This window comes from Castor canadensis, chromosome 11 (genome assembly GCF_047511655.1).
Source record: "Castor canadensis chromosome 11, mCasCan1.hap1v2, whole genome shotgun sequence".
Lineage (NCBI taxonomy): Eukaryota > Metazoa > Chordata > Mammalia > Rodentia > Castoridae > Castor > Castor canadensis.
In genome coordinates this window covers 50,024,385-51,162,366 of record NC_133396.1, presented here as the reverse complement: position 1 = coordinate 51,162,366, position 1,137,982 = coordinate 50,024,385, and the positions used below count along the sequence as shown (strand labels likewise).

Here is a 1,137,982-nt window from a genome sequence, read left to right as displayed (position 1 = left end):
CCACAGATTCTGTGAACACCTTCATTTGTGATGATATTTGCACAAAGGCTTAGCGGCCCGTGAGCCAAAAGAACTGGGAAGCGATGCAGTCGAATGAAACCATAGCAAACACGTGTCAGGGAAGTAAATGACCTTAATCATGGCACTGCCCGTTGGCTCCAACTTTATATTCTACACAATCAAGTTTTTCATGTCAGTTTTTCTTCCAGTGTAGAACCTTGGCCTTGTGCAAGTTGGGCAAGCATTCCACCACTGAACTCCATCCTTAGCCTGCAAACTGTGGTTATTTACACTCTATCCCTCCATCATTTTCATTCCCCTCTTGTCTTTTTTGTGTGTGTGTCCTCCCAGTACTGAGGTTTGAACCAGGGCCTTGAACATCCTAGGCAAGAGTCCTACTATTTGAGCCATGCCCTGAGCCCTTTCGTTTTTCTTTGATTTTTTGGTGGTGCTGGGATTTGAACTCAGGGTCTTGCACTTGCTAGGCAGGCGCTCTTCCACTTGAGCCATGCACTCAGCCCCTTCTGCTTTAGGTTATTTTTTTAGAGTCCGAAGGTTTTTTGGTTGTTGTTCTTGTTTGTTAATGCCAGGGGCTGGCCTGGATCTTGATCCTCCTACCTATGCCTCCTGCACAGTGGGATAAGCATGCATCACCACACCCAGTTTATTGGTGAGACCCATCTCTTGCTAACTTTTTTGCCCGGACTGGCCTTGAACCTTGTTCCTTCCAATCTCTACCTCCTATGTAGCTGAGATTACAGGTGTTAGCAAATATGCCCAGTTTATTTTTAGTTTTAAGGTAAGTTCTCACTGACTTTCCCCTGCCTAGCCTCCAACTTGAGATCCTTCTGCCTCTGCCTCCCAAGTAGCTGAAATTACAGGCATGTAGTACCACGCCTGGCTAATCCCTTCTTGTCTTACTTGGGCTTACTTATGCTATACAAAAACATTTTTCTGTTCAGTAGCAAGACACTCTATTTGAAATTAAATTCACACTCAGTTTCTTTGGTAGTGACAGCACACCTGGGTCTGGGTTTGGGAGTTGATATGAGGAAGATAGGCCCCCCACAATATCCATGTATGCACATGCACACAGGGATGGGAAATTCGTGTTTTGAAGTTCTAGGCCATCACTGCAGTTCAAAACTGTCTCTTTCTAGGGGTGGGTTCTGGGAAGAAAAGGGAGTGGTCATCCTAACTATCACATCGTAGGAACCTGCTCAGGTCCTGAGTGGATCCTGCATGGCTAGCAGACAGGCTATCTGTGGGCCTGGTGGAGGCCAGCATCAGAAGCAGTGCTATTGGAGCCCATGAAAGAGGAACTCTTGTCTGAGTTCAGCGCAGAGGAGCAGTGAGAGGTGGCACCGCAGCTGGACCAGCAGCAAATGTCAGCATCCTGGCACATCAGGTTTTAAAAATGCCCCATGGGACAGGTGCAGCAAATCCCTAGACACCTGTTCTCTCCTCCTAAGGAGGGGCTTCAGATGAGCCCCTTCTTGGACCTCATCAGTTTCCAAGAGAATAAGACACTGGGCTGCCTGGGTCTAGGAAACAGGGGCAGGATGTGGTTTAAAATTAACCTCAATAAATCTCTCTTTCTCTCTCTATATTATATCTATATCTATATCTATATCTATCTATCTATCTATCTATCTATTTTTTTTTTTTTTTGCTGGGCACCAGTGGCTCATGCATATAATCCTAGCTACTCAGGAGGCAGAGATCAGGAGGATCGAGGTTCGAAGCCAACCTGGGCAAATAGGTTGTGGAACCCTATCTTGATAAAACCCATCACACACACACACAAAAAAAGCACTGGTGGAGTAGCTCAAAATGTAGGCCCTGAGTTCAAGCGCCAGTACCACCACCAAAAAAAAAAAAAAAAAAAAAAGGAAAGAAATAACCCAGGTATCCAACAGTGCAGCCTCAGCACCGGGGGCAGCAATTCATAGTGGTCGCTGGAATTGTGGGGAAGAGCCACTCAACATTCCAGAAGCTGAATTTGCCCTCATATCTGAGCCCTGTAGAATGAAAGAATCAGAGGTGCTCAGCAGACTGGTAGGATTTCACCTGAGGATGGAAGACCCTACCTGCCTTCCTGATGGATCTTCTTTCTCCTTCAGTCCCTCTCGGCCATGGAATGTCCTGCTGCCTGGAATGAGCCCTTACTATGGAAGGATATTCGCTGCAGGAGAGTTTCTCACTAGGGACTGGCATAACGGGGTTATCTGAGAAGGCAGCCTCTGAACACATCTGAAGATACTTAATGTCACCTATGGCATGAGAAATTGAAGTGAAAAGTAACCCCCCAAAGTTAGGAAATGCTCAAAAACGTGATTCTGGAGGGATGAAGAGAGGATGGTTCATGGGTACAGGAGTGCAGTTGGATCAGACAGTAGGGTAACTATGGTGGGCGACAGTTAGTTGCATATTTCAAAATAGCTAGTAGGATTTTGAATGCTCCCAACGCAAATAAATGGTAACTATTGAAGGTGATGGATGTGTGAGTCCCCCTATCTAATCACCACTGTATTCTGTATTGAAATGGCACATTGGACTTGATTCCATAAGTATGTTCGGTTTTTTTGTGTGTTAATTAAAACTTGCTAAATATTAGAAAAAAATGTGAGTTAAAACCCCAGACGCACGCGCACACACATACACACAAATAGTTAAGCTGGGTGTGGTGGTATATACCTGTAACCCTGGCAGTTGGGAGGCTGAGGCAGGAAGATTGAAAGTTTGAGGCCAGCTTGGGCAACTTAGCAAGACCCTGTCTCAAAATACATGTTTTTTTGGACGGGGTTTGAGACAGAATCTCACTATTTAGCTCGAGCTGGCTTCTGACTCATGATCACCCTGCTTCTGATTCCCTAGCATTGGGATTACAGGTGTGCCCCACCAAGCCTGGCTCTGAAAATAAAAAATTTTTTTTTTTGTCTTTTCTTTTTTGGTGCTGGGATCGAACCCAGGGCCTCACCGCATGCTAGGCAAGCGCTGTACCACAGAGCTACATCCCAGCCTCAAAATAAATTTTTTTAAAACGACTGGGGATATAGTTCAGTGGGAGAGCATTTGCCTAGCATGTGCGAGGCCTTGGGGTCAATACCAGCACTGCTTAAAAAAAAAAAGAAAAGAAAAGAAAAAGAAAAAATATGTAATAAATTAAAAAATACAGGATCTGACCCAGTGGTTCCAAATATTTTCTTATTTCAAGAAATCCACCATGAATTGCACATGTGCCTATGGAAACTGGCAGCAGCACCCTGGCAGCGGGTTGTTCACCTCCCACTGGAGGTGGCTGGGAGAGCAGCACGCTGCTCCCGGCAGTGCTCTCCTCACCTCCTGCTCTCCTCTCTCCCCAGTTTTTCGCCAATCTGTTGATGTTCCTGATCAGTTTCATAAGCTCTGTGTTCTGTGGCCACCTGGGCAAGCTGGAGCTGGATGCGGTCACCCTGGCGATTGCAGTACGTATGGGACTTTCCACGAGAGCTTAAAGCTGTCTGTATTGGGTTCCTCCTGCCTCTGTAATAAACACCCACAGTTCAGAGGCTTACTCCACACCAACGTCTTCTCTTACAGTGCTGGAGGTCAGAAGTCTGAAACAGGGTTCACCAAGCTAAAGTCAAGGTGCCACCTGGGCTGTAACCTTAATGAATAATTCTCCTTTGCTGGGAGATCTGGCAGAGGTTCTGGGGATGAAGATGCAGACATCTTTGGAGGACACTATTCTGCCTGCCCTATCATCTAATTTGTCATCTGTGGAGCTCTGCTTCCTGTTCTTGGTCCCAAGTGTGGGTGGAGAGGGGAACTGTAAAAGGGCGTTAAAGTCTGACGTCATCAGGAGGTATCCCCACTGACATCATAAGGAGACACCCTCCCTTACTCTTACTGAAAATCCTCATCTGAAAATAGAACAGGAAGGTGGAAGCCTAGATCCAAATCTGAAATCACAGGAATCCCAAGTCCTCTACAGTGGGTGCAAACCCCAAAGATCAGGGAGATGTACCACTGGTCTCTGTCAGAGATCGCCAACTGGCCATGCAAGACCCAAGGGCCTTCCAACTTGTTTGGTTTGACCAGTGAGGTGTTTTTAGTAAAATGAACTCTGTGGCTTTCATCAGAGTATCTGTTCCCATCCCCCCAGCCCTTCTACTGCCTGTGGTGACACACATTTGTTGCCCATCCCCCCCCACCCCGCAACAAAGTCATCTACTGAGAGCTACTCTCCAAGGGTGTACACATTATTTTGCCTTTAGGGGAAGCATGGACAACCTCAGGTTTAGTTATTCTTTTTGCTTTTAAGCACAGATGCATCTTGATTTATGGTGGGGATCTATCATTTTTTCCTTTGGGGGGAGGGGGTACTGGGTGGAACCTGGTGCCTCTTGCATGCCAGGCAAGTGCTGTGCCACTGGGCTACATCTCCCTCCCCATACTGGAAAATTTGAGGGAAGACAGACATGCAAGCCACAGGCAGACTATCTTTAGCTAAGGAATTGCAACAAAGACTTGTCAAAGCCAGTGCTTCTTGGCTGAGCTGAGTTAGGGCTGTTGTCCATTTGTATCCTCTATGGACTCAGTGAGGTAGAGGAATTTTACGTGCTATGATACCACCACCTGGCTTGGAGCTCCTGCAGCTCTAGGGATCCAGGGCTGGCCGTGGTGAAAGAGTGCCTGAAGAGCCTCTGGCAGACACTAGCCTTGACTTCATGCTTGCTTCTACCCTCCCCTTCCCCACGCCCTTCAGGGTTTTGACTCAGGTCACACAAGTGGAGCATCCCTTATCCTGAATACTTCAGAAGTGTCTTAAATTCTGGATTTTTTTGACTTTAGGAATATTTGCACAGATATTACCAGTTGAGCATCCCTAATCTGAAAATTCAAAATCCAAGATGGTCCAGAATTTGAAGCTTTTCGAGCATGATGTCTGAACTAAAGTTTCATATTTCGGATTGTGGATCTGGGGATTAGTTGCTCAGCTGGTACTTAGTCTTATCTATCACTCAAGATTGCTGTGCCATTACTCATTCCCTTAAGAAGTGTTCATGATCTCCTGATGCTGGAGAGCAAATTGTCTAGGACTTACAAACAAAAAGGTTGTGACAATCTCTGGCCTAGAACTTTTGTCTGTCTCTGAGCTCATGCATGTTCTTTAAGTTGGTCTGACTGATTCGAGCAGGGGCCCCAGACAGTTAACAAAGGTGATGAAATTGGCCTGTCCATGATAAAGGAAGAGCTTGGTTTGGCCTGATCAGCATGGACAGAGAACTAGTCTTCCACTCCCTCTAACTCTGGCTTTCCCCTTGGTTTATTTCCAGATTATCAATGTCACTGGTGTTTCAGTGGGCCATGGCTTATCTTCTGCTTGTGACACCCTCATCTCCCAGGTAAGTGGAAGTGATCACCTTCTCACAGTGACACTGGACATCTTTTCTTGAGTGTAGATGGAAGAACCACACCATGGTTCACGAGGGAGAGTCATTCCTGTAAACAGAAGATGAGATCCAGAGTAAGGCCCTGCAACACTGTGTCAGCACTGGCTGCTGCTCTCACCTGCTGTCTTTGAGATGAGGCTGGGTTTCTTTCAGCAATGTGATCCAGTTGGTCTGCATGACTACCTCCCACTAACCTTGGACTGAATAGGGGACATTTGTAAAAGTCCCTCCTGTCACTCACATGTTTGAGTTTGGTATGGTCTTGTGGCTCTGAAACCTGCCCTGCATCAGAATGGCCTCAAGGACTTATTAAAGCACAAGTTGCTGGCCCGTCCAAGGCACCCCTTTCTTTGGGGGGGGACATGTTCCAACTGTGCTTCTTCACTTATGATGTGTTATGTCTAGATAAGCCCGTCATCATGCATTGACTCCAAGTGGCCTACAGAGCCTCCTGCCTCAGCAACACAGTGCACTGTGGAGCACCAACTGGTTCCCCTGGTGATCTCCTAGCTGACAAGGAGCTGTGGTTCCCTGTGCTGCCCAGCACCAAGAGAAAGTTCAAACCAAGTACTGGGGTTTGAACTCAGGACTTGGTGCTTGTTAGGCAGGTGCTGTACCGCTTGCATTATGCTTCCAGACCCCTTTACACCTTCTTAAAGTTGAAAAATTGTTAAGTTCATCCATCCTAAGTTGAGGACCATCTGTGTTTGCCAATTCTGATGGCGTAAATGCTCCCTGTGTGACAAGTCTGAAGCTACCAGAGATGTCACCGAACATGAAGCTGCAAGAAACACATACAGTTTGGCTTTTGTAAGTTGGAATGCGAGGCTTCTCCCAGCTCTGGCTCACTCCAGAGTTCTCACTTCTAGGTCTGGAGAGCCCAGGAATTTGCATTTCTAACAAGTTTCCCAGTTCTGCAACTCTCACTGTAAGTTAAAATCAAACAGGCAACTTAAACTATTGCTATTTGAGTCCCACCCTGTACCAGTTACATCAAAATGTCTTTAGTGGGACCCTATGTGGTTCCTGTGGGCAGCCGTGTTCTAGTCCTCTTCATGACTCAACTTACAACTTTTTTACTTTAAGGTGGTGCAAAGGGAGCTGGGTATAATGGCTCACACCTGCAATCCTAGCTACTTGAAGATTTTGATTGGGAGGATCTTGGTTCAAGGCCAACCCTGGCAAAAATTAGCAGTACCCTATCCAACCAACAAGCCATGCATGGTGGTTCATTTCTGTAATCTCAACTACGTGGGAAGCATAAACAGGAGAACTGTGCTTCCAGGCCAGTCTGGGCAAAAAGTGAGACCCTATCTGAAAATAACTAAAGCCAAAAGTGCTGGTGGTGTGGCTCAAGTAGTAGACCTTCCACCTAGCAAATGCAAGGCCATGAGTTCAAACCCCAGTACTGAAAAAAAAAAAAGAGATGGTGCAAAGGGTCAAAACATGGTGATGCCCACCTTTAATCCTAGCTACTGGGGAGGTGGAGGTAGGAGGATTATGGTCTGAGACTGGTTCTGGGCAAAAGTGAGAGTCCCTATTTGAAAAGTAGCTAAAGGAGAGAGGCAAGATGGTGGAAACCAAGAGGAAACAGCACAGGAGCCTGGCAGTCAGGCAAAGCAGCCAAATCACCCAAAAAGACGAAAACAATGCTGGGAAGCCAGCTAAGCCGCCCACTGTGGTAGAAGTGGAGAAAGAAGAGACATTGGATCGCAGGCCCCCTTTGCAAAGGCCGGTGGAACAATAAGGGATGGCTTCTCATCTTTTCTTCTAGAGGAATCGGCTTCAGCACAGGATGTTGAATGCAGGACTTGACACTGTTGATGCTTTGTGCCAGACCATAGAGCCAATCCTTTCTGATTAATAAGGTCTGTGAAATGAAACACTGCAATGAGTACATGCATTCTGAAGCTAAGAAAAAAACAGGATCTCTATATGTGGCTTTCAAGTTCACCTCATGGGTCAAATCCTTGTTTAAAACATCCAAACCCTCGTGAGCTGAAGATGATGGAAACTATTTGCAAGGTTCTCAGCCCCTTTTGTCTTTTGATCTTGCTTTCTATGAATTGCCACGTTTGTTCAAAGAACTTTTTTTTTTTGGTGATACTGGGGTTTGAACTCAGGGCCTCACGCTTACTAGGCATAGGTGCTGTACCACTTGAGCCGTATCTCCAGGCTGCTAAAGAATTCTTAATTCAGATTTTCAATAAGACACTGCATCCCCAAGGCCAATCATTTATGGACTATGTGTTTACTTTCCCATTTTGGGTAATAGGACATGGTTTTGGAGCTTTCAGATCATAGAAGATGCAGCTCTTGTAGAAATAGGGCCTTGTTTTGTCTTAAACTTCATAAAGATTTTCCAGGACCAACTTTATACAGAAATCCTCACTTCCAGTCACAGAACGTGCACGGGCATGGCGTCAGATCCAGCACAGCGGCAAAACGCACAGACAGACAACGGAAGAATGCTTCGAAAGTGAAAGAAAGAGCCAAAGACTGTTCTTCTTCATCTCACTGAGGGTGTTTGTGCTGTGCCTCTGAGAAAAAAGCAATAGAAACACAGTGGGTAAAACCAGAGCCCAAAGTAGATTTGAAAGCAAGAAAGAAAAGGATTTATAAAGGATGAAGAAATGTAAAACAACACATGCAACCTGGATCAATGGATTATGAGTTTGTTCTCCGGTTATTGTATTTTTATTTTTTATTCTATGAGCAAATACTTTCATTATTCAGAGATACCTGATATTGAATTAATGTGCCATTTAAAAGAAAAGTTCAAGTCTTAAAATCAGCGATATTTTTCTAAATAAAGTATCTCCAGAACTCGGAAGGAAAGAAGGAAGGAAGGAAGGAAGGAGGGAGGGAGGAAGAGAGGGAGGGAAGAAGGAAGGAAGGAAGGAGGGAGGGAGAAAGGGAGGGAAGAAGGAGAAAGGAAGGGATGGCGCAGAGGAGGTATGCATTGAGTAGAAAAATCATGCTTTGAATATGATATTGGCTCTTTCCCAGGCTGGCAATATGGAGGTCACACTTCTCTTGTGGCTGCAGTCCCATGGGCCATGGGATCTTGCTCACCATCGATGCCTCCTCTCGGGGGACGCCTGTTTCTCATGAGGCATGCCTGAAGGCCTTGTGGGGGCAGCAGGGATGGGCTGTTTTATGCACTAACAGGTTTGTTTGACTCTGTGCATCCCAGACGTATGGGAGCCAGAACCTGAAGCATGTGGGCGTCATCCTGCAGAAGAGCGTGCTCATCCTGCTCCTCTGCTGCCTTCCCTGCTGGGCGCTCTTCATCAACACCCAGCACATCCTGTTGATCTTCAGGCAGGACCCCGACGTGTCCAGGTAAGACAGACATGGTGTCCATCCCGGCACAAAGACCGTTCAGTCTCAGCCTCTGGGAGTTACAAAGGCCAGGCCAGGAACAAGGCCGCACATCACATTGGGGACAAGCTCTTCTGGGTGGATCCCTCCCAGACCGTGGTACCTTCCACTCCTGTCTCCTAAGACCGAGACCTTCCTCTCCTGGGTGACTTGCAGAGTTTTGAGAGGAATTAGGTCCTCCATGTGGGACTGCAGTTTGTGGTTCATTCATTGCTTAGGGATTCCTGACCTGGGTTGGGGCTGTAAAACACCTCCAGGCCGCTGATCCCCAACCTCAACCCCAGCGTGAGGCATGGGTATCTGGACCTTTCAGAGCTTCCAGATGACTCCATTGAGTCACTATGTTTGAGAGTCACTGGTTTAACAATCAGTTAAAGACATTTAAAAAGCCTTTGCCCAAACCAGCGGCTCTGAACCCAGGAGCATTGGGTAAGATGTGAAGACATTTCTGAGTATCACAGCTGGCAGTGGGGGAGTTGCCACTGGTGTAAATCAGGACAAGCCTGTCACACACAGGACAGCTCCCCACAGCACAGAATTGTCTGGATAAAGGATGAGGTTGAAAATCTCTGTCCTAGAAAGGTAGGTGGGCTGTAGGATGACAGACTATGGGTAAGTTTTCCCATTTGCTCTGGCAGTGGAAGTCTAGCCTTAGTTATCTTACTCTGATTTCTTCTCTAGGAAATGTAGGCCTCTGTCACTGTTTTTTACTCTTATTTTTTTCCTTGTATAGGCTCACCCAGACCTATGTCAATGTCTTCATTCCAGCTCTTCCTGTGAGTTTTCAAGGGCTCAGAGGTTCCATTCTTGGGGTGCGTGGGTATAAAGTGGCTGTGGTGTCTGCAAGTCCCATACATTGGGACATGCACATGGTGTTGGCACCTCATGGGAGCATGGTTTTAATTATGGACAAAACCAGTGTTTGTCTCTTAAAGAAACACCAGGGTCAGGCAAGACTATTCCAGGAGGACACTGTCTTGAATTCCTTTAACTGGAGGACCCTCCAGAATCATCCAGGGAGAAGAGTCCAGATTTTTTTTTTTTTAGGGGTAAAATCTTACCCATCTCAGATCCCTGAGGGCATCACTTTGGCCTTTAGACTTTTCTGTGCAGGCTGAGTGTGGACACACAGAACCCTAAGTGCACGTTAATGTTTGATGCTCAGTTGTGTGCAGTCGATGAACTATTACACAGGGTTTATTCAATTGACAGGGAGCTAAATTAGTTTGCTGGGGCTGCTACAGCATTAATACCACAGAGTGGGCAGAGGCTGGAAGTCCAAGGTCAAGGTGTGGGCATAGTTGGTTTGTTCTGTGGTCTCTTTTCTTGGCTTGCTTCTTCCTTCCTTTTGCTCCCATGTCACACAGTCATCCCCTTGTGCATGAAGCCCCTGGCATCTCTTCTTATAAGGACACTGATCCCATTGGATGAGGGTCCCAACCAAATGCTCTCATTTCAATTCAATCACCTCTTTAAAGACCTCCAAATACAGTTACATGGGGGAAGGTTAAGGTTTCAAGGTGTGAATTTGGAGAACACAATTCAGACTATACTAGTAGCCATTTCCCTCATAATAAAAATTGCACTCTTTATTTTAATTTTTTTTATAAAAAATTTATTTTTCATTTTGCTTTCATTTTTATTTGATGTATCTATTTATTTTTGTGTGGGGATGGAACCCAGGGCCTCACGTGTTAGGCATGTAGCATTCTACCTCTGAGCCACACCCCCAGCTCTATCCCATAAAACTTTCTAAGTATGGCATTCCTTCATTTTTCCACCACATAGGATAACAGTCTGGTCTATATGGAGGAACCCATCCCAACACCCCAAGCTCTTCCATGCATCTAGGGAAACCGCATTTCCTTTGGCTTGATTGGGAGAGGAGTGTGGTGTGGATCGTGTCTCCATAAAGGAGTTGTATGAGCCTCCTTCCCCATAGCCACTCCTCTCACCCCTGTACTTAGATGGAGCCATTGTTGCTTCGTGGGTGGGGGCAGAGGGCAACCAGGCAGGCCTTGGCTATGGTGCAAGCCAGCTGAGGCTCCCAGCTCACTGATGTGTGACCAGGCCAAAGCACTAACACTCACCTTTTGCTCTCTTGTAGGCGACCTTTCTTTATACATTACAAGTTAAATACTTGCTCAACCAGGTAACGTGGACTGCTCTTTTCCTTTGGGAGGCTGATGGGATTGGGGTTCCTGAAAATACTCAGGGATGAGGGAGACCAGGGTGGAGGGAGCTTGCCCCTGAGAGCCTCTGAAAGACATTTGCAGGGTTTTGCATATAGGACTTTGATGGGAAGAGGTTTGTTAAACAATATTAAGGAAAGAAGACATTATTTTTGGCTTTGGAAAATTCATATCCAGTTCCCACTTGGGAATATTGTCATTGGCAATGTTAGCATTGGAGCTGCCGTGTTTTTTGGCTGTGTTTTAAACTGGCTCCTTGGGATGAACAGCGCAGGCCTATCTGCTCCCTGGAGAGAGCTGAGGGTCAGAGTGGCCTGTCTGGCTCCAGAGAGCCAGCCATCTCTGCTTAGTTCTGTCTGAAAGTCCCCACCTTTCCCAGTGAGGACACAAAAACTCAAATTGTAATGAGACCTCATGTCAGTCAGGTCTCTTCACATGCAGTTAACAGTAAAGGTCCCAGGATGGTCACTCTGAGTTGGTAGGTGAGGATTTGTGATGCCAGTATAGGATTTTTCCTTTAGAAAAATCCAGATAAATGGGAGACTGGGCCATGGATCTCCACCACACAGGTAGGCTTCCCAGAATGTATAACAGCGAAGGGCAAGGGAGAAGAAAGCGAGGGAATTTCCCACCTACCGTATAATCTTAAGGAATTACCCTATTAACAAAATGAGTATTTCCATAATTTTTTAGTATTAGAATTAAATGCTTGAACAAGCTGCAGATGGAGAAGGAAATCAGCATTTCTGGTTTGTCTCTGGCTGTCCCTCTTTCTAGAATCTGTGTGAACCAAGCAGAATCTTTAGCACACCACTGGAACTCCTCCCTGGGCCTGCTAGTCTTGCAGTGACTTGGTGGACTTTAGCCTCAGGTTCTAATCTGACAGTGAGGACAGTGGGTGTGAAAACTCCACTCTCCAACATCCTGAGGGCTAGGGAAGGACCAGGAAATAGGAACCTCCAGTGGAAAGTGGTCAGGAGGTGTGAACGGGGTTACAGTGGACATGTATGGTTTCTAAGGTCGGGGAGGGGAAAGGCATTCCAGACAGCGGGCCAGCAGGAGCCAATCACAGGTGTGGGACGTGCAGAGTATGGTCAGGCTGCTGCAGTGTGGGAAGACAGAGCACATGCTGGCATTGGAGGAGTGGGCTGGCCCAGGGTCTCTGCTGGGGATATGAGATCGTAGGAAACAAGCAGGGATGAGGGGGTATGAGATGGTCGGCTGATGAAGGTCCAGGAAGAAGGACTTGCCCCTGGGGTAGTAGGAAGCAGGATGGGGTGAGCTCTATAGAGGAGATGGTAGCAGGACTGGGCTGTGGAAGCAGAGGGAGGCTTTAGGGCCTTCCCTAGGCAGACAGCCTGGCCAGTATTGAGCATAGAACAGACAGAAGCAGCTGATTGGTTAGAGAAGGTTACTAACTTGGAAGCGTGTATAGGGTAGAAAGGGAACAGATGAAAGCTGAGCAGCGCTTACCCTGGACATCCAGGGGACCTTGAAGGGTAAGGTGACATCCTGTGAGGCAGCAGCCCCTTGCATGCTTCTTTTCCATCTCTGTGTGTATGGCTCCCACTCATTCTCTCTCTTTCTCTGACCTCCAGACATCTTTTCCAGCTGCCTTTGGGAAACCCATGCTTGTTGCATATGTGACCTCCGACCTCCTCATCTTGCCTTGAAAGCCTGCTCTTGGCTTTCCTGACCCCATCTCAATCAGCGCATTCTCACCCTGCAATCTGCCTCTCGAAGGCCTTGTCATCCCTGTGACTCCATCTTTCCCTTCCTCCTACATCTATTTAATCAGCCACCTGGTCCTGTGGTCCTACCTCCTTCTCATTTCTTGTCATTTGTCCTCCGTGTCATCTCAGTAGGATCTTATTGACTAGTTTCCCTGCTGCCAGCTTTTCCTGTGTCCATCCAGTACCTCACTGCTGCTTTTACCACCTGCCTATAATGGAACTCTGATCACTGACCCCCTTACTGGAAAGCAACCAGGGGCTACGGATACATGATTGGCTCACGTAAGTGGTTGCCAAGACTCTCTTCCTGTGAGTCTTGAGACAAACCTGCAGCTCCTATTGGGTTTATTCACACATGGCATTGAGAGGCCAGAGGAGCTGTGGGGTGTCTCACCAGAGACAGAGACAGGGTCAGGAGAAGAGTTTGTAAAGAGCAAGGATCAGGTGGAATTTAAATGAGGCCCTGGTTTGTAGGAACAGGGTAGGGATATGATTGAGGGGCTAGCATCAGGTCTAGACTATGACGTGGACCCAGGTCCTCTCCCGCTTGGAAACTGCAAAGCTAAGATGGATGGAGATACAAGTAGATGTGATATAGATGACCATATCCAGGACCCAGGCAAGCACTCTCTATCAGTGAGCTACACCCCTAGCCCTAAGATTTTTTTGTGTGTGTGTGTGTGGTAAAGTGACTTGCTTTTTAGGCAAGAGTGGAATGTTTTCTTTTTACTGACATAATTTCAAACAGCAAAATTTCTTATAGTCTGTGTTTTTTCTTTTTCTGTACTGAGGTTTGAACTCAGGGCCCCATGCTTGCTAGACAGGTACCCTACGACTTGAGCCACTCCAACAGCCCTTTGGAATTGGTTACTTTTGAGATCTGGTCTCACTTTATGCCTGGGCTGGCCTGGACCAGTCTCTCTATTTGTGGTTCCTCACATAGCTGGGATGACAGGTAAGTGTCACCAAGCCCAGCTCTTCTTGATTGAGATGGAGTGAACTTTTTGTCCAGGTGGCCTTGAACAATTCTCCTGATCTCTGCCTCTCAAGGAGCTAGGATTACAGGCTTAGGGCACCGTCTGTGATTTAAACTCAAGGCCTCACACTTGTGAGTCACTCCGCCAGTTCTGTTTTGTGTTGGGTATTTTTGAGATAGAATCTTGTGAACTGTTTGCCCGGGGCTGGCTTTGAACAGAGATCCTCCTGATCATTGCCTCCTGAGTAGCTAGGATTATAGAAGTGAGCCACCGGTGCCCGGCTGGTCTGTGAATTCTGAGAAAGCAGTAGACATTTAAAGAAGAGGGTATGGTGACACTTTACTGGGCAGAGAAATAGTGTTCCCTCTTACAGCTGCAGGTAACTTTGTCTGTGTCTGTTACTCTATCCTGATACCCTGCCGGACAGATTTTGACATCTGATACAATTCTATGTTCAGGCTTTAAATGTTAATGATAATTTGATTTGCTACCTTGGCCATCCTGGGGACAGAACCCAGGGCCTCTTGCTTGCTAGGCAAGTGCTTTACTCCTGAGCCATGCCTCCCCCTGCCCTTTTGTATTTTGTTTTTGCTCAGGCTGCCCTTCAACTCTCAATCCTCCTGCTTCTACCTGCCAAGTGCTGGGATTACAGGTGGTACCACACACCTGTCTCTCCCCTAAGTCTTAATGGATAATTAAGGACATTTTTCCTGTCCCTACTTCTCAGCATCAGCTATAACAGAGTCCATTCTGTACTCCAGAAGGGAACGCTAGTTCCACAAAATCTTTGGTCAATTTTTTGAATTTCAATTTTAGTGGAGAAAGTATTGCACTGACTGTCCCATGTTTAAACCTTACCTGGCCAGTCCTTGAAAGCTTGGAGCTGAGCCTTCTCTCTTCTTCCCTCTCTGCTGCCTTCTCACCTCTTCATTTCATGCATAAAAGCAGGAGGAAGAGGAGGGGAAGGGGGAGAGGGCAGATGGGAGGCTCAGGGCGTGGCGTTCCCAGTTACCTCTCTCCTGCGTGCTGTATTGTGAGTATGGCAATTGTCTCCTCCTTCCAGGGAATTGTTCTGCCTCAGATTCTGACTGGAGTCGCAGCCAACTTTGTCAATGCCTTCGCCAACTATCTCTTTCTCTATCAGCTGCATCTTGGGGTGATGTGAGTCCACACTCCTCTTGGGGGCAGGGAGGAAGAAGGACTTGCCTTTGGCTTTTCCAGGGGGAAGAGCGTGGACCCTTTGATTGGTCCACATGTGGGCTCCTTCTGTCAGAAAGGTGCTGTGGGGGATTGGAGGCGATGCTGTCCTGGGGGAAAGACTTCAGGGCCTGCAGAAAAGGGCATAGCAGGGGGCGCCTGGCTCCCCTCCTCCTGAGGGAGGCATGCAGAGGGCGGCACCCAGGCACATGCTCTCACATCTACCAGGGGTTCCGCGCTGGCCAATACGATCTCCCAGTTCACCCTGGCCCTCCTCCTCTTTCTCTACATCCTTGGGAGAAAACTGCACCAAGCCACCTGGGGAGGTAAAGACTGCCTTTTGTCTCCCAACTTTGCCATGGCTTTGGCTTCAGGCCGAATGTCAGCCTGAAAGCTAGGATGTCTTGGAAACGTGCGTGTTGTGTGTGTGGCACCTGCAGGGTGGTCCCTCGAGTGCCTGCAGGACTGGGCCTCCTTCCTGCGCCTGGCCATCCCCAGCATGCTTATGCTATGTATCGAGTGGTGGGCCTTCGAGATTGGCAGCTTCCTGTGCGGTGCGTATCCGGATCGCTGGCGATGACTGCAGGGGAGGGGCATGAGGGGCCCTGTCCCAAGCACAGTGTCAACTGTCTGTTTTTGCCAGGTGTCCTCGGCATGGTGGAGCTGGGAGCCCAGTCCATCGTTTATGAGCTGGCCGTCATCATGTACATGGTGAGTGTCTGAGAGCCTGCTGTGTGGATGTGGTCGTGTGGTGACGTGTGAGATGACTGATGGAAGCAAAGCGTCATCCTAGAGCCTGGGAGTGTTCTTATAGTAGGGTTGGGTGTTCCCTGTGAGCTGGAAGAGGGGTTGGGCAGAAGCTCAGTGATCTGCTAGTTCTTGGTCTAACGCTGGTTTTCCCACATGTTTAGATCTTTTTCTGTTGTCACAATACAAATGCCTTGAGGGGTCAGGTGACATGGAACTGTCTGGTCATGAATGCTAAGCTACTTGTATCTCCCCGTGCCAGCTCCTGTCTGGGTTTGAAGCCTTCTAATAGATGCTTCCTGCCTCCTAGGCAGGTTCCCAAAGGAATGCAAAGCCAGTCTTAAACACAGCAGCATTACTCACAGTAGCCAAAGGGTGGCAGCAACCCAGGTGTCCATCTACTGATGGATGAATGGATGAATGAAAGATGGTACACACGCACGATGGAGGGTTACTCAAACTTTTTTTTTAATTTTTATTTTATTCATATGTGCATACAATGTTTGGGTCATTTTTCCCCCCTTTCCCCGCCCCCTCCCTTTCCCCCCTACCCCCTCACTACCTAGCAGAAACTATTTTGCCCTTATCTCTAATTTTATTGAAGAGAGAGTATAAGCAATAATAGGAAGGACCAATGGTTTTTGCTAGTTGAGATAAGGTTAGCTTTACAGGGAGTTGACTCGCATTAATTTCCTGTGTGTGTGTGTTACCTTCTAGATTAATTCTTCTTGAACTAACCTTTTCTCTAGTTCCTGGTGCCCTCCTCCTATTGGCCTCAGTTGCTTTAAAGTATCTGCTTTGGTTTCTCTGCGTTGAAGGCAACAAATGCTAGCTAATTTTTTAGGTGTCTTACCTATCCTTATATCTCCCTTGTGTACACTCGCTTTTATCTTGTGATCAAAATTCAATCCCCTTGTTGTGTTTGCCCTTGATCTAATGTCCGCATATGAGGGAAAACATACGATTTTTGGTCTTTTGGGCCAGGCTAACCTCACTCAGAATGATGTTCTCCAATTCCATCCATTTACCAGCAAATGATAACATTTCGTTCTTCTTCGTGGCTGCATAAAATTCCATTGTGTATAGATACCACATTTTCTTAATCCATTCGTCAGTGGTGGGGCATCTTGGCTGTTTCCATAACTTGGCTATTGTGAATAGTGCTGCAATAAACATGGGTGTACAGGTGCCTCTGGAGGATTACTCAAACTTAAAAAGGAAGGAAATTATGTATGTGTGTGTGTATATCTTCATTTCAATGAAGAAAAAGAGGCATTTACATTTGTAATGTGAAAAGAAACTGAGCTGGATGCTGGTGGCTCATGCCTGTAATCCTAGCTGCCTGGGAGGCACAGATCAGGAGGATCACAGTTCGCGGTCAGCCCAGACTAAAAGTTCTTCAGACCCTATCTCAACCAATGGCTGGGTATGGTGGCACACACCTGTCATCCCAGGTATGCGGGGAAGCATAAACAGGAGGATTGCAGTCCAGGCCAATCTTGGCATAGACTGAGAACCTATTTGAAAAATATCTAAAGGAAAAAGGGGGCTCAAGCAGCAGGTGCAAAGCTCTGCTGGAGTTCAGAAAGGAAGGAAGGAAGGAAGGAAGGAAGAAAAAACTTGAAGGCTGCAGTAGTGCTTTTGCATTTTTGTAATATTTTTGCTTAGATTCTACTCCACATTGGTTATTGGTTTAAAATTTATATAGAGTGGTTATCTCTGTTCCCTTTGTGACTCATTCTCTTGAGGGCCTCATTTTCTTTTTATTCTTGATAAAATTTTTTAACCTATAATTTTACATATTTTATTTACATTTTATATTTCAGTAAATTCAGGAACTACATCTAAAATGCTTAACTCCATGGTGGAGTTTAATTCTAAAACCACTCTTCCAGTGTTCGGCATATTTAATTTCCAGTGTTTCAGTAGTATTAGAGTGCGAACAATTAGCAACGTGAACATCCTAGGGCAGATATCTCTGTCCCCTCGTTTGATTGTTTCTTTAAGATAAACTCCTGCAAGTGGAGTTCGTGTGCAGTTTGAAGTTTTTTGCACACGTTGGCATTTACTTCACAACAGGCCTGTCAGGATATACACTTCCATTTCTCACTCATCAGAAGGATGTGTAGTCTTTCTACACATTCACCAACTGTTTGCATTTTGCTCCATCTTCTGGCTCCAGCTGTCTCTCTGTCTGTCTGTCTACAGGGTCCATGGTCAAATACTAACAACTGTGTTGGAACAACCTTTAAAACTACTTTTTCCCTGGTATAAGGTTCCATGTCTCTTTAATGTCCTTTAATCAGAAACAGATCCTTAGGTTTTGTCTTCCTTAACCTCGCCATTTTTGAAGATCATGGGCTACTGTACATAGAATTTCCCTCAGTGTGTTGTAGCTATTTCCTCAAAAGCAGATTCAGATTCTATTTTTGCAGGAATATTGTACAAATGACATTGTGCCCTTCCTGGGGCATTGTATCAGGAGGCACCTGATGTGGATTGTCCCATCATTGGTGACATTAACTTGAGGTGATTGGTTAAGATGGTGCCTGCCAGGTTTCTCTCCGTCACTTTCCTGTCTCTTTTTTTTTATTGTTTTATTACTCATATGTGCATATAAGGCTTGGGTCATTTCTCCCCCCTGCCCCCACCCCATCCCTTACTTTCCTGTCTCTTGTTGCTGAAGAAATCAGTTGTTGGAAAATCTGTCACTGTAGTGAGCTTGCTTTTACATTTCTCAATCTGTGTATCAGATTTCTTTAACCCCGTCCTTAGCTCTCCTGACTGAAAGTCAACATCATGCTCCAATGAATGATAGATCTTTTCCTAATTAATATTCAAGTGGTAAACTTATAGATAGTAGCAATGGGAAATCTTTATGGAGATACTGTTCTAAGCAGTTGGCATATGTGGACTTAGCGTAGCCCCACAGTCACCCTGTGGGGTAGGATCTATCACTAGAAGCTTTGTGCAGATAAAACAAAGCATCAGAAGTCTCTGAAATGTCACGTAACCTGCTCAGGGTCACACACAACTGATAAAGACTGGTGTGAGGATTTGAACTTAAGTCTGGCTTCAGAATCGTAATTCCTAACCACAAGGCAATGCTGCTTCCTGATATTTCCTTTAGTAACACTCCTGTCTTCTAAACGTAATCCCTTGAGGGTCTTTTAGAACAGACACCAGCTTGGACCCGGGGTAGTCCACCACTCTCCTCTGCTCCCATACTCAGAAGAGGCTTGTGATTGTGTAGGGTCCTCCCGTGGTAGAGTTTAGAAACCCTGAACCAATCCCAGTGTGTGGCAAGCATCATAACTTGGAGATTCAGGTCCACCATTAGTGCTGGGGGTTCCTGTTCCTGGCTAGGCAAGGAAAGGCTGCAAAGTCATCTTCAGAATTTGTAGGATGGCATTTAAAATTTTTTATTTATTTATTTTTGCTGTGAGGTGTGAGACATGAGACTGTGGCTTCACAGTTTTATTGTCATAGGTTTCCCTTTCATTTTAGGTCCCCAGTGGCTTCAGTGTGGCAGCCAGTGTCCGGGTAGGAAATGCATTGGGTGCTGGGAACATCGAGCAGGCAAAGAAGTCCTCAGCGATTGTCCTGCTGGCTACAGGTGCTTAGACCCATTTGTGGGATGCTTGTGGTCCATGCGGTGTCTGTGGGGGAAACCTGGGCTCCCCACTTGCTGTAGTCCCCCTTGTTCATGGTGCCATTTCTTCTGCCCCTTTACCCCCAGTGCTTTTTGCTGTATTCTTTTGTGTCCTGATGTTAAGCTGTAAGGATCTGGTGGGCTACATTTTCACTACTGACCGGTGAGTGCTGGGATTCTTTGGATGTGAAGTCTGTGATAAAGAGATGGGTAGGCTGGGCAGATGCTATCCTGGAGGATAGGACCGGGATAGCTAGTGTCAGTTATTCTCAAGATTGGAAACTCTACTGATGTTACCTGGGAAGAACTTGATGAATTATTTGATGAGATGGAGGAACTAGTTTATAATCTAAAATGACAATTTAATGGTTCTTGGTGGTGATGGCATGCTTCCGGTGGTCAGAATACTCAGGTAGTTTTTAAAAAAATTTTTTGGTACCATTGATTACATTTTCAGACAGATTGAGCACCTCAGATCTAAAATCAGAAATCCTACAAAGGCTGAAACTTTCTGAGCATCGACATACTGCTGCAAGTGGGACATTCCTTATTTGGCTTCATGTGCACCAAAATACAGGTGCACTAAAAGTATTGCATGTAAATTGTACATTCACAATGAATTTTGTGTGTAGACAGAAGTCTCATCTCCAAGATATCTCATAATGTATATGCAAATACTCTAAAATCTGAAACTATCTGAAAGCTGAAACATTTCTGGTCCCAAGTATTTTGGATCAGGGATGATCAACCTGCATTTTGGTCTCAGTGATAAGAGCATCTTGGTACCTCCCCATCTGTGAAACTGCCACATTGAGAGAGCTTTGCATTACTTGTCAAACCAAATTGAAGTTAAAATCTCACTGATGAGCTGGCTCAGAAATCATGCTATTAGATTGATTGCTGAAGAGTTCCTGAATGTGATGAATCCCCTCTGTGCTCTGCAGATTTCCTTTTCTTTCCTCAGAGAGGCCAGTGGTACTTTATAGAAGTACCATGTGGTACTTCTGATTTGGACTCCATTTATCAGAGCTACAAAATGCAGAGTGGCTTTTCCTTCAAAGATTCAAAAAGCTGGGAGAGTGGACAGAACTGACTTTCAGGGTTGGCAGAGTGGCTCAAGTAATAGAACAAGTGTGAGGCCATGAGTTCAAACTCTAGTACCACAAAAAAAAAAAAAAGCTAAAACAAAAAACTTTACTTTTACAGTTTACCCTTCTCACACTTGCCATTTGTCTTTGGATGGTAGATTGTCATTTTCAGCTTTAGCCATTCTATTATAGACTATCTCACCTTAGGGTGGGGGTGGGGGAGGCAACTATAAATACTATTCATTTTCTCCAAGGGAATCAGAATTAATGTTACCAGGAGTCCAGGAGGTTCCAATAGAACATGGGGGAAAGTTGGGTTCTGAATCTGTCCACTTCTGGAAAAAAATGAAAAATAAGAGATCTGGAGATGTAGGAAACCCCAAATCAAATTACCATCGTGTGCAGCATACATAATGACACTTTGGTCAATGACAGTGAAGCCACAGATTATAATGGAGCTGAGAAATCCCTGTCACCTGGTGATACTGTAGCTGTCCTACACTGTAGTGCAATGCCTTACTTTGGCATTTGTTCAAGCAAAAGCCTATAAAATGTTTGTCCTATAAAACTATAGCATGTACAATTATATATAGTACATAATACTTGATAATGATAATAAATGGCTCTTATTGGTTTGTGAGGTTTGTTTTTGGCAGTACTGGGGTTTGAACTCAGGGTTTTGCATTTGTGAGGCAGGCGCTCTACCACTTGAGCCACTCCACCAGCCCTTTTTGCTTTGGTTATTTTTGAGATAGGATATCACTTTATGCCAGGGTCAGCTTAGACCTGTCTGTGCTTCCCCAAGTGGCTGAGATGACAGGTATTCTCCACCGTGCTCGGCTAAGATGGGATCTCGTGAACTTTTTGTCCACCTGCCTCCCAAGTACCTGGGATTGCAGGCTTGAACCACTGCAGCCAGCTAGTTTATGTATTTATGTGCTGTGCTTTTCATCATTATTTTAGAGCGTACTCTTTGTACATGTGAAAAACAGTTTGCTGTAAAACAGTATGCCATGTTATGCCAGTAGCAGCCCCATTTGCCATCTGAAAAATAAATAAAGCAAAAAGGTCTGGGTTAATGCAAGCAGGAGGCCCAGAGTTCAACCTCCAGTACCACCAAAAAAATTTATCCTAGAAAAGGTTGAAAGTCTAAATGAAGTGATATCTTTGCATGAAATAAGGGAAAGTATTTTAAAACGTCAGAAGGTTCCAAAAGAGAGTTTTATCAAATCTTTGAAACAGGTAATTCCAGTGATGTCTAATCTCTTCAGTGCACAGAAAGAAGGAAACTTCCACATTCAGTGTTTAAGCAAATATAACATTGGCACCAAAATCTGACAGAGCAGCTGGGCACCTGTGGCTCACGCCTGTAATCCTAGCTGAGATCAGGAGGATTTGTGGTTCAAGGCCTGCCTAGGCAAATAGTTTGCAAGATACCATCTCCAAGATAACCAGAGCAAAATGCACTGGAGGTGTGGCTCATGTGGTAGAGCACCTGCTTTGCAAGTGTGAAGCCCTGAGTTCAAACTTCAGTCCCTCCAAAAACAAAAACAAACAAAAAATACTGACAAAGTTTGCACATAGAAAAAGAAAGAAAATGACAGGCCATTCTCACTTACTAATGTTGATTTTAAAATGGAAAATAGGGTTGGGGATGGAGCTCAGTGGTAGGATGCTTGCCTAGTGAATTTGAGGGCCTGGGTTTGATCCCCAGTCCCATATGGTAAATAAGCAAATAAATAAAAATCCAAAATTAGGGTCTAGGGGTGTAGCTTGGTGATAGAATGCCTACTTGGTATGCACAAGGCCCTAGGTTCAATCCCTAGCACCAAAACCAAAACAAAAACAAAAACAAAACCGTAATTCTATGTAAACTTTATTTTTGGTGGCTGGAGGAGTACCAAATCATTTGATTGACGAAAGATACAGTATATTTTTCCTAAAAGCCATGCAATACCACGTGCAGTTGGTTTCCTCTGTGGGTTACTGTCCCTCACGGGCTGCTGACTGGTGTGTAAGCATCAGGCCAGCAGGACAAGGAAGGCCGAGCCTTGCTGAGCTGGGACAGAAGTGGAACCCTCACCTGGAATCACATCCTTCTCTTTTTCCTACTAATCACCATGTGCTGTGCTTTCCTGACAGAGACATCATCGCTCTGGTGGCTCAGGTGGTCCCCATTTATGCTGTGTCCCACCTCTTTGAAGGGCTTGCTGTGAGTAAAAGCTCTTTCTTGGTCTACGTTATGTATTTCTTCTGATGATGGAAATTTCAACTGGGAAGAGGGGCCGGGGTAGGAAGTACTGTATAGTGGTGTTATTGTGGTCACTTCTGCAGAATGTTGTCACAGAGTGACAGATGTTTAAGTCCGAGGGGGTCTTTCGAAGCTCCAGCGATGTTCACAACAATGGCTGTTACCTGCTCACAGTGTGCGAGCGGCGGCATTCTGCGGGGCACTGGAAACCAGAAGGTTGGAGCCATCTTTAATGCCATTGGGTACTACGTGATTGGCCTCCCCATCGGGATCGCGCTCATGTTTGCCACCAAGCTTGGCGTGATCGGTGAGCCCACTGAAACTCCACCCTGGAACCCTGGATGTTTACACACACACACTCACACACTCTCTCTCTCTCTCTCTCTCTCTCTCTCTCTCTCACACACACACACACACACACACACACACACACACACACACATACACACACACGGAGAGGAAGCAGTGGAGGATGCGAGGTGGCTTCCAGCTCTGTCCAGGCACCCAAAACTGCATGGTCTTGCCCCCGTTGGCCAAGCAGGCCATCTTCCAATCACTTGAACACAACAAAATACTCTTTCTACTCCTCCCTTGCCTCAAGTCACCCAGTTCTTCAAAGGACATGACAGCAGGGAGCCCTGAAGCATTTGGAAATGTCTCTTTTATAGAGCTTGTTTGGTCCTTCAGAGACAGTCCATTGTACGATGAGACGGTGAGAGTGAGACTCCAGGATGAGACCATTCTCTGCTGGCCATCCTGGAGTCTGAAGAAGCCCCAGGGAAGCACACATGGTGGCTAGACACAGAATGTTCTAGAACAGTGTCCAACACACACACACACACACACACACACACACCAGGTGTGTCACTCGAGGACAAGACTGCCTGGCCCTCTCCTTGTCCCTCTTGTCCCCTTCTTCAGCCTCCACCTCCCACGTGCAGGAATGCCATCTGTGTGACTCGTGGGTTTCCCCACAAGGGCATGGGTGGGATGAAGGTGGGGTGGGTGCCTCTTTAATCGCCCGCCTGTATTTGGAGGAAGGAACTGAATCCACAGCATCTGAAATTACCAGAGTTAATCTTTTTAAAAAGTAGGGAAATAAATGACTGCCCAGCTTTGGTTTCTAAAATAATAATTGGGAATACACTGGCAGAGAAGAAATGATTACATGAAAACCTAAACGTTGTTTTTGGGGTGAGGTAGCGGCTGACTTAGGCGTAGCTGGCGTGAGTCCATCAGTGTGGAGTGGGCTCGGAGGTGGTGAGAAGTCACCTGATATACCGACAGTCCACCGCGTTTCATTGTGTTGCTCCCTTTTCCCAAGTTCAATAATATTTTAACTAAAAATATGGGAGGTGTTCAAAGGATGGAATTTCCAGAGGGTACAGGAAAGTATTGAGCTGAATTTCTGCATCATTCATATCTTGGATTTGTCGTGACATAGCCAATGGAAATACAATAGGAATCTGTTTTTTTAGTGATGTATTTTTATTTAACACAATATATCTCAAATATTATCACTGTAATGTGCAGTCAGTATCATATACTAAGGAGATCCTTTATAGTCTTTTATATTGTATTTTTTATTAATACTTTTTTTGGGGGGGTGCTGGAGTTTGGGCCTTGTGCTTGCTAGTGTAATTCTGCCACTTGCATTACACTCCCAGCCCTGTTTTAGTTATATTTTGAATAGGTCCCACACTATGGCGGGCCTTAGACCACACTCCGGCTACCTACGGCCTCCCAAGTAGCTGGTATTACAGGTATGCACCACCACACCTGGCCTTACTAATATTGTTTTTAACTGACAAATCATAATCGTGTACATTAATGGGGCACAAGGGTTTTTCTTTTTCCTTTTTTTTTTTTGTGGGTTTTTTTGAGACAGGGTTTCATTGTGTAGCTCAGGCTGGCCTCAAACTTGCAATCCTCCTGCCTCAACCTCCCAAGTGCTGGGATTACAAGCATGTACCACCATACACAGCCAAGGTGATGTTTTGAAGTATGCATACAATGTGGAATGATTAGATCAGGGCAGTTAATATATCCATCACTTTGTTTACATTATCATGTTTGGAATTTACTCTTTTTTTTTTTTTTTGGCAGTACTGGGGTTTGAACTCAAGGCCCAATGCTTGCTAGGCAGTTACTCTACCAGCACTTTTTGGTTGGGTATTTTTTGAGATAGGATCTTGCAAACTATTTCCCTGGGCTGGCCTTGAACCTCGATCCTCCTGATCTCTGCCTCTTGAGTAAGTAGGATTACAGGTGTGAGCCACCAGCACCCAGCTTCTTCTTAATTTGGAATATACAATGCATTATTGTTGACTGTAGTCACTCTGCTGTGCAATAGGTCTCAAAACTTATTCCTCATGTCTCTGTAAAACTTTGTATCCTCTCTTTATTTCTTGTTTTTTGTTTTTTTTGCTGTGTTGGTAATTGAAGCCGGGGCCTCATGCATGCTAGGCAATCACTCTATTGCTGAGCGATACCCCCCCCCGCTCCCCAAATTTTGTACCCTTTGACCAAAACCTCCCCATTCCCTCCCTTTCCACTCCCACAGGTCACCCCAACCTCTGGTAACCACCATTCTATTCTTTATTTCTGTGGGTTCAACTTTTAGAAGAGGGATCGACTTTAAGATACAGATCCATCTACTTGATCCACTTATTCACTTAACAGATACGTACAGGGAACTGAGAATTCCCGTGAGAATATATTGGGGGCCCTGAGGAGGGGAGTGTTCTGTGAGACTCCTTCCACTTGCCTCTTAGGAAAAAAGCATAATGTCATAGGACACGCAGTGTACTGTGCGAGGTGCTCGAAGGGCATCAGAATGTGCACGTTCTCATAGGAACCCCACAAATCAAAACAGTCACCAGAACTTCCTGGGAGCCCTTCAAATGCGCACATTTCTTGGCCCTGTACAAAGACTGCTGATAATCATCCTGTTGTGGATTCCTGGGTTTGAGTCAGACAGAAATTGTTTAATAGATATTGTGAAATTATTGGAAATCAAGTTGATAACTTTCAAATTATAGCTGGTTATTTCCTGTCAACGATGATTGGTTTCTATGCACTGGGAACTCTGGATTTGAAAGAGGAAGCCAGTGGCTTGCTTTACTAATTCGTTATGAGACCAGCAGGTGGCCACTGACTTTGCTATCATAGAGCAGGCTGATCTCACCTGAAAATGTGACGTGAGGGTGAGTGGAACCAAACAGTAGAGCTGTAAGCCTCATGTAGAGTCTGCCTGCCCACGCCTGTAAACCATGACCTCAGCCCTTACATGGTCTGGACAACTGTGGCAATAAAACCGAGACTGAGCAAAGGAGAGGGCTGGTGGAATGGCTCAAGTGGTAGAGTACCTGCCTAGCAAGTTCAAATCCTAGTGCTGAGTTCAAACACTAATGCTGCCAAAAAAAAAAAAAAAAAAGAAAGAAAAAGGTAAGTTCACCAAGCAAAGGAGAAAAGCAAAGACTATGTATTCAGAGCCTGCTACACAAGGGAGTCAGCCACTTGGAAAAGTGACCACTCAGGTGTGCTCCGGCTGAAGATGGCTGAGTAGGCACGGGGCCTCCATGTGGTTGGTTAAGGGTATGTATTTGACTCTGTCATAAGTTGCAAGTGGGGACCATAAGTAGACAGAGAGACTGTCACTCATTTATTTACTTATTTATTTGTGTATTGTGGTACTGGGCTTTGAACTTAGGGCCTATACCTTGAGCCAATCCACCAGCTCTTTTTAATGAGTTGTTTTGAGATAGGGCCTCATGAACTGTTTGCCTGACTGGCTCTGAACTTTGATCCTCCTGATCTCTGCCACCTGAGTTGCTAGGATTACAGGCGTGAGCTATAGGCGTGAGCTATCATGCCTGGAGAGACTGTCAATTATTAACCAAATCCTGGCTAATTGGTAGAGAAGTTACTGTTCAGCTTCCTGGGTTGTCACTAGAGATGTCAGTCTGGCTTCCCGCAAGTCTGATTTCTAGCAGGCTGGGCTGGCTTCCTGAGCTGTCTTTTGTGCAAAAGGGACTAGTTTCCTGGTCTGCTTGCTACAGGGGTTGGTCAGGGTTCTGGTTTTATAGAGGACCTGGCCATCATCCATTTGTACACTCAGTTTCTCACAGCTGTCTTAGAGCTGTTTAATTACACCACTAGTTCACTGATGACAAAACCCTCATCATTGAGGTCTCTCTCAGGGCCTCGTGTAAATTTGTTAGGTGGAATCTGAATGGTACTTTGAGATCTACAAGGCTTTTCCATTCCCCATTTCCCCTCAGTCTCTCCTCTGTGTTCTTGAACCTTCTCTAGGGTTTAACACTGCCCTGGGAGCTTCCTTTGTGAGTTAGGCCTTTTGAAGAATCCAGCAGGAATCACTGGGAGAGGGAGCACTATTATGTTTTATGGGTGGTGATTTCTGCTTTCTAAATTTTATTTTTCATTGTAAAAATCTTTTAATATCAGTGTAAAATGGGATCAATTTTTACAAGCATAATTCTAGAACATAAATGTTGATTTCTAAAAAGCCTTCTCAGCTAGAGGCGTAGCTCCGTGAAGGAGTCCATGCTGAGAACATGTGAGGCCCTGGTTTCCATCTCCAGCCCAAGGAAAAATAAATAAATGCTGTTTTCCCTTTCAGAAATCTAACACATATAAAGCTTAGGGATTTTTTAAAGGATTTGTTTTCCATTTTAATACAGCTATCATTGACAAACATTCCAAACATTTAATTTCCAAATCAAAGGCCTCTAAAGAAACATCTAAACTAAAAATTAAGTATTTTAATTGACCTATTGGCCAGGATGATTTCTGCTTAAAAAAAAACAGAGCCCGGCACTGGTGGCTCACCTCTGTAATGCTAGCTACTTGGGAGGCAAAGATCAGGAGAACAGTGGTTTAAAGCCAGCCCAGACAAATAGTTCTCAAGACCCTATCTCAAAAATACTCAACACAAAAGAAGACTGGTGGAGTGGCTCAAGTACCTGAGTACCTGCCTAGCAAGGGTGAGGCCCTGAGTTCAAACCCCAGTACCATTAAAAAACAGCACAAAACCACTGAGGTGTGGTAGAGCACCTCTGTAATCCCAGCATTCAGGACACAGAGGCAAGAGGATCGAGAATGGAAGGCAGCCTGGGAGACCCTGTCTCAAAACAATCAAAAGCCCAATAGTCACCTCTTTTGTAGAACATACAGCAGAAATAGTTTTCATCCTAGGAAATTTTATTTCCTTATAACTGGCATTAATATCTTAATGTCCAAGCATTCGAATAAAAAAGACCAAAATAGCCTCCTAGACCTTTGCTTTGACATCCTGAATCAGAGGAAGTGGCTCCAGGAATGCCAGGCCTTCTGGAACCTTCTGGAGAGAGCTGGGTAGAGGTCTTTAGCCCACTGTAGGCTCTACCTCCGCCATGGAAGCAGGTTCTCAGGATGGTTCAGGGAGGTGAGAGGAGACACTGCCTCCTCAGGATGGCTTTGTTTCCCCTGAGCTAACAGGTTAAATGTCTCCATGTTCAGGTCTGTGGTCAGGAATGGTGATCTGCATCATCTCTCAGGCTGTGTGCTTTCTAGCTTTCATTGCTCGGCTCAACTGGAAACACGCCTGTCAACAGGTAGCTATACTCATTGCTGTCCGCCAGATGTTCCTTTTGTAGAAAACAGGCTCCAATATGGGATGGAGAGAACTTCTCCAAGTTCATGCTCATAGTTCATCCGAAATACTTCTCTAAGATAAGACGTTCCCGGGTTACTATAAGGTCTGGAAATAGAAGGTAGGAAAGGTTGCTGGTTGCAATAAAAAGGTGAAGGGCGAATTCTAAACAACCTTGGTCTATCCCCTCCCTGCATTGTACTGTTTACATCCAGCCTTCTCCTACCCCATCAGTCTTTTTGAAGGAGAATTCCATAGGGAATCCTTCAACTTGAACGTTCAGTAGGAACATGGCTTTTCCTAAATTGGTCGATCAAGAGAAATGTCTTTTCCACTGTTTAATGACTGTGGGCTGACTTTGAATTTCACTTTCTAGGCTCAAGTGAATGCTAATTTGAAGGTAAATATGGCTGTAAATGGGAATTCTGCCGTCTGTCAGGATCCTGCTCAGCCAGGTATGCGGTAACACTCCCAGCTCTGGGACAGGCCTATGTAGGCAGGACTGGAGGGACCATTTGTGGGCTCCCATTGAAAGAGAGAACTAATGTCTCAGAAACAGATGCTAAAGTCATCACACCTACTTTGAGGTAACTTAGTTTTTTTGGTTTCAATTTCACACCTTAACATATTGTTATAGATGATTAAAGGTTCCCTAATTCCTCTGCTAAGTTGTAGTACTTCTGTAAGCGTTCTACAGGTATAAATGTGTTTCACAATTTTAATTGTCATATAATAATTGTGCATATTTATGGGGTATGGTGTGACATTTCAATACATGAATACAAATGTGTAATGATCAGTTGAGATCAGGCACCCCATCTCCTCAGACATTTGTCATTTCTCTGTGTTGGGCTACAGACTCTTCTAAAACTTGACTAATCTGTGCAGGGAACATATCTCAGAAAGTGACATTTGCCTGTTTGCTTAATGGGGTCCCTGGTATTCCTCAGGCATCACCTGCTTTAAGCAGATTATTTTGTGGACCATTGTTTCTGATGAACATCATGCAAATGTGGTTATGGGTTTGTTTGGTTTTTTATAAATTTAATAATTCTGCCACATTCCCAGTTCCTTGGGAAGTTAGTCATATTAATCCTTTGTTCCTTTAGGGGAGGTAAAAATGGCTATCTTCCACCCTCTTACATTCTGTAGCTTAACTCTGTGGAATTAAATAGACATAACATAGTAACAGGAGAAAACCAGAATTTAATTACAGCCATAGGCATGGGAATCCCACAAAACAGGAGTCTTGAAAAAAGGTCAGATGGTTGAAGCCTGCATAGATAGATAGCATCCTGAGTGACAGGAAGGAAGAGGGATATGGGGCCTCTGAGGGGGGTAGCTACACAAGTTATGGGAGCATGAGAGAAGGACATGCATGGTGAATAAAATGGTCTTGTTATGCAGACAATAGAAGTTGTCAGGAACTGCCATTTCCCTGAGACAGATGCATTTGCTAATACAGATTTCTGGGCTGGCGGAGTGACTCAAGTGGCACAGTGCCTGCCAAGGCCAACCCCGGCACCACCAAAAAACAAAACAAACCAAAAAACTTAGTTCTTAAAACTTGTTTCTTAGTTTATATTGAATACTAATATAAATTTCCTTCATAGGTGTAAATGTGTTTTACAAAAAGCTTTTCAAAATTACTGTCTGCAGTTTCATAGACGAACCAGCTTGAACATGCCAAAGAAGACTACATTTGGGTGGCATATTTTGGTCTCCTATAGTCACATTTTGGGGTTATGTGTCCTTAGTCCAAGTACTCCTTTATATTGTAAACACGTTGGACTTCCTGGATGGTTGAACATTCAGCAGTGGCCAATTCTGTTTTTCCTCAGTTTTCATTCACGTAGTCTAGACTCCTGTGTGTCTGGTTATGTTTAATTATGTTCCAGACTTTATATTTGAACATTACTTTAGAAGCCATTTGAGGTCTAAAACAAAGTTGTCTATCTTCAGATAAAATGTTCTTTTGCTTTTATCTGACACTGAGGTTTCACAAGCAATCTAGGGAAATTTCAGAAATTAAGGTTTCTGGACCACCCAGCTGATCTTAAATGAGAGGAAACCAGTATAAGGCTGACTTATTTCTGGATTATCCTTAATTCTTGGATGCAGCCTTTCAGGGATCCAAGCCTAAGCACCAAGAGGTTTACCAAGGCCTGTTTTTGCTAGGTACTGCTCAGTCTCCGAGCCCCAAAGGCTGGGTTCACCTTCTGGCTTTCTGACTTTCTTGTGATCTTGCTATGATAACTCTTTATTACACTGTTAGCTCACTGACACTTTCAAAATGATCTTTTTTGTTTTATCCAGATTTTATAATTATCTTAAAGGGAAGAGTTGGCCCAATTTTTCCCTCCTTTGTAAAAGTGAGTTACTGATGGCCCTTACCTTGACCAATGGTTGTAAGGATTGAGTGTTGAGAACTACCAAACACAGACTAAGCATTTTGTAGATGTGAACTGGTATTATTATATTCAAAATTATTTTGTCAGAACTCTGAGAGCATTTTTAGCAGTCCTAATGTAGGGCGAGCATCCCCAATCTGAAATTCTCTGAAGTTCCCAAAAGTCTGAAATCTTAAATGCTCTGGTTCTGGTCCCAAGCTTTTCAGATAAGGTGTAGTCAACTTGTATCCACTTGTGCTTATTAAGAAGTCTGGTACCAATCTTATTCATGTGTTGTTGGTAATATGCCTTTCTTTTTCTTTTGGGAAGTTTTTAGTCTTTTCCTGTTGGTATTCTTTTTACTGCAAAGTGTCATGATACAGTCTAGGTGTGACACATTATCCTGTTTGGTACTTAATAGGCCCTTGGGTGTGAAGATCCCCATCTTTCTTCAGTTCTGTGAATAGCCTCCAACTGTTTCTTAGTTTATTTCCTGCTCCATTTGCTTTGGTCTCTTTCTGAAGTGCTTATTAGATGGGTGTTGGCACCTTGAAAAGTTCCCCTATGAATCTCAGACTCAGAGCTCCCTGGAACCCCAGGCTGACAAGAGTGGTTCATGAGGAGTAAGTGGAAAGGCATTCTAAGATATCATACCAAATGCAATGGATTTGCTTTTTGGCAAGCACAAATACTAACAAGCAGGACATAAAGAGTGAGGAGAGGCTCAGTGCTTGTACAAGTAAGGTGCACTGGGGAGAACTCCCAAAGCAAGAGGATTTTGTTGGGGAAACTTGCACGTCCACATATTGGAGACTTATCTCCATGTGGAGGCTGACGCATTCCTGAGCATGCCCAGTTGGAGATCATGCTTTGCATGTTCAAAAATGGACAGAAAGGCCTTTCGGATGGAGAATTTACAATTATAATGAAATTATAATGAGTAAAGTTCACTATAGGTCATCTAGAAGACTGATTCAGCCTGCCTTAGGGATTTTGGTTCTTTGTGGTTTTCCTCTGGCAGGCCTTAATCTGAAACAACAATAAAAAAAGAAACAAAAAACTTGAAGGAAAGTTAACAGTCATTTAAAGGGACAGTAGCCCCTCCCACTAGCAAGTAGAGGAACTTGACCTAAAGGTTCTTGCCTAGTAGCTAACAATCCGATTAATTTATTCAGGAAGTGCTGTCTACGGCCATACTACCCTGAACGCGCCCGATCTCGTCTGATCTCGGAAGCTAAGCAGGGTCGGGCCTGGTTAGTACTTGGATGGGAGGAAGTGGTACAACTACTTTCTACCAGCAATTAGTACATGTATCTATCACCTTTTATATACACAGTAGGAAAAAAATTCCTTTCAAGCTGCTAACCAAAGTTTATTTTTCTCCCACAGTGGGTCCTGAGAACCATGGAGAAATTTTAATGAGAGATATTGGCACAAAGGATGAGACTCATTTGGATCAACAGGTGCACCAGCAACAACCTTTGCCTATCCATCCAAAAGAGAGCAATATTTTGTCTAGGAAGCAGCTGGTGCTCCGACGAGGGCTCCTGCTTCTGGGGCTTGTTTTAGTCTTGGTGGCAGGGATTTTAGTGAGAATATATGTCAGAATTCCGTGACGTGGCAAGAGAGAGAAAGGAAGGTCAAGTGATACAGATGCTCCTTGACAAACCCATCATATGTTAAAAATATCTTAAGTCAGGCTGCGATTGTAGCTCAGTGGTAAAGGGCATGTATAATATGGTGGGGGCCATGGGTTCAATTCCTACCACAACAAGAAAAAAAGAAACAAAGAAAGGGAGGAAGGGAGAGAGGTAGGAAAGGAAATAATTGTAAGTCCACAGTTCATTTACCACAACTAACCTACCAAACATCAGCATTAACAACACAGTACCTTAAAATGTTGTTCCCCTCATGATTGCAGTGCTGATGGCAGCTGTGGCTCACTGCTGCTGCCCTGCATTTCAAGACAGGATGAGGAAGGCTCCAAATTCAAAATTCAAAGTAGTTTCTACTAAATGCATCTCACTTTTACACAATCATAAAGTTGAGCCATTGTAAGTTGAGGACCACTGTACTTTTGGACTTATAACTCATAGGACCAGCAGTGGCAGTTTATTTTCAGTTAATTCAGTGGTACCCAAGAGTTTTAAGAATTGAAAATTCAAAGATACAGTTTTATAATAGAGGAAAGGGAGTAAGGTAGACATCTGGTCCAAGACATTGTCTGAAAGATGATGCTGGAGTGGTCATTCACCTACCACTATCTCAACCAAGAACCACAAGTACTGACCACATTCATTGATGGCTTTCATGTTTCTTCTATCTACTGTGTTTTAAGACACAAACCCATATATGAAATGCTTTAGAATCTTACTATGTGAGTTATTTAAAATACATGTTACAATATATTTTTCCTGTGTCCTGGATTATTATTCAACGGGCAAACTGGCATTTGTTACTCTTCGTTCGGGGTCCAGATCTCAGGCACTTTGGGTGCACAGTTGGGGGAAGTCTTTGAAGCTATGAAAATCCAAACAAGAATGACCATTCCTGGTGGCTTCAGAGGACAATGCTTTAATACAGACAGCAGATCGAGTGGTAACTCTCCTTCTTGCAGCCCTTAGCAGGGTTAATTAAGCACACACTGCTAATTCACTAAACTGTGGTATAACTTAGTGGGTTCAGTGCTAGGATGGTTACTTGACTAGGTCTTGCTTTTGCCTGAAAGAGCAGATAATGAACAAAATCAGAAAGTTAGCTATTATGAGAAAAACACCCACCTCTTGGTTGCTGGGGATGGAACGCAGGGCTCCCCACCTGCTAGGTAAGGACTCCACTCTGAGCTGCACCCCAGCTGTGCAAGTGCTGATTTGGCTGGGGCCACCATGGGGCATCTCCACCCTCAGGGCTTCATTCTTTTTGAGTCCATAAATTGATACTCCTTCTCCAGGGACCCAGATTAAGCACTGAATGTGGCCCTCCAGGTGGGACCTGGGGGTCTGAGGCAGCCCAGAGCTCCCCTCCCTTTCCCAGTTCTTTGGAAGCCCTCCATTCTCCTGCCCGCAGGCCATCCCTAGTCCTCACACTTCCTGCCACGCCCTGGAGATGCGGGGTTCCTCCTGCGACCCTCAAACAATTGCAGAAGTGGAGGCTGCAGAACCCAGAAAGGAGTCGGGGGGGGCGGGTGTGTGTGTGCGGGGCGGGGGCGGAGGAGAGGGGAGGCTGGATTCGCGGTCAAGCGAAGCCAGTGGAGAGTGCTCTGCGGGTGTGGAGGGTGACAATGACTAAGTCTACCTGGAACATTTTGCTTTTGCAACCAACGGAGTCTCTTTGTAAAAATTCGCTCCATCCCTGAGCCGTCGGTGTCCCGCACGGGGCTCCCCCGCCACACACACCCCCAGCGCTACCCATGCCGGGACCCCAGCACCCTGCCTGGCCCCCTCCCCCGGGTTCCGCGGGCGGTGACAGTTGGACCAGGCGCCCGGCGCGGGGGGAGGCGGGGCGGGGCCGGCCGCCTTCGCCGCAGCCTCCCGCACTCTCGCCCCACCGGGCAGCTCGGAGCCCCTTCCCGCGCCGGCATGGAGCCCCCCGCCGACGCCGACGCCGAGCCCCTGGCTGTCGCCGCGGACAGCCAGGGCGCGGCAGCCTCCGACCCGCCCCCCGAGCGGCTGGACGCCCCCGGGAGGCGCGGCGGCCTGCGGGGTGCGCTGTCCCCCGACGTGCGGCAGGAGGCGGCCGCGCTGGTGGCGCTCGCGGGCCCCGTGGTGAGTGCCCCGGCTCCCCAAGATCCTTCTCCGTGCGCCCCGCTCCCTCCCCGCCATCGCGTCCTCATCGCGGGGGTTGGAGGGGTCCGTGGGGTGACCCCGCTTCCTTCACTGTTCCCGCGCAGTTCCTTGCTCAGCTGATGATCTTCCTCATTAGCATCGTCAGCTCTATATTCTGCGGACACCTGGGCAAAGTGGAGCTGGATGCTGTGACGCTTGCTGTCTCGGTAGGTGTGTTAGTCTTACCTTTTCTTTTGAGCTAATGACATGGTAAAGCCTCAGAACTTTCATTCGTTTACTTTTTATTTGGGGGCTGCGGGAGATGAGCCCAGGGCCCTGCATGTGCCAGGCAAGGGATCAACTGCTGAGCTGCAGCTCCAGCCCCAAGCCTCAGAATCTGAATTGTGTCATCATCCGTGGCTTCCGTTATAGGCTCTGGGTCCCCCGGGTACCGTTACCTGATCCTTAGATTTGAAAGGAGAGCCTGGCAACTTCTTAGACAGTGTTCTGAGCAGGGCTCTCATTATAGGGCACCAGGTCTTGTGAGGAGTGTAGATGCAGTGTGCATAGCAACTAAACTGAAAAGAACTGCATGTATTTTTCTAGTATGAAATCAAACAGACAAAGCCATGAGTTGAGTTGCACAGTTTGTTAAGGTCGGACTGTTTCACCCTTGTACAGTGTTTCCCTTCTCGGGCGGGTTGAAATTACACCTCCTTTGAAGTCTTTCTAGTCTTTATGAGTGACATAGTGGAAAGTCACTTCTCTCATGTTTGATCCAGCTTTCAATCAAGGTGAAAAAGACTCCTGGTGATGGCAGGTGTTTTTCCCCAGTCTCAGAAAATGTCCCTCTGTCCCCCTCCAAGGTGGGGATGCACCCTATGACCACAGAAGTTCCTCACTCAGCCTTATGGTAGAGGAGTCCTGGCTATGTGGAATCCTATTTTACTTATGGACCTGTTACTGTGTTACTTCCTTTGGAAGTTTAGGTTGGTCCTCTAGAAAGTCAAGAAGGAAGAGGAGCTGTCCCTGTGTCCCCTCCAGGAAAGACAAGCTTAGCCTCTGTCTGGCATGGGGCAGTGGGGCCTGGCCCATGATGCTTCCTGGTCCTTGTGGGATTGTTGTGGGAAGAATGTCGGACCAGCGAGAGCAAGACTGAAACCCATGTGGTTGGAGGAAAGGAAGATTTATTACGCTAGTAATAACAACAATCCAAAATGGCTGCAGGGTTTTTATGCCTCAGAATTGGGAAGCAAGCAAGTGGGAAGGACAAAAGCAGACATGGCAGTTAGACTCTCGCTGGGAGGTTACAACCTGTCCTACTACACAAGGTCACAACTTATCACACTACCACAAGGTTACAGCATACCACACTAGCACATCTATGAAACCGGGCCAGCTCTGGGAGGGAGCTTGCCTTCAGATCTTTCCCCTGGGTTTCTTTATCAGGATGTGAACAGACATTAACAGGGGACCATCTGAGGTCAGGGTTGAGGCCTGCTGTTTTCCTAGCCCTGCTTCCCAGCTGGTACCCCCAGGGCTCATTTCTGGGCAGCCCTTCCCTATTGATGACATCTGGTGATCAGTCACCAACCTCAGCTCTGAGGCTCTGCAGTCATCCTTGGAGTTGTGGCTCGACCTCCCTCCATCTACCTCACTGACTTCCAGGCCCCTTGTCCACTTCAGCCCCTCATCCGTACATTTTCATCCATCAGCATGGACCCACTAGAGAAATTTTCAACTTTACTTTTTTGGTTTTTTCTCAACCCTTTCTCCCTGGGATCCTGCCAGGCCCCCACAACAACCCTGTCTTTCCTTGACCTCATAGAGTCCTTGTCAGGATTCCTCCATCTTCCCTCATTCCTGTGACCCCCGCCTGTCCCCTGCCTGGCACCTTGGGCCAAACAGGCAGTTTGAACTCCCCTGTTTCCACACACCCCAGATCTTTTAATACCCCTTCCTTTCAATACCCTTCTTCCACTGGAACCTTCCTTTCTCCTCCAACTCTTTCCCTTTATGTATTCCCACTCCATAATGACAAACCTATCAAGTGCCTCTTATTCTACAAAAACCTCCCTGTCCACCCCTCACCTCCACGCGCAGCCTCCTCTCTGGCTTCCCTCGACCTTTTCTCTTTGCCAGAGTGGGCAGTGCACCCCATTTCCTTTTCTTCCATCACAGTCCTGTTTCATCTTGAAACTTCTCCACTGAACCTGCTCTGACAACAGTGATACCTCCCCACCCTGCCCCTTTACTGTGACCAGAGAACTTACCCTCACCTGTGGGCCATGTCCCCTGGCATCTGACACGACATTTCTTCTTGTCCTCCTGCACTCTCCTGTGGCAGAAGTAATAGGTGCATCTCTCTTTCTCTTCCTTCCTTCCCCCTTTCTGTTTTAAATGGACACTATTTAAGCTGGGCACTGGTGGCTCACAACTGTAATCCTCACTACTTGGAAGGCTGAGCAGGAGGATTGTGGTTCAAGGCCAGGCAGGCAAACAGCGAGACCCTATCTCAAAACTGACCAGAGCTTTTGCTTTTTTAGGGCTGGTGTCGCGGCTAGTGTCGTGGCTGGTGCTAGGTAGAGTGCCTGCCTAGCAAAGCATCAAGTTTTGAGTTCAAACCTCACTACTGCCCCTCCTAAAATGTCCACTACCTATTAGGGCCTCCCAGATCAGTGTCTGCTTTCATGATCTGGGCTTCAGGTTCAGGTGACTGCTGGCAGGATGCAGGGACTCCTTCAACCACAGAGCTTGAAGCTAGTCTCTGGAATCCTACACACGCATCTCGTTTTTTAATTTATTTTTTCTTTTATTCATATGTGCATACAATGTTTGGGTCATTTCTCTTCCCTTCCCCCACCCCCTCCCTCTCCCCCCAACCCCTCCCTACCTGGCAGAAACTATTTTGCCCTTATCTCTAATTTTGTTGAAGAGAGAGTATAAGCAATAATAGGAAGGAACAAGGGTTTTTGCTAGTTGAGATAAGGATAGCTATACAGGGAGTTGACTCACATTGCTTTCCTGTGCATCACACGCATCTTTTTTATTTGTTTGTGGTGCTGGGAGTTGAACCCAGGCCTTGCTCTTGTGCTCTACCCCTGAGCTATATTCCCAGTCCCCCTCTTTTGGTTTCTATATCCCTAATCTCCATTCATCCGAAAGCCCTGCTAACTTCATTTCCCATATTCCTTATTATCCTCCCCTTTCTCTTGTTCTTCCTCTACTTCCGGGCAGTCTTCATTCTTCCTGCCTCCTGAGGCCAGAGACTCCCCGCACACAAACCACCCCCTCCTTGATCCCCTGTGCCCAGTGGCCACTTTGTGCTGATATAACCTGTCTTTGTGTGTCTCTCTTGGTGATGCACAAATTCATATTAATTTTTGCCGAACTTGGTTCTCAGCACAGATCTGACTCAACCAAATATTTCAAAGACGCATAGCTCAGGTGTTCTGCATCCAAGCCAGCTGTTATTTGGGCATCTTGTGTTTTGTCTGCTGATGAGATCCTGGCTAGGGAGCTTTGCTGTCAGACCTTGACAAGTGGATGGTGAGACTTTGCTTTTAATCAACTGTTAAATTGTAACCAACTGCTGGGGAGACAATAGACTCAATTACATGAGAGCCAGCTACATTTCATTTTTTAAATTTTTTTGAGAAAGAATTTTGCTATGTTGCCTAGGCTGCCCTTGAACTTGTGAGCCTTCTGCCTCAGTTTCCCAAGTGCTGGACAGTGGTGTACCAAGTGGCGGTACAGATATGTACCACCTCACCTGGCCATTTGAAAGATTTTTAGCTGGAGATGTGGCTCAAGTGGTAGAGCGCCTGCCCAGCAAATTCAAGTCCCTCAGTTCAAAGTCCCTGAGTTCAAATCCCAGTACTGCCAAAAAAAAAAAAGTTTTTTTTTTGTCCAGGGTACATGTAGCTCAGTACAGTACTTGGACAGCATGGGTGAGGCTCTGGGGTCAATCGCCAGCACTGCAAAAACTAATTAATTAATATCTTGATCTTATTACAAATTCTATATAATATGAAAGGATTTAGACTTTTTTTTTTAAAGTGGAAGACTATTTGTTTATTCCACTTGGTTGCACAAAGACTTTAGGCTGATTTACATAATGTGTTCACTTACTGGTAGAATTGGGCCAAATGACCATGGATAGGGAGACACTGAAGCAGGGGTCAGGCCACCACCAGGCAGGCTGAAGTTCCACTCTATGTTCCATGCCTGGGTGATTTTCAGTGCACCCCGGGGTTGCTGAACCATCTATCCAGGGGCCAAACAATCTTTAGGCATAGAGTGATTTCTGTGGCAGATTCTCACACTGTGGACACAGGAGTGTGTGGTGGACAACTTGCTGTGAGAGACACAGTACCAGGATGTTTTGTTTATTTTGTTTTTGTTTTTTGAGACAGGGTCTCACTATTTAGCCCAGGCTGGCCTTGCACCGGTGATCCTCCTGCCTCAGCCTTCTCTCCAGGCTCACAGTAGCAATTTTTGTCTCATCTTTTATTATAAAGTTGTCCATGGTAAGAGGGAGGATCACTGGTTCGTCCCTGAATGTCAGCTCAGTTTGGTAAAAGCTTATGACAACAGAGCTGCGGAGGAAGACTAACATTCCGGACCATCCAAAGTCAGTCAGTCAGTTTTGCAAAACAAAACCAAAAACACTCTCACATGTAATTAAAAATTTTTTTTTTCAGAAATAGAAGTACTTTCCCTTTCCCTTTTCTTTGAAGGCTGAGGTGTTTCTGGGTTAACTGAGTGCATGAGGTCATTCTGGTCTTCATGGTGCCGTAAGACTTCTGGGTCTCATTAAGATCGGGCCTTGGCCTTGTGGTGTAACTGCTGGGCACTCCATGTGTAGTCCGTTACTGGTCTTCTGGGGGCTAGAGTTTCAGGTTACCAGGTGTCTTAATCCATTGTTGATGTCACAAAATACTGGAGGCTGGGTACTTCTATATTTTTTGTGGGACTGGGATTTCAGGACTTCGTACTTACAAAGCAGGTGCTCTACCACTTGAGCCACACCTCCAGTACATTTTGCTCTGGGGGAGTGTCTCTTCAACTATTTGCCTGGGCTGGCCTCAAACCACGATCCTTCAGATCTCAGCCTCCCAAGTAGCTAGGATTACAGGTGTGAGCCACCTGTGCCTGGCAGTAGTTTATTTTATTTTTTAAAAAAGGTTTATTTAGCTCACAATTCTGGAAGTTCAAGAACATGCACCAGGTTCTGCTTAGCTCTGGTGAGAGAGCCTTGTAACTACGTTACAACATGGCAGATGGCGTCATGGCCTGAGAGGGAGCAAGCAGTCCCACGGTGAAACAGGAAGCAAGAGGGATTCAGAGGCTAGGCTTGCTCTTTAGGTAAGGAACTAACTAGGGTCCTATGAGAACTGCATTAATCCATTCCAAGATTGGCACTCCCAATAACCTAATCACCTCTTAAAGGGTCCACCACCACCACCACACTGGAAACCAAACTTGCAGCACATAAACCTTTGGGATTCACACTTCAAGGATACATAAGCCATAGCACCAGGCTCAAGTCTTGGTAAGGGAAGAAGTGAACTCACCTGGGGTTGACATTGCTGCTACAAATAAGACCAGATGAAAACAAGCATCTCAGGCACTTTCCCCTTCTGCTGCTTTGCCATGCAGTAGCACCCCAACATGCTGCCACACCCTGTGGGCTACTTTGTACCTTTGGTTGTGGGGGGGTGGCCCTGGATGAGGTCTGGTTGAGGGTGACACACAGAGTCTGGCTTCTCACAGGGGGACTAAGCCTGGGGTCTACAGCCAGACCTTCCAGCTTCAGGTCACTCCATCTATGTAACCTGACTCAGGTTACCCCCAGAATGGGACTAGTGATCATAACACAGGCTGAGTGGACACTGCCTGCCCAGCTTATGTGCTCAATAAATGTTTGCTTATCACTTAAGCTTTTTAGATACTTTTTTTGTTTTGATGCTAGGATTGAACCTGAAGCCTCACACCTGCTAAACATGTGCTCTGCCACCAAACCATGCCCCTAGCCTCTTGTCGTTTTTAAATGCACACTGTACTGTCTGATCAGGAGAATTACCTTTGGACATTAGCCAAAACTTAACTTTCATTTATTGTTTTATTTGTTGAAGGCAAGGTCTTGATATGTTGTCAAGGCTGGCTTCAAACTCCTTGGGCTCAAATGATCCCCCTGCCTCAGTGTCCCTGAGTAGCTAGAACTATAGGCATGTATCATAGCACCTGTCTTTAAATTTTAAATATAGATTGTAATGCACTGTATTAAGAAAAACTAGGTCTTAGGTGTTTCCAGTTGACATGGGGTGATTATGATCCTTTGGATAAAAGGTATATTTTTGTCCAGTAATCAACAAGGATTGATGTGGACACCATTTGATCTGATACACAGAGCCTTAAGTGTACCATTGTGAGTTGCTCTGTAAAGACAAGCTTGTCCAGGTTTCTTCATGTGAAGCCACCTGATGACACTGTTTTCTGCACCTGACCTGTTGTTTCTTGCAGGTTGTGAATGTTACTGGGATTTCAGTTGGAACTGGCTTAGCCTCTGCTTGTGACACACTGATGTCTCAGGTGAGGACCCCTTCGTCCACATAGCTTCTTGGGACAATTATCTGCCTAGGGCACTATCTACTCTGCTTTTTTTATCTCTTATGAGTAAAACCAAACGCTGATAAGGAAACTTACAGATCTAACTGGGCTTTATTCATGATTCATGGCTGGGAGCAGCTCCATTCTACAAAACAGAATGAGAACTTCCACGGGCCACGGAAGAATAGTAGGTTTTGTAGGTCAGAACAAGGAAACCGTGTAATAGGCAAAAAAGAGAGAAAAACAAAACAAAACAAAAAGAACACCTGTTTAACACCAGCTAACTTCAGGTTGCTTTTTTTGAATGGGTAAAAGCAGAGGGGCCATCCATATTACATTGTTTTCAAGAACAGGTCTGTTTGGGATGTTGTTTGCTTCCTTAAAGTTTCAGATTGATGATGTGGCAGTTAGCACAAGGGACTTCATTTTGGTTTGGTTTCATTGGCCTGGTGCAGGAGCTCAGTCCAAGCCAGTGGCTTCCCTCAGCCTGGTAATAGCTTTCTGTCCTCTGGGCCTCATCTGCCCAGGGGCTGTTTTCCTTCTTCCTGTGTGAGTTCCCCATAAGCTTCTTGAAAGTGTTCTTTGCATGCTGGGTCCTGACCCCCAATCTGGACTCAACCCGTGTAATTCCTTTTCCGTTGCTGTTCATCCGCTGGGCCTGGCCTCTTTCAGGTCTCTTTTGGGACTCTCATGATTAAACATCAAATGAGCACCAGCATGGTTGTCTCAGTAACATGTACATCTTTCTTCCCCTAGCCCTCGGGGGCCCCCACACCCCGACTCTCTCTCTGAGTCTTTTAGGCTTCAGTCTCTGCTCCACTGCCCTCCACACTAACAGCCCCAGTTCCCAAGGGCAGGGGCTGATTTTCCAGGATGTGTAGATCTCCATAGTGGCAATTTGCTCACCAGCTGCCCTTGGGGGGCAGCTCCCCTGCACTATGCCACCTGGAGGGAGGTGTGGCTGCTTGGGCCACAGGAAGTGTGTGGCCCAGGCCTGGGCCTGAGGATACACCGTGATTTGTTTTCTGTTGGCCCAAGTCCTTCGGAGGCAGGAACCTGAAGCGTGTGGGGGTCATTCTTCAACGAGGAGTCCTCATCTTGCTGCTGTGCTGCTTCCCTTGTTGGGCCATCTTCATCAACACTGAGCACCTCCTCCTGCTCTTGAGACAAGACCCCGAGGTCGCCAGGTCAGCACACTCCTAGGTTAATTGTAAATGGTAGTCTGTCATCATCCCTGTGTGACAATTTCAGCTGGTTAGCTGGACCTGACCTCTTGCAAATGGAAGTGGGCCCCAGGGCTGCAGGGACCTGACCCAGAGGACCAAGATGGCACATGCTTGGCCCTGTCTCCTTTTTGTGTCATCCCTCCATATTTCTCTCCTTTCAAGAGTAAAAACACAGTTGTTTTTACTTTTTAGAATTTTTTTTCTTTTTTTAAACTTAAACTTCCAGTATAGTCTCTGATTTTGCACCTAGGGTTTGTGGTCTTTTTTAGAAGATGTGCTCACTGTGAGGTATCCTGAGGCTTTCAAAAGGTTTCTGAATTATGCTCAGGTTTGGGTTCATTTTACAGATTCACTCCACCTTTTAGACTGAGAAGGAGATAGAAATGGCAAGGGTGCCAGGCTTTCCCTTAGAAACAGGCAGGCAGACCTCACTTGCTGCTGCTGTAGGTTTTAGAAAACCAAAGTTGTGAGTCAGTTTTTCCCACATAAAATCCTTTTTTTTCTTTTTATGTCATGGGGTTTTGAACTCAGAGCCTCATGCTTGCTAGGCAGCACTCTACCACTTGAGCCATTCTGCCAGCCATGTAAAATCCTTTCAGTTTTAAGTTTTAGGGAATGCTGTGTGGGTTCAACTTGAAGACAGTATGACTGGAAATCATCTCAATACTAACTGAAGACTGTTTTGTTGTTTATTTCAGGTTGGCCCAAGTTTATGTGATGATTTTCATTCCTGCTCTTCCTGTAAGTTTTAAGGCTGTTGAACTTTTATTTTTTGAGGTTTATATTAATTATAAAAAGTAATGGTTTCCATGGAGACATTTTCATACATGGGCTTTGATCATATTTACCCCATCTGCCTCTTTTTATCCCTTCTCCCACCAATCCCTGGTTCCCTTTCTCTTTCCCAACTGTCTCCTTCTATTTTCATATCTAGCTCTATTTTCTTTTCTTTCTAGATTCCACATATGAGAGAAAACATGCAGTCATTGTCTATGTCTTTCTTATTTTGCTTAACATGATAATCCATTTTCCTGCAAATGACATGATTTCATTTCTTCTTTCTGGATGAGTCACACTCTACCGTGTATACATGACACATTTTCTTCATTCATTCCTTTGTTGATGGGCACTTAAGCTGCTTCCATAATTTGGCTATTGTGAATAGTGCTGCTGTAAACATGGCTGTGCAGGTCTCTCTACTGTATGCTGACTTTAATTCCTTTTAGTATGTACCTAGGAATGGTATGGCTAGATCATACGGTAGTTCTATTTTTAAGTTTTTGAGGAAACTCCAAACTGATTTCCAAAGTGGTTGCACTAATTTACATTACCCCCAGCAATCTCACCAGCATTTGCTGTTCTTTGTTTTCTGAGGGAAGCCATTCTGACTGGGATGAAATGGGATCTCAATGTAGTTTTGATTTGCATTTTCCTGATGGCTAAAGAGGTTGGACATTTTTTCATGGAATTAATGGCCATCTGAATGTCCTCTTTTGAAAAGTGTCTATTCACTTCTTCTGTCCATTTATAGATTGGGTTGCTCATTCTTTTGTTGTTCAGGTTTCTGAGTTAAAAAGCTGGATATTAATCCCCTCTCAGATGAATAGCTAGCAAAGGTTTTCTTCCATTCTGTAGGCTGTCTCTTCACGCTGTTGATCATTAGTTTTGCTGTTCAGGAGCTTTGTAATTTGATGTAATCCCATTTGTCAATTCTTACTATTATTTCTTGGGCCTTTGGAGTCCTACTCAGAAAATTATTACCTATGCCTGCAGCTTGAACACTTTCCCCTGGTTTCTTCTAAGAGTTTCAGAGTTTCAGATCCTACATTAAACACTTACCCATTTTGAATTGATTTTAGTACAGAGTGAGCTAGGAATCTAGTTTCAGTCTCCTTCAGGTAGATATCCAGTTCCCCAGTACCACTTGTTATAGACACTGTCTTTCCTCTAGCATTGTTTTTGGCCCCTTTGTCAATAGTCAGACGACTACCTGCTTTGGTTTATTTCTGGTTCCTCTATTCTATCCCATTGATCTACCTGTCTGTTTTTTGTTTGTTTGTTTGTTTGTTTTGTTTTTTGCCAGTGCCATGTTGTTTTTGTTATTGTGGCTCTGTAATATAATTTGAAGTCAGGTAGTGATACCTCCAGCATTTTTCAGAATTGCTTTGGCAATTACTTTTTTGGAGGCGTGTTGGATGGTTCTTTTTCTAGTTCTGGAAAAATGTCATTGGAATTTTGATGGGATTGCATTGAAGATCACTGTCAACAATGTGGCCATTTTAACAATCTGTGAACACAAGAAGTCTTTCCACCTTCTAATGTCTTCAACTTCTTTCTTCAGTGTTTTATAGTTTTCATTATGGAGGTCTTTCAGATCGTTGGTTATATTTATTCCTAAGGTTTTTGGTTTTTTTTGAGGCTATTGTGTAGGGAATTGTCTTCCTGATTTCTTTCTTTGTAAGTTTGTTGTTAGCATACAGGAAAGATAATCATTTTTGTATGTTGATTTTGTATACTGCTATTTTGCTGAAAGTGTTTATATATCTAAGAGTCTTCTAGTGCTGTCTTTTAGTACAGGATCATATCATCTGCTACTGGAGGTAACTTGACTTCCTCTTTACTTATTTTCATTCCTCTTATTTCTTTTCTTGCTTTATTGCTCTGGCTGAAGTTTCAAGCACTATGTTGAATAAATGTGTTGAGAGTGGACATTCTTTTCTTGTTCTTGATTTCAGAAAAAATGCTTTCAGTTTTTCCTCATTGAGTGTAATGTTGGCTGTAGATTTTTATATATGGCTTTATTATGTTGAGGTTTGATCCTTCTATTCATAGTTTCCTTAAGGCTTTTATCATGAAGGATGTTAAATTTTGTTAGGGCTTATTCCTCATCTATTGAGATGATCATGTGATTTTTATCTTTGATTTTATTTATGTGCTGATTCATGTATGTTGAACCAACTTTGTGTTCCTGGAATTAAATCACCTTGATTATGATGTATGATCTTTTTCATGCAATGACCAGATCTCTAAAGCTCACTGCTTTGTTTGTTTTGTTGTTGGTGGGACCAGGGTTTGAACTCAGTACTTAATGCTTGCAAGGCAGGTGCTATGCCACTTGAGCCACTCCACCAACCTGATGTATGATCTTTTTTAATGTGATGCTGAATTCAGATTGCAAGAATTTTATTGAGGATTTTTACATTTATGTTCATCAAGGAAATTAGCCTATAGTTTCCTTTTTTGTTATGCCCTTATCTGATTTAGTCATCAGGTAACGCTGGCATTGTAGATTGAGTTTGATAGCAATCCTGCCCTTTTTATTCTATGGAACAATTTAAGGAGGATTGGTGTTAGTTTTCTTCTTTAAAGGTCTGGTAGAATTCAGCAATGAATCTAGGTAGCCCTGGGCTTTTGCTGTTGCTGTTGGAAGACTTTTTATTACTGCTTCAATCTCATTGCTCAGAATTGATTTGTTTAGTTGTTTGTATCTTCTTCATTCAATTTTTATAAGTCATATGTGTCAAGAAATTTATCCATTTCTTCTAGATCTTCAAGCTAATTAGAATAAAAATTTTCAAAGTATGTTTACATGATCCTGGATTTCAAGCGTATCTGTTGTATATCTCCTTTTGGGTTTTCTTTCTCTTTTGGTTAGTTTGGCTAATTGTTTATCTTTTCAAAGAACCAACTCTTTGTTCCATTGATCCTTTATATTGATTGCTCTTTTTGTTTACATTTCATTAATTTCATCTCTGATCTTTATTATTTGTCTTTTTTTCTACTGATTTTAGGTTTTTCTAAGACCTTGACGTGGGTCTTTAGGTTATTTATTCGAGAAATTTCTGATTTTTTAATATAGGCTTTCATAGTTACAAGCTTCCCTCTTAGAACTGCCTTTGCTGTATTCCATAGATTCTGGTAAGCTGTATTTTCATTGCCATTTTTAATTTCCCCCTTGATTTCTTCAATGACTTTCAGATCATTCAATAGTGATTTCTTCAGTCCCTGTGTATTTGTATGTTTTCTGAAGTATCTTTTACTGTTTTCTAGTTTTATTCCAGTATAATGTTAAGATATGAAGAAAGAATAAAATATAGAGCAAGATACAAGCAGCAATCAAACCATCAGAATGAAAAAGTGATGAGTTCATAACACTCCCATTGAGGAGATGGAGGGTGGAGGGACTTTGCTTCTTTCCAGGATTTCCAAATTGCATTCACTAGGTATGTGGGAGGGCAGTGAGTCCTTTTTCACCAAAAAACCCAACTCATCAGACCAGACTTGACAATTGGGAGACTTGGCACCCAGTGTGCCTGTGGTCAGCTACTCAGAACTATGACCACTTTGGAGCTGAATGCATATCAGCCTAGCCCAGTGTCCCAGCAGTGCAGCCACTCCAGAGGTCAGTATCAAGCCACTTCTATAGGGTCAAGCTTCCCTGTGCAGCAGAGGCCATGGGCAGCTACCAAGTGTCTAAAGCTCTAAGAGTGTGGACTGTGTTCTCATCAAAGCAGTCTGCACTTGGCGGGAGAGGAGGGACTGAGGCACAAGTCCTTAGTGATCCTGCTTTCCCAGGCCACATGGGCCACATAAGCCTCTATCTCTGCCCTAGCTCCTCATATCCTCCCTCATTTGGTCTAGTTCAAGGCTGTTGTGTTTCTGGCATGAAGCCACTCATGCATGTCCCCTTGCCTGTGCCTCTTCCTCTTCTTTTGTCACTTATCACAGTGCTACTTGTACAGAAGCTGAGCCCTCAGGCAGAAGCCACCCCTGCCTTACTGATCCTCAGGACGTGAACTGCTCTGATACCTAACAGCGTCAATTAAATGCAGGCGTTGCAGGAAGAGAGTTCCTCCTTGAGTCCTCGCTCCATGGCTGATTTTGCATGCTCGTTAATCAGAATGTCAAGGCTGTGGTCTCTGCCTCAGCCAGTGAGAATTTGCCCGTGTCTGTTCTTTGGGGAGTAAATCTTCCATCCACTCTGGAAAATGCCAAATAGTGATTGTCCTAGCATTTATTTAGGGTGGGTCTGGTTTTGTGAATTTTGAGGTCACATAATCAGAAGGAAGTATTTTATTTAAGAGAGTCTTTTTATTAAAGTCTTATTATTAATAGTCTTGTTAAAATATCATATCAAAGAGCCCATGGGACAAGGGATGTAGCTCAGTGGTAAAGTGCCTGCCTAGCAAGCTCAAGGCCTTGGGTTTGATCCCCAGCAGCCAAAACAATAGAAAACTAGAACTGAAAAATCTCCTGACGCTTTTGTATTTAATCTCATAGGCAGCGTTCCTGTTCCAGTTGCAGACAAGATATTTACAGAGTCAGGTATTCTTTTCGTATTTGTACCCCACACTACTGAAAATGTATAGTAAATACGTTAAAGGAATTTTTTCTTTTCACTTTTTTCTCTTTCAAAGGACTTTTCTACAAGAGTAATTCATACCCTTTCCCTCCCATAATTCTTTTCTAAAACCCCTGAGTTCTTTGTGAAGCCTTGCAGCTATGTATCATACAGCCCAGGAGCAATAACCATTTTAGTCTGATTCCTCTCGCTCAGCTCATTTCTCCCTACCCTTGCTTTCTGGGGGCTGGCAGCCAGCTTTACACCTGGGATTTGGCCTGTGCTTCTGATTAGAGGGCCATGGCCCCGTGTTACTGCAGCCACACCTGGAAGTGTGTGGGAGTCCGCTGGGTTCAGTGTACAGGAGGCAGAAGGGAAAGCGAAAGAGAAGACTGAGGGCCGGAGGGGGATGGGCAGAGACAGAGCCTTGCCTTGGAGTCTCCTCCCAGTCCATCCTCAGGCAAGCAGCCTGCTGGCCTTTAAATACAAAGGTGTTGTCCACTGAAGCCAGAACAAATCCACTCTGCTCTGACAGCACTCAAGTCTGTTTAAATGTAGGAGAAAATGTTTATCTGAGTACTAGCGTAGAATGGACAGCATAAACAAAAGAAATGAGCAACTGGCACCAGAACACAAAGAGCTGAATGTTTTCTTTACACTGCCAGAAGCAGGCACCCATCGCTGGGCGCCCTTCACATGCGAACTTCACCTTGACAGCCCTATGGAGCAGTCTAGCACCCTGGCCCCGTGTCTCCCAGAGGGCCTGTCTTCATCCATCATGCCTGTTTGCCCTCTCTCTCTGCGGCTCTTAAGGCAACTGTGACTGACCAGGGTCTTCAGAAGTCATATGATTATCTGGCTGGCACAACCAAAGCTGCACCAATGGAGACATCTTGTTTCCATTCCCGCCTGTTCTAGTCCTGTGTGACTTTGCCATCCTTTAACATTGTCACCTATTCAACTCTGAATGTTCACTTAACAATCTAGCTAATACAGCTTTTGAAAATGCTAATATTTTCCTGTTTGTTTGGGGATTTTAGGGCATCATCATGCCCCAAGTTGTTACTGGGATTGCAGCAAACATCGTCAATGTGGGCATGAATGCCCTCCTGCTGTATGCCCTGGACCTTGGAGTGGTGTAAGTCGAGACTCATTCATTTCACAGTGACTGTGCTGGCTCCTGCCCGAGGGGCTGGGGATGCCAGACGTGAAGTGGTCCATAGAGGGCCTCTGGACAGGTAAGCAGGCCCCTAGGAGTTGGTGTTCAGGTGCTCTCCATGACAGATAAGAGCTGGCTGCCCTGGAGTGCAGGGGAGGAGGAAAGGCAGCTAGCACAGGCTGTTGGAAGCAGGGGGTGGAGGTTAGGTGGAGAGCTGGCAGGGAGGTGCAAAGACTTGAAGGAAGTGAGGTTTTAGCTGACATCTTGAGCTGAAGTGGAGTCAGTCTGGGGAGGTAGATGATCTGGTCTATGAAGGCTGAGGTGGAAATGGGCAGCTGTCTGGAAGGACCCTCCTTGGGTCTGGAATTATAAGCAACTGAACCAAATTCCAACTCAGCAAGCTTGAAGAGATGAGGGTCCCACAGAGAAAGAAGGAAGTTTGGGCTTCCCTCAGTAGGTGTCCTGCTGGGCCACCCCTCACAGAGGACATCTCTGGCACCTCATCCCAGAGCCAGCCCCCCACATGTGGCTAGAGAGTAGTCCTGCCAGCATGAGCAGACCGAGTCCCAACAATCTAGGGGTGCTTCCCTTTACAAACAAAGATCACTCTAGTGACCACCACTTTTGAAAAATGAGATACTCTGAACTAAATAGAAGTGAAATAAAGTAGAAAATATGTGGTGCACAATTGTTATTGGGCTCGATTTCGTGAGACTTGTTTCAGGTTCAAGGATGGATTTGCATAAACGTGTTAATGTGGGTTCTGGATGATGTTAGAAATGCACTTATCACTGTTAAAAGCCCTCATTTGAATGATGGTACAGGCTAGCTCAGTAACAATGGCCTTTTCTCTTTCAGAGGGTCGGCCTGGGCCAACACCACCTCCCAGTTCTTCCTGGCTGCCCTTCTTTTCCTGTACGTGTGGTGGAAGAAAATCCACATCAGCACCTGGGGAGGTAGGTCCCTGGCTTCCTTCCATGCCACTGCTCCATGTTCGGTAATGTCATTCTGGTTTCTGAACTTTCACCTTAGAAGTTGTTTTTATTTGTATCTTTTGGGGAATCTAAACGTTAAGAAAATCTTTTAAGTTACTGAACATGTAAAAGCTACAGGGTCCGTGCGTTTTTTTCTGCTTGTGTCCACCATAGCAGCCACCTTGTTTGTAGAAGACTGTCCCAGCTACTGGGTGTTAAGTATTTTAAATTATAATTATATTTTAAATATTTAATGAATTAAAATTTCTAATACAAAATCCTACTTTTTCCTTGAAAACCATCCTGTTCTATGAAGTAGTGTGATCAGCTCAGGTGATCAGATTGCACTCTGAGCCAATCAGTACCTCACAGCTCCACTCAATTCCCTTGAATGCTTTAATATGCATTGGTAAGTTAAATAAACTAGATTTGGTTTTGTTTCTGTTTTTGTCTTTTTTCCAGCTTTATTGATGTGAAATAACAAACACAATTTGTATACGTATGTATTTAAAGAGTACAATATGATGTTTTTTGCTGTTATGGCTGTTTTTGTTTGTTTTTCCAGTACTGGGGATTGAACTCAGGGTCTCACATATGCACACTAGGCAAGTGCTCTTCCACTGAGTGACATCCTCAGCCTTTTTATTTTTTCCTGTTTTAATTTTTATCTATTTATTTATTTTTGAGACAGGGTCTTGCTACCTAGCCCAGGCAGGACTCAAATTCATGATCCTCCTGCCTCAGTCTCCCAAGTGCAAGAATTATATAAGGCGTGTACCACCATGCATGGCAACGTTTTCCAGTTTTTAAAATTTGACACAAGGTCATACTGAGTTGCCCAAGCTGACCCCAAACTCACTATCTTCCTGCCTCAGCCTCCCCCGTAGCTTGGATTACAAGTGCATACCACCATATGCACCGTGTGTCTGGCCCAACATAGTTTGATGTGCATGTGCATTTTGAAATGATCACTGCTACAAAGCTAGTTAACATACCCATCAGCTCACATAGTTAGCCTTTTTGGTGTTTGGTCAGAATAACTCAGATCTACTCTGTCAGCGAATGGAAAGGATGGAGTAGAAAGCTGTACTCACTGTGGTGTGCATTTGGTCTCCAGCACTTGCTCATCTCATAACCTTCATCATCACCTTCGTACCCTTTAGCAACATGAACCCAACCCCATAACCACCCTTCTACCCTGTTTCTAAGAGTGCGGGCTTTTCAGATTCCACATATACGTGAGGTCACGCAGCATTTGCTTTTCTACATCTGGCTTATTTCACTTAACATAAGGTGGCCTGGGTTTATCCGTGTTATCATGAATGGTAGCATTTCCTTCTTTTAAAATAACATTCCAGTGTGTGCATGCACCACAGTTCCTTTATCCATTTATCTCTCCATGGACACTTAGCTGGTTTCCGTGGCTTGGCTTCTGTGAGCAACACTGGTGAGCATGGGCGGCCAGGAGCCTTCAAGACACTGATATCATTTCCTTTGGCTGTCTCTCCAGAGGCATGACTGCTGGATCATATTATAGTTCTATTTTTATATTTTTTTGAGGAACCTCCATACTGTTGTACTGGCTGTACAACCTACATTCCCAGCAGTGTTTAGGGGTCCTCTGTTCATATCCTTACCAGCACTTAGCATTGGTACTGGCGATTAAACTCAGGGATGATGCGCTACCAGTCCTTTTGTTTTTAGTTTGTTTTCCAGACAGGCTCTCATGCTTTTGCCCAGGCCAGGCTTAGACTGTGATCCTCCTACCTCCACCTCCCGAGTAGCCACCACGACTGGCTCTCAGTCCTTTCAGTAATAGCTACCCTAGCAGGTTTGAGGTGATGGCTCCTTGTGGTTTTCATTTGCATTTCCCTGACAATTCCCAATGTGCACCTTAGTTATCACTTCTTATGCCTGCTGGCCACTTATGTGTCATCTTTTAAGAAATATCATTCAGGTCCTTTGCCCATTTTCAAATCAAATTAGTTGGTGATAGTGGTTTTGTTTTTGTTTTGTTTGTTACTTTTCTTTTTGCCTTTTTGCCATTGAGCTGTATGAGTTCCTTATATATTTTGGATATTAATTCCTTATCAGATATAAACCCTTATCAGAGGGCTGGCGGAGTGGCTCAAACTGTAAGAGTGTTTGCTTAGGAAGCATGAGGCCCTGAGTTCAAACCCCAGTGCCGCCAAACAAACAAAAAAACCCAAATAAACCCTTATCAGATGTATAGTTTGCAAATATTTTATTCCATCTCTAGGTCGACTGTTGGTTATTTCCTTTGCTGTGCAGAAACCTTTTAGTTTTAGGTAGTTCCACTTGTTAGTTTTGCTTTTGTTGCCTATGCTTTCGGCATCATAAGCAAAATTAAAAAAAAATTTTCCCAAGACCAGTATCATGGCACGTTCCCCCTGTTTTCTTCTGGAAGTTTTACAAGTTCAGATCACATTTAGGTCTTTAATCCATTTGGAGTTAAATTTTGTGTATGGTATAATCTTTAAATTTTTAAAGTTTAATCTTCAACACTTTCAATCTAAAACTTAAAATCTTACATAAATTAAGAATCCACTTTCATCTTGTTTTTTGCATGCAATATCCAGTATTCTCAACATCATTTTTTGAAATTGTCCTTTCCTAATCACGTGTTCTTGGAGCCTCTGTTGAAGATTAGTCGATTGCATATGCTTTACTTTATTTCTGGGCTCTCTATTCAGTTCTGTTGGTCTATGTGTTTGCTTTGACTGTGATAATTGTATAATGTCATTTGAAATTGGGATGCCTCCAGCTTTATTTTTTGGCTGTTCAGGGGCTCCTGTGTTTCCATACTGATCTTAGGATTCTATTTTTGTGGAAAATCCTATTGGAATTTTAATAGGCATTGCATTGAGTCTGTAGATCACTTGGGCAGTGTAGACATTTTGACAATACCAAATCTTCTAGTCCATGAACTTGGGATATCTTTCCATTTATTTGTCCTCAATTTCTGTGATCTGTGCTTTGTAGCTTTCATTATAAAGATCTTTACCTCCTTGAAGCTGGTGCTGGTGGCTCACGTCTGTAATCCTGGCTACTCAGGAGGCAGAGATCAGGAGGATCACAGTTCTAAGCCAGCCTGGGCAAATAGTTTGTGAGACCCAATCTCAAAAATATCCAGTACAAATCAGGGCTTAGTGGAGTGGCTCAAGTGATAGAGAGCTCTGCCTAGGAAGCATAAGGCTCTGAGTTTAAACCCCAATACCACAATAAATAAATAAATAAAAGATCTTTACCTTGTGGGTAAATTTATTCCTAAGTATTTTATTCTTTTTGATGCTATTGTACGCAGGACTGCCTTCTTAATTTCTTCTTCAGATAGTTTGTTGTCACTATAGAGACACACAAATGATTTTTGTATGTTGAATTCATTTATTCTAGCAGTGTTTTTGTTTTTGTTTTGTTTTGGTGGAGTCCAGGGTTTTCTGTATACATGGTCACTCAGAGAAAATTTGTGTGATTTGGGTGCCTTTTGTTTCTTTTCCTGCCTAACTGCTCAGATGGGCACTTTCAGTACTGTATTGAACAGAAGTCAAGAAGGTGGGTGCCCTTGCCTCAGTCCAGATCTTTGAGGAAAGGGCTTCATCCACTGAGTGTGAGGTGGCTGTGGGTTTGCCCTCTCTGACCTTTTTGTGTTACGTGCATTCCTTCTGTAACTAATTTATTCACAGTCTTTATCATGAAAGACTGTTGCATTTGGAATATCTTTTTCTGGGCTTGTAGAGGTAATCAGATGGTTTTTATCCTGAATTTTGCTTATGCAGTGTACTACACTTATCACATCCAGGGATAAATCCAGCTTCATCATACAGTTCATGATGCTAACATCCTATTAATGTGCTCTCCAATTCAATTTACTCATGTTTTGTTGAGGATTTATTTTTGATGGTACTGGGGTTTGAACTCAGGGTCTTGCACTTGTTAGGTAAGCATTCTACCACTTAAGCCATATCCCCAACCCTTTTTTGCTTTAGTTTGTTTCAGATAGGATTTTATGTCACCGACCAATCTCAGACCATGATCCTTCTACCTCTGCCTCCCATGTGGCTGGGATTACAGGGATGCACAACGTTTTTGCTAGTGTGTTTGTCTGAGCTCCTTTAGTCTCTTGTGTGGTTCTGAAGACACTTTCCTTTGTGCCATTCCACCCGATGCTTGTACCTTTATGTAATTCTTTCATTGTTTCCTTCACCTTTACCACCCAGTTACAATCTGTAGTTTCTAAATAGCCTGCCAGTTTTAGCTGGGACAAAAATGTATTAATCTAATGTTTATGTTTTTAATTGGCATATCATAACTGCATCACATTTATGGTATTAGACCGTGAGGTTGAGGTGTACAGATGAAACATGAAGCAAGTAAATCAAGCTAATTAACATACCTATTGGTCCACTTGACATTTTTTTGTGATAATACATTTAAAATTTACTTTGTAAGATATTTTGTTGTTTGTTTTTGTAGTACTGAAGTTTGAACTCAGGGCCTTGTGGTTACTAGGCAGGTGCTCTACCACTTGAGCCACTCCACCAGCCCTCTTTTGTGTTGGGTATTTTCAAGATAGGTTTCTGGAACAATTTGCCCAGGCTGGCCTCAAATCTCAATCCTTCCAATATCAGCCTTCCAATTAGCTAGGATTACAGGTGTGAGCCACAGCTCCTGGCTCATAGTACATTATTTTTTTTAGCCACAGTCACCCTGCTGTGCAATAGATCTCAATACTTATTCCTCCTATCTGGCTGATACTTTGTATGCCCTGGTCAGTAGCTCCCTATTTCCTCCCTCCTTCCCTACATCCCAGCCACAGGCAGCCATTGTTCTACTCTCTACTTTTCCTTATTCAGCTGTTTTAAGATTCCATGTAAACTGAGGCAGTGTGGTATTCACTTTTCTGTGCCTGGCATAGTTCACTTATCATTACGTTCTTTACATTCATCCGAATTCTGTTCCAAATGACAGAACTTTATTTCTTGTAGAAGCTGAATAATATTCTAATATCTGTTCATTCATTGATGGACATGTAGCTTGGCCCACACCTTGGCTCTGGCAAAGGATGCTAAGCGCTGTCTGCATCAATTCTGATTTTATCCCTTTGGCCAACACTTGACACATGTGGCCATCCCACATGCAAGAAATGTACGAACAGCCTCTCAAATTTGACATCTTTTTTTCTGAGAAAGATAGGGAGATGGATTTGGGTAGACAAATAGTCCTTACCCCCTTGGGAAGGAAGGAGCCCTCAGGAAACCCTGCTGGCAATTGCTCTTAAATTGTCTCCCCTCCTCCTGGCTTCTCATTTATCTTGCTGAATTTCATGGTGCTCCTGTGTGGCAAAGAACTTCCCAGAAGAGATGATCTGCCATTTTACATGTGGAAGCAATACTTCTTGTTAAGTATTGCACAGTTAGCACCTCCCCATCCACAGTTATCAGTGATCAGCGAGATATTTTGAGAGAGTGAGAGACCACAGTCACATGACATTTATGTTGATAAAATTGTTGTATTTTATTATTAGTTATTGTTGTTAGTCTCTCACTGTGCCTAATTTATAAATTGAACTTTGTCATAGGTATGTGTATAGGAAAAAGCATAGTCCATACAGGATTCAGTACTTCTGCGGTTCTAGCACTAGATGCTGCCCGTATTCCCAGAGATAAGGAGGCTGCTGTACTCTGGAATAGCGGGGTGCTGATTTTAACCCATTTTACAAATGATATAAATGAGATCAGACTGCCTGAAACAAGAAAAGTGTCTTACACTTGTATTTTAAAACAAAGTTAATCTGCTCAAAGTGATAAACTAAGAACGAGCTTAAATCCTTTAATCTCAGCTTTTTCAGAAGATAATCCTCCTCCTTCCTTTTGCTTTCTTGTCACTTTTAAGAGCTGGCATGGATAAGTGAGCCTCAGAGAGTCTCTCGGTGTCCCGCTGCCAGCTCCGCACCCCAACACCCCTCACCTCCTCTTGTCAGCCCAGGACTCTTAATCACTTCAGGGTATTTCTGTTTCAAAGTCAAAATGAGGGGAACTAGCTCAATTATTAGCTTTAAAGAGGTGTAACTTACCTCCCGTGAAATCCACTCATTTAAAACAATTTTTCACAAGTTCATTACCACCATCCAATTTTAGAACATTCCATCATCCAGAAGAGAGTCCTCCTGAAGTGTACAGTTCAATTCTGTTCCACCCTCAGCCCCAGGCAACCACTAATCTGCTCTATTCCTCTGTAGCTCGGCCTGTCTGGACTATTTCATCTGTTTTATGATGGACGTAATCTGTCTGGTTATGAGACAAATGAATTGCTTCTTCAGAAGTGGCTAAGTACCAATAATTAATAAGTGAAGGAGGGATAGCAGAAATCTACTATGCAAAGGTTATCTTCTTCTCCTCACTCACTTTCTGTCTTGGTTTTCATCCACTTGCCCCTCTTATTTCAGTGGTAGAGGAAAAGCGCCATATTGAAATAGGTTTTTTTTATAATCTCAAATGCATACTTTGGACCCACTGCAGATGCAGTTAATTATATCAGATTTGTAGATCTTTTCATGTTTAGGGAGGCTTGGTGTGGATTTTTGTATTTCATGTGAGTTTATTAACCATTTATCATTATTTAAATACTCAACATTCTTCTGTAGTACTTATACAACTAAAAATCAACAATGTAACAATTTAGAATTCCTCAAACATTTAAAAGACTAACTGCAAATGTATCACTTTCAATTAATTAAAATCTTCAGTCTACTATATCAGTCTCATAAATGCCTTAAGATACCTTTAAAGGTTTTAAAAATACAGTATGTACCAAATGCACAATGATTATAAAACTCACCAATTTTTCTCACACTAAACTCAGTACAAAAGTGTCATCATTTAAAGTATTAACATGACAAAGTATAAATTGGCTTCTTCACTATCTTCTCTCTTTTTCTTTTTCTTTTGGGGCTGGGGGGATCAACCCAGGGCTTTGTGGAGGCTAAGCATGTACTGTACTATTGAGTGACACTCCTAGCTCCTTTTGATTTAATTTTTTTTTTAATTTTTTGAGCCAGTGTCTCACTGTGTCACCCAGGCTGGCCTTGAAGTCGTGATCCTCTCATCTCACAGCCTCCCTCGAAGCTGGGATCACACGCCAGCTCAGCATCTGTTCCCCTTATTCTTCCTCTTTCTCTTCCTCCTTCTCCAGGAATAATTTTATTCATCTAACCCAGAGACCCACTAATCTCAGATCTCTTAACTACTGGTGACAGCTGGTGATCCAGGGACAGAAACTTGGGGCCAGTGATCTCCCCAAGTCTGTTGTCTAGTTAGATGAATTCTTCTCTCTTTTATGGGAAGATTTCTCCATTACGCCAGATCTTGTCCAAAGTTCTATCGGTGAACACGCCCATGAAGTATTCGGCTGCATTTACTGTTTTCCCAAAATGCTTTTCCTCTTCATAGTGTAGCCTGATGCTTGCTTAGCTGAGCAGAGTCTGTTCTGAGCGCCTCTCCTCAGCACAGCCCAGGAAGCCTGCTTTTGCACCGCCTGCTGTGTGTGGAGCTAGAGGAGGCTGGGTCAGTGCAGATTCAAGGCCGTGGTCAGCTGCACTCACTGAATTCTTTCTTGTTGTCACAAACCAGCAGCCCAGCAACTTGTGTCACTGATTATGAAAGTACAATTTGTCCCATGTACCTACTAGCTTTTTCTAGTGCACCACCTTCCTATGCCATTTCCTTTTGGGTGTTTCTTCTGAAATAGCATTAATCCCTCTAAGAATCTCTTGGTTTTCTTTCTTTCTTTTCTTTTCTTTCTTTCTTTTTTTTTTTTTTTTTTTTTGCAGTACTGGGGCTTGAACTCAGGACTTTCATCTTGAGCCACTCCACCAGCCCTATTTTTGTGAAGGGTTTTTTGAGATAGGGTCTCATGAACTATTTGCCTGGGCTGGCTTTGAACCGTGATCCTCCTGATCTCTACCACCTGAGTAACTAGGATTACAGGTGTGAGCCGCTGGCATCTGGCAAGAATCTGTAGTTTTTAATGAGTGCTGAACTAAGGGTCTTGTGCTTGCTAGCCAAGCATGCTACCACTTGAAACACACCCTGAGCCCTTTTCTGCTTTATTTTTCAGACAGGGCCTTGCATTTTTGCCTGGCGCCAGCCTCAGACTGCCATCTTCCTACCAATGCCTCCTGCACAGCTGGAGCCACAGACATGCACTACCATGTACAGCTTTTTGGTTGATACATGCTAACTTTCTGCATGGACTGGTCTCCAACTGCCATCCTTCCAACATCTGCCTCCCAAATAGTTGGGATTACAGGCGGGAACCATCACTCTCAGCCTAGTATTTTATTTTGTTTTTTCTGGTTTCAACTTGCTACCCCTTCTTTCCCGCCTTTCCTCCTTCTCTCCCTCCCTTCCTCCCTCCAAGCCCAGAATTGCTTTTTTTTTTTTCCTCTGTTCATGATCAGTTTTCTTCCTTTTGTTTCTCTCCTGGCCTCTTCTCTTACAGTTCCTCATCATTTGGGGTTGGTAGAGCACACTGGCTGTGTAGCCAGGTTGCCCAGGGTGAGTCCTGCTACTTAGCAGTGGGGTCAGGGACAACTACTAACTTCTGAGCCTCAGTTTCCACAGTAGTAAGATGGTAATAATAATAATAACAAGACCGAGTTCCGGTGAGGATGAACTGAGTCAATACTTGCAAAGGTCCTGGAACAAAAACTGTGATATAAAGGGCATTTGACAAATATTAGCTACTATTTTTATTACCTTTAACTGTTTTAAATTGTTTTTTAGTTCCAAGTAACTTTTCATTATTCCCTGCAACTGTTTAATTTTTGAAATATTCAAGCCTGTGATCCTAGCTACTTGGGAGGCTGAGATAGAGAGGATCATAGTTTGAGGCCAGCCCAGGTGAATAGCTCAGGAAACTATATCTCCAAAGTAACCAGAGCAAAATGAACTGGAGGTGTGGCTCAAGTGGTAGAGCACCTGCTTTGCAAGCTTGAAGCCCTGAGTTCACATCCCACTGCCACACACACACACATACCTACCCGGTGTGCCTCTGTCATGTTTTACATCTCTAGTTCCTTTGTGCTGGCCTCCTGATGTCTTCCCATCCCCCAACCAGTCTACCACAGCAAATATCCTACATGTTTTTATGGAACCCCACAAACATTTCTCTGCTGTTTGTACTCAGCAGTGGCAGGTATGGGTGATTCACGTAGTTCCACATCACTGCCCATTTTTTTTTTTGCCAGTTTGGTGCCTGGTGTCTCAAGTTTGGGTCCTTCTTGACACCTTCTCACTTTGGTCTCTGGCTGAGCTGCAGAGGCAGGGCAGCTGGCATCAGGGCCACTCCACAGTACCCTGCTGTTTTCCCACCTGCTTTCCAGGTTGGACACGCGAGTGCTTCCAGGAGTGGAGCTTGTACACCCGCCTGGCCATCCCCAGTCTGTTCATGGTGTGCATCGAGTGGTGGACCTTCGAGACTGGGACCTTCCTCGCAGGTTTGTCGGCCTCCAGGGGAAACCCACGCCCACCCCGGCCAGTCCTGTCTTCTGAACTGTCCCAGAAACTTAAGTTTTGCTTCTCCATCCTGCTACTGATCAGGCTTTCTTGAAGGCTTTCTAGATAGACAGAAGCCCTGGGAGGACCATAGTCAACTCGCATGGGCTGGGGAAAGAAAGGCCACTGATAAGGAATTTGCCAAGGCCCATGGGGTGGGAGGACAAACCCCCACCCAGCCTCCTGACTCCTGGATCACTTTGCCTCAGCTGACTTTTGCTTTAGGACTTTAACATGTGCAGAGGGATTGGTTTGGCTCTGTTTCAGCTATGACCCAGGTTTCCACCAGAGTGGTGATTATTTTGGTCACAGGTATTCACTTTAGCTGTTTTATTGTTAGGAACATAATGAAGCAAGAGTGATGAAGCCAGAAGCAGGTGAGAGTAACAGAGGTGCAGTTTCTGTAGACACTGCACTCTTCACTTGTCCCATCCGCTGTATGCAGTGTTCTGCTACCAGTCACCTGTCCTCCCACAGTGTGACCCCATGTCTCCCAAGAACTGCCTGCAACTCCACGATCCTCATATTTTCTGACTTTGAACCTGGTGTTTGTCTCCTGGTTTGAGCAGGGCATGGCATATTGATCTGAGCCAATTTTAGCTGCCTGACATCTTGAAAACTCTCCAGGAAAAGATGTTTGGGCTTCTCCTCAGCAGCTGGCAAATTCTATCATCAGATTATACTTCTGGGGCATTCTTGGATTCTCTTAAATTAAAATAGGTCCTAGGGGTTGAGGATGTGGAGAGCTTGCCTAGCTAGTGTGCCTTGGTCTCTGGGTTCCATCCCCAGCACCACTGAAGAAAAAAATGTATGTGTTTTAGTTTCTTAAGGAAAATGTTGCCTTCATTCCACTTTTTGAGATGCATTCTGTGTGTGTTGATATTTCAGGACTCATTAACGTGACAGAGCTGGGAGCTCAGGCCATCATTTACGAACTGGCTTCTGCAGCCTACATGGTAAGAACCATGTGGTGGGACTTGGTCCCTTCAGAGCCATTGTCACTGCACAGAGAGAGAGAGAGGGAGTGAGAGAGAGACACTAGTGAAAAATGAGGACTGGAGGGGTCAGTCCCTCCGAGTTGTTTGGGCCAGGCCGCCCCCTGCACATGTGACATGGCTCCTCCCTTGACCTGTCTGAGCTTTAGTTTCCTCAGATACATAGTGGGGGAAATTAGCTACTTTGCAGGAAGACTGAATGTGTGACACATAGTGCAATGCCTGGCATACCCATCTAGCCAAAGTGGACGTGGCGCTGGGAATCCATGGTGAGTGGGATGGAGTCAGCTCCTATCTCCTGTGACCTGTGGCCTGGCCAGGAGTCAGAGATGAAGAGAATAGATGAGTAAGAGAATTATAGATCTTATATATGCATGATAAACACCATAAAAAAAGCAAAAAAGGGTATGAGGAGTATAAAAACAGAGGTGGACACCTTTTTTGGTGAGGGGGGGGCGGTACTTGGGTTGGAACTGCTAGGCAGGCTCTGTACTACTTGAGCCACAGGCCTAGCCTTTTGAGTTTTAGTTATTCTTCAAAGAGGGCCTGGATTATGATTTCCTACATATCCCTCTTGAGTTGCTGGGATGACAGCCTCACGCCACCATACCCAGCTTACTGGTTCAGATAGGGTCCACCTACCTTTTTGCTTGAAACCCAATCCTCCTATCTCTGTCTCCTGAGTAGCTGGGATTACAGAAGTGAGCTACTGTGCCCAGCCTGGAGGTGTACACCTTTAGACAGGACAATTGGGGAAGTTCTTCGTGCATTGCTGAGACTTGCAGGATGAAAGCAGTTGACAATGTAGCCTGGGCCGAGGTTCTGTGCTGGGACAACACCTGGCATTTCTGAGGGGTTAGCAAGGAGGTTGGAGCAGCACACGGGGCCTGTGGGCTCAGGTAATGTAATGCCTGCTCATGTTCCTGTGTGTAAGCTGGCTTGGGAGGAAGGGGTGAGGGTGAGAGTGGGGGAAGGGTGGAAGGAGGCTGCTAGAATTGTCCTGGTAAGAAATTAGGAGGCCATTAGGGGAGGGGGAGGGATGTAGATGACTTAGGAGGGGGAGGCATGACTGACTGACAGGCCAAGGGCAGAGTCTGATTGTGGAAGGCAAGGTGAGGGACTGGAGGGCTGACAAGTGAACATCTGTGTATAACATCACTACATTCTGTTGCGTTTTGAATATTCCAACCCTGTATTCCCTTTCTTTTGTTTGCTTCTTGTTTTTATAAAGATCCACAGAAGCCATCTGTGCTGAGAGATTATATGGGCCATTTTTTAATCTTAAAAATGAAAAAAAAAATTAGCGGGAATTGAACTCAGCCAAGAGAGACATAGATGGGCCAGTGTGGCAGGAGGAAGATCCAGAGGATGTTGTGGAGGAAGCCAGGAGTGAAGCTGTGTTTTCATGGGACAAAGGGCTAGGCCAAGGCTAGAGGAAGGTGGCATAAAGTAAGGTTGGAGAGCAGCCACTGGATTCAGGGCTGGTTACTGGGACCTTGTGGAGTGATGAGAGAGAGCCAGAATCAGATGACTGACTTTCAAGGAAGAGAGAGGTGGAGAGGCTGCCTGGGCAGTGCTTCTGTCTGGAGGTTTGTCTGTCATGGTGGCGTGGGAGATCAGGGAGGGCCTCAGTTTTGCTTCTGCTTTTAAGCTGTGCTAGTAGTGTTGTTTGATAAGCAACTGGAATTCAAGATCCTCCCTGCCTCCATGCCCCACAGCTGAGATCACAGGGTGTGCCACCATGCCCGGTGCCAGGGGCTTCTCTCTAGAATTTAGACTGCTGGACAAAAGGGAGGTGATGAAACACTTGCAAAAGGATTGGGGGCGGGGGTGGGGACTGAAGGCAAAAAGAAAGGGAGGGTGTGCAAGGAAGAGTTTCAAATGAACCCCATATGAGCTTACATTAAAAATTATAAAATAGAAAGAATTACCATGAGCCAGAGTTAACAGACATAACAGGAAAATTAAAGTTAAGAACTTGATGTAATAGTAACAGTAATCAGAAACAGAATAGAAAATTATCATCTTTGGGCAGGAGGTGTGGCTCAAGCTGTAGAGTGTATGCCTAGCAAGTGTGAAGCCAAAGTTCAAATCCCAGTATCACAGAAACAAAAAAACAACCAAAAAAATCTATAAAATCACTAGACATAAAAGAAGGAAGTAAAACCAAAAGAATGGTGTTTGGAAAAGAATGAAGCAGAATTTCCAGAAGTAGAAAATAAAGATATTGAAATTTAGTACTTAATAAGCTAGAGTAAAATGAAGACATGTAAAGAGATAAAACATAAATTATGTTGATAGCTACATATTTGTCTCTCCTGGACAGAAGCACAGTGATCTATATCAGGGAAGATAAGTTCAGGAGTGGACATGCAGAAAAGTTTTTGGCAGAGCAAATTTATTTAAGCAAAAGCTAGATTTTATTGAAGCAGAAGTAATTGTAAAGCCATGGTACCACCTCCAAAGGAAATTGAGGGTAGGCAGCTTGACCAAGCAGTCAAGTACCCCAAGTCCCTAGGTCTCAGGCTCTTTTATGGGTAGGGTTCAATAATTATGTTAAGGATATATACATGATTGTGGAGTTACCCAAGAAACAGGAGAGCATTTCCAAGAACTGGTGGGTGTTGAGTGGTATATCTAATAAGGTGTCCTCAGAACCAAGATGGTGATTTGAGGAGAGGGGTGTACATGGGATATATATGAGGCCTCTGTCTATCCTCTAGAGTTGGGAAAGTCCCTGTTGGAGTCATCCCCTACTGGGGCCATTTGGCCACTGTACCAAGAAGAAGCCTCAACCACGTCAACCATTACTCCAGGATAATGGTGGAGCAGGGTGTTTGGCAAAACCATATTGAGCCTGTTCCTTGGCTCCTCTGGGTTATTATTATTCCCTTTGTACCTGCCTACCATGCATCTAGTAGAAATTCCACAGGGAGAAAGTAGGAGACTGGTGGGAATTCGGTATTCAGAGCCATTTGATGAGAGAAAGAGACAGCAAGGTGTTTGGTGTTTTGGGTTTTTTTTGGTGGTACTAAGGTTTGAACTCAGAGCCTCATGCTTGCTAGGCAGGCACTCTACCACTTGAGCCACTCCACCAGCCCAAAGACATGAATCTTAATATTCAAAAATCGATGAGCATTGTATTGAAGATCTTAGCTTGTGAAATTAGGCAAGAAAAAGAAATAAAAAACATCAAGACTGGAAATGAAGAAGTAAAACTATATATCCCCATTTGCAAATGACATGATCTTTTATATAGAAAATCCTGTGGAATCTAGACACACGCACATACACACAACTTAAACTACTAGAGTGAATGAGTTCAGGAAAGTTTCAAGATAGAAGATCATACACAAAAATCAATTGTATTTCTATGCATTTGCAATGAACAATTTGAAAATGAAATTAAAGCAATCCCATCCACACCAGCATCAAAAAAGAATAAAATATTTAGGAATAAATTTAACCAAAAAAATGCAAGACTTGTCCAACAAAAACTACAAAATGTTGTTGAAAGACATGAAAAAAGACTCAAATGAAAAGACAACACTTGTTCACAGATGGGAAGACTTGATGTTGCTTAAATGGCAGTAGTCAAGGTGATCTACAGATTCAACGCAATTTCTACCAAACTTATTGGAGCCGTTTTTGCAGATTGGACAAGCTGATCCTAAACTTCGTATGGGAAATCAAAGGACCTCTGGTAGTTAAAGTGATATTGGAGCAGGAAGTTGGAGGGGTCATACCTCAACAACAGTAAAAACTAGAAGACAATGAAGTAATATTACTAAACTGCTGCTAATCCTTACTTAGCTAAGCTGCTACTCTCAAAAGAGGGCAAATTAAGACATTTTTCCGACAAAAACTGAGAGGTCCGCTCATGAACCTTCACTGAAAGAAACACTGATGTCCAAGTAATGATGAGCAAAGAAATTGGTAAATATGGATAAATCTAAAGTAGCATTGACTATAAATAATAATAATAATAATACACACTTATTTACATGGTAAAAAGAAAGCATAAAATACTGTGTAGCATAAGAAGTAAGATTGGAAGATGATTTTCTTAGGTAAAAACCACAAAGATATTATCAGGGAAGAGGGAAGGAGATGGTGATTGACTTAAGGTTTTTAACTCAGGTACGCATATGGATGTTTTAAGGACAATAACCAAAAAAGAAGAAATAGAATACATAATTTCTAAACTAGTAGCGGTGATAAAAAAGAAATTATGAAAACAGCTAATCGAACGTAAGTGAATAAAAATGAAGATAAAAAAGCATAAAGGGCTAGAGGTGTGGCCCGAGCAGAAGAGTTCCTGCCTAGCAAGTGTGAAGCTCTGAGTTCAACTCTCAGTACCACCAAAAAGAAAGCATTATAAGTAATATAAGATGACATAATGAAATCCAAATAATGTTCAATCTTTCTAAAGGAAAACATACTAAGCTGGTGGGAGGGTATCATAGCACAGTGACTAAGGCCATGAACTGGAGCCAAGGTCCTGAGTTCAAATTCTAGTCAATTACTTCCTTGAAATCAGACAAATGATATTCTCTAGGGCCCAGTTTCCTTATCTCTAAATATGTGGGAAATAACAATAAACTACTCAGATGGCATTTTAACTCATTTAATAATGAGTTCATGAGTTACTACTTGTAAATTGTTTAGATTAGGTCCTGGCTCATAGCATGTGGGCAGTAGTTAAATAGCTTGTGGAATTTGGGAGGCAAATGAGCAGAGAGATGGAAAGAAATGTAAGGACACAGTGGTCCTCATCTTACAAGTTAGGGGGTCAAGTTGCAGTATCTATAATGTTGATGGATGAAAAAACAGCCTATGTTTATTATTTAAAGTCATGAAAGTAACCACAAAAAGAACTAGAACTAAAATAACAAAAGTCACAAGGTAGAGGAAGACACTGGGAAAGGGAGCTGTACTCCATCTTTCCCCACAGTCACGAGGGTCTGGATAAGGGTACAACACATAGGTGCAGAGCTCTGGTGACAGTCATCAAAGCCACCAGCTTTGTCATTGTTTTTATTTAGTGAAGGTTGTAACCTTTGAGTTATGTTCTGTACTATCATTGCTATTTTCATGTTCTAGGGGTTATCTGAAAACAACATTAATAATACATTTTTATAAATAATGATGCTTTACAGATTCAAGTGATGATTCTCCCATTAGTGAGAAGGAAATGCAGTCCCAGTAGTCACCCAGACTCTCGCTCTGGAAAGACTAAAGTGGATTATTTTTATCTTTTTCTTACTTTCATTGGTTGGTCAAAACCATATTCTAGTTTGCTTCATATTTAGGCCAGGACTTTTCTTGTACAGCTTTTGACTCCTTTTTCTGGCATTTCTATAGCTTTTATTTCTTGTGGACCAGCAGCACTGCCCCGTCACATTACTGAGATCACTCAGTGATTAAACACACTGGATTTGTAAGTGCGAATCCACTTTTTTCACCTTAAACACCTCAGGACTCTTAGATCCCTTGTTTTAATTTATATACACTGACTTCTAGACTTTTTCTAGTGTTCTATACAGCTCTCATTCCAGAATTTCTTTCATCGTTCTCATGAAGTAAGTCTACAGTTTCTTTGATCTATTTCTTCCTTTTTCATAGGCTCCTTAAAACATTTTTTGGAGTGTTGAGTCAAATAACATGTTCGGAAGACTGTTCAGAAGGAAATCGTGAGCATGTGGAAGTTTCTATTTTTCCTTTACACGGGTTCAATAATTTGGCTGAGTATAGAATTCAAAGTTCAGAATAATTTTGTTCAGAATTTTGAAGGCATTGCCCATGTTTTTCTAGCATCTGGTGGGGCTGACTCTCTGTGGGCTCATCCCCCTCTTTAAGGATCAAACAGGGTGTTTGCTGGTACCATATTATCATGAATTTTTACTGGTGCCAAAAATGGACAAGGTTCCCATTGTTAGACTGAAAAAAGGCAGAGAAGAACAGGTGGGAGTCGGCTCAACGTCAGCACAGGTTTTATTCAGGAAAAGGCACCTGTGGGGGCGGTTTCTAGCAGACACTGGAGCCCACTGTTCTTTACAGACTGGGGGTAGTCCTCAGAGGGCAGTGGGAGAGTGCCGGAAACCAGTTAGGCCAGGCCTAGCTTGTTGCTGGGATATCTAAGGGAGATAAGTGGTGACTAGGTCAGTCAGTTGCTTAACCAATTCTTGCCCCCCTCTCCTCATTCTTTGGGGCCGGGTGTGATTTTTTTTCCAGTAAGTGGATGTTTCCAGTAATCTGCCTGTGAGGTGAGAGGGGGTAAGTCCAACATGATAGTCCTTATGTTCCCCCTAACACCCCTAATCCCAACTATGAATAGAAACCGTCCAAAAGAAGTGAGTCTCACTCAGAGTTGGCACTGTGGCAATGGTACTCAGACGTTCTGATCTGAATCTGGCTCTTGTTCCTCTGTAGACAGCGTGAATCTCCTGTTTGAAAGTTTTAGCATTTCTAACTCTCTGAGGACATTTTTTTTCTTCTGCTTTGAACCTGGGATTCTCTTTCCATCCAAAGACTTGTGATATTTCACTCCAGAAAAAAAATCTTAAACCTTCTTTCTCTGTTTTTAAAAAATAAATTTTTCCAGTTCTTCTTTTTACATTTATTTTTAGGTAGAGGCTTACTTCCTGGACTAATATTGCTTTTGACCTTCTACACATTAGAAAAAAAAAATCTCTTTGAGCTGGTGGTGGGACTCAAGCAGTAGAATACCTGCCTGGCAAGTGCAAAGCCCTGAATTCAAACCTCAGTCCCACCGAAACAAAATATCTTCATCTTTTTACTTCTATGGATTGCTGCTTTAAGTTTTCTTGAGTTTCTAGTTTCTGAGAACTTTTTTTCTTATTGTTCTTCCTTCATAGGAACCTGTTCTTGTTTTGTGCTGTATTATACTAAATTGAGCCATTAAATTTTTTGACAGTACTGGGTTTTAGTGCTTGAGCCACTCTGCCAGCCCTCCTTTCTGTTTTTTGAGTCATCTCTTTTGTTTCCTCGGAGATCAATTGGCTTTTTATTTATCTTAATGAATACTTCTGTTTTCCTCAAAGCACTGGTGATCGTAAAGCAGGTTAGAAACATGGAAAGACTGGGACTCTTAAACTTATATAACTTAACCCAGGGCATTTCAGATTACTCTCTACCACTCAAAGCAGATCCCGCACTGCCCACCCCTCCTAGGGAAGGGGAGCCTCCCAGAATTCCTCCCTGCTGAAGATGCTCAGCTATGTCTGCTGCCTTTGGCTCAGTTCCGCTCAGGGGACATCTGGTTTGGGACTGGAGTCTTCTTTAGAAAGGTGTTCTTCTCTGAGTCTCCTTTTCAATCACAAATCCTCTGCTAGCTATAGAGCTAGGCAGGAAAAAAAAAATGGAAGCTTTGACCTAAGTGAAGTTAGGGTAGCTGAGAATTAGCATAAGTGTATACCAGCCTGATCCATCACCCTAGCCCAGGGACGGCCCAAATCTTTCCCCACCCACAGATTACTGCCAATTTAAAAAGGCCTTGCAACAGAGAGCCATCCCCTCCCTTCCTTTTTCCCAGCATATAATTCCATCCCACTTGGCCCACCTGAGCCACCTGGGCCACCTAGGCCACCTGGCCAGGTGGGTCACCATTGTGTCTTGTGATGCCTTCCCTTATCTTTAATAAACAATTACTTCCCTTACTACATCTGCTGTCCTGCCTGGATGCTTCAGTGCAGGACACAGAGAATTTGGAAATCTCCTGATCAGAGACTGTATGAGTCTACAACAATCTTAATAGTCCATTTATACTTATAAATGAATAAATACATTGATTTGCATAATAAATGAATCAGGCATGATGGTACACTCCAGTAATCCCAGCAGTTGGGAGATAGAGGCAGGAGGCACGTTCCAGGCCAGGCTGGGCCTACATAGTGAGACCCTGTCTGAAAAAATAAAATAAAATAAATGGCTGGCATGGTATTCCTGTCCTCTTATTTGGAAATTTTTCTCCAACATCCTTTCCTCTGAATGAGAAGGACCAGCGAGAATCTCCATGCAACTGTGGTATCTGTCAGCCAACACCTTTGTGACGTGCTGGTGTCGAAGTGTTGCAGGCCAGTGTCGAGGGTCCTTGCCTTCACAGGCCAGAGAACTGGCTCGTGAGGCAGCTGAATGATGAGCCAAAGCCAGTATATAAAGTAGGAATTATTAGAGAGAAAGGAAAGGCTGCAACTAGAGCAGTGCAGTGGAGCCCGGAAGCCAGTAGCTCGCTGTTTAGATGAAGGCTGAGGCTTTTTAAGGATGCTTTGACTCTGGGTTAGGGTATCAGTTAGGTAGGTTTCTCCTATTGGGCATGTATTTGCATGGGCCCCCTTAGATGAGCCGGTCTGTTTGCCCCTTATTGGGAGAGAATTTTGTTTATCAATCCTGTGCCAGATTTGTGGGACCCTGTATCTCTTTTTTTTTTTTTTACTCATATGTGCATACAAGGCTTGGGTCATTTCTCCCCCCTGCCCCCACCCCCTCCCTTAACACCCACCCCGCCCCCTCCCTCTCCCCCCCACCCCCTCAATACCCAGCAGAAACTATTTTGCCCTTATTTCTAATTTTGTTGAAGAGAGAGTATAAGCAATAATAGGAAGGAACAAGGGTTTTTGCTGGTTGAGATAAGGATAGCTATACAGGGAGTTGACTCACATTAATTTCCTGTGCGTGTGTGTTACCTTCTAGGTTAATTCTTTTTGATCTCACCTTTTCTCTAGTTGCTGGTCCCCTTCTCCTATTGGCCTCAGTTGCTTTTAAGGTATCTGCTTTAGTTTCTCTGCGTTAAAGGCAACAAATGCTAGCTAATTTTTTAGGTGTCTTACCTATCCTCACCCCTCCCTTGTGTGCTTTCGCTTTTATCATGTGCTCAAAGTCCAATCCCCTTGTTGTGTTTGCCCTTGATCTAATGTCCACATATGAGGGAGAACATATGATTTTTGGTCTTTTGGGCCAGGCTAACCTCACTCAGAATGATGTTCTCCAATTCCATCCATCTACCAGCGAATGATAACATTTCGTTCTTCTTCATGGCTGCATAAAATTCCATTGTGTATAGATACCACATTTTCTTAATCAGTAGTGGGGCATCTTGGCTGTTTCCATAACTTGGCTATTGTGAATAGTGCTGCAATAAACATGGGTGTGCAGGTGCCTCTGGAGTAACAGTCTTTTGGGTATATCCTCAAGAGTGGTATTGCTGGATCAAATGGTAGATCAATGTCTAGCTTTTTAAGTAGCCTCCAAATTTTTTTCCAGAGTGGTTGTACTAGTTTACATTCCCACCAACAGTGTAAAAGGGTTCCTTTTTACCCTCATCCTTGCCAACACCTGTTGTTAGTGGTGTTGCTAAAGATGGCTATTCTAACAGGGGTAGGTGGAATCTTAGTGTGGTTTTAATTTGCATTTCCTTTATTGCTAGAGATGGTGAGCATTTTTTCATGTGTTTTTTGGCCATTTGAATTTCTTCTTTTGAGAGAGTTCTGTTTAGTTCACTTGCCCATTTCTTTATTGGGTCATTAGTTTTGGGAGAATTTAGTTTTTTAAGTTCCCTATATATTCTGGTTATCAGTCCTTTGTCTGATGTATAGTTGGCAAATATTTTCTCCCATTCTGTGAGTGTTCTCTTCAGTTTAGAGACCATTTCTTTTGATGAACAGAAGCTTTTTAGTTTTATGAGGTCCCATTTATCTATGTTATCTCTAGTTGCTGTGCTGCTGGGGTTTCGTTGAGAAAGTTCTTACCTATACCTACTAACTCCAGAGTATTTCCTACTCTTTCCTGTATCAACTTTAGAGTTTGTGGTCTGATATTAAGATCCTTGATCCATTTTGAGTTAATCTTAGTATAGGGTGATATACATGGATCTAGTTTCAGTTTTTTGCAAACTGCTAACCAGTTTTCCCAGCAGTTTTTGTTGAAGAGGCTGCTATTTCTCCATCGTATATTTTTAGCTCCTTTGTCAAAGACAAGTTGGTTATAGTTGTGTGGCTTCATATCTGGGTCCTCTATTCTGTTCCACTGGTCTTCATGTCTGTTTTTGTGCCAGTACCATGCTGTTTTTATTGTTATTGCTTTGTAATATAGTTTGAAGTCAGGTATCGTGATACCTCCTGCATTGTTCTTTTGACTGAGTATTGCCTTGGCTATTCGTGGCTTCCTGTGTTTCCATATAAATTTAACGGTAGATCTTTCAATCTCTTTAATGAGTGTCATTGGAATTTTGATGGGAATTGCATTAAACATGTAGATTACTTTTGGGAGTATAGACATTTTTACTATGTTGATTCTACCAATCCATGAGCATGGGAGATCTCTCCACTTTCTATAGTCTTCCTCAATCTCTTTCTTCAGAAGTTTATAGTTTTCCTTGTAGAGGTCATTCACATCTTTTGTTAGGTTTACACCTAGGTATTTGATTTTTTTTGAGGGACCCTGTATCTCTTCCTGGCAGATTTGTGAGACCCTGTATCTCTTCCTGGCAGATTTGTGGGACCCTGTATCTCTTCCTGGCACATTTGTGGGACCCTGTATCTCTTCCTGGCACATTTGTGGGACCCTGTATCTCTTCCTGGCACATTTGTGGGACCCTGTATCTCTTCCTGGCACATTTGTGGGACCCTGTATCTCTTCCTGGCACATTTGTGGGACCCTGTATCTCTTCCTGGCACATTTGTGGGACCCTGTATCTCTTCCTGGCACATTTGTGGGACCCTGTATCTCTTCCTCAGGGAACAGGAATGCAGGTTGATAACTCCCTCTCAGGATGCAGGAATGTAGATTTATAACTCCTCAGGGTGCAGGGATCATGGGCTCTCCATGGGGGATGGGCTACTTACTCACCTACCTTAGGTATCCAGACCCAACAAGTCCCCCCCGCCAAAACAAGTACCCAACAGCTTCTTTGTGCTGACAATGGGGCAATGGGGAGGGGGTGGGGGGTGGTAGTACTTGTCTCAGGGGTTGACCTGTGTAGTTTCTAGTGGCCCCTGATAGAACGGAGTGGAGGGCTCCTGCATAGGCAGAGGTGAGTATTCCTTGACTAAGAGCTGGAGTTTGATACACTGGACCTATTGAGATATGAGTCTGGAGAGAACATTTTTTATACAAGGCCCAAATAGGAATATTAGAAGGAGCATAAAAAGGGGCCAGCCAGAGGCAGTGCCCAAGGAGCCCAGCTCCATAAGTTGTCCCAGAAGGGCCACAAATTGGCTAGTTCTTGTCTCCTTTGTGTAACACATTCTTTTAGCTGTCGGGCCATGTCTCTGACCACCCCAGATTTATTAGCATAAAAGCAATATTCCTCGTTTAGGAAAAGGCAGGTTCCACCCTTTTTAGCAGTTAATAGGTCAAGTACACGCCTATTTTGGAGCACTACTGATGCTAGTGAATCTACCTGGTCTTGTAAAGCCTCTATGGACTGAGTGACCTGTTCCATGATATCATGAAATTCTGCTGACAGCTTTTGATAGGTATAAATTGACAAAGAAGTGCCCCTGATGGCAGTACCTACTCCAGCTGTGATCCCCATAGCTATCAACAAGGGAATGATTTGGATTGCTCTTTTTGACCAAGTGTATGCCTCTAGGGGAATAGAAATGGATTGATTGCCAGGGACAATATCAATCTGTGGGGTTAGGAGAGCCTTAGTACAGGTTCCCTTCCAGCCAGGAGGCAGGCAAGTGTAGGTGGCAGCTCCACAAACAAAATAAGTTCCAGGAGAAAATTAACACTGAGCGTTATTTGTTGACTGTGTGATATTGATGTAAAAATCTCTGGAGATTTCCCTCAGTGGAACTGACCCCTGTAAGCTTTGGAGGCACTGGGGAGCGGGATGGGTTAGTTTTATATTGGTAATATTAGGTTTTGTTAAGGGAGGGTTTAATTTATTACCTGGTGAGCCCTCAAGTGAGTCATGGGGGTTGCCAGTACTTGTGGAAGGCTTGGAGAGAGACAAAGCCAGCAATCGTCAGCCAAAGAGGGGTTTGTAGAGTTTAAAAGACTGTGGGCAGAGTTGAGTAACCTGAACAGCTGGGGATTTAGATCCATGGGTGGCTGAGGCTGTGGGAGTTGTAATTTTTTCTAGGAGCGGTAGTGGGCAGTGGGAGTCTCTGCCGCACATAGTTTACATGATCCTCCAGTGACATGTCAGTAAGTATTTCGACTTTTGTTTTTACAGTTTCTTTATTTTTTGTTCCCTCCTGTGGCCAACAGATCCATTGGCCTGCTCTTCCTAGACATTGGGAGGGACCATACATGCCAGCAAAGCCTGTGCCTAATGCCTTGCCATATAATTGTCCATCTTTTAAACAGTGAAGGTTGCTGTAGGAACAACCAGGTGCAGCATTGTAGTAACTGCAGTCATGAGGGCAGGGAGGGGGACCCGCAGCCAAGGCACAGACTATAAGAGGAAAGAGAGCACAAAGAACAGGGTACACAGGACAAGATACCCGCCACTCAGGGCTACTCATTGGGGCCATACCCACTCAGGGGGAGAAGTTGCCCACAAGCCGACCCTTAGAAGAAGGGGGATGAGAATAAAACAGCCCACAAAAAGGGAGGAAGTGAAGGCATAGGTTACGTGTTCGAGGTGTTCCTCTTGAGAAGATATTTGAGGTCTTCCACTGGCTCACAGGAGTAGGCTGGTGGAGCAGGGTGTGGCTCGGATGGGGGGCATCAGGCTCTGGTGTCCAGCGTTTGGGTCAGGAGATGTGAATCCAGGAGTCTAGCCCAGCAACCTTCATTCCTGTGGGGATAGATAACAAGACCGGGTGTGGCCCTTCCCAAGGGGGCTCAGAGAGACCCCGGGAGTTATGGGGGAGTTTGATAAGGACTAGATCTCCAGGGCAAAAGGCAGCCAGGGAGAGCCCTTGGGGCTCCTCCCTCTTTTAGAGAGGACCTGCTGCAACCTGGCTAGGTGAGTGATATGAGAGACCAGGTTTGATACTTCAGGGTCTAAAATTAAATCTTTTTGGAGAAAGGGTCTCCCATACAAGGCCTCAGAGGGAGTAAGGCCCATTTTATTTGGGGTGTTTCTGAGTCAGATTAAGGCTAGAGGTAGTAATTTTTGCCAGGGGAAGTGAGTTTCCTGAGCCAGCTTAGACAGGTGAGTAATCCATTGGCTCGCTCAACCTTGCCTGAGGATTGGGGTCTCCAGGCACAGTGGAGATGATGTTTGATTCCCAAAGCCTTAGAGACTCCCTGAGTGACTTTGGCTCAGAAGGCCAGCCCATGGTCACTTTGGAGAGTCTGAGGGGCTCCAAATCTAGGGATAATCTCATTAATTAGCACCTTAATTACTTCTCAGCCCTTTTCAGAGGAGCAGGGAAATGCTTCAACCCATCCAGTAAAGGTATCCACCAGAACCAGGAGCAATCTAGAGGTTGGGCCCCTTGGTAGGTGGGTAAAGCCAAGCTGCCAGTCCTCTCCTGGATATGTCCCCTGCCTCTGAGTTCCAGGGATAGGCAGGGCAGTGTTGCAGGGTTGTTACACTGACAGATTTCACACTCTAATAAAAAACGAGAGTATCTCCAAGTTTTACTACCTCAAATAATCACCGTGCCAAAGAGAGTGTCTTATGGACCCCCCAAGTGATAGGTCTGATGTAGGGTCTTTAGAATCTTCTGTTGGCTACTCTGTGGGAGAAATAATTTGCCCTCAGGAGTTATCCACCATCCTCTATCATGTAAGCAATAACCTCTCTCTGAAGCCTGTGACTTCTCGGTAGGTGAGTATTGGGGGCATTCAGAAGGAAGGAGGGATTGTTCTCCACAAGACAGGGGCCTGAACATAAGGTCTCCTATCCTAGCAGCCTCCTTTGCTGCCATATCAGCTCTCTGGTTTCCCTTAGCAACCTGATCCTCTGACCTTTGATATCCAGGGCAGTGAATTACTGCTATTTGTTTTGGAAGTAAAGCTTCTTTTAAGAGTTTTAAGATTTCCTTGGAATGTTTGATAGGAGATCCTTTAGCAGTTAACAATCCTCGTTCTTTCCAAAGGGCTGCATGGCATGCAGGACCAGGAAAGCATATTTAGAGTCTGTATAGATGTTGGCAGTTTTTCCCTCAGATAATTGTAATGCCTTAATGAGAGCTATCAGCTCAGCCAGTTGGGCACTAGTGGAAGGAGGCAGAGGTTCAGCCCACAGAGTCTCAGTGAGAGAGACCACAGCCACCCCTACTAGTCTAATTCCCTCCTGGACGAATGAACTTCCATCTGTGAAGAGAGTGAGGTCTGGGTCCAGAGGCGGCTGGTCAAGGAGGTCAGACCTAGCTGAATAGCATTCGGCTAGCACTTCCTCACAGGAATGCATGTGTGGCTCCCCCTCAGTGGGGAGGAGCGGTGCCAGATTTAGGACAGAGCACACCCAAAGGCTCACATCTGGACATTCTAATAATTGGGCCTGATATTTAAGTAGCCTGTTGTCTGATAACCATAGTCCTCCTTTAGCTGCTAGAAGCCCCCCCTAGATCGTGTGGAGTATATATAGTTAAGGGCTGTCCAAGAATTAATTTTTGGGCCTCTGGGATCAAGAGGCAGGTTGCTGCTAGGGCCCTTAAGCACCCAGGCCACCCTTTAGCCACATTGCTACTTCTTTGGCTGTGGAGTGGGCCCTCAGAGTTGGGTCAGTACTCCTAGGGCTGTCCCCCCTTTTTCATAGACAAATAGTTGAAAACGGTCTTGGGTTATGGAAAACAGTCTTGGGCTCAATGCCAGGGCAGTTTGGAGTGACAGTTTGAAGGCCTGAAAAGCCTTTGTATTTTTAGGGTCCTAATCTAGAAGGGATTGAGAGCCTCGCTGAGCATCTTTTAGGAGCTGGTATAGGGGCCTGGCAAGGGCTGCATATCTAGGGATCCAGAACCTGCAAAATCCTGTAACTCCCAAAAAAGCTCTAAGCTGCTTTATGGTCTGGGGAAGTGGAAAATGGAGGACTGGGTCAATTCGCTCATGACTCAGGGAGCGAGTCTGTCCCTTTAAGACCACACCTATGTAAGTGACCTGTGGGAGGCATAATTGAGCCTTTTCTTTAAAGACTTTGTATCTCTGGGAGGCCAGAAAGTTTAAAAGGGACTCAGTTGTCCTGAAGATGAGGGGCTCTGTGACTCTGCACAGAAGTAGATCATCAACATATTGAAGAAGGGTGGCCTCTGGGTTGTGCCAATCTAATAAGTCCCTGGTTAGGGCCTGTCCTAAAAGATGGGGGCTGTCCCTAAACCTTTGTGGCAAAACTGTCCAAGTCAGTTGCTGTGAAGAGTTTGTGGGATCTTCAAAAGCAAACAGAGGCTGACTGTCAGGATGTAGAGGAATGTAAAAGAAAGCATCCTTTAAATCTAGTACAGAGTAATATTGGGCTTTTGAGGGTATTTGAGCCAATAGAGTATAGGGATTGGGAACAATTGGGTGAAGGGGAATGATAGCTTCATTAATGAGCTGGAGGTCTTGAACCAATCTCCATTTGTTTGGCCCCTTGTGGACAGCAAGAATAGTATTATAGGGGCTAGAGCAACTAATTAGCAGCCCTTGTTTTTTAAAGGAATTTATAATAGGTAAAAGGCCTTGTCTTCCCTCAGACTTGAGGGAATATTGTTTCTGGTGTGGAAACTGTGAGGGATCTTTCAGTTTTATTTGAATAGGGAGGGCTGTTTTGGCTCACCCTACAGTCATCCCATCAGTCCACACTATAGGATCTATTTGTTCTTGAATGAGGAGGCAGCAGAGATAGTCCTCTGGGGGAAGTAGAATTTGAGCTTTTAGTTGAGATAGTAAATCTCATCCCAGCAGGGGCACTGGAGTTTCAGAAATTATGAGAAAAGAATGACAGAAGAGGAGGTCTCCCCAAGAGAAGGCCAGAGGCCAGGTAAAATAGTGCTCTAGGGGCTGGCCAGATACGCCTCAAATGATAACCTTGTCATTGGACCAGGGACCAGAAGAGAAAGGTGAGACAGAAACAGGCTCCACCATCTAGGAGGAAGATGACCTTTGCTTCTCTATTGTGGTTACCTGAGGCTTCTCAACATTGATGTCAAGAAGTAGAGCCAGGACAGGAGGCCCCAGAACCCATCAATCCATAGGAGGTGGCACCCCACCTTCCATCTGGAGATGGGGGCACTTAGACCTCCAGTGGTTACCCTTGCAGAGAGGGCAGGGTCTCAGAGAGAGGCAGGGCTGTTTCCCGGGCTGTCCCCCGTTTGTGCATTCCCTACAGAAGTTCCCTCCTGTCCACAATGGTAGCAAACTCAAGATGTAGACCCCAGTCGGGTGGGGCCCTCTCTGAGCGCTGCAATGAGGTCATGGTGTTTTTTTGTCTTTTTCTCTCCTTTTAGTAATATCCCAGTTATAGTATACAGACATGGCTAGCTGCATTAATTGGTCCAATGATTTTTCTCCTTTAGCCACAGACTTTTGGAGTGTTCTACAAATATCTGGGGCTGATTGTGTTAGAAATTTATCTTTGAGGATAACCTCTCCCACCTGTGATTCTGGGTCCACTGTGGTATGCTTTTGGATAGCATCCTTAAGATGCTGCAGAAAGGTAAAGGGGTTTTCTTCAGGACCTTGTTGTACTACAGTCACCTGGGAATAGTTTAGTGGTTTGACTTTGGCTCTTTTTAGCCCTTCTACTATAAGATGGATGAAGTGGCATTGACGCCATTCATCTTCCTCATCATTCTGATTCCAATGTGGATCTGCCAAAGGGACTGCTTGTGCCCCTATGGGTATAGGCATATTTGTCTCCTCATTTCCAGGCACTACAGGTATTGGGTACCATTTACCCATTGTAAATGGTAATCATTTCCAACCTGAGTGGCCTGGGCCAGAACCCATGTTGTTTTTCTAATGAGGAAAGAGTTTGGTCTAGTAGAAGCATAATATCCTTCCAGGCCAATTCAAAAGTTTGGATCACAGAGATAAAGGCTTGAATGTATTGGTCTGGGGCATCAGTATAGCTGCCCAGATCTTTTTTAATTTCCCTTAGATCTGATAGCTGGAAGGGGACATAGACTCGCCCTCTTCCTGCCATTGCCTGTTGAAGGGGGAAGCACCCAGTAGGAGGTTCTGAATATTGGCGTGGCTTAGGAGGTATGGCAGAGGGTGGAGCAGAAGGGGTGAGGGCCTTGTCATTGGTAAGGGACTTTTTGGTTCTCCTTCCCCATGTTTATTCTGTGACTTACAAAGAATGGCCAGCATTTGGGTATCTAAGCAGCAATTATGGAGCCATTCTGGGTGTTCTCGGAGATGAAGGAAAAGTTGTATGTAGGGTACCTCGATCCACTCTTTTTCCCTTTTACAGAAAAGGTCTAATTGGAGTAGGTATTGTAATTTAAGGAACCCTGTGAAGATCATTTCTCCTGGTCTTCTAAGGGATACTGAGGCCAAACCTCAGTACAAAGAAAGATGAGCGTTCTTTTTTTTTGAGGTTAGGGTCAAGATCCTTCCAATATTTCAGTAGACAGGCCAACAGAGACTGCTTGGATACTGAGGCCGGAAGACTGGAAGGGGCAGGTCCCATCTAGAAAGACAACAACAACAATGAACTGAATCAGTTCCCTTTTTATCAGCGTCCTGACTGGGAATGACCTTACTAATGAAACCAGGCATCCCTGTCTCATGACTTTCCCCACATTTGTGACCAGGATGGAAGAGAGTGAACTGGTCAGGTTAGGTCACCTGACCAACACAGTGAGGAAAGCTCTAGGATCCTGCCTTCTAGCTAACAGCAAGCAGCCTCCTTAATAAAGCCTACCCTTTTAAACAAAGGAATGTATCATCTGTAAAGTGAGAGAAGGGCATTTAGCATTTAGAGGGTGTCCCAGGGCAATAACAGTACCATAAGGGATGACTATTTGGAGGAAAAAAGTTTTTATGCTGAGGCCAAAAGTATAGAAAATTTTAAATGAGAAGCTTAGAGACCATAATAATGCCCATTTTGCTGTTTCTGAGACTATAACCTTGAGATAACAATTAGCTTACAAGGCCTGGGTCAGTCAGGCCCAAGGCATAAGGTGGGGCTGGGAACCAGGCTTGAGCAAAATGCTGCCGCTGCTGCCCCTTCTCATGCCCAGGATGAGCGATGCCATCCTGTGGCCTATAGCCCTCCCCCCACCTGTTTTTGTGTATGCGTGCCTGCACACATTTGTTTTTCTTCTCATCCCTTTTTAGGGGGAGTAGTGGCGAGTTGTAGCCACCTCCATGTGTGGCTGGTGGCCTAGGATGTGCTGGGTACTCTCTATGGATTTTTTAGCTATGGCAGGCATTCTTGCTGTGCCCAGGGGCCAGCATCGCTGTTCACAAGTGCACCCATTTGTTTTCCCTCCTCACCTTGTGGGGGCAGTTAGAACATGAGCATGGCAACCACAGTTTTTTGTAAGTGCTTTTGCCCTGCTGGTGTCTAGCAGCTGACTTAAAGTTGTCTTGGACAGAGAGGCCTGGCAAACTAGTGTGGGTATAATCTAAGAAAGTCATAAGGTACCATGTTACAAGTTTTTCCTCATGGGCAGCCAGGATCCCAGTAAACCCAGGGAGGGGAAGGCAGACAGAGATAAAGGACAAGGCAGGACCAGGAAGGGAGCAGAACGGGTGTATTTTTCAAATTTGCTGAAGGAAGCCCACTGCTGTTTAGAACAAAAGGGGGAGGCCATTTATCCTGAACTGCTTGGGAAAGAGGAAGGAAAGGCTGAGGGTGGGGGGAAAAGAGAGTTTCTAGGCTCAACACATGAGGGATTTTTGGTCATCACTGCTGTCCAGGTCGATCCTGCCCAATAGCAGTACTGGAGCACTGGAAGCAAGGGATGACCTCCACTCTTGGGCCACGGAAACCATGAAGGAAGCATGAGAGATCTGATTGTTTGCCTCAGGCATGGCTGGAGGGGTCTGAGACTTAGCTGCTTTTGGAGCCTCAGGGTGGTCAGGAAGTTGCATCTACAGCCTTTGGGTGACACTGGGGAGTGCCCTGGCCAGAACACCTTTTTTGGCTTGAAGACAAACTTTCTTTTCCACTGGCTATTTTCAGACCTCCTCTTAAGTGGGTCAGATCTTGAAAGAGAGAGAGAGTTTAAGGAGAGGAAAAAAAGGCCTCGGTGCACTGAAGTTGGGCTCCACCCACATAGCACTGGCAGAGCGGTATAAATCCCCACCTGACATCTGAGTTCCCTCAGATTGCCTGCCTTACAGCTGTAATGGGCTCGGAGCTTTTCTTCAGTTCCCCAAGGGAGAAATCCTCCTTAATAAGACAGAGAGAAAGAGAGAGAAAAAAAAGGTCAACCTGAGAGTTCCACTGTAGCTAGGCCATGGTGAGGGTGGTCTCTCCTGGAAAACAGACTCCATCGGAGTGCCAGACAAATCACAGTCATGTTCCTAGGCAGCCTTTCCCATTTTGGCACAACCTATACTGACCTTGGTTCAGAAGAGATTGGGTCCCTTCGTGGTCACCAAAATGTTATGTGCCAGTGTCAAAGTGTTGCAGGCCAGTGTCGAGGGTCCTTGCCTTCACAGGCCAGAGAACTGGCTTGTGAGGCAGCTGAATGATGAGCCAAAGCCAGTATATAAAATAGTTATTATTAGTGAGAAAGGAAAGGCTATAGCTAGAGTACTGCAGCGGAGCCTGGAAGCCGGTAACTCCCTGTTTAGGTGAAGGCTAGGGCTTTTTAAGGATGCTTTAACGCTGGGTTAGAGTATCAGTTAGGTGGGTTTCTCCTATTGGGCATGTATTTGCATGGGCCTCCTTAGATGAGCTGGTCTGTTTGCCCCTTATTGGGGGGGAAAACAACATTGGGAGAATTTTGTTTATCAGTCCTGTAGCAGATTTGTGAGACCCTGTATCTCTTCCTGGCAGATTTGTGAGACCCTGTATCTCTTCCTCAGGGTGCAGGAATGCAGGTTTATAACTCCCTCTCAGGATGCAGGAATGTAGATTTATAACTCCTTCTCAGGGTGCAGGGCTCATGGGGCTCTCCATGAGGGATGGGCTACTTACTCATCTGCCTTAGGTATCCAGACCCAACACCTTCACTTTTGGGTTTGTGGGTGGGGAATGGGCAGAGGCCATCCAGCCTTCTCACTCCAGTCCCACCCCACTTCTATGTCCACCATCCTCCAAAACAAAATAAGGACTTGACTGGGCCACAGGGAGCCCATACACTTTGATGCAGCTCTGTTGGTCCAGCTTTTCTGTGTGCTAATAGTAAGGGAGGTCCAGATAGGCCTGGGACATTTCTTCAGATACTCTGCCTCCTGCCTTGATAGAATTTCAAGACCCCAGGGCTCCTTGGGGACAAAGGAGCGAGATTCAGCCTTCTGTGGGTATTCTGGACTGTGGTTTCCCAGGTTCTACCCCAGAAGCACGGTGGTGTGGGTGTTAATGCTCTTAGTCTCAGCATTAATTAATTTCTTTCCACCTCACAGGGAGATGTATTTTCTAGTAATTATGTTTGGAGAGGAAAGAGAGTTGAGCACAAGATCTGGTCTTTCATTTTAAAGAGAACATCCAATAAGAATTTTGCAAATATTTTCTCCCACTCAGTCTAAAACTTATATTTTATTTATTCTTATTAGCATATAATGTTTGTACAAAATAATGGGTTTTCTTGAGGGTATTTTTTTTTGTAGCACTGGGGCTTGAACTCCTGGCCTGTGTTTGCTTGGCCAGCACTCTTATTGCTTGAGCCACTCCACCAGCTCAGATTTTGTTGTGAAATTTTCAAATCTGTCATTTATCTTGAACTGGACGCACACAAGTCTTACACATTCTTATACAGTCAAGTATACTGTTTTGCAAATTGTTAATCTTAACAATTTTTTGTTGTTGTTGCAGTATTGAGGTTGATCTCAGGTCCTACATCTTGAGCCACTCCACCAGACATTTTTTGTGATGGTTTTTCTCAAGATAGGGGCTTGCAAACTATTTCCCTGGGCTAACTTCCAACTGTGATCCTCCTGAGTAGCTAGGATTACAGGCATGAGCCACGGTGTCTGGCTAATCTTAACAATTTAATATGCAGTTTTAATCAGCTCAGGCTAGTTTTCAAAGCATTAACAAATTAGAAGCTATTGGGAGCATACTGATCCTAGTAGGAGTGAGAAGTTAAAACTGATGTATGGATTTTTGAAAACAGGTATAAGAACCCAAGCCTTCTGTCTCTACATCCCACTTACCCAAACAGCCCAGGTGCAGCACCATGTAGTGAGATAATGATGGAGGAACTTTCATCTCTATGATGTCTATTTAGGAAGCAAAGAAGAACAGCTTTAGAGTTCCATAAGCAATTATTAGAATCAAGTTTTAGCCCTTGAAGGGCACATACCAGATAACCGGATAATGAGATGTACAAGATCCATCTCACCATCAAAGAGAGGTTATGGAGTCAGATACCATCAACTTTTATTGAGTTCCTACAGGGTGCCAGGCTTTGAGCTAAGTGCTTTTTCACATGGTCCCTTTGATTTTTATAAATAATTTATGTATCCATATTAAGTTAAATCTTACCTTGTAAAATGTAACTAGGTTAAGTCATGATAACATGTGTATAGTCAATAAAGGAAGTGTTTCCCTCCAAATCCAGGCCCTGCTCTGATTCATGTGAAGCGGGGATAGTCAGGGAAGTGCTACACCTCTTCACTGGGCAAGAAATCAGAAATCAGGTTTCAAAGAGGTTGAGTGATATGTCTCCAGTCACATGGCTAGGACACAATAGAATTCACCTGAAGCTCAGATCGCTGAGTCTGTCTGGAGTTTCCACGTGCTTGCGCCTTACAGCAGTAACACACACATTTTGAGGGTTTTTAAATTGTGATTTATGATTGTTAATTCCCAGGTGCCTCTTGGCTTTGGTGTGGCTGCCAGTGTCCGAGTGGGTAACGCTCTGGGGGCAGGGAATGCTGAGCAGGCCTGGTGCTCCTGTACCACTGTTGTCCTGTGTGCTGGTGAGCAAAACCCTCTACTCCCTGGCATCCATGCTGAATGTAGTGTGACAAGTTAAAATTGACATGTCAAAATTTCTGTAGGAATTGGGTCACATGCTTATACTAAAAAAAAAAAAAAAAACCTTTATTCTTTATGCTCTTTCAAATTTACTGAGATAAATTAGTCATAATTTTTTTCTGTTTACCAAGTAAACAATATTGCACTTGGTACTGCTGAAATAATTTAAGGCAATTATTACCTTATTTTATGACCATAGTCAGGGTAACCAGTTCTTCATACTCTGGACCACAGTATCTGCTTGCAGTTTTAATGTCTTGGAATCTGAAAGTAACAAAAGATTCCGATGTATTCATGTCTTAGTCTGTTTGTGCTGCTGTAACAGAATACCTAAGGTGGGTAATTTATAAAAAAAAAACCCAAAATTGGTTTCTCACAGCTCTGGAGGCTGAGAAATCCAAGATCAAGGAATCAGCAGGTTTGTCTGTCTGATGAGGGCCACTCTGGGCTCCAAGATGATGGCTTAATACTGCCTCCTCCTGAAGGAAGGAGCAGTGTGTCTTCACATGGCAGAAGTGAGGGAAGAACAAAAAGGGGACCAAACTCCCTTGTCAAGCCCTTTTATAAAGGCTCCTAATCCCATACATGAGAGAAGAGCCCTCATGGTTCAACCACCTCCCAGTGCTGCTGTGCTGGAGATTAAATTCCACCTGAATTTTAGTTCAAACTATAACAATTGACATGTTATTAAGGATCTTTTCTATGAGTGTCCTTCAGAAAAAGAAGTCAGAATCACCAGATCTTAGTTGTCCTTTTCATGAACAATAAAAAGAAACACTACTTACATTACAGCCTTTCTTTTGAGATGAGGCCTCACTATGTTGCCCAGACTGGTCTCAAACTTGTGGACTCAAGTGATCCCCCTGCCTCAGCCTCCCAAGTAGCTGGGACAACAGGTTCCACATTATTCTAGGCTACATTATTACATTTCCTAAATGACTGATGCAAGTCTTTCATGAGCCAGCCGTGCGATCTGTTATGCTCTGGAAAACGGTCATTGCCTCTTGCTCCTTCTGTGTGTTCCAGGCATTTGCGTGTTAGCCGTGGGAGTTCTCCTTGCAGCTCTGAAGGATGTGGTCGCTTACATATTCACCAGTGACAAGTAGGTACTCACTAAGAAATCGGGCTTTACTTTTATGCTCTTTCTTCACTATAGTCTTCTGACTATGAGAGGAGGTGGCATTTTACATTAGAGGAAAGCCTGTAGTGCAGCCAGGAATGAGAGGCACAGTATGGAATTTGAAGGAGTTTGAATGAAGAAAGCCCATGAAAATCATTCCACCTTTCCTTTACTCATCACACCAATGTTGCCAGAGATATACAGAAATAGCACACAGAATGTCCCCATCCCCAGAGAGACACCTCACAGTCCAGGGCACGCTCACAGCATCCACACTCGGGGCAGTACTAGCAAAAATTACTGATTCAATCTTACACCAAATTTTATTGTATTTTCTATAACAACATCTTTGCATAATTATTTAGGTGTAATAAAGTATCTTTTGAATTAAAAAAATCTTCATGGACAAGGAACATAGCTTGGTGGTAGAACATTTATCTAGCATGCATGAAGTCCTGAGTTTGATCCCCACCACCACACACACAAAAAAAATTCACAAAAATGCTTTGGTAATTTGTACCAGCTGCCTCAGGTTCATAGGAAGAAACTCAGGTTTATTCTTTTCAAGTCGTGCTCCTGAGTTTCCTCTGACCTCATTGGTTTTAGACAAATGTCCAAGCATATTCTTAGAAAATCTTAGGTCTGAGAGTAACAGAGACCAGATTTACCTTCTTGCCTTAAACAACTAAAAACTAGACCAAAAAAATGGTATTTTTAAAATAGTTTTGGATAGTAGGCAAAATGGGACAGTGATCCCTGAGAGGGGTTGACAGGAAGAGTACTCATGATGCCCCAGCTTACTGGGAGAGAGTTTCCAGGCCAGAGAGAGGGAACCTTGGCAAAGCCCCGCCCCCCACCCCGTTCTCCTGGGCTGAGGAAATGGAGTTGGAGTGGCTAGAGTTCACAAAGCAGAGTGCCCTGGAGGGAGGAGAGCACACTGTCCCAATCCACAGAAGGCCTCCCTCCAATCTCTAAGCCCACGACTGAGCTGTGCATGTGTGGCTCAGAAGGGAGAAGGCAGAACAATTGCTGAAGTTTATAAAGGCCTAGAAAGAGCTTAACTATAGCCTAGAACTTAACCACATCAAAGCTTTAAAAGGTTATTTAAAATAATAAAAGAATATGCAGTACCCAACAAAGTAAAATTCACAATGTCTGACATATGATTAAAAATGATCAGGCATACAAAGTAGCAAGAAACTAAAATCCTTGCCCTGTGCAGGTGGCTCAGCCTATAATCCTGGCTACTCAGGAGACAGAGATCAGGAGGATTAAGGTTTGAAGCCAGCCTGGGCAAATAGTTCACAAGACCCTATCTCGAAAATGCCCAACACAAAAAAGGGCTGGTGGAGTGGCTCAAGTGGTAAAGTGCAAGTGTGAGGTCCTGAGTTTAAGCCCCAGTACCACAAAAAAAAAGAAACAAACTAAAATCCATAATAAAAAGAGACATCAATCAATTGAAAGTGACCCAGAAATGAAATAGAGGATAGAATTAGTACACAAGGATATCAGAGCAGTTTCTGTAATTATGATTCATATTTTCAAGGAGGTGGAGAAAACATGACTTTAGCTAGGCATCAAAGATATCAAAACAAAATTGAACTTCTAAAGATGAAAGATGTCTGAGACAAAGTTATATTGAAATGACATTAGACACCGTAGAAGAAAAGATTAGTGAATGTAAAGATTTGGCTGTAGTAGATATCCTAAATGACCTGAGGAGAGGAAAAGACTGGGGAAAAAGAAAACAGAAAAGATAGTGTATCAACAAGCTGTGCATAGCCCTAGGATTAAAGGGGTCTGAGAGGATATTTGGTATAATCGTCCACCTGACACTGGGACTCCTCCAGAAGACCTTTGCCAGGTCGAGCAGTTTATGCTTTCCCAACTAGAGAAGAACTTGCCACCTCCCAAGGCAGTGTGGAGTCCCAGGACACCTTCCTCACTTTGAGCTGAAATCTTTCCTTTCCCTCTCAAAGCTCTCACCCACTAACACCAGGCGTCATGCTGTGATCCTATAGGAGTCTGTCCTTTTCCCAAGTTACAGGGAACTCATGCCCTGCAGGGTCTTTTCTCTTCTTCTTGGTAAACATCATAATTCTTTCAGCTATTTCTTGTGGAATATGATTTTGAGTCTCGACCATCTTGGATTCACATGAACCTGAAGACTGTGCTCATAGGCCTTATCACACTATTTAGAGCAGCCCTGTGTCTCTTCACCTCACTCGACAGACTTCTAGTGGTAGCTACGCCAAACTAAGTCATTTGAGCGACACCACTATGCCACAACATCCTCACCATTCCTTTCTGCAGTTGACTAAGTACAGAATCCAACTATGGACCTGATAATCTTTGGTTCCTTGTTTTTTTACTCATCTTCACATTTTTGTTTATAAGTTCTGTCGGTGATAGCATTTGCTGCTTCTTCCAGCTTCTGCCATATGTGCATGCCTTTCCTACCAAGTTTTTGTGGTTAAAATTACTTGTCCCAATGCCACCCATTGCCGGTGAGTGTTTATAACAAACATCCCTCAGAAATCAACTTCCACAATGGACAGGCTTGAATCATGTGAAATAAAGGTAGCCTTCCAAGTAGGGTTTTCTAGGAAACCACTAGATATGTGGCCTGTCAGGGAAGTAATAACTGTTCTTTGGGAATGTGGCCTTGAGTAAACCGGTTCTTCTTACTCAAGTTCTAGAACCTGGGCTGTCATCGTCCAAGGTTACCACGGGAGAAACAAGGAAATGATATTAGGATAAGTTAAAACGCTACAAAGCTTGTTATCATCAGGATTCAGCCCCTCTTCTTGAATAAGTGGCTCCTCTGTCACTGCAAGCCCTCAGTTAATGTTCAGAGTTCTGAAAGCATCAGCTGATAGATTTGCTAATTTCTGACAATGTGCTTGTTTCCTGTGAATGTGCCATAGCTTGCTGTCTCTTTGAATGTATCTCTCTGTAATTTTTTTTTAATGAGAGCTGGACATCTGGAATATTGTAATATGGTATCAATGAAAATCTGATTCTCCTCCCTCCCGAGGCCTGTCCTTATTCTTGCTCATTGAGGGCTCCAGTCATCCATTGATTTAGTAGACTTTCCAAGCTAGTTTTTGCAAACTAGAGAGTTCCTGAAATGCTTGGATCCAATAGAAAGGTTTTCTTGGTTTGGTTTTTTCAAAGTTCTTTTTCCTTAGATTCTTTGACAGGCACTGCCTGAGAAGCCACATCAACCCCAAGGGCCTCTGTGCCAACCCCTTGGTGGAATCCTGGTAGATCAAAACACATGACTGATTTTTGGAGAACAAGGTTTTCATTGCCCAACCCAGTTCTAGTGAGCCACACAGGTTGGGCCACCAACCCTGCAGCTTCCTGCCCTTGGACTGGGAGGTAGAAAAACATAGCTGCTATGAGAAATACCAAAAATCACCACTACTCACCAGCCTTTCTTCATCAGATGCTCCCCTTATTGCACATGTTTGTGACCAACTCCAGAATTCAAGACTTGTTTGCTTCTGACATTTCTCTCCGGCTCAGTGGGTGCCTTGTGAAGAGTCTGACTTTGAGCTTCCTATTCTGCCATCTTTCATGACATCACTGGAATACTCTCTGGGAGTCTCTCAGATATTATTCTGCCCTTGTGCTTATATGTAGGTGAATCTTCCTTCTGTTATTCTGCTTGCCACTTTGTAGTCTGAACGTCTACAACAATCTGCAAGCATTGCATTTTCCTTTAGCTCTAGGCAATTTACCCCTTTAAAAAAGATTTACTTCCTCCTGTACATTTTTCGTTTCTCTCCTTTTGGATGTTTTGGGGGTTTTGGTAGTACTCAGGGCCTTACACTTCCCAGGCAAGCACTCCAGCACCTGAGCTACACCTATAGCCCTTTTTGCTTTAGTTTATTTTTCAGATAAAGTCTCATCCTTTTACCCAGGCCAGCCTCAAACTAGGATCCTCTTACCTAGGCCTCCTGCATAGCTGTTTTTTGAGTTAGATCTCCCAGGGTGGCCTTAAACCATGATGTATCTCCACCTCCCATGTAGCTGGGATTGCAGGCATGAGCCACTAAACCCAGCTGGAATTCTTTTTAGATAATAATAGAATTTACGGATTATCTTGACACATTTCTTTTCTCTCATCTCTGTATCTTTGCATTTTGAGACATGTCCTCAACTTTATCTTCCAAGTTGAAATTTCATCTTTGCCATGACCATTCATCAGCTGGTCATTCATCAAACCACTCTATTTTAATGCTCACATGTTTCATCTCCAACCACTAGTTCCCAATTGCTCCCTTAATTACTTCATGCTAGCTTATGAATGTGTCTGAGAATAGTAATTATAATTTAAAAAACTTTCCCCTATGTTCCTTGTATTATTTCTGCTTCTTTTGTGTGTCAGCGTGCTTATTTTGGTCTTTTTTTTTAGAGATAAGTACTCTCTATGTAGCCCAGGCTGGCCTCAAACTCACAATCTTCCTGCAACAGACTCCTAAGTGCTGGGATCACATATGTGGGTCACCATGCCTGGCTTTGTTTGTTTGTTTGTGTGGTTGATTTTCTTCAGTGTCTGGGGAGCCCTGGTTCCATGTTGGTTAATAGAGGTATTGTAAACCTCAAATGAGTATAGTCTCATGGGTCTGTCCCAAAGAGTCAGTCCTCTGAGTGAGAGGGCTGACTGCAGGCTCTATCTATATTGGTGGCTCTGGTGACCAGCAGGCTTCCTTTGAGGGTGCAAGGAAGGGGAGCAGGAAGTCTCCTCTCTTGGGGGAGGGGCACTGTGGCCTGTTCCATGGTTTGCATCCACACTGGGTCCACTGAGCAGATATTCAGTCACCTCTGCCCGTGCTGTGTCCCCTCAGCACCCCGCCCCACTCTGCAGGCCTCTCAGGTAAGTCTTCCATAATTGAACAGGGCTTAGGGATCTCTGAGGAGGTAAATGTGTCCTATGTGAACACTCGCTTTCAACTCCATTTTGAGGAAGACTCCCTTACAACAGACCTGGATTCCCACACATAGGCTGAGCCCTGCTTCCATTTCTTCTCAGCAGCCACATTTGTCACTTGTAATGGAGCTTTAAGAATTATCATCTAAGCCAGTCACTGGGGGCTCACGCCTGTAATCCTAGCTACTCAGGAGGCAGAGATCAGGAGGATCAAGATATGAAGCCAGCCCGGGCAAATAGTTCACGAGACCCTATCTCAAAAACCCTTCACAAAAATAGGACTGGTGGAGTGGCTCAAGATGAAGGTCCTGAGTTCAAGCCCCAGTATTGACCAAAAAAAAAAGAATTATCCTCTAAGCCAGGTGTGGTGGCACATGTCTGTGCTCCCAGCACTTGAGAGGCTGAGGCAGGAGGATTAAAAGTTCAAGCCCAGCCTGGGTTACATAGCAAGAACCTGTTACCCCACCCCACTAAATAAATTATCCTCTGTAGGTCTAGTAGTGCCAACCTAGACCATGTCCCTTTTAATTCTGTGTAGTAATAAAATTTGAATTAGTTTGGTTTATTGTGTACTTAACTTGTCGAAAAGACATGCGCTTGGACTAAATTGTCAGGTTTGTGATTTTCAGGTCACTGACTACTTTCTTTTCCTCCAACAGGGACATTATTTCTCTTGTGAGCCAAGTGATGCCTATTTTTGCTCCCTTTCATCTGTTTGATGCACTTGCAGTGAGTATTCAGAGAGATTTTATTCTGATACACATAGCAAATGTGTTTTGTGTTTCTAGTTTTTTAATTAAAAATTGAACGTGATTTCACTTTTTAGAAAAGTGAGCTCTTGCTTCAGGCAGCTTGAGCTATTTGAGGGAGAGATGAGTTACTGAAGAGTATGGCCTCTCAAGGTGGGAGAGACTGAATTCTCCACCTTCTCTGACATCCTCTGGTGCCCAAATGCCCCAAATGATGTCCTGACCAGGTGGCAAGGTGACCTGTGCTGGAATCTTCCCAGGCATGCCAGTAGTCTGACTACTAGAAGGGCTCTTGCTAGGCTGGTGTTCTGTGGATTCACTTGCACTTGAAGGTCCGTTGGTTTCGCTCCAGAATCATTCCTGCAGACTTACTCCCAGTTTGAGCAAGTATTCTTCATGACACATTTCTACGCCCATTTGTCATCTTTCTTTTCTTCCCATGGAATTTCTTCCACTTTCTTCAGACATTAGTCTGATTGAATATAGGCAGTGGTAAGAACAGTGTGGAAGAGAAGCCCACAACTGTGATAATATTTTTCAGGTATAATTTCAGACTAATTTCTACTGAGATTCCAAAAATGAAAGCCTTAATTCTTTTTTAAACATATGCTTTTGAAAAATATTTTTTAAATTGTTGAGATAGAGATTTGAGTAATGTTACCCAATGGTTTTCTGATGGAAGCTGCTCTACTTTTGTTCTTATTGTCAGTATTACTTCAGAAGCAAAATGTTTTCCTTTATCTGTTACATAATGTGCTATGTCCTCTTTGAACAGAGCTATCTGACCATACCCAGATGCATGAGCTATTAACTTGATATGATGAGAACTGCATGACTACAGCATTGGTGTTTGCTTTCCTCTCCTCAGGGCACTTGTGGTGGAGTCCTGAGAGGTACAGGGAAACAAAAGATTGGCGCCATCTTGAATGCCATTGGTTACTATGTGTTTGGTTTTCCCATTGGAGTATCTCTGATGTTTGCTGCTAAACTTGGGATAATAGGTATGTGTTTGATTCCTCAGGGACTTGCCTCAACATATAATTGTCATACTAAGAAACTGCTTAATACCAGAGAGAGACCTGAACATCCATGTTTACTGCAGCTCAATTCTCAATAGCCAAGTTATGATAGCCTTGGTGTCTGTCAACAGATGAATGGGTAAAGAAAATGTGGCATATATACACAGTGGAGTTTTATTTAGCCATAAAGATGATCAAAAGTATGTCATCTACAGGAAGATGAACGGAACTGGAAATCATCATGAGAAATGAAATAAGCCAGATTCACACAAATACCACGTTTTCTCTTATTTGTAGAATTTAGATTTTTTTTTTAAAAAAGGGGACATAAAACTAAGAGGGGAACTATTTGAGAAGAGGAAGAAGGGGACCAGTGGGGGGAGGGGAGACAAAAGAGGATGATGAGGGGTGAATGTGATCAAAGTACATTAGATGTATGTATGAAAGTGTCATGATGAAACCCATTAAGATGTACAAAAAATAAATTTAAAAATTATAAAAAGATAAATTGCTTGAGATATAAAGCGGTTGGCTACAAAGCCAATTTTTCCTGTGGAATAGGAAAAATTATTTTCTCCTGCAGTATGTATTCAGTGTCTCTGCTGGCAAACACACTGGGAATGCAGCATTGAACAAAATAAACATGGTCCTGTCCTGGGGATGAGACCAGGATTAAATAGTTAATTAGATAACTAGTCAATCTAGTCAATTACTGTTGGGTTAAGCCATACAAAAGAGGTGATCAGGGCCTATGTTGTAAGGAACATCTAAGCCCCACTGGCTTCCCAGGACAGTCCCTACATAATGTGTTAGCTCAGGCTTGAAACACAGGTAGAACTGCCTAGATGAAATATGAAGCATTTGTTGAAAAGACTGCTCTTTCTCCACTGAGTGGTCTTGGCAACCTTGTTGAAAATCAGTTAGCCACAGAAGTATGGTCTTATTTCTGGGCTGTCCCATCTATTCCATTGATCTATGTCTGTCCTTATGCCAGGACTCTGCCTTGATTATTGAAACTTTCTAGTAAGTTTTAGAATCAGGAAGTGTGAATCATCCAACTTTGTTCTTGCTGTTTGGTGCCCCTTGTAATTCCATGTAAATTTGAGGACCAGCTTTTCTGTTTCTGTAAGAAAGGCCATTGGCATTTTTATCAGAGTTGCATTGAATTTGTAGATTTGTTTACAAAGTATTGCTATCTTAACAACGTTAAGCCTTCTAATCCATGAACGTGGATTACCTTTCCATTATTTAGGTCTTTAATTTCTTACAGTAATGTTTTATAGTTTGAAATGTATAACTTTCACTTTGTTAAATTTATTCTTGGGTATTATATTCTTTACACGTTGTTCCTGGTGTATTAAGACTTAAGTTATTTTTGTGTATTGTTCTTCTACTTGAGACTTTACTAAATTCATGTATTACCACTAGCTTTTTTTTTTTTTTTTTTGGTGGAGAGTCTATCTATAAGATTGTGTCATCAGTAAACATAGTTTTACTCCTTTTCCAATTTTTGTGCCTTTTGTTTCCTTTTCTTGCTTTTTTACAATAAGATTTTAACAATTTTTGTCACTCTCCAGTATTTTTATTTTCAATGTAAAATAATATAATAACTAAAATTTACAGAGTATGAGATAACATTCATAAAGAGCTTTTGCCAAAATTATGCTAGTCTTTTTATGTGCACTATGTCATTTAAATTTATGACAACTAAATAAAGAATCCCATTAGTTCATTTTTATGCATAAAAAATCTAAAATCTGAAGAGTTAAGTAATTTGATTAAGGTTCCATAGATAGTAAGGGGTGAGGCAGGATTTGAACTAAGGTGGTTTAATTCCAGAGACATACTTATTACTGCTGTATGTTGTCTTCTTGTTTGGATTTTGCAATTTCCTTATTCACTCAACAAACCTTCACTGAGTATGCCAGGCCCTGTGCTGTGTTAGATTCTGGGAATATATCAATAATAAATAAGTGAGGTTCCTGTCTTTGCTGAGTTAATACTCTGCTCTGAGTTTTCAATCCTCTCTCATCCTTTGGCACCTTTTCCACTTTCTGCTCTTGAAATGTTGGCCTTCAGCAGGGGCCAGGAGATGGCAGTGCTTCTGCTCCCCTGTTCTTAGGTTTGACAACAAAAGGGAAGGTGTCTTCGTATGTTTTTTTCCTTGTGTTTTTGATCGATTGGTTGCCATTAATAGCTCAGTGTTATACTTGAGTCTAATCCCTGGCCACTACTTACCTAAAATTTTAGGAAAGTTCATTTAAAATCTGTGGATTATTAGGGAAGAATTTTAATGACCATGGGAACAGAACTGAAGAAAATGTAAACTCTGATTCTTATTTAACACCACAGGTCTCTGGTCTGGATTGATAGTCTGTGTCTTCTTTCAAGCCCTATTCTATTTGGTGTATATTCTGAGGACAAACTGGAATAGAGTTGCAAAGCAGGTAACAGTGTGTGTCATTTTAAAATATGGTGTGACTATATATACATATGTATATATGCATATATACATATATATCCCATATCTTACTACAAAGCAGTGTAATAAATGTCTGTGACGGGTGGGAGGTACATTAGGAGTGGAACAATGTATGGGCCAAGGGTCAGGATCTTGACTGATGTGAGTGTCTGTGGAGTGAGGTGGGAGTTCTTCTTATCATGTTGAGCTTGACACGAGATGGGTGGGTAGTTGACTCACAGGAGGGGTTCCTAACAAAGAGATACGAGCATGAGTTTAAGTGTACCAGCTGTCACTGCCCCAGCTCTGAGCACCCTTTAGGTCTCTAATGCCTTTGTACTTGCCTGTACTGATGCATTATATCTTTCTTAAGTTCAGGTTGATTTGTTGAGAAAATAGAGTAAACAGGACGTTAAGTTGGATCATAAACTAACCTTTAGATGGTGACACCATTTATCTTTAGATTTTCTTCCTTTCATCTGTGTTTAGGAACACTAAAGGGCACAAGTGCAAACAATATATAAACTCTGAACCTACTATAGTCGGGTGCCGGTGACTCCATCCTGTAATCCTAACTACTCAGGAGGCAGAGATCAAGAGGATCTCGGTTCGAAGCCAGCCCAGGCAAATAGCTCACAAGATCCTATCTCAAAAAACCCTTCACAAAAATAGGACTGGTGAAGTCTCAAGTTCAAGCCCCAGTATCACAAAAAAAATTAATAATAATCTGAGCGTACCCCCATAAGCAGCTTTTTCTCTTGTTATTTTGCGTGATCTTTTGGCCTGTGGCATTTTAAGGACCCAGAAAGGCTGTGCTAGATTTATAACTTTCAGCAATAGTTTTTTTACATTGAAGTTTTTTGGGGAACTAGGGTTTGAACTCAGTGCTCTACCTCTTGAGCCACACCTCCAGTCCATTTTGCTCTGTCCATTTTGTGATGAAGTCTTGAGAACTATTTACCCAGGCTGGCCTTGAACCATGATCCTCTCAATTTCAGGCTGTAATCGATTTCAGGATTACAGGTGTGAGTCACCAATTCCAGGCTACATTTGATGATTTAGCAAATATCTACCAGCTTAACTTGATTTATACTTCATTTACTCATGTGATTTTGTTTTTAGGCACAGGTTCGAGCTGGGCTAAAAGGCAATAGAGAGACCATACCTACTCCAGCAGGTAACCAAGGCCATTTTCTCGTATACTTGGCCAATTTCTACCTCACGAACACTGAAATTTAATGTGGCCAGAGTTGTTTAGTTTATGAGATCCTGCTCTCTTGCTCAGTAAAATTTGTCTCAGCCATAATCAGACAAATCAACTCTGAGCTGTCCTATGAAATGTTTTTTAATGTGATTTCACATATACTAACTGATGATCAATGGTCATTTTTTATAATATATTCTCCTGTAAACCTCAATACCCTCTTAACTCACTATATCAGTAAGTGCCGACTGTTCTCTGCTAACAGATCTGCCTATCCTGGAAAGAGAAGCAATTGATGGCGTGATTTTACCTGATATCATCAGACCGGAGAGCCAGACCGTGCAATTGATGGTACTAGATGAAAGCAACCAGTATGCAGTGCCCACCATTGGGGATGTCTTGACAGTGAGACAGTTGATTTTCTATCGTGGAATGGCTTTAGCTGTTGCCATTGCTGTCCTGGTAGCAGGAATTTTAGTAAGAGTTTTCAATGACCGTGGCTGAAGTAGAATTATCATCAGTCTGCAAACTATAGATGATAACGATATATTAAGCATGGAAGGTGAGCTTATTATTTGGACGGTGGTTCCACTCTCAACTATGGGTGGAAAGGTTATCAGTGACGTATCCTTGGTTATTCCAAGACACTGCACATCATATTGGAGATCAAGAAAGGAGTTATATATACTTGCCTAGCATGCATGAGGCCCTTGGTTCAATCTTCAGCACAGAAAAGGGAAGAAAGGAAGGAAAAGAGAGAGGGAGGAAGGAAGGAAGAAAAGAGTGTTAAAAAAAAAAAAACAGCCTTGTTTGGGAACTAGGGATTGAACCCAGCACCTCACCCATGCTAAGTAAGTGCTGTACCACTGAGCCACGTCCCCAGCCCCAAGCACCTATAATTTTAAGTAAACGTTTCTCTGTTAATTTTATCATGGTTTCTAAATACGTAAATTTGATTTTCCCTACTGTAAGTGTCATTTGCTTTCTTGTATTGAACATCCTTCTTTCAGGAGAGTGGTTCATTGTATAAAATATATTGCTGGTCTCATTTGTTTGCGTTGCTCTGCTAATATTCTTCATCCCGACAATGGGTAATGTATTAAGTCTTGCTCAAGTCCTTTCTCAGGTATCATACAAGCATCCATAAAATAAACACCTTAAAATTTAAAATGTATGCTGACAATGTCTGGAGCTATAATGTTAATATAAAAGTTATTTTTTGTCTTTTAATAAAATTTTATGGCAATTTTTATATTAATTAGAAAATAAATCTTTGTTCTTTGCTACTCATCTCCCACAGTGCTGACAGCTATGGTTTCACCTTCCCAGAAAAAGATTTTTAGAGTCACTTCAAAAAAATCTGACCAAACCAAAAAGAAAATCCTGGGGGAAAAAAAAACCCTAATACTGGGTATTCCCAAACATAAGGCCCTAGTGTGGAGCTCACAGTTCAAAGCCCTGCTGTCAGTCAGCTTTCCCTTGCTGTAATATATTCCTGAGAATAGCAACATAGAAAGAGGAAAGGTTTACTACAGCCAGCATTATACTTAACAGAGAAAAACTGAAACCATTCCCTCTAAAATCAGGAACCAGACAAGGATGCCCACTATCTCCACTCCTATTCAACACAGTACTGGAATTCCTAGCCAGAGCAATTAGGCAAGAAGAAGGAATAAAAGGAATACAAACAGGTAAAGAAATTGTCAAAATATCCCTTTTTGCAGATGACATGATCCTATACCTTAAAGACCCAAAAAACTCAACTCAGAAGCTTCTAGACACCATCAATAGCTACAGCAAGGTAGCAGGATATAAAATCAACATAGAAAAATCATTAGCATTTCTGTACACTACCAATGAGCAAACTTAAAAAGAATGTATGAAAACAATTCCATTTACAATAGCCTCAAAAAAAATCAAATACCTAGGTGTAAACCTAACAAAAGATGTGAATGACCTCTACAAGGAAAACTATAAAATTCTGAAGAAAGAGATTGAGGAAGACTATAGAAAGTGGAGAGATCTCCCGTGCTCATGGATTGGTAGAATCAACATAGTAAAAATGTCGATACTCCCAAAAGTAATCTACATGTTTAATGCAATTCCCATCAAAATTCCAATGACATTCATTAAAGAGATTGAAAAACCTACCGTGAAATTTATATGGAAACACAAGAGGCCACGAATAGCCAAGGCAATACTCAGTCAAAAGAACAGTGCTGGAGGAATCACGATACCTGACTTCAAACTATATTAGAAAGCAATAACAATAAAAACAGCATGGTACTGGCACAAAAACAAACATGAAGACCAGTGGAACACAATAGAGGACCCAGATATGAAGCCACACAACTATAACCAACTTGTCATTGACAAAGGAGCTAAAAATATACGATGGAGAAATAGCAGCCTCTTCAACAAAAACTGCTGGGAAAACTGGTTAGCAGTCTGCAAAAAACTGAAACTAGATCCATGTTTATCACCCTATACCAATATTAACTCAAAATGGATCAAGGATCTTAATATCAGACCCCAAACTCTAAAGTTGATACAGGAAAGAGTAGGAAATACTCTGGAGTTAGTAGGTATAGGTAAGAACTTTCTCAACGGAACCCCAGCAGCACAGCAACTAAGAGATAGCATAGATAAATGGGACTTCATAAAACTAAAAAGTTTCTGCTCAACAAAAGAAATGGTCTCTAAACTGAAGAGAACACCCACAGAGTGGCTACACATCAGACAAAGGACTGACAACCAGAATATATAGGGAACTTAAAAAACTAAATTCTCCCAAAACTAATGAACCAATAAAGAAATGGGCAAGTGAACTAAACAGAACTTTCTCAAAAGAAGAAATTCAAATGGCCAAAAAACACATGAAGAAATGCTCACATCTGTAGCAATAAAGGAAATGCAAATTAAAACCACACTAAGATTCCACCTCACCCCTGTTAGTATAGCCATCATCAACAACACCACCAACAACAGGTGTTGGCGAGGATTCGGGGGGAAAAAGGAACCCTCTTACACTGTTGGTGGGAATGTAAACTAGTACAACCACTCTGGAAAAAAATTTGGAAGCTATTTAAAAAGCTAAACACTGATCTACCATTTGATCCTGCAATACCACTCTTGGGGATATACCCAAAAGAATGTGACACAGGTTACTCCAGAGGCACCTGCACACCCACGTTTTTTGCAGCACTATTCACAATAGCCAAGTTATGGAAACAGCCAAGATGCCCCACCACTGACGAATGGATTAAGAAAATGTGGTATCTATACACAATGGAATTTTATGCAGCCATGAAGAAGAACGAAATGTTATCATTTGCTGGTAAATGGATGGAATTGGAGAACATCATTCTGAGTGAGGTTAGCCTGGCCCAAAAGACCAAAAATCGTATGTTCTCCCTCATATGTGGACATTAGATCAAGGGCAAACACAACAAGGGGATTGGACTTTGATCACATGACAAAAGCGAGAGCACACAAGAGAGGGGTGAGGATAGGTAAGACACCTAAAAAATTAGTTAGCATTTGTTGCCCTTAATGCAGAGAAACTAAAGCAGATACCTTAAAAGCAACTGAGGCCAATAGGAAAAGGGGACCAGGAACTAGAGAAAAGGTGAGATCAAAAAGAATTAACCTAGAAGGTAACACACATGCACATGAAATTAATGTGAGTCAACTCCCTGTATAGCTATCCTTATCTCAACCAGCAAAAACCCTTGTTCCTTCCTATTATTGCTTATACTCTCTCTACAACAAAATTAGAGATAAGGGCAAAATAGTTTCTGCTGGGTATTGAGGGGATGGGGAGGAGAGGGAGGGGGTGGAGTGGGTGGTAAGGGAGGGGGTGGGGGCAGGGGAGAGAAATGACCCAAGCCTTGCATGCACATATGAATAAAAAAAAAGTTAATTAGAAAAGAACTCAGGATGGAGTTTTTCCATTAAAAAAAAAAAAAAGAAAGACGAAAGGTTTACTTTGGCTCACAGTTTTGGAGGTTTCAATCCAAAGCCCATTGGTAACACATCGTGGTGGTGAGCACGCATGGAACAGAGCTATTGGCCTCATGACTTAGAAGTGGAAAGAAGAGGGAGGGGCTAGGGATCCACTACCACTTTTCAAGGCACAGCCCCGATGACTGCAAGACTCCAATTAGGCCCCGCCTCATACATGTTCCACCACCTCCCAAGAGTGCCCACTGAGGATCAAGCCTTTAACTTTAACATATGGGCCATTGGAGGGCGTTTCAGATCCAAAGTATAGCACCCAGAGTGACCAGCACTTCCTCTCCTGAAGGTGATCAAGCAACCTAGATCATCAGATACCTCTGAGAAGCCAATTATATGAGAAAGCAGCTAGAAAGAAACAGCTTTCAGGGACAAAAAGCTTATATGCTCGACAAGGTAATATAAAATATTATAACTGTCTAGTTACAAAACTTTTCATCATCCCAAAAAGAAACCCCAGATGTGTTAAAATGGCACTCCATAAACCTCTTACCCCTACTTCTGGCAACCCCTAAACTCCTTTCTGTGTTGATGGACTTACCCACATCGGGTATTTTGCATTAAAGGAATCACACAGCACGTAACCCTTTGAATCTGATTTCTTTCACTTGGCATGACATTTTTGAGATTCATCCATGTAGTAGCATGTACCTAGACCTGTATGATTTGCTTTCTTTTTCTCATGCGTTTATCAGTTGGTGGATCTTCAGGTGGTTTCCATCTTTTGGCTATTGTGAATGTACTGCTGTGAACACATGGTACAAGTTTTTGTATAAACACCTGCTTACACTCCTTTTGAATATATACCTAGGAGTGGAACTGTTGGGTCGTTCAATGATTCCATATTTAACTTCTGAGGAACTATCAAAGGTTTTCACAGCAGCCGTACCATCCTGATACTGGTTTTGAGTTCATCAGGTTCTTGTCCAGAGCTGGTTGGAAAGTGACAAGCCTGGACAACAGGTGAGTGGCAAGTGAGAAAGAAATTTATTGAAGTAAAGAAAGACAGAGCACCTGCACGGATGGGACTCAGAAAGACAGCCATGGCAACTGCATTGTCTAGGAGTTTTGATCTAGTTTTTGGCACTCTTTTGGGGCAGACTTTGTAAGTCCCTGGAAACAGCTTTTTGAAAGATCAGCCTTTGGGTGGGCCCTGGAGGCAGATTTCTGATAGGTGGGCTATTGGGTGGGCCTTTATCCCCTCCTTAACCTGAGCCCAGATTTACATTCTCAGGGCTCTTTGTGCTATGTCTGTTCTCTTACCTAACATCTGTTTCTTGCTCACTTTAACCACTCCTTTGTGACCCAAGCCTTGTATGCACATATGAATAATAAAAGAAAAAAAAAAACAAAAAACAAAAACCACTCCTTTGTGACCCTCAGCCCTAGCTGCCTAAGATCAAGCTAGCTCCTAACAATCCTACATGAGATTTCCATTTCCTCCACATTCTTACTTACAGTAAGAGTTTTTTTATGAAGCACTAAGAGGCTACAGCCAGAAGTATTCAAGACCCTTTCAAGGCAGCAGTTATAATAGAAATGTAGAATTTGGCAAAAAATGAAAATGATACCAGATACTGCTGTCTCCTGCTGAGCCCAATAAAGGATTCATTCACAGCCCAATGAAAGTTTCCTTCTTCCTTTGGAAGCTAGAGTGTCACAATGTGATCTTTTTTATTTATTTATTTATTTTTAAAGTATATGTGACAGGTTCTCAAACCTTCTGGATTCATTAGTGTTTCAATGATTTTTTTTCATGGTACTCCTAGGCCAAACAAATACTTAATAGTTCTCTTTATTAATTAGTTAGGCCTAAAAGCAACTTGGTACTTACTTATAGCTTAGTAGCAGTTATATTTTAAAGTGATATGTGTATATTGAAAGGAAGATATTTTGTGTTTTGATTCTTAAGTAACCATCATTACTTCCTAATGGAACATGTGTACCTGCACAACTTCTCAAACCCTGGGCTCAGAGTGGACACCGCCACTCCTTCAACTGCTATTTCACATGGATTTTCACACTTTTATTACAGGAACTGCTAACACCCAATTTCGCAGCATCATCCAAAGGAATATACCACGACCTAACATTGGAACTGTGAGGCACTTTCAGCCGTCAGCCTGTGCGGTGTCTGAGAGACATTAATCATCACTCTGTGTCCTCTGAAAGTTTAAAAACCCATGACACACCTGTGAACTTACATGGCACCTTGGCCCAGAGTTTGGGAACCCTGAGTTAGGAACTAGGATGTACACAAAGAGAAAGGTCTAAAAACATACAACATTAACAATGGGTCCTTCGGGCGATGGCATGGTAGTGTTTACATTCTTCCCTGTACTTTTCTGCATCGACTGAAAAATGTATAGGGAGCATGCAGTATCTTTACAATCAAAAAAAGCAAAAGAACAATTAGACAGCTACCACCTGACAAATATTCTAGTGTCTGGCAGTATCAAGCATTGTCACAGATGTGGAATAGCAGGAGCTACTATGCGACTGCTAGCGACAATGTTAACTTACACAACCACTTTGGAAAACAGTTCCATATTAGCTAGCAAAATGGAAGATAAAGCCCATGATTTATTAATCCATTACTATCGATACATGCTAGAGAAAGTTGCACACGTGTGTGCTATGGTTTGTGTCCAGAGCTACTCACGACAGCTTTGTAGTAACCGCCCCAGGTAGAAACAAGCCAAATGTTCATGAGTAGCGGATTCTAATGGAGTGTGCACTTACTTGGGTTCACTTCAAATTTAAAACCCCAAGAGAGCCTTCCTCCTGCCTATAATCACAGTCTGTTTTCCAATCCATTCCCACTCCTCTGTCTACATTGCTGATTCACAACTCATTTTTCCTCAAACCTCCTCTAACCCTCCTTCCTAATCTCACTCTCAGCTTATGACCTTCCTTCCCCCTTTCCTGAGCAACTCAGTCACTTCCACTGATTCCCACAACTATGTTACCTTGCAAAGGTGATGACCCAATCCTATCACCATTACTTCCTCTCCTTGTCTTCAAGTGATAGCAAGTGAGCTGGACCAACCCATCTCACCCTTTCTTGCCTTTGCCTTCTCTTTTTCTCCTCCTCCTCCTCCTTTGTTTTGTAATCTATGAATGTGTGTATAAACAGTCTAGTCTGTTTCACAGGATATTTCTTTCTAAATGGAGGCATTCTATGTGTATTCTTTTGATCTTTATTTCTGTTATCTCAGCCTTATATTTGTAAAATTCATGTTACTGTGTGTGGTTGTAATTCATTCATTTCCCCTTCTAAGTATTTTTATAATTTGGGTGGATGTGGAATCTCCCCCAAAGGCCCACATGTTGAAGACTTAGTCTCCAACCTGTGGCGCTACTAGGGTATGGTGGAATCTGTAGGATGTGAGGCCAGTGGAAGGAAGTAATGTCACTGGAGCATGTCCTGGGAAGGAATATTGGGACCCCAGCCTCTTCCTGTCTCTCTTTGCTTCCCTTCTGCCATGAGAAGACCAGCTTCTTCTGTCACGTTCCCACCATGATGTACAGAAACAAAATCAACATGGCCAAATGACCATAAACTGAAACCTCTGAACTGTAAGGCAAAATAAATCTTTCCTCTTAATAACTTGAAAAGTTGATCATCTCAGGAAATAAAAATATATTCATATTTGCTTATTTTGCATGCAACTCCTGGCATAAGTCAGTTTTAGCTACTGTAACAGAATTATAAATGTCACTATTGAAAATTTCATACTCTTATGAAAGGAAGTTGATCCTTCCACCCAATTTTCTCTTTTTGTCTCGGGCAATACAGTCATTAAGTAGACAGTGGGTAAGATGTACCATGGCACCCAAAATGAGGCACTTGAACTCAGAATTGGATTCAAGATACTGACTCAATCAGATCTTAGTACTGTGTCTTCACCAATTTTTTTGAGGGGGAGCAGAATTGGGGTTTGAACTCAGAGCCTCACACTTGCTAGGCAGGCACTCTACCACTTGAGACACAACACCAGCCCTTAAGTACTGTGTCTTTAAACAGATTTCTTGCTTTGCTCAGTTTGCTCAGCTGTAAAATGGGGACAAATGTTGCCTATGTCAGTATCATGGGACTTTTCATATGAGATTGTTGGAGCCAGCAGTGGGACCATGCCTGTGTGAGTTGGTATCTGGCCTTGTGAGAAAGCTACAAGGAACTGAGGCATAGGCCCAGGACCAGACATTGTCTGTGTGATTTGGCATCTGGTCTTGTGAGAAAACTCCAAGGAACTGAAGCAAAAGTCTCAGAACCAGATGTCCAGAAAAACAACAGTGCTCAAGATTCCCCAGATGGCTTCATGTCCTTCAGACATAAATAAGAAGGTTATGCTGACCGTGTGCTCCTCCTGCTTCTCTGTTCCCTTTTTAAAAGAGACATAACAGAGTTAATTTTAACTGTGCTTTCTTGTACTAAGGTAACCTTTACACGTAATATTTGACATGCTTTTTCTGACGAAATGCTCTCTTTCAAAAAGGAGTTTATAACATACAAAGGTAAACCCATCAAAATCACAGCAGACTTCTCAACAGAAACATTAAAAGCAAGAAGAGCATGGGGTGAGATCTTCCAGGCACTGAATGAAAATAACTTCAACCCCAGGATACTCTACCCAGTAAAACTATCATTCAAAATAGATGGAGCAATAAAAGTCTTCCATGATAAGCAGAAACTAAAACAATATGTGACCACAAAGCCACCACTACAAAAGATTCTTCAAAGGATTCTGCACACAGAAAGTGAAACCCAACATAACCATGAAAGGGCAGGCAGCACCAAACTACAGGAAAAGAAAAAGCAAGAAAGTAGAGAGTAACCTCAACTTAGGTACACACAATCAAACCTTCAAACAACTAAGACAACTAAATGACAGGAATCACCACATACCTATCAGTACTAACACTTAATGTTAATGGACTTAATTCACCCGTCCAAAGGCACCGTTTGACGAAATGGATTAAAAACGAAGATCCAACAATTTGTTGCTTACAGGAGACCCATCTCACTGACAGAAATAAACATAGGCTTAGGATGAAAGGCTGGAAGAAGATTTACCAAATCAATGGCCCCTGAAAACACGCAGGGGTAGCAATACTTATCTCTTACAAAAGACTTCAAACCTACATTGATCAAATGAGATAAAGAAGGACATTCCATACTAATAAAAGGGGAAATAGACCAAAAGGAAATAATAATTATCAACTTATATGCACCCAATGTCAATGCACCCAATTTCATCAAACATACCCTGAAGGACCTAAAAGCATATATTAACTCCAACACAGTGGTTGTGGGAGACTTTAACAACCCATTATCATTAATAGATAGGTCATCCAAACAAAAAAACCAATAAAGAAATCCAAGATCTAAAATATGCAATAGATCAAATGGAGCTAATTGATGTCTACAGAACATTTCATCAACTTCTACACAATATACATTCCTCTCAGCAGCCCATGGAACCTTCTCCAAAATAGATCATATCCTAGGACACAAAGCAAGCCTCAGCAAATATAAGAAAATAGAAATTATACCATGCATTCTATCTGATCATAATGCAATAAAACTAGAACTCAACAACAAAAGTAAAGACAAAAAACATGCAAACGGCTGGAAACTGAATAACTCATTACTTAATAAACAATGGGTCATTGATGAAATAAAAGAGGAAATTAAAAAGTTCCTGGAAGTCAATGAAAATGAAAACACAACCTACCAGAACCTATGGGACACAGCAAAGGCAGTCCTGAGAGGAAAGTTTATAGCCATGAGTGCATATATTAAAAAGATTAAAAGATCCTGAATCAATGACCTAATGATACATCTCAAACTCCTAGAAAAACAAGAACAAGCAAATCCCAAAACAAATAGGAGAGAAATAATAAAAATAAGAGCTGAAATCAATGAAACAGAAATGAAAAAAAACATACAAAGAATTAATGAAACAAAAAGTTGGTTCTTTGAAAAAATAAACAAGATTGACAGACCCATGGCAAACCTGACTAAAATGAGGAGAGAAAAAACCCAAATTAGTAGAATCAGGAATGCAAAAGGGGAGATAACAACAAACACCATGGAAGTCCAGGAAATCATCAGAGACTACTTCAAGAACCTATATTCAAATAAATTTGAAAATCTTAAAAGAAATGGACAGATTTCTAGATACATATGATCATCCAAAACTGAACCAAGAGGAAATTAATCACCTGAATAGATCTATAACACAAAATGAAATTGAAGCAGCAATCAAGAGTCTCCCCAAAAAGAAAAGTCCAGGACCTGATGGATTCTCTGCTGAATTCTATCAGACCTTTAAAGAAGAACTGATACCAACCCTCCTTAAACTGTTCCACAAAATAGAAAGGGAAGGAAAACTGCCTAACACACTTATCACAAAACCAGGCAAAGACACCACCAAAAAGGAGAATTATAGGCCAATCTCCTTAAAGAACATTGATGCAAAGATACTAAACAAAATAATGGCAAACCGAATTCAACAACACATCAAAAAGATTATTTACCACGACCAAGTAGGCTTCATCCCAGGGATGCAGGGGTGGTTCAACATACGAAAATCAATAAATGTAATAAACCACATTAACAGAAGCAAAGACAAAAACCACTTGATCATCTCAATAGATGCAGAAAAAGCCTTTGATAAGACCCAACACCATTTCATGATAAAAGCTCTAAGAAAACTAGGAATAGAAGGAAAGTACCTCAACATTATAAAAGCTATATATGACAAACCTGCAGCCAGCATTATACTTAACAGAGAAAAACTGAAACCATTCCCTCTAAAATCAGGAACTAGACAAGGATGCCCACTATCTCCACTCCTATTCAACATAGTACTGGAATTCCTAGCCAGAGCAACTAGGCAAGAAGAAGGAATAAAAGGAATACAAATAGGTAAAGAAACTGTCATAATATCCCTATTTGCAGACGACATGATCCTATACCTTAAAGACCAAAAAAACTCTACTCAGAAGCTCCTAGACACCATCAATAGCTACAGCAAGGTAGCAGGATATAAAATCAACATAGAAAAATCATTAGCATTTCTGTACACTAATAATGAACAAACTGAAAAAGAATGAATGAAAACAATTCCATTTACAATAGCCTCAAAAAAATCAAATACCTAGGTGTAAACCTAACAAAAGATGTGAATGACCTCTACAAGGAAAACTATAAAATTCTGAAGAAAGAGATTGAGGAAGACTATAGAAAGTGGAGAGATCTCCCATGCTCATGGATTGGTAGAATCAACATAGTAAAAATGTCGATACTCCCAAAAGTAATCTACATGTTTAATGCAATTCCCATCAAAATTCCAATGACATTCATTAAAGAGATTGAAAAACCTACCGTGAAATTTATATGGAAATACAAGAGGCCACGAATAGCCAAGGCAATACTCAGTCAAAAGAACAATGCTGGAGGTATCACGATACCCAACTTCAAACTATATTAGAAAGCAATAACAATAAAAACAGCATGGTACTGGCACAAAAACAGACATGAAGACCAGTGGAACAGAATAGAGGACCCAGATATGAAGCCACACAACTATAACCAACTTGTCTTTGACAAAGGAGCTAAAAATATATGATGGAGAAATAGCAGCCTCTTCAACAAAAACTGCTGGGAAAACTGGTTAGCAGTCTGCAAAACACTGAAACTAGATCCATGTATATCACCCTATACCAATATTAACTCAAAATGGATCAAGGATCTTAATATCAGACCCCAAACTCTAAAGTTGATACAGGAAAGAGTAGGAAATACTCTGGAGTTAGTAGGTATAGGTAAGAACTTTCTCAACGGAACCCCAGCAGCACAGCAACTAAGAGATAGCATAGATAAATGGGACTTCATAAAACTAAAAAGTTTCTGCTCAACAAAAGAAATGGTCTCTAAACTGAAGAGAACACCCACAGAGTGGCTACACATCAGACAAAGGACTGACAACCAGAATATATAGGGAACTTAAAAAACTAAATTCTCCCAAAACTAATGAACCAATAAAGAAATGGGCAAGTGAACTAAACAGAACTTTCTCAAAAGAAGAAATTCAAATGGCCAAAAAACACATGAAAAAATGCTCACCATCTCTAGCAATAAAGGAAATGCAAATTAAAACCACACTAAGATTCCACCTCACTCCTGTTAGAATAGCCATCATTAACAACACCACCAACAACAGGTGTTGGCGAGGATGCAGGGGAAAAGGAACCCTCTTACACTGTTGGTGGGAATGTAAACTAGTACAACCACTCTGGAAAAAAATTTGGAGGCTATTTAAAAAGCTAAATATTGATCTACCATTTGATCCTGCAATACCACTCTTGGGGATATACCCAAAGACTGTGACACAGGTTACTCCAGAAGCATCTGCACACCCACATTTTTTGCAGCACTATTCACAATAGTCAAGTTATGGAAACAGCCAAGATGCCCCACTACTGACGAATGGATAAAGAAAATGTGGTATCTATATACACAATGGAATTTTATGCAGCCATGAAGAAGAACGAAATGTTATCATTCACTGATATATGGATGGAATTGGAGAACATCATTCTGAGTGAGGTTAGCCTGGCCCAAAAGACCAAAAATCGTATGTTCTCCCTCATATGTGGACATTAGATCAAGGGCAAACACAACAAGGGGATTGAACTTTGATCACAAGATAAAAGTGAGTGCACACAGGGAGATATGAGGATAGGTAAGACACCTAAAAAATTAGCGAGCATTTGTTGCCCTTAATGCAGAGAAACTAAAGCAGATACCTTAAAAGCAACTGAGGTCAATAGGAGAAGGGGACCAGGAACTAGAGAAAAGGTTAGATCAAAAAGAATTAACCTAGAAGGTAACACCCACGTACAGGAAATCAATATGAGTCAACTCCCTGTATAGCTATCCTTATCTCAACTAGCAAAAACACTTGGTCCTTCCTATTATTGCTTATACTTTCTCTTCAACAAAATTAGAGATAAGGACAAAATAGTTTCTGCTGGGTATCGAGGGGGTGGGGGGGAGAGGGAGAGGGCAGAGTGGGTGGTAAGGGAGGGGGTGGGGGCATGGGGGAGAAATGACCCAAGCATTGTATGCACATATGAATAATAAAAAGATAAAAAAATTTTTAAAAAAAGAGTTTATAAAAAGCAGAAGTGATCTTCAATAAAGTGGCTATTGATCACAACTCGATAGTCCCCCCCCCATCCTTTTCAGCTCCGGTCACCCAGGTCCAGCTGATAAATGGCAACCTGAGATGATTGGTGTAAAGCTCCCAGCAAATGCTTAACAAAGAAAAAATAAATGTAATTATTGTTTTGGTCATCCTTATTCAGTAAAAATGGGTTATTTTAAATGGGCAAATGTTTGAAGTATGCAATAGCCAGCTATCTCTTCCTCTATATTCCTTAAATTTCTTTGTTTTTGGTTATTTTGAGGTTTTGTTTGATTTTTTTGTGGTGCTAGGGATGGCACTCAGGGCCTCACACATGCTAGGCAAGTGTTGTGCCCCTAAACCTCCATTTCTTTGGTTTTAAGACAGATAGCATGGCTCAAGAGGTAGAGTGTCTGCCTAGCAAATATATGAGGCCCTGAGTTCAAACCCCAGTGCTGCTGTAGCAGGGAGGAGGACCAGAAGAGAAACAGACAAGGCCTTTATTCTAATAAAGTAGCAGGGAGGTAGGGAGGGCAAGCAGAGAGATAAAACCTAAGGAATACAAACATGGAGAAGGTCATGTAGCACTGTGTTGTGGGGAAGGAGAAAGTCATGTAGCACTAGGGGGAAGTAGCCAATAGAACTGCATGTAGCCATATATGGGTTAAACCTTGCTTTTTGCTTCTGTAACCTGCTTGCAAGGGTATATAAGGTGAGACCCCTTTGTTCTCAGGGTTCAGGCTTTGGACACGAGTCCACCGGGTCTGTGCTGGCACAATAAAATGTTGCTTCCTGCTGAATTGTCTCAGTGTCCTATATCTCAGTTTGAGATTCCCATAACATTTCTTGGGGGCTCACTGCTGGGATTGCAGAGATAGTGGTTTTCACCTCCCTTGTCACCAGGGTGCATCCCATTGACCACCCAGAAAAGTGATCCCACTAGTTACCAATAGACAATTTGATCCAGAAGAAGGAATCATTCTCCCAGAGAGTTGGGGTGAGGGCCTTGGATGCACAATGGAACCCAGTGAGGTACAGAAACCAGCAAGAGGAGTGCCGCCTGTCAGACTGGTAAGAATCTGGGTTCAAATTCAGGCCTGGCTCAGGAGGCAGAAGGGAGTCTGATTAACTCCCAGTGAGACACCTAGTAACCACCTTTTGGGGTGAAACTGTGTCTCTCAGGTTCAGGGAGCCAGGTGGAAGTACTGTGCTGTGTGAGAGTGTGTGAAAGTGGGAGCTTGAGATACAAAGCAAGTGTGGAGTCCCAATCCACAGGTCCATGGTAAACTCATATGGTCAAGGGTAAACCCTAACAGTGCCTCTGAACCAGGGCTCATACAGACTCACAACACCTAAATCTCTGGGGGAGGAGTGGCCAGTGGACAAAGTGAGTGAGGGTCCTGTGTAGGTGCAGTTCTTGGCTGGGCAACTGTATTCAGGTGACCAATAAGGGGTGTGTATTGTTCTCCCTTGTGTGTCAGAGAAGATGGTCCCCCCTTTACCTCTCTTCCAAAACCCCTACCCTTCTGTGTCTGTCTTGCCATCTGGTAACAGGAGAAGATGGGTGGAAATTAGAGTAAAAACACTCCCTTGGAGTGTATGGTTAAAAACTTTAAAAGGGGATTTAATGGAGACTATGGAGTTAAGTTAACTCCTAACAAACTTAAGGCCCTTTGTGAAGTAGATTGGCCTGCTGTTGGTGTAGGGTGGTCCCTGGAAGGGTCACTGGATAAAACTGTGGTTAATGAAGTTTGTAGGGTAATTCTAGGAAAGACAGGCACCCAGAACAATTTCCCTATATTGACTGTGGCAGGATGCTCTTCTCAGCTGACCCACATGAAGGCCCCATCTGGAAGAGGTCTGCAGAATTATGTTAGGTAGGGTGGCTACAACTTCCAAGTGTAGGGAGAAAGCAAAGGAGCCTATACTGACTGAAGAACCCAAGGAGGTACCACCACCCTATGTGCTGCTCTATCCACCTCAGCTCCACACCCCCGCCTCCAGCATCAGATGGGGAAGCTCAAGGGACAGTCACACCTGTAAAATCTGGTTCGGAAGCCTCTGGGGCCTTGACTCCCCTGACCTCCCTGAATCCCATGGACTCTATACCCACTCTGAGTCTACCAGTGCTCACACCACATCCCCCACTAGATCAGGAACATCTAGTCTCTGTGAGGACCCCCTCCTCTTCTCAGACTCCCACTGCCCTGCAGATGCCCCTGAGGGAAGCCCAGACCCCCATGTATTATGACCAGGAAGGCCAAATCAAGGAAGAGGATGGGTATTTGTCTATTAACACTTCACCATCACAGACCTCCTCAACTGGAAACATCATACCTCCTTCATGAAAAGCCTCAGGCTCTGATTGACGCAGACTGTCATCCAGACTCTCAAATCTACCTGGACAGACTGTCAACAGCTTCTCCTGACTTTATTTAATACTGAAGAGCGGCACCATATGACGTTGGCAGCTCTAAGGTGGCTAAAAGGTCATGACCCTGAGAGCACTCTAAGAGCCCAAGGATACACTCAGGCCTATTTCCCTGAGGAAGACCCCATTGGGACCCCAATAATGGCCGAGATTACCAGCGACTTGAACGGTATCGGGAGGCATTATTGGGAGGCATGAAGGAAGGAGGGGGAAAGGCCATGATATGAACAAAACATCAGAAGTCCTCCAAGGGCCAGATGAGAGTCCCAGCCAGTTCTATGAGCGTTTGTGTGGGGCCTGCTGTATATACACTTCCTTTGACCTGGAGGCCACTGAAAACCAATGGGTAATTAATGTCACTTTTGTTGGCCAGGCCCAGAGAGATATAAGGTGAAAAGTGCAGAAACTGGAGGGATTCACTGGTTTGAATGCTAGCCAGTTTCTGGAGGTGACCACAAAGGTTTTTGTCAATCAAGATCAGGAGGCTAAGTGGGAGGCCAATAGGAAGATGAAAAGGAAAGTGGACCTCCTTGCAGCAGCCCTTGCTGGACAGTCAGGTGGGCCCAGTAGGCTAATCCAGGCAGAGGCAGAGGCAATCCCCAAGGATGATGACAAATGCCCCCAGGACACCCCAGCCCTAGAGAGGAACCAGGGAAAAATCAACGTGCCTACTATCGTCAGGAAGGGTACTGGAAGAATGAATGTTCCCAATAGGCCGGGGACTCCCAAAAGGCCTCCCAGACCAGAGGCAGAGGCCAGGTTGTTGAAGGAAAATTATCAGCCCACCCACATGAGAGCCAGCCCCTGAGAGGAAAGCATTGTCAGTCTGGCAGGGCTGGCAGTCTATGAGGAAGATTAGGACAGACTGGTCTCCATTCTACTGGGCCCCCAGGAACCTATGGCCCAAATGAAGATAGGGGGCCATCCTGTTGATCTCATGGTGGACATGGGTGCAGAGCATTCAGTTGTGACCCAACCAGTGAGTCCTCTTTCCAACAAGTACACAACTATTACTGGGGCTACAGGCAACTGGATCTGAGTCATGAAGTAAGACATGATTTCCTTTATCTCCCTGATTGCCCTGTGGGCCTAATGGGCAGGGACTTGTTATGCAAAGGGCACCAATAACCTTTGATTCAGATGGCACAGCAGCCTTACAGTTGAGAACACCTGAGGCAGACTCAAATCCTCACAGTTGCACAAGAAGAGGAATGGCATCTCTATGCCCCTGAAGGGAGGCCTCTTGAGATTCCTGAGCTTCCCTTCAAGATTCCAGGTGTATGGGCTGAAGACAACCTCCCAAGTCTGGCCCAAAATGTGCCCCCAGTAGTGGTGGAACTAAAGCCAGGATTTACCTCCATCAGCTAGAAATGGTACTTCATTCCTCACAAGGCCCAGGTCAGAATTCAAAAAACATGTTGAAAGACTCTTAAGGTATGGGATCCTCTGACCTTGTCAGTCATCCTGGAACATACCCTTATTACCAGTCCAGAAACCGGGGACTGAGGATTTCAGGCCAGTTCAGGAGCTCCAGGGCAGTAAATTCAGTAACTGTCACATTGCACCCCATAGTCCCAAATCCATACATGCTTTTAGGACTTGTCCCAGCTAAGGCAAAGTTTTTTATCTGCCTAGATCTTAAAGATGCATTCTTTTGCATCCACCTTGCCCCACAGGGCCAGCCTATTTTTTCCTTCCAGTGGGAAAATCCCAAAAGTGGGGAAAAGGGGGAGCTAATCTGGACTCAGGTGACACAAGGTTTCAGAACTGCCTTGGCATCTGACCTAAAAGCTGTCTTAGCTGACCAGCATGACTGCACACTCCTCCAGTACATAGATGATCTCCTGCTGTCTGAACCAACTCCAGAGGACTGTATGGAGGGGATTTGCCTTCTCCTCTCTTTTATGGGAAAGAGGATACAAAGTCTGTAGGGAAAAGGCCCAGATTTGCCAAAACACTGTCAAATACCTCTGCTTTCACCTGTCCCAGGGGCAATGCAGGCTTGGCCCTTATAGGAAACAGGCTGTATGTTCCATTCCAGCCCCTAAGACCCACCAGCAAATTAGAGAGTTTTGGGGAGCTGCAGGTTTCTGCCAAATCTGGATCCCTAACTACTCCCTCTTGGCCAAACTCCTCTATGAAGCCACAAATGGGGGAGAAAGGGAGACTTTAGTATGTGGGAGGGAGCAAGAGAAAGACTTTAAAGAAATCAAGAAGGCACTCACCAATGCCCCTGCTCTAGGCCTGCTGGATGTGATGAAGCCTTTTCCTGTATGTTCATGAATGAAAGGGGACAGCTATCAGGGTCCTAACTCAGTTACTGGGCTCCTGGCACAGTCCAGTGGCTTACTTGTCAAAACAACTTGATGCCATTTCCCGGGGCTGGCCACTTTGCCTGTGTGCCATAGCAGCCACCACTGCCCTGGTAACAGAAGCAGACAAGCTCACCCTAGGGCAAGAACTCACTGTCTGGGTTCCCCACTCTGACCTGACACTCATGGAGTACAGGGGAAATTATTGGCTGACTAATTCTTGGATGGTCAAATACCAGAGTATGCTATGTGAAAACCCACACATCCGGCTGAGGGTTATTAAGGCTCCAAATCTGACCACTCTATTGCCGATTGACTCGGGCTCCCTGGCGCATGACTGCCTAGAGGTTATGGATGAGGTTTTCTCTTGCTGGCCAGATCTAACCGATCAGCCTATCAGCAACCTGGACGTTGACTATTTCACAGGTGGCAACAGCTTTGTCTGGGACAGCACACACTTTGCGGTTATGTGGTGGTGACTTTGGACTCAGTTACTGAGGCCCCCCTCCACTGCCAGTAGGGACTTGTGCACAAAAGGCTGAACTTGTCACCCTCACGTGGGCACTCCAGCTCACTGCAGGAGTACAAGTAAACATCTACACTGACTCTAAATATGCCTTCACAACCATTCATGTCCATGGGGCCTTATATAAAGAAAGGGGACTCATTAACTAGGGAAGAAAAAGTATCAAGTATGGGTAGGAAATCCTCAATCTGCTAGAAGCTGTGTGGGCCCCTGAACAGGTTGAAGTTATACACTGCTGAGGGCACCAGAAGGGAGATGCAACAATTGCCCAGGGAAACTGGAAAGCTGACAAAGAGGCCAAGCAAGCGGCCCTCATGAGGGGACCATCCCTAGCTGTCCTGATGGCCTTGTTCCCATGCCCCTTAGCCAAATGGGACCCATGGTGCACACCACAAGAACAGGCTTGGTTTAAGACTGAGAAGGGACATTTTCTACCAGACAGATGGTGGAAGTTTGCCGATGGCCATATTGACATATCTGAGTCCCTACATTTGTCAAGCAGTTCCATGAAGGAACTCATTCAGGGTGAACAACCCTTGAGACCACCCTGGCCCAGCATTTTTATGTCTTTGCATAGTCTTTCTGTCCCTTTCTTCTCCTCTGGTACTTCTGCTGTGAATATATTGCTATGCATCTGCCTAACAGTTCTCTTAGGCACTTTTATTTTTCTTCAATCTCTTTTATTTTTCTTTTCTTCTAGTCATACTAGTTAACCTCAGTTGACTTATTGTGATTTAATAAGGAATGTATCTGGTCTTTATCCCTGGTTCCTAGCCCTGGGCATCAAAAAACTTTAGGAGCTCATGAGTAATAGGAATATCTGAGACCATGAGGTGACACATGGTGAGGCCTCTAGATTGCTACAGCGTGAGGGCTATTCCCCCAGAAAATCCAACTATGTAATGAGAGGGCTGAAAATTTCAGCTATAGTAAACATCTGGGGTCAGAAGAAGAACTAGAGACTGAGTTCGTCATGTGACCAATAGTACAACCAATCATGCCTGTATAATGAAACCTCATGTAAAAAGTCTGGACAACACAAACCAGGGAGCTTCCCATTGGTAAACACTTTGTGTTTGGGAGGGTGGCATGCCTGAATTTCAAAAGAAGAGGGTGTGGAACCTCTGGAATCACCTTGTTCCTCATACCTTGCCTGTGTATCTCTTTTATTTGGCAGTCCCTACACTATAACCTTTATGGTAAAATTGTAATCATCAATATCACATTTTTCAGTGAGTTCTGTGATTTGTTCTGGCAAATTGTAGCTGAGGAGTTGTGGGAAACTCTGTGTCTGTAGTTAGCTGGGTAGAAGTGTAGGTAGCCTGGGAATTCTACTTTGTAGCTGACATCTTAAGTAATGTAGTTTCGTTGGGAAAATTACTCTTTAGTGTGTGGGACTGGATTGTGGACTATCCAGTTGGTGTCAGATCCTTGGTAGTAGAACAGTCCTATCTTTACTGATTCTTTATTTACTCCAGCTTGCAGTTAAATCTCCCTCGGGGAGTTTTCATTTCACTTATGCTATTCAGCTCAGGTTTCTATTTGGTTTCTTATTATTTCTAATTATTCCTATTTCCTATTTGTTAAGACACCAAGCTCCTGGTTTCCTTCAGTTCTTTGTCCATGGTTTCCTCTTCTTCTTTGAGTATGTTTAGGACAGCTGATTTAAATCATTTCTCAGGGAAGTCCATTAGCTGGGCTTTTTCGAGGGCAGTTTCTGTAAATTCTTTCTTCCTGTGAATGGCCATATGATGTGGATGGTTTGCATGCCTAGTAACCTTGTATTGAAAACTGGGCATTTTGAATCGCTAGCATGTGACAACTTTGGAAATCAAATTCTCCCCACTGCCCAGGATTTGTTGTTGCTGCTTGATAAAAATTGTTGCTACTCTGGTACGTTATTCTTGTTATGACAGTAGTCTTTATCTTACCTGGCCATTGAATTCTGTGTTCCATTATTTTAGTGGTTTACCTAGTGCTCTGGCAAACATTTCCTTAAATCTTAGGAATAGCACCCCTGGTAGCATTCACATACAAGTTTCTGCATGGACGTGTGTTTTAATTTTTCTTGAGAACACACCTAGGTGTGAAATTGCTCAGTCCCATGGTAACTCTGTTACCATCAGTGTACAAGCGTTGCAGTTTCTCCACGTGTGCTGACACTGATTACTACCTATGTTGATTACAGTCACTCAGTACATGTGTAGTTGTTCCTCCTTGTGGTTTCCATTTGCGTTTATCTAATGGCTATGGTGATGAGCATCTTTTCATGTGTTAATTGGTCAATTATATACCTTCTTTGGAGAAATGCCAATTCAAATGCTTTGCCCATTTTGAAAAGGGAGTTTATTTTTTATAGCAGTTTTAGGTTCACAGAACAATGACGCAGAAATTTCACTGTTTCAATAAATGCTACCTCCGGCCAGTTTCCCCTATTACCAGCACGATGCATTAGAATAAATTTATACAATTGATGAATGAATGCATATTGACACATTATTATTAAATAAAGTCCATAGTTTACATTAGAGTTCACTCTTTGTATCACCCAGCTCTATGGTTTTTGACAAATGTATAATGCCATGAATCCATAACTGTCGCATCATACAGAGAAACTTTACTCCCCTGAGAATGTCTTTTGCTCTACCGAACTTGGAACTCCTGGCAATCACTGCTCTTTTCTAAAAGGATTTATGGTATTGCCATCTTCAAAACATCATGTACTGAGCTGGCAGAGTGGCTCAAGTGGTAGAATGCCTACCTAGCAAGCATGAGGCCCTGAGTTCAAACCCCAGTACTGCTAAAAGAAAATGTCATGCTTTTGGGATTACAGAATATGTGGCCTTTTCAGATTGAACTCTTTCACTTAGAACTCTGCATTGAAAGTCCTTCCTATCTTGATAGTTCATTTTTTTTAACTTTTGAATACCACTCCATTGTATGGATTATAGCATTTTATTTACCTACTCACTGGTTCAAGTGAAAAGATCTACTAAAATCCTTTGTGGCGGTGTTGTATGGATGTAAATTTTCAACTCATTTGAGTAAATCTCTGTAGTGTGATTATCAGACCACACAGTAAGCTTAGGCTTCCATTGTATAAAACTGTCCAGCCCTTTCATCGGTCCTGTACTATTGTGCGTTCCTACCAACACTGTGTGGGAATCCCCATTGTTCCACGCCCGTGTCAGCACTTGAGCTTATCAGTGCTCTGACTTTTAGCTATTTTAATCAATATTACACCCTATCATTATTTTAACTTGCAATTCTCTGGTGATGTGTGTTCTTAAACATGTTTTCAGATGCTCATTTGCCATCTGTATTAATTCTATGGTGAAGTGTCCAGATATTTTGCCCTTTTTTTAAATGAGTCCTTTTCATATTTTTGAGTTTTAAGAAACTTTTGAATATTCTGGATAAAGTCCTTTATCAGATAAGTATTTACAAAGATTATCTCAGAATGCTGGTCTTTTCATTCTGTGAAATTTTTCATCATTGAGCATAATGTTAGTTGTAGGTTTTGTTAAGGTGAATATAAGGACTCCCATGTTAGGACCATACCTCCTTCCCCTCGCAGGCAGTTTGCTGGAAAAAAAATCCACCTTATGCATTGTCATGGAGTGGAGGTGCGGGGGAGGGGAGGAGAGAGGTTGGGGGACACGACAGGAGGGGGAAAGAGTTGGATGAGCAACCAAATGACCTAATGTCCACTTATCTCCCTTATCTACCTTGGGCAGCAAGCCAATCATAAAAAATTTCCTGGCCTAACCAGTTTCCCAGCACTTTCCCAGTCTCTCCTATTACTACCTCTAGTCTGTAAGTGACGGAGAGTTCCACCGTCTACTAGAGACCCCTCCACAGGGTCCTTCTTCAATGTGCTGACATTGAGCCGTCTCTCCTATCCTTCTGTGCCTTTTTTCAATCTAACAGGTTTTTCATATATGGTTTTTGTCATGTTGATGAAGCAACTTTCTATTCCCATTTCTAAAATTTTTTTTAAAGAAAGGTTATTGGTTATATAGTGGGATTAATAGCTATCATTTGTATTTTTGCTTCTTGCCCTTCACTTTGTTTCTTCCACTCTCTTTCTGACTTCCATAGTTTTAATGACCATTATATGTGATTCAATTTTCTCTCCTTTCAGCATTTATACTTCTCAATTATATTTTAAAAGCTTTTCAGTGGGTTGTGATATGCATTCACAACTAATCTAATCCTACTTTTAAATAACACAGCTATGTGTCACGGGTCGTGCAAATGGCATACAATAGGTTGTTCTGGATTCCTCCCTCTATCTCTTATTACATCACCGTTATGGCTCCCATATCCAGAAGCTATGGAAACCAAACACACTGTTGCTACGCTTACGTCAACAATTTGTTATGTCAGACCAGATAAGAATAAGAAAAAGAAAACATTTTGTGTTACCTTCATTTATTCCTGCTCTAATGCTGTTTCCTTCTGTATAGTCAAGTTTATGATGTATATCAGTTTCCTTTTTGGCAATAAATTACCTCAATTTTTTTTTTCATGATAAAGTCTTTACTTCCCCTTCACTTTTGAAGGATAATTTTCCTAGATACAGATTTCTAGATTGGTAGGTTTTCTTTGAATAATTTAAATACTTCACTCCATTCTCTTCTTGCTTTCATGGTTCCTGAAGAAAATCCAATGCAATTTTTCTCCTTGTTCATCAATAGGTAAATTGTTTTTCCCTTCTCTTGTTTCTTTCAATATCTTCTCTTTATCTTTGAATTTCTACAGTTTGAATATATGCTCAGGTGTACTTTGGGGTATTTTCTTCCTCGGCATTCTGAGTGTCCTCATTCTTTGGTTTGGTGCTCATCATTAATTTTGGAAAACTTTCAATTAATATTCAAATATTTCCCTGTTTCTCTCTCTCTTCTCGCTCAGGTACTTCTATAATGTATGCTATAGCTTGAATACTTCTCTCACACTTCTTAGATACTCTGTCCCATCATTCTTTATTCTTTTTTCTCTTTACCTGTCATTTGGGAATTTTCTACTGATGTTTCTTTATGTTCACTTACTCTTTTCTCAGTTTTGTCCAGTCTACTAAAAGGCCCAAAGGCATATTCTCTTCTGTTACAATGTTTTTTAAAACATTTTTTCTAGACTTCCTTTTTGACCTTTTTTACAGTTTGTTTGTTTTTTTGTTTTGTTTTGAGACAAGATCTCACAATGTAGCCCAGGCTGGTCTCAAATTTTTGATCCTCCTGCCTTTGCTTCTCGAGTGCTGGTATTACAGGTATGCACCACCATGCCAGGCTCTTAGAGTATTCATCTGTGTTTACATTACCTATTTGTTTTTTCATGTTGTTCCCTTAGCATATTAATCACAGTTATTCTAAATTCCCAGTCTGATATTTCCAAAATCTCTGTCATATCTCACTCTGATTCTAATGTTCACAATCTCCTCAAATTGTGTTTTTGCTTTTTTAGCATGCCTTATAATTTTTTGTTGAAAGATATATGCATTGGAAAACTAGGCAAAAGAAACTGAGATAAATATGTCTTCAGTGGGAGTTTTTTGTTATTGTTGTTTATCTGCCCAGAGATAGAGTGTGGAATAAAGTTTAAAGGTTAATGGTGTTGTTGTCTAACGAGTGGTATATGTTCCAACTTAATCTCCTACAAAGTTTAATCTCTGAACAAATTAACTTGAAGATAAAACATAATTTGTTGCAATTTAGGCAAATCTGAAGGGATATGAAACATAAAAGTGGTCAAAGGTTAGGTGGTGACAGTTTACACAATAGCCTTAGTCTTGTGTCTCTTTATTTTATTTTATTAATATGCCTTCCTCTGAGACAAGCATCCATCCACCTCATCTTAAGCCTCAGTACACCAACAGAAGCTCACTATTCAATGCACAGATACTCTCATCAGTCAAGATCCTAGCCCACTATTCATAGGTGATTTTGGCTGAAATGTTTCCTACAGATCATAGATTCTGAACTTACTGCATTTTAGTAAACCAACGACAAAGAAAGAAAAAAAAGAGTGTAAAGAACAGCTAACAAGTCGGTATAAACAGGAAACCAATTACCATTATACCAAAACAGGAAAATTATGTTTTTAAGTTACACTGAGGCTGGTCTTCACATTTACTCCAACAAAATTAAACAAAAATTGGAATGAGCTCTACAGTTTAGATGTAAATGGATTGACAATTTATACAGTGACTGAGTGATTTGAATTGAAACTAAGGATGGGTTCAGGAATTTTGTTAATAATTCAAAATACCAATGGTCATCACATTGTTCTTTATAAAGAGGAGTGAGTCCAACATCCATCTTTAGGGAAGCAGTAAACAAATGACACAAGGAAACATTGAACAGTGTTTACTGAAAACCCATGTCTTTAACATATGCAGGTTGTAATTCACATTTGTGAATAACAAATGGTATCAGAACAGTCCTATCTTCACCTTTTTCACTCTGCCTACTCCAGCTTGCAGTTAAATCTCTCCAGGGAAGTTTTCATTTAACTTATGCTATTTGTTAGGAAAAACGTCTCTCTCAAAGAAAGCTCACGAGAAAACTCACGTCTATAGAGCAAAGTTTAATGGCAGGCCCAAACTGCCAGGCTGGCCAGGGAAAAGATGGTGCAGCCTCGAATCTGGGCAAGCAGTGGCTTTTATAGACGGGAGAGGGTAAGGAAGTTAGTACAAGTGCAGTAGTCTCTGGTAGGGGTGGGTCTGTCTTAGAGCACGGGAATTTGTTTAAGGGTGGGGCTGCCATTTTGGCTGATTCACAAAATGGTGACATTATTGTTCTATCACTATTCAGCTCCAGAGTTTCTATTTGGTTTCTTTTTATTATTTCTTATTGCCACTCCTATTTGTGAAGACACCAAGCTCCTGGTTTCCTTCAGTTCTTTGTCCATGGTTTCCTCTCTTTGAGCATGTTTAGGACAGCTGATTTAAATCATTTCTCAGGGAAGTCCATTAGCTGGGCTTCTTCAAGGGCAGTTTCTGTAAATTCTTTCCTTCTGGGAATGGCCATATGACCTTGATTCTTTGCCACCACCATTACCCACATTAGGTTTTGGTTTGTTTATTTGATAACTTAACATTGCGGGTTTGTTAGCAAGAACTCAAAGTACAGAGAGCCTCAGGGCAACAGCCTCCTGCTTATTTAGCAACAGAAACAACCATTTAGTTTATGTAAGGGAAGGGAAGGCCTCATCTACACCACACATGATCTTAGCCAAAAAGCCAAAAAACAATTCATATACTCAAAAAGGATAACAATGTCTAGGGATAAATTTAAGAAATGTGCAAAAGTTTTAATGAAGAAAATGATAAAAATATGCCTGACCAGAAGTTGGCATTGCATCAGAGAGGTGAACGCACAGGACGATAGTGTTAGTGAAGCGCGAGTTTTATAAGAAGCTGCCTGCAGACATGGGTCAACATACTGATCTTTGGGGGAAACCTTTCACTCTTTCAACATTTTGTAGGACGTTTGCTTTCAGTTTTCCTCATATGGAAGAACCCTCTGTTTTAACCAGTGTAAGTGTGAAATTCAGCAGCATCCACTACAATCCCTGTTGTACAACCAACACACTATCCACCTCCAGAATCTTTTCATTATCCCAGCTGGCAACTCTCTACCTATTAAATTTGTAACTCTCATTACCCCTCTCTCCCCTCTCCCTTCCTCACATCCCAGGACTTAGTAACCATTTCAATTTTTTGTCTCTCTGAATTTGACTATTTTAGGTGGAACCATCCAATATTCATCTTATATAATTTTGTTAAAACTTTTTTCTTGTCTCTTATTTACTTAATCTTTTGTTGTTTTTCATTTGATTTTCTGTTGGTTTCCACTTGTTTCCTGAGTTTTATTTACTTTTTGGCCCTCTCCTATTGTCTTAGCACCTGTACTTTAATCTTACAACCTTCCTTTGGACTTTTTTCTTTTCAAAGATCATCTTTCAATCTCTCAGAAGATTGTGAGAACTATAAATCTGGATTTTTTTTTCCTTAGAGTTACATGTGTGTACATGTGTGTAGTGTCTATGGTCCTGTGTTTGTTCCTTTCTGGCTATTACTGATCTGTGGACACAGTTATATCAAGGCATGTTGAAGGAGAGTGTGGTGATAGGAGAGGTATCCTAGGCAGTCTGTGGCTTCAATGCAGGTTTGTTGTCATAAACACCTTTCATAAAATCTGTTATTTACAGCCAGGGAAATATATGCAAGGAGTTAATAAACTTATAAAAAGGTGTCCACACTCATCAGTCTTTAGGGAAATGCAAGTCACAATCTCAATGAGATAGCAGTACACATCCATCAGAATGGGTAATTTTGAGAAACTGACATTAGCAAGTGTTGGAGAGGCTGCAGGACTACTAGACTGTGTTATACATTACTGCTGGAGAATATATCTTGGTATAATAAACATGTTGAAAATTATTTGGCTGCTAAAATTAACATTTGCTTTTACCTAGAAATTCTGCAGTATCATTGAGTGGGGTGTAAGAGTGATCTGCGTGGCAGATACACAATAGGTTAACTTTCATTGCGTGTACTATTTTGGATCCATGTGGTATCTAATAAAATGTAATTTTATTACAAAAAAATAATAGCTTATACTCAAAGTTTAGGTCTTTGATTTCTTCAGCTGTCAGAAGAGAACTTTTTTAAAGGCAAGGGTGAAGTAAACATTTTACTTCTCTCAACCCAAGGGAACTGAAGACTGTGTGTTTCCAGGACTGCTTTCTTCCTTCTGGCCCTAATTTCACTTTATAGAAAGTTGGATATGATTTACTGACTACTATGTTTCCCTGCAAAGAATATATTCCCTGCTTAGAATTGATATCACAGTTTTAAGTTGTTTAATTCCTTCTACCCACAGTAGAATTAATCTGAGGATCTGGACAACAGAACTTGGTGAAATTTGGCAAGACTTTCTAATAATCAAGTCTCTTTTGTGCTTGCTTCGGCAGCACATATACTAAAATTGGAACGATACAGAGAAGATTAGCATGGCCCCTGCGCAAGGATGACACACAAATTCGTGAAGCGTTCCACATTAAAAAAAAAAAAAGTCTCTTTTGATGGCAGGTGGCAAACAATTAAAACTTTGGGTCTCTAACATTTGGAAATGTATTGGCTCATAAAACTGTGAAGTACAGATGTACTTCTAGCTTCAAGTTTTACTGAGTGCAATCTTAGCAGGTTACTGTCTCTGGGCTCTGCTTTCTGCTGTATTGACTTTATTCTCAGGGAGTGATTTCCTCTAGGTACCAAAAATTTAATCACAGGGTACTCTAGGATTATACCACACACACAGCTAGTGATCCCATAGGGAAAAGCATGTCTCTTTCATGATAGTTCTAATAAAAGTTCCAGGGAGGGCTGATGGGTCAGGCTTGGGTCACTTGTACATTCCTAAATTAATCACTGTGCCAAGGAAGGTTTGATTCTTTGTCTAGATAGGCCTGGATCATATGGAAACCCTGAGATTGTGGTGGAGAGGGGTCAAGGAGTAGATCACCCATGGAAAAGAAACCTCTTTTTACCTGAAAGATGGGGGTTGGAATAGTATGGTGGGCAGGCATACTAAAATTACCACAGGCTACTCTCCTGGAGGAAGTAGCTTGTGGGGACTCACCCCCTATTCCTATATCCTGCAGTGGTGATATCTAATCAATGAATTAGAATGTTTCAGTTGGGGAGTAGAGTAAAAACAATTCTTTGGTCCATAATGTATCACCTCATTCCATTAAAGCATCTGGATGTGCTTTGTAAATATGCCCAGCAAAATGCCATCAATTGGGTTCTCCAACTAATAAAGAAAATGTTGGTAAAGAGTCAAAGTCTTGGTGATTGTGTCATTAGAATCACAATCTATTACTTTTAAGAAACATCATGCCTTATTTTCAGTAGGAGAAGCAGCTCTTTGCTACAGAGATTATCACGCTTTAGATAATATTCATTCCTATTCTAATTTCACACTGGAATTCTATTCATTAACTGCATTTATTTAAAAAATCATGCATCATTCATATTTCAGTGTACCTTGCATGATTTATACTTACACAACTTCATTAGATCAGTTTACAAATGGTCTCTCTCTCTGATCAAATAAAAAAGGTAAATGGACATACTCTTGTGGTGAACTTTGAACTTCTTTAAACATTGCTACACAGTTCTAGATACTGTGGTTCTAGACAGTTGGCTTGCTATGAACAGACAATCCTCAGATTCTTATGGAACTGATTTAGTGACTTGGTATCTGATGAAGGCTGCTGCTTTTCCCTGTAAAGTAAGAAGCCTGTTTACCTCCTCCCAAACCTTCTCACCTGCAGTCTCCCAACTTTAACCATGGTATCTCTACATAAAATAAGGTGTTGGCTTTGTTTTATTAGGCAAGGGGGAAGCAAAGGTGAAGAAAAGTTTGATGGTCTTGCCAACTATCTTGGTTCACCTCCAGTCTCCATAAATAAACCTCAAATTACAGGCTGTTGAGAAAGACTCAAAATTAAAAAAGTTAGTTGGACACTCCAGGCAAAGGAAACTGAATGCTAAAGCCCCAAGGGCAGGAATGTGCTTAGAGGGTTCAGGGAACAGCAGGGAAGTCACTCTGGCTAGAACTTACTAAGCAGGAGAGTCCTACAAAAAGTTGCATACCCAGAGGACAGGGCATATAGGTTTTGTAAAATAGGGTGAAAAATGACTATGGCTTGAACTAGGTGAAAGTAGTTGGATTCAATACATATTTTGAAAATAAGTCCAAAGAGAGGAATCAAGGTTGATTCCAAGGATTTTGGCCGGAATAAATGAGATAAAGAATGGCCCCATTTATTGAGACAGGGAACACTGAAGGAGATGTGCATTGGTAGGTGGAGAATAAATGAAACTCTACTTGAAGTTAACTCCAAGATGCATATTACAAATTCAAATGAAGACAAATAGGACGTAGTTAAATATATCCTTTGGATTTCAGAGGAAAGTTGGGATTAGAACCTTCTCTGACCACTATCTATGGGATTAGATGACGAAGTGACTGTGAAATGACAAGGAGGCAAAGGACTGATCCCCAGGTCAGGAAGGGGGGAGAGGGGCCGGGTAATGGGGATCACCTGTGGTCCCAGCTACACGGGCTATGCAGGAGATGGCGGAAGGAGGATCGTGGTCCCAGAATGGCCCTGGCCAAGACCCCATCTGAGAAATAAACAAAAAAACAAAAGGCCTGGGGGCATGGCTCTAGTGGGAGAGTGTCCGCCTAGCGGGAATTTAAGGTCCATCGGTGGAGCGCCGAGGTCAAGACCGCTAGTCCGTGGAGGAGGGGCCGGGCTGGGGCAGCTGGAGACAAGAAGGGGTCGCGGTGCTCCCCTCGCCCTCGTCCTCCCCCGCCCCCACGTGGCCTCAGGCTAAGAATATGCCGGGCTCCTTTGCCTACTCGCCCCACTCCGGGAGAGGAGCTGCAGAGGACGCCCAGCGTGTTCGGCAGCGCCAGGCCTCGCGACTCTGCCCAGCCCGCCACATCTGAGGAGGCCCAGAGGCGAGGAAGAAGGAAACTCCCTCCCCGAGGGCGTCTCGCGCGTGGGCCGCGTCCGTCACTGTTGGGACGCTTCCTGAGTGACGCCAGGCTCTCCTCGCCGACTGGCCTCCGCGCCTCCGCTCACTTGCTCGAGGACTACTCTTTCCCTTCCCCAAGACAGTCCGGGGCTCCTGTCCCCAAGCCCGCTAACCTTTTCCCCATATCCCCGCACCCCGACCCCCACCCCCACCCTCCGGCCAGGCGCCGCCTCCCGCGGCCGTCACACGCGACCCCGGACGCCAGAGCTCCGGGTCAGAACCCGGCCGGCGGGGAAGTGGGCGGGGCGCGTGGTCACGTGGGGGCGCCCGGGCCAATAGGAGCGCGACTCTGGGTCGAGGCCAGCCGCACCGCGCAGCTGTAGGGTAATTGTTCTTGACCAGCGCCAGGGGTGCTGCTGAGCGAGCTGGCGTGGGGACCCGTGAGCTGCGGCTTGGCATCGGCGATAGGGGTCCACCGGAAAAGAGCGGAGGGACAACGCCAGCCCGCACTTGCCTCCTTCTCTCCCGCCACGCCCCCGCGCCCCTGCGCTCCGGGACACCACTGATCTCCTCTGACCAGGCCGGCCATGGAGCGCGAGGTCCAGCGGCTTCGCCAGGCGTTTCGGTCCGGCCGTTCGCGTCCTCTGCGGTTCCGGCTGCAGCAGCTCGAGGCTATGCGAAGGATGGTGCAGGAGCACGAGAAGGACATCCTAGCCGCCATCGCCGCCGACCTGTGCAAGGTACGCCCAGGGCAGGAAGGGCTCGCACGTCCCACTGGGAACCGCATTCTGCCGGAGCTTTTCCCCCCACTCTTTTACTTCTGATCACGCAAGCATTGTGGGAGTTTGTTTTTCCCTACTGTACAAGTAAAGCAAAATTCCTGCCGACTTTCCCTTGTCCAGCCTTGCTAAGAATTAGCCCTGTGGTGTATTGTGAACACACTGAACGGGCATGCGTGTCCTAGCCTCTGTAGTCCGTCTTCTGCGAATTGTCTTTTGTATTCTTGCCCGTTTTTCTGTTGCACCTATGGGCCATTTCCTTATGATTTGCAGGAATTCTGCATGTTCTGGATGTCAGTAATTTGTCATCTTGCCACATTACAGAGATTTTTCTAAGGGCTTTTTTTTTTTACGTTTAACTTGGTTTACTTTTTTACTTTTTTTTGACAGTGGATTTTTGGGGGATTTTTTTTTTCGTACTCAGTTTTTCCTTTATGACTTTGTGTATTGTTAGGCTAGTGCTCCTTAAACTGGTGCGCTGACAATCACCTGGGGACCTTGTTAAAATGCAGATTATGGTTCAGTTGGTCTAGGATGGGGCTCAGATTGTAAATTTCTAACGAGGTCCCAGGTGATACCATGTATGTTCTGATGATACTGTTTTCATCTTTTATGTGTATTCCATGCATGGGAAGACCTTCCTTTGGGTTTATGATTCTCCCTCCCCCCTCAAAGACTTGCAAGAAGTAGTAACAGTAGTAGTTGTAACTATAAAAATTTCCTGTAGAGTGCTTTCAGTGGAGAAAGGCTATGATAGTAAATAAACAAGATGGGGTAATGGCCTGCAAATAATTTATTAATCCTACAGATACCAAATATTTGTGTAGGTGTGTGTGTTTGTATCTATGATTACAAAGAAATATAAGTTTCCTACCTTTGAAAGTTTTTAACTTGGTTGGAAAACAACCACACAGATAAAAAGTAAGTACAGTAATAAATCTGTATATTAAGGATGAAATTTTTTAAATTTTGGGTTTTTTTTTTTTTTTTTTTTTGGTGGTACTGGGGTTTGAAATCATGGCCTTGCACCTGCTAGGCAAGGCACTGTACCACTCAAGCCACACCCCCAGCCCTAATGATGAAATAGGAAGATATAGGTCAGAAGCATAATTGCTATGGTAGATAAAATGTGATCAAAGTAGGCCATTATTAATCAGGCAAGTCTTCCTGAAAGAGATAATGTCTAAGCCTAATTTTAAAGGGCTTGGATAAGTAGAGAAGGATTTAGAGGCATTGAATATATTAGGGAGATAGCAAGTCCTTAGTGAGGGAATAGAGGTTGCAAAGGAATCTGGATGCCAAACCAGGTGGTCTGATAATCTCAGTTTTTGTCACCACAGATATGACTGACCTGAGGTTTTTGACATCCTGAACCAAGCATATCATACTCATTGTGCAAGATTAACTGTGATTCTCTTATACCAGAGTGAATTCAACGCGTACAGTCATGAAGTCATCGCTGTCCTTGGGGAAATTGATCTTATGCTGGGAAGTCTTTCCGAATGGGTTACTGCTAAACCAGTTAAGAAGAACTTGCTTACCATGATGGATGAGGCCTATGTTCAGCCAGAGCCCCTGGGAGTCGTACTGATTATCGGAGCTTGGAATTACCCTTTCGTTCTCACCATCCAGCCAATGTTGGGAGCCATCGCTGCAGGTCTGGTGCCGCTTCTGTCTTTATAGCTTTTTAGAGCAACTTATCCTCTCGTACTGGCTGTAAGTTAATGATAGTGGCTAATTAAGTACATTTACTTTGGTGGTTTATCTTGGTTTACAAAAACTAGCAGCATATTGAGAATTCATAAATAAATATTATATATATATATATATTTTTTTTTTTAATGGGCTGCTGAGAAGATTTGCTGTTTTTTTAAGTACCTGGGGAATGAACCTGTGAGGGTGAAAGGCATCTGAGTCTAGGAGGCCCAAGACTTTGGAGTTTGGCATTCATATTCATAGGTGGTTTCAATTGCTGGCTCTGCCCTCAGACAAACCTTTAGATTCTGTCTGACCAGTTTCTTCATTCAGATAAGGGTTCTTGGGAGTAATGCTAGCTTAGTATGTCCCAAGAAATTAATTTCTTACTTTGGAGGATCCAGCTTGAAAGCTTGTGTTAACATAGCCCATTTGCTCAATAATTCCAGGGCAGAAAGGAAAATCCAAGGGAGACATGGGCAGAAAAGTAATATAAAGCTGGAAGAGTTGGAAAAGTTGATAGAGTCTGTTTGTACTCCCTACATGAACAGTATTTTGGTAGATATTGAAGTTATTCATCTAATATTTACTAGATGATACTGTCCTGCTTTTTATTTTGTTTAGGAAATGCTGTGGTTCTCAAGCCTTCAGAAATAAGTGAAAATACAGCCAAGATCTTGGCTAAGCTCCTCCCTCAGTATTTAGACCAGGTAAGTATCTCAACCCATCTAGTGCATGTCATTGCTGGTTGGGGATCTGTATGCAATTTCCTAAGCCAACAATCGACTCAATAAACAAAGTTTCAAAATACACTGTGGAATAACTTAGTGATTATAGTTACACAATGTATTAGGCCTATGGCTTCATAAGTATCCCTATTTACAGATCTATCATTTGGCAGTTTGGATTAATCCATGTTTGCACTAACATACGACTTTAGATGTATTAATTTAGTGAATTAGCTAATAAGGGGCTGGGATTGTACTGAATAGTAGCATTTTTTTTTGTCACTGACTATCTCTTTTGTCCTGACAGAATATCATACTGTATTTTTTTAATTTTTAAAATTTATTTGGCAGCACTGGGGCTTGAACTCAGGGCCTCATGCTTGTGAGCCAGGCACTCTTATCACTTGAGCCACTCCTCCAGTCCTTTTTTTTTTTTTTTTTTTGTAATGGATTTTTTTTGAGATAGGGTCTCAAGAACTATTTGCCCAGGGCTGGTTTTGAACTATAATCCTCCTGATCTCTGTTTCCTTAGTAGCTAGGAATTCAGGCACGAGCCACAAGTTCCCGGACATACTGTATTATTATATGAGTACTTCTGCTTTTGAAAAGGATATGTCTGTGGCATGAAAACTACAGAAAGAAAATAGCTTTCTGAACATCAGGGTCAAGGTGCTGGCATTTAAGAATATCAAAGTCTGCATAGGGGTGGTTTTATCTCTTTGAATCAGCGGTTCCTGTGCCTTCCTAGAGAGGAAGTTTGTGATTAATTTCAGACTGCTGAGTCCCACATGCAGTTCCTTCAGGCAGGAGTCTTTCGCATTCACCAAAAGGCAACTTTAAAATATCCCTCATGAATTATACACACTAATTTATAATGGCTTTTGGAATAATATTTTGCTCTGTTATCTTTCCCCTGATATGGCAGCCCACAGAACAATTTTGTTCTTAATAGCTGTGGTTATCCAATCCAGAAGGATGAAATGGAAGATAGTGAGATGTCATGGATTGAATAGGACTTAGAACCTTACCGGGGAACTGCTTGCCCCTCACCAGGGGTAAATTGTTCAATAGTTGACTCTGTCTACATAGGGAGGATAATAATGGCTCTGCTTCAGTTAGCTTGATGGTGGCCCAGTCACATAGGAGCTCTAGATTAAGCCATGGAGCTGCCATTGAAAAGTTAAAACCTAGAGTGTGTTGGGCAGTTAAACTATAAAGTAAATGAGAACAAATAAGCTTTTCCAAGAGCAGGAGGTCAAATGGGAACTTGAGGCCCACACACCAGCTTATACGTCATACAGCTTAAAATCTTTCCTACCTCTCCTTCTGTCTTCATATCTTGTCGTTTGTTCTCAGTTCCTACTTTTCCTGCTGTTATTGTTCAAAGTGTTCTTTCTTAAAATAACTGCTAACAATAGCACAGTGCATACAAGAGCTCAAGCCACAGAAGCTAACTGGCTCAGAGACGTTCAGTAGGTTGCATAGGTCACATAAGTTAGAGCCCCGATTCAATACAGGTACACTTCAAAAGCAGACTTGGCTTGTTTTCTACCTTAGGCTTAGCCCTGCTTTGCGTTGTATAAAGAGACAACCTTCTAATTAAGACATGGAGCTGGGACCTGTCCTGCTGTCATTGACAGCAGCTACTTTCTCCTCAAATCCTCCGATTCCACACAATATCCCCCATACCCCTATCTCCCGCATTTCCCTAGTCGCATCTAATCATTTGCTCTCCTGTGTGCCTTCATTGCCAAGCTCATATAAAAAAAAACTTGGACTTTCTAGGTAAGTTTCATGTAGGTTGATGGTTCCCAAACACCAGCAGACTCTGTGACTTCCACTTGTCCTTGGTCACCTCCCTGTTCCATCCCTCACAGGGAATGGTCTCGATCTCCTGGTTTTGAAGAAAGTTATGTTTATCTTGAAGAAATTGTGGATGTTAAACAACAGGAGTAAGTTGGCAAAGCAAGAATTTGTTTGTCTTTCTTTGAGGACCTGTACACAGTTATTAATGGTGGTGTTGAGGAAACCACAGAGCTTCTGAAGCAGCGATTCGACCATATTCTCTATACGGGAAGTACCACAGTTGGAAAAATTGTCATGGAAGCTGCTGCAAAGCATCTGACTCCTGTGACACTTGAATTGGGAGGGAAAAGTCCGTGTTACATTGATAAAGACTGTGACCTGGACATTGTTTGCAGGTGAGATTGCTCTGGTTTTCTGAGTATTTCTCAGCACAGTGGAAACTTTACCTAATAGGTTGATGTTATCCTTTGCATTTGAATACCATGCCTTATGACTCCAAGGTACATCATTAGTTTTGGAGTTTGATGTGCTCAAGAGCATCAGAAGTCTTTTACAAACCATCCTTTGGTGCCACTGTAAGAAATAATGAGCCATAGGTCCTGATAGCAGATGGTTGTCCTTAGGAAATTTTGGAAAAGTTCTTTCTGTTCTTGAGATTGCAGATAAATCAAGCAAGAAATTTGCCCAGAGTTGGTTTCACATACTATGGATAGCACCCAGACCATTACCACATTAGCATTTGCTCTACCACTGAGCTACAACCTCAGTCTCTGGTGAGAAATTTGAATGTTTTGCTGGCCAATAATCCAGGAAGTACATAATCCAAAGTATTGTGTGTACATAATAAAATCTTTAAATTCTCAATTGAAAGGGATTCTTTGTTGACAAAAAACAATATTACTCATCTTTTAACTTTGAATAGCATCTTGCAGCTGGGAACTCAAAAATAAAGGTATCAGGTTCTCTGCTGAATCAGGTTTACCTACCAGGAAGTGGCAAAACACAGAACTGCCTCTGTTCTCTGAGTGGTGTGGCTTTCTCTCTCCCTCAGAGATGGGGAGCCAAGGGGAGAATTGGATCAGGGTTCCAGGTTGGCTTCCAGTAGAAGCATAATTGCCAGAACAAGAGACTCTCATTGAACGTTGGGTGATGTTCATATGCAGGAAGGGTTTCTTACAGAGATAGAGGGTCCCCATGCAGAGCAGTGTTCAAGGCTACTGGCTGATGTCTGCTTTAAACCTGCACATCTTGCCAGCAGGAACTAAAGCCACACCGGGAGAAGTGGAGTCTGGACTGAGCTCTTATCACCTGGAACGGCCTTTTGACTGGAGAAGAGAAGGAAAGGGGTGTTGAAAAGGCTGTTTATTTTTCCTGCGTCAAGCAGTGACTTCATTACTTCCCAAGTACTATTTTCCAAGCTGCCTTGCGAATTTTGCTCCTACTTAGAATATTCTATCTCAGTTGGAAAATGCTTTCCAAGTTCTTTTTGGAGGTACTGGGGTTTGAACTCAGGGTCTCACACTTGCTAGGCCACTTGAGCCATGGCCCCAGCCCTTTTTTACCATAGTTATTTTTTAGGTAGGGTCTTGTATTTTTGCCCATGACCACCCTCAAACTGTGATCCTCCTAGCTACACCTCCCACCTAGGTGGGATCACAAGTGTGAGCCACCATGCCCAGCTTGGTTGAGATGGAATCTCACTGACGTTTTCCTCAGGCTGGCCTCAAACTGCTCCTGATTTCTTTATCTTTTTGGCAGTTCTGGGGGTTGAACTCAGAGCCTCACACTTGCTAGGAAAGTGCTGTATCACTTGAGCCATGCCCCCAGCTCTTTATGCAATGGTTATTTTTGAGAGAGGGTCTCACTTTATTACCTGAGCTGGCCTGGACCACAATCCTCCTATTTATGTTTCCCTAAGTAGTTGGGATCACAGACATGTGCCACTGCACCCAGCTGTAGGTTGAGATGGGGTCTCTCAAACTTTTTGCCTAGGCGGCCTCCAACTGTAATCCTGTCAGTCTCTGCCTTCTGACTAGTTAGGATTACAGGCTTGAGTCACTGTGCTGGGCAGTTTTATTTTTTTTAATGATTACCAACTAAATATATGAATCCACTTTGGTTGGAAAGCATTCAAACAATACCAAAGTATGTAACCAATGAAAATTTGACCAAATTATACAATTATTCTTGGGTTTTTTTCTCTCAGACGTATAACCTGGGGAAAATTCATGAACTGTGGTCAAACATGCATCGCTCCTGACTACATTCTCTGTGAAGCCTCCCTCCAGAATCAAATTGTGCAGAAAGTTAAGGAAACTCTGAAGGTCTGTGTTCAGCACTTCTGACTCTGCTGCTTTCAATAAGTCAAATGAACTGTTTGCAGGTGGCATCCCCATTCTCTTCTCCTTCTAGGAAAATTCTTGTAGCATATGTGACTGAATTAATTTCCCAGCTAATTGAAAATGCTCTTGCAACCTTTATAGAATGTCTAATGGGAGCAAGGTTAGGTTTATGTAAATACACTTAAACTGTCTAGTTGATTTGTTGATTAGTTGTGGTGTATACTTCTTTTTTAAAAAAAAATTAAAATAACCATGTCTGGTTTTTTGTTTTTTTTCTTCGTGGTAGTGGGATTTGAACTCAGGGCTTTGTGCTTGCTAGGAGTTCTACCACTTGAGTCACGCCTTCAGCCCCAGTGTTTGTGATTTTGAGAGAATATCACCAGTCCCTTTGGCATATTTTTCATTGCTGGTTAAGGTTATTAGTTCTCCTGTATGTATAGGCCCTGCGATGCCCAGTAGTTTGAAGGAGTAAGTTAATCAAATAGCCTTTAGAAGGTTATCAGTCTTTTAGGGTACTTAAAGATCTGCCTGAGGGAACCAAGGAAGACTAGATAGCAAGTATTGTAGGGTCTGTAGATCAGAGAGTCTCTTAAGCAGCAAAGCAATCTATTGTATGTGTGCAGAGCATCTACAATCAAAGGGTGAACAAAAAGATGATCCTGATTCAGAGTAAGACTTCATCCCTGATACCTACTCCCACATTCACCCCCCACCAAAGCCGTAGGAGCCTGTAACTATGGACAGTGATAGAGCTAGGGGGATGGGGTAGGTAGACTGCTTTATTTTCTTATCTTTGACCTACCAAAAAGCTTAAACTTACCACTGTTACACTACTATTAAATTTTGGGGGGACTAGGGTGTTGGATTCTGTGAGGGTATAAAAACAGGACAGTTTTTAAGTGTGAATAGATTTTGAATTTATTAAAGCAATTGAAATATAGGTCTTTGTGACAATTAAATACTCCTGTTTTCAATAGGAATTTTATGGAGAAAATATAAAAGAATCTCCTGATTATGAAAGGATCATCAATCTTCATCATTTTAAGAGGGTACAAAGTCTGCTTGAAGGACAAAAGATAGCACTTGGTGGGGAGACTGATGAGGCCACACGCTACATAGGTAATAGGTTCACCTTTTCCTTTGGGAAGATGGCAGCTTGGCAGTTTTTAATGACTCTGCTTATCGGCCCTACATAAACTGGATTTATGTAGTGTTTCATTATTAAATTCTTAAATACTGCTTTCCAGTATTCTGCTTTTCTTTCTTTTCTGTTTTTCATTTTGTTTTGTTTCTTTGGCAAACTGGGGTTTGAACTCAGGGCCTTGCACTTGCTAGGCAGGCATTCCACCACTTGAACCAAACCACCTGTGTTGCACTAGTTTTTCATATTTACACATATTATCTAAGTTTTTCTAAAATCCTGAGAAGCAGAATAGAACTTGATGCAATTCCCTCCCATTTGTGGATGGAAAAAGAAAGAAATAGCTTCACCACAATTCCACAACCAGACAATGCCAGAACTAATGTCTTGAGAATGGCAACCTGATCCACATTTAGATTAACCACTGGCAAGAGGATTAGGTTGGTCTAATTAGGACTTTCCCCTGAATTGGAGCTAGCCTACCTAGCTCTGCATATGACTATGCAGAGGAGGCAGAGGCCCAAATCAAATTGGTTTTGAGACCCAAAAAATATAGGGGCTGTGGACTTGGGGGAAATAACTTACATGCCCCTGGATTGGTGCTGCAAACAACTGTCCTCTACCACTGTGTCAAGATAACCTAGTAGAAACTAGAGGTGAAGAAAAAGCCCACCCTGTTACTGTCATAAGTCTTCTCTTTTAGTTGACAATCCAGCTTGTTCACAGGGTCTTTCTGAATACTACTCTTTGGTGGCTTACAGTGTGGATACTGAACATCCTGACAGCTTCTTTAGCGTCCCCTTTCCTCTCCTTCCTAATTATAGCTGAAACAGTGAACACAGGTGTAGGGAGTCTTGCTCACTTAAGTATGTTTTCTCAATCTGTAACAGAGTTGTAATAAAAGTCAATGAGATAGTGATCATGCAAGCACTTCAGTTAAAAGAAAAAGTGCTGATTTGATTCACAGAGGAGTGTCTGTGCATCCAGAAAGATCTGTCCATGGAAAAAAATGTAAATATATAAATATATATATATATGTGTGTGTGTATGTGCGTGTATATATATATATAAAACCTATGAACATGGTTAAATGTTAATAAGATATATTCAGTATATATCTTTCTCATGGTTTGCACAAAAATGTCCTGATTCATTTAATTTGGAGCTTCTTAATATTTGCACAGTTCGATCATATTCTCAGGACTTTTGTTTTGGTGCTGGGACTCAAACCCTTATTATCAAACACTTTGGTGCTAAGAAATCCCCCTTAGCACATGCTAAGAGGATTTTTTATTTTTTCAATAGATGTGACTTGAGTAGGAGAGGAAAGGGATGGGTAAGAAACCCAGTGAAATATATGTGACCGTTTTACATTTTTGTCTTCTACTTTAGCATTTTTGTTTTCATTTTGTTTCTTTTCAGCCCCAACAATACTTACTGATGTTGATCCTGAAACCAAGGTAATGCAAGAAGAAATTTTTGGACCAATTCTTCCAATCGTGCCTGTGAAAAATGCAGACGAAGCCATAAATTTCATAAATGATCGTGAGAAGCCCCTGGCTCTCTATGTATTTTCTCATAACAGCAAGGTAAGTCTTACAGAGAAAAGCAGCTCACTGTCATGAGTGTCAAAGTGATTTCTTTTTTGCTATAAAACAAATGATGGTGTATGGGTATATCAAAGTTCACCAAATGATTGTATTTACAACCTGCTATTTTATATAATGAGGCCCTGGGGTTATCAAAGTGCCCTTTCCCCTACTCCCTGGGGTTAGATATAAGTCCACAGGGATAAGTGTGACCCGTCTTTTGACTCACAAATACCTCCTGTTTAATTGGAAGACTTAAACATGCTTTCATGACATGAATCCATAGGGCATATCTGTGTAAGAGCCTGTCCCTATGACCCAAATAGGGCTGGGTAGGACAAAGACCTCTGGTAATGTCATATTAATGCTTGTGATATTTTGGATTTCAGTTTCTCAGATCACATAACTTTATGTTAGAATGGTGGGGTCATATCACTTGCTTAACCAGCTTTGCCACCTGCTGCATGGTTGCTTATTTGCACTGCAAGGTGACTGGCTGCTGCTAGTGGATGGTGGCCTCCGTGAGGGCAATTAAGTTCAGGATCCCTCTGAAAAAAGTAGAAAAATGAGAAAGAGAAGGATGGGACCAGTCAGTGTGAGGAGTTTATGAGCCGAGTGCGTTCTGGAGAGCTTTTGATGGTAAGTAGAAGCAGTTATGTGACAGTTTCTGGAGCTTGAAATTGTAATGAGGTATAGATAGCTACAGATACTTGAAGTGAGACAAATGTGCAGAGCTTAATAAAGACTGAGTTATTCACAGAAATTTAAAATGACTATAAATAATGTGGCGGGTGACCCTGAATCCTGAAATCTACTGGTCAGGGTACACCTGGTTAGGGATCTTTCTCTGGCAATGGGTCACTATAGTCCAGACTTGACATTTGCTGTGAAGGGCTTGTTGGCACCAGGTGAAATGACATTTACTAGTTCAGTGTCATTGTGCCATTTTGGGTGTTAGGTCAACCAGCCATTAATTTCTACAAAAAGATGATGCTAAATCTAAAATCTTAAATACTTTTTGCATTTCATACAAACTAATACCTATTAATCATACACTGATTTAGAGCAGAGATTGAGACTTTTAAAGACTAAAATTTTTAAAGACTGGAATAGGCCAGACTCAGTGGCTCACACCTGTTAATCTATGGGAGGTGGAAATCAGGAGGCTCATCATTCAAGACCAGCCCAGGCAAAAAACCTACAAGATCCCATCTCAACCTAATAAAAACTGGGCAGGGTAGCACATGCCTATCATCCCAGCTAAGCGGGAACTGTAAAAATGGGATGATTGTGATCTACACTGGCCTGGGCATAAATACAAGATCATATCCTAAAACAAACTAGAGCAAGAAGGACAAGAGAACAGAGTTAAAGTAGTAGAGTACTTGTCTAGCAAGTGTAAGGCTCTGAGTTGAAACCCCAATAAAAAACAAAAAATCATTGGAATATAGTCTGAACTATTTCTTATGAAACACTTTCTGCTGCTGTTTTGGGGAAGACAACTTAGGTGGCCATCAAGTGAACAAATATTTGGGGATGCCTCCCTCTGTACAAGCTAAAGTACTAAGCACAAGAAATGTTTCAGATTTTGGATTTTTTTTTGAGGCAAGATCTCAATATGTAGCCCAGACTGGCCTCAAACTCTTGATTCTTCTGTATTATTCTCCCAAATGCTGGAATTACAGATGTGTACAATCAAATCTGACCTGATTCCGGATTTTTTCAGATCTTGGAATCTTTACATATCTTCTGACTTCTTGGGGATGGGACCTAAGTCTAAGCACAAGATTCATTTACAATTCATACAGACCTTATACATAAAACCTGAAGATAACTTCATACAATATTTTTAGTACTTTTGTACATGTAAAAACTTCATGGTATAGAATTTTCTACTCATGAAATGTTAGCACCTGAAAAGTTTTGGACTTTTCGAGCATTTCAGATTTAAGGTTTTCAGCGTAGGATGTGCAACTTAGGCTAGACATTAATCTGAGAAGCTAGACTACCAATTGTGTTTGCTAAATTAACCACGGTTTAGGTGATTTTATCTGTTTAGCATGGTGTTCCCAAACTCAAGAACTCCCATTGGTACCCAAAGCCTGGATGTGTGTCCCTAGAGTGCACAGCTGTACTTGTGAGGAGCTGGGTGCACACCCTAAGATTCTGGGGTTATTGGGCCTTAGGTCTGACCTGGGCACCTTTGATCTGCTCCTTAGGTCATCAAACAGATGATTGATGAGACATCCAGTGGTGGTGTCACAGGCAATGATGTCATCATGCACTTTGCTCTTACTTCTTTGCCATTTGGAGGAGTGGGTGAGTATTACTTTCTCCTGGTTATAGTAAATATTTCACAAGGCTGAAATAGCTGGCTGCTGTTATTCTGCAGGTCCCCCTGTGATTGTCCTATGCTGAAGAAGCTCTTCCCAGCCACCCAGTTGGCTGTGGTTTTCCTGATTCCCTGCCCACTCCTCCATCTTGGGGTGAATCTAATCTGTCACCCTTTTTGTCCTCAGTAGCACTGACACAGCTGTGATTACTTTGTTCACTGCATTGGTTTATTTGTTCACTGTGCTCTTAGTTTTAGGAGGTTTGGGGGCCAAGAATTGTTCCCCAGTCCTCTGTGGGAGGGTTGCTCTTGGTCATGTCTTTGGCTGGCCCATCCTCCTCTGACCTCCTCAGTGTCAGGGTTTCTCATGGTTCTGCCCTTGGGCCTTTTTTTGAACCTGTCTTGCTTCCTGAATGACCCCCTCCCACAGCTTCAGCTACCACCCAAACACTGGTGACTCAACTTGCAGTCTGGTGCCAGTCATTTGCCTCCTGGCCTCCAGTCACCCTGTCTTCTGCTACTGTGTCATACATATGCCATTCTCCCTGCCCCCCACATGCTTCTCCTCTTGCACCTGTCAGTATGCTGTACACACATAGTGAGTAAGAGAGGTGTAAGCTGTTACAGAACATGGCTTCTTGGAGGGCAGAGATCTTCACTTACATATTTTCACCTAGCTTTAGGTTTTGGTTATGTCAAGGGGCTTAGATGGAACAAGTGGGTGAGTAGGTCCGTGGATAAATAAAGCCACGTGGGATGATGGGAAAAGAACACATGGAGCATCTAGAATCACAGTGACCCAGGTTCAATTCTGGCTTCTTTATTTATTAACCATGTGACCATCGGCAGGTTAACTGAAGGTTGCTTTTCTTTGTCTGGAAACCGGGCTGATGACATACAGCACAGAAGGATGGTGATAAGAATCACCATAGAGAATACAGTTAAGTCTGCGGCCATACCACCCTGAACGTGCCCGATCTCTTCTGGTCTCGGAAGCTAAGCAGGGTCAGGCCTGGTTAGCACTTGGATGGGAGGATAGCCTAAGGAGAGTCACACCCTAGAAGGGCCGTGAATCCTTGTCCTGCTGCTGGAGAGCATCCTGGTTGAAATGAGGTTGCTGAAGTTGATTGGGAAAGATGTCCTGAAGAAAGACACTTTTGTGTGCGGGCATCCCTGGCAGCAGGGAGAACACATGGGCTTTTTCAGTCCGTGTTAGGATGGAAAAGATGCCTTGTCACCTACAGTGAAGCCTGTTTTGTCTGTACCTTTTATTCCAGGTTCCAGTGGAATGGGGGCTTATCATGGAAAACATAGTTTCGATACTTTTTCTCATCAACGTCCCTGTTTATTAAAGTCTTTAAAGAGAGAAGGTGCTCACAAACTCAGATATCCTCCCAACAGCCAGTCAAAGGTGGATTGGGCAAAATTTTTCCTGCTGAAACAGTTCAACAAAGGAAAACTTGGGCTCCTGTTGTTCGTGTTCATGGGTGTGGTGACAGCTGTGCTTGTCAAGGTGAGTCCCCTTTTTCCTCATAAAGTTCCAGTCCTTCTGGTTCCGCCTAAGATTTACTTCTTTTCTCAGGTCTTGGGAGCTCCTCTAGTTCTATAAATTAACTCTATCAAGGCTCTATATTAACTTCTAGAATCTCAGCCAGGATTGGTGAACTACATCCTGCTGTCCAGCTACTTGTTTTTGTAAATTAAGTTCTTGGCACACAGCCACACCCTCCTGTTTACTTCCTGTCTTCAGCTGCTTTCTACTACAGTGGTAAGATAGTTGGGACAGAGGCTGAATGGCTCACCAAGCCAAATAATTACAGAAAAAAAGTTTGCTGACCACTGGTCTAAGAGTTGAAAACACTATAGAATTTGCTTTGCAGAATCCTGAGCTGTCTAACCCTCTAATGCTGTTGTATTGGTCTTTCCTAATCAGTTTCAGTTTTGTTCTTGAATGTGAATGAAATCAGCATGCTGCAGGGATGGTGGAGAGAATTCTGTGCTGGATGATGGTAGTGAAACTGCTTTGGTGAAATGATTTTTTTAGGTATGAGTGCTTTTCCTCCAAAGCTGACTACCATAAAATTTGTCTTTGGTGATTGGGCTTACAAAGAGGTCCTTGTGATAGCTGCCTTCTCTGGGTGGTTTGTGCATCTCTGGGATGAAGGAGAAAATCTGAGAATGAAAGTCAAGATCAAGTAGGCAAAGGCAGTTGTGTCCTTGGAGCTCTCAGCCATCCAGCTGAGGAGATGCACTGAGAACATCTGTAAAGAACTGGCATGGAAAAGAGGCAAGAATCAAGCATTTGATGGAAATAGCTGTGTTTATATTTTGTTTAAAATTTGAAAGGGGGTTGGCTCATCTTGCAGTATCACAGCTTTGGTGGAAATGGAGGTATCAGTTGCATTTGAAATCATTTGGGTTTTCTCAGAAATACCAAGCTGTGCTGAGGAGAAGGGCCCTGTTGATTTATCTGGTAGCTCACAGACTGCGTTGGTCCAGTAAACAGTGATGAACCGATTTCAGACCCCAGCTCTTTCTGTTAAGAGTGAGGTAGGAATTCCTTGTTTTTTTCTATATGTAAGGTGGGCCAAGTTGGGATGTGTTTTGTTTTAGTTGTTTGTCTTCTACAGCTGGAGGCTTAGGGATTATCAAAAAAAGAATGCTTAATTTGTTTGTCTCTATACATTTTGGACCTCAGCCCAGAGTATCAAAGTATTCAAATTCAACTTACCCACAGTTTTAAAAGGGAGGGATGGGTTATTCGTAATCTAAGAGAAATGTAATTACCAGACTGGGTCTAGGTGAAGGCCTACATCATTTCTAGAAAAAGGAACAGCCACATGTGGGCTTCATTGTTCCTCCCCATCCTGTCCTGGAGGGAGTGCCATCTGATTCAGATCTAGAGTCACCGTGGAGATGCTGAACTCTTTGTTTCATAATTTGAGAATAATTTTTAAATCTCTGAGTTGTTTTGTTTGACTCTGTGATTCATAGTGGCAAATATAACGAATCGAGGTATAGCATGCATAGAAGCTTCCTCCTCTTAACTTCTGCATCTTCATGAGGCTAGTGATGTGGTCAGAGGCAGTTGGGATTGCTGCCTGTTTTGCTCCTTTCCTTGGATGCTGGTCTCCTAGCAAATGTGCATCTTCTTGGTTGGTTGGGATAGAATTTCTCAGCCTTCTGGATAAAGTGGAAGACGGTGCTAAGTCTGTGTGCCACCCCCTCCCAGGCTTGCCTTATTCCCAAGAGTGCTGCTCAGGTGCACTGTGCCAGGCAGGTTTGAGTTCCCTAAAGGGTTTAGCAAATAGATTCCCCACCCTACCCCCACCTCAGGCAGAGTCTAGAAAAGCAGTAGTATATAAAAACTGTTTGCTAGGAGTAAGATTATGTCGGCTTGATTCTTGGCTCAGTTCCTGACTTACTTGAAACTTTGGGGAACATCTATTTAAAACCTTCCCTTGGGCCTTAGCTAGAGTCAGGGAGCCAGTGAGTTCCAGACCCCTTTCATCTATCTCTCCATTCTCCTGCTTAGCTGATACATTCGTTGTTCACATTTATTTAGATTCAGCTTGAGACTAGGTGAAAATTTGGTTTCCTATTGCACTTTGCTTCTTCTCTGCTCTTTTCTCTGACCTTTTAAGCTTCTTTTTACCAAGTCATCTTTTATTTTAATTAAGTGACTCAGAATCTACATTGTGTACTTACTTGAGTCTTTTTTAAAATACATTTTTTTATTTTAAATTAACACACAGTGTACATGTTTGTGGGGTACAGTGTGACATGTCAATACTTGTGAACACTGTTTAGTAATGATCAGATCAGGGTAGCTGGCATCTCTATCACCCTTCACACTTATCATTGCTTTGTGTTATAAAAATTCAAAGTGCTACACATTAGCTATTTTGAAATATACAATTTATTGTTGTCAGCCATAGTTTGAGGTGTCTTTATTATAACTATAAACATTTTTGTGAAATGGTTTTTCTGCACCACTTAATAGTTTACTAGTTTTGTTAAGATGTTTGGATTTCATTTTATTCATTTTCTTTACTGGAATCAGAATGGATTTGGAACTTACATCCACAAAGTAAAGTTCAAATAAAGCTTGTAAGCTGGATTGTAGTAGCATTGTAGTAGTCTGGATTTTAAAAGGTAGAGAAACCTCATAGCTGATAAGTGCCGTGGAGCTTTGGCAAACCCAAGTTTCACTTTGAGGTTGCAGTTGCACTTCTTCAGCATTAGTGAGATGGATTTTCTTCCTTAATACTTTTGAATCTTAGAAACAAATTTGTCAGTCTTCACATTTCGTGTGGAGACTTAGCTTCTTACTTACAGTGTCAGGATAGCAAATGAGTATTTTCTACTCTTCTCTCTCTGGATTTTGGACAGAATACAGTATAGATAAGCTATATTTCTGTCATTATTGTTGAACAAAGGCATATTCTTTTATCTTCAGGTAAAACTATATATACTTAAGACCTAGGGACACATAGGCCTTTGAGATGGGGTATTTGTTAGAGTCCTGGATGTTCCATCATGTTTCAGGGGTGGTTGTAGGTCGGGTTTTTTGTTTATTTGTTCATTTGTTGGCACTACTGGGGTTTGAACTCAAGCGCTGTACCATCTTAGGTATGCCCCCACCCCTGTGGGGTTTTCTAAACCAGTAGAGTAACATGCATCCCTTTCTCCTCTCTCCAGGCTGTGTATTACTGAAGAATGATCCTGTTCAACCTCCTAATTGTCTCTTCTGAATTACTCCTCTACCAGACGATTAATGAACCAGTAATTTTCAAATCCTGCCAAATCAGAAAATATGTAAATGTGCTATGATCAAACCTAAAAGTCATTGCCACTCACCATTAATAACTTTTCCATTTCAGGCAAACCTAACATTCTCCAATAGTGAGGGTATTCAGAAAACCTATTCTAGATTGTGCTAGGGGGTGAGAATGTATTAGGCTAAGTCCAAACTCCTTGGGGATGTAAGGGAGATCTGTTCAGTGACTTCTTTACTCCAGTTCATAGGTCATTGTCCCCTACCCCTACTGCCACCATTATTCAGTGTAGCTTTCAAGAGCTTAACGCTGCCCAGAGCTACCTGCAGTCCTCTGTAGTCCAGAGAGGTGAGATTAGATCCTCCCAGCTCCCTTTGAGGTGTGAGGCACTAAAACTGGGCAGTGGAGGGGCAGCAGGGGAGGGTGCCCCCCTTGGAACTTGAGAACTTGACCTCCAGGAGTAGCTCTCTGGTCAAACATGTCATCTGACCAGCACGCTTTCTCCTTCCTCATTCATTCTCCATTTGTGATAGCATGTGTGACTATCCACAGATGCTTTCTGAACCAGTATCTCTCGATGCATCTTACAGATCTGAGGGCTTCTTAGAAGATCTTTGCCAATTTCACGCGCATGTCACCTATCATTCTTGTGGTGGTGTCATGTCAGAATTATATATCTTATAAAACCTAACTGGCATTTTTTAAATGCTGTAATAAAATTAAGTATAAAAATACAGCCATGTGCAGTGGTACATGCCTATAATCCCACCTGCTGTGGAGGCTGAGGCCAGAGGATTGTTTGAGCCTAGGAGTTTGTGGCCAACCTGGGGAACATAGTGAGACCCTGTGTCCTCTACCAAAAAAAAATCCTGTCAGTACCCAAAGTGGCAAGTTGTTGCATCTTCAAGGGCAAATCTTATTTCTGTGGCACAATGCCATTAATTTCACTTTTTTAAACTTAAGAGAATTCCCTTCCTGAATAAATTCAGCCCGCAGGCCTTGAAGTGGGAGAATCGTTTCCTGCCACTGAAAAAGAGGCCTTGGATATTAGGACTTTGAGAGTTGAGCGCCTCGCGGGGCAGAGAGGGTGTATCATTTAGAGCAGTTTGGAGAATACCATTTAAGCCTGTAGGCCATAATAAAGAGGATAGAAGATGGTGAGAGGATCTCCAGAGCAATGAGAAATTATTTCCAATTAGTCGCAGCCAAGACTTTGAAGAGCTCCAGCCCAGTGGGAAAGTGCCAACAGAGGCCTGATTAGAACTCAGCACTCGCTCAGGGCAGTGCTCAGCTGGGCTGGACCTTGGAGCTCCTGGCTGCTGCCTCTTGGACTCAGAAGACCTGAGCCACTTAATGAAAGAATGTAACTTCCGTTGTCGAATGTATGCTGAACTTTGTTCAATAATTTGTTCCATTGGGCTGTCTGAAGTATGTTATCACTTTATCACAGTATGAGGTGTCAAGAATGAGTCATTGCCTCATTTAGCAAAAAGTTGCTTAAACTGCAGTTCTCATAGAATAATCAATCATAAAATATCCTACAAAAACTTTCAATATGGAATTTTTATTTAGTATATTAAATTACAACATAATTCCTAGCTAAGCTAAGCTATTACCTTATCTGTTGATATATTCGGCTTTGAAATAAATATATTTCATAGAATTGGCATGAATTTTAATAACTTTTTTTTTTTTTTTTAGACGAACTGGGGTTTGAACTCAGGGCTTTTGCACTTGCTACGCAGGTGCTCTACCACTTGAGCTACACCTCCAGTCCTTAATAACATTCTTAGTGTGGAACTTCAGGCATGTCCTACTGAAGACAGTCCTTTGGTCATAAGTTTTCTCTAACTATAAATCCTTCTTTTGCTTTTATCTGTCAAAGGTAGTATTTATTAACTCTCTTTGTCATACTTTCTCATTTTAAAATTCTTAGCCAAGAATTCTGTGGCATGTGTGTATGATGTGTGTGGTGGCCATGGATGGCCTTATTCACCATCAAGCCTAGAGATGTTCACCAATCCCAGGCCTTGAAGAAAAGCAACCAAGAATTTTGATCAGGGCTGACTTCCAATCTGAGGCTGTGTGGAAAATCAGCTGGGTTTGCAGCTTGTTTATCCCATACTGCTACTGTAAGAAAATATAGTAAGAGCAAATATTTCTACAAGTCTATGGTATGTAAAAATGCTGGCAAAATGAAAGAACTGGAGGAAAGAAAAGAAAGGTCTATAGTTAGCCTCCTTCCCTCGTCAGGGTCTCACAACAACTGTGTCTGCCAGGGACACACAGGGCTGCCTGGGCAGGGCCCACTACCCCTTTCTCAGAGCTCCACAGAGGCTTTATGAATAGTTGAAGACCTATGGGCTAGGGATGTAGCTCAGAGATAGAACATTTGGCTAGCATGGGAAAGGCCCTGGATTTAATCCCCAGCACCGCCAAAAAAAAAAAAATGAGCTAAGTTTTATGACTTTGAGATCTTTGGCAATCTTTGCCCTATAGTCTCTTTCTCATGCATTTCAGAGTTGGAAAGGCACAAACCATCCGTAAGGACAAGGAAGCTGAGGCTGAGGGGGAGATGTTCCCTGCCTAGGAAGCCTTAGGCACTCTTGAGTTGCTGCTGCTTCAACATATGGTTTCCCCTTCATTTCTACAGAAAGTAAGAGAAACCCCATCTTGGCCTATAGAGAAACTGAGGCAGGAAAGAGGGCCCCTGGCTCTCTCAAGCGGGAGCTTGGAACTTCCACTGGGATCTTCTTGGATGTCAAGGCAGGGAGGGGGCCTGGCCTGCTTTCCCTCCAGGAAGGACGGAAAGGAATAAATAGGCCAGCTCCTCTGCTTGGGGAGACACAGATGGCCTTGGCAGAATTACTTAGAAGCTAAGGCCAAGGTATCTCCCCTACACACAAAGGGTGATTTATTTCTCCCACTGCAATTTAGGCATCTGGTGCCCCACACCTTCAAGGTGGCCACTTTCAACTGAGGCGTAACAGCCTGCCTCCGTGTCACCTGCTCTCCCTTTCCCTCCAGAACAAGCATGTGCAACACCACCAGGCCTTGGTGCATAAGGAAGCACTTCCCAGAAATGTTTAATCCCTACAAAGTCTCAGGGAAGTGAGTAGGGGTCCATTCCCCACACACCTGGAAGCTAACCTGGGCTCGGGGTCAACCTCTTCCCTCTCCTTGCCACTACCAGGGAAACCAGGCTCTTCTCACATGTCACCACCTGTTGCCCCACTTCCTGTACTGCAGAAAGGCCCCTCCCTGCCTTGCAAACGTCTGTGTTCCATTCCCAGTGCTGGTGATGTCTGAGGGCTTTTCAGAAGGAAAGAAAGGGGACCCAAGTTTGGTTCAAAGGTAATCCAAGAAAGGCTGCCACATGGCCCTTTGATGGGGCACTGAGCCCTTTGACCCTCCATCATGCTGCCCATAGGCCTATAGAGCTGAGCTTGGGCACTGTCTCCTGGGTCCATTCAGTCTTGGTACTCACTAGTCACTGTGTGGGGAGGACCAATGTGGGATTCTGTACTGGTTGCCCTGGCCCAGCACCATGACAATTAGGCCAACCTGCTTCGAGGAGTCTGAGGCTCCTGAGAACAGACTGGCTTTGCCAAGAAGACTAAGGCTTGTCTTTGGTTGAAGTGTAACTGGGGAAGGCCTGGCAAATGAAGTAGACCAATCTGTGAAGAAAGGACAAATGCTGCTGTCCCCAGGGCCCAGCCCTCCCCACCACATTGGGCTGCAAACCCAGGCATAGAGGAGGAGGAGGCCCAAGGAAATGTACCCTAAGAACCCCCAGGGGGTTGCAGCAGGTGCCAGCCAAAGAGTTCTGGCTGAGCCTGCCAGGACGGTAAGGATGCCAGGCTCTCACAATGGCAGTGTCAAATCCTGCCACTGGCTAGGGGAAGCTAAAGTGTCTTCTCCCCATTCCACTCAGAGTCTAGTGCAGGAACCTGAAAGTACTGAGCCAGAAGGCCACAGCAGGGTGGTCTTCCACTTTATCACCGCTGTCCCAGCCACATCTTCACATGAAGTACCAAAGCTAGTGCAAGAGTGGAACTTGGAATTCTGCCTCAGAGCCTCATGCTCTTTTTTTTTCCCATCACCCTCTTGGGAAAGACCAAGGAAGAAGACAGGTGTCTGGAGTAGCACTGGAGAACCTGTCCCAGTAAAGTATAAAGACTTGTTCCTTGCCCAAGTACACCGGTGGCTCACACCTGTAGTCCTAGCTATTCAGGAGTAGAGATCAGGAAGATCATGGTTTGAAGCCAGCTGGCCAAATAGCTTGCAAGACCCTATCTTAAAAATACCAGTACAAAACAAGCTGGAGGAGTTTCTCAATGGGAGAGTACCTGCCTAGTAAGCAAAAAAAAGACTTGGCCCTCGCTTGGGACCTGCAGGGCAGGGTGAATTCACTAGTTCAAGCTTCCACTTCATATAAACAACATGGCAGTGACCCTTGCCAGGCCACCACAGTCTAGTGGAATCTAATGGTCTTGAGATGCTTTGAATCCTCCCAAATGGGATTCAGGCCCTGAGGCCAGGAGGGAGGCTGCAGGGAAAAGGCCAGTCCTGGTTGAGGTCTGAGGTACAAACTGGTGCAGGGTGGGGCCTGTGCCCTGTGCTTTCCATAGTATGGAAAAGATCATAGGTGGGCATTTACAGGTCCCATCCACCACTATCCTACAACTCAGAAAATTGCAATTGCTGGACTTAGTGGAACTAGAACTTGTTTTGCCTGAGATGTTGGCACTGGAATCCTCGTTGGGCCTCTTCCCCATCAGAAACTTCACATGAGCAAAGGATCAGTGGAAAGGGTGCTGACTGTGCTGTTGGACATCACAGGCCTCTTGTTCTTTCAGCTGAAGAACCTATTGCCAAAGTGCCTGCCCTCCCTGGCCTGGGTGGCCTCTCTTCTAGCAGTTTCTCTCTTTTGGCTAAGTGCCTCTCAGTATTTGAGCATGAGGTCTATGTGCACATGAGAGACCATCCTGCTGATCTTCTGCTCAGCTCTCCCAAGGGAATGAGCTCCACCATGAGCAACACCTGCTCCACTGTGGCCAGGACATTCAGGAAGTTTTCCAGGCGCCAGATCAGTTTGCCACTTCCGCTGCCCTCCTCCTACCCCTCTAGGTTGCCATCAACCTCCTGCTGTTGCCATGCAGCCCAGCAATCATCTCCCCTGGCAGGGGGTAGCTGCCTCCTGCCAACATGTACTTGGGTTAATAAGCTTGTGAGCCATGGTGGAATAGTTGAAGTCAAGTCTGCCTGTACTTCCTGCCTGGCCCAGCTGCCAGGAGATGGTGTACAGCTCCTGGAGTGCCACATTCTGCCCTGATGGAAGGAGAAGTTTCCTGTCCGTGTAGGAGAAGGAGATGGTTCCTATCCATGTAAGAGGAACTCCAGATGAACCTGTAAGATCCAGTGGCCACTCTGTCACCATCACCACCAGGAACCTGGATGAGAGGGTCCCCTTGCTCTTCCCATGGGCATGTAAAAGCCAATGCCTATCATAAAGTGGATACTGATGTTCTGAATGCAGACGTCAGCAAGCTTCAGGCCCTGACACGTCTCCAGGAAGGATTTCACTCCTGCCTCATTCAGGATGATGCACACTGGGACCCAGTGCTTAGAGGCAGCATCCACAATGTCTTGGAAACCATTACTATTGGCAAAGAGACTCATGACCACAGCAATGACCTGTCAAGATGTTTCCTGATGGATCGATCCTGGCAGGATAACTGGAGTTGGCAGTTTGCCTCGGAGGTTCTGAGAAGCAGCAAGGGTAACATGTGACCATTGCCAGGTGGTGCGCTCTAGGTGGGCTTCCCCAGAGAGGCAAGGTGAGAGTGCAGGGAGGGGCCTGGTTGGAAAAAGGTGGTCAGGGGACATTTGGGCACGGGGAATAGTTGTGAGTCCACGTGCCCCTAGTCCTCTAGCCTGTGCACAGCCCACTTTCCGCCTGCCCTACTCTTGCATAGCTGGCTGCTTTAGCTGTCAATTTCCAGGAAGCCCAGAATGTTCTGTGAACTACAGATAAAGCTTGCTGCTGAGATCAGATGAGGAGTGCTCCTGCCTGAACCTGTCCTTGTTGTGGCATATGACATGTCAAGTATATCTTGCATATTAAACATGTCATTAGTTTTATCATACCATCTTCTGCTCTGGCAGTCTAAGCTCCCAGAGTTTTAGTGAACTGGCTCACTACCATACTGATCCAGGGAAGAAGTCCCAAATGAGGTGAGGTGATGGAAATGGAACCTGGAAGGGCTTTGACCTATTCACATGCATGTCGGGCACTCAGCCCAGCCCTGGGGCATGCATCAAAACTGGAGTCACCTCAGCATACTGACATTGGGCATATGCTACCGAGGGGCTTGTCTGCCTGAGGGGTGGGCAGAGTTGAACAGGGAAAGTGCCTGCCACAGCCAGTTAGCCATCTAGGCTGACCTCCTTGGACCAACAGCTGGAAGCCAAGACTGGTCCTCCTGCCCTGGGTGGACTTCAGTAGGTGAGAACACAAGCTTTAGAGACTGATGGGCCAATGTAGTGAGTTATGTGATGATGGAGCTTCCTTATGTGAAAGTGGGAATACACGGGGCTGCCTCCAAAGTCCAAGGAAGCAAAGCACTTGGTGTAGGGCCTGGTATTTGCCGGTCTGGTAAAACAAAAGATGTTGTCTTGCTGGCTTGCATAGCTTCCTGACTCATGAGGCACACAGGGCAGCGAGGAGCAATGTGCCACTAACATTTGTGTGTGTGCCAAAGCAGAAGTGGCCATGACACTGTTACTTGGAGAGACAGCTGCCTTCTCAGGCTGGTTACTGCTCTCTGCTGGCTACTCCTGCAGCCCCTCATGTTTCTGAGACTAAAGGAGACGAGAGCACACCTGGGCCGGCCTGCCGCTCTTCTGGCCACCACTAGCTTGTATCCTGTTCCTTTAAAATATCACAAAGTAAAGCAGCACACATCTGTGTATTCATAGTTGTGGGTTTTTAATTGTTGGTGCTTTAAATTTGAATCTAGTGTCTTAAGTGTCGGAACGACTTCATCTGTACACAAAAGCAAAGCACTCTGTGGTAGGATTTGGATCTCTGCTTATGGACTGAGATGTGAATTCCCCGGGTGTAAAAAGCAAAGGCTGCCTGGCCCTGCTTAGAGAGGTGGTCCAAGAGGCCGGTGGTCAGGACCATTCCACTACCTCCTCCAGAATCCTGGCGCTCATCACTCATCTTGGCAGGCTAGTGTGAACCCTTTGCTTTTGTTTGGTTTTCAGCAGGTGGGACTGCTTTTGTGCTCTTTTTCTAACTGCAGAGCCTGTACTTAATGTTACAATGTTGGGAGCAGGTGCTGAGGGTGTCTTTTTTAACACCTCCCCCACTGCCCCAGCTTATGCCCCTGAAAACTGCCACCAAATCCTGATTTATGCTGGGTGCTTCTAGCTCAGCAGTCACTCTGCCTGCACAGGCCAGGTACAGCGTGTCTGGTAGCCACTGGCTGCTGACTCACTTACCTCCTCTACACCCAGCTTCCAGTTCAGCTGGTGGTATGGAAAACAATGGTGACAGCTGCCAGAGACACATGTCAGCAGATTATCCACAGGCCTGCCAGAGTGTGGCTACCCTAGGCCTCTCCTGACTTCCTCAAACCACATACTCGTGCTTCTCAATCCAGCCACAAAGGTCAGCACAGTACCCAAAGGCAGGCCAATGACATAGCACATGACAGCCTTCCCAGTGCCTGTCAGGACTCCAACATAGATACGCTGGCAGGGGAGCACTGAGGGACTGAGCTCCAGCATTTAACATGTTGCTTCACTTCTCACACTAGGCTGGGTGCCTTTTTTTCCCTGAGGAGGCTGTCACAGAGGTCAAGTCACTTGCCTGTGTTAACCAGAATGAGCTGTGTTTTGAACACAACTCCCAAGGACCCAGGCATCACCTCCACATTATTAGGTAAGACTGATGACAACTACTGGCTGGTGTTTGGTTTCGTGTGGCTACTGTAGCAATAACTGTACACTTAAAACAACACCAACTTAATATTTTACAGTTCTAGAAGTTAGAAGGTCAAAGTGGGTCTCACTGTTAAAATCAAGGACTGGTTCCTTCTAGAGATCCTCAAGTAAAATCTCTTTTCTACCTTTGCCAGCTTCTAAAAGCTACCTGCACTCCTTGGCTCGTGGCCCCATCACACTAGCATCTGCTTCTATCTTCGCATCTTCTTTGATCTTCCTTCCTCCCTCTTATAAAGATCTTTGTGATAATCCAGAATAGTCTCTCCATCTTGAGATCCTTAATTTATCACATCTGCAAAGTCTCATGGGCCATGTAATACTCATAGGTTCTGAAGATTAGGACATGGGTATCTTTGGGGGCCATTATCCTGTCCACACACATGGCAAGTGAAGGTATTATGTTATTCCATGAGACAGGCAGCCCTCATCTATGGCCATCTGAGTATGTCTCATCTCAGAGATGAAGAATTGCTCTGGCAGAAGTCCTAAGTGTGCTTCAGTAATTGATCTTTTTCTCCATCCTGATCCCAGAGCTAAGGAACTAAGGAACTGTTGGTTCTGCTGCCTATAAAGATTTGGTTGTTTTTATTTTGTTCATATGAATGACGGGGAATAGCTCCTTTTATTCTTTAGTGTATCTTAATTGTAAAAAGTAGTGGTTTTCATTGAGACATTTTTCACACTTTTATATAATGTACTCTGATTATATTTCTCCCCCAATTTTCCTTTCATTTTAATCTCCTTCCTCCTCTCCCTGGTCCCTTTTCTCTTCTTGGCTGTTCCTTTCTGCTTTTAAGTGTCTTTTTTCCCCTAGATTCCACATAGAAGAGAAAACATGCTATAAATATCTGAGTCTGACTTATTTCATTTAACACAATGATTTCTAGTTCCATACATTTTCCTACAAATGACATGATTTCATTTCTTCTTTATGGATGAATCTTACTCCATTGTGTACATACGCCACATTTTCTTTATCTGTTCATCTGTCAATGGGCACCTGGGCTGTTTCATAACTTGGCTATTGTGAATAGTGCTGCTGTAAACATGGGTGTGCAGTTCTCTCCATTGTGTGGTTGGATCACGTCACAGTTCTATTTTAAGTTTTTGAGGAACCTCCAATCTGATTTGCATAGTGACTGCACTAATTTACAGTCCCACCAACAGTGGATAAGAGTCCACCCATCCTTGCCAGAATTTGTTGTTTTTTAGCATATCCCAAGCTGACCAGAGGCTGTGCATACGTATAGCAGAGATCAGAGCAGGTGCAAGCCTCCCACACGTCCCTGGACAGTGGAGCCCAGCCATGGGCGCATGAGAAACGGGCAGACCTGAAAACAGCCACAGCTTTGAATGTGTCTCCAGCCCACACAGAAATCCATCTGCAGAGAATGGAAGCCTTGCTAGCTGTCAGAGGTGTCTGAACATCACCTTTAACTAGTATTTGACTGAACCATAAGCTCTGCAGGCAAGGAAAAAACAAAACAAAACATGGAGCAGAGATTAATAGTTATGTGTTATAAAAGAGGCAGGTGTCATGAAATTAGTCCAGGCAAGTTTCTGAACAACCAGCATGACCACAGTCCTCGGGTAAAGGTCACACTAATCATATCCCAAGATAAACCTATGCCAAACCACAAAACAAATCTCAATTTACAAAGACTGAATTCACATATAGCATGTTCTCTGGCCACACAGAAATACTTAATGGAAATAAAACCCCCAATATTTGGAAATTAAACAATATACTTTGGAACCCATGGGACAAAGAATAAATCATGACAGAGATTTTAAAATAATTTGAACATAATGCAACAAGAAACAACATATCAAAATTTTTTACACACAACTAATGCAGTGCCTAGAGGGAAATGTGTAGCTTTAAATGCCTGAATCAGAAAAGAAGAGAGGGCTTAAATCAATAACATAATAATAAGAAACTAATAAACTATACATAAATAAAAAGCTATACCTAAATAAAAAGGATGGGAATCATAAAAAAAATTAGAGTGAAAATTATTGAAATAAACAACAGAGAAAAGTCAATGAAACCACAAGTTAATTCTTTGATAAGATCCCTAAAATTGAAAAAACACTTAGCAAGGATTTGACTTTGGTAAAATAAGTTCAAGAAAATAAGAAAGTGCGATGACTCACATCTGTAATCCTACCTACATGGGAGTCAGAGATTGGGAGAATGCAGGTTCAAGGCCAGCCAGGGAGAAAAAGTTAGTGTGACCCCCATCTCAGCCAATAAGGTAGGTATGGTGGTTCACAATTGTAATTCAGCTACTTAGGAGCCATAGGTATGAGGATCACAACCTGAGGCCGGCCCTGGGTAAGAACACAAGACCCTATCAAAAAAATAAAAGAAGAAAATACAAACACAAATCACCAAACTCAGAAATGGAAAAGGGAACATCACAACTGACCATAAAGAAAAGGATTATAGGAACATCATGGCAAAGACTTAGACAATTTGATTCAAGTAATTACATTCCTAAAAAATGACCAATCACTAAAACTAAACATAAAAAAATTCTGAACAGACCTACAAGAAGAAAGTAGACTGAATTACTAAGCTTAATGACCAGGAAAATGCCAACTGAGAAAAACAAGAGGGAACATTGGCAGATCTTAACCAGTGGAGCGTCCTGGCTTAGGTCAGCGCAAGTCACCCTGGCCCACTGCACCCAGGAGCCGTAGTCACAGTGCCTGTCAGGATGCTGGGAGGGCCAGGCTTACAAAAGGACCCTGCATAGCTGGAGGCAGAGCACCAGAGAAGGGCCTCCAAAGAGCTGAGCTTTTATCCAAGGTGAGTAGTGAAAGCATCCCAGCAGCAGGGAAGGAGTGACTGGGAGGAGACAAGGCAGCCAGGCAGACAGAAGGGATGTCTGCAGCTATGGGTCAGCAGTAGATGCAGCAGGTTTGGAAGGTAAACTTGCCAGCCCCCAGTCTGGCCCTGCCTCCCATGTCTGCCCTTCCCCTGACCCAGACCTTAACTCTTGCAACAGGCCAAGGCTCACCAGGAGAGACTCCCCCGACCCTGGGCACAGTATACCCCAGAGGGCCCATTGCTTTGCATCACAGCTCCAGCACCATCGCCACTCCTACACAGACCATAAGACTAAGCCCCACAGGGATCTGGGCTCCTGGATAAGAAGGTGTTATTAGTGGGCTACTCTTCAGCGTCTGGCAGGGCTGGGTGGGCAGCCCTCCAGCCTGGGCTGAGAGGGAGGCGAGCAGAAAGGCAGGATGGATGAGAGGAAAGGGCATTTATGGCTGGTGACAGTAAACCAGTGACATCTCAGCAAGGGATACCCCTAGTTGAGCCAACCAATCTCACTGCCACCTCTCCATCAGGGACATCACAGGCCTTGCAACTGAAATCAGGGCATTGCCCAAATCAAGTAGCAGAACAACTCCCTGTAAGAAAAAATAAAAAAAGGTAGAAACCATTTGTAAAAATAAGAACCACCTTACAAATTAATATCTGTGCGTGTTGCTGGGGACGAACCCAGGGCCCCATGTCTGCTAGGCAAGTGCTCCACCACTGAGCTATATCCCCAGCTCTATAAATTGATTGTGTAGGTATGGATTTTTCTAAATAGTATGTGTTAGGCCCAGGTCACAGGTGACATTCCTCCCAGGAGATGGCTACATAAGTAACATAGACCGAGTGTAAGGAAGTTGATGGCCCATGTCTCCATGGGGACCATGGCAGAGGAGATCTCTCTGCCCCACCTGGGATGCTATCACCTTGCTCTGGCTGTCTGTAGCATGTAAGAACATGGGCCTGCTACTAAATGGAATGTCCCATTTTTTCCAAGAAAACCCAAAAATTAAGATTGTGATGTGAGGGAGATAAAGAATGATGGAGGGGGTGAATTCAACTATGATACATTGTAAGAACTTTTGTAAATGTCACAATATACTCCCAGTATGACACTAAAACAAAGATTGCGATGTAATTTTTAGGTAATGATAACTCAAAAACGTTCTAACATCTGAGAGTGAAATATCTCCCTCGGAGGACAGCCTGTAAGTCCCTGTGACAGCCCTGGCACCAGCTATACAGGACATGGGCCTGTAGGTACTGCAAGTCCAGAACAGTCCCTTGGGGGTCAGAGACAGCCTTTGAGATGACCATCTACTCCCTCCTATAACACCTCCAGGTCATCAGCTGGGGGAGCAGGGCAGACAGCTAGGTGGCTGCCTCCTCACAGACAACAGCCTGGGGCCTGAGGCCTGGGACTGGGGTGGAGGTGGGGGGACACTGGCTCACAAGGCCTCTCCCAGGCCTGCTCAGCTTGTGGGTCTCTCTATCCAGACTGTTGTCTATGAGGAGGCAGCCATCTAGCTGTCTGCCCTGCTCCCCCTCCTCCACCTCCTCCTCCTCCCCTTACCCCTCCCCCCCAGCATGGGATTCGGGTGAGAAACCCCAGGCCGGCCTCTTGGGCAGATTCAACAGGCAGATTCAGCCCCTGCTGGGCACTTTTGCTCTACTGAGTCTGGACCCTGGCCTGGTGAAATACTCATTCTGGGGAAGGGGCTTCTGAGCCAGGTGAGCTGTCCCCGGCCCAAGATTGCCTACCTGTATTCTTCCACATACTCATGAAGAAGCACCCCAGTCTCACAGGCACCACTTGTTGCATATTGTGAGCATGCCAGGGATGGCTGGGAACTAAGGGGTCCTGTTGTGCAGGCACTGGCTGCATCAGCCTAGGAACAGAGGCCCCAGAGCTGCAAGCCACCCCACATACCACCCTGCTGCCTGCCAGGAGGCCCCTGGGAGCCTTGACTCTGCTACTCCTGGGCTGATAGGCCCAGGAACATGGTGTCTTGCTCAGGGGATGCAGGCTGGACTACAGGAGGAGGCAGGGACAGAGCAGCATGCTGATCTGGCCAGCACCACAGGGTGCCCCAATCAGGAGCCCAGGGCAGGGATGTTGGTCTGCAACCACCCTCACACTTAAGGATTTTGGCAACTACCTGCCCTCCCTAGGTTGTTATCTCCTTTGAAAACAACACAAGATCAAGGACGTCAAAAGGATTCATGAAGCAGATAGGGCTGCACGCAGGGCTATACTCTATACTCGCCCCAAGGGGCCCCACGAGACTGCACAACTGTTCCTGAAGAGCTGGGCGTGGCAACCTCTCCTCCTGCAGGGTTAACTCTCCAAGGTAGAAAACACAGGCCAGGGCTCAAGTCCAGCTGTGATGTTCGGAATGAAGGACCTGACCTCTGTCTGCCTCGACCTCCTCTATGTAAAATGAGGATAATAAGGTGTTGTGTTGTTTTCAGGAGGTCAGGAATGTAGGGCACTCCACCTACTGTCCACACCTAGCATTTTACCTGTCATTTCTCTCACCTGACAGTAGCTTGGGTGGGGCCTAACAAGGAAACACGCTGGGCCAGGCTCTTCTGAGGACTCCCACAACATCTGTCCCCACAGGGCTGGGCATCAGGACATACTGGATGGGGAATCCTGGGCCTTTGGGGATGGAAGAGCAAAGGGAAAGGCCAAGGTCCTGGAGGAACATGGAGGCTGCCCAAGATGGGATTTCCTGTGCCATCTGCTTGCTGGATGTCCCTGCCCTGATGCTGGAGGCAGCACCCTAATTAATGTCCACTCAACCTCCCAGAGGAATGGCCTTCTTACCTGCTCAAGTCTCCAGGTGCAGCTTCCTGAGCATGGTGTAAACAGGAACATGGTCTGCACAAATGGAATCCGGAGTGGTGGTGTGCAAGCACAGCCACTGGAAGGGAGAGAGGCAGGCCTGGGACTGCCCCTTGCTCTGCAGGATCTTTCACCGTAGGGGACCATGGCTCCCTGCTGAGCTTGTGAAGGGCAGGAGGGAGCACAGACATGGCAGCAGCACTCCCAGCCTGGAATTCATCTTCCCACAGCCACAAGCCTCTGACCACTGCTCCTCCACCCAGGCAGCCATTACTTCAGTTCCTGGGGGCTGCCCTGCCAGGACGGCCTCTCATGGTGAGGTGGGCAGAAGTGGACAATGGTGCTCCTTCCACCCTGTTGGGCCCAAAACTGAGGTGCCATGGGGCATTCCCTATTGAGAGGTGGGGAGCTTGATGGGCAGCACCCCCAGCCAGGCACCTAGGTTTACCTGACCCCAGGCTCAGCACTGGAACTAAGGTATAGTTGGCCACACAGTTGACAGTTACTCTCCACAGCACTGGGTACTTGAAGCCAGGCTATCCCCTGAAATAAAACCGACCATGTAGCACTGAGAGAGTGTGGACAAACCTAGGCCTCACACAGGGCTTAGAAAAGGCTGGAACATGCAGCTTCTCCCTGGTCCTATCCCAAAGGCCAGGACGCGGCAGGGCAGATTGGAAGTGGTCCCTCTCGGGCTGGTTCACAGACAGCAGAGAGGGGAAAGCCTCTTAGTGTCCTTTTCCACTGGAATAGGGCAGTGTCTTGCCCCTCCAGCCAAGGACCTGTACCTAATTTTGCCAATATTTTGCCAGTGGATTGTAAAGGAAAAACCAGCAATAACCAAAACAAAACCCACCAAATATGAACAGATATTTCTTCCTAGGACATAGGTCCCTGAGTTTGGGTCAATTACTTCAAAGTTATGTCCAAGACCCCCTCCGGTGGTGCGGAGGACCATATGGCCACCTGGGCATGTCTGGCCCTGTCTGGGGGCACCCTCGTGGTACCCACTTGGTCACAAGAGAGATGAGCTTGTCCTCTGAGAGACAACATGCTTTGGCCTTCCTTCATGAGTAGGGTGCCTGGCAGGCCTTCTGGATGCTAACCCAGGCCTCCATCAGCTTACAAAGCTGACCCAGGGGCTGGCAGATTCTCAGAAGGGCCCACCAGAGCCAAAGCCCACAGGCCATGGCCACTTTTAGGTCTGACTCTGGCTTCCAGAGACCAGGATTAAGAGGGAGAGGCCTTAGACTAAGAGTGTAACACCCCAGTAGGGATGGCAAGCCCTTCTCTGTCTTCAGAGCACAAAAGGGAACCATACAGATCAATGTGTGTGTTGGGGACATCAACAGAAGTCTGGTCCATGGCCTGCACCTTTCTGTCCCATTCCTTCCCTTGTCCCTTCACTTCTTTTCAAATAGTACAGTGGTTAAGAATATAGAACTAGGACTAAACTGCCTGGGTTCAAATCCTGATTTAGTTTCTTAGGAGCCATGTGGTCTTGGGCTTCTGTTTTCTTTCTTTCTTCTTTTTTTTTTTTAATTTTTTTTTTTCTGTTTTCTTATGTAATGGGGTTATAGTGTGAATTTATATACCTAGTATTTTACATACAGATTATAAAGTTAATATTGCAAAGTGCTTTTGAAACAGCGTGGGAAGGATTTAAACATTCCGAGTGTCAGGCAAGCACTGTATAAGTATTATTTGTCATTATCATCGGCAGTTATAGTTTGCAGCTCCTTGCTTTGTTTGATAAAGGAGACACCATAGTGATCTCATTAGAGAGCAGTTCTACTGACTCAGCCCCATGGTCCTGTTTGACAAGATGCCATCAGCTTGGTCTGGAAGGTCCACATATGGTTTATAGGGTTGACTCAGGAGAAAGAACAGCCCATTGCAGTGGTTTCTGTAATGCAGAGGAAATCCAGAGCTGGCTAGGCCCCAAAGAGGTCCCGTGTTGGCCTTTTATTTGGGTGAGTGTGGCTGGCGTGCAGCCTGCCAGGTCTGGGATTGTGAGGCATTTTGTCTTCACACTCCATCCCCTTCCTGGCTTCCTGCCAAAGAACTCTGCCCCCTGGTGCCAGGGAGGCTGAAGGACAAGCAGTTAAGGCATCAGAAGATGGACTCAGCCTGCCAAGGCCTCCTGTAACACAGCACCATCAGGTGGTAACAGATGTCACTAACCCCTACAGGTCACTGGGCCAGGCTAGATATCCCAAAAACTGACCTGTGTAGACGCACCACTTATTAACTTAAATTATGATAAATTAATGGAGAAAGGAGAGAATATTAATCATTGATGTTAGGAAAAATGTAAATTAGGTACACTAAAGTCTTCAATATAAAAATAGATCCCTAAAAGGATTCAAAGGAAATATAGGTGTTCATATAATCTTGGAGTGGATTAAGTCTTTTTAATCTTACCAAAGGTAGCCATAAGGGATGGACTTCATATACATTCAAAATGTTTTAAGTCAGGTCAAGCACTGTGGCTCATGCCTGTAATCCTAGCTCTTGGGAAGTAGAGATGGGAGGAACTAATAAAAAGCTGGGTGTGCTCATACGTGCCTGTCCTCCCAGATACAGAGGAAAGCATAAGCCTTTAACATAGAGCCTTTGGGGGACCTTTCAGATCCAAACTAGCATACATTCTATGGGTTTCCACAAACATATAATGACATGTGTCCATGTTAGAATATCCTACAGAGTAGTTTTGCTGCCCTAAAAATCCTCTGTGTTAATGGAATTTTATGCAGCCACGAAGAAGAACGAAATGTTATCATTCGCTGGTAAATGGATGGAATTGGAGAACATCATTCTGAGTGAGGTTAGCCTGGCCCAAAAGACCAAAAATCGTATGTTCTCCCTCATATGTGGACATTAGATCAAGGGCAAACACAACAAGGGGATTGGACTATTAGCACATGATAAAAGCGAGAGCACACAAGGGAGGGGTGAGGATAGGTAAGACACCTAAAAAACTAGCTAGCATTTGTTGCCCTTAATGCAGAGAAACTAAAGCAGATACCTTAAAGCAACTGAGGCCAATAGGAAAAGGGGAACAGGTACTAGAGAAAAGGTTAGATCAAAAAGAATTAACCTAGAAGGTAACACACACTCACAGGAAATCAATGTGAGTCAACTCCCTGTATAGCTATCCTTATCTCAACCAGCAAAACCCCTTGTTCCTTCCTATTATTGCTTATACTCTCTCTACAACAAAATTAGAAATAAGGGCAAAATAGTTTCTGCTGGGTATTGGGGGGGGGAGCGGGAGGGGGTGGAGTGGGTGGTAAGGGAGGGGGTGGGGGCAGGGGGGAGAAATGAACCAAGCCTTGTAAGCACATATGAATAATAAAAGAAAAATGAAAAAAAAAAGTAGGAGGATATCAGCCAGGCTGGCCAGGTAATAAAGCAAAACCCTATCTCAAAAATAACAAAAGCAAAAAGTTCTGGGGGTATGGCTCAAGTGGTAAAGTACCTGCCTGGCAACCCTGAGTTCAAACCCCAGTAACTCCAAAAAAAAAAAAACCTTTAGGTCAAATGATCAAAAAATTAAGAGGGAAACAAGATGGAAAATGTTTTCAATGTATATAATAAAGTATTAACATATTATTGAACAAGAGTTATAGTAATTACAAAAAACTAACCCACTAAAATCAGCAAAGAATATGGACCATTCACAGAAGAAAAACAAATGACCAACAAACACATGAAAAAATGTACAACTTCATCAGCAATAAAAGAAATGCATGTCCAAAGAATTTATTTCTAATTGGAAAGAAATTTCAATACTCTATGCTAAGGAGGTTTTTGCTAGTGGGGTAGGAGTTGGTACAGTTTGATACTGCATAGCAAAAGCCACCAATCAAAGCACAAGGCCCCAAGCTCAAACCCCAATGTCACCCAAAACCACTGACCAAGCAACTCCACTTCCAATAATGCAGCTTGAGGAAATTATGGCAGGTGATCACAAACATTTTTCTATAAGAATGTTTATCACATATCTTGTTAGCTTTATTTATTTAGTTATTTGCAGTGCTGGAGATCTAACCTGGGGCCTCGTGCATGCTAGGCAAGCCTACTACTGAGCTACATCCCCAGGCCTCTTGTATCTTGTTCGTAATAGTGGATATTATAAATATGGGTCGTTAACAAATTTTGGCAAAAGTATGGGATAGTTGATAACCCTTGGAACTGATATTGTGAAAGACTATTTAATCATATCAAGAGGATAATGACATATTTTAAAGGGAAAGAACATTACATTATATACCAATTGACCCTGCTTCAATATGCATGAATGTGTGTGTTTTAATAGAATTAATTCTACAAAAATGCAGTATCATATGTTCTTTCTGGGTGGTAGGATGAAGGGTGATTCGGAAATGTTCTGCCCTATACTGTCCATGTTTTCTCCGATAAACGTTCTTTCAAATCAGAAAAAGCATGCTGTGCCCCTCCCTTTTGGTACTGAGGGTGGAACCCAAGGCCTGTGCATACTCAGCACACGCTCTTTCTCTGTGCTGCACCCTCAATCCTATGCCATTTTTAAAAAATTAAATTTGCGCAGAATGGAATCACAGCTTCTCTTCCCTGCCGATCAGCCATGCTTACAACCCTGCAGGAAGTCACTATGGCCTAATGGCCCTCCCCAGCAGACAGGGAGAAAAAGAAGGGAATCAGAATTAAGAGGAGTTTTAGTAAGGCCATCCTCTTCACTCTACAAACAGGAAGTCCTGGGGTAAAAATCAGAATGTAGTCCTGGACTAACCTGTCAGAGACAGGGACACTCTGGAGCTGACCAGGCTGTTCCCTCAGGGCCAGGACCTACCAGGCCACAGTCCAGGTCATCCTGGGCAACCAGGTCTGAGAGAAGCTTCCCCGGGCCTCACAGATCTCTGCTGGGACAGTGAAACCTCAGCAACAGGGTAGCTACTGCCAGATGCAGGTGCCAGGAGGCAAAGCCCAAGGACCCAACCTCCCTGGCCTTCTGACTAGGGGACTTAAATTCAGAGTAACATACACTTTGTTTAAAAAAAAAAATCTATCCATTGGTAGATGATGATTGATTGATGATGATAGATAGAGAGATGGTAGATAGATGATAGATGATAGATAGATGGATGATAGATAGATAGATAAATGGTAGAGAGATAATGTTAACAGCGCCGGTGCAGTCTGATCAGGAGACTTCCAAATGCTTTGTATCCCACCCAGAAGAATCCATGGCAGGACACATGGTGTAAAGGGAGTTTATTAAATGTTAGGGAAGAGAAATACAGAGGGGCGCATGGTGGCACAGGTGGAGTCTGCCAACAGAGAGAGTGTGCTTTTCTTTTTCAGGTGCTTTTAAACTGACACTAATCTATGGGAAGGGAGGAACCGGGTGATTTCCATCCAAGAATGAATGAGTGGGGAGGGCATGAGCAGTTCCCCACCAGGTACGGGTGGTCTGGGCCATCCCTGAGCAACGTACATGAGCCCTAAACTTTCCCTACTTCTAGCCTGCCTCAGATAGATAGATATTATGGGCTGGGGATGTGGCAGAGCCCCTGCCTAGCAAGTGTGAGGTCCTAAGTTCAAATCCCAGTACCATCAGAAAAATATATCTTATCAAGAAATAGCCAAATGAAGCATACCTAATGGAAAATGAACAATGCATCCCCGTGAGAGGGTATATCTGTAATTCATCAGAAATGAATTTTTAATCATGAGGTAGTGTACATTTCATTTTTTCAAGAGCATCTACAAAGCTCTAAGTATGAGTTTGGACACAGATGAAAATAACCCCAAGTTATTTCTCATCTTTCCTCCTAGTTAAAATTGGCCCGCTGTCTACCCCTTGCTGGTCACATCTGGAACAGCATACTATGCTGTGATGTGCCGGCGTCCCTGGTCCAGGGCTTCCAGGATTCACCCCACCGCGTACCTGTTGGTGACTTGTGTCTACTCTCCCACACTGGCAGCAGATTTGGACGTAGGGGTGATGGCGAGCCCCTTGGGGCTAGAGCTGCCTAAGGCTCTGGGCCTCTTTTACCTGGCTGTGAACTTAACTACAGTGATTCCCATTTCTCAGAGAGGGAGGTGGCCTGCCCAATGACACAAAACAGGTGATGGCAGTCTGGGTTTCATCCAGAGTCCTGCCTTGGCTGAGGGGGAGCTGCTTGCCCAGGGACAGTAGTCCTAGCTGTTTCCTGCTGGTGGGGCCTGGGACTGGAGCCAGGAGATGGCATATCAGGAATCCTACTGCCGCCATCCCATTTGGCAGCATCCCTGAGAGCAAGGCTGATCCCACTTGAGAAAACAGCTCCTCCCCTCACCCTTTCCTTCTGTTCTACCCAAGGAAGCTGGGACTTGGTGTACACCAAGTTCCTCTCCCACCTTCCCAGGCTCTGCTCTTTCATGCAGGGGTGGTCTGTGAGCTCCTGCCCCTTGCCAGGACAGGCAGGGCAGTGGTGAACCATGGGAGGCTCTCATAACTAACATAATCACCTGGCCCAGTCCTGGATGGGGTCCACCCAGGAAAAGCAGGAGTGAGTGAGAGGGGCCGGGAGGAGGAACAGGCAGGCAGCTGGCCATTGGGAGCTCTGGGCTGCAGTTACCCCATATAACCAGGTCCCGCATCCACCTCAGCAGGGAGGGGGTGGCCGGCAGGATCCCACCACAGAGCCCCTAGAGCTACTTGGAGAGGGGAGAAGCAGACCTCAGAGGACAGACTAGGACAAACACTAACACTAAGCCCATCTGTGATGGCCTTGCACAACCACACACGCACCCACCCTCCAGTCTTAATGCAGAATTCCCGAAGCTCCACTGGTCTCTGCATCAGGCTTACCCAGATGAAGTACAACCCCTGCCTTGTCTTGTTGAGTTCCCATCACAATATTCCACCACCTGCCCACTAAATAGTAAGTAAACCTACCACCACCCAGCAAGAGGGAAGGAGAGACATTTTGTTGTCTTTGTGACTATTTTCACAGGACACAAGAAGGGAAGAAATGCAGATGGGAAAATAGCTCCAGGCCACTGCTAGCATTTCCAACTTTGCTCCTTCTAATCTTTTCCATGTTCTTTTCTTTAGCTGGTTCTCCGCTGGTCAGCCACTCCTTCTGAAAGGGTGTCTGAAACTCTTCTATCACCCCTCGGGACCTGAACCTTTGTGTCTGTAATGTGTGACACTGGCTGCGTTCAGCTGGCAGGCCTGTGATCCTTGGACAATTGCCTTACTCCTTTCACAGCGAAGTCAGAAGCAATCCTAGGGGTGTGGGGACAGTGGAAAGGTGTCAATGAGCCCATGTTCTGGGTGGAGGTAGGAGAGTAAACCTGAATTCAGGGTCAGTTTTAATGAGGGCAACTCACTCACCTGCCTCCACCAAGATGGAAGTTACTCAGTGCGGAGGACTCACCACCTGCTTCAAGATGGGGTATCCTTTTGGGTCAAAGTTTATCAGGGTGCTGACACACAGGGCATTTGACAGAAGAGGACACAGGTTGGCTTATCGTCCTGATGGCAAGTCCTTGGCTGAGAATCTCCAAATCCATTCCCACAAGTATTACCCAGGATTGCTGAGCTAAAAGCTACTGCATTCCCCCATTTTCTTCAGGGTGAAACTCATCTCTCCCACGCACCTTCAGAATTTCAAAACCCAGACCCAGGTGGGTTGGAACCACAGGGCTTAGGATCAAGGGGATCATTGACTTTCTTCTACAATGCTTGGGCAAAGGTGGCACAGTGAGGCGTGCAGTTTGGGGTTCTCCAGCCCTCCAAATTCTTCCAGATAACAACTTTTGAGTGGTGTGGTTCCTCTCTTTTCCCTAAATTTATTGTGGTGGCAGGTTCGGCAGGAACAGCTGTGCAACAATCTGCACACTCTGCCTCTGGGTTTGCTTTTCTCGGATGCAGCCCCTGGAAATGAGGTGGATGCAGTCTTTGAGAAGACTGAAGACAGACCCCGCACATCTTCCTGCTGCAACTGGAGTTTTGGACCCCATGCCCAAACTCGTGGTACTCCGCATCCCAGACCCATCCACTCACCCCTGTATGCCAAATAAAGAGGCATGGTGAAGGCAGAGAAAGGAGATTTATTAAATGGTTGTGGGTAGAGACAGAATAAGCACTCAGCCCATCTTCAGCCATCTTTGAGGTATAGACGTGAGCTATTGCTTTAAATAAACAAAGAGGGAAGGGGACAAAAGGTATGCATAAACAGTCCCAGTCACATGTGTGTTCAGGTTGACCATTATCTCAGTTCCAGGGTTCCAGAGAAGGGTTCCAGTGAAGTTGTCATTGTCATCACTTGAGGGGAGCAATCGGTGCCCATTATATGATTACTCCTGTTCCAGGGTGCAGCCTCATCATGATAGGTAATTGTCCTCATTTGGAGGGGTGGTCTATCCTACAAGGAGCTATTTCTTAGGGGAAGTTTCAGTCCCTTGTCATCAAGATGTTATTGATTATTCCTGTCCTTTCTTGATTCCAAGGTGGCTGCAGGAGAGAATGGCTCAGAGCAAAGGACAACAAGTACAAAAGGGAGACAGAAATACTAAGCTTTTCTCCTGTTTTTAGTTAATTTGTGGGTCCAAGTAAGGAGTCAGTACTTTTCAACAAAAGCAGTTTAAGGACCTCTTCCGTCAGGTAGGAACTTTGAGATTTCAGCCTCTGCTCTGTCTCTAAGTTGTCCAATGCTGTTAGGACCAATCCCACCATCCTGCACCCCTGTGTGCTCTGTGGTTGCGGGTACCACACACCAGGGACTGAGCAACAACTTGGTTCTCGCTAACAGGGATCAAAGACTCCCTACAATATGAAAGCAAAGCCCTGGGATATCTGCCACCATTCCCTTCCCAGGTGATTATGTGTTCCCAAGACCCAATTTCTCTGGAGACATGTGGCCTGTGATTTCCTTCCTTATACCAACTTCGGTGTCAGTCATGGCTTTTTGACAGAAACAGTAGAAATTAACTTGGGATAATGAGAGAACATGGAAAGGGAAAGGAAAACAGTAGAAAGGAAAGGGAAGGGACTTGGACCTGCCCAGGACTCTCACAGGGAAGAAAAACCCAAAGCCACAAAATCCTGTGGCAGCAGGCACCAGGCTGGGAGTAAGGAGGTTTCCAAGCAGTCCCTCCCCAGTGTCCCCCTACAGGGAGGCACCTCGAGGTAACCTGTGTCAGGAGACTTCACACAGGAGACTGTGTGAAGCGCTTCTTCATTGAAGAGCTCATCTACCTTGGGCACGAGGAAGACAGGGCCTTCTGGAGAAGGAGCAGGTAACTGGCTTCACAGGTAACTGATTACCCAGGGTCCTGTCAGGTAGTCAGGCCAGGGCCTCTGTTAGTCTTTTCTCAGTCACACTTTACCAGGCCCTATGGCCCTCCTGAGATGTGTACCCTCAGGTCAGGGGGCCAAAGTCCTTCCCTGTGATGCCTCCTCACTGCACTGAGACTACTGAACACCAAGTTTTCCACTGAGGTGGGTGGGGACTCTGGCCTAGTGGTGGCTCGGCCCCACATAAACCTTCAGGGCAAAGGACAGCTGGAGAGAACTAAGCTGTGTGCCTTCTGTCTGTCCCCAGATCTTCTGCTGAAGGATGACCAACATCTGCTAAATCCCTGAGTCTCTACTCTCCACCACCTCTCAGATTTTGGCAGGAGCTTCCTATTCTCCCCACCTCTACCCCAATGCTACCTACCTCCACCCTTTGTCCCTTCCTGCTTTTCCTCCCTCTTTTCCCCCCGACAAGGTTTCACTGGGCACCTTCCAGGCCCAGACCTTCAATCCCCAGAAATGTCTGGGGCTCAGTCCCTGACCTAATTTCCAAGACCTGTGGTCAAGGAGAGGGACAGAGCCAGCAGTGGAGCCCTGGGCAGGGATGGTGAGGTCCCCATTCAGTATTTGCCAAGGGCCAGAGCTCCAATGGGCAGGAGACGGGGTATTTCCATGTGGGAAAGAAATAAAAATAAAAGCTATTCAGTGATGAAAAGATCATCACTAAATGCCTAAATGAATATTACTAGGTGAAAGGAGCCAATCTGAAAAGACTGAGTACTGTAGGATACCCACTGGGTGACAGTTTGGAAAAGACAAGACCATGAAGACAGCAAAAGGGTCAGCAGTTGCCCAGGGGAGGAAGGGATGAAAAGACGGAGCACAGAGGATTTGGGAGTGGGGAATGCTATACTGGGGTTTGAACTCAGGGCCTCACGCTTACTAGGCAGGTGCTCTACCACTTGAGCCTCTCCACCAGCCCAACACAGAGGATTATTTTTAAATTTTTTATTGTTTTATTATTCATATGTCCATACAATGCTTGGGTCATTTCTCCCCCCTGCCCCCACCCCCTCCCTTACCACTCACCCCACCCCCTCCCTCTCCCCTCAACCTCCTCCTTCTCCCCCCCACCCCCTCAATACCCAGCAGAAACTATTTTGCCCTTATCTCTAATTTTGTTGAAGAGAGAGTATAGGCAATAATAGGAAGGAACAAGTGTTCCTGGTTGAGATAAGGATAGCTATACAGAGAGTTGACTCACATTAATTTCCTGTGCGTGTGTGTTACCTTCTAGGTTAATTCTTTTTGATCTCACCTTTTCTCTAGTTCCTGGTCCCCTTCTCCTATTGGCCTCAGTTGCTTTTAAGTTATCTGCTTTAGTTTCTCTGCGTTGAGGGCAACAAATGCTAGCTAATTTTTTAGGTGTCTTACCTATCCTCACCCCTCCCTTGTGTGCTCTCGCTTTTATCATGTGCTCAAAGTCCAATCCCATTGTTGTGTTTGCCCTTGATCTAATGTCCACATATGAGGGAGAACATACGATTTTTGGTCTTTTGGGCCAGGCTAACCTCACTCAGGATGATGTTCTCCAATTCCATCCATTTACCAGCAAATGATAACATTTCATTCTTCTTTGTGGCTGCATAAAATTCCATTAACACAGAGGATTTTTAGGGCAGCAAAACTACTCTGTAGGATATTCTAACATGGACACATGTCATTATATGTTTGTGGAAACCCATAGAATGTATGCTAGTTTGGATCTGAAAGGTCCCCCAAAGGCTCTATGTTAAAGGCTTGGTCCCCAGCCTGTGGTGCTGAAGAGTGTGCAGTAATCAGCTTGCAATGTCTGCCATGGGAGTGGGATGGAGGAGTATAGGCATGCATGATGTGCAGTGGCCTTTCCAACCTATGTTACAGAACCTTGGGTCAAGAGCAGAAGCAGAAAGCATTTTCCCTGTCTGTCTAGCAGCTGTTGGCCTGATAAAGAACTCAATGTTGGAACAGTCAGGAAGGCCTAGATGTCCTCCTGCCAGGGCTGCTATGTGGGCTGGGTCCTCTCTGAGCTCACTCCTTTGCCTTCCTGAAGTATAGTAGGTATTGCTACAGTTTCTCCCAGTTTCCAGCACTGCAAATTCCTAGCAGGTATACAAGCATTGATGAACAAAATGGTCTTTCTTAAGCCCAGCACCAACATTCACTTCCCAGAAGGTCACATGAGGACTTGTGAGATCATGTCTGACTCTGGCTCAAGGGACTATGTTCTGTGAATGCGAGACCTTGGGACCAGGCGTGGGCAGCATTCCCAGGAGGGGCAAGGCAGTTGCTCGGGAAATTTGGCACCTGCTCACCACCCTTGTCATATGAGGGAACAGAAGTGAGTTTTTCTCCCCACCCATCCATTTAGAAGCTTGGGTCAAATCAGAGAGGAGGGAACAACTCCTCCCCACCTGCCCCGTCCTGCCTCCCCACCCAGGCTCATGTGCCTCCCACTCCTCTTGCTTTGCTAAGAGGCTGAGTCCTGTCTGGACTGTTGGGAAAGCCAAAAAAAGAACTTCCACATCATTGTGAGCCTCTCAGAGGCAGGGTCTGCTGGAGTGGAGTGCTGCCATCAGGGCAAAGAACTTCAGTGCCAGGCAGGAAAACAGAGGCAGCCAGCCCAGCCCTGTAATGAGTATGCCTAGACTGCACATCCAGAGTACATGGCTTCCCACAGGCATTGCAAATCCTGGATCTTGGAGAGGAAAGTGGCTGAGCCAGAGACTGCCAATGACTGCCTGTCCTGCCAGTCTGACTCCGGGGCTGGGCAGCTGCTTTGCATGTGGCTGACTTGCTTGCCCAGACAATTTCTGTTGCCTTTAGGAATTAAGCAGGTTAAGCCAAGCCCAGCTGGTGTTTTCAAATTTTCCCAAGCAAAGGAAAAGATGCAACTTATATAACACCCTTGGCTGCAGAGCTAGCTTGCCTGGCACAGCTGAACAGCCAGGAGGAGCCCAGAGAGTACCCTTTCTAGGGAGGCACCGGTTGATGTAACAGCTTATCTGTCCCTGGCTGTCATTGGGGCACTCTCTCAGGGCTGCTCTTTCTAAACCTTCTGCAAACTTCCCAGCAACTGAGAGACCTCTAGAGTTTATTTCAGACTAAGGTACCAAGTTCAGGAGAAATAATAACAACCAACATGAATCAGCCCTTGCAAAGGTTCTATGCCAAATGCCTTACCTGCATGATATCATTTAATCCTCACACCACCCCAGAAGGTAAGCATGGATATTCTAACCAATTTGTTGAACAAGACAGGCTCAGAGTTGCTGAGCGATCATTCACACTCACAGTATTGAATACAGCCAATTGGCTCCCAGCATCCATTTCCACTTCCTGCTCGCAGTTTTCTGTGCATCAGCAGCCAGAAAGCTCAAAGCATTCCCCAGACTCCCTTGGAACAGGGCACTAGGTAAGAATTAACTTCTGCCCTTTAGAAGTGCTTGTGTGAAACTTGGCTACTTTGATTGACAAAGGCATGGAGATATACAATGATCCTGTGTCCAGTCACCTCTTTTGTTGGGGTCAAAAGGCAGTTAAGCCAGCTTTCCAGCTCCAGTTTTCTGATCCTTGAGTCAAGACCAAGACAGTGAGTTCCTGAATTTCATAGCTCTAGGGGGAAGACTCCATTGGGCAGTGCTGATGCATCCCAGGAACTCTTCTCAGGGAACAGGCCTAGAGCCAGCTCCACCAGCCCTGCCAGTGGATTTGCAGAGATACAAATCCCTTTATTAAATCTCTTTCTGTTGAAAATGGGTAGAGTGCTTTATATTTCCCTTACTGAGCTGGTTGATACAGTCCCAGAACAAAGAAGCAAAGTTGGGACAAATACAGGATCTCCTGATTCCCAAACGCTCCCTACAGTCTCTCCCATTGGAGAGACTGGGGGATATTCAAGATCCAAACTACAGCAGTCTGCTAACCTCAGAGGGGTCTGTCCTCATGCGTACAAGATGGCTGCCCTATTCCAACTGTCGTAACCAGTCATACCAATCTCTTAGAAGAGGGATTTTTCCTTTATTATGCTTCTATTTTCATCAGATGCTGCAGTCTAAATTTTTGTATCCATCCCTCAAAACCCATATGTTCAAATGCCACCCTCCCAAGATGATGGTATTAAAAGGTGAGGTCTTTGGGAGATGATTAGTTCCCTCATAAAAAAAGACATGTATTAGGATACAGTAGGAAAGTGCTATTTATGAACACCAGAGAGTACCCACCAGACACTGAATCTGCTGGCACCTTGACCTTGAACTTGGGTTCAATCCCCAGCACTGCAAATAAATAAATAAATAAACCAAAACAAAAACTTCTAGTATTTGCCTAAGTTTGAAACTTGGAAGAGAGACTATGATTGCACAAGCAAAAACAAATTTTTTTAAATCTGAGACTCTAAACACCAGAAGCATGTGAGCAATGGGACTGAAGAATGATTTGTTAAACTCATGGCTACTCGGCTGAATCAGGATGTCACGGCATCTCATATGTGCTGTGCACAGCGTTTTATGGACTGGGATGGGCAATCCGGAACTGTCACCTGCTCTTTCTGGTACATGAGTTGTAACAATTCTTGGTCATTTATTTTGGATGAAAGCCATTGTTTGGAAGGGTTAAATCATAACTGCAATTTTTTAGCCTATTTCTTAATCTATGCAATGGAAAGAACAAGAATTAGATTGAACCAAGGTGTTGGGGCTGGACCAAGTTGGCATTTTTTTCCAAGTGTTTTGAGTTCAAATCTACTTTAGAAATAGAATTAGTCAAGAACAGTTCAGGTTGGGGAATCTATAATACAACAGGTTATATCATAAATGGTGTTATGATAAAAATAAATAAGAAAAGGAGGAGGAGAAGAGGAACAAGAGAAGAAGGAAAGAAGGAGGGGAAAGAGAGAAATTATGGCTGCCATCTATATGCTCAAAATCTCTGCTCAGATTCCTCCCCCTGGAACAGGCAGGTGACACACTTGGGATCCCCAAGCCTCCTTTTCCCTAGGCTAAGTGTTTCTGTCTCTGTCAACAGCTCTTCATGTGAAAGTGGTAAGGAGCCACTGTGGTGTCGGCATAGGGCCAATGCTCCTGACCATTGTTGCCTGTGACAACTTGGCCAAGTGGCATTACTCCCAGAATCTCTGTTTCCTTATGTATACATGGGTTCATGCCCTTACTTCATAGGGCTGCTGGGGTGAGAGTGGAGGAGAGAAGGCAGAGGGAGCCAGCCAAGGCTTCCTCCCTCTGCCTGGGTTGGGGGGGCAACTGTCATTTATCAAGGTAATGCCTATGGGACCCTCACCTTAGAGGCGCCCTGAGTGGCTCTGGTGAGGACACATGGTTTTTGATTAGAAGGTGGTTTTTGTTGTTTAAAACTTCTGAGCTGTTTCATTCCACAGTTGGCTCACATAAAGCTCGCCTTCATCTAAAATAATGTAATTTCAAATGAGATGACAATAGGAGATGGGGAGAATCAGAGCAACAAAACAACAATGATGTCATTTAAACCTAGTCACTCATGGATTTACTCAACAGACACTTCTTAAGCAACTAGTATGTGCTGATCATTGTTCTAGCCCTCAGGATACCAAAGTGCCATATTTTGGAGTGGCATTTCCTGAACTCCTAAAGTAGTATTGGGAAAATATTAAAGTCAAAATCTTCCAACCCATAAAAAGTCTCCACAAAAGAAGCAAAGAAAGAAAACAGTAGTTATTGAATAAAATAAATCTGTTAAGAGTTTGCAAAGACAAAAAGGAATCTCATCCCCCTAGAGCCATCAATACATGCATGTTTTCAAGATGAACGAGGACTAGTTCTCAAGTAAGAGAACCGGATAATGTCCTTTTGTTACCGCTTTTGTCACATACAGTCTATCCTGACCTATGTGGGTTGAATTGAGTGTCCCCCCATTCATACATTGAAGTCCTAACCCCAGGCAACTCAGAATGTGACTGTGCTTGAAGATAGAGTCGTTTAAAAGAGGTGATTAAGGTAATATGAGATCATATGGGTGGCCTTAATCCACCTGATAGGTGTTCTTAAGAAAGAGGAAATTTGGACACACAGAGACACTGGGAATGTGCTTGATCAGAGGAAAGAGGACATGTGAAGACACGTTGAGAGGTGGTCATCTGTAAGCCAAGGAGCATGCCCTCAAGAGAAACCCACTCTGCAGCCTTGATCTCAGACTTCCAGCCTCCAGAACTGAACTGTGAGAAAACAAACAGCTGTTTAAGGTACACAGCCTGTGTTGTTTTGTTATAGCAGCCCTGGCAAACTAATACTAACTTTACCTAGAAATTGGATGAACATTTGTGTTAGCTAATGGGCTTTCTAATATTTTCATGACAAGAATGGTTCTGCAGTATGGAGGGAGACACCCACTGGAAGTCAGGCTCCTATTCTCTGTCAATCTTACAGGAGGCCATTGTTTTTGACTCACTGCCTGCACCTGGCCCCAGCAGACCAGACCAAACCTGAATGGGGTCCCTCATGCTAGGTGCCACGGATTTAAACTGAACTCTGAAACAGACCACTTTTCTACTTTCGGAATGAGGTATTGCCCAATTCCAGAATTACAAATAAAAGCCAATTGAGATGCACAGATGATACGTGCAGGAATTTCCGGGTGTTGGAGTTCTTGGGTCCACTCTAAGAATGAAAGCAGAGGCGTACTCCAGCAGCAGAGGTTGGAAAGATTTTATTTGTAGAGAAGAGAAGAGAAAAGCTGCATGGGGTTCATGCAGGGGGAACTGGAAACCAGAAAGAAACCAGTGGTCCCATTGGAAATTGGGTTTTTATAGCCTTTTTTGTATTGCCCAAAGACAGAGATGTCTCTCAGATCTCCTGGGAAGGAGAAGTGTCTCCTTGACCAATTATCACCTTTTGGGACCTCCTGCAGTCTGTCCTTCAAGATCTTTAAATCTGTTGTGATTTTATCTTTGGACACCTGGGAGATGGGTTGCTAGCTCCTTTGAGTCAGGATCATGGAAAGATTTTTTTTTTTATTGTGGTGCTGGGTTTGAGACCCAGAGCTGGTCACATGCTAGGGGTAGAGCTACATCCCCAGCCCTGACGTTTGCTTTTGTTGTTGTTGTTGAGACAGGATCTCTCTAGGTAGCCCAGGCTGACCTGGAACTCAATCCTCCCACCTCAGCCTCCTGACACCATAGCCTCCTATCTCGAAGCCCTGTGAGCCAGTGTGAGTTGTGGGGAGACCTTCACAGGCTTGTCAGAATTACTAATCTTGGAGGGGCAATGAGATCAGGTTAAACAAGGCCAATGGGTACAGAGTACAGAAGAGTCACACACTGCCTTTCATTCTAAAGGTTTTATTGGTCTCTCTGAGTCTAGCAAGGAGCTTTGAGAGGTGAGGCTGAGGGTCCATCTGGGAGTCAGGGACATGCACAGGTCAGCCAAAGAGCAAGAGGCCAGGGCTGGGGGCTGCAGGAGCAAGGGGCAGGAAAGCAAGCGAGGGCATTACACCTTCCACTAGGGCACAGCATGAACCAGCCAGGTGGAGCAGCTCTTCTCAGTGCCGGGACATCTGTGAGGAAGGACAGGGAGGAGGCAGTGAGACTCAAGACCTCTCCCTTGTCCTGCACAGCCCGCTCTCCCTGATAGATGCCATTCTCTGCCTCTTACTTTGGCTGGGCTCGGGGGGTATCTGGCCTTGTAGACTTCATCATTCTGCAGAGACCTCACCAGGCAGGAGCGGCGGTGCGAGAAGGTATCAAAGCTCTTCTTGCCATGGTAGGCCCCCATGCCGCTGTGCCCTGTGGGAGGAACCTGCTCAGGGCCAGGAACCCGACCACAGCTGTGCCTACAGTCCTCCTGGGTCCCTTTTCTGAGCCTCTTGGGGGTGGCCAGTCCCTAGGGTGTCCCCCAGGGCATCCATGTTAGGTACCACAGAGAGAGTCCCCAAGAGGAGTCTAATCTCACTTATACCACTAAATGGCTGCATGACTCGTGATTTGGAACCCCGGGCTGCTCTGGGCCCTCCTGAATTCCCCAGGTTTACCCTGCCCTGGGGGATGCCTGGAAGGAGGCATGTGGGCAGTGAGCTCAGCCCCGGACTCACCCACACCCCCAAAGGGCAGAGAGTGCACAGTGATGTGGACGATGACGTCGTTGGCTGTCACTCCACCACTGGATGTCTCTGCAATCATCTTCTTAATCACCTGCATCAAGATCAAGTCGCTGGCTTTGCCCTCCTGCCCAGAGGACACCCTAGCCTCCCATTCTGTCTGACCATGTCCTGGAGCCACAAGGACACAAGCTTCTGTAGCCAAAGCCCCAGCCACTGTATCAGAACCACATGGAGAAAAAAAGCAACAGCTCCCACACAGTGTGTAAGGCACTGTGTCAATGATCAATTCATCCAAAGCTCTCAGATGAAGCTACTGTCCTGATCCTGGAGATGAGGCCAAAGAGGCTCAGAGAGGGTAAGAAACTTGCCAGAAGTCACACATGAAACAGTGCAGCTGCAATCTGAACCCAGGTTAGTGGATCCCTGAATCCTTTTTGCATGTGAGTGTTGTGCACAGGAGCCCCAGGATGCTGGGAGGAGTCCCAGGCCCACCTTGTCATTGCTGGAGAACACATAGAGAGCCAGGGGCTTCTCACGCTGGTTGATGAACTGGATGGCTTCCTCCAGGCTGTGCACACACACAATGGGCATCACTGGCCCAAAGATCTCCTCCTGCATCACCGGAGACTCAGGGTCCACGTCCGTGAGGATGGTAGGGGCTGAAACAGGAAATAATGCAGAGTTTGCTGGTGCTGAGACCCCTGCCGCCCAGTCCAAGCTCTAGCTCCTGCTTCCACTTGTCCCAGGCTCAGACAAGGATGAAGCCCTAGAGAGCTCTTCCCATGATCCCACCTACATCCTAGGCTTCCCCTTAGCAAAGAATGGGGACAACTGTAGATTAGTCTGCATGGTGGAGGAGCAAGGTGTGAACATTGGGGGCGTAGGCACTACCCCTCCTGGCCACTTGCGTCCCTCCTGGAGCTCTACTGTTTCGTTGGCAAACTGGGGGCCAAATGGGCCCTATTGGGTGACCCCCAGTCTGGTCAATGAGGCTTCTCACAGCTAGGGCTCTTGTGGTCTCTGCTGTCCCATCCTCTCCTTATGTGTGGAGATGAGGGAAATTAAGCCTCTTTCTCTGGCCATGTGGGACAGAGGCTTCTGGGGCTGGGAGGGGGCTTCTTTTTTTTAAGACAGGGTCTTGCTATGTAGCCCATGCTGACCTCAAATTCTAGATCCTTCTGCCTCAGACTCCCAAGTGCTAGGATTATAGGTGTATACCACCACACATAGCTTCAGAGGGAGCTTCTTAAAAGCCACGATCAGCCTCTACCTGCTGAGGACTCCAAGGCCCACTGGTGAAAACCCACCTGTCAAGTATCTGTGCCCACTTGCTGCAAATTTGCTGGAGCCCCCAGAAGGCCAGGCAGGTGGACAGCACTACTGAGGACAGGGCACTCACCTATGTAGCGGGAAGCTGCATCGCAGGTACCTCCATGGGCCACTTTCTGACCCTCAATAAGGCCCATCACCCTCCGGAAGTGCTGGTCATTTACAATTCTTCCATAGTCACGGGACTGCTTGGCATTTTCCCCGTAGAACTCCTGAGAAGAGATGGGGACTTCAGGGAAGGATGCAGACCCTCTTTGTGCCAAAGACTTCCCAGCCACATGTCAGGAAGGACCGTCTTTGGGTGGTGGGATTCTAGGTGGGGCTTTTTATTCTCCACTATGCTTTTTAATCTTTCCTAAGTTATCTGCAGTGCATGCATATTCCTCTTACAATCAAAAGAAAATTATCCAGTAATTCCTGAAGTCCTAAAAGTCAGTCATGGCATCAAGCCCACCTTGTGCCTTACAGCTTCTCCCCTCAAATCCCAGGGTCCTCACTTACTTTCAGCGACTTCTTGAGCTTCTCCACCATTTGGTTCTGGATAGAGGGGTCACAGAGGATGTAGTCAGGGCCCACACAGGTCTGGCCACTGTTCATGAATTTCCCCCAGGCGATCCGTCTGTGAAAATCCCCAAATGGATCACATGATGCGTGCCCCGAGAACACTGGTTTCATTCAGTGTGCTTAGGATTAAGACACCTTGGGTTTAGTGCTGAAGGAGAACCTGCCTGTGTGTGGGCACCACCAGCTGTGAGCAGCCACAAGTGAGCCCTTGTACGCAGCTCACTCATTTCTAGACACTGGACTGAGCAGACCCAGCTCACAGGGACTTCTGGTGCCAGTGTGTCCTAACCTCATGGGTGACAGATGGGAATTTCTGAGGTCATCTGGGGTGAGGCAATTTTGTGCCTCTCTGATCATGCTCTTCCCCCGTGCTCCCTGGTACTGGAAATGAACATGCTAGGCAAGTGCTCTACCACTTGAGCCCTTTTGGTTTTATTTTGTTTTTGAGACAGAGTCTTACTAATTTTCTCTGGGCTAGCCTCAGATCCTCCTATGTCTCCCTCTCATGTATGCAGCATCTAGAACATGGTGTCCCTGTGAGAAGTGAGTTAGTTTTTGAAAGGAATACTTCCTGCATATCATAGTTTTTAAGGTGGAGATAGGCTCTTTTTGCTCCAATAGGAAAATCATCTAGCTAGTGCTACAAGTTCTGACTGGATCATGCTCTTAGAACCTTGCATGGCCAGTGTCACCCCTCTATCTTAAAGGGTCATACATGTGAAGTACGAAGTTGACCAAAGTCCCAGCTGGGATCAGAAGGTCCAGACTGGAGTTTTACCTTGGACCCCAATCATGTCTTGCAGATCTCAGATCAGCCCGTGCCTCAGTCAAGCGCTAGACTTGGACTTAGTAAAGTTCCCTAAGTATCCTACACTTGCTCTTGCAGCCTTTACTTGGAGCTCCACTTCTCCCATGATGCCCATGCAGCAGTCAGAATGCCACCTGGAGCTCTCCCTAAGAAGGTTTCCCAGACTCCTTGCACCTCATGTGAATGGGGATCCCCCAATTTCCCACCACCCCTGGAACACCTGAACTGCAGGCTCCATGAAGCAGGGACCATCTCTGCTACTCAGAGCAGAACCATAGTACTTGGCACCATTCCTGTGTGTTGGAAGGCAAGACAGATGGCCACTGCAGCCCAGACAGGCCCAAGCCTCCTCACCGACAGGCCACGTCCAGATCACAGTCCTTGTCCACATAGCAGGGACTCTTTCCTCCCAGCTCCAGTGTGACTGGTGTCAGGTGCTTGGCAGCAGCCGTCATAACAATCTTCCCCACAGCCGTGCTGCCTGTGTACAAGATGTGGTCGAATCTCTCCACGAGCAACTCTGTGGTCTCAGGGATACCCCCGTTGATCACTGGATAAAGATCCTTCCATTCAAGAAGAGAGGGCAGGCTCAGCAAAGACCAAGCCCTGCAGATCAGCATCCCACCTGGGTGGGGTTCACCCCAATGAGAGAGGGCAGCTGCTAGAGACTGTACCCTCCCCCACACAACCTGTGGTTTGACCCCTTCACAAGAATTTACTATTCTTCAAGCACCAATGCCTGGCACCAACACAGTTATTCTGGAGTCCTAGAGGTCACCTCACCTTGTCCAGGTACTGGGGGATGATGGTGGCCAGCAGGTTTGCCGTGTTCTCACTCACTTCCGAGGGTTTCAGGATCACTGCATTCCCTGAAGAGCATAACGAGTCAGGGCCACACCCAGGCCACCCCCCACCCCGAAGCCTCTGCCCTACCAATGACCAAGCCAGGAGCCTCTACTCCATCATCTGTCTCCTTGGAAGAGTGGAAGGGAGAGCTAGTGACAAATGCAAGTACACACACAGGCACATACCACAGAGGCACACACAAGTACACACAGGCACACACTGAGGAGCACACACAGGAACACACTACAGAAGCATACACAAGAACACATCTGAACACTCACCACAGGTGCATACACAGGCACACGCTGACCAGAGCCTACTACCTTCCCCTCTGCAATTGCTTGGAGGTTGGGGGAGAAGAGAGGAGAAAGTGGAGAAAGATGCTCAGGACCTGGATGGAAGAGCAGCATGGGCCCCTTCTGGTCATTTTGGCTAAGAGCAGCCCTAACCCCACAAAGACAGGCAGGGAGAGGCAGGCCTGAATCCCTCCTGAAATGGAGCCCCCAATATCTACCTGCAGCAATGGCGCCCACCATGGGTTGGATGGTGAGATTAAAGGGGTAGTTCCAGGCTCCGATGACAAGGACCACACCCAGGGGCTCTGAATGGATGTAGGACTCATCCTGCTGAGTCTGGGGAGTCTTCTCCACAGGCTCGTCAGCAGCCCACTCAGGAAGCCTCTTGATCATATTCTCAATCTCCTCCGTGACGTGCACCATCTCCTCCCAGTGGGCAGTCCATTCATTCTACATAGAGGGCTCTATGTGAGCTCACAGCCCAGTGCCAAGGTCTTGCATCTGGGAATATGAGCAGGGAGCCTCCAGCATTGAGCTACCAGGGTGATGGGGGCTGTTCACTGTGGGGAGGGGGCAGGGAACCAGCCAGAGAAGGCACAGGACAGAAACAGAGCTGAAGATTGGCCATTGTGGTGGTGACTCTGTGAGGTCCCCTTCCTGCCAGATTGGGATGTGTCCCCTGTGAGGTGTCTTAAAGGAGCCCCCAGGAAAGAAGGGTAGTTTATGAATGAAGGAGCCAGACCTGGCTAAAGGATAGACTCAAGGGTCATAAGGAACCGAGCCCATGTGTTGTCTGGAAAGCATTATAGACCAAAGTGAGACCTGAACCCAGGAAGGAGCCCTGAGTTGGGAAGAAGCTGTCAAAGACTCAGGAGATAGGGAGTGGTCACAGTACCAAGGGCTGCTGGGGGCCTTAGAGCATCCTGGAGTAGTGCCCAGTTGAGAAAGGAGGCGCAGACAGAAAACATGCACCTCTTTCATGAACTTTGTGAAGTCAAAGAGTGAGTTTTCCTGTTGTTTTTGTTTTAAGGTGAGCAGCTTGGAGTGATTTAAAAAATAATAACTCCAGGAGCACAGAGGGTAGTTGGTGGGTGAGCTCTGAAACAGAGGTGGGCTCCAAAGCTGTGGTCCCAGCGGGGAGGTGGGGGGCACGCCTTTTCTCCTCCCTGGCAAGAGGGAGGTGAGTTGGGCAGCAAGGCGAAAGAGTTGTGAATTTGAAGATCTGATTTTGCTCAGGGTGAGAGATGGAGCAGCCCCATGGGGATAGAGAGGGAGGGAGATGGACAGGTGCAGCCCTGCTGTTGCCTGGTGTGGAGAACCAGGTGGTCCTAGGTGCACAGAGGGTGGAGGGATGAGGGGACCATTATTTCGGGGTGTCCTGCAGGCGGGAGATGATTGAAAAGAAGAGGGGGGCTCCTGCTGCGAGCTGGATGAAGAAACTGGGCCAGGAGAGAAAGGCTGACAAATGGCGGGAAAGAGCCCTGCCCGAAGGTGGGAGGCGCAGGAGCATCCTGCGAGGCAGTGAGGCGGGAGGAGAGAGCAGCAGACTCCATCTCTGCTGGTGGCTGAAGTGTCACACCCTCCTCCCTCTCCCCACGCCCCATCCTTTCTGAGCCTCAATTTCGACTCTATACCATGGTCATGATGCAGTGTTCTGGGAGCGGAGCACGGTGCTGTGTAAAGTGCTGGGCACGATGTCCCTATAGCTACTCGCGACTGTGCCCCTTCCCACCACCGCCCCTATCGTATTCTGCCGCCGCCCCGGGGACGCGAGCACCTTGTGCAGGTCTGAGGCCAGCGCGCCCACGATGTCCGCCTGGCGCTCCTTGATCATGCGCCGCAGCGCCTCCAGCTGCTGGATCCGGAACTGCAGCGGGCGCGTCCGGCCCGAGTTGAAGGCCCCCCAGGCTCGCTTCACCACGTCGCTGATCTTGCTCATGGTTTCTGGGGACAGAGAGCACCTTGCAGCAGGGGCAGGAGGATGGTCACGTCCTTTGCCCCAAGCCGCAGACTGGCATCGGCACCCGGGCACTTGGTCCCCTTCAAGACACCCCCCAATGGGTTAACTTTCCAGGAAGGGTAAGATCTCTCCTGCAGTCAAGGAAAATGGCGTTCCCTGGAGAGTCCCTGTCTGGATTGGGTTTGTTTGTTTTTTCTCAGACATCTGGGCCCTTCTGAGTCTGGAGACATAGAGTAGATGACACTAATCTGAGTGACGACGAGGACGCAGTGATGGGGATTCTAAACAAAAACGTTAGTAGTGAGTCCTTGGCAGTGTGCTGGGGGCACCGCCCTTCCTGGCATCTCTCCAGTCCCGCTCCTACTCCACCTACGGGCAGAGCTGGTGGCACACTCCCAGGCAAACATTCCAAGAACTCTGCAACCAGCTTTCCAGATTAAATTAGATGAATAAAGGAGCCAATTAAAGAAAAGCCAGCACCAAAATATCCACAAAACCTTTCTGGCTAAGCCATTGTTCTCAGGAGCACTGGTTGCTTGGCAGAGCTGAGTCAGGCTTAGGTTTTAGACCAGTATGTGCTACACCTATGTGACACAAGCCAATGACATAAGCCAATGCCAGCAAAGGCACTGCAGAACTTCAGGTTTCTGTGCAAAAATGTAAAGGTGATTCCTGCTACCAGTACAAGAAATGGCATTAGCAACTTGGGATGACTCTTCTAGCAATTTGTCAGTATCTAGCAAAAACCTTTCAAAAGTGTTCGTCTGTTACACAGAAGGTCTGTGCTCTGGAGTTTCTAGTAAGGACACTATTCCTAACACCATTTGAAATACTGGGAACAGGCTAAAGGCCCATCAGCAGGAGGCGGTTTCAATGAGCTGCACTGCAGCTATGTGACGGACTATCGTGCAGCATTTGCCAGTGAGACAGAGAAAGCTAGTCTGCACATCCATAAGGGCACTGTCTGCTGCAGGTATGTCCCAGGCTCTAGGGATAAGAAAGAAACAGATTACAGAACAACAGGTGTACTAGGATTGTGTGTGTGTGTGTGTGTGTGTGTGTGTGTGTGCTTACACTTGCAAGAAAAGACCAGAAGGGTAGCCCCAAACGTGGGGAGAGAAATTGATGGGAGTGAAATTGTTAGTGAACTTTGTTTTGTTTCTTGTCTCTTTCTCTCTATCTTTCCCTCCATTCCCTCCCCCTTCCTTCCTTGTTTCCTTCTTTCCTTCCTTCTCTTCTTTCTTTCTTTAGTACTGGGGGGTCAAACCAGGGATCTTTCACATGCTAAACCTTCTCTGCTACTGAGCTACAACCCAGCCCCAGTGATTTTTGTTTTTATCTTCTATAGTGTTTGACATTTTGCAATGAGCTCATATTTTCAAATGTTAGTAATATTTTTCAATAAGCAATGCATGCTCATGGTAAAAGATTTAAGAGACAAGGGGGGCACAGAGAAAATTTCCCCTCTCTTCTCCCTCAGCTATCTTCTCCATCAGCTGTGGACGTTCCTCGCCACAGAGGCAACCAATATTATTACCTTACACTCCTTCCAGAAATGGTCAACCCACTCCCAGACTGCATGACTTGACACTGGAGGGTAGGGAAAAGCTATTTCCATTTTGCAAAAATAAAAACACACAAAAAATAAAATAAAAACAAAATAGATATATAACATTTAATTATATTAGCTATAGGTATATGATCCTCCTTAAATTTTGGTTTCTGATTCTTTCTACCACCTGTCTTCCCTCTGCGGTGCTAACCCCCCAACCTCAGCCCCAGGCTTTTTGTACAGGAAGAGGAGATCCTGCTCTCATCTAGGGTACCCCAAGCCTGAATGTGCCATGATATGATAGGAAGCTGAGGAGCCCCCTTACTGGGGCCCCTTACCCCTACCAGCCTGTGGTCCAGGCTCCTCCCAATGATCACACTCTTAGGGAAGGTTCTGCTTGCTTCCCCAGCCTTATGTGATCAAACCAGGGCTATCACCTTAGCCACTGGCCACCAAATCAGGCGATCCCAGGGGAGAAGAGCTGAAGTGAGTGGGACTGGGCTGCACTCGCCCCTCCACATGACCTCTCAGAACAGTGGTCACTGGGAAGGATGGGGCCCTGGACCTCCCCTGTGAGCCAGGATTAACCACGGGATGACTGAAATATTAATGGAGACACAAAGCACCCAACATGCCACCTGGCACTTGAGCAGGAGCAGTAGTTGACACGAGCTGGGATACCTGAGCCAGAGCCAGCCCGCCCTGTGGGTAGAATTCCTTCCAGCATCCCTGAGTCCTGCTCCCCTCACCTGTGCCAACTTTGACTTTGCCCCAGGCATGCCTGTTCTCAGCTCCCCCTCGCCCTCCTTCAGTCCTCATCAGAGCTCACGGTAATGACCCTGAGGAAGGAACAGTGACGAATCTGCTCCATAGATGAGGACAGTGAGACTGAAAACCATTCAGTGCTCTCTGGTCTCAAAGTTGGTTAGTGAAAAGCCGGAGGTCACACTCTTGGCTACTTGACCCTGCTGCCTTCTCGGGGAGTGAAGGAACCTGACAGCACACCAAGACCTCTCACGCAAGGCCACTTCAGTCTCCCTGCATCATGGATCCCTGGGTCTTCCTGGTGCTGAGGGTGACAGAACTGCCAATATGTGGCTTTGGACACTGAGTGCATCCAACCAGGAGATGATGGCCCTGGGGGAGAAGGACTAGCCCCTCACAAAGAGGGCTAGAGGATTTTCGACCCTTGGGGACCCTGCTCCACACGCAGGCTCTGCCTAGGTATTCCCACCTAGGGTGAAAAAAAAGAAGGAACCTGAGGGGCAAGGATTACCTTTGACACTGCCTCTCCCAGTGGCTGGGGCTCCTGGAATGAGCAAGAGCCCAAAGAGGACATATTTAAAGACCCTCCATCCCGCCCACTTGGCCCTTGGAGTCCTGGCCCAGGAAGTTTGCGTGACAAGGAAAAAAACGATATTCAAATGTGGGGTGTAGCATAATCCGGACGTCTGCTCCCTGCAGCTGGACTTTGGGGATTAGGTCTTGGGTTGTCTGTTTTTGTTCTACTCTGAAATGCAAGCTGTGGCTTTGAGGGTTTGGTCAGGGTTCACATCCAACCTTCAAAAGGAGCCTCTGTGTTTGCCCTGGGCGTGGGGGCCGCTGATTGATTCAGCCTGGCGTGGGCCTCTTCCAGATTTCCAAGTGCATTTGCCAGATGCTCATGGAGTTTGTGTGCAGCACCCTGAACATGCACCCCAAAGATTCACATCTCCTCAAACCCTGCCATGTGCGCAGGTGCCAGGGCCCCATCGAGGCAGAGGCCCCAACCTGCAGGCTGGGCTTTCTATGGGGTTCCCACTAATACATGGGCCAGGACCAGTGAGAAGTGCAGGAATTTCCCTCTTGGTGGTCACAATCCCAGACACTCTTTCTCTGCAGTTTGCAGGCGTCCTCAGGGCTCCTCTCTGTACCATGTTGTGACATGGATTGCCACATCTGGTCATTTCTCACACCTCCACTGCCACCTCAAATTCACAGCCTTTTCCTGCCCCACTGACCTATCTGCAGTCTACTTACCAGTGTCCAGGTGACCTTGCCTCCCATTTCACTCAGAGGAAGACACAAGGTCCCCACCGTGGCCTGAGAGACCCCCACCTAGGACGGCTACAGCATATATCCACACGTGGCTTCCTCAAATATCATGTCAAACAGCACCCTGTCCTTGTCATTCTCTTTTCCTCCATCACTTCTATCCCTCTGACATGTTGTTTGTCTAGTCATATGCTGCCTAGTGACAACCAAAATGCAAAGATGGTCCCTTAAGATTGCAGTGGAGTTGAAAAATTCCTATCGTTCTGGTGACACAGCCATAGTAACACCACAGTGCCACTCATCACCTAAGTGTGTGTGGTGACGCTGGTGCAAGCAGCCTACTGCACTGCCAGTGCTACAAAAGCATAACACACAATTGTGTCTAGTTCACAATATGTGTGATGATAACAAATGACTGACTAGTTTGTGAATTTACTGTACTATTCTTTTACCATTATTTTAGAGTATACTCCTGCTTACAAAAAAAAAAAAAAAAAAGAAAGAAAATCGGCTTCCAGTAGATCAGCTTGCCATGCAAGGCAAGCTTGAGTGCTAAGGACAGAATGCAGGGCCTTGGGCACGCTTTGCCCCAACCCTTCTATTTTTATTTGGTTTTTGAGATAGGGTCTCACCATCACCTTTGCCTGGGCTGGCTCAGAACTCATGAGCCCCCCATGTAGCTGGGATTATAGATGTGCACCACCACACCCAGCTACTACATCTGTTGACTGCATCATTTTCTCTTGTGCTCCACTTAATTTTGTGTTGTTTGGTTCATCATGGCCCTGGGAGCCATAAGCTATGTCATGTGGCCTCGGGGTGCAGTGGGCTAGACCATCTAGGCTTGTGTATGCATATTATTTTGTGATGTTCATACATCATTGTAAACAATGATGAAATGATGCACCTTCTGACGCATCTCTCAAAATATAACTCTGCTGTTTAGTGACACATACCTGCTTTGTGTGCTGCCTGTCTTCCCCTCACAGCCCCCATCAGCTAGAATTTCATTTATTCTTTGCTGCAATTCCCAGCTCCTAGAAAAGAGTCCAGCACATATTAAGTACTCAATAAATATTTGTTGAATGATGAAATAAGCAAACAAATTCAAAATAATATGAAAACTGCAGTGATCAGGGTGCAGAGAATGCTGAAGGGGCGCAGAGGAGTGTCCCATGGGAGAAGCATTCAGGCAAGCACTGAGGCGGGAAACAGGGTATCATGTCCACCAAAGTTTGTCACCAAGAAGGGGTTATGTGTTCACCATGGCCAGCAGGAGGTGAGGAGAGAGATGGGGCACAGAGCCCAGGGGGTTGGGGGAGCCCAAGCCTTGTGGTACAGACATGTCTGGTAATTTGGGGTTTTGCTTTTGTCATGAGTGGCAGCAATAGCAGGGAAGGTCAGAGCAAGGAGCCTTGGAACAGTTTAAATTGGTGAGGGAAAAAATCTTTTGGGTTGCTTATTTGCTTCTTGGTTACAAGTATCAGTTCTAGGGCCAAGGGTGTGGTTCAGTGGTTGAGCACTTGCCTAACATGCAAGAGGCCCTGAGTTCAATCCCCAGCATTGAAAGAAAAAAGAGAAAAGGTTTCAGTTCTGGCCTAGTTCAGGTGGTAAGGAAGATTTGCAGATGCCTGCTCTTTAGATTTTAATCTTTGCAAACTCTGATAATCCCTCCCCAGTGCCTTATCCTAGCCTCAGCTGCCACACTTTCCCTCCTGGGCCACTCTCATTGCCACCTGACTGCCCTCCCTGAGACGACACTCACCTCCCATGACACCTTCTCCAAACTGCTGCTGGAAGGATTTTTGAGCAATAAAGGCTTAAACATGTCTGCCCCCCCCAATTAACATCCTTCGGTGCCTTCTTATTGCTCTTAAGGAAAAATTCCATGGCCTCTGAGTCCCTGTATGTCTTGATTTCTGGCTGCCTTGCCAGCTTCACTGCAGACCACTCCCTACTGTTTTCACTAATTCTACTCCACTAGCATTCTTTTAATGGGCCAGGGGACCTCCTACCTCAGGGCCTTTGCACATGCCATTCTCCCCAGGACACTTTCTCTTCTACTCTGCACCAAGGTAACTCTTACCTATGTTTAGATCTCAGCTTATCTGATCCCCCCACCCCAGAAAAAATATACCTTCCTTACTTCCTTACCAAAATTTGCAGCCAAATCTGTTTGTGTAACTATTTTGATTGTTTTTCTTCTCTCATTGCCCTTCACAGACTGGAGTTTCCACGAAGGAAGTGATCTCAGATTTGTTTGGTGCATTCTACCCAACACAAGCCCAGGCCTGACTTAACATATTTTCCTTTTACGATGAGTTTATTTGTAAGGTGAGGAGTATCTGTACACCCAAGTATCAGAGGTGAGATTTGAGTGAGTTACACAAGCCCCTGGGAATTAGTAAAAGTAGACAAGATCTGTGTTGAGATGTGAAAGTCTTCCAGACACTTGAAGGTGTGAGTCAGACAAGAAAACCCACGCACATGCCTCATATGAGCAGGAAGAGACTGTCGTGAGCATGTAAGGAGAACACTTGGAAACACCCAAACTCCAACCAACGTGGAACTGTGACAAGCACAGGTCTGGCAAGGGACCCAAGTAAGTGGAAACTTACTCCTCGTTTGGAGAAAGACCACAGAACAGAAGGGGCTGCCAGCCTGGGCGAGCTACCTTGGAGGCCAGCGTTGACTGGGCCTCTCACAGAGCCAAGGCTGAGCATGCAGCTGCCTTGGCAGGACCTTTCCCTTCCCTGCTGCAGGTGAGGGACTGATGGCTCCAGGGATTTATGGAGTGTGGTGACTTCCATCCCAAGCCCATCAAGCCTCCTTTGGATTCCCTGGCTACCCCCACCATTGGCAGACAGGGCAAGGGGCTTTGGTACCATGGACCTGGAAGCTATTCTTGTCAGAATAAAAAAGGTACAGGCAGGCACCAGTGACTCACACCTATAACTACATGGGAGACTGAGGTTCAGAGAATAGAGGTTAGAGGCCAGCCCAGACAAATAGGTTGTGAAAACCTCAACCAACAGCTGGGTGCAGTGGTGCACACTTGTCAGTTATCAGAGACTGAGATTGGGAAGGTCATGGTTCCAGGCCAGCCCATGCCAAAAAAAAAAAAAAATTCTCAAGACCCCATCTCAATGTGAAAAAACTGGGGGAGCGGCTGCATTCCTGTCATCCAGCTACGGTGAAAAGGAGGATTGTGATCCAGGCTAGCCTGGACAAAAAGTGAGACCCTAGCTCCAAAATGACCAGAGCAAAAAGGGCTGGAGATGTGATTCAAGTGCTGGAGCATCTGCCTACCAAGTTCAAAGTCCTGAGCACCACCAAAAAATAATGATGATGATAATAGTAAAATAAAAAAGGCACATTGAGAAGTGCTGGTGAACTGACGAATGGATTAAGAAAATGTGGTATCTATACACAATGGAATTCTGTGCAGCCATGAAGAAGAACGAAATGTTATCATTCGCTGGTAAATGGATGGAATTGGAGAACATCATTCTGAGTGAGGTTAGCCTGGCCCAAAAGACCAAAAATCGTATGTTCTCCCTCATATGTGGACATTAGATCAAGGGCAAACACAACAAGGGGATTGGACTATGAGCACATGATAAAAGCGAGAGCACACAAGGGAGGGGTGAGGATAGGTAAGACACCTAAAAAATTAGCTAGCATTTGTTGCCCTCAACGCAGAGAAACTAAAGCAGATACCTTAAAAGCAACTGAGGCCAATAGGAGAAGGGGACCAGGAACTAGAGAAAAGGTTAGATCAAAAAGAATTAACCTAGAAGGTAACACCCACGCACAGGAAATCAATGTGAGTCAACTCCCTGTATAGCTATCCTTATCTCAACCAGCAAAAACCCTTGTTCCTTCCTATTATTGCTTATACTCTCTCTACAACAAAATTAGAAATAAGGGCAAAATAGTTTCTGCTGGGTATTGAGGGGGGGGAGAGGGAAGGGGCGGAGTGGGTGGTAAGGGAGGGGGTGGGGGCAGGGGGGAGAAATGAACCAAGCCTTGTATGCACATATGAATAATAAAAGAAAAAGGAAAAAAAAAAAAGAGAAGTGCTGGTGACAGTTTGCAGAAAGTGAGGAGTGGCTGAAATGTGCCATCACTTTGGAAATCAGTGTGTCTGTTCCTCAAAGAGTTGTATAGAGAATCACACAACAAGTTCATTACTACGAATGTATGCCAGAGAAATAAGACAGGTTCTCAGAACACCTGTACATGGAAGTTCACAGCAGCATGACTCAACAGCCAAACATGAAAACAGCCCAAGCATCTACCGGCTGATGAATGGACAAACAGCATGTGCCACATTCACACGATGGGTGAGCCTGCACCTGCAAAAAAGAATGAAAACACGACGCCAGGTGAGAGCAGTCAGATGTACAAGTTCAAGGTGTAGAGGAAACAGCCGGAAAAGGCAAACTGATAGACAGATGAGTGGTTTCCAGGCCTGGGGGGGTACTGGAGGCAAAGAATGGGGAGTGACTGCTACCGAGCAGAGGCCTTTTTCTCCAGACAAAAGTGCTTAAAAATAGGTCTTGATGAGGGTTGCACAAAAAAATTATTATTATTAAATTGTACACTTCAAAACAATGAATTACGTAGTATGTGAATTATATCTCCATAGAGCTTTTAATTTTTTCTTTTAAGTTTTTATTATCATATATTTATCTGTTTTTCTTTTGCAGTGCTGAGGATGGAGCCTATGGCCTTGCATGTGTGAGGCAAGTGGTCTACCCCTGAGATACACCCCCAGCTGCTACTGATTCGTAATTTATGTAGTTCCTCTGCCCTCAAGCATAGTTCCCCATCCTTAAGTATGGGCTGCACACAATGACATCCTCCCAGAAAGGACAGAAGAGATGGGGGAGTGGGGAAACCTGACAAACATGACCTCATCCAGAGATCAAGGTCAACACCGACAGTGAGAAGCCACCTTGCTCATAGGTATCCTTGATATCATGGGATGAGAAGGACACTCCACCTCTGTGATGTTTTACCCCCAAACCCAATGCCTCAGTCCAGTCATGAGAACAACACCAGGTATGTTCAACTAAGAGGCATTCTACAGGACAGCTGACAGCATTCCTCAAAATTGTCAAGCTTCTCAAAACAAGGAAGGTCAGAGCCGAGAGGAGTCTAAATGTAATGTGGGATCCTGGATGGGAAGCTGAAATGTACAGGACCTCTACTGTCTTTGCAACTTTTCTACAAACCTGAAATGATTCTAAAGTAGCTTATTTATTTATTTATTTATTTAGGTGCTGGTTATTGAACTCAGGAATTTAAACATACTAAGCATGTGCTCTACCAGTGAGATATACCCGAAAATAGCTTATTTTTAAAAACTCATTTCAAAAGCTGCATGGAAGTTCATGCCTGTAATCTCAGCTACTAGGGAGGTCAAGATCAGGTTCAAGGTCAGCCCAGCAAAAAGTTAGCAAGACCCCATCTCAACCAATCTGAGTACAGTGGGTATAAGCTGCAATCCCAGCTATATGGGAGGCATAGGTAGGAGGATCAGAGCCTGAGGCCAGTTCCCAGGCAAAAACTCAATATGCTATCTGAAAAATAACCTAAGGAAAAAAAGGACTGAGGTGTGGCTCAAGTGGTAGATCTCCTGCCTAGCAAGCATGAAGCCTTGAGTTCAAACCCCCATCCCCTTCCAAAAAAAAACACCTCATTTTGAGGTAGCAGTTAGAGTGAATGAGTCAAGCTTCATGGATGTTTAGCAGAATGGCCTGGGAAGATGCACTCAACTTCCCCATCAGTTAAAAAGTCCTCAGCAGTTGTTCTGGGACCCTAATGAGGCAACACACACACCAAAGCTTTGCAACGTGAAACATCGTCCAAAATAGCTGATTTAAGAAGTGAGCTCCAGTTCAATAAATTCACCACATGAATGTCTTTTTCTCTACACATACTAGTCTTCCTAATTTAACATACAGCCTGTGCAGTTTAGCCACGTTGCTAGAGGACAATGCTGTCATCTTGAGAATGCCATAGAATGTGTTCCATAAAACTGAGGTGGTTGCACTGTCACTGAAAGATATGACCTTAGGGTGCCACCATCGTGTATGTGGCCAGTCACTGACTGCAACGTCGTTATGTAGCACACGACTGTGAAAGAGTCTTTGCCTCTGGGTAGACCTTCCAGCTTGCCAGCGTGTCTTCTTTCTCTTTCTTCCTACCTACTTCTCAGTATCCACAGGGCTCCCTCCCACCATTCTGCTCTTCCACTGCTTGGTAGGCCACTCCTCCTTCTCCCATCTCCAGTGGTCACCCCAACAAAACCCTGCAGCACCTTCCAGGGGGCTAGGGACCCTTGCATGTAGAGTTCCAGCTGTAGCACCAGCAGCAGGGCCTGCTGACCTAGCTGCTGACTGCCAGGGCAGAAGGGATGGGCTTCAGGCAACTGCACATCACTCCGACCTAAGGAGACGCCTTCCGATTCCCCTCCAATCCCTGAAGTCATCAGGCAGTACATAGTTGCTACACTGTTTGTCTAGGGAATAAGGACAGGTGCAATTTTTTTCAAATATTTTCCATCTGAGGTTGGTGGAACCTGCAGATGCAGAACCCAAGCCCACAGGAACCTGACTGGATCAATTACAGTACCCCTTCAAGGAGAGGCAAGAAGGCAGCAGAACTGGCTGTGTCTGGCCCTTACTCCACTGCAGCTGCACCTTCTGGGGAAATGCAGGAAAGAGCACCAGGGCCTCTTCCTCTCTCTTAGCTGTTGCCAGCTGCAGTGCCTTGGGCCAGAGAAGCTATGGATTCACAGCTCCAGGAGGGGAGGAGTGGGGGAGGGGCTCCTCCAAGGACGCCACAGAGGTATCCAATGCTCAACCCATCCCTCAGGCTTTCCCAGGAAGTCAGGACAAAGCCCAGCCTAATGAAGCAGAAAGTACAGCAAAAGGCTGGAGGGGAAGGTGCCAGTGTTGCCCCAGTTAAGCCAGAGTACAGCAAAGTGCAAGTCATGGTGAGTTAGGCACTGGCCACCTGGCAGCAGGAATGCCCGGCCCAGCCTGCCCAGCCCAGGCAAAGCTTGCATGAGTAACTTCCTGGTGCTGACCCAGCTGCAGAACCCCCTGCAGACTGGCCCAAGGTCCTGGAGGGAACACATCTGAGCATGCCAAGAGGGCATGCCAGGGCAGGCTTTGCTTGGTACTTCTGATCTCTCTGGGTTTGAGAAGCCCCACCTAAGATCATAACAAACAACAAATGCACTCTCATCACCTATGAAATATAACATTTATTCAAAAAATGGAAATAAGGCCAAGTGCAGTGGCTCAAGCCTGTAATCCTAGCTTGAGCAGAGGCAGAGATCAGGAGAATCATGGTTAGAGGCCTGCCCAGGCAAAAAGTTCACAAGACCTTATTTCAATTAATGACTGGGCGTGGTAGTACATGCCTGTCTTCCTAACCACTGTAGGAAGTACAAATAGGAGGATTGTGACCCAGGCTGGTGTGGGTATAAAGCAAGGCCTATCTCAAAAATAAACAATACAGAAATGCCTAGCAGTATGGCTTGGGTGGTACAGCACCTGCCTAGCAAGTGGGAAGCCCTGAGTTCAACCCCCAGTACTGCATAAAGAAAAAAAAAAAAACAAGGAAAAAACTTTAAGTTTTATTTCTACTCTAGAACCACACAACTGTAATTTCACAAACTTGCACCCTTACACAGCTCAGTGTCTCATAAATATCCTATTATGTTTTTCCTACGTTTTTCTCAATGCTTATATAATATACAGAAAATAAATAAAAACCTGCATGATACATGGGGAGTTGTCACTGTAAATGTCATTGTTTTAAAAGGGAGGGGATCTGTCATGTGGTGTGTTTTTCTACGATGATCTGCGAATGGACAGTATGATGCTATGGTTTGAACCTCTGGGGCCCATAGGCTAAAGGCTTGGGCCCCAGCCTGGTGGAAGTTTTATAAGATGGACGGAGTGGGAGGGACTTTGGGGACTGGAGGTGTGCTCTTGAGGGGGATATTGGGACCCCACCAATTCTTTTCTTTCTCTCTTGTTTCCTGGCCAGCATTATGTGGATGGTGGCCTTGGGTCTGCTTATTTCTCGATGTGTTGGCATGAGTCTCCAGAGTTGTATCCCTTGCTGTCCTCGGTGTTCATTCACTCCTGTGGCCAACGAGATAAGGAGAGGAGCATGGTGACCCAAACTGAAGCTGTAAAAGATGTTCTTGGGTTCCCTGGAATGGGGGGATATAGGGAGGAAGATAGAATAATGAGAGAGAAAGAAAGAAAATGTCATTTTAAAACTTGTGTGACTGAAAGCAGGCTGGTCAGTAAAGGGATTTAGTTATTGTGAGCATATTTAGGTATCTATTCCCATTACAGATTCTCCTGCCTTAGCTCCCAGTGCTGGGATTACAGGCATGCACCACCACACCCAGATAAGCCCATAGGTATTATAAGTGTTATCTCATGCATACCTGATGACATCCCTGGAAAGTAAATACTAAGATGCTTCATTGTTTGTGGGGCAGGGAAGGAGTCTAGGGAAGCCATGAGAAGCAAAATGACTTGTTCGGGATCACGTAACAGGTCAGGAGGAGGAACTGGATCTGTCTCCTCAGAGCTGGGACTCAAGTGGCACCCAGGCCTGTCACGTGATGTGGGGGGCAGTGTTGAGGTAACTATGTATACACAGGGATGAACTATGGGGTAGGAAGGTAAGAAGATAGTAACCCATAGGGGCACAGGTGGCCTTATCAGAGGAAGGCCCAAGACATGACCTTACTTCCTTGGCAATAGAGCAAAACAAAAGTTGGAACCGTAGTTATCAGGCACCCACATTCTAGAGTGAGACCCCTCCCAGCTCACTTCGCCACATGTTCTGCTATATCTCAATTTCCCAAGGCCACAGCCAGAAGGACAGCCCATGATGAGAACTTCCTCCAACACTCACAATGCTGGTTCACTCCAGACCCCGAGAGTTACTCACAAGTCACACCAGGGAGCCCAACGCAGACTCATCCAGTCCAGGTCACACCGTAAGTCTCCCTGCCTGGCCCACGCCCTCCCTCCTCAGCGTAGGGGAAGCGGTTCTCCTGGGCAGGAACAGGTGGTGGAAGATGATGAGTGGTGTCCTGTCAGGTTCCCACCCAGGACTAGGCTGGCACCTAGGGAAGGAGACTGCCCAATGTCAATCCTGGGCTCCCAGTGTCCTCTTCTGTCCCTTTAGGGCTAGAAGCCTGTGACTCAGGTCTGCATGTTGTCTGGAGAACAGAAGATCATGTGAGGCAGAAACAGTCCAAAGAGCAGCCCTGAGGCATCTGGTCGTGTCAATCACATCACAGTAGGTATAGCCTTTGGCACAGGGTAAGTGTGGGCACAGAGGGGACTCCCACATGGGACCTAAGAGAAAGACAGACCGGGCTCTGGGGCCATACACTACCCTCATCACCTCCCTCCAGGCTTTGGCGAATTTACAGGCCACAGCCCTGCTTCCAAGGGAATCTGGGCCCCACCTCCTCCTTCATCCCCATCCTCTCTGCCCAGCCCCCACCTTGGCCAGGGGCAAGATCACTGTCCGGATGTTGGTGGGAACATCAGAAAAGCAATACTGACACTCTTTCACTTCCTCTGATGATTCTGCATCCTGCCATTTCACTTCATTTGATCTTCTGGACCCAGCAGTCCTATGACAGTGGCCTAACACCTTCCCTGGGTTTTTCACATCATCGGAGTAGCAGGGCCGGGTTGACCCAAAACATCAGGGGCCTCCTTCTACTCTGTCTGTTTCTCTGCCACTTGCTGTTACAAGGAACAGAGCCCAGGCTGCAGGCCAGGAGCTAGGGCCTCCCTGGGCTGTACCACATTCCAGAAGGGAGGTGGCAACCACAGCCTTCACAGCTGTGGGACCTGGACCTCATTTTTTCCTGGCACCACTTCCTCAGCACCCCAGGGAGTGTTCTGGATGTCCTGGTACGTGGACCCTCCTAAGCCAGGATAAGCCTCTGTTTTTTCGGCTCTAGAGTGGGATGTTTTGTGGAACACATGGGATTACACTCGTAGTGCAGGGACTTCCTACCCCTATTTGGCTAACGAACTGGCCTGCGGGTGTGACTATCTCCTTCTGAAAGTCCACTGTAACACTGAGAATTGTTTTTCTACTGGGTTCTCCTGTCCCTCCTTGCCACAAGCCAGGGCTTTGGACTCTGTCTGAGCTCCAGGCCCTGCCCTTCCTGGGTGGTTCATAATTTGACCATTGACTCTGTCTCCTCACTACCCCACTCCAGAGTAAAGACAGGCTGGCTATGAGTCTGGAGGAGACCTGCAGTGTGGACGGACCAGGGTAGGAAACAATGAATCTCCTTGGTGCTTACCTTCAGCCACTGCTCCTATGACACCACCTTTCAGAGCCCTACCAGGCCTCGGCCTCCACCCAAAAGGTCCCGATGCTAGCAAGGTGAGGCACACTGTCCAGAGCTCAGTGTGACACAGCCACCTCCACCCTTCTCCTGGCCACAACTCCCAATTGATCCTGCAGCCTTTGCTGTTGAAGATTGGACCTTCTGACTTTTTGTATGCATTCCAGTGCTGAAGGGAACATTTGCATCTGTAAATCTCATGTTTTAAAATAGATCCCCAAAAGTAGAACTTCCGGGTCATAACATGAACTCCCTTTAAAGTCATCAGCCAGTTTCCACACCTAAGGCCTCTTCGTGAAGCTGAGGCCTTTGATGGGGGAAGGCTGGGGCTGCAGGGACCTGGGGGTGCTGAGACCTGAAGGAAAGGGAGATGAACCAGCTGGCACTGGAGGCCACCAAGGGGTTTTGGAGGGAGCAGGGACAGAGAAGGCACCTCCCCAGCCCCTCTTGCTCCATAACTCAGTCCCTCAGCAAAGCAACCCAGCCCTGCACCCTGGCCACCCTTCCTGGATGTGCTCCCTCCAGGCATGGCATCCCTTCTTCTCCTTCACAGAAATTCCTCCAAGAGCAGGACAGTGAGTTATAGAGACCACCTTGAACGAGTTGGAACAGGTGCAGTTCTCAGCTGCAACAGCAGGATTTGCTTGAGCTTGTGTGAGGAGAAGAGGCCTTTATAAAACACATCAGGTGCTTGTGGAAGCTGCTAGAAGGTCAGAGCATCAAGTATGAAATGAGAAATACAGCCCCAAAGCATCCCCAGGCTCCTCCTGTGGTGACCCCCTACTCCACTCCAAGCCTTAAAACATTACACAAACTGAAAGAAATTAATCACAAAAAAAAAAACCCTATATTGTAAGATTGTATTTATTTGAAATCTCCGGAAAATGTCAACTGAAAGATATGAGCAGGGTGTGATGGCACGTGCCTGTAATCCCAGCACTCAGGTGGCTGAAACAGGAGTGCCAAGGGTTTCAGGCCAGCCTGGGCTGTATAATAAAACCCTATCTAAAAAGAAGAAGGAAAAGGAGAAAGAAAAGAAATATACTGAAAGTAGATGAATGTTTGTTGAGGGCTGAGAATTTGAAGTTTGAGGGAAATGGGAAGTGACTCCTCACTGGAATAGGGTCTCCTCTGCAAACACCTACTAAGAATGACTCACTGAGAAACAGGGGACACAAACAGACCAACAATGAGTAAAGAAATTAAATCAATAATCAAAAACCTGCCCACAAAAAAACTTGCAGGACCAGATGTCTTCACTAGTAACTTCTCTACCAAGCATTTAAAGAAGAAGTCACACCAATTCTTCTTAAAGTTAACCAGAAAACTGAACTGGAAGAATCACTTCCAAACTTACTTTCTTTTTCCTTTGGCCATTCTGGGGTTTGAACTCAGGCCATTGTGCTTGCTAGGCAAGCGCTCTATCACTTGAGCCACGCTACCAGCCCTTTTTGCTTTGGTTATTTTTGAGACAGGGTCTTATCCTATTTATGCTTCTCATGTAGCTGGGGTGACAGGTGCACACCAACATGCCCAGCTTTTATTGGCTGAAATGGAGTCTCACTAACTTTTTGCCCAGGCTGGACTCAAGCCCAGATCCTCCTGATTTTTGCCTCTTGAGTAGCTGGGATCACAGGTGAGAGTCACTGCGCCCAGCCCAAACTCACTTTAAGGGGACAGAATTACCCTGGCATCAAAGCAGACAAACATACTTAAAAAAAAGAAAAAGAGAGAAAGAAAGAAAAGAAAAGAAAACTGGAGCTGGTGGAGTGGCTCAAGTGTACAGCGCCTGCCTAGCAAGCGTGAGGCCCTGGGTTCAAACCCCAGTACCTTAAAAGAAGAAGAAGAAAACTGCAATCCAATATCCCTGGTGAACATAGGCACAAAAATCCTCAACCAAATACTAGAGAGCCAAATTCAAAGTATCACACACCAGGTTCAAGTAAGATTTATCTCAGAGATGCAAGAATAGTTTAACATGCACAAATCATTCAATGTGGTAGACCACATTCACAGAATGAAGGTCACAAAATCATATAACCTCAATAGATAGGAAAAAACTCAACATCCTTTCATGATAAACCCCACAACAAACTATTCACAATAGGAACACACCTCAACACAGCAAAGGTTGTATAGGACAAGTCTCCAACTAACATCACACTCAGTGGGGGAGAAACAGAAAGGTATTCTTCTGTGATGAGGAACAAAACAAAGACGCCCAGTTTTGCAACTTCTCTTCCGCACAGTACTAGAGGGTCTAGCCAGAGGAATTAGTCACACCCCCTGCTGTGGGAGTGGCTCAAGTGGTAGAGCCACTTGCCTAGCAAGCTCAGGTCCCTGAACTCGAACCCCAGTGTCTCAGAGAGAGAGAGAGGAAAGGCATCCAAATCAGAAAGGAAGAAGGAAAAGTTGTCTCTGTTTCCTGGTAACACATTCTTGTAGATGGAAGACCTGAAAGACTGCACTAAAAACCATTTGAACAAATTAACAAATTCAGTAAAATTACATGACACAAAATTCATATGTAAAAATTGGTCTCATTTCTATACAGTTAAAATAAACTATTAAAAATGAAGAATAAAATTTAATTCATAATAGCATCAGAAATATAAAATACTTAGGACCAAATCTATTCAACCAAACCAAATTTATCTGTACACTGAAAATTATGAAACATTGATGAAAGAAATTAAAATCACAAATAGATGGAAAGCTAGCCTGTGATTATGGATTGGAAGAATTAGCATTATTAAAATGTCCACGATGCCTAAAACAACCTATAGATTCAATGCCATTCTTATTAAATTATCAATGAAAATTTTCCTAGAAATGAAATAAAAATTCTGAAACTCATATGGAAACATAAAAGCCATCCCATCTTGAGAAAGAAGAAAAAAAACAGATAAAGGCATCAAAGTGGCTGAATTTAAAGTATATTATAAGGCTGTAGTAATCAAAACAGTATAATCCTGGCATAAAAACAGACACACTGAGCCAAATAGAGAACACCACATGAATAGGAATAGAAGAGCCTAAGTATAAACCCATGCGTGGACAAAGTATTTTTGAAGCCAGGAGCCAGTAGCTCATGTCTGTAATTCTAGCTAATTGGAAACTGAAATCAGGATGACTGGGATTTGAGACCAACCTGGGCAAACAGTTCAAGAGACCCCATCTCAACCAATAGCTGGGCCCAGCGACACACGCCTGTCATCCCAGCTATGCAGGAGGCTATGATAGGAAGGATCATGGTCCAAGGTGGCCTAGGCAAAGAGCAAGGTCCCAGCTCCAAAGTAACCAGAGCTAAAAGGGCTGGAGGTATGGCTCAAGTGGTGAGCACCTGCCTCGTAAGCACAAACCCCTGACTTCAACTCCCAGTACTAAGGAAAAAAAAGGAGTTTTTGGAAAAAATCACCAAGAACTTACAATAGGGAAAGGACAGTGTCTTCAATGTATGGTGTTGAGAAAACTGAATCTCTACATGCAAAAGAATGAAATTACACTCTTACACTGTTCTCAAAAGTGAAGTAAAAATTAATTAAAGACTTAAGCATAAGCCCTGGAAAAGTCCTAGAAGAAAAAATAGGAGGAAAGCACCTTGATATTTATCTTAATGTGACTGTCTGAATATGCCTCAAAACCTCATGCAATAAAAGAAAAAGGAAGCACATGATATCACATTAAACTGAAAGGCCTCTTCACAGCATGGGAAAAAAATCAAAATAGTGAAAAGGCAATATACAGAATGAAAGAATATATTTGCGAAGCATATATCTGGTAATAATGAAATTTAAGGAACTCGTAGAACTCAGTAACCATATCCTAATTAAAGAATTAGCAAAGGACCTGAAAAGATGCTTTTTTCTAAAGAAGACATACAAAGGGACAGCAGGTATGTATTAATCCACTTTTGTTGTTATAATGAAATACCTGAGGCTGGGTAACTTTACAAAGAAAACAGGTACATTTAGCTCTGGAGGCTCAAGGATATGGTGCCAGCATTGACTCAGCTCTAATGAGGACCTCATGGCAGATGGTAAATGGTGTTACAATTGCAGGGGCAAGAGTGAGAGAGAAAGATCACATCACAAGACAGAGTTAAGCCTCCAACGTAACACATGAACCCTGCGGGGTGCTCTCAAACCAAAGCCCATGCAGCAAGGTGGAGGAAAACGTGCTCAACATCCCAGGTCATTAGGGAAGGGCAAGTGAAATGAAATGAAACGGCAAATGATAACAAGTGTCGACAGGGGTTGGAGAAAAGGAACCCTATGCTCTGTCAGTGGGCATATGAATTAGGACAATCATTATGGAAAACCAGAAGGTTTAAAAACAAAACAAATGCACCATTTAATCCAATGCCACTTTTGGATGTGTATCCAAAATACTGAAAACAGAATCACAAAGACTCACTCCCATGTACTGCAATATCATTTATAACCAAGATAGAGAGCCAACTTAAGGGTCCACCATGAGATGAATGGATAAAAAAAAAAACTGTGAGAGGTAGGTGGAATGTAATTCAGCCTTGAAAAAGAAGAAAATCGGGTTGGGAGCATGCCTCAGGTGGTAGAGTGTTTGTCTTGCAGGCAGAAGGCCTTGAGTTCAAGCCCCAGTACTGCAAAATTAATAAATAATGAATTAACAAGCTGATAGAGTACTTGCCTATTATGTGCAAGGCCCTGGGTGCCATCTTTAGTCCCAAAAAAGATGGAGGAGGAGGAGAAATCCAGTCATTCATGACATGAGGGTGGACCCAGAAGGCACTAGGCGAAGTGACATAAGGCAGACACAGAGTGACAAATGCTGCAGGTTCTCACTTAATATGTAGAATCTAAAGAAGTCAAACTCATAGAAACAGAGTAGGAAGGTGGGTGCCAGGGCCTGGGGAGATGTGGGTGCATCTTAGTCAAAGGGTGTAGTGTTTCTGTTCTGAGGTAAGCAAGTCTGGAAATCAAATGTACCACGTGCTAACTCCGGGTAGCAATGATGCACTGTACAGCTACCAGATCTGAAGTTTCCTCACCACACATGCAAAAGCTGTATGAGTGAGGAGTGTGTTAATCAGATTGATTACAGTAATCTTTTCACAATGTCTATGTATATCAAAACAGCTTACACATCAAACAAAATTTTGTCAAAAAATTGCAATGTGATCGTATTAGCTTTTATCTTTAATTCATGCAGCCACGTAGGACAATTTCAGTTTCCAGAATGATCACGCAATGGGTGTTCATTTCTGCTATTTGTTCTATAGTTATCTACTTTCGTTCTTCTAGAAGACCAGGCTTTTGTGTGCATCCCCAGACAAAGAGTGTAATTCCCCAAGCATGTTCATTTCTCAGAAAACATACTTACTTGAGGCCATCCTATTTTAAAATAACTTGTATGTACAAACTCTATGTTATCAACTGCTCAATGAGGGAAATTCACATACCATGTAAATAATATTCAGTGAGAGCAGCACCATTTGACTACAGCCATCTCGTGCTTTCTTTGTGTAATTATTGTTTGGTAAATCAAATTCTCATGTAGACTTTAGCTGAATGCATTCTAATAGTTTGAAAGTCCTACCTTCTAACAGCAGCAAGAAGATCATAATATCCGTACAACCATGCTGGCGTGTGGGTTGCACGGCAGAGCTGCCTGCCTGCTTTCCATTCAGCCATAAATAATATTGCACCCCCAACCAAGATGGGTTTAGGAGAGGAAGAAGACAGGAAATCAGAACCCTCACACTGTTCCTCTCTGTCAGGAAGGAGGCTGGTTCGTGTCAAAGTGCTCTGCCTCAGAAGTTTCATTTTGACACAGCTCAGCAGAACTAACAGGATCTCTACAACTAGTGGAAAGGAAATCTCAAACCCAGAGTCAACAGCTCAGGTCAATTAATTAAGAGTTCAGTTCTGCCTTATTAGATTTACTGAGTGCCTACTGTTTCCAAAATCACTGGTCTGGAATCTGGTGTTCCTCAGGAACAAGACTCTGCCCATTTTCTGGAGGCAGGCAAAGGGACTGCTGACCATGAATGACACTGGGGAACGCACCCTTCTCTGGGCTTTAGCTGCCTCCTTTGGGAAATTGCAGGATTTTACCAGTTGATTTCTAAGGCTCCTCCTGGGTTAAAAAGCATTTCTACAGCTAAACAGACAACAGAATTTTCTCATTCTAGCCATCCCTGGAAATCAATACTATCTGTTACTTACCTGTATGAAAACAGCGTAATGAAATCCACTAAAAACTTAAAAAGAGAGGCTGAGAAAGAGTAACAGAGGGTGAATTTGATTAAAGTACATTATATGCATGTATGCAAATATCACAATGAAACCCCTTTGTACAATTAATGTATGCTAGAGAAACTTTTAATAATAGTACTATCTTGACCTTCAGTTCCATGTTTTAAGTGGTAGATTTGTAAATGAAAAATCAGGCTATATACTGTCACATTGCTTAGAATATTCTTCATAATTTGTTTTGGAATTCTGCAGTTTATAGTTTTCACAGTCAAGTTTTCTTACTCCACAAAACCGTTCAAATAAATCACAATTTTCTACAAATTTGCCAGGAATGAGGAGTTATTTTCATCTAAGATGTCCCAAGGCAACCTTTATTCCCTACACATTGCTAGACATCTGAGTCCCTATCCCTGGTGGGGAGCTGGAAGAGATGCATTGGAAGGGACACCATGGGTAGCACAATGCAGGTGTCGCCTACCTGGAGTTTCAGTTGACCCTATGATCAAAGCTGGGCACAAACCAGGAGATAATAGTGGGTTGACCAGAGGAGAGAGAGCTAAGGGACTCCCAGCAGACCCTGACACTTAGAACTGAAAACCGCAAAGCAGGACATAAAAAAGGCCAAAGTCAGCAGGAGAAGTCAAAGCAGGATGGTGACTCAGGAAAATGCTGGGAACCAGGTATGCCTGGCTGGGGGACACAGTGGGAAGGGGTCAGGGTGAAAGAGCTGGCAGGCTCTCCAGCACCATGTGTATCCATGTCATCCAGGAGATCCCAGTTTCACATAGTGTTCTCCAACCTGTCAGACCTTGGGTCCCCGGTTCATTAATTCACCAATATTTGGCACCTGCTCTTGGCCAGGTGCAGGGCTTGGGCCTGGGATATAGTCAGAACCAAGGTGTGGACACTGACCACCAGATAGGAACTCAAGCATGATAATAGAACGCAGAGTGAATATCTGTTATGGGCAGAGTGCCAGGTAATGAAAATCCTAAATCTGTCTCTCTGACGATGTTGTCACAACCACTTTTCATTATTCCAACCCAATGCTCTTCCAGGGTAGAAAGGATTTTAGCCACGTGCCCCTAGGGAAAAGAAAACTCAGTGCTTTCAGAGCCAGCCCCCATGTCAACTAGACCTTGACCGCGCTAACCATGAGGTCCCCCACTCTGACAGCCTTCTGCTGAGACCTCCTGTCAATGACCTGTATTACATCCCCGCCATTTCTCACTGTTTCATTAGCAGTGTGACAAAGTACAGTGCACAGTGTACACAGATAGCGAGTTACATTCTCACTGTCCGAGGAGTCCACCACTTGCTACCAAAGATTCACATCACAAAGAAACAACATGACTGGAAAGATACCTGATAGGTCACACCTAATTGTTAAGAGACGTTTTATGTAGAAAACCTTGATCTGATCCACAGACAGACAGATGGATGGATGAGGGCAATGGATGGTTGGATGGATGGATGGATGGATGGATAGATCTAAACACATTTGGAGGTGGACATGTCTACATGTGTCATTTGCACATCTACAGTTAGTGGATAATTTCATGCTTAATTTTCACCAGCATCCAAGTTACACTGAAGAATAAAAGTAAATGTATATTTCCTAAAGAAATTCTCTAAGGTTATAAAACATATTCTGAAGAGGTAAAACTTGTAACCTTTTGAAGTGGGCAATGTCATGGTCACTGGCAGCCACACACTTCCCTCTGGTGGCCACATGAGAAACTAACATGAACCTGCAGACCTCTGATTCTGTCAGCAAAAGAAGTTAACAAGCGCTTGACATCTTCATGGGCCAGGATTCCAAGACACGGTAACAAGTCTCTGTGGCCCATGATTAGCAGAATCTGGGTTGGGAAAGTGTTGAGAATACCCGGTCTATGACATAGGCGTGTATATCTGGTTTAAAGACAATGGTATGTCATGTCAAAGTATGTCAAGTGGATCAAAGACCTTAATATAAGGCCTGAAACTTTGAAACTACTGCAGGAAAGACTAGGAAATACCCTGGAACATACAGGCATAGACAACAACTTCCGAAATAGCGCTCCAGTGACTCAGCAATTAAGAGAAAGGATTGACAAATGGGACTACATGAAGCTAAAAAGCTTCTGCACAACAAAGGAAACAGTCACAGGACTGAAGAGGCAGTCCACAGAAGGGGAGAAAATCTTCATCAGCTATACATACACACACACACACACACACACACACACACATATATCCACCATATTTTCTTAATCCATTCATCCATTGTAGAGCCTCTGGCTGTTTCCATAGCTTGGCTGTTGTGAACAGTGCTGCAATAAACATGGTGTGCAGGTGTCTTTATTGTAACCTGACTTACATTCCTTCAGGTATATATATATATATATATATATATATATATATATATATATATACATTTATTCCATTGTATATTTCCACATAATATTCCATTGTATACATATGTATATATGCAATATATATTCCATAATAATACAGTGAAATAAAATATTGTATATATAATATACATACACAATGAAATATTATTCAGTCATAAAGAAGAATGAAATTTTGTCATTTGCAGGTAAGTGGTTGGAACTGGAGAACATCATCTTACGTGAAGTAAATCAGGTTCAGAAAGAAAATGTTTGCATGTTTTCATTCATATATGGAAGATAGATACAAATACAAGCATTATCATATATACATACATACACACACACACACATATATACGCTTTCAAAATTGGGACAGTTAGAGGAGACTAAGGGAAGAGGAAAAGAAGAATAATAGAAAGTCAATAATATTGTATTACACATCACATCACGTCTGTATAAGAACAAGACACAATGAAACACTGAAAACTGTTGAACAATACAGAATATGGGGAAAGGAAAAGGAAGAGCAATAGTGGGGGGCTAGACTGACTAAAGTACAATGTATTTACAGGTAAAATACCAAGGCAAAAGCCCACTGAACCGTGAACAGACACAAGCTATGAAGGACAGAATGTAAACCAGGTCATATTAAGGGGAGGATAATGGTAGGAGGGGGAGGGGAATGAAGAGGTAAAGGAGGGTGACTGTGGTTGAGGTGCTTTCTATACACTTATGAATATGGAACATTGAAACCTGTTGAAGTCACCTTAAGAAGGGGGTGGGGAAGAAGAAAAATAATGGAAGGATGAACCAAACTGGGGTACAATAAATGTATATATGGAAATGTCATAATGAAACCCCCATGTATAACTATCATATATGAATAAAAATATTTAAAATAAAAAACAAAGTATATCAATGCAATCCTTGTTGTTATGGAAACAATAAGACATTTCTGAAAATCTGAAAACTATCATCCCACATACCTGCAGATGCTCATCTATATTTAGACGTAAAGTTCAACGAAATTGGGATCATGTGAGATTCTCAGTTACTCTGTCAATTCATTATGAGCACTTATCCATGCTGATCCATGTTTGGAACAGGATTTTACATATGTGTGGTATTCCTTGAAATGTCTTACATATAAATCACATGCATCCACAGCCCTATCACCCCTTCCTGGTTATCTATGGAAGTGGGGCTCAACTGCTACCACTCCTCCCAACCTACAATACTCCCCGTGAGTCCCAGAGCACTTGCACGTCATTCTTCCCCTCTTAGAATGGGCACACCTCATGCCTTGTCTCAGCTCCTTCTTTACACTAGGAACTGCTCCCAGGCCAAGACACTGTGTGCTGGGCTCTCTGCCCAGGGCTTGGCATTCAGTAGACACTCAATAAAGATCTGAGAAACACCACACATTCAGACAAGTTCCTCCCTATGGAAGAGAACTCTACTACGTTTCCATTGAAGTCTTCTCTCTGCTTCTGGGGATACACAGTTGAACTACACTTCCAGCCTCCTTGTGTTCACTGTGGCCAGTTCTTGCCAGTGAAAGGGAAGTGGGAACAATGTGACTCACAGCCATTCCAGGCCCATCTACTCTTTCCACATGCATTTTTCTTCCTCTCTCCCTCCAGTTGGTGGATGCTGACCAGAGGTGACACCCAGAGATGGATGAAGAACTCTGGGCTCCTGAATGACCAGGAGGAGAGAGCTGTGTCCCCAACCTGAACACCTGCCAGCAATACCTCACAGGTACAATGTCAGTTGGGCACAATGGCATGCCATTGAAATGTGTGGGTTATTTCATGATTCCAAATAATCAGTACATCTGCTTTAAATCCCGAACACAGGAACAACTTCAATGGCATCTCTCTTACCACACTTAAAATGACAAAAACAATTTGGTCTTTCAGTTTTACCTCTACTTTCACCCTGCTGTTCTGACCCCAAAAAACTCTGAGCCTTCAAAATATTTGAAATCTGTGCTAAATACATTTTGAAGTCAGAATTAAAGCAATATTTTTTTAAACCTTTGAGAGAAAGAATTTTTTGAGAACAGACTTCAATAAGATATTTAATTCTATGGTTTTTTTTTTCTTTTTGGTGATACTGGGGTTTGAACTCAGGGTTTCATGCTTACTAGGCAGGTGCTCTACCACTCTTTCTGCATTTTTTATATTTTTTATTTTGTTTTATTTATTTATTTTTATTATTGTTGTACTGGGGGTATATTGTGACATTTACAAAAGTTCTTAGTATATATATTAGTTGAATTCATTCCCTCCATCATTCTCCTTTATCCTCTCTTCCCCCATTCCTGGAATAATTTCAACAGGTCTCATTGCGTTCTACTGCTTGAGCCATTCTACAGCACTTTTTTGTGAAAGGTTTTTCAAGATAGAGTCTCACAAACTATTTGCCAGGGCTGGCTTCGAACTGCGATCCTCCTGCTCTCTGCCTCCTGAGTAGCTACAATTGCAAACATGAGCCACCAGTACCAGCTTAAATCTGTGATTTCTTTTTTAACTCAGAGCACACTAATTTAGTTTAGTCACATTTCTTTTTTAGTTCATTGAAAGAGCTTTTATCGGTTCATTGTGTTTGACATAAGCAACTTGATTTCTTGTCCACATCATGATATACTTACTCTAGAATGTGCCTTTTTAAGTCTTTTTTCTTTTTTTGTGTGTGGGGGGGGTGGACAGTACTGGGATTTGAACTCAGGGCCTTATGCTTGCTAGGCAGGCACTCTACCATTTGAGCCACTCCACCAACTCTGTTTTGTGTTGAGTATTTTCAAAATAGGGTTTCACAAACTATTTTCCCAGGCTGGCTTCAAACTGCGATCCTCCTGATCTCTGCCTCCTGAGAGGCTAGTATCACAGGCCTGAGCCACCAGTGCCTGGCTTAAGTTTCCTTTAGGGTTTGCTTTTTGCACATTTTTAAGTGTCCTGAGCCAAATAATGCATACTGAAATAGTTTTAAATTTTTTCCCACCAATTTTTTGTCAATGATCAATTTTATAATGTGTTGTATTATCAGTTTTATTCTGTGTGGAATATTTTTACCAGTAATATTAATTGCCCATAGGTGTCAAAGTGTCCTGGAGTCAAAGCATTCTGCTTTCATCACAGATTTAATTTTGACCAAGTCAAGGACACACTTCTTCCATACGAGGCTCCACCACTTCCCACACCATTTAGGGTACAGAAGGGACTCTCGGAGCCCCTCACAAGACACGGGCAGATGAAAGGCACACAGAAGCTCCCATCACCTACTGAGGATACTCCTGTGTCCTAGTGGGGACCCAAGATTTGCCCCTGTCTTTGAGAATGAATAATCACCAAGAAGAGAGGCTATGGGGAGTACAGAACCGAGGGAAACCTAAATAAACCTTCCAGCTTCACTTGCTTTAAATTACTTGCTTTTAGTAAGTAATTTAAATTATTTAAAAATCACTGATTTGGGGATTGGAGGTATGGCTCAAGCAGTAGAGTGCCTGCCTCGCAAGCACTGATGCCCTGAGTTCAAACCCCAATACCACCACAAAAAAAAAAAAAGATCACTGATTTTGGAAGTCACTCAGCTAAGCTACATATTAGTCTCCCACAACCTCTGCTGTAGATAGCACCTCTGATGTATGAATTATGATATCAGTTGCCTAGGTTGCTTTTCAAGAAATTGAAGGCCACTTTTCTGGAAACCACTGACTTCACTTGGGCCTGCACAAGTGTCGGATGAGTGACCTTTGACATCAGAGGCCAAAAACACCGCCCTCAGATCATGCTAATCCCACCAGGTTCGTGAACATGTTCCGCCCCTTGGAGAAACATGACCTACACGTGCACAGGTCACGGCATACTGCACCTCCCATCACCTTCACTTGTTTCTTCAGCCTAGGGAGACAACTGTGAAACTTGGGTCTCCCACCTTCCTACCTGGCAACATTATGAAGAAACTCTTTTGCAAACCATGCATCATTGCAACGTGGGACTGGTTTGGTAACACATAAACTAGGGCCCAATTATCCTGGGAAGAATCCATTTCCTCCTGTTCATCTTGGAGTTGGTGGTAAGAAAGAGCCTGGCTGGGTGCCAGTGGCTCATGCCTGTAATCCTAGCTACTCAGGAGGCAGAGATCAGGACAATTGCAGTTTGAAGTCAGCCTGAGCAAATAGTTCACAAGACCCAATCTCAAAAATTCCCAACACAAAACAGGACTGGCAGAGTGGCTCAAGTGGTAGAGTGCCTACCCAGCAAGTGTTCAAGCCCCAGAACCAAAGAAAGAAAAAAATGGCCTGCATATGTGCCTGTTCTTTTCTTCAATATACAGACTCAGTTTTATTGGGGAAGCAATTAAATACACTAAAATCTTGTCATTCCTCACCTCTATGCAGCTAAGGATTATCAAAGTTAAAGCAGATTAGACATGAACAGAAGGAATGAGTGGAGTTTGGAGATGAGCTTGGATGCAGCCAACATGGTGCACAGCTCTTTGTTCTTCCTTTTTTTTTTTTTTTGGCAGTATGGGATTTGAACTCAGGGCCTCACACTTACTAGAGATGCACTCTTACCACTTCGAGCTACTCTGCCAGCCCATGTGTTCCTTTCCTTAAATACTCTGAAATGCAGCCTCTGGGCTAAGTACAGCCTCAAAACAGAAATTCAGGGAGACTGGAACACAAAAACAGATGAGAGGACTGTCAGGGAGCAGTCCAGGGTCACTGTGGGCAGCCAAGTTCTTTTACAAGGAAAAGAACTGACTCTTCCCTGTCCTCTAATTATCCTAGGTGTTCTGCCATATGTGGCAAATTCAACCCCAACAGAGCCACTAGCTTTGCCTTGAATCACTGTGTGAACTTGGAGCAGATACTTTCTTCCCTAATATTGTGACTTGGTCATCCAAAAGTACCACGGGCTCACCAAATCTCTGTTGCCCCTCATGACCCACTGCACATATGTCCTTGGAAAATGCTTTCTGACCACTAGAGGTCCTTCTAGGCATAGACCTTGATGGACTCAGACTTAAGGCAGGCAGAGAATGGTGGAGGACTGGACAACTCATCCTTGGACTGGGACAAAGACCTTGCTGGAGTCTCAGTCTCACGTGGAAGTAGAACCAGAGCCCTTGCCCTGGTTGTGGTGAGGAGGCCTTGTGGGTGAATCAGACCCCAGGGCCAGTGCAGGCAATAGAGGATCCTGCATGTCCTGCTCCTCTCTCCCCTTGGGTCCTGGTAAGCTGAAGCCTTGAAGCCAGTCAAGCAAAGGCCTATTTTGAGTAGTTTTTCCTCCACGAGTGCAATATGAGCACTGACCTCCAGGGGGAGCTGTGACCCCGGTGCTTTGTTGAAGCAGCTGGAGCCAGGAAGAGCTACCCAGAGGTCATTCTTGCCATTCCCCTGCGCCTCCTATAAAGAGCATCTATTTCCACAATTGGAGCTCCAAGGTCCTCTCATTCAGCCACTAAATCTCAGCTTCTAACTTGTTCCATGGGCTGAGTTAGAGCTTGGTATCCAGTTCACTCATAAGAAGACCAATAGAGTCCTTGCCCTCCAGTAGCTCACAGTCTGCAGGAAGAAAGAAAAAAAAAAAAAAAAACTACAGAAATATAAGGGTAAGAAAAGAGAAAAGACCAAGAGCTGGGGTCACTACATGGGGACATCTGAAATGACCTCACTGAGGTTACATTGATACCTAGAGTAGGTGATGAGCAGGATCCAGCCCTGCACCAGACTGGGGAGAGTGTACTGGGGGGACAATCAACTATTTGGGAGTTCAAAGTAAAAAAGTTTGGCCAGACAGGAGGTTAGAAGAGCGGCCAATGTGTCCAGAGAGAGCCCAGGAGGAGAGGAGGGGTGGGACAAGGGGAGCGGCAGATTCTCAGGCTGATAGACTGCATTAGTCACCCACTACTGTATGAAAACATCACCAGCTTAGCAGATACAACATCTGGTGTGTCCCCACTTCTCACCACCAGAATCCAGGAGAGTTCAACCAGGAGCTTCTTCCACAAGAGGCTGGGACTGGGGCTGGGGCTGCAGTCTCAGCTAAAGCTCAATTATGGTAAGATCTCCCTTCAAGTTGAATCACATGGTTAAAAGGAATCAACTAAGAGAGAGAGCCTAATGTCTCCTCTCTCAGTCCTAAGACACACAAGTCTCTCCTTAGGGTACCTGGTACCCTCTCTCTACTCAATGATTCTGCCTCTTGAAGGGAATTATAATGAAGTAACTTTGCCTCTTGGTCACTGGCACGGGCTGCATAGGATTGCTCATGCAACATTGCTTCTGGAAAGCAACTTTAAGACTTTTAAGAAAAACAACTTTATCTTGGAGCTTGGAGTACTGAGTGGGAGAGAACATCTGCATCTTGCTTTCCTAGGCTGCTCATCTGCTAACAAATTCTCCCCTTAACATTTTACTCCTTCTTCCTGAGGGATTTGGGGACTGATGTAATTCTTCTGAAACTGCTTCCTGCTGAATGGGGACACTGTCCAGGGATCCCAATTAGAGAAGTAAAAGTCTCGAGTTGCTAGCCTAAGGCAAGCCTATTAATTCTCAGGGGCAACTACAATTGTTTTTTACCCCTGAGCAACTATCATTTGGAACTAAGCCAGGCAGTTAAGGATGCACAGCCCACAAAGATCAGCAATGCTATGACAGTAGGCAAGACCATTAATTCTAACACAACTGTACTGAATGTGGATTAAACCTCCTGGCAAGAGAAAAGAGTATAAGCTGATAGATTGAAACTATATTTAACATTGTACTGGTGGTTCCAGTCAGTGCAATTAGGCAAAAAGTAATGCTAATGATAAAAGTCATCCAGATTGGAGAGCAAGAAGTAAAATAATTTCTATTCTAGTCACAAATGACACTTTATTGTATATAGAAAATTCTAAGTCAGTCCCTAAAAATCTGCTAGAACTTAAAAACGAACTCAGCAAGACTGCGGAATACAAGATTCATATGCCAACATCAATTAGAATTCTATGTGCTTGCAATTAATAATTCCATATGAAAACAATTTAATAGCATGTATAACTGTATTTTAAAAACAATGAAATGGGGCACTAAGTACAATAAAATAAGATTGGGGTGTAACCTAGGGACAGAACACTTGCTAGGCATGTGCAAGGCCCTTTGTTCATTCCCCAGCTCCACAAAAATAAAAATAAAGAATAAGACACCTAAGAATGTAATGCTGTGTCAGCCAGGTGCTGGAGGCTCATGCCTGTAATCCTAGCTACTCAGGAGACAGAGATCTGGAAGATCACAGTTCAAAACCAGTCTGGGCAAATAGTTCATGAGACCCTATCTTGAAAATACCGAACACATAAAAGGGCTGGCCGATTGGCTCAAGTGGTAGAGCTCCTGCCCAGCAAGGCTGAGACTCTGAGTTCAAACCCCAGTGCTGCCAAAAAAAAAAAGAATTTAATGTTGTGAAATACATATTTAGTCTTCTTTATCATTCCTAGCATAGAAGTCCTAAAACGGCGTTACCAGAATGCTGGAACCTGGACCTAGACACACTGGACTCTCTAGTCTGGCATGGAGACTAAAGCAGGAGGAGGATGAGTTCCAGGCCAACCTTGTCAAGAACCTGTCTCAAAAAAACAAACCAAAACAAAAGCCCTCTAGATTCTCAAGAGACATGATTTTATGAATCTTCCCACTACCACTAAAGTTGCAAACACTAAGATTCTGACAGTTCAAGGTCACAGCACTGGGCTAACTCTAACCCTACTTAAAGTGCCTGCCTAAGAAAGCGCAAGGCAGCCAACACCTGAGGACAGGCCCCTGATCACCCTTCCTCCAGCCAGTGCTGACACAGCGCTCACAACTGTGAATCCTGCTCTGTCCCTTTGAGATGCCCACACATCTGAGATTCAGCACTATCTTTCTCAAGGACCTGAGAGCCATTCCTTGGAAGTATAGTCACCAAGGAGAACAGAGTTCTGCCCCTTTCTCTTCACCTAGTGTCTCCAGTTTTCAGCATCTTGCAAAACTAAAGGAGGACCTTACATCCGGAATACCAACACTGATACAGTCCAGGTGCAGAACTTCATGCCTAGCCCTCCCACCCACCTCCCTCCTAGGCATTCCCACATCCCGTCATTCTCCATGGTAACCACTGATGTCTTCTCCATTTTTTTTTTCTTTAATTTTCTTTTCTTTTTTCTTTTGGCTGTACTGGGGCTTGAACTTAGGGCCTCATGCCTGCTAAGCAGGCATTCTATCACCTGAGTTACTCCGCCAGGCCTGTCTTCTCCATTTCTACTCTTTGAAGAATATTTTTCTTTTTGCAGTGCTGTGAATACAGAATTTTTTCATAAATGGAATCATACAGAATGTGAATTTTTACAATTGGCACTTTTTCACCCAAAGTCCTTCAAATGTAACGGTATTTCTCCCTTTCACTGTGAATAGCGTAGATGAGCACATGGTACAGTTTATTGAAACACTCTCCCATTGAAGAACGTCTTGGTGCTTTTCAGCGTTTGGCTATCACAAATAAGCTGGTATGGATGTGTAATTGCTTGTGGAGTTATTTTTATGATAATGTTTCTGAATCCTTGTTAGAGAATTCTGACATCTGATTCATTTAGGAGTTAATATCAGGTGATTCTCACTTCTCACATTGTGACTTTCCTGGTCCTTTGCATAAGGAATGGTTTTCCATTGTGTCCTGGACATTTTGGGTATTAAGAGATCCTGAACTCAATTTGGATTTTTTAACTACTGGAATTTGAACTCAGGGCCTTGCACTTATTAGGCAAGTTCTCTATACCACTTAGGCCACACCTCCAGCCCTTTTTACTTTAGTCATTTTTCAGGTAGGGTCTCACATTTTCACCTGGATTGGTTTGGGACCTTGGTTCTCCTACCTATGCCTTCTTGTAGCTGGGATTATAGGCGTACACCATTATGCTTGGCTTTTGCATCTCTCTTTAAAGGACAAGAGTAATGCTGGAATTTGTGCTTGTTTTCACAGTGGCACCTCATATCCTGTCTTTTTCATCACTTTAGATTGCTGTTTTCCCCTGTTGCTCCACCTGTTAGCTATTTCTTTCCTCCCATCACCATTACCTCTAATCTTTTCTTGTTCAACTTTCTGTATAATCCAATTTCAAATGGACTTGCTCAGTCCATTCCTTTGGAGTCAGGGTTTATTGTATGGGAGCTATCACACAAATTTTAACTTGTCAATAAGACTTAGTCAAAAGAATTCTCTTCAATCCACTGTGGCATGAACACCACTGCTTAACATGGCACCTGGTGATACCTCTTTGGAACTAACGACCAGAACCTACAAGTCTAGAAGGCTTTGTGGGATATTAACAAGCATTCTAGACTTCCTACACAAGTCTGGTTTCTCTTCAATGATATCTCTTCACTAGGATGGGCAGTTAGGGTTAAGAGGAGAACAAGATAGATCCCTTTTCAAAATGGCTAGGGACTAGGGTTTTTGGAAACAGCCAAGTACTGTAAAACTGTGCATACACACTTATTTTCCACATTAATGATAGAAGAGATTTGATACACAGTGTGATTTCTCCACCCCCACCTCTACCCCACAGTGTGGGATCTCCTGCATGGAATATCAGGATGGGTAGAGTCCCTTGTCCAGCATCACCCTCAAAGGCTATGTCAACACCAATATATCACAACAGAAGTAGTTAAAATGCAAATTATTAATGGTTCAAACATGAGAAGGATTTGCTCTTCTAATTTTGTTTTTATATGTATAGTTTCAGGTAGGCATAAGGAAGTAAATCACATGACTTTTTAGCAAAGGCCACTCCATCCTGGGGCTATTCATGGCAACATCCATACCCACTTGGACAGGTCCACATCATTTCTGGGCCTCCCCAGCTGTCTACTGATTAAATAAGTCAGTATGTTATTGGAGGTTCCTCGAGGTTTTAATTCTTTGTGTGACTGGTCCTCCATATTCACATCAGCTGGGCTGGGACTGGTCTCAGATTGTCCTTTATCCATGACAGGACTGGTGGACTCCACCCCTGGCCTCAGGAAGACAGCACCACTGAGAACACCTGCAAAAGATGATGAAATGCACATAACTAGGTAAAGCAAGAGGCTTTTTCCTCTCTGTCACCTCCTTGTCTCACACACATACACAACCTGTGCCACCCCAGTAGTCATGAGAGGTTGCTTTGGAGCATCGTCTGATTTGCAATGCCCACCCAATCATTTCTTTCTCTCTGACACATTCATGGTTTTGTCTGGAATCCCTCTTCTATTCCCATTGACTTCTTTTCAATTCCCATTTTAGTTGCTAAATGGCGTCTTCACTGAATGGGAACGGCCTGCGTTCTTGGCCATATTCCCTTTATTCCGTTTGCTAAAGGTAGGACCTTGTCTGCATTGTCAAGAACAGAGGTAAAGAGAAGCCACTGGACTGGTGGAGTGGCTCAAGTGGTAGAGCACCTGCCTAGCACACGTGAGGCCCTGAGTTCAAGTCCCAGTAACTCAAAAAAAAAAAAAAGAGAGAGAGAGAGAAGCCACTACATGCATCTCAGGAAAGAAGGGCTCAAATGTCAGGGATTGTGTGCAGGCTAATTTGTTTAAATTCTGGGAAATAAAAGCTCAAGTTCTACAGATAGTATACATGAATCAGGGGTGGGTAGGAAGCCATGTTAAGGACAGGTGTGTGCCCAGAACTGGATACCAACAAGGAAGACACAGTCCAAAAGGGTTAAAGCCACCCCCATAAACACCCCCCATAACCTTAAGTAGTCTGCCAGCCCACTGCCACAAATAGTTGACCGTGATTCTCCCCCCAAAACTTTGAGTCAGGTCTTACTTGAATGTGACACAATGCTGAGGCCAGGGGCAGGTGCCTATGGTGTTCTCAATGTTTGGATCCCAGAAGAGATGAAAGGACTTACCCAAGGTGACACAGAGCTGGGATAGGAAATGAGAAATGCTGTAGCTACAGCCTGGGTTCCTACTCACTTCTTTACAGAGCGTCTCTCTAACAGAACACATAACTGTCCTGTTCCCTCCCAGAGTACTCAGCAGGGTTGAGACTTATCAAGCAGGTGATCTTGGTGATAGCACAAAAAACACCATATTTTCCAGTTATGTCAGGCTGTTTAACTTCTCAGACCACTGTGGTTTCTCTGGAAGAGAGTTGTTGAAGACACGACAAGAGTGAGAGGCAAAGTTCTCTGTCACCAGGTCTAACTCTGGTTTGCTGCATCCCAGAATCTGATTGGCTAATTCCCAAAGGCACCATGATGATGCACAATGGTTCCCAAAACCTTGGAACCACAATCATAGGTAGGATACAAACACTGGACACTTCTACTCCTCGCTACTCTTGGTTCAGTCCTGAATGAGGTGAGTGGAAGGTGTTATGAGTCAGAGCAGATAATACCTAGGCGTGGGACCTGTCTGTTTAGCTATTATCTGGGTAAGATGCTCCTTTCACTTGGCCTTGGAGCTTTTCCCTGGTTTGGGGCAATAGCTCCCCATTAAACCTTCTGTGTGGGGAGTTGCCAGCACCCAGAAAACTCAGCAGGCCCCTGGGCACTGCTCAGCAATTTAGACCTCCAGCTCCAATCTCTGGATCTATCCCTAGTCATGACTGTCAAGTTACTATATGTATAATACCACAATTCTTATCAATGTTGGCTGTAAATAGTCAGACTTCTCAAGCTTCCACGTTTCTTTTATTTTTTTAATTATTAAGTTTTTTATTATTTGGGTTTTTTAAACATCTTTATAAGCATCTATTAGTTTGTACAGGAGGGTTTCATTGTGATATTTCCGTATCACTCCCTCCGTTGTTCTCCTTCATTCCCTTCCCACTTCTCAAAACAATTTTAACAGGTATCCTTGTATTTTCATCAAGTATATAAAAATATATTGACCATATTCACCTTCATTTTCCCTCTCCTTTTACCCTCTTCCTCCCACTAGTATCCCCGCAAAAAGATCTGTCTTTCACTTCTTTCTAGTAGAAGTGTATTGTTAGCATGAAGGGTGACCCAGGAGAGTGTTGTCAAGAGGGAAATCAGCCGCTGTTAGCAGGCTGTCAGGTTAGTGGTTTGGAAAGGGCTTTGTAATTCTGATCTTGCTGTTCTATTAAGGAAGTAAAATGGACATTTTGGAGTGCTGCAGCTTGTCCCCATTCTGGTAGCCTTTCATTCTCAGTAACAACCCAGGAAATTGAGGCACAAATACCTGTAAGCAGGGCCCACATTACATATGCCCTCTCATGAGAGGCAGGAAAAGCCAGTTATTTGCCTTCTCCCCTACCTCACATAGAACACTATGAACATTGTATTTGGTGTCAGAAACAAATCCAAGAGGGATGACCACTTAGTGTAGGGTATTTTGTTAACAAAAGGAAGTGACAAATGCTTTTTTTTCTTCTTACAGGTTTGCTTTCTTGGAAAACCATTACAATCACCTAGAAAGTAGGCTAGGAGAGCTTGGCATAAATGAAATGCATAAAAATGCACGCCCTAGAAGGGCACAGTGGCTCACAACTATATTCCTAGCTACTTGAGAGACAGAGATCCTGGGCATTGTGGTTCAAAGCCAGCCCAGGCAAAAATGGTAGAGAGTTCCCCATCTCAACCAATAAAAGCTGGGTGTGGTGGTGTGCACCTGTCAACCCAGCTAAACGGGAAGTATAAACAGGAGGATCACAGCCCAGGCTGGTCCAGTTAGAAAGGAAGAACTTATTTGAAAAATAACTAAAGCAAAAAAGGGCTGAAGGAATAGCTCAAGTGATAGAGCACCTGCCCTGAGTTCAAACCCCAATATTGCAAAAATAAATAAATAAAATAATGAAAATACAGCTTTCTAACACCTATGGAATACAATAAAAATAAAAGTCCTGATGATATTGTTCATAAACATCATGAAGCATTTATGATTATGACTAACAAAATATAAGGAAAATACTCAAGACTGTTTTGAGCTTTCTCTTTAGACACTAAAATAGTATTTTTAAAACACCACTTTTTGGGATAAAGAGTAATTTTGACACACTATCTGCTTCCTAAATGGATCTGTCAATTCAGTGATCTCAGATATTAATCAGAACAGGATTTTGAATTCTTGGAGGATGGTTATATTATAAAATTATATTGAAGAGAAAAGGTGAAGAATTATCCAAGAGGAGTGCTTATCACACTAGATATCAAAACTCACTGTATGTGATTAGCAATTGGAACAGGAATTGATAAGTATATCACTGGAATAAAACAGAGATTCTGGAAACACTGCCATGTGTACATGAGAATCACACAGTTGGTGCAGTCAATCACTGCACCAGGCTCTTAGGACCTGGTTGCACAGGCACATCTGTTCAGGAGGGGCTTCTGGATCACTTGTTCCTCTTACAGGAAATTCTGGGTTCCAGCAACATTGACAGGCGCTCTCTGTCATGTGGGCTTCCTGCAGTCATCCTGTGGTGCCAAGCAATCGTGGATAAAGGACACTGCCTCACACATGCACACGGAGCAGCGGGAGCAAGGCAGATCGATGCCTAAACCCCTACCTGGTCTCCAGAAATGTGCTGAGAGTTTTGCTTGGGAGATGACCGGGAGGCACAGGAGTGATGTGCACTTGGCAGAGTGGCTGTGGGCACTGATACAAGCAACACCAGGGTGGAGTTGGCCTTTGCCAAAATACTGTGCAACTCACCCACCTGTGTTCCCTGGGAGTGGTGAGAAACCCAGGAAAACGGTGTGGGTTAACTAAGTCCTTCCTCTGACAGAGCCATTAAAGTGCAAGCCATGTTCACTTGCTTTGCTTTAATGTGGGTTTTGTTCACATCATCTTTATTCCTGACCCATGTGGGTGCCACCCAAGGACCACAGGCAGGTAAGCTCTGATCACTTACCTTTGAGAGAGAGGCTAGTAGTGTTTCAGAGGTGGGGATTTGGAGTCTATATGGGCTGTGTTCAGAGCAGCTGCCAGGTCCACGGGGTTATACATAGAAGTGCCTCCATGTCCAAATTACTAGGGGAGGGGCTTCAAGGAGGCCCGTGGAAGATGTCAGTTTATCTCCCTTGAAGGTTGCAGCAACAGTGGGAAGGAATCATGATCACCAATAAATTGGAAGTGGGAGTTGATGGGGGTAGAAGGAAGCTCTGTCATCTAAATGGAGACCTCATATTTTTTGTTTGTTTATTTGTTTGTGGTATTGGAGTTTGAATTCAGGACCTCTCTTGCCAGGCAGGTGCTCCAATGCTTGAGCCACACCTCTAGCCCTGAAGTCACATGTTAGGAATGGCAGTGGATGGGTACCACTGATGGCCTCTCTAAAATAGACAAAACAGTGTCCATCGCAGGGGAGCACCAAAGAGTTGTAAACAGCCACTAAACTGCATCCAGATAAGGGAGACTTTTCCTGACTCTGAACTCTTGTCCTTCCCATATTCACCAGATTCTGGAGGATAAGTGGCAACTGTGGGTAGGGACAATGCTGGCTGAGCTCAAGTAGAAGGGTGCCAGCCCACACCACTCCTCTTCCCACTTCAGGCTTCAGCCTTGCCTGAGTGGAAGGAAGTGAAAAACTGACATTGAAAGAAAAGAGTTGTGATTATCACCTTGCATATTACATAGAAATTATTGTTCACTCACTGGATGTCATCCAAGTTTATCAAAGCCATATTATTGTCTGATCATGATAAAAAGTATCACAAGACTGTCCTGGGTTTGATAATGGAGAGTGGAGAAGGAACCCAGCACAATGAACTTGGCTGAGGAGTTTGAAGGGTTATAGGAAAAAAAAATTAGTTGGTTTTGGCTTCTACTTGTTCTACAGAACTGTTACACAGACAGGCAAATGGCAAAGTCCAAACTCAGAATAACTCTTACTTCAGGGACAAATGGAGTCTTTGGTTTGAAGTTTCATTTCCTTAGCTGGGAAGTAAGTATGCAGGCAGTTGTTTTGCTTTTACTTATATATTTCTTTAATCCTGCCATGCTGTATCAATTGGGAAAAGCAAGATCACAAGCAAGCAGAAAGATGCAGGAAGAAAAAAATCAAGCAAGAAACTGTCTCTCAAGCGTGATGCCCAGTGACTTTAAGTCAGTGATTTTACTTCTTGTCTGACACACAAGCTGCTCAAGTAGGGGCTTCCTGGAATCAGACCCTGGAATACGCCTGTGAGCACAAATAGCTTACTTGAGAGCAAAGCCCAGGCAGCAGGGCGGGGGTGTGGGATGGGAGGCATAAAATGAAGGCGGTGGTTGAAGTGAGGGTGGTGTAACAAGTAACCCCTATGGACAGTTGGAGTGCATTCCCAGGGGCCCCCTCTGGGAGACTGTGTAGAAGACACACCTCAGCTTCTCTCTAGGAAGCTGGGCCTGCAGCCACCAAACACCACTGCCATCATGGATGGACTTCCTTTCGGTGCAACACAAACCTCTGTCACTTGCAGCTGGCTTTGTGTTATGCCCAGCATGCATTTGGGTTGAGGAAAATCCCCGTATGCAAGAGCAATAAGGGACCTTGTAGATGGAAGGCTGAAACCCAGCTTTGAAGGGCCGGGGTCAAAGTACAGAAGTCAGTGTCAGAATCTTTGGCATTGGTTGTTCCTTAAATGTATCGGTCCTCACCCTTTTTATACGTTTTTTTCAGCAGTACTGGGATCTGAACTCAGGGCTGCACTTGAACCACATTCCCAGTCCTCAATCTTCACTCTTTACAAAACATCTCAAGTAAACTGGAGGTGGGCAGGGGGGAGAAATGGCCCAAACAATGTATGCACATATGGATAAATTAATAAAGGGGAAAAAAACTGAACTGGAGTTTCACTTCCTCTGCACAGCCTAACATGTTTTAAGCATTTTGTCAGTCAGCATTTTTAATTGGAAACTTGTTGCAGGAAACTGGTTGCAGGAAGTGGGTCCCAGAGAACTGCAACGTTTTGCTACCTAAATAAACTTTTCACTGTGGACTTGAGAATATTTCCTATAGAATAGTGAGTATAATGCCTCTGGTCTGTTTGCCTGTGAATGATGGTCACTGGGGACTGGGCTTGGGACTGGGCCCAGGATTTCATGGAGATCTTGACTGCAAGTGTCAGTGGCTCTATTCTTGCTGTCTAGAGAGGCTCAAGATCAGAAGTCTTATGTCTCCCTAAGAATTCAGAAACCTCCCCTCCTGGTCTCTCGTTGCAGCTGGCACTGCATCTATAACCTAATATTAGCATTCCTGGTATTAAGAAGTGTGTTGCCCACAGGGCATGGGGGTAGTGCTTCTCACATGTCATTCCCACTCAGGATCATCAAGAAGGAACAAATGTATGGATGAATGAATGAATAAAGGGCAGGACGTGTGTTTTCACGAGAACAAGGAATTTGGGAATTGGGAAGTCTTGTAGGACATGGAAAATTGCTTTCATGTGTGCAGGGTTATTTGTGGGCCAGTCTGTGTATTCCTTTCTCATACTCTTTGAATTGGGGGCTAATACAGAGATGGGTTAACAAGAGAACTTATTTTTGACCCTGGACACCTTAGCACTCAGAGGTGGTAGTGGTAGTGCGATGCATGTGCACATCTGTGTACACGTGATCACCCCCAGTCTCAAGCCCCTCCACACACCTCAGGAGCCCTTCTCCTATTTTGCCTCTCCTTTTTCTTGAAAGGTGGCACCAGATTAGGGAAGAGCTATGGAAGGGTGGCAGCCAATAGGAAGGAGGGCTGCCTAAGTTTTCTGTTTGTTCTCTTTAAATGTTTGAGTAATTGGGAAGCTGGGCAGTCCTGGTGGAGTTCCACTTTCTCTATGGTTGCATGCTACCTCTCTAAATAATTTATAACAGTGGCTTATTGACAGCATTTACCTGTTCTGGGACTCCATTGGGGGTGGTGAGGCAGCCAAAGCCCAATTGAGCAGTGTTTGTAATGAGCCTCTGATGGTCATCACAATGCCAAGAAAAAAGAAAAAGAAAACCCCTTTGCCGGTACCAGTAATCCTAGTTACTCAGGAGGTACAGATCAAGAGGATTTTGGTTCGAGGCCAGCCCAGGGGCGGAGAAAGTGACCCTATTCCAAAAATACCCAACACCAAGCTGTTGGAGTGGCTTAAGTGGTACAGCACCTGCCTAGCAAGCGTGAGGCCCCAAGTTCAAACTCTAGTATCACCAAAAAAAAAAAAAGATTGCGCTTTTGGCGTCATGTATAAAAACACCAAACTCAGCCGGGCACTGGTGGCTCACATCTGTAAGCTTAGCTATTTGAGGGACTGAGTATCCTGGTTCAAGGCCAGACAGGGCATAAAGGTCAGGATATCCCGTCTCAACCAATAGCTGGGCACAGTGGTGTGCACGTGTCTTCCCACAGTATGTGGGAAGCAGAGATTGGGAGGATCGAGGTCCAGATCAGCCTGGGAAAAACAAGATCCTATCTCCAAAACAACCAGAAGAAAATGGTCTAGAGGAGTGACTTGAATAAAAGAGCACCTGCCTAGCAAAGGCAAAGCATCTGAATTCAAACCCCAGTACCACTAACCACATCTTAGGTCCTGGATATTTTCTCCTGTTTTGTTCCAAAAGGGTTTTTTTCCCCAACTTAGATCATTATTTAATGACTATGCAAAGTATAAATTGCTTTTTAAAAGAACATTTTTATTAGTATATGATTGTCATTCAGGGTTTCATTGTGGCATTTCCATATATACATATATCGTACTACTCCGGTTTGGTTCACCCCCTCCATTATTCTCCCTCTTTCCCCACTCCCCTTCTTAAAATGACTTCAGCAGGTTTCAGTGTTCCATATTCATACGTGTATAGAAAGTACCTCAACCACACTCACCCTCCTTTACCCTCTTCATTTACCCTCGTCCTCCCACCATTATCCTTCCCTTAACATGATTCCTTCTACATCCCTGTCCTCCATTGTTTAAGTAAGGTCTTACCTTGATATTTTACAGGTCTTACCTGTAAATATATTGTACTTTAGTCAGTCAACTCCCCTCTATCATTCCTCCATACCTATATTGTTCAACAGTTTTTAGTGTTTCATTATGCCTTGTTCTTACACACATGTGATGTGTATTTCAATATTATTTACTCTCTATCATCCTTTTCTTCCTCCCTTAGTCTCTTCTAACAGTCCCACTTTTGGAAACATGTTATATATAGGGAGATAGATAGATAGATACTTGGATTTGGATTTGGATCTATCTTCCACAAATGAGAGAAAACATATGACCTGTGTCTTTCTGAACCTGGCTTACTTCACTTAGCATGATGTTCTCCCATCCCTACATTTACCCGAAAATGACATGTCATTTTACCCGAAAATGACATTTCATTTTTCTTTATGATTGAAATATGCCATTGTGTGTGATACAAATGTCACATTTTCTTAATCTATTCATCACTTGTAGGACATCTAGGTGGTTTCCATAGCTCAGTTATTATAAATAACATGCAGTAAACATGGGTGTACAGCTGTCTTTATGTATCCTGACTCACATTCCTTCAGGTATATCCTTAGGAGTGGTATTGCTGGATCATATGGCAGGTCTATTTTTAATTTTTTGAGGAGCCTCCATACAGTTTTCCATAGTGGTTGTACTAATTTAGATTCCTACAAGCATTGTATGAGGATTCATTTTTTTCCCTGCATCCTCACCAACATTTGTTGTTTATGTTCTTGATGGTAGGCATTCTAATAGGAGTGAGGTGGAATCTTAATGTGTGGGAGTTTTTGTTGTTGTTTAGTTGGTTGGGATTTTTTTGGTGGCACTAGGTCTTGAACTCCGGGCCTCACACTTGCTAGACAGGTGCTCTATGGCTTGAGCCACTTCACCAGCCCTTTTCTTGTGATAGGTTTTTTTTCTACCCAGGGTCTCATGAACTATTTGCCTGGGGCTGGCTTTAAACCATGATCCTCCTGATCTCTGCCTCCTGAGTAACCATAGCTAGGCATCAGCCACCTGTGCCCAGCCTTAATGTGGTTTTGATTTGTATTTCCTTTATGGCCAGGGATATTGGGCATTTCTTCACGTGTTTTTTGGCCACTTGTACTTCTTCCATTAAAAATTTCTGTTCAGTTCATTGCCCATTTCTTCATTGTGTCATTGATTTTTTAGGAGTTTAGTTTTTTCAGCTCCCTGTAAATTCTGGTTACTAATCAAATCCCTTGTCAGATGTATAGCTGATGAAGATTTTCTCCCCTTCTGTGGACTGCCTCTTAGGTCTGGTGACTGTTTCCTTTGCTGTGCAAAGCTTTTTAGTTTCATGTAGTCCCATTTGACAATCCTTTCTCTTAATTGCTGAGTCACTGGAGCTCTATTTAGGAAGTTATTTTCTATGCCTGTATGTTCCAGGGTATTTCCTACTCTTTCCTGCAGTAGTTTCAAAGTTCTAAGATTTACTAAGGTCTTTGATCCACTTTGAGTTGATATTTGTACAGGGTAATAGGCATGAATCTAGTTTCAGTGTTCTGCATGCAGATATCCAGTTTTCCCAGAAACTTTTATTGAAGAGGCTGTCTTTTCTACATAGCATATTTTGGGCACTTTTGTCAAAGATGAGGTGAGTGTAGCTGCATGGATTTACGTCTGGGTCTTCTATTCTGTTTCATTGGTCTTTGTGTCTGTTTTTGTGACAACACCATGCTGTTTTTATTGTTATGACCATAGTATAGTTTGAAGTCAGGTATTGTGTTCCAAAAATTTTATTGTTGTATATACCTAAGTCTGTAGTTCATTTTGAGTTAATTTTCAAATGTTCTCTGAGAGATTTGAAAAGAGATTAATTTTTTTTTTGCCTGTGGACATCCAATTGTTCCAATATCGTTTGTTGAAAAGACCATCCTTCCTCCATTAATTTGCTTTTGCATTGTCGTCAAGATTCATTTTGTCATATTTGTGTATGTCTGTTTCTGTGTTCTTTATTCACTTTCATTAATCTATGCATCCATCCCTTTCCAAATACTCCTATGTGGTCTTGATTACTATAGCTATATTAAGTCATAAAATTGGATTGAGTGGTTCTTCCTTATTCTTTTTCTTCCTTTTCAATATTCTTTTGGTTATTTTAATTCCTCTGCTTTTCCATATAATTTTTAGAATAATTTTGTCCATCTCTACAAAAATATTGCTAGGAATTTTTTGTGATACTGGGATTTGAACTTAGAGCCTCCCACTCACTAGGCAGGCACACTACCATGTGAGAAACTCCACCAGCCCATTGCTAAGAATTTCTATGGAATTCTTAAATCTGTGTTTAAATTTGGGAAGAATTGATGTGTTTACAATATTGTCTTCCAGTCCATGAATATGGTATATCTTAATGTTTTATAGTTTTCTGCTGCATCAATTTGCACCAAATTTTCTTTAGTCTGTTAACATTATAGATTATAGTAACTGTTTTTCAAACATTGGACCAATCTTACATCTCTGGAACTAACTCCACTTCATCCTGATATATAATTCTGTTTACATACTGACATATTTTTATTATTTTGGTGCTGGGGATTGAACCCATGGTTTCACACATGCTAAGACCATGCTCTGCCACAGAGCTAACCCAGCCACTAGTGATGCATTCTGTATGCTAATGTTTTGTTAATAATATTTGTCTGTAGTTTTCTTTTTTGTGGTTTTTTGGTACTATCTTGTTTATTTATTTTGAAAATATAAATATGTAGGTCAAACTCACTGTGTATCCCAGGCTGGCCTCGAACTCACAATCCTGCCACCACTTCCTGAGTTATGTGAACCACACCACGGCTGGTCCTTGATACTATCTTTTTTCTGCCTTTGTTATTAGGGCAATATAGATTGCTGTCATAAAATTAGTTTGAAAAAATTCCAATTTTTCTTGAAGAGATTATGTAGACTTGATATAGAATTAGTGTTACTTCTTTACATGCTTGTTAAGTAGTCTTCATTGAAACCTTCTGGGCCTGGAGATTGCCTTTTCTGAAAGTTTTCAAATTATGACATCAATTTCTTTAATAATTATTGGGCTAGCCAAACTACCTAATTAATATTGGATGTGGTATGGTTATTTGTGTGATTTTTTTTCTGGCAGTACTGGAGTTTGAACTCAGGGCAAGGCTCTGCCCCTTGAACCATGTCCCCAGCTCTATTCTGTGTGCTTTTTGAGGAATTGTGTCATTTTGTGTAAATTGGCAAATGTATGTATAGTGTTCCTTTTGACATTTTCAGAGCCTGAAGGAATATTCTCTATTTCATCCCTGATGTTTGTAGTCTTCTCTTTTTTGTTATTTGTCAATCTTGCCAAAGTTTGTCAATTTTATTGAGTGCTGGCTTGTGGACTTATGGATTTTCCTATGTTGGTCTGTTTTCAACTTCATTGATTTTTGCTCTTGTTTTATTTTCTTTCTCCTCTCTTTGGGTTTACTTTTCTATTATTTTTCTAGGTTTTTTTTTCAAAAATAATCATTTATTTCTTACAGTTCTAAAGGCTGAAAGTCTGAGAAGAGGATGCCAGCATGATTGGGGTTTTGGTGAGGACTTTCTTTCTGGTTCACAGACACATAGACAGTAACCTTTTTTTTTTTTTTTTTTAAATGTAGCCCAAACTGGCCTTGAACTCATTATCCTCCTGCCTCAGCCTCTCAAGTGCTGAGATTACACCTTGCTTCTTCTAGTTCTTTAAGTGGGGCTTAGATTATTGATTTGAGACTTTTTCTGTTTTTTACTTCATTTAAGGCTATAAATTTCTCTCAGTGTGACCTTAGCTGTGTTCCACAAGATTTTTAAATGTACTATTTTCATATTTGCTCATTTTGGTTTATTTTCAAAATTTTCTCTTGAGAGGGCCTCTTTCAAATTTTCAAATGTTTTTTGACTTTTCAGTGTTTGGGGATTTTCTTATTTTCTTCCTGTTACTGATTTCTAATTTGATTCCGTTGTAGGCAGACAACACACTGTATGACTTCCATGCTTTAAAATTGGTTGAAGTTTGTTTGAGCTTGGGTATTTTGGTGTATCTTCCTTGTCACTTGGTAAGCATGTGTGTGCTGCTGCTGGTGGGTGCAGAGTTCTGTAAATGTAGATTAGCTTCTGCTGGTTGATGGTGGGGTTAAGCTCTTCTGTATCCTTGTTGTTTCTGTCTGAGGCTTATTTATAGTTTTGCTAAGACAGGTGAAGAGTACCTAACTCCAGGGGTAGTTTAGACTTGTTACTAAAGTGTACTTCCTCGAGGGTCTCTATTCTATGCCCTAGGCAGTACCCCAGCTGGTCAGCCTTGGAACATATTCCTGCCCTTGTGTGATCATTGGGAATGTTTAGCTTACAATTTTCAAGTTGTCTGTGCCCAACTTTCTACCTGCATAGTTGGCAAAAATGCAAAGGAGCTCCATGCAGATTTCCAGAGTTCATTATCTGTATAACTCCCTTCTTTCTGTAACAATTTCCCACAGCTTTCAGATGGGAAGTTTACCAGGCTTGATGTTTCCATCCCTCATGTTAATGAGGCCACCAGCCTCAGTGTCCGTCCCCTTCCTTTCACCTGCCCTCCATCAGTGGTCTCCAGGCATCAAGCCAGGACAGTCACAGGACTCCCGAGGTTTGCTGGCTTTCCTCAGGAGTCCTGGTCCTATCCTGCTTCTCATCTGCCCAATGTCAGCAAGCCGAGTTTATATGTTTAGTCCAGTTTTCTAGTTGCTTATGAAGAAAGGTCCAGTGGTTCCCACTATGTCATGATTGGATATAAAGCATGACTGCTTTATATTTTTACCATTCTGAGAATAATGCGTTCACATGGTAACATGGTGAAATGATAACAGTAGAGTTTTAGTTCCTTTTTTTTTTTAAGTTTTGCTGAGTAGTGAAAAGACAGCTGTGGTCTCATGTCAGGGGTGAAACAATGGACAGAGGCCAGTCATGCCTGCATGATTGCCATTTGCCCTCTCCCTGCTTGTTCACCTCCACCTCTACCCCCACCTCCCATCCTCACTCAAAGATTTGTATGTAGTTCCTGTTCAACATTTGCGACACTTCATTGAAGTGACAGTCAGCCTGGAGAGTAGATGAGCTGATCTGGGAAAGTTGGGTAGAAAGAGAAGAAGAGAAACACTAGATGGAGTCTGCAGAGTTCCAAGCCCAAGAGAAGACAGAGAATGAGAGACCAAAGTGAACTTGACAGAGGCTAAGATAGGTCAATAATTTACTCAAGGCCATAGAGCGCATTCATTGCTCTTGCCCAGATATGCTTTTATGGCAGAATCAAAGCTGATGTTAAGCTGGGCTGCTCTAGTTTGGCCTTCACCATAGTTTGGATGTTTGGTTTAAGTGTGTCCTCCTAGCATCCATGTGTTAGAAGTTTGGTGAAGAGATGTTAACAGGTGGTGGGACCTTTAAGAGATGGGGCTTAGCAGAAAGTCTTTAGGTCATTGGAGATGCTGCTCTTGGTAGGTTCCAGGGACCTTGAGTTAGTTCTGGAGAGAGCAAGTCCTTATAAAAGCAAGCCTAACCCTTGAATCATTCTCAAGCTTCCTGTTTTGAGATATGATCTCTTATTCACACCATTGGAAGCAGAGGCCAGTGTCATGCCCTTGAACCTCCACACCGTGAGCTAACCAAATCTCTTTCTCAGGAATATCATTATAGTAATGAAAAACGGACTGAATCAGCTGTCCTTCTCACTTCCAGCTGGTGTCTCCTCTTCAGGTAGCATTCACTTCATGCAGGTAACTAAGTATTCAGAATTACACCCCCTAGGCATGGTATTATTGTAGTCTGTTTACTGATGTGTGTTCCCTCCCATCTGAGGTTTGCTGTCACATCTATCCCCACCACCCTACAGCCTCAAGAAGAGATGACAGAGAAGAAGGCAGAGTGTTTGGGAAACCTCCTCCTGGAGAAAATAAGAGAAAAGGATTTTGAGTTGCAAAAGTGGAGGTCTTTGTGGTTCCAAGGGCTTTGCCTTGAGGAGACTTAGGGCAGAGAGAATATCTGGTGATTCAGAGCTCATTTCCCATCCCTACTTGGCCTCTGAAATGAGAGATCTCAAGACTGGAAGAAGTCTGGAGCAGAAAAGTTATTGTGTCAGTCAACTTTGTTACTAGACCAAATCCCTGAAACACTCAACTTATAAACAGAAAAGGCTTATTTTGGCTCACAGTTTTGGAGGCTCCAGTCCTTGATCAATTGGCCCTGTTGTTATGGGCCTGTGGTGAGGCAGCACATCATGGTGGGAGCGCATGGGAGAGCAAAGCTGCCCACCTCATGACTGGGATACAAAAGAGAGGAAGAGAAAAAGGCTGGGTCCCACACTCCCACTTGAGGACATATCCCATGACCCAAAGACCTCCCACTCAGCCTCATCTCTCAAAGATTCCCCATCTCTCAATAGTGCCACCCTGTGGGCCAAGCCTTTAATATAACAGTTTTGAGGACCATGCAACATCCAAATTACAGCAATCAGAAAGGCAGGTTTGCACTTCTGAGGAGGGGTCTGCTGCCTGCTGTTCTCAGTGGCTGACAGGTGCATAGAAACCCCAAGTGGGTTTGGACAATCTGGGAGTGGAGAGGACTTGGGTTTGGGGAAAGGGCAGATCCAGGGTTCTCTGTGTCCAGCCTGTGGTGTAGAAGCTGTCCTGTGGTCTGACATAGCACAGTAGAAATCTTCTGAATCACTACCCTGGCACTGAGTGGGTAGGCACAGAAGAATCCCCAACATCCAGGCAGAATGCAAGGAAGAGAGGGAATGTCACAAAGGAGAAGAAGGTGGGTGGTGGCAAACAGGAGTGGACAGGTGAGTGACAATTGCAAGGATCATGGGCAAGTGTACACCATGGGCGCTAATGTGTATCCACATCACCAGTTTGTGTTTTTGTGCCTCTTGGCCCTTAGAACTTAGATGAAACACCAAGAATAATGGGAGAAGACCATGACTAGACTGAGAGCAAGTTCAAGATGTCTGGCAAAATGAGGGCTTAACATAAAGATGGAGTACAGGAGAATGATGAAGCTACATTTCTTGTACACCTGAGTTTGATTTTTGAGATTCACACCCAATATACATATATGCCCATCTCAAACATGTAGACCATCTTTCTTCTGTATCTCCTACGTGTCACGCCAAGCTCCATTTGTCATCTAGCATTGTGGATATCATGTAGCTGCAGAAACTGAGAAACTTGAATTTGAATCTGGACTCCATCACACTACTACGTGACTGTGACTTGTCTGAGTCTCAAGTTCTTCATCTGTAAATAAACATAATGACACATCTTCTCTGGAAAATATAATCAAAAACAAAATCTAGAAGTCCTCTCCATTATTGAATAAGACTTAAGCTACAAAGTGATGCACCAGGGGACTGAGGGGGGAGGGGGAGAAAGTGGTGCACCTTGCAGGCAATTTCCTAAAACATTGAAAAGACAAGAGCTGGAGGCATGGCTCAAGTGGTAGAGTGCCTGCCTAGAAATCTTGAAGCCCTGAGTTCAAATCCAAGTATCACCAAAATAAAAAATTAAAAGTCAGGTGCAGTATCTCTCCTCTGTAATCCCAGCTACTCAGGAGGTAGAGATGGGGAAGAGTGAAGTTTAAGGCCAGCCTAAGCAAACATCCACAAGACCCATCTCAACCAATAGCTGAGCATAGTGGTACATGCCTATCACTCCAACTAAAAGTAGGCATAAATAGGAAGATTAAGGTCTAGACTGGCCTAGGCAAAAAAACATGAGACCCTATTCAAAAAACATAACTAAAGCAAAATGGGCTAGAGGTGTGATTCAAGTGTCAGAGTGCCTGTCAGGCAAGCTCAACTCCCACCAAAAAGAAAGAGGGAGGGGAAGAGAGGGAAGGAAAGAGTGGGGGGGGAGAGGAGAAAGAGGAGGAAGAGGAAGAAGGAAGGAAGGAAGGAGAGAGAAAGAAGGAAAGAAGCAGGCAGTGGTGGTTCACACCTGTAATCCTAGCTACTCAAGAGGCAAAGATCAGGAGGATTGTGGTTTGAAGCCAGCCAGGGAAAATAGTTCATGGGACCCTATCTTGAAAAAACCCATCACATATAAGGACTGGTAGAGTGGCTCAAGGTGTAGACGCTGTTCTAGCTCTAATACTCCAAAAAAAAAAGAGAGAGAGAGACAGGAAGAAATCTTATCTCCTTACATAATTAAACAGTTACCACCCAATACATATTGTCCAAGATAGAGAATAATTAGTACTCAAGTAAGAGGCCTCAACTGCATTATTTGTCACACATAATCCATCCTAACTTTACCCCTGGTAATTGGGGTGACCATCTGTATTAGCTATTTGCCTTTATCCAGAAGAAAAACAAGCTTATCTTTTAACCAAGGAGGTAGACTTTTTGAGATTTGTTTTTGTTTTTGTTTTTGTTTTTTTTAATGCAGGGGAGCAAACCCAGCTCTCAAAAAGACTAGGAAAGCCTACACCCCCACCACAGGAGACAGTTTTGTTGCTGAAAACAAGGTGCCCATGGAAAAAACTGGGAGTACAGGCTTTGTGGCTCCAGTTTGTAATTGTAGCTTCTTGAGAAGAGATGGGAGGTTGTTGGAGGCCAGCCTCAGCAAAAGGTTCCTGAGACCCCATCTCAACCAATGGCGACCAATAGCTGGGTATGGTGGCATGCACCTGCCATCCCAGTTTTGTGGGGAAGCACAAATAGGAGGATAGCAGTCCAGGATGGCCTGTGGATAAAGTGAGACTCTATCTCGAAAATAATGAATGCAAAAAGGGTCAGTGGTGTGGCTCAAGTGGTAAAGCACCTGTCCAGCAAGTGTGAGGTCCTGAGTTCAAACTCCTGTACCACCAAAAAAATGTTTACATTTCAGGCCCTTTGCCTTGCATCCCAGGCTGGCCTGGAATTGCAGTCCTCCTGCCTTCACCTCCCAAGTGCTGAGATTACAGGGAAGCCCTACCTGACAGAGTAGTGAGGAGTAGACAAGAAAGGAAGCAATCAAAAAACAACTCTGAAGTGCCAAGGAAGATACTGTGGCAAACACTGAAAGCAATGTAACACTTTCCTTAATGAGATTTGTTAATAGTTTCTCAAATTTAACCACATGGGATTTATACAGATGCATTAACAAGGATGATGTTTACGTTTTTTCCAAGCTTGGAACACCTCCAATTCTGAAAGTTTGCTCCATAGGCTTTGACTTTTTCAAATATCGGTATGACTTGTAAGGCAACCACATTTTTTTTAATGTAAATTGAATCTTTGTGCTCATATTAAAGTGGAAAGCACCAAGAAACTTCACTTTATTTTCTAAATTTCATTTTTTAAAAGTTTAATAATATTTGCATGATTTTAGCTGATCTAAAGTTTACTAAAATCGATTCATGCCAATACAATATAAATACCACATCTGAGTATTTGCTGAATGTCCATATAGTTAACAAGGCATAAAAATTTTCACTGCAAGTACCATGAACTACAAGATATAATGCTTAAAATATATCCAAATCACAAGTCTCCTATGGAATGTGTTATTTTACCTTTTCAGTCATAATTAAAGGTCTATTATGAACACAAAGATTAAAAACTTGTCAAATCTTACCTACAGGATTAGACAACAAAAGTTGGATTGATTAAATGATAATGAGCCTTAATAAACTGGAATTATGAAATATAAAAAAATAAATACATTTACACGTTTCGAAAAGTGCAGGAAGTGCTTTCAGTGATAAGTTCCCCAAAGTAAATGCTCAAAGAAAAAGGGGGAAGGGAAATCTATAATTTTTAAGTGGGAGAATTAAACCTTTTATCATTAATTTGTTTGTTCTTGTGTGCTACTTGATGTTCTAAATTCCAAAAAAGCACTGAGGATCAGGATGGGGTATTAAGCAAAAAGGGTGTTTAACAAAATTCCGCTGATTATTTTTGATTTGTTTTGTTTTTTGAGACAGGGTCTTTTATGTAGCTCAGGCTGCCCTCCATCTCAAGATCCTCCTGCCCCAATCTCTAGATTCAGGGATTACAGTTGTACACACCACCATGCCTGGCTTAATTCCTCTGATTGTAAGAACATCAGTGTGTGGGGCTCATGGAAATAACAGTGCTTCCTCTGTGACTTATAGATCCCTACTCTGTCTTTACCTGGACTTTTCTGGATTGGTTTCAAATCCATGTATTAACTGTCACACTAGGCACATTTACATGTTTTGAAAAATTCTGGATATCACGACAGGGATACAAAGTGCTGAGGACTGAAAGACTGGGAACCCATCTTCTAGATGAGAAGATAAGACTCAGAGTTGATTTACCTAAGGCCACGCTCCTTGTAGAGCAGGTGAGTGAACCTAGACTCCTTTCCCTATATTATGCAACTCGTTTTTAATTTTTATTGATTTATTTTTGTGTGTACTCAAGGTGCTGAGGATGGAACTCAGGTCCTTGAATGTGCTAGGCAAGCTCTTTACCACTGAGCCACATCACCAGTTAATTTAGTACTATTGTTTTTTGAGACAGGGTCTCCCTATGCAACCCTGCAACTTTCTATGTAGCCCAGGCTGGCCTCAAATTCGAAATCCTGCTGTCTCAGCCTCCCGAGTGCTGGGATTACAGTTGTGCACCACCACGCCAGGCGTTAGCTATTAACAAGAGCTAGTATTTATTGAGTCCTTGTTATGTGCTGTGTTTTAGAGATGTTTTTTAATCCTCCCCACAGTCCTGCAAGAAAAAAGAAATTAAAAAGCCAAGTGACGGATCTAGGATTCCGTTCTTTATAGTGTGTCGGTTGGAAACTACGTTTGACCTATTTATAATTGATCACCGTGCTAACCGGAAGTACGACCATGGAAAAGTTAAATATAAGTAACGCAATTCACCCCTAACCCCGTAGCCCAAGCAGCCCAGCTGTCTTCCCGAATAACCCGGCTCCCGCTCCCGCCGCTGGCTTCCAAAGCCCACAGGTCCTACGCGTCCCTGCCCGGGTGAGCATATGTAACAGGCGACCTCCCGTTCTAAGAAGAGTTAGCCCCGCCCACAGCCCCGCCACAGCCTATGGTACCGGGCCGTTTGGGGGCACGCTCTGCCTGGATACGTTCTCTGATTGGGCTCCTGCGGGGGCGGGACCAGGCCGGGGGCGGTGCGCTCAGGGCACTGTGGACAGCGAGCAGCTGCGCGCCAAGTTTGGGTTCCTGTGTGGCGGGGCAGGTCACGTGGCAGGCTTGTGGCTGGGCACAGGTCAGCGGGTGTAGGGTTCTGGTGGGACCGACGGCGGCGTGGGACCGAAGCGTCGCTAGACACGTGCGGAGCCACGTTCCGGTAGGTGGGCGGCTTGGGTCCGAGCCAGTAGGCATCCCGGGCCCGCGGGCGCTTTGGTCCCCATGCATTTCCGTGGTACACTCACGCCTCTGGGAAGCCAGAATAACGCGGGTGCTGTTGATAAGCACGTGGGCCGAAGGGGCCGGCAGCAGCAACCTGGTCCTGGGCACATCGGTGTAATGGAGGTGGTGGCCCGTGGACTTAGGGGCGGATGCGAAGGCTTACTTGTGGGCATAGGTAGCCGCTCTCTACGGAGCGCCTTTCTCATGAAGTTTCGAAATGAGGACAAACCCTCACCTCGTACAACTAAACTGCAGGTGGAGTGCTAGCAACTGCCCCTTCCCCCCTGCACACACCCTCTCTGACATAGGAGCTGGTTGAAATGGTAGCGCTCGGAACGGAGCCCTGTGCTAAAGCCCGCTCCCCTAAACCGCTGCATACATGGTGTCTGCTCTTGCCACAGAACCCTGTTGTCTGCAGTCCTCGGATCTAGGAGACAAATGTTGCACTGTAGAGTTCTTGGCTCAGTGCCAGTACTTCGAGGTCTGGGAGATAAGTGACCCTTGGTCACTGCAGGTGAGGCTAGCACAGATGCGTGCCTGCACTCGGGAAGTTGCTGGACTGGAAACACCAGTTTAGGTGCCTACAGAATCCAGTTCGAAATTTCCTATTTGAGGGAGCAGGCAAGGGAGTGGGTGATTGTTTCCTAGAGTTCTGGGAAGAACTAAAGGTAAACCAGAGTTCAGATGCTGACTCTTACTGTCATATGACCTTGGAGACAAGTACACAAAATCCCTGTGTGAGACAGATAAGGAGTTCAACAAGATAGTTGCTGGATTTGTGTGGCAAAGTCCCAAGTAAGATTCAGACACATGGGGAGGCTGGTGGCCGTGCAAGTGACTTCTCTCTCTCTTTTTTTTAAATTTTTTTTCTTTATTCATATGTGCATACATAGTTTGGGCCATTTCTCCCCCAAGTGACTTCTCTTATTCCCTTTCCCTGGAGTTGTAAGGATCATGCCACACGTGAGGGACAGTGTCTCTACAGAAGTATCAACACTGGTGGCAAGGAACTTGCAATGAGCTATGGTGAGCTGGGGTGCTCAATGGAGAACCCTCTTCTTTAACAACAACAATCACCAGTGCTTTTGTGTACTTACTCTGTGCCTTTCAGTGCTCTGTTTTATGCCTTGTGTCTCTTGTAACTCTCATCGCTAGCTTCAGAATGCTTTTATCCCTGTGTTATGTTGGTAACTGGGGTCACATGTTAGGAGGTGGCAGAGCAGAATTTGGGAGCCTATGCATGCCATCACCACCCTTGTGTGTAGCCCCTTGCTGTTGAAAGTGGGGGAATCCAAGATGTCCAGCTTGTGACATATTCACTTGCTCTTTTACATAAAGAACCTTTGACTTTCGAATCTCCTATGACACTAGTGTGTTCCCCAGGCTTCGGCCACATGAACCTTTAGCAAATCAGACTTCTTCCTATCACAGTATTTGCTCTGCCTGGATTGCTCTTACCCCAAATCTGTGCTTGGCTCCTTTCCTTTTTTTTTTTTTTTTTTTTTTTGTGGTACCAGGGCTTGAACTCGGGGCCTACACATTGAGCCACTCCACCAACACCATAAATAGCTTATTTTGAACTAAACATAGAATAACCCACAATCCAGCATTTCTACTTATGGACTTATATCCCAAAGAATTAAAAAGCAAAGACTCAAACAGGTGCTTGAACCCAAATGCTCACAGCAGCATTTACAATAGCTGATGGGGAAACAACCCAAAGGCCCATTAACAAATGAATGGATAAACAAAATGTGGCATGTACATACAGTGGAATGTTATTTCAGCCTTGAAAAGAGAAGAATTCTGACACATGCTACAACATGACTAAATCTTGGAAGACATCCTGAGCGCAGTAAGCTAGGCACAAAAGGCCAGATGCTATAGATTCTACTTCTGTGAGATACCTAGGGTAGTCAGATTCACAGACTCAGAAAGTAGAATGGGGGTTGCCAGGGGGTGGGGAGGGAGAATGGGGAGTTTAAGTTTAACGGCAGAGTTTCAGTTTGGAAAGGTGAAACAGTTCTGGATGGTGGTGATTGCTGTACAACAGTGTGACTATTTGCTGCCAGCCATAGAACTGTGTGCTTAAAAATGGTTAAAGTAGGACTGGGAGCATGGCTTGGGTGGTAGAGCGCATGCCTAGCATGTGCAAAGCCTTAGTACCACCAAAAGGGAGGGAGGGAGAGAAGGAAGGAAGGAAGGAAGGAAACAAGTTAAAGTGGTAAATTTTATGTCATATTTTATTGCAATTTAAAAGTGAAAAAGAAATAGGCATATTTTTCAGGGCTCTAGACCTTAAGAAAAAATGCTAAATTTGTCTCCTAAGTGTAGTGTTAGCTAAAAATGACTATTTTCCTCTCTGTATCCTAAAAAGTCTCTGGATCTTTCTCTTTCTTGGTATAATTAAGAATGCCCCAAGATATAATAGATGTGATTGAAATGAAAGATTCTTGAACTCAGGCTGGCAGTATGGCTCAAGTGATAGAGCACCTGCCTAGCAAGTATGAGGTCCTGAGTTCAAATCCCAGTACTGCCAAAAAAAAATTTTTGAACTCTTTGAATAAATAATTTAAACTTTTTTTTTTTTAGTTCAGGAAAGAAAAAAAAAAGCTTACTTAGGGCTCCAGGAGAGTATGAGTTTAATAAGGGTATGTACTATTACTATGTAATAGTGATAAATGTTAATTGCTCCTAGGATGGGGCAGGGGTGTTACTGATCCTATGTGGCAATAGGAACTGTGTAGAAAACTCCAGGAGTGTAGTGAGAACAGGAATGTTACAGTGAAGAGTGGAGAAATGGTGGCACTGACGGCCCCCACGCAGGGTTTAGGAGGTCACTGTGGTTCAGAATTACTGTCTTGGGTCAGAAAAGAGCTTGTGCATGGACAGAACAGCAAGTCCCCCATGCATGGAGGTGGAGGCTGGCACCTCCCCCTTGATATGAATGCCTTTGGCCAGATGATTGGAGGTCTGGCCCTTGGGAGAGGAGGAGGTTTCCAGGTGGACTTTAGTTCTTTGGTGGTTAAGAAATAGCCCCTCTGTGTTGCTGGGCACCTACAAGTCCTTTTTAACCTTCTATAGTTAATATTTAAGAGAAGTTTTCCTTTTTGGAATTAGGGCCTGGTTTGGCTCTGGTGCTGGTTTGTGATTTCCCACTAGCAGAGGGTGTGTTGGTCATAGAGGAGCTGGGGTAGCTGGCTGTGCTTGGGTGCTGAGCTTGACAGGAAGAAGCAGTGGGGCCTGAAGCCCAAAGCACTTACATTCCTCTCGCCTCTGCTGGGGTGGCTTCCACAAGGTGCTGCTGCTGCCACTGCAGCTTTAGGGCCTTCCCATGGCTTTGGGTTTTGCAGGCACGCCTCTACACCTAATGATGACAGGCTCGAGTTAAAATAATGACCGCTTTGAAAGCCTCAATTAGGAATTTCCTGGTTAAAGGTGATTGACAGTTCCTTTTACTAGCCCTGCCAGAGAGGAGGGTGGCTGTGGTCTAGGATTTATACAGCCTATTTGTTCAGTGGTTTTGTTTGTCTGGCAAATTATATCTACCATGTGTACTCTTGGAAAGTGGACTCTCTCCTCTTGATTGGCTTCTTTTCAGGCAAGGTATCCTCTCAAAGAGGCCTCCTGTCCTGGCTACCCAAAGGGAGCCCCTTCCTCAGTGCCCTCTCACTCCCAGCACCCAGTTCTTTATTTGCTTGGTCCTTATGCATTTATGCCTGTGTTTGTCACCTGTCTTTTCCTAAGGGAAGCCCAGAAAGGCAGGACTCCAGTGGGATTTGTTCACCCATGGAAGTACTTATGAATGAATGAAGTTTACAAGGATACTTAACCAGACTGATAGGAAAACTGGCATCTGCTGTTTAAGGGAGGGCGGTGCCTGAGGGGTTTAATGTCACACCGGGGAAATAGTACTGGTCATGAAACTCTTGCTCTTTGTAGAAGCACATTTTAAGACACATGTATTTTCCAGTCAGCTGTATTTTTATGGGCTGTGGTTTTCTGATAGAAATATAAACTTGTGGGGGAGGGAAGGAGGGGGGGAGGGGCACAGACAATGTATGCACATGTAAGTAAATGTAAAAAGAATAAAATAAAAGAACAAAAAATCAACCCAAAAGATAATATGAAATGCAGCTAAATATATGAAAAGATACTCCAAAAAAAGAAAGAAATATATACATGTAAATGTGACCTGTAATTTTTTTTTTCAGCGCTAAGTTCTGGTATATAGCCCAGATTGTCCTAGAACAAATAGGCTTGCCCCAGACCACAGAGATCCCAGAGTGCTGAGATTACAGTGAGCGCCTTCACGCCTGGCTGGTGACCTGTAGTTCTTATAGGAAGATTTCTATTTGAGTGAGGGCATGTTTCAATTCACGTCTTCCCAGGAACCCGTAGGCTACACAGAGCACATGCTTCCGTTCTGAGTTCCACCTCCACAAACAACTTACTGCACAGCCCTGGACTAAGATAGTTTACTTTTCTGAGCCTCATTTTCATTACTAGAGACATGAACAGATTATTTTTAATTACTGCCAGGATTACAGCGAGACAGCTGGTATTCAGTGCCTCGTTAGAGGCATTTCTTCCAGCAAAACTCCCAGGTACACTTTGCTGGGGTCTGGGAAACATATGTCTAGGTTTTACTTAAATTATAAAACACTGCTGGTGGGATCTTGGAAAGAGAATCCCAATTGCCTGTATTCTCATCTTTGTTAACTTGTGTATCTACTCAGAAAAATGTCCTGAAAAGTTGGTAAATACAGAATTTTTGCTGTTTTATGGGAGCCAGCCAGATCCCTGTCAATGGAATAAAGACTTGGGTTTAGTGAAGGAGATAGCTGTGCTAGAAGTTGAGTGGCCAGGTAGCCATGCTGGGCTCACTGTAGGCGGTCACTTGGAAAGGTGGCAGGAGAAGGCTTTGGGATGGGCAGGGGGCAGGGTTGGAAAGAGGAGGATCAGGTTCACAGTTCAGAAAGGAACCCTAAGTTGCACACAGTGATTTTGCAATAGGTTATGCTTATGTTTACCAGGCCGTTTTGAGGGAAAGGTTAAAAAAATACGTCAGTATTTTAGCAACTTGGGAGAGCTTACAGATTCCAGTGAGCTTTGCCTGAGTGTAATGTTGGAAGCCACACACAAGTTTCCTATATTTTAGGCAACTTTGAACCATTGCAATGGCCGCTCCAATCAACAAGGCCCACAAGGATGCTATTCTCTGGTCCTCCCATGATAAGATGCTGGTGCAGCCCCTTAAGGACAGCGATGCGGAGGTGAGATTTGTGGGGGTTTTTGCAGTGCTGGGAAGGGAACCCAGGGCCTCACACATGCTAGGCAGGTGCTCTAACTCTCTAGTTCTAATCCTAAATTACCTTTCTTCTGGACAGCCTTGTAGTTACTATGAGTGCTAGATTGTGGGGCACTTGTGAGTTCAGGGAGGGAGGAACTTGATGAAGTACAGGGATAAAAATAGTAAGTTGAGCCGGGTACTGGTGGCTCACATCTGTAATCCTAGCTACTCAGGAGGCAGAGATCAGAAGGTTCGAAGCCAACCTGGGCAAATAGTTCCTGAGACTCTATCTTGAAAAAACCCTTCACAAAAAAAAAAGGGCTGATGGAGTGGCTCAAGGTGTAGGCCTGAGTTCAAACCCCAATACCACAATAACAACAACAATAATAATAATTGGTTGGTATAAAATTAAAAATTGGGATCCTTAAAGATAATTTGTTCTTATATTGTTTTTCTGAGTTTATTTTCTTTCATTCTTTCCCAAGTGCTTATAGCCTTTGAGGAAGACTTGTTCTGTCCCTTAAGCATTATACTAATATTCTTAATTTGGTTACAGTTAGCTTTGAGAGCACAGTATGAATCTGTAATCATGTCTTTTCTCTTTAGGAGATTATAGTTTTGATCAGAGCAAAATGTGAAACCGAAATATCCAAATGTCTAGTGTCTGTTTTTTTCTTGAAAGGTTTATGAGATCATTAAGAAGGAAAGTAACCGGCAGAGGGTTGGATTGGAGCTGATTGCCTCAGAGAATTTTGCCAGCCGAGCAGTGTTGGAGGCCCTGGGCTCTTGCTTAAATAACAAATACTCTGAGGGGTACCCAGGGCAGAGGTAAGTGAGTATCCTCGAAGTCAGTGTGGAATGTAAGCAGAATGTAAGTTCCAGATTTCCCAATTGTGGGATCTCTCATCTGTTCCTGCTCTCTGATGTAACCCTTCTAGTTCCCAGCCTATCATGCCACTGATGTTCTTGGAGCGAGTGTGCTTAGGATCACACTTAACAGTCCCTTTGGGGGCCAGTCTATAAAGGCTATTATCCAGCATCTGTCTAGAATAAGTCAGTGTCCTTTGAGGGATGCCACTGATGGTGAATATTGCAATGAGGGTTATCTATGGGAAATGGCCCAGACGTGAAAGGGAATGTATAGGACTGGCAGAGTGGTTCAAGTAATAGAGTGCCTATCTTGCAAGTGCAGGACTCTGAGTTCAAATCCCAGTGTGGCAAAAAAAAAAAAAGAAAGTGTGTGGTTTGTGTGTGCGGGGGGGCTATTGTAGAGGTTGAGTATCCTTTATCCAAAATGCTTGAGACCAAAGGTGCTTTAGATTTCAGATTTTGACTGCTGGGAAAACTGGTTAGCAGTCTGCAAAAAACTAAAACTAGATCCATGTATATCACCCTATACCAAGATTAACTCAAAATGGATCAAGGATCTTTAATATTAGACCCCAAACTCTAAAGTTGATACAGGAAAGAGTAGGAAATACTCTGGAGTTAGTAGGTATAGGTAAGAACTTTCTCAATGAAACCCCAGCAGCACAGCAACTAAGAGATAGCATAGATAAATGGGACCTCATAAAGCTAAAAAGCTTCTGTTCATCAAAAGAAATGGTCTCTAAACTGAAGAGAACACCCACAGAGTGGGAGAAAATATTTGCCAACTATACATCAGACAAAGGACTGATAACCAGAATATATAGGGAACTTAAAAAACTAAATTCTCCCAAAACTAATGAACCAATAAAGAAATGGGCATGTGAACTAAACAGAACTTTCTCAAAAGAAGAAATTCAAATGGCCAAAAAACACATGAAAAAATGCTCACCATCTCTAGCAATAAAGGAAATGCAAATTAAAACCACACTAAGATTCCACCTCACCCCTGTTAGAATAGCTGTCATCAACAACACCACCAACAACAGGTGTTGGCGAGGATGCGGGGAAAAAGGAACCCTCTTACACTGTTGCTGGGAATGTAAACTAGTACAACCACTCTGGGAAAAAAATTTGGAGGCTACTTAAAAAGCTAGACATCGATCTACCATTTGATCCAGCAATACCACTCTTAGGGATATACCCAAAAGACTGTGACACAGGTTACTCCAGAGGCACCTGCACACCCATGTTTAATGCGGCACTAGTCACAATAGCCAAATTATGGAAACAGCCAAGATGCCCCACCACTGATGAATGGATAAAGAAAATGTGGTATCTATACACAATGGAATTTTATGCAGCCATGAAGAAGAACGAAATGTTATCATTTGCTGGTAAATGGATGGAATTGGAGAACATCATTCTGAGTGAGGTTAGCCTGGCCCAAAAGACCAAAAATCGTATGTTCTCCCTCATATGTGGACATTAGATCAAGGGCAAACACAACAATGGGATTGGACTATGAGCACATGATAAAAGCGAGAGCACACAAGGAAGGGATGAGGATAGGTAAGACACCTAAAAAATTAGCTAGCATTTGTTGCCCTTAATGCAGAGAAACTAAAGCAGATACCTTAAAAGCAACTGAGGCCAATAGGAAAAGGGGACCAAAAACTAGAGAAAAGGTGAGATCAAAAAGAATTAACCTAGAAGGTAACACACATGCACAGGAAATTAATGTGAGTCAACTCCCTGTACAGCTATCCTTATCTCAACCAGCAAAAACCCTGTTCCTTCCTATTATTGCTTATACTCTCTCTACAACAAAATTAGAGATAAGGGCAACATAGTTTCTGCTGGGTATTGAGGGGGTGGGGGGGAGAGGGAGGGGGCGGAGTGGGTGGTAAGGGAGGGGGTGGGGGCAGGGGGGAGAAATGAACCAAGCCTTGTATGCACATATGAATAGTAAAAGAAAAAATATTAAATTAAATTAAAAAAAAAAAGATTTCAGATTTTGGTCTATCTGTACAGACTCAGTAGTTATGCATTCCAAATCTGAAATCTAAAATGCTCCAGGCTTTTTTTGTTTTTTGCAGTGTTTGCTGGCATTGAACCTAGGTAAACACTCTACCACTGAGCACATGCTAGGCAAACACTCTACCACTGAGCTATGCCCCTGATGCCCTTGAAACTTTAGAGTATTTGGAATTTAAGATTTTCAGATTAGGAATCCTCAACCTGTACTAGAAACCGATTCTACATTTTAAGTACTGGGTTTACAAATTGTACAAGAAAGTACCTATTTTTGGCTAAATAAATGAGCTGTTGCCACTTTGACTATAAAATAATAATAACAAATAAATAAACCCACTGCACTTGGGTTTGCAAGTGCAGTGGGTTTTGGTCTCTTTCACCATGTGAACCAGTGTACATTGCCTTGGTAGAGCCCCATGGGTGCATCATGGGCCTGGACCTACCTGATGGGGGCCACCTGACCCATGGGTTTATGACAATTTATATTCTTACTCTTTTTTCTTTTTTGGATAGGATCTTGCTGTGTTGCCCAGGCTGACCTCAAACTCCTGGGCTTATGTGATCCTTCAGCCTCCGTCTTCCTATTGTTGGGACTATAGTCATGTACCACTGTGCCTGACGTAATTTTTGTTTTCTTATAGTTATCATCAGGCAAAGAAAATACAGAATTTGATTATGGCTTTTGAAAATTTGTACATTTGTGTTCCAACAAGAACTGAAAAAGAAGGATTACCCTTGGAAAATGAGCTGCCGTTCTTTCTGTCCTGAAATGTCCTTGAAGCTCTCTGAGGGTCACGCTGAAGGACTTGTCTTTCTTCTCTTGTAAATAAACAACCACCTTTTGCATTGTGCCTTGGAGGAGTTGCTGGTGTTTTCACAGCTAGTATGTCCTTGGATCCTCATAGCAACCATAGGGCAAGATGGGGAACTGAGACTTACTTCCCTCCATCATGCTCTGCCCACCCCTGAGCTTCGGCCTCTGCTAGGCACAGAGGTCGGGGGCTGCAGTGAATATGGGACCCTGCTTCTCTCCGTAGGTATTACGGTGGGACTGAGTTTATTGATGAGCTGGAGACACTGTGTCAGAAGCGAGCGCTGCAAGCCTATCACCTGGACCCTCAGTGCTGGGGGGTCAATGTCCAGCCCTACTCAGGTGATTGTCACATCTAGATAGGCTGGGACAGCCCCTTATGCCTGGCTCGGGGGCTGACTTCACTCAGAGGAGTTCTAAGAAAAACTTGTCCTAAATAAAAGTGAGAAATAAGTCAGGCCTACCTGGGGGTGTGCATCCTTCTCCATTGCCCTTGGACTCCTAGCTCTGTGTACTCCTCCAGTGCTCTGTCATTGGACTTCCCCTTTACTTAGTGTAGGGTCATCTTCTGGGACTCAGGGAAGACATGGTGATGGCCACGAGTGGTGTTCTCACCACTCCTAGATGCTACTTGGTGTCTCATGGGTAGAAATAATCATGGCTCTGGTCTCCCTGTTGCAGGTTCCCCTGCCAACTTCGCAGTGTACACTGCCTTGGTAGAGCCCCATGGGCGCATCATGGGCCTGGACTTACCTGATGGGGGCCACCTGACCCATGGGTTTATGACAGACAAGAAGAAGATCTCTGCTACATCCATCTTCTTTGAATCTATGCCCTATAAGGTAAGAGAGTATATCTCTCTCCAGAGCTTTCGTTTTATCAGAAAAACTTCCAGTGTCTGGCTGCACTTTTTGGGATAAATAGTTTTGTTCATGTGGCACTGCAGGCAACTCCACCTTGCACCATTTCTTACTTCCCTGCCCTGGACACAGCTCAGGCTCAGGTCCTGCCTCGAATGGCTGGGATAGAAAGGTGAAGGTGTAGGTTGAGGTTACAGGAATGTGGTGAAGGAGGCCGTGACTGAGGGGATCAGACGCTGCAGCAGGGTGGTGACCATCCCAGAACCATGGGAGCAGCGATAACTGGAGTAACAGCTCCTTGCAACCGGATCAACTACAGCTGGGCCCCCAGCAACAGCTACTGGCCCAGCTCTGCCTTCACCAAGTAATGTCCCTGCCTGGATCCCCTGTGGGTCAGCAGCTAAACAAGTTCAGGAGTGTCCCTGGCTCTAGCACCAATACCAGCATGTTTACCATCAAGGTCTCCGCAACCCATTTAAAGCCAGCCCTTGCCTATATATGGTTATAGTCCAGCCCAGCAATAGAACTAGGACTATCAGAGCCAGTCCCCAGGTCTGCCTCTGGGGTATGCTGGGCCCTGGACAAACAATTTTTTGTGGATCTCCTGTCCATATAAGCAATCAAGTCAAAAAATGCATATAAACCAGGTGTGGTAGCTCACACCTGTAATGCTAGCTACTCAGGAGGCAGAGGTAGGGGATCTTGGTTTGAGGCCAGCCTACACAGAAAGTTAGTGAGACTCCCTTCTCAAATAAAAGCTGGATGTTGTGGCACTTGCCTGCCACCCAAGCTACACAGGAAGCAGAAGTAGGAGGATCACTCTGGCATAAATACAAGACTTTGAAAAATACCTAGGGCAAAAAGGGCTGGTTACATGACTCAAGTGGTAGAGCACCTGGCAAGCAAAGGCCTTGAGTTCAAACTCCAGTGATACAAATTAAAAAAATGTATACATAATGTGAGGGCTTATATGAGAAATCATGATTTGTATATAATAAAAACGAAGGATGGACTGGTGGAGTGGCTCGAGTGGTAGAGCGCCTGAATAGCAAGCATGAGGCCCTGAGTTCAAGCCCCAGTACCACCACAAAAAAAAAAAAAAAGACTAAGGATAATGGATGGAAAAGAAGTAACATGCATATTTTTTATTGTTCTGCACGATGCGTTCTTGGTGTCCAGGAACCATCTTATCATGTTCCTTATTGTCTAGCGCACCATTCCTGGTTGTTTGCTGTTTGCTACCATGACAAAAAGTGGCAGTGGATATTCACACTTGAGTAAACGTCAAATGTGATTTTCTTCTTTTGAGAAAATGGAGCCAGTGTTCCATGTTGTTATCTCATGGTCTGTGCTGCATGCTGTTGACCTTTCTGTGTTTACTCAGCCATGTCTCAGTTCTAGTAATTACCTGTGGTTTTGTTTTTGTGCAAGGGACTTTGATTTGTTTTTTGTGGAAAGCCTGGGTGTTTCAGTGACAGATCACAGATCTTCTCACTGACCAAGGCCAGCCTTGAAGCTGTGTTTTTAAACATGTGATAGTAACAGCATACTGTGTCTTTGGACTTAAAATGCTACTGTTTCCTATTGAAAGAATTGTGGCAGAAAGTAATTACTGGCTTGTTTCTGGAGCCTTTGGTGATGCCTTCTCTTTAGTCCTGAAGAATTTATTGCAGATATCAGGAAGCCTCATCCTGTGCTCCAATTCCCGATGTTCACCATGAGTCAGGCTGCAGCCCTCCTGGCATAATGGCAGACCTCCTGCATGGTCTGGAAAGGCAGGTCTGAGACTGGGTGTTTTGGGCCCAGGAGGTACAGTTTGTCTGCTGCAGGATATGTGATGGGCAGGGAGGAGATAGGCCTATTTGGCCTCCACAAGTAGCTATCGAGGCTACAGGGGCATTCCTGGACTGCTTCCCTGCCCAGTCTTCCCTAGACCACCTGCCTCTGCCCCTTCTACTCTCCCCAGGCTCTGGGTGGCTGCCCTGTGCAGGGCCAGGTGTTTATTTCTCTATGGAGAGACATCAACACTGACCTACTGTTACTGTGTTTCAGCCCACCATGCCTGGCATGATCCATCTGATTGGAGAATCCCTTCTTCTCCCTGGTCCTAGGGGACAAAGGGGCACTTCCTACCCGCCAGCCTCTGCACTGCCCTGGCCTGATGCAGTTCATTAGAAATGCCTATGAATGCTTCCAAAAGCTGTTTTGTCTAATTTTTAAAATTAAAAAAATGAATTAAAAGCCTTTAAAACCTCACGAGTTTTTAAAAAAACAAAAACAAAATGAGCAGCCACAGATATTTTTGGTAATTATGGCTTTAAATTTTTTTTTTAGAATTTGCCCATTTTTTCCTCCTGTCTTAACCACATACCCTTTGACCAGTAGCTCTGCCTTCTTCCTTCTCCATACCCTTTAGAAGCCACCATTCTATATTCTTCTGTGAGTTCAGCTGTTTTAGATTTCATACCTATGAGAGAACTTGGAGTTTTTGTCTTTCTTATCTTACATAACATAATGTCCTACACATTTATCCATGGTGTCACAAATAACAGATCTCCCTTTTTGAGGTGGAATAGTCTTCCATTGTGAATGTACACTGCATTTTCTCTGTCTCTTCATCTGGTGGTAGGCATTTGGGTTGCTTCCACGTCTGGGCCATCATCAGTAGTGCTGCAGTGAGCATAGCAGTGCAGGTGTCTCTTTGACAGACTGACTTATATTATCCCCTTAGGAGGAATTGCTGGATCTGGAATTGGTTTGTATTGGGGCAAGGGATTATCTAAGTAACATTTTTCCACATGGATACCCAATTGATCTGGTCCTCTCCCCAGGGCACTGCAGTGTCTTGCCTCCCCTGACTTTGACCTCACATGAGGTTGTTTCTGGGCTCTTTGCCATTCTATCAGATTACCTGCTCTTCCACAAACATACACTGCCCTAATCACTATAACATTTCAAAATTTCTCAATAATGGTCTGTGTAGAAGTCTTGTACATTTTGTATTAGACATTTTATGGGTTTTGACACACATTATTAAAATTTTATAGTTGACTTCTTTTGATTTTGTGGAGGAAGGCGGGGATGGAACCCAAGGCCTTGTACATGGTAAGCACACACTCTATCATGAGCTCCAACCCTAGCCTAAGTTTTGGTTCTAGATGCTGTATTCAGAGAACTGACTAAATTCACTTACTCTCCTAGTCTGCCTCTAGAGTTTCCTGGGTTTTCTAGGTACACAGTCTCGCTGTCTGAGTAGTGTCTGGGGTTTTTTTCATTTTCTTTCTAATCCTCATGCATTTTATTTCTTTTACTTACCTCATAGAACTTGGAATAGAAGTGGTGTTAGCATGATGGGGGATGAGCATTTTTGTCTCATCCCTCAGGTAACTGTTTTGCCTCCTGTGAGGCCTGTGTCTTTTTCATCCTGCATGAGTTTCTTTTTCTTCCTTATCAAGGAGTAGGGCCCAGTGGCAGGGATTACCCTTTCCCGAGGCCCCTCAGGGTGTCCTGTACCTGTAAGACTCGGCAAAACTGTACCCCTTGTGCAGGCTGAATACACCAGTGCCCTGACTCACCTTCAGGTCCAGGTCTGGGTCATCCTTCCTGTTCTTATAGCAGGTGGGAGCAGATTCAAGTGGGAGGGCAGGAGGCATGGTGTCACCAGAGGAAGCAACTGAGCCTGTGTCTCCCTGACTCCCACAGGTGTACCCAGACACTGGCTACATCAACTATGACCAGCTGGAGGAGAACGCCCGCCTTTTCCACCCAAAACTGATCATCGCAGGTGAGGCACAGGGAAGGAGGCAGCCTTGTTCCTAGGCAGTGCCTATGCCTACAGAGGATGTAAAGATGGCCCTGCCCTCCTAGCTCACTGCTGGGTTTCCCTTGGATAGCTGAACCTGAGTCAAAATACATTCTTTTCTTTCAGGACTGGGGTCTGTTTGCCACCAGTAGTGCTCAGAGGAATAAGATCTGAGCTGAGGCTCTTCTCAAAGTAACACTTAGAAATGTTAATCCCTCCTGGCTCATGGGGTTGGTAATAATAGTTAAAGGGCATCATAACTATGATTCTTAAGCAGTTGCCTTAAGCATAGGGATGTTTTTTGAGGGAAATCTCCAGGCTTGCAGATCTGCACTGAGGTGACTCAACTGTCCATGGACATCTGACTCTGCCATGTCACCTCTCCTGTCTCAGGAACCAGCTGCTACTCTCGCAACCTGGACTACGCACGCCTGCGGAAGATCGCAGATGAGAGCGGGGCCTATCTCATGGCGGACATGGCACATATCAGTGGGCTGGTGGCAGCTGGCGTGGTGCCCTCGCCTTTTGAACACTGCCATGTGGTGACCACCACAACACACAAGACCTTGAGAGGCTGCCGTGCCGGCATGATCTTCTACAGGAAAGGTGAGCTCCCAGGAATGGGATAGATGAGTGCTGGGCTGATGTTTCCCCTGTAGGGGTTCAGGCTCAGTTGAGGAAACCAGGGGGTACTCTGACCTGGGACTTTTGAAAATACCAGGATCTAGGGCCTGATAGAGCTCCTTAGGAAGGAGCGATGATGGGCTTTACAGAAAGGAGCTAGAAGGAAACCCTGTGCCATATCTCTGGCCTTGATCCTGTGTATCCAGATGCTAGGAAAACAAGAACAGGGGATAGTTAACTGCTGTGTGGTGGAATGGAATGGTGCTGGTTATGATCTTTTGCTGAAATAATCCTCCCCACAGAGGCAGGTGCTAGAGTAGAAGGAAGGTGTGCCGGGGCAGCCACGAGGCCACAGTGCAGCCATACTTTGGTGGACTTGCTGTGCAATAGCATGTTTCAAAGAGAACTTACAGTAATCAAACTGAGAGATACTGATATGTAAGCCTTAGTACAATCTCAATCATTTTATTGAGAAATTTCTCTTTCCAATACCTTATAGTCTCCTCCCTTCCTTTATTTTGAGATTCCCAGACCTGTGGAAGCCATATAGCAGTCAGATCATCATTTAGCTTGTGAGAATTGTGTTACTTTTATCCTGTGCAGTTTCCTTGTCCTGTCCTGCCCTGCCAGGGCCAGATCTAACCAGGTCCCCACTCATCTTCCCAGTGCCGTGTGATAGCCTCTGAGCTCCTCTGAGGACCTTCTTTAGCTGGGTTGACATTTCTGAGTCAGGGAATCATTCCTACCTGCCAGGGAGCACTTGTTTTCTCCACGTTATGTGTTGATGGGATTCGTTGGAACCAGTGCTGGCTGCCTCGAGTTTGCTGGCCAGAACACATCATGGCTCTGCTGCTTGCTGTGTGGTTCTAGGCTACTTGAGCAGCTTCTCCGGGCCTCATTTCCTCACCTGCAGAGTGAGAACTAGAATGATAGCCCCTGTTCCTCTGGACTGTTGTTCGAAGGATTCATTGAGTTTATGTAAAGTGCTTAGGACAGTTCTTGGCTCACAAGAAGCTTTATGTGGATGTTATTATTGCTTACCATTAAATAGGACTTTCTCACAAAGGAACCTTCTTTCCCATAAGTAGCCATCTGAGCATTCTGGCAAGTCATCATTCTAGACACTTGTTTGAGGAAGATGCCCAAGGAATATGTTCTGTTACAGTCTCAGCAGAGGTACTTAAGGCCTCATATTATAGTCACATACTGTTAAGGAAAGATGCTATCATAGGGGATAGGGGTACAGCAAAGGTGCTGAAACCAGCACTCCAGCCAGAGCCATCCATCTACAATGTCTTCATTCCCAAAGAATGAGGATACTGCCATCAATAAGCAAGAGTCCCTCTGCTGTGGCATTATAAGCCAGCTCTCCTTGCCACCAGGAGTAGAGGCCAAACTTGTGTTATTGCCCATAGCCAGTCTAGGTGTGAGGTCAAAGAGGGAGGAAATGGGTCAGACTATAGGGTCACTTTTTGATGGCTTTTTTTCCCCAGGTGTTCGCAGTGTGGATCCCAAGACTGGCAAAGAGATTCTGTATGAACTGGAGTCACTCATTAACTCTGCTGTGTTCCCAGGCCTGCAGGGTGGTCCTCACAACCATGCCATTGCTGGTATTGTGTCACCAAGCCTATCCCACAGCCCTTTTGCATCCAGAGGTCATATGTGTCCCTAATTCCCATCTTGCCCGCTCTTTGCAGCAATGATCAGGTCTTCCACACTAGGGAAGAAACTTAGGGGACAGCCTCTGTGTAGGAGATGCTACACAGAAGGAAAGGGACGTAGCTGAGAGTGCTGCAAGGTGGGAACAGGAGGGAAGCATCTGCTCTACTCAGATGGCTATCGTTAGTCAAAACTGTTGGTCAGGCTGGGTTTTGTAAAGGATGCAGGGCCCACTTTAAGAAGCAACAGGGGAGAAATCTGACATAGAAGATACAGCAAGGGGTGAGGAAGATTAGGGTCCAAACTCTGAAGGACAAGCTGCCTCTCCTGCCTTGTAGGGAGGGGTTTGCGTACCCTAGGCCCATAGCAGTAGCTCCCAGGTCCCACTCTGTGATAGCCCCACAGGAGCTCTCCCACATATTCCTTCTATTTGGACACATGGCTTAGGACATCTGTAATGACTTCAGAATAGTCCTGCTGTCCTCTTGCAACATGTGATTGTGACACTCATTTGTGCTGAGGCACTCAGGATAAGGTGTGGCTTCTCAGTCAGGAGAAGCACTAGTGTTTCCATGGAAATCAGAAAAAGCAGCCCATAGTAGAGTCTCAGGAATAGGGCATGGGAGGTGTTGGGGTCCAGAGGGTTTCAAGTTCTCCCTCTGTGCCTACACACTCAGCACCTGCCACCTGGGAATGCTGGGGTTACCGGTGCCCAGCCACTGGGCCTTTCTAACTGTTTCCAAGCAGATAGGCAGCCCTGCTTGCTGGGACTCAGGTGCATGGATTTTGCATGAACCTCCATTTTTCTTGTTTCTTTAGTGAAGCAGCCATCAAGAGTGATGACAGGTGTCCACTGAACCTGGGTAGCTCAGAACTAAAATCCATCTTGTGGGCTGGGGAGACATGGCTCAAGTGGTAGAGTACTTGCCTAGCATACATGAGGCCCTGCGTTTGATTCCTCAGTGCCACCAAAAATAAAAACAATTAAAATCCATCTTTCCTTAGATGGCTTTCCTGTGGTGACTGGATTAACACTGAGCTTCCATGTCTGGAGAAAGGCTACCTCAGGAACAGTCCTTAGAAAGTGGGCTTTCTTAGTATGTTCTGCAGGTTTATCTAGGTAATTGTAGGGTTAAAACACTAGGGTTGAGGTGTAGCTTAGAGGTAAAGAGCATGTGCTTAGCCACAGACCCTTGGGTGACATTGTAAAGCAGGGAGGTTTCCATGGAAACAAGGGCTGTTTTTGTTCCCCATCTGTCTTTCAATTCGATCCTGTTTTCCTGACCTGTTTCCTCCCTATCCAGGGGTTGCTGTGGCCCTGAAGCAAGCAATGACTGCAGAATTCAAAGTCTACCAGCTCCAGGTTGTGGCCAACTGCAGGGCTCTGGCTGAGGCCCTCACAGAGCTGGGCTACAAGATAGTCACAGGTACAAACAATGATGGACAGGCTCATGCTCCTTGTGGGTAGTGCACTAAAGCTACCCCTCGTGGGGTAGGGGCTCTGGGCATCACCACTTTTGCTACAGTGACTCAGGCCACCTTGGGAGAAAGTCAGGAGACCATTCAGCTGAGGGCCTGCTGTGACCTCTCCCTCATGCCATACCACTGCCACTCCAGCTGCCACTTGGCAGCTGGATGCATAAGAGCTATGCATCCTCAGAACAGCTTTGTCCCAGGACACCTGAGGCTCACTTGAGGGAGGTTGGGCTGTAGCAATCACACACTTGGCAGGTGACAGAGTCAGCATCCTTCTCTACAAAGATGCCTCACACTGTGGAAATGTCTTTTCCCCTGAGGTCAGGATGTAGCAGGCTCTCCCTGCTGGGAGGGAGGCCCAATTTGACTCTATTTTCCCAGGGCTGCTAGAGTCTTGTTTGCTTTAAAACAAACCACACTGGAGCTGACTGAATGTGAGTGAGATGGACTTTCCAGAGGCGGGCCCCACTTCAGGGTGCTGCACACCTCACAGTTATTGCAGTTCCCATGAAGGACAGCGTTTTCCTGGTAGACTCAGTCACTGTGAGGCAAGTGACTTTATTATACTCACAAGGCTGCTGTGCACGCAGCATTGTGGGTCTAGGAAGGTAGGTTCTGGCAGCCAGACTCCAGGGCTTCCTCCCTGTGTCCTGCCCTTCACCCTTCACAGAGATTATAGTCCCTCCTCAGTCAGAGGAGTGGAACTCGCACCAAACTGCCTCAGAATTGGCAGGAGTGAACAAGCACCCATTTCATGTTCTACTTCACTTCCTTTCCTTTTTCTGTTATCCATCATATCTTTAAGTAATAAAGACCTGGAAATCCCAGTATGGACTGTGATCTTCAAGGTCACTGTTTCCTGGATGTGCTCACAAATCCCCTGGGGATCCTGTTAAGTCACATCTTCTGACCAGGTGGGTCTGGGGTGGGAGCTGCACTTGTAACCAAGTGTCACTGGTCTGGGAATTGCCCTTGGAATTGCAGGAGGTAGGCTCTGTTCCATTTTGCTACAGGTCAGCCATGGTGTCAAGACTCTTCAGCAGTCTCCACCTTCCTGCACCCAGCCTGCCCTTCCATGATGGCTTCCTCTTCGTTCATCCTGTCTGAGGACATGACTCAGACATTGAGGCAGATAATGTCTGAGAATATGTGCTTTGTGCCCAGCACCATGCCAAGCACTGCCCACAATACCTTGAATCTTTTGATAGCCTTTTGAGTTATCCATTGAGGTTCCATAATGTTGAGCTGCCTGATGAAACACACATAGCAAATTAGTGGGCTTGTCTGTGGGATTCCAAAGCTTACTGTTAACTTACTTTTACCTGCATGTTTGAGACCATCCTTGCACATAGCCTGTGGCTGAGGTAGGACATGGTCATCTTCCAAGGCCACACCCTGGTTTAATGAAAGTTCATAGCGGAAAGACCCAGGGGCTCTGAAGACTCCTGTATGACTTTGCACTAGATCCAGAAAAGTTGTTAGCATTGCTTTCCTTACCTGTGTGAGTCAGCCTTCTGTCACTATGGCAAATATTTGAGATAATCAGCTTATAAAAAGAAAAAGTTTATTTTGGCTCAAAGTTTTGAAGGTTCTGGTCCATGATCAATGACCCTTTGCTTTAGGGTGGTGAGGCAGCACATCATGGTGGGAGTGTGTGTTGGAAGGCAACCACAAACCTCATGGCCTGGGAGCCAAAGATGAAGAAGAGGAAGGGACCATGATCCCATAGTTCCCTTCTAGGGCATGCCCCCAATGACCTAAAGACCTTTAGGACTGGGGGTGTGACTCAGGTAGTAGAGCACCTGCTTAGCAAGCTTGAGGCCCTGAGTTCAAACCCCAATATCACCAAAAAAAAGGAAAAATTACATTCAAGCCAAGAACTGGTGATGCACTTCTGTAATCCTAATTACTTGGGAGACTGTGATCTGGGGATCACGGTTCTGGGCCAGCCTGAGTGACAGACAGTTCTTGAGACCCCATCTTATTCAATAGCTGAGCATGGTGTTTTGTTCCTGTCATCCCAGTGACAGAAGCGTAAAACATGAGGATTGAGGTCCAGGCTGGCCTTCAAAAAAGTGACACCTTATGTCCAAAATAACCAGAGCAGAAAGGGCTGGAGGCATGGTTGAAGTGGTAGCTCTGAGTTCAAACCCCAGTACCTCCAAAAAAGAAGACCTCTTACTAGGCCCCACCTCTTAAATGTTCCATTGACTCTCAGCACTACACTGGGACCAACATGAACGTTTGGGAAGGGACACTTAAGATTCAAATTGTAGCACCAACTGTATCACTTTGGTAATACAGATTGAACATTCCTAATCCAAAATATGAAACTTTCTGAGCATTGATATGATGCCTAAAAAGTTTTAGCTTTTGGGTTAGGGATGGTCATCTGGTAAAGTCTAGCAAATATTCAAAAGTATGAGAAAAGTCCAAAGCCTGAAACGCTTCGTGTCCCAAGCACTTTGGATAGGGGATACTCGTTCTGTACTATCAACTTTACAAGGCTTTGTGATCAAATAAGCAGCAGGCTAGCACTGCCTGGCACCAAAAAGTGTGCTCGATGAATGTGCCTGTTACCCTGTCTGTGCGGTACATTGAACCCTTACTTTAGTGCTGCCTTAGAGGCAGCCTTTAAGATTGGCATCAGAGGGGCTGAGGATGTGGCTTAGCGGTAGAGTGTTTGCCTAATTATACACTGAAGCCATGAGTTCCATCCCAGCACAAAAAAAGTGAAAATAAGATCAATGTCAGAGACTCTTGGGAAATTCCCAAGTCATTTGTCAGAGAAGCTGAGACATTTCAGCCCATGCTGGCACCTGCTGTGTCATGGCATGAGTAATCTGGGCTACAGAAGCTGCCAGTCGTTTAACCTAGCAGCCCCACATCCCTCTGTCCCTCTGAATGGCCAGTTATCCCTTTAACAAGGGCTCTATCTCTCCAGTTCCTAGACCTGAGGCGTCTTTGCTTCTCATGAGTGGTTAACATCTGACCACATTTCTCTGGAAGACACATTCCTTCACTTAGTATAGTCAGCCTTCTGCATTCTGCTGTGTCCAACTGTTTCCAGGTGGTTCTGACAACCATTTGATCCTTGTGGATCTCCGTTCCAAGGGCACAGATGGTGGAAGGGCTGAGAAGGTGCTAGAAGCCTGTTCTATTGCCTGCAACAAGAATACCTGCCCAGGTGAGACTCCACTGTGATTTTCCCTCCCACCTTCCTCCTGTCTGCATTTCTTCTAACATGAGTTGTAGCTGATGAAGGTATTTGGCTTGTGGGACAGGCCTCAGATGATTGGGGGTAACAGATACACCATGAAAGGGGAAGGTGACCTTGGGCTTTCTCCCCACCCTTTCCTCTGCACCTGACTTTCAACCTGCAGGAAGCAGAAAGATAAAGGCTAATGAGGAGCACAGCGGTTGATGAGAGAGGCGAGATTCTTTGAAAACAGGAAGCATTCCCCAGTGTGTTAAAAAGATGTTGGCAACACATCTCAGATGTGTTATCCTCCTTTGTAGGAGCAAGAGCCACATCACAAGACTACTTTGCATCCTGTCACCATGTGCCTTGAGTTCCACCTCTAGTTTTTAGCTAGATGGAGCCAGAATCCTCCCTCAGGCCAATTCTTTTGCCTAAGTGTACATTTTTAAATGCATGGTGGCCACAGTGGTGCGCTGGGTACAGCTTAGGGCTCTGTTTGTCTTAAAGGTGACAGGAGCGCACTGCGGCCCAGCGGACTGCGACTGGGGACCCCAGCACTGACATCTCGAGGACTTTTGGAAAAAGACTTCAAAAAAGTAGCGCACTTTATCCACAGAGGTAAGTGTAAGGTTTTAGAAGTCTGCTGGGTCTTACTGTGTGCATGGAGTTTCTGATGTGCCTACATAGCTAAGACCACCCCTGCCTGCCACCCACTGAAGGGTGTTTCTGTATCAAGGCTGAGTGCTGGGAACAGGGGACATACTGGCTGAGGATACCACACAAGAATCACTTCTGAGCAGAACACTGACACCTATAAAACTTGGTCACTCTCGGCCATGGAGGACATTGTGGCAGTATCTTGTGGGGGCAGTCCCACAGGAGACTTTGTCTTGCACACAGGGATAGAGTTGACTCTGCAGATTCAGAATGACATGAACATGAGGGCCACACTGAAGGAATTCAAGGAGAAACTGGCAGGGGATGAGAAGTACCAGATGGCTGTGCGGGCTCTCCGGGAGGAAGTAGAGAGCTTCGCTTCTGCCTTCCCGCTGCCTGGACTGCCTGACATCTGAAGGAGCCAGCCTACTCCCTGCTCCTGCTGGGTGGCCAGACTGCCCAGGAAGCCTGCTGATCTCTTGAGAGATACAATATAGCTGCCTAGCAGGGGACCTACTGAGCCCCTCTGCCCTTCTGGGGGCTTTTCTTTCAGACCTCTCATATTTTCACAAATCAAAATTTATGTAAGTTTCATAATTACTTCATGGACAGATTATTAAGGAATTTTAAATTGAACCTCACTTTCTCAACAGCTGTATATAATTATTCTTGAAAAAATACTGGGCACTCTCTTGGCCTTAGTCATACAGATAGCAATACAGGGCAGGGCTATGAGAAAAATTCCAGTACTTTCCTCCCTTTTCTGTAAATTAGCTGAGCTCTTCCCCTGACTTGCTGCAACAGATAAATGCCAGGTTCACAGCTTATAAATGCTGCCCATTCTTCCTATTTTGTTGCCCAATAGTATGACAGAGGAAGACTGAATTATGACCATTAGTCATACAGGGCAATTCTGAATCTTCTGCTCTGCGTTTTAAATTGCAATTTAGACAGGGGTACCAGACGTACCCAGTACCCAGTATGGTGGGAGGGTTTGCAGCCCAAAGTGGAAAGTCTGGGGGTATCACTTAGAAGTCCTGGGTTCCATCCCTAGCATCCTGACCATGTTTTCCACCTCCCCCCTGGAACATGCCTGGTCCCTTCCTGGTGTGAGAATCAGCAAGGGGCCAGGAGATGGTCCCACTCCACCTGCCCGAAATAAACAAAACTCTCCTGTAATGAGGAACTCAAATGTCACCTTCCCAAAAAGTCTTTATTTTTCACATAGCTGAAGTGCAAACCATAAGTTACCATTTTTAATAAGCACAATCAAATTTTTAACCACAGAGTGTCTACAAGAATTACAGCTTTAAAAAATACAACTAATTTTTGTATTTCAAAAATATCTGAACTCAAATAAATTAATTTCTTAAAAAGTATACTCATACTATTTGTTTGGCATTAACTCTGGTTAAACTCTTGTGCAGTAGCAACCATGAGACGCAGTCACACACGTTAGTCAAACTCTGGCTCCAAGCACTGACTGCAGTGCATGGGGTTGGAACGCACATTCACAGACACGGTGGGAACATGCAGTAATAAAATAGCTTTTTAGAAAATAACAAGTACGAGTTCGTCACAGCCTTTGCTTCTTACTGCAACCTTGAAGGCAGTGTATCTCAAACTGTGGCTCTAGTTATCCAGTGTTGACAGTGACTCCCTAGAGTCTGGACTGTTATTGGTGTTTCCTCTGCTGCATGTGGGGACAGCTGTGGCAGTCTCCACATCTCTGTATCCAATCTGGGAGCTGCTATGCTGCCCAAGCAGTCATATATCCAGTAGCCTGACTCCTGCTTAGCTAGACTGCCACACATCTCCAGGACCCCTGTGTATGACCTCTTGAGCTGAACAGTTCCTCCCAGGAAGCTGGGTCCCATTAGTGTGCTGTCTCATTTCCCATCCCCATACCCCATCAGCTCCTGCCACCTCCTTCCCAATGCTTTAACCAAACCTTAAAGGTTCAGGGGACTGGATTCAGGAAAACTTAAGTGTACCCAACCTTATCAGCTCAGAGTGGTTTCACTTTCCAGGCAGAAGAAAAAATCTGATGCTTTTTCCTTTTTGCAGCCTGTTAATATAATACTGTTATCTCTTTTAAAGATGCCAATTCTATCACTGTTTGGGACAAGGTCAGAAAGCTGGCTAGGATGCTTCAAGGTACAAGGAAAGGCATCTTGTGAGCTTTCTAGAGAGGCAGAAGGTAAAAGCTTGGGAGAGACCTACCTGCCTGGCTGGCTGCTGTGGCAGCTCAGTTCCTCCAGAAGACCTGGCATACCTGCTGGCGCATCCTCCACTGGTTGAGCTGATGCTGCCAGTTGTACCAACAAGGCAACATAGCAGCACACGACACCGGCCCTAATGTAGCATAGGGTTGGGGCATCGGGCACGCACTTAGCACAAGCAGCTGGGCAATGTGCATGTAGGATGTCCAGGGAGCAGAAAGCTCTCTGCCTCCAAACTGCATTGTAAAACCACAGCCCTGGCACTTGAGGCGAAATCTCCTGGCCTCCCTAGAATTTTTGAAATGGGACTTGTTATTTGGGTGGGGTTGAAATCTACTATACTCTGAATACAGCAACTGATCTGAAACAAGGAATTAAAAGGCAGATGGGAAATAACAGATTTGCTATCACAGTCCATTTCCAATCTGGGAACAATGTATATGACTTCAGCTGCTGTTGTAAATTATGAAAATCACAATTTCTAAAATCCGATGGTTCCACTAAAGCAGTGAGGTTCCTGGAGAAAGTGAGGCAGCAGTTCAGGCTGGCATGCCTTGCCTGCTACAGGAGGCCAGGGGCTGACCTCTACCTACAGTGGAGCTTCTTGGCGTCATTAGTGCATAGCTGCCAGCCTGATCCAGTGGTTCTTAACCTAGGCTCTAAAAACTGAGGGAGACAAATAATGGGTTGGAGGTCAAATTGAAACAAGCCTCAAACTACCAGTTTTACCAGGGCCCACAAAAGTGACAGGACTGAAAAAGTAATACGGAGTTCTGATACCTTTCTGGGAGGTGTTTTTCAGTGTATTAAAACTTACTAACCTATTACTAGAGGACTACCTCAGATGGAAACTCTTGAAAAGATGAGTCCCATTGCATAGGTCCCCACACCATCAAGGGATATAAATGCAAGACTTCTAGAAAGTTCTAGTCCTCCAAAGCAGAGAAGCTAGGGAGGGGCAGAGTGTCCAGTACCTGTGCCCAAGCTATAACTCAGTCCCAGTGTCACTGAGATTTCTCTGAAAGGAAGCATGCTTTGCATCAGTAATCTTTTGAAATCACCATGTAGAAGTCAGTTTTTAAGCCAAAATCTAGAGCTCTGGAGTTTAATCCCTCAGTCGGTGAAGCCATTTTTACTTAAATGAAGAATCATTTCAAGGGAGAGGCACCCCATCTGCCATTTCTATGGCTGTCACGTGGGACTGTGTTGTGTCCACTCCCATCAGTCTCTTGCCTTTGTCCTGAGCTACCCTTGAGGCTGAGTGCAAAACAAATACCCCCAAGTGGATTCCCACCTAACACCACTGCAATGCATGACTTTAGTAGAAGGCCAAGTGTGGCTGCAGTTCAGTATCTGCCCAAAACTCAGTTTCTGCCTTTATCAGTTTCCCAGGTGAGCACAGTGTTAGCTGAGTTTCACACACAATGTGACAGCGGTAGACCACTTCCCAGCTTGTCATTTTATCACAGTCTTGGAGGCCTGAGGAATAGCATGTACCCATCCAATCAGAAAGCAAAGTGGCATCTAAAATGCTAGGAGGGAGGTGGTAGATGAGTGAACCCACAAGGAAAAATGGACATCTCAGTAAGTAGCTGCCAAGGTGACTATAATGAGTCCAGTGACAGAGAACTGAACAGATACAGCCAGTGCCATCTGCCACAAAAGTTTCTCCATCACAGGCTCAGAAGCAAAATCACACTCTCTGACAGATCAGGGACCGTGACCTAAAGCCAGTGGTGGGAACCAACATGGACATACATCCTTGTGCCAAAAACCTTGGCAAGGAAGATAACCACAAGGGTGATGTGCCATAAGCCATCTTTGGTCACTTGGCTCCCTCTGTGCAAGACCTCAGTTGTGTGCACAGCTGACAGGGAGACTAAGCCGAGGCACCAGAACCCAAGTGCAGGGAATGCAGTAGCCAGTAGATGTATACACAGGGCTGACTTGGGTCCAGTTTACAATTTTCATGGAACAAATTAAAAAGAAGCAGTGATACCAGAGTTTTCTCCACTGGGGGAAGGGGGGTGGAATCCAGCTTTATAAAAAAAAAAATAAGGTCTGACATTTTCAAGGTTATGAGAAGCCCTCCATCCACATACCAGTGGCAGATGCATAACAAGCCCCAGGGAAGCAGCACTGATCTTTGTTGGGACAGGTGTGGATGACCAGAGGGCATCTCTTTCCCAGTTTCAAATGCCTTCTTTGAAGGGGACTCATAGAGACAGTTGTGAGCAGTGGGGACATAGGCGGACACAGCCTCCCAGAGGCAGGTCCATAAGGAGAGCCACATGAGCTGGTCCAGGAAGTCCCTACTCTCTGTTTTTGGTACCCACACCAGTCAGCTGAACAGAACTCTGCCTTTGCCAAGCCCACAAGACCCCATGAGAGGTAGTAAAATGGTTGCAGAGGTTTGCCGCAGGTGGCAAGTGGAGTATGACCTCTGCTGCTTCCCAGTGTGTCTGTGGATCTTTCCAGGGAAGTCAGGGCTCAGGTACTCTGGCTGGGAAGAACCAAGGGGCAGACCCAGGAGAGCTGCTGGCGGCTCATGTCTTGCACAGTGGTGATGGACTCATAGCCTGCTCCGTCTGCAGCTCCCAGGGCAGTTCCCACACTGGCTGTGGTCATCTGGGGCCTGCTTCATAATTTGGCCTAGTGATGACCATGAGTGACCTCCATGGCTGCTCACAGGCTCTTTCCCAGTGGAGGTAAGAACAGGACAAGGGGGCCACTTGTGTAATCTGGAGCTCCAAGCATGCACCTCCCATTCTCTGGCTGGACAGAGCTCCCTCCCTCATCTCTTTGCCCCCTAGCAAGAAAGGCTCCAGGCCAAGTGAGGCCCACAGTGGGATTGGATGAGGCAATGGCTGTTCTGTCCTGTTTTCCACATCACTGCTAATGGGCTGCTTCCTTGGCCGATTTTGCCACTCGTGTCCGGTGATGTTTAATGAGACCACTGCAATCCTCCCATCCAGGCACTGGCTGCCCCAGCCTTCTCCTTTTCCAGCCTCTCCGAGGTATTGGGGCCTTCTCTTCCTGCCCAGGTTGCCAGTCCTCAGAAAGCCAAAGACTCCTCCTCTCCACCAGAAAGCCAAAGGCAGCTGTTACTGTCCTTCCAGATGCCTCCAGAGCACCAGGCTCCACCTCTACTCAGCCCACCTCATAAGCTGCCCAGAGCCACATGGGAACCACGAATGCTACCTGTTTCCTTTCTGCTGATGATACCAGAAGGTTCAAGAGTCAACCATTTAGTCATGCCAACCCCTCCCTCCCTGTACCCTGAGTCACAGGTCTTAGTCACAGTGGCTGGGACCAACCTCAGATTTTGTACAAAAAGCTGGGGACATAGTCAAACCTGAGCAGGTGGTGGCTGGTCCCAGGAGACTCCTGCATGTAGTACAGCTTCAGAAGCTCAGCCAGGTACTGAACAACCCTGACATCCTCATTCACCAGGCCCAGGTTCAACTTCAGGAAGCTGGCCTGGCGGCTAGCCACCAATTCCTGTGTCTCCTTGTCATGGGCAGGCAGGTGCAGGTGGTGGCAAAAGGTGTAGAGGAAAGCCTTGGAGCAGAGCTGGGTGAGCATGCTCTGGACATGCAGATAGTAGGTGCTGCCCCGCTTGATCTGCGTGCGGTGGTCGGCCAGACGGGGCACCAGTGTGCCCCTGTACAGTGGGCAGCGCAGGGTTTTGTTGTCCAGGTCTAGGATGCTCGTGTAGCGGCTATAGCGGCTCAGGGCATGGAGGGTGCCCGCGCTGGCAGGGGAGGCCACTCTGAAACAGACAGGCCAAGGTCAGGAGAAAGGGCAGGGCTGGGATCAGGAAGATGGAGGAAGGCACTCAGGCTCACTGTCCCAGACCAGCTCCCACCCAGCTGGCATGTAGTGACTCCTTCCAGAAGGCCAATATGATCATCAGGAAGCTTCAAAGGGCTTCTCACTACCCTCATGACCAACTTCAAACGCCTTGGCTTGGCCCATAAGTCCCTGTGCAATCTGACTCTCACACTCTTATTACTTCCCCAAATAAACTCTCCAGAAAGTAGGCCAAGCTACTGGGGGGATGGGGGTCTCCAAAACCATTTATTTTCTCTCCCATGAATGCCCTTCTCTCCCTCGTGGACTTGACCCTCATCTATTTAAACTGTATTCAGCCTTCCCTGATCCACCTTTCTGTGCTCCTCTGCTTCTGTGCTATGGCACTGGTCAAGCTCTTTACCCATTCTGAGCTTCGTATGTGAGATACAGATAATAGTTTCTACTGCCTGGCCCTTAGCAGGTGCTGTTATCATCTTTACTACTACACACCAACCCATGTCGTTTCTGCTGTCCTTGTCTCCCTGGACAAAGAGCTTCTCCATTCTGGAGACCTATCTGATTTCATCTCATGTCCCCGCTGCCCAACACATCACAGGCAGAAAGGTGGTGTATGTCCATGGAGGGGAAAACTCCTCCTTAAAAACCTTCCTCCAGGGCTGGGGTGTGGTTCAGTGGTAGAGTGCTAGCCCAGCATGTACTAGGGTTCCATCCCCAGCACTGCAAGAAAACAAACAAAATTCCTCTCCTAAAGCAGTTTTCCCAGAAGAGCAGAGATTGTCCTGCTCTATCTTGCAAATGTCCTGTCTATCTGGCAAATGGCTTGCTAATAAGAGATTTTATAAACAATCCACCTCTGACATTTAGGGCTTGAAGTCAGACATGGACATTTTGTGAAAAGGACTGACAGCCACAGGAACCAAGGTCATCTCACATACTTTCCTTACTAGGTTTGTTATCTTCTTATATATTTAACAATCATTTATTAAGCATCTACTACATACTAGGCACTGATCTTGGAGCTGAAACCATAATGAAGAATGACTTGGAATCTTACTCTACACTATAGCACAACCCACTACAATAAGGTGAAGGGAAATGTGTCAGACTCCATGGGAGACTGAAGGGGTTTGTGGAAGAGCCTCAGAATTGAACTTTGGAAGGAGGGTGGGCTCTGGGAACTGTGGAAGTCCTGTCTAACATGCAAGGCAAGATCAGAGTTGGAATAGCAAGACCCACACAGACCCTGTGCCCTGAACCCTAAGGAGTAGTGGGCAGGACAGCACACCTCATGGGCAAGGGGGAAATCAGGGCCTGTGGGCAGTGAACAGTTGAGAAAGTTTAGAAGAGTAGTGAGAGGTCTGTAAGCCAGCCTCCCCAAGTGCCACTGAGGCCCCAGTGCCTCAATGCATCCACCTCCTAGAGGCCTTCCTGATTATGTACTGGCTTCTTCCTCACGCTCAGTATGCCTCTGAAGTATCCTGACTTTCCTCTGGAGGCCCAGCACATCACTCAACTCTCGCAGCTCGGTATATACCACCCCTCTTCCCCCTAGGCTCTGCCTCACTAACATACCCAGGCCTCACCTCCCACCTGCTGGGAAGTCTATCTCTGCTGGGATGTCCCACCTCAGGCTCAGTCTCCTACAGTGTAGTTCTGGCACCTTCCCTGCCCCCCTCAATGATGGCACCACTTCTTCTGGAAGATGCTGGTTGCTTCTAACTCTTCTTCCATTTCTGTATCTTTCAAAGCTCCTCCTCAAGACACATGATATAGGCCCCAGACTTCTGTGCAGTGAGCACGGCCCATTCATCTCCCAAGCTTGTCTTAGGCCACTATGGCCATCTGAAAGAGGGAGACAACCTTGTCACCCACAAAGTGACTGAGGCCCAGGAGAAGCCATTTCTTGTCTGAGGTCAAGGTCAAGTTAGCCAGGACTCCACCAAGGCCTCCTACCCCCATGAGCACTTTCTCCCACCAGAACTGAGTCCTCTTTATCCAGCAGTCTGAGGCTTGTAATTGCGGCTTTGTAAACCACACTTCTCCCTGGTGTTCACTTAATGTTTAAAATGATTAGCTAATCCAACTAACAAGTGTTTCCAGATAGAAGACCTGTACAGGGTGAAAAGAATCAAGGGCCAGTGAGGCAGATGGTTCAAGAAGAGTCTGTTCATCATCTGAGCTGGTTCCAGATGAGCCCAGCACACAGGAGCAGCCCCACTACAGCTCAACAGTTCTGTAGACAAGGTCAGGACCCCCACAAAGGCTCTTCTCCCACTCAGTTTCACTTGTAAAGCTGGGCCTCAGTCTGCCTCCCTGGGTCAAGGGCAGTCCTGCCTTCTAGGGGACTCACTGTCCGTCCATGTTTCTGAGCACTTCCAAGGCCAGGTGCTGTGTTAGAGCTTGGCATCGTAACCATTGTGGGTATTATGGGCCACTTGGGCAGACGCACAGGGGACCAACACAATTTGGAAGTGAATAAATAAGGAGGCAGCCGGTCCAAATCAACACAGCAAGTGGTGGCAGCACCGTGGCCTGACCCAGAATCCTTCTGCTCTGTCTGCAATAGCCACAGCCCATGACAGTTTTCACCTCATTATGCACCAGTACCACAGCCATTGCTTAGCTCCCCCAGGGCTTCTCTGGGTGAGCTGTAGCCAACCCATTGCCACACCACTTCTGGCCCCTCACTGACCCTCTGGGACTCATACCCTGGAGTATAGGCCTCCCAATCCCTGCCTGTGCAGGACATTGGGCTCCTGATGCCCAGTATCTATGTCCCTCTAGGTATGAAAGCAGTGTAATAAAAGAAGCTTTCAGACACTTTCCCATTCAGAAGTCTAGGCAATAGCCTCAGCTGTCACTTCTGAGGGCTGCTCCCTGAAGTCTGGCTGGCCAGGGCCATTTGGAGCCTGCTGCCCAGCCTGCCTCCCTCAAAGTCCCCTAGGGTGTTAGGGGAGTGCTCACACTTATCAGGCACAGATTCCATGGGCCCTGTGACATCTGCTATCATGAGGCAGACTCATCATCTCTGTCTGCATTGGAGGAAACAGTCTGAGAGAGGTCAAGCTGGCAGCACAGTGACAGAGTGGAGAACAGAGTTTCCATGGCTGGCCTCCACCTTGTAATTGCCACTTAGCTGCCTTCATAAATATTTGGCAAATAACCATTTAGTGATCTAACCCTCTTACTTTCTTAGAAAGGAGTGACCCTGCCCATGTACCCACCATGAATGAGCCAGAGCAGGGAGGCCTCAGAACTCAGACCAACCCAGGTCTCCTCTTCCTCTCCAGGGGCAAACACACTGCTCATAGGCACCCTCATGACATCATTACCAATCACTGACAGCCATTTCAGCTCAACCCAGCCTGGCCCTCAGAAGCCCTCAACAAGGCCCTTCAGTGGACCAGCCAAGCCTGTTTCACCATCCGGCAGTGGCTTTAGAGGAAAATTCAGGAAACCCTTTGGAAAAGGCCAGCCTGGTCCCAGATACACCATCCTATGTTGACAGAATGATGAGCTGTCCTACTCATGTCTTGAGAGTCTCTACCTTTTACAAAGTCAAAGGTCAAGGTTAGAGTAAGGGGAAAGAATTGGAGAACAGACATTGTGAGAATACTGGCCCCTTATTCCACAAGTAACTGCAGCAAAAAGCAGTCCAGGAAAGCCTTTCCTTTGGGGAACAGACCAGAAATAAGGACTGGATGGTTTCCCTGTGAGGCCTGAAAAACAGCTCATCTAGTGGCGTCCCGGCACTCTCTCCAGTGTCTGGCCCCTCACCTGGCCTTCCTGACTTAGTGGCTGGCGACCCCACTCTGCTTACCACTCAGCCAACGACCCAAGCCCTTCTCCAAGTACCACCCTCACTATGTTGTTCCCTTGTCTTAGAATAGAAGTATCCTGCTGTTAGTCTCCCTGCATGCAATGTTCTAGGCACCTGCCTGTCTCCTCTCCTGGACTCTTCCAGAGCAGTAGCCTTATTCAGGTACCTCCAGCTGGTCCCCAACAGTCTGGAATGGATTCACCACAAGTGACTCAAGTCATGATGCGGAAGTAGCACTTGAGGAGACCCCACTGCCACCACCAGGGTAAAGTCTAATGCAGTGAGGTTCGGGGTGAGTCAGCTGACTTCCACCTGAGGGGCAAACATAAAGAGCCTTGGGAAGTGGGACTTCAGTGATACCAGGGACCCAGGTAAATAAAAGAACAAATGGTTGCTGACTGCAGTACAGAAGAAGTTATCTTTGCACTTTCTAAGTGGTTAGAAGAGACTCTAGTGGTCACCTACCTTGTACTTGTTTTACATATGAACAATGCAGGTGCAAAGAAGGAAAGCGACTGGCCTAAGGTCAAAACTAAGGAAACTGAACACAGAGCAACACTGAGGGAGAGGCCCAGGGCTAGACTTGTGAAGCAGTATTTGGAAAGACAAAAGGGCCTATTAAAGCAGAAGGGAAAACGTGGTTCAAGTAGTAGGTTGCCAACCTAGCAAGCCTGAGGCCCCCCAGACCCCAATACTGCAAAAACAAACCAACAAACAAAAAGAATGAATAGCTGGGCCCTGATGGCTCAAACCTATAATCCTAACTACTCAGAAGGCAGAGATCAGAAGGATTAATGTTCGAAGCCAGCCCCGGCAAATAGTTCCACAAGACCTTCTCTCGAAAAACTCCTTCACAAAAAAGGGTTGGTGGATTGGCTCAAGGTGTTGTCCCTGAGTTCAAACCCCAGTACAGCAAAAAAAAAAAAAGAAAGTAGGGGAACAGAATAGAAATCAGAGGAGAAGGGACTGGCTCTTGCACCTCTTTATTAATACCCTCTTCTAGGCTGCGGTGTGGCTCAAGCAGTAGAGTGCCTACCTAGCAACCACAGGGCTCTGAGTTCAAACACAAGTATGGAAAAAAAAAAAACCAGCTTTTAGAGCCAACAGGGCAGCAGAAAGCCAGTGGAGCCCTTCTGTCCCTCCCACAGTGATGATCATGATTTATAACAGTGTGAATTCAAAAGCCAAAAAGAACCTGAGCTCTTCAAGTCTAGGAATTTCCAGACTCACTGTACACTAGATAAATTCCATGTCTTGCCCCAGACTAACTGAGTATGAATCTCTAGGTATAGGGCCCAGGAATCCACAAGATTTTAAAAATTCACCCAAACAATTCTGACACAACAAGGGAGACAGACCAGGGTTGGTAACAGCTTAAGAACAGCGACCCTTCCCCCCACCTCTCCCCTCTTTCTCCCCACCCCACCCCACAAAGAAACAGAAGCCGAAGTAGTGAATTGAAGAAAGTAACAAACTAACAGTGAGTTGGTGTTAGGTCTAGAAATAAGCCTCCTGATTCTGGGTCCACAACACCAACCTGCCTCATCTCTTAACTAGCAATGCCCCCTACCACCACCATCACCACCACTTGGAACCAGTTACCTCTGTAGGCCAATAAGCTTCCACTTCTGAAAATCCATAATGTGCAAAGGGGAGGAGACCCAGTGCTTCACAGGCTTGGCATAACGGCCATAGTTGGGAACAAAGATTGACAGGGCTGTCACAAGCTTCCTGACTATGGTCTCATCTTCCCCCAGGACCACAAGTGTCCTCCCACTGAGCAGGGAGTAGATGGCCGGGTGGGCAAAGGGGTACTGACGAATGAATTTTAAGGCGTTCAGGCCAGCCTTCTTTTTATGTCTCTCAGAAGACTGACCAGCAGTATGAGCAGAGGGGATCCTGTCTGAGCTGGTGGAGGCTAGACTGCTCACGTAGCTGGTGTCTGAGTAGTTGTCCAGGCTGGTCTTACTGACATCCCGACTAGCCAGCAGGCGGTTTGGGTCCAGCTCATAAGCTGGGAGCACTTCACAACTGTTGTCTCGGGAAGAAGGGTTGGCATTTTCTGCTACAAAATCCACAAGGAACTCCTGGTCCTTCTGCCTGTAGCGCTGTGGGGGAATGCTCACCACACCAACCTCATCAGAAAGAGTGTGGGCTGCAGTGGGCAGTGACACCAGTTGACCTTCGCTGTCCTTCCCAATACAGCAGGAGGAGTCTGCTTGTGATGGAGTGTTTTCCAAGCTGTCCTCCTGAGCATCACCCAGTTCTGGTGGTCTGATGCTTGCCAGAAAGCGGATGGCCTCTTCATTATCTGCATAGGATTCTTCATTAATGGCACTTGGGTAGCTGGCCTTAAAGTCATCAGGGATGAGGGCCTCAGAAGGACAGGTGCTCAGGACTTCAATACTGTCCTCACTGATGGTCCTGTGGCTGACAGCCTTGCTCCGGATCACCTGGGGGCTCAATGGCACAGTGAGACTGGCCTGGCTGTCAGAGTTAGACAGCACAGAGGTGGACTTCTCTGTGCCCAGAACCTCAATGCTTTCCCCACTGCTGATACTCCCTTTCATATCCATATCCAGGTAGTCCAGGTTTTCCTGGGGGTCAAAACTGCTTGACTCTGTCACTTCCACTTCTTTGTACTCCTCTTCTCCAACTTCCTGCTCCATCTTGATCAACACAGACTCCACACTGGACTTATAAGAACCAACACTAATTAACACTTTAGGAATGGGAAATTCTTCTAGAGACCTGGAAGGCAGCTTATCCTGACTGGGCTGAGAGGGCTCATTCTCTTGTTTCTCCACCATTCTGTCATCAACCTCCACAAAGTCTTCAAAGAGGAAGTTTGTTATGTGCTGTTGTTTTAGAAGTGCTCTGTCAATCTGACTGGTCAGTAGATAGCACAGGTCTCCTCTGAACATGTGCTCTATGTGGCTAAGCTGCGCCAGGGTCTGGGTGAAATACTCAGTGTCACAGAGCTCCTCCAGGGTCTTCAACTTCTTGTCAAAACACTTGGTAGACTTTGCTTTGATGAGTTTTGGAGTGTAAGCTGGTCTGCAGGTGTAAAGGTCTGTGTCAGCAGACTCATCAGGGTTAGAGGTAGTGAGTGCTTGGTTGGTCTCATCCTGGGTATGCTCCATCTCATCAAGAAACAAATCAGACCCCTTCACCTTCCGATGAGGGTATGAGCGGATCTGCTTAAGCAAGTCTTGATGTTCAATAATGGACTTCTCCACACTGGCCAGTTCATTAGCTTTCTCAATTGCCTGAGATGAGTAAAAGCCTTTGTCGTTGACTTTCTTCTGGATCTCTGTTTCTGTGTGCAGCACTGTCCTAGTGTAATCCAAGTCTTTTAGCTTTTTTTCAAGTTCCCCAGCAAATGCCTTCCTGTTGCCTGTCTTCAAGCACTCAGATGCTTTTGAGAATTCGGCTGAGAGCTCCTGGAATTGCTGCATAATTTTATGCTGGTCTGCTGATATATAAGCCATGCAAAAGGGTCTCACAAAGCCACGGGCCTCCAGGTCATACAGGGTAAGGTGGTGCACATATGCAAAGGCCCCTTCCTTAGAATCTCCCAGCACTACCTTGGAATCCTCCACGAAGTTCAGCTTGGGGTAGGCAGAACCAGGAGGATGGCCCACAAAGGAAGCCTGGTAATCCACAGACATGATCCGAAGGGAGAAGTAATTGAGATCAAAAGTGCCAAAAACTTTGGTGTCATTGGGGATGGTTAGCAAAGGCTGGGGTCCCACCTGCTCAGAGAACTCAGAAATAAGTATGAAGTCTCTCGAGAACTTGGCCCCGGACAGTTTAGACCAAGGGTTGGCTCCCTGGCTGGCAAAGGGGAAGAGCGGCACCGAATACTCCTCGGGCAGGGCCCGCTCATTGTAAGGTTCTTCCTCGTACTCGTCTTCTTTAGTGAAGGCCACCACATCAGGGGCGCTGATCATATTTCCTGATATATGGAGAGAACATTGAGAGGAAGTGTCAAAGAACGCAGTGTTAATCGACGCGGTGAAGCCAAGCCTCTGAAGGAGGAAGCCAAGTCCTTGCGGCCCTCCCGTGGGTTCTGGGCTGCCTCTCACATACCGGAGGACTCGAATTCCAGCAGCCCCTCAGAGGTGTAGTTCCTCCAGAGGCTTCATGAACTCCAAAGCTGTGGGCCCAGATGACAGAGGTGGCTTGTCGCTCTCCTCCTCCTCCGGCGAGCACAGGCAGCGCAAGATACCTGCAGCGAGATCACCTACACTCCTCCGAACCCACCCGGACAACAACAGCCCCCGCCCAGATCGAGTGCCTAACACGGGCTACGGGCCGCCGCAGGGGTCAGCAAGCGTTGCCGCCCCCACGGCCAGAGGGTAGAAACCGTCGCGGGTCCTCGGACGCCACAACCCGCAGCCAGCTACCGCGGAGCCGCCATCTTGGTATCACATGACTCCCGGTCATCAGCACCGCGTGACCCGGAAGCGTCCTCAAAGACTTCCGAGCAGGAGAAAAAAGGATTTTAGGCGAGCGCCTTAGACAGCATAGACCCCTTCTGGGAACAAGTACGATTAACCAACCGCTATCCTGAAGGACGGTAAAGTAGGCCAGAACTGCACGGGAAGGAGGGGAAGACGCAAGTTTGGGAGTGAGTTCCGGAGCGTGAGGCAGTCTGGGAGTCGCGCTTGGCGGAAGTGGCCGGAGAAGGCGGGCGGAAGCGGGAGTCTAAGGTGCGGCGTTGGGTGCAGTGGCGGCGGCGGCCGGAAGAAGGCGCAACTGTGAAGGCCAGCGTGCTGGCGGGAAGGTGACAGAAAGCGTGAGCAGCTCCCAGAGGCTCTCGTTTTCTCTGGTTTCCCCAACATGCGCGGGCATCCGGGGAGCGGCTGCCCGCTCCGAGCCTAGGGATGAACGTCCCGGTTGCCCGCTTCGTGTTCCCGTGGCTGCGACGATCGGGAGACCGTGCCTTGTCCCGGGCCGCCATGGAAGTGGCTCTTCGAGGCGTGCGGAAAGTCCTCTGTGTGGCGGAGAAAAATGACGCGGCCAAGGGGATCGCCGACCTGCTGTCCAACGGTCGCATGAGGCGGGTAAGAAGCGTTTCCGGTCAGCTGCGCTCTGTGAGGGAAGCCACCCAGCGGGACAGCCCGGTGGGACCCCCAAATCGAAATGAAAGCGAGAAGGTGATAGAGGGACAGAAAAATGAAAGGCATGCCTTGCCAAGAGAAGTTCTAAAACGCCTGTGGTCCAAATCTTTATTCCCATTTCCTGCTGGAATGGGGGAAGGAGGATATGTTTACCTCCCCCCCCATATCTCCCTACTTTTATCCTGTCATATTAAAAGAAATCCTTGCTAAAACTTCCACCTAGTGAGACTCCTTGTTGTGAGGCACCTTGAAATGTTTTTCACTTTGTGGATCTCAAATACCCGCTGTTTTGCATGGGAACCTCCCTCATCCCTCATCTCTCATCCAGTAACATTCCCCCCTCTAAAGCCTGACTGCCAGGGGGTGGAGGTGTGGCAGAGGCCTCCTGGCTGCCCTCCCAGACTCTCCTCCTACCCATTTCATGCATTTGCTGGAAAACTTTCGATCTTTGCCTGCAGCGGCTTTCCCAAACTTGTCTGATCCTCCCAAACACGGGAGAACATATTGGCTGTTCCTGTGGCTCTGGAGCGATTCTGGGGATATCTATATTTTAACATTCTTCCTTTGTGATTGTAAAGTTGGGTTCTGTTGGAGACCCCCTAACTAAACTCCTTTATATATATATATATATATATATATATATATATATATATATATATATATATATATATATATAAAGTGAGATTTATTAGAGAGAAAGGAAAGGCTACAGCTAGAGAAGCGCAGCGGAGCCCGGAAGCCGGTAACTCCACCAAACTCCTTTAACTTGGAATTCATGCCCTGCCTGATTCCATCTTCCCCCTACCTTGCAGAGCCCCTCCCCATCCTCTGCTACATTTCCTGCTTTCTGCAGTCCCTGTGACTTTCCAGTCCCTAATGGCACCCGATGGGGCAGTGCTGTAATGTTTGGGGCTGAGAAGTGAAGTCTGCCCTGTTCTATTCCTGTAGATTGATTATAAGAGACAAGTAAGGGCTATGGTTGTGTTCGACACATACTAGGACCACAAAGGAAAGAGAAGATATGAGGGTCCTTAAGAGCTGTTGAGCAGCCCTGGGTGTAGCCAGGAGGCAGAGACAGGAGGATCTTGAGTTGGAGGCTAGCCCAGGCAAAGTTAGCAGGCCTTATCTAAGAAACAAAATATGTTTTAAAAAAAAAAAAGAAAAGAAAGACTGGAGGCAGAACTCAAGGAATGAGCACGTGCACCAGGCCCTGGGTTCCATCACCATCACCTGCCCAAAAAAAAAAAATTTCTAGAAAATTTCATATAATAAGACTAGATCTTGAAATGGTTTTTCTGAGACTATTTCTAAGAGCATAGGGCAAAATATCTCTGTTCCTTTTTCTTTACAGATCCTAGGTTCTCTAGAACTCTTGGGTTTTTTTTTTGTTGTTGTTGTTTTGTTTTGTTTTGTCTTCGCTCTGGGGACAGTGGGAACTGGCTGAGAGCTCTGTCCTGGTGACAGCACCAAGGTTTGCCTTCCTCTAGGGCTCTGGCCTCTTGCAAATGGCCCTGCTACACCTAACTAACTTTATCTTTTAGGACTCTGTTTAAATGTCTCTCCTTCAAGGAACCTTTCCCTCACACCTCACCCTCCCACCACTAGCCAGGGACCCTTAGTGCTATGCTATTCTACTAGGAAGGCATCTCCCAGGGACAGTTACATAATGTAGTGTGCAGTTACTTACTTGATTTCTCTCACTGCTTCTCCTTGGAGGTTAAGCTCCAAAGGGCAAAGACTACATTTTGTTAATTTCTGTATCCTTATGCCCAACACATTGTCTGAAATGCAGGAGACTCTTAATATGTGTTGGTTGGATGAATGTTTGAGCTGAGTCTGGAAAGTTTTACCAAGCAGTGGAAACAGTGTAAAGAACATCCCAGTGGATGTAACTGCTTGGTATGTTCAAAACCAATGAGAAGTTAGGAGTGTGGTATTGGGGAAAGAGGTGCCAGCAAGTTAAACAAGAAGTTGTTGAAGGCAGATCATGAGGATATTAGAGAGCCATGTAAGTTGTATGTGAATGGCTGAGTGTGGTACACATAGATACACATAGATTTATCATTTTAGCCATTTTGAAGTGTACAGTTCACAGTGTTGTGCAGCTGTCACCACTGTCTTGTTCGAAAAGACTTCTTATCACCTCAGAAGGAGTCCATTAAGCAGTCACTGTCTTATCTCCTCCTCTTAGTGCCCACCATTAATCTGCTTTCTGTCCCCATGGATTTGCCTATTCTGACATATCCTACAAGTGAAACCATACAATCCATGGCCTTTTGTGCCACCTTTTTTCACGTAGCATAACATTTTTGAAATCCATCCGTGTTGTAACATATATTAGTACTTCATTCTTTTTTGTGATTGAATAATGTTTCAGTGTATGGACAGATCACATTTTATCAATTGGTGGACATCTGGGTTTCTACCATTCAGCTATTGTGAAGAGAGCTGCTATAAGCATTCATGTACAGGTTTTGTTTGAATACCTGTTTGTAATTTGGAGGGTAAATTCTTTGGAGTAGAATTGCTGGGATATATGATACCTATGTTTAAATTTTTGGGGAACCATTGAACTTTTTCAGTGACCTAAACATTTTACCTTCTTACCAACAATGTTTCAATTTCTCATTGTTAAGAACAATGGGGTTTTTTTTTAATTTATCACCATACTAGTAGTGATATCTCATTGTGTGAAGTAATATCTCATTGTGTTTTTAATTTGCATTTTCCTAATAACGTTGAATAAAAACATTGAGCATCTTTTCATGTGCTTTTTGACTGCTTGTTTATCTTTTTCAGAGAAATGTCGGTTGCACTTTTGGTGGGTTTGTTTTGTGGTGCTGGCAATCAAACCCAGGCCTTGCACTTCAAAGCAAGTGTTTTACTATTAAGCTACATCCCTGGCCACTTTTAGTAGTATATCCAATAAATCATTGTTGCTTAATCCAAGGTCAGAAAGATTTGAATGTTTTCTTCTGAGAGTTTATAGTTATAGTTCTTACATTTAGGTCTTTGATCCACTTTGAGTTAGTATTTCCATGTGGAGTCTGGGTCCAACTTCATTTTTTGGCAAGTGAAGATCCAGTTATTCTAGCAGCATTTGTTGAAAAGACTATCCTTTGTATGGACTTGGCATCCTTGTCAAAAATCAGTTATAAAGTTGTGGTGGTTCATGCTGTAATCCCAGCACTTGAGAAGCTAAGGCAGGAAGATTGTGAGTTTGAGACCAACCTAGGCTACAGAGCAAGACCCTGTCTCAGAAAAAAACAAAACAAACAACAATAGAAAAAATCAGTTGACTATAGTCACGGACAGTGGTGACACATGCCTATCTTACCAGCTACTTGGGAGACTAAGGCAAGAGGATTGCTTGAGTCTAGGATGTTTGAGGCCAGCCTAGGCAACATGAAAAGATCCCATCTCAAAAAAAAATTTCTTTTCAGTTGAGCATAGATGTTTGAGTTTATTTCTGGGCTCTCAATTTTATTCCATCATTCTGTATGTTTATCCTTAGGCCAGTACCACGCTATTTTGATTACTGTAGTTTTTGTCTTTCTGCCCTCCCCCAGTGTTGGGGACAGAATCTGGACTTCACCCCTGTTAAAGCACGATCACAACCACTGAGCTCCACCCCTTCCTCCCATGTTACTATAATTTTGTAGTAAGTTTTTGTTTATTAATTTTTTGGTGATTGGTGCTGTGATCAGTCAATCCCACGGCTTCATGTGTGCCAGTCAAACACTACCAACTAGCTACATCCCCAGCCCTAAATTTTTTTTTTTTGATACCATTATAAGTGGAGTTGATTTCTTAATTTTCCTTTCAAATTACTCATTGCTAGTGTATAGAAATAGTACTGATTTTTGTGAGTTGAATGTGTAACCTGAAACTTTGCTGGATTTCTTTATTAGCACTGACAATTGTATTTTGTGGGGTTTTTTTTTTGTGGTTTCTTTAGAATGTTCTATATATAAGATCATGTTATCAAGCTGGGCTGATGGTGCATGCCTATAATCCCAGCACTAGAAGGTTAAGGCAGGAGAACTGCAAGTTCCAGGCCAGACTGGGATACATAGTAACATAGTGAGACCTGTCTCAAAGAAAAAGGATCATGTTGTCTGTGATTAGAGATATTTTTATTTCTTCCTTTCCAATGGGATGTCTTTTTTATTTCTTTTTCTTGTCCAGATGTTTGGACTGCAACTTTTAGTACAGTGTTGAGTAGTAAGGGCAAGAGTGGACATCTTAGTGCTGTTTCTGATCTTATAGGGAAAGCTTTCACCCTTTCCCCATTGAGTATGATGTTGCTTGTAGACTTTGAACTAATGCTCTGTATTAATGTTGAAGAAGTTTCTTTCTATTCCTAGTTTGTTGAATGTTTTTAAATCAAGAAAGAATGCTGAATTTTGGTCAGATGCTTTTTCCCCATCAGTTGAAGGAGGCCAGCTAGAGGTATGACTCAAGTGATAGAGCTCATGCCTAGCAAGTGCAAGGCCCTGAGTTTAAACCCTAGGACTGCCAAAAAAATAAAATAAAATAAACGATGTTTTAAACAGTTAAGATAGGCTAGGTAAGTTTTTAAGTGGAAAAAATAATGGTGTCATTTGTGTTTTATAAAGTCACTCTGGCAGCAGAGGATTTAAAGAGTGAACAGCGGGGGACAGTTTTGGGGAAGTCAGGACTCTGAACTCTTGGTAGAAGCAGATGGATGGAGGGGAAGAGAATGATAAAAGCAATCAGTTTAAAAGGTAAAAGTTCCCCATGCTTTTGCAGATTTGGTCCTTCTTCCTGGAATAATGTTTGCTTTTCCTCCTTATGAACTCTTCATTTTTTTAGAAGAAAATTAAAGCCTAAATGGCTACTTTTTTTTTTTTTTTTTTACATTCTACTCTTTTGTAATGGGATGTAATGGGCATCCTCCCACCCATTCCCTTCTGTTTTCAGTTACCTTTTCATCTTTCTTGTCTATCACCAGGGTCTAGTTATCTAGCTGTCCATCTGTCCATAGTATGTCACCTCCCTGAGGACAGTGGCCAAGTTCTACTGATTTATCTCTAAAACAGAGCCTGCTCCATCAAAATGGCATGATCAGTATGCACTGAATCACAGAATCCCTGCTTTTTGGAACTTAAATTCTGATAGAATAGTTAAGACTTTCAGATACAACTCAGGATGAAGTGATGGTCATTGAAGCTTTATAACATACAAAAATTGGAAAAATAAGTATTTAGTAATAAATTTGTAAAATAGGTCTTCCTTTTGATAGTTTACTAGATATCTGTTATTGAAAAAGTCTTCATATGTAAAATGAGATTCACCAAAAGCTGGGGGATGGTGGCTCATTGCTATGATTCTAACTACTTTGAGAGGCTGAGATTGGAGGATTTTGCAGTTCACCAGCCTGGACAAAAAGTTTGAGAGAACCATCTCCAAAATAACCATAGAAAAGTGGACTGGAGGTGTGGTTCAAGCCATAGAGCCCTGCTTTACAAGCACAAATCCGAGTTTAAAAATCTAGTCTCACCAAAAACAAAAAAAAAAGTGATTAACAAATAGAATCTTTTTCTTCTTTTCAACAGTAGTATTTATTGCAGACAATTTAAAGAGTACTTATCTATATCAAACAAACTCCACCCCACCCCACCCCACGGTGATCACAATTAATAACTTAATAGATCCTTGAGGACTTCTGTTTGGTTGATTTTTTTTTTTTGAAACAGGGTTTGAAAAGGGTTGAGTCCACGCAGGCCTCAACCTTGCAATCCTCCTCCTGCCTCAGCTTCCTGAGGGTTGGGAGTGCTGGGATTACAGGCATAGTCCCCAGCTCCTTGAGGACTTTTCTATGCATAATGCATTTTTTTTTCAGTACTGGGAATTGAACTAGGTCCTTGTGCAAGTACACACTGATTAGCTGGAATTATGGACACATATCACCACACCTGGCTTGGTCTGGGCTGGAACCTCAATTCTTCCAATCTCAGCCTCCTGAGTAGCTAGGATTATAAGTGTGGACTATCATATCCAGTCACAAATGCAATTCTTACATTCAGAAAGAGAAATCTTTAGCATTTGGGGATAGAGTCAGTGGCAACAATATGATCAGTTTCTATAGGAACACTTAGAGGAGATGGGTTTTCTTTCTTTCTTTTTTTTTGTTTTTTTTGTTTTTGCAGTACTGGGGCTTGAACTCAGGGCCTATACCTTGAGCCACTCCACCAGCTTTTTTTTGTGAAAGGTTTTTTTGAGATGGGGGTCTTGCAAACTATTTGCCTGGGCTGACTTTGAATCTTGATCCTCCTGATCTCTGTCTCCTGATAGCTAGGATTACAGGCATGAGCCACTGGTGCCCAGCTACCTTTTTTGTTTTTTGAGACAGAGTCTCACTATGTTTTCCAGGATGGCTTTAGACTTTCAGTCCTCCTTCTGCCTTCCAAGTGCAGAACTTACAAGTGTATGCCACCACACCTGGCTCTTCTGTTTCTCAGTTTGGGTATCAAACCCAGGCCCTGGCACATGCTAGGCAAGCACTATATCACTGAGTACATTCCCAGCAGGAAAAACATTTTAAATCCTCAAGACTATCCATTGATAGAAGAGACTGTCTTGCAGGAGCCCTGGATCTGAAGTCACAGACATGCCATTAAGATAAGTCATCTACTTGGAGAGGACTAGTACAGTGGTTTTCGCCCTATGTTCCCAAGACATATTTAGGGCTATGGATGTGTACCTCATGAGCCTCTTGGGGCTGGACTGGAGATAGGATTAGTTGGGACCTAGCCTTATTGTTGCCGAAGTACCTGTCTTGTGAAATAAAGGATTCACACCAAAGTATGTTTGGGGAGTTCTGCAGTGCTTTCTTAAAAAGAAGTCAGTTCATTTGGGCGTTGGTGGCTCATGCCTGTAACCCTGGCTGCTCAGCAAAGATCAGGAGAATCATGATTCAAAGCCATCCCAGACAGTTTGTGAGACTCTATCTTGAAAATACTCAGCACCAAAAAAAAAAAAAAAAAAAAAATACCCAGTTGGTAGAGTGGCTCAAATGGTAGAGCACCTGCCTAGCAAGATAGAGGCCCTGAGTTCAAACCCCAGTGCCACCAAAAAAAAAAATACACCAGGCACTAGTGGCTCATGCCTGGAATCCTAGCTGTTCAGGAGGATCGTGGTTCAAAGCCAAAAATAGGGCTGGTGGAGTGGCTCAAGTGTAGGCCCTGAGTTCAAGCCCCAGTACCAAAAAAAAAAAAAAAAAATCCCATTATGAAAAGAAAGTAAAAAGGTACCAGCAGGAGCTACCAATTAGCAGGAGGAGCCATCGTAATGATTAAGACATTTAAGGCCAATCAAGATAATGACCTCCCAAAAGCATCAAAACTTCAGGCAGAGCTCATAAGGGAAAAGCTAGCAGGGAGCCTGAGCTGGACTGGTGAAGTCCTGGGCAAGAAGCTAAAGGAAAGGAGTTTTGACAATGCCTGTGTGGTCCTTGGCCAGTTTCTGGTGCTAAGGAAAAATGAAGGCCTCTTCCAGTAATGGCTGAAGGACACATGTGGCACCAACACCAAGCAGTCCTGGACAACTTTGGGTGCCTTCAAGGGTGGTATTACCGCCTTCTTGTGATGTTCTCTAGGGAGTCCTCAGCCCCCAGCCCCTAGGTTGAGTCTCCAGAGGTTGCAGCGGAGTGGAGGCTCCTTCCTCCTGTCATCACACTTACCACCAATGTACTCCAGGGTCTTTTGGGAGTTCTCTCCCTCACCATTTCAACCTTTTTGGAATTCTCACCCTTGCATGCATTCCTCATCCTCCTTCCCCTGCCAGTTCCATATTGACAGTTACCAGCTTCCTGAGTATGTTCCTGAGCTTCCCCCTTCTCTTGGTCTTTTTTGGCAAAGCAGTCACTGTCCTTGTAAAGTTTTTTCCAATCAGTAAGGTCAGTGGCCTTCAAAAAAGAAAGAGAAAAAAAGTTTAAAACAAAATCCCATTATGGGACTGGTAGTACAGTGCCATAGTAGCTTAGTGGTTTTGTAGTAACCAAGCATGCTCAAAGCTCTGGGTTCCATCCCCAGCACCTCAAAAAAAAAAATTATCATTTTGCCTATTCTACACACAAAAAGATTGTCTTTTTGAGGCTGAGGGAAATACTGGTCCTTCTGGGCCCTTCAACATTTTCCATTCCGCAGACAGGCTTCCTCCTGTCTTCTTTTCAGTGTTGGTATGAAACTCAGGCATGACTGCTTTGAACGACCGTGGAGGAGAAGGTGATCTCTACTGAGAGAGAGGGTCTTGCTCCTCTACGATTGCAACTGAAGAATTCTTTGTTGATTGGATTGCAGTTACTTCTAGGTCATAGTGTCACTGGATTTCAGAGCTAGAAGGAAGTCTCAGAGATGACTTTACTTGGGATAAATTGAGACTAAGAAAAGTGAATGACTTGCTCTGGTCACAGATTATTGGTGTACTTGTATGATCTTGAATTAGCAAGGTCATAGAAAAATTGCAGTATCGGATTAGAAAAGGAACAAATTGTCAAGAGACTGCCATTAATTTGTCAGGTGACCTTGGACAAGTCCATTCCTGTCTATAAAAAATGTTACACTAACTGATCTAAAGTTTACCTTCCAAAATCAAAATTCCCCAGATTCTGGGCTCGATCAGGACATGGCTCAGGTGGCAGAGTGCCTGCCTAGCAAGTGTGAGGCCCTGAGTTCAAACCCCAGTACTGCCAAAAAAATTTCCATCAATTTATCAATTATATTCTTGGTAACTGTGTTTTGTGGGACCACTTAATAAATGGTCTTAGTAATTAACCTACTTCTTATCTATAAGGAATTCTGGGGGTTTTGTTGTTTTGTTTTGTTTTTGGTGGTACTCTACCACTTTGAGCCATTTTGGCAGCCCATTTTTTGTGTTGGTTTTTTTTCGAGATAGAATCTCGCTAACTGTTTTCCTGGGCTGATCTTGAACCATGATCCTTCTAATCTCTGCCTCCTGAGTAACTAGGATTACAGGCTTGAGCCACCAGCACCCTGTTACTTATTTAAGGAGTTACTTGTTTTTTAATGTGATTGTATTTTTCCGTTGCTTTTGTTTTCCTTTATAGAGGGAAGGACTTTCTAAGTTCAACAAGATCTACGAATTTGATTATCATCTATTTGGCCAGGTGGGTGGTAAAATATTTCCATCATAAAGCTAAAATGTGCTTTCAGATCAATGTGCCATTTTGGTGTACATTCCTTGGGGTTTCAGCTGTAATTTTAAAAAAAGCAGCTGTTGGACTGGAGGTGTGGCTCAAGTAGTAGAAAACCTGTCTAGCAAATGTGAAGCCCTGAATTCAAACCCCATTCCCACCAAGAAAAGAAAAAAGAATTAGCCTGGCCATATATAAAATACATCACTACCTCAGAATAGTGATTTTTTTTTTTGTTAACATAAAGGTCTTTGGTTACAAATGATAACTTTATAAGGAAGCATCTCCTTCTCTCCCCCACTCTCCTTTCTCTGTTTTTGTGATTCTGGGGTTTGAACTGGACTTGCACTCCCAGAACCACACAAACAGAGCCATGCCGCAGCCCAGTAAAATCTCTGTGCTGGAGATGGACCACTGAGCTACACTTGCCAGCCCTGAGGAAATTTTTTAAATGACACAAATGGCATCATGGTACTAAAATTAGAATGGTGATTGTATTAATATGGCTTTTGGCTTTCAAGAGTTATATTTATGTTTATTTCTTCCCAATCAGCTATTTTTGTTTTCTTTTCTTTTCATTAATAGAAATTTCTCCCTTTCATTTGAATGATTTAGCAAAACATAACTGCAAAATAGTAACTTGTATTTTGTTATTATTCAGAATGTTACCATGGTAATGACTTCAGTCTCTGGACATTTGCTGGCTCATGATTTCCAGATGAAGTTTCGAAAGTGGTAAGTACAATTTGTAAGGGAAAGATGTTCTGATTATTGCAGTAAGTTGTGGAACTTATAAGGAACTTTGGGACATGGTGATGTTACTGTGAAATTTATAATGCTAAGAGGACCTAAGGTCATCTGATTCATGGTAAATCTTTATCATATTTTTATAAATAAAACACCCACTTTTAGGTGTTCCCCCAAAATAGACCTCATTTGTTGCATTTATCTTACTGCAATGTGTGTAAAAGGGTTCCAGAATGTCTTAGCAGTTCCTGCTAATTCTCTTGGGAAAGTGGACATTGTGCTATGTAGAAGCTCGTAGCTTTGCTTTTAATCCTCTGGGCCATTTTCTTTTTTGGGGACAGTGTCTCACTATGTAGCCCAGACTGGCCTTGAATTTATAATCCTTTGTCTGTGAAGTACTGGGACTTCAGGTGTGTGCCACCATGTGTAGCTTTTTAAAAATTTTATTTATTTATTTATTTATTTTTGAGTCAAGGTATTGCTATGTTGCCCAGGCTGGCCTCCAGTTCTTGGGCTCAAGCAATACTCCCACCTCAACCTCCCAAGTTAGGTCTGTGCTGCTGTGCCCAGTTTCTCTGGGGTGTTTCTTGAGGGAGGTCTACATGTGAGCCCACTGGAACAGTATATTCTCATTACCATAGAAGGCACTCTACCGCCTTCTGAGGTAAGGCTTTTTGTGCTTTTCTTTCCTTTCTAGGCAGAGCTGCAACCCCCTTGTCCTCTTTGAAGCAGAAATCGAAAAATACTGCCCAGACAATTTTGTAGATATCAAGGTAGGGTCTTTAAAAGATATGTGACATGAAGTTGAAACACCACAGGTCATGAACTGAGTGATTTGTGTGTTTTTAATGTATTGGAATTTGGACACAGTTATTCCCATGAATTGTACAAATGAAGGTTTTTAAACTAAGTACCCAAGGGTCTATAAAGCCTTTTTTATGAATAGTAGTAAGTAAATCCTCATCTTACCCCTAGGTAGACTATACAAAGTGTAATTTATTGGTCGATGATAAGTTGTTAGTTTGCTGCTGAGAAACTTTCTTGGGATGACAGTCAGTGAAGTTAATTTTTTTTTAAAACCAGTACATAATCAGAACCACTGAAGATATAAGTGTATTTTAGAGCTGAGTTGTGGGTTTCATAATACTAAGGAAGTAATACTAAACTCAGTCTTCTAGAAGCTTACTTACAGGTCTGGAGGATTATATTATTAATTATATCTTCATTACTGTTAGTATAAGCAGTTCTCTCTAATCTTTTCCTCACAAAGTTGGAACACTCACAAGAACAGCACTAACCCTCAGTCAGATACCTTTAGTTTAGAGGAATCAAGTAATTGCTCTTGAGTCTGCTTTTACTGCTCTTTGATCCTGTTAACTTTAGAAAACTCTGGAACGAGAGACACAGCAATGCCAGGCCCTGGTGATCTGGACTGACTGTGACAGAGAAGGCGAAAACATCGGGTTTGAAATTATCCACGTGTGCAAAGCTGGTAAGTGTGCTGCTTCTGAACGTCTTTGCTTGGGATCCTATAAATAGAACATTCTCCTATATGCCTATACAAGTGGGCTGTGACTGTGTTCCTCCACCTGTACGCTCCTTCCTGAATTGATCTGTAAGCCATACCCACCAGCTGTATTCCAAAGCAAGCCACTGAACCCTCCAGACCTCCAGAACTCCCTGTAATGCTAGGCTAATCTGACATGCTTCTTGGGGCTGCTTCTGAGGAATAAGTGTATCAGAAAGTAGTGTATTGTATTTTTAAAGATTATGTATTGAGCCAGGCGAGGTGGCTCATGCCTGTAATCCTATCTTGTTGAGAAGATAGGAGGACTGCAGCTTAAAGCGAGTGCTGCCAAAAGTTAGCAAGACCCCATTTCAATCAATAAACTGGACATAGGGGGACACACTTGTGATCCCAGCTATAAAGGAGGCCTTACATAGGAGGATCCCTGTATGACACCAGCTCTGGGCAAAAATGCCAGGCCCTACCTGAAAAACAACTAAAAGTGAAAAGGACTGAGACCATGACTTAAGTGGCAGAGCACCCGACTAGCAAGTTCAAATCCAAGAACACCAAAAAGTGTTAAAGAAAGCATCAAAAGAGAAAGAAAGCCAGACACTTGTGTCTTATGCCTATAATCCTAGCTACTTCGGAGGTTAAGTAAGATCAGGAGAATCACAGTTCAAGGCCAGCCTGGACAGGGAATTCATAAGACCCCATCTCAACCAATAGCTAGACATAGTGCCTGTCATTCCAATCTACTAGGGACACTGAGATCCAGAGGATTACTGTTCCAAGCCAGCCCGGGCAAAAAAGTTTGCAGGACCCCTGTCTCAATAGAAGAAAGCTGAGTGGTGTACGCATGTCATCCTGGCAGAAGCTTAAAATAAGAGGATTCCAGTCCAGGCTTTTGGCTTGGGCAAAAAGTGGGACCCTATTTCCAAAATAACCAGAGCCAAAAAGGGCTAGACGCATGGCTTATGCAATAGAGCCCCTGCCTCAGAAGCCCAAAGCCCTAAGCCCTGAGCAAACCCAAATACTGCCAAAAGAAAAAAAGAGTGAATAGAGGTGTAGCATGGTAGTAGAGTGCTTGCCTAGAATGCACAAGGCCCTGGGTTTGATCTCTAGCACTGCACACATAAATACAAAAATAATATGTGTTGAAGCTGGGTGTGGTGGGCCAAATCTATAATCATAGCATTCAAAAGGTTGAAGCAGCAGGACAATCACAAGTTCAAGGATAGATGAGCCACATAGCATGTTTTTCTCCAAAAAGAAAAACAAACATGGATGTGCATATATATGCAAAACAATGTATGTACTATGAGTAAATAACAAAGGAATTCTAAAATGTTCTACTTTTTTTAATGTCCCATATTCTTTGTATAGTGCTTGACTATTAATAAACAATTGTTTGAGCTGGGTATATGGCTCATGAGGTCCCAGGTTTCATACCCAGCACCACTCTGCCGTATGCAGATGGCATGTAACAACACATATATATACATAATGAAGTGAATCTGAATAGCTAACAGAATTAATGGTTTCAGGTAACTTAGAGGAAATGAATAGGCCATCCTATGGCTCAAAGAGTGGAGTTCCTATTTTCCCTAAGTGGTTTTGTGTCAGAAGCTGTTAACAGCTCCTGGGAATTTAAATGCATTAACTTTTAAGGACAAGTATAAGTCAGATATGTACATAAAAACATATACATATATGTATTTTATGTTTGTGTGTGTGAGATATCTATATAGTGTGGGGGTTTTTTAGTTTGTTTTTTTTTTAAGTGGTACTAGGGGTTGAACTCGGGGCCTCACCTTGGCTAGGCAGGCATACTACTGCTTGAGCCATTCCCACATCCCTTTTCTGCTTCCTGTTTTTCAGGTAGGCTCTCACGTTTTTGCTTGGCCAGCCTCAAATTGAGATCTTCCTACCTACAGCTTCCCTCTGGAGTAGCTGAGATCACAGGCACATACTACCACACCCAGCTTAGTGATTGAAATGGGGGTCTTACTAATTTTTTTTGCTGGGTTTAGCCTCAGACAATGATCTTCCCCATTTCCTCTCCTACATTCCTGAGATTTCAGCTCTGAACTACTGTGCCTAGCCTAGAGAATATTAGTTAATAGCTAAAATGGACTTCACTGGTATTTCTGACAACACTCAGATTAAAGGTTATAGTAATATTTCCCTCTTTGACATTATCAAATATTAATTTAATAAGTGAAGTAGACCTCTCACAGCTTCTTAAGCTGGTTTGCTTTTATGTCAGGATGGTTAGGAAAGTGATCCCTTTGTGCTGAGACTTAGTGTGATTTGAGTTTGACCTTGGTGCTCCCTGTTCTGCAGTGAAGCCTGGTCTCCAGGTGTTGAGAGCCCGTTTCTCTGAGATCACACCCCGTGCTGTCAGGATGGCCTGTGAAAACCTAGCTGAACCTGATCAGAAAGTGAGTGATGCTGTGGATGTGAGGCAGGAGCTGGACCTAAGGATTGGTAAGGAGCATGATGGGCCTCCAATGACCCACGTGGCACATTGGTATTGGGTTATGAAATCAAAATAACTTCATCAAGCATTATTTTCTCTTTGCTTCTTTCCCTCCACCTTCATTCTCTAGGAGCTGCATTTACTAGGTTCCAGACCCTGCGTCTTCAAAAGATTTTTCCCGAGGTGCTGGCAGAGCAGCTCATCAGCTATGGCAGCTGCCAGTTCCCAACACTGGGGTTTGTGGTAGAGAGGTTCAAAGCCATTCAGGCTTTTGTACCAGAAATCTTCCACAGAATTAAAGGTAATTCTGACAATAGCCTCAAACAAAATCAAATACCTAGGTGTAAACCTAACAAAAGATGTGAAAGACCTCTACAAGGAAAACTATACACTTCTGAAGAAAGAGATTGAGGAAGACTATAGAAAGTGGAGAGATCTCCCATGCTCATGGATTGGTAGAATCAACATAGTAAAAATGTCGATACTCCCCAAAGTAATCTACATGTTTAATGCAATTCCCATCAAAATTCCAATGACATTCATTAAAGAGATTGAAAAATCTACTGTGAAATTTATATGGAAACACAAGCGGCCACGAATAGCCAAGGCAATACTCAGTCAAAAGAACAATGCAGGAGGTATCACAATACCTGACTTCAAACTATATTACAAAGCAATAACAATAAAAACAGCATGGTACTGGCACAAAAACAGACATGAAGACCAGTGGAACAGAATAGAGGACCCAGATATGAAGCCACACAACTATAAGCAACTTATCTTTGACAAAGGAGCTAAAAATATACGATGGAGAAATAGCAGCCTCTTCAACAAAAACTGCTGGGAAAACTGGTTAGCAGTCTGCAAAAAACTGAAACTAGATCCATGTATATCACCCTATACCAAGATTAACTCAAAATGGATCAAGGATCTTAATATCAGACCCCAAACTCTTAAGTTGATACAGGAAAGAGTAGGAAATACTCTGGAGTTAGTAGGTATAGGTAAGAACTTTCTCAATGAAACCCCAGCAGCACAGCAACTAAGAGATAGCATAGATAAATGGGACCTCATAAAACTAAAAAGCTTCTGTTCATCAAAAGAAATGGTCTCTAAACTGAAGAGAACACCCACAGAGTGGGAGAAAATATTTGCCAACTATACATCAGACAAAGGACTGATAACCAGAATATACAGGGAACTTAAAAAGCTAAATTCTCCCAAAACTAATGAACCAATAAAGAAATGGGCATGTGAACTAAACAGAACTTTCTCAAAAGAAGAAATTCAAATGGCCAAAAAACACATGAAAAAATGCTCACCATCTCTAGCAATAAAGGAAATGCAAATTAAAACCACACTAAGATTCCACCTCACCCCTGTTAGAATAGCCATCATCAGCAACACCACCAACAACAGGTGTTGGCGAGGATGCGGGGAAAAAGGAACCCTCTTACACTATTGGTGGGAATGTAGACTAGTACAACTACTCTGGAAAAAAATTTGGAGGCTACTTAAAAAGCTGGACATCGATCTACCATTTGATCCAGCAATACCACTCTTGGGGATATACCCAAAAGACTGTTACTCCAGAGGCACCTGCACATCCATGTTTATTGCGGCACTATTCACAATAGCCAAGTTATGGAAACAGCCAAGATGCCCCACCACTGACGAATGGATTAAGAAAATGGGGTATCTATACACAATGGAATTTTATGCAGCCATGAAGAAGAACGAAATGTTATCATTTGCTGGTAAATGGGTGGAATTGGAGAACATCATTCTGAGTGAGGTTAGCCTGGCTCAAAAAACCAAAAATCGTATGTTCTCCCTCATATGTGGACATTAGATCAAGGGCAAACACAACAATGGGATTGGACTATGAGCACATGATAAAAGCGAAAGCACACAAGGGAGGGGTGAGGATAGGTAAGACACCTAAAAAACTAGCTAGCATTTGTTGCCCTTAACGCAGAGAAACTAAAGCAGATACCTTAAAGCAACTGAGGCCAATAGGAAAAGGGGAACAGGTACTAGAGAAAAGGTTAGATCAAAAAGAATTAACCTAGAAGGTAACACCCACGCACAGGAAATCAATGTGAGTCAACTCCCTGTATAGCTATCCTTATCTCAACCAGCAAAACCCCTTGTTCCTTCCTATTATTGCTTATACTCTCTCTACAACAAAATTAGAGATAAGGGCAAAATAGTTTCTGCTGGGTATTGAGGGGGTGGGGGGAGAGGGAGGGGGCGGAGTGGGTGGTAAGGGAGGAGGTGGGGGCAGGGGGGAGAAATGAACCAAGCCTTGTATGCACATATGAATAATAAAAGAAAAATGAAAAAAAAAAAAAAGAAAGAAAAAAAATAAAGGTAAGTCTGATGGGTTTTTTATGGTATGGGGCCTCCATGCCCAGGGATAACAAGGACCATGGAGCATTAATAAGACCAATTAAATGTGTTAATTTTCCTCCTTGCTGCTGTTCCCCTGCCCATTATAGTATTACTAATCTGCTTGAGTTTCCTTACTTATTCAGGGCTTTTCTGTTTCATATTCCTTTGATTTTTCACTGTAATGAACCTTTCTTCAGTCTGTCAAATGGTGGCTTCTCTGAAACAGCCTTTCTGTTTGTCTGTCCCCAATATAGTAACTCATGACCACAAAGATGGTACTGTAGAGTTCAACTGGAAAAGGCATCGTCTCTTTAATCACACAGCTTGTCTTGTCCTCTATCAGTTGTGTATGGAGGTAAGGAGTCTTTTGAGAACTTAGTGATCTAGGAACTATTCTGTATACCTCCTCATTATCCCACTGAACTATAATTGGCTTTTAAGTTTGCATCTTGGGGCATCACTTTTTGAGACTAGTAAGACTAGAACTCTATGAAAACAGCACTAAAAACGTGCAATGGAAAGATCTACAGAACTTTTAGGTAAAGTGAGAAATTTTGAGACATGTATAGCTGAGATCCCTTCCTGAGGTATGCACTGTCACCAGATGAGGAATGGTCAACTAGGCCCATCTAAATCATGGAACTCCTAGACCTGGGAGAGGCAGCATCTGTCTAGCCATCTTCCATTAGTCATATGAGGGAATCTAAAGAGATGAAAGCCACAAATGAACAAGTTAATTTCACAAAGGGATAAAATATAGCAAAGTAAAGGAATAAAGAATGGCAGGACTATTCTAGATGAAGTGGTCTCTAAAGGCCTCTCTCAGGGGTGACATTTGAACAGGTATAGTATGTGTCATAGAGCAGCACATGGAAAGGCTACAGTGGGCTTAGTCAGTGGCAGAACTGGGACCCCGCCTTCAGTCTCCTGACCCTCAAATTGTCCACTGTGTGTTGCCGCTGCATGTAGTCAGCACCTACTTGCATGATTTAACAGCAGGGTGCACACCATGATGTCTAAGTAAAATCAGAGCTCTAAGTTGATAGTTTGTGCTGTTTCTGGCTGTTTGCTCTTTTTTTTTTTTTCCCCGTAAGAAAAATAATGACTATTAAGTACTGCTATGTGCCAGTATACTTCGTTAGTTTTTTTATTTGTTTGGTGGGACTGGGTTTTGAACTCAAGGCTTCATACTTGTGAAGCAGGAGCTGTAACACTTGAGCCACACCTCCAGACTATTTTGCTCTGGTTATTTTGAGATGGGGTCTTGTGAACTGTTTGCTTAGGCTGGCCTTCAACCTTGATCCCCAATCTCAGCCTCCCAAGTAGCTAGGATTACAGGTATGAGCCACAAGCAACCTGCTTGGTTTAGTTTCTTGAGGCAGAGTCTTAATAAATAGCCCAAGTTTGCTTCAAATTTGTGATCCTCCTATCTCAGCCTTTGTAGTGCTGGAATTACAGAATTGAGCCACCATACCTGACTTCTTAAATGTTATTTTATTTAATAATTCTGTGAGAGCAATGATATCATTCCCATTCTACAGAGAAGGAAGTTAGAGAAAGTGAAAGTAACTTGTTCAGAGACACACTAGAGCCAGTAAGTATCAGAGCACTGGCTGCTAGATTAGATACCAGTATATCTGTGTTCTTTCTGCAGACTCCATCTGCATATTACTCCTTAACCCTGGACTATCTGGAGTCTCTAGGACGTGGCACTTTTTATTTATATGCTAAATTAGAAGATTCAGCCACATGTGAATTATGCCTGTAATCCCAGCTACTCAAGAGGTGGAAACGGAAGATTATGAGGCTGAGGCCAGTCCAGGAAAAGTTAGATAGACCCATTCTCAGAACAGTACAAGTGGAGTGACTCAAGTGGTAGAGCGCCTGCCTAGCAATCACAAGGCCCAGTACCTCACAGAAAAAAAAAGAAAACAGTACAAAAACACTAGGACTGGGGTCAAGAGGTAGAGAGCTTGCCTAGCATGCTAGAGGTACTGGGTTCAATCCCCGGTACCACAGCTACAGTGTGGGAATATGGAGCTAGTATAATTTGAGCAGCTCATCCCCAGTATATTGAGAAAAGAAGTTTAAATTTTGGTATGAAGGCATCCTCATTAGCAAATCACTTAAGCTGAGCTCTTTGTTCATTTACAAGTAATAAGTTGGTTTTGAGATTAGTATTCCAACTTGTATTATGTGATTTTTTTCCTATTTCTAACTATATTCTCGTGATTTTTTTTTTTTTTGTGGTTCTGGGACTGGAACCCAGGACCTTATGCATGCTAGGCAAAGCTCTGCTACACTCTCAATCCTATTACCCTGAATTTTTTAGTATATTATAGCGCACATGTAGGTAAGAAACTATACTGGGAAGATGAATAGACTGTGGTATTTGATCACCTCTGGAGCTGTCACCTTATAACTTGTGAAACTGCCCTCAACATCTTGATTTGGGGTGATGGCATCTACCACACCATTGCCTACAGTTGACATCATACAGAGGCATTCTCCTGGGGTGGGGCTGAGGCAGGAAGACTGAAGGTGATACAGTCTAAATTAATCTAGGCTTTGCTTTCCTGTCTTTCTAGGATCCCATGGCAACTGTGGTAGAGGTCAAGTCCAAGCCAAAGAGCAAGTGGAGGCCACAAGCTTTGGACACCGTGGTATGTTCCAGACACTGAAGATTACTGTCTTCCTCTTATTAGGGCTGGGGTTCTGCTGAATGAGCTGTACCCAGTGGAAGGAAAATCACTTATCAGAAGGACACATGCCAAAGCACCCAGGGAAGGCCTTGGCCTTTTTGACCTCTTGATACTTTTTCATTTTTAAAGTTAGCAAATGCAATATAACTACCTTATGTGAGGTTTGTGAAATGAGAGGAGGAACACAAGTGGCCCATAATCTTGCCATCCTTGGATAATTGCTGACATAATTTTGATTTCTTCACTTCTTATTTTTTGTCTGTATATATTTATAGCATTATAATTGAAGTAGCTTCTTTTTTTCCATGCAAGAATTTGCTACACAAGTTCTCTACTACTAAGTTAAACTCCCAGCTTAATATGAGTTTTATTCCTCACTGGTTAAATATGCTTTGGCATATAGTCGATAGAAAAGAACAGCTGGTTATGCCTAAGGGTGCCTCAAAGGATGCTTTTCATCATCCAGGGGAATTTTCTGAAACTTGAAGTGGTATATTCTCAAAGTATGGTTCTCAGTTTGCCTGCATTAACATCAGTATATTAGGCTGCTTATTAGAAATGCAGATTTTGGCTTGGCCAAAGTGGCTTATGCCTATAATCTTAGCTACTCAGGAGGTGGAAATTGGGAGGATTAAGGTTTAAGACCAGCCCTGGGCAAAACCACAAGACTCTACCTGAAAAAAATTAAAGTAAAAAAGGGCTGGGAGTATGGCTGAAATGGTTGAGTTCCCACCAAGCAAGCGTGAGTTCCTGAGTTCAAACCCTAGTACCACTGCCAAAAAAAAAACCAGATTTCAGCCTTTTTCCTGGCTCCAGTCTGCCACATTTCTCTGTGCTCAGGCTGTGAACCTGCTGACTCCCCACATGAGTCTTTCAACTGCACATCAGTGTCTAAGAGCCACTGGTTGTGGTCTGCCTGGCAGGCCCAGAAATCTTCCCTGGGCACAAACTTCAGACCTGCCTAAAGATGAGTTGAGTGGTGATGTCACGCTGTGACTCATGCACTGCACCTTAACGTGCCTCTTGAACCTCTTAACAGGAGCTGGAGAAACTAGCTTCTCGAAAATTGAGAATAAATGCTAAAGAAACCATGAGAATTGCTGAGAGGCTCTACACCCAAGGGTAAATATTCTGGATTTGGCAATAGAATTTGATACATCTTTGTAAGAATATGAAATATATTAGAAATAGAGCTTATAGAGAAACTCAAACTGTCTAGAAATCACCCCAGCTCTGACAGGAAAGGTATTTGAATATAAGAGTCTATAAAGTAAATTGAAACCTCTTTTTTTATTTAAATCTGACCAGTGCTGGGAATTAAATCCTGGGCCTTACATATGCTAGGCAGGCACTGTATGATTGAACTACATCCCCAGCCTCAAATCCTGCTCTTTAGCACTCAGCCACATTCCCTTGAGCACTGGAAAGTAGAAGACAGCAGGTAACAACTTTAGTAGTTTGCCTGAGAGTCATCTCGGCTATCTTTATATACCACTTGAGAACTTGGAGTTGTGCAAATTGGGATGTGTTATAAGTGTGAAGTATATGTTGAATTTTAGACATGTATGAATGTATGAAAATAAGATGTAAATGATGTCAGGGGTTTTTTTGTTTGTTTGTTTGTATTTGTGGTTTGGGGTTTTTGTTTTGTTTTGTTTTGCAGCACTGTGGATTAAATCCACAGCCTTGTGCATGCTAGACATGCACTGTACCACTGAGCCCCTACCTCAGTAATTTTTAAGTGGCCAGTAGATATTTAAAATTATGTAGAACCCACAGTAACAGTTTTATTGACAGCATTGTTCTTTGTATGCTTTAAGGAAAGTTACAGGAGTACACACTGTTGGAACCATTGGGGCCAGCACCACCCAAATTCTTCAGTCAGACTGACTAAGAGGATAGTAATGTGCCAGAGGCCCGAGGCTGCTGCATAGTCTTGGGCTGTTATCCTGTGCTGAGCTGCCCCTTTCCTGTCTCTGTAGCAGGAGGCCTGCTGCTTTTCACTCCAAAGGGGGTCCCCTCTCCAACCTTTTTTCAGCCTAGGTCATTTAGTGATTTACCATTGAGTTAGCCATACCAGATGGATGACTGCCGGGTTTTCAGTTGTTACAGACCAGTGAGTAAGCAGAGTGATTTCTTTTTCTTTTTTTTTTACCTTTCTTTTAGGTACATCAGCTATCCCCGAACAGAAACAAACATTTTCCCCAAAGACTTAAACCTGATGGTGTTGGTAGAACAGCAGACTCCAGATCCACACTGGGGGGCCTTTGCCCAGAGCATTCTAGAGAGGGGTGGCCCCACCCCACGCAACGGAAGCAAGTCTGACCAAGCTCACCCTCCCATTCACCCCACTAAATACACCAGTAACTTGCAGGTTGGTTTCTGTGGGTGTGAGTCCTCCTGAAACTCAGAGGCAGGTGCTGAGGGAATAGTGGTAGGATTTGAATTTGCTCTGTGGGCTCTGATTTTAGGAATAAAGTAATACTGAAATACCTTTTCCATTTCAAAAAGGAGAGGTCAGTGTTAGAATTCTATTTCACAGTATTGTGCCTGGCTTTCACAAAAGAACCTGATGGTGCACTCCGCTCTTGGACAGCAAAGCAGCTCACTTTCCCCTTGCTACCTGGAAAAGGCCTTAACCATTCCCCAAGACTGAACCCATTTGCACAGCCTTCCTAAACCTTTCTCACCAACCTGCAGTCACTTCAGGGCTCACACTCAGTTCTGCCAGACCATCTCAGTGCTTCAGCCAGTTCCTCCCTTAGGAAGCAGCTGTTTAAACTTACCTGACATCTGCAGCTAAGGACACTTTGGTCTCTTTTTTTTTTTTTTTTAGTTTGGATACATTAATAATACAAAGGGATTTCATTGTGGTAGTTCCATACATGTATACGGTGTATTTTGAACAAGTTCACCATCATTTTATTTCCATTCTCTCTTCCTCCTCCCTCCTTTTTCAAACAGTTTGGTGGATTTTGGTCTTTTAATAACACATCTCCTTTCTGTTTTGAAAAGTGCCACTTTTATTTTAGACAGTTTAGAATATACAAAAGATTATAAGGAAGAAAAATTTGCCTGTGACCACACCACCTACTGAGAATCACTTCTTTTTTTTTTTTTTTTTCTTTTTGCAGTACTAGCATTTGCACTCAGGGCTTCAGGCTTGCTAGGTAGGTGCTCTGCCACTTGAACCATCCCTCCAACTGATCTTTCTTAATTTTTTGAGTCAGAGTGTTGCTGTATAGCCTAGGCCAGCCTCAAACTCATGATCCTGTCTCAGCCTCCCTAGTGCTGAGATTACATGTGTGTACCACCATGCCTGGCCATATTTTTCAAGACATATATAATAATAATTTTTATACATTATTATAATAATTTTTATTATTCTCATAATAAAATTCTAACTTCAGCCAGGTGTGGTGGTGCACACTTGTAATCCCAGCACTTAGGAAGCTGAGACAGGAAAAGGAAGAATTCAAGGACAGCCTGAGCACCATAATGAGTTTGGGCTACACAGCAAGACCCTGTCTCAAAATTAAATATGTAATAGCTTCAGACAGCTTTGTAAAAACTGTTTGTTTAACACTATACCATAAGCATTTCCCCATATTCTGTATAGAACCGTATTTTAAAGTGTGATATACAACAATTGCATTAATCTAACATAGTTTATTTTGTCAGATCTGTTTTTGTAAGATTAAATCGTTTCTATCTTTTTTACACAATATACTGTAGTTAACATTTCTAGCCCAGTGCTGGTGGCTCATGCCTGTAATTCTAGCAGAGATTAGGAAGATCTCAGTTTGAAGCCAGCCCAGGCAAATAGTTCACAAGACCCTATCTCGAAAATACCCAACATCCACACACAAAACCCCTAGGCTGGCAAAATGGCTCAAGTGGTACAGCACCTTCCTTGCAAGTGTGAAGCCCTGAATTTAACCCCAGTACCTCCCCTCCTCAAAAAAGAACATGTCAGCACCCCCAAAAGAGATCCACCTGCACTCACATTGGTACAGGTTCAAATGCCAGTGACACTGCTGTCCTTGAAACATCCTATTCTGGAACAAGTTTTAGACTTTTCCTTTTCTTCAGGGAGATGAACGGCGACTGTATGAGTTCATCGTTCGCCATTTTCTGGCTTGCTGCTCCCAGGATGCTCAGGGGCAGGAAACCACCGTGGAAATTGACATTGCTCAGGAACGCTTTGTGGCTCATGGCCTTGTGATTCTGGCCCGAAACTATCTGGATGTGTATCCATATGATCATTGGAGTGACAAGGTGAAAAGGGCCCTAGGGCAAGGGGAATAGTCATGCTCCAGCCCTATGCTGGCTGATGAAGCAAGACTAGATGTGTAATAACAGAGTGATCTAACTCCTGAATGTGCTGCTCCCTGTAGCTCCTCCCTGTCTATGAGCAAGGCTCCTGCTTTCAGCCCAGCACCGTAGAGATGGTGGATGGTGAGACCAGCCCACCCCAGCTGCTCACTGAGGCTGACCTCATCGCCCTCATGGAGAAGCATGGCATCGGTCAGTAGCTCATTTGAAACTTGGGGCTCTTGGCACGTATTGTGTACCAGGCACTGTCTCCTCAGCCTACTCCTGCCCTTGTTTTATAGTTGAAATGAGGGGCTACGAGTGTGACTAACTGTTAGAGCACTTGCCTAGCATACATGAGGCCCTGTTTCCCATCCCCAGCACCCCAAAAAAGGTAATAATAATTTGCCATGCACCAACGGCTCATGCCTATAATCTTAGCTACTGGGAGGCAGAGATCAGGAGGATCATGGTTTGAAGCCAGCCCAGGCAAATAGATCATGAAACCCTATCTTGAAAAAACCCCTCACAAAAAAAGGACTGGTGGAGTAGCTCAGGGTGTAGGCCCTGAGTTCAAACCCCAGTACCACAAAAAATAATAATAATAATAATTTATAGTTGAAAAGAGGCCTGCCGAGGTTAAGAACCAGTGCTTCTTACATGCTAGGCAAGTGTTCTACCACTGAGTTACACCCCCAGCCCTTCAGCCAGTGCTCTTAAAACCCTGCATTGCACCATATATAACAACATAGATGTTTCCCATTTCCCAGCTCAGCTGGGAGTACCCTTTGGCCTATATTGGGATTTGTTAATCATTTTGAATAAGTACAACAAGTGAGATGCCAATAATTAAAACTTGGGAGATTCATCCTAAAAGTTTATATCTTCAGCCTTTGAAATAACAGCTCTGGCAGCCCTAAGCCTCATTTCCACATGGAACAGTGAGTACAAGTGGCAGGTACTGGGGACAAAAAGAGATGGAGCTCTATTATTTCTCTTCAAGGACACAGTCTACCAGAAAAAAACAAACCAAACCAGTACAGTGTAGTAAGTTCTTGCAGAGCAGGCAGGCCAAAGGTCTGGCATTATTGGACCAAAAGACTATATAATATGTCTTGATCATTGAAGACAAGCCCATTCTGGGGAGGGACATGGGGACAGGAAAGCCACCATGGCTGCTTTGTTGGGGGGGAACCACAGGAGGTAAAACTTAAAGATGATTTGAGCTGACTTTGCAGGGCTTTTTGTATTCAGCTAAGCGACTTGGACATTGGCACGTGGTGAGCAGGGAGCCAGCTAAGATTTTAAGGAGCCACATAGAGCTAACTTTTAGCAAGTAATTGTAAGAGGTTTGAGACATAATTCATATGCTATATAATTCACCGATTTAAAATGTACAGTTTAGGGCTGAGAGTGTAGCTCAGTGATAGAGTGCCTGCTTAACATGTACGAGGCCTTGGGTTCATTCCCCAGAACCACAAAAATAAAAAGTACAATTCAGTGTTTTTCATTATATTCACATTGTAGTGCAAACATCACTCCAGTCAGTCTTAGAACATTTCATCACCACTAAAAGAAACCCTCATATCCTTTAGCAGTCGCTCCCCATTCTCTTTTTTTTTTTTTTTTTTTTTTTTTTTTGGTGGAACTAGGGTTTGAACTCAGGCCTTTGTGCTTGCAAAGCATGTGCTGTACCATTTGAGCTACACTTCAAGTCCTCTCCCTTCCTTCTTAATGTTCCCACCAGGCCTAGACAACCACTAATCTGTCTAACTCAAATTTGCCTCTTTTAGACTTTTCACACAAATGGAATTATAGAGTCTGTGGTCTTTTGTAACAGACTTTCGTTTAGCCTAATATTTGTAGCATGTGAGAATGTCATCCTTTTTTATTACTGAGTAATATTCCATTGTGTAGCTAGAGCATATTTTATGTGTGCATTCATCAGTTTGATAAACCCTAGAGACGTTTCTACTTTTTGCCTATTAATAACAATGCTACTGGGTGGGCATTAGTGGGTTATGTCTATAATCCTAGCTACTTGGGAGGCAGAGATTAGAAGGATTGTGGTTTGAAGCCAGCCTGGGCAAATAGTTCACGAAATCCTATCTCAAAAATGCCCAATACAAAACTGGGTTGGTGGAATGGCTCAAGTGGTAGAGGGCCTGCCTAGCAAGCATGAGGCCCTGAGTTCAAACCCAGTTACTCCCCAAAAAAAATGAACAATGCTACTATAACAGTCATGTAGTCGTGTACAGGCGTTTGTATTTTCATTGCTCTTGAGTGGGATTGTACGTAGGAGTAGAATTGGGAGGCCATTTGTTTTTTGTTTTTAATTTACAGACAACACTATTAGATATTTAGAAAATCCAACTGAAAAATAAGAAAATCTAACTAAATTTATGAAAGAGCTACTGGGAATAAGTAATGAGTCTAGGAAGTTTTGTTTTGGAGAGGCTCCCCCCTTGAGTTTTTGATTGTGGGATTTTATTTATTTATTCATTTATTTTGAGTGGGACTGAGGTTTGAACTCAGGGTTTGATGTTTGCAAAGCAGGTGCTCTACTGCTTGAGCCACACCTCTAAGTCAATTTTGCTCTGGTTATTTTGGAGATGGGGTCTCATGAAGTATTTGCCTGGGCTGGCCTTAAGCCATGATCCTCCTAATCCTAGTCTCCCAAGTAGCTAGGATTATAGGTATGAGCCACCATGGTCTCTGGCTTAGGATTTTGGTTTTGTTTCCTTTTTAGATAGTCTTGCTATCTAGCCCAGGCTGGCCTTGAACCCAAGATCCTCCTCCTTCAGCCTTCTGAGTTCTAGGATTACAGGCATCTGCCACCACAGCCAGCTTGCTGGGCCACTTTTTGAGGAACCACCAAATTGTCCTCCATTTTATATTCCCTGCAGCAGTACACAAGGTTTTGATTTCTCATATGCTCACCGACACTTGTTATTATCTAGCTTTCTGGTAATACCCAAGCTAGTGGATATGAAGTATTTTTTTCATTGTGGCTTTTGGTTTGCATTTTTCTGGCAGCAGAGCTGTGTTTTAAAAGGTGCCTTTGGCCACATTGTAGAATGGGTTGGGTAGAGGGGAATGAAGAAAGCAGAACCCAGGAAATGACGGTGTTGTAGTGGCGCAGAAAGGTGCTATGGGCTCAGACTTGGTCCTGAACCGCAAACAGAAGGAGGAGTTGAAAGGCTAGAATTGCTGGCTGTGATGAGCAGTCTGGTAGGGGAGTTGATCTTGCTGCTATGGGTTTCAGTTTGAGCCAGATGTGAATGGAGATGTACTCTGTACTTAAGCTATCCAGGCTGAAGAGGTATCCTGGGCCACTGAGGTACCCACAGGCTGTGCGTGTGTCTTGCTGTCTGTGTCACCTCAGAATAACAGGGAAATGGTTTCCAGGTACTGATGCCACTCACGCAGAACATATTGAAACCATCAAGGCACGGATGTATGTGGGGCTCACCTCAGACAAGCGGTTCCTCCCCGGGCACCTGGGCATGGGACTTGTGGAAGGTAAGGGCAACAGGAGCTTGCAGGGTACAACTGAGAGGCTACATTGCCCAAGTGCCTGAGGATGTTGTATAGAACCTCACAGTACTACTCTTTCCTGCAGGTTACGATTCCATGGGCTATGAGATGTCCAAACCTGACCTCCGGGCTGAGCTGGAAGCTGATCTGAAACTGATCTGTGAGGGCAAGAAAGACAAGCTTGTGGTTCTAAGACAGCAAGTGCAGAAATATAAGCAGGTTTTCATTGAAGCAGTGGCTAAGGCGAAGAAGTGAGTGCCAGACCCTACTGTCCTGCCCAAAGGTCCTGTGAGCTCCCAGCCATCCCATCGCAGTGAGAAGTGAGAGTTCTGAGGTGGTTCAGCAGAAAGGAGGTGGTATAGCTATTCCTGAGCCATGCCCTTCAGGGTTTAACCCTACTGGGGAGGGGCTAGCCCTACAGGCATCACCTCTTTGGGACTTCCCCCTCTGAGCTCAGCTTATTCTTTCCATAGAACTTTTCCAGGATAGAATAGTAATCAGAATGACTGGCTTCAAGTGTTCTGGACTGTTGGCTTTAGACATGCCATTCCCTTGAATTAGGTGACCCAGTCTTTTAAATCCATGCTGGTGTGTCATCCATTTGTCCTCTGGAGCATTGGGAAGTAGTTGTTGAGCAAGCAGCTTGTGTTTTGTTAGGAATAACATGTTTTCTACCTGTAATACTGTGATTTATCATTTTATATATATATATATATATATATATATATGTATGTATGTATGGGGAAAATACTCCCACAAATCTGTTGTCTGTGGTAGGAAATGACAGTTTGAGATTTCATTTTTTTTATATGTCCTTCAGACCACCCCATGCCAGTTTTTAAAAGAAACACATGAGCTAGGTTGAATGCAGACACTTCTGAGTCTGCATGGACTCAGTCCAGTCTTGTGTATGTCTGTCTACAGTTGGAGTTGTTTTGGGAGTCCAAGGAGCCAGGGGCAGTGGGGGACCTCTGCCCTCTGCTCTATGCATCAACCTGTGGCTCCTTGACCAGCTGGCTCCAGGCTCACGTGTGCTGTGGACACATGAGAGCTCTATAAATGCCTTTGCAATGATGCTGGCTGGTGTGGGTCTGTACCTTTTCTTCAGATTGGATGAGGCCTTGTCCCAGTATTTTGGTGAAGGGGCAGAGATGGCCCAACAAGAAGAGATCTACCCACCCATGCCAGACCCCATCCGGAAGTGCCCACAATGCAACAAGGACATGGTCCTCAAGACCAAGAAGAGTGGCGGGTCAGTGCCCAACTTCTGTTCCTATCTCTACTCACCCAGAACTTCTGTGTTTGTCAATCAACTCTGAAAGGCCCTGTCAATTCATGTTTACCTCTTAAAGCCAGGCCTGCTGTTGGTAGTTCCTGGGAAAGTTGTTAGAGGTAGGAGGATAGCTGGGTGGTACCTGGGGTGTAAAGTGCTATGGAAATCCAGATTCTATAAAATAAGAGTAGTGTTTACCTCAGAAAGCTGCATTAAAGTGCTTGTGGAGTGGCTCAAGTTGTAGAGCACCCGCCTAGCAAGCACAGGGCTCTGAGTTCAATCTTTTAGTACCAGTAGGATTTCTTTTTTTTGGTCTTTGTTTTGAGACAAGGCGTGAACTCCTACCTCAACCTCCTAGGTACTAACAGACTCGTATCACCTTGCCATGTCTGGCTAAGGCAGGGGGAGGGGAGGGTTGTTACTATTGTTTTCTTTTTCAGTATGGGAAGTTTCAATTCAGGGCTTTGAGCTTGCTAGGCAGGTATTCTACCTCTTGAGCTATATCCCCAATCCAGGGGTGGGGATTTTTTAAAAGATCAAGACTGGAGCACATTGCACAGGGTCCTCAGTTCATGAAGCAACCTTGGCTGGTGGTTCTTTTTAAAGTAGAAAGTAGAGTCAATAATAGGTGCTTAATTTTTGTAGAAAAGTAAATGAAGGCTGGTTTTTCTAAGTCATACCATGTCAATGTTAGTGACTTCCAGAAAGATAAAGGTCCTCTTCAGTCAACTGAAGAAGGATTTTCTCGGAAAATAGATGAGCCTAAGTCCGTCTCCTGTATTCCTGTGGTCTGACCTTGGCTGCCCCCTGTTCCCCAGGTTCTACCTCAGTTGCACAGGTTTCCCAGAATGTCGATCAGCTGTATGGCTTCCTGACTCGGTGTTGGAGGCCAGCAAGGATGGGAGTGTGTGTTCAGTTTGTCAGCCACCCCCTGTACACAGGTGAGCTGGGTGCTTCTCAAGGCATGCGCTGCAAGAGCATCCAGAGAATGCTCCTCTTGGGCAGCTCAGGCTGGCTGTCACTGCACTCGCAGCAGTCCAACCAGCTGGGCTAGTCCAGTTACGCTGTGTTCCATAGAAGCCTGGTCTAGGAAGGAGCTATCCTGCATCCCAAGGAACCACAAAGGAGCCCTTTCCCTGCCCTTGCCAGACAAATCCTTGCAGCTTTGAACTCAGCAAATTGTTCACATATTAAATGTGTCCAACCTGCTCCAGAAAGCCCAGAGCCCTAGTACTGGACAGTAGTTCTCAAACCTAGTCACGGGAACCCTCACACACTCAGAAATCATTGAGAAGCCCAAAGGGATTTTCCTGTGGATAATGTTTTTCAACATATGCTATATTTGAAATTTAAATGGGGACATATTTTTAAGTATTTAATCATTTGTAGCAAATGCATACATTTATTAACATAAAATTTGGGAGTGGATACAAGGGTTTGAGTTCAGGGCTTTGTGCTTGCAAGGCAGACACTGTACCACATGATCCACACCTTCAGCTCTCTTTGCTGTGTTTATTTTGGAGATAGGGTCTCAATTTTTGACCAGTGTACCTTGGACTGCAATTCTTCTATTTTAAGCTTCCCACTATCACTGGGATGACAAGCATGCATCACTGTGCTCAGCTTTTTTCCATCAAGATGAAGTCTTGGGATGGCAGAGTGTCTCATATAGTAAGATTGCCTGCCTAGCAAGCGTGAGGCCTTGAGTTCAACTCCAATGGGAAGAAAAAGAGATGGGTCTTGCAAACGTTTCTGCCCGGGTTGCCTGGAACCTCAGTCCTCCTGATCTCAGCCTCCTGACACAAAGCACATACCACCATGCCCAGATGTTGGTTGAGATGGAGTCTTGAGAAATCCCTGTGTGTGCTGGCCTCAAACCATGATCCCCAGGATCTCAGCCTCCCAAGTAGCTGGAATTACAGGCATGAGCCATTGGCAACTGACTTTCTAACAAATTTTACAAATGACTTTTTTAGGGCTGAAGGCACAGCTCAAGTGGTAGAGTGCCTGCCTAGCAAGTGCAAGCCGTGAGTGCAAACCCCAGTACCACAAAAAAAAGAAAAAATTTTAAGACAAAATACCTATTTTCCAAAGCAAAACTATAACACTAACGAAAAAAATGACATTAGTTTGCATTTGTGCAAACCTTAGAAAAACTCCAGTGTGTTCATGTGGAAGAATAAGAGCCAGTCAGATGCAGTCTCTTAGCATTCTTACAAAGTAGTTTGACCTTAACTTGAAAGGGTTCCAGAACCCTGAGGATCCCTGAGACTACTTTGAAAGCCAAGAACATAGAGAAATGGAACCTTCCAGAGGTGTCTGTATTTGCTTAATTGGGGTCTTAGATTTCATCTGCACTGCTTCCCACTCTGCATTTCTGTGAAGACACGAAGGGAGCCTAACAAGTGCCTTGCATGGGCTCCCTGGGGCATGAGAGGTGGGGATGGGGAGGTGAGGGCTGGAGCACCCGCTGTGGATCAGGGTGAGTAATGGTGACAACACATGGTAGTTAATAAGTCTTTTATCACCTTTGGTCCCACTAGGTTGAAATTGAAGTTTAAGCGTGGCAGCCTTCCCCCAACCATGCCCCTGGAGTTTGTTGCTTGCATCGGTGGATGTGATGAAACCCTGAAGGAGATCTTGGGTCTGAGATTTTCACAGGGCCCCCCGAGAGCTATTCAGCCTTCTGGCCACCTGCAGGCTAGCCAAGCCCTGAACAGGATGGACAGTGGGCAGCACAGCCACCCCCAGCCTCCTAGAAGCAGACAGACTGGACCCTCAAAGCCTGTGGCCCAGACTCTCCTACCACCCACTGCCAATAGCGAAAGTAACTCTGTGACCTGCAACTGTGGCCAGGAGGCCGTGCTGCTCACTGTCCGCAAGGAGGGCCCCAACCAGGGCCGGCAGTTCTACAAGTGCAACAGTGGCAGCTGCAACTTTTTCCTGTGGGCTGATGGCAACCATCCTACAACAGGAAGACCCCCCACCTCTGCACCAAGGCCTCCCAGCAGCTCACTGGGACTCCCTCCAAGTTCATGCAGCTATCTGGGTGGTTTCGACAACCCTGGCAATGGTGGTGGTGGTGGTGGTGGCACATCCTGCCTGTGTAGCCAGCCTGCTGTCACACGGACTGTGCAGAAGGACGGGCCCAACAAAGGTCGCCAATTCCACACATGCTCTAAGCCACGAGAGCAACAGTGTGGCTTCTTTCAGTGGGTTGATGAGAATATAGCCCCAGGTGAGGCACTCAGGGTACACAGATCCCTGCTTAGGTTTCCATAGTGGTCTTTACCTCAGAGACCAGAGATGGTGGGAAGAAGGCAGGGCACAGTAGTGGGGGGGATCAGAGGGAGGCACCAGCTACCTTGATCCTCTGTTTCCTCATTGACCACGTTCAGTGAGGGAATGAACCACACAGTCTTCCTTCCAAATTGAAGAGTAGCTACTGCTAGTTGAGGAGCTCACTTGTGCCCAGCACTACTGTAAATATATTTTCTACAGCAGGCTCTTTCATCTTCAGCAGGTAAGTGTTATGGGCTCAGTCTTCCAAGTGAGGGAGGTGAGACCCAGACCAATGAAGAGATTTTGTTCAGTATCATAATCAGTAGGGCCCAACATAGGAATGAGGCTCTGCCCTTTCCCAGAGCCCTGTGCTCCTCAGCCTTTGTCACCCTTTCCAAGGTCATTGGCATCAACTTCATTTCTTCATATGACAGACTGATGTCTAGAAACCTGCCCAGGGTTACGCAGCTTAGGCCACGTCCCAGGAATGGTTTTAATGAGAACTGGCACCCAGGCATTGGAACACAGTGGATGGCACATGTGAGCATACTTTGAATGGTCCTTGCCATTCCAGTGCATAGCAGAAGCAGAGTTCCCAAACCCAACTGTATAACCTCAGACAACTGGAGCCTCTCAGCCTCAACAGTAAGATGGTGCCTGCTATTTTCATAGTGTTCTTATTTTATGTGGGATCTGAGTTAGTCTCAAAGTGGTGGGTTTTTTTTTTGTTTTGTTTTTTAGCAGTGCTGAGGTTTTTAGCAGTGCTTAGGGCTTCGTGCTTGCTAGGCAGGTGCTCTACAGCTTGAGCCATGCCTCCAGTCCTGGCCTCCAAATCTTGATCTTTCCATTTCAGCCTCCTGAGTGCTCAGATTATAGGTATGCACCACCATACTCACAACACACCACAACCAAACTGATTCTTAATGCTTATGTCACCAGCTCTATATGTACAGAAAGAACACTTGATAAAAAGTGTAGGACTTGAGGCCAGCAACCAGTTCTGGAAGGGCTCAGAGACAGCCATCCTGTTCTGTCAGATCTATGTTTAAAGTGGCTGCAAGCCAGGCGCCATTGGCTCATATCTGTAATCCTACCTACTCAGAGATCAGGAGGATTGCAGTTTGAGGCCAGGCCTGGCAAATAGTTCAGAAGACTATCTTGAAAATACCCAACACAAAAAAAGCAGGCAGAATGGCTTAAGTGGTAGAGCACTTGCCTGGCAAGTGGAAAGCCTGGAGTTTAAACCCCAGCACTGCAAACAAACAAAAAAAAAAGTAGCTGCAAAGCAATTGTCCTTGCACACACTTCAAAGTTGCCAGGGCCATAGGAAGCAGTGTCTGACCTCCGGTCAGCTCATGCGTTGTCCTGGGTGACCAGGCAGCCAGCACTGAGAGAATCCAGAGCTCAGGGTTCTTTGCAGGTAAGGAGGGAAGCTAGCTGCTGGCTACATACTACTCATCTTTGCCACTGTTTGCCTGGATTTCTACTCTAGAAAGGACCTGCACAAAGTGACACTATTACCCCCTTATTAAGACAGTGAACATAGATAAGAAAGTGCCTTCAAGAGCTTAGGGTCATCTAGAGAGAGGAGACAGGTAATAAGGTGGTAGGCATGGGAATCCAGTCCTTGGGATACCTCCACCCAACACTATACCTGTATTTCTTGCCACTTCAGAGTTGTCAGTTTTAAAGTCAGCTTTCCCCTAAATCTTTCCACAGGGACTTTTGTGGCCCTACCCTGGCCAGGAGGCAGAGGAAAAACCCAAGGGCCAGAGGCCAGAAGCAAAAGACCCAGGGCCAGTTCCTCAGAGGCAGGGTCCACAGCAAAGAAGTCTCGGAAATGCAGCCTTTGCCACCAGCCTGGACATACTCGGCCCTTCTGTCCTCAGAACAGATGAGGGCAGCCCAGGTGGAAAATGCTACTTTCTCAGACCAGGAAATGAACTCCAGGTCCTGGAAATCAAAAAAAAGTGTTGGGTTTTGGAGTTGGAGTTAGGCCTTTCTTTGTGTTAGGAGTACAAGGTCCAGATCACTCTGGAGAAGGTTGGCTCTGCTAGATGATGTTCATTGCTTGGGGCTAGGAATGACCCTAGTCATAGCACTGCTGAAAAGACTTAGTATGTGATGGCAAAGCTGGTAGCAGAGGTTGTAGCCATGGTGACTTTGTGCCCCAGTGGCGACCTGTTGTGCTGCCAGCCTAAATGCACCCAGAGCTTCCTCCTATGGGAAGCCCCAAAGTGAGGAGCCAGCATTCCTGGTGCAGGCTGCATACCATCCCGGGAAAGAGGATAGAATGCCTAGAAGTGGCTCTCCTGACATCATACCTGCAGAGGCTTCATCTAGAATCCAGGACATTGCATGGCTCATGTGCCTTGATAAAGAATTCACCCTCTTTTACTCTGACTGTGGCAATGCAGTGTCTGCTGATGTTTTCAAGAGTGTTGTCACCTGTTCCACTTGATGGACTGAACCTTCTGAAATGGGTTTGAAAATCCTTATCCTGGTGTCCATTGATCCACACATAATGCTGCGTGACAAGGGGTCATAAATGCTAAAACATCCTGGAGTTAACTACTGTGGCTGTAAGTCCTAGTACTCATCCTTGTTAGGGTATCATCAGCCTGAAGAGAAGAGGAAGAAGTTTCAGCCCTCCCATGGGATGTGAGCAGCACCAAGTGCAGGATACCACACGTCAGGCAGAATCTCACTAATAAACAACAGGCAGATGCAAATATTAAATATATGTGAGGGTTAAAAAAGCGACAGAGCAGACACCAGCCAAGTCAGAAATGCTTCAACCCTCAGGCTCTCACCACCCAGCCCATGCAGCCCTCCCAGCTCAGCTCTTCCTTCCTGGCACATGGAAGCACTGAGCTCAACTTCTCTTTACCCATTTACTAATGTAAGAAACAGAGTACTTAACCTTCCATCTTCCACACTTTCAAGAGATGGGCACACTCCTTGTTTGCTTTCACAAAAACCCTGGGAATAACACAGCCTATTGACTCTATTTTATAGTTGAGAAGAAAAGGAAAAATGAGGTGTGAGTTCCTGGTCATGTTGCCAATTAGCAAAGAAACTGGAGTTGTTCTCGGCTTGGGACTGCTGGGACCTACCCAGCCCAAAGGGTGTGAGCTGTGGCTGGGCAAAAGGTTTTTACGAATGTGGATTCCTGGATTGTCCTTCAGCCAGTGCAGGTTGTAGCCTGTGATTGAGGTATTCCCCTGGCTACCCACTTAGTGTTTGTCTCTGGGTTTACCTAATCTGGATGTTTCACATAAATGGAATCATATGTGACCTGTGTCTGGCTTCTTTCACTTAGCATAAGGTTTGCAAGGTTTGTCCAGATCATAGCATGGATCATTACTCCCTTTTTTTTTCAGTACCGGGGTTTGAACTCAGGGCCTACACCTTGAACCACTCCACAGCCCTTTTTTGTATTGGGTTTTTCGAGATAGGGTCTCATGGAACCATCTGCCTAGGCTGGCTTCCAACCACAATCCTCCTGATCTCTACCTCCTGAGTAGCTAGGATTACAGGCATGAGCCACCGGCACCCAGCAATACTCCCATCTTTATGGCTGAATAATTTTCCATTATATGCATTTACAGTAATCCCTTTATCCGTGGGGGATACATTCCAGGTGGACACCTGAAACCCCAGGTAGTACCAAACGCTTTTTTCAGATGATTACATGCCTATAATGTTTAATCTGTGAGACACAGTAAGATTAAAAACAACTAATACTAAAATAGAATAACTAATAAAAGTTATGTTAAGCTGGGCACCAGTAGCTCACACCTGTAATCCTAGCTACTCAGGAAGCAGAGAGTAGGAGGATCACGGTTCAAAGCCAACCCAGGCAAATTCACAAGATTCTATCTCAAAAAAAAAAAATCACAAAAAAGGACTGGTGGAGGGTGGAGTGGCCCAAAGTGTAGGCCCTGAGTTCAAACCCTAGTACCAGAAGAAAAGAAAAATAGGTCTGTCTTGGAAGAGTCAAGACAAAAAATGTTTCATTTTTACATTTTCTGGCAATTGTGAATAGTGCTGCTATGAGCATTTGTGAGTGTTTTCAGTCATTTTGGGCTTATGCCTCAGAATAAAATTGCTAAATCATTTACTAACTCAAATTTTAACTTCCTGAGAACTTTTCCACAGTGGTTGTACCATTTTACAATCTAGCAACATGCAGGGGTTGCTGTTTCTCCACATACTAATTAACACTTGCTATTTTACTTTTTAAAAATGTAATACAGCTGGGTGCTGGTAGCTCACCTCTGTAATCCTAGCTACTTTGAGGCTGAGATCTGGTGGATCATGGTTCAAGGCCAGCACAGGCAAAAAGTTGGTAGTACCCTGTTCTCCAAAACAGAGCAAAATGGACTGGTGGTGTGGCTCAAGCAGTAGAGCTCCTGCTTTGCAAATGTGAAGCCCTGAGTTTAAGCCCCAGTCCTGCCCTCACCCAAAAACTCTTACAGCCATGTTAATGGTATGAAGTAGTATCTTATTGTGCTTTTGGTTTGCATTTCTTTGATAGTGTTGACCTTTTCACCTTACTGGCCATTTGTATATTTTCTTTGGAGAAATGTTGATTTAAGTCCTGTTTTGGTAAAACCCAGTGTACAAGACTAGCCACCAAAGGTGCCAAAAGGCCAAAGAAAGAGGCAGTCAGACCCAAGATTATCCAGATTTCAGTTTATGAAATTTATGTACTGAAGCGTGTGGGGCCTCAAGACAGATGGATCAGACACCTGTTCTGTGGTGGTGCACACCTTAATCCAAAGCATCTGAGAAGCTAAGGTAGGAAGATACTGTGTTTTAGGCCAATCTGGGCTACATTCTGAGACGTCCTTGCCTGGGGAGGGATGGAGGGGCACATCGTGCCCAGCTTCCTGACTCCTGTAAGATTTGTGCTGGCAGGGTTACCTGGTAGGCAAAATGGTGGTTAGGATCAAGATGGCTATAGGCATGTCAAACTAAATCCCTGTCTTCCACCCTGTGTGTATGTGGCTAAGATCAAACTTGGCTTTGCACTTGCTAAGCAAGTGCTCTACCACTGAGCTCCCAGCCCCATTTATTTATGTATTTTTGGTGCTAGAGCTTGAACCCAGGGCCTTACATGCTAACTAAGCATGGACTCTACCACCGAGCTACACCCCCAGCCCCTGCCCTTTTGTGTGTGTGTGTGTGTGTGTGTGTGTTACTGAGTATTGAACCCAGGGCTATGCACTTACTAAGAAATCTACCACTTGAGCCATTCTGCCAGCCCTGTTTTGTGCTGGCTATTTCCAAGATAGGGTCTCACAAATATTTGCCTGGGCTGGCTTTAAACCTGAATCCTCCTGCTCTCTGTCTCCCAAGTAGCTAGGATTACAGGCATGAGCCACTGGCAGCCTGGCTCCCAGCTCAGTTTTAAAGGCTGCAAGTTCTGTACAGGGCACAAGTTCTGACTGCCACCACATCATGGTGGGAGCCCTTATATATTCCTGTGTGTGTATGGTCTCTCTATAAAGCCACTAGGTTTCAATCATGGAGATTCCACCCTGTGACCTAATTTAATCACTACTACAAAGTCCCACCTCTATGGTTTAATTAAATTTCTACTCCCACTGTTATTAGCATAAAGTTTGGGAGATTAACTCCTGCATGAGTTCAAGGGGACAAACCATAGCATTTCACTCCTAAAACGCATGTCCTTCTACCACACAACATACATGCATTCATCCCAGCCAAGTAGTCCCAAAGTCATTCACTACAGCACTAAGTCAAAAGTCCAGCAGGAGGCCTTCACCTGACCCCTGGTTACTGAGTTTGTGATGTCACAAAAAAGAATTTTAGGATACATTGAGGTGGAGACCAAGAAAGCTTATTAGTCCCTCCTAGTGCTTACCACAGGCTGTCTTCTTACCTATCCCATAGATCCTTCAACTCAGGCCCTGTGCCTGGCCTATTGTGAATGGGAAGACATGGGGTGGGAGGTAAAATAGGCTTATTAGTAAAGCAAAGAAGAAACACTACACAGCCCAGACATGGGTGTAGGGACATCTGGTAACAGGTGCAATGAATGCTCTAACATCAGGTATTTATGTGAAAAAGTGGGTTGGGGTCTTGGCTCAAATTTGCCTTAGGAAAGAGTGCTCCCCTTCGTTCTGACCCCTGGTATATTTAATCATTTTTGCTGTTACACTGTCTCATCAGCTGGGCCCTGTGACTTCAAAGGATATTCCTTTCAAGCATGTGTCCAGCCTTGCAATAAGTATTTTTCCTTGTAGACATTTTTTTTGTGCCCAGAGGAGTCATTTTCCCAGGTGTTTTCCTGAGGATAAGTGTCTTTAAGATATCCTTACTCAGTTCTCTTAAGCACGCTATTTTTGAGCAAGATCAGAAGGAGAGAGCTTCTCTGTTTTTTCCTTTTTAGTAAATGTTGCAGTCTGAGGGAGTATAAGGCTTAAAGCAAAGACAGCAGTGTCGTATGTTTTTAATCAAGCTATTAGTAAATTCCTGGCTGCTGTTTCCCATGCCTCAATCTATCCCGCCTCAGTGGGATTAGCGCAGGATAAACATTCCTATTCCAAAAGGGAGGAATAGGCTAGTAGAAAGAAGTAATTGGCCCAAAGTAACACCAATACCCAAGGACAAACATTAAATCCCAAAACACAAGTCTTGTATCCTGTCCACACTTGGATAGGGTTGGGCTCCCCAAGGCCTCCAGCAGCCTCCTCCTACAGGGCTCTCCCGGACTCAACCCCTGCTTCAGTCCTTAAGTTGGAGTCTCCTTGGTGCAGCTTTTCCAGGCTGGCACTTCACAGCGGTAGCTCTGCAGATGCGGTGTCCCTGACAGTCCTGCCTCCACAGCGTTAACCCCCATTTCTGTTCAGCATTGCCCCTGTGGGGCACAGTTCCCTGGTTGATTGAGACATCCTTTGCGATCTAGGTAGAGGTCTCCATGCCGTTACAGCTGCCTCTTCCCACGTGGCTGCTCTTACAGGCTGCAAGCTGATGTTTGCAGCTTTCCAAGGCTGGTGTGGCACACGGCTCGCAGCTTTCCACAGAGGGTGCTTCATGGTGCCGGTACTTCTGCTTTTCTGGAGTCCTCACCATGGCCTCAATTTTACAGCTCCACTAGGTATCGCTCCATCAAGCGCTTCCCACAGGGACTTCAACCACAACTGGCCTCCCACACTTTCCTTTGAAATCTTGGTGGAAGCCATCATGATGCCATTAACTCTTAGATTCTGCGTTCTTGCAAAACCAGCATTGCATGGGCTATCAAGTTCTGCCCTGGAAGATTTCTGAGGTGCCCTCAAGGCATCTATTTGGGTTTTTTTGTTTTGTTTTGTTTTTGCAATACTGGGGTTTGAACTCAGGGCCTTACCTTAAGTCAGGCACTCTACCACTTGAGCCACTCCACCAGCCCCATGGCATCTTGTTGTGATGCAACTGTCTCAGCTTTTTATCTGCTCTAAACTTTAACCAGAAGATGCACTGTGAAGTCAGCTGCACTTGTTCACATGCTTCTTTTGCTCCTTCCCTGGCCCAGCCACATATTTTCCAAATCTTTCCTCTCTGTTTCCCTTATTTATAAGTCCTATCTTCATGTCATTGCTTTGCTCTGTTTACTGCTGTAAGCAGTTAAAAGTAGTCATGTGGGCTGGGTGCCTGTGGTTTACCCCTATAGTCCTAGCTACTCAGGAGGCGGAGATCAGGAGGCGGAGATCAGGAGGATCACAGTTCGAAGCCAGCCCAGGGAAATAGTTCACAAGACCCTATCTCAAAAAATACCCACCCCCTCCCCCCAAAAGAAGGCCTGGTGAAATAGCTCAAGGAGTAGAGTGCCTGCCTAGTAAGCATGAGCCCAGGGGCAGTGGGGAATACCTGAAAAGAAAACCAATGTGAGGGGTGGAGTTTTACTTTGGCTCATAGTTTCAGAGGTTTCAGTCCATCATGGTTGGCTAACTCCATTGCTTTCAGGCCTGTGACAAGGCAGAAATGTCATAGAAGCTGCCCGCTTCATGGTAGCCAGGAATGGGGGAGTGGAGGGAGAGGATGGGGATCACCATTGATACAGCTTTCCTTTTATATCCGTAATAAGGAATAAGGTTTTTTGGTGTTTTTTTTTTTCTTTTAATGATAACTGGGGTTTGAACTCAGGGCCTGCTAGGCAGGCACTCTACCACTTGAGCCACTCCTTGCTTTTTGTGTTGGATATTTTCAAGATAGGGTCTCTAGAACTATTTGCCCAGGCTGGCTTTGAACGGCAGCCCTCCTGATATCTGTCTCCCAAGTAGCAAGGATTACAGGCGTAAGCCACCAGTGCCAGGCAAGTTCATAGACTGTTGATCCCAGATGCTTTTGTGGTTTGTAAATATTTTCTCAGGTGACTAACTCCTGTGTGTACCAAGACCATGAACTGCTGGTTTGCACTGCACCAAGGATTGGGCTGGGCATTTGAAATTGGACAGATCCAGGCTCCCTTGAACTGCTCTGTACCCCTGGAGGCTCAGTTGCCTCATCTGTAATGGAGTGATCTTGTTTGCTATGAGGCTCTTTGGTGAAGGGTCAGTCGGGCCCAGTGAAATGAAAACACCGCAATAAAGCCTTCTAGGGCATTTCCTACTCTCTTGACACACTGAGTTAGCGGTGCTCAGTGTAACAAGGAACTCTCCTCCCTCTCCCTTTCCCCCCAAGTTGACTGGAAAGATTCTTTATTTTTATTTTTTGGGAAAGGCTCTTAATCCATGTGCTGAGCCTTATTTCCAATTTCCTATACTCTGTACAAAGCAAGAAAAGGAAAAGAAACAACTCACCTGTCTGGACCTGACAGAGGTGGGGCACTCTGGGCGTTCACACACAGGGACTCAGCCCCTGGGCTTCTGGCTAGACGGTGTCTACTGTCCCTTTTGTGGAGGAAACCCAAGCTCTGATGGGTCAAGTGCTTTCCCCTACCAAGCAGCTCATCTGGCCTTGAAACCTAGTCTAAATTCAACCTCTACCTCACTTCTCAGGGCCCCTCTCCACTCCCCGTGCCACGGCTGACAGCCCACATGGCCGCCAGGGCCCCCTGCCATCTCCTGGAGAAGAGGGAGCCTGGCTGGCTTGCTGCGCACATCTCCCCATCTGTGACCTTCCCACAGACATCAGGAAGACAAGGCTGCTCACACAAGAGCTAGTGGCCACCCCACTAGCCCCAGTACCACTGGCAATGGAGCAGCTGGGATTAAAACGAGCCCCATGCCCAACTGTTGCTCACAAAGCCAGGCTTTGCTGCTTGCACTGTCAGCCATCCCTCCAAGGGGCAGATCCGTGCCCATTCCTACCTCAGACAGCAGCTTCCATGCCGGGAGGCGGTGCTCAGGTCTGCCTGAGTCTGAACATGGAGAGTTCCTTCTGAAGTCCATGCAAGCTGGTGAGCCTGTGCATCCAGCCTTCTACATGCCAAGGCCCAGCCTGTGAACTAACCAGGATCTTATCATCTCGGGAGTTTGCTAAGCAGGTCAGAGGGTCCACAGCAGCTCACCAAAGTCCTCGGTATTGTCCTCATCAGCTGCAACCTTAGCTGCCTCAGTGAATTAAGGTTGTTTTCAAAATATATTTTTGTGGCCAGGTTCTGGTGCAAGCCTAACTACTTGGGAGGATGAGATCAGGAGGATCATGGTTTGAGGACAGCCTAGGCAAATAGTTCACAAGACTCCATCTCCAAAATAACCAGAGCAAAATGAGCTAGAAGTGTGGCTCAAGCGGTAGAGTGCCTGTTTTGCAAGTATGAAGCCCTAAATTCAAACCCCAATCCCACAAAAAAATAATAAAATATATTTTTCTGATGCCAGGTGCAGTGGCTCACACCTGTAATCCTAGCTACTCAGGAGACAGAGATCAAGAGGATTATGGTACACAGGACAGAGGGGTGGGTGGGGCAGCTCACTCATAGGCCATGCCCCTCTGGCTACCCCATTGTCCCCTTCTGGCCATGCTTTCCCTGGATCTCCTATAGGTTTGCGTGTCTGCACCTAGAGCCTCTGAGACAGGTGAGAGCTCAAGGCCAGCTACATCCCCAGTTGAAGGCTGGGTTGGGCAGGGACCATCTGGCCTCAGTATCAGCCAGTGCTTTCCTTTTTGGCTGGTGCACTTGCTAAGATGCAGCTGAGCTCCAGGTAGATCCTGTAGGAACCTGAAGGCCAGTACCTGAGGACTCCTGGGGCTGAGGCCAAATGACTGCTTTTGCTCAGTGCAGATGGTGGGTGTCAGCCCCATGCACCCCTGGCAGGAGTAGGTGTGGACACTTAACGTTTCCATTTCAGAGTAAACCTTGGAAGGCAATGTGGAAAATGCAGCAATGTGGCAGCAAACTGGTGGCAGGTGTGAGGTACGCTGTGCATTTTCATGTCCCCAACCCAGGCGCTTGGACCTATCTTCTTTGCTGACTTTAGAATGCAATTTGGCAAGATCCTTGACCATCTGAGCACTGTTAGCATTCCTACTCCCAGAAATCTTCTAATGAGAAAGACATGTGCACAACTTTCTTCAGGTCTGTTTTTCTTTTTTACAATAATGGCAAAGGGCCAAGGATGCAGCTCAGTGGTAGAGGTTGCCTAGCATGCCCGAGGACCTGGGTTCCATCCCCAGCACTGTAAAAAGTAAAAAACTAAATAAATAATGGTAAAGATGCAAACTCAGGCAGTCAGCTCCAGGGGAGGGATGGTCCCACTTAACTGACTCTTCTGCAGCTATTTCTGAAAAGAAGTGCTAACAAGTGGATTTAACAGCTGGGCAAAGTGGCATATTTTTGCAATTCTTGCATTCAGGAGGTGAAGATCTGAAGATCTGGCCTGGACAAAAAGCTAGCCAGTCCCCATCTCAAACAATAGCTGGATGTGGTGCCCAATTATGCAGGAGACATAAATAGGACAATCACAGTCCAGGCCAGCCCAGACAAAAACATGAGACCCTATCCCAAAAATACCTAAAGCAAAACGGACTAGGAGTATGGCTTAAGTGGTAGAGCACCTGCCTAGCAAGCTCAAGGTTCCAAATTCAACCCCCCAGTACCACCAAATAAAAAAGATTTACAAAAATAAATACATTTTCTACTTAGTAAAAAATTTTTGGTGCTGGGGAACCCAGGGACCTGCACGCACTAAGCACACACCCTACCACAGAGCTACACCCTGGCTGAGGTCTATTCTCGACTTACGGTAGGATGGAGGACCTGCGGGTGACACTTTGTAAATCAATACATCTGTCTTCCATTTTTGCAGCACTTTTTCCTTTTCCAATCTGCCCTGGTGGTCCTTGCTTTCTGAGCAGGTGGATCCCTGCCTTGCCGCAGTCACCAGAACTCCTGTCTCTGGGTCACTTGGTGAAGGCGAAACAAGGCACTAAAGTGCCTTGGTCGAGGGGGCAGTGGGTAAAAAATAAATAAATAAAAAATAAAGTGCTTGGTTTTGCCACCACTGAAGGTTCTAGTTATGAGGAGGAACACACCCAGCTCCCTGGGTGGGCAGAGCTGAGGCATCCCTGACTTCAAGGGGAGTGAGTGAAAGTTAGCAGCTTGGCCTGCCGGGAGCCAGGACCCAGCCAGCCCAGGCCAACAATCCTGTATGCTCTCAGCAAAGTGCCTGATTGTTTCCAGAGCTCCTCTGGCTAGAACTTCAGTTCCAGACATTCACCTTGGCTAAGTGACATGACCATGAGCAATTCTCTTCCTTTAAACTCATCCAGGTTTTTTTGTTCCCGCACAAGGCTGTGAGTGGGGAAGTTCACATCAACCCACATCAGGTTCACAGAGGTTGTAGTCTGAGAAGAGGACTCGGGTTGGCTCAGTAGTAGAGCACATGCCTAGTTTGTGTGACCCCAGGATCATTCCCAGTACTGCAGAAAAAAAATCAGTAAATGGAGCTGACTTCCTGGACAGCTGCCAGTGACCTGCTCAGGTTAGCCCTTCTTTAGAGCCCAGGACAGCCTTGTGGCCCTGGTAGTTGAAAAGGCCTTGCTGTGCCAGGGCTTGGTGACACTGGTGGAGAAGGAGACAGCAAGGCCCAGGCATCTCCCTTTCCGGGCCTTTGCCTTGTGCCAGGCGCTGGGTTAGTACTGCCCACCTGTTAGTCCTCACAGCTGCCATGAAAGCCTTACACAATGCCCCATTTCACAGATGGGAGGACTGAGCCACAGGCTCTAACCCGGCTGCTCCCTTGTAACCTACCACCACCAGTAAAACTGTGTGATGCTCCCATGCATCCAGGCCCCAGTCAGTCCCCGACCAAGCAACTGGAAGGCGCCTCAGCTACACTAGTCTCCTTCCCTGGTGACACCATCCCATCTGTCTTGTAGTCACAGCTGGAGGGTGTGGGGCTCTCCGCAGGAAATGCAACACCATAGGAAGGTGACATCCACAAACCCTCACCAGGCATGGAATCTGTGGGTGCCTCAATCTTGGATTCCCAGGCTCCACAAGTGAGACATTTCTGTCATTTAGAACCCATCCAGTCTATGCATTCTGTTATAGCAACCCAAACAGATTAAGACACTCCTTTGTAAAATAAATCCTAACACCTCCAAGTTGACCTCAAGTTCTCTTGCCAAGCTGCCAAGCCAAGCAAAGCCACAGGACTCTGACTCCAAACTGTGTGAAGATGCCAAGACTGCCTTCCCCAGCAAGTCACACATGCAGAAGAATTCTCTTTTATTCCTGTTCACATTCTTCAAGGCATAGCTTTGTTTCAGCAGGAGGGAACCAACAACAGGATGGGCCCCTGGGAAGGCAGGCAGTCTCCCTCCTCCAGCCCCTGCTACCTCAGCCAGGCCACAAGGTCAGGACACCTACTGGAGAGCAGTCTGTTTGGCACTCTGTAGAAGCTGAGTCTGCGCATAGGCCTCTGGGAAAGACACATTCACTGCTTTCCAGTGGGGCCCAGGAGCAGCTGCTGTGCACAGCCCTGGGTAGGTAGAACAGAGCTCAGCACCCACAGCTAGGAAGGGGCTCTCCTAGGGGCCTCAGCCACCTGAAGTGAACACTCAGCCAGCAGGTGGGAAAAGGGCCTTCCCTTAGGTATCAAGTGGGCAGCAGGTGAGACCAAGCCCCTGCTCCAGAGCTCGAGGAGAATGCAACCAGAAAACCAATGCATGGAAACATTCAACAACTAAAAAGCTGTCCTCCAGGGTGCCGGGTGACTCTAGTCCCCAGAGCAGAACAAATACGTGATATTCAATGACCAGGATCTAGGTGCCTCCAGGATGCCCAAGGAAAGTGTTAAATTTCTCTCTTGGCAGAAAGATAGAGCAGCCTTCACCCTGCCTGGGATGGCAGAAGCTATGTTCTTGATGGATTCATTGCTGGTGATGATGGACTGAGCACAAGGTTCCAGATTGGCCCCAGAGGGCTGGGGGCACCTGAGTGACTGGCTGGCACTGCAAGCCACACAGGGTAGCCCAAGCACTCAGGTGACAGCAACCCAAACTCACCAGGCTCAGGGATCTGGGCAACCATTGCCCACACATATGCCTACACCGTGGGCTTAGGTAATGTACCCTCCCTCCTTCGTACTGGCAAAAAGCAAGCAAAACACCACTCTGCAGATCTCTGGGAGGGAGGCAGCAGCAGCTCACCGGAGTGAGAAAACGTGCGGGCCACCCAGTTATCACTCATCTACAGCAGCCCCTCGGGCGCCTTCAGGCCACTGTACAGGGCATACCCAATGTCATCGATCTCCTCCTCCCACAAGCCCCCCAAGAGGTTCACGCTGGGGTTGAAGTGGCAGGGCAGGTTGGCCTGCTCCAAGCTGCCAACAAGCAACTCCAGGGCCTGCAGAAAGCGCTCCCCTAGGACCTCCTCAGCCCAGTTCACTTCTTCCTCCCCCAGGCGCAGAACCACCTGGGTCAGGTGGCCCCGGCCCAGCCTCTCCAGGGCTGGGTGGCTATGGCAGACAACACACAGCAGCAGCAGCAGCCTCCGGCGAGTGCCAGCATCCCGTTCATCCAGGGCCCGCAACCGGGCTGCCTCCACCGGGTACAGGTCCTGAAGCCAGAGGTTCCCCGCCAGTCCCTCCAGAGGCCAGGCGAGCAGGAGATGGTCATCGGCACTGGCCCCAGGGACTGCCACAAGCACAGACACAGTGAGCTCCATGTGCTCGTGTTGCACTTCCAGCAGCAACTCCGAGGCCACACTGGGCCGGATCAGGCACCCCAGCAGGCTGCCAATAGCCGGCCAGTTGACAGAGGCAGTCAGGGCCTTGCGGAGCAGCTCTAGCAGGACCCGTGAGGAGAGGTAGCCCCCGACCAGGAAGCGGTCCCAGGGGCTGCTCCCACGGGGGCAGAACTCAAGCTGAGTCCTGCGCACAGCCCAGCAGCGAGGGTCCCTGGCCACCGTGTCCACACCAGGCACCAGGCTCCACAGGCCCGGCTCCAACACCAGGGGTACCAGGAGGCGCACGTGCTCAGCAGCCCCTGCCTGGAGCCCATCATAGAGCGGCCCACCAGGCATAAGTGCCCCAAAGGGCAGTTCTGGAAACTTGTTCCTCAGGTAGGCCTGTAGCTCCAGGGCAATGTCGCCAGCCAGTTGCTTGGCCAAAGCAACATGGGCTGCTGGGATAACCACACGGTCACGTTCAAATGCCAACAGCTTCTCCTGGAACGTCAAGCAGAGTGGTGGTGGGGAGCTGAGCTGAGGTGGTGTCTGAGCATCGGTGTCCGTGGGCTCCTCTGCAGAGTAAAGGGACCCAGGGAACATGTCAGAACAACCCATAACAAGTTAAGATCACTCTACCTAATTACCACCTGTGTGAGGGATCTGGACCTCATCCTCACCTGTAATGGTCACTGACAAAGCCCTGAGTTCAAGTGCTCAGTATAATGAGTACATGATGACAAAGTCTCACTGGCCTAGAGTCCCAACACCCTGGCCCTACAGCTAAAACAGCTTGAAGCAGAATGGGGAAGACAGATCTTGCCCCCTTCAGGCCTCAATTTCTCCATCTGAGGCTCGTCACCATCATATAGTGCTACCTTGTTCTGGCAGGAAGTAGGAAGGCAAAAAACACAATCCCAGGGCTAGAGACATAGTTCAGTGGTACAGTGCTTGGCTAGTACACGTGAGGCCTTGGGTTTGACCCCAGCACCACAAAAAAAAAAAAAAAACCCACAATCCCCATCAAACATTTGAGGATCAGAGAGGAGCACACTTTCATAGGGCTGCTCGGTAAGTCAGTAGCAGAACCTGTGCTGTGTCTCCCAGGTGTGACTATGAAATAGGAGCCCACTCACATAAGAGAGGGAAGGGATGCTGCTCACCTGGGGCAGAGGACAAAGGGGACAGGGGTGATACGGGCTGGCTGAGGGCAGCAGGGGACTGGGGCTGTCGGGGTGGTGTGACCTTCAGTAGGCTTAGCTCCTTCCAGCTGTCCCCCTTGGCATCATCCTCATCCCGAGGACTGGTGGCCCTGTCAATGAGCTGCAGGCAGAGTGACGAGTGACACAGATCAGACATCCAGAGCCTGGCAGCTGTGGCAAAGCTTGGGGGTAAAGCAAAGCAGGGTGCTGGAGTAGAGAAGCAGGTGCCCTGGGTTCCAGCCTACCCTCAGAAAGTCCCACCACCCCTCTTGGGTCTCATCCCCATCCTCCTTTGGAAGCCTCAGGCAGACTCTGCCCAGCCTTACCCGCTTCACCGCCAGGGTAGCAATGCCCAGTATAGCAGCCCCGCCCACACCCAACACCAGGCGGGCGTTGGCCAGGAGGAAGTCCACAGCACTGCCCAGCCCCTCGCCATCACGTTGCTTCCCCCGCTTCTGGGAGTGCTCTGCCATGGTCTGCCTGTAAGAGAAACAGGAGCACAGAGGAAGGGGCATCCAGGCTGGCAGGGGACCAGTATGGGCAAGTGCTCTAGAATAACTGAGGATTGAGCCCAGGAGTGGGGCTTTCTAGGATTTCTCATGAGAAAAGGACCACTCAAAGGGTTTCTAAGGCTGGATGCCCATGGCTCATGCCTATAATCCTAGTACTCAGGAGGCAGAGATCAGGAAGATCGCAGTTCAAAGCCAGCTCAGGCAAATCATTCTTGAGACCCTATCTTGAAAATCACCCATCATAAAAAAGGGCTGGTAGAGTGGCTCAGGGTGTAGGCCCTAAGTTCAAACCCCAGTACTGCAAAAAAAAAAAAAAAGAGTTTCGTGGAAGGAGATAAGGGAGCTCCCAAACCCCTCCCCTGAAGCCTGCAAACACCCATCCCTGGAAAGGGGCTCGTATGGAAAGGCCCTAGACCTGTGGCAGATAAGGAAAGAGGCCTATCTCTCCAATCCCCTTTCCTAATCCTCTGACATCCCAAAGACCAGTGTGTGGGGCCTATCATCACCACCCCTATTTCACAGAGATGCAGGGTGCCAAGCAACACCGTGAGTGGTAAGGTCTTGAATCCATGACTACAAGGCCTCCAGATTCTTGTCCTGTCCCTCCACCCACACACACCAGAGCAATTGTTCCTGTGCCACCTGCCTAGGTCCTCAGGTTCCTAACTAGGTCTCTAATAACCTGTCAGGAAAAACCCAAAGCCCAGAGAAAACCTGTGATTTGGGCCCCAAGCAGCCTGCCTGGGGGGTCTGTTGGAACTTTAGTAGGACCTCAGTGGAGCTCAGGAAGCCAGTTACCCCCCCACCAAATCTTGACAGGGTAACTATCAGAGGCAGGGCTACCAAGTCAGAGGTCAGGATGAGCAAGATGACCCATGCTGCCCAGGCTGGGAGCCACCTGTCAGTGGCTGAAGGCCCACTGTCCAGGTGGTGAGCAAGTTAATCCTAAAAACACAGACCCCAAATAAAGGGCTGCCCAGTGTCCCTGGAGGGATGGCTCTCTGGGCCCCTTGGGCTTGGAACAGTGTTGGGGGCTGGAGAGAAGGGTTCTCAGCTAATGGGAAGCCAGGTGACAGAGAAGGTGACATGAGAGCCTGAAGCCAGGTCCTTTTTGATCATCTGTAAAATGGCAGAGGCAGCAATAAGGAAGGGTGAATGAGTGAGCAGCCCTGAAGTGTGGAACTGGGTGGAGCCAGGCACCTGGGAAGTGGAGACAGAAATCTCCCAGGGCCCAGTTCACCAAGCCAGGAGTTCACAGCCTACTGGGGCACCAAGGACTTCAGCCCTTCCTGCTGGGCTTGGGTGCTTGGGGCCTACTTGCCAAATGACAAGATGCCTGGAGTAGCTGAAGCCTGAAGCTTTCTGTGACTCAGCCCAGGCACCTGCCCACTCACCCCAAACTAAAAATAAGACCCCACTCGGGGGCCTGGTGAAATCATAGGCCAGCCAGGTGGCCCACCACAGCCTCAGAGCAGGTTTCTGCTTCTTCCTCTGTGTCAAGGGGATCAAAACTAACACAGCCCCTAGCGGGACCAAGAATCCGCTTTGCAAACCAAGTACTTTAAATTCCAACACCTACCTAAAGTGAGGCTTAGGCCTGCCCCTGACGGGGTCGCTCAGGCCCCAACCCTCAGCGTTCCAACTCAGAGAAGGCGGGGAGGGCGCGGGTGGTTAAAAATAACCCGACTCTGCGCAGCCTGGCCCTGGATGCCGCCTGTCCTTACCCTCCTGAGCCAAACCCTCCTGCCCTGGACCAGGGCTGAGCAGGCCGCGCAGCAGCCCACAAATGACCCTGTTATAGCCCTGTTCACGGAAGGACACCAAAGTCCTGGAAACCAAGACGCGAAGGAAAGGGTTAGAACTCGAACTCTGGTCTTAGGTTCCAAAGTTCTACCCTCTCTCCCCGGCCGTCACCGCGGGCCACGCCCCCGGCCTGTGCTGGAACGCACACCACTCCCGGGACTGGGAGACCCCGGGGCCGCCCCGCCCCGCTCCGCCCCGCTCCAGTCGTACCAGCGTCTCGGCGTCCACGCACCGACCGGGATACGTAGCGGGTCCGCGAGGAACCGGAACCCGGACCCACCGGGGAATGGAACGTGGGAGACCCAGGAACCGAACGCCAATGCCCCGCGGGTGAACAGTGACCCCGGAGGCACGCAGACAAGCAGGCCCTTACTCCAATCCGAGCGCTCGACTCCCGCGCACACGTTCCAAAATACGGCATGACTCAGCCAATGACAGGAAAGCCACGCCCCCCCCGCCGACGTCGCACTGCCTCGAGGGCGGGACTCTACGATGCTCTTCGGATTTAAAGGAGCAGGGCTGTATTCTGAGCCCACGACCCGGGAGTGTGCGTGGCAGTCGTCCAGGGCCCTTATGACTCGTGTGCCCTTGTAATGGGATCTTCCGTGTAGAGAAAGCTGTCTGGGCCCACGTTCCTTCTGAGGGCCGGGCAGACAGACGACACCTGGCCTGAAGACCCACACTGACTACTTAGGTCACCTCTATGTGAGTGCCTGGTGGCCCCCTTATTACCTATTGGCCCACTAGGCACATAGTGTTTCAAAAGAACTAATCCCTGCCACCTGCTCCGTGCGACCTAGTGTTGGCCATTCTCCACCAGACCTCGGTTTTCTCTCCTGTAACACGAGGATGCTGGACCCTCTGCCCCTATGAAGGATGGTTGTGAATAGACCTACTCTGTGTTCGCTAAGGGCGAGACAGCTGTGAACAGTTTGGCCCTAGAGTGACACTTCTCTTCCCGAGTACGAAGCAAGCCAATAAAGAAAAGAGGGAATAGTGACACTAAGCGGGAATAATAATAAACCACCAGGTATTTTATGGTGGTAAGGGATGGAACCCAGGGCCTTGTACATGCTAGGCAAGCGCTCTACCTCTTGGCTATATCCACAGTCCTAAACTACCACTTTTTGAGCGCCTGTTGTATGCTGCGAGCTACGAATGCATTTGCTCATTTACTTCTGGCAACAACCTTAGGAAGCATTTTACAGACGAGGAAACTGAGGCCAGAAACAGGAGTGCTAGGCCCCAAGAACCCAGATGTCTCACTTCACCTTCCATCGTGTACAGAGACTGCCTGGGCCCACTGGGTCCCCGGAGTTAGGTCTAGAATCTCTTCGGGTCACGGCCAACTTCACCTGCTGCAGTAGCCTAAGTGACAGTGCCTGGACCTGCGGGGCCCTCGGCACTGCTACAGAACTCTGGGGGTCTTCAGCCCGATCCCAGGGGGCGCCCTGCAGGCTTCCGCACTCACAGAGGCGGACATTCCACCGAAGCCAGGCGGGGAGGGCGCGTCCCCGCGGAGCGAGCGGCTCAGGTGCACCGAGGCCGCGCGCGCGCGCGCGCGCGGGTTAAAGGGGCGGGGCCGGCGCTGGCCCAGCCCCGCGGATCCCGGGCCGTCCCCACCCCTGCCCGGCCGGCAGCGAGAGCGGCGCCGCCATGGAGTCTACCGGGGTGCTGCCGTTCGTGCGTGGCGTGGACCTCAGCGGCAACGACTTCAAGGTCAGCCGGGCAGGAGGCGGCCGTATCCCCGCAGGCTTTCTCGGGCGCCAGGCCGCGCGACTTTCCGCTTCCGGTCCCGCCGCTGCGGGGACCTCGGGCGGGGCGGGGTGGGGCTCCTCTGCGGGCCTCCCGGCCCGAAACCGAACCCCGGGCCTCTGCTCCGTGCCCGCACCGAGAGACAAGGCTCGGGTTCAGTGTCACCCCGGGGGACCGCTAGAGACCGACCCTGAGCCCGGGTCCTCCGCCGGGTGGGAGGGAACCCAGGGACATGGAGCCCCAGCTCCCACCCCTGATGTCACACGCCCGAGCCTGGCTCTGACTCAGGCTGGCCGCGCTGCCCCGGCTGCCCAAGAACTGATGTAAAGCCAACTCACCACTGCCCTGTCCCCGTCACCGCCACCGCCACCGCCACCACCACCCCAATCCTGTGTAGTCTTGGGCAAGTCACTTCCTCTCTCTGAGCCTGAGTTTTTGTCATACTGCAATGGGGCTTAAAATAGCCCTTGGAGGCGTGGAATGTATCGAGGTCTCTGGGTGTAGAGTGTGTCAGGCAGGTGTGCGAGAGCCTGGGTGGCCTTGTCTGAGCAGCTGCTGGACAGATAGACTTGGGGATCAGGAACCCGAGCCCAGCCCCCGCCCAAGCCAGTTGATGGGGAAGGGAGGCAGTTCTAGAAAGTCAAAAATGAGGAGGGCACCCAAGAGGGTGGGAAGGGAGGGGAGCTCCGGCTTGGAGGAGATGGGGCTCAGAGCTGGTTGGACTCTGAACTGATGGACTGCTACTGACTGGGGTCCTTTAGCTGTTAGTCTGGGGCTAGGGAGGAGGCAGGTAGTCTCTTCTGCCGTTTACCTGCATGTGTCCACACATTCGACCCCATGCACAGGCAGTCACTATTCCTTGCCTGCAACCTCATCCACCTTACCTAGGGTCTCCATGTGTCTTCTCTGGACAGGAAGAGTCTGAGTCACCAGCAGGAATGTGGCTGTAGGGGGAAGGGACATACTGCCCTGACGGGTGTCAAGAGGGAGGATGTGTGCTGAGGAGGGCATTAGAACATAGGAATGAATGAATGAATGAATGAGGTGATGCCTGTGTAGGGTGGGGAGCAGGCCCTTAGTGTAGTAGGGGCATTGGACCTTGCCAGGTTTGTATGCTAATGGTAAAGGGGGCACAGTAGGGTCTTTGCAGAGGCTCAGGGAGTTCCCTTCTCAGGCTGCCCAATCAGTGCCTGGAAAGGGATGTGAGTGGAGTGGGATACTGGATGTCACCTGACACAACCATTTCTGTCCTCGCCTTCCTGGGGCTCAGTCCAGCAGGAGAGACACATCTCAGGCCAGTGTTTTTGTCACATGGGGGTATGTTATGGTTGACAAAATTGAAGTACAGAGTAGCAAAGTGATTTGTTAAGGGTTTCACAGCTGGTGAGTTGGCTGTGTTGCCCCTCCAAGACTTCCATGAGCAGTGGGAGCCACAGCAGGTAGTGGAGCACCCATCTGCCAGACCTGCCTCACCATGACCAACTGCCCCCCCTCCCAGGGTGGCTACTTCCCTGAGAATGTCAAGGCCATGACCAGCCTTCGATGGCTGAAGTTGAACCGCACAGGCCTCTGCTACCTGCCAGAAGAGCTGGCTGCCCTGCAGAAGTTGGTAAGGGGCAGAGGGCAGGCAGGGAGGGTCCCTACACACAGGGCTGGTTCAGGTGAGCATCACCTGGAGAGAAGGCAGAGGGCCTACAGGAAGAACAGAGACAGCTATGGGCAAAGCTGGCCAGGGGAGTGAGCACTCCTTTCTGGAGAGTGTACAAGGGAGGGTAGGTGTGCCAGGGAGGGAGGCTGCAGGGTGAATGGTGCCAGTGGGCCCTCTTGGATGGTGCAGAGATGTGGAGATAGGGACTTAGCACACCACCCACACTGCTGAGCCTCTGCCCCCATCTGACCCAGGAGCACTTGTCTGTGAGTCACAACAACCTGACCACGCTGCATGGGGAGCTGTCTAGCCTGCCTTCACTGCGGGTGAGTGCTGGCCAGAGTTGGTGGGCTGCGGGCTGGGTGTCACAAGAGGGGCCCCCTTGTAGTTGCAAGAAAACAGTTATGCCCTGTGTGAAGGAATCCACAGAGAAAATTCCATAGGGGAAAGTAAAAAATGTTCCAAATCCCACCACCCATCTTAGACAGCCTTGTGCAGGCCAAGCATTGTACTAACTAGTCCACATGGATTTTCCATGTATTCCTGACTTCTACCAGTGTTATGGGTGAGGACACATGGTCACAGAGAGGCAGGTTACTTGCCAGAAGTCACACTGCTGGGGTTGGGTGTGGTTGGGTTGGGAGGGTGGCCTAACATTCCAGAATGTCAGGTCCCTGACTAGCCCCACAGGCCTCAGTTAGGGTCATCCTGTAAAGGCAGAGTCTGGATATGTTCAGAACTCAGCCTATGGACTCAGGCTCCCTCAGTTCAAATCTGAGCTCTACCACTTCCTGGTTACAAGGCCAGACAAGTCCCTCCCACTATCTGGGCCTCAGCTGCAAATACGGTGGCCACATAGACATCAGAATTGCAGAAATGTCAGGGCAGCCCCCTGTAAGTTACTCTTGTTGGCTCTCTATGTCACACCACCTTCCCTGGTCTTATCCTCTCTCACTTTCTGCACATGTCGGGTGAGGAGCTTAGCTCTAAACGGAGACAGAGCAGATTTCTTCTCAATCCACTCTGATTTCCATTTGTTTGGTTTTGTGGTACTGGGTTTTGAACTCAGGGCCTATACCTTGAGCCACTCCACTAGCCCTTTTTGTGATGGGTTTTTTTGAAATTGGGGGGGTGGGGAGTCTCACGGAACTATTTGCCAAGGCTGGCTTCAAACCACAGTCATCCTGAACTCTGCCTCCTGAGTAGCTAAGATTATAGGCATGAGACTCCAGCACCTGGCTCTGATTTCCATTTGGTCCAGCCCTCTGCTTCCGTTGTTTGTTTGAGGCAAGGTCTATGTAGGCCTAGGATAGTCCTTTTTATTTATTTATTTTTTTTGTGGTACTGGGGTTTGAACTCAGGGCCTTGTGCTTGCTAGGCAGGCACTCTACCACTTGAGCTACTTCACTAGTCTTTGTTTCTTTTTCTTTATCTGTGGTCCTAGGGATCAAACCTAGAGCCTTCCAAATGCTAGACAAGTGCTCTACCACTTGAGCTATGCCTTCTTGTTTATATTTTGTTTTTAGGTAAGTTTTAGATAACTTTGCCAGGCACTTGTGGCTCACACCTATAATCCTAGCTACTTGGGAGGCAAAGATCAGGAAGATCGAGGTTCGAAGCTAGGCCCTGACAAATAGTTCTCAAGACCCTGTCTTGAAAATACCTAACACACACACATACCAAAAGGGCTGGCGAAGTGGCTCAAATGGTAAAGCGCCTGCTTAGCAAGAGTGAAGCCCTGAGTTCAAACCTCAGTACTGCCAAAATAAACAAGCAAAAAACTTACAGACTTCCTGCTTCTGCCTCCCAAGTAGCTGGGATTACAGAAGTATACCACCACCACCACACCTGGCTCTTCTCTTTCTGTTTTAAAAACCTCGAGCCACCTATTTTGCCTTTTGGTATTAAGAAGAGCCATGCTGGTCTCTGGGGCACATCTGATTCGGGACTTAAGGATCTGATTTGGGACTTAAAGATTGTATAGGAGCTCAGCTAGATAGGAAAAGCCCACAAAGCAGAGGGACTGTGTGAGTAAAGCCCAGAGGTGGAGAGCACTTAGGCCTAGCCTCTGGTAGGCTTTCTGAGGAGGCATCCCACCCTAACCTCTGCTTCTCTCTGGGGGTGTAAACCAGAAACCATGGACTCTTTCGGTTTATCCTAGGCCATTGTAGCTCGAGCCAACAGTCTAAAGAACTCTGGAGTCCCTGATGACATCTTCAAGCTGGATGACCTTTCAGTCCTGGTCAGTAGTTACCCACCCAGCTGGCCCCTATAGTCCCTGTCCATAGTCCCTGGAACACCATTATCCTATTTTACAGATGGGCAGTGCTGTGCCCAAGGACACTCATGGACTCAGATCCCTAAACTAGACACCCTTCTTCCCAAGATCCATTTGTCTCCCTCTGGCCCTGAAACCCCTCATCTGCTCCCCACTCAGTGTCCTGCCTGATCCCTGAGCATGCATGGCAGAGGCCTGACAGTGTGCATGGGTAGGTGGGGGAGGGGGGACCCTGACCTGGCCTCGTCCCTGCTCTACAGGACTTAAGCCACAACCAGTTGACAGAGTGTCCTCGGGAGCTGGAGAATGCCAAGAACATGCTGGTCCTCAACCTCAGCCATAACAGGTGCTGCCTGACCCAGTCCCAACCTGCTGCTCATCAGCCTCACCCTAGGTGGGGGTGGAGCTTGACACTGACCCAGTAGCCCGCTTCCTCCCTGCAGCATTGACACCATCCCCAACCAGCTATTCATCAGCCTCACCGACCTGCTGTACCTGGACCTCAGTGAGAACCGCCTAGAGAGCCTACCGCCACAGATGCGCCGCCTGGCACACCTGCAGACACTGCTGCTCAGTGGGAACCCTCTGCTGCATGCACAGCTCCGGTGGGCACCTTCGCTGGCCCACGCCACACAGGACCTTCCCAGGAGCCCTGGCCCTTGCCCTGTAGGCTCTCAACGGGCCTGTGCATCATGTCCCACCCACTGGTGGTGTTCTGTCTGCCCCACCCTGCAGCTGGGCCTTTTCCCACTGGGCCCCATGCTCTTGGGCTGCCCCTCCAGGCCCCCTGGGACCCCCTGCATGAGCCTGCCCTGGTGCTGACAGCTCTTGTCGCCCTGGCAGGCAACTCCCAGCCATGACAGCCCTGCAGACCCTGCACCTGCGGAACACACAGCGCACCCAGAGCAACCTTCCCACCAGCCTGGAAAGCCTGAGCAACCTCGCAGGTCTGGAGCCCCGTAACTCCCTTTAAGTTCTCACCCCTTGGTCTCCCCACTCCCTTGTGAACAAAGAGGGCTTTACTCCGTGTCTCCAGACAGCTCCACAGTTATATTAAGATTATTCCTACCAGTATCACAGTGATGGTTAGTTACTGAGACCAGACTTGATGCCTAGACCCTCCTGACATGAGGGAGTTTGTCCAAACGGAGAAAACAAGTCTGAGAGAGGTTGTCATTTGCCTAAAGCCACAGAGCCTGCTGGTGGGTTTTTTTTTGTGTTTCTTTTGTTGTTGTTGTTGTTCCTGCTTGGGTTAGTTGCCCCTGGTGCCCACCCTATGTCCCTAGCTGATGTACCCCATCCCCACCCCAGATGTGGACCTTTCGTGCAACGACCTGACTCGGGTGCCCGAGTGCCTGTACACCCTTCCCAGCCTGCGCCGCCTCAACCTCAGCAGCAACCAAATCTCGGAGCTGTCCCTGTGCATAGACCAGTGGGTGCACGTGGAGACCTTGAACCTGTCCCGAAACCAGCTCACCTCACTGCCTGTGCGTCTAGGACCTCAAGGGAAGGAGGGTGGGGGTGGGAGGGCAATGGGCTCAACCCTGACCACTGCCCCTGCCCTCCAGTCGGCTATTTGCAAGTTAACCAAGCTGAAGAAGCTGTATCTGAACTCCAACAAGCTGGACTTTGACGGGCTTCCCTCGGGCATTGGCAAGCTGACCAGCCTAGAAGAGTTCATGGCTGCCAACAACAACCTGGAATTGATTCCTGAAAGTCTCTGCAGGTGCCAGGGCAGGGCAGGCAGGCGGGGCCAGGGGCACTCAAGGCACAGATGATCCCAGCATGAGAGCCAGTGCCCACCCTGTAGCCAGTGTGCATCATGCCAGATGCAGAGGGGCTAATTCACCTTTAGGGATGGACACCCTGCAGTCCCATGCCACCCATTTCCAATTTGGGTTCCCCAGAGCACCTTTTAGGAAGCTGTTTTTAGGGTCTAGGCCAGAAGGGCTCCATTGCCATTTGAATTTGGGCCTTGTATTGCTTCCATGCCCTTCTGGAGGTTGCTGCCCACTCCTGTGGTCCGCTCTGAGAAGGAGATAAGGTCCCAGAAGGACCACCCCAGTTGCCCTGGCCCTACCTGTCACCCCTCTCCCAGGATTGGAATTCTCCCCACCCCTTCCACCTTATTACCTCTCTGAGGACCTAACTGGCCCTATCCTTACAGGTGCCCAAAGCTGAGGAAACTCGTCCTCAACAAGAACCGCCTGGTGACACTTCCTGAAGCCATCCACTTCCTGACAGAGATCGAGGTTGGGCTGGCACTATGGGTGGGGGAGGACTCAGGAAAGACTGGCAGAGGGCTGTGCCCTACAGTGAGGGGAACCAGGCAAAACCTTCCCAGGGGCAGTGCCCAGGTATCAGTAGGGGAAATGCATCCATCTCTAGCACAACAGCATCACTGCAGTCCCCCAAGCCCCCAGCCAGCTGCAGGGAGATCCGGGGTCAGAGCTCCATCCCTGGGCTAGCTGCAAAACACAGCAAGAGACCAAATGCAGTATGGCTGGAAAATGGGAGCCAGGCTCAGTAGCAGCTCTGCTGTGCTCACCTTGGGCAGGTCCTGGATGTGCGAGAGAACCCCAGCCTGGTCATGCCACCCAAGCCTGCTGACCGCGCCGCCGAGTGGTACAACATCGACTTCTCGCTGCAGAACCAGCTACGGCTGGCAGGTGCTTCCCCTGCCACAGTGGCTGCCGCAGCAGCCGGTAAGTAAAGGAAGGTCTGGTGTGGGAGCAGGGCACCGCTCAACAGGGTCTCAACTTACCCATCTGTAAACTGGGTGGGATGCAGTTCTCTGGACATGGAGGATGGATTGGCCAGACTGGATGTCTGATGTGGCCAGCCCAGCAAGGCTCAGCTGCTGTCCTTCCCTTAGCAGGAAGTGGGCCCAAGGACCCCCTGGCGCGCAAGATGCGACTACGCAGACGCAAGGACTCAGCCCAGGATGACCAGGCCAAGCAAGTGCTGAAGGGCATGTCAGATGTGGCCCAAGAAAAGAACAAAAAACAGGAGGTAAGTCAGGCCATGGGTAGGGCAAGGCAACCAAAGCCCTGCTCAAGGCAGACTGTGTGACCCCAGCCAAGAGAAAAAGGGGACCCTGGGCAGAGAGAACCACTGGAACAAAGGCTCTGTGGTGGATACCAAGCAGAGGCTAGCCTGTGCTGGCATAGTCACGCTGTTCACTGCAACTATCTCCTCAGGAGAGTATAGACACCCGGGCTCCCGGGGGGAAGGTGCGGCGCTGGGACCAGGGCTTGGAGAAGCCACGCCTTGACTATTCAGAGTTCTTCACGGAGGATGTGGGCCAGCTGCCTGGCTTGACCATCTGGCAGATCGAGAACTTTGTGCCGGTGCTGGTAGAAGAAGCCTTCCATGGCAAGTTCTATGAGGCTGATTGCTACATTGTGCTCAAGGTGAGGGCTGGCCCCATAGTGGTACATGGCCACCAGTCCCCTGTTAGATGGCTCAGAGTCCCTACCTCTATAGTGTGGTTCAGCGAGGCCAGGTGGGAGGTGGGCAGGCAAGGTAAGGGTGGTCCAGGCATTGGTGGCAGTGTACCTGCCCTGGGGCTGGAAATCAGGAGGGACCCCAGAAAGATTCTCATGGCTGATACCTTGGACCCCAGACCTTTCTGGATGACAGCGGCTCCCTGAACTGGGAGATCTACTACTGGATCGGTGGGGAGGCCACACTGGACAAGAAGGCCTGCTCCGCTATCCACGCCGTCAACTTGCGCAACTACCTGGGGGCTGAGTGCCGCACCATCCGGGAGGAGATGGGAGATGAGAGCGAGGAGTTCCTGCAGGTGCAGCCCAGGGAGAGAGGGAAGAACAAAAGGGGGACACAAAGAGCTGTGTGCCGGGGCAGGCCAGTGGGCAGGCCCAAAGGCAGGCATTGGGCTAATGGGGCAGGGCAGGGAGCTGAGACCAAAGGTGGTAGGGTGAGGGATGGCCAGAGAGACCTAAAGCAGAAGGCAAGGCGAGGTCTGGGGAGACCCAAAGGTCTCTGACCCTAGGTCAGTGGAGTTGAAGGTAAGGGGCCAGGCTAAGATGGGAGCTAAACACCGGCAGTTGATGTAGGGGGTATGACCAGGAGATGGGGCCTGGGACCAATAGGTGTTGGAGGCAGGGCTACAGGCTGGGTACTGAAGGGAGGGCCAAGTCCAGGCTGCAATAGACTACAAAGGTGGTTGGCAAGCTGCCCTGCCCCACTGGCCCCCACTGCGCTTACCTATAGACACTCAGACTGGCAGACACGTGCGAGGTGTGCTGGATATTTTACCTCAGTCCACCAGGTTCACATACTTCCATAAACCTGCTTGCTCCTGTACCCCAACATGCACATCTCAACAAGTTGCCTGCCACTTTGTGCACATGAACACTCATAATTTTGTACAGCCCTGTATTCTGACACATTTATGTTTGTAGGCGCAGATCTTTTTTTCTTTTTTTAACATCATCATGGATTTGTCGCACCCAATTCACCTGTTTACACCTCTGTACGCAGCCTGACAGGGTTACCTGGTGGGGCAGGGAAATAGCTCAGTGAGGAAGACCCCTATCCTCACACACACAGGTGTTTGACAACGACATCTCCTACATTGAGGGTGGAACAGCCAGTGGCTTCTACACTGTGGAGGACACACACTACATCACCAGGTGAGAGCATGGTGGGGGTCACTGACCTGGACTCTGCTGGGAAGGGTTGGAAGTGAGGGTGTTAGGGGTAAATTGGCCCCTTGGTACCCACCGTGAGCCACTCTTCCCCTGGTCCCTAGGATGTACCGCGTATATGGGAAAAAGAATATTAAGTTGGAGCCTGTGCCCCTCAAGGGAGCCTCCCTGGACCCAAGGTAAGCCCATTATGTCAGTGGGTCATACTTGACCTGTGGGGGGCAAGTTTAGGCCTCTTAAAGGAGGTGGCGCACTAGCAACCCTTTTATCCCGTCCCACAGAGCTTAGCAGGATCACTAAGTGCCCCCACCCCCCAAGAAAGAAGAACTAAAACCCTATCATGGATTTTTTTTTTTTGGTGAGCCAGGGTATGGGGACAATCACACTTGCTCTAGCTTCCTTCTACCTTCCTGTCCAGGTTTGTGTTCCTGCTGGACAGAGGGCTGGACATATATGTGTGGCGAGGAGCACAGGCCACGCTGAGCAGCACCACCAAGGCCAGGTAGGAGAGTACTGTGGGTGTTCTGTGCAAAGGAAAGTGTACCCTAAGAAGGGCATGGGCCTTGCTGAGGGCTTTGCATTGGTTTTCAGGCTCTTTGCAGAGAAAATTAATAAGAATGAGCGGAAAGGGAAGGCGGAGATCACCCTGATTGTGCAGGGTCAAGAGCCCCTTGAGTTCTGGGAGGCTCTGGGCGGGGAGCCCTCTGAGATCAAGAAGCATGTGCCCGATGACTTCTTGCCCCCGCAGCCCAAGCTGTACAAGGTGAGCTAGCACAGTGTTGGGGGTACAGGGCTGGCCTGATTTCTGCTAGGGGGAGAGGAGGAGGAGCCAGGTCTGCAGTGGTGTGACCGATTTTGGTGGAGAAAGGGTGCCTTCTGGACAAGGAGTAGCCTGAGGTTGGCTCTGAGAATTAGCAAGATGGCTGGGTTCTGGAATGTGGACTGGAGGGGAGACAGGAGCGCTTGCATGCCAGGGCTGAGAACACTGGAGTTCATTTTGTGACAGAAAACTGGGGGGTAGGGGGGGTTCTTGCGAGAAGCAAGTTAGAAAATTAGAAATGACAGTAAGGACCTGGAAAGGGTAAGCAAGGAAAGTACTGATTAAAAGCCCTTCCACTGGCTGGGAACGTGTCCCAGTGGCAGAGTATTTGTGGGAGGCCCTGGGTTCCATCCCTAGCACCACAGAAAACCCTAAAAAATAAACAAGGTCTTCTGCTGATAGAATATCCTTAAAATGACCCTGAGGTTGAAGGGGGAAACAGGCCAGAGAAGATACGGCAATGGACCTGAGCCACACAAGGCAGGAGCCACACTCCAAATCAGGGCTGATGTAGGTGGGGCTCATGTTCCCTGACCCAGTATCTGCCTTGCCCATCTCCTCCTGCCAGGTGGGCCTGGGCCTGGGCTACCTAGAGCTGCCACAGATCAACTACAAGCTCTCTGTGGAACATAAGAAGCGGCCCAAGGTGGAGCTGATGCCAGGGATGCGGCTGGTGAGGTGGCAGGAGGAGGGCGCAGGGCCAGCTTCCCTCCCAGATGGTGTCTGGGTATTGACCTCCAGCCTCCTGTTCTACAGCTGCAGAGCCTGCTGGACACGCGCTGTGTGTACATCTTGGACTGTTGGTCCGACGTGTTCATCTGGCTGGGCCGCAAGTCCCCACGCCTGGTGCGTGCAGCTGCGCTCAAGCTGGGCCAGGAGCTGTGTGGGATGCTGCACCGGCCACGCCACGCTGCAGTCAGCCGCAGCCTGGAGGGCACTGAAGCGCAGGTGTGCTCCCACCTCCGGAGGACTGCCCCTCATGGAAGTGGTGCCATGCCCTGACTCCTCTGACTTCCTTACTGCTCTGCAGGGCTAGGCCGACACCCACTTGCCTTTGTGGAATTACCCCTTTGTCATCTGTCCATTCCCACTTTCTTTTGCTGGGCTCCACCTCTCCAAGTCCCCCGTCTGTGTCCCCCCACCCCGTTCCCCCCCCCCCCCATTGCTGACCTTTTTTTCCAGCCTCGCCTGAATTCTGATTCCTGGACCCTAACCATAGCCATATTGGACCCCTCTCCAGTTCATGGCCTTCCACTGCGTCCCTGCAGGTGTTCAAGGCTAAGTTCAAGAATTGGGACGACGTGTTGACGGTGGATTACACGCGCAACGCAGAGGCCGTGCTGCAGGGCCCGGGGCTCTCAGGGAAGGTGAAGCGTGATGCAGAGAAGAAAGATCAGATGAAGGCCGACCTCACTGCGCTCTTCCTGCCTCGGCAGCCGCCAATGGCACTGGCTGAGGTGGACTGGGCCTAGAGGGCAGGGTAGTTTGCGCGGAGGGTGGGCAGAGCTTCCACAGGCTGTGCTGAACCTTGGGGGCGGGACCTGCAGGCGGAGCAGCTGATGGAGGAATGGAACGAGGACCTGGATGGCATGGAAGGCTTCGTGCTGGAGGGCAAGAAGTTTGCACGGCTGCCCGAGGAGGAGTTTGGCCATTTCTACACGCAGGACTGCTACGTCTTCCTCTGCAGGTGCCCTCACAGACGGCTCCCTCTCTTGTCCTCTCCCCCCAGGACTGGGGGCACCACCCTGCTCACTGCCCTCTAAACAACAGGTACTGGGTACCCGTGGAGTACGAGGAGGAAGAGAAGAAGGAAGACGAGGAGAGGAAGGCCGGTGCGGAAGGCAAAGAAGGGGAGGAAGCAGCAGCTGAGGTGGAGGAGAAACAGCCGGAAGAGGACTTCCAGTGCATTGTGTACTTCTGGCAGGGCCGGGAAGCCTCCAACATGGGGTGGCTCACCTTCACCTTCAGTCTGCAGAAGAAGTTCGAGAGCCTCTTTCCTGGCAAGCTGGAGGTGCGCCTGTCCAGCGAGTTCCAGGCCGTGCCCACTTGGAGCGGTGTGATGGGACCCAGATCTTGGGAAAGGGTGTGATGGGACCCTCCAGGGGCAGGTATGGGCCACCAAGCTGCCCAATACTTCCTTACCCCCAGGTGGTGCGCATGACGCAGCAGCAGGAGAATCCTAAGTTCCTGTCCCATTTCAAGAGAAAGTTCATCATCCACAGGGGCAAGAGGAAGGTGGCCCAGGGTGCCCTGCAGCCGAGCCTCTACCAAATCCGCACCAATGGCAGCGCCCTTTGCACCCGGTGCCTGACTGGCAGGGAGGGACTGGGTTGAGTTTGGTGGCCCAGGGGGTCTGGCAAGCCCACTTATTCTTTGCTGACCCCCTTCTCCAGGTGCATCCAGATCAACACTGACTCCAGCCTCCTCAACTCCGAGTTCTGCTTCATCCTCAAGGTGGGACTGTGGGTGTGAGCAGGGTAGGTGGTGGATGGGAGCCAGACCTGACCCCAAACCCCCTCCCTGTACACTGCACAGGTTCCCTTTGAGAGTGAGGACAACCAAGGCATTGTGTATGCCTGGGTGGGCCGGGCATCAGACCCTGATGAAGCCAAGCTGGCAGAAGATATCCTGAACACCATGTTTGATGCCTCTTACAGCAAACAGGTACTGGAGGGTGGGGTTGGGCAGGCAGGTGAGCCAGAGCAGGCAAGGGCCCTGGGCTGAACTGATCTTTCCCCAAGGTCATCAATGAAGGTGAGGAGCCTGAGAACTTCTTCTGGGTGGGCATGGGGGCACAGAAACCCTATGACGATGATGCCGAATACATGAAGCACACACGGCTCTTCAGGTGAGTGCCAGGGCTTCTTTTAGTCCTGGTACTGCTGTTTGTGACCCTTGGCCTCACCCTGACCCTTGGCCTTCAGGTGCTCCAATGAGAAGGGCTACTTCGCAGTGACTGAGAAATGCTCAGACTTTTGCCAAGATGACCTGGCAGATGACGACATCATGTTACTAGACAATGGCCAAGAGGTGAGCCGACCACCCTCCCCAATATCCCACTAATCCTGTCAGAGAAGCCTACCCATTTGAAAATGGGAACTGTTCCCAGGTCACCCATGTGGCCACCTCCCGTCTTGTCTCCCAGGTCTACATGTGGGTGGGGACCCAGACAAGCCAGGTGGAGATCAAACTGAGTCTGAAGGCTTGCCAGGTGAGTAGGGGAGGGAACACTGAGGCCAGCCTGGCAGGTCTGGGGATTCCACCTGGGGCCCACTTTCCTCCTCCTTGTCAGGTATACATCCAGCACATGCGCTCCAAAGAACATGAGCAGCCTCGCCGTCTGCGTCTGGTCCGCAAGGGCAATGAGCAACACGCCTTCACCCGCTGTTTCCACGCCTGGAGCACTTTCCGCCAGGCCCTAGCCTAGGCAACCCTGTGGCTCTGGCCCCATTGAAGAGGAAGGGGCCTTTCGTCCACTGCCTGCTAGCCAAGAACCTGCACAGGTGACAGTGCCTGCTCTGGCCACCGACCAGTGTCCCTGTCCCCAGCAGCACAGTCCCAAGCAGCACCAATGTGGGGGGTAACCCTCTCAGGTGCCCCGGAGAGTGGTCTGGGAATCCCCTACCAATCAGTGTCCCTGTCCCCAGCAGCACAGTCCCAAACACCACCAATGGGGAAGCAACCCTCTCAGGTGCCCCTGGGGCGGGGTCTGGAAGTCAGACTTGCCCCACCATGTAAGCATATGTGTGAAGCCCCTCCCTCCCCTGCCAAGGACAAAATGATATGGTGTCCTTTAAGATATTAAATGCTTTTATTTTCAATATTAAAAATCAGTATTTTTAATATTAAAACAGCACTAATTTTTTAAAAAAATGACAGACACCCCCACCCCAGGTACAATCTATTGGGAAGCCCTTCCTGACCCCCTCCAAACACACACACACACACACACACACACACACACATCCCTAACTGGCCCCAGCTGTGGGTGCTCAGCAGAGCTTCCAGTCACACACACACACACACACTCAGGCTGGGGAGCTGGCCCAGGAGCAAGTACCAAAATAGTTTTAGAAATGACTGTCCAGCCCAGCCTAGGCATTAGAAAAATACTCTTTGCAAAGGGAAGGGAGGGGGCAGTGTGGAGTGGAAGGTGGCCTGGCTGGCCATGGGGCTGACAGCCTCAGCCAAGAGTTCTGGCCAAGCCCAACACCCTAACCCTGAGCAGAGGTGGCTCCAGAGCTCAGTGTTCGTGGGGACAGAATGGCAGGTTCCGTGGATCCCACAGATTAGCAGGTATAGTGGGTCTATGTTAAGAGGCCAAGGCAGGAGCCAGAGATCCAGGACCCCAGCCAAGCAGTGACCAGGATAGTGCTGGCCTTCCTGGTAGAGGGAGACAGGTCAGCAGAGAGTGGGGGAGGCTTGGGATGGCAGGCCTGTCCATGGCAGCCCAGCAGGTGGACCAGACCAAACAAGTGCCCCCCCTCAGGCTCCTATCCAGGCCAGACAGGGCCTTTCAGGAACAGCCTGAGATGGGCTTGCTGGGACCCTAGCAAGTGTCCAAGTGCTGGCCACACATGGCCTTCTAAGGCCAGTGGTATTCCTAGGAACAGGCAGCATTTGGGCCTGGTGCAGGGTGGCAGGCACTAGGTAGCAAGTGGGTCAAGTTCCTCAGGCTTGAGCCAGGGTGGGTCTACACTAGGAGGCAAGTGAACCTCTGGCCAGGCTCAGTGTGCTGGCTCAACCCACAGGACCCAACCAGTCTTGTGTGCCTCAGACCTCTTATGGGAAATTGGGTGGCCAAACCGGCCCTGAGCCCCTGCACCTCTACGTGGTCAAAGCTGGCCTGTTTCACACACAGCCAAGACCTCCAAGAGCTGATGGCTGCCTTTTCTAGCACTTAACTGAAAATCATGTTGCTATGAGTTCCCAAAAAGGCAGCCATGCTTCAGCAAGCAACACCACTTATGGGGTCTACCAAGGATAAGCCCAGGATAGGTGGAGGTTCTGGGGACCCAGATAGGAGGCCTAAGGGGTTGCTGCTGCTGAATAGTAAGGACCCTACTCCTGAAGCACTTCATTTGATCAGGATGGCACAGTCAAGGGCCTCGTCTTCCACAAGGTTCCTCAGATTCTTCTCAGATTCCTCAGAAGAACTGGGGGATAGTGCATGATCAGAAGGGTCATAGTGGAGGAGGTCTGGGGAGGTCTGGGGAAAGAGGGCAGTTGGCCTCACCCCAGGAAATCCTTCACGTCTTCCACCGTGACGTCCCCTGTTGTGTCCAGCGTGGTGTCGCCACTGGTGGCTGAGTCAATGGACATGGGTGAGAGTGTAGCCTCAGGTGGCTCTGGGGTGTCTATAGGGAGGAAGTGCTCAGCTCCTGCCAGAACCCCTCAGCATCTTCCACACTTGGTGGGATGTGGCACTGACAGGCATACATCTACTCCTCTCTGCCCTCTTCCAGTACTGATGCTCAGTGATGCCTCCTCAGGAGCCTTCCCCTGTGCCTGAGCTATGAGTCCCGTCCCAAGTCCTCCCCAGAAACCACTGTGCCAGAACCCCACCCCACTACATCACCCCCTACCAGCTCCCTTGCTGTGGGCAGGATCAGGGCTTCCATCACAGCTCTGTGGAGCCAGGATGATGCTTGGGGTCCCATTAGCCTGGCTCAGCTTGGGTGACTCTTGGAGCCTGTGAATGCAGAGATGGGGTTGTGGTAGGGATCAGAGCAGGTGCCTAACTGCCTCCCCCCTCTGCCGATCCTCACACCCCCTAAACCCAGGGAACAGACAGGAGTTACACCAGAGAGGGCAGAGCCCAGGGTGGTTGACAGCTGGTTCTCATTATGGGCCCATCCACACACCTGGATCGGGTGGCATCATGGGGCCAGCTAATGTCCAGAGAGCAAAGTGGCTCTGTGATGTTGCGGGCACTCAGGGAGAAGCGCTCAAATTCTGATGGGGAAATTAGGTAAAAGCCTGTGGACAGGAGAGGAGGATTGAGGAGTGTAGTGAGAACCAACCAGCCCTAAGCCTTGCTGGCCCCTCCGCAGCACTCCCCAGCAGGGCCTGTGCCCTACACGGCACACCCTCTCCACTGTTCCCAGGCATTCTCCTAGCCCTTCACAATCTTCCCTTGCATTCCTGACCACCCACCCCCACCTCACCCTGGCCATGGCGTGTGAAGACACAGGAAGCAATGCCACTAATATCCTCCTTCCGGATGCAGGAGTAGTGCACCTGAGGCCGCAGGCCAGGCACTGAGAAGACGTGGACGTCGCCAAGGTTGGTGAGGCAGGCCAGGCAGGTCTCAGCATAGTCCTCACATGCCACACTAGCAAACGTGGCCAGGGCCACTTTGCGCACACGACAGCCCTCATGGGCCGTCAGCTTGAACTTGGTCTTGGCGCTCACTTTGGGTAGTGTGAACACCTGGTGAAAGACGGCCAATGAGGAGGGGCTGGACCTTTCTTGTCCCAGGGCCCCTTATTCTCTCATAGCTGCAGGTGCCTAGTTTGTCCCACAGGCCTCAGGCCACACTGCCACCTGCAGACTCAGCCCAGGCTTCACTGTGATCCAGGAGACCCCCTGACCTTCTCCACCAGTGGTCAGATCAACCACACAGGGTCCTAAGGTTCTGTGTCTGGTATCCCTACCAAACCATGAGCCTCTTGGGAATGGTCCCTGCAGGGCACTGTGTGGGGCAGTGAGATTGGAAGGTCTTGTGGGAACTTTGTAGGCCCAGAGAGCATCAGGATCCTTCAGGAGCCTCTGCTGGCTGGGGACACACTGATAGGGCAGAAGGGACTTGAAATGTCTCGGCAGGTAGAGGTTCTAGAAAATTCAAGATAGGAGCCTGGAAGCGGGGTGGTCTCCAAGCCCACAGCAGCTCACCTTAAACTGCTCCTCAGATGCAATGAGAACGGCATGCCCACCCTGCATGTCAGGTGCCTGCGCCAGGTCCCGAGAGGCCTCATAGGGCTCAGGCAATGGGCGGCCACGCCCATCCAACACAGCGATGGCTACCACAGGTGCCCGGTGCATCAACTGCACCTCCTTGCCCAGAACAGCCTCCACTGCCTGCTCTGGCCGCTTCTCACCACTTGCCACAGCTGCTGGCACCTCCAGTGCATAGGCAAACACAGAGCCTGAGTTGGTGCCTGCCCACATGGTGGGCCCATGGTGAGCCGCTGTGGGGGATAAGTACAGTGAGGAGGTGTTCACTGTGTGCCCCCACACCTTACAGATCCTCCCCTATCTCTCTTGCATCTCCACTTTCTAACTGTGGCATTCAGAACTCAGGTGGACTCCCATGCCTCCCTAGTGACCTCAACTCACTAGCCTGAGACCAGCTCTATGCTGCTGACTACAGATACAGGCCTGGATACAGCCCTTCTGTAGAAGCACAAACCACCCCAAAGGCATCTGCACAGTATCGTCAGAGGCCTACAGATTGGACCTTGGCTCTGCCAATCATCCTCAGCCCCATCTTGGCAACCACAGCTTCCCCCTTCCTGTCACTCAGGCAGACTCCTCCTACCCACTCCTCACATCCCATCACTGGTCCCTGGCCATGATGAGAATCAGCTTTCATGGTGCATGTGCTGCAGGTCCAGCCTCTCCCTCACCTCCACCCTCTGTACCTTGTCCCCCACACTACAACATGGGACAAGATGAACCAGGCTTGCTCAGAACCCTTCACCCTACTTTGCATGTGTGAACTGAGCCTCTGATCACAATCTTTAGTAGGGCTGAGCAATGCAAGAGGGTGACAGACATGAACATTTACCATTCTGCATCCTTGATAACTCATGAACCAGAGCAAAGCCACTGGGAGCCAGCCGCCAGTGAAAAGCCAGAGTGATTCAAACATGATAGCTGTGCGGCAGAAGCCCACCACAGGGACATGGAGCAGTTAAGCCCATCCACACAGTAGGGAAATCTACCAGACAAACACCCTAGACAAGTAAATGACATCACACGAGGGGTCCATGGACCAAGCATGAGCTGGGTCTAGGGAATAGCCTCAGTTCTATGGGGTGTGATATGGGCAGTATGGCTGTCGGGACATTTCTCAGGCACTTGTGAGGTATTCATGCCTGGGTTTTTGTTTAAAATACTCCAGCAAGATATGATAGCAGAGTGTGGGGTAGACACAAAACAGCAGTAGATACCTGGGGGTGGCAAATGAGGTGCATGGGTGTTTCAAATTTACTATTATACAAGGTAAACATCAAAGAACCAGTCAATATCCTTAAGGACCCCCTTAAGGGGCTCCTAAGTCACCCAGAGTCTAAGCCAGGTCCTCAGCATGGCAGCCATCACTAGCCCTGCCTAGGCCTCTCCCTCTCCTCCCTCGCTCACTCACTCTAGCCACACTGCTGACAGTTCCTCCATCAGCCCACCAAAGGGCCTCAGACCTGGCCCTGGCCCTCACCGTGGGGTCCCTTCTTGCTCAAGTCTGCTGGGCATGACTGGCTCACTCAGTAAGTCCTCATCACATGTCCCCATGGGAGGCTGTATGAACAGCAGGGCATCCCCATCACCAGCACAGCCCAGCACACAGTAAATCCTAACACTTTCAAACCTCCTGGAAGGCACAATCCCACCACCACCCCACCACTACAGAAGACATCCTCTTCAATCCCTGCCCTGGACTCACCATCTCGAAGAAATGTGTCAGCAAAGTAGAGGCAACGCACGACACCAGAGAGGGAGTCATCAGCAGAGCGGGGCTCAATGCGGCGCTGCACAGGTGTCATCTCCACGTCATGAGGGCAGGGCTGCTCTGCCAGCTGTGCGTTGGCCTCCAGCAGCTGTAAGGGTAGGGACTGAGAGGTTCTCCTGAGCCTCACTGCAACCATTCTGTCTAGCAGCTGACATTCATCACCATTCATCCACTGTGTTCCCCAGGCCTCCCCTTGCACCCTCCTCATCCTGAGAAGCACAATAGGGCTTCTCAGGCAGCCACTCCAGCTCACCTTGCTGTTAGCATTAGCAGCCCGCTTCTTGCCTGAAACACGGCTCTTGCGAATACGCCGGAAAGACTGTCGCAGTGATTTCTTGAGGGACTTCACCCGGGATAGCGGCCCCTCCATAGCCAGAGAGTCGTTAGGGTGAAGGGTGCACCTAGGGCAGGCAAGGCCAGCATCAGCCCCTCTGGCCCCACCCTGCAGTGCTATCAGTTAGTGATGCTCAGCGTGTCCTGCAGGGAGTTGCTGTTATTCCTTACAGGGTGACAGGCTACAGGGCTTTTGCAATCAGCCTGCCTTTACACCAAACTTTAGAATGAGAAACTGAAGCACAGACCCTACTTTGCCAGGGCTCCAGCTGCCTGCCCACCTACCCTGCCCCACATACCTGGCTAGCACTGGGCTCTTGCGCTGGTAGTCAAAGAGGCCGAAGCCATGACTAGTGCCAAAGGCCACAAGGCTCCACTCAGCATGGAGTGTGACAGCTGTGACAGCAGCAGGCGGCAGGCACTGCACCAGCACCCGGGGCTGGAAGCCAGCAGGCCAAGGCAGTGGCCCCATGCGTGGGCTCAGTCGCTCGTGGCCCTTCCACGTGAAGCCCTCGCGGTCCTGGAGGAGGTCCACACTGGCCACACTGATGGCCTGCTCTGCTGGCATGTCACTGAGCTCCAGCACCAGCACCTGGTTCACAATCGGGCAGGGGAGGGTCAGCACAGAGAAAGGGTGCCCTGGGCTCCACCCCAACCGCTGCCTGGGTGCCTCTAGGACTCTCTTCAGTTCACCCACTAAATAATCCCTTTTTGAATGTCTACTATATACCAAGGAGCACAGTCATGAGCACTGGTCCTTGCCCTCCTTAAGTGAAGGACTCTTACCCAAGCTACTGTCTCCTCTTTAGCAATGAGCATACATTGAGCCTTCCTGGATATTGGGAAGTGCCAGAGGCAGGGCTGTGATTGAGAATGGCTAGTCCCTGCCCTCACAGAGCTCATTTGACGCACATGTTCCACCAGCACCTCCAAGTCTCCATGTTTCCCCACCAGAGCCCGGCTCAAGATCCCCAGAGACAGGCCCCACTTCCTATCTGGCCTAATTCCAGCCAGCCCCACCCGGACCCCCATTTCCACCTCTGGGATTCTGCCCATGTCAATCTCTCTATCCCTCCACCAGATCCTTCATTTCAGGCCCATCTCCTCCAGAAAGCCCTCCCTGACCCCTCTTATCCAAGGCACATCCAGCCATACCTGGCCTGCAGTGCCAGCCACCACCATCTGGGCTGTGTACTTGCAGAGTACAACCTTCTGCACACCGAGCCGGGGATCATCACTATAGGGGTCAAAGCAGCCCACCTGAAGGGACAGGATAGAGTGACAACACCAGGCAGAGCTGGGACTGGCTCCTCAAGGCCAGGGGAGGGAGCCCACCTTGCGGAAGGGTGGCCAGTCATCCTCAGCAGCCTGGCCCAAGCTGTCAGCATGTTCACAGTCCATTTGGAAGAGGCCAGCTGTGCTCAGCTTGTAGAGTGGCCGAAGCGCCACACCAGAGGCATCCCAGAACCGCACGGTGCCATCCTCATGGCTGCAGCAAGGGCAAACACTACAGTCACCCCTAGGAGACCTGCACACCCCTTCATCCACTCTTCCAATAGTCACTGTGAGCACCTACTGCATATGCCAAACACTAGCCAGAATCCTACTGCATGCACTAATGAGCACTTACTATATAGAACAAACAGGCAGTACCACCTACTGTGTGCCAAGCTACATCTATAACATGCACATGGGCCCTTCAAACAGGATGGAAAGGGGTAGAAATAACCACCTTGACAACCAGGAAAGGGCAGAGGGAGAAACACAAAAGACAGAAGACTGGGGGATACTTGGCAATCAGAATAAGGGCTGGGAAGCCCAAGAGGGACCAGCTGTGGTTTGAGGTGACCGGATAGGGCAGAGCAGCAGGAAGGCTGGGGAGGCAAGGGAGGAAGGAACATGGAGCTGGGGAGCCAACAGTCGAAAAATCTAGGGCACAGCCTCTGGACACAGCTGCAGAGTCCAAATGGTGCCTCCTGGACAATGGGGGAAGCCCAGAGCCAAAATGTGAAAAGGTACAAGAATGGGGCTCAGTGGGACTCATTCCAGCAGCCCTGAAAGCTACAGCAAGTTCCCAAAAGGGGAGGACACGTTGCAGTGAGAGGCCAAAGGGTCCCAGCACAGGAGGGAGGGCAGGGCAGGAAGCAGGCGTGAGTCATCAGGCACGTTAGCGCCCGCCAGGCCCAGGTCGGGCTCTCCAGCACCTGCCTTGGGCAGTTGGCGTGGGCTAGCCCAGATTTTCCGGTCCCAGGGCAGGCAAGCCAGGTGGGTGGAGCCCTTGGGTGTGCTGGAACTCAGTTCCAGGCCAAGAGACAGAGCAGGGCAGGGCTTTAACCCAGGATCTAGGGAGGCTTTATACAATCCTCCGTGGGCAAGGAGAACAACCTGGACCCACCAGGTGCCAGGCCTGAGTCACCTGACACATCAGTGCCCACAGAACCTGGGACTGGCAAGGGACACACCAGGCCTGGTTGGTGCAGGGCCTCACTCCCCCTCCTCCCCACCCCAACACCTACCCAGTCAGCAGAAGCCCTCGCTGAGATGGCTCCTGGGCCAGGTTCCGGCCCCCAGTGATGGGCCAACTCTAGGAAAGGACAGCAGTGATGTGAGCTTATATACACCCACATTCCCACCTCCAGCTTGAGCCCAGTACTGCCCTCCAGTAGGAGCACACTCCCCACAATGCCATTCACAGGATACCCACACACTCACCGAGGCACTAGAGGCAGACTGGGGGCTCTGCTTCTCACCAGCACTCACAATGCGGGCCCACAGCTTGCTGGGAACATTGGCAACATGGGCAGAGCAAGTGATGGCGGATGAGTGCAGTGGGGCCAGGTAGGGGGCAGGCATGGCCGGCCAGCCAGGGGTCTTCAGGTCCAGCACCACCAGCTCCTCTTCCAGCAGCACAGCCAAGGCCTGGGGGTCATCAAATTCTGCCGGACAGGATGGGTGAGTTCAGCCACAGGCTTCACTGGGCAGGCTAGGGGTGGGGGACAGGGCACACACCATCCTCAGGCCTCGTGCTATGCACCGTGAAGAAGTCAATGATGCGTGAGGTAAAGTCTAGAGTCACCAGAGTCTCAGCTCGAAGCACACTCACACAGTGGCGGTCACCGTAGCTGGCACGGGGCATGCCACCACTGAAGATGATAAAGTGGCCCCTGAAAGAGGGGTCATGTAAGCAGGGAGCCTTTGGAGCACACACTGCACACCCACCAAGGGCTTTACCCCTGTATGTTCAGCCACACCATTTCAGGCCCCAGCCAGGCACAACTGCTCCCTCAACCTACCCTGATTCACAGTTCCGCCACAGAATCTTGTTGATGGCTTTGCATGGAAAGGGACCTGGGGGGAAGACCGCATCAGACCTCCCATTCCTGATCTTCCTGAAAGTTGCCTCCTGCCTCTCTCCAGGGGAAGGTCCACCACCTGACCGAGGATGCTCAGGGTCTCCCTTTGCAGATTTGGTTAGGCAGCGCCCCCAGCAAGGCCAGGTGGCCCTCCAGACACCACCCACTAGCTCTGGCCTCCCCAGTACTCACCATAGGGCGTGGTAGCTACTGTGGGCTGCATTGTCAGCCGGCTGCCAGTGTCTGTAGACCAGACAGCGTAGCTGCCATCACTGTGTGAGCTGATGATGGTTTCACCACCACGCCCCCAACACAGGCTCTCCAGTTGCTGTGGATAGGGCAGGAGGATGTGAGCCAGCAGGTGCATGCAGGAGCCTCAACTGAGGGGTGTAGGCTTCATGCACTGACCTGGTTCCCCAGGAAGACATGTTCCACACACCGCGCAGCCTGGTTCCAGATGACCAGCAGGCCCCTGCTGTAGCCAATGAGGATCTTGGTGGGGTCCCGTAGGTGTCCCTGGAGTGACTCCACAGGGCCCAGGGCCTTCCCGCACCGGTAATCATCTGGCACACTGCAAGAGAGAGCCCCAATGAGTCCTGAGAACTTCTCACACATGGGAAGTTCTTCCCACCTACTGCTCACCTGCGCAGCACCTCGTCTGCACTGAGAGTCTGCCCTTCGAGCAGCGTCAAGGTGGTGACATCCAGGAAGAAGATGCTGCTGCCTTCAGTTCCCAAGGCTGCTGTGTTGCCAACAGCCACCAATAGGACCACTGTGACACGAGTGAGGCTGGCTGTGGTGCTGCAGGGGATGAGAAGGGGTGAGGTTGAACCCCTATACCTGTTGGGAAGGGTGTGAAAGGGGTTGGGCCCTACTGCCAGCTCATTCCTGCCCCTCTGCACTCATAGGGCCTACTTACAGCACAGGCTGACGCCCTGGGAGGGTGACGGTGTGGTGTAATTAGCCCGCTCAATTATTCATCAGGATGTCGGCAGGGAGAGAGATAAAAATAGGTTCCCCAGGTCTTGGAGACGGACTCCCGGCTCCTCTCACCACCAGGAGACCAGGCATTTCTCCAGTCAGAACCAGGAGCTTCACAACAGATTTGGCCTCTCTAAATCCCACCCAGGACTCCTGCCACCAGCCTGCTGGACACCTCCCAACCACAGGAGGGCCCAGACAGCCCCTGCCTGCAGAGACTGAAACTACTCAGGAAACCACTCTTGGGCAAGGACTCCTCTGTTCCAGCCATTTCTGGCAGTCCTGGGAGAAGAGGCCCCTTACTCTCACCTAAGGGTTAGGCCCACTCCATGCACCTAGAGCATCCTGCTAGCACCTCACCAAGCCCACTCTAGATGACCTTCCTTGCACCTTACCTGCCTATTCACCTGTGCATACAATGGCCCATCTTCCACCCCCAACTCAAGGGGCCAAGGGACCTTTGCTGATGTCAACTTGGCTTAGACCCTGTCCCAAGCCTCTAGAAAACCCTATCACTATAGGGACCACAGCACCAGGCTGTAAGTCCAAGGAGTTTGATATATAGCACACATTATCTCCTGAGGCTCCCAAAACTAAAGGCTCCCACAGTCAGTACCACAGATCAACCTACTCATCTTAGACTCAGCCAAAACACCTTACATTGAACCTAAGAAGTACAGAGCCACAGCAAAACAGGGGCCTAACTCAAGCCAGACTCCATGCACTCCCACCCAAATCACAGTCCTGCTGGCAGCTGCCCCTCCCTGCCACACCTTGACATGCCAGCTCCCAGCCTCCCTGGATCCCACCTGCCCAGTGGCTGGTCCCAGCCAAGTCCTCCAATACCTGACATTCTCAAAGCTGGGCCGGCTGGGCGGCTGAAAGCTGAGTGCCTCCTCCAAGTGGGCACAGCCATTATGGTGGACAATCTCCCAGAGATGCAGGCTGCTGTCATCGAGCAGGGTCAAGAGGCGGCCCTGGTAGGTAAGCAGAGACCCAAACTGGGCTAGTCAGGAAGGTTGGGAGGACATGGAAACCAAAGGATCTGGCTGGGGGCGGAGGGGAGCCAGCACTCACCTGGCCAGGCAGGAAGTGCATCTGGGTGACAGTGGCTGTGTCCCGGTGCAGGCCTGTAAATTCCACTCCAGGTGCACCGTAGCTGAGGGTGACTGGTCAAGGACAGAAACATGTACAACAGGCCAAGAAACTGCGGCACAGGAAATGCAGAGGCTCTCTCCTTCCTTGGGATTATTCCAATGGGTCCTGCTCCAGACCTGCCTGTCCAGGGGCCCCTTCTCTGAAAAAAGCTTTAGCCCTCCACGCCCAAAGTACTCTCAGGCTCATAGTGTAGGCTCCATGCAGCCCCTGCAAGTCAGGTACTGCTGTAGGACCTTTATGTCCTCATCTGTAAAATGGGCTAATGATTTCTGTGGAAGACCAAGTGAGAATAAAAACCTGTCCAGCATACATGGCCCCAACCTGGTGCATAGCTTGGGCTCTGTTCCATCTCAGCATCCTGTGTGTCTTTATCTGGCTATGTGGGCTGAGGGCCTGGTAGCTGGAATCAGGCAGGCTAGGCCTGAACAGAGAAGTCCAAAGGGCAAAGAAGAGTCCAGGCTGCCTTTTACCACAGATGCTGGGTCCACTCCAGCTATGGGCAAGGACCCCAACCTCTCTTCAGGGCATAGAGCCAACAGCCTCCACTGCCCACTTTCCAGATGAACACACAGAGACTGGGAGAGGGTGCTAACCTGCTTGAAGTCCCCACTGCTAGCACCTAGAGTCCTAGCAACTCTAGGGATGATAGTGGCCAGCAGGGCCTGAGGGGCCCAGAAGAGAGCTGAAGGAGGGATCAGCGACGTTGCCCCAGTGACAAGGCAGGAACCGTTGCCTGGAGCTTGAGCTGGGCTCCCCACAGGAGCCTGGCAGGGACAGTGAAAGAGACAAAAGAGGGGGCAGGAACAGCTGGGAGGGAAGCAGGGTCGCCAAGGAGATAGGGCTGCCTTGCAGGAGGAGGGGTAGCTTCTAAGACCAGGGTTGACCTTCTCCAGCCTCAGTTTCTCAACCCCAGAGACTCCAGGCTCTGGAATTTTAGTAAAAAGAGGGAAGTGGGGGAGGCCCCCAGCTCTAGCATCCCCTCTGAGACTGTGTCCCTCTCTGCACTCCAGGTCCTCTGTGAGCATGGGGAACCAGTGCACAGGGACCCTCTACAGGAGGGATATCTCGGAGCGCCTGACAGCAAAGCCAGTGCAGGCAGACACAGAGCCTTGTGAGATGGAGAAAGTCTGTAGCATCACACTTATGGAGGCACCACAGCATTCATGAAGGTTGGGGGTGGGCCCCCCACCAATGCCTCAAGGGCCCCTGTAAGAGGAGGAGACGTTCCAGCCCTGCCACACTCCCTAGAGCAGGCAAAAAACTCAGAAGCCACAGGCTCAGACACCCACCCTGTCCTGGCCAGTGCCCCCAGTCCTGGAATGAGAAGACCCTATCTCATGCCCTTTCTTCTCAGGCACCGACTTATTTCCTGACCATCAGTATCTGGGTTACCAGGGTACTGACACAGAGAGCACCATATAGGGAGGAGGAGGGCACCAACCAGACTATGCACCTCAGTCTCCCCAAGAGCAATTGGGGTGGGAGTCCCAGAGTAGGCAAGAAGACATTCAGCAGCCTGCTGGCCCCAGCCCCCACCTCCACCCTGGACTGTAGGAAAATGCCCGCTTTGTACAGCTCACATGGCCCATTGTGTGGCACCAGGATCCAGGTGGGGGCTGTGCTGTGCTCATCATGCTGAGCCTGGCACTGCCTGGCATCCTGTCCTAAATCATACACATCTTCACATTTGCACATGTGTGTACACCCACTCACCAGGGTCCCCAACCCACCCACCATCCTCACTGGGTAACTCAGCCCAGCCACTTGGCCAGGTCTCCCCAATCACAGTTGCTAGGACCTTGGTAGCGTTGCCTAGGAAACTAGCTGACTGAAACACAGGGAGGGAAATGCAGTGAAGAACAGCTGTGGCCCCTGCAAGCTGACCCCCCATCACCCATCTCCCAGCAAAAGGACCGTATCATCTCCAAGAGGAGTCATTCAGGCACACAGGCAGGGCCAACTTCCTTTGACACCCCAGCATGAACTGCAGTCTCCACAAAGTACCTGCCAAGGCTGGGACCCTAACACAAAGGATCTTGAATGATCTGAATGACACAGTTGCAAAGGATACATCTTGACAGCCCCAGACCTGGTGCCAATGGCCATGATGCGAAGTTCAGGGTCGAAGGCCAGGGCGCTGGGCTGGTTAGGGAAGCCATGCTCCACAGTCTGCAGGGGAGGGGACTGCTGTGGGTGCACACACCAAACACTGCTGCTCTGGCCCACTATGGCCCCCATGGCAGCCTTTAGGCTCTGCCACTGAGGCACTAGGGGTAGAAGCCAAGTCCACCTGCTCACTGTACCTCAGTGTCCTCAACTGTGAAACGCATGGCTGTACCCCCAGTTCATCGAGAGGTGGGCTGAGTCCTGAGCTGCTTCTGAGTGTATGGCCCAGAGGCCCTCCTCTTGCCAAGCACGGGTTCTACTCAATGCCCACCTCACCCCACTGTGCATGAGGCTCAAAGAGGAGCAGGCACTGAAGATAAGGACGCCACCTGCCCCCTGGGAGTCCTGCACCCCATACCTAGAGGCACAGACTAAAGTGTAGTAAAGAGCTGTGCTGCCCAGAGTGCCATGTGAAGTCCATGGCACTCACCACAGGCCCCACATGGAGGTCAAATGTCAAGGTCAACACCCACAATCAGCTAGGCAGAGCACACTGACTTCCTGCAGACACAAGAAAACCAAGACCCAGAGACAGATAGCTTTCTGCCCAGCCCCTGAAGGTATCACCCCTCCTCCTACCTAGAAACAGCCAGGCAACAAGAGTTGCAACCCATCAGCCCTACTTAGTCCTCTGCTCCTTGTAGGGCTAGTCCTGCTTGGTATGGCCCCTTCCTTACCCACCAGACTCCTGTACTTTCTCCTTCGACTTGGTTGAGTTTCCCTTCATTTACCCACCTTCCAAAGAGCTTCCACTCATGTCTAAGAGGGTCTCCCTGGGGAGCCCCGTCTTGAACACCAGCATGGTACACCCATCACCTATCTCCAAACCAGGCATGAACATGCCTGTAATCCCAGCACTTGGGAAGCTAAGACAAGAAGATCTTGAGTTTAAGGCCAGCCTGGGCTACACAGCAAGACTCTGAAAACAAAACAAAAGCCTATCCCCAGCTATCACCCACCCTTAGCCCATCCAGGAGGGGACTGAGCTATCTGGGCAGCTGGTTTGGGAGGGCCTATGTGGCCTTGGGCTGATCACAGTACTCTCCAGCCTGCTTCCACGGGGCCCTCACATGGAGCAGCCTGATGGTAGAGCAGAGCTCTTTTGACTGGGGAGTTGGGGAGACCTTCCTATTTCCACCATCACTGCCATGCCCTTGCTGGAACTGACCGCATCTAGCCAGTCCCAGGCTATGCCCTAGTGTCCAGCAGAGAGGGCAAATATGACGTCCCAAATCCCCACAGCCTTGAGTGGGCCCCACCCAGTTCCTGATTTACAGAGAGGAGGCTAGGTCATTGGTCTAGCATCTTCACACCCTAAGTCCAATCCACTCCTGGGTCCTATCCCCTCAGTTTCAAGACACACACAGACATCCTTCTGACATCCTACAGCCTTCACCACCTGCCTGGACTAGTACTCACTACAGTCTGCTCCCCAAAGAGGCCAGAGGAAGCCTGTGAAAACCAGTCAGCTCCCTACCCCTCATCTGCCTAGAGCTCTCCAAGGGTCCCAGTTCACCCACAGTCAGAGCCAAGTCCTCACCATGTGGCCCCTCTCTGTCAGCATCTCCCACTTCTCCTAGCTCACCTGACTCAGCTCCAAGGCACTTTGCTCTCTTCCAATACATTAGTCAGGCTCCTGCCTCAGAGCCTTTGCATATATAGTCCCTCTGCCCCTAAACCTGCTTCACCATGCATACCTCATGGCAGGGTCCTTCCCAACACTCAGGAAGCTGACAACTTCTCTGGAAGGTCTCCCTACACTATCCTAGCTACAGCAAGCAGCATCCCTGTCCACATTTCCCACATCCTCACCCTGCTTCCTTTTTATTCACAGTACCAGTGATCATGTCAACTACAGAACTTTACTTTTTTGTTTTGGCTTTTCACCATCTTCCCAGTGAGTACATCAGTCCCCTAAGTGAAGAGATATTGGTCTCTTTTGGTCCCCACTGTGTCCCTAGCACCAAGGAGTAGGAGCTCCATATTAAACGGACATGAAGTACACATTACACAAGCAATGCGTGGGCTGGGCTGGGCTGGGATCTCAACCCAGAGTCATAGTCTGTCTTTACCCCTGACAAACACCCCCAAACTTAGGACTCTGAGGCCTATTCCCTAGGAATCACCCATCCATTCCCTTTGGCAACCAAGCTCCTTCCCCAAGAACACTTCTCTCCCATTATTGCTGCCTACTCCAATAGGGTCTCCCCATCCCCACCTCATGCTACAGCCAACCAGAATGAGCCAAACCTCAGATCTTCACTCCCAAAGGTACAAGTCCTTACTGCACAGCTCAATCCAAGGACTGAGGAAATGACATAGTCCAGGACCTGTTCTGTCTTTCTGGAAGGGCCATTCTTCTTTCACCTCAGGGGGACTCACCCTCACAGCTGCCCCAGCATAAGAAGAGGCAGTATCTGGAGGCCCCTGAACACCAGCCTCCCCTCTTAGGCAGCTTCTCAGTCACCAAGTGTGAGGGACCTCCTGGCAGCCCCAGGATTGTGAGCTGGGACCTCAGCAGGAAAAACTGCCTGCCTGAGACATCCCAGAGCCTTTCCAGGGACCATCTGCTCACAGAATGCCAGTAACCCCTCCAAAACTCCCTGCTCCTCCAGGCTAAGATCCAATCCCACCTCGGAGCAACTCAAGGAAGACAAAGTGGCCCAGCTCACTCTGTGACTTTGGACAAGTCCTCACTCCCTCTCTGCACCCCAATTTTCTCATGTGTGTAATGGAGATAAATCCATTCCCAAATAGCAAGCCAAAGGCAAAACTGAGGGGCCCAAACTGAGCCCCACCACTAGGGAGGAGTTAGCAATGGGCAGGCTGGAGCCCCACTCTACCTGGCCATCAGTGCAGGGAGAGATGGAAGCCCTCTCCTCCCATGGAAAGAAGGACCTACCAATCCTCTAGCCCCAGTCCAAGTTGGTGCAAAGTGTCAGGTCAGCTGGCCCATGCGACACAGGGAGCCAGAACCCACAGCAAAAAGAAAAGTGTCTTCCGTTTCATGGCTGGGGATACTGAGGCACCACAACTTCAAGTGTATCTGGGTACACAAAGGGGCATGTCCACTGGACTAGAAGCCACTGGCTGGACCAGGGAAGGGCAGGGCCTAGGGCCGTGGGGGAGGGAGAGGCTTCGCCGAGGGATTTCCCAGCACCACCCCCCACTTCTCCTCCATCCCTCACCTCTCCCGCCGACCTGGGTGCGAAAGCAAAACAAAACCCGCCTCTGGGCTGTCCCAAGGGCCAGGCAGGGGCCACAAAGAAAAAGGATAAAGAGACCGGGAATAAGACCCTACAAAGACGTAGAGGCGAGTAAGGGAAAACAAGCAAAGACTCAGAGATACAGAGACACAAAAAGAAAAATGAGAGGCAAAGAGATAAAGGGAGACAAGAGAGGCAGAGAAGAGATACGCAGCGACAGAGGCAAGAGGACCCCTCCACCCCCCGCAACACATACAGGCACAAACTGAGAAGGCGACCGTCACAGGGGCAGGAGAGGGAGGGGCAGGGACGCAGAGAGATGCAAATAGTGGCAATGAGAGAGACCCGGACGGCTAGAGACGTGCAGGGCCGGGACCAGGGAGGCCCACGAGAGCCGGAGAGGCAAGCACAAAAGTCAGCAAGACCCAGCACCACCCAGAGTCCGAGAGCCAAGGAGCGGAGTACGCGAGGCGCGGGGCCGCCGAGGGGCGCTAGCCTGGCGTCCGCCCCGCGCCGCTCCAGTCAGGCGCCCCCTCCCCCCGGCCCGACGTGGCTCCGACCCCGGCCCCCGGCCCGCCCCCTCCGCCCAAGCCCGGGCCGCCGCCGCACCTTGTTGAAGGCGAAGAGCTCCTGTTTGAGCTTCTCTCGCTGCGGGTCGGCGCCTTGCCGCCGGAACCGAAACTTCATCATCTTGCGCCCGGGTGCCGGCGCCGCGCCCGCCGCCGCCGCCGCCCGCAGGATGCGCCGCGCGGCCCCGCCGGTCCTGAAGCGCGGGCGGGGCGCCAGGCGGCCCGGGCGCGGGCACGCGGGGCGGAGCCTGCCTGGGGGTGGGAGCGGGGCGCGACGGATGCGCCGCCCGACCAATGAAATTAGGGCGCCGCCATGCTTTCCGCTCCTCCCCTGCCCGCCAGACAATGGGGGCGTACAGGGCCCCCGGGCTCGGCCAGGCTCGCGAAGAGACGCCCGGTGCGCATGCGCTGCAGCGTGGGACCTGCCGGGACTTGTAGTCTGTGAGCCGGAACTCCAACGTGGGTCTCTGGGAAACTGTAGCGAAGAGTCTAGCGCATGTTTCCCGGGTTGGAGGACCTTTTTCCTATTCCCACCCATAAGGCGACATGAACATTCATGTAATAAGATAGCCTTGTCCTGAAAGCCAGGAGAGTTCTGACTGGAACAATTCTCTCCCTTCCTCCTCCCCACTGTGAACCTCAATTTTTCCATCTTTGATGTAGGCCCTAGGTTGCCAAGTATACATATTACTAGTTTCATGGGACATCACTTCGTCTTTTTTTTTTTTTCTTTAGGTACTGGGGTTTGAACTCAGTGCTTAACACCTTTTTTTTTTCACTTTTTATTTTTTTATTATTCATATGTGCATACATTTCTCCCCCCTGCCCCCACTCCCTCCCTTACCACCCACTCCACTCCCTCCCTCTCCCCCCCCACCTCCTCAATACCCAGCAGAAACTATTTTGCCCTTATCTCTAATTTTGTTGGAGAGAGAGTATAAGCAATAATAGGAAGGAACAAGGGTTTTTGCTGGTTGAGATAAGGATAGCTATACAGGGAATTGACTCACATTAATTTCCTGTGCATGTGTGTTACCTTCTAGGTTAATTCTTTTTGACCTAACCTTTTCTCTAGCTCCTGGTCCCTTTCTCCTATTGCCCTCGGTTGCTTTTAAGGTATCTGCTTTAGTTTCTCTGCGTTGAGAGCAACAAATGCTAGCTAATTTTTTAGGTGTCTTACCTATCCTCATATCTCTCGTGTGCACTCGCTTTTATCTTATGATCAAAGTTCAATACCCTTGTTGTGTTTGCCCTTGATCTAATGTCCACATATGAGGGAGAACATACGATTTTTGGTTTTTTGGGGCAGGCTGACCTCACTCAGAATGATGTTCTCCAATTCCATCCATTTACCAGCGAATAACATTTCGTTCTTCTTCATGGCTGCATAAAATTCCATTGTGTATAGATATCACGTTTTCTTAATCCATTCATCAGTAGTGGGGCATCTTGGCTGTTTCCATAACTTGGCTATTGTGAATAGTGCTGCAATAAACATGGGTGTGCAGGTGCCTCTGGAGTAACCTGTGTCACGGTCTTTTGGGTATATCCCCAAGAGTGGTATTGCTGGATCAAATGGTAGATCAATGTTTAGCTTTTTAAGTAGCCTCCAAATTTTTTCCCAGAGTGGTTGTACTAGTTTACATTCCCATCAACAGTGTAAGAGGGTTCCTTTTTCCCCCGAATCCTCGCCAACACCTGCTAATGATGGCTATTCTAACAGGGGTGAGGTGGAATCTTAGTGTGGTTTTAATTTGCATTTCCTTTATTGCTAGAGATGGTGAGCATTTTTTCATGTGTTTTTTGGCCAGGTGCTTACACCTTGAGCCACTCCGCCAGCCCTTTTTTTGTGATGGGTTTTTTCCAGATAGGGTCTCACAATTTGCTGGGGCTGGCTTCCAATCATGATTCTCCTGATCTCTGCTTCCTGAGTAGCTAGGATTACAGGCCTGAGCCACCAGCAGCTGGCTGTCATTTTGTCTTTTCCCTAGTGTGCCAGAGCACCTCCCACCACTATGTTTTTGCCTTCACTGAGTGGTCAGTCAGCAATTACTTCCTCAACTCCTGGGGAACTTCTATACATCTTTCAGGACCCCACTGTGGCACAGACACAGGGGATCCTTATGCGTGGTATTGTTAACAGTGAGGATGCAGTCTGTGATCAGAAGACTTCCAAGTTCTTTGTATCCCACCGGGAAGAATCCATGGAAGGACACCTGGGTGTAATGAGAGTTTATTAAAAGTTAGGCAAGGAAAATACAAGGGGAGCATAGGAAGGTCCAGGTGGATTCTGCAGGCCAAGAGAGCATGTTTCTGATCTTTAGGTGCTTTTAAAATCTATGAGAACCTATGAGCAGGGGAGAACCAGGTGATTCCCATCCAATAATCGAGTGGGGAGGGGCATGGTTGGGTCCCAGTCAGGTGAGGGCGGTTCCCGAGCCAAAGCATGGTTAATCTAAGATGTAATATTTTTCAGTAAGTCCTGATCTTTCCCTGATCTAACTTGCCTCAGTATGAGCCAAATCAAGACAGGGACACAGCAAGAGGCATCATTTGGGGTTGCCCTGAAATTGGATTTAGGCTTTTCTCAGATGGAGGAAGGCCCTTCCCTCCACAGAGAACATAAGATGAACAAAGCTGCACCCCACCCCCACTCTCTGCCTGTCCCCACCCACCTCCCAGGCCTTGTTTTCTTCTGGACAATGGCCTCAGGCTGAACCTTCCCTTCCATACATAGGATAGGCTGCTGGGGGGGTTCAGTGCTGGGCAGGTCCCAGAATCTTAGGTGGGGCAGGTGGGCCAGGCCCCAACCCCACCAGCTGTGTCATGGGAGGAGGGGACCTCTGACTCTGAGGCAGCTGCAAAGGCCCCCTGGTTTCACACCCAGGCTTGTTCAGCCCATCCCGGGAGCTGAGTTTGGTGGGGGAGCTGGTGAGAGGAGCCTGAATGATTCCCAAAGCTTATGAGGGCCTGCAATGCAGCAAGGCCTGCGCAAGGCCCTTTCCAGGTGGCTCACACCTGTAATCCTAGCTACTCAGGAGGCAGAGATCAGAAGGATCATGGTTGGAAGCCAGACAGGGCAAATAGTTCAAGAGACCCTATCTTAAAACAAAAACCTTCACAAAAAAAGGCTGGTGAAGTGGCTCAAGGTGTAGGCCCTGAGTTCAAGCCCCAGGACCACACACAACAACAACAACAAACAGCCCTTTCTTGGTGCTAGGGTATAGTTCAGCAGTTGAGCCCTGGGTTCCATCCTTAGCACCCCACACAGGCAAAAGGCCCTTCCTGGTTTCAATTAGAAATCAATGCTCCCAACAGCCCATGAAGGAGGCAGCAATAGCATCGCAGTTTTATAGAAACTGATCTGCTCCAGAGAAAGCTGGGGCAGATCAGCAAAGGCAAGGAGGTCTCTAGTGTTCAGAGTTATCTGCACTGAAGAAAATCAGACTCTGCTGACAACTGCCCATACCAACACTTGTCTCAGGCAGCTAGAGGCCTAGGCTCTGGACCCTGCCCTCATGGGATCTCAAAGGGAAAGTGTTAGGAAGTTGTTCATTCACATCTGAACTTTGCCATCCTAGAAGCCTTGCAACCTGAAGCAAGCTACCTTAGTCTGTGTCTCAGTTTCCCCATTTGTAAAAATGTTAATCCTAGGCCAGATACCAGTGGTTCACACCTGTAATCCTAGCTATTTGGGAGGCTGAGATTGGGAGGATCAAGGCCAGCCAGGGCAAATAGTTTGTGAGACCCTATCTCCAAAATAACCAAAGCAAAATGGACTGGCAGAGCTCAAGTGGTAGAGCACCTACTTTGCAAGCATAAAGCCTGCGTTCAAACTCCAGTCCTACCCCCACCTCAAAAAATGTTGCTAATCCTAGTACTTACCTCAAAGATTCATTGTGAAGAATAAATTACTACTTGTCCAGTCCTTAGAACATGCTAGACAGGTAGTAAGATCCATATACAAGTTAGCTATTATTGGTTTTGTTAACTGCTGTTGATCATTTCCCCTCATCCTAGGCAAGTTCCATGGCTTCCCTGTCTCCATTTTGGAATGGAACGTGGTCATCAGGCAGTAAGCAGCCATGCCCCCTTACCCCAGTTCACATCCTGGAGGGCAGGAGAACAGAACTGAGCAGAGACCATAGCCTCCACTAGTTCAGAGGCAGCATCTGACCTAGAGTAGATGTCCTGGGAGCAAAGAGGGAACTTGGCTCGATCTGATCAGGGTAAAGTGCAGTTAAATACGGAAAATGAAATATGGATAGGTAAACTGAGGCCTGGACAGGGCAGGGTTCAGGGCTGGCACTAGGCAGGAAGAGGCTGGGACCTTAATAACTGTCCCCTTGCCTGGTACCAGTGGCTCACACCTTTAAACCTAGGTAATGAGGAGGCAGAGATCAGGAGGATTGCAGTTCTGGGCCAGCCCTGGCAAATAATTTGCAAGATTCCATCTCCAAAATAACCAGGGGAAAATGGACTGGAGGTATGGATCAAGCAGTAGAGTGTCTGCTTTGCAAGTGCAAAGCCCTGAATTCAAACTCCTAAGTTCAAACCCTTCTTCCACCAAAAAAAAAAACCAACCAAACCTGAAGCAAATATGACAACATGTTAAGGTGTATGGGCCGGGCTGTAATCCCACCTACTCAGGAGGCAGAGATCATGAGGATCATAGTTTGAAGCCAGCTGGGGCAAACATTTTTGCAAGACTTTATCACAAAAAAACCCTACACAAAAAAGGGCTGGCAGAATGGCTCAAAGTGTAAGCCCTGAGTTCAAACCCCAGCCCAGTACCACAAAAAAAAAAAAAAAAAAAAAAGAAGGTATATGGGTAGTGGGAGCTTGTGTGGTTTCTCTTTTTTTTTTTTTTTAAGTCTTTTAAGAATGTATTTGAAATATTTCATTAAAAAATAACACAAAGGCTGGAGATTTGGCTCAAATGGTGAAGTGCCTGCTTTGCAAGTGTGAAGCCCTGAGTTCAAACCCCAGTCTTACCAAAGGGGGAAAAAAAAAACATCACCAGGGTCCAGGTGTAGCTCAGTGATACAGCATGTACTTATCATGTGTGAGGCCCTGGGTTCCATCCCCAGCACTCCCAGCCCCACACACAAAATAATAATACAGCACAATAAGCATCACCCAGTTTAGGAGTTGAGTTCACAGGAAGTGGTGGTGGATGGGGTACAGGTAGGCAAGCAGGTAGCTACAGGTGTCCCTGAACCAGGCTAACACATATTGAGGGTGTCCTCAGTGGCAGGTGCCCCTGGAAAGGCTGTAAGCCTCATCTCCTTTAATCCTGTAGGTACAAGGACAACCCACTTTACTTACAGTAAATGAAAGCTAAGGGTAGAAAAATAACTTAGTCCAAGGTTGCTTGGTCACTTCCCTGCAGTGGTAAGGGGAATGGGAGCAGTGGTCCCAGGGAGTGACAAGGGAGAAGTCTCAAGGGTAGGAAAGAGGGGGCAAGAAGGGAGCACAGCACTTAACTGGGTGAAGGAGGCGCTTTGTCTTCCAGGTGCTGGCTTGGTAATCCCCACACAGGCCATGACCCTCCTGAGGCCCCAAATCACACAAGCAGTTTTTTCTGGGCAGATCCAGGGGGGCCTGACAGGCCTGGAGTTCCAGAGCAGATCTAGGCTGGGTTAGGGGTGGGGTTCGGGGTAGAAGGAAAGGTGAGGGAGGAGCTGGTTTTGGGGCTGACTGGGATTCCAGGTCATGGGTGGGAACCTCATTCCATGGATGGGAAAGAGACCTGGATTCAGGGCCTTCTCAATCCAGAGGCTGAATAGTGTTCTCTGCCCCGGTGAAAGAAAAGCCAGGCAGGGAGGAGGCTGGGGGCAGCCCCCACCTGTCCTCATTCTACAGAGGAGGAAATAGGCTCCCAGAAGGAATCTGCTCAAGGTTGCAGGTGGGTAATATCGGACTATCTAGCTCCTTCTGAGGCAAAAGTCTTACCCTGACACTAATTCTGAGCCTGGATCCTGGGCTTTGCTTTTCTTTGCTCATGTTGGACTGCAGGACCTAGGCACTTGGGTGCGCCTGTCCCCCACAGGTTTGAGGCTCCAGGAACTAGGCATGTGGACACTGTCACAGGCCTCTGGAAGGCAGGGTTCTGTCCTTCCCCAAGGAGTTGGGGCTGAGAAGTAGGGTGAGACCCAGGCAGGGGAGCTCTGCCCACAGTTCTGCAGGTGGCCTGGGGGGCATCTAATGGCATCTGGGCCTCTGCTAGTCACCAGGTTCCAGTGCCCTTCCATACTCACTTGCCCTAAGGGCTCCTGTTGAGCAGGGCAGAATCAGCAGGGAACCTGAATTCCTGCCTCTGGGTAAGCTCTAGCAGGTTCTGGGACCTCTGGGGACCTCAGTTCCCCATCCAAGCTAGCTGTCCCTTGCCCCAACAATGAAGCGATTACTCAGGTTCTGCTGCCACACTGTGGACACAAGTGGAACTGCAGCAATGGGCACCTGAAACCTAGCTGGACCCCCAACCCTGACATGGCCCAAGGGCTTCAGTACACACCCCCTTTCCACACACATATACACATCTGGCTCCCAGCTCTTAGGCCTTACACCTCTTAGTCGCTTGCAATGATTTTGTCCTCAGCACAAGCCTGAAGGGTCCTCTCTTCTCTGTTGTAAAGCATGTGAACAGAGGAAACCCAGTGGTATGTTGGAGCCACTTGCAAGATTCAAATGGCAAATTTTGCTAGCATGAGCAAAGTCCTGGGTTCACATCTTAGTACTGCAAAAAAGAAAATCACCACAAACAATGAAAAGGCAAATTTTCAGGACCAGACTGGGAGATGTATGCTTACAATCCCAGCTACTCTAGAGGTGGACTTCAGGACCTCAATTGGAAGCCATCCCAGGGGAAAAATTAGTGAGATCCCCATCTCAACCAACAAGCCAGAAGTGGTGTTCAATACCTATGAGGACACATAGGACCATGATCTGACACCAACCCCAGGCAAAAATGTGAGACCCTATCTGAATAATAACTAAAGCAAAAAAGGCCTGAGGGTGTGGTTCAATAGCAGAGCACCTTCCCAGCAAGCATGAGACCCATGAGTTCAAACCCCAGTAATACACACACACACACACACACACGGCAAATTTTCAAGAATTTTTGTAGGGCTAGGGGTGTAGCTCAATGATAAAGTGCTTGCTTAGCATCTGTGAGGCCCTAGGTTTGGTACCTAAAATGGCAAGATTTTTTTTTTTTTGTGTACTGGAGTTTGAAATTAGGGCCTTGCATTTGAGCTACTCTGGCAGCCCTTTCAGTGTTGGTTATTTTTGATAAGGTCTTGCTTTATGCCCAGGTTGATCTGGACTGAGATCCTCCTATTTTTGATTTTTTTTTTTTTGTGAAGGGTTTTTTCGAGATAAGAATCTGGCAAACTATTTGCCCAGGCTGGCTCTGAACCTCGATCCTCCTGATCTCTGCCTCCCAAGTAGCTAGGATTACAGGCATGAGTCACTGGTGCCCAGCAGATCCTCCTATTTTGTACTTCCCTGCATAGCTGGAATGACAGGTGTGCACCACCAGGGCTGACCTTGAACTACAATCCTCCATCTCCCAAGTAGCTATGACTACAAGCATGAACCACCAAGCCCGGCTCTGCAATTTACTGTTATCTGTGCTTTATTTTTGTGGTGCTGGGGATGGAACCCAGGGCTTTGTGCATGTTAGACAAGTGTTCTACCACAGAGTTATATCCCCAGTCCTATGCTCCATTTATTGTTTTAATATTTTATTTACAATCAGCAAAGTAGAAAAATATCTATGCTCTTTACTTAGATCTGCTGTGTCTGTATGGTGCAAACACTACATAATGGCGTGCTACTGTACATCTCTTCACAACTTCATGTTCAGTTACCTTATGTTGAAATCAGCTAACATGGATGTAGTTAAACCACAGAAATCGACAAACATCACAAATCAGTCCTGACTCATTGATCTTCTAGACCAGTGCCATTCAACAGAAATATAATAATGAGCCACACATGAAATTTAAAATTGCTGGGGCTGGGATAGCTCAGTGTAGAAGACCATATTTTTGCAAGGCCCTGGGTTCAATACCCAGTACACACACACGACACACACACAAAGAGGAAAAAAAAAGAGAGAAAAATCTCAAGCAGCCAGATTCAAACAGAAAAACAGGTGAAATGATTTTTTTCTTTTTTTTGGTGGAACTGGGGTTTGAACTTAGGGCTTCGGGCTTTCAAACAGGCACTCTATCACTTGAGCTACACGTCCCTGGTGAAATAAATTTAAATGACATATTTTATTTGACTTAGTATGTCCAAAATAGTATTATTTCAGTATGTAATCAATATAAAATTATCAAATGATGTATTTTATATTTTTTTCATACACATCTAATTCTGGTGTATATTTTATACTTAAAGCATATCTCAACTCAAACTAGCCACATTCCAAGTATTAAGTAGTCAAAAGGTCCAGTGGCTCTGTAGAGCACAGGTCTAGATTAAAGAAAGCAATGGAGAAAATATTAATGATTCAAATAAATTTAAAAGTAGTTCTGAGTCTGAGAAATTTCAACCTAATTAATAAAATTTGAGGAATCAGTAGCTCATATATCAGATTTAACAACAATTTATGGGGAAAAGGGGATGTGGTAAGCAGAACAGTGGCCTCCAAGGCTCATCACTGGAACCTGCAAATGCTACATCAAAGAAAAAGAGGGGCTAGGAGCATGGCTTGAGTGGTAGAGCATCTGCCTAGCAAATGCAAGGCCCTAAATTCAAACCCCAGTATTGCCAAAAAAGAAAAGAAAAGAAAAAAGGCTCAGGGCTAGGGTGTAACTTAGTGGTAGAGTACTTGCCTAGCATGCAAAAGGCCCTGGGTCCAACTCTTAGCATCACAAAAAATAAAAAGGTCATTGCACATGTAATTCAGTATTGTTACATGGGGAGATTATTTTGGACTATGTGAGTAGCCCTATATCCAATCACAAAAAAAGAGAGGGGTAGAAGGCTAGAGGCATGGCTCAAGCAGTAGAGCACTTGCCTAGCAAGTCCAAAGCCTTGAATTCAAACCCCAGTGCCACCAAAAGAGACAGACAGAGACAGAAAGAGGAAGGGAGGTCATTAAAGAAATCCTGTATTTAAAAAAAAAAAGGCAGGGATAGAGGGAGGAGAAATGTGGCCCACAGGAGAGACACATGACCAGAGAGGCAGAACCTAGAGTTGTGGTTACAAGTGAAGGAAAGCTGTTAGCAAGGGACAGGTTTCCCACTGAGGTCTCTGGAGGGAACATGGCCCTGTCCATGTTCCACTTTGACTTCAGCCCAGGGATGGTGATTTCAGATTTTTGGGCTACAGAACTGTGAGAATACATTTTTCTCCAAGTCAGTGGCAATCTGTTTCAGCCACCTCAGAGAACACAAGCCCACAAGATGTGTCATGGTTGACTTAACTACAGGCAGATGACAAATACCAGAATTTAGCAAAAAAGCTAACAAAAGCATTCTGTGAGAAACTGGTTATCTGAAATTTAAAGTACTGTACATTTCATTATTTACAGTTTATGAACTACACTTCCTTCATATCAGTACACTGTATAATACCTTAAGTACACTTGTGAATGACATTATGCACTAGGTGTTGTATCTCCATCACTGGGCTTGGCCCATAGTAGGATGGTCAAAAATATTCCCCCCAACCTCTCTGGCCTCAGTTTCCCCCTCCAAAGTTGGAGAAATGGGATGGGCTTCTTGGTGGGCAGGGGCTGGTGCCAGCTGTTGTTTGGAGTAGGTACTGTATATGAGACCAGCTGCAGTTGGGGCTGATGGGACTCAGCTCCTGCTTGCATCTGCCCCTGGCTGGGTGCCCATGTCATAAGCAAGCAGATTCAGGGAGTCAGATGTGGTGCTCTGCTTAGGTTATCACCATATACAGATGGCAGCCACAGGGCTATCATAAAAGTAGACAGAAACCAGGGAGATAACTGGAGTCAAAGCCCCTTCCATCCCTCAGTCCTGCTGGGTGAAGAGTTTCTTTCACCAAGGGGCTGTATAGCTACCAAAAAGATCTCTCAGCCCTGATCCCTTCAGTTTTCCATTCCATGTACCTACAGTCAGGGACCCTGGCACAAGGTGGCAGTCCCACTTCTGCTGCATCCAGTCTGGATTGTATTCAGCAAGTTATTTCTCTCTCAACTCCAATGTGTCCTCTCCAGGGCACCTAAGATCCACTGTGCCTAGCTCAATGGTGCCCTGACAGGCTCACCTAGTACAGACCACAGAGGTCCTAGCCCTTTTCTTCTAGCCCTGGCACTGGTATCTAAACTGAGCCCTAGCTGACCACTTGTCCTCTCTGGACTATCTTCTCTGTTAGGTGGGTAATGAAGTGGCTTTTCCAGATTTCCAAAAGAATTTGGCCAAGCAGGCTCTAAGCAATGGAACAGAATGAAGGAAGCTCTAGACTGAAGCCTTTGGCCAGGTCCTTGGATCAAAGTCAAGAATATGGAAGGACTAAAGCCCAGTGGTCCTCAGCCTCACCCCACCCAGTAACACCTACTTCATGACCAAATCCATATCCCAAACTCCACTGCAAGCATCTGAACATCAGGAACTAGAAGAACTGTACTCACTTTGGGGTTCCAGTGAGGGCTTGGCCAGCATATAGTGGAAACTCAAAAATTTGTCTGAGCAATACCACTTGTACATCCTCGAAAAAAGCTGGTTTCTCTCTCCCATAGCTGAGGTTACTTCCTCCTCGCTAGCATGCAGCCCTCCATGATCACACTCAGGGAGAGGGTGTTTTCCACAGTCTAGCAGGGTATGGCCCCTGCACATCTAAATATCATGGACTGGAAAGGGCAGTGGGCTGAGGCAAAGTCCACCTTCAACCATCAGAAGGCCCTGGTTGTTTCCTCTGGGGCCCTGGTGGGCAATGAACTCATTCAAAGCTTAAGAAAATAAAAGGCTCAGAGAAGCACCAAAGGCAAGCTTTCTCTTACAACAGCATCAGACAACTGTTTCAAAATATATTAGATTTGGTTTTTATTGTAGAGCACACATATCAGGGCAAAGTGCTGCACACACAACTACAAATCATTTTTTGGGAAAAGAAAAAGCTGTAAAAAAAATAAAACTGCAACTGCTTTAGTTATGCAGTTCTGACTTGAGGAATCCACGCTGGCAGAGGAGTTCTGGCCCCTGAAAGGGGCTTCTTGATGGTGGCTGCCCCAGATTTCTGCAGCCTCTGAGGCCTCAGGTCCAGGCCTCTATACACAAAGCCCCGTGGAGTGGTGGTGGCCTGGTTTCCGGGAGGGCCTCTGCTTTTGGCAGGCCCAGATCCTGGTTGGTTAGCAAGAAGACATTTGTAATGAATCTAGATCAGCAAAACCTTGCAGCTTTCCAGGATCTGAGTGGGTAGAAACTGCCAAAGACTTCACCTTTTTATTTTATTTTATTTTATTATTTTTTAGAAGCCCCTTCCCCAGTTCCCACGCCCCTGAGGCAGAGAAGGCACCAACCCATCTGCAGGTCTGAGCTCTGGCCCTGGATGCATGCTGCAAGAGGACAGAAGAGTGGGCACCTTCCTAGAGGGATGACATGAGGAAGAGGCCTAAGCTGGCCAATGGAAAAGAAAGGAAAAAGAAAAAGCCAAGAGACCAAAGAGGGGAAAACCCCCCCCAAAAAACCCTTTAAACAAAAGAAAACAAAAACCCTACCACACACAATGATTTCCCATACCCCAAATGCTAGACTTGGAAGGACACCAGTCCTAGCTAGAAACAATTCCTAAAACTGACCCCACATGGCAAGTCTAACTTCCGTACAATCACACGCATATGCCTGAAAGGAGCAACCCAGCAAAGAGGCATGCTCTTGGCAAGAGAGGTCAGGACCACTGTGCTAGCCCCTTGGCAGCCCACAAGAAATGGTGGGCAGAGCAGGCCAGAGGGTGTGAAGGAAGCCTAGGGGGCTCATCAATTGCTTTGGGGTAGAAGGGACTGGCACTGTCTAAGCCCCACAGAGCCAATCTGAACAGCAGAGGAAGGAAGAGGGTTTTTGCATGAGCTTCCAGAACCTGGAGAGCAGAGGTGAAAAGTGAGGGCAGCCAGCCCCAGGCAAAGCCCACAATGCTCCAATAAACCTCAACAGAGCGTGAACATCAGTGGAGGAAAGGGGCGGGCAGGAGACTGAACTTTGTTTAGAACACTGAGAAGATTTACATTTAAAGCAAAAACAAGAATTCCTTAACCAAACATTTTTCTGTTTTTAAATAAATCCAGTCTGACACAGCCCTACTTGAAGATAGCTGCTCCCCACACCTCTACTGGCTACTCCAGCATGAGTTCTACACCCTACAAAGACCAACAGCCTTTCCATCCAGGAGGAAAGCCAAAAACACAAGAACCCAGGTCTTGGCAAATTCTGTTCTTCAGCCTTAATGGGCAACAAACCAGGGGGGAAAATATATATATATATAAGATCAAAACAAAACAAAAACCCTCAAAACAAAACAAAAGGAGGGGCAGCTACGTGAGGATTAGCCAGAGTTCCAGGAGGGTGACGGCAGGCCTCAGTGCCTCCGCATCTTCACCTTGCGGGCAGGGCTGCCTGTTGCCTCTGAGCACTCCTCCGAGGACTCGTAGGACTTCCGCCAGTAGTTCTCAGAGCTGAAGCTACCCCTCCGCCGGTGTGTGGGCAGCAGCACTGAGCGCCGGTTCTCTTCCTTATCCATCTCTAGGATCCGGGGCCTGCAAGGAAAAGAGAGCTGTTACCTAAGAGGCTGGAAGGGTCTGGCTTCCCTTGGTATCAGAATCTGTGCCCTTGGGATAAGTTGCTCCAGTCAGTGGTTCTCAACAAAGCTCTGTCTTAGGGAACAGATCCCAGGGCTTCTTCATCTGCATGAGGCAGCCCTTCCTCACCTCACTCAGGCTCAGAGGTTCTCCAGGGGCATCTATTCCACTTGCCAGAAGACTGAGAACCCCACTGGTGGGTACCATATACTCCTAACAAATGCCTTCATCCCTGTCTTCAGAAGCACTGACACTGGAAGTTCTTGTCTGCAAAATGTCAGTGGACCCCTCATCTTGGGGACATCTCCCAGTCACCCTAGGAGTCTTTTTGACTATGAGTCTGGTGCCCACTACCCTGCCACACCTTCTGAGGAGAAGATCTTCCCTCTTAGAGCCTCAAGACCCTGTATGGTCCTACCATCTATCTTTATTTCCAAACTGTCCCCACTTTGTCTCCTCCCATTACCCTTTCTCTGCTCACCAATCCTGCTAGCCCCTGAAACCACAAAGCTTTTTTTCCCTCAGAGCCTTCTGTATAGCTTCCTCATCTTTCTGGTCTTATATTTTTATTTTTTTGGTGGTACTGGGGTTTGAACTCAGGGCTTGGCAGTTGTTCAGAAAGTACTCTACCACTTGAGCCACACCTCCAGTCCATTTTACTGATTGTTTTGGAGATGGGGGTCTCACAAACTATTTGCTTGGGCTGGCCTCAAACTGTGATCCTCCTGATCTCAACCTCCAAGTAGGCAGGATTAAAGGTGTGAGCTACTGGCACCCAGATCTTCTGGTCTCATTTTAAACAGAAACCCTCTCCAACAGGTCCCTGGTTCACTTCTACATGCCAACATTCCCTCTTAATACCCAAGTGTGTATCCAACTTGAACTGAACAAGAGGTGATGGGAAGGCCATGATACATTCCCATTTGTCAGGATCTTGGCCTGCCCCCCTTTCCTCCAGGGATATAGGACATAGGTTTCTAGGAGTTAGGTAGGAATGCCATCAATGTCACTATCCCAGAGGAACCAGACATAAGACTCTGGAAGGGTGGGCAATCCCAGGACCCTAACCAATCTACTCTTTAGACATCTCCATCTAGTATTCCCTGAAGCCAGGCTATGGGCTGCTTCCCTGGCCTTTGTTGACGGTCCTAAACTGCATACCTGTGTGCAGCATCAGGGTCCGCCTTGCGGTGGGACCGCTTGGGTTTCAGAGCGGGGTCCCTGTTGTTTCCTGACAGGCGATCTGAAGCATAGCTGGGTGGCAATATGGAGCTGCTCAAGGACTTTGTTTCCAACCGGGGTGCATCTAATCTTGTCCTGTAACAAGAAATGAACATGTGGTCTCCAATGGGCCTCTGATGAGGGGACAGGCCCCATCAGAACAATTCTCTCTCTGGTGAGGCCAAGTGGAAACCAACTGGGCCTACAAGCCAGCAGTCTCTGCTCTGTGCCTTAATCGACTTATAGTTCAACTAGAGATTGCTCTAGCTGACTTCCAGAGACCATCTTTCTCAAGTTCAGGTTTAAGAGTGAAGAATGGAACACTTCTGTTTACAGTTCTCCAATGGCAGGGACATGCTGTTGCAGAGGGTAGACTCCAGGGTTGTTTCAGCTGCATAAGGCAGCAACTCTTGTTCCACTCAGGCCCAGAGGTTCTCCAGGGGGCATCAACTCCACTTGCCAAAAGACTAAGGGCCCCGGTAGTAAGTACCACACATTCCAACAGATGCCTTTATCCCTGCTGGCAAAACCAATACAGGAAGGGTCCTTTGCCAGGGGGTGGGTGAAGCCCAGGCCCACTCCATAATCATGAGCTTGTCTCTGGTCCTGCCACAGGCCCCTGGAGGCGTCTGTCCATTCTAGGATGCTAACCAAGTAGAGACAGAGGGTTTTTGAAAGCAAAGTCTCCACCCAGCAACAGGTGCAAGTTTCAAGGAATACAGTGCTTACAGCAAAGGCAAAACAACTAAGTCTGTACTTATAGACGAGGAAGACAGGGATAGACAGGCTGGGCAGAGAGATGCTCAGGGCAGTGATCCAAGTGAGTCCTTATAAAGCCAGATCAGGAGGAAGTTGTTTTGAGAAAACTCAATGAAGTCCTAAGGCTTCTTGTGTGGCACAGAGAAGACTGGAAAGTCAGGAAGACAGGAGCCAGGGGCAGGAGAGGGGCCAGAGTAACAGACTAGGTGGTGAGTGACTGGGGCACAGTTGGTAGAAGGTCCTGAAGCACCTTTTCTGGAGCCTTCTGGGCACTAAGTATTAAGTGGGTTCTGAGAGAAAAGGACATTCACAAGGATGCTGAGGTGAAGAGAGCAGGTAGGTAACCCAAAAGTTACATCTGTTCCTCACAGCTACCCACACTCCCACAGCTGCCTTGGCCACTCTCTCCATTTGGTGGTCTGCTATAAGCAAATTAGGAAAAATGAGTCAGAAAGGCAGCAAAGGTCAACATCCAGGAAGTCATGGGAGAAAACATTTAAGCTGAAGTGAAGACTTCAAACCTGACGAACAGGAGTCACTATGAACCCAGGCCAGGGTCTTTCTTCTGAAGACAGCAGCAGCGTCTCCTTTCTTTCAGCCAGGAATAAAAGTTCTGATCTCCTCAGCCCAAACTGGTGTTCCAATGGGAAGGCAGGCAGGACACCATCCTTGCCCCTTTGCTTTGGCCTCATAGAAGGGGAAGGCTAGAGGGGCCCAGCTCACCAACTTGCCCACCAGTCTCAGCCTACACTCTGGGCTGCTTTCAGGCTCAGGGAAGCAGGACCTAGCAACAAGAGGAGAAAGACTCCATCCTGATGCTGCCACTCAGAGTCCAGGTTAGTTGCTATCCTTCTTTGGGCCTCAGTTTCCCCACCTGAGGAAAGGAGGGAAAGATGTGATTGGCTTTAAGACTGCATTCAGGGGGGGCTGGCAGAGTGGCTTAAGTGGTAGGTGGCAGAATGCCTGGTAGCAAGCATGAGGCACTGAGTTCAAATCCCAGTATCACCAAAAAAAAAAAAGACTGCATTCAGTTCTGAGGGTCTCAAAATCGGGAATTGCCTCCTTTAAGGCAACACCTAGACATGGTATGAATTAAAACCCATCAAGGGTCTGGAGGTGTGGCTTAAATAGTAGAGCACCTGCTGTGCAAGTGTGAAGCCCTGAGTTCAAACCTCAGTCCTATCAAAAAAAAAAAAAATTCCACCAAGTTCTCTCCTACAGCACTGAGAGGTCCAGGTGACAGACATCAGACCAAATGAGACCACTGGCCATTGAACTTGATTTGAAGACTCCAAGAGTCTATAGCCTTATGGAAGAAAGTCCCTCTTCTGGCACCCATAGAGCTGAGACCCCACAAGTGACAGGGACCTTGCGCTTAGAGTAGGAAGGTCCCTGAGTGCCCCCAAAAGCCTGTGAAGTCCTTTGAGGAGTTGTTTCCTTAGGGGAATAGTAGACAGAAAAAGCCACCAAGATGAAATCTTGTGCCTCAGTGTGATCCACACACTTCTGGGGAACATCCTGCCACAAACTGAGCACTGATGTGGGCCCAACTATTCTTGAGTTTATTACTTGAGGAAGTATGCTGGGCAGACAGAGGCCATGGCAGTGGACTTTCACCAAACATCTACAGACAGACTACAAGAAAGGCTGGGGAGACAGGTGAGACCAACTGAGCTTGGCCAGAAAGGCTAGGAGCACTGACCACCCCTCTACTTCTCTGGCTACCAGGAAGAAGAGAAGGGTATGAACTTCCCCCACCCCACCACCACACAATGATAGCTTTGCTGCCATTAGGAAGCAGCCCCCAGAGAAGGGATCCTACCCTTCTGGTAGGATCACCTGTGCTCCTACCAGAAACCAAGCTTCCCGTACCCACTCAGGGACAGTATGAGCTCTGGGGTTCAAAGAGTCTGACACATCTCCTGGGACCATTACAAGTATATTTTGTAACGGATGGAGAAGCTCCTGCCCTCCCCCAACTTCTGAAGCGTCACCAAGCTGCAGGAAACCAGGCTAGAGCTAGATTCATCATGAAGTCCCCAGCTTAACTTCAGAACATGTTCCTCACATAGAGCAGGATGGGTTTCTCAGGGTTTAACAAAGTGCCACAAATAGGGAGTCAGGAGGCACAGTTCTAGTAGTAAGAGCTGAACCTGGGCCTCCTCAGAAAAGAACAGGAATGATGATCTGCCTTACATATCTGGAACAGGTGTATGAGGTAAGGGTTAGCTCTGAAAACTACCAGTATCACCCAGAGTGTCAGGACAAAACAGAAATTGGGTGGAGACCAGAAAAAAGAGGGTGACAAAAGTATTACAACATATCAATGTGTGAAGAAAGGGATGGATTCTGTCCCAGGTGCCCCTCTCATGATACTTTAGTACTCATTTAACAGTCTGAAAAGTTGCTGGGGGTGGGAACAATGCTAAACCAGAGCACGCCATTGGCCTCAGTCACATACACACAGTGCAGAGCACAGCCCTGCACTGGGGCAGCATCACCATTTCTGAGAAATGGGGAAACCATCCTGGACATAGGCCATAGTGACCCTGGTGAAAGGGCAGCTCTCCAGGCCCAATGATGACTACTCTTCAACTTCTGGTTCTACTCTTACCAAGAACCCTATGCTATAAAGGTTGGCTTTCTAACAGAGCAAGGAAGCAGGGACTAGTGCAGCAGGCCTATTTAGTGTCTGGACCCCTACAATCAGGGCTAAGCTCTAGCACCTTTGAGCAGCAGACTCCCACAAAGCCCAGACCCAGTACCCTAATGTCGCTCTTGCAGTAATCCAATGCTGAGACTCCCCCTACTCATCTTCCACCAACATCATGCTTCCCGCCCCCTGCCCCCCACCCCCCCACCGGGTTGATACTGGGGCTTGGACTCAGGGCCTACACCTGAGCCACTCTACCAGCCCTTTTTTGTTAAGGGTTTTTTCAAGATAGGGTCTCACAAACTATTTGCCCGGGCTGGCTTCAAACCATGATCCTCCTGATCTCTGCCTCCTGAGTAGCTAGGATTACAGGCATGAGGCACAGCTAACATCATGCTTCTAAATCCTACCCTGCTCTCTCCCCAGATCAGTGCTGAGACAGGAGTAGCAGCATACCGTGGTCAGAAGAGCCTAAAGCACATGAAGGTTATCACCTAAAGAGAGGGCACCCAAGCACAGGTCATATACAAAGGACTGCAAGGTACTTGGGCCTTGAAGGGAGCCCCTCCAAATCACTCAGCCTGGTTACACTACATGTGAGTACCCCCAAGCTCTCAGGAGCCAGGACTCCATAGTGTCAGCCAGACAACAGGGCCAGAATCATGGATACCCAAATCCCCCCAGCTCAGGTCTGGTAAGGTATGAGTGTTGTTCTTCAGGGCACCAGAAGGCCTGACACCAAGTTTACTTTCCTTTCCTGTGCCACTGATCTCCATACCACTGGATTACCTTCCCTCCACTCCATGGGCCTCTGCTCACACTGTGTAACTCCACTAAGCACAACCTTCCTCAATCTCAGGATCAAAGGCAAGTACAGTGAAGAAAGTGACAGGAGAAGCCCACCCAGCATTCACCAATTTAGCAACCAATGCCACAATTACAGGTGACAGCGCTGAGCCCAGGTTAAGAATGCATTTGGAGAGGAAGCAGCAGAGCCAGGCCAGAAGTCCAAGCCTGTCACCTCCCTGGTGGTCTTATTGCCCCCACATTCCTTGGGAAGGTTGCAGACACATCAGAATGTTCAGGATGCCAAATGGGCAGGGTATGTGCACGTGAATACACATTCACTGGGCCTGAGAACAAATGTGGGCTAAACCTTGCCACCGGGGACAAGAAGCACAAAGACAGGAGCAATACTATACTATACCCCAAAGGGGGCAAAGGTCTCTGGAGGCAATGCCCCAGGTCCGGCCAGGTCAAGAAAACCAAGAGCTAGCTACTCCTCCACACAATGCTGAGGAATGGAGCTAAGTACATTCATCATGCCCATCGTTCTGCTCAACCACACACTAGTGGGGGTTCTCCTCCTGACCCCTGGGACTTTTTGGCTCCAAAATTCAAGCCATTCAGTTCGGCCTCCTATAGTCTTTCACATGTGAACTCTTCACCCCTCTGCTTATATGCCTCAGTGGCTCTTCAGTACCCTTTGGATTTCTCTGCACAGCATGAAGTCTCTTCTGTCTTAGATTACATCATATCCTTCATCCCATCTTCACTGTGTTTTCCAACATAATGGACTACCTCAGAGTTCCTAACTCTAAGCCTCTGTAAACAGTATTTCTCGGTCTCTCTCTTCCCTTTGCAGTGCTGGGGATGGAACCCAGGACCTTGAGCATGCTAGATAAGCACTCTACCACTAACCTACATCCCCAACCTAAAGAGCATCTCTTCTTGGCAAAACAGTATCAACCCTGAGCCCCTTCTATTCTTTCCTGAGTCCCAGGTACCTTCCAACACCTTCACATGTGCTTCTCTGGAAAACCTTCCTTGACTAGTCCCTGGTGAAACGTTCAATGTCTGCCTTCCCCAAAGACACACAGCTAACAGCCCATGATAGTTGCATTCCTGACACCAGCAGAGCCTTGAATACAGCACCCTCAGTTAACATTTGGCAAATGGATCTCTACTGCCTTTCCCAGCTTCATACCACTCTGAACAGAGTTCCTCTTGACCAAAGCAAAGTGGGCTATTTACTTTGCCTTATATCACCACCACTTTAGTTAACTGGACAGTGCCCAACCTCAGGAACACAAGTGTTAAAGGTAGACCCAGTGCAGCCCTGGAGGCTTCCCGGAGAATGAAGACTCCAAAGGCCCACAAACCATTTCCTGAGGATCAAATACTGATACAAGGCCGCCTTCCTTCCTTTGCCCTTCATCTATACTGGTCCTGTGAACTTCCCTGACTCCAGCATCTACACTTACCATTTCTGCCTGGCCAGCAGTTTTTAGCTCAGGAGCTACATCTACCATGCTTGCCCTCCCCTTAAAGGAGATTTAATTTTTTGGTTTTGGATGGACTCCAGAGAATATACTCTGCTTTTCTGTCAGTGCCCCCTCTTTGTGTTGCAATAGCATGCAGACATAGGAAGAATCAAAGGAGCACTAAGTTTCCCACCTCAGGTGCCTTGTATATAGTAGACATTTGATGTTTCCAAGTAAGAAATTCCTCCTCAAAGAACATTCTAAGTAGCTCACTTCCTGCCTGAGTGCCCATTTTCAAACAGAGTTCACATTTCCTACGATCAGTCTTAGTGTGTAGGTGCTTTGCAGCTAGCTAAGTTCTTCAGGGGAAGGAGCACCAGGGTGTATGCCAGGGAATCATGCAAATGCTGGGACCTGAAATTCCCCCATCCCTATGAACTTTTCGCTCCTCAAATTAGTCAGCCTCTTGTTCACATAACTAGTACACTTTAAGACTTTAACCACCAAAAAGGCTGGGTCCAACTTCCCTGCAAGGGGTACCAATAACTACAAAGAAAAGATGTATGTTTGGCAGGTTACCCTGGGTAGGCTAAGACACAGTAGCATCTAGGGACATTGGGGGGATGCTAAGGACCTCCAGAAGCTATGCAGTCTTGATACTTTAAACACTCTCATCAATCAACTCTCTGCTTGCAGAGCAGAAAACCCTTCTTACCTGACCTCCAATTTCTTGACTTTTTTTTTGAAGATGGTTCCAGAATTTGAACTCAGTGCTTCAAACTTGTTAGGAAGCACTCTGCCACTTGAGCCACACCTTCAGCCTGAGTTCCAATTTCTTAAACTCAAAGTATCACTCCAATGATGCACTGGAGGGTAAAGGTGGGACCTGGAGTACTCCACTGTGCAAACTCTCAAGGGACCTCAAGGTCTCAGTCATTTACTGATTGTGACCCCAAATACTATAAACACCAAACTGAAGCTTGAGGACTTCATTCCTGGCAAGCTCTCAAAAGATCACTTCCAACATCCCAGTAAGAAAAGTCGGCACCATGTGCATAAGACCCAACATCACCCATGTTCAAAGGAGCAGTGTTCTATTTAACCAGAAAGCACTTGGTAGCTGTCCATCCATTTTCCTCCATGAGATCCTTAGAAATACCTTGCCAGCTCTGACTGACCTAAGTCCCTAGGATTATTATAGGATACTCCCTCAGTATCCTGTATAATTTTTTTTTGAGGGGGGGAGCCTACCCATAGCTTGCACATGCTCAGTATGTACTGGTGCACTGCACTACATCCCTAGCCCAGTCTGTGCAATCTGAACTTAAGAGAAAGCAGGACTGGCTCCAATCCCTCTGCCTATGAGGAATAGGCTAGGCTTAATGCTCAGACTCCACATACTGGAACATAGTCGCTACCAGATACCCCCTAGGTCATCTCTAACCTCTAGGCAGTGCCAGGATGCTCCGTTTTTCAACTTGTCAAAGTCTGTCCTTTTCCAAGACAAGCCTCCTCAGCTACTCTGGAGCTGCTCCTCACAGGCCTGACTCATTCTTCATGCTAACTGATGCCTCCTTTGGTCTGGGCACCAGATGAACTGAGCTCTCCAAATTCAGAACACGAATTTGGAAATTTACAACAGCAAACTTATGGGCTATGACAGTCTAAACAAGGGTGGCAGACTAAGAGGGCTACTAGCGTGTGTTTGATGCTTCCTGCGTGTCAAAATGGCCAACACTGAGCCTTAAAGAATGGCTAGTCTAGTCAATTTTCAGTGTGTACATGTAGGTTATTTGGGGAGTGGAGATATGGATCAGAAGATGAACATGTTAAATGGAAAGGTGTCACAGAGCCCAAGACACAAGTCCATCAACCATACTTGAAGCTACAGGTACTTCAAAGAAGGGGAGGAATACAAGATGAAGGGAAGATCCCCAAGAGGCTGGGTTAGATGCCTCTCCTGTATTCCCTTGGTTGGCTCCCTACAGCTGGGCACTTCCCTAGCTCAGCTGCCTGGGGAAGCTGGAGACATTCTCTCAATCCTTTCCAGTTGCTTTTCATCAAAACTCTGTTTCTGGCCTCCAACTCAGTCCCTGTTTAGTCTTGGGCTCATTCAAGTCAAAAGTAGAAGAGCTGTAACAGTCATTCCCACAAAAGCCATTCCCAAAGTTAGACCATTGCTACAGGTCCAGTTGGCCAAAGAGCTTTCAGGGGAGCTAAATAATAGTGCAAAGCCCTAATTGTGTAAAGGAGTACTGACTCAGCCAGCCTGGACAGTCAGGTGTCCACCACTTAAAGAGACAGGAAGCATCTACAAAACTGGATGCTCTAGCTATGGTCCCTTCCACTTAAGATTTTTCCAGGAAAAGCTACTGGGAGAGGCTGGGAGGAAATACCTGAGAATTACTGCTTTGATTTTTATATAACCCTAGTAGTTCCTCTTCAAGTTCCTGGCTTCAGGCGGGCCACTCGTTGCTGACTACAATTGGAGGTACCAAGTACAACCTGACAAGAATGACTGGGAAGAAAGGCCAAAAGGAAGCAGACTGTGCCCAAGCACAATTTAGCTTATTAGTTCATTACTTCTGGGATGTGGATTTTGGCCTGTGCTGGGAACCATAGGAAGAGAAAGTAGAAAGACAATAAAAACCTTTTCCCTGACCAATTCTGGAGAGAGAGAGAAAGGAAAAAAGAAAAGAAAGCAAGCCCAAAAAAATAAGTGGGGGAAGACAGACAAATCTCCAATGCAGAAGAAATTCAACTAACTCATGTGTATACTTCCCCTCCTCATTTTGTTGCTGTGGTGGTGGGTTTTTGTTTTTTTGTTTTTGAGACAGAATCTATTTGCCTAGGCTGGCCTCAAACTTGTGGTCTTCCCACCTCAGCCTCCTGAGTAGCTGGAATTATAGATGTGATCTACCACACCCAGCTGATTGGTTTTTTAAAGCGATGTGGTCTATGTTGCCCAAGCTGGCTTCAAACTCCTAAACTCAAGCAGTCTTTGAGGCCTCAGCCTTCCAAATACCTAGAACTACAAAAGCATGCCACAGAGCTAGGCTGTCCATGGACATGGGAGAAATAGTATCCTTACAGTTGAAAACCTGACAAAGACTTCACTGGTCAGATGTTCAATATGAACATCAACAGTGCTAAGTTTTGTTCACAGTATTTGGTATGTGGTGAAAATGTCACTTTACTTCTGTGGTCATCCTCCCAGAAAATCCTAGTCCAAACATGAGAAAAATGAGATTCCAATTCAGGAATGTTCTAGAAAATCCCTGACCTGTAGTGAAGAATAAAGTGAGTGGTTGCCTAGCATAGTCTAGGTTCAATTGAAGCACTGGAAAAAAAAAAATAAACAAAACCTCCTGGTGGTGAGGCATGTCTATAACCCCAGCACTTGGGCAGTGGTGGCAGGAGGACTGAGTGGCCAGCCTGGGCTACAAAGCAAGTCCCTGTTTCAAAAAAAAAGGCAAGTCTGAGAAATTTTCACAGCTAAGCAACGTAAAGTAAAGGTATGCACTTTATTACTATTTGTTTCTCCCCACCTCTCCCTGCCTTTGCTTTTTTGTGGTGCGGAGGATAAAACCCAGGGCTTTGTGCATGCAAAGCAGGTGCTCTAACACTAAGCTACACTTAGTGTACCATTTAGTGGCTGGAACCCCTACCGGTTTCTTTCTTTTTCTGGGGTGGGACTGAAGTTTGAACTCAAGACTTTATGCTTGCTAGGCAAGTAGTTCTTACCACCTGAAACACTCTGCCAGCCCTCTTCTTTTTCAGACAGGGTCTCAAATTCCTGTGCTCAAGTGACTATGCTGCCTCAGCCTTCTCAGAAGTTGTGACTATAGGCATGCCACCACTGTGCCAAGCTCCAGTATTTGTCTCAACTGTAAAAAACCTACCATAGTAATTTAAAATATTGACAACAGGGAAAATAGAATACAGAGTATATGGGAACTATGTACTACTATCACATTTCTCTGTAAATCTAAACTATTAAAAAGTTTATACATATGTATTTTTGCAATACTGGGGAATGAACCCAGGACCACACACATGCTACGCAAGCACTCTACTACTGGAGCTATGCCTATTTAAATTTTTTTTTTGTGGGACTAGGGCTTGAACTCAGGGTTTCATGTTTGTAAAGCAGGTGCTCTACCCTTGAGCCACACCTCCAATCCTTTGTGCTCTGGTTATTTTGGAGATAGGGTCTCATGGACTATTTACTCAGGCTGGCCTTGAACCTCGCTCGATCCTCCCCATCTCAGTTACCCAAGTAGCTAGAATTACAGATATGAGTCACTGGTGCCTGGCTTGTTCATTTACATTTTAAAGAAAGAAGACAGTAAATTTTGCACATGCTGATCTACATGATAGTCTAGCTGCAGGGTTTCTTTTTCTTTTGAGACAGATTCTCACTACATAGCTCAGTGCAGTGTAGCATGAACTTGAGAACCTTCTATCTCAGTCTCCAAAGTGCTAAGATTACAGGTGTGCACCACCACATCCAGCTTCATGCTCACTGACTTATATGGGACTCTGGCAATACTTAATCCTCTCTGGGACTCCTCTCAAAAGGACAATCTGTCTTCCTTTGACCCAATATCTAGGTGGCTGTGGCTGCTGACAAGTCTGTCTGCTCACTCCATGAGGACAGAAAGAAATGTTGGTAAAGCCAGTTTTATTGATGTTAGTCAGTACATCCCTGAATCTTCTCATCAGGGAGGGGACAACCATAGCTATATCTTAACCTCTGTCACCTTCCTCTTCTCTCTTCCCTTCCTGTTTCCCCAGAAGTGAAAATACAGGCATTTTTAAAGCAGGCTGCTAAGGCACAGTCTAAAAATAATCTCTGAGAACACATGTGACACATTAGAACCAAGGAGGTGAAGAAGAGGTTGGGGGATGGTGTGGGGTTTGGAAAATTGTTCCCCAAATCTTGTCAGGACTGTGCACATAAGTATCAGGAGCATATGACTTTATGCAATACTACAAGCTGTACCTAAAGAGCCAAAGAACTTAATTTTTTGATGAAAAGACAACTTTATTCTTACAGAATGCAAATAAAATGTAAGGGAACTTAAAACGCTCTGTATTCCCAGATTTCACCTTGGCATGCCACTGGTATAGAGTGAGTTGTAAGGGGAACATCTCCAGACAGGTTTACAGGGAGAGCAGAAGATACTAGCCATCAGGGTACTTACTTCCTGAGGATGATGACTGCTCGGCGTTCCTTGATGTCCTGAGGCCGTATGCAGTGAGTGATTTCGTCAGCAGCATATCCACTGGAAAGAAACACAGAACATGTCACCGTGAATAGCGGACAATCAAAATTCCTGGGGGCCAGAAATAGGATCCAACTCTTATGGCTACCTTCTACCTGTTATTTGCAAGTCTCAAGGATCTATGCAGAAGGGAAATACTATGTTAAGCTCCAGAAAACTTTTGCCCAGAAACCATTCAAGAAAAAACCTGGCTCCTATGCCACCAGAAAAAAAAAGAAAGAAAAAACCTGGCAAGAGGCAAAGAAGACCCACTGGTTTCTTACTGCAGAGGCCAAAGCAGAACTGTCCTGCACAGGAAGCAGGACTCTCCTGCTCAGGCCGGAAACATTTCTTGTAAAGAGCCCTTGAGGCTCAGGGTATACCTCAGTAGTAAAGCATGTGAGGCCCTGGGTTCAACCCTCAGCACTGTAAATGAAACAAAATAAAAGAATGAAGAACACTCAAAGAGGGTATACCTTTAGAGTATTTGGAGTAACTAGCGGAGACCATGGTGAGGAGACAAAGAGCTGCATCTCCTCATTCTTCCTCCCTTTCCTCCTTTCAGCACGCACAAGAAGCTAAGGCAGCCACTGACAGCACTGACTCACAGGGAGAACTAGGACCGCCAAGTTCCAAAACAAAATTTATCTACTTGGAAAAAAGCTTTCAAAAGATTCCTTTGGGGGAATCCAAAACTTTGAAGACAGCTGTGTTTGAGATATTTTAAGAATTTCCATCACACTCTAAGTTCTATTTATTTTCAACAAGTTACATGATTTTAAAACTGCTCAGAGGCCAATGAATGTGGGTAGATGAATGTCCTCTTCTCAGCTAGCATCCTTCTGATTTCAAACTCTGGAAGCAACTATTGTTCCTGTGCCCCTCACATGCTTTCACTGGGAACACAGCACCCAAGAGAAACCCCTAACCCAAGTTCCAACACTGAGCTGCTGCAGATCCACACAGTCATACACTTGTTTAGTCACAAGTCTAGCAGGAAGAACCTGCCTTCTCAGCTTCCCCACTTGCTCAGGATTTCTGGCTCCCCCTGGACCACAATACCTATCTTTCAATGGCTGCTGATCAGCTCCTTTTGAAGGACAGGCCTAGGAAAGACTTCTTGACATGCCAGGCTGGCCCAACCCAAGCCAGGCTGTTTCAGGCTCAGCCCCTAGAGGGAAGCATCTCTGACTTGGAAATCTGATTTGAGGCCATGCTGTTAGTAGAGGAGCAAACTTTCATTTTATAGACTCTCCCACTTGCAGCTGCTCCTAGATCAGGGTTCAGAATCTTCTGAGAGCACCATTCTCACAAGAGACTGTGAACAAATGCCCATAGTCAAGTCAATTTGGAGAATATCAAAGAATTTTAAGAGCTGGGCACTGGTGGCTCACACCTGTAATACTAGCTACTCAGGAGGCAGCGATCAGGAGGATTGTAGTTCGAAGCCAGCCCAAGCAAACAGTTCCACGAGACCCTATCTCAAAAACCCTTCACAAAAATAGGGCTGGTGGAATGGTTCAAGGTGAAGGCCCTGAGTTCAAGCCCCAGTACCAAATAAATAAATAAATAAATAAAAGTAGCATATAAAAAATCTGACAATTACTACAGCAAAAGAACCACTAATTTTGAGAACTGACCAAAGAACCCTCTCTCAAATAACATCTATTAATATATGTCAGCTCACAGTGAGAAATGCCACATAGGAGTTAGGGAAATAGAGAGATCTGAGTTCAAAGCAGAGCTTTGTTGGGTACCACCTTTGTGAACTTAGTTTAAGTCACAGGCTGACCCTGTGACTTATAGTTTCTTCAACTGTAGCAAGGACAGTGGTAGGTTCTTGGGTGTTCATTTTGTTATGTTTTATAACTCAGGTATTCATTTGGCATTACTACAAGATATTAAAAGGCAAACATCAACTCCTCCCTTCTAGGCAGAATCAAGAGTAAGATCACTTCCATGGTTGACACTCCTGGAAAGGGCTGGTGAGAGGCTTACTTGTAGGGTTGAGAATGAAGTTGGATAAGACAGGGTGCCTGGCACACCACTACCATTTGCTAAGCATCTGACACAGCCAGAGGGCCTAGACCATCTTGGGGCAAGCTAGAGCCTTGGGTTCAGCACCTGCCAAGAAGAAACAATCTGAGATCCCCCTGCAGGGATCTGCCAGTAACAGAGGCATCCTGGGCTCCATTCTCAGGGCAAGGGGCTCTAAGTCTCATTCCAGGATCTTATATTCCACATTGATGACTAGATGTCTGGATTGCAAGATAGTCTCATATACTGTATATACACAGGACTTCCCAAAAGAGCTAAGTCCAAAGGCACATTTCAAAGGCCTGAATCTGCACTGTAGTGTTCCCTGATAATAACAAGTGTTATCAGTCTATTTGAATTGGCTATAGGCATGACCAAGGGCCCTGACTTCTCATCTCTAAGAACCACTTCCCTTAATGCAGTTCTGGAGCAAATCCAGATGTTTGTCAAAGCCTGACTGCCTAGTACTCCTATCCCCAATCCTCCAAACGGCTCTAGAACAAACAACTAGCCACGCCAGGTTCCTGTCCTGAGCCCAGGCCTCACAACTAGTGTGGCTCTAACTGCACAGGACTACAGAAATAACCTTGGGAATGACCCCACCTGGAGGGCTCAATAGCACTGGTCTTCTAGAACTTTCTGGCAGCTGTGACAGCCCAGTGACTATTCTTCAGAGTACTGGGTTCCTCTGAGAGCAGGAACTCAAAGTTCTGACCAAAAGATGGTCTCCTGGCCAAACTTTAGCAGAAAGTGCCTAGCAGATATCACAAGAGTATTATTTACTGCTACGAAACCTACTTACTACAAGAGACAGTAAGAGTCCCAGTCTGCCAACTTGAAACTTAATATGCCCCGAGTCCAGCCCTACCCTTAGCATGAAGGAAAGTTTCAGGGCCTCCTGCTCTTGTTTTCACAGAGAAATGAGAGGAGGAAATACCTTGTGTTATCCAACAGCCTCCTTTCTTCCTTGGCTGAGGCCCCACCCCCAGCTGCAATGATTAGTAGGCCACAAGTATCAAAAGAGACAGGGCCTAGCTCTGTCAACCTCTAGTCTTTTTGGGGGGGAAGAGGGGGACAGTACTGGGGTTAGACCTCAGGGCTTCATCCTTGCTAGGCAGGCACTCTACCACTTGAGTCACCCCTCCAGCCCTTATCACCCACTAGTCTTATACCTTAGAATGACTGCAGGGAGCTAAAACGTCTACATCCTCCTCCTCTGGCAAGCTTTCCTTGAGTCCTCCCCCAGGCTGGGTCGTTCCTGTCCCCGCCCAACCACATCCTCTTGACTACATTTGACCTATAGAAATCATCTTTCCTGTAAGACAAAGCTCTTCAAAGGCCTCAACTTTGCACACACTGGACAAATAAATATATGAATAAAATGTCTATTATTTTGTTTTTCTTTCCCATGGTACTAGGGTTTGAACTCAGGGCCTTGCACTTCCTAGACAGGTGCACATCCATTAAACACAACTACTCTACCACTCTGAAGCCTCAGTTTCTACATCTACAAAACAGGGATCACAGCAAGCCCTTTCTCAGAGGACTAGATGCAAGTTAAATGAGTCTGAAAAAGTATAAGGAACTATGCAGGATTGTGTATTTCTCCTCTGAAGATGATCTTGGCAATTGAGAGAAGGCACATTTCCAAGATGGCCACCATCCTCACCTACTCCATGCTCTGTTTAGGCCAGAACAGACCGAAGATCATGGCCTGATGCCAGTCTTTCCTTGAGCCTGTCTCTGAAACTCTTAGGCTATTTTTTTTGGGGGGTTTGGGGGATGTCCCGCAGACAGCAAGGCAGGGCTGTGAGCTCAAGCTCAAGTTATTTGCCAGACATGCGCCTCTAAAAGATGACAAGGCTTAACTTTATGAGAAGTCCTGAGGCTTTCTGGGTCCAGAAGGAAGCAAGCCTGTTGCATCCCAATTCTACACAAATCAAGGTATAGACAGGACCTAAACACAGAACACAGCTCATCTCCTGAGACACCTTAAGCTAAACTTCAAGCATTCAGCATTGACAGAGATTCAATCTTCTGTATGACTATATGGCATCACTGGCCCCAATTAACAGAAAAGAAAAACTGAGGCCCATAAAGGTTAAGTAATGTGCTCAATGTCAAATAGCTAAAGTGGTGGTGCTGGAATTTCCACCAAACTATTGGCTTTGGTGGGGAGGTGGGTGTTAAATAAGGAAGGTAGGAAGAAAAGCGCATTTGTGTTTCCTGATAACAGTTCTCATCTGTCCTAGGGGCCTTTGGCCTCATCAGAAGATACGCACATAACCACCAGTCCCATGGAAGAGGTCTGCAAAGATGACCCTGTGCTTCCAGAGAACTAGCATTGTTGTATGTACATCAACTGCCCAGCCTAAAATGGCCTGCCAACCAGCCTTGAAAATTTTATGGCCTATTTATTTTCTGCTTGCTCCAAGACTAAGAACATGGCTCACTGCTAGCTTCCTCTCCTTTGCTGTCTTCTGCCTTCTGGTCAGGTCTGACAGCACCAAGGGCAGCCAACCCTGATGATCACGAGTCCCTCCTAAAGAGTGCACAGTCCTGACTTCCCCCTCCTATGTAAACAGAAGAGTCCACTGTGGCCCAGGACCTACTTTCCTAACTATTTTAAGCCAGAAAGCTAAATTTTGCTTTCAATTAGCTGATCCACACTGAGCCCCAAACTTACAGGGAATGCCCACTCCACCCAATACTAACTGTTAACCAGAAAAGCTGAAGCTGAGCTCACCAGTACACACCCATGACTGGGCTAAACAATCATTTCCAGATCAGTGGCCAAGGCCTAGGTCTCTGGGCATGTGGCCACACACCATACAGCAGTGATTGAAGGCAGCAGCAAGTAAGCAATTAGCCTTGAGGTAATTATTCTAATTAATCCAATTGGAGTCTTATTTAATCTGCCCCATGCACTCAACAGGGACAAGATAAAGAATGTGGGATGAAATGACATAAACAGGAGGTAAAAGATACTTATTTCTCGAGAAAACTGTACAAAAAGTGAGACCACCTTGGCCTTTCATGTGAAAGTACCCTCCCTCCCCCCCAAATAAAACTACCAGTTAGGTTTGGAAAGGAGTATCAAGACACCTCCAGAAGGGTCTGTGTTCTTGCTCTTAATACCCAGGTTTAGACACTGCTGAGTCAACGCTTGCCACGCACCAACATCCCTGCTGACACTATTAAATATAAAACTGTATCCCTGCCATATTGCCTTGGACAAATACAGACATTATTGCCATCAACAACTAGAGACTCAGATCATAATTGCTAAAACCCCTCTGCATTTGCAGTTCATCAGCCCCTTCCTCTAAACTACAGCTTTACTGGTTAGCTTTACTCACCAGGAAGTGAAAGCACTGCCTGTTACTATCTTATATACAGGATTTGATGAAGAGTACTCCTAACAGCAGGTGGTTATTCCACCTGCATACCAAGTAAGCTGAGAGGGCTAAATGAGCAGGTGTTAGAAGATTTAAATTTGTGGGAGTGTCCAGAACCCTAGAGCAGTGGTTCTCAACTGGAGATTACTCTATCCTGCAACCCTCACCTACTGGGACATCTAGCAATGTCTGGAGTCATTTTTGGTTGTCAGAAAAAGTGTTACTGGCAGTTAGCACATGGAGGTTAGCAATGCTGCTAAGTTTTCTACAATGCAAAGACAGCTCACCCAATGAAGAACTGAAGAGCCCTGAATATCAATAGAAGCACTGTTGAGAAGCTCTAATCCAGCTTCACCAGGGCCCGACTACCAGTCTCTAATAATGAAGTCCATCTGCCTCAAATCAACACCTACCCACTTTACCTATGGTTATGCCCTGAAGCCACCGCCAAAGCCTATGTTGTGTGCCACTCCCACTTCTTTACTTGGCTAATACCTTTCAAGTTCCAGCTTACTTTCTCCCCAAAACTTGCTACACTCCACAGTGGATAATATGCCCCTTCAGAGTACTCTGGCAATAACATTCCTGGGCTGTGGCTATCTCTCTGTTCTGAGGCCTCGCTGCATTTGACCTACATGAAGGTTAGAGCCATGTTTTAGGATCCAAATCCCTAGCCTCTTCCCTCCCCATCAAGAGAGCAGGGGCTCATAAAGTGGTTGTATGTGAAAGCAAGCACCCGTTTGAGTGCCTACCCTGTGCCAAGTTCTACTGGACACTAAATCACCACATATAATCCAAATAGGCTTCAGTAGTTGGTATCATCCCCATTCTACAGATAAGAACGCCAGCTCTGAGAACATACCCATAAGATCCCAAAGAAAATAGAGGAGTTGAATTTAAAGCCTGGGGCAGCACTTTTCAGAACATAGCTGAGCCTCCCACGCTTACTCCACAGACAAGTCTGAATCCAGGAAGGGTTGGAAGGGACTGGAAAAACTTTAGGACTTCACTATTCTAAGAAAAAGATGAGGACTTTCCTGATGATGCAGTTGTGTTGCTGACCACTAACAGACCTACACTTTAAGAATGTGAAACTTCTGAGGCTAGACGTATGGCTTAAGTGGTAGAGCACTGACCTACAAGGACAAGACCCTGAGTTCAAAACCCAGTACTGAAGGGGAAAAAAAAGAATTTGAAACTGCCCTTTAAGCCAGACATGTTGCAAGTATGTTGGGGGGGGTGGGTAGGGCGGGGGAGGAGGGGGATTAGAATCGCAAAGTCACAAAATGCCTTGCGAGTTTCCCATTAAGAAGCTGACCTCAGCCAGGTGTAGGTGGCTCACGTCTGTAATCCTAGCTACTTAGGAGCAGAGATCAAGAGCATAGCAGCTCAAAGCCAGCCCCAGCCCCCGGCAAACAGTTCCTGAGAACCCTATCTAGAAAAAAACCCATTACAAAAAAGGGCTGGCGGAGTGGCTCAAGTGCTAACAGCGCAAGCGTGAAGCTTGAGTTCAAACCTCAGTGCCACCAAAAAAAAAAAAAAAAGGGTCTATGACTACATGCAAACATCTATCGAGACTGAAGGCCTTTTAACACGGAGAGCCTTCAACAGAGGAAGACCCCCAATCTGCCTTATAGAGCAAGCTCCCTGGAAGGGTCTGCTCTGGAAATTCCATCTTAAGAGGTTCTGTCAAAAGCCTTCTGGAAGCACTATGCAGATTGAGATGCTCAAAAGTCCAACTGGCATCTAGGTTTCAGATGCTTGAGGGAATCAAAAGTACTGCTTCTGCTGCCATCCCCAACATGGAAGCAGCTTCAGCTGTTCAACTCAAGTGAGACAGATGACCTGCCCTGGTGATATTAAGGGAGCTCCTGAGACCCTGCTTCTCCCCATAACTGTGGCCAATGGCACTGACTGCACCTCAGAGGTTAAGCTGCTCACAACAAAATCCTAGTGTGTTCTGATCCTGTACTTGGTGATGGTCAACCACACTGCTCTGGATAGTCTAGCCCTCTTAAGTTTTAAGGATCACTGAATTACATTACTAGATTTACCTTTTTCAGGGTTGGAAGGAGACAGTCTCTAAATAAATTTTTGTTTCATATAAAACAGCAAAAGTGTTCCAGCAGATGATCTTCCCTGGGGGCCAGGGCACTGAGCTCATTCTCAGCAGGATCTGGGGCCCCAAATAGGCCAAGAGCCTAAGACCTACTGTTCACAGAACTACAAGGCCAAATACCAGGTCAAGAGACCAGCTGTATTTTGTTTTAGTGGGTCTCAGTAACAGGTAACACGTTCTTAAAAGGGGTTTTTCTGCGACTAAGAGGGAGCAATTTTAAGAATAAGCTGTATTTTATTACTGGCTAAACCACTAAACTGTTCAACTAACTCCAGGTAAATCATTCTTCCTCTTGGGAATGAAGAATCTGTATCTAAATAAGCACTCAAGAGAGACCTCTGCCTGTATTTTCTGTTATAGAATTCATCAACATTTGGTTAAGAAAACCAAGCACAGCAGAACAGGAAAGCTTTTTAAATAATAAGCTCGACTTTTTTCTTCTTCCAAGCATAGATTTGGAAATGGAGGTCCAGAACAGAAGGTGATTTGCTTAAAATCATATAGGAAAAGACTCCTAACATCTTAGCCTTCTGGAAAGATGCTTTTCGGATTCTCAGTTAAGCTTGTGGATTATGTCAAACCTGCCTTCAGGTACAGAATTCCACAAGAATTCCCAGACCTGGGTTTTCTCACTATATTTATTATAAACACATGCCCCTTCCCCTGCTCTCTACAACCTACAAACAGAAGGACAGATTGGAACGGTATAAAGCACAGGCTTCTATTGGTCGCCGCCTCCTGGACCTGGGTGGGTAGTTAAGGCAGCAGAGTGAGTAAGGGCCGCCCCCTTTTCCCAGGTGGATTACCTGAGCACAGTCACGCTCCCCCTGCGCACCGGCAGGGAAAGCACAGGTTCTGATACCCGGATCGGCTTGAACTGGAACTTGCAGCCAAAGCACAGCGCCGAGTCGCTAAAGAAGGACACGGACACAATCGGGCGCTCAAAGATGTGGATGGGGTCCACGTGCGACACGATGCAGCCGCCGGGCTGGTAGTCGTTGATGACGGCGCTGTTTACGAAGCCCTCGGGGATGACGCGGTGCTCCACCAGCTTCTGGATCACAAGCTGGTGCACCCACTCGGGGATCTCGTCCACGTCGCCCGGCGGGTAGAGGCGCTCCTGGCCCGGCCCGCGCTTCTGCAGCTGGGCACCGTACGTGTAGCCTTCGCCGAAGAAATACTTGTTGCGCAGCGGGGCCCGGTCCACCGTGTGCTCGTTGTACAGGCCCTTCTCGGCGCGGGACACCACCTCGTCGATGCGGGCCTCGATCTTGGCGCACTCGTCCTGGCTGAAGAGGCGCATCTGGCGGATGCCGCTCTTCACCCTGCGCGCCTCCTCCTCCTTCTGCAGCTGCTGCTCCTCGTAGTCGCTGCGCTCCGGGTCCGAATCCTCTTGGTACTTGCGCTTGGTCCCGGACACCGGGTAAGGCTCGGCGGCGGCGGCGGCCGCAGCGGCGGCAGCCACGGCGGCGGCGGCGGCGGCCGCAGCCTCCCGACTGCCTGCCTTATAGTTGTCCCGGGACGTCATGGACTTGAGCTTCTCACGCAGGTCGGTGTAGCCGCTGGCGGCCGCCATGGCCCCCGCGACGTTGCTCTAGGGTCCTCCGGGGCGGGCGAGCATGGCTCTCGGGGGACGGGCCCGGGGCCCCCGGAGGGGAGGGGGTCCTCAGTGCCAGGCCCCCATGCGTGGCCCGAGAACCCGGCGAGAGACGTCGAGGGGTCTGACGAGAGGTCGAGCTTCAGAGGCGGCGGGTCATGCAACGGTGGCGTCAACGGGACTTCCTCCTCCTCCACCTTCTCCACGTCCCGGGGGGCAGGAGCGCTGGCAGCGCCTCATACCGCGGAGGGCTGCTGCAGAGTATCGGCCCGACTCCCGGCCAGACCCTCGGTCGCCCGGCCCGGTCCGCACTTTAAAGCGCTCCTCACGACGTCACGAGCTGCCCGCCCGACATCCGCCAGCGCCGCTCCTTAGCGGGCTTCTCGGCGCGCACGCGCAGTGCCGCCGGCCGCCGCGGCTCCGCGCACTATGGGCATGCGCGTGCGTGCGGGCCAGGTCGCCAGAGATGCCGGCGCAAGCGCACACGGGGGCTTCACGCGTCGTCCGCCGCCCCTCCCCCACCCGCTGAAGGGCTTCGAGGGAGTGCTCTCAAGCAGCGACCTGCCTCCGCGCCGCGCCGCGTCCGAGGCCGAGGGGCTCCCTCCGGTGGGGTGCGCTCACTCTGTCAACACTGTTGCTCTGCCGCGTCATGGCATCGTCCGAATGCCCGTAGACGCCTCAGCCCCTAGCGCGCAATCACCAGGGAACCGCCACAACCTAGGCCTCCCAGTCACCGCCCCCTTTGGCGCCTCCACTTTTTTAATTGGACTGCCGCTCACGCGCAGGCCATGCCCAGACTGGAGTTTCCACAAGTCGATTGGTAATCATGCCTGTCAATCAGGCAGTCTCCTTGGCTACTGCGTCCATTATTTAATTAGCGACGGGGAGGGCGGCGAGGACCCATGAAGAGCGAATGGGTGGTTAAGTAAGTGCCTGAATGGAGACCCCGCGGAAAGAAAGCCTCCAGAACACCTAACAAAACTTTCGAAATCGGCGGAAACTTATCAAACTGCGAGACAGAGAGAACATCGAGACCCAGTTCTGAACCAGAAGGCGGCGGCCGCAAAAGCTGACCGCGCGTTGTCGAGGAACCCTGTACTCCCCACCGTCGCCGCCGCCGCCGCTGTCCCGAGTGGACGTTCCACTAGTCACGTCCCGGGGGTGGCGTGCGCGTGCGCAGGCGCGGTCACGCGCAGGGGGCGGGCGTGGCTCCTCCTCCGGGCTAGAAGGGGGTGTAGGGGCACAGTTTCTAGGGGACGACAAAAAATAACCTCGAAGAACAAGTTTACCACGGATAAGGCTAAACCATGGGTATTTGCTAGAAGACGGTTCAAAGTTTGGAAGCAGAGGGTACGGCGTGAACAAAGGCATGGCCCTGCTCGAGAAGATGGGCGGTTCCAGCAAATAGGGGTTCCTCCTCGGAACCTCCCAGAATAAAGTCCAGCCTCTTTGCTTGGCGCTCAAGGCTTTTGTTGAAGTCCCTTCCGGCCCATTTGCGCACACTCTGAGCTTCCGCCTCGCCCTTGCACTGCCAAGTCTACAAACAGACCCGGTCCCTCCTCCTGGTCTTTGCCCAGGCTGTTTCTGCCACCCGGAACGCCCGTCCTTTTCACTCACGTCCTTCGTTTTGATTTGAGGCCCAGATCACCTGTATTTAGCAGCCTTTCCAGATTCTGGTTTGTAAGGGTGACATGAAGTCACGAATATTAAGCAGCCGGGATTGCTGATCTCCCGGCTCAAGTTTCCCCATCTGTAAACCGAGGGTCCTATCAATTCCTTTTGGAAAGTGGGGATTACATGGGAGCTTGATAAGGAAGGTCAAGCCCGCAGGATCTGTGGAATGGGAAGGCAGGAGGACAGCAGAGACCCAAGCCAACCTCTCTCCCAAGCAGTGTGTGTGTGGTGGTGGGGATGGGGCAAGTACATGCACGATGCCTGGCTCCTGTATTTTCCTGGTGCAGCCTAGTGGGGTGCAGGTGGTAAAGTGGGGGTAGAAGGACACCTGTAGGTAGTGAAAAGGTGGCCAGTAAGTAAGGCCAAGGCCAGGTGGCCTAGAATCCAGCCCTAGTCCTGCCTGAACCACATTATGTGAACATCTGGCCTAGGCATGGCCTCTTACCTCTGATGGGCAGTTTGACTGGAAGGGTTTCAGAAGCCCAGTGCGATTGAACCTCTGAATTGCCCTTCACTATATGGGGGAGAGCTCACTACCACTGTACCCAGAAAGCCCTCACAGTGATGCCCTTAGGGTCCCCAGCTCTGCTATCTAGACAAAAATGTGAATCTCTTCTCAAGTCATCCCCCTCCCCCACACACACCACGTTGAAACTTCCATATGTTTCTTCCTGACTGCTTTTGAACAGGGGTCCTCCTCTGTCCTCTGTGAGGAAAAGCCAGGCTGCTTGGATATGAATCTTCACTAGGTCACTACTGACTGTGACCTTGGGCAAGTCCTTTCCCCTCTCTGGGCATTGATTTTTCCCATGTACACAATGGTGGTAATGATAGTTGCAGACTCATTGGGGTATTCTGAGGGTTAAATGGGTTAGTATATGTATCAGGCCAGGCACATAGTAAAAGCTTGGTAACATGAGCTTTTAAAACAACATGTAGCTGACAGAGTGACTCAAGTGGTAGAGGGCCTGCCTAGCAGTGTAAAGCCCTGTGTTCAAACTCACCAAAATACACACATACATACATAAAAACATGTCCGTCCCAGACATCCATTCATATCCCGTGCTAGGCATAATGATGACCTGATGACCCCTTAGAAAGCACTTGCTCTAAAGCCTCTGTCAGCACTTCTAGTTTATAAGGAAGGAAACAGAAGCTCAGAGAGGACAAGCAACTTACACAAGGTCACACAGATAATCAGCAAACAGCTGGAATTTGAACATAGCCCTCTCTAGTCTCCTAGTGTGATCCTTCAGCCACCTGGCCCTGATTCCCTTAGGAGGCTAGCCTGGGCTAGAGGAGCTAGAGGTGTTAGTATGTGGACCTGGGATCTGGCCAAGCCCAGCTCCTGTCCCACGTGGGAGCAGCAGTGAGGTCGTTTCTGTTATTTTTTTCACTGCCCTGAATTGTTGCGCATCCTGCCATACCCTTCTGGACCCTGAGCCTTGAGCTGACTATCTCAGGCTCCCATGCTACCCAGATATTTTTCCTGTATTGTTCTCACCCCACACGGGGATGGGAACCTCCTTAGCTCTGGATTGCCCCCAATATCTGCCTGAGTTCCTCTCTTTTGGGGCCTTGGCCCAGATAGGAGCCCAGCATGGTCTCTTATAGTGTCTGGGAATACAAAGGGTCTGACTCCTGCCACTCAGGCCTCTTCCCACTCTCTGCCTTGTGCGATTGTCGCCTCCTCGTAGGAGGTCTCCACCTCTGTGATGCCACACCAGAACAACTGCTACAACATGAAGCATGAGCCTTAAGGCCCAGGGTCCTAAGATCTGAAAGTCCTGAGTCTGGTTAGCCAGTGCTGGATAACCAGCACCCCCCTTCCCATCACTTCTTTGGCTCATAGATTTGCAGTCCAGCTCCCTGTGGGTCAAGTGGGCCAACTCTACCTGGGGGATCCACTTCCAAGTGGTCTCTCACACAGTAGCCCACTTGTACTCTGAAACCCAAAGGTCTCTCTTGCTTTTGTTTTTTTGCTGTATCATCTCTCCCTGACTCTCATACTTGAACTTGACTGGGAGAGGGGTTTAGGACAAAAGTAGTTAGAATGCTTATCATTCCTCATCACAACCCTATAACATTTTGAGAAATGAAGGAGCAGAGGGAGGCCTCAGAGCTGCCTCTCCTTTGATCCCAGCACATTCTTTTGTGGGTCACCATACTGAGGTGGGCAGCAGGGTCAAGGGCAGAACTCAAGGGGCTGGCCAGGAAAGTCACCTGGAGCCACAGCCCCTGTGGCAGTGTAAATGTGACAGACAACATACTTTCTGGCTCCTCCCCTGCCTCCCTCACCCTGGGTCTGCTTTTTTCAGGAGCAATGGGGCAAAGTGGGACAGCCCTGAAGCACTCAGGTCGAGGGCTCCTCCTTTACCCTCCCTGTCCTAGGGAGGTCCTGGGTAGCCTGCCAGCTGAATCTTCTGAATCTCTCCCAAGTTATCAATTCTCCCCACCCCTGCTGCTTCTACCAAGACCATGTCAGAGCTTCCCAGTCCCCTAGCCCTCCCCAACCCCACCTCCCCTCCTTGGTCTTCCTGCTTCCACGGTGCTCCCTGCAGTCCCAGCAGGTTTCCCCAACCCCACCCCACTGGAAAACCTTCCAGGACATCTCGTGGACTTTGGGATGAGATCCTAAAACCTTAACAGAGCCTGGAGAGCCATATCCAATCCATCCTTGCCAGCCTCCCATCCTGGGCCTGCCACTGGTGATATCTAACTCAAGCCCCACATAAACTGTGCCTCGCCTCATTGCCCAGCTGGCTTCCACTCAGGGCTTGTTCAGTTATTTGACCATATACAACTCCTAGTGCCTGGCATTAATACTCAACAGGCATTGAATGACTGAGTAAACCAATCCTTCTTTCTAGAGTTAGGCCCCACCCACTTGTCCATTCTCCTACTCCCAATCCTACAGCTTCCTTCACCAAGCTTCTCAAAGCCAACACTTTCCATCCACATTCATTCATTTATTTATTCTTTCATTCATACAACAAATACTTTTATGGGCCTGCTCTGTGTTAGGCATCATCCTAGGCTAGCTTCTTTATCTGGGGATACAGTAGAGAACAAACAGTTTTCTCTATTTGGAATAATCATCCCTTTCCCTTCCATCTATTCTTAGCAAACCCCCACTCATCCTTCAAAACCCAACCCTAATATACCATTCTCTAAGAAGCCCTTTCCAGCCTTCTCAGGCCCCAGTCCTGAGATGAAACGTCTCCCTTTTTCTACTACCCTACTTTTTATTTTTTGGTAGGACTGGGGCTTGAACTCAGGACTTCACACTTGCAAAGCAGGTGCTCTACCACTTGAGCCATGCCTCAGTCTATTTTTGCGTTGGTTATTTTGGAGATGGGGTCTCACAAACTATTTGTCTGAACTGGCCTCAAACCACAATCCTATTGATCTAAGCTCCAAATTATCTACTATTCCACTCTTGAACTTTGCATGGATCATCCAGTGATGGGGGCCTAGGGTTGGGGTGTGGAGTGTGGGGGACAAGGGTCTGCAGAGATGTCTGCTGAAAATGCTGCTCACAGGCAGTGCGTCAGGCATGGTTGCGCCTCCATCTCCTGCCTTCTCTCTCAGGCCTGTTTTCTAGCTACTCAGCAACTCCACAGAGGATATGGCTGCCAGGCATACCTTTTATTTAGACAGAAACGATCAAGGGTCACAGATCCGGGCTGAGGGGCAGCACAGGTGGGAACACCTGAGGAAGACAAGTGGGAACTGAATATGAAGCTGGAGCAGATCTGAGTATCGGGCCCTGAGTAAACCAAAGGCAGAGCCCAGTGCATCTAGGCCTCTGGGATGGGGCTTCCTCTCCCCAGCAGGAGTCAGGGAAGGGTCTGCAGCAGGCATGCGATAGGAAGCCCAGGGTCCTGCTTCTGCTGCATTGCATTGTGGGCCAGCCTTTGAAAGTTCCTCTTGCTATCTGACCCCCGGTTGCATGCCTATGATTCTGTCCCAACTCTGCATCTGCCCTCTTAGGTTCTTGGGGACTAGGTTTGTTCCTTCTGCCTCCCTGGTCTTTTCTAAGGTTCTGGCCCCTGACAAAGGTCACTGACTCAGAAAGGCCAGAGACCCCCTTGAGGCCACACAGCAGGTCTTCTGGCAGGTCTGGTAACTAGGATCAGAGCAAGGTGATCTCACTGGGGGGCAGTGTGAGCCGCTTCTCCCGGGCACTGAGCAGGTTCTCCACATGCACGGCCACCACACGACACAGCTCCAGACCCTACAGGGGACACAGTGAGAGTCAAGATCACCTAAACCTCACCCAGCTCTCACCTTGGGGCTGGACATGCAGAACACAGGTGTGGCTGTGAAAGAGATGGAAGCCACCCTCCACTAAGATGCTAGGAAGAGATGTGGAGTTGGAAGACAGAATGGCAGGATGTAGGCCATGCAGGGAACCAAATGCATCTGTCAGCTTTGCTGCCTATGAATTGTGTGACCTGGGGTCAGTCATTTCTCTTCTCTGATCCTCAGTGACCTCATCTATAGGAGCTCAGTTTACCAGACCCTGCCTCGCAGGATCGTGGTAAGGATTCAGTGAGATTCTATTGTATGCAAATCCTTTAGGTTTTAAAAATATTAGTACATGGGGCAGGGGAGTGGCTCAGTGTCCACCACTTGTCCAGCATGTACAAGGCGCTGGGCTTGATCCCCACAGTTACCTCCCCCCATTAGCCCAATCAATAAATGGCAACCTTTTCTAACCATGTATTACCATGGTTACCCCTGGTGCCCACCACCTGGAAGGGGCAGTGATGGATCTACAAATGTGGTTCTCAAACCAAACCCAGTGTTGGGGTCCCCCAGGGATTTCTTGGGTGACACAAGTTATTCTGAGAGGGACAAAATGATGACAGCAGAACTTCCTGAGCACTGCCTGGGTCAGGCCTTGTCCCGAGAGTTCTGTTTAATCCCTGCAGTGTCCCTAACGCAGCACTGTTACATCCTATCCTGCAAGGGAGGAAGTTAGGGCCGAGGCTAGGAAATTGCTCACCCTACATCTCACAGCTGGTAGACAGCAGGTTCAAACCTCAGTGGAAAGAGGCCTGAGGCCACACTCTGAAGTGCCTTTGCCAAGGTCAGCTGTGACCACCCTGCCTTAGGGCAACCCCAGATAACTGAACAGTGTATGCAAGATAGGGAGTCCTGTCATGCAATGTCCCCCAGAGGCCCATGTGTTGGGGGCTTCATCCTTGGCTGGCAGATCTAATTACTGAGAGGTGATTGGATCCTGAGGGCTCTGACTTAATGAATGGATTAATCCACTGGTGGACTTATACTCTGATGGGATCATTGGGAAGTGGTGGAAACTAGGAGGTGGAGCCTGGCTGAAGGAAGCAGGTCACTGGGTGTGTGCCCTTGAAGGGTACATCTTTTTCCTGGCCCTTTCCTGTCTGATTCTGTCTCTCTGCTTCCTGGCTACCATTAGATAAGCAGCTCTGTCCCATCCATGCCTTTCTGCCACGGTGTTTCTGCCTTGCCACAGGCCTAAAAAGGAATGTAGCCAGACACCCATGGACTAAAACCTCTGAAACCATGAGCCAAAATAAACCTTTCCTCCCTTACTTCATTTATCTCAGGTATTTTGCCACAGCGATGGGAAAGTGACTAACATACCTCCCCTTCAGTTAGTCTTTTGCCTACCAATAGGCTGTATTCACACCCAGCTTGACAGGTATGTAAACTGAGGCCCAAAGACAAGCAGAGATGCCTCATCTCACATAACCTGTCAAAGGCAGGCAAGACAGCGACTCAGGTCTCAATTGACTCAGTTGACTCCAATGCCACTACATTTAGAAATCACTTCCTCTGAGCCAGGTGCCTGTGGCTCATGCCTGTAATCCTAGCTACTCAGGAGGCAGAGAGCAGGAAGATTTCAGTTCAAAGGCAGCCTGGGCAAAAAGTTCTCAAGACCCCATCTCAAAAAACACTTCACAAAAAATAGGGCTGGCGGAGTGGCGCAAGGTGAAGGCCCTGAGTTGAAGCCCCAGTACTGCCAAAAAAAAAAAAAAAATCACTTCCTCTTAATTGCCTTCTAATTTCAGGTCCCCTGTGCATCCTCCCAGCACTGATCTTGGCTTATGGAGAAATTCTTCCACATCTGAGACTCTGGGCTCTGGGAAGGCCAGAGCTGCAGGGCTCTCAGTCACATCAGTATTCCTGTGGCCAGTGCAGAGCCTGCTCTACAGAGATGCTCAGTGGTTGTGTGCTGAGTGAATGAATGAGTGAATAAATGCATCCCTCCACATGTTCAGGACAGAGGTGGAGACCACAGCTTCCTCACTGTCGGGGCAGGGAGTTGTACAGAAGTAGAGAAACCAAAAAAGAATTTTATCCATCCATACATACATCTACCTATCCAGTATACACTGATACACTGTGTGTATCTTGCTATGGATGCAGCAGGAACAAGATGAGCAGATCCCTGCCCTCCTGGAGGTGACACTCTGGTGTGGGGGAGACAAACAATACGTAAACAAACACATTGAATGATTTGCAAGCTATCATGAGGGCCACTGAAGCAGAGGTGTGTCATTAGGGAGGACGGTCAGGGAAGACTTCTAAAAAGAGGGGCTTCTTTGTGATAAAGCCAAACAAAGGAACCTGCTTTCCCTAATTGCAATCCTAGCCCCATAATCCAGCTCCCATGCCTCAGTTCAGGTAAACTTCCTCTCACAGGGGATTTCCTTGTGAGAAATTAGGGAAGAGGGAACATTCCAGATAGAAAGAAAAGTGCATGTAAGGTGGGGCAGAGAAGGGAGGGCAAGCTCAGCACAGGGGGGGCTAGAAGAGGCCAGGATGGTGGATCAATTGAGCAGATGGGACAGGGAGGGAGAAGAGGCTACAGAGGTGATAAGGAAGAGACAGGGATGGTAAGTTGGAGAGACCTTCAGGTCTCCAAAGGAGATGCTGAGGGAGCCTGGAATTTAGGATCCAAGCAGGAGATAGAAATATAGGGGCCATCACAGTAGAGATGGTTTTGAAAGCCTTGGGGCCAGATAGGGGTCCCAAGGAGAGAGTCCAGACTCAGCAACATATAGAAATGGTCCAGGAGTGAAGGTGCCAGGAAAGGAGCCAAAGAACAGGTGCTGAGGCAGGTATAAGGGAGAACACCAGAGACCAGAGAGTGGATTCTGGGAAGCCAAGCAGACCTGGAACCTGAGGCTGCCAGAGGGAGGAGTAGGTAACGCTTGACAGCAGCAGGTTGGGGAATGGTGAGAAGGTGGAGCTAGGCCCTAAGTCACTTTGTTCTGGTTCTGTTCCTTGGTGGCAGAGTTGGCTTGGTAGAAGCCCCCTCTCTTCCCTGAGAAATCAGCCTTCCAAGGCAGGACCTGCCATGGAGGGACAGGGGTAGGGGTGCCAGGCCCAGATGCTCACAGGGGAGATGGCAAGCAGAAAAGGGAAGACATGGAGTGAAAACTCTGGGCCTTCCCTGTTTCCTAGGAGCTGTGAGATTTGGACAGGAGTCTAGAAGTTCCCCCATGCTATCTACAGAGCAGCCATAGTTAAGAAGACACAGGATAGGTGGGCCTTGTCTTCCTAACTATCACAGAGGAATCTGCTTTCCCTAATTGCAATCCTAGCCCCATAATCAAGCTCCCATGCCTCAGTTCAGGTCAACTTCCTCAAACCTCCTGTGTTCATGCCTGCACTCAACTTTCTATGGCTCCCAAGAGCCCTTAGAAGAAAACTCCAGATTCTTAGCTTAACATTCAAGGAGCTCCAAGGCCCACCTTCCCTTGGTGGCTCCCCCCTGCCCCTGCATCCCATCAAAAACCTTGCTTCTGTAAACAACATAGCCCTTTCCCACAGTTCCTCTGCCACACTGCTTCTCTGGAGGACCACCATGATGACTTGAAGTTCTTTCCCCTGCACTTGGGGCATGGCCAGACCTAAAGAGCCCAATGTGTATAATGAGGGAACCAAGGCCTGGTTGTCAGGCTGGCTGGTGGTGCGGGCCCCACCTGCTCCAGCTGCAGCTGCATGGTGCGCTGGACCGCCACATCCCCCAGCACGATCTCCACATAGGGGTAACTGGAGTTGGCCGTGGGCCGCTGGGTCCGTGTAGACTGGATCTCCTTCAAGGGGAAGTTCACCATCAGCTCCTGGGAGTGGGAGGAGAGGGGCTAGATAGACCTGTGTGTGGGGATGGTCTCAACCATGCCAGCCCCTTCCCTGCAAATCAGATTATCAGATCAGAAGAAGGCAGGAGTACAGTTCCCCTGGGCACTTGCTGTGTGACCTTGAGCTGTACTTCTCTGGACCTCAGTTTTCTTACCGGTGAAACAGATTCAACAAATACTGGTGCTGCATCTACAGTGTTCAAGCACTGCTCAGAATGCTTGATGTACTGGGGTGTAATGGATGCTGTTGGTGCCCTGACCTTGACATCAGAGTTGCTTCCAGGAACATCTTTATCATGGAGCAAATTAACCCCATGCAGGGAAAGCTGGAGCCATGGAAGAGTCAGGAAAAAGTCCTGACTACTTACCTGTGGGGCATGGTGTCATGGGGGTCCCCTCATCCCCAGGAAAGAAGGAATACCCAAAAGGCATGTTCAACACTGTCTCCTGGGTCCCCCACTGAACTGACCAACAGTCATACTCACTGGGAAGGTGGACTTTATTGCCTCTATCCCTTCCCTGCCCTACTTCAGTGTCCCTAAAATCACCTCCAAATAAACCAGCTGCCCTGGAATCCTCCTCTCAGGCTCTACTTCTGAAAGCAAAGACTAACAAAGGGGGTATCAAGTCCTATTTGTTCAAATTCTTTTTGTTGTGTGTGTATGTGTACTGGGGATCACACCCAGGGCCTTGTGTGTGCTAGGCAGGCACTCTACCACTTGAGCTACATTCCCAGCCTAGCAAGTCCTATTTGTGATGGGCTGCCTTGTGTGTCCGGAAATTCCTACATGAAGCTGAAGGCCCCAGTATTTTGAATGTGACTGACTGCATTTGGAGGTAGGGCTTTTGGACTTTTTTGGTGCTACTAGGATTTGAACTCAGGACCTCACACTTGCTAGGCAGACCTTCTACTATTTGAACCACGTCGCCAGCCCAGAGGTAGGGCTTTTAAAGGGGTAATTAAGGGGCTGAAGATGTGGCTCAGTGGGAGAGTGCTTGCTCAGTATGCACACGGCCCGGGGTTCCATTCCTACCACAAAAAATAAAAAAGTAAAGAGGTGACTTGTGGGGAGCAGAGTATGAGAAGCCTATGAGAACTTGACATAAGCACATCTATGTCCAATAGTCTGCAGGCTGAGTTGGCACAGCCCCAGCTACAGAACTTGCTCCACCTCCTTATTGCCACTGTATGTAAAAGACTAGCTGAAGGAGAATGCAGTAGGCTGCTTGCGAGGGGGAGGGCTGCTGTTGTGTGTCTGTGAGTCTAAGGACCAAGACTTTAAAGACTAGAAAAGAAGAGGCTTTAAAGAATAGAAAAGAAGTAAGGTTCTAAGGAATAGAGAAAAGAAGTAAGGTTTTAAAGAATAGAGAAAAGAAGGAAAGTAAAGGAAGAAGAAAAGAAGTAATGCTGCTGTTGTGTGTCTCCATCCAAGCACCCAGCACACCTGACCCCATCGTTTTGCATGTTTGTCTTCTATCTTTTGTCCTTTTTGCATCTCCATTCGCCCCCAGTTAGGTTCGTAGGACAAGCTTACTTAGGTCATTAGAGTGGCTCGGTTAAAATGAGGTTTCTGGGGTAGGCCCTAATCCAGTATCACAGGTATCCTTATAAAAAAAGGAAAACTGGGCACAAAGAGACCCCAAGGATGGGCACGCACAAAGGAAAGGCCTGGCAAGGATACATGGAGACGTGGTCATCTGCAAACCAGGAAGAGTTCAGACCTGGGACATCTTAATCTTGTACTCTCAGCCTCCAGAACTGTGAGAAAATAAACTAAATTGCGTGAGTCACCCATTCTGGGCATTCGAGTGCTTCACGTGGGCCTTGCCTCATGTCCCCTTTCCATATCCTGTAGGCCAGGTTCCACTACCCTAGTATCCCACTCTCCATTGGGGAAAGTGAGGCTCCCGGGGGCGGAGACTCACACACATGGTAAATGGTGAGGCTGGGCTTCCACAGCTGGCAATCTTGGCCCCCCATGAGGGGGTGGGGTCCAAAAGACAAAAAGGACAGGGGACAGATGGTCAGGGCCAGGCTGAGGCCACTCACATGGGTCTCAGTGCTGAGGAAGTTGAGGCCATTATGGTTGACAGCGAGGATGCAGGGGGCTGGCACAGCCACATTGCTGCAGCTCTGGATGAAGAAGAAGGAGGAGCCAAACATAGGAAAGGCACTGAGGAGACCTGTGGTGGGAAGAGGGTGTTACTGTGACAGCCAGGTTCACACACAACAGGATAACCATAGCCCAAGAACACCTGGCCCTTGACTTCCTTCTCTTCCCACCTCTCTGGCCTCCCCACTTCCTGCCTCTTCCTCTACCCATGCAGAAGCTCCCATGTACTGCTTTTTGCCCAAGGTCATCTTCAGCCTGGTGAGGCCTTCAGGAATGTGTTAAAGTCTTCTTTCCAGGTAGGTGGGTAGCTCGGCTAGCACCCAAAAGAAAAAGGTGCCTCTATCCCCCTCCCCTGGGAACCCCCAGCCCTCTGTGACCAACTATTACCTAGGAACTGGGCGCGGGCTTGGTGGGGGCTGAGCGCCTGCGCCTGCTGCCGGTGTTGGCTGACCAGGTTGAGCCAGGCCGCACCTGCTGTTATGTGGTAGAGCTGAGCTGGGATGTACTCTCGGACTTCCCGCCTGTGTGGGGTACATGGGTCCTGAGCATCCACTGCTGGATCCCCACTGCATGGTACATATGATGTAAAGTGGATGTCACTGCTACACCCCCCCTGAAAGACTAAATGCTGGAAGAGTGAAAGGGGAAGATGGGGTCATGGATGGTATGGTGCCTTGGCTCCCAGCAGGTGCTCAGTCACTGCCAGGGCTGGTACCACAAGGGTCCCTGTTTGCAGGTGAGGGAAGTGAGGCCCTGAGTTCCCCAAGGAGTTTACTACAGAGTGACTGCGGGAGTTGGTGCAGGACTTGAACCCAAGATGAGTGTCCTAGTGCCTATCCCCAAGGAGAAACCTACGCCAGAGGGGTGAGACGCCAAGGAGTGAAGGGACATTAGGGTAGGCAAAGCAGTGTCACATGGCTGGTCAGAGTATAGGGCAGAGAAGCCCTGGGCCTCTGGGCTGAGTCCCCAGGGCCAGCCACCCTACTCACACATTTCCTGTTCCAGCCCTCCTCCTCCTCCTCTTCTTGTGCTATTGGGGTTTGAACTCAGGGCCTCCTGCTAGATAGGTACTCTACCACTGAAGCCATGCCCTTAGCTTCTTTTGCTTTAGTTATTTTACTTTTTTGGTACTGGGTTTGAACTCAGGACTTCACACTTGCTAGGCAGGCGCTCTACCACTTGAGCCATTCCACCACCCCTGTTTTTTGTGTTGGATATTTTCAAGATAGGGTCTCACAAACTATTTGCCTTGGGCTGGCTTTGAACTTAGATCCTCCTGATCTCTGCCTTCTGAATAGCTAAGATTACAGTTGTGAGCCACAGGCATCCGGCTGCTTTAGTTATTTTTCAGGTAGACTCTTGTGCTTTTTTGACCTTAGTCTAAGATCCTCCTACCTCCACCTCCCACATAGCTAGAATTACAGGTGTCCACCACCATCCCTGACTTGTTTTGGGGTTTTTTTGGTACTACCAGAGTTTGAATTCAGGGCCTCCTGCTTGCTAGGCAGGTACTCTCCCACGTGAGCCATGACCCCAACCCCAGCTTGTTCTTTGAGATGGGATCTTGCTAATTATTTTTGCAAAGGCTGGTCTTAAACCTTGACCCTCCTATCTCCAGGGCTCTCAATCTGTTGCTCAGTCTGCCCTTGAATGTCCAGGTTCAAGGGATCTTCCTGCCTTAGCCCTGTAATAGCTGGGACTATAGATATGCACTATTACTTAACTACTCTACTTAAATTTGTGATTTTAATTTTTTCTCAGTTTTTAATACTGAATAGAGTAAATATAGCAATAGATACAACCTATGTAAACACAAGCAATTTGGGGTCTTATTTTTCTTTTCTTAGGTTTTTCTCAGTGCTGGGAATGGAACCCAGGGCCTCATGCCTGCTAGGCAAGTGCTTTACTACAGCTGGGTGCCAGTGGCTCATGCCTGTAATCCTAGCTAGTCAGGAGGCAGAGGATCACAGATCAAGGCCAGCCCAGGCAAACAGTTTAAGAGACCCTATCTCGAAAATACCCAACACTGGGCTGGGGATGTTGCACAGTGGTTAGGTGCCCCATGCTTCACTTAAATGTGGACAACCGTAGAGGGGAATAACTACAACTCAAAGGTACAAGTGATGTTCCATTTCTCCCAAGGAAGATCCCTCATACCTAAATAAATAAATAAATAAAAGATCCAACACAAAAAAGGTCTGGCAGAGTGGCTCAAGTAGTAGAGCACCTGCCTAGCAAGTGTGGGCCCTGAATTCAAACCCCAGTTACCTGCCCTCCCCCCAAAAAAAGCAATTGCTCTAACACTGCAATTACAACCTCTGTCCCCATCCCCCAACTCCGGGATCCTATTTTCAAGAGAGTTTTCGTCCTGAAACTAAAACATTTGGGTGTGATTGATTTACATCATGAGCCCATCACATCTTTGTGAACACCAGTGCAAAGACTATCTAACTCCTCACAATGTACTTTACAAATCCCCTGTTGTTGGATATTGACGTTGCTTCCAATCTTTTGCTGCTGTTGGCAGTGAACATTTTTTGTGGCTAAATCTGCATAGCCATGTGTATTTCCTGAACCACAAGGTATTATGTCCTGAAGCTTTTTTAGCGTTAATTTTGCTCGGAGCCACTAATACTAGCCAGAAGCAACTTATCGTTGGAGGGAGGTGGATGGGGTACTAGGTCCTATGGGAAGTGGGAAGACTTCAACTCCAAGTCCAGGACAGACCCTTCCAGTCAGCCTCCCTGGGGCAGAGGGCAACCTGGGATGGACAGCAGCAAGGGAGGTGGGGGTGGACTGCAAGGGTCAGACTGCCTGTCCTCCCCAGCTAAGACAGGCAAGCAGGCGCTCACACACTGGGCAGGTAGAAGTGGTCCTTGGCACGGTGCTGCAGTGAAGCCAGCTTGGACACCTGCTGCAACTGCTGCTCACTGGGCCAGCTAGCTGGCATGCTGCTGAAGAGACCCTTCAGGTAGTCGGGCAGGACCTGTGGAGAGCAGTCACATGTCTGAGGGACTGCCAGGCAGGTGCACACTTGGGCATTCCCTGGCCAGGGGCTGAAGACAGGCAACTGTAATACTTCTTTTGGGGTAGGATGATCTGTGGCTTTCCTGAGTTTGGGGAAATGATGATAGAGGCATTGGATGGGAAGCTGTGAAGGCTGTGGCCTTGAAGGCTAGGAGGGAGGTCCCACAGTGACGTGGGAAAGGCATGGGCTGGTAAAAGCAGAACATAGACACTATGCTGTTCATTAGACACAGTTTCCCTAGGATTTGTGTCAGGTTTTTTCTGGCCCACAAGCCTCCTCCTTAAATTTTAACATACTACCCGATGGTGCAGGACTAGCCTTCAAATAGTGTCACCATGTGACCACAAAAGCTAAGTGGCTCTTTTTTTTTTGTATGTGGATTTGCTGAAGCTTTGGCACCAGCTCCACAAAAACGCAGCTATGGTATCTAAGGTGTCTGACCTTACAGTCCCCGGGCAGGCCACAAGGTCCAGAGCAGCAGAGGTGCCACATTGCTGACCTGGTTGTAGTGCATGGTCACGTACAGCTCATTCTCAAACTTGAGTGGCTGATCCCAGAGCACTCGTCGGAACCAGAGCATGTAGCCGCCTTCCACCTGCTCCATCTCTGAGGCCACATCAAGGATATAGGCTCTGCGGCTGAGCGGGCACACATGCTGGCCTGCATGGGGCAGGGAGGCAGGACTGGATGGGGCACACTTACATAAATGTGCTGACCCCGATCTGCCAAAGGCAAGGCGTCACCTTGGGCAAGACATCTCCTTGCTGTGAGTCACACTTTGCCCATATTTATGCAATAGGATGCCCCATGCTTCACTGAAATGTGCACAACCACAGGGGGGAATAACTACAATTCAAAGGTACAAGTGATGTTCCATTTCTCTCAAGGAAGGGACCTCAGGAGTGCCTAGGAGTACCCTGCTTGGGTCAGAAAGGCCCTTGGGCTATGCTCAGAGAAAGGCCAGCCAGAGGAGGCTGGGGACAAGAAGAAGCACATCAGGCCTCAGGCCACAATCCTTTCTGCCAACTTTCTTCACTAATGACTTGTTGCTGGGCACCTGGTGTGGGTGTGGATGTGGGTGGGAAGGCCTGGGGTCTAAGCCTGAGGGAGAGGTATAGATTTTCTTTCCTGCACTGATATTTCTGCCACTCATCTCACGCTTTTTCTTTTAACCAAAGAGTGGGGATCTGGCACGAGGAGAATTCAGACTCCTGCAGCCAGAGTGTGTGGTTCACATGCCCAGTGTGACCTTGGAGAAGTCACTTAGCTTCTGTGTTTGTCTAATAATGACCCCAGAGATGGTCACATCCTAATGGCAAAAGGGACTCTGCAGATGTGATTAAGGGTGTGAAGAAGGAAGAATGTCCTCAATGATCCAATGTAAACCCAAAGGTCCTTCTAAGAGGGAGGCAGGAGGCTCAGAGTCAGAGAAGTGAGAATAGAGCAGAGGTTGGAGCAGGGAGAAGAAACACTGGAAGATACTACACTGCCGGCTTCAAAAATGGAAAACAGGGCCATGAGCCAAGAAATGTGGGCACCGACTGGAAGCTGGGAAAGGGCAAGAACATGAATCATCCCCTCGAGCCTGCAGAAGGAACACAGCCCTGACCACACGCTCATATCAGGACTTCTGACTTTCAGAAGGGTAAGATGGTAAGTCTCTGTTGTTGGAAGCCACTGACTTTGTGGTAGGTTGTTACAGAAGCCACAAGAAACTAATACTCCCTCACTGGGTTTCAGTTTCCCCATCTGTTGGTAGCAATGATGATAGTCTCCATTTTATGTGTTTGTTGTGGGGATAGAGAGTTTATAGTTTATCTCAGCAACAGAGCACTTGCCTAGCATATGCAAGGCCCTGGTCTGATCCCCAACATTACAGAAAAAAAAAGGAGTTTATAGCACTAAATGCTTTTATCTGTGTCTGGGACATAATATATGCTCAATAAATATAAGTTATGAGGACCATCAGTCTCCATCCCCTTCCCCTATAAATTTTCTGGACTTGGCAGGTGGGGCTGAGGGCATGCTGTCTAGAGATGAGGCATCTTGGGGAAGGCTGGCTGGAGGTAGCTGGAGCTGATCAGCTGGTGGAAGGAAGCAAGATCAGGGGCTAGAGCAGGTGTTCAGCAGATGGAAGGAACTTTGAATAATGGAAAGATTCCTTAGGGTTCCAGGAGCCTTGGGGAAAAGGACTTGCTGAGACCTAGGAAGGGACTCCTGTGGCCATTCTGAGGCCATGAGAGTCAGGAGAACACGCTGGCACTTTGGGTTCCAGGAGTCTGGGATGTAAGCCCCTTGAGGATGTAAGTTCCCTATTGAGAAGACTCCAATAGGCCCTAAGGAACAGAGGAAGGAATCATGTCTTCCATGAGCCCCCAGTCAGCAGGTGAGACAGACTTATGCAAAATGAAGAGATAAGGGCAGGTGGAGGGTTCAGAGGCTCAGAATACATAGCGGTCCTTCCACACTAGGGTCCAGGGCTTCCTGCAGAAAATGGCCCCTGACTGGGTACAGGACTCCACATGGCTAAGGCCTGGTGATGGAAAGGAGCCCCACAAGGTCAGTTTTCCTGGCCACTCACCTCGATTAGTGACAACAAAGATGACATACTCATTGAAGGCTTCAGGGCGTGTCAGGGCCATCTCAGCACAGATCTCCTCTACCATGTCTAGGGCCACCTGGGGCAGAGCAGAAGTGGGGAGGCTGTACCAGCTGACCTGACCTTTGTCTTCCCAGCCCACCCGGGAGCCTAGTGCAAAGCCCTCAGCCACTCTATGGAGGTGCAGAACCCTCCAAGGGCTCAGAGGATCAGCCTCACGTGAGCAGAGAGCACAGCTTTCAGACTTTGGGACTTAGGCTTCAATTCTGCCTTTGTCTCTTATTCACAGTACAACCCTGGGCTGGAGGCTCAGTTTGCTCTTATGAAAAATACATTTCATCCCTCTTTATCCACAGGGGACTGGTTCTAGGACCCTCTGCAGACACCAGAATTCAAGGGTGCTCAAGTTCCTTATATAAATTACATGGTATTTGGTGGTACTGGGGTTCCGCAGCACCCTCCCACTCCATTTTTTTACTTTAGTTATTTTTCGGATAGGGCCTCATGGTTTTGCCTGAGTCAGCCTCAGACCTTAGTCCTTCTACCAATACCCACCCTGTTGGAATCATAGGCATGTGCCACCACACCCAGCTTTTATTGGTAGAGATGAGGGTCTCGCTAACTTTTTGCCTGGGCTGGCCTCAAACTTTGATCCTCCAGATCTCCACCTCTCCAGTAGCTGGGATTATAGATGTGAGTCCCTGCAACTCGCCTTGATGGCATGATATCTGCACAGAACTCTATATTACTTTTTATAATATCTAATACAATGTAGGAGCTATGCAATTAGTTGTTACATTTACTGTTTAGTGAATAAGGAACAAGAAAAACATCTGTACCTGTTCAGTTCAGACATAACTTATTTTTCTAATTTTTCTTTTTGCAGTATTAGGGCTTGAACTCAGGGCTTATATCTTGAGCCATGCCACCAGCCTTTTCTGTGATGGGGTTTTTTGAAATAGGGTCTCATGAACTATTTGCCCAGGCTGGCTTCAAACCACGATCCTCCTGAACAATCCCTCCTGAGCAGGTAGGATTACAGGCATGAGCCACTGGTGCCCGGGCTCTAAATATTTTCAGTCTGAAGGTAGTTGAACCTGCAGATGAGTCTTGCCTAGGGGCTATGAGGGGAGCCTGTGAAGACCAGAACCGTTGGGGCTCACTCCACCCTCCTCTACCCCAAAGACTGGAGTATCTCTGCCCTTTCAGCATGTGTTTGCTAGAGGCATGCCCTCACTTACAGTGCACGTTTTGATTTTTAGATGGCGTTCGAGGCCTCCAGGAAGAAGAAAGAGCTGTCTCTTAGAACTGCGGCCTGCCTGGAGGTGACGAAACAGAAGAGGGATGAGAGGCTGGGCTCTGGGATCTGGGACAGCTGTTGTCCCCTGCCATGGGAGTCCCAGGGGTTCTGGGCTTCCTATGCACCTGGACCTCAGAGCCCCATCTGCACACCCTGAGCCTGAGCAAGGCATCTACACCAAGCAGAGGGGTCGCTAAGCAGGGCTGGTATCTCTTGCTCATCTTGGCCCCAGCCCCACCCCAGGCTTACCAACATGGCCCGAAGCTCTGTGCTGCTGGGGAGCTCCAGACGGCCCCCGAAGCGCAAAGTCTTCTGCAGGTTCTGCTCACAGGCCTTGGCGATTCCTGCAAAGGCACTCAGTCAAGGCCTTGCCCAAAGTTAGCAGTGGAATAAAGGGGCTCCTCTTGCCCCAGCCATGAACTCCCTGTATTCCTTCCATAACCTGAGGGGCAGGCATTTACGCCCTCACTTGACAGTTGAAGAAACTGAGCTCAGAGAGGAGCAGTGACTTGCCAAGGTCAGGAGCTGGAGTGTAAGAGTTGGATTTGAACCCATATCCAATGTGGTTATGGCCTTGTCTTGCCTTTGGCTACCTATCAGCCTGGAGATAGCCGTCACTTTGGAACTGGCCTCCAACAGCTCAGTAGCTGGGGTGATGTTGCTCTGAGCCTATCATCTGGGACCCCACGCCAACTGCCTTGTCTTGCCCAGAATCCTGGTGTACAGACCCTACCATTAGTGCTCTATAACCCTCACCCTGATGCAGAGAGGGGTTAAGAATTCTAAAGCAGTTGGGTGCTGGTGGCTCATACCTGTACTAGTTACTTGGAAGGCAGAAATCAGGAGGATCGAGGTTCAAGGCCAGCCTGGGCAAATAGTTCCAGAGACCCCCATCTCCAAAATAACCAGAGCAAAATGGACCTGAGGTGTGGCTCAAGTAGTAGAGCACCTGCTTTGCAAGCATTCAAACTCTAGTCCCACCAGAAAAGAAAATAGAGTTCTGGGGCATATTCTGCTGTCTTCTCCTATCTGGGAGCCCTTCTCTGGGGAAGCCAGGTCTGTTTATCTCTACATCAGGGAATGTTTGTGTTTGTTAAATGAATCAAAGAGAGATTCAGAGGCAGTGTGGATGAGCTCCACTGTATCTTTTTTTTTTTTTTGTCTTTTCTTTTTTGGTGCAGTGGATTGAACCAGAACTCTACCACTGAGCTACATCCCAGCCCTCCCCTATATACTTTATAATTGTCATTGGTACAGGATGACTCAAAGGGTCCTAGGCTTTTTCTTAGGATTCTCAAGGTTATTATGGAAACAAGACTGAGTAGCAGCTCCATCCTTCATACTGCCAGGGGCAAAGACAAGACCCTGCCACCAGTTTTTGGTCCACTGAAGATCCTGGCTGGTCCCAGCAGCCAGAGAAGCACCCCCTCCCAAAAAACTCCAGGTTTTTGCCATCCCCATTTCTGCTTCTCCCAAGTGCCATACACTCCTACCTCTAGGCCTTTACCTCTGCTTCTGCCCCTTAGTCCACCTGAAAATCCCTACCACACACTCACTACCTGAGGCAATAGCTCCTCCAGGAAGCCTTTCCTGACCTGCTTCACCATAAGATCAGATAACTCATTGCACCAACCCCCTTGGGATCTCTATGAATGTTTGGGGAACAAATTAATAATAGTTAGCATTGTCCAGGAGCCTGCAAAAGGCCAGGCTCTATGGGTTTTTCCACCTGCAGGCTGCCTGACCTGTCCCCCTGTGAGAGGCATACAGCCCAGGGTCACCAATCATGAGCTCCTCACCCTGGAAGGGCAGGCCCGGGGTCCAGCTCACATGTTGGAGGAAGCGGAGGAGGTGTGGGTAGAAGACCTCAGAACAGCTGTAGTAGGCAGCTACGATGTACAGCAGCCTCCAGCCTCGCTGGCAGCTGTCCCTGAAAACACATACATGTTGGGCCACATTGCAGGCAGCCACAGCACCTGGCTTAAGGATGTGCCTATGATGCAGGACTGGCCAATTAGAATTCAGATCTAGGTGTAACCAATCAGCACTCTGTGTTCCCCTAGCCACTATGTTTGGTTCAAGGATGAGCATGTGACCAGCTGGGGCCAAGAAAGCTGGGTTTGGGAATTTCTGCAGCAAATATTGAGTCATTCTTGCTTTTCCTGGGTTTGCTGAGCTGGGAAGATGTTCCCTAGAACTGTCACTTTGCTACTCTGTGAAACAGACTGCTTGGGAATGATATTAACACAAAGGAAAGCAGGGCCAAAGGATGGAGAAAGTCTGCTTCCTAATAACACCCAGATCCAGTTTGGACTGAAACTGACTTTTCAGTTGCTTGAACCAATAAGTTCCTTCCTTTGCTTAAACCATCCCAAGCTGGGTTTCTGTTCCTTATATCCAAGAATCTGAACTTAGGCATTAGCACTGCCACTTGACGTATGAGGAACCTGAAGCTCAGTGAGCAGAAGTGGTGTGTCCCAGAACATATGAACAGAGAAGAGTGTGAGCAGAGACAGGCCTGTGAGGAAGGAGGCTGACTATGGACACAGTGGTGGTGGTGGGAGTAACAGATGACTCACTGCTTGGAGCTGGTATTGTCCGTGATCTGTTTCACAATTTGGCAGTAACACTCATCTCGCATGACCTCATGATCCCCACAAAGCTGAAAGAAGGTGGGCCAGGTCATGTGTCAAGGCCACATCCCAGGTACATTCAGGAACAGTAGGGCATTTGAAGATAGGCCTGGTGTCCCTTTTCCCGCCCCTTCCCCACCAGCATTCCTCTTTGGCCTACTGAAGAAGCTTCCCATCCCAATGTCCTATCACTCTGGATGGCAGATGGGGAAACTGAGTCACCAAGCAAGAAAGGGAGCATGGGGTATGGTTGTCTGGTCTGACCTTCAGGAGGGTGCAGAGCACATCCAGTTCAGTCTGGCCCTTCAGTGGGGCATCCCCCATGAACTTCATCACAGCTGTAGGAAAGACCTGCCTTGATCAGGCCACCAACATCCCAGCTGCCCACCCCAAGGGGCCCCAGGGTCCAGTCCCTCTCTGAGATATTGTGGCCACAGGCAATTGTAGGCTTCCATTCTCTTCAAGGTATTCTATGTCTGAGTTTGGGGAGGGGAAGACTCTGGACCACAGAGGAGAGGTGACAAGCAAGGGTCACACAGCACTACATCTCATGGGGTGGTGGCTGCAGTTCCCCTCTCCCCGCCCCCCCACCCACACACACCTAGGAACATGTCAGTGGCCATCCTGTTGAGGCTACTGTCTTTAAGTTCGATGAGGGATTCCTGGAGTGGGGTCTGTGAGGGGAGGGAGGGGCTGTGTCAGAATAGAAGAGGACCACATCACGCATCCAGGTGGTATTTTGACAGAAGAGCCCACATCACAAAAGGAAGTCCAACCCCAACACTGAGGACAAACTTGTTTGTCTCGGGGGCTAGGGAAGGGATTCTGGCATCATTGCTTCACAGATGCAGAAACTGAGGCCCAGGACTGGACACCTTGGTAAAGCAAAGCATGTCCTCCAGGGTTCTGGACTCCCGGTCCTCCTTGGATTTCAGCCTGAGGCCATCCCTGCAACAAGAGGTGGATGCTACAGACCAGTCCTGCCTCTCAGCCTTTGGAACACTCCCACGTGGGAATGTTCCTGACCCATCTCTCTGCTCAGTTTACCAGAAAGGAAGGTCCCCAGAGTCTGAGACTGCTGGGGACTCACACCTGAGCAGTCTCATTCGCCCGTTGGAAGTGAGGTCTCCCAGGCCGACAGCCTGCAGGTTGGCTGACTGCAGGAAGCCCCGGGGAGTGTGGGGAAGAGGGTGTGGGCCCATCACTCACTGGGGTCGCTTCTGAGGGTCTCGAAAATACTTTTGGGCAAACTCGAGCATTGTATATGGTGGGAGCGCCAGAGGTTCCTCCCCACGGTCAGCAGAGCAGGCTCTGACTAGGGGACCCTGAGGGAGAAGCAGAACTAGGAAGGCCCGTCGGCCATAACCCATCTCGCCCTCCTGTCAAGACTGATGCCAGGCAACCCCTCGCTGATCGCCCAGATCCTCAAGCTGCCCACCCACTCCTCTGGCCCCGCCCCCACCATCTGGCCTGTCCCTTTCAAGCCTGCAAACTCACCACTTGCCGAGATGACCCCGCCTCCTACCCCTACGTCACGCCCCATCACCCAACCTCTGCATGGGATTGGTTGCCTCGTCACAGCTGACTCCGCCCCCACAGTTTGACCTGGCTTCTCTCTGCAAATCCGCCCCCGCCCCATCACCTAGTTCCGCCCCATCCCAGGTCAACTACACCTACTGGCCTGGCCCAGGCTGGTCAGGGCTCATCGCTCTGGTTGCAACCAGCTGACCCTTCCCTACCCCGTTTGGTTACACAGCCCACCATCTCTGGTCACATGCCACGCGACACCCATCTCCCTCCCCCATTCCAGGACTGGCCACGCCTCAAGAAACTGGCCACGCCCTTGACTGGCCTGGCTGGCATCCACCTTGCAGTAGAGCCTCATCCCTTGCTGTCTCCGCCCCATCAGCCTGGCCCCGCCCCCACCGGTCTCACCTCTCTCCTGCGGCCCACCTCCCGGGCAGCAACTGTAGAGGCCACGGCAGCTGCCACGGCCGCGGCCCGGCCCCGGCCTGGCTCAGCTGGCAGCTGCAGGAAGTCGGGGGCAGCGGCAGGCTGCACCAGCTCCGAGGGGAAGCGGCCCACGCGCCCGTGGATGGTACCAAACCTCCAGCCTAGGGGGCAGGTAAAGGTCTGAGGTAAACAGGAAGGGCTTGTCCCCCTTTAGGGATACTTGAGTACCTCCTTGGTCATTCCCTAGAGCTCTGAGAAGCCAAATCATCAAACCTATTTATTTATTTATTATTTTGCGGTGCTGGGGATGTACCCTACTAGCCCTTATGGAACCCATTTTACAGATGAAGAAACAGAGGTTTCCAGAGGGGAAAAGGTTCTCTTAGGGCCACAGGACCATAATGGGAGGTGGAGCCAAGTGGCAAAGCAGCACTTGTGAGCTCTCAGGGCAAGGTGAGACAGAGTCTATCACAAGCATGGAAACACTAATGGCTACAGACACCCTCAGCCACATTTTCAGGCAGAGGGCTGGATAGCCTGTGACCTTAGGAGCCCTGGCTAGGCCGAATAGCTTTGGGGCACTAAAAGATATTCACCATCATGAAGCTAGCATGAGCCCCGTTTGGGGCTCCAAGTTTAGGGAACCCCCAGGGTACACACCAAAGTCAGGGCCTCTGCGCCGCAGCTCTTCGAGGTACACCACCTTCTTGCGGACCACACAGCCGGCACTGTAGCCTGCAGGCCAGTCTTGCATCAGCATCTGCCCAGGATGCCCCTTGCCCAGCCGCCCCTTATCAAGTCCACTCCCTTCTTGCCGACATGGCACTGACCCACTCTAGGTGGCTCCAGGGGCTGCAAATGGATGATGTCGCCCTTATGGAAGGCCAGAAGCGTTGGGTCCTCAGGCAAGAAATTCCTCACAGCGACCACATAGTCGGAGTCCTGGGACCACCAGGAGTATGAGTGAGCTGCCCTCACCCTTCTCCCAGAGGCTTGGAGCACTCCCCTGCTCCTCTCATTCTCCCTAGAGCATGAAGGAAGTGAGCATTCCCTGGCTAGAAGAGGGAAGGGCTTTCCAGATAGAAGGAAGAGCCTTGTAAGGGGCAGGAAGCCTGAGTGTGATGAACACAGATGGAGGTTAGAGCACACATGCGCCTTATCCAACAAACTTTCCCTCTGAAGCTTCTTGCCAGGTGCTGGACCTGGGGGCTGCCCAGTTGGTGCTGAGGGATGAACAAAGACTGAGGTGCAGCGAACAGACAGTGCAGTGCTGCAGGAGGGACCTGAGAAAATTGCCAGAAACTTAGAGGAGATGCTGAGCCACGCTGCTGAGGCGGCACAGGTAAAGCTTAGAAGGAACAGAAGGAAGGTGAGAGGAGTGCCTAGTGGAAGGCAGAGCCCATGCAGAGGCCTGAAGGCATACGGAGGTCTACAGATGCAGTCCTTGCTGTACACACACGTGCACAGCACATTCACACTCCCCAAGCAGGGGTGGCTTGGATATATCTGGGGTAGGGAACCCACAACCCCAGGTGGCAGGGGGCATCTGTGGGGGGATCCTGACCTTCTTCAGCTCCAGAATGAAGTCATCCACCAGGGTCTTGACCTGGTGAGCTCGAGCTGAGAAGAGGATGACCTTCTCACTGGTCAGGTTGAACTCCAGCATGTTCTGCGAGGGCATGGTCACAAACAGGATATCCGCAAAGCTGGAGGGTGGGAAGGTGACATGAGGGTAGGACCCTACAGTCAGAGGGATGCCCTCCCCCAACTTATCATGCTCCTTCTGATCCTGCTCCATCCCTGTCCCCAAAGCTCAGCCCTCTACTAGCCTCCTGAGACCCAAGGGATTTCCTGCCTTTCCTCTCTAACTTCTGTCTATGGTGCTCATCCCCTACCACTCTTTGAATCAATGCTCCAGCTATTTGTCCAGCCTCACAGATTTTGCTCACACAAATCTATCTGTCACCCATTGGCCAAGTTCTCTCCACCTTTCAGACAACCAGTGATCAAGGCTCTTCCTGACCTCATGTTAGGAGAGACAAAAGGGACTCCAGCAAAGGAGGGAGTCTAAGCCCTCAAGAAGGTCCCAGGACCAAAGCACCAGCTCCCTTCCCAGTTGCCTCACCCTACTGCATAGTTAGCTCTAGAGATAAGGCAGCACCACTTTCTGCTACATGACCCGAGATACGCAATTTCTCTGAGTCTGAGTTTCCCCATCTCTAAAATGGACTTGATTAAGAGGCTTGGCACAGAGGTGGGCACATCACAGTACTTGGCAACCACATCTGGACAGTTAGGAAGTACTAATACCAGTCCATGCCCCAGTTTCTAGTCCCCCCACTCACACCCGCCTGGTAGTCACCTGTAGGACCGAAGGACCCGCAGTTGCCCGCTGGCCTCCTGGCCACCCTTAACCATCCTGAGGAGTTTGATGCCTGTGTGAGACACAGATAGGATCTGCACGCCGGTGCCCACACTACCCTGGGATGAGGATGAGGAGCAGGTGAGGGCCTTCTAGTCTCAGTCCTGAGTGCTCCAGGGAGGCAGGGAGGGGCAGACATGGGGCTCGTACCGTGGCAGGGAAGAGGCGGGAGAAATAGACCTCCCAGCTGTCTCGGGCGATACTGACCACCGTCCGCTTCACGCTTTCTGTTACCAGAGGCCTCTGTGTGTCCAGCTGGTTCTGGGCTAAGGGAGGCCAGGTCTGGTCAGGACTCTCTTCCCCTTCCCCTGCCAGCCTGCACCCCAGGAAGGTCCAGGAGAGAGAGACACCAGCAAAAAGGTATCTGACCAGCATCTGTACTGGAAGCTTCCCAGGATGAGCTGGGGCCATATTGCATGTCAGACCTTGCAGATGTTAACATGCAGCCTGGTGTAGGAAAGGCCAAAGCCAAGCAGGGAGGAACATGTCTGGTAGGCAAATGCAGTTGGCCATGTCCACCTCAGACTCTCTCCAGGAAAGGGGAGGCCGCCACTCTGGCTGGCTGCCCCATCAGTGCCCCCTCCCTTCCCCAAGATACCAAACAGGGCCTTCATCCTAAGCCGCTCATCCTCAGAGATGCGCAGACAGGCCTCAGACAGTGTATCATGCAGGATCTGTGGGAACAGGCTATAATGTGGGTGGCCCAATTCCCAGACAGGAATGCAAGTGCATGGGCTTGGGGGGGCCCTCTTGTGCAGCAGTGAGGTTATCTATAAGCTGGATTACCTCTGTAATTTAGATCCCACTTACCAGGGTTCTCTTCTCTCTCCTCACCTTCATAATTCTTCCTGCCCTTCCCAGGCCTCAGTTTCTTTTTGCGGGGGCTGGTACTGGGGTTTGCACTCAGGGCTTAGTGCTTGCTAGGCCAGTCACTCTACTGTTTGAGCCGTGGCTCCAGTCCCCAGGGCTCAGTTTCTGGGCCCTGCCTAGCTCAAACTGTGACTTTGATTAGATTGAATTGTGGGCTCATTGACCTTATTCATGAAAGTGGGGGATTTGTAGAACAACCTCAAGAACCCCAAATCCCAGAATGCACAAGAAAATGTGTAGACAGCTAGCTAGTCTATGTGCCATTGCCTCCCTAAAAACACTGAGGCCGAAAGGGAAGAGGGAACTCACCTGCCGGAAAAGGAGGTCTAACTGCACAGGGTGGCTGTAGCTGTCTTTGGGATAAAACACCTGCAGGGAAGTGGCTTACTCAGTGGGTACCCTGGCATTGCCCCTCATTTTTTTCTCACCAGGCCCCACCCTCTAGACACAGCCCTGCTCCACACCGGCCCCGCCCCTGTTGCTGACTCCGCCCCTAGCTGTAGCCCGGCCTACTCCGTTCTCCTGGGCCCGCCCCAGGGGCTTTTTTGGACTCCGTCTGCCCGCATTCTGCCCTTCCCCTGGCTCTGCCTGGGTCTGGCCAGGTACCTCTTTGCGCAGGAAGATCCGCCAGGGAGCGTCCTGGTAGCCGTAGAAGTTGGGGTTGATGGGGCGATGCAGCTGAGTCTGCACCGGTTCCTCCGGGGGCTCCAACGACCGTGAAGGCAGCGCTGAAGAGTACAGAGGGCAGGGGAGACATGAAGAGGAGCCTCTCTGGACCAAGTGGGAGAGGCAGGGCTAGTTGGGGAGGGGACCCAGGGCGTGACACACAACTGCTCACATGGGCTTACTCATACAATCCAGTCCTTTATTCAACACTCAAAGAGTGTTGAGGATGCGCAGTGAACAAGACGCCCAGGACCCTGCCCTTGACTTAGAGTGTCATGGCAAAGGTAGGGTGGGTGGGCAAGAGCATTCAGAAACAACAAAGCTCTTGGATGGAGCTGGGTGGAAGTACAGAGGAAGATTCAGGAGTCTGGGGTGGGGGCTGCTTTGTGGTCTAGGTCTCCCCTCTGAGGAGGTGACATTTGAGCTGGACACCCAAAGATTATGGAGGGGGAGTGTTCTGGGCAGAGGGAACTGCAGGCTGACAGGTTTTAGTAGGATTAGATGAGACCAGAGTGGGCCTGGCCCAAGTCAGTGTGATTTAAATGTTGGCATTACAATGACATAGTGTCCACACAATATGTACACATGGTCTTGGGGACATAGATCCACAGGCCACCCACAGACCCCTCTGTGCTCACAAACTTGCTTATATACTAGGACACCTGCCAACTTGCTCCTCCCTCCCTCCTGGTCCTCACCTGGAGTGGGCCCCATGGATGGCCTCGGGGCACTGGTCACCGGCTTCACCAGGGCCACAGTCTCTCTGGACACCTGTCCCACCCCAAAGAGAGCATTCAGGGGGCACCAGGTGGGCCCTGTGGAGAGGGTTAGCAGCAGGGCCATGGCTGATAGGGTGGCTGGCTTCTGAGGCCATCTTTTTGTTCCCTATTCCCCTGGACCCAACCCCACCCTGCCCTCACCTGGGTGCCAGGTGCTGCTGCCAGGTGAGTCATCTGCCCTTTTAGGATCATCAGAGCCTCCTCGTGTGGGTCTGGCCGCTTCCCAAACACCTTCCCACCGTCCTTCCTGGTAGGAGACCTATTGTGGGTTGGATACTGAGTCTCTCCTCTCCCCCCAAATTCCTACAACAGGGAACTTCCTCACCACCCCATCATTATAAGGAAGGACCCAGAGAGGAGCAGAGTCTGGCTTGAAGTCACACAGCACAAATGAGACCAGCAGCCTGGGCCTCCCTGGGCCCCAGGAGTTCATCTGGACCCATTGGCACAGATACCCTCTGCAGAGGAAGCTAGGCAGCATGAAGGATGACACTCTGGCACAGCGATGTGGCTGTTCCCACGGTGGGCCTGGGGATAGGTCGTTGCCCACCTGAGGGCCTCAGGGCGGCCTCCCCTGGTTGGCTGCTGGTACTGCCTGACAATGTTTCTGATCTGCTGCGTGGGCTGTGGGAAGTGCTCCGAGTTGAGTGTTGAGTACCGAACCAGTTCCGGGCAGGCTGAGGCTGTGAGTCAGGTGTGAGGGGCAGGTACAGGTTGGGGCTATGCTGCCCCCCCAGCCCTGTCTGGGAAGTCCCCAGGGTGGTGAGACACTCACTGGTTTCTGGAGAGGTCCGGTCCTGAGCTAGAATGGGGGAAGCCACAGGCTTGGTGGGGGGCTTTGGAGCGTTGGTCAGAGGTGCTGGAACAGAGGGCTGTGGAGTAGGGCGCAGGAGCACGGGCTTGGCAGGGAGGCCTATGCCAACAGACTTTGGCTGGGCCTCTGGTGCTACAGGTTTCTGTGGAGAGCAGGGCAGGAGGTGGGCCACCTGGGACACACCAGCCTGCTCTTAGGGACCCCATTTCTGCCCAAGGTAGGCTGTGGACTCCTGGGCTCAGAGAGACACAAGGATGCCCTGGAGCAGCACAGAAACTCTGTGCTCTTCTTCATGGTTTCCATCTCTAGGTAGACCCTCACCCTGGATGGGCCAGGCTCACCTCTAGGGTTAAGGGTCTCAGGTCAGGACTCAGGGGTTGCTGCTGGAGTGCCATGGCCTGCAGGGTCATCTCCCGGGCCTGGGGAAAGGTGGTGGGGGTGACCAGGTGGATCCATCACTACTGTCCCAACTTGCCCCCCCATCACTCACCAATAGCACAGCCTGTTTGTGGATGAAGGCTTGCTGCAGAGCCAGCGTGGAGGCATCCAGACCTGGGACTGGTATAGCCAGGTAGAGGGAATAGATGGGCACAGAAGGGACAGGAAGCTAGAACTCCCATGTGCCCTGTCATCCTCTCACTCCCCATGCCTCAGTTCCAGCACATGAAGGTGCTGGAGGACCAGCAAGTGGCCCAGGCACTAAACCCCAGGGAGGCACTAACTTGGCTTTGGCTTTGGCTCTGGGGGTCTCCGGAGGGTGTCTTTGGTACTGTTGCTGCTGCCTCTACCAGGCTGACCTCCACCTTTCATGCGGTAGGCGATGGCTGTTGGCTTCTCTAGGTCCTGGGGGCAGCAATGACTGCCTCATTGCTGTGCTCTTGAGGCTCCATGGCAACAGGCACCTGATACTGGTCACTTCCTCCACCCCCTGCCAAGTGTCTGCTATATGCCCAGCCTTTGCCCAGCCTGTCCTCCCCACAGACCCTAGCCCAACCCCCTGCCACAGAAGAATAAACTGAGGCTCAAAAACAGGCTGAGCCCTGCACAGGGCTGTATTCATGCCAGGGGCCACAGACGTTTCCCATGGCAAGAGAGGAGCCTCTTGATATCTGTGGCCAGGGGATCCAGGGGCCAAGGCCACACATTTCCATGGGCGGGGCTGACTTCCACCAGAGGTAGTAACAGGGGTCCTAACATCTACTTGTGAGTCCTTCTGGGGCAGCCAGAACCATGTCCAGATGCCAGGAGACCCCATGGTTTTCCCATCCCCAGCAGGGACCCGCACAGGACACACCACTCATGGCTCTGGCTATGAGAAGCTTTCAGGTCACTCTGGGACTCAAGGTGTTGCTTGGGATGTAATTTGGGGTATACACACCAAACCTTTCATTTGCAAATGTTCTACCCCATGCCTACCGCATCCCCGCAGGACAGTACTGGGTCGAAGAGGCTGTCCAGGTAGCAGTCCAGCCTCCTGGGGGGCACAGTGGGCTCTCCAAGGCTATCTGTGTCTGGTGAGGGGCACATATAAAGGTCAAGTTCATTTCTCCTGATAATCTTCACCTCCACAGCCCCCTAGGCTCCATTCCCACCAGAGACAGAAGCCATTGCTGGTTGCCCTTGGTGGGTCGCTGTCCCTCTCTGGGCCTCAGTCTCCCCATTTGTATCGGCCTCATTGTGGCTGCAGTACCCATCAGAGTCAGGCATTTTGTGTATGTGGCCCTGAGGCTGGGGCCTAGTGGGTGTGTCCTCATCTGAGTCCCAGCTGCTCCCGAACACCCTATGAGGGAAGGGGAGCACAGAGCAGCTGACCATCAGAAACCCACAACCTTCCCAGACCCCCCAGAATTGGGTATCTTTCTCCCTTTAAGAAGTAGTATTGCCAGGTACAGTGGTGCTCACTGGCTACTTAGGAAGCTAAGGCAGGAGGATTTCTTGAGCCCAGGAATTTGAGGCCAGCCTGGGCAGCATAGTGAGACTCTGACTCAAAAACCAAACAAAGCCAGGTGCAGTGACTCAAGCCAATAATCTTAGTCACTTAGGAGGCACAGATTGGGAGGACTGCAATTCAAGGCCATCGCAAGCATAAGGTTCCTGAAACCCCATCTCAGCCAAGGGGCACCTGTCATTTCCAGCTACTCAGGGAAGCACAAACAGGCGGATCTCCATCTAGTCTGGCCTGAGCATACAGTGAGACCCTGTTTCAAAAATAACCAAAGCAAAAAGGGCTGGTGGAGTGACTCAAGTGGTAGAGTGCCTGCCTAGCAAGTGCAAGGCCCTGAGTTCAAACACCAGTACCACCAAAAAACCAAAACCTCAGAACTCAGCTGTGTGTGTGAGAGGAGGCCTAATTAAGCAACCTACACTCTGGGGCCTCCCCTGCTGGCCATGGGCCCTTCTGCACCCACAATGAAGTAGGACTTCTGTCGTGGGAAGTCCCTGAGAAGCTCCAGATCTGACACCAGGTCCAACACGTAGTCGTGACCAGCCAGCTCTGCCCACTGAACTCCATTCTTCATGGCTACTGTCCAGCCCCGCCAGCCATCACCCAGTCCCCTGGTAACAGCATGAAGAGGAATGGAAATGAGGGAGAAAGCCATGAAGTACTGCCTGGGAGACCCGGGGACAGGAGTCAGACTTGAGCATGACCAGAGTGGCCCTCTGGGATGCCCTAGATGGCCTCCTGCCCCTCCCTCTTTCCCTCCTCACCAGGTCACAAGGGGTACTGGATAGGGTGTTCTAGGAGCTGACCTATGCCTCAGAATGTCTCCAGCCACTTCTTCTCCCGTACTCCAGGAGTGCACTGGGCAGGAGAACTGGTCGCCTGGAGCACAGCAGGTGTTCAGCTTAGTCTGGAACATCTGTAGGCTGGTCTTGCTGACTTCCCAGCCTGCTCCCCCAACCTGGACTTTCTATTTGTACCCTAACTACCTGACTTCCCATCCCCAATGCAAGTCCAGCCCCCACACACTGACTTTCCTGCAGAGTCACATCTGTGCAGGCCCTTCCCCAGCTCCAGGACCTCCTGTGGCTCCCGCTGACCCCAGTTTCCACCCCCGACTCCACAAGCAAGGGAGGGAGGGCAACACTAGGGTGGGGCAAGGCAGCATACCATTGAAGCAGCTCACATCAAGTGCCATGCTGGCCTTCTTGTGGGTGGCTATCCACTCTAGCTGGGTAGGGGGGAAGGTGCGGGCGGCCCCTGAGCCCTGCTGCTGGGCCCGGCCCATGGCCTGCATGAGGCGATGCTGACACACAGCCTGGAAGCCATTCTGCCCATAATCAGACACAAACCTGATGGGTGGGAGTTGGAGCCTGAGGGAGGCCCAGGCTGGCCCATAGCTTTCGGGTAAGGCTAAAACATCTCAGACTAGTTCAGAAAGGGCTAGCGCTTGGGACTACTGTAAAGGGATTCTAGGCTATCCTAGAGTTCTGAGACTAGCCCAAAAGGGATCTTAGGCCAACACAGATGTCCAAGTATAGCCCAAAGAAGTTCCAACTTATTGGAGCAAAATGTCATTGTCAGGTGGTGTCTGTAGCTGGGTGCGGACAAGAATCTGGACTCTGGGGGACTTTGCCCTCATTCTTTCTCCAGGCAGTCCTGGTGACTTGCTTGCTCTAGTCTCACCTCCTAGCTCTCATCTATAGGAGAGGTGGCTGTGAGGTTCAACTTGGTCCAGGACCAATGAACCTGTCCCTACTGGGCAGGACCTCCTGTGGCGAGGGAACCCAGAGTCACATCCACAGAAAAGCCCCAGACAGGAGACAGTGACCCCGCCCTGCTTCCACAGCTCCCATAGCCACCAGACTGACCAAGGGTGGTCACATTCTGCACATGGGCCCTAGCGAGGCTCTATTCACTCTCTGCAGCTCACAGCCACCCTGCTTGTAGATCCTTCTACCATCACTGAGTTATACGGGAGAAACAGGTTCAGAGAGGAGCAATGCTTAGCCCCAGGCCACACAGCAGGGAAGTATCAGAGCCAGAACTTATGTGGTCCTTGTAGCTCTCACTCTTGCCTAGGAGCATCATCACTACATGGTTACACCCACTGACCAGGGATGTCACCTGTGTTCATACATTTTGTCCTCAGAACAGCCTATAAAGTGGGTACTATCATTATCCCCACCTTATTGAGAGGAAACTGAGGCCCAGAGAAGTGAAGTAACTTGCCTAAGATCACACAGCTAAGCTGAAATTTGAACCCAGACTAAGTCCAGTGTCCATGCTCCCAACCCCCATTATACCTCATGATCTGAGCTTAGTGATCTTTTCCAAGTTCCCTGTTCCCTTGCCTTGCCCTGCTCTGGTTCTGCCAGTCCTTCATACAGTCTGTCCTGATTTTTCCCCTCCCCTGCCTTTCTTCCTGCTCTGGGCCCAGTGGAGAGCGAGTGCAGTCCTTGGCCACATCTGGGCATCTGGACCTGAGCCTTCCACCCGGAGAAGCCCTCCTGCCTTGACCTTTGCCTTGTACCCCTGACCCCGCAATGGTTCCACTCACTTGAGCAGGAACTTGTCGAGACGCGAGGAGGGTGTGAAGCTGCTGAGACAGGCAGCCAGCAGCAGCCAGCCCCGCTCGGCATTATGGGAGTTGTGATTGCGCCACACCTGGTTGGCCAGCTGAGCCAGGATCTCATCCCGCAGCTCGGGGGTCACCAGCCCCTTCTGTATGATGTAATTCCCGAGTATGGTCTCCTGGGCACCGTGCAGGTGGGGGTCGCCCATGAAACGCAGAATCTGGGCCACAAACAGACTCTTGGGCCTTTCAGGAATTCCTACCAGATCCCCATCCTTCAACATGCACCCATCATGTTCCTCCCATAGGTCCCCCTGCTCATATGATAATATAACTGTCATATTCTGTGCCAAATGACCAGACAGGTCACCCAAAAAGAAAAGTTAAGACTCAAAGTACATGCTGACTTCCTCTCCTGCCCATTGCAGCCTAGGCCATCCTTGTACCCCTGACCTCCGGCTGGCCCTCCACCTCCTGCTTCATCTAGGTAGGCCCAGATCTGACTTCATCCTTCCCAAGGAAGCACTTTCCAGATCCCTCTGCCCCATCTTTAGGGTTTGTGATCAATGGCTTGCTGGCCACTTTCCCTTGCCCTCCTGCCTCTCTGTCCTGACTACACTGATTTCCTCTCTGCCTGCTCCACTCTCCCTCTGGGCAAACTCTCCTCCACAGTGCACCCTCTTCCAGGCAGCCTTCTCTGAGCCTGCCTGTCTCAGGGTCCCTGCCTGAACCCTCATCCTCTATGCTTCCCTCTACATGTGCTTGTGCTCCTCGGTCAGGCTCAGGGACCACGTGTCTCTCTGACTGGGGGACCTCAGGAGAGTCCAGAGAGTCTCCCAGGCAGCCTTTTTTGCCAGGAAGATGACAGGGAGAAGAAAGGCCCCAGAAGGGAGGCCAGATCAGATCCCTCAACTGACATAAAAGTCTCTCCTCCCAGGAAGAAGCCTAGGGTTTGTAAGCCAGGTTTATAGAAGCCCAGAAGGACAGCGCTGGGGACCTCATAGGATGGCCTCATAGGCAGGGCTATGACTTTGAAGGTGGGCTGGAGAAGTTGCCATTACCAGCTTGAAGATGCTAACAGCTTCTGCATGGTGCTCAGCTGGCAGCCGTGTGAGGGGTGTCCTCAAGGGCACAGTCAGCATCCCAAAGGCAGGCTCCTGGGAACACAGGGCAGACTTGTGAACAGGTGGCTCTGGGACTGACAGGCATACCTGGTCCACTGCTGTGAGGTGGGCTCCTCTCTCCAGTACGTGGATGGGGAAACTGAGGTTGGTGAGGCAGACAGTGGTCCTTGGTAAGTCTGTGGAAAGGCAGGAAGAGTCCCACCAGGCCCTTCCTGGAAGGAAGGATATCAGAGCAGGGTGGATTGCATGGCTCTCCCAGTTACCCAATTTTCTTTTTTGTTTGTTTGTTTTTGTTTTGTCTTTCAGTGGGACTGGTGTTTGAACTCAGGGTTTCACGCTTGCAAACCAGGTGCTCTACCACTTTAGCCCCATTTTTCAATATATTTCCAGACTGGCTGATAAACAGCCTCCCCTAAGCCCTAAAGGCTCAGGTCCCCCAGACTCCCCATAATCTAGCCACTGAGGAGCTATTCCTCATCACAGGAGCCTGCCTGGGGGAGGATTTGTCAGTTCTGATTGGCCAGGGTCCCTCCTGACTACGCCAGTCTTTACCTTAAAGTGACACCGGATGAACTTGGCCATAGGGTAGTTGTTGATATCTAGGGGCAGAGTGACACGGGGCTCAGCCTGGAGCCGGGGAGTCCGCACAGGGGCCACTTGGGGCACTCTGGTTAGCTTGAGGCCTGTGGAGAGTGGAGGCACATGGTGGCTGTGCCTTGTTCCTTGCCCTCCCCCTCCCCTGCTTCCCAGAGCTGATGTACCTGCTATTGCTTGCAAGAGTCCGGCCAGCTCGGCTGGCACCTCCAGATGTCCCACAGCCACCACCTCCCGCTTGCTCAGCTCCTGGAGGGACAGTAAGGAGTGAGGGCACAGCCACCATACCCCTACCTGCCGGCCTCCCTCCCTGTCCCGTGTGTTGCTACCCAGACCCCACACCCACCTCCTGCTCCCGTAGCCTTGCCTCCTCCACCCGGCGCCTCCGCTCTGCCCTCAGCTGCAGGAGAGCAGATGGTCAGGGCGGGCAGAGGTGACGCAGGCCCAGGCCCAGGGCAGGCTGAGCAGCTTGTGTGGGTGGGCGTGAGAAGCAGGGGGCAGCACCCTGCTGTCTGGAGCTACCAACCCACTTAATAGAGAGTGCAGGGAGGCAGAGAGATGGCCAGAGGGGCCAGAGGGGTCAGGAAGGAGAGGCAGTGGCAAAGGCTGAAGGGAGAAAGACTTTGGGGAAGAGACCCACGAGGAGGATTTCCGGGAAGCAGGTGAGCATGTGGGAGGTGAGCAGAGGGGACAGAGCCCTCCCCTGTCGCTGCACAAAACCTTCATATTGCTGAAGCTTTTATGCTACGTGATTCTTCCAAGCTTTGGGATCGATGCATCTTTGGTGGTTGACTTATGGGCCAGTGGGCCAAGCCCGGCACCAAGGTAAGAGCCAGGCCACATCAGGGATGTTCAGGTTGCTACACTCTAGTTGTGTCCTATTGCCAAAGCCCCCAGGGGAATCCCAGCACCATGCCAGACCCTCACATGCAACCTCTCCTTTAACCTTCTCCATATCCCAGGAGCAGATGGGGAAACTGAGGCTGCAAAGGGGCCAAGCTCACATAATTCAGGAGTGGCAGAGCAGATACTTAAGCCTGGGACTGTCTGAGGCCCACAGCCTCCTCTTGAGTGCTAAGAGCTTTCCCCTCCCTTCAATCCCCTGACCCCAGGTGGCAGGACCTGTACCTTGAGGTGGCGGCGACGATTCACATATGTGTGCACCAGGGAGCGGAACTTCACCAGACTCTTCCTCATCTGCTGGTAACGTTGCCTGGGGGGGGGACAGGGATTGGAGTCACAAGTGACAGGGTGACCAAGGGCCAGGAGTGCCTCTGGTACTTCACTCTGGGACTCTGGCATAAAGGGAAACTGGACCTCAGGGAGGGACAGTGACTTGGCCAAGGCCACACAGCAGATCAAGTGGCAGGAGCTGGATTAACCTTGTATGGAACCTGTATTTCCCATCAGGTCCCAGTCCCAGGGACCCTGAGACACAGGAGGAGCTCCTCTCATCTAGATTCCCACCTGCGAATCCAGAGGGCTTGGGGATGGGGGGAAGGCCAGAGACACTCCTTACTGCAAGACTGCTTTGGCTTGCCCGCCACCAGATGCCTGAAGGAACAGGAGCCTGGGAGCCCCGCCTCCCTCCAGGGAGCCTCACCTGGCCAGGTAGCCACGGGCTCGGCTTTGTAGCAGGATGATCGTGCGGCGCAGGGAGTGAAATCGGCGCTGGATGAAGAAGCCTCGGAGGCAGCGCTGCAGGGTGAGGGCAGCTCGGTTCAGCACGTGTTCCCGCATGCTCTCCAGCAGTTGGTGCAGATGTTCTTTAAGAAACAGCTGAGGACAGGGAACAGGCTTGAGATAGTTACGAGCCCTCTTTCTCCAGGAGCACACAGAGACAGAACACACAGGGCTGGGCTGGAAGGAGCTGTTGACTTTGGAGAAGTGAAAGCACAGGTGACAGTGTATCAGGCAGCAGGAGCTGGATGAGCAAAGGTCTGGTGCTGGGATTAGCATTCCACATGCCAAGCTCATCTGGATCGTTTCCCGGACAGGAATTGGGACATTTCTGAACTTGGGGTCTTCAAGGGCTGGCTTTGGGGTAGGACTTGCCTTGCTGACCCCAACACGGTACATGTTTGGCATGACTGTGCACAGGTGGCTTAGCACTGACACACACATGTCCCCAGTAGCTGGGAGGTCGTGTTTGAGGGCCACCAGGCAGCGGAACCTGTGGGGAACCAAACTCAGCCTGAAGTCATGAGATCATCAGGTGCAGGATGACCACTGAGGTCCCATCCCCAACCCCTGTGTCCAGAAGACCCAGTCCCAGTGGTGGCTCCACTCATAGTATCTAATCAGCATGGCAGACACTGTCCTCAAGACTCTGGGTGTCAGAACACTGTGTAACAGGTGATTTTAGTAGAATAAGACACTTTACTGCCACCTGCTGGAAGCTTGTCAGAATTACTGTTAAAATCATCCCTCTTAGACTCAACACAGATATAATAAAACTACAAAAAGGCAAAACAAATATATTTACCATATAACAGCATAAGTTGTTATAGTATACAACTGGAGCAATTGTGTGTGGCAAATCTTATGCTGCCTGGGTTGTGTGTTCCTAGGGCCACAGGGGCTTGGGTAAGGGTCTGTGGAGCTAGGAACCACCCTGATGTAGGTACCTGTCGATGAACACCTGGAAGGGCAGTCGCACTGGAAAGCCCTCCTTGCGGATCCGCACAGTCTCCAGTACTCCTGAATAGCGTAACTGTGCCATCACCACATCTGGCTCAAAGAGACCTGGTTCCTGGAGGGATGCCCAGAGAGGGTGTTGCACATTGGGCCACCAGTGGTGAAAATAGTCCCAACACTGGGCTGGGCAGGTGGAAGTCCCTTGCCCAAGATCACACAGCACAGGTATAAGGATTTGGCTCTTACCTTCTTGTGGTTGGGCTTCAGGCAACGCACAAACAAGGGGTTACACCTGAGCAAAAATAGGAGGGAGGATGGCAGTGTGAGACCTCAGAGAAAGTGCTCGCCCACTGAAGGTCATGGGGTAGGCTAAAGGTGAGGCTGGGTGCTCTGTCACCTTGTCTCTACCCACCTCTCCATCTTTTCCACCAGATCCAGGAGCGACTGCTGGAACTTGGCAGCCACTGTGTGTGCCTTGTAGAGTCGGGTAACAGAGCTGCTCTTGCCCAGCCGCTGAGGGGCAGTTTGTGCGGCAAGGCTGGAGAAGAGGTGTGACACAACCTGGGCCAGGGGCAGAGGTCAAAGCATTGGAACAGGCGCCAGTCAGGGAAAACAGAGAGGTAGGGCCCAGAGAGAAAAACCAGGGCAGAGAGATGACAAGAGTTAAGTTGGGGAACCGAAAGTGTCTGAAAAACAGCCTCCCTCTCTGCCATCCTCCCTTACATGCTTCTGAAAACAGGGGCTCAGCACCTCCCAGGGGACCACCCGGTAATTAGGCTGCTCTTTCACAGTTCTTCTGGGGAGCACACAGTCACTTGCTGTGCTCCTGCCCTGCTATTGCCACTGTCAGGATCTCTGGGTGGCTACCCAGGAGGAGGGGTGCATTTGACTTGAGGAAATGAGGACCCACAAGGGAGGTGATCACCCCGGCCTATGTTACAGCGTCCGTCCTCTGCTGACAGTAGCGGGGCTGGGACAAGGCACCTCCCTAAGCCTTTCAAGGAACCCAACTCTGGGTGACCGCAGGGCGACATGACTGGACAAACAACTTGGGGATCAGTGGGCGGGTTCTGCGGGAACAGTGGCTCACCGCCAGTGGAAGCAGCTGGTGACGTAGGGAGCGGGGCCAGACTGGCAAATTGTAAAGGGTAAGGCTAAAGCTGAGTGGGTTCGGGGTTAGCCTGGGAGCGAGGCCTGGGCCTGGCCGCGGCTGGGGTGGGCCAGACAGCCGCACCAGGCCAGGGTTCCTCCCCATTTCCTGGACTGGAGAAGGAGTCAGGTTGGGGTGCAGCCGAGCCAGGAGGGAACGTGACTAGCTTAAGCTGAGATGAAGGTTTGTCTGACAGAGGGCGGGGCCACCCAGGGACTGGGCCATAAAGAGGGCGACAAGAGGTCGGGCGGAGTCAGGCTTGCTCACCCGCGTCCGGCTCCGCACAAACAGGTCCAGCACATCTTGGCGCACCTGGTCATGGTTCTTGTCCAGGAACTTGTGCACCTGAAAAAGGGGGCCAGCAGGGCAGCAGAGGATGGTCCTGCTCACCCCCATCCCTACCCTGGGATAGCCCAGTCAGAGGTTTGTTCCCAACCCCTAGGCCTTTGTTCTTCCCTCTGAGTCAGCACCTTGTGTTCCCTGGTGATCCTGGCCCTGTCCTGCCAGGCCTCTGTCTTCAAAAGGGACGGGACCCTCTCCTGTTCTATGGCCCCCTCCCACCCAGCTCCACCACCCTCATTCCTGGGGCAAGGTGCAATCTGGACCTCAGCCTCAATCTCATTGCCCTGTGTCAATTCTGCAGATGAGAAAAATAAGGCCCAGTTGGAGACAGCGGCTTGGAATCCTAGCCTGTGGTATCTCTGGGGCAGGAATGTGTCTCAGATAATAGTGAGAGGGTGACCACGGTGAAGTCACTACTGATAGTCAAATCTACCTTAAGCTTCTCACACCTACTTCAGATGAGTACTATTAACCTCATTTTCCAGATGACGAAACTGAGGCCAAGAGAGGTTAAGCAATTTGCCCAAGGTCACACTGTGAGAAGCTGCAGGCCAGAACTGAACCTGGTATCCAGGTTGCACTTCTGTCTCCAGCCTGCAGGGAAACTACAGCAGCCATGCTTCTATCTCCAGTCTCACCTGGTAGGTGACCTTGCCTGCATAGTGCTTGATGGTAAACTCGGGCAGTGGCATCTTCGGCTTGGAGTAGAGTGGATTGGCGCCATGGTGGTAGTGGCACTTCTGCAGGAATGTGTGGTCTGTGGCCTGGGAGTAGCAGGAACAGTGAATGGGCAGGGGCCTGGGCACCTGTCCCTGGCCAGGTGGCAAATTCTCCAGCCCTAACTGTTCCCCAGAGGGTGCTGGAGAGGAACAATCCACAGCTTTCAATGCCTGCCCATGGCCCTGGGTCCTGGCAGGTATCTCAGCCAGAACTAGGGCCTCAGTGGACCCTGTAGACTGGTGAGGCCGAATCAGCTCCCAGCTACCCGTGCCCTCCCACTATCCTCCAACCCTGTGTTTCACAATCAGGATTTGAGGCCCAAGCCCAGGTCACCTCTTCCAGAAATCCCTTCGAGACTTCCCAGGCTGATGCAACCCCTCCTCTGGACATCTACAGCCCCCATCCAGCCTCAATGAGAATGGTAGGATGGGTGTCCAACACCCCACTGCCTGCCCCAGGCCACAGCACAAAGGAACAAAGGACTCAGACCAGATGAGGACTGGGGCTGGTGGTGTGCTGCTCACCTGCGGAAAGCAGCACTGGTCATCCAGGATGCGCAGGATGCCGTAGGGCTTTAGTGAAATGAGGTTAATGCAGGGCTGGTTGTCAGCAAAGGAGATCTCCCGCCAGTCAATCTGCTCACGGATGTACTCTTCCTGCAGACCATGGTGCTCATCCTCTTTGTCTGCCCACCTCCCCCACCTCCCAGGCTGAATCATTTGAAGGAAGCTGACCAGGGCACCTTTGCTTGTGATGCATCCTAGAATAGGGAGCTCATCCCCTAACAGGGCAACAAGAAACCCCAGGGCCCTGCTGCTCCCTCTGCCAGAGACCGCCCAGCAAAGGATAAGAATGGCCTCCCAAGAGGACTCTCTCTGGGCTGAGCACCACAGCACCTTCCCCTCTACAACACAGGCCTGCACACGTGCTGGTACCTGCTTAGAATGCCTTTCCCTTCACATGTCTCCTGACACCCTTGGAATTGCCCTTAAAGAACCCCAGATTTTGTCTGTCTTCAAGGAGCCCCCTTGGCCAGTGAAGATGGAGATGAGAGTGTGGACTGGCTGCATACCTGCTCCTCCTGGAAGATGATCTTGTTGAAAAGGTACTGAAGATTCTCATTGGCGTAGTTAATACACAGTTGCTCAAAGCTGTTGAAACTCAGGTCCTGCAGCAGGGGCAGGAGGACTGTTTATGGGGAAGCTGGGCTTGGTCCCTCCTCAGCTTGCAGCCCATCTCTACCCACCTTGGGGTCTTCCTTCCTCCCCGAGTCCAGGCCCCAGGCCCCCCCTGTCTTTCATGGCTGCAGCTTCAAAATGCAGGATCCTGACCACAGGCTCCATGGCTCCCACTGCACATGGGCTAGTGCCTGGAAGGTCAGGTCCTGATGTCACAGGTGAAGAGGATAAAGTTCCAGCTGCAGAGCCTTCTTCCTGGATTCAAGTCCTGGCTCTGCCACTTTCTAGTTGTGTGACCAACCTGTGCCTCAGTTTCCTTATATGTAAAACAGGGGTACTCAAAGGGTTTGTTGGAAGGCTGAAGTGAGTTGATAAGCAAGAGTACCTGGCACATAATAGGTGCCATGTGAGTGCACACTTTCATTTTTATTGTGAAGATCTTGCCCTGCCTCTTGCCATTTTTCCCACTGAACAGCACAGCAGTCAGCCCCACAAAGGACATCAGCTCTCTAGACACCATGGCCTGCCTGCCCCACCTCCTGGCCTTTGCATATACTGTTCCCTCCACCTAGAATGCCCCCCCCCACAGGAAGCCCTCTGGAACCCCCTGCCCAGCTGAGGAAAGGAGCCCCTCTCGGGTCCCCCAGCACTGGTTGCCTTTCTCACGCCTCTGATCACACGGGCCTATCAGAGTGTGTCCCTCACCCAGTCCCACTGGGAAGCTGCCCAAGGGCAAGGTCCTGATCTGGTCCTTTCCAGGGTCCCTGATGCTGCCTTAGGGGGTGCTTGAGGCTGAGTGAATGAAACGAAGGAGACTGGGCAGAGAATGGTAAAGGATAAGGTCCTTAATGGAGAGGTGGCAGGCAGGGAGCTGTGATAGGAAGGACAGGCAAAGGAAGGCAAGAGTCCCTGTGTCCCCTGCCTCTCACCCACACACACAGCCCCACCTCGAAGCCATAGATGTCCAGGATGGCAATGGACAGTGTGTCCTGCTGTGGGGACACCAGTGCGTTGACCCTGGCAATAAGCCAGCCAAACAGCAGTGCGTACAAGACCTTGGCGATAGCATCCCTGGGGCAGAAGCAGTGCTGAGTTGGATGGGGCACAGAGGCAGAGATGTTGGGGGTCTGAGGCCCAGACACGGAGGGGCGTGGCCTCACCTGGCATCCACAGCACTCTCCACTGTCAGGGGTGTGAATATCTTCTCCCGCATGGTCTCCTGGGAGGAACAGGGCCTTTGAGTGACAGCAAGAAGCCACTAGAGGACCAGGACTTAGGGGCATGGAAAAGGGAGACTGGAGAGGTAGTGTGACTGGTCTCAGGCACACAACTGACCAGACTGGACAGGATCCCCCACTTTACTGGTGGAGGTGGATGCTGCTGGTCTAATGGGGGAGACAGGCAAGAGCAGACACAACTCCACAATGGGATCAGCCCTGAGAGAGGGAAGGGCCAAGGGTCGTGAAAGCCCAGAGGAGGCACTGACCCAGCCAGTGGTCAGGGAAAGCTTCCTGGACAGAGAGCACCTGCACTGAGTCTGGCAGGATGAACAGGTGTGAAAAGAGGAAGAGCATTCTGGGCACATGGAACAGCCTATGCAGAGGCCTGGCGATGGGGAGCTTAGTGGCCTTTGGGGTTTAAGGTTAGCCCTCTCCAGGCCTGACCCACATGACAGACAGGGACAGAGAAAGGAGGGGAGAGGGAGAGGCAGCCTCTGGCAGGAAGATTTGTCAGGACTGGTGCCTGCTGACTCACTGTCACTTTGAAGGTGATGGCCCTTTGCAGGCCCTCAGGGGAGACCTGTAACAGCTCTGCAACAGCCTGGATCTCCCGAGCGCTCACCACAGAGGCTACTTCCTGTGCATCCATCTATGCAAAACACGAGGGCAGAGAGCTGTGAACTAGACAAGCTGAGTTAAAGTTCGAGTGGAAAACAGAAACAAGTAGAATTGCCAAGAAAAATCTGGAAAAGAAAAGAGCGAAGGAGGCCCTAAGAAGTAGTAAAAGCATCACAGAAATTAAAAAACATCCTGAAGGGCTGTCAGGGCTGCTCAGGGGCAGAGCACTTCTTAGCATGTGCCAGGCCCTGGGTTAAATCCCCAGCACCAAAATGAATAAATAAATAAAACAAAGCATCATGTCATACACACAGGATGTATAAATTGACTGTCTAATGACACTCATTACAAAGTCTGGAATTAGGCAAAAACGTATCTGGTAATTCAGTGGATTAGAAAAGTTGAGTAACCAATTGAAAAAAACAAACAAACTGGATTCCTGCCTCACACCTTACAAGGATAAATTCTTTTTCTTTTCTTTTCTTTCTTTTTTTTTTTTTTAGTAGTACTGGTCTTTTGAACTCAGGGCTTCATGTTTGCTAAGCAAGTGCTGTACCACAGCCCTTTTTGCTTTAGTTATTTTCCAGATAGGGACAGCCTTGAATGTGATCCTCCTACCTCTGTCTCCTGTGTTCCTGGGATTACAGATGTATACCACCATGCCCAGTCTATTTTTTAAGATAGGGTCTTGCTAACTTTTTGCCTGGGCTGGCCTCAAATCTCAGTCCTTTTATCTCCACTTCCAAGTAGCTGAGATTAGAGATATGAGCCACTGAGCTGACAGTGTGTGTGTGTGTGTGTGTGTGTGTCTTCCTGAAACCTTATACATGTTAGGCAAGCACTCTACTGCTAAGCTACATCCCCAGACCTTGGACTTTTTAGGCAGGGTCTTGCTGTGCAGCTCAGGCTGGCCTCAAACTTGTGATCCTCCTTTCCCTGGCTCTTGAGTGCTGGGATTATAAACATTTACCAAAAATCCGAAGGGGGGTTGTTTCTTTGTCTGAGACAGGGTCTTTCTATGTAGTTCAGGCTGGCTTTGAACTCAAGATCCTCCTGGCTCAGCCTTCTGAGTACTGGGATTACAAGTGTGTGCTACCACATATAGCTAGGATAAATTCTTTTCTTTCTTTTTGGGTGGGACTAGGGTTTGAACTCAGAACTTCATTCCTGCAAAGCAGGCACTCAACCACTTGAGCCACACCTCCAGTCCATTTTGCTCTGGTTTTTTTGGAGATGGGATCTTGTGAACTATTTGCCACAGCTTGCCTTGAACCACAGTCCTCCCGATCTCAGCCTACCAAGTAACTAGGATTACAGACCTGAGCCACCAGTTTACCCTAGCCCAGCTAGGATACATTCTGGATGAATCAAATATTTAAATATTTAAGACTCCACAAAGCTGAGCGCCAGTGGCTCACGCCTGTAATCCTAGCTACTAGGGAGGCAGAGATCAGAAGGATTGCAGTTCGAAGCCATCATGGGCAAATAGTTTGTGAGACCCTATCTCAAAAAGCCTTCACAAAAAAGGGCTGAGAGAATGACTCAAGGTGTAAGCCATGAGTTAAAAGGCCAGTACTGAAAAAAAAAAAAAAGACTTCACAAAACCATAGAAGCTCTTCAAAAAAAAAAAAAAACTATTGGAGAGAGCTGTTATAATTTTAGAGATACATTTCTGTAAAAGTGAATGAAAATCCCAAGTTTATACAAGAAAAGATTGAGAAATGAATTGCTTAAAAATAATTTAAAAGTAATCTGCATAGCAACCCCCCACCAGAACAACAAACAACTTGTACAGAATCAAAGCAAAAATTAACATATATTTGCAATCATATCAGAAACAAAGGTCTGACTTCCTTAACATTATATAAAGAGCTCTTATATATCAATAAGAAAATGACCAACTCCAAAGGTGGGGGACAAAAAGAACACAGTGTTCTTCCACACTGTGGAACCTAGAAGGGAAACAGATAGCTCTCAAGCCTCTGAAAAGGTGGCTGTGTCCCAGGTGCTCACTCCAGGCAGGCCAGGCACCCCTTACCTCATACTTCTCGAAGTAGACATTGCCCAGGTGCAAGATGGAGGCCAGGATGCGAAAGATGCTATCCTGGTCTTCACTGCTGAAGCCCAGCACCTCCATGGCGGCCAGGAGACGGCGGAAGTCGTCTGTGTCACTCTTGCCTGTGATCTCACAGTTCCCTCCCTGGGCAAGAGTAGGGATTGGGGTCAGGGAATGTCCTGGAGGGCTCAGAGTCCTCCAGGTGTTGTTTTACCCTGATGGATGATGTGGCTAGAGCTGGCCCCTCAAGCTCTGGTTCAATTCTCTGGGGCCAGGTGGCTCTGAGGGACTCAGGATGGACTTCACAGTCAAGGATGATAAGTAGTAGGGACTGTTCACCTTATAGCCTTTGCTGCAGCCCAGTGGTAATATAATAAAAACAGTAGCCGGTGTTCATGGAGTATGTGCTGTAGGCCAGAGATGCATTTTCTCACCTGTGCCTCAATGCATCGCTGCACAGTGGGGTTTATGTTGTCTCCCTTTCCCAGATGAGGAAACTGAGGCACAGAAAGGGGACATGTAGTGAGTGGCTCCAGGCTGGCTAGTTCTGTTCTAAGCTCTTGAGAAATGAAGGGTGAGGACCTGAAGATTCCTGTCCTCCTCACTGCCAAGAGGTGCCTTGATCCAAACTCACCCTCCCCAAACCTGTTTCCTTCTCAGGTCACTACAACGCCTCAGGTGGGCTCCCTTGGCCCACATAATATGATGGAGGAGAAGAACAAGGCAAAGGCCCCTCAGATACCCTTAGATGCTCACCTGGTTCAGGTAATAGTAGGTCTCAGCCTCCTGTAAGCTGAAGGCTTGCCGGAGCTGGGCAGGCAGCCCAGCCAGCAGCTCATAGAAAATGTGGTAATTCCTCTCGTTTTTGGCCTGTAGAGTGGGCAAGTGGGTGCAGAGAAGAGAGCCACCCACCTTGATGACCCCATTATACAGACAGGCTCACAAACATGCATGTGTGCACACATGTACACACACCGATGAGACCTAGCACCTCTGGGATGAGCAAGACCAAAGCCTTGGTAGGACCTTATTTTGTCTGGAGAAGTAGAGAGAAAGACAGACCATCTTCTCCCGTATGCATTGACCACACACCTACATGCACACATGTCCACAGCCCAGGCGTGCACAGGGAACTTTCTGATGGGTCCCTCAGCCTTCCTGACTGAGTGCTTGTGCTTCCTCTGTCCCAGGCCCTGCCCTAGGCCCTTAGGACACAGCAAGAAACAAGGCAATGGAAGTCCCTGACTTCACAGAGCCCTCCTGCTGTCTGGGGAGATGTACATTCACAAACCATTGGTTAAAATGTAAAATATATATCACATGGAGACAAGCACTTGGAAAGCATGAAGCACTGAAGGGTGGGAGTTGTAGGGTGAAAGGGATTGCATTTTCAGTGAGGTAGCTCTTCTCTGGGCAGGGGACATTGCAGGGAAGACTTGGAAGAGGTGAGGGGGTTAAGCTCTGGAAGCATTGTGGGAACAAATGCTCCTGGGAGAGGGAACAGTGAGTGCAAAGGCACTGAGGTGGAAAAGCTTAGTGGTGGAGCCAAAGTGGCTATAAGGGTGGGGGAGAAGAAGCCGTGGGGTCACAGGTTCACTTGTACACATGGATGTAGGCACACATGTAGTTTTTCATTAATTTGATATCCGCCCCCCAGCCTCGTTTGGTTCTCCCTACCCCAACCTCTGAGTGTCTGTGCCCCCCTTCACCGCCCCCAGGCCTGGGCCCCAGCCCACCTGAAACACGATCCTAGACTTCTCCAGAAGATATTGGGAGGTTATGGCACCAGAGATCACGCCCCTGGGGGAGCACAGATATCATGGGGGAGAGGTTGCTTGACTCTGGGTGGCTGCTGCAGGACATAGAGGCCTTCGAGGGCCTGTCACAGCCCCACTTACCCTTCCAGAAAGATCTCCACGAACTTCCCAAAGCGGCTAGAGTTGTCATTCCTGACAGTTTTGGCGTTACCGAAGGACTCCAAGAGAGGTGTTGCCTCCAAGATCTGGGCCCCAGAAGGAGAGGTGTGCACTGGGGGGCTTGGCCCTATTCTGGAGACCTGCATGGCCAGCATCCAGACAAAGGCCTCTCCAATGGCTCCTCTTTGTGAGGAGCAACTGTGGTGGATTCCTTATAGAACCCAGGTCTCCCTGGTGCCCCCCAAGGGCTCCCCTCATGCTGCTCAGCTCTTACACAGCAAGCCCTGTGATCCCCTCTCCCAACACACTATTCCCGATGCAGCAGCCTCTGACCTCAAGCCCCCAGCTCAGGCTAGGCCAGGCACTTGAATGGCTTCTCTTGTCCATCCTGCCTGCTGTATACAAAGACATAGACAGACAAACATGCATGCATGCTCACTCACTCAAATACCTTTATCTTCAAGAGTGCCAGGGAAGCAGGAGAAGGAATAAGGAACAAAAACAGAAGCAAGTCACTAACGAGATTGGCCCACCTTCCCTTTCTTCCCACACCCCTGGAGCTTGGACAGTAGAGGGATTGGCAGGCCCTTCTGGGCCCCGTGGGCTATAAACCTGTGACCTTAGAGACTCCAGTTGTCCAGGAATGGGTACTGAAGCATGCCTCAGGGTGTGGTAGTCTGCCAGACTGGTTCTGGCCACTACAAGGATTGTTCTCTTCTCCCTATCCCATAGCCACTACTAGCCACCCATTCCCCCCCCTCCATCCCCCACCAACCTCCTCCTTGACTCTGCTGCACTCTCCTGCTGTTCTTAATGCAGCCACCAGAGGGCTTCTTCAGAGACCTGCCTTAGGGCACTTGCCCTCCACCCCACCCCACTGGTTCTACCTCACCCAGCATTAAAGTCATCTTCCTTACGACCTCCAAGGTCCAGCCCCAGTTGACCTTCTCTCCTCCTGTTTCTCCTCCCTCCATCCAGTCTTCCTTATGGTTCCCTCTAGCTCAAACCCACTCCTTCCACTGGATTCCCTCCCTTAGAACCCTCAGTGCCTTGGCAAACTCATTTCCTTGTCTGTTTCCTTGGGTATCACCAGTCTCCCTACTAGAATATCAGCCCCATGGGCAGGAATCTGTCTCTCTGTGCACCTGAGTCCAGCCTCTGCCTAGGACTGGTGCATAGTAGGCTTCAAAAGTGTTTTTTTTTTAATTTGTGAATGAATGAAAAGAAGGAAGAGCATCTCTTGAGCAGAATCCCCCAGGATTACCATAGTTGAGCACAGTGACCATCTGTAAGCACCAACTATGTGCAACTCCCATTGCCTGAGAGTGCTGTTGCTAATGTAAGTATCCTATGCAGTAGTGATAATCTCACTGCTATCTGATAGACAAGGAAACTGAGACATGCTGAGGTGACGTGATGTGCCCAAGAACTCAAGTCTGGGGAGTGGGACCCCCCCATGGCACTGTAACAAGCATGTACTTAGTGTGCATGTGGCATTTCCTTTAGCTAAGGAATGAAATTTTGGGAAGAAGCAGGAGGACATGGTCCCCATAGAAGTGACATCTGTAATCTTGGGTGGTGTCAGCGCCCCATCTGTTTATCCCCACCATCCTGTTTAGTTCAGCACCTGCTGTGCCCATGGTATAAAGAGGGCAAACTGAAGCCCAGAGAGGGATGGGAGCTGGCCTGTGGTTGCTCAGTGAGTCAAGGCCTGACTGGGCATTGCTTTATACTATCCCTTAGCCTGGGAGGCCTTGAAAGGTACCAGAGGCTGGGCTGCCCCCTTTCTCAGTTCCTGGTGCCCAGAACAGGGCAGGGCACTCATGGAAGGAGCAAGCATTGGAGGAGTAGAGCTTGTGGCCCAGGCCTCAGGGCACAGCACTTCCCATTCTGCATGATCAGTTCAGGTGAGGACCCATGACCAAAACCTGTCTGATCTCTGGGACTTTTTCTGAAATGTTGGGAAGTTTTCTGAGTGTGGTACCATGGCACCATCTTGCTGACCAATAGAAGGGTGGAGCTAAGACAGGCACATTGTTTAAGACCTTAGATACAGCCGAAACTGACTCTAAATTTGGTCTGTCTAATAACATGAGCAGGGCTGACCTCATATTTACAGTGTGCCTACCCCAGAAACTCTTAGACCTAGCCATGTCCCATGCCCCCACCCATCTTCCTTGTAGTCCTTTGCTATGGACCACAAATTCCAGCTCCTCCACTGCCTTGCTTTGGGACATTGGTCAAGTCATCTCCCTTCCCAGTCTTCAGTTTTGCCACCTGTAAAAGGATGCAGGTGTACCTATTTCCCAGGGAAGCTGTGAGGCTTGGTGTGACAGCACCTCGCACTGTCCCTGACACAAGAAGGTGTTCAAGGCACGTCATTTCTTTCCCTTTGTACTTAGCCTATACTTCCAGAAATCTGACCTGAAAGGCTTGGAAAACCCTGCCTGGAACAAAGAGAAGATCTGGTTGGCCACCGGGGACCAAGCTGGAGTGGGAGGTGTTGGCAGGCCACAGCGAGCATCAGAGGATCTGGGCTGGGCTGGGCCTTTCTGGACTGCACAGCCTAGCCCAGCCCACTTCCCACTGAGGACTGGGAGCCCCCAGGATCTCCCTGCTGAGATCACCATAGACAAACCTTCACAGGCCCCAGAGCCTATGAATTCTGAGAGCCTATGGTTCTGGAGACTGAGCTAGTGGGCCAGACCCACCATCTCCAGAGCCCCAGACTCCCACCATCTCTGTGAGGATGCCTAGTGGCACTTCTCAGCAAAGCTGTTCTTCCCGCAGCCCTGCCATCTCCCTGCTGCCCAGACAGAGCCCCAGCTAAACACCTGGGGTCATTCTCATACTATCCTTACCTCACCTCTCTGCCTTGTCCTTCTGCAAGTCAGAGGCTGGCTCTACCCTGCACCTGGATGCAGTCTCACACACCATTTCCACTGACTGCCTTAGCCTGAGTCATTGTCCTACCTTACCTGGATTCCACACTGCATCTTTACTGTCCCTTGAATACCCCAATTACACTCACACCTTAAGGGACTTTGCACATGCCTCACCTTCAACCTCTTCACTCTTCTCCCAGTCAGGCTCAGAGCCTAATCCCTGCCCACTGTGCTTACAATGACAATCCCCAACGCTCCCCATCCTCCTCTCTACTTTTTTCTCAATACACCACCCTTTCCAATATATGCACGTTACTTATAGATACTTTTATTTTTTCCTTTCTGACTCCTCAACTAGAATGTAACTTCCACAAAGGTGTGAGCATTTCTGTCTGGGAGGCTGCTGCCTCATCCTGGATCCTGGCACACAGCAGATCCCCAATAAACCTTTATTGAGGGAAAGGATGAGCTTCTAATATTCCCAGGTTTGGAGGACATAGCATTCTCCTGCCAGACTCTGGACTGTTGTCTACCGCCTCCCCTGCTCCATGCCACTGCCACACTTGGACCTGTCCTGTCTCTTCACCCCCAGGGCTACACAGGCTCTGAGTGTAAGAGTATGGTGGCCTTGGAAGGTCAGGCCAGGCCAGAGAGACACGCTGATTGCCCTTGCTCACATGGCCTCTTTCCTGACCTGGTCTGGGAGGCCTGGAACCTGGAGCTGCCATTTGAAACACAAGAGGGTGGAAGGGACTACCCATCCACAGACACATCCCAGGGAGGGGTGGGAAAAGAGCACCCCTGGGCCCTTCTGGAACTCAGCGTCCCCATCATGTGAGTGAGGGTAAGGAGCCTGGCCTCTTGGGGAGCATACACGGCATGTTCAGCAAGGGTGCTCGGCTGGGGAGCCTAGGGAGCCGGGCTGAACGAGTAATGGACTGACAGACTCACCTGCTGCATAATGTCCCGTTTCTGGTTCATGGCGGCCAAGTAGCGCAGAATCAGCTTCGTGGCCTCGGTTTTGCCAGATCCGCTCTCTCCGCTGGGTGGGCAAAGTGATAGAGGAAGCTTCAGCTTTTCTCTTTCTCTCTGGATCTGCCCTCAGCCCACCATGACACACAAGGACATGTTCAGTAGCTGGGAGTCAGCTCAAAGGTGCCTGGTGACCTTCCTGGTTTCACAGCAGGTCTGGCTAGATACAGACCTGGTGCCTGAGGTCCCGCCACTCACCTCCATCTTGAACGCAGTCTGGCTCACCTGATGATTATGCACTGGTTCTGTTTGGCATCGAGCATTTTGGCGAAGGCAAGATTAGCAATTGCAAAGAGGTGCCTGGGGAAGCAGGCACTAGGTGTTATGGGCCAGTCCTGCCTCTGAGGTCCAAGCCTCCCAGGAGCTAGGTGGGGGGTGCAGCTCTCTCCACTCATGCAGCCAAATCCTCCCCTCCCTCACCCTCATCCCAAGCTGCAGTGACCTCTGGAGGGGCCCATGGCCAGGCTGAGGGAGAGGCTGGGCTGGAAAGATGGACTGCCCACTCCCATCAGCCCCAACCCATGGCTGCCAGGGACCAAGCTCAGAGAGGAACCCCGGAAACCCCAGAAAAGTCACCTTCCCCAACCTGCGAACACTCACGGGGGATTCTCTCCTAGGGCCCGCCCAATGTACTGCTGCACCTGCTCTGGCCCGTAGATCCCAAACATTTGGTATGGGTTCACCGACACCAGGATGCTGCCAATGTATGTCTGCCGGCAGACAGTGGCCTCAGTGCCATGGCTCATCATGGACCTTTGTGGCACTCCCTTTTCTGCTCTGGGAGCCTGGAGTCTCTTTCCAGTGGGACTGATGTCTGGATGCCTGGCCTCATATTATCATCTAAAGCCCTCTATAGCACAAGGGGTTCTGTATTTTAATAGTGGGGTCTTTGGCACTGCACAGGCTGAGGGTTGGGGAGCTTTGGGTCAGGGAGATATGGAGTGAGCCAGGTCCCATGGCCATGATCCTGCCAAGATGGCTTTGTGGGCCACTGCCTGCCTTGTGTATTCATTGTCTGGCCTAGGCTCCAGGAGCTTCTGCCTCATCAAGGTTAAGCCTCTACTTCCTAAATCAGGAGGGATTCTGGGAGCCCAGGAGACCTGAGGTAGCCAGAGCCTTTCTTCATATACCTGCCTTTTGCTCTGTGGCTCCAGGTCCCTCTCTTCTGTCATTCTGGGATGGGGGGGGAGGCAGGCGGCAAGTCCCTTCCACTCTTACCAATCCCAGTCTGGGATCAAGGTCTATGGATCCCAGGACTCTGTAAGTTTTATCTATTGAATACATGGTGAGGGAAGGCATCACATATTTCTGGATTCCCTGTCTCTGTCTCTGTGCCCACCATTCTTAAACTGTTTGAGGACTTCCAATTTTAGAGTTCCAGGCTCACACTAGAGGTCACAGGCCTGAGCCTAGCAAGAGAAACCTGTACTTGCGCCAGCCTCAGGAGGCAGCTGCCTTCTCAAGTGGGGCCTGGGCCGGCCAGCCCCAAGACTTACGTAGATGAGATTACGTTCAAATCTGGTCTTGAGGTTGGACAGCACGGTGGTCTCCTGGAGGTCCCTGGAAGGCCATAGAGTGGTTGTCAGTGCCTCCAAGGGCCTGACTGGTATGCCCCCCCAACCCAGTGCAGCCTTTGGTTAGGCAGTCCTGAATTCAAGGCCTGTTTCTGACACTAATCAGCTGTTAAGTCATTGGGCAAGTTACTTCACCTCGCTGTGCCTCAGCGAGGATAACCATTGTACCTCCTTTGCTGGGGGCTGAGGGAGAAGCAAGGCAGCAGACCTGAGGCTGAATTGCTGAGATCCGATAACAATGGCAATCAGCAGAGCACCCCCCCAATACCCAGCACTCTCACAGCTGCTGTCTCCCCCAACCTTGTAAGGAAAAATTGAGGCACAAAATGGGGAAATGGTCCCCCAAATGGCGAGCAGTGGGTCTGGGATATGAACCAATGTCTATCTGACTCACAAAGCTTTGACTTGCACACATTTGGTCTTTGGTGATACTTCCTGATACCCATTTTGCAAACAGGGAAATTGAAGATCTGAAAACATTCTGAGAGGTAGATACAGATAGTCTGGGGAATGCTATGGTGACCCCTCATTGGTTACACCCACTCACTCTAGCTGCGTCATGTCCTCCACACCATCCTCCCTGCACTGCTCACGGGACCTCATGGAAGGCAGATTTCGGATGGAGTGCATCTGAGAGAGACAAGGGTGGGGTTGGTAGGTTGGAAGATACCCCATGGGTGGCCTCTGGCTTGGACATGCCTGGCTCCTGCTCCTATTGTCAGAGAAAGAACCCCACGACCAGGCCCTGTGGGTCCCACAGGCCTCCTTGCCTTAGAACAAGGTAGCCCCCAGAGCTAGCATGCAACCCTCACACACAGGGACATGAGTTTGCCCTCAACACCAAAGTGTCCCTGGGGAGAGTGCTCTGATGACCTCCAAGTGTCCTGCCCAAGCAGTGAGCTCACTCACGGACACTCATACAAATGCACGTGCAAAAGTGCCTACCCTTCCCAACTTCAACTCTCTCTGTGCCCATACCCTTCTCCCTGGCAGACCCCATGTATAGGCTTATGTGACAACTTAATGAATGCCTGTGTCCTGATACAGGGGGCCTCCAGGAGCACCGAGATGGAAACTGTTCCAGGACCATACCCCTGTGCCCATTCGGGGCACACGTGTGAACACTGCATATGGACCCACATGCAGTAGCATTTGCAGCTCTCACAGCACCCATCCACACTCCATGGTCTCAAAGGACGCTGTGGCTACCTATGCAGACCTGTGGTGCTTGGCTGGGGACACACACATGCGCGGGCCCACGCTTAACATCCACTTGGCAAGTACATGCGGGTGGACAGCTGGGGTCCTCCCACCCTTGAGGGGTCTTGAGAATGGGAGTCCTGATGCCATCTCCATGGCACCTGTGTATGTGTACACACATGCAGAGCGTGGGCAAACGACCCACACCCCCATGGGTGCCACATCTGCTCAGACTTGCCACATGCTTGCTCTCCTCATTGGGCCATGGTAGACGCTCATGCACACTCTGGGCACACAGGCACACAGGCCTGCAAGGCATTGCATAACTGCAAGCACACCCGTGTGCATCTTTGGCCTTTCCCATTCCAGCTGCACCCTCCCTGGGCAGGAAAGGAAAGGGGACACCAGGAGGGCCTGTGTGCTGTGTGCCCATCATTGGGCTGCTAAGTAGGGCACAGTAAGTATCACCCTTTAGGCCCTGGCCTCTGGCCCACCCATCTGCCCACGTGCTCGCCAGTAACCACAGACCCTAAATAATTCAGCCACTCACGTATTCCAGGGTGAGGAGGGCCCAAGCATCCTTGCCTCTCACCCCCAAGCGCCCTGCGCCCCGCTCTCGCAATGCTGCAGCCCACACGGCACGGGGTACCCGTCGCCGGGGCCAGGGACCCCCTAGCAGCCAGGCTGCCCCGGTTGCCATTGCCGGGCCTGCCTGGCTGCCCACTGCACCAGGCACCGTCTGCAGAGACTGAGAAGCATGCGCTGCCTGTTTGCCCCGCCCAACCTGGGTGTCCCGGGGGAGGCTCTGGTGAACACCTGCCTCCTCCCAGGGCCACCCAGGCTCAGGCTCGCATTCCACTATGTGCATGGCAGCCAGGCACAAGCTGGGCACCTTTCAGATGGGCTGCCTGCCTGCATCCCACAGGCAGCCCAGGTAGACTCCTGGCTCAGCCTCCATCCACAGCGTGGTCTCTGGGTCTCAGTTTCCCCACTTTGCAATGAGGAGCCTGGAAAATTGGGTCTTGAGCCTCCACCCTCACCTAGTCCAGAATCCTTCACAGGGACTTCTTGTGCTAGGCATCCCCTCATTGAGCCTCCAGAGGCTCAGGAGGCCCAGACTATTCTCACAACCTAAGATGGGGACATTGAGTCCCATGCAGGAAGCAGCTGGTCGAGGTTGCAAAGGACTCCTCAGATTACCTCCTGCCCTGCTTCCTAGGCCAGAATTCCCATACCCTCCCTCTGACCTGTTCCCCCATACCTTGTTCTGCCAGCTTTGGGGACTAACCTCTTTCCGGGGGCCTCTGAGGGGTAGGCAGGCTGCTCCAGGGCCCAGGTGGTGGGAATGGGAGCGGGCGTGTATTCGTGGCCAAGGCCAATGGATGTCTGCTGGTAGCCAGAAACGGGACCAGCGCAGACTCCAGGCTTGGCACTCTGGGCTGTGCTGCGGATCCTGGGCTGGCTGTTCAGGGGGCTGCAGGATAGCAGGCCCAGCTGGCTGAAAAGAACTCAGCCCCCGCACCTGGGGCATAACCACAGCAAACCGCCCAGGGCCAGCCTGGGGCTGCTCACTCTCCTTGAACAGGGGCACTGGGACCCTGGTGGGTGCCAAGGGAGCTGGGACTCTAGTCAGTGTCTTCCAACGACGCCATGGCGGCCATGTGGCCTTTGTCTGGTCACATGTGGCTAGTGGGTATGAAAGGCTGCGCCTCAATGCCTTCTGCTTTTGGGGGGCATCCTTGGAAGATATTGGGGTTGGGGGCTCAAACTCTGCTAGTGACTGAGGGTCCCCAGACATGGTTTCATCTTCAGGATTCTTGAGGCTTGGGCTGGCTGACTTGCTGAGCTGTCCAGGCCCTGGGTCATGGTGTCTGCTGAGGAAGACACTAGTTGAGTCCAAGGCTGGATCCTCAGGCTGAGGAGTAGAGGGTGGTACAGGGTCCATGTGCTGGAAGAAGGGGTTTTCAGGCACAGGAGGTGGCCTGGAAAAGCCTCGAAGGCTGCCCACACCTCTTGGCCAGGGGGAAGGTGGGCGCTCAGTGGGAGGCAAGTCCACATCCCAGCTGGGGGCCAGCGGGGGCACTATCCAGGGTGTCCCCGAATCCTCTGGCTCACGCTGGCTCTCCTGGTGCTCGAGAAGTCCCATGGCCGCCCTCCAGGACCCAGCCCTGGGAGGTGCATGAAAGGGCCGGCGCACTTGTGGTTTCACAGCCCGAGTGGGTGGCTCACTGAGGCGCCGCCATGTGTGTGGGAGGTGCGAGGGAAGATTGAGGGACCGATGCCGCGGGCCAGGGCCCATTGTTGGGGGTGGCGAGGGTGGTCGGGGAGAACCCAGCACTGGGGAGCGGGGTGGGCCCAGGTGCCCAGAGGCTCGGTGTGTCCCTGGGGGCTCCCGTAGTGATCGAGACTGGCGAGGCCAGGGCAGGAAGGGTGGCTGGAAGGGACCCCTACAGAGGGACAGCTGAGGGGATAGGGGCCCCAAGGGTGAGCGATAGCCTGGACCTGGCAGGCTCCTCAAGGAGGGCTGGGGTGAGGGCAGAGGAGGCCAGGCCCGCCTTCTCGATGCCATTGGGGAGGCTCTGGGGAAGCCTAAGGCTGCCCCTCGTCGGTGCGAGGCCCTGAATGAAGGGCGGGGTGCAGGATAGGCCAGCTGGTCTGGGGGAAGCTCTGGGCTTATGGGAGGGGGCTCCACAAAGGCCCACCAATTTGCCTGGGGTGCTAGGGGCACATGAGTGGGGGCAGCCCAGGGTGGCGGGTGCTGGTGGAGGGAACCATAGGGTGAGGCTGTCAGAGGCAGGCCAGAGAGAGTTGGGGAGAAGGGTGGGGCAGGCGGTGGGCCTGGCCTGGGGGGCTGCTGGGGTGCTGGAGGGGAGACGAATGCGCTCCAGTGGGCCAGGGTCCTGCGTGCTGGTGCAGGTGAGGGTGGCCGGTGGTGGGAGTTATTGTTGCGAGCCCGGGGTTGAGCCCGCCTCAGCATGATAGGCGTGTTGGGCCGGTCTGGGTCCATGCCGGCCAACTTGTAGCCAAAGCGTTTGTAGGCCGCCTCCCTGGCTGCAGGGCTCCCTGCTTGGGCCTTCTGGCTGCCTCTGAGGCGAGGGATGGGCTTCTTTCCTGACAGAGTCTTTTTGAGGAACCGTGCCAGTGAGGTGGCTGGGCGAGGCGTGGGGTGGCCAAACTCAGGGCTGAAGCCCAGGCTTCGACGGGCACTGAAGGCTGACAAGGCCCGCTGGAGGTTTCGTTGGCGTGGCATGAGGAAGCCCCAGTAAGGATGGGTGTAGGGCACTGGGGGCATCTCCTCTTCTTCCTCTTCTTCCTCTGCATCCCCCAAGGGCAGTGGAATGTCCAGGGAGGGGGGCAGGGGCACCTCCAGCTTCTCCTTCCCAAACAGCTTCACCTGAGGCCTGGGGAACAGGCGGAACTTGCGGATGAGGGATAGCTTGGACCTGGCAGGCTTGTCCATGCCTTGCTGCTCGAAGAAGGCAGAGCTGGGCAGACGGAAGGAGGTGCTCTGTGGCTCCCCACCGGTGTCCTCAGGTTCCTCCTGCTCCGTGATGTCATCCATGGGGTGAGCATAAGGGTTGTGGGGTGACAAGATGGGCGGTGGCACCCAGGGATATGCAAAGGCTGACTCCTCTGGATAAAGGTAGGGCACTTCAGGGGGGTAGATGGCCTCGTCCCCACTACCATAGATGCCTTCGGAATAGGGGACGGTGTAGGGGACCCCATAGGGATCAAAGTAAGGTACGTTGTAGGGAGCATCATATGGCAGGTCATAGGGTGGGTACGGCATGTCGTAAGGTGCATAGGGATCCAGGTAGTAGCTGTATGGGTAGGCCTCGCCCTCAAATGTGTCAGGATAGCTGTATGGAGATGAGTACCCTGATGGGGGTGCGTATGGGGGTTCGTAATCATCATAGCCGTACCCATATCCCCGGTAGAATGAACTGCTGTAGTATTCAGGGTGGTAGTAGTCATAGGGGTTTTCGGGTGGGTACCCATAGTAGTGGTCGCCATAGGGTGGCCAGGCTGGGCTGTAGGGGCCAAAGCCAGCCAGGTAGGGCTCCTGCTCCTCATAGTGGTACAGCGACTGCTGATCATAGTAGTCGTCGCCCTCACGGTGGTAGTCATAGTACTCGCCCAGGTCCTGGAAGCCCTCAAGCCCGTAAAATGACTTGCGGGAGCCGGAGTGCTGAAACGGGGCTTCATCCTCGAAGGGCAGGAAGCCCACAGGCTCGCCGGATGAGTAGATACTGTGGCTGCGAGGAAACCTGCGGAGCCGGCCTCCCTGCCGCAGGATCTCGGCACCAGACGGAAAGGGCAGTTTGCGCGAGCCCATGTGGGAGCCCGAGCGCTGGAACCAGGCATCCAGCGTGGCCTGCTCACTGCCTGACTCCTCAGCCTTCTTGAGGAGGAATTTCTTGGTGAGCCAGTTGATGGCCGTGGACGCCTTGCTGAGCGACTGGGCGCGGGGCCGGAGGCGGCCATAACCGCGCCGGCCTGGGAAACGGATCACCATGAAGGATGGCTTCTTGCCTTTCATTGCCCGCTTCTTCTTGCCCATGCGCATTTGTGTCATGAGCTTGGAGGTGGACTTGAGCACCGTGCGGGCCTTCTTCTTGCGCTTGGTCTTCTGGGGGCCCGTATGCAGGCCCCAGAAGAAGGCCGATGCGCTCCGGAACTGGCCCTTCTTGGAGATCTTGGGTGTGCGGTCTCGGAAACCCATGAAGAGCCGAGATGTGCCCTTCAGGCTCCGTTTGGGTTTCTCTGGCTCTGGGGCCTTCTTCCCCTTCTTCCCTTTCTTGGCTTTCTTCTCTTCATCTTCTTCCTTCGCCATTGTGGCCTCCTGCTCCTATGGGGCCTGAGGCCTGTGTCACAGATTCAGGGACTTAGGGACCCACAAGGTCTTCTGCCTGCAGCTGGACCTGCGGCTTCCTTGGTCTCTGAGCAGCCAAGACTGGCTGGGGTGGCGTGGGGAGGGACAGGGCCAGCATTCTGGGAGGGCGAATCCATAATTCATCTCCTCTAGAGCCGCCTTAGGTTTCACCCTCACTCTGTGGTGGAAACTATGTAAGTGTTGTTTACTGGGTCAGGGAGCCTGTGAAGCCTGTACTGGGGAGGAGCATCCTGGCTTTAGAGTCACCATGGCAACAACTGTGCTGAACCTGCTGTGCCTCCTGTGCCTCAGCTGGCTCTATCCCCAAAGGGAGGGCTTTGGTCACAGAAGTGTCATAAAGGAAGGCAGAGCCCAAGAGGGGACGCCATCTGTCCCGGATGCCCATACACCTGGCCCCAAAGTGGAGCCGGTCTCCTGAGCTAAGGACAGGGTGCTCAAAGCCCATCAAGTCACCTTGGAGGGAGGTGGGAGTGGGCAGAGCAGGTGCCCAGGCCTGTGGCCAGTGTAATGAGAGCTGGCTTGCTCTTGGGAGCTGAATAATGCATTGGGGAGAGCCCCACTGTCGCCTCACAGAGTAAGGCAAGGTGGTGGTATCTCTGCAGGCTATGGGGAGGGGTGGGGAGCAGAGTTGCAGAAAGGGAGGGCAATTCAGCCTGGTTCTGATGCCCAACTCTGCCACTGATTGGTTGTGTAGCCTCAGGAGAGCCCTTTGCCCTCTCTGGGCTGTGGTTTCCTCCTTGGTAGAATAGGAGGGACAATTTGTGCCCTGTCTCTTTCACCAAGAGGGAGCCAGACCTGAGGGAGCTTCTGAGCAGTTCAACAGACAGAGGCCTCACAGTGGCTCCCCACTGAGGCCCCCACCTAGTCCTGTTCTCTCCTCACCATTCCTTCCCTGGCTGCAGGTTGGACACTTGACCCAAGGCAAAGTGTCCACTGTCTGGTGATGACCAGTCAGACTTACTTTTGAAAATCTGCATTATAAGAGGGCTGGGCCGTGGGTGGGGTTCAGGGGTGGAGCGCCTGCCTAGCATACATGAGGCCCGGGGTTCATTCCCATTAGGAATTAGGGGAGGCACAGAGTGGAGGGGGAGGTAAGAGCTACAGCTTGTTAGAGGAGGTTGAGGACCTGAAGCCTCAGAACCATATTCCCCACCCCTTTCCTTGTCCTCTTCATCCTACTCCTGATCCTCCTCTTCTTTCTCCTCCTTCTCCTCCTCTCCTTTCTTTTCTTCATCATCCTCTCTCCTCCCTTTACTCCCTCCTCTGTCTCTCTTCTCTCTGCCCAAGAAGCAGGATATCCAGGGTCCACCATGGCTAAAGACTCTAGTTGATTCCAGGCTGCCCACTCACTGAACTTCCATTTAGCCTTTAGGCTCCAAAGCTAACTATGTGATTACTGAAAAGTCAGTATAGAGACCCATGAGCAGCAAGGCCATGGCCCTGGTTCTGCCATTTGCTGACCCTGTCCCCTCAGGGGAGTGACTTCAGTACGTCAGCTTCCTGAGCTGTGAAATAAGGACAGCAAACAGCCTCCCCTCTCTCCACTTCTGTCTCTCCTCCTCTTAGTCCCTGCCTTTTCACTTTCTCCCCAATACTTGCTTCTCCTCTCTGAGACTCACAGGAGTCTGGGAGCCTTGAAACTGTTTCACAAGCTGGGGACCAGTCATGCAGAGGGGATGAACCACTCAAGTTGCTGTGGGAGCTGTGCACCAGGCACTGTCTAAATACTCTGTGCAGCTGTGCATGGAACCGGCAAAAACCCTGCCCTCATGGGGCTGTCTGTGGTTGGGGGTGGTCAACAAGGAAAATCAGTGGACATGGAATGGGCCAAGTGGTGCTAAGTGCAATAGGGGGCCGGAGAAGGCATTACTAGGCAGGGACAGGGGCCAAGATCTTTGGGAATCAGACCAAGGGAGCACTGTGCAGTCCAGAGGTGTGGCAGTGGGCAGTGAGGACACAGGTGGACTTGGCAGGAGCTGTGGTTGAGAAGGGGTGAAATTTGACTCATCTTCCCTCTGACTGCTGCAGGGAACCAGGCTGCAGGGCACAGGTGGCAGAAATAGGCAGGCCGGTATGGAGGCTTGCGTGGTATTTCCAACTAGAGGAGCATGAGGTTTGCCCAGTCTGCTGCCTGGGGAGATGTGGAGAGGTAGCAGGATGCTGGCCTGTGTGGCAGCTGGAGCCAGATTTTGCTGAATTGCAGTGGGGTTAGGAGTGCTCTGAGGTTCTCTCACTAAACACAGAAAAGGTGGAGATGCCATGGACTGAGATGAGGGAGGCTGCAGTCAGAGCCGGCTGAGGAAGGATGACAAAAGTCAGTTTTGGACATAGTGACTGCAGGTGTATTTTGGCCCTGCTGGGAGCTGTCACAGACATTTGGGCTGATGACATCACTGTCCAGCTTGCATCCTCCACACTTCTGGAAGATCACACCAGGGAATGAGTGTCATGGAGGAGGAACCCAAGGACCAAGCACCAAGGAGGCTAGAGTGAGCAGGAAGGAAGCTGGGGGATGGCCTGCATTGGGGTCCTGGGGCGCAAATGAGAGTTTCAGAGAGGAGGCAGGCAGCAGAGGATGGAGAACTGACCACGGGGTGTAACTACTTAGCTACAGGAGTGACCGTGACATGGATGCTCCCAGTGGAGAGGTGGGACACGGGTAGCTACATCTGTTGGGAGGTTTAAGAAAGACAGGACTGTGGTGGTCACGGGGTGACTGTGAACATTGTAAATTCACCACATTGGACACTTTAGCAAGTGAGTTGTATGGGTTTATGGACTGTGTCTTGATAAAGTAGTCACAAGCGAGGACAAGAAAGGAGGGAAGACAGGCAGGGAGGGAGGCAAGGAGGGAGAGGGAGAGGAAGGGAGGGAAGGAAGGAGGGAAGAAAGAAGGGAGGGAGGAAGGGAAGAAGAAAAGACCCACCAGAAAACATCTGCTTCACATCCTGTGTGCACAGGGGACAGCAACGCTACATGTGGCCACAACACTCCCAACACATTCTGCAATGGAGCCACACATGGTTATGGGAAGAACGTGGTGGTGTCTATGTACTGCTAGGGAGGGAGCTTCAGATCTGCTCCTAGAGGAAGCAGGGTACATAGCACCCTGTTGTCCACAGCCCACACCATGTCCTTTCTTTCTTTAGGAAGGTGTGAGTGTGCATTGGGTCAGGTAATATTAGGTCATATTTGCTTTTATTTATGTGTAAAAATACTGCAAAAGATATAGAACATAAGACACGAGGGAGAATGGTATCTCACTATAAACTTTTCTCCATCAGTTTGATTTCTGAACCATAAAAATGCATCCTAATTCAAATGAGCTGACAAAAAAGTAATTTAAAGAGAAAGTAGGGGAAAAGACATGGGAGTAGGAGGTAGATACACCCATTTAGCGTGGCTCCCAGGAATAATGTGGAGGTCCCAGTCCTGCCTCCATCTAACATTAGAGGAAACCGAGGCAGAGAAAGGTCAGAGACTTGGGAGGAGAAGTGGGGCAGGGCTGTCCCTTTGGTCTCAAGGACACCTCCCAGAGCCACAACCTTGCATGCCCAGTGTGGGGGAGGGGTCCTTGGCTGCCTAGTGTTTGTTCATGAGAAAAGCGGAGAGACTCTCTTTATCCAAGGTTCCCCCAAGTTCTGCCACGAACCGTCTGGCAGGTATCTTTGTGCTCCAAAGCCTTGCTGGCCAGATGAAGAGACTGAGGGGTCTGTGGCACTCAGAGATGCAACCCAAGAGATGTGCCTCCCAGGGGGCCCAGAGGTCAAGGTCTCCTTCCAACCCCATTACCCCCATTTCTAACCCATGCCTGATCCTCATCAAGTCCTGCAGCCTCTACCCTGGGTTCTCTTCAGCTGTGAGTGTAGATGTCCCAGAACCTCCTCCTCCTGGGGCTAATGGGAGACTAAATGAGTAAACAGAGGCGGGCATGGTGCTGGCACAGGCTGTGATGTTGCTTTAATGGCCAACATTGTTGTTACAGCTGACTGCCCCATATGTTCTGGGGTGGCCTAGGAGACTGCTGGCAGGAAGGCCTGCCACCTGACCCTCCAGGTCTCTGGGGCCCAGGTTTCACCCCAGGCCAGTACCCAGCAGGGCTGTTACTTTTCTGGTGGGTTCTGGGTCTTCTAGAGGAGGCAACAGGAGCAAGGCTCTCATTCATTCCTCAGACATCGGCTGTGCACTTACTATGTGCCAGGCACTGCCCTGAGAAGGTCAGAGTGGAGTGGAATCAGACATGGTCTCTGCCTGCACATTGCCTAGCATCACAGGCTTCAAGCTAAGAGCTACACCCTCAGGAAGAGCTGTGAAGGTCAAGGCATGACCCCGGGCAGGTAAACACCCCAGGTGGATGTCCAGGAAGGCTCCCCTAAGAAGGTGACCCTGAACTGAAATCTCAAGATTGGGAGGGAGCTAATCACACTGAAGAGGGAACAATGTTCCAAGGAGATGGAACAGTATGTGCAAAGGCCAGGTGGTGAGCGGGGCTTAAAGGAAAGTCCTATACCTGGAGTGGAGTGATGAGGGTTGTGTGGAATGTGAAACAGCCACAGGATGGCTGGCAGCGATTGGTCACATAAGGCCATGGAGGTTGGGAAGCCACAACAGGTTTTGTTTTTGTTTTTTTCAATACTGGGGTTTGAACTCAGGGCCTTGAGCTTGCTAGCCAGGCATTCTCCCACTCAAGCCATACCTCCAGTCTTACAACAGGGTTTTAGCTTTGAGGAATGCTCTAAACAGATTTGCATTTTGGAAATAATAGTACAAATATCCAACACTGCCAGGTGTTTACTATGTACCAGACTCAGCACGGAATGCTTTCCTAGAATAGCTCACTAAATTCTCACTCATGTGAGAGTGAATTCTTCCCATTTGATAGATGAAAGGTTTGGTCTTTGAGAGGGTAGATCACTCAGAGAGAGGAAGTGATGGGTCCTGTGTCTCTGACTGCAGGGGCTGGGTTCAGAACTCCAGCCACACAGAGCTCATTCAAAACTCATTACAACCTCCTGAAGTGGGTATGATTATTTTCCCCATTTTATAGTTGAGGAAACAGGATCAGAGAGGTTTAGAGGTTTAGCAAGTTTCCTGAGGCCACATAGCTGGAACTCAGATTTGAGCCCAGGCAGGCTCAGGCTGACTCTGGAGTGTCCATGCTTTCAAACCACTGCCTCACTTTTCCTTTTTCTTGGAAAGAGATTTGTAAAAACACTCTAAGATGACTGTGGGAAGGTTGGGGAGGGGATGCACCATGCAGCAGGGGGAGGGACCAGCAGTTTGGCTAGGATGGAACAGCGCTGGAATGTAGTGGACACAATCAGAAAGTAAAACAAAGAGCCCCTGGGGAACTAGAAGGGGCTGAGTGATGGTTCAGCTAGGTAGACAGGATTGGGGTGGGCTTGGTACAGCTGGACCAGCCTGGGATTGCTGAGGTGAGGGGCAGTGTGGGAATACATGTCCACTCTGGGACATGGTGAGTTTGCGTGGCAGTGAGAAAATGAGACAGAAGGTCAAGGAGGTGTTTGTTCCCAGACCTGGAACCTACAGGGATAGTGGGTCAGGCAAGATGGAGGCAGAAGGTGAAGGGCTGCCTAGGAGAGGGACAGAGTGAGCAGAAGGGGCTGAACAGGCTCTGTGCCTATGGGCTCTGTGTCTGAGGAGAGGAAGGAGGGGAAGAGGCAGAGGAAAGGGAGGAAGGGGAGGTCAGGGAGCTGCAGCCAGCCATGCTGAGCCTGCTAAGGTCAAGAATATATGACTTACAAGTAGTGGCTGTTTAGCTCAAGTGTTGCAGAAAGTGAGGAAGGCGAGCCTGGTAAGTTAAGCCATGAAAGAGAGGTGGCAAGAGGGGAACCTGCCTGGGGCTCTTAGAGAAAAGGCCACCTGAGGATACAGCCTCCTGGAGTCAAGGGGGCTTCAGGGGAACCAGCCCTGCTTACACCTTGATCTGGGCCTTGTGGCCTCCAGAACCATGAGGAAGAACCTTGTTGTTCAAGCCACCCGGTCTGTGGTGTTCTGTCACGGCAGCCTGGCTGACCAAGACAGATTAGCTGGCAAAGCAACCAGACAGACCCAGGTGTAGAAGAGAACAGAGAGAGAGAGAGAGAGAGAGAGAGAGAGAGAGAGAGAGGTCATCATGGAGTATGAGGTCCCAGGCCATTGGCCACAGCCTCTTCCATGCTGGAGGAAGAAGTGAATGTAGTGAGCTGAGGTGTTTGGGGAAGACAAGTTTCTGGCTGGGATTGGGAGGTAGGGGAGGGCTGCATTCCCGACTCCAGGGGAACCTAAGCATTGGCACTCCAGGGCCAGGGGTGTCCAGTTCTTCAGGACAGATGAGCCTGGGGTTCCTGGCAAAGGAGGGTTCTGAAAAGAGGAAGCCTGGAATCTAAGTTGGAGAAGAAGGGATTGGAGAATTAAGGCACACAAACACCAGACACCCAGGTGGACATTTGTCCCCTTTCTCCTCAGATGCAGGCCAGGCCGCTCTCCACTCCCTTGCCACCCTAAGGCTGGGTGCAGCGGTGCTGCCTCGGTACAGGCCTGAGGGAGGTTGCAGACCCCTTCCTGTGGTGGCCAGGTGAGCAATGAAAGAGAGGCTGAAAGGAATAAGGCCCAGCCCTAGACTTCACCCTGGCACTTATGTCAGGGGCTCTGAGGGTGCTTAGGGGATTCCCTAGCCAAGGGGCACCATGACCTGCCATTTCACACTGACCTGGGTGAGCACAGCTACAATCCCTTTCTTACATGCAGGTTAAACCACATGATCACAGATCCAGACAGCCCAGGACACATAGAGACAGTCTGAATCCAGACATACAGAGCCAGCCAGTAAACAAGCCATCCACAGTTGGAGCCTCAGATCTGAGCCCTCACTATCTGAGGCCCCTGGACCTCTGACTGGCCTTCTACCCTTTCCTAGACAGCCTGGGAGCCAGAACAGGCCTGGATTCCACCCATGGCCTAGATACAGCCTGACACCCCAGAACCCAGGGCCTTCTTGGCCTCTCCCTGGGCTGAGGCCCTACCTAAAAGATGAGGAGTAGGAATGATCATCACCCAGGTTGGTACCCTCCCTGAGGGCCTCGTGGCCAGGCCATGAGGCACTAGGAAAGAAGCCGAGGCAAACTAAACCTTTACTTGTCTTGGCTTCCCTCAGCTGCCAGGGGACTACAAGGCATTATGTCCATTTTATAAAGGAACTCAGAGCGGGGCCCCACAGGGAGTCAGGAAGGCTAAGGCCCAGCTCTGCTGCTGTCCCTTTCCCTCTTCTCTGCCATCTGGGGGGTGCAGCAGACCCCAAGAATCCAGGGCCAGGGTCCCTTACCTGGGTCCCGTGGTCTGCTCCCCATCTGCATGCTTCCTAATGGGGGTCCTGCATGTGGCCCCAGAGCCTTCAGCCAGCAGAGAAGTTGTGGTGGGAGCGAGGCCCAGCCCACCACGCCAACCACCTGGGGCCCCATGCATATTTAATGACATCTATTATTCTTGTTTTGTCTCTGGAAAGGCATGAGCAGCTGACAGGGGAGCAGGAAACAGCCTGGAGAGCCAGGCTGTGGGCCTGCTCCACATGCCAGCCTGGCTGTGGCCCCAGAGCAGCACAGAACCCATGCCATCTACCCCAAAAGCACCCTACTCCCAGGAAACCTTCCCTGGCCTCTGTGCCCATAGCTGCACTTTTATTGTCTCTCATGGACAACAGGCACAAACCTTGGCCTGCAGTAGGCAATCCCACCTGGACCTGAGCCTCAGGAAATGAATGTACTTGGCCACCCTGCACTCTGAAGAGCCTCTCTGCTCCCATCACAAGGGTCTCCTGGGATTATCACCCACCCGAGCAGCTGGCATTGGGAGGGGCATGTCAGGCACCTGCAGCCCCTGGCCCACCTTCCTGAGCCTGTCCTGTGTCAGGTAAGACCCCCACCTCCTCCTTGCCACCCAGACTTGGGTCTACCCCGACAGCCCAAGTTATACTCACTCCCCAAGGCCAGATTCATTGCTGATCCCACCTCCTATCCGATCAAGCAATACTCCAGCAAGTTTATAAAAAGTTCCCTTGGTCCATCAGGAATTACTTTCCATCCTTTATTTCAGAAAGGAGAGCAAAGATCAGGGGGCTTAGAGAGGAAACAGAGCCCATACTCAAGACACCCCTGCCTGGTGGGCAGGTCCAAGGTCCTGGTTTGTGTGGGGCAGGTGGTGCCCTGAGAGGGGCCAAAATGGGGAGGCACTTTCGGACATTCAGGCTGTTATCTGGTTTCCACCATAGGCAGCCGGTGTGGGAGGACCTGCAGGGTTTTGTCATGGGCCCTCCTCCCTCTAGCATCAGAGAAGCTGGAAGGCCGAGGGAATAAGGTGCCCTGACAGTAGCCAGAGCCTTAGGGACCCAGGCAGGCCTGGCTCCCCATCCTGAGTCTGCTATCAGTCTTAGGCTGTGGTTGGGAGTTGGTAGGTAACTTGCTCCCTCAGTGTTCAAAAGGGTCTAGGGGAAGGACAAGGATGTAGGCTCCCACCTAGGAACCCTATCAGAGGGATCAGGCTCATGGCATATGTCCCAACAGAGCTAAAGACCCCAACCTCACCCCTCAGCCCCAACAATGCCTACTGAAGAAGCTTCTGGAGACAGCAGACTCAAAGGCCTCCTCCTGGGTGTGTATTTGTTTTTCCTGTTTGGGTTTAGTGTCCCAGTGGGTCCAACTCCCCAGGAGACAGGCAAGGCTAGTGGATGGAAGGGCAGGAGCTGGCAGGTGGGAGGAGCCACTACTTCTTCACAATCTGGATGACGTCCTCATGCTCCATGGTGTGGGTCAGGCCCACCCGCTGTGGGCTGTACTTGGTGCTGGTGCCCTGGACAAGGGTGAGGGCAGATGGTACATCAGCCCCTGGACTGGCTGAGGCTGGAGAAGGCAGGCTAGGGATATGTTGGGAATCAATGCCAGCAAAGAGGGGGTCTAGCATTACAAAATCCTATGGGTCCAGACAGCACGCTATCCCATGATCTGAGGTGGGGAGGCCTATTTCTAGAGTGTGTCACACACACACCCAGGACAGACAGACATGAGGGTCCCCACACAGAAAGACAGAAATGCTGCACTTAGGTGTGAGAATGCTTTGTTTTCTGAACCTAGCCCAGGGGCTGCTGGGCCTAGGCTCCCAAAACCATCCCCAGCCCAAACTCACCCACACCAGGGCGTACTTGAACTGGCTGGCAAGCGACCGGTGGATGCGGTGGCACTAGGGACAGGAGAGTCAGACAGGAAAATGAAGCCTTGCACAATCCAGCCCAAGTCTGCTCGCATACCCAAAGCCCAGGGCTCCAACCAACAAGTAGCCAGCCGTTCCACAGCTGGTACTCTGATAGCTCAGGCCACGAGTCAAGGAATGCCACATGCCTCATTCACATGTGGCCTCCTATTCTCAGCTACAAGTGGTTCTGACATTCCCACTTCCAAGTCTGCCAAGAGCTGTGGCCCCACCCCCAGTCAGGAACGCTCCTTACAATTAGGCAATTGTGCCCTCTGCCCACCTTGCCTGAACAATCTACAAACAGATGCTCCTTCCGAATGTACAACAGGGTGGCTTTTCAGGACATCTTCCATGGCTTGGAGTCACAACTGTTTGGTTACTGTCTCTCACACTTCCCTGGCTCCAACTGTGACCTACAGATCCCTGCACATCACAGCCTACCCCTCATCCCCATACTACATTCCTCAGAGCTCCTAGGTCATAGGAATCCCAGCACAGCCAGGAAGGTGGAAGGAGACCTGGAGAGAGCGGCCAGAAATTGCCCCAGAATGTGGACCCCCAGTTGCCATGGTGATGACAGCATAGTGGAGGTGGAAGGGAGTAGACTATGCAATATTGCTTCTCTTCCCATTGGAGGTGGCAACTCTGAACCCTAGCTAGCTCTGCCACCAGGCGGGAGGGCAGAAATGAGGCCAAGAGTCTCAGCTTCAACCCACTACAGAAACTCAACCAACAACAAACACCAAGGATGGCAGCTCTCCTGGACCAATCATTGGAATGACCAATGGCACAGCCCCCAGGGTCCTACAGCATTGGCACCTACCCACTGCCAGGCACTGAGCTGGGGTGAGCTCTCATTCAGCCTGACCTTAACCACCCAAGGAGGCCAGAAGCATCACCCCATTCCTCATCCCCTTAAAGGAGAGGGGCAGAAGTCACACATGCGACTAGGAAGAGATTGTGTGGCCTTGACCCTGGCCCATCTTATCTAACTCTGCCTCCTACCATGGTTGGGCAGAACAGAGCTCACAGGGCTCTTAGAGCCCCAGCCCCTTGTCTGGACAGGTCTCAACTTACCACATGCTCCACAGAGGCCCCTTTCCGGAGAATGATAGCATCTGTGAAGTCTGGCCTCTCTGAGGAGAGAGATGTGAGACGCATCAGTCAGTTCTGGCTTGTGCTGATTTGAGATTCCTTTCCAAAGGGTAAGAAAGCACTGGCCGCAGAGGCTCTTGTGGTCTCCCAAGCCCTGACCTAACCTTGCCCCTTCCTATCCAGTACAACTGTTTGGTGCCTTCTACAACCTTGACCTTATCACAGAAAATCAACCAATCAAAGTTGAGGATTCACATGCCTGTCACGCTGTCAGCCATATAGCACCTACAGTGACAAGCTACTTGTTGGAGCATCTGGACTGGAAGGGCAGAAAATGGCTGCTGGAGTCTAGATAGGAAAAGCTGTAGCTCTCTCCTTGCTGACAAGGCCAGGGTTGATGCAAACTTCCCAGAACTGGGACATTGGGTCCCAGGGGCATGAGAGTGTGTGTGTACAATGGGGACAAGGGAAAGTACCTCAAGCTCCTGATGTAGGATCTGCCACTGTGGAGGAAGGTTAAGAGGGCAGGATCTGCTGTGGTCACTGGGGACCATGAGGCAGCGAGACCAGCAGCCCCAGAGCTCAACATTCTCTGCCATATGGTCTCAGGCCAAGATCCCCACCAGCCTGGGGTAGAGGGCAGTGCCCTGCTCTGACAGACAAGCTGGGTCAGGGCTGGCAGGCCTTGGGGGAAGGAGAGGTTCAGCCACTTCTTGAGAAGAGCACACCCAACTCACGTCCTCTCTTTTTGGTGTAGATACAGGTCAGGGCCAAGTACTCCCATAGCATCTCCAGCAGGTAGTCAAGGTTCAGCTTCATGCCACAGCTGCAAGGAGGGACATACCAGTCAGGTAGGGCCCCAGGGCTCATAGACCATGGTCTCGACTTCTCACCATTGGAGAGGGCAAACTCCCCTGGCCAGGTGCAGGCACCACGGGGAATCAAGCCCGTTATGGTAATGGCAGTTGATCCTTCGGCTGCCAGTGCCTCCCTCCATTCACCCACGATGGTCATGCCCAATAGCTCAGTATCTTCCTGGGAACCAGCACAGATGTGCTCTATATGGGCCCACGGCATCTGTGATTGACACAGCCTGTTTTGGAGAGACTGGCTAGGCTGTGAAAGGATTGTGGGCAGAGGCTGGGAACTCTGATGCCAAGCTCACCCCTCTCAGAGTGGAAAGGGGCTGCCCACAAGGATTTCAGCACACATATTGAAGATCCCAGGTTTGGGGAGCAGCCAGGCCTGGGTGGACTGACTTGACTACAACAGTGTGACCCTGAGAACTGTGGTGAGCACAAGCAGGCAAAGGTATCCCACTCCCTCACACCCTGAGGATAAGCGTGTTCTAGATAGCCTGAGGGGACTGCGATACAGCAGGAGGGAGGGGAGAATGGTCACACTACAGGAGGGATGCTGCACTTTGCAGTGGCTACATTGCATTTGCACGGGGGCAACAGTCCCTGCCCATCATTTGCACTGGCCACCCCCACGTGGCCTTTAGCATCTTGCTTCCACAAGCCATGCCTCACTGGGAAGCCAGAGCACCTGGTTTGAGCCAGGAACCCAGAAAAACAGAGGACTCAGTCCATCCTCAAAGAGAAACCCTGCAGGGCAAGGCAATGAGTAACAGCCATCAGCCAGAGCAAAGGTGACATGAGTGGCAACCTGAGGATCCATCCAGCAAAGGGCAGGCAACAGTGGCCAGGGGTGGACGGCATCCATATGAGCTGTGGTCAGAGAGAAGCCACACCTTCCAGGGAACCAGCAGAGACTATGATACTCAGGACTTTCTGGGGCCTGTGGTTCATTAAGTAAGCTAAGAAGCCTCTGAACTATTCAGTCTTGGGGTTGAAATCCCATTTTCCTGACCAAAGCCCACCAGAAATCAGGACAGCCAGCAGCCTCAGCAGCTGCTGGGAGGCCTTTCCTACAGAGTTCCTGGGCCTCATGAGTTCACAAGCAGCTGGAGGTACCTGGTACTCCCCGAGGTGGAGGTGGTGGGAGGCCTGTACCCTGGGGTAACACAGAGAAAGCAGAGCGCAAGATGTTTGTGCCTCACCTGATGACCACACTGTTGGGTTTTCGGGCCAGGCGGTCAACTTCTTCCATAGAGATCTGGTCAATTTTGTTATACACCTGAGATTGAACAGGAGGAGGTGGGTGGTGGGGAATGAAAAGAGCAGAGCAGTCCAGGATGAGATCTCACACCCTGCCTGGGGGGTCCTCCTTGCTCACTGCTTCAAGGCTGGGGAACGCAGAAGGGACTTGGGAATAGCCAGTTCCCCCAGAAGTAACCCCAGGGTTGCAACCCTGGTTTCAAGCTCTCCATGTCTGTAAGGGAGGGATGGGGGAGCCTCAGCTGAAGTTGAAGCAGCCACAAGCGGTCATCTAGGTCATTGGTGCTCATCATATGCATTCAAAGGAAAGGTCACGTGGCCTGGGCCAGGGCACCCCAAGTGCTGTGCCACTTACATACAGGCAGGGCATGTACACCCGGTTGCCCACGATCACATCAATGAACTCATCTGGGGAGCAGTCATCTCGGAAGAGCACTTCTGCATTGAAGATCTCTGAGGGACTCAGATTAAGGGCAATCTGTGTGCTAGTATCCATGTGCTCCTCAGTGGACAGTGAAGCAGGAAAGACACTAGCAAGAAGGGCCTTGGTCATGATCTGCTTGTGAGGTTTTACAAGATTTTAAAGCTTGAGGAGTCCTCTCATTTTTGCCCCCAAACTGTAATATATAAAGGTTTCAATCAACAAATAATTTAAATCTTCACTGTCTGGCAGGGAAAAAATGTACTTCTAGAACCCCCAAAGCACTTCACGGAACCCCAAATTACAGTTTAGGAGCATCATGTGGATGGTGTGATGCAGCCTGTGCCACCCACCCTCAGGGGCTGTCCAGCCTTGTCAGGATTGACTCAACAGGTCTCTCCATGAAAGCTCCACTCTTCTGAGGCCCTGGCCTCTCCTCTATTCCCATTAACAGGTGTACACACAGCTCCTGCTTCTTTCAGAGGCTTCTGCAGGCCAGGGACCTCCAGTCCTCAGTTCCCATGACATCTTGCTGCATGTCACCTGGCCACTAGAGCATCCAGAACAAACTGAGGGAGCCAGGAACCCACTGTCAAGTGTGTGGCTTGCACTTCAGCCCCAGCACGCTGGTATAGCCATGCTTGAGCTTTCCTAAGACTTCTCAATGGCTCAGGGTGGCTGGGGGTGACAGTTATCCCCAGGTGGCCTGCTGTCCTAGGTGCCCACCCTTCTCTGGAAGGATACTGTATTCATGCAGGATGAGCTGCACCAGCTTCTCTGAGCACTGCGTCAGCGTGACCGTTGAGTTAAAGGAGATGCCACCACCTTTCTTGGGCTAAAGCAGAAGAAGGCAGGAGAGAGCTGCCGATGAAGGGGTAGCAGAGACAGTGGTGCGGCCTCCCCAAAGGCCACGCAATACCAAGCCAACACTTAGAGTGGGGGTTGGGAGAAGATAGGGTCGTACCTTAAAGTAGATGTTGGGCTTGTGCTTGTTGAGGCGGATGCCCACAGACTCCAGCTCCTTCTCTAGCAGAGACCTAGGAAAATCCCACGATCCCTCAGTGGCTGGCCCCTTAGCTGGCTGTGTGGTCTGTGTGTGAGTCCAGCAGCTCCTGCCTACCCAGAGACCAACTCCTTCCTCTGGTCCCTTCCCTAGCAACCCAACAGCCCGAAGCTGCAGTGCAGCCTCTAGCCCTCTGCTACGACCAAAGTAAGAATGGACCAAGCTTACAGTCCATTCTTACTGTCATGCTGGTTTACAGTCAGCATGCACAGGAAAGTGGCATAAGGTCCCAAGGGTGCCTGGGTGAAGGTGCTGTCCCTGGCTGCAGGAGGTCGCTGCTACAGAGGCAGGCTGTTGTATCCCCTAAATGGCAGGGTGTGGAGAGGACCAATGCTTCTGCTGCATGGGGCTGGGCTTCTGGCAGGTTCTGAGCAGTGTCCAGAGCACACAGACCTCTGTGGGCAGAAGCTAGCCATGCCTCTGTCCCCTAGCCTGAAATGCCTCTGTGGCTGGCTAGACACAGCCTGGAGGGGAGCATGTCCCAGGTCGGGTGGTGCTGGGTTAGCCACAGTCAGTCCTGCTAGGATTCTCACATGTAACAGGGTTGGACACACACAGAATGTCCACCATGAGCTCAGAGAAACAGAGGCCCTCCCCAGACACATAAGCCTGCCCCCCTGCCCCACTGCGCGGACCTCTGCACCTCTCCCTTGGTGGCATCCAACATCATGATGACGACGTCCGCTGTGCGTGCCACAGCAATCACCTGTCGGCCTCGGCCTTTCCCTGGATGAGCAGAAGGGAGGTGGTTACACCTTGATAAGGCACAGCCACATAGGCAGGATCTGTGTGGTTTCAACCCAGCCTGTGACCTCCTGGACTTCCGTCCTTTACAGATACACCATGGTCTCCACTAAATGCCACCCTCATTCTGTGACTTCCTTTGCATTCTTCCTTAATCCACAAGCTATTTTACTTATGGAAACTGGTTTTATTTTATTTTTTTGAGACAGTATCTCACTATGTAGTCCAGGCTGGCCTCAAACTCATGATACTCCTGCCTCAGCCTCCCAAGTGTTAGGATTGCAGTATATTCCTCCACACCTGGCTAAGACTGGTTATAGAAGTTACCAACTTAAGTGGAGTGACAGGATAACAGTGGTCATCTTCCCTGCCCCTATCTTGCAGCAGGCTCAGGCTAGATGCATCATGAACATTTCCTTATGTAATCCTCAACATTGCTGTGAATTCAGTGTTACCCTGCCCATTTCACAGATAAGGAGACTGAGGCTTGGCTTAGAGACATTCACTGGCCGAAGATCACAAAGCTAGTGTGGTATCAGGATGAACTTGAGTTCTGTTATAGATTGATCTCCACGACAGCCACACCCAGCTTTAATGCTCAGTGACAGGGCTCTGTCCTGGCTCCCACCCACCCATCCTGCTCCCACCTTGTGCTGCGCCTTCAATGATTCCAGGAAGGTCCAGGAGCTGGATGTTGGCACCTTTGTACTGGGAAGCAGAAGACAAGGGTGAGACAAGGCAAGGCCAGGCCCACCTCTCACTGACGTGAATAGTCCCTCACAAATAAAATTGCTTCACCACAAGATCACAGAAACTGCTGTCCAAGGCAAGCATGGTTTGAGGCATTAAGGCTTTACAGGGGACAGAAGGACCAGCCAACCAGCAGTTAGGGACCAGAGCTGAAATTGTGGGAAGCAGAGCACAAGAGAGCAGCAAGCAAAGCTGCTGTGCGCTGGTTCAATTTTCTGGAACAGTCAGGAATCCAGGCCAGAAGGTACCTCTCAGGTCTCCAGAAGTCCAGTGGTTCGGGACAAAGCATCTCCTCCCCCAACAGGGACACCCACCCTCAAACTCTCAGACATACACGATCTGCACAAGTGCAAACAACAGCAACCCTTTCCCCTTCTGGGGCCCAGCATACCCCACTTACTTCAATGACTCCAGGGATGCACGTCAGGGTGGTGAACTCGTAGGATGCAGCTTCACTGGCCGTGGAAGTCATCAGACTTAAGAAGGTGGACTAGGAGGAAAAGACGGCCACTGCACTGAGGAGTCTTGTCCCAGCCTCCTGGGAGAGTCCCCAAAGGGTTAGGGGCAACAGGAAGAGTCTTCCTCACCCTTGACCTGGGAACTTGGTATGAGGAGAACAGGTACTCAAGCCAGAAGCTTCCTCTGGCTCTGTGAGGATGGATTAGTACCAGGGCACATGTTCCTTGGAGGCCTTGGGCCTGTGTCAGGTGAACACAGGGGACCTGGTTTCTAAGGGGCTCCCCACATGAACCGGGAACCCTTCCCTGGCCCCACAACCTGCCCCTCAAAGCCCTCCTACCTACACAGTATTTGTTAAACCAGGACTTGGGAGTTCACTGCTGTCCAGGGTGGGGTAAAGAGAGGTATGTATGGATAGAGAACAGTCCCAAGAGCAATGGCTGCCTGGACAACCAAAAATACTTTGGGAGCCCAATCTTGGGGATACCCCTACATGTCTGACCTGTGGGTAGGAGGTCTGAGCAGGGCAGGTAGGATCTGCCACACAGCCCAGACTCAGAGGGCATGGCCCTTGGGTAACATAGTAGCTTCTATCAAACATATCACATCAACTACACAGGCAGAGGGTGAAACAAAACAAAACACTGCCCAGCTTGTGTGCTGCCCAGCCTACACCAAGCACTCAGGAAATGTCACTTCTCCCTCTCCCTCTGCCTGGCCCAGAGCAAAGGATTCCACTCATTTAGTGAATGGACTCAGAAGGTGCCTCTCCCTCCTCATCTCACCCCTGCTACAAGTCCCTGTGGGCTCCTATGGTCAGCATTTGAGCAGCCTCCTCATTGCCTCCATGTGTCCACCCTGTCCTGCTCTGGCTATTATTGGCACAGCAGCCAGTGATTCTGCTAAAAAGTAAGTCAGGGCCCAGATCGTGGTCTCTTAACACCATTCTCCAAAAAAGGAAGCAGGGCTCCTTGGAAAAATGGTGAATCCCAGACTGGGGCAGAGACTAGATGAGCCTTAGGCACCTTGTGTCAGAAAGTAAGGAGATACTGGAAAAACACAATGATGGTGCACATCAAAGAAGCTAAGTGAAACAGCCTCAAAGCTGGAATAATATGAGCAACAACAGAACATGGTATGGGCCTAGACCCCACAGTCCAAAACAAATACCCATTGAGTCCATACTGATCAATTAATGATGGAATAAAACAAATGTAGGGTGGGGAGTGGGACTCAGAGATATAGTATGTACTTAGCATGGGCAAGGCCCTGGGTTTGATCCCCAGCACCCAAAACAAACAAAACCCCTCAAAAAATGGGAAAGAAGAGACAACTCTCCCAGGCAAGAGAATTTCACATATAACTTATTTAGATCTCCCTCTGGCAGTGAAGTTAGGACCCAGACCACTTAAGTATAGGCTGTGCATGGTGACTTCCCTCAAAGGTATATTAAGGAAGGGGAGGAAAACTGAGCAACTGTGCAGTGAAGAAACCTGACACACACCACCCAGGCCAGGTGGTCAAGTCAACATCAATGGTAAGGCATGTGGACAGTGTACACAATGTGATAAAATGGCACTTGGCCTCTGTGGGCTTCATCCCTAAACCAGAACCTCAGCATAACCACAAGAAAAACAAGTGCCCCCAAGTGAGGGACTTTCTACAAATACTGGACTGGCCCTTCTCAAAAGTGTCAAGGTCACCAATTTAGGCATGTCAGGCTGGGGGTGTAGTTCAGTGGCATTTGTGAGGCCCTGCATTCCATCCCTAACACCACAAAAACAAACAAAAAATCAAGGGACATCTGAGAAATTGCCTAGAACTAGGGGGACACAACAATTGAATGTGATGTGACTTGGGGACAGCAGGGAGAAATTAAGTAGGGGCTTGGATTGGTGACAACAGCTACACATTGACTCCAAGAGCTATTCTCTAGCAAGATGTTAACGACAGGGAAACTGGGTGTGGGGTCTATGGATCCAACATTATTCTATACTTAAATACTTATTTAAAAAGTCAGTCAGATCATGTATCTTTTCGGTTTAGAACCCTACAATGGTGCTTAATCTTACTCCCCACAGAAAACATAATCAATATGGATTTTACACTAAACTGAGCAACTCTCAGAAGAAACCTTCTAGAAAACTCTGCAGCTGTTCCCACATTGCTCTTCACTCCAGGCCAAAGTACTTTCAACAGCTCTGAAACCCTCATCCTCTGACTCATCTCCTCTCAGACCCAGCTGCCCTACCCCACCTCCCACTTACACAGTTCCCCACAAACAGCCTCTGTGCTCACTGTTCTTCAACCTGGGATGTTCTCCACCTGGTGCTCTGCAAGCTCTTTTACTTCCTTTGGGCCTCTGCTCAAATAGAGAAGTTTCCCTGGCTCCAGCACACCTCAGGGTCAGGACCTCTGCCCTCACTGGGTGGCCCTAGTTCACCACTAGATACACCCCATCTGTGTCTGCCTCCTGTCCTTTCTGCCAGAGAATGGGAGTCTAGGGCAGGCAGGGATGGGACAGAACTCTCATTCCCTACTGCATCTCCAGCACCTGGCACAGTGCCTGGCACAAAGCACACACTCAATAAACATCTGTGCTGATTGCTAAGTTGGGAGGCCGAGTGCAGCTATTCCAGCTAGTGAGAGGGAAGAGCATTCTTCAGATTAGGGTGACAGAGGGGTGAGACCTGGTCATGGGGGGGTGGTCCCTGAGGCTACACAGAAAGGCAACGAAGAAGACTATTTGTTTATAATAGCTTCCTGCCTTCCTTCCCAGGACCCACACTGACCATCACTGACCTTACCCACAGAGGGAAAGCCAATCAGTGCTACACGGGCATCACCAGACTTCATGACATCAAAGCCCTCTCCTTTGGATGAGGCTGATTTGGATGGTTCCAGGAGCTGGGCCCGGTACTTGGCGAGTTTTGCTTTCAGGAGGCCCAGGTGATACTCAGTAGCTAAAGGATGTAAAGCAAAGCAAAATAAGTGTCCAAAGTCTCCACCTGGTGGGTCAGATAGGGCAGTGCTGACTGGGAACATCAGAACCAGATGGCAACCACTGCAACATCATCAGGAAAGAAACCCACCTCCCCTTCACCCCACCCCCACCTAAAAGGCCCCATGGCGTCTCACTTCATTTAGAGTAAGATCTGTCTCCTTGGGACCTCACCACCCTTGTCCATGGTTCTCAGCAGGGCCAGCAGCACTTCTGGTCCTGGGGACAGCCTGGAACCTGCAGGGGATGTTTCCCATTCACTCTGATGGCAAAATCCTCAAAAGCACCTGTCCAGCAGGGGCCAGGGAGGCCAGCTGCCCTTTAGAGTGTGGGTCAGTCCACACAGCCAGGAATTTCCCAGGCTCCACATGACTTGCCACATCCCAAAGACATCAAAAGACAAAATCTGGGTCAGGCTCTCTTGGGCCTAGAACCTGCCTCTACTTCCACAGAAAACAGAGCCATTTTCTGCACTGTTAACACACCCTGAATTCCAGAAGTGCAACTACCACGTACAGGAAGGGGAGGCTGCAGCTCGCTTTGTGTGGACCTTCACTGTTCTGAAATGCTCTGCTGCCACAGCAATACTTTGGTGGGATACCTAAGTGGCCACACAACTTACCTGCACAGGTCTGCATTGTGGTTGTCACCTGGCCAAGATCCTACCTAGAGGTGTATGCATCTCTCTGATTGCTTATGACCCTGTAGCCTGACAGCCCCAGCATTCATAGTGAAATAAATACTGTTTTCATTATAAATGATTTGCCGAATCCTCCTCCTTTACATAACTATTTCAACTTCCGTGGGTATATGTATATTTTTTTTTGATGGGGGGAGGGAGGCAAGGTCGAGACAAAGTCTCAATATGTAATCCAGGCTGGCCTCAACCTCCCAAGGGCTGGGATTGCAGGCATGCACCGCAATGGAAATTTCCATTGTTATGATGGGCGCCAGTGGCTCATACCTGTAATTTTAGCTACTGAGGAGGCAGAGATCAGGAGGATCATGGTTGGAAGCCAGCCCTGGGCAAATAGTTCACAAGACCCTATCTCAAAAATACCTAACACAAAACAGGGCTGGTGAAGTGACTCAAATGGTACCTACCTAGCAAGTGCAAGTCCCTGAGTTCAAGCCCTAGTACCTCCAAAAAGAAACAAATTTCTATTGTTACAAAATCTTTGCAATAAAGAGGGCTGTGGTTGAGACTGAGACTAGGACCCCATGTGACCTGGCCCTCGGCTCCTTCTCCAGCCATCTACTGCTCTCCACTACATTCTAGACAGTGGCTTTCTTTTCTTCTCTGAACAAGCTGACCTCACTTCTGCCTCAAGACCTTTAATTCTGTCATTCCCTACATTTCAACCACTCCTTCCCCAGTACAGTTCCAAAGTCACTTCCTCAAAGAGGCCTCCCCTGCTCAGTCTATTATACAGAGGCTGAGCTCCTCAAAATCCCACCCTGCCATTACTGGCTATGTCACTTTGGAAAAGTTATTTAATCTTCTTATGCATCAGTTTATCTGCAAAACAGGGATGTTGGCAGCACCAGCAGCACCAACAGAATTTGGCTATTGTTATTATCTACAGCCAGTCCCACCCCTGCCTAGATCCCTGCTTCAAGCCTCTGTTTAGGTCTTCACAGTTCTCGTCACTGTTTGAAACTATCTTGTTTCAATAGGTAGGAACTGGGGTAGTTGTATCCCAAGCTTCCACACCCTGGTGCTCAGGACATGTTTGAGCAACTGAGTAAGTGAACGCATGGCAGTGAGAAAGGGTCAGAATTGGTTTAGCTGGAGGAGTGGCTCAAGCAGTAGATCACCTGCCTAGCAAGAATGAAGCCTTGAGTTCAAATCCCAGTAATGCCAAAAACAAAGAATGAGTTTAGCAGCTGGGTGCCTGTAATCCTAGCTACTTAGTAGGCAGAGAATCAAAAGAATCTCTGCCCTGGTCCCTAACCGCATAGCCCAGATCAGAAGAATCAGGTTCAAAGCCAATCTGGAGCAAACAGTTCACGAGACCCTATTTCAAAAAATACTTCACAAAAAAGGGCTGGTGGAGTGGCTCAAGGTGTAGACCCTGAATACCTAGTACCTCAAAAAAACAAAAAAACAAAAAAAACAAAAAAAACCAAACAAGAATGGGGTTAGCATCAGTTGGGTTCAATGGTCCTTCTTGTCATCTCAGCTCATAGAAATCTGAGTTTCTCTTAGGGAAAGGATTAGGCCTTAATCACCTTTACATCCCCCTCATCCACCACACACCAGTGACACCTCTAGCCGCCCCTAGACCTCACTGCTATTTTCTTTGTGCCTTACAGATGACACTCCACACAGCAGCCAGAGGGAATTTTTTTAAAACAGAAATCACACCACCAGTTTCTTCCCTGCTTAACACCCTCCACCAGCTCCCACTGCTCTGAGAACACAACCCAGCCTCTTTTTCCAAAGCCCTGAATGACTGGCCCCTCCTCCCATCAGTGCAGCCCAGTCCCAGACGTTTTTTTTTTTTTTTTTTTCAGTACTGGGGCTTGAACTCAGAGCCTACACCTTGAGCCACTCCACCAGTCCTGGTTTTTTGTGTTGGGTATTTTCAAGATAGGGTCTCTCGAACTATTTGCTCCAGCTGTGATCCTCCTGATTGCTGCCTCCTGAGTAACTAGGATTACAGGCATGAGCCACCAGCACCCAGCTCAGCCCCTTTTAATCCTTGAACATTTGGAGTTCATTCCTGCCTCAGGACCTTTCAACTAGTTGTTCCTTATGCTGGGAACAGTCTATCCCCAGATCTTTGCATGGCTGGTTGATTCTCTTGCAAGTCTCAGCTCAAATGCCCCACCTCACTCCACCTAAATAGGGTCAAACTGTGCTCTACAACCCTGCTGTGTCTTCATAGCATTTACTGCTGGCTGAAGTTATCTTGCTTACATGATGACTAGATGACAGGAAGGTCAGCTCTAGGAGGGCAGGGATGTGCCTGCTGTGCTTTCACCACAGTGCCTAGCATTAGTAAAGGCTCAGAAAAGGTGTAAAGAATGAAAGAATCATGGAGGTTCATGACTCCACAGCCTTCAGACCTAAATGGAGTCAGTGGGCAGACGGTGAGACCAGCCACCCCACATTTCTTGCTTCCTGCTCCTCCAAGCCAGCGCGCCACAGGACTGGCCAGTGCCATCTCCCATTACTCCACACCCCACTTCTCACTGTCCCAGAAATACAGCACGCTAACCAGGACTCTTTCATTGCCTTTACCTCAGCAGTGCCCCTTGCCTAGACACCCTTCCAACAATGGATGAGTCCTGCCACCTCCTGGTGTTGCCCTTCTCTCATCTTTCTCTCCTGAGCTTCTCCAGCCCTTCTGATTTGAAGTCCAGAGCTGATGCTTCCTTATGTGCTATCTGTGAATGCTCACCTCATGCCCAGTGCTTTGCAAATGCCATCTAATTATGAGCTAAGATAGACCAGAGAGTTTTCCCCATTTCCAGATTAGGGCATTGAGGCTCCAATGTTGTTTCATAACAAATACGGTTGAACTAGGGTTCTGAACACAATCCTTCCAGATTTCAGAGTCCTGATTCCCTCCACACCACTTCGCTGGCTGTCTACTGGGGTGAGGATGTTCCTGAAGAGTCATTTCTTGTCTTTCCCAGCACAAGAAGGGAGAGCACGACCTCCCCAGGCCCGGCCATTAGGAGATGCCCCTCTCTGGGTCAAATGCTTGCTCTGTGAACTGGAATTTCTCGACTTAGTCACCCGGTCCGGCACTGGTCTCTTGGGGGTATTGAGACCCGCGCCTGCCTGGCCCTGCCTAGTGCATGGTGAGGGGGCCTTGACACTTCCCTGTGGTCTCTGAGTCGGCTCCAGCTATACCGCTGGTGCTACTACCCCATTTTACAGACAGGAAAACTGAGGCTGGCCGAAAGGGAGGCCCTGCCAAGCCGGCCCTTACCCTTGTTCTTCTGCGTCCGAGCGATTTCCTTCTCGATCTCCGAAATCTTCTCCAATATCCCCATGGCTGCGGCAGGGACCGGCGCACCAACGGCGGCAGCGGGAATTCCGGTCCGACTGCGGAGACAGAGCCGCAAGCGCCCGGAAGCCCTCGGAAAACAGCGTCCTCGCTGGCGCTTGGTGTCCCTGGATTCAGAGTCCGGGCAGGCGACGTAGAGCGCAGTTCCAGATACCATTGGTTCCGCCCTTTGAGCCTGCTGGGCTGCAGACAGCTAGCTGGGCCCGGCCGGGCCTGGGCTATGCCGTTAGGGACCAGGGCTGAGACCCGCCAGAGCCCGCGTGGGAGAGAGAGGTAGTCTAAAGTGATGAACCCTGAACGGGAGTCGCTGTTCTATTTGCTAGTGTAAAGAAAAGGTGCTGAGGCTGGCGCCTGTGGCTCACGCCTGTAATCCTAGCTACCCAGGAGGCAGAGATCAGGAGGATGACGGTTCGAATCCAGCCTTAGTTCACGAGACCCTACCTTGAAAATATGCAACACAGACAAGGGACTGGTAGAGTGGTTCAAGTGGTAGTGAGGCCCTGAGTTCAAACCTCCAGCACCACCAAATAAGAAAAAAAAAAAATAGAAAAGGCGCCGAGATGAAAGCCTGGTGGTTCAATTTGTACTCTATTAATTAAGTGCTCCAACTTAGCTCTCCTTGCTGTCTGATGCCTCCTGATGTGATGCAGTGTAGACAACGTCTCCTATGTGGAATTCTTGCCAAAAAACAGTTTCTGAGTTTAGTCATGAGGAAATATCAGACGTGGAAAGTGGGACGTTTTAATAAGACAAGTGGCCTGGACTCTTCAAAATTGCCCGTGACTGGGTGAAGACAGGGAAAGCAAATGGACTGTTCTAGATTTAAGAATATTGCTGGGCGTTAGTGGCTCATGCCTGTAATCCTAGCTACTCAGGAGGCAAAGATCAGGGGGATGGCGGTTCAAAGCCAGCCTGGGCAAATAGTTCTGCACAGCCCTAACTCAAAAAAACCTTTAACAAAAAAAGGGCTGGTGGAGTGACTCAAGGTAAAGACCCTGAGTTCAAGCTCCAGTACCACAAAAAAAAAAAGTACGAAAGAAGCTTTGAGAAGACAATCTCGAGGACAACTTGAGAATTTAACTAGAATATTGAGTGTTAAGATGCTGTTGCTAATTTTTGGCGGTGTGATTACGTAGGAGAATGTCTGCGCTTAGCAGAAGCACATGCAGTGCTTGTCTTAGTCTTCTCTGACTGCCATAAAATACCATAGTTTTGTTGGCTTAAACAACAGAAATTTATTTTCTCACAGTTCCGGATGCTGAAGTCCTAGATCAGGGTGCTAGCCTGCTCAGGTTCTGATGAGGGCCCTCATTCATCCTAGTTTGTAGAGGGCTTTTTTTTCCACAGTACTCCTGGCGTTTGAACTCAGGGCCTTATGCTGGCTATGTAGTGCTCTGCCACTTGGAGGACTGCCTTCTTGCTGCAGTCTCATGTGGCCTTGTCTTGGAGCTCACTCTCAGCAGAAGCTCTCTGGTGTCTCTTAGGGCAACTAGTCCCATCACGAATAGTGCCCTATACTTCTCAACACCTGTAATGACCACCTGTAGTCCCTATCTCCAAATGCCATCTCACTGAAGGTTAGGGCTTCAACACATGAATTGGGGGCAGGGACAAAAATTTCAGTCCGCAACAAGGTTGAGAAGTCATCATGTCTGTACCTTACTCTCATATATATTTACCAAAAACATACTAAAATAAATGTGGCAGTATGTTAGCAATTGTTGAGTCTAGGGGAAAGGTATGGGGGTGTTTACTCAATTACTCTTTCAACTTTTCTGTATGTTTTTGTCTTGATTTTTTTTTTTCCAGTACTGAGGTCTGAACTCAGGGCCTACACTGTGAACCACTCCACCAGCCCTCTTTTTATGACAGGTTTTTCAAGATAGGGTCTTGCAGAACTATTTGCCCAGGCTGGCTTTGAACCAAAATCCTCCTGAGTAGCTAGGATTACAGGCATGAGCCACCGACGCCTGGCTTTCTGTATGTTTTTAATAAAAGTTGGGAGGGGAAGGCAGGTCCTTGAAAATCGTACCCATATTCAAATTCTAGATTCATATTATATGAGTGTCATTAAGTTTCTTAACTTTTCTGAGCCTGTATCTGCAATTAAAAATGGGAGTAATGTGATTGCTGTAAAAATGAAATAAGATGATGTCTGTGGAATACTTGATATATAGTTTACTGCTGATAAGTTCTCCATAAATACCAAAGCCACTGGAAGTCATTTCTTTTCTGTGGGTCTTACATCCCTCCTCAGATTCAACCCATGTTTATTGAACACCTACTATGCATTAGGTTCTGGAGTAGGTAAGGGGTTTTGCAAGCTCTGAGCTTCTCATTATTAACCATTTATTTATGAACTGAGCTTATGAGCCATGTCAAGTTCCTGGCCTGGTGCTTGAGCTCTTGAATGGCAGAGATGACAACTAAACTTAGGGCTAGCAACTCTAAGCCCAATGACCTCCAAAATAACATGGTAGACTGTAGGCAGAATACATTCATATGATGTTTCTGAGAGGTTTCAAGAGAGTTCACTTTGGGAACTGGGGAGGTCCATGTAGTTGTGTGGGCCTAAGGAGTCCTGGCCCAGAAGAGGGTCTTAAAGTCCTTTCTGTTTCCAACTTCATCAATGATGTGTCTGTCAGAGGCTTCTTTATCACCACCCTGTGCCCAGATAGGCCTAGTCACTTCCAGGTTATGGTTGGGGAAATGGAAGCTTTGGAAAATTGGAGGAGGCACTGTTTTTTCACTCCCTCCCTTGTTAGAGTGAGCTTTCTCTCACACTCCTGGTTATTACCGAACCTAACTGGGCTTAACTGGGGGGCCGACTGGAGGTTTCAGATAAGACACAGGATAGACAGACAGTGTGGTCAGCTGTGCTGAGCACTCCAGTGGAGACACACAACCCTCATTGTTTCTTTTCTCTATCTTAATTCTTTAAGGCCTTACTCCTTGCAGTTCTTTAAAACCTTCTTTAAAACCTTGCCTAAAACCTCTTTCCTTGGGCTTGCACTGTTACATGTTTGCTCTTAGCTTATCTTTAGCTTAATCGCTCTTAAAGTCTTTTGCCCCCCAGGCTTGCACTGTTCCATCTCTCTTTAGCGCTCTCAAAGCCTCAGTGCTCAAACTTGCAAACAGCCAGGCCTACAACCTGCATATGCTTAACTCTTAAAGTCTTGGTCTTTAGACTTGCACTGTGCACTGTCCCATGTTCTCTTTGGCTTTTCTTTAGCTTGGCTTTCCTAAGGCCTATGTATGAAGTTCTTTCTTAGCTTTGCTTTCTGAAGCCTATGTTAAAGATCTCGGTGCAGACTTTATATCAACCCCTCTTTAGCCATTCTTTTTCCTTCAGCAATTTCCCTTTAGTAATTCTTTTCCCTGCAGTAATTTTTCCCTTCAACAATTCTTTTTTCCTTCCAAAAGCTCCCAACACCAAAAAGCCCAAAGTAAAAGAATCAAGCCAAACCCAAAAAACCCTCCAAACCCAAAGCCAAAGGCAAAAAGCAAAAGCCCAAAGTAAAAGCTTCTTCCCCAAAGCCAAAAGCAAAAAGCTCAGCCAAAAGCCCAAAAAAGCAAAAAGCCAAGCAAAAGCCCCTCTTCCTCCTTCAAGAGTCTTTCATAAACAGCAGCAAACAGGGCGGAGCAGGGAGGGGCATGACATTGCAACAGGAGAAAGCTGCGTTCTTAATTCTCTGAACACAACTTAGGAGAAGCAGCTGTTCTGCTTTCCCCGTTTTGTGGCTGGGGGCTGTGCCTAGCTTTTACCAGCCTACACGTAAAAGCAATTAACTGCATCTTGCTTTGCTTGTGTCCGGTTCTTATGGGGCTTTAATCCATTCCCCACAGAAAATGACTCACCTTCCAAGAATCCTGACATCTTCACTGCTGTGTCTGCTTCCATAACAATCCTTGTGGGCCTCCATTTCTTCAATAATAACATGGGAAATGGGCTTGCCTCAAGATCAAGGGAGATGACCAAGCATTAAGCTTTCTCTAGGCATCTGGCCTTTTGAAGGACAGACCATGGGAAGTCAAGGAGACACTTCTCCTCCCTAGGAAATGCCCATTTGCATCTGAAAGGCATCTCCACCATCAAGCAATGCTAAAAGGCTATAAAACCCACTCCCTACCCTGACCCATGAGATCACCGGTTTCCAGGTCCCCCTGCATTCCCCAATATGCAGTCTTTCTCTTCTGTTTTTTTTAATTTTTACTTTATTCATATGTGCATACAATGTTTGGGTAATTTCTCTCCCCTTTCCCCACCCCCTCCCTCTCCCCCCTACCCCCTTGCTACCTGGCAGAAACTATTTTGCCCTTATCTCTAATTTTGTTGAAGAGAGAGTATAAGCAATAATAGGAAGGACCAAGGGTTTTTAGTCTTTCTCTTCCCTTCTCTACAAATAAATCCTCTACAAATAAAATTTTTCCAACCTCTGCTGTTAGGGTCTGTCTGTGCTTTCATTCTCAGAGCAGGCTCAAGAACCCTGAGCACTTGAAATTCCTGTGCGTGTCATCTGTGCATCATATTTGGAGACCACGAAGGGACCAGCCATTACCTGAGGTCGATATAGGTTGTGCCAAACTGGGAAAGGCTGCCTAGGAATGTGACCGTGAGCATCCAGCACTCCGGTGGAGTCTATTTTCCAGGAGAGACCCCCCCCACCACCACAGCCTAGTGATGATGGAACTCTCAGGTCAACTTTTTCTCTCTCTCTCTCTCTGTCTTGTTAAGGAGGGTTTCTCCCTTGGGAAACTGAGGAAAAGCTCCAAGCCCACTACAGCTGTACAGCAGGCAATCTGAGGAAACTCGGATGCCAGGTGGGGGATTATACCACACTGCCAAGGCTACGTGGGCAGAACCCGACTTCAGTGCACCAAGGCTTTTTCTTTTTTCCTCTCCTTAAACGCTAACACTCTCTTTCAAGATCTGACCTGCTTAAGGGGAGATCCAAAAAACAGCCGGTGGGAAGGAAAGTTTGTCTTCAAGCCAAAAAAGGTGTTCTGGCTGGGGCACTCCTCAGTGTCACCCAAAGGCTGGAGACGCAACTTCCTGACCTGCCCCAAGGCTCCAAAGGCGGCCAAGTCTCGGACCCCTCCAGCCATGTCTGCAGCAAACAATCAGATCTCTTACGATTCCTTCATGGTTTCCATGGCCAAGAGTGGAGGTCACCTCTTGCTTCCAGTGCTGCAGTACTGCCCTCAGACAGGATCGACCTGGACAGCAGGGATGACCAATAATCCCTCATGCATTGAGCCTGGAAACTCTCTTTCCCCCAAACCTTCAGCCTCTTCTTCCCCTTTCCCAGGCAGTTCAGGATGAGTGTCCCCCTCCCCCCTTTGCTCTAAACAGCAGTGAGCTTCTTTCTTCAGGGAGTTTTGCTGTCTTTGTCAACCATCACTTTAACTGGTTAAACAGGTTCTGCACCCTGCCATCAGGGAAAGAAAAAAAAAAACAGTTAAAAGGCAAAAACCTCAGGTCTCTGTTTTTTTACCCCTTACCAGAGCAAAAGCCTCCAGATGCTCTCACTCTCTCTTTTCATAAAAAGCATATATGCCTCACAGGATATATAGGGGAACAAAAGTCTACTTCATCAGGAGTCCCCATCCATGCCTCTAAAGGGGTCCTTCTTCTGGCCATGCAAGCCCTTTTGGTTACTTTGATAGAGTTATTTTTTAATTACAAGCATTCAGCTGGTAGAGGACAACTAGGCCTACCTGGGTTGCAGGGCAAACAGGCAAGTCAAAATAGATGAGAGATTGGTCAAAGATCATCTCAGGGGGGTGGGTGCAACTGAGATGTCTATCTGTAAATCCTCCACGACTCTACCCATGAGTGGCAGTGAAAGGAGCAAGGGAGAGCGGGACGCCCTCTCCCGCTAGAGTTTCTCCTCATCTGGGGATGCCTAGATAAAAGGAGAAACCTCTGTTAAGGTGACCAATTTTCCCTTGTTTCCCTTTTTGTAGATGGGAAATCAAGCCTGAAGGATCCAGGAAGGATCCCCCCTTGCCTGCTTATTAAAACATCGGAAAGATCTTGATCCAGAAAGTCTTCAGCAAAAGCAACTCAAGTTTTACTGCACCCAGGCTTGGCCACAGTATCCTCTGGGAGATGAGGAAAGATGGCCAGAAGGAGGGAGCATTAATTATAATACCATTCTTCAGTTAGGTATGTTCTGTAAAAAGGAGGGAAAGTAGAGCGAAGTTCCATATATTCAACTGTTCTTTTTCCTAAGAGATCACCCAGAATGGCTAAACAAATGCAGGCTAGATACCCAGACCATGGTAACCCTTTCCAAAAAGCCCCCAAACTCCCTTGAACCAAAAAACCCATCTAATGCTCCATCAGCTCCCCCTCTTCCCGTTACCCAGCCACCTCACACACTACACGCTGTCCCACAGGACTCTACCCCCCCAGTTAATTCCTGGAGGGGACAGAGCTCATGTTCCTTTTAGAGTGAGTGAACTTAAAGAAATAAAAAAGGATTTAGGAAATTACACAGAAAACCCAGATCAGTACATCCAGGCATTTAGAGAAGTCAGCCAAAACTTCGAACAGAGCTGGAAAGATGTAATGCTATTGCTATCTCAGACCCTCACTTCTCTGGAGAAACAGTGGGTACTAGATCAGGCAGTCACAGCTGGAGACAATTATCACTTAGATAAAAGCAGCCCTACAGCCCTGTCTCAGACTGGGCCCTCACAGGAGGAGAAGGGGGAGGGAGAAGAAAGACAAAGACATTGAATACCTAACAGGGAACCTCAATTCCCAATTCCAACAGGAGATCAGGCAGTGCCTAGGTATGACCCTAAGTGGGACCCTGAAAATGACAAGGATGAATGGAGTCAGAACCATTTCATCCACTGCATTCTTGAGGGTCTAAGGAGAGCCAAGGTAAAACCTCTTAATTACTTCCAAGTCACAGCTATACAGCAAGACCCCTTAGAAACCCCAGTAACTTTCCTACAGAGACTTAAGGATGCTTTACAAAAGCATACCAACATTGTACCAGAGTCACAGGAAGAGGAAATCGTCCTAAAAGATAAATTTCTAACACAGTCACATCAGATTCTGTAAAAACTTCAGAAATTGGTGGCTGATGGGAGCAGAGATCTGGACCAATTGGTCCGTGTAGCCACATCTGTACACTATAACAGGGACTTAGAAAAAGAAAGGAAGGACCTGGAAAGGGAAAAGAGAAAGGATAAGTGTCAGGAGGCTATGATTGCAGCGCTCAGAGAGGCTCCCCTGGAGCAAAGTCCAAACCTGAAGACATGCTTTCAATGTGGACAGGCTGGCCATTTTAGGAGGGAGTGCCCCCAGAGAAAGCTATCTCTGGGACCCTGCCCCATTTGTCGGGGAAAACATTAGAAGGCACACTGTCCCTGGTTCCCAGGGGAACCGAAGCCAGAGCCTCCCACCCAGTGATGGGCCCCTGGGCCTCTCACCCAGGCTCTGTAACCACCATAAAAGCGGAGGAGCCCCAGGTTAAGCACAAGGTCAGCCTCCTTATCAATACCGGAGCCAGCATCTCAGCTATTCCTTTCTCTCCTGGACCCAGGACCTCCAAAAAAGTTACTGTTCGAGGCATATCAGGCCAGCCTCTACAGCATTATTTCACTCAGCCTTTAGCCTGCTCCTGGGGAGATTTACATTTCTGTCACTCCTTTTTAATTGTCCCAGAAACCCCTACTCCTCTGCTAGGGTGAGACCGTCTATCTAAATTGGGGGTACAGCTCCTTTTACCCCCAGGAGAATACTTTTGCTTGCCCCTAATAGAGGAACAAGTAGACCCCACAGTGTGGATGGATGGACACACTGTGGGACAGGCACGAACAGCTGCCCCAGTCCTAATTCATCTCAAGGACCCCTCCTGGTTTCTCCATCAAAAACAATATCCTTTAAAGCCAGAAGTTAAGGAGGGGCTAATTCCCATAATCAAAGACTTAAAGAGACAGGGACTGCTAATAGAATGCTCCAGCCCATATAATACTCCTATTCTCAGTGTCAGGAAGGGACCTAACAAATGGAGGCTAGTCCAGGATCTCCACCTGATCAACGAAGCAGTAGTGACTCTCCATCCTGTAGTTCCAAATCCCTATATGCTTTTAGTCCAAATACCTCCGGGTACCACTTACTCCTCTGTCCTGGATTTAAAAGATGCCTTCTTATTCATTCTCTTATGCCCCAAAAGTCAACCTATCTTTGCCTTTGAGGACCCCACAAGAAAGTCTGGACAGGTCCCTTGGACTGTCCTCCCCCAGGGATTCAGAGACAGCCCCCACCTCTTTGAGTTAGCTCTAACTGAAGACTTGGCAAAATAGCAATATCCACAAGCTACTCTGCTACAATATGTAGATGACCTCCTGCTCTGTGGACCAAATGAGCTTGTCATTTCATGAGCCACTGAGCCCTTACTAAACTTCTTAGCAGATAGAGGTTATAAACTCTCTAAAGAAAAAGCCCAATTGTGTCAGTCTAGGGTTACATATTTAGGTCTTGTCCTGGAGAAAGAAATGAGGCCTATAGGAGAAGATAGAATCCATCCAATCCTGACGTTTCCTCTACCTAAAACTTTAAAGCAATTGAGGGCCTTTTTGGGTGTCACTGAATACTGTAGAATTTGGATCCTGGGATATGCAGACCTAGCCAGGCCCTTATATCAAATCCTTAAGGAAGCACAAAAGCATACCCAGCCCTTTATTGAATGGGATGACAAGTCAGAAAATACATTCCACAGGTTAAAGAAGGCTCTTATGACAGCTCCCGCCCTGGGTCTCCCAATACAAGACAAGTTTCAGTTATATGTCTATGAAAAGGGAGGATTGGCCTTGGGCATGGTGACTCAGCTCCGGGGCATCACTCCGCAGCCAGTAGGCTAATTAAGCAAAAAGTTAGATCAGGTAGCCAAGGGATGGCTAGGATGCCTTAGAGCAGTGGCCACAGTAAGTCTTCTAGTATCTGAAGCTCAGAAACTTATCCTAAACCACCCCCTAATGGTTTATACCCCACGCGACCTAGGGGGAATTTTAAACTCAAAAGGAGAACTTTGGTTATCTGACAGCGTCTACTTAAATACCAAGCCCAGCTTCTGGGAGGGACAGAAATAACTTTAAGGACCTGTCAGAGCCTAAATCCTGCATCCCTTCTACCAGAGGCAGAGGGAAATCCTGAGCACTCGTGTGAGGAGGTACTTATGGGAAATTATGCTGCCCAACCTGACTTAACTGAATGACCCTTAAAAAACCCAGATCTAAAATTATGCACTGACGGCAGTTCCTTTGTCAAAAATGGTGTCAGACATGCAGGATTTGCAGTTGTGACAGAATTTTGTATCCTCAAATCAGGTCCTCTTCCTCCTAATACAAGTGCTCAATTGGCAGAATTAGTGGCCCTAACAGAAGCCCTAAGACTGACAAAAGAACAGAGAGTCAACATCTATACAGATTCTAAGTATGCCTCCCTGATCCTGCATGCTCATGCAGCCATTTGGAAGAAAAGAGAAATGGGGATAAAAGGGAGGTTACTTTAATAGTTTTAGAGATAACAGCATTACTTGCAGCCCTTGCTGGAATCAGCTATGGGGTGATTGCCAATCAATCGTGTAACTGCAAAAAACCTAACCAAAGTGGTAGAGGACACCTCAGACCAGGTAGGCTATTAAGGACATACAAAGGTCTTTGTCGTCCCTTGCCTGTATGGTAATGGACCACTGCCTGGCCCTAGATTTTCTTTTGGCCAAACAAGGGGAGGGGGGTGTGTGTCATCGCCAATACCTCCTGTTGCACATATATAAACACTTCAGGCATTGTAGAGATTACATTCTCCAACAGGCTAAGTGGCTCTGGGAGCAATCTCTTGAAACTCAGATTTCAACTCAGGTGTGGAAACAAATAAAATCCTGGCTCCTCTCCAGGACTTGGTTCCTACCCTTTCTGGGGCCTATAGTTGCCATTATTCTTTTGCTTGTGTTTGGGCCTTGCATTTTAAACTTACTTGTCAAGTTTGTTTCTTCTCGCCTAGAATCCATCAAACTACAAATGCCTCTGGTGGAGATGAAAACGACCTACTACCGCGGTCCCCTTGACAACCCCTCTCATAGTCAGCCCTGATGCTGCGGGCCCCTTCATCGCCCCGTCAGCAGGAAGCAGTTACTGAATAGACTTCATCGTCCTCAAGGACTGAAGGATGACTGCAGGAGGTCCCAAAAGATGATAAGTGGTCAAGGAGACACTTAACCTCCCTAGGAAATGTCTGTTTGCATCTGAAAGGCATCTCCACCCTCAGGCAATGCAAAAATAGGCTATAAAGCCCCACTCCCCACCCTGGCCCACTGGATCACCGGTTTCTGGGTCCCCCTGCATTCCCCAATATGCAGTCTTTCTCTTCTCTTTTCTTCAACTAAATTCTCTACAAATAAAATCTTTCCGCCCTCTGCTGTTAGAGTCTGTCTGTGCTTTCATTCTCAGAGCAGGCTCAAGAACCCTGAGCACCTGAAATTCCTGCGCGTGTCATCCATGCATCACTTTCCTGCATGGAAGGTTCTGGTCCTCCAACCCCTAACCTGGCAAGCCATCTATAATCTTTGCTTGTCTATGTAGCCCAAGAAACCCTTGAGATGGAGTTTATATCCATCTGAGGAGGCTGCTGTGGACGATAGAAGCTTTTGATTTTGCATCAGAAGACACTGTCAACAAAGTAAAAAAGGCAACCCATAGAATGGGCAAAAATATTTTAAAATCATCTATCTGATAAAGGGTTAATATCCAAACTATACAGAAAAAATCTGCAACTCAACAACAAAACAACTCTTTTAAAAACTGGATAAAGGACTTGAATAGACATTTCTTCAAGGAAGAAATATAGCAGGGCACCTGTAATCCTTACTACTTGGGAGGCTGAGATCAGGAGGATTGCAGTTCAAGGCCAGCCCAGGCAAATAGAGCCTGAGACCCCTCCCCCCATCTCCAAAATAAGCAGAGAAAAATGGACTGGAGGTGTGATAAGTGGTAGAGCACCTGCTTTGTAAGTGCAAAGCCCTGAGTTCAAACCCCACTCCCACAAAAGAGAGAAAAACAAAGAAAAAAAAGAAATACAAATGGCCAATAAGCATATGAAAAGATTCTGAACATCACCAATCATTAGGGAAATGCAAATCTATGATGGAATAGATACCCCTTCACACCCATTGGAATGGCTATTATAAAAAAAAAAAAAGAAAAGAATGGCAAGGATGAGAAGTTGGAGTCTTTGTGCCCCATTGGTGGGAATGTAAAATGGTACCGCTGCTGTGGAAGACAGAATGGTGTTTCCTTCAAAAAATTAAACATAGAATTACCTATGATCCAGAAATTCCACTTCTGGGCATGTACCCAAAAACATTGAAAGCAGGGCCTTAAAAAGACATTTCTACCTCCAGGCTCACAGCAACATTATTCACAGGTAGAAGAAGCAGTCAGCCATAGTGGCTCAAGACTGTAACCCTACCTGCTCTGGAGGGGGAGATGGATGGGATCCTGGTTTAAGACCAGTAGAGGCAAAAAGTTCTCAAGACCCCATCTCAACTAATAAAAGCTGGTTGTGGTGGCATGTGCCTGTCATCCCAGTTATGCTGGTAGGGTAAATAGGAGGATGGTTGGGCATAAATGTGAGGTGAGACTTTATCCAAAAAGTAGTTAGAGCAAAAATAAATAAATAAAAAGAAAAAAAAAAGTAGTTAGAGCAAAAAGGGCTGGGTGGGGGTAGGGTGAGGGGTGGCTCAAGTGGTAGAAAGCCTGCCTGGCAAGTACATGGCCCTGAGTTTAAAACCCCGGTACCATCACCACCACCACCAACAACAAAAAAAGACAGAAACAACTCAAGTGTCCATTGATGGATAAGTGGACAAACAAAATGTGGTATTGTAATAAAAATGATCTTTTCTATCAAAGTATTTGTTACCTCTTAGATTACTTAAAAATTCCTCAGGTCGCCATCTTAGGTGACTTGCATGTTTAAAGGGTCCTTGCTTCTTCTTCTGGATTCCTGCACTACTCCATTGCCTGCCAAAGTGTATACCCTAACCCATCCCCCAAGCCTTTTGGCCAATCTGGAAAGATTGTGAACCTTTGACCTGGACAAATCAGGTAGGTACAACAGCGTCAGGGATATAAGGAGGAGCCATTGTCGGCCATTTTGTGCTTGCATGTTTGCTTAGCTGGAGTGAGCACATGCTTGCACCCTCTTGATGAAGAGAAATTGCCTTGTCAAGATTTTCTGTCTCTTGTGTGTCTGTTTTTGGCACCAGAGGGTCTTTAATTGCAACAGAATGTATACATATATACACACACATATCACACATATTCATAAAATGAAAGGAAATTCTGACACATGCTATAACACAGAGCAACTTTTATTTTTTTTTGCAGCACTGGGATTTGAACTCCAGGCCTCATGCTTGTTAGGAAGGTGCTTTTACTTTTTGAGCCACCCCACCAGTCCTTTTTTGTGATTTTTTTTTTTTTCAAGATAGGGTCTCGTGAACTATTTGTGCAGGGCTGGCTTCAAACCATGAACCTACTAATCTTTGCCTACTGAGTAGTTAGGATTACAGATGTGAGCCACCAGCACCAGGCCCACAGAGCAACCTTGAAGACATGCTAAGTGAAATAAGTCATTTGCAAAAGATAAATACTGAATGATTTCACTTCTATAAGTTATCTAGATAAATTCACAGAGGCAGAGAGTAGAATGGTGTTTGTCAAGGCTAGGGGAACAGAATGAGAGTATTTTGTGAGTACAGAATTTCTGTTTGGGATGATAAAAAATGTTCTAGAATAGATGGTAGTGATGGTAACACAACATTGTGAGTGTACTTAATGTTTTTAAAGTATACACTTAAAAATAAAGTGTTAAATTTTATTTAATGAATATTTTACCACACCAAAAAAAAAAAAAAGAAAAAGAAAAAAAACCATTACATGTAATTTGCAGAAAACAATCATCCTAATGAAAAAACCCAGACCCACAACCCAGTTCTAGACCACTTTCCCCACAAGCACACTCTGCAGCAAAACTCCATGTGCTACCCATCCTCATGGTCTCTGCTTCTCTCTGACTTTCGTTCTTTACAAAACACCCCTGATCACTCCTTGCTCCTACCCTTCCATGGAAGCTGCTCTCATCATGGTGGAAATGGCCTTTATACTACATGGTTGTCTGTGAAAGTCAATAATCAGCCACGGCCTAGCCAGTTGATGCTCATTCTCCTGGAAGCAGCACCTCACCTGGCTTCCATGTCGCTTTCTCACAGCCAGTTCCCTGTGTCCACCTTTGCTGATTCTTCCTCCTATCCATGAACTTTTAATGTCAGAGGGCCCCAGAGTTTGGTTCTTTGTCATCCCCTGCCACACACCCTTTGTCCATGTTCACCCCTATGGTGATCTCCCCCTGAATCACAGGTTTAAATACTCCATCTAGGTGCTGACAGATCCCACACTTTTATCTCCGGTGCAAATGCTTCTGGTGAATTTCTCCTGAATGCCTGTTGATCTCAGGCTTCACATGCCCACAGCAAAACTCCTGTTCTTTGCTTCAGGCATGGCTTTTGTCCCCCAGAGACTGAACTGTTATTTACCAAATCCATTTCCTTTCCCTCTGACACCCAGTTAGGCTGTTTCTTAGACTCCTGGAGGCTGAGTGTGGCCAGAACAATACTGTCCCTTTCAGCCTGGCCTGTAGAAGTTGGCTGCTGGATCCTGCCCAGGGTGGTTGTGGAAGGTACGGTCTGAAGACTGCAGTGACCTTAGACCACCTCGGGCCACCTGAACTTGATGTGCGTGAGAAATAAAATTTGATTAGGTCAAGTGACTGAAAGTCAAAGGTTGATCTTCCTATTAGGTGGCATATGTTAACTGTTTTGTTTGATAAGATTTGTTTCATACAAATCTTCTCTCATGGCACTGGCCTCTCTTGTCACTCAGTCACCTCCACACACTAAAATTCCATGGCTACAGTGGAATTAACACAATGGCCTCTTCATCCTCCCTGTCTCCAAGCCAAAACCCTTGGACTCACCCTTGGCTGCTTTCATGCTACTGCACCACGTGCAGATCCAGTCATCAGCACATTTTTTTTTTTTTTTTTTTGGTGCAGGGTCCTACACCTTGAGCCACTTCACCAGCCCTTTTTTGTGATGGGTATTTTCAAGATAGAGTCTTGCGAACTATTTGCTTGGGCTGGTTCAAACCATGATCCTCCTGATCTCTGCTAGAATTACAGGCATGAGTCATTGGCACCCAGCTAAATCCTTTCACTTTATCTTCAAAATGTACACAGGTGCATTTTGAAGCTCACGGCTCTGCTGCTGCCACCAATACCTCTCCCTGGGGTTTGCAGCCGCCGCCTCATGATCTCCTTGCTTATACTCTGTCTCCTTACAGTCTACCTTCTACCTGGCAGCCAGCAGGATCCTTTAAATCTACATCAGATCATGAGGCATCTTTGCTCCTGTTATATCTGGGAACCTAAGGGACAGATGAGTGAGTGAGTATCCCATCCCACATGGACAGCACTATGAGCCCTGTACCCTGAGGAGGAGACACATGGCCTCATAAATCTGCCACAGGGCTGATAAACAGAATGCTCTCAAGGTTGTTCCCCCGCCCCCCATAAGGGGCAAACAGACCAGCTCACAGAAGAGAGCCCACGTGCACGAATCCATGGACAATGGAAAGAACTCACCTAACCCTTACCCTAACCCAGAGTTAAAGCTTCCATAAAAAGCCCCAGCATTTACCTGAGCAGGGAGCCACCAGTTTCCAGGCTCCACTGTAGCCTTTTCCTTTCTCTTTAATAAATCCTACTTTGTCCTACTTTGTGTGCCGACCTTGTTGTCTCATGAGTCAATCCGCTGCCTCATGAGCCAATTCTTTGGCCCATGAAGGCAAGAATTCTTGACACCAGCCCACAACTCCAGTCCTCCAATGGCTCCCATCTCTGTATAAAAGCCAATGTCAGTCCTTATCATGGCAACAATCAAGATCCCATGGGATCTGACTCTTGTACAAACACATGGACCTCAAGCTGTTGTCACCTCTGTCCTCATCTCCTCACTGTTCCTCTAACATACCTGGCTCACTCCTGCCTCAGGACCTTTGCACAAAGCTATTCCCTAGTTAGCTATTCCCTTTGTCTGGAATGTTCATTCCCACACATCTGCCTGGCTCACTCTCTTTGCCTGCCTGCTCAAGGAGACTCAGACTTATTAAAAATTGCATCCACACCCTATCCCAATCTGATACTCCAAATCCTCCTTGCCCTGCCTTTTCTTTTCCTATAATGCTTATCATGACATATTGCATCTAACGTGATGTAACTTTCTTATTATGTCTAGCACTCTGTAGGTGGTCTGCAAGACCAGAAACTGCTCTTGGGGTCTGTGCCTGCAGTGCTGCTGGGGAAGCCCAAGTATGGTATAGCAGTCAGAATGTGCTAAGTGCTCAGAAGAACCTGCTGAAGGCAGAAGAGCCTCAGAGGACACAGAGGAGAGCAAGTTTCATCCCTGCTTTTCCTAGGGCTCCGAGCTCTGGATGGGGTGGAAGTTTTTCACTGTCTCTAGACACATAAAAGACAAAGACCTCAGGCTTGCATTGCCCAGCATAATGCTGAAGTCTCACGACTGAAAACCTGTGTGGCCTCCTCCCAGGAAGTGGGGGGGGGGTCACATTTAGTTCACCAGCATCCCAAGTCCTTTCTATATCTCAGTGGGTACACTTAATCACTCTCTAACTTTTCCCGTACATCAAGGTCACCTTGGGAGGAATGTCAAGAACTTCAGCAAGTTTTCAGGACTGATCCAGGTGCTGTTGGATATTAGAATATAATCTTACTTGAGATTGGGTCTCCTTATGTAGTCCAGGCTGGCCTCGAACTCATGATCCTCCTGCTTCAGCCTCCAGAGTAGTTGGGACTACAGTCACACACCACTGCACTCAGCTGGACATGAGAATTTTAAATCAACTCCCAGGTGACATGCATCCAGATTTGAACAGCACTGCACCAAGGCACACAGATAGAGAAGTGTGGAGACAGGGGCTGTTGGGCCGTTGTGGAGAGTGATGTCTAACGCATTGAAAAGAAGCAAGCCGAGTCAGAAGGGAAAAATGACAAGAATAAATTTGAATCCAGCATATGCTTCTCTGAAAAGGCTTGGATGTTTTTCCTGCTATGTACAAATAGGGAGTTTCAATCTTGAGATGTTTTGGAAGAAAAATCTGGACAGAAAAGCTGCTCAACTGCAATCCAATTTTCAGGCTTTTTTTTTTTTTTTCCCCATCAAAGCCCACTGCTTATTTTATTCCTGAGCAATTTACATGCTTTCTTTCACAGGTACAGTTGGGTCAGTGGAGACAGCATTCGTGATTGCAATTTCCCTTTTGTCCTGTCTTGTGGTTGGTTTCACACTTAACAGAATCCACACATTTTCCATTGGCCTAAAACCAAAGCAAACTAAAGGTGAAAAATTGGGCATTTAAGAATTGAGATATGAAAAGGAGCACATTGTATTTCTGCATCTTCCCTGACCTAGCGTGTAGTGCATGGTGCCTGCATGTGGCAAGCTTCAGGAAAAGCATTTTTTTTAAATCTGATTCTTTTATTTTGACTGCTATTAATAAAAGCATTTTTTTTTTTTGAGGCAGGATCTCACTATATACTCCAGGTTGGTCTCGAACTCACTCTGTAGCCCAGGCTACTTCAGTGTCCTTAGTGTTGGTAAACAGCCTACACCACCACATCATTTTTTGTGCATTATTATTAAGCAAGAATATTTTACATTTGCATTGCATTTTTACAGTGTACAAAGTGCTTTCAGAAGTTTCTTGAACCCTGAGTAGTGTCCTAGGCAGAGGCTGCTCTTCCTACCTTCTGCAGGGGAGAACTGGGCTCAGGGAGGTTAGCTGTGCTCCTGGGAGTAATTGAGACCTAGAGGTGGATGGATGGGGAGAACCCAGGCCTCCCACAGCCTTTTCTACTCTACAAAACCACCCAAAATAGGTCTTAAATCACGCTTCTAGAACTGAAAGTGTTCCTTTCCTAACATGTCTCACAGGAGTTTATTAGTTTAAATAAGACCCAACGATACTTCACACACAACTTGTTGATGTAAATTCCCTTAGCGTTCCAATTTACTGAAAACTTAAAACTCTTCCAACACGTGAAACACTTCCTCAGAAACTCACAATGTTTTTGGTTGTGTCTCTTGCTATTAATTTTGGCGGTCCTGGGGTTTGAACTCATGGCCTCATGCTTGCTAGGCAGGCACACTTACCACTCAAGCCACTCCTCCAATACCTGTTTTGGGTCGGGTATTTTTTGAGATAGGGTCTCGTGAACTATTTGCCTGGGCTGGCTTCAAATCGTGATCCTTCTAACATCTGTCTCCAGAGTAGCTAGGATTACAGGCATGGGCCAATGGCACTGAGCTGTGTCTCTTTTAGTGAGGTGGTGCTGAGTATGACTGAGTTCTGGACCTCAAGCACAGGACACAGAGAAGTCAAGGGCAAAAGCCTATTGTCAACACCTGACATCAGGACCTGCTGATGTATGCCTTTCGGAAGCCCAAGTGCTTGTGGTTTGGGGCTCTAGAATTCCGAGATCATAGTCACAGTGGCAAGAACAGCCTGTAAGCCATGCCTGACCCCATCACCTGTCCCAAAGTCAAACTACAGGAGACAGTGAATGAATAGCACACCTGCATATTTTGTGTCAAAAGCATAAATCTTGCACACATACCATAAAAAAAAAATGCTTCCACATTCCTAAAGAAATACAGAAATTAAGGGGTTGGCAGTGTGGGCTCAAGCAGTAGAACGCCTGACTAGCATACATAAAGCCCTGAGTTTAAAAAAAAAAAAAAGTACAGAAATTAAAAAATGGGGCTCAAATAGAAGTGTGGAGTGACTAAAAACCTCCAGAAAGGAGCTCAAGATCACTGGGATGGTTCTTCAGAGAGGGCCTCTGCCTATTATAACCCACATGGGTCTGTGGTCGGTCTGACAGTTCTTCAGCTTCAGGGCCAGAAAAGAACAGGTTCCTGCCAACAGGACTGTTTTGATTTAGAAATTGGACACACACTGCTTAAATACCTTTATTATTTTTTAAAAATTATTTGGACATTGATAGCTCTGCAAAATACTTCTCCCATCCCAAAACCCTCAAACCCTTTCCACATGTCCTCCATAAAGAAAACAAAATATTCATACTTTGTGCCCATTCAAATCTAATTTTTAAAAACATTTAAGATTCAAAATCAAATATTATTTCTCAGAACTTGTTAGTAATTTTAAACCACAATGCAACATACTTAATGGCATTTCTTTTTAAAAATTAGCTTATAAGACTATTTTATGAGGGAAAAAAATCAATTCAAGGCCTTAGAGAGAATATAAATTCCCTGCTTCTGAAAGCAAAACATTGACAGACCTCTTTGCTCCCCTGGAGTTTGTGACTTCAACACTGCCAACAAAACGACTTTGTACTTAGTATTAGGCATTATCTATAGTTACTTTTGGACTGCAGCTAAAATGCTATAGAAACTTTAAAGGGATGGGTGGGTGAAGGGGACAAGTCCAGGGCAGAAGAGAGGCGAGGCTAGGGACAGCAGAATGGAAGCCTCTGAGCAGTGGGGTAAGAACAGCCAAATCCCTAGGATCCTGCTTCCTGGCAGGCTTGTGTGGAGTGGCGGAAGACAGAAGAAGTCTGCAATCTGTACTAATCTCTGAAGGATGGATGCAAGTGCCAACCAAAAATATTGCACGTAGTATCAGAGGCATGTAAACTGCTGAGAAGGTTCAGGAAAGATGTGCAGGTGGATATGATTCCCCAAAGGTCCTTCAGGGACAGAGAGGAAAAAGGAGTTGATGTTCTTCATTTGGGAGTTACTAGGAGGTGGTGGAAAATGTTCAGTCCCATTCCTATGGGCAGTGGGCAGACTTTAAGTGAACAAATCTTCACTAATGTGTATGGAGGGTCTGCTAAAGGTATCACTTCTTCATTTTTCCAAGTGCAACTGGCACACTTCATTTCCCAGCTAAGGAAAAAAGAAGAATCCCTTTGACAGAACCTGGCTTGCCTCATCTACAAAAGAATACCGGTGGCATCTGCCCACATTCCTCTTGGCCTGCTACCACACCACTCACAAGCCCCAGCTCTGGGGATGACACCACCCTGCTGCTCTGAGTGGGCCTGTACCCCCTGAGGATGCTCACGAACTCATGTTTGCTAGTACTGTGGAGAGAAGGCAGAGGGGAGTGGCACATGCCACATGAGCACAGCCAGCACAGCACCTCAGCCTTCTTCACTTTTCAATGAGTGTCTCATGAGTGTGAACCAGCTGGATCAGATCACAGCCAGACATTTGATCTGGTTGAATTTTGGTGACTTTTGTTTTGAAATGGGGTCAGGTGGATGATCCTGTCTGTTTCCCCAGCAGCCGGACTACAGACCCACATCACCTCACCAGATTGACTTTCAGGGTGGAAGAAACATTTTTGACTCATCTCTGGGAATGGGTGTGAATTATTTTTCCACCAGTCACTGGAGTGACTTTTTAGGGTTCCCAGGCCCTAATCTGACTGAATGGGTGGTGGATCATACCTTTGCTCAGTGTTGGGACTACAAATTCTAGATGTCACAGTGCCCACTGGCTATTTCCCCAAATTCTTCTCCTTTAAGGCTTTCCCTAACATTCAGTCTCAGTCACGTACAGTACATATGTCATTAAAAGGAAAAGTCACGTCTTAACAAAAAAACATTCCCCACCACTCATCCTCCTGGAGGGCTTTGCGTTCTCTTACGTGGCTCACGGACATGTAGTCTACAGTGCTGTTTTCTCTTCCTGGTGCTGGGGCTTGGACCCAGGGCTTCAAGTGTCCTAGGCGAGCACTTTACCACCGAGCTATACCCCCAGCCCTGATGCTGTATTGTTTGTAAAGCTTTTCCTTGTATTCAGACTAAGTCTTGTAAAACACCAGAAAAATGTCAATTCCCCAGACCCCTGCCAATTTTTGTGGACTATAACTGATGACAACTCATAAGCTTTTTAAACATTAAAAAAAAAAAAAAACCCAAAAAACAACAAAAAAAACACACGCACACACACGCACGCACACATACTTTGGCACATGAGCCTCGAGTTATTTGATTTGAGCGTGTTCATCTCCCCCCACAAACCCAACATTTCAGCCACTGTTTCCAAGAATGAAGACCCCTTCTGCCTCGTGGAAAAGGTCACCACGAAGCACTGTTGTTTTGAGTAGCAAAAGGAGGAGGTACAAATGCTAAACTGGCCCCAAAAACAGTTCTTGTGTTTAGCACTATAATTTATGTGATGCTGCAAAACTTTTGTACCAGGATGACTTGTTTTAAAACTGCTGGTTGATTAAATATATATATATATATACATATACATATAGATATAGATATAAAAATTACTAAGTCAACATTTGCTGTTTTCAATGTGAAAACGATAAAATGTAATTCTGAATAATTGTGCATTTGCCATAGGGTCCTCGTTAAAGGGACCATAAAAATAATTTTGTAATAAAAAAAACTCTTATATAAGTTTAGTATTGCCCTCATGTTCAAAAGTTTGGAGCAAATGTACTGAGTAAGCAGGTTTGGGATCTGTTCCTGCCAGGGATCTGGAAGCCTTAAATTTAGTGATCCCCAAAGGCAGGCCCAGGGAACCTGACAGCCACGTGCTAGGTTTGTTGTTAACAGTACAGGGCTCCGCAGTGCTGTTGACCCCATGAAGCATCACAGGAACCAGAATTGAAGACTGATGAGGCCCAGCAGGGTCCCGCCTCATTTCATTGGCGGTAGATGCTGGGGCTGGCCAACTCCTCACACAGAGCTCTGGGGCACAGAGATGCTGGGCTACCAGACAAGCAACAGGGGGAGGGGCAGGGCCTGGGTGGGGACCACTGAGCACCAAGGCTGAGGTGACCCGGATGCTGACCTTCCACACTTGGCTGGAGTCAGGCCTAGGAAGGACGGCATGTCAGTGATGCAGAAGTTAGCTGTGCAGGAAGAAAAGTGCATTTAAGGTAGCTTAGAAACAGATGACGACGACACTGCCACTGAGAGGGAGGAGCGAGGGAGACAACAGCTCCCCCCCGCCTGCCCTGCCCAGTCCAGTCGGCCATGCTCCTTGGATTCTGTGGGTTAACATTCATGCTTTCTGATGCGAGTCTGCTCGTGAGGAAACAGGAACACACCTCTCCTGGTTCTGGCAGGTACACAATTTTCGTGGCAAAGCTCTTTGCTGCCAAGGTCAGTTTTATTTGGCTGCTGTTCTGAACCGCTGTCACCGGAACTCATAGATGGGTGCACTGTGTTCAGGAACGTGGGTCAGGTTGAGGGACTGATACCTGCAGTGGGGGACAGACAGGATGGAGGGAGTTGTCTTATGCATGCTGAGCAAAGGAAACCCACCCCACAACAGAGATCCAAATGAAATGCTAACTGTTTTTTGTGGGATTTTTAACTTAATTTTTTTTGTGTGGTTGTGGGGTCTGAACTCAGGGCCTACACCTTGAGCCACTCCATCAGAGCTTTTTTTGTGATGGGTTTTTTGAGATAGGGTCTCACAAACTATTTGCCGGGCTGGTTTCGAGCTGCAATCCTCCTGATCTTTGCCTCCTAAGTATCTAGGGTTACAGGCATGAGCCACCGGCATCCAGCTCAGGTTTTTAAATTTATTTTTGAGATTGGGGGGGGGGTCTCACTATGTTGCCTGGGCTGATCTCAAACTCCTGGGGTCAAGTGATCCTCTTGCCTCAGCCTCCCAAGTAGCCGGGACTGCAGGTGCCTGCCTGCCACTGCGTCCAGCTTGGCTAACTCATTTTATACTCCTCAAGTTGAACCTAGATTGATTTCTTTCTTGTTTTTCTGGTTAGTTCTCCTGAACCATGCATCACATGAATTGTTTACAGGCACTCTGCTACAATCATGAAGCAACTGTTACATATCCTATAAAAACAGCACCCTAATAAGCTTAGAGAGGAGACGCAGCTTTGAGCCTGGCCCTCCCTCTCTCCATTCTGTCTCTTTCCTACTTGTAATGTTTCAGCTGCATCTGCACAACACCAGGTTGGGATAGCCTAAGGACTTTATGGGTAGCACAGGAGTACTTTAATCCTCATGATCTCAACAGCAAGCATGGAAAAAAAAATCACTTCACAGATAACCCTATTATTTTCTCACTTCCCAAGATGCGGCATTAAGTTGGGAGCACACTAGAGGGATCCGAGGTGCTTGTTCTCCTGGCTGGCAGGTGTTGCGAGGAGTTGCACAGAGGAAGGAGAGGTGGACATGTCCCTAATATGGGACACATTCAATCAATGGCTGGGACGACAGCTCTCCCCTACTCACTTCACAGAATAGTAAGGAAGAACACAGGAAACTCCCTTCTTTGTCGGGGGCAGTACTGGGGATTGGACTCATGCCTTCTAGGCAGGCAATCTACCACTTGAATCACACCTCAGAACTTTTGCTTTAGTTTGTTTTTCAGATAGGGTCTCCTGCTTTTGCTTGGGACAGCCTTGGACCATGGACCTACCTCCACCTCCAAAAAGTAACTGGAATTATAGGCACGTACCACCACATTTGGCTTGTTTTTGAGATAGGGTCTCAATAACATTTCCCTAGTTTGGTTGCGAACTGTGATCCTCCTGTCTCTGCCTCCTGAGTAGTTGGGATTATGGACATGCACCACAATACCTACTCCAGTAGTTTCTTTCTCCCCACCCCCCCATGGTATTGGGTTTAAACTTGGGGACTTGGGCTGGCTAGTGAGGCGCTTAATCACTTGAACCATGTCCCCCAACTCTTTTAGCTCTGGCCATTTTAAAAATAGGGTCTCACATTTTTATCCAGGCTGGTCTGGAACACAATCCTCCTATTTACACTTTCTGTAGTTGGGATGACAGGCAGGTACCACCATGCCCAGCTATTTGTTGAGCATACTTCTGCTTGGGTTAGCCTTGAATCACAATCTTTCTGATCTCTGCCTTGAGTAGAGCAGTTTACTTTTCATATACATATAAAAATGAGCTGGTGGTATAGCTCAGTGATAGAGTGCTTGTCTATCATGCATAAGACACTGGGTTACATTGCCAGCATTGCAAAAAAAAGAGAAAGAAAAGCAATCAAGAAAGGAATATGCCTTAGCTCTCAGGAATATGCAAATCAAAATTACAATGAGAGTGTTTCACAACCTTTCAGGCACCTATAATTATAAAGACATGACAACAAGTGTTGGGGAGGATGTGGAGAAACTAAAGCCCTCATACATTGCTGGTAAGTATGTAAAATGGTGCTGTCAGTGTGGAAAGTCTGGTAGCTCCTAAGAAAGTTAAATACAGAGTTACCATATGACCCAGCAATTTTACTCCTAGGTATATGTCCAAAGGAGTGGAAGGCAGGAACTCAAAAACTGTTCACAACAACCAAAAGAGGAGACAACCTCAGTGTCCATGAACGAATGAATGCATAAACAAAATGCTGTATATACATACAATCAGGGATTATTTAGCAATAACAATGAAGTTCTGATGGGTGCCTGTGACTCACACCTGTAATCCTAGCTACTTGGAAGGCTGAGATCAGGAGGATCATAGTTTGATCAGCAAACAGTTCACAAAATCCCCATCTCCAAAATAAGCAGAGGTGTGGCTCAAGTGGTAGCACACCTGCTTTGCAAGCATGAAGCCCTGAGTTCAAACCTTGGTCCCACCAAAGAAACAAACAAAACCTAAGTTCTGATACATGATACACATGGATGAACTCTCAAAGCATTATGCTAAATCAAAGGCACCAGAGATGAAGGCCACATATTGTAGGATTCAATTTATATAAAATATCCAGAAAAGGCAAATCTATATACAGAGAAAGAAGACTAATGGTTGCCTAAAGCTAGAAGGGGATAAGGGTAGAAGTGATGGCTAAGGAAGGGTAGGGTTTCCTCTGGTGGCAATGAAAATGTTCTAAGCTGGGGTGTGACTCAGCAGTAGAGCACTTACCTAGCATGTGTGAAGCCCTGGGTTCTATCCCCAGCACCACACACACAAAACAGTTCTAAAGTTGATGGTTGCACAACTCTGTTAATATAATAAAGAACACTGCTTCTAGAGTTTTTTTCTGGTGGTGGTACTGGGGTTTGAACTCAGGGACATGGGCTTGCTAGGCAGGTGCTCTACCACTTGATCCACGCCCCCAGCCTTTTGGCTTTAGGTATTCTTCGACTAGGATCTGACTTTTGTATGTGGGCTGGCCTGGACCATAATCCTCCTATTTACGCTTCCCACACAGCTGGGGATGACAGGAATGAGCCACCATGCCCAGCTTTTATTGGCTGAGATGCAGTCTTTTTTATCCAGACTGGCCTCAAACTGCAATCCTCCTCATCTCAGCCTCCTGAGTAGCTAGGATTACAGGTGTCAGCCACTGAGCCTGTTATTTACTTCTATGCTTTTAAATGAGGGAATTTTATGGTATGCAAATAATATCTCAATAAAGCCCTTATTTAATAAAAAGGATTATGAAGGGCCTGGGGGCATGACTCAAGTAGTAGAATGCCTTCCCTGCAAGTACAAGGGCCTGAGTTCAAACCCCAGGACCATCAAAAATAAACAAACAAACAAATCCAAAAAAACCAAAAAGCAAACAAAAAAAAAGGGATTATGAAAAGATTTAAAAAAACTCACTCAAAAATAGAACAATTGCTGACAGCTTAAAAACAGTAATAGCCATTGAATAAGGAATTCAAGCCCATCTAGGGTAGGATCACTTACAAGTTACCAGAGAATGAAAACTTGAAAGGAAATAAAGTGTTCCACCTTTAGAGAGGAAATCAGGTTTTATGACACTGTTCACCCTCCAGGTATAGCAAGGTGCTTAAATAGCCAGCAAGGAAGCAGAAGGGTCCCCCAAAAGGTGGCAAAAGCAAACACCTAAGGTGGTCTTCACTTTGCCCTGCACTTTGGAGGAACACAGGGCAGTACAGTCAACTCTCATGGCCCCCAGGTCATCAGACTGAGACCAAGTTCATGTGGGACCAGTGTTGGTGGCTGATAGCAAAAACTATATTGCCATAGGGATTAAATTATAATTACTGTTAAAAGTATGAGGAATAAAAACAAAACCAGCAAGACTGAGGTAGACATTGCTGAAAATATAGTATTGCTTAAAAGCATTTAGGAGGTGTGGCTCAGAGGTAGAGCACTTGCTTAGTATGTACTGCGGCCCCAGTAGCTGGGGTCCTTACCATTCTGAACTCCGATGGTAGTAGTAGCCCTCTATAGAGGCCGCAGACTTCTGAAAGCAGATGTAATAGAACCCGGCAAAGGAAGCACCACTGATGTCTTTGATCGTGTGGTCTGGGACCAGGAACTGCTCCTGCACACAGATGAGAGATCAGTCAATAACAGACAGTGCTCTCAGAACATCCCCCTGGGGCCTCCTAGTTGAGAAAAAATATGACCGCACAGTCTGACGCATGGGTCTCGGCCTGCTATCAGGACAGCATCTACATGCTATTGGGGGGATTCTACGTGCTAATATGGCAAACTATATGGTGAGCTAATGAGGATTAGCAACTCAGAGAAGGGACTACTGCCTGGGGACCTAACAGATCAGTCCCCACCTGCCAACCTGCCTGTCTACCTCTTAGAGAACATGGACAGAATGAACTGAGAAGAGTAAGAGTAGGTTTTAGCTCTGGTTCCCAAGAACTGTCACTGGGCTCTCAATCTCCTCTAGAACAGTGAGTCACTTCTGTTGGGTCTGAGGGCAGAATGACTGCCAAGAATTTCAGCAACAACCCCTCCAAAGCTCTACCCCTCATCAAAGCAAACAGAACAGCATTGCTTGTGACCAGGCATGTTACAAAGACAGGCAAAGGGTTGAAAGGCTATCCCCTTGCTCCTGTTCTCCTGGAGAGAGTGTGTCAGACCAGGGTCTCAGGTTGACCAAAGGCCCACCCATGTCACCCTGAGAAATTCTTTAGACAAACAACTCCATTGTTTTAAAAAAAATAATTGTTTTTCAGTGGTGGGGGTGGAACCCAGCACCTTGCACAAGCTAGATAAGTGCTCTACCACTATGTTACATTCTCAGTCTCTCCCCTACCAACTTTTTTTTTTGACATTACTGGGATTTGAACTCAGGGCCTCACACTTGCTAGGCAGGCACTCTACCACTTGAGTCACTACACCAGTCCCCACCAACTTTTTTTTGAGGGGGAAATATATTCATTTTTTAAAAAAATTTTATCATTTTTACATTTACTTACATGTGCTCCACCAACTTTTTAAAGATACTCTTCTCTACTTTATTCAACTACTGAAATTATAGTTTTAAAAATTAATTTAGAGCTGAGCTAGATTAGTTTAATTAATATTAATTAATCTATTTTAGGATTAGAGGTGTGGCTCAAGTGGTAAAGCACCTGCTTTTCAGGCATGAAGCTGAGTTCAAACCTCAGTACAACCAAAAAAAAAAAAGTTTGGTTGGCATGCTTCCTACTGGATGGCAAGATGGCATAGACAGGGCTTGGCATTTGCTGTTTACACCTGGCAACTGTCTTGAAGGAGTGATGATTCCATTCCCCAAATGATCATATATACAAAGTAAAGATTAGAACAGCTGTTCTAGATGCTTCATCCTTATGAAAGTCAGAAAGTTTCATGCTAAAACAGCTTTCTCCCTACAGATTGGGCACTAGGAACTGGATGTAGGTGCATATTCACTCCATAGTTTTGTTGTCTGATGGCTATAAATATCGTATGGTCAGACCAGGGAGCACAATTGTCAGGCACAGGCCAATACATCACCAGGGCCAATGAGGGGAAAACCCAAATTCCATTCCTGGTCCCTCATTTCCTGAGCTGTGGGAAGCAGAGGGCCCTGGGCAAAGGATGTGGTGAAGGAGACCAGTCACTCCAATGGCATCTAAGCCCATGTGGGAATAGGATGCAATGATGACTGAATTCAGAATTACAGAACATTTGAATGATTCAACCTGGAGGTTCAAAGGGATTCTTGGGTGGGAGAAAGGAAAGGGAGAGGACACAAACAACAGTGTTAGCAGTGCCTGCCTGGTATGAATGCACCTGTTAGTCACTAAGCAGTGTAATCAGAGAAGTGGGTGGGATACCAGCAGCTCACCCATGTGGCTCTGGAGCTGACCACACCTGCTTTTTACAAGTGTATGAAGACCCTGCCATGAACACACATCTGTGATAAACACTGAACATAGGGAACCCCTGGTTGGGAGGTGCATCCTAGGCAGATCAGGTGTGGGGGCTGTACTTCAGAAGCTGGCACATGAGAGTCTTGGGAGACAGACTGGATAGGACCTTACCTTCCACCTCATGAAGACATAATCCCCATTCTTCAGTTCTTCGTAATCAAAGTCATCTGAATTAAATGATTTTGCATACTGATAAAAAGCCAGAAACTTGCCCTGAAAGTAAAAAAGAGACTCTCATAACTGATCCACAGAGGGAGAGGCTGGTGTCAGAACTCTTGATTTCTGACAAGGGCAGCTAAGGCAGGTAATGGAGAATGTGGTCACCCCCCAAGCATAGACATGATCTCAAGGAGGACACCTGGGCTCCAGCTGAGGCACTGCTGGACTGCTTGTCCAGTGAACACAGCCGAGGAAAAGGCCAAAGGGTGGGAACAGGCATAGTTTCAGGATACCTTACCACAAGAACACAAAAGCTAAGAACAGTTAATGAGATCTCTGTAAGTAAAGTCATTTAGAAATAGCCTGTCCAGATAAATTAGATGTGGGTAATATTTGGATAACTTAAAAAGGAGAGTAGAGGGCTGGGGGTGCAGTTCAACTAGCCTCAGGCTTGCTAGGCCTGAGTTTAATCCCCAGTATGGAAGTGGGGAAGGAGACTAAAAATAGGTTATAAAACTCTACCTTAAAATTCCATTTTTGTAAAAAAGACAAAAAATAAAAAAAAGTATATAGATATCCCTAAGTATCTGCAGGGTACCTGTTTCTGGACCCCTGCAGAAACCAAAGTCCTTTGAAGCTCATATCCCTTATATAAATGGCATAGTATTTGCACAAAACCTACACATATTCTCCCTTATATTTTAAATCATCTGTTTGTTTGCTTGTTTGTTTATTTATTTATTTAGGTGGGACTGGGGTTTGAACTCAGGCCTTCATGCTTGCAAAGCAGGTGCTTAAGCTGTACTTCCAGTCCATTTTGCTCTGGTTATTTTGGAGATGGAAGTCTCACAAACTATTTGTCTGAGCTAGCCTGGAAGAGCGATCCTCCTGATCTCAACCTCCAAAGTAGCTAGGGTTATAGGCATGAACCATTGGAGTCTGGCATCTAGTTTATTTCTAATACCTAATTCAATGTAGATGCTCTGTGAGTATTTGTTTCACTGTATTGTTTAGGGAATAGTGTCAAGAAAAAATAAGTTTATACATGTTGAGTACAGATGCAACTTTTTCCCCAAATATTTTTCATCCACAGATACCTCAATACACAAAATGCAGAACCTACAGATACGAAGGGCCCACTATACACACCCAAAAGAGATTCAGTTAGAGGTTAATAATTCTTTTAGCTTTAGTGATTCCCCCCCAACCCCGTAGCTTTTTTTCAACTTTGTGTGTGTGTGTGTGTGTGAATGGGATTTGAATTCAGGGCTTTACACTTGCAAAGCAGGTACTCTATTGCTTGAGACATAACTCCTTCTTTTCAAATATTTTTAAATAAGCATTTATTAATTTTATAAGGAAATGTTTCAGATAAAAAGCCACTGATAAAAGTTCAAGGTGAAAGAGATTTTTGAAGACACAAGACTTGAGTTGACAACTGGGGTAAAGACCCCAGGACAGTAACTCTAAATTCTCTTGAAGTGTTCACTCTTTAGAGTGAAGTGTGGAGTGTTTACTCCACACTTGATGAATGGAAAACAGGGAGCCTGGATTTCTCAATGGTGTCAGTACTTGACAGTTCAGCCTGTGTCTATCAGAACAGGATGAAAAGAAACAATATGGTTCTGCTTTTTTCCATGAATAGCGTCTCCGTCTTGGGTCAACCCTAACATCAGAGACAACTGCTGTCTGTTTCCTAGGATTTCCCCATGTAGAGGTGATTAGAAAGCAACAACAGACACAAGATGGACAGACAGGTGGAAGGATGGGGGCCATTGCTAAGATGCCAACAGCTACAGAAAGCTATACATAGAACTTGGGGGTTGTTCTCATCAAATAATCATGTACTATTTAAGAGGATAAGGCAGAATCTAAACTCTCTTCAGGAGGATGGAACTGAGGCCATGTGTAGGAATCTGCTTCCCTTTGGTTTTCTTGCTGTCCCTGAATGCCTAGGCAGAGCGCAGCTTTACTTACCCAGTGCTTCCGGTCAACATCTTCATCTGCATCCCACTTTCGAGTTAAGAAGGGGTGTTTTTTGCTGATTATTTCTCCCTCAAAGAAAGTTGTAAGGGTTGGATACTCCTATGGCAAAAGGCAAATATCCAAGTAAGATACTGAACAGGCATTTGTTTTTTGTCTTGTATTGTTTGCAGCATTAGGGATCAATACCCAGGACCTCACACATGCAAAGTAGTTTGCTCTACCACTGAGCTACATCTCTAGATCGTGAATGAATATTAACTTTGTTCTCTTGTTGCTGGGGATCAAACCCAGGGCCTTGAGCTTGCTGAAGATATGCTCTCCTACTGAGTCACCCTTCCCCGCTCCCACCTATTTTAACCTTTGAGAATCAATCAATCTTCTTCCCATCATGCTGCTAACAATCCAAACTAGAGTGAAATCCAGTTGATTTGCCAACAGGCTGTGGAAATAAACCTGAATTTCAACTGCCCAGATAGTGATGGGTCTCTGGGGTGGGGGGACTCTGCCAGAGCAGATAATCCTTCCTGGATTTTACTTGTTATGTTCTGGTCTCTCAGAAAAGAATTTGAATGTTTTTCACCATAAGTAAACTCCAACTATTCTAGCATACAAAGCAAATCACAACTTAGTAGATTCTATTTTCCACAGTGTACACCCAAAGAGGCTCCAAAACCACTGTGCATAGCCTAATTTCCCTTGAACTGTGGATCACCTCACTGGCTCTTAAAGTGGGTCAATCATTTGCCCTTTTATGCCAATTCTTGAAGTTTCTAGGGTTGGAAACTTCCATAGTACAAACACATTTAATTCTATCATATGAACTAAGAACAACTTATATGAGGGGAAAATATGTAAATTACACCTGTAATGTAAAAGCCCCACCACTCAAAAACATGCCATTAAAAAAATAAGCTAAGTGTCACATGTTGCTTAGAAACTGCTAATTTTACTGGCTATTTATTCATGTGCTTGTAAGTAGACACCAAAGATTTAGAAAAAACTTAATGGGAGAAAGTTTTAACACAGTAAAAAACCTACTATTTCTCCCCATTTGTTAAAACCAACCAACCAACCAATTGACCCCTTGGCCTCACTATCCAAGACTCTGGGTTTTCTCAGGGGCACAGTTTGCAAGTGACTGGCCTGACAGACTGGACACAGTACATCACAGTCCTAGTGTCCCTGCACTATAGTGGTCCCACTTTTCTTCCCTAGATCCCACATAAGCACCTCTTATTCTGCCTTAAACATCTATAACATTCCTTCTTTCTTTTCTTGTCTCTCTCCCTCCCTTCTCTCAAATCCTGGACCAGCCACCTCCCACCGCCCCCCTTCTTTCTTTCTAGTACTGGATTGAACCCAAGGCCATGCATAAGCAGCTAGGCAAGTGTTCTATCACTTAAAGCCATGTTGCCAGTCCTTTTCTTTTCTTTTGTTTGAACACAGGGCTTACACCTTGAGTTACTCTACCAGTCCTTTTTTGTGATGGGTATTTTTCAAGATAGGGTCTTGAAAACTATTTGCCTGGGCTGGCTTCAAACCATGATCTTTTGATCTCTGCCTCCTGAGTAGCTAGAATTACAGGAGTAAGTCACCAGTGCCCGGCTATCATTTTTGGTTTTGAGATAGGGTCTTGCTAACTTTGCCCAAGCTGGTCTCAAACTTGAGATCCTCTGTCTCTAAAGTAGCTGGGGTTACAGCTATGCACCACCAAGCCTCGCTCATCTACACATATTTAAATAGACCCATTCTGGTGGCTTTGCCTTTTCCTCCAGCTCAAGACCTTCCTGAGATATGCTGCCACGATACAAACTGCTGGCTCAGAGGATACCAGAAAACAACGCCACTCAGCTTGAGGTGACTGAGGCAGCCTGCTCTGTGACACTAAGGGCCTTGTGCATGCTAAAAAAGTGCTCTACTGCTGAGCTACACACCCCTAGCCCTTCATTATGTTTTTCTTAACAGTAACTTCGAAATATGATAAAATAATACCCTCTTAACTCCACCCCTACCCTAAAAGTGTTGCTGGGTTCCTCATCTGGATACATATATAGACAGATGAAGAAATGAGAGAGGGGATATTTTCCTAAATGGAAACCGTATCTTTAAGGCACAAACTAAACAATACTAATCTGTCTTTGGGAAGCACTACTAAGAAAAAAGTTCTAAGTCAGTCAGTATCTGACTTGAGATTTTAAACTGCATTTGGAGCTTTAATATCTTTTAAGAACTCCTACCCAAGGCACAGAAAAACAAAATGACAAAGGGGTAATAATATAATGAAAATATTTATGTTTAATCTGCTAGTTTTCCTAAGGAATGATTCTGCACTAACTTCTTTCTACACTTTAGGCAGTATTTAGAGTGACTACAAGGCACTCAAAACACAGAATGAAGTAAAATACATGCCTAGTGAATGAGATCAGACATATAATAGAAGTCACAAAAAAGACAAACTATTTCTCAGAGCTGGTACAGAAAACACAAGCACTAGGACTATAGAGCCAAATTGGGGGCAACTGATAGAGCCAAAGAAGAAAAACCCATCAGCAGGAGGGGTATTAGAAAAAGAGTTTAGAGAGAGGGAGTGGCAACCAAGTGTTGAGGTCTTGTGGTAGGCTCCCCTCACTGATGCCAGGTTTACCACAACTGTCCCATTGTGGGTGCCCAGGCTTTCCATGCAAACCTGTCTTAGAAGGACTTAACTTTCATTTGGCCAGTAAGTCAATGAGTACTTCTAGAATAAGCACATACTTTGTTTTGAGAGCGAATGGGCACTTTTGTTCATACATCAGCCTCTTGTCGTTTGGTTAGTGTGACCCGTATCCCTGTTTCCAAACAAGCTTCCAACCTCAGCAGGGCTTCCAAATCCACCTAAGGAGTGAGTGAAGGGTATTACCATGTCTCGCATCTCTACTCCTGCAAGGCTGAGCTCTCAGATACCCAGCAAGCTGTTGGGCTCCTTGGGAAAGGTCCCTCTCTCTATTGGTGGCTAGCTCAGAAATGCAAACAGAATGTTATTTAATACCCATTCTTTACCATTCTGACATTTCATTTTAGAAAGGCACATAAACAAACTTAAAAAGCTGTGCTTTGGAGCTGGTTCAAGTAGTAGACTGCCTGCATAGCAAGCAAGAGTTAGTCCAAACCCCAGTCTCACAAATAAATAAATAAATAGGAGATAATTTGCCTCACATTAACAAAGCACAGCTTTTTTTTTTTTTTGGTGGGACTCGGATTTGACCTTAAGTCCTTTTGCTTGCTAGGTAGGCACTCTATCATTTGAACCATGTCCTCAGCCCCAATCTAATTATTAATATTTCACATTGCATATATGCAAAAGACAAATACTATGATTAAATCCCAAAACCATATATATGGTTTAATTAAAATAAATTATACATTTGACATTTTAACAACTATAAATGAGAAAGTAAACAAAAACAATACAGGTACAAAATTCAAAGATTCATTATTATAGCTAAGCTATAGAAACAACCAAGATGCCCCACTACTGGATTAAGAAAATAAAGAATGAAATTTTGTCATTTGTAGGTAAATGGATGGAACTGTAGAACATCATCTTAAGTGAAGGTAGCCAGGTTCAGAAGGCCAAAAGCTGCATGTTTTCTCTCATATGTGGAATATAGACCTAATACAAATACAGCAATACTATGAAAAACAAGCCACGCTAAGGGGAGGTCACATACAAGAAGACGAGAGTAAAAGAAGGAAGTTAAGAAGGTGAATATGGTTGATATGCTCTCTATACAAAAATGAATATAAAACTTTTAAACCAGTTGAAGCCACCATAAGAAAGGGACTAAGGTAAAAAGAAGAAAAATAGAGAAGATGAACCATCGGGCTATAATACATATATACATGTATTATGCCACAAGGAAACTCCCTGTGCAGCTATCTTAAACAAGCAAAAATGTCACTTTTTTCTTTTTCTTTTTTTCTTATACAAAATCAGAGAACAGAAGAACAGAACAGGTCCTGCCTGGGGGCTGGTATTGGTGGGAAGGGGGAGGAAGTGGGGAAAGGGTATAGGAGGGTGAATATGGTGCAAATACTGTGTGTACATGTATGTAAATGGAAAAAATGATACCTATTGAAACTATTCCAGGAATGGGAGGAGAAAGGGATATAGGAGACTGGTGGAAGGGGTGAATTCAAATATAGTATGTTTTATGTATTATAAGAACTTTTGTAAATGCCACAATGTACCTCCACCCAGCACAATAATAAAAAAAATCAGTAAAAAGAAAATCAAAACAAAAAACAATGATTCATTATGATTTTCTGTACTTTACTAATTATACTAATTATCTACAGCAACCAAATATTAGATATATGATTTTCCGTGCTATTAAAAGTTGCACAACCCTGAATATACCAAAAGCCAATGGACTATACACTTTCAATGGGTGAATTGTATGACATGTGAACTACATATTAATAAAGCTACTAAAAGTTATTTAAGAATTCCAAGCATCCTGCAGCTTAGGCAGGACCTGGGAACCACAGGAAGTACCTTTCACAGGAAGTCTTTCACTAAATGCCCTGAGGCAGTGTAACGGATTCTACTACTGGACCTATGGCAAGACTACCCATGGTCAGCCCCAGTAAAAGACCAGGTTAGCACTCCTACCTGAAGGAGCCTAGGGGCTGCTCCTGACTAAGAGGGCCTCCATTAGTGTGGACACTTTGATCTCAAGGAAGTATTCTCAGCTGCTAGAGCTCAGTACTCTGTTTCCAGATTTCTAATTCCACTCACCATTTCTGCTCAGCTTTCTACAGCCCAAATGACTGGCTTTGTCCTGGGGGAGTCACTGTTAACATTCTAGTGTGTTACACACTTTGTTTGTTTCCTTGCGAAGTTAAAAGTTTATGCTCTGCACTCCATTAACAAATGCATTTGGCTGCCTAAAGACTGAACATATTCTGTTATAGAATTCTTAATTTTGCTATCACTTTCTATCCCTACATGATTGGATACATTTTTAGAGATGGAGAAGATACCTTCTGTCTCAAAAACAAATTTCCTAGAGAATCCTCAATCCAGCTTCTAATGTGCAAAGCAGGAGAGGGCTGAAGATACGGGGTCTTCCAGTAGTATCCCATACTGGAATCACATTCTCATCTGCCACTTACTCTAACATGGTTCCTTCCCCTAGGATAAACCCACTGAGTAAACAGAGCAGGGGTTTTTCATTTTCACCTTACAATCGAGGAAACTGAAATAAAGAGAAATTAAAGGTTACAGAACCAGTAAAGGACCTAGTGAGAATGCTACCTGGCTCTGTCCAGCCCAGCCCAGTCCTGCTGGGTCAAGTGATAAAAGGCCACAGGATGATTAAGCAGTCACATCTAGGCACTCATTGGGGAGCTCAGCAGCCAGTTCAGACCCCTCCTCCTTCCTCTTCCTGTTTATCCACGAATGGGAAAGAAGGGATTCTCCTTCTTGCCTTTTAAACCTCATGAGTTCTGAGGCTTAAAAAGCTGGGTTAGAAGGAAAATGCTCTACTTTTACCCAGGAGGCTGGAAACTGGACTGTCACTTTTTATTGTGCTAATGAACTACAGAGTTTAAAAAACTTCAAGCACCTTGGTTCTTTTATGATTGATGCTTATCTCAGAGCTAGTTAAACTTATGATAATGGTGCCAGTTATATTCTTATATTTTGTTCCTTAAAAAAAGGATTAACACTGTTGGGTGCCACATGCCTGTAATGTTAGCACTTAAGAGGCTGAGGCAGGAAGATCACAAGTTTGAGGCTAGACTGAACAACATAGCAAAAGCCTATCACAAAACAAACAAACAAACAAAAAAAACCCACCAAAATAAAAATCAACAGGTTGGTCCATTGCAATTAACATTTTTTTTTTTTGGGCAGAGGGTGGGGGTGGACGGTGGAAGTACTGGAGGTTGAACGCAGGCCCTTGTAGTTGCTAGGCAGACACTTTACCACTCCGGCAGCTCTTTTTGAGACTGGGTATTGTTTTAAGCCCAGGTCAGCCTGGACTGTGATCCTCCTTTTTGTGCTTCTCCACGTAGCTGGGATGACAGGTGTGAACCACTTGTACCTAGCCATTGATTCAGATAGGGTCTTGTAAACTTTTTGCCCAGGCTGTCCTTGATCCATCCTTCTAATCTCCACCTCTCAAGTAGCTAGAATTACAAGACTGAACCACTCGGTCTAGCCTCTCTTTTTTTTTTTGGCAGTACTGGAGTTTGAACTCAGGGCCTCACACTTGCTAGGAAGGCATTGTATCACTTGAGCCAGGTCCCCAGCCCTTTTCTGCCTTAGTTATTTTTAGGCAGGGTCTTGTGTTTTTGCCTGGGGCAGGTCTCAGACCTTAATCATCTTACCTATGGTCTCTTGTGTAGCTGGGATAACAGGCATGTGTCATCACACCTGGCTTATTAATCAAAGCAGGGTCTCCCAACTTTTTGCTTAAAGCTGGATTTCTACTGTGATCTTCCTGGTCTCCACCTTTTGAGTAGCTGGGATTATAGGCCTGAGACACTGTCCCTAGCCTACAAACTTTTCTTTAAAAGATTTGAGTGATGGGAGTGTAGCTCAGTGATAGAGTGTATGCTTAGCCTGTGCAAAGTCCTAGATTTAATTCTCACCATCAAAGGAAAAAAAATTGGGGGGACATCTATATTTCCCAACAGGATACATCAAAATTGTGTACCTTATATTCCCTACACAATAAGAGTACTTAGAGATAGAGGTGGGACTGCTGTCCTTGACCTATAAGGTTGCTGAGCAAGCCACCCACTTTCCACTCCCAGCTTTTGTAATGAATGCTTACCTCAGTAAGGCCTTTAATCTTCAGGTACCCGCAAAGGTAAGAGTTCCCTGTGTCCACATGCTGAAAAGAAAGGACACACAGTATGTTACAAATGATTGAACCCATTGGAGATATGCTGCAAGGCAGTATGGAAATCCTGGAAGGCCAGGCTGGGTGAGAGAGGTCTAGTGGTCAGTGCATACCCAGTTTAGCCCAAGGCTCTGATTGGCTTTTGGGATCTTACCTAACCAAATACCTGTTCTGATGACCAAAACTGATTCCAGGACACTCTCAACTACCTTCAGCTGGATATTTTGGAAAGTCCCGGACCAGCTGCACCAGCAGACGCAGAGCCTGGGAGCATGGCGACAGCTTCCCCGCCTTGAGCTGGGTATTTTGGGAATGAAGTGCCTTTGAACAGTGAGCCTGCTCACACCTCATTTCCTGCACTGTCTTCAACACATCTCTCATTCATCTATAGAATTTGTGCCTTACTGGGCACAGGGTGTCTCTCTACATGTATACATGGTGTCATCCCCAACCCTACGCTTGACTTTATTTTTTATTTTACTTTGGTGGCACTGGGGCTTGAACTTAGGGTCTCATGCTTGCTAGGCAGGCGCTCTACCACTTGAGACACTCTACCAGCCCTTTTGTGTAGCTATTTTCAAGTTAGGGTCTTGCGAACTGTGATCCTCCTGATCTCTTGCCTCCCGAGTAGCTAGGATTATAGGCATTAGCCACTGGTGCCAGGCACGGGCTTGACCTTCTATCTAATGTCTTTGTATACCATTTCTATTTCCCTGTTGCTCACCCACTAGGAAATCTACTCCTGCCCTCTTATTTACACTAAGCACCATCCTGTATTATTTTCTTACGAAATGAGCAGAATATTCAGGAAGAGCATCTTATGAAGACTTATGTGGCATAAATTTTAGTTATGAACCAAAAATTCCAACCACAAGTCGGACTAGATTTTGAATGCTTGTTTGGTCTTTTTCACATACAGATGCTTCTGTTTCTTAGTGAAAAGAATCAGGAGCTGAGATTTTGAGGGTTAGCAGCCACCAATTACTGATTGCTGAGGCCCTACATATTCGACAACCAATTTCCTCTTATTCCTCGCTGGCAGGGCCAGGCTTTGTTCTGGCACCTGCCTTTGCCCTGTAAGACCCAGTAAACCCTGATGAAGCTGAAGCAAGCACAGAGCCCCCACCCTCTTGCAAGCCATCAGGTTAGGGGAATGACTCTGTTCCAGCCAATCAGATGTGTGTGTAAGTTTCCTGTGTGAGCCAGGGGAAGATCACTGGCTTCTTAAGAGGCACATGAGGAAGAAGTGGCTCTTTTCTTTCCCCTTGGCATGGTAGTATCTGCACATAGTGTCCAGTTCCAGGGCAGCCACAGAGAGATCACAAGAAACAGGCCAGGAAATGCCGAGGATGGCAGTCCAGAAAGATGGAAGGAATTGGGTCTATCACAGGTCTTTAACCAACCTGGAACCATGTCACCTCCAAACTCCTTGTTATGCGAAATAACAGGTTCACTTATTCTATAAGCTATGTAAAGTACAAAGTATGGTTGAAATGCAAAATAGTTACTTGGAGCTGAAAGCATACTAACTAGTACATTTCACCCAAATCTATACAGACTCATCATGAACATGAACAGGGAGAGTTTCAGAGTTCATGACTTTAAGTGAAACCAATTGTCATTAACCTTTGAATTAAAGCAAAACAAAGTATGGTAACATGTAGAGCACACAGACATTTTCATGTTAAGTGAGGTTTCCTTTCAAGAAACTAGAAAAGTTATGTGGCACTTACCACATTTGAGAACTCAATTACTTCCAATTATACCATAAACCAAGTATCAAGGCAGTCCTTCAAAACTGTAATGAACTAGGTCAGCCAGATGATGTCAGCACCAAAGCAAACAAACTTCCTTGAAGCCCAAGTGCCTTTCCAGCTTAGTGCTGGTGACAAAAGTATTCCATGCAAAAACTGCCAAACCATTTTAGATATCTGCTGACCTTGGCATTGGACATTATGGAAAACAGCTGATCCACACTAATATGGTTCAGCAAAGAATTTTTATTAAAGGACACATAGTCCTAACCTGAGGCCTTAAATTTCATGTATGCAGTTCTCATTGAAGTCAATACAGTTTGGGGTTTCACAGCTGCTGGATGGGGTATCAGGTGGCAGGGATACTTGTTAATAAGATTAAAAACTGAACTGTAAATTGGCTTGTATTTGCATGGATTATCAGATACTCAAGAATCAGAATGTTTGGTCTCTAACCATGTGTCTCTCTCTTATTCTGCTCAAATTGATCTTGATGATGGCTGGTGAACTCAAATTACCCCACAACACATACAGCTTTCACCAAAAAGGGGCCAGCATCTCAATGAGAAAGATAACAAGGCAAATGTTTAGCAAGCAGGTCTCACAGCTGTGTCCAACAGCTGCTCTTTTTCATATTCCTTTCACATGGACCCAGCCCTTACTCCACTGGTGGCTTCTGGGATAGCAAAGGGGGAAAGAGTCACAGTAAAAAGGGGGAAAAAAGATCAGGTCAGGTGCCAGTGGCTCACACCTATTATCCTAGCTACTCAGGAGGCAGAGATCCAGAGAATCATGGTTCAAAGCCAGCCTGGGCAAATAGTTCCCAAGACACCCAATACAAAACAGGGCTGGTAGAGTGACTCCTGTGGTAGAGCACCTGCCTAACAAGCTTGAGAACCTGAGTTCAAACCCCAGTACCACCCCCCTACAAAAAAAACAAGTCAGAACCCCATAAAAGTTTCGAAGAACTCTCTACATTGGAACATCAAAACAAAAAGTGCTCTACAAAGCACATAAAAAGATGCACAATTATCTTTTGGGAAATTCAAATCAAGACTACAATGAGATACTACTTCACACACAGTAGGATGGCTACAATCAAAAAGATGAACAATACAAGTGTTGGTGAGGTTGTGGAGAAATTGGAACCCTCATATGCTACTGGTAGAAATGTAAACTGGTGCAGCCACTTTAAAAGTCATTTGTAGTTCATCCAAATATAAAACAGCATTGCTATCTGACCCAGCAATTCCACTCCTAGGTATCTATCTACTTAAAAGAAATGAAAATCTATGTCCGCATAAAAAGTAGTACAGAATCCTGACATGGTAGTGCATGCCTGTGGTCCCAGCACTTGGGAAGCTGAGGTGAGAGGATCCCTTGAACCCTGGAGTTCAAAGCCAACCTAGGTAATACAACAGTATCCATATCAAAAGCAAATAAACAAGACTTGTATACAAATGTTCACAGCAGCATTATTCATAATAGCCAATAGCCAAAAAGTGGAAAGTACCTAAATGTCCATTGACTGATCAAGACAAGCAAAACATTGCATATCCACAATGGGACACTGATTACAATGGACAATACAACAGAAAAAAGGAGTAAAGTATTGATATATGCTAAGATATGGATGAACCATGAAAACAGTACGCTAAGTTAAAGAAGTCACTTACAAAAAGATAAATACTGTATGATTCTGTTCATACAAAATGCCCAGAATAGGAAAGTCTAAAGGAAGAGGCCTAACAGTTGCCTAAGATTAGAGAGGGGTGACAGCTAAAGGGTATGAAGGTTTCTTTTGGGGTGATAAAAGATGTTCTAAAATTAGGTTATGGTGATGTGTGCACAACTTTAAATATACTAAAAGCTACTGAAGTGTACACCTTTTGATTAGTAAATGGTATGGTATATGAATTATATCTCAATAAAAGGTGCTTAAGAAGAAAAAGAAAGAAAGTAAGCAAAAGAAGCTGAGTTGTGAAAGACAGGAGAAATATTCTAAGAAGGCTGAGTCTTAGAAACTAGTCTTGGCTGAAAAACCAGATGGGGCAATGATGTGACTGGTGGCAATGATGCACAACAGCTCACCAATCCACATACAGAGCAGCATTCCTTGGGATGACCCCCCCTCCCCCCAGACATCCTATTCAAAGGCTTCCATCTGTCAGGTTTCTGCTCTGGGCCACCTGACACCTACCAGCCATGCCCAACTCAACCACTACTTCAACTGGTTCATATGGACACTGGCACCTGACAGGATCAGAAATAACACACTAATGACAGAAGGGAACAGTCACTGCAGGAACCAAAGCAGACTTCCCCTTGACACACAGCTACCCTGCCAATTGTTCCCTATTGCATCAAAAACCATCAAATGGGCAAAAATTCAGAACCATTTTGAACATGACCCACCCAAGGATCTCACTATGAGGATTTTATGATTGAATAAATTTAAAAATAAAAAAAAGAATGACTTTCACACTAGATTCTTACAGTTTAAGCAATAAAGAAGGGGATCACCACATTAGGCATTGAGTCATTTTTGTTTCCTAGCGGTGCTGGGGATGGAAGCCTTGTGCATGCTAGGTAAACACTGTATCACTTGAGCTACATCCCCAGCCCTAGGCATAGCATAACTACGAAATGGACTGAAATATCTCAGCCACAATAGTTTTTCAATAAATATCATGCCTCATGTTAGACTTACAAGTTTACAGGTGAAAGATTCAAGTAGAATAAGGATGCAGTTCTATCAATGAAAACCACAGAACTTATTTCCACAAAACAGGAAGAGAAAGGAGGCTGATGAATGCACTAGTTACCTAGGCACTCCCATTGTCTTTGGGGTGGGAGACCTACTTGCTCAGAAGAGAGATGAAGATGTAAAGTTAGAAAGGGAAAAGGGTGGGCAGAGGTGGCTGGCACACCACACTTTCACCCTCACACAGGGAGCAGTGAGGCATGTTGGGTCTCTGAGCTTCTGGAAGGGTTTTCAGGGACAGTTGTTCAGAGGGGCTTTTTAACAGCCTAGGAGGTGGTGTCAGGAAAATAGGCAAAGGGAAGAGGAAAGTGGGTCTGTAGGCAGGCAGAGGTAAAAATAGAGGAGGAAGTTTTGTAGGGGAGATAAAAAGAAGTATCCACCATGGCAAATCTTTGGCTGGGAAGAAGTGTCAATGTGCTATCATAGAAGAGAGAGGTGAGGTGTGGGAAAGGGCAGAAGCAGGTGTAATTCCAAAGCTGCTCAGGGACTGGCAGCAGGTACACAGAAATCCAGGTCAGATAGGGGGAGGTCAGTGGACATGAAACAAAACTGGGTGAGTTAAGATTTCCCAGTACATGGGTATCAGAGGTGGGAGGAAGCCCTGTGTCTGTGTAGATAAATGTTAAGAACACTGAAAGAGGGTCCCATGAAGCTAGTAATGAGCCAGACCAAGGTATGGGGTGGGGAGGTCCGGGAAACGGAAACTGAGATTAAATGGGAAGTGGCTACATACAATACAGTAGAAGGTCTGGAGTAGGGTGCAGCCAGATGCATGGATCATGAAAAGACTGAACCAGGGGGTGGTACTGGGGGCTCCAGGAGGCTAGGTCCTAACAGAAGGTGAGGAGCTCCACTCAGACGCACCCAGGACATGAAGACCTGGTCTTCAGGGAGCCAGGGATTGAGGAATTGCTTGTGGGCTGGGGGCTCCTAGCCAATGGAGGGAGGAGGGTGCTCCCACATCTCAAGGGCTGATCAAGCTCTCCCAAGGAGGAAACCGCGGGAGGAGGTCCCAGGATCTGATAGGGCCCCTTTCTCAGATCTGGGAGAATCTGACACGGGCCGTCCGGGGGAGGATCCCGAGTTAAAACCAATGGAGAGTTCTTCAGGGTCTGAGAGGGACTGGTGGGAGAGCTGGCTGGTGTAGGGCGACAGGTCTTAGAGAGGGAAGACCCAAGCGGGAGGGACAACCAATCTTGGACGGGCTTCCGGATCCCAGGCCCGCCGGCCAAGGGCTTCAAGTCTGGGACAGTGTTCGAGGAACCGGCCACCACAGGCTCTCTATCCGAGGAGGGGAGGAGGGGCTCAGGGATGGGGCTCCAGAGTGTGAGACACCAGCTGGGCAGGTCCCGGTGGGAGGCGCCGGGTGCAAGAGGCCCCGGCGGCGAGGGCCTGGTCCGCGGCTGCCGGCTCGAGGAGCCCAGAGCCGGCACGGCCCATGAGCGCCGCGAGGAGGCCCTCGGGCCCCGGCCCGGCCCGGCCCGGCGCTCACCTGCAGCACCACCTCTACGTCGTATGAGTTCCCCTTGCTCTTCTGGTGGCCGCGGAACTTGGAGCCGCTGTAGAGCAGGCTGGTGGCCACGCCGGGCTGCTGGGTGTTGATGGGCGGCGGCGGGATAAGCGAGGCCGCGGAGGCGGCCGAGGCACCGGCCGGCGGGGGACACTCGGTGCGGACCGGCATAGCGGGGTCCCCCGGAGCCAGGGTTGGGGGGAGGGGAGAGGAACCGCCGCCGCCGCGCGGGAGCCGAGGAGGGTGGCTGAGAGGGAGGGGCCGGGTGCGCACGCGCGTGTGAGGGTGGGAGGGGGGAATCTACCCTCCTGCTGCCTGCGTACCGAGCTCTCTGGCCGCCACCGGGACCCCGGGACCTGTGAGCAGGGCCTCCCTGTCCTGAGCTGGGTCCCCCTTCCCACTTGCCCTCGCACACACACTGCCCCTTCCGATTGGCTCGGGTGCGCCGAGAGGGCGGGCGCAAGCTCACGCGGCGCTTCCGCCCATTGGCGGGTGGAGAGAACACGTGGCGAGATCCGCGACCAGCCCTCTGGAACTTGTAGTCTTCTTCCTGAGGCACGGCGTGGAGGGGGCGGGGCCAGGGCGTTTGTGATGCTGATTGACTGGGGGTGTGCGCAGGGAGTGCTCGGCGGCGACGGCGTGCCGTAGGTGTCATGAGGAAGATGGCGGCGTCCAGGGGAGGCTGATGGCTCCAGGGAGGCGGTGAGAGGTTTCCGTACAGCCCAAGCGTTCGTCTTGAGGATCCCTTCGCTCTGTTTCCCGCCCTCGAGTTTCTCGCCGCGCGTCCTTCCAAGCCGCCGGGCACTATGTGGAGGAGCTGCCTCCGGCTGAAGGACCGGGGACGCCACCTCCTGAACCGGCCTTCAGGTGACCCCACCACCTTAGTGAGACCGGGGTCATTCCCCCAGTTCCCGGCCCGGGCCTATGCCCCACCGACAGGTGAGGCCAGCCCGACTTCTTACCTTTTGGCCCGGGCTAAGCTGGCTGAGGGCTTCTGCCATACAGTGCGGAGTGACTGTGGCAAGGCTCGGGCCCACAAGATTATTCAGTCCTTTACAGATGGGAAAGTGAAGCCCAGACAAGGGCAGGGACGACCCGAGGGGACACAATGTGTCAGGGCATAAGACAGTGATAGACGTTTGGCTCTTTATGCCTTTTCCCAAAGCATATGCTTTTTTCTCTTTAATAAGGGAAGCAGGTATCTTCCTTGTTTTCAGATGGAAAAATGTGGGCTCTGGATCAGGACTTCCAAGGTCACAGAACAGACAGAGTATTGTGGAGGGCAAAGGCTGTCGTCAGCACCCAACACAAGACCTGGCACAGAGGGGGCAGGCCTTCAGTCTTTCATCCCACACTCTTTCTCTGCGGAGTTTCCTGACCCTCTGTCCTAGTGCCCTACTGCAACTCCTCCCTTCTCTGGAGCCTTCTCTCCATGCTTCCTTCATCCACTTCTGACTGTGCTGAGGCCTAGAAGAAGGTAGCGGGTCTTTCATTGTTTCTGGGGAAAGATTTTAGGATAAAAATGGGAGTGATTCACTTTAGTGAATGAAAAGTTGTGATGATTTCCTTCCATTCAATTAGATTTTCTGTGCTGGTGGCAGGAGTCACAGGGGTAAAAGACATGTAGTCCCACCTGAATGATGTTTGCTGTCAAATGCAGGTTACTTGACTAAACAATAGCTTATAATATACTGTGTTAAGGGAAGTACAAAGAAGCTGGTAAGAACACAAAGAATTCCCATCTTGAAAATGTTCAGGGTCTAGAAGGATTTTGGGTGAAAGGTCATTTAAGCTCTGACTTGATAGATGAATAAGAGTTTGGGAAAAAAAAGGAGGATGTGTTGGGTTTCTGCATGTCCAGAGGTGACAGCAAGATGAGAAACCTTGCTGCAACACTGCCCACTTTAGCAAAATCAGAACTCTGCTGTTTGGCTTGTGGCAGGAGTACAAATCTGGGGTCTGCTGTTGGCTGGACCTGTGAGGTCCTGTGTTCTTGGATGTGTACTACATCCTCATTTTCTTCAGTGAGTTGAAGCATGAGGTTGTCTCTGAGGATCCTTCTGGCTGTTAAGTTCCATAATTTTACAAAAATGGAGAAGGAGGGCTGGATGCAGCATGGAGTTGAGGTTTCATCTGTCAGGGCCCAAATGAAGGCCTAGAGGTGGGCTAAGCAGAGCCAGAAAAGAGGAAGAAGGGAGGCTGGTGTGGTGCACACCTGGTTTATAGGTTAGGCTCTTGAAAGTATCTGGCACATGGCAAGTAGTCACATGTGAAAGAAAATAGCAGTGGATAAATGGATGAATCACTCAGGCCTTGTACTGTACAAATACCTTACCAGTTGGGGAATCTTTGTGCATCTTTGGAGTGGTGGAAAATTAAACTCACATGGGTCCTTCTTGATGAAGACTTCAATTGACAAGCTCTTTGAACTTAGCCATACCACTGAAGGTCATCAGAAGGAAAGAGGGGTTTAGGAAAAGGTAACTGAGGTATTGGAGAAGGGATGATGCAACAAGTTGTGACCCTCCAGCGCTGTATCTTCTTGTCCGAGGTCTGTCAACTGCCTGGAAGAGGAAATGTTCTGGATAAGCAGCATAATCTGGCTGAATGCAAATGCCCAAAGAAGTCAAGGCTGGAAGTCTTTACACACTGCCAGACTGGACAAGACAGCTCTCAGAGTCTTTTTTTTTTTTTTTTTCTTTGGCTGTACCGGGGTTTGAACTCTGGGCCTCATGCTTGCTAGGCAGGTGCTCTACCACTTTACTCCGCCAGGCCTCCTCAGAGTCTTTATCACCTTAGAGGCATTACCTGCCCTGCCTTCCTCATAAGGTTGTGGTATGGATTGAGAGAAATTGTATAGTTTCTAGATCAGACCTGTTTTTGTCAACAAACTTTTATTTGGACATAGCCACACTCATTTCTTTGTATATTGTCTGTGGCTGGGCAGAGTTGAGTAGTTGCAACAGAGACCATATAGCCTGAAGCCTAGAATATTGACTATCTAACTCTTTGCAGAAAAAGTTTAACAACCCCTGCTCTAGATGAAGAACAATTTGGAAAATAGTGTAGTTACACATTTGGCTGGAAGAAATTTTTAAAAGCTACTTTGAGATATAATTCACTTACCATAGAGTATATTTACCTAGAGTAAATTCAGTATTTAGTGTATTAACAGAGTTGTACAACTATTACCACAATCAATTTTAGAACATTTTTTCCATGTCCAAAAGAAATCTGTATGCTTTATCTATCATCTGCCCTTACCCTTTCCACCCCTCCAACCCTAGGCAACTGGTATTTTACTACCTTTATAGATTTCCTGTGGTCTTTTTTAACAGGCTCTTTTCACTTAGCACAATGTTTTTAAGGTTTATCCATGTTATATCATATCTTGGTATTCCATTCTTTTTTATTGCTGAATAACATTCTGTTATTTAGATATACTACATTGTATTTATCCATTCATTTATTGATGGGTTATATGGGTTATTTCCACCTTTGGTTATTATGAATAATGCTGCTATAAACATTTGTGTACAAGTTTTTGTGTGGGTTTTTATGTTTTTTATTTTTTTTGGACATATACTTAAGAGTAGAATTGCTGGGTCAAATAGTAACGCCTTACCTTTTTTTTTTCCATTATTACAGCCGTCCTAAAGTGTGTGCAGAGGTATCTCATTGTGGCTTTGTTTGTTTGTTTGCTTGCTTGTTTGTTTGAGACAGGGTCTCACTATGCAGTCCAGGCTGGCCTTCAACTCCCAATTATGCTATCTTAGTCTCCTGAGTGCTGGGATTACAAGTATGGGCTACCACATATGGCTCATTGTGGTTTTGGCTTGCATTTCCCTGATGATAAATGATACCAAGCATATTTTCACATTCTTCTTGCTCATTTGTATATTTTCTTTGAAGAAATGTGTATTCAGATCCTTTGGTCTAGGGCTGGTGGAGTGGTACAAGTAGTAGAGCACCTGCCTAGCAAACAGATCCTTTGGTCTTTTTTTTTTTTTTTTGGCATTTAAATTCAGGGCTTCACACTTCCTTGGCATGTGATCTTTCTACTTGAGCCACTCCTCTAGCCCCTCCCTTGTCCATTTTTAATTGGGTTATTTGTGTTTTTAATGCTGCATTGAAGGAGTTCTTTATGTATTTGCACTGAAGAATTTCAACACCCAAAAGCCATTGACTGGAGCAGCCCTAGGATTACAGATGGAAGGTCATTTCCCAGTTAGAATTTCAGTTTTCAGTTTCAAGGCCCTCCAGATGGCACTGTTTTAAAAGCTAAAAGTGTTTAACCAGCTCTGAGATTAGCACTTCCTCTTGGTGCATTGTGGGAATTGTAGTTCTTAAGGCATTGAGGTAGTCTAAAGAAAAGGCCAGTTTAGAAATTGTGACTGATCAAAAGACCTCTTGCTAGTCTAGGAAGACTGGGACAGGATGAATGTAGGGGAAATGACACAGAAGAAAACTGCTGTTTCTTTGTATGGATTGAAACTACTTCATAGGAAAAAGGGATCCCAATGGACGATAATTTCCTATTCAGCACTCTTTACATGTGCAGATTTTTAAAGTTGTTCTCTGCTTATACCACCTGTTTTCTTATGGCCAGCTCTTTTTTTTGTTGTTGTTGTTGTTGTGGTTTTGGCAGTGCTGGTATTTGAGCAATACTGGTCTTGTGCTTGCCAAGTAGGCACTCTACCACTTGAGCCATGTTCTTAGCATGGCCAGCTCTTTAAATACTTTTTCACTTATCCATTTCTTTGCATCTGTAGAAATAAAACTATCTCTAAAAAAGTACTATGTATGTGTTTGCCACAAGTGTTCTGTAAAGGGAGTGATTTATCCTCAAAATAGGCTCCAGTTCTGTAGGATCCTACAAAACATGGCTGTTTCTTTCATCTTTAAAGATGGAGTTCCTGTTGATGTTAGCAAACCCTGTGTTTGCTGAGAATATGAGAGCTTCACAGGCTCCCAGTGGTCTCATGGACTGTCTGTATAGCCCATGACCCTTGAGAGCCCAAACAAAGAACCCGTCTTTTTCACATTGTTGGGGCTCCTAGCTTCCACCAAATAAATTTCCAGATCACGTTCCTGTTTGTCTTTGTGTTTCTTTTTGTTCTCCTCACTGTGATCTACATGTTCCCCAGTCTCTGCAGATCTGACCCCTGCTGCTCTCTCTGGGTATCTCTAACCATTCTCTGCTGGATAGCTGCAGTTTCTCCTTCTGGCTGTCTCAGCTCTTCAAAACTCTGTGCTTTCCTGAAGCCTGGACCTTCATGTAGCCATTTGTAATTCTGGAATCTACTTCTACACACCTCCTCCCAAAACCAGTCAGTCAGTAAAATTTGGCAACTCTTACCTCTTCTTTGGCTCACAGATGAAATCTGGCTGCTCAGAGGTCTTTCTGCAGTCCAAGATGAGATCAGCTTCCCCCAGTCTGTGTTCCCATTGTCCCACATACTATCACCATTACTAAAGTCACCTGAGCATTTATCTGGTTCAGTGTCTGTCTCCTACTAGACGATAAATCCTCAAGGACATCAAGGACACATCCTACTCCCAAAACTTACCCCATAGTCTGGAATATGATCAAGTATGCTCCTTGGTGTTACCAGCACATCATTCAGAAGAGCTCTGTCTAAAACCCACCCACACATGTGCCCACCTTCAAATCTGAGGACCCGCACCTCTTGGGAACCTTTTACCTTTCTGCCATCTCTTTTTCTGCACAGGTTTCTCCCATTTTGAGCAATGCTGGTAGTTCCTTCCCTGCCCCTCCATTCATCCTATTACCTTCCAGCATTTTCTTATTGAGATACAGAGGTGACCCTGGCCAGCAAAGCAGAAAAAAAGACTTCTGTCATAAGAAGCCCAGCTGTCTTGGAAGCATTTGGAGTTTGGGCTCTGTGCTGTCAGCTTTTGCCTGAGTCTGTTCCTCTTCTCCAGTCTCTTGGGGCCCATTTCCAAGACCTGTGTCAAGCTGTGTGTATGCTCACTGGTACTTCCTGCTGCTGTGGGAAGACCCTTCTCCAGGGTTGAGTTAGAGTGCTCAGAGCTCTGCCCAGCTCCTGCCTGCCCAGGTTTTTGGACATGTTGCCAAGCTCAGGCACCAGAAAACAACAACCATAGCCTAGATAGTCAGTCCAGACCAGAGATAGGAAAGGAGGCCTCTGACCCCTGTCTAGCTGCCATTTGAATATGACCAGGGCAGCAGGTGAAGTAGGGAAAGTTAAAAACTATGGTGAGGGAAAGTTTTTGCCTCAAATATGGACAAAATTGGTGTTATGATTTCACATGAAGATGGTAAATTGTGTATCATCTCGGTGACCAGATCTGATTGCTTTTTGAGAGGCAGTATTGGGGGTTGAACTCAGGGCCTCATGCTTGCTAGGTAGGCACGCTCCCTCTTCAGTCATGCCCCCAGCCCTTTTTGCTTTAGTTATTTTCTCACAGCGTTTGCATTTGGACTGGACTACAATCTGCCTATTTACACTTCCTGTGCAATTGGGATGAAGGTGTGTACCACCATGCCCAGCTTATTATTGGTTGAAATATGGTGACCCTCAACTACAATCTTCTCGATCGCCTCCTTTTGAATAGCTAGGATTGCGGGAGTGAGCCACTGTGCCTAGTTTCTGATCACTTAAAAAAAAAAATTTAAATTCTATGAAGGTAAGGACTTTTTTTTTTTTTTTTTTTTGGTGGGACTGGTATTTGAACTCAGGGCTCCATACTTGCAAAGCAGGTATGCTACTGCTTGAACCACACCTGCAGTCCATTTTGCTCTGGTACTAGATGGTGGCTAGCAAACTATGTTCCTGGGCTGGCCTTGAACTGTGGTCCTGTCAGTCTCAGCCTCCCAAGTGGCTAGGGTTACAGGTGCCAGGCAGGAATTTTTTGTTTTATTTTGGTGGTACTGGGGTTTGAACTCAGGGCTTTGTGCTTAAAGAAAGGATTTTTATCTATTCACTTTTGTATTCTAAGTGCCTAGAATAGTGCCTGGCACATAGTGGACGTACAAATAGTTTTGTGGGAAAGCAGTTTGAGTCTCCTCAGTTTTGTAAGTGCAATGTGGAAATGCAGTTTTGGGTCTCCTTTCTTTAAGCATTAATGACAGCAAGTGAGATTTATGCAAATGACTGATGATACTGGAAACATAAAAGTAATGTTTCTAGTAAAGCCAGATGCCCTCTCTCTGTTACTCTTCCCTCCTGCCTTGGTTTGTTTTTGTTTTTGGCGGCACTGGGGTTTGAACTCAGGACCTCACCCTTGCTAGGCAGGCGTTCTTCCCTCCTGCCTTGCACACACATTAAGTTCTCCAAATTTTCATAGTCTAGAGAAAACATAAGACATAGATTTTCCACCTCCTTCTTTCTTCTCCAGCCCCCACCCCACTGGGGATTGAACCCAGGGCCTTACTAGGCAAGTGTTCTACCTCTTGAGCTACGTGCCCAGCCCATTTTCCCCCTTCTTGAAGGAAGTGTTTGGAGTTCCTGTTGAATACACAAGCAAGCTAGTTAATTAGGTTAATTAATTAGAGAGAAAGGATGGGAAATGCTCCTGGGAGCTTTACTTTCTGCCTGCACGCCACACATGTACACACATGCACACACACACACACACACATTCTGACTTCCCACTGACCCCTTCTCAGAGGTATCAGAGCCTTGCCTGAAAAGGGTCTCCAGCTTTACCACATTCAGACACCAACTTTAGATTTGGTGCATTGTTCTGGCCTGGGGATGGAGGAGGGGGGCATGCTTAGATGTTAAAGCAGAGGGTGTTGGAAATCCTCAGGTAACACAGTCTGCAGCCGGGTCACACAGTCTGCAGCTTGGAAGGCTCCCAATCGGACTTGCCCCTGGGCAGGGGGACTGGCAGAGGCAAGACCAGCACATCTTGTTCCTCTCTAGTCCCTGGAGAGCGGACGCTTCCCTCCCCCAGCTTTAATCAGCGGCTGTTGATTACATGTAGACTAGGACAGACCTTGAATGGTGATATGAAAATCAAGCCAATCAATCAGCATTAGCAGTAATGCTACAAGCTGGTCTTGTTCCCTCCTGAGTCCTCTCAATGCTGCTTTAAACTGCCTGTCTGAAAAATATGTCTTACAGAAAGGAAGAGGTTTTATCAGAATGTCAGCATCACACAGGGTGAAGGTGAGTGTCTGAAATTTTGACTGCCTCCTTTTTCTTTTTGTGAATGGTAGGACACATTTTTCATCTCCAGCCGGTTCAGTGGCAGGATTATCCTTGGCGCTTTTGTCATATATTGTCTTTGTGTGCACCAATTCAAGTGGCTAAATATAGGAATGGTTGGTCACTTGATTCCACTTCACAATCCCTGAGAGTTTTTCATTTGATCTTTTAAGGCGGCTTTGAGATAAACCTGGACCACAGGAAGCTGAAAACTCCCCAAGCCAAGCTCTTTACTGTTCCCAGTGAGGCCCTGGCTATTGCAGTCGCCACTGAATGGGACTCCCAGCAGGATACCGTCAAGTTCTACACTATGCACCTGGTAAAAAATTCACAGTGCAAACTTTCACCCTCATCACTCCCTGCCAGCTTCCTAGGCTGCCTGGCAAAAATTTAGATTCCTTTCCAAATTGTGATAAGGCCCTGAAAGGGATGGGCTCCTGATTGCCTGGACTGCAGCCATACTCACCAGCTCTCAATCATTGAACAGTCAGGCTCTTTCCCTGTCTGGACTGGCCACATGCAGGTCCCTCTGCTTGGAACACTGTGTTGGGTGACTGGCTCCTTATCTGGTCTGAGAATAGATGTCACCTTTGATGATTGCTCAGCTCTTTTATTTTTTATTATAGCCACTGGTCATTTGTTCCACCAGCACTTACACAATCGGTGATGGTCTGTTTTATGATTGCACATTTATTGTCTGTTTCTTCCCCTGCCTGATGATGATAGAAGGGCAGAGGCCATGTCTATGTTACTTTCAGCAGGAAGTTTAGATGCCACTCAGTAAATATTGATTGGATGTACAAATCAAGGAGCCAGGTGGGAGAGGCAAGGAAGACACCTTATAGATAGAGCCAGCCCCCTCTTCACACACAGGTGACCCACTGAGGTACTAGGGTAGACAAGGGGAGGGCAGATTCTTCAAGTTCAGCTTTTGTAGACTCCATACATGGCCCTGGGTAAGTTACTGCTGCTTTCTTTGTCCCATTTCCCTGGTCTGTGGAAGATGAGTGATAACAGTACCCATTTCATGGAGCTGTGGTCAGAATTTGATGAGGTGGCACTTGGAAAGCCCTCAGCATGGCTCCTGGCACGGCATGGACACCCAGACAGTGCTGGAGTTAACTGCTCTCATCCTGGTCATTGCTGTGCTCACTCCTCACCTACAAACCTAGGTGGGTGTCCTCACAACAGCATAGCTGTTGAGATGCTGCCAACTGGTCCTTGATTGCTGATTAGGGTGATTAGGGCCACAGATTAATGCTTAGAGTAACTTAAGATACCTCCTATTGACAAGGGAAATCTAGAAAAATAATCCTGACCCCAATTTGATGCTTCTTTACTTTCTAAAGTGGTAAGGGAGCTAGCTGGTAAAAGCCTTTCAGTTGATTTGAGTTCTAAGACTGTTTACTGTATTTGAGGATGTATTTCACTTCTCTCAGCCTGTTTCCACATTTCTGAAATGGGTATAATAATGGAACATGCTCCAAAGTTTTGCTGTGAGAATTCAACAAAGCAGAGCATGGTAGTAATGAGCATGAAAATAAATAAATAGCCTGGGACCTTGGGAAAGTTCACTACTACACACAGAGCTGTGAGCATGAAGCCTGCCGCCAAACATGCCTTATAGAGGTACTGCTGCCATGGCTATGAGGACATCTCATCCAAGGACTCTAGTGTGTTTCTGTCCTGTTCTCCCCCTGTTGCTATGCATCAGATGCAGTGTCCTCAGGAGAACAGCTTTTGCCTGAGCTCCGTAGGGGGTGACAGGGCACTTTCTGCATCTTGATTCAGACCACATTGTGCAACACATCCTTGGACAACCCTACCCAGCGAAACAAGGACCAGCTGATCCGGGCGGCTGTGAAGTTTCTGGACACAGACACCATCTGGTAATTGGCATTTAGATAAGTGATCCCTCTGGGCTGAGTGAGCCCCTTGGACTACTTTGCCACATTTTCCCAGAGAGTTGCCAGTGGAAGAAGAGGCAGGAGGGAGGGAAGGCAACCTACTTGACAGTTCTGAGGCTTTGTAGCTCATCTTTTGTCATACTCAACTGTGTCTCTTGGTCAAAACAAGTGGCAAAGACTGGCCTCTGTGGTGGTCCCCTCAAGTCAGATGACTGAACTAAGAGGTGGCGGGGTTCCTGCCGTGTCAAGAAGCATCAGTCTGTGGCCAGGAGCGTGGGGTCTTGGGAGGGGTTAGGGCAGGGATGCCATTGCTAAGCTTCTAGCACAGTGATCCTGTTCAGTGGATGTGGATCCCTGGTGCAGTTATTAGACTGAATCTGCTTTCAAGCGGCACTGATACTATGCTGCAAGCTTGGACCTGTCAAGTATTTGGGGGCTTTTAGAGCCTTGATTCCAAAGCTCAAGCTCACACTAGAATCCCTGGAGGGCTTGTTAGAATAGATGACTGGGCCCCAGAGACTCTGATTTCCACAGGTGTGAGTTCATCTTGGATGCTTCTGGCTCCAAGGGCACACTTTGAGAACCACTGCTTTAGGGACAAAACTTGTGGTACTGGGTTGGTGGTGGGAAGTTTTTGCTGTTGCTCTTTGTGTTTCCCTTTTTTGTTACTGAATGGAGGAATTGTACTTTTTTATTAATGAAGGTGATTTTTACAATGAATTAGCTACAGGGTGGAAGAGCCAGAGACATTAGTGGAACTCCAAAAGAACGAGTGGGATCCAATTATAGAATGGGCTGAGAAAAGGTAAGATGTGTAGCGTTGCAGAAAACACTGATTGGACCAGTGTTGGGCGGGTGCTGGGGTCAGGGTCATACTGGGTACTGAAAACCCTTAGCTAGCCCACTTTTTTAGTTCAAGTTTGCCTTGGAAAAAATGTTCTTCAAATTCAATTTGGGCCAGGCACCGGTGGCTCACACCTATAATCCTAGCCTCTCAGAAGGCAGAGATCAGGAGGATCACAGTTCAAAGTCAGCCCGGGCGAATAGTTTGCCAGACTCTATCTCGAAAACACCCATCACAAAAAGGGCTGGCGGAGTGACTCAGGTGAAGGCCTTGAGTTCAAGCCCCGGTAGCCCCCACAAACAAAAAAATCAATTTGGACACCATGCCCAAAGCACCTGCTACTGGGACATACTGTGTGGCTCATAGGAGCTGCTCTGTGTCCCCAGGAAGCACCAGAAGCCCCAGGCCCTCTGTTCAAGGGAGGCTGGACAGCAGTGTTTGTTTTGAGTCTCAGCTCTGCCACTATTGCCTGTGTGACTTTGGGCTAGTAAGTTGCTGTTTCTGAGTTTCAGTTTCCTTGTCTGGAAGTGGGGTTAATCAGTTCTACCTCTCAGGTGCTCAAATTTTAGCAGTTATTTTTATCTTTGTTACAGTTACTGTGCTGTTAAATAAATTCACCAAATAGTATGTAAGGTACATATGCACATGGACAGGAAATGGGATAGCTTCCTGCAAAATTATGGGTAACGTCCTATAAATATGTGGTTTCTAGGAATTGATAATATCCAATATTTTCCCTTAACAGGAAGACTCTTGTGAGTGCAAAATTGAAGACTATTGATGTGGCTGCAAAATAAATTCAGTTCCAAAGGAATGGCTAGCTTTTCTGGTACTGCCTTGTCCACAGTGTTTTGTAACTTACCTTGAGTATTTTTTTTTGCCTTAGTATTTTTTCATAGAAGTGATATCCACTATCCACCATCCACCAGACTGTCCCCTTCATTTGCTACACATTTCCTGAGTGCTCACAGTGGCCCAGGCATCCTGTTTGTTTGTTTGTTTTGGCAGTACTTGGATTTTGAACTCAGGGCCTCATGCTTGCCTACCACTTGAGCCACACCCCCAGCTACATCTGGTTTTTTTTTTTTTTTTTGCTTCTATTTTGGCAGTACTCAGGGCTTCAAACTTGCAAAGCTGGCACTCTAACATCCTGGGATTTTTTTTTTCTTTTTTTTTGGTGGTACTGGGGTTTGAACTCAGGGCCTCACACTTGCTAGGCAGGCACTCTACCACTTGAGCCACTCTGCCAGCCCAACAGCCTCGTTTTTAAAGGAAAAGGCAGAGCCAGTGCTCTACAGGATAAGGAAAAAGAAACAACTATGATATTAAGTGAAAAATATGAAGATACAATGATGTTTTGGAATCTAATGAACTATAACACTAACTTAGGTGCCTAGAGATCTTTGTTATAGTACAAAGTCAAGTTTTTGTATCAGTTGAGATGTCCCATCCTTAAAAGTTTACAGAAAAATCGAGCTATTTTCTACATTCACTTTGTAGTAGTAAAATTTTCAGTAAGGAGCCAGATGTGGTTGTGTATGTCTGTAATCCCAGCACTCTGGAGGCTAAAGAAGGAGTATCACAAGTTTGAGGCTAGCCTGGGCTACATCATGAGGTCCTGTGTCAAAAACATTAAAAGGTAAAAATAAGATCAGGCCCTATGGCTCAAGCCTGTAATCCTAGCTAATTGGGAGGCTGAGATCTGGAGGATCATGGTTTAAGGTCAGCCCTCCCTGGGGTGTATGTGTGTGTGGGGGGGGCAGTTCAAGAAATCCTGTCTCAACCAATAGCTGGACACAATGGCACACTCTTGTCTTTCCAGCTACATAAGAGGCTGAGATCAGAAGGATTGTAGTTCTAGAGACCAGCCTAGGCAAAAAAAAGTTAACCAGACCCCATCTTAATAGAAAAAGCTGGGTGTTGTGACATGCACCTGTCATCTCACCTATGGCAGGAAGCATCAAATAGGATTGCAGCGAGGGCAAAAAGTGAAACCCTACCTGAAAAGTAACCAAGCAAAAAGGGATGGAGGCATGGCTCAAGCGCAGAGTGCCTGCCTAACAAGCACAAGGTTCTGAATTCAAATTCCAGGACCACCAAAAAGAAACAGAAAATTTCATCAAGGGTATCTTAAAAACAATAGAAAAAAACAAAACTTGTTTTATTCCCCATTATATATGCTTTTCCTATATTTTATATAGTTATGATTATTCTTTTTGTTAGACATGTGTGGTCTGGGGATCGAACCCAGGGCTTGTGCATGGTAGGCGTGTGCTCTACAGCTAAGTTATATTCCTAGCCTTCTAATTACGGTTATTCTTGAACTTCTATTTTCTGTCAAAGTCAACTATGTCCCAGAGATCACAGATCAAAACCAATGACTTGTATGTTGTAGAGGCTTGATAAATATTTTGGGGAAAAAAAAAACATTGAATGATATATTACATTCAAACATTATTTTAAGGAAAACAGTATTTAAGAGAAATCTTTTATGGTTTTGGTAGTACTGGGGTTTGAACTCAGTGCTTCAGATGTGGGGCAGGCACTTTACTGCTTAAAACCAAGCTTCCAGCCCTTTTTGCTTTGGTTATTTTGGAGATAGGGTCTCACTTTTTGCCCAGCTAAGCCTGGACCATGATTCTCTTATTTTAGGCTTCCCATTGTTGCTAGGATTACAGGCGCTCTACCATGACCAGCTTTTTCTGTTGAGATGGGATCTTGTGAACTTTTTTTGCCCAAGCTGGCCTGGCACCATGATCCTTCCTTGTCAGCCACCTGTATATAGCTGTGATGACAGGTGTATGCCACCACACCCAGCTGTTGGTTGAAATGGGGTTTCACTGGCCTTGAACCTCAGTCCTACTGGTCTCAATCCCCCAAGTAGCTAGGATTACAGGTGCGAGCCACTGGCGCCCCATTTTAAAAGAAATCTTTTATGACTTCAAATGTGAAACACTTTTTAAAAAGATTTGAAAAACAGGTTACCCACACTTTTGATGGGGATTCTAGGCAGGTGACTTTTCACTTTAGACAGCTATGCATCACAGGACTTAGCAATGTGCCATTATTCAGGGCAGTTTCCTGCTCTTCTAGATTTGCTTTTAGGGGTTATAAAGTTAGGTCGGGAGGCATGACCACAGTAGCAGTTGTTCCCAGAGTTGCCAAGAGTAGCCCCGTGGCCATATGCCATGTTTAGGTCTTCCTGTCAAAAACTGGACTGCTCTTGGGATACGGCGTGCCAGGGTCATGCTAATGCTTTTTCCTTTCAGATATGGAGTGGAGATTGGCTCCTCCACCAGCATAATGGGACCCAACATCCCCACCAAGACTCGGGAGGTATTCATCAGCCACTTGGCGTCTTACAACATGTGGGCCCTACAAGGTATACATTGAGATTCCATGGCCTGGGGGTGGTGGGCATGCTGCAGGTTGCCACACCCCCTGATGTGGTGCTCTGAGCACAGAGATGGGCTGGCTCTGATGCTAACCTTTCACTTAGCACTCCAGGCTTACACACTCTAACAGAAAGTTGGGTTTCTTTTCTCCAGAAGCCTCAAGTTCATGTATGATTGGCCTGGCTAGGGTCATATGCCCACCAGCAAGCCAGTCACGGTGGGAGTTTGAGGGATGCTGTGATTGGCCAGACTCAGGTCATGTGTTTACCCAGGGACACGCAGAGGTTGGTCACCAGAAGGAAAGCTGGAGTTTTCTTTCAGAAGAGTGGGCTAACCCTAGGTGGGCTTGGGATGGCTTCCCCTCCAGGCCTTTGCCCCATTCTCTTGTTCTCTTTAAGGGGGCAAGGATTCATAAGGGGGTGGGTAGGTTGTCACAGCTGCCCTATTTCCAGTCCTGACTTGGTTTGCATTCCTGTAGGAATTGAGTTTGTAGTGGCTCAGCTCAAGTCCGTGGTGCTGACTTTGGGTCTGATTGACCTGCGCCTGACGGTAGAGCAGGCCGTACTGCTGTCACGCCTTGAGGAAGAGTACCAGGTGAGGTGCTGATCTCAGGTCCCTGCTTTACCCCTTCCTAATTCAGACTAACCTGAAAGAGGGTGGCCAACCTGCCTGAAATATTTTTATATAAACTTGGCCTTTATTATTATGCATATACAGAAACCCAAACCAAGTAACAATAAAAGTATTGTAAGGGCTAGGGTTATAGCTCATTGGCACAGTATTTGTCTAGCATGCTTGAGGCCCTGGTTTCTATCCCAAAACCACAAGAAAAAAAAAAAGTTAAAAAAAAATGCTCAGCACTCTCCTTATCCCCTCACCTCCTCTTCTCAACAGCCTGATTGGGTAGAAGCTATGCTTACCTTTATTTTACACAGGAGGAAACTGAGGTACTAGGTCATACCTCTGGAAAATGTTCCAGTTAGATTCTGCAGCCAGGTGTGGATGACCAAGGCCAAGGCTTTCAGTAGCTGTGCTGCATTTAGAGGTTCATGATCAGGCCGATAAAGAACTCTTGGAATGCTGGGGGCATGGCTCAAGTGTTAAGAGTGTCTGCCTAGCAGGTGTGAGGCCCTGATTTCAAAATCCAGTACCACAAAGAAAAACAAGCAAACAAAAAAACCCAAACACTTTTGGGGCTGAAGGCATAGTGCAGTGGTAGAGAGCCTGTGTAGGTAGTGTGAAGCCCTGAGCTCAAACACCAGTAGCACTAAACAAAAAAACCCCAAATTTTTGGGCCTTACACATCCTGTAGAACAGGTCTGCTAAAGTGATAGCGGTCCCATTTGTGCTCTTCAGTCCTCTAGGCATTTATATCCTGAAATTTCATTTGACTGGCAGAAGAGCATGGGGGTAGCTGCTGTTTGCACACAAATTTTGATTTAGCAGATTCACAATTAAGGTTTTTCTATGCTATCATTTGCACTTTTAACTGAAAATCATGGTGTTTTTTTCAGTCTTTTTTGTTGTAGAGGTTGTTATCCCTCCAACTTCAAAAGGTTAATTGCTACTGTGAATTGATCCCTAATATGATTTAAAAAGAAAAACTTTTTTGGACTATTTAGTTAGGAAAATGCCAGGGAAAATACTTTCTGTACATCATAGGCGGTTAGATATTCTCTGGATGTCAAAACGGAACTCATGGGAAAGGGGTTCCATGTGGGGGTTGTAGAGCTGGTACAGAGACAGTAAATCTGGCTTCTGGTCTGGGTTCTGCTTTCAATTGTGGGATCCAAGCCAGGCTTTCATCCTTTGAACTTTGGTGTCTGTCCTGTACAAAATGACGAATAACCATTGACTATGAATGCAATGGTATAAAATGAAGGTAAAAACACTTTCAGATGACCTATTGCAGTTGTGTAAAGTGTGACTGCACAGCCAGAAATGCAGGTAGCTCCTATGGCCTGGCAGATTCTGCATTCCTGGGCAAGCTGGGGCTGGGGTAGCCAGCAGGGTTGGGTTGGATTAAGAGTCACACTAATGTCTGACAGTCATGGTTCCTGTGGGTTCCTCCATCTTGTTTTCAGTCCTGGAGAGTATGCAGCCTTCACCCAGTTTGTAGAGCAGGGCCTCTACAGTTCTGTTTTGATTAGAACTGATGTTACATATGCCCTTTTATTTATTCCACCCCCATGGGCAGCACCTGTAGTCCTGCTTGGGGATGATGTTTGCAGGCTGCTTCACACTGTCCTCCTGGTGCTATCCTAAGAGATAGCATGTGTGTTGGGCTCCCTCATAGGAGATGTGTGGGTCTAGTGCCCAGCCTGTCCAGCAGTAGGCAGCCACTGCACTCTTCCAGACCCTTTACACCCCAGAGAACACAGATACCTCTCTGGCCCCCTGGGTGGTCTTAACCTGCTGTCCCTGACATGTCACATGTTTTGGCACAATCAGGACCTATTGCCTTCAGCTGAGCAATGAAAATGAAAGGTGGCTCTGGTCAGCAATCCACTAAGCCAGGCCACTCATCCAGCAGCTTGTTTTGTCCTCCCTTCAGATCCAGAAGTGGGGCAACATTGAGTGGGCCCACGACTATGAGCTGCAGGAACTGCGGGCCCGCACTGCGGCTGGCACACTCTTCGTCCACCTCTGCTCGGAGAGCACCACAGTCAAGCACAAGCTCCTGCAGGAGTGAAGCCTGCACTGCATGTGCCAGCTGGGATGGAGCCAGCACAGCTGCAGCTTCCCCAGCCTGACCCTTCCTGTCTGTGGGATCCCTGGACCTGCAGAGCTCCCCCAGCCATACCTGGAGGCTCTCCTGGTCTTTGGACCTTGGCCCCACTCAGCGTCACCCTGAGACGCCCAGAGACACAGTGTGGCTGTCTGGAGGTCAGCCTGATTCCAAACCAGGTGCGCCTGGCCAGCAGCACGTGAGGGGATGAGCTATACAAATGACTTTCTCTCCATTTTGATTTTATTAAATATTGCTCCACTGCAGAAACTTGTTGAGCCTTGTTTTGGTCTGTGCCTCTGCATTTCTCCATTGCTGTTGTTTTGTCTGAGCTTTGTCACCAAGGTTGAACAGTTTATCTCTCATGGCACATTTTGGTATCTGTTGCCTGTGGCTGGGAACCTCAAGCTGGGGAGGTAGTCATGTCTCTACAGACAACTCTCTTTGTGTCTTCAGCTCTCAGCCTGAAGGCTTTTTTCAGTGGTTTTTCATCAAATGGTCTTTTGAAAGTGAATCCTTGGTCTAAGCTGGTTGTTTCTATTTGTTCCTACTATTCTAGAAAAATTGATTTACTCTTGAAAACAGAAAATATAATAGTTTCTGGTTTAAAAGCTCTGGTTGACCTGGCAAGGTCACCTGACATGCAGTGCTATAGTGTGGTTCTGGAATGTTCCCAAAGGCCCATGTGTTAAGGCTTGGTCTCTAGAGTGGTGCTATTGGAGGTGGTGGAACTTTAAGAGGTGGGGGCCTAATGACAGGTCTTTAGGTCACTGGTCGGGGGGTTGTCCTAAAGGGGATTATGGGATCCCAGCCACATCCTCTTTCTCCCCTTTCACTTTTGGCCATGAGGTAAATGGTTTTGCTCCACTGTGCTCCTGACATAGTCTGCTGCCTCACCACAGGCCCCATATCAACAGGACCAACCAATCATGAACTGGACCCTCTGAAACTTTGTGTTGTGTCCAGTATTTGTTACAGTGACAGAAAGCTGACTGACAGACGCATGTTTCTTCTCATTTTCCACATGGGAATCCTGACAGTCCTTTTGACATGGCCACCTCCACAGTCCTAGCAGGCAGGTGCTGCTTCCTGGTGGGCCCCAAGGAAAGGCAGTGAGGAGAATGGTCCTTAGGCAGCAAAGGCTTTCTCAGCCCAGTGTCCTCACATGCCTTAGTAATGAAATGGCATCACCCCTACCATGGGGTATTGTTCCCCCATGCTGGGTGCTCTCCATGCTTCCCACACACTATCTCCCTGAATTCCTCCATGGATCTCTAAGAAGGTGCTTCACAGATCAAGCACAGGCTACACAGGTGATGCAAGCTGGGATGCCCAGTCTGTGCCCTTAACTTATAGAGGGTTCTTGGGTCCCCAAAGCCAAGCTGAGCCAAAGGGAGCCATAGTCTCTGCCCTGGAGAATAACCCGGGTTGCAGGGCTATAGTGGGAGCTGTGACCTCTCCTGCTTCCCTGGTCCTCAGCACCCAAAGGAGAGAAGGGCTCACTCTACACTTGCACTGGGTACAGCTGAGGGAACAGCACTAGCACACATCTGGTACTCTAGCTGACCACCAACCACCTACGGCTCCATTCTGGTAGACTGGCCAGGACCTGCAGTGCCTGTCTATCTTTTCTCCTGTTCAAACATAAACATGGATTCTATTCTCTCTCTCTCTCTCTCTCTCTCTCTCTCTCTCTCTCTCTCTCAAGAATAAGGGAAAGGTGACATTAGTCCTTTATTTTTCTCTACATTGAGAACTTTTTCCAGAAGGTGGAAGAATGGTGCCAGGGGACACATGGGCTGAGGAATTCCCAGTTTCTCGAGGCAGTTGGTGAAATGAGCCCACCTCTTCCCTGTGGTGGGAGCTGGTGAGGTGTTGTGAAGGGGACCCTCTGGCTAGTCTATCATGTCACCAAATTCTAGATTGTCCAGCTCAGTCTGCATGTGGTCGATGTATTGATTGATTTCCTTCACTCGCTTACGGTTCCTCATGATCTCATCCTTGTGAATCTGGAGAGTGAAACCAAAGCCCGGTGTCTTTAGTTAGATAATTGCTTTTTATTGAGGCAGCACGAGGGAAAGGAAAACTCTTCTTGGAAATCACCATGGAAATGTGCCTCATTTACCTCAGAGCCTCCCTGTGTTTGAAGGAGGAGTTAGGGAAACAATGAAGCATGTGGGTTTGAAAGTCTCTGACTGGGCAACACTGTCTGCACTGTGGAATTCTACAATCCTTAACTTTATTTCTTCCTCCATTTCATTTCTTACTGAAACTAGCATGCACTTCCTAGGGAAGACGTCTATGTTCTCTCTTGCTGGTGGCTGGACAAGTTGGCCCAGCCTGCTAGGAAGGGTTGGTATTTACTCACCTTGTCCACTAACTGTGTACACCAAGAGTTGATCCCGGTCACCAGCTCATCTTCTCTATTGTCAATCTTCAGGAGGTGAATGTCATGCGATGCTCCAACGGCATTAACAATTGTGTCTTTGTCGACAAAAAGCTGGTAGTGAGAAGGCCAGAATGAGATCATATGTGTCATTATGCCCAGAGCACAAAGTTAGGAGCTGAACAGAAAAGGGGCCCTTGGGAGACCCCTAGCTGAGCAGGCCGTGTCTGGTGGAGAGCCCACTGTTGTACTGATACACTTTGTGCCAGCTCATCCTCAGGTGACAGCCACCTCCCCAGCCTGAGCAGTGACAGGTGTTACTCTGCAATCCTCACTGGGAGCATGTTTTCTCCAGGGAGAAGGCAGATGGCTGCCCAGAGTGGGTGGCCTCACCCAGGACATCTGTTCTCACAATTACTCTCCCTCAGAGGCTCTCAAGTCTGTGGGTTCCCCAAACCTCTGCCAGCTGGGTGAGAAGTGCGAGGCTGGCTGAGGGTCTCAGCTACTCAGCAGTGGGTCCTGCAACCTAGTGAGTGTTCACCTCATATTTGTCTCTCCACTGCCTCTCACATCAACAAAACCAAGCCTTGGATTTCACTTGGGGTTTCTTGCTTTCTCTTGTTCCTAACCTCATTTGCTGCCTTATAAAAATGTGTTGTAAACAAGATCTCTTGGTAGGTCTGGTTAGTTCTAGGAGTTGCCACTGTGGCTGGAATGGAGTAATTTTCCAGCATGGGGAAGGTGCTGAAGCCCCTTGTAGGCAGAGCTTCCACTCTGAATCAGAGGTGCTTGGTAAAGACAAGAACAAAAAACCTAGATTTTCTATGTAGAGAAGACAGAAAGTGAATGTATGCAGGTGGAGCTCCTTATATCACAATGCCTGGTCCTGGAAGTGTTTACATCTCTGCAGTCCTTTGGATATTGGAATACTTGCACAAACTTTTTGAGCATCCCTAATCAGAAAATCTGAAATCCCACTTGCTCCCAAATCCTTTTTGGATTTTTGCCTCAAGGATTTGCAAACTGTACTTCTTTTGTTTTTCTACAGTAGCAGTTAACTTATTAAGTTCTCCAAAATATGTTGTCTGGAATCTTGAGATGTATTTCTGAAAAAAAAAAAAGTATTCTTTGGTCAAATACAACTGAAGAAGCCAGCACCCCCAAACTCTGACTGAAGAATCACAGAGCATAGAGAGTATCTTGAACTGAAGGTTCTGCAAAGTCCTTTGGAAGATAAACCTTTTTAACTGTGCCTCTCCTGGTTTTCCAGTTTATTTGGCTGCAGACTGTTTGAGAGTGTCTGTAGGATGCTGTTTTTTTGCAGAATTCCATGTGAGAAAAGCCAAGTTAGCTGATGTGGGGAATGAGGTGACTGGGGGACCAATTAGCGCAGTCACATGGTAGAAATAATAGGAAGTCATTAAGCTTTTTCTTCCTGCGTACCAGGCCCCAAGCCGGGCTCCAGGAATGTTCAAAGATGAGGAAAGCTTGCCCAGGCTGAGCCTCAGGCAGTATGCTCAGAAGTGGGTGTCATGGTAATTTTGAAAATAGACATAATCACAACATACAGCCATGGTGGAAAGGTTCCCCCGTAAGATGGGTTTGAACTCAAGGCTTAGAGCTTGCAAAGTAGGTGCTCTACTGCTTGAGTCACACCTCCAGTGCATTCTGCTCTGATAATTTTGGAGTTGGGGGGGTCTCAAGAACTATTTGCCAGGCTGGCCTTGAACCTTGATCCTCCTAATCTCAGACTCCCAAGTAGCTAGGATTACAGGTGTGAGCCTGTGGATGTCTTGTGCTGCAACCTTCCCAAGAGGACAGAGGCTCCCACTGTCCCCATGAGGCCTCAACAGTGTTCCTCCAACACAGTCCTGCCAGTAAGCCAAAGAAGTCCAATAGCTCAGATGCAGAGCCCCATTGGTACGCAGGAAGAAAAAGCCATTTTTGTTTCCTTTCACAGATGAGAAAACTAAGGCATGGAGAGTAAAGTAACCTGCCTAAGCAGTACAGCAGTGACTTGAACCCAAGCAGTTTGACTCAAAGCCTTTAACAAAATGTCTCCTGAGCCTATAGCAAGAAGGTAGTATTCAGAGGAGGAATAGGGCTGTGGGTGGAAAAAAATCTGGCGTCTGTTACCTAAAGATCATCTAAACTATCATGATTAACAAGTCACACTGATAAGCTTATCTCTAAAATTCTCATTGGCTTGAGTGATTGTTATCAGCTCAGCCTATGCATGAGGTCCAATCTGTCCCATGTCTGTATGTTCAAATCCTTCCCAGCTAGGACAGGAGAAGCAGAATGCATGAGTTAAGGAGCGAGCCTGGACTCAGCAGTGATGGAGCCACAGCTGCCAGTTTAGGAGGCAGAAGGGCTGTGAGATGCTCTGTCCAGTGGCTTAAACATCCATGCAGGTATCCAGCTGGAAAGCAGGGCCAGTGCTCAGCCCCAGGCCTTGAAAAGGACTTGTAAGTCCCCAGAATCTGCTCAAGGGACAGACGCTGGGTCTGACCTAGGTCAGCAGTCTGCAGACAGGGTAGCTGCGGCAAGATTCCAGCTGGGACCAAGAGGCTCTCCCTCAGCACATGTCCCTGCCCCATCAGGCTGAGCCACTTCTTGTGGAGGGGACTGTGGGGCTACTAGGTGTGACCGGATGATCCCACATGCCATGGGGCAGCCAATCCTCAGGACACCAGCAGCACCATGGTCCTAGGAAGGGGCACCAGCTATGCCTTTCCCAAAAGTCCCCATTAGTCACTCTGAAAGAAGTGTACCTTTACAGCTGCAAGGGCCTCCTTTGTGAGATCCATCAGGGCCCACAGAAAAGGGTGGACAACTCAGGGAGCTTTTAACTGGTGGGAATCTGCATTAAGTGGTTTAGGAAAAGAAAGCTTATGACACAGTGGCCCTGTCACCATGCTGCTGTGTTGGGTGTTTGTTTTGGCCCCAGAAAAGAGGTTGCAGGAGTCAGGGACTGCTGGGCCACCATTTGCAGAATGTGGTCTGTGGGAGACCAGTCACTAAATAGACTGAGAAAGAACTTTGACAGGTTTAAGGCCATGTCAAAGACCTTTGTGCTGAGAAGGCAAGGCCCCTGAGCAAGGTTCAGCAAGGCCGCCTTGCAAGTAGGGAGACTGAGGCAGTGGAGATAGACCTTGGCATGAGCACGGCTCTGTCAAAGGGCCCCTTGGCTGATAGGCATGGACCCAGCCAAGGGGAGGCAAGATTCAGCAAGGCTGCCTTGTAGGGAAAACGGCATGTTGACACAGTCAGGATAGTCTGCAGTAAATAACAACATGCCACAGCTGCACTGTTCCTGCTGCCTATGCGACTGGACCCATGAGAACTCGACCTGCCCTTCACCTCACTTTCCCACACTTGCTGTATAAATAAATGTGCTTGTAGGCGGAGGGGGTTGCTGGCATCTCTCATCAGGAGTGCTGGACCCATCCGGTCCCAAGCTTTTCTATATGTCTGTCTTTGTGTCTTTTTTCTCAATCCCCAGTCACTCTCAGTCAGGTCAAGGGACCTGCTCATGCTGGCCCTGAGAGTGGTCCAGGACCTGACAGTGGAGGCTTGGTGGATGCATGCTCACCCACCCACCCACTTACAAGTGACTCCTGGCTTCTATGCCAGACACTGGACACTGTTACTGACAATGGGAGGCACGTGGTGATGGTCCCTGCCCTCCCTTGCAAGCCTATGTATAGTGTGACTAGTCAATAAGCAAATCAGCAGAAAGCAGAGAGTCTGGAACTGCGATAAGGTTCTGACCTTATGAAGGGGGTATGTGATAGAAGGACAATGGCTTTCAAGAGAATGATGAGGAAAGGCCTCTCCAAAGAGCTGACATTTGAGCTGAGATCTGAGTGATAAGGACAAGCTGGTCACAAGGAGACCTAGGGGAAGAGTATGTCTGCCAGATGGAATATCAACTGAGACAAGTGAGTCTGATAGACAAGAATGGTTCAAGAACTGGGGCACTGAGCATCAAAGGTGGGGGTGCTGCCAAGGCCTAGTTCTTGGGATCTGGTGCCTATGGTGAAGAACTTACTCTAAGAGTCATGGCAAGTCATGAGGGGGGTTGTGTGAAAGTGTGAAATGGCATGGTTTGGGTTTTCAAAGGATCCCTCTTCATGTGGAGAACAGCCTGTGAGAGAGCAGTAAAGAGGCCAGGCAAAGGATGACAGTGGCTTGGCTTGGTGGTGACATGGCAGTGGAACATAGCTTGGAACTGGTGGTGCAAAGGATGATACAGGTGAAAGCAGGCCCTGAGAGGAAATGTCTGGGCCTTGCTCCTTCCATTTATGCCTACGCCCCTTCCTAGACACACACATATGGCTGCAGGACTTCCGTGCACACTCTTAGGGTGCGCCTTCTTAGTGTACAGACCCAGGACACAGCCAGGCGCTGGGGCAGCCCCATCTATCCCCTGACCACTCATCACTGGATGCACTGTGGAGGCTGCATCATGCTGGGTCAGAAGTGATGTCTGGGTGTGGTTCCAACACCCCAGTAATACTCCTCATTATAGACACTCTAAGGTTAAGGTTTCTGGGGGAACACTCTGACCTTAACCTTTATTTGTAACTGCATTCCTTAGCAAGTGCCAGAAGACTCAAAGAATTGAACTCTTGGAAACCAAACTATTGGAAATTGAAACCATCTAATCATGAGCTCATCTTAATTGGCCCTAGTTGGTGCCTTGCCAGGTGCCTTATTTGTTAGCCTAGTTCACCCACTAACAAACCTGCAAAATATTGGCTGGTGGAGTGACTCAAGCTGTAAGAGCACCTGCCTAGCAAGCATGTGGTCCTGAGTTCAAACTCCAGGGCTGCCGGAAAAAAAAAATCCTGCAAAAGCGGTTACTGTCACCTTTTGCAGATGGGAAAGGAGAGGTTGTCCAGCGTACTTGAGCTGTCGATTTCGGCTGGATTGCTCTATCTGTCTGCCTCCCCCCATGCTCACTGTGCCCCACCCACCAAACCACAGCCCCACCCTCCACACCCAGCCTACAGCACATGAGCCCTGCACTCCTCACTCACCGCACGCACAGCATCAGGCAGGTCCTCCTCAAGCTCACCCTTGAGGATCTTCTCCAGGACATTGATGGAGATCTCCAGGAGCTTCTCATTGTGGTGGTTCTCCAGGTCCCGGCACTGAGCCATTGTGCAGCTGAGAGTTAAGCAAAGCCATGGTGGAGCAGGCCCTGTACATCTCTGACCTGTGGCTAGGGCCTCTGACAAACAAAAGTCCACCCCATCTCAGGAAGAGAGTAGACTTAAAGGGCCCAAGCTGAACAAACTCTGATGTGCTGAGAGGCATCATTGCTCTCACAGTCATCATTCACATGCACCAAACCACAGGATCATCCTCCAGTCCCTTACCTCATGCCTTCCCCTACATCTGGTTGTCACCCAGCTCACCTCAGTGTTGCTCTCTCATCCACTTCTCCATCTCCACAGCCTCCTGACTGGACAGTGCAGCAGACCCCATTGGTTTCCTGCATTCTTGCACCTCCTCCCCAGCAGTGGGAAGGAGTTAAAGGACATAGGTAGCTGGGTCCCATCTGTCTCCTGCTTAAAGCTCCTGGTTGCTGCTACTCTCTGACATGGCCTGAAGTCCTTCTCTGGGAATTAGCTTCACACACCCATCCTTAGGGCCTTTGCACAGCCTCCCTCCTCTGCTGGAATGTCTCCCATCCTTTCATCTGGTCCCCTGTGGCCACTTGGGGGTCCTTACTTAGTAGACCCTTACTCAGAGGTCCTGGCCTCTGGGTTGGCCCAGCCTCCCTCCTCTGCTGGAATGTCTCCCATCCTTTCATCTGGTCCCCTGTGGCCACTTGGGGGTCCTTACTTAGTAGACCCTTACTCAGAGGTCCTGGCCTCTGGGTTGGCTGCTACTTAGCCTGTATCCTAGGAACCACTTGTTATTTCTACAACCTCTGCCTATCTGGCATTCTCTGATCTCCAGGAGAGCAGGATGAGGGCTTTCTTCTGGGGTGAAGCTCTACAGTTTGCCCCCCATGTGGCAGGGCCCTGAGTTCAGGTGGCAGAAGGGCTGGTCATTTGCACATTTACCCTAATGTGCTTGTTATCATTTGTCAGTGTCTTCAGTGTGGATGTTGCCCCACCCTCAGAGTCTGTTTGCCTGCAACATGGGCAGGCCATGATCTGGTTGTTGTCTCCTCTCAAACATCACCCATTTGAAAACAAACTGCCAGGACTTTATGGCACAGCAGTCCCTCTGAGCATCCAAACTGGTGCTCTAACAAGGCCACCATGGTTGAGTGTTGGGAAACCCCCTCAGACCACATGGAACATTCTTTTGAACATTCTATGTGGTTGTCAAGTCTACATGCTTTGAAAGAGCTTTTTCCTTGGTGGGAAACTGGAGATTTTATATCTAATTTCAAAGGTGGAGATCCTCATTAAATAGGATCCTTGTGGTGCATTTAAATATCCTCTGGGGGAGGTAGAGATCTTTCTGGAAATCAGACAGGGAGAAGGTATTTCCAGAGGAAAGTGAAACATGATATGGAGCTGACTTTACCATCTCTGCTCGTGTGTGCGGGGCACTGATGGCAGTGTGTGACCCTGAAGATGGCCTCCTGGAAGGGGACCCCACTTATTTGTGTGCTACTTAGTTTCTGCAGCAGCTTTGCCCTCTCCTGCCTTTTGTTGAAAGTACAGGCACCTTTCATCCAGCAACTCTGGAGGCCAGGACATGTGGCACCTCCCATGTCGGGGTCATCCCAGAAAGGATATAGGCTTTGGACATTTTCGACAAAAAGCCCTACCAAGTCAATGATGTTCCGCTCAAACATGTTTATGGTCTCCTGGAAATGATAAAGGACAAAGTTAATATGTACATTTAGATCTTTTAATACTTTTTGTTTATTGATTTTTTTTTTTTTTTTGCAGTTCTGGGGTTTGAATTCAGGGCCTCACACTTGCTAGGCAGGTGCTCTACCACTTCAGCTCACCCCAGCCCTTTTTTGCTTTAGTTATTTTTTAGGTAGGGTCTCATGCTTTTTGTTTTTGGGGTTCTTTTGCCTCAGACTGCAATCCTCCTACCTATGTATGCCTTCTCCTACATAGCTGGGATGACAAACATAGTCACCATGCCCCCACACCCAGTTTTTTTATTGAGATGGGGTCTCACTAACTTTTTGCCAAGGCTGACATTGAACACAATATTCCTGGATCTCTACCTCCTGGTTACAGGCATGAGCCACCATGCCCAGCCTCAGTGCATTTTAGATGGCAGTGCTTTTCACTTCCCCTCCTTGGTGCTAAGCAAGACTCTTCACATTGCTGGGGAAACAGCATGCTTAGAACTTAGCAAGTGGGGGGAGAGGAGGTGGCCCAAACAATGTATACGCATGTGAGTAAGTGTAAAAATGATAAAAGAAAAAGAACTTAGCAAGTGACTCCTGACTCCTGGAATCACAGGCCACCCACTCACCTGGATCTTCCAGGCAGATGGTTGAGAACTGACCCCTCCTCTCTCTCCAAACCTCTTTTGCTCTCCAGTATCAGCTCCACCCATTGCTGAATGTTTAATACTATCATCATTAATACTGCCTTTGTTTGTTCTGCTCCCTCTGCCAGGAGTACCTGTCCTGGTCTTACCCTCCCCACCAAAAGAAAAGGAACTCTTTCCTTTTTGAGTTCTCAGTGGCATCTGTCCTTCACCTTTGGAAAGACAGTGGAAGGAGTTCTCAGGAAATGGCTCCACCTGTGTGTTCCTCTGGGAAAGTCAAGTCCCTGGGCCTCTAATTCCTCATCTGTGAGATGGGTTTCTTATGCAGTACCTGTCTCATTGGGCTATGGTGGGGCAAAGGAGCCACTTCATACAAAATGCTTTGCAAGATACCTGGCAGACATGAGACCCTCAGGAAATGCTGGCTGTTACCTAGACCTGACACTATTAGTTACTGTTTCCTGATGCTTAGCAAGGCACCTGAGGCCTAAATGGGATTTAGAATTGATTGAGGGAAGGATCAAAGATTGGATTGTGAGGTTTGCTCCCCCGGGAGTCTCTCCCCTGCTTTGCCATAGACTCCAAAGGCTGCAGGGGGTTCTAAGATGGAGGGCACTTGTAGGAGCCTGAGGACTGTCTGCAGGCTGAGCAAATTAGACATTTTTCACGTGTGCAAATGAGTAAAAATAGGGTCCTGGAAAGCACGACTGTTCTTCAGGTCTTTGGTCACTGGTAATACAAGTAGGACAGTATGTGGTTCTGGGACGTGTTTGGACACTGAAAAGTAAGCTCCCTGCTTGAAAAGGTTGGATGTCCTCTGGTGCTGCACACTGCTTCTGCAGGGCTGGAGTATTCCCCAGTGAGAAGCAGGTGGCTGCTGTGCATGTCATGTCATAGCGAAATCTATCCTATGTTGGAGGTATCATTTGATGTGTGAGGAATTGATTAGGCGCTATCTCTTGGCCCAGCCTTGGCAGCATCTGATGAGGTTCAATTCATCATACCACTTCCAACTCCCAGTCTTCGCTGCCTGTGAACACACGTCGGCTTGGCTGCTAATGCATTTTAGACAGCAGCGTTTTTCATTTGCCTCCCTTGATGCTCAGCAGCAGGCTCTGCAGATCGCTGGGGAGACTCTTCCAAGATGGGGGGAGGGGGCATTCCAGAGGAATGAGTTCACCTTTCATTCACCACAAGAATCAGTTCCCATCTAAATTATTAAAATCTATTAAAAGCAGGGGCTGGGGTATAGCTCAGTAGTAGTGACTACTTGGCATGCTCAAGGACCTGGATTCCATCCCAGAAAAAAAAAAAAGGATTAAAAGCAAACACAGAGGCTAGAGGCATGACTCAAGTGGTAGAGTGGTTGCCCTAACAAGCATGAGATCCTGAGTTCAAACCCCAGTACTACTACATAAAAATAAAGAATTTTAAAAAGCCTGTCTCTTAGTAAGTGAGATTTTAAAAGGCTGGAAGCAGCAGCTCAATCCTGTAATCCTAGCATCTCGGGAGGTGGAGATCAGGAGGATAACAGTTCAAGGCCAGCCTATGCAAAAAGTTCATGAGACCCCATCTCAACTAATAAAAGTTGGGTGCCATGGTTCATACCTGTCATCCTAGCTACGCAGGAAGCATAAATAGGAGGATCATAGTCCAGGTCAGCCAAGGCATAAAATTAAGATCTATCTCAAAACTAACTAAAGCAAAAAGAGCTGGGCACGTGGGGCATGGCTCAAGCGATAGAGCACTTGCCTAGTAAGCAAGACCCTGAGTTCAACCCTCAATATTGCCAAAAAATAAAAAGAAAAGGCAAACAGAGGACTGATGATGAGGGAGAATGCTCCAGTGGGACATGCTGGGTCACACTGGGCATTTCTAACAGAGGGGCCTGTAGAGGCGGCAATTGTGATGCTTCTGCAGCCGTACCACCAGGTTTTTGCATCTGTGCCCTGCCAGGCCTTACCTCCAGCTGCTCCACCAGCTGCATCTCTAGCGTCATGAGCTCGTTGAACAGCTCAGTGATGTCCTCACTGCACTCCACTATCTTCTTCTCAATGTTGGGCAGTTTAGACTCTTCTCGGATGGCACTTAAACTCTAAAAACAAAAGCTTGTGTTTTAGTAATCAACAGTTAAGCATAGTTAGTTCATGGTAGGTGGCAATTTGGTTTTTCTGGGTAAAAACTTAGACTCTGGGGTTGAACTGCAGACGTTCAAGACTCAGCTCTGCCTGCCAACCCTGTGAGCTTGTATAAGCTGCCTGCCACTTTGGCATATTATTTTGCATTAAGGTGCTTGAGTAACAATAGATGCAAGAAGAGCACTCTGACCTCTCCTTCCTCCCTGAAAGCAGGAGAGGGAGCTCCCTTAGAGAAGGTACCCTCCCTGTGGCAGGAGGAAGGAAGACATTCTTATCACCAGAGATGGGAGTCAAGGCCAGGGAAATCTGTACAAATGAACCTTGTTAATCTTACTCTTTTCTGCCTAGTTACTTCTCTTCTACTAACTGCCCCAGCCTGGTTCTTTAGCCTGCCTTGTTTTCACAATTTAATGTGCTCTGTGCAATCTAGTATAGTCATGTGCCATTCAGTGATGTTTCAATCGATGATATGCACATACATGTCAGCGGTCCAACAAGATTACAACAGTGTGGGACAATTCCTACTACCTAATAATGTCATAGGCAGCTCAGTTTATGTAAGTACACCCTGTGATGCTTGCACAATGACAAAATCATCTAATGACACACTTTTCAGACTATATATTAAGCTTTCAACCCTAGCTGCTTCTTTGCATCTTCATTTTTCTTGTGAGTGCGCCAATATACATGTAAAATTTACAAAATAAAATTTGTAGGCTGGGGATTTGACTCAGTGGTAGAGCACTTGCCTAGCATGAGGACCTGAGTGGATCCCCAGTACTGAAAAAAACAAGAGGGGGGGGACTTATTTAGCTCACAGCTGTAGAGGCTAAAAGTACAAGATGGATTTGCCCCATGTGTTAGCCTTTCCTGAGGGTCTTTTGGCTGCATCACAACATGGTGGATGGTATTACATAGTAGGAGCATGTGGGAGAGTGTCTAGTGACATGTGTGCAGAAGGGATCACGTGGCAAGAGAGGATGCAAGGGAGAAAGAGATGAGAAAGCAGAACTTGCTTTATAACAACCTACTCTAAAGGTATCCCATCTGGTTCCACAGAGTGGAAAAAAGCATTAGTCCTGCCTATCGACCTACTCACTTCTTAAAGTCCCAATACTGCCATATTGGGGACCCGGCCTCCACATGAGTTTGGAGGGAGACAAACTATAACCAAATCATAGCAGAAAGACAGTTCCAATCTTTGAGGGAACCAAGTGAAACCACACAGACCCAGGGAGCAAGTGGAAATCAGTGGTAAACAGATGCTGAACTGTTTGGAGATGGGGCTCCTGGGCTGGAGAGGAACCTATGGGCTAGGTAGTCCTGAATACCAGCAAAGGCCAAGGAATATGACCAGCATGGATACAATGTCAGCTTGCTTTTGTCCACACTTGTATTAGTCATGAAGCAAGATGGAGCTAACTGGGCATGAGTCAATGAAGTGAAGGGTACTTACAGAGGATACTTATGGCTCCCCATCTGGAAAGAAACCAGGCTCAATCCTACCTTGAACCAAACATGAAGGCATGTTTCCAATGGTGTGAAGATTCAAATGTGAAAAGTAAAACCATAGAAGTGCTAGAAGAAAACATGGGGGATTTTAAACAAATAATCTAAGAGTCCTTTCCAATGACTTCCGGAAGAAAAGACTGATAAATTTTGCTACATAAAAACTTTATGGGCTAGGATGTGGCTCAGTGGTAGAGCATCTGCCTTGGTTATATGAAGCCCCATGTTCAATCCTAGCACTGCATAAAAAGAAGAAAATCTAAATGGCAAAAAGCATCATAAAAAATGACAAGGTAAAAAGATAACAAACTGGGGAAAATGCTTGCAATCAACAGAGGGCTAATATTTCTATAAAGAGCTACTAAGAAGTATTTATTTATTTACTTACTTACTCACTTACTCACTTATTTAACAATACTGGGGCTTGGACTCAGGGCCTTGTCCTTATTAGGCAGGTGCTGTACCACTTGAACCACACCCCCAGTTCTTTTCAGCTGTTTTTCAGGTAGTCTCATGTTTTTGCCTGGGGTCAGACTTGAACTATAATCCTCCTGCCTATGTCTTCTGCATAGTTAGGATTAGTAGCTGGGAGTACAGGCATGTACCACCATGCCCCAGCCTAAAGTAATAATTTTTTTTTTTGGTGGTTCTGGGGTTTGAACTCAGGTCTTCACACTTGCTAGGCAGGCGCTCTACCACTTGAGCCATTCTGCCAGCTCAAGTAATAATTTTTTTTAAAAGTAGAGAGAGAAAGAGAGAAATGAATTTCCAAAACCTAACAGAAAAGTGGGCAAAGGCAAAACATAAGACTAGTTCCTAGAATAAGAAAAAGTATATAATTGTAAAATGGACACTGTTAACTCCAATTTAAGAGAAAGCAAACACATGCCCAGGGGGTACTAGATTGGTAAAGATGAGAAACTACTGTGAGGCCAGACTGACCCAGGAATGGGGAGGGCTGTGGAAGGAACAGGTGCAGCAGGTATAGCTAGACAGTAACCATGTACAGTTCCATTTCTAGGACTCCATCCTACAGGTGGCACTTGGGCCAATGTATTCATTGGAACACTGTTTTAAACTGAAAAAGGTTGGGAAAAAACCCTTATGGTCCATCTTCAGGTACAGGTTAAATAAACTCTGGCTCATTTATGTAATGAGATATTTTATAGCTATTTAAAAAATGAAGCAACTCTTTTTTTCCAGATAGGTTCTTACTTTGTAGCCCAGGCTGGCCTCGAACTTATGATCCTCTGCCTCAACCTCCCTAGTAGTTTTGGAAGGCTCTCTAATGTGCATAGATAACATAATGAAGAGCATAGCAGTGCACACTATGGTTTAACACACACACACACACACACACACACACACACACGTGGCAGGGAGACTGACCAGATCCCATTGAGGACATGAACTACCTTCTCAAAAATGAAGCCAAAGGGCTGGTGGAGTGGCTCAAGAAGTAGAGCACCTGCCCAAAAAGTGTTGAGGCCCTGAGTTCAAACCTCAGTACTGCCAAAAAAAAAAAAAGTGAGACAAATGACACAGGTCTATTACTCATTATTTCACCTGGACTTTCTCCCAGCCTGGTACAAGGACTTCTCCGGGTCTCACTGGTTCCTCACTACAGTTTTGCCAAGTAGTTATCTCCATTTCATAAATGAAAAGGTGGAGGCTAGAAGGTGGTCCATGACATGTCTCTGAGTCACCACTGAGGGGTCTGCCTTAGCCTCAAACCTTATCTAACTGCACTGTGACCCCAAGAAGTCTCACTAGGCATGAGGGGCAGGTGCTGAGTTCAACCATGGGGCCTAATGGGGTGGGTGGGAGGAGAGCAGGACAAAGCTATAAGGTGGGATTTGTGCGGGCAGGGAACTGTGGGCCCTCAGAGCTCATGGGGTCTTGAGAACTTCCAGGAAGTGGCCTCAACTTGGGTTGAGCATCAGAAGCACCTGAGGAACTCTAGAAAATCTCAGTGCCAGGCCAGGCCCTAAATGCTCTGAGTGGTACACCTGGACCTGGTGCGAGTTGTTTCCAGGCCTCAGAACTTTTCTGTACAGCCTGGGCAAGAGTCACTGCTAAGGCTGTAGAGAAGCCAGCATGCGCTGAGGCCAACCCTCTGGATCCATGGAGTGAGCAGTACAGTCCAGTCAGGCTTGACCTGGCCATGTCTTGCTTCTCCTCTAAACAGACTTGTTGCTGAGGGGGCTGGGCCCCACCATGGGTCTCAGGTGGAGCCACTGGCTGACATCAGGTCATCTCAAACCCAGTGACTCCAGGGACCAGGGAAGAAATGTCAGGAAGTGGCTGGGCAGGGACTGAGGGACTAGAGGGTGGTCTGTCCAGTTCAAGGAGGACAAATGCTTGATGACAGCTGCCTCCAGAGAAGAAGCTGGCAGCCACATTTTCCTGTGAAATCTTCCCATCTCCACTGTCAGCAGGATGTTCAAGATGTTTTTAAACCCTCTGTAGGCCAAATCAAACACACATGGAAGCCAAATGTGTCCCTCTGCTGACAGTTTTAAACTTCTGGTCAAATGCAGAAATATCCCTCCTTAGAACATAATAAGAATGATCTCAAGAATTAAATCACACAGAACATGAGGCCCTGTTAGTGGTGGCCAAATCTGAACTAGCATCATTTGGCAGAGGTGGGGCTGGGGGGAGGGAAGCTGTGCTCTGCTTTAAACTCAGTTTTCAGTCAGGAGTTTTAATGGGCTCCTTGAAGCCTTTTTATGCTATAGGCAAATTTGTGAGTATGAACAGATTTTTAAGGAGAAAGAAGGTCAAAAGCATTCCTAAGAGTCTCACAAAGATCTGCAATTTAGAACAGGTTAGAATCCTGTCTTTAAAAACAATGCTACCAATCGGGCACTGGTGGCTCATGCCTGTAATCCTAGCTACTTGGGAGCCCAGGCAAAAAGTTTGTGAGTCCCTATCTTGAAAATACCCAACACAAAAAAGGGCTGGCAGAGTAGCTCAAGTGGTAGAGTACCTGCCCAGCAAGTATAAAGCCCTGAGTTCAAACCCCAGTACTACCAAAATAATGATGACGATGATGATATCTATTCCAGGTATGATGGTGTGTGCCTATAGTCCCAGATACTGGAGAGGCTGAGGGCAGGAGGAGTGCTTGAGTCCAGGAGTTCAAGACCAGTTTGGGCAATAATAACTCTGAGACAGGATAAATCAGGGGAAATGAGGCATGGGGAACAGGGGCCAAGAATTCAGACACTGTTTGCTTTGCTTTAGCTGCACACTCCCTCCCTATGTTGTAGCATATAAAAAGGGGGGGGGCAGCTTTTTCCCTCTAACCTTTCCCACTTTGCCCAAAGAATTGGTATACTATGGGAACCAAGGAAGAATATCTTTTAAAAAGGCACTTGTCTTAGGGTTAAAAAAAAATTTGCTAAAAATAACTCCTGTAATCACAAAAGTGAAAATGAAAATATTTATCTTAAGGAGGAACACCAGTCTTAAAGGGAGCATCTGGCAGAACCCATCTTTGGTTAAAGGGATGTTCAGCCATCTATGTCACAATGTCCCAAAATTTAGTAAATAGACCAACCTTGAAATCTCTGGGCCCAATTGATAATGATTAAATATACTAGATGTCCAGAACACAGGGGAATACTCATCCTAAGGCAAATTAAAGCCAAACCCCCAACCCACTTTTTCACCATAAATACCACTTACGTTAGAGCATTCATTGCACCTGTTATCAGTTGTGCCCACACCCATGTATGTGTACTATCCTTTCTTAGCTTTGCTTTGCTACTAAACTTTCCTGGTCTCTACCTTGGTGTGTTCTAAAATTCTTTTTTTACGATGTAACAAACTCCAGGTAGAGGCTTCCTTCCTTTTGGAGACCTCCTCACTAGAGCCTCATCAGTTCCAGTAACAGCCTCATCTCAAATAATAATAATAATAATACAGTAGACCCCTGGCACCTGCAGGTCTATGGTTCCAAGACCACCATGGAGGAAACACTGTGCAGGATGTATAGAGCTCAGTGCTGTACTATGGATGCTTGGATCATTTTCCCCCATAATGCCACCTAACTTCTGCTAAAGACATTTCAACAAATCTAAAATTTTTACTTGATCACTTAAACTAAGCACATTTACTTTTGCATTGCTTTTTGGGCACCATTTGCTTTTTGGGAGGCAGATTTTCATAAAATAAAGGACAGGGAAACAATCAGCAGATCACATGATTTAAGCACAACTGACAATAACGAGGGACTGACAGAGCTTCTCTGCATTTGTGAAATGCATGTGCAGGAATTTAAAAGTTTGTTTTTGAAATTTCTTTTTCTTTATTTTTTTGACTGTACTTGGTCAAAACCATGTGTAATAAATCCATGGATAAGGTGGGCTTACTGTAATGATGCTAACTAAAAGAACCAATTCTTATCAAGCACAAAGACTGATCCATTTCCAATGGCCCATACTTATGCCAAGTCCTGAATGCTAGGGCTTTCTCCTTTGATGCTTCCCCAGGTGGGCTGCCCTTCTTTCACCACACCTGGCCTACTCTGTCCAATAGGCCTCAGCCTTCCCTAGACTCCTCAGCCTGAGTTAAGGGGTCCTGAGAATCCCCAAGCTCCCTAAGTTCCCTCTACAATAGCACTGACCATTGTACTCACTCAGGTGAGGAAGCTCTGGGACCAAGGCTGAACAACTCACCAGGTGGGAGCTCCCCAAGGACAGGAGCCATGTGTATCACAGCCCCAACATCCCAGGGCCAGGCATAGAATGAGGCTCAGAAAATGCCTACTAAATGAATGAATGAACAAAAGAAGCGCAATAGGAATTATCATGGCTGTTATCACAGTAGTGATAATAATACCATTAATACTAATGATGATGAGATGGTGGGGGTGGGGATGACTGTGAACTCCAGAGGCTTTTTTTTGATGGAGACCCTCAAGTCCTCAAGCAACAGGGAGCTGTGGTTGGTGCTAGGATGAGTTGGGGCTTGGCTCTGCCACTCAGTGGACATGTGAGCCTGGGCAAAGGGGACAGTGACCATGGGCCTAAGGGGTCATCAGAAGGCAAAGGAGTTGTAGCTTCTTCATAGCACGAGGCAGGGGACCTACCAGCAAGTGCTTCTCTTCAAACCTGGCAATCTTGAGCTTTCCCTGCTCTTGGTTTTCCTTGATGGCCTCCTGCACACACTCATTGAAGGTGTTCAGCTCTGTCTTCCGCTTCTCCTGCTGCTTCAAGCCGTACTCAAAAATGTTCACACAGATGATGACAAATTTGTCCTTGTAGGTGAGTGGCTGTTAAGGAAGCTCAAGGCTGCTTGGGAGGTCACCATGGGGGTATAACAAATGTGTTGGTGATTCCTAGCAGAATGCAAATCATGTGCTGGATGCAGTGCACAGAATCCATGCACTGCATGGTTGCATGTGGTCCCTTTGACAAATGAAGAAACTCTGGGGTCAGAGAGCTGGGATCTGTGATTTGGAGCATAACATGGTACTTGGGGCATTTCTACCTTCAACCTGAGGAATTTAGAAATTTAGGCCCTGGAAGAGATTCCCTGAAGACCTGGGATCCAGGGAGGAGCTGAAGTCAGCTCTAAGCAAGGAAATAGTCCATGTATGTTTTTGTCACCCAGGAGGGCCCCTTTGATGAGGGTCTGTCTCAGTGCTCAGGTTCAAAGCAGATGATCCAGGTTCAGGTCCTGGCTCTGCTGTTGCTTCTGGGATTCACCCTGGCAAGTCATTCACCTCACTAGGTCTTGGTTTCCTTCTCTGCATCCAGAGGCCTGGTGGAAGCTGCCATATAGAGTCCTTGGGAGGAGTCCTGGGGGTCAGTTGAATGAATCTCACAGGACCTCAGTGATCTTGTGGGGCTGGAAACTGATATTTGGGAGAAGAAATGACTTGCCCAATATCATATAGCCACGCAGTGCTCCATCTGAGAGGTAAACCCAGGTTATCTGGGTGAGGAGGTGGTCTAGACCCCTGTTCTCCATTGCCCATCTCATTCTTTTCAGAATGTTGGGAATCTGAGTGAATTTCTATACAGTGTGAAGGCTGTCTGATTTAAAACAGAGCTACCTGTGACAAACCTTGGCCAAAAGAGCCAAAGAAGGCCACAAAGGAGGTGCTCATACGGGATTTGCCTTATAGCAGGAACTATCACAAGGACAGCTGGCTGCATAACAACACTCACCTGCCACAGTTTCACAAGCTTAAGCCAGCAAAGCAGCCTGCAATGATGTTAAGAGGACAGGCTGTACCCCATTACTGCTGGCACCATGAATGTAAATAACGCAGCAACTTTACTATTTCCCAAACACAGCCTTTCCTGTTCCAGATGTACCCCAGGCCATCCTGGTCTATGTGTGGGTCCCAAATTGTGATTCTATTTTCAGTTCCTTTATTGGAGATTCATCTCCATATCTTCCTGGATGTTGACACCAGTGATAATGGCTCCATAGACCTGTCTGGGATGGGTCTCACCTCAGAGCCTCTCAGCTCTGGGATTTCTCTAGTCTACCTCAAGGCCCTCAGCTCATTATTTAATGACCCATGGTTTGGTTATCATGGCCAGTGCCATGTCAACAAGTGCTAATCACATCCTTGGGCTCTGGCTAACCGAGGGATGAATATGAGCTTTCAGGTCCCACAGAAGAGCATTCAAATGCAGGCTTCTAATGGAGTGACCTCAGACAAGCCACTTAACCTCTCCTAGATTCAATTCCCCAACTATAAAATGGGGTTACTAATGGTAACCATTTAGAGGGGTGCCTAAGGAAATTATAATGTAAGTGCACAGCAGGAACAAGTAATGGCTAATGCCGTGGACACACATTTCAATTGCTCCACTTCTGAAAACCTGGCTTGTCAAGCATAGCAGACCCATGCCAGGCTGATAGTCACTCAACATGTCTCCTGAAATCTAGACACTATTTCCCCACACAGCTCAGCTGGCCTGGCCGGAACTGCCTCTTGGGTACATTTCTGTCAGGGGGATTTTACTTCCTAGGGTCTCATTTGACAGATAGGGAAACTGAGGCCCAGAGAAGAAACTTGCTCAAGGCAGGCTGGTGGCACTCAGGCCAGGCCCATGCCTGAGAAGGCAGCTGTGAACCAGGAAGGATATGCTTCAAGGAGCTCAACGACGCCAGGTAAGTAGGACAGCTTGTTGCCCTCCATATCCTCCGCGTAAAGGCTGTCAAACAGGAAGGTGCCATTCAGGTGCTTGATGAACGCCATCTGTGGGGTGGAAACACACCCCATAGGGTAACCTTGAGCTGGGTCCCTGCAAGGGCAACAGGGCGGCGAAGACTACCTAAAACAATCCTGCACCTGGGATGCACTCCTCCTTTCCAGGAAGGCAGGTGTGCCACGTGTTCTAGGCAAAAGGAAGGGTACTTGTGGAGGTGCAGAGGATACAGTTGCAGGATGCTTCTAGAAAGTTACTTGTGGCTCAGTTTGGCTGCACGGAGGGCTGGGGGCTAGCAGGTAGGAGGCTAGAAGGGTGCAGCCATAAATTCATGCTGAACAAAGGGACTTAAACTGCTGCTGTGTGCCATGGAGAATGGCCTGAGGATATCACAAAAAGGAGCCACTAAGACAGACTGTTCGTGTAACACAATCTCTACAGTCCTGAGTACTGGAGAGGGGCCAGAACAAGGTGGGGAGGGAACAACATTATTTATATGTTTTTGGAGTATGGGATCCCTGAGGACCTCCACTTAATGTCATCAGGGTGCTGACATGAACAATTCTGAGCCAGGCAGAGGGCTGGCCACCTTCCCAAGTGGTACCTTGTGTTCCTCCAGCTCCTGCTGTTTGGCCTGCTCCTCCTCCAGCCGGGCCTGTATCACATACTCCCGGTGCTTCAGCTCATCAATGCTGTATTGGTACTTCATCTGAGCCAGCTCTTTCTGAACAGGAAACAGAAATGATATCATTACTAGAGGATATCTGGTCCTTCTAAGCTACAGTGACCTCTACCATCATATGGCCTCCTGAGTATGGGCCAGAGTGTTGGAAGAGGTCTCTTTCACAAAAGTTGGGAAAGCTGAGAGGTTCTGAGGATGACCCTTTTCAGGAATCCTAAGTCTAAGGGAAATCATGGAGCTGGAGGCACACCAGGAGCATGCCCTCAGCCCTGGGCATGATTTGGGGAGCACTGTAGGCCATGCTCCTGCCCGAGTCCTACAGTATTGCAGGTCAGACAGTACTCTGGACAGAAGAGTTTCAAGGCCCCTGCTTATTATTTATCTTAATGATTCTAGGCAGGTCTCTGAATTGTGGAAGATGTCTTTGCTCACAATGCAATAGGGACACTGGGGCTGTGCTACTTGACCTTGATGGAAACTTCTGAGAATTCAGTAGACAATGCCTGGGAAGGCAGTGAACAGTCTTAGGTTGTCCTGTGTTTTTAGATTTTTTCCTTTGTAGTACTGGGAATGGAACCCAGGGCCTCACACGTGGCTAGCCAAGCACTCTATTACTGAGCTACACCCTCAGCTTTTGTCCTTCTGTTTTTATAATGGACGAAACACACCCAAATGGGTCTGTGGCCTATTCTAAGCTTTTGAGCCAATGTTGTGTTTCAAATTATTGCCTAAATGACAAAAATAAGACTTCTGAGTCTTAGAATTTAGAAGAAGGGGAAAGGAGAGGATGGTGGAGGGTGAATATGATCAAAATTCATTATATGTATGTATGAAAATAGAATAATAAAACCCATTACAAAGCTTCTTCTCTAGCTGGGTACTGGTGGCTCACACCTGTAATCCTAGCTACTCAGGAGGCAGGGATCAAGAGGATCCTGGTTCAAAGCCAGCCTGGGCAAATAGTTTGAAAGACACTATATCAAATATACCCAACACAAAAAAGGGTGGAGTAGCTCGAGTGGTAAAGTGCTTGCCTAGCAAGCATGAGGCCCTGAGTTCAAGTCCCAGTACTGCAAAAAAAATAATAATAATAAAGAAAAAAGAAACAGAAAAAGAAAGAAAGAAAAAAAAGCTTCTTCTCTGGGAAAACACCAAATGGTGGATGATGAGGTACAGCAGAGGGTTCAGCAGCAGCCTTTGGATAGCGATCATGGCTGTGGCTGTGACTGTAGGGCTCATGTGGAGCAAGGCTGAGGAAAAGGAGTGGATCCCATCATCAAGCAGGGCCACCTGGTCAAGAACATGAAGATCAAGTCCTTGGAGATGTATCTTTTCTCCCTGCCCATGGAGAAGTCTGAGATTATTGACTTAATCCTGGAGGGCATCCCTAAGGTCTTGAAAATCATACCAGCACACCAGGTTTAAAACATTTGTAACCATAAGGGACTACAACAGCACTTCAGGCTTGGTGTTAAGTGCTCCAAGGAGGTAGCCACCACCATCCGAAGGGCCATCATCTTGGCCAAGCTCTCCATTGTCCCTGTGTGGAGAGGCTACTGGGGAAACAAGATTGGCAAGCCCCACATTGTCCCATGCAAGGTGATAGGCCGCTCTGGTTCCATGCTGGTGTGCCTCATTCCCGCCTTTAGTGCCAGGGGCACTGGCCTTGTGTCAGCTCTTGTGCTCAAGAAGCTGCTGCTGCTGGCTGTTATAAATGACTGCTATACTTCAGCCAGGGGCTGCACTGCCACCCTGAGCAACTTTGCCAAGGCCACCTTTGATGCCATTTCCAAGACCTACAGCTATCTGACCCCAAACCTCTGGAAAGAGAGCATACTCACCAAGTCTCCCTATCAGGAATTCACTGACCATCTTGTGAAAACCCACCCCAGAGTCTCTGTGTAGAGGACCCAGGCTCCAGCTATGGCTTCAACATAGGACTTTTTGGGGTTTTTTTGATGGCACTGGGGTTTGAACTCAGGGCCTTACACTTGCTAGGCAGGCACTCATCACTTGAGCCACTCTGCCAGCCTCAACATAGAGCTTTTTATATAAGAAAAATAAAGTGAATTAACCCTGTTAAAATAAATAAATAAAACCCATTAAAAATTGTAAAGAAAAAAAAAGTGGGGAGACAGGAAATAAGAAAGCGTGATAGAGGAGATGAATATGACCAATGTACGTTATATGTATGCATGGAGATAGCACAATGAAACCCCTTGGTACAATTAATATACACTGAGGGAAAAAAAAGTCATGGAATTCAAATTCTTGTACTGTTATAGGACGAGAAAGCCCACGGTCATTGGAGGAGCAGCTTTCTGATCCCATGTGGCCTCTGTGAACTTCCAAAGAAGGTTTCAGTAAGTAGAAAACTTGGTGCTTAGAAGGCAGCTTGTCTCTTGGGGGCTGAGATCAGCTTCATGGGCATGCTGCAGAGGGTCAGGGTTGAGGTCAGGGGGCCAGCCCTCCACCCTGCTTCAAATGGGTCTCTCTTGTTTGTCCCCCAAAACACCTCAGTGCTCCAAACACAGATCCCTCTCTCCCAGCACAGGCACCAGCTTCCCATGAGAAGCAGCAGGCAGGTAACAGCCTTCAGTCTTCCAGGCACTCATTGCACAGGGAACCTCGTGGTCCTGCCACCAAAGGCCTCACAAATTGGGCCAGATAGTTTTTCCCCTTCTTTCCAACTGAAGAAAGTACAAACAGATTACTCTGCAAAGACTGAGAGGCAGATGAAAGGGGACCCTCTGAAGGAAGAAGAGTGGGGACAGAGGTGGGTAGTGGACAGAGGGAAGAGACTCTGCCCAGGCTAGCCCAGCATGGGGCTGAAGCCCAGACTTTCCTGCCTGGCCACCTGAGGTCAACTCCCAGCCTGATCATCATTGGCTGTAAGACCTGAAGTGAGTCACCTCACTTGTGTGTCAGCTTCAACATGGGAAAGCTGGGGATGAGAGTAGGGCCCCCTCCCAGTTTGTGGTGAAAACAGGGGGTCAGGAGGGAAATGCCACATGCTGGTGCTTAACATATAAATGCTCCACAATGATGGGAGGTAACATTGCTCCTAGGGTCACAGACTTGGGGTGATCCTGGCAGTCTTAACTTCTCACCCTCCTTTATCCTCAATGGCTTCATCTAGAAAATAGACAATAGTTGTTTGGTGGCCTAGAAGCAATGCAAGGGAGGCACCTAGTCCAAGGACCCCACAGGAAAAAGTTGCTAAGGTAATGCTTTAACAGAGACAGGTAAAGAGCTCAGCAAAAGGAAGCCATTCCTTCTCTCCTCCTAGCTGTGGATGGGGGAAGCTTCTCCTCACCATCTCATGAAACCTGGGCCCCTGAAGACTATCTCACAGATCTGGGGGACTGAGAAGGGACACTTGCCACATGGTCATCAATGCGCCGGAAGTCCAGGTACACAAGATCAGGAAGGTAGGCATGGATGAACATCTTGTAGTCCTCTGCCTCAGCAACGGGGTTCCCAGTGAGGCTGAGTGTTCGTAGGTCCTTGAACCGCCGCAGGTAGATCAACTGGGAAAAGAAGGGAGAAAGATCCATTTTCTGGCTGCCACAGAACTGAAATCACATATGACAGCATTTCTTCTTAGTGCTCTTCACGTTTGCAGCATGGCCAAGGTATCTTCAGCCTAGAAGTGGGGCTTCTTGGCTAGATAGCAGCCAAGAGACCTTTGGTTAGGCACGGTCTTTCCAAAGCAACAACCAACCAGAGTTCAAACCTTGCTGTGGAACTTAGGACAACTTACCTAACATCTGCAAATCTTGATGTCTTTGTCTGCAAAATGTGTATAAAAGGATATTGCCAGGTGCCGGTGGCTCATGCCTGTAATCTTAGCTACTCAGGAGGCAGAGATCAGGAGGATCACAGTTCAAAGCCAGCCCAGGCAAATAGTTCGTGAAACCCTATCTTGAAAAACCCTATCACAAAAAATTGGGCTGGTAGAGTGGCTCAAGGTGAAGGCCCTGAATTCAAGCTCCAGTACTGGAAAAAAAAAAAAGGATATTATGTGGGAGGGGGTGGAGGGGAGATTGTAGAGGCTATTTAACCAATATACAACATAAGCCTATTCAGAATTATCCCAATGAATCCCCCCTGTACAATAAATATATTCTAATAAAAATGAAAAAAAGGATATTATATGTGCAATGAGTGTTGTAAAGACCAAATGAGATAAGCTATGAAAAGTATTCAGAAGGGTGCCTGACATCTACTCAAGGAATGGTAGTTGTTGCTGTTATTATTGTTATTGGTGGTCACCCAGAATATATGTGTCTTTTTATGTTGTAAAGCCTTGTGAAAGGTCCAAATCTCTTAAATTAAATAGAATGTAATTTATGGTTAATCTTTCTTTTATTGGATAACAGAAAGTAGACTGTTCCACTAGCTGTTGTTTATTCTTGCTATATTCTGTTTTCAGTAAAATGGCCAAGTAAAGCACTTAGCCAAGACTTCTTTTGATAGCATCATTCAAACACCTAGGCACTGTGCCATGTATAAAACAGGAAAAAAAGCTAGCATGCTTTTCTGAATCAATTTCTTCTAGCCATTTATTTGTTCATTTGTTCAACAAACACTGTTAAGAACCTACTATGCCTCAGGCAGGTGGCTAGCCCTTGAAGATATAGTGGGAAACAAGGCCCATGGGTTCTTGCCCTAATACCAAGAACTTACATTCGATGGATGAGGGAAATGTTTTAAAAAATAAATAAAATCACTTGGCATGTGGTGCAGATATTATCCCAGCTACTTGGGAGATGGAAATAGGAGGATCCAGAGTTTGAGAGCTGTATGGGCAAAGTTAGTGAGACCCTCTCTCAAAAACAAAAGGGCTAGGGGTACAGTTCAAGGGGTAGAGCACTTGCATGAGATCCTGAGTTTGATGACCAGTACCACACACAAAAACTAAATAAATATAAACTAAATAAATAAAATCATTACAGTTTGGGATGAGCATTATAAGGAACATAAGTAAGAGAAAATAGTATAGATGCCTTTTTCAGTTAGAGGGCTCAGAAGTCTCTCTGGGGAAGTAACATTGAATCTGAGGCCTAAGGGAACAAACCAGGAAAAAGCAGAGAAAACACATTTCCAGAAGCCAAACTGTATATGCAAAGACTCTGAGGCAGCAGAGACATTGACACTTGTCAGCAACTGCACAAAAGTCATGGTGGCTACAGAATGTGGGAAGGGAGCTAGGGAGAAGATTGGGGGACGCACATGGAGAGAAAGCCAGAGGCTGGTTCATGTAAGACCACACAGTAGATAAGCAAGAGTTTAGAATATATCCTAAAGACATGGAAGCCACTGTTTTTGTTTGTTTGGGATTTGAACTTGGGGCCTCACACTTGCTAGGCAGGCACAATTACTACTTGAGCCACTCTGCCAGCCTGCCATTGAAGTTTTAACTATGTATTGGAGGAGAAAGGATCTGTTTAATTTCTAAGAGATATCTCAATAAGATTCCATTTTTTCATCTTTTAAACTGGCAAAGAAAAAAGTTTGATAACAAATGTGTTGTAGAAGGTGAAGTTATAAAAGATTCCTTTTCTCTATAGGGCAATTAGGTAAAGATTCATCAACATTAAAAAATGTACATGCCTTCTGACCTAGCAATTTCTCTCTAGGAGTTTACCTTACAGATGACTTGATCCAGGTGCAAACTAACTGCACATAATGCCATCAGGTTGGAAACAACCTGATGATACCCCCAGGAGACTGGAGAAATACATCTACTGTGGCTGAGTGATGGAATGGTCAAGCAGAGAGGGGGCAATTGCTGACTCCAGAGGAGAGGGGAACATTGGAGGTGGGTGCTTGAAGGGTAGGCAGACAGACATGACAATCATGTGCACACTTAAACACAAGAGGCCTAAAGAGACACTCGTGCAATTTAGAAATAGCCGAGGCATTGGGAAGGGGAAGCAAAAGCCAAGGCCAAGGGGTAAGAGAGGCTTTTCCCTGTATGCCCTGACTTCTGCTTAAATGTCTGTGTTTTTAATGCAATAAGCAGACACTAAAATAAGCCTAATAAACAAATGACAAGAGAACATGTAATTAGATGTCAGACAAGAAGGTCAGATAAGGACAATAGGCAAAGAAGCTTTGGTTAGAAGCTAATACCTGAGTGCTATCAGTCAGGGCTCTCACAAAGGACTGGCATCTGATTAATGAAGAGAATCCAGGGTCCCAAGGGTCCCAAGGATAAAACCAGGCCTTGAGAATATCTGGCCCAGACAGCTCAGTGCTTTACAGCAGCTTTTCTGGGCCTTCTGTCTTCTACTTTGTGGGGACCAGCTATACCTGTGTCTCAAATATCCATGAGGGGCCACCTGGCCAACACTCCACTGGGAAAGAGCAATGAAATTTCTTCCTGTCCAGGTCCTGTGGGACAGGATGGAAGAATACCCAAGGCCAAGACAGCCAGTGGGGCATCCACAGCAGGGCCACGGCATGTCCACTTCTGCACCCTCCACATCTCCTGTGCCCAGTACTGGGCCTTCAGAGGGCACATTAAAGTCTCTAATGTTGGCTGGACACCAGTGGCTCATACCTGTAATCTTAGCTATTTGGGAAGTTTCATTCAGGAGGATCATGGCTCATGGCCAATCTGGGCAAATAGTTTCATGAGACCCCATCTCTAAAACAACCAATACAAACTATACTGAAAGAATGGCTCAACTAGTACAGTGGCTGCTTTGCAAGAGCAAAGATCTGAGTTCAAACCCTGGTCCCACCAAAAAAAAAAATTTCCAATGTCCAAGGAATAACAATTCACAAGGGATTCCATTCAAGTGGAGGCCTGGGTGTAGGACATACCAGGGAAAAACATGTTAAATGCTCAGAAAGAGTTTTAAGCAGCAAGGTTAAGTTGGGGGTGTAGCTCTGTGGCAGAGCACTTGTGTAGTATATATTTATTCTCGGGTTCCATATCTCAGCACTGTACTAAGAAAGAAAAGAAAAAGGGGTGGGGATTTTTGTAACCTGCAAATTCCTGCATAATGATCACTTTTCATGTACCTACTAAATGTTAGTTCCTACATTAGGCACATAATGTTCTAATTGATTCAGTCCTCACAACAATTCTATGGGGTAAGTACTACTGTTAATCCCATTGTATAAATATATAAATGAGCACACAGAATTCTAAGTGGCAAGCCCAAGGTCAGACAGCTGATAGGTGGCAGTGCTGAGATTTGAAGACAAGGCTAACTAAATCTCAGCCCTTAACTCTGTAAGCTGCACCCACCATGCCTCACTCAGCCAGCCTGTGGCCAGCACAAGATTTCCATGCCTCCACAGGGCAGAGGGCAGGCTGGACAATAGCACACAAACCTTAAAAAGGGCATGGGTGGGTTTAGAGTTTCCTGTTTGGTGTGCAGGATAAACTTTTGATACTATACCACTTCCAGGGTTTGGTCCTGGCAAACTTATATATGGGTAACAACTCCGTGTTTGATCCACCCCAGGCCATTCACCTAAGCCATCCAGCCTTGCCATGCCCCAGCTATGATACTGGTCTAAGGGTAGATATAGGGCCTATGATGGCCCTATCAGACTAAAGGGACACTATAGGGGGACATTTCTTGCTCTCTCTATCCTAGATATAAAGAAAGAATCTGTGACCTTGACTGCAACTCAAGAGAAGCAGCCTCTGGGAGATACTGAGAACAGCAGAGCCCAGAGGTAAAACCTGCATCCTTGAAGCCCCATCTATAAGCACCCTCTCTTTGGAGTGCCAATCATCATGCCACTAAATGCCCTTGTTTGTTGTGGGTGCTCGGTTGACCTGTGACATCAGCTGCAGCTGTGAAAGACTCTTGCTGACAGCATTCCATCTTATTGCTCACTGTGTAGTTCGGCAGGTTTGCTGAAGATCCAGAAGCCCACTTACCCCAGGAGCCAGGCAGGGAGGGACTAATCTCCCCAGGTGACCCCAGCTGTTGACAGAGCACTAGGGATCAATGGCTCTGGCTAAGCCCTTAGGTGGTCATTTTTAGGAGGCATTATGGCTATTGGTGAGGCCTTAGCAGAATCGAGCCCATTACTCCCAGTGGCAATCTCAGTGACACTCCACATGCGGGTTCTCTCTTTCCCTGCTTTCTCATGCTAGCTTCCTTAAGTCACCTCCCAAGCAAACTGCCTGTGCCCTAGTCCCTGCCTCAGCTCTAATTCTAGCCAGTCGGACATGAGCTCTTCTGTAACTTACAGGCAAAGCATCCTTTCTAGTCACACCATACTGGGCTAAAGATTCCCCTCAATTCACCCTTACAGTGGTGGGTTTCCTTCCTAAATATAAACCTTTCTAAGCCCTCTGTGTTTCCTGATGCTTCTCTGGATGCTCCTATGTGCAGCAAGGACCCAGCTCCCAGGCTGGACTCCACCCTACACACACTTGACTTCTACAGTCCCTGGCTCCTCAGAAGTTCCATGCAGGTAGGTATGCTGCCCAGATGGATCACCAGGCCTCTGCTCGTGCCATCCCCTCCTCCTGGGAAGCCTCTTCCTACTGCTGGATAGAAAGTTCTCATTAATTCTTAATAAGCTGGAATCAAGTTGCCTCTCACCCTGCTACTCTCCCAGGAAGAATGGAAGCTACTACAGTCCTCCATGTGTTAAGAATGTGCTGCAAAGTCAGGGGTGGTAATGATACCAATAATCCCAGTACTCAGGAGGCTGAGGCAGGAGGATTAAAAGTTTGATGCCAGCCTGGATACCCCATCTCAAAAAAAAAAAAAACAATCAACCAAAAACCCAAACAAAAAAAATAAGCAAGCAAACAAAACAACTCCCCCCCTCTAAAAAAAAAAAAAGTACCTGCTCCAGCCTGCCCCTGCACTGTACATTCATTATCTCACTTGATTGGGCAAGTGGATTATTGCTACTCTCTCTCTTTAACAGGTAGGGAAACTGAGATATGGAAAGTTTGTAACTCATTTTGGTTTAAATTGTCCTGTCTGGCATAGACTGCTTTTGGGATTTGGCTTAACACTTAAGTAGGGGTAATAACTTGGTACTTGACCATTCATCTAAGCCACCTAGCATATCAGTCATCAGACAGACCTTAGCAGAAAAGGAGTCGAAAGTACACTGGGCAGCTCCCAGAATTGTGGCAGGCTGGAGAAACAGACAGGGGTTGCCTAAAAATGTATTACCAGGTCACCTCTGGCACAGCACCCTATGGCTGCTGCCAGGGTCTCAGCCCTAGCCCACTGCTGTAAGCCCATTGTGGGGTGTGCTGGGGGTGGGCAGCCCACCTTCCAAGTGATGACCAGGGGTTGCTGTCACACAGACACATCCTTGCACCTGGGATGCTCTTCTACCATCCATAGGTCTTATTTTATTGCTCCTTGGAACACTGTCTTTCTGTCAAATGTTAGTGCATGTGAGCTCAGTTTTCTGGGCACATGTCAGTGCACGTGAGCCCCTAGCCTGGGTCCCCCAGGTGCATGTGGGTGCACGCAAGCCCCCTGGCAGGGCCACTCACGTTCATAATGTTGCTGATCTGGTTGTTGCCCAGCGATAGCACCTGCAGTTTAACCAGGGCATCTAGGGAGTCGATCTTGGAGATGCGGTTGTTGAATAAGCTCAGGTCCTCCAGGTTCACCAGGGTGTCCAGCCCCTCGATGGCCTCAATGTTGTTGAAGGACAGATCTGGAAGGGGAAGAGGGATCTGAGGGTGTGCAGCTTGGGCAGGGGAAAGACTGTCCTATAGTGAAACCATCAAGACTATTTAGCTTGCTGGAAGAGTGGCTCAAGTGATAGAGCAACTGCCTAGCAAGTGTGAGGCTGAGTTCAAACCCCATACTGCCAAAAAAAAAAAAAAAATTAAACCTCACCTATGAATGAGGTAGCTGCTGTCATTATAGGAATCTTTGCTCCCATTTCCTACATGAGGGCAGGAAATGTTTCTCTGCCTTCTTGCAACCCCCTCCACCGTCTGCACTTTATCCTGTTAAACTAAAATAAATCCTTGCTAAAAAAAAAAAAAAAAAAAAAGACTATTTAGCTGTCTTAGCAGCCAGCACCTGGTAGAGGGGCCAGGAATTGTCTTTCTAACAGTTTAGGGGTTCTAGAAGCCTGGTATGGATTCTTTCCTGCAGCCTCACATGTTCTGCCAATCACTCTCCTGGCTGGGGACACATCTATGTGCTGTTGTAGTTTTGGTATTAAAATGCTTGCTAGCAGGTCTGAAGCAGTGCACCTTGGAGTCAAGAACAGATAGTTGGGAAGTGGCCCTTCCCTGACACCTGTGGGGATTTTAGAAAGACCAACTCCTGACTACTTATGCATTTATGTCTACCAAGTGCTGTGTGCACATCTTGACAACACTTTTGCATGGTAGATTGGAATTTTTCCCCATTTGACCACTTAGGAAATGGAAGCTTGTGGTCAGGAGGGAACCATGGACAGTATTCACATCTCTCTGTGTGAGTACACAAAAAGGGGACCCTTATGGGATCCATTCATGGCTTGAGGTCTGAGAGACAAATGGGCCTGCTGGCTTCACTAATGCCTCAGGCTGCCCCTGTTACCAAGAAGCAGCTTGAAAGGCTGGAGGGAATGTGAGTGTTGAGGTCAAACAGGCAGGGGTATGAGCTCCAGCTCTGCTACTGCTTGACTGTGTAATTTTGGGCAAGTACCTTGGCCTCTCTGAGCATTGGTTCCTCTTCCATAGACTGGGGTGATGACAGACATTCATCTCTTAGGATTGTTGTAGAGGTTAAATGAGACAAAATGTCTAAAGAGCTCTCAGGTCCATCCCCTTCTCCCTGTTGGCTGCTCACCTGCCCCTCACCAGATTTGAGGTGCTCTTAAGTGGCCAGTAGATGGGCACAGTTCATCAAAACTTCCTATGGCCTTGGTAGTGAAGACCAAAGCTCTAGGGTCACACAGATCTGGGCTGGTAGCCTGATGTCCCCACTTACTTGCTGTGACCTTGGTTTGTTCATCTCTATGTTGGGGACACTGTGGAGTGAAAGGCCTTGTAGGGAAAATGCCCAGGCCATACTTAGTCTGAGTATGCTGCTCCATGCCCACTAGCTTCTGTCCTGGTCATTATTGATCTGATTTGGATCCCACCAAGCAATAGTTATCTGTTCACCTGCATCTAGATTAACAGGAGTCCATAGTTTCTCCTTGTGCCTCACCAGCCTAAGAGGTGGGCAGGTATGACCAAAATATTCTGTCCTGGACCAGTTCATCTCTTTTAATCAGGGCAGACACAGCCCAACCCCTTACCCAGCCAGACCAGCTGTGTGAGGTTCTCCAGGCCCTCGATCCTCTCGATGATGTTGTTATTCAGCTGCAGCTTCTGCAGGTTCTCAAACTGCCAGAGGTTGTCAATGCGGAGGATGTCTAGAACAATTGAAGCATCCAGCCTTGGGTCAGGGTAGAGGCTTGTGCCAACATAATGGTGGGCTGAGATGTTGGTACAAAATACCAACAACTCTCTGCTCTATTTTAAAGTGTGCATGTACGGGAACCTCGGAGATGTGGGCTGAACATGGAGGAGTGCCATGTGTGCGAATGATCAGTACTGTCACTTAGAACCACAGGAGGACCTAAGAGGTCCCAGAGAAAGGGGCAAAGGAGATGTTGGTGTGGGACTGAGAAGGACCTGTCCATGATGGGTGACTCACTCATGCCGCCTCAGGTGCTAGGCTGGGAGTTCCCCAGGAGGCTAGTCCATATTGGAACTCAGGCCACAAACAGGGGCCAACCTTCTAGAGTGTGACAAACAGAATCAAAGCATGCTTCTGTTGGTGGGAGGCTCAATCAATTCATTCTGCCTTTTGGGGGGTTGTCTGGCAGCATCTGCTGAAGTAACTAATGTCTGTGACCTTTGTTCTGCAATTTTCTTAGAATCGTCTCCAAAAACACATCAAGGAAATATCTACTGGCACATAAGAGCAGAAAAAAAAAAATGAGGGAACCCCTCAAATTGCTATATATAGGTTCAGGATAAGTCAGTCATATAACAGAGGGGGATCTCCAGGAACCTGCAGCCCTGAAAACACCCACCTCAGCTACATGCCCACTTATTTCCTGGGTTCCTCAGCTGCTCAGAGTTTGGTTTCTGTCATTGGCAGCTGGAAAAGTTCTGAATAACACCTAAGTATAAATAAATTGGTACTGTATATATCCAATTCTAGCTTTTCCCAGAAGTCATGTATAACTGTCATTTACATGCCCCTTTTCTCTGTTTTGCTTTTGTAGTGATTTCCAAAATATGCTCATTTAAGAAATGAAATAATATATGACAGGTATTTTTTTAAAGCACTATTAAGATGCGTGTGGTGGTACAAGCCAGTAATCCCAGCTACTCAAGAGGCAGAGATTTGGAGGATCATGGTTAAGGCCAGCCCAAGCAAAAAGTTATTGAGATCCTATCTCAACCAACAAGCTGGGTGTGGTAAAAGGCACCTGTCATCCCAGCTATGCAGGAGGTCCAAGGTTTGCCCCAGGCAAAAATGTGAGACCCTATCTGAAAAATAACTAAAGCAAAAAGGGGCTGGGAGCATGGCTCAAGTATAGAGTGCCTGCCTAGCAAGTATGAGGCCCTGAGTTCAAACCTCAGTACTATCTCTTCCCCCAAAAAAGTAGCATTAATAGGTCTAAGGGTGTCTCTTGGTGATAAGAGCACTTGCCTAGTATATGAGAGGCTCTGAGTTCAGTCACCAGCACAGCACACATAAAAATCCATTAGTAACCACCTTTTGGGGAAGCAGTTTTAATATTTATTCAGAAATAGGGCCTGCTAGTGAGGTTGGAAGAATTCAGTGTGGACATCCCTCCTAACCTCCTCCCTGTGCCAGTCTTGGAGTAAGATAGACTGGGTCCTCTGACCTAGGGTGAGGGGCCTTTTGCTTTTCCCCTGAAACTGTTGGACTGCCCCCTCTGCCTCCTCCAGGTATACCCAGGGCCAGGTGGCAAAGAAGCCTGTTCTCTAGCTCCTTAATTGTGGTCCAATTTCCCAGACTGATATATGTCTCTGTCCCCATCTGTATTTCTGGGGCAGTGCCCAGTTCTGCCCTGGGCTCCCAGCCACCTCCCATCCCTGGTCTGGATTTTTCAGGTACCTGCTCTTATCCTCATCTTTGACTAATAGTTGCCCAGCCCTACTTTGCCCTTGGCTGTGATGGCTTCCTGCAGAGCCACTTTAGCTGGGTGGTTCATACTCACCTGGGTACTCTGCCACACACACCTACATCTGCTTTCTCCTAGGCATTAGCAGTTCACATGAGAAGCCAAAGTACACAATGAGCCAGGATATACCTGGCAGTTAGCTCTAAATGAGTTGTCAGTATGCCAGAACTGCTGAAATAGCCAGATTAAATCTTTAACACAGACACTTAATCTGCATCTGTGGCCACTCTAGAACTAAACACTTCACCCCATCCCTCTCTTTTCTCCTTTCTTTGCTTTATTTTCCTCCCTAGCACTTACTGCCTTTAACATACAATCTATGTTCCTTCTTTATCTCCCTCACTTGAATGTCTACTCTATGAAGATAAGGTTGTCTTTTGGACTCACAGCTGAATCCTAGTGCCTAGAACCCAGTACCTGGCATATAATAGGCACTTGCTCAACATTGGCCAAATGATCACTAGGTGTGGAGGCAAGAAGCAAAAGGAAAGTAGTCAAGTGCTCAAGCCCCACCCTGTGGCAGCCTTTGTGCACCCTTTCCTCCTCCCAGGGCTGAGGGGACTGTGGTCAGCCTTGGAGGCCACACTGGAAGAGACATGTGGGTGGGCTATGTGAGGCTGGCCTGGGACAGACCTGTTTTGCCCACAGTTAAGTCCCCAGCATCTGGCACAGGGATGAGCTGAGGCAGGTCTCAGTAACTTCTTGTTGATTGGATGCCAGGCCAGCAGGAATGTGAGTCCCACTGTGTTACTCTGCTGTGGTCTCACCTGCAGAGTATACAGGAGGCTCAGGATCATGTTCCACTCCCCCCGCCCCCCCGCCTTTCCTCTTGCACCCCGTCTGTCCTGACTCAGTAGACTGACAAGTTTGACAGGCTTCCTGCACAAGCCAGGCACTGTGCACATGTCTCACTTGTTTGCCCAGCTTGTGATTGAGTCAGGGAATGCAGGCATCCTATTTCACAGACAGGGACTCTGAGGAAGTGAGGCTTTGTCTGGTCCCAAGTCATGTCTTCCTACTGCGATGAACTGCCACTCCTGAGGTGCCTTCCCAGCCCCTCTTCAGCTACCCTGCCCTAGAAGCTGTATCCCCAGTGCTGGCTCCTGCTCCTTCTCCTTTTGCTTCCCACTCCAGCTCCTGCTACATGGGGACTCCTAGGCTCTGCCTGCCAGGGACGCCCCCCCTCCAAGGACATCAGTGTGGAGCTATATGACAGGAAAAGCATGGGCTTTGAGGCTCACTTAAGATTTGGAGTAGAGGAATCTTATCTTGTTTTCTGTTCCCATTCTGAATCAAAAGTGTCATGAACAAATGTTGCTGGCATGGAGTATCAAGTTTTCAGAACATCCAGCCTGCTCCTATGCCTGGGAACCTGGCATACCAATGTGGGTTATTTGACCACTGACTTTGTATGGAATTCTGGGGCTTAAAGATAGAGCAGAGAAAGTCAGGGAGATCTCACTGGTTTCCCCTGCCCCACCCTGGGCCACCCCTGGGCACCCAGGATACTTACTCTGAAAGTCTAGCTGCAGGGACAGGACGTCTTTGAAGAGGATGCCCTCCTGTTTGGCCAGCTGCCCAGCCTCCTCCTGGGGGCCCTGCTCCCCCACTGCCACCTTCAGCATGTCATCATCCACCACTCTTGGCTCCATCGAATCATAGAGTCGGTTCATCTTTCCTAGAAAACCACATTCCTCTTTCACAGCCTGCCTCTTCCTTGGTTTGAGGACAGTCTGGCTTGAGTATCCTTTTAAGGTATCATGGGCCAATGTGTGACCATAGACAGCTGAGGGATGCCTACTCCCACTTCATGACCTATTGCACTGCGGGGTTAAGACGTCTGTACCCAGGCTTCTTCAGGGCTTCCCAGCAATCAACTGGGCCCTTTGCAGGGGTTCACTGCTTGACCCCACAACTACAGCTGGGGCCCTATCTGGAGCCACTGGACTGGCATCCATACTGGTCTCCACCAGTGAATCTTAGCTTCCCTCAAGGCCCTGACCCAGAGTCAGGCCTCTGACTTTCTGTTTTCATCTCAGGTCTCTTGGAACCAACCACTGACAGTGCTCCCTTGGCAGTTCTAGCCAGTCATGTGTGCTCCCCCCACCCTCAAGCTACACTCAGTGTATAGGGAGCCACTGACCCAAACTGGCTATTCATGTTCTCCTGCTGAGGAAAGGGATGAGAGTTGCCACCAGAGCTGGCTGGTTGGCTGGAGAGGAGCTATGGAGAGCCATGAGCTAACCAGGCACATGGTTAAGCAGAGAAAGAGGGGGATGTGATGGATATATGTAAAGAAGCATAGATGGGAACCTGGGTGATCCAGCAAAAAAAAAATGACATAGACAGAGGCTGCTTTCTTCTCACTGGCTTTCCAGTCCCTAACTCCCTAAGTCTAGGCCCTATGAGAGTTTCTGTGCCCCTTTCTGTGTTTTCTCATATTAATTTCTCTTTTACTTTAACTCAGGTAGATTTTGGTTATTAATGGTCCAAACGGATCTGCTTTGGACCAGGAACCAGAGACAAAGGTGGGATGTATGAATTTGTCAGTCCTAGGGTGAGGAAGACTCTGGACAGCCATGCCACACTCCTGGGAAGCCAGGTTGCTCTGACCTCATTCTCATCATTAACAGCCCTTTCGGTGAGAACATCCATACAGATGGACCCTGAAGGAAGCCATATTCTCCTGTCAGTCTACTGGGGTTCTGTCTCCTGAGTCTTCTGAAGGTCCAGTCTCCCCTGTTTCTATCTGCTTTTTACCTCCCAACTGGCCTGACCTTTGACCTTTGCCCACAGGCCTCCCCAGTATTCAGGCCTCCCTGAGCCCTGCACTCTGCCTTTCATTTCATTGAGCATGGCTAGAGGGACTCCTGATGTGGGGCTGATGGCATCTATCATAAACCCCTGTTGGGCTAGATGATCTATCACCTGATCTTAGACACTTCCCTCTAAGACTACCCTCCCTCTTACTTCCTCCCCCACCATCCACTGGATGCAGCTTATGCAAATATTCATCCTCCATTCCTCCTCTATCCCTGGTCAAATATCCCAATGCCTTTAACTCTTGTGTGCCCTTCCCTTCTGCCTCTGAACCTCTATTCTCCATCTGGGCCTTCCATCCTTCAAGATCTTGGCCTTGTCTTGCTACTGTCTCCACATTGGCTCCACTTCTTTAGGGTGACTGAGTCGGCCCCCAAAGACAATCCCAGCCCTTACCAGCTCCCTACTCTTCTGAAATGATTTTCTCCAAGGTTTTCCATAACTTGCCACCATCTTACCTCTGAGAAAATATTAAAGTGTTTTATTTGGCAGATGTTATCTGCAAAGTATTTTGGGCTTTTTAATGTCCTGTTGGGCAAGAAGTGGTGCATACCTGTAACTAAAGCCCTGGGGAAGGCTGAGGCAGTAGGTTTGCAAGTTTGAGGCCAACCTAGGCTGCATACATAGCAAAACACACACACACACACACACATAAAAAACCTAAAACAATGACAACAAAAATTCCCCAACAACAACCTTTAACTTCTCATCCATCCCACTTCATGAAGTATGGGTGCTTGTTTTCAGTTGAGCCCAGCAGTTGCTCTGCAATGTGAAACTGTTGTTATACACACTATTTGGACTCTAACTGTGCCTCTTTTGGCAACTTATTTCACCAGTCTAAATATTTGCTTTCCCCTTGTCAAAGGTGGGATAATTCCTCTCTCCTACATTTTTGTAAGATCACGTTTAATCCACACACATGTACCAAATAACAACATGCCATGAGTAACACAGACAGATTGTATTTCTGTTCTGGACATGAATCAACAAATGCTTAGTTACAAACCCTGTTAAGTTCATAGGTGTAGGGAACTATGAAAGCACACATTGGGGGCACCTGCCTTGGCCAGAGAGGACAGAGATTTGAAGGATGAGTAGGAGTTCAAACCCCAGTCCCACCAAAAAAAAAAAAAAAAAAAAGAAGGAGCGCTGACCTTGAAGGATGAGTAGGAAAGAAGGAAGAGAGAATGGCGTGGTGATGGCCCTGAGGTGGGAGTGATCAGGTGTGCTCCACTTGAGCTGAAGTGATGCAACCCTGCAGACAGTTGCAGCAGTTGTTTTGTTATCTTAGGAGGCCCGAGAAGCTCAAAAGGCTTAATAAGACAGTGATATGATTTTAGTTTTAAAAAGCTTATTCTAGGGCTGGGGGGTGGCTCAAGTGCTACAGCACCTGCCTAGCAATCAAAACGCCCTGAGTTCAAATCCCAGTACCACCAAAAATGAAAAAAAACTCATTATAGCTGCAGTGTCAAGAATTGTAAGAGTAGTGAGTCCAGAGTTGACTAGGGTAGTGGTAATATGTGGATTTGAGATATTTCTAGGAACTTAACTTATATATAGGACTAATCATCCCTAGTTTCTAGATAAGAAGACAGAAGCTAATTAACTTTTCTAGGTTAATTAACATAATATACTCAGGATTGACTTGTCCTTTCCTATATGGCAGAACTTATATTCCTAATTATGACTCCACTGTACCCAGTATACTAGGAACAACCATTGCCACAGCTCATGTTTTTCACACCTGCCCTAGGATGTGGACAAGACCCAAACAATCCTCCCCTATGAGGTTTATATATCAGTAATTTATCACCCAAGAGGGGATCCCTCTTGACTTGCCTGATGGTACTTGTTGGTGAAGACCAGAAGTAGGAGGTGGAGAAGCAGTAGAGTTTCACACACTATCAATGAGGTAGCCTCCTCACTGAGAAACAGATCCGGATTTTCCTGGGAAACAACAACCTGTGTGAATTGAATCTGAAAAGTACAGACTCAATGAGAAGAAAAGCAACCATTGACTGAATGCTCATTCTGCTCTCAGTGAACAAGAATTATTTAATTACATGTCAGCTCTGTGAGCCATTAAAGAGGGGTGGTCCTAATGCCTTTATCGCCCAGATAATATCCTGGTGAGAAGGAACTTGTCCGAACTCATAAAATGAGTTACTGACAGAGACAGACACGGAACCCCAGTATCCGTGTTCCTAGACCAAACACTTTACATAGCAGCAGATGAAATAACTTCACGAGAGTTAAAATGTAGGATACGATAGATAAATTCTGGAAGGAGTTACCAGTGGACAGGCATTTCTCTTTCTATGAAATGGATCAGGCAAGGAGGTTGGGGGATGGAACCCCTTTAAAATTCCTTCCTGCCTTTGCTCACTTAAGAAATGTTCTCTTAGCAGTTTTCTCCTGCAACGGCCTGAAAAGTCTCAGCACAACTGTAAAGTGGCTGGCAGAGGACCTGAGCGCTCATTTTACGAATGAGAAGGGCCGGGCCAGAATCCTCACTGAAAAGGCACAGGAAAGAGTTGATTCGGGCGCTCTCTGCCACTGCGAGTTCTCCTGGACCCTCAACTCCTGGGTCTCACCTTCTCAAACACCAGCTACCGTCGCCGGGTTGCTGGGGAACCAAGCGCCGCTACTCGGTTGCTAAGGGGAAGTCAGGCTTTAGTCATCCTAGGTGAAAGTAGAGGTGTCACATGACCACATCTCTGGGTGGGAAAATACTCCTAACACCAACCAGTCACAGAGAAAACAAACGTTTCTCCAATCAGCACCTTCTATGCTAGGGCAACTTCCTAGATCCACCTCTTCTTCGCCCGCCTACTTGAGTAATTGACTTGTCTTTTGTCCAATAATAGTGAAGATTCTCTAGATTGACCAATATATAGGTGAATCAAAATGCATTTCCCTTATTCGTAGGCGGGGTAGGGGAGGTGCCACTACGCCTGACGGGGACTCCAGTGACCTAGCTTGCTCCTCGCCCAATCGGATGCCCCGGGATGGGTGGGACTTTTCTGAGGGTGGTGTGAAGGCCAATCGGAAGAGCGCTGTGTAGGCGTTGCCCAATAGAGATGCGACCGGAGGGCGGGGTCAGGGGCCCGGCCTTCGGCGTTCCAGAGGGTGGGGCGGGGGCAAGTGTCAGTCAGGTCGGGAGTGCTGTAGCGGACAGCCGAGACCGCGGCCGCAAACAAGGCGCCCGGCCGCTGCGTGTTGTCCGCCCAAGATGGAGTTCCTCCTGGGGAACCCGTTCAGTACCCCTGTGGGACAATGTCTCGGTAAGGCCGCGCGTGGGGCGGACGGTTCGATGGGCGACGGAGGCGGCTGACTGGTCTGGTGAGGACAGCGGGCCTCTGCCTGGCGCCCGTGCCACCTCACAGGTGGACTGGACATCCTAGTAGTCGGGCTTCTGCCCGGCGCTATAGTGCTTGCTACCTCATGTGTGTGTTGGGCCTCTACCAGGAACCGGTGCCACCTCACAGGTGGACCGGGCATCCTTGTCCTGGGGCCTCTGCCTGGCGCCAGTGCCACCTTCCCAGGAGAAGCCCCTTGAGGTCCAACTTGAACTTGAGACGTTCCCCGCGTCCTACCCATCAGAGTCCAGCCCTTCCTGTCTCTCCCTAGAATTGGTGCCGACTACTGGTCTGCTTTTCCCTTGCCTGGTGGGAGATGCCACGAGCATCCTTATTCAGCCCTGCAGTCTCGCTACCACCACCCCAGGGCCTAGTCTCCTAGACCTTTTGCGAGATGTCATCTCCTCCTTCCGTCCTTGTTCCTCCTCTTCCTATCAGCAGCTCCCAGACAGGACGCCCTCCCAGAAAATGCCCTCTGCTTCACGACTTACTAATTTGAGCTGCTTGTCAGCCAGGCTGTAGGAGGGCCTGGGATGGGGGAGGGGATCTTGGCGGTGATTATCTTGGCGGGGGGGTGGCTTGCTTGCAGTGCCACCCAGGAAAGAAGGGAGGCCCTGTTGTTTAATGATAAGAGCACTCCACTGGGAATCAGGAAACCTATATTCCGGGAGTGACTTTGCCAGGGACTCTCCTCATGACCTTGTGCCCTTTCTGGTTTGAAGTTCCCTTGTCTGTCACATGAGGTGTTTGGAGTGAGATGTGGTAGGTCCCTTAAAGTTCTAAAGTTTTGGTATTCCCAGCAGTATTCTCTGCACACTGACTGTTGTTCCTCTGTGATATTAAATCTGCCAAAACTGAAATCTTTTGCTGGTAGTATAGAAAGAGTAGTACTTAGCAGTACCCGTCAATCCTATAGAGGGGCTCTGGGCACTTGGAAAAGGGTGCCAGAGATGAGCAGCGTGCTGGGTAAGGAAAGCCCAAAGCATAGATGGAAGAAATAGCAAGTGACCACTCTTGATTTCCTTACTAAAAAAGTAACTTGGGAAAGCGTAAAACAAAGGTTAGGAACATAGCTCAGTGGGAGAGCATGTGCTTTGCACTTTCGAGATTGGTTTGAGGCCCCAGAACTGCAAATAATAAAAGTAAAAAAGCAACTTGGTTTTTCACCCAAGGCAGGATCTTATGCCAAGTGATCAGTCAAGAATGCTGATGAATTTCTTTTAAAACTGGGTTCCTCTTGATTGGTTGAAGTACTGATGAAACATCTTTTATGAACAGGAACCTTTGGTGTCCTTATGGGTCTGACTGATTTAGGCAGTAGTAAGTTATTTCCTACTTTGCTTATGAATTTCCAGCTGACTTTTCAGCTGTTAAGAGGCCTGCAAAGTTATTGAGGCCTCTCCTGTTAGTTCACTGACATTTAGGGGCCTATCTTTCCTTTTTGGTAGTGTTCTTCAATAAGGCACCATGGTGACTGTGCCCTGAAAGAGTTTTTTCCCACCATTATGACACTTTGTCCCCTGTTGCCCACTGGAGTATCTGTCTGGATTCTCACTTTTCTTTTTCCTAGTTCCTTTCCCACTTTCTTCAGGTGCTCTTCCTCTGCAGTTTATTGTATTCTCAAAACTCACTTCTCAGTTGGGTGTTGAATCCAGCCAGTTAACAGGAGAGGGCGTCAGTAACCTTGCTTGCTAGGCAGATGCTCTACAACTTGAGCCACACTGCCAGCTCTTCATGTGGGGTGTTTTCAAGATAGGGTCTCCTGAACTATTTGCCTGGGGCTAGCTTTGAACTGTGATCCTCTTGATCCTCTTGATCTCTGCTTTCTTGAGTACCAAGGGTTATAGGCGTGAGCCACCAGCCGAAGATGACTTTCTTTAACTGGCTTCAACTTTCAATCTCATTGTAGACCTCATTTTCTCCACTTATAAAAATGCTTCTCATTAGCTATATGGGGCTTGTACTTAAATTCTGTCTGTCATTTATGAGTGCCTGTGGAGTGCCAAGTCTCTGCCAAGCTCTGGGGACACAAATATTAAAAAGCCAATCTAAGCGGGCCTTCAGAAGAGGAAATATGCTCACTAAACGTGTTCTGGGTCAGAGTGGTGGTAGAGTAATTATTACTTTGTCTTAGAACTGTGTCTCATGTGGATTTTCTAACTTGGTGCTATTTAGTTGCACATTTAGTCAACCCATGTGGAACTGACAGCCAAGTTCACAGTCTGACATAGTTATTTGTGCATTTCTTTCATCCATCGTGCCCTTCATTCTGGAAGTTGGTTCCTGAGTAAAATGTGTGATTCAGAGAGCAAGTGAGCAGTGGTGTAAAGTGTATTGGAAGAAAAAAAAAATCCTACTTTTATTTCTTGATTATTCTCTTCTGAAACAATTTCAAGATGTTACTGCCTAATCTCAATCTTCCACCACCACGTGGAGTTGAATATCATACATTGGGAACTCCCCAAGTCAGGTTCAGGTGCTCTGCAGATGTCTGCTGTTTTCCTTCTGTTGGTTGGAAAAAAGTTTTCAGATACTCCTTTTCCAAAGAGAAGATTTGAGATTCATTTAGATTCAGAAACCAGTGACTAGTTAGTTAATGCTTCCCAGAATATTGGAGGGGAGGGGTCATCTCTTCATCGTTCTGTTTTAACATATAAGAAGCAGGTAATAATTTGCAAAGTTTGTGTTTGGAGACTGAATGATGTTGAAACTAAACCTCTTCATAATGCTCTGTGAATGGTAAGTGTTTAACTCTAGTCTGGCCGTTTATACCAAGAATAATTAGTTGTTCCTCTGATTTCTATGACAGTTGGCAATTTGCAAAGCCCTTTGGCTCCCACCTTTTTATTTAGTCTCCAAATCACAGGAAGAGAACTGGAAGGAACTTATAATTATTAAGTACTTACTATATGAAACCTCTGTACATGGAATTTCATTTAATCCTCAGAACATTTAATTATTTGGGTCTTATTGTCCCTGAATTACTTAAAGAAATTTAGGCTCTGAGAAACTAAGAGACTTGTACAAGGTCAAAGCCAGAGTTAAGCCTAGCATCCACTCCTGATGGTGCTCATTCTGCACTGCTGTGTATGTTACTTCTTGTTCTTGCGGAGCTCATGATTCACTGTCATCAAAATCACCTGGAGGGCTTGTTCAAATGGAATACTGGGCCCCACCCTGAGTTTCTGATTAGGTAAGTCTGGGGCAGGACCTGGCATTCCACATTTCTAACCAGTTCCCTAGTAATGCTGGTCTACTTTGAGAACTATTGCTATGGATGAAAAGTTTTACTTCTTTAATCTCTTCTTTACCTTTCTTCAAACACTGAATATGAATTTTGTTTCTCTTTTTTTTTCAGTACAAGGGTTTGAAATCAGGGCCTTGGGCTTGCTAGGCAAGAGCTGTGCTTACTTAAGCCATGACTCCAGCCCTTTTCTTCTTTTCTTTTCTTTCTTTCTTCTCCTTCTTCTTTTTTTTAAATTATGTTAGGAGCCTGTGGGTCACTTCTGTAAACCTAGCTACTTGGAAGACTGGGATTGCAAGATTATGGTTTGAGGCTTGCCTGGGCAAATAGTTGGCAAAACCCCATCTCCAAAATAACCATAGCAAAATGGACTGTAGGTGTGGCTCAAATGACAGAGTGCCTGCTTTGCAATCATGAAGCCCTGGGTTCAAACCCCAGTACCCCCCAAAAAAATTATGTTAACATTTATTATTTTATAGTAGATTTTTTAAAATGCCATTACAGGTGACTTAATTGCTCTAGAAGACCTGGAATAAAAGAACACTTAGAACACAAACATCAAGCTGAAATACCTATTTGTATTGAACGATTACTACCAAAATGTTAAACACTGAATTTCTTATGGAAAGACTATAAGCATGACTATTTAGAATTCATTCATTCATTCTGTAGCCTTATATTGACCATTTATATATACCAAACTAAGCATTTACTGGGATGTTTAGTTGTACAGAGAACTCAGACAGGTACCTAAATCATGTAAGATAGAAAGTGGTTGGGCAAGATTGGACAGATTGATGCAGTAAGGGAAGGAGGAAGGGCGAGGGTCACCTTCAGTAATAATAATAGGTAAAAGGTTTTTTTAAAGTTCAGTGATAGATTACTATGTGCCAGAGATTGAAGTGGGCACTTCATGCATCTTTCAGTCATTTAATCCTCACAAAAATGGTGTGAGTGAAGAGGTCATGTTACTGTCTCCATTTTGCAGATGGGAACATTAAGGCAATGAAAAGGTATATAACCTACTTAAGGTTACCCAACTTGTGATATGGAAGCTAGAATCTGAATGTAGCACTCTGGCTCCAGGTTTGTGTCCTGTCATGTTGTGCTGCCCTCCATAGAGAGAGTTGAGGAGGAATGCTGTAGAAGTAAGGAGGAACTCAGGAAGACTCTGGGGAGGGGCTACTGAGCAGGTCTTCGATGAACATGTAAAAATGGGAAAGAGACTGGAAGGGTTCTCCTGACAGAGAGGACAATTGAGTAAGTGCTGGATGTGGAGGGGTAATAGGGTGATGGGATTGGTTCTGTTTACCTGGCAAAGGGGCATGATGGGAGGCAAGACTGAAAAGGTAGGACTGATTATAGAGGGCCTGCTTCCTTCACATATTGGCTAAGTGGTTTGGTGCCACTGGGGAACCTTGCAAGATGACTAGGGAAGAGAGTAGAATGGATATTGTTACAGTGGCAGGGGGATTTCCCCTTGCTAGTCACCAAAAGATCATTTTTCTCTTACCATCAAAGCCCCCATGTGGCAGAACAAGAACGGTGCTCAGGGGCTGGGGATATAGCTCAGTGGTTGAGTGTTTGCCTAGCATGCACGAGGCCCTCCCTGGGTTAGATCCCCAGGAGAAGAAGATGCTCCAAGGTCAGGGATAGGGACATTCCCTATGAGTCCCCAGAAAAGAAAGGAAGAATACAGGTTGATGGAACACTGGGAGGAAGTCTAGGATTCTGAGAGCATTCATCCTTTATTGCCTGGATAGCCTATGAAACACCAGGCCTGAAAAGTCTGCATCTCATCCTGCTCTGTTTCACACATGCAAGAAACAGGGCTTTTCTGTGGGATGCCACTGCTTGGGGGAATACTGTTCGGTATAGTTAAAATTCTCATATAATCGTGCTTTTTAAAAAGCCAATGATAGCTACATAGAAAATAAGAAAAACAGAAAAATGCAAAGGAGAAAAAAAATTCATCATCTGTTTTCTTGTCAATTCATTGAGATTCTTATTTATGTAATAAAGTAGTTGTGTGTTTCACTGTCCATTTTCACATGCCTTTAGACATGTAGCAATGTATAACCACCCAGCATATTTCTGTACAATCTACCTGCATTTAATTATTTATTTACGTATTTCTGACTTGGAACATTAGGTAAGGAAGGAGGTGTAACTGTAGTGTGCAGAGGAACATAAGGTGAGGGATGTTGCCCTTGACCTAGCAGATAAATAACCCAGAATTTTTGGGCTAACCTAGTAGTCTGAAAAGATATAAATAGCATTCAGATTTTGCAGGGGCCGGCCCAGCTTGTTATAGTTAGAAAAGAGGGCTTATAAAAACCAGTCTCAGACTTGGTACCTATTTTAGTGCTCCCTCCCATCCTGTTGACCTAAAAGTTTCTCTCATTTTCCCAGTCTAATCATCATGTCTGCTGTCCATCAGCCCTGCCCTTTTCTTCTAGGTGGCCTTCCTATATCACCCTGATTATGGGGATAACTCTAGTCTCTGGACTCACAGTACTTATTATCCAGATACTTAATTTAGCTCTTCTCTTACTTATAAACTTTGTTTATGAAGATTAAATGAGATAATGTGTGTAAAGTTCCTAGCAGCGCCCTGTAGTCAACTAATATATTCAAATTTACAGAATCCTGCTGCCTGGTTCTGTTTCTTGTTGTTATTTATCTTGTCATATCTTTGTTGGCTTATCTTCTGAATAAGACTAGAGGTTCTTCCAGGGTAGGATGTGTACTTTCTGCTTCCTTGTGACCTTTACAGCACATGGTAGAATATACTCTGCACAGTTACTCACTCCACAGGCCCCTTGCTGTCAGTCTTACTGTTTAGCATCTTTTTTTTTTTTTTTGTCTTTCTTCATTTTTGTTTAGCATCTTTCAAAGCTAAAATTCTTAGCGATGATTTACTGAACCCTCACCCCATACCAGGCACTTTGCTCAGTGCTGAACACACATTATTTCATTTAACCTTTTGTCTTTGATATCAGTGAGTATGTGGTATTATCTCTACTTTACAGATGAAGAAATGGAGGCTTAGAGAGTTAAGAAACTTGCCTAGGTTTCCATGGCTCATGTGGTAGAACTATAAAATGGTATGGCAACTATGAAAAACAATATGGTGATTCCTCAAGAAATTAAAAGTAGGACTGGGGGAGTAGTTCAGTGGTAGCTCAGCTGTTTCCACACTCAGGGAGTCTAGCTCCAGAGCTTTTGTTGATACTGCCTTTTAGACAGAAAGCATGGTCTGTTTCCACTTGGACAAGCAGGGCCTTAACTGATTCCCACTAAGGAACTCCATAAAGATAGCACAGATCTCTTGAGGAATTCTGGAGGAACAGGGACTCCCATTGCCCTCTTTTTGTTCTTCTCTAGCACTAAGCACTTTTTGTTTCAGATTGGAGGCAGTCCCATCTTTGCCTCTCTGTGTGACTGCCTCATGTGAGCCCAGTACCTGTTCTAATCCTCAGTTTCCTTATCTGTAAATGGTGATGGTGGCAAGGAAAAACAAGAATACTTGCCCTGCCACACCTCACAGGATTGTTAAAAGGATTAAATGAGAGTGGAAAAACAAATGTGTTATCGTGGGCTCTTCCCATGCATCATTTGGATTAAATGTTCATGATGGCATCTGTTTCTATTTGTTCTCTCTCACTTTTTAAAACAGTTTGGTAAAATATATATAACACAATTTATCATTTTAACCTTTTTTTTTTTTAAGTGGACTGAGGGTTGAATTCAGGGATTCATGCTTACAAAGCTGGTACTACTTGAGCCACACCTCCAGTCCATTTTGCTGTGGTTATTTTGGAGATGAACTATTTGCCTAGGCTGATCTCCCAACTGAGAGCCTCCTGATCTCAGCCTCCCCAGTAGCTAGGATTACAGGTGTGAGTCACCAGTGCCTGGCCGTTTTTAACTACTTTTAAGTGTACAATTCAGTGGCATTGAGTACACTCACATTGTGGCAGCTGTCAGTACCATCTATTGCCAGAACACTTTATTTTGTATCTTCTGGCTCCTCTCTCCCACGATTCTACTTTCTAACACTATGAATTTGACTAATCCATGAGTCTCATAAGTGGAGTCATGCAGTATTTGTCTTTCCGTGTTTGACTTTTTTCACTTGGCATAATGTCTTCAAGATTCATTCATGCTGGAACATGTCAAAATAGCCTTCCCTTTTAAGGCTGTATAATATTCCGTTGCATGTATACACAGCATTGTGTTATCTATTCATTCACTGATGGACATTTGAGTTGCTTCTACTTTTTGACTATTGTTAGTAATGCTGTGTATCCATATCTGTTGATTTCTGTTTTCAATTTGTTTGCATATATACCCAGAAATGATATTGCTAGATCATATAACAGTTCTATTTATTTATTTATTTTGTATTTCTGCAGATTGAACTCAGGGCTTTACATATGCTAGGCAAGTGCTTTACCACAGAGCTATACCTCAGCTCTATTTTTAATTTCTAAGGAACCACCATACTGTTTCTCATAGCTGCTGCACCATTTTATATTTCTACCAGCAATGCACATGGTTGCAGTTTTTCACATCCTCACCAACACTTGTTATTTCAGTTTTGTAATTTTTATAATGGCATCCTAATGGGTATGAAGTGGTATCTCAAAGTTTTTTTTTGTTTTGTTTGCTGTGCTGGGTTGGAACCCAGGATCTCATACGTGCTAGGCAAATGTACCACTAAGCTATACCTACAACACCCCTCACTGTGCTTTTGATTCACAGTTCCCTAATAACTACTGACGTTAAACATCTTTTTATGTGCTTATTGGTCTTTTGTACATATTCTTTGAAGCAATATCTGCTCAAGTTCTTTGCCCAGTTTTTAATTGATATTCTGGATATTAATCACTTTTCAACTATGTGATTTACAAATATTTTCTTGCATTCTATAGGATGCTTTATTTATTGATTGATTGATTGATTGATTGATTGCAGTACTGGGGCTTGAACTCAGGGCCTACACCTTGAGCCACTCCACCATCCCTTTTTTGTGAAGGGTTTTTTCAGGATAGGGTCTCACGGAACTATTTGCCCGGGCTGGCTTCAAACTGCAATCCTCCTGATCTCTGCCTCCTGAGTAGCTAGGATTACAGGCATGAGCCACTGGTGCCCGGCACCTTTTTATTCTTGGTAACGTCCTTTGATGCACAGAAGTTTTTAAGTCTAATTTCTCTATTTTTTCTCTTTTTGCTATGCCTTTGGTATCATGCCTTCATTTTTCAGTAGAATTGAACACAATGGCTCTAAGATAAGAGGCTGATGTTTTAGTACAAGTTCCCCAGGTACCTGTGGGCACCATTTCCTTTAATGCCTACAACAGCCCTGTCAGGTAAGTCCTATCATTCATATGAAACAAGGTGTGACTATGTTGCCCAGGGTGGCCTCCAACCCCTGGGCTTAAGAGATCTTCCCATCCCAGTGTTATGTGCAGGTGTGAAATATTGTGGGCTGGTGTTGAGGGTTCTTTTCTTCACAGGCCAGAGAACTGAAGCAGCTGATTGACTTGTGAGATAAGGCCAGTACACAAAGTAAGATTTATTAGAGAGAAAGGAAAGGCTACAGCTAGAGCAGTGTGGCGGAGCCCAGAAACTGGTGGCTCCTTGCTCAGGTGAAGGCTGGGGCTTTTTAATGGACACTTTAACTCTGGGTTAGGGTAAGGGTTAGGTGGGTTCTTTGCATTGGCCATGAATTCTTGCACGTGGGGTCTCTTCAATGAGATGGTCCATTTGCTTCTTATGGGGAAACAACCTTGAAGAGATTCTGTTTATCAGCCCTGTGACAGATTAATGAGACCATGTATCTCCTCCTCAGGGTACAAGAATGTAGATTTATGTCTGCTTCTCAGGGTGCGGGGCTCATGGTGCTCTCCATGGGGGATGGGATACTGACTCATTCATCTGTCCTTTAGGTTCCCAGACACAACACCAGTATCCCAAGTTCCCAAGTAGTGGGAACTACAGCACACACCACCTTGCCTGGCACTATCATATTTTATTCAGGGAACTGAGGCTTACAAGTGAAGGACCTTGCTTGTAGTTTGTAAGTGGCAGAGTAGGGACTTGAACTCAGGTCTGTGGAGTCCAGAGCCAATGTCCTTAATTTCTAAAGAGCTCAGTAATTATTTGTGGAGTTGAGTAGATGGATACCTGGATGAATTTAGTGGCCAAAAACCTGGAAATGGTCATCTTAAGCTCAGATCTGTCTTCGTATTATTAATTTCTCACCCAGTTCCAGTCTTCCTAGTAGAATTCAGCATGCAAGTGTTCTCTTCATCTCAGCAAGTTTTCTGAGACTTTGCTTTGAGGATGTGCCTCTTTCAGCCACACTCAGGTAGTTCCTGGTAAGGGAAGGTCAGTGGATTTAACTTTCTGTTTGGATATGCTTGGGAACTACAGTGGTGGGTGGAGGAAGAGAGGGAATTTAAACAGATGCTAAGTTGTCTAACTGACCAACTTGCGTTTAAGACATTACCAACTGCTTTTTTAATCATTAATGAAGCACAAAGTTTGTAGTCTGGGAGGCACGTTTTGGGGTTTTGGTTTAAAATTGAGTGTAATGGAGACTGATTCTTTCATCTCAGAGAATTGGCTGTAAGTCTTTGAGAGCTGAGGACAAGGATAAGGGCCCTGTAATAGGACACTGCTGAGTATTTTTTGCTGCTCCTCAAAGGAGAAATCACACAGAGTTCTGGCACATCATTAGTCAAAATAGGAAATGAGGCCTGAGAAATGATGTTGTTTGGGTCTTAAAAGCTGAATTTGCTAGTGGCTTCTAGAGAGTGAGAATCTCTCATGTTAATTCTGGAAATTCTTAAACCAGTAATTCAACACATTACAAGGTTCCAGACAGTAGGGCCCTAGCTGCTTTGCTCCAATTCCTTCATTTTTACAATGGGGAAACAGGCCCAGAGAGGGTAGGCGTATGTTGTTTAAACCCTCACAATACTTCTGACACCAAAATATCTGGGTTTTTCCCCCTTACACCAACTGGGTATCCTACAATTTGATTAAATTCTAACACTAACTACCCACAGTGGGTGCGCACTCCACAGGTTAATGACTCTTTCCTACAGGACTGGCCGCACTTCATACACCAATGGAAAGTTCTTGGTTACCATCTGTATTTCTGAGTGGCACCTTTCTCTTATTTGATAATATGCTAGAATGACTCACAAAACTCAGGAGAACACTTTACTGTCACTGACATTATAAAGGATACAACTCAAGAACAGCCAACTGAAGCAGGGCATAGGACAAAATATGGTAAAGGGGTATGGGACTTCCATGCCCTCTGGGCCCACCATCCTCTCAGCACCTCCACATGTTCACCATCCAGGAAGATCTTGGAACTTCAATGTTTAGGGGTCTTTATGGAGGTTTCATTATGTGAGTATATCTGGTTACATAATTGGCCATTGGTGACTCAATCTCAGGCCCTCTTCCCTTCCAGAGGTGGAGTGGATGGTTATGGGGCTGAAATTTCCAACCCTTTAAACCTGTCATGGTCTTTCTGGTAATCAACCCCCATCCTGAAGCTATCTTTGTGTCCCCGGTCATCCCATTAGCATACAAAAGATAGGCTTATCACTCCAGAGATTTCAAGGGCTTTAAGAGCTGTGTTCAAGGAAATGGAACAAAGACCAAATATGTATTTTCCTACCACAGCAGGAGATTTGCCAAGGTCCTACAGTGAGTCAATTTTATGACGTCCACATGTCTTTCTACTTTGCTCACAGATTCTTGTTAGTTATTTGGCTATTTGTTTATTGGTAGGGAGGATAAGCAAGGCAGTAATAAGTCTGCCATTTAATGGAGGGGCAATTCTAGACTCAGCCTCATGTAAGTAAATACTTTTTTATTGTTTGAAAGTTAATCTACTGGTTTAGACTTCGCTTGGTGAGTGGTATTATTTAACTTCAGGTTTGATGGTTTAAATGAAATTGATTCATACAATCACTCACCTTTGGTCTTCTGTTTTATTTGCTTTTTCTGACACCAGTTTAGAACAGAGAAATGAATTCCAGGCTAGGACTTGGGAAGTCTGGGATTGGTTACCACTCTGCTGCTGATTTGCTGTGTGACTTTGGGTAGGTCATATTCTACCTGTTAACCCATTTATACAACAGGTTCTTCAAGTTTATTTCTGGGCCTAAAGCTTAAGGGACACTTCAAAGTTTGCTGGTCTTCTGTTTTATTTGCTTTTTCTGACACCAGTTTAGAACAGAGAAATGAATTCCAGGCTAGGACTTGGGAAGTCTGGGATTGGTTACCACTCTGCTGCTGATTTGCTGTGTGACTTTGGGTAGGTCATATTCTACCTGTTAACCCATTTATACAACAGGTTCTTCAAGTTTATTTCTGGGCCTAAAGCTTAAGGGACACTTCAAAGTTTGCTTTTAGTTTGTCTTAAGACATTTATCTCTCCATAGGAGATTTTATTGTCTTATACATCTAGTATATAAATATATATGTGTATTTATATTTGTATATATGTTTATATATTTATATTATATACACACATGTATTTATATCTGTGTATACTATATGCATTTATGTGTGTATTATATGTATGATAAATATTACCTATATATTTGCCTTTTAATGTTTTTCATTGCGCTATAGTTTACTTATAGGAAATGAAGTGCACAAATCTTAATTATTATATTTTTGACAAATGCCACCTCACCTAGGTATAGACCATCAGCTTTACCCCTGAAAGTTCTCTCATGCACCTTCCCAGTCAGGCCTCCCCTCCAGCACACCTGCAGAGACAACCACTGATCTTACTTCTATTGCCATAGGTTAGTTTTGCCTGTTTTGTAAGTATTGTTAAGCAGAGTCATACAGTTTGTGCTGTTTTGTGTTGAACCCAGTGATACTTTGAAGAGGTTTTTTGCTTTTTTCTTCTAATCCTGAGAAATTATGAACCATACATTCTCTTCTTTTTTTTTTTTTTTGGGTGGAACTGGGGTTTGAACACAGGGCCTCATTCTTGCTAAGGTCACTTAGCCACTTGAGCCACTCCACCAGCCCTTTTTTTGTGATGGGTTTTTCCAAGATAGGGTCTTGTGGACTATTTGCCTAGGATTGGCTTCAAACCACCATCCTCCAGATCTCTGCCTCATGAGTAGTTAGGATTACAGGTGTGAGCCACCAGCACCCGCCCCATACGTTATTTTCTCCTCCTGCCACTGTGAAAGGTCGTGTAGTCTGGGAACCTGCTGCTCTCCTGGAGCGGCTGTGGTTGAGAAATAAGGGCCCTCTGCCAGGGGGCCACCATATTGTCTGCTGGGTGTGATGGAAGAGATAGAAAGAACAGCTTGATTTCCAGATTCTAGGTTGAATTTGTTTCTATAATTGTTGGTGGCACAGTCTTCTCACTTGTCAGCTAGACAAATTGGATCCACTAACAGATGAGAGACTAACTGACACCCAAAAATGTCACTTATAATGGCACATTTCTGACAAGGTGCCCATGAGATGCAGTCATTTCAATTTCATAAATACATTTTGAGCATAAAAACAGATTGCTCCAGGGGTGAGCAACAACAAGAGGAAGGGGGGTCAGGAAGGGGCTGAGCAGATAGGCAGAAGGGCCACACTATATCCAGAAGTTTTATGGGCCTCTCTTGGCTGTAGAACTTACTATTGGTATTCTGAGTTTTTGTTTGTTTTTCTTCATAATGTCTTTAGCATTTGTTTTCTTCTTTTTAGATTTTTTTTTTCCAGCACTGAGGTTTAAACTCAGGGCCTCACACTTGCTAGGCCAGTGCTTTTCCCTCTTGGGCCACTCCACCAACCCTTCTTTGGGATGGATTTTTTCGAGATAGGGTCTCTAGAAGTACTTGCCAGGGCAAACTTTGAACCACAATCCTCCTTATCTTTGGCTCCTGAATAGCTAGGATTACACACTTGAGGCAGTCCTTTTAGTTTTTGTCTGAGTCATTGTAAGGACCAGTTAGCTGGTTTCCTTCCTCCATTTTCATTCTCTTTCTATACTCCATGGCCAATTCAAACTTGAGACAAATCTACCAGAAGCTTGTTGGAACTCCTTATCTCCTGAGAGTGACTTATAAACAGAGCCTGGTGTTAAACTCTTCACCATTGGGCTTCCTTTTGTCTCCTCTCTTGTAGACAGTCACTCTACATGCACTCACTCTGCCATTCCCACTTCCTCTCTGCCTGTGTGCAGCATGTTGTGGCCCCTGCATGGCATATTTTTTTCTGTGTTACTCTTCAATCCTTCAGAACCTAGCTTAGGTCCTCCCACTGCCACAAAGTGGCTCAGAAGCTCCTGAACTTCAGTTATTTATATATATATATATATATATATATATATACACAAAGTGTATATATATATATATATATATATACAAAGTGGCTCAGAAGCTCCTGAACTTCAGTTATTTATATATATATATATATATATATATATATATATATATATATATATATATATATATATATATATAGTGAGAGAGAGAGAGAGAAAGAGAGAGATCCTGTTTACTTAAATGTACCATGTAGGTTGGTGGGGTGGGTTTTTAAATGGGAAAATGAATAATGGGAGTGCAGGGCCACAGTAAAAGAAAAGCTGGAGCTGTGAGTAGGTAGCATGTTAGAATCAGAACCTGGCAGGAAGTGGGAACTGTGCATGAGGAATGCAGTCGGGAAGACAGGCACTGGATTTGCCTTAGGAATTATTCTCTCACTTACCTTCTTTAAAAGAAGAATGAGGCCTTTAGCCTTTGTTTCTGGCATGGGATTAGGAATGGCCTACTCTGGCTGTCAGCATGATTTTTCGGGCTCCACATCTTCTATGTAGAAAGTGTAAGAGAGCAGGTGTAGGGACTTGTTCTTGGTCATCCCAGTAGGAAGAAAAGAGGAATCAGATTTATTTCTCAGGAATATCAAAGTGCCCTAGAGAAAACTGACATTCTTCCATAAGGATGTTATCAGTAATGCTTTAAGCTCAGGCACGCTGCTATGTGTTTGAAAACAAGTCTGTTTCTTGTTTTGTATTTTCTTTCTAGAAATTGTAAGGAGGTGGTCTTAAAAGTGAGCTGGGTATTTTTGCCTCTCTTGTGACTTTCTCAGAATCGCACAACCAACAGTATTAAAGTCTAGCGGGGCCCACAACACAACCTGCTTTCTTCTCCTACCCCACTTGGCTTCATGTGGTATTGGGTCAGGGGCAGATCATTAAGGTTAGTGTGGACTGTTTCCACACTCCATCCGTGTGCATGTTACCAAGCACAGGTTTCCTCCAGGGTCAGAGCTCAGGTGATGCTTTAAAGTTCTACTCCCGGGGTGGTCCCTGTTTTGGCTCTGCCCCCAACTAAGTGGTGAGTCCCTTAATGAGACTACGGTTCACTAGCCTCTTAGGGCTGGGAAAGTGACCTGGGGCACTCTAGCTTGTCTCCAGCGCCTTTGTAGAAGACCAATGAAATCAAGTTGCTGCTTCTGATTGATTCACATGCCAGGGCACAGAACAACTTTCTGCAGATTTGTTTTTATTGTGGTAAAATGCACATGCACATATTGTAAAATTTGCCATCACAACCATTTTTAAGTATATAGTTGAGTAGCATTAAGTATGTATGTTCACACTTAATGTGGTTGTGCAGCCATCACCACCATCCATCCGTTTCTAGAAGTTTTCCTTTTCCCCAACTGAAATTCTGTACCCACTAAACACTAACTCTATGCCCCTTCATCCTCCCAGGCAACCATTCTACATTCTGTCTCTGAGTCTGAGTCTACTGAGTCTCACATCAGTGGAACTGTACAGTAATTATCTTTTAGTGGCTTATTTTACGTGGCGTATCTTCAAGTTCATCCATGTTGCATCATGTGCCAGAAATTCCTTACCATTTTTCCCCATTTTTTTCTTTCCTCCTTTTATCAATCCAAATGTGGAGATTTGGAGGGGCAGGGGATTGTTTTTGTTTTTTTGAGACAAGGTCTTGCTATATAGCCCAGGTTGGCCTTGAACTCAAAATCTTCTCGCCTTCCTCCTTGCTTCCCTCCCTTTTTTTTTTTTTTTTGTGGTACTGAGGCTTGAACTCAGGGCCTACACCTTGAGTTACTCCACCAGCTCTTTCTTCTGTGTGATGGTTTTTTTCAAGATAGGGTCTCACAAGCTATTTGCCTGGACTGGTTTTGAACCGCAATCCTCCTGATCTCTGCCCCTTGGATGGCTAGGATTGCAGGTCTTTTCTTTTTTCTCTTCTCCCCTTCCCTTCCCCCCCCCCCTTTCCTCTCCTCTTTTTCTTATACTAGGTATTGAACTTAGGGCCTCAAGTTCAAGCCCTCTACCACTTGAGCCATACCCCAACCCTTTTTTGGTGGAACCAGGGGTTGAACTCAGAGGACTTGCTAGGCAGGCGCTCTACCACTTGAGCCACTCTACCAACTTTATATTTGTTTTTGATGCAGGGTCTTGCTAACTTTGCCTAGGCTGGCCTTGAACTTCAGATCTTCCTGCCTCTGCTTTTCAGGTAGCTATCATGCCTGGTTACAATGCTGTTTTTTGATTTATTGACATTAGGAATTATCTGTTGACTTCTACTGTGGTCCTTGAGGACTTAGCCCAGTGATACTGTCACACCAGCATTCCAATTGAGTTTATATAACTCTTTTTTTTTTTTTCTTTTGGCAGCACTGACATTGGGCTTCCTGCTTGCTAGACAGGTACTCTATCACTGAGCCAAGCCTCCAGTCCAAGTTTATAACTTTTTTTTTAGTTCCTCTACTGTTTTCTAACTCAGAAGAATCTCCTTCATTTTTAAGGCTGAATAATATTCCATGGTAAGGATGGACTACATCTTGTTTATCCATTCATCCACTGATGGACACTTTTGGCTATTATGAATAATACTTCTATGACATGGACATATTAGCATCTGTTCGAGTCCCTGTTTTTGATACATTTGGGTACATAACTAGAAGTGAAATTTTGGGGGGCACCACTATACTGTTTTTCATAGCAGCTGCACTGTTTTACATTCCCAGAAGTGCACAAGGGTTCTGCTTTCACCATACCTTCACTAACAATTTTTTCTCCTCCTCCTCCTCCTCCCCTCCTCCCCCTCCCCCTCCTCCTCCCTCTCCTCCTCCTCCTCCTCCTTCACCTTCTTGTTTTTTTTGATAAATCGCTATCTTAATGAGTATGGGAGGTGGTTACAGACCTTTTTCATAATATATCTTTTAGAGATGTATTATGAAGCACCTATGTGGAATTTAAGTTAATGATGTGTATCTTGAGACAGGCAGAACATCAGGATCATGGGTAAGACATTCTGTTTTGTAGCATTTCATGTTTGCTGGATGGTGCTGTGTGGTTGTTATGATACAAAATTGTTTTGTTGGAAAGAATAGTGGCCACCTAGGCTTATGGGTTTAAAGGCAATGATAGAACAGAAGGACTTGCATGATCATTTGTGGCAAAGTAACAGAAGATGTAGCCCTCAGTTGGGCTGGTGGCATTATCTTGGTCCTTAGTAACTAACTTTCCTCAAGAGGACATGCCTCCTGTTGGGGCAGCTCACTGCCCTGGATAACCAGGTTGCAGTACAATAAGGAGTAGGGTGAGGGAAAGCCACAGGGCCACTGAGTGCCTGCCTTGCTTGGTGCTGAGCATGTGTGAGTCATAATCACCACCCTCAGGGAGTTTGCTCTGTCTGTGCCCAGGTGAGTCCTGTGACAGAAGTGCAGCCAAGCCCTGGTGGGAGGCTTAGAGAAGAGGTGCTTAGTCCACCCAGGGTAATTGTGAGAGGAGGAAGTTTCCTGAGAGGCGCTACCTGGACCTGGTTTTGAAGGATTAGTAGAAGTTGATCAGAGAGAAAGAGAAGGGAGCAAGAGGAGGGAAGAGATGCCTTTCATCTTGTCATTCAACTTCATAAAGTGGGAGCTGATATGTGAGAGAATGTCCTGAAGGATCTTAAGTCTCAAAACCTGATAGACTTATGGCCGTGGTTATGAAATGTCCCTGCCTCACAGCTCCACCCAGTGACAGAACAGAGGCTGCTGAAGAAGAGGGGACCAACCTGTTGGGTATCATTTCACAGACATCCCACTGTAGCCCCATTGTGGTGGTCAGAACGCTGCTGTTGGGAAAGGTATGCACACCCTTCCAGACTTCCTATTGAGTTGACAGAGGAAGAAGTGTGCCTTGGGGTGACTGAGGGGCCTTCCTGTGGTAGGACTAGCATTCCAACATTCTTCATACTTCTCCATTCCTCTACTCAGAGGCTGCATCTCTGGCCTTTTGTGCTGGCTGGGCATCCCAAAGCAGTTTGTCCTTTAGTGAATAGGTATTGACACATGGATCATTCTTGTTTTTAAAAAATTAGACAATAGAGGAATATTTATTGTATAAAGAGCAAGCCCCCACTTACCTACCCTCTTTGTACTCCCCAGAGGTTATGCCTGGATGCTGCTTCATGTGTGGGTCCTTATTCCATGAAATTTCTTTTGTATGAATGGGATCCTAGGTAGGCTTCAGTTACAACCTACATTTGTCTTGGTATCGTACGTTTTGGAGTTCTTATCATTGCAGCATCTTTAGACCTACCTCATTGTACATAGTGTTCCACAGAGTGGATATTCAACTTACATAGTTATTCTCCTTCTGGTGGACAGTACCCTTAAAGATTTCTCTGGTTTAGAATAAAGAAAAAAAAAAGATTTCTCTGGTTTAGATTCCTAGATGTAAAATGTCTTGTCAGATTATGAGAGTATTTGAAATTTTGATAGACATTGCCAAATTGCCCTCCAAAAGAGTGTTCAGAATTAGCTTTTCTCCAACCTCCAATGCCTGTTTGCTCTACACCTTCTTCAGTAGTTGATGTTTTTTAATATGCTTGCACATGTGAAGAGGGGAGAAAGCATTTGGTTGTTGTTGGCCCACACTGTCTAATGGAAAACCATCTCTGAAACCTGTGTATCAAAGTTGTTGCCTTTAGCTAATTTCCTTCCTGAATGCCTTGTTCCCATAGAAATGCAGAGGTGGGAAATGCCTATGGGTGGAACTTTGGCCTCCTCCTGCTCTGTGGAAAGGCCAGCCAAGACCTTTACTTTTCTTAAAAGTTTTTTCCTGAGAACACTTTGGCAGTCATTTCCACTTGATTTTCATATGAAGTATATCAAGTGGGTACTAACTCTTTTCCTTGGCCCTCTCTGCCTCTCAGTCATGAGGAAACCAATTTTTTCTGTTGCTGCCTGAGGGTAGCAATCTTTTATGTCCTGACTCCAATTCCCTGCAGTTTACTATGACACATGAGCCTCCAGAATCCACAGGGTCTTCCCAAGTAAATGTTACTCTTACTCAATGCTAAAATGAAATCAGGTGTCTTGTATATCCTTTAATTGGGATTAGAACCGAGGAGTAGGATTTTCTCTAAAATCTAAGGAGCATTTTCAGAGATTGGACCTCATATTTGGTTCCCTGACAGAGTTAGAAGGGGTTTGGGTACATGAGGGCACTGCCATATATTTAGGCCTACTTCCATTAGAAAAGGGAGTTCACAGGAGAATGTTGGAAAAATGATGGCCAGAGCTCTAGCACTGTGCTGGGGCAGGAGAATCTCAAAAGACATGTTCACTGTTCTTTAACACAACTGCTGTGACCCACCCTTGTCACCTGCTGGTGGTCCACAGCCCACTATGTGGGAGCACTCTTCTAGCTTTTGACCACCCTAGACTGGGCACCTTTTTGAGGCATACTGCTGTCCTCTGGGCCTTTGCTTCTGTCCCTCCCTCCCCAGCATGGCTCTTACCTGCTTTTTGTTCCTGTGGGGAGATTCTGTCCTCCCATGAGGTGAGGCTCAGATGCCATACTAATAATGTCCTCTGCTCACAGAGCCAGTCGTCCTCCCTCCAAGTGCCCTGATTACTCCCTGTGAACTTTTTTCATAGCCCATCCTGGCATAGGTCAGAGTAGGAGGGGGTGGGCTGTTTCTGGGAAAGTCTGAGCTTCTAGAAGGGATGCTTTGTCACATTTATTCTTCTGACCCAGTTGGGATGCTTGGGGGTTGGGACAGGCTCTTGTCAGATGAAGCCTCGTGATGTGCATTGCCTGCCCTAGGCCCTGTGCTCTGCTGGGTGCTCAGTAATTCTGGGGACAGTATGAGCCTGAAGGGTTACTGGGAAGCTGGGTTTTCCTGGCAGGAGTTCTGCAGCTACTGTTCCTCATTCTAGAGACTGTCTACCTATGGTAAGAGGGGAGGTGGGGACCCTGAGTTGCAGAGCAAGAGCAGCTAGCTGTCTGGAGTAGAAAGCACTTGTATGGGAAACACATGCATGAAATGTCCATGGTGGTTTCTGAGAGTGTCAAAGAAAAGGATCCTTCAAGGCCTGGCATTCCCTTGACTTTGACCTGCTTCCAACTCCCCATTCATCTGGTCTTTGGAATAGTCTACTCTATGGCCCCCTCAGCATTGTGATTCCTGCTTGGTACTTTGTTTTTTGGCCCTACCTACCATCCATTGTGAGCAGGCCTGGCCCTGCCCTCTACATTTCCTCTATAGTCAGCATGACCACAGATCATAGGTTCCTTGGTCTCCAGAGATATGGGAGGGAGTGTGGGTATGCAGGATGAGAAGGCAGTAGAAGAAGGAGAAGCAAACACTCTCTGGAGTGCCTGTCTTTCTTTGGCCACCTCTACCAGACTCACTTTTAGCACTGGGATAAGGGCCAAAGGCAGAGTGAGACACCATGCAGCAGGCTGTGCCATGGCACTGCTCTGGGAAATAGGCAACTGATTCATATAAAAGCTCCACATGGGCTGGCAGCAGCCCTGGAGAGCTGTCACCTATCCCAGCTAGGCTCCATACTCCCCACAAGGTAGGAACCAGGGTACATTCATTTTGGAATGGAGGGCTCAGTGAAAGGATGATGAATAGAATTTAGTTCAGTTGGCCTTTGAAAGTTAAACTGGGGAACTCAGTGAAAGATGAATGGTCATTAAAGTCTCTGAGCCTCAGTTTCTTCCATTATTATTAATATACATTTCTTAGGATTATTTAAAGCTAGAATTGGATAATGCATATAAAATACTTATTAAGTGGCTTTTTTTTTTCCTCCCTCAAAAATGTTCTTAAATGAATGAATTCTGAATTTGTACTATAACCAGGCATATTCTGGGAAGAGAATAGATTAGTCTTTAAAAAAATAGAAGAAAGATTTTGTTGTTGTTTGTTTTAACAATATGACCCCTTATGCTACAAAATAATGAAAAATAATTACAGCATATACTTTCTGGAAAGAACAAAAGCTTCAAAACCTGACAAATTTCATTTTTTCTTTTTTAAATTATGCTGGGATTGAAGTCAGAACCTTGCAAATGCTAGGCAAGTGCTCTACCACTGAGATATAACCCTAATCCAAACTTTACTTTGAGTCCTAACTCTGTAGTCCTGTTTGAGCCTGAGATTCCTCATCTGTAAAATAGGAGTAAAATTCTTACATGTAAAAGTAGCATTAAATTAGATGTTTGCTAGGGCTGCTATAACAAAATATCACAAATTAACAGAGTTTATTTTCTCACAATTCTGTAGGCTAGAAGTCCAAGAGCAAGGTGTCAGCAGAGTTGGCTTCTGAGGCTTCTCCCGGGTTTGCAGAGTGCCACCTTACTCCATCCTTACCTGGCCGTTTCTGGGATTAGGCTGCTCTAACTGCCAACTTAATCACTCTTCTAAAGAGCCATTTCCAACCATGTCTTATTTTGAGGTACTAGGAGTTAGGCCTTCACTATACAGGTGGGGAGAATACAACTTAATTCATAACATTTGTGGAAGAGAGGTATCAGTGGATGGAAGGTAGCTCTTCGTATTTAGATCTGTGTTCTTGAGTTCTTTGCTGTTCCTTGCTACAGATGGTGGTATTCAGTGTGGGGTTGTGAGAGCAGGTGATATCATTAAGTACCTTCCTAACCTCTAGGCATATTCTGTTAAAATTAGACCAGCACAGTAGGGTGACATTTAGTGTTAACATTAGACCAGTGTGGTAGGGTGACATTTAGAGAAACAAACTGGCCTTCTTCAGCTTCCAGGGTGTACTTTATAATATTAGCAAAGGATCAAATTTCTTTTCTTTTTAAAAATGTGCTGGGGATGGAATCCAGGGCCTGGTACATGCTAAGCACACATTTACCATTAAGCTATATCGGCAGCTCTACGATTAAGTTCTAAATGTGTAAGAATCAAGATGGGAAGAAAGTATAATAAAAATAGTGATTAAAATTAAATCAGGTGAAACATTATGCTCAGTGAAAGAAGCCAGACACAAAAGGCCACGTACTGTATGACTGTAGTTATATGAAATGTCCAGAATAGGCAAATCCACATATGGAGAAAGCAGATTAGTGGTTGTAGGAGGCTAAGAGGAGAGGGGAAATGGGAAGTGACTACTAATGTTACAGGGTTTCTTTGGCAGATGGTGGAGGTATTCTGGAGTTTGAGGCTGGGGGTGTAGATCAGTGGCATGCTTGGAGCCCTGGGTTCTCTCCCCAGTACTACAAAAAAACAAAAACAATATCCTGGAGTTAGATAGTAGTGATGGTCACACAATTTTGTGACTCTGCTAAAACCCACTAACCTGTACATTTCTACAGGGTGAATTTTACAGCATGTGAATTATCTCAATAAAGCTATTGTAAAAATTGAAGTAGGGTGATGGGTAACCTTATGTGTGTAGTTTCTTTTCTCTCTTCCTCAAATTTTCTATAATTCTTATACATAGAAAAAAAATCCAGAGTCCTGCATTTCTGATTACTTAGGATCTAGTTTTGTGTGATTCTTTTTTTTTTTTTGGTTGGGGGTGTTATGGGGCTTTAACTCAGGGCCTTCACCTTGAGCCACTCCACCAGCCCTATTTTCTTTTTCTTTTTTTAAATTTTATTTTATTCATATGTGCATACAATGTTTGGGTCATTTCTCTCCCCTTCCTCCTGCCCCTTCCCTTACCCCCCCCACCCCCTCCCTTACCCCCCCAACCCCTCGCTACCAGGCAGAAACTATTTTGCCCTTATCTCTAATTTTGTTGAAGAGAGAGTATAAGCACTAATAGGAAGGACCAAGGGTTTTTGCTAGTTTAGATAAGGATAACTGTACAGGGAGTTGACTCCATTGATTTCCTGTACATGTGTGTTACTTTCTAAGTTTATTCTTCTTGAACTAACCTTTTCTCTAGTTCCTGGTCCCCTTCTTCTATTGGCCTCAGTTGCTTTAAAGTATCTGCTTTAGTTTCTCTGTGTTGAGGGCAACAAATGTATCCAGTTTTTTGGGTGTCTTACCTATCATCATACCTTCCTTTTGTGCTCTCGCTTTATCATGTGATCAAATGTTGATCCCATTGTTGTTGATCAATCCCATTGTTGTGTTTGCCCTTGATCTAATGTCCGCATATGAGGGAGAACATATGATTTTTGGTCTTTTGGGCCAGGCTAACCTCACTCAGAATGATGTTCTCCAATTCCATCCATTTGCCAGAGAATGATAACATTTTGTTCTTTTTCATGGCTGCATAAAATTCCATTGTGTATAAATACCACATTTTCTTAACCCATTCGTCAGTAGTGGGGCATCTTGGCTGTTTCCATAACTTGGCTATTGTGAATAGTGCTGCAATAAACATGGGTGTGCAAGTGCCTCTGGAGTAACCTGAGTCACATTCTTTTGGGTATATCCCCAAGAGTGGTATTGCTGGATCATATGGTAGATCTGTGTTTAGATTTTCAAGAAACCTCCAAATTTTTTTCCAGAGTGGTTGTACTAGTTTACATTCCCACCAGCAGTGTAAGAGGGTTCCTCCCCCCGCCACCCCAATCCTCACGAACACCTGTTGTTAGTAGTGTTGCTAATGATGGCTATTCTAATGGGGGGGTGAGGTGGAATCTTAGTGTGGTTTTAATTTGCATTTCCTTTATTGCTAGGGATGGTGAGCATTTTTCATGTGTTTTTTGGCCATTTGAATTTCTTCTTTTGAGAAAGTTCTGTTTAGTTCACTTGCCTATTTCTTTATTGGTTCATTAATTTTGGGAGAATTTCGTTTTTTGAGTTCCCTATATATTCTGGTTATCAGTCCTTTGTCTGATATGTAGCTGGCAAATATTTTCTCCCACTCTGTGGGTGGTCTCTTCAGTTTGGAGACCATTTCTTTTGTTGAGCAGAAGCTTTTTAGTTTTATGAAGTCCCATTTATCTCTTTGTTGCTGAGCTCACCAGCCCTATTTTTGTGAAGTGTTTTTTGAGATAGGGTCTTGAGGAACTATTTGCCTGGACTGGCTTCGAACTATGATCCTTCTGATCTCTGCCTCCTGAGTAGCTAGGATTACAGGCATGAGCCACCAGCACCCAGCTTGTGTGATTCTGAGTTAGAAATATGCAAAGAAAATGTCCATAAAAAACTAAGGAGTTATTTTGCTCCTAAAATAACAATAATTGTTTAAGATTTATAGGGTATAATTAGAAAACAGGTGTATGTGATGACAATTAATAGTGACTTTGATCCCATGTAACATGTCTCCTAAGAGAGGGTCTGTTTCCTCTTCCATAGCAAATCTGTGGTCTGTGGTAATATTTAGCTCTTTGTTATTTGATGGAGTCCAACTGATATTGCACATTGAAATCCATGTTTATTTCCATGTCTGAGTGTTCACTTAGAGAACTGCTGGTTTCTAGTTTGACACTTTTTTCAATCCAATGCCAGGAGATTTCTGAGCCATATATATTTTTAATGCATGCTAAATAATTCATCAAGGAATGCACGTGTTGCAACTTTGGTGACTACCTCACTTCCAACTTGGCTATTTCTACCTCATTTTTAACCTTGTCAAGGCTCTCAGCAATCTGTTTCTTAGCTAATGACTGCATAAAATTATCTCAAAAAGGAAAGCTAAAGACTTCTGTGTTACCATTTGCCAGTTTCTGCTTTCAATCCACTCTTTGGTATTTGCAAAGGTCAGAAGAGCTATTTTGGTGTCCGAGGTCCTGATTAATGGGAAATCCTGTGTTTCCATTGGCCCTCAAGGATGAAGGATTCGTGTAGTGGTGGCAGGCAGCATCTGCTGGAATGTCAGAGGCACAGTGTTGGGAATTGGAGGAGCAGCAGGCCTATGAAAAACGAGGAGGCGGTACTGCTCTGATGGTAGCCCCAGACGAATTTTTCTCCTTTGCAATCATGCAGACATCTCCGGGAGCATTTGTTCTCCTCTGTTAAGCCTTGTCACTAAGAATTTAATATGGAGAGCACAAGCGCCCCTTCCCTGAGAGGGCTGTGGACTGTTTGCAGAGCCTCTTGCTTCCCTTCCAGAAGGCTTCCTTAGCTCCCTGTTAGTCAACATGATTATGTTCAGCTTTTCTCCCCTCCTTGTAGAAGGTGTTGGTTTTATTCTAAGTTAAATAAAAATTGTTGTGTTGCTGTAGATATTTTAGCCAGAGAAGCAGGTGCTTGGTGCATTGGGGAGAGTAACTCTGAATAACATGGGAATCTCTCCCTACCTAAGAGCATATGCTTTTCATTCATTCATCTTGTGACCTTTCCTTGCTTCTAAGACACAAATCTCCGATCCCATGGATCATAAATATTCTTTAGGTTTGCAGCCATAGAGGTGAGGGGATCATTAAGCTGTGGGTATTATTTTCCATTTGTCTAGAACCTTTAAAGGAAACTGTTAGAGTATTTTTTGACACTAAATTAGCTTCCTGTAGCCGTAGGCTTTATAGACACATGAAGGACACTGCAGCTAAGGCTGCCTCAGCCAAGGTCAGGAGGGAGCCTCTGCTCAGTGTCCTGCCGGCCTCATGTGTTCATTCACTGGGCAGCTTCTCCCAGCCACTTTCTGCCAGGCACTGTGATGACTGGCACAGCCCTAGACTGCATGCCTAGGGGGTCACATTATTTATGTCGCTAGCAGGGATAATAGTCACCTGGTGTTGGTCACCTTGTCTGCTGCTGCTTCGTGCCCTAGCACTCACCTTCTCATCAGGAGGCGATGTGAGGTGCTCAGATAATGGTTGTGCACTAAGCTGGGCAGAGGGAAGATGTCTTTTCCAAAGGAATCAACTTCTGAGCTGTTCTCCTGCAGGAGTTTACCAGGAGTGAAGGGGTGTGCTAGGAAGAGAGGACATTAGAGAAAAGGGGTCTCTGTGTGGAAGGCAACTAGACCTCAGGCCCTGGGTGTTCATATGGGTGCCAGCAAAGCATGGGAGGCAGATGAGAAGACTGGCAAGAGACAGTCACCCTGAGAATCAGCAGAGTAGAGTGTGTTTGGAGTTAAGTGAGAAGCTCTGAGAAGTTTTTAATATGAAGGGAGAAGATGTTACTGGATATGATCAGATTCCATTTTTTTTTTTTTTTTGCAGTGCTGAAGCTAGAACTTAAGGCTTCAAGCATGCTAAACAACTGCTTTACCAGTGAACAACACCCCCAGATTAAATTTCTATGTGAATGTTACCATCCTTGGGCAATGTAGAGCGTAGTCTATGAGGAGAGAGATGGGAGGAAGTGATGTCAACAGGGAAGCTGTGGCAGCAATCCCCAAGGAAGGCCTAGAGGCATCTCAGCCCCCTGTATTCCCCTGTCTATGCATTTATGCTCTTGGCAGCTTCTTCCCACCTTTCTTTCTTATTCGTACAATATTCCTTAAGTTCCCAAATTCTCTCCACTTCCAAGTTCTGTTACCTATCTGAGGCCTTTCTGAGACTCTAGATAGCAGGGCTCAGCCTTTCCCTGCACCCCTAATACAGGTTGATCTGCCACCATTTGGCCCTTAATGGAAATTACCTGGCTTTCCTAACTCCCCAGCTCGGATAAGCAATAATTTGGGACCCATATAGTAAGGCAAGAAAAAGGAAGGGGTGTGTGTGTGTGTGTGTGTGTGTGTGTGTGTTAGTATGTGTATATGTGTGTGGTACTAGGGCTTGAACGCAGGGCCTCACATTTGCTAAGCAGGCACTCTACCACTTGAGCCACACCACCAGCCCAGAAGGGCTCTTTAAAGTGATTATTACAGTGGATTGAGTGGGCTCTGGGATTTAGACAGAATACACCTCAGTTTAGGACCCATTTCTGCCTTCCATATTCTTCAGGAAATGGGATGAATTTTTTGTTTTTGCTTTTCATCATCATCTTTCCTTCTTCCTTCCTTCCTTGCTCCTTCCCTTCCCCTCCCTTCCCTTCCTCTTCCCCTCCCCTTCCCTCCCCTTCCCTCCCCTCCCCTTCCCTCCCCTCCCCTTCCCTTCCCTCCCCTCCCTTCCCTTCCCTTTTTTTTTTTTTGTTTTGGAGCAAATGTTAGAGCCTTATACTTGCTCTAGCAGACCACTTGACCCACAACCCTTGCCCTTTTTTTTTTTCTTTCTTTCTTTTTCTGGATAGGTTCTGTGTTTTTGCCTGGGGCTGGCCTCCCTACAGCCTTCAGTGTAACTGGGATCATAGATTCGTACCACCATATCCAGCTTACTGGTTGAGATGGGGTCTGAGACACTAAATTTTTTGCCTGGTTGGCCTCAAACCTTGATCCTCTCAAATTCCACCTCCCAAGTAGCTGGGATTACAGCTGTGTGCCATCATGCCTGGCACTTTTTATCTTTTTACTATGGAAAGTTTCAAACATAAGTATTAGCAGGGAGAACATGATAAGAAACCCACCACCATGAAGCCTTAACAGTTCTCAACATCTGGCCACTCCAATCTTGCTTCATCTAAACATCCTCCCTCCCGTTCTACATTATTTGGAAGCAAATTCTAGGCATCATGTAATTTTATCCATAAATCTTTACATATATGAGTCCAGAAGATAAGTGCTTTTTGTTTGGGAGTCTTAATCTGTTTGAGCACTAGGCTTTCTCCTATAAATGGAAATGATGACACCCTGATCCCAGAGCTCTGAGTAAAGCTGGCAAAAACCTTTGCTGGGATTCTAATGGCTGTTTTCTTGTCACTACCTGCTTGCAGATGGCACTGTAATTACACAAAAACCACCACCTCTGAGGCTGGGGATATAGCTCGGTGGTAGAGGGCTTGCCTAGCATGTGGGAGGCCCCAGGTTCATCCCAACACCACAAGTAAAAAGCAGAGCAACAGAAGACCTCACAACCTTTGGAGCAGACAAATCCAAGTGGCCTTCTTAGTACCAGTATTTACCAAAACCGTCTTTTGGGGTGACTTACTTCAGTTGCCTCGTCTTTAAAACCCAGGGACATAATAGCTCCCTTATAGGGTTGTTTTAGGTTTAAATGGGACAATGTATACAGCAGCATATAATAAGCTCTTAATAACATAGTAGCTGATATTACAAACATTCTCTAAATGTGTTATTTCTGATTTTCATAGCAATCCTGCAAAGTAGGTAGTTACTACCCTTTTTATTCCCCCCACAGGTGAGATATCCAAGACTTAAAACCAAGATTAATGAACTAGCCTGAGGTTTTAGGACTCATAAATTGCAGAGCAGCAGTTTGTGCCCTGGTCTGACTGACCCCAAGGTCCCTACCTTTATGACTGCTATTACTTATTGAACCTTGCTGCATGGCCTCATGAAAAAGAACATGCTGATCTTGGGTCAGGCAGACCAGCATCATCTGATCCTTAACTCTGTCTGCTGTTTTAAGCCAGTGCTGATTTTTTTTTTTTTACAAGTTTGTGATCTGGGTAACATTTTCCTTAGACTCCTTTCCCATCTGTTTTCCCTCTTTCTGCCTTTTATTTTAGGAGATAATTAGTATACATCAGCTCCTGAAATGGAGAAGAGTAAACAGAGCAGGATGAAGAGGAAAATTCAAGCACAAAAAGTTGACATCAGCCTTTTTGTGATAAGATTTTGAGGAAAAGAGACTGAAATTCTTAAGGCAAAATGAGGTTCATGTGTTACTAGTGGATTTTTGTTTCCATTCTGCCAAGATGGTGAGGAATGAACAATGCTTATTCATTTCAATTGTAAAATTCCTAGGAATGGAAAATTTGAAGATAATGTGGCAAACGCAGGCCACATTAAAAAGAGGAGCCTCTTTTTTGGGTGGGACCAGCTCACTTGCTGCATTGGTTCTGTGGTTCTGAAGCATTGCTTCTTGGGGTGGGCAGGTTAGAGACCCACAGACAAAGCTCAAGAACTGTTGGTGGTTTTAAGCTTCTGGTTCAGAATCTATTCTGAAAAATCTGCTTTAGTTCTGGCTTAATGATAACCATACCAGGGTGGAGCATTTTGCCTGGCTTTTTCATGTGTATTTTGTTTTATGGAGCCATGAGGTTTTCTGTTATCCAGCTTTATAAACAGGGAAGCCAAGCAGAAGAGGGGATTAGTTGTCTGTGGTCATCTAAGGGCAGAGTGGGGACATGAATGGCATATTTAGGCTACAACCAGTCATCTTGCATGCCACGGAGGCCTTGGGAACTTGCTCTTCAGTGGTACCCCATCCATCATGTGAAAAGCAGAATTGCCAAGTTGGAATTAGTGTTCCAGGGAGCCCAGGAGCCCCTCCCTAAGGTGCTCAGAGAGGAGACAATGAGCAAGCATAGAAGACTTTGCTTCTGAGACTGCCTTTGTCTACCTGTTCATTGGAGAAATGATTTTAACTGTATATGTGGGTATGTCTGGGTGCTATCTTGACAGCCATCTTCACTAGAATATTTGACTGGAATATTGAGAATTCCAGTGGTACAGCTCTTACAAGTATGATTTACAGCTTTGTGGAGAAGCCTCTTTTTTGGGTAGGAATGCAAACCCCATCACCTCATTGCTCAGATGATAGCCTGGCTTTCTTGGGATCCAGCCAAGCAAACAATTTATGAGAATGACCCCCTCACTTAACTAGCTAAAGCTTTAGGCTATAACCCAGAATCCTTATTACGGAAAGGCAGAGTAAAAATTGTTCCCTTTGAAGCCCTGTGGCTATTTATTTGAATTAGTGAGATCACTCCAATGACAGCTGTGGACACCAATCTTTAATTAGAAGAAGAATTTACCTCCAACTTCACAGGAATGACATTTCTGAGGGTCTTGAGTGCTTTTCTTCCTTAATTCTTTCAGCCTTACCTTATTCCTGCTTTTTATTCAGAGTCACAGCTCATGTTTTCTTTGAAAGCCTTCTGTCCAACTCTGCATTCACAGAGCTATCTCCAGGATATGGCACAAGCCCAGCCCTGAGTGTAGGGACTAGGTCTGAAATTCAAGCTCTTCTTTTTACTGATAGCATGACTTTTTGAACAAGTTACCTTACTGTTGTTTTGGGTTCTTTTTTTCAGTATTGGGGTTTGAACTCAAGACCTACACCTCGAGCCACTTCCCCAGCCCTTTTTTGTGATGGTTTTTTTTTTTTTGATAGGTTCTTATGGAACTATTTGCCCAGGCTGACTTTGAACCATGATCTTCCTGATCTTTGCCTCCTGAGTAGGTAGGATTTCAGGTGTGAGCCACCAGCACCCAGCTTACCTTACTTTTTGAGCCTTAGTTTCTTCATCTATAAAATGGGTCTAATAATACTTACTGCCTGGGACTGTGTATAGCTACCATTTATTGAATACTGTTGCTATTTGCCACCCACTGTTCTAAGTGCTTATGTCGTCTGAGCACCAACTATCTGAAGCAGAATTTTTTTTTTTGAGGCAGGATCTTGCTATGTAGCCCATCTGGTTTTGAACTCACAATCTTTATGCCTTACCTCTGAGTTGCTGGGATTGCAGGTGTGCACCACCACACCCACCTTTGTTTGCGATGCTGGGAGTTGACCCAAGGCCTCCTTCCCGTTAGGTAAGCGCTTCACCACTGAGCTACCCCTCAGCCTGAAGCAGAATTCTTAACATTTCCATACTTTGGAGCAAAGATGACATAGCTAGTAAAAAAGCGCCAGCAGACCTTGTGTATGTAAGGCCCTCAGTAAGTGTATTTGAGTCCAAATCTGTCCCTTATCTATACTTTGTCTCACTTCACATCTGTGCCCTATACTTTTTAAACTTTTGTCTGAGAATATTGATTGTATCAATCTGTGTTCAAATCTGGATTTACTTTTTAAACTTTGTGTTACAGAAAAATTTAAATATATGGGAAAATAGTATAATGAACCTGTATGTGTAGAAATATGTACCATTTATGTAACTTTAACACTATCAATTCTTGACCTGTATTATTTTGTTGCTCTATACCTACTCCTTCTCCCCACCCCTATTATTTTGAAGTGAATCCCCAAATCCTACTATTTCTGCCATATATTTCATTATGTATCTGTAAAAGACTATGACTCTTTTTTTTCCCCACAGGGCTGGGGATCAGACCTAGGGCCTCACACATGCTAGACAAGTGCTCTACCATGGAGCTACATCCTCAGCCCCTAATAATGATTCTTTCTAAAAAACAATCATAGGGCCTGGGAATGTGGCTCAAGTGGTAGAGCACCTGCCTAGCAAACACAAAGTCCTGAGTTCAACCCCCAGTACTGCAAAAAAAAAAAAAAATTGTAATGCCTTGAGAGTAATTCAAGCTGGGCATGGTGGCAGGTACCTGTAATCTCAGCACTCAAGGGACTGAGGCAGGAGGACCATGAATTTAAGACCAGCTTGGGCTACATAGGAAGACTGTCTCAAAAAAATACAAAATTGATAGCAAATCCCTGATACCACATATTCAGTTAGTGTTCAAAATCCTAGTTGTCTCATAACATCATATATATATGTATGTATATATGTATATGTGTGTGTTTAACTATACATATATTTATTTATTTGTTTATTTTGTTGGTACTCAGGTTTGAACTCAGGGCCTCGCATTTGCTAGGGAGGCACTCTTACCACTTGAACCATGCCCCCAACTCTTTTTTGCTTTAGTTATTTTCAGGCAGGAGCTCGTGTTTTTGCTCAGGACCAGCCTCAGATCATGATCCTCCTAATCTATGGCCTCCTACTTACCTAGGATGACAGGTGTGCACCACCATGCCCAGCTTATTGATTGAGATGGAGTCTCGTTAACTTTTTGCCCAGGCTAGCCTAGAATCTCAATCCTCCTGATCTCTGCCTCCCAAGTAGCTGGCACTACAGATGTGAGCCACTGTGCCAGCCCATGTTATACATTTCTTAAGTTTGTTTGAGTAGGATCTAGTAGAGTTCAGTATTACAGTGGATCGATGTGTCTATTCTGTCTTTTTATTTACAGGCTCCTTCTCCAAATATTTTTCCTTACAGTTTATTTGTTGAAGAAACCATGTTGCTGGTAGAGTATCTCAAGTTGTAGAGCATCTGCCTGGCAAGCATAAGGCCCTGAATTCAAACCCCAGTACCATCAAAAAAATTTTTTTAAAGCAAATTTATAAAACAAAATCTGCTTTAAAAAAAAATCATTTATCCTCTACTTTGTTCCAAGGTATAGATTTTCATGATTATATATTTGTGTTTTCTGTCCCTCCCTCTTTCATGTAAGTTGGAAGTTGGATCTAGAGTTTGATCAGATCCAAGTTCAATTTTTGGCAAGACTATTTCAGAGATAGAGTGTTTCTCTCAGGGGGCACATAATATCTGGTTGGCTCTGTCTGTGGTGTTAGCAGCCACTGATGAATAGTGCCTGAATCCACTGATTTGTTAGAGATTGTAAAATGGTCAAAACTAAGTTTTAGTTGCTTTGAGGGCCTGTTTCCCATGATACTTATCCCAGGGTTAGGAACAAAAGTGGCATCAGTAAGTATTAGTAATAATTAATGCTTGGGCTAGGGAGGTAGAGCACTTGCCTAGTGAGTGAGTACTGAGTTCAAAATTCCAGTACCACTACGACTAACTAAAAAAGGAAAAAAAAAAAAAAAGCTGTAGTTTTAAGAGCCGGCAGCAGAGCTCAGGTGGTAGAGTGCCTGCCTAGCAAGTGCAAGGCCGTAAATTCAAACCGCAGCTACTCAGTAATCAGATGAAAGCAATAGCCTAGATAAGCAGACAGCCTCTGTATTATTTCTTTTCACCCAGTACAGAATAGTATCCCATCTGACTTTTTTTTTTTAGTACTGGTGTTTGAACTTAGAGCCTCATGCTCGCTAGGCAGGCACTTTACCACTTGAGCCATGTCTCTAGCCCAGAATCTCCCATCTTAACTAACCCTTTCCCCAAGCTTGCCAAGTGAAGCAGCTTTCTCTGATCTGAGTTTTCCCTCCGTGACACTACCTGTGTTTTGGTGTTAAGACTGATTCTAGGCAAAAAGTTAGTAGCTGGCTTGTAGACTTGGAAAGAATTCTCATCTGGTTGGAGGCCTCCCAGATCGGCTGTGACCAGCTGCTACCTACGATCACCTCACTGTACTTGTGGCAGCCCATGGTCTAGCCTGATGCCTCACTCAGTACTTGTCCCATCATGTCACATGCCAAGTGCTCAAATAATCCACAACTAAAGCTTGAACTTCTGAACTTCTGAATAACAGGGCACTGAGCCCAGGTGGAGCCTCTGAGTCAAAGGGGCAATGCCATTCCTCTTCCTAGGGGAGGCCATTTCTCAATAACCAGTCAATGAGTAAGTATGTTTAAGAAAGGAGTCACATCTTCAGTCTGGGCAAGTCATTTAGCTTTTCTGAACCACACCTCCCCAACATGTAAAAAGTGGCAATAATAGTTGAGGAGGCTGTGGGGGGTAGGCAGGAGGTATATAAGAACTCTCTGTCCTTCCTGATCAATTTTTCTGTGAATCTAAAAGAATTCTAAAAACAAAGTTTATCAAATATTAAAAAATGACAGTATGGTGAGGATTATATAACACAATGAGGTGAGGCATCTAGGATATTCTAAGAAATCAGCAAAGGTCAGGAGGTGTTAATTATGATTATTTCTACTGGAATGCATCCCTGTGCCATACAGGTGGGTGGAAGTGGAATCTGGAGAGATTTGCAGGCTCATGGCTAGGGCTTCTTTCAGAGTACCCCATCACTTTCTTTAGTGGAGGATGGAATGGCCCCCGCATCTTTTTTCTCTCAGTATTAGGGCTTGAACTCATGGCCTCATGCTTGTTAGGCAGGTAATCTGCCACTAGAGCCACAACTTCAGTCCTGAATGGCTCCCTAATTCTTCCTCAGTGCCTCCCATAGTGCTCCCCATAGCAGTCATTTATTCTTAGAAAATCCTAGTCAGTGGCAGGACTGTTGCCAGTCCAATGAGGAAGGCAGCTTTGGGCCACTCTAGTGAAATCAAAGGCATTAAGGTCTCAGAGGTGGAAGGAGCCCTGTGGATTGCTGAGGGCAACATCTATAGCATAGTGGTCATCTTTTCTAGGGCATCCTGCCAGATTGCTAGCAGTCCAGTTTTATATACTTCCAGTGATGAGAAACTCCTCATCTCATAGGCAGCATATCTCAGTGCTGGCTTCTTCTAGAAAGAAAGGCCTTTCTTAATTTTATCTGAAGACTGCCTCCTTCTCATTTCCCTTTGCTAGTCCTGAGCTCTTTCCATTGCCCCACAGTGGGTTTGAAAGACAACACAAAGAAAGGTCTCTGTGCTTAGTGGCAGTATGTCCTGGAGAGAGCCCTCCGGACCAGACATGTGGTGTGGTGAAATCCAGCCAAGCATGTGGCACTGCCTTTATGTGGACATCAGTGGAGACCTTTCTGTGAGTGGCAGAAATGGAGTGTAATTCTCTATTAAGCAGTGTCAGATGCAGGTGGACTGGTGTGACATGCAGGAGACTGATGCAGGAGCTGCCTTTAAGTTTAAGAGCTTTTATTTGGAGCCCAGTGTGGGGTATAACCTTTCCATGTGCCCTCTCCAACATGCAGCGCTCTCAAATGTCCTTTGTTATGCCTCTGGGTGAGTGTTGTTCACCCCTGCATTATTTAGTGCCATTTACCCTTGCACTTTTTCATTCCTACAGCCTGTAGGAAGAGACTGTAGCATGTGGGCTGTGTGTCAATGCTGGGCAGTTTGTCAGCCTTAGAAAGCTACTAGGGAGCTGAGAGCCCATAATAGCGGGTGGTGCAGAGGCTCATGACATGGGGTCCTCAATCACTCGGAAAGGTCCTCCCACAGTGGTGACACAGAAAAACAGGAAAGAACTTTTGTTTCATCTCTCTGGTGTGTACCAGTCATCCATACCTGTAAAAGTCCCCTAATCCTAACCCAGTGAGACCAGATATGAGGCATTCAACACAGCTGGTTATTCATCAGGGTGAATATTGACATACAGGCTGCCATTTCCATCTCTTATCAAAGATAAAAGTAATAATGTTAGTGATCCTTGAATGGGATTATAGTAGAATGCCAGTTACAAAGCCAGGGGCCTGAATTTGTTAGGCTTTATGACACTTTGATGGGAGGAGGGGTCATGTTGAGTGGTCTGCTTTGAGGTAACCAGGTAACTCTGGGAATATGTACTTCTGGAGTAGGGACAGTTTGCCAGGCAGCCTTTATCTTTTAGAACTGCAAGGATAGATGACTTCTGCCCTCCTTCTGCCCCTTGGCATTTGTTGCAACATGCATGTCACTGTTATAAACATTTTGGCATATGTATTTCCTTCCTGTATTATTAATGCATTTTTCTTTACAGAAATGATACCGTAGATAATTTTGTCCCCTGGATTTTTCCACACTTGTAATAGCATTTTATAACTTTAAAACTGCTTATAAATATAATTTTTCCTTTCTCTTTTTGTTGTGCCTGGATGGAACTCAGGGCCTTGCACATGCTAGGCAAGCACTGTACCTCTGAGCTACATCCTTAAACCTAAATATTATTTTTAAATGAGTATATAATGTTCCATAATGTGGATATGTAACAGTTGAACTTGCTGTTCCCTTAATATTAGATATTTGGGTTGTTTCTTTTTTCTCCTTGCTATTACAATTAATGTAGCAAAAACATCTTAGAGTTTAAATCTTTGTATTTTAGATTATTTACTCATATTAAGTTCCTTTAAATGTTATTACTGTGTTAAGAGGTATGCTCATTTCGTTGAAGCTGTCTATTTTTTGAGACATAGTCTTCCTATGTAGCCCAGGATTGCCTTGAACTAGCCATTTTTCTGCCTCCCCAAGCAGTTGGTATTATAGGTATGAACCACTATGCCTGGCAGTGTACTCATTTTTAAGGCTTTTACTCCTAAACAAACAATCAAAAAAAACCCCAACTATGCTGCTTTATGTTTGCTCAGCTTTTATTGGGACCCAACCTAATCTGGCCTGGGTTGGAGCAGCAGCACTAGTGTGTGGACCAGGGCTGGGAAAGGCTTCCTAGAAGAAGGGTTTTTAGGCCACATTCTGAAGGTGTTAAACATTAACCAGGCTGGGAGCAGGTGGAATGGGAGAGAGACTGTCCTAGATACCCAGGCAGACAGAACAGAAGATAGAAGGTTAGATGCTCAGTGCTGCTGAAGGGCACATACCTGGGGAAGCCAAGGCCAGAGGACAATAGGAGGGTGGAGTGATGAGATGGACTAGAGAGGAGGGCAGGGTAGGAGCCAGCAGGGCCAGGGGACAGAATGTAGACTTTGTCCTTATAGCAGTGGGAGACCATAAAGGAGCTTTAAGCAGGCCAGTGGCAAGATGAGATTTGCGTTCTAGAAAGGTTACTCCAGTTTCAGGGTGGAGGATGGATTTGGGCAGGGTAGGAAGAGACTTCCTGGGAGACTCCTTAGGACTGTTGCAGGAGACAGGCTATACCAGCAGTGAATCAGTGCTCTGAATTTGCCAAATTGATAGGTGAAAGTGCATTATACTTAAATTTCCCTTTCTTTCATTCCTGCTGATGCTGAAGGTTTTTGTGTTGATTTCCTGTACTGTATTTCCTCACTTGTGACTTTACTTCTTATGACCTAAAGGCTCTTGTAGCATTGGGACACCATCATCACAGGCTAGAGATGGTGTGATCCCCATCATAGAGCTTTGTGTCTAAGCCCATAGTCATGCAAGAAAGGGCAGATGGCTGGACATGGGTCCCTAGAACCAGTCTGAGGCTCCCAGGCACATCATCCTTTGTCCTCTCCAGCCTTCTGCCACATCCTAAAGTAGGCACCATGACAGCACCTAGAAAGCATAGCTCAGCAAGCTTGAGGCCTGCTGACCAGAAAGAGGAATGAGTGGACTCAGAGAAGATCGCTTTTCCACCACTCAGATTGGAAGGAAGAGGCTCAGGATGTGCTAAACTCAATTTAAATCAAGGGGTCCTTAGCAGCTGGGGCAACTTTGTTTTAGAAGTTCAGCCAAGGCCAATAGTCGTCTGCAGATTATAAAAATTTGCTATATTGAGGAGAATGTGTAGAGAATAAAGCCTTAGGTATGAAGTTACTTCCCCAGACTGGACTCACAGTTCAGCTCTCCAAATTAACAGCATCCAAACTTGTAGATCTTGCCTACTAATATTTATTAGCTTGCTTGCTTGATAGCCTCAGTGGTTTCCTGAGGAAATTGCAGGCAGGGGTTTACTGAAGCCATACTTTGATTGGAAAAACTTTTCTTAATAGCTGGCTACTTGCCATGCTACGGTGTCTCTTGTATTTTGGTTCCTCTCACTGGGTGGCTGGCTTTGTATGCAGTGTGCATGGCACCCCAAGTGCCACCCTAATTGCTATGTGCAGGGTAGCTGAGTGCAGCATGGTGGTTGAGTAATGAACCTGCATTTCTCTCTGCAGCTTCTTCATCAGGAAATCACAGGGACCTTGACCTTGTGTTTCATCCTGGAGTGTTTTCTCTTGTTAAATCAGAACAGTTTCAGATTGCTAAAACACTGCCATCATAGCTAGGGGCCTTGTCATTGTACCCTGTGTACACAGTCATGCCCTTGTTTGGCTGTCATCCTCCTTATTTGCCACTACAGTTTTACAGATAACATGAGCTATGGCATGGAGTTGAGTGAGCTGACTTACCAAAGGTGAATTCTGTTATTCCTGATAACTGCATAGGTCGACAGATTTTTTTCAAATCATAAATCTGGTTTCTAAAAAGTACTTTTTTTGACATGATGTCTTGCTATGTTGCTCAAACTGGTCTTGAACTTCTGGCCTCAAGTGATCTTACCAGCTCAGCCTCTGAATAGCTGGAATTACAGTGAACACCACCATGCCAGGCTAAAAAATACATTTTTGTAGGAAATTATCCCTCCCTTGAAACAAAACAAAGCAAAACAGAATAAGGCGTAATTGCTCATACCACTAATTAAAATGTTTACCGTACTGGAGGTTAGCCTTCAAGGCTTTTTTCCTTTAAATAGGCATACTTCTTCAATATAAAACTGTCCCAAAACAAAACCAGAACTGTACTATTTTTTATCTTGAATTTTTTCCCTCTTCATGTGTGATACACATTTGACTACTTTGAGATTTTTTTTTCCCTAACCCGTAGTCTGATGTGTCTGTCAGTGGAGTGAGAGAAAGCCTTCCCAGGCAGTGAGTCACTTGAGAGATAATGCTGTCATCTCTGTCAGTGTCTTATGCTTCAGCCAAGTCTTGGCTAAGTCATTTTTTATTCCCAGGAGTGGCAGATCATCATCTTTTGAAAGATGGATTTGATTTATAAAACAAGCCAATAATTTCCCACGTCCCACTGTTGTCTGCTGAGCAAAACCATTTGGGGCCAAAACTGAGATGTGACTATAACAAACAAGATTAGGTTTTCTAGGTGATTTGCAGGGGAAGGACAGAAGGTAGATTAAATATTCGACAGACACCTATCATGGCTCTACTAGCCAGATCTAAACCTCTGCATAAGAGGATAGATGTGGCAGTGGTTCTCAGAATCTTTGGGGACATAATAATCTCCTGGGAAGCGTGTTTAAAATGCCCACAAAGCCAAGATTAATGGAGGGGGAAGCCCAAAGGGAACACGAACCTTATCTGTAACTGCAGTGATACTGCTCAATAGGTACCCAATAGCTGTTCCTCCTTTCGTCTTTACTGATACAACCTTGATTTTGTTTGAAGTTGCTATGTGCACAGCTAAAAAATTCTCTTTCCATGGCTCCCTGGGCCATATGACCACAATTCTGGCTTGTAAGCTGGAGGTGGAAGCTCTTACAGAGAGTACCCCTTCATATAAATAGCAAAGCCTCCAGCTTTTGCACCTTCTCCCTGTCTGTTTCATAGACTCTGACAGGTAAAGCAGCTTTCACCTTGCAGCTAAAGGAAGGACTGTCTCTGGCCAATGATGTCAGTCAGAAAACAAAAAGATCCTGGGGCAGGGTGGAGGTATGTAGGGGGGTGGGGTGTAATAGCTCAGAAGAAGAGCATTTGACTGCCGAAAACAAAAAAGATCTTGGGCCTTCATGCAGCCCTTGAGTCACTGCTCTAGCTCTGTGCTGTCTGCTTCTAGATTTCTTCTTGTTCCATGAGAAAAATAACCCCCCAATCTGTTTAAGCAACTGTTAGTTTTTTAATTGCTTGCAGCTGAATGCAATCATAACTGATAAGGTAATGTTTTAATATTTTACAAGGAAGAAATGTATTTACATATTGTGTAATTAAAAATCAAAAATAATTTGAATCCCCACAGATTTCTGGGCCCGACATCAGACACACTGAAAAAGAATCTCTGAAGTTGGGATGCATGTATCTGTATTTTTATCAAACTCTCCAGATGATTTTAGTGCACAATAAAATGGGAGAATATTTTATATTAATTTAGAGCATGATCCCCATTTTATAGATGAGAGTATTGAGGCCCCAAGAGCTTAAAAAAATTATCCATCTCTCTATATACAAATTTTTTTGCTGTGGTGGAAATGAAACCCAGGGCCTTGGGCATACTAGGCAAGTGCTGTTATCACTGAGGTATACTCCCTGCTCATTATCCCAATGTATTAAGTGAGATTTGCTTCTGGATCTATCTGATTCCAAAGTATACCCCCTTCCCACTGCCCTGCCCAAGGAGGCCTGGCTTCCTGCCCCAGCCCAGCCATACTACTTCTGAAGACAACTTCCAAAATAGAAGCTTCATTGTTTGTACACAGTTTGACACTTATGTCCAGGGACAGCATCACTGCCACGTATCTGTCCCCAGCAAATGAAGGGATGTGTATTTTCTGACATTCTTGTTAAAAAGCGGACAAAAAATTCTTCAAAATTAGCCTTTCTAGGGTCAAATCACTTAAGAATTACTAGAATATCTCATCCATGAAAGGTAATTATAGTTGTTTTATGAGTATAAAAGATGCATAGCTGGTAAGTACTGGAGTAGTCTCCTGCGAGTTATTAGCACTCACAGTATTCATGTTACCAAATTAGCTATTGAGGGCTGATAGGTTTTATCTGTAGTTCATCAAGGCAGTGGTCAGTGATATACATTCATAATAATTAAGTATACATCAGCACCTCTGGAATGGGATCTTTGGATAAGGTGGCCACCTCCAGTTGTAATAATGTGATTTACATGGGCATTTGGAAGCCTGGATGATAAGAATGATTATCTAAGGGGGAAGAGGAACTTTTATTCTATGAAATAGGAGGTCTGTGTACTTGAGACCCTCAAAGGACTTGCAGCATTGTGTGGATAGAGTATGGCCTGGGAATTAGGAACTTTGCATTTGGCATAATCCAGGGGATGAAACCCAGGACCTTGCACATGCTAGAAAAGTGCTGTACCACCACGTCAGGATCTGTAATGCTACTCCAAATAGACTGTCAGACAACTCTGAAGCTCTGTTATTGAGGTCCTTTTATGAGTAAGGTCTTCTGGGAGGTTCTTCAGTATGTTGCCCCAATTGTCAATTCCTAAGGCCCTATACCAGGCGTGTGTGTGTGTGTGTGTGTGTGTGTGTGTGTGTGTGTGAGTGAGTGACAGGGTCTTGCTCTGTAGCCTAGGCTGGCCTCAAAGTCACGATCTTCCTGTCTCTGCTTCCTGAGTGCTGGGCTATCAGGAGTATGCCACTATGCTGGGCTTGCTTGCTTGCTTATTGATTGATTGATTGATTGATTGATTGATTGTTTGCAGTAGCTGGGATGAGATCCAGGGCCTCAAACATGCTAGGCAAGAGCTCTACATCTCTTTCCCAAGGTCTTTATTTAATTCATTTTTGTTTGTTTGAAACAGAATCTCATTATGTAGCAAAGGCTAGTCTTGAACTCATAAACTTCCTTTCTCAACCTCCCAATTGCTGAGATTATAGAAGTGATCCACCATGCCAGGCTAAGTCATTTAATTCCTATGAAAGTTTTGCAAGGTATATTATTGTTTCTGTTCTAGAGATGTGGAAACTGAGGCTCAGAGAGACTTAATTATTTGCTTAGGTCACACAGCAGATCAGATTTGAGCTCAGGTCTGCCTGACCCCAAGATCTTGTCAGTGTAACTTTGCCTCAGTAGTACCCTATTCTGCTTGGCAGTGTAAGAGCATGGAAGTGTGGTGGAAGGAGGCCATTTTGACAGAAAATTGGGGAAATCTCTGTAGAAAAGGCAAGATTTAAAGGGATATGGTAAAGATGTGGGTGTAGTATAGCCACAGTGAGACCCATCTCTTAAAAAAAAAAAAAAAAGGGACAGGTGAGTAAAGATAAGTAACAAGAAGGTGTGTTTGATTGAATGTATAGTTCCATGGGGCAGGATGGAAAGTAGGAAATGAGGCTACAGAATTAACTGGGATGGATTGTGAAGGGCAGTAATTGCCAGGCTAAGTTACAGGAAGAATAGTTTGTATTTCATGTAAAACTATTGCTAAAGGCATATATTATGTTGTTCATTAATTATTCCTTAATATAAGAATGACTTCAGGGAAGGCAGAGTGACTCAAGCGGTAGCGAGCCTGCCTAGAAAGTGCAGGGCCCTGAGTAAACCAGGACCAAAAAAAAAAAAAAAAAAAAGTCTGGGGGTGTGGCTCAAGTGGTAGAATAAGGCCCTGAGTTCAAACTGCAGCACTGCCAAAAAAGAAAAAAGGAGGACTACAATAAATTGCAGTGTTAGGGAGAAAAAATTTCTTGCCTCCTAATGGAATGCCATTTATTCTGCCTTTAATCAAAAGTGAGGACTGTGGAACTCCTTGTCTTTCCTTTTTTGCTCAGGCTACCAGGAAGCCCAGGCCTGATTTAGTGTTTAATTTAATTGCAATAGCTTCCCTTATCTTTATGGTTCTTGATTTAGAAAAAAAAAAACAACTTTCTTTTATTCCCTGTGGTATATGTACAGTCTTCATTTTATTTGCCTTAGGGATAAATTATTATTTAAAAAGACTTTAAATTCCTTTTGGAAGTAGTTAAGATAGATCTTTCTTGCACCATCATAGGGAGAGGCAGTAAAGGGCTGGAACAATGCAGTGTTGTATCAAAGCTGGCTTCAAAACATTTTCATGGATATTAATGAGCTATTTAGTTATATTATCTCTTGGACAAGGGATGGACTTAGTCAGACCCCAGACTCCTGGAACCCCAGGAGTCTTCCCTCTAAGGGAATGGCCTGTTGGGTGTGTGCTTGCCGGGGTCCTCTTTGCTCCTGCCAAATTTGAAGTCATTTCCTACATATGCCTGAACTCCCTTTTCTATAATTTTTCAACAATCTCTTGATTTGGTAGTTCACTAGGACTACCTGGCTTTTGTCAGGAGAATTTGCTAACATTTGTGGAAAGGTCTTACCAGCTTCTCAAAGGGAATGTATTCTTTCTTTTAACATCTTACCCAAAAAGAGTGAAGAACTATTGCTGTGAAAAATGACCATATGTAGATTTCTTCTCAACATTATGCAATATTCCATATCAAACCACAATCCCCAAAGTCTGTTGCTCAAAGCAGCACTAAGTAGGATGAAGAAACATTGTAGGGAGTGGTTAAGACCCAGAGGACTTGGCACTGGAAGACCATGGCACTGACTGTGCTGCCACCTCAGAAGCACAGTCTTGAGTCTGAATGGGCAGTTCTTGTCCTCTCAGCCCAGAGCTGCCCTTACCCTTCACCATGGTGTCAGCCACAAGCCGTGGCCATAGTATTTCCCTTTCAAGTGGCCAAGGAAAGGCCTGCTCCCCAAACTGGATTTGGAGAGTAGCTTCAGACTTGGTACTGGGAGCCATAGCAGTGAGTCTTGTTACAGGCTTGCAGAACAAAATGAGATTTTTCTCCCAGGTCCAGCAAGGATCTGGATGATGTCCACCTGATTTTGTTTTGCCTTGTTGGCGTTACAAGCCCACAGTAGCAGTAACACCTTGTAAATCAGAAATGGGAAGCCTTTTCTGAATGGTAACTGTGGGCCAGAAGAGCCCTAAAGAAAAAAAGCCCTATGACACAGACAGCAACTATTCCCCTTCTATTCTGTTGGACAAACATTCTTGAATACCTACTATGTGCCAGTAGAATTCACACTCTATCAGGGAAGGCAGGCCCAGAAGGTGCCATCATACCAGCAAAGCGATAGTGAGCAAAGCAAGCCTCAGGATCCCAGCTGGGTGCAATTAATTCATCTGGTGTGCATGCCAGGCGGTCTGGACCTCACTGGGAGGCCACCGAGCTGAGTGTTTAAGGGAAAATACAGCTTCTGTGTTCTCTTCTGACCCTTTCCATTATGTGAGCACACATTTTTACCTTGTGGTGATTAGTATGCACATAATATTTTACGCTGCCTGTTTTCCACTTAGCATTCCTCTACCGATTTCCACTTAGCGACTAGGCCGAAGTATTTATCATTTTTAAAAGCCACATAGCATTTTTGTCTTATTGATGTACTTTTGGTGCTTAGCCATCCTCTCATTTGTTGGGAACAGCAGTTTTTCTCAATTATGCATCTTTGCAGTCAGCTTTTCCCCTCCTCCTTACTTATTTCCTTAGGGGTCTGTGGCTGGGTCAAAGTTATGAATGGTTTTATGCATTCTTCTACTGAATTTTTTTCTTTTTATTATGGAAAATTCCAAACGTTTACAAAAGAAAAAAGACTATTATAATGAGCCTCTGTGTATTTATCATCAAGCTTCAACAATCATCAATTCATGGAGATTTTGTTCATCTATTACCCCTCCCCCACTTTTCCTATCCTAGACCATTCTGCAATAAATACTAGGCATCATATAATTTCATCTGAGTCCTTTAATGTGTATTTCTGAAAGACAAAGAATTCTTTTAAAGAGTATAAGCAACAGCTTATCCATATATATATATATGGATAAGCTAAATTATATATATATATATGATAAATTATATACGTATATGATAAATTATGTAATTTTTTTTTGGCTGTTGTGGAAATCAAACCCCTGGGCTCATACATTGTAGGGAAGTACTTTACCATCAAACTACATCCTTAGCCCACCATAATTCCATAATTCTTTTTTTTTTTTTTGGCAGTACTGGATTTTGAACTCAGTGCCTCCAGACAAGCACTTTACCACTTGATCCACACCCCAGCCTTCACCACATTTCTTAATATCATAAAATATCTAGTCATCCAACTGAAAGTTGAAAATTTCCCAGTGAAATCTTCACTGGGAAAATTGAAGATTTCTCTGGCTACTTTCTTGAGGCCAAATGGTTGTTTGTTCCAGCATGTTCTCTATGGAAGGTTTCAGGTTGGGGTTGGGACTTCTTTATCAAGAAGGACTTTGCCTTCAGGTCCTGGCCTGCAGGGATGAAGGGGTCAGAAAGGAAGAGAGATGCTGCTTGGGTGGTGGGTGCTTTCTGCCCATTGCTCACGTGGTCAAGCTGGCATGCCACCTTTTCCACATACCAGCTTGACTTGGTGCTCTGTGTGGGAAAACAATGTGAAGCCAGACCCTTTGGACTCCACCCCATCGAAGAATGCACATGCTATTTTTCTTCAGAGTGGAAGAGGCTAGATAGATATTATGTTTATTTTTTCTACAATAAAAATTCCAAAAAGCTAGGAAAATGCCTATTTCCTGCTGGATTTTGATCATCTTATTTGCATGTTTTCCTTGGCAAGCTTGGTTTTGTACTATTCAAGGTGACCCAGTTAGAACTACTGTTTAAAGTCACATTGTTGTCAGTAAGCTACATAGCCTGTATGTGGTAAGTCTATTAGCTCCGAATATTGTACAAACAGGAATGCATGCTTTTGAGGGCTCTCTTCTTTAACTATGGTTACATTTAAATGCAATTTCCACTGTTTGTTCTGTGTCAATATTTCTGATTTTTCAGTGTTGATGGTAAGAACAATTTCCCAGATGATTCAGAACCCTGTTGAATTCTGCTTTGGAATGTAAATTACATGTATATTATGTCTGCATCTCCCCTGTGCCAGCCCAGACTGGCTTTCAGTTTGGGTCTTCTTGACTAGCAAGGTACCCTGGGAAACCTCCTGTGGGGTAAAGAGAGTTAACAGGGAGGCCTGGTCAGGATGAAGTGCCTTTTGAGAGATACTGGAATTGGAGGACTTTATCTTTAGAAAAAAGAGTCAGTGTAGTCAATAAAAAAGGTTATTTGTGTTCACACCATCCTTGTGCCTCTGCTTTGCTATCTCTGATGGAAAAATTAATTACTGATTTTTTGCAAGAGGCCCTAGGTTCAGCCCCTAGCATTGAAAAAAAATTACTGACTTTCATTTTGGTTAAAAGTTTGCCATTTTATTTCTTACTTTTTAGTAGTATCATATCCTGTTCCTTCTTTTTATAACAGAGATTTTTAAAAGATTTGCCTCTAAGGCTAGGAATATAACCCAGTGGTAAGCCCAGGTTCAATCCTCAGCACCAAAGAATGAATGAATGAATAAATAAATAAATAAATAGATTTGCCTCAAAACCAAATATTCCAACACATTGATTTTTTTTCCATTTCTCTTTGAGGAATTATCTATATGCATCCCTTTGTTTAAAAAATAATTTTGTATCTTTTTTTCTTTATAAAATGTTTCTATCTAGTTTTCATAATAATTACTAATAATAGCTATATAATACTCAGGTGAATCAATATACAATAGTTTACTTAACCATCACTTTTCTATTTTATATTTGAGAAGTTTTAAGAATTTTAAAGAATACTACATAGAGCATGTTCCTAATAGCTTTTTTCAACAACTTTATATTGACATATAATTCACATACCATGCAATCCACGCATTTACAGTGTACAATTCAGTGGGTTTAAAAATATTCATAGAGTTGTGCAATCATTACCACAATCAGAATATTTCCATCATTCCATGCCCATTAGTGGACTGGAGACATAGCTCAAGTGGTGGAGTGCTTGACTAGAATGCTGCAAGACCCTCAGTTCAATCCCTAGTACCAAAAAAAAAAAAAAATGTATAAAATCTGACCTTAATGCAAGGGAAATGAAACATTTCTGAGCATTCAATCCATAAAAACATGAAACCAGACATTTGCAATGACCATACCCATTAGCAGTCACTCCCCATTTCCCCCAACTCTCCCAACCCTAGGCAATAACTAATGAACTTCTTTTGTCTCTGTGACCATACAAATGATCATACAAATGGCATAATATAATATGCGGTGTTTTTTCATTTAAAAAATTGTGGAAAGATACACATAACATAAAATTTACCATTTTAACCATTTGTAAGTGTACCATTCTATGATATTAAGTACATTCACATGCTTGTATAACCATCAGCACTGTCTGACTTAAGATCTCTTTTATCTTCTCAAACTCATGATTCCCCATTCTTTTCTCCCCCTAGTCCCTGGCAATTGGCATTCTACTTTCTGTCTCCATGAATCTAACCATGTCTCATAGGTGGATCTGCAAGTATTTTGCCTGTTTCACTTAGTATAATGTCCTTAAGGTTCAGCCATGTTGTAGCACAAATCAGAATAGAATTCCACTCCTTTTTTTGTTTGTTTGTTTGAGACAGGGTCTTGTCATGTAGCTCACGTTGGCCTGGAACTAGCGATCCTCATGCCCCTCCTCTTCCACCCTCACCTCCAGTGCTGGGATTACAGATGTTTACCATACGTGGCTTCCATTCCTTTCTTTTTTTTTTTTTTTTTTTTTTGTGGTATTGGAGTTTGACTCTAAGGCCTCATGCTTGCGAGGCAGGCACTCTACCACTTGAGCCAGACCCCCGTTCCTATTCCTTTTTATTGTTGATGTATAGCATTTTGATTATTCATTCATTGGTGGTGAACATTTGAGTTTAGACTTTTTGGCTACTATGAATAATGCTGTTGCGAACATTGGTGAGCAAGCTTGTGTATGGGTATATGTTTTCTTTCTCTTGGGTGTATACTTAGGAGTGGGATTACAGAATTGTGTAGGGCTTTTTTCTTTAATGTATTTCTTTTCAATAAGAGTTTTTGAAATACTGGGGTTTGAACTCAAGGCCTACACCTTGAGCCACTCCACCAGCCCTTTTTTGTGATGAGTTTTTTTGGAGTTGGGTCTCGAAAACTATTTGCCTGGGCTGGCTTCAAACCACGATCCTCCTGATCTTTGTCTCCTGAGTAGCTAGGATTACAGGTGTGAGCCACTGTGCCCAGCAATAAGAGGCTTTTATGGTCTCATAAACATGCTTAATTTTTATGTATCAGTTTAAAATAAATTAAAATGAAAACGATGGCCTGGGCAATGTGGCTCACAGCTATAATCCCAGCTACTTGGAAGGCAGAGATCAAAAGGATCACTGTTTGTGGCCAGTCCAGGCAAAAAGTTAGTAAGAAGTCCCCATTTCAACAGAACAAGCTGGGAATGGTGGAATTTGCTTGTCATCTCAGCTAGGCTGGGAGACCATAGGTAGGAGGATCAGAGTCTGACCCTGACCCCAGGGAAAAACAAGAGACCCTATCTGAAAAATAACCTAAAGCAAAAGGGCCCAAGGTGTGGCTTAGATGGTAAAGCAAGCAAGACTCTGAGCTCAAACTCTGGTACTACCACCACCAAAAAAGAAAAAAGAAAAGAATCTTCCCAGCATGTCCCGTGATGTCTATTGCCCAAATTGTTTTTCCAGAGTTCTTAAATATATACTGTAACCTTAAATATTCACTGTAACCTTCCCAGTGCTGGGTACTCTTCTGTTCAAGATACATGCTAATTTAACTATAAAAGTTTTAATTTCACTGTTTTGACACGAGTGTTTTTTATTTTTTTTGTTATTACTGCTATTCTTCTGAAGACTAGGCCTCTGGATAAAAAAACGTCTGAGCTAATATTTGAGTCTTACTCAGATGGGTTGCTTTTGACGATACCCACAGATGCCTTTGAGTACTGCAAATGCTGTGATGGTGGCAATGAGAGTGTCTCTCTCTACCCAGTTCTGAAGAACAGTTCTTTGCAGGAGTTAGTCAAAGTGCTTCAGCTCTAATAAGCACAGCAGGTATGAGCACTGGGGAACTTTTGGAAGTCTTTTTCCTGGCTCAGAATTCCATAATCGCTCTTTGAGACAGAAAGGAGACCTTCCTTTTCGGTTTTGCTCATGGTGATGCTTGTAGTCCCTGGCTAGCCTCTTGGCTGGTTGGTTCCTGGCCAATAGAATGCAGTGAAGGTCCCCTCTGTCTGCACAACAGGAGAGAGTTAAGGGGACCATCTCACTATTCCACTAATTGTGGTTTATATTTTTTATATTTATTGTACCCCTACTGTGTTCTAGGTTTCCTGTTTTGTGTTTTACATCACTAACTAGCTCACTTAATCTTAGTACACACTGTAAGGAGGTACCACTGTGCCCACTTTATGGCTGACTAAACTGAATCTCAGTGAGTGTAAGAATGTGCCCTGGGTCACAGAGCCAGAGCTGCACGCTGCTGCCCCCCCCCACCCCCCGCGCGCCCCGGCCCCACAGTCCATCAGATTAAAAACCATGCCCTTCACCAGCCTGTTGTGTCCTGGCTCCTTTCTTCACTGGTCATCATTATGATGACCTGCCCCTGCTTTCTGTCTACAGTTTCTGCATTCTAATATAGTCACCACACTGTTCCTGAGTGATCTATCACAGATACTCCTGTTGAAAAGTCCCAGACTCTGTACAGAAAATGAAAGGACTGTCCCAAGCCAGACTCTGACCACTTCCTTCTCCCATAGCCCTGACCCCTGCAGGTCATTCACACTACCTGTTGTAGACTCATATGGTTTCTTATCCGAAGAGTCTGAAGTTCTTTGTGTCCCACACAGAAGCAGTTAAGCAGGACATGTGGATGTAATAAGGTTGGTAATAGAGTTTATTAAGGGTTAGGGAAAAAGTTACAAGCAACCATGATGGGCCAGGTATGAGGCAGAAGCAGGGAGAATACTCTCTTCCTGTTTCCGGTGCTTTTAACACTTGCACTAACCAATGGGAGGGGAAAATCCTGGGTGATTCTTGATCACCAATAATCCATGAGTGGGAAAGGGTTTGGGTGGTCCCTGGGCCAGCATGTGAATAATCTGCACATATTTGCAATTGAAAAGAAGGCTCAGAGAAAGAGAATAATGTTTAATCTGAAATACAATATTAAGTCATGTATATTTTAAGAGTCCTGAATTTAGTCGGTCCCAGTGGCTCACACCTATAATCCTCACTACTCAGGAGGCAGAGAGCAAGAGGACTGTGGTTTGAAGCCAGCCCAGGCAAATAGTTCTTGAGACCCTATCTCAAAAAAGCCTGTCACACAAAAGGCCTAGCAAGCTTGAAACCCTGAGTTCAAACTCTAGTGCAGCCAAAAAAATTTAAAAAAAGACTAACTTTTCCTTTCTTAGTCTTCCTCATACCTGTAATGCTCCCCTTTTCTCCAAATTCCTGCTCCTCCACCTAAAAAAAAAGCTTTTATAAGCCTTCCTTTTCCCTCTTCAGCATCCTTAATTATTCCTTATCTCTTGGCCCACCAGTCTTGTTTTTGCACACACCCATGTGCTAACACTGTCACACTGTTTCCTAGCAATCTACTTTTAGGTCTCTGACCTGCTGACTACTTGAGGACAGAGGCTCTTTTTTTTTTTTTTAAATGTGTGCATACAATGTTTGGGTCATTTCTCCCCACTTCCCCACCCCCTCCCTTACTCCCCCACCCACTCCCTCTTCCCCTCTTCCCCTCTACCCCCTCGCTACCCGGCAGAAACTATTTTGCCCTTATCTCTAATTTTGTTGAAGAGAGAGTATAAGCAATAATAGGAAGGAGCAAGGGTTTTTGCTAGTTGAGATAAGGATAGCTATACAGGGTGTTGACTCGCATTCATTTCCTGTGCATGTGTGTTATCTTCTAAGTTTATTCTTCTCGAACTAACCTTTTCTCTAGTTCCTGGTCCCCTTCTCCTATTGGCCTCAGTTGCTTTAAAATATCTGCTTTAGTTTCTCTGCGTTGAGGGCAACAAATACTATCTAGTTTTTTGGGTGCCTTACCTATCCTCATACCTCCCTTGTGTGCTCTCGCTTTATCATGTGATCAAAGTCCAATCCCATTGTTGTGTTTGCCCTTGATCTAATGTCTGCATATGAGGGAGAACATACGATTTTTGGTCTTTTGGGCCAGGCTAACCTCACTCAGAATGATGTTCTCCAATTCCATCCATTTACCAGAGAATGATAACATTTCGTTCTTCTTCATGGCTGCATAAAATTCCATTGTATATAAATACCACATTTTTCTTAATCCATTCGTCAGTGGTGGGGCATCTTAGCTGTTTCCATAACTTGGCTATTGTGAATAGTGCCACAATAAACATGGGTGTGCAGGTGCCTCTGGAGTAACCTGTGTCACAGTCTTTTGGGTATATCCCCAAGAGTGGTATTGCTGGATCACATGGTAGATCAATGTTTAGATTTTTAAGTAGCCTCCAAATTTTTTTCCAGAGTGATTGTTCTAGTTTACATTCCCATCAGTAAGAGGGTTCCTTCCCCCCCCCCCCCCCCCCGCCCACCGCATCCTCGCCAACACCTGTTGTTGGTGGTGTTGCTAATGATGGCTATTCTAACAGGGGTGGGGTGGAATCTTAGTGTGGTTTTAATTTGCATCTATCTTGCTTATTTTCATTTTAGTCAAGCATAGTGCCTAGCAGGGAAAGACCTCTCAGTTTAAGTGTTTTGTTTTGTTTAAATAAATTTTTATTGGGATATATTCATTATATGGGGGGGTTCATAGTGACAATTCTGATTAGGCTTATATTGTACATTGGTTAGATTACTCCCAACATCTCTCCTCCTCAACCTCCTCCTCACCCCACTTAAAGCAATTGCAAGAGGTTTCTTTGTTCTATCTCATGTAAGTATATGAAGTCCATCAACTATTAAACCCTCATCTTAATCTCCTTCATTCACTCTTCCCCCTTCTACTAGTACACCCCCACACATTGTACTTACTTTTCAGTTCTTTCTTTTTTTATTAATATTTAAGTTGATGTTCAAAGAGGTTTCTCAATGTATCTCTGTTGTTGGTATACTTTACCTTGGTCCGTTCGGCCACTTATGTTGCTCTCCTTTATCCCTTTATCTCCCACCCTTCAGTTCACGTGTTTCATTTATTTGTTTATTGTGCTGTGGTAAGGATGAACGCAGGGCATTGTGCATGGTAAAGTGCTCTACCACTTATCTATACTCTAGCCCTTTAGTTCAAGTTTGTTAATTTACTTTATTTATTTTGTTAAGGTATTAGGGATTGAACTCAGGGTCTCATGCTGGCAAGTGCTATACCACTTTGTGCCATGTCCCCAGTCCTAGTTCAAGTTTTTTTTGTTTTTCTTTTGATAGGACTGGAGTTTGAACTCAGGATTTCACTTGCAGGATTTCACTCAGGATTTCAGGATTTCACCTACTTGCAAAGTAGGTGCTCTAACTCTTGAGCCAAACCTCCAGCCCTAGTTCAAGTTTTTGATTGAACTGGGAAAATCTTTGGATGGTCTTGAATATTCTCCCTCCCTGAAGAATAACATTCTCCTCTCCCCTGAGGAGAGTCTTTGTAATCAGAAGCAGCAAAATGCTCAGACATGTGTGGTATCTTCTCTCAGAGAGATGGAACCCCCTAAGGGCACATGGGTGAGGTGCATAGCCCTAAGAGATGCTCTAGGGAAGGAGAAGATGGCAGCTAAGTAGCCTGAAGGGAGAAGAGAAGTGGAAGAGGTGGCCATGGATGGCCCCTGAGCTATCTGCTGTGCTTAAACTGGAGCCTAACCTGAGCACCAACTCCCAGGGGGCCTTTTATCTTCTCAGTCAACTGGCCACCTGCTTGACATGAGAGAGCAGCTTGCTAGGCTGCTGGTTCCTTCAGGGGCCCCTCCTCCCAGTGGTGGCACATTTCCATCCTAGCCCTCCATCAGCCTCTTCCCAGCTCCAGTCTTGTATTCATTTACTCCACACGTAAGATATTCCATTAAGTACAAAGATGGGAATACATCAGACCAGTGGCTCTGCTTCTGGAAAACACACTCCAGATGCATTTTAAATTTGTGGATTCCCCTTAAGGGAATTCCAGTTAAAAAGGAACTTGGGTCAGCAGCCTCAGGCCTGTGTAGCTAACAAGCTACTTTTTTCTCTGTTATTCAGCTGGCCTGAAGGGCTCCTTTGTTTGGGGCAGGGGAGGATGTAGTGCTCTAATGAAGCCAGTGTAGAATCCTGGCTCACACAGAACTGCCTCAGGACCCAGCTCTCAGGCAGGACAGCAAGTTGGTGAATTTGCAGGTTTGTCATCCTTTAAAGAAAATGGAACATTAAAAAGAGGAGTAACTAACTGGAGTGTGATATTCTGGATTCGATCCTAAACAGGAAAAGGACATGAGGGGAAAACTGGAGAAATCCAGTAACATCTGGAGTTTAGCTAGTGGTACTATACCACTGTTCAGTTTCTAGTTTTGACAGATGTACAGTGATTATGTAAGACACTAACATGAGAGGAAACTGGGAGAAGGCATATGGGAACTCTCTGTACTATCTTTGCAACTTTTCATTAAATCTAAAATTATACCAAAGTAAAAAGCGTATTAATAAAAAAAGAAAAAAAAAAAAAAAGAACAAGGGAACAAAGTTGATCCAGCATGTAATTTAACTTTATCCTTTTACCAACACATTCCTTTCACATGTCTTAGGCCATGCTGTTTAGCCTTCACATGCAAAATCAGGAGGGCAGCTGCATGTAGGGTCTCTGGACCAGTCAGTCTGCTGGAGAGGCCAAATGCTCCAGGCCTTGGCTTCATCCCTATGGCCCAGACCAAAGGTTGTGTACTTGGTACGCAGTAGTGACAAGTGCTAGTTCCTTGAAGACTTGAGATTAATGCTCATTAGTGGCTTTCTTAACATGAACTCCCCCCACATGCCTGCTTCCCAAGGACTAGGAAGTATGATTCTTTACTAGCTGGTTCTAAGCCCTCTGCGAGTTTTAACATTTGATTCTAAAGAAAATTGGCGTGGCTGCTCTTTCACATACAGGTAAGTCATGCCAAGTTTGGAGGCTGCCTTCAGTAAGAGGAGCCCCTTACGGCTTCCAGGCATGGAGCTCTCCTGGCTCAGAATCCAGAAATCCTAAAGGCTGGAGAAATCAGGAGCTCCAAGGCTGTAAGAACCTAACAGACTTAGCTCATTCATGACTGTTTACCTGTAGGTGGCAGTGGTAACACAGGAATTCTGAAGGAGGGGGTTTTGAGGGCAGGGTGCTGGCAGAGAGAACCTTCAGAAGAGCAGCAACAGTAACAGAAGTAACAGCATGACCATGGCCTGTGGGGGAGTGGATCTCTGGGTTAGGGGCTTTGTCAGGTGTTTTCTTTGTGTTATTTAATTTACTTTTAAACAACTGGATGAGAGAATTTGGTTATTACTGAATCTTACAGATATTGGAAAGGCCTGAAGAGGTTAAGTGACTATCCCAGGGCCACACAATAATAGGCAGAACTAGGACTACAAAAGTCTGAGTTCACACTTTTGCAGAGCCTGCACTATGATGCTTATCTCCTGCACCAAACTGCCAGGGGCCTGTTACCCAGGGACCTGTCATCTAGGGGCCTCTGCAGGGTTCCAAGTTTATTTTACTTCCCAATGCCCCTGGATGCATAAGGTCAGCCTCTTTTTGTTGTTGTTGTTTGATTTTTTTTGAGACAGGGTATTACTGTGTAGGCCAGACTGGCTGCCTCCTGTTTCAGCCTCCCAAATCCTGGGATTATAGGCATGTACCATCAGCACCAGCAAGGTTGTCCTCTTGAGAACATAAAGGTGTCCTTCGTCCACCAGCTTCAAGTTTAGATAGGGGGCCAAGAATGTGTTCATGGTTCATAACCCAGTAAGGGAAGAAGAACCTCTCAGAACAAAGTTAGAATTATCTGGAAAGCTCCATGGGTGCATGGACTGTGCCTTCAGATGCTACAGTTCATCAGAGGGTGTCTCATGGGGTCTAGCCAAGAAGAAGACTTGGGATGGAACTTAGTGTGGGCAGGTAGGCTGGAGTGAGGATCCCCAGAACCAAAGTGACTCCCTCAGGCTTGCAGAGTCCTCCATATCCTCATGTGGTTCCTGCTTTCACCTCCAACAGATAGCCTACTTTTCTGTGGAATGAGGACACAAATATACCTTTCCTTTAGTTTCGCATGCTCTCATGGTATGTGATCATGTTTTGTGTAAGTGTATGTAGACCCAATGATGCTCTCTTTCACTGCTTCTATTCAACAAAGAATTGGAAAATCTAGCTACAGCAATTAGGGAAGAAAGAAATAAAAAGCATCCAAATGGGAAAGGAAGAAGCAAAATTATCTCTGCTAACAGATGATATGACTTTATATGTAAAAACTCTAAAGATACTACCAAAAAAAAAACCTTGTTAATGATAACAAATTTAGTCAAGTTTCAGGGTACAAATCAATACTAAAAATAAAAAATCAATTTCATTTATAATAGCACCCAAAAAAACCCAACATACCTAGGAATTAACCAAGACAGCAAAAAACTTGTGCACTCAAAACTACAAAATACTGCTGAAAGAAGCCAGGCACGATGCCATGGACCTATAGTCTTAACTACTGAAGATCTAAGACAGGAAGATTCTTAAGCCCAGTAGTTCAACGCCAGCCTGGGCAACACAGTGAGAACCCCATTTCAAAACAAAAAACAAGCAAAAACATTATATATAGAGAGACATATCTTTACATATACTAATATATTTATATAACATATATTGCTGAAGGAAGTTAAAGACACTAAGTGAGTGGAGAGACATTCTGTGCCCAGGGAAGGGAAGACGTAATATTGTTAAGATGTCAATACTGCCCATTGTATCCTACAGATACAATGCTATCCCAATCAAAATCCCACTAACTTTTTTGCAGAAATAGGAAAATCCATCCTAAAATTCACATGAACCTAAAGAGTCCCTACACAGCCAAAAAAAACCTTGAAAAAGAACAAAGTTGGAGAATTCCCACTTGCTAACTCAGTTTACTACAAAATTAAGGTAATCAAAACAGTGTGATACTGACTCTGATGGTTCAAAGACCTAAACAAATGAGTGTAAACTGTAAAAGTCTTAGAAGGGGCTGATGCTGGTGGCTCATGCCTGTAACTCTAGCTACTGGGGAGGCTGGGTTTGGGGGGGAGGTGGTGGGGGTTGGGGGGGTGTTAGGGGAGGTCATGTCGGTTATTCCACAATGGCCCAAAGCTTAAAATCAAAGGATCACAGTCCAGGCTGGCCTGGGCAAAAAGCAAGACCTTGTCTCCAAAATAACCAGAGCAAAAAGGGTTGGAGGCATGGTAGAGTGTCTGCCTTGTAAGCATGAAGCCCTGAGTTTGAACACTAGCACCGCAAAAAAAAATGTCTCAGAAGAAAATGGAAAAGTGACATTGAATTTAGCAAAGATTTCTTGGATATGGCACCAAAAGTACAGGTAACAAAAGAAAAAGATAAATAGGACTTCATCAAAATTAAAAACACTAATGTGTCAAAGGACACTATCAAGAGAATGAAAAAAGCTGGGGATGTAGCTCAGTGGTAGAGTGCCTGTCTAGCATACCAAGGGCCCTGGGTTCAATCTCCCAAACAGTTAAAAAAAAAGAACAGAGAGAATGAAAAGAAGACAACATATATAATGGGAGAAAATATTTGGAAAGCATATATCTGATAAGGGATTAATGCCCAGAAAAACACAGTACCCAACTAAGAAACTGTCAGAGGACTTTAATAGACATTTTTCTGAAAAAAAGACATACAAGTGGCCAATAAACTCATAAAAAGATGTTCAACATCACTAATCATTAGGGAAATGCAAATCTAAAGCACAATGAGATGCCACTTCACATCTGGTAAGCTAGCACCACATAATTGAATTGATGGTACCAATATTTCATCTCAGGTCTTCTGTCCCAAAAGACTGGGGATTTGCATGATACTGTCCTACCTGCTAGTAAAACCTGAGCTCAAATGTGAAGTTGATCATTTTGGATGATTTCTGAAACTTCTCCATCCTAACTCAATTCATGAGAGGATTCCATTACCACCATTTTAACAAAAACTAAATACAACCCACATGTCCCCTGTTTCTTGAATGATAAAATAAATGACTTCTGTATAAGCTGGAAGTGTCCTTGTTCTACCAGATGTAGCTGTGGAGAATTGACACTTGGTTTTTACATAACACGCTAGAACTTGTACGTGCAAACAAAAGCTATACTTACAGGCAGTGACAGCACTCTCCAAGTGCTATTGCTCAAAACATTTGCACAACAGCCTTCAGCCTGCATTAAAAAACCCCATTGTTTTAATTAGCACTCATTTTTCCCAAAAGGGTCTTAGCATATTCCTATCTTTTTCATTATTCTTACTCATCAGATTTTGCACCTGTAGACCTTTGACCACCCTGACAAAGCAAACTCGCCCACAAATGGTGAGACTCTGTCGTTTTCTTCTCCTCCTCCTCCTCCTCACCCCCACTTTTTTTGGCAGTACTGGGGCTTGAACTCAGGGTCTCACACTTGCTAGGCAGGTATACTACCCCTTGGGCAATGCCTCCAGCCCCTAGCGAGAGACTCTGCCTTCTGAAGAGTGTGATGTGATGTGCAGCAGTGACCTGGGGGCCGGGGCTAGGAAGACTCCCAAGACATGGGGCAATCTTCACCAGAATCCTCAGAGGGCTCCAGTCTGGCAGACACAAAAGCAGTATTGATCCCTGCCTACAAGATGAAGGAATGAGAAAGCACTTCAGTGTCAGCAATAGTAGGAGCCAGATGGATCCCAGAGATGCCCTGCCCTGCTGCATCCATCTCATGCATGTGGAGAAGAGAAACCCAGTCACAAAGCCAGAAAGCATCAGGCCTTGGTCTCTCAGGGAAATCAGAGCCATGCAGGGTAGGACAGCCAGAGTGGTGAATGGCAAGCCTGAGAAGGACAGGGGTGGTGCTGGCACCCAGAGGAGTGGCACAAAGTACTAGTCAATTTGGGCAAGAGAAGGAAAGACTGAGGGCAGAGGCTTCTGAAAGTTTGAGGCAGTAGTACTGGGTAGCTCCTGAGTGCTCTGTCAAACCCAGTGCTTTCCCCAGAGGCAAGATGAACCCATCAGTGCTGGAGGCCTCAGCATGAAATAACCAGTACCTCCAACCCCAGCTCTTCCTGCCACACTGCTGACTCTGAACGCACCTCTCTTGAAGTTGTCTTTTCCCAGAAGAGATGACTTACTTCCTCATACCTGAGGTCACACACAGTAGGGGCGTGTCTGTGTCCATCAACTCAGCAGCCTCCTCAGTAGGAGTCTCATCCTGAAGCAAGGGTTCTTTCTGTGAGCCTGCACTTGTGACTTTTCCAAGCCAGCAAAGGGAATGGGCAGCTGGTCAGAGGCCCATCCAGTGCTAGCTGGCATCCCTTTCACAGAGCTCAGTCTGTGGCATACCGAGATTATTCTTCAGTAGAGCCACAAGGGATACAGACTTGGGAGGCTTAATACAGGAAATATTAAATCAATGAAACCTCATTTCCAAGTTTGGTTTAGCAGCAGAATCCATTAACCTTATATTCGCCCTCTCCCATCCTCTAATAATACTGGCAAGGGGTTCAAAGGCATGATAACTTATCCTCAGGGTCAGCATGTTCTGCTCAATTACTGGGATTTTGAGTTTTCAAGCTGAAAGACATATACTCATTTTGATTATAAGGAGCCAACCCAAAAAGAACACTTCATTCTTTTCGCTTTGCTGGAAATGCCACACAAACAGAACCGTGGGTATCAGGGAAGCAAGGCTGACAAAGCAGCTCAAATCAATTCTTATTTTTCTCTTCAAAAAAGAAATCCCAGCAAATGGGAACAGAGTTGTATCTGATTGCCTGTGGAACTGAGACCACTCATTGTGGACTTCCTCATTTGGTCTAGTCTCCAGGCCAGAGGAAAGCAAAGTTCAGTCTCATTTCTTTTGTCACGTAAATTGTCAAATCCTAAAATAAAATCTGGTACAACAGCAGAAATGCAATGCCCCAGGGACTAATGGGGCAAGTCATTCCCACCAGCCAGCTCTCTGGGATAGAAATGATTAGGACACCCGTGACCCTGGTTACAAAATGCTGAGCTGTCCTATGACCTGCTAATGGCCTGGGGCTGGACTGGGCAGGGCAGGATAGGGGGATCATATACACCTCCCATCAAGCCTTCAGTGCAAGAGTGACACATCATCTTGATGCTGTTGCCATGGCATTTTCTCCATTCTAAAAAGGCCACCTTTTGCCTGTTACAGGACCTGGGCCAGGATGTCCTGAAACCTTGACCCCAACAGCAGCGATAGTATCTGTGGAGCATGGTTTTCTTGTCCGCCCATCCCTTTCATGCAATCCAAAACCTAAGGCAGCCTTGCTGGAAGGAACCTCACAGTCTAGTGGCTTGATTTCTTGGCTGCTGTATCTACACTTTCATGTTAAATATAGTGACTTTAGAAGCAGCCAGCACCAGAAGGCAAAAGAGGGCTGGTTTAGCATTTTACATTAAGCAACATCGTTTTGGTGAGAATGAAGAACAGCTAAAGTATCTACTTCCGCAACAATTGAATGTAGGTAGGGGCCCAGAGATGCTAACACAAAGGAACAGCATTCAGGATGCTCTATGCCAGGTATAGGGAAAGAAGAAAAAGGAACTTCGATGAGCAGGAAGCTCACTGGATAATATGTCCAATAATATGAAATGAATCCTCTAGATTACTGTCTGCTAGTAGTCAGAATTGGCCTCTATGAACCAGGTGGAAAGAAAAAACTCAATCCTAACATTCTGCACAGAACCATTTTGCCTTTCTTCAGATTCTTGATATGCTTTGTGATATTAATTGCAAATTAGCATCACTGGAGAGACGAGAATGAATTTAAAGTTTTCATCCCTGCTTTATAGGACTTCCTTCCTCCCTCCCTCCCTCCCTCCCTCCTTCCCTCCTTCCCTCCTTCCTTCCTTCCTTCCTTCCTTCCTTCCTGTGTGGTACAGGAGATTGGGGATTAAACTCAGGGCTTCATTTATCCCTTGAGCCACATCCCCAGTCCTTTGCTTTTAGTTTGTTTTTTACATAGGACTTTATGCTAACGTTGCTCAGGCTAGTCTTGAACCTAGATCCTCCTGTTTTAGCCTTACGAGTAGATGGGAATAGACTTATGCCCTCACACTGGCTTATAGGAATCCTTTTCCATAACCACTGTCTCCACCTCCCTTAAAAAGGAAGGTAGCAGAACAGAAGAAGGTACACACAGTACCATGTGACCAGCCTACAGACTCCTCCAAGGCAGCTTTCTGTAACTTCAAGGCAAAGTAAAACCATGTGGTCCCAATGCCATTTACTCAAGATTGACAAGGGCCTTCAATATGCCATGTACCACTGTTGAAGCTGAGGAGAGGGAGAAGGTTAAGGTCTCTGCCCTCAGGGGTCAGTGTAATCAGTGAGGCAGGGAAGTAGGCAGGCAGGCATAAGGCAGTCCATCCTGGGCTCTAACATGACAGCCATGACACTCTGGGTGTTTTGATATCTATGCTGTGGTGCCAAGAAGCTGCAGAGGAAGTGAATGCCACCCCATCACTCTGTGACAGACACAGAGCATGCAGGATAATGAGACAAGCCAGAGAGAACCAGCTAGAGACTGTGTAGAGAAAACTACTAAGTTTCTTTTACTGCCCAGCTAAAGAAAGCAGCAGGGGAGGGAGTGATGTAGAACAGTTGTCCTTAACCTGGACTTGTGAACACCTTGGGTACCCATCCCCCCATTCCAAACAAATCAGAACCTCTGGGGCATGTGTGTCCCAGAAGCTCCCCAGGTGGGTTTCATTTGCAGCCAGGACTCAGAACCACTAATTTAGAGGAAGGAATGCTAACACATTCCTTTATCAGACATTAATGTGTTGCACAGCTACAAAGTCTGGATACTGGGAACACAGTGGAAGAATGCAAGACAGACCCTGTCATGGAGCTCAGCCTAGAGAGGGGAAGGAGTCAGTGGCCCTGGTTCTAGTTCTTATTCTGAGCTCTTGAGACTATTCCATTTCCTTCTCTGGGCTTTAGGTTTTCTGTTAAATGAGGTGACAGGTCAGAATAATCTCTGGTCCCTCCAACCCAACAATCCATTGGTCTTTTGTATAGTTTTTCTTTACTTTTTGGTCATTTTTTAAATTGTAAAGTTTACCCTTTTAGCCATTTTAAAGTATACAGTGCTATGGCAGTAAGTGCATTCACACTGTTATGCAGCTATCACCACTGTCCATTTCCAGAACTCTTTCATTCTCCCAAACTGAAACTCTCCCCATTAAGCACTAACTCCCATACCACCTTCCCCCAACCCCTGGAAACCACCATTCTACTTTCTGACTCTATGAGTTTGAAGATTCACTTTATTTTAATTTTTTTGGCAGTACTAGGGTTTGAACTCAGGGCTTCATGCTTGCTAGGCAGGTGCTTTTACCACTTGAGCCACTCTACCAGTACAATTCTATGAGTTTGAGATACCCTTAGTACATCATAGGAGTAGACTTGTACAATATTTGTTCTTTGTGTCTGGTTCATTTTACTCAGCATAGTGTCCTCAAGATTCATCCTTGCTATAGCGTGTGTCAGAATTTCATTCCTTTGTAAGGCTTTTATTCAGCCTACTATTATCACTAAATAATAATTATATAATTACAAAGGCTGTATATACTATATTTTGTTTATTCATTTACCTGTGAATGGACAATTAAATCCTTTCCTCCTTTTAGTCATTGTGAATAATTCTTCTGCGAACATGGGTCTATAAATATCTCTTAGAGCCAGACGCTGGTGGCTCACACCTATAATCCTAAGTGCTTGGGAGGCTGAGATAAGGAGGATTGTGGTTTGAGGCCAGCCCAGACAAATAGTTTGCAAGACTCCATCTCTAAAATCACCAGAGCAAAATGAACTGGAAGTGTGGCTCAAGCAGTAGAGTGCCTGCAATAAATAAATAAATATTTCTTTGAGACCCTGTTTTCAATTCTTTGACCACCATGACAAAGCAAACCCACCCACAAGTGGTGAGACTGTCTTCTTCTTCTTCTTCTTTTTTTTTCTTTTTTTTGGCAGTAGTAGGGTTTGAACTCATGCTTGCTGGGCAGGCACTCTACCACTGGAGTTATGAGTACAGCCCTTATTTGCTTTAGTTATTTTTTGAATAGGGTCTCACATTTTTCCAGAGGCTGGCCTGGGACTGTGAACCTCCTACTTATGCTTTCCGCATAGCTTGTATTACAGGTGAGTTCCACCATGCCCAGTTTATTTGTTGAGATAGGTGTCTTGCTACATTTTTGCCAGGGCTGGCTTTGAATTGAAGTCCTCTCAGGCCTTCCAAGTAGCTGGGATTACAGACATATCCCACCACACACAGCCCCTCAATTCTTTTGAACATATACTTAGAAATGGAATTGCTGGATCTTAATGATAATTTTATATTTAATCTTTTGAGGACCCACTATACTGTTTTCCATAGATGCTGAACTATTTTACATTTCCAACATTGCAGAAGGGTTCCAGTTTCTTTTTGTAATACCCATCCTAACAAGTATGAGATATCTTATTGTGGGAAGCATTTCCCTAATGCTCAGTGATAGCGAAATAGCTTTTCAAAAATTAAAAAATATTTTTGGCCATACTATTGTTTGAAATGAGGGCTTCATGCTCTCAAGGCAGGCGCTTTACTGCTTGAGCCATGCCTCCAGCGAAATATCTTTTCATATATTTGTTTGTTATTTGTGTATCTTCTTTGGAGAAATGTCTGTTCAGGTACTTTACCCATTTTTTAATTGGGTGGTTTTTTGTTGTTGAGTTGTAGTTCTTTGTGTATTGTGAATATTTACTTTCTATAATATATTTGATTTGGAAAGATTTTTTTCTCCATTTTGGAGGTTGTCTTTTCATTCTGTTGTTCATGTCCTTTAATACACAGGGTTTTTGTTTTTTTCACTATTTTGGCAGTGCTAGGGATCAAACCCAGGGCCTTTTACATGCTAGGTAAGTGCTCTACCACTAAGCTAAATCTCTAGCCCTGGAAGTTTTAAATTTTGATATAGTTAAATTTCTGTATTTTTTGTTGCTTGTACCTTTGGTGTTATATCCATGAAATCATTGCCAAATCCAATGTCATGAAACTTTCTCCCTATGTTCTCTTCTAAGAGTTTTATAGTCTTCACTCTCTGTTTACATCTTTAATCCATTTGGAGTTAATTTTTGTACATGGTATAAGATAAGGTTCCAGCCTCATTTTTTTTGGCATGTGGAGTTGCAATTTTTTCAGCATCATTTGTTGAGAGGATTGTTCTTTCCCTTCTTGAATGGTCAGAGAGTGGATTTGTGGATAAAATAAAACAATGTACATGAAGCATCCAACATACCATGTGTATTAAGTCAGCTTTCCATCACTGTGATAAATACCTAAGATAAAACAGCTCAGAAGGAGGAAAGATTTATTTTGGCTCATAGTCTCACAGGTTTCAATCCCAAGTTAGTTGGCTCTATTGGTGGGAAACGTAGTAGAGTAAAACTGCTCTTCTCATGGCAACCAGAAAGCACAGAGAACAAGAGGAAGGGGTCAGAGTTCCCTTCAAGTGTACATTCCCAATGACCTAACTTCTTTCTACACAACTTTAACCTCCCAACCGTTCTACTACCTCCCAGTAATGCCACAGGCTGGAAACCAAGTCGTTAGCATCTGAACTTTGGGGACACGTAAGATACAAACCATAACACCATGCCTATAGTGGTTTAATGAATGATGTTCTCTTCCTCTTCCTTTTCTGAGATGTAGTTTTCAACTACTGCAGTTGATTTTTAATAATTATAATAGCAGATGCCTGTAGATGACTGTGTGCCAGGCTATATTCTAAGTGTTTTATGCACATGAATCAATTTAACTTTCCTAACCATTTCATGGGGTGGGTACTGTAATTTTCAGTAGGATTGACACCTAGAAGTTAAGTAACTTGCCCAAGGTCACATAGCTAGTAAGTGGTGGAGCCTGTATTCAAACACAGGTGGTTTGGCTCTGATGGCTCAGGCCTATTGCTAGCTCTTTGGTCTGTAATTTTTTTTAGAATGGAGGACCATGTTATGAGCTGGGCCTCCATGGCCCAGCGCTCTCCCTGGGTGTTTTCTTGTAAAAGCAGATCCATTGGCCTGACCATCTGCATAGACCATCTGCACAGAATGTGGTGGTTCTAGTCTCTTTGCATTTCCTGCCATGGCGTCCTTATTCCAAGAGAAATATAAACCTGTTTTCTCTCTGATTTCACAGAAAAGGCAACAGATGGCTCCCTGCAGAGTGAGGACTGGACATTGAACATGGAGATCTGCGACATCATCAATGAGACAGAGGAAGGGTACGTGTCCCCACCAACGCCTCCTCCTGGGAAGTCTCAGTTTTTAAGGGTCACTCAAAGCCTGTCAGGGCTCAAGGTGTTGGGTTTGACTTTCTGTTTTATTTTTTGTCTGTTTGCTTTGGCATTTAATAAGCTGGCACTCTTAATGATTTGTCTTTTTCCTGTCTACTCCCCCCACCCCAATGAGTTGGAGCAGTAACAATCTCTTTTAATCACCTGCTTTGAATCACAAGTGGAAATGAAACTGCTTGGTTACCTGGTCTCTAGTGGCCATTTGTCTCTACAGCCAAATCCTCACCTCTTCCTACTTCTCTTTCCTGGCTTCTGCTTCCCCTTGGCAAACATGGGGCTGTCTCTGCCCTGGGTTGCTAGACAAGGGGCCAGAGAGTCAGGGAGTGCCACCATGTGCATGGAGGGAGGTCCAGAGTGTAGTCAGACAAGCAGAAAGTGAGAAAGGGGCACACATTGCACAGAGCAGCTGAGTGTTTCTGGCATGGGTGAACTTAATGCCTAGATTGCCCGCTTGTGTCCTGCACTGCTGGATCTATTCTTACTGCTACCTTTTACTGTGTCCTCTTCCTCTGCTTTATAGCTCTACTTTGTACTTCTTCCATACTGGTTTGCATTTAGCCCTCTGTCTATACCATAAACATACCATTTACTGTCACCGTGCCTTTTTCAAACCCAGAGTGGTGGATTGGGACCCAGGCAGCCCTGGGCTTGCATCTTGGCACTGTCACTCCCTAGCCTTGCCATGTATGAACTGGAAAATTACTTAATCTCTAAAGGTTGGTGCTACTTCCATTCAACAGATATTTATGAAGTGACTGCCTTGTTCCAGGTCATGTTGTAAGTATGGAAGGCACAATAGTGAGCAAAATAGACTTCCCACCCTCAGGGAGCTGGCAGTCTACAGGGAGAGGCAGTCTGTGAAGGAGATAATTAAAACCCATGAGCTGGTCAGATGGGAGATAACTGTAGAGGGAGCAGGGACAGAGAAGGCTAGAGATTAATAATTTTAAATAGAGTAATGAAGGAAAACTTCACATGGAGGGTGATATTGAGCAAAGACTTGAAAGAGATGAGGGAGTGTAGTATGAGGATTATACATAGGAAGAACTGCCCCAGGAGAGAATAACAAACCCAAAAATCCTGGGACAGAGGGTATCTGATGTGTTTGAAGGACAGCTAGATGGCTGTTGGGACTGAATAGAGTTGAGGAAGAAGGTGTCTGGAGATTAGGTCAGTGGTGTGGGGATCCAGAAATGCAAGGCTGTGTGTATAATTCTAGTTACTCTGGCTTCCACTGCAGGTGAGAGGGGAACTCATGTCTTTATGACAGGATCTGAGTAGAGAAGTGGCATGGTCTGGCTTTCATTTTAGAGAGCTCACCCTGCCCACTGTATTCAGAATGTTTCGACTAGAGCAGGCCAAGGATGGAGCAGACAACCCGTACAAGGTTACTATACTCAGCCTGATGTGAGATGATGGTAGGCTTGACTAGAATGGTAGTAGAGAAGAGAGCGAGAAGTGGTTAGATTCTGGTTAAGATTAGGAGGCAAAGCCAGTGGGATTTGCTGATGTGGGACATGAGCAAAGAGTCAAGTATACTGCCAAGGTTTGGGCCTCCAGAACCATATGATGGAGCTGCTATATGTTAAGGTGAAGCAGGCTGGGGAGCAGAGACCAGAGCTAGATCTGAACTGCCAGCTTGTCTCCCAAAGGAGATGCTCCCAGGTGCCTGAACAGGTGACTCTGAAATTGGGTTAGTGGCCTGCACTGGCCCATCTCTAATACCTAATCGCTGGGCTTAGCCTGGCCACCTTCTCCAGACCCACTTGGTCTCTCTTCTTCATTGTGCCCCTCTCAGAAGCTACAAATTCACTCATTTATCCAGATACCTGGCTGTGTTTGTCCCCTGTAGGTGGTGCATAGCACTCCAGGATTCCAAGGTGAATATGCCAGTCTACATCCATGAGAGCCTTGCCTGTGAGTGCTGGCTAGACTGTGGTGAGGCCTGTGCTCAATGTGGCAGATTCCAAGGGAGAGGCACTGCAGATGCTTCTTGGAAGGTCAGCTTTGAGCTTGGCTTCAAGGCTGGAAAGAAAAGAAGTGTGTCCTGTGTTCAAGGTGGCATGAGAAAAGCCAGCAGGTTGAGGGATACAGGCAGTCTAGGGTACATAAAGTGAAGAGGGAATATCTGGAATCAAGCCAGAAGGTAGTCCAAGTTGTGTGTCTTTCTCTCCTCTGCACTCTCCCTTAGTTCCTACTGCAGGTCTCAGCAAGCCACTCCCTTGCTAACCAGCCTTCAGGGTCTTTTCAGGCTCTTAGGACAAAACCCTTAACCACAGTCTTCCGCAGCCTCACTTCTGGCCCTGTTCTTTCCACTGATCTTTCTTTCAGCTACTTGAATTCTACATATTACTGTCCCTAGTTTGAAATTCTCCACAAAGATGAGTGTCATATAGATTTGTACACAACTCTTATTTTCCAGTGAATTGGTCATATACCTATGTGGCTTGAGGGCAGGAGACCCAGAAACCCTGGGGTCTTTCTTCTTTCAAAAGAGCTAAGTTCCCTCCAAAATTTGTTCAGACTGGTGAGTTGCTTTCTCAACACAGCTTACAGAAGTCCTGGTCACAGCTTCCTGCACTGGCCCAAGCTCCTGTTGGTGCATGATGGAGCAAGAGCATTACAGTGACCCGTGAGGAGTTTCTGTGTTTGCCTCTACTATGAAATGACTGTGGAAATCCCTTCCCAAATGGGAGAAAACTCCACAAAACTGGGTTGACTATAGGATATCCCACTCACTCCTTCCTGTCCCTGGCTGGAGGGCTTTAAGTGCTGTTCCTTGTGTTTCTCCTGGTTAGTTTCTTTCTTTAAGTGGTTCCTGTAAGGAAATATAGGCCCCAAAATGACCACGTGGAGAGGAGTGATCTGGCCAAGAGATTCTTTATTGCTGGGTGGGAGAGGGAGAGAGCAGAGAGAGCCAAGAGAGAGAGGGAGAGAGGGGCAGGGGCTTAAATACCCCTCAGTGGGACTCAGCATGATCTGATTGGTCAGGATCTTATGGTTCATGCTGATTGGAGGTTGGGGCAGAAGGAGGATTCAAGCTAGACTTGAGGCAGGACCGTGACCCTGGAAAACAGAAGCTTAAGGGTACAGTAAGAACTGAAACCTATCGGCACCATTATTGCCAACAGTTCCCATAAGTCACTGGACCTTAGTGTAACATTCACTTACCTGGTCCCCTTCCCTTCCAATTTGGACAAGTCCTCCACTACCCAATTTCATAGTACCTGGTATTATACTTAGGCTTCATAGATCTGTGCGATGTCTTATTAGCATCTGTCTTGCCCTACAACCCTCATGGAGTCTGCAAGCTCCATGAGGGCAGGAATTCTGTTTTGCTCACCATTTTATCCTCAGCACAAAGCACAGTGTGCACGTAATCAACTCTTGTAAATATTTGTTAGTGAATAAATGAAGGAAGTCCCTAAGGCATCCCCACAGTCTGATGAAAAAATGCAGGCATGTAAACATAAACACAGAGTGGAAAGGGAGGGAGGAAGGGAGAGAGACAGAGAGAGAGAGAGAAGCTGTGGAGACAGACTAGCATAGTAGCACAGTGGCACAGTGGCCACTAGCCTTGGTGCTATCAGCAGCAAAGCCTTCTTGGAGGAGGAAGAGGTGACACTCAAGTGGAGTCTTATGGGAGACCAGGACATTAGCACGATGAGGCAGATCGATGATAGGGAGGAAGGTGGAACCTCCAGACTGGAGAGCAGTGTGTGCATCACATACACAGGAAGCACCAGATAGTGGATTAAGGGTGTACTAGGCTGGAAGTCTGTTCACTTGTATGATCCTGAGTGTGGCAGCACTGGCATTTGAACTTAGGCCCTCATACTTGCTAGGCAGACACTCTTACCATTTGAACCACTCCAACAGCCCTTTTTTGTGATGGGTTTTTTCAAAGTAGGGTCTCTCGAATTTTTTGCACAGGACTGGCTTCAAACCACGATCCTTCTTATCTCTGACTCCTGAGTAGCTAGGATTACAGGCGTGAGCCACTGGCACCCGACTCTGAGTGTGTTTCTTCATCTCCGTGTCTCAGTTTTCTTCATTTATAAAACAGAGCTGTCAGTAGTACCAATCTCATAGAGTTGTTTTAAGGATTAAAGGAGTAAATATATATAAAGTATGTTGCTACATGAATGTATCTCCATATCATGTGTGTTAGCTTTCCATTACTATAACAAAATATTTGAGATAATCCTCTTAAAAAGAGGCTCACAGCTTTAGAGGTTTCAGTCCATGATTGTTGCTTGTTGCTTTTGGGCCTATGGTGAGACAATGTATCATAGCAGGAGTATGTGTGGCATAAGAAATGGCTCAGCTCATGGTGGCCAGGAAGCAAAGACAGAAAGGGGTTGGGGTCACAATATCCCCTTCAAAGTCACACAGCAATGACCTAATTTGCTTCTCCTGAGTCCCACTTCCTAAAGATTCCACAACTTCCTAATAGTACCACAGGCTAGGAACTGAGCTTTTAACACATGGGCTTTTGGGGGACAGACCAGATCCAAATTATAATACCATAGTACATATATGCATTTTCTATTTATCCGTTAATAATTTCCATTGCCCATAACTGTTGTCATCACTTTGATTTGTGGTGTGAGTTATATAGCCAGTTCTTGGGAATGTTCTCTGTGGCTCCACTGCCCTGTCTCTGTCTGCTATTCTCTGACCACTTACCCTGTGCCAGATCTCGTGGCCAGTCCTGGATTGCATCACTCATAGAGCACTCTACCACCAATAGCTCTATAAGGTAGGGACAGCCTGCTTTACTGGTAAGGAAACTGAAGCCCAGCATGGTTGAATCACTCACCCAAGACCTCACAGCACAGTCAAAAGAGAACATTCAGGTGCAAGCCTGGGCTCACCTGGATCCAGCCACTGAAACTACCTGCACTACTTGTGTTTACACAGTGCTTTATCTGTAGGAGGCTGTGGTCTTGGTGAATTGCCCCATTGGCTCCTCCCTGGCCTTTCCACAGCATCCAGGGCTGAAGTCTTATCCAGACAGAGAGTGCTTACACCTGTGACCCATATGGCAGTCTGGCGCTCATTAACCTCAAGTGCCTGGCTAAAGAACCTACCTGGGATTTTTCTTTTTTAACCCCAGAGCAACCTTATTAGGTCATAGGCATGTGAATTGGGGAACTGCTTCCCCAGTGATTGTAGTCTCCAGCTCTGATGAGGACCCACTGACATAGGTCATTTTCATAACATTTCTGACCTTCCCCCAGCTCACTGAATCTGCACTACTGTCTAAGCTGGGGGAAGTGGTAAATGTAATAGAGAAGATTGTTGCTGGGGTCCATATGTGTTCAGGGTAGTGGAGGAGGGCTGCCATGCTCTTGAGGAGAAGGTGAGAAAACTCAGAAAAGCAGCTCTGGAACTGAAGCACAAAGAGGTCTAAAGGCTGTGGCAGGAGGCATAACTCACAGCTTGTTTGGAACCAGTGAAGAGCTGCCAGGTCTGGAAAGAAGGGTTCTTGGGAGTGTGGGGTGGGAGGCAGCTGCAGATGGCTCAGAAGGTGGTCATGAAGCCCTGGAGACTGCCAGGAATAGGAGGTGACCTTTCTGGTGAGAGTTCTAGGATTTGGCACCTCTCATACAACCAACACCCCCGATCCTTCTTGCCTGCCCCATCACATCGCATAGTGACTTTGACTCATCATCTCTCCCTTCACTGGATTCCAGTGTCCAGTGTGCCTCAACTCCTTCAAACTTTACAGTTCTCTGACCTCACTGTGGTTCTCCTCTCTGAAGCTTCTTCCCCAGAAGGGACAGAGACCTTGTGCTTGCCCAGTCACACTCAGGTAGCACTTCTGTTGAAACCTGGCTGGGAGGTAGCCTGCTTAATTGCCCCGCACCCCATGAGCCAAGCCAGGAGTATTGGCACTCGACCAGCCAGAAGTGTATAACCTTCCAGGGCTGTGCCTGTTTTTCCTGCTCCATGGAAATCTGAGAGGAAAGAGACTGGACTAAGATGGATTGCAGCTGTGAGCCTGGGATAATCATGGGTGGACAGAGCCTTCAAGAGAAGAAATCAGTCTGAACTCCTGGCCAGTAGACACTGACTTTCATCAGCTTAGCCCCTCTGAGCTGCTCAAGTGCCATATTTACAGAAATCCACATCTCCATTTGGAAACTGCAAACACACTAGCCTGGGCCATTCCTGACCCATGGGCCCTACAGAAGCCAAGAATTCTTGTAGGGTGGCTATTTTTCAAGTTGGGAATGGGAAATTGGGGGCTCAGGGTGTTTTTTAAAATTTCTTCCTTGCTTCCCTTGCCACTTCAGCTCTTTCCTTACACATAAGGCTGGCTAGCAGAGCTTCCGCCTCACCTCCCTGAGTTCCTTCTACATTTTACAGGATGTTTTTGTTTGGTAGAGTACCTTTATGATAGAATTATAGGGCTAGGAGGTCCCAGACTCCAAACACTGGACCAAGGAAAGACTGAGATAACATGACATTCCCTTTAGTGGCAGGTTGGAGCCTACTTGTGCAAAAGGGCTGGTCTGCAGCAGATTAGGACTCTCCAGACTACAGGGTATGGGGCATGGGTCAGGCCTCCATGGCAGGGGAAACTCTTAGTCTCACAACTTTGTTGAATACTAGATTAGAATAAATTAAATTACATGTTAGACACAAAGCCTCCATGTAATAGGTGTGCTTGGGATCCCAATGCTTAAGTATAATGGTGATTTAAGAAAGAACTCATTCCAAGTTCCAAACCATCAATTTATGAACAAGTTTTGAACAGGACTCATTTGTAAACTGGAGACTGCCTATAATAATGAAAGATTCCTTCTGGGAATGCACAACTGATCTATTATCTAAAACCACACAATTCCTTGGGTTTTGAGGAGACTCACTTAAGTTTTTTCTTAGAAAAGATGTTCCCTGGAATCTAGTAGGAGCTGAACACCCAGGCCTCAGCAAGGACCTGAGCGTTCTTTTTTCCATGTCTGTTTGATTTCTCTGGAAAGACTCTTCAATGCACCCATACCCCATTAAGTTAGTTACTGGTTTTGAGTCAATAACACTGGCATGTGATACATAATTTTAAAAGTCTGCCAAGTGGCAATCCACTACAAAACCTCCCTCCCCCTCTGCCCCCTGTTCCTCTCCTTGAGGTCAGCTGCCATCACCAGGGCTGGCTCCCTCCAGTCTCTTCCCAATACTGGCATGTACTGCCTTCAAATTTGCTGTTGCTATCCTTTTATAATGTAAATAGTAGCAAGCCTGATCACATTTCGGTTTTTTTTTTTTTTCACAGTGGAACTCAGAACCTGTGCATATTAGGCAAGCACTTTACACTGAACTACCTTCCCAGCCCCTATGCACATGTCTTTTTTTTTTTTTTGTTCATGTGTGCATACAAGGCTTGGGTCATTTCTCCCCCCTGCCCCGACCCCCTTACCACCCACTCTGCCCCCTCCCTCTCCCCCCACCCCCTCAATACCCAGCAGAAACTATTTTGCCCTTATTTCTAATTTTGTTGTAGAGAGAGTATAAGCAATAATAGGAAGGAACAAGGGTTTTTGCTGGTTGAGATAAGGATAGCTATACAGGGAGTTGACTCACATTAATTTCCTGTGCGTGTGTGTTACCTTCTAGGTTAATTCTTTTTGATCTAACCTTTTCTCTAGTTCCTGGTCCCCTTTTCCTGTTGGCCTCAGTTGCTTTTAAGGTATCTGCTTTAGTTTCTCTGTGTTAAGGGCAACAAATGCTAGCTAATTTTTTAGGTGTCTTACCTATCCTCACCCCTCCCTTGTGTGCTCTCGCTTTTATCATGTGCTCAAAGTCCAATCCCATTGTTGTATTTGCGCTTGATCTAATGTCCACATATGAGGGAGAACATACGATTTTTGGTCTTTTGGGCCAGGCTAACCTCACTCAGAATGATGTTCTCCAATTCCATCCATTTACCAGCGAATGATAACATTTCGTTATTCTTCATGGCTGCATAAAATTCCATTGTGTATAGATACCACATTTTCTTAATCCATTCGTCAGTGGTGGGGCATCTTGGCTGTTTCCATAACTTGGCTATTGTGAATAGTGCCGCAATAAACATGGGTGTGCAGGTGCCTCTGGAGTAACCTGTGTCACAGTCTTTTGGGTATATCCCCAAGAGTGGTATTGCTGGATCAAATGGTAGATCAATGTCTAGCTTTTTAAGTAGCCTCCAAATTTTTTTCCAGAGTGGTTGTATTAGTTTACATTCCCACTAACAGTGTAAGAGGGTTCCTTTTTCCCTGCATCCTCACCAACACTTGTTGGTGGTGGCTATGCACATGTCTTTGAGTTTGGTCCATAATGATGTATAAAGACTTAATTCTTTTTTGCCACTGCATAGTATTTCATTGTGAGCCATGATGTAATTGAACCTGTTACGTGCTGGTGGATATTTAGTTAGTTTGTTTCCAGTCTTTTTCTTTTATAAATATGCTGTAGTGAATAACCTTATCACCTTGCTGGTTGACAGTGAGAGTAAATCTGTCATCTAGGGCTTCAACATGAGACTTGAGAGAATCTTAACATGTCTATCTTTTGCTCCAGGCCAAAGGATGCCATTCGAGCCCTGAAGAAGCGACTTAGTGGGAACCGGAACTATAGAGAAGTGATGCTGGCTCTGACGGTAAGTACTCTCTTCTTAGTGGAGAACATCAGGACATCCCCCTGGCCTCACCTCTCTCAGGGCCTTCTCTCTGTCCTCTCACATAGCCTCTCAGTGCTCAGCCTGTACTGCTAGGTTCAGCAGAGCCTTTTGGTTGTGCCCTTGGGGTCCTCTACCCTCCTCTGATGCAGGGGGTAAAGTTCAATGCAGTAAATATCTATCAGCAGAAGATAAAGTGTACGTAGCATTGTTGGGTACAAAAGTCCAGAGCAGAGGAGCCAGAGGCAAGGAGCAGGTCCCTTTTCTGCCACCAGCCTGTTCTGAGACACTAGGTGTCAATTTCCTCTTTATAAAAATGTTCACTGGTACTGGTACTGGATGTACCTGTCCTGAACTGTGCCAAGCTTTTTAGATGTTGATGGAGATGTTTACAACCTCTTTCCAAAGTGGGTGTCATTACCTTCTTATACAGATAGGACTGGCTTAGAGAAGTCTAGAGGTTTTGTCCAACCTTCACAGCTAGTGAGGTACCGAACTGTGGGTTGCCATCATAAAATAGTCTTTTGTTTGGGGAAAAACTGAAAATAGTGCAAAGGTCTTCTTGAAAGTCAGCCAAGTGATTCCTTTCAGGTAGAACAGAGCAGGTTTTTGCCCTTCCTTAAAAAGTCAGAGAATTAAAAGAGAGACCAGGTGCTATTTCTGTCTTGAAAGCTAACAGATTTTTCAGATGTGGCAAAATCTGGGCCACAGTGAGTTTTTATATGAGAAATTATAACAGGCTAACACATTGACTTCTATAGGTTTGAAATAGTGGGTTATTTATCCAAAACAGCCATAGCATGTTTCCTTTTAAAGTAGAGAAATTGCTTGGAATTTTTTTTTTTCCCAAGTAAAAACCCAAAACCTGTTAGGAGAGTGTTCTCTGCCAGAGTATTGGATTTGAATAATAAAGGAGAAAAGGCCAGTTGATAAATAGTTGAAAGCTTTTATTTTATTTTTTTTTTCCTCAGAATTTGAACCATGGTGTTCACTGAACCCAGAGTGATAACCAAAATGAGTTATTCTCACTAACTTACATCATAGGGGATAAGCTCTAACGTGTCAAGGCATTTTCCTGGTGTCTAACACTTCTTCCTTTACATACCAGCTTGGTGGTAACCACGCTGGGTGGAACTCTTTCTAAAGTGACACTGTGGCTTCTTGCCTTCCTTCAGCATGGGCTGGAGGACATAATCTGGCCTTCCTGATGGTCAGGTCTTTGCTTCAAACCCAGTGATACTTTTGGAAGAGCCATGTCCCTGCATCCAGGGCCCTGCCTGGGATACTTCTAATGGTATTATATCTGCCTTCATGGCTTCATTTGCCCTGTTAGTTCCTATGGTTCTTTCCTAGCTTCATATCTAATTTTGCTAATATTTACCCAAAAAAAAAGGAGTTAGAGATCCTGAGGGGCTTTCTGCTTGAGCCTTCGTGTATGTGCCCAAAACATCTACTTCTGATTGTTTAGAGGACCCTTTTGCTTACTCTATGGGTTTTGACTGCTTCCAGAATTGCTACTGCTTTTCATGCCCGAGAACTCATAGGAACAGATCTGCTGGGGGCCTTTTTGGCAGGGTGGCCTGAAATGGCTCTTGCCAGCCTAGGGAGGACTTCCTGTATCTCCTGTCTAGATAAGCTTTGGGTTGCTTTGTAGCAGATGTACTGCTGCCCAGAGTATTTCCAAGGGTAGGCTAGGACCCATTGACCTTGAGGTCTGTTGTCTAGGAGAAATGGAGGTAAGAATGTCCTGCCCATAGCCTCCTTGGGAATGGAGGTAGAGCCCCAGGCTGCCCTGCCACTACCTGACTACAGCCTGGCCCTCTGTTTCCAGTTCTTCCCATTCATGCCTGCTCCCCTAGCCTCCTGCCCTACCCTCCCTGCCAGGCCCCACATGAAATAAGTGTCCTTCCAGTCACTGGCCTGGCTCAGCTGCTGCTAACTCAGGAGGAGAGTGTAGAGAATCCTAGAGAAAAGGGCTCATGCAAGCTGCTTGGAGGCAGAAAGAATCCCTCTGGCTCCTCTTGGTAGCCCCTCTGGGCCACTGACAATGAATGCTGGTCACCTTATGGTCACCCAGAATCAGGCACAAGCAGAGGCTAGAAAGGGAAATATCTCCTTTGGCTGAGTAAAACCTGTGGTTGCACAGAGGCTCTGAAGATCCTGTGCTTCATAATCTCCCTGGCCATGCAGAGCAGAGGGTGAAGCCTCTGGCAGTGCAGGAGAAACAGTGGGGAAAGGAATGGTTCTGGCTGGCCGCAGAGCTGCTGGACATCAGGAATCCTAATTCTACCCCTAGGGTTCTCTGAGCCTTAGTTTCCTCCTTTTAAAATGAGATAATGCCCACCTTACAAAATTATTTCAAGGAACAAATGAGGGAAAAAGAAATCCAGCACACAGTACTTATTGTCTCTCAGCAACATGGCTGCTTGGAGGAGAGGTATGAGGGAGGGATAGTCAGGTAGGTAAGGAGGCCAGGGCTCCTGAGAAGGCAAGTAGAGTTCCTGTACTGCCTCTGGCATTTACCAACAATTTGTACCTAGACCAGTCTCTTCACCTTCTAGGTCTCCTAACTTTAAAAAAGGGGGTAATAAAGTTCACTTAATAGAATTAATAAATTGTGGGAATGGATTGAAATTGCACGTGATATGGAGGAGTCTCATGTTTCCTAGCATGTAGCTGGTATTCAGTCAATTCAAAGTATGGATCTTTCTTTATGGCCATGCTTGGTCAAGGTAAAACCCATTGGTATGAACCAGCCCTATGGAGTGACTACATAAGTTAACTCACAGTCAGATGAATTTGGGGAAATGAGGATAACTGAGGCAGTCAGAAATGTCCCCTGCTGATTGTAGACTTTGATCACATGATAAAGCGAAAGCACACAAGGAAGGTATGAGAATAGGTAAGACACACAAAAAACTAGATAGCATTTGTTGCCCTCAATGCAGAGAAACTAAAGCAGATACTTTAAAGCAACTGAGGCCAATAGGAGAAGGGGACCAGGAACTAGAGAAAAGGTTAGTTCGAGAAGAATTAACTTAGAAGGTAACACACATGCACAGGAAATGAATGCGAGTCAACTCCCTGTATAGCTATCCTTATCTCAACTAGCAAAAACCCTTGGTCCTTCCTATTATTGCTTATACTCTCTCTACAACAAAATTAGAGATAAGGGCAGAATAGTTTCTGCTGGGTAGCCGGGGAAGGGGGTGGTAAGGGAAGAATGGGGGAAGAGGGGAGAAATGACCCAAACATTGTATGCACATATGAATAAAATAAAAATAAAAAAATAAAAAATAAAAAAAGAAATGTCACCTGCTGCTGGTGACATCCTCCCAAAGAGGCATTTTTCAGCCAATCAACTGTGGCTGGAGGGGGATAGCATGGAAGGGGCAGGTGATCCTAAGGGCTGTTTTCCAAAGAGCTGAGAAGGTCAGAGAACTGTGTTTAAGACTGGAGAGGCCAGGTTTGGTAGTTCACATCTGTAATCCCAGCTACTCAAGAGACAAAGATTGGGAGGATCACAGTTTGAAGCCAGCCCCAGCAAAAATTTAGCAAGACGCCCATCTCATAAACAAGCTAGGGTGTGAGGGCCATATAATCTATAATCCTATAATTCCAGCTACGTGGAAGGCCATAGATAGGAGGTTCTCAGTTTAAGGCCTCTCAAGCAAAAACTTGAGATCCTACCTAAAAAATAACTAAAGCAAAAAAGGCTCGGGCTGGCGGAGTAGCTCAAGCAGCAAGAGTGCCTGCCTAGCAGATGTGAAGCCTTGAGTTCAAACCCCAGTACTGAAAAAAAGGGAGCTAGACACATAGCTCAAATGGTAGACTGCCTGCCTAGCAAGTAGGAGGCCCTGAGTTCAAAACCCAGTACTGGTGGTGGCTCACTCCTGTAATTCTAGTTACTTGGGAAGCTAAGGTCAGGAGGATTACAGTTCAAAGCCCCTGGCGAAAAGTTTATGAGACCTCATCCCAACCAGTAACTAGGTGCTGTGGTACATGCCCATTATCCCAAGCTATGCAGGAAACTGAGATTGAGAGGATCATGGTTCAACACCAACAGGAGGTGGGGGTATTTGTTCATGAGACCTCATCTCAACAGAATCTCAACAGAAAGAAGCTAGGCATGGTAGGCACACATCTGTCATCTCAGCTACAGACCCTATCTCCAGCCACACTGGAGGTATGTCTCAAGTGGTAGAGCACCTGTCTTTTAAGCATGAAACCCTGAGTTCAAACCTCAGTATCACCAAAAGAGAAAGGTTGGAGAGGTGCTTCCAATTGAACCTCTAAACTCCAAGGGGCCTCTCATCTCACCTCTCCTGGGGGAGATAAGAACCTGTCCCTTTATCCAGGATGCCTTCTGAATTGGCATCATACAATCACAGTCATCATCTTTTGGTCTCCTGTCTTGTGCAGGACAGTGCTAGGTGCTTTACACATATCATCTCCAGTCTTCCCAACAATCCTGTAAGGGAGAGCTCATTGTCCCACCTTTACAGATGAGGATGCCAAGACCTGGAGAGACTTGTCCTGGGCCACTTAGAGAAGTAGCATAGCTGAGAGTCAAACCCACACTGGCCACTTAGAACCTATCAGCATGCCTTTCTGAATAGATGATACCAGTGGACTTCCCCAGATTAGGGAAGAACAGGAAGAGTCTTATTTGAAGATGGATCTTAAGGCCAATTGGTAGCTGAGGTCCACAAACCATTTGTCAAGGGTGGAAGATTCATTGTCATTACTAATTTTATTTGCAGAAGCAGGAGTATGTGTGTGTTTGCTTCTTCACACACAAGGACTAGTAACTCACCAGGCAATTCAAGCTGTTGCAGCAGCCTCCTTTTGTGACAAAGCTTGTGTCCCATTGGCTGATGCCTCACACTCAGAGGCCCAGAGAGAGGAGTTAAAATGCTAATTTTCAGGGTCCCTCAGTCATTTTGATCCCATTAAAACACCAGCATCCTTTTCTTGCAGAACTGGTGCCTCAATTACCTACTAATTGCCTGATTATTGTGCAGGGACAGGAGCCTTCAGTCAGCACTGGGCTGCTGTCATCCCCCAGGAACGGCTGCATTAGAGTGTGGGAATGCATGTTTGCAGAGGTGTGGCTCTGGAGAAGACATGTCAGGAAGATGATCTAGGAGTGAGGTGGGGGTGAGAACTCAGCTGCCCTGATCAGTTCCTAGTATCTCCTCCAGCTGCCACAGTGCTGACTTCTCTCCTTCCTTCCCACATCAGGTGCTGGAGACATGTGTAAAGAACTGTGGTCACCGCTTCCACATCCTCGTGGCCAACCGAGACTTCATTGACAGTGTTCTGGTCAAAATCATCTCTTCTAAGAACAACCCTCCCACCATTGTACAGGACAAAGTGCTTGCTCTGATCCAGGTAGGCCTACCTTTCTTGCCCAATTTGCTGGCACAGAGTAAGATGGGGCATTTTATGCATCCTTACACTCTGACTACTTGGAGGGAAAAAATGGAGGCTTCTGGGTTTAAATATTTATTGTAAAATACTTATTTTCTTTATACTAATCCCACTGGAATGAAACCCTAAGTGGTGGCTTGCTAGCTAGTTGACAGAATTTTCAGACCCTCTGCTGCCCACAAAAGCAGGCAGGTGGTAGGGGGCCTCAACAGGCCTCTGAGACCACGTAGAGTAGGAAGGGCCATGTTAGAGTTGTGTGCAGGGTTTGTGAGGTCGCAGGGCAATGGATGTTTCAATGAGGCAGTGACATATCTGTCAGAGTTGGAAGAATGAAGAGGAGGTTGGTGTAAAGGCCAAAGTGTGAGAGGCATTTCAGGCAGAGAGAATAGCATGTACAAAGGCCAGAAGCAGCATAAACAGTTGACACATTTGAGAGTTCTTCATTATTAATAGCACTATAACAAATCACCCCAAAGTCTAGCAGCTTAAAACAACAGATGTTTATTATTTTCTGGTTTCTGTGTGCCAGGCACTTAGGAGTAGCTTAGCTGGGAGATTCTGACTTGGGATCTCTTGAGGCTGCATCATCTCGAGGCTCCACTGTGTCTGGAGGCTCCACTTCCAAGATGTCACCTCACATGACTGTTGGCAGGAAGCATCCATTCCTCTCTTAGTATTGACATGAGACCAGAGTTTCCTGCCATGTGGATATCAAGGAAGTCACACATCATATTTTCTATCATACTCTGTTTGTTAGAAAGTAGTCACCAGGTCCAGCCTCAAGAGAAGGGGATTTAACTCCACCTCTTAAAGTGATTAGGGTCAAAGAATTTGTGGACATGTTTTAAAAACTGTCTCATGAAGAGCAGGATATAACGAATAATGTTTGGCTAAGGGCATGGGGACAGAGCAGGCAGGAGGTGAGGCCAGACGATGGGCAAGGCTTGTGGTTGTGTGTGCTGAAGGGCTTGGGCTTGGTCCTGTAGGTTCTGGGGAGTCATGGGAGGTTTCTGAGCCAGCTTGTACACAGATCTGGATTTTAGACAGCACTGTGATGGCAGGACACATAGATCCATAAGGACATCCAGCCTGGTTGGCAGAGGTGAGACAAGGCCTTCTGGAGCCAAGAGGAAAGGGAAAACCAAGCCTGGGAGTGGGAGTTGGGCTTCAGTACAGATGAGACGCAGCAAGCCGAGGAGACTGAGTGGACAGAAGCAGAGTAGCCAGGGAGTGGGCACAGAGGCTCTCAAGGGTGGGCTGGGATTGAGCTGGAGTGGGATTAGAGACACCAGCCTCGGAGCCTGTAGCTGTGTCTGGAATGTGCTCCCCAGATCTTGGAGCACTTGGCTCCTCCTCATTATACAGACGTGCTTCAGAGTATGTTTCCTCTCTTCCTCTCTCAGTTACCCTCTTATCTTCAAGTGTGGCTTTGCTAACTTTTCTATTGTCTCACTGTAGATTCCTGGAGCCCAGGGACACGGTGTCCTCAAGGTCTAGAGCAGTTGAATGTGGAGAGTAGGTGTTCAATAAGCATTTTTTAAATTGAGTACATAAATGTATCTCGCTGAAGCTCAGAGAAGGAGGGAGGAGTCTGGGTGACAGCAGAGTCTCCTCCAATGCTTCCCCAAGCATGGTCCCTGACTGTCATTCTGCCCACTCCTCCCCCCATCTGTGGGTACACTATTCCTTCTCCTTCCTTCCTCATCCCCACCTCCTCCCCCATAGCTCCTCATTCTGCAACTATTTCTGCCTTACCCCCAGGAATTGCTGCCAGGGAAACAAATGGTGGCTTTTTTCTGACAAAAAAATGGGGTACCCCAGCCTGAAACCCTTAAGCAGAGATAGCCTATGCAGTACCTTCAGTAGCTAAAGACTTGGAGGGAAGCATCCAGGGTGAGAGCTTGCTCACCCTGAGGCCTGGCTGGGCCCCTGGGGTGGAGCCCATGCCTTGGCAAGCACAGCAAACTAAGGACACCATCTGGTGAAGGTAGACAAAGAGCCTTCTGCACTCGCTGGAGTCCACAGTTCTGCCCCAGAAGATGCCTGTCCCTGCATACCCCACCCTGACTAACCTTGAAGCTTTCTTGCAGGATCACTACTTCTCTTCATTGTAGTTCCTTGCAGGTTGTCCCCAGCACACTTCTAACCTCTGGCAGGTGTGGTAACTTCTCTGGGCATTGACCTCTCTATCTGTAAAGTGGGGACTGGGTTTCTGCCTTCTTGCTCTCTTGTCCTAACCTGTGAGGTCAGCCTATACAGTACAGTAGCCCACACCCGTGTCTCCATGCCTTCCCCTGCTGGCTCGGCAGTAGCAGTGTGCACTGGCCCACAGGCACCTGAGCAGACAGGTGCCTATCCAGCCTAGACACATTGGACAGAGTTCCTGGGTCCAACTGTGAAAGGCAAGAAGCTTGAGCTAGGACTCCTCCTGGATGATGCTGATCACCTAACTAAGGAGCAGTCTTTCTTCCCAGACTTTGCAGTGTCCTGCTGAGCTTTCACCTGTGTCATGGCCACTCAGCACAGAGAAGAGCAAGCAGCATTCAGAACTGCTGGATGGCTTCTGTAATAGGCAATCTAAAGAACTAGCAGGATCCGCAGCCCTTTTATTCCCATTGAATAATATAATATATGTATAGGAAATCACATATGAAAGTATACACAACTTGAGTTATATATTTGGCAGCAATGGGGTTTGAACTCAGGGTCTTGAGCTTGCTAAGCAGGTACTTTACCACTTGAGCCACACCACCATCCCTGAACCTGATAAATGTTTGCAAACTGAATATATCCTTGCCACCAGCCCCTATGTCACAAAACAAAATCTGCCCAGAGTAGAAGCACCCATCCCCAGATGGCCACTTGCCTGATATCTCACACCACAGATTAGTTTCCTGTGCCTGAGCTGTGCCCCATGGGCTCCTACAGTAATGCTTTGTGACCACCATTGTAGCTGGCTGAATTGTGGGTATAGGCATCACACAGTGTTGTCTGTGACTGCAGGTCTTCCTTTCCTCCTCCCCACTGCTGCACCAGGTCCCATGATGTAAGTGCCCTGTGGTTTGTTTATCCCTCCTACTGAGGATGGGCACTCTTTGTGTTTGGACTTTACTCCAAACTCCAGTGAAAAATGCTGCTATAGCCTCTTGTCTGTGTCTTTTGGGAAGTATATGTGTTCATTTTTATTGGGTGTATATTAAGTTGAATGTGTGAAACTGGCATCTTTATTGGTCAGAAGTGGGCATTAGCAGTTTCATGTGTTTCACCCACATGCCAGGAGTGAAGGTGCTGGGTCATAGGGAATGCTGGGAGTTCTAGTTATTTCACAACTTTGTCAACATGCCCTGGCTTCTGTCTTCTTCATTATAGCCTATCTGGTGAATAAGGAGAGATACTGCATTGTCACTGTTTCTAACCACTTTGGGAAATAATTTTATTTGCATGTCAAATATAAAGATGGCCCTCTGTTTTTATGGGTTCTGCAATGGTAGACTTAACTAACTTAAGATAAAAAATATTTGGAAGAAAAGTACACCTGTACTGAACTTCTACAGACTTTTTTCCTTGTTACTATTCCCTAAACAATACAGCATAACAATTTACATTGTATTAGGCAGTATAAGTAAAGACAATATAAGTTTAGAGATGATTTAAAATATATAGGAGGATATGTGTAGGTTATATGCAGATAGGGGGGCAAGTTATATAAGGGACTATACCATCCAAAGATTTTGATATCCAAGGAGGTCCTGGAACTGATCCCCTCCAAATACTGAGGGCTAACTGTCCTTTTAAAAACTGAACTAGCTCCATAGAGTGTTTAATAATTCCCCTTGGGAAAGAAAGTATTGCTTCTACCCTGAGATAAGAGTGGGGGATAGTGTGGCTGGAGGTATAACTCAGTGGTAGAGCACTTGCCTGGCCTGCACAAGACCCTGGGTTCCATCCCAGCACCAAAAAAAGAAAGGGAAGGAAAGAAGGTGACATATCACTGGATCTCTTGTCAGCCTATGAGTAGGTAGCAGGATGTAATGTAAATCCTGCTAGACTGAAAAGAGGCTCCACTGACCATGTGGATGCCAGCACAATACTGTTCTTCCTCACTATCTTGTTTTTAGGATGCTTCTTGGTGCTCTCTGGTGCCCAGCTGCCCAGGAAGTGAGGCTAGGTCAGGCAGTTAGCAGGTTAATAGGAGGGACTAATGTTTACAGATGATTGGGGTCAGGGCCTAGCCAGGAAGGACTTGAGTAGGCAGGCTCTTGAATGTTTGGGAGGGTGGGCAGGCAAGGGTGAGTGAATTCCTAAACTTTCTATTCTGGAAATGTAAATTGAATGCATAGGCACTTGAAAAGCTCCTAAGCCCCGTGAGTTAGTCAAGCCCCATGAATCCCCATCCATTCACAGGGCTCTTCTCAGGAGGGGAACTTGTTGCTGTGATTCCCATCTACTGGCTGGAGCCCACTGCTCCTGAGGTTACTTTGAGATGAAAGGACTGCCATCATGCTGCCCTATGTAGGAGCAAGGAGCAGGCCAGGCTCCAGAGCAGCTTATCTAAAGTCTTCTGTGCTTATTGGGAAGTGGCAATAGAGTTTGTCATCTTATATCTGTCTGCCCCCAGCCTACCAGTCCTGGGTCCCTTTCTTCAGTGCTCATCTCGGGATGCTTGGCCTAGGATTGGCCATAGAAGTGGAATTTCCAATGACACCTGTTTACCATCAGCAACCTTCTGGCCTGACTATAAAGAGAATTCAAGGGCTGGGGGTGTGGCTTAGTGGTAGATTGCTTGCCAAACATGAGGGAGGCCCTAGGATCCATCCCCAGCACTGTAAAAAAAGAGACTCCAGCTGCCCCTTATGAAGGCTTCCAATGTCTTCTGTCTGCCATCTAGCCATCCCTAGCTACCCTGTCTCCCTCATACACTCCCATAAAAACAACTCCTCAGACATATCTTCTCCAGAAGGCCTTTCCCTTAGAATGCTGAAAGAAGAAAACTGTCCTCCACTTCTGCAAGCCCAGCATGTGAGCTGTGCATTCACCTCCTGGTTCTAGGGCTCCAGTGTGAAGGCTTTGTGGGTTCACCCCACCATGGCATCTGCCCTTCTATATGGGGCTGCTTTCCCTGGCAGGAGGGGTGAAAAGGTACGATGAGAGCAGAAAAGCCTGGTTAGCTGCTTGCCAGTACTCAGCCCTAGCTTTGCTCCCTACCACCTTTCTCTTTCACTCCCAAGTTTTTCCTTGGCTGGTCTCATGCTCTTTTTTGTTTCCTCACATTAAGTCCTGTTTGTTGAAAAGACAAGAAGGCTGCTGCCACTCTATGTTATCCTTAAAATTGTTTTGAGGACCAGAAATGGGGTCATCCTGATAGAGCAACCTCAGGTTGGTCATGCCTCTCACCCACCTCTCCATTCTACCAAGGGTCTAAAAATACTCTTTACTGCAGGTTCTTCTTTCTGCTGCAGAAAGTAAACTGATTAGGGTGGGAATAGGAGTGGGGGCAATAGGGGCTGATGGGATCATATTCTTTGAAGGTGTCAGAGGCGTAGTGGCTGCCTTGAAAAATCCAATTGAAAACATTGGATTCCCACAAGTAAAGACTTTTGGCCAGGGACCCTGTCACTGGGAACAGTATGCCTGGGCTGGGAACATAAGCAGGAAACGACAGAGCACTTGTCTGTTGGTCTGAAAGTCAATAACTCAAAACTTTGTCAAGGTTGAGAGATACAGAAGTAAATAGAATATGGTGTGCTACTCATTTGCATGTACAGTTTGGTGTGCAATCCAAAGCAATGAAGGGGGAAAAAAAGCAGGAGCTGATCTCTTTCTTTTGTTCCCCTCATTAGACCTGGCTCTGGGTTTCCAGCCTCCCAATATTGTAGCCACCAACAGGAAAAGATTATGTAAAGAGCATGGCTTCCAGTGAGGTGTCCACTCTGTTGTGATCTGGCTAGTGCCTGTCACAGGGGACCCTAAGAGAATGCCAGCACTGCTGCTGCTGTGGCTTCTGGTAAGACAGCTACTGGGCATGCAGGCTACCCCCACCCTCCCTGCCACTCCAGGACTTCAGGTCAGGGACTCAGGGTGGCAAAGGATGGAGGCTGCCACAGCTCCTCTAGGGAGGATTCTCCACTGCTTCAACCTTCCAGAGGGGCTCCTGCTTTATCACTGTCACATCATTCTGTTGACAGCATAAGTGGCCATCTTTTCTCTATTCTCTAAAGTAGAAAACTAAGTCTGGTTAGTAATCACGAGAACTGACTTCAATTTAACCTAACACATGGTGACTGACTTTGACTGCCTTCCTTGTGCAAGGGCAAGAGACCTGTGTGTGTGTCTTCAAAAGGTGAAAGGAGGAGACAAGAGCACTTTTATTTAAGTATGTCCCAAGAAGACGCTGGGGACACACCAAATCTCTAGATTTCTCCCATCTCTGGATTTTCACATAGAACTGTTTCTTTAAAACCCCTCCCCCCTTTTGTTCCTCTTGTTATCAGAGTCATGCTTAGTGAAGATTGCTATCATGAACATATGCTCTGTTAGCAGACACCTCACCCCAGCTGTCTAGGGGTCCTGGACCCAGGCTGGAATTGTGGTAGGTGGTGATGGGGTAGATTAGTCAAGACTGCTTGGCTGCAAATAACAGATGCAACTCTGCTTGCCTAGGCTAAGAGGAAAGTTTGTCCTGACAAGGCAGGGCCTCCTAGAAGCCTGGGTCACTCAGGCCACTGGTATGTCTGGACCTGGGGAAGGGATGAAAGGGATTAGGGAAGCCCTCCAAATCTCTTTGCAGGTCTGTATCTCTCAACACACCAGCTGTTCCTTTTCTGTCTCTGTCCCCTGGTCCATGGCTGCCTCCCATGGCCCACATTTATAGAAGGCAGTTTCTTTACTCAAAGAGAAGGACCAGCTCTCTTTGAGGTGGGGGGTTGAGCTTCTGGCAGGAGGAGAATCTGATTGACCCAACCTAGGATACACAGTTCTCCCTTTAGTTCCCTGATGCAAATCCAGCTCCTGTGAACCTCTGAATGCAGGGAAGGGAAAAGAAGCCCTGAGAAATGTCCACTGATTAGAGAGAACAGCATAATTCTTTAATCTTTCTTCTTAATGTCTCAAATTTGGCATGAGTAGGGAACAAGGGCAGTGGAAAGGGGTCCTGAAGCTGTTTCTTCTCTTATGGAAACAGAAGCGGGAAGTGGCACCAGGAGGAAATGCCATGCTTTTTTCTCCATCTTCCCTGAAGTGAGCTGTGTGATCTTTAGACTCTCATGGTTTTATTTATTTATGTATTTGTTTATTTATTTATTTATTTAAGTGCAGGGGATGCAGCTCAGGGCCCATGCATATTAGGCAAGTGCTCCACCAATGAGTGACACTCCCAACCCCCAGACTCTCAAGTTTGGACCCTAAACTAAAATGCTAGAGCATTTGGTAGCTAAGTCACAGGACTCAGCTGGATTTTGAATGGGGTAGAGGTAGTGGAGCAGCTAGTGGGGGCAGGTTATGGGACACTAGAGGGGGTAGGGAGAGGCAGAGGCAGTTTGGCTCTTTAGCTGGGCCTTCCTGACAACCTCTTAGGCACCCTCCTCACAATACAGAAGGAAGTGTTGGCAGAGACAGGCTGTTCTGATGCCATGATGGCATTAAATCCCTGAGTACACAAATTAAATAACTGCATCAAGAAAACAAAGACAGGCTGACATTGCTGTTTGTAGTGAAATATATCAGGCATAATTAAGGAAGCTTTTTGGAAATTGACCTTTTAACTTCCAGTGGGTTTTTTGGTTAGAGATAGAGTTTCTGTGGCTGCCTCAGGGTTGGCTGTACATATTGGTGGAGGCAGGAGGCCATTAAATGCTGTGACAATGTAATGCTTGGCAATGGTGCCATGGTGCAAGAGGAGCTGCCTTCTCCTCTGGTTGTGTATATCTGGTGAAGGGGACAGCGATGAAGGAGACCCTGTTTCTGAGGAGCCCTTTGGATATACTTCTGCTTTTTATACGTTCTGAAGCTTCCAAAAAAAACCCAGAATTTTTAAATTATTATTACATGTTTTATAAGTCAGTGGAAATGACAATCTATTTGCAATTTCTTCTCTTTTCTCTTTGTGTTGTGCTTTCATTTAAGGCAGTTGAGTGCTTTCCATTAGATTTTTCTATTTGGGCAGGTATATTGACACTGACAGCAGTACAAGGTAATGGAAGAAACATGGGGCTGGAGTTGGAGTCCCAGCCACTGGCCACAGACTGGTTCCCAATGGGTTTTTTGTGCCCCTCAGCTGAAATCATCTCACCTGTCAGTGATGGGGCTGGGTTAGGCAAGCTTAGCTTTAGCAGTCTCTGATTCACTGAAGAAACCTGGAGTTAGCCTTTATTTCCCATCATAAGTCAATTTCTCCTTTCTTTTCTGCTCAATTTGCCTGTGGTTCCTGCCTCCACAGAGGAGAAGCTAGCATCCTACTGGGAGGCATCAAGACAAGCCTTCCACTCCCTTCAGCTAAACAGCCCCAGCAATTGATTTCCTAGCGATTAGGCAAATGCATGTATCTTAGGATGCACCACAGCGCTTAGGTGTTATTTCTCTGCCTCTTCTTTAAGGAACTACATGCTGAATTAAGTTTTGTGTTTTTCTTCATGCTCAGCAGCACCATTGAAAGCCTGGGTTTCGCCAGCCATGTTGAGGCAGGAAAGGAACAGAATAGATTTTGCTAATACACGTTGTAGGGGAGTGCAGAGCACTGGCCTCAGGCTTGGGCTAACTTACAAGCATCTTGAGACTCTGAGTAAGAACCACTTCTTAAAAGGCCTTCCTCTCTTCTCCCAGGCATGGGCTGATGCCTTTCGGAGCAGTCCAGACCTCACCGGTGTTGTGCACATATATGAGGAGCTGAAGAGAAAGGGGGTTGAATTTCCCATGGCAGACTTGGACGCTCTATCCCCCATCCACACACCCCAGCGGGTAAGCTTCCAGCTGGCATTTTCTAGAAAGACTGACTACAGAACAGGCGAGCCAAGCCGCTGCCACCACCCTTCTGCTGCTGCCTTTGAATTATTCAGCTTGTCATCATGCTTTCTTAAAGCTCCAGGGCATTTCTTTTTAATAACAAGGGGAATGCAGGAGGGAGACAGCTGGTTGACTGGTGATTAAGTGGCAGCAGTGTCTCACACTGACTGTGGAAGAATATAATAGAGGGATCAGTTCAGCTGTTTTCATGGAGATGGCTGCTTGGGTGGAGCCATCCTGCAAGGGTCATTAGCACCTGCTTTTGCAGAGGCCTCTAGAATGTGGTTGCAATCTGTCCTCATTCCTGTGGAGCACCAGAGTACCTGGACCCAGTGCAGAGGGGTGACATTAACTCATCAGGGGTAAAGAGCATCTTACAAACTTTTCAACTGTATGCATCAACTGGACCTTTTTTTTTTTTTTTGACAGTAATGGGATTGAACTCAGAGCCTCACACTCGCCAGGCAGGTGCTTTACCACTTGAGCTACTCTGCCAGCCCTTTTTTTGTGATGTATTTTTATAAGATGGCAGACCTCTCTTATAAAACTATTTGCAAACTATTTGCCTGGGGCTGGCTTTGAACCACAATCCTTCTGAGTAGCTAGGATTACAGGCATGAGACACCTGTGCCCAGTCTTTTTTTTTTTTTTTTTTTTTTTTAATGTGCTGGGAATAGAACCCAGGGCCTTGTGCATGCTAAGCACATGCTCTACCACTGAGCTATACCTGAGCTCAGTCAAATGGATCTAAATCGTATTTTGAGCTGTGGGTGTTCAGCATCCTTGAATTCTGTAAGCCTTAGAATTCAAAGCCCAGGAAAGACCCGTGTGAGGGCATCCCACAGAAGCCCTTACAAAGCTAACAGTGGCTGGAGTGTGGCTCTGTGCCTCAAAATTAAACGAATACAGGTGGTACCATTCATGGTTCCAAAGGGAAGTTAGTCCGTATGCTGGCTAGGAAAAAGTTCCTGGCCCAGAGACAGAGCGAGAAAAGCCCAGGATCTGAAGAGGTACCCGTCGCAGTACACTTAGTCTTGCCAGCCCCCATCTGCCTATCTCTAACATGTGGGCCTTGAGAAGGGCAGCATGCCATGCACAAGCTCTTGTGAACATGAGCACTAATGTTGACAAGGTTATCTGAGATGTTCACTTTCCAAAGAATTATTCCCATTATGATCCCTCCAAGTCATTTGCTATGTTTTACAGTATAAATATAACCTGCTTTATTCTTCTAATAATGACATGGAGAGAACAGAGTTGTTGTTCCTATAATTATAAAGAACATTCAGTAAATTGTGTAATTGCTATTTATATTAGTCTACTTGTAAAGGCCAAAACATAGTCTTATGGTACCAAATAAGGATTCATGATTAGCAAAACTTAATAACTCTCTTTCCACTCTGATTCTGAGGTAATTTTATTGATGGAACCATGACCAGAATGCTCACAGAGTGTTCTCTGTGAGGTCTTTTTGAGTTGCATTGGTTGTCTGCTGCATACTCATGAGATGAGGGAGGGAGGATCCACTGGTGGCCCTGCTGCCCAGGTGGAGTAACTGGCTTGGACCCAGAGGGGGTCCTTGTACTCTAACAGAAAGCATTGCTCTGGCTTGGGGCAGTGCCAGGACAGGCCACATATGCTGCCCAAGTGATCCAAGGACTTTGTTGTTGCTATGCCAGAGTGTCCCGGAAGTGGATCCAGCCGCAACCATGCCCAGGTCCCAGTCGCAGCCCAGGACAAGTGCCAGCTCCTACTCCTCACCACCTCCTGTTTCCTGTGCCGCTCCACAGGCCCCAGCTCTGAGTGTGACTGGTCCCATCACGGCCAATTCAGAACAGGTACTTGTGTGCTTCCGGGCCACAGACAAGCCAACTGGTCACCCTTCTGCACCTTTCCAGGATACACATACAGAGGCCTCTCTGAACCAGGCACTTCTAGACATGGGAGACACAAAGAAAGGCCCAGTCCCTGGGGGAGACAGATATAAGACTGTTGTGATAGAGTGTGGTCACACCATGATGGGGAGCAGAGCCAAGTGTTCCATGAGCCAGAGCTAAGCAAGGCCTGGGAGGCAGCCTGGAAGACAGCCTGGGAGCTGAGGCACTAACAGCACTGAAACAAGCTTTTGAGGCTTTGTCAGGTGAGGCCTGCGCATGCAGTGACAACATTGTGCACAGTATAGAGAAGCAGGTCTCCTCTGGCCCACCTGCACTTTGCAGGTGAACAGGTAGGGGAGGATAGTGGCAGAAAGCAAGGCCAAAAAAGCAGAGGAATGCGGTTGAATCGAACAGGTTTGTCTGCCATGCAGAGAGGTTTACATGGATCTCGTAAGAAATGTCAGCTAGCAGAGGCTAAAATCAGAGAGGCCTTTGGAAGAACTATTCTTGCCTCAACCAAGCACTGCTCCTCTTTTTGGGATTACTTCCTGATAAACTAATGCAGTTTTACCCCAAACTGGGTATTTTTTGATGATCTGGGGAGACTGGTCTTTTAGATGAATCTATAGAATCTCTATTAGTTAAAATTTCAGAATTGATCAGACTTGGAAAAGAATTATCCAATGTTTGTAGTTCCTAGAATCCTATTTCCTACTTGTGACAATGTCATTGTTATGAAACCATACTGAAATAGGGATCAGGTGATTATGTGTAGGTGGTAGCAGTTGTGCCAGGGCTGTGTCCCTCTTAGTGGCCATCACTGAGGAGGGAGTACAGTTCAAGCAAGAGGTGAGCTGGGAGTCATATAAGCCGGGCTTGAGGCCCACCCTCTGCTCACAGTTAACCTCAGTCTCCTGTTATCAGAACTGGTGATAATCCCCCTCTCCTACCCCACAACACAGCTAGGGGCCTAAGTAACACATAGAAGAAGTTCTCAGGGTGGCCGCCTACATGCTGTAGGGGAGGAGGTCCAATCCCACAGCTGAAATGCAGGATTTGTGCTACCTGTGGGTCTGGGTCACTGAACCCTGCCCTTCTTCATTATCTAGACAGCCAGGGCATTCATTGAAGTGGAGCCATAGCACAGAAGGTCTTGGCTTTAGGTCCTACTTGCTTGGGCAGAGCTGTCCTGCTTGCTCAGAGGGAAGGCAGAAATTATTTGAAACTGGGCCATTGCTGAGCCCTTCAGCTGCCTTGCCATCAGTGTGGTAGGTGTTTGGGAAGGACCCTCCAGCAGCTACAACATCAAAGAGGAGAGACTGGAATGGTGAGAGGGCACAGTAGTGTGGGAGCTCTGAGACCTGTTGCCCTTGGGGGAGAATGAAAGCCGAGGCAGGCAGGCTGGTACCCAGGCTGGCCTGCCTTAGAGCCCACATGGTAGCATTTCTGGGCTACCCTGGCTTCTTGGCCAAGACATTGAGGAGGCCCAGGAGCAAGCCAGAAGCCAGCAAGAGTCTCTCAGGGTCTAGACTGTCTCCCAGATGGTCAATGACTGAGGTCTCCTGCCTGTCCCAGTGCTGAGGGTATAGAACTCAGCCTGCAGCATCCCTGATCTGAGGAATTAAGGGACTGATTGGCACAGGAGAGGCTGAGGGAGGGCTGGGAGTTGCTACCTGGGGCAGGGCAGGGGAAAGTGGAAAGACCTTGCTGAGGGGAAGAAGTGTCACTGGAGTGGGTCCCCTGCAGGGAGTGGATCTCCTCTTGATCCATCTCTAGGCCATGTACAGGAGTGGGTTCACACGTGGAATGGAGAAGAACATGTCTGTCAGGTGCTGGGCAGACCACACAGCAACCTATGAGTTGTGGGGTTATCACCCTTTCCATAGGTGAGGAGACAAGTTCAGACCCTGTCCTCTGAGTATTGCTCCTCCTAGAGCTCCTTCAGTGCCTTGGGGCAGTTCCTAACTTTGACCAGTATACATTGGTCTCCCATTGAGAGTGGTGGGACCAATAGGCATTTCTATTCCAATTCTTTTATAATGCCTCACTATGGGCAAAGAAGGTCCCTGTGGCTTCCACAGATGTCTCAAAGAGGTTTAGAGAGCACAGGAACTGATGCAAAGCTCAGAACTGCAGACCCAGGGAGTACAGCTTACAGTGTCCCAGCTGCAGGAGAGGGAGGCTTAGGCCATGCTCAGGGCCAGGTTTTGGGGTTGCTGATGGACAGGCAGGGTGGGTATTTTTTAAGGGTTGTATTACCAGTCAGAGAGCTGTGTGGAGAAGTGCTTTCATCTGTGGTTTTGTTTCCCTTCCCTCATTCTTCCCACACCAGAAGAGTGCTGTTAGTACTGGCCAACCACTTCTGGGGACAGAATCTGTGACCACAAGGATCATAGAATAGGGTCTCAACCCTGGAGGGACCTTGGAGCATCTTTACCCCCGTAGTTGTTTAGTCAGAGAGTAGAACAGACAACCTGAGAAGTTATCAGGATCCCATGGTGGAAAGGCTAGGCTGCTGGTCCTCACAGGCAGGAGACAGGAAGGCTGCTCCTATGGTACATTCAGAAGGGTGGCATAGGACTCACTGTAGATTGAACCATCCCAGCCTTTGGGCTGCTGCTTCTGATCTTCCAAGTACATCTGGCTGACCTCTCCTTCCTGCCCTCCTCCCCTCGGCCTCATAGATTGCCAGACTTCGGAGTGAGCTGGACGTTGTTCGAGGAAACACAAAAGTCATGTCTGAGATGTTAACAGAAATGGTCCCTGGGCAGGAGGATTCATCTGATTTGGAGCTGCTGCAGGTGAGGAGAACCTTGGCTTATGGAAGTGCTGGGTTGACCACAGGACTAGGCTGTGCTGATAGTGCCACTGCTGCACACTATGACAGGACCTAACCTGGGGTCACAACTGTGAGGTTAATGGTTTGGTGGCAAGGTGTTTGAGAGGAACTAAGTCCACATTGGCCCACCTCAGCCTCACTCACTCCCAGGGAAGAGGTGAGTACTACTCTCTGTTTTTTATTTTCCTTAATAACATTTTTTCTTGACTGTAAGTTGCCAATTATAGAATGCATGCCCATTGAAAGAAAAAGAAAATAATTTTCTTTAACCTAAGCATCCACAGTAAGCCTGTTTGTGTTTTGATGCATTATCTGCTAGACTGTTGCTATGTTTATTTTAAAGCTAGTTGAGACCATGCTATGAGTACAAGTTTGTGTGTGGCTTTGCTCCTTTAGTGTAACATCATAGACAACCTGTAGCAGGGTCTCTCTGGCCTTGATAGTGTCACCCCTTACCCCAAGTCAGGAGTTCCTGAGACAGGTGAGCTCAGAGCTCCTATTCTCTGCCCAGCTGCTGCCACTAGCCTCCCTGCCTCTGGACACCTACAGTTTTTGTTTTTGCAGTGCTGGAGATGAAACCCTGGGCCTTGCACAGGCTAAGAATTGAGCCATACCACAGCCCATTTCACAAATCCTGAGCATCTCAGAAAGGGGTCCAGGAGCAAGCCACCAGCAATTCCACCCTCAGACCGTAGTCAGGGGCCTATCAAGTCTGTTTCCCAGGTCAGCCAAACCCAGAGTCAGCTTCCAGGTCTCTACTACACTACCCTCCAACAACTGCCATTTGTAGAAAATGACAGAGGCCCTGCCCTTTGAAGCAGTGACCTTCTGGAGGGACAGAAAAAGGATGTTGTTAACTGAAAGTGCCAGATTTTTTCCTGTAGGACACATGATGTATGAATGGACAGGTCAGGAGCCAGACTGGCTTGGAATCTGGCTTGAATGCCTGGCACGGGGTCATCGGTCTTGGTCCCGTGGGTGCTATACCTCCCATTCTACTGTAGGCTGGCCACCTGGGAAACTCAGCTATGATGGTCCTGCCCTTTGGGAGTACACATGCATGGTGCCTCAGCCTGGCCCAAGCTGCTTCTTAGAGTGCCCCTCAGCAACTATAGAGTAAGAATTGGGGGAGGCCTGCTCTGAGCCCATCACAGAGTATAGCCTCGGGGCCACAGAAGGCTGGAGCTGTATCACTGCTTTGGAGGAGCTCCTAGCTTAGTGTAGGAGACAGATAGGAAAACAACTTACCTCCATGGAACCTGAACTCCAGGCTGCTCTTAAGCTGAGACAAGTACCCTTGGCCCTGAGGCTCCAGTGTGGCCCCCCGACATCCCATACCTCACTTCAGACATAACAGACCAGGCTTGCTGGCTTAGCAGTGCCACTCTATGTGCTGCACTCATGGGCCATTTCTCTCTAAGGCATGGTCATTGGCCTCCACCCCAGCCTGCAGTAGGACTCTGCCAGGCATTACCCCCATGCACAGGAATCTGAGGACAGTTCAGAATCTGAGAGGGCCTCTCGTGGCAGCATTGTGCTGTATCAGCATTGGAATTCCTGCTGACAGAGGGGTTTGCTCTGGACAGAGCTGCGCTCCTGGCAGCAGGGGGTGGATTGAACAAAGCCAAGATGCTTCCAGACAACCAGAGCAGACCCAGGCAGCAGCAATACCGTGTGTGTGTGTGTGTGTGTGTGTGTGTGTGTGTGTGTGTGTGTGTGTGTGTGTGTGTGTGTTGTTTTGGGTTTTTTTTTTTTTTTTAAACAAGCCCATCAGCCAAGACAAACAGAACCTAATCTCCTGGCGTCAGCTCAGTTTTCAAAAATAGGTTGCTTCCCATGACGTTTTCCTTCCCTCTGTTTTGTTCCAACTCTGAGCCTACCAGCCCTCACTGCTGTCGTATAAATCAAGCAGAAAAAGACCGAGTCTGGGTGCCCGTGGGAGGCTGTCCTTTCAGCGCGGGAGATGCTGGAGTGGGCAGCCCTGTGTGAACAGACTCTTGGCTGATGTCCACGTGCCTGACTTCTTCCCTCCTCTTCTGCCTGGCAGGCAGAAGCCAGAGAGTAGGGGGCTCCCAAGGGTCAGTGCTGCATACAATGACAAACCTTCCACATAGGAAAATGCCACAGTCTGCTTGGAAAGTGCTGAGGTCAGAATCTATCCCCAGAACCCCTCAACCAAGCTGGAAGACAGCCAGAGTGCTCAGGGCAGAAGCAGTCCAGAGCTCAGAGTGCTGGCCAGTGCCGTGGAAATAAACACATTTGTCACCAACCCAAATGTCCCTGCCAACAGAAGCTGTTCCTGACTGAGTGTAAATTGCTGGCAAGGAGGGGGAAGAGAGGTAATTGGAGGTGTCAGCCCCAGGATGCACTGGTGGCTGATCATAATTGTGGCCAGGTTATATCCTGATTGCTTCCTGCACATGGCAAATTTCTCTCAGACATATCCTTCCATAGCCTGGCAAGAGCAGCAGGGAAGCATATGAATGATTTGCCTGAGGACCCTTGGGCAGGTGGTTGGTATCTGAGGAGCAGCCGGGGCCACTCTAGCACTCTGTGCTGTTGGCTTAGCTGGAGCCCCTGAGGAAAAAAGAAATAGGATGCCTGGAGTGGACACAGCACTCAGGCCAGGTGTTAAGCTCTTCACTCTCTGAGCTGGGAGTGACCTTCTAGGTAGCTAGTCCAGCTCCATACCCATGCTCAGGTTTCCTGTCTAGCACCTTGTCTAGTGCCCTCCTGTTTTTTCTTCATTTCCCCAGTGACAGGCTGTTCCTGCAGCCCATAGAAGCACTTCAGTTTCAGATATGCGTCTTGATTAGACTTTGGGAACAGCACAGCAGGGTAGAGAATACAGCTTATGAATCAGTGGGTGTACATCCTGGCTCTTCAACTTGTTAGCTGGGTGACTCTGGGCAAGGCACTGGTCCTCTTGGAGCCCTTTTTTCCCCCCTCAGTGGCCGGGAGTAATTGCTTTCACCATGGAAGTGGCTGGCACAGGGCAAGTCCTCCACAAATCATAGTGTCCACGACCATTATTGGAAAACCCTTCTGCCCATTGAACTGTCTCCCTGTATCTTTGACTTGGCCTGTGTTAGACAACAGAACAAAATGAATTCCTCTTTCACATGGGTAAGTCCTTAAGTATTAAGGACTAAGTATTAGTATATTAATATTGCAGTAAGCCCTAGTCACTGCCCAGTGTCTGTGGGGAACAGGTGAGGCTATTGGCAGCCTGCCTATCTTATAGATGAACAGGTGGCCTATCACAGGAGGCAGACATTGCCAAATGGAGAGCCTCTGTCACTGAAAACCCTGCTCTGTCTCCTTATGTGGCTGTTAAGCCATCTTCCTCATTCTATGCATGGATGTTTAGGCCTAGGCCCAAATGTGAAGCTACATCTCAAGTGTGTGCCCTTAGCTGTACTGAGTGCTACTTTCTGAGATCTTGAAAGATCCTGATTCCATCATCTGGTGCCTTCTTCTCTCCTAATTCAGCCTTTCAAGCTTTGTCTTTCGTTACTGATAACTTTTAATTAATCCAGTGGTGCCAAAGATGGACATTCTTATATGGCTACCAACAGATGATAAAAGAAGCTCTCCTCCATGTTGTTCCTTCAAGTAGCAGATGGCATATCCCACCCCCACTTGTTTTTTGCATCTCATTTCAACAAAGACAGAATGGCCAAGTCATTTTCCCTAGAGAAATCTAGTTTACTTTACATGTTTAGCTTCTTATTTCTCCTTTTTCATCATCAGACTTTCTTCTCTCTCCCAACTCCTTTGCAGCAACAGAGCAGATCTTCAGGATTACATTCTATGTTCCTTCAAACTGAAAGAGAGTTCAGAGGAAACCCACAAAGATGATTTAAAAAAAAAAAAAAAGACTGCTTTGTGAGATGGGAATGACATCTCTTACAATTTATTTAGTAAGGTGTTCTGTCAGAGGGTTTTTGCACAAGTGACCAGCTGTTTCCTCCCTCTGTTAAGAACCAGAGATAAGAGGAGACCAAAGCTGAAGTCTTCAGAGTTGAGGGAATTGTTGGCCCAGCTTTTGTGTAGTTGGAAGGGTAACCAAGGCAAGCTGCTGGCTCCTAGGTCCCTTAAGCCCAGAAGAGAGTCACTGTGTTGGGTGGTGTAGAGGCAGAGGGAGACAGAGGAGTCTCCAACTGAGCCTGCTATGGGACTGGCTGTGGATGACACCAGGGAAGCCATGTGGGTGATTAGCTAGCACAGTGGTTCTGACCATCTCTTTTCTTTTTGCTTCCTTTTTTATATAGTAACTTAAAAGGTTAAAACTTTCTCTGTGCAGAGATCCCTGATGCAGAAGGACAGAGTCTTTCAACCCGTCTCTAGGTAGAGCACTTGGGAAAGCCATTAGTGTACCCCTCCAGGATGGGAGCCTGCAAGACTGCCTGCTGAGTGGGGACCATCTTAGCTACCACCCCAGCAGGAAGGCAGTTAGGAGAGAGGCAGCAAATGCAAGGCCAGAGGGCAGATGTTTCTGATGCTTAGATGTTTCTTCCAAGCTGAAATCATAATGTGAGAGCCTCAGAAGTCCTCTAGCACTTTCCAAACAGGTTTTGAAAGTAATAGAACACTTTCCTCCACAAACAAAATTATGTGGAGTATAGCAATATGTAAAATAGATAAGAGCAGAGCTGCCCTGCCCACCTGGGGCACCTCATGGCGCTCTGCAAAACTCCTCAGGTGTGTAATCCCCTTATTTCACACAGAGAGAAGCACAGTCCTGGAGATATGGAGAGCATATCCAGTCTGCTGTTGCTTCTTCTGCTTGGTCCCAGCACCCAGCTTGGATGGGACTCTGTGAGGAAGATGGAGAAAAGCCCCTATCCTCTTCCACTTAGAGGTCCTGATGCTTGTGTTTTATTTGCTTATTGTTTGTATAGGGCTTTTTGTGTTTTTTGTTTTTTTGGTTTTTTTTTGGTTAGCAGTACAGGGAATTGAACTCAGGGCCTCATGCTTGCTATGCAAGCCTCCTACCACTTGAGCCACACCCTCAATCCTTTTGCTTTTAGTTTGTTTTTCAGAGAAGGTTTTGTGCTTTTGCTTGGGTTGGTTTTGGACTGCAGTTCTCCTACCTCTGCTTCTTGAGCAGGTGGAATTATAGGCATGTGACACCATTCCTGACTCTACAGCCAGATTTCTAAAGCACTCCTGTTGTCTTCTGAGGAATTCTGTATGGCTCTCCTCTGAATCCAATTGCCATCTGGCAGCCTGGTTTTGTCCTAGACTTCTGCTTTCTGGGGTGGGTTGGGGCTGGTCATCACTTGAAGCTGTACTAGAGGAACTCTGATGACAGCTAAAGTCAAGCCGTGCCTGGAATGCTGTGGGAGTCTTAAAGAAAGGGGGGTGGCCAGGGATTCCCAGAAAACATTCTGAGTGGAAAGGGAGATGGATAAGTGGGAGACATGTGCCAAAGTTGGTGCTATAGAATGTGCATGGTGGTATATTTATTTTGCTATGTGGTTGAAATTTTTCATGATGAAATTCTGGGGTGAGAAAGCATCCTGAGGTCTTGAAGGATGAGTAGGAGTTTGTTTGATGGAAAAGAAGTGATATTGCTGACAGAGGGCCAACTTCTTAGAGGCCTCTGAGCAGTGTGTTATATCCTGAGGCCACCTGCCATCCTTGAGAGTCTAGGGTATGTTTGGAGATGACCCATGGGTAGTAATGCTCCAAACCTCTGGAGGGCGCTGGAATTGTCTCATACAACATGCCGGATACTTCTCTGACTCCCAGGTCTGCCTGCATCTTGTTGAGGGCCTGCAATTCAGATGACAACTGACTGTTTTCTTATCCAACCAAGGGCAACCAGGGCTCACTGCTTGGTCATAAGCACCAAATGAGGCCGTGTTTTCCTGACCTGGGCCTATGTGGGGGGAGCGGTCTGCCTTTGCTGGGGGTATGGTAGCTTACCTGTAGGGCCTGCTTCAGAGATGACATTGCCTTCTCCAAAACTTAAGATGGTAGTCTTAGGAGAACCAAGAATGGGAGTCTGTTCAGAAAAAAATCTGGAAGGTCCCAACACTGGGCTTCCTTCTGCAGTGACAGAGTCTGACAGCACCATTCTGGCTGTGCAGAGAGTAGAACCAGGACAAAGAGCAGTGTTGTAATAGACTGATAGATAGGCCCGGCAAGGTGGCAAGCCCAGTATCAAGGAGTCTCTGAGGAACCTTTGAGGTATAAGGCTCTGTCTTCAGGGGACATTGCTTCCAAGGGTTAAGAGTTCTTCTATGGTGACTGGGAGTTGCAGTGTCATCCTTAGCCAGTAGGAAGCTCTCAGGGAGCTTGCAGAGCTTCTGAGACCTCAGCAAGGTGACAGATATTCCGTCACAAGGTATCTACTGAGGTCATAAAATCTACTCATGCTATTTCCAGAAATATAAGTACCTGATCCCATGTTTTTGAAGGGCCTTTTATTATTACCAATCAATATTCTAAATGCCACACATAATGTTTTCATACAGAAATTGCACATCTGGTGAACTCATGCTATGGAAGTGCTTGCCCAAGTATGGAAGCATGTATGTGTACAAGTGTTCATTCCTGCATTATTTGGGTTAGCCAAAAAAAAAAAAAAAAAATACCCCAAGCCACATAGCAGACAATAGTAGAATGGTAAGCTACATTGTGATACACACACAAAGGAAAGTCTGTACAAAGTGATGGAGAAAGGGGCCTGAAAGATTTTGTTGAAAAAGCAAGCCCAAAGAATTACACTTTTAATATATTAAAAATGATTTATACAAATGCATATAAATAACAGTTTATGTACATGTGGATATTTGTCCCTTTACTGAAAAAGTACTTGTTTCCTCTGAGGCAGGAAGGGAGGTGGCAAGGCCGCAAAGCAGGAGCTGTTACTTTGCATTCTGCACACGTCTAGTTTTATGAACAAGCATGTACTCCTTCCGTGACTTTAAAGAATCAGTACAAATCTTTTCAAAGGCAATAGAATGTGACAAAAAGCATTCCCAGCAGGCTATGCAGAGGTGCGTGTGTTCCCTAGGAGCTGAACAGGACCTGCCGGGCCATGCAGCATCGCATCGTGGAGCTCATCTCCCGCGTATCCAACGAGGAGGTCACTGAGGAGTTACTACATGTCAATGATGACCTCAACAATGTCTTCCTCCGCTATGAGAGGTGGGGGCCAGAGTCCTTTTTGTTTGTTCCCTTGAAAAGAATGTTGCCATAACAGAAGGATTTGATAAACAAAGGGGGAAAGAGAGAGAGAGAGAGAAAGAAAGAAAGAGAGAGAGAGATTAGAGTTGGAAAATTCTCATCAGAGATGCTAATTTGTTCCCAGATGACAGAGAAAATACTTCTTGTTCTCCTGGGAACAGGCAGCAGGTAGTTGATGTGAAGAATTCAGCTCTGCCCTTTGTAAGCCTCAGGCTGTTCTGCCTTTCTCCCACCACTCCAGCCCCAGGGAGGGCAAGGACTGGGTGGGGGAGGGTCTGGACCTGGAGCTTCTGCACCTGCTCCTTTGATGATCCTTTGAATTTGAAAAGGATTAAAGGGGGAAAAAACTCTACTAAGAAAAAGGATTTCCTCTTTTCCATCTTGAAAAAAAAAAAAAAAGAAGAGCTTCCCCTTTGTAAATGTCAGTGTGTCTGGAGTGTTCAGAAGAAGCAGGCAGGGTGGGAGTGTTGAAGTGCTGCTGCTGCTACTCAGGCAAAACACACATTCCTTTACATTCTTTCCATAACCACATCACTTGGGGCTTGAGGTAACAAACCTGCAAATTCTTTTTCCAAAGCCTTCCTAGGGACAAAGTCTGAAATGTGTCATTTGAACCTAGTTTTAAGTAGGCGGTACAATAGCAAATGCACTTCCTATCCCTGCCCCCTGATGGGTGCACCTTGGGCTCTTCTGATAGCCCTGGGTCAGGACAAGAAAAGACCTTGACCAGACGAACCTTCTTCCATTAAAGCTGAAGCCCAAGAGGGCCTGACAGCAACCTGAGTCCCTGGAGAGTTTCAGTCTTGGCCCCTCTACCCACCAGCTGACCCACAGCTTACTTCACTGATTTGTCAGGAGAACAAGGATCTGGAATCATTTAGGGTTGGGGGATGTATACTGTACTTGCATTATCCTTTGGGGGCTCAGAGGGTAATGTCGTGGTTGTCACACCCAGAATTGTCTCAGTTTCTAACTGTGGCACTAGGGATGGGTGGCCCTGTGCCATCTGAAAGATGAAGATACCTTTGCAATAAAAGTATAGGGCCACCAGCAGCCCCCAGTTGGAGGACAGGAGCAGATCTGAGTGCCCAGCTCCCTGCCCACAGCCTTCTTGTCTTGTTATGAGGTTTTAGTTTCCCCACACTAGCTAAGGCTGGGTTGAGACCTGTTAGAACCATTTGAGCCCTTGATGAACTAGGATAACAGGAGCTAATGTGGGTGTTGTTATCCATAAATCCTCTAGTCCCAGAGTTCCAAAGAATTCACAGGCACCACTGAGGTCAGCAGCTCTGAAGTGCCATCCTGGTTAGAGTGCTTTTGGTAAGATTAAAGGTTCCTCAGACTTGTGGGAAAGGCACCCTAAGATTAAGAACTTCTCAGATATATTAATATTCCATTCTCCTTATAGACCACTGTATAAAATTACACATCTTTCTTTTTAATTTTTTTTTTTTTTGATGAGATGATGTTTTGTTTTGCTTTGCTTTGTTTTGTTTTGCTGGGAACAGGGTATCACTGTGTAGTCCAGTGGCAATCCTCCTGCCTCTGCCTTCCAAGTTCTGGGATTGACTGGAGGTATAGCTCAAGTGGTTAAGCACCTGCCTCTCAAACAGGAGGCCCTGAGTTGAAACCCACATACTGCTAAAAACAACAACAACAAAAAAGATGAACCAAGTGCTGGGATTGGTTTGCCACCACATGCATCATCTCACCTGGCCACACAGTTTTCTTAAAACCACAGTGGACATATACTGCCTTATCAGATTGTCCCTTCTGGGGATCCCTTGTCCCCAGGCACTGATGCTGGCAAATGGGCAGCATTGTAGACCAATGCACTTGTCTAAAGCCTGGCTTCTCAGGTTCTTGCTAGATAAAGTCTCTTTGTCCATGGCATTTTGAGCTTTTATATACTATGCAGAACAGGATCTGTTATCCCCATGCAGAACAGGATCTATTATCCCCATGCACACCTCACAACTGTTTCTTCATCCCCCACCTGCTGTGAGGATGACTTGGTGGCAGAGAGAATGCTTTCTGCACTGCCCACAGCCAAGCCTCAAATGCAGACATCTATTCTCTAAGTGTGTGGAGAGACTTGCCCTGCCTTCCTGGTATGTGTGTGTGAAAAGATGTCCACCCAAACTTCCTCAGTTCCTGGAGAGCCTTTCTAACAATCATGGCCAGGGCCCTGTGCCATTCTTCTGTCTGTTATAGCTCTGCAAAGTAGGGAGAGGTATGCAGTTATTGCCTGGCCTTATATACAGACGTTGGGATGCCTGAGGCAAAGTGGTTGGCCCACTTCAGGGGTCAGAGGAGCTCTGGGGCCAGGGACAGCTGGAGATGCTTCTTTTGACCTCCTCCATGTGCCAGTCAACACCCTGCCACTGATTCCTACTCAGTATGCCCATGGAGACTGAACATCCTTAGGGCAGATCCCACACAGAGGAAGATATGGCACAGTTTTATGTTGAGTTCATTCTACTCCCCAAATAGGACTGGCTAGTGCCCTTCCCAGGAGCCTTGGCCTCTACTGGTCCTCATTGCTCTTCACAGGATAATGAGCATGGTGGGTACAGCCTCACTCACTCCTTATTTCTGCTTTCCCTTCCCTGTCAGGTTCGAGCGGTACAGGTCAGGCCGATCAGTTCAGAATGCCAGCAATGGAGTAAGTGTCCTTTGGAACTCCCTCATCTCCTGAAACCTACCCCCCCCCATTAGAGACCTGCCCCACTTGGGCCCCACTTCTAGTTTTCTAATTGGGGCTAAAATGCATGGGTAACTGCAGAGCAAGCTCTATTTAAAGGAAGACTGCTGGCAGGCATCCTGATGGGAGGATGGAAGGATGGAAGGAAGCCTATCCACAGCTCCCAGGACACTCACCATCCTGGTGACTCAGTGCAACTGCTGTAAGTGGGGAGGGAGAGGAGGCCAGGGCATAGGGCTCACTGACAGCCTGGGACCATTGTATACCCTGAAGGTAGGGGAGAGGATCCACCTTGTGTCTGTGCTAGGCATTGATACCTTTCCTGGAGCATGGAGCCCTGCACAGTTCCCTGCTAACTTAAACCTCAGAGCCTTACCCAAGGGCTGGGATCTCACCCCCAATCTTATGTCCTGACAGGTACTGAATGAAGTGACTGAAGACAACTTAATAGACCTGGGCCCTGGCTCTCCTGCTGTGGTGAGCCCCATGGTGGGGAGCACAGCAACCCCTTCTTCCCTTTCATCCCAGCTTGCAGGCTTGGGTAAGTGTAAGTGTCTCACAGTAGAGGAAAGGGCCTCCCTCCCTGGCCACATTTCTCTATTGGAAGACCAGAAGAGAGCTTTTTGTGGAATCCATGTGAAGATGTGTTCCTGAGTCCTAGCCAATTTTACTACCTTCAATTCGGAATTACTTTCCCTAAATTTGAAGTTTAAACCTGTGTTGAAAAGCAGGGATGGGGAAGTTCCCAGGATTTGGAAGTTGCCTTTTTTTTTTGGTGGGATTGGGGTTTGAACTCAGGCACTCTACTGCCTGAGCCATACTTCCAGTCCATTTTGCTCTGATTGTTTAGGAGATGGGGACTCACAAACTATTTGCCTGGTGTGGCCTCAAACTACAATCCTCCTGATCTCACCTCCAAAGCAGCTAGAATTACAGGTGTGAACCTGGCAGTTTGCTTTTTTTTTTTTTTGGCAGCACTGCATTTTGAACTCAGGGCTTCATGCTTGCTATGCAGGTACTCTTACTGCTCGAGCCACTGTTTTTGTTGATGAGTTTTTTTCGAGATAGGGTCTCGCAAACTATGCCCAGCGCTGGCTTTGAACCAATCCTTCTGATCTCTGCCTCCTGAGTAGCAAGGATTATAAACGTGAGCCACCAGCACCTGGCAATTGTTTGCTTTTTTAAAAAAGGCAGCCTTCCTTGTTTTATATGGAATATTCCCTATGGTTTTTCACTATTAACTAGGCTAAGGATGGCAAATAGGTTTCACCTCACTGGCTGCTTAGAACATAGGTTTGAGAAGGATGCCGAAGCCACATCAGGGCCTAAAATGATTCTGTGATTGATTGGTGATGTCTACAGTGGACTGGGAAACAGGAAGTAGTGGCACTGACATCATTGCTTTCCTAAAACTATACCATCAACCTAAAGTCTCTGAAACTTAGGAGAAACATCTCACTTTCCTACAGTGAAAGTGTGTATATGTCTCTGGATGCTTCATTTATATTAGATGATACATACCAACTTATAACAAATAAAATTATAATATTGACATAACAAGCATGGCCCTCAAAATTCTTTCTTCTATCTTGCTTTTCTGTTTCCTTTTTCCTTAATATTTCTCTTTCCCCCTTCATTTCATTTCATTTGAATTAACCGTTTATTTAGTGGCCTGTCAGTTGCTCTAATTCTAGTATTTCACCATTTCCTGTCTCTATAGCAGTCTTTTCCTATCAAAACAGATTTCTGTGCCTTTAATCCATCTAGTTTATGGCCACCAGATTTAATACCTAAAATTCAAAAATTCTGCTTTCTAGTACCATAAAAAAAAAATTCTGCTACCTCTCCTCTTAAAAATGTCTGTTTTTTCACTTGGCATTTGAGGCTTCATCAGCCATAGCCCACATGCCTTTCTAGCCTCCTCCTCCTCTCATTTCTGTGTGAGGGCTGGTACTTCACATAGCCTGGCCTTCTAGACCCTGTGCCTTTGTCCCTGTCTTCTTCCCCTTCTCCTTGCAGTTATAGTCCCACTCATCTTGAATGACTCACCTTTATGTGGACTTCAAGTCTCTCCCAACATCTCAAGGCAAGCACTGCAGGCGTTTGTCTAGCTCCCATCTGGAAAGTTCTTCTACAATTACTCAGTGAGCTTCTGAGACCAAGAACCATGTCAGAGTCCACCTGGTCCACTTGAGATCTGGCTCTGAACATGGTGGGTGCCTAAAAGTATCTGCCAAATAAATAAATGGCCCAGGTCTTTAGGCACCATGATTGAGTGAATGTGGAGTGCTCAGGGCATGGTGGTAAAGCTACAGGTGTGTTGGCCCTGTAGCCAACAGTCTCTCTTCTCACTCTAGTCTCCGTTCCCTTTGTGATACCTGTTCCCCTCCTTGAGCATTCTAGGGAGCAGTGGCTGTCCTGTCTCCCAACTGGACCTGCCCTAGCTCCTCCTGCATGTGCTGCTAAGGACAGCCTTGTCCCTCCATAGATCCTTAACGTGACTGGCATCCTGGCTTTGAGGCCCCTCATCAGGTTCACAATTCATGTTTTGTTCTCATTGCCTCTTGTTTTCTTGTCACAGACTTGGGGACAGAGAGCGTCAGTGGCACCCTTAGTTCACTCCAGCAGTGTAATCCTCGTGACGGCTTTGACATGTTTGCCCAGACCAGAGGAAACTCCTTGGCTGAGCAGCGCAAGACGTATGTGGGGGCCCCTTCCAGTGGCTCTGGAAATATATGGCTGGGGGTGAAGGGGAGTGGACCTAGACCAACACAAAGAAGCCTCTTATTTATCAGATCTAAGACTGACAGGAACTTTAGAATATGACTGTGAGGAGCTGGCATTTGCTGTGATGTTGAATGAATGCTAGGCTCACCTCCATTACTCTACTCTGCTATTAGGGTTGACTTTGTATCATTCTCTTATTCACAAGAGACTACTCTTCTTTCCTTCCCATGCTGTGGCTATAGACATGGCCTCAGTCCCTCATCTGCAAGAGTTCAGATGTGGAAGGGTACAGCCAGATGGAGACCCAGACAGGTTTCTTGTAGTAATGTTCAACTACCTGCCAGGCATCATGGTGCATGGCCACAATCCCAGCACTCAGAGGCTGAAACAGGAAGATCATGAGATGGAGGCTGATCTGGGCTACATAGTGAGACCCTATCTCAAACAAACAAACAAAAAGATTCAACTGCCAAAAATAATGTCCAGATAGAGACTTCTCCAGTAGTGACTCGGGCAAGGTGGAGCCATATGGAACTGGGGGTGTTGATTCCAAAATAGAACCCTTCTCCCACATCTTAGGGAGGCATAGAATATGCTTGGAACTTTCTGTTTAGCCTAAAGGCTGCTTATAAAATCAAAATTTAATATCACTTTGCCTTCATGTAGCCCCTCCCTCTGAGGAGTTTCAGGGCACTTTTGATAGCCTGACATTGAACTTCAGAGAGATCCCAGTATTGTTACTCAAGAAAGGGACTTTCACAATATCCTAGGTCCCAGAGGACTTTATGGTGAGCTGTGCTAAAACCCACTCTCCTTGCTTTAGCTGTAGGGAGACAGACAGCATGAGCCCTTAGCCTGTGCCCAAATCAATGTCACACCAGAGAATTTGCCATGGGATAGAAAGTAATGATAGGTCACTGCGACCACTGGTGGAAAAATAATTCTGCTGTGCTGCTTGTCTCCAGGGTCACCTATGAGGATCCCCAGGCTGTTGGAGGACTTGCTTCTGCTCTAGACAGTCGGAAACAGAGCTCGGAAGTGGTAGGTCTTCACCTGGTCTTCTGCCCAGAGTCTTCTGGAGGGAAAGGCAGGCAGTTTGGTAAAGGTGGCTGGATAATTAGTAGCAGATGGCTTATGTAGATGGTGGGAGCATGCTGGAGGAGAGCCCCAGAGCAGGTAGTGTCTCATTGAGTCTCACCTACCATGTGAGGTAATATTCCTGTAATACTCAGGAAACCAGCCCCTAAAGGCAGGAGACAGGCCAAGGACATCTAGAGAGCCAGCTCCATGGCTTCTGGTCTTCCTATCATGGTGACCAAAGCTTTTGGAACACAGGTCTCCTATGGCCAAATAGGGGCTCTCCCCCCATGTTATAGTACCCTGGGGATGGGTATGGCCCTCACAAGTGGCTGACCTGAGCCACTCTCTGACAATCAGTAGTTGGCCTAGCCAAGAAATTTCAACTCCAGTGGAAAGCAGTTGAAAGTCAGGACTTGTTTAGGAAGATGGGGAGGCTGGGGGTGGCTAAGAGGGTATCCTGGGAAGCTCTAGGCTTGGGAGGAGCAAAGTTAAGGGGAGAGACACTTTGAAGTGGAGGATGGCATTTATGTAAGCCCCAAAGAACAATGTGGTTTCTATAAGATTTCAGATCACAGAAGGGAAAGGATTTGTGTCTAATGCTTCTCAGGAGATTTTTCTCTGAGAGCCTGACTAGGAAGTATGGGCAAACAAAGGCATATTTGCTTCCCACCACAGCTAGAACTCTCACCACAGTTCCCTAGGCTGAGCTGAAAGGGGCAGTGCCCATCCATCCACTGGACAGGGAAGTTTGTAAATGGCTTTTTGCTTCCTGAATATCAGTTCCTAGACTCTTGCAGCTCCTGTCCAAATGGGCCCAGGCAAGCAGCTTGGCTGCTGCCTGGCATATCGCTGTACTGCCTGGCATCTCAGAAAAACTCACCTTTGGGTGAAGGGACTCTCCTGAGCTGGCCCAGCCCACTCTTATCTGCAGTGTGTCCCTGTGCACTGGTCGCCAGGGGTCGCAGAAGAGCCAGCCTGCTGCCTTGGTTTCTCAGGACCCTAGGTCCTTCCACAGCAGGGGCTATCGGCATCAGTGCAAGTTTTGGTTCTTTCCCCCATTCCTTAAACTGCCCTCACACCTAACCCTCCCTAGAAAGCTGGGCTGGGGACCCTACTAGTGTACTGCCTAGTGAGGACATCCCCTCGTCCTGGTTGACCCTGGTCTGGAGCAGCCTTATCCCCCAGCCAAGCTGTTTGCTCTCCATTCTGGTTCCAGAGCCTGCCCCATCATGCTAACATGTGTCCTGCCCAACTCCTGCCATTATCAGTGCCCAGGTCTGGGTCCAAGTCTAGGAGATGTGGATGAGTTCTTTCCCTTTACCCTGTGGGTACATGGCTACCTGTTTTTCAAAGGTCTTGATGATTCTGTCATGTTTTCCCTGTGGTGGTAGGCAAATTGTGTTTCCTGTTTCTGCTTATTGGGGTTAGGCACAGCCTCGGTGAGACAGGGTGTCAGGGCATGTGTTAGCTGTGTGTGTACACTCACATTCTGCAAGCTGCCTTGACCCTTCCCAATCAATGCTGACCTGGAAATGACACTGGGCCAAGGGAGAAAATGAAAACACAATAAAGGAGGAGAGCATGTTGTATAATTATTTCTCCACAAGTATGATCTTACACGTCAGCTGTAATGTAAATTTTAAATATTTTTATCATTTTAAAAAAAGCTGGGCTGTGGATGTAGCTCAGTGGTAAAGTACTTGCCTAGCATATACAAGGCCCTGGGTTCTATCCCCAGCACCAAATAAATAAATGGAGGGAGGGAAGGAAGGAAGGAAGGAAGGAAGAGAAGGGAGGGAGGGAGGGAGAGAAGCCCAGTAGAAGAAAGAGAAGCCTAGCATGGTGGCTCATGCCTATAATCCTAACTCCTGAGTAAGGAGGCAAAGATAGGAAGGATCATGGTTCAAGGCCAGCATGGGCAAAAAGTTTACACGATCCCATCTCAGCCAATGGCTGAACATGATGGTGTGTGCCTGTCATCCCAGCTACACAGGAAGTGTAAATAGGAGGATCACAGCTCAGGCTGGCCTGGGCTTAAAAGTGAGACCCTATTTGAAAAACACCTAGAGCAAAAAATGCTGGCAGTGTGTCTCAAATGGTAGAGCACCTGCCTAGCAAGTGTAAGACCCTGAGTTCAAACACCAGTACTGTCAAAAAAAAAAATAAATAAAGAATATTCCTGAATTCATCATTCAAGTTAAAAATCTAGGAAAAAAAGAAAGAAGAAACTAGAAAGGAGAAAAAAATGGAGAAATAAGTTAGAAAAAAGTAGAAATGATTTTATAGACTTGTATTCTTTGAAAGTTGACCCTTTGTCTACTCTGACATTCCTGGTGTAACCTCCTGTGACCACATAGAGACTTTCCAGGTTTTCAGGAGTAGTCAGAATGAGTATTTGTTATCGTGGTGGGATTCATGGTTACTAAACTTTCCTTCTCTTTTCAAGCAGGTAAGGGGGACATGACAAAGCGGAGGCTGGGGAAATTGGGTCACATTTCCTTAACATGATAAATGATCAAGTCTGAATACTGACTTTTCTGTTTCCACAATATGTGCTATGACCTCTTTGTCATGGGTCTTGCTGTGACTTTTCTTTCTGGGACTTTCCTGTCCTTGGCCCAGCAGAGAGGGAAAGGTGGGGACTCTGACCTGGAGCCCATAGACAGCTGGCTCATGACCCAAGGAATGGTGAGGAGCCACAGCTGAGCAAGCCCGCTGCCTACCCCAGCCCCTCACCTGTGTAAGAGTCAGTGCCTTCCTCTTGCCATCTGCCAGGTCCTTGTGATCAGACAGCATATGGCCATACTTGCTCCTTCTGACAGGGGTGCCAGATTTCTCCTGTCTGTGTATAATCTCTTTAGGCCTCAGACTTCCAGCCCCAGAAATGTCTCTGGTTTGCTGAGGCCTGTGCCTCTGGGCCTTCAGGGTCTATGATATTAGCAGGAGTGAGGGGAGGGCCTTTCCATCCTCTGACTGTCTCTGGAGCTCTGGCAGTATTCCTTTTTCCGGGATAAGCACAAGTCACTGTGGGTTGTGCTGGCGGGGGGGTAGGGGGGTGGGAGGGGAGAGGGGATAATCACAAGGAAGCAGACTCAGTATCTGGCCAGTTGGAGATGGCCCCGTGCCTGGAAATTTGGCAGTCCTAGGCTTGGTGGATTTTTATAATATAGTTATTTACATCCACTAAGTCTCCCCAAAGGATTTGAGATCATTTACAGAAAGACATACACACACCGTAGGAACAGAATAAAAAGAAGACAACACTGGGAAGCCTAATACCATAAGCATGGTCAGTTCTTAAGTATTGGTGCTTTTGTGACATAGAGTCCTGGGAGGGTCTGTCCTGTCTCATCTGTTCAGGTGGCGCTAGGTCTGGTACATAGAGAGAAGGTGGCCTCATCCCAAGTTGTTTGCCTCAGGGTGACCACTTTACCTCCAACAGAGCCAAAATTCTGAGTACATGTGGTAGGATCAGAACAGGCAAAGATGCAGAGGAGGAAAACTGGTGACAGCAGTAGACATGTGAACCTCTGCTCTCCAGGTGGGTAGGGCTAGAGACAGGTGATATGCAGGCAGGGCCAGCAGGTCTCAGGCTATAGGCAGCACAGGAGCTGCCTGATTGAGCAAGGACTGATGGCCTGTGCATAGTGGTGCTCAGGCCAGCCTGGTCACAGCAGCAACACACTCCTGCCCTGAGTGAGAAGGCAGTTCTTCCTGCATTCCTGGAAGGGTGGACTGGCCAGGTCCCTGATTTGCTTCTTCAGGGACAGGCTGAGCTCGGGCTTTAGAGCAGGTTCCTGGAAATCATGTCTGCTTCATTGTCCAAATTGGGAGGATTCAGCCCACGTGCTCTTGTGCCTATTAGTCCTGCAAAAAGGGATACTGCCCTCCCAAACTGCCCTGGGTATGGCCTTGGCAGCTCATAGTGGTATCTGCCTCTGCCCACACAGGCTGCCTCCCCACTGATCTGTCTCCATGTAGAGTTCCAATCTCCAATTTCCCAGAACCAAACCCAACTAACAGCTAATCTGGTGTCTCACTTTCCTGCCTGCAGATTTTTTTTTCTTTAAAATAATGTATATTAATTGCTTTGCCTTACTTCACATAGTGTAGAAACCCTGAGTTTTTCCAAACCTCCTGAGTACAAATTCTTTTCATGGAAACTTTTTGTACTATTGAGTGAGACCAGAGGCTTGTAGACTGTTTCTCTTGTTAGGTTGGTTGAAGTGTCATAGGGAGAGTTTCACAGCTACTCCGTAAATAGCACGCCTGAGCTGCAGACTTGCTCTTGTTGCATTGAAAATCAGATGGGTGGGTCTCTTTGCATGAAGCTGTGGAGGAGCACCTCACTGGGGCCTTCCTCTCGTGGGACTTCAAGTGTGAAGACATCCAGTACAAAAGTTAGCTCCCCATACCAGGTCCACTGCCAGTTGAAGAGAAAAAAGATCAGCATGAGCCAATACTGAGCTAGTGACTCTCCCTTCCCTGCCTCTCTGACCCCTGGGGTTTCTGTGCTTCTTCCTGGCTTGTGATCAACTGGGGTATAGCTCCCATTTGTAGGCTGTACCCAGGAAGATGCCCTGGTTTAACCAAATATAAATCAAAGCAAGAAAAGTAGATTAGTGAAAAGAATCCACTGCTGCCAAAGCCTAGCTTAAAGTTGGGGATGTCCAGGCCCCTCTCACTCAGTAACCCTGGGAGACCTTCGGACACAGCATGCCAAGGCTGCAAAGAGCACTGGCTGTGCTGAGCCGGTGGCAGTTCCTCTCTCCTTCTCTGTTCCTGAAGGCAGAGTGATCCTGCCTGCCCTCCAGGTAAGAGCCAACAGCAGGACAGCTACCCATTGCCTCCCTGCCACAGCATCTGAACTGCCTCCTTCTCTTTGGACTCTGAATATGGGCAGACTGGTATTACCAGGACTCTCATCCTGCCAGCCCAGCTGCGTTCTTCACAAAAGTCAGGTTTAGGCCTAGGTCTCTATGGGAGGGTGTTTTGGGGTAGCATCCTTTCTCTTCCTTTTTTTTTTTTTTTTTCTTTTGTGGAATAAACTCAGGGCCTTGTGCATACTAGGCAAATGCCATACCACTTGAGCTATGTTTTCCTTTCTGTTCTTTCTTCATATCTCTTCTTTGCCTGTCTCCCTTGTCCAATGCTCCCTTGTCCAAAGAAGGTTCCACTCTTCTTTGGAACCTTTGGGCCAGCCTGCAGTTTGGATCAGTGCCCGAGACAATGCTGAAACTGTAGCATATCAGAACCAACATTCTTCTTAAGGATCTTCTGGTCTAGCCCCTGGTTTGACAGATTGATGCTGACACCTCTCAAGGTCCTGGTGACTTTCCCAAAGCCACAGGGAAAAGACACACAGTTCCCTAAGACTCAACTCCCTAAGCTCTCTTCCCTTACTAGTTCCCCTCCCTCCCCTCCATCAACCTAAAGAGGGGAGCTTTTTCTCCTTCCCTCTTAGCCTCTGTGGTTCCTGTTTTCATCACAGCATACATGTTTAGTCTGGCACTGACAGCACCTGCATGATTAGAATGGACTTGACCCTATTGGAATACTCCAGCACTTATTCACCAGAGCAGGAGGTTTATATTGATAAGGTTTTGCATCCCACAAGAAAGTCAACCCTGCCTTACATTAGATAAGCTCAGCTGATAACCAGCACCCTGGCTCCTCAGCTGTTCATACCCTGAGGCCTGGTACCTTCCTTAAAGAGTGAGTTCCAATATCTGACCTCCCTGGGTGTCAGCATTAGGAAACAAAAATACCACCTAGGAAAGTAAGAAATCCTGACTTGTGAGTGTTGAAAGCTAAATATGATCTCACAATCACCCTATTCACAGATGAGGAAACTGAGGCCAGACTTTGCTTCTGCCTTTCTAGCCACATATCTAAGGCTTCTTATGACAGAAGAGGTTGGAGCTACCCAGTGAGGAAATGGGTCCAAAAGAAGCAACTTGCCCTAGGCCTACACCAGTGAAGGTTGTGGCCCACATGGAACCCAGCCCTACCCTCGTCTGTACTCTCCCAGCTCAGTTTGGCTCCCAGGACTTGTCTGGAGGGTGCTGTTCCACAAACATGAGCACAATCCACTCCAGCACATCGAGGGAAGATAGCAACATTGTGCCCGGAATCCAGCCTGTGGGACTTTTTTTTTGGGGGGGGGGGTGTTGAGGAGTTCTGTAAATGTCAATGTTTATTTTCTGAGCTTGCTGGCTGTCAAGATTAATACTCAAAGAAGAAACCTATGTTTGCCATTGAGCTACAACCCAGCTCTCTATTTTTCTTTTTTTTTTTTTAGCAATAACTGAAGGCTTTAGGCTCTTGTTTTGTTTATGAAACAGGGTCTCACTATGTAGCCCATGCTAGCTTTGAACTTATGATCCTCCTGCCTCAGCCTCCTGAGTGCAGGATTATAGTTGTGCACCACCACAATGGCCTCCCTTAAAAGCTCTTTTCAAGCTCTGCAAACACATAAAACAAACAAACAAACAAACAAACAAAAAAACCTCTGTGGTAGAGTGCTTGCCTCGCATGTGTAAGACCCTGGGTTTCCGTCCCTAGCACTGCAAAAAAGAGAAAAAAAGGAAAGAAAAAGCTCATTACAGAGTCTTAGTTTCTCCTGGGTGGTCTGAGAAAAGGAAGGGCTTATGTACAACTACCATGGGTTGACTTTCTCTTTGGAGAAACGACTGACTTTCTGAGCCTCAGTGATGAGACTCGGCATGGCACACGTCCTCTCTGAGCCAGGCGTTGTGATTTATAGGCAGCATGATCATGAAAATGGCATCTCCTGTTCCAGGAATGTGTCAAGGCAGAAGGCCTGCCAGCAAGTGCCAGATAGCAGCTTGTACCTGCTGTGTCATGCTGCTCTTTGTCGGGGAAGGTGGGTGCCTGCCTTAAGCACTGTTGGCACACCACAGAATATCCATGCCCTCACCCCAAATGTGCCTTCACATGCTTTGTTCCTAGGATTCATGTCAGGGTGGTAAGAACTCCCTGAAATGTTTCAATTTCAACAATCTGAAGTCCCCAGTAAGTTAAAGGGATAAAATGCTTAGACACTGCCTAATCTGGTCAGTGGGTAGCTCGAATCATTCTGAAAATGCTATGTGACCACCCATGTCCTGTTGAAGATACAGCACAGAGCATGCTTTCAGAGCCAAGCCAGGGTTGCCAGCTCACTGAAGGGGGGTGAGTAGCTCTCACAGCACCACAGACACCCACCCTTATCAGCATTAGGTATCAACTTCCAGGACTAGAGTTGTCCTGAAGGGGCTGGTCACAATTCTTTGTTCTTTTCCTTTGTTAAGGCTGAGTTATTTTTTAAAATTGGTTTATTGGTTTACACTGGGGCAGTTCTCTTACTGCTTGTTTTAATTTTGTTCTTACCCTAGGTCATGACATTGTGGGTATAGCCAGTTATAGACATAGAGGCTGGCAATTTTTTTCTAGAAATAGTGGGCAAGAACCCCTCTGTCCCCCACAAGGTACCTCCCAGGCCCAGGGTAGGTAAGGAGGCAGGTCACCCTGATAAAGAGCCATCACTTCATTTGTCTAGGCTCAGAGCCAACATCCCATCAATGTGGCTTCTGGGGGTTAAAGGCCACTTTTATTTCATCATAGTCATATTTTACAGCAACTTAAATGTTTTTAGTCACACATTGTTTTCAGAATCTTCCTAGGGGACTGACGTCCAGGTGGCCCAGGCATGGCAATTTCTCAGACATCCATGAGATTTTTGGGGGAGCCTTGCTACCTCCCTGGCACACTGGCTACTGCTCCCCATCTTCAATGAACTTCTTTTCTTTGACTACTGAAGCACAGACTGCTGTTGAAAGCTAGGAAGAAAAGATGAGATTAAAGGAAGCTGTTGCATTCAGGGCTACTGCATGACTTTTTTTCCCCTAAAGAGACTCAAAGAAGATTAAAGCCCTACAGTCCCTTTTGTCACTAAAGTCCTCATCTTAGCCATGTTTCTGTTGGTAAAGCGGGCCTGCTTTTTGTCAACCACGCCACACCCACACCAGTGGAGCACATGCCTCTGGCTCCTTTTTCCATTCAAACACACCACCCAGATAGATGCATTTTGCAATCCATTCAGCTGAGCAAACAGAGCCCCAGGTGTCTCCCAGGGCTGACACTGCTCTGCACTCTGCTCCTGGGTCGGCTGCCACTGACCTTTCCTATGGCACGGGGGCTCATCTTGGCTCCAGGAGTCACCATCTAGGTTGGTTCTCCTTGGCTGTCATGACTGCTGTAGAACCAGCGCATTCCTGAGTAGAAGAAGCTTTGCAGCAGAGAGACCCTCTGATACAAGGGTAGACACAGATAGTCAAAAAGTTATCCATTTCAAGAACATGTACTGCTGCCTTCCTTGCCACAGTCCTGCTGTCAGCCCTGCTTCTTATCATTTGCCACTTCATTGCTTTTCTCACCTACCGTTTTATATGTAGCTGCCCCGTGCTGCCTATGTGTGCCATGCAGTTGTGGTTTTTTTTGCACTATGTACATTTTGGTTTCATTTGGGGGTTGCTGTTGATGATTTATTTTGTTCTGGTGTTCTGTCTTCTCTTGCCTGGCTGTATGGGGCTGCCTGGCCCTACTGCTTGCTGCCTCCATAGATCCCCGTTGTGCAGCCCTCTGTCATGGACGACATTGAGGTGTGGCTCAGGACAGACCTGGTGAGACTTGACTTTTTTATTTTGTGTGTGTGGGGTATGGCAAGGCAGAGGATCTTCTGAGGACAGGCATGGAGGACATGAGCCCCCATCATGGTGGGTAGAGGAGGGAAGTCAGGGTAGGCGCAACTGCTGAAGCCACCAGCTCATCACAGCTCACTTTCATCTCCAGCACTTAGCCTTAGCCAGAATGATGCAACAGACTCTGGGAGGTCAGGGATGGGTGCCAGCTATGTGCACAGCCCCTCTCCTGCACAGTTTTGTACAGATGTGGACAGGTCCCTCATGATATAACACCATCCATGGGAGCAGAGCTGGAGAGGCTAGCTTTTAGCAGGCCAGCACACACCTCCTCCCCAGTTTCTTTTCTATTTTAAGGATGTGTGTGTGTGTGTGTGTGTGTGTGTGTGTGTGTGTGTGTGTGTGTGTGTGTGTGTCTGGGGGCTTGGGCTTTTTTGTTGTTACTGTTTTGGCTTTCATTTTTTATTTATTTTTATTTTTTATTAACATTTTTTTTTCAGTGCTAGGATGGAACTCATGGCATTGAGCATGCTAAGCAAGTGCTGTACCACTGAGTTATATCCCCAGCTCTCATGCCCTCATTTCTTTTCTTAATTGTGAAATACACACACAGATGAGTTGAGTGTTTGGTTTTGTTTTAAATTTACTGTCATTCCCCTTCCTAATATCTTTTAGGGTTTTTGGATTTAAAAGAACCCCTGTCCCAAAGATAGTTGTCTCCATCCTAAGAGATAGAATAAGAAGCTGAAGATATTATGCATCTGAAAATGGCAGCAGGTCCATCCTCTGTTCCTTACAAAACTCCTTCTCTCTCAGCAGCCCTGGGGTATGAGGGAGTTGGCCAGTGGCCAATGAAGTCCCCTATGGGGGAATGTGACTTTCCCAGGGTCATGGGCTAGTTGGATTATCTCCAGGTCTGGAGACATCTCATCTGTTCCTTCTAGCTGCCTCCTTAGTAGGCTCTGCCCCCAGAGCAGAACAACCTCTTCTGCTTCAATCACAGGGTCTGTGGACCAGTGACAAGGCTACCTCTCAAACAAGGACAAAAGGTCTCTGATTAGGGTCTCTCACCACTTCTTCCCTGGAAGGCCAGGCTCTCCAAAGACATTCATTGTCAAAGGAGACAGTTACCCAGGTATCAAGTGAGGAAGAAAGCACCCTGTAATCTTTCCTAAGGAATACCTAGGAAAAAAAAAATAGTTTCCCTTACAAAGACAGAGCAGGAAGGAGCCCCAAGGTCCAGAAAGGGAAGGGACGTGTCAAACAAGGTTACATAACAGGTCAGTGGCTGGGCCAGGAAGGATTCAGGTCTCCTGACCCAGCACAGGGCTTTTTGATCCCCATTAGCATCTTCCCAATGAGGCCCTTAACATGCTGCTCTTCCCCAGCCCAGACAACCCCACTGTGCTCTCCAACAAGATTAAGTATGATCGACTTCAGGAGCCAGCAGGGGTATAGGGTCTGAGCCAAAGTGGGAGGCTACAGGACACAATTCCAGAGGACAGAGACCCTACTGCCCTACTGCCTAAGTGCTTACTGGGGACCTGGGCCATCCAGGCCCCAAGCAGCAACTAGGTTTTGCCGTGGACAGTGTCTTCCCAGAACTTTGCTCTGGCAGTGAACTGACATTGCTCAGAGGAACATGTTTGGGGATGCTGGTGCACCTCAGCCTCCTGTGGCCACCCTGGCCTCTCCCCAGAACCTGGAGAGTATTGATGGTTGGGATCCTGCCTTCCACTCCCCAGGAAAGGAACCCAGCCTGCACCATTTTGGATTTTTCTTTCTGGTCCTTCTGAGTAATCAAAACCTAGAACCTATTTGTTTTTTTGTTTTTGCTTTTTTTTTTTTTTTTTTTAAATTCTACTTTTCCAATAAGAATAGTATTTTGCTATTACAGAAATCCGGAAACTGGGGAAATTAGGGGTTGCTTGGGTTGCCACAGTAAGTGCTGCCCCAGGGTGACCACAGGTGGGCGAAGGTAATCAGGTAAGTGAGGCCAGGAGGAGCCCTCATGCTGCTTTCTCTGCTTCTTCCACAGAAGGGCGATGACCTGGAAGAGGGCGTCACTAGCGAAGGTACGTTGGCCAGTGGCCTTGCAGGCCCCTTTTACTCTCCTACCCCAGGCTCTGGGAGCTGCACAGGGGGTGGACCCCCTCACCATGAAACCTCTGCTGCCAGAGCTCTGTGGGTGCCAGGCCCTGAGCCATGGCTTTCATCGGGGCTTGTGCTGATGTGGGTAGTGTCTTCTCTTTTGTGTCTTTTAAGAGGAAATGGAGGTTGTAAAGACAAGTGACCTTTGGAAGGTCTGGCAGGAGGGCAAGTGTGGATGGTGGGTGCAGATTGCCATCCTGGAACCCAACCCCAGCGCTCAGTCCAGCTCAGGCTGAGCAATTCACAGGGTGTGCAGGGCCCCTTGGGTGGCTAAGCCAGGAGGGAACAGTGCCCCATCTGGGCCTCAGTTGATGGGTCCCGTGGGAATTGCCTTAGTTCTTAACAAGCCCCTGCTTCCCCTCTGACAAGCAGGTGCTCTGCACTCTGTGTTTTCCAGAGCCTTTCCCTGCAGGACCTGCAGGCTACTAGACTCCCCTACCCCACCTATCACTTGGGGCCCACAGTTCAAGTGTACAGAGCTCTTCCCATGCACCTGCTCCTGCTTGCTCTTACAGGTGACAGAGGAGGAGACTGAGGCCAGGAAGTCAGGGAGAGGGCTGAGTTCCCTGAGGCTGGTCCCCAGACTGGGAGGGCCCACAGTAACCCTGCGCTGGCTGCTCACCCTGTCATTATGCCTGCCTTCCACTAGAGTTCAGCCAAGGCAATGTGGTACTTGCTGGAGCTGAAGTTGGGGGGGTCTTCTGCTAGGGTATCCCCACTGGGGAGAAGTGGCAAGCACCCCAGGCCACAGGGTGCTACATCCCTACCAACCTGTGCCTGTACCTTGGTTTGTATTGCAGAGTTTGATAAGTTCCTGGAAGAAAGAGCCAAAGCTGCTGAAATGGTTCCTGACCTCCCCTCACCCCCAGTGGAGGCCCCCTCGCCAGCCTCCAACCCTTCTGGTCGAAAGAAGCCAGAACGATCTGAGGATGCCCTCTTTGCCCTGTGAGCTGTTCTGTGGTTTGCCTTCCCCCAATGGCAGGTCACTGTTGGCTCTCCAGTGGACACTGGGCACTGGCCACTCCCTCCCAGCCTCTCAGCCTGCACACCTGCGTCTCCATAGAAATATCACTTTGTTTGTTCCCAGGACTCCCTTAGTCAGGACCAGCTTTCCTCACCTCCTTTTCTCTGAGTGGGGGGCACTGTAGCCAGAGGCCCTGCCCTCCTCTGCCTCCATGGGCTCTCTTGGTCTTGGGACCTCACAGGAAGAGCCAGTGGCCCTGTCCTAGGCAGTGAAGCCTCTCAACACTGTTATGGAGCAGAGCACCTGGACTTCATTACCTTCCATAGAGACATAGGCAAAGCCCGGGCCCGCCACATGTGCCCTGCCTCTTCATAGCTCAGTGGCTTCCCTCAGGCATGCTGCTCCCCCGTGCCCCTCTCTTCCAGAAAGGGCTTTTTGTCACCACCTCTGGAAGAGCAGGGCTCAGTTGTACCCACAGGCTCAGCCTCCCTTCTTGAATTGTGTGTCACCTTGTGGCACTCAATGTGTTGGCACTTTAGAAGGCTCTGTGGGCTGCCCCACGTGGGATTCCCTCACATTCTGAACACTTTCTTCATCAGTCAGCTGCCAGCCTTGTCTTCATGCTCTGGCTGGGTCCAAGGGCCCCAGAAGGACCTGTGGCTCTTGGTGTAGGGATAGCCAAGGGCAGCTGGAAGGGAGCATGGAACCTGTAGACAATGGCCACATGGCACACTGAGTAGCTAGCACTACCATAAACCAGTTGCTCCCTATGTACACTGTATACATTCACACTCACACCTGTCCTTGTGTGGGTATCCTCATTGGGGATGGCACAGGAGACACAGCTCTGGCATGCTTGGGAAGGTGATATGGTTTGCTGTGTCTCACACCCAGGGTACTGGCCTGGCCTGCAGCAGCCTCCATAGAGCAACTTCCAGGCCCAGCAACAGACAGCTGTATGCCACACCTAAAGGTTCCAAGTGGCTATAGCAACACTAGGCTTCTGCTGCCCTCCCTGGCAGGGGCTTTGGCCTACTCCCTGGGCTGTCCTTACAGCCTGAGCCCTCCCACCCCACCTGTCCCCCAGCTACCACTTTCAGTTTGAAGGTCGACAGCCTGGGGCTAAGCAATTGGGGGCTGGTGATGCCCAACTCCTGTCTGATGACCTTGATGGTGCATCTCCTAGCTTTGGGCAAGAATTCAGAGTGCTATTCACACCCTGGTCCAACTGACAGCCTCTTCTTCCCCCAAACTGCCATTACCCAGAAAAACAAAAATGCTACTGCAGCCATGTCAACCCCCTCCCCCACAAACACACAAGTTTCTGGGCCAGCTTGCTGTCTCATCTGGCAATGGAAGGCACTGCCTAGGTCACCACTGGTTCCCTACCCACAGTGTGATCATCCCTTCCACCATCATCACTAGAGCCCCAGCCCCAGCGGGGAAAGGAAGCCAGGCTTTATGTGTAAAGAGACCAGTGCCCGGCTTGGGGAAGCTCTTAGAACAAGAACTACATCAAGGGCCAAAGGCAGGAATGGTCCTACCCTGGGACCCCATGCCCAGTTCAGCACTCCTCCAACAGTCTCTGGAGAGAGGGACTGCAAGCTGGCTGGGCCTATCTGGCAGGGGCTGTCACACTGTTCTGCAAAGATCATCCAGAAAGCACTTTCTGGAGCTTGGCCAGTCTGCTTGCTGCCCAGCTCTCTCTGAGTATCTGCCACACCTCCACCCCACCACATCCTGGCCCTCTGCCAACCCATGCCCCTCTGTCAGCATCTCTTAAGAGCAGAGCCCCTGTGGCCAGCTTGTTAAGACCTCCAAAGGTAGACAGCAAGAGTTAAGTTGCAGAGGTGGTGGCTGGCATAGCTCTGTGTATCCAGAGACCTGACCCTCATGCACAGTCTGGAGGGGCTGTCTGTGAGTGTCAGAACTTCCCTCTGCCAATCTGCCAGAGCTGAGCCTGCAGGTGGTGGGCAGCCAGGCTAGCATTCTCTGAGGGAAGAGGCAGCCTCCCTGCCTTGGACAGCACGGAGAGGAAGTGGGGCTCATGCAGGGAGCAAGGCTGAGATAGGGTCCTGCATAGGGGTCACCAGCAAAACTGGTCTTAGTACTCATGTCCAGAAGTGTCCCCACCCCCAACTCCAGCTGGTTAATATGGAGAGGCCTAGCTGCAGTTACTGGAGAACTCCTGTGGGTTGGCAGGAGGCCACTGGCCATGCAGACAAGTGTCCCCTTCTGGCCTGGAACAGCCCCTCTGGTGGCTTTCAATCACCTCTGCTCACTTCCTTGTCCAGCGGTAGCTTCCCTACCTGTATGCTGAGGTGACACGTGCCCAAGGCCCACACTGGAAGCAAGTATAGGTGCAGGTACCATAAGGAGGCTCCGCCTAGCCCTTTTAGGTTGTACTACCCTGAGTCCTGTGGTTCCTTGCTACCATCACCACTGCCTGGGGGCACAGTTCTCAGATGTCCGCATAGGGAAGAGAGCAGAGTCCTTTCTGAAAAACCGGACTCTTACAAGCCACCAGCCTCTACAAGTGTTAGAAATCACAGATACAGTATGTACTTAATTACACTAAATTATTGCTGGGATTCCTTGTAAACACTAATTATACCTGATTATAGGTTAAAATATTTATTTTGTCAAAATATTTTCTAAGGAATGTGTTTAACCTTTTCTTATTCATTGTGTGTTAAGGTGTGACAACTAACTACTTCCTCCTGCCTACCTTTTTGGGCAATGGGCAGCAGTGAAGAAAAGACACCACATACAGTGGTCTCCTACCAGACTGCCACAAAGTGGTCCCTACCCAGGCCCCCAGCAGGTGAACTGTGGCCAGGCTGAGAGTGACCAACTTGCTTATCAGTGCACATGGAAACAGGGGTTTCAGAGCCAAAAGGGCTTGCTGGTCTGGGCCATAGGGAAAGGTGACTGACTGTCCATCTATCCTGTCTTTCTGTCTGTCAGCCCCCCTTAATATGAGTGACTGTGCCTTGGCTCACTGCCCTTTCCCTCCCCACCTAGTGGTCCCCCGGCCTGTGCTACCACTGTAGCCCATTAGGAGGTGAAAATGTGTCACCCAGCAGCACTCCACAGCTGGGAGTAGGGTGCAGGGCTCGGAGTGGCCCAGGGACAGTGGGCTGCTGCCCTCCTCTTCCTTCCTGCTGCTGCATCCCCATGCTAGCCCTGTGACAAGCACTTTTCTGACTGAACTCAACCTTCTGGATGGCTCAGGATGGGCCATGGAGCCTTCTTGGGGCCAAGACAACCTCAGTTGACTGAGTAAGAGCAGCGTGAAGGAACACTTGCTCCCAGCCCGGCCTCTGCCCCTTGCACTGCCATGTGGGCTGTGTGGCCTCTCCCCCGTCTGCTGTTGGGATGGCTAGGCTCTCCTTCCTTATTCAGCCACATAGGGACCCAGCCACCCCCAAAGGAACATGTTTCCACTAGAAGACACTCCCCGTGGGCCCTTGGGGAGTGCCCATCTCCCAACACCTCCTGCCCATGGTAGGCCAGGCCTACCCAGTGGCCACCAGCCTGGGAACAGCTGTCACTTCTGTGTCAAGTCACGACCGTTCCTGCTGTGTTCCAAGCCTCTAGGCTCTCCTGGAGGCAGGGATGGTATTTATTTCCTAAAGTTTGCACTTCATTTGTGAGGGTTCTCAGGATTGTAGGGGGCTATTAAAAAGAGCAATGTGTTGTGTTCATTGTCTCCTCGCCCCAGAAGTCTGCTGTCCTTGTTACTGTCCTGTATTTCTGTGAGCAGAGCCAGTTCTTGAGAGGCTCAGAGCGACACTTAAGCATCCACCCACCCCACTGGCTCTCCTAGACACAGCCTCTCTAGTTTGGGTTCTTGCATGTAAAGTACTCCACAGTAAATAAATAATTGAACAAACTGTTCCTGTGTGATTTCTGTGGAGTTGATTGTGACCATCCAAAGGGCCTGCTAAGTCAGACCACCTGTGTTTTTTAAGCAGGGGCTGCCATGGGGTCCCTGCTGAAGGGAGTAGCCAGGGACCCTCTCTTCCCCACCCTGCTGCCCAGCTGCCTATCTGCCTGCCAGGAAAATCCCTGCACTCTGCCAGCAGGCCTTGGTGGTAGCAGCTGGAAGGCTGCCATGGTACCCTGAGAGCTTGCTCTAAGACCAGAGCTACGGGTCTTCCTGCATTTCATTCCAAGACCCAGACTCATATGAGGAGGTCACTCCCCTTTGCCCAGAGCAAGCAGGCTGACGTGCACCCTGAGCTGTCCTCAGCTGGGCTTTCACCATTTGGCATCAGAATCTTCCACAGAAGAGTACCAGGCACAGAGTTTGAGAGCTGCTGCTTGAGGCAGATAGACCTTTCTCCCCATCTCTTCTGGTAACAGCTCTACTGAGATATATAATTCACATCACATACAAGTGACCAACTAAACATGTACAATTGAATAGTTTTGGATCTATTCACAGGACTGTACAACCATCACAATTTTAGAACCCTTTCTTCCTCGCCCCCCCCCGCCGCCCCACAAAAAAAAGAAACCCATCTCTGTCCATCCCTCAACTGCTCTCCCTTCCAAAAGGCTTTCTCCTGCTACTTGAGGGGAAGCTGCCCCACAGCACTTTTGAGGTGGAGGAGCCCCAAAGGGTAGATGGTAGCAGCCTGTGGTACCTGTCCTTCTCATGGTAGCTAGGTGGGCTGAAAGCCCTTTAATTATCCACTGGAGTTTCAGGATGGCCCTCAAGTGCAGTGGATTCATCAAAGCCACAGTGAACCTGAGATTAACACAGACCTCTGCCCAGCCTCTTTCATGTGCCAGTGAAGAATCAGAGCTAGAATTTCAAATCCAGCCCTTAAACCCAAATTTGCACCTCCTGGATAAGTGCTGTGGAGGCCACCATCTCCATGATCAGAAGGTAGAACCTTCTGGGCAGGTGACTCAGGATAAGAGCTTCCATCTGCTGATAAGAGAGTGTAGGTCCATTGTGATCATCACTATCACCAGCCCAGGCCAGAAGTCTCCTTGGGACCAGTTGTCATTCTGGGATCCAGGAGGATTGCTGAAGCCCTGCCTGTTTCTGGCCAGTTAGAGTGAGCTAGAGGCCCACACACAGGGTCTTTGAAATGGGTGGGGGGGGGCACAACTTTAGGTCCCTTTGAACAGACATCATGGACCTGAGCCCATTTTGTGCTTCAGCCCTATGCCAGCACTGTGCTGCTCAAAGAGGTCAGAGCCTCTCTCTGTGCAGAGCAGGTCAGCCCCAAAGACTGCTGTGGACTCACCTGGACACCTGGTCCACTTGTGCTTTCAGCCAATGCTCCTGACAGTCTGCTCTGTGCCAGGTTGGTGCTGGAGGGAAGGGGCAGGGGGAGGGGCTGTGGGTCCTGGCCTTGGGGAGTTCCAAGCCTGGTTGAGTTAGTGGAATGCCGAAGCTCTCCTCCAGGGTGCGGTAACTGAGCCTCAGGGCTCTCTGGCTTCCAGAAGCTGCAGTTGGCAGGCCAGTCACAGTGAGGGACCTCACCATCCCTGGTGTGCACTTGCCAAAGCCCATTTCTCCAGTACATTAGTAGCTGTTTCTTTTTTTTCTCTGTCTGTTCCTCCCTCCCTCCCTCTCCAGTAGCTGTTTCTAAAAAGAGGGGTTCTATGGAAAAATAAGTTTAATAAATGGAGTAAAATTTAGCAGCACCAGGTCCTTTTTCTCCAAGATGAAGTTTGTGGCTCAAATTCCTCATTTGAGAAGGCATATTGGAGTATTTTTTTGGTTGTGGCAGAAACCGGTTAATCAGAGGAATGTATTGGTTTATGTAACTAAAATCACTTCAGGAATAGCTGAATCAAGGTGTTTCTGAATTTGGCCAGCTATCTGCTTCTCTGTATGTCTTGACTCTGCCTCCTGTACACTGGCTCCTCAATGGTTGACTACAATCTGCCTGAAGCTCTAGGAAAGACATCCTATTGGCAGACAGAGGATGCCTCTTTTCCAAGTGTTCCTGCAAAAGAGCTGGTGCTGGTTTTTAATCCTAACTACTCAGGAGACAGAGATCAGGAGGATCGTGGTTCGAACCCAGCCTGGGCAAATAGTTCCCAAGACCCTATCTCGAAAAAACCCTTCACAAAAAATTGCTGGTAGAGTGGCTCAAGATGTAGGCCCTGAGGTCAAGTCCCAGTACTGCAAAAAAAAAAAAAGTTCCCATGAAAGGTCAAGAACTCTCCAGGCATTGTGGCACATGCTTGTAATCCCACTATATAGCAGGACCCTGTCTCAAAAATTGGAGGAAGAAAGGGAGTGAGGAAGGGAAAGAAGAAAGAAAAGAAAACTTACTCAGAAAAATGAGGCTACGAGTAGAGGAAGGATCAAATCTGACAACCAAGAATAATAGCTGGTCAGAGAGGGCCAGAGGTGAGTGGGATGCTCTGGGGCACAGACTTTGCTCCCTTCTCAGACCTTGGTTGCCTCCTGTCACATCATGGGAGCTCTGAATGGAGCTGCTGTCCACCTGAGCTGGGAGGAGCAGCATGGAAGCACTGAGGCCCTGTCATGGTCATGACTACCTGCTTACTGGTCTCCACTGATGCACCTGAGGAGGGAGGCTTTGCTTCCCCACTTCTTTTCTAAGAAAAGGGTCTCTGGGTCCCCAGGGGATGGGGAAGCAGAACCAGAGACCTTGGACAGGCTGACTCACCAGAAAGTCCATCTGCATGTCAGGGGAGTAAGGTACTTTCTGGGTGGCCCCTAGAGAGCTCTGTCCAGAGCCTCCAAGGGGGTACTTGCACATCCTAGGAAGCCAAACCTTTACTCTCGGCACCAGGGATTCAGCGGGATGTTTCTAGAAGATGTGTCTAGGGTCATCACCTCCTTATCCCCTTGATTCCAAGCAGACTGCAGGCTTAACCTTTGGCACCTGGGAAGTCCCTGTGGCCCACTGGTCGCTACTCTCCTCATCTGTGAAATGGAATCATGGGTGGTGAGCCTAGTGCCCACAAGGGCCTTTTCATTCCATTCATTTCTAAGAGTGAAGTAAGCTGGGGGTTGATACCAGGGAGTGCAAGGAGTAAGGGAAGCAGAGCACAACCTGCTAAAGGGGCAGCCAATTGTCAAGTCTAGGGTTGCCCCACAGTCCCATTTTTCAACAACAAAAAAATCTACCAACATTCAGGTGAAATTTACTGCACATGTGTGTGTGTGTTTGTTTTTTGTGGGTTTTTATTTTTTTTTTGTGATACTGGAGTTTGAACTCAGGGCCTCACACTTGCTAGGCAGGCACTCTGCCAACTTGAGCCACTCCATCAGCTCTGTTTTGCATTTTCAAGATAGGGTATCAAACTCTTTGCCCAGGCTGGCTTGGAACCTCCATACTTCTAATCTCTGCCTCCCAAATAGTTTAAGATTACAAGGGTGAACCACCAGCACCTGGCTGAAATTTCCTGTTGTAACAATTCAAAGTCATCATATAAATTGAACCATGTAACTTGAGCCATGTCTCCAGCCTCAAAGTCATCATGTAACAGGGGAGGGGCGGAGTCATTTGGAACTGTCCCTTAGTCCCTCTTCCTTCCTTTTTGCCTTGGGTCCCTCCCTAATCCTTTCCTAAGTATTGCATGCCCTCACTTTGGCCCAGCACTCTAAATTCTAAGGAGAAGCCCAAACTAAGTGGTTGTTAACTGCCAAATCTCTCTTTAGCGTTACAGAACCCAGAACATCTGGTGAATTTTGTAGCGCACAGCCCCAGTCATTCTCTCTAGCACCAGGAGGTGAGAGTCCATTACAAGGCCAAAGGAAACACAAGCCCTGGATGGCACAGACCCTGACCAGAATAAGGACTTCTTGCTCTATGAAAGCTCTTTGTACCCCAAGGAGATGGAGATTCTAGATGGAGAATCTCCTGCCTCCTTCAAGATCAGTCATTCCACCATGTTTGTCTCCCAGGTTGAGCTTCCAGCAATGTGGACCTTGGATTCCCATAATAGGAAGGGTCAGGTGATACCTGGGGTCCTGTCTGCCTGCCCCCAATGGGACTGCCTCCCTCTGTGACTCCTCTTCAATCTGCACTTGACCTTTCCCCAAGGAGCCAGCAGCCCCCAGGGCACAGGTGTCCCCTCCCTTTTCCTGTCAGTCTGTGAGTCTTCTGCCTCACAGCTCTTCTGTGGAAAGGCTACTATGTGACCCAGGATGAGCGGAGCTGCCACTCCTTGGGCAATTCAGCCATGGAGCTCAGATAGGGCTAGTAATCAGCTGCCCAGCTCACAGCAGAAGCCAACTAGAGACCACAAGGGTCATTCATGGGCCAGATCATCCATGTCAGCAGTCATCTGGCTTCCAGATTTATAAACAGGAAAGGGGGACTCAGACTCAGTTGACTCTAGGTTCCTAGCAGGCTGTATCACTGCCTGGTTCCCTCTGCCTTCACCCAGGCAGGTCCTAGCTTAGCTCCTGCAGCAGTGAACGATTAACAGGGCCAGGCAAAGAGGCAGGGGATTCGGGAGGGGGTCCGCAGCAGCCTCCTAGGCAGGGCAGAGCACAGCTTCTGAGCTTCAAGTGCCAAGGGTATGACTGGGTACGCCGGTGGCTCACGGCTGTACTCCTGGCTACTCAGGGGGCAGATATCAGGAGGTTCATGGTTTGAAGGCAGCTGGGCCAAATAGTTCGAATGACCCTATCTTGGAAAAAACCCATCACACACACAAAAAAGGGCTGACAGAGTGGTTCAAGGTGTATGCCCTGAGTTCAAAAAAAAAAAAAAAATGTTGCCCCCAGTCTCTAAGACCAAGGGATGGGGCGAAGTACATTTTCAGTTTGCAAAACCGAGATGGGGCAGGGACCTGTGCGAGGGCCACCGGGCCGCTCCGGTCAGCTCGCCGCGGTGCCTGTGTTGCGCACCAGGCAGCAACCCCAGCCAGATGAGTCGGCCAGAGCAGGCCCGATTGGTCCCGCACCCGCTAGCCGCACCGCAGCCGCTCCCCGCCTCCCGGGTCAAACAGGCGCCGCGCATGTGACCCAGGGCCCGGCTCCCGGGAGCTGCGCGCTGACGCCGCGTCACCCCACTCCGGGTCCGGCGTCCATAGGCTGCGGCGGCCCGAGGGCGGGGCCTGTTTGGCTGGGCACTCTGACTCCTCGAGTCTCCAGTGCTGGCTCGGAGCCAGCCAGGCTGTGCTTCTGTCCCCAACCCAGGAAAAATCGGAGACAACAGCGCTGGAGGGTCCTGGACAGGTCGCTTCACCTGCTCCTGCCTCAGTTTCGTCATCTATAAAATGGGTGGGAACAGCCACGTCCTCCAAAAGCTACTGAAAGTAATGACAAGAAGAGTATTTGGCACACCACCAGCACCCCAATGACTGTAGACAGAGCCAAGCTGCCAATGGGTACACTGTCGGCCAGGCTGGGACCCCACCCCTCTGAGGCACACCAGGACACAGGCGCTGGTACCTTCAGCACTGTGGCTCTCGCTCCTTGCGTCTGTCCAGGGATCCCCAGCAAGAGCCGCCTGAGTGTCTTGTTTGAAGGTCTTGGGGCAGAAGCCATCAAGACAAGCAGACTGCCCTAAAGAACCTGAGCCCCTAGCCTGGCTCCCCATGTTCACCTTGACAGTTGCCCTGGTAATCCCTGACTGGGAAGCAAAGATTTGTTTTGGTGGCAGATTCCCCCACCTTGGACTATGCCCCACTGGGGGCTTCAGTTTCAACAGGCTTTTCTAGTTTGACCTGTAGGTTTTCTATTAACTTGGTCTTACCTCCCTCATCCCTCTCCTAACTCCTGCAGTGGAATTCGTATTTACTGAGCTATGCTCCTTACATATGTAGTAAACTCATTTTCAAGACAGTGTTGTCTACCTGCTTCTGCAGAGTGAGAGCTTTAGTAACTGAGATCAGAAGAGTGAAGTGATTCCAGGTCACATGGTGAAGAACCAGCTGTTTGGCTCTGAAGAAAGTGGTCTTGAGGCTTTATCCAGCTCTCCCACCCCACCCCTCTCCCTAGGAAGTGTTATTTGAATTTTCAGGGAAATCATCAAATTCTGGAGGCCTCTTGGTGTCTTGTTAGGGTGGTAGGACATGGAGGGAGGCAGACAGGGAGAGAGAAGCCAGCTCTGCTTTCTGTGTTCCCTGGCTTGGGTGGACCCTGGAGCAGGGCTGCTTGTGGGGGGAGATGTGGTTTGGAGATCTCCAGGGCTCCTGGCTTCCCTGTTCCGGGTAATTTTCCAAAGCAGCCATTTCTGGGAGAGCAACAAAGAGAACTGCGTGTCCAGGCTGAACCCCCAGGGACGCAGGCCTGTGTGGCCTGTCTTGCCCAGGCTCCCCCTCTTTCCAAAGTGCACCACTAATTTTACCTCAGAGCATGTGGCCCCACAGGCTATATCTGGAGTCTGAGCAAGGCGGCCATCAGGATGGCGTGACTCACTGAGGCCTGGGGTCCAGACCCACGTTGTCTTCTCCCCCTATTTCACCAAGGTGCCACTCTGCTTGTAGGCCTCTTAGGACAGGTAGGGGTTATTGACTTCTCACTTTCAAGCACCTGAATTAGTTCTTCTTTATTCCACTTCACCTCATGGAGACCCCTCACCTCTCACTTGCCATACCTGGTTAGATCCCCAAACTGCAAGGCCCAGGGGTCACTTTCCAGCCCTCTGATTGGCCAGAGTGCTTTCCCTGATCTTGCTACAACCTGCCATGACCCAGGACAACCTAGCTCATATTTAATGCACAGTGCCTCTTCCTCAAGGTCCCATCCCTGAAGACCTTGGACAGGTCACTGTTTCTCTAGGCCTTCCTGAGGATCAGCTTCCTCCTTCTAGAGCTAGACAGGCCGGCTGGCCCTCAAGCCCCTTTCCAGACACCACTGCAGGAAAGCAGATTAAGACAGGAAGGGAAATTCCAGGCTCTCCCTTGGGCCACTCCCCTCCTCAGGGCAGTCTTCCGGTTGGTTCCTGCACACGGAGAACAGGGTGATCACAGGCAGTATACCCCTTCACATCATCCTTACTTAACCTCCCAGCGAGCCCGAGACAGCATTTGGTTCTTGGTACAGATAAGGAAAACAGAGGCACAGAGTGGTGTAATTTGCCAGAGGCCACAAAGCAAGTCTAGGGAGAGCTGTAACTTGGTTTGACTTGTTCTAAGGAGCAAAAATCGAGGAAGTGAGGTTTGTCAGTCCGTCTCCAACAGTCCAGAGACGTCTTAGATGGCCCAGTTTTGGGACTTCTACTCAGCCCCTTTGCTTGGTGCTGGAGAAACTGAGGCCCAGAAGAGGGGCTGTGGCCTGCACGAGCACCTGCAGCAGCCTGCCAGAGACCGGTGTGTGTGTGTGTGTGTGTGTGTGTGTGTGTGTGTGTGAGGCTGGGTAAAACCAGCGACAGGAAGGCGCTCTGCACAGGTTCTCTGTGCAGTCGGGGAGCAAAGGGGTCCCCGGCTCTCCCAGGTGGGGCGGGGCCGTCGAACCGGCAGGGCGGGGCCTCCACACAAGCCCCGCCTCACCCCGCCCGCCCCGTGAGCCGCTGCCCAGGGAACCCAGTTTCCGAAGAACTTTTCGAGGGCGCCGGGCCACCACCGAAGCCAGGTGGGACGCAAACGCGCGGAGCAGCAGCCGCAGCGGGCTGGGGGCCGCGGCGCTCCTGGGACAGGTTTGTGCGGCTGTGGGCCCGGCGGACCGCCCGGAGGCGGCAGCTGCGCCATGGACGAGCCGCCCTTCAGCGAGGAGGCTCTGGAGCAGGCGCTGGGCGAGCCGTGCGAGCTGGACGCGGCGTTGCTGACCGACATCGAAGGTGCGTCTGGGCCGGCTGGGCTCCAGGCGAGGGAGGGCGCGGGGCGGCACCGGCCTTTGTCTGGCAGCCTGCGCGGGGCGCCGTGGAGCGGGAGGACGGCGGCTGCGTGTTGTTATGCACGCGCGGGGCTTCTCGGCGTTTTGGGCTGAGCGCTGTGGGCCTCGGGGTCCCACCCTGGGTCTCCGAGATGCGGACTTCCGGGCCGTGCCTCGCCAGGGTCTTTGGGCGTCTCGGGGCTGAGGCACGTGCGTCTGTAGGAGTCCCGAGCTCTGTCCCGCGCGGCCGGTGAGTCCCAGCCCTGTGGCAGACGCTGCTGGAGCTTGGGACCTGGGCGTTGCCGAGGCCCCGCCCCGGCCCGCCGTGACGTCATGGGGTTACTCTCGGTCATTCCCTCTGGCCGGAGAGTTCAGCTCGGCCCAGGAGTTCTTGCGCGTGCGCGCAGCGCTGCTTTCGCCTTCCAGTCCCTACCCCCTCGGGTTCGATTTTCGGATTCTCGATGGGCATCGCTTCTGGACAGATTTATTGAACTCCGACCGGTATATTCACCGAGGGTCCTTAGACAGACTGGGCTTCCTCTCTTCTTGGGATCACAAAAATCCCCCCAAAAAACTCGCGTGAGGATATTTAGTTACACCTTGGCCTGTGACGGGGATGTGGCTCCTTTGGGTGGAGTGGTCAGGTGAGGTCACTTTGGGCCGACTTGAGCCTCTGAGACCTGAGGGTCAGCCCCAGAACTAGCAGGGAAAGTTTTTTTTTTTTTCCCCAGGCCGAGGGCAAGGCAAGGACAAAGGCCTTGAGTCACAGCGTGTTTGAGGAGTTAGTGGGAGGCAAAGGAGGCGAGGCTGGGGTACTGTGCGGTGCTGGGGACGAAACTCAGTGCCTCCCGTGCTAGGCAAGTACTCTGTCCCTGAGCCACTCTCCACTCTGGTTGTTTCACCCAGAAGGGGTTTGGGTGGCAACCGGTGTTAGCTACAAGGCTGTTGCTTCCACTTTCTGGATGGGGCAAAGCAAAGGCCCCCCCGCCCTCAGAAAATTACTCTCCAAGATTGTTGCTGAGCTTAAGCAACACCGCTAAGTTGTCCTGGTGGATGGGGAAACTGAAGCCAAGAGCACAACACCAAGCTTTCTGGAGTCCCACAACCTAGATGGATATGTCCATGGAACCTGGGAGTTGGCAGACACATGGAAGCCACCCAGATCCTGCCCCACTGACTCAGCTTCCAGCTCCACAGTCCTGGCCCTATGTTACAGTCAGAGAGGCACTGTGGTCCAGCTGGGAGGAGGTGGGCTTGGGGTCTGGACTTGGACTTAGCACTTCTTGCTTCCTTTGCCATTTTGCACAAGCCCTCTCACCTACTGAGCCTGTTTCCCCTCCAGAGAGGTGGGTTTGAGGCCTCTGCTTTGGCATATCTTTCTCATTCACTGGAGGGTGGAATCATTAGCAGGCTCAGATATTGGGGCACTTAGGGGCCCTTCACTTAAGTGAGCACTAGTCTGTGAGGACAATCAGGGTCCCCTGAGGACTAAGTACCCCTTCTTGCTGGGGTGGGGCTCAGGTTTACCCACCATATGGGAGAATTTCTCAGTTTTTATTTCAAACATTCTGTTCTTAACAATTACACATCATTTTTTCATTGTAGAAAAATTCAAAAATTCAGATGGGCAAAAACAAGAGAATATTTCTTAAACCCACCACCCAGAGATAGTATGAGAGGTTATTTCGTGTGTGTGTGTGTGTGTGTGTTGGGATGGCTGCATACTCATGCACTTTTTAAAACACTGAATATGTCTTAATAGAAAACAAAATACAAAATAACTTTTCAGAAAACAAATATTTCATCCTTTTCCCACACATTAGAGCTTGCTTTGTCCTCAGAACATGGTTCCTCATGAACTTTTTGAAAACTTTATTGAGGCATAATAAATTTTTTTTTTTTTTGAGATGGGGTCTGGCTCTGTTGCCCAGGCTGGCCTTGAACTCCTGGGCTTTAGAAATCTACCTGCCTCAGCCTCTTGAGTAACTGGTACCTCAGGTGTGTCCTTTTTGTGCTTTGGTACCTGGCTGAGGTTATAATTTTCAAACCATAAAGAAAAGAAGGGCTGACAGTGTAGCTCTGTAGCAGAGAACTTGCTTAGCATCACGTGTGGGACTCGGTGTTCCATTCTCAGTGACACACACACACACACAATAAATGCCATTAAGACTTTATCTACTTTGGGGGTACCATTCAAAAATTTGTAGAAAATCTATCGAATTGTATGATCGGCAGTTGTACATTGTTGTCACTCCAAGAGCCCTCATACCTGTTCACAGTTCCTTTTCACACTCCTCCCTCCCTACCCCTCCCCAGCCCCAGCCCCAGGCAACCACTGAGTCTTATTTACTTATTTGCTTACTTACTCATTTGTTATTTAGCAGTACTAGGAATGAAGCCAGGGCCTTGCACATGCTAGGCAAGTGCTGTACTACTGAGCTACATCCCCAGCCTTTTTTTAAGTCTTATTTTGAGACAGGAGTCTGGCTAAGTTACCCAGACTGACCTTGACCTCTGTGTAGCCCAGAGTAGCCTCAAACTTGATCCTCCTGCCTCAGCCTCCTAAGTGCTAGGATGCAGGTGTGCCCCCACCTCTTGTGTTATTTATAACTACAGTGGAGTCTGTTGGTTTGCAAGCAGGTTGTAACCTGCTTGTTCATGTCTGTAGCCAAACAACAATCCAGTTCCCTCGTGTATGCACCTGATCCTTTGTTTGATGGACGTCTAGGTTGTTTTGTTCTCATAAGCTGTGCTGCAGTAGACAGCCGGAGGCCATGATGTGCCCAGATCTTCATTGAGTTCCATAGGACAAGGCTCTGTCTGGGAGAAGTGCTGGCAGAGACCTGAATCTGCTTTCGAAGCTTCTGTGAGGCTCATGGCTGGGTCTAGAGAGAGGTGACTTGAGGGTAAGATGGCCAGATCCCCTGAGAGGAAGGAGGGTTGAGAGGCATCAAGGCAGGGCCGCACTGCCAGGAAGGGGATCTAGATGCTGCTAGAAGCCTTGCAGAGTCAGCTTGAGTTGGATGCTCCCTCTGGCAGGTGGGATGGGGGATCCTAACATGAACAGGGAAACACTAAGTGTGTCAGGCAATGTGTTGATGATCTCTATTAATCCTGTCAATCTCGGTTGAGTAGACCTCTGATCTTCATCTCTATTCCTTGAGGACTAGAAAGGGTAAGTAACTTACCCACAGCCACACAGCCACAGCAGGGCGAAACCAGGATTCAGATCCAGGGTGTAGGGTCTAGAACCTAGGCTTGGGCTTTTAACCCCCTTGATCCTGAGCCTGGGGGTGAGGTGTTGGGGGCAGTGGCTCCTGTGGGACTATGCTGGGAGCCTGGGAGTGGGTCAAAGAAGGGTCAGCCTTGAAACCCTTTCCCCCCTCCCAGCCCAGTGCAGCACTTTAGTCATAAAACTAGCACAGGAGCCAGCCAGGGCCTTGAGTCCCACTGGCTGCTGCCTGACTAGCCAAACCCTCTGTCTCATGAGTGGACTTGAGGGTGGGACTGCCCTGGAGAGTGCTTCCTGAATTCGAGTCCTGCTACTTCCCTGTCCCTGGAGGCTCAGGGAGAGGGGACTTGAGGACAGCTCTGAACATGTGCTGGGGATTACTCTTAAGCTGAGGCAGACTTCACCTCCCCACTGAGATTTAATTTATCAGATCTTGCACAAGTTCGTAAGCACAGTAGAGGCGAACTAGGACAGAGTTTTGGTTGGGGGCCAGGAAGAGGGCCTTTGCATCCCCCATGGGGGCTGGTCCTGATGACAGTTCACTCTCCTCTGTTTGAAGACCTCCATGTTGCTCTGCTGGGGAGCCGCAGATGTCTGCCAAGCTCTCGTTCAGTGTGGCTTTTTGGGAAGCTCTCCTGGGTCTCACCTGCCTTCTCTATGCCCAGCCCTGATACCTCTCCCTACATGGCCAACCCTGCCCTAGTGCCTTGCTCTCAGCCTGTGCATGTCTGGCCTGCCCTGTGGAGAGGGCACATTGAATCTGCTCTGCCACCCCACACCCCTTCCTGTGGGGTCTCAGTTCTCTCCCTAGTCCCTTCAAGCACAGGCTCTCCTTAGAAAACAGGTCTCGAGTGGCGACGGCCCAGCTCCCAGCATGTAATTATCAGGTTTCTCACTATCTGAGGCTCCCCAGTGCCCCCCAAATAAAGTAACCTTGTCTCAGCATGGCATTTAAGACCTACAAGTTTCACCAAGCCTTGCCCCTTCTGCGTCACTGCCAGTCCTCAGAACCACCGCTCAGCCAGGCACAGTGTGCCCTGGTAGGAAGCCCTTCTTGTTCACCCACATGTCCAGAACCCCTTAGGGGTGGAGCCTGTGAGGGGCCTCTCCTTCCAGGCCTGGTAGGTATTCAGTCTGTCTAACCTCAGGGCAGCAGAAAGCCCTTGCAGTGTTGCCATGAATTGCTTGCTGGTGCTCCCAGGGAAAGTACCCTGAGTGGTGGTGAGGGAGACAGATCTCCACTGCAGAACAGGAGATGGTGACTAGGACTTGTCTCTGAGGAGAGAGAGTTGGGGGAATGGAGAGGAGGGTGCTGGGAGGGGGTCCAGGGAGACAGGCAGCCAGGTGGCTGGGAGCTCATTACCTTCTACCCCTCAGTCATTTACCTGGACAGCATCCTATGTGACCAGGTCAGCTCCAAGCAGGGGTCACTGTCAGTTGAGGCCTGGGATCAGGACTTTGCCTGATGACTGGTATGACACAGGTCAGCTTGCTGTACCAGCCAGAGAGGTGGCTCTGGCTTTGTCTTCTGCCAGCTGCAGGTTAGTGGAGGGACAAGGGATGAACATAAGGCCTCATGAAAGATAGGGAAGCACTCTATATCACTGAGCTATACCCCAGCTTGGATGTGCCCTTTGACCCTGGAGGCAGCCTGAGAGACTGGTCATGGGTGAGGGGTCCTGGTCAGAGGTTCAGAAGGGAGGCTCAGTTGGTTCCAGGTGTAGAGCCTTCTGGGTTTGGGGCTGGAAGAACTTGTGGCCTGGAGAAGCCCACCCTATTCCTAAATGACTAACACCCCTGCCTCAGATGTCTCCTGCAAGTCTTACGTCTCCAGGCTGCTCTGGCTTGGGCTCCAGGCCTTGAAGGCTGGGAGCTAGTATTCATATCCAGCCCTGCTGTGTGACTTTGGATAAGTGTCCTAACCTTTCTGACCTTTAGGTTCTTATCAATGTAACAGAAACAATTTACTAGAATCAATTCTTTGGGGACCAGCTGAGCTAATTGAGATCAGAGGCTAAGCAATGTGTGGCACAAGGAGACCCCCCCCCCAGATTGCCACTGCACTTGGCACATGGTTTTTTTACTTCTAGAATGATCTATATAGGTCCTGGGCCCCCAGCTCAGCCTGCCTGTTGACAATACTGACTAGCATCTTGCTGAATTGCTGTATCCCAGATTGTGTTCAGAGCTGCTGATCACCCCTATAGCTCCAGAGAGCCAGGGAAGGAGGACATGTAACTGTCTTACTGGACAGTAAGGCCAGTGTGTTAGGAGCTGGTGCATGGAGTGGCCCAAACAAGGGATCTGAAGTGATAATCAGAGTAAGTTTTGAGGGAAGAATAGGAATTTGCCAGGTAGACAAAGGACAGTGGGAAGGACATTCCTGGAAGAGAGAATAGTCTCTGATGGCATTAGATAGCCATCAGAAAGTAGGCAGGGAATGAAGCTCTATGGGAACCAATCAGCCCGGATGGCTAGAGACCATCAGGGGCAGCTGTGGCTGCAGTCCTCACACCCCTGACTGTGGTTCTCCCTGTGCTGGGTGAGCCTGGGCCCACAGCTGGTTCAGGCCTGGGTTCTACCTTGAGGGGCCCCTGCCAAGGCCTGGCCTCTAATTTGGAAGGGAGGTGGGAGTGGGCTAGGGAGTGGAATGGTAAGGAAGGCCTGGGGGAGGTCACCCCAGAGCTGAGCCACAGAGTGCTCTGTTGTCTTTTCTGCTTGTGCACTCTGCACACACTGAGCTGTGACAGCTGCTCCAGGAAGGCTGGAGCAGAACCAGGTGGAGTTGGGACTCACTTCTGTCCCTGGCAGAGTGGGCCCCAGGTCAGCAGAGCTGAGTTTGAGTCCCCGATTGTTCACTTGGCAGCTGCAGCTCTGGAACTTAGTTTCCTTATCTGTAGAGAGGGCGCCAGGCCCAGGTGCAGCTGGGACCCCAGCCATTGGCCCATTACCATTCAGGAAGAGCCAGCACTCACTTGCTCCCCCAGGGCAGGGCAGCCTCCAGCACACAAAGGGCAGCCTGTGCCCTTGTCCCATACATAACCAGCTGAGGACAGGAGTACCTGTTGACCCGAGTTATCAGAAAGATCAAGGAGGGGCTTGGTGCTGGGTGTGAGCTGTGGACATGTGGCAACCACAATTCCTGTCCCCTACCATCAGGCAGGCAGAGATGGTGTGCTCTGAGGGTCCCATGAGCCATTGTCTCATGTTCTTCCCCAAAGGTGGTGCCACACCTACTCACACTATTAATCCTTCTTCACATTTTGTGCCACCTTTCTGATCTGCATTGCATGGGACAGTTTCAAATCTCTGACAGTGTGTTTGGTGCAGGTGACAGCCAGTCACTCAGAAGTGGTCTGTGCTGACCACTTCATTTACATTGGCCCCTGACCTCTCTTTGCCTTACCCCCATTACTTTGTGGTGCTCATCACCACCCACATTGTCAGTACACTGCCAGTCTCCCTTGCTGGAACGGAGGGTTCATGAAAGCAGGTCTTTGTGCTGTGCAGCTGGCCCCCAGAGCCAGGCCTGAGACTAACACACCATAAACACCTAGAAAGGGCTGCAAATACTGCCAGGGAGAGTGGTCTGGGGTTCATGGACCAGGCTGTGGGGGGTGGGTGGGGAGGTAGTAAGCTCCCTGTCCCAGGAGGAGTGCAAGCTGAGTTTGTGTGAGGTGCAAGGCTTTGTGCTATGTGGGTTGTGGGTTGTAGGCAGATTGTAGGCTTCTATGATGGTCAGAGCTGGGCTGCAAGTTGGAGACCCTCCAACTTCTGGTGTACCTCATAGCATGAGTGGGCCAGGGTGTTAAAGGCTGCCCACTTTTCTGCTGAGAGCAGAAGAGGCTTGGAGGCAGAGTAGGGTCCAAGTTTCCTGTTGAATCCTGCTAGAATTAGGGCCTGAGAAAAAGAGGGGAAAGGGGATCCAGGCTGGGGAGGAGGGGTTGTTGGGGCCTCACAGGCTTGGGAAGGCGAAGGATAGGGAGCAACTGGGCCCACTGAGGCTATGCCTCCTCTTTTTCTCTATGATCAGAGCATATGGGAGCCAAAAGTACTTGTGAATGTGCAGGGTGGGGGGCTGAGGGAGAGCCCAGTGCTCAGCGTGCCTGCAGATGGTTCAGAGTTTGGGTGCCATATGCACCTCTGGAGACCTAGTCCCAGGACACTGAGCCCAGTCCTTCACTCAGGTGAGGCAAGAGGCTCTCCCTCAAATTGTGCATCCTAGCAGCCTTTCTTGCTTTACCTTAGTCTGACCCTGTTAATTACTCTTTCAAAACAAAATGAAAAAAATCCCCATCAAATGGTTATGAGACTCAGACTTACCGGACTTTCCAGTTTTAGACCATTCTAGTTGTTGCAGAGTGAGCAACCTTGGTTGAGACCCTGCTGTGTGGTGGGTGCTATACAAACTTGCTCTCCCTGGAGACTTGATGGGTAGAGATGGGACCTGGAGGCTCAAAGAGTGGGAGTGACCTGCTCCAGGACCCACAGCAAGGAGGCACTGAGGAAGAGTAGGCCCTGGCATGCGGTTACTGGTTGATTCTCTGGGAAGAGACTGTGGAGCTGGCTGGGTTTCTACCCCTAGACTTCACCCTGGCTACCAACAGTTGCAGAATCAGGCCTGCAGATCTGGCTCCAGAGAATGGGGTGGGGGTCTGGTCAGGCCACAAGTTTGAGAGGCTGGACAGTACCTTCACAAGCCACCAGGTGCCTGTGATCACCCAGGCCCTCCCCTGGTCCTGCACCTGTGCATGGGTCATGGTCAGTCTGTCCTTCTTCTCTAAAACCCCTCTCCCCAGGCCTGCCACTCTCAGGGAATCAGTGAACAACTGTCCTCCCCCACCCACACTCTTCAATCCAGAGGGACAGAGGACAGGGACTTGACATGGTCCCTGGTGGCTCTGGTACTGCTTGTTCCTGCCACACTCTGGGTTCAGAAATGGGAACAGTAAAAGGACCACACTGGGAGGTTAGCTTTTGGGAAACTCAAGCTTGGACTCCAGCCATGTGTCCTTTTGGTTCCTGATTCTTCCTGTCTTAGTGAAGTCAGAGTCTTTCCTAAGAGCAGTGCTTTGCTTTTGTTTTTTGGGTGCTGGAGTGTGTGAGCACCTTCAGACTGAGTGGAGAGGGAGGTAGAGGTGCCAGAAAAGACTTACGTTGTCCTTGGAACCTCTCACAGGCTGTGAAAGAAGAGCCTGGAGGGGTGGCAGAGGGCCTGTAAGGGAGACAGATGAGTTTTCCAGCTTAGGGTCCTGAAAAGGAAGAGCTATCACCCCCACTCCCCTCCCACCCCTGCACTGGCCTTCCCCAGGCTGCAACAGCATGGAGGCCATCCTGTTGTTGATACTGACAGGCCTTGCTGGTCTACTCAGATACAGAAGCCTGAGCTGCTGGAGGGGCTCTGGTCATTTGTCTGTGAACATCTATCCTTGTCAGTCAGGGAGACAGGCCTAATACTTCCCTGAGCTTGTCACTCCCTCTCCTGGCTTCCTAGGCCCTGACTGCTGGGGGGGCTGTCAGGCCTTGAGGGGGGACAGACATCACTGGCCTTGCCTGTGATGCGAGTCAGGATACACTGTATATGTAATCTGGAGTAGAGCTTTCCCTTGTTCACTCTAGGCAGCAATTTCTCGAGTGACCTAGATCCTGGACCATCAGCACCCTCCGTGGGGTGGGTGGTGGTTCCATCCTGGGGCTGCTCCAGGAACGGAAGGTCCCTGCACCCCCCCGCACTACCACCGGCAGACCTTGGCCTTAATCAAACGCCTGTACCCACACTGTCTTTGTTGCTTCTGCCATTCGATGCCAGGAGATACGATTGTCTTGTTTCCTGGGGGAGTAAACTGAGGCTTAGATTGGTCTAGGCCCGCTCAGGTTAGTCGGTGAGCCAACGACTTAGAACACATAGCTCCAGGGGTTGGAGTATCGACTCCCGGGTCCTCCTTGCCCTGACCCCGCGCCCCGCAGCACTTAGAGGCTGTAACGGAGCTAGCGGGAGCTGGCGGCGGGGTAGTGACCGCCAGTAACCCCAGGGGACGCTGGCGTCCAGCGGGTTAAAGGCGGACGCCCGCGAGTAACCCCAACCCAATTCAGCGCCGCGGGGTGAAACTTGAGTCCGGCGGTCGGGGAGGGGGGGTAGGGCGGGTCCTAGTGTGTCGGCGGCGCGGTCGCTGATTGGCCGCGCGCGCTCACCCCATTCCCGGCCCGCGGCCCGGGGTGGGCGGGACAAGGGGCGCGGCCTGCGGCGAGGAGGGGCGGGGCCGGCAGCGGGGCGGAGCGGACGCCTCTAGGTGTTTTAAGAGCTTTAAAACTTCGCTAAGCGTTGACAGGTGAAGTCGTCACCGGGACGCCGTCTGGGCCAGTCACCTGGACGCCCCGAGGGGGCGGGGGGCGCAGACCGCCGAGTCATGGATTGCACATTCGAAGGTATTTTTTTGGAGGATCCCCGACTCCTTTATTATATTGTCTCAGTCTCCGCTGTGGGTCACCGTGCCAGGTTCTTACATAGGGGGGCGTGGTAGCCCCTTCTTGACCGAACTGTGTGCTGGTTCCCGAGTTGCTGGGGAAGTTGGTGGATCACCCCCAACCTCATTAGTTCCTCCTGAAACCCTAGGGGAGAATTGCTTAGGGATCCGACATCAGCACCCTGGAACTAAGGGGGTTAAGGTGGCTTTCTCCATAGCCTCTGCTTTCCCGTCCGGGTAGGGCCAGTTGTCCTGTCTGCCGGAGAGTCCGACTTATCTGGTGTTCCTACATCTTGTGGGCATCTTGGACCCCTCCCCCTCCCCGCGCCGGCAGAAGGCAGGAGCCCTGGATTGTCCAAGTTGTCAGTTTTTCTTTCTTGGCCTCAGTTTCCGTTTCCCCCCATTTACCAAAGAGGCTTACATGGACAGAAGTGAGAGGTGGGAGATCCTGTAATTAAAAGTACTGTGTGACCTGCATAAACTTGGAGGGTTCCCAAAGGGTTTTTATTTGAGGATCCAGGGAGGCTGAGTCTGCCAGCCTGTTTTGCTCTGTCCATAGCCTTAGGGAAGCCCCCTGCTGCACTTACTTTCCTGCTTGGGCACCTATCAGAAGGCAATGTTGAGACCGCACTCTGCTGGTCAAAGCCTCAGGCAACACTTCCAAAAAGGGTTTAATTCTTCCTTTTGTGCAGATGAGGAACCCGAGGCCCAATGAGAGGAGGTATTGAGCCATCCCTACCTCAAGTAGTGGGCAGCTGGTGGGCAGGGATGAAGCTCAGGCCTGGGAACTTGAGAGCAGTGGGGTCCCCCTGGCTTGTGCTCATGGATCATGTGGAGCTCTTTGACCCAGTAGGTGGCCTACCTGACTGGGTTAGAGGGCCCTGGGCTAAGCCAGCCAGGCTGCTAGTCGCCAGCTGGGGGAGAGGGCCTATGGCCAGGCTGGGGCTGAGACACAGGGATTGTGTCCTGTTCTGTGCAAGGAGAAAGTTGTTAGGACAGACAGCACTTGCTTTTATAGGGAGGAAACCAAAGCCTGAATGGCCAGACCTGGGTTCTCGGGCCACTTTGCTGTCGGCAGAGCTTGGGTTTGTTCCCAGAACACACAGACACACCGGTTGGCTACGTGACCGGCAACTGGCCCAGCCCTAAACTTCTATCTGTTCTGCTGAGGAATGGGCTTTTGTATGCATGGGTTGGAATCCCACTGCATGCTATTGGGCTTTGTGTGGCCCTTCTTGAACTCTGGTATCCTTATTGGCCCTCCATGGTAGGTGAGTGAACCTTCTGGGTATGGGTAGTAACTAGCACTTGGGTCATTGGGGTCAGGTCAGTTTGAACTCACTTCTGTCTCTGTAAGACCTTAGGCCAGTAAGTTTGCAGCTCAGTTTCTTCCACTGTAGAATGGGGCACACATTCTGTACAGTACCTTCTTAGAGCTGTGGCAGGAAGGAAGTTGATGGGCCTAGCTTTGGGCACCTTCCACGTTGGTGGCTCAGACCCACACTGCTGGCATGGCCCCCACCCTTTGATTCCTCCCGTGGGGATGAGGACCCTTCTCTGACTTGGCTTCCTCCTGGAGGTCTTCTCTATCCACTATTCCTCTTAGGGAGTCCTGGGCAGCCCTGGGAGGAGGGGGGCTTGAGTGTAGACATGGAAGACCCTACCACCTTTTCAGGGCCTCAAGGCATCCTGTCTCTCTGCACCTCCCTTCCTCTTGCAAATCGAGGAGGTGATGTCCTCCCCATTCCTCAGCAGTCTCTAAAGTCCTCTAATCCTGTGTCCTGAAGATCTCCCTGAGCAACCTTGAAGGAAGAGCCCATGAGTGGTGGGTAGGTGGGGCGTGAAACCGGTTGCACCTATGTGAAGACCCTCTGTGTCTGTGTACCACCTGCCCTGGGCCTACCTCTTTCCTCTGGCTGCTGTGTTCCATCCCCCTCCCAAGAATTGGACCTGCTGAGTGTGTGAGGCATTTACCCATTTCACAGATTGAGAAACTTGAGGCCCAAGTGGGGCTAGGGCAAGGCTGTCCCTGAGTCTCTGGACTCCTTTTGTCTGAGGTGGGGTGGGTGCTAGAGGGGTTGGTGACAGAGTGTTGAAAGAGCAGGGGAGGCACCTGGAAAGGTTTGTTACCTCCTGCGCATGAGCACTTGGAGCCACTTGGAGTCTATAATGCAGTGTGGATGTGTGTGTGGAGCAGCTTCATTCTGAGGTGGGTGACCCATGAAGACAGGAGTGAAAGTTTTCCACTGTTCACAGGCTGGGGTGCAGTTCAGTGGTAGAACCCTTGCCTAGCATGCTGCAGACCCAGGGTTTGAACTTTAACACCACAAAAAAAAAAAAAAATTCATTACCATTGTCCCCATGAAGATACAGGACAGGAGCTGGGGATGTAGGACAAAAACCCACAAAGACAGAGGGCATTCCTCAGAAAGTTGTTTGGTTCTGGCCTGGGTGGGGATTTTTTTTTTTTTTCCAGAACTGGGGCTTGAACTCAGGGCCTCACACTTGATAGGCAGGCACTCTACCACTTGAGCCACCTCACCAGCCTTATTTTGTATGTTTGGGGATTTTCCAGATAGGGTCTTGTGAACTATTTGCCCAGGCTGGCTTCAAATCACAATCCTCCTGATCTCTGCCTCCTGTGTAGCTAGGATTACAGACATAAGCCATCGGTGCCCAGCTTGAGTGGGATTTTTATTTTACTTTCATTTTTATATTTGGTGAGGGTGGGGTAGAGAACAGAACCTGCTGATTTTGCCCAGGCTGGACTTGAACTCCTGGGCTCAACCTTCCAAGTAGCTGGGACTATAGGCGAGTGTTACTGTGGTTGGCTAAGGCAGGTATTTTTTTGTCTGTCTTGTACATGGTCAGGAACAGTACCTTATCTTGAATGAAAGAATGAGTGAATGAATGAAAGAGCACAGGCCAACTGTGTGCTGTGGCTGAGAATGTCACACAGCAGGCAAACATCAGGCAGTGAGAGAGCTCATGCTTAGAAGCAGGCAGTCTTAGCTGCCTCCAGTGTGAAGGCCCAGGCCTGTAGGTCAGGAGCCTGGTGGTACCTGCCCTGTCTGATGGAGGCCAGGGCTTTCGGATGTCACACGGATATGACATGTGCCCCAGTCATCATGTCACATGTCACAGGTGCCTGAGAAAGGGCTGTGTCTAGGAGCACTGGCTCCTGTGGGTGGCTTTCTGTGGCTGCAGCTTTGCCCACACATGCACAGCTGTGTGTGGACAGGGAGCATGCAAATAAGTGCCACTCAGGGACAGTCCCACTAGCTTCACTGTCACTCACACACCCTTTTCTTTTCCCAGACATGCTTCAGCTCATCAACAACCAAGACAGCGACTTCCCTGGCCTATTTGATCCACCCTATGCAGGGGGCAGGGTAGGGGGCACAGACCCAGGCAGCCCTGGTGCCAGTTCCCCGGGCAGCTTGTCCCCACCTCCTGCCTCTCTGAGCTCCCCTCTAGAAGCCTTGCTAGGGGGACCTAAGGTGGCACCCCCACCCTTGATCCCTCCCCAGTCTGCCACCCCATTGAAGATGTACCAATCTGTGCCCCCCTTCTCCCCTGGGCCTGGTGTCAAAGAAGAGCCTGTGCCATTAACCATCCTGCAACCCTCTGCTCCACAGCCCCTGCCAGGGGCCCTCCTGTCCCAGAGCTTCCCAGCCCCAGCCCCAGCCCCAGCCCCAGCCCCAGCCCCTGCCCCTGCCTCTGCCCCTACCCCGCCACAGTTCAGTTCTACTCCCGTGTTGGGCTACTCTAGCCCTCCTGGAGGCTTTTCCACAGGTAAGGGGGGAGTGTGGTGGGAGGGGATGGTGGGAAGGGGGCTGCTAAGGACACAGAAAGATCATCTGCTTAAGTCTTAGTGGAGGAATTGGCAGCTTTAGGAGCTGGGTCTTCACTCTGCAGCCTGAGATGCCCCATGGCTGGCAGTGCTGGCCTGCAGTACTCCTGTTCTTCGTGCTGGGTTGAGCAAGGCCCCCACCCTGGCCCAGCTGGAAGCTGGCACATTTGCTTCAGAGCCCAGGCAGGGAAACCATGGGAATAATGACTCATCCAGGCCCATAACGACAGATACCTGCAGGGCAGGCTGAATGTGGGTGAGGGCAGCCTGGACCTGCAGTCCTGCTTCTTTGCAGGGACCCCTTCTGGGAGTGCCCAGCAGACACTGCCTGGCCTGCCACTGGCTTCCTTGCCAGGGGTCCCGCCCGTCTCCTTGCACACCCAGATCCAGAGTGTGGGTCCTCAGCAACTGCTGACAGCCACAGCAGCAGCTGGAACGACCACTGTGACCTCACAGATCCAGCAGGTCCCGGTGAGTGGGTGCTGGTGTGGCTGGGTGTCAGGAGGCAGCAGCCTTTGCCTGGACATAGCTCATAGCCAAGCCATCTCCCATACCCCCAGGTCCTGCTGCAGCCCCACTTCATCAAGGCAGACTCACTGCTGCTGACAACCATGAAGACAGATGTAGGGGCTGTGAAGGCAGCGGGCATCAGCACCCTGGCTCCTGGCACAGCTGTGCAGGCAGGACCCTTGCAGGTGGGTGGCGTGGGAGGGCAGAGGGTGTGGGGCTGGACCTGAGCACACCCACCTGGTGACATGTGTCTGACCCTACAGACCCTGGTGAGTGGTGGAACCATCCTGGCCACAGTGCCGCTGGTCATGGATGCTGATAAGCTGCCCATCAACCGGCTGGCAGCTGGCAAGGCTGCGGGCTTAGCCCAGAGCCGAGGGGAGAAGCGCACAGCCCACAACGCCATCGAGAAACGCTATCGCTCCTCCATCAATGACAAGATTGTGGAGCTCAAGGACCTGGTGGTGGGCACTGAGGCGAAGGTACGGATATAGGCCTGCGGGGATGCACTGTGGTAACCCTGGAAGGAGAAAGATGAGATAGCAGGATGGAGCTGAGCCTGGATAGACAGGAGTCAGGCTGCAGCCTAAATGGGCCCAGTAGCCCCACTTTTTTGGCTAAACTTTTAGGGGAGGATCTCAGTAAAGGAACTGACATTGCAGTGGGGGAGATGGACATTTGGCAGTATGAAGAAATCAGTGTTCAAGTGGTCCATGTGGTGCTGGGGAGGAAGACAGCGCAGGAGAGGGGTAGTGAGAGTTGCAGATCTAAGTTGGGTGGTCAGGGAAGGCCTCGCTATGGTGAGATACAGGTAAAGACCTGAAGGAAGTGAGAGAGTGGGGTATGAAGATGGTAATCAAAAAACAGTGACTATCCAGACACTTGTATGCAGTTCCCATGTTAATCCTTATTCTTCCCTGGGACGTAGTACTATTAGGGGATATTAGCAGAGGAATATTATGGGAAGAAGGAACAGTAAGTGCAAAGGTCCTGAAGCAGCTGCACTGCACAGCACCTCTTTTCATTCCTACTAGGCGCCTGTAGTCAGGCCTGACTGACCAGCTGGCCTCTCTTTCTCTCTGTACAGCTGAATAAATCTGCTGTCTTGCGCAAGGCCATCGACTACATCCGCTTCTTACAACACAGCAACCAGAAACTCAAGCAGGAGAATCTGAATCTTCGAACTGCTGCCCACAAAAGCAGTGAGTCCACGCCTCCCTCTCCCCCTGCCTCTGGCTTCTCTTCTGTCACTGCTGTCCCTAGCTCTGGCTCTATCCCTTTGATCAGCTCTGGCCATCCACTGGTCTTAGCCATAATACACCTTGCCCCAGCTTCCAGGGCCTCAGAGGCAAGGCCATCTCCCAGTCAAGGCCCTAGGCCTGGGGTGAGGTGTTCAGCCTTGACCCCACCCTGTTCCTTTACTTGCAGAGTCGCTGAAAGACCTGGTGTCCAGCTGTGGCAGTGGAGGAAGTGCAGATGTGCCCACAGAGAGTGTGAAGCCTGAGGTGGTAGACACGCTGACCCCACCACCCTCAGATGCTGGCTCGCCCTCCCAGAGTAGCCCCTTGTCCTTTGGCAGCAGGGGTAGTGGCAGTGGTGGCAGTGGCAGTGACTCCGAGCCTGACAGCCCAGTCTTCGAGGACAGCCAGGTTGGGCCTTGCTGCATTACCCCTTTGGGGATGTCCTCTGAGTCTTAGGACTGGGTCAGGAATTGGCTTCCTAGGGACCCTTCCTCCTATTTCCTAGAGAGAAGCTGAGGCCTGAGCCCACACCTTCTGAGCTGGCTTGCCCCACCCTCACCACTCTGTTTCCCACCAGATAAAGCCCGAGCAGCTGCCATCACCCCACAGCCGGGGCATGCTGGACCGCTCCCGCCTGGCCCTGTGTGTGCTGGTTTTCCTCTGTCTGTCTTGCAACCCCTTGGCCTCCCTTCTAGGCAGCTCCTCCAATGCCGCCGATGTCCACCATGGTCCTGGGCGCAGTGTGTTGGGGGCCGAGGGCACAGGTGAGTCATGCCAGCCTGGGCATCCTTGGGAGGGTCTCAGTGTGGATCCCGACTGTGGATGTGGAGCTTTGTATTTCCCGGGATCTGTGTCCTCAGCCCTTCCCTCTGCTCACAGATGGCCCCAGCTGGGTACCGTGGCTGCTGCCCCTCCTGGTCTGGCTAGCCAATGGGCTTCTGGTGCTGGTCTCCTTGGCACTTCTCTTCATCTATGGGGAGCCAGTCACACGGCCTCACTCAGGCCCGGCTGTGCACTTCTGGAGACATCGCAAGCAGGCTGATCTGGACCTGGCCCGGGTAAAGGACTCACCCTAGGAGAATGGATGGGCCGGGGCAGCAGCAGGGCCCCAGGATGGACAGGTGCCAGGCATTCCCCTTTCTCCCCAGGTCTGCCCCCATGCTCCCCTTTTGTCCACCTCAGAACCCTCTGATCCTCAGGCACCAGACAGAGGGGAGACCTTCTAATGCCATATTCTTACTGGGAAACCTTCATCCCTAGGGGGACTTTGCGCAGGCTGCCCAGCAGTTGTGGCTTGCCCTACGGGCACTAGGCCGACCCCTGCCCACCTCCAACCTGGACCTGGCCTGCAGCCTGCTCTGGAACCTCATTCGCCACCTGCTGCAGCGCCTCTGGGTGGGCCGCTGGCTGGCAGGCCAGGCTGGGCGCCTGCAGAGGGACTGTGCTCTGAGGGCAGATGTGCGCGCCAGTGCCCGAGATGCGGCCCTTGTCTACCATAAGTTGCACCAGCTGCACGCCATGGGTAAGACCGGGTGGGAGCTGGGCCTGAGGACTCCCTGCCATTTCCTGTCACCTCCTGGGCTCACACCCCACCTGCTTTCCAGGGAAGTACACGGGTGGGCACCTCATTGCCACTAACCTTGCACTGAGTGCCCTGAACCTGGCGGAGTGTGCAGGGGATGCTGTGTCCATGGCAACGCTGGCAGAGATCTATGTGGCTGCCGCCCTGAGGGTCAAGACCAGTCTCCCGAGGCCCTTGCACTTCCTAACAGTGAGTGGGAGGTAGACTGATGGGGCTGGGGCTAGGGCTGTCTTTGAGCTCTCAGGTTGGCTCCTGGTCGAAGAGCTGCACAAGATGTGGCAGCCGGTTTACCAGGTGGGCTCCAGGCCCAGCTATGGTCTCAACTAGGGTCTGGGTTTGAGCCCCTGCCCAAGGCCAGTGTGACAGCCCAGCTCCCCTCCCCCACAGCGCTTCTTCCTGAGTAGTGCCCGCCAGGCCTGCCTGGCGCAGAGTGGCTCAGTGCCTCTTGCCATGCAGTGGCTCTGCCATCCTGTGGGCCACCGTTTCTTCGTGGATGGGGACTGGGCCGTGCGCAGTGTCCCGCGGGAGAGCCTGTACAGCTTGGCCGGGAACCCAGGTGCTCTTTACCCCCATATCTCTCCTCTGTCCTGTGCCTTGTCCTCCATTCACATCCCTCATTGTTCCCTGCATCTCTGGACATTTCCACTGACTCCAGGTCACCTCCCTGCTATGGGCTGTGGTGTGGGAACCGCAGGATCTCTCACTGAGCCTCTTTAGAGCAGCATAGGGATCAGAGGCAGCGAGATGACTGGGGAGGTAGCCCCACCATTATGGAGATAGGAAAGGGTGGAGCCCAGGCAGGCCTGAGGTCAAGTGGATTGCCTTTTGGAGCCAGCATAGAGCACACTCCCTCTCTGCTCAGTGTTGTCCTCCCCAAGGGCAGAGGCTGGACCTTCCACCTGTCTGGAGCTGCTGTTTCCAGGGCCAAGCTGCCACCTTGGACCAGCCTTCAGTGTGGACCCAGCACTCCAGGAGGAAGGCCTTGGTGTGGGGAGTTGATTGTGGAGAGGAGGGTAGGCCCTGCCCTCACCCCACTCATGTCCCCTGCCTACAGTGGACCCTCTTGCTCGGGTGACTCAGCTGTTCCGAGAGCATCTTCTGGAGCGAGCACTGAACTGTGTGGCCCAGCCCAGACCAAGCCCCAGCCCTGTGGCAGCTGATGGGGACAGGTAAGTGTCCCTGTGCTCCCCTCCAGGTAAGATCTTCCAATGTGGAGTTTACGAGTGGCCGTGTTCAGGGGCCTCTGTGGGTGGCCCGAGTGTGGACTGTGGTCCACTCACTGCATGTCCTCAGGGCCTCTGTCTAGTCAAGCAGGAGGTAACGGTGGCCCTTTGCAGAGCCATGGGGTCAGGCTGTGCTCTGTGGGCAGGCGGGGAGGACCAGCATTCCCCAGGACTCCCAGGACCCCTGCTGTCTGCCCTCACAGCCAGCTGTCTCCCACCCCAGGGAATTCTCAGACGCCCTTGGGTACCTGCAGCTGCTGAACAGCTGTTCCGATGCGGCTGGAGCTCCCGCCTGCAGCTTCTCCATCAGCTCCAGCATGGCCGCCACCACTGGTGAGCCCCAAGACCCCTGCCCTGAAGCCCTCGAAGTCCTCAGTGTAGTGTTGCTGAGGGTCAGGATGCCCCTCCCTCCTCTGCAGGCACGGACCCTGTGGCCAAGTGGTGGGCCTCACTGACAGCCGTGGTGATCCACTGGCTACAGCGGGATGAAGAGGCGGCCGAGCGACTATACCCACTGGTGGAGCACCTGCCCCGAGCCCTGCAGGAGACTGAGTAAGTGCACAACCAGATCTCCCCTGTCCCAGCTCTAGGCCACTTCTCCCAGCCCCTTAGCCCTGTGCTTGCACCAGCCTGTGCTTTGGGTGGAAAGGGTTACCATGCTCTTCCCTAAGAATCCAGAACCAGGGCAGGGAGCTCAGAGAGGGACCATGGCCTGGTCTGACCCACACTCTGCCCTGGGCCCAACAGGAGACCCCTGCCTAGGGCTGCTCTGCACTCCTTCAAGGCTGCCCGGACCCTGCTGGGCCGAGGAAAGGCAGAGTCTGGTCCGGCCAGCTTGGCCATCTGTGAAAAGGCCAGTGGGTACCTGCGAGACAGCCTGGCCACCACACCAACTGGCAGCTCTATTGACAAGGTGAGGGGTGAGGTAGGGGCCTGGCTGGGCCAGGGTCACAGTTCTCTGCTTCCTGGTCATTTGGAGTCAGCCCAAGTAGCCCAGGACTGTGGGGGTCCAACTGACCTTCCTTTTGCTAAGGCTTAAGTCCAGGGGAGAGTGGCTGCCCTTTCTGGCCTCAGTTTCCCCAGCACAAGGAGGAGGGGTGTGGTGAGGCGTGCTTGGGGGCCTGGCTGCTTATGGGCAGGCAAGTGGCAGGCAGGCATGGGGGCCTGGAGAGGTGGGCGGCCCCGCGGTGCATTGCTGTTGCATTGCATGTGTGTGAGGCGGGTGCAGTGCCTCGGCAGTGCAGCCCGGAGTCAGCCCCTGGCACCACGGGCCCCTGCTCCGTCCCTCCTGGAGCTGAGCCCCCCCATGACCCTTACCCTGCCTGCTACCCCAGGCCATGCAACTGCTCCTGTGTGATCTGCTCCTTGTGGTACGCACTAGCCTGTGGCGGCAGCAGCAGCCACCAGCCTCAGCCCAGGTGGCCCAGGGTGCCGTCAGTGGGCCCCAGTCCTCTGCACTGGAGCTGCGTGGCTTCCAGCGGGACCTGAGCAGCCTGAGGCGTCTGGCACAGAGCTTTCGGCCTGCCATGCGGAGGGTGAGTGCCCACTGACCTGCTACATCACTGTGAGGGGACACAGAACGGCAGGTGTGAGGAGAGTGGGGGCTGGGCCTGAACCTGGCCTCTTCTGGCCCTACCCACCCAGGTGTTCCTACATGAGGCCACTGCTCGGCTGATGGCAGGGGCCAGCCCAGCGAGGACACACCAACTCTTGGACCGTAGTCTGAGAAGGCGGGCAGGCCCTGGTGGCAAAGGTGAGGCAAATGTTGATAACTATACAGGTGGAAGGTGGGGAGGGGGGCTGGCTCAGCTGCAGCCATTTTTTACCACCTCCTGCACACCCAGGTGGGAAAGGCCCAGCGGGTGGACACGGAGGGTGACTACACCCGTGTGTGACAGATTTAGGGATTTGGTGGCCTTATGGTGGTATCTGATGAGAAATCAATTGGGGGTGACTATGGGATATGACTGCCTGCACACCTGATTGAGAAGGGAACTGAGGTTCCATGTGTGTGCATGAAACTGTGGGAAAGGAGAACCTATGGCACTCACATGCCCAGCAGGTCCACTCACTGGGAGGTCAGCTACCTCCTCTCGCACGCAGGGGCAGGGCCTGGTTGGGGCCCCCTCCTGGTGTGTGGCCAGGCCTGAGTCTTATCTCTGATACAACCCTTGTGTGCACAGGCTCAGCTGCAGAGCTGGAGCCTAGGCCTACGTGGAGGGAGTACACTGAGGCGTTGCTGCTGGCTTCCTGCTACCTACCGCCTGGCTTCCTGTCGGTGCCTGGGCAGCGCGTGGGCATGCTGGCCGAGGCGGCGCGAACGCTTGAGAAGCTCGGCGATCACCGGCTGCTACACGACTGCCAGCAGATGCTCCTGCGCCTGGGAGGTGGGACTACCGTCACGAACAGCTAGACTCCACGCGGCGGCCTAGTTCACAGTGTCCTGGGCTCTACCGTCACGAACAGCTAGACTCCACGCGGCGGCCTAGTTCACAGTGTCCTGGGCTCTACAGTTCACTCACAGCTGAACTCTCCTTGGAGGGTGGAAGGCCCCTGAGGGCCTTTTCTTGCGCTGAGAGAATGGAGGGGCGCGATTCCACCGCCAGCCAGCTCACCAACCTGACGAGCCGCAGCCAGGCTAGTACTGGCCTCTGGTGGTCAATGGGGAAAATGCAGGGGCCGAGCCGCCAGCCTGCGTGCTCCAGCTCTGCAGGCACCTTAACGGCTTCTGCTCCCTGCTCCCCCCAACCAACGCCCGCCAGGCCGCCTGTCTAGAGAGGAGAGGGGTACCTTTTGCGGAGCTGAGGGGGGCCCTGTCTTCTCTCCTTTCTGGGGAGACTTGTACATAGTATAGATGTGGGTGAGCCAGCCTCCTGGCCTCAGAGGCTCATTTGCCTTTTGCAAACTATTTTCCTAGGTTGATGATAAGTTTTGTACAGAATAAAGAATGAGATTATTTATAACCTGAGCTTTGTTCCTTTGGTAGTAGAGTGTGTGCTTCAGCTGGGGGACATGCTCACCAGAGTCCTTTTTTCCCCAGCACCTAGGCAGGGTATCCTGGCCCCACCTAGGGTCAATCTGCCCCTTTCCATGTTAGCAGACCTGTTCCACTCATCTGGGCCACATCAACCCTTCCAGCATTGATGGTCTCAGCTCCCTCTTACTTTCTACCAAGTCCCAGGGTGCCATGGGAGGACATTGTCCTCAGGGGCCTATTGTGACAACCTAGGTCTCCCAGTATGTCTGGAGTGTCTCACCTCCCCAATCTCCTGTCCCCTGGTATTGCCTCCTTGTACCACAGTCAGGACCTGAGGCCACATGGGCAGGTGAGGACATAGGATAGGCATCAGGAGTCTTCTGTTGAAACAGTAAGGCAGAAAAAACACTGTGCCCCCCCCTTCTCATCCCCCAGCTAAAGCCTGGTCCCAGCTCCCAGGGGAATCTGGTCAGAATCCACCCGCACATTTCCAAAACAATCGTTGTATCTTTATTGACTTTTTTTTTCTGAATGCAATGACTGTTTTTTTTTTTTTTAACTCTTAAGGAAAATAAACATCTTTTAGAAACAGCTCGATACACACAATCTTCAGTGTGAAGCAATATACTAATAAGAACACTAGTCGTCTTAACATTTACAGTCTTCATATATATTATATATATGTATATGTATACATATATATACACTATATAACGAGGCCAGATATAATACACACGTTTACCATTTTACAGTCATATGTACAGGAAGTTGCTAGGGCCGCCCCAGGCAAGGGGCTGCGTCAGGCCTATCAAAGCGTGGACAGAGCTGAGGACACGGACAGACAGGCGGACAGACTGGTGAGGATTGGCCCAGGCCGGTGGTGCTGCATGGGGAAGGGGCATCGCGGGAGCCTCCATCCTCAACAGGGGCCGGGTTGGGGCTCTGTGCTGCGGGGCGCACGACGCACAGCGGCGACACACGGGAAAAGCGAGCATGTTCCCAACATATATACATTCTATGTAACATATATATAGAGGGGTACACAGGTTTTGTACACGAATCTAGCGCTGTTCCTGCTCCCGTGCAGAGTGGGCGCTGGTGCATTAGGATGACGGCGCATCCGCCGGAGGTGCACTGGGTCGGGGTCTCCTTTCTTATTGCGCTCCCGGGCTGGGATCCAGGGATGGGGTGGAACTGGAAAGGGGACGACCAGAAGCCAAAGGGTGCCCCACAGTCCCGCCCACACCGGGGAGCCCGCATCCCCTGAGCATAGGCCCACGACTACCCCGGCTTTGCCTGACCCGCACAAAAGCTTTGGCAAAGGCAAATAGTCACGTTCGAAGAGCTTTTCCCAAAGCCTCTGGCCCCCCTTCCCCGTCAGCCCTCTCCAGAAGGCTTCGGTTTCCCCCGCCTGGTCCACGGAGCCAGGAGCCGCCCTCCTTCAAGGCCGTCTGGTCCCCACCCCTAACCTCAGGCACATGCCACGACCGACCAGGGTGGCTGTAACACCCATGAGGAATGTGTGCCACGTCGTCTCGAAACTTCCGGGGAGGGCTAAAGCTGTCTCCCACCCGCCAGAGGTTGGGTGCCCCGAGGAGTCTGGCCACTCCGCGGTCTCCCCTCTCCAAGTCTGGCCCCAGGGGTATGGGCAGGCGCACCCCGTGCCGTCTGGTTCCGGGAGCAGGCGACTCCAGAACAGGTTTTCTTCCCAACCCAGGGCCGCAAGTCTGAGCCCTAGGAGGCCAGATCCAAGATCCGGAAATCGGATCAAGGATCGGCTCTGGGTCCGCGCCGGGAGCAGCTCAAAAGCCCTGGGCTACGCAGGCGGCTCCTCTCTTTCGGCGGCGGCGGCGGCGGCGGCGGGCGGGCGGGCGGGCAGGTGGGCTCCGGTGGCTCCTCCGGTCGTTGTTGTGGATTACAACGGCAGCCTCTGCAGAAGAAGAGGGAACGTCCACACCCCATTACTGTGGTTCGCCAACAAGTGCTGGGGTTAGTTCCTCCCCGGACCCACCGCGACCCCGCCCACACAGGCTCCGCCCCCTGCCGGGTGGGCTCAGCTGGGGCCTCGTTGTGCTGACCGTGTCACGCCCCAGTTCAGGCTTTTCTTCCAACCACACTCAGTCAGCTTTCACCTGTGTGTTCTCTGGCTCGGTCCCTTGGCGGGCTCCTCCCTCAAGACCTGCCCCATTGACAAAGCCTTCGTTCCCACCTGCATGTACCTGCCTGCCCCAGGCCTCCTGATTACGGCTGCAGAGTGGGTAAGCCTGGGCTGGGAGGGCTGGGGCTCCGCACGTCAGGGGAGGGCCTTGTAAAGGAGGCGAAGAAGTGGGGCTCCTTCCGCCTGGGGACACTTACCTTATGTTTGGGACACTTCAAAGAAAAGTTCTCTTCGATGAATATGCAACCTGTGACCAAAGAGAAGTTCCAGTGGTTAGATGTGGGGTGAGCTAGCTGGTGTTTCAGCAGGTGGGAAGGGAGCTGAGGGCAGCTGTCCAGAGTGGCCTCCACTATCTAAACTCCATCTTAGGGACCCATGCAAAGTGATGTGGCCTTTGCCCCACCCGCTGGTCTTTACCCTCACCTCACCTCCACCTGGAACTCCCTGCCTATTTCCACATGGCCAGCTCCTTGCACCAGGGAGATTTTCCCTGACTCCATAAGGCAAATTCCCCCTCCTCCTCCGCCAGGCTCTTCCCCTTCCTCTGCCTTATTTCCCACGGCCTCTTTTGTTACCACCTCCTTTCACAATGGGCTGGTCTACATATGGCTTACTTGCTCCTGGTCTCCCTCCCCCAGAGAAAGGCTCTCTGAGGTATGTGGGCCAGCCACAGGAAGAGTCCGACACCCAGGGGGTGCTCAGTGTTTGTGTGGTGGTGACTTGGGAGTGGAATCTTGGTCTCTACATCTGCAGAATGGGCATTAGGTCACCTGCTGCACGGCTGTGGCAGGTCCTCCCCCTATGTGCACTGCACACAGCAGGTGCTGGGGGTGGAAGGGCTTATTCCTATGGGGACAAGGGGAGGAGAACACAAGGTCTCAGATCCCAGAGACTCCCAGGTGTCCAGAGCACTGCCTACCTGGGAGAGGCAGAGGATGGCAGAGTAGGGTCAGTCTTTACGCCCACCTGACCAGGGGGCGCGATGGTGCAAGGCATTGCTCCAGGCCTATCACCATCTCGGGAGACCTGGCTTTCTCCTGGGTGCCACATCCCTCCACCCTAGGTCTCTTTGGGCTCATTTCCCCTCCCTCCCCTCTCACTGGCCAGGGGCTGCCTCCCCCAGAGCCTTCTTCCAGCTCACATTAGGGATGGTATCAGGGCAGAAGGGGGTGAATGTCCACCCTCTAGCAGGGTGTCCAGCTGCAGGGCTGTAGGCCTCTCTGCCATGGTCTCCCCTTCTCTCCACACATCCCCGCTAGAAAGTGGGGGTGTCCATGATCTGAAAACTGCCCATGATGTTGTCTTTTAGGGCCAGTGGCTGGAGGCGGCTGTCAGCTGTCAGGCATGCCACACACAGCTCTGGGACTGGGCTAGATTCCCACAGAGTACTGAGCTGAGCCCAAGCCCACCCACTGCATGCACAGTGGGCCCCTGGCTCGGAAGCAGGTGCTTGGGCCAAGGGCTTGGGTCACTGGAAACTGAGCATAGGGGATCACCACTTCCAAATCAGCTTGCCCACGAATCACCCAACAGTCGCTTTGGGGCAGTCGCTGGGGAGGGTCAGGCCTCAGTGTCCCCTCCTGCCCTGGTGTCTTGGGCCTAATGAAATGACCCTGGGTTGAGTGTGGAGGGCTCTGACAAGACACCAAGGTGTGGCAGCCTTTGCTCTTGGGAGTCACTGCTGGCCTCAAAGTGGGGTTCATTAGTAAGAACTGGAAGGGTGTAGGGCTGGTGGACCAGGACAACAGCACAGGGTGGAAAGTAGCAGTTTGCTCAAGACTGAAGACTGTTCCCTTTATTCCTCCTTTCCCAGCACCGTCCCCCGCCCCGTTCCCCCACCAAGCTGGCCAGTGGCCTGTGCCAGCCTTCCCTGCTTCTGATGCCCTGTCCTCATCTGCTCTGGCTGCTGTGCCTCAGTTTCCCAGGGCTCCCTCCATCCTCTGGCAGCTGCTCAATGTCCCCTTCAGGACCCTGACAAGCCTCCACCTGCTGACCGCCAGTGTGTCTCTACACTGATCCGAGCTGGGACAGCTCCCTGCGTCTACAGATGCCTCAAGTAGACCAGCAGCTGTGTGTGGCAGGTGGGTCACCCCATCTATACCCACATCCTTTGTAGCACGACTCTGCAGCTCATCCCATGGGGAGATGGCATGCACCCTGTGAACCTGGGCTGTACTTGAGACTTGCTTTGGCCAATAGGATTGGTAGCGTCTGTAGCCCTGGCTGTGAGAGACCCTGCTACTGCCACAGTGATGTGCCAGGCCAGCTGGAGGAGGCGACCATGCAGAGCAGACAGGCTGGCTTGCCCACAGAGTATGCCAGTCAGCCTGTGCCCTTGTGAGAATTAAGGAAGCATTGCTATTTAAGCCAGTAAATAGAAGGGACCACAGCTCAGCAGCAGAAGTTAACCCCGTCTATTTTCTTGTGCCAGCTCTGCTCCAAACAGCTCCTCCCCCAACATGGGGAAGCTGAATGTCAGGCTTAACACCCCCACCTCTTGCAAACCGCCCTCCTCTCCCCCCCGCTTACATCAAGTCCTGTGGACTCTGTGCCAACATAGCCTCTGGGATATATGACTTTACCTACACCAAGCAACCATCCTCCCCTGCTCAGACTAGTGTATTAGTTCATCAGCCTTGATCATGTCTTCCCAGCCCCCTTCTTGCCTCAGCTCCCGTGGCTCTGCAGATTCTTGTTATGTGGCTCAAAGTCAGGGATAGGTGTCCCACTACTTGGCAGCTATGGTCTGCCTCCCCTGATCTTTTGAGGCCTGGCTCAAAATGTCCCTATGCTTGGACTCCCTCCCAGCTCAGACAGGATAAACCTGTCCCAGTGTACACTCTCTCTTCCTCACCTAGTCTTCATTACTGTAGGCAGAACCAGGCTCTCCTGTGTGCCCACTCCAAAGGGGGCCTAGGGATGGTAGATAGTTCCTGGGTAGGAAAAAGGCCACAGGATGTGGAGGGAGAAAGCCCAGCTTTGTGCCTTGCCTCTCCGGGGCTGTGCTGTGGGGCCAGGTAAGATGGCTCATCAATAAAGATGTAGGAGACACGGTGTTGCTGCAGGCCTGGCCTATAGCGAGCACTACACTCATCATAGCAACTGGGGACTGAGGCCACGAGTCTAGAGTAGTGGCTGAGTCCACGTCCAAATCTGGTTTCCACTGCGCAGTATGGGAAGTGGAGTGGGTAAGAACCCCCACTTGGCCTGGTTCTTGTCATCCTCGTGCTGGCAGCTCAACCCCCCAAGAGATTATCCCCAGTTGAAGCCCTGTGTGTGCTCCAGGGGTGCCCTGGCTGGGACTGATGCTGGCTTGGGACGCAGCAAGCAGGTGGGGGGCAATGCAGCCTCTCTGCCCAAGTTAAGAGGAGGGCAGTTAGAGTGTGACAGGAACCTTGGGGCCTGGACTCTGTCTACTACGAGGCAGGGTGAAGGTGATTTTACCCTGTTCCAGACCAGAGCTGCAAGGAACACAGGGTGATAGGTGCTGAACTGTACTTCCTGGTCAGAGTTCGTTATTCCACTCTGCTTTGGACAGCTCCAGAAAGGAGGTGATTACAGATCTGATGGCTGCCATGACCAAGACCACACAGGAAGAAAGGCCACCAGTGCTGAATCTAGGCCAGTGGTGATCTAACACCCCGGAAATATTGCTGTCAGGAGTGACTAATGTTACACTGTAAGCAATTGTTTTCTTGAGATGAAATAAAGAATCTCTCTGAGCCTCAGTTTTCCCACCTGGTTGATAAGGGTCGGTGTTTCTGGATTTCTGTGGCCCATGGAACCTAGGCTTGTCTCCTGCCTCTAGGCCTTGCTGAAATCCTTCCACAACAGTTCCCTGTGGCCATCAGGTTATTTGATCTCAATTTGTTTTTATCTTCATCTCCCCCAACTTTTTTTTCTTTTCCAATACTGGAGATGGAACCCAGGTTATTGTATTATAACCTTTCCCTTTTCTCTGTGCATTGAACATCCTTCAAAGGTCCAGCCCCAACCATTTTCTTTTAAGACTTTCTTTACTTCCTGGCAAAGACAGTTTCTCATAACTTTCCATATTAGCATTTATGCCTCTGCCTCCCTTCACTGCTGTGGGTAGTCCTCAGTCAGATGGGTGGAACTAACTCATTTCCATATCCCTGGCTTTGCCCAGCCCAGGTCTATGCAGAGAGAGAGATAAGGAGATAAAGAATGATGCTAGAGCAAAAGATGAGGGACCCCAGGGTCACGCGAGGCCTGGCTCGAAGGAGCTGTGCCTAGATCCCCCTGCACTGCTCAGATGGGCCTCCAGCCTTTCTGCCCCCACGGCTGTCGCTTACCCGCATCGCTGGCGCACGGGTAGTGGTAGGTGTGAACGCATCCTTTGTAGGAGCACCCAATGGTGGCCCCGGCTTCTTGGCAGCTGGAACATGTCTGATGAAGAGAGAGGGAAGGCAGGTGAGTCCTCCAGCTTTCCAGAGACCCCAGTGACCCTGCTTCCTGCCAGCCACCCACCGCCTTTTTGTTTATATTCTGGTTTTGAGATAGGGTCTCACTACACAGCCCCAACTGGCCTTGAACTCTCCATTATTCCGTGCTCATGCTTCTGCCTCTCAAGTAGCTGGGATTACAGCCATGCACCACCATGCCTGGCTTCTTCTGGCAGTACTGGGGTTTGAACTCAGGGCCTCACACTGACTAGAGGCAGGCACTCTACCACCTAAGCCATGCCCCTAACCCCATTGGCCCTTTCTAACAGCCCTGGGTGGGGGGTGGGGTGACTTTCACTGATCCCACTCTTCAGATGGTGGGGGCGTGGGCCAGAAGCATTCTCTTCATCCCCGTAGCAGGGGCAGGAGGATGGAATGGAAAACCAACCATTTAGTTGCAGTGAGACAGTCACCTCCCTGGGACAGAGAGCTCAGATCCAGAGGAGGAAGTGACACAGGATCCCCAAGATGCTGATTTCATGTGAACTGCATGCTGCCTGGCGTGTGCCCCACCCCTCACAGGTCTCAGTACTCTCGGAGGGAGACATGGAAGAGCAACGCAAGAAGATCCTTGGAAGAGTGAAGCCTGTCCTGAGGCCTACAAAGGGTCAGTGACAGGTGCAAGGCCACATGTGCTCCTGAACCACAGCTATTCTGGTGGGGGCCAAGAGCCAGAGGGAAGTGAGTTGCAGAACAGGCCAAGCATCACAAGTGACATTAACTCTGTCATGGCCAGGCGTGGCTTGTATCATGGTTATTTTACTTTAGTACCACTTAATTTGAGCTCAGGGCCTTGCACTTGCTAGGCAGGTGCTCTACCATTTGGGCCACACCCCCAGCCTTTTCTTGCTTTAGTTATTTTTCAGGGAAGGTCTCTAGTTTTGCCTGGGACCACCCTTGGACTGTGATCCTCCTATCTACACCTCCTGTGTATCCGAGAACACCAGCAAGCACCACCACACCAGCTTGTCAATTGAGATGAAGTCTCAGCTAAGTTTTTGCCTGGGCTGGCCTCAAACCACAATCTCCACTTCCCAAGTAGCTGGATCACAGGCATGAGTTGCTGCACCTGGCCTGGTATCATGGTTATTTACCTAGGTCAACGTCGAGGGCAGAGGCTGAGAAGCCTTCCGAGGGCCCACTGCTTCAGGATGGGCCCCAACACACAGCCCGACAGGTCCATTCTTGCTATTACATGCCATCTGCCCTGGACAGGTGGCAGTTTTGGCTGTTTGGGTCTAAGGCCTCTTTGTCTGGTGTGGGACGGCCTCTTGAGGATCTAGAGCCGAACATCCTCCAATTGTTGACCCAACAAGGGGAGATGAAGCACAAGTGAGGGCCCCAGACCAGGCCGTCTCATCCACAGTGGGGTATTGTCACTTTGGAGGTAATTACAGGACTGCCCCGGCTGACAGCTCCTCCCACCCCTTACTGCTCTAGGGCCCCAACGCCATTGAGGTGGGCATCTGAATGGCCATCTTAGACCTGAGCAAACAGGTACAGAGGGGTGAGGTCTCCAGTGCTTCTGGCCTAGCTACCCTGACATGTGTGGCCTAGGAACTCTGCCCTGCCAGCCCTGGTGCCCACACCAGGCCAGGCCTCATCTGGACAGAAGATGGGATGCACGATGGTATGAGGAAAGGGGCTCAGGGCAGACTGGGAAGCTGAGACCCTAGGAAGTGGGCATGGTGGGCTTCAGAGACACAGGTACTGTGCGATGCATCAAAGGAAGACAGGGACCTGGGGCTCACCGTCCTGTCCTCCAGAGAGCAAAGGGAGACTAAAACACCAACAGGGATACCAGGCAGTTATCTGTCATGACCCTCTGCCTGAGCCCCGTCCTGCTAGCCAGGTCAGCACTCTGGGGCTCCCAGAGGACAGACAAGCAACTTCCTGAAGTTAGTTATAGAAGTGGACTTCAGTGGAGCTGGGATTTGAACCAGGGTCTGTTTGGCTCCAGGGGAGCATGGTGCCACCAAGCCACCAAGGCAGGAAGGAGCCATGAACTGGGCAGTGACACTGAGGGCCACTCTCCAGACAGCCTAGGGAAAACAGACCCTGCTCACTCTCGCAGGTTGTTCTGTGGCGATGGCTGGGCCCTCCCACAAGGGGACGTGTTCTATGACTCTTTCTACCCCCTTTCCGGAAGGCTCAGTAGGGAAGCACTGGCTGGGTAGCATGCTCTGGCTGCCAGCCCTAGGCCAGCCAGGCCCATCTCTGGCAGGGCAAGGCCCTCAGTGACTGGCAAACTCCTTCCTGCCTAGTGGACCTCTCCTCTGGCCTTTCTGGGTGTCCCCACAGTGGGAGGTCATTCTGGAGCATGGCACAGCTGACAGACCTGAGCAGTGGACAGATTTCAGTTCCTCGTGACTCCTGGAGAGCCACCTCTCTGGCCTGCACATCCCCTCAGCCCAGCAGGACTTTCTATGTGTGTGGTCAGTGAGGGGGACAGAGGCACAGGAACAGGCTGGGGCAGGAGGGACTTCCTCCACTCTCACTGCTCTCCCTCCCTTACCTCCAGGGCTGGCTGAGTACAGAGGATGTGAGATGATCAGCCTTCAGAGAAGGCCTTGGATTTGGGCATGGTGGGACGTGTTGGGGAAGGGGGACACCAATACCCCACAAGGCTAGAGCTGAGGCTGCCATATGGATGATACTTCTCAGTATGGCCGATGTGAATGGCAGGGGTATGGTGTCCTATTGGGACCAGGCCTTCCTCAGCAACAGGACAGAACATAAGTCAGGGCTGGGAGATGAAGATCTCCAACCATCCCCAGGGACAGAGAAATGGGGGGAGTGGGGGTGAAGGAAGCATCAGGAGCCCAGGAAATGGGGCATGGGTGGCAGCTTCAGTGTCCCCAGGGGTGTGGTTTGGCCAGATGATGCCATGGACAGCTATCAGGTGCAGGGAGGAGCACAGGGCAGCAAGGCGAGGGGAGAGGAGCTGCAGGGCTGGGCAGTTCTACCAGGTCACCAAATAGCTCAGAGGCAGACAGTCCAAGGACCACTACAAGGCCTTCCTCAAGGAGGAGCCAGGCCACCCACAGCAGGCAGAGGAAAGGAAGGAGCAGAACCCAGAAAGAATGAGCACCCGCAGTGGGGCTGCAGGGAGCCTCATTCTGCAGGAGCCAGGACAGCCCCCGTGGGGGCAAAGGCATGGCCCCTAGAGGCAGAATGCAGCCCTGTCGTGCCTTGGGTCCAGACATGTCTCTTGGCCACCCAGAAGAGAGAAGAGAACAGGCTTTGGAGCAGCCTGCCTGTCCTGCCACTGGTGGGCTCCTGCCTGGTGAGTTTGCTGCTGAGGCCATGGGCCCTCAGAAGGGAGTCCAAGAAGCCCCAGTCAGTGGCCTGTAGTGCCCCAGCAGAGGACATTGCTTGTCCCCGCATTCCCAGTACTGTGATGCCAGACACAGAGCCCTGAATTTGTGCCAGATGCTGCCCTAATATCACAACAGACATTAGCTCACTGTGTCCCCCTGACCCTCCATGGTGCTGACCAGGAGTCGACTTTGGAGCTGAGGACTGAGGCACAGAAAGGCAAAGTCCCTAGTGAACCCTGGCTGCCCCACAGCTCCGTTTTCAGATACTCCAGGGCCAGAGCTCCTGCTGGGGCCTCCCTGTGCCAGGGTACCAGGCTCCAGCCATGTGTGCTTTGAGGAGCAGCTCCTATGCCCCAGCTCATTCCTGCCACCCTGGCACTCCATTCCTGAACCAGATCCCAGCAGGGGGTGGGGCTGGAGCTGGAAGTTGCCAGGGAGTGTGAAGGTAGGCAACAGGTTGTTGGGCTGGATGTAGGGACTGCAGTAGGGCATCGCCTGGACAGAATATCCTACCTTAGCCCTAGGTGTGCCTGTTTGCCCCCATGCCCCCTTGGGGGGAGGTTCCTGGACCTGCACGTTCAGCCCACACCCAGCTTTGGAGACACCTAGGGCACCATGGCTGCCTGACTGCATGCATCTGCTTTGGAACCCCATGCCCCACCCCGGCTGGGCTGGCCTCTTACCATATCCATGGCCACCTTCATGGCCTCCTGCAGCCCAAAGAGCTTCCCGGCCACCAGATAGACCCCGCTGGTCCACACAGCACAGGCCTCATGCACCCAGTGCTCCTGGGTGTCCCCACCAGGCTCTGCAGGGGTCCCCTTGCTGCATTCATGCTTGCGGTTCTTGTCGGCTGGGGTCACCTCCTCACCCCCATCCCCCCGACCATCACAGCAGTAGCAACTCTGCAGCCGACGGGACAGGCCCCGGGCACTGGTGCGCAGTGAGCCCTGCTTGGCTGGGTCAGCTGGGCCATCAGGCCTGGGGGGCTTCCCGGTGGCAGGGGTGGCAGCTGAAGCAGCTGCACACTCGAGGCCTTTGAGTGTTCTCTCGAGGGGCGAGGTCTCTTCACAGGTGCTTTCCGGCCGCACCTTCTCCTTGAGTTTTGGCTTCTTTTTGGGGAGGCAGTGTTCAGGGTAGTAGGGGCCGCAGAGGTCTCCAAGGTCCTTAAAGTTGGCCGGGTTTTGGCAGAGGCAGCAAACAAGGCAAGAGGTACTAAGGGCCTTAGACACTACAGGCCCCAGGTGCATGGTGGAGGAGAGGGGCAGGGAGGGTCTCGGCTGCAGGCTGGAGCTTCCCGGAAGCGTGGTCAAGGAGACCCCAGCTGGGTCCAAGGAGAGCAAGGAGGAGGAAGAGGAAGAGGATGAGGTGGAGGAGGAAGGCTTTCTGTGCGACTTGGGCTCATCTCCCGGGGAGTTGACAACAGTGCACACGGTGGTGAATGCATCTCGCTTCTCCACCCGTACAAAGGGAGAGAAGGCTGGGGTCCGGCTGTCTGCTCTCAGCCGCTTGCAAGAGGAAATGTACTTGAGGCGGATTTCAGGCTCTGTGGGATCCAGAGGCAGCACCTGCTGCTGCCTTCGCCGCTTGGCACGCCCCTTACAGGGTGAAGCGTTGGTGTTCTTGGCCCGGCCCCGGGTGAGGCGCTTCCGCTTGGAATAGCTGCTATAGTTGGTGTGGCCTGGCTGTTTCTGTGCCCTTGTCTGGGGTTGGCAGGGCCGTCCTTCTGGGAGCTGGGAGGCCAGGCCCAGCTCCTCTGTCTTTGGCTTCTTGCCTCCTCCTCCACCAGAGCTGTCCTCGCCATCCCCCTGTGTGTTGCTGGCCCTGTCTCGGGAAGTGAGCAGCAAAGCCGGGCCAAGATAGGGCCGCTTCTCCAGCGGGCCTTTAGAGAGTCCAAGGGCTACTGCCCTGCCTTTCTGCCTCCTCTTCTTCGGTGCCAGGGCCTCCGGGGACATGAAGGCCTCAGTTTTGAAACAGTCAGTGGAGGACAGTTTCTTACTGTTCATAAGTTTGCCTTTTAAGGATCTGTTGGCTGGGTTTCTGCATAACGGGTCTGCTCCTGAAGCTGCTGGGAGCTTCTGCCCAGTGCCCATGCTTACCAGACCCTCTTCTGCCCCAGCTGGACTGCCCCCAGCGCTCTTGAGCCCACCACGGTCCTTGTCCGGGAGGGCTGGGCTCAGAGGAGTCCCAGGAGGGACACCTGGCACTTTGCACACAAGCTTCTTGAGGCTGGGCGAGGTAATCTTCTGCACGATGGCCTCCAGTTTCAGGCCCCGGCCCTTCCGGGGAGGCAGCACCTTGGTCTTCATGGCACCCTGGAAGGCTGCCTGGGAGGCGAGCTTGATGCAGGTGTCAGGGGTCTCTGGGGGTAAGGGCTGCTTCATGGGGGACTCGCTGCTACCCTTGGGCTTGGCCTTTTTGGGTGAGGACATCCTCCTGAAGAGGTTGGGGGAGCCCTCAGCTCTCTCCTCCTTCCCATCCCCAGCACTGCCACTGGTGTTGCTGCTGCTGCTGCTACTTCGCAGGACCAGGTTCCGCTTCTTGGTGGGGACAGGTGCCATGAAGGCCGACTTCCTTTTCAGTGCGTGGAGGGGCCGATCTGAAAGCTTGCCCCCTGCGCTGGGCTTGGAGACTCTTGCACGCTGACTCACCCGACCTTCCTTCTGGGGGCTGCTGGAGACCTTGAACGTGGCGGACAGGTGGTTGTTGGCAAGGAGCTTTTTGGTGCTCTCTGAGGGCCGTCTCCGCTTGGTGTGGAAGACCTCCTGGGGTTTGGTGCGGGACCGGAGGATCATGGAGCGCTGGTCTTTGCCGGCTGTGCTGGGGGAGTCTGTCTCCTTGGTCTTGGAGCCCATGGGGCTGCTGTCTGAGGCCACAGGCAGGGCAGCCGGGTTGCTGGGGCTAGATGCAGCCTTTGGTGAGGGCTTCCCCACCCGTTTTCCAGACTTAAAGGCTGCTCGCTGCTTGCCCCCCAGTTTGTCAGGGGGTGCTGGGGTGGTAGTTAAGCCTGGGGGTCCAGGTGTGCGGGGCTCACTCAGGGCAGTGAGAGAGCGGGTACACATTCTGGGGAGCCCTTCTGAGGTCCCCCGGCCTGGGGCCCCGGCCCCTTCCATCTGTCCCTGTGGAGGCCCTGTGCAGGACTCAGGGAGCAAGAGGTCTTTGGGAAGTGCCGGGGCCCGGCATGGGGAGTCCTCGGCCTCGGGCAGCCCCCTGTGCACCCGCCGGCTCCGTAAACTTTTGCCCCGGGGCACAGGCTCTTTCTTAGCAATAGGTGCCTCAGGCACAGCAGGCTTGTTTGGCTTCTGGGCCAGGGTGGTGTCTGAGGGGGCAGAATCCCCTGAAGCCCGTTCTCCATCAGGCCCATCTTCACCTGGCTTCATGTGGGACAGGGAGGACTCAAACCAGCTCTGGACCTTCGACTCGGCTCCCACAGTGGGGCCGAGCAAGATGACGGACTCCCCAGAGAGGTGGCACGGGGAGCCCCAGCCAGCCTTGGAGTCCAGTACCTCCTCCACCTCCTCCTTGGTGCAGATGAGGGGAGCCTTGGGTGAGAGCGGCTCCTGCAGGCCAGGCCTCTGCTCAGGGCTGCCCAGCAGCTCGCACAGGGAGGAGTACTCCTCGGCCTCCAGGTCCTCCTTCCTGCTGGGAGGTGGCAGCAGTGGTAGGTCCCCAAAGTCAGCTGCAGAGCAGCAGTGCCGGCTGTCCTCCAGCCAACGATCAGCTTTGCCCACCTCAGGGCACTGCAGCAGCCCACCCGCCTCTTCTTTCACCCCACCTGCCTCCTCCTGTTTGAAGTCCCCAGGCAGTGCAGCTGCCTTGTCCCCAGGTGGCTCCTCCTCCTGGAAGCCCAAGCAGGCTGAAGCCTCATGAGCATCCCCTTTGCCCACACCATCTGAGGCCTTCCCACCCTGCTCCAGGCCTTTGAGCTCGCCTGGGTGCAGTCCCCACCGGGGACAAGCATCTCCCAGGTTCTCCTCTGGCCAGGCAAAGGGGTTGGCACTGTCCACTGAGCTGGCTGTGGTCGTGTCCGGGAAGCAGTCAAACGCTGCCGTGGTGGGGTCTGGAGTGGCAGCCCCAAGGGTGGGCTTGGTACCAAAGGACAGGGCACCAGTTGTCTTCTTGGGGTCAGGGGTGGCAAAGGCCACGGAAGGGTCTTCAAACAGCCCCGGGCTGAAGTCCTTGGCATTGCCGCCCTTGTCCAGCTGCAAGGAATCAGGCAGGGCCTCCGGCTCCCCTGACCGTGGCCATGCTGTCTTGGCGACAGAGTCCAGGCAGGCGCTGTGGTTCTCCAGTGAGAAGGGTGGCTTGCTGGTGTCCTTGGGCAGGCCGGGCGCCTCGGCCCAAGCCTTGTCAGCCTTCTCACCAATGGCTTCTTGCAGTCCCAGGATCTCAGAGGCCAGGTCTTCCTGAGCCAGGGCACTGAGCAGCAGCCGTGGGCAATCCCGCTCACCTGCCACGAACTTGGAGAAGCTATCCAGAGGCAGAGTGCTGTGTAGGCTCTGGAAGGAGTCATCAGATTTAGTGGACATGTCATCAGGAGAGGTCACAGAACAGGTAGACACGGACTCGGGCTTGGCCTTGGAGTTGCTGTTGACTCTGGCGGGGCTGCTGCGGGCCTGGCTGCAGTAGAGAAAGCTGCGCTCCAGTGGATCCTCAGAGCCACTCAGGTAGTCGGCCTCTTGTGGCTCAGCGTGGGTGGACTGTGGCGTGCTGCTTGGTGGCTCAGATAACGGTGTGCCCGCTGGTTCGGCCGAGTAGCCACTGCCCTCAGGGCTGCAGTGCTGGCTCTTATGCTGCTCCGGAGTCCTGGACACAAGGTTCTTGACCCCTTTCTTCTGCGGCACAGCAGCCTTGGACAGTAGAAGCTGCTGCACAGTGTTGGAGATGTTCTCCACCTGCGAGGTCAGTGCCGTGAGGCTCTGCAGGCTGAGATCTGACAGCAGGTTCTCAGGGATCTTGTCCTTTTGCAAGGGCTTGCAGTTGCTGGCCTGGGTGTCCACAGAGCTGGCAGCATCTGTTGGGGAGGGGTTGAGCAAGGGCATGAAGTGGCTGTGGTCAGTGATGCCTGTGGGGAAGGCTCCAGTGCTAAGCGGCTGCTGGTTGTATGCAAAATTCTCCAGATTGGGCATCAGTGGAGATGGGGTGGAGCTGTAGGAAGGCGAGCGGCCCACGGAGCGCGCAGGGGAGTGGCTGGAGCTGGGGCTGAATGTCTGGTAGTACTGCTCTGGAGTCCTGACAGCTGCATCCGGCTGGCAGTAACCTTGACCTTGCTGCCCATAGTGTTGGTATTTGGCAAGGTTTTGGTAATGGAGGGTTTCCTGGGCATGGTGCCGGCTCTGAAGTGCTTGCTGCTGCTGCTGCTGCTGCTGCTGCTGCTGCTGTTGCTGTTCATAGCCAAGGCGGCCTGACTGGTAGGTATGAAGGTTCTGGACCCGCTGCCCTGGGGCCAAGCTGGCGTTGGCGGTCAGAGGCCTGTCATGGGGCTGGGCAGATGGTGCTGTGCAACTCTTGTAAGAGTGGGTCCCCTGCCCGCCACCTTGCACAGATGAAGAGTAGGTGGAGGAGGTGGGGAAGGACTGGGAATGCTGGGGAAAGTGGCTGCCCTGGGAAAAGGGCAGAGGTGAGGCGAGGTCATTCTGCAGTTTCTGCCTTTGGAGTTTGGGGTATGCCAGGGGCTGCTGGGGCTGTGGCAGCTGAGGCGGTGGCTGTGGCACATGCAGGGAGTGAGTCCGAAAGGGAAGCTGGGCACCCTGCTCTCGGTACTGCCTGTTTGGGGGTACTGCCGTCTTCTTCATCAAGTTCTCCTCATACTTGCCTACACCTCCTGGCAGGGGCTGAGGCTGGGGAGGTGGCGGTTGTGGGGCTCCCCAGGCCTGCAGGCCCTCCTCACCAGAGTAGCGTCCCGGGTAGGGGCTGCTGTCCTGGACACCACTGTAGCCGGGGAAAGCTGGCCTCCCCTGCAGGGCCTTGCTGCCTCGATGGTACTTGTCAGCCACCGCAGTCGCTGAGCCAGAGGGCGTACCAGTGCTGCCCTCATAGGCTGCGTAAGGCTGCGGGTTGTAATAGTCCTTGGCCAGCAGCCGCTGCCGGTCGCAGCTCAGGCTGGCCTGACTTTGCTGCCTGTAATTCTCCAGGCGTGATGTTTCCTGGGAGGTCTGTGGGTAGTTCTGTTGTTTGCCATGGAAACCACACCTTTCTCGAAAAGACTGCATGACTCGGGATGGTTATCTGTGAAAAGAAAAGGAGAAAGGGAGGGCGGGAGGGGGCAGAGGGAGAGCAGTTCAGATGGGCCATGTCCTGTCCTTTCTACTCAGCCAGCGTCCCTTCTGGATGCTTCCCCAGCCCGCACACGGCCTTCGATATTCTCCCCTGGCCAGAGCCTCCCCACCAGCTGTGCACATATTGACAACTTCTGGTCAGGGAGAGGTGTGCTCCCTAATTCCCACGTCCACAGCGCCTGCAGCTGAGCCTCGCCAAGGACGGCCACCAGCAGCATGGGAAGTGCAAAAATGGGCTGCCCAGAGTGGTCACCAGGGAGCAGCCACTCCACTGCCTCCCAACCAGCTCTTCCCCTCCACCCACCACCCACCACTCCCAGTCCTTGCAGACAGCTCAAAATCATTTAGCAGAGCAATTCCGGCTCCAGTCCCCTGGGGCCTGCTGGATCCTGTAATCTTAGTCCCTGCAGGGCAGTGCTTAAGCGTGACCCAGCCATGCTAGGGGACCCACTAAGATCTGCTCCCACCCCGCCCCGCCCAGGAGAGGCTGCTTGCCATACCTGCGTGACAGCACATACCCAGGCACACACATGTCCACACAGGCGCATCACACAAACATACACATGCACACACACCTCCCTGTCACTGCCACGCCATCTGGACTCGTCTGTTCCTGCTAGCAGACGTTGACTGGGGGGCTGCAGAGCCACTGTAGACAGAAAGCATCCCCTCCTCTGACTCTCAAGAAGGCAGGACGGCAGCACCTGCCTCCTGTTTTTGATATCATAGGTGCATAAACAGATTACGTGGCCCAGAGCGTGGAAGTGCATACTAATGGGGGACAGAGATGCAGTCCCACAGCCACAGGAGAGCATTCTGGCCCAGGCCCCTCCCACACGGCGTGAGGCAGCCCTGTCCTCCTGGCAGGACCCCTCCCAGGCTCCCCAGGTCAGGGCCGAGGCAGACAGTACTGAGAGCCCATCTGGTTATGATTTTAGGGGCTGGGGCCCAGGCATGGTCAAAGCTGCCCCAGAGCTGGATCCTGGGAACTGACCCAGGACCAGGCAGGGGCTATTCAGGGAAGGGTGGCTGGGGTCTCAACACAGGTCAGATCTAGGCACCTGGGCTAAGGCTTTCCCCAGCTGGCTAGCTAATCTGCTCACACCAGAAAACTCAAAGGGCTGGTGCCGGTGGCTCATGCCTGTAATCCTAGCTACTCAAGAGAGGCAGAGATCAGGAGGATCGCAGTTTGAAGCCAGCCAGGGCAAACAGTTCACAAGACCCTGTCTCAAAAAATTGGGCTGGTGGAGTGGCTCAAGGTGAAGGCCCTGACTTCAAGCTCTAGTACCACAAAAAAAAAAAAAAAAAAAGAAAAGAAAACTCTCAAAGGGTGGATGGAAAAGAGAAGTGCCCAGGCTTTGGAGGAGTTGCATTGAGGCCTGGCTATTGGCCCTGAGTCTCACAGGGCTTGGGATTTACCCAGCAACCACCTTGGCCCAGAAGCTGGAACAAGGCTCTACTCAGCTGTGTGGCCCAGGCCCCAGGAGGGGACAGGGACTTTCCAGGTCTTATTCCTAAGCACAGAAAGAGGGAGGGGTGGCCTGTGTCACACCACAAAGACTTTAGGGCTTTTGAGGGGTAATAAAGGAGGGGAGGAGAGTGAGTGAAAAGAGAAGAGAGGCAGATGTGAGAAGAGGGAAAGCAACAAGGAGAGAAATGGGTGAGGGAGAGAGGCAGAAAGATGTGCGGAGGATGGAGAGGCTAACTCAGAAGGGAGGTCCAGCCACCCCTCTTCTTTGCTCTGGACCCCACCAAAGAGGCCTTCCTCATTCAGTGTCTGGGTACTGACCCAGAGAAGGGGACAGAAGATGGCCTCCATCCAGTGAAACAGGAGACACCATAGCAGCCAGACAGCCCCCAGGAGCCTTGTTGGCATAGGTCTGGGTCCATCTATCCCACAGGTCAGGTCAGCCTGGAGCACCCTGTGCCCTCAGAGCCGACATGAGGAGCCCCCTGCCCCCCTGCCCCGCCTCCTCTGGGCTCATCACAGGCATCCCTAACAAGGAGTAAGTGCCCGCCCTTTTGACCCTCTTCAATACAGCCTGGTGGCTTAAATAAAATACCACAGGATGTGCCAATCCAGAGGAGCTGGCATCAGCTTCCAGCCAGGTGGGCACAACCTGTGCCTCCTGCCCCCACCTTTGCAGAGAAGGGCGCCATCAGCGTGCAGGTGAGGCCACCCCTCAGACCCACCTCAGGGTCTGGCATTAGCCCGTCCAAGATCCACTCCAAAGCTGGATACCAGTTTCCTGCTCTCCCTGGCCATGCATTTATGAGCCCAGAATGCACAAACCCAGTTCCGAAGGCTGCGCCTCCCTCGTATATCTGCACAAATTACATTTCGGCTTTTATTAGCCCCAGATCACACTCATTTCCTGCTGAGTGTCCTGTGGATATCGTTAACATTTCTACAGCTTTATTTTTTATTTTTTTCACATTCCCCAAAATGCATTACCAGAAACATTATTTAAAAAGGGGTGAGGGTGCCATTAGCAGTGTCCCCTCCCCGCCCGCTCCATCCACATCTCCCCTCCCTGTTTAATCAGTCCAGCTGCCGCATCTTTTAATTTAGTCGAACTGGATTACACGCAGGTTTCCCAATACACAAGAGCAGCTGCATGTGGCGAGACATCTATCTCTAAGAAAAGACAGTTCAATTAAAATACAGGAGGGCCAGTGCCTGATAGAGGACCAGACAAAAAACACTCACCCCAACATCACCCTCCAACCCCAGGCAGAAGGAGGGATGTGAAGGGAAAAAAGACATGGTGGCATCACAGCCACCTCTTGGAGATGCAGAGGTCCTTCCAGCTCTGCCAGGAGAAATTGGGGTGCTGCCTCTTTAAGAGCTGCCTCAGGCCTGCCATGAGTTCTGTTGCTATTAATTATTGTGATGATGATTATTTTTCAAGAGCACTAGGAAAGGACATGGAGGGGGAGAGGCAGACAGGGGTGGGCAGCATCAGGAGAGGAGGGGGGCACAGGCTCCCCCAGCAGGGGAATGGTGACCTTTATTTTGTTTTTGGTACTGGGGTTTGAACTCAGGTCCTTGAGCTTGTTAGGCAGGCACTCCACCTCTTGAGCCACATTCCCAGCTCCAATGGTGACCTTTGAACATAGGGGAAGGAAGTGGCCAAGTGGGCAGATTCTGGCTCTGGCTGGAGGAAGCAAAGCAGGGGTTAGAGGAGGGTTCCCCCCCACCCCACCTCTCTCTCTCTCACACACACACACACATACACATGCATAGAACCCCTTGCCCAGGTTCCTCCCCTCCCTCTACATGCCTCTTCTCCCAGAGAGAGTGGTTGAGGCCTCTGTTCTGGTGGAAACTGGCAGGCAGCAAGTCCTGAGCTGCCTCTGAGCCCCGCACTCATGGGCATTTCGTCCTCATTACCAGCCTCTGGATGGGGACCAACCAGACTCAGCAGGACAGGAGCTCAAGGCAGAAGTGGGCTTGTCCTGGGCACAGCAGCACAGAGGGTCTCAGACTCTAAGCTACCTATCTACACAGCTATGAAATAGCGTGTGGAGGGGCATGATGAAAACCCAGCCCCCACCAAGGTGAGCCCAGCAGCCTTCAAAGGCCTGAGCTAAGCCTGGTGAACAGTCTTCCCCCAAAGACTTCAGGGCTGTGGGATGCAGGGGACCTCCTCACAGGCTGCCTGTTCAATGCTTTGTCCTGTTCCTTTTACAGAAAAAAAATGAAGTCCAGAAGGGCACGTGACCTGTTTAGGACTCCAGTGACCCAGCAGCAGTGAGCAGGCTAAGAGAGGATGCCCCCTGGCCTGAACCCTGTGCCAGGAAATCCCATGTCGGAGGAAGTGTTGTAGAACGGAACAGCAAGACAAAGGTGCCAAGCTGGGGAGGAGCATGTGTGTGCCTGCAGGAGGCTTTCCTGCCCCCTCCCCGGCCCTAGAGGCCCTACTTTTGTTCTGCAGTGTAGGGATGGACCCTAGGCAGGATCCACCACAGAGCTGTGCCCGTGGTCAGTCCCCACTGTTATTCCTATCTTGCCCTTATCTTCCAGCAGCCACCTTAAATAGTTCCTCTAATGCACAATGATGGTTACTGTCTCCTGGGCAGCCTCAGTGAGGGGTCACCAGGCCTAGATCCTCACTAAACCACAGGGTTGGGTCCCTGTCAGGAAATTTGGTGTAGTGTGGGCCAGAGCTGCTGCGGCCAACTGGGGAACCCTGAAGGAACCCAGCCTAGAGGCAGGGAGGGAATTTTCTTAGAGGAGGGAGAGTGGAGGGGCTGTGGTGGTGGGGAGCTTCCTGTTCCCCCAGCAGCTCTGAGGCCACTGGTCCCAACCCACCTACTTAGTCAAGGTTGTTTTATGCCCTGGCTTCCTGATTTGTAGTTGCAAGGAAAAAATTTCAAAATCTAACCCACTCAAGGCCTGAGAGCCCAAGACAAGGGGAGATTTACCAGGCCTCAGGAGGCAAGGAAGGAACAGGGGGGAGTTGTAGAGGGGGAACCACCTCGGGCTTCCCCATCTGTTGTGGGTGATGAATAATAAATATATGAGACCTGGATGCACAGGATAAATCATTAGCCAGATTTACTGCTGTCCTGGGGTCTATGCCAGTTCTAAGGGCTTGGCTTGCTGGAAAGGAAGGGAAGAGTGTCCAAGGAGCCCACAAGATGAGATAGTTGTGCCCCATGGGCCTCTGGGACAGGTTAGGATTGCTGGGCTAGGAGATAGCAGTAGTGATGAACTCAATCCTGCCTAGGGCAGAGAAGGGACCATCCTGGGGCAAAAGGGGCCCTAGAGGACAAGGCAGTCCCCACCCCAAAGCATGACCTCTCCAGACCATGTGGGCAACATCTGGGTATGCCCCCTCATTTAGAAGCCCAGCATGCCTCTCTGCAGGGCGGGGGTACAGAGTAGCAAGGCAACCAGTGGGGTGAGAGGCAGAAGACAGCTCCAGCATCTTCTTTAGATGTCACCCCCAGCCATGTGCCTTAGTTGAAGCTAGCAACTCTGGGAAGGCTGAGAGCTCTTTAGAGGATTTTGGAAGGAGCAAAGGTCCAGATGTTTGGATAATCCCCCTCCCAGCCTACCAACACTGTCTTTGTGGTGATGACTGAGACCAACTAAGGCACCTGAATGGGATCTCCCTGTAGGGCCTACCCCACTGGATGCCTGGCCCTGCCAACCCCCACCCACCGACTCTTTTGCAGGCAGAGACTGTGTCCCGAGCTAAGATCAGGGCCCCTGACTTCTGAAGCTACACCTGCTGCCCACATCCACCCTTTCCCGGGATGCAGCCAGTGACAAGCAGGAAGACCTGGGCAGTAAGGGCCCAGAGTGCAGGGGCTGCAGGGCAAGTGGCCAGGTGGCCCCATCTCTGCAATGAGGTAAGAGTGGCAGGCCAATCTGAGGCAGCTGCAGACATTCTAGGACCCTCCTGGGAAGCTGTCAGGAGCGGTACTCACTTACTGAGGGCTTTGTACTTATCAATATTTTTTTTTAAGGATTACTTTATTCACCACTGAACAAAAAGCATCACCACCTCTGTGTCTGTCAAAATGAGAAGGGGACAAAGAAAGGAGCTGATTGCTCGATGCAGATGCCAAGAGGGCCAGGGCCTCTCCCCTCTGTTCAGCTGTGGTCACAGCCTATCCTCCCTGCTCTTGCCCAGTGGATGCCACAATTTAGGGTCCCAGGACCTGTAAGCTCAAGGGGCTGGCCAGAGGGGGCTCTAAGGGAAGTTATAAGGATGTTCCTAGTCTGCTTTGAATTTTAAACCCAGCAGATTCTGTCTGTGCAGAAACATATAGGATATGGATGAGACAGATCTGTACAGCTGCCAGTCCAACCTCACCCCAACCTTGTCTCCCCACTCCATGTGTCCAGAAGGACCATAGTTACTTCTCTGGGGAAGTGAAGAAGTGAATGTTGAATGTCAGTCAAATGCTAACTGACTTTTGACCTTGGGCAAGCCTTTCACACACCCCTCCCCCGCAGGGCCTTTGCACTGGCTATTCCTCTGCTGGGAATACCATTCCCAGACACCTACACAGTTCCTTCCCCAGCTCCAAGTATTTGCACAGCTGTCAGCATCTACAGCGGCCTTTCCTTCTCCAAAGCACTTACCTTCTCGTAATAAACCTTGACTTGCTTTACTGTTGATCACTCCTCTTTAGAATAAAAGTTCCATGAGAGCAGGGATTTTGGGCTATTTCACAGCCATATCCCCACTGCCCAGAACAAATACTTATCGAATGAATCATGCTCCAAATGTCACATTAACCCTGTGAAAATATACAGAGCAAGCGGCTGGATGGAGGAAAAGGACACATTTGGGTAGGGACTTGGGGACAGGGGCTGGGGCCACAGCTGTGCTTCATTTGACAAAGAACATCTCCCTCAGGCCTGGCAAGGAATGTGCCTGAGTGAAGTGGGCACATGGGGCTGGAGATCCAAGAGAAGTATGCAGGGCTTCTAGCCCCACCCAGCCCAGCAGATCACTGCCATGTGGGAAAGGGATCCCGGGGTGCCAGAGCACCTGAATGTTTTCCTTTAAGAAACAGGGTAGAGAACCTGTCTGTGGGATGTACTTGATCACAAGCTCCAGGTGATGTGGACATACAGGCTGATGTAGACATAATTTAGATGGGTAAAGGCAGGAGAAACTGGGGCATGAACCAGGCAAACACTGGAGTGGAGGTGAGTGCCCAGGTACAGGAGGTCCTGGAAGCTGTGACCCTTAGGAGGGTTGAGCTCGGCAGCCTTGGAAAGTGGGCGCAGGGAGGTGGGGGCTGAGGCCTGCCATAATGGCTTAAGCAGTACTCCACACCAGACATGGTGAGGCCCCGCCCCCACACTCTCCTGGGGCCAGGCCAGGCTCCTAGGTGGTGCTCATTACAGCAGTAATTACATAATTAATGGTACAATGAACTGCTTCCCATGCCCCTCTCACTATAATGGAGTCTGATGAGGACAGGGGCTTCTTCTGTTTGGTCCTAAACTCCAAGTCCAGAAACCAGCCCCAGAACCGATGTCTATTAAATTATGCTTGGATGGAGAGACAGACAGGATGGGGGGCACATCAGGTTCCATGTTGGGGACATTACTTAATCCTCATCACAGCCTCAAGGGATGAGGTCCAGGAAGAGGTCTGATGATAAGGGAGGGACCTGGGGGCCAGGACACATGTAATAGCCAATCAGGAAGGATGAAGTTTTTCTCTTCTCCCAGTCCTTTTAGTGCCTGAACCCATTCACTCCAGGAGTCCATTTCTGCTCACCTTAAGTCTGGTGGAGGCTGAGCAGGGTGCTCAGTCTGTAAGAAAAAACAGCTAGAGGAGAAAACAGCACGACCTTGCCCACTCTCTGGGGCAGAGAATGTTGTTTACATGGGGTGGTGGGGGATAGAGCGCTGCTAAAGGAAGGGACCAGGAAGCAGCAGCTCTCCAGAGGCTAGGAGGCAGCAGACAGCAACCAGAGGTGATTGCAGCCACCTCTGCCCAATTCTCTGCGACCCCTCCCCCTCAGGTGATGGCTGCAGCTGATGGTCAGGGTCTTGTCTTATCTCTGGCAATCCTGCCCAGTCCCTGCTATTTGCCTGGCTCCAGGCTGACATCTCCCATGTGCCTGTGGGGCCTCCTGATCTGTCACCAGGCCTCAGCGGGGTTTCTGGCTTGTTTCAGAGTCCCATCTTTATCACCGCCCCCAACTCCCAAGACCAGCACAGAAAAGCAGCGAGCTCCTAGAAGCCACTGTCTGCAAAGCACATTCTTCCTCAAACCTCCCCTTCATTTTGCAGAGATTAATGGAAGCCCAGAGTGAGTCAGTGACTTGTCCAGCAGAGCTGAGTTCCTCCGCAATTCTGTGCCCCAAAGTGCCTGTCTATCAAATCGAAAGGGGGAACAAGGCCTTCTGCCTGGACCTCCAGCTTCCCGCAGGAGGCACGGAATGTGCCGCCTCCAGCCTGGGCGGACCCACCCCTGCTGCCCTGCCTCTGACGCCCCCTTGCTGTAGCATCCTGACAGCCGGGAAAGCGCAGCTCGTCCGCCCCTCGTAGTCCGGGTTCCACCTAGGGGAGTCAGGGAACCGGTGCCCCCTCCCTCCCCCCAACCCCCAGGGGAGGAAGCCGCCTGTCAGGCCGCCACTGCGTGTCAAATCCTCTTGCTGCCTAATTGTGAGACGGCGGCGTTTAAAGAAACGCTTTTCTGGCCGCCTGCCACACCGCAAACTGCTTGGTATAATTTTATTATTAAGGAGAGAGAAAAAGAGGGAGGGGGTTGGAAGAGAGGGAAAGAAAGGGGAGAGAGGAGGAAATTGCTTCGTCCAAGTCAGCTGGTGGAGTATTCCGCTCAATGTGAAAGCGCGGACGGCTTTCCAGTTGGCAGGCTGACTTCGTTAATTGCGCATTCAGTCTCTACTTAGGGTAATTGAAACGAAGCGGAGCCCGGCTCTGACAATTAGGGTCTGCGACTAGGCCATTAACCCTTTTCGCGACCAGCCCCCACCCCTGATCGACGCTAAGGCGCCCTTTCAAGGGGGGGAGGGTACTGGGCGCCCCCGCCAGGGCTCATTTTGGGACGAGAGCGAGGAGCCTTACACCGAGGCGCAGACTGCGGCTAGAGGCTGCCGGGCCTGCGCCCCGGTGCGAGCAGGGTTAATACGGCGCCGCGAGGCCTGGAGCCCGGCTAGGGCCAAGCCAGGGCTGGGGGAGCGGCGCGGGGTGTGTGGGGGTTGTTTTGCGGCCTCGCCGCCCCTCTGCAACAGATGTTTCAGCCGTGTAAGACAAAGGCAGCGCGCCTGCCGCTACCGGGAGAAAATCCGCAGGACTCCCTCAGGGGCAGGTAAAATTTCACCTTCTATTTGTGTTCCCCCCCCCCCCTTCCCCGCACACCCTCGTCCGCCCCCGCCTTGTTTCTCCGCCGCTGCGCCAATCCGGTAAGCGCCACCAAAGACGCCGCGCCGCCTCCTTCGCAACCCAACCCGCTGACCCCAACAAGGTCAAGGCGACCTCGGGCTCCACCAACTGCGCGCCCGCCCCCCTCCTGGGGCTCCCACCAGTCCCCGGTCCACGGCAATTGGAGGGGCCGGGAGAGAGGAAGGGGGCGCTGCACTCGCCACGAGGCGGAGGCAGCCGTGGACGCTCTCCACCTCCCTTCCGCTTGTGCAGGGACCCCGGGGGACTGGGCCCCCCAGACCCCATCATTCATCTCCCTGATTCCCGCTGTAGACGCCCTCGGAAGTCAGTCGAGTGAAGCAGCTGTTCCTTGCACACTCCACTTGACCAAAGATGATGATAAATGAGGCCGGGGCTGCGTCGGGGACGCGGCGGCGTCGGCGAGGGGCGCGCAGGGCGGGGCGTAGGGCCCGCAGCCCCTTCCCCGCGCCTCGCGAAGGGCTAGGACGCAAAGGACAGCCGCCGAGGGGCAAAATCAAAGGCCCACTCGGCCCTCCCGCTGCCCAGCGCAGCCCCAGCGCTCGGAGGTGTGGAGAAACCCGGCGGAGAGATGCTCCCGGCCGCTGGGTCCAAGGTGGAGACCTCTTCTGCAGGCCAGCGCCGCAGCCCCGCCCCTGCCCTTCCCCCTCGCTCCCCACCCCTTCCCCCTAATGCCTGGGTCCCCACTGCGTCCTCCCCTCCATCCCCACCCCCAGAGCCTCAAACCTATTAACGCTCGTAAATAATGAATAATGGAGCGCTTCCCTCCAGCCGCGCAAGGCTGCGGGCGGGGGCCGCTGCCAGATGCGCCCTGTCCTGGTGAGGGGGCGCCCACCGGCCGGGTGCAGAGGGGCCGGGGCGCGCGGCCCCGCACACGTGCAACCGCGGCGCGCAGGCGGGCACCCCGCCCGGCGGCGGAGGAGGGGGAATCCCGCTCTGCCCTCCCCAACGCCACCTCCCCTGGAGTCCTCTGGCACCGAACGAGGCGAGAGAGCGCGCGCGAGCTTCCCAGCCGGAGAGGGTTATTTTTAACCTGCCCCCCTTTCTATATCTGCCTCTCGGGTTTACGCGCCCGCCCGCCCGCTTGTTCGCTCCACCAGCCGAGGACGCGGGCTCCTCACCTCGCTCGGCGGCTCCGGACTCTGCGCCTCCCCCGGCCCGCAGCCCCCGCCCCTGCGCGGGCATCGCGCGGCTAAATCTCAGCCTGGAAAGGACCGATTAGGAGCCGCGTGCCTTTCAGCGAAATATTGGAACCGGGTGGGATGGGGGCGGGGAGCCCGGCGCTCTCGTCCCCTCGCCTCCCTCTCTCCCTCCCACCCCGCGCGCAGAGTGGCTGCGAGAGGCGGCTCCTGATCTCCTCCCGCTAACGGGGGGCGGCCGGCCGCGGGCGAGAGACACCCCCCCTCCGGTTCTCGGCCTTCTCTACTCAACGCCCACCCTCTTCAGTCATGTAGAAGCTGAAGCTCCCAATGTGCGGACCCTCGGGCAGCAGCGGCGCCAAGTGGGGCGCTGCCTCCCCCATCTCCAGTCCCCTCCCTAAGCCACTCCAAACAAACAGGCCATTTAAACGGCAGCGGGCTGGCCATACCAACAACTTCAAGGCAGACCCCACCCGTGCCAAGGCCGGTGCCTGGGGCTCTGAGGAATTTTACTTCCTCCAGCCCCTCTGCCCATGCTCGCTCGCCCTCCAGGAAACCCACCTTGGCCCCTCCCTCCAGCAGGCCCAGCACCCAAGGCCCAGAGCTGAGCTCTCTTTCCTCAGGGAAATGAGGCTGCAGCCGCAGGAAGTTCGCGTCCGCCCCATTACATCGCTCGCTAAAAGGCCACCCACCCAAACCCCAGGCTGTCCTTCCCTCTAAAGGAGGTGGGCAGCACAGGCCCGGCTGAGCCCAGAACCCCCCTGGGGCGTCGACTGGATCTCTTAGTCGCTTGACGTTTTCCAGACCGCTCGGAGCAGGATCCTGCAGCCCCAGGGTTTGGGCCCCTGGAGCCCCGCCCCTCCTGAAGGAGGTGGGGTAGCAGCCACAGTGGAGGGAAAGTGGCGGAAGTGGTGGGCCGACAAGAAAGGAGGGCATTCCAGCTGCCCGGAGCTGCCTGGCTTAGCGGCAGGAAAGAACACAGCCTGTTTGGGAACCTGAGCCGCGCTTCTCTCAGGCTTAGCTGGGTTGGAGGAAACGGCCTTGAGGGCCGGGGGTTCGGCTGGGCCCCACTTCAAGGGAGCGTGGGGGTGGGGGGTGGCAAGGCAGGGAGGTTAAAAAGCCTAGCTCGGGCTGGAGGTGTGGCTCAAGTGGAAGCCCTGAGTTCAAACTCCAGTACTACCAAAAAAAAAAAAAAAAAAACCTGGAAGGTTGGAGCACCTGGGGCGGGGGTGGGGGGGGGCGCGGAGAGGAGAAGTGCAGGTGGAACACGGATACAGGACTGTGGCAGCTTGTGACACTCTGGGGCTAGCCCATCTAAAGGTAAGGCGGGTCCAGAGGGAGAAGAGGGGAACAGGCCCCTTAAGCATCAGCAGGGCTGGCCTGGCCAACTGGGGGTCCTTAAGAGGCTGCTTCCCCCTCCCCCTAGCCAGACAGACACTGGGCTCTAGCCAGGGCTGTTCCACAAACTTAAGTGTCTGGGGGCCCAGGTCCCTGAAGCTAGGACCCCCAGCTGGACATCAGACTGCCCTGAAGCCACAGTGAATACAAACACCTGAGGGCACAAGACAGTGATGAATGCTGATGAAGTCTCTCCCTTTGGAAATTTCAGAACACTGCTTTTCTGGAAGATAAGAAAAGGGTAGGGATTGGTGGGTGGTGGGCATTTGGAGAGAAAAGTCAGATGGTCAACCACCACCACCTCCTGACACTTTGCCAAGCCCCCTATTAATGGTCCCCAAGTGGGATTTGGCTCCAGGGGCTGCAGAATTATTGTCATGAGGCTGAAGTCCACTTGGGTCTCATTTATTCATCTGTAGACCAAATATAAATCTTCAAATGTACGCGGCCACTGTTGAGAATACATTACAAACTCATTTAGGGCTTGGCAGCTTTGGGCAGTGTCATCTCCTCCCCCCAACAACAAACAGTCCTGACTTTGATGTTAAAGGAGGCTGTCTCAAGGTGGGATCTGCTGGGTCCATGGGTGTCTCCCTGGTCCCCTGCTGCCCTCACTACCAGGAAGGGAGCCACTATTTCCTGAGTGCTAGCAGCAGCAACTAGCTCCCCCTGACTGGGAGTGGATCCTGGCCAGCCCCACCAGAAGCTGTGGGGAACAGTGAGCCACCAGCTGCTGCTCCAGAGGCTGCTGCCTGGAGAAGGAAGCTTCCTCAGGATGGAAAATATTTGCCTTTGGTTTTTCAACTGCAAGCCTTGTCCTGGGTCTAAGGAAACAACTGGCTGATTTCCCTCTCCCAAACAGCCATGAAATGCAGTGGTATTTAAGAGGAAAAACGAGGCAAGGGTAGCTGAGTCCAGTGCCTGTTTCAAACACCACTCCTTTTATATTTCAGCCTGTATTCTGTGTGCTGGTTCCGTTTCCAGGCCCAGCCAAGGGCCCTTTGGGCCTTGCCTCCAACTGCACCAGACCCTTCCAGAACTCTCTCCCCTTGGCTTTCATTCCATCAGCATGGGGAAAGGGGGGTAGGGAGGAGGGTTCTTCCAGCTGTACATAGCTAACTTGGTCTGACCCCAGAGCTGCCTTGTTCTGGAAACTTGTAGGAGAATGCCTTTTGGCCAGTCAGCAGAATGGAGAATGGCAGACGTCTTCCACTCCTCAGAGGGGCTCTAGAGAGGTCAGACACACGGCAGCCAGGCCAGCCCACTGTGAGGCTCACAGGGACTGGGGGGCTGGCTTTGGGGTAACATATGCAATCATTTGCCCCCATGCCCATCCTGACTAGGCCCTGATGCTGGACAGCTCTGGGTTCACATCTCTGCTCCTATACACACACATCTGCTGGGTGACCTTGGGCAATTACTTAACCCATCTGTGCTTTATGTTCCTCGGCCATAAGATACTCTAAGCATAAAACATACAGAATTATGTGTGACTAAATGGTACCAATGCTTGGCAGCCACCAGAGGTTTAATCCAGTGCTATCTCTTCATGGGGAGCCACAGCCAACTCTTGCACTTTCTTGTTTCCAGGGAGCTGCTTGTGTCTGAGACAGAGCTGGAGGGCACCCTGGGACTCAGGAGTGAGGTCTGCCCACGGTACAGCAGCCTGGGGTCCCTCAAATGCTGACAGGCGTATATGAAGCCCTGGCCCAAGGAGGGTCTAAATGTCCAACCAGCTCGAGGTGAGGCCCATGCAGCAGGTCTGTGGGCCACACTGGGGAGGTAAGACCTCAGACCCTGCAGCCCTAGGCCTGTATTTCATTGGGACAATGACCCACTGGTTTTCTGGACACAGCAGGTACAGTCATGGCATGTGGCCTCTACCTGGTTGGTGAGGGTGTGGGGAAAGGGAGTTCTGTTCTAGTTGGGGCTAGGAGGGGTTAACCAGTATAATCCCTTTAGAGAGCTTTCTGGCACTATGGACCCAAATAAAAACTCCATGTGCCCTGTGTCCCGTTCCAAAGTCATCTGCACAAGGCTCCTAACTGGTGTGGTTTGTAACTGGGAAAGGCTGGAGATCCCCTAAATGTCCATCTGAGTGGCTGGGGAAGACAGCTGGGAAATTCCACATAGGGGGTTAAAGAGAGTGAGTAAGGGCTGGGGTGCAGTTCAGTGGCGGAGCTTGCCTAAGATGTGCTAGGCCCTGAGTTCCATCCCATTGGGGGGAAAAAAAAAGTGTGTATAAAATACAAAGTGCATTTGACTTTTACCCTGAGCATGTGATACCTACTAGAAGATTTAAAAACTGATTCTGAGCCAAATGTGGTTGTGCAGGACTGTGCCCAAAACCTCAGCACTCAGGAGGATGGAAAGTTCAAGGCCAGCCTGGGGGTGAGAGTCTGTCTCAAAAAAACAAAACAAACAAACAAAAAAAAACTGATTCTATGAATAACTATCTGCCCTTTTAGCTGCAAACTGTGATTGAGGGAGAGCCTGGTTTCAGGCTTAGATGGGCGCTGCTTCTCTCTTGCTAGGCAGCAGCAGGCTGGCCGCTGCCGCTGAAAGGAGTTAGCTTCCTATGTCCTGCAGTCAGGAAGCTATGAATCACACTGCCTGATACAAAGGAGAACTCTGATGCCCAAAGCTGGGGAACCAAGCCTGAACTCACTGAGTGCACAGCAGGCAGACCTAACCTTGTAAGCAGCTGCTGCCTGGGTGAATGCTGAACCCCAGGGCCAGTGCTCAAAGCTACCCAATGGTTTCACATATTGCTTTCTTCTCCATTCTGTCTTCCAGGACTGCTTATCCCAATGAAGCACCATGTTATAAGATGAAAAAAGCAAAAACCTTTGGGCCTGTGGCTCTGTACCATGAAGGGCTGTGGGACAGGTTGCCCTGTCTGGATCTAAATCCCCACTTGGACACTACCCAGCTGTGGGGCCCTGGAAAGGCGACTTGCATTACTTTTTCTTTGGGAGAATGGCAGAAGATGAAATGAGATGATGGGTGGCACAGACTTATCCTTTTTAAAAAAGTAAACATGTATACTGTTTATAACAGAAGGAAAGGGACAGAAACCCCCTAACTGGCCCTTGCTGGCTGTGGAGGTAGGGTTAGGAAGGCAGGAGCTCCTAGGAGTGACAGAAGCCTGGCTCCTGCTGTGAACCTCAGAAGCAGCTGGTCACAGCCCGGGTGGGCATACATACTTGTCCTGGCACAGAAGCCCAGTGGGCAGCTGGGCCTGGCTGTGTGTGTGTTCCCTGGCTAGCACACTGGGTGGAACCGACCTGGCTGACTGGCTACAGGCCCTAGGGCCCCAGGCTTATGGAAGGAGCCTTCAGAAAGGTCTCTATGTTCTGCCCTGCTCCAGACCTGGCTTTTTCCAGACCAGAGCCTCACATGAGTCTTTGGAAAGAACACCAAGTACCCAAGGTCTTGACACTGAGTCGCTGTGTGACCTCAGGTGAGTCACCCACCTCTCTGGGCCTCCATTTCCTTACCTATAAAGTAAGGGGAGTGATAAGTACCCACCTCACAGGACTGAGCCAAGAAGAGCCAATGAGAAAATGGATACAGAAATGCCTTGGCACCATCTTGTTCATGGCTGATTTTCACCCAGACCTGACACAGGCTGGGTCCTGTTCTAAGTCTCAGTCTGTGTATCTTAACTCATCTTATAGATGAGGCACAGAGAGACTGGGGCAGCTTGTTAGGCAGCAGAACTACTCTACCAGGTAGATAAAAGAAGCCTGATAGAATTATTGTAATTCATGACTGTGGGATCAGGTCTAAGATTTGGAAGCTTCAAATTCAGTTTCCAAAGACAGCTCTGGCTGAGGTAGGCAGGTCCAGGAGGGAGCACTATGGCACCAGTGGTGAGGTGGCAGAAGCCTCTCTGCTAGGGGGTGGGATTTTAAGTCCCGTATTTCCTGGGCGCCTTCTGTATGATGGGCATCAGGAGAGATGGCTGCTTCCCTGATACACTGTTTTTGAACTCAGAGAAACACAACGCCTCACTCCATAGAGAACTTGATTGATGCCCCAAGGCAGAGGGTATTTCTTGCAGAACAGCAACATTTGCATTTGAATTTAAGTCTTGCTCCAAGTCTACTCAGGGCAGCCCCCTTAGACAGCAGGGACTCCAGACAGACTCGCTCTGCACCATGCACTGGCCGCAGACTGCCATCTCCAGACTCCTCAGTTCACCTGGAGCTGCCACACTAAATACAGGAGCTAAGTGGTCATTTTACACACAGAGAAATTGAGGCCCCCCTGAGGACACGGACTTGTCCAAGGTTCCAAACCTGGTGTCCCTGGGCTCCCACACAGATGACACAGCTCTTCCATCCACTCTCACAACCACTTATCCATATATTCCCCACCTACCCATCCAAACATTCATCCATTCAACTACTCTCTATCGTACCCATCCATCCATCCGCCCATCCACCCCCCATCTGAGAAGCAGTTACTGAGTGCCTGCCTACCATATGCCTTGCAGATGCCAGGTACTAAGAAGCCCTTGGAGGGGGTTGTAAGTATTGATGTGTAGGGCCCTATATCTCTACACATCACAAGGGAACCGGGGATCACAAGGAGCTTCCTAGAGAAAGTGACTCCTGAGGGAGGTACAAGAGTTAGGGAAGAAAAGATAAAAGGCCTAGAAGGTAGGAGAGAGAGAAGACAATGAAAGTGTGGCATGGCTTTTAAGGTGAAAGTGAAACCACGAAGGATGGTCGGGGTCCACATGGTACAAGGCCTATGGGCCATGGTGAAGTCACAGAGGGTGACTGGGGAACCACAGAGGGTAAGCAAGGGTGAGTGACACCAAACACGTGTGTTGTATGGTTTGCAGTAGCTGTGGTGATATAGGATGAATCGGTGACAGGTGAGCACAGAGGCCAGTGAGAAGGAGGCTGGACAGTCTCCCAGAGAGCAGCAGTGGGGTCAGACCGAAGTGTGGCAGAGGATTAGAAGGTGTGTGTTGGGGGAGAGTTGTGATTCTAGAAATGTCAGGAACGGAACACTGGCAGGACTCAACAGTCAGTTCTACATACTCGTGGGGGATGAGGAGTTTCTCCAAAGCTTATGCCACTAACCACCAGGCAAAGGCATCCTCCTGGGGCTGAGACTGCCCCTCCCAGCCCCTTTAGGCCTGCCTCTCCCAGGCGCTAGTATGTATTACCATGTGCCTTGCTTACAATTCCTAGTGTGCCAGAGCCTAGCAGGGTGAAGGCCCAGAGGTGTCTTGTTGCATACCTGAGGCCCAGATTGGGCAAGGGGGCCACTCAGCATGGGGTTTCAGAGCCTACCCACTCCACATCTCCAGCTCATACTACATCAGCTTCCCTGCAGGGGAGTGGTAGGAACAAAGTGTGTGACATCTGAGACCTGCAAAGTGGCAGTCTTCCTCTGGCTGTGTGGTCTCCTTGGCATCACTGGGTGTCAGTGGGAACACTGCTCCTAGCACAAAAGGCAGGTGTTGGGGACTTGACAGGGAATAGGGTTCCCATGCGAAAGGGATGGTAGATCAGCCCCAGCTGTGCACCAGGCACCTGTCCCTCACTGGGAAGCAAAGGCAGTGGAGGGCAGTGTCTGGGGCCATGTGTGACACAAACACAGAGACCGGGTGTGCTTGTGTTGCTTCTGCAGTGACTTTTCCTTTATTCCTGTTCCCTCTTCTTCAGGCACATGCCCCTGACTGGACGGGCCTCAGGAGCTCCTTGGCCACTTCCCCTCCCACCTTCATAGCCACCATACTTAGAAATGATCTCCCAAACAACTGCAGTGAGAGGTCACCCTCTTGTTCTTCTCAGAGCCTCAAAGGCAGTGAATGAGATCTTTGATGGACATGCATGAGCTAGGATTTCGTTGGCTACTTGTTTGTTGAATGAATGAGTGAATGACTGGATAGATGGATGGAATTCCAGTGCCAAGCAAAACCATTGCTATTTTTGCTAACCTGTGCAAAACATGATTTCCCTAAGGCTCTTAAGATCATGGCAGGTAGTTCCCAGGGCTCATAGGGCCTTGTTGTGGCCCCCCCTTATGCTCCTGGTGCTGGGGAACTCAGAGAGGCACAGCCTTGCCCAGGCAAAACAGCATGGGGGAGCACCAGACTCCCTCAGGCCTGGGCTCCTGTCTCCACGCCATGCCAACTAGGCCCTCCAAAGCTCTCTCAGAAACTCCTCTCCTGATTCCCACCTTCTTAGGCTCCTACAGACCCCCAGGAATACCCTGGACCTGTGAGCATCCCAGGCTCAGGGTCCTTGGGAACCTCCTTGTGGGGCCGGAAGGACATATGTGGAGGGAGGGGTGCAATGCTCGCAGCTGCCAGCCAGCAGCTCTGCAGCTCTATGAGCCGGGCGTTTGTCATCTGCTGAGGACAGTGGGGATGGTTTAAGGTGAAATTTAAGCCCATTAGTGCTTGGCTAATGACATCAGCAGCAACGGCGAAAATGAGGATGGCAGGGTGTGTGAGCGCCCATAAATTGTCAGGGCTGGCGCCGCCTCCCTCCTTGGGCCTGGCTCCCCGCCCCTCTGCCAGCCTGGCTGGGTCCCACAGACCCCCTTCATCACTGGCAGCCCTGGCCCCTGCCCTGCCTGGCCAGGCTTAGAGATCCAGCTCCCAGGGGTCAGCGTGTGGATGGGGCCTTGCAGGCTGGGGCGTGAGAAAGAAAGGAATCAGCCAGGGAGCCTGAGCAAGCAAGCAAGTGGAGGAGGCAGCAGCTTCTTAATCTAGCTCCTTTTATAACTTCTGTCTTTTTTATGCACACACAAGGATTCCAGCTCAGCGGCGGCAGCTCTGCCCCACTCAGCCGTCTCCCTGCAGCTAATGCCTGACAGCTCTGTTTATGTGTCCCCATAATTCTCCAGCTTTATAGTTTTTTTTCGGGGCCATTAAGCTCCCTGCCACAGGCTCCTTCCCCTGCCCCTGCCTGCCTTTGTCCTTGACGCCCAGCACCCCACCACCCTTTGGGAGACAAGCTGTACTCTCCTGACAGGTGGACAAGGACCCTGCACCCCAGGCCTTGTCTAGAGGCCTCAGGATGGCCATGTGGGTGGGAGTTGCTGGTTCTCAGGCCCCCTGACACCAACTCCCCCTTCCTTCCATCACTGGTCTTGTCCCATCTGTCCCCAGAGGAGACCCCACATGGGTGAGAATTGGAGCTGGAGGGACAAGTTAAGTGTTCTAGCCCAGTCTCACCTGTTCCCCAGCTTGCCTCCTTTGGCCTGTCTCTGGGTAGCCTTGGCTACCTCCTGAGCGCAAAGCCCACCATTATCTTCTACACGAGTCTCACTGCAGCTCCTGACTTGGATCCAGTATGTCCCTGGCATCCTAAGGCCCAATCTTCTTAGGGTTCCCTGTCCAATGTTCCCCCATCCTCACAACCACAGCACCAGAGTCTGGCTATGTCAGACTCTAGTTTAAGGTGAAATTTAAGCCCATTTATTCCCACCAGGAACCCCATGCCTACCAGGAGAGGGATCTCCTTGTCCCCAGCCTCCACTCATGTGGCCCTGCAGAAGCTCTCCTCCTAGGCTCCCTTGCTATGAAGTCTCATTCTTTCACTTCCTCATGACCCATATTCAGTATGGTGCTGACCTTTCTAGCCCTGGGCCTCACAGGCTCCCAGGTTCTTCAGTTGGAGGCCAGGCCTCAGAGTCTCAAGCAGAGACTCTGGGTCTCTGCTTGAGGTCTGGGCAGGTTATCCTGCTGCCCAGGCCTCAGCTCAGGTGACCTTAGCTGAAACATGCATGTCACCTTCCCCACCTCAGCAGGTCCAAACCCAGAGGGCCCTTCCCAGCTTCCTCAACTATAAGCTCTTCCTTTTCCTTTGAATCTGTACCAGGCCCTCCTGGCCTGGGGGGCCCCTCTTCTCCCCACGGATGGGCCCCACCTGGAATTTCATGAGCCCTGGGTGGATGGCTGTGCTTCAGGCCTGTTTCCCCACTTCTCACATGGGGTAACCATCCCTGGTGCTGCAGACTGGGGACAGTTGTGGGATGAAGCAGGGGTCATGTTAACCCAAGGGCAGCCCCCCAAAAACTGACACAGGATTTTTAGAAGGCAGAGCCTTGCTTTGTCTTCTTTCCCTTTTGGGGGGGATGGCCATCTGCCTATGTCCACTCTGGGGCCCAGCACCTCTGCCCTGTGGTGGCCCAGCAGAGAAAGAACAGGCTCCCCTGATCCTGACGCGGAGGCCACACAGCAGCAGCAGCAGAAGGGCCCCTCCCTCCTGTGAGGACAGGCAAGGAGCTGTCTGGCATCCTTTAACCCCTTTTCTTTCTGCTAAGCTGCCTCTCTAAGCAGTCAGAGCCTACTCCATCCTTGATACCCGTTCCCTGCACGACAGCCCCCCAAGCTGCTTGGCACCATCACTTAGCCCTCAGGACACCAGGTGGCCTGGTACCCACTCTTCCCACTTCCCCTCATGGACAGGTGCCCGGGACATCAGGGCCTGACTCCCCTGACTGGGCACAACCCACTGGGTCCAAGACAATGAGAATCAGCACACAGGGGCATATGGACACCAGTTGCATTCACCCTTCCCCGCCGCAAGTCTCCTTTTCTTGTGCACCCTGGTTTCAACCCAAGTCATCCCATGTCTCCCCAAGTTGCCTGGCTGCATCTTAGCACTTCTCTGCCCTGTCACTTGCCCCACCCATGTGGGCCAGCCTCTATGTGACCCAGGCAGAGCACCTGGCTTCACCAGGGTTGTGGTCTCCTCTGAACAGGGACCTGCCCAGACCCTGCCTTTATCCTACAAATGGCTTTCGAGCACATATATGTGTGAGGCACCAGGCAGGCCGGGCTGTTGGGCCTCTTCCAGGAATCAAATCTTCACGAGTGGGGACAGCTTCAGAAAGTGGAAGGGGCCCAGTGCAAAATAAAAATGCAGGGCTCCCCTACTCAAAAAAAAAAAAAAAATTAAACATCTCAGGTTAGGGAAGGCAAAGCTCGCATCCAGTGCGGGGCATTTCTGAATGTGGGTCCTGGGCAACTGCCCAGATTACAGTCCATGAAGACAGCTCTGGCTAAAAGGAGGTTGTGGGTGCAGCTGACTCTCCCTGGTAGTGTCCCTAGGTCCTGAGCATTCTGCTGTGTGCTGCAGGAGGACCAGGAGCTAATGCTCATATCACCTGTGGCCAGCATGACCAGGGCCCAGGCACCACCATCCAGACAGTAGCCTTAGTTCCTCTTCACCGAGCACTTATTATGCACCAAGCACTCTGCACCTATTCAGTCACTGGGTGTCGTAACTCCTCAGGTCAGTGCCCTAGGAAAAGGGGATGTAGAGAGGCAAAGTCCTTTGCCCACCATCACGAGGTGGAAAGTGCTGGAGTCAGAAGGCAGTCTGGTCCTTAGCCCCCCAACTGAACCATATGCCCAACGAGTGTTGGCCCCGTGCCTACCCTGCCACACACATCTCAGGCTCCCCTAAGTGGGGAGGAGGAACAGAGGCCACTGTGACAGGGAACCTACTGACACCCCTGGATGAAGCCTGAGAAACCACCCTCATTCTCTCCCTGCAGAGACAAAAACTGAGGCCAACAGAAGGCATCTGACTCCTGAAAGTTCATACAGCACAACAGGCCCTCCCAAATCCCAGCCCCTGGCAGTCCTGTTTCCACAGACCGTTTCCTGCTCCAGGCAAACACTCCCAACCTAATGCACAATGAAAAAGGCAGTGTGCAAAAGCAGACATGCAATACAATCCCAATTTTGTGGAACAAACTGGGTGGAAATGCGTAAGACACTAACATTGGTGGAGCTAGAGGTGACTTTTATTTTCGTTCACATTTTTTTTTAAAGTGAGGTTTTTAAAAAGACCAACAGCTCTGAGTTTTCTAGAATAAATGTGGACAGGAGTTGGTGGAACCAAATTCTGGTTAATGGAGAGTTGCCATAGTTACCGTGTGGGGATTCCACATTCTCCAAGACCCAGAGCACAGTGCAGTAGTTTTGGGCCTGTGGTGGTCTGGCCTCTCTTCCCTTCTTTTTTGAGGATTTGGAAGAATCCTTACGACCTGTGGTCCCCTGCATGGGATATCTGTGCCTGTCTCACTGGAGAAGTCAGTGTACTGGGCTGGGTGAGCCCCTATATGGGGCTGGGACTCCAGCACATTCCGATCCTTTCTCCCTGTCCCTGGACTGGGACTAGCAGCATTTAAGGAAGTGTGTCCCACTGTGTGCTACTCCCTCCCAACCCGCTGGCCACTGTGGCCCTCACTGGTCCCCATCTCTGGCCATTCCTTGTATCCTGGTGATCCTACCAGGACGGGCTATGAGCCTGCCCCTGGACCTGACATAGTGCACAGTGCATGGGGAACCCATGAGCAGCCCTCTCTGTCTACTGTGGAGGTGGGCTGGGTTGAGTTCCCAGGCATGCCCCCATGCTCACATTGACTTTTTGCACGAAGCTCTGTGGACCACTCCCTGCCAGAAGAGCCTCCTGGGTCCCTGGCCTGAGCGCAGAGCTGACAGCTTCTTAATAGAGGCAGGTCACCGAGGCGCCTGAATGATACCACGCCTGGCCAGGAGGCAGTGGCTAGCATCAAAGCCTCATTTTTCTTCTTCCTGTTAGGCATTGAAACAATTTACATAAAGAGCCCCACATGTGTCTGCAACAAAGATGCGTTTCTTCTAGCATCCCTCCTGCTTCCCTCCACACTGCCTGTCAGAAGCTGGCCCACTGCTCCAAGAGTGGGGGGTCTGGGAATCACCCTGTGCCTGGGTCACCAAGACACAGGGCTGGGGAAAGGCCAGCTAAGACAATTACCATGCCATGCTGGGGATCAAACCCAGGGCCTCCCACAGCAAGTGCTGCACCACAGAGCTACCCCCCACCCCAATATTTCTATGTGTGTGTGTGTGTGTGAGATTTGTTTTTGGAGACAGGGTCTTGCTATATAGCCGGGGTTGGCCCCAAACTAGTGATTCTCCTGCCTCAGCACTGGGATTACAGACATTCAAAACCATGCTTGGCTCAGTCCCCCACAATTTCTTAAAACCCAACCAATCCTTAAGGGATTGGGAGTTGGAGACATGACTGCTCCCAGCTGAGCCTGAGGGTCTCTGCCAAGCCTGTTTTGGCCTCAGAAGAGGGGAGGGGTCTCTCTGGTAGGCCCGACCAGCTGTGGGCTGCAGCTTTGTGCATCCCTGTGTAAATTCATGGGGAGTCAGGCTGAGTAGAGGCCGCCTGAGTGACTGAACCATTTGATGAAGCCCAAGTTCATAGGCAGAAGCTAGAGGGCCCGTTGCCCCTTCAGCTGACCTGGGGATGTCTCAAGCAGTCCTGTTCTCTAACAGCTGGAGCTTAAGACCCCATCATTGCCCTGAATCTTTTTTCTTTTTGGTGGTACTGGGATTTGAACTCAGGGCCTCATGCTTGCTAGGCAGGTGTTCTGCCACTTAAGCCATACCCCCAGCCTCCTCTTTTAAGAAGTACTGAGTATGGCAGGCAAGTCTCAGCACCCCAGGAGTGAAGGCACCTGGTCTCTTCATTCTGCATGGTTGCAAGTGGGAAGCAGAGTGGCCCAGGCTTCCCTGGCTGGAGGCCCCCTGGCCAGCCTCGTCTCCCACGTGTCAAGATGGGTAATTAGGGGGCATTCCTCAGGCATGTACCCAGTATATGTGAGTTCTCCATATTCAAGTATTATACAATTACTCTTGCCTGTGCGCTAGAAAGTCACCATGTGACTCATACAGTTAGGTCTACCTACGTGTTGCCATTTGAGGTTGAACGCTCCCCCTCGCTTTATGATTATCATCTTATGTGTACAGCGTTGCTCTAAGCCTGTGGAAGATGACACTGGACCGGAGATGCTTCTGGAATCTTAGGCCACCTGTCTCTGTCCCCTCCCCATGTGCTAGGATCACTACCTGGGTCTCCTCTGCATGTCCTGAAGAGTCTTTTTAAACATAAACGACATCAAAGCAATTTCCACTTCCATGCACTTATCAGATAGGAATGTAACACATCACGTGGGCACCAAACCACGCATTCTAGAACATTCATGGCAGGTTTATTCATGAGATCCTCAGACTGTAAACTACTGAAATTTTTGTCAGAGGTAGAAGGGATAAATACACTGTGGTGCAGTTGTCCCCCTCACCCGCAGCTTCCCTTTCTGTGGTTTTATACCTGTGATCAACTGTAATCAGAAAATGCTAAATGGACAATTCCAGAAGTAAATAATTCATAAATTTTAAATAATTTTCTATCACAGCATACTGTTATAATTATTCTAGTTTATGATTAGTTATTGTTAATCCCTACTGTGCTCGATTTTCAGATTAAACTTTATCATAGGTATGTAGCTATAGTAAAAACACAGTACACATATGCCTGTGGATTCAGGCATCCCTTGTTGGTCTTGGCTGTCTCTCCTGGAACGCGGGGACTGTCACACATACATGCTATCATACCTTTCTGGTGCTTATAAAAGGCAAAGGCTGCTGCTGGGCATGGTGGTGCATACTTGCAATCCCAGGAATCGGGAAGCTAAGGCAGGAGGACTGGGAATTTGAGACCTGCCTGGTCCACATTGCGAGACCCTGTCTTAAGGAACAAAAAACAACCAAAAAATACAAAACAACAATTTTTTAAAAAAGGCCGATTTTGGCTCAGTTGGAGGTTTCAGCCCACGGTTGGTTGGCTCCGTTGCCTTTGGGCCTGTGGTAAGGCAGCGTGTAACTGCAGGAGCACACGTCAGAGCAAAGCCACTCTCATCTTATGGCCAGGAAGGGAAAGACAAGAGAAACAGAGGTCCCAGAATCCCCTTCGAGGACATGCCCCCAATGACCTAAAGCTCTACAAGTCCCCAAATCTTAAAGGTTCCACCACTCCCAATAGTGCCAAGTTGGGGACTAAGCCTTTGATACATAGGCCTTTGGGGGACATTTCAGACCCAAACTGGAGCACATACAACAGAATGCTACACAATAATGAAAAGTAGACCATTGCTCTTTGCATCATGGATGGATCTCAAAAACACTACGCTGAGTAAAACAAGCCGGACACACAAGGTTGCCATGCATGCATATGAAATTCAAAAACAGACACAACTACTCTTGGGCAGGAAATGCCTGAGTGGGCGCAGGGACTTCTGGGGGTTGGTGATGTTCCTTTTCTTGATTTGAACGTCAGTTCTACACGAAGTGTGTTCAGTATGTAGAAATTCATCTGTTTCTCACTTATGATCCATGCTCTTCTCTGTATGCAAGTCATAAAAAAAAAAAGTTAAACAAGGGCTGGGGGTGTAGCTCAGTAGCAGAGAGTGTGCTTAGCATGTGTGAGGCCACAGGTTCAATCCCCAGCACACTTCCACTCCAAAGTAAACACACAAGACCCCAGCCACTTCAACTTAACCACCCCCCAACCCTGCCCCCAGGTTCCTCGCTTTGCTCAGAGTAAGAGAACCAGCTCAGCCTGGCCAGTCAACATCAGCACCACACACCGAAATGCTTATTATCCTTGGCCAATGGCAGCACACATGTCCCCCCTCCCCAAAGAAGTCAGATTGGCCAGGAGGCCCACTTTGGTCACTGAAATTTGAGGGTGACATGTGCTGCTTAAGAGTGGAAGCTGTATGCATCCATGCCTGTCTCTCTTCCTCTGTGACAGGCAGGCACTTCAGATGGCCACTCCTTTGTCTGTCTGCCCAGGTCCCTGGGTGACATCAGTGAGTAGTCTCTCTGTGTGAAGGAGCTGGCATTTGGGGATACTTGTTCTACAGTACACCTAGCACATCCTGATTAGTACAACTTACCATCAAAGCTCTTGGTGGTGTGGTCCCTGACAACCCCTCTAGCTTTGTGAAATAGGAACATTCTGGCTGTGGCTTCTGTGGACTTGCTGGGATCTCACGGCTGAACCTTAGCTGCACCCAATCTGGTGTCCTGGGCCTCTGTTCCTGCACCCAGTATCCTCCTCCCTCACCCTGCCATCTCACCTCTCCTGCTGTGTCAGTAGTTCCTTTAGGCAGGGGTCGGTGGTTAGTCATTAGTTCCCACAGAACAGCAAGGAAGGGAGTGAGGTGCACAGACCCTTAACTTCAGAGACAGCCCCTGCCCTTGACCACAAAGCCTGTGCAGCCTGGGTGGATGGCTGGGCCATTTCCAGGACTCCTCCCCACAGTCTCCAGGCTCCTCAATGCCTCTGGCAGTTCGGCTTGCACTTGTCCTCCCTCCTTAGGCTTCTAAGGGCATCATTCCTACGTAAGGGTCTCCTACTGGCATGGGAGAAAGCAGGGGACGCAGGGAAGGATGTGGGGGAAACAGCACTACTAATCAACCTGCTTCAGATCATGTGAGCTGGAATCTCCAGGGAAAGAACTTTTTTTTTTTTTCCCTCCCAGTAAGGCCTCCAATAAAGGCTGATTGACAAATGATCCAGGCTCAGCACTGGCCTTGGCATCCCAGCTAGAAACTCAGGTGCAGGAGCCTTGAGAGCAGGAGCAGGAAGCTCCCACCCAGCCCTTATGGACCTACCAGTCATCAAGACCTTCTTAATTTCAGTTGGTAAGAGGAGGGGGCTGGGTGGGGGCAGGGAGGAAGGGAATCTGGAGGCATATCAAGGAATGAACCGGCATAGACCCCCTGGATGCCCTCTGTGTCCTGGAGATCTTGGTTCTAAAACATTTGCCTCTGTCTGCCCCTCCCTAAAAGTCCCCTGCCTGCAGAGCAGGACTGGGTGGGAGTAAACTCAACTGGCTCCTCTGCATTGCCACAGAGCTGGGAAGATCAGAGAGGGCAGGCCACTTGCTCAAGGTCACATAGGAAAGCTGTACTGAGGAGAGGAAAGACTCCCACCCCTCACACATTCCAGCCACTCTGGCTCCTCAGACTCGCCAGGCCTTTGCACACACTGTTCCCTCTGCCTGGCCTCCCTGCCCCTGGATATTCTCATCACTGAAAGTCACCTCCTCCAAGAAGCCCTCTCTGAGGAAACTGCACCCCAAGAGCCCACCACTCTTCCAAATCTCCTGCCTCCTGTATTTATTTATATGGTTCTTGTCTGCTGGCCTCACTGGATGGTAACTGCAAGGCAGGTTCCCATCTGCCCTGTTGGAGTTTCCAGGCCAGCCTCAAGCTTAGGAATTCCCAGTTCTAGCGGCAGGGCTCACTTGCTTCTCAGTCACGCTCATCTTCCCACTCAGCTCAACCCCCACTCAGACCCCTCCAGGTGGGTGCTGGTCCCTGCCTCCTCAGCCTGTCATTCACAGGCCACTCCTACCCAGCCATTCCCCTGTACCCCCCCAGCTTGGTGCCCAGTGGCCTGAGCCTACAAGGGGCTCCCTGCCTCTCCAACCTTTGTACTGCTGGGCACAGGCTCCTTTTGCCATTTGCCTGGCAAAATGCTAATAAGCATGTCACTTCCACACGGGGGTCACCTCCTTTCAATCTCTGTGACTTTCCAGCAGATACCTGTCCTGGATTCCTTAACCTATTACCTGCTACTGTCCCTTGTGGCACTGGGCACTCAGTGGGTCAAGTCCACGGCTGTCAGCTTCTAGCTCAGTCCCAGCAACCAGCACACAGTGAGTGCTAAGTCTGGATCTGGTGGCTGCACATGTGCTAGGGACCTAACAGGCCATGAAGAACCTGGGCACTAGTAGAAAGGACAAGAGCAGCATTCATTTGCCAAATAGTTACTGGGTGCCAGGCACTATGCTGAGGTGTGTAATATAGGTCACCTGGGTGACCCTCAAGATAACACTGTATTATCATCATCTCTGTGTAGCAATGAGGACACGAAGCACAGAGAAGAGGAGGAGCTAGCTTAAGGTCACACAGCCAGGAAGTGCAGGAGCTGGAACTTGACTAGAGGACAAACCCAGGGCCAGGCACCGACCGGGAGTCCCCAGAAGGCAAAGGGACACTTGAGTCCATTCTTTGGTCCAGTTGGGTAGCTATGACGGTGCCAAGCCCACTTTGGGTCCCAGGTCCCTCTCGGTCTGGCTTTCAGGATGAGCATACAGCAGCAATGGCCTGGCCACTAGTCTATCCCTCCCATGCTTACAGCAAAGTAGGGTATAACACTGGCCAGCACATGACTCTGGCAGTCCTTAGCCAATGTCTGTTGGATGAGTGAGTAGACAGGTACACACTCATGTCCCTTATGCAATGTTCTACGCTGTCTCCTCCAGGAAGCTCTCACTGAACACTTCACGCCCACTGCCCTTAGCTCTTTTTTTTTTTTTTTTGTCTTTTCTTTTTTGGTGCTGGGATCGAACCCAAGGCCTCGCCCATGCTAGGCAAGCGCTGTACCACAGAGCTACATCCCAGCCCCACCCTGAGCTCTTAACAAGCAAAGCCTTTGGCTCAGTTTAGCCTGGATCAAAGTGGCTCCATCCAACCTCTGCTTGCTCAGCTTTACAGGCACTCGCTTCTTTCCCCAGCTCTTCATTCAGCACACAGGGGGTGCAGCCCCTACACTAGGTGCAGCAGAAATGAGCACTGGACATTCTGAGACAGCCAGGTCCCCTCCAGGCAGCCTGGCTCTTAGCAGGCTCACCCTGGTACATGCCTAAAGCAGGCCATCAAAAGGAACTTCAGCAAGAACTAACTTTAAAAACACGTACCCTCTGCCCCCTGCTTCTGGAGCTGCTGGGCACCAAATGTGACTTGGCTTTGGGGGAGGGCAAGGGAGCCTTATTTTCTTAGGACTGCTATTTTCTGAATTTTTTGAAATGAACTAATATTATTTGTCCCTGCGTGGAGGGTCTGCCAAGGGATCCCTTCAAGGCTAGGCAGAAGTCCGAGTCCTGGTTTGTGTCCCACTATGGAGCTGCAGAGGGTGAATGCCTGCAGGCTCCTCAGGGTTGGCCCTTCCTGACCCGGGAAGGATCCACATCACTCTAACATGGGGCTGGGCATACAGCAAGCGGACAGGTGCTCACACTTCTGCAGTCCTCTCTACATCATCTGTAGACGAGAAGGTGGTAATAATAACCTAAACTTGTGAATGTCAGCTGTCCCCTCACACCCAACATATCTAAGCACTGGATCCAGAAACAGAGCAATGTTTATGCTCCTCCCAAACCCAAATCTGACTTTGGTCCTCCCCAGTGCTCCAAAGCAAATGTTCCTTGCTTTGCATTCAAGGTCTCGCACCCTCTGACCCCTGCCCCTTCTCCACTAAAACTGGCTAGCCTGCAACCCACCCACACGCCATGCTGTTTCCTGCTCCTGGGCCTTTGTCCACGTTAATCCTTCTGTCCAGAACACACAAACCTTCCCCTACTCATCCTTCAACCCCTGCTCTGACATCAGCCTCCTGTAAAAAGCCCCCCACCCTTTCCTTCCCCAAGAGTTCCTGGTGCATGCATTGATTATTGCACTGAACCACAATTAGGGGTTGGCTCGTCTGTCTCCTACCAAACCGGATGCAACAGGGACTGGGCCTTTTGTCTTTGTTTTCAATCCCTGGTGCCCAGATACTGCCTGCAGACAAACAGGCACTCAGGAACATCTAGCTGACAGGTGGGTGAGTCGGTAAACAACATCTGCACAACCCTTTACAGTTTACGAAGCCTTTTTCTGTCCTCCAGCTCAAGGGCCCACTCTCACTAGGCAAGGCTCCAGGACCCCATCCTTCCCACAGCACTGCCTCGGGAGGACCTGCAGGCTCCAGAGCCCCTCCTCTTTGGCCTGGAGCTGGGGTCTGCCATGAGCCTCTGGCAGACAGGGCTCAGTGAAAGCAGCTGAGACCTCCCCACCCCCCATTTCAGCAGAAAGCAAGTGATTTCCTGAACCAAGAGGTCCCTCCCTACCCACCCCTGGCAGGTGCCCAGGTGGTGGCCTGGCAGGTATGACTGGGTGTCAGGCCTGCCATTCGCCTGGAGCTGCTGGGATGCAGTGGCTGGAGCGCAGCTCTACCACAAGTCTTGGTAACAGTTGCTATGTAAAACGCTCGGAGGGGGAATTTACTGTCAGCGTTAATAATAGATGAAGGTTTCAGAATTTTTGATGCCTTACGTTCTAAGCCGTTTGATTTATAATGTCTCTGGAAAGGGAGAGATGAGGGTGGGGGTGAGGGAGGAGGCCTAGATGCAGGAGCTGGGAGCTCATCTCCCCTGCACTTTGACAGATAGGGAAACTGAGGCCTGGCAGGGTAAAGTCCCTGAGTCATGTGATTCCAAGAAGCCCCACACTGCCCTGGTCCATGGGAGGGAAAAGCCAGGCGGGCCCCTCCCACAAGCGCCTGAGGTTGTTGTGATGGATTACTGCCTCTCCTTTTAGCACGAGCAGGTGGATCTCAAGTAGTCTCCGGAAGCAGCTCTGATGGGCGCCTGCAGCGGGGGCTGTGTGAGGCTGATTACAGGCACGAGGGAAGCAAGATGCAAGTCCCAACTTCCCTCCGCTCAGCTGCAAGTGGCAGCGGCTGGGGGGGGTGGTGGGGTGTGTGTGTGTGGGGGGGGGGTGGGGTGTGTGTGTGTGTGTGTGTGTCTCTGTTGAGGGCAGGCGGCCACAGGCAGCACTATTTATTTACTTGGGGTCCCTCTGTCTGGGTCCCCACTGTGGCCAGGGCTATCTTGCTGGAGGTCACTCAGCACCTCACTGCTTAACAAGTAGGCGAACTCCTCTCCATCTTCATGGCTGGCTGCTGGTCCTCTGAGCCTGGCCATGCAAGCTGGGCTCCTGCCAGGCACTCTCTCCTGCTCCTCATGTGGTCCTGGTCTTCCCATCCATCGCAGTAGGCTCTCCCCACCTCTACAGGCAAATGAGTTCTCCTGGGCCCCAAGACGGTATCTGTGTCCCAGACAAGTCAGAATAAGGCTGGGCCCCCTCACCTCTACACTGTCCCCATTTGCAAAGGGGTGCATCTGGCCTCAGGGTCTCCCCTCTTCCTTCCTCAGCTGGCAAACACTCTCTTTCTCAACTTCAATTCTAAGCATGCAGGACTACCCTGCCCTGCTCTGGGCCTCCCTTTGACCCTCTGCAAAATGGAGGTAGCCCACCTGCCCCTAGTGGACAAGGTTAGGACCCAGCACTCAGCAGGGCCAACACCCTCTGGGTGCTTCAGAAGAAGGCCATGAACTCTGAAAGGCTGTGGGTGTGTTGTGAATAAAGATGACAACAGCTAACTAGAAGACCATGCTCACCTCACGCTGGGAGCCCTGGCACCACCCTCTTGCATAGGTGAGAAGACTGAGGACTAGGTGCAGTCCCTCCCTGGGCAGAAGTCTGCTCCTGCCCTCTATATGGCACCCCCAGTCCAGCCACTTCCTGCTTTGTTACTGAGACATATGTCTGTCTCTTCATGCAGTGACCTGTACACCTAGGACAGCCCAGCATACAGTGGAGGCTTCATGGCTCTATGGAGGCCCTGGTGGAGGTGGAATGGATCCAGGCCTGCCCCAGGCACCCTGCCCAGACCTCATTGAGAAGTCTCACGCAGGGACAGATGCGTGAGCCTGGGGGTTGAGGGGCACACACACAATCATGGGCTCCCCCTCTTCTGCCTCCTTCATCTCCAGCTTCCTTGCACATCCAGCATTCCTGCATGCTCAGGCACCCCCTGCCAGACCTGTGATGGGCTCAAGTTACCCAGGCTCCAGAGCTCCTATCCCTGGAAGCCAGGGCAGACAAACCCAACCACTGGCTGTGCAAGAACCCAGTTAGCCCCCTGGTGAGCAGCCTGACCCTCCTGGCCCTCCGCAGTGGCTGGGACTCAGGCCAGGATCTGGAGCTGCACCTGACCAAAGGGTCCCTGCTAAGTGACTGGCCACGACTGGAAAACAGAGGCTCATGTGGGAGAGGGCAGCACAGAAGGTGCAACCAGGCCCACTTTGGGGCTCACGAAACCTGGGTGGTGGGCAAGTAGGCTCAAGAGAGCCCTGGGTAGACTGATGGTGCAGAGTGCCAGGGGGGACACTGGGCTTCCTCAGAGCCACAGGTGATGTAGCCACACCTGAGGTGATGGTGGGGAGGGTCTGGGGGCTCCTCTTCTAGCTCTGGGAAATAGCCTATTGGGGGGTATCCACCAACAAAAACCTAGAAGCTGCCTGGGAAAGGGACTCTGTGAGGTTTGAGGCCCCACCATTTTCAAAGTCCCCAGAAGGCAAGGATGGGAAGGAAGCAGAGTGCCTTTGAGGGAACTGGGGTCTCTAGTGGAAAGGCTCCCCACCGTGGGAGGCTCTGTCCCAGCGTCTACCACCCCTGCCCTGCCCAGGTGCCCTCAGGCCTGCTGCCCTTCAGCCAGGCTGAGGTGGAGGCAGGTAAGGGCAGGTGGCCACTGCAGTCTTGGCATATAGGAAATGCCAACTCTGCCAGTCTGCTCCAATACCCATTGCTCCCCTTGCCTCCTTGCTAACTCTAGCTCTGCTCCCTGCCCAGAGCAGAGCTGCTGGAAGTCTCATGCCCACATAGTCGGCAGCTTACCATTCTTTCTCTCATCCATCCATCCATCCTACACTGTTCCAGGCCCTGTGACTAGGACCCAACTCCAGCCCTGGGGTGCTGCCAGGCTCTTAGGGTGACAGAGCACAAACAGGCTTGCCAAGCCAGGTTGGCAGCACTGTGTCAGAAAGGCCCAGGATGTGGGAGCCCACAGGAGGCCTCTAAACGGCTCAAGAGTCAAGGAGGCTTCCAGGCTGCAACAGCCCTATGTTGGGCTGGCTGAGGTGCGCTGAGGTGGTGTGGGCTATACCTCTGGCTTCATCCTCCCCCTCCTCTTTGTCCTGCACCAAAACCTGTATTCATTAGCTCTCCCCAGACAGATGGTCTCCCCGTTCCAAATCTCCAGCCCTCTCAGGGGTGACCTCCAACCATTGCTGTTTACAGCCCAGGGCTCTGAACACACTGGGAGACAGGTGAGCAAGTAAGGGCTGCCAGGCTTGTGATATCACCTTTACTAACACTATACAGAAAGTCAGCTCCTCATTGGTAATGTGTATAATTTCTTGAACTTCATCAGAGCTGCTAACCTGAGTGGTTATGGGAGATGGGAGGGAAGTGAAGAAGGGGGTTACAGCATACCATATGAGGTCTTCGTATAAACAGGAAGACACCCCTGGTGCATAGGCTGCTGTTTCACTATGGATGGATTTCTGCCAGGAGCACTTATGTAGTGTACAACCTGTACAACCACATACTTTGGGTCCTAGGTTTAGATGAGTATGGTGTCATTTCCCCAAACACATCTTTCCTGCCTTTCTGACCAGCCAACCCAGGTATGGAGAATTTCCTGAGATCTCCCTGAGGGGAGATGGGAGAGGGGAGAGAGAGAGAACGCACATGTTTTTAAAGAGCACCCAGAGCTCTTTTCCAATTTCCAAAGTCTCCAGTGTCCCTGAAGTCTCTGCATTGTAGACCCAGGGCCTGGGATGGAGAGTGGCTGAGATACTTGTTGGAGCCTGGAAAAGGTTTCAATGTGTTCAGGGATACAAACATCTGTTATTTTATTTCTCATATAGTAGACTTACGATTCTGAGTACCAAAACTACACAAGCAGCTTGAAAAGGGGCAGATTCCTGGGCCCCAACCTTTAAGATGCAAGACTTCATCACTTGGGAGTGACCTGAGCTCAGGAATCTGTTCATGTATAAACTCCAGGGTGGTTTATAGTAACACCACTGCTCATCAATCGGTGTGTGTCTCTTCTTATTCAGACTTAAATAGGCACTCTGGCCTTGCTGTCCATTACATTTGTTTTGCTAAAAGCTGTGCTTTGGTGTTGGTGGGGAAACAGTATATATACCCCAAAGCATATACACCTCAAAACCCCTAAAGGGCTATCTGTGTATAACTGAGTAGCTGATTTCAGGACAGGCTCCCTTTTGGTTTGTAGGTGTGCCTGAGGGCAGGCGCTGTGGTCTTGGCTCTCTAACCCTGCCTCCCACACCATCAAGCCAGGACAAAACATAAGTGGTGTGCCACAAAAACATTCAGAAGCCTGAGCCTCCCAAGGTCTGGCCCAATGGATGCTAGGAAGCCCTCACCCCAGGACCTCCGCCTGTTTCTGGGATCATGCCTTCTTCCTGGCCAGCATAGTAGGCCATTCACCAAATTGGGCACACACCAAACCAGGTCCTTTGGCCAGGGTTGCGGGCCAGATACTCACCCCACACCCTGGTGGTGGAGACAAGTCCTCTCTGTCTGGGTGTGAAGGCACATCTGTCTCTCATCCTCCCAAGTTCAGTGCCCAGCACTGTCTGCCAAGGAAGCTTTGGGCAGCCTGATGAATGGGTGCACTGAAGAGTATAAATCAAGCACCTACTGTGTGCCAGGCTACAGGAGGGGGTGGGGGTGGAGTGGGTATGGGGAAGGTATGCACACAGTCTGGTGTGGGAGAAGGATGCAAAAATAAATGCACATGCTAAGAGGGGACATGTGCTAAGCTAAGCAAGGGAGGGCAGGAGGTCTACATGGAAAGCTTCCAGAAGGGGCTGAGGAATCCGCCAGGTAAAGGAACTTAGAATGTTCAGGAGCCCAGCGTGGTAGTGCATGCCTGTAATCCCAGCACTTGGGAGGCCAAAGCAGGAGGATCTCAAGTTCAAGTCCAGCCTGGACTACACAAATACCCGGTCACCAAAAATAAAAAACATGTCCGGGAAAGGAGAATGACATGCAAAAGCCCTGTGGTAGGAAGAGGGAGAAGTCAGTCTGATAAGGGGAGACTGGCATTTGGAGACAGATCGGCAGGCCGGCCCCCAACAATCCAAATGAGGACTGAGGCATTGCCCCAGCGGGCCTCTCACATCCCAAGGGACCAAGAAAAACTACAAAGAAGGGGACCCCCGAGGCACGAGGTATCCTTTTGTTCAGAAGGCCGCCATCAAAGCTTCACCCCCCCCCAACCCCTCAAACCTGCTCCCGAGTGGCAGTTCCGGAAGCTCCGCCCCTCTTAGCAGCACTTGCCTGCTCGGGCTGCTTAATCTCCGGCCGCGCCCGCCAGTAGGCTACAGCCTTGCCCCCTGGTGCCCCGCCCACAACAGACAGTCACGCCCACTTCCGCCCACCTTGCCCCCGCCCCTCCGCAGCGTGAAAACCAATCAGGGGCGGCGCCCTGGCGAGAGGTTGGGGGCTGAGCGAACACAAAAGGCAGGAAAGAGAAGGAGTCTCAGGCGCTGTAACCATGGCTACCTACACAGGCACCGCCCCGCGATTGCGTAGGGGGAGGTGGTGGAAGCTTCGGAGGACAGAGGAGGTTCCCACGGGGCGCTGGGACACCTCCCTACCCCACCACGTGGCTGCAAGACCCTAGGACTTCATCCTTCATCTGTGAAATGGGGTCACATTTTGCCTTGGGCCTACTGTGTTCTGGGATTAGAGATTCACCACTACACACACACACACATACAACCTGCCCTCTTTGGTTTATATGGGGGGGGGGAGAGAAGAGAATGCACACCAAAGGAAAATGGGGGGGGGGCTTATTTGTAGTTACGAATAGGATTGGTTCCATCAAGAGGGGTCACTTGGAGGTCACCTGAAGGAAGACCAAGGGAAAGAGGGCATTAACAAAGAGACCTGCAGCAGAACAAATGTCCAGTGAGTGCAAAGGCCCTGGGGCAGTAGTGTTCAGGAGCGCAAGGAGACCCCATATCCATAGCTGAATCCTCAAGGGGAAAGGGGACTGAAAAGTGATACAGCAAAGACCAGGTCTTTCTGGGGCTTGACCCAGGAGGTGCTCAGACCAGTCCCTGTTTATCACTTCTCTTCCTCCCCTTCTTTTTGGCTGTCCCTTCTTCCTCTCCCTCCTCTTAATCCTCCTCCCATGTCTTCTCTCATCCTTCACAGACAAGGGAGAAAGCACCAATTCGGGCTGAGATGAACAAAAGCATGTTTAGGAAACCTCTCTCCTATATAGGTGGGAAGGACTGCAGACCTGGGTGACAGGTCTGAGGCAGGGACCCAGCTCTACAAGCTGAGGCAGACACAAGAGTAGAGAAGCTAGGCTCCATGCCTTTGCACAGGTTATTGCCTCTGCCTCGTATGCCCTTTCCATTTCTCAAGCTAACAAACTGCCTTAGCTTTCAAAAGCCAATTATGTTCCCTGAGGAAGCCTGGACCACCTGAGCTACCCCTCTATACAGACCTCCTTTCAGGCCTGACTCTCTGATGTCCCCTCCTGATATCTTGCATTGGGCCAAAGGCAGGGGCAGCTCCCAGGGTCAGTGCTTATCAATCCTAAGAGGCCGGGAAGACAAGCCCTGCAGTAACGGCTAAAGGCTAGTGGTCATACGTATATGCAAGAGAGGCCCTCCAAATGTGGGCAGCTAAGATGACTGTGCTGTTCTGTTGTGAGAATAAAGTGGTCAGTGTGAGAAAAGTGCTCAAAACAGGGCATGGCAATAAGAACTTGGGTCTGATGACTAGAAAAACCAACATAGTAATCTGCAGGGTAAGCTTTCAAGTCACCAAAACCCCTTCCCACTTCTTGGAATAACAAATGGACTACATTTCCCAGCTTCCTCTGCAGTTGGACATGGTCATGTGTCAGAGCTCCAGCCAATGAATGCAAATGGGAGCAATGCTCCTTTCAATGCCAGATCCCCACTGGGCCATATCGAAAGAAGAAAAGAATCCACCAACTAGAAACACTTTCCACCATCATGAATTTAGAATGAGCATCTAGAAATGTCAGGGCCGACTTGTCACTGCAACTAGCCTTACCCTAAGTAGCACAGGCATTCCCTCTTCCCCTCTCATTTACTCCTTAGGAAATAAATTTTGAAGTCCTGTAGGACTAGGACAGAAAGGGGCAATAAAACTTGAGGGCTGGGGTATAGCTCAGCTGTAGAACGCTTGCTTAGCATGCTTGAGGCCCCAGCTTCTATCCTCAACACTGGGAAAAAAAAGTCAGTGAGTCCCTGCTCTTGTGGAGCTACTGGTGTGACAAGAAGGGTCACCCTTGGTAAATATGGGACAGGGTGGCTTTCCAAGATGAGCGCTAAATACAGAGAAAGATGAAGGGAAGAGAGGTCTAGGCAGAGGCCAGCAAAAGTGAAGGTCCCGAGGTGTGAGAGAACATGGTCCACTTCCTAGAACCAAGATAGGGAGAAATGAGGCCCAAGTGCTGTAACCCCATCACCTGCCCTTTCTGAGACTATCTCCTCATCTTTAAGTGGGGGTGATGCTAATAACACCCTCTTATGGGGCATCTCTGGCTCTCAGAGCAAAGTGCTCCCTCCCAATGTGGCTAGGGCCTTTCTCTGTTTGATGTCTGCTATGGCAGGGCAGGGCAGGGCAGGGCAGGGCAGGGCAGGGAGGAGCCTGTTCAGGATGTGAGCAGGGTGTCTCCGGGGCTCGGGAGGCAGGAGCAGGGAGAGTGAGTTGCTGCTATTAGGGCTCCTGCCATGCATGCTAAATAGCAAGGACATTTCCAGCCTGGAGAGCTATTAGGCTGCAAGAAGAGGAAGCACTGACTCTCTGGGGAGGCGGCAGCACTGTCCCCGGAGGCAGCTGGGGCAGCTGGTGTGAAAAGCGGGAACTCTCTACTGATGGGCAGATGCTGGCCTCCATTCAGCCTCTTTCTGGACAGGCACAGTGGCGCTGGGCACCGGAGGATTGGAGGGGAGGTCCAGGATCCCCCCAGGGGCTCATGTGTCATGCGTTGCCCCGATGCTCAATGCCAGCCTGGCTGCTATCTCCTGAACAAGAACAGATCTGGGAAGTATGCTTATTGCCAGGTACCTAACAACTACAGGAAGGTACATAGGGGTCTTGCTAGGATCTCTAGCCCCCAGTGCTTTACAATGGGACCGGGTCACTCCTTCAACTCATACACCTGCCATGGTTCCCTAGCTCCCCCCTACCCTCATGTAGAGCTCTTTGTGACCCAATTCAGCTTGTGCTACAGCCTCAGCTCCAGCACTACAGACCTCCACACCATCACTGCTCCCATGCCACCTATGCCCTACATTTTTTTTTTTCTGGTGGTACTGGAGTTTGAACTCAGGGCCTCATGCTTTCATGCTTGCTAGACAGGTGCTAGACAGGTGCTCTACCATTTGAGCTACTCCACTAGTCCCTTTTTTGTGTTGGGTATTTTCAAGATAGGGTCTTGAGAACTATTTGCCTGGGCTGGCTTCAAACTGTGATCCTCCTTATCTCTGCTTCCTGAGCAGCTAAGATAACAGGTGTGAGCCTCTAGTATCCAGCTTTTTCTAGCATCTTTTTTTTTTTTTTTTTTTTGGCAGCAATGGGGTTTGAACTCAGGGCCTCACACTTGCTAGGTAGGCGCTTTACTACTTAAGTCATTCCACCAAGCTTTTTCTTATCATCTTTTAAGAACCATCTGGCAACCGGGTGCCAGTGGCTCTTTCCTGTAATCACAAAACAGGGCTGGTGGAGTGGCTGAAGGTGTAGGCCTGAGTTCAAACCCTAGTACTGTAAAACAAAACAAACAAAAAAAAGAACCAACTGGCATTCTAATCATAGCTGATTAAGGTGGCCAAGGGACCTCCCCTCTCTGATCTTTAACTTACTCATTGCTAACATGCAGAAGTGATTTCCTACTTCGTGTGATTGTTCATGTAAGGGAAACAGGACACAGAATGTAAAAAGCACCTAAGAGCATGTGACATTAAGTAGATAGTAGACATGTGACTCAGTGGTAAGATGTGAGGCCCTGGGTTCCATCCCCAGCACCACAAAAAATGTAAATCAGACCCCCCCCCACCCCAATCTTCCAACCTTCTCAAAGTAGCCTGTCCTCTGGGAAGCTTCCCAAACTACTCCCTGCTTTTGGGCTAAGTGTCCTCTCACTTGTCCCTTAGGTCCCTAGGTACCCCTTGCGGTGGCACTTCCACAGGACAATAACTTATCTGGGCATCATCCCCTGGAACCTGTGAAGACTTAAGGGCAGGGACCCCTCCAGGACTGATGCCTGGTCACATGGTCTGTTAGATGAAGGGTCAGTGGTAGAGGCCAACCTCAGGGTTCTCCTTGGTCCAGAGGGCTAAAAATAGCAACCTGCCTTATCCCTGGGAGGCAAGAGGCAAGTGTGTCAAATGTCCCTGAAACCCCAGAAATTCTCAGCTTCCAGCTCAGGACCAGCTTGCCAGGACAGTCTTCTGCCAGCTGCCCTCAATCTCTGCCCAGGGTAGTCCTAATCTCAGTTCAGGCCCCAATCTCCTCTCCAATCTCCAGAGTAGGAACTGTCCCTCCACCTCCCTCAAACTTTCCTCACCCCAAGCCACTGGCCAGTCCCTAGCTAAGTGCCAGGTGACCAGCCTGAGCTCAGGGCTGGCTACAGAATGGTTCTAAAACTCTGCAGGTGGCCCGGGGGTTTGGAGAGGTGATGTGGGGAGAGGGGAAGAACAGTTGTCGCCATGTCGTCTAGAAACCTTGAGTACTGTGCAATTACTCCAAATGAGGCCACATTGACACATACCCACCAGTGTTCCTCAGAGCCAGAGGCTGTCAGCTAGAGGCCCTGATGGCTCTCCCCCCACCTAAAGCTCAGATAGGCAGTTATGGATGTCTTTGATTAATAAGAAATGGGGGCAATGAATTAATCATTATGTAACAAATGCAGTTTGTTTGGCAGCAGTATCTTTCAAAAACACAGCTTTTGTGTGTGTGTGTGTGTGTGTGTGTGTGTGTGTGTGTGTGTGTGTGTAATGATGGGGTCATCACCAAACACACTCTGGGGCAGGTTGCAGCTTTAGGGAGGCAGAGACAGCAAGGGTACTTTAAGGGGGTGGCAGAAGCCCCCAATAGGGATAAGGGTGGCTCGTCTTACCCCTCAGGAAAAGGGCTCCAGGCTCAGCCAAGACTATCTCCTGCCCAGCACCAGACCATGGGGTCTCTGCCTGCCTCTCTGAAAGACAGCTGAACAGATGTTTCCTTGAGTCAGGAGAATAACACTGGCTCCCAGATGGGCTGCATGCAAAAGCGTGTCTTCTCCCTCCCTCCCTCCCTCCTCTTTTTGGGAAACAGCTGAGCATCAGAGGTGGCAAGTGGGGGCAGAAGGGCACCCGAGGCCTCAGCCAACTTGGTGACTCCTGGAAGCCTCCTGACACACAAAGTCCCATGTTGGTAAAGGACAGGCAGATGTTGTGCCAAGGTCCTAGTGGGCTCCCAGCTGAAAACGAACCAGAGTCAGGATGGACACTTTGCACCCCGTGGCTCTGTGTCCTGTATTATGCAGCACAACATACTCTGTCCCTGGTCCCCAGTAGTCACTGGTCTCCCTCCTCCTGCCTGTACCAATTGTCAGAAAGTATAGCTACTCCCCAACCCCTAATATCTAGCCCCTCCCTTTCCTGTAGCCACATCCTCAGGGCCATGGGCCACCATCTCTGCTCTGTTCCACCCTGGACAGGCATAAGCCTCTCTAGGGGCTTATACACCTTTAAGTTCCACTGGGGAGAAGCAAAGTTTAAAGATACAGAGGACTAATCTTGCCAGGAGACAACAACTCCCTGCTGCCACCATCTTTCCTCTATTTCCCTGCCATATCCCCTCCCTGCACTAAGCCTGTCAGTTTTCCAACTGCCTGGTCTGCAGGGCAGACCTGGACTTGTCCGGCCTAAAGTATATCCCTGGCCCCATTCTGTCTCTGCTGGTTCCCATGCCTGGGCCCTAGGGCAGAAGGGTGCACTGGGTACATTTCTACTGACTGAATCTCAGAACCTAGTGCCTGGGGTTGAAGCTGCCTGCACATTGAGGTCAGTAGGCAGGCGTGGGGAAAAAGCTTGCATGTGAGATCTATTGCCCCATGGGCCCTGGACCTTCTGGTGGCTTTCTGTCTGATGGACCTCGGTACCAACAGTGGTGTCCTGCTGCCACTCAGGAGCCTCCTCACTCCTCCACAAATGTGCTGTGCTGCAGCCTGGGGTCCTGGCACACAGTAGGGGTATGAGAAATGTTTAGAGCATAGAGCAGAGCAGCTTCCTCCCAAACAAAAGAGACTGCCACTTACTAAGTGCCAGCTTGTGGTAACAGCTCTATGTGATCTTGTTTGAAACTGGGACTGGAATGGAGGCATGTGTAATAGAGAAAAAGCTGTCTTCAGAGACAGGTCCTTACATCAGGACTTACTGTGAGCTTCCTGTAGCCCTAGCTGGAGAGCAGCCAGGGCCCCTCAGCATCTCTTAGGGGTCTGAGCTACACCCAGATCGTTCACGGGGGGATAGGAGTGGCTGAGAGTCCACAGGGTTGCAGAATGGTCTGGTGTGTATGAAACGGGTGCATTGAGCAAAACCCAAACCAGGTGCCCCAACCCTGACTCTGGGGCAGTCAAGCATGGACCTGTAGGGACATGAACTTCTAACCTCCCCCCACCCTGTAGTATTGGAGATTGAACTCAGGGCCCTTTGATTTCTAGATAGGTACTCTTCCACTTGAGCCATACCCCTAGCCCTCTCATTTAAAAAAAAAAAATGCATATGGTCTTAAGGGGGGGGTGTCATAAGATTTTTGGTGGTTTCCAGTGAATTCAGTCCCAGGATGTGGGGGGCAGGATTGGTGAGTCCTTTCAGATATGTGTTTTTACAATCTGGAAAGCATTCATTTGTTCGGTCAGTCATTTGTTCATTCATTCATTCAATTCAACCAAAATCCCAACCCTCTGAGTGACCTGCCAGCTATGGCAGGTCTCTGCAATAAGAATAAATTCATTCACTCCAAAAGTATTTCTTTATTAAGGGTCTACTGTGATCCCCAGGGGCCTCTGTAAGTCATTGTCTATGCTCCTAGAACTATGGTTTGAAACTGGGCTGCGGGAGGACAGGCCAGGTTGGGGAAGGCAGGACAAAGCCACACTGCCCTGCCTATCTCTGCCATGAGCCCTAGTGTGCCTGCTCCCTGGCCATATGCAACATCCTCTCTGGCCACAGGAGTCCACCTCCTACCTGGGAGCTAGCAGACACCCAAGTTGGGAATTATGGGCCCTACGAGAGACACCGACATGAAGCTGGTTACAGCCTTTTCAGCAAATGTAATTCCTTTTTATTAGAAAATTAAAGGGTAGGTCTAGCTTGCCAAAAGCCAAAAAAGCTGAAATGTGCTTGCCTAAGATATGCAATGTCTGATAAAATGGATTTACACCTCTCCCTCCTTTTCCTCCATCCTCTCTCCTCTCTCCTCTGCCAGTCTCTCCTCCATTCATTCCCCATCCACTGGCACTGCAGCACTGGCCATGAGCTTGGCCTTGGCCCACAGGCCCAGCAACCTGGATGTGAGGAGCATGCTTTTGTTTCCTCCACACGAGTGCCTGGTTTTAAGCCTTTTTAAAAACGACCTCGGGATTCTGTGGCTTTCCTGAAATAAGGCTGCTTGTGGCCTCTACTAAGCTGAGGATGTCAGGAGGGAAGGGCAGGGACAATAAAGGATTGAGCTCGGGAGAAGCACGCTCATCCATGTGGAGACCCCAGTGCAGGCGGTTCCAGACGAGCCGGCGGAGGGAGGGAGGCGGCCAGGGCAGAGAGCCGAGGACGGACGCATCTCTTACCGCCACACAAAAAGCAACTATTCAAAACCACCCAGGGAGTTCTCTCTTATTGAAAAGTCCTTGATTCTTCCCTTTCTACTGCAGAACTCACGAACAAGGGCCCCGTTTTATTAATGGGGTGATGGAGGGGCCCGAGAGGGAGGGTCCTCCTACTCTGGAAGGTGGCTGAGACCGCCCTGCGAGTCATTAGGAGCTGGTAACTAAGGTAACTCCAGATCGGATTTTCTCCCCACTAATCTCTCTTTTTCTCTTTCCTTTTCTCCTCTTTTTTTTTTTCTTTCCTCTGCTGGTCAGAGGCTACATGCCTGGTTTAGAGGGGAGCTGGGAGGGTGGGGGAGGGGGTGACGCTGGTGTATATGTGCGTGCGTGTGAACGTGAGCGTGTGAGTGTGTGCTGAATACTAAAATGGTGTCCACCCTCCTGATGCTCTGCTGGCCACTGGGAAGACAGTGTCTCAGCTCAGGTACCTCTGCCCCAGCCCTCCCCGCCACCCACGGCCTCCCCCTTGCTGTTCAAGGGCAAATCCATTCCCCTGGCTGCCTCTTTGAGTAACAAAAGGCAAGATTGGGTTTCTTTCACCTGCTCTCACTGAAGCCTCCGCTTTGGCTTGTGTAGCAGAGGCCGCTTTGTTCTGAAGAAAACCAAGCCCGGGTTTGTCCTGGGGGCCTGCTGCCAGGGTAGGTGACAGGGTGGGGGTCAGGAATAAACACACACAAAAAAATAGCATTGTCCACCAGGCCTCCCTCCCCTGGAGCCACAGTCTGGGGGTTGGGGGAGGCAGTGAAGCACAGCAGCCACCTGCTCTGAGGAGACCCAGTTCAAATCCCAGCCAGCCACAGATGACCACGTGGCCTGGGGCAAATTCTTCTACTCTCCGAGTCTGGTTCTTCCAACCGCAGAGGCGGCCTTATAGTAAGTGCCTGTACCTGCATGAGGCCCTGGCACAAAGTCATTTCTCTACTCCACCTGGGCATCTCCAGGGCTGAGGGGAGATGAGTCAGTTTTCTCCTATGGGAGCCATAGGAGGGAAGGGGGCCGCAACTCTCCAGGAGTGGCTGTGTCAGGGTCCAGACCCCGCAAGTGGCATTTCTGAGGAAGAGACACACCACCTGCCCTAGAACAACAGGAAGAACAGGCGACCTGGGCCAGGAACTGGACCATGGGAGCATCGTGGGCAAGCATGAGCATTCTGTTCAGTGTGTTGCCACAGAGTGCCTTCCCCATGAATGTCGAAGTCTATGAGAGTCTCCCAAGGCTCCAGGTGGACACCAAACCCTGGTCCATACAGGTGAGTGCCCCCACCAGCTGGGACACCAGTGTCTGAACCCTGCCTGTCCTCTCTGGTCTGGCCTACAGTCCTCCTCAGGGGTAGGGCTGCAGTGTCTAGAGGTTTCTGTCCCCTCACAGTTGGAGTGAGGGTAATGCCTGCACCGGTGAGTCATGGAAGCCCAGACAGTGGCTCTGTGCATAGGGCAGGGCCACAGCCGCTGCCCTGTCTATGCCCAAGGTGACAATGTCAGACCCAGCAGCTGACTGGCCGATTGGGCTGGCGCCTGAGACCACCCCAAGCAGCCTCTACTTGCCTGCAACTTATCCAGCCCCCAGCCCAGCCACTGTATCCCACTTGCTGCGGAGAGGTTGCCTCAACAATTGCACAAAGGGGAAGCAGAGTAATGCAGAGCTCAGGGGAGGGGGATGGTGTTGGAATGTGCAGTGGGAATGGGGTCTCTGGAGCTGCAACAACAGCAGAGTGTCCCCAGCCTGGCAGGTAAGCCATAGCACAGACAAGCAGCCATCCCTGGCTCTATGGTCAGGGATGACCCTGACCCTGGCTGCTAGCTCCTCCCTCTGTGTCTTGTCCTCCCTCATTCCTCACCTCTCCCTGCATCTGCCCTCCTCCCTACCTCCCTACCTATCAGAGCTGTGAAGCAAATGGACTGCAAATGGGATAGTGCATTTTCATTCACACCCGCCTTCCCCAACTCCTGGGGCTGACGTGTCCTGTCCTGTCCAACCATCTCTGTTCCTGTCCTTCTCCCCCTTGGAGGGCAGCCATAGTCATAACCCCCAGCAACAATGGGCTGTGAGCTAGTGCTGGCCTGGTTGAGCTTACTGAGATTTCAGAGAGTACATGGTGGGTGGGTGACTGCCCTGGTGTATGCAAACTGGTGTGCACACAGCAGGTAGCACCTTCTAATCCCTCTCCTGTTCTTTACTTTAAAGTGCCTCAGTTTCCTCTGCCATAAAACCACCTTCACCAGGGGCAGAGGAGCCCCAGCAGCATGCTCCTCTGGGCATCAGCAAAACGGCCTGCACAGAAGTAACACTGCTGATTGCTGCAGCCCTTCCCCAGTTTGTACTGTGTGCAGGCTGCTGGGCTGTCAGGCACGTGTGTTAATGACAGCAGCCGTGGCACTGAACACTTTGTAGGTCATTCTAGTCTTGACCACTCCCACCGAGCTGACCCATTTTCCAGATGGAGATGACTAAGACCCACAGGCCATAGAGAGGCTCTCTAAACTCCTGTAGGCACTAGGGGGCCAGTGTGTGAAGCCCAGTGGCACCCTTAGGTGGGGCTGGGTGGCCTGCATGTGGATAAAGTGGTTGGAGGCCAGCAGTATCTCCTTTAGGAGCTCATGGAGTGCCAGACCCAGGTGAGCTAAGCCCACAGCTTCCCTCTGTTTCCCACTGTCCTGGGGGTCCTCTTCTGCCCGCCTCCCCATTCTTAGCAGACAGGCCAGGCCCAGGCCCTGGGGCAGCAGGGACCACCCAGGTGGTGAGAGAGAGAGAGAGAGAAAAAAAAAAAAAGGATGAGTGTGTGTGTGTGTGTGTGTGTGTGTGTGTGTGTTGACCCAGCCTGATGCTCCGCCTAGCCTGACCACAGCAGCCGGGAAAACAGGCTCTGCAGGCCCCCCAGCCAGCCTACCCCAACCGCAGAGCCTCACCCAGCCCTGAACCAGGAACTGGGCCTGCAGCCATCAGCCATCACTGTGTATACTGCCTGAGTCACAGCCCCTCATCGGCCCAGCCCCCCCTCACCCAACCCCTGTCCCTGGCCAGGTGGGGAGGAGGCAGGGGCTCTCCTGGGACCCCATTTCCTCAGATGCCCACTCATAGGCTGCCTCAGGCCCTGCCCTGCTCCCTGCTTCTCCCAAACTGACAGGGCTGAGATGCAACCTTTTCATGGCAGTCTGCCACCACTGGCCTGAGCTCACCACCTGGACCAGGCTCCTTGAGCCTTCCTTGCACGTTGTGCCCATGTTAGCATCATGGACGTGGGAAGCCACCAGCCCTAGGGAGCAGTTGATTGGTGCCGCCTCCCTTCTTTTGGGGGCTGGGGAGGGATGCCCTGGCCGGGGACAGGGTCTCTGCCTTCTCACACTTCTGAGACAGGATCACTGAGGCTGAAATTTCAATTAAGGAAGAGAAATAATTACTTGGGGCTCCAGGCTGGCTCAAGTGGGGACAGGCCTTAGTATCTGGCATTGGAGGAGGTGGCCAGGCACCCCATAGCCAGACTGGGCCCAGGTAGACACCTGGGCCTTTGCCCAGGGTTAGCCTCAGGGATGCTCCAAGGCAGTGGATGTGGTTGGTTTTGGAAAGGATGGAGGCTCTGGCACAGGAGGCTAGGGAAGGGAGCCTCAGCTGGCTCTGATAAAATTGAATTGAATTAAATCTCACCATTCAGTCACTGCCCGTCCCTGTGGTGAACCAGAAGGGCCCACCAGGATGGGGTATGGACCCTGAAAGCAGGACTGGGAGGGTTTGGGCCTCCCTGAGGGGGAATTCCTGCCTAAGACTGGAGGAGAGGACAAGGACAGTGCCAAAGGCCTAGTCTGCCATTCACAGGAACGGTCAGCACACCTCCCCCCACGGCCTTAGGCCGATCTGCCACCAAACAAGTGTGTCCCAGGCAAAGGATCTCTCGGTCCTGTAAGTCTCTCCCATCTGTTCTCAACGAGATGCCTTCAAATGGCCAGTTTAGCATGCCCTTCCTCTCCAGAAAACTCCATCTCAGAAATGTTCCATCCACAATCCAAAAATCATCCCTTCTCTCTGAGAACGACCCATTTCCTAACGACCCATTTCCTTCTCAGGAATGTTTCCTTTTAATCCAGAAATTCCTCAGTCCAGAATGTTCATATCCAAAAATATCTCCTCTTATCCTCAAATATAATACATCTCCAGAAATGCTAGTGCTCTGCATAAAGGTTCCATCCTGACTCCAAGAATGTTCCGCTTCCAGAAATGCTACATCCCCTCTCCAGAGATGTTGCATTTCAGCTCCAAAAATACCTCAGCTCCAGAAGTGCCCTATTTTATTTCCAGAAATACTCCAGCATCATCTTCAAAAACACTCTACTTCCAAAGGCACTACAGTTTATCTCTAGAAAGACTCCATTCTCAGAAATGTCTCTGGCCATGCTCAGAATTCAGAAAGGTCTGATCTTCACTCCAAAAAAATGCCCTCTCCTACTTCATTTCCTCTTCAGAAATGCCCTTCCTCCAGAAACACCTCTCATCTCATCTCTAGAAATGTCTTCAAGAGTGTCACATATCATTTCTTGAAACATCCCATTTCTGGCAATGTTCCAGATCCTGTCTACAAGTGCCCAGGGCAAAGTTCTCCCTGTCTGGCCCAGAAGCTCAGATACTCACTTCCTTGGGATCTCCTGGAGACAGTGATGGGCCTCTTCTTCCCTTGTGCTCTAGTTCCTTGTGATCTGTGGACATCGTTGAGGCCCACCCTTGTCCCAGAAGCAAGCATGAAGTCAATAGCTGGGCTGGCAGATGCTAATGTCCCTGGAATGGGGAGCATGAATGGTCAGGGTTTCCAGTGACAGGAGCCTCCCAGGTCTGACCTGGGGTCAAGGGCTAGAGTGGAAAGGACGGAGTTGAGCACAGCCTCTTCCCGACATGTCCTCATCAAAGGCACCCCCACCTGCCCAAGTGCATATACTCATATTTCACGGTACCACCCCACCCCTCAGAGCCCCACACAGCAGGGAATACATGCCCATCATTGTAGCACCATCTCCCCCCCACACACATCACACACGTAAGTCCACTGTTACCCTTCCCACACCCACTATAAACCTTGCCCACACTCCCTGGGTCTCTTATAGGCCTCATCCTGAGTACACCAAGGAACATATGCCCTCTGTCAGCCCCCAACCGAGAGGAGGTTGACAAGATTGGGCAGCCTTGTCACTGCTCAGTGCCAAGTGGTGGGATTCACAACTCTAGCACATTGAGCTTAGAAAGGAAGGCACACACTTGGCACCTGTTTACAAACCTACTAAGATGGGGTGCTCACTCTCTCCTAGGGCAGCCCAAGTTGCTACCAGGTCACTTCTAAATGACAGCAGGTTCCCCTTTAGGTAGAACCAAAACCTGGTTATGTCAGCTTTGTCTACACAGCCAGGCACTACTCTCCAGAATCATGTCCTGTGGAGATTTCAAACTGACAGTCTCTCTTCCCTGCTCGGTATCAGGCAGGAAAGATAAGGGGACAGCTGTTCTTGGGGAGGGGAGGAGGCATGACCTAGAGGTGGCTAAGTGGAGGCTGGGCCAGCACACACAGACCCACACACATGTAGACCTGCACACAAGTGTGCTAGCACACAGCTGTACCCCCATGAGTGTCCAAGGATACAGACACAGAGGCAGGCATGCCATATCTCTACACACATGCAGAAACTGCACACGAGGGAGGGGCTGCGCTCCTGTCCTGCACCTGCTGTCCCTACAGGGACACCGAGAGCTCCTAGGTGGGGGGAGGGTCAGGACCCAGCCTCCTGATCTCCCTCCTGGCACACAACATAGCTCTGGTCTGCTCCCACGGGAGCATAATTACCATTTATTAAGCCTCCCAATTTAGAACCAGCCTCAATTAACTGGAACCTCCAGAGCCCCCTTTTTGATCCTTTGGGGCCAAGGACAGACATGAGTAGAGCTTGGTCGTGTCCTTCAATGTGCCCTCTGCATGGGCCCCTTTGTCTGGCTCCCAACTACCTGGCTTTCACCTAGAAATGGGGCTTCAACATCTGTCCCCCACCCACCCTTCTCCCTTCCTCCTGGTCTGGGAGACTCATTTTCTCTCTACCTGACCTTTCTCCTTTAGGAAAGGAGGTGCTCACCCAAAAATGGGCACAGAAAAAAGAAAACCAGAGAGCTGAACCTGAGTGTGAATGATCACGTGGTCCCAGGGTTCACAATGGCAACAAGCAGGGGTCAGGCAGCCCCCAGGCCTCCTGATTCCTGGGAGCAGCCAGGCCAGCTGGAGAGGCCGCTACATTGGTATTCTGCGCCCCTCACAGCCCAAATTGCACTGCCTCTCCTGGGACCTTTTTATCGCACATTGTCGCTTCAGCAAAAGGTTATGTACGAGAACATCAAAATCCCTCCCGCATATTAACGAAAAGTACATTCTTAAAAATGCACAAGAAAAAAACCTCACCTAACAGCCCATTTCTAAGGTGTCTTAGATCAGAGGGAGCCTTGGACTGGGAGTCAGGGGAAGGGGTCCTTGTTGTCCTGTCCCTCACTGGGACTCGAGTCCATCACCTCACCCAACTGAGCTCTGGTCTTCTAATCTGCTGAAAATGGGAACAAAAGCCTCCACACTGGTGCTCTACCAGGGATGCTGTGAGGGTCATATGAATGACTGCAATGAATGAATCATGTTCTAGAACAAGCAGAATCCGATTGGTGTTAGCACTCAGCCTTTGCCAGGCGAGTACTTAACAGGCAAGGAGAACGTGATCTTATCCCGCAAGTATTCTGTGCCCTTTCCCACCTGCATCTTTCCTCAGGCAGTTCCCCTACCTGGGGATGCAGGCAGAATTCTTGGAAAACACCTTCCAGGCCTAATTGTGAAATTTAATAGATGAGCTTCAGAGATGTAATCTGCCTGAGATTAGTGAAAGTCAGGGTGCTAGGATGGGAGCCTAGGTCTAAGATGGGACTGGGGAATTTGAGTCCTGTGAAGTGGCAACCCCAAACTCAGCTCTGTCTATGGTGCCTGTGGGCTTGTGAGTTGCCAATTGTCAACCCGCTGATTTTTTTTTTTTTTTTTTTTTGGATAGCAGTAGGGTTTGAACTCAGGGCTTCCACTTGCCTTACACAGGCACTCTACCACTTGAGCCACACCTCTAGCTTTAGTTATTTTTCAGACAGTGTTTTATCTGGGCTGGCCTGGACTGCAACCTTCCTACCTATGCCTCCTAAGTAGCTGGAATTACAAAAGTGCTAACCACCCTCTCCCCTTCCACCCCCACCATGAGTGGCTTTTTGGTTGACATGAAGTCTTGTTAACTTTTTGCCTTGATCCCCTCCCCTCCCAGTCTCTACCTCCCAAGTAGCTGGGATTACAAGATAAACTACCATGCTCAGCCAAAAGGAGATTTTTTTATGTGAAATCTGATGTTATTTTTCAAACCCTGTACTGGCTACACAGCGCCCATCAAGGGTGTCCCCTCTCATGCCTAGGTTGCTCCCACCTCACCTCCCTGTGGAAGACAGGTCTGCTCAGGAGGGGTGGGAAATGAAGACCTTCTGGGTAGGGCCATGGGGATACACAAAGCACATTTTCCTTGGCAAGGGCTGGCTGGCTGCTGGGCTGCAGTGGTCTCCTTGGGCCTCAGTGTACTCTTCTGTCAAATGGAGACGTGACACGAGTAGTTGGAAGTCATGGCAGGGATCAGTGAGGCTTGTTCCCTTTACTACCGGGTTTGCCCTCCTCACCAATCACACTGCGAAGGTTACAAGGAACCGTGGGAGAATCTGAGCCTCCTACAGATGAGATGCCCAGAGGCGCGTCACTGGCCTTGCATCACACAGCAGTGAGTACGTGAATGGCAGCTCAGCTGAAGGCCCTGGGTGAATGACTCCTTCTAGGTGTCACTTCAGTGTGACCAGTGATTCCAGTCCTCTCCTAGACAAAAGACCCCAAACATGGGTAGTATCATTAAGGGTCTTAGGAAGCTCTACCCTGCCCAAACCCATTCCTGTGTCAGGCCTGCTGCCTACCTGGGCCCTGCTTTAAGGTAAGCTGTACCCTCCCCAAAATCCAGAAAGGTGGTCCACTCCACCTGTAGCCCTGGGCTCATCCCTGGCCTGGCTTCTTAGTGGCCCAGGAATCTCCACACTGAGTTGCCTGATGGCTCCAAGCCTCAGCTTCTTCTTCAGTAAAATGGGAGTGGAGGAAACTTCCGCTGGCAGGGTAGAGTTAAAGAATGGAACTAACAAGGCACTGCCCTCCACTGGGCTCCCAGACAGGCTCTGGGTGCTCTCACTCCCTCTGTGTGCTGAGCTTTCTTTCAGGGAGTGCCATTCTGCTGGGCTTTAATTACCGTCCCCAAGGAATGCTACCTCCTTCTCCAGCTGAGACTTAACCATCCCTTCTAGGGCTCCACTGTGCAGGAGGACTGGGCTGGTTCAAACAGGAGCTTGGGGAGGTAAGTCCCCGTCTTCCCTCTTGATGGGCCCCGAGGCCTGCACAGGAGCCCCACAGGGAGGGAGACCAGGGGCAGTGCAAAGGAGAAGGCTCATGCTCTGTCCATGTCTGGCCCATTAGAATTGGGACCAAGAGCACTCAGAGAGGAAAGGGAGATCCAGAGCCAACCACAGGTGCTCCACAGGCAAAGCAGCCCTGCCCAGGGCCTTGGGACCACCTGGGTTCCTCTGCTCTTTGGCCCCAGTGTTCCTTCCTCTGAGCCCTTGCATCAGCTGTGCTCCCTGCCCAGAGCACCCTTCTTGCCCCACTGCCTTCACAGTAGTCAAGGTCCCAGAGTCCTTTTCAGCCTTAGCTCCTGCCTCCACCTCCCCGACACCCACCTTGACCTTCTAGAGCTGCTCACAGTGCACATATACTCCTCCCCCTCCATGCCCAGGTCTCTGGTGTGCTGTATGTAGCTGCCAATGCTTCTCCATCTGCAGAAAAAACCTTCCAGACAGTGTACCCTCCTCTAGGACGCATGCTGAACTCTCCCGGGGCAGGATGTCCTGGTCAAACCCACGGGCTGTCAGCAATACTGAAGGAAGACTGAAAGACATGAAACAGCACCTGTGGGGCGAGGAGGGCAGCAGATGCACATGAGGCCTGGATGGCCCCTATAAACCACAAGCACAGGATCAACGTGGCTAGGATGCCCTATGTGGCCCCACTGTCTCCAAATCTTCACCTCTAAGATGGCTAATGAAGGCCATGGGTGTGAAGCATGCATAAAGCTGATGCCACGCTTGGCACTCAGAGGTTCTCAGGCCTGCAGAACCTGCCTATGTGGGTACCACCTGCCCTACTGCCTCCCCTGGCTTCTCCCAGCCATTCAGGTGCCCTGGCCCAAAGCCCTAGGCTGTGAGCCAGCCAGTCCAGTGCCAGGCCCCTGTGGCCCGGATGCCTATGGTAGGGTGGCATGATCCAGGCTGCTCCCTCTGCCTATGCCCTCAGGGCCATGTTGGGAAAGCCCTCTTATGCTCTTCCACCTGCCTTTCCCTATTCCTTGGCCCCCACCTGGTGAGGGTGCCTCTTTTGACCCCAGCCCTAGGGTGGGCAAGGGAGCTCCCCATAGAGCCAGGCACGGTGGTACATCTGTAATCCCACCTACTTGGGATGTGGAGGCAGGAGGATTACAAGTTTGGGGCCAGTTTGGGCAAAAGTAGCAAGAGTCCCTATCTCTAAAATGAAATACAAACAAAATGGCTAGGGGTGGGGCTCAAGTAGTACAGTGCTTGCCTAGCATATTCAAGGCCCTAGGTTCAATCCCCAGAGAGAGAGAGAGAGAGAGAGAGAGAGAGAGAGAGATTTCCCCATGAGAGCCCAACTCCACCATCCCCATCTCACCTGTACTCCAGGGCTGGCAAAGTGACCACTGGGGACAGTGATTAAGCAGGAGCTATAAACCAGTGTCCTGGGGTCACATCTGGCCCATACATGGGTTGCTGAATCAGGTGACAGGATGTACAGACCAGCACATGTCATGGAAACATTTGGATCCCGAGAAAGTAAGTGACAGGCACCCTAGCTGCACCACCATCCATCTCTGAGAAAGCACTGAAAGGTTATAGCAGGTCTCCCTCCCCAGAAGGCAGCAAACCCCAGGCCCATGCTGTGACCCTCCACATGGACAAATGCAGACAAGTCCCTCTGCACATGTGGGTACTGCCGAGCACCTAAACAAACTTGACCTGCCCTTCCTTACTCTCCTGTCCATCAGCCAATCTAACTAGGAAAAAGCTTTAACCCCACTGCACAAAGGGGAAACAGGCTGGGAGAAGCAAAAAAAAGCCCTTGCTCATGGCCAGTGCTCTTGCTTATTTCTGGCTGCAGCTGACCTACAGAGTGGTCTCCTCTCAGAGAAGCTGGGGGTCCTGGGCACACAGAGGCAGCTAGTAAGTGTAGAGAAGCAGGACAAGTGCAGTGGTGGGCCAGGTTCCCACACATGCCAAGTAAGTTGATTCATATGAGTATGTGTCATTCACAAACCCTGGCCAACACTGAGTGCTGGGCACAGGCTGAGAGCCACCACCTGGTTTATTATTATAATCACTACTTTCCACGAGCACAGTTCTTCTAGGGCAAAAGGGGGTGAGATAACCAGCAAGGCACGGTGGGACCAGGCCTGGACTTTTGGAAAAGTCTTGGCTCATGTACCCACCAAGGAGTGTAGCTGCAGTGTCAGATAGGCCCCAGGGGCACCTGTGGCTGGCCTGCTTCAGAACCATCAACCAACAGGGAGGGGGGAGGTTGGCAACACAAGTCAATCAGAGGTGCCTGAGTGGTGAGCCATCTAGCTGTCCAATGGATACACAGCTTCCATTCTACAGCTGGGGCTTCAGAAAGGAACAATCTTGAGGCTGCCTGGAGTGTCAGGGGCTTGAATTCTATAGAGGTAGGGGCTCACAGTGAGAATGTGGGGCCAGCTAGGACCTTTGAAGAGGGTCTGGGTCTTGAGGCCAACTTCTGGCTTCTTGGCCTGAATGAAATATGTCACTGCTCTTCACTGATGGGCAGAGCTGTATAAACAAGTGACCCAGCACTGGGCACAAGAGTACAGCTGTATGGTGGTCGGGTGGGTGCCACCCAGCTCCTGAGACCTCAGAGACACCACCTAGGAAGGGTCCTGAAATTCAAGAGAGAAGTTCAGATCTGACTGAGCAACTTGCTGCAGGGGGCTCCCTCCAAGCCCATTCCCCTCTAAGCCCTGCGATTGGACCCTTCCCATCCTACACCTCCACTCTCAGCCTCATCCTTTCCCCGGCTGGGGGCTGTGAGTAGCAAAGGCTCAATCAGGATATAATCGTTTTAATTAACGTGCGGATCATTTCACAGGCTGATCTCCTTGGAGACCACAAGGAGATAGTCTTTTAAGATTTTCTCTTCCCTCCCCCAGAGCCTCCCCAGTCGAAAGCCATTCCTTGCTTTCACCCATTCAGCTGCAACCTTGAGAGTAGCACAAAAGCCTGATGCCTGGGTCCTCTCATGCATGCTCACACCAACACACACACACACAAAAGCTTGGGGGCGCATTCCCGAAATGCATATCTGGGATCAGAAGCTCACAGACATGTGCATGCACCCCCACAGTAGGCATATACAGGGATAAAGATACACCCAGATGACAGACACACAGGCACACACAGCTTGTGCCCCAGCTAGGAGGTACACAGGAGATCGGAGGCACATGGAAGTGCACATACATGAACGCTTGTCCGCAGTGACATACCACAGAAATACCCACGTGTCCACACTCACAGCACACTTCCTCTTAACCTCCACAGCTGGTGTGCTGCCAGGGAGAGGGTGCAAAAGCCCTGGACTCACATGGGGAGTCACAGACAACTGTCTTGTCCCCCAAGAGTGCCCCTGAACTGGGACCCTGCTACCTACCCCACAGGGGACTCAGTGGACAAAGAAGTCACCACCTTAGGCCTTGTCTGCCACCCACTTGTTCTGGATCATTCTTTTTTTGTGCGTGTGGTACTGGGGCTTGAACTCAGGGCCTACACCTTGAGCCACTCTACCAGCCTTATTTTTTTTTTTTTTAATGTTGGTTATATTTGAGATAGGGTCTCATGAACTATTTTCCCGGGCTGGCTTCAAACTGAGATCCTCCTGACCTCTGCCTCCTGAGTAGCTAAGATTATAGGAGTGAGCCAATGGCACCCAGCTGGTCTGAATCATTCTGACCCCAGATGCCTCCACCCTCTGACCCCAAACAGCTATGGTACCCAGCCCTGCACAGCCAAGGGAGAAGTTCCAACACCCCTATTGGAAGTGCTATCCCACAGCCTCCCTCTGGGTGCCCCATGAGGCCCACAGGGAGTGGTGATCTCCCTTTCTTCCTTTGGCCCAAGCCTTTTCTTCTCCCTTTTCCAACCTTCTCCTTCCCCCATTCTCTTTCTTCCAAGCTCTATTTCCATCTCTATTTCCTCACCCCAGAGGCCTCAGGCCAGGCCAGAGGAAGAGTTCAGAGATAGAGCCTTCCCTTTCCCACTTCCACACCACACCTACCCCTGCTCCTAACAGACCTCAAACTGGATTTCTGGATGGGGGAATGTGAGGCAGAGGGTCAGGCCCACGACTACCATGGGAGCCTGAACTCTGCAGGCAACCCTCTCCCTCACCACACATGCTCTGGACTCTCAGCTTTTCCTTCTGAAAATGGGATGGCAAGAGGGAAGGGGAGTTGTGAGGAGAGGCAACAGGGAATCTATGGCTGGCCAACCTCTGGCTGGTGATTAAATGGCCCTTGATTCCAGTCTGCTGCTCCAGCTGGTGACACCAGGGGCAAGCTGAATGCTTCTCACTTGGAATCTCAGTTCTCCCATCCGTGAAATGGGCAAGGCCAGCCTAGGTGATCTCGTGACCTTTCCCATATGGGAAAACCCAAATGGCAGATCAGTAGCTGGCTCTTGGCTGCTGCACAGCCCAGACTGCTGTGTGACCTTGGGACTCACTTCCCCTCTCTGGGCTCTGGTTTCCTTCTCTGTCAAAGAAGGGGGATCAGACTGGTGATTCATTGCCAAGGTTCCTTTCAGCTCTGGTAGAAGTTTCTCGACTGTGGAGAAGGAAGAACAGTGTCCCACTTATCCAGGGAAAGCTAAAGGAGCCTGTTTCTTCACTGCAGACATGCCAGAGCCTTTGGCCTCCGCGACAGCAGCAGCGTCATTTTGAAGAAATCATCTTAAACATCAGAAAAAGCTCTCTACACAAAATATACCCACTACATCACTCATCAGGAAGATCCAGAATGCTGAACAAAAAGGGAATATTAAGTAAATTACAGTACATCCACTTGACTGGAAAAGCTTGAAGACATTAACTGTGGTGTTTATGAAGAGTTGGTTACAAAACAGGAAGAGGCTGGCGTTGTCGCCAGCAAAAAAATGAAAAAGGAAAAAAAAAAAAAAAGCAGGATATACATCTGAATATAGGCAATGACGACAAAGCCTTTAAAAAACCCACCAACCACCAAGTCCATCGGGCCTGGAAGAACTACATCAAAATGTGAGCATTGTTGGAGCCCCTAAGACATCTAATAACCTTTTTTGTTTGGGCTTTTCTCTATTTCTGAGATTTTCTGTGAACCATAATTTAAAACACATGTTGAAAAGGCTTTTCTCTTGTTAAAAAAAAAGGCTAGATGCCTCCAACTGAGAAACCATTCCTCTTCATTCATTGATTCATTCATTCATTCATTACTGATCCATTCACTCCTGTGTTTGTCCAGCCAAACATAGGACACAGTGGGTTTCCGAAATGTGCCTGGCCCTGGGGCTCTACAGGAAGAGTTCCCACCTGCAGGAAATAAGAGTCATGGTCCAGAGGATGGGAAGGCAGCCCAACAGACAACTCTACCAGGGGCCTGGCCATAGGGCTGAGGAGTGAACAGCAACAAAGCTGGCCAGATGCAGCCCTGCCTCCCAGGACCCTCATCCAGGCCTGCCCTCATTTGCCAAGTCTTCTAGTCCAACCTCAGGGGTCAAAAAGTCACCCTAAGTTCCAGGCCTTTAGCTGTGGGAGGGGAGCAAAGCAAAGGGTAGAAGGGAGCCTCTTTTTCTTGACCCCATCCCCCATGATGGCACCCCTTCCAGCTCCCAATGGTCCTGGCTTGGAACCCCCTTTCCTGCAGGGTCACAAGACCACAGTTGGCGGTCTGACCCTCTCTGGGCTTTGATTTCTGTCCCCGCCCCCCACCCAAGGTCCCTGAACATGGAACCTCTAAGTCAGGTGCTGTCACTGCTGCTGCTGCTGCTGCTGGGAAGGGGGAGTAGAGTCTGGAATCTGCTGGCCCAGGTCAGCCAGTGTCACGCTGTTAGCATGTCAGAGGGCCCAACAATGTGTCCCTGCTGTGGAGTGGCTGACAGATTTCTGGGGGAGGATTAACTCTTTCTGTTCCGAACCAAGCTACATAAAAGTCTGAAAAAAAGAGTCCAGTCTTCTGTCCCAAAGGTACCTCCTCTCCCCTAGGAAGTGCCTCTTTAGGTTGGGAGAGAAAAGCCTTCACCTGCCTGGACTGCCACAGTGGGGTCTCTGGGCCTGGCTCCTCACCCCAGGAGGAGAAAAAGGAAGTGGCACTTTATTCTCCTGGGTTGCCCATCTGGGAATCCAATTAAGGGTGATCATGGACTCCTTCCCTCCACCGTCAACAACTACTCCTCACCTCTTCCACACACACCCCTTCCTCCCCACTCCCAAGGAGCAAAAGGATTTTGGGAGCTTTAAGTGCCAGGAAGGCTCTGACCCAGAGGTTCACTCTCCCAACCCACATTAGGTCTGAGCCCCCCTCCCCTCAGGATTGCGGTTCCCAGAAATTCTCTGAGCTAGCCCTCCCTTCCCAAGGCCCCAGAGGGAAAAGACATTCCCAGCCCTCCCCTCCCCCTTCAGTTGCCCCTCCCCCACCTCCGAGGGAGGGGCCGAGGCGACGATCTCCCGGTCACCGATCTCCGGGTCACCGGAGCAGCAGCGTCTGCTGTGAATCGCAGGAGACAAACACTTCGTTCGTCACACAAGCACATCACCCTCGGGATCACCACTCAGTCCGCATTGTACAAGAGGGGAGGAGGCTGAGGTTAGAGTGGCCCTCGACGTGCCTGTAGGCACCAGCCAATCGCCAAGCCCCAGGGGGGCCAGATCCATGACCCCAACCCTCACCCTGCCGCACGCCCCAGCCCGCCCCCTCTTCGCCCCGGCGCCATCCCAGGTCAACGTCTCCAACCCAAACAATCCCCTTCCCCAAAAAGGTCCCCCTCCCCCTGTCCAGTGCCTAGGGTCAGCAGCCGCAGAAAAGACTGCGCCCTGACCCCTGCCCCAATGGCAGAAGCGCGAGATTTCATCCTCAGTCTAGCCACTTGGCCGCACGCGTGAGACTAGGCACAGGGTAGGGGGGCTACCAGACAGGCTCTGCGGGGAGTGGGGAGGGGTCTCCAGGGGAAGGGTTTAAGCTGCTCGGTCCAGATCCGGAAGCAGCCGGGGAGGAGGAAGGCGGGGGTGGGGAGAGCGCGACCTTAAGCGCTCGAGGACGGCGAGGAGGGGCCGCAACAGCGGGAGGAAGCACCCAGAGGCGTCGGGTAGCCGTCCCCCGGGAGGCCACGCTCCCGGTAAGTTTCCCACCGGTTGCCAGGAGCAGGATCGGGTGCGTGGACCGCCCTTCTCGGCCCGACCAGCTCCAGGGCGCAGATTGCGAACTTAAGCAGAACTCCTTCCCTCTCCTGTATCCCTCACCTCCCTGTCCGAGGCCACCAGCCACGCCATCTCAGCCCCAAGCCTTCCACCAGTGTCACCGTCGCCAAGAACGCTCACCAATGCATTGTGGAGGAAAGGGGAGGAGGAAATCCCCAACACAACCAAACTGCGGCCAAAAATTACAAATAAAAAAAATTTTAAAGGAAAGAAAGAAATTCCTTCTTCTCAGACCGATTCCCTCCGCCCTCGTGGAAAACCCCCCAAAAGGCAAATTCTCAACTCCAGCCAAGATCGAGACGCAGAGGGAGGGGTGCCCGCGGCGGGCGGCGACCCCCGCTGGCAGTCCCAGCCTTGGGGCAGATCTGAGTGCAACGGCGGGCCAGGGTTTGGGGTGCTCTAGCGCCCGGAGCGGCCCGCCGAGGACACAAAGCTCCGCCGCCAACAATACCTGCGGGCTCCTCCTGGGTCTCGGAGCGACGGCGCTGCGCGTCTGGCCGTCTCCCTTTCCCCCGCCGTCTCCTCTCTCGCGCGCTCTCTCCCTCGCCTCTTCCAGAACGCGGCGACCAGATGAGATCCTTGGGAGAAAAAAATGTGAGCGCTCGCACGATTCCTTTCTCTCCGCCCGCCGTTCACGGTGGCCCCGGGCTCGCTCCTCTCCCTCGCGCTCCCGCGCGCGCCGCGCCTCTCGCGCCCCGCGTTTCCTCCTCAGCAGCCCCAGCGAGCGCCCTCAGTAGCCATTATTCAACGGCCGCGGGGGGAAAGGAGGTAATTAGAGACGGCCCCGTGGCCACATCCACTCGGCTAGCGCGATGCGGGCGCGGGGCGCGCGCGGGGAGGGGCGCGCGACGAGGGGGCTTGGCTGCGCGCAGCCCGCGCCCCAGACGCGGGGGAGGGGATGAAGAGGAGGAGGGGGCAGGGAGGGAGGAGGCAGGAGGAGTGGTGAACTCGTGAAGAACGGGAGGAGGGGGCGCCGGAGAGACGCTCCCGCGGCTCTCACCGCTGGGGCTCAGGGTCACCGGCTGCGAGGCTCCGAGGCGCTTAGGGACTTGGGGGTGGGGGTGTGTGAGAGAGGGAGTGTGCGAATGTGTGCGTGTGTGTGCGCGCGCACGCGCGTCAAACAGAAGGGGAGGGAGGGAACTCTTCAATATTTTTCCAGTGACTTACGAGCCTGCGGGTGAGCCCTTGGCTGTGCGTTCAGGTCCGTGTGTGTACCAATGTGGCTGTATATGTCTGCTCTACCCTACGTATGAATGTCACCTGGCTCCGGGGTCTAGATTCGAGCTTGTGAATGTGCTTGTGGGTCTCGGCGGACTGAGTGATGCGATGCCTGCGTAGGGTGGTGTTTGTGCGCGATTGTTTATAGGGGGTAGTGTGATTGCGTAGGTGGGACTGCCTGAGCCTATGTGTATGGCTTTGTGCCTGCGTGGGCTGAGTGTTCGGAGGGCGTTGTGTGTCCGTGTGGGCTTGTTTGCGAGTGGGCTAGCGGTTGTGCGGGGCTGCGCAAGTAGGGGCAGTACGCCTGTGCGGGACTGTGGGCTCGCCAGAGGCAGTGGTCTGTGGCTGCCAGCGGTCGTGTGGGGTTGTGTTTTGCGTGCGGATCTGAGACTTAGCGGGCGGGGCTGGCTCTCGCGGCGTCGGGGATAGTACCGCAGCAGAAGAGCTGCTTAAGGCGCGAACAGGCAGCACTGGGATCAGGGCGCAGAGCGACGTGTAGTGCGAGGGGTGGGAGAAGAAGGCGCAGAAAAGGCGGGGGCGGGTGGGGGGACTTCATTCCACGCTTTCCCTTGCTGCACTAGAGACGCAGCTTGGAAATCCTGCCGCTTGCTGGACCCGCGGTCCTAGAGGCATAGGGTTTGGGGGACCCTGCCTGGCTGGGGGAGATGCCCATGGGCCGAGGAGTGCGGAACGACATTCGACAAGTCCCTGGCAGCCCAGAGGCACATGGCGAGGGATGTCCAGAGAGGTGGGTTGCGGCCCAAAGACAGCCGAGGAACAGGCCGAGACAAAGAAGAGCGGGACTTGAGGCCGAACAGCGGCCTGCTCGCGCGCTAGAGCAAGACGCGTGGAGTCCGGCGGCAACAGTGGCACGGCCCCTCTTCGTCCAAGTCCCGGGAGTCCCAGGAGCGGCTCCAGAGCCCCGGGGGCAAGTAATTACGCGCTCCGGCGGGGCTGCGGCGAGTGAGGCTTGGAGTGCAGCTGGCGGGCGCCAGCCCAGGGCTGTGACTGAGCGTCAGGCGACCCGCCCCTTTTCAGCCGCTTACCGCCCACGCAGCCATCCATTCATTCATCCATCCGTTTTCTATCCACCCATCTTTCCGTCCATCCAAGTATCTGTCCATCCGCGCCAGGATCAACACATGTGCCAGACCCCGCTCCCCGACTCTGGTCAGTCTGTCTATCTCACTCTCTTCGGCCCCAACTCCACTTTCTCCTCTGGCTGGAGAGGAATGCACCCCAAGACCTTTATTATAGTTGTGGGTTTGCTGCTCAGTGATCGCCTGACCCTGCCCCTCCTAAAGTCTGCACACATCTTACACCCCACCCCCACCCATGACCCAGTGCCAGGTGGGTGTGAGGTGTCTTCTGCTTGGTCCTTCCTGCAGCCAGATGGGGTCTAATAGGGAGGCTGTTGGTGGCTCCCCTTCCTGAGTGCATCTCAGCTCAATCTGGCTTGGGAGTGGGGTGTATGTCCGACCTTGGCCACGGGTGTAAAGGGCCTGGGGCATAGAGGTTTCCAGTATCCCAGTAGCCTGAAAGTCACTCCTAAACCTGCCATTAAACTGGTAAACTAAACAGACTCTTGGGCTCTAGCTCAGACCCAATCAGTTGAATGGCCAGAGTCTGTGCATGGTCCATTTGGCCTGGGAATCAGCACTTTACAACAGGCTTAAGCACCACTGGCATGGTGCTTTTCTTTTTTTTTTTGTCAGTGCTGGGGCTTGAATTCAGGGCTTTCACCTTGAGCCACTCCACCAGTCCTTTTTTGTAAAGGGTTTTTTTGTTGTTGTTTTTTTGGTCTTTTGTTTTGTTTTTGAGATAGGGTCTCATGAACTACTTGCCTGGGCTGGCTTTGAACCTTGATCCTCCTGATCTCTGCCTCCTGAGTAGCTAGGATTACAGGTGTGAGCCACTGGCACCCAGCTGGCATGGCACCTTAAAGAGTCTCCCCAGGCCCCTTCGTACACTCTTCCACAGCCACCTACAGAGCAGGACACTACCAGAAATGAATCGCCAAGGATGGGCTCTGATCTCCCCATCTTTATTTGGTGGTACTGAGTTTTGAACATAGGGCCTCATGGTTGCTAGGTAGGCCCTCTACCACTTCAGCCACTCCACCAGCCCATGGTCTCCCCATCTTTAAAAGCTGAGACTGCTTAGTATTATCTTCAATTATCTGGCCTGGGAACTGCAGTCATGCAGGTCTGAGGCTGCCGTGTGAACCAGAAGGCTGCCTGGGGAGAGAAGCCCAAAACCCTGCTGGGGACTACCAACCTAGCCATAGACTGACTCCTTAACCCCCAGAACTTCCTGACTTAGCCACCTCCACACAATCACCCTTAGGCCAGGGCTACACGGGTAGTGTGCGCCCCTTCTCTTGGGGGCAGGGACGCTCTTCCCTCCCCTCCTGTCCGAGTCATCACACAAAGACCTCCCGGTAGCTGAAGGGATCCTCACACAGTTATGCCCCCACAACCTCCCTGGATCTCCCTGACCTGTGTCCCACCCTCCTGACCTCACTCACACAGTGCCCTTCAATGTTTGTGGAACTCACTAGACACACTCACCTTAGAGCTTTGCATGTCCCTCTGCCTATTCCCTGCCTTCTGAAGTACCATATAATTTCCCTGTTTATGTATTTTGTAGGTATTTTTCTGTTTGCTCCTTGGTGTATACTTCATAGCTGGAATGGTGCCTGGTACACATTTCATAAGTATTGTCGAATGAGTGAATGAATGATGAAAGTGAGGTTAAACCAAACCCTCTACCTGTGAGTCTGACCCAAACCAGGATTTCCTTCTGAACTGACAGCTCCCTTGAAGAAAAATGAATAGGGGTAGGGGTTGGAGAACCTTGAGTCAGGTCAGGTCACATGACTCTCCTAATCACTACGAGTGGCTTCACAGATTCTGGGGTTGTGTCTTAGTGTGTGAAGAGAATGGGATGGTGGTGGGGTGGTTTGTTCCAAAGGAGGAAAGAGCCCTTCATCTGTTCCCAGGGCCTCTCTTTGGCTCCCTGGAGTCCCCGACTAAGGTTCAGGAGAGGTCATGCTCACCTTTGCCCAGCAGTGCCTGGCACACGGTACTCACAAGTGGGTATGTATTTATCAAATGAACAGATGAAGCAACAATGTCAAGATTTGCAATTAGGTCTGCATGGCCCCTAAGCCTTCACTTGCTCCTTTGGACCCAACTGGCAGGATTCTGTGGGGTCATGGGCAGCACTGGGCCTAAAGCACAAATGACCTAAGTTTTGAGGGATGACAACAGAGGAGGCTGCTGGGCTGGCAGTCTTCTTGTACCCAGGGTAATGACTCTACCTTCCCCCAAGGGAGTCCCTCCAGGGACAGGACCCCTCCTGGCTGGACTGGAGACAGTTCCGTGGGTACTGGGGCTGCTCACAGGTCTAAAGGGCCTAGTTTTCCCATGAGGTGTGGTTGTGTTCAGGAAGGTCAGCCTTGTGTTTGCCTGGAGCTGTCCCAAAGCTATTTTCATATAAAATCTGTGTCCACTGAGCAGAAAGCTGCAGGGGACCAGGGAGTGCAGGCCATGGAAGCAGCCAAGGACAAGGCTCTCTGACAGGCCACCAAGAGACAAGGTTAACCAGGAGCCACACAGGCAGGCATAAGGAGTAGGGGAAAGGGCATGGACCCCTGTCTGCCCCCAGTCAGGACAGTTAGGTGTCTCTAAGATCCAGAAATCAAGTTCAAACTCAGCCCTGGTTCTATGTGCCTGGGGTCAGAGTGGAGCCAAGTTTTTCTCTTTTTGGGGGGTGGGAGGGTGGGGGGGTGGGGCAGGTTTTACCATGTATTGCATGTAGGTCTAGTGAGCAGCAGGGTGGTGTTTTCAATCTCTATCTATCTTTCCCTCCCCATTTTAGAGACTCAGTCACTGAGGTTCTGGTGATAGACTTGCCCAAGGTCACATAACTTCAGTGGGGCAGAAGTATTCATCCATTGGTTTGGTCACTATTCACTGAGCACCTACTATGTGCTAGTTTAGAGAAAGGAACAAGAAAATGATCCTATTTTAATCTAGAGATAGACAAGAAATTGAACAAGGAAATAATGTGTAACCAATGTGGTTTGCTTGAGAAATGTATCCTTAGGCAGTTTTGTTACTGTATTCACAGAGTGTCTTTACACAAACTAAGAAACAGCTTCTAATGACACTAGGAGATATAATCTTATGGAACTACCTTGGTGCATGCAGTCTATCACTGACCAAATGTTATGTGGTGCTTAACTATATGTTACATTTAGGGGAGGTGCACTGTGGAAAAATAAAGCAAGGGAGGGGGGTTGGGAAGAGGGGGATGTTTTAACACCGGTTAATGGGGAACTCAGACCTGAGAACAAGCCTGGAAGACTAAGGTAAATGGGGCATGCAGATACCTCAAGGGAAAACTGTGCAGGAGGAAGGAATAGCAAATACAAAGGCCCTGAGGCAGGAGTTGGACTTGTGGCTGGAGCAGAGTGAACAATGTGTGGAGTTGGAAGAGACGGGGACAGAGAGAGGACAAGAAGAGGCCACATCTGTAGTGCCCCATACATCACTGTAAGAACTTTATCTATTACAGTGAATGAAATGAGAGTGTCTTTGCAGTGTTTCAAGCATAGGAGAGGTGTGTCCCCCTTAGTCCCTGTCCATATCCATCTGGCTGCCACTAGAATGGATGTGAGATTAGAGAGGGTGCAGGGAGGCCAGCAAGATAGCCCTACGCTGGGCCAGGTAGGCAATCATGGGGTCTGGGTTAAGGTGAGGCAGGTGGGAAGGGTCAGATTCTGGATTTGCAAGGCAAGACAAATAGGACTCGCTGATGCATTTATCCTCAACAACTAACTGGAAGGATGAGGCCACTGTGACCTGCCGTTCATGCCAGTAGGTCTGGGGTGGCTCCCCACATACCCTGGACAGGTGGGAGAGCAATGCCTTAGGAAGGAACACCCCTCCTCAGCCACCACACTGCTCCCCCTGACTTGTTAATGACCTTCATGCCTAATCTGGCAGCTTCAAACTGACAGAGAGGTCTCATTTTTATTGAGTGTACTAGGAGCTGTGCCCTGCTTAGGTTCTCCATGGGTAACCTACTCCAGTCACCTTCCCACCTTCCAAGCCTCAGTAGCACCCCCCATTTTATGAACAGGTCAACCCAGGTCAACAGTGGCCAGCCCTCCCTTTCCCAGTTGATCTGGTTTTGTCTCCCAAACCAACCAAGCTCATCTACTGCACAGAGCTCTCCTTCTGCATGTGTTTCTGGAGCACCCACAGTCTGCCAGGTAGTACTCAGGGCGCTGGGGAGAAAGTACTGAAGAGACAGATATCCCTGCCATCATGGGGTTGGCGCAGGCATTCAATACCTCCAGCCTAGACAATTTTGTCTGCATCAGGTCCTCTGACAGCCCAGCATTCCCCAGTGGAGGGCACTACGCTGGGAAGCTGAAAATTGCAAATGCAGAGAACAGGTTCCTCTTTGAAAGCAAACAACTTCACATTTCAGCTGGTGACAGGGAAGCCATGGAGTATAAACAGTTCCCTTAAGTTTTGGAACATTTTCACAAAACATTTCACAATACCCCCAACCCCCTTCCTCTCCAAATCCCCCAGCTGGCAGTGATGTTGGGGGATGAGCTGGGAGGCCCCCGGGGATAGGTAATGGCCAGAGGCATGGCATTTCCTGGTCCACCATCCTTGCCCCAGCCTGGGGTCTAGGATCTACACTGGGAACCAGGTGTTGGGCCCGGACCAATGCTTTTTCAGCCTGTGTTTGATCTGAGCAGGCTTTGATCTCTTTTGTCTGCAGTTCTCCCTGCCATCTGTCAGTCTGTCTGTCCTTCCTCACTAGTCTGTGGGAGGCTACCAGATGCGCCCAATGCAGCTCCAGGCTCACACAGGGCAGAGCCTGAGTCTAGGCCCCTCAACCACCCACTCTGGGACCTGCTCCCTGGACATGGCTGTAGAAAGGAAACTTGCTGCAGCTGAGGCCCCACCTGCCTGCAGATCTGGGCCTGATATCATACCCCTGCAGCTTCCTCTTCCAGGCTGCCTGTCCAGGCCAGTTTTTCCATGTGAGATCTGGTTGCCCCTCCCTGCACGGCACTGGCACTCGCCTTCCCTTCTCAGCACCAGGCTGAGTGAACCAGAAGCCTCTGAGCTTATTCAGGGGCCGGTGACTGCAGGCTGAGCCCAGATGCAAAAGAAGAGGCTGGCTGGGGAAAGAGAGGAGAGCTGCACAGCCAGAAAGGAAGACAGATGGGAACTGAAAAAGGAGAAGGAGGAGAGTAAGAGCCTATGAAGAAGAGAGAAAAGAGGCAGGAGAGAGAGGAGGGAAAAAGAGGTGACAGAGCAGTGGGGATGGGCACCAGAGAAGAGGCAGTGAGAGGGAGGCAGGGTCTCCTCTCAGCCTCACATGAAGGAGTACCAACCTGTGCTCCCCTGTACAGTCCTGAGTCCACAGCCATCCTGGTTCCCAGTTTATGATGGCACATATGACCTGGCAAGGAATGTCTGTCATGACCACAGAAACAGCTCAGCCACACACCTGTTTGGCACCCAGCAGGGCCAATAGGTACCTTCTTGCCTTTACCCTTTGTGCCCAGGGCTTGGACCCACCTGTTGACCAATGAGCCCCCATGGGGCTGGGGACAGCAGTGTGGCTCCTTTGCATGAACACAGACACAGCCCCAGCCTTACCTTTCACCACAGTGGCAGCCACTTCCTGACCCTTGACCCTAGTCCTAGCGTGATCCCTCTCCACTGAGCCCCAGTCTGAGTCCTGCTCTCTGACATCTGTGGACCTTTGACAAAAGTTATGTCTTCCCACAGCCTGATGCCTGGCTGCTGCTGAACCTCTGGCTCAGCCATATCTTGAATCCTGATGCTGGTAGGCACTGTGTCAAATTCCACCAGCCACAGGGGATCTTGTGGGAAAGCCAGAAGGGGCCCAGCTCAGTACTATCCCACCCATGTGAGGTGTCATTAACCCTGCACATGCCCCACATTGAGGCCATAGGGCTGTGGTGACCAAAGCCTGGTTCACTCCCAGGGAGAGTCCAGTAGAACCATGGTGGCCCCTCAGTCTTGTCCTGAGCCAGGGCCTGCAGAAACACACACACACACACACACACACACACACACACACACACACACACGGACATACCCAATACAAAACATGCCCCCATTCACACCTCCACACACAGCCAGACTCCTAGTGTTGCCCCCAGTCCTCCATACAAATGGAGGCATAACAGACAAGCAAGCCTAATACACACACACACACACACACACACACACACACACACTCACACACACACACACACACACACAAAACCAGACATGCACCTACACACATATGCCTGCCCATGGACAGGGCTCCTGGGACAGCTGCCCTGTCACTCAGACACAGTTCCTCAGCCCTAGGTACCTGAGAATGGGAATGACAATGACCCTCCTCTTTCCTTCAGAGAAGAACCAAAGACAGAGTCCAAGTGCTGGCTGTGCCTCTGCCACCCCAGGGCAGCCATGGCCTTTCCTTAGGCCCCACTGGCTTCCTCTGCCTACCTTGAGGGGAGCCTGTGAGAAGACAGAAGAGTTCACCCCAAACTCACCTCACAGAGAGGCTGGTGACGCTTTTGGCCCCATGTCCTGCAGAACCTTGGGCATCAGGACACGTGGAAATACAGATGCTCCTAGAGGTGGAGACACTCAGGCATACAGGTATGTACATGCATGGAGATGTGCTGACAGACACATACACATGGGTACCTAGATGTGACCCATGCCATACAAAAGAGCATGCAGACTCCTTTGTAGGAGTTCATGCACACAGACCTCCTGTGTGTCAATCACTTGCCCTCATACATGTAATCCTAAACTGCAGGCAGCCCTGAGTATGGGGGTCCCTAAGCTTGTGGATATCTTTGAATGGCTCCAACCTCTCCTCGAGTGACCCTCCTGCTTCCCAGCTGGGTATGGAGCTCAGGGCCTCTGCCCTCCTTGGAAGTGTGGCAGTGGGCACAGTGCCTGGGGTTTCTCCAAGTCCTAGGTGAGGGCCTCTGAAGTCTCCTGACTTAGTGGTGGCTGTAGCACCCCCCTGGCCCCAGGCTAGTAGCACAACTTGGTGAACTCTCTCATGCTAAGGGAGACCCAATCCCCTGCCTCAGTTTGTCATCTGCAAAACAGGACTAGAGTGTGTTGGCCTTGCACATCCACTCCCACATGGCAACAGGACAGGACGTGGGCCCAAATACCTGGGACTTCCAGGGGCAGCTGAGCTCCTTAGAGACTCCATTCTGAGTGTCTATGCATCAGTGGAGACTCAGCTCTGTGTGAGGGGCAGATGAGAGGGCAGGGACACTGGGCAAACCCAAGCAGGGTCAGCTCAGAATGGCTGCTCAGCTTCTTCTGGAACCATGCAAAAAGGAAGCCTGAATCTTTAGAGATGACCTCCAGAAGGATGGGGAAGAAAGTGCTGATCCAAACTGACCCTTGTTTTGGCATTTGTTAGGCCTGGGTTTGATTCCCAGTATTACAAAACAAAAAACTGGCCCTTGGAGGTTAGGGGTGGGAGGGATACTCATGGCTGGGCTACATGACTGTTGTTCTGGTGCTGTCTGTCTGGTTTGGTTTCCTCCCCAAATCCCCTGGAGGAGCCCAGGTGACTACCAAGGGAAGGGGTGGCATGCTGGTGCTGACTCAGCCAGGCATCCCACGTGGGACCCGGACAGCAATCCTTTGAGGCAGGTGTCCAAAGCCCACTGGACAGATGTAGAAACTGAGGCTGGGAGAGCAGAAGAGAGAGGCACAGGCCCCCAAAGCCTCCTGTCTGGGTGGGAGAGTGTAAGCTCCCACCCACTCCCCAAACAGGAAGGACGCCACTCCTCTAGTTTTCAGAGGAATAATGCTTTTGCCTCTGCTCACTTCACAGCAGGTGCTAGGGGAGGATGGAAGCAGCCTTTTACACTGTGACATCCAAGGAGAAGACAACACTGCAACCTAGCACCTGAGATGAGGCTGCTTGAGAGCAGACCCCAGGCCCCTTCACCAGAAAAACTGATAGGGTCAAGAGCCAATCCAGGTGACTAGCCTCCCCAAGCCTGTTTCTATACATATCTGAGGTATTAAGGCTGTCTGCTGGTGGACTTTCCTAGACAGTCCACCACACACTTGCTATGGCCTGAATATGGTTGGTCTCCTCCACTCCCAAACTCATGCAGGAATTTAACCCCCAAAGTCCTGTGTTAATGGTATTAGTAAGTGGACACTTAATCCCACTATGGTATTTGGAGGTGGGCCTTTGGGAAGTGATTAAGTAGAGCCCTATGACTAAATTCTAGTGGCTTTATAGAGAAGGGGAGAGACCACGCAGTCAGAGATTCACCCGCACTCTTGCCATGATATGAAGCAGCCTGGAGGGTGAGGGGAGCTCCCACAGGGCTTGTGCCATGCTATTTGGGCCTTGTACCCTCAGAACTGTGAGCCACATATAGTTATTGTATAAAGTAGCCCACCTCAGGTATTTCATTATAGAAATGAAAAGTTGACTAACACAATTCCCAAGAGACTCACAGCTAGCTATTTCACATTGTGTTTCTAAGCCTCAGTTTCTCCACCTTTAAAATGGGGAGGTCAGCAGGGACTGGGCTGTGTTGAGGATGAATAGAAATTAGTCACCATGGGGTTTGCCACGTGTTGGGCCCTGATGATTATTCGTTCCCTCCAGGAGACATTTGACTTTTCAATTGCTGAGATAAATATCAAGTTCCAATTTCACAGCAATGGTCTGAACATTGAATTGGGAACTCCTGCTTAGTTGTGTGAGCCAAAGGTCCACCCATGCTTTGTCCCTAATGCTGAGTGACCACCAATGCTCTGGACTACTAGTGCTCCTGGGACCTCCTGACAACCACATGAGGACCCCCTTGCTACAAACCCAGAAACTGGGGTTCAGAGAGGGAGCTGAGGAAGGGTAGAAGCCACAGGACTAGATTCTGCCTCCATATAAGGAAGAGCTTGCTACCAGGCAGCGCTGCCCAGAAATGGAAGGAGTGAGCTGCGATGGGCGGTGGTGAGCAGCCCGAGGCTGCAGGCATGCAAGCAGAAAAGGGCACTGGGACACTACCCAGGGGAGGACCTAGGCATCTCTGGTCCTGTTACTTGACCAAGGCCATGTGAACAGGAATGGAATTCCAGAAGGACAGAGCAAGTGTGCTGCTGCTCTAAGCACACAGGAAAGTGGGCCGAAGTGAGAGACTGGGCCCCCTCTCCAGCTCACAAGGGGCTTATTTTTCTAGAGAGAAATACCTCTTTGATTTTTTAAAGGGGGAAAAAGTCCAGGATCCCCTCACCATATAAATGCTGTTCCTATTTCCTTGCAGTCTTTTCTATGTGCTTCAATTTTGGTTAGGAATTTGATGTGCATTAAAATATTTTTTATTGAGATATACTTCACACACTATAAAATTCATCCTTTTAGGGGCTTGACATGTAGCTCAGTGGCAGAGCACATGTTTGGCATGAGTGAAAACATGGGCTCAATCCCCAGTACCTCAAAAAAACCCTCACCCTTTTACAGTGGACAACTCAGTGGTTCTTGGCAGCTCTGCAGAGTTGTGCAAGTAGTACTGCTCTGGGATTTCGGAACGTTTTCATCTCCCTGCCAAAGCAAAAGCTGTCCCATCAGTGGTCACACCCCTTCCTCCCGCCCGCCCCCCTCCAGCCCAGCCCTGGCAGCCTGTCATCTACCTTCTGTCTCTACCATTTGCCTGTTCTAGACATTTCATGTGAATGGATTCATCAGATCTAGGGCCTTTTGCATCTGGTGCTGGTGTTTTTTTCTTTCTTTCTTTTTTTTGCAGTACTGGGGTTTGAACTCAGGTCCTACACCTTGAACCACTCCACAAGCCCTTTTTTGTGATGGGTTTTTTCAAAATAGAGTTTCGTGAACTATTTGCTCAGGCTGGCCTCAAACCATAATTCTCCTGCTCTCTGCCTCCAGAGTAGCTAGGAGTACAGGTGTGAGCCACCAGCACCAGCTTGCTAGTATTTTTAATGTACAGTATAATGTACAGTTTAATGTATATAATGCTATTTTCACCTAGCGTTATATACAGTTACCATTCCCATATTACTGCCCAGACCTTCTGAGCAGTATCATGTTTAATGTTGGCAACGTGTGGAGAGATTTTTCCCATAGTACCATCCTGTTCAGGCCCACATCACTTGGCCAGCCCAGTGCCGTGGTCTCCTCCATAGCCTCTCTGTCCATTCTGACCCTTACAGCAGCCAGATATAACCAGTTAAACAAAATTCGGACCATGTTCCTCCCTTACTCAGAACACTCCCTGATTCCCTTCTCACAAAAGCAAACTCACACTACAGCCACACTCCCCAATGCAGTCTGCCCTCTGCATGTAGGGCACTGTCAGGGGATGCCAGGATGCAGAGAGACCAGAGACGCCCCCTCACCTCCTCCAGCTTACAGTCAGATGGGAGTGGTGCACATGAGGCACAAACATTGAACTTGGAATGATCAAATGCCAAATTCAATGATCTCACCTCCTCCTGCTTTTCCCTTGCTCCCTCTGCTCCAGCCACGCTGGCCTCCTTGTGGCTCCTTATGGACACCATGTGTGACCTGTTCCTTTTACCTGGAGCATGTTTCTCCTAGACGACTACCCATCATCCTAATCTGTTTATTTATATTTTTGTTTATTTATTTTGAAGTACTGGGGTTTGAACTCAGGGCCTTGCCCTTGCCAGGCAGGCACTCTATCACTTGAGCTATGCCCCCAGCCCTTTTTGCTTTTGCTACTTTTCAAATAGGGTCTCACTTTTTGCTCAGGCTAGCCTGGAACTTGATCCTCCTATTTATGCTTCCCATGTAGCTGGGATGAAAGGCTGTGCCACTACGTCCAGCTTATTTTATTGAGATTGGGACTCATGTACTTTTTGCCCTGCTCTGGCCTGGAATCAAGATCCTCATGATTTCTGCCTCTGAGTAGCTAGGATTAAGGCATGAGCCATTCTGCCTGGCTGCTACTCTATTCTTGCAGGCCTGCTTTCTTTTTTTCCTAACACTCATCACCTGATATGTCTGTTTGTTTGCTGCCTTCTCCCTACTAAAATGGCAGTCCTGGGGCATGCTACCTTGCTGGCTGATGTCCCCAGCTCCTAGCATGGAGTTGTAGCTTGGTGGCTACTTAGGCTGTTTCCAATAAAATAAATAAGCAACATAAAAGAAGCAAATGTAAAACCCAAGTGCCCCATACAGCAGATGTTATACACTGGTGGCTGACCCACACTGTACATTTTACTGGGTGAGCAGGTGTTTTTAAATCAGGAGAGGTCACACAGAAGTCCAAATTCTGCCTTCTTTAGAAAACACAGATCTGGCTATCTGGGGACGTCCATGTTATCACCATCAGCAAGCCCTGCTTTTCTACCCAGGGGTCCTCTCTCCTTGGAAACTCCAAGATACAGGGCCAGGAGGATACTTCTGTTACAAGGAGACCCCCAAGTCCTCACCTATTGTTGTTGCCCAATATGGGGCCCCTGAAAGACCCCAGTCACCAAACAAGGCCCTACACACCTTCATTTAACACTGAGACCTTCCCAGGCACACTCAGCTTTGTCACCCCAACACAGCTGCCACCCCTGTAGCTGGCCTCCACAGCATCCTATGACTTCTAAGGGTCTCATCTCACCCCAAGAACTCATCGAGGCTGGCCACTATTGCATTTGTGCCTGTATGCACAGTCCCACTATGAGTCAGGAGAGGTGAGGGGTGGGGCCCTCCATCTTGGCCTCCCCAGGCCTGGGCAGTGTCTATGAGGCAGGCCCTCGGCCTTGTTTGTTAATGAGAAGCACCCTCCCTTGGGCCTGGGAGGAGTGAAGAGTCTGATTTGGGTCACACTGGTTGCCACCTGGTGCTTGTTAGTCATCCACTGTGTGCTGGGGCCACAGAGGCACAAAGATGCAAAACCCAGGACAGTCAGGCAATGGGGACACAGGTCTGGCCAGAATGTAGGCAGCTGGAGTCCAGGTGTGCGGCTGCAGCTGGGCCTGTGTTTGTGTGTGTGTGCACACACATATCTGTGTGCACACTCATAGCCAGGAGGGAGGGTTCCACACCAGGCTATATCCTAGTTCTCCCAGGGCCTCTGTCTCCTGACCTGGGCAAGCACAGGCTTCCCCTGATCATGGGCCTTTCAGGCCCCTCTGCCCAGCCCCGCCTCCCCACCCTCGAGAGGTTTTCCGGGTACTGCAACTCTGCCTTCCCATCCATCAGGATTTTGCTGCATTCCTGTGAGTCATTCTCCAAACAAACCGTGTGAGGGAGAGAAAGGAGCAGGGGAGGGGGAAGGGAGACTGGGAACCAAACCAACCCCACCTCCTCCCCTGTCTGCCTGCCTCCCTCAACAACCCCTCCTGTGCACACATAGGGTCCCCAAGGAAAGCTCTGGAGCACCAGGCTGGTCACTCTGTGCTATGAATTTACTGCGTGACCTAAGGCAAGACCCTTACCCTCTCTGAGCCTCTGGAGAAAATGACCCTGAAGGCCCACACCTACAGACTGCATGGGCTTCTGAGGCGGCTCTATGTAGCTTAAATAAGGCAGAATATTGCCCAGTTCCTTGCCTCAGTTTCCCCCACCTCTGAAATGAGAGGGTAAGCCTTTGGTAATCAGAAAGGCCCAAGGGGCCAAGGCATGATCTCAGGAGCCACTGTGCAGGTATGTCCCCAGTGGCAGCCAAGATGCCACCTCTGGCTGTCTCTGGCTCATGGTCCTGAGGCCAAGAGAATCTCTGCAGTTGGGGAGGAGGCACTGCTAAGAAAGAGGGGAAACTGCTCCTTATGACAGCATAGCTACGTGTGCACATGGGGTGTGTGTGCGTGCACAGGTGCCCCAGGAGTCCGGTCACATGGCTCAGAGTCTGGGTCGTGGGTCTGGAGGACAGGAAATGTGCATTTGTGGGACACTGCATCGGCATGAGTAGGCAGCCTTTTCCCTGAATTGCTCCTTAGCGTGGCTCAGGCTCCCCTGGGCTGTTTCTCCGTGACAAGCAGGCTTCTGAGTCACCTTGGCTGTGTTGCCACCTCAGATGGGAAGTGTATGCCATGGTACATGTGACCTGGGATGTGTGTCTGTGTGTGCTCTTGTGTGCACACAGTTGTGTGGCCGAGGCTGGACTGGGTTGGGAAAGGAGAGAGAGAGAGAGAGAGCGAGCAAAGAGAGAGAGCGTGTTTACCACCTTGAAGAGATAAGAAGGGTTAAGGGTGCTATGGGTGTCTATGAACGGTTCACAAATGGCAGGTGTGTGGGTGTGCCTGGCTGCTGAATGGGCTGGCATCAGGACTGAGTGCACACACATAGGGATGGCAAGGGGATTTCCTTCCCAGGCCCTACTCAGGCCCCATGGAAAGCGGGTTCCTATGAACCTGGGAGCTGCACCTGCAGGGACACGGTGCTTAGCTGAAGGCCCCTGAAGGGTCACAGCCAGGATCCAGCCCTCAGCACAGATAGGCCACAGCATACAGCACTTTGGACTTAGTTTGGGTTCATGGACCTGGGAGGGGACCCGTCTTTCCTAAGGCCCAGTGTTTCCTGGGGCCTGAAAGCAAGAGCTCAGGGCCAGAGGAAAGCTGGAGACTGGAGGGAGGTGGTAGGACCAGGGCGGTGGAGAGGGGGCGGATGACAGCTTCCAGGTGCCAGCAAACAGTGGTCACCAAGCTGATAGGCTGAAGCGGGCAGGGGCTCTGGAGACAGGGATAAGGAAGTATGGGTCATGGATAGAGCAGGGAAGGGGTGTTTCTGAGCATGAGGGACAGCGGACTCCCCCCCACCCCAGCCCAACATATGTATGCATATACTGTATGGCAGACAAACGGGCAGGTTCAACAGCCTCACCTGCTCCCCTGGAAGGCAGATGCAGCCCCCTCCTCAGGGGTCTCAGCAAGGCACCTGCACATATAGGCCCTCCATTGTGGTGGTCACTGTTGTTAGGTCACCCTGGGCTGCTGCAGGGCACGTGCGAAAAGTCCAGGTTGGGTGCCAGAAGTGGAAGCCCCTCTTCCCTCCTGCTTTCTGACCTCTGTCTTCCCAGTTGTGAAAAGAGAGGGACAGGGCCTGGAAGGCCAGGGTCCCCACCTGGAGATGGACAGTGAGATAGCCTGGCCCATGTGTCTGCAACTTTTAAGGGCCACCAGGAACCCCCACCCACTGTGCATCTGAGAGTGGGACAGGCCCTTAGAGGACTCTAAAACAAAATGTTTTCTTTGTGCCTGAACAGGGGGTAGCAGGACCCTGGTCACAAAGTTTGCCTCTGTACCCTGGCAGTTGGGGGAAAAAAGCTAGCATGTGCTGGGTGTTTCTGGATGCCTTAAGCTCTGGAGGACAGAGAGAGGATGGGCAGTGTTGTTGGTAGCCCTGGCCTCCAGCTCTGGGGCCACTGCTCTGTGCCCCTCACCTTGTCTGGAATCCCTCTGTGGTTAGCAGGATACTGTGGGTAGGAGTGTCTTCCACTGAGGGATGGGCACAAAGCACACTTAGCATCCCCAAGTCTCAAACAAAGCATTAAGAGAGCTGCCTGGGAGCCACAGAAGTGTACAAGGAGATATGGGAGACAGCAACCCAACCCACCCAGAGTCAAGACTGGCCACAGATTGCTAAGATTTCATGATTCTGGAAGGGCCAGACTCACCAGCAGCAGCAGCCAAGAGGGAGGACAGGAGCGCACTAAGGCTAGCCAGATCAATGAGCACCAATGTGGCGGGGTGGGGGGGTGGGTGGGGCTGCAGAGCAAATACCTTCCAGAGTTCATTAGGGGGTCTCCCTGGGTTAGGGACCTACCCCCATTCCTGCTACCACCTGGAGGTCCATATACACTAGGAAGGACCCAGATAAACATGCTAACGAGCCACTAGGGAAGAAAATGGCTGGAGGAGGGAGGGGGACAAGGATACCAGAGCTGGGGGCCTAAGAGACCCATTTCTTGGAGACATAAGGGGAGGCAGCCCAACCTTAGAGGCTGCCCAAGGACTCCAAGAGTCTTTGGCTCTGCAAGCCATGTCTGGCCTGCTCAAATACCCAGAGAGTTTTCGAGCCCTGCACAGCTCAGGGCTCCCCTCTACTCAGATTGTAGTGGCCCCACCTCAGTGGGAATAATAGCCCCTCTCAGGAGAGAACCCTGCCCCTCTCTCACTCCTCTCAGCTACATGGGACACTCCTGCCTCAGGGCCTTTGCACTGCAGCTCCCTTGCCTGCACTGCCTTTCCTCTGTACATGAATCAGGCTCACTTACCTGCCTCAAGTCTCAGCTCATCTGTCACCTCAATGAGGCCTCCCCACCTCCCCAATTTGAATCTGCAAACATCTGTCCCAGTCCTGAGCCCTTGCCAGCTCTTTTTCTCATGCCTTTTCTGGCCTCCTGATGTGCTCTGTACTGTACTGTACTCAGTTGGCACGTTTACTATCTCCCCCAGAGTCAGAATCTCCACCTAACCAGAGACTACTGTCCTTTGCTTCTCTGGGCACATCTGAAGCCTGCCCGACTTTTAGGGCTCTATATGTATGTCAAATGAATGAATACAACATTCCTGCTATTCAAGATAGAAAATCCAAGGGGGAGTCTAAAAATGTCCTCAGGACTGCATCAATTCTTTCTCTCCTGAGAGGGAGCTGCCCCCCTTCTGGTGCTGGCCTCACCTCCAAATCAAAGGTTTTCTGATGGATGAGAGTGGGGCTCTCATTTTCCTTCACCAGTAAGCCTGCAACTGGGATGTATTCCTAGACAATGCTCATGTACCCCAACTCTCCGACTATGCACTGATTCTCCAATCCTTCCCTGTCATTGTGCAGGGCACACCATCCAATCCCCTGGGGTATCTAGGGCTCTTCCTCCTAGATTGGCCCAGCCTCCTACCTGGTATTCCTTCCTTTAACTGCGGGCCCATGTCCCGCCTATGCAGCCCATCCCTGTCTTCAGCCCAGGGCACTGGTGCCCTATGACCAATGGCCAAAGTCTCCCTCCAGGCTGGCTGTCACCTAGCCTCATCCCTGTTGGCCAGACTCAACTTCCCAGCACCTCTTGCTACCTCAAGCTTCTCAAGGGCATCCCCAACTTGAATGCTCTGAGTCTGATGCCTACCCCATCCTTGGTGTCCCACAGGGACATGTCCCTGTCTCTGGGCCATGTGTTGTTGCTCTGCAGTGATTTCCAGCTCTCCTATTAGCCTGTGGGCTAACAGACACTTTTTTTTTTTAAGAATAAATGATATAAATTAATGAAAAGGTGAACAGCTGAGCGAAAGAATGTTCCACAATTCTAGAAATCTGCAGTAAATGTCCTATTTTTTGGCAGGTCTCCTCCACAACTCACTGTTCCTTTGTGTGGAACTCTGATAGGGTCAGGCTTGAGGGAGGAGGAGGAGAACACCTCAGTCAGGATGGGCTATGCTAGGTTGCTATAACAAAATCCCCTAATCTCAAGGGCTAAAAATAACAAAAACTGATTTCTTGTTCACACTATGTTTCCATAGGGTTGGCAAGGAGGCTCCTTCTCACTGACCAGTCACCACCTTGACCTGAGTTGCCAGGAAAGAGTTCTGAGGATCCCACTCTAGCTATGAAGTCCTCTGGCCTAGAAGGGTCACACATCAAGTCTATTCTCATCTCATTGGCGAGAACTGGCCACATGGTCCCTCAATCTGGAATCTTTGTAAGAACTCCTCAAATGACACCCACAACTGAATGGGCAGCTGAGGCCACTTAGAACCTTGGATTGAAGACATGAAGTGGGAATTTCATTTAATACTCATGGTAATATTGAGGCCACACTAGGGATGTCCCCATTTTCCAATGAGACAGCTGACATACAGAGACTCACCAAGGTCACACAACTTGTGAGAGGTTGGCCAAGACTGGAACTCACATCTGTGTGATTCCAGCTCCTGGGCTTCCTCCTTGGATCCTGCCCTGCATAGACAAAGTGTCCTCGGGCAGAGGGCCACAGAGACAGGAAGAGTCTTCTCCTGCGTCACTCTCAGGTACTGTGCTAAAAATGCTAATTTCGGTTCCAAATTTTGCTGAGAGAGAAACAGGAGCCCAGAGGAAGCAGTGATGGCCCAGGCCACATCCTGGGACTGTGTGAAGTCGAGGAGAAATCCCAAGAGTCTCTGCCCACCATGGCCTGGGTGTCCTCAGCTACCACCACAGCACTGGGTATCCTGGGGCAGCCTTGGAAGTACAGGTGACCAGGCACACACCACCTTCCTGAAAGTCAGGCAGGTCAAGGATGTAACTGCTCACCCGGACAGTATCCCATGCCCTGGCTGGCACTGTTTCTAGAAACAGTCCCACCAAGGAGGCCAAAGAGGTGCGGAGGAGGGTAAGCTTCCACACCCAAAAACAAGGCCTTGGGGCCTTCTGAGTAGCCCACACAGGAAGTGGAGGGGGAGGGGAATCTAGAGAGTGGCATGGAACAAAGAAAAGAAGTCACTGGAGTTTGGAAACGAACCCAGAACCCAGCTCTGTGATGTTAATTGCTCTAAGTCTCAGATCCCTTGTCTGTAAAACGGGAGGTGTGAAAATCACAGATGACACACCCAGCACCTAAGTGTTCTCAGTATGCATAGAATGTGCTCAACAACACTGTGCTCATTCTGATCCTTACTGTTTGCTACCAATGACCCCTACCCCCCCCCACCTGAGCCCCAGCACCATGATCTCCCAGCTGTGCTAAGCTACAGCTGGGCTCCCACAAAGTTATGGGGAAGTCCCCTGCTCCCCCATATTGAATGTATTAAAAAAGTCCCTCAAGTGTGCCTAGGGGACTGATCAGAAAAAGCAGCCCCCACACAGCAGCCAGACCCTCACCCTCATCCATAGCCCAAGCAAGTGCATATGCTCGCAGTGTGGCCTGTACCCCTCAGCCTGGCCTCCAAGGGCAGGCACCCTCCTGATGTAGACATGGCAGGCTGGGACAACAGGAAGTGAGCCCACCTCTTCCTGGAAACCTTAAGTCTTCAAGTTCCCTCAACCTTTCCCAATGCCTGGAGTGGGATATGAGGAGGGAGAATGACAGCCATCCCATCACCACTGAGCCCTCTGTATTGCTCAGTGCCCCAAACATTCAGTCCACAATTTTTTTTTTTTTTTTTGGTGATGGTACTTGGGTTTGAATTCAGGACCTTGTGCTTGTGCTTTCCAGGCAGGTGCTCTGTCACTTCAGGCATGTCCCAAGCCTTTTTTGCTTTAATTATTTTCTGAATAGGTCTCATGTTTGTTTTGCCTGGGCAGCCTCAGACCTCAATCCTCATACCCATAACTCCCCTGTAGCTGGGATGATAGGTGCTCACCACAATGCCCATCTTTTATTGGTTGAAAGGGTGTCTCTCTAACTTTTTCCTGGGCTGGCCTCAAACCTCAATCCTCTAGACCTCTGCCAGTTGAGTACCTGGGAGTAGGTGAGATTACAGGTACGCCCCACCTCACCTGGTCATTCCACAGCATTTACTGAGCACCTATCATGTGCTAACCACCAGCAGAGCAATGGAGTTGAAAGGACATGGCTCCACATCCAGAGAGCTCCCAGTCTTGCAGACACTTAACTATAAATCATTGACACTGTACAGCTCAGCAGACACAAACACAGGCTTTGAAGTCACACAAGCCTGGATTTGAAGCCCAATACTGCCACCTGCCAGCTAAACAACTCTGGGCTCACTCCCTTCACCCCCACTCTGCCAGTCTTGGTGTCTCCATCTGCAGAAGATGTTGGTAGGCTCTACCTCATGATGGTGACAAGCCACAGGGCACCAAGAACTTCCTACAGAGCCTGGCACAGAGTAGGTGCTCAACCCTCAAGAGCCGTTTGTGCTGCCCTGACTGCGCAAGGGCAGAGCTATGAGGTGTGCTGGTAGGGACCTCCCTCCAGGTTTCCACCACCTCATTAATCAGAGCGGACCATTCACCCGGCTGTGATACCACCTGACGCCCCTGGCAGCCTTCCCATTCACCTCCATTTTGTCTGCAAGGACAGCTGGGGACAAGGATGGGGGTGAGGGCACAGAGTTCGGGGGAGGCACACCAACTTCTGTCTGAAGGCCAGGCAGGTTGGGACCCCAGCCAAGCCGAAGAAGCCCACCCAGCAGGGCCACTGCCACTGAGCACACAAAGGGTCATGGCTCCTGGCTCTCAGTACAGAATAGCCTCACTCCTTGTGCACAGTAGGCCCCCATTAAATATCTGAGGTTTGGACTGGAGGTGGGGAACCAGGCTGAGACTTGGCTGTGTCCTGAGATAAGATAGAGGGCGTGGGCTTGCCTGCCATCCGAGGGTTCCGAGTTTGGCCCTCTTTGTAATGGCGAGCCACTGAGGGTTGCTGAACAGCAGAGGAACCTCTGCCCACCTTTCCAGGCTTATGTATCCCCATCCTCCAGTTAGCTCAAGCATTTTGTGGCTGTCTTGACCTCCCTAAACCCACAGCAGCCAGGCCCTCACTCCAGGTTTTCCCACCTGCAATGCTGTTCCCTGGGATTAGCTCATATTTATCCCTCCTACCAGCCAGAGCTTCAACACCTCTCTGGATCTTCTCAGCCTGTGTTCAAACTTGGTTCTCATCAGGCACCAGTGGCTCATGCCTATAATTCTAGCTACTTAGGAGGCTGAGATCTGAAGGATCAGGGTTTGAGGCCAACCCAGGCATAGTTAGAGACACCACCTCCCCAAATCTCCAAAATAACCAGAGAAAAATGGACTGGAATTGTGGCTCAAGAAGCCTTAAATTCAAACCCCAGTCCAACACAAACAAACCAACAGAAAAAATCTGCTTCGTCCTTAGCAGTTCTTTTACATTAAAGTTTACGATTCCTTTCCAGGGCTGCCTCTCTGAGACTGGAGTCTTTGGGGGGCAGAGCCTAAATCTGACTCCCCTCTGTGTCCCCAGCATCACAGGACACAAGGCAGGGCAAGCCAGTTCTCTCCATAGGGGTCTCCCCATGGGCACTGCATTGTACTTTAGGGTCCTGGCTGGAGGGCACAGAGGGAGGAGAAAGAGGGGTGAGGACAGGTCTTGGAGGGGACAGAAGGAGGAGACAGACTCAAGGAGGAGTGGGAATGGGTGAGTGTAGGAGCCATCATCTAAAAACTGTTCACCTCCTCCCTCTTCTTTTTCTTTTCTTTCTGCAGAAAGAAAAGAGAGAAGGAAGGAGGGGAAGAAAGTGAGGCATAGGGCCCCTAGGCACAGGCACCTTTAGGGTTCAGTTGGATGGAACGGGTAAGCACACAGGTAGGTCCCACAGAGCCTACTAGGTCTCAGGGCTTCCCTGCAGACCCCATCAGTCCCACAGGCCCCAGGGCACCCAGTCTGGCAGAGGGCTCAAAGCAGCAAGCACTGCAGTCCCCAACCCTAGAAATACTCTGGGAAAGCAGGCAAGAACATGCAGGAACCACACTGCCTCTGGGAGATGTTAGTCCAGGGAAGCACATGGGGCTACCCTCATCCTGGGCTACCTACCCCCCAACGAAGGGACCAAACCAATCCCAGGGACAGAGGCTCCTCTTGTAGGAGCTGCAGAGGTGGTTTCAGGGGAAGGAGAAAGGGCATTCATTACAGGCAGCCAGTGTAGCTCCAGGATGGAAGGTAAGGCAGAGATGAGGCCTAGGAGCCTCTGGGAGGACACAAAGACAGCCCTCAAAGGTACCTGGCACATACCGCGCTACCATTATCCCTGTTTGTGCAGAGCAAGGTGGGCAGCAGCTGATCCAAATGGCCTTGAATGCCGTGCCAAAGATGGCCAAGCCCCTTCCCACTGGGCGTTTTCCAGGTAATTAAGGTCATTTCTCCATCACAGCTGCTTCCGTCAGCACAGCCTCCACCCCTCCCCGGCCCCCCTCACCCCCCCCACCCCGCTCCCCAAACAATTATAAAGCTGCATACTCTCGGCCATTAAGCATTAATGCAGCTCATTAGCATAAGAACTGAAGCGCTCTGATGACCGTGGTCCCTGGGAAGCCAATCTGGACCACACGGAGGGCCACCTGGAGGCCAGATCCAGATCCAGCATGAAACTCAGGAGTGGGGTCTCCCAAGTTCAGGCCCAGGTCTGGGAGAGCCCTACACTTTACTCTGGGGTGCTCAGCTCAGGCCCCAGAAATAGGTGTTCAGAGAATGAGGGAGTAAGCTAAATCCAGAGCAAGGACTGCTTTCCCTACCCAACCACAGCCCCCACTCCCCAAAAAAAAAACAGAAGGAAACCGAGGTTCCACAGAACACCAGGGTCTCCCAGCCACACAACACTAACAACAACTAAAAACAAAGTGTTCCTGTCAGTTCTAAGCACTTAGCTCAATTCTCCCAACAACCAAGTACTTTTTCCATCTGGTTTGACAAAGGAGTGAACCGGCTTGGAGAGGGACACTCGGGGTCTCATGGGTGGTAAAACCAACAGTGAGGATTTGAACTGCCAGCTAGGTGCATAACCAAGAAGCCGCTCTGCCATACAGGGCATGGCCAAGAGGAGAAGGAGGGAGGGGTGGGGACTGTGGCCAGGTGGTGGGCTGGGTGTCTTATGCAGCATTCTGTAGAGAGAAAGCAGGCTACAAGAATCCAGACCTGAAACTTGAGATGAAAGCACTCAAGGACCACGAACTGACCAATCATTGGATTTTTCCTCCAAACTGGTAAGTCTTCAAAATAGGTCTGTTGGCTGGTTTTACCACTCTTGTATCTTGACCCAACACATAGCACAGTACCTGGTAATTAACAGGTGTTCAAAAAACACTAGTCAAGCAAGTGAAAGAATGTACAAATGAGTACTCTCTAGACAGTGATAGGGGAAACAGGGACAGATCTTCCCATTTCATCTCTTCCAGGCTTTCCTGGCCAAGGAGGGGGTGGCTGTGGGACCACAAAAAGGCTAAGAGGAAATGGCAGGTGGGGCCTGAGGCAGCTGTGCTGTGCTGTAGCTGCAGGCATCCCCTGGGGCAGTGCCTGGAGCATTCCAAAGTCAAGGTTGTTGCCAACAGATGTCTTGAAGGCCCTGGCTTGTGGGGAGGACCTAGAGCACCGAGAAAGAGAAGAGACAGACTGAGTTCCACTGGGGGGAATGGAGCCTGTGAGGGGCCCAGGGAAGGTGGGCAGTTGCCTGGGGCCACACAGTAGAAATCAGAAAAGCACTGAATCCTCTGGGGCCTCTGCCTTGGCTTGTGACCAACTCACATTTCCATCCATTAATGTATGCTACCAGAGAAGGTCAATGTCTCTTCCCCCGCCCCCCCCAGCCAAGGTTAGGAATCCTTCCAGATCATGGCTGATTTCAGTGCCTGGCACATAGTAGGCCTTTAAACACGGATGTCAAACAGGTAAAGTATATCAACTACAAATAGTCACAGTGCCAAAGAAAAATCTGTGTCTAGTGTGGCACACCATCTGTGCCTGACGTTTTGTCTGGTGTTGGCAAAAGGAGCTGGGGACTCACAGCTGGCTCAGGGGCCTTGATGCCTCCATGTGAACTCAGCTGGCCTTGGGGGGTACAGGCAGGGAAGGGGCCCTCTTCGCACCAAGGGCCAAGCCTCCCTTAGCTGCCAGCAAGTCTTTAAAGTTATCTGTCCCCGAGGCCCTGGGCAGCCTCATTAGGGAAGTAGTGATAAACACATTAGCTACTAAGGGAGGGGTAAGGGTTACTGCCTACCACTTGCCCAGCCGTTTGACCTCCTACTGGTCAAGGGCTGGGCTTGGGGGGGATGAGACAACACCCTAAATGCAGAGCTGTCCCTAGGACTCAGGGCCCCAGAGCAGAGATATTCCTTGGTGCTTTTGAGTCCTCTTTGGACTTAACTGAACAAACCCCAGCCTTCTCTGTGCCTTGACTAGTCTGGTCTTAATGCTCTCAGTATGTCATAAGCTGCCCTGAGGCTCATGTTAGAAAGGAGTCAAAGGGACCTGCAAAGCCACCATGTGTTACAGAAGGGGAAATGGAGACCCACTGAGGAACATGAGCTGCCTCCAGAACAGAACACTGGAGCAGGAGCTACACTCTGCATAAGGAACTGGCTTGGCCACTCACAGGCTATGTGCCATCCAGACCTCAGTTTCTCCATCTGTGAAAGGTGGACCTGGACCACTGTGACTTCTAAATTCCCTCTGGGCTCTACATCCTGGATAGGAAGGCCCAGTTCTACTGGAAGAAGATCAGAGATTGTCAGCATCCCTTCAGTCCCCACAAATCAGTCTTCCCTGGACCTGAGGCCCAGCCCACTGGGGTCACAGGGCTAAGGTTGGATAGAGTCCCATAGTGCACAGGAGAAAAGCAGATACCCTCAAAGGGCAACTCAGCCAGTGGCTATGGTCCAACATTGACAAACAGCTAGTAGAGGAGATTGAGGTGGCGGCTGGGGAGGCAGAGGCAGGAGGATCTAAAGTTTGAGGCCAGCCTGGGCTACATAGTGAGACCCTGTCTCAAACAAACATACAGAAAAAGCAGGTGGAAGGACATTGGTGGCCCACGCCTATAATCCTTGCTACTCAGGAGGCAGAGATCAGGAGGATCTTGGTTTGAAGCCAGCCCAGGCAAACAGTTTGTGAGACACTATCTCAAAAAAAAAACCCATCACAAAAAAAGGGGCTAGTGGAGTGGCTCATGGTGAATGCTCTGTGTTCAAACCCCAGTACTGCAAGAAAGAGAGAGAGAGAGCAAGAAAGCAAGAAAGAGTAGGTAGAAGGGACTGGTAGCATAGTGGTAAGTACTTGCCTAGTATGCTTGAGGCCATGTGTTCCATTCTCAGCATCACAGACAGTAGGCGGAAAACTCCCATAGCACTTTCCACCATGTGCACAGAGGAGGCCTCACTCCACAGGACATGCACACACACAGAGGCTCAGCCACACACACACACACACACACACACACACACACACACACACACACACAACCACACACTGGTCTCAGTCACAAACACTGGCACATAAACCATGTAACAGCACCCCCACTTATACACATGCCAACTCACGTATCACACACACACACATACACACACCCCAACACAGGAATATTCTTGTGCCATTGACATGAACCATCAACCCCTTCACTACCTGGCCCCCAAAGACTGATGCAGATACACCACACAAGCACAGCACCCAAGCCCACCAACACACAGACACACACTCATCATCTCCTCATGTGGCTAAATTCTACACACAGGCAGCACCCAGACCATAAGAGCAAATCCAGATCAGTAAATCATGTTCAGAGCATGAATCTGAGCCCCAACCTCGCTGACTCCTCATTACAGGTAATGCAAAACAATATTTGATTAATGAATAAATGTGTTAAAAGAATATAAATTACAGGGACATAGGTGGCCTGCTGACAACATGCCTCCCTCATCTTTTAAAGAGCATGTGACAGTGGTGGCAGGTGGTGAGTGACCACACTGGGCACAGCATATCTGGTGTCACATCCAATGTCCCTGTACCAGGCAAAGGGACATTCTGTGGTTTTTTTCATCCACTAAATGCAGGCCCCTGCATTCTCCTGTACATTCAGCTCCCTAAACTCCCAGCCTTGGGTGCCTTTTAAATGCTAATCCATGCCAGGCAACTGTATTTTTCCAAGGCCTGTTGCGCATAGGGCTTAGATGCTTAGACCTAAACTATTGGGAAAAGGAAAAGAAAGGGCACCAGAGATGGGTGGAGGCAGGGCAGCATGCAACTTGGCCTAGGGGGCGACAGGGCAGAGGGAGGCGGTGCCTGGTGCCAGGCTTGCACATCTCCAGTGAAAGGCTGAGGAGCCAGGACAGCAGAAACCAACTGTTAGAAGCCCAACCAGAAGGTGAGTCATGGGACCAGCAAGAGGCCAATTGGGTCTGAGTGTGCCAGGCAGAGGAGGGCCCCGTGAAGCCTCGCCAGCAACGTTGCATATCTGGGTCCCCAGATCAAAGGCCTCTGCCTGAGCCCAAGTCTCAGCTGGGGGCCATGAGTCTTCCAGGTCCTTATGCTGTCCAGGCAGCTTGGACTCTCAACCCAAGACAGTGGCAATGGGGATAGGTTCCTTGGGGGGTCAGCATTTAGGGAGAAGGAGAGCAAAGTTAAAGTGACTACCCAGTCCAGCAAATGGCCCTGGAGTTCTGACTCTTCTACAGCACCCCCAAGAATGTGGTTCCAAGTCTCCCACAGACTTCTGGGACATTGCACTGTGTGAGAAAAGCAAGGCATGCAATGGTCCACAGAGTGGCAGCTATCCAAACCAACCAACCTGTGAAACCACACCCATGGCAGCAGAGATGACTGTGGCTGCCTCTGGAGACCCAGGGCCTGGGTGAATTTTTTCCTTTTAACTTGCCATGTTTTCCAAAAGTTCTATAATAAGCCTGCCCTCCTTTTATAGTGAGAAAAAAGCTATTAAAACCACCAAGTGCCTTACAAAACCAAATATATAGCATGACTCTATATTTTATATTTATTATGCTTATCATAAGTTGTTTATATTTTTACTGAAAAGATGCCATCCTGGTGGTGGGATTTAGTGGATTTTTACTTACTTAGGTTCTATTTTTATTGTATTCAGAAGCAGGGTCTTGCTATGTTCCACAGGCTGACCCCACACTCCTGGGTTCAAGGGATCCTCCTGCCTTATTCAGCCTTCCAAGTAGCTGGGACCAGCCTTCTACTTTTGGACTTCTCTATAATCAACGTATTAATAATCGTTTAAACTAAAATGCTTATGATTGTGTTTTCTCTCCTTTTTTTTGGTGGGACTAGGGTTTGAACTCAGGACTTCATGCTTGCAAAGCAGGCCACACCTCCAGTCCATTTTCCTCTGCTTATTTTGGAGATGGGTGGGTACGTGGCCTGGAACCCGGATCCTCCCAATCTCAACTGGCCTCGAATCCCTGATCCTCCTCTGTCAACCTCCTGAGTGCTGGGATTACAGCTATGCACTGTAAATTGGCCTGGAAGTTCTTTTTGATATCAAGCCTGCATCCCTTTTTGCTGCAACCCAAACTCACTCTCACTCTCCTCATGTGCATTTTCTGGGTGAGGAGAAAGTTGAGAGGACGGCTGCTCAACAGATATATAACCTTCCTGCCAAGACCCAAAAGCTGGGATTTGGTTCCGTACAGGTAAGAGGGGACAAGGTCAGCTAAGTCGGTGCCTCTTAATAGACTAAGAGAAAGAAGGCGGCCCTGGAGGGAACTCAAGGCATGAGAAAGCCTGTGGGAAGAGGGCGGCGTTGGCAGGAGAGCAGGGCTGGGTTGGCAGCGAAGATCCGGAAGAGGCTGCCCCAGGGCAGGCGGGATGCCCGGGCTCAGGAGGTAGGAATGCGCCTCTGGGCTACAGCCCAACGGCTGCCAACTAGGCGAGGCCCTTGCTGAGCTCCTGGGCTGGCGAGAGGCCTGCTGGGGCTGCAGGATCCAGGCTTGGAAAGGGTGGATGCGTATTCCTGGCTCCTCCTCTCTGGCCCTAGGGCCGGGGGCAGTCTAGGGAAGAGCAGAGCCTGCAGCTGAGGGGCGGCGTGGCCCTCACTCTCAGCAACCCTCCAGCAACAGGAGTGTGTGTGGGGGGGGGTGAAATGTCCAGCCTCCTCATCCGAGTCTCCGCAAGCGGCTTCCCTAGGCCAACCGGCACAGGACCCCACTTATGCTCTGTAGATACCTAAAGAGAAGGAGGAGAGGGCGGGCTCGGGGTGGCGCGTGCCCAGCACAGTGGCCCCACAAGAGCCTGCCATAGTCGGGCCTACTAGTCACCTCCTACTGCTCGGCGTTCCGGGAAAAGGGTCCCGGCTCCGCCAGGAGGCGGGGCCTAGACAGCCCCGCCCCAACCGCGCAGAGCTTGCCGGGTAGAGCGCTGCCATAGCGACGCGAGCACCCGCTCCGCCCCCTGCGCGGCAGCGGGGCCAGAGGCTGGGGGCCCCTCCCGGCGTGGCCGTCCGGGCCGCGGCTGGTCGCTTGCCACCAGGGAGGCGGCCCCCATGTGGCCACAAGGGTGGGCGCCGCGGGCGGGGCAGGGCGGGCAGGAAGCGCGGGCGTCTGCCCTCCCGCCGCCCCCTCACGAAGTCGGGGAGAGGAGAGGAAATGGCTCCGGGGCAACCGGAGAGCTGCCTGCGTGTCTGGCCTGACAGCTCCTGCCTAAGCCTTCTCCTGGGCCCCGGCGGTGGTAGGGGGCCGTCCTCGCCACGATCCAGAATATGACACTCCCCCACCCCCCCAAACCGCCTCTCGTTTCCTCTACAGGAAGACCTGTCTTCCTGCCTCTGTTCGTCCCCCCCCTAACCTAGTGCACCTCATTAGTGAAGGGGCAGCTTGGTTCCCCAGGCCTGGGGGCCTGAGATGCCACCTCTGCCCACCGCTCCCCAGACATCTGTCATTGCATGGTGAACCTGCTTCCTCTCAGCACGACTGCCTACCCCACTGTGCCCCCAGCTCTGAGTAAGAAGTCCCTGCCCTTCCAGGAGACCAGTATCCCTCTTATTCCATGTCCTCTCTGCAGCCACAAGCGGCAGGCGTGGATGGAAGCAGACACTCACTGGGCCAGGGCAGCTCTAGGTGTGATGGCTCTGCCCAGATCAGGTGGGCAGACAAGCCCAGATCTGCTCTAGAGTGAAGTGGCAGCGCTGAGGCTGTGCCTGTCCACAAGTAGTGGCACTCCCTGCTCCCAGGCTACCCAGCCTAGGCTGGTCCAGCCACCTATCTCTGGCCCAGAGCAATGGCCTGGCCTCCCATCCCTCCCCCCACGCCTACCACAGGCCTGACTTCCCTTCTGAGCCGCCAATCTGCAGCCACACAAAGCCCTGTTTGTTTGCTTTCTCTGCTGCTCCCCCAGGATCCGATGTCTTTCTCTGCTACCTGCCGGCTGGGCTTCCTCTTCAAGCTGTCTGCCCAGTGGGCTGGAGGGAAGGAGGGGCAGCCATCAGAGCAAGCCCTGCCTCATGGTCACCCCATCGTTCCTCGAATCTACCTCCCCAGTTCAAGGTGGTGGCCTGACTCAAGACAATGGCTTTGAAGCCCCTTCTCAGTGTCTCAATGTAGGGTGCCAGCTGGGTGGAGCAGGAGAGATGCCTAGGGCAGGGGGAGGGGAGAAGAGAGGCCCAGCCAAACCTCCGCTCTCCTTTTGTGAGCAAAGCTTGTTTTGTTTGTCAATCAGCAAGGCTGCTGGCCTTCCCAGCAACTCATAGACTGCCAGGAGATAAGGAGGCAGAGGGGTGGAAGCCCTGGTTGCACATCTCTCACCCACTCCTTACTTTCTGGGACACCCCTCTCCTCCGGTATTGCAGACACTGTGGTAAGGGCTTACAGACTGCACTTGGAGCCCCCTCACTGGCCACCTTGGGCAGCACCTGGGCAGATCCCTCTGCATGTCAGGCACCCCAGAGCACACAGGCACGGTGCCTACTGCCATGTCTCTAGAAGTCCTACACAGTCATTCTGAGCTGAAACAGGGCTTTCATAGGCAAAGAAAAACAAACACTGCATTCCACACCACCTTCTTTACCTGCAGAGTGGAGGCTGCCCTCTCTCTCCGTTCAAATAAAGAAACCTGACACTGATACAGCACAGAGATAGGCAATCCAGCCTGGCTCCTCCACCCAGGGCTCTTTCACTGCACCCTGCCACGCTGGGTGGCCCAGGGCAGGTCCTTACCTTCCTGAGGCCCCCCCTTCCCCTTCCAGACTAAGTTTAACCCCTGCAGCCACTGCAGGATGAAAGCATGATTATGCCCACCAGATAGAGAAGCAAACAGGAGGCACCAAGAGGGAAAGCCACAGAAACAAAAGCCACCCCAGTCAGAATTCAAGCTCCTAGCTATCTTGACTCCAAACCTTGAAAATTTCCTACCAGGTCACATTCTAATTTGATGACCAATGACTATCTTCCCAAATGGATGAGTGACTAATATGAGGAAGGAGCAAGCAGAGTCAACTTTGGAGACCAACAGATGCAATCTCTAATCCCAGCTCTGCCACTTGGTGCTGTGTCACCTCATGTAGGTCACTTAACCTCTCTGAGCCTCAGCACCCTGGATAAGCCACATGAAAAAGTTAATAAAGCTTAGATATGACCACCAAATGCCTGGCACAAAAGCAGGCACCCATTAAATGACAGCTTTTCTCCATCATGCCTTTGACATCCAGAGTCCAATTTTCACTTACTAGAGGAACCAAGCCTCACCTTTGCTTTCACCAGCTGGCACTGTGCTAGGCATCCCCTCACACACACACCCTACCCCCGTCACCATCTCTGGCCCTGTTAAAGGCCACAGATGCCACATTAACTTCCCCAGGCTCCTGTCCTGCTTAGGAGACCAAGGCCTCTCAGTTTAATTTGCCAGGGTAGGGGACCCAGAGGACAGTGTCACCCCAAGAGAACAAAGCCAGCTCTGTCCACATCCTGCTGAACTCAAGAAGAGAGAGTCACTCAATAGAGTGTGATTTGGCAAAACATCTGTTTTTGGTGCTATTTCGGGCCACAGTGGGGATTTTCTGTGCTTGTCTCAAAGATATCACAAACTGGATTGCTTCCCACCCACCGCCACCCCTATCTGTGTTTGAAATGAAAATATTGTTCCTCCTCTTCTCCCTCTTTTTCTTGCTTCTCTTTCCCACCTATCAAAGGGATGCAAATGAAAGAAAGGGCAGAGTCTGGGTCCCCGACCTGGCCTTCCTCAGTACGGCATGCTGGGAATTGTAGTTCCTTCCAACCAGAGGGAGAATGCTCCTTTTTAACTTCTCCCCACCTTCAGAAGCCACTCCTGGATTCCCTGAGGACAGTTGTTTTCAGGTGCCTCCCCTGACATGGCCCACTCCAAACTCTGCCTCTGAGCCTTTGTCTAGGCTGTGCCCTGGGCTGGAAGACCTCCCGGAAGGCCATCCCTGTGCTCTGCCCTTTCCTTCTTAACTCAACACAATTACAAGTAACCATGAGATCTTTCGATCCTTTCTGTAATGCCTGTTTATCCGTCAGACTGCACACTTTAAAAAGGCAGGGGTTATATCAGCTTGGCCACTACTGTGTCTCCAAGCAGGGCATGCCATGCGCTTGGCCTCATGGCCATCTTGGTTTCTTGTGGTGAGCTGTCCTGTGCACTGCAGAGTATTTAGTAGCTTCCCTGGCCTCTCTCACTGCATGCCAGGAGCATCTATCCCCTCAACTGAGACAACTAAGAATGCCTCCAGACACAGTGGGACAAAATCACCTGGATTGAAAGCCACTGTTCCACAGGCTTGAACTGTGCCCCTGGAAGGAGTGAATGTGTTTCTTTGCCCTCCTTTAACAAAACAGATGGTTCTAATTTTACTGCTTATGTTAAACATGTACAAATTTCATTTTCCTTTTCGGACTAGAAGTTTCCAGAAGGCAGGCCCATGTGACTTCAGCTGTGTGTCAGTGCTGACGGGTCATAACATTTACTGAATTATCAAAGTGTTAGTGCAAGCCAGGCACCAGAGGCTCACGCCTATAATCCTAGCTACTCAGTAGGCAGTGATCAGGAGGATCAAGGTTCGAAGCCAGCCCAGGCAAATAGTTTATGAGACCCTACTTTGAAAATACCCAACCCCAGAAAAGGGCTGGCAGGATTGTTCAAGTGGTAGAGAGCCTGCCTAGCAAATGTAAAGCCTTGAGTTCAAATCCCACTACCACCAAAAAAAAAAAAAGTGACAGAGCACCAGACTGAAAGCCAAGCCACTTTCCCCACCTCAAGCCTGGACTGCTGGGTGACTCTGCTATGTAGCTAAGCTGGGCCTCACTCTCTCTCCAGTCACTGGAATGATTGCCTTATTGGGCTGGTGGGAGAGTCACAACTTCACATCTCCAAGGAGCTGTAGCTACTAAGAAGAAATCTTTCAGGTGGGTTTTACTTCACATTTTCTGAGAATTCTTCTGATTATTAATAGATGACATTTGTTTATCAACTCTACTATGTGCCCACAGTAAGTACCATGCCCAAGTTCATTAGAGACCCTCCATCATTTAATCACCTTACCAAACTATGTAATAGGTACTTATTTTTGCCATTTGATAAATGAGGAAACAGGCACTCAGAGAGTTTGAGGAAGCTGCCCCAGGACACACAAAGCCGGTCTGATGGCCTCTGCCAATTTTGGACACCTCAATCAGAAAACACTTTCACTTCAATGCTGGATACCAAAATCCCTTCTTCAAGTCTGAAGGCCACCTGGTGCCAGGCAGGGTTAGGCCTTTGGGGTAAATGTGGCCTCATGGGGTCTCCCCATTATCAGCCCCCAAGCTGAACAAAGCATTAGCTCCAGGTATCCTTCAAGAGGCTGGCCAAGGCAGAAGGCAGTAAGTGTTGAGTCCAGGAGCAGGGCTGCTCTGGCAGGGTCCAGGACCACCACCCTTTCTCCTCTCACAGGGGGGCCCTAACTAGACAAACCTCCCTCAGCACCAGCACCAAGTGGGTCTGTGGTTTTCTCAGGGCGGGAAGGAAAACAAGGAGAAGGAGGAACCATTTGATAGCACTCTCTGTGCACAGACACTGTTGTTTTTCAGCTGCACAGGCTCAGCGTTATTCATTCTCCCAGCACCACCATCAGCAAGAGGCCATCATTTTCCCCAATTCACAGATGAGGAAACTCAGTAAAGGAGGTAAGTAACTTGCCTAAGCTAGTAAGTGGTAGAATCTGGATCCGAACCCAAGCCATATCATACCTACGAGGCTGCATTCCCAGCACCCTTGTATATACTAGGCGTTCAGCATGTGATTTATGAATAAATGAGTTTGTGGTTACACCATCACTGAAGTCACAAATTGCAGGACACTTTCTTAGGGTCTATTCCCACCATTGGAAGCTGGGTACCAGTGGCTCATACCTGTAATCCTAGCTACTTGGGAGGCTAAGATCAGGAGGATCAAGGTTCAAGCGCAGCCCAGTTAAACAGTTCATAAGACCCCCCGTCCCCAAAATAACAAGAGTAAAATGGACTGGAGATGTGGCTCAACTGGTGGAGCGCCTGCTTTGCAAGTGTAAAGCCCTGAGTTCAAATCCCAATCCTACCAAAAAAAAAAAAAGCCCCTTTAGAAACAGAAATTCTGAGGGCTTAAGTGGTAGAGCACCTGTCCAGCAAGCATGAGGCCCTGAGTTGAAGCCCCAGCACTAACTACCAAAAACAACAAAAAAAGTTACTCCAGTTTTCAGTGAATCTTCAGAATACAATCAACTGGCATACTGACAAAAAAAGAAAAGAAACGAAACAGAAACTCTGGCCAGAAAACCTGTCATTATCACCCTCCCTATGTCTAAAACCGTCATTCATCTCTACCTGGCTAGAAAAAAAACAAGCAGAAAGCTCCTGTTCTGGCCACTGTTACTGCAGGTAAGGTTTAGATCTATGGGAAAGGAATAACCATTGTGATCTCTTCCTAGGCAAAGTCCTTTAGCAATAAGAATAACAGCCCAGGGCTGGGCGTGTAGCTCAGTGGTAGAGCGCTTGCCTAGTATGTGCAGGGTCCTGGGTTCCATTCCCAGCACCACAAAAAAATAAAATAAGACAAAATTAAGTAACAGGCCAACAAAAACAGCCAAATGGAGAGCTATGTGTTAGCAACCAGAAGGGGCCTCTTCTTAGGCTCATTTTAAAAGGGAAGGGAGATGGAGCCCCACGTAGAGCAGATGATCCTGGGATTTGAACACAGGCTGGCCTGACCCAAAGCCTGTGTTTATGATCCCAATCTACAGGGTCTCCTTGCTTTCCAGATCACAAACCACACCAAGAGGGAGATAAAGGAGAATGACTGGGGGAGGGGTGAATTCAAGGATGATATATTGTAAGAACTTTTGTAAATGCTACAATGTACCCCACCCAGCACAACAATAAAAACACTAAGTGCATCACCTTAATGCTGGCCTCTAACTAGAGGCTAGAACTCAAACCCTTCCCTGATTCTGAACCCAGTGCTCATGACCCTGCAGAAAGACAGTCTCCAGGAAGGGAGCTTCAGACAGGAGCCACACTCCTCTGTGTCCTCCCTGGGCCCCCCAAGAAGTGAGCGACATGGATCCACAGATAATCAGTCTCAGAGCAGTCCACCATCTTGATTCAATGACACTGAGGCCCCAGGACAGTGGGGAGATGCCCTGCCAGCCCCAGCTCCTAATCAACAAAGCCCCCCCAAACCCTCCACCAAAATAACTGTGCTGGGCCCTACCAAGCACAGCACTGGTATTGAACAAACACATGAAGGAACAAATGAAGTAAAGTCCACTGTCACCAGGAGCCTGGTGCACCTGGTTGTTTCTCCTCTGACCCTAAGCACCTACTTTTCCCTTGTCACAGTGCCTCATACCCTCCTCTCTCTTGCCTCATCTCTCTCCCTCACCCCATGCCCCCTCCACCACACACACACACACACACACACACACACACACAAACACATACCCCATTCAAACGGGTTCCTGAATCAGTAGAGCAAACTGTCTGGTGCCAGCCAGGCCCCAGCCTGCACCTCCAGCCCTGCCTCCCGCCCTGCCTCCCCCTCCCTGGTGTCACATTCCAATCTCAGATCCCCAGTGACCCACCAAAACAGGGCACAGCTCAGCTCTGCCTCAATCCCTGGTGAAACAGGACAAGCCAGTTTCTTCCAGCCCCTCTGAGAGCTGGGCCTCAGACTCTGAGCAGCCCCCTCCCACATCTTTGGCATGACAGTGTGACAGCATAAAATCCAGACATTCTGCCCCTGCCCAGGATCAACCCTCTCCCCCCCACTCCACCTCACCTGACCCTCCTGCCAGGAAGCATCTATGGGCATCCAGTGTTCTAGGCCTCGCCCTTGGAGCTGGGTAGGGGAGGAAGAGAGCTGCTTTTAGGCCCAGATGCTCCAGCCTCCTGGGGAGGACTGGCTGACAGAAGTGCCGATAATTCCACGGTACAGACAAAAGAAGATGACTCACTCTGCCTTGGAGGTCGGAGGAGGAGGAGGCAGAAAGTCTGTTTGGGTCTTGGGAGGCAAAGGAAGGGCACCTCAGGTGGAAGGGACAGCCTAGGCAAAGTACAGAGGAAGGTATTCATCTGGCTGCCCCCTCCCATGGGTGTTGGGGGGCCAGAGTGCACAAAGGTCACAGGTAGAGTCCTGGGTATAGGAAAGGGTCACAGCTGGATCTCTATTTAGAAGGCAGCAGGAGCTCCTGAAGTTCTGCTAGGGTTTAGAAAGATCACTCTAACCATACTGCAGAGGGGGCAGGACAGAGGTAGGGAGGCTGATGAGGAGGCGCTGGCCACAGGTCAGCCTCTCCTGCCACCATCCTTCCTCAGCCAAATCCTCCCCTCTTGGCCACGGCACATAAGCCACATCCCTTCTAGCCTTCAAAGACTGGCTGAATGTGTTTCTGCTTCCAGGAATGCCCCGCTCCCTCTTCACTACCTGTGCCTGGGGCACCTGCGCATGGTCCTCTTCCACAAAGCACCAACAAGGTCAATCACTAGTCATTGGTCCATGACCTTCCAGTGAGCAGGTGCAGGGACAGTTCATGCTAGGAATTTGGTAGGAAGCACAGGACTTTGAAAACAGTGGGTCCCTGTACCCTGTCATCCAGGTCCCTGTCTCACGGAGACAAGGATCTGTGTACACCATAGCCATAGTGTACACCTCCTCCTTGCTGGAGAGCCACAAAATGACACATCCACACCATGGCACAGGCAGCTGGTTCAAGCAAAGGGGCACAGCCAGAGGCTGCCATAGACACACAAGAGTAGTCATGATTAGCAATGAAGATACAGCCACCAGCCTTTATGAAGAGAGGTGCTGTTCTAAACTTTATGTGGGTTAACTTATTCAGGCCTCACTACAGCATGAGGTCAGCACTGTTATTTTCCCATTGTACAGATGGGGCCAGTAAGCCCAGAGGCAAATACTGCTGTATGAGGTGAAGCCAGGAGTCAACCCAGAGCCTTGCCCTGAATCACCTTAACCCACTCCCTTCCCAAACACTCAGAGAAGAAAAAGGAGTTGCAGAATAAGGGCCTGTGGTATGTTTTCATTAAGGGAAAAAGAAAACTATGCATTTGTACAAAGGATACATACATACATTGTAACAAAAAGCCTGGAAGGATTCATTCAAACTCTTAACTGGGGGTACCTGTACTAAGGGGTCTTTTACTCTGTAAATGGGAGGAGGGTTGTTCACATTTTCACAATGAGAACATATTTACGTGTCCATTGAGCAATGAAAAAAAGAGATCAATTGTTAGGGTCTCAACTACGATTTGTTGAACACTTTTTGGCAGAGCCATCACCTAGGCCTGTTTTTTTCAGATTCTGGGTAGATGACCCCAGGAGTGAGCTATAAAATCACTGACTTGGTGGGTTGCAACCTGTAATTTTTATTATTTTTTTAAAATATGTATTTATTTTATTTGGTGGGACTGTAGGATTTTGCACTTGCAAAGCAGGCTATCTTCTACTTGAGCCACACCTCCAGTCCATTTTGCTCTGGTTATTTTGGAGATAGGTGTCTCTTCAACTACTTGTTCAGGCTGACCTGGAACCTTGATTCTCCTGCCTCAGCCTTCCAAGTAGGTAAGACTATAGGTGGGAGTTATTTGGTGCCCAGCACCAGTAATTTTTTTAATCAAATAGACTAGAACAGAAAGTGTCAGAGACCAGCACACAGAGCTGAGGGGTTATTCACTAAACTTTTATTTCCTTTATATACTGTGGGTATGAAGAGTAGTGTGACTGCAAATGTAGTTTGCACTCTAGGTCACTGGCAGGCGTTTTAAAACCATTGTTCGAGGCTTGGAGGCCTAAAAGGGAAAAAGGCAGGGTCCCAATGTGCAAAAGCCTAATGGTCCAGTATGAATAAAGTCAGTTCTGGAGCAGGAAGGTTCCCTCTCAGGACGCTCTGCTGGATTCTGGGGCCTGGCTCATCCAGTCCACCCTCCTTTCCAGGGCCTCTACCAAAGCTCTGGACAGACTTTGGGAGCCAAGATGCTTTGAGACTAGGACAGCTAAGGCCACTGCTCCTGATCCTGGGCCCCACATATCTTCTAGGCTGGGGGTAGGGTGGGGGTGGAAAACTAGAAGATTCCGCTCCAGCTTCTAGATCCCGAGGGCCACATCCCAGAAGAGCCTCTGGAAACAGCTGTGTAGTCAGTTGGGAGAGGCCTCCACTTGGTTGGCCCCCACCAGGGGTGGGCCTGACCGGGAGCAGAGCGGGGTTTGTATGAAGAATGAAGGGGAGGGGGCAGCAGGAGGAGAAGCAGAGCCCCCAGCTCTGGGCTCCCATCGCGCTACGGCCCGCCTCCACATCTGAGCTCTCTTGATTCCACCCCCCCCCCGCCCCCGTCTCCCCTCCCAGGACAGCAGACAACTAAAAAAAGATAAAATAAAAAGAAGTAATTCCCCTGCTCTGACGTCAGTGAGAGGTCTTAACAGCTCGGCAGCGGCATGAAACTGGATTGCAACCAGATGTAATGCCCTTGAATTCTCAACACGCCACTGCGCTGGAAAAGAAATAAAGAGGGGGCGCGCTTTGATGGAAAGGAACCGCGCGGATCCCGCCTGGGTCCCTGCAGTAGAGCCCGCTGAAACTGTGGCAGAGACGCTGCGGGAGCACCGGCGGCGCGGTGAAGCGCCGGCCCGGGTCCGCCATTCAGGCACGCAGCCTCATGTTCACGGACCACCCGGTAGCGCATTGTTACGCTCTCCGAGATCTAGCGCTCCACGGAGAAGAGCGGCTCGGGGCAGCACTCTAGTCCCCGGTGTGGATTTGAGAAAGGACCAAGAACCCCAGGAGGGGAAACCGCTCGCTGGGAAAACGGGCGCCCCAGGAAGCTGGGGCCGCAACGACCTCGGGCTTGGCTGGTGTTTCGCTTCCCCTTCGCCTTTCCTTGGAGGCCCCCAGTGCGATCAAAGCTCCAAATGTCACCCCCGCGTCCTGCCAGCCCCTTGCCCCTGCTCGCTCGGCTCTCAAGCCGACCTCTCAAGTCACGGGCCTTCAAGGGCGCAGAGGCTCCAGCCTCGAAAGAGTCATGGGGCCACGGGTCTGGCCTCCACTCCGCTGTCTGGAGGGCACTGGACTCGCGTGTGCGGTGCTCCCTACCCTGACGTCACCCCCCAAGGGCCCGCGCGCCCCGGGCCTGGTTACGACCGAGCTCCGTGGGTCGCGGGGGCCGCTTCCTGCCCAGGCGCTGGGCCTGCGCACAGGCCCGGGAGGGGTCACCGCCGACAGCCCCGCGGCCCATCTCGCCACGCACCGCCCTCCCGGCGGGCCAAAGCTCCCACGCGCTCTCACGCACCGATAAGTCAGTTCCCCGCCCCCACCCGGACGAACTCACAAAGCTCCCCTCCCTCCCCTGGCGCCGCGCGACTGTACCCCACGTCCTCACCCCCCGCGCCTGGACTCACTCAGAGACCCCATCCACACTCGACCCTAGCCCCTTACGTCCCCAATCCTCCCGAAGACCCGCCACCGCGACGCACGGCGCCCCCACCCCGCAGCTCCCCACACGGCCATCCGGTGACCTCGCGCACCCCCCACAGCACACAAAGCAATGACCCCGCGCACTCCACATCTCCACCCAACACGCGCGCTTGACCCCCGAATCCGCCTGGACTCCTCACTGGGCCCGGGATCCCGACACCTGGCGCCACCCCCGCCCCAGGGCAGAGTCCCCGCGGCCCCCGCGGCTCACCTCGGTGCCCGCGCTCACTTAGGGGCCCGACGTCTGGCGCTGCGACTTCGCGGCCCGGAGGCCCGGACGGCCATGGGGGTCAGGGCGCGGCGGCCCGGCCGGCCCGCGGCCAGGCAGGAAGGAGGGTGGGCTGCGGCGCCCCCTCCTCAGGCCGCGGGCAGGGCGGCCTGCTCGGCTCGCCTCTGGCCCTGGCCGCCGCCTCGCTCTCCAAGTGGCCTCTCGGAGCCCAGCCGCGGGCGGGGGCGGCGCCCGGGGCTCGGGGAGCGGGCAGCGCGGAGAGCGGGCCCTGGCCGCGCACCCGGCCGGGCCTGCCTGGTGTCCGCGAGAGCCGCGGGGAAATGCGATCCCCTCCGCACAGGAAGAGCGGGCGGGCGGACGGGCGGGCGACGCGCAGGGGGAGCAGGAGAGCCGGAGCGCGAGGAAAAAAGTTCCCGGGCGGCCAGGCTGCGCTCGCTCGCGGCCCCGGGCTCCAGGTGGGCCGTGCGCGCCCCGACAGCATCCCCTGGCGGCCTGCGCGCTCCACTGCACGCCTCCCGCCCGCCTTGGGGGAGGGGGCTATGCGGTGGGTTCGCGGGGTGGTCTTAAGCACTCTCATTCGCTGTATCCGACCTGGGGACAGCGCGGGACGCGGTCAGGGTAAGGCTGAGGATCTGGACTCAGTGGGGGGCCAGGCCCCCACCCTCACCTTACCACTAGCCCTCGCCTGTAGCTATTTCTTTTGTTTGAAAAACATGCTCAGTTTCAACATTCCCTAACTCAGTTTATTTACTGGGCACCTGACACCTTGCTGGGGGGTACTGAGGATCAATAGGGTTAATGTGGCCCCTGCTGTCCTGGAGCTGGCTTTCTTTGGGGAAACAGTCAGCTAGCAAGTGTTTAGACACATAAAGAAGATCATTTTAGAGAGGACTGAGGGCTAGGAAGAAAATTCGGTGAGTGATGGATGGGAAGGTCCTTATCTGGGGGTGAGAAAGGAAGGCCTGTTTGAACAAATAACCGAACAACAGGAAGGAGCCAACATGGGTAGTCTGGGAAGAGCATTTTTTGCAGAGGGCACAGCAAGTGCAAAGGCCCTGAGGAAGGGGTGGTCTTGGTGAGTAAGTGGAATTGTGAGAAGGTGGTGAACAAGGGCATAAGAAGTGGGCATGCTAAATTCAGACTGTAATGCAGGGCCAGGGCCTGCAGGGCTACAAAAGGCCTGGTGGGAATTTGGCTGTGGTTCTAGTGCTATGGGAAGGAAGCCATTGACAGATTTTCAGCAGGACAATGGTGAATGACCGAGTGGGTGAATGGATCTATTAACTTGTAGACCCCTGAGCCATTGCCGCTCCAGTTTCTACTTCCCAGCTCAGGCAGAAGCTTGGGGCCATCTGCTTGTGAAACCTCCACTGTACCCCCCCTCTAGGGCCTCAGGACCCAATCAACAGCTGCACAGATGCCTGCTCCACTCATCCTTTGTCAGGGGTTAAGTTCGAAACATTGGAGCTCCCAAGTGGCCTGGGACAACTGAGTCCCCCTCTCAAACCTCAGTTTCCTCATCTGTAACATAAGGCATTGTGCTGAGTACCATAAAAAGCAAGACAAACACTGAACCACAGTGGGGACTGCACTGTGTTGAGCACCAATCCTGGGGGAGACAGACCTGGTTTCTAAGCCTGATTTCTTCATGCTAGCTGGATGACTATGAGCAAAGCAGTTAGATAAGATTAAATGTGGTAAAGTCAAAAGGCATTTAGCCCCGAGCTTGGTACATAGTAAATACTGTCACAGTTTTAGGTAAAATGCTACATAGATTAATGGAAAGGGTCCCTGTGATCCATCCAGCTTCCACCCCAGTCTGGTTTCTGGCCCAACTGTTTTTTCCTTGACCTGTTCCTGGGACGAACCCAAGGGCAGGCCTGACCCAAGGAATCTCAGTGGGAGGAGGCCCCTTGGGGACTCTGGCTGTCCAAGGCTGAGGAGGGAAGGCTAGCTCCAGAGAGGGTGGGAAATGGCTAGAACTCCAAGTCTGAGACGGCCCATTTTCTGGCCTTAGAATTAGGTGGTGGGCTTTGTTTGTTTGTTGTTGTAGAGAAGGGTTATTGTCATTTGCCCAGGCTGACCCTGAACTCCAGGGCTCAAGTGATCCTCCTGCCTCAGCTTCCTGAGTGTTGGGATTTCAGGTTGTTTTTTGTTTTTCTGTTTTTGTTTTTTTCTCCTCCATGTTAGGGATTAAATCCAGGGCCTTGCACATGTTAGGCAAGTGCTCTACAGTTCGTTTTGTGTGTGTGTGTTTTTAATTTGTTGGTATCAAATGCATGAGACTGGGGCCATCTGGCTGCACCCGGGGCTGGGGTTAAAAAGATCACACGCTGGGCTCTTTAGGGGCCAAGCCCAGGCCCTGTGCCAGGAAATGCACTCATGCAAGGGATTAGCGTTCCTGGATGTCTGAGTACTGGGAGGAGGCGGGTTGAGGGGCTGAATGTGGCCTCCAGGGGTGGCAGGGAAGGGAGCCTGGGTTAAGCAATGTGTCCCCATGTCCCCAAGAGTTACACCATTGTGCACAGAGGAAGAAAGGACATGGAGACAACTGGAAGAGATTTCACAGGGTCAGAATTCTAGCACTGCCTTCCTAGGGCTGCTGTGGCAGGTCACTTAGTGGCTTCAAACAATATAAGCATGCTCTTTGAGGGTCTGGAGGTCAGAATGCAGAGGCCAGTTGACTGGGCTGAGGTGACTAAGAGCAGGGCTGCTCTCTGCAGGCAAGAGTTTGTCCCTTGCCTTTTCTGGCTTCTGGAGGCTGTCTGCATTTCTTGGCTCATGACCCTTTGGTGACCTACAGAAGCTAGAAAAGGCAAGAAAACAAATGCTTCACTTGTCAATCCTACTTCCTCTCTTGACCTTCTTGCCTCCTCTCATAAGAACCCTCATGATCACATCCCAGGCACCCAGATAATCCAGATAATCTCCCTATCTCCAGCAGACCCTTAACTTAATCACGCCTGCAAGGACACACCCTCCCCCCCACCCCGGTTTTTTTGCCACATAAGGGCAAAGACATTCAGCTCCAGGGATTAGGATCTAGAAATCTCTGGGAGCCAGTATTCAGTCCAGCATGCCAGGCCTTCTTTCAATACTCCTCACAACTCATTTCACAGATTTGAAAACAAAAAACAAAAAACAAAAAAACAGAGGCTCAAGCTGGGTTCAGAGTTACAAGCCTATGGGCCCAGCTACTAGGGAGGCTGAGGTTGGAGGATCCCTGGAGACCAGCCTGGGCAACATAAAGAGACTCTGTCTCAAATTTTAAAAAGAGGTTCAGAGAGGTGAAGTCATTCCTGCAAAGTCACACAGCACAGACGAGTTTATTCCCCCGTTTCCTACACATTATGGAGTACTCCCACTGCGTTAGACTCTGGGTTCCAGTGTAAAAGTCGCCTTTGTGAAATGTCACAATGCACAGGCACTCAGAGGAGGAATGTGTGAGTTGGGCTCTCATGAGAGATTCTCCCCTGCCTGCTTTAGACAGAGAGGCTGCTGTCAGAGCAGGTGGCCTCACCTAGCCATCTGTGACTTCTGAGAAGGGCGGGCTTCTGGGAAGAGAACCAGCAAGTTATCAGGGATCACTGTCAGCATAGCGGCCCCAGGAGGCTTCTGCTGCTGAGAACCTGCTCATCAACCTTAGTTGGATGCTGGTAGGAAGGAGGGTGAGGGGCAGGGCACACCATGCAACACTGAAGCCAGGCAGAAATAGTCTCTGTGCCAGGGTCTCAAACTTGCAGCTTGAAGAGTGGTGAATCCAGGATGCTGGGCTTTTTGGTTTGGTATTTTTATTTATTTATTTACTTACTTACTTACTTACTTACTTACCTGCTGGGGATGAACCTAGACACCTCCAGTCCCCTGGGTTTGTTTCTATTGGAGAGCTTAGTGGAGCAAAAGTGTGAACACTTGAAAGTTGAAATCTCTTCTAGGAATTCTGGAGGAATTCTTCAAGGAGTTCTAGATTCTTAGGGACCTTACCACTATCTATTGTTCTAGACTACATTTAAATCATCTGCCTGATTCCCCTACCCCTAGCATTTGAATTTGAGACACCTCCCATCACCCCCTACCCTATCCCCGGTCATCCTAAGACCAGTTATGCATCTGTGTGGCCTGGAACTTCCTCTGTGTTTTTTCACAGGTCAAAAGGAGGTCATGTTTCCTGCCTCAAGAGAGGGAGTTGCTGTGGGCTAAGGACCAGGAAAAGAGCTATCTTGGGATAGGGACTAGGTTTATCCCTGGCTTACTCAGAAGAATGCAAAGGATGCTTATTGCAGCCAAGTAGGTTTTTGTTTGGATGTTTGTTCATTTTATTTGAGACAGTCTCGCTATGTAGCCCAGGCTGACCGTGAACTCAAGATCCTCCTGCCTCAGCGTCTCGAGCACCACCATGCCTGGAACCTCCTTAGGTGGATCATTTCTTCTGTTCAGATGAAGAGATCGGGACTCAGAGATGAAGTAGTTTTCCAGGATCATGGCACTGTACCTAGGGCAGGGGTTCTCCAGCCTGTGTTGGTGCCCACATGCCGTCCCTGTCTTCTAGACAAAAGCTCTGGAGCAGAGGCTCCAGGCAGCTCTTATATGGTCATGGCAGAATGCAGGCTGTGCAGCAGGACTTCCATTAGCAAGCATATAGTGCTATTTATTTGGCACCTACTATGTATATTTCCATCTTATCTCCATTTTGCAGAGAAGATAGAGGCCAGAGAAGAGAAGAAACTTTCCCACATTGGCTACCTCTGTGTGAGCAGCTATGAGGCAGACTTTCAGAGGGGAACTCCAGTCCCAGTTCTGCCACCTACAGACAGCATGGCTTGGGCATGCTTCCCTGCCCTCCCTAAGCCTCTGGTTTCTAATAGTCCTTGCTCTCTGTCCTGTATGGTCAGCCAGCCATAGCTGTTCTCTCTCTCTCAGAGTCCAGAGTTGGGCTCTTTCTCTACTACACGGAGGACTAATGTGAACAGAGTCATTTCTTGCAGAAGTCTTGAGGAAGCTCAGAGCTCTGGGAAGGAAGGCACTGCTAGGACAAAGGGATGGAGTAGCTCATTGGAGGAAGAAGGTAAGTAGTGGTGGGGTGAGCAAGGAGTGACCCACAGGCTTCCTGCAAGGCCTCTGATCTCCAGCAGACAGGACTCAGCTCTACTCGCCTGCTTAGCTCTAGGTGAGTTTGAGCACCGTAGGAAGAGTGAAGATTCTGTCCAGTTCCAGGGATGACCCATAAGGGCCAAATGGGCATTGCTAGGATTATCCATCCATACATACATACATCCACTATTCACTCATTTATTCAATTCCTGTTTATTTGTTTATTTATGTACTTGTTGGTAATGGGAACAGAATCCAGGGCCTCTAGTGCTCTAGTTCTGAGCCACACCCCAGCCCTCAATACCCATATACTGAGCCAAGGCCTGTGCTAGATTCCATCTTTAGCATTAAAGTGACACAAGCCCTACCACATACCATAGCCTGGCAATTGAGACAGGCATCAGATCCATTCTGAGGGAGTTTCATCCCTCAAAAAAGGCTACTTTGAGTCAAGTTAGGTGGCACACATTTGTACTCCCAGCTACTCAGGAAGCTGAGGCAGGAAGATCATTTGAGCCCAGAAGTTCCAGATCAGCCTGGGCAATATAGCAAGATCCCATCTCAAAAAAACAAAACAAAACAAAACAAAACAAAACTTTGACCTACCCTTGTACTGGGAACCGATAGCTTTTAGTAATCAGGGGGAATAAAAGTTTAGCTCAATTTTTTTTTATTTTGAAAAATGAAAACTATGAAATACATACAGCTGTGGATGGGACTAACCCTGCCTCTGGGACACATAACTATCATAAGTCAGGTTTGGCAAGACAAATGTTCCATTCACCTAGCCACAGTGGTCATCTCAGGGACAGCCACATGACCCAAAGCCACCTGGGAGTTTTGCTGGAAATGCTGAGCTTTCCTGGGACTTCTAGGAGTCAGTAAAAGGGTTGGCTATGGGTTTGAAAAATAACATGGAAGGAAGCAGTGTGGCGAAATATACAATGGGATGCCACCTGTGCACCTGAATCCAGTTATGTCTGAAGCCCCTGGACCTTCAGTTATGAAAGTGAATGCAGTCACCTTTTTGTGTAAACCAGCTTGAGTTGGCCTGGGTGTGTAGCTCAGAGATAGAGTGCTTGCCGCACATGCAAGGTCCTGCCTTCCATTCCCCAGTACTGAAGAAATAAAATACAATGATAAAATAAAATAAATTGGAATGGAGGGAGTAAGACTGTGCCCACTGTCCTCAAAGATCTGCCTTGGCTTCCTGTGGCCCTGGGAGACAGAAGCACCTGGAGTAGGAGAATAAGGCCCCTGGCCTCTGGGGGCCTGACAGACCAACTTTAGTGTAGAACTAGGGAATGCTGGGCACACCCCTTCCCCTTTTTTGTGGTACTGGAGTTTGCACTCAGGATCTCAAGTTGTTAGGCAGGTACTCTACCACTTCAGTCACGTCCTCAGCCCTTTTTGCTTTAGTTTATTTTTCATAAAATTTCCCATTTTTGCCCAGGCTTGTCTTGGGCCTTGATCTTCCTACCTCTGCCTCCAGTGTAGCTGGGATTACAACCATGCATCACCACTCCTGATTCAAACCATCTTTTTTTTTGGCAGTACTGGGGATTTGAACTCAGGGCCTCATGCTTGCTAGGCAGGCACTCCACCACTTGAGTCACTCCCTTTTTTGTGTTGAGTATTTTCAAGATAGGGTCTTGCGAATTATTTGCCAGGCTGGCTTTGAACTTCGATCCTCCTGATCTCTGCTTCTTGAGTAGCTAGGATTATAGGGGTGAGACACCAGCATCCGGCTCTCCCCATCTTTAATTGCAAAATGTTTAAGGCATTTGAGAAGGCCCAGAAAAGGATTCTGTGCTCATTCATGCACCTGCTACTGTTGACTCCAGGACAGCCTGGCCCTGCTCTGGTCTCTGAGCCTCCTCCACCTGAGCCCAGTCATCTGAAAATTGGCAGCAGAGGTCTATTTAAAAAGAGACTGGCAGTTAGAACTGCCAGGCTTCTGGGCCCTACAGACTTTTTGTTATTATCAGTGGTAGAAAAAAAAGTGCTTGGCTACTAATAAGACATGTATTTTCTTTCTTTTGTTAATAATAGAAAAGTATTACAATAGCAGGTCCCAGTTTTTCATTTTGCTGATCTAAAAGCAACCTCAACCTTTCCTCCCTGTACCCAACACCCAGCCTCTTCCATCTCTCCCTTCTCAGGGCTCCCAGTGGCTGATCCCACTCCCCTCTGTGTGTCACTGCCACGTGGGGGGTGGGGTAGTCACGCTCTGCAGCCAGCCAGAGAGTCTCCAGCTGGAGCCCTGAGCCTGAGATGAGGCCTAGTAAGCACTTTCTCCCAATTCCCTGCTAGATAATAAGTGCTCAGTTTTCTGGTTGTTTTTTTTTAATGGTGCTGGGGATAAGCCCAAGGCCTTGAGCATGCTAGGCAAGCGCTGTACATCAGCTGTTGTTGCCATAGTCATTGTTTGTTCACGGGGGAAGGTTCCCTAGCCTATCTGCACCTCTAGCGGGAAGCTGTCACTTGTCCAGGTTGTCATGAAATCCTTCTGATTTTATCCTTTGTGTATTCTTTTTCTGTTTTGGCAGTACTGGAGTTTGGACTCAGGGCCTCATGTTTGTTAGGCAGACTTGAGCCACTTTGGGTGGAAGGGACAGGTGACTTGGATCCCCTAGGGGTGCCCTATTTCTTCCTGCCTCCTTCCCAGCCCTGCAGCCCTTCTAGGAACAAGGGAGCAAAGGTGCTTGGCAGAGGGCATGGGGACAATAGGGTCTGATGATGGTCCTTGCTATATTAGAGATGCTAAGCAGGGAGCAAAATATCTGTGCCTATCTGTCATTCAACTTCTATAATCACGATCCTTCCTGTATCCATGCTATGAATGCATAGGTTGAGACTTATCAACCAAGACTAGTATTTCTTTCTTTCTTTTTTTCCTATCTTTTTTTCTTTCTCTCTCTCTCTCCTTCCTTCTTTCTTTCTTTTTTTCTTTCTTTCAGAGTCTCACTATGTAGCTGAGGCTGATCTGGAACTTGGAAGCTTCCTGCCTCAGCCTCCTGATTGCTGGGATTACAGATATGTGCCACTTTGGTAGAATTTCTTATCCTTTTTTTTTTTTTTTTGGTGGTACTGGAGTTTGAACTCAGAGCCTCACATTTGCTAGGTAATCACTCTACCACTCAAGCATGTCTCCAGCCCATGGCTAGAATTTCTTGAGCATCAGCCACACCCTATACTCTGTGCTTTACAGTTCATGCTTGTGGAAGGCTCAGAGTGACCCATCTCAGGGTATTGTCACCAGTCTGTATGGGAGGGGGCACATGAGCACAGAGCTTAATAACATGTGTGCAATGACAGAATCCTGATACAGTTCCTGGCACTGGAGCTGCAGCTTGACATGGAGAGGTAGCAAGGTTGGGGCTGAGTTGGTGGGGCTTGGTGGACCCCAGGAACCCCAGGCCCTCCTCTCAGTCACAAGCCAGCAGAAGCTGTACAACCTCTGTCCTCCACCAGGCAGCAGGGTGGGCAGAGAATGCAGGCCTGGGCTGTGGGGTGGGGGAGGGGTGGGAATGGGGGCAGGGAGAGGGAGGTGGGAGGACAAGGGTGGGGAGAGAGGCAGTGAGGACCAGGAGGGTCACCATAGTAACAGGAGCCAGCTCTGCTCTGCGGCCTGAGTCTGAGCCGCCACCGGGGAAGGAGATAAAAGGTTTTCTATCGATTCCTGTCGGGAAAGTCGTTGGTGATGAGCTGGCTGGAGGGCGGGCTGGTGGGCGAGTGAAAGGCGACTGCACATGCCTGTGCTTGCGGTGTGTGGTGCTCCCATGGGCTGGGGTCTGACTGTGCTAAGGAGACCATCTGAAGCAGGGTGGGGCAGGACATGTCACCTGCCAGGTGTGACTTGTCCATTTATGTCTGTGACTATGTTGTGCCCTCCTTCACTGCACAGGATTAGTGTCAGGTGCTGGGTTGGGTGGGGACACAGGAGTGACCAAAGGAACAAAGTGCCAAGGCATTCTAGGGGGTGTTGGGAGTGGGGGAGATTGACAAAACAGATCAGTGAACACACAGAGGAGGGTGGGAGAGCAAGGAAGCAGCCAACAGTCAGTCATGTGAGGGGAGACCCAAGGGAGGTAAGGGACAAACCTGTGGAGAGCTAGGGAAGAACATGCCTGGAGAGGGACTAGCAAGTGCCAAGGTCCTGAAGCAGGAGTGCATGAGGAGTAGCAAGGAGGCCCTTGGGGCTGGAAAGAGAGGACAGAGAGGGTTGGTTAGGGCTTGGGTGGCTATGGTGAGGCCTCTGGCTTTGACCGAGGGGTGTATGTGAGGAGGGACATGATCCCCTGTAGGTCCTCCTGGTATGCCCTGGCTGCTGTGAGGACTGCAAGCGTGGAGCCAGGGCAGGAAGGGGTAGGTAGGTGAGGTGGCTGCTGCTCTGGGCATGGAGGGTAAGTGACCAGGGTGGGGGCTGTGAGCGTGTGAAAAGCTTCTGATTCCAAATATATTTGGAAGGTAGTAGAATGGACAAGATTTCCTGATGTGGGTGAGAAGCGGAGCCCAGGACACCACAGTTTTTGGCCCAGCCCCTGGCAACATGCTTGTGCATATGCAGAACAGTGTGCGTGTGTCTGTCACGACGTGGGCATCACTGCATATCCCAGGCCTGCAGGTTGGAGTCTTGTCCAGCCCACCCATTCCTGATCCAGCCAGTTCCCAGGCTCTGTTAAAGGCAAGTATGACCCCACCATGTTCACTCCTGAGGTCCCTCCTTGGCCTTCCTGATGTTGCAGATCTCTGGAAATGAGGGTTCCTTTGGCAAATCCCTCATTTCTAAATGCCAAATCCCTGCCTTGTTCATCCTGTCACCCTCTGGGAGGTGACAAAAGGGTGAGGAACGGAGGTTGGGGTCAGGACATCTGGTGAGGAATATCTGTAGAATGGACAGGGAACTTAGATATCAACATCCCTATTAGTCACCTGTCCTGTTGTTGGGGGCAGATGCTGTTGAAGTCTGTCCTGGTGTCCCTGAAAGGAGGAATCTGACAGATAGGAGAGAATACAGCCCCACCTCCTTTCAGAAGCCAGAAGGAATTTCAGTGGTCCGTTCACCTCCTTCTCTGCATCCTCAAATCCTGTCCATCCTCAAAGACCAGCTCATACTCCAGGGGACCAAGATCGGGGATGCTTGAGTCAGTCAGTGAGGCCCCACTTCTGCTACCTACTGCTTTGTGACTTTGAGCAAGTCACTTCACTTCTCTTAGCAAACATTCCTACCCTCTATAATATGGAGCTGATAACAGCTGCTCTGGGGAGTTGTTCAGAGGAAAGTTCACAGGACTTTGCTGTCACCTCTGCAACCCCCAGTTTCCTGATGGTCATGGAGGACTGTGGGAAGGTAGAATGAGACCTCATGTCTGGGCACACCACGTAGTCCTTCTTTCTCTTTGCACCCCTCTCTGTCTCCCTGGGACCCCCCTCTGTTTCTCTGAGAGTCCCACCCTCTCTGGGAGCTCTCACCCAGCTGTGACCACAGGCTCATGAGGCCCATGGTATACATGTCCTACTGGGTCACCTGGATGGTCATAGTCAGAGGGAACTGTGGGGGCTGCCACGGAGGGACTGGGCTCAGCTCAGATCTCATATGGCTAATGACTGGAAAAAGAATTGCAGAGATATCCATGGTCCATCCCTGGAACCTGGGAGTGTCCCCTCATGCCACAAAGAGAACCTCTGTGGATATGATTAAGTTAAGGATCTCGAGATGGGGAGATTATTCTGGGGTAGCCGGAGGCTACCTAAATGTCATCACAAGTGTCGAGCGTGGTGGTGCACACCTGTCATCCCAGCACTCAGGAGGCCAAGGCAGGAGGACTGGAAGCTCAAGTCCAGCCTGGTTTGCACAGCAAGACCTTGTCTCAAAGAAAATAGAGTGAGAGAGACAAAGAGGCAGAGGGAGGCATGGCCTACACAGAGGAGAAGGTGTGTGGCCACCACAGCCCATGAGAGTGATGCAGCCACAGCTAAGGACACCAGGGCAGTGAACAGAAGCTGCAAGAGGCTGGGGTGGATCTTCCCCTGCAGGGAGCAACAGACACCTGAGTTCAGTGCAATGATATGGATCTTGATCTTGGGCTATTGGTCTCCAGCACTATGGGAGGATAAATTTCTGCTGTTGTGTGGTAATTTGTTACAGTAGCCACGGGAACACAGAACTCCTGCATTTGAGCATTTCTCTGCTACTGCCCCTGATCCCTCCCAGAGCTGGTGTACAGGTAGGCAATGCAGGTGGGGGCTCCAGGAGTAGTGGGCAGGTAAAAGGGAGGGAGGTGACAGGGTCTGGGCCCACAGTGTGCTGGTGGTAGGAGCTTGGGAGGAGCTCGGAATGTGCATGTACACATGGGTTTGGGGGACAGAAGTGGGGAGCAGTAAATGTGCACATGGTATAGATCCAGCAGGAAACCCAGGTGTGCCAGAAATAACTGATTTCCTTTTTTTTTTTTTTTAAAGTAACTTCCATCCTCTTCTAAGTCAGCTCCCATCTTTCCACTGGCTGGTGGGAAATTGAATCTTAGTCATCATTTGGGTACTTATTTTTTGAGTCATTATTTGCGTTACTCTGAGGAATGCAAAAGTCCTGAGACCACTCTGAATCTGGCTGCCACATCTGGTAGGGATGTGGAGCAGGACAGATGACACCTCTTCCTGGCTAGGGGAAAGACCAGCAGAGGTTCCTTAGAGAGAAATGCAAAGGGCTGGGGTTGCCTGCTTGGAACTGAATGTGTAGTAGGAATGGTTAAAAAGGGAACAAAAACAAAATTAATATCTACTATTCATCTAGAACCCTAGAGCTTTGCCCCTCAGCATGGCTATCATTAGCCACATGGGGCTATTTACATTCCAATTAATTAAAATTAAATTAAAATTAAAGTTTGTTCACTCTAGCCAGTTTTCCAGGGTTCATGAACCATATGTGGCTATTGTGGGGGCCATCACAGAAAGTTCTATGGCCACATTGCCTGTGAGTGCCTTACACTGATGGGCATGTGACACTTCTGAAAAGAAGAATGCCCATGTGAGAACCACACACAGGTAAGATTACCTGATGTCACCTAGCAGTGGGGACCTTGGAACTCAGCAGCCAGTGGTTCCCAGGGCCACCTGGTAGGGCAATGTTTGTCCTGTGCAAACCTCTGTATCCTCAGAGAGAGCTGGCATTGGAAGATCAACTCTGCCCCAACAGAGGCGGGGCCTACTGAGCTCCACTTGTCAATTGACAATGAGGCTCTAGCCCTGCCTTGGGCACCATAATGAACAACTTTTTGACTCAGTTTCCCAATTCATGAGATGGAGATGTGGCAGCCTTATAGGACTGCTGAGGAATTTCCATGAGTTAGTAAATGACTGTGCTCCTCTCAGAGATCCAGGTGGGGTTTCACTTAAATATAAGCGCCTCCCCCTCAGACGACTTTGAGTTTGTTTTGGAGGCCATTAAGTTGGTACGACATAAGCCTGGGGCAGTGGGGGCTGTCCCCAGCTAGGGCAAGCTGACCTGAAAATAAAGTGAACCCAGAGGATGAGTCCTGAGGCTGTTTGAGAGCTTGATCCAGCTATGCCTGAAGTTGGTTACTTCACAATTCATTTAGTTCTGCAGGCTGGTGAGGGACCTGGGGGTGGTGGGCAGCCTGCCTGGCAGGTGTCTATATATGTATATATGTAGTCACTTGCAACTCAAAGAGTAACGCAAGTCCATCTGGTCCAACCCCTTGCCCCCGAGCCCCCAATACTTGATCCTTTCCTCAATAATGCTGACAGCCTGGGTTGCATGCCGCTCAGACCGGAATCTCTACCTACCACAGGAGTTCCACAAAGGCAGAACCAGCTCTGGTGCATGAGTGGATCATTGGCAAGAGAAGGGGAATGGACAGAGATGAGACGGAGGGAAGGCCAGACAGCCCCAAATGAGCCCTCCTGGCTTGGATGCAGGACAGGCAGTGGAAAAGAAGGCTCTTCATGGTCCAGCAGACACACATTCAAATTCAGCCCTGCTGGCAACTCACTGTGTGACCCTGAGCAAGGCAAGGGACTTCCGTCCCTGAGCCTTGGTTTTGCCTTTTGGAAAATGGGCTTTTCAGCAACACTCATCTGGTGAGGACATCATGAGGATTAAGCAGGAAAGCACTTGTGACCTCTGGGCACACAGTGGACACACAAAAGCAGGGGGCATATCTGTTTTGTGGATGGTGGCAGACAGTGGATATTCCACACATGGCAGAGAGGCAGCTCTGTGCACATCAGGGCTGCACCCGGGGCTGCTTCTGCCCCTCTGCTGCAGCAGTGGCGCAGAACCAGGCTCCCATCCTTCCCTCTGGCTGGCTGGGCTCAAAGCTGAGATGCGAAGCTGTCTGTCGTCATGGCAACACAGGCCTATTGGTGTCCTGGGTCCATCAGTCACTGAGGCCAGCTGCTGTGGGGTGTGTCAGCCTGTGAGCACATGTGGGGTACACGTGCAGCCTGAGTGCTTGTGTGCAAGTATGGGGGTGAGTGGGGTTCTCAGTGTGAACTGGACTTTTAGCTGTGTGCATAAAAAGCACGTGTGAATGAAATTCCTGGTGGGCCCGGATGTGGAGTTTGACTGTGTGTGGCTCACATGTTGGTGGGGTGCTTGTGTGATATGGCTCTGTGACACCGGTCCTGGAGCAAGTAGGTGGGAGGGAAACTTGGGGGCTCTGACTTGTGGCTCTGGGTTGGTTGCTGCACCTCTTTGAGTCTCCATTTCTCCTCTGTAAACATGGCAAGTCATGAAGGGCGATCACACTTGATAATCCACTTAATCTTCCTATCAAGCCAGCATTATTCACCTACTGCGTGCTTGTTGAGATCTGACTATGTGTCAGGCCCTGGAGGATCTTCAGTCTGGCAGGAGACAGACGATGCCACGTAAGTAAGCAGATCCCAGGAGACATAGGGTGGGTGCTGTGAGAAAGAACAAAGTGAGGGCCTAGGGCTGGGTGTGGTTCAGTGGAGGAGCATTTGCTTAGCTTGTGTGAGGCCTTGGGTTCCATTCCCAGCACCATAAAAAAAAAAATGAAGGCACAGAGTGATGGGGTGAATATGGAGGAGGGCATTGTCAGGAACTTTGGACAGAGCCTGAGGAGAGACAGTCATGTGGAGGACATTACAAGTACAAAGGATAGCAAATGCAAAGGCCCTGCAGTGGGTTGGGTTTCCTGTGTCATGGCACAGCAAGGAGGGTGTGTGTTGGAGTGCACAATGGGTGTGGCCATGGCAGTTTGAAGACAAGGATGCAGGTGCACAGGTGTAAGGTGTTGTACACAGGTGCCCCAGCACTTGGATGATTAGCCGGGCCTCAAAACCAGGCTTCTGGATCTGGATAAAAGGAGCAGGAAGGGAGGGCCTCCTGGGAAGGGGTGACAGCATGAGCCTGTTTTTTATTCAGTCATCCTTGAGTTCCATCTACTGAGTACCGGTCTCTGTGGCATGGACATGGATGAACTGGGGGCCCACAATGAGCTCATGTTGGGATAGGTGAGTGAGCACATATGATATGGGAGCATGTCCAGAGCACTGTTGGAGGAAGGACCAAGGAACTAGGAGAGAGGGTGTCATGAGGGAGAAGCCTTATCCAGAAAAGGGGGACATTTGGATAGGGCTGAGATAAGGGCAGGACATTCCCCGTGGCAGAAGGGAGAAGGCTGGGTAGGTGGTGACAGGAAGAAGACAGCAGGAGGAAGGAGCAAGGCCAAAGCTATCCCCAGGGGCTTGGGAAGGAGTTCACAGCTGTGAAAGGCCAGGAAAGCACTTCACATCAGAAAGCCCAATATGCTTGGGAACTAGTGAGAAACGTGCATGGGGCCTGAGAAGCAGGGGTAACAAAAGATGCTGGTGGCAGCTTTAACTTACCTCTGGACAGAGTGATCAACTCTAGTCCAGCCTATACTCTTGGCTAAGAAAAAACAAACCTAGATCTCTGACAACAAAGTGGTAAGGCAACAGAGAGCCCCTTTAGAAGGAGCAGAAGGATGGAATAGTTGCTTCTCCCAAGAAAATATAGATGGTCAATGAATGAAGAAAGATGCCTAGTATCCTTAGTCCTGGGACATGCAAATGAGAGGCACAATGAGCCCCTGTTACACGCTTCTAATGGCTAAGATGTAAACTGATGGGTAATACCAAGTACTGGTGAACACACAGGCCAGGACGCTTGGCACCCAGACTTGCTATGAGAATGTAAAGTGGTACACTGTCTTTGGAGAGCAGCCAACACAGTTAAATATATACGTCCCATCCATCCCACCACTCCACTCCTAGACATTTATCCCAGAGAAATAAAAACATATGTCCACATTGATACATACAGCAGTTTCATTCAGAATAGTCCCAAGCTGAAAACAACCCAAATGTCCCTCAAGTAGCAACTGGATGAGCAAAATGTGGTATGTCCATACAAGGAAATATTATTTGGCAATGAAAAGGAACAAGCTGCTGGGGGTGGGTTAGCTGTCATGGGAGTGTGGGCCCCCCTTTCTCTTCCATAAGTCTCCCTTTTCCCTTCCATTTTCCACTGTAAGTTGAGGCAGCTCAGGGCCCTCGGAATATATGGCTACATGATCTTGGGCTTCCCAGCTTCCAGAACTGTGTGCCAAATAAACCTCTTTTCTTTATAAATTACCCAGTCTCAGGTGTTCTGTTATAGCAACAGAAAATGGATTAAGACAATAGTTTATGTTAGGGTTCTCACTTGGTGTTGTCCATTCAAAGAGTTTGGACAAATGTAGGATGATATGTGAACCCTATAATAATCACTGCCATAAGGATGCTCTGTGCTCCACCTATTCATCCCTCCCTCCCTCCCCATTGACCTCTGGCAACCACTGACCTTTTTTGCTGTTTCCATACTCTTGTCTTTTCTAGACTATCACCCAGTGGGCATCCTGCAGTACTCAGCATTTTCAGATTGGCTCATTTCACTTAGTAATAAACAGTTAGGCTCCTCCATGTCTTCTCAGGGCTCAATAGCTCACTTCTTTTTAGGCTGAATAACATCCCGCTGTCTGGATGTCCCACAGTTCATCCATCCACTCATCTACTGGAGGACATCTTGGTTGTATCCAAATTTTGGCAATCATGAATAAGATTGCTATAAACATCACTAGCAGATTTCTATGGGATATATGCTTTCAGCTTACTGGGTAAATACCAAGGGGCACATTGCTAGAATTTATGGTAAGAGGATGTTTAGTTTCTATGAAACTGCCTGTCTTACTTAGCTCAGGGTACTGTAACAACGTGCCAAAGACTGATGGTTTAAACAACAGAAAGTCATTTCTCAAATTCTGGGAAAGTCCCAGATTAAGGAACCTACAGCAGTCTCTTTTCTTGACTTGTAGATGACTGCCTTCTTTGTGTGTCTTTGCATGAGGGGTAGGAAGAGAGAGAGAGAGAGAGAGAGAGAGAGAGAGTGGGAGAGAGAGACAGAGAGAGAGAGAGACAGAAAGAGGGAGAGAGACATAAGTATGTACTTCTTTTCTCATCTTTTGAAGACACTAATCCTATCAGATCAGGATCCCATCTTACTGACCTCATTTAACCTTAATTATCTCCACAAAAGTTATATAAAATCTATGCCTCTGCATAGTCACATCAGGGATGCTGCCTCGACATATGATTTTTGAGATGGAAACGCTTAGTCCATAACACTGCCAAGCTCTCTTCCAAAGGGCTGCACCATTTTGTATTCCCACCTGCCATGAATATGGATTCCCGTTACTCCACATCTTTGTCAGCACTTGGTGTCATCTGTTTTGTGTTTAGTCATTCCATTGAGTCATTCCATTAAGTAGTGGTGCCTCACTGTGGTTTTAATTTGCACTTCTCTGATGGTATAGATAGTGAACACTTTTTGTGCGCTTATTTGCTCTGTGTATCTTTGGTTGGGTGTCTTTTCAGATTTGTTGCTCATCTTTAATTCATTTTTTTATTGAGTTTTTGAGTGCTTTGCATATTTTGGATAACAGTCCTTTACCAAATATATTTATGGAAAATATTTTTCATCCAGTCTACGATCTCTCTTTCTTTCTCTTTTTCTCTACATTCTCTCTCTCCAGGGTCTTGCTATGTAGCCAAGGCTGGCATGGAGCTTTCTATCCTCCTGCCTTAGCCTCCTGAGTGCTGGGAGTACACACTATGCCTGTTTACAGTATCTTTTGCATAGCACAAGCTTTATTTATTTAGTTATTTAGTTAGCTATTGATACTAGGGTTTGAACTCTGGGCCTCACACCTGCTAGGCAGGTACTCTACCACTTGAGTCACTCCACCAGCCCTGTTTTATGTTTGGTATTTTTGAGATAGGGTCTCTCAAACTATTTGCCTGGGGCTGGCTTTGAATTGTGATCCTCTTGATCTCTGTGTCCTGAATAGCTAGGATTACAGGCATGAGTCACTGGTGCCTGGTACAAGTGTTTAATTGTAATGAGGTCCAACTTCCCAATTCTTTCTTTCATGAATTGTACCATTGGTGTCATATCTAAAAAGACGCCACTCAGCCTTTGTTCTTCTAATCTTTAAGGACTGCTGAGGTCTTGGGACTGCTTTACCACAGCAGTGCTGTCCTACTAATGCATAATTATAATGGCTTTTTTGCTTGGGCTACAGATATGGGCATCCAGGAGAACCATTAGCTCTGCCATAATCAGACAGTGGGGAGTCAGGAACTGAACCCCACAGCCCAGTCAGAATGCCATCCTCACTATGCACTCCCATAGTTGGAGCCTGAATCCTGGCTCCTGGGCTTCTGTTGCAGGGATGTCTGCCTTTCTGATCACATGCACCAGTGCCTCTAATTGCCAGAGCCAGGTTCAGATCTAGAACCTAGCTGCAAGGGAGTCTGGGACTATGGTTTCAGCCTGCCAGCCTCACCATTTAGGAAGGTACATGGGACAAAGGTAGAAATGGGAACTCTGGGTCACTTGAATATGGTAGCTATTATGGTTTGTATTTTAAGTGTTCCCCAAAGGCCCATGTGTTAAAGGTTTGGTGGCCAGTCCATGGTACTATTGGGAGGTGGTGGAACCTTTAGGAGGTGGGGCTTGATGGAAGGTCACTGAGGGTGTGCCCTTGAAGGAGATATTGGGATACCACCACTTCCTCTCTCTTTTTTTGCTTTCCAGCCACCATGAGGTGAGCAGCAGCTTTGTTCTGCCATGTGCTTCTGCCATGATGTACTGATTCACTATAGGTCCAAAAACAAGGGGCCAACCAACCATGGACTGAAACCTCTGAATCCAGGAGCCAAAATAAACCTTTCCTCCTTTAAGTTGGTTTCTTTCAGGTATTTTGCTATAGTAATGGAAAGCTGTCTGACATGTCAACACAGGGGAGGGGAAGGGATAGTAACCACTGTGGGAAAGAAGAGACAGAATGAGACTGGGGAAGATTGGTGGGAGGGGCAAGGAGGTTCAGATCCAGTAGAATGCTCAAAAGAAGAAGCCATCAAAGGCAGGGTGGGGGTCACAGGTCGGCACTAACCTGGGAGAAAAGACTGGGATGGGGCATTAGTGTGTGTGGGGGAGGGGATTGTGGTGTGAACCCCCGATTGTAGGGGATGGAATAGTACCCCCCAAGTTCATGTCCACTCAATCCCTCAGAATGTGACTTCTTTTGTTTTACACCGGTATAACAGAAGATCATAGCCTGGGTAATTTATAAAGAAAAGAAATTTATTTTCTACAGTCTGGAGGCTGGAAAGTCCAAGAGCCCGGCGCTGGCCTCTGGGGAGGCCCTGTGCTATGCCTTCACATGGGAAGAGTGTGGGAACCTGCTGGCTCGGGTCTCTCGCCTCCTCCATCTCTTTCCTTTCCTTTCTTTTTCTTTCTTTCTTTCTTTTCTTTCTTGGCAGTACTGGGGTTTGAAGTCAAAGCCTTGATCTTCCTACGCAGGCGTTCTACCACCTGAGCCATGCCCCCAGCCCTCTCCTTCTTACAAAGCCACCAATTCCATCTCACCCCGATGACCTCATCTGACCTTAATAACCTTCCAAATGGTCCACCTCCAAATACCATCAACATATGAATTTGTCCCCATCACATGAATTTTTGGGAGACTTTAAACCATTAGTACTGACCTGATTTGGAAAGAGGGTCTTTGTAGATGTTTTTAGCTAAAGATCTCAAGGTGTCCTTATACAACAGGGGAATGTACAGAGACAGCTTCCTACTGAAGACGGAGGCAGAGTTGGAGGGATGTGCTGCATGGCAAAGAATTCCCAGAGCCCCCAAAGCTGTGAGAGGAAAGAAGTGTTCACCCTGAGAGCCTCCAGAGGGAGAGCGACCCTGCAGATGCCTTGTTTTCAGGTTTCCAGCCTCCAGAACTGTCATAAAGCACCCAGTTCATGCTTTGTGATAGCAGTCACAAGGGACTAATACCCTGGCCACACCATGCATCTACTTCCTCATCTGTGATGATAAGCTTGTGGCTGGCTCTCCCATGTAAAAGGCAGGTTCAGGAAGAAAGGCCTGGGGGAGGAAGGGAGGTGTGGAGGATACTTCAGGAGTTTGTATGGCTCATCAGAAGTCAAGAGGGCAGACAGCCCTGATGGAGTCACCAGGCATGTCTGGGTTTGAATGGGGGACTTAGCCATCTTGCTGGTTGTGGCAGGAGGGAAGCCCTCCAGTCTTGGCCCCTGTCTGGGATTCTCTCCCTTCCCTACAACTCTTGGGCTGATCCTTCTGCTCTGAGGGCCAGGGTAGGAGTGACGGGTGTATATGTGGGACCACTCCTGGGTATCAGTGTGTTCTTAAGAGTTAATTTGGAGGCTGGAGGTGTAGCTCAAGTGGTAGAGCAGCTGCCTACAAAAATGAAGCCCTGAGTTCAAACCCCAATACCTCAAAAAAAAAAAAAAAAAAAAAGAGAAAAGAAAACCAGAGTAAGCTTGGGCTGGATCCACCAACCTCTTCTTTTCCCAACTTGCTATCTGATGTTGGACATATCACATCCCCACCCCCCTCCCCAGGCTTCTGGAAGGACCCAGTAAGATAAGGCTGAACAGATTGTTAAAAATCTTGTAGTGTGGTCAGGCACCCGTGGCTCACACCTGTAATCCTAGCTACTCAGGTGGCAGAGATCAGGAGGATTGTGGTTCAAAGCCAGCCTGGGCAATAGTTTGTGAGACCCTATCTTAAAAAATACCCTTCACAAAAAAGGGCTGGTGGAATGCCTCAAGGTGTAGGCCCTGAGTTCAAACCCCAGTACTGCAAAAAAAAAAAAAAATCTTATAGTGTAGCAAAGCCCAACCATGGTCTCTGTCCTTCGCAGGGGAGGATCAGAGAACACAGTCAGTTGGTGACCCTGGGAGCAGGGATCCTCTGATGGCACAGTGGAATTTAGGAGAAAATGAGATAGTCTTCCAGAATCCTTACTTCTAACACCTGGCAGTGATGTAAAGGAATAGAACTTTTCCTTCCCTTGTCCCAGTGGAGGGTTAAGTAGTGTGAACATTTAAATCAGGGTTCAATAAACTGTGGCCCACCAACAGCTTGCTGCTTGTTTGTGTGAGTAAAGTTTAATTTACACATGGCCATACCCATTCCATTATGTATAGTTGTCCCTTCCTATTTGTGGGGGATTGGCTCTAGAACTCCCATGGATATCAAAATTGGAGGATGCTCAGTTCCCTGAAATTAATGGCATAGCATTTGCAGAGAACATCCACACATCCTTCCATAATTAAGTCATCTCTAGATTAGTTTTAACATCTCAAACAAAGTCTACACATCGCTGTGTTCACAAGGGGTCAGCACAGTACTTGGCTTGATGCAGATTCAAGTTTTGTGGGTTTTTTTTTTTTAACTTTTTAACTTGTGGGGTTTTTAAAAACTGACCAGTACTTTATTACTTTATTTCCTTTTAATTTTTGTTTTCATTCTTTCCTTTTTTTTTTTTTTGGTTGTACTGGGGTTTGAACTTGAGCTTGCTAGGCAGGTGCTCTACTATTTAAGCCATGCACCCAGTCCATTTCTTTGTTTTCCTGATTTTTCAAATAAATTCTCATGTTTTTGGCTGACAGGCCAGGACTACAATTTTCTTACCTATGCCTCTCGTGTAGGTATTATGACACGCATGTATCACCACATCTACTTTGATTGAGATGGGGTCTTGCTAACTTTTTGCTTGGCCAGCCTGGCCTTGAACCAAGCTCCTCCTGATCTTTGCTTCCCAAGTAGCCAGAATTACAGGCATGAGCCACCGAGTCAGTCATCTTTTTCAATATTTTCCATCCCTAGTTGGTTGAATCATGGATGCAGGACCCTCAGACATAGATATGTCTATGTCTGGTGGCCTTCCTGAGCATTCATGGCAGAGGTGGTGTGGCCTCTGCCTACAGGCCTACAGAGCCTGGAATATGTACTTTCCAGAAGTTTTCCAGCCTTAGACATAATTCATCTCCCTAGTAAGGACATTTTTGAAGTGAAAGGAGGCTGTCAACAGTGAGACCAGGATTTGAGAATAGTAACCTGGGGTTGTCCCAGGAAAGATAAGGCATGTAGTTGCTCTCAACTTATACCATGGCCCACTCAGGTCCTGGTCCACTCAGTGACATTCCAGGTTTAGCACTGAGGGGACATAGACTTGATTCGAAGCAGGACATGGAGGCTTCCACGGAACCTACAATTAAAGGTGTCACAGGACTCTCTACTCCTGCCCAGACCTGGCCTGAGGCCAGTGGCCACAGGTGTTGGCTGTACCTAGGGAGAGCTCCAAGAAGTTGTGGGGCCTCTGTGGGGCTGAGTATGCAGAGCTGGGGTCAGCAGGGGTCTCTAGGATATGTTGTCTTCCACAGCCCCCTAGACCCACATTGAGTCCTTCAAGGTGAGCTGACTCAGGTCCTTCTCCTGTCCCTCTCCTTCACCCCACTGCTAGCCCCACTCACACCGTATTACTGCATTTCCCCCAAAATCTATGGGCAGCTGAAGTCATGGCTTAAAAAAACATGAGCAGGCCATGCCACTTCCTTCAAACCTTGACCCCATCACCTTTCAAATAAAGCTCACTGTCCTTCCTGTGCCCTTCGAGACCTGCATGAGCCAGCCCCTGCTGATCCTGGCCTCATTCTGCCCTTCCACCCCTTTTCTTCACTAAGCTCATGCCTGGTCTCCAACTCTTTAAGCTGGTCCTCACCAGGACATTTGCTCCATCTGTGCCTCTGTTACTCTAGGTTGGTCACTCTTCAGCACTCAGGCCTCAGCTCCAGCACCACCCCTTCAAGGGCACTTTCCTGACCAACCTAGCAAAAGCACCAGATGCTCATAACAAAAGTCCTGGTCTGACAATTTTTTTATTTTGTGGTACTGGGGTTTGAACTCAGGGCTTCACATTTGCTTGCTGCTTTTAGCAAGCCCCAACTGGAGCCACTGCAATGGTTATTTTGGAGATGGGGTCTTGCAAACTATTTGCCCAGGCTGTCCTCAAAGCACAGTCCTCCAGATCTCAGCCTCCTAAATAGCTAGGAATTTATGTTTTCTTGAGACAGGGTCTTGCTAAGTAGCTCAGGCTGGCCTTGAACTTGAGATTCCCCTGCCTCAGCTTCCCAAGTGTTGTGATTACAGGTGTGAGCCACCAGGCCCAGCTCTGACAATTTTAATTTTTGTATTTTTTTGTTGGCACTGGGACTTGAACTGAGGACCTCATGCTTGCTAGGCAGGCACTCTATCACTTGAGCCATTCCACCAGCCCTGTTTTGTGGGTTTTTTTTTTGTTTGTTTTTTTGAGATTGGGTCTCTCAAACTATTTGTCTGGGCTGGCTTCGAACCATGATCCTCTTGATCTTTGCCTCATGAGTAGCTAGGATCACAGGCATGAGCCACCAGGACCCACCTTCTTGTGTGTGTGTGTGTGCGTGTGTGTGTGTGTGTGTAAGTGTGCTGCTGGGATTGGAGACCAGGGCCTTGCTTATACTAGGCAAATGCTCTACCACTGAGCTACATCCCCTGTCCTATTTGATTTTCAATTCAAAGTGATCTATATCCATAGTTTAAGGGTTCTGATAGTTCTAAAAATTACTAGAAAAGCGCTAGTTTCTCTTAGCAGGTCTGCTTTCTCTCCTTCCCCAGAGGAAGTGGCTCTCTTGTGTTCTTTATCTCTGTGGTTCTAAATACAGTCATGCTCCTCATGATGCTTTTTCTTCCAGTGATGGGTGCATATGGATGGTGGTCCTGTAAGGTGATAATGACATCATTCTAATGGAAGGAGAGTGTGCGGGAGAGCTGTGTGGGTGTGAGGGGGAGAATGGATTGCAAAGTCAATAATACTGGAAGCTGAAACACCAAGAAGCAGTTAGATGACTAGTGACAGTCATGTGTCAGTTGGAGATGGGACACTTTCATTGTTGGGTGGACATTACAGAGTGAACTCACACAATCCTAGATGACACGGCCTGCTACATACCTTGGCTCCATGGCCTGGCCCACTGCTCCTGTGCAGCAGGGTGGTACAGCCCGGCACTGTCCTCAATACTATAGGCAATGGAGACATGATGGTATTTGTGTTCTTAAGCATGTCTAACAGAGAAATGATGCAGTGAAAATTCTAGGCAAGCCAGATGCCAGAGGCTCATGCCTATAATCCTAGCTACTCAGGAGGCAGAGATCAAGAGGGTCATGGTTTGAAGACAGCCCAGTCAAATAATTCATGGGAGTGAGACTCTATTTTGAAAAAATCCTATCACAAAAAAGGGCTGGCAGAGTGGCTCAAGGTGTAGGCCCTGAGTTCAAACTCCAGAACAGAAAAAATAAATACTAGGCAAGATAGGAATTTTTAAATCCTTATCACCGCACCCAGACATCCTGTCTCACTGTGTGAGCGCTTCTGAACACACATATGCCACTGAGGTGTCATCCAATGTGCGCTCCTCTCACAGAGCCAAGCAGATGAGAGGTTCATGCTGTTGAACCTCCAGAACTGTGAGCTAAAGAAACCTCTGCTTTAAAAATTACCTGGCCTCAGATATCTTGTTACAGTAACACAAAACAGTCTAAGACAGACACTGTTCCTTCCAGGTCTGCTTTCTCCCCTTCCATCTTTCATAAACTTTACTCATAAACTTTTTTCTCTCCTAAATATGTCTAAGTAACAATGCACTGATGACCTGAACCAGCATGGCCAATACCCAGTGTGCACTTTAAAGTGTCAGGTAAATGTCACTTGCAGCTGTGCAGTGCCATTGTGCATGATGAAACGGACTTTCCTGTATTGCTGTATTGCTCTGTCTTCTCCCTAGAGTTAAATTGATTGGGTTTGGTTTGGTTTGGTTTTGATCTGCATATCCCAAATGTAAACCCAAGCCTTCTGCCAGTTGCCGAAATTTACTTTCATTTCTTTTGCATATGGTATGTGTTCTATGGTGCTCAGCTTTAAATTTCTTTCTTTCTTCCCTCCTTTCCTCTTTCTCTCTCTCTCTGTCTTTCTTTCTTTCAGTAGTACTGGGGATTGAACTCAGGGCCTCACGCTTGCTGGCAAGTGCTCTACCACTTAAGCTATGCCCTCTGCCCCTTTTGCTTTCAGTTTGTTTTTCAGATAGGGCCTTGACCTTTTCCTGTGACCAGCCTCAGATTGTGATTCTCCTACCTGTGCCTCTTGAGTAGCTGGGTTGACAGGTGTGAACCACCACGCCCAGCTTGGTTTTGAGATAGGGTCTCTAACTTTTTGTCTGGGTTGGCTTTGAGCTTTGACTATAGGCATGAGCTGCTGTGTCTGGCTTCATCTTGAAATTTTTTAATATATGTGCTGCAGAAGCGAGCACCATCTGGAAATTTTTTGAGGGAACTCTGTTATGTTCCACTGTAGTCTGATGCCCTTTCTGCTTAGGGAACACTTAAATCACTCCAGGTGCTTCTTCTACCTTAGCCTTCAGATCACTGTCTCTTTCCAGAGGTGGACTTCCTGTTTCCTGTCGTTGCCTCCTTGTTGGGTTTTCTTTCCCATTTTGGTATAGGATGTCTTCCAGCTTTCTTAGGAAAGGATATGTGGGAAGTAAATTTATTGAGAATTTTCATATCCATAGTTTATCTTCCTACTTAATTCATAGTTGGGACATAAAATCAAAGGTTAGAGTGCTGGTAGAGTGGTTCAAGTGGTAGAGTGCCTGCCTAGCAAGCATGAGGCCCTGAGTTCAAACCCCAGCAGTAGTATATTTTGGGACTATGCAGGCATGCATAATTCAAGTGGTAGAGAACTTGGCCAGCAAGCGTGAAGCCCTAGGTTCAATCCTTATTAACATACACACACACATTTCAATGGCACCGTTCCATCACTCTCTGGTTCCCAGTGTTGCTGTTGGCAAGTCTGATTCTTTTGTAGAGATCTCACTTCCTTACTCCCTCCACCCCTGCTTTGGGACCCTAGAGGATCTTTCTTGTCCCTAATCCTCAGGATGAGGTGCTTTGATGTGAATCTATTTTCATCCAGCAATCTGGGTTCCTAGCAAGCACTTTCCATATATAAAATCTTACCCTCCAGTTCTGGGACAATTTTCTTGAATCATACAATTAATGACTCCCTTTCATTGTCCTCTGTTCTCGCTTTCTAGAACTCCTGTAAACTCAGATGTCAGCCTTCTTGTGTGGATCTGCTACTTTTTCTTGTCTTTCCTCTTGTATTTTTCATCTCATTATTTCATTATCTTGGAGTTTTTTTCAATTTTATTTTCCAATCTTTACATGGAAGTTAAATTTCTGTCTGTATATAAATATGTGTCAATATATAATGCATACACAACATGTGTATGAATCTAACACATTTCATACATTAATAATATATACACTAATATTCATGTAATATATAGGCAGATGAATAGGTATTTCATGGGCTCTTCTGTCCTTTGACTATTTCTTCTCTTTTTGATATAGAATATTTCATGAATTTGTATGTCATCCTTGTGCAGAGGCCATGCTAATCTCCATATCATTCCAATTTTAGCACATGTGTTGCCAAAGTCAGCACTCTTTCTTTTTTTTTTACTGCATCCTCTTCTTGTTTTATGGTTGATGCTCTCATCTCTCTGAGGATAATAATGAGGTTGTTACTAATTTTGGACGTTTTCTTCTTCTTGTAGAGTCCCTGTTTCTTCCAAGTTTCATTTTTCATTGTTTTCTTTAGGATTCTTGAGCACTTATCATACACTAGGTACTTTGCACTTTGTACATTCTGTGGAACATCTCCATTTTATAGAAGAAAGACACTCAAAGTTCACCAAATTGCCTTTTTCTGTTTGTTGGTTTGTTTCTTCCCAGAGGCTTTCCCCAGATTTCTGGTGATGTTTGGAATCTTTAAGATCTTAGCTCTCATGTCAATCTTTTAGGGCCACTATAAGAAAGTGCTATAGTCAGGGTGGCTTAGACAACAGAGATTTATTTTCTCACTGTCTGGAGTCTGGAAATTCAAGATTAAGGTGTTGACAGGATTGGTTCCTTTGACTTGTGGATGAAGCTTTCTCCTGTGTCTCCATGAGCTTCCCTCTGTGCCTGTCTAAATTTCTTTTTAAGCAAGCAGCAGTCATATTGGATCAAGGCTAACCATACCACTTAATTTAATTTTTTTTTTTTTTTGGTGTGAGTGGGGTTTGAATTCAGGGCTTCACACTTGCAAAGCATGCACTTTATCACTTGAGTGACACCCCTAGGACATTTTGATCTGGTTATTTGGAGGTGGGGTCTGAAGAACTCTTTGTGCATGCTGCCTTGACCCATGATCCTCCTGTTCTCACACTCCCAAGTAGCTAGGATCGCAGGTGTGAGCCAGTGGCTCACACCTGTGATCATTTAACTTTTTTTGACTCATTTAACTTTTTTTTTTTCTTTTGTGGTACTGGGGTTTGAGGTCAGGACCTCACATTTGCTATGTAGGCACTTGCCGTCTCCAAATCCAGGCACATTCTGAGGTGATAAGGGACAGAATTCTAACGTATGAATTTTTGGGGGGAGACACAAACACCTCCCATACTCCTGAATACCCTGTCCCCACCATCTCATGAAAGCTGTTCCAGCCATCCTCCAGTCTCCTTAACAGACACTGCTCTGTCTCCAGCCAGGTCTTATGACAGTGTGTGACCCCCGCATAGCTGGTTTGCTTCTGCCTGAAATTCTACTCTTTCTTCATCATTTTGGTTTTTATTTGAGAGAGATTAAGAAGGGCCTGACTCTCCCCAAAGGGTGAGATCTATATCTATATCTATATATCTATATCTATATCTATAGATAGATATATATATATCTATAGATATAGATATATATTGGACACAGGTTGATAATATGGCCGGCCGGAATTGCCCAGGCCAGCAGGAGTGGGCACCATCGTGCTCCGCGTCCTGTGCTGGCCTGGCAGCCTCAGCCGCCTCAGGGCGCACTGCCTGCAGATCCTGGTCACCTGCCGCAGCCACTCCCCAAGTGGGACCCAAGTGGGGAGAAGGGCTGCAATGGAGGCCGGCTTTCCCCTGCTAGGGCCTCAGGTGCTGGGGGGCGACGGCGGTATTCCCGGGGCTGCCACTGCCCGTTGCTGCTGTCATCTTGGTCACCGCTGCTTCTACTGAGATACCCATGGCAGCGGCGGGGACTAGTAGGCGATTGTCCCCAGGCTTGCTGAGGACTTTCCCGGAGCCTCCTGGGGTGGCGGTAGTAAGCACCTCTCCTCATCACGGCCCGTGTGCACATGGATCACCGTCTGAAAGCAAAGAGCCAGCGTGACCAGGCAGAAATTCTGCGGCCAGCAGCTGGCTGTGCGCCTGCGCGAGCCGACCCTCTGTCCCAAGCACTGCCTCCCTGTAAAGCCCTGTTCAGATGGCATCGCTTTGCCTTTCCACAGTTTCTCCCCGAATTGAGCAGAGGTCCCCTCAGCTGATTGGAAGCCCATTCTTACTAATTTCCCTCCCAATCTCTGCTCTGTCTTGGTACACTCCGCTTCTCATCCTCAGCTTGTCTCTCAGAATCTGGGCATCTCCAGGGCTCCTTAGTTTTGCCCCTTCAGCTCTGCCAAGACTATGGGATCCAGTGACCATCTGCCTCAGAATGACACTGCACAAGTGGGCAGGATGCCTGTTAAAAAGCCAGATTCTCGGGCTCCACCAGAAGCAATCAAAATCAGAGTCCCTGGGTTTGGGTCTGAGACTCTTCCTTTTGAATAAGATCCCTAAATGAAAGCCATCACAGGGTCATGCACACCTATAATCCCAGCTATTCGGGAGGCAGAGATAGGAGGATGGAGAGTTTGAGGCCAGCTTGGGCAAGGTTAGTGAGATCTCTCTTAAACAAAACAAAGAGCTGGTGGAATGGCTCAAGCAGCAGAGCACCTGCTTAGCAAGCCTGAGTCTCTGAGTTCAAACGCTGGTACCACAAAAAGGGGGGTGATGGTGTGCTTATGACATGGCTCAAGTGGCAGAGCACTTGCCTAGTAAGCTCAAGACCCTGGGCTCGATTCCCAGTACTGTAAAAAAAAAAAATCTCTAAATGATTCTTATGAAGTAAATAGCAGCTAGCACTTTCTAAGCAGTCACAAGGCACTAAGCACTCAGCAAATAGGAACTCACTGACTCTCCCCAGCTGCTCCAGGAGAAAGGAACTGATTGCTTTCACTTAACCAACAGGAAGAGACTTCATGAAGTCATGTGGCAGTGCACAAATTTGAACCCAGGCCACTGGTTTCAGAGCTCTGGAGGCAAACCACCCATGTAGGTTGTAACGTGGGTTTTAGAGCCTCCATCCTGGCAGTTATTATCCATTGAGGGGCTTTACTCTCCAAACCAACCCTACTAGGTCTCTGTCACCAGCCTAGAACATCCCCTTTGGCTGAATCTTGTGCCCAGTGCCTAAGGCTACCTCTACTTAGATGGCTTTTGGGTGTCTCCAACCCAATATATACTGAACCTCTTTTTCATCTTCCTCCCAAGGTGCTTCCAGCCCTGTCTGGCCCATGGTTCTGAGCCACCCAACCTAAATTCACTGGCAGCCTCACTCCTTTCTTCCACATCCCACATCCACTTGCCCTGGCCCTACCACTGCCCAGCCTCATTCCATGGCCCCACCCATCTACTCTTGGTTTAACCTCGCCTCGTTCCCCAGCCCCGCCCCGGCCCCTCCTTGGCTTGCTGCTTCTTAGTCCTCGCAGCCCTTGGACCTTTCCCAACCTCCGAATCCCGTCACTCCACTTCCTTGCTTCCTACCCACCATCGCTGCCAATTGGCATCAGAGTAGATTCTAAATCCCTCTCCTGGCACGGGGCCACACACCAGCCCTCTCTCTGGTCAGCCGCTCTGGATGGTTTGGAAGTCCTGGAAGACAACCTACAGCTTCAGGCTCTGAGTTTGCTCCTCCTCCCTTTCTCTGCCAGTTAGTGCCTGCTTGCTTCCCTTCTTTCTTAACGGAGATAACACAAAATTGGCCATTTTGAAGTGCACGAGTCAGTGGTTTTCAGATAGGCGAAATGCTGTGCACCCAGCACTATCTAGTTCCAGAAGATTTTCATTGCCTCAGAAAGGAAGCCTGAACCTTCCCCCTCCAGCACACACACTCCTTCCCTCAGCCCCTGGCAACCACTAATCTCTTTTCCATCTCTATGCGTTTGCCTGTTCTGGGCGGTTGGTGTGAATGGAATACTACAACACATGACCTTTTGTGTCTGATTCTTTCATTTCAGAAAATGCTTTCGGGGTTGCTCCATGTAGCATGGATCAGGACTGCATTTCTTTTTAAATTTTCATTCCTTTTTTCAGCTGAACAGTTTCCCATTGCATGGGGGGTATCCATTCACTACTTGATGGACATTTGATTGGCTTCTGTTTTTTGGTTGTCATGGACAATGCTGCTATGAACAGTCATGTCAAGTGTTTGTGTGGATGTGAGTTTTCCGTACTCTGGAGCCAATACCTAGGAGTGGAATGGCTGTCATGAGGTGACTCTGTGTTCAGTGTTTTGAAGAACCAGCACGGTTCTCTGCTGCGGCCACCATCTTGCATGTCCCTCAGTGGTGTATGGGGGTTTCAATTTCTCTGTCCCTCACATACTCATTTTCTGGTTATTATCATTATGTTTTGGGTGAGAAGTGGTGTATCGCAGTGACAGTCAATACTTCTCTATCCTTCATGCCAACTGTATGCCAAGGTCACCTCCTCCAGGAAGACTTCCCTGACCCTCTGGTATGGTTAGGGGCCTCCTTGGGGTTCCCGCACCCTGTGGCATCTCTCTGGCACAGCAATGAACATATCTATGCTGATGTCTACATACACACCTTTCTCACCCATGGAACATGGAGCTCATGAAGAGAGGGAGTCCCCAGATTTGAACTTGGGTTTGGAGTAGCTCAGGTCGGGAAGTGTTAGTGAAGGACTATGTCCCTAGCTGTGTCTGTCAGTTGCTGTCCTGGCTGGACCCTCATTTGGAATTGGGTGTCTGGGCCTATGTGGCTTGGTGATTCAGTGCTCTGTTCAGGAAGCCCAGCCTTGCTCTCCAGTGTCACGAAGGCCCCTACTTCCTCCCATACCCTTCCCTTCACCCTGTGTTGGCTGGGGGTGGATGAGTAACATGTACATCACTGTGCCCAGGCCACTAGAATGAGGCTGGGTCTTCCTGTCTTTCCTCTTGGCTGGGGGGGGTGTGTCCTTCATTCAGGCAACTGGTGTCAGGGGATCTTGGGACTGGGGCTTGATCCTTCCGTCTTGTGTTCAGAGACCTGGGTCTAGGCCTGGTCCTGAGTGACCATGAACAAGTCACTCCTGCCCTCAGGCTTGGCTCTCTCACCTGTCAAGAGGGATCCAATGCTGGGTTGTAGCTGCTGTGTGCTGTATTAGCCTGTGGGGGCTGTCCTAACCAGTAGCACCAACGGTCGCAAGTTCTGAGGGGCCACACATCTGAGGTCAAGGTGAGACAGTGTGGCTCCTCCTGAGGCTGTGGGGGAGGGATCTAGTCCACACCTCTCCTGGACTTGTTGGTGGCTGTTGTCTCCCTGTGTCTCGTCACACTATCTTCCCTCGGTGTCCAAGTTTTTCCTTTTTATAAGGACATCACCTGTATTGGATCAGGACCCTCCCTAATGACCTCATTTAATTGAATTACCTCTGTAAAGACCTTATCTCCAAATAAGGTCACACTTTCAGGTCCAGGGGGTTAGAACTTCAACATAGGCATTTTGGAGGTACATAATTCAACCCATAATAACTTCCTGAATTAATTCATTCTTCAGGCATGTGTCACTTAATGACGGGGGGGGGGGACACAATCTGAGAAATGTGTCTTAGGGTGTTCTGCCCGAACACCCTGGAGTGTGCTTATGCAGACCCAGATGCCAAACATTCCATGAGGCCTTTTACTTTTTTACCACTGAGCTACTTTCTCAGTCCCTCCACAAGCTTCCTGATACAATCAAGAGACTTGGTCAGGCTGGGGATGAGACTCAGTGGTAGAGGGCTTGCCTAGCACACTCGAGATCCTGGGCTCCACCTTTAGCACTGCAAAAAAAAGAGTGGAGGTAAACACGAGCTATATGAGGCTGCTATTAGCATAATAGGGCAGTCTGTCTTATAGTAAACTTTTTTAAATAAGAGAAATACACTCTAAAATAATGATAAAAAGCATAGCTTAGCATATACATAAACCAATGACATAGTCATCTATCAAATATGTGCTGTACATAATTGTATATATATATTTTTTGCTTCATTTTCTTATTGAGAAGGGATTTTGCTATGTATCCGAGGCTGGCCCTGAACTTGAGATTCTCCTGCTTAGCCTCCTGAGTGCTGAAAATAGGCATGCATCATGAGTCTGGCTTAATGGTATACTTTTATATGACTGGCAGTGCAGTGGTTTTGTCTAGAAAACATCATCACAGCGTGTGAGTAATGCATTGTATTCTGATGCTCTGATGGCTATGATGTCACTAGGTAGGATTTTTTCCAGCTCCATTATAACTTATGGGACTGCTGCTGTATATGTGGCCCATCTTTGACCCACATACCCTCTGATCCTTGCCTCAGGGCCTGCTTCTGGACAGCTCAGTGGAGACCCTGTGTTGCCTCACTCCTGTCTTGGTCAGGGTCAAGCAAACAGATGTAATGTTTATTGGCCACCTGCTATTGGTCAGCTTCTGTGCCAGGGGATCTGGACTCAGCAGCCAACGCAGCAGACAAAATCCCTGACCCGAGGAGTTCTCAGTCAGGATCAGGTGAGAATAGGGCCGAATACAAACATGCAGTGTAATTTTAGATGGCAGAAAGGCTTTGAGCAACAACAAATAGGGACACGACATAGGCTTGCCTGAACTCAGTAGGGTGAGCAAATGGTTATTTCCTAGGCTGGTTCCGCAGGTGAGCTTGAGCCCTCAGTGGTTAGAGAAGGCTGCATTGTGGAGGTAACATCTGTGCTGAGACCTGAACAGCGAGAACATTCCGGCCATGGCAGGTGTTGGGGGAAAAGCATGCCAGCTGGAGGAAACCGAAAAATAGAAGTGTCCCTGCCTCTCACATACAACTCCCACTCATCCAGGCACTCAAACCAGGCCAGGAAGACCCTAGTGGCTGAACCATGTGGACAGCCAGACTCTGTCCCAAGAGTGTTGATGGACAGCTTAGTCTGAAGGTTATAGGTGGCACCTCTTGATCCTGACAGGCTACCAGAGAGGAAAGGGGGTGGGGACAGAAGGAAGAGCAGAGAGCAGATATTACATAGAGATAAGAGGAAGAACTTTGTAATGAAGACGGACAGAGAGTGAGCTCTTCTACCTGGGAGGTATCCAAGCCCAGATTGGATGATCCCCAGGTAGGATGGTGTGGACTGCAGTGTTATGTTAGGAGGTACTCCAAAAGTTTGGGCTCACTGTTACAAGAACCCAGGTGGGACCAGCTCTCTGAGTTGTGATAGCATATAGGATCTCTCTCCTGTTCCTCTTATGAATTCAAAGAAAACAATTCTGCCTTTGGCCTTCAACCATTTCTCATCAACATATAGTAATTCCTATAGTGACCCTACCTTCCACCAGGTGGCACTGTTTGCCCGGTGTTGGGCAGACTTTAATTACTTTAAGCATTTTTAAAGACTGGTAGAATTGGGGCCATACCAGCATTCCCAGGGTGGAGCCAGGTGAAGCTTGTGTGTGTTTGTAAAATCCTTGCAAACCATCAGCTATGAGCTTGGATGTGCATAGGCATCTCATGGCTTCTTCCTGTGAAGGGTCAGAGCAGACCCGTCTCCACTCTGCTACCTTGCTGTTGTGTGACATTGACAGAGTCACCTCCCTGAGTCTCAGTTTCCTCTCCTGGAAACCAGGGACTGGCGCCATATTGAGATTTTTGTCAAGAGGATTAAAAACAGTCCGTGCCTGTGAGGGAGCAGGTGGTCAATGAAACATGGCACTCTCTTTAATGGGGTAAGACATGCTCAGTAGAAGCCAAGTGCTCCGTGACTTCCACAAGCCTCCAGGGTCCCTGTCCTCTCTCCCAGTCAATGACTTTCGATTGCCTTTCAAGGATGCAGGTTCTCCCAGGCCAGAGAGGGTCGGCAAAACGTGGCTGCTTCCTTCCTGCTGATGGCTTCCACACTAGCAGATTCTTCCTGGCCCCAAGACCATGGGAAAAAAAAAAAACAAAACAAAACTGTTGTTCTTTTTCTCTTCATAGTTGTCCTTTCTTTTTTTGGTTTGTTGATAAAATCAACAGAGGCTCTTAAGTCCCTTAAAAGTGTTTACTATAGGCTGAGAAGCTGTCTGGAGTTCCATTTCTATTGCTAAATGCTGGTAGGAATGGGAGTGGAGTCCCTCCAGAGTTTTTCTAAGCATGTACCTAAGCCCACACCTACTTCATTTTGTTTACTTTTAAGTTTCTGTAGTGCTGGGGACTGAACCCAGGTCTTCATGTGTGCTGAGCAAGTGCTCTACCACTGAGCTATATCCTTTCCCCAAAGGAACAAATTTTTGTTTTGTTTTTTGAGATGGGGGGTCTCATTATGTTGTCCAGGCTGGTCTTGAACTCCTGGCCTCAAGAGATTCTCCTTAGCTTCCTAAGTAACTGGGACTACAGAAGTATGCAACCATGCATGTTTATGTAAAATCATTTTTGAAAAATGAACATAGACTGATCCATCCTTTCTTTCACCCATTTATGCATTTACTCTATGTGACACACTGTTAGCCCAGTTAAAAACAAAGAGCTAAAAATCCTGTCCACACAGAGCTTATGGTCTAGGTGGCAGTGATGTACCCTGAATAAATATGTAATCACATATGACGACAGTTGGTGAAGCAGGGCAAGGGGTTAGAAAGTCTGTTTCCTGCTGTAATGAATTACTACATACAAGGGGCTGGGATATAGATCATTGGTCTAGCACTTGCCTAACTACGCACCACAAAAACAAAACAAAAAGAAATGATCTGAACACACAGAAATTTATCTTCTCCGTTCTTGAGGCCATAGCCAGGAATCAGTGACACTGGGAAGAAACCAAGGTGCCTGAGGCTGGCACCCTCCTGCGGCAGCACAGGAGAATCTGCTCCCAGTCATTTCCAGTTTCCCCAGTCGCAGACTTCCTGGGCTCATGTCCATGTGGTTCTGCACTTCGAGGCTGGCATCCTACTCCTTGTCTCCTCTGTGTGTCACATCTCTGCCTTCCTTCTGTAAGGATGCAGGTGTAGGTAGAGCCCACCTTGATCGACAGGGATAATTCCTGCATCTCAGAATCCCTAATCACACCAGATGTGATTGCCACATAAGAGAAACTTCTCAGATTCCAGGATTAGGACGTGGAATTTATTTATTTTTTTGGCAGTGCTGGCTATTGAACCCAGGGCCTTACACATGTTAGGCAAGTGTTCTGTCACTGTACCTCATTCCCAACTGGGACATAGACATCTTTTGTAGACCATTTTTCCTAGATTGTCCACAGTGGGTGGTATAGGAACATGGAGGCAGAGCCTGGAGGAGGACCCAGCCCAGTGCCTGACGTATGGTAGTGCTCATGGGTGACAGTTTACTGCTCAGCTAATAAATGAATGAGCAGGCTGCTGACACATCTCTGTAAACATAAATGGGTGCTGTGGCTAGTGACCCAATACTGGTTAATGTTGCTTACAGCAAGGCATGAACAGCAAGGACCTGGTACTGCTTGTGGTTTTTTTGGCCAGAGTTGAGCATCTGATGGGGGCCAACCACAACTCTGGCAAATGCAGATGGTTGCTAGGGGCTGCTCCCCCATTGCTGTGTCCCTCCTCAGCCTAATCTTTCACAGTGATCCCAGCAGATGTGCTGTGGCGAGGACAAGAACAAATGTGAGGCTTTGGAGTTTGTGGGGGCGGATTTCTGCTCTCCTTCCCACCTCTTACTGTGTGACACCAACAAAGCCCCTTCCCCATCTTGTCATTGGTGCCAACCCCCTCCCAGACCAGGGTCTTACTGGGCCCTATGATAGGGACTCCCTGCAGCCAGGATGCTCTGCAGGACCCATTGCTCCACTGGACTACTTGCTGTACAGGAAGCAGGCAGAGACAGGACATGGGCCCATGCTGCAGACAAGAAGCCCAGAAACCAGAGGGCCAGGCTAGCCTCTGACAGGTAGGAGTCTCCCGGCCCATGGTTCCTGAACCTGGTGCTGAAATCGAGGCTTGGCCCCTGGGATGTGTTTTCCCTGCTAGTTGCCAGCCTCTCTTTGCCTGTGTCAGGTGCCTGCAGCTGGTGCCTACCAACTGCTCTCTGGGTTCTCATAAAAACCAGGATATATTGGTCATAACTGCACTTATGGATCACTTCCTGTGTGCCTGCCAGGTCCCAAGCACATGGCCTGCTTTCTCTCACTGCACACTCATAGCTGGTCTACAAGGTCTTTGCTGATTTTCAAATGAGGAACCAGACGTTAAGAGGGTCACTCACCTACCCAAGATCAGCAGGCAGAAAGTGGCAGAACTGGGAATTGATCCTGGGCTTGCCCGGATCCAGGGCTCACCCAGGGCCCACAACCCTGACAACGCACCTGTGGCTTTTTCCCCCTTGGAGCAGTCCTCCAGGGGAAAAATACTCCAGCCCATGGCGGGTGGGCTCCACATTGTACCCACCATGCCCCTGTCTTGAGGTCATTGCCCATCTTGGCTCTTTTCTTCTCTGTCTGGATTACCAATGCTTTGGGGAAGGGGATGTCAGGTCACTTCTCAAATCACTGTCCTGGAATCCTTGTCTTGGGGTCTGTTCCCAAAGGGATCCAGCCTGAGACTCCACTGTACCGCCATGAGCTGGACCCTATGCACTGGGCACCTGCATGTGATATTTGTTTAAAGCTCAGTGGTCTCTGGAGGTCAGTGGTTTTTTTCTCTCCTGTTTTAAGTTGGGAAAAAAACCTGAGCTCCCTCCCTGGACTTCCATCACACTGCAGGACTGCAAGCTTGAATTATAGCTTTGTGCACCTCTGCTGTGCTGATGGTCCTTGGACTGGATTTCCCAGAATGTACCCAGAACACATAGGCTCAGAGGCCATCTCCAGCTGGGCAAGTGCTGTCTAGGCAGGGCTGGGGTGTATGATGACTGTGCTTCTCCACCCTCAAGGGCTGGGCCTGCTTGTTCTGTCCAGGGTGAGCTGCGCCAGGGCTCTGAGGGGGAGAGAGCTGCTCCCTGTACTGGACCTGGAAGTCTGTGGTCCTCCCTCTCTCCAGCAGCAGCATCTCTTGCCAGGCTCTGGGAGCCAAGGGCAGCCCAGGTTATTCTGAGGAGGCTAAGTTCTGAGCCTCCCCCACCACCTGTGGCCCTCTTAGCTGCCACAGGCCAGCTGAGACCCACGGTGCCACTCTTGGTTAGACAATGCTCCGTCACCCATCACACGGAGAACCCTGGCCTCTTGGCTCAACTCGTGTGAGGTTGGAAGCTGCCTGTCTCAGGGGCAGCCTGCTGTCTGCTCAGCCACCTGTGGGCAGAGTTGTGAGGATAGACTCCAAGAGATCCCTTTGAGGGCCCCTGTCTTATGCTTCTCTGCCCTGGGCACCCCAGGGGATCCAGGATTCAAAGCTCACCTGGGGATGATAGCAGGGCCACAGAATGGGAGAGGAAAAACCAACAGGTGTGGTAGTCACAGTGTGATTGGGGTTGTGATTTTCAGTGATGTAAGAAGAAACATTTGTACTGTTAGGTGTTTCTTTTTATATTATTAGAAAAAAATGTATACCTAGCATCAAATGTGATTGAATCAATATTATAGCTTGGGAGGAGGATAGATGTTAAGAAGCAAACAAAACTAAAGAAAAAACATTCTATGTGAACATTCTAAGTAGGTTGTGAGGGAATGGGTTCACTCTCTTCTGCAGTGTGATGAGAAAATGTTTGTCCCCTCCAGAGGCTGCAGCTTCCAAGGCATCATCTTGGAAGCAGAGTTCAGACATCAAAGCTGCCAGTGCCTTGATCTTGGATGCCCCAGAGCTGTGAGAAATAAATGTCTGTTCTTTATAAATTACTCAGCCTCAGGGTTCTGTCATAGCAGCACCGATGGATTAAGACTGCCACATTGGAGGATAATTGGGCCTTATTCACTCAGTGCAGTTGAAGATGTATATTTCTGCTTCTAGGAAGGCAGCCCAGAGCAGGACTTCTGGAACCTCAGTGTGCACACCAGTCCACCGGGGAGTCTTGCTGAAATGCATGTTTGCTTTCAGAAGGTCTGGATGAGTGCAGAGCAGTTCTGCTTGAGGCCAATGCTTTGGGTCCTGGGACTTTCCACACAGGTTCCCTTGGGCCTGACTCCAGTGTCCTCACCGGGCTGTTGATGACAACACAACCTAAAAACAACCTGAACTGTGTCTCAGTTGCATAACAGAGTGCTTACAGCCCAGGAAGGGCTTGGACCTACCAGGACCTCTGATGAGTTGGGGCAGAGCCAGGGGTCAAGCCAGGTCTCCTTCTAGGCTAGAATCTTCACAGCCTTTGAGGCCCAGAGAGTCTAATGGTGCAGGGTGGAGCCCCCAGTGGAGGTGAGGAAGGTGAAAACATTGGAATTTGGAACATTACAGTTCCCTGTTGGAGAGAGCTCATGGTTGTATGGTGGAGGTTGACTGGCCAGGTTCCTCAAACCCCCAACATGCTGGGCCCTCCCTGAGGGCCTCTTGTCTCAAATCTTGGTTTTGTTGAGTGACAGTGCAAACTGCAGGCCTTGGTTTCCTCATCTGTAGAAGAGGGACAGTAGTGGCTCCTGTCTATCCTCTGGGGACTGGAACTTGCCCTGGCCTGTCACATAGTGGGTGTTTCTCATTAGGAGTTGCCTAAGGACAGGTACAGCCTCTCTCTCTTTTTTTTTGCCGTACTGAGGCTTGAACTCAGGGCCTACACCTTGAGCCACTCCCCCAGCCCATTTTTGTGGAGGGTTTTCTCGAGATAGTGTCTCATAAATTATTTGCCTGGATTACAGACATGAGCCACTAGTGCCCAGCTCAGATATCTTCTTTTGTTGGGCACTGAGGGCTCATGTCTGTAATCTTTTCTACTCAGGAGGCAGAGACCAGGCAGATTGAGGTTTGAAGCCAGCCCAGGCAAACAGTTCCCGAGACTGTATGTCAAAAAAAAAAAAACCATCACAAAAAAAGGCTGATGGATTGGTTAGAGGTGTAAGCCTTGAGTTCAAATCCCAGTAACACACAAAAAAATATTCTTTTTGGAACCCAGGCATATGCTTACTGTGGGGAAGGACAGCAGGCATCTGCATACCATGTCCTAGGCCCAGATGGTCCTGCTCTGCAGACTGAAGCCAGACGCTCTGCCTCAGCCAGCCTGGCCTCCTCCTGCCCACCGAGTCTTTGGACTCATTATTGGTTTCCCTCTGCCTCTGGACTTAGTCTGGGTCTCCTTGGCCAGGAGAGCTAGGGTTTAGATTTGCTGGCTGCACTCTCCTCTCTGCCCTGCTGTGCAGAAGGACCTGTGATACTGGCTGCAGGCCTTTGCACCTGCTGTGCCCCTGCCCAATGTTCTCTTCCTTGACATCTTTGCAAACCAGTTTTCTTGTCTACAGGTTTCAGCTGCACTGTCATCTCTTCAGAGAGGCCCTCCCTGGTCACCCAGCCTCAAGAGATCTCCTGGTCCCTCTCTGTCATATTGTCTGCTTAAAATGGAAAGACTTTTGTTCTCTATGTGGTTCTGACTATGTGTTGGTGCCTATGTGGATGCCAGTACCTGACACCCAGTAGGTGCTCAAACAATACGTGTGGGATCAATGAGCCCTATGCCAGAGAACAGATGAAAGGAAGAGAAGGCTAAGAGAGAGTTAGAATGAGCAGGAGAGATGTGAGGATAAATACAGATGTGGGCTGAATGTGTGACTATCCAACCAACAGGGAAGAGTGGGGACAGCTAGAGGTGTCTGGGCTGGGTCTGGGGGCAGATGTGCTTCCAGGGGGGACGTGGGTCAAGGCTCTGGACTTCCTGGCAGTCTCAAAGGAAGGGAAAGGGCAGGTGTTTCATCACTGGGCCTGTTTGGGACTGGGACTGGGCAGTGTCCAGAGTGGCCAGAGGGGACCAGTGTGGTTTGGCCAGTGCTTGCTGTCTGGAGCTGGCTATGTGGGGCAATGTGTAGGGGAAGGATCCCATGCTGGATGAGAGGAGTGGTCCCAGGATGACTGCTGGGGAGTGTGGGCAAGTCTGGCTCTCTCTGGCCTCCATTTCAACATTCATGAAATAGTGGTTGCCAGGGCACCTTTGTTGGCCATGAAATTGAACCCTTAGTGTGAGTTCTCAGGGGCATTTTTAATCTTGGCCCTGTGACTGCTTGGGTGGGTGAGAGGCAGCCTTCCTTCTGCATTGGAACCTCTAACTCCCACCTTGCTCCTGACTGGAACACCTCATTCTGAGAGGGCTGTCTTCCCTTTTATTCCTTGGGCTGCCCGTGCCAGGGTTGGGTGTTGGCACACTATTATTGCTGCTCCATTTGCCTCTTTTTTTACTTGATTTTGCAATATGCTCTCCTATACCTCTAGCAGCTACTCCTGTCACCTCCCCTACCAAATCTCCCATTGAAAGGGTCCGCTATTTGATTGCTACCTTTGAGGATGTGCAGTGTGGCATGAAGCCAGTGTGTGCTCCATCTCAGGCTGGTTCTCAGTGCTGTAACTGAACACTGGGCTTTGGCCCTAGTGCTGGGAGTGCCCTGGGTTCCCTGCCAGTCACCGCCCTGTGGAACACTCCAGGCCACCCCTCACATCTTCTCTACTTACTTAGAGATGGACATCTGGCTGGGACCACAGACTAGAGAAAGGATGGTTGGGTGGGTAGAGGGAGGTAATACTGTGGGGTAGAAGATGGATCCCAACTCGCACAGGACAGGTAAAAGAATATATGAGATAAAAGGCTGGCAGAGTTGCTAAAGTGGTAGAGCACCTGCCTAGCAAGCATGAGACCCTGAGTTCAAATTGCAGTACTGCAAAAAAATACACACACACACACACACACACACACATATAAGATAAGGCAAATAGAATCAACATTGGCCCATAGTTATATGACCATACAGAGGGAGAGATGTCTTAAATGAATCATCAAATGCCCCAAACATAAAGCAAGGTGGAGGGGTGCACATCAAAGAAGAGAACACTGAACTTGACCACATGTTCTTGAAGGATGCCACATGTTATAGTTTGGATGTGTCCCCCAAAGGCCCATGTATTAATAGTTTGGTCCCCAGGGTGGTGCTAGTAGGAAGTCTTTAGGTTTTGGGGGTTATGTCCTTTCTCTCTGCTTCCTGGCTCATGAAGTGACCACTTGCCCTGGCACATCCTCCCACTATTGTTCTCCATAGTCTTCATCAGAGGCCAAATCAATGCGCTGCCCAGTCTTGAACTGGAATCTCCAAAACATGAGATAAATAAACCTTTTCTCTTTAATTATCTCAGGTATTTGGTTGTAGTAATGTGAATATACCACACAAAATCTTGAAAGTCAAATGACAGAGTGGGAGAAAATATTTTTTTCTATAATTAAAACATTGCTGAAATAAATTAAAGTCATAAATAAATGGAAATACATCTGGCATTTTTGAGGTAGGGTCTCGCTAACTGTCTGTGCTGGCTTCGAACTGTGATCCTCCTGATCTCTGCCTTCTAAGTAGCTAGGATTACAGGCGTGACCTATGAATGCATGACTCACACCCTCTTTCTCTCTGCTCATTGGCCATGAAGTGAGCAGTTTTGCTCTGCCACACACTCTTTCTTTCTTTTTTTTTTTCTTTCTTTCTTTATTTTTTTTGGTGGGACTGGAGTTTGAACTCAGGGCTTCATGCTTGCAAAGCAGGCACTCTACTGCTTGAGCCACACCTTCAGCCCATTTTGTTCTGGTTATTTTTGGAGATGGTGTCTCCCAAACTATTTTCCTAGGCTGTCCTGGGACCTGAATACTCCCTATCTCAGCCTCCCAAGTAGCTAGGATTACAGGCATGAGCCACCAGTGCCCAGCTCTTCGACACACACTCTTTGTTATTTTTTGTCATACTGGGGTTTGAACTCAGGGCCTCATGCTTGCTAGGAAGGCGCTTTACCACTTGAGCTATTCTACCAGCTGCCACAAACACAGACACACACAGACACACACACACACACACACACACACACACACACACACACACGCCATAATGTGCTGACTTGCCACAGGCCCAAATAATATTGTCAACTGATCACAGACTGGAACCTCTGAAAATATGAGTCAAAATAGACCTTTTCTATTTATAACTTAATAACCAGGTATTTCATTATAGCAACATGATGCTGACTAACACACATACCTAAAGTAATTGAAAACAAGTACTCAAATACCTGTACACAAATGCTTGTAGCCTTACTATTTTTAAGATTTGTTTTTTGGTGGTGCGAGGGATTAAACTTGGAATCTCACACATGCTAGGCAAGTGCTCTACCACTAAACTATATCCCCCGTCCATAGCCTCACTATTCATAATAGCCAAGAGGTAGAAATAGTCCAAATACCATGAACAGACTATTGAACAAATAACTGTAGTATATGTACAACGTGTAATATTCAACCTTGTAAAGAAATGAAATACTGATACGTGCTATGACCTGGGTAAACCTCAGTAACATTCTGCCAAGTAAAAGAGTCAGAGGTAAAAGGTCACATAACATATGGTTCCACTTACACGAATTGTTTAGAGTAGCTCTACAGAGACAGAAATCTGGTTGTTGGTGGCCAGGAGCTAGGGGATGGAGGAAGTAAGAAGGGAAGGGATTGCTTAGTAGGTGCAGGGTTGTTTTCGGGGTGATAAAAATGCTTTGGAAATAGATTGAGACAATAGTTGCATAATATTATTAATATACTAAAAGAATGTCACCACATTACACACTTTGAAACACTCAACTTTATTTTATACAAGTTTCACAGTAAACCAACCAACTAACCGAACGATCAACCAAGCAAGCAAACAAGCAGGGAGTTCATAGCTAGTGCATTCAAGGAACTCCTGCAGATCAACAAGAAAGAAAGCAGGAATAGGAGCATAACACAGGAATGGGTCATTTACAGAAGGGACCAAAAAAGACACATGAATGTCTGAGAACACACTGGAGCTCATTCATAATCAGAGCCATGAAAATTAAAGCCAAATGGGGCCCTCCTCTCTCCTACCAGACTGGGTCAAGGTGGCATCGACAATGGCCGTGATCAGTGGGTGGCATGGGGGTGCAAAATGAATCACCCTCTGTGTTGATGGCATGATTCGCCTCTGGTGGTGTGCCATACCACTGCCTGCCTCTGGGCAAAGGGGAGAGAAAGAGGCAACAGGATAGACAGATGCAGTGGCTCACACCTATAATCCCAGCTGCTCAGGAGGTGGAGATCGGGGGGGATTGTGGTTCAAGGCCAGACTGCGCAAAATGTCAAGTGAGACCCCCTCTCAACCAATAGCTGGTTGTGGTGGGGTGCACTTGCCATCCCAGTTACACTGGAGGCATAAATAGGAAGATTGCAGTCCGGCACAGTCCTGTGAGACCATATTTGAAAAATAATTAAAGCAAAAAGGGTCAGGGGCATGGCTCAAGTGATAGAGTGCTTGCCTAGCAAGCATGAGGCCCTGAGTTCAAACCCCAGTACTGCCAAAAACAACAAGTGGACAGATGTGCTTTGGGGGTGGTGGGATTATGGCTGTATCTTATTTTTCTCCATTTTCTGCATTTTTAGATCTTAAGAAGGAAGACAAATGTTGTGAGACTTGCTGATTTATGGTGGATGTTTATAGGATTGTAAAAGCCTGTTAAGATTCTGTGTGCATGTATGCATGGTGAGGAGCCTGTCTCCCTTGTGATAGGGACAAGGAGGAGAAGGAGGGCTGTGGTAGGCTTCAGTCTGAGGAGGTGACTTCCCGCAGAGGGGCCTGGACAGGAGGGGTGCTCCACACAGTAAATGTAGCCTCAGGGAGGGGGGAACGGTGTGGTCTTTCTAGAGAACAGCATCAGGTGAGAACCCTGTCAGCTTCTGCAATATCCTGGCCCAGTAATGGGGTTGTCATTTGCATCTGATGGATGGGGAAACTGAGACTTGGACTTCAGAGAATGAGTGACAAAACCAAGGGGTTGTTCCCAGCACAGCCACCCCTTGGGTGAGGTCCTCTCCTGTCTGGGCCTCAGTTTACCCTTTTGCACCACAGGGTCCCTGAGTTGGATTCCTAGGGTCCTTTCAGCTCTGACCCCTCCTGGCTGGCCCAGGTGCATGTGTTATACCTGCAAGCGGGCTGTTCTCAGGTGTTGGTGGACCTTCCAGAGACAAAGCCTTTCTGATACCTTGTCACAGCTGAGCCAGGTGTTTCCTGGTGGTTTCCAGGGGGAAACTGTTGACAGTGCCACAAGCTCCTCTGCTATCCTGCCCTTCCTCTTAAGAAGCAGAAGCAACACTCAGGCTAGAACATCTGGGTCCTGTCTGCCTGGGTGGTCCTGGGTCCATGTTGCTACCAGGCTACCTTCACTGACCTGGCCTCTAACAGGAGTCCAGGGCTAGGCTAGAGGTCAGCCACATCTGTGGGCAGGATAGTGACTCCAGGCTATCTGGAATCAGAAGGGTCCTACCTGGCATAATTTCCATATTTTACAGCTGGAAGATGGAGACTCAGAGACACAAGAGGTTGGATCATGGCCACACAGCAGATTTCAGTCCCTGGTTTGAATTTCTCACACCCCCTTCTCTACCTCCTAGGTAGAAGTCATCCCAGACTCCCCTGAGGAGGTGGCTCTTAAACAGGTATGCTGCCATAGGGGAATGGCCGGGAGGCTGGGAGATAGGAGTGTGGGGTAAGGACATTTCTTCAGGGTTTCAGCGCATAGTTCTCACACCTGGCCTGGGGCAGGCCCTGGCTCCACTGCCCTGTCTTGCCGTGGATGACAACACATTAAAAGCCACATGCCTAGCTCAGTGGTGGTGGCTTGGTGGCTACTTGTGACAGAGCATCTGGGGTCTCTATGCCTTCCTCTTGGGCTTTGGGGGCCCACCTGAGGTGATTGTGTCCTCTGGGTGGCCTCACCATAGAGCCACCCTTTCCGCCCTCCCTGGCACCAGCCCAGGGCGAAAGCTCAGACTGGCCAAAGAAGACCCTTCTGGGTGCACTGAGGATCCCACAAAGGCTGCCTGTGTTTTCTGGGCAGGGAGACTAAGGCCCAGATAGGCACACAGGCCATGACCTTCTCAGGGTGCTCTCTGTATCCAGATATACTTGACCTCTCAGCTGGGGGTCAGGGAACTCCCTACCCCTTCCACTTCTGGAGTGAGGGGCAGTTGGAGTGTCCCATGCTGCTGTGGACTTGGGAGGGGTGAGGATGGGCTGTGGTGCAGACATAGGCAGTGTGTGACTACCAGGGCTGCATCTGCCTTTGGCCTTCAGCTGCCTCCATGGTGACTAGGCAAAGGTGGTGCTGTGAGTGCCCCACTTTCTGTCCCAGGGAACAAGAGGGCAGCTCCTGGGCCTCTATAATCCTGATGCCTCCTCTGGATCCAAAGGCCCCTATGCGGAGCCAAGGTTCAGAGGGCAGAGTGGAGTCTGTCTGTGTGAATGTGTGTGTCTGAGTATGTGAGAGAGTGTGAGTGTGCATGTGTGTGTTCAAGTGTCTTCCTTCATCTCCCAAAGGATGGGTACAAGGATCAAGACAAGTGCTCCCATTACAGAGCATCTAGGATGGCCAGGGACCCTCCACATACCCCACCAACCCTTCCAGCAGCCAAAGATTGGTCTCCTGGTTCCTGCTTGCAGAGGAAGAAATTGAGGCTCAGAGAAGTAACATGACTTGCTCAGGGGCCCACAAGCCAGTGGTACAGCTGAGATTTAAAACTGAGGATTTTGAGTATGGATCTCATGCTCAAAGCTGCCACAGGGCAGGCTGTATTTGCACTATCTGACATGCAGTGCACTGCCCACATGGCCCAGTGGTCAGCCTGGGAGTTCTGCCTGCTGGCCCCAAGGCCAAACAAGATGGGGTGGTCTGCCTGGCCTGAGAGGAGCCAGACTCTGTGAGTATGACTGGGGGCAGCAGGAGGGGAAGTCCTGAGGAGACCTCCCATTGCTTCAGACATCTGGTGACATAGCCCTGCTCATGGGTGGCTGTCGTGAGATGAGCCAGCTGGGTGTACCTCTGAGCTGACATTTCCCTGGCCAAGCTTTGGTCTTAGAAAAAAAAAAAAAAAAACACAGGACATGCAGTGACTCTGGCAGCTGTGTTTAAACACCAGCACCAATTTGGCCTTCAGAGGCTGAGAAACTGTCACGTTTCTCTCAAACATTCTCATCTCTTCTCCAGGGAGCTCCCTTGCTTACAAATAGTAATTCCTCAGTGACCTTGACTGCAGATTGAACGCTATCTAACCATGGGGAGGACACCAGACATGTCTGAGTCTGTGTTAATGTACTTTACTTCTCTTGGGGTGTGCAAACCCCAACCTGTGCAACTGGCTCTGACACCCAGAAATATTTCTACTAAGCGGGTAGGTGATTGGGTCTCCTGAAGCTTTGAGTAGGCAGGTGTGCTCACCCCAAGCTGCAAAAACTGACTCACAAAAACCAAACTCTTCCCACAAAAAGCACCTGGAGGTGGACGGCCCACCCTCCTTGATGAGCACGGGGCATGTCCTTGGCACAGCCTCTCCTGTGCCTCTGGCCACCCACTGTGATGCTTGCAGCCCAGTGGGCCCAGGTTGGCAGTTCTCAACTTGGCTCTTGAATTCTCCAATAGGATTTTGATTTACTCACTGACACATCTTCCAAACCCTGTCCCAATCTCCACCACCTCACCAGGCACCATTCATGTCCCAGTTGCTCACACCTAAATCCTGAGACCTCCCAACTCTTTGTAACCCCTCCTCCCATGGTGCAGCTGCAGCAAATCCTGGTGGGGGTGTGTCCAGGGTGCATCAGAGCCTCTCCTTCCTCACCCTCACGTGCTACCTTCCAGGCTGCCGGCATCCTTCATATGATGGTGGCCTCACTATTGTCCTTCTTCCTGAGGCAGCCTAAAGGGCCGTTAAGAAATCAAATCAGAAGACACCAGAGGACCTGGATGCCAGTGGCTCAAGCCTGTAATCCTAGCTACTTGGGAGGCTGAGATTAGGAGGATCATGGTTCCAGGCCAGCCCAAGCAAAAAGTTTGAGAGACTCCATCTTAACAGAAAAAAGCTGGATGTGTGCCGATCATCCCAGCTATGGTGGGAAGCTGAGATGGACAAAAAGCGAGATCCTATCTGCAAAATAACCACAGCAAAAAAAGACTAGATGCGTGGCTCAATCAGTAGGGCACCTGCATCAGAAGCTCAAAGCCCTGAGTTCAAATCCCAGTACTGTCAAAAAAAATAAAAGATACCAGAGGGAAAAGGCCATGTGATCTATGATTGCATTTGTATGAAACATATAGACTATTCCTGGTTACCAGGGACTAAGGAGAGGGGAACATGGGGAGTGACTGCTTAATGAGTTTGGGGTATACTGGGATGATAAGAATGTTCTGGAACTCTGAAGTGGCAATGGTTGTCCAACCCTGTGAGTGAACCAGATGTCCCTGACTTGGATGCTTTACGATGGTTGCAACAGCACATGTTATGTATATTTTACCACAGTAAAAACAAACACATTCAACCAGAGCGCAGCAGATGAAGCCCTGCACTGGCTGCCCAGTGTTCTCACAATTACCCCAAGATTCTCCCCCACCCCCACCCCTGTCCGTCCCCCGGTGGATCTTCCTGCAGGCCCGTGCCTGGCTGCTCCCCACCATCCTGGCCCTCTGAGCCTGCCTCATCCTCTCTCTCCACTCGGTGTTGAGGTCTTGACACTACCTGAAATCATTGTTTATTCATTAATTTTGTCAATTGCTTTTTTCTGACTAGAAGGTAGGTCCACGAAGGTGGGAGCTTTGATCCTCAGGAGGGCCTTCATAAGAACATGCAAGGGAGGCAGGCCGCTGCAGCATACATGACTTCCATTTCTCCTCCTTCCTCTTCCTTCCCCTTCTCCTCCCCTTCCTCCCCTTCCTCCTCCACTCCTTTCTTTCTCCTCTCCTTCCTCCTCTTTCTCCTTCCCTTTTTACCTCTTCCTCCTCCCTTTCTTACCTCATCTTTCTTCTCCACTTCTTCTCCATCTTTTCTTTTATCTTTCCTCCTCTTCTTTCATCTTTCTCCTCCTTCAAATCTCCTATCTTCCTCTTCCTCCTCCCCTTTGCCCTTCTCCTTCAGAATGCCTATTTAGTCAGCCCCTTGTTTCCCCCATGGCTCTGCCAGAGCTGCCCCTGAGCATGGCCACTCTCCAAGCCAGGGCTTGCTCTTTGCCCTTCAGAATCCTTTCTCCTGTCAAAACTCACCTAGTCCAGATGAGCAATCTTGGTTTCTGCCTCTGAAAGTCCTCTCCACCTGTCTCCATTCCTGCCTATACCTGTGAGCACAGGGCTCCCATGGTCCTCTGGTTTGGGGCAACCCAGACCCAAACCTGCACACACTGCCAACCTGATGGGGCTGTGGAGGTGGGATCACCACAGCTGGCTGCTACAGCAGTGGGCTGGGTTGGGCAGCACCTAGCTTGTTCTGGAATGTTCCTGTGTACCTATGATGATTCCTAAATCGAAGGCCAGGAGTGTCTGTGCTCTGCTGGCTGCTGTAGCGGCTGGATACTCCCTCAAGACTTTACCTAAGAGTCACCCTCTCATCCAGGTGACCTTGCTTAAATTGCAGCCCTGTCTCCACCAGCATCCCTGCCTTATTTTTCTCCAAAGCACTGATGGCATCTGACATCCCCCATGTTTTAACCACTCATCTCTTGAGTGTGTGTCACCCCATGAAGGCAGGATTTTTTTTTTGTTTGTTGGTTTGTTTGTTTGTTTGGTGATACTGGGGTTTGAACTCAGGGCTTCACACTTTCTAAGCAGGTGCTCTACGACTTGAGCCACTCTGCCAACCCTGAAGGCAGGGATTTTTGTACCTGATCCTGGAGCTATACCACTAAATCCATGAATGGGTGAGGGACTGCAGGGTCCATATCTGCCATCTGGCCTTCCTAGTTCATAGCTGTCTTGCCTGAATTTAGGGTGTTGCTCATATGCTGTCAGAGAAAAGCCAACCAGGCAGCCCACCCACTCCTCCATAGTACAGCCCAGCCCTGCCTTCTTCCTGTCCAGGGCTGCAGCTTGACCCCCTGCTGGGCTTCCTGTCCTGGCTCCTGCCTGTGAACCGCCCTTCTAAGGGCTGCCCAAATGCAGAGCTGAATGTGCCAACGCTCTGGCTTAATGCAGGGCTTCTCGCCCCTAGCTCTATGGACATAAGGCAGTCTGTGCATTATGGGATGGCTAGATGCAGCCCTGACTTCTACCCTAGAACTAGGTAGCACCCCTAGGTGTGACAATCAAGAACATCTATAGATGTTGCCCAGCATCCCTGGGGGCAGACTCGCTGCTGCTTGAGAAGCACAATGCTAAGGTTGATGCCCCTGGCCTAACCACTTCTCCCCTTAGCCACACTCAGATTCCATACACTCCAAGCTCCTTCGTCCTCACTGCTCCCTCTCCCTGGAGTTGAACGCCCTTCCACCACCTCCTTCCTCATCTGTCATACCTGCTTTTGCTTAGCTTCCATTCTCTCTGGAGACTTCTCTGACCCTACACTGGCTAGGGATCCTCTTCAGTCCTCCTACAGGCCCTATACATCCCCCATCAAACCTAGGGCTCACTCAGGTACATTCATGGTCTGTTTTCCCCTATAGACAAGGAAGACCTTGTTCCTGACACTTAGGGGGGTTTTCTGAATGAGTTAGTGAGTGAATGAGGCCCACCAGCTAACTTCCTCGTCAATTTTTTGCCATGTATTTTGTTCAGACTTCTGGATAATTTCAGTCAGATACAAACCAAAGGGACAGTTATAAAGGACACCCAGCATCTGTCACCAATGTCTCAGTTATCAACTCTTGATCAGTCATGTTTCATGCTGTATCTGTCTGTCCCTTCTTACTTTGAAACAAATCCCAGAGATCATTTCATCTGCAAATATTTTAAGTTATCTATAAAAGATGACAGTTCTTTTTTTTGTGGCATTTGAACTCAGGACTTCATGCTTTCTAGGCAGGTGCTATATTGCTTGACCCATGCCTCCAGCTCAAGAACAGTCCATTTTATCAATAAAACCACACCACGACTAAAGCAACTAAAAAAGTAATGGTTTGAGCCACATGTTGTTGGCTCACGCCTGTAATCCTGGCTACTCAGGAGGCAGAGATCAGGAGGATCACGGTTCAAAGGCAGTCCGGGAAAATAGTTTGAGAGACCCTATCTCGATAAAAACCCATCACAAAAAGGGGCTGGTGGAGTGACTCAAGGTGTAGGTTTTGAGTTCAAACTCTAGTACTGCCAAAAAAAAAAAAAAGCAGTAATGATTTTGTTATGTGCTTTTTGTGCATCTACTGATGTGGTTGTGTGATTTTTTTTCTCGTTAGCTGTTGATATGATGGATTATGATTGATTAATAACAATTGATTTTTGAATTTTGAATCAGCCTTACGTGCCTGGAATAAATCCCATTTGACCTTGGTATATAATTCTCTTTATACATTGTTAGATTTAATTTGCTAATGTTTTGCCAAGGAGTTTTGCATCTATATTTATGAGAGAAGTCAGTCTGTATATTTCCTTTTCTTGCAATGTCTTTTGTCTGGTTTTAGTGGGGCAGGCCTCATAGAATAAGTTCAGGTATATTCCCTGTGCTTCTAACTTCTGAGAGATATTATAGAAAATTGATGCAATTTCTTCCTTATATATTGGTAGAATTCACCAGTGATCCAGTCTGGGCTTATTGCTTTCTTTTTTTTTTGAAGGTTATTAATTACCATTCCATTTCTTTAATAGATATAAGCCTATTTAATTCATCTTTTTTAAAAAAGTAAATTTAGTTCCTCAAGATCATCAAAAAGCCCATTGGGGAATGACATTTTCCCAATTAGCACAAACTCACACATCCAAACGAGCACATGCACACACTCATTCCCAAACAAATTTGAATTGAGGTCCAGAGTAGGCCCAGCCTTGTAATCTGTTGGTACTGGTATGCATCATTTAATCTATGGGCTCCTTATTCATCTTTCTTTGATTCCTTGACATTTAATTGTTGAGAAAGCCAGCTGTTCACCCCTAAGTTCTGCCACTGTTTGGATTTTTGCTGGCTGCACCCCTGTGGTGTTTTCCATTTTTGCTTAGATGCAGGTTCTATTGAGACCAGCCGGAGACAATGCCGTTCCTGCTCAGCAGGGGGCGCTCAGCCCCTGGGTTTTCTCTCTGTGGTGTTCTCAACACGTGATCTTAAGTCCACTTTCCCACTCTCCACCCCCTCACACACACTGTCGGACCACCTGGCTGCTTGTGGTGGGATGGTTCCTAGGTCCTGCAGGGTGGGGCACAGATTCCTGAGTCAATGCTGTCCTGCCAACGTTGTGGGTTCCCAAAATTGGTGGCCTGGACTTGTGGTACTATGCCATGGAATCACAAGAGGTCTAGGACTCCGTCTCTCAGAAGTCCACATGAGGGTTTCTCCCCCAGCCCTCAAAGATGGGTGGCATTCTGACTGGTCAAGGTGGGAGAAAGGGCTCTTGAGCCAGCAGAGGGACAGGGAGGGGCAGATTGGGCTTGTCTGGGGCAGGAGCTGTGGGATGCACTGAATATAACCATGCAGGTGAACTTGAAGCATTAAGGCAACCCTGAAAGTACACAGATTGGAGAAAACCCAAATCCCTGCCATCAAAAGGGTGACCGTAATCTGTGGAGTCACGATGTCCGCTTCTTACTGTGAGCATTAAGGTGGAGTGGTGTTGGGCGGCCTATGTGCTGCCATGGGCAGTGGGCTGCACCATACCCCTTGTCTGAAGGTCAGCTCCCAAAGGCAGTTGAGCTTGTGCTCCCATCTCTGGCAGGAGACTCATGGCCATAGATTGATCTATAGGTTATGAGACCCCAGACAAGAGGAACACTCTTCTGGGCTGGGTCCCCTGAAGGACCTCTTAGAGGGAGTTATCTTGGACCTTGAAGGACACCCTTGTAGGGACATGTGGTTTGTGGGCACTGGTGCGAGCAGCAGAGATGTGTTCTAGGACTGTCATTTCCCAAGAAGGTCAGCCTCGTTCTTGGGCTTCACATCTGGGAATGGCCTGGGAAGTCAAAGGGAAGAGGACAGTGTGGTGGGAGGGACAATAGTCTAAGCAAAGATGCAGTAGTGGTGGGAACTGGCAAGCCAAGGCTGAGAAACCAGCTATAGTACGTGTGCTGTGCATTTTACAAGACCATCTTGTCACTTCCAACCTGCGAGGTCAGAAGTATTACCCTCACTGAATAGATGCAGAAGTTGAAGCTTAGAGTGACCATGTGACAGCTCTTTGCTTGGGGCTGGTTTTGAACTGCGATTCTCCTGATCTCTGCTTCCCGAGTAGTTAGGATTACAGGTGTGAGCCACTGGCACTTGGCTCATCTTATTTGTTGAGATGGAGTCTCTCTAACTTTTTGCCCTAGCTGGCCTCAATCCACGATCCTCCTGATTACCACCCCTCAAGTAACTGAGATTACAGATGTGAGTCACTGCACTTGGCCATTGCCTGAAGTCTTCTAAGGGACCTACTGCCTTGCCTGTGTGTGGACCATGCTCTCCCATTTTGTTATCCCAGTGGCCTGTGCTCATTGGGTAAGAGTGATGTTGGTGACTTAGAGTATGGTGCTGGGCTTGCAGACACCTGGCTTTGAGACTTGGCTCCACTGGTTACTAGTTGAATAGATGGACAGTTGTGCAAGTTTTCACCCCACCTATAAATTGTCACCATAGTACTCACAGCTATGCATCCAGGGTTGATTTTGTGCCAGGTCCTCTTATGAGAATATTAATGTATTAATCCATTGCTGGTTCTCACTGAGTTGAGGGGGTGACTGCCACTATCTTTCTTACTTTACAGATGAGAAAACTGAAGAACAGAGTTTGAGGATAGCTAGGGAAAGACCACCCAGCCTGGCCACAGAACCCACGTGCTAGACACTTGCCTAGGTGGATCTGCTGAGAGCCTCAGTTTCACCATGTGTGGAATGGGGGAAGTCAATGCTTATCTCCTTGGGCCAACTCAGGTCCAACAAGATGATGCCTGTGACAGGCTCCATTCAGCACTAGGCCCCTAGCAGGTGCTTGGCACAAGTTGGCTGTCATGACCTTGTTCCCAAGCCCTGGACTCTTCCCTCTGTTTCCCACATTTGGCCCAACATTGCTGATGGTGCATTTTCCTTTCTTGGCTATTTTTAATTCTCTTTCCTTGGAATTCTGGGTTCTAGATATGGCCTCCATGGGAAGCCAGGGCTCCGGGGAGCATGCCACTGCTCATATGGGAGTAACTGGAACTCTGTGTTTATTCTGCAGAAACCACTGACCAGTGCCTCTGTTGGAAAAGTGACTCAGGGACTCCCTTCCCTCCCCTGGGATAAAGTTCTGCTTCACCAGAATGGCCAGGAAAGACATCTGGGAGGGTGTGGTGGCCATTGAAGGTTTCCCAGGAAGATGCCCCAAAACAAAGCAGCAGGAAGGTGGGATAAAATAGCTTCCTGCCATTTTGTCCTCACAGAGCCTGGATGTGGGGAAGACCAGGATTGGTAGCCCTTGAGAAGACAGGCTGAGATACCCCTGCTTGGGTCTAGGAAGAGGCTTGTCTCAGTCTTCTTTGTGTTGCTATAAGAAAATACCAGAGGCTGGGTATTTTATAAGGAAAATAGTTTATTTTGGCTCAGGGTTTTGGAGGCTGAAAAGTCCAAGCTCAGGTAGCCACATCTGGTGAGGGCCTCATGCTGCATGCTAACATGGCAGAGGGCATCACGTGGTGGGAACACGAGTGCGAGTTGTAAGAAGTGTGTGCGGAAGAGACCTAGCTTTATAACAGCCTGTTCTCAAAGGAACTAATCCAGTGCTGAGAGACCTACGCCACTCCTGCAAGCATGGCATTAATCCCTTCCAAATGTGCACCCTCCCGACCTAATCACCTCCCACCAGGCCCCACCTTTTAAAGGTTCTACCACCTCTCAGGTCCACTACACTGGGGACTATGCTTCCAACAATGAATAAGGGACAAAGCATCGCTGAACTTCTGGCAACAGTTCCACGTATAGGATGGAAATCAAGGCAGTCACTGTTGACCGATTTCCTAATATCGATTCTCTTTGTGCCAACACAAGGCCAATTCACTTGCTAGTCAGTGCTGTAAGTCAATCATGGTCATTTTGTTTCCAAATTTCCCAGATAATCATGATGCTCATTTGACCTGGTTCTGGCCAGCCTCTCAACCAATATGAGGATTTCTTGGACAGGTTTTGCATTCCTGATGAAGAGAGACAGATAAAACCAGTATGACCCTTGACATTTCTCTCACTTTTGATTTACCTTGAACCCAAGTGTGATGATAGAACTATGGCAGCTGTTTTGTGCCTATGAGGTCAAAGCCTGGGGACAAAAGGTCAATCTATGTGAGATTGTTTAAGCTTTGGAAGGTTGAATCTTTTTGTTTTATGCAGGTGAATGTATTCCTAACTGATAAAAACACAAAGTTGGGGGACGGGCAGGCTAGCCACTGAGGGACATTGTAGGCTCAGAATCATTCACGAACTGTTCCTCAAGATGGCTAGGTACTAAGCCCACTGCTGAGTGTGGTGACAGCCAGCAAATCAGGTGGCCCTAGCCCCAAAGGGCCCACAACCTACCAAAAACAAGTCAAATCATGTAACCTCTCAGAGCACTCACTCAACTCTCAAGCAGGGTACAAAAAAAAAATCCCTTTACTTTTATTACCTATTGATTTATTTTTGTGGTACTGGGGATTAAATTTAGGGCCTCAAGATTGCTCAGCTCTCTACCACTTGAGCCATGCCTCCAGTCCTTTTGTTTGTATTCTGTTTTTGAGATAGAGGCTCCCTAACTGTTCCCTGGCTGGACTCAAACTCTCAATCTTCCTGCCTCTGCTTCCCAAGTAGCTGGGACCACACGCATGCACCATCATCCTCAGCTTTCTTTACTTTTAAAAGTCAGGTTAATCCTTACTGGAGGACCCACTTGCCAAAGTTGGGAAAAACTACAAAAGATCTTAAGGTGGGAAGGGATAGGGTTGTTTCGGGATCAACTCAGGATCCTAGGGCATGATCACCTGTGACACACTGAAGACCTTTGTCTTACCTTTGCTGTTCCTGCTGCCCTAGGCAAGTATTAGTTACATAAAATTAACTGCTGAAACAAGTAAATCCCAAAATCTCAGGGCTTGACACAGTAAAGATCTCTCTGGATCATGTCACAGCCCGCTGTGGGTTGGCAGGGCTGGGGAGTAGATAAGAGTTTGCTTGATACATTCATTTGAGCACCTAGACTCTTGTCTTGGTGGCTCTGCTACCCTCCAGTTCTTCCGGGTCTCATTCAGTCAGGAGATGGGGAATGACAGAACAAGAGTAGGACTGCTGGGCCAGGCCAGAAGTGGTGACATCATTTTCTCTCACATCCCATTGACTTAACTGATCATATCTTGCTGCAAAGGATGCTGGGAAATGGAATCTCCATGCCCAGGAAGAAGAGCAAAGGTAAATGTGGTGGGTACCACCTGGCCCCTCAGAGGTGGAAGGCAGTGTGGGAGGCACTACTGTCTTCCAACATAGCCTCAAGCAAGGGCAGGTCTCCCTCTCTGGAAGGGTCCATAGCCCTCCTCCCCATCTGGGCATTTTGGCAGACCAAAGACACCCTTTGTCACCTCCCCAAGCCTGTGCCTACTGCTCCTCCTCTCACAGCACAGCACAGCCAGAGAATGCCTTAGTGCACCCAAACCTTCACATCCAAACTCAAGCACGGCCATCCTCAGATGCCCACTGGGTCCAGGAATGCCCCTCTGCCTAGAGACAAATATGGTTGTGCCCCCTCCTCCCAGGGCTAAAACGGGCTTTCTTGACTTCAGTGCTGTCATATTTGGGGCCAGATTATTCTGGGTGATGGGGGTTATCTGCCTATTGCTGAGTTTTAGCCCTTCCCTGGCCTCTATCCACGAGAGGGCATAGCAGCCCCCCACCCTCTGCCTAGTCGTAACAACTGAAAATGTCTCCAGACATTGCCCATGATAATTAGATGGGGTCAACCTTGGAATGAGGTCTCTGTGGGGGTGGAGAGTTCAAAGGCAGAATAGGTCACCTCTGCCCCAGAGAGGCTTCACAGAGGATGAGAGTTCAACCAGGTGGTGGGGGCTCAGTGAGTTTGCCAGAAGGGTGGCGGGGAGGGTGACTGTGCCAAGTCCCAGAGTCAGGAAACAGCATGGTGCATCCTGGGAAGTGGAGAAAATTTGATGTAACTGGAGCAGAGTGGGTCCTGGGGGGCACCTCCTCCTCGAGTCCCCTTCAAATTGCATTCAGACCCCTTGTCTGTGTAGCTTCCCTTCAAATTCAGTCTTCTGTTCCATGTTCTGTCCAGTCCCAGCACATACCCAGAAAAGTGAATGGGTGAGGGACCCATTATGTGAAGGAACTGACTTGTGGAGTGGCCTCACTGGGCATGGTGGCACAACCTGTGATCCCAGCTATTCAGGAGGCTGAGGCAGGAAGATTGAAAGTTCAAGGCCAGCCTGGGCTACATGGTGAGACCTTATCACAAAACAACCATGGAGGGGTCTCATATACCAGCCTGAGAAGATGGGATTGTAGTCTGGGCAGTAGGGAGCCATTGTAAGCTTTTGAGAAGGGGAGTTACCTGCTATTGGGTGGAAGATACTTTGGACAAGTGGTGGCTGTGAAGACCAGCTGTTGAAACTATTGGGTGAGAGCTGATGAGGTCTGAACTACTTCAGAGGAACAATTATGAGAGTGGACGATTAATAAGCCACAGGAGAGAGGGAGGGGAGGGGTGGTTGCCCTCTCCGAGTCTGGTTTGGATGACTGGGACCTCAGATCAGGGAAGGGTTGGGGTAATGGACTGAGCCAGAGCCTCCTCCAGTGACAGGAGACAGCTTGGAGAAACTATGAGGTTTGATATGTAATTTTGAACCACACCTGATGTGTGGTTACCCCACATCTTAGAACCTAATAGCCAAAAGGCAAATAACCCAATTATAAATGGGCAAGGCAAAAAGCAGACATTTCTCCAAAGCCACACAGATGGCCGATGGCACAGGAAAAACTTTCCATTTCATTAGCCACAGGGAAGGCAAATGGGAGCCAGGGAGACGCCACCTCGTGTCTGGGAGGATGGCTGGGGTCAAAAAGGCAGAAGATAAGGGCTGGGCTGTGGCTCAGAGATAGACCACTAGTCAAGTGTGCACAAGGTCCTGGGTTCATCCCCAGCACTGTGAAAAATAAGCAGCTAAATGGTGGTTCACGCCTGTAATCCTAGCTACTCAGGAGGCAGAGATCAGGACAATTGTGGTTTGAGGCCAGCCCAGGCAAAAAGTTTGAGAGACACCCCCATCTCAACCAATAAGCCTGGTGTGGTGGCTTGTGCCTGTCATCTCAGCTGCTTGGGAAGCATAAATGAGAAAATTGTGCTCCAGGCAGTCCTGGGATTTATAAACTCAAGACCCTATTCAAAAAAAAAAAAAGGAAAACATAAAGGGTTGAGGGAATGGGTCAAGTGGTAGAGCACCTGCCTAGTGAGCTTAAGGACCTGAGTTCAAACTCCAGTACAACTAAAAAGAAAAGTAAATAAATACAAATAATAGGCAGACGATACTACATGCTAGGGAAGAAGTGGGGAAACTGAACCTCTGTGGGTTGCTTGTCTCCTGCAACCCTTTTACACTGGGATCTCTGTGATATTCCTGTATGTGGCTGGAAATGTGAGATGGCTCAGCCGCAGTGGAATCAACCAGAGAGTTCCTGCTAGTGCTGAACACAGTCCCACAACTCAGCAGACTCTCTGCTGGAGAGCACCCCAAGAAATGGAAAAATGCCGGCAAAAGTCCTGTGCACCATGGGTTCATAGCAGCATCGTCCACATCAGCCCAAAGTGGAAACAACCCAAAAGCTCATGAACTGGAAAATGGGTAACAAAATGGGGTCTATCCACACAATGGAATGCTTCAGCTCTAAGAAGGAATGAGGTCCTGATTCACACTGCAACATGGAGGACCCCCATGACACTCATGCCCAGTGAAGGAAGCCCGTGTTGCAGAAGCCCATTCATGTGAAATGTCCAGACAAACAAATTGTAGGAACAGACAGCATAGTGACAGGTGCCTAGGACTGGGCAGGGAAAACATGGAGCAACCACTAGTAGGTACAGAGTTCTGTTTGAGGAGATGGAATGAGATTATGGTGAAGGCCACACAACATTGAGAATGTGTTAGCAAATTTACACATTAAATGCACAATTTCAAATTTAAAAGGTTTAAGTGCTGACTTTTATGTTACATGAATTTTTTCTAACTAGATTTCCTCATTTGCTGTTTGTTTATTTATTTATTGTGCTGTTAGGGATTGAACCCAGGATCTCATGCATGCTAGGCAAACGTTCTATTACTGAGCTGCACACCCAGCTCTCAATGCATTTTTTAAAGTATAGTCTCTATGCTTTACAGTCGATTTTTCTGTAAACCCAAAAGTGCTCTAAATAATAGGTGTAGCAACTAAAAAGGACAAAACCAAACCAACCATGAAGGTGGCACTGAGGAGTCTGTGACCTTGGGCCCTATGGTGCCCCCTGCAGGCTGCAGAGTGTTGAGACCCTTGTGCATTCCGACTCCGGTCTTTGCCAGCCTGTACTTCCCTTCCTCCTTCTGAGAGATGCATGTGCTTCCTACATGGTCAGCAGAGGCCACCTGCCAAGACCTGGACTAGGGACTTGCTTCCTTTAACCCTCATGACAACCCCAGGAGAAAATAGGGGAGCTTTATGAGATGGTGACAGAGCTGGGATGGATACAGGTGTGTTGGCCTGGTGGGTAGGAAAGGAGTCAGCTCCTGGCAGTCTCTAGACAGCAACGATGAGCCTGAGGATACACAGACAGCCACTGCCCCAGACAGACACCATGACACAGAGAAATACACACACTCCTCCCATACACAGATTCACACACACACACACACACCCTTACACTGAAACAGACATACCCAAAACAAACACTGAAAAACAGACACACAGTTTGTGAAGAAGACACATAGACAAGTGTGGAAATGCACACACCCTCAAGCACACTCCAAAATAGATACACACTGAAATAGACACGCAGGTTCACATATCCAGAGACCCACATGGAACAACACACACTCATACACTGAAGGACACAGAGACTCACAGGCACACACACTGAAAAAGCTGGGCCAACCTGCACACCCTCCCCTCTCCTGGAACTGGCCCTGTTGCTAGAGTGCTGCTTACATAAACCCTAGGCTGGAGGAGAGGAAGCCGGTCAGGAGGGGCAGAGTTGGTTTAGAGTTTCCCATGGCCTCTGGGTCACTTTGACCTGGACCAACCTCACCATGAGGTACTTGGCCATCTGGTGCCCAAGAGCCCACTCCAGATGTTCACTTAGGGTGTATGGGCCTGGCCTAGAGTGAGTCAGGGCACAGGGAGCAACTCCAGGACCAGGACAAGGTGCTCCAGGGCTGCCTCCTTAAAGGTTAAGCCCCTTCGTATTTGCTAATGTGGTAATGTCAATCCTTGAGTGGACGTAGGGGCTTCCTTCTGGACCCTGAGGTCAGGAGGAAGTGGATGGGAGCAGCAGGGTGACAAATAAGTCACATTTACCAAATACGTTGTATGCCAGGCATTATTACATCAAGAGATATGGCCTTTGACCCCACAGTAGGCCTATACAATCAGTACAACTATTGTACTGCATACAGATGGGGAAACAAAGGTCAGCTGAAACAAAATAGCCCGTTAGTAAATGGCATGCTGGTGCTAGGACCTAGAAGCAGTTGTACCAGTCAGCTGTGGCTGCAGTACTGCTATGTAACCCCCGCCGCCACCCCCCCCACACTGGCTCATGCTCACAGGTCTGCAGGATGAGTGATTGGCTGATTTCGTCTGGGCTGGGCAGCTCTGCTGTGGTCTTTAGGTCAGCTGGTCTACTCTGCACATGCTTGTTCTGGGCCCAGGCTATGGAGGTTGTAGTCACTCAGGATATGTGCTTCTCATAGTAGGTCACTGGAGCACAGAAGCCACACCAAGTCCCCCAGCACGTTTAAGGCTTCAGAATGTCTTGTCCATTCTCATTCCTTAGTGAAGGTGAATCACATGGCACGGGGAGAGGGGAATGGTATGGGGGTGAGTATTTGCTGAACAAGAATCCAATCTCTTACTTGATCTTAACTCGGAAACCCAGGGTCACAACCAGCATACAGCCCTGTCTCTGTGAGTGAAGGGGAGACAGAGACTCAGGCCAACCGGGACTGGGGTCCTGGCTCCAACACTTCCTGGCTATTGCTTCACACTCTGGCCCCATTTTCTGACCTGTAGAATGGATTGCTGGGAGGTACAAATAGGGTGACATATATCAAAAATGCTCCACAGGAGGACAGTACAGGGAAGTCCTCCAGGTACACTAGCTGATATTATTAGCGATTATCTAGTTGTCCTCACCTGAGGGGTCCTAATGCTCTCCTTGAAGCCATTTGGAAATACTCAGGGGTGTTTGGGGCTGGGGGTGCATTTCATGGATGAGGGCCCAAGTGCTTAATATCCTATACTTTGTCAGTCCACCTACTCGGCAGGGAATTGTCCTGCTTAGATTCCAACTGCAGCAGAATCTAACTGGGCACTTCTGGTTACATATGGCAAGGCAGGGCCCAGGGAGGGGTGGGGGCCAGACAGAGGTGGCTGGGAGTGAATCAGCCCCAGACGTAAACTACTTAGCACTGGCCCAGGGGGCACCTTTGGGCTATGCCCTAGAGTCCTTCATGAATTCAGAGAGCTTGTTACTGTTGGGAAGTTTGCTCTTGTGTAGGCAATTTTCCCCTGTAACCTGAGGGCACTTGGCTTTTCTCCTACCTGGCACCATGAGGGAGGCAGCCATGTCAGCACTAACAAGGTGCCATCAACCAAATCACAGGGGCTACTAGCGAGGGACTGGGATGATTTCTGACTCCATGAGCCTCGCCCCATACCCCAGAGACTTCACACACCTCATGAGTCTGAAAAATCAATAAGAACAGCACATCAGCGTGGCCATTCAGAAAAGAAAGAGCACACCCCAATACTTGGGTGACATTCCTGCTCAGAAAGGCAGAGCCTGCAGTGAACCATGACAAACCCACCCAAGGGGTGGCCCTCAAAAGACCTGGCTTGAGCTCTCCAAAACTGTCAGTCTTTCTTGAAGGATAAAGACAGACCAAGGAATATTCTAGATCAAAGTTGGCTACCTGTGATCCTGGACCAGAGCCTGGTTCTGAGAAGTACTGCACATTATCGGGTCCATGGGCCAGGTGTGAACATGGACCATGTGTTAGCTGACATTATGTGTTCCTGGTAAACGCCTGCTCCCGATCATGGTTTCATAGAAAAATGTCTCTGTTCTTAGGACAGTCCTAGGTGAAAAGCCTTCAATTTGCCTTCAAATAGTTCATATAGACAGTCTTAACAGAACAGATATTGTACATGCCAGGAAATGCAAAGAGGGTTATAGGATGTTTACTGTATTACTCTTACAATTTGGTGAGGGGCTTGAAAAATTTCAAGGTACAAAAATTTTAAATTGCTTAGGGCTGGGGGTATAGCTCAGTGGTAGAGCTTTTACCTGGTATGCACCAGGCCCGGGTTCCATCCCTAGCACCACCAAAAAAAAGTATTGTAGTTACCTTCTTGTTGCCTAACTCAATCCACTGTGTTTAAGAGAGCAAACCATCAAACCGTGTGATTTCAACCTTTGGCAGTTTGTTCAGGTTAGCTTTATGTTCCAGCATAGGTCTGTGTTCTGTGGCAAATGTTCTGTGTGAACTTGAAAAGAAGGTACACTGTGGTTGGGGGCGGGGGGAGTTTGTGGATGTCAATTCTGTTGTTCAGGGCTAGGCAAGGTGGCTCATGCCTGTAATCCTAGCCTGTCCTTAAAGGAGCAGTCAGGCTTCTCAGAGAAGATTGGGCTGTAAGTGGACACTGAAGAGCAGATGTGATGAAAAGAAGCAGAAGGGGGCAGAACCATGATAGTTTTGTTTGTTTTGGTGGTGATACTGGGGTTTGAACTCAGGGCCTTGTACTTATGACTCCAGCCCATTTTTGCTTTGGTTATTTTTGAGATAGGCTCTTGTGTTTAGCCAAGGCTGGATCAAGATCCTCCTATTTATGCCTCCCGAGTAGCTGGAATGACAGGTACACACCACCATACCAAGCTTATTTATTTTTTGGGGGTATTGAGATTTGAACTCAGGGTCTCACACTTGCTAGGCAGGTGCTCTACCACTTGAGCCACTCCACCAGCCTTGTTTTGTGTTGGGTCTTTTCATAAGATAGGGTCTTGCAAACTGTTTGCCTAGGCTGGCTTCAAAAACATCATCCTCTTGATCTCTGCCTCCTGAGTACTAGGATTACAGGTATGATTCACCAGTGCCCCGTTACACTTGGCTTTTTATTGGTTGAGATGAGCTCTTGAACCCCTCAACCCCCTGGCCTCAAACCATGATCCTCCTGACAGCCTCCCAAGTAGCGAGATTACAAGTATGAGTCACCATGCCTGGCCCATGATGGCCTCTGAGAGCCAAATAAATACTGGAGCTTGTGCTGGGTTTCTCATGTGACTTCATCCAGTCCCAGGGAGGCCTGGCCTTGGCCTTGGTTTGGGGCAGCAGGATTCAACCCTACCACTTATTGAGTTGTGTGACTATGGACAAGTCTCTTCCACACCTGTCAGTTTCCTCATTTGGAAATCCAGAGTAACACTCCCTGCTCACAGGGCTGTTGTGAGGATTAAAGAAAACAGGAGGCTTTTGGAGTGCTGAGCTCAGGGCCAGCAGCCTGGAAGGGGTCAGATTAACTATTGTTTTCATGGTTAGGATTTTGAGAGTCAGAGAGGGTAAAGCACTCTCCCTAGGCCACACAGCCAGGAAGGGGTGGGATGGGGACTTCAAATGTAAAAGGTGGGTTTGCTATTCTATTCAGGTGACAGACCCAGTCATACCCTCCATTCCACAGTCACTTAGGCCCAAAATAGTGACTTGTTTAAGGTCATCCAACTGGAGAATGGCAGAACTACTCATTCATGTATTGTTGAGTACCTGCTTTGGCCAGGCATGGGTTCAAAGAGTTGTATCTAAACAGATAAAAATCCCTGTCCTCATGAAGCGTACATCCTAGCAGGGGAGACTGAAGCTCCACAAAATAAACAAGCAAACTAAATAATTCGCTAGACAGCAACAGGGTAATGGGGAGAAACAAAGTTAGGAAAGGGGAAGGAGCATGCATGGTGGGTCAGTATGTTTAGAAAGGTGGAAAGGTGACATGAGTAGAGTTTAGAGGTGCTCTGGCAGGGAGCTGTGAAGACATATGGGGAAAAGCATCCCAGGCAGTGAGACCAACACACGCAAAGGCCCTGGGGCAAGTGTATGCCCGGGGTGTTCCAGGAGTAGCAAGGAGGCCAGCAGGCAGCAGGGGTTTGCATGAAGTGGACACGGAGGGGCAGAGAAACCCTACCAGCACCAATGTCCTTGCTGGGGTTCCCTGGCCTGGCTGATGCTGCAGAGAACTGAGTTCAGGTGGATTCACTACTGTGCCCCATTGTCAGCATGTAGATTAAGGGGCTATTTCTGAAGCCCAGGGTGGAAGGGAGAGTGTGTGTGGGACTCCTTACTGGGGGCTACATCTGTCCTGCACAACCCCCACCCTGGCTCCTGCTGAGCTTGCTCCCCGATTCCTTGGAGAAGTATGCTCAAGAGACATTATGAACAGAAAATCCCTGAGTAGGGAAAGGATTAGGTTTTACCCCAAGTCACCTGATCAGCCAGTGTTAATTTTAGCAATAAAAGGCCATTTTAGTGATCGTTGGGAGCGTCTGTGACCATATTCAGTGTCAAGGGACAGGGTAGCATAGAGGCAAATCTTTGGCTATAGAAGCTGTCTGGAAGTTCGCCCTGGAGCAGCCTGGGAGATGTTCTCTGAGAAATGGCTTCTCATATCTGAAGGGCTATAAAGGAGCAAAGAGAGGCAACCCTGAGGAGAAAGGAGCTCTATTTGTTAAAGCTTTGGGCAGAGTGAGTTTGGGTAAGTGGGTATCAGGAATAACTACCCTATCCAACAGTGGGGCAAGCCACTAGGAGGGGATGAACCTCTCATCACTTGGGGGTAAAAACAGAGTGGCTTTTCCATTTGCCAGGGAAAATGGGTGGTCTGGACTTCTTTGCAAGCTCTTAAATCTGGAAGATCCCACATGGGCAAGGACTTCTGCTCAAAAGTATCTCCGGGAGGAGGTTTTTGATGTGAACAACCCAATCACATTTCAAGTTGTAGATCTGGCTCCCAGTGAGGTGTTTGCTTTTGTGGGGTGGGGGAGCCACGGAACAGGTTAGGGTGGCGGGACTGGTTGCATCAGTTCTGGTGTGACCTCTGACCTTTACCTTTCTCATTTCCAGATAAAGAAAACACACAAAAATTCATATCCTTTTGTTTTGTTTCTTTTGAAACAGGGCCTCACTATGTAGCCCAGGCTGGCCTTGAACTTGACAGCTGGGATTACAGGCATTAGCCACCATGTCCTGGCCTTTGCACATGCCACCCCTTTTCCTAGTCTGACCTGCCCTGGCGTGCCAAGCCTGGCACTTCCTCTGGACATTCTAAGGCGGGAAACCTAGCCCCGAGTCTTTCCCATTATAATGCTTATCCCTTTGCTTTGTCCTTTATCTCCGTTTGGAGACAGTGAGGGATCTTGCGTTGCTGTCCACAGCACCTTCAGCACGCAGACGTGTTCAGCAAACACTTGGGAGTGAATGAGAGAATGGATGGATGCAGGAACGAAGGAACAGCTGCGTAAAAGAGCTTGGGGGCCTCAGAGGCCGGGCCCAGCTTTAGGTGCACTTCGCCTGCACCTCCTCGCAAACCCGAAAATTTCACAAGCTAGCAGGGGGTACTGGCCTGGGCGAAAATCTGAGATGGTGGAGAGCTGCGCGGGAAGCTACTTAAACCTACGGCCCGGGCCAGGCAAGGGCAGGAAGGTCAGGTCAGTTGGAGGGTGGGGTGCAGATTCGGGGACCAAAGAGCAAGGTGGGTGGCCGAATGTGAGGGACACTGAAGCTTGGCCACCATGGAACCAGCAGGCTCTTCCCACGACCGACCCTGGGACTTGTAGTCCTTGGCTACAGGAGTCGCCGGCGCAGGCCCTTGCGAGGCAGGAACAGAGAACTACATTTCCCAGAAGGCCGGAAAAGTTGGGGTCACCGAGAAAGCGCCCGGCCGGTCGCGCTTCCCTGGAGCGATGGTGCCGGCGAGTGGCTGCGCGAGGTGTCCGTGTGGTCCCTCCTGAGGCGGCCCGCCGCGTGGAAGGAGCTGCGGGCCGGGCCGAGCCGCGCAGCCGAGCCTATGAGCACATCGGTGGCGGGGCCTGACTGCTGCGGAGGCCTCGGCAATATCGACTTTAGGCAGGTACTGGTGGGGCGGGTTGATGTGGATACCTGGAGAAGATAGGGTAGGCCGGCAGTGTGAGGCGGGCACCGCCTCCAACGCTTGGTGGGCGGGGCCATCTGGTTACTTGGCAACGGGGGTAAGGCGGGGCGAGAGACCTGCGCGCTCCCGCGGGTACTGGGCGTGTGTGTGTGTGCACGCGCACGCCCCGAGTTGCTCAGAACTCCCCACTGCTGGGGTGTGTGCGTGTGTGTGTGTGTGTGTGTGTGTGCACACAAGTGTGGGCAAGTGTGTCTCTGATATTATCTGAAGCTCGGAAATTGTGTGTGTGAGTCTCTGGGATTGTATGTGTGAGTCTCTGGGATTGTGTGAATCTGGGATGTTGTAGGTATCTGGGATTTTGCATGAGAGTCTCTGGAATTGTGTGGTCAAGAGTTACTCTGAGAGTATGTCCAGGAGTGTGTGTGTGTGTGTGTGTGTGTGTGTGTGGCTGTGTGTGATGGAGTGTGTGTGAGTGTGAAGGATTCTAAACTCCCACGTTTGCAGTGTGGATGGGTGCATGTAGTGTGGATGTGTCTCTGCAGCATGGGTAGAGTGATGGGAGTTCTGGTTCCTCTACCTGGGTCCTTCAGTAGGCTGAAGAACACCTTTTCCTTTCAGAAGGGTGGAAAGGGCAGTGCTGTGCCAGGATGGGTGGGATGGTGCCTGGAGACCCAGCTCAACCACCTGTAAAGTCCAGACCAGAGAGTTTGCCTTTCCTCACATCTCCCAATTCCAGTGGATTTTCTTCTCCTGTGTTTACCCTCTGTCAAGGTTTCCTTGTAGATTCTTCATTCACCTTTATTACTAACCACTCTTCATAGAGCCCATAAGATCTCTACTGGAGCAGCCTCTAATCGAGTTCATGCATTCCTTTGTTCGTTACTCTATGTGTATTTACTCATTCACTCATTCAGTGATGCAGCCAGTATTCACTTGAGGGCCTGAGGAGGATCCAGTTCTAGGATGGTTAAGGGCCAGCTTTCACTGTGCTTTCATTCTTGTGAAGAAGATGGCAGGCCTAGAAACAGAATGTTCTTCAAAGGAGAGAAAGATGGTCAGTGTTTAACAGAGTAGCTGGTGGTGGGAAGGTTCTTACTAAGTGTGGGAGGTAACTGGAATGTGAGGGTTCAGTGATAAACCAGTGGGGCAGCAGTTCCTGGTGGGAGCAGAAGCAGGCTGGCCGCTGGCCTGGAGGGCATGGACGACAGTTGACATGGATGGGTAGGTAGAGGAAGATTGGGAGGAGACGGCTGTCTCATGTTAGTAAACTTGTCATTGAAGCATAACATCCAGCCAGGTGAGGTGGCAGGTCATAAGGACACCTCCTGCAATTGCGTAAGATAACCAGAGCAAGAGAGGTCATTGACAGCCCCAGGCTGTCCTCAGGACCCTCCCTCGGGAGTCTTGTATCTGATGGAATCCTTAGAATCTTCTGCCTTCAATGGCTATGAGAGAATCCCAGACTCACTGGTCAGAGTCAAGGCTGTATTCATGTCTCCTCTCCTCTCCTCTCTTTTCTCTTCCTTCCTTCCTTTTCTTCTTCTCCTTCTCCTTTCTTCTCCTCCCCCTCCCCCTCTCCCCTCCTCCTCCCCCTCCTCCTCCCCCTCCTCCTCCTTCTTCTTCTTCTTTCTTTCTCTCTCTCTCTCTCTCTCTCTCTCTCTCTCTCTCTCTCTCGTACTGGAGTTTGAACTCAGGGAGTGCTCTACCACTTGTGCCATTCCACCAGCCCTTTTTTTTTCTTTTTTTTTTTTTCTGGTGTTGGAGATGAAACCAGGGTCTCCTGAGTGACAGGCAAGCACTCTACCACTGAGCCCCACCCCCAGCCCTTGCGATTCATGTTTTCTGTCCCAGCATATCACACACGGAAAGGGCACTGGCTGGAGGAATGGGTCACCTTGAACTTAGGGGTAGGAAGCTGTGAGGCCTAGGGCAAAATGCAAGGGACAGTGTCCCATCACAGACCTCCAGCACCCTTGGAGGGTTTCTGGTCTGCCCCAAGGTAATGGAAACAAAGCTTGTATTGTAGGCTTGGAACCAAGAACACAACCAGTGGATGGGGAAGGCTACCAGAGGGTGTAGGGAGGGCTTTCCTGCCTTTCTCCTTCTCCTCCAGAGCCTGGTGCTGGGTAGCTGGAGAACCAGGAATGCTTCAGGAGATAGGTCAGGATGACCCTCACCAACTAACATTCTGTTTTTCCACTATTGCACAATTGATATAATTAAGCTTCCTGTGTCCAAGGGATTTTTCTTTAAAAATAAAAACGAATCCAACAACATCAACCTAGAACATTATATATATGTCTTATGCAGTCATATATAATTTCTGGGTTTCAAATATATCAGTTCCTGGCTTGAGAGAGTTTCAAGGTTTTTTCTCACCCCATCTGAGCTGCAGATTCTCAGTGCTGTCTAATATGTGAGAAATATGCCCACCTATTCAGATTGAAAGAATGGACTCAGAAGAACGTGGAATATCGTGAAAGTGAGACTTTAATGGCAGTCTTGTAAGATTGGGGGCCTGTTGAGCAGACACACCCAAAGCATCATATTCTCTAGTGTGTAAGTCCTTAAGTCCCTCCCCTGGTTTCTCATTGGCTGAGTACTATGGGATTTACATTCCTCCCCCTCACCTAAATTTCCTATTGGGTTATTTTAAAATATGCCTCTCTTGGGATTGGTCAAATTTTAGAAGCGGGCTTTAGTGGTCTCTACCTCCTTTTGTGGTGGGAAGGTCTCCCTGTGATATGTGCTTTCTGGCACACACATAGTTTTTACGCATTTCCTGATTTTACCCCTCCCAGTTTAAGTTCCCTTATCAGTTGGCCTTCCCAACATCTGCAAGATGATACGCAAGCGGCCGTGGTTAAATGCCTCATCTTGAAAATGGACTACCACTATTTTTAACATAATGGAAACATGTGTCCCATATATAACTTCAACTTTCCGGCTGGGGGTGTAGCTCAGTGGTAGAGCACTTGCCTAGTATGCCCAAGGCCCTGGGTTTGATCCCCAGCACTACATAAGAACCCCCCCCAAAAGCATTTGAGAAGCCACATTATATAAAGAGAAATAGAAAATAGAAAAGAAAGATAAAAAATAATTTTACCAACATACAGCTCTCTGTACCTGCAGTTTCCTTATCTGCAGATTCTACCAACACAAATTGAAAACAAAATTATGTCTGTACTAAACATGTACAGATTTTTTCTTGACACGATTTCCTGAATAATGCAGTATGACAACTATGTACACAGCACTTGCATTGTATTAAGTATTATCAGTCATCTAGAGGTGATTTAAAGCACATGGGAGGATGTGCATAGGTGCAAACACTAGACATTTAAAATAAGGCACTTGATCATCTGAGGGTTTTGGTGTCCTTAGGGATCCTGGAATCAACTGGAACCTATTCCTTGTGGAACTGATAGAGGAGGTTTTTTTTTTTTTTGTTTTTGTTTTTTGAGATGGAACCTATGTAACTGTGGCTGGCCTTGAATTTGGAATTCTCTTGCTTCAGCCTCCTGAGTGCTGGGATTACAGGTGTATATCACCATGCCAATCTCTGAGACTATATTTTATTTATTATCCATCTATATATTTTGATATGTTTCATTATGTCATGCTGTGAGAACTCCATAGACACCTGTAGCTGGTGTCTGCCACATTGTACAGAACAATTTACCTGTTGGGAAGCATGCTCTTAATCAGCTGTCTTCTGGCCTGCTTCAGCTGATACTGGAATCTTGGTTTTGTTTTTAATGTAGAAGTCACTGGATGGGGAGAGGAGTGTGCCTGCCCGTACCCTCACTGACTAACGCTCTTCTCTCTATCCTCCCTGCCATGGGATTGCAGAGCCTCACCCCTCAACTTGACGCTGCATGAAGCAAGCTGGCTGGAAAATGGAAAGGAGCAGGGCCTGACCACCTGCTCTCTGTGTGTGAGGACACTTCCAGGGCTCACATTGTGGCCCCAGGGTACTGCTTCTTAGAGCATACTTCTTAGAGGATCTCACCATGAGATCCTCAGAGCCAGGGCACCGTCTACACCCAGCCATTGGACCCCCTGCTCACCAAAACAGATGGGTGGTCATCAACTCTGCAGGTGTCATGAAGATGCTTCAGTTTCTTGATCTGTCAAGTGAGAATAGGAGCAGAATTATGGCGAACACCAAAATGAGGTATGGGGTGTAGAGAAGCCTTGTAAACTCAAGTGCAGCCCAATTTCTGAGGGTGGTTCTTCAGAAGGCATAGCCCCGTGTATTTAGGAACCTGAGAGCGGACAAGTCCCTCCAGCTCCATAACCTCCATTTGCAATAGAAGCACCGGAGTGTGTCACTGGAGACCAAATCCTGATGGTAGATGCAGGGTATCTTGACTGCTGTGTTAGTCAGGTTTGTGCCACTGTGACAAAATACCTGACAAAATCAGCTTAGAAGGAGGAAAGGTTTATTTTTGGCTCACAGTTTCACAGGTTTCAGTCCATGGTCACTTGCCCTAACTGCCTTTGGGCCTACGGTGGCTCGTACATCATGGAAGGAGCATATGGCAGAGAAAGCTCACTTACCTCATGGAGGCAGGAGCAAAGAAAGAGAGGAGTAAACTCAAGTTCCAATATCCCTGTCAAGGGCTCATCCCCAGTGACCTAACTTCCCCTAATTAGGCATCACTTTCTAAAGGCTCCACCACCTCCAATAGTGTCATCACTGGAGACCAAGCCTTCAACACATGGGCCTTTCAGATCCAAGCTGTCTTAGCAACTGTCTTTTCAGGGTGAACTGTCTTGAAGATGTTTTCCTGCTACACAAATTTGTGTAAAAAAATCTTTTTAATTTGATCAATAGAAGTTAAATGTCAGGCCATTATATTAGATGGCTTATTTTGTGATGTTTTCAAGGACATACATTTTGCCTTCAGTGTTTTTGAATCAATCAAGACAGACCAGGATTGAAGCTTTCCTGTGTGCTCCTTGTAACCTTGGGCAAATCATGTCAACTCTGTAAACTCTCAGATCCTATTTCCTCTGCTTCTGTTGAGGCAATGATATGTTTCACCATTAGGCTGCTTACATGGGGAATTACATGCTGTTTTGAGTGTTGAACTAGCTCTGAACTTCTGGGGTGGCTACCACTTGGTCCTGCATTATTGTCTTTTGAGTGTATTGCTAGATTTTGTTTGCTATCATTTTGAGGAGAATTTTTCACAGCCATGCTGATGAGACTATTTGTTTGTAGTTTCTTTGTAATGTCTTTATCTAGTTTTTGTATGAAGATAATGCTGGCTGCCTAAAGTGAATTAGGAAGTGTTCCTACCTTCCCCATATTCTGGAAGAAATTGTGTGGAATTGGTGCTATTTCTTCCTTAAATGTTTGGTAGAATTCATCCAGTGAAACCATCTGGGCCTAGGGCTTTTCTTTTTCTTCAAGGTTTTAAACTATAAATTCACTTCCTGTCATAGATACAGGACTATGTCTTCTTAATGAATTTTGGTAGTCTGTCTTTCACAGACTTTTCTGCTCATCTTTGTCGTTGAAGTTTTGGGCGTAAAGTTGTTCATAACATTCTCTTGTCATGTTCATGTTTGTGAGACTTATAGGGAGGCTGCTTTTATTTTTGATATTAGTAATTTGTGTCTTCTGTCTTTTGCTCTTGGTCAGTCTAGTTAGAGACTGATTTTTGAGCTAGAGATTGATTGTAGATTTTACTGAAAAAAAATTTCCTCTCCCCCAAAGAACCAGTTTTTGGTTTGATTTTTTTTTTTTCTATTTTCAGTTGGATTGATATTTACTCTTTTCTTTTATGTCTTCTTCCTGCTGCTTTGGGTTTAATTTACTCCATTTTCTCTAATTTCTTAGGGGCAAACCTTGTATTACTGACTTGAAACTTTAAGAGTATCAGGTGTTTCCCTCTTAGTCAGGCCTTAGCTGTAGTCCAGTTTCTGAAATTTTGTATTTTCACCTTCATTCAGTTCAAAGTATTTCTAAATTTCCCTGAAGCTTCCTATTGGTCCGATGTGAGAATTCTCATTTAATTCTACTGTGGGTTGAGAGTATCTTTTGTTTGTTAACCTTTTAAAAAAATTTTTTTTATTGTTGTACTGGGGGTATATTGTGACATTTACAAAAATGCTTACAATATGTCTTAGTCAAATTCACTCCCTCCATCCTTCTCCTTTATTCCACCTCCCCCCACTGTCTCTTCTTGTAAATTTAAGATGTGCTTATGGCTGAGAATGTGGTGTGTCTTGGTGACTGTCCCACGTGCCCTTAGGAACATGTAATCCTCTGTCACCATGGGTGCTCCATGAATGTCAGTTTGGGTCCAGTGTGGACTGTATCCTTGGTGATCTCTGCTTACTTACTCTATCCATCACTGAGAAAGGAGTGTCGAAGTCCCTAGCGAGACTTGAGGATTTGTCTGTTTTACCTGCTAATGCTATCCATTTTGTTTTTAATTAAAAAAAATTTTTTAGGAGCCAGGGTCTTGCTGTGTTGCCCAAGTTGGCGTTTAACTTCTGGGCTCAAGTGATTCTCCTGCCTGAGCCTCCTGCGTGCTGGGACTGCAGGCTGCATACCTGCACCTGGCTTGCTGTCTGTTTTTGCTTCAGGCTTTAGCCTCAGTTTTTAATCTGAAAAGTGGGCAAACTTCAACAGGTTGTTGTATAGACTTAGCTACATCGTGGTAACAGCTCCCATGGATCAGGCAATGGCTGGGTGCCAGGCACCAAGCCTGGTGCTTTCCTGGCCTCATCTTACTTGACCTTCTCAGTTCTACCCTTAGAAGGCAAGGCGACTTGCCCGGGGTTGTTTGCTGAGGTGCCCTGTCCCATGACCACTCTGTCCTGCCTATCACAGTCCTTTGCCAGGCTTGGCAGATGGTTGACTTCCCAGTGGAGGCTGGGGCTATCAGTTTGGCTGCAGCATGTCGCTTGTGGTTAAAATCTGTGGGGAGCACTGCCCAAGCAGGTTCTGCTGGGCTCTGGAAGGTGCTGGTGCTGAAATGGGGTTGGTGGCTCCCAGTGTAGTTGAGCAGAGGCCGCCCATAGGGGAGGGGTCAGGCCTATCCACATGTCCCAAATCCCAATATGCTTCATGGGCACCTGTTAGTAAGCCCATGAACCAGCAGTGCCTCTCTGCACCACCCAGGACAGCTTGAGGAATGAAGAACAAATGACTCAGTACACTCACCTTCCTAATGGAGTTAGGCAGTGTGGGGCATGGCCCAGCTGTGGCTATTTCAGATCTTTTGTTTTTATTTTTATCTTTTCCATTCTGGGATGGAATCCAGGGCCTTGTGCATGCTGGGCAAGCGTCTACAAACACTGAGGTACACCTGCAGGCCTAAAAAAAATTTTTTTTTTTATATTTAATGTGGTGTTGGGCCATTTTGTCTTATTGTTGGATTTAGGAATACCTCAAAGCAGTGTTTCTTGCCTGGAATTGCTGGTAGCTGATGGGTACTATGAGGGATTCTTGTTGCACCATGATGCTCTAACAAACCACCCCTCCTGCCTCAGGATGTACCGCAGCAGCATGCCTTGAGTCAGTGTCCTCTCTTTGGAGGGCCCCTCCAGAAGGTGAGAGAGGTGAAATGCCTGTATTTATTAGGTGAAGCAAATAGAGCAAGGGGACAGAACGGCTTGGCACTAGAGCAGCCTGTGCACCTGTGCCTTCATATCTGTTCTTACCTCTGTCCAGGGTGTAGCCCTGGGTGGTCAGTCCCATTACCTTATTTTAGTGGAGAGAAACATGGACTCAGATTGGCCCTGGGCAGCTTGCCACTCCAGGTAGGGGTGGAGACTGTCCTTAGTCCAGACTGATTGCTAAAGCCCAAAGCTCTTCCTTGGAGACAGGTGGCCCCAGTGTAGGAAAAAAGGAGTGTATGTGTGGGTCACCGTTACATCAAACACCACCCTCCATTCCTACCAGAGCATAGACCTAGAGGGAAAGGACTCGGCACATACATTCTTCTGTCTGTGTCTTGCTTGGGGCTGTCACCAGAGATGTCTATCGGATGTTGCCTGGGGTAGCAGCATGGCTGGGGAAGAGGCAGAAGGGCCTGGGACTCCAATCACATACTGTGCAGTACTGATGGTCCTGCCTGAGGACCCTACCCTCTCCGTCCTTTGACGTGTATGTTGTGTGCAACAAAATGACCAGTTGCTTGCATCTGATCGATGTGACTTTGACTCTCCCCAACCCCTGCTGTTTGTTTGGATGTCACAATGTGGCTTGCCCCCTGTGTGCTGTTGACTCCGTGCAAATCATTCCCTAACTACAGGACATTGTTCTGAAGAGTGCCTAGGTCCTCTAGTGAGGTGAAACTACTAGGAACTGCCTCCTTACCAACCTGTGGAGTGTTTGTAGCTGAGTCCATCTGGTGGACCTGGTGACCTAAGCTGGAGCTCAGCCGACGTTTCTTCTTGGCTCTGGTAGGTCACTCCTTTCCTTTCCTCAGACTTTGCTGGTTCTGCAGCCTGTGATCTTGAAGGGTGTCCTCGTTTAGAGATTCACCTGCTTGGATGAGGTTGGGGCCCTGGAGGAGCCTCTGGTAAGGCTGGGAAGCAGAGCCTTGACAAGAGACCCTGAGGGGATTTTTGGTTTATTTCTGCCCATCTACTATAGTTTTAGGAGGAATTTTGCCCTTCAGAGTGGGCTTTGGGAAGTGACAGCAATCAGGAAGGGAACTTCATATCTCTTGAATGGGGAGTGGGGAGTAAGGAGGATGCCCCTCTGTTGCCTAGACCCCACTTTGAGCTACTAGTCATTCTTTCCTGGTTATCAGGTTCTTCACCAGGCAACACTAACTCTTAAGGTGACCCAGGCTGTCTGATGAGCTCCTCCTGCCTGCTGAGCCAGGCTGACCAGGGCACTGGGACCAGGCTGGAGGGGGATAGTAGAGCCATTTTCAGGTTTGGATCAGTTTGGCCCTAATTGGGAGACCCAGACTGATGTCAATTGCAGCTGGGTTTAGCTATGTTAGTTGGCTAGTCTTTGAGTGCCTCAGTTTCCCTTCTTCACCTTGGCTGTCACAGAAGTTAACAGAAGCATATTTCTTTTGCCTACTTCCATGTCTCATGGTAGGGTTTAGGACTCAGAAACTCTAACTTTTCTCCTTGTCTGCTGGCACAGGACTAGGACCTTCTTTGGTCAAGAGGCCCACATCTTGTGGGACTTCTGCCAGTAGTCCAGGAGCACTGGGCTGGCTGACTCTGCCCCTCACAGACTGGAATTTACAGATGTCTCCATGCCTCTGTCTTAACTGCAGTGAAGGCCTGACAATGACTTCTTTTTAGGGTGGTTGAGGATGAAAGAAATAAGGTTTGTGCTCAGCTCACTGACCTTGGTAACTGACATTGGTGATGCTATCAGGCCAGATCATCTTGTTGGTTTTGACTCCTACCCACCGACCTTTGTGCATGCCCAGCATTTGATGAATAGCATTGAGTCGAATTCTTTACAATCTCAAAAATTGCAAGAGAGCGGTTTTCTCCCCAGGGCCCATGGGGCAAGAAGGGAAGAGTTTCCATGTTGAGCAGACAGCTTTCTTGCTCTGGAAGTTGCCCTTGTACCCTCCTCTGGCAGCGGTCCCTCCTCTACCTTGTTCTCCAAGCCACCACTGCTAGGGGGGTGGGGTGGGCGGTGCTAAAGACTCCAAGCTTCCCAGGGTCCCCAGAACCTTGCCTGCTGTCCTGGTTCAGTATCCCCAGGCCTTGCCTGCTTCCCACTTCCACCCCCACCCCACAATCCATTCTCCCCTCTTTCCTCTTTGGCTTGGGTAAGACTGTCTGGTCTGTGGCTCAGAGTCAGTGTCCAGGGTACAGACTGGCCCCAGGCAACGACGGCTGTTCCAGGGCAGCTCAGGTGTGCATTTTCTCAGCTGCTCCCAGCTTCACAGGCATCTGCAAAGTTGTGTGATAGGCACTGTAGGCTATGGGCTCAGTTGGAGGCTGACATGAGTAGCCAGCCACCAGAGTGGTGTCCCAAGGAACCCTGGGAGACAGCATGGTCAGACCCCTGGATGAATTGCTTCTTCCTCTGTAAAAAGCAAAGGAGGAGGAAGAGGACAACCTCTGCTTCACAGGGTTGGGGGAGAAGATTTCCTTTTCTCTGTGTGCTGAGGATTGGCTGTAGATCTCTGCTCCACAGTGTGGGTGGCAGGGTCTATCACCCTGACCACCTGGCGCCTCATGGCAGTCTCATAGAGGCTCACCTTTGATGCATGTCTGACTATTAAAACCTTGTCTGTAAGGGATCATTAAATGTCTGTGGGAATTGAGGATTGAAAGAAATAAGGTTTGTGCTCAGCTCACTGACCTTGGTATCTGACATTAGTGATGCCATTAGGCCAGGTCATCTTGCTGGTCTTTGACCCCACTCCTGGGGAAGGAAGGGCCTCCTTCGTGCATGCCCAACATTTTTTTTTGTTTTTTGGTGGTTCTGGGGATTGGACCCAGGGCTTTCACTCAGCCACATCTCAGCTTTGATGTTTTAAAAGTTGGCAAATCGTCAGATGTGCTGGCTGAGAGCTGCTCTATCTGTAACAATTCTAGAGTGGGTCTGGGTCTCATAGAACCTTCTGACCCACTGCACAGACCAGGGGATCAAGGTGACAATGAGGGAGTGGTGTCTGCAGGGGAGGGCGGGCAGTGTGGTTCAGGGTAGGGCCAGAGCTACTAGCCCTAGCCATGGTCCTGTGTCTCTGGTGCCAACTGTTGGAAAGCATTGCTTCATTTTTCAGTCCCAAAAAGGCCATAGAAATGAGTATTTGTGCAGCAGAGACTGGGTGGCTGGTGAATCTGGGCCCTGCTCCTGCATCAAGAGGGACCTGTTATTGATGGCCTGCTGCCTAGCTGCCTGACTGCCTGGCAGCTTGCAGAATCCCCGCAGGGACCACTTAGGCAATTTTTTGTCTCCTTCCAAAGGCTGACTGGAGGAGGCCACAGGGCAGCTGAACTGACGAACCCCTCAGAGATGACTATTAGCCCTGAAGTTTTACTCATGATGAAATGAGGGTCACCATTCACTTACTGAATATTTATAGTTTGTGCCAACCAGGGACGTGGACAATGGAGACACAGATAAAAAAAAAAATAGTCCCTAGCCTGAGAAATTATTATAAGATGGTATAATAATAAAAAAATTGGGTGAGAGGTAGAGGAATTCTCCAACTGGGCTTTGAGAAATGAATATGAGATTGCTAGTAGGATGAGAAGAATAGAAGGCATTCCAAGCATACAAAGAAGCCATTGTGAAAGGGTCTGTGTGCAATTGGGGTGGCAGGTGAGAGATGGGCCAGGTTTTGAAGGTTCACCTTGCCAGGAGGTGTGAATCCACCTGCCAATGTGTGTGGGATGTATAAGCCATGTGTAGGAGGTGTCCTAGTTGAGGGTGGCCAGCAGGAGGTAAGGCTCCATCAAGGAGGCCTCACAGGGAGTTGAAAGAAGGAGGCCATTCTGGTCCTTTGCTGTGCCCTGGGGAAGCCACAGTCAAGTAGGTGGCGAGGTAGGGAGTGGATTAAATGGTTCTGTACGAGGTGGAATTAGACATGAGAATGAGCAAGGTAAGATTTTGCCCAGGAATGAGATGGGGAATGGGGAGGAAGGGTCAGGAAGAGTGAGGCCTTCCTGCTGGCTAAGGGTGTGCTGTCCACAGTGAAGGAGGTGACATACCTCAACATGCTCTGGAAGTGGCCAAGCAAAGCCAGGCCTCCTGTGCTGAGGCCGGCTTCCCTCCTTCTCTCCTTCCTCCGCAACTCCTGCAGTCAGTGACAAGGCCTTGCAATCAGGGGTGCTTAATAAGTAAAAGAAAGACCAGTTCTCTGTTGAGCCCCAGGGTCTAGAAGCTTTGGGGCTGCACAGCTAGCCTCCCCTCCCTCCCTTTGCAGGCAGGGTGGCCTTTTTGAGGTCTGTTCCCGTGGTTTTGTTCTCGAGTGGTGTATGGCCCTCCTGCCCATGGCAGACTGAATTCCTCCAGGGGGAGGTCACTTGGTGAAGCAAGAATTGGGGTGGAGGCCGCTGCTTGCCCTGCAGGGCAGGGTGACTCGGGGGTGTGCGGGGCACTGGCAAACCCATTTCCTTCCCACCCAACCCCACAAAATAAGAGACAAAAGCACTTTTTGAAGGAATTTACTATATCCCCAAATGAAACAAAACAAACCACGTCAGAGCTTACAACTCTGATGGCCTTGACCGTATTTTATAAGTTAGTGTGGCTTTTATTTTGAATTGCATGTGGAAAGACACCATGGTATTTTCAGTGCTTTGGCCTCTGAAATCCTTTCTAAAATGGAAAATAAGGGAAAGTTTGGAGAAGAATGAGAGGACTCAGGAAATATTAACCACCCAAAATGTCAGTGGTATCTATCTTTATTATAGAAAGAAGCCAGTATTGAAAGTGGCTCATCATTCCCTCTTGTGGCCTCTGGAACAGATTGTCTCACTGAAGGGGAGTTTGCTCCCAGAGGATGTTTGGAAATGTCTGGAGACAATGTTGGTGGCCATACTACCATCATCCAGTGGGCAGAGGTCAGGGGGTTTGCCAAATGTCCTAGAATGCACAGCCCAGCCCACAATGAAACAATCTGGCCCCAAGGCTGAGATAACTACATGTTGTCACATATGGATGTAGCCTATTTAATATCTGTGGCTTAGTTATTTTATACATGGGCTATGTAATATATATATATATATATATATATATATATATATATATATATATATATATGTATATATGTATTTTTTTTTGTTGGTTCTGGGATTTGAACTCAGGGCCTCATACTTGCTAGGCAGGTGCTCTTACCGCTTGAGCCACTCCACCAGGCCTTTTGTTGTGATGGGTTTTTCGAGAGGGTCCCTGAGAACTATTTGCCTGGGCTGGCCTTGAACCATGGTCCTCCTGATCTCTGCCGCCTGAGTAGCCAGGATTACAGGCATGAGCCGCAAATACCCAGCCACAGGCCACATTTTGGTTCTCCAATCTTCCACTGATGGGCACTTAGGTTGTTCATTTATGTATATGTGTGTGTAAATATATATATATATATATTTCAGTGCTGAGGATGGGACCCAAGGCCTCACACATGTTGTACCATTGAGTCATACCCCCAAGCCTACTTCAGTTGCCTCTAATTGTTCCTGGTCATTTTTACAGCAAGCTGGCTTGCCAATGCCAGAACCTCATTGCTTCTTACAGACTTGGAATAGTTATAGGTTAGGGGGAGATGTCCCAGGAAGGTCACTGGGCAGGAAAATCCTTAATCAGCCCTCTGACTGAGTGGGTCATTCTTCGAGGCCGGGTGGGAAATTTCTAGTAAATGACTAAAGGTGGATGTTTGCGATTCTTTGGGGCCAGGTGAGAGTTTCCAGTAAGCCAACTTGGAGGGGGCTGTGGCTACCCTAACACATACCTCTGCGGCTACTGGCCCAGTTGTTCTCCCTCCAGAGCATGACACGGCTGACTGGTTTTCAGCTTTTTATCTTTCTATTAATGAGACTTGCATGTTCCTGAGCCTCCTGGCATGTTCCCAGAGGGTAACTTTGTCTCCAAGTTCTGGGGGCTCTGTGGTCCTGGCAGTCAGGGCAGTGCTAGTCAAGTCTCCTGCTGACACCATCTCTGTCCTACAGGCAGACCTCTGCGTTATGACCTGGCTGTTGGGTTACGTGGACCCTTTGGATCCCAACTTTGTGGCAGCTGTGCTCACCATCGCTTTCAATCCACTCTTCTGGAATGTGGTAAGTACCTTTGCTCCCAACACTATCTGGCTGGTGAATCTGGCACAGCCAAAGTTTACTGCTGCCAGCCATCTAGATGGGTGGACCAGTGGGCTGACGGCTCTGCCATGCTCTCCACATGTGTTGCTATCCTTGTCTCTGCTTGCCTCCCTTGGTGGGCACCCCATGAAAGCACACTATAGGAAGTTCCTTGCCCTGGGGGTTCCAGCAATAGTTGGGCACAGCAGGTGGATGTGGGCTGACGTTAGGGTTTTCCAGGGTGGTAGGGACTGGCCCTGCTGGCTTCACAAGAGCCTGCAGCAGACGACCGTGCAGTACAGGGGCTTCCACAGGCACCTGGGGCCTTCTCATTCATAAAGACCATTGCCTGGGCTATAGGCATCAACAAGTCATTTTCTTGTGAACCCCTGGGGTACTTCGTAAGCAGTGTTATTTTTCCTACATGAGGCTCCCTACAAATCAGCTTGCATGCCACTGGGCAGGCGTGCAAGGTGGCAAGAACAGTGACAGGGACTTAAATCCTAAATTAGTGATGCCCAACTCATTTATGGGCATGAGGGAACATTTGGAGACCCGAAGTTCTGTGGTTGGCCCAGAGCTGTAAGGGTGGTGAGCTGTGGCCCTGGGAGGAAGGGGTTGGAGGGCTGGTCTGAGTCTCTGGGGCCCTCTGCCCACCAAATGTGGGTGAAGCTGGGGGTTTCTGCCCCCACCCCATGGCCATCTCTCCAGGGTGCTCCTGGGGCCACTTTCTGGCCTCTTGCCTGGTGTGGCTGAACTGGGGTGGGGGGGTCCCAGAGCTTAGCCAGTGCTCAGGCTTGCTGAGGCAGAGCTGCAGATGGATGCCCTGTGATGGCCCTGGGGGCTAATCTGCAGAAGGCCAAGGTCCACGTCAGCAGCACACTGTTCCAGGCTGTTTTCATTAAAGGTGAGCCCTTGGTCCCAGGGCAGAACACGGAATGTTTTCCATCTGGTTTATGACTTGAGTTTTTCTCCATCTGGGGGGAATAGGGTGGGTGGGGGTGGGGCGGTTCATCTCAAAGTAGCCATAGTCCGAATGTGCTGGCCCCATCCCACTTTCCTGAACACAATGGCACTGCTCTGAAGGGTGCTGAAAAGAGGGGTTCAGAGGTGAGGTGAAGACCAGAGAGCGTGAGAGCAGGGGATGACCTTTCCCCTGGTCCTAAGAAGCTTTGGTCCCTGAGCATGAGGCCTAGATTATGCCAGCACTGGCCCTAACCTTCTGATGTGGCCTCCTCAGAAAGCATGAGTGTCTGTGGTACCTGGTGCTTTTGGCTTGTCCTATTATATATTCTCCTCTGGCCTCCTTGCACTGTCTTCCACTGCCCCCTGTGCACACAGAGCCAGCTCATCAGTGTGTGGGATACTGAAGGGGAAAGGTACCAATTTCAGCCTTTGGCCACTACACTTGGGAGGGAATACATTTCTGCTGTTTGAAGCCACTAGATTGGTGGCAATTTGTTGCAGAATCTAGAGAAAGGAATGCAGACCGTTACAAAGACTGTAGGTCCCAGCTAGACAAGACCACATCCTCACTGACTAGCTGGCTGATGAAGTGTGTGTGTTCCTTTCTGTTGCAGTCTCTCCTGCAGGAGGCCAGTAGGCTCCACAGCTAGACAGATCCCATTCTTTGGCTCCCTGCATGCCTGGCCTAAGCAGTAGCTCAAGTGTGCTCTGGTCTACAGTACTAGGACTTGATGGCTAAGTGCATGGAGAGTCTTGAGGACACGTCTTCATGCACAAGTTTCCTTTCATCATTTCCTTCTGGCCCTTCCAGCACTGCATTTTTGCACACTTCATTTGAAGCTGCATTGTGGCCCTCAGGAATGTCCGAAATTGCCCCGGGATTGCCATGCAATAAGATTTGCAGATGGGCGGCTTGCGTCTATGTATTTATTGTGTTTTTTTCATAAGGTTTTGATTTGCCTTATTTTGAAAAGATTATTCAGTAGAACATCTTGCAATGATTAGTGGGGAAAGAACAAGTTCTTCAAAGTCATTTGGGAATGAGAAAGCGACATAAAATTGCGGTTCAGTGGCCTGCTGCCCAGAGGGAGCTGCAGAACAGCATCTGGAGGCAGGAGAAATGGGTGGGACTGGAGCCCTGGCTCTGTGTCACAGAATGGGTGAGAAACCCCACCATGAGCAGTACAGAGGCCGTACCTGTGAAAGTACTTAAAGAACAGTTATTAAATTTTACTGACCGTCAGTGTTTGGTGGAACTCACTGTGTGCAGGTATTGTGTTCAGTGCATTTTGTGAAGTATTTCAATGAGTCTTCACAGCAAAATGCTGCTATTATTCCCTTGGAAATTGGGACTTGAAGAGTATATTAGTCCATTTTGTGTTGCCGTAACAAAATACCTAGGCTTGGTACTTTCTTATAAAGAAAGTGGTTTATTTGGCTCATAATTCCAGTGACTGGAGGGTTCCAACAGCATGGTGTCTTGGCAAGAACCACCCTGGCTACATTGGAATGTGATAAAGAAGCATAAATGGAAACAGCTGCAGGCACAAGGGGCCAAGTTCATGGGATGGCATCAGTTTATAACACTCAGTCCTGCAAGACCAGCATTAATCCCTTCCCAGGAACGTTCCCTATGACCAACCAGCTCACACTAAGCCTCTCTCAGAGGTCCCAACACTACTACACTGAGGACCATGCTTCCAGCATGTGAACCTTTGGTGGACACACTCAAATCATGTCCAAACCATAGTAAGGAGGTTCATTGACTTGTTCTTCAGGTGTTTATTAAGTGCCTATTGTGTGCCAGTTATGTCCTGGATACTGGGGTTCTTGGCCCTAGCCCTCCTGCATTTTAGGAGGGGCAGTAACAGAGTAAACTGTCCCTTGGTGACAGAGCAGGTAAGGGAAGGATAGACAGGAAGGGTGGTCAGGGAAGGCATCTTCAAAGGGGAAGAATATTCTAGTCAATGCAAGAGTCTTGGGGCAAGAGTGTCCAAACAGCCACTGGCTGGAATCAGACAGAGCAAGAGTGGAGGACAGGTTAGAGAGGTGGCTGGGAGGGTGGTGCAGGCCCTGCCAACCACAAGGAGGGCATTGGGTAGACTCTTAGAGCTGTAGGACTTGAGTCAGGTTTTCAATGATTGTAATGAGGACCACAGTGAGGAGGCCAGGGCAGAGCTGGGAGGCCCGCCCAGGTGTTGAGGCCCAGATGATACCTCACAAGAATGAGGCCCTGGAGGTGGGAGAAGTGGTCAAGAAGAGTCTGGCAAGATTGCAACAGCAGTGACACAGCCAGCTGCATGGTGGGGACATGAGTGGGCAGCAGGAAGGCCTGGCTGTTGACCAAGATAAGAAAACTGAGGGAGGTGAGAGGCATGGAAGAGGAGTGCTCAATTTAGCTTATGGCAAAGATCAGTGATGTCCATGGGGCTCCAGGAGGAGAGGAGGCTGCTTGTGGGTCCAAATTCCCAGCAGTGATTGACACTGAAGGATGGCTGCCTGGGCTGAGTCTGGCCAGGGACCCAGACCTTCTGCTCCAGGGCCACCACCTACCTCTCTGGGCTGTAGCTGGCAGAAGTGCTTTAGCAGCCTTGGGCTGGGTGGTGCCCATTGCAGGTGCCAGTGTTTGGGTAGGAGAGTTCCTCCTCATTGTGTTCTACCCAGCCCTCTGCTCTTCCTGTCCCTGCCAGGCGTCTCTTTGTGTTTATCTTCCTCCATCACAGCTAGTCTGTGTCTTCACCCTGGGGATCCTTGTTCCTGAGGACTCCCAGGGGTTTGTCCAGATGAGGCTTTTCAGCCCTTCTCTGGTTGGGTCTTGGGGAGAAGTTTCACAACATGACCAGCTATCCTTGAAATCAGCCTCCCTGGACCCCTCACACCCTTCCTGGATCTCTCCTACCCCTGTGTGCCCTTCTCTTGCTGCCTGACATCCATATGACCAGCAGACACTTACCAAAGCCCCACTGTGTACCAGGCATTGTGCATGTCCTCAGAAGAACAGTGAACACAGTGAATAGCCCATGTCCCTGGAGCACATACCTCTGTGTAACGAAAACTGTGATAAAACTGGGGAGGAAAAGAGGAACCACTAGGGCTCCTTTCTGTGTTGTCTGGGTCTACGTCTATTGCCCAGGATCTGCTCAGAGTTCAGGACCTGGACTCAGGCTCTATGGTTCTGCTGGGATTTTCCAGGCCTCAAAGGGAGCCCTGATGTGTTGTCATTGCCCATCTCCATGAAGGAGTGTCGGGGAGGCCTGGACTCCTTCCTCTGCCCTGTCCCCTGGGTCTCTGCCCTCGCAGACTACCTGTCAGTGGCCTGCGCCTATTAGCCAGCTCTGCACTGCAGCCTGCAGTCGGTCCCCTGCTCTTCCTCTGGTGCCCAAGAGTGTGGCTCTCCTTAGGGCTCCTGTCTCCTCAGGTCTTCATCCTGCCAGGGAGGCCCTTGTGGCAGGTGGCCCCTCGCCTGCATCCTCAGTCATTTTAGATCCTGGCCTCTCCATGGATGATCTGTCCCTTTTCTTTCAGAGCTTCCTGGAGACCTGTGCCACCATGGGTAGGTTATCAATTCCCAGAGCCCTTCCCTACCCACCTGCTCTCTCTGGCTCAGGGTTGCTGACATTTGGGGCCACCCTGTGCACTGTTGGATGCTCACCAACATCATTACTGCCCACTAGCGGTCAGTAGCACTGTCTGTAGACATTACCAGGTGTGTCCAAGGGGCACAGTGACCAAGAGATCTGAGGGCCCACCAAATGTCTTGTGCATCCCTTACATAGCTGCTATGTCTAGAGTCACTGTTTGCTCTGCTCTGTCCCACTAGAGCATCCCAAAGTGCCTGCCTTGTCATCATGTCCCTCTCCTGCTAGGCCTTCTGTGCCCAGGAGGACCTAGCACTTGCCTGCCTCAGTGTCCAGTGCCTAGCACCCTGCCTTGCATAGACAGTGCCCAGGCAGCATTATTGGCTTCATGAATGTGTATCAGGCTTGTAACCATCATGCAGCATTGGTGGACAAGTACTGTCTCCACGTGGGACTTTGGACATACACACCCCAAACCTGGGTAAGCAAAGGAGTCACAGGGATGTGAAACTCAGTGATGGTCTGTAACAGGCCCAGAGGTCAAGGTGCATGGTGGAGATTAGATTGGCAGGCCCAGTACAGCTCTAGCAACCTAGTCCCCAGGTTAGAACTTCCAAAGGCCTTGAGCTCCCCATTGTGTGCAAGAGGAAGTTTCATGTGTGCTTTAGTATCTTAGTCATTATTGGAGATTGCTTATAACAAACCACTGATGGAGATGTAGTGTGTTGGGACACCATGGCTAACGAGGACCAATTTCGGGACAGGTGGCTTTGGGTGTAATTTGCCTTCCATACTGGAACCCTGAGATGGGAGTGGGATAAAGGCAGCTGTTAAGAATCTTCTCAGGGCAGCAGATTTAAACAGGACTAAGGTTTCTTCCAGCTTTGGGAGGCACTTCAAACGTGCCTCTGCTTCCCTTCCATACTCATCCTTTGCTCCAGCCCCTCCCTCAGAGCCAGCATACAGCCCCCCTCTCCAATCCTTCTTTCCTTCTTTGATTAGCTCTTAGGTGCTCCTGGGGAGATGCTGGGTGGCCTAGGCCTTCACAACATGATAGAGCAAAGCCCCAGCCTTGGCAGTGCAGCTGACACCAGGTGGGGACAGCATCTGCTTTAGGACTGCTGGCTTGTCTGCCAGCCAGGGATGGTTCTGCTTGCAGCCTGAGAGTTCTACAGGCCTGGAGTCCCTCACTCCTGGGCAGACCAGGCCAGTGGTCACCTTATCTGGACAGCAAGTTTGGGAAGAAGCAAGTTTCTCCTTCAGAGGTGAGACCTGCTAGGCCTGGAGGTGGGGATGGGGTGTCCACAATGGGGTGTCTGATTCCCAGGGCCCTTGGCTACTGGTCTGGAGACAGCCACCTTACAAGCGGCTTCAGGATCCTGGACAGTAGGTGGCACTGTGGGCGATGGGAGACATGCTTTCCCTGGCCTCCAGGAGGAGGGGTCTAGAGTAGAAAGAAGAGGTGACAGGGAAGAAGTGACAGCAGAGAAGCAGAGGTGACAGGAGAAAGGTGACAGGGAGGAGGAGTGCCAGCTGAGCTCAGTGCCCAACTGAGTATGCAGCCATGCCCCAGAACCAGACTTCTAACCCAGATCCCTGCTCCCCTCTGGCTTAGAAACCTGCCACGTGCCCACCAGGCCCTGAGCCAATGCTTTGGGTCCAGAAGATGTCTTCCCCTGCCAGATGTGTCTTGTGTTGCAGGGGTGCTGAGTTGAGCTGGTTGGCATAGCCTGTGGCAGCTGGAGGGTTTTTCTCTGAGTGGAGCCAGATGGCTCGCCAGACCTGAGACCTTGGCTCTGTTAGCCAGCCACTTGTCCCTTCCAACCAGTGCTACCTAAGGCACCATAGCACTCCCATCTCTCTGTGGCCCTGGCCAAACTGTGATCACAGATGGATTCCCTCAGAACTAGTGGCAGATAGTTCTGAGGGCATGAGTAGCCTGAGCCCATGGCTGGGAACAGTCTGCTCCTCTTGGCTCTCAGAGTTGGCTCAAGTACAAGGTGTCCCATGGTCTGTGAGTACACGATCTTTCCTGAGCCAGGCAGCAGGTATGTGTTTTATCTGGAAACAGCCCCACCTGCCATCCTGTGACCCACTCCTGCCCAAGAACAGAGCTGTATTGTGCCAGGGCTAACTTTAGAATCACAGTGTCCCAATAGCATGGTGGGGCAGTATACAATGACAAGGTTTCTCAAACTGGGTCAGCACACAGCATTTGCCAGGATGGCTCACAATGAGATAGTCAAGGAAAAAAGGAAGGCAGGGGGAGAGCTCTCTCCCCACCTGAAGCCAGGCAAACCCCATGGAGCTGGTGTCCGCTTCCCTACCTCCCCAGACCCCCAGTGATATAGATCAGCACTTTCAGAGTTATCTTAGGAAGTGCAGTTCCACATACATCTTTCCTCCATGATTATTCTTGGTTCTGGCTGGCACAGCATTAGGCAGTCATCTCCCACCACAGCATGTAACTGAGAGGCAGTACACAGGGTGCTTGGCCATGCAGTTTGGTGTACATGATCTCTTGGGGTCCTTCCCAACCTGGGGTGGCGGGGACAGGGGACTGGGCAGGGTTTTATTGCTTCACATTTTCCCTCCTACTTGGATCTTTTTTTCTCTCCCTCTCTCTCTCCCTTCCTCTCTTCTTTCCTTACTGGAAAGGTTTCATGCCTGCTAGGCAAGGGCTCTACCTCTAAGCCACATCCCTACCTTTGACCTTTTGTAGATCCTGGTTGCCTTCAGTTTAGCTTGCATGACTTGCGGTGCACCTCCTGTAGGCCGCATCTCCTGTGATATCTCCCAGTGCTCTGACTACCTAACTCACCGCTGTTCTGCAGACAATATATTCTCCTCTCATGTCTTGTGCCTTTGCACATTTTGTTCCCTCTTCCTAGAAGCGATTCCTCTACTTCCCTTCCTGACTGCCTCTGCCCCTCCTCCAGCCAGGCTTCCTTGAGCCCTGCCCCTAAGCAGACATGGTAAGTTTTCTGCCACTTGAGTGCCAAGCCCTGGTCCTGGGAACTCTTCACAGCAAATATATGTTCTGCTTCCTCCCAGTCTGAGAGCTCTTGGAAGCTAAGGGAAGGATCTGAGCCACCCATGGATGTCCAGGGCAGGGACAAGTGGATAAAGTGTGCCTCTTTCCTGGAGGGGGAGCCCAAGGTGGCCTTGGGAAGCAGAGGAGTTGGGCACAGTCAGCCCCTACTCTGCTGGGAGCAATTGACCATTTCCCCTTTTCTCATGCCTTCCTTTGTCTATCTGTGAAGGCAGAATAACTCCTCCACAGACCTCACAAGTGCACTGTCAGGAGTTAATGAGATGTAGCCACCAGCTAGTGTCCTGGGAGCCCAGAGCCAGCCTGGCTGTGTTCTGTTTTACCCCATTCTTGTTCTTCTTCTTTTAATCAGTACATTGATGGAGTAGAGTGTGATAATTTGGTGCATGTATATGATATCTACTGATCAAAGCAGAGTGATTAACATCCCTTCTTAAACATCTGTTATTGCTTTGCATTGGGAGCCTTCCAACTCTTCCCTTTCGGTTCTTTATAAAATATGTAAACTCTAGTTACTTTACTGTCTGTAGAACACTAGAACTTAGTTCTTCTTCCTAATGCTGTTTTGGGAGCTATTCTCCATCCTCCCTCTATTCCCCTCCTCTTCCTCTTCTTAGCCTCTGGTCCCCTCTATTCTACTTCTACAACAACAATTGTTTTAGCTTCCACATATGAGTGAGCTCATGTGGCATTTGTGTTTCTGTGCCTGACTTATTTTACTTAACAGTATCCTCCAGTCCTACCATTTTTCTGCAAATAACAGGATTTCGTTCTTTTTTATGACTGAATAATAGTCCATTGTTTATATATACACTTTTTTTTTTTTTTTTTGCCCATTCACCTGTCAGTAGACACCTTGGCTAATTCCTTATCTTAACTGTTGTGAAGTGTCAAAATAAACATGGGATGCAGGTGTCTCTTTGATATGCTGATTTCATTTTCTCCCATATGTACACATAGTAGGATTGCTGGATCATATGGTAGTTCTGTTCTTTCTTTATTTTTTGCAATACTTTGGTTTGAACTGAGGGCCTTATGCTTGCTAGGTAGGCACTCTACCACTTGATCCCCTCTTTCAGCCTCCCTTTCTTTTTTTTTTTTTTTTTTTCTGTTGGGTATTTTCAAGATAGGGTTTTGAGAACTATTTGCCCCAGCTGGTTTGGAACTGTGATCTTCCTGATCTCTGCTTCCTGAGTAGCAAGGATTACAGGCATGAGCCACTGGTGCCTGGTATGGTTTTAGTTTTTTGAGGAACCTCCACTCTGTCTTTCATAATGACTATACTAGTTTACATTCTCACCTGTGATCTTCTCGTAGAGCCAATTGAGATTGTGTGGAGACTCTCCACGCTCTGTTTCTTGTCTTATTTCCCTGCTGACTTACTCCCTGATCTGAGATGAGTCACTTCACTTTTCTGGATATGCACTGCCTCATCCTTGACCCATGGGTGCCCAGGTGCAGTAGCCAGCTCTGCAGGGCAGTATGAGTGCACAGCGTTTGGGGTCTGTGAACAGCAGTGCTGGGAGTCCTTTGGTAGCAGGAGTGTCTAGATTTCCTGGATCAATGGAAGTGCCCAGGGCCTTCAATCTGCCCAGCTATCTCCCAGCTTTGGGCCAAGTACTTTCATTTAGTCCAGAAACTCATACCTAGACAATTTCCACAACTTCCACAGCCTAGAGCTGTAGCGAGCTTTCTTGCACGCTATTCCTCCTGACCTAACTGGGGGTGACTGGAGATGCAGAAAGGACAAATGATAGATGACAGACATTCAGAAAGTTGGGGCCAGGTGTGCTGGGCGCTCTGATGGAGACGCACAGCAGCATCGTTGCTTCTTTTCTCTGTTCTTTAAGGCCTTACTTCTTCACTATTCTTTAAAACCTTCCTTCTTTTCTATTCTTTAAAACTATTTCTAAAGTCTTTGTTTTCTTCTATTCTTTAAAGTCTTGTTCCTTAGACTCACACTGTCCCATGTGTTCTTTTATCTCAAAGTCTTGGTCCTCTGACTTGCACTGTCCCACCATGTTCTCTCTTAAAGCCTCGGTGCTCAGACTTGCAGACAACAGCAGTTGCGTCTAAAACTGCATTAGCATAACTCTTAAAGTCTCAGTTGTTAGACTTGCACTGTCCCATGTTCTCTCTTTAGCTTTCTTAAAGTCTCAGTGCTCAGACTTGTACTGTCCCATGTTTCCTCTAATCTCTAGCATAACTCAGCTGCAGCAGCAGCAGCAGCGTCATTCTTGCAGCAGCCTCACAAGCAGCCCACAGTCAGCCAATCAAAATCCCATCAAAAAACTCCCATCCAAAAAAACCCTGGCTTCCTCCTTCAGTGAGTCTTTTATATCCAGTGGTAAACAAGGAGGTGGAGCAACAGTTCTCTGGGAGGGGTGTGACATTGTAACAAGAGAAACCTGCATTCCTACTTCTGTGAACATAAACAATTTAGGAAAAGCAGCTGTGCTGCATTTTGTCTCTCTCTCTCTCTCTTTTCTGTGGCTGGAGCCGTGCCAAACTCAGCTTGTAGATCATTGAGCACAACTGTGCTTATGTCAAGTTCTCATAGGCTTCCCATAATCCGCTCCCCACATAGGGCTCTGTCAAGGAGGGGATTTCTGTAGTTGGTGACCCTTTCTTTCCAGTGGGTCATTGTGCAGCGTAGATTTGAAGCACAGTATGAGAGGTGGCGGGCTGGTTCTTAGGCATCTCCTGCCACCCTCCACCCCACCAGCCACATGCACTGCCAGTGCTGTCATGGTCTCCAGGGGACAAGGGCACAATGCTCCACACTGTTGGGGTTCCTGTTGCTGTAACTGTTAACTGGATTTACTATGAAGTTTTTGTGTTGCTGTGTTTTGTGGTGCTGGGGATCAGACCCAGGACCTCACACATGACAGGCAAGTGCTTTACCAATGAGCTGCACCCTATCCATTGCTGTGAGTTTGGGCACCTTTCTGGTCCCCCTCTGTCTCCTTCTGAGGCTGCCCTGTATCCTCCCTGCTGGACTCCCCTGCAAGGTTTGGTGGAGAGTCCATGGGTGGCAGAGCCCAAGTGACCACACATTACTGTGAGGTGAATGAGGGGACACCACTGCAGGTGCAGTTATTAGGTGGTCACAGGGCCAGATGGTGGAGTGTGGCCCTGTAAGGCTCTGCCTTCTCCCCAGGCAGTGGCACCCAGGTGTCTGCTATTGGTGATGTGCCCACCTGTCCTACCCCAAAGCTAGGGGTAGGAAATGCTGCTGGGGACAGGCAGGCTGAGCCATGTCTCAGGTTTTCCTCCTGCCTCCCATAGCATGTGTGGCAGGACCCCTATCTGGCCCAGTGGGACCAGCCCTACTGCCTCTGGGGCCTCTGCTGGGGCAGGAGCAGGCTCTGAGACTGGGAGATGGCTCTCTCTGTGTGAACTGTAGAGCTCCTCTAACCCACCAAGGGCAGAGTGGGTGACCTTGACCCACAGCAAGTGGGAGCCTGGTCTCGTGGCCTTGTCTCTACTGCTCCTAGTCTGCCCAAGGTCTCCTGCCCTGGTGCCCACCCAGCTGCTCCATGAGACACACCTCTGAGCTCTAGTTAGACTGTCCTGGTTACAAGGTGTCCTGGTTACAAGGTCAAGGTCACTAGTTCCCATGTAGGCTTCCTTCCCTTAGAACTGGAACACAGGATGAAATGTGTTCTTTCCAGGAAAGATGATGAGGAGAACTTGTGTGTATTTTGTGTCTTCTGTCAGGTAGGTGAAGTTTTGGGCCACAGGTGAGATGCCTAAAGGTCAGGTAGGCGTCTTAAGGGGATGAGATTGTGGCTATCTGATTGGGGAGGGTACTGGTTGGATAGAGGAGTTATTTCTTGTTCACAGATGTATCTTTCCCATTAACCTTTGAGGGTAGAATAGGGGCAGAGCAGCTGCATGGATGGGATGGGGACGGTGGCTTTCCTGGGTGCTCTGTGATGACTGGTGGCTGTTGTGATTTTCACAACCATAAGTATTACTGTTTTGATCCCCCCACCCTGCCCCTACTACTATGTTCTTGTCCCTGGAACCAGTTCCATTTGGTGCCTCTGGGGATCCTCTTTGAGGATCAGAGAGGTTCCTTCATTTGTCTGTGTCACACAGCTGTGAGCAAAGAGCTGGGCTTGGCAGCCAGACTCCTGCTGTTGTGCTTTCCCCTTCCACCTGCTCCCTAAACACCCACACATGCACATGTGTCAAGTGCATGTGTGCGTTCAGACACACACATATACCTGTACTACCTGGGCTGTGGATGTGTTGTGTTGGAGAAGGAGTGGCCTGAGTGGCAGTGTGGCCTGACTAGGATGTGCTGAACGCTGGGGCCCTGTGGGCAGGAAGAGGCCCTCAGAGCACTTATGGCTAACCTGCACTGTGGTGCTCTCCCTGCTGGAGCCTGGTGTCTGCACATGCCCTGTGATGACTTCCGGGCTGGTGTGCACTGCCTGTGTCAATATTTTGACCGCACGTGGGACTCTTCCGGTGGGTAGGGCAGCATGTGGGCTTGCCACGTGAGGTAGCCTCCACGTCCTCCAGCCCTCAGAGTCTTTCCTGGCTGTCTTTAGGAGCCTAGTGTAGTTGTGTACCTCCCCCATCCCTATCCCACTCCTGGGCCTCTGGGCCCACACAGGCCATCCTGCTCCCAGCCAGGATTCCTGGTTTCTCAGAGCCTCAGTTTTTTCCTTTGCAAATCGGCTTGGTGGGAGTGGGGGGGCAGGGGGAGCTGGCTGGCAGATTGCCGCAAAGACGGGAAGGCCTTGGTGAGAACGGTGCCTGGCTGACCTTTTCCATTTTCTTGCTGCCAATCTTACTATCTGGCTTTTTGCTGTGGAACTGTCTTGTGGGGTTTGTCCATGGAGCCTACCAGGCCTCTGCAGGGAGTGCTCAGGCTGGGCAACAGGCTGACTACCCAGCCTAGGACCTGCATGCCTACATTTCATTCATGGCTACTGCTCACCCTGCAGCCATGGGCAAGGTTCTGAATCTGAACTTGGGTCTTGGTTTCCTCTTTTGTGAAATAGGCTTAGCTAGGCTGTCAGGGCTGTGGTAAGGGTCAGTGGAATACCTCAAACAGCACCCAGGGCTGTGCTGGGAGGACCAGGTCTGGTAAGGGTGAGTGTGAGTGGCTGTTATTCTCGGGGTCCTGCCACACAGGTGCTGATCCTGTGAGGCCCCTTGATCCTGGGAGTAAATAGGACTTGACTGTGGGTCTATTAGGAGGGACAGGAAAGGTCACGCAGGGAGGGAGGAGAAAGAGGAGAAGAGGGTGCCGATGGGGTCCTAGCCTTCCCCAGTCATGTCCTACACGTCTGCCGAGTCCCCGACATGTGCCAGGCTGGGCTCAGGACTCTGTTGGTTGAGGCTGCATTAAGGGCAGTGTGCAAAGAAGGGTCGGGTGGGGTGGGGTTGGAGAGGTGTGGTGGTGGATGGGGTTGGGCACTGCCTTGCACCTGTTGTTGTGCAGCAGGGATCCAGGTAGATGTAGCAGGGTGGCTGGGTGTGGGTTCACTGGAGAGCCCTCAACCAATCACTGTGCTGCTCCTTGGCTCTTTGATGCTTTTCCTCAGCAGCTGCCTGCTTAACAGCACTGATATCTGCATGGATGTGTCTCTGAACTCCTCCCCATGGATTTGGTTCCCTCCTTCTGCCCAGGAGCCTGAGCTTTCTCTGAGGGCTCCCTTCCTTAGCCCCCCAGGCCCTGGAGAAACACCTGTCAGTCCTGGACTACCTCTGCCATGAGTTGGGATGTGGCCTGTTGCTTTCTCCAGGCCTACAGTGTCACTGCCACTCTGCTGTGACCCATCCCATTGCAGCCCTGCCAAGGTTTGCTCTGGTTCTTTGGTTGTTTTTTTTCTTTTTCTTTTCTTTTTTTTTTTGATTCAAGGTCTTGCTGGATCCCCTGTGCTGGCCTCAAACTATTGTGCTCAAGTGATCCTCCTGCCTCAGCCTCCTGAGTAGCTGTCATTGCAGGTATTCACCACCATGCCTGGATCTTTGCTTTTGTTCTTTACTCATTCTGCCACTGTTTCCTGGGTGTTTGCCCATGGAGAGCACTGTTCAGGTGGGAATGGTGGATGTAAGAGATGCATAGAAAGTCAGCTGTGCAATGGCCCATGGCTCAGTGTGCTGTGACCTACTTGAGCAGCATGACCACTCTGGCCCACAAGTAGCACAGCCTCCCCATGGTGGTAGGACCCCTGCTGCAGGCTCCATGTGCTCCAGCATCTCTTTCTGTTTAATATGTATTTTTTGTCAGCTCCTTACATCCTTTTCATGGTAAAGCATGGGACCAGGAAAAAAAGGCCACAGCATCCTGCTCAGGGCTGTTGGGCTTGTGCTCCACACAGTGGAAGCAGGGGAAGGAGTGTGGTCCAAGCTGAGTGTGTCCCAGGTGGGGCATGGTGGGCAGGTGACGAGGGTCAGACAACAGACTATAGAGGTCAGAAAGGGGTTTCGGGGACTTCAAGGGTTCTGGAGGAGGCATGGGTGAAGGGAGGTGGAGGATGGAATCCAATTGTGCCTCCTGCAGGCCCCTGGTATCTGTCAGGAGTGAGACTTCCCCGGCTCTCTCCCCTAGTCCTGCTCTTGGCTCGAGATGAGAGTCTGCTGTGCAACTTGGTTCTGTGAGTCTCTAAGTCTGCAGATGCATCTGATTCTCCATTAGCAGCAGCAAGCCTGTCACAGAGGCCTTGCTAGCAATGAAGGGTATTTTCACCATCTTCTCAGTCCTTCTTGTTTTGAGTGTCTTGTTTGGCCTCTGTGTGTATTCAGAGGCCTCTAGGAACCCACTGCAAGGAAGGCTAGGCCCCCAGTGGCTGGGGCCCTAGCTGGGCGTTCAATATTTCAGACACCTGGGTCAGGCCCTTCTTTCAAGAAGAAGGACCCCCCCAAAAAAAAAAAAAAAAAAAAAACACCAACCTCACAGAGCTGCCCTGAGGTTCAGGTGGCTTCCTTCTAAGTTTTAGGAAGCATATAGTCTGGGCAGAGTTCTCTTCCCTGCCTGTCATTTTTCTTATCCTGGTGCAGAGACTTGATCTCAGCCTGCCTTGGTGGATGTGTGGTTCCTGCATGTGCCTCAATTTCTCTATGAAGGGTCATGTTTGGCTTATCACTGAGTTCTTGAGCCTGGCACTTCAAGTCCTCAGGAACTGTTTCCTTAAAGCCACCATGGTATTGTTCCTTTTTTCATTACTGCAACAAAATAACTGAGGCTGGGTAACTTTATAAAGAAAGGAGACTTATTTAGCTTACAGTTCTGGAGTCTCAAGTACATCAGTTCAGGTCTGGTGAGGGCCCTGTGGGAGATGGCAGGCAATGACAGTAGTGGTAGTGTGTGTGAGAGTGAGAGATCATATGGCCAGAGAGAAGCCAGAGTGAGTCAGAGGTCTGGCTTAGAACTCAGGGGTCCCATGAGAGCTACCTATGCCTTCCAAGGGCATGCCCTCCCCTGCAATGACCTAAGGACCTGCCAGTGGGCCCTACCTCTTAAAGGCCTACCACCTCTTGCATAGCCACACTGGGAACCAGACTAGCTCATGAATCCCGGGGGGGGGGGGGCTACACCGTGTTCAAACCATAGCACACATCATCCTTGGAGAGCAAGGTTTTTCCTCTTTGCCCCAGCAGAGCATGAGGGGGAAGGAAAGCTTGGGACATCCTGCCACCTCCTGGCTTTCTACTGTTAACACTCCACCCAGAGGATGGGAGGCAGCAAAACACACCTGACTGCACAGGGAGGGCACATTTGTTCCTTCAGTGCTCAGAGGACAGCAGAGGGTCTGGCAGAGCCCCTGGAATGTTGTGATGGGCATCAGTGACCAGTGTGGACAGGCCATCAGGGCCATTGTGACTGTGTTAGCTTTTAGAGAAGCCCAGAACTCTCTGAGCGAGATGCTAAGAGTCAAAGGAAAGGTAGTGGAGCCAGATGTGAAGCTTTCCAAACCAGGCAGACATGCCACCTCCTTACCCTCTTTGGTGATGTAGGCCTAGAAGGTGGCAGTTCTAGAAAAATCCTCCCCATGTTTCAGGAGAAAGTATCCCAGTGGAGGGCACTTGTTCAAGGTTACAAAACTAGTGACAGGTGGGAGCCCAGGTTGATGCTCTGGTGCTGGGAGAGGTGGGCCGTGATGCGGCTGCTGAGGGCCAGCCTCCTCCGCGTCCCCCTTGCTCTGTGGACAGAAAGTGTGTAGCCACTCCTTCGTCAGCCAGCCTGGCCTGTTCCTGATTCTGCCTTCTGCCAAGAGAGTCCCTTTCCCCCTACGAGTGGAGTGGGTACACAGTGGTATGCAGAGCTCCACCACTTGCCTTTGGTGGCCTTGGGAAGTCCCCCCCCACCCCCATAGTTCTGTGTCTCAGTTTCTTACTCCTGTGAAATGGGCATAATGAGAGTACAGTAGGTTCTATAGCCATATCACCCTGAAAGTGCCTATCTCATCTGATCTTGGAAGCTAAGTAGGATCAGGCCTGCTTAGTACTTGGATGGGAGAGTACAGTCAGCCCTCCATATCCTCTGGTTCCCCATCCTCAGGTTCAACCAACCTTGGATCAAAAATATTAAAAAAAATTACATTTGTACTGAACATTTTTTCCTTCTCATTATTCCCTAAAATGCACAGTGCAATAACTATTTCTATAGCATTGACCTTGTATCAGGTATAAGTCAGCTAGAGATGATTTAAAGCATACAGGAGGATATGTGTAGATTATATGCAAATGCTGTGCCATTTTGTATAAGGAATTGGGCATTTGGGGATTTTATTATCCATGGGGATCCATCTTCTTTCCACAGATACCAAGGAATGACCTACCTGCTTTTAGGTTCATTGTGAGAATCCAGTGAGCCATCCCTGTGCAGGGTCTAGCCCCATGCCTGTCAGTGTGCAGGCACATGTATGTGGGGACCATCCTGTGGCCCCCTCCCCAGAGAGGAAGCAGCATGCTGGTCTGTAGATGTTGGCTCAATGAATGAGTGGATAGATTTGTGCCCTCCCTCCCCTGCCTTGCACTTCTGTGCTGTGTTTTTAAAAATCTGGTGAAATTGCACTAGTTGTTACTGGTGAAATCTTGCAATTCAAAGGCTTCATTGGCTCTGGCTGTGTAACTCATGGCTCATGTTTGCTGGGTCTGACTGAGGCCAAAGCTGGGGGAGGCAAGCTGCCCCAGCCTTGTTGGTGGGGCTGGCACATGCTCAAAAGGCTGTATTTGTGCCTCTGAAGCTGACAGTTTTCTCTAAAGCAGGAAGTAGTGTGTGTGTGGGTGTGTGGAGTATGTAAACATTGGGGTGTTGACATCTTTCTCGCCCCTTTGAGTGTCTTGGAGGACCTCAACACTCCCCCTCCCTGTTTACCAAAGGACAGAGACCTGACTTTACACCCTTGCTGGCCCAGAGGGTAGGACAGTCTCCTAACGCTCACTGCCTCCTTTGTACTGAAAGATAAGCGCCTCTGCAGGAGGCTTGCTTGCTGCCAGAGGAGAAAGAGGAGATGCTGAGAGCTCTAGGTGCTAATGGCCACAGGGTTCTAGCGAACCCAGCCTGGCTTCTGCCTGTCTCCCTGCTCTTCCCTGCTCCTGCTTAGGTTGCAGATCCAAAGCTGCTCTCCTGAGAAGCCTCCAGACCACACAATCTAGAGCAGCCCCCATCTACTGAACAGCTGATGTGTGCCCAGTGTTAGGGAAGAGCAAGTGGTTCCCCCAAATGGAGTGTGTTCACCTTCTATGGTCCGGATCTTTCAAGACAGGAAAAGGAAATCAAGGGGAAGAGGACTGAGGAGAGTTATCCATAGAAGTTCTAGATTTTGCTTAGCTCTCTAAGTAGATGCATTGAGTTGGAAGGAAGCCTTATGTGTTGTGAGTGGTTGTGGATGAAGAGCCTTGTGGGAAGTCTCTGTAAGTGGCTATCCAGGGAGGTGGCCCCAGGGAGCAAGTAGGAGCCAGGATGTACCTGGGTCAGTGACCATGTGACCTCACGTATCAGGGGCCTGGGAACATCTGTGGGCTTAAAGGGTGCAGAATTGGGGGTGTTTCAGAGCATGGGGCATTTTTGTAATTTCATTTGAGAAATCTGTGAGACAGAAGTGCCAGTGACCCACCAGGAGACCCAGATGACTGTTGGCAACAGTGGCCCCATGTGAGCATTTTTCTAGCTATGTCAGTTTCTGGTTGGAATCGCTCGGCCTCCCCAGGAAACAGAGATGGTTATGAGCAGGTGAATAGATGGGAGGTTGAGGTGCATAAGTACCCTTACGTGTCCATAGCAAAGCCTGGGATGTTCTGCTCTGAGCTAGGATGGCCGCATGAGTGTGCCTCCCATCCTGTCTGTCAGGTGAAGGTGAAGAGGATGGGCGGGTCTTGAGTGGGTTGGAATGCAGGTCTGAGGGTGGTTGGAGCCCTGACCTTGACCTTGTTCTTTGTCTCTGCATCTGACTTTGTGACCTGGATCTCAGGAGGCAGTAACATTAACTCCTTCCTGATCACGGGTACTGAGTCTGCAAAGAACATGGTGTGTGGGGACAGTAAAGCCTTTCAAATCCTCAGCCAGCCAGGTGTCCTCACACCTGGGTGGTAGTTTGCATGTGCCTAGTTTCTATAAAAGAGGCTGCTGGGAGGTGAGTGCAGGGCTGAGCTGCCACAGCCGGGAGACCTCCAGCAACTCCCCAGGCCACTGAGGCATTCAGTCCTCATCTGGAGCTCCTGACCGGGGTTGGTGGGGTGGGAGGGTGGGAAGGGTACTGGGGGAGCATTGTGTTCAGAAGACAGTGTCCCTGGGCGAGGATTTACACCTCTTTCACTGGGGAGCTTAAAAAGTCAGGTGTGAGATGCTAATATTAGATGTTGGTCCTCATGTCAAAATGGCAGTAGGATAATTAAAAACATAGAAGAAAAGAGTGACGGCATGGCCTTGACCCCTTGTTAATTAATGAGTCAAGCACATTTCCATGAGGGAAAAGGTACATCACTGGGTAGGGCCGCCATGGCTGCATTTTGCCTGTGGGGACCTCCTTGGCACCTGGACCCTCAGTTGTCTGGATCCAGGAGCAGCTCCATAGTCACCCGAGTTGGCCTAGGAGCCCCACAGACAAGAAACCATGTTTTACTCACAAGGGCTGCCTCCCCATGGTGTCAGAGCATAGGGATGAGAGATAGGGGAGGGACAGTAGTAACTGTTTGGGGCAAGGTCTTCTTGTTAGACAAGAAGCCCAAGCGAGCAAATGAGATCACTGTTGTCAGGACCTCTGTGAGCCATCTGTTTCCCATCAGAGACGTTTCTAGCCTTAAGTTATTTTTGTTCTGTTTTCTAGTTGACAGTCTTTCTAAATCACATACAGGTTTCATGCCCTTCTCTGTCTGACCCTGCCATGGTGATGTGGGGTCACAAGCAACTCCCCAGTTACCAGACAGAGTTCCATCAGGTACCAATGGAACATAGGCCCTGCATAGGTGACCCTGATGCCACACTTCCATAGGGTACTGTGTGGTCAGCATTTCTGGTCTGCCATCAGCCACCATGTCTCCCTGCTAAGGGCCCAGTGCCCATCCCACCTCCTTCCTGTCCTGTTTGGTGTCCCCATTTGGGGCATCCATACAATCAGTTTTGTTAGAATCACAGCCATCTGGGACAAGACCCACTGTGCCACATCTGGGAGACCTGCTTGTGCAACCCACATCAACCACCCTTAGCTTGCTGCTCCTTGAAGCTGGATGATCAACTCCCACCTTATGCAGCCATCTGCCTGTCACCATTGGGGACAGCATTAGTTGCTTCTGTACTAATTATATTAACATTTTTAAGGTAGGCAATACACCTGTGTGATAAAAATCCCAACAGTATCACAAGGTATAACCAGGTCTCCCTCTCTCCCATTTGCTGGGGACCCTTCCTGAGGTGTCCTCTGCATGAGGCATCTCTGTGCACGAGCAATCACCCTTCTCCTACCTGTGTGTCAGAGCGCTGTGTGTCATTCTGCGTCTTTCCCTCTCCATACACAGAAAGAATAGTGAGCCTAACGATAATGATAAGTAACATTTACTAGCGTTTCCTAAGTGCTAGACCGTGCTCTAGTTTAGCTCTTAAGGCATCCCCACAATTCTCAGTGGATTTTGGAGGTTGTTTACTTTGGCATCTGCAGATCTTCTTTGTTCTTTTCATAGCTGCATAGTATTCTGTCGTATGGGTATCCTGTAATTCATGCCCCATTCTCTGTCTGGTGGTTGTTTGATTTGTTCCAACTTCTCCTGCTGAAGTAACTGCCTTAAACTACTCATTTACCACATGGGCAGATCCATGTGGGGTCTCCGTCTAGACTTGGACTTGCCATGAAGGTGTAAGCCACAGGGAGGAGAGTGTATTTGTGAAAGGACCAAGGCCCTTGTCCCAAACACACTGCCCTTGCATGGCTTATGCCTCTGACTCTTGACCCTGAGTGCTGCAGGGACTCCATATTCTGTTCCAGCTGTGCATTTGCAAAGCCAAAGTGGGGTTGCTGCTTAATCCTGACAAGATAATCTCCAGAGAACCCGAGCTGCAGTGGCATAGAACAGGCAAAGAGTGTGCTATACTCTTACTCTTCTCTCCAGTGACAGAACCATGAATATCTCTGTCCTCTGAGGGTCATGAGAAACATTCTGGTGTGTGTGTGGGTGATTAGCACAGAACATGATATTTGGAAGCCAGGCTGTACCTAGCAAGGAGAGAGAGTACCTGTGCCCAGTGTGCTGTCCTCTTGCTATCAGACACTGTTTTCAGGACAGTTGCACCACTCTGTGAAGGTGGGTGGGAGGATTGGGTTTCTTCAGGCAGACTGTCTTTTCTCTTCCTCCTGCTGTGGGGCAGGGTGTGTGCACCTCCCTGTGCTCATGCCACCCTCTTGCTGTCTACACAGTCTCTGGAGGGGGGCCTGCAAGCATGGTGGGGACACACAGGCACCAGCTGGGCATGTGGCACAGTGATTGCACAGTCCCGATGAGGGCATGTCTCCCATCTGCTGGGTTGGAGAGCTGAGGAGCCTTCACAGCAAAAGAGCTTGGCGTTTGCCCACAGGATGGACAGATTATCACTGTTGCAGCCATGACAAATGGCCTGTGGTTATGTAGGGTATTAGCTGCAGGGTGTTGGGTGGAGGTCTATGGGTGTCCCCCCTGTGTCTCTGCAGCTCTTCTGGAAATGTTACAGTCTTCCAAAATACTTTGAAAAGTGCCTTGGCTATTTGTCACTATTGAGGGTCAGCCCCACAGCCTGGACAGAGCCTGTGCAGGAACTGGGCCTGATCAGCATGGGCATATATGCACAGGGCTTGGGCATCTGATGGCCCAGGCCATCCTCAGCCTGCTGCCCAAACAGTCCCTGCCTGCTACTCTGCAAGGCTGAACCCACCACAAACCCTAAGGGACTCTAGTACAGCATGCTTTCCCCTGGGGGACTGGGAGAGATGGCTCCCATCCTGCTCAAAGTACCTGTAATCTCCCCTGCCACCAGGTCCATTCAGAGCCTAAGCACTGCTCTCAACTGCCATACACACCGCCCTTCCCTGTGGACAGCTAGCCCTTGGGGCAACACAGCCTGGCCTGAGACACCCAGAACTGGAGCTGTAAAACTTTGGCCTCAGCCAGACTGGATTTTGGCAAATCATGGACAGCTCAGACAGCTTCTGAGCTCTGATTCCTGTTTGTGCTTTGAGCCATGCTGATGTCCACCTTGAAGGATTCTTTTGAGGACTGATAGGTATCCTTCCCCTCAGGGGAGAGTGGAATCTGAGGATGTCCTAGTGCATGGAGGGACCCTCTGCTGTCTGCTCAGCAGGGCCACTGCCACTGACCCAGGTATGGTTGAAATTTTACCATGCTCTCTGTAGTTTCAGATCTCCTTCTTTCTCTTTGCTCCTTTGTTCTGCCTTCTCCATCCCCCACATCCCATTTCTTTGTGTCATGTTGTTTGGAACTATAGTCACGTGACACTTTGGTCACATATGGACAGAGGTTCTATAAGGCAATAATGAACTGAAAACTTCCTCTCACTTAGTGTTTTCACTGTGCCATTTCTCTAGTTAGACATGCTTAGGGCCACAAATGCCATTGAGTTTCTGTTGCCTATAGCATTGAGGATAGTTCAGGGCTGTCAATATCTGCTGTCTAGGAGCAGTGGGCCAGCCCATGGAGCCAAGGTATGTAGCAGGTCGTACCATCTAGGTGTGTGTGAGTTTACTCTGTGATGTTCCACACAACAAATTTGACCAGTGTTGCATCTCAGAACATGTCCCTATCATTAAGTGACATATGACTATATTTCCCCCAGAATTCAGTCATGGGACATAGTGTGATATAGATTTCCTGTGCCCCTTCCCATGTGTTCTGGCTTCTGTCATGTCACCTTCTCCATAAATACAAGGTCTAAGATAACCTACTCTTGGCTCCCCTCTCTTGTCCAGGCACAAGGGAGGAGGTGCACCTAACAGGGCCATGTGGCAACTAGATAGGAGCAGTATGGCCTTCCGGGGTGAGCCTGATCAGTGGATGTACAGGCAGGGCTGTGGGACCATGAAGGGGACAGGTTCAGCTACACCAGTTCCTTTACAAGTGATGTTTCTGTACTCCAAAGCCCTTCTGTCTGTGTTCTGCATGATGTCCCCTTTTCAGGCCTCAGTTTAAAGGTTGTCCTGCCTGAGTGTCCCTATCCCAAGTTATTCTTTCTCTCAGTGCCCATTCTTGGGCGAGCACATCTCTGGCATCATAATGTGGAGTGTGTATGCTATGACAGGAGTCCTCCTGAGGGCAGAGGCCACACCTGGCCTGTTAGTGCCTGATGCCTGGCTCATGGCTCCTTCATGGCCTGTAGAACAGTGTGTGTGTGTGTGTGTGTAATGGAATGGCCTGGCTTACAGTTGAGTCTGGGTGGGCTGGCAAATACTTCCCTTTGTCTCCACAGGGCTGGTGTGAACAAACTCCTAGCCTGCTGACTTCCATTGACTTAATTATATGAATTAACAGCTGAACTACTAATAGGGAACATTGAGTGCCAAGGAGGAGCGCTCCGTGCTTGAGAGTGTGCTGGGAGCATGGAGGGTGGGAGGCTGCTTGGTGCAGCAGTAGGGCAGGTCCTTAGCTGGTGGCAGCTTTGTCCTGCAGCCACTCAAACTCACATGGAGCCCAGCTCATAGTTGCTTCTTTCTTTTCTGTCTTCTGAAAAGACATGGAAACTAAGACCAGTGGGCAGGGGTCTGGGTCAGCATGCAGCCAATGAGATAACACCAGTGTCTCCAGGACTGCCACTGTGAGGATAATGATGGTACCGTCCTTCACATAGCAGCTCAGTAATTGTCAGGAGCGCATTAGGATTCATGGCCTGCTTCCACATTGTGAGCTCTGGAGGCCACCATGGGTCTACCCTATCCCCAGGTTCTCCTTGGCCCTGCTTTTTTTTACTGGAGAGCACACTTGAAATGTGGAGGGTGGGAGGCCAGGTCAGCTACAGGGCCAACAATGAGGCCCTCCTGATGCTGGATGCAGCTTCCCTAGTAGGAAGCTGTGGATGGGTGGGCAGTTGGGTGGGTGGCAAGGCCACTGTTCTTGATGCTTCATGCTGCTACTCACAGTCCTGTTAGGTGCTGTCTCTTCAACTTGGGTCTTGGGCCATCTAGCGAATGTCTGAGGACTGAGGGTTGCTCATATCCTCTCACATCCACAGCTTGCTGGTCAGGCCACGGGAATCTGGCTCCAGCTGGCACCAGCTTGAAGCTTGTCCAAGAATATGGCAGAGAGCTGTGCTGCTTTTGAGAGGGCACCAAACCATTGAAGCCTGAACCAAGGGGCCAAGGCTATGGGAAAGATGTGGGCTCAACCAAACTGGTGGTGTCCAGCAGGCCCCACTCTACCCTGATGAGTGCCCACTCTTCTCCATTGGGCCATCAGCACCCTCCTTTTCCTATTAGTGATGGCTTTGGTGGCCTGAGGTGACACCATCACCTCCCTCAAGCCACTGCAAATGCAGACATGGCACTGGCTAAGAACACCTGAGTTGTTAGGGATTCAGCCAGCACATCTACAGAATTCCAAGGAGTTAATGCAGGGCCTGAGGGTTGGGAAACTTCAGGGCTCAGAAAATGCTGCACTGTGAGTGAGGCCCAGGGGTCTGGAGAGGGAAGAGGGGCAGATGGGAGGAGGCAGGTTCCCTGAGAGAGAGGATTTTAGCAGGAAAGGACAGGCAAGGGTGGGGTTGTGGGTGGGATGGCAGGAGGGGCTGCCTTTAATTGATAGATTTCAAGCACACAGAAAGTAGGGAGAAGGAACCTCCAAGATTCCAGAACATCTTGTATTTGCTGACGTCACAGACATTAGGACATGTCCCCCTTCAACACTTCATTGTAACATTTTTAAAACTAAGGACATTTCTTACTTCATCACAACTTCATTATCACAAAAGAGAACATTCTGAGCAAAAGTTTGGGAGCAGACAAGAGTAGGTCTTGTTCTGGAATGGAATGAATGAATGAGTCATGGATGTACCAGCCCTAGGAGGGACAAGAAGAGTTGTTCTAGGCCTGTTGTCTGGAGGCCGAGAGTCTGCTGGAGGAAATGAGGCCCGAGGCATAGGACAAAAAGCCATGTTAGGTGGCTTGTGCTGTGGCTTCTCCAGGGACTGGCCCTGGGGCTGGGACTTGCTGGGGCCGGTGGGTGCACATGAGGAGGCTTTTGGATGTGGCCTGACAGCACAGCATGATGTAGGTAGGCAGGAGGCAGGTCCCCTGCTCCTATGAATGAAATGTGCCAGAGACCAGGGGCACCTGGCTGCCAGGGTGTATGTGTGGTATACCTGCTAAGAGGTGGGCTGGGATGCTGGACAGTGAGAGGCCTGGAGATGCAGGTCTGATTGTTGTTTGACCTTACACAGACAACCACCTGAATGGATGGGGTTCCTCAGAATGCTCTAGAACAGCACAGCTCTGTGGCCTACACTGTGACAAGCCAGCTGGCTCTACTTCTCAAGTCTTGGCTGGCCCTTCCTGAAAGCCCTTAATACCTGGACTTGCCCTGGAGAAGTCAGGCTTTAAACACGTGTAGTGTTTGGACAAGTGCCTCCCAAAGGCCATGTGTGGAAAGCTTGCTCCACAGTGTGGTGCTATTAAGGGGTGGTAGAACCTTTAGGAAGTGGGGCCCAGTGGGAGGAAGTTAGGTCATTGAGCGTGTGACCTTGAGAGGGATAGTGGGACTCCAGCCCCTTCCTCTCCCTCTCTTTCACTTCCTAGTTAGGAGGTGAGGTGAGCAGTTTAGCTCCACCCCATGTGCCTGCCATGATGTGCCACCATAGGCCCAAAGAAATGGGGTCAAGTGAACATGAACTAAAACCTCTAAAACAGGCAAAATAAACCTTTTTACAAATTGATTATCTTTGATATTTGTTATGGTGATAGAAAACTTAACACCATGGGAATACAGCCTGGCAAGGACATAGGGACACAGGCCAGATAGTCCCATGGTGGCTGCCCATGCAGGAAGCTGAGGATGCTAATTGGCCTCTGGTACCGGAAGTTCAGGGCATGTCTGAAGGCATGAAGGCTGGGCCACCTTGGCTGCTCAGGAGAAGGACAGCCTTGGCAACGGTCATCTTTGGTCCTTGGATTGCATCCTTGCCCCTTCCTCCCAAAAGCACATTTGTAGGTCCCTTGGTAGAAACACTACAGTTGAGGACTGTTTCAGGTCTGGAGTGTGGTGGCAAAAATGCCTGAGTTTCTGCCCCAGTTTCACGCAGGAAGTTCCTGTTCCCATAGTAAAGTGCTCTTGGACCCATGCCCACTGATCAAAAAGTGGAGGAAGCAGCCTTATTTTCCTGTGGTTTGGAAATGTCTTGTCTGTCCAGGAAGAGGAGAGCCTCAGTGGGAATTCTGTGGAAGAACTTCTGGCCCTGGAAATGGTTGTAGGCTGGAGTGAATTATGAAGTACATATGTGAGGGCCTTGGAGCATGGTGGAATGTCTCAGCTTTTCTCAGTAACCCCTGGGGTCTGGATAAAGTGTAAGTTCTGAGGCTGCAGGCAGGTGGGATCTGAAAGTCTGCATTCTAACCTGCTCTGCAGCGATGCCAGCTTGGGAACCACATTGAGTTTTCAGGAGGCAGGGAGACCAGCCTCCAGGGGAAGCAACTGAGAAAAGCAGCTGTGTCCCAAGTCCCAGTGGCAGGATGCTCCTAGGGACTAAAGTATGCCTATCATCTAGGGGTGGCCTCCAGGCCCTGCACCCTGATGGCTGCCATGTGGTGTGGCAGAGGGGAGGCCCAGCTCTGCTGCTTGCACACAGAGATGAGAAGCACACTCTATGATCCCCAACCTCACTGAGCCCTGGCGAGGGTCAGACAGGCTTGCACATGTGAAAAATCCCAGAAATCTGAGAGGTGATGGAAACACCAGGATTGTGGTTGCTGACATTTCTAGAAGGTCCTAGTCATTCTCTTATCTTTCGTCTGTGAAAGATGACCCCACCAAAACACAGGAAGCCCCTGTTCTGTATCTGTTTGTGCTTGGTGCAGTTCAGCTTGCTCAGCTTGCTCTCCCTAGAAGGCCAAGGATCTGCCCAGAGAGAGGCCGCTCCCAACCCCTGAGCTCCAGGAGTGGGAAGCATGGGCCAGGCAGGTGGATGGAGGTGGCCCGAGGTGAGGCCTCAGGGGTAATCCCAGGAGGCCGAGGTGGCCAAGGACATCGGGCACACTCTTAGGCTCACCTGAGATTTGGCACCCTCTGTCCTAGGTGTGGGTCCCACTGGCTGTGTCACACCAGCCCGCAGATATGCCCTGCCCCTGTTTCTGGATTAACTACAAGGGAGCTCAATTAGACAAATTACTTTCCCCAGTGCAGTACTTACCTTAAAAGGTAACAAGATTAGCTGTGCCCTTCTGGCCTGGCGCTAATATTCAGTGAGCTTCATTAACCCCAAAGGACCTTCTTGGAGGCAGCACAGGGCAGGTGGTGCTTAGGGCTGGTTTGGCTCAATAGCAATGGCCTGTCTTGTTGGCTTTGGAGCCAGGCCCAGAAGCTCTTCCTTTCTGGGTTTGACAAAACCCATCTGCAGTGGCAGACCAATCTGGTTCCCCAGGCACAGCTGTACCATACCACTATAGGTGCCCTGGGCACAGCCCTCTCTCTGTCTCCCTGTGTGTCCTTACACAGGTTGCCTCCTCTCTCTGAAGTTCAGAGTCACCTGGAAAACGAACATCACAATATTTATCTCTAGGGGCCTTGAAGGGCCCATACTCACTACTGTAGCAGCCCCAGGTCTGGCAGTCTCCAAGCTCAGTGAGGGGCCTCTTCTAGCTGGTAGGAGGAGGGGCCAGGTGACCAGGCCTCTGAAGGTGAAGGCCTGCAACCTCTGAATTGGGCCCTCATTCCCCCTGCTGCTGTTGGTGATCCCGGATTCCTTTGAGTCTTCCTTCTTGGGATCTGGGTCTCAATGGCTACCTGCTTTGGCCTTGGCCCTCCCTGCAGAGGCTCCATGCTGCTATCTGCTCCTCAGATGGTGATCAGCCTGGGTCCTGGGGACACAAGGAATTAGGGGAGCAGGAAGATCCCGGACTCTGGTTTAGGGGTCTCAGCTGGCTCGAGGTATCTGAGTAGCCACTGTGCCTGCAGATGTGGGAAGAACATCTTCTTGCAGGGTTTTAGGAGCCTGGGCTTAAGCCCACACAGGGCTGAGCACAGCTTGACTGACATCAGCAGCTAGCCTGTGGGTGGGAATAACCACTCAGCTACCCCAGTGGCCCCAGAGCCTCTCAGCAGACCTGAGCCATGGTTGGAAAGAGGGAAGAAAGATCAGTAGAGGGTGGTGGATACACTCTGGGTCCATTGCATGTGGAGGCCCTACTGTACGCCTTGAGGCTCTAGGAGGAGACTGTTTGGGAGACACATTGCTAGATGGGTTGCGTGCCAGGTGCCCTCCAATGTAGGAGGGATCTCCAGGAGTTGAGTCTGGCTCCTGAGGGGGCTTCTGACTTCTGCCCTGGCAAAAGGGACTGTGCTGGGCAGGGTAGCCCAAGGGCAGACTAGACCTTATGTCTCATGTTCTGCACCTTATTGGATGTTGGGTGTCCTCTGACAGTGGCTCCTAGCTTCTGCCCTGCCTGGGCACCTTGGATGACAGCCATACTGGGCTCTAGCAGATGGCATTGACTCTGCTGACCCCAGCTGATGGTTCTGGGGGTCTGGTCAGTTGAGGCCCAGCTAGTGCTCCTAGCATCTGCCTGCCTGATGGATCACCTGGGGCTCAGCTTCTGTGGCCATCCTGTTATAGACTCCTAGGCACAGTGCCCATGTGGCTGCTCTCCCCCTGCACAGGACTGACTCAGCCTGCAATTGGTGCCTGAGCCCCCAGGCTCCAGGCAGAACTTTAGGGCAGGCACTGGAGCAGACTGAGGTCCACTTAGGATGCTTCCACACCATCCTTCACATGCAACCCCTGGTAGGGGAAAGTGTCTGTTGCTCTTGTCCCCACCACTAAGCCCTTGAGGGCTCCACCTACCCTCCTGCATCCCTCATCCCATGCCTTGCCCCCTACCTTTTCCTTGTCCCACTCTGCCTAACTGCAAGTCCTGGTCCCTTCTTATTGAGAGTGGTTTCCAGTTTCCACTCAGATTTTCACAAAGGGGCCTTTGCCCCTCCATACCCCAACATTGGTTCCTCACTCTCCTGTGGTGTCCCTCCTGCTCCTGGGTAGCCAGCCTGTGGGGTTTGTGGGAAGTGCCCTCCTTCATGATGAGGAATATGGCATGTCCTGGGCTTCCTGTCACCTGCTTGGTCAGTCCTTCCTGCCATCCAGGACCTTCCTGCCCATCCTCCTGGGGGACTTGGACAGCTATGGGTGAGTGGGGGCAGGGACTCCAGCAAAGAGAGGCATGGAGTCCCACAGGCCCATGGCTCAACTTCTCAATACAAGGCCCCTGAGTCCAGAGTTAGGGCAGAAGTTCTCCTGTGCAGCTGTCCTGTGAGCAGCTCAGGCCCTATAGCCGCCTGGGCCAACAGCTGCACACAGGCCCAGCTGACAACTAGCAATCCTCAGGACCGGCCACCCACGCCTGTCTGTGAATGTGTGCAGCAGCTGCGTTTACTATGGCATCATCCTGTGTACACCCCAAGTGGCCCTCTGCCAGGGAACGAATCAGCCAACCACAGACTTCTCTATAGCTTCCCAAGGACAAGGCACATCACAGTGACACCATGCCAAGGGAAGGGGCCACAGACCGCACAGCCCCATCTCTGGGACATGCAAGGCACTAAAGGCAGAGCACAGACTAGGGACAGGCAGGGAAGGCCTGGTTGCTCCAGGATTTTTCAAGCCCCTGTCTTGCAATGTCTATGCAACTGCATTCATTTGTCCAAACTCACAGAATATAAATCTGAGAGGGAACATTTGTTGGGTGTGGTGGTGCATACCTGTAATCCTGGCACTTGGGAGGCTGAGGCAGATGGATGGTCAGTTCAAGGCCAGCCTGGGTTACATAGTGAGTTTGAGGCTAAACAGGGCTACACAGCTAGCCCCTATCTCAAAAACAAACAAAAAGGTACATTTTTATTGTATGTAAATTTTACCTGATTAATCTGATCTAATTTTTTCTAAAGTTCCCCCTTCATAAAATCTACTAATCTTTCTTTAGAAAAACAAAACTAGCCCTGAAACTGGCTGACAGTAGGCATGGCTAGCTAAAGATGATAATGATGATGAATGTGTGTTGCTGCCCACCCACTAGGGATTCCCATAAAAGGCCTGCTAAATGCTGGGCCCAGCTGCTTACCCGAACCCCGCGTATCCAGACAACCACTCTGCGCTCACCAGATACTTTCGAGTTTCCTTTTCAAGGCAGGTTGAAGTCCATGTCAATATTGACCACAATGGCCTCCAGGAGTTTGTTCTGTATTTGGTTAAGAGTCAAGGAGTTGCCCTTAGGCTATTTTTCCAGTAGGCTGGAACAGGTAGACTTTGCTTTAAAAGAAAAAGAAAAATCTAAAAAAGCTGGGCAGAATTCAAACATGATAAATGTGGTAGAAAAGCTCACACAGATTGAAATGAATCTCAAAGTGACCTTTTGATAAAGCAATTACCTCTCATTTCCTTTTGACTGTATTCATACAGGAAAAGGGAAAAATATGATGCCTGCATTCTCAGCGATGCACAGCCCCCTATTCTCTTCTTTGGCAGAGCTGTGGTACTCTGATTGAATGATGGGGTGTCTAGAAAGTTCCCTGCTTCCAACTGTTAAAGGTGGGGAGAGGCGCTCATCTCTGCACTTTTTTTTATTGGTGGCACTGGGGTTTGAAGTCAGGGCTTCACACTTGCTAGGCAGGTGCTTGACCACTTGAGCCACTCCACCAGCTTGGCACTCGTCCTTTTAGCATACTCTTTCTACCACTGTGGGACCAGAGGGACCTGAGGGTTTGTGTAGTCCCTCCCTGGACTGCACTTCAGGGAGGGGAGAGCAGGCCAGAAGTTAGGATGGGCCATGCCGTGGGTCCCAGTAGCCAAGCATCCTTCTTCTGAGGGCCTTTGCTGGCTGACTACTCCCTGGTCCTTTCTGATCCAGTTTTCCCTGGAGGTGGCAGATTGAACAAGAGAATGAGGTCCCATTTCCCAAGTCAGCAAACATTCCCTAAGCCACCTGGAAAGTTAGGCAGTGGGAAGGACACTTGTACCCCTGTCCTGTGCCAGGCACCTCCACACCTCCCCATCCCCAGGAGAACAAGGCCACGCGAGGGTCTCGTCTAACCCAGCTGTCTGCTGTCTCCACTCCACTGGCTCTAGGACCAGGTGCCTGGGCTGATGGTGAACCTGGGGATTTGTTAGCTTATCTGCCTTGCCAAGCCTCAGGACCAAAGCTTTGAGTACCAGAGCCTCCAGGCTTTCCCCCTTCCTTCTTCCTCCCTATCTTATCTTTCCTCCTGTTTTTCCCCAAAAGACAAATACCACGATAGAAGAGGTGGTCACAAGGCAGAGCATGACTGGTGACCATATAAGCTGGCCATAGTGGTCCCACCTGAGACCAGCATTGAGAGAGGTGGCTGCAGGCTGGAGAGCCAGGTAGGGATGTGACTGAGGGTCAGTTGTGTGGGAACTGTAGCCTTCTGCAGTGGCAGGAAGACTGGGGACCTGCAGGGACAGGATCTGCACTCATAGGGGGGAGGCATTTTCAGAAGCAGAGCCAAGGGAATGCAAAAGAGCCAGGCACAGGACCAGGGTCCTTGTCATGGCAGATCCATGGGCTTTTCATGGAGCCTCCCCCTGTGACAGACCCCTATGAGGAGAGGGTAGCAGGAAGCAGGCCCTAATGACTTTCCTGCCAGGTCAGGAAGGGACATAGGAGACAGCTCTGAGCCATTTTTCTTCTGCCCAAATCTATAAGAGCTAACTGCAGACAGGCTTCCATGAACTCTGCCTGCTGATCTGTTTTTAGCAGGCATGCCAATAGAGTGTGAGCTCATGCTAGAGGTGACAATGTCCCCAGGCCCTCTAAATCCAGGAGGAAAGTTGGGAGGCACCTGGGTGTGCTTTGGACCTGAGGTGCTGTCTCTCCTGGGGAATCTAGCATCAGGTGTAGGAGGCCTTTGAACTTGGCCTGAGTTTGTTGGATAGAGCCAAGGACAGAAGCTTGGGGTGTGGCAATTGAAATGGTACAGGTGAATTGGGGTCTTGAGTTTGTTGTTCTTGCTTACCCACCCCCTCCAGCCATCTGGGATCAAGTGGGAAATTGTGGGGATACATGGCACTACCTTAGAACAGATGCTGCCAGGACTTCCTGTGGGGCAGATCTGTGGATAAAGGGAGGCCAGTGCTGATAGGCGATGGCAGGAGGGCTGGATGGCATGAGTAGGTAGGTCAGTACAGGGCTTTCCTGTTGGAGCTGGGAGGCCCTGAGGGTGTTGGGGCCATACCCACAAGGGGTCACAACTGGAACTGGACCCTGGATGTGATTCATCTACTCACAGTGTGTCTGTCCTTGGACAAGTTCTTCTGTGAAATGGTCTAATGTCCCTTGCGGCCTCTGTTGTGCACTCAGCAGCAGGGTTTATGTGTGCTTCACAGCAAGTGTGGTGATTATCACTCTGTCATTGCCCTCCCACCACAGATTTGGGAACTGTATTCTGAGGGCTGTGTGTTACACAGGAGAGAGCAGCAGAATTGGAGGAACCACTGCCACTTCTGATTATTAGATCAGACACTGAGCCAAAGTCCTCACATAAAACTCAAGAGAAGGGCAGCATCCCAGGCTCCCCAGTGAGGACCCCAACCCTGAGTGAAGCTCACAGGTAGTAAGTAGTGGCCCACATTGTTTTTTCACCCTTTATTATGAATAGTGTCCTAGGGTAGTATAGTGATCCCTATACCACTGTGCCCACTGCCAAACATTAAGAATTGGTTTACAGTACAATACCATCCTTGCTTGAGTTGTCCTCTGCACCATCCACCTCCTCTTCCCCTCCTCCTTTCTCCTCTACCCCTTCGTTTGCTGGAGTGTTTTAAAGCAAATTCTGTCACCATATTACTTTATCTGTAACTATCTAATAGACATATAAAATATAGTATGTGTTTCTAATAGAGAAGGATTTTTAAAAAAATGACCATCATATTTAACCACATTCTAAAAAATTAATAATTTTGTTTTTAAACAACTTTTTTGGAGAAGGTGATCCACCATACCTATATGAAGTGTACGATTTAAGGCTTTTTTTTTCATTTATTCCTATGTGCATACATTGTTTGGGCCTTTTCTCCCCCCTGCCCCCCACGCCCTCCCTCTCCCGCTACAATTTAAGTTTTGACATGAAAATTGGGTGTGGTGGTGCACACCTGTAATACCAGCACTCAGGAGGCAGAGGCAGGAGAATTGTGAGCTCAAGATTGGCCTGAGCTACATAGTGAGACTTGTATCAAAAAAAAAAAAAGTTTTGACATGAATATACAACAGGAAACCATCTCTTCTATTAGGATTGTGAACATATACCCATCTCCTTCCCTCTCCCCCTAGTTTCCTTGAGCCCCTTTCTGATCTCTTCTCTAACTCAGGCTGTCACTAACTTGCTTTCCGTCATTAGTCAATATTTTGCATTATCAGGATTTTAAAAAATAAATATATACTTTTTTCCTGGCTTCCTTCACTCTGCATAGTTATTTTATGAGTAATTAAGGTCTTATGCATTGATAGTTGCTTTTTATTGCTCAGCAGTATTATATCATACAGACACGCCATAGGTGGTTTACTCATCTACCTATTGGTGGCCATCTGGCTATTACAAATAAAGCTGCTATAAACATCCATGTTTAAGTCTTTGCATGGACAGCTGCTTTCCTCTCTGTGAGTAAATAGCTTGGAGTGGAATGGCTGGGTCAAATGGTAGATGTGTATTTAATTTTTAAAGAAATGGCCATACTGCTTTCTGAAATGGTTGTCCCATTCTACATCATGAAAGGGAGTGAGACAGGATAAAGCGAGAGCACAGAAGGGAGGTATGAGGATAGGTAAGGCACCCAAAAAACTAGATAGCATTTGTTGCCTTCAATGCAGAGAAACTAATGCAGAAACTTTAAAGTGACAGAAGCCAATAGGAGAAGGAGACTAGGAACTAGAGAAAAGGTTAGTTTGAGAAGCATTAATTTAGAATGTAACACACATGCACAGGAAATCAATGCGAGTCAACTCCCTGTATAGCTATCCTTATCTCAACTAGCAAAAACCCTTGATCCTTCCTATTATTGCTTATAGTCTCTCTTCAACAAAATTAGAGATAAGGGCAAAATAGTTTCTGCCGGGTATCAAGGGGGTGGTGGGGAGAGGGAGGGAGTGGAGGGATAGGGAGGGGGCGGGGCGGGGGTAAGGGGGAGAAATGACCCAAACATTGTATGCACATGTGAATAAAAGAAATAAAAAATAAATAAATAAACCACCTACACACACACACACACACACACACACACACACACACACACAAAGTGGAGTGAGAGTACCAGGCCTCGGGATGGTTAGTCTTTTCATTTTCTGCCATTTGTATTTGTCTTGTTATTATTGAGTTGTAAGAATACTTTGTATATATTAGATATGATTCCCTAATCAAATATATGATTTACCAATATTTTCTCCCATTCTTAGGGTTGCCTTTGTAATTTCATAAGTGTTCTTTGAAGCACAAAAGTTTAAATTTTTGATGAGATCCAATTTCTTTATTTTTTACTTTTGTTGCTTTTGGTGTCGTATCTGAGAAACTATCATTTAGTCCAAGGTCATGAAGGTTTAAACCTATATTTTCTTCTAAGAGTTTAGAAGTTTGTTTATTTAATTTTTGGGTACCGGAGCTTGAACTCAGGGCCTTGTGCTTGCTTGGCAAGCTCTGTCATGTAACCCATGCCCCCAGACTGTTTGACTTGGTCATTTTTGAGATAGGGTCTTGCTTTACACCTGGACTGACTTGGACTGCAATCCTCCTGGTTATGCTTCCATGTAGCTGGGATGATAGGCACATGCCACCACAACCAGCTTTTATTGGTTGAAATGGGGCTTCTTTATTGATAGCTGTATCAAGGATTATTAGCCAGTAATATGAAGGAATCAGATCATTTTGGGGATCAGTGGTAAAAGCTAGTCAGCTCATATCTTCACATTTCCTGTGTCATAATCAGTAAGTTCCAACTCCTTATTTTGTCCAGGAAGAGCTCTGAATACTCACATGAATATATTGACCATCACCTACTGTTATCTTAATGTACAAATTAGTTCCAGCAACTACTTGAGTTTTATATTCTATAGCTTTAAATTCTTGGTCAGTCTCATTTGTTGTTTTCTTCAAGCTGTAGTTTAATCTTATCAGCAATCTCTTGGATTTCTGGAGTGGCAGGTCTGGCCTCACTCAAGCCTCCAGGTAACATCCTGGCTAAGTGTTTGGAACCAAAGTCTCTCTTGGACTTTTTGCCCAGGCTGGTCTCTAACTGTAATCCTTCTGGTCTCTACATCCCAAGTAGCTAGTATTATAGGCTTAAGCCACTGTGCCAGGATGAGTTTCATAATCTTAGCTGTTACCTTTAGGGTCTTTGATTCATTTTGAGTGAAATTTGTATGTGGTGGGAGGTAAGGATCCAACTTCAGTCTTTTGCATGTGAATATCCACTTATCTCTGCACTATTTGTTGAACAGACTATTCTTTCCCCACTCATTTGCTTTTACAGCCTAGTTGAAAATCAGTTGACATATGTATGAGGGCTTACTTCTGGGCTCTGTTCTACTGTGTTGGTCTTTATGTCAATCTTTAGGCTTGATTACTGTTGCTTTGTTGTAAGTTTGGAATCAGGAAGTGTGAGTCCTCCAGTCTGTTCTTTTTCAAGGTAGTGCTGTCTATTTTGAGACCCTTGAATATCCATATGAATGTTAGGATCAGCTTGTCATTCTCTACAAAGAAGTAGCTGAGATTCTCTTGTACCTGCCTTTTCGCTAAACAATGTATCCTGGAGCATACACCATAGCCGTAGGTAGACATCTTCCCACTTTCCTTTACCTCTGAGTCGCTGTCCAGGGTGGGGCTGCCTGCCCCCTACTGATGGACCAGAGCCCAGTGCTGGACCATCTGCTGGACTTCCTTGTGGTTCTCTTGTGGTTTTTTCTGCTCTCTGTGGCTGTTGTCATGGAGGTAGGGCTCAAGCAGTGTGAAGAGGCAGGAACGAAGTTTTACAGACCCCCTCCCCACACTGCGGCACCATGGGAGACCTGAGGCCCCCTGCCACAGACACTCAAGTGTGAATCAAGGTCATGTAGGGGACTGGCTGGGAATGGCAGCTGGTGCCTGGTTCCCAAGTGTGATTGGGGACCCTCTCCCAGGCAGTCAAGTGCAAATGTGAATCTGCCACAGGGGGACATCTGGAGTGTACCTTGGACATTAACTGATTTCCTTGCCCAGGAGGTGGAAGTTGTAGGTAATTACTGTCAGAGGCCACAGGCAGGCTGTGTCCTATGACAGGCAGTGCCTGTTTTCCTGCTGGTTCTGTTTTCTGGAGGGGCTGTGCCCCAGAGGGAGAAGTCCCCTATCTAGACTTGGACAGGCCTCTAGATGGACCCGGGTTGTGAACAACTGAAGGACAGAGTGGTGCTGGGTGTCAGGGGAAGGGCAGGTGAGAGTGAGGCCACATGGGGGTGGAAGCAGCAAGGAGGTGGGAGACCAAGGTCGGGGAGACCAGGGTAAGGTGCTGCCTCACTGGTCCAAGAGCTGCCTGGCTCAGCAGGGACCACGATGAATGCTGGGCTCTGCTGAGTTCACAATCTACCCTGTCTAGGTATAGTAAGGGGAGAGGGGTCCAGGCCCTGGATGCTGAGTATGCAGCTCTGTCTGTGTGCACAGGTGTGTTTGATGGTGTCACAGCAACCTCTGTCCCGGGTTAGGAAGGAAGTATACCTCAGAGGAGCTGGTCTCATATTGGGTCTGGTGGGGGTGGAAGGGACACCTGGTAGCCTTGGCAGCCTTAAGTGTTCCTTCAACTTCTCTGGACCTACAGGGTCCCAGAATCTATCCTTGCTGAGAGGAGCTCCAGATCCAGGTCAGTGGCTTCCCTCACTGCCTGGCCTCCAGCAGGCCAGCCCCACCCTAGAGCCTTACACACTGGTGGATGGAACTTTCTGGTCAGGCCCCATCTGGTCTTCCTGCCAGGTGGGCAGATAAAGGGGGAGAGTTTAGAGACAGCCCTGGAGCTTGCATTCATTCATTCACTCACACAGATGAGTGCTTATCAAGCAGACACAGATGAGATGTCATTTGAACTGGTAAAGCCATGGCCACAAGTCACCAGGGGACTGCCTGGCAGGTGTTCTAAGGCTTGAGCAGGTACTGACTGTGGCCTGGGTCCTCTAGGACACTCAGAGACAGCTTAAGAGGTAAGAAGTGGGTAAGTTGTGTTGGCAGAGGGAGGTTGGAAGGAGGACCTGCAGCAGGAGGAGCTGGGAAAAGATGCAGGAAGGCAGAAAGAAAGTAGCAGTGGGAGGCTGTCTGGGCAGCAGGCTGACAGTGTCATCAAATGGAAGAAACAGGGCTCCATCTGCAGTTCTTTAGGGATGCTTTGGCAATCTGGTGGAAGCCCCAGCTCTCTCAGCAGAAGTTACAGGCTCGAAGCCCTTTTCCTTTGGCTTCAGTTTGGGAATGTTCAAAGACCATATAACATGCTCCAAGAGCCCAGCTGGGACACCTAGACTAGCTGTGGTGGGGTGGTGGGGTAGGGGGGACATGGCTCCTGGCTAAGGAATCCAGGTAGGGTCCTGTGACCACAGCTGAGCCTTGGTTGGATTTCAGCATAAAAGGAGGCTGAGTGGGAGAGGAGGAGCCTCGTGAGGCTGCCAAGGGGTGGCCAGGAAGGGGTGTGCCTGGCCCTGAGCGCACATAAAATCCAGTCTGGACTGGTGCTGTCTATCTTCCTTGGAGATCATGGGCCACAACAAACTTTCCTTATCAGTCTAGTTGCAGCTTGTCAGACCAATATCTGGCCTTCTTTATGTCGCTCCACTCCCACCTACTTGTCCACACCATGATGAAAAGGAATGGCATGACCACCATGTACAGTCACATTCGAGACATGTGCTCCAAGTTTACTGCACATAATTCCTCAGTCCTCACAATGACTCTGAGGCAGTATATCATTAGCTGCATTTTACAGACCAGGAAAATGAGGAAGGGAGAGAGCAAATCATCTGCCTAGGGTAGCAAGTAGAGGAGCTGGTGTTTGAACCCAGAAGTCAATGCTCTGCATAGCCTGCTGTCCTGCCAGTTGCCATTATGTATGCCTAATAGTTCTTTGGTGAATGTGATGGAGCCTGTCTCCCTTTAAATGAGGTATTTTAAAAACCCACCCTGAGCAGCCCTCACTTCCGGAACATGTAAGAAATGTGAAGGACAGATAAAAGGATGTCTCCAAGAAAGCATCTAGTCCCCAGAAGGCAACTCTGACACCTTCCTAGCCTTCACTGAGTGGAAGGAGCTGTCTCCTAAGGCCTCTGCCTGTTCTGTTGATCTCCTCCTGTGGCTCTTGCTATGGCCAGTGGGTACTTGGAGGAACTGGCCTTGGTGTTTCATTCTGTCTTTTTTTAGGGGGCGGTGGGGGGGTTGAGTACTAGGGATTGAACTTGGCAAGTGCTGTCCGACTTGAGCCATATCCCCAGCCCTTTTGGCTTGAGTTTGTCTTCCAGATATGGTCTCACTTTTGTAGAGGGCCGACTTTGTACTATGATCCTCCTACTTACACCTCCTGCATAGTTGGGATTACAGATGTACTCCATCTTGCCCTGCTTATTTGTTGAGATACGGTCTGCTAATGTTTTGCCTGTGCTGGTCTTGAACCATGATCCTCCTGATCTCTGCCTCCTGAGTAGCTGGAATTACAAGCATACTTCACTATGCCTAACTGGTGTTTTCAGTGAACGAGGCACACCTGGCATTAATGATCATTATTTAATTACAGGACATAAAAACATGAGTACCATTGTTATGGTCCTTTTTCTTTTCAAAGCATTTTACTGTAATACCATAACTGGCTTATAATAGACTACCAATAAATGCTGGATGGATGGGTAGATGGCTGACTGGCTGGGTGAGTGGAAGGATGGTTGAGTATGGATGGATGGATAGATGGGTGTATGAGTGGGTGGGTGGATGAATGAATGAATGGATGGATGGTGTGGAAGGATATTTCTCAGTCTTCTTGAGCTGGAGACTGAGTCTAGGCTTTGGGCTATGGGCACTGAAAAGCTAGTATATCCTGCAGATCCTGGCCCTGTCTTGTTTTATAACTGCCTCTAGGTTGTCAGCATCCCTGGGAAAGGGTCTCCCAAGAACACAGTGTCCCTGGCAGCCAGGTTAGTAGTTGGCAGCAGCTCCTTTTACTGAGCACATCCTGTCGATCTCCTGTAATCCCACAGTAACTCTGTTATTTCAAGCAGAGGAAATGGCCCAAGGTCACCTTGTTTGTAAGCCTGGCTTCATGATCCAAGCGAGTCTTAAGTCACCTGCATAGCCAGTCATGTGCTCTGTTTGCACAGGTAGTGCCCAAGCCTTTTCCTACAAGTCTGGCAGTGTTGGGGTCCACGAGGCAGGGAGGGACAGTTCACCATGGGATGCTGGTGGCTCTAACACATCACAAGTCTTAGCCCCCATTGTCTCAGGAACTTCACGAAGACAGAGTTCTCCTTCCTGTGGACACTGACTAGGATTGTGCATTGCTTGGGGTGCAGTGACAACATACTGGGTTCACACACCAAGGCTTTGGAGTGTGAAGTCACTGCATGTGCCAGCTGTAGGCTGTGTGAGCATCCGGCATGTGTGGGCAATAGCATGCACAGCTAGCTTCCTGACAGGCACCTCTCATGACCCCCCCTATGGCAGCCTCCAGTGGACCATCAGGTCATAGAAGTGAGTATCAGTCAGCTTCCTGTGACTCTAGTAGATACTTGAGATGGTCAACTTAAAAAGAGTTGTAGAGGTTTCAGTCCATGATCGGTTAGCCCCATGCTTTGGGCCTGTGGTAAGCACATCATGGTGGAGGTGTGTGGCAGAGCAAAACTGCTTACCTCACAGCAGAGAAGTAAAGAGAGAAAGAGGAAAGAACTGAGGTCCCACTATCCCTTAAAGAACACGTCAGTGACCTGAAGACGTCCCATGATGCCTCACCTCTTAAAGCCTCCATCACCTTCCAGTAATGCCACACTTCAGCCCAAGTCTCTAACACATGGGCCTTTGGGAGACACTCAACATCCAAACTGTAGCAGTGAGTGAAGTCCATTATGATGGGGGAAATTGCTCCTGTCCCATCCTCAGGAGGATGCTGCCCAACTCCAGCTGCTGGTGGCCGTGCAGGGCTGTGGCCTCCTGTGGTCTCATTATAGAGGTTTATCACCACAAACTGGAAGTTTGGGATTTTTAATGTGGAAACTTAGAATGTTGAATTGTTGGATCAAATATATTTTTGTTTTTGCAGTGCTGGGGGTTGAACCTAGGGCCTTGTGCATGCTAGGCAAACACTCTACCACTGAGCTACACTCTAGCTCCAGATGTATTTTGACTGCTATGATTTTGACCAAAACATATCTTGAACCACTGGTTAAGACCCATCTGAGTCCAAAGATGCAGTGCCTGGGGAGGCCAAGGATCAAGCCTGGAAACTGCAAGGAAGGAGCATACCTCTTGACTGGAATGGCAGATGTGTGCCCCCAGAGACAGAGGCACATACCTGCCTCCTGTGAGATGATGCTGGACTGGCCAGAAGTCCTTCTCCACCTGAATGGACCAGAAGTAATTAGGGTGTTGTCCCTGCCTTTGGAGACCTGTACCCAAGGAAGAGTCCTATTCATACACTTTGGACAAGACACTTGTGCCAGACTGTTCCTATCCATCACCTGCTCTGATCCTCCCACCATACTGGGAGGTGGATAAGGAAGAGTATTTTGTATTTTCAGCTGACTGAGTACAGTTGTGGGTAGCTGAGTGATCTGCCCACAGAAATTCAGCAGACCAGTGGATGGCATCCTGGGCTTCTATCCCATTCCAGTTTTCTTCCTGCTCTACTGCCTCGTCCTCTCTTCTGCCCTTGGGTAGAACCTGTGGGAGAGATTTGAAAAAGAACAACAAAAAAGATGAATCAACATTTGGAGGTAGTGGCCTGTATGTGACGGAGCTGAGCTGGTGGCTCCTGGTCCAGTGTGGAGAGGCAGGGCGGCCGGAGCAAATACAAGTACAGGCCCTCAGGAGTGTGAATTGCAAGTAAACAACAGCATGAAGAGAAGTCCCATGTGATATTTGGGACAACATAGACAAACAATTACTTGTCCATCTGACATTCTAGTTTACCCCAGGGACTCCTGTATCTGTCTGGCAAACTTAGGGAGAGGGAGTTTAGGAGTGAGCTGGGATTCTGGAAATTTGGGAGATGATTGCAACCTGAAACAGTGACAGCAGAGTGCCCAGTCACCCTGCCTCCTGCCTCACACAAGGGCCCCTGCGGCATGTAACCCTGGTCTCTGGCGACAGCCCTGGTGCCTCACTCACTGTCTGCTTCCAGCCCCATAATTGGATGAAGTTTGCAGCCGAGCACCAGAAGAGGGGCCAGCAGAGCTATCAGGCTGGGAGGGAAATCACCTTGGATCCAGGGAGTTGCACTGACTGCTGATTTATTGATTGCCTTGAAATAACAGCAGCGATCAAATCAAAGCTGGCCATTTCCTCTTTTCCTTTCCCACACAGCCTTGGCTGTCATTAGATTGCTCTGAAAGCGAATTCATCTTCCGCCCTTTCCCAGGCTGAGGGACAGGTGGGATTCGCTGTGTGAGGGAGGCTGTGGGTGGCAGAGTAGTCCTGAAAGCCACTCCCCCACTAAGGTTGCCAGAATAGCAAAAGTGGGGACCAGAGCCAGGCTGGGGAGTGCAGAGACCTGAGACCTACTGGGCTTTTCCAGGCCTTCAGCTTGCTCAGCTACTGGGGGGCCTCCCTCTTACCACACAGCATGACATTGTGAAGTGGGGATAGTGAGGGAGTGTGGATTCCGGCTGGCCTGCCTTTCACAGTTGGGTGTCCTTGGACCTGGTCAGGAGGCCTCTTTAAATCAGAAGGAGAGACTTATCTTCAGGGACAAGGGAGGGCCTGTAGGACCCTTGACGTTGGTACCCCCTCTTCTAAGCCTAGAGGTCGGGTTCTACAAGGATTTGAATTTTAGCAGTCAGCTTCCTGAAGGGATATTGTACATACAATAAAATGCACACTTTTAAGTGTATAGTTTCCCAGTCTTGACAGATGTCTGCACTTGTGTTACCATGACCCCCATCAAGATTTAAAACACCTTCATCCCCTAGAAGTCCTCTTGACCCATCCACTCCTCTTCCCCACCACTTTGTTCGTTGACCCCTGAATGGAGTTTCTTTTCTTTTCTTTTTTTTCCTTTCCTTTTCTTTTCCTCCCCTCTCTGCCCATCCCTCCTTCCATCCCTTCCTTCCTTCCTCCCCTCCTTCTTTCTTTTTTTCTTCCTTTTCCATGGTGCTGGAGTGCCAGGGCCTCTCTTACGCTAGGCAAGTGCTCTACTCCTGTGCTTCTCCTAGCCCCAAGTTCTGGGTTTCTGAAAGGCAGAAGTTGAACTCCCAGGAGATGAAACATTAGCAACTCAGGGATTGCCAACATCAACCTCCCCATTCTACAGATGGGATAACGGTCCCTAGAAAGAAACTGTCTTCCCTCAGTGCAGAGGGTGAATTGGGCAAAGGGAGTGCAGTCCCCAGGCCCTGACTCTCCATGTGGTACTCTCCCCATGATGTGAGCCTGCTGGGAATGTCCCTCAGGTACACGGATATGACAACTTACGTGGTTTCTAACAGAGTTCAATGTCCTGAGAGCATTATCTTATCAACTGGGAGAAAAACACATCAGTGGCCCAAAGTTGGGCCTTACAGTCACAGACTAGTGGAACATGGTGTGCCAACGCTAGCACATTTGGAAAGCAAATCAGAAAATTAGGCCTGGGGATTAGAAAGATCTCTGGGCTGGGGTCCAAGGGATTGTTCAGTAACAACTGTTTCTGGCCACATGACCCTAGAACTAACCTAGAGCTTCAGCCTCCCTGTTTGTGAATGGGGAGGATTGCCTACTCCTTGGGACTCTTAATAGTTACTGACCCCTCGCTCCCTTCCCGAGTTCCCTCTGTGATCCCATCCCCTCTGTGACCTCATCCCCAGCATATTTGCTTGAACTGGACTTGAGTCTGGATTCAAGTTGGCTATTTCCTCTGGCCCAGGACCCATCAAGCCACTTGTTGACCCTTCCCAATGCGAGCCCTACCTCTAGTCCTTTTTGCTTTATTTTTCAGATAAGGTCTTGCATTTTGTGCCTGGGGCCAGCCTTGGACCTAATCTTCCAAAATCTGCCTCCTGCCTAGCTGAGATTTCAGGTGTGTACCACCACACCCAAAAAAGGATATTATTAAGAAAGGGAAGACAACACACAGAATGGGAGATGTTTTTAAATCATATGTCTGCTAAGCATCTAGTTCCAGAATATATACAGTGAATATAACTCAACAGTAAAAAGACAATAAACTCAATTTTAAAAGTGAATGATGGATTTGAGTGGGCATTTCTCTAAAGAAGGTATATAAATGGCCAATGAATGTATAAAAAGATGCTTTAATGCAAATGAAAGCCATGAGATACCACTCCACTAGGATGGCTATGATTTTAAAAACCAGAAAAAAAATAACTGTTGAAGAAGATATGGAGAAACTGGAGCCTTTGTACACTGCTGGTGGGGATGCAAAATGGTACAACCCCTGTGGAAAACAGTTTGGCTTTTCTGATATGACCTAGCATTCCCACTGCTAGGTATATACCCAAGAGAAATGACAAAACGTATCTACAGAAAACTTTGACATGAATGTTCACAGCAGTGTTATTCACAACTGCCAAAAAGTATAAATCAAATGTCTACCACCTAGATCCTGGGTATACAAAATGTGGTATCTTTATACAATGGAATAATATTCAGCCACCTAAAAGACTGAAGTCCACATACATAAGTAACATGACAAATCTTGAAGATGACATGCAAATTGGAGGAAGCCAGACACAAAAGGCCATATGTTGTTTGATTCTGTTTACATGGAATGTCCAAAATAGCAAATCCAGACTGGTGGTTATCAGGGTCTGGGGAGGGGAAAGGGTGGGGGACAGTGTGTATGACTGCTAATGGGTTCAAGCTTCTCTTTGGGGTGATGGAAGTGTTCTAAAATGAGGTCATGGTGATGGTTTCATAATTAAAAGCCACTTTGAGTTTCATCTAAAAAATTAAAAGAAAAGCATGAAGCAGCCTTAAGGAGTGTGTTGTCTTTGGCCGTGGGCCCTCCAGGGGCTACTGGGCATTGGAACCCCTATACTTACCTACACCAGCCCCATCTGCTCACCCCTCTTCCTTCTGAGAGAACTGAACTTCCCACTGGGTCTGCAGAGGCCACCTGTCAGATAGGTCAAAGGGCTGTTTACCTTCAAGAAGAGCTGGCGGCTGTGCTGGAAACTGATTGAGGTGAAGGCCCGGTAGCCCCTCCCTTGCTTTCCTTCCCGTAAGCCTCAGTCTGCACCCCTCCTCCACTATTCCTGACTGGCGCCCAGGGTCTCTGGGACTCAGCTCTGGAGCTGCCTCCTGGGAGACGGAGTAGGTGGCCTTGGACTGGTGATGACTCCCCAATGCTGACCAGTTTCCGGGAAAGGTACAGGTCCTCTGGGAAGCCAGGCTGGGCAGCAGACAGCCATCAAGGGGCCAGGATGGTGATAGATAGCCCCATGTCACCCAGGATAGCAGTGTTAGCATGGAAAGAGGCCTTTGAGACCCTTCCTAACATACTTAACCTACAGTGGGGCTCCAGGCTGATAGAGTCATTGTAAACTGAAAATATCGTAAGTCAAAAATGCACTTAACTCATCTAACCCACTGAACATCACAGCTCAGCCTCACTGCCTTCAACATGCTGAGAACACATTAGCTCACAGTACAGCAAAATTGCAGCCTAATTTCTAATAGAGTGTTGAATAACTCATGTTGTTTATTGAATCCCGATTCCAAAAAGTTCTGGTTACACAGTGCACTGCAGAGTGTCAGTTGTTCTCCCTTGTGATCCTGTGGCTGATGGAGCTGCACCCTCTACCACTGCCCAGCATTGCGAGAGAGGATGGGATTGCATATCACTAGCCCAGCATAGAACCAAATTCAAAATTCAAAGTCCAATTTCTACTGAAAATGTATCACTTTTGCATCATCACAAAGTCCAAAAATTCTAAGTTGATACACTGTAAGTTGGGGGTTGGCTACAAATACATATGCATGTATGGATGGTTTCATATTCTGAGCCCAGACTGTGTGCACTTTTGCATCCTCCCTGCCCTTCCTTCCCTTCTCCCACTCCATGCCTTGCATATGAACCATCAGGGTGCCAGGCACAGTGCTGCTGAGCAACTAGGCCAGGATCTGCAGGAAGCTCAGGGTGGTGGAGCCAGCTGAGAAGCGGGGGAGCTGTATGCTTACTCTCCTTCATGCTAGCTGCTGAATGTTGAGGATCTAGACGTCATTTTCTAGAAAATATGAAAGGATTCTGAGACTAAAAATCACACATTTGAAAGCGTATGCCTTCAAGAGATTCTTAGGCAGAGTGCAGGGTGCCACTGGGGGGCTTCCCTTCCTTCAACTGCCACTTGGATGCACCCCTGGGAGTTCCTGATGGCCAGAGCTGGGCCACAGACCTGATCTGTGCCTCTGGTATTCTAAGCCTTCCTTTGGCAGCCTTTGCTTCTTGTTTGCTGAGAGCCTATGTATTGATGGGATGCTGCAGCCTCCAGGAGCCTGAGAGTCTGCCCTGGTCTTGGCCCAGGGATGTGCTTCTCTGTGGGCTCACATTATTTGGTTGGCAGCTGGCCCTGCTGTCCATTCAGACTGGACCAAGGGAGTGTAGAAGTCCTGTGGCTCTCACCCTGAGATGTAGGCAGATATACTTTTGCAATTCTTACTTGGAACTGGGCGCTGGAGCCTGGGAATGCAGAGAGAGACTTGTTTGCCCACACCCCACCCCAGACTCTCCTCAGCCAGTACCTCATGTCTTGCTGTTGTTTTCTGACCATTGGTGTAGGTGGCGAGATGGGAACAGAAAACACGCAAGCTGAGCAAAGCCTTTGGGTCCCCCTCCTTGGCCTGCTACTCCCTGGGCAGCGTCATCCTTCTTCTGAACTTCCTGCGCTCGCACTGGTAAGCCCCCAAGGCTGGCTGCCTGGTGCAGCTGCTCTGCTCGTGAGAATACACAGTCTGGAAACAGAGGGTGGATATGGGTCCATCAGGCTTCAGGAAGCACAGGGTCTGAATGCATGGGGAGCCCTGCTCTCAGAGGCCTCATGCCATAGCAAGCCACCTGGGCTTCTACTGGCAAAGGAATCCCAGTGACCTCAGGAAGGAGACAATGTGAATGGGAGAGTACCAATCAGCAAAGGTCCTGGGGCAGGGATGAACAGAGGCCACAATGCCTGAGTTGCCTCCATACTTACTTCCCTCCTTGGAGTTTCCTCCAAGAAGTGCCAGTACAGGAGGCAGAAACCCTGGTTGGGAGCCCCTGGGGGCCAGGGCCTGGCATCTTCCCAGGCCCAGACTTAGACCAGTGTCAGGAAGCCATTCTGTTCATCTGTGGACTTGGGACGTGTTGCCTTGCTGCCATCAAAGAAAGGTCAGAGCAGGTGACTGAATCTAGATGACCAAGTTTGACCCACTGGGCCCAGGAGTGAAGCTTTTGCATAGTCCCAATGCCAGGCCAGGCTCTTCCTCCTCTGAGTAGTTGTGGCCAGCTGGCAGGCACCTTGGGGACCCGGCTGTGCAGAAAGACATGGGATTGAGTCACCATCCTGAGCTGAGCCTAATACAGCCATCTCTGAGTCTCAGGCTCACCTCCTGAGTCCTCTGAGATCTATCACAGGCAGTGCCCAGGCTGCTCATGGGCTGAACATGGCCAATGCAATGCTTTAAGAAATAAGGGAGTGGCTTGGGATTTCTTTTTCTTTTTTGGTGGCACTGGGTTTGAACTCCAGGCCTCATGCTTGCTAGGCAGGCACTCTACCACTTGAGCCACTCCACCAGCCCAGAAAGTGGCTTGGGGAATCTCCATTTCTGACTTGCTGGGACAGTTTAGATGCTGTGGTGGCCCTGGCCATGTCCCAATGTAGACTAGTCACTGGGGGCTATGTCACAGCTGCTCCCTTGGACACAGCATGTGCTGCCCTACCTCCCCCACTTCCTTTGGCCCTGCCTGGCCCTGCAGGTATAGGGTGAACCCATGAGGTGACCAGCTCAATGCTTGATGCCTGGTGTATGGGGAGTTGGGAAAGATGTAGTGATGGGCTAGGCACAGGGCCCAGCCTTCCTCCTAATGGCCAGGACACCCTTACGGCAGACCTTTGCTATCTCCCCATCTGTGGCCAAAGGTGCATGGTGGGGTGGGGTAGGGGTCCTGCTTGGTCAGCCTTCCCACTGGACCTTTGCTCTCTGTGTGGGGCTGCCCACCATCTTTAGGCCAGGCTAACATCACAGGGTTTTGATCCTCAGAGGGATGGTGTCCTGTGGCACCAAACCTGAGTTGGAACATGAAGATGCTTCTCCAGGAAGGCCTTATTCACCCCACAGCGGGGCAAGGGCTTGGCTCATGACACACCTGAAGACCTCAGGGACTGTATGCCCTGTGTACTGACCAGCTACTAGACTCTCTAGCCCCAGGAGCTCTTTCATGTTTTTTGTCTCAGGGTAGAGGAGGCCTAGTGTACAGATGAGATAATGAGGCTTCACAGGAAGTGGTGCTCTGCCTAGGTGTCACAGCTCCATGAGAAAAGACTGATACAGTTAGGCCAGAGGAATGCAGAAGTCCCAGCAGTGCCAGCCAGGTGGGCTTATGGGAGGGGGATGTCTAGAGGGGAAGGAAATGGGCTTCTTTTCAGCTCTACCACCTGGCAGGCCACCTGTGCTATGTCTAGAGAGGATGCTGCATCAGCAGGACCAGGGCCTCCCCAGCATCTGGGGAGCTGTTGCTGCTTCTGACTGGATGCTCAGTGCCTCCCAGGCTGAGGAAACACAGAGGGCTAGAGACAACTTAAGACCCAGCTCAGGGCCAGGCATGCACCAGGCCCACAGTCAGCTGGGCCAGACCAGGTGACTGTCCAGAAACACTGGTCAGTGTTACAAATCAGCTGCCATCACTGAGCAACAGGCAGGGGCAGCTGCACTGGACTCTCTCTGGGACCTAAATAGTCACAACAGGTCTCTCATCCCCACACCCCATTGTCTTCCCTCTTCTCCCGCATCTCTCCAAATGATACAGCTGTCTCCTTGAAGGCACTGGACTGGGACCCAGGCTTCCATACAATGGCAAAGTGGCTTTGTTATGAAGAGTATCAAATTTTGTGATCCCAGCCAGTGCCTCATTGTACTAAGATTAGCTTGCCAGTCTCCCTTTGGCCTTCCTGTGCCATGTGGCTGGCCTACTACTCACTTCTGACCTGGTGATATTGCACTGGCCCAGAGATGTTGTGTGGTCCTCCCTCCCTCCCTCCCTCCCTCTTTCTCTCCCTCTTTCTCTCCCTCTTCTCTCTCTTTCTCTTTTTGGCAGTACTGGGGTTTGAACTCAGGACCTTGTGTTTGCCAGGCAGGCTTGAGCCACACCCCCCAGCCCTTTTTTCTTTAGGTATTTTTGGTACAGGGTCTTGCTTTATGTACGGACCAAGGTCCTCCTGTTTATGCTTCTCACATAGCTAGGATGATGGGTGCACCCCACCATACCCAGTTTTTTACTGGTTAAAATGAAATCTCAGGAACTTTTTTGACTGGACTAGCCTTGAACCTCGATCCTCCTGATCTTTACCTCCTGAGTAGCTAGGATTACAAGCTTAAGTCACCATGCCTAGCTTGTCCAGTCTTGACTAATCAGCCATTCCCTTCTTAGGCTCCTTCAGAATGTGGGAGTCACCAGGTACCTGGCTTCAAGGTAATCTTCAGTCCTGGATGCTTATTAACCTTCCCCAGAGAACCTGGGGAGGGGCATCCAACCTAATCAGATATGGACGCAGTCAGGGGAGGAGCCCCTACCCAACTGCAAAGGAATATTTGACCATGTTCTCCATCCGAGACAGCCCCCTAGCTCCCTTCCCGCAAGTTCTGGTCATCAGCAGAAGGAGCCCCTTCCCAGAGGAGCCCAGGATCAAGGGAAGTTGCTGATAGTAAGTACCTGGCTCCCACACTGGGATACTTAGCCTGGTCCTTGCTTCCTGGCCTGATGTTGCTCCAGTGCTGCCTCCTATGCAGCTCCGGACCCTTAGGAATGCCCTTCCCCCACAGGACCAGCTGGAGAGTTTCAGAGCCATGGGCCTTGGAGGAGTGGGACCCATGTTAGAGGTACAGAGTTCAGCAGCCTCACCATGCTTGAGATGCTCCTGGGATCTTCCTGTGTCTGGATGAGCAGTCCTTAGATGTGCTTCATGTTACCCTCCCAGCCAGGCAGCAGTCAAGTATTTAACATGACCCACTGGATAAGAGCAGCTCATGGGGAAGCACAGCACCAGTCGCCTTTGTCCTAGGGAATCTTACCCACATCTGAGCTGCCCTTGGGAAACCATCTGTACAGAGATTTAGTGCACACCTGCACTGCTGTGTCTGTGGAAGCTGTTCCTTAGAAGTGGATACAGTCCTCATTCTTTATCCCTGCTTCTGGAGCTCCAAAGCAAGGATGCACCATGTTAATTCTTCCCCAACCCTCTGTCAGGCTCGGTGCCCAAGCAGGGCACATACTCCCCCAAGCTCCTCAGTGGTTCCTAACCTGTGTTTGACCTTGCCTACATGTGACCTGGGCCAAAGGGACTCCTCTAAAACAGGGAGAGGTCCGTTTCCTTCCTTTGTACCTGCACCCTGGGTAAACCTTGTATGACCCTTGCCAGGCGGCTGGGGCAGAGGTGATCTAAGCCAGGGCACAGTAGCCTGTGGGAGAATGAGATGAGATAAGTCAGATGGGATCTGGCAGCAAGTGGATGTGGTAGGAAATAGGAATCCATGGAAGGTTTTGGAACAAGGGAGTAAATTAATGATCAAGTTTTTGGATGTGCAAGGGGTTTCCTTGCCTCCCTGAGCTAACCTCATTTGTTTGTACTGTTCAGCTGAGTCTCCACTTCTAGAGAGAGGACTTGCTGGGGTTCCAAAGCAGGAGAGATGAGTGGTGCCTAAGAATGTGACCAGGTGAGAGGAGGGCAGCTATCCCTAGGCCCAGGAACAGTTGTGTAGCTGAACAGCTCCGATAGGCCTGAGGCCAACACCAGACAGGCCCTGCTTCTGCTTCCAGGGTGTGAAAACCCTCAGCTCCAGGCTGGTTGCTGGACAGGTTTTGGTTGGTTGTGCTGCAAGTCAGCATTCCTCTTCCAGTTGGTTGTGCGTTATCCAGGGACCTCTTTCTTCCCTTCACCAGGAAGCCAGCTGAGCCCAGTGGAGCTACCTGGCAGCTTAGCAGCTTAGCGATGTAGTCTTTTCCTTTCTTTTGCACACAAGCGGACACAGGCCTTTCCCATGGAGTGTTGGCCAGACAAGTGTGTGACACTCAGGTCTTCAGAGGGAGGAACAGAAGGAGGGATCAGCACCCACAGCTCCTCTTTGGCGGTAGCTGAAGATGCTGTGCAAGTTACCGAGGTGTTCACCTCCTTAGAACATAGGAAATGACTATTCCAGCTCAGGCAGGTGAGCTCATTAGAGGACCCAGGGGAGAGCAAGTGGTGAAGGTGATGTGTGAAGTGATTAGGTCACCAATCAGGGGGTGGGGGCTGTGTGCCCAGCAGAATTAGGCAGTGGACACAGGACACACACATGCACTTGGACCAAGTCTGGGTCATGGCCAGGGATGTCTAAGAGATCACTCAGCAGATGACCTGCCTGTACAACATGATGCCAGAGCCCCCAAAGTGGCTGGTGGGTCCCAAGGGGTCATTGAACCAATTGGCCTGTGCCAGCTGGTGGTCTGGAAGCCCCAAGGATGAGCTGGCTTATTATCTGGAGGCTGATGATGCTAAGTCCAGACCCTAGGAATGTTTAGCACAGACCTGTTAGCTTTGTAGCATGATGGGGAGGGAGCCTGGTGGGCTAGGGAGCAACTGTTGAAACTCCTTTCCCCCAACCCACACCCAGACCTGGATGGCCTAGAGCTATTGCTCTCTAATAACCCCATAGACCTTTGCCCATGTAGCACACGGCTGTCATGGAGCCCTCCCCTCTGGTTCTACCTGGAGCTTCCCTTTGGGCAGCTGGAAAACTGGAAGGTGTGGATTTAGCTTCCTGGATCCTGGGGAAGGGAGAGAAGAGGGAGGGGCTGCATTCGGGCCTTACCCAGATGGCCCAGGTAGAGCCAGCCTCTGCAACTGGGATAGTGGGAAGAGGAATAATCCCCCCCCCCACCCGTTAGGATATCCTCTTCACTCTTTACAGGCCATGGGAAGGCAGGAGAAGCCATTGGTCTGCTTTGTCCCACTCCCACTCATCTCTTTTCTTTCTTTTTTTTTTTAATCATTTTTACATTTACTCACATATGTGTACATTGTTTGGGCCACCTCATCTCTTTTCTTATTATGACAATAAGACAGACCTCTGGGCTTTAGAAATACTGGTGGGTTTCTAAATACTGGTGGGTTTTAGAAATACTTTGAGAAGGTGCCTAGGATTAGGGCAGCATCATAGCCCTAATTTCAAGTTCCTGGCTGATTGTGGGAGAAAACTACATGAGTAAGTGTTTTTATTTATTGTTTTAGTACATGTCTATTTTAATATGTATTAGGAAAATAAGCCCATCAGATGTCTAATTTTATGGATAGTTTTTTATTTTTGGTGGTACTGGGGTTTGAACTTGGGGCGTCAGACTTGTCAGGCAGGTGTTCTACCACTTGAGCCATGCCTCTAGGCCTTTTCATGGATAGTGTTGTTTAGTCTGAATTGAAGTGTATAGAGCCTTGGCTGGAGGAGAATATGAAGTAAGGAGTCAGCACAGGCTGCACAGGGTTGGAGACATTGTGCAGATGCATTTGAGCAACTGGAGTTAGGAAAGTCTTTCTTACAGTTACAGGTAGTAACAGAGGACAGACCTGTCTTGGGGCTAAGGACACTGTGTGGCCATGTGCCTGTGGCCTGGAATGAGGCAGAGAGCCCTGAGCTCACAATGCTGCATCCTAGCTTTCCGAGATTTCAGGGGAGCAGAGTACAGGCAACCTCAAGTCACATTGATGACCAGTAGTTCAATCCAAGTTTTAAAAATAGAATCCAAGGCACATGAAAGAGTCCTATCCACCTCCACCCAAGTGCAGAATATTTCCAAAGGAAATTGTTCCTATTACCTCATTCTGCTGTGGAGCGCCAGGCCACAGAGCTACTTGTCTCCTGTTAATTCTGCATGTGGAATAGACTGTGCTTTCCAAGCTTAATGGAGGAGCTGGAACAACGATCACCTAATTGGGCGTCGATTCCAGTAAGCCTGCCATTGTGTCACAGAGCATATGTGGCTACTGGGCCAAGATTAGCCATCAGGGAGGAGCCCCTGCTTGAGTTCTGCAGACTCAGGGAGCAGGTGACCCACTGAGCACTTTGCGGGGAGCCCCAGCCATACACTGACCTTGTAGGAAGCTTGAGCTATTCTGGCCAGTGGAAGCAAGAGGACAGGAGGTTGAATGGCTCTGGCTGGAGCTACAGGCAAGAAGTCAACAGTGGGGGCAGCCCCGGGCAAGGTGGGGCAGCCACACAGCCACTTTGGGGCCCCTTTTGCCCCCATACTGGCTCCAGAACTGCCACCCCTTGTCAGGAATCGCCTTTCTTTCAAGCTGGGTGGAAGTGCGCTTGCTGCAGGCTCAGTCATGAGATTGAGAAGCTCCCCTTTCATCTACTGCCTGCTGTCGAGACGCAGATGGATTCAGATGGTGGAGACTGCATGGCAGCCCAGTGTGGACCAGGAAACAGGCCCAACAATGACTGGTCTTATTCTCTGCCATGGGGCAGGAGGGACCAGTCTACCAGGTGACCCTCTGGCCTCTTGGCCCAGGTCCTGCAGCAGCACTCACCGCCATTGTGCAGCCTTACTGTCTGCTCTGCTCTGCTCTTCCCCCCTCCCCTTCCCCCACCATGCACACAGAGTTCCTTCCAAACCGCACCAGACCCTTCATGCTGTTCTCCCATCCTGCACTCTGCCCCAGCCTGAAGGTGACCATTTGTCTTTCTGGAATACTCTCCCTGTCCACCCTGCCCCCCTTCCCCTGGCTAAATTCTTTTTCAGCTCTCTCCTGAAGTGGCCTTTCCTTTTTGCAGCCCTTCCCCCTACCATACTGTTATCTGGGCCAGCATGCCTGTCCTGTGACCCCTGCGCTTCTTCCCAGCACTCACCAGTGTCTGCCTCCATTTGCTTCTGTCCTTCCCATTGTCTACAAGTGAGCTGTGGACTGCTCAATGTGCACATGGCCACTCAGCAGCAACATTATACCAGGAGGCAGGGGAGGGGTCACCATCACATTTCAGAAGAGAGATGGAGGCTGGAGACTGAGGTCTTTTTGAAGCCCCATCCCCTTCTTCCTCCACGAGCCAGCAGCTTGTGTGCAACCACTGGTGACCCCAGAGAACTCAAGAAATACACCTAGAGCTGACAAGAGGGAGTCCAGCAGGCCTCCTGACCTCTTTTCAGGCAGGTGGAACCCAGAGGCTGGCAGAGTCACCCAGTCACTGAGAGTCACACATTCCCCTTGCCACACTTTCTGTTCTGTGGGCCTTGATGTAGCATATATAAGGAGCTGGGTGTGACCCAGCCCCTAGCCCCTCCATGTCCTTCCCATTAGACAAGTGCTGAGGGTTTGGGATTTAAAGCTGCATGTTCCCTGCAGTGGGATCTGTAGGATAGAGGGGTGCTGGGGTCACAGCATTGCTCAGAGGGCAGGGTATGAATGTGGCCACTGCCTCTCACAACACAGGGTCTGTCTAATGTTACCTGGCTTCTGAATCAATCCCAGCTCATAGCCTGGAGCTTCACAGTGGCCCTGAGCCAGGTGAGCAGAAGAGATGAGGGAGGGCAGCAATGGATAGAGAGCCAAGGGTTTGGGCAGCCTGACCAGTTGCTCTGACACCATGCACTGGCTGCTGGCAGGTCATTTGCAGGCCTCTGCCATGCTGTTTGTTCCCAGGCCCTTGTTCTCCCTTTCTTTTCAACACATCTACTGGCCTGTGCTGGGTGCCAAGGAGATGCATGGGGGAAGAGAAGAGCTGAACGTCTAGTTGTAGGAAAGAATTCCTAGGAGGTAGTGTTTAGTGCAACCTAAAAGTAGAGTTACAGCAAGTCGCCTTCATCAATGAGTGAGTGAAGGAAGATGGTGAATGCATTTTGCTGGAAGAGCTTGGCCAGCAAAGATAAATAACTCTGTTATGGATGGATGGATGTGCTGGTGGATGAACTGATGGTGGATTAGTGGATGGATGAATGAATAGGTGGCTGGGTAGATAAAGGGTAGGTTAAAGGATGGAAGAATGGGTGGATGCATGGGTGGATTGAGGGATGATGTATAGATGAATGAATTGAAGGATAGATGGGTAGGTGAGTAGGTAATGGATAGATAGGTAAAAGGTGGGTAGATGGATAGGTAGATGGGTGGGTGAATGAATAAATGGAAGGGTAGGTGGATAGGCAGGCAGATGGATGGATGGATGGATGAATGGATGGACTGAGTAGATAGATAGACTGAAGGATAATTGGATAGATAGGTAGGTGGGTGGATGGTTGGATTGATGGATGGAGGGGTAGGTAGATGGAGGGTTTTGGTGGATGGTAAGCTCCCTTGCTGAGAGGAACCTGGTACAGAGTGAGTATAAGTAATTTCTCTGTGTGAACAGCAGATTTCCATGTCTCTTCTAAGCATCACATGGTAGGGGGAATGGGAAGAGCATGTTTGGTACATGTACGTGCTGGTCCCATACACCATTCTCTGTGGGTGTGCCCCTCTCACCAGTGCCCCCTCCCTTATAGTGAGGCCCAGACCCATTACCAGCCTGTTTGCCTGTACCTTACCTGCTCTAGGCTTTCCAATTTAGAGGACAAATAAAGTACCTGAACCGCCAACACACTGATGTGCCAATAGAGTCACTGTCCTTTGGGTCCACTCCAGCCTTTGAATGAGACCTCAATCCTTGACCCAAAGACATTTTGGGGGTGGAGGGGGACATTAATGGGCCTTTGAGGTAATTTACAACCGAGGTCAGCTGCCCAGGTGTGGCCAGGCCTGTGCAGGGGCCATGGAGCCAACTCAACAGTGCAAAGCACCTAGTCTTAGACTGTGAGTCTGCTAGGAGAATGGGGTTCCCACACCACATGTGGCACCCACCAGGCTCAGGGCACCAGGTGCCAGGGCCTACTGTGCACCTGCTCTGAGTATGCACCTTTTCTGCTTTGAGCCTCACTTTTCTCTAAAGTGCAAGTTGCTCACTAGACAGGGTCAGAGCATGCAAACTGGTGGCTCTTGGGTCACCCAGCCACTCACATGCAGAGTCTTGAGTGGTTTTTATGAATGGCCTAGTTCCAAAATTTAGGATATTTCATATGCAAGTCAGGATTTCTGGCTTTTCTTGAAAACACTGGCATGTCTGGGCATCTGTTCCTCTCCCCTCCCTATGGCAGTGGGGACTGGACAGTGCTCTGCAGGTGGCCTGGACTCCACCTGTAGCCACCTCAGTGGCCATTGGGCATATGAGCCCTGGGGTGGCTACTCTCTGAGAAGGGTAGACACCCACCCCATACATTGTGACATACTTTTTCTCCCTGTCCCATGCCCACAGCTTCACACAGGCCATGTTGAGCCAGCCCAAGATGGAGGGCCTGGATAACGCCATCACTTACTGCCTGGGCCTTGCGCTCCTGGGCGTGGGCCTCGTGTTTGTGCTGTCCAGCTTCTTCGCACTGGGGTTCACCGGAACCTTCCTAGGTAAAATCCTGAGGGTAGGGGATGACCTTGGGAAGGTACACTGGGGTTCAGGGCCCAGTGCCATCTGTGATGGGGACCACTGGAGACCCTGACGGTCCATGGTTAGGATGGGAGAGTGGGCTCTACTGTCTCATCTGACTCCAGGGCTCTGAGCTTCTGCCTGCTGTGGTGGGAATAAGTTTCTCCTAATCCTGGCCCCATGGGCCCCAAGATGCTCTCCTGGGCCCAGCTTCCCCTTGCAGAGGGCCCAAGGCCCTGTTTACATGGAAAGATGAGGTGGTAAGTTGCCCAAATGCACAGTGACAGGACCCTCTGCCTCATAGCCACCCCTGGGTCTGCCCTGGGCAGCTCCCAACATGCTTGACTGCCAAGCCTGGTGGGATCTTGGTTTTCTGTGTCTGGGCGGGATGCAAGGTGGAGGGACATTGTTCCTTCTCTGTTTCCTGCTGCCTGTGGCATTTTTGGGCTGGGAGCCCAGTGTGGCCTACCAATACTTAGCTGCCTCACCTCACAGTACAGCAAGGACTTCTAGTGCCTTGGAATTCTAGGAGGGAAAAGAATCAAGGGGGATACCAGCAGGGGAGGCTGAGGGCAAGGTGGGCCATGGGGACTGGAACAGAGAGAAGGTGGCAGCCTGCATTCACAAAGGGAGCCCCTTGCAGCACTCAGGCTGCCCCAGGAATAGCATAGCTGCCCAGGTGCCTGGCTGTCCCTCCACAGGGCCTAGCCTCCCAGCAGCAGACTTGAAGCTCTTGGGAGTGTGCTCAGGAGCAGCAGCGCCTGAGGGAGCAAGTGGTGTTTGAGTTCAGCATTACTGGGACTGTGGCACTGGTCAGTGCTTTGTGCTCAGTCAGGAGCCGACATGAAAGAGGGGCTCGAGGTGGCAGGCTGGGAAAGGGGAAGATGGAGTGCCTGGACCTTCATGAAGAATGGGGACTGGTGGGGCCAGAGCAGAGCTGGGGTCAAGGAGCAACAGGAGGGGCTCCCCAGGACCTGCAGGGATAGGGGGGAGGGGCAGCTGACTTCCAGAGTCATGGAAGACAGGTGAGTAGGCCTCAGTGAGCAGGGTTGGGAGTGAGGACAGGGAGGCCTGAAGACAGCATGTGCCCAGAGCCAGGGAGGGACTGGTAGAGACCCCAGGTAGTAGGTGGACCGTGAGGGCCAGACCAGGGAGACTCATCAGTAGAGCAAGTCAGAGGCAGGCAACTGCAGCAGGGTGGCCCTCCCCAGTAAACATGGCCTAGAAAGCCAGAGGGATCCAGCAGGCTGGGGATGTAGAGCACAGAGCAGTCACTCCCCTGTGAGTCAGCCCGATACGGGTTTCTGTGCCATCCCCCCACCCTCTCTTGGCCCCACTGCCCTGCTTCCTGCTTCCTGGGAAGAAAGAGCCTCCCAGTGGTCCCCAGGTCCCCTGCACCTTTTGTCCCCAACAATGGGCATCTCAGCACCCACCAGGACCATCCTGCCTGTGCCTTCCCATTATCAGTCCAACTGCTGTACTTTCTGCCAGGGATGAAGTGGCATTGTCCTCCAGAATGGCTGGTGGGACACAGAGGGGGTTGCTGTAGAGAGGAGGGGCATGTGGCATTTTTTATTGAATTATCACAGACCAGTAGTGATAGTTACTGGGAGGGAACTGTGCCAGACCCTTTGTTCTGAGGTCCCACTGTTGCTTCTTCCTGCTGAGAGTGGCTGTATGACGCAGGCCTGGTTACCGTGGGTAGGTGGGTGGATGACTGGCCTTCTGGTGGTCATCTCTGAGCTGCCATATGGGAAGACAGTAATACTGTGGCTGACCTCCCAGAATGACAGGAGGCATGTGGTGGGCAGGCCTGGAGCCAGAAGCACAGCAGCCAGAGGTGGGAACAGTGCCGCCTTAGCAGCCAGCTAGACCCAGGGGAAAACCAAGGCCCCAGGGGGTAACTGAGGCCAGGGTGGGATTTGGGAGGAGATGGGGCAGAAATGAGCAGTAGGCAGGCCTACTACTAGAGGTAGAGTTGAGATGGGGCTCTAAAGGGGGGAGAAATGCCAAAGAGGAATGGAGCTCTCTGTTCAGAGAACAGGGAAAGGTGTCACGAGAGGGAACAGTGTGTGCATGAGCACAGAGGTAGGAAGAAGGGGATGACCAGGGTGGCTGGAACCCAGAGAGTGGAGGATGGTAGTAGATGAGGAGGCAGGGCTCAGAACTGGGGTTCCTCTGACCATGTATGTAGTTTTACCTGCCCCTCCACCACTGGTTGGGAGCTTCTTGGAGGGGCGGGGCCCTGTTTCACCTGCAGGTCCACCAAAGCCCACTGGGAACCTCCCTCAGTAATAGAGTGGCTGGGAGCACAAATGGCCAAGTGACTTTCCCACCCTGCCCTGCCTTGTCCACAGGCGACTACTTTGGGATCCTCAAGGAGGCCAGAGTGACCACGTTCCCCTTCAGCGTCTTGGATAACCCCATGTACTGGGGGAGCACAGCCAACTACCTGGGCTGGGCCTTCATGTAAGTACCTGGCTGTCCACTCACCCTGCTGGAGGCCTCCCAGGATGAAGAGAAAGGTCATTCATGGCCCAAGGGTATCACCTTCCCTTCTCAGAAGTTTCTTATCTGTGATAAGAAACAGCCTCGAGAACAGGGTTCGGCAGGCTTTCTCTTAAAGGGCCAGAGCATTCAGGCTTAGAGAGCCACAGGCCATAGCCATTCAGCTCTGCTCCTAGCACAAAAGCATGCAGAGATGTGGGAAAATGGGCAGTGAGGTATGGGCCATGCGGCTTCATTTACAGACACTGAAATTAGGATTTCATGTAATCATATAATTTTCATGTATCCTGAAATAGTCTGTGGATTTTTTTTTTTTTTTTTTGTGGCACTGGGGTTTGAACTCAGGGCCTAATGCTTGCTGGCAGGCATTCTACCACTTGAGTCACTTCACCAGCCCTGGATTTAAAAACAAACAAACAAAAACCTGCTTAAAAATATAAGTCCAGGCACCAGTGGCTCACACCTGTAATCCTAACTACTCAGGAGGCAGAGATCAGGAGGATCAGAGGTTCGAAGTCAGCCCCAGGAAATAGTTCGCAAGACCCTATCTCGAGAATACCTAACACAAAAGGGGCTGGTGGAGTGGCTGAAGGTGTAGGCCCTGAATTCAAGCCCTGGTACTGCAAAAAAAAAAAAAATGTAAAAAGTGGACAAAAGTGGACTGGGTGTAGTAGCACATGCTTGTAATTCCAGCTACTTGAGAGTACAGCTACTCCTACAGGTAGAGGTAGGAGGATCCTGGTCTGAGGCTGCCTGGGCAAAAGCACAAGATGCTTTCTGAAAAACAACTAAAAGCAAAAAGGCTGAGGGTGTGACTCAAGTGGTAGAGCACTTGCCTAATCAAGCTTGAGGCCCTCAGCTCAATAGCCATACTCAATGCCAAAAACAACAAAAAAGTAAAAAGTGTCTTGGGCTAGAGTTCACTCTTGGGCCCTGGCGGCCTTCAGCTGGTGTGCTCCTCCGTAAATGTGCTGCTCAAGTGCGCTCCTTCCACAGAGGGCGGGGCCCATGCCCATAAGTGCAGCCCTAGGATTGCTGTCTGCCCTGGCTATGTGTGGGTACTGACACACACGCACATTGACCTGGAACCTTCCCACTGCTACCCCAGTCTGCTTTCTAAACCCAACTGAGGCATTCCCTCCTCCAGGAAGCCTTCCTGATCTCCTTCGTGCTCTGACCCCCTGTGGTAGAGTCTACCCATTCCTCTCTGAGGACCCGTGTCCCCTCTACGTCCTTAGAAGTATCTGGTGCCAAGGAGTAAAAGTCACCCCAGGTTCAGGGTGGCCAGGCCAGGGCTCTCAGAAGCATGTGGCACCCTTGAATTGCCTCCAGAGGACATCAGTCTCACATTGTTGAGGAGAGGCTGCCTATACTGGGGACAGAGCCTCCCTGGAGGGCTCATTAGAGACAGGCCATTACCTGGAGGTTCCCAGGCCTTCCACAGCCTAAATGTCTCCTGCCTCCAAGGCCCTCAGATGGGGTTTCCTAGTGCCAAAGCACCCAGGCCAGGTGAGAGACTCCTGCTCCTGCTCCTCCAGGCCCCTGGGTTCCTGCTCTTTCTAGGCCTTTACCTCCTCAGCCCTCCAGCAAGGTGTGGGTACATAGGACTCAGTGTCCTCATATGCCAGTGGAATGGTCATTTCTACTCTGGGCTGTTAAGAGGTTGAACTGGACCAAGGCAGGTGGGAAAGTTTCATGGACTTTAGATGGAGAAGGGGAATTTAAGCATGCATACCCCCCACTCCGTGACTGTCCCCATCCCCACCACCCCACTGCCTCCCCGACCCAATAGCAGAGAATTGAGCTGGTCTTGACCACAGGGCCTGGTGCTGCTGCTGGGAGCTGAGAAGATGGTGCCCTACTTGCTCTGCAGGTATGGTACATGTGGCCTTGGAAAAGTGGCTGCCTGGAACATTCTCCCCAGGTTCTGCTGCCCTCCCTGGGGCTTGGATCAAGGCAGGGGAGGCCCTTAGGACCTGCCAAAAGCCCCTGACTGGGGTCACTCCAGTGACTGTCTTTTAGGGGATCTACATTTTGGCATCACGAAAGCAAGGAAAGCTCAATCAGTCCAGTCCACCTATGACAGGTGGGGAAATTGAAGCCACACAAGTCTGGGCTACAGATAGCCTTCATCCCCAATTTCCCAGCTCCCAGAGCACAGCCCCTGGTCTTTTTGTGTGCACAACATTTATAGAAACAGGAAGTAAGTTGAGGGGTCAGATGGGCCCCTCGATGGGCAAAGTGCTCCTATAGCCAGCTTGGCAGAGTTGGGGCTTTTTCCTAGGGTGAGCCCCAAATCAGGTGGCAAGTGGCTGATTTGAGCACGAGGCCTGTCTTTTAGCAGGCACGCTGAAGTGAGGAGGCTGTCCACTTGGGTCTGTCAAGGCAGCCCTGCCCATGGACCCATCCAGCAGCTGGACCTCCCTCCAAAGTCTGTCATGACCTGCAGGACCCTGTGTGGTTGGGATCATGGCTGAGGACTAGGCTTGTTGCTGACACATGGCCAGGGACAAATCACCTCTTCAGCCAGAAGGAAGAGGTGACTGTCATGGGCTCATCTTGGCCACAGGCCCTTTCTCACAGGCTAGGACATAAGCTTGAGAGCCATGTCTGCCAGGATGAAGACTGAACCCGGCCCCAAGTTCCTCCACTGTTCCAACTTGAGACTATTAAAGACTCCCCACAGGCTGGGCATGGTGGTATGTGCCTGTAATCCCAACTACTGGGGAGGTGGAGGTAGGAGGATTGTGGTCTGAGATTTTATCTGAAAAATAAAGTTTAAAAAAAGCAAAAGGACTGGGAGAGTGACTCAAGTGGTAGAGTACCTGCCTATCAAGAACAAGGCCCTAAGTTCAATCCCTAGTACCCAGGTCGGGAAGAGCCCTCCACAGGTAAAGGACACAGCCCTACTTTATAGCCCAGATGAGCTCTTAGGGCCTGTTTCTCTGGGGAGACACAAGCTGAGACCAGAAAGAGTGGCTGAGAGAAGCTTAGCATGGGGCCTGGCCCTTCCTGGAAGCTGCCAGGCCAAGTCCAACCCTGGCCACTGTGGCTCCCAGATAGCTTTGCTATATCCATAGCAGTCTGGGCTCGTGGTGGGGCCAGCTTGCCCTTTCCCCATTTCCCAGTCCATGCTGAGAGGCTCAGCTTGTTCTAGAAGCCCAAAGAGGGGCAGTGAGGGAAACCAGAAAAGGCAGGTTTCCTGTTCTCCCCAGAAGAGTCTCTGTTTGGTGTCACATCTCCATGTGAAAGTAAGCTTGGCTTTAGGGGCACCAGAGGTGGTGTCTGGCTGTGGGGGGCAGGTAGGAGGCCTGTGCTTCATGTTGTTCCAGGCAGGGGTCCTGTATCCCTTATTGTCCACAGAGAGGATACTGCTGGACATCAGGCCTGTAACTGCAGCCTGGGTTCAGGACCTTGCTGTCCTTGCATTTGCCTTGTCCCCTCCTAGACAGACAGACCAAAGACTGGCCAGTGGGAGGTCTGAGTAGGTGTTGGGGAGTGGACAGGGCAAAGAGTTCCTGTAGGGCACACATGTCCTTATGCCCCTCTGCTTTGGGGCAGCATGAGCCCAGAACTCCTGTGATGGTCTGGCTGGAGTTCAGGGAAGCCTGGTGCAGAATGGGAGGGGGGAGGCAAGGAGAGCAGAGACCCCTGCAGTCCTGAGGTTCAGCCCTTGCTCCCTATTGCTCCCAGGCTCTGGCTGTGCCCCAAGTGGCTCTCTCCTTTTCCCCTGCTGATGTGGACACAGCAGTCTAGTCCCTGTAGGAGCCCATGGAACTAGAAGTAACCATAGAAATTGATTGGGGGCCAGCGTGACAGAAGCTATTTCTGGAAGCCTGAGGTACATGTGCTCGGCTCCGCAGTGCCGTCACTAACAAGCTGCCCGCGCTCATCGGCACAGCAAGGTCAGAGATTAGTTGCCCGCAGAGAGCCGTGACAGATGTTCTGTCCAGCCCTGAGCCAACTGCATGCTCTGCCCGGGGCTTCCTGTCCTCTAAGCTGGAGGTCCCTGAACACCTGGAGCCCATACTGTGTAGGCCGGGCATAAAACTGCTATCCCACCCCTCGGGCAGCCCTGGCCAGTGCTGAGTGAGGGGAGGAACTCCTTTCCCTAGCCTCCCAGGATGGTGGCCATGGGGCTGCACCTATGGACAGAGCCGGCTGACGGGGGTGTGTGCTCAGGGGGCCCCAGGCTGGTTTTTTAGAAGTCTTATTTCCTAAGCACATTGTCCCTGGTAGACAGGGGAAGCATTTCCTGCCCCAGAGCAGGCTCCTGTACACAGAGCAGGTTTGGCAAGGGACTGTCCTCAGGTCTCTCTTCCTGATTCCCTCCTGCTGCCCTGAGCTCAGAACTGGGACCAAGACAAGAGGCAGTAAGGAGGCCACCCCAAGGAGACCCAGCCAGTTAGGGCAGACAGACAAAATGGTCACTGGATCAGGACGTGGACAACAGGAACCCTTGCTGCAAAACCAGACTCAGAAAGGGGAACCAACAGGCACAGCTTGTCCCACCCAAGTGGCTCCACTGTGGTGGCAGGAGGGGCCAGTCCCCACTGATCTTGTGTGTCTGTCTCTGCAGGCATGCCAGTCCCACAGGCCTGTTGCTGACAGTGCTTGTGGCCCTTGTCTATGTGGTGGCCATCCTGTATGAGGAGTGAGTAGGGGCTGTGGTGATGTGTGGCATAGGGGTGGCGGCTGAGCTGGGCCATGCCTCTGCTTTAGAATCTTTCCCTGTGGCCAGGCAAACTCAGACCATGCCAGGTCACATGTTGGGAAGCTCTTGCTGGGCACACCTGGTGCCTGTGAGACCTGGGCAGGTGGGCAGGGAGCCCTGACTCCTCCTGATCTCCTGCCTGCTCTCTGAAGGCACCAGGCAGGTCTGGGGTTGGTTTGGATACGGGTCCCCTCTGCACTGGGCAAGGGGCTGTCCATGCTTTGGCTGGCAGGACTGGGGCAGGCTCTGGTGCATGGGGGGTTAGGTTGTCACCTGGAGTAGCTGACTGAATAAAACCTTTTCCCACCCTGCAGGCCCTTCACCGCCGAGATCTACCGGCAGAAAGCTATCAGGTTGCACAAAAGGAGCTGACTGGGCTGTGGTGGCCCTATGAAGGGCCTGGCTGGCCTGCCAGCCTGCTCTAGGCACCCAGCCCTGCTCAGGGGAGACTGTCAGCCTCTGCTACCAGCTCACACCTGGCATAGGCCTCTCCAGTGCCTTGGAAACTGCTGCCTTGGGGGCCCTGGGCATGCTGCCATGTGGCTACTGAGTCTCCCTGCTCCCACTGTGCCCCCACTTACCAATAAAGGCGCCCTGACCCCAGCACCTCCCCCCAACCTCTTTCTGTCCTCATCCAGTGGGAAAGAGCAGAGCAGGGGAGGGGGATATCCCCTGAGGGCTTCTGGGCCACATTGGCCCTGCCCCTTTTTCCCATTGGAACCTCCCAGTGCTGAGAGGTGAAGGCATCAATTACTGCCCTGGCTGTGGCCATGGCCCCTTTCCCAGGAAGCACGGCACCCTGGGTCACCTGCGCCCTACTAGCTGTTCCAGGACTTGCCTCACTGCCTCTTTCCCTGGGGAGACCCAGCCCAGTGTCCACAAGCCTGGAGATATGTCACCATGTTGTCATTGACCACTCCAGTCCAGCTGGGGGTTAACACTGCTGTTCCACCAAGAAATGCCACCCAGTGTCTGGACACACAGTGAGTACCCCTCTGCCTACCTGAGCTGCCATCCGAGGGGGTAATGTGTAGGTACTTGTAAGGGTGGCATCCAGCTAGGGAAGATGGGGTGTGTGCCAAGTGGAGCACAGATGAGTTGCTGTGGGGGCTCCAGAGGTGGCCAGAGGAGCCTTTCCTGGCACTGGTATGGCCATTTCCTGTCCTGACCCCCATTTTGCCACTGGTAGCTGGGCCCACCTGGAATTCCAGGACTCCAGGGACCCTGACTGGGGTGGGTCAGAGGCTCCTCAGCTCGGTGGGCTTTGGGAGTGATTGTTCCAGGGGTGTCAGAGACCCTTAGCCCTTTAGCCTCAGCCAGCATCCCCTGTAGGGTCTCCCTTTGGCCTTAAGGGCCAGTCAGCGTTGCCTAGAAGGCTTCACAGGAATCAGAGCTCTGAGGGGAGGGGCCCAGCCTGTCCCAGCCCCTCCCTCCTCTATCTTAGCCAACCTCTGGGGCTGTGTGGGACAGTATCCAAGGGCTGTCCTCCCCTGACATACCAAGTTAATGTCACCCAGGACCCCTAGGCCATAATTTGAGCATTTACAAAGTGCCTAGGACTTCACTGTGTGCACAGGGCCACAGAGGGGTCTCCGCGGTCACATTCCTAAGCCCTCCAAGGAAGCCTGGGCATCTCCTCTTCCAGGACCAAGTAGGAGTGCCAGGAGCCTCACTCCCAGCACTGGGGCCAGGCCAGAGCCATCAGCTGTGGCCATGGGCTGTGTATCCAGGAACCAGATCTTTCACTAGTGTGGCCTCATACCCTGCTGCCTCAGGCCCATGGCAGAGCTGTGCTGTCTCCCCTGAGCTCCCTACCCCCATTCCCTCTGGATAGACGGAGGGTGCCAGGAACAATTGGCCAGGCTGTCCCTCACCTGTGTCCTCACCATCCCAGGTGCCATGCAGATCTGACCCCACAGCCCAGGCAGGTAATCCTGGGTCTGGACCAGAAAGACCTTGGAGCCCTTGGTCTAGAGCCAGGAGCAGAGCTGTTTTCCTTTACCAGAACTGACCCCTCTCTGGCTTCTTTCCCTGAGTTCCAGTGAGGATGCTCCACATAGGCGCGATGCCCAGAGGCTCTGCTCTCAGTGGCCTCCCACATCCCTGGATCATGCTCCCACCTGCTCCCCATCAGGCCCAGTACCCACTACGTCTGGCTTTGATTTTAGGCCCTGCTTACTCAGTGCCAGACTGTGTGTGTGGGCAGCAGGAGGAGGAAATTGGTACTCCATGGAAGCCGTCCTGGCTCAGCTCTGTGGACCTTCCCCATACTCATCACCTCCTCCCTGTCCCCTGCTGCCTCCCACTGCCCACTCCTCACCATACTGAGCTGACCACTTCACCCCCCTGCCAAAAGTAGATGGGGTGGGACACCCTCACAGTCTACATAGTCCTTGGGATAAAGTCCAGGCCTCAGTGCTCTCCCCAGGGCCTGGCCCTCTGCAGTCTCCTCTCCTCCATTGGGCTCCAGAGCCATCCTCAGACCTCGACCACCTCCAACTGCCCTTGCTGCCACTTCCTCCTGGAATGGCCTTTCCTCTCACCCACCATCCAACACCGCTAAGTTCTGTGAAGGAGGCACAGCCTCAGCAATGGGCAGTTTTTAGGCCCTGCCCTTGGGGCTGGCTGCCCCTTAGGGACAATAACTGTAGGATGTTTTATTTCACCCCTGCTGCTGCTGCCATCCATTGGTAGCCTCAGTGAGAGGAGGTGGATTGTGGTGAGCTGCTTTCCAGCTGTGGGGACAACATATACAAAGGCCCCAAACCCTGGTGAGGGGCTTGATTCTCCAGCAATGGTGTGGGGTTTGGCTGAATAGTGAGTGCCAGGATCCCTCTGGCTGCTGGGTGGAAGCAGGTTTAACATTCTGACCGAGATGTAATTCATATACCACACATGTAATTAATTCACTCGCTCAAAGTGAACAGCTGGACAGGTTTTAGTTTCTCCACAGAGCTGTGGAGCCATCACCACAGTCATTGTAGAACATCTTCATCATCCCAAAAAGAGGCAGTTGTGCCCCCAACTGTCACTGCACAGCTCCCATCTAGCATTTGCTCTCTGTCCCTGGATTTGCCTTCTCCAAGCATTTCATCTAAGTGGAATCACAGTGTTTGTTCTTTGGTGTCTGACTTTTCACTTAGCATAACGTCTTTGACATTTAGCCATGTTGTGTCATATATCAGCATTTGTCTTTGCTTTTGTTGCTGTAAGTGAATACCACAAACTAATTTACAAAGAAGAAAGTTTTATTTGGCTCATGATTTTAAAGGCTGGGAAGGTCAAGATTGCGGGGGGGGGGTGGGGGGGATCACTAAAACAAAACACTTAAGACAATCAGCTTATAAAGAGGAAAAGGGCTGTTTGGCTCACAGTTTTAGAGGGTTAAGTCCATGATTAGTTGGTCCTGTTGCTTTGGGCCCATAGCAAGATAGCAAGTCATGGTGGGAATGCATGGTGGGGCAAAACTACTCATCTTATGGCCAGGAAGTAAAGAGCGAGTGAGGAAGGGGTCAGGATCCCACAGTCACCTTCAGGGACACATATGTAATAACTTAAAGATCTCCCACAAAGCCTCACCTCTTAAAGGCTCTACTATCTCCCGATAGCACCATCCTAGGGACCCATCCTTGAACACATGAGCCTCTGGAAGACATCTGACCTCCAAATAGTAGCCGGTGACCAGATCTGTCGAGGTTCTTCTTGCTGGTGGAGACTCTGCAGAGTGGTGCAGGGCATCACATGGACAGACAACATCCCAGCTCACGTCTCTACCACCCTTCCTACAAAGCCACAGTCCCACTGGACTGCAGCTCCACCCTTAGGGCCTCATTTAACCTTAATTACCTCCCATGGGCCCCACCTCCAAACTGCACAGTTAGGTTGTTTCCAGCCTCTAATACCTCCCAATGGGGGTTAAGTTCCAGCATGCATTTGGGCACTCAGGTGATATCCATACCTCCTTCCTTTCATGGACTAACAATAGTCCATGAATGGGCAGACCACATCTGGGTATCTATTCATCACACTCGGTTTGTTGATAGACACTCAAGTTGTTTCCACCTTGGATAATTGTAAACACCGTGTACAGTGTTTGTATAGTTGTATGTTTTCATTTCTTTTGAATATGTAATTAGAAGTGGAATTTCTGGGTCACATGAGACTCATAGTTGACTTTTTTTTTGGTGGCACTGGGGTTTGAACTCAAGGCCTCATGCTTGCTATGCAGGCACTCAGCCGCTTAAGTCACTGGTTAGCCCTCTTCTGTGATGGGTTTTTTTCAAGATAGGGTCTTGCAAACTATGTGCCCGGGGGCTGGCCTTGAACTGAGATCTCCTGATCTCTGCCTCCCAAGTAGCTAGGATTACAGGCCACTGGCCCCTGACGATGTTTGACATTTTGAGTAATTTCTAGAGCAGCTTCCTCACAGCCCAGGTGTCTATCAGCAGAAACTGGGATGTTCCCACTGAGGGCCACTCCACAGCCAGGCAGATGTGAATGCATAACACACCCATTAGGCAAGATTAATGTGTGGTGATAGAAGCCAGCTGAGGGGGGCATCTTGGTGGGGGTGCAAGGGTCCCTGGGGCTAGACATGCCCCTGCACTTTGATGTGGTTGAGTGAAGAAGGTACACACTTACATGGACTTTCTTCCAGCTGTTAACTTCATATTTTTGCATCTACTGTGCCTAAGTTACGTCAAGTGAAACTGTATAAAACTGCCAATGTATGACCACTTCTAACTTTAAAAAACTGTACTATTATATTATTCAAACTAATACCGCAAAAGACTTTAGAGGAAACTGGTCAGATTGAATAGTATTAATCAAGAAATAATAAGACAGTGAAAAACATCATACCAAAAACTTAAAAAGCAATGTGATTGCTGGGCACTGATGGCTCACACCTGTAATCCTGGCTGCTCAGGAGGCAGAGATCAGGGGGATCACAAATCGACACCAGCCCAAGGAAATTGCAAGACCCTACCTTGAAAATACCCAACACAAAAAAGGGCTGGCGGAGTGGCTCAAGTGGTACAGCGCCTGCTTAGGAAGCATGAGGCCCTGAGTTTAAACCACAGTACTGCCAAAAAAAAAAAAAAATCAACTTGATAGTGTGGTGGAGGCTGTGTTAGTCCAATGGTCAGAGGGGCCCACTCTGAGGGTGTGACACTGGAGCCAAGACCTACAAGCAAGATGTAGCAAATTGAAGGTGGACCCCTCCAGGCATCAGGAATGGCAAGTGCAAAGGCCCTGAGGTGAGACTAGGTTGGGGCTCCTCAAAGCAGCAGCTCTGAGGATTGAGCTATTATCAAGGGGTGTTGGCCATGGGCACTTGACCCTTTGGAGGACAGGCACTAATACACTTCCAAGAGGCTGGACCATGACACCTAGGTTGTTCTGAATCTCAGACCACTGGTTCAGCCTAGATGAGCTGGTCTTGGAGACAGAACTTCCTTTGTGGGAGAATCCAGGGGTTACCAGGACAGCCCAAGTTTCCCTCATTCACTGTCTGGCCCTTTGCCTGATGCTCAGCCACTTTTTGGACTCCTGGAGACCTCAAAGGCCAGGCTGTGTGAAGGTCCTGGGAGATGAGGGGATAGAAGGGAAGGGTGGGGAGCTAAGTTGCTTCTCCAAATTCAACTACCAGTGCTTGAGCTTATAAAGGGAAGAAAGGGTTGGGGTGGGCCAGGACCAGAGGGACACTCTGGAATGCGTGTGGCCAGCCCTGCATTGGCTGATGACTCATGGCTGGTGTCAGCCTCTGTTGGTAGCTGAGAGACTGGGTGACCTTGCCCAGGTGGCAAATGAATAATTGACAGCCTGTGGACTGGGACCAGGGCATGTTTCCTGCCTCTGCCCCGTGGCAGATGGGTACATCAGAAAGAGGCTTGTCATGGAGGGCTTCCTAGAGGACAGAGTAGACTCAGGTCAGTACCCCACTCCTCTCCTATGGGAGAACCCTGGGACAAGGTTGGCTTTCCCTGGCCCCAGTCTTCCCTTGCAGACCCCGAGCCCTCCATGGGGATAGGTCAGTTTTTCCGAGTCCAGTCAGGAGACTAGGGAGTCCAGACTCCTCTGCACCCAGCTCTGGGAGCCTGGGCATCCCCACCTGTCAAATGGCCACTGGAGTCATGCCTGCCTGTGTATATAGCTGGTGCTCAGGCAGGGCCTCCCTCACTGCCTGTAGAACTCCTCAGTTTCTTTTTGCTTTCTAGAACCCACAATCTTTCTGAAAGCTTGAGGGGGCCCCCAAGGCATCTAGCCTGGCCTTATCCAGTCTTTAGTTACTGCCTCTCTGCTTGCATTCCACTGGGGTGGGACTCCCTCACTTCACCACAGTACCTCTGATGGCTTGAGCAGGGCTGTACAGTTTAGGGCATCGTGACTCACAGTTCATAGGTCACTGATGAGGCAGCGCCCAGACAATCCTGAGGTCAGCTTGATGGAGGGGCCTGTTAGAGGGAAGGAAAGCCACCTCTGTGTAGCCCCTGTTCCTCCTCAGCAGGTGGTCATTGACTAGGACCACAGACAGGTCAGAAGTGAGACTATGCACCTGTCACCAGACGGGTCCACGTATCTCCGATGTGGGCCCTGGGGCAGGACACCCCGGCAAGGCCTTAATGGGCCTGCCCAGCCTCCCCTCAGACCCAGCTTTCAAGAATCTTCTAAATGCTATTTGCCTCCAGACCAGGCTGCGGGGCAACATATCCTGCCTGTGGGCCACCATCTACCCCCAGGACCACCCCCAACATTTAGTCAGATGCTGACAGTTCTCCTTCCATTCTTCACAGTTTTTAAATCACATTTCTATGCAGTCTCCCAGCTTCAAAATGCAGTTCATAGTGTATGTCCCAAACACAGAAAATGGAGCCATTACCAACCAGGACAATGTAGAAACACCAAGGTGGCTGGTGGGACTCAAAAGATTTGGTAGCCCCTCCTGGCGTAGGGCAACAGTGGTCGTGGGGGTGGGGAACAGGTGGGGGATTATGTGGGATTGTACCACTTGTCTTTCAGATCCCAGCGTGCCGATGAATCAGCTCAGGGTAGGGCCTGGTCTAAAGTCACAAAGGCAGACCCAGGAAGAAGGAAAAGGAGACTTGAGTAAACAGCCAGACTTGGGATCTGGAAGCCAAGTTTCCTTTGGTGAAGAGAGTGAAGGGGCCATCAGGAGTGGGCAATTTGGCTGGCCTTGGAGTGTGACTAAGAGGAACTGTGCCTCTTGTTCCTTTCACCCTGGTTCTTTCTGGAATGGCTTGGTTTTTTTTTAATGCAAGGATTTATTACATTTGTGATAAAAAAGAAAGTTATAACCCTTTAACAAAGAAAAGAAAAGGAGGTGGGAACAGGGCTTTCAAGCCCTGCCTGGTCTATGGGGCCCAGCAGGGCAGCGGACGCCCTGGGGATATTTGGAAAGGCAATGAGAACAGGCCAAGTGAGCCAGCTTACTTAGACAACTGAGTCTTAACCCAGTGGCGTGGGTGACATGCCCAAAGCTATCAGGAGGCATCATGGTTGCTCAGCATCTGCCACTGTCACTTCCAATTGGAAGGAGCTGGGGTGTGATGTCAGGCTTAGCCTTGACACTGGAGAGAGGGAGGGAGCTCGGAATAGAGGCTGGGCCCTGGCCTCTGGATTTGCACGGGGAGGGATGAGAGCTGGGCCAGGTCCTTGACCCTGGTCCCCTCAGACCTATGCTTATCAAATGTATCCAACTCAGACTGGAGGCCAGGGGGATGGCTGCGTGTGTCCTCCTTTCCTCCAGCCCCTGGCCATAAGCTATCCTGAATCAGACCCTGTGCCATCCACATGGTGATTTGTGGGGAGCAGAGGAAGTGGCCCTTAGTTTGGAGTGACTAACTGGCCCCTTTCTGCAGTCCTGTATTTGGCACAGGCGAGGGCCTCTCTCACAGACTAAGGCAGACACATACCCCAGATAGGGAAGGAAGGGGAGCCTCAACCCAGCAAAGGCCAAGAATGGTCAGGGGGCCCAGCCCCAGCTGACCTGTCAGATAGATAACTCCTGCATAAAGAAACCAGGATCAGGGCGTGGCCTGGGCCTGGACATTTCCTAGATCCAGCTTATAAACCCTTGGGTGTCCGTCTGCTCTGTGGATAGGCATTTGAAATGTCTGACTGCAAAAGTGAGGCCTGGGAGCAAAGTGGAGCAAAGCAGGATGCTCTGAGGGTCAATACCCATGCTGACTGAAACATGGGATAGATTATTCCCACCAGCCCCAGTAGCTGGTGCCACTGTGAGGGGGAGGAGTGCAAAGCCTCAGGCAGAGGCAGGAGAGTTGCCAGTTAAGAGCCAGGTGGCCTTGGGACTCAAGCCTCAGATCTAGTTTCTAGCTGTGGGACCCCTGCAGGTCATTTCTTATGCCTCAGTTTCTTCCTGTGTAAAATGGAGAGAGCAGTACTTCCTTACCTTCAGGGTGCATTGAGGAAGGGTAGCATCCCTTAGAATAGGGCTAGATGGAGGATCACAAGTTTGAGGACTGCCAGAGCAGAAGTAGGTGACCCCATCAGAAAAACTAAAAGCAAAAGGGTTGGGGGCATGATTCAAGTGGTATAGCACCAGCCTAGCAAGCACAAGGCCTCAACTTTGATCCCCAGTTCTGGGGGAAAAAAAAAAAAAGATAGGGCCTTACATGGAATAAACACTTGGGTATTCTTGCAGAGGCTGAGCAATTCTGCCAGGTTCCTGGGCCACCAGGAATGGGTGTGATGAGATGGCTTTGAGAGTCCTCCCTGGTAAATGAGACCCCACCAACTCTGTGCAAACAGCTGGACAGGTGGGGCTGGCCTCCATGGCCCCACACCTCTGAGGAAGTCAAAGTAAGACAAGAGTACAGCCAGGAACAATACTTCTTCGCAGGCTGTGATTGCTGTTGCAGACAGCTTGTTTCTGGGCCTTCCAGCCACATCAACCTACTCCTGGTTACTGATCAACTGGCCCCTGTCCTTCCCCTGGCAGGCTTCATGGGTCATTTACGACACATTGTTGTTGTTATGACCAGGCCTTGCCCTCATAAATTGTTTGCATTTTCTCATTGGCAATTACAGACCATAATCTCCATCTTCTAGAAGGGGAAACAGGCCCACAGACACTGTGCTCTACTCCTAGGCTTCTTTTGAGGCCCAGTACCCTCAACGACAAAATGGGAATGTGGGTGAAGGGACCAGGGACCGAAAGATCCGAAATGCTATAGGAGAGGGTGGAAGGGACGCTGGCTAAGGCCTGACCTAAGGCCCTCTAGGTGTCTGGGGCAGAAAAAGGATGGGGCGGACCCTGGTTGAAGACCCCTCCAGACCACAGCGCATCACTGGTTAGGAGAAGGGAACAGACTGAGGTCTGCAATAGTGCGCGGGACTGGGGGCCGTTTCCTGCTGGGCCTCACCCTGGAGCCCCATGGCTCCCAAACCCATTTACTGTCCCTTGTCCTATGCCAGCCCTGCGACGGGCCCGCTGCCTCCGCGCGCCGCGGGCGGGTTTCCCTGCTGCCCTCTGGCGGCCTGAGTGGGCAGCGCGGACCTCAGCAAGTCCGCAAAAGCCACAGCCGCCAGGCCCACCCTCTTCCAAGAACAAGCACGGGCCGAGAGGGAGCTGGCGCTGAGAGCTGTCATCTGAGGACTGAAAGAGTACGCGCAAGTACCCAGAAAACGCTATTACCGGATTATTGTTATTTACTGGGAAAACCAAGCCCTAAAGAAAGTGAATGTACAAGCGCGGGTGTGTTCCAGGGTGAGGGTCCTGGTCCGAAGTCAGAAGATCAGTAGTACAGCCGGGATCAGCACCCCGACGCCTATGAGGGCGTTGTGCCCAGTGCGGTGGAAAAGCGCAAGGTACACGCGCCCCTTGCTCCAGCTCGGACTCGGTCTTCTTCCCGCGCACACAGAGCAAGAGGGGTGCCAGCAGCTGGCTGAGGTCAGTGGGCAGCGATGCGCGCCCGCGGGGCGTGACGCACTGAGGCTGGGCGGGCGCGGGGCGGGCCCGGGGCGGGGCGGCCACGCTGGCTGCTTATAAGGGCGGCGGCCGGGCGGGGAGAACCAGAGTAAGTTGTCTTTGCCCGAAAGCCTAGGGATATCCGAGCCAAGCTTGAGCCCCAGCCCGAGCGGGAGCCGAGTCGTAATAGAGCCCTTTGGCCACTCACCACCACCTCTCCCGCACCCCCGGCCTCCCTCTGCTCTTCTCTCCGCTCCGTATCTGTCCCCGCGGCCCCTCTGCCCAATGAAACTGGCTGCGATGATCAAGAAGATGTGTCCGAGCGACTCGGAGCTGAGTATCCCGGCCAAGAACTGCTACCGCATGGTCATCCTCGGCTCGTCCAAGGTGGGCAAGACGGCCATCGTGTCGCGTTTCCTCACCGGCCGCTTCGAGGATGCCTACACGCCCACCATCGAGGATTTCCACCGCAAGTTCTACTCCATACGAGGCGAGGTCTATCAGCTAGATATCCTGGACACGTCTGGCAACCACCCGTTCCCCGCCATGCGGCGCCTCTCCATCCTCACAGGTGAGAGCGGAGGCGGGTCGGGCAGCCGGTAGAGGAGGGAAGAAGAGGGGACCCCTGGTCTCCAGGCGTGCGGCGAGGGCCGGGCTGGAGGCGCGCTCCGCTGGTCCCGCTGCGGCGCGCTGAGTTTTGCGCTTTGTACTTGGGTAGGTCAGGGCGCCCAGCGCGGCTGCTGGAGTCCCTTGGCAGCGCTCTCACCTTTTCTGCTCTCTGTCCCTCTGTAGGAGACGTTTTCATCCTGGTGTTCAGCTTGGACAACCGTGACTCCTTCGAGGAGGTGCAAAGGCTCAAACAGCAGATCCTGGACACCAAGTCTTGTCTCAAGAACAAAACCAAGGAGAACGTGGACGTGCCCCTGGTCATCTGCGGTAACAAGGGGGACAGGGACTTCTACCGCGAGGTTGAGCAGCGCGAGATCGAGCAGCTGGTGGGCAACGACCCCCAGCGCTGCGCCTACTTCGAGATCTCCGCCAAGAAGAACAGCAGCCTGGACCAGATGTTCCGTGCGCTCTTCGCCATGGCCAAGCTGCCGAGCGAAATGAGCCCGGACCTGCACCGCAAGGTGTCGGTACAGTACTGCGACGTGCTGCACAAGAAAGCTCTGCGGAACAAGAAGCTATTGAGGGCCGGCAGCGGCGGCGGCGGCGACCCAGGCGACGCCTTTGGTATCGTGGCACCTTTCGCGCGCAGACCCAGCGTGCACAGCGACCTCATGTACATCCGTGAGAAGGCCAGCGGCGGCAGCCAGGCCAAGGACAAGGAGCGCTGCGTCATCAGCTAGGAGCCTCTGCCTCGCCGGCGACATAACCCTAGGAGGACCTTTTTTGTTAAGTCAAATCCAAAGCTCTGGCCCGCCCCGTGCACTCCGGGCCGCGAGCGCGCGCGGACTGGCGTCTTCCCTCCCTGCGATCCGGCCCCGCGTACTGGGGAGGCGCCACGGAACCGAGAAGGGACGGTCATCTGTTTTGGAAGGAAAGAGAACTGGCTAATACTGGGACTCCCCCATCTCTGATCCCCCCATTAGCGTCCCACCCCCACAAAGTGGGGGACTTGGGCCCAACAGAATGGGGACTTGGCGTTTTTCTCAGAGACCTGAGAATGAGAGTGGGGAGGGGGTGTGAAGTCCATCAGCCACTGTTAGGCTTCAAGTAGCCACTCTGCGGGTTGAGGGCCAGGACCAACCGGGCATTATCTTGTGTGTGATTTGGCCTTGCTATGGCAACTGACAGACGCTCTGCCTTCTGGAAACTGACGGGAGTGTGGGTCAAATCGTAGCCAAGTGAATTGTTTACATGTGTGTATGTGTGGAATTGCACAAAGGAAAAACAAAACATAAAACTTGCACTTTACTAGTTCTGGTGTAGACATGGACATGAACAAAATCTCCAAATGTTTTTACTGTGTGTATGAAGTCTTTAAAGTTATTATTGTTGTTGGTTTTTTAATATAAATAAAATAACTTAAAATGGAAAACTGGCTTTCTTTGCTTATTCTTTTAGAAATGGCTAGAGAGAAGGGGAGAAGGTGGGAAGCAGGGTTTCTGTGTCTGTGGCACTGGACCTCACCCTCTGCAGAACTGGAAATCAACCTGCCTTCTGGAAAGATTTCAGGCCTCATTGAATGATAAAGATCTCCAAAAAGGCTCCAGATGACCAGCCTTCTAGACAACTAGATCCACAGAAGGATTTCAGGGGCCTCCCTAGAGGCCCTTCTTGCCATCTACCTAATCTTTGGACCCTATCATAGAAGCCTCGTTTTTCAGAAAGAACAGTCTTATTTCCCCTTTGGCAGAGCCCACTTATCACTAGACCCAGGGCAGGCTACAGAAGGGCTTCTGTTCGACCTGTCACTCAGATCCTGCTGTCACAAATAAGAAAATGGAGATTGAGAGAGGCATTTGGGAGCAGGCTGGTGCTGGACCCTTGTCCAACTTGCTCCAAGGTTGTCACATGACCAGACAAAATCCCTACAGCCTCCAGTCCTCTGCCCTGGGTGGGTGGGGTCCAACACCCCCTTGCAGTTTGCTGTCTCCCTCAGTGATTAAGGGCCGCTGCTTGTAACTGGTGACCCAGCTCTCTCTCCCACTCCTAACTGTGCAAACTTGGGGCAAGCAACACTGCCAAGCCTCCAATTCCTCACCTAAGAAATAGAGGTGCCTGCTGCATGCGGTTGCTGCAGGGATTAAGTGTGTCATTTGTAAAGTACTTAGCACAAGTGCCTGCTGCCCAGTAAGCCAACTAATTGGTGGCTTCAATTATCTGCTCACTTTGAGGGAAGCTCAAAGCTGTCCTGGGGGAGGGATTTCAACACTGTTCTGGAGAGGGCTGTTTCCCACCTTGACTGGACCTCTTCAAATCACCAAAAAGGACTCACCCTGCAACAAGGGATGGCCAGGGGCCAGCCACAGACAGATGCAGGATGACCTACCAGGTGAATAGCACCCATGGAGACAGACACTGTTCCTGGTGGAGAAATTATTCTGTTTTTATTCTGGTTTAACCAGGGCATGTGCTGTGTGGAGGAAGAGAAGGTGCGGAAAGTCTTCCAATTTTGTTCTAAGTAAACATTTTCCTCTAGATTATCCAAGAGATATCCCACTATGAAATCTTCAGTATACAAACCCTGATTCTCTGGGTTTGATTCCCAGCACTGCAAAAACAAATAGAAAAACCACGGTGTCCTGAGAGCAGAGCGTAAGTTCTTTTAATTATATATCTGAAAAATGTCACAAGTGAACTACAGGAAGGTTCCATCTCCCTCTGCCCCTGTGAGGAGCCCTTCTCATTTCAGCTTTGCAGAATGGCCCTCAAGGTCTTTATTTTTATGTGCTTTGTGTTTCACGGCATCTTGTCAGAGCCTTAAAATTGGCTCACCCACTACTCTGAAAATAACTGATTCAGTTAAATAACAGTCCCAAGGTAGAGGTGATCTAACCTTGGAGCCTGCTCTTCAGGCCAAGATCACTGAAATCTGATATCCAGCTTCATACCCTGGGCTCCCAAAGTGCCAGCCACCTTCTGACAGGTGGCTGCAGGCCGATGCCACTGGAACCCCTGCTAAAAACACCTCCAGCCAGCAGTCTTGCCAGGGAGGCCAGTTGGCAGGCACCTGCTAAGCCCTTCAGCTGGTCAGCAGAGATTGTGTGCCCATTTCAAGATCCAAACAATATTTGGTTACTTTGTACCTCACCCTTGAGAGGCAGGGAAAGAACAGTTCTTGCCTCAATCTGACAGCCACTGGGACAGTGCATACACAGTGTCCTGCCTGGACACCAGCAGGGCTGGGACAGCCATGGGGAGAGTGCACACAGTGTCCCACCTGGATACCGTGGAGCTGGGGACAGCCAGGGCTACTCATAGACACTTCAGAATTGGAACCTGGCTGCAAACTTCCAGGCCTCCCTTCAGAACTGATCCAGACCATGCACTCATCCTTGGCTCTAAGGGTGACTTAGAGTCACCCTTCTATGAACAAAAAGGAACCTGTTTGTTTTCAGGGAAGCAAATGTGGTTGGCTCTGCTGAGAAGGCCAGAGAGGAAATAACAGTTTAAGTCAGGCCAGCATGAGTCAGAGGTCAGAGCTGCTTCTCTTGAAACCTCTGAGTCTGTGTAGGAAGGATGGGCCCTCTCTATCTCCAGGGAGGCACTGTGAGTGTGAAGTGGTTTGGCTATTCTTGGGTACTAACTGGAGGTGACAGGAGACAAAGGGAGCAAGAGCCAAGTGTAAGAAGAACATGTAGGAGGATGGAGCCTGGAGTCTGTGACTGCCTGGCAGAGCTCCGGGTTGACACCCCTACGGATACAGTTCCATTCACTGGCTCAGACATAAAAGGAACCAAACTGTTTTTGGGGAAAAAGCCACCCACCCTGTGGCCTTTCACAACAATGTTCATTCTCTCACAGGCTCCTTTAATCATATTAACTCCATGGCATCTGAGTGCAGGCCTAATTTGTCCAGTGAATTCTATGCAAATGTTCATGAAACTGCTGCTAGGGAACAATATGTACCTGGCACACACGGATCTTATCAGGGTGGGAGGAGCTGAGGGCAGGAGGGGTAGCCACCTCCTCTCCTACAATGTTCTTCAGATCTGCCAGTGGGGCCCAGACACAGCAGGTGGTCCCTCCCCAGAGGCAGGAGTCCTCCCCCTCTCCAGCTTCAGGAACATTCTCACTCCTGCAGCAAGCACTCAGTCATTATGCATTAGACATATGGATAAGTACAAGCTTGCTGTGGGTGCCCACACAGTCAAGGCCAAGTTCAGCTACTGAGGAACTCCACCAGCCCCACTCAGTCCTGCAGTTGTGAATTGGAGTCAGAAGTTGTGCGTACCAAGTTGGGGGCGGGGGGGACTGGCAGAGCCATTGGCCTTCTGTCTCTTGGGCACTCCTGGAAGGCAGCCTCTCTCTATTCCTTGGGGATCTCAAACATGCAAAGGCTCTTGTACTTCTGCAGAAGCTCATTCTTGGTCCTGACTTGCTCTCGGAGGCTGTGCAGCTGCTGCTGTTGCTGCTCGGGGCTCAGGTGGATGCCGGGCATGGTGCTGATGAGCTTCCGCATCTCCTGGAACTTGGTTTTGAGGGCATTCAGGTCCTGGTGGACATCCGGGCTGTCCTTGTCCATGCTGTGGAGGCAGAAGGCAGTTGTTAGCACACACCCAGCTTACCTCCAGGCTGGCTTCCCTGCTCTCACCCTGTAATATCTTTTAGAACACTTTGTTTGATGAGTTGGTTCCCTGACTAGGCTGTACACCTACTGAGGGCAGGGACTGGCTCTCTCTTATTGTAGCTTTAAGCCAGGCCATAAAAGCACCCTCTCCTCACCTAGCACACTTGCAACATCAAGTGTTTAAACTCTGCTCATGGTGCATCAGCTCTGGGAGGGCAGGGACTGCATCTGCTTTGTCACTTGTGTCTCCCCGTCCTTGGCCCAGTGCGTAGGACACTGCAGACACTGAAGAAAGAATGAATGCCTGGCAAGTAAGTCCATAGATGTGTCTTGAATGAATGGACAAACCACCAATTATCAGCTGACCCATGCCAAACAAAGCTTATTGAAATACTCCATTTTGTCTAATTGAAGCCACTTCTAGGGCTTTCAGGAGACTTTGCCAGTTAGCAAGAGCTAATTTTGGCTGAGTTTCGAAGCCTGTTAACATAAAGACTAATTTCCATAGAGCTGTTCACAAATTTTAAATCAGTTACAAACCAATGGAAAATTTTCAGCAGAGACAGACTCTTTCTTACCAGTCATGCAAACTCCTTGTCTTTGGGTCAAGTTCATCCTGAAGGCAGATCATTCACTTTCTCTCACACTATTATCAGCTATTATCAGCTGCCTAGAGACAGTGACACTCCCCTGTCACTACCAAAGTAAAAGCAAAACAAGAATGAAAACCTTCCCCTAAGATCAAAGAAATGGCCCACCAGTTGTTCCTATACATTTTTTAGAAGTCTAGACACACTTTGGAAAACAAGTAGTTAAGACTAAAAACAAAATGCCAATTCAGTAAGCTATTCTCAAAAGAAGCCACCAAGGCATAAGAGGGAAAACTGTCAATGATCATTTATTTTTTTAACAAACATTCAGTCCTGGTGGGAAATTTCAACCCAGATGGTGCTAATTCATGTTTTTATTCAGCATGTCTTTGCTTGCGCAGACAGAATATCTATCTTTCCTAGTGATCTGTCAGCTGTGTCTTACACCTTGTGAATCAGGAGACCGCTAGGGCCTGCTCACTATTGATCAATAGCTCTAAACTCAGAGGCAGGATACAGAAAATCATTAATTTCTTCTAGGGAATAAACGATCAGGCAAATATTTCTCTTTGTTATTTGATGCCCTCAATTTAGAGATACAACTAATAGTATACTATACCTTATCTCGGTTGCTTGGGGGGGATTGCAAATGGTTTGGAAGGAGGCAAATGGGGAACATTTTTTTCTTTCAGTCCTGGAGATGGAACACAGGGCCTCATGCATGCTAGGCAAGCATTCTGCCACTAAGCTACACCCCTAGCCAGAAAGCATATTTTAATTTTTTTTAAAGTCTCAGCTCAGCTCCACAAATCTGGACAGAAACCATCTGTACTTCTGAAAGCATTATACATGGATGGCATGTGTGTTACAAACTTAAGTCCCAAGGAAGTTTTGAAATTTAAAATATAGTTTTAAGAAAACTGATTCATATCACTAGTCTAGAAGGACATAGTAAAAACAAACAAAAATACCTAAATATAAAAAGTGGAAGGAAGTTATAGTAATCCCGTTCTTAAAGCAAACCTAACATGGCCCAAAAGAAAATGTAATTCTGAAAGCAAAAAGTGGGCCATGTTTAAGATGCTTATTTCTGAAAACCCCAAATCTCCAGGGTTCTCACTCTTCACCTGCTGAACCTTGTGAAATGGGGGCAGTCTTCAGATAAGAAATAAGGAGCCATATGAGAAGCTGCCTGGGGGGAAGCTGACCTAGTTGGTAGCAGTAAATAGCACAGAAGTCCTGGGGCTAGGAAAACAGGCTATTGAGGAAGTAGCTCAAACCTAGTGGGAACTGCTATGCCAAGATGACTGTGAAATACCCAGGCCCAAAGAAAAGGATCAGGCCCAGACACTGAGTAAAGAAAAGCAGAGAGCTCTAAATGGGCCTGCCTTTGTGTTCAAGGTTAGTCATCCCCCAACTTTAAAAGGGAAAACAAAGAGATGAGGTCAAGAAGGATGAAGACCTACAAACAGGGCAAGTTAGGACACTTTGGTCCTACCCACTACGTTTTTTGTTTTTAGAGCGGGCAAAAATACTACTGCTATGGGTGGTACTCAGAGCTTCCTTCCAGCAGAAAACAGGCATCTGGTACGTGTACTCAGACTCAAAGGCAAAAAGTGAGGGTTGCATCTAAGAATCATACCCAGATTTCCTTTGTTCTTTCTTTCCTTCTTTTCTGTTTATAGTATAGTGCTTTTCATCAGAAAAAAATTGGCAACAAGTGGGCAGTGTGTCCCCTGGAAACCTAGTAGCAAAAGGAATCCATGGGATCAACTGAAGCCAAATCTAAACCTGGCAGTCCCCTCTTATTGACCTCCTGTTTCCATATCTTCCTTCACAAACTTCCATCCCCTTAAATACATGTCTCTACCCTGTGCCTGCTGACCCATCCCGGGACTAGTAGCCTTCTCCTCTGCTTGTAGCCTCTCCTCCCACCAGTGCCTATCAACTTTCCATTTTTTTTTCTTTAAAATACAAATAGGCACCAGGCACCAGTGACTCACGCCTGCAATCCTCGCTACTCAGGAGGCAGAGATCAGGAGGATAGCGTTTGAAGCCAGCCCGGGCAAATAGTTCGCAAGACCCTATCTTGAAAATACCCATCACAAAAAAAAAAAAAAAAAAGGGCTGGCAGAGTGGCTCAAGGTGAGGGCCCTGAGTTCAAGCCCCAGTACTGAGAAAAAAAATATATATATACATACATACATACATATATGAATAGGTGCTTAAGGGAAAAAATTCAAAAGTGACAGATGCTAAAAATTAGTCCCAGAGATAAGCTATGATAACATGATGTGGTTTCAGATCATTTTAAAATGCACATGTTTGTTCGAGTTTTGACAGAAACATCACCAAACACCAAATGTGGTTCTGAGTCTTGTTTTCTACAGAACAATGCACCTTGGAGGTCTTTCCATGTTAGTAAGTACACATTTTACATAGCACAATTATTTGTGCATGGTTGTTTGGAATATCTGCAATTTGTCAGAAAGGCAAAGAACATTTTATGCCCAACATCTATCTTTACATACTTGTGCAAGTACTCTGGGAAGATAACTTCCTATCTGTGGGAATTCCGAGTCAAAGGTTATATAATTTTTGATTTATATTACAAAAATGCTCTCTGAGTCAGGTGTGATGGCAGCCTCTCAGGTGGCTGAGGTAGGAGGATCACTGGCTGGAAGCTGACTTGGGCAACACAGTAAGATCCCATCTCGAAAAAAGAAAAAAAAGCCCTCTGCAAAGCTGTAATGACATACGTTTCACAAGCCCATGGATGGTGCAATGTTTTCTCTGCTCCAGTTCGCAAGCAGAACCCTTCCTTTGGGGGAGTGGCTTTGAACCTACAGGGTTGCTTATATAAAACATTCTTCTTAGGAAGGAGCAACAAATAGTTCCATTGAAAAAACCGCTGCCCTACAAAATGGCCCTGGACTTGTTCCTCTGCTCCCAGCTTTTTTGGTGCTGGGTCCCTTCTAGGTCAGCCCTCCCTCCTGAGTCCAGCTCCCTCCTTCCAGCAGTTGTTGAGGTCTCTCTCCCTGCAGTCTGGGAAGCCTGTGAGCATCCAAAGTAGATTTGCTGTCTCCTCCTCAGCTGGGCCACAGTCCCCACCCCACTGGACGAGCTCGTAGGTTGCCCTCCCTTGTGTTCTGCCAACTTCCTCCCTGAGACCACTCCAGAATACCCACTGCTACTGCCACTGCCTTCCTTGATACCTGAGCCCTCTTCTCCGAACCCTTTTGGCTCACCTACCTTTAGAAACCCCAGTCTGAGCAGCTCACTATGCTGCTCAAAAATTCCAGATGGTTCTTCACCTCCAAACAACACCTGCAGGGCAAGTTCAAAGGGGAAAGAGATCACCATCACCACCCCTAAGTGCCTTCCACCTTCACAGGCAACTTCTCACTCTTCCCAGGACACCCATGGCATTCCTTCTGCTGTGCTAAGTACTGGCAGGAGAACTGTGGTTGGTTGGGGGAAGCCCTGTAGCTGCTGGAGCCCTGAAGATGGCTACATCAGTTAAGAGACATAAATGAAGTGGCAGAGGAGGCAAGAGACTTTTAAGCAGTCCCTGAAACAACTCTTCCAAGCAGTCTCCAAACAGGTCCTATTGGTATGCCTCCTCTTTTCCTGGGACAAGGCATAAGGAACCTGGTATGAACGCAGACGCCTAAGGCTATAATAACCACACTCAGCCCCCACTGTGGTGCTGGTGTGGGCACTTCCTGTATAACCCCAAGCAGGCCTCAGCTGGCCTGGAGGGCTGAGGGGATCAAAAGAGAACCCTGTGTGGGAAGAGGCAGGTCAATAACACCCTGTTCCCAGGAAAGCGGTCTTGCTGAGCACCAAGGTCTTGCTGACCTGCCAAAACAAGCAGACTTGTTTCAGCAGCCTGGCTGGGAGGGACAGCTTGATGTGCTCATCACTTGAACTATGCAGGGTCAAGGATGGCTCCCCCATACCCACTAGCAACTCAAGGCATTTTACAAAAGTAAAACGCTTAATAAAGAACATGTTGTGAAAATGCCCTTACTGACAGAATATGGGAACTGGGTGGGCTGAAAGCAGCAGGCAGGCAGACTACTGCAATTCAGAATTCCTAGGCTGGACACTTAGTTCCAGACTCAGATTAGATTTGCTACATTCTAAAGGAAAAAAATTATAGCTTTTTCTAGACTCCCAGACCCTACTTTATTCCTCCTTTATTATGTATGTTCTTTGTAACATAGCTTCTATAAATATCAACAAAGGTTTCAAAGAGCTGAGATTTATAATAGTTCTTATAAGCATGAGATGAGATTTTTCTTTTCCTTTTCCACATTCTTTAAAAATAACAGAAATGTGCAGTTCATGGAAAGATACAAGGGGCCAGTTGGAGGTTCTGGCTTACAGAGCACTTTGAGTGCAGGAGGTGGCCTCTGAGCCAGTTCTCTAAGAATTTGCAGGCTTTCATGAGGACTCCTCCAACTCAAGGCCATGCTCTGGGCTTTGTGATGGCAGGCCATGTGAGGTGGCCTGCTGAGATCCCTGAGTGGAAGGCTAAAAGTCTGGGCTCACTTTAAGAAGAACAGGGAACCCTAGAGAATTTTAAGCAGAGAAAAATTAATCTTTTAACATGCATATGATGAATTAGAGTTTAAAGGTCAAAAGACTAATCAAGTGATTATTAGATCCAAGTATGAGGTTAGAGCTGGATGATGGGTGCTGTCAACAGGCTTGGAAGTAAAGGAGCAGGCTCAAGAAGAAATGTTTCATTCACCAAAAGCAAGTGAACTTAGATAGACTGTCATAAAATGGAACATTACGAAGGTTTGGGACAGAGAGGTAGCAGAGAAGAGAGGAGTAGGCAGATCACTTTCCATTTTATATCTATGGATACTCCTGGAGTCCATCTACGGCCTTAATTTTTTAAAACGCTTTCTAGGTGGAAGTTTATGGGCCATTTTAGGTGAATAGAACTTTTAGGTTAATTTAAGCAGGCCAGTCCATAGGACTGAATTTGGGGGGAGTTAGCACAAAAAATGTAATGGCCTAAATTGAGCAATAGCTGTCAAAATAAAAAATGCATGGGAGCCAGGAGTCAATGGCTGATGCCTGTAATTGTAGCTACCTGGGGGCGGGGGGTGGGCTGAGATCAGGAGGACAGTGGTTCAAGGTCGGCCTGGATAAATAGTTTGCAAGACCCCATCTCCAAAATAACTACAGCAAAATTGGTTGAAGATCAGTCCAAATCCCAATCCCACCTAAATAAATAAATAAATAAATAAATAAATAAATAAATAAAAGCATGGGCCCCATGCTCTAATAATTCCACTGTGGAGGATTTACCTCACAGACACAAGGCTGTTTACCTCAGCACTGCTGGCAGCAGCAAAAATTACAGAAACACCCAAAAGCCCATATACATGAGACCAGTTACATAAATTACAGTACATCCATGAGCTGGAATACCCTGCAGCTGTCTGAAGGGGCAGATCATTATGTGCGTGCAGAACAGCATCTGTGGCGCACTAACCAATGAAAAGGCACAGGACAGCCTGATCTCCATTTGCATGACCTTCTGAAAAGACACACACAAATATAACTCTTGGAAGGAAACAGTTACACCTTTCCATATATGTATATGACAGTACTGGGGTTTGAACTCAAGGCGTTGTTCTTGCCAGGCAAGAGCTCCACCACTTGAGCCATGCTACCACACCTTTTTTATTTTTAGCTGTTTTTCAGATAGGGTCTCACATTTTTACCTGGGGCCAGCCTCAGACCATAATCCTCCACCTAAGGCCTCCTGCATAGCTGGGATCACAGGAGTATACCATTACACCCAGGTTATTGGTTGAGATGGGGATTTCACTAACTTTTTGTCCAGGCTGGCCTTGAACCATGATCTTCTTGATCTCTACCTTCTGAGTAGCTGGGATTACAGATGTGTACTACCATGCCCAGACCCCCAAATAATTTTTTTAAACTAAAGATGTGATGCTAAACTCTTTATAAGAACTAGAGAGGCTACATTCACTACTTCAGGTTTAACTGCCTCCTGGGCAAAGAGCAAACAAATAATAAAAGGACTGCTGAGGAAGTTACAGGAGACCATGAGATTAACCCCTCTGGCCAAGCCTGCCAGGACAGTGTCCCACCTGACTACCCCATCTGCTTTGTTGACTTCTCATCCCTCAGAGGAAAAAGTCCTGTCCCTAAAGGGGATGTGCTCCCCTCTCTATCCTGGCTCCTCCTCCCTCCTCTCCCATCCTGTTCCTCCTTCCAAATGGGGTCAATGCTACTTCTTGGCTTCACATTTCTACCTATGCGTCTACACCACGATTCCTCCCTCTCCTAGTTTCAGGCTTGTAGGCATCACCCTCCGTAAGCATCTGGCTCCAGTAGGCTTCCTGAGGTCTCCTTATCACAGTCCACATCTCCTTCCCTTACTAGCCTATAAACTCAAATACAGAACACACAAAAGGCTTTCAGACGGCTCCTAGCCTTTGTCACGGTGACAATATCATCCTGTCTCTGCATACACTGCCTCCTCTGGGGCCCCTGGGCTCTTCTATTGGGTCCTGTCTTTCTTGCTAGGGGTTTCCCTCAATGCTTGGTGGCCTGGGCTGCCAGGTCATACATCCAAGTAAAACAGTCTGAGCAGGAGTAATGCATTTGCACTCTCGTAGAATGGACTGACATGGCTCCTCTTGGGAAAGAAGTCTTTTCTTTCCCAATGCCAAAATAGAAGGGTGGTCACCTGGCTGTTTAGAGCCAGGAGTTAAGGGGATGGGACTGTGGGCACCTGCTTCTTAAGACTTCCTCCTGTTTTTAGTCCCTCCTTCATTCTCACCTGCCACTGCCAGGTCCTGAGATTTGGGGTGAGGCCATGGCAAAGGCAGCTGCTTCGGTTAGCCCTTGGCCATCTGTTTTGTGCCAATCATCTCCTGTCCTGTTCTTTTTGGTTTTATGCTAAAAAAAAAAATCATTCCAGTATCCTTTTAGACAAACACATGTGATGAGCCTGCCATCTTCTACAGGTATGTGCCTGAGAAGATCTCACAATTCTATGTTTTAAATATTATTGTTCCATTTTACAAGAGAAAAAGAAGCCCAGGGAAGCTAAGCTATCTGCCAAAGGTTACCCAGCCAGTATCTTACAGAAGTATAATTTGAACCCACTATTTGAGGTCCATTATTGACATATTAGAAAGATTACAGCTGGAGAAGGTTAAGTATTTACCATGATGAACACACAAACTTGAACCCAGGACCAAATGATTTCAAAGCCTGTGCTCCTTAGTACATCTTACTGCTCCATCTTAAAGGCCAGCCCAACCCAAGGGCTCTACTAGGGCTGAAGAATATTCTCTGCAATTCTAGAACTATCTTTGTGACTGTGTACCCTTTGTATTTTCATTTTTCCACATTTTTCTTAAACCCAGTATATTTGGGTTAATCTGGATAACCCCTTGGTAATCCAGCACCCCTGGGATTGTAGGGCCTGCATCTGCATTTGTTTGGGATCTCACTGATACTGAGAAGTGCTAATTTATTGCCAGCTACACACAGTATCTTCACACCAAGTAAAGTGAGGGTCTAATGTGGGAAGAAAGGCTTTGTAGCTTTGCAGTTGTTTGAAACATGGTAGAAGAGGGTTCACCTGATGTGGAGCTAGACTACCTCAACTCAAAAGCAACTTCTAGGTCATGAGTGGCAATTCCATTTCAGCAAAACATCAAAGAGCATGTCAATATTCACTGGAATGTTACTGCAATGGTAATTTTGTCTTAATTTACTTTGGTTTGATTTCTAACAGGTGAGTGGAAGTTACAACCCAGGAGTTTACACTTACTATCATGTGGATATACAGTCATGTGTCAAAGAGCCTTTTGGTCAAAACAGACCATATACACAATGGTGGTCCCACAAAACTAGAATGGAGCTGGAAACTTCTTTCATCTAGTGAGGCTGTAGCTGTGGTCATACTGTAGCACAATGCATCACTCACACTGGTGTAAACAAACCCACTGCACCGCCAAATGTATAAAAGTATGGCACACACAATGATGGACAGTCTGTAATACTTGAAAATACTAAGACATTACTATGTCACTGGCTTATGCATTTACTGTCTTGAATTTTGTTGTTATTTTGGGATGCACTCCTACTTTCTACTCAATGAAACAGCATGTTATGTCATGCCAGCAGTAGTTTCATACATTTCCTGTATACTGTCTCGCTCTTGTTCTCTTAGGTAGGACTAGGGGTTGAACTCAGAGCTTCGCACTTACTAGGTAATCACTCTATAGTTGAGCCATGTCATCATGGCTTTTAGTTATTGTGGGGCTAGGGTTTTTGCACAGGCCCGCCTGGACCATGATACTCCTATTTACCCCTCCCTCATAGCTTGGACGACAGATGTGCACTGCCACGCCCAGCTATTGGGTGAAATGGGGTCTCAATAATTTTGTGGAGAGGCTGGCCTTGAACCATAATCCTCCCAATCTCCAGAGCAGCTGGCATTACAAACATTACCTTATGCAGCTTCCTGAGTCTCTTGACAGCATCAAGAGGCCAAGGGAGCAAATGACCCATATCACTTGGGTTTAGGAATGTACACTCTGGGATATTCACACAACCTGTCCCCATTCTTAGGTAACACAACTGTATAAGGAAGTATCATAAAAAAAATGTAGACAAACATGGGAATCATGAAGAGTTTGGCCAAAAAGATAACAACCGCATCCTTGGATCTTCTGTTAGAACAAAGTTTGCACTCTGATTTGTGTCTTTCTTTCCTTGAATGTTTCCCATCATCACCTCTCCCTTTTCAGTTTTTAAGAAATTATGGGTTATTTTTCTTTCCTTCTAATTGGTGAGCTCTCCTGTGGGGGTAAAAGCTGGCCCATTTTCCTGTGTACATCCATAGCACTTAGCAGTATGCCACCCAGGGAAGATGATGCAAATCTGTTGAAAAAAGGAACCAAACTGAGTACAGGGTGAGCATCTCTAATCGGAAAATCTGAAAACATTTGTGCCCACATGATGCCCAAGTGGAAAACTTTACTCTTGACCTCATGTGATCAGTCCCAGAAAAAAAGCAGGTGAACTAAAAATGTTGTATAAAATTTTTAGGCTGTGTATAAGATCTTGGGTCCCATCCCCAAGGCATTTCATTACATATCTGCAAATATTCCAAAATCCGGGAGGGAGGGACTTGAATCTGAAACAGTTCTGGCCCAGGCATTTCGGATAAGAGCTAGTCAAACGGTATTAACATATATTAATTACGCTTAATTCACGGTCAGCATGGCTGGGATGCAAACTTGAGCAGTCGCATCGCAAAGACTGCATTTGGTCAAGAAGCAAGCTTCATTCCTCAGCATATTGCAACCCTCGGGGCTCAAAGCGCTTGCTGAACTCAGGGCACGACTATGTGTGGTCTCTGGAAAGGCCTTCCGGCTCTGGGGCTTAGTTTCCCAAAGTGTAAAATGGGGGCGTGTCCCAGAGCGCCAAGACCTGGCAGCTCTGAACTCGGCGAGACGGAAAGGAGGGATTTTAGTGTCTCGTCCTGCCTTACACCCTTACCATTTGATGACATTATGAACCAAAGGTAAAAAAGAGTGGTTCTCCTCCTCCTTCACACCGGCTGGTGACTGAGGTCGCGGCGCTGGCGACTGCTGCGACTGGGACGCGGCGACCGGGGGCGGCTGAGAAGGCGGCTGAGCCTTAGATTCGGACAACGGCGGCTCCGACGGCAGCGGTAATGCATCCTCGGCTTGTCGCCCGGCAGCCACCCCAGCGGAGGCCATGGCACCGGGACTCAGAGTGTCAATCAATAGAATGGGAGAGACCAGCCCGTCAAGAGCGTCGCGCAGTGTATACGTCACTACCGCGCGCCCTGCAAGGGCTGGATCGCAAGAAAGACTGAGCGTGCGCAGTGGGAATGGGGCAGGGCAAAGTCCGGGAACGACTGTTGCTAGGCAACAGGCCGTGGGCGGATGTGGGATGGCCTGGATTTGGTTGTGAGTCATGGTAGCTAAATTATTAAATAGTCAGGAGTTATTTTAATATTTAATTATTTAAATATTTTATTTAACATTTTAATATATAACATTTATTAAATAGGGGTTGTGTCAGAAATAACAGTTCGCATGATGCCGAGGGTCCAAAACCAACTAATAGGTAAGTAAGCTGCAGCTCGAGGAGGTCTTGTGGAGGACCCAACTGCAGCATTAGATGCCACTTAGTGAACACCCGTGTAAGGCCTGGGCTCTGGGGACACAGACCCCAGGGAGGAAGAACCTGAGCTCAGACATCTGCAATCCTTCAGGAGAGGCGGCAAACCCGGACCATGTTGGGGACCCTGTGCCAAGAGCAAAGAAATTGTCTTCCCTCAGTTCCACATGGCTGCAGAGGGAGAAACTAATAATTGTACTCAACAAACGCTAGGCACCTGTTGGCTGGCAGGTGCCAGGCTGTGTGTGTGTAGTCGAAGGGAGGCTGTTCCAACTTTCAGTACAAGGCAAAAGGGGATATTACATTGAAAAAAGAGTTTTAGGCTCCAGGCCCAAACTCTTGGGCCTACATGTCAGGTCAGGCCTCCCCCCTTGTGTGTCAAATAAAAGGGCAGAGAAAGGATATTTATTACATGGCACAAGCAGCCATACGAAGAGGAGAAATAAGCACTTCAGCCCATCTTCAGGGTACAGACATGAGCTGTAGGTTTAAATAGACAAAGAATTGGGAGCAGAGATATGCATAGTTAAACAGTCCCAGACACAGGCATGAGCTGGTTGGTCATTATCTCAGTTTTGATTCTCAAAGTTTTGCAAGAAGTTGTTATCACTGTCATCCCTTGAGGGGAACAATCTGGTTTCCATGAGATGATCACTCTTGCTCCAAAAGCAGCCTCATCATTATAGGTAATTGTCCACATTTTGTGTGTGTGGGGGTCTGTCCTGCAAGGCTCTGTAGGGGTAGTTTTGATCCCTTGTCATAAAGATGCTATCAATCAGTCCTATCTTCTAGTTTCTAAGGTGACTGCAATGTGAATGACTTAGAGCAAAGACACAAAATGGAGACAGATGCCAAGCTTTTCGCCTGCTTTTAGTTAATTCATGGGCCCAAATAAGGAGTCAGCGCTTTTTAGCAAAAGCAGCTTTTATGCACCTATTCTATTGGGGCTGATTCTTTCTCAGTTCACACTCATGGTAATGAAGAGAGGCAAGGAGTCCACATTCAGGAAGCGAGATGAACAGGAGTACTTAAGGCCATGGTGGCTGATCCCAAGGAAAGCAGGATGTTTCTATTTTCAGGTGCATTTGGAGGGGCAAGTGGAGGTCGATCCTTGGAAAGTGGATATTGCAGGTTACTGTAAGAAGTCTTAAGTTATGGCATTAGCTTTTTTAAGCCAGAGCTGCTCAGAGTGCCCCAGATGGAGAGTAAGTGGAGGGAGGAGGCTGCAGGATTTTCTTCCTTTTAACTATGGATCTCTCTACCTAAGAGTTCAAGATTACTGTTAGAGAACAGAGAAGAAAAAAGCCTATTGGAGTAAGGTCAGATGTGCCTGAAGAGACCATCATCTGGGGGAAATAACCACAGAATAATTGTGGCAATAGTAATAATAATAATAATAGCATTACCACAACTACCGTGGAATAAAAGTAGCCCCAAGGAACCGAGTTACAACCCCATCTCATTTAACCCACAAAAGAGCTCTAGAAGGTACATGTTTGGTCCCCCATTTTAGAGATGAGGAAATTGGGGCTTACAATGGTTACAATACCAAACCCAGGGTCACATGGTCACGAAGCTTGTTGACACCAAGTCCTTGGTCTAAACCTACACTTAGGTGACCTTAGGTTCCTGCCTAGGTTTGAGAAATGTTGAAATGAGTTTTTATTCAGAATCTGAAAAGCAATCCAATAGTCATCAATAATATTCCCATGGCAACCACACGTCGCCTTTTCCCTCCCAGTGTGTTTTATAACTTAATTACAAGCCCCAACTTTGTCATTGGCAGAATAATGAGGACGTCTCTTAAAATAAAATAAGAAAAAAAAGCACTTCAGGTATAAATAGATATGGCTAAAGAAAACAAATTGGAAACGTAGGAAGCATGAATAAGTATGGCACATTGACAATTTGCCCTAAAAATAGTTAATATAATTAGTGGCAAAGAGTAAAGCTGACTTCATAACATTGCAAGCGGATGTCAGAAAAATACCGCCTGTGCTAGTTTCATTAAAGCTGAAATTGTAAAAACTATGTGTCTGTATAGCCGCTCTGTTAAAAGTCAAAAAAGCCAGATGCTTCACTGATCTGTAAGGAGAATATATTGTCAGTGACATCATCAAGTTAAACTATGTGGCCACTGCTTTCTTGGGCACATTTATGCCATTTCTCATAGTGCTTGGTCCAGTTGGATTGTGGTTGGAAGGTCAGACTTCAGAGCCCACCTGCTGGACTTCAGTCCCAGCTCAGTCTGCTCAAGTTGTGTGACTTTGGATAATTGCTTAACCATTTTGATCAGTCATACAATATTGCAGGAGGACTGATTGGGTTATTACATGTTGCTGTGGTTTGAAAGTGTCCCCAAAGGTTGAGAGGTGGCACTTTTAAGAAGTGGTTAGTTAGGTCATGAGGGCTCTGTCTTCATGAATGGATTCGTGTTACAAAAGTTAAGTTCGTCCCTTTCTTGCTGTTTCTTGCCATATGATGCCTTCTGCCATGTTATGACAGAGCAAGAAGACCCTCATCAGATGTGGCCTCCTGATGGCCTTCCCAGCCTCTGGAACTATGTGCCAAATAAATTTCTGTTCATTGTAAGTTACCCAGTCTGTGGTATTCTGATATAAAGCACAAAATAGACTAAGAAACATGTTAAGCACTTAGAATAAGTATCTGAGCACAGTCAATATCAATTATTCAGATTTAAGGCATCTTCCTTCACCAGTTAATAAAACCCAGACTGACAGCAGTTTAAAAATGGATCTTCAATTAATGGAACTAAAGCATCCTCTTAAAGATTATTAAGCTAGAATTTCATTTAAACAAGAGGAATGATCTCCATCAGCCAGCAGTCTCCAATAGAGATACAAGATGAGCCATAAACGTGGGGCATATGTTGTTTTCAGTTTTCTAGTAGTCATATTAAAACTAAGAAACAAGTGAAGTCAATTCTAATAACATTCTGTGTAACCCAATATCCCAAATTTTATCATTTCAACATGCAACCAATATTAAAAATCAAAATCATTAATAAGGTTTTTAACTCTTTTTCATATTGTCTTTGAAATCTGGTGTGTGTTTTACATTTAACCGCACATCTCCATTTGAACTAGCCATGTTTCAAGTGATTGGTAACCAAATGTGGCCATTCGCTTTAGAACTGGATGTTGCAGAGGGATCAATGCCACATAGGCAGAATTTGTAAGCATAATGGTAGAAATGAAGGAAAAATGCAATTGTCATAAAAGGTATTACTTTAGAATATCACAACTTACATGTGTTAGTTTTTTGTTACTATAACAAAATACCTGAGCTAATCAACTTAGAAAGAGGAAAAGTTAATTTTGGCTCACAGTTTTAGAAGTTTTGGTCCCTGCTCCATGGATCTCATTGCTTTTGGGCCTGTGGTAAAGTAAGGCAGCACCTCAAGGCAGGGTGAATGAGCATAGCAAAACCATTCACCTCATAACTGCAACACAAAGGAGAAAAAAGAAGAGAAAGAGGGTAGGTAGGGTCTTACCATCCCCTTGAGCGCATGCCCCCAATGACCAGAACACCACTCCCAATAGCACCATGGGCTGAGAAGTAAACCTTAACACATGGGCCTTTGAGGAGACATGTACCCATACCATAGCATTATATAAATGTTTGAAATTTGAAAAAAAGTACTATGTATACAAGTGCCCAGATACAAGACCATGTACCTAAAAACATTTGAAAAAGGAACTGAAAGGTACACTCCACATTCATGGGACAGGGATGGAACACAGAACTGGAATGTAATGGGCACAGAAACTTCCTGTGTGGTGCTTGCTTTCTTTCACAAATTACAAGGGGACTTGAAGCAAATAGGAAAAATAGGAACCATTGCCACATTTGGGATTGGATACTAGGGGTGTTGCATGGAATCCAGACTTTATAACCTTAGGTGAGTTATTCAATCTGTGTGTGTGTGTGTGTGTGTGTGTGTGTACTGGGGTTAGAAGGTGCCCAACAAAGCCACACCCCCTGTCCTTTGTTTAACTTCCTGCACCTCCATTTTCTCATGTGCAAAATGCAATCGTAATACTACCTACCTCTTAGGGCTGCTGTAAGGATTTTCAGAGTTAGGGCTTGAAGCAGTGCCTAGCACATAGCAAACACTAGTTCAACTTTAAACTACCTCACCAAGAACAAGATACCAAATGCAGACCAATGTAAGAATTGTACTTGCAGATGTTCAAAGTGGACCTGCACCACAAATATCCATGAATGTGCTTGTGATATATCTCTGCCTACCTGAAGTCCAAAAATAGTCCTCTCTCCGTCAGACAAACATCGTGGGGCTTGTTAAACCAATCAGGTCATTGTGTGGCTGGGGACTTTTTCATCAAAGCTATATTCTTACATATGATTCATCTTTTTCATTCCCTGGTGTGTCAGGCAGGTGGGAAAAGCTACACGATACTTTGATTTTTTGTGAGTTAAAAAACAAGAAAGCAGCAATGATGGCTCAACCCAAAGGAAGTACAGTGCATACCAGGAATCAGCTACTTTAAACCACAATTTGTTGTTTAAGCCTTAGACAAAAGCCCTTTCCCTGGATTCTACCTGACCTTTCTTCTCTCTCTCAACTCCATTTGATTTTCTTTCTTTCTTTGCCTTTCAATCACCTCTCTTTACCCAAAGAGACTCCATTATGCCTGATTCTCAGCTCACTTGTGTTAGTGGTTTCTGCTCACTCATTTTGGAGCCTTTCAGCATATAAATCTGTCTATATTTCTTTTAGATTCAGAAAACTTTCTTTAAGTCCCTATTCTTCCTTTTTGTGATTTTTTTTTTTTGCCAGCCTTCCCTACCAGTTGCCCTTTAAATTTCCAAACAGCTTTTTCATATAATACAAGTGAGAGGCAATCAATTCTAGGAACTTACATTTGTCTAAAATGGTTCATGATTGTTCTGAGACCATATTCTTTCTGATCCCTTTTCTAAGTAATTTTCATTCAAATCATTTGTTAGCCAACAAATGATTTTTTAAATTATTATCCTTTCTTTTCTGACTGCCAGCTGCTCCTCGAAAGCCTCAACCTTCAACCCCTTCTGTTAATCCTTTTTTTAAAAATTCCCTTCTCCAGGTTGTCTTTTAATTCTCCAGGTTGCTTCTCTCTTTTAATTTGCTTCTCACTTTTTCCAAAAATCACTTTATTTTGCCTTACTGGATTTACCATAGCTCTTTCCACAAAACTGTTAACTCCAGTTTCAAAATTATAGTTAAAAATGGCAGTGCTGGGGATGTAGCTTAGTATAGAGCCCATGCTTAACAGGTGTGAGGCCCTGGATTTAATTATTAGCATAAAAAGATTAATTAAATAAAATCAATAAAATGAAAACAACGGAATGCTAAAGGGCTAGGACACTTGTTGGCTTGCAGCACCTGTAGTTCCAGTCCCAAGTCTGGATAGGTCAGACCTCTTGGGACAGGAGGACAGGGCTAGTAGCCACAGACATTCAGAATCTCCAAAGCCATGGGTAATGGTAAGTGGAAACCATGCTGAGGGTGAGCACTGTGTCACTTCCCCTCACCTCCTCCTAATTTGTTCTTTAATATGTGCTTCTTGGAGGTCTGCCTGTTTCCTGCTGTCCTCTGTCCTCTGACCCTCCCCCACCAGCCTCCTTCCAGCATGTGTACCGTGGGCCCCAGAGGGGACAAACGCCTCTGTACTCTATTCACACTATCACTGTATCTTATTCTTGGTGGACTAATGGAAGGACAGGATGGGACAGGTACCTGCCTGCATCCTGAATGTGACACAGAGCACAGAGAGAATAATGGTTTTCATTCCTTCCTTTTCCTTCCTTCCTTCCTTCCTTCCTTTCCTGTCTCTCTCCCTCCCCTCCCTTCATTCTTTTCTTTTTAATTTTTTGATTTCTGAATCAAATCTCACTATATGCCTCTAGATGGACTTGAACTCTCCATCCTCTTGCCTCAGCCTTTGAGTGCTGGACAGGCATGTACCACTGCAGCTGGCTGACGGTTGTTTATTGACTATCCTTGTGCTGGGCATTTGACATTGGCTCATTTCCTTCTTAGCTCTGTCCCCACTTCTGGCAAGGGGAACTGGAGACTCAGGTGGACCCCCTCTCTTGATGGCTTACACCTTGGTTCTTTCTGAACCCTCTGCCATGAGTCCACCCTTCGATACAGCTGCTTGTTTTCAACCACCTTCCCAGCAGGGATACCACCTGCTCCTCTCTGCTTGTTCTCTCTAGCTTAGCCAGCTGACTTGGAGGTGGGGTGAATACCACCTACAGGCAGGTAGGCTGTAGGGCTAAGAGAGGACAGACAAGAGGGTTGAGGGCTCTCCTCAGTAGGTGCTGGGCTGGAAGCATGAGCCATGTTGGTGGGGAAATGCAGAACCAGGCACCCCTGCCCCATGCCTCAATTCCCTTCTTTAAAGTGCTCTGGGTAGGGAACACAGCTTCACCCTCTAGGACACTTCAGTCTTAGATCCCTCACTTCTCTCTGTGCACTTTCCTCACCAGCAGATTGGGAACACAGATACCTTTTTACTCCTCTCGTGGAGGTGTCACAAGTCGGTTGAGGTAGTAGATGAGGGGCTCCAGCAGGGACCAATCTAGTGGAGACTTGGGAAGGGAGCCCCTGTGGTCACCCTTTACTTGGCAAAATGAATTGAGGGGTTGAACACTCACTCCTGGTTCACGAAATGTGATCCAGGTATGCTGTAAGGAAGTATTCCTGCCTGTCCACATGCTGTGTGGATATAGCCTTGTGCCAGGGTTGTACTTACGAGTGAAGGGGAGACAGGGAGTACCACAGACTCATCATTTCAGAGGGGAGGCACCTGGTGACTGTCTCCCTTATGCACATGAGGAAGCAGAGGCCCAGGGAGAGCAAATGAGGGGTTGAGGTCATAGTGCCCATTGGTGGAAGAGCCAGGATATGAAAACAGGAACAAGTGCATGATCCTGACCTTAGGAAGAAATCACAGCGACCCAGGAACAGACGATTTCAGGAGTCACACTATTGTTTCCAGCCTGTATGCTACCTCCTCAACCCCCAGCCCCCAACCTTTAATTGGTTTTAAATTCATAGAAAATGCACATTGTTGTTTTTCCTGCTTTGGAAAAATTCAAGACTGGCAATAATGAGAGGGCTTGAAGTAAGAAGTAAGCTTCAGCGAGCCTCCGGCAAGCTATTGCTGGCTTGCGTATGTCTTGATTTTCCAGGTGGCCTTGGTGACAGTTGGCAAGGGGGACGCTTATGTAACTGCCTGGCTGGGGATTGTTGCAACCACAGGCAGAGAAGAAAGTGTGGGAAGAGCTGTTCCCAGAGGAGGGAGCGGAGGAGCTCTGCATGGGAAATTCATGGGTGTCTTTTGAAAACTCTTTGGCAGTCAAGCTTATGGCCCCATGGTGACTGCTGCATAGCTGTTATACCAGAAACAAAAGGAGGAAAAAGCTAGCTGCAAGCCAAGTGCTCCCAGAAGGCAGCCTCCTCTTCCAAGTTGGCCCCAGAACTGTTGTGTTGGGGCCAAGCTAGTTGCTATGGTCTGAATGTCTGTGTCCACCCGCAAATTCCTATGTTGAAATCCTAACCCTCAAGATGATGGTGTTGGAGGTAATAAGGTTGTGAGGGTGGAGCCCTCATAACTGGGATTAGTACCCTTATAAAGGAGGCCCCAGGGGGTTCTTTTGCACCTTCCACCCTTGGTAGGGAGTGAGAAAGTGCATCTATGAATTCCCTTACAGACACTGGATATGCCAGTGTATTCTTGAACTTGGACTTCCAGCCTCCAGAATTGTGAGCAATAAATTACTATTGTATAAGCCACCCAGTTTATGGTCATTTGTTATAGCAGCCCAAGCAGACTAAAGCAGTGGTTTTGTAGGTGGAAGTTGTGTGTTCTCATCAGTGGGGATGAGAAAAGAACCTATGAGAGGAGGCTGACTGCCACACGGAAACCAGGCATGGGAAACCCCTGTCTTGGTGTCTGGCTATGGAGAGGACTGGCCTGACTCATGGCCTGTAAGAGACAGACCAGAAGAAGGGGCACAAGGTCCACATCTGCCACATGCTAGCTCTGTGACCTTATCAGTCAGCTCTCTGCTATTGTAGTAAATACCTGAGAGAATCTACTTGGAAGGAAGAAAGGTTTATTTTGGCTCATGTTTTCAGAGGTTTCATTCCTTGGTCAGTTGGCCCTGTTGCTTTGGGCCTGGGGCAGCTCAGAACATCGTGGTAGGAGTCTGTAGTGGAAGAATCTGTTCACATCAGGACAGCAGGGAAGCAAAGAGAGAGGAAGAAGAGATGGGGTCCCAATATCCCCTCAAGGATGCCCCAATGACCTAACCACCTTTCACTAGGCCCCGCCTCCTAAAGGTTTCACCACCTTTCAATAGCATGATGGGCTGGTGACTAATACTTCAACACACAGGCTTTTGGGGGACACTTACCCAAACATAGCAGTGACTTTACACCTGAGTATCTTGGTGGTAAATAGGGGTAAATCTACTCTCATCTCAGGTGGCCCCCACAGGGATGAGACGGTGTGTGTGTGTGCAGTGTTCCAGGGCGCCCAGTAAACTGAGTCAAAGCTGTGTTTTTCTCATTTCCCCAGCTGCTTCCTGTCTTTTATTTTCACATCATTGTGGGGGTTGTCCACACCCATGGCTCCAGATTAGCCAGCCATGGGGGAAAGGCAGAGGGGAAAAAGCAGAGATTAGTTTGAGCAAACAAAAACCATGTTTTTGCCTTTCTTTTTCAGTGTTCTGCACATGTCAGCTACTGTTTTGGTGTCATATGCAATCAGACTCAAGGTCACATTGTCAGTCCCAACCCTGCCCTAGGGCTGACAGATTAATATAGTGTACATATTTACAGAATCCCTGCTCTGTTCAAGGCCGTGTTCTTAGGTGCTGTAAGGATACAAGACGTGAGGGTCGGGTTTGACTCAGGAAGCTTTGAATCTGGTGGGAAAAACAAAACATTCCCCAAATGACAAGACTTGCCAGCATTAGCCAAGATTTCAGTACAGCTCTTAGCTTGTCCCCTCTCTGCATGGCCCCAGACAGAGGAGGATATGGGTTCTGTCCAGGAGCCCAGGAAGCTTGGTTCCCTGAAGAAGGGTTGGGAAAGAAGAACCGTGCAGGGATGGGATGAAAGCAACTCTTAAAACAGCTTCTGTGGGAAGATGGAAAAGAGACAACTTGAAGAACATCATTCTTGGGAAAGTGAGGCTGCACCAGATGGTAGAAGGCAGCAGAACAGATCTGTGGGTTGGCACAGCTCTGCTGAAGAAGCTAAAAGCACAGGGGTAACAAAACAGAATCCTCCAGCTACAGAGGTTGAGATCCAAACTGGTCCAGCTATCCGCAGCGACATCTCTGAAAAGAAAATCAGATGCAAAGAGACTGCATACAAGGGGTGGGGGGAGTTGTTTTACAATAAGATAAGAAATCTAGGTGAACTGGACTGGCCCAATGGCTCACGCCTATCATCCTAGTTACTTAGGAGCTGACCCAGGCCATCTGGGGCAAAAATTTATCGAGACCCCATCTCAGCCAATAAAAAGCTGGGTGTGGTGGTACATGCCTGTTATCTCAGCTATGCAGAAGAACAAATAGAATCAGTGTCCAGGGATGGCCTGAGCATAAAGTGAGACCCTACTTTAAAAATCCAAAAAAGGGGTAGGGGTATGGTTCAAGTGGTAGAGTACCTGCCAAGCAAGACCAAGGCCCTGAGTTCAACTCCCAGTACCACCAACCAACAAACAAACCAATAAAAGAAAGAAAGAAGTCAAGAGGAACTAATAAGACTGAGACACATCCTTTCAGACCCACTGCTCGGCACATAGGATATTTGTCTGAAACCACATTCCGCACTTCAGGCCGCCAGCAATGCAGCTGCCTGTCATTCTTCCTCTTCCTGCCTGTGGCTCAGCAGTGTGTCCCATGGAAACTTCCAGGCTCCTGAGACTAGCTGCTGATACTGAAGATGGTTGGGGTGGGGAGAGCAGAGGAGGGATAGAGTTAAAGAATCTATAGTGCAATAGAGACACTTCTGATTTTTTTTTTGGTCAAATATCATCCATCATCCGTGGCTTACTTGTACTCTACCCACTTTAGCCCTAGAAGACAAAATGTGACTGAGCAGAACCAGTCATGAATTATCTTGGGCCATGATTGGTCTTGCTAGAGGTAACCAGATAATCTACCCATTGAGAGCAGAAATCTGTAGAGTGGAGCTTCCAAGAAAAAAAAATTCTTCTATGATAAAAGGATCAATAAACATGTCTGGGGCTTTTACTTTCTTCCCTCCTTTTTTTGGGCAATGCTGGTGTTTGAACTCAGGACCTCACACTTGCTAGGCAGGCACTCTACCACTTGAGCCACTCTGACAACCCTGTTTTATGTTGAGTATTTTTGAGATAGGGTCTCGGGACCTATTTCCCCAGGCTGGCGTCAAACCACAGTCCTCCTGATCACTGCCTCCTGAGTAGCTAAGATTACTGGCATGAGCCACTGGCGTCTGGCCCACTTCTTTCTTTCTTGATGGAATGTGGATGTGATGACCGGAGATGTGTAATCACATTGAAACCACGAGGCCACAACGTACCTGCAGCCATATCTGGTGGAATTCTTAATGTTTCTAGAAAGGAAACATTATTTATTATTGGTCATTACCTTCTGCCAAAGGTAAAAGGTATCCGATTTTCTTTCTTCTTTCTTTCTTTCTTTCTTTCTTTCTTTCTTTCTTTCTTTCTTTCTTTCTTTCTTTCTTTCTTTCTTTCTTTCTTTCTTTCTTTCTTTCTCTCTCTCTCTCTCTCTCTCTCTCTCTCTCTCTCTCTCTCTCTTTCTTTCTTTCTTTCCTTTCTTTCTCTCTCTCTCTCTTTCTTATTCATATGTGCATACAATGCTTGGGTCATTTCTCCCCCCTGCCCCTACCCCCTCCCTTACCACCTACCCCGCTCCCTCCCTCTCCCCCGACCCCCTCGATACCCAGCAGAAACTATTTTGCCCTTATTTTTAATTTTGCTGTAGAGAGAGTATAAGCAATAATAGGAAGGAACAAGGGTTTTTGCTGGTTGAGATAAGGATAGCTATACAGGGAGTTGACTCACATTGATTTCCTTGCGTGTGTGTTACCTTCTAGGTTAATTCTTTTTGATCTCACCTTTTCTCTAGTTCCTAGTCCTCTTTTCCTATTGGCCTCAGTTACTTTTAAGGTATCTGCTTTAGTTTCTCTGCGTTGAGGGCAACAAATGCTAGCTAATTTTTTAGGTGTCTTACCTACCCTATCTCTCTTGTGGGCTCTCACTTTTTCCAATTTTCAATATTAGCTACATCTGCATGTCCACTGGTGCACACAAATGTGTTGCATACAGCTCTGTGTACGAGTGATTGCTCAAGAGAACATCAGGCTGCAGACCAGGGTATGGGGCAGGAGGGGCACCATATAAAGAAGGAGCGCCCTTGACAATCTCTTCTTGCTGCCGCCCAGGCAGCTTTGCTTGAGTATGGACCAGTCTGATGCTTGCTTTCATACTCTTCCTCCTATTCTGTCTTCATCAAAGCCTGAACAAGCAGTAGGTAATGTAGTGTCCCCTAAGAAGCCACTGGGGGTGGGGAGGCGGGGCTGGAGGTGTGGCACAAGTGGTAGAACGCTTGCCTGACAAGTGCAAGTTCCTGAGTTCAATCCCAGTACTGCAAAAAACAAAACACAAAAAACAACCCCACAAGCCCCCGTCACAGGCTGGGTGAGTGTCCGAAGACCTGGGAAGGACCTTTAAGGGTGCTTCCTCACGCCTTGCTCCAAATGGAAATCTAAACACAGTCCCACCAGGTGAGTTTACAGTCTAAATACACAGCCAAACAGGAGGGAGGGAAGGTTAGAAGTGATGTAGAAGGGCACGGTTTGTCTTCTTCCTGGAATTAAAAAATTAAGCCATTGGAATTCCCAAATACCCCCAAAGGGTTGGTGTCCAGGGTTACCAAATAAAACTGTAAGTTTTGGAATGGGAAAAAGAAGTCCAGCATGCAAAGATGCAAAGGGTGTGGGGACAGATGAGAGAGAGAGAGAGAGAGAGAGAGAGAGAGAGAGAGAGAGAGAGAGAGAGAGAGAGAAAATGATTATGGGCAAAATTAAGAAGTTTTAGGGAAAAATAGCTTCAACTACAGAAAGAACATTAAATGTCATATCCATTCAACACATTTTTTTTTTCTTTTCCTTTTTGCAATGCTGGGGATGGAACCCAGGGCCTCATACATGCTAGGCAAGTGCTTTCCCACAGAATCACACCCCAGTTCTCAACTTGAATTTGACAAGTAGTTCCTCAGTGTCACTAGATACTGGGCTGTAGCAATAAACAGGACAAAGCCCCTGCTCTTATGAGCTCATCTGCTGGGCCAAACATGTTACTTGACTCAGAAATATTTTTAAAAATCAACAGATGTTACCAAAACCCTGTCAATTTCCACCTTCCTTTAAAAAAAAAATCCCAAGTCAGCTATAATAGCCCCATGGTCAATGAGGCCATGGTAGCTGGATCTATGAGTGGTGAAAAAGTGTGGGTCCTTGGGAAGAGTGCCCACTGCAGAGGAGGCTCTGAGCTGGCAGGTGGACAGGACACCTGTCCTGTGGGTGCTAGCCAGGCCCTCACCTTCACCACCCCAGGTGACAGTGGGCCATGACTGGAATGATGGTGATGGGAGGTGTGCATGAGAAGAATGGGGGATCCCCCAACACTGCTTTAGCTAGGATCCCTTATGAGTGCTCCCTTCCCTGCCTGTCAGGATGATGATGCCAGAGCTTTCCCTCCCTGGAGAGGGAGCAACTCTGTCATGTTTCCCTCTCTGGCCATGGTGCCTCAGCCACACTGTCATTGAATGGTTTTAGTTTTTCTTAGTGATGGGCATTGAACCCAGAACCCTGCACATGTTAGTCACTCTACCACTGAGTTACATCCACAGGTCTGTTTAAAGGGCATTAGAATGCTTGATCTGTCTATCAACATGCCATCCTGTCCATAGTGCCTCAGACTAATGGACCCAGCTATGACCAAGAAGTGCCATAATGGTACACTAGTCAGATTTCTGTCTCTGTGACAAAACACCTGAAGAAAGCAACTTAAAAGGAGGACAGATTTATTTTGGTTTTCCTAGTTTCAGAAGTTTCAGTCTATGACTGATTGTCCCTATTGCTTCTGGGTCTGTGCTGAGGCAGCACATCACAGCAGGGAGCATGTGGCAGAGGAGACTGTTCATCCCATGGCGTCAGAGAAGCAGCAATAGACAGGAGGGGCTTTGGTCCCTACATTCCCTTCAAGGGCACATTCCCAATGACCAAACTTCCTCCTACTAGGCCCAACCTCCTAAAAGTTCCACCACCTCCCAGTAGCACCACAGGCTGGAGGTCAAGCCTTGAACACATGGGCCTCCATGTGTTTAGCAAACAGGCTAAACACATGACCACAGAGTCTACTGACCTCACCATGTACCATTATTTATATTATACCATCTGGCACAACATGGTGCTGGGGAATATGGTACTGTGTCTCCAGATGTTGGAATGCAAAGTTCCAAAAGCCACCATATGGAAGTAGAACCAGCATCTCTCCCCACTCTCCCTATCTGAGAGCAGAGGTCCTGGTTCTTGGTGAGGGGTAGGGAGGGGGTGGTGACACTGGGGAATATAGTGAGGGTGACACTTGAAGCTACAACTACCATGGTTTGCTTTGTGCCAGGGGCCAGCAGTCCCAACTGATGAGGTAATCAACTCCGACCACCTCATGGGGAGCTAGAGCAGTGGTCCCACAATGAACGTGGAGAGAATATATTTGGAACCAAAGTGTCTTTTGAGCCCATTTTTGGTGCATATGTGCCCAGTGGCAATCTATGGAATGGGTGAAATATTTGCAAATTGGTTATCAGATAAGGGGTTAATATCAAGAATATACAAGGAACTCCTACAACTCAATAACAACAACAAAAAAATCAAATAATCTGATATTAAAATGGGCAAGGACTTGGGGTACAGCTCCATGGTAGAGCACTTGCCTAGCATGCACAGGCTGTGGGTTCCATCTTCAGAACTGTAAAAAAAAAAATAGAAGAAGGCCAAGGGTTTGAATTGACATTTCTTCCAAAATGATATGCAAGTGGTCAGCAAGCACATAAAATGATGCTCAACGTCACTAATCATCAGAGAAATGCATATCAAAATGATAGACTATCTACTATTAAAAAAAAAGAGCAGTGGCTCACACCTGTAACCCCAGCCACTCTGGAGGTGGAGACCAGGAGGATCAAGATTTGGGGCTGGCCCTGGCAAAAAGTTAGCAAGACACCATCTCACCCAATAAAAGCTGGGCATGGTGGCTTGTGCCCATCATATCAGCTATTTGAGAAGCATAAATAGGAGGATCACAGTCCAGACCAGCCAGGCATAAGCACAAAATCCTATTTGAAAAATACCTACTGCAAGTCTGCAAAAAACTGAAACTAGATCCATGTATATCACCCTATACCAATATTAACTCAAAATGGATCAAGGATCTTAATATCAGACCACAAACTCTAAAGTTGATACAGGAAAGAGTAGGAAATACTCTGGAGTTAGTAGGTATAGGTAAGAACTTTCTCAACGAAACCCTAGCAGCATAGCAACTAAGAGATAGCATAGATAAATGGGACCTCATAAAACTAAAAAGCTTCTGTTCATCAAAAGAAATGGTCTCTAAACTGAAGAGAACACCCACAGAGTGGGAGAAAATATTTGCCAGCTACACATCAGACAAAGGACTGATAACCAGAATATATAGGCAACTTAAAAAACTAAATTCTCCCAAAACTAATGAAACAATGAAGAAATGGGCAAGTGAACTAAACAGAATTTTCTCAAAAGAAGAAATTCAAATGGCCAAAAACACATGAAAAAATGCTCACCATCTCTAGCAATAAAGGAAATGCAAATTAAAACCACACTAAGATTCCACCTCACCCCTGTTAGAATAGCCATCATCAGCAACACCACCAACAACAGGTGCTGGCGAGGATGCCGGGAAAAAGGAACCCTCTTACACTGTTGGTGGGAATGTAGACTAGTACAACCACTCTGGAAAAAAATTTGGAGGCTACTCAAAAAGCTAAACATTGATCTACCATTTGATCCAGCAATACCACTCTTGGGGATATACCCAAAAGACTGTGACACAGGTGACTCCAGAGGCACTTGCACACCCATGTTTATTGCGGCACTATTCACAATAGCCAAGTTATGGAAACAGCCAAGATGCCCCACTACTGACGAATGGATTAAGAAAATGTGGTATCTATACATGATGGAATTTTATGCAGCCATGAAGAAGAACGAAATGTTATCATTTGCTGGTAAATGGATGGAATTGGAGAACATCATTCTGCGTGAGGTTAGCCTGGCCCAAAAGACCAAAAATCGTATGTTCTCCCTCATATGTGGACATTAGATCAAGGGCAAACACAACAATGGGATTGGACTATGAGCACATGATAAAAGCTTTAGCACACAAGGGAGGTATGAGGATAGGTGAGACACCTAAAAAACCAGATAACATTTGTTGCCCTCAACGCAGAGAAACTAAAGCAGATACCTTAAAAGTAACTGAGGCCAATAGGAAAAGGGGACCAGGAACTAGAGAAAAGGTGAGATCAAAAAGAATTAACCTGGAAGGTAACACACATGCACAGGAAATCAATGTGAGTCAACTCCCTGTATAGCTATCCTTATCTCAACCAGCAAAAACCCTTGTTCCTTCCTGTTATTGCTTATACTCTCTCTACAACAAAATTAGAAATAAGGGCAAAATAATTTCTGCTAGGTATTGAGGGGTTGGGGGGGGAGAGGGAGGGGGTGGAGTGGGTGGTAAGGGAGGGGGTGGGGGCAGGGGGGAGAAATGACCCAAGCATTGTATGCACATATGAATAATAAAATTAAAAAAAAAAAGAAAAATACCTACTGCAAAAAAAATAAATAAATGAGTGGAAGGAAGGAGGAAGGGAGGAAGGAAAGAAGGAAGGAAGAAAGGAAGGAAGGAAGGAAAGAAAGGCAAGCCAGGTGTGTAGCTCAGTGGTAGAGCATATTCTTAGTAGGCAAGAGGCCCTGGGTTCAATCTCCAGCACCCAAACCAAAACCAAACCAAATAAAAACACTTGGCAACCTCTCTTTCCCAGAAAATAACAAGTAATAACAGGTGGTTATGAGGATGTGGACAAGTTCGAACCCTGTGTACTGATAGTGAGGGTGTAAAATGGTATAGCTGCTCTGGAAAACAGTCTGCAGATTCTTCAAAAATTAACATCAGAACTACCATAACATCAAGTAACCCCACTTCTGGTTACATATCCAAAAGAACTGGAAGCCGGGTCTCAGATATTGGTATACCATGTTTATAGCAGCAAGATTCCCAATAGTCAAGAGATGGAGACTGAGGCAACATGAATGTCCATTGATAGATGTCCATTGGTGAATGGATCCACACAAAAATACATATAATGGAATATTAGTCAGCTGTTAAAAGGAAGGAAATCCTGTCACACACCACAACATGGACAAGCCTTGAGGACATCATACTAATTGAAACAAGCCAGTCACAAAAAGATGCATAGTGAGTTATTCCACTCATAGGAAGGATGTAAATTAGTCTTATTATTTATTTATTTATTTATTTTTGTGATACTGAGCTTGAACTCAGGGTCTACACCTTGAGCCACTCCATCAGCCCTTTTTTGTGAAGGCTTTTTTTCAAGATAGGGTGTCATGAACTATTAGCCTGGGCTGACTTTGAACTAAGATCCTCCTGATCTCTACCTCCTGAGTAGCTAGGATTACAGGTGTGAGCCTCCAGTGTCTGGCTAAAGTAGTCACATTTATAAAGACAGACAGTAGAGTGGTGGTTACCAGGGGCTGAGGGAATAAGTAAGTGTTTTTTTGTTTTTACTATTCTATAGTTTGGATCTAGAAAGTTCCCCAAAGTCCCATATGTTTGTTAATGGTTTAACTGCAGCTTGGAGCTGTTGGGAAATGGTGGAATTTTTGAGGTGGGGCCTACTGGAGGTTTTTAAGCCATTGGAGGCATGCCCTAGGAGAGGATTTTAGGACTTGGTCTATTTTGTTTTATTCATAGCCAGAACTGAGTGGGTTTTTGGGGGGCTTTTTGTTTTAGTACTGGAATTTGAACCCAGGGTCTTGCACTTGCTGGGCAGGCACTCTGGCACTTGAGCCTTGCCCCCAGCAGAGCTGAGTGATTTTGTTCCACCTCATGTTCCAGCCATGATGTGCTGATTATCACAAGCCTAACAGCAATGGGGCAACTGATCATGGACTGGATCTGAAATTGAGCCAAAATAAACCTTTTTGTTATCTCAGGTATTTGTAACAGAAAGCTAATTAACACATATCACACACACACTAGCTCCCATAGCAACCATGAGTGAGGAAGCCCCTACCAGTCCTTGCAGAGAAACCTCACAGAGAGGCCCAGGCATGAGTTCCAGCTGACAGCTGACCTGAGGTTCCAGCCAACAGATGTTTGCAAGTCTGCAACAGCAAGTTCCCCTGGTCTTCAAGGCTTCCCACCTGGGATCTGCCATGGTAGGCCAGACAAAACCATCTCTCCATGTCTATCTCAGTGCCTGGCCAGCAAAAGCCATGAGCACAGCAAAAGTATTGTCCTACACGGCCACCCTTTGACTGGTTTGTTGCTAGCAATAGCAGCTGGGACAGGTGTCTTAGCAATCATTTCTCCACATGGTGGATTTCCTAATTCTTTAGGGGATGTTCTGGACACCCAAAGGGCAGCACTATAGGCAATGGAAAGTCCAGATTCATCCGCTCTGCTTATTTACAAACTTCCATCAAAGTCAAGTTTCAAATGCAAGTCCCTGCTCATGTTCTGCTGATCCCCCACAGTGCAAACAGCAGTGGGGGGCAGAGAATGGCTCTGCAGCCACAGAAACTGCTGTGGCTCTCCAAAGGCTCGCTTTTCCCTGAATGGTATCAGGACATTCGGAGTTGCCTGGATCGGAAGGACGTAACTCTTCCTGTCACTGTGGCCCTGGGTATGTCTGGCTGGGTTTTTGTATTTCCCCTGAGTACACTTAGAGACTCTGCCAGGTTGGAGGGAGCTCATGCGGGAGGGAGGGAAAGAGCCAGGGAGCTGCAAAGGAAGCAAACGCACCAGACATCCGAATTCCTAAAAGCAAAGCTGTAAAGCCTGATGATGCCTGCTCACTTGCTCATTCATTTATTTTTCCCTAACTTTCCTGAGCTCCTATGGGCCCTCGAGGCCAAGGAAGGCTTTCAGCTTAGCACATAAGACAGACATGCTGACAAGCTAGAACAACAGTGTTCTGTGGTCTGTGATGGTCATGTCATCATGTGTGTGTGTGTGTGTGTGTGTGTTTTCTTTTTGCTTTTAGTTGTTTTTTTCAGATAGGCTACTTTTTCTGGGCAGCTGTGATCTTCCTACCACTACCTCCAGAGTAGCAGGATTACAGATGTGCCCTAGTATGCCTAGGTCAGGGATTCTTTCTTTACACTTTAAAAATTGGTTATTACCACTAAATCTTTCTAAAAATTTTAATCTGACATCTGATTTTCCAATGAATCTTTTTTTTTCCTGTACTAGAAGTTGAATCCAAGGCCTCATGCACTTTTTGAAATTTCTAGACCATCAACCACATCACCCACAATCAATGGTGGGTTTGTCTTCATACTTTTTACTCTCTATTGTGCTTACATCTCTCTTATTCTCTCTTTTTAAAAAAATTTTTATTTTATTCATATGTGCATACAATGTTTGGGTCATTTTTCCCCGCTTCTCCCACCCCCTCCCTTACCTCCCCACCCCCTCCCTCTCCACAACCCCACCCCCTCCATACCCGGCAGAAACTATTTTGCCCTTCTCTCTAATTTTGTTGAAGAGAGAGTATAAGCAGTAATAGGAAGGAACAAGGGGTTTTGCTAGTTGAGATAAGGATAGCTATACAGGGAGTTGACTCACATTGATTTCCTGTGCATGTATGTTAACTTCTAAGTTAATTCTTCTCAAACTAATCTTTTCTCTAGTTCCTGGTCCCCTTCTCCTATTGGCCTCAGTTGCTTTAAAGTATCTGCTTTAGTTTCTCTGTGTTGAGGGCAACAAATGTTATCTAGTTTTTTAGGTGTCTCACCTATCCTCATCCCTCCCTTGTGTGCTCTTGCTTTACCATGTGATCAAAGTCCAATCCCCTTGTTGTGTTTGCCCTTGATCTAATGTCCACATATGAGGGAGAACATACGATTTTTGGTCTTCTGGGCTAGGCTAAACTCACTCAGAATGATGTTCTCCAATTCCATCCATTTACCAGTGAATGATAACATTTCATTCTTCTTCATGGCTGCATAAAATTCCATTGTGTATAAATACCACTTTTTATTGATCCATTCGTCAGTAGTGGGGCATCTTGGCTGTTTCCATAACTTGGCTATTGTGAATAGTGCTGCAATAAACATGGGTGTGCAAGTGCCTCTGGAGTCACCTGTGTCACAGTCTTTTGGGTATGTGCCCAAGAGTGGTATTGCTGGATCAAATGGTAGATCAATGTTTAGCTTTTTAAGTAGCCTCCAAATTTTTTTCCAGAGTGGTTGTACTAGTTTACATTCCCACCAACAGTGTAAGAGGGTTCCTTTTTCCCCCCCGCATCCTCGCCAACACCTGTTGTTGGTGGTGTTGCTAATGATGGCTATTCTAACAGGGGTGAGGTGGAATCTTAGTGTGGTTTTAATTTGCATTTCCTTTATTGCTAGAGATGGTGAGCATTTTTTCATGTGTTTTTGGCCATTTGAATTTCTTCTTTTGAGAAAGTTCTGTTTAGTTCACATGCCCATTTCTTTATTGGTTCATTAGTTTCGGGAGAATTTAGTTTTTTCAGTTCCCTATATATTCTGGTTATCAGTCCTTTGTCTGATGTGTAGCTGGCAAATATTTTGTTCTCTTCAGTTTAGAGACCATTTCTTTTGTTGAGCAGAAGCATTTTAGTTTTATGAAGTCCCATTTATCTATGCTATCTCTTAGTTGCTGTGCTGCTGGGGTTCCATTGAGAAAGTTCCTGCCTATACCTATTAATTCCAGAATATTTCCTACTCTTTCCTGTATCAACTTTAGAGTTTGTGGTCTGATATTAAGATCCTTGATCCATTTTTTTTTTGGTTTTATTTTTATTTTTATTTTTTCATTTTTCTTTTATTATTCATATGTGCATACAAGGCTTGGTTCATTTCTCCCCCCTGCCCCCACCCCCTCCCTTACCACCCACTCCACCCCCTCCCACTTCCCCCCTCAATACCCCGCAGAAACTATTTTGCCCTTATCTCTAATTTTGTTGTAGAGAGAGTATAAGCAATAATAGGAAGGAACAAGGGGTTTTGCTGGTTGAGATAAGGATAGCTATACAGGGCATTGACTCACATTGATTTCATGTGCGTGGGTGTTACCTTCTAGGTTAATTGTTTTTGATCTAACCTTTTCTCTAGTTCCTGGTCCCCTTTTCCTATTGGCCTCAGTTGCTTTAAGGTATCTGCTTTAGTTTCTCTGCATTAAGGGCAACAAATGCTAGCTAATTTTTTAGGTGTCTTACCTATCCTCACCCCTCCCTTGTGTGCTCTCGCTTTTATCCTGTGCTCATAGTTAATTTGAGTTAATTTTGGTATAGGGTGATATACATGGATCTAGTTTCAGCTTTTTGCAGACTGCTAACCAGTTTTCCCAGCAGTTTTTGTTGAAGAGGCTATTTTTTCTCCATCATATATTTTTAGCTACTTTGCCAAAGACAAGTTGGTTATAGTTGTGTGGCTTCATATCTGGGTCCTCTATTCTGTTCCATTGGTCTTCATGTGTGTTTTTGTGCCAGTACCATACTGTTTTTATTGTTATTGCTTTGTAATATAGTTTGAAGTCAGGTATTGTGATACCTCCAGCATTGTTCTTTTGAATGAGGATTGCCTTGGCTATTCGTGGCCTCTTGTGTTTCTATATAAATTGAGCAGTAGATTTTTCAATATCTTTAATTTATGTCATTGGAATTTTGATGGGAATTGCATTAAACATGTAGATTACTTTTGGGAGTATAGACATTTTTACTATGTTGATTCTACCAATCCATGAGCATGGGAGATCTCTCCACTTTCTATAGTCTTCCTCAGTCTCTTTCTTCAGAAGTTTATAGTTTTCCTTGTAGAGGTCTTTCACATCTTTTGTTAGGTTTACACCTAGGTATTTGATTTTTTTGAGGCTATTGTAAATGGAATTGTTTTCATATATTCTTTCTCAGTTTGTTCATTATTAGTGTATCGAAATGCTAATGATTTTTCTATGTTGATTTTATATCCTGCTACCTTGCTATAGCTATTGATGGTGTCTAGGAACTTTTGAGTAGAGTTTTTTGGGTCTTTAAGGTATAGGATCATATTGTCTGCAAATAGGGATATTTTGACAGTTTCTTTACCTATTTGTATTCCTTTTATTCCTTCTTTTTGCCTAATTGCTCTGACTAGGAATTCCAGTACTATGTTCAATAGGAGTGGAGATAGTGGGCATCCTTGTGTGGTTCCTGATTTTAGAGGGAATGGTTTCAGTTTTTCTCCATTAAGTATAATGCTGGCTGTAGGTTTGTCATATATAGCTTTTATAATGTTGAGGTACTTTCCTTCTATTCCTAGTTTTCTTAGAGCTTTTATCATGAAATGGTGTTGGATCTTATCAAAGGCTTTTTCTGCATCTATTGAGATGATCAAGTGGTTTCTGTCTTTGCTTCTGTTAATGTGGTTTATTACGTTTATTGATTTTCGTATGTTGAACCACCCCTGCATTCTGGGATGAAGCCTACTTGGTTGTGGTGAATAATCTTTTTGATGTGTTGTTGAATTCAGTTTGCCATTATTTTATTGAGGATTTTTGCATCAATGTTCATTAAGGAGATTGGCCTATAGTTCTCCTTTTTGGAGGTGTCTTTGCCTGGTTTTGGGATAAGTGTAACACTGGCTTCATATGTTAGGCATTTTCCTTCCCTTTCTATTTCGTGGAACAGTTTAAGGAGGGTTGGTATCAGTTCTTCTTTAAAGATCTGATAGAATTCAGCAGAGAATCCATCAGGGCCTGGATTTTTCTTTTTGGAGAGACTCTTGATTGCTGCTTCAATTTCATTTTGTGTTATAGATCTATTCAGGTGATTAATATCCTCTTGGTTCACTTTTGGATGATCATATGTATCTAGAAATCTGTCCATTTCTTTAAGATTTTCGAATTTATTTGAATATAGGTTCTCAAAGTAGTCTCTGATGATTTCCTGGACTTCCATGGTGTTTGTTGTTATCTCCCATTTTGCATTCCTGATTCTACTAATTTGGGTTTTTTCTCTCCTCGTTTTAGTCAGGTTTGCCAGGGGTCCATCGATCTTGTTTATTTTTTCAAAGAACCAACTTTTTGTTTCATTAATTCTTTGTATGGTTTTTTTGGTTTCTATTTCATTGATTTCAGCTCTTATTTTTATTATTTCCCTCCTATTGTTTTGGGATTTGCTTGTTCTTGTTTTTCTAGGAGTTTGAGATGTATCATTAGATCATTGATTTGGGATCTTTCAGTCTTTTTAATGTATGCACTCATGGCTACAAACTTTCCTCTCAGGACTGTCTTTGCTGTGTTCCATAGGTTCCAGTAGGTTGTGTTTTAATTTTCATTGATTTTCAGGAACTTTTTAATTTCCTTTTTTATTTCATTAATTACCCATTGTTCATTAAGCAATGAGTTATTCAGTTTCCAGCTGTTTGCATGTTTTTTGTTTTTACTTTTGTTGTTGAGTTCTAGTTTTATTGCATTGTGATCAGATAGAATGCATGGTATAATTTCTGTTTTCTTATATTTGCTGAGGCTTGCTTTGTGCTCTAGGACATGATCTATTTTGGAGAAGGTTCCATGGGCTGCTGAGAACAGTGTACATTGTGCAGAAGTTGGATGAAATGTTCTGTAGACATCAAGTAGGTCCATTTGATCTATTGTATATTTTAGATCTAGGATTTCTTTATTTGATTTTGTTTGGATGACCTATCTATTGATGATAATGGGGCATTGAAGTCTCCCACGACCACTGTGTTGGAGTTAATAATCTTTTAGATTATTCTTGTGGGTTTCATTGGGTTCTATGCTTTTAGGCCCTTCAGGGTATGTTTGATGAAATTGGGTGCATTGACATTGGGTGCATATAGGTTGATAATTGTTATTTCCTTTCGGTCTACTTCCCCTTTTGTTAGTATGGAATGTCCTTCTTTATCTCGTTTGATCAATGTAGGTTTGAAGTCTACTTTGTCAGAGATAAGTATTACTACTTCTGCCTGTTTTCGGGGGCCATTGGCTTGGTAAATCTTCTTCCAGCCTTTCATCCTAAGCCTATGCTTATTTCTGTCGGTGAGATGGGTCTCCTGTAAGCAACAAATTGTTGGATCTTCCTTTTTAATCCAGCTCATAAAACAGTGCCTTTAGATGGGGGAATCAAGTCCATTAACATTAAGTGTTAGTACTGATAGGTATGTGGTGATTCCTGTCATTTAGTTGTCTTAGTTGTTTGAGGGTTTGATTGTGTGTACCTAAGTTGAGGTTACTCTCTACTGTCTTGCTTTTTCTTTTCCTGTAGTTTGGTGATGCCTGCCCTTTCATGGTTATATTGGGTTTGACTTTCTGGGTGCAGAATCCCTTGAAGAATCTTTTGTATTGCTGGCTTTGTGGTCACATATTGTTTTAGTTTCTGCTTATCATGGAAAACTTTTATTACTCCATGTATTTTGAATGATAGTTTTGCTGGGTAGAGTATCCTGGGGTTGAAGTTATTTTCATTCAGTGCCCGGAAGATCTCACCCCAAGCTCTTCTTGCTTTTAATGTTTCTGTTGAGAAGTCTGCTGTGATTTTGATGGGTTTACCTTTGTATGTTATTTGTTTTTTCTCTCTTACAGCCTTCAATATTCTTTCTCGGGTGTCTGTATTTGTTGTTTTAATGAAAATATGCCGTGGGGTAGATCTATTTTGGTCTGGTCTGTTTGGTGTTCTGGAGGCCTCTTGCATCTGTATGGGAATAGATTGCTCTAGATTTGGGAAATTTTCTGTTATTATTTTGTTGACTATATTACACATTCCCTTTGCTTGCACCTCTTCTCCTTCTTCAATGCCCATGATTCCCAGGTTTGGTCTTTTGATGGAGTCGGTGAGTTCTTGCATTTTCTTTTCACAGGTCTTAAGTTGTTTAACTAATAGTTCTTTGGTTTTTCATTTAATTACCATTTCATCTTCGAGTTCTGAGATTCTGTCTTCTGTTTGTTCTATTCTGCTGGGTTGGCCTTCCATTTTGTTTTGCAGTTCTGTTTCGTTCTTTTTTCTGAGGTTTTCCATATCCTGAGTTGTTTCCTCTTTAATGTTGTCTATTTTTGTCCTGAGTTAATTTATCTCTTTATTAATCGTGTTCTTTGTTTCACTTTGGTGTTTATACAGTACTTCTATGGTTTCTTTTATTTCTCCTTGTGCTTTTTCAAATTCTCTATTTTTGTTGTCTTGGAATTTCTTGAGTGTCTCCTGTACATTTTGGTTGACCATATCCAGTATCAACCCTATAAAATTCTCATTGATTACCTGTAGTATTTCTTCTTTTAGATTATTCTTGTGGGCTTCATTGGGTTCTTTGGCATAGTTTATCTTCATTTTGTTGGAGTCTGGATATGAGTATCTGTTTTCTTCATTTTCCTCTGGTTCCTGTACTAATTTTTTGCTGTGGGGAAACTGGTTTCCCTGTTTTTTCTGTCTTCCCGTCATTGCCCTTGGTGTTGTTATTGTTCCTGTACTGTGTGCAATTAAGTATTTTCTAGCTTGTAGTAAAAACAATGGTGATATTTAGAATGGAAGGGTGAGAGGAGAGGGAAAGCAAAGAAGTTAAAGAAAGAGGGAAAAACAAATAAACAAATAAACAAACAAGTAAAACAAAACAAAACAAACAGACAAAAATGTTTCAAAGATATAAAAAGGGAGAGATAGTGTACTAATCAACAGTAAGCTGAACAGGCATTAGAGAGATAGAGAGAGAATTGAGAAAATAAAATGAAATAAAATAATAAAAAAATCTCCTAGTTCAAGTGCAATAAAGTTTCAGTCTTAATAATTTTGGTGTTAGTCCCTCAGCCTCCAATCCTGGAGATGGTGTCTCAGAAGTAGTTCTGTTGTCTCATCAAAGGGGAAAAAAACAAAACAAAACAAAACAAAACAAAAAACACCATAAAATGTCCCAAGTTCAAATGCAATACAGTTTCAGTAAGTTTTTCAGCATGCAGGTGTAGTTTGGTTGTTGTCTCATCAAAGGAAGGGAGAAAAAAAGAGTCTGGAGACAGTTCTGTGAATGGCTACCTGAGGCTGAGGCTCACCTGCCCACTGCTGTCAGCCTGCTGTTGCTGGAGGTTTTATTTATGCAGATCTTAGGGGTGAGCTTAACCCTCACCTGGCCCCTCAGGCTTTGTTTACTCAGAGTTTTCCTGGGCACAACTGCCACTGCTACAAGCTTTCCCCTTTCCAAGCACACTGGGGGAGGTGACACTGCACCAGCTTTCTCAGGCTTGCATGTTTATTTACAGCTCATGTGGGAAGTGGGTCTTCCCCCCTCTCCTGTGGAGTTTTCCTCCCACTGCTGCTTTTACAAGCTTTCCCGCTCCTGGTTGCTGGGTGTGTGCCGCTGCTCCTGCCTTCTCTGGCTGGCTTGTTTATTTACAGTTCTGGGAGGGATTTCCCCTCCCCTCCTCTTTGGAGCTCAGGGCATCCCACCCTCTTTGTTACATGTCTTTTTTGTTGTTATTGTTTATTATTCAGTTTTTTTTCTTTTTTCCCTGGGTTGGGGTCGGTCTGTCCAGGGGGCTATGCTGATCTGGCCCAGGGTTGTCTGTGGGAGAACCACGTGCCACTTAGCTCACCCTGTGGTCTGCGTCTTCCCAAGCGGTCTGGGTGCTGGCATCTGGTGACGGCACGGGAGCCCTCCTGGTTTCTCCGTCTAACGTGAAGTGGAGATGCTATGCATGGGCTGGGGTTGTGGAGGCGTCAAAGTTTTGCCTCTTCTTGGTGGTTTTTCCTGTAAGGTGTATCTCCAGCATCTCTCCAAGATTTTACTTTAGGAAGCATGCTTTCCGCTTCCTCCCTCTAGCTGCCATCTTAGAAAATCCCTCTTATTCTCTTTGATGGGCTGGGACCTCTGGAATGAAAGTTGAGGTTAGCTCCAGGAGCTAGGGTCTTATGCTTTGTTCAGTGGGAATAGTGTGAATGCCTGACTGATAAAATAGTCCCTACAGCTGTGATTCTCTGAGCTTCAAAAGGGTTAACAAACTGGGGCTGATAAATATTCATTCACCTGAATTTATTTGGCAGTGCTCTTTATTTTAAAAAGCTCTTTGATATTATTAAAGGGGTCTTTTCATAAAGAAGGATGTACGTATGTGTGTGTGCATGTGCACACATGTATGTTTTACATGAAGGGTGCAATGTATTTTGTGACCAGCCATGAACTTGTGTGTGTGTGTGTGCACACGTGCACTCATGTATGTTTTAACCACAAAAGATGCAATATGGCATTCCATGACTGGCTGTAGAAAAATTGGGAAAGTTGGATTCAGCAGTCTGAGGCTGGGAAGTGGGAGTAGGGTCACCAAGGAAGACTGTCCACAATTGATCTTCTGTGGCAAGCAGTGGGTTCTGTTCATGCATGCTTCTTCTAGGGTGTAAGCAAACTGCCTTTTGGCAAGAAAACTATTTCCTCATGAGTAAATTTGGAGTAATAATAACCACATCTACCTCTCAGGGCTGCTAGGTGAGGATGAACTGAATTAATCTAGAAAAGAGCTTAGCAATGTGCCCAGCACAGTAAGTGCTTAGCAAGTGTTAGCAGTGGTGATGGTGATAAAGATGATTATGGGGTTGGCGGAGTGGCTCAAGTGGTAGAGCCCCTGCCTAGCAAGTGTGAGGCCCTGAGTTCAAACCCTAGTATTGTCAAAAAAAAAAGGTGATGATGGTGATGGTAGTGGTGATGGTGATGACGGTGACAATGGTATAACAATGATGGTGGTGATGATGATGGTGATGGTGATGGCGATTATGGTGGTGGTTATGGTGGTGGTGGTGGTGGTGATAATGATGGTGGTTACTATTATTAACTCCTTTGGGTCTACTTAAACATCAGGAAAAAGAGGTGCATTGACTAGTTTTCAAAGCCCTTTCCAGGTTGACATCAATACAATCTTTGATCATCCATAGAATTGACCCAAAGATGTTAGCAGCAAGTCCTGTGCAGGGCACTAGGAACCCCTCTTCCACTCTGATTTTAGCTTTTTAAAAACTTAGTCCATAGAATAAGATTTCTCATTTCTACCATGACATGTGGTTCTATAGCCCCTGACAAAGGACTGTGGATTTAACTGGGCCATGTCTACTTCTGGGTCAGAGACTTACAGAACAGTGGCCATAAATCTTCCATCTCTCTAGAGGAGAAATAAACTTTCCATATATCTGTGGACAAAGTTCCACCTCCTTCGGTACTTGGTGACTTTCAGAAGACTCAAATCCTGTCTGGTTTAGAATCAGAATTTCACAACTATCCTCACTCCTCCATAAAGAAAGAACTGAATCTGCTGGAACCCATGTGATAACTCTGCACTAGTCTATAAGGTTTCTCCCTATGATCACCACAGCACCACAGCAGAGAGAGAGAGGCCTCTCTCTCTCTCTCTCTCTCTCTGTGTGTGTGTGTGTGTGTGTGTGTGTGTGAGATAGTCTTGGCTCTGGTGGGAGACTGAGGTTTGAAACATCAACCAGCAGTGACCCAGCTCTGGCCACCTAACAGCAGGTAGTGGCAGAGGACTGCCCTCTCCAGTACAGTGCTAGAGAACTGACTTGGGGTCACTGTTTAGTTCTCACTTTCCATGCCCAGTCCCATTGATGACTTTGTATTTCTACTGAAGGTGGAGGAGACAGAGCACATGAGACTGAGCCATGCACACAACTATGAAATGACAGTGCTACTGGAAAGGGGGAGAGACCATAAGAGCTTCTGATGCCCTCTGACCTCACCTCTCCTCCTGCAGAGAGACAGCCTCTCATGGACAGGGGTGGTGTGGCTGGTGGGGCATATGAACCCTCAAAATGAGAATGGAAGCCAAGTGCTGGTGGCTCACATCTGTAATCCTAGCTACTCAAGAGGCAGAGATCAGGATTCCAGTTTGAAGCCAGCCCTGGGGAAATAGTTTGTGAGACCTGGTCTTGAAAAAAACTATCATACAGGAAAGAGTAGGAAATGCTCTGGAATTAGTAGATATAGGTAAGAACTTTCTCAATGGAACCCCAGCAGCACAGCAACTAAGAGATAGCATAGATAAATGGGACCTCATAAAACTAAAAAGCTTCTGCTCAACAAAAGAAATGGTCTCTAAACTGAAGAGAACACCCACAGAGTGGGAGAAAATATTTGCCAGCTACACATCAGACAAAGGACTGATAACCAGAATATATAGGGAACTGAAAAAACTAAATTCTCCCGAAACTAATGAACCAATAAAGAAATGGGCATGTGAACTAAACAGAACTTTCTCAAAAGAAGAAATTCAAATGGCCAAAAACACATGAAAAAATGCTCACCATCTCTAGCAATAAAGGAAATGCAAATTAAAACCACACTAAGATTCCACCTCACCCCTGTTAGAATAGCCATCATTAGCAACACCACCAACAACAGGTGTTGGCGAGGATGCGGGGGGAAAAAGGAACCCTCTTACACTGTTGGTGGGAATGTAAACTAGTACAACCACTCTGGAAAAAAATTTGGAGGCTTCTTAAAAAGCTAAACATTGATCTACCATATGATCCAGCAATACCACTCTTGGGGATATACCTAAAAGATTGTGACACAGGTTACTCCAGAGGCACCTGCATACCCATGTTTATTGCAGCACTATTCACAATAGCCAAGTTATGGAAACAGCCAAGATGCCCCACTACTGACGAATGGATTAAGAAAATGTGGTATCTATACACAATGGAATTCTATGCAGCCATGAAGAAGAACGAAATGTTATCATTCACTGGTAAATGGATGGAATTGGAGAACATCATTCTGAGTGAAGTTAGCCTGGCCCAAAAGACCAAAAATCGTATGTTCTCCCTTATATGTGGACATTAGATCAAGGGCAAACACAACAAGGGGATTGGACTTTATCACAAGATAAAAGTGAGAGCACACAAGGGAGGTATGAGGATAGGTAAGACACCTAAAAAACTAAATGGCATTTGTTGCCCTCAATACAGAGAAACTAAAGCTGATACCTTAAAAGCAACTGAGGCCAATAGGAGAAGGGGATCAGGAACTAGAGAAAAGGTTAGATCAAGAAGAATTAACCTAGAAGGTAATACACATGCACAGGAAATCAATGTGAGTCAACTCCCTGTATAGCTATCCTTATCTCAGCTAGCAAAACCTCTTGTTCCTTCCTGTTATTGCTTATACTCTCTTGTCAACAAAATTAGAGATAAGGGCAAAATAGTTTCTGCCGGGTATTGAGGGGGGTGGGGAGGAGAGGGAGGGGGCGGGGTGGGTGGTAAGGGAGGGGGCGGGGGGAGGGGGGAGAAATGACCCAAACATTGTATACACATGTGAATAAAAAAAAAAAAAAAAAGAAAAAAACTATCACAAAAAAGATACTGGTGAGTGGTTCAAGCAGCAAGAGTGCCTACCTAGCAATCATGAGGCCCTGAATTCAAATCCCAGTGCCACCCTCCCTCCCAAAACAGAGATGAGCATGAAAACTTGCAAGGAGGAAAGTGAAAAGGCCTGACGGGAAAGTGCTATCTCTCAGGAGCACAGTGCCACCCCATGCGTGTGACCTCCTCACTTTAATCAGGGCATTTTTTCCCCCAGTACTGGGCTTGAGCTCAGGGCCTTTGCCTTGAGCCTCTCCACAAGCACTATTTTTTCATTATCGGGTCTTGCGAACTATTTGCCCGGGCTGGCTTCCAACCATGATCCTCCTGATCTCCGTCTCCTGAGTAGCTAGGATTATAGGCTTGAGCCTCAGGTGCCCAGCAGGACAATTTTTGTTGCTGTTTAAATGTCCTTTTCTTCCCTCTTTCTTCCCATGCTTCTGTCCTCCCACACCAGCCTCAGAGTGGGGGTAGCTATGCTGGTTGGGCTAGGCCCACGTGATGACAGGGGGGCAGGATCAGTTTGGGTTTTGAACCATCTTGTTCCTGCTTGTCTGCCCTGAGACACTGAGCACAACTCTGTCCTGTTGAGGGCAAGCAGCCTGTCTAAACAGAAAGATCATAGAACTACAGACAGCTGTCACCACTTCCCCCACCTTCATCCCCCCACTCCTGTTCAAGAAGTCTCCCTTAATAGTTAAATCCAGTTCTTTGTTTTCTGATAATATAGGTTAAAAAATAGGACTGAGTTCAAACCCAAGATAAATATAGATCTCAACCGAAATGCAAATATTAACCTGCTTCTTGGACATGGCCAGGCTGGCATTTTCCCTTGTTGTTCAAAGATTCCTTTGAACATGAGAATCAAGGTCCTCCTTAAAGACGGATGCTCAGGGGTTTATTAGCCAGACAGGCATGCTCAGAACTGGCTTGTGGAGCGCTGCCTTCAGGGTTATATTGGTGAGAATGAGGGAGAGAGAAATCCAAAGAAAAGATGTGAAGAGCATATTCAACTAAAAAGCACAGTTCAAGTGCTTCTCTGTCTGTGTCTCTTCCTCCTGTTGTCAATGGTTCCATGACTGACGGACCTTGCAAAGTACTCAACGTGTGCTGGATCCAGTTGGGCCACCTGGCTAGTCACAACTGCACAGAGTTTGGGTTCCAGTGTCAGTAGGGCTGGGGCTTCACTGAAGCCACCTGCTCAAAGCCAGGTCCCCCAGCAGTGAGCTGCCACAGGGGAGGAAGGCTGTTTAGAAAGTCCAGGGGACAAACCAATCGCCAGAATGCAAAGGACAGGAGTTAGAAAGCCAGGCAGAGCTGTGCTCTCCAAGGTGACAAAGGAGGCTGTGACCATGGGGGCATCTGTGTCCTCTACCAAGGAGAATGACTGTGTTTCTTAGTGGCATACCATATTTTACCCTCCAGGCACTGAGACCTGACACCCCATATATCACTGCAGCTATTTGATGACTTGAAATTCTTCCTTCCTCCTACAGATCGCAGGCTTCTTGGGGACCTTCATAGTACCTGGTTTTGGTACTTAGGGACCACAGAGGCTCCAGGCAGTGCCCGCCCCCCCTAACCTGTTCCAGGTACGTACTGCCTCTGGGGACTCCAGATACTATTTCATATTCCACCTGAACATTGAGGGGCACTGCAAGGAAAGAGGCAGACGGGCAGGGACAGCAGGGGCGGGGACTGCTGAGGAAGAGCCTGAAAGCCCACTGGGAGAAGTCAGGTCAATATACTGTACCTACCACGGGTGGATTGTGCAACGCTTAATCCTACTTTAGGTTGTCCGTTGTCTTGCCCCTCACCAAGGACTTTCACAAATGTAACCTCATTTTCATCTTGCTCCTCATAACAGTTCTGGCAAAGAGAGAGGTGGGAAAATGGCATTCAGAAATTGATCCAGTCTACCTTATCAATAAATATAATAGGCCCTCATCACCACCCCTCTCTGTATTTAAAAACAAAACAAAAAAACCCAAAAAAACCAAGGGCAATTCTTCCTAAAATTTTGTTTCACTCCAAAAAATGCCATAAAACTAATGTTTCTTTGTAATTAGGACAGTTGTAACTGAACAATACATCAGCTATTGTCTGCTCCCTGGCTGGACAAATAGACTGCTCAGCTTTGAATACAGCCCATTTGCCTGGGTCCAAATGTCAAGATTTATGTTAAATTGGATTTTGGAGCCTGCGTCTGTGTACACCACTTGGCAGAGCAAAGCAGTCAACACAAACAGCCCTCCTGCTCCATCCAGCCTGACCCAGTTAGGTAAAATAGGGGCCGTTGCAAATGTAAACACCAGGAACCAGGGCTGAGTGCTGAAAGCGGGGTCACCATGCTCCCAGAACGTGAGAACCTGAACCAAGAAAGGAGGGCCTAAAGTGCTCAACACATCCTCAACAGTCGGAGTCTGGCTTGTTCTCCAGACCCAGCTTTGGGTTTGGACAGAGAATTGCATGGGAATTTTTTTTTTCCAATCTACTTGCTCACCTGGGCTGGGGATGGGGGGCATTCTTCAGACCCAATCAAACAGACAGGCCCAGGCTGGGAAAAACCCAGGGACCGACTCAGGTCAGGGGCTTGCTGAAGGCCTTATGCGCAGGCAGAGGGTGGCAGTGAGAATGAGAGTCCCAGAGATGAAACTTGTCGGGAGCCAGCTGTTTCACTAGGAAGGAAAGACATAAGGAGTAAGCGTCACATTCTGAATACAAAATTACCTAATTTCATTTTAGTAGAATTTGCTTTGACACAGACCTCCTACTGCAAAGCATGTTTCTAGGCACTGAAAGGAAGACTTCCAAGATGGCTTGCTCTTGTGCAGCTCCTGAAAAGGAAAGGGAAAGGTAACATTTGCTTTTTTATTTATTTATTTTTATTATTTTGACAGTGCTGTTGTTTGAACTCAGGGCTTCATGATTGCCAGCCAAGTGCTCTATCACTTGAGCCATGCCTTCAGCCTGAGAAAGAAAACATTTAAGCAAACACATAACTTCAAATGGTGATTTATCAGCTCTAGTTTTGATTTCCACCCAACCCTGGGGTACAGACTGCCTAGTCTTTCCCCAATTTCAAAGTTCTTCCATTGCAGTAGAACCCCATGGTTTACCTGTATTTGATCATAACAAAGACTATTTTCCTAGCCTCTCTGCTAGGTGAACCAATGCACTAAGTTGATGTCTACGAGATTTAAGCTGAGGACATGTACAAAATTTCAGGAAGTATCCTTAAAGGAGAGGAAGGGCTTCCTCTCCTTGCTCCTTTTTGATGCTTAGAAAGTAGACATAATGACTGGACCTCCAGCAGCTATATTGGACCAAGGAGGAAACAAGCCATTTTATTTAGTCTATGCTTCATTGGGGTCTCCTTCTATTATTTACAGCTGCACCTACACTAAGCCCCTCCTACTGGGTTCAGGCAGTGGGTTCAAAATGCCTGAGGGTCCATCCCCTCGGGTATGAGACTGATCATAATACCTGCTTCCTGTGGTCACACTATGCCAGTGGCTTCCACACTTGAACATGCTTCAGAATTGCCTGGGCTTTATTAAACTGCAGAATGCTGAGCCTCACCTGCAGAACTTCTCATTCAGTAGGATCCCAAGTACAGCACCCCCACTCCCAGGAAGGGACACATAGGAAGGCTAGACTGCCCACACTTGCCAGCCCACTCGATCTCTCTCCTTTTAGTTTCAGCATCCTGACATGCCTTGGGGACCCTGATCCTCAGTTTTTGGAGGGAGGGGTCTGGCTCAAATTCCATTTGCAAAGGGCTTCTGTGGAGGCCTATGGCCATTGTCTAGGAGGGACTGCTGGGTTACAAGCCTGGTTCTCCACCTGCAATGAAATGACCCCTATTCCAATGAGTCATAGTGGGGGGTTCGTTGTTCAGGTCTTCATCAGAATGCTCCCTTCCAAACCCTCCCTCTGCCACCACATGCCATCTGCTGTTTGCAGTGGTGAGTGGGTGGGGACAGCTCCTGGACCTGGATGCTGCTCATGCTCCAGCTATCAGCACCTTCATTCCCTGACTTGGCACTTATGTGAAAGATAGAGAGAGGCTTGAGGTCAGGGTCCCATATTAGCCAGGGCTCTCCAGAGGAACAGAACCAATAGAATGTCCTTGTAATTGTAAGAGGGGTTTTACTGGATTGGCTCACATGATCAAAGGCTTCATAGTCCCACTATGGCTGCCTGCAGGCTTAGAGAACTGGGAAAACCAGTATTTGCCCAGCCCAAGAAGCTGGAAGCCTCAGAACAGAGGAAACAAGGATGTAGCCCATCCCAGGCTGAAGGCCTGGAAGGTGCCTGGACAGTCACTGGGCCAAGTTCAGTTTCAAAAGCTGAAGAATCTAGAGTCTGATGTCTATAGGTAATGGCAGCAGCAGAAAGTTCACCTGTTTCTGCCTTCTTTCTTGACCTCCACCCACCAGAGGGGCAGACACCCACCATCACCACAGCTGGGCAATCTTCCTTCTCCTGCCAGCTCTCCTACAAAAGACCGGCCCTGTTCCCAGGACTCCTTGACATCAGTTGCCACTATAGCATCTGCCTGGGACCCACAGCACCATTAAGGCAGCCTAGGGGTGGCATTTCTCAGCCCACTCCTCCCAACCCCCAGCCAGCTTCCCCACAGGGTAGGTGTGAACTTATTAAACCACTGCACAGGTGAGGCCATCCTGGGAGGCTGTCAAGGCACACTCGTGAACCTGAGCTACTGTTGAGAGGGCAGGGTCTGTATCAAATCCCAGCCTGGTTACTCCTTAGTTACATGACCTTGGATGAGCTGAGCCAATGTCTGAACCCCAGTTTCCTCCTCTGCAAAATGGGAGTGTAACACTGCTTAGAAATGCCAAGGAACAAGGTGTCTGCTTATAAGCAATCTAAAACAGCTCTGCTAATTGAAATAGAAAAGGCATTTCTTAACAGGCACAAGAATATTCCTGGCAGCACCATTCAAACATATTCTGCCCAGCTGCAGCAGAACAGGGAAAACAGGTGTGGCCTATTCATATACCACACGACAAGGAAGACAAGCAAACCAACGCACATTCAGTGGCGTGGGTGAATCACACTGGGTGGAAAGGAAGAATAGATAGGAAAAGAGCACACACATGTGGTCCTGTTTATGAGCAGCTCAAAAGCAAGCAACACGATATAGAAATCCAGATGGTGACAGCATGGGGTGGGGGGGCAAGATGACACCCAGGCACTTGACTGAGTTCTGTTTTTTTTGCCCTGGGTTCTGATTTCACAAAGCACTTGCCTTTTCAAAATTCACTGATCTGCCTGATTCAGACCTGTGACCTTTTCTAGATGCATATAGATACAAAAGTTGAGTTTGAAATTTAAAAAATGGCAAGTGGGTGGCTAATTGAAGCTCTGAGGAGGATCCGAGAATAAGATCTGAAGGCCACAATGCCCCAAATCATGGCCTGGCTTGAAACAGACAAAACACAGGCTCTGGGGGGAGAGTGGCCAGGTTCCTCTAGCCCTGCCAGTCCTTAAGTTATGAGAACTTGGACAAGTCCTTGGACGTCTCTGAGTCTGTGTTGTCATCTGTAGGGTGGGGTGTAGTCCAGAGCTTGTACCACTTCTGTCATTACCAGACACTATCCTGGGGGCCCTGGCTGCTCCTGGTAGAAAGGATCCTGCATGACCCCTGCTTTTCACAGTGAGCTCAGGGTGTATCTGGTCATCCCTAGGCATGTCCCTGTGTTCAGGCCATAACCTGCTTCACACAGGGAGCTTTGCTAGATCCCAGAGTTGGACTGTACCCAAAAATGCAGATGATTCCCCAGAGGCCCCTATTTACCTAATGTGTGAAGAAGCCAAAATGTTGCCATTTGTTAATTTTTGGTCCCCAAATGTGAATCAGCTGAGAGCTACTGTGCTGAATGTTTACTTTTAATCCTGAAAATTTTTTAAAGGGAAATAATCTGATTATTCAATAGACCCAGAGCCATTGGTTTCTGTCCATTCAAACCTAATATTTATTCAGTTGTACTCCCTTGTCCATGGTTTCATTCCTTGCTTTCAGTTACCTGTAGTCAACCGTGCTCTGAAAATATTAAATGGGAAATTTCAGAAATAAATAATCCATGTTTCAGATTGCATGTCATTCTGAAAATCATGATGAAATATTTCATTGTCCCTCTCCGTACTGCATAGGAAGTGAGTCATCTCTTGTCCAATGTATCCTCTCAGTATATGCTACCTGCCTGATAGTCACTTTGTGGCCATCTATCTCAATTATCAGATCAACTGTTGCAGTATCACAATGCTTATGTTCAAGTCACCTGTATTTTACTTAATAATGGCCTCACAGTGCAAGAGTAGTCATGCTGGCAATTTTGTTACATTATATTGTTCTAATTGTTTTATTTTATTATTTGTTGTTACTGTTAATCTCTTACTGTACATAATTTATAAGTTAAATCTTATCATAGCTAAGTATGTATAGGAAAAAACAGTAAATTTAGGGGTTGGTACTACTGAGTTTCTAGGCATGTAGCTGGGTCTTGGAATTTTCCCCCCATGTATAAGAGCTATTGTATACCTTGCTTTAAATGAACCTAACATGGTGATGTAAGCTCAGAAAACGGTGCCATTGTGGAGTCATTTGTCAAAAGACTTGTTAGCATCTGTTTAAGTGGAACTTAAGCAGTTAAAATATGACTTAGTTTTGCTCTATTATAACCACTTTAAAAAATTTCCAAACAAGGTGCAGTTAGGAATAAATAACAGAGTTATGTATGGGAGCACAAAGGAGCCATTCAGTAGCCTTTGCCGGTCTGGTGATCAGTGGGCACAACAGACCAAGTGCCCTGGGTCCCGACTGTTCTTGGGTTTCATGGAGCATTAAAAAAAGAAATAAGGAAATAGGTGGAGGAAAGTCAGCCTATTCTGGGAACTGAGCTAAGATTGCTGTGCGTGGGGCCTGGCTGGGTCATTGCTTCTTCCCGAAGTTACTTCTGACTTTGTCTTTCCTTGGCATGTTCTGAAAACGCCAACTCTGTTTCCAGAGATTGCTGTTATAAATTACCACCAATTGCTGGTTTACAGCAACACAGATTTTTTTGTCTCGCAGTTCTGGAGGCCAAAAGCGAAAGATCAGGTTGTCCACAGGGCCTCACTCCCTCTGAAAACTCTTGGGGAGGGCACTTCTGGCCTCTTCAACCTCTGGTTCCTTGACTTGTGGCCTGATCACTCTAATCTCTGCCTCTGGCTTCACATGGCCTTCTACTCTGTGTGTCTCTCTTTCTTCTTCTGTTTCCTACAGAGACACTTGTCATGGAATTTAGGACCCATGTGGGTAATTCAGGACAATCTTGCTCAAGATCCTTAATTGACTACAAAGATCTTGCTTCCAAATAAGGGAATATTATTGGTTTCTGAGACAGGGACTTTTTTTTTGAGGGGGGGTGGGGGACAATTCAACACACTATATGGTGTGTGGGTGTGGTGCTGGGGATCAAACTCAGGGCCTCACATGTTAGGCTAGTGCTCTGCCCGATCTATACCTCCAGCCCCATTGTTTCTGCTTTTAACCTAGTTGGACTCAGAGTTCTGATTTAAGCAGTATATTTTGACTTAGCTCTGGATTTCAGATTTGTCCAGATACCAACTTCCAGATGGCCCTTCCTAGAGATAGCCTCCATAAACCAGGGATGATGTCCCTTGCTTCTACAAGGCCAAAGTGCATAGGTTAGGAGGAATCATTTAAAATACAGACTCCAATTGAGCAGGGCTGGGGCAGTGCTCAGGATTCTGCATTTCTAACAAGAACCAGTGGGGCCAGCCACACTGTGAGTGCATCCATGTGAGATGCATCCTGTCCCAACCCTAGCCATCCCAGTCCTGAGGTCCCTTCTTTCCTGGCAAAGGAAGCAGGAATCACTCTCACCATATACTGAGATTCATCCTGGATGCCCCTGCTCTCTACTGAGGAGAGAGGTCAGGTGATCAGAACTGGACCCAGTCTTTTCCAGGGGGATATGGGGGTTTCCTCTGAGCCCTGGAGTCCAAGAGGTACTCCTGCTCTGGTTGGGAATTCCAGTAGGGACAATGATCTATATTCTCCCCACCCTTCCCTCCTTCATCCCTGTGCCTAGCCCCCTCTTTCCTACCCTCTGGTTAAGGCCACACTTGGGCACTCAGTTGGACCTGCCAACTACCTCCTAACTGGATGTGGCCCAAGCTACCAAGTTGTCCCCACTTGGTAGGGACAGTCCAGATGAAGATATAGAAATCTGTACTCCTTTATCCAGCAGAGCCCGATTTATACAGGGTGGTCAGCACAGGACAGAGAGACAATGAAGGCTGGGAAGAGAGTGTTGGTTATGATAAGTAGCTCCCAGTAACTGTGCCATTCCTCAGCTGTGTGAGCCAAGGGCCTGGCAGTAGGGCAAAGACAGCTGTCTATCCTAGCCAATGGCACAAGAGTAGAGAAACAGAAGCCCTCGGGGGAGAGAAGGCTTCCCCACTACTGTGCCAACTGTGTAGGGGCCAAAGAAGGTAGCCAGGAGAGAGGAGATATGAACACCATGGAAGGACAGGTGGCCATCTCCCATCAAGCCTCTTTCTCAAAAATAGTGTCAGTGATGAGGCTCCATCTGTCAAAGACATCTCCACCCTGCCCCTGAGGCTACCAATCATGAAGAAGATACCCCCAAACTGTGTACTGCACAGCTTTGCATTTTGAAATTGCTCCTGTAACTATTGAAAGGAACTTCTTTTATTATCTAAAAGAGCCATGCATCCCTTTTAGCGTGGCCCCAACAGCCGGGCATCTGTCATTCGAATCTGACCCTCCCTGGATGGTGGATAGTGGTATTATCTCTAAATGACCATAGATTCCTTTGGAAGGAAGTCAGACTCTACAGAATGCACATTTATTCATGACTTACGTATTCCTGGCTCCCTCAGGACTTTCCTCTGGGTGAGTGGCCAGCTGGAAGTGCCTTGCCCAGTGTTGCTGATGCAGCTGATGACCTTTCCAGGAATGTCCAAACCAGGCATCTGTGCAGAGCTTGCCTCAGCCCTCTTGCTGCTCCCACCACCCTGCACCCCCAAGACGGAAATGGCTATTTTAGGCGAGGGGAAAGAGATGGAAGGAATTTCCCCAAAGGCAGCTGCACCTGATGGGGTGAAGGAGCTCTGCTCCCTGCTGGACAGATGGAAGGAAAATATCGTTCTAGACAGTCGCTCTGTCCATCCAGTCTGTCTGTTTACATTGCATGAGCACTCATACAAAGAAAGGAGGGAGGAATCCTGGTGGCTGGTGGTTAGTGTTGTTCAACATTAAGCGAAGTAGCCCTTGGGGTGGTAGTCACAGAGGTAGAGACCAATTCCTCAAAAGGAATTACTTCTGGAAGGAATGAGCACCCTGTCACAGAAGGTATAAAAGCATAGATTGGATAAGGGACCGTTTCTATTTACTTTCTGCTAGGAGGAGTAGAAGAAATGGAACTTGACCCTGAGAAGACTAAAACCTGCAGAGGAAACCTGCCAGTACAAGTGGCCACCACGGCTGTGTCTGGTGGGCATGACCTGTGGCTCATTTCCCAGTTAGTTTGCCAAGAAGACCTGTTTCCTTTGGGAAAGTGCTTCTCCCCAAGACCATGTGGCCATGTTGCCCTGCCCTGTCTCACAGGATAGTTGGGGGCCAATTTATGATAAGCCCAGAGCTGAAAGAGAGAGAGAGAGAGAGAGAGAGAGAGAGAGAGAGAGAGAGAGAGAGAGAGAGAGAGAGAGAGACTAGTGAGACCCATATTTGCTCTTCCCACCGGTAAGAAAATAAGCCCCTTTTGGGCTGGGGGGTGTGGCTGTAGTGGCAGAGTGTCTGCCTAGAAAGTAACCCTCCTTTTTAGGGTTTTGCTTGTTTACTTTTGCTTAAGTTAACTTGGGTGGAATTCTATCATCACCCATAAAATCATCCTGCCTATGACTTATCCCTAGAAAATAATGTGTTTATAGCAAGAACAAATAAATGAAGAGATTTCACTTTATTTTTGAGATTGGATCTCGTACAGGCTGGCCCTGAATGCCTGAGTTTAAGTGATATTCCTGCCTCAGCCTTCCAAGTAGCTGGGATTACAAAAATGCACTATTGTACCCAGCTAGATTTCATTTCTTTATTATAGCCTCAGAGAGAACAGTGATCCAGGCCCTGATATTTTCAGCTTTCCAGCACAGCCCTTCCTCTACCACCTAAAGAAAGAAGCCAATAAAAATGAGAGGAACAAACAGAGCTGAAAGCTAGTCACAGCTGCTTCTGGTTTGTACCACATGCATAGAGCTAATGCTGCCTAGGAAGGTTTTCTCATCATCCCAGCTGTTCTCAAGTTCTGTGAGGGCAAAGAACTGTGTGTCTGCATTTTCATAGGCAACTTCTGCACGCACATCCAAAAATGGCTCCTTAAGAAGACTAAAATGCACAAAGCTTATTCTTTTAATGATAGCCGAGATTGAATGACTGTGCTCCATGCATGGGGCTGAGAGCTTTGGTTGCAACATTTTATTTAATCACCATGGTGGGAGAGGGATTCTATTATTATTTTCATTTTACAGGTGACAAGGCTTGGTAACTTAGTGAGTTTCCCAAGGTCATAGGCTGCTGGAGTTGGGACCTTGATCTTAACAGCAAAATGTTTTATAGCAGTTTCTTTGCTCTGAAACACTGACTTTGCCACCATTCTGGAGGACTCCACTTCTTTTATGATAGAAAAATGAAGATGGATAGCTCACATCACTGTAACCAAACACACATTCTCTCTCCTCCTTCTCACTGCTCAACCAGGGGCTCGAAACCAAGACGTGATGTTCTCTCTGAGTTATTAGCCATCCTCACCCCTAATGAGCCCAAACACTACTTTCCTGTGAAGGCCTGGGGTGGAGGGCATGGAATTTGTGGAGAGCTCCAGTGCCCAGTCTGGCATTTCACAGGCCACTTGTGCATGTCTAATTGTGTTTTCTGTGTCAGAAGGGTGGCCTGTACTCGTCAGAAGCTCATTAGGACCCCGGCCAAGGGCTTGTTTGTGATTTCAGGGCTGAGTGAGGAAAGTGCTGGCCCCATGTTTCTGCTCCAAGTGGACCTCCTGCTGGGCAGTGTCCACATCAGCACCCGCCTCCTCCCTACCCCCCTCCTCCCTACCCCCCTTTTTGTTTGTTTTCCCAAGCTCCTGTTTGTTTTGCTCCTGCAGACAGAAGTTAAAGAGAATCCATGACTCCTAGGAGATGAAGACACCAGATTTTTCTGGTCCTTCCAGAAGCAGAGGGAGCCTGGCTAGTCCCTCTGCAGGGGGATTGAACTGAACCAAAGCAAAGAACCCCTTTCACCTCAAATCACTGGCGGAAGGGTGCCAGCCAGGAAGCTGGCAGCAGTTGCCCAGCACCTGTCCTAAAGCAGTTGTGCATTCTGGTCACAGCGCCCCGACTTTGCCTGCAATTAGGGCATCCTGCCAGCAGGGGGACCGTGGGACCTCTGGCAAGACCAAAATAGCACAATGAAATGTCAGCATGACTAATCTTTCCTGGTCATGTTTTGTACTACCCAGCTAGGTTTTTTTCAATTAATTAATTTTCCCATTGTAATAGTATATATTGTTATGTAAATAATATATAATATAAAACATGTAAATTATATAAATTATAAATATAATATATGATACATAATATAATATATAAATATAAAATATAATCTATATTATATAATACATAATATATTATATAAAATAATATAATTTTTACCTTCTTAACCCTTTTTTTGTGTGCAGTTAAGTGATATTTAATATTTGTGTGTTGTGTAACCATCACTGCCAACCATCTCCAGGACTCTGTATTTTCCCCAACTGAAACTCTACACCCACTAAACACTAAGTCCTCTTCCAGCCCCTGGCAACCTCCACTTACTTCTGTCTCTGAATTCAACTGCTTTAGGTACCTCACATAGTGGAATCATACAGCATTTGTCCTCCTGTGATTGGCTTAGTTCACTCAGCATAAAGTCTCCAAGTTTCATCCATGTTGGAACATGAGTCACAATTTCCTCCTTTTTAAGGCTGAATAATATTCCATTGTATGGGTAACCATATCCATTTAAAGATGGACCCTTGGATTGTGTCAACTTTTGGCTTTGTGAATAACGATGCTGTGAACACAGGAGTACAAATACCTGTGTTAGTCAGATATTTGGTCACTGTGACAAAGTGCCTGAGACCATCAGATTGAAAGAAGGAGGCTAAGGATGTGACTCAAGTGGTAGAGCGCCTGTCTAGCAAATATGAGTCCCTGAGTTCAAACCCAGTACCACCAAAAGAAGGAAAAATCTGGTCTAGCTTAGGATTTCAGAGGTTTTTAGCCATGGTCACTTGGCTCCATTGTTCTGGGTCTGTAGTGGCACAGTACATCAAGGCATGAACAAGTGGCAGAGGAGGCCTGGTTACCTCATGGTAGCATGGAAGTGAAATAAAGAGACAGGAAGGGCTGGGGGGTCCCAATAAACCCTTCAAGGACACACCCCCAGTGACCTCATTTCTTTCCACTAAGACCCACCTCCTAAAGTGTCTACCACCTCCTGTAGTGCCATGAGCTGGGGCCCAAGCCTCTAGTACATGGGCACAAACTGTAGCAATGTTAGCTCATGTTCTGTTTCCAGTGTATTCTCAGAAGTGGAATTGCTGGATCACATGCTAATTCTCTTTTTCTTTCATTTTTTATGGAACTGCTACTCTATTCTAGCTAAATTTAATAGCAGTGCAACAAACATTTATTAAGCATCTACTGTGTGACAAAATACTACTATGTGGCCAAATGAGACACGGGGCCTCCAAGGAGCTACAGATAAAAGTAAAAAATCATAGCATGAAAACTGCTCCCCCCCTAAAGTTATAACATAGTCTTTTAGGGCCCCACAGGCCTGGCTTTGAAGTTAACATGGTAAGTGATCTTAAAAGGAGATCTTTGCTATAATGTCTGCCTGCTCCTCCTTTCCTTCTGGCCCCAACTTGATTACCTCTAGGCCTTTCAGGGCAAGAGGAGCATAACTCCTGAAAAGGGAGCCCTTCCTGCCCATCTGACTTCACGGGCTAAGAGGGAGGGCAGAGAGAAGTGATGCTCTGAAATTAAGACCCCAAAAGACCCCCAGGGAACATTTATTGAGCCAATGGAACCAGAGACCTTCCTCCAATGGACAGCAGGGGCTGTCTTGAATGACCCTGAGTTATAGCACTGCTGACAAGCCCAAGTTACCAGGTCTGTTCTATCCATGCTGTACACCTGAGCTTACCTGTGTTGCAGACAGGTATGACTGGATGGCATCAAGGGCAGGGGGTGATGCAGGCGATATAGACCAGTTTGCCTAGAATGGAGCCATTTACATGCAGAAAAGCATTTGGCTAGACCTGGCACAGCCTAGGGGAGTGAGATGGGCCCCTCCAAACAGCTAAAAGGAGCTGGTCAGATACCAGGACTCAGGTACTCATAGTTTCTCTGAGACTCAAAAGAGATGCAGTGGCACTGGCTCTTGAACAATGTTAAAGGAAAGACTTAATGCTACCCAACTCCCACTCACCCAGACCACAGACCCAGACCCCAATAACGACCACCAGCAAGTTCCTGCCACCCTGCCTGTTGGGACCCCTCTGATGAGCCTCAGTGATATGAAAATTCAAGTTGTACCTTCCAAAGCATCAAGGAAAAATAAAATGGCCATCAATTTCCTCTTAGTTCTTATTGTATTTTATCATATTTGAATATACTGAATTTTGTCACCTGCACTGTGGCGGTGTAAGCTGATTCTCCAACTCAACCAAATGTGCTGTCATCCATTTTCTGATTCTTATGAATCAGACGAGCAGAAGGAGTGGAGAGCTAACAAGCTCTCTAAACAAGTTTAGAGAACAGCAGACAAATGGAAAACAGGCAGAGCCACGTGCGGCCCATCCGTTCCACCCTTGTGTCAGTATGTCGTCACTAGCATTGTTGGCAGCCCAGATGCAGAAATGGAGTCTGACCGCTCTTCCAGCTGCCTGTCTACCCCTGGAGTGGGGCACTGTTTATGTGCTCAGCATTTCTTGGGGTTTTGTAACTCAACCATTCACAGCTCACAGCTCCGTGGCATCTTTGGGGGTGCAGCAGGTACGTCTCCTGAAGCCTGGGTCGCCCCTAGACCTAGCCTGGAAAATATGACTCACACCCTGTTGGAGACTCTAGTGGCTCCCAGAAACAAGCAGCCATGCTCTCTCATCCTCAGGTATGGGCTCATGAAACAGTCAGCCCTTTGCTGGCTAAACGTCCTTTCTCTGATTTATTCTCCCTCACCTGGGTTAATCCATACAGCACTGAGCCACAAAATCCTCACCTAGGAGGAGGGTATGGGAGATAAGAACAGATAAGAGGCAAAGGCAAGGGAGATTGGACGACTGCAGGAAGAGAATGAGGTCCCCATCAAGAGCTTGGCCTTTGTCTGGTGGGAGGAAACAGGATGCTTAAAAGGCATTTTTTTTTTCAGTACTGGGGTTTGAACTCAGGGCCTACACCAGCCCTTTTTTGTGATGGGTTTTTTCGAGATAGGGTCTCATGAATTATTTGCCCAGGCTGGCTTCCAACTGTGATCCTCTTGATCTCTGCCTCCTGAGTAGCTAGGATTGCAGGCGTGAGCCACTGGCATCCAGCTTTAAAAGGCTTTTTTAATGGAAAACTTAAACATATACAAAAGTAAAAAACAACAGCCCCTCATCAAGAACACAAACAACAACAAATGTTGGCAAGGATGTGGGAAAAAAGGAACCTTCGTACACTGTTGATGGGAATGTAAATTATGCAACCACCATGGAAAACAGTATGGAGGCTCCTCAAGAAACTAAAAATAGAATTGCCATGTGATCCAGCAATTCCACTCCTAGAGATACACCCAAAGCAATGTAAGTCAGGATATAATAAAGATACTTGCACACTGATGTTTATTGCAGCACTGTTCACAACAACCAAGCCATGGAAATAACCCAGATGCCCTACAATGGATGAATGGATTAAGAAAATGAGGTATATATACAATAGAGTTTTATTCAGCCATAAGGACAAATGAAACCATGTGGTTTGAAGGTAAACAGATGCAATTGGAGGACAACATGTTAAGTGAAGTCAGCTAGGCTCAGAAAGACAAAGGCCACATGTTTTCTCTCATAAGTGGGAGATAGATACAATAAAAGTACAAGCAATTTTATGAAAAAAGGTCATGCTAAAGGGAGGTCACTAATGGGAGATAAGGTAAAAGAAGGAAGTTAAGAAAGTGAATATGGTTGATGTACTTTCTACACAAGAATGAATATAGAATTTTTAAACCTGTTGAAATCATCATGAGCAGAGGACTAAGGTAGAAAGGACAAAAATATAGGGATAAATTAATACATAAATTCATGGAAATGTCACAAAGAAACACCCTATATAGCCATCTTAAGCTAACAGAAATGTCATTTTTCAAAATGGAGAACAGGAAGGTTAAAAGAGGTCCTGTCTGGGGACTTGGTAGCAGTGGGAGGGGAGGATAAAAGGAAAGGGTGTAGGAGGGTGAATATGGTGGAAATACTGTGTATACATGTATGTAAAGGAAAAATGAGACCTGTTGAAACTATTCCAGGAATGGGGGGAGAAGGGATAAAGACAGAGATGGAGGGGGTGAATTCAACAATATATATTATGAGAATTTTTGTAAATGTCATAATGTACCCCCAGTACAAAATAATATGATGATTAAAAAAAAAAACAGCCAATGATGCTCTATGTGCCCATGATTGAACTGCAATAGTTACCTGTAAATGGTCAACAGTACTTCATTTACTCTGCTTCCCTACAAAAACTCAGGTTATTTAAAAGCAAATCCCAGATACCATACATGTTCATCTACAAATACTTTTGTCTGCACCTCTGTAAGAGCTCTTTCTTAACCATAAAGGTAAAAATTCCAATAATTTCTGAATCGTATCAAGTTTCCAGTCATTCTTGAACTTCCATGATGGCCTCATCAGAGGTTCTGACCCAACAGGCCCATTCAGGGAGTTTGGAGGATGTGACCATGGGGCCTCTTTGTTCTGGTATTCTCTGTGGAGGCAGCATTGGTTTGGGCTGCGTTTCTCACATTCTTCTGTGCTCAGTGCTCTCTATAGATGGGCAACTCCACCCAGGCACACAGTTTTCTTTTGTCTTTGGCAGGACTTCCTAGGGGATGACACTGGGCTCTTGCTCTTGGCTCTGCCCAGGGTTGTCTGGCATCTGGCTGTCTTTCTACAGTGCTGAACTCAGTCCTTGTTCCCTATGTCACCAGTCTCAGGCCGAGGAGAGCCACAAGCAGATGTGGACTTCTGAAGCTCTGGTGTGGCTGCAGTGTGGAAAATCCAGGTCCCACCTCACACTCAGGACTCAGGGGAGGGCAGAGGGTCTTTTAGGAGTGGCTGCAGGAGCAAAGAGAAGAGGAAATTTTTGTGATGTGAAAGGGACAGAATGGACTTGGCCGGTAATGAGCAATGATAGGCTAGTTAGGCTCTCCTTGAGATGGAGAGGCAGATAGCAGGTTCTGCTTATGAAACATACCGTGTGAGAGCCTGAGATATGGCCAAGAGGGATATTTCATGACACCTGGCTAGCCAGAGCTGACACTCAGAAAAGAGTCTGGCATGAGGGGTAGATATGGGAGGAACCAACAAAGGTCATGGCCCAAGTCCCAGGAGTGAGTGAGATCCCCTGGGGGACCACAGGAAGCAAGCCAAGAAGGGTCTATAATTTGCTACGAGTCCCCTGCTAAGTGAGAGACATGGCCAGGAGTTGCACCCTGGGAGGGTGGGTTCTTGGGCAGAAAGAGTAAAACCATGCCAACAAGAGTGGGCAGAATCAAGTGCTGTCCCTGGGTCAGAGAAGTGGCCAGTCAAGTGGCCATGGATCCACCTGCTGAGGCTGGAGGGCACATGGACAGGCAGAGAACAGATACAGCATGCAGAAAACTCTTTCGAAATTGCAGGGCTGGTTGAAACTGTTCCATGTGAGTGGGTATAACCATGCAGGACAAATGTCTGGCCCGGGATGCAGCCGCTGCACTTCCAGGTGGATACCAGGAAACAAACAGCAGGAAGGGGAAAGGGTCTGAGAAGCCCCCTTCTAAAGCGGCCCCATCAGCCCATCAGGGAGGAATAGTGGATGACCATCTGCGCACAGTGGACATTACTCAGTAGTGAGAATGGTTGAGCCACAGCTACCCCACAGGCAAACAAGGTGACATCCAAGAGCATGGCTCAAACAGTATATTTTCAGGTGTCAGAGGTCATACAGTGGTGATCTTTAGGAGATCCCTCAGGGGTCCTGGGGGACTCAGCATAGTTGATTTCTTCCCTGGGTGTGGTGGCCCAGAAATATCCAGTGTATGGTCACTGGTGAGCCACCCTTGTCCCTGCCATATACATCTTAGATCAGTAACAGCTTATTTAAAAATTAGCCAATTTCAGAGATGTCCAGTGGCAGCTGAGATAAGCCCCATGTCCTGGGGCTTCCAGAGGTCCCTCCTCTCTGCTCTGCAGCCCCACAGCCCCTCTCTGCACATTCCGCTTGGGCCCCATGCCCTGTCTGACCAACAGACTCCTATACACCCCTGGGGACCCTAGCAGGCCTAACAAAGGAGAGGGAGACCCAGGCCTCTGCATCAGTGGACTCTAAGGAACCAAGACAGCACAAACAGACCCCTGCTGCCTCCACCCACCAGCCTCCCTCCACTGTGGGCTTCATCATGCATTGGTCCCATGGCAGGCTGAAAGATGTGGGAAAAGCAGAAACCTAGAAGTTTCTAGAAAAGAAACTATGCCCTAGGGAGCCAGGCCATGGCCTGACTGACACCTCCAAGCCTTCAGGTCTCATTGTCAACGTCATTTCCTTGGGGAACCTTGCCTGGCCCTCAGGAGACTGCAGGCTACAGGGGCTGAGCCTCAGGAAAATCATCATCTCTCTGCGTCTGTTTCCTCCTCTGATAAATGTGCCTTCCTGTAGAGTTGCTGGGAGAATTTAAGGACTTTGGACATATTACTAAAATCTATCAGCTCTGACTTCACCCAGAGAGAACTTGTTATCCCTCGGGCCCTCTCTAGGCCATCACGGGTCTCTCTGCTTCCTGCTTTGTCCCCATGGGCCGTATGCATGCAGCAGTCAGAGGATCAGATCATGTCCCTTCTTGGCTCAGAGCCCACCAGCGCTTCCTGTGCCCTCTGGAGCAAAGCCCAGGCTTTTGCAGTCTCTAAGTCCCGCCCCATCCTAACTTGCTGTTGCCTCCATCTCCTCCCACTGTCCTCTCTCACTCCACTTGAGCCATGTTCATATTAGCTATTCTGTAAACAGGCTGTTTGCACCACTGCCTCGGGCCCTTCGCCCTTGCTGTTCCTGCTACCTGAAGACTGTTCCCCTAGGTGTCTGGTGGCTTCTTTCTCTCTCCATGTCTTTGCCCAAGTGTCGTGTTACCTTCTTCTGTAACTTTTCCTTAACTACCATCACCGCACACTCACTATTCCCCTCACCTCCTCCATAACTCTTGTCACCATCTGCCATAACAGATATTATACCAACTCAGATCTTTTTCATCTCCTCCTTCCTATTAGCTTCACATGGCAAGGAGTTAGATTTTGTTTCACTAGTCTATCCCAGCACCTAAACAGAGCTTGGTGGGTGCTCAATGATGACTGTGGCTGGGGCCCCTTCCATTTACTCAGGACCTGTGCTATACCAAATGCCAAGTACAGATGCTCCTGGATGGATGATGAGGATCACGTCCTAACAAACCCATCATGGGCTAAAAATCACATAAATCGAAAATGCACCAAGTCCATCTAACACACTGAGCCCCATAGCTCAGTACACTGTACGCTGTAGAGTATCGTAGTTTCCCCTGGGGATCATGGGGTTGGCTGGCAGCTGCAGCTTGCTGTGCTACTTGGCATCATAATAGAGTATGGAACCACCAGCCTGGGGGAGGATCAAAGTTCAAAACCCAATTCATACCAAGTGCATATGGCTTTCACACCATCATAAAATTGAAAAAACAGAGAGTGGAACCATCATAAGCTGGGGACCATCTACAATGGATGATCATTTGTAACTAGGACCTCTGTTTGGATGTGGATGGCCTTGGGTTTGTAGCGCTGAGAGGAGTCACAGGGCATTTGAGGATCAGATGCAGACAGAGGCCACTTGTCCCTAAAATAACTGCTTATTTAGCTGCCACAAGGCTTCAAACTCTGCTGCAGCTCCCATTCTTTGAGATTTCATTCTTTCTTCCTGCTTCTCTTTTCTTTCTTTCTTTCCTTCCTTCCTCCTTCCTTTCTCCTTCCTTCCTCCCTCCCCCCTCCTACCCTCCTCCCTCTCTCCCTTCCTTCCTTTCTTCCTTCCTTTCTTCAGTACTGGGGCTTAAACTTAGAACCTTCACCTTGAGCCACTCTGCCAACCCTTTTTGTGATGGGTATTTTCGAGATAGGGTCTCACGAACTGTTTACCTGGGCTGGCTTCAAACCAGGATTCTCCTGATCTCTGCCTCCTGAGTAGCTAGGATTATAGGCATGAGCCACCAGTACTTGGCCCCCTGCTTCTCTTTTCAAAAGGAAATATTACAAAGCTGGTGGCCAAGCCACTGACATATGGTGTGTAGGCGGCCTGGATCAGGCACAATAATGGTGTCCAGTAAGCTATCCCAAAACTCTATGCTCCTAAAGGTGCCCATTTTCTATCACTAATGAGTTTATGGGTTCTGGGACTGATGTCACTGGGTTTAGCAGAGCAATGTGGTCTTGATGGATCACATGTCTGCCTGTTGGCTGATGTTGGTAGCCTCTGACTCCTCCACAAACTTCTTCCTCCAGCAGGGTAGCCTCATAGTTATCACAGGGGAAGGAGAGGGAGAAGGAGGAAGCTGAAAGGTCTCTTGAGGACTAGGCAGGGAATGAACAAACACCTGCAGTTTCTGCTGCTTTCTATTGTCCACAAGACAAAAGCTCTGAGTCAGGGGACAGGAGATAGACTGCACCATTTGTTTATTGCAGTGGTGGAGTCAGACCCAGGGCCTCACACATGCTGGGCAAATGTTCCTCCACTAAACTCTACTCCCAGCCCAGACTCCATGTTATGATGAGAGGAATTGCAAAGTCATATTCTGAGGTTGCAGATGATGCAGGTAGGTGTGGAGAACTGGAGTCATTTGGGTATCAATCTTTCACACTGCCTCTAATCTTCCTTTTAAATTGAGGATCAGGTAAGGAAAATGTCATGAGTGAGCTATGTCAGAAACATAAACAGACATGCTGTGTCTTTCCACAATGTCAGAATGTATTGAATAATAATAAATTTACAAACTATGTCAATTTAGTCAATTCACCAAGTACTACTGATATCACTTGATAGCTCTGAGTCATTGACAAACAGATTCTTTTATTCCAATCTCAATTATTAATTTTAACTCTCAGATCACACATTACACTTCACAATGATATATAGGTTGCTGATTGGCTAAGAAAGAGTTAAAGCAGCCATGGGATTCAAGAAGGCCTTGCTGAAGGCAAGAGCAGAGAACCAATGCAGATGTAAAGAGTCACTGCAGGTGGTTCGATAAGATATTAACCTAAGGAACATAGTCACAGAGCTATTAAGGTGCATTGGTGTCAAAGCACAGAGCTGGTTCAAGGTGCAGAGTGGCTTCCAAGCTTACTGGGTCCTGATAACAATGGCAATTTGAGTAGGTCATATCAAGCAGGAGGACCATGCTGAGCTGAAGCCCTATGGACAGAGTCTACAGTTTATTGCTTATCAATTTATGCACCAGATGGTCTGATGATGGGTTGGTGGGTGCCACCATATCCCAGTATTAGGTGCCCCTCCATTTATATGATCCAGGTGAGGGGGTTGCAGCATTCCTTAGTCTGGTGTGTCGGACAAGCTCGTGGGTCTAGTTGTCCTGATATTACTTTTGCTATGCCTACATGTCTATATGTTCCTGACTTAATTTGATAAATTCATAGGTAATAATCTTTTATTTGCATAAATAAGTTATTTATCAGTCTGCCTCATGCTGGACAGATGGTGGTTGTTTACTTGCACAAACAAGATGGAGAGTCATTCTGCCTCAGCATTTGCACTCAAAATGGAGCAAACAGCTCTCCTATAAAATGGAGAGGTAAGGTACAGCCCGAAAGTGCTATGCAGTGTGGAATTACTTTGGGGCAGGGCACACCCTGATCTCCATAGAAAGTAAATAAATATGGGGTGAGAGCTCTTGACGCAGAGTCCATTCTGAGTTCATTTCCTATCTCTAGGAGCTTTGAGCAGCCACATTGGAAGTCCAGTTACTTGGCTGGAGAGACCCACAGAAGCCCAGCCTTCCAGCTATTCTCCAGGTGTGTGAAGGAAGCTTTCCTGCCTCCCCCAGGACACACCAGTGGCTGGTTTCATACTCCTGAATGACTACCAATCAAAGCCACATGGAATGGAACGATCACCAGTGGGGGCCTAGCTGAAGTCAGAGCTAATCAAATATTTTGGGATACAGTAAACACTTGGAGTAGAAAATTGAACAGGCTGGTTTGTCTGGCTCCAAGACCTAACAATAGGAAAGGCAAGAGGCTCAATTTGCCAGCAAAGGAGCCCCCATACAAAGGAGGCTGACAACTGCCTCATCTTTTGGAAATGAGGAAAGAAAGTTACCCTGCAAGCCTATGGCAACAATGGACCCTCTATAGCCTATGCCAGGTCCCAGCAACCATGCTCTACTCCTCTGGGCATCTGCACTTGAGCCTCCCTGGTCATGTATACTAGTCAGCACGCACCCCAGAGGCAGTTGCCCTACCTTCTGCTTCTCAACAACCTAGAGAAGCTTGAAGAACCCAGTGCTATGAAGCCCCATAGGTTTCCTGCTTCCCAGAAACAGAAAATACAGGTTTCTGCCCAAGGCTTGGTCCTCAAGTCTTCTTGGATGCATCATTGATAGCATGAATGACTTGCCTTACCTAGCACTTGCCTTGCTGGAAGTGAAAGTGATGTGGTGACTGGGTCATGTCCAGAGTGAGTAATTATTAGCTTTTTGTCCTTGTTCCTTCATGTCCAGATTGCATCCATAGTTTGTAATTCACTTGGTTCATATTCAGGGAAAACGCAAACATGGAGCACAATGACAAGCATGCTATGACTCAGATTGCCTGTCCCCATCACATCTGCCCTGCAGCCCTGCCTCTGTGCAAAGCCTGAGTCTTTGTGTGAAGTCCCATGGTGGTACATGGACATTGCAACTTTATCATGTGGTTTGTGCTCTACACATTTGCCAAGCCTTTGTGTATTCACTCTCACCATCTCCTGGTGACTCAGCACTGTGCTTTTTTAAGCTAATGCTATTTCATAGGAATGACACCTAAAAAGCCATCACGAACAAGCTTTCTGGCTAGGATCTCCACACAGAGCCACTGCCCCAATCCAGCAGGTCCACTGGCCGCGCATCCAACCTGCAGTGTGTTCAGTTTGTTTTGTAAGGCATTTAAATAAATGCCTTACAAATAATGTCAACATTTAAAAATCAGGATTTCACTTAAAAAGTAGTGTCCTATTCACTACCTGTTACCCCTGCTCCTTCAGTTACGAATCCTCATTTTAGTTGGACAGGGAAGCAGAGCACACAGCTACATTTCCCAGTGACAAAGTGAGACCATTTGACCATTTATAGCCAATGAGATGGAAGTGAAAGGAGGTTGTAGGCTCTGCTGCTTTTGACTTCCCTTTCTTTTTCCATCTTGATACCTTTTTTTCCACCCAACAGTTCAAGTTCTCTCTTTCTTTTTCTTTTCTTTCTTTTCTTTTTTTTTTTTTAGACAGGATCTTCCTATCTAGCCAAGACTAGTCTGGAGCTCACTATGTAGCCCAGGCTGGCCTACAACTCATGATCCTTCTGCCTCAGCCTCCCAAGTGCTGGGATTACTATCACACCCGATTCAACCAGCAGCCATCTTGACCTTGGTGATGGAAGCCATTTGCTGGGATGTGGATGCTGGGATGGTGCAGGAGAAAGAGAGGAGGAACCTGACTCTAAGAAGCCCCAAACGACCTGCCTCCTGACTTCTCCATAAGTACAAATGAGCTTTTTTCTGAAGTTACCGTAATCATGCAGTTTCTGTTATAGGTCTCTAACCTAATCCTGAGACACTGCTTCTCTTGAAAAATCAAAATATCTAGTGATCTGGTTATATATTCCTTCTTGGTAATAGTTTTATTGTGATATAATTCACATACCATAAATTCATCCATTGTGTAACAGTGGCTGTTTCATTGCATCCCTTTGCCCAGGATGTATTCTAAAAGGAAGTTTCACCTAAATGATTTAGATAAAAACTGATAAATAATCTTTCTTTAGATTTCTTCAGTTGTTATCTGTGACCTTTCAGATAACAAATGACCCTCCTTTTTTTTTGGCCTGTGCATCAACAAACACAAAACATGGAAATTACTATAAGGTTTTCTTTTTTTCAGTGCTGGGGATAGAACCCATGACTTTATGCATACAAGGCAAGCTCTCTATGACTGAGCCACACTCACAATCCCTGCTATGAGGCTTAACTTGCAGAAAAGTAAGATATGTGCTTTAAAAAAAATTTACAGGAATGAGCCCCAGAAGGTCAGAGTCAATTGGGATGCTCTGGCCAGAAAGAAAAACAGGAGACCCATTCCTGGATGATGAAGTAGACTCCTCAGAACAGCAGATAGTCTTCTTCCCATTGTCTTACAGTCTTTTTCCTCCCTATTAAACCCCTTGTGTACCTGAGTTCCCTAGGATGGATTTTTGAGGACAATAGTCACTCACTCTGTCTTTCCAGGGTCAGCCTGTAAATTAACCTGATTCCTTCCCACCAAATTCTCATCTCTGGAGTATTGGCTTTTGAGCAGAGAGCAGCCCAGACTGAGTCCAGTAACAATTCAAAGTGTACAACTTACTCGTTTGTGGTATATTCACAGAGCTGTACAACCACCACCTACATCTACTTTCAGAACATTTTTGTCAATTCCAAAAAGAAGCCCTATACTCACTAGCTGTCACTCTCCACTTCCCCTAACCAACCCCCCACGGCCCCTAGTAGTTACTTTTCTGTCTCTATAGATTTGCCTGTTCCAGTATTTCACATAAATAGATTCATGCAGTATGTAATCTTTTGTGTCTCACTTCTGTTAATTCACACAATGTTTTCAAGTTTCATCCATATTGTGGAATGTCAGGACTTTGTTCCTTTTTATAGTTGGATAATATCCCACTGCACAGATAGAAAATATTTTGTAGGTCCATTCAAGAAATGGACACACTTTTTTGAAATGGGGGTTTGCTATGTTGCCAAGGCTGGCCCCAAACTCCTGGGCTCAAATGATTGTCCTGCCTCAGCTTCCTGAATAGCAGGGAATACAGGCATATACCACCATGCCTGGCTGTTGGTGGGCAGCCATCAGCCAGAGTTGAGGCATGGTTACCCCTACAGGTGGCTTTATAGTACTTCCAGCTGTCTGCCTCATGAAGTTGAATGTCCATGGGCATTTTACCTGGTGTAGTATGGAGGCAAAGTGTCTCCTGGTTTTTAGATCTTTAATAACAATGAGGGAACAGAGGTCCATAGACCAGACATTTCTTACATCCAGATTCTGCATCCATGCAGATCCTGCTGACCCCACAGGCACTGGGTTTGTGGTTCAACTTGCCATTTGAAAAAGGCATGAGGCACCTATCTGGCTCCCTCGTTGTTGGACTGTCTCTCAATATGTACACCCCAGTTTGTCAAGGCTCCTCTTAAAAGAGTAGAAAGGGAAGGTGTTCAGGGGAGGGAGATGGCAGAAAGCCCAGGGGCCACATACCCTCTGAAGAAAAAGGCACATTTCTAGAGTTTCCCCTGGTTTAGTGGGAAGAGGAGGGGAGGACACACGTCAGGGTCCCCCCTCCCCCAGTCAACCAAACTCGAGACTTCATTCCTGATTCTCATAGCAGCAGTTTAAGAACAAAACTACAACTTATTTTAAAGATCTTAATTGGCCTTATTTTTTATTATAGTATCAGACAACACTTCATTCCATAAAACATAATAAGTGCTCCAATGAGCTGGAAAGAGGAGGTTGGTTTTCTAGACAGAGAAAAGCTGAAGAAAGCAGAAACAAAGAACAAAAACAGACTGGTTATTTCAAAGTGACTGTCCTTGTCAGGCAGGGTCAGGAAGACAGGACAATTGAAAAATGACTGATAATTAACATCAGGTTACTCCAGGTAACATTTTTGTGTAGGATTAAGGCAAAGGGACCATCATTATCATGCCAAATAAAACTGGTTTGTTTAGGAAATTTGGCTTCCATCACCCTAATCCTATTTCTTGGATTTGATTCTCCAGCCTGGTCCTTTGGGTTGAGTGCAGGAGCCTGAATAATGGCCTCCTGTAATGTTTATTTGACCCAGGGGTCCAGGGAATCCCTTTCATAGGCAGAATTCATGATGGAATGAGCCTCAGTTGGTTTTTCTGCCTGGGGCTTGTTCTCAGTTTCAGTGGTTCACAAAGACTTGTCCAGTGTGAAGGTTTGCTGTGGTTTCTATTGTGTGCATAGCTGTGTGACTGTAACAAAATACTTAAGATAATCCATTTATAAGGAGGTAAAGTTTATCTTGGCTCACAGTTTTGGAGGTTCTAGTCCACGGTAGGGCAAACATTACTTTTGGGCCTTGGATGGGAGGAGGGCAGTACATCATGGTAGGAGCAAGTGGCATAGCAAACCCACTCACCACATGACCAGGACACACACAAAAAAAACAGAGGGAGAAAGGGGAAAGTGTTGGGGATCCCACGATCCCCTTCAAGGGCATGCCACCAATGACTGGATGACCTCTTGCTAGGCTCTTCCTCCTAAAAATTTCACTACCTCCTAAAGGTACCACACTAGGGGCCATGCCTTTGCCATGTAGACTTTGAGGAACATTCTAGACCATAGCACTGTGTGTATCTATCATCCTGGAAGACCTGGCAAGGGAAGGCTGCTGGACTCATTCTCTTATGATCTTTATTCTGAGACTATAGTTTTTTTGGGGGTAGGGGCAAAGAAGAAAGGTGAATGAAAAATTGTTTTTCCCTATACCTTGGTCACAATAGATGACAATTTGATTTTCCTTTTAATGCCCTTAATTGCTGACACAAAAAGTTGGCAATCTTAGGACTACCCCAAATGTGTTTTATATTAATTCTTAAAAAATAATCTTGTTTTTCATAGTGCCAGGGATGGAACCCAGGGCCTCGCACATGCTAGGAGAGTGCTCTATCAGTATGCTACATCCTAACTCCTTTGTTATTTTAATTCTTTATTCTTTTCTTAAAGTTTTATGGCCTGCAAGTCTGGGAACCACTTTCTCCTGCACAGTACTTTAGCCCTGTGTGATTTCAATGACAGAACTGAACTGTGGAGTAGAGGAGGCAGAGCCTTCTCCTGCAGAAAGGAGAAACAGGCTCTGCTCAGTGAAGTGTTTGGCTAAAAATCCCAGGGGCCTCAACTCCCCTCTTCCACCCCATTAGGCTGCCTGTGAAATCTAAATGACCATTTTGTCAAAGCCCTAGAAACTTTTGACAAAGCTCTAGAAACTTCTAGATTAGTCACAAAGTGAGTCAAAGGACTTGAACGCAGTCTTTTACCACTGCCACCAGCTGCTGGGCCCCCTCCCTCCACAGATGACTCAGCAGGGAGGCAAAGATGACCCATGGACCTAGGATGACACCTCTGTTTTCATTCACGCCAAGCTGTTTGGAAGCTGAGCTAAAAATGTCTTGCTTTGTAGTTCAGGGGAACAAAACTGTAGGGAGATCTGTTTGCCGGTCGATATCTTGAACATTTCCATTCAGTTTTATTTCAACCTGGGAAGGGGCAGTTGGAGATCCCGTGGCTGCAGGGAGAGCTATGTTCTGGGGTGGACTTGTCTCTCATTGGTGGAGGTACAGGGTTTCTGAATTTTTTCTTAATTTCTGGCTTTCAGAAGTCAGATAAATACTGAGTGCTGAGGTGGCTGTGTGGCTGGCTTGGGGCAGGCACAAGTTGCTACTTAATTCCTGGTATGATGTTTGTGGGAGAAACTGGTGGATACCCTTTTCCAACCCCTTAACAGCAAGCGCAGAAAACTGAACAAGTGACAGCATGGAAATTGCTGTGTGTGTGAGGGGGATGTCACTGTCATTTGGGGAAGGGTGGGGGCAGGGCAGCACTTAAAGTCCTTGGTTCATTTTGGTTTTCTTTCTTTTCTCTCTCCTTCCTTCCTTCCTTCTATCCTTCTCTTCTCTTCTCTTTTCCTCTCTCTGTCTTCTACTGGGGTTTGAACTCAGGTCTCACGCATGCTAGGCAGGTGTTCTACCACTTGAGCTACACTCAGAGCCTTTTTTTGCTTTAGTTATTTTTCAGGTCAGGGTCTTAGTTTTTCCCCAGGGCTGGCCTCAAACCACAATCTTCCCTATCCCTGCTTCCTGAATAGCTGGGATTTTAGGCGTGAGCCATCATTCCCCGCACACATGGATTATCTTAATCCATAATTGCTCTTGTCCTTATCGCCACTGGCCTGGCCTAAACCAAAGTGGAGAGAGCAAAACAGAATCCACTGTGAGCCTGTCCTGTGAGAAGCTACCAGGTCAGCACAGTGGGGGTGGGGAGGAGGGAGAACAAAGATAGTTAGCATGGGGTCCTCCCCATGTTCTTGTAGTACTGAAATACAGCATCCTGTAGTACTGGGAAATACAGCATCCTAAGTGGGTGTGGAGTAAAGTCTTCCTGGAGGAGGCACCCTCCTGCCAGGCCTAGAAGGACAGATGGGTTTCACAGGACATCCAAATAGGAAGAAGAGCCCAAATGAGGACAAGCAGCTGGCTTCTCCCAGTGGGGGAGAAACCAGGAAGAAAGAACTTGGGAACATGAGTGGCAAATGAACATATTAATCAGAGAAATGCAAATGAAGATCATAGTGAGCTGTCATCTTCTGCCCACTGCCTTGGCAAAAGATAAGAAATCTGACACTATCATGGTTTGGCGAAGACTTGAACAGCTCCGCCACAGAGGGTGGGTGTGTAAATTGTTACCAGCACTTGGAGAACAGTGGAGCCCTGTCTTGTCAAGTTAAAGGTTTCCAATAGCCCAGGCATTCTGTTCCCAGGTGTACATACGCTTCAGGCAATTTGAACAGCAGACTGGAAGCCACCCAAATGTTCCCAGGCAGGTAAGGGATATATACATTAAGATATGGTGACACTATGGAATCCTGTAAGGCTGCAAACAGGAGCCCACGTGTTTGTCTCTCTAAACAGATCCTGGGGCAATTCCCACCAGAGTCATGGTGGCCAGCAGGATAGACAATGCTGCTGGCTTCAGCCAGGTGGGGCTCTCTTTTGAGGCTCGCTGAAGCCAGAGGCAGGGCTAGGCAGGAGAGGGGTGCCCGAAAGGAATTGGGGGTACCAGAGAGGGCCTCACATTGCTTCTAACTTGTCCTTGTGCCCCCACTCCAGCTACTATGCACTTGAGTGGCTCATGCCTCTCAAGTTCCTGAGCACCTCCCACCCCAGGGGCACCCTGGAGTTTAGGTCCCCGTGCCCCACTGCCTGGGGCAGCCAGAGCCAGTGATGAGGGGACAGGAGGCTCAACTCCCTGGCATGGAGATAGGACAAACCCACAAACTGAGATGTGATTGACACCTGTGCCAATCAAGCCTGTGCCAGGACTCTCCCTCCCCCTCCCCAAGATCTCCTCCACTCCCTCACCTTCCCTTCTGAAATATTTTTCTTTAATTTTTTTCAATAGAAGTGATTTTGTGTCTGTTCTCCAGGCTGGCTACGAGCCCTACTACAGATAATGCTGGCTTGCGCTCCCAAACACACTATTGAAGTAGGAGTTGCTATGAGACCCCATTTCACAGATGAGGAAACTGAGATCTAGAGACCTGAATAAATCAGAAGTCATAGAGCCGAGACAGACAGACACAACCCAGTTGTAGATTCTCACCATAATGCTGCCTTACTCCCAAGAATGAAATAGAGGACACCCAACATTGTCTCTTAGCACCCCACCCCTTTCCTCCACACAGAACATTTTCTGGAAGCCCAGCCTTTTCTGTTTAGAGAAGTGAGGTGAGACTGCTATGATCTCCCTCCTTGGGCTCCCTGCCCCACCCTCTGGACCCAGGGCTCAGGACCCCAGTTTGGAAACCATTCAGCAGGGTGGCCCTGAATGCCCCCCTCTTTTTCTGCTGTGTCAGGATCTAATGCTGCCATTTCCATTCACTGGGCTGCTGTGGCTATTGGAGTCCCAGGGTGAGGTATTCTGAGGGCAGAGACTTAGTGTGACTATGGTGTTGGGGATGGGGGGGTTGTTCCAAGGTGATAGGATCAGATAAGGTCATCAGGGTGGAGCCCCATGATTGCATTCTGGTGGCTGTACAAGAAAAAGCCCAGAAGACACACATAGGTCCCCGCCTGTCATCCTGCGATGCCCATACCACCTTGGACTCCTAGCAAGATGGTCATCACCCTAACCTTGGACCAAAACCCAGAGCCAAAATAAGCCTCCTTTCCTGACAACTTACCTGGTCTGTGGCATTGAGTCATTAGCACAGAAAATGAACCAAGATGGGGGCTGAAGGGGAAGAAACAGAAATGTGTCCCTGGTGCATCTAGAGTCAAGTGAAGAGCTATGCTCTTCAAACAAGCCAGCATCAAGTAGCTCCTGATTGAGCCTCAGCAAACAGGTGGAACCATTGTCTCAAAATGATGTGGAAGATATCCGAGGTTTGGCCAGTGCAGTTTTGAATAAGAATCTAGTCCTTCAGCGGCCAGGAATGGCACCCCGCGTTTTATTTTTGGTTTGTCTCTCCCCATGTACACAAGTCAGCAATTTCTGCCTCTTGTGTTCACTGCTATGCCTCTACTACTAGAATAGGGCCTGGCCCACAGTAGATAAATACATGTACATATAAATGAACCAATCAACAAACAGGTTTGATTGATCAACCTTCAGGCATTGGCTAACAGTTCTTAGCCAGATTGGTGTTGAGACCAGAGAGGAAGGCAGGTGAATAAAAGCACTCAGAAGTTGCTCCTATCTCCATCTGGCTGTGAGCTCCCACCAACAGACTTGTCTCTACACCAAGACTACCACTGTCCACAACCTCTCCATCTGAGATCTGCAGCCCATCCACCACAGTTCCTGCCTCCCACAATGACTCATGAGTCATGTTGCTAGGTGTTTTTCAGCCCCGCTTTCCTGGAGGTTTTCAGGCTAGGTGGACAGCACCCTGTCCCAAATGTGTGTGGAGAAACCTGGCATTGAACTCAGGGGTCTCAGGATCATCTCTTGGAGGATGCCATCCTGGTCTTCTGAGGTTGTGACAGGTGCCAGTGGACTGGAACAAGACAGGCAAGTGGTGGAAGCCATGGGGAGGAGGGAGAAAGAGCAGGCACAACTGTGGAGGGGATGCAGGTGCCAGACCAAAAGGGCCCCCTGTGGTCAATGCCAGAACTGAGAAGCAAATCAAGACAAATTGGATTGGATTTGACCTCATTGGATCAAATAAATATCCAGGGGTCCAAAATGGTCTAAATAAATGATTGCATAAGTAAATGAGGGAGAAAAGATCCACTTAAAAGTACAAGGAATGAGGGAAACAGAAAGTAACCAAACACGGCAGAAATGATTGCTTCAGGTGAGGCCCACAGAATGCTGAGGATGCAGGGGGAGGTGAAGGAGAAGCAGGTTTCACACAGTTGTGAAACATTTCCCTCCCCAAATATTTACTAATTTCTAAAGGAAAAAACAATAACTTTACCATGGAGAAAAACCCGGAAGACACCACTTCCAGCAAGTGGTCAAGGTCAATGCCACAACAAGACTCAATGACATTGGCACTTCCCGACAAGATGCATGGACATGTCATCTTTTTGTGGTAAATTTCAAATGATGCATAACCTCAAGCTAATCACAAGACATCAGACAAATCCAAACTGAGCCATGTTTTTACAAAATACCTGACCAGTACTGTCCAAAGATAAGGAAAGGCTGCGGAATTGACAACTGAAGGCCATTGAGATCCGGGAATGACCAGACACTGACCAGTAATCACTCAACTATGTCTGTGGGTGAGATGTGGCCCCTTGTCAGCTCTTGTAAATAAACTTTTTTTTTTTTGTGGTGCTAGGGATTGAACTCAGAGTCTCCCACTTGCTAGGAAGGTGCTCTATCTTGCACCATACCTCAGCCCTTTTGCGTCTAGTTTGTTTTCCAGATAGCATTTCATGCTGTGTCCAGGTTGGTATTAGAACAATAATCCTCCTACATCTACCTCCTGAGTAGCTGGGACCACAGGTGTGTGCCACCACATCCAGCCTGTAAACAAAGTTTAATCAGCACACAGCTGCATCCATCCCTCTATGTATTGTTTATGGCTGCCTTTGTGCTATAATAACAGAGTGGAGTGGTTTCAATGAAGATTGCACGGCTCGAAAAGCTGAAAATATTTTCAGGAAGAGTTTGATGACACCTGCTGCAGCAGAAAATCTGATAAAATCCTAGTTCAGTAAGTAGTATTTTAACGATGTTCATACATTAGTTTTGAGAACCATGCCATAATTCTGTAAGAAGTAACACTAAGAAAGTTGGGTGAGGCTGGGTGCGGTGACTCAACTCACACCTGTGATTCCAGTTACGCAGGAGGCATAGGTAGGAAGAGCGTGGTCTGAGGTTGGCCCCAGACAACAACCAGAGACCCTACCTGGAAATCACTAAAGCTTAAGTGGTGGAGCACCTGCCTAGCAAGCACAAAGCCCTGGGTTCAATTCCCAGTACCTGAAAAGAAAAAAAAAGTAAAGAAAAAAGAAAGGTATCTGGACAGTCTCTGTACTATTTTTACAATTCTTCTGTAAATCCAAAATTAGTTCCCAAATTCTTTTTAATGAAATAAAGATGCCCACGAGGTTGGGGCAGAAAAGCCAGGCTCAGAGTTGCCCAGGAAGTCACTATCATGATCAAGGGGTTCCTTTTACTTGGATTGCAAGAAACAGAAATCCACACCTGACCACAGCAGGGAATGCTCTTGGAAGCTAAGGAGGCGGTGTGGTTGCACCTCACCAGAGCATGGGCCCAGGGGCCTGAAAGCAGGACAGATAGATGTGTGCAAATGTGTGTGTGCATATGCATTTCTCTCAGCATCTCTCTCATCTTTGTGTCTCTTTTCCTCTCTTTCCCACCTCTCCTGGTTCTGTGTGTCTCTGGTCTCTGTCTCTCTCTCAACATGGCTATCTTTGGCTTCTGTGTACCCTATCTCTCCCTGTGTCCTCTCTAGTCTCTCTGCCACCCAGTGTATTTCACTATGTCTCTGTCTCTCCATGTCCCTCTCTGCCTCCCCGTAGGTCTCATGTCTCCTCCCTCCTTCTTTGTCTACCTCCAAGTCTGTCTGACCCAGGATGGCAGGACTACAGAGATGAATCCAGTATTACTGCTGTCCCCAAATTCACATTCCCCACAGACAAAATCTGGCTGGCCCATCCCAGGCCAGAGTCCACTTCTGAACTAGTCATGGTGACGACAGAAACAGCCATAGGGCACATCCTGACCTCTGGGACCTGCACCTGGGAGGGGAATTTTTACAGCAGAGAATACCAGAGCTGGCTCAGCCAACACTGTGCTGAGAAAATGATCGACTAGGCAACAGAGTAAATAAAGGGTCCATCAGAAGGACAGGGATGGGAAGAGGAGAAAACAGAAGCTTAGATCACATTAGTTTCTTCTTGCTGCTGTAACAAAAGACCAAAAACTTAGCTGCCTGAAACAACACATATTAATTCTTTTCAGTTAGGAAGGCTGGGCGTCCATGGCTGGGGGTATGGCTCAAGTGGTACTTATCTATCAAGCATGAGGCCTGGGTTCAAACTCCAGTACGACCCACCTGCCCCCCACCCCACAAAAAAAAAAAAAAAAAAGGAAAAGGAAGGCCAAAAAACCAAAATGGACAAACAGGCTGGTTCGTTTTGGAAGCTGTAGGGGAGAATCCATTTCCTCACCTTCTCTAGCTTCTAGTGGCCACCTGCATTCCTTGTCTTGTGGCCTCCTCCTCCATCTTCAAAGCCAGCAACATAGGATCTTCAAACCCCTCTCCCTCTTCTTCTCCTTCCATCTTCTCTTCAACCCCAGACTCTGAGCTTCCTGCCTCCTCTTAAAAGGACCCTCGTGATACTATCCAATCAGGATAGTCTGCTAACCTCTAATGCCTTAGCTTAATCACATCTGCAAAGTCCCTTTTGTTGTGTGGTATCCTAGTCCCAGGTTTGCAGAACAAATTGGCCTAGTAAGGATAGCAGAGGCAGTAGAATTAGGGGTTCATATCACATTCTGGACATTTCTCCTAAATATCAAGGGTGGGGAATGCATGTGAGGAACCAGGAGATCTGAATTCTGGGAAGACAAAATGAGATGACCTAGGGAAGGATTGGGACCAGAGAGCAGGAGACCTGATTTCTAGTCACTGCACAGACATGTCCTTGACCATTCTAGCCTCACAGCCAGGCTTGAGGCCTGAAGCCCCTTCCTAACTCTACATGCTCAGTGCTTTATTAACAACTGTGGGTCCCCTGACCCCAGAAACTCTGATGAGTTCACCGTGGGACCAGATTAGCCTTTGGTGGGCCTTTGTGGTCACAAAGCAGGCACCCCATTTACAGATGAGGAAAGTGGGGCTCACCCAGCCCCTTGCTCATCATATCACTTCCATGAGGAAGAAAAGAGATGTTTAGACTTTTATCCATGTGCAGACACCACGCTTGAAGCTTAATAGAAGATATTCACAGGAACCCTGTGGAGCAGATCAAACATGCCCATTTTATAGATGAGAAAACAAAGTCTTGGTGAGTTAAAGCAGAAAGTAAGGGGTGGGGCTAGTTTCCAATGGCCTTCATGCTTTTCTTCACAACAATGTGTCTGTATTCAACACCTTTCCATTCCCAAAAACAGACAAGCGACTACCACGAAGACACTTGTTTCACTAAGTACCACAGAGGCTTGGAGTGGGGGAAAGAAGGAGAGAGTCTCTCTATAGAGGACAAGGGAGTGAGGCCCCCTTGTCCCCTGGGCATTTCCACTGGGACCTGTGTGAGAGCTATTTCAGGAATGGTTTCTATATCAGGGGCCAAGGAGGCAGACAGACAGGACTCTGTTTGTTTGCTTTTTCTCTCTTCTCCAAGATCTGTTTGGCAACCACGTATGAGCCATGTAATCCTCCCTCCAGACCTCTGTCAGCACAGCATGTCCCCAAGGACACCAAAGGTCACCAGACACATGCAGGGCTGGGTTTAGCTCTGAGCTGAGGCTGGGCACAAAACCTCCTGTGACGTCATCAGGAGTTACATCAGTCACAGGATAGGTAGATGCCCATCAGACAGCACAGACCTGGAAGGGACCCAGGAAAGCCAGCTGTGCTGGAGCTCACTTGCACCCCTACTTGATGGTTCCAGGGGCTCTGTGAGCTTCATCTCTGTCTCCACTCACTCTCCATACTGAGGCTCCAGATGATGGTTTGAAGAGACAGGTCTAGAAGAGGGGATGCAAACACTCTGACTCCATCCAATGCTTACCTTAACAAAGGACAGGTCACCCTGAAAGTCACCTCAGACTGGGATGTACACACTCCCACCTGGCCATGTGCAGACCATGTGGGGATGGTCTTGACATGATCTTCTCAGGCCTCACTGACTCGGCCACACTAACACTGACCTGGGGCAGTTTGTAGAGTGAGTGCCTCAAAGAGAAATGAACCAAGGTCAGGGGCAAGTTAGATGGAACCAGCTCATGTCTCCAGAAACCCCACAGTGCTTCTTGGGGCCACCTGAAAGTAGGCCTGGTACCCCAGCTCCCCATGGCTCATCTATCTTGATCCTAGACCTCTTGGTTCCCAGCTTGCTCTCCCACTTGCTTTGAGAATTGTGGAGAATGGAATAAATACCTCAACCATGTCTTTCTCATGGTGCCAGTGAACAGGGATAGCTAAGTCATGCACCAGACCTTGTCATGTGGGCAGATCTTCTACCATCCCAGAGCCAGTGACTCAGACACAGTCCCTACCTGTTACTCATTCCCTGACTGCTGTCAACTGGGGCCTGAAGCTCCTCCTGCCAGTCTCACAGATCCCCAAACAGGGGAGGGAGGCAGGAGGTGAGATAGAAGTTTACACCCAGGTACACAGATTGGTACCAGTATCTCCATTTTACTCTCATGACATGGGGGTGGGGGTGGGGCTCTTCCTGGTCCATTTTAAGGCTGGGAAACTGAGGCTCAAAGAAGTGGATTTGGCAGCTCACAGTACTGGTTATAGAGATTTACAACATGGTCTTGTGATGCCCAAGGTCAATGCCTCTGTCTTTCCTGCCCAAGACTATGGGCCTGGAAGTCCTCAGAGCAGCTTGGGCAACCAGCAGTGTTAGATTTGAGAAGGAGATGTGGAACCAAGCCCAGCTATGGCGTTTCCTACCTCCGGGCCCCTGGGCAAGTACTGCAGCCTCTCAGACTCCCAGCCTCTTCATCTAGAAAATCAGAATGAAAGTGTCCAGCTAGCTGGAGAAACAAAGGCCATATACACAAGGTGCCAGATGCCCTTAGGTCCTTAGCAGATGTCAGCCCCGGACTGAAAGTAATTTTCAAGGTTAGACATTGGTCTCCTCCTCAGAGACTTCGTGCCTAGGGGGAAGACAGACATGGCACTGCCCAGCTGCACCCAGCAGTAGAGTTTAGGGGTGACTGCTTCTCAGGCAGCCAGTCCTCACTGCCCAGGGACCATGGCAGGAAGGGTCCTACACAAACAGCCAGGGATAGGCACTAGGTACCTAAGGAGGGTTTCATGAAGGATGCCTCAGGGTACATTGTCAAGGGATACGACAAACACAGCAATGCACTGATGACGAAAATAGGGAGCAGATCCTGGAACCCAGGATGGCTCTGTTGTCCTGAGAGGAGGCCACCTCTGCAAGGATGCAGTGCTGCTAGCCCCAGCCTTGTGGGAAGAGGGTGTGGTGGTGGTGAAGGAAACCTCCATGTGTCCTGTCCTCTCATTAGCAGCCAGTGGCTAAAAGGCTCCATAAGGGCCAGCCTTCCGGGGGAAGAGGGGATAAGAGGTCAAAACATGGGGCAGGGTGCTGGAGGCCAGATGAGTACAGAAGTGTATGTGCGGCAACCCACACTCACACCCTCCCAGCTCAGGTCCTTTAAGTTACCTACCACAGTGGCCGGGTAGTGGCTCAGGTCCTTTAAGTTACCTACCACAGTGGCCCAAGCCCCATTTCAAGTGTGCAATGTTAATTGAAGGCAGCAGCTGTCAAATTACCCTCCGAGGAGAGCGAGGAGAGCACATCGAGCGAGGCAGCATGGGTCCTTGGCTGACGCTGATGGGGTGGGTGGGGAGAGGCCAAGCTAGGATCCGCCAGCGGCAAACATCTTCCAGCCTTACCAGGCCTGGCTTCTGTTATTTCCCCATCAACACCCCTGAGGTCGAGTATGAACATAAGGAAGTTGATTTTTCCTGGTCCTATTTTTAAAACCTTGGTTTGGCTGGCCTGGCTTTATTGCCATTCTGGGCACTCAGGCCTTGTTTTCCAGCTGCTCTTGATAAATAATCCACAGCAGACAGACCAACAAGACACCTGCCCTCCCCGACCCGCTGCCAGGCCCAGGCTCTTCCTGTGTTTGCTTGACCCCCCCCCACCCCCTGCCGCCTGATGGGAATCATTGACTGTTTTTCACTGATGAGGAAACTGCTGGTCACTGTCATGAAGCTGTGAGACCTGTGTGTTTGGCCAGCAGGTAGGGGAGCTTCGATTTATCCTGGGGCTGGCTGGAGCCAAAGCTCTCTGCTTGTCCACTCTGCCTGGCTTGCTAATCAACCTGTAAAATTTGCTGACCCCTGCCCTCTGTCCAGAACCATCCTAGACTGAGAAGACACAGTCCTGCTGAAAACTCGTTCAGATTTAGACATTCATAGCCCCAACCACCCTCAACCTGAGCCACACAGCCCTCCCTCCAGGACCCCCCAGATCTCCCTACAAACCACAAAGGAAAAATGGTCAGTGTGCCCATGCCACCCTGTTCTAGTCTGTAGTAAGCCCCTTAGGTGCTCTGAGTGCTGGTCATTTACTTTCTTGATTCTTTTTAAAATTGAGGTAAAATCCACCCAATATAAAATTAACCATTTTAAAGTGAAAAATCCATGGCCTATCATCCATTCATAATGTCACACAGCCATCACCACTATCCAGTTCCTTCATTCCCCCAAAGGGAAGCCCCTTTCCCGTTAACAGACACTCTCCTCTCTTTTCTTTTCCTGGCCCCTGGCAACCACCAATCTGCTTTCTGTCTCTATGGGCTACCTTGTTTGGACATTTCCTATAATGGAGTCCTACAATATGTGGTCCTCTCTGAACACCTTCTTTCCTTGGCATCATTTTCCAAGGTCCATCTCTGTTGTAACATGTGCCAGGGTTTCTTCCTTTGTTGGCTGAAGGATGTTCCAGGATACTGTTTATGGTTTACTCCATGCTGTTGACCCCTCAGACAACAAAGGACAGTAAGGCTACTCAAACCCACCTGCTGTGATGAGCACTGCTGCTGAAATTTCTAACACCTGCTTTCAGTTGAATAGCTACTCAGTCATGCAATTGCTGGACCCTCTGTTAAATTCCATTTAACTTTTTAAAGATCTTGATTTCTTTTAGGGCTATTCTGTGTGGATGCCCATTTTCTGTCTAACTAGAAAGCTAGGCTCCATCTTGCTTGCTTAGTGTGCAGATGAAAGGCTCCCTGGGCTGTGGTGGCACCGTGTGTGGACCCCACTCCCCACCAAAGTGCTAGGGGTGTCGACTTGCCGGGCCTATGTGAACCAGCCTGCACTTTGTTGGGGCCTTTCTGAGGTGCCTTTCCAGCCCCTTCCTACCGTCATGTTGCCAAGTGCAATGTGGGAAAGGTAGAGAAATGTGGGTGCTGTAGAGTTCCTGATCTCCTTTGAGGAGCTCATTCTGAGAAGTCCTCCAGAGGAGAGGGAATGCTAGCTGCAAAGGTGGCCTTGGAACCAAGTATGAAGGAGGCGAAGGAGTGTGCTCAGTGGGACTCTGGTGGAAAAGCATTTCAGATGACAGGATAACTGATGATCAGGCCCTGAGGCAAGACCATGATTGGCCCAAATGAAGTGAGAAGGAAGAACAGGCTTGCAACCAGGGTAGAGGGGTGGCAGGGGCAGCAGAGGACTCTGTCCTCCCTTGGAGAGAGGTGGTAGCCCTGGGGGGTTGTGCAGACCAGAGATGACTCTGCCTTAAACAGGATCCTTCGACTGATGGACTGAGAATGGGCTGTGGGCAGCAGCAGCAGAAGTGGACAGGAGACCAGATGGACATCATTCAATTCCACAGTCAATACACAGGAGGGCCCCAGACTCAGGCTCACAAGGACAGCATGGGCAGGCTGGAAAGGAGGAGCCAGGATGGCAGAGTGGAGCAGCAGTGAGGGCTCCAGGCTCCAGCATCAAGTCCTATGGGTCCCTAAGCCATGGCAGTACCAGTGGGCAAGCTTGTGTGTTTCAGTTTTCCCTTCTGAAAAAAGAAAATAATGACAGGTGAGATGTGGTATCAGTCCCCTGATTGCTGATGAGGGTTGTGCACAGGTCTGAGCATCCTAACTGTGTGTGGAGGGTGTTGGGGAGGGAGCAAGGCTCTGGCTTTCTCTGCTCCAGACTGCAAGCCATTGTCCTCTTTAGTGGTTTCTCCAGGGCTTTGCTTGGAGTGCATTTTTACTGTTCTTCACTGAATAGTGCTCATCTCTTGAAACTTCAGGGAGTATAATCAGAATGGCTTTGTTTGAACCCACACATTTTGTTCCCAATTTGAAACTGCCTGCTTGCTTTACTTCAGGAAGACTTCACAAAGTCTTCTTTGTGGTCTTGCTAAGTTGAATTTACCTTGTGGTCCACTCTGACACTCAGACTTTTTTTTGTTACTGTTTTTTTGCTTCTGATGACACAATTGGAAATTATAACCTCCAAAGTGCTTTTCGGAAATTGTGTCTCATGTTCCCATGTACACTGGCTGTCAATGATGCAGCAAGGGAGGTTGTGAGTGGCCTGGCAGCCTCCCCTGAACCACACTGAGGGAGACATTCCCTGAAGAGATGGGTAGTGGGTCATACTGTCACTAGAGCTAGTCCATACAACAGCTGAATGGAACTTGTCCCCTACCCAAAGTCTGCCTCACACTTCTCAGGTGGGTGTGGGAGGTCGGGGTTTTTTCCTCTGCAGTTCACTGAATTCCCTGCCTTTCTCCACTATTGACATCCAGTGTGACCTTGGACATAGTGATGGATTCACTCTCCTCTCTGAACCTCAGCTCCTTCTCTAAAATGAGGGAAAAGATAGCTGACCCTGGCCTCTCTAAAGGCTGCGTCCAGATGGGGGCCTGACAAGTGAGCAAGCATTTCGGAGAACAACGGAACACTAAATACCAACCTGCAGGCGCACAAGGCTGATGATGGTCATTATTACCCTTGAAAGGGGGATAATTACTGTGACCTACTTAGGGGAATCATTGTAACTAATGGCATTGGAGAGCTGTGAAAACAGCAAGTGCCCAGTGGGAGCTACCATGAACTCTAGACTGAGCCATTCCTCTCACCTTTTGGTCCTGCATATTGGTCAAAATCCTTGGGAGTGTTTCTGGAGGGTAAAGTCAACGAGGCCATTCCTGGGCCATGCTCAGAGCTTGGTGAGGGGTTTAGTAGCAGAAACCACTCACCCTGGCTGAAGGACACACGTGGTTTTTCAGTTCTATACCCAAAAGCAAGAATCAGTCAGATCTGTTGGGAAGACCCCAGTTTCAGTGCCTAAAATGCAATCTTTTCTTTTTGGTAAGTGTGATGCTGGGGATGAACCCAGGGCCTGGTGCATGCTAGGCAAATGCTCTACCACTGAGCCACATCCCAGCATCTCATCAACAAGCTTTGTCTTCGTATTTGCTTCCATTCTTTACAAAGAGATTAAATACGGTGGTGGCCCCTAGGTGCCCCTCTAGCCCCACCCTGGTCTCCCAGTATCTCCAGAAGTGACCACCCCTCTGATTCTGGCATCTTGCCAATCATGTTGGGTTTTGGACATTTCCATGTTGACTAGATAGTTCTTATTCATTCATGCTCCCTATTGTATGGGAGTCTGTATAATGATTATGTCACAATTTATCAGGAATTCTATTGATGGGTATTAGCTTGTCCCTAAATTGCCATTGTGTTATGGTTTGAATCCCAAATGTCCAAAGGCCCATGTGTTCAAGACTTGGCCTCCAGCCTGTAGGGCTGTGGGAGGAGGTAGACCTTTAGGAGGTAGGGCCTAGTAGAAGGAAGTTAGTCACTGGTTGCATGGTCTTGAAAGAGATATTGGGACCCAGTGCCTTCTCTCTGTGCTTCCTGGTTGCCATGAAGTGAACAGTTCCCTCTGCCATGTGCTGTCATCATGATGTGCTGCCTTCATGATGTGCTGCCTCATCACAGGCCCAAAAGAAATGCAGCCAAGTTACATGGACTGGAACCTTCTGAAACTATGAGCCAATACACCTTTCCTCCTTTTAAGTTATTTATCTCATATGTTTTGTCCCCACAACAGAAAGCTGACTGACACACTGTCAACACATGGATTTGGGTCCCCCCAAAACAGAGCACAGGCAGTTGGTTTTCGGGTGCTCGAAGGAAGCAAGAGCGAGGACATGGAAAGGGTGAAATAGCTTTCTGTTATCTACTGCTCTGTAAGCATTGTGGGGTCTTCCCCCAGCTTGTGCATTGCTTACGCTGTGCCAGTTGCCAAGGTACATACCTGACATGGGATAACCTCATTAAAGGGACTACCATCATCTCCATTTTACAGATGGAGAAACTGAGGCACAGGGGAATTCAGTAACTTCCCTGAGAGCACACAGTGTGTGGTAGAGCTGGGAATCAAATCCCACATCTGTCAGACTCTGGAGCAGGACTGGAGTAGGAGGGAGAAGGAAGGGGCAAGGAGAGACACAGTGGGCTATCCACCTCCCAGTCCCAGTAGAGTGGAGGAATCACAGGAAGTGCTATTTCCCCTAAAGCAGCCAATTTGCTCCAGCCCCCTCCATACCCCTGCCCTAAATTCCTTGGTTCCATCCCCTGAATCCATGAGATCTTCTGAGGGTTGACGTGGGTTCCCCGGGGGCAGCATAAAAGCCATAAGGTACAGTTTGGCCTCAAAGGACTCAGGCTATCACAAAGCTTCAAGTCCAAAAGAGATGTTCCAAACTAGCAGGGAGAGAGCAAGGCCTCCTGGACCATGCGCACCCTTTACTTCCTGCCAGCCTTCCAACTTTCCCAATGGGGGTGAAAAGGATGACAAGATGCAAATGCCACCAGAGCCTCCATCTCTGGCAGGGCACACTAACCAGTCTTGGACTACCCCTTGGTGAAAGCCTATTGGTGCCAAGTGTGGTGGGGAGAAGATAATGCAATCTCCGAGAAGCTAGAGGCTCCAGAAGGGGAGCTGGACAAGAGTCAAAAAGAAGAGCACCCAGCTCTCAAGTTTGTCCCCTCACTTGTCAAGGGAAGGCTCAAGGAGGTTGAATTCCTGTCCTCTAATGTCAACAGCATCCTCCAAGGAGAAGTCAGAGGCTAAAACAAGCCATTCTTGCCTTTCAGCCAGTTGCTAGAGTCAGTCTTGGAAAAAAGCCCTTTGATGAAGAATTTCAGGAGCACAGCTGTCACCCATGAATTAGTTGCCAGCTTTCACAAATGAAGAGAATACACGCAAAATCCAGCATTTCCCTGTTAGTTAAAAAACTGGAAGAGGTGGTAGTCCAGGGACTTCTTGTCTCCACTTGTAGTTACTGCAAAGTCCAGGGGCAGCTGACCACACTCCTTCATTCTTTTTTATTATTATTTTATTATTCATATGTGCATACAAGGCTTGGGTCATTTCTCCCCCCTGCCCCCACCCCTTCCCTTACCACCCACTCCGCCCCCTCCCTCTCCCCCCCTCAATACCCAGCAGAAACTATTTTGCCCTTATTTCTAATTTTGTTGTAGAGAGAGTATAAGCAATAATAGGAAGGAACAAGGGTTTTTGCTGGTTGAGATAAGGATAGCTATACAGGGCATTGACTCACATTGATTTCCTGTGCGTGTGTGTTACCTTCTAGGTTAATTCTTTTTGATCTAACCTTTTCTCTAGTTCCTGGTCCCCTTTTCCTATTGGCCTCAGTTGCTTTTAAGGTATCTGCTTTAGTTTCTCTGTGTTAAGGGCAACAAATGCTAGCTAGTTTTTTAGGTGTCTTACCTATCCTCACCCCTCCCTTGTGTGCTCTCGCTTTTATCATGTGCTCAAAGTCCACTCCTTCATTCTTATGACCTGTCCTTTGACCTGACCCTGGAGCTCTTTGACCTTGAAACACTTGAACTTGATTTGTCCTGCTGCACTTTCTTCCAGAGATGGAATTTAGGGACCCTAGTTCCACACATTGTCCAATTCAGGCACTCATGTCACAGATAAGAAAGCAAAATAGAAGCTCAGAGAGTTTAGGTGGCTTCCCCAATGTCACACAACAGACCAGGGTTCAGACCTGGCTTCCTGTTTACCAGGGACTTCTTGTGTTAATAGAAAAGTGCTTGATGACACATACACCTGGGATAGGATTCTGATTTCACAGGACAGAAAGTTTCATATCAGCCCACCACACTTCTCCTCAACTCTCTCCCTGCCCTTCATCCTGGGCGCTAGACTTAAGACTGTCTTGTGCCCAAATGCTGACAATACCTTCCACTTCAAAATCCCCATCTTGCCTTGCCTTAGCCCTAGTCCAGCCAGAAGCCCCAGGAAATACCCTTCTCTAGAAGATGACAAGTCCATTGTCCCTTGCAGACTGGATCCCCAGTGTCACCCTCCTGCTCAGTATGCTGTAGGACCATCATAACTCTAAGTTAATGAATGAAATCTGATTGTAAAGTCACTTTGGGTAGAGGTGATCAGAGAAGGCACCATGGAAGAGATGGCCTGTGAGTCAGAGACCAAGTCACAGGCAGAATTTTAGTCAATAGAGAGGTAGGGGACAGGTAAACAAAGCCCCAGTGAGGGAAAAGAAGGAATTGGGGGGTCTAGTGGTTCCCAGGCAAGGGATCACTTGATTACATGCTGTTTGCAGGTTTTTCCTGGGGAAAGTGACACTTTTTTAAAATAATAACTTATGTATTAGCCTACTCTATATTGTATATTAAATGCATTAAATGTATTGCTCTTGTATCTAAAAATAACCCTGTCAAGTAAAATGGATTTCCATTTTACAGATGAGGAAATTGAGAAAAAGAGATGTCAGATGACTTATTCCCGTGTCAAAGCATAATTCCAAACAAATAAAGTGACAAAGTCATGACAAAGGACTTTGGGAGAGAAGTCCTTTGAGATAATGTAAATATCCCACTGCTCGCCACACTTTCATGTATTCATTCATTTCCTTCTATCTACAAGGACTTACAATTTCCTATTCACCCAGCGGGTTATAATCTGTTATGATTGTTTATTTCAATGCTCACATTATCCCTGGTTTGGCCAGTGGGAACTGTTTCAGGGTGGCTCCTGGGCCGTTCTGACGTGTTCCCATCAATCTTTGAGGGCTGCCTTAGTTTGTGGCACAATATGATGCTCCAGGTTGTACTTTCTTTACCCTGGCTCTGAATGGAGACATTTCTCCAGGGCACCCAGTGAAGATGGGTATTAGAAACCAAGGTCCAGGCTGGTGGGGCGGCTCAGTGGTAGAGTGATTGCCCAGCCTGCTTGAGGCCCTGGATTCCATACCCAGTAGAGAGACAGAAAGAGAGAGAGAGAAAGAGAGAGAGAGAGAGAGATCCAGGATTCCAGACCCAGTGGAGAGACAGAGAGAGAGAGAGAGAGATTGAGAGAGAGAGAGAGAGAGATCCAGGCTGGCATGAGGGATGGGCAGAGCAACCTGCAGTATCCATACTTCCATTCTATGTCCACACCTCAAGGTTCATGTGGCTTTTCCTCTCTGTCTTTGTGAACTCTCTCCTCCTGTCATGAGACAGATGGCTCCCAGGATGCTTGTTTGTTTTCTTGTTATTATGGCCTGGTTCCTGGCTCTTCTGCTACCCCTCTCCTATAGACACTCAGGGTTTGACTGGTGGTCTTGGATCGGAAACTGTCTGTGAACTTCCTCCTCCTTCTGCCTGGGACTGCACCCAAGGCCAATGTTTGGAGTATCTGGAGGAGAGGGTGTGCCCCAACTTTGGGACCAAAAGACCTCTGGAGGGGTGGGACTTTGGGCAGGGAGTTTTATGTTCCAAGCAGCTCAGCAGAGGGTTGTGGTGGCACCTTCCTGACCACCCCACCTCCTGGCAAATAGCTCTAAGGAATTAAGTTGTTAAATCAGGAGAGGGGATGAAATGCCAGGCACCTTGGCACTGGGCAGGGGCTGATGGTCCTCTTAAAACTGAGTTCTGCTGAGGGGAGGGCACGGCAGGGGGCTGGAGGTGGAGACATGGTGGGGTAAGGGCTGACTGCTAGAGACAGTCTGGACCCCCCCCCCACCAAAGTCTGTTTGCCTACTTTCCTATTCCCACTACCTCGTGTGAGACCTTGAGCATGGCTACTTCTGGCCTCTCCCAGTCTGTAAAATGGGGATGATATGCCCCTTGGAGCTCTGATGTGATCTGCTAGTATTATTTGGGACCCCTTCCCTTACCGGCCAGGACTGATTCTACCAAGCCAGGCCACTGGACAGGGTCTGTGGGAGCTTCCACACTGGCCTATGGAAAGTCACTCTGGGCAGGTCTGCCAAGTAGTGGTTCCTGGTTCCAGGACCCTTGTGGGGGGGATACTTCGACCACAGATCTTGCATCTAATAACATCTGTGTCGGGCAAATAAATGGAGGGGGAATAAGAGAGGGAGGGAAAGAGGGAAAGGAACTGTTATGGATTGCTTGAGGGATCTCTTGCTGATTAGTATAGAAATCACCAAAAGGCCAAGTGCGGCTTTACTGTAACAGCTCTGAGCCTTGAGTGTCAGTGGCTCTCAGCTCCTAGTATAGCAGCTCTCCTTGTAGCTGAGCCAGCAGTTTTCTGGACCTCTTCCAGCAGCCAGAGCTAACAGCTCGCTGCAGATTTCCACCCTTTTCTGCTGTTCTCCAGCTTTAGCTGCCGTCAGTGTTACTGGTCCCTGCTGCTGGCTGCGTTCAGTGCCCGCAGTCTTTGGTATTACCTGCTCAGCCTGCTCTACTAGAGAGGGAAATGACAAATAGAAAAAATAAAACCATCCAAAAAGGCTTTATTAGGACTTATGCTGCAGCATAAGGCAAAACAAAGCACAGACTGACCCACTAAGGGTGAGAGGAGGGCTGTTTATATCGCTATAAGGGTGGCTCACACCTGGGCACAGTGTCCTGCCTGCTAACTACAGACTTTCTGCATAGTAGTGCCAGTCTGTACAAGCTACTAGGCCACCTGTTCTGGCTGTCACGGGCAGGGGAGGCCTCCTGACAGATCATTGTGGGGATATCTGAAAGGCCACATAGAGGTGGGATGTGTGGGACCATCTCAGGGGTCTCTAAAGCTCTCGGGAGAGCCAGGTCCTCCTCTTTTGTCTCAGAATGGCTATAAACTATTTTCACTGTAAGAAAAAGTAGACAGGAGAGGGAGAAGTTAGCAATTCTTTAATTTATTTATTTTCAATTTAAAAAATATTTTGAGGTAGGTTCTTGTTATGTTGCACAGGCTGGTCTTGAGCTCCTGGTCTCAAGTTATTCTCTTTCCTCAGCCTTCCAAGAAGCAGGGACTACAGGCCAGTACCACCACCACCTGGCTGCTGATTTACTTTTCAGATACTTTTATTGTGAACTGGAGGTGTAATTAAAGCAGTACAGCGCCAGCTTGGCAAGCATGAATCCCTGAGTTCAAGCCTCAGTTCCACAAAATAAACAAAAACAAAAAAACAAAAAACAAAAAACTTTTATTGTGAGATATTCACAAACCATACAACTGACCCATTTAGGGTGTACACTTTCGGGCTGGTGGTGTGGCTCAAGTGGTAGAGCACCTACCTAGCAAGCATGAGGCCCTGAGTTCAAACTCCAGTGCCAAAATAAAATAAATAAATAATAAAGTGCACATTTTAGGCTGGGGATGTGACTCAGAGTTAGAGTACTTGCTGAGCATGTCTGAAGTCCTGGGTTCAAACCTCAGCAACACATACAGACACACATAAAAAATAAATATACTGTACACTTCAGTGGTTTTAGTATATTCACAGGTGTGCAACCATCACTACAGTCAATTTTCAGGCTTTTTGTCAATCTCATAAGGAAACCTTTACCCCTTACCTCCCCACAAACTGCTACCCTCAGCTCTAGGCAACCACTGATATCCTTTCTAACTTTATAGACTTTGCTTATCCTAACATTTCATAAGATGAAATTATATAGCATCTATCCCTTCATAACTGGCTTTATTTCACTGAGCAGTGTCCCAAGGTTCACCCATGCTGTTGCCTGTGTCAGAATTTTCTCCCTTTGTGAGGAGAAATAATATTCATTGTGTGCACAGATCACATGTTGTTTGTTTGTTTATTTGTTTTTGGACACTTGGTTGTTTCCACGTTGAAATTGTTGCTATGACTCTTCACATACAAATATTTGTGTGGTCTTTGGGGGTTTTTTGTGGTACCAGAGTTTAAACTCAGGGCTTGACACTTGCCAGGCAGGCACTCTATCATGCTACCAACCCTGTTTTGTGTTTTTTGAGATAGGGTCTCATGAACAATTTGCCTGAGCTGACTTCATCTGAACTGCAATCCTCCTTATCTCTGCCTCCCAAGTAGCTAGGATAACAGGCATGAACCACCAGCGCCTGGTCTTTGGGTTGTTCTTTAATAGCTTATTGTAGAATAGAAAATCAGAGGTGCCCACTCATGGGGGGCTCTGGCCCTGTGACCCAGGCCCAGGGTGAAGGAGGCTTGCTCTTTCCCTTCTCCATCCCTCCTCTCCAGAGCCATGTCCTGAGTCCCTCACTGGGCTCCTTCCTCAGATCAGCCCTCAGTCACAGAAGAGGCTGGTCTCCTGAGCATCCTGCTGCTGGGGGAAGTTCTCTACGAGCTCAGCCTCCCTGGGGGTCAATGGCAGGGTCTTGGGGCAGAGTCACTTGGGCATCAGCAGTGAGGACATACATTGTCTGTTGGAGATTTGATCCCCACAGGGTTGCTGGAGGGCTTCAGGGAGGGTATGGGCCCCATTTTGTAGAAAAAGAAGCTGGTCTTCTCTCCTTGAGTCATTCTGCCCTCTGCTCCTCACAGGAATTCTGGGAAACTGGTGCAGTGACACCAGGATGGGGCTCCCAAGTGCAACTGGGAGCCCAAGACCTGGCTTTGGGTTCCAGGTTCAACTTGTGCTATCTGAGTGACTTCTCTGGGACTCAATGTATGCTCTGGAAGATATGCGTGATGTTGGGTTGTCATGAGGATGAGATGAGGTAACTCAGGTAAAGTCCAGCAGACAGTTGATGTAGAGATTATCAGCACCCAACAAATGGAAGCCAGGATCATTTGAAAGGAGGTCAGTTGCTGTAGGTTTCCATTTGGTCGAAATGTCCGGAATAGGCAAATTCACGGGGGCAGAAAACAGCTTAGTGGTTGCCAGGGTTTAGAGGGAGGGAATGGGCAGTGACTGCTAGTGGGAATAGGGTTTCCATTTGGGGTGATGAAAATGTTCTGGAACTGGGGAGAGGTAGGATTTCACAATACAGTGGATAGATCAGATGCTGCTCAACCGCTCCCTTGACAGTGGCTGGAACCGTTTAGTTAGGATCTGAAAGTCTCTCAAAGGCCCATGTGTTGGAGCTTGGTCCCCAGCTTGCTGCTAGTGGGAAGTGATGGGACCTTTAAGAGGTGGGGCTTACTGGGAGATTTTAGGTCATTGGGGAGTCAGCTTAAAGGAGATCGTGGAGCTCTGGTTCCCTCCTCTTTTTCTCTTTTGAGACCTGGTCATGGAGTAGAACTTTCAAGACTAAGAGTCAAAATAAACCTTTTCTTTTTATAAGTTGATTGTCTTAGGTACATACTATAGTGCCAAAAAGTTACTAACATACATGTGAATGTATATTTTACCTCTAATAAGAGAAAAAAAAATTCAACCAGATACAACCATATGGCCTCAAGGAATCATCTCTGTGGCTTAGAAGACACTGACTGGTCAGGGTATCAATTTTTTTTTTTTTTTTTTTTTTTTGTGGTAAGGTCTCACTCTGTAGCCCACACTGGACTTAAAATAGAGATCTTTCTGTCTCATCTTCCTGAGTGTTGAGATTACAGGTGTGTACTACCATATCCAGCCTCAATTCTTTTTAATGTATATTTTTCATTTTGTATCAGCCTGTGTAATTACACATATTTATGGGATGCAGTATGACATTTCAGCATATGCACACAACATGCAGTGGTCAGATCAGAGTGCCTAGCACATCTACCACGTGAAACTTTTGCCATTCCTTTGTTTTGGAAACATTCAAGATCTTCCTTACTAGCTACTTTGAAATCTGAAATTAATTGTTGTCCACAAAAGTTACCTACTGTCATTCCTCCTGTCATTTCCAGAGTCACTTCTTAAAACATGGGTTTCAGCTGTACGTGGAGCCAACTGGCTATTGTTGGAGGCTGGGGGTGGTGGAAACCCACCCAACACACTTCTTCCTTGTATTGCTGGCAAGCCCGGCCCTACTGATTTCTTCCCAATTTATGTGCACATCGAGTTTCATCCAGAATCCCCCTTCTATACTTCCCATACCCTTTAATGGGAGAGGGCTGTGGGTACAGTGTGGCATTGGGCCCCAGCATGGGAGAAACCAGTTACCAGTGACCCCAGTTACTCCTGGGGAGTAGCTGCAGTCTCTGCTGCCAAAGTGGGAAGTGGATGGACAGACAGATGCCATCTAAGGTGGCACGTTCTCACTGCCATCTCCAGGATGGGCCCCCAGTTGATATCATGGGTGATACCTACTCAGGGCTCACTCCCTCCTCCCATGTATGCGGCAGCAGTGGTATTCTAGAACATTAATTCTGTGAGGGCAGGGGCTGGCCAGCTTCATAGGCCTAAGGTCTGTGCAGACATGAGGGCCCTGCTGTGCCTGTCTCTTTAGGTGCTGAAAATTGTGTAGCTAGTCACTGGGGTCCTTATGGCCAGGGTGAGCCCTGTACCCCCAGTGAGGACAGTGTGTTGCACATAAGGACAAGTGGCTGTGTGAAGAGAGAATGACAGTCCCTTCCTTCCAGCTCTGCTGCGTGCAGTTGTGCACATGGGACTGCCTTCCAGAGCCCTACAGATAGGGAAGGAGGTGGGGTAAGATGCAGGCTGTCCAGGGCTCCTGATGCCCCTGGCATGGAAGGAAAGGCAGGGGACTGGGGTTGTTACCAGGGGTTTTCTTGCCCCTTAAAAATGCTCCTGGCCTGGCTGCACCCCATCCCAGAAGGAACCCCTGCAGGTTGGGCCTCAGAGCACTGCCTGCCAGGAGGATGTTGCCAAAGGAGGTCAGGGCCAAAGGGGAGAGAAGCTCAGGAAAGGGCTGATGACCTGAAAAGATGACCAGATATGGGAAGGAGGCCTGGCTTGGCAAGGGAATGCTTGTGCAAGTCTAGTGACGTCTTTCACTGTGTCTCATGTGGGCAAGCTATCCATGGGTGTTGCAAAACCGTCTTCTACGTCACTATCCTCGTCTTCAGCTACAACCCCAAGAGGGTTCAAAAACAGCTCATAGTGAGATGGCTCCTGAAAATGCTAAACATACAACCATTGTGACCCACAAGTCCACTCCCAGGAATGGCCCAAAGGAATTAAAGTCAGGGGTTCAGACAAAAGCACTCATCAGGTGAAGGTGCAGCAGTGGGCACCAGAAGGTGGACTGATGAACAGAAATGTGGTATATCAGGCAATAGCAATGTTATCCCTCATGAAAAGCAATGGCCTTCTGATGCATGGTACAGTGGGGCACAATGTGAACAAACCTTGGAAATGTGATGATAGGTCAAAGAAACCAAACCTCAAAGGCCAGGTATTGGATTCCATTTGTATGAAATGTCCAGAACCAGAAAATCCACAGAGATTGACTGTATCAAATGGGTCCAAACCATGGTTTCACCACTCCTTGCTGGGTGACTTTTGGAAAATCCTTTGGTCTCTCGGTGCCTATAAAATACACATGACGATAAAACAAGCCACTTTATGGGGTTGCTGGGAAAAATAAATGACCCACCAAGCACCCAGAGCCACGCTGGCTCATGGAAAACTGCCAATGAGTGTTTTCCATTTTTAACTAGATTTTTTTCAAGAAAGTTTTCACGGAGAGGGCATCAGACCTGGATCTAGAATGACAAATAGAATAATTCTACACCTAGCCACTTATGCAAGAGAAATGCAAACATATGTGTACACAGACTCACACACAAATGTTCCCAAAAGTTTTATTCATTTTAGTCCCAAACTGGAAGTAACTTAAAGGACCCACAGATAGATGGGTGAATAAATGGGGTCTACCCACTCTGTGGCATACTATTCAGCAGTACAAAGGAACAGGTCATTAACACATACAGTAACATGGCTAGATCTCAAAAGCAACACACCCAGCCAAAGAAGCCAGACCAAAGAGGGGGAAGGAACACGAGCTGTATGACTGCATTCATACAAAGATCTAAGACAGGAAAAACGAAGCGATGACAGAAAAGGTCAGACAGCAGCTGCTTCTTGGGAAGGGAATGGGACTGAAGCAGCCAGGGAAGTTTCTGGCACAATGGTGACACTTCTGTCTGAAGGGGCTTGAGCTGCACAGGGATGTGCACTTGTGGAGAGTCACCAATTGCTACTTTAAAATCTGTCCACTTGTTGCCTGTAAATTTTATCATAAAGAAGAAAACTGTTAGCAAATATTGAACCCTAGTTAATGATATGCATGAAGAAGTGTCTACTTTGAAAGGGTTACTTTTTATTTTTTTTTGGCAGCATTGGGGTTTGAACTCAGGGCCTCATGCTTGCTAGGCGGGCACTCTACCACTTTTGGGCCAACCCAAAAGTGTTACTTTCAAAAAGAAAAAATTAAAAAACAAGAATGTGTTACTTTGAAATAGGTATGCTTTGCTCTTTTACTTACAATGGGATTATGTGAGTCGAAAATACAGTAGGTCCAAAATGCACTGGATATACCTCCTCCAGACATCATAACTTAACCTGGCCTGCCTAGCAAAATCATCCAGCACAAAGCCTATTTTATACTAAAGTGTTGAAGAGCTGTATAGTGTGCTGAATACCGTTCTGAAAGGGGGAAACAAAATGGCTGATGGGGGATAGGAGATACAGAAGGTGTTTTATAGATAGAACAGGATGCGAAAACACAAAACATCATATCCAAAAAAGTGCTGGCAACATTGTCAGTTGTTTGTTCTCATGATGGTGTGGCTGCCTGCAAGCTGCCACCGCTCAGCATTGTGAGTGTGGTGGTGCCACACATTGCTAGGTTGGGAAAAGATCCAATGTCATGATTCAAACATGGCTTTCTACTGAATGTGGATCATTTTTGCACCACTCTTTTTAACATAAAAATTCCTTTATTTTTTATTTTTATTATTATATTATTGTTTACTGGGGGTACCTTGTGACTTTTTTTTGCACTATTTTAAAGTCAAATTATCATAAGTCAAACCATAATAAGGGACCATTTGTACACCAAAATCAAAGAGGGACTGGTGAGGGAAGGATGGAGAGCCCCAGGATGTATAATGAGGCAAGCCTAGCACAGTGCGAATCAGATGTGGTGGTTATATGGTGTGTTTTATACAATCCTTTCAGCTTTTCATGTGCTTGAAAATGTTCATAGTAAAGTGTTGGGAAAATGAAGGGAGCTACAGGGTGCCCAGTCTGGTCTCCTCCCTAAAACTTTTCCTCACCCACCCCCCCCATAGGACCCTCTATTGTCTCAGAGGCCCTAGAGCTCTGGGTGTGACTAACTGCATGTCCCCTGAGCTTGGTAAAGGCCCTGAGAAAGAGGCCCACAGGTTTTCTGGGGTGGGAGAAAGATACCCTGGCAAATACATGCCTGCCTCAGCTCTCGTCCTCTCCATTGTTTCTCCCTCTTTGAAACGTGACTTTTGGGGCCTGACATCTGGCAGCAATTAAGAGCAGACACATGGGCCATGCTGGCACAGCTGCCCCAAGCTTGACAGGTTCTGGGCAGAGTACAGTGGTCTCACCAGGACAGCAAGCCAGGCTAGAATGGTCCTCACCCCTGGAGAGGCCAAGCAGAGACCCTGGGTTCCAGTCTCCAGCTGGCTTCCCTGGCTGCCATGTCCCTCTCCTCATCACCCAGGTGGACTCCAGCTGGGGGCCCAGACACCTGCTTCCTCCTTCCAGGGCTCCCAGTAGCATCACTGCCCTGCAAATGCAACAGCCCACTTCCCTCCGGTGCCTCCCTGCCCCGATTGATGCCGACACTCAGGCTGGCAAGTTCCCTCAGAATCCACCTCTTCCCCACCCAGCTTCCACCTCTGCAGACAGGGAGAGTGAGGCTCAGAGTGCAGCCTCACCTCTGGGCACTCAGTCTCCTTCTCTGATAACTGAGGATCTGGGAGCATCTATTTCAGCATGTAGGGTGTCGCTTCTAGACCCGAGCAGTGTGTGGTTGCCCCCTTCACAGACAAGGCTGGCAGAGGTTACAGCGCTTGCTTGCTTGCCCTAGGGCACAGGTGAGTAGCAGAGGTGAGTCTGAGCCCTGAGTCATGAGCCCTAAGCCGAGGGGATCTGAGAGGACAGAGGGTACTGGTGAGGCACAGAGGTGCAACAGCCCTGCCCAGCCCAGAGGAAGGGGGAGGGCTGGACGGGGCTGCTGGAGCTTTGCCTTGCCTCATTCTTGCGCTCTTGACAAGCCGTCAGCCGCTGACATTTATAACTGTGCCTAATGTTCCTGCTGAACCCGAGGGAGCCTTTGCCGCTCTAATCTGCCTGGCATTACCCAGCCTTGAAATGATGGCAATTACCCCCGGGGCTGGATAAATGGCTGTGGAGGGCGGTGAAAAGCTTCAGGGCTTGACATGCAGGCATTGGAGGGCGGGGCAGGACTGGTTCTCTCTCTCTCTCTCTCTCTCTCTCTCTCTCTTTCAGTCTCTTGGCCCCTCTGGCTTTTCTCATCCTCATCTCTTCCTCAATTCACCCCTCCTGATAGACCTATCATTTGCCTACTAAGGAAACTGAGGTTTAGGCTTAAGCAAGTTGCCCAAGGTCCCCTAAGAAGGAGTCAAGCCAAAACTCACACCTAGGAGCCCTTCCAGAAACAAGCTCACTCCCTTTGCCTCACCTGGGGTCACCATCTGGGTTTCTGAGATAGAATCAGGAAGCAGACAGTATGGGGGACTGCAAGCCAGACAGCTGAGCCCCAGGGTGTCCCAGTTAGCAACCTGGCCCACATTGCTTAGCAGCTTCAGTGACCCCATCTGTAAACAGATGTTTGCGGCAACACTACTCATAATACCCCATCAATGGATGAATGGAGAAGTGAATGTGGCATTTCTGGACAACAGCCTAAAAAAGGAGTAAGGTTCTGACACAGGCTACAGCATTATGGATCCTGAAAACATGATGCTGGGTGAGAGAAGCCAGCCACAAAATGTCTCATAGTGTGTAATTTCATTTATACAAAATGTCCAGAACAGCCCCAGGCATAGGCAGGGAAAGAAGGCTGACGGTTGCCTAGGGCTACGAGGATGAGAGGTAGAGGATGGAATTTCTTTTTGGGGTAGTGAAAATGTTAAAATTGATAGTGAGGTTGATTGCACAACTCTGTGAATATTCTAAGTCATTGAATTGTACCCTTTGAATGGGTGAATTGTATGCCATGTCAATTATTTCTCAATAAAGCTGCTAAGAAATAGAAATTCTAGCAATAATGCCTGCCTCTGAGCAGCAGCAGATGGAGGTGAGATGAGACAAAATGAGCTGATTTCAGGGGATCATCAGAAGTGGACTGGATGAAGCAAGCAGAACTTAAGCCCAGTGTCCGGGCTCAGAGAGTCCTGGGCAACCACATCTACAGCCTTGCTGCCCAGGAGCAGCCCTGGGAACTTGTTGGAAATGCAGGTTCTTGGACCAGCTGATGGCATCAGAATTGACATTTCTGATGCCATCCCCAGAGCTGTGTCCCCTCTACAGTTGAAAATGAATGGAATGGTAGTGAAAACCTTATCATTGCTCTAGGGCTGTGGTTCTCAAACCAAGGGCACATAAGAATCTCCTGGAGGATTTGTGTGAACAGCTAGCCAGATCCTGTCCTCAGGGCTCCTGACTCCCTACCTCTGGGGCTGAGCCTGGGAATCTATACTTCTATCACATTCCCTTCAGAACCCAGGAGCCACGTTCAGAAGCCTGGCCAGGGTCTGGACAGCTGTCCAGGTGTCTCACCTGAGCATCAGGTCTAATGCCATGGACCTATATATCCCCTGTGACTGCAGGAGAGGGTGTGTACAGAACAGGCCTTGGGGACTTTAGGTCTCCACCCTAAGCTGCACAGGAGACCACCTGGGAAGCATGTGCAGTCCCCAGCCAGGGTCCCACTCCAGACCAACTGATCAGCATTGCATCAACATATGGAAAGCTCTCCTGGTGAATGCCAGATGTGGCCAGGAGTGAGACCCCAAGGTACTGCTCAGAGGGAGGCCACAGCAGCTGGATCTGCTCCTCACAAGAGAAGGCAAGGGTAATGGGAAAAGAAGACGCACGCAGGGTCAAGGCCAGCATCACAGATGCACGTGGGATGCTGTCCTGGAACTCAAAGGTCTTGGCCTCAGTGTCACCAGCTCTCACCACCCCAGGCAGAAGCAGAGACTTGGGTCACCACACAACAGTGCCCTTCTGTGTTCCAAATATAGGAGAGATTGGGGACAGGCAGTGGCCCTGGGACAGAGCGAACTATGCAGGCTGTAAGCTGACCACCTCCTCCACTCCACTTGATGAGCACGTCAAGAGCTGGGCTCCCCTGCTGCCCAGCGTGGGTGGGAACTCCTACTAGGAACTGCTTTCTTGGCTAAGATCATGGGGACATTTTTCCTCTTTAAGGAACAATTTATATCAAGCAGACCAAATAGCACTCTTTAAGACAGGATTTGGCAAAGCTGTCCTGTGTCTAATGGGCATCAAACTGGCCTGGAGGACTGTGGCACTAATTGCCTGTTAGTACACTTTGAGCCCACTCTGCAGCCAGGGTCATTATTTCTACAGCTGCCCACGACTGATTTCTCCTGGGTGGATCTGGCTGCTTACTAGCCTTTGTCTACGCCTGCTTATCTGGAAGATCAGCCTTTCTGATGTCCAGGTTCCATGACCCCCTTGAGGTCCTTTCTCTGCTGGTTTTTGCAGGCCACTCTCAAGCCAGGCACTTCCGTAGGGAGCTACTGGCTTCCTGGAAGGCAGAGAGTGGCTTGTGAAAGCGAAGGTGCTCAGGGGCTAGGGAGGGAAAGCAGGGGCAAGAGGATGGAGTCTCCTGTGTAAATGAATGGAACATGAGCCTGGGCACCACAAGATTTTTGTCCAAAGAGTGGAGACCCCAGGAGCCACTACCAGTTCACGTGGCCCTCCTCTTCCTTGGGGACACAGCTTGGTAGGAAGAACACAGGCTGATCGCTGCTCCTCTTGTTCCCTAGGCCAGAAAACTTTTGCAGTGTACAACCTGAACAACTACAAGAGCAAGCCTGTGGGTACTCTGGCCCCTTGTACTCCTGGCTCCATAATAGCACAGTACAGGCAAATGGAACCATTAACTCATCAAATGCTCTTGTCAACCAAGAGCTCTCGATGCAGATCTGTTGGTAGGAAGAGATGAAAAAAATAATTTCTTGTGAAGCAGAAGGACAGGTGCAAAGCTGGAGGGAAAGCAAGGCAGCCAGGCACAGAGCCAAGGCTCAGCAGGGGTGCTTTCATCCAGTCACCTGACACTGAATTCCGGATGGAGAAAGAGAGCTCACCCCGGTGGCTCCAAGCAGCCTCCCTGGGCAGAGGTGAGGCCACAATCATTGGGAAAGTTCAAAGCCCAGCACCATCCCTGGGCTGCCCCACAATGACAGATGTGGCCTAAAGCAGGCAGGAAAGATACCCAGCTCTCCCTTTCTCTGCCTGCTGTCTGAGCTGCAGTGCAATGGTGGCCCTGGGGGTTCCCTGGCTGTGGAAGGAAGGGTCAGCCCCAGGAATGCTGAAACAGGAAAGACAAATAGGATTAACTTTTAAAATCTTTTTTTTTTATTAAATTTGTTTTTTAGCTAGGGGTGACACTATGTACCTGGAGTTTCAGCTACTCAAGAGGTTGAGGCAGGAGGAGCACTTGAGCCCACAGTTCAAGACCAGCCTGGGCAACCCCATCTCCAAAGAAAAAATGAGTATAGCCAGGTATGGTGCTACACGTCTGTAAACCCAGCTACTCAACAGGCAGTGGCAGGAGGATAGTGAGTTCGAGGCCAGCCTAGGAAAACAGCCTATCTTAAAAACAAAAAAATACAAACAGAAGGGTTGGGGGAATGGCTCAACTGGTAGAGTGTTTGCCCAACATGCTGAAGGCCCCAGGTTCAATCCCTAGGACTTGCAAAAATAAATAAATAAATTTGTTTTTAAGGGATACATAAAAATTATAAATATTTATGAAGTGACTTTTAGTGTTTTGATACATATATACATTGTATAATTTTTAAGTCAGATCAAACATGTCTTCATTCATCATTTCTTCATGATGAAAACATTCATCCCCAGCACTGTAAAAAAAAAAGAAAGAAAAGAAAAAGGAAAGTGTGCTACCCAGAAAGGGAAAAAATGATAAATGAGTCTATGAGAAATTAAAAATGTGTTCCTGAAAGACACCGTTGAAAGAAAGCAAAGCCATGTGCCGTGTGGGAGGTGTTTGCAACATGGGTCCAGAGTTTCTCAGCCTCAACAGACCCCGTGCTGCCATTTTTCCTGATACAGCCCTACATCTCGATTTCCCATCCCCCACCACCCTGGTTGGTTGTGGACATTGCTGCTGGCTACACCCAAACCTCTACTCCTCCCCACCCTTCCCTGTCCCCGGGGAAACCCAAACTCACTTCCCGGCCATCCTCATGGGCAGGGTGCCCACAAATCCTGGTTGCCCAGGGATGACTTGGGAAGGAGTCTACAGGTTTGACTCAACTCAGCTCCCCATTCTCCCTGCCTTGAACACAAATATTGCTCCTGGGGCCACAGCAGTCCTTATGTAACTAAAAGGATCAGAGTGAACATACTAATTGTGGAGAAGGAAGGGTACAGATGGAGCCTGATTCCTCCTTGGGGAAACCACGGAGCAATCAAGTCAATGCCAGCAGCTATGGAACCCCAGGCTCTCCATTCACCACTGTTGGTTGAATTTTCTGTTACTTGCAGCTGAAAGCATTTCTAACATCTGTATTACTACTTTGCATTTGTATTGCGCTCTTTTCAAATTCAGTGCTCAGTATTGAACTCGCCAACTGTTTCTCTCCTCCTCATTAATCCCCAATTCCATTTGGGATCGACTGGTTCTAGGGTGAAGCCTGTGACACAGCCTCTGCCACAGATCCAAGAGAGTCCCCTTGGAGTCTCTCTTTTCTGGAAACACCAGATAAAGCCACTGCCTCTTCCTTTTGAAACTGACATGGGATCTTAATTTTAGGATGATGCCTCTGCTGCAGAAGGCAGAGAGGTAGAGAACTAGGACAAAGGCCTCAGAGACACACTGCCAGGCTGGAATCAAGCCCTTCCTGAAACACACTGTTTCAGCTACTTGTGCCAATAAATGCCCTTTCTTGTTACTTGCAAGTAACATATTAGACAAAACATTTATTCTTCACTCCATCCCTTCCTCCCTCCCTTTTTCCCTCCTCTTCTCTTCCTTCTCTCTGTCTTTTTTATTTTTTGGGTTTTTTAAGCAATAAGGTTTCATGTTATGTTGCCCATGCTAATCCCAAACTCCAGGGCTCAAGCAACCCTCCTGCTTCAGCCTACTGAGTGTCTGGGACTATAGATAGGTGTCACTGTACCTGGCTACAGTAGTCTCTCTATATATCTCTTTCTCTTGACTGGGGTTTGAACTCAGGGCTCGGTGCTTGCAAAGCAGGCACTCTACCACTTGAGTCATACCTCCAGTGTATTTTGGTCTGCTTATTTTGAAGATGGGATCTTGCAAACTGTTTCCTCAGGCTGGCCTCCTGATCTCAGCCTCCCAAGTAGCTAGGATTACAGGCATGAGCCACCAGCACCCAGCTCTACAATAGTCTCTCTTATCCAAGGGGAAAATCTTCCAAGACCCCCAATGGATGCCTAAAACCATGAATAATACCAAACCCTGTGTATATTATGCTTCTTACTATGAATACACACATATGATAAGGTTTAATTTACAAACTAGGCACAGTAAGAGATTAATAATGGGATAACTTTAACAATATACTACAATAAAAGTTATGTGAATGTGGTCTTTCTCTCAAAGTATCTTATACTATGCTTTCCCTTCTTGTGATGATGTATGTGACACAGTGCTGACATGATAACACAAAATGAGGCAAATGACAGACTACTATGTAAGAGTTATTTGGAGACCAGGCCCTGATGGCTCACACATATAATCCTAGCTACCTGGGAGGCTGATACTGTGACAGTCAATCTTATAACTGAGATGGCTACTGAGGTAGCATATACAGTGTGGATACTCTGGACAGAGGGATGGTGTGTGTCCAAGGTGGAGTGGAGCAGGATGGCAAGAAATTTCATTATGCTACTCAGAACAGTGAGCAATTTAAAATTTTTGAATTGTTTATTTCTGGAATTTTTCACTTAGTGTCTTTGGACCACAGTTGACTAGGTAATGAAACTTCAGAAAACAAAACCGTGACTAGGGGAGGACTACTGTATATAGTTGGCCCTTTGTATCTTTGGTTCCACATATAGGTATTCAACCAGCTACAGATAAAAAATATTTGGAAAAAATTCATCCATACTGCATACTTGCAGACATTTTCCTTGTTGTCATCTTCTCAATAATACGATAACAACTATCTACATAGTATTTACATTAAGTATCCTAAGTCATCTTGAGATGATTTAAAGCATCTGGGAGTATGCACATTGGTGCTATGCAAACACTATGCCATTTTCTATGGGACTGGAGCACCCTGGGGTTTGGGATTCTGACAGGCACCACTTCCTGGCTTTAGTTGTGTGCGTCCTTATCCAGTCGTCTCCCAGCCCTTCACCCCGCTTTGACCCCCATATAAAATGCAAGCTGCATCGAGAGACTCCAAGTCTCTTTCTTCCCAGCAACAATGTAGGAGAGCAAACTCCACTCTTGCCCCTTTCCACCATCTCAGAGACCTCTTGACAAAGCCTCCAGGGACAGCCTAAAACCATTCATGCCCCTGGGGTAAAGGAGGGTGCTGACTCTCATCCCAGCTGTCAGGATTCCCAGCGCCATGCAGTGCAGGAGTGATGTCTCAATGGAACTCTGGGCTCCATATGCTAAAACACATCCCTGGGCCTTGAGTTATTTAGATACTTTTCAATTATTTAGATACCTCCATTCAATTATTTTTCTGTAAAACCTCAAATTGAATGTTCCCAGAGGGTCTAGAAGGTTCTAAATAAGAGTGTCCAAAGGGTGGGCAATGCACAGACAGATGGGTGTGTGTGTGTGTGTGTGTGTGTGTGTGAGAGAGAGAGAGAGAGAGAGAGAGAGAGAGAACAAGAGAGAGAGGGAACAAGTATCAGCAGTGGGAGGAGGGGACAGGTGGACACCTGCCTCCCTCAGCAGAGCACATATGTGTTCCATGCATAGTGGGCATCTCTCAGCCTATCTCCAGGCCTCCTGCCCATTGCTGAGCCTTGGCGGCTTTGTCCATCAGACAGTAAGGTTGGGAGAGTAGCTCAGTGCTAGAGTGTAAGCTTAGCATGCTTGAGGCCTTGGTTCAATCCCCAACACTGAAGCAAAAACAAAGAAGAAAATAGGCAGATAGACCTACAGAGTAGAATACTGTGGCTGAGCCCTGCTTCTCTCAGAGGCCCTGGATGTCTCACATCATCCTGGCATATCCTCTGCCCTGGGCAAAAACTCGGCAGAGCAGGGTCAGATATTATAATCAGGGCCCAGAGAAGTCCTGCATTTTCCCCAGGGCCACACAGTGGGTAGAAGAACCTAGACCTCCAGAGTCACCTGTGATGCTGGGGATATTGGAGACTGCAGAGTGAGTATAATGATGTCATTATACTGTTCAGGACAAACAGAGATTTAATCTCTCCCATGGGGAAACTGGAGCTTTCTGATGGGAAGCCATTTGGTCTCACTGCCGGAAAGCAGTGGTACTGGACTTAAACCGGGGTCTGGCTGACTCCCCCTTAGCTTGGGGCTCTCCATTTGGTGGAGCCCAAACTTCTTATTTAAAGGTGAGAACCTGAAAATCAGAGAGGTTAACTGTTCTGCCCAACAGCTATTCTTTCCACAGCTAAGAAAGGCAGAGCTGGAGTTAGAAGATTTTTTTGAGCACATCCCAGACTTTTCCATTTCCTGGACAGCCTAAAGGGACAGAGCCAATGGAACCTTTCTGCAATAAAAGGATGGGGTGCTGCTGGTCTCTCCTGAGGCTCTCTGGAGTCAGAGCAAGGCTGCAGGGGGCAGAGCTTGGCCGTGTGCCCAGCTCCTCACGTCAAACCCTGGAGCTGGCTCCAACTAGCAGCCACATTGCTCTCAGGCATTCTGGCCTGGGTTTCCTGGGTTTCGGGTTGCTCCCTATGGGACATTTCCCACACAGCTGCTGGTGACAGTAAAAAAGACACAGTCCCTTCCCACCAAGATCTCAGACACAGGACTGGAATCCCATCCTAGTGTTGTGACTGTTCCCATCAAGAGCTTCGGCAATTTAGAACACAAAACCAGAAGTCTGATGGGCCAGGGTTGAGCCCGGTTCTGCCATGGACTTGACTCCCTCCTGGGAGCCTTACTTTGTTGTCTAAAATAGATGCCTCCTGTCCTGTCCTGATCCCACCAACTCCTCCTCACTGCAAACCCCACTTCTGCCCAAAAAGGACCCTGCCTGGCTCAAGAACATGCTAGCCTGTGTTCAGGGCAAGTCAGGAGCCTGGCAGTAGACCCCCCTCCTCCCCTGCCAGCAGCCCTGACAGCAGGTGATGGGTGGATCCCAGCTTCTATACCCCTCGATCAGGAGAACCAGAGGAATTTTGTAGAGCCTTCCATGGATCCCCAGAAGGACTGAACCCCAGTTGCCCACAACAGTGACCTGCTCATCTGTGCCCTGCAACTGGATCCCTTCTTCCCCATCTCACCTTCCCACTTTCCCACTTGGTGCTTCCTGGAATTACTTCCCAAATAAACTCCAATTCAATTCCTTGTCTCAAGGTCTGCTTTGGGGGAAAAACCCCTAAAACACAGGAATTGGTATACAATGAGAGGTGCAGTTAACGGAATGCTCTTAACAGTAAAACGGACACATTTAGCTCTTATCTGGTAGTCAGATAAGGTAATGTTATGCTGCAGTAACAACCCCTTCAATGGCTTGATACCACAGAGGTTTGCCTTGATGGGAGGGGTCTCCTCTTTGCAGATCTTTAGGGATCCACTCAGACAAACATTCTACTGTCCTTTGTCACTCCCGTCTCAAAAAGAGGCCATTTACAGTTTGTGGAGGCAGGGGAGAGAATCGCACATTGACTTTTTCACTGGGAAGCCACAGCTGTTGCTTTGGGATTCCTTTCATGGGCCAAATTACTACTCCAAAGTTGCAAAGTCCCCCTCCGACCTGGACTACAGCTAGGACTTCTGAAGGAGAAGCTGCCATCTGCCTGCACTGCCACCTCTGAGCCAGCTATCTTGGCTGCAAGGTAGAGCACCCAAGACTTAGCAACACTCCAGCACTGCTGTTTCTCACAATTTCTGTGGGTGGAAAGTTCTGGGAAGGCTCAGCTGGGCAGTCTTTTGGGCAGGCTGGGCATCTCTTTCTCCTGGTGTTTGCCCATGTGGACTAGGCATGGTCTCCTCCAGCAGCTGCGTCTATGTGGCACTTGGCAAATGAAGCAGAAACTGCATGGCCTTGGCTGTCCTAGACCTAGACACTGCTTTGCACATTTGATCTAAGTGTCCACCCAGATCCTAGAAGAGAGACAAGGTGGGGTGCAGAGGATGTGTGGGACAGAAGCTGCCATACCCTGCAAAGGAGGAGGTCACAGGTGAAGCCGCTCTGCCCTGTAATGGAGAACAGAGAGACACCAGGTCCCAGCAGGATTCAGATCACTGCTGTTTGCCAAGACCAGCTCAGAAATCACCTTCCAGCTCACTGGCCCCACCCTGGTGTCAACAATGCATTTTTTGCACCAGTATCTGGATTGGAGAGCTTGAAAATGGTGCCATTGGAAGGCATTGAGGGACTCCAAGTGTCAACCACAGCCATTTGTCATGACTTCAGATTCCCGTCACAGGGGGAAATGAGTCACAAGGGCAGTGTCATCTCCCCTTTAACAGATTTGGACACTGAGACCAAAAGGTCGTGTGCCTTGCACAAGGTCGTACTGCACGGAAGCTACAGGTTCAAGACTAAGCCTTGGACCTGTAGGCTCCACCCCCAAGTCCTCCTCAGCCTATTGTAAGGAGCCTAGCAGACAACCTTCCTCCAGGCGAAAAAGTGGAGCTTTCTTGGGGGACTTAGCCAAAGGATGGGGAAGGGGAGGATAGTGGGACAGAGCAGGGAACCTGCCCACTCCCTGCAGGAACAAAGTTCTCGAATCAACTTGTCCAAACTCCACTTTTCACACAGTGGAAACTGAGATACAAGAGAGGATGGGACTTGGCCAAGTTCCTGGGGGTGGGGAGTGGGTAAGTGACAATACCCAGGATGTAACCTAGTTTCCTCGAGTCTCTGGCTCTCCTCACAATGCGCACTGCCTTCCTGGGGGTGGGGGACAGAACACAGATGTCATCCTGTTTTCTAAACAAAACAGCTGGCACCAGGCTTTTAAATTTTGAATTTTTTGTTTCTTTTCACCATGTTCGTTAGCTATCCTCAGAGCTTTATAAATAGAGCAGCTCAGACACAGGCTGGGCTAAGTCAGGGAGCAGGCCTGAATATTCAGCACCAGGATGCAGAGCCAGGGAAAGTACAAAGCCTGGTGAATTAACCCATGACCTGAGGAGGGCCAACTGCCTGACTCAGCCACTTCCGGTGACTCCCTCTAGAACTGAGGACCTGGGGAGAGAAGCCCCTGCCTGATAGGAAACAGGGTACCGCATCCAGGGCCTGCAGGACCAGGGCTGGGTCTCCAGGTTCCAGAGGAAAAGGTCAGAAGCTCCCAGTAAAGCCAGGCATCAGTGGCTCACACCTGTAATCTTCGTTACTCAGGAGGTGGTTCTAAGTCAGTCCTGGGTAACTAATTTCTCTCGAAAAATCCCAACACAAAACAGAGCTGGCAGAGTGGCTCAAGTGGTAGAGTGTCTGCCTAGCAAGCGCAAGGCCCTCAGTTTAAATCCCAGTACTGTCAAAAGAAGGAGGAGGAAGAAGAGGAAGAGGAGGAGGAGAAGGAGAAAGAAGAAGAAGGAGAATGAGAAGAAGAAAGAAGCTCCCAGTATGACAGGATGAGTCAGCTAAGCTACCTTGGATTTGCCTCTTCCAGAAAGCCCGTCCCAGTTCCCAATAGCTGTACCTCCCAAAAAAAACTCCCTGCCTGGCTCCTTTAAACACACCGTTGCCTTCCAGAAGCCTTGCCCAGGGGCTGCCCAGACCTCCTTGGAGTCCAGGGCTAAAGCCAGGATGCAGGTTGTTGATTTCCCATGCGCCTGGGTTTCCCTCCCTGTGAGACCGGCTGCCTGATTCCCGTAACTATTGACTCATTGTCCTGGGAGATCCTGGTGTGGGTCGCACAAGGCTGAGAAAGGTGCCAAAGGTGCCAGTACCCTGAGGATGTTTACAGTTGGCTGGGGATGAGTGTGTGCAGGTCACTGTGATACAAGGCTGATGATCCAAATGGGGGTATAGGCCCCCTCTGTGTCCTCTCCCACCTGCCCTTCCTGTCTACACACATGGCCACACATGGCTTGTCTCTGCCTCAAGGCCATTGGCCTCCTGCACTAGGCTGGTACCATGACCCCTTCATATCACCTCCTCAGCCAGGCTAATTCCCACCCAGTTAAATGTCCTTCCCTCCTCTTTTCTCCCTGTCTTGCTCCTGTTCCATTGGTATTTGCTCCAAGACAGAGGAGAGTGACATGTCCAGTGTTACAGCTGGTGGCCAGGAAGGGTGGGGTGTGCGACCTAAGGGATCCAGGTTTAAACAGAGGATGTTATTTGAAAAAGACCTGAGACTTGGACACTTGGTGTGTGTGTGGGTGCAATCGCCTGAAACAGCACCTGGAGAGGGAAGGGCAGAGGCTTTGAGGGAAGCATGGGAAGGGGTCCAAGGAGGTGCTGAGTGGATGACAAGGACAGAGTAGACTAGAACAGGCAGGATGCCAGCAGTGGAACTTTGACTCCTGCTATAATGAGGCAGCAGCTATGGAGGGACTGGAGCAGACGGGACAGCAGCTGCCCTAGCTAGGAGAGACAGACCCCCTAGGAGCACAGTCCAGCACAAAGCTGACCCAGGACCACAGTGACCAGGGTCAGCAGATGGAAAGGCTGCATTCTGGATGGGTTCAAAACTAAAGCTGGTGAAATCTGATACCACAATGTCAGGAACTGAGGACTTTGGGTGACTCTAGAACTTTCCCAGCAGAGAATGGAGCAAGTTCTCTGTCCCACCATCCCTTCCTTTCTTATCCCTTTGGCTAAGTCCTCAAAGAAAGTCACTTCCTCAGGGAAGTCCCCACTCCACCCCACTCAAAACCCTGTATCCATGACCTGATCAATACTGACTGCCATGTGCCTCTCTCTCCTCCCCTGCTACTAACCCCTCCCCAAAGGACAGGGACCCTGACAGCTGGCCCCTGCTCTGTTCTGGTGCCCAACTCAGCAGAGAAGGCTTGTGGGATGAGAAACTTTGGAGGTCCCTGCGGGGATGGGGAGGCAGGTGGAGAACTGCCTCATGGGAACTCCAAGGCCAAGAATAAGGAAGGCTGTGGTCAGGCCTGTCACTGCCGAAACCATGTACAGAGTGGACAAATGCATGAATGGGCAGGTTGCAAATGTGAAGCTGTGAGCCGAGGGAAATGTACTCACACATCACAGAAGGCACAGCAGTGGCCACTTGGTAAGGTCACCGCCATAGGGGACCTGATCTTCAGCTTCTTGGGCCCAGAAGTTATTTCCTAGGGCCCAGTTGGGGAGAACTGGACACTGCAGCATGAATGGAGCCAGGGCATCCACAGGATGCCCCGGTGGACTGCTCAGATGCACCAGTTGGGGTGTCTACTCCTTGGCATATAAGCCTTGGGCACAGCCCAGCCAGCTCAGAATCTTTGCAACCAAACAAAGTTAGGGTCAACCCAAGAGAGGAGCTTCTGCCAGTCACCATCTCTCCTTCATCAGGCTGGTTAGTGTGTTTTCTGTTATTTCCAGGAGGCCCAGGATCCACCTTACCTCCTGAGGAGACAGACAGCTTGTTTTAAACCCCCACTCCTCCACCAATGAACTGTGTGGTCTTGGACAAGCCCCTTGACCTTTCTGAGCCTTCATTCCACATCAGCAAAAAGGGACACTGTCAGTCAGGCACTTGTCTCGAGGGACTGCAGAAAACAGGAAATGAGAGTGCAGGTGAGATGCAGTTAGGCCAATTGCCACACACAGTGGGTGCGACACCCTCACCCTCAGTACCTGTGGTCTTGTGCCAGCCCATAGCAGAGAGTCTATCACCTGCTGGGTCCCCACTGCAACACCAAGTGCAGGATGTGTCAGTTTCAGATAGAAGCAGCTACGCATGTGGAGCAGATTTGAGAGAGACATATTGGGATGTGCAGAGGCCATCTGGACAGTGGGGGAGGGTCTGTGTTCAGGGGCAGGGGGCTGCAGCTGCAGGGGGCAGCAGGAGAGCAGGGGGCTGCACCCAGGATGTGCAAAATATAGAGAGGACAAGCCAGTAGAACCCTGCTGTGGAAATCGGCATGGACTTCCTCCGTGTTAGACACAGAGGTATGTGTGACCCTGCAGTGCTGCTCTTTGGAATCCACCCAAGAGAGCAGAGAATAGGTGTGGCAGCAAAACCCCACACAAATGGTCACAATCGCCAAAAGGTGGAAACCATTCAAATGTCCGACGACTGAGGAATGGAGAAACAGACATGTGGTCTACCCACATAGTGGAATATTATTTGGCCACAGAAGGGAATGGATTACTGATACATGCTATGGTACAGATGAACCTTGAAAACATTATGGTAAGTTAAAAAAAAAAACAGACACAAAGCCGAGTGCTGGTGGCTCGTGCCTGTCATCCTAACTATTTGGGAGCTGAGACTGGGGGATCTCAATAGAAAAAGCTGGGCATGTCATCTCAGCTACATGGGAAAGCATAAATTGGAGGACTGAGGTCCAGGGAAGTCTAGGCAAAAAGTGAGACGCTGTCTTCAAAATAACCAGAGCCAAAAGGGCTGGAAGATTGGGTCAAGTAATAGAGTGCCTACCTAGTAACTACAAAGCCCTGAATTTCAAACCCCAGTACTGCCAAAAAAAAAAGAAGAATCGAATAAAACTAATCACCATGTCCCCAACAGGAAACCCAGAGTTATGCATCCCCAGTGAAGAGCAAAAGAGTACCCACTGAGAGGTTAGTAGGTGCTAAGTCGGCATAAGCTGGACCACGGCTCAGATCCTGGCCCTGCTACAATTCACTGCTCCTGTGTGCATCTCAGCCTTTTCATCTATGAAATGGGTGTGCTGATAGCACTTGCCTCAATGATTAAATGAGGTAACACACACACCACTGAGGAGATGCTCGGAACTCAGTAAATGCTGGCAGCCCGCCACACACCTGCTCTGTAGCCTTCACAGGTGACTACCTCCCAGTCCTCACCTCTTCAGACTCAGGGGCCTCCCTCTCTCTTTTTAAATTTTTTTTGTATTTTCTCTTCTTTCAATATTTTAATATTATGACAGATCTATATATATTTGAAAATCATGATCAATTGATTTTTTTTTGTATGTGCGTGCTTTTGGGGATGGAACCCACGGATTCACACAAGCTAGGTAAGCACTCTACTACTAAGCCACACCCACAGCCCTAATAATTTATTTTTTGGGTGGTTCAAATATATGCATATATAGGAGATAGTTGTACATATATTTGGATTGCTTAAAAAAAGAAATTTATTAAATCTTTCCTTTTGCTTCCTCCATCTGTCAATTTCTGAGAAAAATATATTAGTGTCCCCCACTCTAATTTGAAGTCATACATTGCTCTTTATAGTTCTATCAGTTTTTGTGTTGAACATTTTTAAACTATTTCTTTAGGGTCATGAAATGCCATGAATTTGCTGGTGGTTCTTCTCTTTAGCAATGTGGATCCATCTTTCCTGGGTTTTTGCTTTGAGTCCTATTTGTCTAAGGTTGATGTATCCACATTGATTTTTTTGGGGGTTAGGATTATACTTCATATATCTTTTCCACTCTCCTATCTAGAACCTTCTAAGTCATTATGATATATGTGTCTTTCAAGGATAGAATTTCATTTTTGTCTAAGGAGATTTTCTCCTGAATTTAACACATTCGCATTTATTGCAAGCAATTATTGAAATGCTTGAATTTCTATTTCCTGTATTTGTTTTTCTTCTCTTCCCTGATACTTGTTGGATTGATTTAATTTTTTCCATTTCAGTTTTTACCTCTCATAGCTTACAAGTTATACTCTGTATTTCTAATTTGATAGAGTTTTCCTTCACATTTCATGTGCATAGTTGATCTTATTCTACCAATAGCTAGAATTGATCAGAATCTATATCTACCTTCCAGTGAGACAAGACCTTCGCATACCTTTACTCTCCTCTGTTCCAAACTCCTTAACTACTTTGTTGGTAATATCTAAGATTTTAATTCCAGATTACTATTAATTTTTAAGCCATCAACCCTTATTTAGATTTAATAAATCTTATTGATTTCTTTGCTCATCGTTGTTTCTGGTATTCCATTTCTTGGATTAATTTTTCTTCTTTCTAGAATGCATCATTTGGTAATTCTTTCAAAAAGGAACCTTAACTGTGCTAAACATTCTTGGACATTGCATGTTTATTGTTTATCTCAGAGTATTTTTGTCCTTACTTTCAGCTCCATATAAAATTCTGAGTCTGAAATTATTTTCCTTCAGATTTTGAAGATAATTACTTCATTTTTCCTCTGGCTTCAAGAATTTTATTCCTTAAAAGTAGTCTTTTTATGGTCTGGATCTATTTAGGATTTTTTTATTCCCACAGTTCTAAAATTTCAACATGTCTGTCCAGTAAGGCATCTCTCTAATGCATCCTGCCTGACCCCATTCTGCCCAGCATTCTGGGCATTACTAATTATCTAATTATCTCAGCTCTGTTCTTTTCTTTTGTTTATTTGGTGGGACTGGGTTTGAACTCAGGGCTTCACGCTTGCAAAGCAGGAACTCTACCACTTAAGCCATACCTCCAGTCCATTTTGCTCAGTTATTTTGGAGATGGGATCTTGTGAACTATTTGCCCAGGCTGGCCTCAAACCTTGATCCTCCTGATTTCTGTCTCCCAAATAACTAGGATTACCACCAACTCCTGGCTCATTGTTTCTTTTTGGAGTAAGAAATGAGACTTTGGCTCTGTCTGCTGTGTTCTAACTTCTGTGCTTTCCACAGAAGTGTCCTATAGTATTCCAGCTTAGTCCTCTAACTCATTCATTTGCTCTTTGCCTGCATTTATTCTGCTCCTCAGCCCATTTATTGAGGTTTTTTTTCAATGATCAGGTTTTAACTTTCCAAATTTCCTACTTGATCTTTCTGAGGATCCACTACTCTATCCCATCTCTCTAAAGATGTTCAGTACATCTGATCTGAATTCAGTCTTCAAGTGCTATCGTTTAAATGTGCTTTGTTCCCACAAAACTGATACCAGAATATGGTTGCCAAAGTATCAGTACTGGGAGGTGGGACCTTTAAAAGGCTGTAAGTCTTCCTCAAGAGACTGGATAATTTCTTGCACAAACAAGTTGTTATAAAGCAGTGTTGCCCCTCTGCTCCCCACCCTCTTCTGCAAACACCTACCTCTTGCACACAATCCCATGCATTGTCACCTGCCACCTTATGTTGAAGCATGAGATATAGCATCTAGTCTTGAACTGCCCAGCCTCCAGAACCATGAGCTAAGTCCCTCTTCTTTATAAATCACCTGTCTCAAGTATTCTGTTACAGCGTCAGAAAACAGACTAAGACCCCCTAGTGGTCACTAATTATCACTTCTTTCCCAGCTGCCTCCATTCATGGTGTCATTGGACAATACCTAATTTTCTTTGCTGGAGGCTCTCATTCTTGTTGGGTGTCACCAGCCTTCTGGGACACTGCTTATCTCTTCAAGTAGAAAACCCATACCTTCTCCTTCCCAATCCCTCAAAACCCAGATACTTGTGTTCTCTGCATGGCCCAGGGGTGTGTGTGTGTGTGTGTGTGTGTGTGTGTGTGGTGATGGGGAAGAGGGTTCAATTCTCTCCTACTGAGGCACCTGAAACAGTGTTATAGTTTGGATCTTGAATTTCCCCCAAAAAACCCTTGTGTTGAAGGATTGATTCCCAGCCTGTGGTGCTATTGGGAGGTGATGGAACATTGGGAGGTGGCGCCTAGTGGAAGGAAGTTAGGTCATTGGAGTGTTAGGACCCTGGCTCCTCTTCTTTCTCTCTTTCTCACATCCCACCTAAAGGGTGAGCAGCTTTGCTTCACCACACACTCCCTCTACATGTGCTGCCTCACCACAGGCCCAAAGGCAATGGGGCTGATCAACCATGAGCCAAAATAAACCTTTCCTCTTCTTAAGATAATTCTCTCACCTATTTTGCTACTGTAACATAAAGCTAACCAACACAGGCATCTCTTCAGGGCCCACTTGACCCCCACATGCACCCAGGGGGCTGGACTCCCTCCCTCCTTTGCAGCAGCCACTCTACCCCATGGCTCCCTCCTCCCATGGTCACAGTAGCTGCTTCCATCTGCACAACATTGACACCGTGCCTGGTTTACCAAGGGCAGCATTCTTGTTTTCCAATGTGGCCGTGAATTTCAAATATCTCCTTTCTATCCTTTTGAGGGATTGGGATGACAAACAGAGGCTACAGGCTAAGTCATTCTGCCTCTTGATCTCTCTTTATTTGTTAGATGCTCTGGGCTTCCTCATGTCTGTGGCCTCAGGGTGTTGAGCACACACCTCTGTACTGCAGCACTGGAGCTGGGCTGAATCTGGCTTGCACTTTCTCTGCATCAATTTTCACAAAATTGAAATGAGGCTATCTTCACCTTGCCTCACAGTCACTTGGGAGGCTTAGTGGCGTCATACCGCATCTGGCATATGTTTAGCAAGTATTGGATCCTTCTCTCTCTCTCTCTCTCTCTCTCTCTCTCTCTCTCTCTCTCTCTCTCTCTCTCTCCTCTTTCCCTTGTATTAGTCTCCTCTTCCCCTAGAGTCTGTGCGGAGTTAGTGCTGTCAGAAGGCAGCTGTTCCAGAGTGGGACAGCCTATGGGTACTGGAAGAAGATAGAGGCTGGCAGAGTTTTAAAGTGGGATTGGCCTGAAATAAGAAGGAAGGGAAAAGGATGGGGGTTGGGTAGGCATATGAAAGAAAGAAGAGTGTGCTCTATTTAGTCAGAGGTCAGGGGCTCAAATGTCACCAGGGTCCATATGACTGATTCCAGAGGAGGACGTTGAGCCTGTTCACAGGCTCATTGTTCAGCCACCACAGCTGCCAGATGTCCCTGGCCAATCTCCTGAGGACCTGCAGGGGGAGAGTATAAAAGTACCCATGAAAAATACTGGGAACCAGTAAAATATGCCTGAGGGCCACCAGGCTGCAACCCCTGGTTTGTAGGCAGTGCTCTGTAAAGGCACTGAGGAATGGGGCCCCAGGGCAGATGGGATCCACCACAACAGCAGGAACCCATGAGGTCTTTGAGTGCCTGCATTGCCCCCTCACCAGGCCCAGTAGGGACTCCTGTCCCTCCTGATCTGTCGTTGGAGGCCGAAATGCCCCCCAAGCACTTGGCTATTTCAGGTGACAGCTGATGCAGTTCATCTCTCTTGCTGGGACAACAGGGCAGAGGTCTTCAGGCCCTGCCCAGGGGAGCTTCCAGAAGTGCACAGGGTAATAAAGAATGCTGGTGGCTGGGAATAACAGGATGAGACCAGAACATGGGGCAGTTCTGATCTAGGGTTTCTGGAAGTCCCAGGGAGCCTGAGAAGAGGCAAATTCATGGAGATGGAAAGGCCTCCCAGGAGTCAAGGACAGACCTCTGTCGCCATCCAGTGGCCATTTCTGTGAACTGCACCTCTCACTCAGCAGCCCAATCATCCATTGGATTTGTTTCACTGAAGAGGAAAGGCTGACGAGCTGCAGAAAACCAGGGTGAGATCCCTGGGTTTTGCAACTCAGGCTGCATCTCTTCTGCACTGCTTCTCTCCAAATTTTAAGTAGCCTGATTATTGCTGGCCTTCTGTGGATTCCAGCTGGTTGTTCAAGTCAGCTTTACCAAATCTTATTAAGGATTTTTTTTTCACCCAAATTGCTCACCGGACAGACATTCACTGGACAGGCAATTTGCTTATTAGTTTATGCATATGTATCCTTAAAGGGTCATTTTGTCAAAGCCCTAGTATGCATTGGCTTAAGATCCTGTGAGAAAGCCTAAAAAACAAGGTGAATTTTTTGAGGACTATTGCATGGGCTTGCCTGGCCTGGCCCACTCTGAAACCCACAGGTCACCTTAGCCCAGCCCTGAGGCCTGGACAGCTATGGATAAAAGCAACACCTGCAAAAGCCACTACAAAAGCAAAAGCTGCCAGACTTCCTGATGGAAGGGCGGTCAAGAGGGGAAGCTGAAGCAGAAGACTCTCCAGGAAATAGAAGCAAAGCGCAGGTGCAAATGCACAGGGGAGAGCAGTCAGGGAACTCCAAGAGTCCAACCCATGAAGGCTGGAGCTGGTGGTCATGAAGGGTCTGCCTTGAACCAGTCATGGTGGTTACAGGTACAGGCCAAGACCAAGCTGGGACCGGCACAGGCTGTGGGGAAGAAGAATGTCTTTTGTTTTCAGGCCTTTGTAAAGTCTGGCAGGTGGTGAGTATCTGAGATTCTTGGCTAAAGAAGATATGTCCTGATGTACGAGCAGGCTGGGGAAAGCCCCCTGCGCTGGCAAGCTAGATGACAGGACCTCAGCCTGACTGATGCCCACGGCCTGTAGGGCCTTTGTCCACAGCAGCCTGGGGGAAGGGGCAAGAAGAGAACCTGGGGCCCTTCCCCCTTCTTTCTCCACAGCTGCCTATGACTGTCCCCACTTCCCACCCACCTTCATCCCTCCACACATCGTTGTAGGGCCAGGCTGTCACCTAGTGGCAAAACAAGGAAATGTCCCTGGAAGGACTCTCCAGGTTCCTGTGGTGCTCCCCTGACAACCTCACCACACACACACTCCACCCCATTTGGAGCACCTACCACCTTGCTTCACAAAGGAAGTCCTTTCCTCCACTGAGCTGCAACTTCTCGATTACTCCTCATAGACGCTGACCATCTCTGGTTTCCCAGCAGAGCAAACTGAGGCAGCAAGTTGCTGGTGACACCAGGTGCCACTCTGCAGATGTCCTGTGCAGAGCCCCTCCCTCTGCTGCAGGTTTAGGAGCTGAGCCTCCATCCTGCCCTGCCTGACAGGTGGCCTGGGCTTGTTATGAGCCTCTCTGTACCCTGGTTTCTGGGGTGATAGCACCTTGTGGGGCTGTGGAAGGACTGAGGGAATGTTTGTGGGACAGGATCCGAATGCATACACTAAAACTCAAGTGTGCAGATAAGTCATCACTTGTTAATGACAACTAGCCACTGTTGCTTTTTAGAAAGTGGCAATTAAAACCAACTCCAGGTAAAGTGATCTTTTGGTGTAACTCAAGCTCTTTGGGCAAAGCATTGGGTCTACTTAAAGCCTCACTCCTGGAGAAATTATCATCGCCTCTGTCCTCTGATGATTGTTGCACCCCCCACCCACCCTGTATAAGGAAACTCCAGATTCCTCCTGTTCACCGAGGGAAAGGGTTCAGTTCCAGAGCTCAGCCACTTGTGTCGTGCTGGGGATCCTACTCTCTTGCTCACAGCCCCAATACACACATCCCAGATATCTGGCTCTTCCTCGCTCAGCTGACTTCTCCAAGTTCCCCTGTCCTGGGCCCAGCACCCACTGGCAGGTGGAAGCTACCTCAGGTCATTGCCTCCTTTTCCTTGCCCCTGGGCTTCCAGCTGGACCCACCTTTCCTTAGGAGTGCCGGGGAGGACATACTCAATGGGTCCCCAGGCAAGGAAGCAGGGCCTTGAGGCTCACTCATCTCAGTATCTCTTATTGCCCACCTGCTACCTGGTCCTGACAGCAGCTGCAGTGGGGCTGCCTCCCCCTCTGCTCTGCGAGTGTGTGGGCCAACAAAGCTGTAGCCCCAGATCTGGGGGCATGAGGCTGAGCCCAAGTCAAGGCCTCCTTCCCTGTTCCCTGGCATCTGGGTCAGTTGTGAATAAGGACACACCATTATAGAAACATGTGATTACCTGACAGCCTACATAAGGGCTTAAAACGGCTGCTAGTGGGGCTGGGGTAAGGCTCAGAGTGCTTGCCTAGCATGTGCCAGGCCCTGAGTTCATCCCCAGCACCACAAAAAAAAAAAATTTTTTTTTTAAGTGCTATTGGTGATATCCCACACCTGCTGGCCCAGATCCCATGTGTACACAGCCAGGACCCCTGTAACATCCCTCTCACCTCCAGCTCACAGGGTGGGTATAACATGTAGTGCTAGCATTTGGCAGCAGACAGGCCACACAACCCACACCTGTGCTCCTGGGTGCTTAGATGCAAGTGCTGCAGCTAAGTCCCCTCTGTAGTGTGAGACTAGGTGGGCCCCACTCTTGCTAACCTGGGGCCTGGGTCAGTCAGTTGACCTGGATGTGTGTGAGTGAAAACCCGTTATCTTGTCTCCAGGAGCCTCAAGCTCCTCACTGAGAGGTGTCACGGACACCGCTACTGTTTGTCACTGACATGACCACTTGCCACTCTGGGCCCTTTCTGTGAGCTTCTTGTGGGTGGCCAAGAAGCCTGCTGTGTGCTCAGAACTTGGAGCCTGGGCTGGCAATGTTGGAGCAAGTCTCTGCCATAATGAGGGTCTGCCAGCCAGAGATGGAAGCAGAAACAGTAAACAGCAAGACAAAGAACAGTGGACCAGAGGAGTGGGGAAGGCCCTGAAAATGCTGCTTGGTCCCCAGGTCAGAAGCATGCCTGGTTGAGCTGCATTTCTGATGTGCTCATAGAAGTCTGGCATTTGGAAGGGAGGCCTTTTGAGTGAGGTGGAGCAATGGGAGGTGGTTGATAAGGATCCAGCCCCCTGGCAGGGAGTGAGAGGCACTTGTTTTATGACAGACCACTGCCTGTTCTGTCACTTGCCCTGAACGTGATGCTGAAGGGACTTGACAGTAGAGAGCCCTGTGCTGGGACTGGCTGCCACCTCCCACAGGCTTCACAATGACTGCACATGAAAAGGGACTGCCTGAGCCCAGAGTGCAGAGGGCCAACTTCACACACTATATCCCCCCTGCCCCAGGGATGCATAGGATGCAGGGAAGTGCATCTTAAGAGGTCACCCCTCCTTGTGTGTGAGCAGTGTTTCCTCTGCACTGAGGAGCTCCAGCAGTCAGGGAGACCCATGGGACAGAGAGGTGAGGAGGGGGCCCAGCAGGAGGGCTCTGGCCCCACCGTAGGAGGCCCAGTGCATGTCTTTTTACACACTGTCCTGCACACAAGTCTGAAGAAAAGGCCATGTGGCCAAGAGGAACACCTGAGAAACACCAAGTGAGATAGGCCTGGGTGTGGCTTCAGCAGTTACTGTCCCTCTCTGAGGCCCTCCCTCTCCACAGGAACACTACTTCTGCCTCATGGGCTCTTGTGAGAAAGAACACAAAGGAGGATGGTGACAACCTGTCCTTTACTTATTTTGCCATGTTTGACCTGACCACCCTAAGGGGGCAGGCCTATGCTGGAGAACTTGAGGCCCTGTACCTAGGGAAAGGTGGGGTTGCCCTCCCTCAGATGAGATGGGGTCTCTGGGCTCAGGGACTGGGGGTGTCTAAGCAGGGAAATGCCCTTAGGTCCATCTGGAGGTGGCCTGTGCTCCGCCTGCCCCACCAGACCCCCCAGGCACAGAGACAACACACTACTGGAGGTTAGTGTGGTATAGGATCAGGTGTGTCCTGTCCCTCAGTAGGGTCCAGAAGGGCAAGGATGAGGCTGTTAGCAATGGCTGTCACAGAAGCCTTCCAGGGCCCATCCACAAGGATGTGACTGAGCAGTGACTGAAGGAAGAACACCCTGCATTCTGTCCACTGCTGATGGAAGGGCAGATGGGGGACAATGATAAGGACCCACTATGGGAGGTCCCACTGCTGTGGTGGGAGGGGGAGTGAGACAGGTGCCTCTACCACCTGTCAGTACAGAAAAGTACAGGTGCAGTCCCTACACACCTGTATGTGTGGCTCAGATGTCCTGTACCTGCTTGCATGGCAGACTCGCTGTCTCTCTCCACCTCAGGGTTGTGGCTGCTTTAGGGGCTCTGGTCCTAGGGACCCTGGGTATTTCCAACGAAGAGGTGAATCATGACATTCAACAGGAACTGAGCCACTGAGAGGCCAGCCAGGTAGCATAAGGCAAGAAGGTGGATTTATAAATTGGGTCTGAAGCAAAATACACACTTCCCAAGTGTCAAAGAAAATGACCTGCATTTCAACCAGGTGAAATCTGATAAGACCGTGAAGCTTTGGGGTCCCAAATCCCTGGCAACTGTGACCTTTCCAGGACTCAAAGGGTGGCAGTGGAACCCAGGGCAGGTGGTGCCTCACTGGGAGATGCCCCGCCACTCTGACCAGGTTGACCCTCCCACCCACGCTTTTCCTGTAGCTCCAGTCTGAAGCCATGGTCTTTTCCGCGCCCCCCCCCCCCGCCCCAGGCTGGAGCCACACGAGATGGGCCCTCAGCTTCACCACCTGCTCCAGAGTGCCAAGCCCTCTGACCTCCTCTGAGCACTTGTTCTCATCACAAGGTGCCTTGGGATTGCTCGTCTGATGTGGCTGCATTCTGAAGCATCCTGGTCTAGCAATCACTCCTCCTCCTCTACACTGATTATGCAGCTCCAGGGCTGCCTGCCTCAGGTGAGCAACTTCAGCAGAGCAGATAACAAACATGGTAACTGTGGGGTTGTATCTAAACTGGCTTTCAGACTCACTGCAGCAGTCACCAGTTTAAAAGGAATGGATTGGGAGAAGTGGCCTCCAGAAGGATCCAGAACATAACCTTGCCATAGCTTTGAGGGAATAGACAGAAGTCAAGCCACCCAGTACCTGCCCAAGATCTCACAGGCTGGGAGTGCAGCAAGAGTCAGAAGAGGAACAGGGCTGCAGGAAAGGAGGGAATGGCCCCGAGTGGAGCTCAGGTGGGCCACCCAGCTCCTGTCCTGAGTATGTCCCAATGTTTGTGGGCAGAAGGGGGCCTGAACCTCACAGCTCACCTGCTGCTCTGTATCCCCTGCAGTGGGAAGACTATCAGAGACCATTTTGGGTCCCCACTGGCACACTGCATGTATGACCCATGGGCCTGGAGACTGGCTGGGCAGAAGGAGGGAGGAGAAACCCAGAAGGGGCTGAAACTCCAGCAGGACTTCTTGTCAGCAAAGAAACAGGCCCCACGACAGAAATGAGCTCAGTGGCTTTTTGCACGCTTTCAGGGCAGGGCTGGGTGGCCCCCTCCACCACTGTGCTCTCAGGTTCAGCACAAGTCCCAGCACATTGGGGTTGGTGACAGTTTCCCCCGAACCCTCTCTCTGAGGAGCAAGTCTAGCAGAAAGTGCCATTACTGTCACAGCTAGGGGCTGCAAGGTCCTAGACTACCCGGTCCTATGAATGGAGACTTGGAACTCAGTATCCCAAGGGACCTTGGAACAGGGTGGAAGAGATGTGGAGAGGTGACAGCCAGGCCCTGCTGCTGATGGAGAAGAAGAGAGCCAAGTCCAGCCACCAGGAGTGATGGAAATAACTCATTCATCTCATATGTCACTTCCTCGATGAGGAGGACTTCACGAGTGAGACCTTACGTCAGAGCAGAAGATCTTGGGGACAGCTGGGAAGCCAGTACTTTGGGGCCTGGCTTCTTCACAGGGGACCAGATCGCAATGGCCAGGATTCCTCCAGATACTGCCCTGTGTGTGCCAGGTGGCTTCTGGATCACATGGTGCAGATGTCACACATTCCTAGTCAGGAGACCTGCAGAGGCATCCCCCAACCCAAGGGGTAGTAAAGCCATAGTAGTACTAGGGCTGGGGTAGTGCTATAAAGAGAGTTTGGCCAAGCCTAGAGGGGACCTCCTCCTGAGCTGGGAAGCCAAAAGGCTTGGCCAAGGTCATTTCCCTTGTTTTCTCCCCACCTTGTCCCACCCCAGGGTAGCCCAAAGAGTGCCCGTCATGAGAAGCCAAAAGACTTGCCAAGAGAGCCCAGAAATGGGACAAATTAGGGATGTGTGCAGCCCATGTACTCTTCAAGGGTACCTGCCCCCAAATCTCAAGAAGACAGCAGGGACCTGGTGTGGTAGTGCAGACCTATAATCCCAGCACTAGGAAGGCTGACGTAAGAGGCCTGTGAGTTTGAGGCCAATATGGATTACATACAGCAGAGAGGTAGCTGGTTCAGGTTGTCTCTTCCCAGGAGCTTAAAAGAAACAAGAGCTGAGGCTCTAATAGCAGTTACAGATCTTAGAGGAACTTGGTCTTGGGAAAGGAACAGAGGATGAGACCCACCTGCTCCTGCCTAGCCAGAACGAGGGGTGCTTAAGAGGGGGCAGGGCCTGGCATCCCACAGCCACCAGCTCTGTCACCCTCAAAACCATCCTGCCTGGCCTCATGTGGTACCCTGTGCAAGGCACAAACACAGGGGAGCTGTGCCCCTCCTTAGCCCAGTTCATCAGTGCACACTCCCAGACACTTCAGTGACAGGCAGGCAGGGTCCTCAGAGAGCCAGTACCAGAGGATCTTGGTGCAGCAGGTTCTAAAAGAGGCCACAACCTTAGGCTACATGAGAACAGCATTTACTTCTTATGTGTTCAACAAGTGTTCAAGCCTGCTGACTCTGCTGGGCCTCAGGAACAGGGGTGTGAGAGAACTCAGTGCTGCCCACAGGCAGGACCAGCGTCATCCCCCGGCACAGAACCTGGTGGCCTCGGGAACCTGCTGAGTGTGCTGAATACATGACAGGTTACATGGGGAGTGGATCAGGCTGGCAAGTGTGACAGGGTGCTGTGGTGGATATACTGAGGGCTCATGCCCATGGGAGACATCTCTACCACAAAGCATCCCTGGCACTTTTTGCTGATGGCCTGCAGGCTCTAGAACAGAGCACCCCAATAACTCAGGGAACCTCCCTGAAAGCAAAATTGTCTGAACAGTGGCCTTAACTCCCCTCTCTGGGGAGCCCTGGGGTCCTTAGTGGCTTGAGGCCACTGGCTGAAATAAGCCTGAACTGCCTGAGAGCATGTGCCTTTGTCCCAGAGTCCATGAGGTCCAGTCCTGCCCCAGATCAGGTTAAGGCCTGGCAGGGCTGGGGAAGGGAAGAGACGTGCGGCAGGAGGTCGTCTCAGCCAGCTCAGAGCACCAGCCCCCAGTTCATAGGCGCTGAGATCAGGCCATAGAGGAGCACAAAGTGCAGTGTGGCTCAGCGGCAGCGCTTGCTATCCAGGATGGCTCTCCAGTCATCAGCCCATGAGTGCAGCCTGCGGAGAGGGGGCTGCAGCTGCAGGTGTTGGTTGTGACAGGCTGTGAAGAGGACATGCTCCCAGCTGGGCTGCGACTCTGCCCCTGTGATGGAAAGGGAGAACCTCAGTCTAGAGGCTGGGATGGAATGAGTGTCCTCAGCCAGGTGTCTGCCTTGCTTAGCTTAGTTTCCTCATCTGCAAAATGGGGCTCACACAAGCACCCATCTCACAGATGGTACAAGGAGGAACTGAGGCTGTGCAAAAGCCATTAGGAAAAAAATATTCTGTATTTTCCCAGTAGGGTGTCTGAAAGAATCGGCTGCCACCCTGCATCTGTTAAAGGAGGGAACAGTCTGCTGGGGTGTTGGCAAACACAGCCAGACCAGCACACTGAATGTGGACTGACCCCAGCCCTTCGATCCCACCATGTCTGAAGCCCTCCTACCCCCGATTTTCATCTAAGTGAACCAGTAAGTTTCCCTTCTCTTTCTAAAGCCAGGTTTATTGGTTGATTTGTTTTCTGGAAGGGGATTAACTGTAAGCAAAAGGACAGACACTCAAACCACCCCCAACCAGGGAAACTGTGCTCTGATTTCCTGACATGTCTCAGTCTCACTTCAAACTGCTCTGAGGTAAAAAAGTGGGGGTAGAATGTTACTGTTAAAAACAAAGTTTTTTTTGCAAATCGGTCAGGTCCCCATTTTACTACAGGAAGGCAGACTTCAGAGGTGAGATGAAGTGACTCACCATGGCCACACGGCAATTAAGCCTAAAGCTGGTGACCTGAATTTCCTGGCTCTCAGCAGCACCCGCTGAGAGGACTGTGTCTCCTCACAGTAAGATGCTCAGGGCTGGCTGCAGGCTGGACACTTGACAACACCTGGTGACTGAGTAGGCAACAGGGACAAGGAGGCGGCCAAGGGATGGCACTCGGGAGAAAGGAGCTTGAGGCCCCTGGGCCAGTCAACCTGCTCCTCCCCCACCACAAGCTACTTGCCTGTGATGTCTGGCCGGTCGTCTATGAGAAGGTCAGCAGAGACCACCGTCTTGTCACTGGTCAACACCATTTGCTCCAGAAAGTCAGGGCCAAAGTGCTTCTCCACCCAGGCATACTGCAGGTGACAAGGTGAGAAAAAAGTGACATCAGACAGAGCTGGGGGACAGGTCAGCTTAGGTAGTGAGGAAAGGGAGATAATACCAAGGGCCAGCTCCAGGAGCAATGTGCGGGAGGAGAGACTAGACAGCCCAGGAAACTGACACTCAAGGTGACCTGTCCCTTGTCCACGTTCTGCAGAGCTAGAGTGAAATAGAGCTTTTACTCAAACCCAGACTGATATCTCCAGGGCTACATGGCATGCCCTCAGCACCCCCAGCAAAGGACAGCCATGCTGGCACTGCTGCACCCATGGGCCTCCTCCTCCCAATGGAAGTCACTGGCTCCCTGAGAACATACAAGCAAGACAAGCAGCTCTGCCCTCAGCACTTCTCACTGGAGGAGTCAGCTGTCACTGGTGCACATGAGTGACAAGATACTAAGACAGGACCACAGTGAAGCAGTCTGAGGTGCTGGGAGAAGCCATGGGAACCTAGCCACCACGCAAGTACACAGGGCACACTGCAGGCTACTGGTGTCTCAGGTGTGGGGGTGTCTGTGGGTCTGACTGTGGAAAGCTGAGGTGCTAGAGTATGGTGACCACCACAGCTAAGGGTGCAGAGCACAGAATAAGGCATGTTGAGCCACTCACACCCTCACTGCTGTTGGGCTCTGGGCAGTCCCTCCCCTCCGCTTGTATACGTAGGTTCCCAAAGGAAATCTCCTTTCTCCTGCAGAGCTGGAGTCCTGTCACCATGGGAACTGTGGGGGTCAGCCTGCCCTTGCCACCCCGGTGCACCTGGCTCTATGAGAACACACTGAGTAATTCCAGGGGAATGGGGGATGGGCCCTGGGCCAGGGGGTCCAGAGCTACCCAGTTCTGCCTAGCCTGAAGTTCAATCCAGATGTTCTTCATCCTCCTTGATTTCTGTACCTGAACTTGCAAATATGGACTCTTTGTTTTTTCTTTGCACATGCTAGGTGGGTGCTCTCCTACTTGAGCTATGCTCCCAGCCCACAGCTACGGACTTTAACCAACACATGTTCCAGCAGAAGAGGGCAGGGTTGGGTGAGCCTTCTTCAGAAGCATCTCTGGCTCCTGCTAGGTGAGCAAACAGCAGACAGAAGCCCTGACACAGCTGCACAGGTGACAGAGGTTCACACACTAAGTGAGCCCCAGGCTCTGAAGGTAAAGGCAGTGATCCTGATGCAAAGCCTCAGGTGGATCTCTGCCCTCTCAGGAACCTCATGTAAAACAAGGGTGGCTTTCTTCTAGTTGGAAAGGCATCAAGCTAGGCTTCTCCACGGCCTAGGAATCCAGTGTATCCAGGGGTCACCAGAGAGGCAGATACTGATCTGCCATTCTGACTGCAGATGGCCCTGGGTGACCTGCCAGGATGCAGGAACACTGAGGAAACAGGACAGGGTTTTTCCGTCCCACTTTTGACTTTCTCTTTGTGCTCACAGGCCCCACTCACAATGGCCTCCTTGAGTTCTCAGTGGTTCTGCTTCTTCCAGCTCCAAGAGCTTCATGTGCAACATCTCCTCAGACTGGAGCCCTCCTTCATGCATACACACACACACAAAGTGCACACAGATACATGCACACGCAGACACACCTGCGTGCACACCTCCATCCCTCTGGTTGGGCGAGCTCTCCTCCTAAAACTGTCATCCTCTCTGCCTCCCTGGCCTTCACTCTCCCCCAGTCCCTCCAGAAATGGCCAGAACTGTAGCCATGTGTCTGTGTCAGTGATTATTTCTCATCTACCTGTCCCACTAGCCTGTAAAGCCTTTGAGGACAGGGACCATGTCTTAATGGGCACTTGTCCAAATGACCAAACAAGCCAATATATGCAAGGAATGAGTCCCACTAGCCTGTAAAGCCTTTGAGGACAGGGACTATGTCTTAATGGGCACTTGTCCAAATGACCAAACAAGCCAATATATGCAAGGAATGAGCCCTTTAAGACACCTGCTGGTCACCTCAGAAAGAGCCCTCCCCTCCGATAAAGTAAAGTAAAGTAAAAGGGTCCCACCAGGTTCACGAGGTGGCCTAGTGAGGATTGAGTCAAGGAGCCACAGGCAGATGAACAGGATAGACAGTCCTTGGAATGTCCACTGGTGATGCTAAGGACTCCTGCATACACCAAAAAAACAAGAAGCAGGTGGCCCCTGGTGTTCGAGGGTGGGAACCCAGGCTAACACTCTAACCATACTTGCTATCCATCATCTTGTCAGGCATCTTCCCCACTCCTGCAGCTCTTTGGCCAGTCAGGTGTGAGGTACATTCAGGAGTCTGGGAGACTTTTGGAGTCCTTGTCCCAGTGGAAGGAGGCCATGACTGACAGCCAGCACAAGGGCTCCGGCAGACCCAGGCAAGGGCAGGGGAAGAGACCTTTCTGAGAAGTGGCAACAGCAGCTAGACCCTGAAGAAAAGGGAGTCTGCTCTTCCCTGGTCAGGAAGAATGTTCTGGACAGAAGGAACTGAGGAGAGCACATACTCAGGTGTTTGAGAAGCAGAAGAAAACTCAGTGCCTAAGCACAGAGAATTAGAGACTCAGGATGACAAGGATCAGGGTGATAGGCCAGGCCTCACTCTGTGGACAGGAGATAATTTCACGCCAAGTCCAAGGGTATCCCTGAGAGCCACATTTCACAAACCATCTACAAGACTGCACTTTACTTTGTTTTATTAATTTCCAATTCATTGTGGCCAACATTTTGTATGATATAAAATCAAATCATGCACACAGCATCAATGTCAAATCATCATGAAAGTTTCCAGTCATATACCCAATCTCCATGTCTCTCTCATCTTGGGCTGGAACCTGTCAGCAGACCACATGTAGAACAGCCCTGCATGAAGGAACTATTTAGGAAAATGACACACCACAGTGGTGGATAGATTCTGTACAGTTAAAGAAACTGAGGCTAGAGAGGGCCAGTGACTTGCCAAGGGTCATGGGGGTGCCAGAGCCTAGTGTGGCACTGGGTATGTAGCTCCAGAGCCCTCACTGGGCTTTCCTGCCTTGACACTGGAGGAGAGCTCAGGTTTCTACTTAAGTCTTGTGGACATGACTGCCTCCCCGTCACTGAGCCTTGTCCTCAGCAAGCTGTCCGGTCCAGGCACAGTAAACAGAGAAAATAACAACATCTACCTCACTGGATCCTCTAGAGATTGAATGGGGAAATGTGCATGAGAGTCCTGGCATTGTGCCTGGCACACAGCAGATGCTCAGGGAAGAACTCTTGGTCTTACATCACTCTAATGACCTCAGTACCCTTGCCTCACGGTTCTGATAATGAATGAGTGATGGGACCATAGCAAGCCACAGAACCTCCTGGGACAACTTCCTCAGAATGTTGATATAATTAAATAGGTAGGACTCTGAAAATAAAAATCTATGTAGGACTCTGAAAATAAAAATCTATGTAGGATCTTAAGTCCCCCTCAAAGGTCCATGTAAAAGCTTGGTCCCCAGGGTGATCCTATTGTGAGGCAGGGGAACCTTTAAGAGGGGATGCCTAGCGGGAGATCTCTGGATCATTGGGGACATGCCCTTGAAGGGGATAGTGAGAGACTGGTCCCTTCCTCTTCCTCCCTTTTGTTGCCCAGTCATGAAATGAGTGGTTTTGTTCCACCACAGGCTTCTGTCATGATGTGCTGACTCGCCACAGGTCCAAAAGCAATAGGGCCAACCAATCATGGACTGAAACCTCCAAAACTATGAGACAAAATATACTTTTTCTCTTTATAAGTTGATTTATCTCAGTATTCATCATAGTGATGGAAATTTGACTAGCAAAGACATGTAGAGTAAGCCTGGCACACAGCAAGAACCAGATGGATGTTATTATAACTAAACTTTAATAGCTCCAAACAGTCTACAGAAGTAAGCAACCAGAACTATTAATTTGGCAAAGTAGAAGGAGACAAGGTCAATACACAAAAATTACTTACACTTCTATTCATTTGGAGGTTGCAATTTAAAAAATACCACTTATAACAGCATAAAACTGAAATAGGCTGAAACATACACTAAAATGACTAAGACGGTAACTTTTGTTAGATGTATTTATCATAATAAAAAAATTTTAACTAAAAAATAAAGGCAAGCTCTATGCAAAAAGAAGAAAAGAGAGAAGGAAAAAACATGGAATAGAAACAAAATTAAAGAAACAGGTGCAGACCTATACAGTGGAAACTACAAGATGTTGCTGGGAGAAATTAAAGAAAATCTACATAAGTGCAGGATGGTATTTATACTGGATCAAAGGATCTATTTAGTTACATTTCAGAAAAAGACCCAAGGGTACCAAGTCATCTCAATCAGAATGGCCTTTCCAACCCAAGTACAGGGATTGGGGATTTAGCTCAGTGGAAGAGCGCTTGCCTGGCAAGTGCAAGGCCCTGAGTTTGGTCCCCAGCACCAAAAAAAGAAAAAAAAATAGAAAAAAAAAAAAGCAACCTAAGTACAACTAAATCAATATGCCCCAATAAGAAAAGAGAACTTATATTTTTACCTCCCAACATCTAAAATAATAATTCAAAATAGATCATAACCAAAATAAAAAGGTAAAAGTATAAAACTTCTGCTCTTCAAAAGACATTGTTAAATGCCAGGCATGGTGGTACACACCTGTAATCCCTACACAGGAGGATCTTAAGTTTGAGGTCAGCCTGGGCTGCAAGAGAGACCCTGCCTCAAAAACAAAACAACAACAACAACAAAGACACTTAAGATGAAACAACAAGCCACAGACTGGTAGAAAATATTTGCAAAACACATTACCTCACAAAGGACTCTCGCAACTTGACACAAAACAACCCCAAAGAAAAACTAGGCAAAAGATTTGGACACCTCATCACAGAATAAATATGGAGGGTTATTTGTTTAAACATGTTTGAAATCATTAGTCATCAGGGAAATGCAAATCAGAACAACAAAAAGATAATAACTCTATACGCCTATCACAGTGGCCAAAAATCCAAACTCTGGTAACACCAAATGCTGGTAAGGGTGTGGAGCCAAAAGGACTCTCACATGTTGTCTGTGTGTTTTTTTTAAATAGACATTTTCCTTTTCTTTGGTGCTGGGGATCCAATCTGGGGCCTCATGCATGCTAAGCATAATGTCTAACCTCAGGCTTAGACTTTTAGAGCAGTTTTTGGTTTATAGCAAAATTGAATGGAAGGGACAGAGACTTCTCCATGGGCCCTTCTACCTCCTTGCATGCACAGCCAACACCAAGACCAGTGACATTAGGATGTCAACTATGGATGCTGGGTGATGATGCTCTGTCAAGACAAGCTCACCATAAATGCACCACCCAGGTGCATTTAGCCTGGTTTTGCCTCTGAGGGACACCTCTGAGTGTGTCAGGCCTGGGACAGGAGCACCTGCTAGGTTTACTGGCTGCTGCTTCAGAAGAGAAGGGCTGCTTATAGTTGACCTGGTTATCATTCTGGTTCCTGAAAATGCTAGGGATAAAATAGTTCAGCCCAGCTGAAGATAAAGTTATCCAAGTGTAAAACAGCATTGTCACCTAAACAAGAATCAGAAAAGGATGTTGAAGTAAAATTTAAAACTACATGTGGTTAAAGAATTGCTGGAGGATCTGGACTGAAGGGAGGCTCTCTCTCCAAGACCTGGGGTGCAGACAGGAAGCCCATGAGATCGACCACCTTCAGAGCCAAGAGTTCTGCAGTTACAAAGACTGGGGAAGGAGGATGCTGAAGAGGACAGTACCAGAAAAGAGCAGAGAGACAGCCAGGTGGCTCTCTACCCTACCTCCCTACACTCTGCAAGCCACATGGCTCACAGGCTCAGAACCTGAAACCAAAGCTCACAAATGGAAATCTTTAAGCCAGATGTGATCCTTGCTGTGCAAATGCTGGACGGGCTCCTCCATTCAGAGGAGCAGAGCCCAGGCAGTTGTAGACCATGGAGAGGGGGGTGAGCAGGATTTGAAAAAACACCACCACAAAGTCAAAAGGTTTTCACATGAATGGCTTGACTGAGGGCCCTTGGAAGGCACACTCCCTGTTATGATCATAAAATGACCAGATCTAGCCAGCAGGGTTAGTTGTGGAAACTTTAGCCACAAGAACTTCACCCCCGCCCCCATTTTTTTTTTTTTTTTTTTTTGGTGGGACTGAGGTTTGAACTCAAGGCTTCAAACTTACAAAGCAAGTGCTCTAGTACTGGAGCCAAACCTCCAGTCCATTTTGCTCTGGTTATTTTGGAGGTAGAGGTCTCGTGAACTATTTGCCCAGGCTGGGCAATCCTTGAAATCTAAGTCTCCCAAGCACCTAGAATTATAGGTGTGACCATTGGCGCCCAGCTGAACAGTCTACTTTTTTAAAGATGTAATCCACATGCCATAAAATCTACCTTCTTACAGCGGACAATTCAGGGGTTTTAGTATAACTCTCATATCAAAATATGGCCAATCTTTGTAAAAGGTTCACATCACTGAACAAGAACATACATTCTGCTGTGGCATGTTCTATAAATGTCACTTAGGTTAAGCCAGGGGATGAAGGGTGTTGCTCAAAGCTCCTATGACCTTATTGACATTTTGTCTACTTGTTCTAGCAGTTATTAGGTAAAGAACAGTAAAATCTCAGGCAATAACTGAGAATTTGTATATTTCTCTGTGCAGTTCTATTGGTCTTTTATGTTAGAAAAAGTTGTTTCCTTTTATTCCACCTTTATAGTCATTTTAAACTATCGTTCCTATACCATAAAATTCACCCATCTCCAGTATACAATTCAGTGGTTTTTAGTATATTTGCAGTGTTATTCACCCATCACCACCATCTAACTACAGAATGTTTCCACTGCCTGGAAAAGTAACCTATTAGCATGAACAGTCAATTTTTAAAAAAATAAATACTCAGTTATGGATTGAAGATGGTTTGTCCTCACTAAACTCAGGCTAAGGCTTAAGCCCTCATGTAGTAGCATGGGAGGTGGGACCTGGTGGGAGGTGTTTGGCTCCCAGGATGGGGGCCTCATGCACAGAGTAATGCTGTCTTAAGGGAGAGAATGAGCATCTTGATTAATTACCTTAGCAGTGGATTGTGTCACTCCCGTTTGGCCTCTTCAAGGGCACCTGTTTGCCTTTCTACTTTCTTCCATGAGTTGCAGCCACACAAGGCCTCATCAGATGCTAAGTAAATGCCAACAGCCTAATCTTGGACTTTCCAGCCTCAAGAACTGTGAACCAAATAAACCTCTTCTCTTTATAAAGTATCCAGTCTCAGGCATTTTATTTTAGCAACAGAAAGCATACCACAAGCCCCAGTATGAGGTTACTGAGGCAGCCCTGCCACACAAAGCCCCTCGAATGTAGGCTACATGGTTCTCATGCTATCCCTGAAAGAATCTTTTTTTTTATGTGGCAAAAGCAAGCACTGAGTCTTTTGGCATAAGTCTTACCAGAGGTCTGTGTACTAGGATCAATGGGACAATTCGATGTACAACATACAAAGAACTTTAGTTCATTATCTGTTCTCTTTTGAGGTGCTAGCTAAACACTGTACCACTGATCCACACCCAAAGCCCTAATTCACTATTTTCTTAAGTTTGAAATTATGGAGTGGGAATTTTTAATACTTATTCTTAAAAACAAAGCACACTCTGGCAGACACATCACCTGGAAACTAGCCTTCAAATGACAAGAATACGCTCCACTTCCCACCCCAGCACCTCTCTTAATATGCCAGATGAATCTCTTTGCTGATCTAGAAAAAACCAGAGCAAAATGTCACTCTTGTGCACAAGAACTTGTCATGGATTTTTTTTTTAATCTCTTTTTGGGGGATAAAGCAAAATCATGCTGCTTAAGTTCCAGGTCCAGTGGAGCTTAAGAAAGGTAGCAGGGTCCAGGGGAGCCGAGGGCAGCTCCAGCCTTGACTCACTGCCCTCCTGCAGCTAACCAAGGGCAAGCACTTAGCCTCCTGTGCCTCTGTGTCCTCATCTGTGAACAGAGCAGTTTTACTCTGGAGGGCTGCTCTGAAGATGTGGTCATTACAGAGAAAGTCCCCGCCTGCAGACACCGTGCACACTGCCAAATTGTCAACATTGTACAAGTCAGCTGCTATCCTGAAGTTTGTGGTTAAATGCCAGCAAGTGCCAGGCAGAAAGGAGGTCCCAATGACCTCAGTATAGCCCAGCTCAGACTCGTAGCGTGTGACAGAAGGTGAGCTCATGGTAGTCAGGTTCCTGGCCTTTGATGGGTTTTCAGAGGAAATCAGCCCCAGAGAACGCCCCCCCCCCCACAATTCCCTCCCCCCCCACTCACAATGCCAATGGTGATCCACTCCAGTGGGCACAGCTGGTGCTCCTTAGTGGTCTGGGGTCTGAGCACAGATCAGGCTGCCATGGAGGTGATACATCTAGGCACATGTGTCCTGAGACCAGCCCTGGCCCTTCAATGCCAGTCCCAGGCATGGTAGAAAGGAACCAGTAACCCCCACCTCTCTACCCATGACCAGCCAAGGGGAAATAAGTGCATCTCTGGCAGGGGCTACAGTAAGCAGAGGTAATCAGGAAGTAATGGGAGCTACTCTCATCTCAGATGGGTAGGAGACTGGGGATAAGTTAACACACTTAGCCTTGCCCCAAATCCTACTTTCTAGATAGTCCCTATAGTCACTGGCCCACAAAATTCACACAGAATTTCCTCAAATCATATGTGCTCACATTTTCCTGTCTTCATATCTTGGTTTAGTGGCCTACTTTCTCTACCAGTTGACCCTATGTGGCCCAGCCTGGTGGGAGGTGAGCACTCTGCCCACTGCTGGTGTAGGGAAAGGAATATAACTTCCTGGGTGACATACACTAGAACCCTCCCTTTCCTTGTGCAATTCTAATGCTATTTCTTGGGAGTTACCCTAAGAACAAAGCAAGATGAAGAGTTATTTATAAGACATCTTCAGATAGCAACAAAAATATTTCTGAAGAATAGTGGTTTGATAACAGAAAAAAAGACTAAAAACATAACAAGCTAAAAAGGATTGAAGTCATATGAGATTTAAATTACATTGAAATATATGTATTGTATTTAATAGATGTCAGAGTAAAACTAGAAGGAAACACATCAAAGGCTAGTGTTCCACCTCTAGGTGGCAAGATTGTGGATGTGAGTTTTTATTGATTTTTTTCTTTTATTTATTTGGGTCAGACATCTACCATCACTGTCCTCCATCTTCTGGTAACAACGCCTCTGTTTCTTTGCTGGGAAGCTGCCCCTCTGCCATCAGTGGCAACCTGACAGGAGGACAGATGCCCAAGGACCTTCAAGTTCACTGTCTCCCTCCTTGGGAGTGCTTGTGATTCACAGTCCCCCTTGAGGGGGCTGAGGTCGGTCCCCCCTTGGGCCCCAGGATGTGGGACCCATGCTCAGTCCACAGATCCCTCAAGTGATAGGAGAGATGCCAAATCACAAATAAGAGTCTCTCTCTAGACTATGAAGCGAGGCAATGAAAGCCAACAATGGAGACAATGGTCCTCCAGGGTCTTAGATGTATCTTGCTGGACTGTGGGTTTGGAGCCTGCTATCTGAGGCCTATTTCTTCAAATTTCCCATTGACTCTCTGAGCAAACCAACATCCTTCTAATGAACCCTGCTAGTGTTCAGGTTAAGGCTGTTGTCATTGCTGAGACTCAAGGGTTCTGTCACCTGTTCCTCCTAAATATGCCCTGAGTCCATGTCCTCTCCAGTCAGCAAGAACTGCCTACAGGAGATGGCAGCCAAGCCCAGCTCAGGCCCAAAGACATGTGGACCAGTCCAGCTGGTTGTGTTGTTAGTCCCAATGAATGAGCTGCCTTATGTCTCTGAGCCCTAATTTTTTCATTCATCAAGTCATAAAAGCATTCCTGCTTCACAGGGAGCCACTGTAAACTGCAGAAGTGATAATAAAAAGATAGTGTCTGCCACATTTAAAGTTCAAATAAATGGCAAGTGTTCTTATGAAAAGGTGTTTGACAGCTCTGGCTTAAACAAATGGATCTAGTCATCCAACAATGAATGCCCCGGTGTATACCTGGTCTGGCCTAGGATCAACAGAGAGTGGGAGGGTCAGAGTCACCACCCTCATGGATGTCAGTTGGATACCAGTGGTGGTAAGTATCCAATAGCAAACAAGGCCGAGAGCTAGAAGAATAAGGCAGAGCAAGAATGTACTTTAGGTGTGGTGATCAGGAAATGTGGGGGAGACGTCTAAGCCACAGCACGCAGGGCAGGAGGAGAACACTGCAAGTTGAAGGCAGCACAGGAGACAGAGGGGTGGGGAAGATTCCTGGAGAGAGGCAGGCAGTGAAGACCGGAGTCAGGAGTCTGCATGTGTATTTTTAAAGGGAAATCATTAACAGGGGATTGACCTGATCCGCCTATGAAAGGCCTTGTCAGCTCTGCAGTTTTGGAAGTGACATTAGGAGTTCTGGGAAGAAATGCTAAGGTGGTAGCAATGGGAGGAGAAGGCAGATGCCAGTTACATTTTAGAAAGAGAACCCTCAGGAAACCAGACATAAGGGATGAGAGGAAGGCATCAGGATGAACCCCACTTCTAGCCTGAGGCAGCACTGTGTTCACCAGGAGTGAAGGACAGACATGGAAACCAGCACCCCAGGGAGGGCATGTCAAGTTGGAGTCCTAGGCTAAGGCCACACAGGAGAAACAGGGAGCAAAGACCTATGCAAACCCACAGGAATGGATGAAAGGAAGCCACCCTGTCAGTCCACCAGTCAGTACAGTCCACCTCATATCCTTCCCATCCATGCATTTAACCAACTGCACATCAAACTATTCAGAAAAGAAAAACTGGCATCTTTGTTGAATATGCATAAACTTTTTTCTTATCATTACTCCCTAAACAATATTGTGTAACAACTGTTCACGTAGCATTTACATTGTACTAGGTGTTGCAACCACCTAGAGACGATTTAAAGTATAAGGGAGGATTGCATAGATTACATGCAAATACTACACTGTTTATCATAAGGGACTTAATTAAGTGTGGTAGGTTTTCATATGGGGGAGGGTCCTGGAGCCATCCCACCAGCTACAGAGGGACAACAGTGTTGGACAACCACCTGACCACCCAGTACGACTGCAACTGAAGCAATTACCTGGTCCCCAAGTCTCAAACTTAGGGACCTGTCAGTCACCTGGTGGGTTAGTTGAGACCATTCTGCCACACTCAGAGCTTCCAGCTGAAAATGTCCATTTTTATCCAGTTTCCAGGGAACAGCAATCCTGTGGGTCCAGGGACCTCATTTGGGGATTGTTGTTCTTTCAGAAGTCCTCATTCCATGCCCACACTGTGGGCCAGACACCTCACTCCCTGGGTTGAACTAAACTTGTACTCCTCGTGTTCAAAGGGGCCCAGCCAAATAGGGTGTAGTGAGGGTGTTCGCATAATGCTAGCATAACTGCAGTGAGCATGTGCTCCCTCCCCACTGAGGCACACAGAAGGTACTTCCTGGGCTGAATGTGTGAATATAGCAAGAAGAGAAAGGCAGACATGCTCAGAAGAACTCAGGTTTGAAGATTTGAAGCCTATGAACAGAGGAGGCTAGGGCTAGTATCTAGCCTCCTGGGCTTGGGAGGAGCTGCTGGGCCCCCTCCTGGGCAACAGACCGTTTCTCTTAGCTCAGACCCTATTTCCAGACAGTGTCTCACTATGTAGCCCAGGCTATCCTAGAACTCAAGATCCTCCTGCCTCAGCCTCCTGAGTGCTGGGATTATAGACATATGCTACCACATCTGGCTTTTGATCAGTCTTTTCATGCAATATTGAGAATGTAGCTCAGTGGTGCAGCCCTTCCTAGCATGTGCAAAGCCCTGGGTTCATTCCCAGTACCAAAAAAAAGAAACTTTTCATGTAAGGATGTCTATGAGCCTCCAGCCCCTCCTTAGACATGGCTCTTTCCTCATTTCCTCCTTCACTAGCCTGTTCTAGGCCAGGTGTACCTGACAAATGAGATGGGTACCCTTTCCACAGAGCCTGCATCATAATGACTCCCATCCAGGGCATAAGAGGGAACCCTGGGCTGGTGCTGAAGGCCTCAGGATCAGGGCTGCTGGCACAGAGGCAGGGAGCATGGAGTGGGGGCAGGGATTGAGTCCATACCCTTCCTGTCAGCCCAGAAGTCCTTACCTGGGACATGCAGGGTATAGCACATCCAGAGCAAGACGAACACCTTACCTTCTCATAGGGACAGTACTTGAACATCTTCATGGGACTTGTACAGATGAAAACATCAGTGCTATTAGGAGAGAAAGGATGACAGTGAGCCTGAAGTCCCTGCAGCCATCACCATAAGGCCTTCCAACCTCCCCACCTTTGCTGCCCCTGTCAGGGTCTGAGCCACGCCACAGACTTCAGCTGTCCTCCCTGATGGCAGTGGGCAGCCATGAGTGACCCCATCCTGGCCAAATGCAACAAGCTCAGGAGTGGACACTAGACTCATGGCAAGTTTTGCAGGGTGATCAGACACCTTCTCTAAAATCTGAATAGGGAAATAAGGGAAAGAAAGAAGGGTTAGGCAACAAATACATCATTAAAAAGATGCAGAGGGCAGCTCACTGGTAGCGCATGTGCATTGGGTTCCATCGCCAGCACCAAAATAAATAAATAGAGAGAGAACTGGGGCCTGAGGTAATGCAAAGGAACAAGGAAAGAAATCCACGAGAAAGAATTCCAGTAGTACTTGCAAGTCCTCTGGCCATGGGCCACACAGAGGAGCCCAGTTCCACCTGAGCCAAGCTAACTGTGTGGACCCCTGAAGGGGGTGAGCTCTGTGTAAGGTATGTCCTTCCCACAGTCATGGCAATGAACTGAATCCATGCGGGAGCTGACCTGGAAGGGCTTCCCAGGTGCTTGCTCCTTCCCACAGCCAAAGGGTCCCTTACCACCATCACTGCTTGGTCCTAAACATCCTCACAATGCCAGTTTTCACCTCTGGCTCAAGCTGAGCTGTGAGAGATGTGTTTTCCTGACTCTCTTTGGCAATTAGTTTCCTGGGAGTCCTGTGGAAGGCTGCTCAGTCCCTGGGGGCGGCATGTACTGCTAATTACCTGAAGTCTCCTGGTCTCTCAGCACTTGCTCTACCAACGTCTCAGTCCCCTCGCACCTGCTGTGTCTTCCAAACTTTCTGCCTCTGCCCCAAGTTCTCACCTGCCTTGAAAGGAGGTGGCCTAATGCAAAGGTCCACCTCCCCTAGGGCTGGCTCTTCCCACACCCCTCGAACCTCAGAGGAAGGCAGGAAGGAAAGCTTTTACACTGTTCCTTGCAAATGTATGGGGTATGAATTACATGTCAATAAGGCTTTTTTAATAAAAGGACTCAAGGATGCATATAGAATTGCTAACAAGTCTCAGTAGACTGTGTGTGATGGTTACTGAGTGTGAGCTCAGATCACGGAACCTCTCATTTCACTAGAACAAAACAGAAATCCCTCTCATTCTTCCTGAACTCCCCCTTTCCAAGTGAGGCCTCCTGTTTACCCTCTTTCCTTGGCACTTAGCACAGTGTGGGGTTGTCTCCCCAGGTGACTCTGCTTCACACCTGCTGGCTAGACTGTCAGGTCCCAGGGCAGGCCCATGCTGTGTGTCACTGATACTGATACCTAGCAGGATCTGCCCAACAGGGTTTTTATCAAGGTAGGTAAGGAGGAAGCAAGCAGGCTTCTGCTCAGGACTAAGGAGAGAGGGGCCAGGCAGCAGGAAGGAGGTGCAGACCCGAGCTGTGGCTCCCACAGGTTGGAAGACAAACTTACTTTTGTAGGTTGGTCATCTGCTTCACAGCTTCCACAGCCCCTGGTAGAGGTTCAAGTTCAAGGAAGAAATTCTTCGATTCCCAGATGCTGATGGCTTTCTCCTGAAAAGTCAAGAGAAGCAGATTACCTCCAGGGTCCTCAGCCTGTCCTTCTCTGGAGGAGCATGTGTAGCTGGGAAGGGTTGCTGACAGGAAGGGGGCTTCTACCTCCCTCTTATCCTGAAAATCACCCCCAGGACATGTCTCCGTGAGCTTTCGTGCATGTGTACATATTGTGTGTGCTCATACGTGCTCATATGTGTGTGCTCTGGCCCCTTTCCAGAGAGGATGTGACTTGTGTCAGGATCCAGCAGACTAGCTAACATGTCAGGGCCATGGATTCCTATGTCAACTGTAGCAGAGGCAATGCCTGGCACCCTCTGGGGCCTGAGGCCAGGGATCATGAACCACACACTTGCTAGGTGTGATGAAGATGGCCAGATACATGGTGGAGGCTCTGAGGGTAGACAGGCCCGGTCATGGCAGGAGGCTCATTAAACTTGAGCACTTGAAGAACTCAGCAATCCTTAAGTGCACCATGGTGTCAGGAGGAAAAAAGCAGTAGGGAGAGGCAGGGTGAAAAGATAATTGGGAGAGCTGCAGGTTCCTCCCCACACCAACCAAAACAGCTCTGCTTTCACCTGGTTTATTGTTGAAGTATCAATAAGGAAAAAGAAAAAAAAAAAAAAAAGAAGTTTGCTGCCTATGGTGGTATACACCTATAATATCAGCACTTGGGAGGTAAAGGTGAGGCCACATAGAAAGACCCTGCCTCAAAAAAAAAAAAAAAAGCAAAACAAAAAATCCAGACCCCATTTTACCTATGAGAAAACCAAGGCTCAGAATGGGGAAGAAATCTGATGTCGCACAACAAAACAGAGGCTGAACTGGGAGAATCCACATCTCCCCACTCACAGGCAAGCTCCTTTCCACTTTATGTAGCTGGGCCAAACTGAGTTTTCAGAATGCTACACTTTTTCTAGGGACAGGCAAGGGGAAAGTGACAAGTCTAAGCCTCTGAGAAGGGAACCTCAATCCCACGTGTGCAATTCAGGAAGTTCCCCTGCCGGATCAAGAGATGGCGCCAGGAGTACTCTTGTGAATACATTGACTCTGAGCCAACACAGGTTATCACTAAGACACATTTTTTTTAAGACACATTCTTCTGTTCCAGCCTCACCATCCACAAGAGCTGACTATTGTCATCCCCAATTTTGTTTTTTTTTGAGACAGGGTCTTGCTTCGTAGCCCAGCTAGCCTCCAACTTTCAATCCTCCTGCATTAGCCTCTCAAAAGCTAGGATTACAGGCTGTTATCACCATGCTGGACCTCAATTTTCTTCCTTCTCCCCCCTTAAAGCCTCTCTCCTTATCTACAGAATGGAGATAGAAGATCATCCTTCCTTTACAGTGTCCTTATAGGATGTAACATATATGCTACATCCAAGCTTTGTACTAATGACACCAAGCTTTGTACTAATGACAGCTTCTCAGCACCTGTGCCCTCCCTGACACTAACTTTCTGTGAAACCATGGTGAAGGCAATCGCCCTCTCTGGACGCATTTAATCTATACCAATGGTTTAGGGTTCTAAGTTAGTTGAAATGAACTTTTCTTTCAGGCTCTGCTCTGCTTACTTCCCCAAGTACTGTGGAGGCCAAAGGGAACATAGATAAAGAGTACAGTGAGCCTCCATGTCCAAGGATTCAACCAACCATGAATAAAAAATACTATGGAAAATAACTTCGTTTGTCCTGAACATGTACAGACTTTTTTTCCCTTGTCATTATTCTGTAAGCAATACAGCATAATAACTATTTACATAGCATTTACATTGTGCCAGGTAGTATAAGTTATCTAGAGAAAGTCGGGCATCAGTGGCGCACACCTGTAATCCTAGCTACTCGGAAGGCAGAGAGCAAAGAGATTGAGGTTAGAAGCCAGCCCAGGCAAATAGTTCACGAGACTTTATCTCAAAACTACCCAACACAAAAAAGGGCTGGTGGAGTGGCTCAAATGGTAGAGCCACACATAGCAAGCATGAGGCCCCAATACAACAACAACAAAAAAGTTATCTAGAGATACTTTAAAGCATACAGGAGGATGTGAATTGGTTACATGCAAATACTACACCATTTTATATAAAGGATTTGAGCACCTGTGGATCTTATCCAAGGGGGCTCCTGGGACCATCCACCCTAGATACCAAAGGATAACTGTATTTCATAAAGTAGAAATGCCTACATCTGTAAACTGGATTATTTTGCTCTTTTAGCCATGGGAGGGAAACCCAGGAGTATCCTGCCCTGACTGTGCCTTGGGAAGGGAAGAAATAGAAGAAATCAGCAGGCCCTCCCAGAGCACCCTCCTCCCTGTCCATGAGCTCTGCTCCTGTGCCTTGCACTTGGAAAACAGGAATTAGTCCCCTTAGAGTGAAGTCTGTGTCTCTGTACAAAGGGCTGTTAAAGCCACTGTGATTTCAGAATTGGGGTGGACTTAGTTTCATCCCATTACTCCTGAGAGTAAATAAAGTCCAATGCTGGTCAGTTATCTACAAATGAACACCCACACGGCAGTGACCTATTACTGAGGCTGCAGAAACAACATGGATTTTCCCTCCAGTTTAAAGTTTTTAATTAGGTCTCAGTACCAACAGACAGGTCAGCTCACCAGGATCTGAGTAAGACATTTTCTGAAGTAGACAGTATGAATGAAGAGAAATGGTACTTGCTATCCTCTTTCATACCTGTCCCTCAGCAAACCAAATTATTGTGGAGGTGCCTTGTTGAAGTCAAAGGAAATGTCACTCAGAACAGAACAGAAAACAGGACTTTAGAATGGAGAAAGCTGCATGTGTGTGTCGTGTACAGATGGGAGACTGAACTGCCTGGGCCCCTTACTACCATGTGACTTGGGGCACATTTCTTCATCTACAAAATGGAGATAACAATACCTACCTACAGAAGAAATAAGGCAGTGAATTTGGGGTTACAAAATTGGCTCTAGTTATCCTCCTCTTTCTCACCATCAAATCCTCTGTCAGTGACCCTAAGTGGTCAATAACTGGATGCCAGAAAACTCGTAGCCTGTTTAAATTTTCACATGACCCAATCCCCTGCTCCTTTCATAAAGTAGTTTAAATTTACAAGTCAAGGTCTGTCTGCAAACATCCCTGCCTGAATATTTCTGGCTATCCGTGATGGACTCAGGAGGCAGGGTAGTTGGGGCTAGGGGGGTTTCCACAGGCTAGCACTGCAAGTCCACAGGTCAAGAGGTGGATCCCACCCTACCTTAACCACTGACTCCCTGAATGACACCCTGAAAGGCCTCTGTAGGCCTCCAATATCATTGGAAAAAATGCTTTCATGAATTAGGGCAAAAAAAGAAGGGTAAAGACACCAGGAGGAAGAAACGGCCATGTGACAGGGGTAGGGGAAGTGAAAGAAGACTTAATTTATAACATTTAGCTTATTTTCTAAAAAATGTAACAAACGATCTGAGGCCGAACATACCAAGAACACACCAAGAAGCTGAAGACGGAGAGTTAGGAAGATTATTGTTAGAAGCCCCGGTGACAGACAGCAATAACTGAGTGCAAGGCTGTATCAAGCGCTGTGCCCTCCCAGAGCACTGTAGCTCCAGGCCCTCCCCAGGCCCCTATTTTGCAAGAGCACCATCTCAAAGCTAGGGCGGTTACCCGCCCAAGGTCACTCGGGTTGCAAGTCTCCAAAGCCCGCGCAAAAAGCGCTCTCCCGCCCAGGCCTGGGCAGGCGGCCTCAGTTTCCCCAGCCACGGTTAGCACAGTCCCGAGGGCCGGGAAGGGCAGCCGGGGGAGCCAAGGAGCCGGGGCGGGATGCTCACTCTCAGCTCGGGCCGCAGGCGCCCGTATTGCTCCATCACCCAGAAGCCACGCCGGTCCTCCAGATCGATGAAGGGCAGGTCGGGGAAGCGCGCGCGGAACTTCTTGAGGAAACCGCCCTCGAAGTCGGCCAGCACGCCGTCCATGTCCACCAACACCCGCAGCGGGCGGCCGCCCGCCCGGCCTGCCGGCCCGCCCGCCACCCACCGCCGATCCGCCGGGGCCGCCGCGCTGCGGGGCCGCCGCGCGCACCAGCCGCCCAGCCGGATCATGGCCCGGTGCGGTCTCCCGCCGTGGGTGTCGGGATCTGGGCCGCGCCGCCCTGCCGGGGCCGGCCGAGAGCCATGACCGGAATAGAGGAGAAGTCCAGCAGCCTGGCGCGCGTGGGGAGCTCAGTGCACCGGAGCACCAGGGCACCTGGGCGCAGGACGCGCGGGGCGCGAGCGCGCAGACTCCGGCCCCAAAGCGAGGCCGCGGCGCGCGCTCCATGCGGCAGCACAGCCCCGCCGCCCTTAAAGGGACACGCGCTCGGCGGAGGCGGGGCCAAAGAGGCGTGGCGTCGAGGACAGCTCTAGGTGCTGGATGCCCCCGGACGTCCACACTCCAGGCTCTCCTCTTGCAGCTGCTCCTAGGATTGGCCTGGATTGCATGCTCCCTCCTCCCACGGCAGCAGCGAAGGATGGAGGAGTCAGGCACCCGATGGAACAGATCGCGTCTTAGACGTTTATTGTGCCGGGCTGTGAACCAAACAGACAAGGTTCCAACTGTCCTGGAGCTTAGGTTTTAGAAGGGGAGACAGATGATAGGATGAAGGAACCAAAGCTGATGTGCACTCTGAAAGTCTTTGTTGCTTTATAGTGGAGTGTTCAAGGAGAGACTGATATTAGAATACCGTGCGAACATCACACACCCTTAGTGAAACTGGTGATTTTCAAGTAAATATCTAAATAAATACTATGTACCCCATATGGGTTGCTTTTTCTTCTTCTTCTTCTTTACAACAAACAAAAGCCTTCAAACACAGAGCACAGTGATGGGGTGATGGAGAGGTTCAGGACTGACAAGGCAGTCAGCGAAGGCTTCTCCCACGAAGGGGATGCTGGAGCAGGGACATAATGGTGGTAAAGAACATGCAATAACCAGGAGACAGCCCGCACCTCATGGGAGGCTGGACAATGCTTCAGCCCAGGAATTCAAGGTCAGCTTGGGCATCATAGTGAGAACCTGCATTTTAAAAATAAATAAATAAACCAGAATGAAAGTGCAAAGGGCTCAAAGGACAACAAGCTCAAAAGTCTGAGCCAGAGAGTGAGGGCCGGGGGGAGGGGGGCAGGAGAAAGCCAATGAAAGCATAAATATAAATTCATTCATATATGTATTTGGCAGATACTGAGTATTCCCGATGTGCTTGGTGGTAGATATCAAATGGTGAACAACAAGCCCCCTCATGGAACCAGCACTTTGGGATTCTTCCGAAACTATAGGGAAGGAAGGGGGTCCAATGTGATGTCAGAGAGAGAGTCACAGCCTGCAGGGGAGCACTATGGCACAGTTGGAAAAGTATGGACTGTGAGTTTACACTGTACCATGTTGGCACAACTACGTACTCTCATGACATCTCCTGGATTATATGCCACGACCCTTGATTGGCTTGTTCACTAATACATCCATCCCCAGTTCCTAGAACAGTACCTGGCATATAGTGTGTGTTCAATAAATTCATTCAGGCACATAATCAGCAAATAGTTTTGAGTGCCTTGAACAGAACAGAATATGGACAGCAGCTCTAATTCATGCCTGCATCCTGAATAGATGAGTGCATGTGTGAGTGTGATCCGTGAAATAATAAACTTTTCTGGTTATTGTTTGACACCTCCTCCCAGCTAAGAGTTCCTACTGCACTTCTCACTTGTATGTTCATTCTTTAATGCTGTCATCATGATTTTCTCCATAATTTGATTATAAAAATTTCAAACATAGAGAACAATTGAAGTAGTGTGTAATGTAGATTCCTATGCCCACCACCTGGGTTCTGTATTTAACAGTTTTCTGTATTTGCATTAACATGTCAGTTTTCCTATCCATCCCTCTATCCATTGATCAATCTATCTTATTCTTTGATGTTTTTAAGTAAGCTGTGGACCTCAGTACACTTTGCCCCTAAATATTGCAGCCTAGGGAGCCCTGAGTTTGATATATGAGTGAAATGCATAGATCTTAACTTTATCATTCTGGTACAATGAACATCTTGAGCATCCTCCGCATGCCTATGTGCTAAAGGTTTCGCCCCCAGCTTGGTGCTACTGAGAGGTGGGAGAACCTTTAAGAGGTGGAGCCCCGTGGAAGGTCTTAGGTCATTGGGAGTGTGTCCTTGAAGGGGATGTGGCAACCCTGTCCCTTCCTAGAACTCTCTTTCTTTGCCACATGAGGTGAACAATTTTGCTCCACTGTGTGCTCCCTGCCATGATGTGCTGCCTTGCCACAGGCACAAAGCAAAGGAGTCAATCAGCCATGGGCTGAAACTCAAAAACTGTGAGCCAAAATAAACCTTTCATTTTTATAAGTTTATTATCCCAGGTATTCTGTTCTATTAAAAGAAAGTGGAAAATCACATCCCATAAATTTTGAGAAGTGTATTCTACTATGTAGCCCATGCCCTTGAAGAATTGACCAGATATCCTCTAGCTATCTTTACCTTTTCATACCTTTAGGGATGGAAATTTGCGCTGTCCAGATAGAGTAACCACTAGCCACATGTGACTTCTGAATGCTTGAAGTGTGTCTACTATGACTGGGGAATTCAATTTTATTTAACTACAAATCATAAGATATACTGGTGGCCAGCATATCAAACAGTGCAGACAAGAACCTTTGCTACTCCCTGGAAAGTTCCATCCTGCTCCCATTAGCCACTTTTCCAAGTGTTCTTAGGAATTTTTTTCCACCATAGTTGAGTTTTGTCTATTGTAAAACTGTAAATCAAATTATACACTATGTCCTTTTTTGTGATTGACTTCCTCCATTCACAATTTTTTGGGGGGGTTTGGTACTCGGGTTTGAATTCTACCACTTGAGCCAAACCCAGCCCTTTTTGCTTTAGTTTTTCAGATAGGGTGTTACGCTTTTGCTCAGACCCTGCCTTGGGCTGTGAACCTCCTACCACTACCTCCTGAGTAGCTAGAATTGCAGACATGGACTCCCATAATATTTTTGAGTCATCTGTGTTATTGTATGTGACAGGAGTTTTGCTTCATTGTGTGAATATACCTCAGTTTGTTCATCTATTCTGCTGATGATGGGCATTGAGATGCCTCTAGTTTGGGGCTATTAAGAATAAAGCTGTTGCAGCTGGGTACCAGTTGCTCACACCTATAATTCTAGCTACTCAGTGGGGGCAGAGATGAGGAGGATCATGGTTTGAAGCCAGCCCCAAGCAAATAGTTCGTGAAACTCTTTCTCAAAAATACCCAACACCAAAAAGGGCTGGCAGAGTAGCTCAAGTGGTACAGTGCCTGCCGATCAAGTGTGGAGCCTGGAGTTCAAACCCCAGTACCATTAAATAAATAAATAAATAAATAAATAAATAAATAAATAAAGCAAGCTATTATTGATAGACACTGGTGGCTCACACCTACAATCCTAGTTACTTGGGAGGCTGAGATCAGGGGGTTTGAGGTTCAAAGCCAGCCTGGGCAAATAATTCAAGAGACCTCATCTCAAAAATAACCAGAGTAAAATGTGGTTCAAGCAGTAGAGTACCTGCTTTGCAAGTGTGAAGCCCTGAGTTCAAACCCCAGTCAGTTCCACCAAAAAAACAAAAAAGAAGAAAAACAGAATGTTTCAAACATTCATATGAGGCTTTGTATGGATGAATTTTCTTCTCTTTGGTAAATACTGAAGAGTGGGATTGCTGAGTCCTAACAATTCAGTTTGTTAAGAAAGTTCAGATTTTTTTCCAAAGCGGCTATATCATTTTGTACTCCCATGAGCAATGTGTGAGGGTCTTGTTGGTGCCTCATCCTCACAAAATTTGATGCTATCTGTCTTTTAAGTTTAGACATTCCGGTGGATTTTTAGTGGTATCTCATTGGATTCTATTTTGCATACATCACATTTCATTTTCTTATCTTTTCTAGGATTATTTTTATTGTTTACTGGTGAATTTTTAGTCTTCCCTCTTTAGAACATGAGTTCCATGAGGAACTTATGACCTCTGCCTGTCTTGTTCACTGATGCATGCTTAGAACAGTGCCTGACATATAGTATGTGTTCCATACATTCATTCAGGTACATACTCGACAAATAGTCTTTGAGTGCTTTGAACAGAACAGATACTATTAATCCAATGACAGGTGAGAAAATTGAGACTAAGAGACAAGAAACTGCACCAGGCTCCACATTGCTGATAACAAATGCCAACACATGACTAACATATATTGAAGACTACTCTGTGTCAGGTACCAGCCATGCTATTTGTTTATTTATTTATTGGTGGTACTGGGGTTGAACTTGCTAGGGAAGTGCTCTACCACTTAAACCACAGCTCCTGCTTTTTTTGCTTTAGTTCTAGTTTTTGTTTTTTGGTTTTTGTGGTACTGGGGTTTGAACTCCGGACCTCACACATACTAGGCAAGCACTCTACCACTCGAGCCATTCCACCATCCCTGTTTTGTGTTGAGTATTTTCAAATTAGGGTCTCATGAACTATTTGCCCAGGCTGGCTTTGAACCACAGTCCTCCTGATCTCTGTCTCCTGAGTAGTCAAGATTACAGGTGTGAGCCACCGGCACACAGCACTTTAGTTATTTTAAGAACAGAGTTTCACATTTTTTTGGCCAGGCCAGCCTGAACCATGATCCTCCTATTTAAAATGTCTGTGTAGCTGGGGTGACAGGCAGACCACCATGCTTAACTTATTGGTTGAGATGGGGTATCACTAACTTTTTGTGGTAACTGGCCTCAAACCATGATCCTCCCAATCTCTGCCTCTCAAGTAGCTTGGATTTCACATGTGAACCACACACCCAGCTTAGGTTCTTTATATGAAGTCTCTCAACCAATCTCTACAAATCACCATGAAGAATACTATTATTAACCCAGCTCAAAAGATTTTTTTAAAATGAGGCAAAGAGAGATGACTAGCTTGCTCACTGGTGTGATCATTTTAAATCATTTTGATATTCTTCTGTCCTCTTGAGTGTGGGCTGGATTTTGTTATTTTCTTCTAATGAATATAATATGATAGAGGAGGTGTTGTGTGACCTTTTTTTTTCAGAGGAACTGGTTTTTGGTGGTACTGGGGTTTGGACTCATACCTTCATGCTTGCTAGGCAGGTACTCTACCACTTGTATCACTCCTCCATCACTCTTTGCTCTTGTTATTTTGGAGACAGGGTTTCACTTTTTGTCCAGGCCAGCCCAGACTATGATCCTCCTATTTTATGCTTCCCACTATTGCTAGGATGGCAGGCACATACCACTACACCCAGCTTTTTTCCATTGTGATGGGGTCTCTCAATTTTTTTTTTCCTCCAGTTGGCCTGGAACAATGATCTTCCTGGTCTCAGCCTCCCACATAGCTAGTGATGTTGGACACATGACACCACACCCAACAATTGGTTGAGATGGAATCTTGCTAACTTTTTTCCCAGGCTCTCAGTAGCAGCATCAGCTGGGAGTCAAGTCAATAATACATGCATCTTTGGGGGATACTTAAGATCCAAACCGGGAAAGACCCAGACTACCAAAGATACTTTCTTTTGAAAAAATAGATAGGGAGCTCCTGACCTGTGACCTCACCACTTAGACCTCTGTCTTCTTCACTTATCCAAACTAGCATCTACAGGTGGTCCCTTCTACCAAGAAGGTGCCAATGGGTAGAAGAAAGCTTAGTAGCATCTCTGTGGGGAGCAGATTATAAGAAGCTTATGAGAACTTGACATGAGCACAGTTATATCAAATAATCTGCAGTCTGGATTGGCACAGCCCCCAGCTGCAGAAGGGGGTGAGGGCAAAATTCAGCACAGCTGCTTTTCCTAAGATGTTTCCAGAGAGTAGTGATAGCAGGTTCCCCCTATTCCTGATAACTACAATGTTACTCTGCCCTGAGAACTGTTACTCTACTTCCTGGTTTGCTGCTGTATATAATAAATTTGGTAGAGGTGGTGGAGGCTGTTGTGTGTCTTCACCAGAGCACCCAGTCCACCTGACCCCAGCTTTTCTGCATGTTTGTCTTTTGTCTTTTCTCAATCTCCCATTGCTCCCAGTTAGGTTTCTAGGATGAGCTTGTGCAGGCTGCGAGACATCTCTACCACTGTGGGGCACAAACTCAGGTCCATATGGTATTCTCACTCTCTCTGAAAGGCTGCTCATATTTGTTCTTACCCTGTGCTGGTCTCACACAGGTGCATGTGACCCCCTCCCCCCACATTTCACCCTTTGGGGTGGCCTGTTTGCTCCTGCTGTTGAGGCCAGTAGTCCTAGTCTTTGGTTCTTCACAGAGCCTTCTCATTGTAGCCTCCATGTTCAGACCACTCTGCCTGTAGCCCAGGACCTATCCATTCTCTCTCTCTCTCTCTCTATCTATCTATCTTTCCACTCACCCTACCATACCTTGAAGACATTTGATCACTCACATGGTGAGGGCCTCATAGTGAGGAACTCAGGCCATAGATAACTGCATTTCATGGGCAACCAGGTCCATTTATTTGTGGAGAGTGGAGTAGGAGAAGCCTATGAGGACATAAGCACAGTTGTACTCAATATTCTGCAGGCTGAATTTGGCACAGCTCCAGTAACAGAACAGGGCGAGAGTAAGATGCTGCTTTTCCTAAGATGTTTGTGTAAAATAATCTATAGGCTGAGATTTGGCACAGCCCCAGCTGCAGAAGAGAGCTAGAAGGCGAGATGCAGCTCAGCTGCTGTTCCTAAGTTGTTTAATGCAGATTTCTCCTGTTACAATGTCACACCCCTCCCTGAGAAATGTAGCTCCACCTCCTTGATTACCACTGGATATAAAAGACTCGCTGAAGGAGGATGTGAGGCTTTTGGATGGGAGAGGCTTTTTGATGGGGGGTTTTTTGCTGAAGGGAGGATTGTTGGAGGGAGATTGCTGAAGGGGGAAAATGAATTGCTGAAGGTAAAAGAATTGCTGAAGGGGAATTGCTAAAGAGGGGTTGATAGAATTGGTTGGCAGCTTGCAAGGGAACTGCCATTGAATGACACAGCCGCTGTTGTTTGTCTGCAAGTCTGAGGGTCAAGACTTTAAGAAAGCTAAAGAGAGAACATGGGACAGTGCAAGTCTAAGGACCAAGACTTTAAGAATTATGCTAATGCAGTTTTTAGACAAAGACTTTTAGAGAGATTACACTAAGAAAAACTAAGAGAAAACATGGGACAGAGTGAGTCTAAGGAAAAAGACATCAAAGAATAGAAAAGAAGACTTTAGAAGCAAGGTTTTAAAGAATTGTAAAGGAGTAAGCCTGTAAAGAATAGAGAAGAGAAAGATAGAGAAAGGAAACAGAATAAAGAGAAGTAAAGAAGAAACAAGGCTGTTGTGTGTCTCCATCTGAGTGCCCAACACACCTGACCCCAACTTTCTGCATGTCTGTCTATCCTTTGTCCTTTCTGCATCTACTATCACCCCCAGTTAGCCCCAGTTAGGTTCAGTAGTAACAGGAGCAAGAAAAAGCTTGCTCCATTTATTGCCAGATGACTCCCTCAGATATTGCTGGCCTGCCCAAGAAGACTGTGCCAACCCAGTGATGAGGTGTTGACAGCTCTGTAACACATAGCTTCACCACTTCCTGGTTGATGCAGGGGTCACTGCAGAAGTGTTGTTTCTAACCAAACTCCCTGGGGGGGTTGACTTGGGGTGGGAAGCCAAGGCCAATGTCTGACTCCTTCCCTGTCAAGTGTTCCTCTCCTGCTCCCAGTTCCAGAAACTCTTCTCCAATTCCCCCTACAGATACAGGAACTTGCATGCTATAGAGTTCCCTCCAGATGGGCTTATAGCAAAACTCAAAGACAGAGCACCATGCCTTTCCTCTGGTATAGAGAGGGATGTTTTGGAATTCAGAAATCTCTTTTCAGGCTCAATGAAAAAGCAGACTTTGAAATCAAATGACCTTTTTGTTCCAACTGCTGCTATCTATAATTCTTCCTGAGAATAAATAAAACTTATGGTTTAGACTTCCATGGGGAAGCAGGAAAGAGAAAGAAACTAGCTGATTGACAAAGATATGTTCTATATTTCAAATATATGAGGTCCAAGCAATTGAATTAAAAATAAAAGACTTCATCAAAATTTAAAAGTTTTGCACATCAAAGGACACAATCAAGAGAGTGAGAAGACAACCCACAGAACAGTAGAAAAATTTGCTAAACAAATTTCTTTATATATTCTGGTACCAGAATATATAAAGAACTCTTAAAACTCCATACTAAAATACAAATAGCTTAATTTAAAAATGGGCAATGTGTATGAATAGACATTTCTCCAAAGAAAATATGGCCAATAAGCACATGAAAATATACTCATCATCATTGGTAGCTAAAGAAATGCAAAGAAAATCCACATAATAATACCCATCTACTAGAACAAGTATAATTAAAAAGACTGGCAAAACCAAATGAAAGTAAGAATGTGAAGCATCTCATGCAAAGCTGTGGTGTGACTGCATACATCTATAATCTCAGCTACTTGGGAGGCAGAGGTAGAAAGATCTTGGTTCAAAGTTTGTGCCAGATCTTATCTGAAAAACAAACTAAAATCAAAAGGGCTGGGAGCATGGCTCAAAGTGGTAGAGCCCCTGCCTGGCAAGGGCAAAGCCCTGAGTTTAAACTCCAGTACCACCCACAAGTAAATAGATAGATTTAAAAACAACAACATTATCAAGTTAAAGAAGACAAATTCAGAACTGGGCTTGCAGCTCAGTAGTAGAGCACTTGCCTAATATTTCTGAGGCCCTGGGTTTAATCACCAGCAACAGAGGTGTGGCTCAAGTGATAGAGTGCCTGTTTGTAAACAAGAAGCCCTAAGTTCAAACCCCAGTACCATCAAAAACCAAAAACAAGCCAACAAAAATCCCCAACAACACACACATGCACACACACATGCACACACACACATCAAACAAAAAGATTAGATACTGTATGACTCCAATTATGTGAGATGTCCAGATTAGGCAAATCTATATAGCTAGAAAACAGATCAACAATTGCCAGGGGATAGAGAAGGTGGGAGGGAAAGAAGAATGGCTGCTAATGAGTAAAGGGTTTCTGCTTGGTGTGATGAAAATGTTTGGAATTAGATAGTGATGGTGGTTGTACAAATTGCAACATACCAAAATTAACTGAGTTGTACACTTAAAAATGGGATTATAGCATACAAATTATCTATCAAAAACAGAAGAGAAAAAATATACTTATGCCCTAATTATGAATGCTTTCTAGTTTCCTTTGCTATGAGATAGGTAGAAGGCACCATAACACTTATAGGCCAGTTGGGCGAGATACAAAACTTAAAGCCTCCAAGTTTTTGAATGCTAAGATGTTTGGATGTGAATTCTTTTCTTTTTTTTAGGACTTAAAAAATAATATTTTTCAGCCCTTGAGGCATGGCATAAGTAGTAAAGCACCTGTCAAGCAAGCTTGAGGCCCTGAGTTCAAACCCCAGGACCACTAAAAAAAAATACCATTTTAAAATATAAACACAGTATTATGGACTATTTATACCATGTGGTTTGATGAGTTTTGACAAGTACATAGATTTGAGTGACTCCATCACATCTCAGATATAGGACTGCCTCATCAGTTTCCTTGCTGCTCCTGGAGTCAAAAATTCCCCCTCACCCATAACCCTCATCCATACATAACTGATCTGTTTTGTATCCCTACAGTTTTTCACTTTAGAGAATGTCAAATAAATGAAACTGTAATATTTTGAGATCAATTTCTTTCACTTAGCATAATGCCTTTGATATTCATCTAAGTTGTTGCATGTATCACTAGTTCATTTATTTTTGAGTGTGTTAGCCTTCTGCCTTTGTAACAAAACCCCTGAGATAATTAACGTATAAAGAGAAAAGATTCATTTTGGCTCATGGCTTTAGAGGTTCTAGGCCATGCTAGTGTGACCCATTACTTTTAGCAATGATGGGAAATGCCAAACAGCAATGGCAGGAACAGGTGATAGAGCAAAACCACTCACTTTATAATCAGGAGGCAAAAGCGAGCAAAAGAGGCTAGGTTCCCATAATTCCCTTCAAAGGCACACCCCCAGTGACCTCAGGTCCTCCCATGAGGCCCCACTTCCAGATACTGCCACCCTGAGGATCAGGCCCTCAACACGTAAGTCTTTGAGAGACATTGAGCATTCAAACCACAGCACTGATAAATAGTTTGTGACATGGACATACCACAGTTTGTTGAGCCATTTACCTGTTGAAGAGAAATTGGGTTGTTTCCAGATAGTGACAATTGCAGGTAGATCCAGAATGAACATGTATATATAGTTTTGTATGGATTTATATTTTCATTTGCATAAATACCTAAGAGTGGGATTGCTACTGAGGCAGGCTAGCAGTAGGGAAAGTTTGGGACTCATATGTAGGTTTCCCAGGAATGGTCCAGACCACCCTCACCTGGTCAGGAACCGCCCATGCCCCGCCCCACTCATTGATTATTGGATGGAAATCACCCGGTTCCTCCCTTCCTATAGATTAGTGTAAATTTTAAAAGTACCTAACAAGAGAAGCTCTCTTTCTCTCTGCTGGCAGACTCCACCTGCACCCCACCATGCTCCCTTTGTATTTCCCTTTCCCTAACAGTCAATAAGCCTCTTTTACACCCATGTGTTCTGCTTGGATTCTTCCATGCCAGAGCACAAGAACCAAGATCTTCTGGAAATACCTTTTGCAGTTAACACCATGTCATATGATAGGCGTATGTTTAATAAATAAGAAAACATCAAACTTTTCCAGAGTGGCTGTTACCAATTTTCCATCCCCATATATAATGAATGAGAGTTTCTGATGCTCCATACCTAGGACTTGTTATTGTTTGTCTTTGTTGGGTTGCTTCTTGTCTTTTTAGCCATTCTAATTAGTGATACTTCACTGTGGTATTATTTGCATTGTCTTAATGTGTAATGATGTTGAGCATTTTTTTATTGCTTATTTGCCACCCCTATATCTTCTTTTGTGAGGTTTCTATTTAGATCTCTTAAAAATAACTGTATTAGGTTGTCTCTCTCTCTTCTTCCTTTCTTTTTTTCAGTGACTGGAAATGAACCAGGACCTCCTACATGCTAGGCACCACTGAGCTATACTCCCAGCTCCAAAAGGTTTACTTTTTGGCAGTACTAGGGTTTGAATTCAGGGCCTTGTGCTTGCCAGAAAGGGGCTCTACCACTTTAGCCACACCCCTAGCCCTTGGTTGATTCCTTACTGTTACATTTTATGAGATTTTTAAATATTTTGGGGAGAGGTTTTTTTTTTTTGTCTTTTCTTTTTTGGTGCTGGGATCGAACCCAGGGCCTCACGCATGCTAGGCAAGTGCTGTACCACCGAGCTACATCCCAGCCCGAGATTTTAAAATATTTTGAACACAAGTTTGTTGATATGTGATTTGCAAGTATTTTCTCTCAGTCTTCTCTTTTCATTCTCCTAAAATCTTTTTTTAATGAGAACAAATTTCAATTCTTCTGAAGTTCAATTTGCATTTCTTTCATGGATCATGCTTTTGCTAGCTAAGACTCTTCATGTAAGCCAAGGTCACAGAGATTTTCTCCTATATTTTCTTCTAAAAGTATGTAATTTGAGGCAGGCCAGAAGTAACAAAAGTTTGGGGCTCATATAGGTTTCCTGGGGATGGACCAGACCACCCTCACCTGGCTGGGAACTACTATGCCCCTCCCCCCTCATTCATTATTGGGTTGGAACCTCCTGGGCCTGCCCTCCTATGGGGGAGTGTAGGTTTTAAAGGCACCTGAAAAAGAAAAGCATGCTGTCTGCCAGCAGACTCCACCTGTGCCACCATACCCTCTGCTTCTTCTTCCCTTTCCTCACCTGGCAGAACAGGTGAATCCCCTTTTCTCAATAAATCTATCCTACCTCACCTCATCCACGTGCTTGCTCTACTTGGATTTTTTTCCATTTGGAGCACAAAAACCAGGATCTTCTGATCACGGACTGCACCAGTGCCATCAACAGTTTAACATTTTACATTTAGAGCTATGATCCTTTGAGTTACTTTTTACTTATCTGTGCATTTATTTAGTACTGGAGATTGAGCCCAGGGCCTCACATACACTAGCTAGTGCTGTATCACTGAGCTACATTCCCAGCCCTGAGGGTGAGGTAGACCAGGATGTAGAAAAGATCAGGACTCTTAAAACATATATGATTTAACACTGTATTTCAGATTGAACATTCTGAACATTCTTTCTTTTTCTCATTCTGTCTCTCTCTCTCTCACACACACCCAGCACACAGCCTTTTCAATTGCAAATATGTGCGGATTTGTTCACACCTTAGCCCAGGGCAGCCCAAACCCCCTCCCCACTTTCGGTTTATTGGTGATCAAGAGCCACCTTTTTCCCTCCCATAGGTTAGTGCAGGTTTTTTAAAATCTCTCTCTCTCTCTCTCTCTCTCTCTCTTCCCCCCCCTCCCCCTCTCCTTCTGCCTCATACCTGGCCCATCATGGCTGTTTGTAACTCTTTCACCTAACCTTTAATAAACATTTATTGTCATCCTCACAATGTCTACATGTCCTGCTTGGATGCATCCATGTGGAATATAAGAATCTTGATTTCCCGTTTATCAGCAACTACAAGCGGTTTGGTTTTTTTCCCCTTTTATGTACTAGGGATTAAACTCTGGGCTTTGTGCTTGCTAGGCAGGTGCTTTAGCACCTGAACCATGCCCCCAGTCCTTTTGTTTTTAGTTTGTATGGTTGTTTTTGTTTGTTTATTTTCAGATAGTACCTCACTAAGTTTTGTCAAGCTGGCCTCTCATGGAAATTGTCCTACCTCTGCCTCCCAAGTCTCTGGGACCACTGACATACGCCATCACACCCAGCTTGTTTATTTTTTGGGTGGTTCTGGAGTGTGAACACAGGGCCTCGCATTTGCTAAGCAGATGTCCTGCCACTTTAGCCACTCCACAGCCCTTTTTGCTTTAGGTTATTTTTAATGTTTAGAGTCTTGGTTTTTTGACTCCTTTAAGTGGCTTGCATAAGTAGAATCACTCAATATTTGTTATTTTGTGACTTGCTTATTTTCTTAGCATAGGCAGATAGGTAGCTATGAGCAGGAATGAGGAAATGCTTTGGGCTGTAAGAGTCCATTCTGAAACACAGATGGCCCTGGACCATCAATTAAGATAATGGCCCTATATTTTCCTTATGCAGGACACTCTCCATATTAAGGTTGAGCATGTGCCTTAGGGTGTAATGACCACCACATGACCTTCCACTAAAATGGGAGGGGCAAAAGGGATCAAATGCACAGGCCCTGCTCTTGCCTTCTCAAAAGGTCAGGTATGAGTTCCCACATGTAGGTAGCCACTGTGAGGTAGACTAGAAGTTGGGAAATTTCAGGACTTATATGCAGGTTGCCCAGGAATGGCCCAGACCATGCATACCTAAAGAAAATCTGGGCATGGTGGCCTGCATCTGTCAACCCAATTATGACAAAATGTGTAAGATAGGAGGATTGCAGTCCAGGAGGATTGCAAGATCTGTCTCAAAATAAACAAAAAACAACTAGGCATGGTGGTGCACATCTATAATCCTAGCTACCCACGAGGCAGAAGCAGGAGGATCTCGAGTTCAAGCCAACCCAGGTAAAAGTTTAGTGAGGCCCTGCCTCAATAACCAAAAACAAAACAAAAGGGCTGGGGGCTTGCCTGGCATGTGTAAGATCCTGGGTTCAATTTCTGCTACTAAAAAAAGAAAAGAAAAAAAAATCCTGTTGGGATATGAGAAAATTTAAACCCTGTGTATTTCTGCCTCAAATGTAAAACAATGCAGCCACTGGAGAAAACAGTAAGTTGGTGTCTCAAAAAATTAAATATAGAATTACCATAAGATGAAACAATTCCATTTTTGAGTATATACCCAAAATAATTGATAACAGGGTCTGGAATGTATATTTGTATACCCACATTCATATTAGCATTATTCAAACTAGCCAAGAGGCAAAAGCAACCTGAATGTCCACATTTTGTTCATGGATAAGCAAAATATTTTATACATACAAAATGGAACATTGTTGAGTCATCTAAAAGGAATGATGCTTTGTTTCCATATTTTTGGTGGTTCTTAGTTTGAACTTAGGACTTCATACTTGCTAGGCAAATACTTTACCACTTGAACCACTCCACCAGATCTTCCACACTGCATTTCCACAAGATGGTAAGCTGAGCCCTTTCCAGCCCTCAGGAATGCTGTGGAGGTTGAGGCAGCTACAGTAGGCTCTCAGCCTTGGTGGTTGGAAATATCGGCCTGGGCAAAGGAGCCAGCCCAGGGGTAAGGGTGACAGGTTTAAATAGGGAACCTTTCCACTTATGTGCAGGGGAAGAACCTGGAGGACCTGCTCCATAAGTACAGCTGCATCTACCAGAATGAGCTCAAGAACTAGCATGGACTGGATGCCAGTGGCTCATGCCTGTAAGCCTTGCTACTTGGGAGGCTGAGATCAGGACAATGGTGGGTTTGTGGAGAGCACAGTAAGAGAAACCTTTAAGAACTTGACATAAGCACAGCTATGTCAAATAATCTGCAGGCTGAGTTGGCACAGCCCCAGCTGCAGAAGGGGGCAAGGGCAAAATGCAGCACAGCTGTTTTTCCTAAGATGTTTACATTCAGAGAGTACAATGTCACACACACACACCCCCACCCCGAGAACTGTCGCTCTACCTCCGTGTTTGCCCTCTATATAATAAACTTGCTGGAGGTGGCTGGGGCTGTTGTGCATCTCCATCCGAGTGCCCAGCCCACCTGACCCCAGGTTTCTGCATGCTTGTCTTCTGTCTTTCACCCTTTCTTAATCTCCCATCACTCCCAGTTAGGTTTCTAGGACAAGCTTGTGCAGATCACGAGAGTGGTTCAAGGCCATCCCAGGTAAATATTTCACAAGACTGCCTCTCCAAAATAACCAGAGCAAAATGGACTAGAGGTGTGGCTCAAGTGGTAGAACACTTGCTTTGCAAAGATGAAGCCCTGAGTTAAAAGAAAAAAAGAACTAGCATGTCCTTGTGCCCTTTACCTTCATGCACTTTAAGGATCCCCCAGATGCTGAGGATGCAATTTATGGAATTAATGACTATGATTTTGTGGTGTCAGCTTCATGTGGAGCTCTCTACATGGCAGGGGGTAGGTGGGGGGAGTCAGGGTAGGTGGCCTATGGTGAAAGGAGTGAGCCTCCTACTAGATCTGATCTTAGTCCTTATTTCAGGACTTCCTCCATCAGGCATCTGGTAGGACCTAACGGATCACATGTGAGATGCTGGGAACAGCTCTTATATAGAACAGTGGAACAAGGATGGTTGACTATATAAAAAAAGAAGACATGGAATATACTGTGCCTAATCTGGATGACACCAAATTCCACTCCCACAGGGGTGAAACTTTCCACATTCAAGTTTACCTTGTGAGAAGCATCAACTATGGCTGGCTACTCATGGTCCTGGTCTGGATCAATAGGTAAAAGCTCTCTACCCCAAAATGGGGGTTCCCCACACCACTTCTTTCTGGTCCTGAGACAGTTCAGGTGAACTGAACTGCTTTTGTGCTCAGAATCTACATTCCAGACTGATGATTTAGTAGGTCTTAGGATATTTTAAAAATTGGTAGTGGAGGCATATAGACAACAAAAAGTTTTAAACTGCAGAAGGTGTGATTTTGGTTCAGAAATAAGTTGTATATTTCTCACTCCTGATTGGGCTTGAGGAAGAAATCAATGGTGTATCTTTGTGAATTGCTCTGCTATGGAGATTAGCAGTTACTGTGATTGAGCTGGCACAGTCTGTTTAGAAAAATGTTTTATTCACTTTTATTTTTGGTAGTAGAATTTTATTTTAGACATTTAGTAATTGAAGAAAAGAGAATGAAATTCTGACACATTAGCTACAACATGGATGAAATGAGCACATTATGCTAAGTAAAATTAGACAGCCACAAGAGATACTGTATGATTCCACTTCTATGATGCTTTTAGAGTAGTCAAGTTCATAGAAATAAAAAGTAGAATGATTGCTACCAGAGAGAGGGGAAATGGAGAATTATCTGATGGGTATAGAATTTTAGTTTTGCAAGGTACAAGTGTTCTGGAAAATGGTCATACAACAATGTGAATATATGTAACACTACTGAACTGTATACTTAAAAATGTTTTAGGTAGTGAATTGATGTTGGGTGCATTTTACCACAACTAAAAGAAAAAAACTAAAAGATGTAGAAATTCTGAAACATGCTACACCATGGAAGAACCATGAACATAGTATTGCTAAGTGAAAGAAGCCAGACACAAAATTACCAATATTGTATGGTTGTTAACAGGAGGTACCTACAATAGTTAAGTTCATACAGACAGAATATAGAACAGTGATAACCAGGTTCTGTAGGTGGGGGAGATAGTAACTTATTGTTTAATGGGCACAGAGTTTCAGTTTGAGATGTTGAAAGAGTTTTAGAGATGGGTAGTGGTGATGGCTGCACAGTGGTGTGAATTTACTTAATGCCAGTGAACTATGCTCTTAAAAATGTTTAAAGTGGTAAATTTTAGGGGAGCAGTGGCCCAAACAATGCATACACATGTGAGTAAATGTAAAAGTGATGAAATTAAAAAAAAATTAAAAGTGTTAAATTTTAGGGCTGAGGGTATAGCTCAATGGTAAAGTGCTACTCTAGCATTTACAAGGCCCTGGGTTTGATCCCCAGTAACACACATGCACACACCAAAGGGGTAAGGTTTGCATTCTGTATATTTTAGTACAATAAAGACAATAAGGGAAATTAAATGGTACCTTATAAATATCTATTTAGCACAAAAATTGTTAATAGCTAAAAACAGATCCTGAAAAATATATGACATATCAAAACCAAATAGTGAAATGGCAAGCATAAACTCTGCCTTCTGATAATTAATTCAATTTGAAGGTACTAAATATCTTAATCAATAGACATGTAACAAAATAATGGATACTTTAAAAACATGATTCATCTATATGATATCTATAACACTTTTGATTAAAAAACACAAGTAGGTTAAAAGTTACAGATGGGAAAAGTTAGTCTATACAAATTGTAACAAAAAAGATGCAGGAGTGGCTACACTAATATACAAAATAGACTTTAAGACAAATATAGTTATAGGAGACAAAGAAAGACAGTTTATAGCAATAAAAGAGTCGACCCATTAGGAAGCTATAACAATTATGTACCCAACAACAGTACTCCAAAGACAGAATTTAAGGATGAAATAGACAATTCAAAACTAAAACTTGTAGACTTCAATATCTGCTTTCAACAAAAGGATAGGATAGGAAAACTAGACATTAAGGAAATAAAAGACATGTATAATACTAAACTAATGTAACCTAATATCTATAGAAAAATGCTAACTGGATGCTGGTGGCTCACACTTGTAATCCTAGCTACTTGGGAGGCTGAGATCAGGAGGAGCACAGTTTGAGGTCAGCCCAGGCAAATAGTTCATGAGACTTTATCTCAAAAATTCACAACACAAAAAAGGGCTGGCAGAGTG

The 1,137,982-nt window shown here is 47.9% G+C and overlaps 23 protein-coding genes, 6 long non-coding RNA genes, 3 other non-coding genes and 3 pseudogenes across 66 annotated transcripts in view; 19 read left to right on the top strand and 16 right to left on the bottom strand.

Moving 5' to 3' along the window:
- Window positions 1-33,110, top strand: part of LOC109699721 (multidrug and toxin extrusion protein 1-like) — a 36,412-nt gene extending 3,302 nt beyond the window's left edge. For 2 of the 3 annotated variants that reach the window (XM_074046682.1, XM_074046684.1), the window contains exons 2-18: window positions 3,366-3,467; window positions 5,322-5,390; window positions 8,635-8,783; window positions 9,556-9,598; window positions 10,930-10,974; window positions 11,536-11,583; window positions 14,788-14,885; window positions 15,150-15,247; window positions 15,362-15,475; window positions 15,565-15,632; window positions 19,176-19,284; window positions 19,408-19,483; window positions 22,551-22,620; window positions 22,834-22,966; window positions 28,180-28,274; window positions 28,689-28,767; window positions 32,092-33,110. In XM_074046682.1, the coding sequence (XP_073902783.1) occupies window positions 3,366-3,467; window positions 5,322-5,390; window positions 8,635-8,783; window positions 9,556-9,598; window positions 10,930-10,974; window positions 11,536-11,583; window positions 14,788-14,885; window positions 15,150-15,247; window positions 15,362-15,475; window positions 15,565-15,632; window positions 19,176-19,284; window positions 19,408-19,483; window positions 22,551-22,620; window positions 22,834-22,966; window positions 28,180-28,274; window positions 28,689-28,767; window positions 32,092-32,318 (1,623 nt within the window). In that variant the 3' untranslated portion in view covers window positions 32,319-33,110. The remainder of the gene's footprint in view (window positions 1-3,365; window positions 3,468-5,321; window positions 5,391-8,634; window positions 8,784-9,555; window positions 9,599-10,929; window positions 10,975-11,535; window positions 11,584-14,787; window positions 14,886-15,149; window positions 15,248-15,361; window positions 15,476-15,564; window positions 15,633-19,175; window positions 19,285-19,407; window positions 19,484-22,550; window positions 22,621-22,833; window positions 22,967-28,179; window positions 28,275-28,688; window positions 28,768-32,091) is intronic. The other variant, XM_074046683.1, reaches the window with a different exon arrangement.
- LOC109699718 (ribosome biogenesis protein BRX1 homolog pseudogene) lies at window positions 5,397-8,619 on the top strand (annotated as a pseudogene).
- Window positions 33,111-34,280: 1,170 nt separating the features above from the next.
- Window positions 34,281-95,026, top strand: LOC109699722 (multidrug and toxin extrusion protein 2). Its single transcript, XM_074044761.1, has 17 exons — window positions 34,281-34,466; window positions 34,592-34,693; window positions 40,992-41,060; window positions 42,117-42,265; window positions 43,003-43,045; window positions 47,585-47,629; window positions 48,686-48,783; window positions 49,663-49,760; window positions 59,182-59,295; window positions 60,242-60,309; window positions 82,182-82,290; window positions 83,375-83,450; window positions 89,067-89,136; window positions 90,025-90,157; window positions 92,528-92,622; window positions 93,759-93,813; window positions 94,106-95,026. The coding sequence occupies exons 1-17, from the start codon at window positions 34,281-34,283 to the stop codon at window positions 94,342-94,344; spliced, it is 1,749 nt and encodes a 582-aa protein (XP_073900862.1). The 3' UTR covers window positions 94,345-95,026.
- A 26,257-nt stretch (window positions 95,027-121,283) lies between these two features.
- Window positions 121,284-121,390, top strand: LOC141414251 (U6 spliceosomal RNA). Its single transcript, XR_012439313.1, has one exon. It is a non-coding gene; the product is annotated as a U6 spliceosomal RNA (small nuclear RNA).
- Window positions 121,391-124,250: 2,860 nt separating this feature from the next.
- Window positions 124,251-142,730, top strand: Aldh3a2 (aldehyde dehydrogenase 3 family member A2). Of its 2 annotated transcripts, XM_020166482.2 has the most exons (11): window positions 124,251-124,617; window positions 126,082-126,313; window positions 126,976-127,061; window positions 129,072-129,280; window positions 131,092-131,209; window positions 132,205-132,346; window positions 133,791-133,957; window positions 136,177-136,276; window positions 137,567-137,802; window positions 138,718-138,839; window positions 140,991-142,730. In XM_020166482.2, exons 1-10 carry the CDS (start codon window positions 124,465-124,467, stop codon window positions 138,796-138,798), a joined length of 1,524 nt encoding a protein of 507 aa, XP_020022071.1. In that variant the 5' UTR covers window positions 124,251-124,464; the 3' UTR covers window positions 138,799-138,839; window positions 140,991-142,730. The 2 variants fall into 2 exon arrangements, with proteins under 2 accessions (XP_020022071.1, XP_020022072.1); XM_020166483.2 differs by lacking the exon at window positions 138,718-138,839 and having other exon boundaries at window positions 124,252-124,617.
- A 2,821-nt stretch (window positions 142,731-145,551) lies between these two features.
- Window positions 145,552-149,254, bottom strand: LOC109688193 (protein FAM83F-like; annotated as a pseudogene).
- A 22,128-nt stretch (window positions 149,255-171,382) lies between these two features.
- On the bottom strand, window positions 171,383-180,820 carry Aldh3a1 (aldehyde dehydrogenase 3 family member A1). Its single transcript, XM_074046681.1, has 11 exons — window positions 180,788-180,820; window positions 177,777-177,943; window positions 176,218-176,449; window positions 175,641-175,726; window positions 175,212-175,420; window positions 173,987-174,104; window positions 173,556-173,697; window positions 172,649-172,815; window positions 172,148-172,247; window positions 171,712-171,842; window positions 171,383-171,613 (listed from the first exon to the last, which is right to left on the bottom strand). The coding sequence occupies exons 2-11, from the start codon at window positions 177,936-177,938 to the stop codon at window positions 171,599-171,601; spliced, it is 1,362 nt and encodes a 453-aa protein (XP_073902782.1). The 5' UTR covers window positions 177,939-177,943; window positions 180,788-180,820; the 3' UTR covers window positions 171,383-171,598.
- Window positions 180,821-188,806: 7,986 nt separating this feature from the next.
- On the bottom strand, window positions 188,807-191,589 carry LOC141413812 (uncharacterized). 4 transcript variants are annotated; one of them, XR_012438723.1, is made up of 3 exons: window positions 191,166-191,589; window positions 190,540-190,952; window positions 189,192-189,784 (listed from the first exon to the last, which is right to left on the bottom strand). It is a non-coding gene; the product is annotated as an uncharacterized lncRNA (long non-coding RNA). The 4 variants fall into 4 exon arrangements; XR_012438724.1 differs by having other exon boundaries at window positions 190,540-190,813; window positions 191,166-191,366; XR_012438725.1 differs by lacking the exon at window positions 191,166-191,589 and adding an exon at window positions 191,104-191,119 and having other exon boundaries at window positions 190,540-190,813.
- Window positions 191,590-219,876: 28,287 nt separating this feature from the next.
- On the top strand, window positions 219,877-226,049 carry LOC141414063 (uncharacterized). Of its 2 annotated transcripts, XR_012439161.1 has the most exons (4): window positions 219,877-220,128; window positions 222,020-222,070; window positions 222,482-222,571; window positions 225,423-226,049. It is a non-coding gene; the product is annotated as an uncharacterized lncRNA (long non-coding RNA). The 2 variants fall into 2 exon arrangements; XR_012439160.1 differs by having other exon boundaries at window positions 222,482-226,049.
- A 3,601-nt stretch (window positions 226,050-229,650) lies between these two features.
- On the top strand, window positions 229,651-252,535 carry Shmt1 (serine hydroxymethyltransferase 1). 2 transcript variants are annotated; one of them, XM_020166480.2, is made up of 12 exons: window positions 229,651-229,806; window positions 235,030-235,144; window positions 235,844-235,989; window positions 239,103-239,218; window positions 239,558-239,718; window positions 243,439-243,520; window positions 243,932-244,144; window positions 245,656-245,772; window positions 247,126-247,248; window positions 250,368-250,484; window positions 251,007-251,117; window positions 251,400-252,535. In XM_020166480.2, exons 2-12 carry the CDS (start codon window positions 235,049-235,051, stop codon window positions 251,570-251,572), a joined length of 1,455 nt encoding a protein of 484 aa, XP_020022069.1. In that variant the 5' UTR covers window positions 229,651-229,806; window positions 235,030-235,048; the 3' UTR covers window positions 251,573-252,535. The 2 variants fall into 2 exon arrangements, with proteins under 2 accessions (XP_020022069.1, XP_073902777.1); XM_074046676.1 differs by lacking the exon at window positions 229,651-229,806 and having other exon boundaries at window positions 234,906-235,144.
- On the top strand, window positions 232,335-232,407 carry Trnaa-agc (transfer RNA alanine (anticodon AGC)). The gene has a single exon. It is a non-coding gene; the product is annotated as a tRNA-Ala (tRNA).
- Window positions 237,963-238,916, top strand: LOC141413811 (uncharacterized). The gene is made up of 2 exons (XR_012438721.1): window positions 237,963-238,149; window positions 238,180-238,916. It is a non-coding gene; the product is annotated as an uncharacterized lncRNA (long non-coding RNA).
- On the bottom strand, window positions 252,351-265,651 carry Smcr8 (SMCR8-C9orf72 complex subunit). The gene is made up of 3 exons (XM_020166479.2): window positions 265,107-265,651; window positions 262,617-264,972; window positions 252,351-257,150 (listed from the first exon to the last, which is right to left on the bottom strand). The coding sequence occupies exons 2-3, from the start codon at window positions 264,965-264,967 to the stop codon at window positions 256,697-256,699; spliced, it is 2,805 nt and encodes a 934-aa protein (XP_020022068.1). The 5' UTR covers window positions 264,968-264,972; window positions 265,107-265,651; the 3' UTR covers window positions 252,351-256,696.
- A 72-nt stretch (window positions 265,652-265,723) lies between these two features.
- Top3a (DNA topoisomerase III alpha) lies at window positions 265,724-300,853 on the top strand. Of its 2 annotated transcripts, XM_074046674.1 has the most exons (20): window positions 265,948-266,083; window positions 270,760-270,888; window positions 275,232-275,291; window positions 275,980-276,053; window positions 276,763-276,838; window positions 277,449-277,557; window positions 279,919-280,062; window positions 280,185-280,355; window positions 282,703-282,803; window positions 285,037-285,111; window positions 286,190-286,272; window positions 287,317-287,524; window positions 289,243-289,428; window positions 289,548-289,677; window positions 292,873-292,986; window positions 293,087-293,252; window positions 294,110-294,253; window positions 295,093-295,215; window positions 296,818-297,512; window positions 299,276-300,853. In XM_074046674.1, the coding sequence occupies exons 4-20, from the start codon at window positions 275,989-275,991 to the stop codon at window positions 299,452-299,454; spliced, it is 2,769 nt and encodes a 922-aa protein (XP_073902775.1). In that variant the 5' UTR covers window positions 265,948-266,083; window positions 270,760-270,888; window positions 275,232-275,291; window positions 275,980-275,988; the 3' UTR covers window positions 299,455-300,853. The 2 variants fall into 2 exon arrangements, with proteins under 2 accessions (XP_020022065.1, XP_073902775.1); XM_020166476.2 differs by lacking the exon at window positions 270,760-270,888 and having other exon boundaries at window positions 265,724-266,083.
- A 9,368-nt stretch (window positions 300,854-310,221) lies between these two features.
- Window positions 310,222-316,731, bottom strand: Mief2 (mitochondrial elongation factor 2). Of its 5 annotated transcripts, none has more exons than XM_074046678.1 (4): window positions 316,467-316,731; window positions 313,207-313,360; window positions 312,842-313,001; window positions 310,222-312,253 (listed from the first exon to the last, which is right to left on the bottom strand). In XM_074046678.1, exons 2-4 carry the CDS (start codon window positions 313,351-313,353, stop codon window positions 311,202-311,204), a joined length of 1,359 nt encoding a protein of 452 aa, XP_073902779.1. In that variant the 5' UTR covers window positions 313,354-313,360; window positions 316,467-316,731; the 3' UTR covers window positions 310,222-311,201. The 5 variants fall into 5 exon arrangements, with proteins under 5 accessions (XP_073902779.1, XP_020033037.2, XP_073902778.1 ...); XM_020177448.2 differs by lacking the exon at window positions 316,467-316,731 and adding an exon at window positions 315,406-315,872; XM_074046677.1 differs by lacking the exon at window positions 316,467-316,731 and adding an exon at window positions 314,972-315,377.
- Window positions 316,732-316,755: 24 nt separating this feature from the next.
- On the top strand, window positions 316,756-330,199 carry Flii (FLII actin remodeling protein). 2 transcript variants are annotated; one of them, XM_020177445.2, is made up of 30 exons: window positions 316,756-316,914; window positions 318,449-318,559; window positions 318,853-318,924; window positions 320,760-320,840; window positions 321,137-321,222; window positions 321,320-321,481; window positions 321,720-321,823; window positions 322,188-322,363; window positions 322,445-322,602; window positions 323,044-323,128; window positions 323,434-323,581; window positions 323,755-323,888; window positions 324,077-324,289; window positions 324,502-324,681; window positions 325,452-325,534; window positions 325,654-325,728; window positions 325,968-326,051; window positions 326,141-326,312; window positions 326,938-327,042; window positions 327,126-327,317; window positions 327,638-327,826; window positions 327,917-328,056; window positions 328,140-328,380; window positions 328,518-328,672; window positions 328,763-328,823; window positions 328,905-329,033; window positions 329,111-329,217; window positions 329,294-329,399; window positions 329,515-329,580; window positions 329,662-330,199. In XM_020177445.2, exons 1-30 carry the CDS (start codon window positions 316,852-316,854, stop codon window positions 329,794-329,796), a joined length of 3,813 nt encoding a protein of 1,270 aa, XP_020033034.1. In that variant the 5' UTR covers window positions 316,756-316,851; the 3' UTR covers window positions 329,797-330,199. The 2 variants fall into 2 exon arrangements, with proteins under 2 accessions (XP_020033034.1, XP_020033033.1); XM_020177444.2 differs by having other exon boundaries at window positions 316,757-316,914; window positions 323,752-323,888.
- Window positions 330,162-347,034, bottom strand: Llgl1 (LLGL scribble cell polarity complex component 1). Of its 3 annotated transcripts, none has more exons than XM_020159575.2 (22): window positions 346,904-347,034; window positions 342,994-343,091; window positions 340,842-340,923; window positions 340,611-340,741; window positions 339,426-339,584; window positions 339,192-339,354; window positions 338,976-339,111; window positions 338,724-338,862; window positions 338,440-338,594; window positions 338,143-338,366; window positions 337,947-338,014; window positions 336,766-336,919; window positions 336,586-336,690; window positions 335,730-336,022; window positions 335,351-335,498; window positions 335,032-335,185; window positions 333,264-333,559; window positions 332,537-332,801; window positions 332,234-332,348; window positions 331,955-332,061; window positions 331,606-331,726; window positions 330,162-331,525 (listed from the first exon to the last, which is right to left on the bottom strand). In XM_020159575.2, exons 1-22 carry the CDS (start codon window positions 346,982-346,984, stop codon window positions 331,447-331,449), a joined length of 3,273 nt encoding a protein of 1,090 aa, XP_020015164.1. In that variant the 5' UTR covers window positions 346,985-347,034; the 3' UTR covers window positions 330,162-331,446. The 3 variants fall into 3 exon arrangements, with proteins under 3 accessions (XP_020015164.1, XP_020015165.1, XP_020015166.1); XM_020159576.2 differs by having other exon boundaries at window positions 331,606-331,675; XM_020159577.2 differs by having other exon boundaries at window positions 338,724-338,778.
- Window positions 347,035-357,873: 10,839 nt separating this feature from the next.
- Alkbh5 (alkB homolog 5, RNA demethylase) lies at window positions 357,874-382,075 on the bottom strand. The gene is made up of 4 exons (XM_020159574.2): window positions 380,163-382,075; window positions 371,743-371,823; window positions 360,800-360,955; window positions 357,874-359,596 (listed from the first exon to the last, which is right to left on the bottom strand). Exons 1-4 carry the CDS (start codon window positions 380,930-380,932, stop codon window positions 359,419-359,421), a joined length of 1,185 nt encoding a protein of 394 aa, XP_020015163.1. The 5' UTR covers window positions 380,933-382,075; the 3' UTR covers window positions 357,874-359,418.
- Window positions 382,076-385,588: 3,513 nt separating this feature from the next.
- Window positions 385,589-439,543, bottom strand: Myo15a (myosin XVA). 2 transcript variants are annotated; one of them, XM_074046671.1, is made up of 65 exons: window positions 435,971-439,543; window positions 434,057-434,139; window positions 433,432-433,495; window positions 432,536-432,645; window positions 432,161-432,235; window positions 431,855-431,945; window positions 428,470-428,475; window positions 428,001-428,104; window positions 427,839-427,902; window positions 426,859-426,972; window positions 426,085-426,246; window positions 423,964-424,077; window positions 423,369-423,427; window positions 423,156-423,279; window positions 422,103-422,198; window positions 421,555-421,686; window positions 420,949-421,074; window positions 420,236-420,313; window positions 419,231-419,379; window positions 419,065-419,110; window positions 418,809-418,933; window positions 418,237-418,354; window positions 417,785-417,960; window positions 417,310-417,394; window positions 416,528-416,581; window positions 416,349-416,430; window positions 416,140-416,270; window positions 415,525-415,620; window positions 414,449-414,684; window positions 413,059-413,240; window positions 412,698-412,770; window positions 412,311-412,502; window positions 411,539-411,726; window positions 411,363-411,457; window positions 410,669-410,789; window positions 410,437-410,504; window positions 410,288-410,365; window positions 409,908-410,088; window positions 409,683-409,815; window positions 409,274-409,379; window positions 409,052-409,124; window positions 408,294-408,415; window positions 407,997-408,056; window positions 407,416-407,491; window positions 406,968-407,083; window positions 406,758-406,876; window positions 405,960-406,101; window positions 405,226-405,337; window positions 405,056-405,130; window positions 404,378-404,556; window positions 403,652-403,767; window positions 403,318-403,390; window positions 403,044-403,116; window positions 402,707-402,780; window positions 402,389-402,471; window positions 401,609-401,739; window positions 400,059-400,153; window positions 399,751-399,828; window positions 398,492-398,588; window positions 396,410-396,570; window positions 395,735-395,868; window positions 393,270-393,403; window positions 392,819-392,952; window positions 390,610-390,750; window positions 385,589-386,864 (listed from the first exon to the last, which is right to left on the bottom strand). In XM_074046671.1, exons 1-65 carry the CDS (start codon window positions 439,541-439,543, stop codon window positions 386,763-386,765), a joined length of 10,590 nt encoding a protein of 3,529 aa, XP_073902772.1. In that variant the 3' UTR covers window positions 385,589-386,762. The 2 variants fall into 2 exon arrangements, with proteins under 2 accessions (XP_073902772.1, XP_073902773.1); XM_074046672.1 differs by having other exon boundaries at window positions 411,363-411,451.
- Window positions 439,544-447,671: 8,128 nt separating this feature from the next.
- Drg2 (developmentally regulated GTP binding protein 2) lies at window positions 447,672-462,603 on the bottom strand. 2 transcript variants are annotated; one of them, XM_020159572.2, is made up of 13 exons: window positions 462,444-462,603; window positions 458,301-458,461; window positions 455,440-455,529; window positions 454,937-454,997; window positions 454,181-454,271; window positions 453,447-453,519; window positions 453,227-453,317; window positions 452,417-452,514; window positions 452,004-452,080; window positions 450,679-450,767; window positions 449,924-449,982; window positions 448,781-448,834; window positions 447,672-448,447 (listed from the first exon to the last, which is right to left on the bottom strand). In XM_020159572.2, exons 1-13 carry the CDS (start codon window positions 462,505-462,507, stop codon window positions 448,361-448,363), a joined length of 1,095 nt encoding a protein of 364 aa, XP_020015161.1. In that variant the 5' UTR covers window positions 462,508-462,603; the 3' UTR covers window positions 447,672-448,360. The 2 variants fall into 2 exon arrangements, with proteins under 2 accessions (XP_020015161.1, XP_073902771.1); XM_074046670.1 differs by having other exon boundaries at window positions 448,797-448,834.
- Window positions 462,604-462,660: 57 nt separating this feature from the next.
- Window positions 462,661-472,953, top strand: LOC141413810 (uncharacterized). The gene is made up of 3 exons (XR_012438720.1): window positions 462,661-462,794; window positions 468,489-468,690; window positions 472,546-472,953. It is a non-coding gene; the product is annotated as an uncharacterized lncRNA (long non-coding RNA).
- Window positions 472,954-480,635: 7,682 nt separating this feature from the next.
- Window positions 480,636-505,528, bottom strand: Gid4 (GID complex subunit 4 homolog). Its single transcript, XM_020159563.2, has 6 exons — window positions 504,863-505,528; window positions 498,784-498,843; window positions 491,951-492,058; window positions 489,926-490,027; window positions 487,829-487,959; window positions 480,636-483,932 (listed from the first exon to the last, which is right to left on the bottom strand). Exons 1-6 carry the CDS (start codon window positions 505,049-505,051, stop codon window positions 483,869-483,871), a joined length of 654 nt encoding a protein of 217 aa, XP_020015152.1. The 5' UTR covers window positions 505,052-505,528; the 3' UTR covers window positions 480,636-483,868.
- Atpaf2 (ATP synthase mitochondrial F1 complex assembly factor 2) lies at window positions 505,524-522,225 on the top strand. 5 transcript variants are annotated; one of them, XR_002212122.2, is made up of 9 exons: window positions 505,524-505,819; window positions 512,995-513,039; window positions 513,252-513,397; window positions 514,870-514,967; window positions 515,710-515,790; window positions 519,099-519,211; window positions 519,378-519,508; window positions 519,703-519,818; window positions 521,779-521,916. XR_002212122.2 is itself a non-coding variant. In XM_074046666.1 (8 exons), exons 1-8 carry the CDS (start codon window positions 505,687-505,689, stop codon window positions 521,914-521,916), a joined length of 798 nt encoding a protein of 265 aa, XP_073902767.1. In that variant the 5' UTR covers window positions 505,524-505,686; the 3' UTR covers window positions 521,917-522,225. The 5 variants fall into 5 exon arrangements, 4 of the variants coding, with proteins under 4 accessions (XP_073902767.1, XP_073902768.1, XP_073902766.1 ...); XM_074046666.1 differs by lacking the exon at window positions 519,378-519,508 and having other exon boundaries at window positions 505,524-505,747; window positions 521,779-522,225; XM_020159570.2 differs by lacking the exon at window positions 519,378-519,508 and having other exon boundaries at window positions 505,529-505,819; window positions 521,779-522,225.
- Window positions 522,226-523,673: 1,448 nt separating this feature from the next.
- Drc3 (dynein regulatory complex subunit 3) lies at window positions 523,674-562,072 on the bottom strand. Its single transcript, XM_074046669.1, has 14 exons — window positions 561,912-562,072; window positions 561,157-561,264; window positions 558,008-558,172; window positions 554,587-554,703; window positions 552,833-552,999; window positions 546,714-546,860; window positions 543,253-543,372; window positions 542,587-542,698; window positions 540,569-540,744; window positions 533,787-533,918; window positions 531,106-531,176; window positions 529,384-529,507; window positions 524,321-524,452; window positions 523,674-523,961 (listed from the first exon to the last, which is right to left on the bottom strand). Exons 3-14 carry the CDS (start codon window positions 558,165-558,167, stop codon window positions 523,848-523,850), a joined length of 1,572 nt encoding a protein of 523 aa, XP_073902770.1. The 5' UTR covers window positions 558,168-558,172; window positions 561,157-561,264; window positions 561,912-562,072; the 3' UTR covers window positions 523,674-523,847.
- Window positions 544,583-545,268, top strand: LOC109683612 (small ribosomal subunit protein uS5 pseudogene; annotated as a pseudogene).
- A 378-nt stretch (window positions 562,073-562,450) lies between the features above and the next one.
- Tom1l2 (target of myb1 like 2 membrane trafficking protein) lies at window positions 562,451-682,796 on the top strand. Of its 4 annotated transcripts, none has more exons than XM_020159566.2 (16): window positions 562,451-562,601; window positions 625,405-625,489; window positions 634,130-634,208; window positions 639,471-639,620; window positions 648,477-648,611; window positions 650,336-650,494; window positions 653,218-653,334; window positions 660,400-660,533; window positions 663,189-663,237; window positions 663,694-663,817; window positions 665,858-665,975; window positions 666,969-667,044; window positions 669,709-669,771; window positions 675,708-675,767; window positions 677,824-677,860; window positions 678,737-682,796. In XM_020159566.2, the coding sequence occupies exons 1-16, from the start codon at window positions 562,550-562,552 to the stop codon at window positions 678,883-678,885; spliced, it is 1,587 nt and encodes a 528-aa protein (XP_020015155.1). In that variant the 5' UTR covers window positions 562,451-562,549; the 3' UTR covers window positions 678,886-682,796. The 4 variants fall into 4 exon arrangements, with proteins under 4 accessions (XP_020015155.1, XP_020015156.1, XP_020015157.1 ...); XM_074046664.1 differs by lacking the exon at window positions 562,451-562,601 and adding an exon at window positions 572,769-573,803; XM_020159567.2 differs by lacking the exon at window positions 669,709-669,771.
- Window positions 682,797-690,365: 7,569 nt separating this feature from the next.
- Srebf1 (sterol regulatory element binding transcription factor 1) lies at window positions 690,366-711,743 on the top strand. Of its 4 annotated transcripts, none has more exons than XM_074046661.1 (19): window positions 690,366-690,635; window positions 703,685-704,161; window positions 704,515-704,690; window positions 704,780-704,914; window positions 704,993-705,211; window positions 705,817-705,931; window positions 706,158-706,393; window positions 706,524-706,734; window positions 706,850-707,028; window positions 707,231-707,492; window positions 707,575-707,741; window positions 707,940-708,108; window positions 708,607-708,721; window positions 708,999-709,108; window positions 709,195-709,327; window positions 709,523-709,688; window positions 710,110-710,310; window positions 710,420-710,528; window positions 710,959-711,743. In XM_074046661.1, exons 1-19 carry the CDS (start codon window positions 690,545-690,547, stop codon window positions 711,186-711,188), a joined length of 3,501 nt encoding a protein of 1,166 aa, XP_073902762.1. In that variant the 5' UTR covers window positions 690,366-690,544; the 3' UTR covers window positions 711,189-711,743. The 4 variants fall into 4 exon arrangements, with proteins under 4 accessions (XP_073902762.1, XP_073902763.1, XP_073902761.1 ...); XM_074046660.1 differs by having other exon boundaries at window positions 690,367-690,635; window positions 706,158-706,378; window positions 706,548-706,734; XM_020186999.2 differs by lacking the exon at window positions 690,366-690,635 and adding an exon at window positions 700,170-700,328 and having other exon boundaries at window positions 706,158-706,378; window positions 706,548-706,734.
- A 492-nt stretch (window positions 711,744-712,235) lies between these two features.
- Window positions 712,236-825,816, bottom strand: Rai1 (retinoic acid induced 1). Of its 2 annotated transcripts, XM_074046658.1 has the most exons (6): window positions 825,382-825,816; window positions 785,966-786,092; window positions 722,380-727,924; window positions 718,227-718,320; window positions 714,108-714,157; window positions 712,236-713,682 (listed from the first exon to the last, which is right to left on the bottom strand). In XM_074046658.1, the coding sequence occupies exons 3-6, from the start codon at window positions 727,906-727,908 to the stop codon at window positions 713,668-713,670; spliced, it is 5,688 nt and encodes a 1,895-aa protein (XP_073902759.1). In that variant the 5' UTR covers window positions 727,909-727,924; window positions 785,966-786,092; window positions 825,382-825,816; the 3' UTR covers window positions 712,236-713,667. The 2 variants fall into 2 exon arrangements, with proteins under 2 accessions (XP_073902759.1, XP_073902760.1); XM_074046659.1 differs by lacking the exon at window positions 785,966-786,092.
- A 10,498-nt stretch (window positions 825,817-836,314) lies between these two features.
- LOC141414062 (uncharacterized) lies at window positions 836,315-843,779 on the top strand. The gene is made up of 4 exons (XR_012439159.1): window positions 836,315-836,720; window positions 838,305-838,593; window positions 839,245-839,385; window positions 843,638-843,779. It is a non-coding gene; the product is annotated as an uncharacterized lncRNA (long non-coding RNA).
- Window positions 843,780-851,358: 7,579 nt separating this feature from the next.
- LOC141414332 (U6 spliceosomal RNA) lies at window positions 851,359-851,462 on the bottom strand. Its single transcript, XR_012439391.1, has one exon. It is a non-coding gene; the product is annotated as a U6 spliceosomal RNA (small nuclear RNA).
- Window positions 851,463-890,295: 38,833 nt separating this feature from the next.
- Pemt (phosphatidylethanolamine N-methyltransferase) lies at window positions 890,296-967,212 on the top strand. 6 transcript variants are annotated; one of them, XM_074046655.1, is made up of 9 exons: window positions 890,347-890,492; window positions 894,366-894,690; window positions 898,790-898,940; window positions 904,134-904,241; window positions 949,480-949,595; window positions 959,205-959,350; window positions 961,727-961,838; window positions 966,457-966,531; window positions 966,906-967,212. In XM_074046655.1, the coding sequence occupies exons 4-9, from the start codon at window positions 904,149-904,151 to the stop codon at window positions 966,961-966,963; spliced, it is 600 nt and encodes a 199-aa protein (XP_073902756.1). In that variant the 5' UTR covers window positions 890,347-890,492; window positions 894,366-894,690; window positions 898,790-898,940; window positions 904,134-904,148; the 3' UTR covers window positions 966,964-967,212. The 6 variants fall into 6 exon arrangements, with proteins under 6 accessions (XP_020035890.1, XP_020035891.1, XP_073902757.1 ...); XM_074046656.1 differs by lacking the exon at window positions 898,790-898,940 and having other exon boundaries at window positions 890,346-890,492; XM_020180301.2 differs by lacking the exons at window positions 894,366-894,690; window positions 898,790-898,940 and having other exon boundaries at window positions 890,296-890,492.
- Window positions 967,213-976,630: 9,418 nt separating this feature from the next.
- Window positions 976,631-978,581, top strand: Rasd1 (ras related dexamethasone induced 1). The gene is made up of 2 exons (XM_020180304.2): window positions 976,631-977,111; window positions 977,333-978,581. The coding sequence occupies exons 1-2, from the start codon at window positions 976,826-976,828 to the stop codon at window positions 977,887-977,889; spliced, it is 843 nt and encodes a 280-aa protein (XP_020035893.1). The 5' UTR covers window positions 976,631-976,825; the 3' UTR covers window positions 977,890-978,581.
- Window positions 978,582-979,556: 975 nt separating this feature from the next.
- Window positions 979,557-992,242, bottom strand: Med9 (mediator complex subunit 9). Its single transcript, XM_020180300.2, has 2 exons — window positions 991,940-992,242; window positions 979,557-981,732 (listed from the first exon to the last, which is right to left on the bottom strand). The coding sequence occupies exons 1-2, from the start codon at window positions 992,161-992,163 to the stop codon at window positions 981,516-981,518; spliced, it is 441 nt and encodes a 146-aa protein (XP_020035889.1). The 5' UTR covers window positions 992,164-992,242; the 3' UTR covers window positions 979,557-981,515.
- A 3,702-nt stretch (window positions 992,243-995,944) lies between these two features.
- LOC141414061 (uncharacterized) lies at window positions 995,945-1,031,378 on the bottom strand. Its single transcript, XR_012439158.1, has 5 exons — window positions 1,031,278-1,031,378; window positions 1,025,127-1,025,196; window positions 1,024,863-1,025,037; window positions 1,024,117-1,024,228; window positions 995,945-996,053 (listed from the first exon to the last, which is right to left on the bottom strand). It is a non-coding gene; the product is annotated as an uncharacterized lncRNA (long non-coding RNA).
- Window positions 1,031,379-1,100,747: 69,369 nt separating this feature from the next.
- Nt5m (5',3'-nucleotidase, mitochondrial) lies at window positions 1,100,748-1,120,699 on the bottom strand. Its single transcript, XM_020182624.2, has 5 exons — window positions 1,120,217-1,120,699; window positions 1,116,319-1,116,419; window positions 1,114,746-1,114,806; window positions 1,102,430-1,102,544; window positions 1,100,748-1,101,535 (listed from the first exon to the last, which is right to left on the bottom strand). Exons 1-5 carry the CDS (start codon window positions 1,120,484-1,120,486, stop codon window positions 1,101,393-1,101,395), a joined length of 690 nt encoding a protein of 229 aa, XP_020038213.1. The 5' UTR covers window positions 1,120,487-1,120,699; the 3' UTR covers window positions 1,100,748-1,101,392.
- Between the last annotated feature and the right edge of the window lie 17,283 nt (window positions 1,120,700-1,137,982).

Coding starts and splice junctions, on each gene's coding strand:
- Nt5m (XM_020182624.2), bottom strand. CDS start 1,120,486: ATGATCCGGCTGGGCGGCTGGTGCGCGCGGCGGCCCCGCAGCGCGGCG. Junction 1,114,807..1,116,318: donor CAGATGACCAACCTACAAAA/GTAAGTTTGTCT, acceptor CTCTCCTAATAG/CACTGATGTTTTCATCTGTA. Junction 1,101,536..1,102,429: donor CGACCGGCCAGACATCACAG/GCAAGTAGCTTG, acceptor TTTCCATCACAG/GGGCAGAGTCGCAGCCCAGC.
- Drc3 (XM_074046669.1), bottom strand. CDS start 558,167: ATGAACCGACTCTATGATTCGATGGAGCCAAGAGTGGTGGATGATGAC. Junction 533,919..540,568: donor TTGAAGAGAAGCACTTGCTG/GTAGGTCCCCTG, acceptor TTTTGTTTTTAG/AGTTTAAGTGCCATCCGAGA. Junction 529,508..531,105: donor GTCGAAAATGTCCAAAGCCT/ATATCCTTTCTG, acceptor TCTCAGCTGCAC/AATGGCTCAGTGCCGGGACC.
- Smcr8 (XM_020166479.2), bottom strand. CDS start 264,967: ATGATCAGCGCCCCTGATGTGGTGGCCTTCACTAAAGAAGACGAGTAC. Junction 257,151..262,616: donor AAGCTTATTGGCCTACAGAG/GTAACTGGTTCC, acceptor TGTCTGTTTCAG/AGTGGCCTCCCCTGCCAGCG.
- Shmt1 (XM_020166480.2), top strand. CDS start 235,049: ATGGCCGCTCCAATCAACAAGGCCCACAAGGATGCTATTCTCTGGTCC. Junction 235,990..239,102: donor GAGGGGTACCCAGGGCAGAG/GTAAGTGAGTAT, acceptor TTCTCTCCGTAG/GTATTACGGTGGGACTGAGT. Junction 239,219..239,557: donor CAATGTCCAGCCCTACTCAG/GTGATTGTCACA, acceptor TCCCTGTTGCAG/GTTCCCCTGCCAACTTCGCA.
- Gid4 (XM_020159563.2), bottom strand. CDS start 505,051: ATGCCGGTCCGCACCGAGTGTCCCCCGCCGGCCGGTGCCTCGGCCGCC. Junction 492,059..498,783: donor AGATTAAAGGCCTTACTGAG/GTAAGCATTCAT, acceptor CTTTTGCCATAG/GAGTATCCAACCCTTACAAC. Junction 487,960..489,925: donor ATGTCTTCATGAGGTGGAAG/GTAAGGTCCTAT, acceptor ATCTGTGTGCAG/GAGCAGTTCCTGGTCCCAGA.
- Srebf1 (XM_074046661.1), top strand. CDS start 690,545: ATGGACGAGCCGCCCTTCAGCGAGGAGGCTCTGGAGCAGGCGCTGGGC. Junction 704,915..704,992: donor TGCAGGCAGGACCCTTGCAG/GTGGGTGGCGTG, acceptor CTGACCCTACAG/ACCCTGGTGAGTGGTGGAAC. Junction 707,029..707,230: donor CTGATCTGGACCTGGCCCGG/GTAAAGGACTCA, acceptor CTTCATCCCTAG/GGGGACTTTGCGCAGGCTGC.
- Aldh3a1 (XM_074046681.1), bottom strand. CDS start 177,938: ATGAGCAAGATCAGCGACGTGGTGAAGCGAGCCTGGGGGGCCTTCAAC. Junction 175,727..176,217: donor GGTGGGCGCCATTGCTGCAG/GTAGATATTGGG, acceptor TATGCTCTTCAG/GGAATGCAGTGATCCTGAAA. Junction 172,248..172,648: donor TGTTCTCCAGCAATGACAAG/GTGGGCCTGGGA, acceptor ATCTTGATGCAG/GTGATTAAGAAGATGATTGC.
- Flii (XM_020177444.2), top strand. CDS start 316,852: ATGGAGTCTACCGGGGTGCTGCCGTTCGTGCGTGGCGTGGACCTCAGC. Junction 318,560..318,852: donor TGGCTGCCCTGCAGAAGTTG/GTAAGGGGCAGA, acceptor CATCTGACCCAG/GAGCACTTGTCTGTGAGTCA. Junction 324,290..324,501: donor ATTGCTACATTGTGCTCAAG/GTGAGGGCTGGC, acceptor CTTGGACCCCAG/ACCTTTCTGGATGACAGCGG.
- Med9 (XM_020180300.2), bottom strand. CDS start 992,163: ATGGCCTCCGCTGGGGTGGCTGCCGGGCGACAAGCCGAGGATGCATTA. Junction 981,733..991,939: donor GTTCATAATGTCATCAAATG/GTAAGGGTGTAA, acceptor CTGCCTCCACAG/CATGGACAAGGACAGCCCGG.
- Rai1 (XM_074046658.1), bottom strand. CDS start 727,908: ATGCAGTCTTTTCGAGAAAGGTGTGGTTTCCATGGCAAACAACAGAAC. Junction 718,321..722,379: donor TGAAGGTGGCCATGGATATG/GTAAGAGGCCAG, acceptor TCTCTTCATCAG/ACATGTTCCAGCTGCCAAGA. Junction 714,158..718,226: donor CCCGTGCGCCAGCGATGCGG/GTAAGCGACAGC, acceptor CTTTGGTCACAG/GTTGCATATTCATCGAAGAG.
- Top3a (XM_020166476.2), top strand. CDS start 265,904: ATGAACGTCCCGGTTGCCCGCTTCGTGTTCCCGTGGCTGCGACGATCG. Junction 266,084..275,231: donor CCAACGGTCGCATGAGGCGG/GTAAGAAGCGTT, acceptor TTTCCTTTATAG/AGGGAAGGACTTTCTAAGTT. Junction 285,112..286,189: donor CACAAGCTTTGGACACCGTG/GTATGTTCCAGA, acceptor ACCTCTTAACAG/GAGCTGGAGAAACTAGCTTC.
- Pemt (XM_020180301.2), top strand. CDS start 890,430: ATGAGCACATCGGTGGCGGGGCCTGACTGCTGCGGAGGCCTCGGCAAT. Junction 904,242..949,479: donor ATCCACTCTTCTGGAATGTG/GTAAGTACCTTT, acceptor CCATTGGTGTAG/GTGGCGAGATGGGAACAGAA. Junction 959,351..961,726: donor GTTCACCGGAACCTTCCTAG/GTAAAATCCTGA, acceptor CCTTGTCCACAG/GCGACTACTTTGGGATCCTC.
- Rasd1 (XM_020180304.2), top strand. CDS start 976,826: ATGAAACTGGCTGCGATGATCAAGAAGATGTGTCCGAGCGACTCGGAG. Junction 977,112..977,332: donor GCGCCTCTCCATCCTCACAG/GTGAGAGCGGAG, acceptor GTCCCTCTGTAG/GAGACGTTTTCATCCTGGTG.
- Drg2 (XM_020159572.2), bottom strand. CDS start 462,507: ATGGGGATATTGGAGAAGATTTCGGAGATCGAGAAGGAAATCGCTCGG. Junction 453,318..453,446: donor AGCCCAACATCTACTTTAAG/GTACGACCCTAT, acceptor CTTCTGCTTTAG/CCCAAGAAAGGTGGTGGCAT. Junction 452,515..453,226: donor GCTCATCCTGCATGAATACA/GTATCCTTCCAG, acceptor TGAGTCCCTCAG/AGATCTTCAATGCAGAAGTG.
- Myo15a (XM_074046671.1), bottom strand. CDS start 439,543: ATGGCGAAGGAAGAAGATGAAGAGAAGAAAGCCAAGAAAGGGAAGAAG. Junction 424,078..426,084: donor TCTACTTCGAGAAGTATGAG/GTAAGGGGTGCC, acceptor TGTTTTGCATAG/ATGGATGCACAGGAAGTAGC. Junction 406,877..406,967: donor CCCGCCTCTTCCCTGCCACG/GTACGAGCCCCA, acceptor TCCTCATCCCAG/GGTAGTGTGGGCACCGGCGT.
- Aldh3a2 (XM_020166482.2), top strand. CDS start 124,465: ATGGAGCGCGAGGTCCAGCGGCTTCGCCAGGCGTTTCGGTCCGGCCGT. Junction 124,618..126,081: donor TCGCCGCCGACCTGTGCAAG/GTACGCCCAGGG, acceptor CTCTTATACCAG/AGTGAATTCAACGCGTACAG. Junction 133,958..136,176: donor TATTTTCTCATAACAGCAAG/GTAAGTCTTACA, acceptor TCTGCTCCTTAG/GTCATCAAACAGATGATTGA.
- Tom1l2 (XM_020159566.2), top strand. CDS start 562,550: ATGGAGTTCCTCCTGGGGAACCCGTTCAGTACCCCTGTGGGACAATGT. Junction 665,976..666,968: donor TTGGCTGAGCAGCGCAAGAC/GTATGTGGGGGC, acceptor GCTTGTCTCCAG/GGTCACCTATGAGGATCCCC. Junction 667,045..669,708: donor GGAAACAGAGCTCGGAAGTG/GTAGGTCTTCAC, acceptor TTGGCCCAGCAG/AGAGGGAAAGGTGGGGACTC.
- Mief2 (XM_074046678.1), bottom strand. CDS start 313,353: ATGGCAGAGCACTCCCAGAAGCGGGGGAAGCAACGTGATGGCGAGGGG. Junction 313,002..313,206: donor CTACCCTGGCGGTGAAGCGG/GTAAGGCTGGGC, acceptor CTCTGCCTGCAG/CTCATTGACAGGGCCACCAG. Junction 312,254..312,841: donor CCCTTTGTCCTCTGCCCCAG/GTGAGCAGCATC, acceptor TTTACTCTGCAG/AGGAGCCCACGGACACCGAT.
- Llgl1 (XM_020159575.2), bottom strand. CDS start 346,984: ATGATGAAGTTTCGGTTCCGGCGGCAAGGCGCCGACCCGCAGCGAGAG. Junction 338,863..338,975: donor AGTAGCTACCACGCCCTATG/GTGAGTACTGGG, acceptor ATCCTCGGTCAG/GTGGTGGACCTTCCCCTGGA. Junction 338,367..338,439: donor TAGCACGAGGCCTGAGGATG/GTGTGTGCCCTG, acceptor CCTGTCCGGCAG/AATTTGATGACCCCCAGGCC.
- LOC109699722 (XM_074044761.1), top strand. CDS start 34,281: ATGGAGCCCCCCGCCGACGCCGACGCCGAGCCCCTGGCTGTCGCCGCG. Junction 82,291..83,374: donor CACTGTTGTCCTGTGTGCTG/GTGAGCAAAACC, acceptor TGTGTGTTCCAG/GCATTTGCGTGTTAGCCGTG. Junction 90,158..92,527: donor TGCTAAACTTGGGATAATAG/GTATGTGTTTGA, acceptor TTAACACCACAG/GTCTCTGGTCTGGATTGATA.
- Alkbh5 (XM_020159574.2), bottom strand. CDS start 380,932: ATGGCGGCCGCCAGCGGCTACACCGACCTGCGTGAGAAGCTCAAGTCC. Junction 360,956..371,742: donor GCAGTCATCATCCTCAGGAA/GTAAGTACCCTG, acceptor TTCTTGTTACAG/GACAAGATTAGATGCACCCC. Junction 359,597..360,799: donor GACCCTGATGCTGCACACAG/GTATGCAGTTTA, acceptor TTTTCCTTGCAG/GCCCCGGATCCTAGAGATGG.
- Atpaf2 (XM_020159570.2), top strand. CDS start 505,687: ATGTGGAGGAGCTGCCTCCGGCTGAAGGACCGGGGACGCCACCTCCTG. Junction 514,968..515,709: donor CTGGACACAGACACCATCTG/GTAATTGGCATT, acceptor ACAATGAATTAG/CTACAGGGTGGAAGAGCCAG. Junction 519,819..521,778: donor GCCTTGAGGAAGAGTACCAG/GTGAGGTGCTGA, acceptor TCCTCCCTTCAG/ATCCAGAAGTGGGGCAACAT.